This window comes from Ranitomeya variabilis, chromosome 6, assembly GCF_051348905.1.
Source record: "Ranitomeya variabilis isolate aRanVar5 chromosome 6, aRanVar5.hap1, whole genome shotgun sequence".
Lineage (NCBI taxonomy): Eukaryota > Metazoa > Chordata > Amphibia > Anura > Dendrobatidae > Ranitomeya > Ranitomeya variabilis.
Genome location: NC_135237.1, coordinates 133521860 through 134675292, shown reverse-complemented (window position 1 = coordinate 134675292; position 1153433 = coordinate 133521860). Strand labels below are relative to the sequence as shown.

Here is a 1153433-nt window from a genome sequence, read left to right as displayed (position 1 = left end):
AAACAGCTGTACAACCAAGCTCAGCACGTGGGCCATGCATGGAACGTGTACCAGCTTGCCGAGATTAAAAGCCGCCACCAAGTTACGCCCATTATTGCACACAACCAGACTTGCTTGGAAGTTCAGCTGGAAGAGCCACTGATCAGTCTGTTCTTTTATCCCTTTCAACAGCTTGGCTGCATTGTGAGCTTTATCACCTAAAACAGATGAGCTTCAGCAGAAGAACTTGTCCACGTGTCTGGGGTTAGGCGGACCTTCCCTGTGACTGCGTTGGCCAGAGCAAGGCTGATATTGTGCAACACGTGCTTATGTAATGTGGGGACAGCACCCCGGGAAAAGCCGGATTACTCACCGGTAATGCTCTTTTAATGAGTCCACGACAGCACCCCACATGAGAGAGGGATCCGCCCATAGGAACAGGAAACCTACAGAATAAAAGGAGGTGGTCCCCTCTCCTCCTCAGTTTAGTTTACAGAGTATAAAAAGGGAACCGCAAAAGCTTTAGTATTAATTCTTATTCAGCAAAATATCTTAAAAACTCTATACAACCATTATTTGTGAATCTAAAGAAAGAACTGTGCATAATCAGGGAGGGTTGTAAATGGGTGCTGTCGTGGACTCATTAAAAGAGCATTACCGGTGAGTAATCCGGCTTTTTACCCTTCGCCACGACAGCACCCCACATGAGAGACTTTCAGAGAGTCATTATTCGGGTGGGATTACTGTACTAAGAACAGCTCTACCAAAGGCCAAATCAGAAGATGAAGATAGATCAAGTCTATAATGGTTGTAAAAGGTAGAAGGTGTAGACCAAGTTGCGGCCTTACATATTAAATGGATCGGGACATCCGCTTGTTCCGCCCAGGAGGAAGCCATGGCTCGTGTTGAGTGTGCTTTAATACCCACTGGAGGAATCTCGCCTTTTGATGTATAGGCCAAGCAGATAGCATCTCTGATCCATCGAGATATGGTAGCTCTCGTGACCCCATGTCCTTTCTTGTGGCCCTGAAAGGAGATAAACAGAGCCCTACTCTCCCTCCATGTCTGACACCTTTCTATATAAGTCAGGATGGCTCTTCTGACATCTAAGGTGTGGAACTTATGTTGTTCAGGGGTTACAGGAGAATCAAAGAAGGAAGGGAGAAATATTTCCTGTGACCTGTGGTAGGTGGATGCTACCTTAGGGAGGTATGTGGGGTCTGGTTTTAGGACTATCCGATCATGGAATATCAGTAAGAAGGGTGGGTCTACTGATAGGGCCTGGATGTCGCTAACACGTCTGGCTGAGGTCAGGGCTACCAAGAGGGCTACTTTATATGTGAGGACATTTAGAGGTATAGAATCTAGAGGCTCAAATGGGGAGCTGGTTAAGGCCTCTAGCACTAGATTTAAATCCCACGGAGGTAGACGGGGAATATGTACGGGGTTACTTCGTTCACAAGATTTAATGAATCTGGAGACCCACCTATCAGCGGCTATATTATAACCATATAGGGCTCCTAACGCTGATATCTGGACTCTTAAGGTGTTTACTGATAGTCCTAATTCTCTACCTTTTTGTAGGAACTCTAGAATAGGTGTTATCGGAACGTGTTTAGTGAATGGTAATGTATGAAAGTTTAAGAATTTTTTCCATACCCTGCTATATATTAGGGTGGTAGATCTTTTCCTACTTAGTAGCAGGGTTTTTACTAGTTGCTCTGAAAAACCCCTTGAGCTCAGTAACTGCCGCTCAAGTTCCATGCCGTCAAGTGAAGCCCTTTCACTTGCGGGTGGAAAAACGGCCCCTGGAACAGTAGTTCCCTGTCCAATGGAAGAATCCATGGATCGCATAGACACATGCTCTGGAGGCAGGAGAACCACGGCCTCTTTGGCCAGAAGGGCGCAATGAGGATCACCCTTGCACGTTCCCTCCTGATCTTCCTGATCACTAGCGGAATTAGAGACATTGGAGGAAAGGCGTAAGCCAGTCTGAAGTTCCAAGGATGGTGTAGGGAGTCCAGCATGTCTGGATGATCCAAGGAGTTCAGGGAAGCGAATCTTTCTACCTGTCTGTTGCCTCTTGTGGCAAATAGATCTATCTGAGGTACTCCCCATGCTCTTGTTATTAGTCTGAACACGGTTTTGTTTAAGGACCATTCTCCCTGGCGCAGCCTGTTTCGACTGAGGTAGTCCGCTTTGGTATTCTCTACTCCTCTGATGTGTAGGGCTGTTAGAGATGCAAGATGAATCTCTGCGAACTGGAAGATCTCTCCTGCGATGGTCATCAGACTTCCTGACCGTGTACCGCCCTGATGGTTTACATAGGCCACTGTGGTGGAGTTGTCTGAGAAAACTCTTACATCTGCTCCTTGAATCTGTGGAAGAAAATAATTTAAGGCTTTCCCTACTGCTGTTAATTCTTTCCAATTTGAAGAACATGATGATTCTGACTGATTCCAGGTATCCTGGACTACATCATTTTCCATATGTGCACCCCATCCCGTAGGGCTGGCGTCGGTAGTAATTATTTTGGATGGATCTACTATCCAAGGTACGCCCCCTGAAAGGTGTCCCATATCTAGCCACCAGGATAGAGATTCTATGACATCTCTAGAGAGAGTTAGTTTACTCTCTAGGTGTCCGTTCCGTCCCTGAGCTGACAGAACTTCGTACTGTAATTGGCGGGTATGGAATTGAGCCCATGGTACAGCCGGGATACATGAGGACAATGATCCTAATAAGGACATAGCCTTTCTCAGTGTCATGTAGGGGTTTCTTATTGCTTCTGACACCTTTGACTGTATAGTCATTCTCTTTGAATGTGGGAGGAAGCTTTTTTGACTTACGGAGTCTAGCTGGATCCCTAGAAACATTTGAGTAGTGTCTGGCTTCAATCTGGACTTTTCGAAGTTGATAATCCAACCCAACTCCTGCAGGGATGAGATTGTGTTAGACAACCGCAATTTACATTGAGCCACAGAATCTCCTATCACTAAAAAGTCATCCAGGTAGGGTATTATTAAAGTGTCCCGTTGGCGTAGATGAGCCATCACCTCTAACATTACTTTTGTAAAGATGCGGGGGGCCATAGAAAGCCCAAATGGCATTGCTACATATTGAAAGTGACGAACCTGTCCCTGCAGGATGACTGCTACTCTTAGATACTGCTGGTGTTCGGCATGTATGGGAAGATGATAGTATGCATCTTTTAGGTCTATCCCGACCATGACACACCTAGGGAACAAAAGCTTGATGGTAGAACTAATGGATTCCATTTTGAAAGTGTGGTTACGCAAAAAGGAATTTAGTTTTTTGAGGTTTATGATGGTTCTAAATGAACCATCTGGCTTATTGATCAAGAATAAAGGGGAATAGAACCCCCTCCCTTCTTGATCTCGTGGAACCTCTATCAATACTTTTTTAGATAGAAGCGACAGGATCTCTGATTCTAGAGCTTCTTGTTGTTGTTGACCTCTCGGAGATGTTACAATAAAAGAATCCCAAGGGATTCTATCAAATTCTAATTTTAATCCGTTTTCAACAATGTCCAGAATCCAAAGACTAGATGTTATCAGCTTCCATTTAGAAAAGAAATATTTCAATCTACCGCCCACTTCATAATTAACGGTACTTGTTACGTTTTTGGTTATAGGATCCCGAAAACAGAGCACCTCTTTGTTTTGGATCCTTTGTCTCCCAGCGCTCCCTTTGTTCAGTAGGTTTGTTTCTGGTAAAGGGGCGTCTCCTGAAAGCTCTCCTGTAAGAGGGAAGGTACTGGTTAGGGAATCCTTTCTTCCGCTCTCCTGCCTTATTTAAGAGCTCGTCCAGAGTTTTCCCAAATAGGAACTCACCCTGGCAGGGGATCGCACAAAGTTTTGCTTTGGCCTGTGCGTCCCCTTTCCAATTTTTCAACCAGAGTGCTCGCCGGGCTGTGTTTACTAGGCCGGCTGACCTGGCTGTTAGGCGTAGCGAATCCACCGACGCATCTGCAGAAATGCTACTGCATCTTTCATTAGAGGGATTTTCGACAGAATTTTATTTCTCGAAGCTCCACCTCTAATTTGTTCCTCCAGCTGCTCTGTCCATACTAGCAGTGACCTTGCAGTGCAGGTGCTAGAGATGGCTGGTCTGAATGCCCCCGTATTAGCCTCCCATGACCTCTTAAGTAAGGCTTCTGCCTTTCGGTCTAACGGATCAGTTAAAGTCCCTGAGTCCTCCACAGGCAAGACCGACTGTTTAGAAGTTGAAGCCACTGCAGCATCAACCTTTGGTATCTTTTGCCAGGAACTAAGTTCTTCATCACTGAAGGGGTAGCGTCTTTTAGCAGAGGATGGTAAGAATCCTCTCGTGTGTTGTTTCTCCCACTCTTTTTTAACCAGCTCCTTAATTGTGGGTATAGCGGGGAAGGACCTTCGTTTTCTTTGTCCTAACCCCGCAAACATGATGTCCTGCGCTGACTTCTTTCCCTTCTCATCTGGGCACCCCATCGTGCTCCTGACGGCTTTAATTAAACTGTCTACACTACTATTTGGTAGACAAAGGCCTCCTTCATATTCCGATGAACTTGGCTGGGACTTCTCTTCATCAGAGGATTTTTGTACTACCTCTGACTCCGAGCTTACTGGAGATCGGGACCTGCTAGGCTGACGGGTACTGGTGCTACTCGTATGCGCCAAACCCTGCATCTCTTCACGTATTATGGCTCTAACGACAGACGGAGTCATTACGTTTTCTTCCCGTAAGGTCAATATGATGCACTCTGCACATAATCTCTTTGTGTATGAGTCCGGGAGGGGTTGTAAGCATAAGGCACATTCTTTATGTTTGGATTTATGTGTCCTTTTCTTAGTCTAGAGGAAGGGGATACAGGAGGAACATATATCAGCATATGGGAAGAGACTCTTTTAAAAACTCACCCAGTGAAGCTGACAGGTACCGGTTCTGGAGGCGGATTCTTTGATGAAACATCCTTCTGTTTGGTGGCAGACCGCTTTTCCTGGGATCGATCTCCACTTTTAGTGCTGCTCCTGGCGCTTGTCTCCTTACTGGGAGACCGCTCTGTTGCAGGCAAGTGCGCTACATCGGCCGGTGAAGCCATACTTACACACACCGGCCGACGCTAGTGCCGCACTTTTAAATCTGGCGCCGAATCTCCTGCCTCCCCGGACCCAACCCGGAAGTGCTCCAGCGACTTCCGGGTTAGACGCGCCGCTCCTCCTTACCATGCGGCGGCTGCTGGATAAGAAGCCGGCCGCTGAGCGCGCGCGTCCTCATGGAGCCGGGCGGACCAGCGGTACCGAACCCGGACCATGGCGACGATCAGACGAGGGGGGAGGCTGCAAACAGTGGCTCCCCCGACGCTGCCTCTGGTACCGCAGCCCCTGCCGTTCCCACGGAGACCGACGCAGGCGGGTGCATGGCCCCAGGAATCCTTGAACTGTAGGTACTTCGGGTTCCCCATAGAAACAGGAAACCTAAACTGAGGAGGAGAGGGGACCGCCTCCTTTTATTCTGTAGGTTTCCTGTTCCTATGGGTGGATCCCTCTCTCTCATGTGGGGTGCTGTCGTGGCGAAGGGTAAAAAATAGTGTAAGCCAGAAAAGGAATAGCATGGGGCTCCCACCGCCAAGAGGTTGTGGAAAGACTCAGTTCCCAAAAGTCGAAAAGGCAATATTTCCAGGGCTAGCAATCTGGCAATGTGGGTGTTTAGCATTTGGGTCTGTGGGTGGGTGTCGGGATATTTCTGCTTTCTAGGAAATGTCTGGGACAGGGACAAATGAGTGATGCGCTGCGGCAATGAAGTGGACGTGGTTGCTGACTGTTGTGTGTCTGCAACCGCTGGTTGTGTGCAGGAGGCATCAGTGCCTGCTTCATGGTCAGCAGTTTGGGAAGGCCGAAACACAGGGGAAGGGGCAGTGGTTTCACTATCAGACACAGATTTGGTACCCAGGCATTCCGCCAACCTACTGGGGTGCTTGGCTGCCATGTGCTTTTGCATGCTGGTGGTGCTCAGGTTGGCAGTGTTCTTGCCTCTTCTTAGCTTGGTTTGGCAGATGCTGCAAATTACAATTGTTTTATCTGAAGGAATTTCAGAAAAAACTGCCATACAGGGGAACAACACTTGGCTGTTATCTAGCCAAGTGGGGGGGGGGGCTCTGTGGAACAGTTGACCGAGTTCTACCTCTGGGCAAACCACTACCTCTTCTTGCCTGTTTTCTTGCTACAGATCCATCCCTTTCTGTACTGCTGTTCTCGCTAGGCGTGCCACCATGCCAAGTTGGATCAGTGACCTCATCATCGACCACGCAATTCCGCAATCTGATCCTCCTTCTGAACTGCGATTTGAGGCTGACCTGATGGCAACAGTGCCTGCTAATTATACTCCACCTCTTCAGACATCAATTGACCTTCCCCAACGTGCCTTTCTGCTGGCCGTGGGTGCTTAAATGTTTGGGCATCATTGCACTCCACCTCCTCATGACCCTCTTTAATGATGCATGTTGAGAGGCCTGACAAATTACAAGGGAGCGTAAACAGTTCCTCGGAGTGGCCAGCACTGGGGTCATATGTCTCCTGGGACTCTGGATGGTGGGAAGGACCAGGTTGAGGATTCAGAGGCCCAGTCACATGGCTACCGAGACAGGACCGTGTGGAAGACTTAATGGTGTTGCTTGTCAACACACTGGAGACAACCCACAATATCCTCGCACTGGTCTGGGTTTGTTAGTGATGGAGCGCCATGACCAAATTTTGACAGGAACCTAGAATGAGATACAGTCACCTTCGGATTTGTCACACAGCCTCATTTTGAATGTGTTATGCTTACAAAACCAAAAAATACTGGCTTTATTTTGAACAAGTACCCTTACAAAGGATTTATGTACAAATTCACTGTATCTTGCAATGTGTGGCTATTTTTTGGAGATCTTCTTGCTGACACACTCCAAATGTGGAGTAATGAAGATTATTGCCTCTGCTAAATTGTCACGTAAGATTATCTCTACCCAGATTGCACCAATCACACAACTGCTAGACAAATATTAGGTATTTTAAGTGGACAATAGCAGAAAGCTGCAGCATGTACTTCCAATGATGAGAACACCCAGGTGCCTGCATTTCACTCACCTACCTTCCCTCCCTCCTAAATCCCCACCTAATAAATAATCTTGACAATCTTGTGCTCTTAAAAGAGCCTTTTGGAATAAATAACGCTCACTGTAACCTCCTTTCACTGTCCCTGCGCTGAAACTATGCTCTCCCTATGCTGTTTCCAGACTGCAATTTACACAAGATGGCGCCGGCAGCCTTTAAAAAGTCCCTATGATGCTGGAAGGCCAGCCAATCACAGTAATGTCACCCCAAAGATTACTGTGATTGGCAAGCCAGCCTGGCATGTTCATTGGATGCAAATAAAGCGCCAAACATGCTGGGCGGGTCACTCGAATATACTGAGGTGAATACCCAATTACTTGCCGAGTAATAAATAGCCCGAATACCGTACTATTTGTGCGAGTAACAAATAGTGCCGAATGTATTCGCTCATCACTAATGCCAAACCAAAAAGTAAGGCTATAGAGTTGTAGCGCAAAAGACGCTCATTTAAGGACAACATACTATAGAAAAGAGTTTTCTTTGTTAACTCTATTTACATATACAGTATATTACATAATATGTATAAAAGTATATAAATATGTAGAAGATGTATGAAAATATATGGATAGACTGAGAGAGAGTGGAAGAAATAAAGAGAGAGAGAAGAGATACAGATACATTAATTTATTACCGTAATTTTACCCAACCATGTAAAGTGTGATTATGATGCTACAAGTCAACATGAATAAATCTGATTACAGACAATCTATATATATAATTGTCTAAGGGTTTTTCTGTCTGTCTGTCTGTCTGTCTGTCTGTCCTGGAAATCCCGCGTCTCTGATTGGTCGAGGCCTGGCGGCCTTCATAAAGGTTGCCTCGACCAATCAGCGACGGGCATAGTCTGCCGCGAATTCGCCTCGACCAATCAGCGACGGGCACAGTATCGACGTAGATGTCATAATGGATGCCATGGCGACGATGATGTCATAAAGGTTGCTTCGACCAATCAGCGACGGGCACAGTCTGCCGCGAATTTTGGAATCATCATTGTCCATATACTACGGGGACATGCATATTCTAGAATACCCGATGCGTTAGAATCGGGCCACAATCTAGTATATCTATAAATAATTAACCATTTGGCTGGGGTCACACTTGGCGTAAGACAATACGCCACGTATTATACGTCCGTACTACGGCCGTAATACGGAGAAATGTTCCCAAAATATTGATCCGTAGTCAGGGTGTGTCAGCGTATTTTGCGCATGGCATCCTCCGTATGTAATCCGTATGGCATCCGTACTGCGAGATTTTTGCGCAGGCTTGCAAAACCGACATCTAATGGATTTATGTGCTCAAATGTTCATTAAAACATATATACAGTATATATATATATATATGTCATTGAGACACATATATATATATTCTGTATTTAGATTTCATTCAGCGCGATATCTGTGAAAAGCCGGTAATTCAATTGCCGGCTTTTCATTTCTCCTGCACAAACCCGACAGGATATGAGACATGGTTTACATATAGTAAACCATCTCATATCCCCATTTTTTTTGCATATTCCACACTACTAATGTTAGTAGTGTGTATGTGCAAAATTTCAGCGCTGTAGCTGCTAAAATAAAGGGTTAAATGGCGGAAAAAATTGGCGTGGGCTCCCGCGCAATTTTCTCCGCCAGAATGGTAAAGCCAGTGACTGAGGGCAGATATTAATAGCCAGGAGAGGGTCCACGGTTATTGGCCCCCCCGTGGCTAAAAACATCTGCCCCCAGCCACCCCAGAAAAGGCACATCTGGAAGATGCACCTATTCTGGCACTTGGCCACTCTCTTCCCACTCCCTGTAGAGGTGGGATATGGGGTAATGAAGGGTTAATGTCACCTTGCTATTGTAAGGTGACATTAAGCCAGATTAATAATGGAGAGGCGTCAATTATGACACCTATCCATTATTAATCCAATTGTATGAAAGGGTTAAAAAACACACACACACATGATTTAAAAGTATTTTAATGAAATAAACACAGCGGTTGCTTTAATAATTTATTGCTCTCTCAATCCATCAGCAACACCCTTGCTTGGCAAAATAATAAACGCACAAGATACATACCCTCAGCTGAACCGTCACGTCCCACGAGGTAATCCATGATCTGAAGGGGTTAAAATATTTTACAAGCAGGAGCCCTGCTAATGCAGCTGTGCTCCGTGCCTGTAATCCCCGGCGAATGAATGAAATGTAGGTCATTGACCTACATTTCCTACAGTCGCGGTGATGCGCCCCCTGGTGGATGTCCTCATATGACCTGGAGCGTGGGAAAAAGTTCCCAGGCTGCAGTTCATGAGAACATCCAGCAGGGGCGCATCACCGCGACTCAATGTAAGTACAGATCCAGCTTTCCTTTCAGCACCCGGGGATTACAGGCACGAGCGAGTGGTTTATCGCAGCTCGTGCCTGTAATATTAGTTAACCCCTTCAGATGGATTACCTCGTTGGACGTGATCTGACATCAGAAGGTATGTATCTTGTGCGTTTATTATTTTGCCAAGCGAGGGTGTTGCTCCTGCTCCACCTGCTGACTCCTTGTCAGTTCACTGGGAAAACTGCCTCTCGGGAATCACCAACTTGCCTTTGCGGCATATCTAGTTAGTCCAGATCCACCGGAGGACGGTAGCTTCCCCAAGTTTCATTGTGCGCTGCTCAGGGATCCGGTCCTCCACCCAGGACCTCCCACGCCAGTATGTGCTTTCCAGGAAGCCTCCTCCCAGGCTTCCAACACAGGAACATACACAGGGCCTACAGGAACCATGTGACCCCCACCCTGGTCACATTATGTACCTTCTAACCACACCCCATAGGTGAGGTATATCACATGGGTTGATCATGTGATCCTGACATCATTGCAGGTCCTCAAAATACCCACACTGCCAAATAGGGAAAAAGGTACAGTGAGTGCCCTCACCCAGTGGTGAGGTATATGGGTAGCCAGACCCTCCCATCTCTCATAGCTACCCGCAACCCGGACCCAGGTGCACTAAATGACATCATCAGTGCTTAAGTGCTCTAATGACAAGATACTCCGGGTTGCATCGCAGGGAGCATCCATCCCTGTGACACATACCTCCCATTAACCACAATGCCGGACACTGTCTCACTATCACATCCATGCACACCTATGGCCTTAATATACCTCCGTGCGTATACTGGGGAGACCATGCAGCGCCCCCTACCTGTTACAGGGGTCACTGCATCACACATTGTTCTAATAAACAACATAAAACCCCATGCGGAGTATCACATGGCAAATGACAACATGGGGACAGAAATCAGTCACCCTTCCAAACAAGCTATAATGTTTTCCACTTATTATTTTTTTATTATTATTATTATTATTTACTTATTATTTTTAAAATAATCATCTCCAAAGAGTTTGGAAACGGCCTTATTACCTTTTCTAGATTGATGGGTAGTAACAATTACTTTCTAACATGATTTCTGAAGTCTCCCTATCTTGGCATGTGTGAAAGGGGTTGTCCACTGTTAGGACAACCCATTCTCACTCTGAATATTTGCCCCGCTGAAAATAAAAACACCTATACTCCTCTCCTGAGCTGACACCGTTTCAGCGGTGTCGGCACTCTTGTTTACGGGACTCATGCAATGTTGTTTTGCCACGTGAGCCCTGCGCCAATCACTGCTGGCGTCATTGCCCCCGCCTTTGGATTTATCAGTAACTCAAGAGGTAGTGAGTGGCCAGGCATACCTTCTACTTAATCCTTATTACTAGTAAGTCCGAAGATGGGTACAGTGATGACAGCGGTGATGGGGTGCAGGGCTCTCTTGTCATAACAAGCTCAAATGAGCCCCGGGAACGAGAAGGCCGACACCACTGGAACAGCACCAGAGGTAAGTATAGATGCTTTTATTTTCCCAGGGCTCTACAGTTCATTGAGGGAACCATGAATACCAACATGTACTGTTACATACTGGAACAGAGCATGATCCCCTCTCTTCGGAAACTGGGCCGTAGGGCGGTATTTCAACATGATAACAACCCCAAACACACTTCCAAGACAAACCACTGCCTTGCTAAAGAAACTGAGGGTGAAGGTGCTGGACTGAACAAGAATGTCTTCAGACCTGCACCCTATTCAGGTACAGACTGGGGCTGAAATTCAACCCTGGCATTTGAAATCACATAGGCTATGCTGTCTCCGTCCCCAAGCACTAGATGGGATATATTACTAATATTAACCTGGAAAGAGCAAAGCAATATTTACTACAATACTAATATTTCTAATGATACCGGTGGCCTGGTGGGGTAAGTGAGAGTCAGCGTCTTTGTGCTCGGTCACAACTCTTAACAGTATAGGTGTCTCGAGAACACCGATTCTGTTAACAACGTTGCAGACAAGGCAGCCCACAACCAGACATGCCCTTCTGAATTGCCAGATGGCCAGTCTGGCCCTGCCGACCGGTGTCATTTGTCCCCGGAACCGATGGACTGCAACTAGGGCCTTGTCAGTTAATGGTGTAATGGTACTTGGACTCGGGAAGTCTGGTGATCCTGATCAGTGCTACACTTTCCCCACAGTTGATCACTGATAAATTTGTGGCGTGGGCGTTCGTTGTATACACACAGCCACTAAGGACCACCCTCTGGCCAGTGTAACCATGAAAACAGACGGCAGTACCAAGTCCCATTAGGTCAGAGTAGGCAAGAATTTGATACATCCAATCATATTTGGGTGGAATTTTTACTTATTTTGGGACTTGTGGCAAAAGGGGTCCATATCGAGTATCTTAGACAAAAGCTAGATACCTGGGGAAGAAAACCCATAAAAATCAAAAGTGGATGAGCTCCCCCTGTGTGTCCTTGTTGGGGGAAGAGGAAGAGATGGTGTCTGAGGAGGCCACCCTCATTGATTTGAGGGTGTCCGGAGAAACTGCTCAAATTAAAGACCTTACCTTAAAGGGGGAATTTGACAATGTTACCATCACTAATGGGGTTGTTCAAGAGCCGGGGGCACACGTTGCATTTAATGAGGAGTTATTGTATCAGGTGACTAAACTGAGGGGAGGAGAAATCGTGGAACAGCTGTTGGTTCCAGGTCCCTATCAGCGGAGAGTTTTAGACATGACCCATTTCCATGTTTTGGGATCATAAGGGTGTAGAAAATATTTAGGAGAGGATAATGCGGAGGTTCTATTGGCCCGAATGTTACCAGGAGATCCTAAATTATTGTAGATCTTGCCCTACCTGCCAGATAACTGCTCACAATTTTCACAGTCACCTGGTCCCATTTCCTGTTATAGAGGTCCCATTTGAGAGAATTGCCATGGACCTAGTAGATCTCCTAGTTAAGACTGCATAGATCCCTGTGGTCATGGACTATGAAACATGTTACTCCGAGGCTATACCGCTAAGAACTCATCAGCTAAGAGTATAGCCCAAGAGCTTATATGTATTTTTTCTAGGACTGAGCTACCAAAGGAGATTTTCACAGACCAATGGACACACTTCATGAGCAAAGTGATTAAGGAGCTGAGTAAGGTCCTCCAGTTTGCCGAGCAGCGAACATCCATCTACCGTCCAGAGATGGATGGCGTACTGCAGCGCTTCAATAAGACCTTAAAGGCGATGATCAAGAAGGTCATTGAGAAGGCTGGTCAAGACTGGGACTATCTGCTTCTGTTGCTGCTCTTCTCTGTTAGGGAAGTTCCTCAAGCCTCCACTGGTTTCACTTCGTTTGAGCTCCCGTATGGTCGACAGCCGCAGGAGCTCCTGGATATCGCCAAGGAAACCTGGGAATCCGAGGTCACGCCCCCCCAGAGCATCATAGAGCATGTCGACCAGATGCAGGAAAGAATGGCGAAAGTGTAGTAAGTGTATTGGGGGGGGAGCTGCACTGTACTGTGTGTTGGGGGGAGCTGCACTGTACTGTGTGTTGGGGAGATGCACTATACTGTGGGGTCTGCACTATACTGGGTGTTGGCAAGGAGCTGCTCTGTACTGTTTTGGGGGGAAGCTGCACTGTACTGTGTGGGGGCTGCATTATACTGTGGGGGTCTGCACTGTACTGTGTGTGGTGAGATGCATTATACTGTGTGTGGAGAGGGGCTGCATTATACTGTGGGTGGGGCGCTGCATTATACTGTGTGTGTCTGGGGGGGCTGCATTATACTGTGTGCATGGGGAGTAGCTGCATTATACTGTGTGTGGGAGCTGCATTGTATTGTGTGTGGCTGCAGTATACTCTGAGGGGGGCTGTTGTATACTCTATCAAGGACCATGGGGAGTGCACTATACTATATGTACTCTACTATATACTATATGTACAGTCTTTACTGTCCGACCACCGCAACCCTTTTGTATACCAGACCAATGCCCAAACCCCATGATTTCCCTCTCCAAAATCACTGAAGGAGATCTTGCTCATTTCTTCTCCAAATCACACCTCACCACTTGTGCAGTTGACCCGATCCCATCCCACCTCCTCCCCAACCTTACCACCACACTTATCCCATCCCTAACCCATCTCTTCAACCTATTAGTAACTTCTGGTACCTTCCCCTCTGCTTTCAAACATGCCACAATCACACCTATCCTCAAAATGGTATCCCTTGACCCGAGCGCTATGTCCAGCTATTGCCCCATATCTCTGCTTCCATTTGCTCCTTGAGCAGCATGTCCATGCTGAGCTTTCCTCTCACTTTGTATCAAACTCGCTCTTCGTCAACCTACAATCTGGCTTCCATGCCCACCATTCCACTGAGACTGCCCTTACCAAACTTACTAGCGACTTAGTTATAGCCAAAGCTAACAGACAATTCTCTATACTCCTCCTTCTTGACCTGTCCTCTGCCTTCGACACAGTTGACCACTGCCTCCTACTACAGATCCTATCAATATCCTTACCCTATCCTGGATCTCCTTATATCTTACCAACTGCACATTTAGCATTTCCTACTCCCACACTAGCTCCTCATCTCGCCCTCTCTTTGTTGGTGTCCCTCAATGCTCTGTCCTAGGACCTCTGTGCTGCTCCTGCTGCCATTGCTGCTGCTCCAGCTGCTGACGCTGTAACTGCAGCTGTTGCTGAAACTTCAACTGCTGTTGCTCCTGCTGCCATTGCTGCTGCTCCTGCTGCCATTACTGAGTGAGGACCAACTGCTTCAAAAGCTCCTCCATCTTGTCAACAGGCTTGGGTTGCAGTTTTGCAGGCTTAATAACCAACATGCAGTGGGCTTTGGGTATGCCTCAGTTCACACTGCCCGAATTCTCCAACCATATGTAGTGCAGCGGGGTTGGTGTAGTGCGACATATAGACAGGGACTACAGGCAAGTTCAAAGCAAAGTGTCTCTAATTTCCAAAGGACACTTACAAGGGGGAAACAACGGCATCCTCCGGATCGCAGCCGGGACGTCAAAACAGTCCGTATCCGAGACCAGTTGCCATGAGCGACTGCACCACTGTGTCACGCTGAGGGGCGCCAGGCGTTCGCTTCCCTTGGCTCTGTGTGAACTGCACACCTAAGCCGGATGTTGCAGAGCCACCTGCTCTGCAGTTTGCAAACAAACTCTGACACACCCAACCCTCTCTGCAGGATTTTTAAATGGAATCTGTGGCCATGGGCCACTTATAAGACCTGGTCTGGAGGGAGTGAACTGCCCCACTACCATCATGTAGTTTGCTCCAAAAATAAAAGCCCATGCTGGGTTTTCTTAAATCTGCTTGGGCAAATAGCTTGCCCAAGACTAAGCTAACTTTTATTTTGCACTGAAATCACAGCTATGCCTGTGACTGCAATGCACTCCAGCGGCCTCAATGTGCTTCTATGTGCATCCTGGGGGATACATATCAACCCTCGCATATGATCCCCCTCACTGCCTCACACCCCCTGCAGAATTCTAAAAGTATTGTGTGGTACAGGAGGTTCGGCAAGAACCATGCAGTAAAAGCCATAGTGTATAAATGCAGAATACACTCATTATTAGTAGAGATGAGCGAACCTCTCCAAACAGTTCGTCGAATGTATCTAAACCTCATTGAATTCAATGGGAATCAAAATGAAGCGCATTATACAACACATTCCGGGGGAGACAAAAAGATTCCCAAAAAGCTCAATTTCGGGGCAGACAAAACGAAAAGTGGCATCAATTGACCCACAGTAGAAATTTTATAATGGTGCAGCAGTCAGGCATGGGCCATGCATGAGACAGGATCTGAGCCAGCAAGCATTTACAGCTTGGAATTGAAGTAAAAAATGGAAGGAAAGTAGCACAGGTTGTTGACGGACACCTCATGCAACACCTTTACATTTTTTTCTTTTTATTCCAGCCACACTCAGATGGAACAAATGTCAGTTTCATCAGTACTATTGGTAGGAAAATGTAAGGAAAGTAACACAGGTAGTTGACTGTTCAATTGACTCACAGTAGAACCTTTTATAATGGCACATAAAGAGTCAACCATGGCCCATGTGTGAGATATCAGGGTGTGGCCCAGCATTTACAGATTGGAATTGAAGTTCTAATGAGGACCTGGTGGTTGAGGGAGAGGTGTATGCCTTCTTATCTGGGAGCCCTGATACCTCATGCAACACCTTTTTTTCCACCCACACTTAGATGCCACAAACACCAGTTTCATACAGTGCTATTGGTACAAAAATGTAAGCCAAGTAACACAGGTAGTTGAGTGAAAGTGAGTGCAAGTGAGATATTGTTATCTCTTCCACATGTAGATTATTCAAAGTGTGCTCCAGCAGGTGATGATGGGAATAGTGATGCTGATGATGGCATTGTCAGCGCTAACCATCTTAGTAGCTATCTCAAAATTGTGCAGAAGGGTGCAGAGGTCCTTCACCTGGTCCCACTCCGCAAGCGTCATTTGCACTTCGTCCGGATTGCATTGGCCCAGGCTCTGAAATGGACACACTTTACCAGGGCTAATCGCTGTTACCACAGCCGCAGCAACATGTGGAGAGTGGAATTGCACCGTGTCAGAACATTGCTAATCAAACGGTTACCGAAAGGCCAAAAGACCTCTGTAGCAATACAAGTCGGTGACCTGCAGGGTGCGATAGTTGGAAGTGAGCACAGTGCCACCATGCTTTCTGCAGCAGGGCATCCACGCCGGGATAGTGGCAGAGAAATTGCTGTACCACCAGGTTGAGGACGTGAGTCATGCACATGTGTGAGGTTGCCACAGCGTAGGGCCGCCACCATATTTGCACCGTTATCTCACACGGCCTTCCCTGGCTCCAGATTTAATGGAGGCAGCCACTGCTCTAAATCAGCCTGGATACCTGTCCACAAATCTTGAGCTGTGTGACTGCGATCTAAAAGGCATATTCATTTAAACACTGCCTGATTGCGGTGAGCCATGGCTGTGCAGTACGGAGGTGGGAGAGATTCTATCTGCACTGCTTAAACACGTGTCTGATTAAGGGAGAGGTTGAGGGCACAGGTGGAGGCCCTAGAGGAGTTGTAAGAGGCTGAATCAGTGGATGAACTGTTAGATACAGTGGTCTGTCCCGCAAGCCTAGGGGATTTCTTGTGAAGCAGCTCCTTGACCTCCTGCCACCAGAGTCACCCAGTGCCTAGTCAGCGTGATGTAACACCCCTGCCCATGTTTGCTTGTCCAGTGTCATTGGTGAAATGCACCATGGGAGAAATCGATTTTTCCAGGGAACAGGTGATGTTGTCAGTGACATGTTGGTGTGTAGCAGGCACAGCTTTCTTAGAGAAGTAATGGCAACTGGGCAACTGGTACTGGGGAACTGCATCAGGCATCACCTTTCTGAAACCGTCTGTATCCACCAGGTGGAAAGGCAGCATTTCCGTTGCCAACAGATTGGAGTTCAAGATCTTAGCTTTTTAACATGTAGGAGGAAACATTTTCTTATGAGACCACAACTGCAGGATTGAGGGCTAACTGCTGTGCTGAGAGAGGTCGGAGTATGGAGAACAAGACAAACTGCTGGACTGTGAGTGAGGTGCAGGCAGAGATGTAATAGTGGACTGAGAAATACGTGTTGTGCTAGGTGACACAAAAGCAACAGTCATGTCTACTTCTGTAACAGCTGACCGGCTCTCACTCACCCAAACTGTGGTGGGTAAACAATTGTAGTTTCTACAGCCAGAGACCTGTGTAAGAAGACTTGGTATGGTGACGGAGGAGGAAGAAGCAGAAGATGGGGTTGATGGGATGGCCGGTAGTTGGCTCCTGTGATAGCAACAAAGAGTTACAAATACTTCCAAATATGTTGGATTTTCTGTCGCTGCTCGCAAGTTGCACTCGACTCACTTGCCATTGACTTCATTGCAAGTCACATGCAACTGCGACTTCTGTATGACTTATCTGTAATTTGGCCATTTTTTACAGCAAAATCAAAGCTCGAAAACACTCAGATCACACAGATCTTTTTAGTCACATGATTTGCCTCAGTTTTGCTGCACGACACAATTATGGACAGTCTCAGTCTTAAAAGATGCAATTCCTAAATCTGAACTATACATTTTTTGCGTAGTTTATTATGCCAGATTACACCCACTTTTTTCAGGTGGAAACATTGGCAAAAAATATCAAAAAGTCACACATTTTTGTACAAAAACGGCATGTGACAAAATTTGTGAATTTTGAAGCCAAAAACTGGCACAAAGGCTTACTACATTTACCAATTACTAATACAAAATAATACATGCTTTACAGTCGTTAATCTGAAATTTCACCTGCACAATCACATAAATATATTCAAATCAAAACCCTTTCTTATATGCATATAATATCGAAATTTGGAGTGAAAAATAGAAAATATGGGCAAATGTTCTAAGATCAAAGCATTTGGTTGGAAAACACAAGTTCTGCAGAAGGTGTTAGGTTTCTAAGAGAAATCAGCCTCTTCCAATTAATTATATGACAGATGAGCGGACTTGTAACAGGAGGTGAATGTTAAAACTACACAGAAATCATATTTTTATCTTTACCAGATAGTTTACATACTCTGCCTGCAGCCTGCCTATAAACCAGCACATATGTCTCTTTGACCTACTTTGTAAAAAGATTATTGTCTTAGGAAAAAAAAAAGTAAAAAATTAGTTATATTTTAAGAATGATTTATCCGACTTATAAAAACTCCACTATAAAACAGGCCAAGCTGATCCAACATCAAGAAGAAAATACAGCATGTTCCAAATTTGTGGCAATAATATATAGAAAATATAAATTTGGGATGTTTGTTGTTACCTAGAAATGTCTGACTCTTCACAACTTCTTTAAAAGAATCCCAAGCGCTTTTCTTAAAGGGCCACTGTCACCCCCCCCCAGCCGTTATAAACTAAAAGAGCCACCTTGTGCAGCAGTAATGCTGCAGTCTAACAAGGTGGCTCTTTTAGATTTTGATTCATTTATTAGCTCAATAAAGCGTTTTATAAATTGGCCACACATACCAGATATTATGCCAGGAGGCGGTCCGAAGCGTCCTGTATGAATCTCCCAACTGCCGTCACTCTTCTCTTCTGGGGATGTGGTCGCCGCCCCCTTCGCGTTGTTGCTTCTTAAATCCGGCGCCTGCGCTGTGCGTGCCTGCCTGGGGCCTGCGCAGTCTTCATTATCAGTAGCAGCTCAGACGCAGGGTGCCTGACTGCGCCTGTGCGGGCAGTGCGGCCGCCCTGTTACTGAATCCCCGCCCCGCACTGTGTTATTCATTATGCACAGTGCGGGGCTGGCATTCCTGGGCATGCGCACTGCGCTTGTCAGACGCTCCCCCGGTCCCCCGCCTTCCAGCATTGCCCGAATATACAGGTTTCATTGCCGATGTTTGGAATAGCCACAAAGAACAACGCTGGAAGGTGGGGGACCGGGGGAGCGTCTGACAAGCGCAGTGCGCATGCCCAGGAATGCCAGCCCCGCACTGTGCATAAAGAATAACACAGTGCGGGGCGGGGATTCAGTAACAGGGCGGCCGCACTGCCCGCACAGGCGCAGTCAGGCACCCTGCGTCTGAGCTGCTACTGATAATGAAGACTGCGCAGGCCCCAGGCAGGCACGCACAGCGCAGGCGCCGGATTTAAGAAGCAACAACGCGAAGGGGGCGGCGACCATCGCCCCTGAAGAGAAGAGTGACGGCAGTTGGGGGATTCATACAGGACGCTTCGGACCGCCTCCTGGCATAATATCTGGTATGTGTGGCCAATTTATAAAACGCTTTATTGAGCTAATAAATGAATCAAAAACTAAAAGAGCCACCTTGTTAGACTGCAGCATTACTGCTGCACAAGGTGGCTCTTTTAGTTTATAACGGCTGGGGGGGGGGTGACAGTGGCCCTTTAACAGCTTTAATTTTTGTTTTGAACATGTCGTCCTTCATGAGTTTCCAAATAATCAGACCAACAGGAATGCCTCCCTTCAGTTTTGCTTCGGAAAGTCCCTGAAACTTGGCGCACATGTACTTAAAAGTTTCTCCTTCTTTCGTTAGAGCTTTCACAAACTGCTTCATCAGTCCAAGCTTTATGTGGAGTGGTGGCAGGTGAACTGTCCGCAACTATGTTCTTGAGTCCAGGTTGCAAAGACTCTCCTTGGCCAACTTCTTTGGGTTCAGCGATGAGTCTTATCCCAGCTGTCCCATTCACACAAAATGCTCTTCATGTTCTGAATCTTTCGAATCATGTGCATCTTAAAGTTTCTCCGAAAGTCAAAGGACGAATCGCCCACTGGAGGTCCGGATATTTAATTTCCTTCTTATTTTTAAGGTTGCATCCCTCCACGTTACAAGTACAAATGTAGCAGTCATCGCTATGATTTTGCTGTTTACCCCAGATCATAGACACATCAAAATGAAAGCTCTTTCTTCCCTTTAAACCACTGTAGTAGTTCTTCTACACAAACAGAACACACTACATGTGGAGCCTCCAAATTATCCTGATCACCTAGTTTTATGCATAATACACTTTTCTAACGGTGTTTCTTCACTACAAAACAACCGCAAATGTAGGAAAAGTCATGGGATGACTTACGACACAACCTTGTAGTCATTGCGATTATGTTAGAAACAGAAGCTTAATCCAGAAAAACCACTAAATACTGAAATGAATCATGAACAGAAGTTTACACAAATGGGTTTCTTGAGGAAGAATGCAGACAGCGCTCGAAACGTGTCGCCATGATGTCTCCTACTCCCCGCACACTGTATTGAATTCTTTGGACTTTTAATATGTCTCAATACATTTTTTATTTTTTTAATAATTACTGCCAGAAAGTGGATTACTTCCTTTTCAGTTTACTATTCCACGTTTTGTCAGAATGTCATTCCGTGCATACTGGACTACAGGACATGGTGAGCTGGAAAATCTCTTTTTCTCTTTTTATAACATTTGAACAGACTGTGGATGAAGAAGGAGACATGGGGCACATTAATCGAGGCAGGAGGTTTAATTGCTCAACTGTGGGGACAGAGGAAGCACCAAGAACAGACAATCGACTCTCATTGGACCGGACTGTGCCTTTTAGCATACAGCATTGGAGGATTATATGAGGTATTTTCTACTATAGTCAGTGGGGCTCAGCTTATAAACAGATTGCTGAAGTGCTGTTTAAGATGACTTGAAGGTGGTGGATATAGTTTATATAGGGAAAACCTAGTGACAGTTTCCCTTTAACACAACCATATACTGGACAATGATTTTTACTATGAATAATATGGGCATACTGGTCCAGCGGCTTTGTCATTTACACTATATAATCAAATACTCAAGTGGACTCATCCATACTGTATAGCTGAAACTACAATGAAGATCAAAGCATTGATTATTAAACATGAAAGTACAGTTCATAAGCAGAATATAAAATTACATGTCCCACAACAGTTTCACGCTGTCAACCAATTGAGAGTGTCACCAAATGTCACCACTGATGAAAGGCAGATAACAATGATCATAAAGAAAGTATTACAATAGATTTACCAATAGCCTGTATCCAAGGGGGATAATTGAGAATAGGAGATGCATTTCTACATTTATCTGTATGGGCATCATCATGATATACAAGGGTAAACTGTGCTGCTATATAAAGCATAATACATATGTCTATTTAAAATGTGCATGCGACAGCACAATCCCAAATAGCTGGGAACATACAGTTTTCATGTAACATTACCATTAGCTTGGACAATGTCAGTTAGGCAATTGCAAAAAAAGATGTTTCATAGCAGAGGAGTCACAAATATGTGCTGTTCATGGAGTTATAAGCACCATATGAATTTGAAAGCACAAAAAATATTTGTGGCAATCACAGGTGTGAAGCAGTGAGGGGGGGATCATATGCGAAGGTCGATATGTATCCCCAGGATGCGGACGGAGTTCTATTAGACCTGCTGGAGTGCCTTGTGTCCACAGTAGGACGCCTGTGAGTCACAAGGCAAAATTAAAGTAAGTGTGGATCTGGTCAAGCTATTTGGCCAAGGCAATGTTCAGGAAAACCTGTTAAGGGCTATGAATTTTTTGAGTGAACTACAGGATGGTAGTGGGGCAGTTCACTCCCTCCAAGCCGGGTCTTACAAGTGGTCCATGGCCACAGATTCCAGTTAAAAACCCTGCAGTAAAGGGTTTGGGTGTGTCAGTGTTTGTTTGCAAGTGGCAGAGCAGGTGGCTCTGCAGTGTCCAGCTTGTGTGAGGTAACACAGAGTCAAGAGCAGCGAACGCCTGGCACCCCGCAGCGGGATACGGTGGTGCAGGCGCCCTCAGCAACCGGTCTCTTATATGGACTGTTGTGACGCCCCGGCTGTGATCCGCAAGATACCGTTTGCTGTACATTGTGTGAGCTGTTTGGACATTAAACACGTTTGCTGTGAACTTTCCTGTGGTCCCTGCCTTTCGGTCACACTGCGCCAACCTCGCTGGACTACACAGGGAATGATCCCTTGGAGTTAACAATGTATGAAGAAAGCGGAAGTCCCGATGATTGAACTTAATCTACAGTGTAACAAGTTTTTTATTTACATTAAAATGTGTTAAAAATGTACAAAGCCTTTATGCTTCAAGTTGGAGCCTTCGACAGGCACTCATCTGGAGCAAAAGCGCGTTAGTTAAAAAGAGTTTCATACTCAAATTTTATTCCATCATTTTGTTCTGTTATTTGTTGTTTTCCTACCAATAGATACCATTGCTGTGTCATGTGACCCCTGCAGCCAAAGGCCACTTATCGGCTGCAGCTCATCAATATTTTATAAGAGCAAATGTCTGCTCTGACAAAATAGCAAAAGCTGCAACCGATCAGCAGACGTTGATTGGTTAAAACAGTCATGAGACAACAATGTCACGTGATCTGTCGGAAATAGTAGCGCCAACATTACTGGAACGGCGCCGCTGTGGGCAGTGGCGTATCCAGGGGAGGCACCCGACAGGGGGGCGCCAGCGGGCCGCCTGATGATGTGGCGGTCCAAGGAGGGGGTTGGCAGGGCCAGGGAGCGGGGGCTGTCTAATTATACTCACCTACTCCTGGCGCGGTCCCGGCAGGTCCCTGGCTGCCCGACGCCCCGGCTTCTTCCTGTACTGAGTGGTCACATGGTACCGCTCATTACAGTAATGAATATGCGGCTCCACCTCCCATAGGGGTGGAGCCGCATATTCATTACTGTAATGAGCGGTAACGGTGACAGCTCAGTACAGGAAGAAGCAGCAGCACCGGGGAAGCAGGGACTGCACCACGCCAGGAGCAGGTGAGTATACGGGGAGGGGAGCGCTGCGCTGCGCGATATTCACCTGCTCCTCGTTCCAGCCGCCGGTCCGTCTTCTGCAGTGACGCTGAGGTCAGAGGGCGCGATGACGTAGTTAGTGCGCGCCCTCTGACTAAAAGTCAGTGCAGAGGAGGCGGAAGATGGAGCGGCGGCTGGAACGAAGTCAGGTGAATATTGAAAGTGCGGGGGCCTGAGCGATGGAGAGGCCAGTATGTGATTTTTTTTTTTTTTTTTATCGCAGTAACAGAAAATGGGGCAAATATCTGTATGGGGCATCTTATGGGGCCATAACATTTGTGCAACACTATATGGGGGCCATAATGTTTGTGCAGGACTATATGGGGGCCATAATGTTTGTGCAGCACTATATGGGTCCATAATGTTTGTGCAGCACTATATGGGGGCCATAACCTTTGTGCAGCACTATATGGGGCCATAACCTTTGTGCAGCACTATATGGGGGCCATAATGTTTGTGCAGCACTATATGGGGCCGTAATGTTTGTGCAGCACTATATTGGGGCCGTTATGTTTGTGCAGCACTATATGGGGGCCATAACCTTTGTGCAGCACTATATGGGGCCATAATGTTTGTGCAGCACTATATGGGGGCCATAATGTTTGTGCAGCACTATATGGGGGCCATAATGTTTGTGCAGCACCATATGGGGGCCATAATGTTTGTGCAGCACTATATGGGGGCCATAATGTTTGTGCAGCACTATATGGAGGCCATAATGTTTGTGCAGCACTATATGGGGGCCATAATGTTTGTGCAGCACTATATGGGGGTCATAATGTTTGTGCAGCACTATATGGGGGCCATAATGTTTGTGCAGCACTATATGGGGGCCATAACATTTGTGCAGCACTATATGGGGGCCATAACCTTTGTGCAGCACTATAACAGGGCAAGTGTCTGTATGGAGCATCTATGGGGCCATAACATTTGTGCAGCACTATATGGGGCAAGTATCTGTATAGAGCATCTTATGGGGCCATAACGTTTGTGCAGCACTATATGGGGCAATTGTCTGTATGGAGCATCTTATGGGGCCATAATGTTTGTGCAGCACTATATGGGGCAAATGTCTCTATGGAACATCTTATGGGGCCATTATTAACCTTTATGCAGGATTATATGGGGCTCCTGATTCAATATGGATATTCAAAAACACTTAACCTACTGATGTCTCAATTAATTTTACTTTTATTGGCATCCATTTTAACATTATGGAGATTCAGGAATGTACCTTGGCTTGGTCATACAGTTTCTTTAGAGTTAAGGTTCAAATGGGGGAGCGCCAAACTGATCATTTGACCCGGGTGCTGGAAAGGCTAGATACACCTCTGGCTGTGGGAGATGAGTGTTGATTGTTTCTATTTGCAATGGGGCCTTGGAGTTATTAAGCAGGAGATATCTAATAGAAGACAATCCCTTCAAATGGTTCATTTTAAAATTACAACTCATTTTGCAAAAAGACTAATTCTTATTGCACATAAAAGTTATCAGTTAAAGGCCAAGTTCACACAATCAGTATTTGTTCAGTGTTTTTCACGAGTATTTTATGACCAGGAGTGGGTGATAATACAGAAGTGGTGACATGTTTCTATCATACTTTTTCTATGACTGTTCTACTCTTGATTTTGGCTTATACATACTGATGTAAAATACTGATCAAACACTGAACATGTAATTGTGGGCTTAGAAGAAGGTGAGGAAAACAATTAAAGGCAAAAACAAAAAGTAGCAGCAGTGGGAAGGAGTAAAATGTATACATCATTGCATAAAGTCATGGAGGTGACGTAAAGAGGTCACTCTCACCTCAGCAGCTGCGTACCCTAAACCAGTCATGGTTGGAATACCAGTGATTGGAGCTGTACAGACCAATCAAAATCAGCAAGACCCCCACAACCCACCCCAGAGGCATAGCTAGGGTTTCAGCTTAGGGGGGAGAAAAATTTGAGTGCGCCCCTAACCAGGCAATCCTGACAACAGTTACGTGGTGCACCCTAATTGTGAGCATAGGGGTACATCAGCAGATGACCGCGCTGTGATTGAAGATAAATCTATATACAAAAACGAACACTGATATTACTATATGGAAATCATATTGTGATAGATCCCAGTCCTGCAGACCATATAAGAGATCACAGTACAGTTATAGATGGTGACTTACAGCTGACGTATGATGGGCCAGCAGCTCCCGTACATACAATACGATGTCCCCCCAGTTCGCCTATACACAGTATGATGGGCCAACTGCTCCCTTATACAGTATGATGGGCCCACAGCTCCCATATATACAGTATGATGTCCCCCACAGTTACCCCGTACACATATAATGGGCTAACTTCTCCCTTATACACAGTACAATGCGGGCCACAGCTATACACAGTGTGGTAGTCCCACAGCTCCCTTAGGCCTGTTTCACACGTCAGTGGCTCCGGCACATGTGGTGACAGTTTCCTCACGTACCGGAGACACTGACACACATAGACACATTAAAATCAATGTGTCTCTGCACATGTCAGTGATTTTTCGCGGACCGTGTGTCTGTGTGCAAAACACAGAGACATGTCTACATTTCTCCGGCAGCACGGTCCGCAAAGCGTCCCGCACACGTGCACACGGAGAACAGTGTGCACTCTCCTCCGTGTGCACGTACCGCCGCAGGAGAAACAGCGCTAGAGTTAAGCGCTGTCCCCTGCTTTTGGTGCTGAAGCCGGCATTCATTCCTTCTCCCCAGCAGCGTTCGCTGGAGAGAAGGAATGAAAAATCAAGGTTTTTTAATTTTTTTGTGTTTAAAATAAAGTTTGTGGTCACCTTCCGCCCCCAGGTGGACAAGGACAAGTGGGAAGAGCTGGGCAAAGTGCCAGAATTGGGGAATCTAATAGATGTGCCTTTTCTGGGCAGCTATGGGCTGCTATTTTTAGGCTGCGGGGCAGCATCCATGGCCCCTTTGCAGCCTGAGAATACCAGCCCCCAGCTGTCTGCTTTAGCAAGGCTGGTTGTCAAAAATGGGGGGACCCCACGCCGTTTTTTTAAATTATTTATTTAAATAATTACAAAATTGGAGTGGGACCCCTCTATTCTTGATAACAAGCCTTGCTAAATTTGATAGCTGAGGGTTGCAGCCCCCAGCTGTGAGTTTTGTCTGACTGGTTATCAAAAATATGGGGGAACCCACACAGGTTTTTTTATTAATTATTTAATTACAGCGCAGGAGCCTGCTGATGAATACACCCATCAGCCGCTCCTGCTCTCACTGTTATTAGCGGCTGCAGGTGTTGGATGATGGGAGCGGTGGTCCCATCAGCTGACACCAGTGACCGTAGGTAAACTTTATATGCTGAGCACTCAGGCTGTCGTTTGACAGCGTGGGAACTGTGGCTGTCTGACCAGAGGTGATGGTCTCACTGCCGATCAGAAGCAGTGTTTGCCGAGCTGTCATGCACATGACAGCGTGTCAAACACTGTATTGTCTGGCACCCTATTCAAGTGAATGGGGTTTGGGTCCGCTGCTCAGTGTCTCTGCTGAATGACAGGCTGTATAGACGCATCGTGCAGCCTGCCATCTAGAGGTAGCAGAGCTGACTGTGAGGGCACATCCTGCTCTCCTTGACTTTTCTGCAAATACGCTGAAAAAAAGTCAACCTGCGTATTTGCAGCATTGTTTTACCATCAATTCAAGTCAATGGGTGAAAAATGCTGAAAAACGCTGAAAGAAGTGACATGTCCTATGTCAAAAAAACGCTGCAAAGCACAAAATACTGATGACAAAAACCAATGTGTGTGCATGAAATTTCTGAAATCTCATAGACTTTGCTGGTACTCTAAAAAACAGCTGAAAATTAGCATAAAAACGCCCAGTGTGGGTGATCTGTTGTTGTTTAATGTAAAGAAAGTAAATTGGTGTGCACTCAGTCTGAGAGAGCGAGGTGCTGGTGTAATGGACTGTGAAAGTCATTAGTGGTAGAAATTTACAATACATGGCACACTCTAATGATTTTTTACTATTCAAAAAAAATTATTTTATTCATGAGACATAACAAGGGGAGCAAAACATATATACACTGAAAGGCTGGGGTTACACTAGAGAGGAATACGGACGTATGAGAGGCGCAAAAACAACACATTGCACACGGACCAATGATTCTCTATGGGGCAGCTCCCATCAGTCGTATATTTCTCGGTCGTATTTTACAGGCTGAGAAAATCACAGCATGCTACGTTTGTCAGCGTATTGCGCAAAAAATCAGCCAATGAAGGTCTATGGGGGCGAGAAAAATATGGATTACACACGGACCATGAGTGTGACTTGCGAGAAATACGCACCGGTGTTCTATGGAAAAGCCGTTAATTCAGTGCGGTGTACAGTAAAATCACACTGACAGGATAGAATAGCTAAAATAAATGTCTACACATAGAATAGGTATATATACTGTATATATATGTCATTGACACACACACACACATACAGTATATATATATATATATATATATATATATATATATATATATATATATATATATATATATTTAATATAGAGCTAGATAGCAGAAAAGCCGGTAATTCAATTATTCAATTGCCGGCTTTTGCTATTTCCTTATCAAACCCCACAGGATATGAGACATAGTTTACATACAGTAAACCATTTCATATCCCTTATTTTTTTACAAATTCCTCACTACTAATGTTAGAAGTGTCAGGGAGCTCTAGGTGTTAAAATAAAGGGTTAAATCACGGAAAACACTGCCGTGGACTCCGGCGCAATTTTCTCCGCCACAGTGGGAAAGCCAGTGACTGAGGGCAGAAATTAATAGCCTAGAGAGGGACACATGGGGTTTTAACATCTTTATTGTACTCTCAATCCCACTGACGACCCTTGTCATCTGAAAAAAAGGGAAAATAAAAAAGCAACAATATCCCATACCTGTCCGCCTGGCGCAGCACTGCAAGTCTACGAAGCTATGCTCCCCTGCATTCCATTCATTCCCCAGTTTTTACAGCCAGGGGCAGCTGCATTAGCAAAATCCTGGTTGTAAAATTATTTAACCCCTTCAGATGGATTTACATCGTGGGACATGACTGTACTGTACGGCGGACAGGTAGGACAGGTATGGGATATTGTTGCTTTTTTAATTTCCCTTTTTTTTCAGATGACAAGGGTCATCAGTTGGATTGAGAGTACAATAAAGATGTTAAAACCCCATGTGTATTTATTTCATTAAAATACTTTATTCATAATGTGTGTGTGTGTTGTTAACCCTTTATTACTATTGGATTAATAATGGATAGGTGTCTTATTGACATCTCTCCATTATTAACCAGGCTTAATGTCACCTTACAATAGCAAGGTGACATTAACCCTTTATTACCCCATATCCCACCGCTACAGGGGAGTGGGAAGAGAGAGGCCAAGTGCCAGAATAGGCGCATCTTACAGATGTGCCTTTTCTGGGGTGGCTGGGGCAGATGTTTTTAGCCGGGGGGGGCAATAACCATGGACCCTCTCCTGGCTATTAATATCTGCCGTCAGTCACTGGCTTTCCCACTCTGTCAGAGAAAACTGCGTGGGAGCGGCCAGTTTTTTCAGTGATTTAACCCTTTACAGACACTTCTAACATTAGTAGTGAGGAATATGTAAAAATATAAGGGATATGAAATGGTTCACTGTATGTAAACCATGTCTCATATCCTGTCTGGTTTGATAAGGAGATAGCAGAAGCCGGCAATTGAATTACCGGCTTTTCTGCTATCTAGCTCTGTATGAAATATAAATATATATATGTGTCTGACATATATATATATATATATATATATATATATATATATAGTGTATATATGTTTTCACGAATATTTAAGCCCATGGATCCATTCTATGTCTGTTTTGAAGGCCGGCAAGAAAATCTCACTGCACGGATGCCATACGGAGGTTTACATGTGCAAAATACGCAGCCACACCTTGCCTACGGATGACATACGGATCACTGTTCAGGGAACATTTCTGCGTATTTGGTCTGTAAAAAACGGACCATTTTCAGAACCTGATGACCGGTGTATTACAGCGGCGCTCCCACGCCGTGCTGTTGGTGGCGTCAGCCCCGCTGTAATACACCGGTCATCAGGTTCTGAAAATGGTTGGACATTTTACCAAATCCTATACTATTATCCCTATGCAGCAGCAATTCATACATTTCTTGGGGATATTTCAGTCTACACCCTATTTCTATTACTGAGCGATTGTATGAGTAAGACTCGGGAGGGTCGAAACATCATATAACATCTGGTCACTTACAGTGTATACAGTGCCTACAAGTAGTATTCAACCCCCTGCAGATTTAGCAGGTTTAATAAGATGCAAATAAGTTAGAGCCTTCAAACTTCAAACAAGAGCAGGATTTATTAACAGATGCATAAATCTTACAAACCAAAAAGTTTTGTTGCTCAGTTAAATTTTTATAAATTTTAAATATAAAAGTGTGGGTCAATTATTATTCAACCCCTAGGTTTAATATTTTGTGGAATAACCTTTGTTTGCAATTACAGCTAATAATCGTCTTTTATAAGACCTGATCAGGCCGGCACAGGTCTCTGGAGTTATCTTGGCCCACTCCTCCATGCAGATCTTCTCCAAGTTATCTAGGTTCTTTGGGTGTCTCATGTGGACTTTAATCTTGAGCTCCTTCCACAAGTTTTCAATTGGGTTAAGGTCAGGAGACTGACTAGGCCACTGCAACAACTTGATTTTTTGCCTCTTGAACCAGGCCTTGGTTTTCTTGGCTGTGTGCTTTGGGTCGTTGTCTTGTTGGAAGATGAAATGACGACCCATCTTAAGATCCTTGATGGAGGAGCGGAGGTTCTTGGCCAAAATCTCCAGGTAGGCCGTGCTATCCATCTTCCCATGGATGCGGACCAGATGGCCAGGCCCCTTGGCTGAGAAACAGCCCTACAGCATGATGCTGCCACCACCATGCTTGACTGTAGGGATGGTATTCTTGGGGTCGTATGCAGTGCCATCCAGTCTTCAAATGTCACGTGTGTGGTTGGCACCAAAGATCTCGATCTTGGTCTCATCAGACCAGAGAACCTTGAACCAGTCAGTCTCAGAGTCCTCCAAGTGATCATGAGCAAATTGTAGATGAGCCTTGACATGACGCTTTGAAAGTAAAGGTACCTTACGGACTCGTCTGGAACGGAGACCATTGCGGTGGAGTACGTTACTTATGGTATTGACTGAAACCAATGTCCCCACTGCCATGAGATCTTCCCGGAGCTCCTTCCTTGTTGTCCTTGGGTTAGCCTTGACTCTTCGGACAAACCTGGCCTCGGCACGGGAGGAAACTTTCAAAGGCTGTCCAGGCCGTGGAAGGCTAACAGTAGTTCCATAAGCCTTCCACTTCCGGATGATGCTCCCAACAGTGGAGACAGGTAGGCCCAACTCCTTGGAAAGGGTTTTGTACCCCTTGCCAGCCTTGTGACCCTCCACGATCTTGTCTCTGATGGCCTTGGAAGCTCCTTTGTCTTTCCCATGTTGACCATGTTTGAGTGCTGTTCCCAAGTTTGGGGAGGATCTTAAATAGTCAGAAAAGGCTGGAAAAAGAGATAATTAATCCAAACATGTGAAGCTCATTGTTCTTTGTGCCTGAACTACTTCTTAATACTTTAGGGGAACCAAACAGAATTCTGGTGGGTTGAGGGGTTGAATAATAAATGACCCTCTGAAAAAACTTTTCCCAATTTAAAAAAAAAATAAACAAAGAAATAACATTCTTTTTTGCTGCAGTGCATTTCACACTTCCAGGCTGATCTACAGTCCAAATGTCACAATGCCAAGTTAATTCCAAATGTGTAAACCTGCTAAATCTGCAGGGGGTTGAATACTACTTGTAGGCACTGTATATGGTTTGCTCCCCTTGTTATGTCTCGTGAATAAAATTAATTTTTTTGCATAGTAAAAAACGTTAGAGTGTGCGGTGTATTCTAAATTTCTGTTGTTTAGTGTAAGGCTTGTTTAGTGTAAGGCATTACTAAGCTTCCATGAAAGACTCATTATTATTATTATGTAAGCATAAAATGGTATTATTAATAATATGATATAATGGCGCACTCTGCCTTCAGTCACTGATCTTATTACACACTGTCCGGTGAGGTCACCTGTAGGGAAGGGGCAGGAGAGCAGCACAGCTACAGCGCAGCCGGAACTTCCCTTCACGAGCATCCTGTTTCCGGGCGGAGGAATAGAGTGAGGGACAGGAAGTCTCTGGTGACTTTCTCATGCCTCTGCAAAGGACGAGATACTTGTGTCGGTAGGGCTGTCACCTGTGCCGGGCATAAGAGGGAACCCGCCGGGTGACAATGGCGGGGCTGGGCTGGAGGCTGCTGTCTGCTCGGTGCACGGCGCTGGGCAGGAGCCATGCTTGCAATGACTGGTGAGTGGAGTGGCAGGCGGCGGGTCTGTACACAGTAGTGTGTGTGTGTGTGTGTGTGTGTGTGTGTGTGTGTGTGTGGCACATGGGGGATGGTACAGTGCTCCCACTTTATACTACATGTCCTTCATTGATGAGGCTGCCAGTCCTAAGCGCAGCGGGCTCTGCCGGCATCCCATGTGTGGTAATGAGGTTCACACTACCTTGATGACATGTAATGGAAAATGTGTTTGTATGGCGGAGAGCAATCTGCTCTAGAAATGTATTTCACATGACAGTCTGCTGCACCTGCACTTCTGTGGGTCAGTTTCCAATTTCTGCTACAGAATTGCATGTCTCATTTTATGCACTTGCTCACTACATTTATATTCAGGTCTAAATCTTAGGATATGTCTTACACCCCACTAGTCAGCAGTTATCACCTCTGTCAGCAGCTGGATGCAACCAGTGTATGGCATAGAACAGTACAGCTGTGCACATTGCTTAATGGCTCCTGCCTGGTACTGCAGATCTGCTTCTTTGTTAATCTCTTCAGCAAGCACTAATCTCCAGTACCCAGCAGTGAATAACTCCTTAAAGGGAATCTGTCAGCCGGTTATTGCTATGTAATCTGAGGACAGCATGAGGTAGGGGTTAAAATACTGAATCCAGCAATGTGACACTTATCAGGCTGCATGCTGTTGTTTACTTACAATGAAGGTTTTATCACTAGGGCATTATCACTGCGTGGACTAAGGCTCATGCACCTGCTAGGCCAGCCAAGTCCCCTCTACTGATAACGGAATAACGTTAATCTACACTACTTAAGGTACCTTCACACTGAACAACGATAGCGATCCGTGACATTGCAGCGTCCTGGATAGCGATATCGTTGTGTTTGACACGCAGCAGCGATCTGGATCCTGCTGTGATATCGCTGGTCGGAGCTAGAAGTCCAGAACTTTATTTCGTCGTCAGATCGGCGTGTATCGTTGTGTTTGACAGCAAAAGCAACGATGCCAGCAATGTTTTACAATGGTAACCAGGGTAAATATCGGGTTACTAAGCGCAGGGCCGCGCTTAGTAACCCGATATTTACCTTGGTTACCATTGTAAAAGTAAAAAAAACAAACAGTACATACTAACCTTCTGATGTCTGTCACGTCCCCCGGCGTCCGCTCTGCTGCTCAGAGCTTCCTGCACTGAATGTGTCAGTGCCGGCCGTAAAGCAAAGCACAGCGGTGACGTCACCGCTGTGCTTTAGGGCCGGCACTTACACAGTGCAGGGAAGTGGACGCCGGGGGACACGAATGTAAGTATGTAGTGTTTGGGTTTTTTTACATTTACACTGGTAACCAGGGTAAACATCGGGTTACTAAGCGCGGCCCTGCGCTTAGTAACCCGATGTTTACCCTGGTTACCCGGGGACTTCGGCATCGTTGGTCGCTGGAGAGCTGTCTGTGTGACAGCTCTCCAGCGACCACACAACGACGAAACAGCGACGCTGCAGCGATCGGCATCGTTGTCTATATCGCTGCAGCATCGCTTAATGTGACGGTACCTTTAGACGTCCGGCCTAAAACAACAAGTCTTAAGTCACCCTATGTGACTGCAGACTTGTGAATTCTCACATTGCGCATGCTGTGAGGATTCTCCAGTGTCCGTGTTGGGAGTGACGGCTATGTCACCACAAGTATGCACTATGCATACTTCTGTCCACATTCTGACTAGACGGTCGCAGCCCGGAAACAGTCTAGTTGGATTGTGGCCAGAAGTATGCAAATCGCTTACTTGTGGTTACATGCCATGACATCACTGGCAGTGGAGAATCCTCAGATCGCACTGTGAGGATTCACAAGTCTGCAGTCACATAGAGTGCATGACTGCAGACTTTTCATGTTAGACTGGACAACCGCTTAATGGCTGGGTTCACACAAGTATGTGCAAAATTTTATGTCCAGCAAAAACTGCAGACCTTTCATACATTTGTGTTCTATGTGTCTGTTTTTTATATCCATATGGCATCTGTTTGTTTTTTTTTTACATGTCAGATTAGTAAATAATAAGTCAAGCACAGAATCCTATATTTATAATTGCAAAACATTCTGATATTCGGGTGAGTCTGATCTAGAACATTGATCAAAGTCAAGCATGTTGCAATTTTTTTATTTATTTTTTTCCATGCAGAACATTTGTCCTTGTGTAAAAACATTCATGTGAACTACCACAGTGACTTGCGATTCCTTAGTGCTGATACTTTGCCTACCTCTCCACAGCTTTACCACCAGTGTCCTGCTAGCCCGATACAACAGCACCTGGTGGGATGAACATCTCTCCAAACAAAATAAAGAATATATGAAACGAGTGACTTCAGAAGAATTCAGGAATATGACCGCGAGTAAACTTTGTCCTCTGAAGGATGAGCCATGGCCTATAAAGCCCTGGGAACCAGGTAGGTCAGTGGGTTTACATCGTATATAGGATTATAGGTAAAGCATCTTTTTGTTTTCTAATTTTATACAATCAACTTAAAATAGTTGCATTGGGTGGAAATAGGCAATGTCTTGTCTTTACATTGCCCGATTCATATGTAGGGCACTAGCAAGTTTTGTGTTGCGAGCTTCTTGTACATATGCAAAGTGTGAGAGCATTAAAGCTGAGTTCACACCACGTTTTCCTTTCCACTTTCCTCTCCGTCAGGGAGTCTCTGAGTTTTTGAAAAATTTAATTGAGATGTTCTCCAGACAAAGCCGTTGTCCTTCAATGGGGCAAAACTACAACAATGACATTTTAGACTCTATTTGGTGTCCTTTCCATCAGTGTCTCCGTCTATTAGTCCAGCACATCAGTATGGTAGACTTTGCTCTTGTGGAACAAAAAAGAACCATATTTTATTTTGGATTCCTTGTTTGTTTGTTTGTTTGTTTTTTGTGCTAAAATTGAACAGTTCATCAAACTGCAACTGTAAGGGCTCTGATATGACATGTAGCCTCTTCCTCCATCCCGGAGGGGAAATGTATATATTATAGCCAGAAGTGGGAGGACGTCATCTGCATGGTATGCACATACTGCATTTATGTAAGCAGTTGGGGGGGTTCTATACATTTATATACACATTGTGGAATTTCAGTGTATGTTAAAGGGAATCTGTTGGATGTATCAACCACCTCAAAGCGCAAATGTGGTCATGCAGGTCTTCAAAGCTAATTTCATGGACACATTTTTATCTTTTCATTTAAAGTGACCCTTTAATTCATATACAAGTGAAGCATTGGGTACACTGGGTGTAACATAGCACTTGAGCCTCTACCTAACAAAGTTGTTTCCCTGCCCATCATCAACCTTGTTAGCTTGATTGATAGCTCACTGATTTTCTTACTGGGCAACTAACGTCACACATACAGCGAGCTATCAATCAAGCTAAGAAGAAGGAGCAAGGTGGGGAAACAAATTCAGGAGGCAGAGGCTTGGGGTGTGCTCTGTCATGGCAAGAATATGTAACGCCTCATTTGCATATGAATTAACCAGCTGATTTCTTGGGAATGCAGGAACAGATAAAACATATAAAATAGCCTATTTAGCTTTCAAAGACCTGCATTCCGAAATATGCGGTGCAGGAGAGTTAATCTTACTGATAGATTCCATTTAAAGGGATTATTTCATGTTCATAAATGGTTAAAATTGCAAAGTGCTTGTAAAAATAAGGAACTTTGCGATTTTACCTCTTACAAATCCTTTCACAACCTATGATGTTTAGGTCTGTCATGGACCATGTATCCTCCTTTGATGCAGTCTCCGACACTGAACCTGCATCTTTTTTGCCCTTAACAGCCGCGGGTGGAATGGCGATCCACCTGTGGCTGTTAACTTGCGCTTACCTGAAGCACGTCACTAACCCCGCCCGTCAGCACCCCTGTCACATGATTGTGGGGATGGAATGACAATCGGGGATCTGCAGAAGACCCCCTCCGTGCTTGTTATTTCTGATCTGCTATGGACCCCGACCTGTAGCCAGTGTTCATAGGACATGATGATTTTTGCTACATATATAGCAGGGCTGAAGCACTACTATGTGTAGCACAAGCAATCAGACAATTGTAGCTTCAAGTCTGCTAAAAAGACTATTGCAGCAAGTAAAAAGTAGGAAAAAAATGTTTTTTTTTTCAAAAATAAAAGTTCAAATCACCCCCTTTGGCCCCGTTCAAAATAAATACCGGTACAGATATTTTGGTATCTATCAAGATATAAAAATAATTAATTTGATCAGTAAATGGCGTAACAAGAAAAAAATAAAAAGTTGGTTTGGTAACATAAAATACAATAACGGGCGATCAAATCATCATAAACAACCCCAAAGTGGTATCTATAAAGAGGTTGGCTTGGTGTGCAAAAAATAAGTCATCACTCAGTCCCAGATCCTGAAAAAATGGAGACTCTATGGGTCCTGGAAAATAGTGTTTTTTTTTTTTTTTCCACCACATAAAAAAAACCTATACAGGTGCTTCTCACAAACAGTTAATTTATTTCAGTTCTTCAATACAAAAATTGAAACTCACATATTATATAGAGTCATTACAAACCGAGTGATCTATTTTAAGTGTTTATTTTTGTTAATGTTGATGATTATGGCTCACAGCCAATGAAAACCCCCAAAAACTGGGAAAACTTATTGACTCGAGTATAAGCCTAGGGTGGGAAATGCAGCAGCTACTGGTAAATTTCAAAAATAAAAATAGATACCAATAAAAGTAAAATTAATTGAGGCATCAGTAGGTTTAAATGTTTTCGAATATCTATATTGAATCAGGAGCCCCATATCATGCTCTATACAGTTCATGATGGGCCCCATAAGATGTTCCATACAAAAATATGCCCCATATAATGCTGCACAAAGGTTAATGATGGCCCCATAAGATGCTCCATAGAATATGCCCCATATGCTGCTCCATAAAGGTTGATGGCCCTATAAGATGCTCCATAGCATAATATGCCCCATATGCTGCTGGAGCCATAAAGGTTGATGGCATCATAAGATGCTCCATAGAATAATATGCCCCATATGCTGCTGCGATTAGAAGAAAAAAAAATGACGTGCTCACCTTTCATCGCTGGACGGGGACACCTGCGCGCTATGGGGGCCAGGTGCCGGAGTCGCCACTGGCTCAGGCTCCCGGCACTTGCGATATTCACCTGTCCCTGTTCCACTGCCACGCGCCGCTGTGTCTTCCGGCTCTCTGCAGTGACTGTTCAGGTAGAGGGCGTGCACTAACAACGTCATTGCGCTCCCTGACCTGAACGTCACAGCCAGAAGACACAGAGCGGCGGTGGAACGGGGACAGGTGAATATCGCATGGCTCACCCTCCCCGTCATACTCACCCCCTCTCTGCAGTCCCTACTTCTCCGATGGTCTCCGGCGCGCGCCGGCAGCTTGTTCTTGTGTTCAGCGGTCACATGGTACCGCTCATTAAAGTAATGCATATGCGCTCCACTCCTATGGAAGTGGAGACGCATCCATAATCATTACTTTAATGAGCGGTACCATATGACCGCTGAACACAGGAAGAGCTGCAGGCGCCAGAGACCAACAGAGAAGCGTCAGGTGGGGGTGAGTATGATGTGACAGTCGCCACTCCTGCCGCTCCCCCTCCCCCGCCGACCCCCTGGGACAATGACTCGAGTATAAGCCGAGGGGAGCACTTTCAGCCTAAAAAAATGGGCTGAAAATCTCGGCTTATACTCGACTATATACGGTAAATTAGAATACTTTATAACACCAGCTTGAAAAATGATTTTAAGATCCAAAATGTTGGCTGACAGAAATATGTTCAGTAAATGCACTCAATACATGGTCGGGGCTCCTTTTGCATCAATTACTGCATCAATGCGGCGTGGCATGGAGGCGATCAGCCTGTGGCACTGCTGAGCTGTTATGGAAGCCCAGGTTGCTTTGATAGCAGCCTTCAGGTCATCTACATTGTTGGGCCTGGTGTCTCATCTCTTCCTTGACAATACCCCATAGATTCTCTATGGGATTAAGGTCAGGTGAGTTTGCCAGCCAATCAAGCTTAGCGATACTGTTGTTTTTAAACCAGGTATTGGTACTTTTGACAGTGTGGACAGGTGCCAAGTCCTGCTGGAGAATGAAATTTCCATCTCCAAAAAGCTTGTTGGCAGAGGGAAGCATAAAGTAATCTAAAATTTCATGGTAGATGGCTGCATTGACTTTGGTCTTGATAAAACACAGTGGCCCTACAACAGCAGATGACATGGCTCCCCAAACCATCACTGATTGTGGAAACTTCACACTAGACCTCAAGCAGCTTGGATTGTGGCCTCTCCATTCTTCCTCCAGACTCTCAGACCTTGATTTCCAAGTGAAATGCAAAATTTACTTTCTTCTGAAAACACCTTGGACCACTGAGCAACAGTCCAGTTCTTTTTCTCCTTGGCCCAGATAAGACGCTTCTGGCGTTGTCTATTGGTCATGAGTGGCTTGACACAAGGAATGTGACACTTGTAGCCCATGTCCTGGATACATCTGTGTGGTGGCTCTTGGAGCAATGACTCCAGCATTAGTCCACTCCTTGTGAATCTCCCACAAATTTTTGAATGGCCTTTTCTTTACAATCATTTCTAGGCTGTGGTTATCCCAGTTGCTTGTGCACCTTTTTTCTACCACACTTTTTCCTTCCACTCAACTTTCGATTAATACGCTTGGATACAGCACACTGTGAACAGTCAGCTTCTTTAGCAATGACCTTTTTGTGGCTTACCCTCCTCGTGAAGTGTGTCAGTGACTGCCTTCTGGACATCTGTCAAGTCAGCAGACTTCTCCATGATTGTGGAACCTACTGAAACAGACTAATGGACATTTTTAATCGCTTAGGAAGCCTTTGTAGGTGTTTTTGTTGATTATTCTAATTTACTGAGATAATGACTTTTGGGTTTTCATTGGCTGTAAGCCATAATCATCAACATTAACAGAAATAAACACTTGAAATAGATCACTCTGTAATGACTTTTTATAATGAGTTTCACTTTTTGTAATGAAGAACTGAAATAAATTAACTTTTTGATGATGATCTAATTTTTTGAGAAGCACCTGTATATGTTTTCCCATGCTACATCCTGAAATAAAAGAAAACAGTACTCACCGTTGCAAACAATCAAACATCTAGCGCAATTACTGGTCACACCAGCTATGAGTCACGCTTATTTGTTAAAATGTAAGTGCACCAAGCTGACCCCCAGATTAGGACAGCTCGAAATGAGCTGCTATTTCTGTGGAAATCGCCATGGTAACATCTTAACTCAACATCCAAGTAACTGCTGTGATGGGTGCTATCTGTGATCACTAAAAATACAACAAAAAGCCTTACTGTCACCCTTATTCATTTTCATCTGTAGTACTGCGAGTTGCTGCTAATCGATCTCCCTCTTACTAAATTCCCCTCTGTAATCTTTCCTGAATGCGGCAGCCAGGATCATTTCTGTACAGCCGCTACATGTGCCTGCCATTGTATTCTTTGCTCACCCTCGGTAGAATACAGCATAAAGGTATCACAATCACTCACAAAGCTCTCCATAGTTCTGCACTGCCCCACATCTCCTCTAACACCCTCCATAATTAAAATCTGCCACTCTCTTCTCCAGGACTTCTCCTGTGCTGTGCCGGTGCTCTGGAATACTCTACCCCTGACAATCCAAGTGATTTCTGCTATCCACTTTTCATAAGTGCCCTTAAAACACATCTCTGTAAACTATCACCTCACAAATCTAACAATTCCCTGTTCTAACGACTGAAAAATATTTTCAGAATCTGGTCCTTTCTATTATCGGTTCCCACAACCTTCATGCACTCCGTAGCAATTTGTATCTGTACTTATAAAGATACTGGTTTATGTCCGGTTCATGCAGCTTTAGTTATATACCTATGTATTATATTAATGGCTGGACCCTATACGACAAGCACTTTTTAGCTTTTGTGTTCCCTATTTCCTCAGAGTGTAAATGTGTGAGCAGGACCCTCACTCTGTAAGTTGCCTAATTATGTGTTACTCTGTAATATATTACATTGTTTATGTATTTCCCCTCTGAATTGTAAAGTTCTGTGGAATATGTTGGCGTTATAAGAAGTAAAAATTATTCACCCTTAAAATTCACTGTCAGTCATGACAGCAGCATTTAAGAGATTTGTTTTGGAGAGGGCGTCCCATCACTTCATAATTAATTTTTAACAGTGGATTGCATTACTACAGTATGGAAGAAGGGTGTTACCTGAGAAAATAGGGGAAACAAGGGAACGCTATGTAAGTGTAGTGTTAATAGATATATAGCCAGAATAAGGTGAGAAAATTTCCTGAATTAATCCCCGGTGGTGGCTTGCTGTCAGCATGGTTACCTTGGACAATTCCTTGAAAAGGATCTAACTGCAGTGAATAAAGAAGATGAAAAGAAACCAAGCTAAGGGCTCTTCCCCTCGATGATACCAAGACTCCAAAAGTATATATTAACTAAAAGTCTTTTATTTGTAGAAGGCCTCCACCATAAAATTGCTGGACAATGTAAAAATGTTCTAAAAAAATACTCTAAAAACACAAAGCGTTTTCGCTATCCAGCCTTCATCAGGTGTATGTTAAGCATGAGTCCTAAAACCAATTTATACCTTTTACTAGTATTGGAGGGGGGCGGATTGATTGATAGATTTGCTAATTGATAAATTTCACTTCCCCCTTTCCCCATTCTTTATATCCCTGTGTCAGTGAGTGGTAATGAACCGCCACACACAAAAGCTACAACAAGAATGCCGTAAGGTATCTACAATCGTACATATGATGATACTACAGTATTGCACATGCCAGCCTTGAAAGATAAGAAAGAGGGGTATATGCTGTGGTTCACAAGGTGGTAATTTTTATTCTTTCTTTGTTTTACACTTGCTGCTCCCCACATGCAGTATGATTCTCCCATAGTACATTCTTCCTCACAGCCCCCTCCACATACACACAGTATGGTGCCTCTCACAGTACATTTCCACACACAGTAGGAGGTCTACACAGCCCTGCACACAGTATCATGGTTCCACAGTATGACTCCTCCTGAAGTTCTCCCAGACACAGTATAATGCCCCTCACAACCCTACTCATACAGTATGATGCCCCCACAGACTGAGGCCTCCTGAAGTTCTCCCAGACACAGTATAATGCCCCTCACAATCCTACTCACACAGTATGATGCCTCCTGAAGTTCTCCCAGACCCAGTATAACGCCCCTCACAACCCTACACATACAGTATGATGCCCCCACAGACTTAGGCCTCCTGAAGTTCTCCCAGACCCAGTATAACGCCCCTCACAACCCTACTCATACAGTATGATGCCCCCACAGACTGAGGCCTCCTGAAGTCCTCCCAGACACAGTATAATGCCCCTCACAATCCTACTCACACAGTATGATGCCTCGTGAAGTTCTCCCAGACCCAGTATAACGCCCCTCACAACCCTACACATACAGTATGATGCCCCCACAGACTGAGGCCTCCTGAAGTTCTCCCAGACACAGTATAATGCCCCTCACAATCCTACACACACTGTATCATGCCTCCTGAAGTTCTCCCACACACATTATAATTAATGATGAGCGAATAGTGAAATATTCTGGAAAATCGGCACAAATACTTTCTAATATCCTTGTATTTGTACCGCATAACAGATCCAATGCAAGTCATTGGGAAGCCAAATATTTTTCTGCTGGACCCAGCACGTCCGCACACAGGAGCCGACCGGATAGAATAGACAGATTACATACAGTAAATACACATATAATAGGTACATCTATAGATGTCAGTAACACACGCACGCGCGTTTCAGCAAGGCTGGAATTGGGCAGTTTATTCTTTGCGAAGGACGTATGAATCAAGCCGCATACAAGGTTATCCTGGAAAAACCGTTGACTCCTCCTTCTCAGGCAATGTTCCCCAACTCTGAAAACTGGTTTTTCCAGCAGGACAATGCACCATGCCACACAGCTAGGTCAATCAAGGTGTGGATGAAGGACCACCACATCAAAACCCTGTCATGGCCAGCCCAATCTCCAGACATGAATCCCTTTGAAAACCTCTGGAATGTAATCAAGAGGAGGCTGGATAGTCACAAGCCATCAAACAAAGAAGAACTGCTTACATTTTTGTACCATGTATGGCATAAGGACACCCAAAAGCAGTGTGAAAGACTGGTGGAAAACATGCCAAGACGCATGAAAGCTGTGATTAAAAATCATGGTTATTCCACAAAATATTGATTTCTGAACTCTTCCTGAGTTAAACATTAGTATTGTTGTTTCTAAATGAATATGAACTTTTTTTTACATTATTTGAGGTCTGCAAGCAATGCATTTTTTTTGTTATTTTGACCATTTCTCATTTTCAGAAAATAAATACAAAATTTATTGCTTTGAACTTCGGAGACATGTTGTCAGTAGTTTATAGAATAAAAGAACAATTTACTTTTTACTCAAAAATATACCTATAAAGAGAAAAATCAGACAAACAAATTTTTTTGAAGTGGTCTCTTAATTTTTGCTAGAGCTGTATGTACCACATATACATCCACCAAGGACTTTCGTAGCAATCAACATGACTGAATTTCTAAAGACGGGCTGTCTACCTTATTGCCATCTCTTCATGGCTTAAATGTACTTACTTTGTCTGTCTCTTTATGATAATCGTGTGTAAAGCATGGAGCAGAGTCTTAGGGGCATTACACGACTGTCTTCATTCTGTGATTCATTCCGTCTTGCTCCTCATCACTAGGCCCTGCATTATGTCTGTCACAGTATATCAGTTTTGGCTCATTCTTTAATACATCTCCTGTCACTGAGTCTATTGTGTGATTTGTACATCCTAATATAACACCACTTTGTATTACAGGCTCCAACAGGGTTGGCGTAATAGCAGTTAAGCTAGGAATGATGCCAATATGGACCAAATCAGGGGAAAAGCATGCAGTTACTATGTTGCAAGTAAGATAAATGTTATTGTTTTCTTTCAGTGACATTTTTATTTTTGCTAGCCAAAAATCTCACTAAAGAAGCCCTCCCATGAACTTTTTCCCCCTAAGCCTGTGTTAATGTGCATATAGTGTGGGGTGGTAATATAGTCACCTGTCGCCATCTTGTCCGGTATCCAGCACGGCTCCGGTCCTCTTCTGAGTGACATCATTGCTTTTAGACTCTGACTCGCTCTATGTGTGAGCCATAAGACTCTTGTACAATGTAAGCTACATAGTCAAGGGGGGGAAAAAACCCTCGTGGGAGCACTTCTTTAAAAGGAATCTGTCCATATGATCAACCCTCCTAAGCCATATATGGACATGCTCATTATATAAAATTTAATAAAGTGACACTTTAAAAAAAATTTGTAAAAATAAAAAAATCACAAAAGAATGAAAAAAATATATTGTACCCATAAATAAATACACTGCTCAAAATAAAGGGAACACTTAAACAACAGAATATAGCTCCAAGTAAATCAAACTTCTGTGAACTCAAACTGTCCACTTAGGAAGCAACACTGTATGACAATCAATGGAATAGACAACAGATGGAAATTATTGGCAATTATTAAGACACACTCAATAAAAGAGTGGTTCTGCAGGTGGGGACCACATCTCAGTGCCAATGCTTTCTGGCTGATGTTTAGTCACTTTTGAATGTTAGTTGTGCTTTCACACTCATGGCAGCATGAGACGGACTCTACAACCCACACAAGTGGCTCAGGTAGTTCAGCTCATCCAGGATGGCACATCAATGCGAGCTGTGGCAACAAGGTTTGCTGTTTTCTGTCAGCTTAGTGTCCAGAGGCTGGAGGTGCTACCAGGAGACAGGCCAGCACAGCGGGAGATGTGGAGGGGACCGTAGGAGGGCAACAACCCAGCAGCAGGACCGCTATCTCAACCTTTGTGCAAGGAGGAACAGGAGGAGCACTGCCAGAGCCCTGCAAAATGACCTTCAGCAGTCCACAAATGTGCATGTGTCTGCACAAACTGTTAGAAACCGACTCCATGAGGATGGTCTGAGGGCCCGACGTCCACAGATGGGGGTGTGCTCACAGCCCAACACCATGCAGGGCGCTTGGCATGTGCCACAGAACACCAGGATTGGCAAATTTGCCACTGGCGCCCTGTGCTCTTCACAGATGAAAGCAAGTTCACACTGAGTACATGTGGCAGACCTGACAGTCTGGAGACGCCGTGGAAAGCAATCTGCTGCCTGCAACATCCTCCAGCATGACCGGGTTGGCAGTGGGTCAGTAATGGTGTGGGGTGGCATTTCTTTGGAGGGCTGCACAGCCCTCCATGTGCTCGCTAGACGTAGCCTGACTGCCATTAGGTACCAAGATGAGATCCTCAGACCCCTTGTGAGACCATATGCTGGTGCGGTTGGTCTTGGGTTCCATACCTTTTCCTTCCTTCTATAGGCGCTGCATTCAGGGATTTTCTGCATAGGTGCATTCTGTTCACGCCCTTGAACCTTTATGATCTAAATTTTTGTTATATGTTCCTAAAGGGGTTAATAACATAGTCAGTATCTAATTTTCTTGTTTTCTGTCTTTCCTTTTTCTTTAGTGTTTAGTAGAAGAATGATCTGTTCCTACATTGAAACCACCTTGTTTTGTTGTGGTAATGATCTGGACTGCAGGGGGGATTAAGGTTGTATGGTAGGCCCAAACATTAACGTTAAAAATCATATGCTTCTATAATTCTGTTTTTCATCTACGTGGTGACCACTTCTTGGGGAAGTAATCTGAGTATTAGCAGTTGGAGTACAGTAATCAAAGGCTCAATCGTTCCTTTCATTTTTCATGACAATACTGACAGCAGTGACTGCTGCGGATATGGAAGAAGGATTACATCGTTCATCACAACATAACCACAAAACTAAAGTTTTCCAAAAGTCGACACTGATTAAAAGTGACACTTTTTATTTGTTTACTGCAAAATGAAAAAACTGCTTTTCATACCCTGCTCCTGAGACATCTCCTGCCGTAACTGATTGGCAGTCACATTTAGTCTGGCAGGTTCCCAGTGAATGCTGCTGCACACGGGTGCTGGGAAATGGAAGTGTGAAATCTTCTATTGTTATCCAGCTTCATATTTTATTCCTGTTTTAATCCAGAGATACTGTATCTGTAATCGTGCTTTGTCACATTTGGTTAAATCCAAAAGGAAATTATGTCTGAAAAAATCATTTAAAGCAACAGTGCCACCTACCTGTGTGATCATTTTTGGTATAAAATACCAAGGCAAGAAATAGGAGATCCACAATGTTTTATTTTACCTTTTGAATTTTTACATTGGGGAATTGCATTACTTCCAGTTCTGTTACCTCTAATTCCGAAATCAGTGTTTGAAGCTGGGATGATTCTGGTAATAAAGGAAATGAGAGCAAATGCCATAAAATCAATTCTGCGACTGCTTTCCTGTTAGCTCTTCACAGCCTCAGTGGTCAGTCATCGTAGAAAGTGACTGACAAGGGGTTGGCCATTGCTGCAGCCCTTCTGCTCCCCATATGTATAGTGGTGTATACAGGCTCAGTGAAAAATATCATCTGTATTCTTCTGATGGTGCTGGAGAGACCAGACATGGCTTACTTGTTTCCCCATGTCTGTTCTCAATGCTCATAATGTAGTTCCATAATAATTCATACTCCTTATATTTGCATTGTACAGCCAGATTGCAGGGTTATAGGCTTAGAGGGAATCTGTCAACGTTTTTTTTTTTCTATTTATTCTGAAAGCTACATAATGTAGGCTCAGAGAGCCTAATTACAGTATTGCATCACATGATCAACACCTTGCTGTTATTTCAATATAATATCTGTTTTATCAGCAGGAGATTAACAGTGTAGGACTAGATCTCATGTGCATGGTAGTCCTACTAATCTGTGTAATCCCGCCACCAGCCCTGGAAGGGAAGCTGCCTATCGTGTGTGTGTGTGGGTGGTGATATACACAGCTCAGCTTTCATAGCGCTACTACATCTACAGTGGTGAAAAGGCTGAAATCAGGCTCTGTCACTACATTATGCTGCTCTAAGATTCTATAGCATGAACCTGCTGACAAATTCCCTTTTTAAAATGCATTTTTCTCAGTCGCCCATGACAGCACTACCAGAGAGAGGGGATCCGCCCTTCAGGGACAGGAAACCTACAGGATAAAAGGGCGGTACCTCTCCCCTGCATCAGTTTGGTTTCCTGTCCCTGACGGGGAACCTTCTAGGACGGTACCTGAAGACCGGAACCATGAAGATCCAACTGAGAGTCCGGAGCCGGCCAGTCCGAGTCCTGGCAGCGGGGAGGCCCCTGCCACGGCTGGTGCGGTGTCCGAGGCCGCCACGGCTACGACCGATGGGTCCGGAGCGTGAGCGGGGGGGAAGCGCAGCCGCCACTCCGGATAGGAGTTCGGGGCTCCCGGCGTTCGGCTGTGCAGGACGCCAGCATTCCAACATGGCGCCGCATCGGAAGTGATGAAGACAACTTCCGGTTCGGGGGCAGCGCTGTAGGGTGTACCAAGATGGCGCTGCCCCGGAACCGGATTACTCCATTTCCGGGTCCCTGACTGCGCGCACATGCGCAGTAGAGTTAGAAAAAAAAAAAAAAAAAAGGACGCTTCCTCAATGATGCAGCCACAGAGGAGGGGCTAATAACAAGCGTTCACTTTAAAAGAAGGTGGATATGGAGACTTCTTGCTGCATGCCGTCCCAGGGTAAAACCATGGAAGACAGCGATCAGCAGCTCCAGCCGCCAGCAGCAGCAGCGCCACCATCAACGACCAAAACCGGACGCACAGAAAAAGCGATCTTCTGCTGGCACCCGGAGTTCTCGGTCTGGTAGCCATTTCACGCAACATAGCAAAGTCTCCAGCGTGGTGAATCAGCTACCTTCTGCGGATCTCACACTTCAAGATCCTACCCCTCCTCCAGAACCGGTACCTGTGGCTGCGTCAGATTGGTGAGTGATCTTCGTGAAAGTTCACCTTTTGTAATTGGGGTTCCCCTTCTCCATTTATCTTAGGCAAGGAAAAGAACGGGGAAGATGAAAAATAGAGCCTGCCCCCTATGTGAAAAAGCTCTGCCACAGACGTGGGATAAGAACCTGTGTGACTCCTGTATAGGTCGAGTCCTCTGTGAGGAGACCCCAAACTTCGCCTCCGAATTACGATCTGTAATTAGATCAGAGGTTGAGACTATGTTTAGCTCCCTTAAAAGCGGGAAAAGTGGTAGTAAGAAACAACCTACTCCCTTTGAAAATTCTGACCCCTCCAGCTCCGAGAGTAAGAACTCGGATACACAAGATTCCTCTTTTTCTTCTTCGGATAATGAGAGTGGAGGTCGTCATTGTTTCCCCCTAGACGAGGTTGATAGCCTTGTTAAGGCGGTAAGATCAACAATGGGGGTACTGGACCCTCGTCCTGACAAAACTGTGCAGGACATTATGTTTGGGGGGCTATCCCAGAAAAAACGTAAAGTGTTCCCCCTTACTGAAAATATACAGTCGTTAATTAAAAAAGAGTGGGAGAAATCGGAGAGGAAAAACGCATCGGTTCCCTCTATTAAAAGGAAATACCCTTTTGAAGATGAGACTTCTGTCTCATGGGATAAAGCCCCTAAACTAGACGTTGCGGTGGCTAAAGCCTCGAAGAAGTTCGCCTTACCATTTGAGGACATGGGAACCCTGAAAGATCCTCTCGACAAGAGAGCAGATACTTTTCTTAAAGGGGCCTGGGAGTCAGCAGGAGGATGCTTAAGACCTACCATAGCGGCAGCCTGCACGTCACGGTCTTTAATGATCTGGGTTGATAACCTAGAGAAACAGCTCAGAGATGGGGTCCCCAGGAATAAAATCTTAGACTCTATCCCTATGATTAGAGGAGCCGCGGCATTCCTAGCAGATTCTTCGGCCGACTCAATTAGATTAACATCTAAATCTGCAGCCCTGTCAAATGCAGCGCGTAGAACTCTATGGCTAAAAAGCTGGCCGGGGGACTTACAAACCAAGCAAAAACTCTGTTCCATTCCGTGTGAGGGCAAATTTCTTTTTGGAGAGACTCTGGACGATATCCTTCAAAAAGCAGGGAATAAAAAGAAAGGGTTTCCCATCCTAGCCCCAACATATAATAAGGGGCCCTTTCGGAATAGAAAATTTTTTAAAAGGAGACCGCCAAGGGATCAAACCCGATGGGATGACGGGAGGAGGAAAGATAGAGGGTTCCTTTTTGGTAACTCCCCTCGGGATAGAAAACCCCCCCCCCCCCCAAGTGACATCCTTCCCAGGGTGGGAGGGAGATTATCTCAATTCCTCCCGGCCTGGGAGAAAATATCGACCAGCCCTTGGATATTAAAATTGATACGAGACGGGCTTCACATAGACTTTCTATCCTTACCCCCACGAAACTGTCGTAACACCACTGAGATCGTCTCCCTGACAACAAGAAGCCCTGGAACTAGAAATCGTGAAACTAATAGACAAAGCTGTCATCCAAGAGGTCCCCCCTCTGGAGAGAGGGAAGGGATTTTACTCTCCATTGTTCCTGGTTCCCAAACCAGACAGAACCTTCCGGACCATAATAAACTTACGGAAGTTGAATACTTATGTAAAAAAACAAAGATTCAAAATGGAGTCAATAAAGTCAACGATAAAAAATCTGTTTCCAAACTGCTTTATGATAGTTCTAGATCTCAGCGACGCATATTATCACGTCCCCATCCACAAGACCTCTCAGAAATTCCTCAGACTGGCGGTAGTCATGAAAGGACAGACAAGGGAATATCAATACAGGGCTCTTCCCTTTGGCATATCAATTGCACCCCGCGTCTTCACCAAACTGGTGGCGGAGATGATGGCGCATCTGAGAGAGGAAGATATCTTGATTATCCCATATCTAGACGATTTTCTGATTGTCAGCAATTCGGCCGAACTCTGCCGTCAGCAATGCGACAGGGTCATAGACATTTTAAAAAACTTGGGCTGGCTAGTCAACCTCCAAAAGTCAAAGCTGGAACCAACCAGGGTTCAAGAATTTTTGGGTCTCACCTTGGACTCAAATTCTCAAATGTGTTACCTTCCACAAGTGAAAAAACAAAAGATAATCCACTTAGTATCGGAAGCGCGTGCAAACCCTACGATGACCTTAAGGAAGGCGATGTCATTACTGGGGTCCCTCTCTGCTTGTCTCCCAGCAGTTCAGTGGGCACAGCTCCACACAAGACCACTCCAGTGGGACATTTTAAGGAACCAAAAACTACTGGGGGGGCGGTTAGAGAGTCGCATGTCTCTAGGTTTGCCCACTATTCGTTCCCTAGCTTGGTGGTTAAATCCCAGCAACTTATCAAAAGGGGTTCCCTGGATGATAGATGCGTCTCAAATAGTCACCACAGACGCAAGTCCCACAGGGTGGGGAGCTCACCTAGACAACAAAGTTACTCAGGGGTTATGGACAATTCAGGAGCTCAAGTCTTCCTCAAATCACAAAGAACTGACAGCGGTAAATCATGCGTTACTGTTCTTTCTAGACGAGCTACAAGGACATCATGTCCGGGTATTCTCGGACAACCGAGTAGTGGTGGCTTACTTAAACCACCAGGGGGGAACCAGATCCCAAACCTTAATGAAAACCACCTCCGACATTTTCAGCCTGGTTCAAAACAACTTTCGTTCCCTATCGGCCCTACACATAAAGGGAGTAGAAAACCAGAAAGCGGACTTCTTGAGTCGTACTCAATTAAGGCAGGGAGAGTGGTCTCTAAATCAGGGGATTTTCAACAAAATCACAGATCTATGGGGAGTCCCCGTGATAGACCTCTTTGCCAACTCTCACAACAGGAAGGTGGAAGCCTTCTGCTCCCTGGACTCCGGGGGGAACCCTCAGGCTGTAGATGCATTCACAATTCCCTGGACACAAACACTGGCATATGCGTTTCCCCCCACCATTCTCATTCCAGCAGTCCTGCGGAAGGTCAGGCAGGACAGATCCAGGCTCATCCTAATAGCCCCCTTCTGGCCCAGGAGAGCCTGGTTCTCATGGCTGAGGATACTATCAATCACCGATCCCTGGGTCCTTCCGGATCTTCCGGACCTCTTATCTCAGGGGCCGGTGTTCCACCCTCAGTCAGAGAATTTACATCTGACAGCTTGGTATTTGAGAGGTCACTATTGAGGGAAAGAGGGTTTTCTGACAAACTAGTGTCCACTCTAATGAAAAGTAGAAAACCAGTAACTACAAAAATTTACGGTAAAACCTGGAAAAAATTTCTATCATCCTCGGGGGTAAGATTACAGGACGGGGTCCCAATTACTGAAATACTAGAATTTTTACAAAAAGGGTTAGACCTAGGCCTTTCAGTAAGTACATTAAAGGTACAAATAGCAGCTCTGGGAGCCCTATACTGTGAAAACATAGCTGCCAACCCTTGGGTAGTACGGTTCGTCAGAGCAGCTGCAAGGTCTAAACCCGTAACTGTACGGAGATTACCATCTTGGGACTTGAACTTAGTATTGTCAGCCCTAACAGAATCCCCGTTCGAGCCTTTAGAATCACTTCCTCTTAAGATTCTTTCACTTAAAACGGCCCTACTAATAGCCCTGACTTCGGCCCGTAGAATAAGTGACCTCCAAGCCCTATCCGCAAACCATCCATTTACACAAATCCTGGATGATAGAGTTATACTAAAAACAGACCCTGCCTATTTGCCAAAAGTTGCATCCTCATTCCATAGATCTCAGGAAATAATACTTCCTTCTTTTTGTCCAGACCCTAGAAATAAGAAGGAAGAAAAATTCCATACACTAGATGTGAAAAGGTGTCTAGCCCAATACCTTACAATCACCCAGCAGCATAGGAAGGAAGGGTCTCTTTTTATCTGCTTCCAGGGGCCCAGAAAAGGACTCAAAGCTTCTAAAGGCACTATTGCTCGATGGGTGACAGACGCAATAGCCTTGGCGTACTCATCCACCGGAAACGCTGTTCCAGAGGGACTAAAGGCCCACTCTACGAGGGCTATGGCGACCTCCTGGGCCGAAAGGTCGGAGGTACCATTAGATCAAATCTGTAAAGCGGCCACCTGGTCATCACCTTCAACCTTTTTCAGACACTACCGCTTAGACCTAGCCTCTTCATCTGACCTGACCTTCGGAAGAAGGGTTCTACAGGCTGTGGTCCCTCCCTAAGCAATATCTCTGAAATTCTCTCTGGTAGTGCTGTCATGGGCGACTGAGAAAGTCATAGTTACTCACCGATAACGGTGTTTCTCAGAGCCCATGACAGCACCTGCTTATTCCCTCCCATCACGAGTGCGGTGAGCACATTATTTTGTGTGAAGTGGTTTTCCATATAGACACGGTGTTTACTCGTTAAGCAATATGATAAAATTGTATACTTTTTGTTGTTGTTGTTGTGACTAACCTGGAGGACCTCCGATGCTCTGTAAACAAAACTGATGCAGGGGAGAGGTACCGCCCTTTTATCCTGTAGGTTTCCTGTCCCTGAAGGGCGGATCCCCTCTCTCTGGTAGTGCTGTCATGGGCTCTGAGAAACACCGTTATCGGTGAGTAACTATGACTTTTCCCCCTGTAGAAACACTATTTAGTTAGGAAAATAAATGATCTACAGACTGCCTTACTCTATTGTTTCAGGATGAGTAGAGACTCTTAAAACTGCTCCTGTACTTGAGGCAGTGGTTTTGGTGTACTTTTAAAGGGAATCTGTCACCCCAAAATTCGCCTATAAGCTAAGGCCACCGGCATCAGGGGCTTATCGACAGCATTCTGTAATTCTGTAGATAAGCCCCCGAGGTCACCTGAAAGATAAGAAAAACAAGTTAGATTATACTCACCTGGGGGGTGGTCCTGGTCCGGTCCGATGGGCGTCGCGGTCCAGGTCCAGCGCCTCCCATCTTCTTACTATGACGTCCTCTTCCTTGCTTCCTGCCGCGGCTCCTGAGCAGGCGTACTTTGTCTGCCCTGTTGAGGGCAGCGTAAAGTACCTCAGTGCGCAGGCGCCAGGAAAGGTCAGAGAGGCCCAGCGCCTGCGCACTGCAGTACTTTACTCTGCCCTCAACAGGTCAGACAAAGTACGCCTGTGCCGGAGCTGCGGCAGGAAGCAAAAAAGAGGACGACATCGCATGAAGATGGGAGGCGCTGGACCTGTGACACCCGTCGGATCGGACTGCAGCGGGACTGCCCCTGGGTGAGTATAATCTAACTTGCTTTTCTTATATTTCAGGATGCATCAGGGGCTTATCTACAGCATTCCAGAATGCTGTAGATAAGCCCCTGATGTCGGTGGCCTTAGCTTATAGGCGAATTTTGGGGTGACAGATTCCCTTTAAGGGGTAACGGTTCTCCTTATGGAGAGTGACATACCAGCTGGCTTGTCAAGGTAAGGAGGCTTATTCGCCGTGCAATGCTCCTCTGGGAAATTAAATATGCAAATTGCCTCTTCTGAGAAAAAGAGGACTTAACTCTATAGCGCCACCTATTGGAAGTAGCGATCCTACAAGTCACAATCAACCATTTAACGAGTCGTGCAATATGACTTAGGATAAAAGCCAAATCAGTATCTCAATTCGCAGACACGGTATTTCGGGCTGTTGGCCCTCGTCAGTGCAAAGCATGAGAACTGATTTGGCTAGGTGAGAGGCTCTGGACTGGGGTCTAAGGGGTATCGTTTCTCCTTATGGAGAGTGACATACCAGCTCTGGCTTGTCAAGGTAAGGAGGCTTATTCGCCGTGCAATGCTCCTCTGCCTCTGGGAATTTAAATATGCAAATTGCCTCTTCGCACTGACGAGGGCCAACAGCCCGAAACACCGTGTCTGCGATGTTTTGCGATGATGTGTCAGCCATATTGATGTGTTCTACATTTTGCAATGCATAGTGCAATTTATTACCACAGTGGCCACATGTTACACCTCAGTAAATGGGATTTTTATGAAATCTCATTCATATGATGCACTTGAAAACTTCACTGTTTTTCGAGTGAGATTCAGTTTTTAAAGCTACATGTAACCTACTGGTTATTGACTTGTGACTTTTGTTGTGATTTTCCACTTTTTTACAACTATCTTTACATAACCATGACCAGCACTTCATCTCTTCAATAGTCAAAGAAACCCTGAATCCAACGATGTATCGCTTGGTTTACTGGGTGCAAGGGTTCTGGCACAGAGTGTTTAGATTTAGCAACGTAGCAGAGCTCAGAAAGCTTCCCCCGCCCCCACCAGGCTCTCTATGTATATAGTCTATTGACAGTGAGCTGCTTATCACCGAAGGGGGTGGAATCAGACTAGCACTCGTGCATATCAGACCTGGCAGTGATCATGTTCTAGTGATAAAACCTTCATTGTAAGTAAACAGTACACAGTCTGATAAGTGACACATCGCTGTATTCTGTTTTTCCACCCCTACCAGATGCTGTCCTCGGATTACATAGCAGAATTATGCTGACAGATTTCCTTCACTTGCTTTTTAATTTGAAGCTGTTAACTTGCTGCAAAATCTTGTTCAATTTTTTCCTAGGTCCAAGACTGTCATGTGATTAAATATACAAGAAAAGAGGATGCTGATGGAAACAGCGCTACTCTCACTGTAGGAGGAAAAAATGGATCTCCTTTCTATGTAAGTAATACTGTCATATCAGTTAGCGGCTTATCTCAGGGAGAACATAGCTATTGGCCGTCCCAAATCAGAAATGTCATACATACACATCAGTTCATCACCTGAACCAGTCAATATCATGTACGGGAACTTAACACATAAATGAATAGTACATGTGAAAATAAACTTTTTAATGAATCTCATCAGAGACATAAGAGTATTTTTCTGGCTGAACTGATCTTTCATTCTCCATGTAAACTGCGGTGAACCCAACTCTGCACAATGAAACTTTTTGTCAAAAATGTTTTTTTTTTTTTTTTAATTACCGTATTTTCCGGCATATAAGATGACTTTTTAACCCCTGAAAATCGTCTCAACAGTCGGGGGTCGTCTTGTACGGCGTGTGCAGGGAGCGGTCCTGGATGGCTCCCAGGGTCTGGAGGAGAGGAGACTCTCCTTCAGGCCCTGGGATCCATATTCATGTAAAAAAAAAAAAAGAATAAAAATAAACAATATGGATATACTTACCCTCCGACGGCCCCCAGCGGTGCAAGCGGCGGCCTCCGTTCCCAAGGATGCATTGTGCGAAGGCCGAAAGGTCCTTTGCTCAATGCATCCTTAGGAACGGAGGCCGCCGCTTGCACGGCTGAGAGCCGGTGGCCATCGGAGGATAAGTATATCCATATTTTTTTTTTTTTTATTTTTTTACATGAATATGGATCCCAGAGCCTGAAGGAGAGTCTCCTCTCCTCCAGACCCTGGGAACCATCCAAGACCGCACACGCCGTATAAGATGACCCCCGTCTTATTCGGCGAGTATATCCCAAACTCCATTTTTTTATATGGAAAAGTTGGGGGTCGTCTTATACGCCCAGTCGTCTTATACACCAGAAAATATGTATTTGTTTAAATAACAGAGTGGGGACCCCCTCTATTCTTGATAGCAAACCTTGATAAAGCTGACAGCTGAGGCCCGCATCTGTGAGTTTTGCCTGGCTGGTTATCAAAAATACAGGAAATCCCACACAGTTCGTTCTTTTTTTTTTTTTTTTGACTGATGGGAATAGTAGTCACATCAGGCCAAACCAGTGACCAGAGGTAAACTTTTTATCTCGGATCACAGCTCCGGGCTCATGCTGTCATTTGACAGTGTAGAAACTGCGGCTGTCTGACCTGCGGTAATGATGTTACCACCGATTTTGCAGTGTATGGGCTTTGGCTCACAGTTTGTGTCTTGGATTCGGCTGATGTATGTGCAACCGGAGGCTAGAGTTAGGGTGAACGGGGAGTTGTCTCACACTATAAAACTACATAGGGGGACGAGATGGGGGTGTCCACTCTCCCCTGTTTTATTTGCATTGGCTGTGGAACCATTAGCTGCCAAAATTCGACAGTCTGACGAGGTGTCTGGGTTTAAGTACGGGTTAATAGAAGAGAAGATAGCGCTATACGCGGACGATATACTATTGTTCCTGGATGATCCGGTAGCTTCCTTGAGGGGTGCCATTGGGCTCATTGAAAGTTTTGGCTCTTTGTCAGGGCTGACGATAAATTGGAGTAAGTCAATTTTGTTAGGGGTGGACGACGTGGGTGAGGACGGGAGTGAGCTTATGGAGGAAAGGCAACTTTAGGTGGTAACTGAATTTAAATATTTGGGGATATGGATCTCTGTGCCAGTTACAGATTACCTAGGAATAGGTAATAGGAATTTGACTCCGTTTTTTTTGGGAGTTCTTAAGGCAAAGGTAGGTGCCTGGATTAAATTGCTTTTATCGGTGGTGGGCCGGGTCAATCTCATCAAGATGATTTTGATGCCTAAAATATTATATGTTTTACACAATGCGCCAATTTGGATATCACATGGGAAATTTCGGCAGATTAATTCCCTGTTTAGGAGTTTAGTATGGGGGAGACAACACCCTCGTATCAGATTGGAGACGCTTCAGCGACCCAAGGAAAATGGCGGTTTGGCTTTGCCCAACCCTGAAGTATATTTTCTTGCAGCCCAGAGTCAGCATTTAAAGGGCTGGGCGCATGAGGTGTCATCCAATGCGGTACAGCATTTGATGAAAGAGGTAACGAAAAGAAGCCCAGATGTGCAGTGCCTGGAAGATTGATCCCTGGGTGCGCTTGGGAAAATCTATCCAACTATATTTCTGATACGTAAGCTGTGGGGCAGATTGAAACAAATTTGTGGGGTTACGGGTCTGACTAAGTTCTCCTCGCTATGGTATAATAATAATTTGCCGTGGTTTGTAACAGTGGGGGCTCTACCAGAGTGACAAGCCAAGGGAATCCACTATGTGTATCAGATAATTGAGCAGCGAGAGCTGAAATCCTTTTCCCAATTGCAGTTGGAGTTTGGTCTCAGGTCCTCGGAGGAATATAAGTATACGCAGATGAGACACGCGTTTAGAGCTCAGAACAGGGGTGAAAGCCTTAGAATCCAAGGAGATATAATGCTGGAATATGTGTGCGGTGATGGGACTACGAGGGGGGTTATTTCCACCTTGTATAAAGACTTGATACATACGTACCACTTTAGATTTCCGATAAATGCGAGAACTAGGTGGGAAAGGGAGCTGGGCCCCCCTGGAGGATGAAACGTGGGAGTCAGTGACCGTTTTGGAACCCATTCCAACACCGAGTGAACCGTATAGGCTGTCGCAGCTTTGTTATACACAGAGTGTATAAATCTCCGGAAGTATTGTATAAGGCAGGGTTGCGAGCTAATTCTGAATTCCTGAGGTGTAAGAATGAAAATGGTGGAATATTTCACATGATGTGCACGTGTCTGAGATTGGCTGCTTTTTGGCTGGTGGTTCTGAGTCGTGTTGAAGGAGCGTATAGATGCACAGTATATGGCTCGAAAGATTACCGCGAGAAACTGGATAAAGGAGGAACCGCTCACAAGAGGAGAATACCTTTAATATGTTAAGCAGGGTCTGGCATTAGAAAAAGGGGTCTAAAAAAAAAAAAGAGGGAAAATGGAAATGTTTGATAGGCTGTGGTCTTCGTGACTTGAAATGGGTTATTGGGTAAAGAGGGCAAGGGGGTTGAGGGCCCGTGGATGGAAGGAATATTATACATGTGGTATTAATTGTGATAAGATCTATTATGCCTTGCTTGAGGAAGCGGTAATAAAAGATGTAAGCTGTCTACTGGAAGGGGGGGGGATAAGTTGGGGATAATGGGGTTTTGACACTGTTAAAAATTTGAAATGAAAACAAGGATGTTACACGTAAATGCAATTTTATTCGTAATAAAAATCTATTTGTTTTTTTTTTTAAATGTTACTGTTACCACCGATCACAGGCAGTTTTTACTGCACTGTCATGTGCATGAAACACGCGTTGTTTGGGGGCAGAACAAACAGTAACACTGACTTCCTGGTGAAGTGCCCCGTGCCCATGCCCAAACAGTAGGTGTTCGGTACAGATGCCGAACTTTACTGTGTGGGTTCGCCCATACCTGTACACCCAGTGGAGGAATGGACAATGAAGTGCTGTCTTCTCGTCCTCACTACATTATTTTTTCTCCTGGCATTTGCCTTTATAACTAGATAACATTTACTGCATTTTACATCTAGCTCTGTCAGCGACAGCAGGCTGAGGTTTTTTTTTGTATTTTTTTCTTCTTGTGACCTGTCTTAATAAATGGGATTATCCATGTGTGACACCACAGAGAGCCCACTAAATTGCTTCTTGGGAGATTAGGAATTTGCTTCCAATTCCAGTTGCCCTGGCTCAATTAGAGACCGGTTACAGCAAGTGTTCTTGTGCGGTCTATATAGATGTTGTATACTGCATGTAGTCTTTATGTAGCAGGTTCAGAAATTCTTTGTCTTCACTTGATTTTTAAAAAAAAAAGTAACTTGCCTGTCTGTGTGAGTAAGGACGAGGCTCCCTGTGCATGGCTGCACTTTCCGAGTTTTAACTTGCCTCCCAGCTTTTTTTTTTCCCTAGTTACTATCCGGTACCAAGAGAAGCAACAGATTGCTGAAATGTGAAAGTTTTTTTTTTTCTTTACTTCAATATCATAGAAACCAGAAGCTAGGCTGGAATTTTACAGAGAAGCTGGAGTCCCACCTAAGCAGAAAATCAGCATCTTTAAAGTGTCAGACAATGCCATTCTCAAGCCAGGTATTCTACCATTCTTTTTATACGTTTCTTAAATGCTATGTGTACCTTGCAAATATTTGTGCATTGCTCTAAAGGTACCTTCACACTAAACGATATCGCTAGCGATCCGTGAAGTTGCAGCGTCCTGGCTAGCGATATCGTTTAGTTTGACACGCAGCAGCGATCAGGATCCTGCTGTGATATCGCTGGTCGTTGAACAAAGTTCAGAACTTTATTTGGTCGTCAGATCGGCGTTTATCGTCGTGTTTGACACCAAAAGCAACGATACCAGCGATGTTTTACACTGGTAACCAGGGTAAACATCGGGATACTAAGCGCAGGACCGCGCTTAGTAACCCGATGTTTACCCTGGTTACCAGTGTAAAATGTAAAAAAAAACAAACAGTACATACTCACCTTCGCATCCCCCGGCGTCCGCTTCCCACACTGACTGAGCGCCGTAAAGTGAAAGTACAGCACAGCGGTGACGTCACCGCTCTGCTGTTAGGGCCAGCGCTCAGTTAGTGCAGGAAGCGGACGCCGGGGGACGCGATTGTAAGTATGTGCTGTTTGTTTTTTTTACATTTTACGCTGGTAACCAGGGTAAACATCGGGTTACTAAGCGCGGCCCTGCGCTTAGCAACCCAATGTTTACCCTGGTTACCCGGGGACCTCGGCATCGTTGGTCACTGGAGAGCGGTCTGTGACAGCTCTCCAGCGATCAAACAGCGACGCTGCAGCGATTGGCATCGTTGTCGCTATCGCTGCAGCGTCGCTTAATGTGAAGGTACCTTAACATCTGAAATGGAATAACGTAATCACTATAGCCATGCAGTCCCTTCCTTCTGCCACCATGCATCTGATTAGCAAAAAGGGGTAGCAGATACAGTTGACATTTATGATCAGACTTCACAGTGATTTGTTTGCATTCTGTAACTATACAGATGTGAAATTGGTGTGGGAGACATAGTCGCAAGAATAAAGGATTTAAAAATATTTGCACATTTTTTTTTCTTTTTTTTTTTACAAACATGAAAGAAAGAGCATTTAAATGAACTTTGTGTTCAAAACTTTTTTTCTGTAGCAACAATTGCTGATGTGCCATTAAAGGGAACTTGTCAGCTCCCTCTCCATGTTAAATCTGCATCATGACTTTATATAAGTCTAGTAATGTGCCATATAGTTATTTCTAAGCCTTGGTTGCGGTATGCACATTAGTCAGGACTAGTCCGGCGGGGCATTGGTTCCCTTAAACTAGTTCAGCTTGTATACATGACCCCTGACCACGACTGACATTGAGTACAGTGGCGAGATCCCCATCACCTGCCTCTAAATCTTGCTGTTCTTCCTCCCTGATGTGCAGTGTAGCTGAATGTACACTCCCTGCCTTCATCGGCGCTACGTGCATGTCCATGGAGGCAGAACATCGCAAGCAGGGGCAAGATTTAGAGACACCCGATGGCGACGCCGCTACTGTGCTGAATGTCAGTCCCACGCCGAGGCCTTACAAGATCTGAGGTTGATCCAGTCTGAGGATCCCGCCAGACTAGTCCTGCCTAATTTATATAGCGTAAGCAAGCAAGGGAACAAGTTATTGATTTTGTGCTTTGCTAATTTCTTTCAATATAGCACACTTGAAGAGGTAACTATTCAGGGGCAAACGAAAATGAGGCAGTTGCATGAGAAGAAATCAGATTTCATTTTTCAGAGACCCCTCTTATAAATTAATGTTCCAATGTGATTGATTGGTTTAGGCAACTGTAAAGCTTTATGCCAGTCTTGATAAATGTTATCCAGTTGTTTTTTTTTATCAACATTCCAGTAATTGTTTTAAAGGTTTTATACACTTTATATTTTAATTAGGTACTCCCCTTTATGCCGCACATTTCAGACCTGGACAGTATATCGATGTCACTGCCAAAACGTAAGCATCTTCTTCTATGTTTTCATTACATTTCTCCTTATACTTTTAGCCTATGATATATCCCTGCATTAAGTGTAGGTTGTCCTGGCAAAGTACTTGTACGTGTAAATTAATAATCTGCAGGATTCACAGCGTGTCACTTCTCTCTAGTTTACTTCACAATATTATTATTATTATTTATTTATATAGCACCATTAATTCCATGGTGCAGTACATGAGAAAGGGGTTACAAACAGAGTTACAGATATCATTTACAGTAAACAGGTTTACAGTGACAGACTGGTACAGAGGGGAGAGAGGACCCTGTCCTTGCGGACTTACATTCTATGGGATAGTGGGGAAGAGACAGAAGGTCGGAGGTGCAGCAGCTCTGGCGGTGGTGAGGCGGCTGCTCTGGCGATGGTGAGGCGGCAGAATGGTTATTGCAGGCTGTAGGCTTTCTTGAAGAGATGGGTTTTCAGGTTCTGTCTGAAGGATCCGAGGGTGGTGGATAGTCGGACGTGTTGAGGCATGGAATTCCAGAGGATGGGGGATATTCGGGAGAAATCTTGGAGGCGGTTGTGTGAGGAACGAATATGAAATACATTAGGTGAAATCCGCAACAGGTCTGCAGCAAACATGAAAAGCAGGGGTAGATGTAACAGATATTTAGTGTTCCTTTGAATATCCATCAGCGGTTCATCCCAGTTGTATCTATAGCTTCCTGAATCTATATTTAAATGGAGTTTGTCACCAGTTTTTTGTCACCTAATCTAAGAACACCATAATGTAGAGACTGAGACCCTGATTCTGCAATGTGGCACTTACTGGGCTGCTTAACAAAGTTTTGATAAAATCACTGTTTTATCAGCAGGAGATTATCACTAGAGATCTAGTAAACCTGCTGCCATGTAATCCTCCATATTCATGAGCTCCATATATACTGTACATAAGCAGCAAGCTGTCAATCAGCGGAGTGGGTGGGGTTATACAGAGCTCGTCATTCAGAGAACTGCTAGATCTGCAGCTCATAAAACAGTGATTTTTATCAAAATTGTATCAAGCAGCCCAATAATGATACATTGCTGGAATCGGGGTCTCTGCCCCCACAAAATGCTGTTCTATGATGGGGTAACCACAATCTGGTGACCGATTCCATTTAATAACCAGCCCTGAAAGGGCCTTCAATGGTCACCATTTTTTTTTCTTTACATTTTTGCTTCTGAGCTGTCATAATAATTTTGTTTCTCACTCATATGGCTGTCTGAGACATTTGATGCTGAAGACATTGCATTATTTTTACCCATTGTTTTGGGTAACACATATATGAATATGTTTACAATATATGTGTGCTTATGGTCCAGGAACTGTATGCCACTTGGTTGCTATCAGGATAATAATTCTATCTCCTTAAGAGTTGCATTTTTAATTTGTGAAATTCCAGCGATATTGATGTCAGTAGGAGAAATCAATAATAATGTTGAGTAGCATTTTCATACAGCACGTGATAAGAATGTCCACCTTTTACCTTGGAGTGAAAGGTTGCTTTATTTTCCGCTATTTAAAATGTCACTGCCTATTAAGGTTCTGTGTGTATGTGTGTGTGTGTGTGTAATAAATATATATATATATATAATTTTTAACAGTGAGTTGTGCTTTAGGAAGTGCATTTTCAGGAAGATTCTTCATGCTCATATAGTTCTGACATAAACCGTGTAATTAGATGAGTGGGAGCTGTTAACATTTGTGAAGTCTGAACGTGTGGCCTCGTTTCTTTTCGTCTTGAAATGACGTGTAAGCGTTACATGCGGCCACTATGGCTGGCGGTTTATCAGTGTTCTCACTTCCAGTGCAATCCATGCTACATCAGTTCACAAATTTTGCCTTCTAGAATCCTGATAGAAAAAATATTTTCAAATCCTCTGAAGATGTCCCACTGCGTGCTCCAGCGATAGTCCAGATCGCCATGTGTTTTCTGACACTTCAAAACAGTGCTGCTGTCTAACCTGCTCCTGTAATATTGGTGAGCAGGCCAACAAGCATTTTATTGGTATATATAGTATTTTTTTTATTTCATGTCCTCTATCTGAAAGTGTACTCTGGTATGTCTATGGTCGAATATTGACCACATGAATGATGTGACATGGCCACCAGTAGTAATTCATTGAGCCTGTGCTATGACTTTTTTATACTTTTTCGTTATTCGGGCAATTCCCAAAGATCCCTCAGATTAATGGCAGGTTTTTTGTTTTTTTTTAAGGCGAGAGGTTAATTATTTGGGATGCAGTCAGACTGCCGTATTGCTCTCGTGAGGTTCACATCGCAATCCTCGGACTAGCCGTTGAGCCATCTGACCTGAGCATGACAGCATGTATTGCTACAGTATGTAGCTTGGAAACCATGGGCAGACATACCGCCAGTTCAACCGGTGGGGATGCACCGGGGCCCGGAGGCTCCAGCGGGCCCTGGCAGGGCGGCTATTAATGAGGGCAATCTGGCCAGTTTATCCGGCCCCGAGGCTACGGGGTGCCCCTGGCCACATTACCCTGCAAGAGAAAATGGCAGCGGAGCTGCAGGGATTGGATCCGTCCTGTTTCCTGCCCACGCTTCCTGTCTCACAGCAGCGGCTGAATGTCATCATCATCATTCAGCGCCGCGGCTGTGCGAGACAGGAAGCTGCCAGCGATGATGCAGCTTAAGGTCCCGTGCGCAGAGGGGAGGTATGTGTGTGTATATGGTGCTGTGTGTGTTTGTGTGTATAGGTGGAGGAGAGGGCAATGATGGGGGTGATGGTACAGAAGGCAATGTTTGGGTTGACAGAGAGGGCAATGAGGGGGGTGATTGGGCAGAAGGCAATGATTGTGTTGACAGAGAGGGCTATGAGGGGGGTTGTTGGGCAGAAGGCAATGATTGGGTTGACAGAGAGTTCAATGAGGGGGGTGATTGGGCAGAAGGCAATGATGGGGTGGTGGAAAGGGCAATAATGGGGGTGGTGGGGAAGGAGGAAATGATGAAGGTGGTGAATGGGCAATAATGGGGGTGGTGGGGAGGAGGAAATGATGGAGGCGGTGTAATGGGCAATGATGGGGGTGGTGGGGCTGAAGGCAATGAGTCGGTTGACAGAGGGCAATGATGGGGGAGAAAGCGAAGATGGGGGTGGTGGGGCATGAGGAAATGATGGAGGTGTGAATGGGCAATAATGGGGGTGGTGGGTAGGAGGAAATGATGGGGGTGGTGGGGCAGAAGGCAATGATTGGGTTGACAGAGAGGGCAATGATGGGGGAGAAAGCAATGATGGGGTGGTGAGGCAGGAGGAAATGATGGAGGTGGTGTAATGGGCAATGATGGGGGTGATGGTGGAAAGTGCAAATATCGGGGATGGATGGTGGGCTAGGAGGAAATGATGGAGGTCGTGGAATGGGTAATGATGGGGGAGAAGACGATGATGGCAGTGGAAAGGATAATGATGGGGTGGTGGGGAGGAGGCAAAGATGGAGGTGGTGGAATGGGTAATGATGGGGATTGTGGGGAGGAGGAAATGATGGCAGTTGTGGAATGGGTAATGATAGGGGAGAAGACAATGATGGTGGCAGTGGAAAGGACAATGATGGGGGTGGTGAGGAGGAGGCAATGATGGAGGTGGTGGAATGGGCAAAAATGGGGTGGTGGGGAGAAAGCAATAATGGAGGTGGTGACGAGGGCAATCATTGGGGTGGGGGAGAGGGCAATAATGGGATGCAGGGGAGGAGGACAATGCGGAGTCTGGAGGATTTATAATGGATTTAGGAACTGGGGATGTGGAGGAAGACGTTATTATCGATTATGTCATACAGAGTCCCTTAGTATAAAGTATACTCGCTTATTATGTATAGCACAGTCCCTTAGCGTATAGTGTACTCACTTATGTACACTCACTGGCCACTTTATTAGGTACACCTGTCCAACTTCTTGTTAACACTTAATTTCTAATCAGCCAATCACATGGCGGCAACTCAGTGCATTTAGGCATGTAGACATGGTCAAGACAATCTCCTGCAGTTCAAACCGAGCATCAGTATGGGGAAGAAAGGTGATTTGAGTGCCTTTGAACGTGGCATGGTTGTTGGTGCCAGAAGGGCTGGTCTGAGTATTTCAGAAACTGCTGATCTACTGTGATTTTCACGCACAACCATCTCTAGGGTTTACAGAGAATGGTCCGAAAAAGAAAAAAAATCCAGTGAGCGGCAGTTCTGTGGGCGGAAATGCCTTGTTGATGCCAGAGGTCAGAGGAGAATGGGCAGACTGGTTCGAGCTGATAGAAAGGCAACAGTGACTCAAATCGCCACCCGTTACAACCAAGGTAGGCCTAAGAGCATCTCTGAACGCACAGTGCGTCGAACTTTGAGGCAGATGGGCTACAGCAGCAGAAGACCACACCGGGTACCACTCCTTTCAGCTAAGAACAGGAAACTGAGGCTACAATTTGTACAAGCTCATCGAAATTGGACAGTAGAAGATTGGAAAAACGTTGCTTGGTCTGATGAGTCTCGATTTCTGCTGCGACATTCGGATGGTAGGGTCAGAATTTGGCGTAAACAACATGAAAGCATGGATCCATCCTGCCTTGTATGGAGCATCTTTGGGATGTGCAGCCGACAAATCTGCGGCAACTGTGTGATGCCATCATGTCAATATGGACCAAAATCTCTGAGGAATGCTTCCAGCACCTTGTTGAATCTATGCCACGAAGAATTGAGGCAGTTCTGAAGGCAAAAGGGGTCCAACCCGTTACTAGCATGGTGTACCTAATAAAGTGGCCGGTGAGTGTATAACACCATCCTTAGTTACATAGTTTCCTCTTTTGTTATGTATAACACTGTCCCTTATTAAATACCATCCTCTCTAGTTATATATGGTGCCGTCCCTTATTATATAGCTTCCTCTGCTGTTATGTTCAGTGCTGTTTCTTACATAGTGTATTCTTGTTATTTTTGTTATTCACAGCGCCCTTTTTTATTACATAGTCCGCTCTCTTGTTAGATGTAAAATAACTACTGATGGAGGAGCCGGTGACCAGACGACCAGTCCATCAGCCCCTCCTTTAGAAAAGAAGCTTTCCCATGCTCCATCAGCCATCATTGCATTATACAGTTAACAAGACAGGACGGTATGTAATAAATAAAACAGGGCTCTATAAAATCCAATATGTAAGGGACGGCAATATACATAATAAAGGAGACTATGTAATCTAGACATGTATGTGTGTGGGGAGATATATATATATATATCTCCCCGCACATATTTATATATATCTTTGTTGCCTTAAAAGGAGGGGGGCCCAGACACATTTCCTGCACAGGGGCCCCAAGCTCTCTGTGTCCGCCCCTGTTGGAAACAACAAACATTTCCAAGACATTAACAGAAAGCTTTAAGTGATTTTCTGGACTTTGGGTACAATTCTGCAGTCACAGAGTGAATGAAGTATTGTGAATCTTCATGGCACATGCACTGCTCGATGTGAGCATTCTCTGGTATTGGGGTGGGTAGTGGTGTGCATGTGACTTCAAGTGTATATGACTTGCATACATGTGTTCCTTGCCGACTAGACTTGTTCAGTCTCTCTCAATCTTTTCGGAATAACCCTCACAACACTGAGGGTTCACAAGCCTGCAGTCACCTGCAGATTTGTACCCTAAAGCCAGACATTCCTTTTAAAATTAACAAAACTGTAGTGAAAAAACTTACAAAACTTTGCATAAATTTGCTGGAGTTGTTTCCACTTGAAAAATTTGTCTTGACCATGTAAAAAAATTTTTTTTACATGTGTGCATGTCCTAAAGAGTTGTTATTATAGTCCTAAACGGTTAAAATTGCAAAGTGCTTGTAAAACCAAGAAGCTTTGCAATTTGCATGTTCTCAAAAACATACTTTCAACTTTGTGTACTGCTCGTTGCCTAGGTTTCTGGCCATCTCTACCGTCTGACATCAGTGGCCAGTCTTCTGGGAGCTTGTAAGAGCTGCTCTGAAACTGGCTGGATCCCAGCGATCATTGCCACTTGGCTCCACCAGCGACGCAGAGGTAAAGCTGCCTCGGCTTACATTATCGGGCAGTACACCGAATTTTCTGAAGCGTCAGTCGTGCAGGAGGCGGGGAGCAGCGTGCTCCTGCTGAAGGGGCAACACCTCCTTCCATCCACAATTAGGAGACGTATCTCTTGAATGAAGGATACATGTCTAGATAGTGTGGCCAACAAATCACAGTTGGGAGAGAATCCGAGGGGTAAATGCCCAGCAGTAATGGCTGTTACTATACTACTGCACCATGATTCTGTTCAAGGAGCCTTTCATTTGCCATATTGACCTATGGTAATATTATAGTATGTAATGCTGTCCACACTGGTTGTAATATTTTAATAGTAATACCCGTGTATGTATGCAAATGCTCACACAGGAGTCTTTACTTTGTCATGGACTATGTGAGCCATTTCTCTGTGTAATATTCAAGGCCAATGTGCCAGAGAATTCACCTATAACGAGCTCAATATAGAACATTTTCCATCAGTAATTCGTCAGTCATCGAATAGACGTATTTCATCTTTGATTTTTTTTTTTTTTTACATTGTATTTCCTTTTCTACGTATGTGCATAATCCCACCAATGAAGGATTACAGTCAGACATCCACCTTCATCTGTAATGTGAACATTTTCTCAGCGTTTCTTGGAATATTCCCAGCCGCTTGCTGTTTCCTTGATTATTGTCCCTGAATCACACAAGACGAGGGCTCCAGTGACTGACTGAGTCTGGCAGATCATTTCTATTTTATGAAGGTTTTCAGTCTTACAGAGTGAACACTGACAGTAGTTTTACCAGGCAGACAAATCATACTGCAAAGATGGCCGAGCATGCGCCGGGCCCAGAGGAGTTCACACTGTGCTGTGCTGCTCAATGGAAATGAAATGGAGCAGGCCTAGAAAGTGCCAATGTGGAGCTGGGAAAAGCAGATTAGGTCAGGTATTCTGCAGCAGCTGTCATCACGTCCAGGGTGTTCTTCTGTAAATTACATAGAAAAAAACAGAATCTACGTTCTACCCCATTGACAAGTGTTAGCAGGAAGTTTTCTTCTGTAGAACAGACGGCCTATATATGTTGCACACTTGCCATAAACAGTGGATATTCTGTTAAGCTAACCTCTTTATCCACAGCTTATAATTAATTGCTGGACTTACAGCGCACCACCTCTCTTTGCAGGACCTGTAGTGAATGGTTTGGGGAATTCCATAGGAAGCCTATAGTCTCTTCATGGTTGTGACTACAGAAGGCTCTGAGGGCCCATTGCCTTACTGGGTCACTTCCAGTGGCTTTTTAGGACCCATACTGTTGCTTAGCCATCAGTACATGTATTATGTGATTTCTTTCTTCTCCTTTTTATTATGCAGTGTATGTGGTGCTGTATAAATGGATTAATATTTCTCAGTGCTGACTTGGCAGTATTTGCTGTAGATCAATACGAGAATTGAATGGAGTGGAGGTCGTGCTGCCACAGCTGCGCGTCACAATTTCATTTGTATAGGACTTCCTAATACAAATTAAAAAAATAAATTGTTTGGCCTCATCCCAGCATTTTTTTTCTCCGTAACATGCAGATCTGTTGCTCATATGCTGTAGGAATGCCACAGATTCCTTAGTTTGCGCTGGAAAGAAAAGGTATTTTTGTAAGAGCACAGGCTTTTTCAGATGTGCAAATACCCAGCAAGTCCTGATTTCCATGCCGTTTCCTTGCTGCACATCACCTGTATGTAGCAGAGCCGATCGGACAACTGCAGACTATTGAAACATGCAAAGTGTAATAAAAAAAAAAAAAGTTTTTTTAAAAAAATATATAAAGTTCAAATCACCCCACTATAAAAAGAATTAATCCGATCGGTAAACAGCATAGCGAAGAAAAGTCAAAATCCTAGAATTACATTTTTTTGGGTTGCTGCAACATTGCATTAAAATGCAATAACGGGCGATCAAAAGATCGTGTCTGCACCAAAATGGTATCATTTAAAAACGTCAGTTCGACACACAAAAAATAAGCCCTCACCCAACCCAAGATTCTGCGAACTGGAGACACTATGGGTCTTGGAAAATGATGCAATTTTTTTTTTTTAACAAACTTTGGATTTTTTTTTTCACCACTTAAATAATAAAGAACCTAGACATGTTTGCTGTCTGTGAACTCTTAATGATCTGGAGAATCATTTTGGCAGGTCAGTTTTAGCATTTGGTGAACATGGTAAAAAGTAAATCCAAAAAACAGTTATGGAATTGCACTTTTTTTTTTGGTATTTCACCGTATTAGGAACCTTTTCCTGTTTTCGAGTACACGATAAGGTAAAACCAATGATGTCGCTCGAAACTACAACTTGTCCCCCAAATAACAAGCCCTCACACGGCCATATTGAAGGAAAAATAAAAAGTTATGGCTCTGGGAAGAAGGGGAGTGAAGAACAGAAAGGCATAAAAGAAAAAGGGCTCTGTCATGAATGGGTTAACCTTGACATATTGTTAATATAGGCCATCAGTGTTTAATCTGCTCTGGTTTATCCTCCTGAGAGCAACACAATGAAGAAGCCCCTTGTTTTCACCTCTTGTACTGTCGCCTGTGCCTGGTCATTGCACTCCTCCAATGTATAGGCACATTTTTGCATTAGTTAATAGAATTTCACATCTTGCACAATGTGTACATGTCCCATATTATCGGCCTGTTATCTTTAGACAGAAGATAACTACGTGGCTATTCAGCAGGAATACTGGTTGGGGAGTATACTGCATAGTGTAAAATACCCCTGTCCAAATCTCCTGTACCTTTAGTTGTGATAAGCTCCAGAAAGTCTACAAATTTTAGTAATTGATAAATAGTTAAATGTCTGTGATAAAAATGATATATATATAAATAGCCTAGTGTTCTGGCACAGCGCCTCCGGTTGTAGCAGCTGTTTACCTACAATGGAGGTATGAAATAGAAAGGTCATATCCCCATGGTGGTTCTGTCTTTCTGGGTGAATGTGATTGTGCCGGTATCATGCAGTGCTTTGGAAACATTGTGATAGCGCGGAGGTGACATTTAGCAGGTAATGTCTTTGATGTATAGTAGAACAGAATCTCGCCATCACTGTGCGCCACTGCTGGAAGTGTTTACTGGGATGAACCTTGTAAACAACTGAGCTGGCGAGGACCAGCTCCTCTTATGAAGTGTCCTTGTTTGGACAGGGAAATGGCATTGGCCAAATAGTTTGCTCTGTCCTATCTCCGATAAATCCTGAAAGAATCTTTAGAGCCATATGTTTGACTGTTATGCATCCATGTACAATTTATTTTCCCGCAATTGAAAAATACAGTTGGACCTTTTTCTTTTCTTTTTAAAATCATTTAAAAAAGTATGCAGTGTCTGAAACTATCAGGGAAGTCAGGTGTGAACAACGCAATAAATAAGAAAGTAAATAAACTTCTCTTTTTTTTAAGGCTACTTTTCAGATAATGTAAATGCTGTAAAATAAAGAGAAAATAATCTAGTCACCATTTTCAGTAATATCTAATTCTTAAACCTTGGACACTTTGACTTAAAATGCACCTATCGCTAATCCTAGACTGTCCTCTTTATTTAATACTACGGTGGATGGTGGCACGATTCTAACGCATCGGGTATTCTATATTATGTATGTAGTTTATTTATGAAGTTTTCAGAATAATGCAATTTATACAAAGGATTCGTCCGGCCTCGACCAATTAGCGAAGCGTGGTTCAAATTCCGGAGCCAATTTGTGGGCGGACTGCGACTGTCGCTGATTGGTCACGCCCGGCCGCGAACAATCAGTGAAGCCAGTGCCAGCTCCAGGTTTTAGAGGGCCCCGGGTGAAAGAGTCTCAGTGGTTCCCCCTCTTTAACACATACCACGAATCATGATGCACAGATACAGCAGAGAAATATAGCACAGCCAAGTAGCGTATCACACAGCCCATGTAGTAAATAGCACAGCCAATGTAGTATATTGCCCAGACACGTAGTATATAGCACAGCCACGTAGTATATAGCACAGCCACGTGGTTTATTGCCCAGCCACGTGGTTTATTGCCCAGCCACGTGGTTTATTGCCCAGCCACGTGGTTTATTGCCCAGCCACGTGGTATATTGCCCAGCCACGTGGTATATTGCCCAGCCACGTGGTATATTGCCCAGCCTCGTGGTATATAGCACAGAGACGTAGTATGTAACACAGCCCATGCAGTATATAACCCAGGCCACATAGTATAGAGCACAGCGATGAAGTATATTGGCCAGCCACGTAATATATACCACAGCCAAGTAGTATATAGCACAGAGATGTAGTATATAACACAGCCCACGCAGTATTTAACACAGCCCACATAGTATATTACAATGTGGGCACCATATCCCTGTTAAAAAAAAAAAAAAAAAAAAGAATTTAAATAAAAAAAAGTTATATGCTCACCTTCCGTCGGCCCCGGATCCAGCCCAGGCGCATTTACCGAAGCTCCTCGCGACGCTCCGGTCCCAAGAGTGCATTGCGGTCTCGCGAGATGATGACGTAGCGGTCTCGCAAGACCGCTACGTCATCATCTCGCGAGACCGCAATGCATGGACCCGAGCGTTGCGAGGAGCGGGAAAGGCCTGGGCTGGATCCGGGGGCTGACAGAAGGTGAGTATATAATGATTTTTTTTTTTTTATTATTTTTAACATTAGATCTTTTTACTATTGATGCTGCATAGGCAGCACCAATAGTAAAAAGTTGGTCACACAGGGTTAATAGCAGCGTTAACGGAGTGCGTTACACCACGGCATAACGCGGTCCATTAACCCTGTGTGAGCGCTGACTGGAGGGGAGTATGGAGTGGGCACTGACGGCAGGGGAGTAGGGAGCGGCCATTTCGCGTCCGCACTGTGCTCGTCGCTGATTGGCCACGACCAATCAGCGGCTTCGGATTTCCGTGACAGACAAACAGAAAGACTGACAGACAGAAAGACAGAAGTGACCCTTGGACAATTATATAGTAGAAAAGTGAGCAGCAACAGATCGGTTATTTCCTAAATATAATCTGTTGACAATTCCCTTGGAAGGGTCCCTAATATATCCCGAAAGGGCCGAGTTTCTAACAAACACTTCAGCATGCAAAACGGGATCCCAGAACCCTCTGCGGCGGCGCTCGCTGTGACATAATTAAAGTGGTTACTGCTCTGTAACAATTTAGTAAAGTATGCATTTGTGCTTGGTTAGTGCAAAGCGAAATATCTTGCTGTTTCACTTCGAGAGGGGCCACAGAGGGTTGTGCGATTCTGCTCTTCATGCCAGGATCCCACAAACTGAACATTTCTAGCAAAAGTAAGGCCCTTTTGAGGAACATTAGGGACCCTAATATAGTAAGGGGGGATATAGGTGTGTACTGAGCATTAAAGAAGCACTCCCATCAAAGTTGTTATCTTAAAATATCGCAATCATCATATTATATAGCAATATGTACTTAAAATTGCTCATGTTGCCTTTCTACCCAGTAAATTCATCTCTTTTCTCTGTTCAGTGTTGAAACAGGAAGGCTCTTGTCCCTCCCTGCATTTATTATCCCCCTCTTCACCTCCTGACCCAGCTGCTCCCTCCTCCTCTTACCAGGGACTTTTGCAGTGACTCATGAGTCATACAGAGAAAACTGACCTCCTTTTGCTACATAAAGCTTAGAAGGATACAACTAGTTAGTTTTTAATCATAAGATGTCATAGACCTTATGGAAAAGAGAAGAATTAGCTGGTAGAAAGGCAAAATGAGCAATTGTAAGTACACAGTGCTATATAATATCATGACTGCAATATATTGAGAGGGTAAACATTTTGGTGTGAGTGCTTATTTAATATTGCAGCTGCTATAATAAAGACTAGTTTTATTTCTGTTGTATAGGGAGGATTTATGACATCCCCCTACTACTATCCCCCTTGGCCCTGAACAAAATGGTATTTCAGTTTCTGCTCATTACTTACTATCTAAACGCTTTATGGGTACAGAGGACAGCGAATGGATCATCCATATATCAGAACAATGGCTTGCAGGCCACTTAAGGAGGAGAAAAAAATCACTTGATGAGAATTGCCTTGTAAGAGTTTTTAATAATTCACCCTTTTCCATCTCCACACAAATTGCAAAGTGCTCAAAGACGCTGGTTGTGCGTTGCACTTCACCGTGTTAACCCATTCCTCTTAATACAGAGCACATAGTAAGGGCTAGATCTCAATAAGGTGTACACGTCTTGGGTTACTGCATTGTAATAAATTAACAAGAACACTATTGCTCGGCACTATGTTTCCATAGTCTGCACCAGGTTTTTTTTTTTTTATTATTATTTTTTAGCAGACACCTGGTTCATAGCTAGTTATAATGTAGCTGGATTACTTATCTGCCCTGAAACTAAATGGGATGGGGGAAAAATATAGTATTTAGTAAATACATTTTGTAATTAGTATTAAAATAGAAAGTAATACATGATACAAAAATAATAAAATAACTATGGAGTCATGTAACTTGTAATCTAAAAAGATCCAAAATTCGGCTGGTGAATCTCGGTATATAATTAGGGTTCCAAGGTCTACCGTATATTTCTTTTTTCTGAGATCCATAAAGTATAAAGACCCCTTTGAAAAACTTTTTCGATTGCATCTGGTATAGACACTTTTTTTTTTTTTTTAAACCTTGTTTTATAAGAATTTGTTATCTATTATCAATTAGATGGTGAACTGCTAGGCGCCAGAGGCTGAGCTATGAAGGCTATGTACTCCTTCACACAGAATTTTCAGATATTTTTTTTTTTTGTTTGCTCATTCAGAGTACTATATCTAGTTGAGTACTTTGTTAGAATGTTAATAATCTATCAGAGGTCTTTCAATGGAGTTGTCCACTTCTAGTACAACCCCTTCTCAATCTGAATGTTTGACCCATTAAACACTTATAGTCGCCTCCTGTGCCAGCGCCATTCCAGTGCGGTCGGCGCTCGCGTTCCCAAGGCTCTCGTGAAGTTTTGTCATGTGAGTCCTGTGCCCAATCAGGACTGGCGTAGGTGTTTTTCTTTAACATGGGGCAAACCTTCAGATTGAGAAGGGGTTGTGCTAGTAGTGGACAACGCCTTTAAGTTGTGTTTATCTACTTCCCTATCTTCTCTAAGTGTGAGGCCAAGTTCATATATAAATAATCGTCCCAGTTTCTTCCAGAAAACTACAATCAGTTTTTCATACAGCTGCAGTTATTAAAAATTTACAAGACTACGGTAAATACAGCTTGCTATGTTAAAGAATTGCAATATATCCGTAAAAGTCTGATGCTATACAATGGCTCTGTGTGGAATTTCATTGTTTTGTCGAACAAATAAACGTAACTGGAGTCTTATCCGAGAAAACAATTGCATGCTGTGATATATATATTTTTTTTTTTGGAGAAAGTTGCTCATCTGCTCTGCTTCATTAAGAAAAATTGTCCAATTTGGTGCCCATTTTTTTTACTGACACCACCCAAAATACGTTTGTTTGAGCATGGCCTTAGTGATATCAGCACAGAGGGGGCTGTGCACAGATTCTCAGCGAGGAAAAGGGTCTACAGAGACGAAAGGAAGTTTTCTCAGCAGGGTCTGAAAATGAATGAAGATTGCAAACAGAAATTTGTGCAATACGAATAACTAAAGGTAACCACTAACAGAAGTAAAAAAATAAAATAATAATAATTTATTTCCATGTTATGGTGTCTATAGCCTTTTACTGCAGTTGTCATTAACACTATATAAGGACATCATAGTATGGGGACAATGAACCAAAACAGCAAAAAATGTTGTTGCTATGAGTAGGAACATTCCCAAATGAAGAGAACGCTTCCCATGGCGCTAATGCCTCTCCCAGTGCTGTGTATGCAGATTTATAGGAGCCTGATTTTAAAGAGTACCATTTTTTTAACTTTTATTTTATAAATCCATAGTGCACCTGAAAAGAAACAAATTTGTAATTTATCTTCTCAGGGAAATGCGCGTCTCCCACCTCCTGGACTGTGATCATTCATTTTTAAAATTCTCAATTTACAGGTAAAATCGGTGTTCCATGAAGACAGATTGTTACATTAGTGAGATTAGATGCAGTCGCTGCTAAGATTCTAGGTAGCGGGAAAAGTGAGGCGCTCTGCCTCCTGTATAGAATCGTCTCATATCTCACTAATGTAATGAACTTTTGTAGTGAATCAATCATTACAACATCATGAGGCAAAGAGTTCCATAATGTCACTGCTCTTACAATAAAGAATAATCTGTGATTTTAATAAAGTTTAAAAAATTAATTTCAAGTGGCTTTTTCTATCTAAATATAAAATAGTTTAACCCTTTTGTAAATGCTGTAAAAAAAACAAAAAACCCCACCATATTGTTCTCCGCATTTTTACCAAAAAATGCATTATAAAGCAGTCAAGATGTTGTAGCTACACCAGAATGATACCATGGAATTCTACAGCTTGACATGCAAACCAAAAAAAAAGGGCCGTCTACAGCTTCTCAACAGAAAAATTAAGTTGCATGTCTCGGAAAATGAAGACAAAGTTGTTTGTTTTTTTAACAAATTTTAGAGTATTTTTAAACTACAAAATTAATAAATTGTAAACTTACTGTGAACATTTCTTAATCTGACCACAGTGTATATGACTATGGGATTAGTATGCTATAAAATTAATCATCTATACAATTTTTTTTACTTTATTATTGGAAATTACTAGTGTCACTCAACACTTGGTCGCACAAAGTCCAAGCCCACATGCGAGACTGTGTCAATGGAAAAATAGCAAAGTTATGTCTCTTGGAAGAAGGGAAGCCAAAAAATGAAATTGCAAAAATTGGCTGCGTTCTTGAGTTATGTCACAAATATAACACATTTTATTTAATAGAAATAACTATTTGCACCCAATTTTGTTTTGTACAACCTTATGCCTGGACTATGTAGTCCATTTGGGAGTGAAATCTGTAAGGTCTTTTGCATTGGCCATGTACATTCATGCAACCTAATCCAGAAACAAGTGTACCTGTCAGTTTGTATCTCTATGCCAGGGGTGGGGAATTTTTTTTTTCTGCCAAGGGCCATTTGGATATTTATGCCATCCTTCGGGGGCCGCACAAACTCCACCCACAAAGTGCATCCTGACTACGGCACTGGGGTCAGGACGTAATCTTTCATTGCATGCCCTTCAATGTTCAGTAGTGAACACTGTGTGTGTTAACAGAGCAAGAAGAAATTAATGAGCTGGTGGCTATCAAAATACAGCTCCCTGCCCAAGAATGCAGTCCCTGAGAATGTGCTTGGGGCCTGATACAAGGTCATCAAGGGCTGTAAATGGCGCTGGGGCCTAAGGTTCCCCACCCCTGCTCTACGCCGTTGCACAACTATCACACATCAATAAAGAAAAATGTTACTTTTTCCATTGCAGGGTTTTTCCGTTTTCAGGAACATTGTGCCCCCCAGGGGCAGTTTGTTGTAAAACACACAAATTGTACTTTACTTGCCCTTCCTGAGTCTCTATCGCTGCTTCTGTTAAACTGCACCGCTGACTTTATTTTGACAGCACTGCAGCCAATCATTGAGCTTATTGGCTCTGCCCGCCTAGATGGAGTGAGCCGTTGAACTTGTTAATCTGTTGCTGTGCTATCTACGTCACATCGATGCATGCTGCAGCCAATAAAAGCCACCTGGAGAATTATCACAGACTCTGTGCTTGACTTGGGGAGGGTGAGAAAGCAGTTTGTTTAACATATAACAAACAGCGCCTCGGGAAACAACTTTCCTAAAAACTGAAAACCCTTTTATTACTTTAGAAATTATTTTTGGGCTTTATATTTACTACATTTTTATATCCTGCATTTGATTTTTCACTTTGTCCATTAGCTACTTTTACTATTAAAGATAATCGTGAACAAGTGCTCACAAAAACTCTCGTTTCGTGATTTTCTTACAGTGTAAATGGCAACCTATCGCCCAATGAAGAAGTAAAATGTTCGCTCATCAGGTGACCTCATCTTTCGTAAACAGGACTTGCACTGATTAGACCCATAGCAGTCTGTGGCCACTGAGCGACCTATTACAGATCGTTTGGTGTGCATCATTTACTTTGGCCTTCTTGTGTAAACAGACATTTAAACAATCAGTGGCTGTAGCGCGATCCATGTACATACTCTTTAAGTAAGGAAAATATCCAGTATATCTTCCTTATTTGCAGCCTTGTTATTGTACTTTTACATATGAATACATGCATTTCTCCAGGGAGCCTGATAAACCTATCTCTTGGGAGAAGTGATGTAGAAAGAACTTGACTATAATTGATTGGACTTTTCTCTTAGGTTATGTTGGGTACTTTTTTTTTTTTTTTTTTCAAATTTGATATTCTCTTTAAGTAACACATCATGTATTAATACCCAGATTTTTTCAAAGCATCAGATAAATTGACCAAAATATATTCTGTATACCTATTTGATTTGTGAAGCTCCTGAATTTTATACACTAGCCATGAAAATAACATTTATGACTTATTGTGCTATTGATAATACTGTAAAATGGTTCACTTTTTTTTTTGTTTAAAAAACCACAAAACAACCTTATGGCTCAGATAGCCGTCCTTGCAATTAGTTGAGCACAGATCGCAATGCATGGACTGGCCGCAGAACCTTGCTCTCAATTCTCATAGGCATTAAAAAGTGACCTCCACTTCACACAACAGTGTGATTTGTCAGGTCAGAACTTCAGTACCCTGGTGCCTGTATTCGCCACATAATATGGGACATTCTGAAACATTGTGCCTGTTCCAAATTAAGCTGTAAATTTCAAATTTGTGCACGGGAGAGCCACTCTAATACATTAACCCCTTAGAGCCAATTTTGTACTTAATGACCAAGCCAATTTTTACAATTCTGACCACTGTCACTTTTTGAGGTTATAACTAGTGATGAGCGAATATACTTGTTACTCGAGATTTCCCAAGCACACTCGGGTGTCCTCCGAGTATTTTTTAGTGCTCGGAAATTTTAGTTTTTATTGCCACAGCTGAATGATTTACATCTGTTAGCCAGCATAAGTACACGTGGGGGTTGCCTGGTTGCTAGGGAATCCCCACATGTAATCAAGCTCTCTACTAGTCATTCAGCTGCCGTGATGAAAACTAAATTTCCGAGCACTAAAAGATACTTGAAGGACACCCTAGCGTGCTCGGGAAATCTCGAGTAACGAGTATATTGGCTCATCACTAGTTATAACTCTGGAATGCTTCAATGGATCCAACTAATTCTGAAATTCTTTTTTTGTGACATTTTGTACTTCATGTTAGTGGTAACATTTCTTTGATATGACTTGCGTTTATGAAAAAAATGGACATTTGGCAAAAGTTTAGCCATTTTAAAACTTTCAATTTTTGTGCCCTTAAATAAGTCATATCACACAAAATAGTTAATAAATAGCATTTCCCACATGTCTGCTTTACATCACCACAATTTTGGAAACATAATTTTTTGTTTTGTTATAAGGTTTAAAAATTGACCAGCGATTTCTAATTTTTCCAATAAAATTTGCAAAAACATTTTTTTTTTTAGGGACCACCTCACATTTGAAGTGAGTTTGGGGGGTTAGTATGATAGAAAATACCCAAAAGTGACACTCAAGGTGCTCAAAGCCACAATCAAGAAGTTTGTTAAAGGTACCGTCACACTAAACGATATCGCTAGCGATCCGTGACGTTGCAGCGTCCTGGATAGCGATATCGTTGTGTTTGACACGCAGCAGCGATCAGGATCCTGCTGTGATATCGCTGGTCGTTGATTAAAGTTCAGAACTTTATTTGGTCGTCAGATCGCCGTGTATCGTTGTGTTTGACAGCAAAAGCAACGATACCAGCGATGTTTTACAATGGTAACCAGGGTAAACATCGGGTTGCTCAGCGCAGGGCCGCGCTTAGTAACCCGATGTTTACCCTGGTTACCAGTGTAAAATGTAAAAAAACAAACACTACATACTCACCCTCTGATGTCTCTCACACGTCCCTCGCCGTCCGCTTCCTGCACTGACTGAGCGCCGGCCGCAAAATGAAAGTACAGCACAGCGGTGACTTCACCGCTCTGCTGTTAGGGCCGGCGCTCAGTCAGTGCAGGAAGCGGACGGCGAGGGACGTGTGAGAGACATCAGAGGGTGAGTATGTAGTTTGTTTTTTTACATTTTACACTGGTAACCAGGGTAAACATCGGGTTACTAAGCGCGGCCCTGTGCTTAGCAACCCGATGTTTACCCTGGTTACCCAGGGACCTCGGCATCGTTGGTCGCTGGAGAGCGGTCTGTGTGACAGCTCTCCAGCGACCAAACAGCGACGCTGCAGCGATCGGCATCATTGTCTGTATTGCTGCAGCGTCGCTTAGTGTGACGGTACCTTAACTCTTCAGATGCTTCACGAGAACTAAAGCAATGTGGAAGGAAAAAATGAACATTTTACTTTTTTCACCAAAAATTTACTTTAGACCCAAACTTTATTATCACAATGGTACCAAGAAAAAATGGACCACAAAATTGTTGTGCAATTTCTCCAGAGTACACCGATGCCCCGTATGTGGGGGAAAGCCACTGTTAGGGCGCATGGCGGGGCTCAGAAAGGAGGGAGCACGGTTTTAACTTTTTGAATACAGAATTGGCTGGAAGCAATGGCGGGCGCCTTGTCGCGTTTGGAGACCCTGTGATGTGCCTAAACTGTGGAAACGCCTCAATTTTAAATCCAACCCCAAAACAGCCCTAACCCCAACCCTAACCAAAATAGAAAACAAATATTTTTTTATTTTATTATTTTTGCCTAACTAAGAAGGTGATAAGGGGGGGGGGTTTGATTTACTGTTTTTTTTATTTTGATCACTGTGGTAGGGTCTATCACAGTGATCAAAATGAAGTACTGTATGTACTCGAGTATAAGCCGACCAGAGTATAAGCAGAGACCCCTAATTTTGCCACAAAAAACTGGGAAAACTTATTGACTCGAGTATAAGCCTAGGGTGGGAAATGCAGCAGCTGCGGGTAAATTTCAAAAATAAAAACAGATACCAATAAAAGTAAAATTAATTGAGACATCAGTAGGTTAAATGTTTTTGAATGTCCATATTGAATCAGGAGCCCCATATAATGCTCCATACAGTTCATGATGGGCCCCATAAGATGCTCCCTATTAAAATATGCCTCATATAATCTAATATATAAAGCTGAATGTTTGTATGTGTGTGTGTTTGTGTGTATGTGTGTATGTCCGGGATTGGCATCTGCACCGTCGCAGCGACAGCCACAAAATTTTGCACAGTCACACGTCTGGACCCCGAGAGCTTCATAGGCTATGTTGTGAAGCGAAATTTTAACCCCGCGCGTTCCAATTCACCAAACAATTTTGCCCCTATCTACATAATGGGAAAAAGTGAAAGGAAAAGTGTTGGAGGCAAATTGAAAGCTGCCAGATGTGAACAAGGGGGACTTAAAGAATGAGAGCGATGGCGCCAAAGAGTATATACCGTACAGTTGCTAAGGTGGGGCCCCGACTTGGGATACTCACCACACACGGGGATATGAACACACACACAAAATGCGCCACACACTACCACGTGCTTGAGCACATATACCACCCTCAGCACACATTTCACCACACATACACCAACCTCGCCACATAAAAGTCGAAACACAAAAGTCACCGCTCAAAACTCGCCACACGCAAATTCGCCACATGCAAAACTTGCCACATGCAAAACTAGGCTCACGCAAAACTCGCCACACGTGCGAAACTCGCCACACGTGCAAAACTCGCCACACGTGCAAAACTCACCTCATGGACATCTCGCCACACGCAAAACTTGCACACGTGGAAAAATTGCCATATGCACAAAAGTTGCTACACTTGCAAAAGTTGCCTCACACAAAACTTGCACATACTCAATAGCACCACACATAAACTCGCCACACGCAAAACTTGCTGCACACAACTTGCTACACTAACCTGTCACATGCAACTCGACACACAAAAAGTTGCTACACGCATGTCTCCATACAAAACTCATTTCACAAAAGTCTCTACATGCATGTAGCCACACACAACTCAACACACACAACGTGACACATGAAACTCGCCCTAAAACACACACAAGTCTGGTATTATCCTTCAAAAATAAAAATCTGATTAATAAGCAGACAAACTACAAGAGCAACAAATGTACCATATAGGAAATACAGCAGCTGTCAGTCACATGACCTGTCTATTATGTGTATGTGTGAGCTAATATATACTGCCAGTCAGTCATTCCCCCTGACGAAGGACTGCGGGTCTGAAACGCGCGTCGGGGTGCACATTATTTAACCGCTGGCAGCCTGGGATCATTCACCCGATTTACTATAGTAAGTAATTGGCATTCCCATTGCATTGGCACATAGCACTTTTCAATTATTTGGCCCTCTTGGCTGTTTTTCTCTGCACTAGATGTCGTTTGGGTGGTAATTAACTTGTTGCACTTGGCACTTTATATATTGTTCCACATTGTCACCATGATTTTTTGAGACTGATCTTTTACTTTTTGATATATATCTTTTGTGATTTTTTATCACTGGCACATATTGATTTTTGTTTATATATATATATATATTTAAATCTAGTGTGCATATGGGATAAATTGCCATTTGTAATATATGATGAGGATTTGGCTGGCCCTATAATTTTGCGGTTTTAACTGCACATACTTTGGAATATATTTATATATGTATTTTTAATTTTTTTAAAAATAAATAAATATCTTTTTAATGGTTGTCACTATTGCTACTAATAAATGAATTAATAAAATAATATTATCAATATTCCCTGTCATGTTCTGATTGGTTCGGGTCTCTATGCTGGGAGCTTTGGTTTTTTCACTTTAGTGTTCCCCCCACTAAAACTGTTGCACAGGTGGTGATCTATTAACTATAGTGTATACTTCATTTTATTAATTAATTTTTTCCAATATTATCATTCTAGTATCACTACTGTGTTTCTTTACTAATATATACAGGAGGAGATGACACACAGATATGTACTATATACAGGAGAGATGACACACAGGTACATACTATATACAGGAGGAGATGACATACAGGTACATACTATATACAGGGGAGATGACACACAGGTGTATACTATATACAGGAGCAGATGACTCACAGGTATATACTATATACAGGAGGAGATGACTTACAGGTATATACTATATACAGGAGTAGATGACATACAGGTATATACTATATATAGGAGGAGATGACATACAGGTATATACAGGAGGAGATGACACACGTATATACAGGAGGAGATGACATACAGCAGGTATATACTATATACAGGGGAGATGACATACAGGTATACAGGTCCTTCTCAAAAAATTAGCATATAGTGTTAAATTTCATTATTTACCATAATGTAATGATTACAATTAAACTTTCATATATTATAGATTCATTATCCACCAACTGAAATTTGTCAGGTCTTTTATTGTTTTAATACTGATGATTTTGGCATACAACTCCTGATAACCCAAAAAACCTGTCTCAATAAATTAGCATATCAAGAAAAGGTTCTCTAAACGACCTATTACCCTAATCTTCTGAATCAACTAATTAACTCTAAACACATGCAAAAGATACCTGAGGCTTTTAAAAACTCCCTGCCTGGTTCATTACTCAAAACCCCCATCATGGGTAAGGGTACCGTCACACAGTACCATTTTAATCGCTACGACGGCACGATCCGTGACGTCGCAGCGATCGTATGATTATCGCTCCAGCGTCGTAGACTGCGGTCACACGTTGCAATCACGGCGCTGGAGCGATGCCGAAGTCCCCGGTAACCAGGGTAAACATCGGGTAACTAAGCGCAGGGCCGCGCTTAGTAACCCGATGTTTACCCTGGTTACCAGCGTAAACGTAAAAAAAACAAACAGTACATACTTACATTCCGGTGTCTGTCCCCCGGCGTTCTGCTTCTCTCCACTGTGTAAGCGCCATAGCCGGAAAGCACAGCGGTGACGTCAGACGTCACCGCTGTGCTCGCTTTCCGGCCGGCGCTCACACTGCAGAGAAGCTGAGACGCCGGGGACAGACACCGGAATGTGAGTATGTACTGTTTGTTTTTTTTACATTTACGCTGGTAACCACGGTAAACATCGGGTTACTAAGCGCGGCCCTGCGCTTAGTTACCCGATGTTTACCCTGGTTACAAGCGAACACATCGCTGGATCGGTGTCACACACAACGATCCAGCGATGTCAGCGGGTGATCAAGCGACGAAAGAAAGTTCCATACGATCTGCTACGACGTACGATTCTCAGCAGGATCCCTGATCGCTGCTGCGTGTCAGACACTGCGATATCGTAACGATATCGCTAGAACGTCACGAATCGTACCGTCGTAGCGATCAAAATGGTACTGTGTGACAGTACCCTAAGACTAGCGACCTGACAGATGTCAAGAAGGCCATCATTGACACCCTCAAGCAAGAGGGTAAGACCCAGAAAGAAATTTCTCAACAAATAGGCTGTTCCCAGAGTGCTGTATCAAGGCACCTCAATGGTAAGTCTGTTGGAAGGAAAAAATGTGGCAGAAAACGCTGTACAACGAGAAGAGGTGACCGGACCCTGAGGAAGATTGTGGAGAAGGACCGATTCCAGACCTTGGGGAACCTGAGGAAGCAGTGGACTGAGTCTGGTGTGGAAACATCCAGAGCCACCGTGCACAGGCGTGTGCAGGAAATGGGCTACAGGTGCCGCATTCCCCAGGTAAAGCCACTTTTGAACCATAAACAGCGGCAGAAGCGCCTGACCTGGGCTACAGAGAAGCAGCACTGGACTGTTGCTAAGTGGTCCCAAGTACTTTTTTCTGATGAAAGCAAATTTTGCATGTCATTCGGAAATCAAGGTGCCAGAGTCTGGAGGAAGACTGGGGAGAAGGAAATGCCAAAATGCCTGAAGTCCAGTGTCAAGTACCCACAGTCAGTGATGGTGTGGGGTGCCATGTCAGCTGCTGGTGTTGGTCCACTGTGTTTCATCAAGGGCAGGGTCAATGCAGCTAGCTATCAGGAGATTTTGGAGCACTTCATGCTTCCATCGGCTGAAATGCTTTATGGAGATGAAGATTTCATTTTTCAGCACGACCTGGCACCTGCTCACAGTGCCAAAACCACTGGTAAATGGTTTACTGACCATGGTATTACTGTGCTCAATTGGCCTGCCAACTCTCCTGACCTGAACCCCATAGAGAATCTGTGGGATATTGTGAAGAGAAAGTTGAGAGACGCAAGACCCAACACTCTGGATGAGCTTAATGCCGCTATTGAAGCATCCTGGGCCTCCATAACATCTCAGCAGTGTCACAGGCTGATTGCCTCCATGCCACGCCGCATTGAAGCAGTCATTTCTGCCAAAGGATTCCCGACCAAGTATTGAGTGCATAACTGAACATTATTATTTGATGGTTTTTTTGTTTATTATTCAAAAACACTTTTATTTGATTGGACGGGTGAAATATGCTAATTTATTGAGACAGGTTTTTTGGGTTATCAGGAGTTGTATGCCAAAATCATCAGTATTAAAACAATAAAAGACCTGACAAATTTCAGTTGGTGGATAATGAATCTATAATATATGAAAGTTTAATTGTAATCATTACATTATGGTAAATAATGAAATTTAACACTATATGCTAATTTTTTGAGAAGGACCTGTATACTATATACAGGAGATGACATACAGGTATATAGTATATATAGGAGGAGATGACATACAGGTATATACTATATACAGAAGAGATGACATATAGGTATATACAATATACAGGAGGAGATGACATACAGCAGGTATATACTATTTACAGGGGAGATGACATGCAGGTATATACTATATACAGGGGAGATGACATACAGGTATATACTATATACAGGAGATGACATACAGGTGTATACTATATATAAGGGAGATGACAAACATGTATATCCTGAGGGGAGAATGAGAGGTGTGAGGTGAAAATGAGGTGTGAGTGCAAAATGAGAGGAGTGAGGGAAAATAGTGGAGTGATCGGAAAATGACAGATGTGAGGTCGAAATGACAAGTGTTATTGGGGAATGAGAGGAGTGAGGGGGAAAATGAGGTGTGAGGGAGAAAATGAGAGATGTGAGGGGAAAATGAAAGATGTGAGGGGGAAAATGAGAGGTGTGATGGGAAAATAAGAGAAGTGAGGTGCTATAACAAACCACAGATATTTACTATGCCCAGGCAACACCGGGCTCTTCAGCTTTATAAATTGAAGTGCTTTATAAAAGGTTAATGATGGGCCCCATAAGATGCTCCATAGAATATTATGCCCCATGTAATGCTGCACAAAGGTTGATGGCCCCATAAGATGCTCCATAGAATAATATGCCCCATATGCTGCTGCTGCTGCTGCTGCGATTCGTCGCTGGGAGCCAGATGCCGGTGTCGCCGCTGACTCAGGCCCCCGGGACTTGTGATATTCACCTCTTCCACCACCACGCTCCGCTGTGTCTTCCGGGTCTGCAGTGACTGTTCAGGTAGAGGGCGCTCACTAACCTCGTCATCGAGGACATGTAGGTCTTGGGAAGCTACATAAAATGATACCTTGATATCTGCGATCCAATGTTATGTTTTCCTTATATGTAAATGAGCTGTTAAGATATGTGGGCCAAATAATAAACTGCATTAAGAATCCACCTCCAGAGCTTATTTTTATTAAAAGGGCAAGTTACCAATGTGAGACAAGTAACTAACACAGAACAACAGAACTGACCTTTGTTTCATTACAAACTCATTTTTGCAGCTCTCACATGTCTACTTTATTGCACCAATACTGTAACCCTGTCTGCCTGTCAGATGGAGTCTGAAGCTGAGAGGAACCTGCGGATGTCAGCTATAGTCACACCGCTCTGCAGTTAGATCAGGAGAGCGGCTATTACTAGGGATGAGCAGACCTGTGGAAATTCGAGTTCTGGTACCTGACCCGATCTTTATTACAAAGTTCAGTTGTACCCAAACCCAAACCCCATTGAAAACAATGGGGACCTGAACTTTTGAGTTTGTTCTCCCTTCCTCCCAGAACTCCGAACATTGCAACTGACTTCCATGAGAAATCCGTGTTCTAGCCATTGCATATCACACTGGTAAATGTGTTAAATAAGCTCTGGGGTCAAATTCTCAGGGAGATCTACACTGCTCAAAAAAATAAAGGGAATACTGAAATACCACATCCTAGATATCACTGATTGAAGTATTCCAGTTGCAAATCTTTATTTATTGCATAGTAGATTGTGTTGAGAACACGAAAACATAAAAATGCTCAATATAAATCAAAATTAATATCCCATGGAGGTCTGGATTTGGAATGATACTCAAAATAAAAGGGAAAAATCAAATTAAAGGCTGATCCAACTTTAGTGAAAATACCTCAAGACAAGGAAATGATTCTCAGTAGTGTGTGTGGCCTCCACGTGCCTGTATGATCTCACTACTACGCCTGGGCATGGTCCTGATGAGGCAGCGGATGTTCTACTGAGGGTTCTCTTCCCAGACCTGGATTAAAGCATCAGTCAACTACTGGACAGTCTGTGGTACAGCGTGGCGTTGGTGGATGGAATGAGACCTGTTGTCCCAGATGTGCTCAAATTGGATTCAGGTCTGGGGAATGGGCAGGCCAGTCCATAGCATCAATGCCTTCATTGTTTAGGGACTGCATGCCTAGCATTGTCATGCACCAGAAGGAACCCAGGGCCCAGTGCACCTGCATATGGTCTCACAATGGGTCTGAGAATATCATCTCCGTACCTAACGGGAGTCAGGGTACCTCTGGCTAGCACATGGAAGGCTGGCAGCCCTCCAGAGAAATGCCTCCCCACACCATTACTAACCAACTGCCAAACCAGTCTTGCTGGAGGATGTTGCAGACAGCAGAATGTTCTCCACAGCTTCTCCAGACTCTGTCACATGTGCTCAGTGTGAACCTGCTCTCATCTGTCAAGAGCACGGGGTGCCAATGTCGGATCTGCCAATTTTGGTGTTCTCTGGCAAATGCCAATCGACCTGCACTGTGTTGAGCTGTAAGCAAAACACCTACATGTGGACGTCAGGCCCTCATACCACCCTCATTGTGTTTGACAGTTTTTTGCAGACACTTGGAAATTAGTGGCCTGCTGGAGGTCATTTCTTGGGCTCTGCCACTTTTCCTCCTTGCACAAAGGAGGAGGTGGCAGTCCTGCTGCTGGGTTGTTGCCCTCCTATGCCCCCCTCCACGTCTCCTGGTGTACTGGCCTGTCTCTTGGTATCTGCTCCATACTCTGGACACTGTGCTGACAGAGACCGTTACCCTTCTTGCCACAGCTCGTGTTGATGGGCCATCCTGGATGAGCTGCGCTACCTGAGCAACTTCCATGGGTTGTAGACAGCGCCTCATTCTTCTGTACCTCTAGGGGGTGAGACCAATGACAAAATGCAAAAGTGACTATGAGAACAGCTAAATGGCCTGTGGTCACCTGCAGAGCCACTTGTTTACAGGGTTGTTGTCTTGCTAATTGACCATAATTTCTCCCTGTTGTCTGTTCCATTTGCACTACAGCAGGAGAAATTGATTCAAAATGAGTGTTGCTTCATGACTGGACAGGTTGATTTCACAGAAGTGTGATTGACTTGAAGTTACATTGTGGTGTTTGTGTTCCCTTTATTTTTTTGAGCAATGTATGTTCGTCCCATAGATCTTAACAGCTCGCTTACATATAAGAAAAACTTATCATTTTCTACAATAAGACATTGGATCTCCGATATCAAGGTATCATTTTATTCAAATTTCTATGACCTGCATGCCCATATAGACTGCTTCGGAGGGTTGATGCTACTGACAGATTCACAGATAATTTTCTTTTGACACATTCCTTTTAAACTAGAATCATCCAATAGCCAGAGAATAGAAATCTGACAGCATGAGGAGACTAAGGGTACCGTCTCACTATACGATTTACCAACGATCACGACCTGCGATACGACCTGGCCGTGATCGTTGGTAAGTCGTTGTGTGGTCGCTGGGGAGCTGTCACACAGACCGCTCTCCAGCGACCAACGATGCCGAGGTTCGCTGGTAACCAGGGTAAACATCGGGTTACTAAGCGCAGGGCCGCGCTTAGTAACCCGATGTTTACCCTGGTTACCAGCGTAAATTGTAAAAAAAACAAACAATACATACTCACCATCTGATGTCCGTCAGGTCCCTTGCTGTCCGCTTCCTGCTCTGACTGAGATCCGGCCGTACAGTGAGAGCAGAGTGCAGCGGTGACGTCACCGCTGTGATCTGCTCTCACTTTCCGGCCGGCAGACAGTCAGAGCGGGAAGCGGACGGCAAGGGACCTGACGGACATCAGATGGTGAGTATGTACGGTTTGTTTCTTTTTACTTTTACACTGGTAACCAGGGTAAACATCGGGTTACTAAGCGCGGCCCTGCGCTTAGTAACCCGATGTTTACCCTGGTTACAAGCGAACGCATCGCTGGATCGCTGTCACACACACCGATCCAACGATGACAGCGGGAGATCCAGCGACGAAAGAAAGTTTCAAACGATCTGCTACGACGTACGATTCTCAGCAGGGTCCCTGATCGCTGCTGCGTGTCAGACACTGCGAGATCGTACCTATATCGCTATAACGTCACGAATCGTGCCGTCGTAGCGATAAAAATGCCACTGTGTGACGGTACCCTAAGGGAATTTAGTCTAATTCGACAAGGAAGAACAAAAAGGTAGATTGCTTCACTCCAAGTCCTAAACATTGAATTCCAGTAATCCTGTTTCTAAGTGTGTTATATTAGTCAATTGGCAGATATTTACTAAAGAGTACATTGTATGGTAAAGATAGTAGATATCTGCGATTTAACTGTTTTTTTTGCTCAGTATAGGGATCACGCCAATCCGCATACCCATATAAAGAGCTAGAATGAAGAGTGATGCATAACTAGGCTGATTTTCCAATTAGGCCTGGGGTTTATTTGTTTGTTTGTTTAGTCTTGTCTTTCTTTTTTTTTTTTTTTTTTTTATTATTAACACTCAGGCTCTTATTTATTAAGACTGGCTTTTCATACACCAGTCTTAGGGTATGTGCACACATGTGCTTGCAGAATTTTCCTGAGATAAACCTGAGGTTTTCCGCAGGAATTCTGCATGCGTTTTTTTGCAGATTTTTTGCGTTTTTTTCTGGACACTCCAAAACAATGGGAAATCCGCAAAAAATCAGCAAAAATAATGAACATGATGCTTCTTTTCCCGCAATGCGTTTTTTTTGCGAAAAAAAACGCATCATGTGCACAAAAAATGCGGAATGCATTCTAAATGATAGGATGCATATCTATGCGTTTTTTATGCATTTTTATAGCGTTTTTATCACGAAAAAACGCGCAAAAAACACGAAAATTCCTGAACGTGTGCACATATCCTTAAGGTCTATTCAGTAAAAAGATGCACCAAATTCATTAAAGGGAACCTGCCACCAGGATTATGCTCAGTGACCCACAGACAGTGTCAGGTCGGTGCCATTATACTGATTACAATAATACCTTGGTTGGTGAAATCCGTCTTGTGGTTGTTGTTTAATCTTTATTTTTAGTTTTGAGTTAACGATATGCTCGTGCTCCAAGGCGGCCTGTGGGGGTCTTCATTGATTAGATACTCATAATGCAGCCTGCTAACAGGTCACTGATCCCTCAGTGACCTGCCCCTTAGTTAACATAATGAATATTATATATACAAGCTAAGATCGCCGATAGCCTGATCGCTGCTACTGCACAGGTGCGGCGGGCGCCATTTTCAAGTGGAATTTTTAATTTTTTTTGAATATCAGGATAAACCTAAAGCATAATAATTATAAACACTTACACATGCAATTACGCTGCAGTGCAGGTGCCACAGCCGGCAGTGTGAAAACCAAAGAACCTGTGACGTAGGCGATAATAAGATGAGGAAATGAGGACCCCATGCGTATCGCTACCAAAACTGTGGCTTCCCCATCCATGCAAAACTGGAGAGAACACAGACGTCAAAAACGGATACCCAAATGAGGTGTTAAGGGTTTTGGAAAGCTGGGAAACAGTGGTTCCTGCCATACTGGTTGTCATTCAAGTTTTTGAAAAAAGGAATAAGGAGGGTTTGGGTTTTTTTTCCCATTTTTTTTAGACTTTGAATCTTTGTAGTAATCAGTGTTAGTGTATATATGAATTATGTCAAGAACCAAAAGTTATCGCATGTTTATCATACAATAAAGGGACAAAGCCACAGAGAAATTTAATTAATTTGGTTTGCTTTCTCTCCCGCTTCCAGATGATCTGTGTGTGCCATTATATAATGAGCAGTTTCTCTGCTTAGGTTGGCATCATCAGGTGAGCTCTCCCAGTGGGCATCATGCCTGCTAAAATACATCCATATATTTACCGAAGCAGCAGTAAAGATCCTTGCCCACGGAGTGCCCTAATTGGCATTGTACTGCTGTTCAGCACTGTTCCATTTCGGTACAGGCTTCAGAACAAAGCAGATACGTTCAACGCATTTGTAATGTTACAGTGAACAATTAAATGCTGCATGCTGTGACACTGACCTAATTTATGGCACCTGATGCCAGCTTATGTGCACCCGAGAAACATTCCGATTTTTTGATTACCGAGTTATTGGGCACATCAGACAGAGCAGTTGTTTATAAATGATTACTAATAAACGGACACCACCTCTTGGGACACTTTCCTTCCAGCCAGTTGTAGTTTCTTCCACTGAAGGAATGTTTAACAATGGTAAATATCGAAAAGCAAAACTAGGAAAAATTCTCAAGCTCTAGTATAAGTATCTCTGCAACTTTACCATAGATGCACTCTCCCAACCACTTTACTTAAACGAACGTTATGACATTTTTCTTCTTTTTGCATTGCATTTCTTTTTTTTTTTTTTTTAGGGTCGAGTGATGTCTAAAAAAAGCTACAATTCTGGCATTTGATTTCATGTTTCTTTACTGTATTTAGATTTTAATAGACCAAAGGCGCAACACTTTTTTGTTTTGTTTTTTTTTCAGTCCAGCAATGTATCATGTTGTGGTCTGCATGCTACAATTTTCTCTGCTGCAGATCTACCAGTTCTCTGATTGCTGAGCCCTTTTTATCCCCGCCCACATCGCTGATTCACAGCTTTCTGCCTATGCACAGTATACACAGAAAGCTGGCAGTCAGTGATAGGAGCAGGGTTAAATAGAATATGGTAGACTACATTCCAGCAGGTTTACAAGTACACTAGTGATGCACTGTTTTATCAGCAGTAGATTATTAAAACTACAACAAGCAGCCCAGTAAGCGACACATCGCTGGAATCAGGGTATTTGTACATTATGCTGCTGTCAGATTAGGTGTCAAAAACCTGATGACAGAATTCCTTAAATTTTTTTTTTAATATATTTTTAACATTCTTTATTTTTTTTTTACTTTATTTTTAGTCAACTTAGGGGACTGAAATGTTTGTTTGTCTGATTGCTTATATTGCTATACTGCATGCACCACTGAGCTTCACAACAATACCAAGATGACAATGGCAGGATCCTTTACTAGGTCCCTGGCTGCCATGGCAATTCATTTGTGCACCACAATCGTGTCATTGGAGGCTGATGTACTGTAGCGCATCAGCAACGATTCCATTTATATGCCGCTGTCATTGGTTGACAGTGGCATTTAATTGTTAAAAGCTCAGGAGCTGTGTCTTCTGTCACACATGTTGGCTATGTAACATAGCCTGCATCTACCGCTTGTATAGGCAGCTCAACTCCTTAACCCCATCCACACACTGTAACCGCCGCCCATGTATATGTAGCACACGTCATTTTGTGCTAAGATTAAGAACCAAGCGTTTCTCTCATTTACTTCATCATCGTATTCCAAAAACCTTTTTTTATTTCTCCCTATTTATTTCTTATATTTTTTTGGGACTTGTTTTTTACAACAGAAATTATACTTCTGAGGTACATAACAGAATAATTTTTGCTAACTAACTTTGGTGTGAATTGGGATAAACTGCACTGTATACTTTTTGTCATCTACGTCCAGAGCAATTTAGCAACACTGTCATTAATCTCCGATATATAGGAACATGTGGTGGTTACGAATTTTTGTTTTTCTAACACATTACCGGAAAATTACTTTCTTGGTTTCCTTTTCTTTCAGAATTGGTAAAGGATTTCAAGGAGTCATGAAGAGATGGGGATATAAAGGCCAGCCAGCATCTCATGGACAGACCAAAACGCATCGTAGGCCTGGAGCTATTGCTGCTGGTGTAAGTCAGTAAATAATTTTCATGGTGTATGGGGGATAACAGCATTTTATTCTTCACATATTAAAGGGGTATTCTGGGGAGTTATAAAAAAAAAAAAATGGTACTGTCCTTGTCCTCATAAACTATAAAGATGAGTCGAGGGGTTCAAGAGAGGCCTGGATGTCTTCCTGGAGCGTAATAATATGGTATCTTACAGTTATTAGGTTCTTTAGAAGGACGTAGATCTGGGGATTTATTCTGATGGAATATAGACTGAACTGGATGGACAAATGTCTATTTTCGGCCTTGCTAACTGTTACTATGTTACTTTTGGCAGTGTGGACAGGTGCCAATTCCTGCTAGAGAATGAAATTTCCATTTCCAAAAAGCTTGTCGGCAGAGGGATGCATGAAGTGCTCTAAAATTTCCTGGTAGATGGCTGTGCTGACTTTGGTCTTGATAAAACACAGTGGACCTACACCAACAGATGGCATGGCTCCCCAAACCATCATTGTTTGTGGATACTTCACACTAGACCTTGGAAATCAAGGTCCCAGAGTCTGGAGGAAGAGTGGAGAGACCACAATCCAAGCTGCTTAAGGTCTAGTGTGAAGTTTCCACAATCAGTGATAGTTTATGGAGCTATGTCATCTGCTGGTGTAGGTCCACTGTGTTTTATCAAGACAAAAGTCAACGCAGCCGTCTACCAGGAAATTTTAGAGCACTTCATGCTTCCCTCTACTGACAAGCTTTTTGGAGATGGAAATTCTCCAGCAGGACTTGGCACCTGTCCACACTGCCAAAAGTACCAATGCCTGGTTTAATAACAACAGTATCACTGTGCTTGATTGGCCAGCAAACTCACCTGACCTTAACCCCATAGAGAATCTATGGGGTATTGTCAAGAGGAAGATGAGAGACACCAGACCCAACAATGCAGACGAGCTGAAGGCTGCTATCAAAGCAACCTGGGCTTCCATAACACCTCAGCAGTGCCCCAAGCTTATCGCCTCCATACCACACCGCATTGATGCAGTAATTGATGCCAAAGGAGCCCCGACCAAGTATTGAGTGCATATACTGAACATACATTTCAATAGGCCAACATTTTGGATTTTAAAATCATTTTTTCAAGCTGGTGTTATAAAGTATTCTAATTTACTGAGATAATGACATTTGAGTTTTCATTGGCTGTAAGCCATAATCATCAACATTAACAGAAATAAACACTTGAAATAGATCCCTCTGTCTGTAATGACTCTATCTAATATGAGTTTCACTTTTTGTATTGAAGAACTGAAATAAATACTTTTTGATGATATTCTAATTTTGCGAGATGCACCTATATTCTTCTTTAGATATGCCCCCTACTATCCATTTGATATACATTTTTTTTTCTTTTTTAGCAAGTGTTTAAGTTCTGTGTTCATCTATCCTGGTCTCTTTAAATGCTTCCAATTCTTCCTTATTTTCCCGATGGTTACTGATTGTGCAATGAGAATTTCATTTAGCAAAATCTCCCATCTTTCTGGGACATTTCTGTCCTTTAGAACTTCCAGCCAATGGACCTTTCATCCCCTCTTGAGTTCATTAAAATTTGCTTTTCTGAAGTCCAACCTTAAAATCTTCCTCCTCGCAGGTCTTCCTTCGCTTTTAATCCAAAATTCGAGGATAGCATGATCGCTGCCTCCTATATTCCCAGCCACCTTTACTTCCACAGCCATTTCCTCCTTGTTGATAAGCATTAGGTCCACGATGGCAAGTCGTCTTGTTTTCTTTTCTACCTTTTGAAAGATAAAGTTGGCAACGAGAGAAGATGAGAATTTTCTGGACCCATTATTTTTGCCTGAGAGAGCTTCTCAGCAAATATCTGGATAGTTAAAATCTCCCATGATTATTTTTATTATTATTATAGCGCCATTTATTCCATGGCGCTTTACATGTGAGGAGGGGTATACATAATAAAAACAAGTACAATAATCTTGAACAATACAAGTCCCGACTGGTACAGGAGGAGAGAGGACCCTGCCCGCGAGGGCTCACAATCTATAAGGGATGAGTGAGAATACAGTAGGTGAGGATAGAGCTGGTCGTGCAGTGGTTTGGTCGATCGGTGGTTACTGCAGGTTGTAGGCTTGTCGGAAGAGATGGGTCGATCACTAACTCCGTACTTTTTTTTTTTTTTAGCACAATAGACGTCTTATGTAAAAATAGTTTGTCCTTATCTTCAGTCTCTCCAAGTGGCCTATAGTAAACACCGTCAATACTGTCTTTTCTGTTCGTCTTGTGTTCTTGCCCAAATAGTTTTAGCAGAGCTACCATTCTCTGTTGAGATTTACACTTTCCTAACATATAGTGTAACACCTACTCCCTTCTTGTTAAGCCTGTTTCTTAAAAATAAGTTGACTTCTTCAAGGTTTGTATTCCAATCATGTGTATCATCCCATCAAGTTTCAGTGGTGCCTAAAGGTACCGTCACACTAGGCGATATCGCCAGCGATCCGTGACGTTGCAGCGTCCTGCATAGCGATATCGCTATGTTTGGCACGCAGCAGCGATCTGGATCCTGCTGGGATATCGCTGGTTGCAGGGAGAGTGGACGAACTTTCTTTCGTCGCAACTCTCCCGCTGACACCGCTGGATCGCCGTGTGTGACGCCGATCCAGCGATGTCTTCACTGGTATCCATGGTAAACATCGGGTTACTAAGCGCAGGGCCGCGCTTAGTAACCCGATATTTACCATGGATACCATGGTAAAAGTAAAAAAAAAACACTACATACTCACCGTCTGTTGTCCGTCACGTCCCCTGGAGCTTGCCGTACTGACTGTCTCAGCGCCGTCCGGCCGTAAAGCAGAGCCCAGCGGTGAACCTGCAGTAACTGCGGTTCACCGCTGGGCACCGCTGTTACGGCCGGCCGGCGCTGAGACCCAGTCAGTGCGGCAAGCGCCGAGGGACATGAAGGACGACAGAAGGTGCGTATGTAGTGTTTTTTTTTTTTTTTTACATGGGGACTTCGGCATCGCTGAAGACAGTTTCAGCGATGCCGAAGTCGCTTGGTCGCTGGAGAGAGCTGTCTGTGTGACAGCTCCCCAGCGACCACACAGCAACTTACCAGCGATCACGTCGCTGGTCGCGATCGCTGGTAAGTTGCTTAGTGTAACGGCACCATAAGACATCATATCGCTTTTCCTGTGTGAGCAGCTCCAATTCTCCTTATTTCCCGTGCTCTGTTCATTTGTATAGACACATTTTAGTTTGTAGTCTGTTTCTCTTGCTTCTCTATTTTCATTCAGAATTTGTCAGTCCTTTATCTCCACTTCTAATAGCGGGGTTCCCAGTGGAATTCATTAGCTGCATACTTTTTCCTAACCGTATATTTCCCATACCATATTGCTCTAATTTAAAGTTTTGCCGATTGAGTCTATTGTCTCTCCATGTGGATAGTGTGACATAAGGAGACTTGCAGGCCATGCATTGCTCCTCTGGAAATTTAAATATGCAAATGGACTCTTGAGAGAGGCAGAGTAATGAAACTCTAGTGCCACTTATTGGAAGTAGCAATCCGACAAGTCAATTTCAAGCATTTAGCTAGCTTTGCCACATGACTTAGGATAAAAAGCCAGACCAGAAACTCCACTTGGGTACAAATGTTTTGGGTTGTTTGCCCTTCATCAATGCAAAGTAAGGAGGTCTGATTTAGCTACAGTAGGTAAGAGTTCTCTGACAAGGACTCTAATGAGTACTGTCTCTCCTTATTGTATAACATTTGTGTAACATAGTTAGCCTTCTTCAGTTTAATTTATTAAAAAAAAAAAGTTGGATTGATACAAGTGATGCACGCATTCATGGGTCATTGACAATTGTTACAGCTTATCACGTTTGCTAGCTGCTCCATAATTTTTGTAGTGAAGAACCATCAATACAAACTTTCTTTTTATTTAAACTTGATTTTTGAAGAATTTTCTAAGTGAATGGATTCATGTTTTTTCAACAGGATCCAGCTCGTGTGTTCCCAGGTACAAAAATGCCTGGTCCATTGGGAAACTTCTACAGGACTTCTTATGGACTTAAGGTCAGTTGTTCTCTAGTTGAGATTTCTTGGTCAGTTTTAACAAAATGTCTTATTTGTAAATGCCACTTTTTTCATTTTCCATCATAATATGTGTATTGTTGTTCTGTTAATTAGGTGTGGAGAGTGAATACGAAACACAACATCATATATGTCAATGGATCTGTCCCTGGGCATACAAATTGTTTAGTTAAGGTAAGATTTAATGTTTTCTTGTTTCAATGACATGTTGGAAATGTGCCTTTTTTATTTCAGAGAATGATAGTTATTGTAGTTACGTTTCTTTTAACAGTATAATTGCAACCCTTTGCTTCAAACACAAGTCATTGTTTTTACCTGTGAAGTCCATTATTTGTTACATAACATTACAGTTTTATTTGAAGAACTTTCAAGATTATTAATTTGAAAAGGAGCTGATTTTCAGTACCCAGAGCAGGGGTGTGACTAGATCTTGTAACAGCTGATCGGTAAGGTTGCTGGGTGTCAGACCCTTACCATCTTATTTTTTAATTATCTAGCCTTTGGGTAGGTTATCAATATAATGGTACTGGGCCAATCCCATTAAGGGATGCTTCCAGAGATGCTGGCCACATGTCCATTAGATGTTGAAAATTGATGGCAGCAAATTCTTGTTTCTCTTTCGGCTCATTCTAAAATTAATTATAACAAATAAGAAGTTCTCCTATGTTTATCAATACATATTGTGTTGCATGCCCAAGCCAAATGGAAGGACTGGTCATGCTTGTACTTGGGGGTTGACATCCTAAATTTTACTCTTCTTTTATGGAAAGGTACTTCTTTTATTGCTTATGGTCTGCATATACTGTGGAAATGCCTTGTCATTTGCTCTTTTGACTAGTTTACATTGCTTACTGTTTAAAAGACACTTTAACACGTATCCTTGTATATGTTTAGTGTATATGTTATCTATTACGCATTAGATGTGTACGCCAACCACAATATAGGCACAACTTTACCTTACAGTAAACTAGACCACAATTGCGAAGATCTTTGATTGTAAATGCGAAGATTAAAAAAAACAGTTTTGACCATTGAGTATATGTTCATTCATTTCTTGGACTTTGTCCCCTTGTGTTCTATTGTGGAATGGGACTTTTTTTTAATATATATCTATATAGTTTCACCCAGGACAGCTCTAGCTTTGATGAAACATGTATTTTCACAATAAAAAAAATACTGGCTATTCACTGCTTACAAAGGTCTGTTCAGTGAATAGTCAGTGACCTGGTTCCCTCTATTAACTGGCAATTTCCTTGCTAAAACTCTTTAACAAAAGTTCTGCTCAGCAATTCTGTTTCCATGTATATGCTTTTGCTGAGGGCAGACCTCATTGCATTTTTCAAGGACTGTATAAATGCTTGCTTTGTATTTTTTAAGAAATCGGATGCACACATGGTATTCAATTAAAAAATGAAAATAGGATAAAAAATGGCTTTTAAGTTAATTATTTTTTAGATATGGGCTCTCATTAAATATTAAGAGTTTTATATTGTTTAACGCACGTCACTAACTATGTAGTAAGGGTCACTGTCATTAGCTGAAATGCCCACTGTAAGCCGGTCTCGTATGTGGTCTCATGTTTAAGCTCCTCTAGGTCTTTTTTTTTTTTTTAATCAGATATTTTTTATTGAACAATAAGGATAATACAAGAATATTGCATTACTGTTTACAGAAAACATGTATAATTTTTTTAGAACATTTTAACCCCAACCCAAACTCCAACCCCCCCTCCCTTCCAACCCCTAGAGACCCATCGTGCACCGCTACCGTTTGCAATTTTATACAAAAAGGAAGATGACAAGACAATAACCCTCCCAAGAGAGCCTAAGACCCAAGTGGGCAAGTAAAGCCTCTTTAAACAAACTCAATCCAAGGATTCCACAGCCTGTGGTAGAGGTCCATCTTATTTCTCTTGAAATACATACTTTTCTCCAAAGCAAGAGTATTGTCCACCTGCATTAGAAAGTCTCTTCTCGTTGGTGGCTCCTCTGTAATCCAAAACCTGGTAATCAGCTTCCGTGCGATAAACAGCAATCTAGCAATTGCTATTTTATACATTTTATCAGTTTCAATCTCCTCAACATATCCTAGAATACACACCAAGGGATCTCGTGGTATAGTGCAGCTGTATATCAATCCCACCCTACTCAACACCACAGTCCAAAAGGAGGATAGCCTGGGACATTGCCACATCATACGAAGAATACATGCCACTGACTGCGAGCACCTAGGGCACTCTGAATTGGGTCTCAGTCCAGCTTTGAATAACATATCCGGGGTTCTGTAGGCCCTACGGATAACAAATAGTTGTGACAACCGCCCAGGCTCACTCATAGAAATTTTTGGTACGTATTCCAAGATTGAGTCCCATCAGTCATTGTCAATCACACCCAGGTCATTTTCCCATTTCTCTCTGGCTCTGATAGGGTGCCCATCCAGGAAAGAATAAAGAAGGTATTCATATATTCCCGAGATCACCCCCTTCGTGCTGCCCCCCATAAGAATAAAGTCCAGCATGAGATCTACCTGAATCTCCACAGGCCCTCTCCTACACTGTGCCCGAAACGCATGAGAGATGCGGCTATACTGATATATCTCAGAGCTTGGCAGCTGAAATTCCTCTTGCAGTACCTCAAAATTCTTAATTTTACCCAGGTGCAAAATTTGCCCCATCCGAGAAATACCTGCCTCCTTCCAAATATGAAATCCCGACATCTGCCTGAACTCTTGTAAGAATCTATTATTCCAGATGGGTGAAAATCTAGTAAGTGCCCTTACACCCCTTATACCTTTAACTTTATCCCAAACCTTATGAATAAGTCTAATAGTACAGAATGTGGAACCTTTCTCCCGGAAATGTCCACCCTCCAGACCCTCACACATTACCTTCGTCCCAATCAGAGTCCTCAGACAACAAGGTATCCTTACCCCACCAGTCTCCTCTCCCCATCCCCTAAAATGTTGACACTGTGAAGCCAAGAAGTATAGCCAAGGATTAGGGAGTGCCAACCCACCTTCCGTTTTGAGCCTTTGTAGGGTTTCTTGTTTAAATCTAGGGCTCTTATCACCCCAAATCAACTCGCCAAACAAGGATCTAATCCTACGAAATCTATTCTGTGATATCCAGAAAAGAGAATTGTGTAGCACATAGAGGAGTTGAGGCATTACAATCATCTTTATGAGATTCACCCTGCCCACTACCGACAGATGTAACTTTTTCCATGCCTGGATTTTAGTACGTATTTCAAGTTCAGTTCTTCAAAGCAAGTCAAAGGGAGAGCGATCTGAATCCCCAGATATTTAAATTTGTTAACAACACTCAACTTTGTAGAAGTATTCCTTGCCACATTATCTCCGCTATCCCCATCTATCATCATCATGTTAGATTTACCCCAATTGATCCTTAAGCCAGAATATCTCCCAAATTCCTCAATTATAGCTTGCGCCTTGTATAAGGTCTCCTCTGAGTCCTCCAAGAAGAGCAAAATGTCATCAGCGTACAACGCTACTTTATCTTCTGAATCCCCGTACATAAAACCTCTCACCTCCTGGGACCCTCTTATTTTGGCGGCAAGGGGCTCCACCGCCAGGGCAAAGAGTAGAGGGGACAAAGGACATCCCTGTCTAGTGCCCCTGGACAAAGAGAAGCTCCCAGAGAGAGCATTATTAACTCTAATTCTTGCCACTGGAGAGGAGTACAACAGCCGCACCCATGAGATGAATCTAGGCCCGAACCCCAACCGTTCCAACACCAACCACAGGTAGTTCCACTCCACACAATCAATGGCCTTATGGGCATCCAAGGATACAACAATCCTCTTACCGGCATTGTCAGAAAGAATTTGCATATTTAGGTACAGCCTTCTCAGATTGAGTGCCGTTGATTTATTAGGCATAAAGCCTGACTGATCCGGGTGGACTAGTTTATCAATCACCCGAGTCAACCTATTTGCCAAGGCCTTTGCCAAAATCTTGATGTCTGCCGTCAGAAGTGAAATTGGTCTATAAGACTCTGGCAGCTGTAAATCCTTGTCAGCTTTAGAGATGACCACCACAATAGCCTCTCGCATTGACAAAGGCAACTCCCCCCTTTCCAGCGACTTGTTGTACACCCCAGCCAGTTTAGACAATAAAGTGTCCTTTAAAATCTTATAGACCTCAGCTGGAATACCATCCGCACCCGGAGCCCTGCCCCCAGCCACACCTGCCAAAGCCGCCCCCAGTTCCTCCTCCCCGATCGGTTCATCCAGCCACTCACATTCCTCTCTGCTCAAACTAGGCAAATCAATCCCTTCTAAGTACCTGGTAGTATCTTCTGTCCCTTTCTCTACACTAGAGGTATATAATTTACCGTAAATTTTTTTTTAAATCTTCCAATATTTGCTCCCCCTGGGTGACCACCGTTCCCTCCTCCGTTTTTATTGAGTAAACATGTGAAGAGCCCCTCTTCACAGAAGCCACTACCGAAAGAAGATGCCCCACCTTTTCCCCCTCCGAGTAGAATGTTTCTTTTTGAAAAGTCCTCATCCTCTCTGCCTTTCTCAGGTATAATTGATTGACCTCCTGCTGAGCCGCCCTCATACGATTCTGAGATTCCCTTGTACATTGGACACCCAATGCCACCTCAGCTGCCTTCAACTCCTCCAATACAGCCTTATCCTGTAATCTAGACTTCGTCTTATGTCTTGAAATGTCCCGAAACAAAATTCCTCTTAAATACGCCTTCATAGTGTCCCATACTACATGACATTCTGCACTTTCATTGATCTTAGAGGAGTTTTTTATCTCTGCCCCCACCTTTTCCATGTCTAAAGGTACCGTCACACTAGGCGATATCGCCAGCGATCCGTGACGTTGCAGCGACCTGGATAGCGATATCGCTGTATTTGACACGCAGCAGCGATCAGGATCCCGCTGTGAAATTGCTGGTCGCTGCTAGAAGGTCTGCACTTTATTTGGTCGCTAGGTCGCCGTGTTTGACAGCAAAAGCAAGGATACCGGCGATATTTTACACTGGTAACCAGGGTAAACATCGGGTTACTAAGCGCAGGGCCGCGCTTAGTAACCCGATGTTTACCCTGGTTACCAGCGTAAAAGTTAAAAAAACAAACAGCACATACTCACCAGCGCGTCCCCCAGCCTCTGCTTCCTGACACTGACTGAGCGCCGGCCCTAAACTGAAAGTGAAAGCACAGCGGTGACGTCACCGCTGTGCTGTTAGGGCCGGAGCTCAGTCAGTGTCAGGAAGCAGAGGCCGGGGGACGCGCAGGTGAGCATGTGCTGTTTGTTTTTTTAACGTTTACGCTGGTAACCAGGGTAAACATCGGGTTACTAAGCGCGGCGCTGCGCTTAGCAACCCGATGTTTACCCTGGTTACCCGGGGACCTCGGCATAGTTGGTCGCTGGAGAGCGGTCTGTGTGACAGCTCTCCAGCGACCAAACAGCGACGCTGCAGCGATCGGCATCGCTGTCGCTATCGCTGCAGCGTCGCTTAATGTGACGGTACCTTAAGAGCTGTAACCAGGAGGGATGAATTTTCCATCCCGTCCCCCCCGATCCAGCCTGATCTGCCAGTTTCAGAGAAACCTGCATTGGACTATGGTCTGATAAGATCCTGGGACAATACTCCACTCCACGTATCAGTTCGTTCATCCCGTCGTTCCCCAGGGCAACATCAATCCGGGACATAGAGCCATATGTAGACGAATAACAAGAATAAGAATGTGTTAACATTGCGTAGCCGCCATAAGTCAATCCACCCTATTTCACTGAGATAGTTACCAAAAGGAGTGTCATTACCATCTCTACGCATCAGTGCATGATTACTCTTGTCCCAGTGGTCGTTGATTATATTATTCACATCTCCAACCACCAGAAGGGGGACCCCATCCCACCCCCTCATAAGTTCCAGTATTTCCTGAATTTTCCTGCCGGAGTATGGCGGGGGTATATACAATGAAGCAATACAGAGTAAACGATTAAAAATTTTACACACTAACAATATATATTGACCATCCTTATCAACTTTAACCTCAATCTCCTCAAATGGGATATTTATATGAATCAAAATTGACACTCCTCTTGCATAATTAGAGAACGTCGAGTGATACGCCCTTCGCACCCATCGCTTCTGCAGCATATCAACTTTTTCCTCTACCAGATGGGTTTCTTGTAAGCATATCACCGAAGGCCTCTGTTTCAATAAGTACTGAAATATTGCTGCCCGCTTAGTAGCGTCCGCTAGCCCCCTAACATTCCAACTTAAAATATTAACATCACCTCCCATTTCTTCAAGAAAAGATAGTAAATGGATAAGGTCTCCCCCACTCCTCTAGGTCTTTACCTTCCTCACTGTCTGGGAAGTAGCAACTTTCACATGCTGGCCAGCAGACAATGTCTTACTGTGCAGTCTGTGAGGACAGTGAGCAGCTATGGCACACTAATAAAGGGGGACTGTGGAAAATATAAGTAAAGGCAATGTGTGTAAGAAGGGAATAGAATCTTTACATTAGTATTCTTTCCCAAAAGCATGCACTGAGAGCATTAAAACAACTGTGCTGCACAGGTCATGCAAGATACTGAAAATGAAAAATACTTCCGCACTATGGTAGAATCGACTGATGAGCAATGAGACATGTTTTAAGTACTTTTTTGTAAGCTCAAAAAATCCCTTCAAAATCACATTAGTATAATGTTCTGTTATGGCCATCGTGTAATGTTTTTGTTTTTTTTATTGAAAGTGCCACTCCAGTGGGTAGATTTATTGCAGCGCAGGAGTGGTGCAACCAAGCCAAGTTCCCTGCCCCCGGTATGATACTTACCAGCTGCCTACTACTGTTCTCTGCCTTTGGTTGGTCTCCCGTAGTTTGTGACCTGATATATCACAGTTTCTGCTCCATGTAAGTTTGAGAGCCAGAAAGGGGATCTCATAGACGTACATCGAGAGCTTGTCTCTGACTTCTGGTCAGTTGGAAGTCGCAGTCACAAGATGGTTACTCTGGACCAAAGCGACTCCAGGAACAGTGGAACACACCAACTGATGAGTGTAATAGTAGGGTCAGGGAACGTAGAGTAATAGCACCACTCCAACATTGGAATAAAAGAAACGCTGGAGTGGTGCTTTAAAGGTGTTTAAAAAAATTGGGTTGAGAATGTCAAAAATGTTACTACAAGATCTTTACGTTATTTTGCATGTAGTAAATGGCACATTTTAGTTGGAGTGTTCTCTTTGGCTAAAGTCTTGTGCTGCATCAGAACCTCTCTTTAAAGTGAAGGCTTCACATGAATCCTCTGATATGACAAACCCTTTTAACCCTTCAGTTACAACCGCCGTACATGTACGGTGGATGTGCGCTATTTATGTATGGAGCAGGATCAGTTGCTGTATCTCATCAATTTCAGTATTCCATTCTATTGTATTCAACCAAGTGACTGTAAGATCAAGTCCCCTATGGGAGCTAGTCAAAACATACAAAAACATATTAAAAAATGTAAAAGCTGAAATCACCTGAAATGTAAATTGCAAAAAAAGAAAAACCTTTTTGGTATTGCCAAATACATTACACCAAATAGCCAATATAAAAATGTATCCCGTATTTGCACTTTCACAAAACAAATCTCGTGGAGGGGGCCGTAGGAGGGCAACAACCCAGCAGCAGAACCGCTACCTCCGCTTTTGTGCAAGGAGGAACAGGAAGAGCACTGCCAGAGCCCTGCAAAATGACCTCCAGCAGGCCACAAATGTGCATGTGTCTGCACAAACGGTTAGAAACCGACTCCATGAGGATGGTCTGAGTGCCTGACGTCCACAGATGGGGGTTGTGCTCACAGCCCAACTCCGTGCAGGACGCTTGGCATTTGTCACAGAACACCAGGATTGGCAAATTCGCTACTGGCTCACTGCTCTTCACAGATGAAAGCAGGTTCACACTGAGCACATGTGACAGATGTGACAGAGTCTGGAGATGCCATGGAGAGCGATCTGCTGCCTGCAACATCCTTCAGCATGACCGGTTTGGCAGTGGGTCAGTAATGGTGTGGGGTGGCATTGCTTTAGAGGGCCACACAGCCCTCCATGTGCTCGCCAGAGGTAGCCTGACTGCCATTAGGTACCGAGATGAGATCCTCAGACCCCTTGTGAGACCATATGCTGGTGCGGTTGGCCCTGGGTTCCTCCTAATGCAGGACAATGCCAGACCTCGTGGCTGGAGTGTGTCAGCAGTTCCTGCAAGATGAAGCCATTGAAGCTATGGACTGGCCCACCCGTTCCCCAGACCTGAATCCGATTGAGCACATCTGGGACATCATGTCTCGCTCCATCCACCAACGTCACATTGCACCACAGACTGTCCAGGAGCTGGCGGATGCTTTAGCCCAGGTCTGGGAGGAGATCCCTCCGGAGACCATCCACCGCCTCATCAGGTTCCTTCCCAGGCATTGTACAGTAGGGAGGTCATATAGGCACGTGGAGGCCACACACACACACATATATATATATATATATATATATATATATATATATATATATATATATATATATATATATATATATATATATATATATATATATATATAATGGAAACAGCACAATGCTCACCAATGGGTGCCAGGCCTCCTGGGCAAGACAGTCCACTCATCCACCCAAATAATATGCCAAGTAAAAATGAAGGCAGCACTCCAATTCTTTTAAAAGTGAAAAAAGCCTGTGAAGTTTATTTCAGCCCCACATCACCATATGACGTTTCGGCTCACACTGAGCCTTTCTCAAGACCTTGAGAAAGGCTCAGTGTGAGCCGAATGGTCGTATGGTGATGTGGGGCTGAAATAAACTTCACAAGCTTTTTTCACTTTTAAAAGAATTGGAGTGCTGCCTTCATTTTTACTTGGCATATCTATCTATCTATCTATCTATCTATCTATCTATCTATCTATCTATCTATCTATCTATCTATCTATCTATATATATATATATATATATATTATAATATTTAGCAATATTCTGGGTTTGTGTTTCAACCACTAACCACATACCATAAGTTTCGTATCACCATGACCGATTTTTCCTGGAGAATGGCATTACCAGGTAATCTTTACTGTGCTGTGAACGCTGTAAAAACTAAATAAAACAATGGTGGATGGTGGAATTGCAAGTATTTTTCACCGCATTTAATATTTTGTCTGTTTTTCAGTAAGTTATTATATAGTAAAGTGAAAGAAATAAATAGAAGTGTCTGAGTAAAGTCTGTCCATAGTTTCTGGCACAATACTTTGCATATTGCTCCTCAGCCTCAAAAACTTGAGTGGGGCTGAACTGCAATATGAGACTTAGGCTACTTTCACAATAGCGTCGTGCACTGCACGTCGCTATGCGTCGTTTTGTAGAAAAAACGCATCCTGCAAAAGTGCTTGCAGGATGCGTTTTTTGTCCATAGACTAGCATTAGCGACGCAATGCGACGCATTGCCACACCGGTGCCACGTCGGACCGTCGCCACCAAAAAACGTTGCATGTAACGTTTTTTGGTGCGTCGTGTCCAGCATTTCCAACCGCGCATGTGCGGCCGGAACTCCGCCCCCTCCTCCCCGAACCTCACAATAGGGCAGTGGATGCGTTGGAAAACAGCATTCACTGCTAGCGTCGGTACGTCGCAACGACGCAATTCGTCGTACGACGCTAGTGTGAAAGTAGCCTTAACCTGCAGACAAGAGGGCCACTGTTTCTGGGTACAAATCAGACATCATCACAATTCACAAGGTGATTATACTGTTTTCAAGAGTTGACTTACTAAGTTTTTCATATTTTACTGTTTGTACAAAATTAATTTGGGTATTACATTTTCTAGAAAACACAGCTGTAATAACCACTGTAAAAATCAATAGATGGAGTTTATGCATAGCTTATACAAGTTTCACATCTTGATACTGTTCCATCTCCTGAAACCTGTAAGTGTTGTATTTAGAAGTGTAGAAAATGTGAGCCGAGCGGGATTATTACTTTCCATTCAGAAGTGCCACAGGAATACAAAACTGCCAATCTCCTGTCAGCCCTTTACTTAGAGAGCGAGCGCACAACTCCTCTTCCTTTTGAAACTCTCTGCCTGGCAATATAAGATGCATTCTTTAGGAAAAAGCTATTGATTCTTGATTCTATTGATTCTATAGACAGTCACTATTTCTCTTTCCTTATTCTGGGATTTGTTGAGGCGTTTGTTAGAGATGATGAATTGATTTTTTTTTTTTTTGTCTCTGAGATCAGAACCGACCTGCTAACTTGTATTGTTAGTGAGATGAGCTTGCTGACCTCTATATATTTTCACTGCCAAGTCTGGTAAAATACCGTTGTATCTCATCTTTTACATGAGTCATTTCTGTCATGTAGTCCACAAATCAAATAGCATATCCATTCCCTTACTTTCTAATAATGTTCTGTTTAAAAAAAAAAATATATATATATATATATATATATATATATATATATATATATATATATACATACACACACACACACACACACACACACACACACACACACACACACACACACACACACACACACACGTGCATTTTTTATAGTTATTAATTTCCAAAAAGCAGGAAAGTTCTTATACAGAGTGCTTTTTCAAGTGATTCTTCCAATATGTTAATAAATAGTACATTTTAAAAGTGTCTATGATCATAGACCAGGTAGTGACACTTATCAGATCTTTCTATTAAATTACCGATATTCACAGAAACCAGAGCTTTGTTAATGATAAACATCTGAATGACCACCACATTGGATGGGGGAAAGGCAATGAGTAGTCATGGTTTCCCCCCAAGGCTCCCAAAAGATGGACACATGGTGAACAGCTGCACACCGTAGCAAAAAAATAATATGTTTGAACACTTTTGATCATTCAGTAGCTTTTATTTGAAAGTCATGGCCTGGTATTATTTTCAAGTAGTTTTTATTCAAGAGAACAGGAACTGATCTGCAGTTCTCGGCAGTGGCTGCTACACACATTGAACAGCTGAGCTACAATGTCATCCACAGAAATGCACACTTGACTTGGATGAGCTTTCAGGTGAAAAGAAGAGTGGACACATGCACTTGTCTGGTGTAAGATGTTAATGTTAATGGTATAGTTTATTTAGCAGAAGAATATATGAACTCGTGGTAGAGTTAGTTTATTGTGCTATAGTAGACATCTTGTGTAGAAGTCTGGTTCAGTTTTAAAGGTCTACTGTCCACTAGTTAAGAACATACATTGTCTTGTCAGTTGGTTAAAGGGAATCTGTCAGTATGTTTTTGCTACACCATCTGAGACCAATATGATTTAAAGATGTAGACCTTGATTCCAACATTGTATAACTTACATTACGGCAGTTTTAAATTAAAAACTGTTTTCTCTCGTGCAGATCTAGCAGTTCTCTGAATGCTGAGCCCTGTATAACCCTGCCCACACCAGTGATTGACAGCTTTCTGTGTACACCAGTAGTGATGAGCGAGTGTACTCGTTGCTAGGGTTTTCCTGAGCACGCTCGGGTGACCTCCGAGTATTTATGACAGCTCGGAGATTTACTTTTCATCGTGGCAGCTGAATGATTTACAGCTATTAGCCAGCTTGATTACATGTGGGGATTCCCTAGCAACCAGGCAATCCCCACATGTACTCAGCCTGGGTAGTAGCTGTAAATCGTTCAGCTGCCGCCATGAAAACTAAATCTCCGCGCAGTCATAAATACTCGGAGGTCACCCGAGCGTGCTCAGGAAAACCTGAGCAACGAGTACACTCGCTCATCACTATATACCAGGCATATGCAGAAAGCTGCCAATAAGTGGTGGGACATGGCTGGACTACAGCAGTTTTCCAAGTCCTCTACTGAAAATCTCCTATTGATAAAATAGTGATTTTATAAAATCTACACTATGTAGTGCAGTAAGTGATTCATTGCTGGAATCGGGGTATCTGCACTTACATCAGGCTGCTCTCAGATTAGGTAGCAAAAACTTAACATATTCCCTTTAATAGCATATACCATATTTTTTTGGATTATAAAATGCTCCGTATTATAAGACAGACCCCAAATTTTGAGGAGAAAAATAAGAATTTTTATTTTTTTTTTTTTACAAATAAAATGGTGATGCTTCTTAGGCTACGGCCACACTAGCAGTATTTGGTCAGTATTTCACATCAGTGTTTGTAAGCCAAAACCAGGAGTGGGTGATAAATCCAGAAGTGGTGCATATGTTTCTATTATACTTTTCATCGGATTGTTCCACTCCTGGTTTTGGCTGACAAATACTGATGTAAAATACTGACCAAATCCTGCTAGTGTGACCATGACCTTATAATCCATGCGTCTTATTGCTTACCGGGGGTGGTGGCTGCGGTGAAGCCGGGTCGGTGCTGGAGGAGGCAGGAGTGGGGTTATGCTGCAGGCTGGGATGAGGGCTGTTACGACGTGCAGCGTGACACTGTGAGGGTCTCCCGTGCTGCAGGGGCCTTTGTTGACGTTTTGTGAAAGGCCAGAGCAAACCGCAGTTCCATGGTTTCCTGTGCGGTGGACTATGGGAAAATGGTTGGCGCATGCGCAGATCGAGATCTCGGCACTAAGATCCCGGGAGATGAGATTTCAGCGCTGAGATCTCATCTCCCGAGATCTTGGTGCAGACATTTCCATCTGCGCAAGCGCAGCCCCCCGTTTTCCAAGAGTCCACCGCACAGGAAACCATGGAACTGCAAAGTGCAGAAACACTCTTGGTAGTTTGGTAGATATTGAATAAAGATGTTTTCAAAGTTTTGTTTCTATGTTTTCATCATTTGCATATCAATAACATGTCTATCAATCCAATGATTTCCACAAGTCCACAACTTTTCCTACTTGGTGTTGCAATCCAATGTTCAGTGTATTATTGTGCATCGCAACAGTTAATCCTTCTAAATTTCCAACTGCACGTTACCACACCAAAGTATTTTGCACCTCTACACTAATATTCTACTTTTTGTTGGTTTGGCCCTATTTTTCGCAATCACTATCTGTTAAACGTTTTCATTTGCCTTACAGTAAAAAAAACAAGAAAAGAAACAACATTGACAGGTTTTGCTTTTGATTTTCAATATAAATTGTCAGTGCTATCTAGGACAGTATAACCCTAACCATGACCGCTGCCTCTGACAGAGGTGTATTCTGTGTTATATTTTTTATAGAGGTAATGCAGTTCCAATTTCATGTACAGGCTAGTAACGCGAACCTGCCGTTTAACCCCATATTTGCAGGTTTATAGCGTTTTTTCTGGTGACAGGTTTCCTTTAAAATCTTACTTTTCAAGGGGTGAACACATTTGTGCTGAGCACTGGGTGTGAACGTGCACATATATATCTGTATGCAAATTGTCTCTAGTGCACCTATAGGAAGTAGCAATCCTAGTCAATATCTACCCTTTTAATAATCCTTGTCACATGACTTAGGATAAAAGCCAAAACCAGAATATATATACATTCATTATGCAGCTTTATAGACTTTTGTAGATTTCTTGCCTTACACTCTGCTTAGCACAGTCTTTTTCATGGTATTACGTTCAATAGTATTAAACCTATGAGGAACTATTACTAAAGTTTCCATGCAGAGTGGGGAAAAAAATTCTGTAGTAGCTACACATATAAAAGTTTGTGACAGATGTGAATAGATGTCAGATTGCACAAGCTGTTCGCTGGCAGCTGGGGAAAGTGGCTTCCCTTTGCTGTCACATTCTGAACAGTTTTTGCATGAAGGCTGCTTTGAGACATAGAACAGGTGGTTGCTTGAGATTTTAGAGAAGATGTTGCATTTGTGTATATTTTTTATTTTATTTTGTGAAAAATTGAGATCATTCTTTGTATCGTCGGAAACAATTCAGAACTGCCTTTTCTCAGCTTAATTTCAGGGGTTCTATATTCCCCACTTACGAAATACAAAGCAATATTATTAATAGACTGTGGCACATGGCTGTATCCTGAACACCTTTTACATACTGGATTGCACATCGCTTTAGTTGTAAGGCCACGTGCACACGTTGCGGAAACTGTTGCAGATTTTTCCGGACTGACTTTGGTAAATCCGCAGGTAAATCTGCACTGCGAATTTCCTGCTGAATTACCCTGGATTTACCGCAATTTTTGTGCGGATTCCACCAGTGGTTTTACACCTGCGGATTCCTATTATGGAGCAGGTGTAAACCACCGTGGAATCCGCACAAAGAATTAACATGCTGCGGAATAAACAACGCTACGTTTCTGCTCGTTTTTTTCCGCAGCATGTGCACTGCGGATTTTGTTTTCCATAGGTTTACATGGTACTGTAAACTCAGGGAAAACTGCTGCGGATCCGCAGCAAAATCCGCAACGTGTGCACATACTCTAAAGGTATGGACCTTGAGTTGCAGTCTAGATCTGCAACTATTCTATAGGCTTCGGTAAGAGTTGAGGTCCTCTTTCTTACTCTGGAGGCAACCATAAGGCCAGGAAATGCTCCCTGAGATAATGGAATGAGGTCAAGCATGCACACTGCCGTTCCATTCAAAATCTATGCGACTGAGTGTAAAGGCTGAGTGCTGTACTGCATTCGAACATACTTTAGGATTAGTGGTGAGACCCAGCAATGGGAGACCAGTGATCAGTAACATACAGTTTGGCAAATATTAATAATTATAGTAATCCTAATTGACCTAAAACTGGAATGGTTTATTCTGATTTCATGCCAGACATTGAGGAAAAACACGCATATGTGTCTCTTTATATAGTGCATGTAAACTTCTGGCATCAACTGTATCATCCATCCTCAGGATAGGTGACGAGTTGTGATTTTAGGATGCGCACGCACGCACGCACGCACACACACGCACACACACACACACCCTAGAAGATCTATCGTGTTTGAGATGAAATGATGCCTTTTCTCAAATGCATATCATTAATCAGTTTATTTCTCTTAGTATTGCAGCAGGGCAGGTTTTAGTTTCAACTTACTGGAGTGAGCTCAAAATCCAGTGAGATTTTCTTCTGAGATGTTTCAACTCTGAAAGGAGGATCTAAATGGTAAATGGAACCTTGTGTCTAGAACTACATTAGATTATAATTTTTGTCAAGTTTTAGTACATTGAATAAAACGGAGAATGAATTAACCTATAACCTATTAGATTCAAATTTACTTAACACTGAATACTGTCATATATCAGGCATGTAATAAGCTGTCCCTGTGTATTCTGCAGACCACCTTAAGGAAGAGGACATATCTGAGCTTACCACAGTATATACTGTATAGAGCATCAGCAAGCAGACTACACAAAGCTTTACCTACCCTTCTGTTCTACTCCTCCTGCTTATCAATAATACACAGTGATCCGTCTTACATTTCACAATGGCTATATATGTAAGCGACTCTCCTGCATTTGTATGCTGCATTATCTCAGTCTACTCTCATACCATGCTGTCTCCCAGCTGAGAAGCAGCAAGTATCACACAGCTGTGAAAATATTCAGTGGAGAGCCCCGACATGAGCCGACTTCTCTCTCCCCTTAAAAGGCAAAGTTTTCATCACTAAATTAATGAGAAAATGTTGGGGTTTTTTTTAGTTCTATATATTTGAGAAATGTTTTTATTTTGTCTTCATTTATTTTGAGCTTTCCCAGGACGTGTCAGTGCTTACGGTTAATGTTTTAACAAAGTTTTCTCGTTTTATGTAAATAGAAATTAATTGGTGTATAAATAGAAGTGCTATGTACGACAAAGTCCAAGGCACCCCCAAAATGAATTGCTCAAAGCTTTAGTTCATCGCACAGAAGCATAAAACTTTTCATTCTTTTAGATGATATATAGTTTTAAATTTTTTATTTTATACAATTTCTCGCTCAGTGCACAAAATAAGATATGCTTTATTGTAAGATTGTTATAAAATCTCTACAACTACAATGGATGAAAAAAATAGATACGAGAAGTTCAAGAGACAACACAAATAAGCATCTGAAATTACCCAAGGGAATGGACCCAAAACGATAGCACTTTAGAGTAAACTAAAGAAATTCTGAGCCTGAGAAAATGCCCATAGCAGAGTTTAGGCATACATACAACCCAGCTACAAGCATCTTTGAGTAAACCAGTTTTTCTCTCTAGTCACAGAGACGTAGCCTTGAATAAATATCAGGTAGGTAGAGTTTGTCTAAAGATAAAGGGTACATATATTACAAAGAAAACTTGAGAAATGCTGAATTTATTACATGCTGTTGAGTTCTATATTTTGAGTGAATGTACATTATTTAATTAGATTAAAACAGGACAGACATGGGAGTTTTTTGAAGTGGCCGCACATATAGGGTTCTATCAATTCTGTTCTAAAAAATGCCAAGTAAGCATGCTTGTCAGGTTTTGAATTCCCATAGAAGTAAATGGAGAGAAATATGCATGCACAACCACCTCTGCCTATCTATATACATATATTTTTATCCTTATGTTTTCTAGGTCACAGACACAAAACTTGCTGTGAAACAAAAAGGCTTTGAAAATCTTCCATTCCCTACGTATTTTGCGGATGGTGATGAAGAGCTGCCAGAAGACCTTTACCACGAAGATGTATTCCAGTACAATGAGCCCTCTGTCCAATACTCTTAGCATATCCGACATCTTTATTAACAGGCGTTGTCATCAGATCACCATGCTCGTGCTTCTGTAATTTCTGAAGGACAGAAGTTTCTAACAGGTTTCACTTTCTGCTGCTGCTCCCACTTCTGTTTTTTGAAGGACAGGTTTTATAATAAGTAGCTCTTCAGGTTGGTTCTGTAATTACAACCTGAGCACAGTGGATTTTTATGGATCTAGTGGATACTTAAAAGCTAACGATTTATATGTACCATCGCTCTATTGCTCTCCCTAGAGGAAAATAGATAAGGAAATAAAGAATATTTGGTAATGTTTGCGTTTTGTTCATTAGAAGAATATACATGGTATATTTACATGGGATTGGGTTTACAGTACATGTCAAAATATCTCCAATGCTTGGAAGCACATGCGATGGTCTCTGCACGGCAAATGTTATATTATGTCAACCATTATGATAAATGGCCATCCATGTTATCCATTCATCAGGAGCTGTTTGCTAGAACTATTCTGGTTCAAAGAAGACCAAATTGAGGCCCAGCATTTGTGATGTCTTTATGCCCAAATAGATATGGACGATGTTTTTTGATATTTATTATAATATAATAATATTTTAATATAATAATATATTTATTTTAATTTTTATTTTTTTAATGGGGAAACCCATTTAAGCCCCATCTTCTCCATGTCAGATAAAACTGGTGCGTGGAATGAGCTCAGAAGCTGAGCTTGCTCCATGGAGAACAGATGAGTGATTGTGTGTTAGAGCCGGCATCTGCCCATAATAGTAGCATTTAGAGCTAAATGCTGCTTGATCCTGCTTAGGTGTCTTTTCTGAGCTTGCATTATTCCTCTGGTTGGCAATGGGTTGCTAGAGTAGCATGCTGAAGGCCCCCTTTGCGGTCTTGTTGGTGTTCTTGTAAAACCTGGCTTCTTAGAAGGCTTTGCTAAGGACTATACACTGCAGTTAAGAAATATTTAAATCTATAATACAAGCAAATTAACAGGTTGATCGCAAGTGCAAGTCCATTATAGGGACTAAAAAAAAGTGACAGTGTGCATGATCAACCACCACACCATTCTCCTAGGGCTGTTTAAACAGGAGACAATACTCTTAAGAGTTCCAACTTGGGATCACTGGTTTAAGAACACTGGAAGACACAATCATCTATTGGACCTTTTTAAATGCTTAAGAAGTCTTCGCAGGTGATTTTTTTTTAATTATTCTAATTTACTGAGATAATGATTTTGGGGTTTTTATTAGCTATAAGCCATAATCATCAACATGAACAGAAATAAACACTTGAAATAGATCACTCTCTTTGTAATGACTATATAATGAGTTTCACTTTTTGCATTGAAGAACTGAAATTAACTTTTTTGATGATCTTCTAATTTTGTGAGAAGCACCTGTAGGTTGCCAGTTTTACTACACAATGAAAGCTATGAAAACAAAACCCATTAAAACAGTAATGGAATTTCTTAATTTTATTAACTATTTAACCCCACATGTATTTTTTTCCCATGGTTTGTACACTATATCGTTCAGTGAATGGTGTTTTTCTATACTAGTGCAAAGACGAAAAATCACCATCTCCTTAAAGAACTATTCTCAAGTTAACCCTTTAGTGACAGCCAATTTTAACCTTGATGATCAAGCCAAATTCTTTAAATCTGTCACCTACTTTTTCATATATAAACTTCGGCCACCGCCATCTGGGGCTTATCTACAGCATTCTGTAATGCCCCCAATGTAACCTGAAAGATCAGAAAATCAAGTTAGATTATACTCACCCAGGGGCAGTCCGATGCGGTTCGGTCCGATGGGCGTCGCAGGTCCAGGTCCGGTGCCTCCCATCGTCATACTATGATGTCCTCTTCCTTTCTTCTGTCACAGCTCATGCTCAGGCATACTTTATCTGCCCTGTTGAGAGCAGCGTAAAGTACTGCAGTGCGCAGGCGCTGGGCTCGGACCTTTCCCGGCGCCTGCGCACTGCAGTACTTTGCCCTCAACAGGGCAGATAAATAACGCCTGCGCAGGAGCCACGAGAGAAGCAAGGAAGATTATGTCATTGCATAAAGATGAGAGGCGCCGGACCTGCGACGCCCATCGGACCAGACCGCCCCTGGGTGAGTATAATCTAAAGGTACCTTCACACTAAACAATATCGCTAGCGATCCGTGACGTTGCAGCCTCCTGGCTAGCGATATCGTTGTGTTTGACACGCAGCAGCGATCAGGATCCCGCTGTGAGATCGCTGGTCGTTGCTGAAAGTCCAGAACTTTATTTCGTCGCTGGATCTCCCGCTGACATCGCTGGATCGGTGTGTGTGACACCGATCCAGCGATGTCTTCACTGGTAACCAGGGTAAACATCGGGTTACTAAGCGCAGGGCCACGCTTAGTAACCCTATGTTTACCCTGGTTACCATTGCAAAAGTAAAAAAAAAAAAACACATACTCACAGTCCGCTTCCCTGCACTCCTCCTGCATCCTGTGTAAGTGCCGGCCGTAAAGCAGAGCGGTGACGTCACCGCTCTGCTCTGTGGGAGATGCCGGAGATGTTCGGCGCTGACACAGGATGCAGGAGGAGTGCAGGGAAGCGGACGCCGGGCACCGGAATGTGAGTATGTGTTTTTTTTTTTTTTTACTTTTGCAATGGTAACCAGGGTAAACATCGGGTTACTAAGCGCGGCCCTGCGCTTAGTAACCCGATGTTTACCCTGGTTACCACGGAACTTCGGCATCGTTGGTCGCTGGAGAGCTGTCTGTGTGACAGCTCTCCAGCGACCACACAACGACGAAACAGCGACGCTGCAGCGATCGGCTTCGTTGTCTGTATCGCTGCAGCGTCGCTTAGTGTGAAGGTACCTTAAGTTGTTTTTCTTATCTTTCAGGTTACAGAATGCTGTGTATAAGCCCCTGATGGTAGTGGCCGAAGCTTATATACGAAAAAGTAGGTGACAGATTCCCTTTAAATCGGACCAGTGTCACTTCATATGGTAAAAATTCTGGAACACTTAAACGAATACCAGTGATTCTGAGACTGTTTTTTTGTGACACATTTGTACTTTATACTATTGGTAAATTTAGGTTGATATGTTTTATATTTATGTGTGAAAATATCAGAATTTTGGCAAATGTAAAAAAAAAAAAATCAGAATTTTCAAACTTTTAATTTTTACATCCTCAAACCAGTTAGGATTTGAAAAATTATAAATACTATTTCACATATGTCTATTTTACATCTACAAATTTAGCTTTTTCCACTTGATAAAAATGCCGGTACGGCATTGAAACGCATTGTGAATAAAATACCTTATTCGCATCATTTTTGAAAAATGTATTTATGCCAGCAGCGCAGCCCACCTACGTGTTCATCCAACTGAATCCTACTTTACATCTACATGATTTTTCAAATGTCATTTTATTTTGTCAGAATGTTGGAAAGATTTAAAGTTTAGCAGCAATTTCACTTTTTTTTTTTTTTTTAAGAAATTTACAGAACCTGTTTCTTTAGGGACCTATTCAGTTTTAAATGAGCTTTGAGGGATCTATATATTGGAAACTCCCCAAAAGTGATACCATTTTAAAAACTGGAAAAAACATTTTTAGGGTATGTGCACATGTTGTGGATTCTCTGCGGATCCGCAGCTTTTTTTGCAGTGCAGAAACGCTGCAGATCCGCAATTGATTTACAGTACAATGTAAATCAATGAGAAAAAAAAAAAGCTGTGCACACTTTGCGGAAAATCCGCTGCGGGAAACGCTGCGGTTTAAAAGAAGTAGCATGTCACTTCTTTTTTGTGAATCTGCAGTGTTTTTGTACCCATTCCATTATAGAAAACCGCAGGGGTAAAAAACGCAGCAAATCCGCAAGAAAACCGCGGCAAAAAAGCTGCGGAAACGCACAAAAAAACGCAGGTGCGTTTTCTGCCAGGAGAGACACAATCCGCACCAGAAATTCCTAAGCCTAATCCGCAACGTGTGCACATAGATTTAGTCAGCTCACTGTCCTCGTCTTAATCCAGCCAGGGTCGTGGCTTGGCAGCCACAGCAACGAAATCCAGAAAAATTTGTATGACCCGGCAATGAAGAATCCGCTGCACCTTTATGCTCTTTTATATTTTTTAACTATTCTTCAATAAAATGGAAGTTTTATAACACAAGACCTCTAGTTAAATGCAGTCAAATCAGCCAGTGGGCATCTAGAATCACTGGCTGATTTGACTGCATGTAACCATGCTCTTTTATATTTTTTAACTATTCTTCAATAAAATGGAAGTTTTATAACACAAGACCTCTGAAGGTGCAGCGGATTCTTAATCGCCAGGTCATGCAAATGTTTCTCGATTTTTTAAAAACTGCACCCCTGAAATACTTCAAAACTGTTGTCAGGAAATGTTATAACCCTTCAGGTACTTCATAGAAATTTAGTACAAAATGAAATAGAAAAAAAAAAAGAAAATAAATTGCAATTTTTCCTCTAAAATTTTGCATTATCTCCAATTGTTTCACTTTTAAAAGGAATAGCACGAGAAAATAGACCCCATAATTAGTTACCCAGTTTCTTCTGATACCCCACAAGTGGACAAAAACCTCTATTTGGACAAACTGCAAGGCTCGGAAGGGAAAACGACCACCATTTGAATTTTGGAACACAAATTTGACTGAAATAGATATTGGGCAGCATGTCGCATTTGCAGGGCCACTAAAGAGCCTAAACAGCAGAACACCACACACACACACACACACACACACCCCATTTAGGAAACTGCACTCCTCAAGAATATTATTCAGGGGTATAGCGAGCATTTTGAACTCATGTATTAAACAATTTGAGAAGTCATTAGGTTGTCATATTGAAAATTTTCATTTTTTTCACACAATTTTTCACTTTTGCAAGAGCACAAGAAAGTGGACGGAAGGGAACAAGCTACATTTATTTCAGCCAAATTTTTATTCCAAATAACAGACTGCAAACCCCATGTCTCATTTCCAGAGCCCCCGAGGTACAAAAACTAGAGCCATCAGGAAATTCATCTAGGGGTGTGTTGAGCTTGTTGAACACATAGCTGCTTCACAGAATTTTTTAAAATGTGGCTGTGAAAGCGAAAGTTACGTTTTTTCCGCTAAAATGTTTTAGCCCAAAATTTGTAATTTTCACAATGGAAAATAGGAAAAGAGACTCCATAATTTGTTGTGCAGTTTCTCCTGAACGCGATGATACCCCATATCAAAAACTGCCATGGTAGGGCTCAGAAAGGAAAGAGGTCTGTTTGATTTTTGAAGTGTAAATTTGTTTGGAATAGATTGCAGAAACCCATTTTTAAACAACCCCTCAAAGAATTAATATATGTGTGTACTGAGCATTTTTAACCTACAGGTGATTCACAAGAGTATAACATTTAGATGGGAAAACCAAAAATTATGTTTTTTCCTCTTCAATACTGTTCTAGCACCAAATTTATAATACACATGAGGGGTAATAGGAGAAAATGGACCCCATAATTTGTTATACAAATTAAGTGCACTCTCCTCATTACAATGCCAAACATGTAGCCACTAAGGCTACTTTCACACTAGTCCGTCGGTACGGGCCGTCGGCCCGACGTACTGACGGACAGTGTGTTAAGTAGCACAATGGGGGCAGCGGAAGCAGTTTTTCCATGCATCCGCTGCCCCATTGTAATGTCCGGGGAGGAGGGGGCAGAGTTACGGCCACGCGTGCGCGGTCGGAAATGGCGGCCACGACGCACAAAAAAAGTTACATGTAACTTTTTTTGTGCCGACGGTCCGCCAAAGCACGACGCATCCGTCGCACGATGGATGCGACATGTGGCCATATGTCACAATGCATCGCTAATGTAAGTCTATGGGGGAAAAACGCATCCTGCAGACAACTTTGCAGGATGTGTTTTTTTCTCCTAAACGACGCTAGTGTGAAAGTAGCCTTACTGTGGTTTAGACACAGTGGAACTCAGAAGGGAGGGGGCATTTGGATTTGGGAATGCAGAGAGCACTGGATTTTATTAGCTGTGTCGCTCTTCCAGAGTGTTTGTACTGTAGGTAACATGGTAACCCCCTGTATTTCCAGTGACTGATGATGGACCGAGGTGGGGGTTGATTTTGTGCAGGATAAATTAAGGTTTTTATTGTAACATTTTAGGGTACATATTATTTTTTGATCACTTTCAGTATAAGGCTGGGATCTCATTTTTATGTTGTACGCTGAGCATTTACCTCAGGGTTTCTGTGTAAATCCCACAAAAATGCAATTGACGACACTCCAAAGGATCCACTTAGTATAATGAGGCAGATGGAGATGTTTTGGACTCAGTTTGGCATCTGTTCTAATGGTATCCATATTTTTAAGTGTGGTCAGAACTGTGGTCGTCCAGGATTGTGCTCTAAAATGATGGGACATTGCCGGAACAGAGACCAGGCGGAGTGGTTCCATCGGTGGTTTCATCTGAATCACATTTTTGCGGATTTTAAAAGAGACCCTGACATAATTGCTCAGCGGAGAGAACAGGCTAAATGTGAGTCGAGCCTTTTTCCAATTTTTTGTGAGGCATCATAAACAAATAGATGAAAGTAAAAGAATAGATATTTTCTATAGTCACTAGTGATGAGCAAGTATACTTGTTGCTCGGGTTTCCCCGAGCACGCTCGGGTGCTCTCCGAGTATTTGTTAGCGTTCGGAGATTTCGTTTTCATCACCTCAGCTGAATGATTTACGGCTGCTAGACACTAATAGTCACCTTCCACAATGGCATATGGAGGATGGCTCTTGCCCCTGATGGGGAACAGGAAATACAGAGAGGTTAAAAGGCCCTCCCACTTGCCAGTGTCTTTCCTGTTCCCCATGGGACAGGGAGAGGTTCCATGTGCTGTAGTGGCCAGCGACTGAAGTACCTTTGTGTGTGTGCAGGCTTTGCCTGCGTAGCCGGGCAGCAGGTAGTCGCTCCTCGCCTCTTCCAATGCTGCTCCCGTCGTCCCCTGTGTGGTGACCTTGGGACTCCCCTAGCCTTCCTGCTCCCCCAAGAGGGCAAAGCAGGCCAGGGATCCCCAGCCGAGGTCCTTCCTGAGCTCCTTGGCCTCTCCCCCTCCATGCTCGGTGCTCGGCGTTCCGGAAGTGGCGTCAGCGGGTATGCGCGCGTCACTTGCGAGTCTTGCGTTCCAGCTGGAGCGCGTCGGCTTCCGGATTTCGCCGGCCGGCGTGTCATGCCTGCATTTGCTGAGACGCTGACACATGGACCCTGGAGGGGGAGGGGAAGTGTATTCATGCTAGAGGCAGGTGCTGGTGTCAGATGTATATAAAAATCCTGCCGAAGTCGCCGCAGATGTAAGGTTAACCCTCAGTATGGATGGTATTTCATGCCCTGTGTCTACAGAGCCCAGCGCTGCCCCTACTACAGTGAGTGCATGCAGGGAAGGGGTCCGGGAGGTGGTTGATAGTTAGGGGGATACTCTGTCTTTACACCTCTCCCTCTTATTTTAGGGAGACAAGTGTGCCTCCAAAGCCGCCTATAGAAAAGTGGACGGTCTGTAATATAAAATTCCCTCCTATATGGGATAAAAAGCTCTGCCAGCCATATACTGACAGAATAGTCAAAGCTGAGCAACCATCTCTGTTAGAGGAAATTCGCTCACAGGTGAAAAAGGAGGTACAATCTTCTCTGGCCACTTTTACTCCTCCACCCCCACCTCCGCCACCACATTCTTCGGGGAAAAAAGGAAATTACAGGTTGAGGACTCTTGAGTCTGAGTCAGACCTGTCCCATACCTTGTCCACTGGATGGGAGGATCCTGTATCACAGGGCTGAGGCCTGAAAATACCTCTTCTCTGAATATATTGAGGATCTAGTGTCCGCAGTTCGTAACACCATGGGACTAGAGGAGGAATCTAAACCTCAGTCCATCCAGGATCAAATGTTTGGTGGGCTTAGAATGGAGAAAAGGTTGGGGTTCCCGGTGCACGCTAACATCCTTAGTATGATAGATCAGGAATGGGGAGCTACCGGAGAAGCGCTTCAGCACCCCCTCTGAAATAAAACATTTCCACTGGAAGGTGAATTTGTCAAATGGGATACTCCCAAAGTTGATGTACAGGTGGCTAGAGTCGTAAAAAGGACTGCGCTCCCATTTGAAGATTCTTCACAATTGAAGGATCCCATGGACAGGAAAATAGAAAGTCTCCTAAAGAAACCATGGGAGACATCTACATCTGTCTTGAAGGCTAACATCACCTCCACCTGTGTAGCTTGGGCCATCTCCCGCTGGCTAGAAAAATTGGAAACCCATATTTCTCAAGATACCTCCAGAGGTGAAATGCTAGACTCATTACCTATTCTTCATAAGACTACCGGGTTCCTGGTGGACGCTTCCATGTAAACTATTAGAGTTGCCGCCAGGTCTCTAGTGCTATCTAACTCTGCCAGGAGAGCTCTCTGGCTCAAGATGTGGAGCGGTGATATTACTTCCAAAGCCAAGTTGTGTGCCATACCCTTTAAATGGAAGTATGTCTTTGGACCAGCCCTTGATGACATTCTAGATAAAACCACGGACAAGAAAAAAGCACTCCCGGAGCAGAAACCTCCTAAAAAATGTTTTTTTTCGTTCCCCACAGTCTCAAACCTCCCAGGCCAGAGGAAAGGGCAAGACCGGGCGATGGAGCTATGCAAAGGGTAGAGGGAAAAATATCTTCGTCCTTCAGTAGCAGCAGTCCCAACAGGAGAAACAATGACTCTGACTCGGTGGGGGGAGACTCTCAAGATACGCATTTCATTGGGAAAACATCAACATCAACAGTTCCCTCTGGGTCCTGAATGTTATCAAGGAGGGCCTATTGATAGAGTTCATTTCCTCCCCCCCAGGGTCTGAAGATCACTTCCCTTCTGACTCCAAAAGATCACAAATCATTGCTAATAGGTCTCAGGGACCTTGTAAAATCAAACGTGATCTCCCTGGTTCCAGAATCGGAATGGGGTCTAGGACATTACTCCCGATTATTTCTGGCATCCAAACCATCAGGCGACTCTCGTATCATTCTCAATCTAGAGGGACTGAACCAACATGTGAAATACCGCAAATTCAAGATGGAGTCCGTAAGATCAGCCATTCCTCTGGTCGGGCCTCACTCCTTTATGGCGACCATCGACTTAAAAGATGCGTATTTCCATATCCCAGTCTACCCGAGACACAGAAAATATCTCACGGTGCAGGGGAGTCGTCAGATGGAGCACTATCAGTTCAGAGTCCTTCCATTTGGCAATTCCTCAGCGCCGAGAGTCTTCTCCAAAGTAATGGCAGAGGTAGTGTCATTTATCCTGAGACCAGGTGTCTGTATAGTGCCCTATCTGGACGACCTTCTGATAGTAGTTCCCACCGAGACAATCCTGAAATCCCACGTGTCAGCCACTCTAGAGATATAGAGGTCCCTGGGATGGATTCCGAACCTGAAAAAATCTCAGCTGCAACCCTCTAAAACCAGAAAATTTCTGGGAGTACTTCTAGATTCTGCAAAATAGATGTCCTTTCTTTCGGACGACCACCGGCTGACATTAATAACAAAGGTCAAAAGGTTCAGAGAGATGAGATCTTCTACACTCCGGGAGAGCATGTCGCTCTTAGGGTACCGTCACACATTGAAATTTCCATCGCTACGACGTTACGATTCGTGACGTTCTAGCGATATCGTTACGATATCGCTGTGTCTGACACGCTACTGCGATCAGACACCCTGCTGAGAATCGTACGTCGTAGCAGATCGTTTGGAACTTTCTTTCGTCGCTTGATCACCCGCTGACATCGCTGGATCGTTGTGTGTGACAGCGATCCAGCGATGTCTTCGCTTGTAACCAGGGTAAACATCGGGTAACTAAGCGCAGGGCCGCGCTTAGTAACCCGATGTTTACCCTGGTTACAAGCGTAAACGTAAAAAAACAAACCGTGCATACTTACCCGTCGGTGTCCTTCAGGTCCCTTGCCGTCTGCTTCCTGCTCTGAGTGCCGGCCGGAAAGTGAGAGCAGAGCGCAGCGGTGCTGCGATCTGCTCTCACTGTACGGCTGCACTCAGAGCAGGAAGCAGACGGCAAGGGACCTGAAGGACACCGACGAGTGAGTATGTACTGTTTGTTTTTTTACGTTTACGCTGGTAACCAGGGTAAACATCGGGTTACTAAGCGCGGCCCTGCGCTTAGTTACCCGATGTTTACCCTGGTTACCCGGGGACTTCGGCATCGCTCCAGCGCCGTGATTGCAACGTGTGACCGTAGTCTACGACGCTGGAGCGATATTCATACGACGCTGCGACGTCACGAATCGTGCCGTCGCAGCGATGAAAATTTCAATGTGTGACGGTACCCTTAGGCTCCATGACAGCCTGTATACAATCAGTAGCCTGGGCATAAGCCCACTCCAGAGTCCTTCAAGGTCACATTCTAAAGAACTGGAATGGTCATCCCGGTACTCTGAACAAAAGGATTCACACACCAGGTCGGGTGAAGGTTTCCTTGGCATGGTGGAGGAATTTCAAAAACCTCCTCAAAGGTGTAAGCTGGATTCAGGTTCCACTGACTACGATCACGTCATGAGCCAGCAGGAGAGGCTGGGGAGCCATGACAAACCATATTCCGTTCCTAGGTCTCTGGTACCAATCAATGAGCGAAAATCGTCAAATTTCTGAGAACTGAAGGCCGTGGACGAAGCACTGCTGGCAGTAGGTCATCAGATTTCTGGACCACGGTTGCTCATATCAAACACCAAGTCAGTACAAGATTCAACAGCCTAAAGAGGGTTTCTGTTTGAATATTCTGTTGGGCCAAAAAGCACCTACTGTCTCTGACGGTAGTCCACCTGAAGGGTTCTGCCAATGTCCAGGCAGACTATCTCAGTCGCCAGGACATTCACCCGGGTGAATGGAGCTTGGACAATCAAAGCTTCAAGATTCTGGTAGACAGAGGGGGTCTACCAGAAATCGACCTTTTTGCTTCTCACCAAAACGCGAAAGTCAAAACCTTCTCTTTAAACCCCAGGGACAATTCCAGGGTAGTAGATGCCTTAGTCCAGAGTTGGAATTTTCGCCTGGCCTATGCGTTTCCGCCGATCCCAATTCTGGCAAAAGTTCTACGGAAGATTCGAGTAGACAGGACCCCGACTATCCTGGTAGCCCCCTTATGGCCCAAAAGAAGTTGATTCAACCTGATCATCCAGCTACAGGTGGATGGGCCAATTCTATTACCAATAAAAGATGACCTCCTCAGGGGCCCATTCTCTACTCAGATCCTCAGAGATGGAACCTAGTGGCGTGGTTACTGAAGCCCAGGTGCTAAAAGCAAAAGGGTTATCAAACCCAGTAATTGCTACCCTGCAGAAATCTAGGAAACCAGTAATAAACGCCATCTACAATAAATTCAGGAAAAGTTTTTCATCCTTTTGTCTACCCGACCTTCCAGATCCGCTCAACCCAAATATATCTCGAATTCTAGATTTTATTCAAAAGGGCTTAGAGATCGGTCTTAGACCTAGTACCTTGAAGGTCCAGGTCTCCACGCTCAGCTCTGTTTTTGACCAGGATCTAGCCGGTCATCGCTGGATCAAAAGATTTATGACCTTAACCATCAGGATGAACCCTAAGAGACAGGTTATAGTTCTTCCATGGGATCTTAACTTGGTACTCCAGGGACTCACAGGTCCACCCTTTGAACCCTTGTCTTCCTGTTCTCCACAAAACCTCACATACAATACAGTTTTTTTCCAGTTCACCACCTGACAGCACCATTGGAGGACGTCCTTCTTTCCCTCAGTGGGACAGGAATAACAAGCTGTTAAAAGGACCCTCCCCACTCCACCCACCAGTGTTTTTCCTGTCCCACTGTGGATAGGAACGGCAAGCTTCTCTGATGGTGCTGTGCAGATGGTGGAGATCGGGGGGCCCAGCCTTTCCCTTCCCCACTGCGAATATCTGCTGCTAATACCTGCCATGGGGGGGGGTCCCTCAGCCTTCCCAGTGTAGCGATGCTCCTGGGGTTGGGTCCGCTTCATCCGTACAGGGGGCTCTTGGTCCGGGCGCCTGTCTGCTGGGGGGGTGAATGCGGCGGCCGCTTCAAGCACAGTGGCCACTTCCATTAGCGGCGGCGTCTGCTCTCATCAGCGGCGGTGGCAGCCTCCATGAGCGGTGCATCTGCTTCCAGGTACAGTGGCCACGTCACTTCTGGCCACGACGGCCGCGTCACTTCCTTCCGTGACGAGCGCCGAAGCGCAGGACACCAGCAGCAGCACCGGCCTCAGGAGAGGCCTTTGAGGCACGGTCACTGTATGGAAGCGGTATGGAGGGCCGGATCATCCAGGTAAACCTCCAGAGATGTTAGTCTCAAACAGGCCCGGATTTAGGGGGGGCCCTGGGCCACCCACCAAGCAGGGGCCTCCCACCAATATAGAGATAAATATCCCAAAACATGTAAAATACACGCCTTTGTAACATTCATGGCAAACAAAGGCCAATGGCACTCAAGACATGTTCAATGCCTTGTTGGAATTTTTTAAGAGACATGACCTAGACCTGGGAAATTGCCGAGGTCAAAGTTATGGCATCTGTAATGAGTGGCAAATACAACGGCCTGCAAGCCAAAGAGAGAGAGAACAATCTTGCATCCTGGTTTCCTTGTATGGCACACTCTTTAAATCTGGTTGCTAAAAATGCTGTAGAAAGCTGTTCGAGTGCTGTACATTTTTTTGACTTCCTTGAAAAGCTGTTCTTCTTCTTTAGTTTCAACGCATCAGCATCAGCTCCTGACGGAGGCTTTGAAAAATATTGACTCAGCAACAGCATTGAATCTCAAACGTGTCACAACAACGCGTTGGTCCTACAGAGCTGACGCTACTAAGGGTACTATCACACAGTGCAATTTTGATTGCTACGACGGTACGATTCGTGACGTTCTAGCGATATCGTTACGATATCGCAGTGTCTGACACGCAGCTGCGATCAGGGATCCTGCTGAGAATCGTACGTCGTAGCAGATCGTTTGGAACTTTCTTTCGTCGCTTGATCACCCGCTGACATCGCTGGATCGTTGTGTGTGACACCGATCCAGCGATGTGTTCGCTTGTAACCAGGGTAAACATCGGGTAACTAAGCGCAGGGCCGCGCTTAGTAACCCGATGTTTACCCTGGTTACCAGCGTAAACGTAAAAAAAACAAACACTACATACTCACATTCCGGTGTCTGTCCCCCGGCGTCTCAGCTTCTCTGCACTGTGTTATGCACAGCGTCCGGAAAGCACAGCGGTGACGTCAGACGTCACCGCTGTGCTCGCTTTCCGGCCGGCAGGCGCTCACAGTGCAGAGAAGCTGAGACGCTTCTGCACAGACAACGATGCTGATCGCTGCAGCGTCGCTGTGTGGTCGCTGGGGAGCTGTCACACAGACAGCTCTCTCCAGCGACCAACGATCAGGGGAACGACTTCGGCATCGTTGAAACTGTCTTCAACGATGCCGAAGTCCCCCTGCAGCACCCGGGTAACCAGGGTAAACATCGGGTTACTAAGCGCAGAGCCGCGCTTAGTAACCCGATGTTTACCCTGGTTACCAGCGTAAATGTAAAAAAAAACAAACAGTACATACTCACCATCTGTTGCCCGTCAGGTCCCTTGGCGTCTGCTTCCTGCTCTGACTGAGCCGCCGTACAGTGAGAGCAGAGCGCAGCGGTGACGTCACTGCTGTGCTCTCACTTTACGGCGGCAGTCAGAGCAGGAAGCAGACGCCAAGGGACCTGACGGGCAACAGATGGTGAGTATGTACTGTTTGGTTTTTTTTACATTTATGCTGGTAACCAGGGTAAACATCGGGTTACTAAGCGCGGCCCTGCGCTTAGTAACGCGATGTTTACCCTGGTTACCAGTGAAGACATCGCTGGATCGGTGTCACACACACCGATTCAGCGATGTCAGCGGGACCTCAACGACCAAAAAAAGGTCCAGGCCATTCTGACACGACCAGCGATCTCGCAGCAGGGGCCTGATCGCTGGTACGTGTCACACATAGCGAGATCGCTACTGAGGTCGCTGTTGCGTCACAAAACTTGTGACTCAGCAGCGATCTCGCTAGCGATCTCGCTATGTGAGACGGGGCCTTAAGATCCAGAGGCCTGTCAGAGGATGTGATCACCACACTACAAGCAAGTAGGAAGCCGGTGACCTCAGCAATCTATAACAAGATCTGGAAGCGGTATTGTTCTTTCTTAGGAGAAGTTCCTGTCAATACTTCAAATCCAGACATTGCCAGAATCCTCGACTTTCTTCAACTCGGTTTTAAAAAAGGCCTCCGGCCTAGTACTTTAAAAGTACAGATTGCCGTTCTTAGTGTCTTTTTTGATTCATCACTAGCTTCCCATCCTTGGATAGCAAGATTCTCTAGAGCCACACAGAGGATGAGACCTCTGGTGAGGAAATCAACTCCTCCTTGGGACCTAAACTTGGTTCGTAATGCCCTGTGTAGAACCCCGTACTTGTTGTCAGAGGACATGGACATAGCCAGTCTCTCCTTTAAAACAGCATTCCTAGTTGCCATCACATCAGCTAAAAGATTAGGGGAAATGCAGGCTCTATCGATACAAGATCCATACCTTCAGATCTTTGACGACAGAATAGTCTTAAGACTTAACCCTGCAGTTCTGTTCGTTTCCACTACACACTTGTACTGCTCCGGTCATTTTTGACCGGACCTATTAAAATGCTGTTTTAGCTACTTAAAATTTTTTTTTGAATACCTGTTGAATTATTATACTGTATGTGAACCTGGTTGGTCATTACAAAAAAAAAAAAAAATACGTAAAAAATGCATGTTTTTTAATTTATTTTGTGTTTATAAAGGTTACAAGGGCTCATTGAATTCTGCACAGAAATTACAAATTTGAGCTTAACTAACCAACTAAAACAACTACTACTACTATAACTAACTATAACTAAAATTAACTATAGTATAAAATTTAACTGCGTGCAAACATTTTGAAAAAAATAGTAAAAATAAAAAAATAAAGTTTTTTTCAGAAAATCTTCACATAATTCTATTGTTTACATTCAGGACAACAATAATACACCTGTCTCTTGCACATACTTTGCTGGCTTACTCGGAATATATTGGTGGAATGGGCACCTTCCTCTGAATGCAACCAGTTGTTCATCAACCGTTATATTTGTACCAACATTATACAATTTTGGTAGAATATCTACCCATGTATCCCAAACCTTTCTGATAGGGGCTAGTTTATCCCTAGCTCTTCTTTCAATTCTATCAGTTTTATCATCAAACCGTAGTACACGAGAAAGTTCAATAAATCTCTCAATATGCAATCTTGACAACTGAATTTATTTATTTTTAGAGGAAAAGCAGGGTAAATAACATACAGAGAAAAAAAATTGCACAGAACTGTAATGAAAGCCAATGCGTATGATTTGTACTGCAAGCATGTGTAAATCTGCACCTAAAGCAAGTGTTTACTTCATAAACAATAGTAGATGCAATAAGTAGTCTCAAAAGAAATTATAACTCATTTGTTTTACTCAAAAAATGGCTGAAATTAGTATAAAATGCTACTCGGTCATTTTTGACCGGGAACAGTACAAGTGTAAAAAAAAATGTGGCGCAAAAACTAAACCAAAAAAAAAGTACCCTTAGAAAGAACCCCTCAAATTAGGAAAATAGAAGTAACCACAAGTTTCAGAACCGCATAATGAATTTTTAAAAAAATATCAAAGTTCAAAAACGGTCATTTTTGACCGAACATAACAGCAGGGTTAACCCAGCCTTTCTCCCCAAAAGTAGTTTGTTCCACGAACATAAACCAAGAAGTAATTCTTCCCTTGTTCTGCCAACACCCTAGAAATACAAAGGAAGGCGTCTATCATAACCTTGACGTTAGAGAGACAGTTTTAAAATACCTGGGGGTGACGGAAGGTTGGAGACGGGACGCAAACCTGTTCATACAGTACGGGGGACCAAATAGAGGTTGTAAAGCAGCAAAATCAACCATTGCAAGGTGGATTAAAACTACTGTTAATCTAGCATATACAGCCCAAGGGAAAGATCCCCCAGATATCCTTAGAGGCCACTCAACTAGAGCTATTGCTACATCATGGGCAGAGAAAGGGGGAGCATCAGCAGACCAGATCTGTAGGGCTGCCACTTGGACCAGTGTTTCTACCTTTGCCAGACACTGTAAACTAGATGTCTCATCAGAATAGTTAGCCCTTGGTAGAAAAAAATTACATGCTGTAGTCCCACCCTAGATTACCATTCTTTGGTATTCCTCCAATGGTGCTGTCAGGTGGTGAACTGGAAAACGGTAATTAGACCTACCGGTAATTGTATTTAAAGGAATCCATCCTGACAGCACTACTAGTTCCCTCCCACTGCAAAACTGTATTGTATACTAATGTATGTAACATTGGTATAAATATGTTATTAAACTCTCTTTTTGCATCCATACAGATGTGGTACTTAGAAAATCACTGGTGGGTGGAGTGGGGCGGGTCCTTTTAACGCTTGTTGTTCCTGTCCCACTGAGGGTAAGAAGGACGTCCTCCAATGGTGCTGTCAGGATGGATTCATGGAAATACAATTACCGGTAGGTCTAATTACTATTTTTGGTAGCCATAACTATGGCTAGGAGAGTAGGTGAATTATAAGCCTTATCAATAAGAGAGCCTTATCTATTGATTAGAGATGACTCAATAGTACTTCGTCTCGATCCATCATTCCTTCCAAAAGTAGTGTCAGGACTCTGAACATTTTGATTACCTTTTGTGCATTACTGCTCTTTTCCAAGATGGCGTCTTTGGTCTCATGTGCACTGTGTCTTCCTGCTATATAACTCCACACCAGCCTTTAGTCAGTGCTAGAGTATTCTGCCTTGCATCCAGCTCCACCCTGGCGACTCCTTGGCTTTGCACCTACACCTGCTCCTGTGAACCTGTGTGGAGATCCTGCTACTCAGCTCTGAGTTTCTGCTGCATACATCGGTTTCCAGTAATCCTCCATCTGGCTGCTTGTGTTTGTTTCCATCTGCATTTGCTGGACATGTAAGCTGATGCTGCTCTGCTTAAACCTGAGACTTTTACCCAGGCCTCCCTGGTTGTGCTAAGATATTATTTGAACTGCCTTATAAGCATATCTATCTGTGTTTGGACTACCAAGGACTTATTCGTGTCAAGTATCCTCAAGAATAATTGTGCTTCATAGACTTTCTGCGTGATTGCACTTTCCTCTGAAGTTTCCTATAGACTGTTAAGCTGCGTTTATATTTACACCAAGTGTTGTGGACTTGAGTTTCTCTCTGCACCTGTTTGAATCACCGTGTGTTAATATAGACTTTACCATTTATAAAACTGTGTCCTGTAGTTGTCTTGTTCCATGCAAAGAGTCTCCTGAGTTATCCCTTATAATCAATACAGGATACTCTAGCCTCAAAAGAGGAGACTGCTGGAACAATGACTGCAGAAAGCAGACTAGAGCAGGTGTTCTCCATAATTAGATCACTGCAGAAAGATGTTGAAGTTCTGCAAAAGAAGTTTGGAAGCTTTGAACTCAATCAACAAGTGTTTGGACAAACTTTGCAGGACTTAAGCACCCGCATGGCAGCCCAGGAAAGCAAACCTGCTGGCATAGAGTCCCAGTATGGATGGGCTTTTCAGGACATAAGCACGCAAATGGCTGCACAAGCGACTTTTCCATCTGGGCAACCGCCACCAGCTAGCCCACCTAAGTTTCCCCCATTCAGATTTAATGGTGATCGCGACAAATTTCGTAGCTTTGTGAATCAATGTATGCTATATTTTGATATGCATGTTGACTGTTTTCCTAATGATAGATCCAAAGTATTGTGTGTAGTAATGCTGCTGACCGCACGAGCGCTCGCCTGGGCAAATCCGATGATTGAGTCTCGTGACCCGCGATTAAATGATTTGGATGATTTTTTGGTCGCTATGGCATTAATGTTTGATGACCCTAATCGCCGTGCAACCACTGAATCCGCTTTATTGTCTTTACACCAGGCTAAATGTTCTGTTATTGAGTATGCTACTGAATTCAGGAGATTAGCGGTAGATACTAATTGGGACAGTTATGCACAATTACCTATTTTTAAAAGGGGTCTGTCTAGCATTGTAAAGGATGAATTAGCTCGCTCTGAATCATCACAAGAGCTAGAAACATTTATACTGCATTGTGTGCGCATTGACATTCGCCATACTGAGCGTAGGCAGGAGAAGTTTGCTGCATATAACCGTATTTCTAACTTTTCTCTTCCTTCCAAAGAGCCTGCAGGTAAAACATCTCGAGAGGTAGAGGAGGTGCCCATGCAAATTGATTCTGTTCAGAGACGCGAGAGTAATGAGCACTGGGAGCATCGCTTTCGAGAAAGTCTATGTTTCTACTGCGGCCAGTCTGACCACTTTCTAATCAACTGTCCCAAGTGTCCCAAGCGGCCTAACAAGGTGCTAGCAGCAGTAGGGGAGTATGACAACTTTGATGATGAATCTGACATCTCTGAATGTAGCCTGCCTTTAAACGCTGTATATTATTCACTTTCTATGACTTCACCAGCCAAGGAGCTAAATGAAAAGAACTCTCACTGTTCTCTCCCAATTAAGATCCTGTGTTCAGGACAGTGGATTTCCAGTGCAGCTATGATTGACTCTGGTGCAGGTGGCAATTTTATGGATATCGCATTTGCCAAGTAACATGGTATTGAAATTTAGCAAAGAGCCTCTCCAATTACCATGGAAACAGTGGATGGGTCACCTTTAATCTCCGGTCTGTGGATCAGGAGACCGCACCCCTTGAGATTTTGTTGGAGCCTAATCATCAAGAGCAACTCTCTTTCTTGTTAATTTCTTCTCCTCATTTTCCTGTGATTTTAGGCATCCCTTGGTTGCGTTCTCAGAATCCAACTATCAACCGGGAGACCAAGGAGATTATCTTTCCAACAAGGAACAACTAAGCATTAACTGAAGCTGTCCCCGAGTCCACAGCTACGGAACCACAGGTACAGGTATTTACCTTCAGCATATAAAGAGTTCTCTGACATCTGTGACAAGTAGAATGCAGATCAGCTTCCTCCACACAGGCATTATGACTGTCCCATTGAGTTGCTTCCTGGGGCAGCTATTCCCTTTGGTAACGTATATCCTTTGGTGGCACCTGAGCTTCAAGCCTTAAAGGAGTATATTGATGAAAATCTGGCCAAAGGCTTCATACGTCCTTCTTCCTCACCAGCAGGGGCACCTATATTATTTGTAAAGAAGGAGGATGGGTCCCTGAGACCCTGTGTGGACTATCGGGAGCCTCAATAAGGTAACCATACGGAATCGTTACCCTTTGCCTCTGATTCCCGAATTACTGGAAAGAGTCCACCATGCTAAGGTGTTCTCTAAACTGGATCTTCGTGAGGCTTATAATTTGGTGCGTATTCATCCAGGGGATGAGTGGAAGACAGCATTCCGATGCCGGTATGGACACTTTGAATATCTCGTGATGCCCTTCGGGCTTTGTAATGCCCCTGCAACGTTTCAACACCTTGCTAATGACATTTTCAGAGATTTGTTGGACCAGTTTGTGGTGATCTATTTGGACGATATTCTAATCTTTTCTGACTCTCTACAGGAACATGAAGAACATGTCAAAGCTGTTTTAAGACGTCTGAAGGAGAACCATCTGTATATCAAGCCGGAGAAATGTGAGTTCCATCGTTCTGAGATACAGTTCTTAGGTTATATCATCTCTCCCCAGGGGCTGAACATGGAATCTGGTAAGATTCGGGCTATCCTTGACTGGCCGGTACCCAAGAATGCTAAGGAGGTCCAACGTTTTATTGGTTTTGCAAATTTCTACAGACGCTTCATTCGAAATTTTTCTGATATTGTCCATCCCATTACTTCCTTGACAAAGAAGGAAAAGCCCTTTAAGTGGTCATCACAGGCTCAAGAAGCTTTTGATCGGCTTAAGATCTGTTTCACCTCAGCACCACTGTTGATACACCCAGATCCAACACTTTCTTTCATTATGGAGGTGGACGCTTCTGATAATGCCTTGGGGGCTATTCTCTCCCAAAGAACTGGAGAGAAGGGTCTGCTACATCCTTGTGCTTTCTTTTCTCGTAGACTAACCTCAGCAGAGAAGAATTACGATGTGGGAGACAAGGAATTGCTGGCTTTTATTGCGGCTTTCAAGGAATGGAGGCATCATCTGCAAGGATCTGCACAACAGATCGTAGTGCTTACTGACCATCGCAATTTAGAGTTCCTCAGATCCGCTAGATGTCTTTCTCCTCGTCAGGCTTGTTGGAATTTATTTTTAAATCAATTTAATTTTGTTATCTCTTACCGTCCAGGTTCTCGTAATGGGAAGGCTGATGCTTTATCCCGAATCCATGCTGCGGATTCCGTACCTGGAGCCCCGTCCAAGACCATTTTATCTGATGCCAATTTCATCGGAGTTATCCACGATCAGGACTTGTGGAAGGAGTGCAGGGAGGCTTATGACGGTGATGTATTTCTGGCCAACCCACCTGTTGATGATATTCTTGTCTTTAAGGGTGGCATGTGGTTCAGAGATCGACGTATCTACCTCCCTGAGGCCGTCCGTCTGCAGATCCTCATGTTGGTACGTGACTCCAAGTTGGCTGGTCACAGGGGGGTACAGAAGACACAAGAGTTCCTAAGCCATTTTTTCTGGTGGCCAACTTGCCTGAAGGATACTAAGGACTATGTTCTCTCTTGCGAGGTATGTGCTCATTACAAGACTCCTCGTGTGGCACCTACGGGTCTCCTGCAACCATTACCTGTTCTGTCCCGACCTTGGGGGTCTATATCAATGGACTTTATTGTGGAGCTGCCTACATCGGGGGGCATGAATACAATCATGGTAGTAGTTGATCGCCTGACTAAAGCCGCTCATTTTGTTCCATGCACCGGCCTCCCCTCAGCTAAGGATACAGTGAACTTAGTTATTCAGAATGCCTTCCGGCTGCATGGGGTCCCGGATGAGATCATCTCTGACCGTGGAGTACAGTTCACTTCAAGATTCTGAAAGGGGTTTTGCTCTGCTCTCAATATTAAAGTCTGTCTCTCTTCCGCTTACCATCCCCAGACAAAAGGTCAGACTGAGCGTACCAACCTGACGTTGGAACAATATCTAAGATGCTATGTTAGCCATCTCCAAGATGATTGGTTGGAATTACTGCCGTTAGCCGAATTTTCATACAACAATTCTCAGAGCGCCTCCACTAAGTTCACTCCTTTCTTTGCCAATCTGGGTTATCATACATGTATCTTACCTAGGTCTCCGATTAATTCTCCGGTTCCAGCAGTCGAGGAAAGGCTGACTGAGATGAGGCAAAATCTGGAGGTTCTGAAGGAATCCCTGACCACGGCTCAAGAACGTTATAAGAGATGGGCTGATAGATTCCGTAAACCTGCACCCATGTTCAAGGTAGGAGATTCCGTGTGGTTAGCAACTAAGAATCTGAAGTTAAACGTTCCTTCACAAAAACTTGGACAGAAATTCATTGGCCCTTTCAAGATCAACGGTATTGTGAGCTCTGTGGCCTGCCGGCTGAAGCTGCCTAGGACTATGAAGGTACACCGTTTTTCATGTATCTTTACTAAAGCCTGTATCTCCTAATACCTTCCAGGGATGTGTTGTGCCACCTCCACAGCCTGTGGTGATTGATGGGCAAGAACAATTTGTGGTGGAGGAAGTTATTGATTCCAGGATTCGCAGGAATTGGCTCCAATATCTTATAAGATTGCAGGGATATCCCCCTGAGGAAGACTCTTGGGAACCTGTGGAAAACATCAATGCCCAACAGAAGATCTCTCATTGTTATCAAAGATTCCCTGAGAAACCAGGTCCAGGATCGTCCTGAGGCCGCTTCTAAGGAGGGAGTAATGTCAGGACTCTGAACATTTTGATTACCTTTTGTGCATTACTGCCCTTTTCCAAGATGGCGTCTTTGGTCTCATGTGCACTGTGTCTTCCTGCTATATAACTCCACCCCAGCCTTTAGTCTGTGCTTGAGTATTCTGCCTTGAATCCAGCTCCACCCTGGCGACTCCCTGGCTTTGCACCTGCACCTGCTCCTGTGAACCTGTGTGGAGATCCTGCTACTTAGCTCTGAGTTTCTGCTGCATACATCGGTTTCCAGTAATCCTCCATCTGGCTGCTTGTGTTTGTTTCCATCTTCATTTGTTGGACATGTAATCTGTTGCTGCTCTGCTTAAACCTGAGACTTTTACCCAGGCATCCCTGGTTGTGCTAAGATTTTATTTGAACTGCCTTATAAGCATATCTATCTGTGTTTGGGCTACCAAGGACTTATTCGGGTCAAGTATCCTCAAGAATAATTGTGCTTCATAAACTTTCTGAGTGATTGCACTTTCCTCTGAAGTTTCCTATAGACTGCTGAGCTGCATTTTATATTTGCACCAAGTGTTGTGGACTTGAGTTTCTCTCTGCACCTGTTTGAATCACCGTGTGATAATATAGACTTTACCACTTATAAAACTGTGTCCTGTAGTTGTCTTGTTCCATGCAAAGAGTCTCCTCGATGTGCGGAGCATTGTCCTACATTACTTAGACCAAACCAGTTCTTGCAGATTTGATCAGAACCTTTTTCTCCACCTTTCAAGACAGAACAAAGGGAAAAAGGTGGCTAAGAGTACCATCTCTAATTGGATTAAAAGAGCTATAGCAGAAGCATATCTTGCTCAGAATAAGTTACCTCCAGCGGGGATCAAGGCCCACTCAACCAGATCCACAGCAGTTTCCTGGGCAGAAAAAGTAGGCGCGTCTCCAGAGCAGATCTGCAGGGCAGCAACGTGGTCCTCACTTCATACCTTTTCCAAACATTATAGACTGGATGTATTGCCCAATAGGGATCTAATCTTCAGCCGTAAAGTACTTCAGGCCATTGTCCCTCCCTAGTGCCAAATTAGTTGGTATTCCTCCATATGCCATTGTGGAAGGTGACTAGAGAAAATAGAATTAGACTTACCGGTAATTCGGTTTCTGGGAACCTTCCACAGCGGTGCTAATTCCCCCCCCCCCCCCCCCCCCAATACTCCTGGATAAAATCTGGGATTCAGAAGGTAAACCGGTGTTATGGTCTCAGTTATAGGTCACTGGCAAATGGGAGGTGGCAGGGCCTTTTATCCTCTCTGTATTTCCTGTTCCCCATCAGGGCAAAGAGACAACCTCCATATGCCGTCGTGGAAGGTTCCTAGAAACCGAATTACTGGTAAGTCTAATTCTATTTTTTATTTATGCCCGGTTTACCATGTGATTAGTAATATTTATGCAAGTCGGTCTGATTACAGCAATACCAGATTTATAAATGCTTTTTTTATTAAAAAAGAAAATGGCACCTCTATCCAGTCAATTATATCTATTAATTTATATACAGTAGTTATAGAGGATATAAAAAGTCTACACACCCCTGTTGAAATGAGGTTTTTTTTCTGTAAATAAATCATACCAAGAAGGATCATTTCCGATATTTCCCCACGTGCAATGTCACCCATAATTTATAAAATTCAATTGAAGTAAAAGAATCTTTTGTGTGGATAGATAAATGAACTGAAACAATGTGGTTGCATAAATATGCACACACTTGCTCTAATACTTTTTTGACGTATCCTTTGAATTTGTGACATCATTCAGTATTTCTGGGAAGGATTCTATCATCATGATACATCTAGAATTGGTAATCTTTGGCAACTTTTTCCTTGAAATAGTGCTCCAAATCTATCAGATTGCGTGGGCATCTCCTGTGTACAGTGCCTTTTTCAGGATATCCCACAGATTTTCTATTGGATTAAGGTCTGGATTTTGATTGGGCCATTCAACTACTTTAATCTTAAATGTTTTTTATATTTGGACATATGTTTGTGGTCCTTGTTGTGCTGAAAGATGAAATTCCTCATCAGCTTATAATGACCTCCATTTTGAGTGACGCCCTATTTCCAGGTGCCGAAAAACTGCCCCAAAGCATAATGCTACCTACACCATGCTTCACTGTGGGTATGGTATTCTTTTGGTGATGTGCAGTATTGGCTTTGCACCAAATAAACCTTTTGGAATAACATGTTTCCCCAAATGCTTTTGGCAGACTTGCTGTAGATTTTGGCAAAATATAGCTGGGCTTGAATGTTTCTTTCTTTGTAAGAAAAGGCTTGCCACCCTACCCCATAGGCCACATATATAAAGAATACAGTTGTGCTCAAAAGATTACATATCCCGGCAGAATGTTTGCCTTTTTGGCCTTTTTTTTCAGAGAATATGAATGATAACACCAACACTTTTTCTCCACTCATGGTTAGTGGTTGGATGAAGCCATTTGTTGTCAAACTACTGTTTTCTTTTTTTAAATCATAATGACAACCCAAAACATCCAAATGACCCTGATCAAAAGTGTACATACACCATTTCTTAATACCATGTATTTGCCCCTTTAACATCAATGGCAGCTTGAAGTCTTCTGTGGTAGTTGTGGATGAAGTTCTTTATTTTCTCAGATGGTCAAGCTGCCCACTCTTCTTGGCAAAAAGCCTCCAGTTCCTTTAAATTCCTGGGCTGTCTAGCATGAACTGCACGCTTGAGATTTCCCCAGTGTGGCTAAATGATATTGAAGTCAGTAGACTGAAATGGCCACTCACTTCACTTTGCTTTGTTCTGCTGTAGCCAATGACAGGTCGACTTGGTCTTGTGTTTTGGATCGTTATCATGTTGGAATGTCCAAATATGTCCCATGCGCAGCTTCTGGGTTGATGATTGCAAATTTGCCTCTGATAATTGCTGATAACGTGCTGCATTCATCTTTCCTTCAACTTTGACCAATCTTCATGTGCCTTTGTATCTCACACATCCCCAAAACATCAGCAATCCACCTCCGTGAATTACAGTAGGAATGGTGTTCCTTTCATCATAGGCCTTGTTGACCTCTCTCCAAATGTAATATTTATGGTTGTGGCCAAAAAGTTCAATTTTGGTCTCATCACTCCAAATTACCTTGTTCCAGAAGTTTTGAGGCTTGTCTCTGTGCTTTATTGCGTATTGTAGGCAAGATACTTTGTGGCATTTGCGCAGTAATTGCTTTCTTCTGGCGATTCGACTATGCAGTCCATTTTTCTTCAAATGCTTCCTTATTGTACATCTTGAAACAGCCACACCACTAGTTTTCAGAGAATCCTGTATTTCAGCTGATGTTATTTCTGGGTTTTTCTTTGAATCCCGAACAATTTTCCTGGCAGTTGTGGATGACATTTTTGTTGTTCTACCTGACCGTGGTTTTGTTTATACAGAGCCCCTGATTTTTCATCTGTTAATTTCAGTTTGAACGCTGCTGACTGCCATTATCAATTCCTTGGATAACTTTTTGTATTCCTTTCCTGTTTTATACAATTCAACTACCTTTTCCCTTAGATCCGTTGACAATCCTTTTGCTTTCCCCATGACTCACAATCCAGACTGGATGAAAGATGCAAGAGTCTGTCTGGATCCCAGAAACTCACTCCAGCTTTTATGCACACACTGATTACTAGCAAACAGGTCACAGGTGAGGATGTTACCTTTAGTAGCAATTGAAACCCATTTGTGTTAACTTCTGATCATGTTATCAGGTCAAAATCACCAAGGTATATGAAGTTTTGATCAGGGTCATTTGGATGTTTTGGATTGTCGTTATAATTTTAAAAAGAGAAAACACAGTAGTTTGACAATAAATGGCTTCACCCAACCACTAACCATGAGTGAAGAAAAGTTTTGGTGTTATCATTCATACTCTCTGAAAAAGGCCAAGAAAGCAAAAATTTTGCCGGGGTATGTAAACTTTTGAGCACAACTGTACTTAAAATTATTGTCACATACAGTGCACTACCAGCACTTGGCATAAATTACTTCAGCTCATTTAAAGGGGTATTCCCATCTCTAAGATCCTATCCCAATATATAATAGGTATTATAATAATATTTGCACATACCTCCAATTTAAAATGCAGTATAGTTCTTCTGATACACGATGGGGAAAGCGACATATCTTACCTACCCTTAAAGGGAACCTGTCACCCCGTTTTTTCAGCATGAGATAAAAATACTGTTAAATAGGGCCTGAGCTGTGCATTACAATAGTGTAGTTTGTGGACCCCGATTCCCCACCTATGCTGCCGAAATACGTTACCAAAGTAGTAGTTTTCGCCTGTCAATCAGGCTGGTCAGGTCGGATGGGCGTGGTGTCTTCCCCCAGATCTTGCGTAGTTTTCCGTTGGTGGCGTAGTGGTGTGCGCATGTCCAAGGTCCCGAATCCTGCACAGGGGTGTGAAAATAGCAGCGATGTCCGTTATTCCATTGGTGGTCGGTGGGCGCGGCCATCTTGCTTTGGCCGCGTGTGCGCAGAAGCGGCGCTCTGCTGGCCGCGGCTTCAGGAAAATGGCCGCGGGCATCCGCGCGTGCGCAGAAGGCTAGCGCGGCGGCAATTTTCGTGAAGCAGAGTTCGCATCTCGGCTTCACGAAAATGGCCGCCGCGATAGCCATCTGCGCACGCGCGGATGCCCGCGGCCATTTTCCTGAAGCCGCGGCCAGCAGAGCGCCGCTTCTGCGCACGCGCGGCCAAAGCAAGATGGCCGCGCCCACCGATCACCAATGGAATAACGGACATCGCTGCTATTTTCACACCCCTGTGCAGGATTCGGGACCTTGGACATGCGCACACCACTACGCCACCAACGGAAAACTACGCAAGATCTGGGGGAAGACACCACGCCCATCCGACCTGACTAGCCTGATTGACAGGCGAAAACGACTACTTTGGTAACGTATTTCGGCAGCATAGGTGGGGAATCGGGGTCCACAAACTACACTATTGTAATGCACAGCTCAGGCCCTATTTAACAGTATTTTTATCTCATACCGAAAAAACGAGGTGACAGGTTCTCTTTAAAAAGGCCCACAAACATTATATAGATATAACCTTATAAAATAGGTGCAATATATGTGTGTTCATATTAATTTTCCATTAGTGGTATGGTATACAGTGTCTACAGGGCCGTATTTGCCACTAGGCACTTGAGGGCACGTGCCTAGGGCGGTAAGATGCGGGGGGGGGGGGCGGCACCTGAGCAAGGCAAGGTTTTTTTTGTTTGTTTGTTTTTTTTTTTTAAATTGTCCGGGTCCGCCCGCCCTCCTTCCCTCCCTTCTCCCGCCCTCCTAAGTCTTATGGCTGCTGCGGGGGTGTCAGATACAGCGCGCCGCCCTCTTGTGTACTGCACAGGGATCCGGAAATAAGTCACAGTGCAAGCCCTACCCCCTCCTCGCTGAGGCGCCAAGTTCAGTTTCTGCCTCATAGTCCTGTGTCGGGCCGCCCACCCACCTGTCTTCCGGCTGCTGTGGGAGTATCGGATCCCACCAGGGGCAGGCTGGGCTGGGGCGCAGGGTTCAGATGCCCCTGGGACGGTCCCCCAGCTTCTGGCTGCTTGCTGGGTTAAAGGCTGGGTGTCGGCAGCTGCATCCCTGCACTACAGACACGCCCACTCTGTGTGCAGTCAGTGTCTGCCGAACTCACCTGACTGGAAGGAGGAGATCCAGAGTGGCACAGCGCCCCCAGTCCAGATCGCAGCTGGTTAGGACGGTCCTGGGATCTGACAGGTAAGTGGAGAACACTGGGCCAGAGCGAGACCTCGACTTGAAGTGAGGCACTCATGCCGCCACACTGCTGCAGGGTTATCCTGCTGAGGCTCTGCTCTACTGCTCACTGGAGACTGCTGGGCACTGGTGGCACTGGCTTGTGATGGGTGTGTGCAGTCTGTGTGTGTGCCTACTGTGCCCCCCTGTGCAGTCCATGTGTGCCTACTGTGCCCCCCTGTGCAGTCCATGTGTGCCTACTGTGTCCCCCTGTGCAGTCTGTGTGTACCTACTGTGTCCCCCTGTGCCCCCCCTGTGCAGTCTGTGTGTGCCTACTGTGCCCCCCCTGTGCAGTCTGTGTGTGCCTACTGTGCCCCCCTGTGCAGTCTGTGTGTGCCTACTGTGCCCCCCTGTGCAGTCTGTGTGTGCCTACTGTGTCCCCCTGTGCAGTGTGTGTGCCTACTGTGCCCCCCTGTGCAGTCTGTGTGTGTGCCTACTGTGCCCCCCTGTGCAGTCTGTGTGCCTACTGTGCCCCCCCTGTGCAGTCTGTGTGCCTACTGTGCCCCCCCTGTGCAGTCTGTGTGCCTACTGTGCCCCCCCTGTGCAGTCTGTGTGCCTACTGTGCCCCCACTGTGCAGTCTGTGTGCCTACTGTGCCCCCCCTATGCAGTCTGTGTGCCTACTGTGCCCCCCCTGTGCAGTCTGTGTGTGCCTACTGTGCCCCCCTGTGCAGTCTGTGTGTGCCTACTGTGCCCCCCTGTGCAGTCTGTGTGTGCCTACTGTGTCCCCCTGTGCAGTGTGTGTGCCTACTGTGCCCCCCTGTGCAGTCTGTGTGTGTGCCTACTGTGCCCCCCTGTGCAGTCTGTGTGCCTACTGTGCCCCCCCTGTGCAGTCTGTGTGCCTACTGTGCCCCCCCTGTGCAGTCTGTGTGCCTACTGTGCCCCCCCTGTGCAGTCTGTGTGCCTACTGTGCCCCCCCTGTGCAGTCTTTGTGTGCCTACTGTGCCCCCCTGTGCAGTCTGTGTGTGTGTGCCTACTGTGCCCCCCTGTGCAGTCTGTGTGTGTGTGCCTACTGTGTCCCCCTGTGCAGTCTGTGTGTGCCTACTGTGTCCCCCTGTGCAGTCTGTGTGTGCCTACTGTGTCCCCCTGTGCAGTCTGTGTGTGTGCACATACATACACATGTCCCTGCCCTGTAATAGCGTCCCCGATCCAGTAATAGCGGTCTCCCGCCTTGTAAACAGGATCACAGGAGGCAGAGTCCCTTTCTCTGGAAGTCTGCAGTGGCAGAAGTGGAACAATGCAGCGGGCCCTGAATGGGAGGAGGGGGTGTCACATCCGTGCAATGCTGCGGGCCCAATGTTGGTGGTAAGAGCTAAATGGAGTGCATTGCTTTCCTGCCGGCCATATTTCTGAAGCTGTGGGCCACCGAAGGTGGAGATTCGGATCTTGGTCCAGATGCGATCTTGGTCCAGATGCGATCTCAGTCTGCACATGCGCCGCCTGTGGCGGCCATCTTCCTGAATCCCTCCACAGGGAAAACAATGCACTTACGCCGTAGCCTGGAGCCCTCATTATCGTAGGAATGTCAGTTAATTGTTTTTCTAAGCTTTATAGTGTAGTTTTAGGTCAGAGAGGGATGCTAGGGATGAGCTAGCAAAGTGCAGGGACAGGTAGTGATGTCTACTTGCGGACATGTGCGGCACTTGTGGTGATACAAAAAACACTGCTAGCAACTTTTCTTTCCATTGCTGCAAGTACCGCATTTTCCGGATCACGGCAAAACCGCAAGTGCTGCACATGTCTGCAAGTCCCATAGGGAATGAATGAGGCCGAACACAGTGTTGCCGTAAGTGATCTGCTATGTGGCAGATGCAGAAAAACTGCCAGATCTTCCGCAAATGGCAAAAATCGCTGATGTGAAAGTAGCCTAAGGCTACTTTCACACTAGCGTCGTGCACTGCACGTCGCTATGCCTCGTTGCGGCGCACCAACGCTAGCTTTGAAAGCGCAGCACAACGGGGGCAGCGGATGCTGTTTTTCATCGCATCCGCTGGCCAATTGTGAGGTGCGGGGAGGCAGGGGCGGAGTTCCGGCCGCGCATGGCCGGTCGGAAAAGATGTTCTCGACGCACCAAAAAACGTTACATGCAACGTTTTTTGGTGGCGACGCAACCGTCACACTGCGTCAATGGAGAAAAAACGCATCCTGCAAGCACTTTTGCAGGATGCGTTTATTCTGCAAAACGACGCATAGCGACGTGCAGTGCACGGCGCTAGTGTGAAAGTAGCCTTAGTCACTGCCGACAGGGTCTGCATTAGTCATACTCACCAATGGGGGAGGCACCACGAAAAGTGCCTAGGGCAGCATAAACTCTAAATACGGCCCTGAGTGTCTACAATCTATGAGTAGTATAAGTGATATTTGAAGTCAGATCTCAATTGCCATCTGCCAGTATTTTATTTTTGATGCTGCAGTGTGATACAGATTTTGTCTTTAAGTAGTTAATTACCCAGACCCAGATTGCAGGAAATGAGTTCATTTCTTCTCTTTTCTTTCCTGAAATGATTCTATATTTCTTTCATAAATCTATTTCTTAATCAGACAGTTAAATCCACAGGTACATCCACATCAAAATTCATCATGAAATCCACCTAGAATACATAAGCATTTCATTTGGAATTTTGGTGCTGATTTTTAGACTGAATTTTGTTATATCGGTTGTAAATTTATTCTGAATTATAGGTTCCCCCTGCTCGTTAGCAATTACCTAAAAATCCCAAGTCCCAAAAAATGTTACTACTACGTGGTCATATATTATTCTGGACTTCAACAGCGACCACATGCCATACATGCTGAGCCCCACCCCAGCTGTGGTCTTTGACTGCATCTGTCAAGCCATGTGAACAATCGTGGACGGTGGGGCTGGTGCAGAAGAGATCTGAAAGGAAAGCTGTCACATCGTACATGCATTCTGATCTGTGGACAGCATGTATATGGACTGTAAAGCTGATCAAAATAATACAATTTTTTTTGTAAAAGATAAAGTAAAACTTGTATTTTATTCATAAAAATTCCTGGTGTTCCGATGCTTATGAGTCTAATGGGTGGTCCTAGTCCATGAATGACATCTATCTCTTCACAGTCATTTAAGGAAGGCTGTCAATCATTGAGTAGTATCACCTTCTGGAGTCGTATGCATACAAACACCAGGGATATCAATTAATTAAATGCAAGTTACCATATACTGAAACTATTTCAACTAAAAATTTATATCAATCTGATCAACTCCTCTTGCTCTACAACATCCTACCATTAGATCAGATATAATTTTCAGAGAATCCTGTATTTCAGCTGATGTTATTTCTGGGTTTTTCTTTGAATCCCGAACAATTTTCCTGGCAGTTGTGGATGACATTTTTGTTGTTCTACCTGACCGTGGTTTTGTTTTTACAGAGCCCCTGATTTTTCATTTGTTAATTTCAGTTTGAACGCTGCTGACTGCCATTATCAATTCCTTGGATATCTTTTTGTATTCCTTTCCTGTTTTATACAATTCAACTACCTTTTCCCTTAGATCCGTTGACAATCCTTTTGCTTTCCCCATGACTCACAATCCAGACTGGATGAAAGCTGCTAGAGTCTGTCTGGATCCCAGAAACTCACTCCAGCTTTTATGCACACACTGATTACAAACAAACAGGTCACAGGTGAGGATGTTACCTTTAGTAGCAATTGAAACCCATTTGTGTTAACTTCTGATCATGTTATCAGGTCAAAATCACTAGGGTATATGAAGTTTTGATCTTACTCTTTGAATAAGCTTGTGCTTTGTGGTACCCCATGGCATTGTGTCCTCTTTTTGTGACTTGGCACCTTTCGTATGTACCTTTTTATATTGTTATAGCAATAAAAATAATTGTTTTTATGAAGTACCTGGTGTTTCTAATAATTAATTCGTTTTTGGTAACACATTTGTGATAGAAATGTAGTATTTAAAGGGGTACTCTACCCAATATGATACGGGTATAAATATCATTGGACATAAGTGTGTGATTACATTAAGCATGGGGGTGGATCAATCATACTTTGGTGTTGTGTTGCAGCCAATGGCACTGGAAACATTTCACAGGTAGAGGGAAGAATGGTTCAATGAACTTTCAACAAATTCTTGATGTAAGCCTAACACTTTTTGTAGAAAAGCTGAAGTTGAAAAGAGGAATGGCTTCTACAAATGTATAATGATCCTAAACACACGGCAAAATCCACAAAAGACTACCTCAAAATTATGCACTAATTTACCTCAAAAGGTGCAAGATGAAGGTTTTACAATAACCCTCAAAGTCCCCTGATCTGAATATCATAGAAAATCTGTGGCTAGACATCAAAATAGGAGTGCTGCCAAGACACCCCAGGAATCTCACAGAACTGGAAGAATTTTCCAAGGAAGAATGGATGAAATCCCTCAAACAAGAATTGAAACACTCTTGACTGGCTACAAAAAAGCGTTTACAAGCTCTGACACTCGCCAAAGGAGTTGATACTAGGTACTAACCATGCAGGGTATTTTGGCCAATGTTTCTTTTTGTAATTTTTAAAATGTAAAATATAACAATTTTTTGCCTAAAATAAGGAAATGTGTCATCTTTTAACTTTAGGCTTTTTAGAGATCATTTCATCTTCAACTTGTTTAACTGGTCACAATAACAGTATTTTTAACCAGGGGTGCCCGAATGTTTACATGCCACTGTAAAGCTCTGTTTTTTGATGGATGGTTCTGCTCAATAGACCTTCCTGTTTCATTCTCCGAGGAGTTCCTGACAACAGTAAAATGAAACTGTAGCTCTTGTGACATGTCCAAATAATATACAGCTGAACTCAGAAGTTTACATACACAATATAAAAAGACACACATGCATGTTTTTCTCAATATCTGATATGAAATCAGAATAAACCTTTCCCATTTTAGGTCAATTAGGATTACCATAATTATTAATATTTGCCAAATGCCAGAATAATGAGAGAGAGAATGTTAAGGCATTTTTATTACTTACAGGAAAGTCAAAAGTTTACATACATTTCATTAGTATTTGATACCATTGCCCTTAAACTGAATGACCTGGATCAAACATTTGGGATATTTTTCCACAAGCTTCTCATAATAGTTGGTTGGAATCTGGGCCCATACCTCAAGACAAAACTGGTGTGTGACAGCGCGAGAAACATTGGCAGCTCTGATTGGCAGTAAGATTAATCGCCAGTCAGAGAGCTGCGGTTCCCGGCCACAGAGAAGTCAGCTGATGTGAGTACTACTCCCATCAGCCTACTCCTGCTGTCGCTGATAATAGCGAGAGCAGGTACCACTGATGGGAGTATTCATCAGCCTGCGGTATAAATATTTTTGATAACCAGCATGACAAAACTGACAGCTGCAGGCTGCAACCCTCAGCTGTCAGCTTTATCATGGCTGGTTATCAAGAGTAGAGGTGACCCCACACCGTTTTTTAAAATGATTATTAAGAGCGGGAAGATTATACTCTGCCTACAGTCCTGCCCTGGAGCATGGGCATATCATTAACTGAAAACTTCTAACACTGATTACACAAGAACTACAAGATGGATTTCTTCATCCCAGGTATCATTTTAATCAGTGTAACAGCAACAACCTGACAATATCTGCAGTTTACTTAGCAAAATCCTTCAGACAGGTTCACTTTAACCCCTTCCCGACCTGTGACGCCACGTAGGCGTCAAGAAAGTTGGTGCCAATCTACGCCTATGGGGCATCATGGCAGGATCGCGTTCCTGCAGATCGGGTGAAAGGGTTAACTCACATTTCACCCGACCTGCAGGGACAGGGGGAGTGGTAGTTCAGCCCATTGATGCTGCCTATGCAGCATCAATAGTAAAAACATATTGTTAAAATTAATTAAAAAAAATAAAAAATCATTATATACTCATCCTCCGATGGGCCCAGGATCCAGCCCAGGCCTTTCCCGCTCCTCGCGCGCCGCTCCGGTCCCCAGAATGCATTGCGGCAATGACAGGAGATGACGTAGTGGTCTCGCGAGACCGCTACATCATCACGTGCTATTGCCACTTGGGACCGGAGCAGCGCACGAGGAGCGGGAAACGCCTGGGCTGGATCCGGGGGCCGTCGGAGGGTGAGTATATAACTATTTTTTATTTTAATTATTTTTGTTAACAGGGATATGGTGCCCACATTGATATATACTGCGTGGGCTGTGTTATATACTACGTGGACAGTGTTATATACTGCGTGGGCTGTGTTATATACTACATCGGCTGTGCAATATAATATGTGGCTGTGCTATATACTGCGTGGGCTGTGTTATATACTGCGTCGGCTCTGCAATATACTGCATCAGCTGTGCAATATACTACGTGGCTGTGCTATATACTACATGGGCTGCGCTATATACTACGTGGCTGCGCTATATACTACGTGGCCGGCCATGAACAATCAGCAACAGGCGCACTCCAGCCGCGAATTGGCACGGGATTTGAACCACGCTTCGCTAATTGGTCGCGCCCGGCCAGCCAAATTCTGTGTATTCATTGTATTATGCTAAAATCTTCATAAATAAACTACATATATGGACAGTCAGTGGTGCAATGTGACGTTGGTGGATGGTATGAGACATGATGTCCCATGTTATGATCCCAGTGGTAGAGGATCTCTGATATTCCGGCAAGATAGCAAAAACATAAATACTGCTCTAGGGAGGTGGAAACTGGGCTAACCGCATACCTGATCCTAACACAAACAACTAGAAGCAGCCGGTGAACGTGCCTACGTTGGTTCTAGACGTCTCGAGCCAGCCGGAGAACTGACTACCCCTAGAGGGAAAATAAGACCTCACTTGCCTCCAGAGAAATTGAACCCCAAAGATAAAGAAAGCCCCCAACAAATAATAACGGTGAGGCAAGAGGAAAACACAAACGTAGAGATGAACTAGATTCAGCAAAGTGAGGCCCACTAGTCTAGATAGGCAGAAAATAGATAGTGGACTATGCGGTCAGCAGAAAACCCTACAAAAACATCCACGCTGAACATTCAAGAACCCCCACACCGACTGATGGTGCGGAGGGAGAATATCAGCCCCCTAGAGCTTCCAGCGAGCCAGAAAATCCAATATTAAGCAAGCTGGACAAAAACACAGAAAAATGCAAACGATCCAAATTATTCAAAACGGACTTAGCTTTTCTTGCATGAGACAGACTGAAAGGAATCCGGAGGAGACCATATAGGTCTGGATACAATGATGCCAGGCAAGAGACTGAGTCCAGAGGAGACTTAAATAGGGAACACCCGCTGCTTAACGACACAGCTGGAGCTCAGGCCTGCAACAAGACATGCCTAACACAATACCGTTAGTGACCACCAGAGGGAGCCCAGAAACACAGTTCACAACAGTACCCCCCCTTGAGGAGGGGTCACCGAACCCTCACCAAGACCCCCAGGGCGATCAGGATGAGCAGCGTGAAAGGCATGAACCAAATCAGCCGCATGAACATCAGAGGCGACAACCCAGGAATTATCCTCCTGACCATAGCCTTTCCACTTAACTAAATACTGGAGTCTCCGTCTAGAGATACGAGAATCCAGAATCTTCTCCACCACGTACTCCAACTCGCCCTCAACCAAAACCGGGGCAGGAGGCTCAACAGCAGGAACCATAGGCACCACGTACCGCCGCAACAAGGACCTATGGAACACATTATGAATAGCAAATGATGCTGGAAGGTCCAAGCGAAAAGACACCGGGTTAAGGATTTCCAAAATCTTATAAGGACCGATAAAGCGAGGCTTGAACTTAGGAGAGGAGACTTTCAAAGGAACATGCCGAGAAGACAACCAAACCAAATCCCCAACATGAAGTCGGGGACCCACACCGCGGCGGCGGTTGGCAAAACGCTGGGCCTTGTCTTGTGACAATTTCAAATTGTCCACCACATGGTTTCAAATCCGCTGCAACCTATCCACCACAGAATCAACCCCAGGACAGTCAGAAGGTTCAACCTGGCCCGAGGAGAAACGAGGATGAAAACCAGAGTTGCAGAAAAAGGGTGAAACCAAAGTGGCAGAACTAGCCCGATTATTAAGGGCAAACTCGGCCAGTGGCAAAAAGGTAACCCAGTCGTCCTGATCAGCAGAAACAAAACATCTCAAATAAGTCTCCAACGTCTGATTAGTTCGCTCGGTCTGGCCATTAGTCTGAGGATGAAAAGCCGACGAAAAAGACAAATCAATACCCATCTTAGCACAAAAGGATCGCCAGAATCTGGACACAAACTGGGATCCTCTGTCAGACACAATATTCTCAGGGATGCCGTGCAAACGAACCACATTCTGAAAGAACAAAGGAACCAAATCAGAGGAGGAAGGCAACTTAGGCAAGGGCACCAAATGGACCATTTTAGAAAAACGATCGCACACCACCCAGATGACAGACATCTTCCGAGATACCGGAAGATCCGAAATGAAATCCATGGAAATGTGCGTCCAAGGCCTCTTCGGGATAGGCAAGGGCAAAAGCAACCCGCTGGCACGAGAACAGCAAGGCTTAGCCCGAGCACAAATCCCACAGGACTGCACAAAAGAACGCACATCCCGCGACAAGGAAGGCCACCAAAAGGACCTAGCCACCAAATCTCTGGTACCGAAAATCCCAGGATGTCCCGCCAACACCGAAGAATGAACCTCAGAAATAACTCTGCTGGTCCATCTGTCAGGGACAAAGTCTCTCTGGTGGGCAACGATCAGGCCTATCAGCCTGAAATTTCTGCAGCACTCGTCGCAAATCTGGGGAAATGGCAGACAAAATCACTCCCTCTCTGAGAATACCAGCCGGCTCCGAGACTCTCAGAGAGTCAGGCACAAAACTCCTAGAAAGTGCATCAGCCTTCACGTTCTTCGAACCAGGCAGGTACGAGACCACAAAGTCAAAACGGGAGAAAAACAACGACCAACGAGCCTGTCTAGGATTCAGGCGCTTGGCAGACTCGAGGTAAATCAGATTTTTATGATCAGTCAAGACCACCACACGATGTCTAGCTCCCTCGAGCCAATGTCGCCACTCCTCAAATGCCCACTTCATAGCCAAAAACTCCCGATTACCAACATCATAGTTGCGCTCAGCAGGCGAAAATTTTCTAGAAAAGAAGGCGCATGGCTTCATCACGGAGCCATCAGAACTTTTTTGCGACAAAACGGCCCCTGCACCAATCTCAGAAGCATCAACTTCAACCTGGAAGGGAAGAGAGACATCCGGCTGGCACAAGACTGGCGCTGAAGTAAACCGACGCTTCAGCTCCCGAAAGGCCTCCACGGCCGCAGGAGACCAATTAGCAACATCAGAACCCTTCTTGGTCATATCCGTCAAAGGTTTAACCACGCTGGAAAAATTAGTGATAAACCGACGGTAAAAATTAGCAAAGCCCAAGAACTTCTGCAGGCTCTTAACAGACGTGGGCTGAGTCCAGTCATGAATGGCACGGACCTTGACTGGGTCCATCTCCACAGTAGAAGGGGAAAAAATAAAACCCAAAAAAGAAACCTTCTGTACCCCAAAGATACATTTTGAGCCCTTCACAAATAGAGCATTCTCCCGCAGAACCTGGAACACCATCCTGACCTGGTTCACATGGGACTCCCAATCATCAGAAAAAACCAAAATATCATCCAGATAAATAATCATAAATTTATCCAGATATTTCCGGAAGATGTCATGCATGAAGGACTGAAACACAGAAGGGGCATTAGATAATCCAAAAGGCATCACCAGGTACTCAAAATGACCCTCGGGCGTATTAAATGCCGTTTTCCATTCATCTCCCTGCTTTATGCGCACAAGGTTATACGCACCACGAAGATCTATCTTGGTGAACCAACTGGATCCCTTAATCCGAGCAAACAAATCAGACAACAATGGCAAAGGATACTGAAATTTAACTGTGATCTTATTCAGGAGACGATAATCTATACAAGGTCTCAAAGACCCGTCTTTCTTGCCCACAAAAAAGAATCCTGCACCAAGAGGAGAAGAGGATGGGCGAATATGTCCCTTCTCCAAAGACTCCTTTATATAACTCCGCATCACGGCATGCTCTGGCACAGATAAATTAAAGAGTCGTCCCTTAGGAAATTTACTACCAGGAATCAAATCTATAGCACAATCACAGTCCCTATGAGGAGGAAGGGCACTGGACCTGGCCTCATTAAATACATCCTGAAAGTCTGACAAAAACTCAGGGATCTCAGAAGGCGTAGAAGAAGCAATAGACACTAATGGAGAATCGCCATGAATCCCCTGACACCCCCAACTAGACACAGTCATAGCTTTCCAATCTAAAACTGGATTATGGGCCTGTAACCATGGCAGACCCAAAACGACAACATCATGCATTTTATGCAGTACCAGAAAACGAATCACCTCCTGATGTACAGGAGTCATGCACATGGTCACTTGCGTCCAATACTGAGGTTTATTCTCTGCCAATGGCGTAGAATCAATTCCTCTAAGAGGAATAGGATTTTCCAAAGGCTCCAGGACAAAACCGCAGCGCTTGGCAAATGACAAATCCATCGGACTTAAAGCAGCACCAGAATCCACAAAAGCCATAACTGAGTAAGAAGATAATGAACAAATTAAAGTCACAGACAAAATAAACAGGCTGAAAAGTACCAATGGCGACAGGATTAACATTTTTTTTTAAGCGTTTAGAGCATGCTGAGATAACATGTGTTGAATCACCACAGTAGAAACACAACCCATTTTGACGTCTATGATTTTGTCGCTCGGCTCTGGTCAGAATTCTGTCACATTGCATAGAATCAGGTGACCGTTCAGACAGCACCGCCAAAGGATTAACAGATTTGCGCTCCCGCAAACGTCGATCAATTTGAATGGCCAGAGCCATTGAATCATTCAGACCTGTAGGGATAGGAAACCCCACCATCACATCTTTAATGGCTTCAGAAAGACCATTTCTGAAATTTGCGGCCAGTGCACACTCATTCCATTGAGTAAGCACGGACCATTTCCGAAATTTTTGACAATATACCTCAGCTTCGTCTTGACCCTGAGAGATAGCCAGCAACATCTTTTCAGCCTGATTTTCAAGATTAGGCTCCTCATAAAGCAAACCAAGTGCCAGGAAAAACGCATCAACATTCACCAATGCAGGATCTCCTGGCGCCAGAGAGAAGGCCCAATCTTGAGGGTCGCCGCGCAAGAAGGAAATAACAATCTTAACTTGCTGAGCGGAATCACCAGAGGAACGAGGTTTCAGAGACAGAAACAATTTGCAATTATTCCTAAAATTCAGGAACTTAGATCTATCTCCAAAAAACGGCTCAGGAATAGGTATTTTTGGTTCAGACATAGGGCTATGGATAACAAAATCCTGAATGCTTTGCACCCTAGCAGCAAGCTGATCCACACTAGAAGTCAGAGTCTGGACATTCATATCTGCAGCAGAGTTCCAGCCACTCAGAGAAAAAGGGGATGGAAGAAGCTAGGCAAACTGCAGCAACAAAAAAAAAAAAAAGAAACTCAGAACTTCTTTTTAATCCCGCTTCTGCGATGCAATAAACATTTTCTTTTGTCCTGGCATACTGTTATGATCCCAGTGGTAGAGGATCTCTGATATTCCGGCAAGATAGCAAAAACATAAATACTGCTCTAGGGAGGTGGAAACTGGGCTAACCGCATACCTGATCCTAACACAAACAACTAGAAGCAACCGGTGAACGTGCCTACGTTGGTTCTAGACGTCTCGAGCCAGCCGGAGAACTGACTACCCCTAGAGGGAAAATAAGACCTCACTTGCCTCCAGAGAAATTGAACCCCAAAGATAAAGAAAGCCCCCAACAAATAATAACGGTGAGGCAAGAGGAAAACACAAACGTAGAGATGAACTAGATTCAGCAAAGTGAGGCCCACTAGTCTAGATAGGCAGAAAATAGATAGTGGACTATGCGGTCAGCAGAAAACCCTACAAAAACATCCACGCTGAATATTCAACAACCCCCACACCGACTGACGGTGCGGAGGGAGAATATCAGCCCCCTAGAGCTTCCAGCGAGCCAGAAAATCCAATATTAAGCAAGCTGGACAAAAACACAGAAAAATGCAAACGATCCAAATTATTCAAAACGGACTTAGCTTTTCTTGCATGAGACAGACTGAAAGGAATCCGGAGGAGACCATATAGGTCTGGATACAACGATGCCAGGCAAGAGACGGAGTCCAGAGGAGACTTAAATAGGGAACACCCGCTGCTTAACGACACAGCTGGAGCTCAGGCCTGCAACAAGACATGCCTAACGCAATACCGTTAGTGACCACCAGAGGGAGCCCAGAAACACAGTTCACAACAGTCCCAGATGTGTTTAATCGGATTCAGGTCTGGGGGAACAGGCGGGCCAGTCCATAGCTTCAATGTCTTCATCTTGCAGGAACTGCTGACACACCCCAGCCACATGAGGTCTGGCTTTGTCCTGTATTAGGAGGAACCCAGGGCCAACCGCACCAGCATATGGTCTCACAAGGGGTCTGAGGATCTTATCTCGGTACCTAATTGCAGTCAGGCTACCTCTGGCAAGCACTTGGAGGGCTGTGCGGTCCTCCAAAGAAATGCCACCCCACACCATTACTGACCCACTGCCAAACTGGTCATGCTCAAGGATGTTGCAGGCAGCAGATCACTCTCCATGGCGTCTCCAGACTCTATCACGTCTGTCACATGTGCTCAGTGTGAACCTGCTTTCATCTGTGACGAGCACAGGTCGCCAATGGCGAATTTGCCAATCCTGGTGTTCTGTGGCAAATGCCAAGCGTCCTTCACGGTGTTGGGCTGTGAGCAAAACCCCCATCTGTGGACATTGGGCACTCAGACCATCCTCATGGAGTCGGTTTCTAACCGTTTGTAGGGCTCTTGCGGTACTCCTCCTGTTCCTCATTGCACAAAGGCTGAGGTAGCGGTCCTGCTGCTGGGTTGTTGCCCTCCCACGGCCCCCTCCACGTCTCCTGGTGTACTGGCCTGTCTCCTGGTAGCGCCTCCAGCCTCTGGACACTACGCTGACAGACACAGCAAACCTTCTTGCCACAGCTCGCATTGATTTGCCATCCTGGATGAGCTGCACTACCTGAGCCACTTGTATGGGTTGTAGAGTCCATCTCATGCTACCACCAGTGTGAAAGCACAATCAACCTTCAAAAGTGACCTAAACATCAGCCAGGAAGCATTGGTACTGAGATGTGGTCTGTGTTCCCCACCTGCAGAACCACTCCTTTATTAAGTGTGTCTTCATAATTGCCAATAATTTCCATCTGTTGTCTATTCCATTTGCACAACAGCATGTGAAATTGATTGTGAAATAGTCTTGCTTCCTAAGGGGATAGTTTGATTTCACAGAAGTTTGATTTACTTGGAGTTATATTCTGTTGTTTGAGTGTTCCTTTTATTTTTTTTGAGCAGTGTATATGTATATATACATATCTAATATATAATTGCCTAGAATACTACTTCCTGCAATTTGTGCCAACTTCCGTGGCTTTGTCCGGAGCTAATGTCCTGAGATAATGTCCGGAGCTAATGTCCGGAGCTAATGTCCGGAGATAAGTGACGTCACCAGTGTCCTACACCCAGGCAGAGCACAGGGGCCCCAGGCAGAGCACAGGGGCCCCAGGCAGCATATGGGGCCCCAGGCAGAGCACAGTGGTCCCAGGCAGAGCACAGGGGCCCCAGGCAGCCTATGGGGCCCCAGGCAGAGCACAGTGGCCCCAGGCAGAGCACAGGGGCCCCAGGCAGCATATGGGGCCCCAGGCAGAGCACAGGGGCCCCAGGCAGCATATGGGGCCCCAGGCAGAGCACAGGGGCCCCAGGCAGCATATGGGGCCCCAGGCAGAGCACAGTGGCCCCAGGCAGAGCACAGGGGCCCCAGGCAGAACATGGGGCCCCAGGCAGAGCACAGGGGCCCCAGGCAGAGCACAGGGGCCCCAGGCAGCATATGGGGCCCCAGGCAGAGCACAGGGGCCCCAGGCAGCATATGGGGCCCCAGGCAGAGCACAGGGGCCCCAGGCAGCATATGGGGCCCCAGGCAGAGCACAGGGGCCCCAGGCAGAACATGGGGCCCCAGGCAGAGCACAGGGGCCCCAGGCAGAGCACAGGGGCCCCAGGCAGCATATGGGGCCCCAGGCAGAGCACAGTGGCCCCAGGCAGAGCACAGGGGCCTCAGGCAGCATATGGGGCCCCAGGCAGAGCACAGTGGTCCCAGGCAGAGCACAGGGGCCCCAGGCAGCTTATGGGGCCCCAGGCAGAGCACAGTGGCCCCAGGCAGAACATGGGGCCCCAGGCAGAGCACAGTGGCCCCAGGCAGAGCACAGGGGCCCCAGGCAGAACATGGGGCCCCAGGCAGAGCACAGGGGCCCCAGGCAGAGCACAGGGGCCCCAGGCAGCATATGGGGCCCCAGGCAGAGCACAGGGGCCCCAGGCAGCATATGGGGCCCCAGGCAGAGCACAGTGGCCCCAGGCAGAGCACACACCAAATCGGAGGCTGAGGGGCCCCGACCACCCCATCGGAGGCCGAGGGGCCCCGCCCACCAAATCGGAGGCCGAGGGTCCCCGCCCACCAAATCGGAGGCCGAGGGGCCCCGCCCACCAAATCGGAGGCCGAGGGGCCCCGCCCACCAAATCGGAGGCCGAGGGGCCCCGCCCACCACATCGAAGGTCGAGGGGCCCCGCCCATGAAAGCGGAGGCCGAGGGTCCCCGCACACCAAATCGGAGGCAGAGGGACCCCGCCCACCAAATCGGAGGCCGAGGGGCCCCACCCACCAAAGCGGAGGCCGAGGGTCCCCGACCACCAAATCGGAGGCCGAGGGTCCCCGCCCACCAAATCGGAGGCCGAGGGTCCCCGCCCACCAAATCGGAGGCCGAGGGTCCCCGCCCACCAAATCGGAGGCCGAGGGTCCCCGCCCACCAAATCGGAGGCCGAGGGGCCCCGCCAACCAAATCGGAGGCCGAGGGGCCCCGCCAACCAAATCGGAGGCCGAGGGGCTTCGCTAACCAAATCGGAGGCCGAGGGTCCCCGACCACCAAATCGGAGGCCGAGGGGCCCCGCCCACCAAATCGGAGGCCGAGGGGCCCCGCCCACCAAATCGGAGGCCGAGGGGCCCCGCCCACCAAATCGGAGGCCGAGGGGCCCCGCCAACCAAATCGGAGGCCGAGGGGCTTCACTAACCAAATCGGAGGCCGAGGGTCCCCGACCACCAAATCGGAGGCCGAGGGTCCCCGCCCACCAAATCGGAGGCCGAGGGTCCCCGCCCACCAAATCGGAGGCCGAGGGTCCCCGCCCACCAAATCGGAGGCCGAGGGTCCCCGCCCACCAAATCGGAGGCCGAGAGTCCCCGCCCACCAAATCGGAGGCCGAGGGGCCCCGCCAACCAAATCGGAGGCCGAGGGGCTTCGCTAACCAAATCGGAGGCCGAGGGTCCCCGACCACCAAATCGGAGGCCGAGGGTCCCCGCCCACCAAATCGGAGGCCGAGGGTCCCCGCCCACCAAATCGGAGGCCGAGGGTTCCCGCCCACCAAATCGGAGGCCGAGAGTCCCCGCCCACCAAATCGGAGGCCGAGGGGCCCCGCCAACCAAATCGGAGGCCGAGGGGCCCCGCCCACCAAATCGGAGGCCGAGGGCCCACACCATCCAAATCGGAGGCCGAGGGGCCCCGCCCAACAAATCGGAGGCCGAGGGTCCCCGCCCACCAAATCGGAGGCCGAGGGTCCCCGCCCACCAAATCGGAGGCCGAGGGTCCCCGCCCACCAAATCGGAGGCCGAGGGTCCCCGCCCACCAAATCGGAGGCCGAGGGTCCCCGCCCACCAAATCGGAGGCCGAGGGTCCCCGCCCACCAAATCGGAGGCCGAGGGTCCCCGCCCACCAAATCGGAGGCCGAGGGTCCCCGCCCACCAAATCGGAGGCCGAGGGTCCCCGCCCACCAAATCGGAGGCCGAGGGTCCCCGCCCACCAAATCGGAGGCCGAGGGTCCCCGCCCACCAAATCGGAGGCCGAGGGTCCCCGCCCACCAAATCGGAGGCCGAGGGTCCCCGACCACCACATCGGAGGCCGAGGTGCCCCGCCCACCAAATCGGAAGCCGAGGGGCCCCGCCCACCAAATTGGAGGCCGAGGGTCCCCGCCCACCAAATCGGAGGCCGAGGGTCCCCGCCCACCAAATCGGAGGCCGAGGGTCCCCGCCCACCAAATCGGAGGCCGAGGGGCACCGTCTACCAAATCGGAGGCCGAGGGTCCCCGCCCACCAAATCGGCGGCCGAGGAGCCCCGCCCAACAAATCGAAGGCCGAGCGGCCTCGCCCACCAAAGCGGAGGCCGAGGGGCCCGGCCCCGCCCACCAAAGCGGAGGCCGAGGGGCCCCGACCACCACATCGGAGGCCGAGGGGCCCCGCCCACCAAATCGGAGGCCGAGGGGCCCCGCCCACCAAATCGGAGGCCGAGGGGCCCCTCCCACCAAATCGGAGGCCGAGGGGCCCCGCCCACCAAATCGGAGGCTGAGGGTCCCCGCCCACCAAATCGGAGGCCGATGGTCCCCGCCCACCAAATCGGAGGCCGAGGGTCCCCGTTCACCAAATCGGAGGCCGAGGGGCCCCGCCCACCAAATCGGAGGCCGGGGGGCCCCGCCCACCAAATCGGAGGCCGATGGGCCCCACCCACCAAATCGGAGGCCGAGGGTCCCCGACCACCAAATCGGAGGCCGAGGGTCCCCGCCCACCAAATCGGAGGCCGAGGGGCCCCGCCCACCAACCAAATCGGAGGCCGAGGGTCCCCGCCCACCAACCAAATCGGAGGCCGAGGGGCCCCGCCCACCAAATCGGAGGCCGAGGGGCCCCGCCCACCAAATCGGAGGCCGAGGGGCCCCGCCAACCAAATCGGAGGCCGAGGGGCCCCGCCCACCAAATCGGAGGCCGAGGGGCCCCACTCACCAAATCGGAGGCCGAGGGTCCCCGCCCACCAAATCAGAGGATAAGGGGCCCCGCCCACCAAATCGGAGGCCGAGGGGCCCCACCAACCAAATCGGAGGCCGAGGGTCCCCGCCCACCAAATCGAAGGCCGAGCGGCCCCGCCCACCAAAGCGGAGGCAGAGGGACCCCGCCCACCAAATCGGCGGCCGTGGGGCCCCGCCAACCAAAGCGGAGGCCGAGGGTCCCCGCCCACCAAATCGGAGGCCGAGGGGCACCGTCTACCAAATCGGAGGCCGAGGGTCCCCGCCCACCAAATCGGCGGCCGAGGGTCCCCGCCCACCAAATCGGCGGCCGAGGGTCCCCGCCAACCAATTCGGAGGCCGAGGGTCCCCGCCCACCAAATCGGAGGCCGAGGGTCCCCGCCCACCAAATCGGAGGCCGAGAGTCCCCGCCCACCAAATCGGAGGATAAGGGGCCCCGCCAACCAAATCGGAGGCCGAGGGGCCCCGCCAACCAAATCGGAGGTCGAGGAGCCCCGCCCAACAAATCGAAGGCCGAGCGGCCTCGCCCACCAAAGCGGAGGCCGAGGGGCCCGGCCCCGCCCACCAAAGCGGAGGCCGAGGGGCCCCGACCACCACATCGGAGGCCGAGGGGCCCCGCCCACCAAATCGGAGGCCGAGGGGCCCCGCCCACCAAATCGGAGGCCGAGGGGCCCCGCCCACCAAATCGGAGGCCGAGGGGCCCCGCCCACCAAATCGGAGGCTGAGGGTCCCCGCCCACCAAATCGGAGGCCGATGGTCCCCGCCCACCAAATCGGAGGCCGAGGGTCCCCGTTCACCAAATCGGAGGCCGAGGGGCCCCGCCCACCAAATCGGAGGCCGGGGGGCCCCGCCCACCAAATCGGAGGCCGAGGGGTCCCGCCCACCACATCGGAGGCCGATGGGCCCCACCCACCAAATCGGAGGCCGAAGGTCCCCGACCACCAAATCGGAGGCCGAGGGTCCCCGCCCACCAAATCGGAGGCCGAGGGTCCCCGCCCACCAAATCGGAGGCCGAGGGTCCCCGCCCACCAAATCGGAGGCCGAGGGTCCCCGCCCACCAAATCGGAGGCCGAGGGTCCCCGCCCACCAAATCGGAGGCCGAGGGTCCCCGCCCACCAAATCGGAGGCCGAGGGTCCCCGCCCACCAAATCGGAGGCCGAGGGTCCCCGCCCACCAAATCGGAGGCCGAGGGGCCCCGCCCACCAAATCGGAGACCGAGGGTCCCCGCCCACCAAATCGGAGGCCGAGGGTCCCCGCCCACCAAATCGAAGGCCGAGCGGCCCCGCCCACCAAAGCGGAGGCAGAGGGACCCCGCCCACCAAATCGGAGGCCGTGGGGCCCCGCCAACCAAAGCGGAGGCCGAGGGTCCCCGCCCACCAAATCGGAGGCAGAGGGACCCCGCCCACCAAATCGGAGGCCGAGGGGCCCCGCCCACCAAATCGGAGGCCGAGGGGCCCCGCCCACGAAATTGCAGGCCGAGGGTCCCCGCCCACCAAATCAGAGGATAAGGGGCCCCACCCACCAAATCGGAGGCCGAGGGGCCCCGCCTACCAAATCGGAGGCCGAGGGTCCCCGCCCACCAAATCGGAGGCCGAGGGTCCCCGCCCACCAAATCGGAGGCCGAGGGTCCTCGCCCACCAAATCGGAGGCCGACGGGCCCCGCCCACCAAATCGGAGGCCGAGGGGCCCCGCCAACCAAATCGGAGGCCGAGGGGCCCCGCCAACCAAATAGGAGGCCGAGGAGCCCCGCCCACCAAATCGAAGGCCGAGCGGCCCCGCCCACCAAATCGGAGGCCGAGGGGCCCCGCCCACCACATCGGAGGCCAAGGGGCCCCGCCCACCAAATCGGAGGCCGAGGGGCCCCGCCCACCAAATCGGAGGCCGAGGGGCCCCGCCAACCAAATCGGAGGCCGAGGGGCCCCGCCCACCAAATCGGAGGCCGAGGGGCCCCGCCCACCAAATCGGAGGCCGAGGGGCCCCGCCAACCAAATCGGAGGCCGAGGGGCCCCGCCCACCAAATCGGAGGCCGAGGGGCCCCACTCACCAAATTGGAGGCCGAGGGTCCCCGCCCACCAAATCAGAGGATAAGGGGCCCCGCCCACCAAATCGGAGGCCGAGGGGCCCCACCAACCAAATCGGAGGCCGAGGGTCCCCGCCCACCAAATCGAAGGCCGAGCGGCCCCGCCCACCAAAGCGGAGGCAGAGGGACCCCGCCCACCAAATCGGAGGCCGTGGGGCCCCGCCAACCAAAGCAGAGGCCGAGGGTCCCCGCCCACCAAATCGGAGGCAGAGGGACCCCGCCCACCAAATCGGAGGCCGAGGGGCCCCGCCCACCAAAGCGGAGGCCGAGGGTCCCCGCCCACCAAATCGGAGGTCGAGGGTCCCCGCCCACCAAATCGGAGGCCGAGGGTCCCCGCCCACCAAATCGGAGGCCGAGGGTCCCCACCCACCAAATCGGAGGACGAGGGGCCCCACCAACCAAATCGGAGGCCGAGGAGCCCCGCCCACCAAAAGTAAGTGCGGCCCCAAAAGTAAGTGCGCCCCCGGGTGCAAAAGTAAGTGCGCCCCCGGGTGCAAAAGTAAGTGCGCCCCCGGGTGCAAAAGTAAGTGCGCCCCCGGGTGCAAAAGTAAGTGCGCCCCCGGGTGCAAAAGTAAGTGCGCCCCCGGCCCCGGGTGCAAAAGTAAGCGCGCCCCCCAGTCCCGTGTGTGAAAAGTGCTGCTTTAAAGCTGGTAGCGCTGTTCAAGCACCATGTATTTCCTTCAGGAAATGCCCATCTAATATATAATTGCCTAGAATACTACTTCCTGCAATTTGTGCCAAGAAAGAACATACCAATATACATAGTTATTGATACATATTATTTATTATTTACATTATTCTTCTTAAGCAAAGAACCGTTGTTGTGGCATTTGCCACAACACGCAAAGTTGTTGTCTGATGTCTTTCATCACTCCCCTCATAAGCATGTTCATGGATCCTGTGTAACTGTACCTTAAATAACAAGAATTGTCAAGAGCTGGTGAGTGCAGCCATTTTTTGTTCTTTCTTACTATTATTTATTAATTGTATTATTCTTACATTTGAATAAATAAAGTATATATGGATTCTAGACTCCCGATTCTTTAGAATCGGGCTGCCATCAAGTATATATATATATATATATATATATATATATATATATATATATATATATATATATATATATATATATAGCATTGCCAATCTGAACTGCTTTCTACCCTAACTCTTAATCTTCGGAGAAAAAATTTCCAATATATAAGAATAATTTTTACAGAAAGAGGAATGCAATCTAAAATATTTTTATAGCCACAAGAAAGAATCCAGTATACTGTGCCAAGTAAAAGTTACAATTTTTACTGGAGTAAACTAAACAAAGTTTAGACATAAATAATTCAAAATAAATCCAAAAATCAGTCAATATCACAGTTCAGGTCAATACTTAACCTATAGTGAGGAAATATTCCAACACCAACCTGTCCAGCACCCTATGTATGCAGTGCTTAGTATACTCTTATCACATGGTTCCATAGACTATCCTTTCTCAGCTGTGAACTACGTGTTCATGAGACCATATTAAAGTCTATTAACCGATAACACTTACATTTGGGGTGGTCTGTTGTGTGTGGTTATCCCCTAGCGCCCCAACGCGCGTTTCGTCCCTTCGTCAGAAGGTCTCATGAGCACGTAGTTCACAGCTGAGATAGGATAGTCTATGAGACCATGTGATAAGAGTATACGAAGCACTGCATACATAGGGTGCTGGTCAGGTTGGTGTTGGAATATTTCCCCACTATAGGTTAAGTAGTGACCTGAACTGTGATATTGACTGATTTTTGGAGTTATTTTGAATTATTTAATTTATTTGAATTACTGAAACTTTGTTCAGTTTACTCCAATAAAAATTGTATCTTTTACTTGGCACAGTATACTGGATGCTTTCTTGTGGCTATTTACCGTTAATCAGTTCTTTTGTTCCCTGGTTACGGCAAGGGATTTTTTGTTGCTATACTAAAATATTTTTCGCAGTTCTTTCTGGTCATTAAAGGAAAAGATTGCAAAAGTTGATACTTATTATCTATTTTTCTTTAAATTTCCCCCCAATATCAGAAAATTAAAAAAATGTATATATTGACATAAAAATTAAGTTTCCTGTATCACCAAAAAACAAAACAAAAATTATTTGAATATCCGAACAAGAGTTTTTAAAAATCTGTTGAAAACAAATGTATCATAAAATCCATAAATATGCCTGGCCATGAACTGGTGAAAATGCCATAATCCTGAACTAGTTAATAACGCTCTGTGTTTATAGTTATTCTTAATAATTAAGTAGAAGCCATGGTAAAAAAACCCACATAAGAACAGTCATTTTCCAAACTCGCATGCACATGTCATGGTGAATCCTAAGACTTTTGTTAATTAAAACATTAATTTGAGTTAATGGCTTTGGGTTACCACTTTATAAACCTGACAAAAAGAGTCATTCTGAAACGTGAATCAACATTAGGTTCCTAATCCCAATTCTGCTAATGTAATTAAGGTAAGGCGTCGTATTGATCAGGTTACGAGGTTTACTGTCTATAGTTAATAACAAGTTTGAGCTCTCTCCATGACTTAGCTGATGGGTTTACAAACATAGCCTGCTGTTTCAGAGATAAATGTCAAGGTAATAAATGTCCACATTAAGGTGATCAGGATATCCAGCCATGCCTATTGCCATGCTCAACGTGTTCTGCTCAATGATAACATTTTTTGTAGAAAATTATAAATTGACTTATAAACCAAGGAGTTTATGTAGAATTTAGTCTCCTACATCATTATTTATTTAGGAGTTTCCCTACTCTCATTTTCTGTGTATTGTTGAACACAATTGATTTTTTTTCTTTGATGGTTAAATTTCATCTACCAAAAAACTAAATATGTTGATGAAACAAGCACTCACACACCTACCAATTCATGGATTGGGTGATCGCCTAGTATTAGAATGGCGCTATGATACAGCTTGTATATGGCTGCCTTTTTCTGCTATGATTTATTATTTTTTTGCTTCCTTTTTATAGGTTTTTGCTGTTATAACATGTGTAAGTCAGCTCTGATTGACTGCTATAACCCATGGAGGACAGTTTTAAGGCATAGCAGTGAGCCGAACAAAGATCACAATTTTACAACTAGGGTGCAAGCAGTAGCTGCATTGTGATGGATTTCAAGCATAGAACAAATTAAAGGGGACACATGTAATTACAGTAGCGAAAAAAAATATTTACAGCTAAAGAGTCCTCCATCCACAACATCTGCTGTGGTCAGCAGTCTTGTCATCTTTTTACCACCTATAAGCTCAATCTGAAATGGCTTGAAGGTCATATTTTATGTAATTGCTGGTGTAACCATGGTACTGTATGTATTGACGTGAATCAACTAACTTCAATATATATAGACTAGATGGTGGCCCAATTATAACGCATTGGGTATTCTAGAATATGTATGTATGTATGTATATAGCAACCACATAGTATATAGCACAGGCCACGTAGTATATAGGAGCCATGTAGTATATAGCAGACACGCAGTATATAACACAGCCACGTAGTATATAACACAGCCGATGTAATATATAGCACAGCCCACACAATATATAACACAGGCCACGCAGTTTATAATACAGGCCATGCAGTATATAACAGTGGCCACGCAGTATATAACACAGCCCACGCAGTATATAACACAGCCCATGCAGTATATAACACTGCCCATGGAGTATATAACACTGCCCACGTAGTATATAGCAGCCACACAGTATATAACACAGCCCACGTAATATATAGCACAGCCCACGTAGTATATAACACAGCCCACGCAGTATGTAACACAGCCCATGCAGTATGCAACACTGGCCACGTAGTATATAGCAGCCATGCAGTATATAACACAGCCCACATAGTATATAGCAGTGTGGGCACCATATCCCTGTAAAAAAAATAATTAAAATAAGAAATAGTTATATACTCACCCGCCGGCGTCCAGCGAAGCTGTCCCGATGCGGGCGTTGCTGCCGCCAGCTTCTATTCCTAGCAATGCATTGCGAAATTACCCAGATGACTTAGCGGTCTCGCGAGACCGCTAAGTCTTCGGGGTAATTTCGCAATGCATTTTTGGGAACGGAATCTGGCGGCAGCCGCGCGCACATTGGCGGACGACGGAAGGTGAGAATAGCAGGTTTTTTGTTTTTTTATTATTTTTAATATTAGATCTTTTTACTATTGATGCTGCATAGGCAGCATCAATAGTAAAAAGTTGGTCACACAGGGTTAATAGCAGCATTAATGGAGTGCGTTACCCGCGGCATAACGCGGTCCGTTAACGCTTCCATTAACCCTGTGTCAGCGCTAACGGGAGGGGAGTATGGAGCGGGCACTGGGCACTGATTGGACGGAAGTAGGGAGGGACTAATTCTTGGCCGGAGTGCCCATCACTGATTCAGAGACGCAGGATTTCCGTTACAGACAGACCGACAGACAGACGGAAGTACCCCTTAGACAATTATATATATAGATATGAACTTTTGTTAGATAACTTTTTTCACACTTGTGTGAATGCATACAAGAAACATGAGCAATACATAAAACTATAATTAAAATTAACTTGTTTTAGTTGACTTTTCCAAATAAGCTGTTGTGATTAGATGAGTAACAGGGTCTCTGACTATTATAGGACTTTTATCCTGCATCTTCTTCATCTGCAGTTTCCATCTCAAATTTTTAGTCGCTCCTGAGCTCAGCTGCAGAATGGGTAGTCTTCACCCTGGTGTGATGGCTCGTGTGATGTCTCCCATAGATAGCACATACTGAAAAATGGAGATCCTGCACTCTTATGTCTATCTCACATACATAGAAGCAGCGGTATGGAGTTCATTCTACTCTAGTACTGAGCAGTGTTTCTGTGAATCTAGCACTAGAGGGAGACTAAAGACAGCAACCTCCTGAGCTTTCTCTGACTGAAGCTGCTCTGTATTGTCTCCATAAAAAGACATAGGTAGCACCTATAACATATTTTTTATGCTATATAGTAGTGCATTTTGGAACACAGGTATTCCAATCGTATATACATATAAATAAAATGTATATTTCCCCTATGTAGAAGAAAAAAAATGTTTAATAAAACAATTAGTCCACATGCTTGAAGAAGAGGATACACATGATTAATATTTAATAAATAATATTTTTAGTAACCTGTTCAAGACCAAACCACTTTCCTCTGTTCCTGACCAAGCACATTTTCGGTTTTTTTTATCGTATATGTGGTTTAAAAAGCTTTCAAAAAAAATTTGCTTTCACATATTCAAGTATTTTTTTTGCATCTTTTTTTTGTTACTGTCATATTCTCTTTTTTCTGATATTGGACGATATTGGTAGGAACAATTAAGGATAAATAATTGTCTGTTTTTCCAAATTCTTTTCAAACACAGGACCACTAAAATACATTTAAAAAATTGTTCCTTTGCTAGTTGAAGAGAATGGGGCATCAGACTGCACTGCTCGCCTGTCAGGATAATGTACCAGAGAAGTCCAAGTAGATGTAATAGAGAATAGACTTTATTTCAAATAAAGTCTATTCTCTATTACATCTACTTGGACTTCTCAGGTACATTATCCTGACAGGCGAGCAGTGCAGTCTGATGCCCCATTCTCTTCACCTAGCAAAGGATCATCACATCGGGGCTTGCAGCAGCCGCCAATGCTAAGTGCAGTGGTTGTGTCTTACACAACCATAATAGGTGAGTGAATTTATACTATCTCTCACGAATGTTCCATTTATCTCGGATAAGAACCTATTTGCGCTCTATATTCCTTCTAGCTACCATTTAAAAAATTGTATGTAAATCATTCTGTAACAATTATTTTTTAAATATATTGGACATATTTTTTCATGGGGTGGGATAGTAACAGCAATTTGGATTTACATTGGCTTTTTTACTTATTTTTAACCTGTTATTTTTCAATTATTTTACAGATTATGTTCCACATAAGGTCATAAAAGACTTTTGTTTTTTGGGGGGTGAAATTTAAATATTGAAATATATGGCCGGCGTCACACTCAGCGTATGAAAATACGGTCCATTTTTTACGGCCGTAATACGCAGAAATGTTCCCAAAATAGTGATCCGTATGTCATCCGTAGGCAGGGTGTGGCAGCATACTTTGCGCATGGCATCCTCCGTATGTAATCCGTATGGCATCCGTACTGCGATATTTTCTCGCAGGCTTGCAAAACCGACATCTAATGGATTTATGTGCTCAAATGTTCGTTAAAACATATATACAGTATATATATATATGTCATTGAGACACACATATATATATATATATATATATAAAATATGTGTGTCTCAATGACACACACACATATATATATATATATATATATATATATATATATATATATATATATATATATATATATATATATATATACATACTGTATTTATATTTAATTCAGCGCGAGATATGTGAAAAGCCGGTAATTCAATTGCCGGCTTTTTCTTTCTCCTTCACAAACCCGACATGATGTGAGACATGGTTTACATACAGTAAACCATCTCATATCCCTTTTTTTTTGCATATTCCACACTACTAATGTTAGTAGTGTGTATGTGCAAAATTTGGGCGCTGTAGCTTGTAAAATAAAGGGTTAAATCGCGGAAACAATTGGCGTGGGCTCCCGCACAATTTTCTCTGCCAGAGTGGTAAAGCCAGTGACTGAGGGCAGATATTAATAGCCTAGAGAGGGTCCATGGTTATTGCCCCCCCCCCCCCTGGCTAAAAACATCTGCCCCCAGCCACCCCAGAAAAGGCAAATCTGGAAGATGCGCCTATTCTGGCACTTGGCCACTCTCTTCCCACTCCCGTGTAGCGGTGGGATATGGGGTAATGAAGGGTTAATGTCACCTTGCTATTGTAAGGTGACATTAAGCCAGATTAATAATGGAGAGGCGTCAATTATGACACCTATCCATTATTAATCCAATAGTACGAAATGGTTAATAAAACACACACACATTATTTAAAAGTATTTTAATGAAATAAAGACACAGGGTGTTGTAATATTTTATTATACTGGTGTAATAATTATAGGGGATAACTCAGGAGACTCTTTGCGTGGAACAAGACAACTACAGGACACAGTTTTATAAGTGGTAAAGTCTATATTATCACACGGTGATTCAAACAGGTGCAGAGAGAAACTCAAGTCCACAACACTTGGTGCAAATATAAAATGCAGCTCAGCAGTCTATAGGAAACTTCAGAGGAAAATGCAATCGCGCAAAAAGTCTATAAAGCACAATTATTCTTGAGGATACTTGACACGAATAAGTCCTTGTTTAGTCCAAAACACAGATAGATATGCTTATAAGGCAGTTCAAATAATATCTTAGCTCAACCAGGGAGGTCTGGGTAATAGTCTCAGGTTCTTGCAGAGCAGCAACAGATTACATGTCCAGCAAATGCAGATGGAAGTAAACACGAGCAGCAGATGAAGTAGGATTACTGGAACTGGTGTATGCAGCAGGAACTCAGAGCAGAGTAGCAGGATAACCCCACAGAATCACAGGAGCAGGTATATAGCCAGGGAGTCACCAGAGGTCAGGAGCTGGATGCAAGGCAGAATACTCTAGCACAGACTGAAGGCTGGGGTGGAGTTTTATAGCAGGAAGACACAGTGCACATGAGACCAAAGATGCCATCTTGGAAAAGGGCAGTAATGCACAAAAAGGTAATAAAAAATGTTCAGTCCTGACATTACTTCCTCCTTAGAAGCGGCCTCAGGACGATCCTGGACCTGGTTTCTCAGGGAATCTCTGATGAAAACGAGAAATCTTCTGTTGGGCATTGATGTTTTCCACAGGTTCCCAAGAGTCTTCCTCAGGGGGATATCCCTGCCATCTTATCAGATATTGCAGCCGATTCCTGCGAATCCTGGAATAAACAATTTCCTCCACCACAAATTGTTCTTGCCCATCAATCACCACAGGCTGCGGAGGTGGCACAACACGTCCCTGGAAGGTATTAGGAGATACAGGCTTTAGTAAACATACATGAAAAACTGGGTGTACCTTCATAGTCCTAGGCAGCTTCAGCCGGCAGGTCACAGAGCTCACAATACCGTTGATCTTGAAAGGGCCAATGAATTTCTTTCCAAGTTTTTGTGAAGGAACGTTTAACTTCAGATTCTTAGTTGCTAACCACATGGAATCTCCTACCTTGAACATGGGTGCAGGTTTACGGAATCTATCAGCCGATCTCCTATAACGTTCTTGAGCTGTGATAAATATATAGAAAGTGGGGTGCTCACCACACTGGTTTGGTGCTAAGGAGAAAAAATAGAACCATCAAAAAATTAACTCCAGCACAGAATATAAGTCAATATAATTCAAACATGAATTTATTAGGAATTCCAATGACGTTTCAATGACGTTTTTCGTCCAAGGAAGCAAATAAACACCGCATACGTAGAGGAAAAAAAGAGACTATAATATTCATCACTTCACAGGTAATTATATCAACGTTTCGGCTTATTAGCCTTTTTCAAGAAAACCTGTACATGTATCTGTAATGATATTAAAATGAATACATTAAGTACATACTGTATAACTTCACAGCGAGAAAAGAAGTATAAAAAACATTGGTAGGAATAATTATAATCTCAGATCATATCCTGATATCATTCAGGATCTAGAATCATCCCTTTAAGATACAGTTAGGTCCATATATATTTGGACAGAGACAACATTTTTCTAATTTTGGTTATAGAGATTACCACAATAAATTTTAAACAAAACAATTCAGATGCAGTTGAAGTTCAGACTTTCAGCTTTCATTTGAGGGTATCCACATTAAAATTGGATGAAGGGTTTAGGAGTTTCAGCTCCTTAACATGTGCCACCCTGTTTTTAAAGGGACCAAAAGTAATTGGACAATTGTCTCCAAGGCTATTTTATGGACAGGAGTGGGCAATCCCTTCGTTATGTCATTCTCGATTAAGCAGATAAAAGGCCTGGAGTTGATTTGAGGTGTAGTGCTTGCATTTGGAAGGTTTTGCTGTGAAGTAAACATGCGGTCAAAGGAGCTCTCCATGCAGGTGAAACAAGCCATCCTTAAGCTGCGAAAACAGAAAAAACCCATCCGAGAAATTGCTACAATATTAGGAGTGGCAAAATCTACAGTTTGGTACATCCTGAGAAAGAAAGCAAGCACTGGTGAACTCATCAATGCAAAAAGACCTGGGCGCCCATGGAAGACAACAGTGGTGGATGATCGCAGAATAATCTCCATGGTGAAGAGAAACCCTTTCACAACAGCCAACCAAGTGAACAACACTCTCCAGGAGGTAGGAGTATCAATATCCAAATCTACCATAAAGAGAAGACTGCATGACAGTAAATACAGAGGGTTCACTGCACGGTGCAAGCCACTCATAAGCATCAAGAATAAAAAGGATAGACTGGACTTTGCTAAAAAATATCTAAAAAAGCCAGCACAGTTCTGGAACAACATTCTTTGGACAGATGAAACCAAGATCAACCTCTGCCAGAATGATGGAAAGAGAAAAGTATGGCAAAGGCGTGTTACAGCTCATGATCCAAAGCATACCACATCATCTGTAAAACACGGCGGAGGCGGTGTGATGGCTTGGGCATGCATGGCTGCCAGTGGCACTGGGTCACTAGTGTTTATTGATGATGTGACATAGGACAGAAGCAGCCGAATGAATTCTGAGGTATTCAGAGCCATACTGTGTGCTCAGATCCAGCCAAATGCAGCCAAACTGATTGGTCGTCGTTTCATACTACAGATGGACAATGACACAAAACATAAAGCCAAAGCAACCCAGGAGTTTATTAAAGCAAAGAAGTGGAATATTCTTGAATGGCCAAGTCAGTCACCTGATCTCAACCCAATTGAGCATGCATTTCACTTGTTAAAGACTAAACTTCAGACAGAAAGGCCCACAAACAAACAGCAACTGAAAACCACAGCAGTGAAGGCATGGCAGAGTATCAAAAAGGAGGAAACACAACGTCTGGTGATGTCCATGAGTTCAAGACTTCAGTCAGTCATTGCCAACAAAGCGTTTTCAACCAAGTACTAAAAATGAACATTTTATTTAAAATTATTGAATCTGTCCAATTACTTTTGGTCCCTTTAAAAACAGGGTGGCACATGTTAAGGAGCTGAAACTCCTAAACCCTTCATCCAATTTCAATGTGGATACCCTCAAATGAAAGCTGAAAGTCTGAACTTCAACTGCATCTGAATTGTTTTGTTTAAAATTCATTGTGGTAATGTCTATAACCAAAATTAGAAAATATTGTCTGTGTCCAAATATATATGGACCTAACTGTATGTAAGACCACACATCACATAATGGGATATACCACGTAGCATGAATGAAACTGAAAAACACTGTAACAATCAGTCAAAGCAGAAAACCATTCCAAGAGAGAAGAAGGGGGAAAAAGAAAAAAGAAGAAAGAAAAAGAAAAAAGAAAAAAATTGAAACAATGAGGTCCAAAAAAGGATCCGAAAGCTATATGTTAAAAAAGGTTCAAAAATGAAAACAATACTCCACACCGGCCTCAATGCGCCCTCAATTTCACCGCACTATGGACCTCGTGCAGCTGGACTCCCGTCACTGGTAACTATTTTATATTCATATGTAACTTTCTGCCTCTCATGTCATACCCAGTTCCTTTCTTTTCCCTGCCGCTGCCTTTCATCTTTGAGCTGGTGTGTTTTCACTATTAACTGTTTCGGTTTCATTTTGTTCTACTTTCACTTCGACCATGCTTGGTCTTTATCTACGGTATCTGGCAATTTTATGGCTTTGCATGTCCACACTATTAATGCACATCATTAATGTATGTATGTATTTTTTTGTCTTTGGCCGGTGTGGAGTATTGTTTTAATTTTTGAACCTTTTTTAACATATAGCTTTCGGATCCTTTTTTGGACCTCATTGTTTCAATTTTTTTCTTTTTTCTTTTTCTTTCTTCTTTTTTCTTTTTCCCCCTTCTTTTCTCTTGGAATGGCTTTCTGCTTTGACTGATTGTTACAGTGTTTTTCGGTTTCATTCATGCTACGTGGTATATCCCATTATGTGATGTGTGGTCTTACATATCTTAAAGGGATGACTCTAGATCCTGAATGATATCAGGATATGATCTGAGATTATAATTACTCCTACCAATGTTTTTTATACTTCTTTTCTTGCTGTGAAGTTATATGTACTTAATGTATAAATTTTAATATCATTACAGATACATGTACAGGTGTTCTTGAGCTGTGGTCAGGGATTCCTTCAGAACCTCCAGATTTTGCCTCATCGCAGTCAGCCTTTCCTCCACTGCCGGAACCGGAGAATTAATTGGAGACCTAGGTAAGATACACGGATGATAACCCAGATTGGCAAAGAAAGGTGTAAATTTAGTGGATGCGCTCTGAGAATTGTTATATGAAAATTCGGCTAACGGCGGCAACTCCAACCGATCATCCTGGAGATGGCTGACATAGCATCTTAGATATTGTTCCAGCGTCTGGTTGGTATGCTCAGTCTGACCATTTTTCTGGGGATGGTAAGCGGAAGAGAGACAGACATTAATATTGAGTGCAGAGCAAAACCCCTTCCAGAATCTTGAAGTGAACTGCACTCCACGGTCAGAGATGACCTCATACGGAACCCAATGCAACCGAAAGACATTCTGTATAACCAAGTTCACTGTATCTTTAGCTGAGGGGAGGCCGGTGCATGGAACAAAATGAGCGGCTTTATTCAGGCGATCAACTACCACCATGATTGTATTCATGCCCCCCGATGTAGGCAGCTCCACAATAAAGTCCATTGATATAGACCCCCAAGGGCGGGACGGAACAGGTAATGGTTGTAGAAGACCCGTAGGTGCCACATGAGGAGTCTTGTAACGAGCACATACCTCGCAAGAGAGAACATAGTCCTTGGTATCCTTCAGGTAAGTTGGCCACCAGAAGAATCGGCTCAGGAACTCTTGTGTCTTCTGTACCCCCCTGTGACCAGCCAACTTGGAGTCATGTACCAACTTGAGGATCTGCAGACGGACGACCTCAGGTCAGTCTCTGAACCACATGCCACCCTTAAAGACAAGATTAATATCCACAGGTGGGTTAGCCAGAAATACATCACCGTCATAGGCCTCCCTGCACTCCTTCCACAAGTCCTGATCGTGGATAACTCTGATGAAATTGGCATCAGATAGAATGGTCTTGGACGGGGCTCCAGGTACGGAATCCACAGCATGGATTCGGGATAAAGCATCAGCCTTCCCATTACGAGAACCTGGACTGTACGAGATAACAAAGTTAAATTGATTTAAAAATAAGTTCCAACGAGCCTGACGAGGAGAAAGACATCTAGCGGATCTAAGGAACTCTAAATTGCGATGGTCAGTTAGCACTATGATCTGTTGTGCAGCTCCTTGCAGATGATGCCTCCATTCTTTGAAAGCCGCAATAATAGCCAGCAATTCCTTGTCTCCCACATAGTAATTCTTCTCTGCTGAGGTTAGTCTATGGGAAAAAAAGCACAAGGATGTAGAAGACCCTTCTCTCCAGTTCTTTGGGAGAGAATAGCCCCCAAAGCATTATCAGAAGCGTTCACCTCCACAATGAAAAAAAGTGTTGGATCTGGTTGTATCAACAGTGGTGCTGATGTGAAACAGATCTTAAGCCGATCAAAAGCTTCTTGAGCCTGTGAAGACCACTTAACCGGCTTTTCCTTCTTTGTCAAGGAAGTAATGGGACGGACAATATCAGAAAAATTTCGAATGAAGCGTCTGTAGAAATTTGCAAAACCAATAAAACGTTGGACCTCCTTAACGTTTCTGGGTACCGGCCAGTCAAGGAAAGCCTGAATCTTACCAGATTCCATGTTCAGCCCCTGGGGAGAGATGATATAACCTAAGAACTGTATCTCAGAACGATGGAACTCGCATTTCTCTGGCTTAATATACAGATGGTTCTCTTTCAGACGCCTTAAAACAGTTTTGACATGTTCTTCATGTTCCTGTAGAGAGTCAGAAAAGATTAGTATATCGTCCAAATAGATCACTACAAACTGGTCCAACAAATCTCTGAAAATGTCATTAGCAATGTGTTGAAACGTTGCAGGGGCATTACAAAGCCCGAAGGGCATCACAAGAGATTCAAAGTGTCCATACCGGCATCTGAATGCTGTCTTCCACTCATCCCCTGGACGAATACGCACCAAATTATAAGCCCCACGAAGATCCAGTTTAGAGAACACCTTAGCATGGCGGACTATTTCCAGTAATTCGGGAATCAGAGGCAAAGGGTAATGGTTTCGTACGGTTACCTTATTGAGTTCCCAATAGTCAACACAGGGTCTCAGGGTCCCATCCTTCTTCTTTACAAAAAAGATAGGTGCCCCTGCTGGTGAGGAAGAAGGACGTATGAAGCCTTTGGCCAGATTTTCATCAATATACTCCTTTAAGGCTTGAAGCTCAGGTGCCGCCAAAGGGTATACGTTACCAAAAGGAATAGCTGCCCAGGAAGCAACTCAATGGGACAGTCATAATGCCTGTGTGGAGGAAGCTGATCTGCATTCTTCTTGTCACAGATGTCAGAGAACTTTTTATATGCTGGAGGTAAAGAAAATACCTGTACATGTGGTTCCGTAGCCGTGGACTCAGGGACAGCTTCTGTTAACGCTGAGTTGCTCCTTGTTGGAAAGATAATCTCCTTGGTCTCCCAGTTGATAATTGGGTTCTGAGAACGCAACCAAGGAATGTCTAAAATCACAGGAAAATGAGGAGAAGAAATTAGCAAGAAAGAAAGTTGCTCCTGATGATTAGGCTCCAACACAATTTCAAGGGGTACGGTCTCCTGATCCACAGGCCCAGAGATTAAAGGTGACCCATCCACTGTTTTCATGGTAATTGGAGGGGCTCTTTGCTTTCAATACCATGTTCCTTGGCAAATGCGATATCCATGAAATTGCCACCTGCACCAGAGTCAATCATAGCTGAACTGGAAATCCACTGTCCTGAACACAGGATCTTAATAGGGAGAGAACAGTGAGAGTTCTTCCAGATGTGCCTTTTCTGGGGTGGCTGGGGGCAGATGTTTTTAGCCAGGGGAGCCAATAACCATGGACCCTCTCTAGGCTATTAATAACTGCCCTCAGTCACTGGCTTTACCACTCTGGTGGAGAAAATTGCGCGGGAGCCCACGCCAATTTTTTCAACGATTTATCCCTTTATTTTACAAGCTACAACACCCAAATTTTGCACATACACACTACTAACATTAGTAGTGTGGAATATGAAAAAAAAAAAGGATATGAGATGGTTTACTGTATGTAAACCATGTCTCATATCATGTCGGGTTTGGGAAGGAGATAGCAAAAGCCAGCAATTGAATCACAGGCTTTTCTACAGAACACCGCTGCGTATTTCTCACAAGTCACACTGCTGGTACGTGTGTAATCCGTATTTTTCTCGCCCCCATATACTTTCATTGGTGATTTTTTTGCGCAATACGGTGACAAACGCAGCATGCTGCGATTTTCTACGGCCGTACAAGACCGCATAATACGGATCAGTAAAATACGGCAGATAGGAGCTGGGACATAGAGAATCATTGTACGGTATGCAATCCGCATTTTCTGCACCTCTCATACATCCGTAAAACTCGCTAGTGTGACGCCGGCCTATGTATGGAGCAGGAAGCGCCATCAATTTTTCATATTCCTGTATACGCAGTGCTTCTTTAACGCTGAGTATACAGCAATGGAGTACGCACAAACTGGTTAGTGGGTTTGATTTTGGATTAGCATTTTGAGCCTTGAATAGTTTCTTTTTTTATTTCTCCTCTCAACTATGAAGATTAAGCTTTAGGGCACCTAATATCCTACTTTCCCATTCAATCGTGGTGAAGTAAACATAAAGGTGCTTCTCACAAAATTAGAATGTCATCAAAAAGTTAATTTATTTCAGTTCTTCAATACAAAAAGTGAAACTCATATGTTATATAGAGTCATAGGTGCACTAGAGTTCTAGCTCTCTTCCTCTCTGAAGAGACAATTTGCATAATTAGCATAGAGTCATTAAAAACAGAGTGATCTATTTCAAGTGTTTATTTCTGTTAATGTTGATGATTATGGATTACAGCCAATGAAAGCAAAAGAGTCTTTATCTCAGTAAATTAGAATAATTAACAAAAAATGCCTTCAAAGTCTTCCTAAGAGTATAAAAAGGTCCCTTAGTCTGTTTCAGTAGGCTCCACAATCATGGGGAAGACTGCTGGCTTGACAGATGTCCAGAAAGCAGTCATTGACACACTTCATAAGGAGGGTAAGCCACAAAAGGTCATTGCTAAAGAAGCTGACTGTTCAGAGTGCTGTATCCAAGCATATTAATGGACAGCTGAGTGGAACAAAAAAAGTGTGGTAGAAAAAGGTGCACAAGCAATCGGGATATCCGCAGCCTTGAAAGGATTGTTAAGAAAAAGGCTACTCAAAAATTTGGGGGAGATTCACCAGGAGTGGACTGCAGCTGGAGTCATTGCTTCAAGAGCCACCACACACAGACATATCCAGGACATGGGCTACAAGTGTCGCATTCCTTGTGTCAAGCCACTTATGACCAATAGACAACGCCAGAAGCGTCTTACCTGAGCCAAGGAAAAAAATAGAACTTAACTGTTGTTCAGTTGTCCAACGTGTTCTTTTCAGATGAAAGTAAATTTTGCATTTCATTTGGAAATCAAGGTCACAGAGTCTGGAGGAAGAGCGGAGAGGTACACAATCCAAGTTGCTTGAGGTATAATGTGAAGTTTCCACAATCAGTGATGGTTTGGGGAGCCATGTCATCTGCTGGTGTAGGTCCACTGTGTATCAAGACCAAAGTCCGCACAGCCATCTACCAGGAAATTTTAGAGCACTTCATGCTTCCCTCTGCCAACAAGCTTTTTGGAGATGGAAACGTCATTCTCCAGCAGGACTTGGTACCTGTTCACACTGCCAAAAGTACCAATACCTGGTTTAAAAACAACAATATCACTGTGCTCGAGTGGCCAGCAAACTCCCCTGACATTAACCCCATACAGAATATATGGTATATTATCAAGAGGAAGATGAGAGACACCAGACCCAACAATGTAGATGAGCTGAAGACTGCTATCAAAGCAACCTGGGCTTCCATAACACCTCAGCATTGCCATAGGCTGATCGCCTTGATGCCACATCGCATTTGTTAGGTGTCGAGTTCCTGCCGCTGCATAGGGGGAATCTCGAACCACCTCCGCTGTGGTGTCCCATTCTCCTCCAGCCGCAGTGGAGCCTGCTCAGCGGAGATGTCGATCCCAGCGTCTGGCTCAGGCAGATACTGTGCGCTTGGTTACTGCAGATGCTCCTGGGACTAAGTCTTGCTTTTCCTCTACTGAGCATGCCCAAGGGATGACCTCTCATTGGAGGCCGGGGGTCACATGCTCAGGTCCTGAAGCAGTTCTCATTGGACCACTAGGAAGGTCCTGGAGAGCTTCCTCTATAAAAGGCCATGCGCTGGTATCAACTTAAGTTCATGTGTGTATGAGCTTAGCTACTTTTGTGGTCGCTGTCAGCATGTGCTCAGGGTCAGCTGTATAGCCACTAGAATTCCGGCACCTCCGGAGAGGGGATTGTGTGTATGAATTCAGGGCTGGAATATAGCCACTAGAATTCCAGCACCTCCGGAGAGGATTTGCTTGAGTGCAGGTGCTGACTATGTGACCACTATATGCTACCTGCTCCATTAGAGGGCTTTGACCCTCTGTGAGTTTAACAGGGCGCAGCGTTATCTTTTATCCCTCCGACTCTGTGAAGCAAGAGTTCGCTCCTATACAGACCGAGTGATGGAACCTGTGTCTGTTCAGGCGTAATACCGCCATATAGTGCCGCCATTTACTAGGAGCAGGTTCTACTCCTGCACGGTGGACCCCGGGCTGCGAACGCACCAATATTATCTCCAAATTTACTCGGTGTGTTCCGTCAGCCCTAACAGTATACTAGCGCCAGGGTCTGGCTAGTAATGGCGGACAAACAGCAACTGCAGCGGTACATCCAGCAGCTGGAGGGCAGGTTGGTGGCTCTCGAGCATGCAACCTCAGCTGTGGATGTTACCGCAGTATCTGTTCAGGCTGCTAGCGTGGCTGCAGCAAGTTTGTCCACTGCCACCTCTGTTCCGACCTTATCCCGCCTTCCACTGCCTGATAAATACTCTGGTGATTGCAAGTCATGTAGGGGATTCGTGAGCCAGTGCGCAATACACCTCGAGCTCCTGGCAGCATGTTTTCCCACAGAGCGGGCAAAGGTGGGATTCATTATATCCCTTCTGTTGGACAGGGCGTTGGAGTGGGCTACGCCGTTGTGGGAGCGCGACGATCATGTGGTGCAGAGTGCACCATTGTTTCTGAACACTCTGAAACAGGTCTTTTTAGGACCTCGAGTCACCCATGATACGGCGCTCCAATTGCTGGCATTGACCCAGGGCTCATCCATGGTCAGCTATTTTGCCATCCACTTCCGGACTTTAGCATCTGAGCTGGAGTGGCCGGAATAAGCCCTCATCCCTATATTTTGGAGGGGGCTAGCTGACCATGTGAAGAACGCTTTGGCCACCAGGGAGATTCCCGACACACTGGAGGAGCTAATAACTGTATCAACTCACAATGACCTCTGTTTTAGCGAGCGGATGTTAGAGCGAGCCCAGAGTAGGCAGAGGTTTCGGCTGGCTCCCACCTTCGCCAAACCTTTCGAATCTCCGGTCCGGGCGTACGAGTCACATGAGGCCATGGAGGTGTCACAAGCGGGATCTAAGTCCCGGACCGCTCGTGCACTCAAGGTCTGTCATGTTTACCGGCAGTCAGGACATCTTGCCTCCAGATGTTCCCAGCGGTTGGGAAAACATCAGCGTCTAGTGGTTGTTGGAGGAGATACACTAGACACAGCGACGTTTTCTTCCAAACTATCCTTCAAGGGGACAATTACCATAGGCCCATCCACTCTTACAGTTGAGCTTTGCGTGGATTCTGGGGCTGAGGGAAATTTTATGTCCTCTGCCTTCGCCCAATGCCACGCAATACCCCTGGTGATGCTTGCCAAGCCGGTGACTGTACGATTGGTGAATGGGTCAACACTGCCCTCACAAATAACACATCAGACCATCCCATTTTCATTATCTATGTCTCCATCCCATCAGGAGATTATTTCACTTCTTGTCATTCCCGAGGGAATAGACGAGATTCTGCTAGGAATACCCTGGTTACGTTAACACTCCCCTCATATAGAGTGGTCCTCAGGGAGAATTTTGGGATGGAGTGAATCTTGTGAGGGCAGATGTCTGAGGGAGTGCGTTCAGGTTGCTACTACTGAAGTACCCGCAGATCTTTCCTCTCTACCCAAGCACTATTGGCCCTATGCGGATGTATTCTCCAAGAGGGCTGTGGAGACCCTTCCGCCCCACCGCCCCTATGACTGTCCTTTTGACCTCTTGCCTGGTGCAGAGCCTCCCCGGGGTCGAGTCTATCCCTGGTCTCTCCCGGAGACGGAGGCGATGTCCCAATACATCCAGGAGAATCTGGCAAGAGGATTCATTAGGAAGTCAGGGTCACCTGCAGAGGCTGGGTTCTTCTTCGTGCAGAAGAAGAACGGAAAATTACGTCCATGCATTGATTACAAGGGTCTTAATGCCTCCACCGTTAAGAACAAATACCCTCAGCCTCTGATATCAGAGCTATTCGGTTGCAGGGAGCGATGGTATATACTAACTTGATCTGCAGGGTGCTTACTACCTGATTCGCATCCGTGAGGGGGACGAATGGAAGACGGCATTTAACACCAGGGACGGGCACTATGAATACCTGGTGATGCTCTTCGGGCTCTGTAATACTTCTGCCATTTTCCAAGACTTTGTGAATGATATCTTCCGGGATATGCTCTCCACCTCAGTTGTAGTCTTTCTGGATGATATTCTCATCTACTCTCCAGATATAGACTCCCACCGGAGAGATGTTTGCAAAGTCTTCGACCTCCTACGGGCAAACTCCCTCTACGCCAAGTTGGAGAAGTGTGTGTTTGAGCAGGACTCCTTGCCTTTCCTTGGCTATATCATCTCTGCCCAGGGATTGGCTATGGATCCTGCCAAGCTACAGGCTGTGATGGACTGGCAGGAACCCCATTCTCTCAAAGCGGTGCAGCATTTTATAGGGTTCATTAATTACAATCGTCAGTTCATTCCCCACTTCTCAACTTTGGTAGCTCCCTTGGTTGCCCTCACCAAAAAGGGAGCAAATCCCAAATTGTGGTTGGAGGAGGTCTCCAAGGCCTTCCTCTCTATTAAGTCCCACTTTGCTAGCGCTCCCATTCTACATTGCCCCAATGTAGATAAACCTTTCATAATGGAGGTGGATGCCTCATCTGTTGGTGCTGGAGCAGTCCTATTCCAAAAGGATGCTCAAGGTCGGAAGCATCGTTGCTTCTTTTTTTATAAGACCTTCACACCTGGGGAAAGGAATTATTCCATCGTGGACAGGGAGTTGCCAGCTGGCCTTCTCGGAGTGGAGACACCTCCTGGAGGGGGCTCGTTTTCCCTTCCAAGTCTATACCGACCACAAAAATGTGGTTTTCTTGCAGACTGCCCCGCGGCTAAATTCTCTCCAGGCTAGATGGTCCTTGTTCTTCTCCCGTTTCCACTTCACTCTCCATTATCTGTCGGGGAGAAGAACATCCGTGCCGTCGCTCTCTCCTGCTCCGTAGTATCATCAGTGGAGGAGGAGGAGCCTCGGTTAATTGTCCCTTCAGAGAGCCTGAGGACCGTGGCTCCGGTTTCGCTAGAGTCTGTGCCGCCAGGTAAGACTTTTGTGCCATCAAATTTGTGACTGGGGGTTCTCTCTTGGGCTCACTCGTCCAGGGTGGGTGGACACTTTGGGACCAAAAAGACATCTGCGCTTCTGGCGAGGACGTACTGGTGGCCGCATATGGCCCATGACGTTGGAGACTATATTCGGGCTTGTGTCTCCTGCTCCAAGAATAAGTCTCCTCGACAACGGCCAGCTGGGTTACTTTACCCCCTGCTGGTGGCGGACAGGCTCTGAGAGATGGTCAGGATGGATTTTGTGGTGGGCTTATCCAAGTCCCATGGCTGCACCATTATTTGGGTAATCACCGACCATTTTTCCAAAATGGTGCACTTGGTGCCTTTTCCACGGCTACCTTCGGCACGGGTCTTGGCAGCGTTATTTATCAAACACATTTTTCCGCCTACATGGTATGCCGGACAAAATTGTCAGTGACCGGGGTCCCCAGTTTGCGTCTCGGTTCTGGAGAGTGCTTTGTCGTCTACTCAGCATCGAGCTGAATCTCTCTTCAGCATACCATCCCGAGAGGAATGGGTTGGTAGAGAGGGCCAACCAGACTCTGGTCACATATTTGCAACATTTTGTTTCTGCCAGGCAAGATGACTGAGCATCCTTGCTACCGTGGGCGTAGTTTGCACTGAACAATGCCGTAGCCAACTCCACTGCTCAGACCCCATTCTTTCTTAACTACGGCCAGCATCCGCGGGTTCCTGTGCCTATGCCCGTGTCTTCCGCCGACTCCAGGGTGGCAGACTGGGCTGTGGAGGCACGTGACATTTGGGAATGCACACAGGATGCTATCCGGGCCTCCAAGGCGAGAATGAGGGTCTCCGCCGATGCACTTCGTCGCCCTGCTACGACCTTTGCTCCTGACGACTTAGTGTGGCTCTCCACCCGTAATATCAGGCTGCGAGTTGAGTCCACTAAGTTTGCACCTTGCTACTTGGGTCCCTTCAAGGTCCTGGAACAGGTTAACCCTGTGATCTACCGTCTGGCCCTTCCTCCATGCCTAGGTATCACCCACACCTTTCATGTGTCCCTCCTAAAGCCCGTTCACATGTCCCGGTTTTCTGAGTCCTCTGCTGGGACATTGGGTTCATCTACGGATGATTATGAGGTGAACGCTATCTTGGGGTGTAAGGTGGTACATGGCAAAAAATGTTATTTGGTGGATTGGAAGGGTTATGGCCCAGAGGACAGATCCTGGGAGCCTGCTGAGCACATTTAGGCTCCGCAGCTCATTGCTGCCTTGGAACGTAGCGAGGTCCAAGGAGAGGGCGCCCTAGGAGGGGGGGTAATGTTAGGTGTCGAGTTCCCACCGCTGCACAGAGGGAATCTCGAACCACCTCTGCTGCGGTCTACCATTTTTTTCTGGCAGCAGTGTAGTCTGCTCAGCAGAGACATCGGTCCCAGCGTCTGGCTCAGGCAGATACTGTGCGCTTGGTTACTGCTGATCTTCCTGACTCAGCCATTGTAACCAGCACTGTTCTGCGGCGAGCAGATGCTCCTGGGACTAAGTCCTGCTTTTCCTCTACTGGGCATGCCCAAGGGACGACCTCTCATTGGAGGCCGGGGGTCACACGCTCAGGTCCTGAAGCAATTCCTATTGGACCACTAGGAAGGTCTTGGAGAGCTTCCTCTATAAAAGGTTTGCATGGCCGCACGGCCATGCACTAGTATCAACTTTCGGAGAGGAGTTGTTTGAGTGCTGTTGCTGACTGTGTGACCACTTTATGCTACCTGATGTGTTATAGAGCTGTGACCCTCTGTGAGGTTAACAGGGCACAGCGTTATCTTTTATCCCGGCGACTCTGTGAAACAACAGAGTTCGCTTATATACAGACCGGGTGATGGTACCCGTGTCTGTTCAGGCGTAATACCGCCATATAGTGCCGCCATTTACTAGCAGCAGGTTTCACTCCTGCACGGTGGACCCCGGGCTGTAAACGCACCATTATTATCTCCATATTTACTAAGTGCGTTCTGCCAGCCCTAATAGCATTGATGCAGTAATTGATGCAAAAGGAGCCTCGACCAAGTATTGAGTGCATTTACTGAACATACATTTCAGTAGGCCAACATTTCATAATTTAAAATCATTTTTCAAGCTGGTGTTATAAAGTATTCTAATTTACTGAGATAATAACTTTTTGGTGTTCATTGGCTGTAAGCCATAATCATCAACATGAACAGAAATAAGCACTTTCAATAGATCACTCTGTTTGTAATGACTCTATATATTATGAGTTTCACTTTTTTGTATTGAAGAACTGAAATAAATTAACTTTTTGATGATATTCTAATTTTGTGAGAAGCATCTGTAGATTCTTCACTGGGGACATTTACTTTTTCCATGTATGAAGAAGGCAGTACCATACGGGGAAAGTAAATGCCTCAGAGGATGTTAGAAATGGCTTTTTTATGGTGATCTGGAATTACTGCTGTGCATCACCTTATCACACTCAGTTTAGAGATAGTATTCTTACCAGATCACAATGAAAAGGCTGGTTATGATCTTTTCGATTTTTTTTCATTTCTTACCTTGTACTTTGCTGACTTATTGTGATTTGGTAACATAATGCAGGGGAAAAGTAAATGCCCCTCCTTGAGAAGAATATCTGATAAAGCCCTTTTGGTTGAAGGGCATATTATGCACCCTAAAGCTTAGAAGTCAAAATATCCACAGTGGAGAGTAGAAATGAAGAAGGGAAAACTACATTTTACTGAGCTCTTTAGCCCCTTTTATCATGTGGTAGTTAATTGGTGCTGTGTGGTAGCCATTGTTGCTTTGGTGCTGTACTTGTAGGGTGGTGTGATCAGGAGTCATGGAGTCTTTGTCTTGCAACATTGGGGCTGTAGAGTACCAGGATACTCCACCTGCTGGTGCGTTATTGCCCCAGTGGTGGTCAGCACATCTTAAAGTCATGGAGCTACTGATAGGTCCACTGTGACGTGGCAGTGGGCTTCATACAGTCTAATCAGAATTTTTGTCATCCGCAATAGATCAATTTGTAATTTTATCACTTACTTCTTCTTTTGGACTTACTCAGTGGTCCTCCTCAGCCACCCACTCAGAAGGACACACATTAGACCTGGTCTTCACCCGTTTCTGCTCACTGTCTAACTTCACAACCTCCCCTCTCCCTCTATCTGACCACCATCTACTCACTTTCTCATCACTGTCTTCCACACCTGTCACCCATGTCCAGCAACATGCGCACCTCCTCAGAAACCTCGCACATCTAGACACTCGCACAGTCTCTGACTGTATTCTACCACTGTCCTCCATATCTTCACTCCACGACACAGACACTGCCACTAGTTTCTACAATGCCACTCTGGCATCAGCCATCGACTCGATTGCCTCTGTAATGCATAGCAGAGTGTGACAAATCAATAGACAACCAGGGCACTGTCACATCACTATAAAGCTTCAGCAAGTATCCAGAATTGCAGAACGGCGTTGGAAGAAAACGCATTCGCAAGATGATTTCACTGCACTCAAACAAGCAGCATTCAAATCAGCTCACACCTCTGCAAACAGGCCTACTTTACATCCCTTGTATCTTCCTTATCCCACAACCCCAAACAGTTGTTCAACACTTTGAACTCCCTCCTCTGCCCACCTCTGCCCCCTCCGACTTCCCTAATCTCTGCCGAGGACTTTGCCACACAATTCAAAAATAAGATAGACCAAACAAGGCAAGTCTTTGTTGTCTGACCACCACAACCCCAGACCAATGTATGCCAGACCAATGCCCTAACCCCATAACTTCCCTCTCCAAAATCACTGAAGGACAGTTTGCTCATCTTCTCTCCAAATCACACCTCATCACTTGTGCACTTGACCCCATCCCTCCTCCTCCCCAATCTCACCACTATACTTATCCCATCCCTAACCCATCTCTTCAGTCTTTCACTAACTTATGGTACCTTCCCCTCTGCTTTCAAACATGACACAATCACACCTATCCTCAAAAAGCCTTCCCTTGACCTGAGCACTATGTCCAGCTATCGCCCCATATCTTTGCTCCCATTTGCTTCCAAACTCCTTGAGCAGCATGTCCACGCTGAACTTTCCTCTCACCTTGCATCTAACTCACTCTTCGATTACCTACAATCTGGCTTCCGTCCCCACTATTCCACTGAGACAGCCCTGACCAAACTTACGAACAACTTACAGCCAAAGCTAACAGACAATTCTCTATACTCCTCCTTCTAGACCTGTCCTCTGCCTTCGAGTGTCAAAGACCTTGCCCTATCCTGGATCTCCTCGTACCTTACCAACCGCACATTTAGCATTTCCTACTCCCATATTACCTCTTCATCTTGCCCCTCTCTGTTGGTGTCCCTCAAGGCTCTGTCCTAGGACCCTTTCTCTTCTCAATCTATACCCTCGGCCTGGGACAACTCATAAAGTCCTATGGCTTCCAGTACCATCTATATGCTGATAACACTCAGATCTACCTCTCTGGCCCAGATGTCACCTCTCTGCTCTCCAGAATCCCAGAGTGCCTATCAGCCATATCCTCCTTCTTCTCCTCTCGCTTCCTTAAATTCAATGTGGACAAATCTGAAATAGTTATCTTTCCTCCACCTCACACACCTTCTCTACCTGATCTATGTATCACAATAATTGAATTCACACTTTCCCCTGTCCCGGTAATCTGCTGCCTCGGAGTAACCCATGACTCTGCCCTGTCCTTCAAACTGCACATCTCGCCACCTCCTATCGCCTTCAGCTCAAAAATATTTCCAGAATCCATCCTTTCCTCAACCCTCACTCTACCTAAATGCTTGTACATGCCCTAATCATCTCCCGCCTCGACTACTGCAACATCCTCCTTTGTGACCTACTTTCTAACACTCTCGCACCCCTCCAGTCCATAATTAACCCTGCTGCCCAACTAATTAATCTCTCTCCTCGCTACACTCCTGCTTCCCCTCTTTGCAAATCCCTTCACTGGCTCCCAATTTCCCAGCGTATCCAGTTTAAACTACTAACACTGACCTACAAAGCCATCCATAACCTTTCTCCTTTCTCCTGATATATTTCCAAACTAATTTCTCAATATCTTCCTTCACATAATGTCCGGTCCTCACAAGACTTCCTTCTTTCCTCCACGCTTATTCGCTCCTCACCCAATTGCCTCCAAGACTTCTCCCGAATATCCCCCATCATCTGGAATTCTGTGCCAACCTATAATGACCACACAGCCACCTCAACACCATCGGAGCTACTGCAACCCCCGACCTAATGTCTCCTTTCCCATAATCCTGTAGAATGTAAGCCTGCAAGGGCAGGGTCCTCTTCCCTCTGTACCAGTCTGCCATTGTTAGTTTTGTTTAGTGTAAGTGATATTTGTATTTTGATGTAACCCTGTCTAATGTACAGCACCATGGAATTAATAGTGCTATATAAATAATAATAATAAGTTCTGAATGTGCGGCCCATGTCTATTTCTACAGCTATTGTATATTAGTAAATTAGAGGTTAGGCTAACAGATAAAGATGTTACATAATGCTTTTTCTCATGGAATCATGGTTATAATTTATTGTAGTAGCCATTCTTTTAAGTTTTGAAAAGGCTAAAAGTAAATCTACAGGTTTTTTTTTTTTTTACCAGATCACTTAGTGCCCTTTTGGCAACATACAGTGTGTGCAAAATTATTAGACAAGTGAGTATTTTCACCGTATCATCATTTTTATGCAGATCTTACAACTCAAAGCTGTATAATCTTGAATGCTTATTGGATGAAGTAGATCAGGTAATGTGTATTTGTGTAATGAAGGAGGGTAAGGCCTAAGGATACAACACAAAAAAGAGATTTAACTGACTGAAAAGTCAAAAATTGTTATAAGTCTTACAAAGGGATGCAACACCCCTAAAATTGATAACACATTGGGGCATGGTAAAAAAACAAAGAACTTATCGAAACTTACGCTGCAAATAGTCAACAGAGTCAAACAAACTATGTAAACAAAAAAAAGATGCACATTAACTGACAGATTTGAAAAAAATCAAACATGAAGGAACACATTAACCTCCAGTGCTTTGATGACCAAGGTAAAAGCAGTGACGCTATGGACCTTTCTTGATAAATATAATATTACAGGCTATCGGCACTATACCCTGCTTTGTCACGTTTATCCAGGGAACTAGTCTGCTGTATGTGTAGGGATGTGGACTGTCTTACCCTTTTCCTGCCCATGAAGACAACAATCATGCTGTATGAATAGGGTCAAGCAGTTTTACATGTAATAGCGATGTGCATCTTATATAATGTGCTATGATAATGTACAGCATGTAAATCATGTAAATTGTTTGTGTAATGTGAAATCTGTACAGCGCAGATTAAGTATAGGATTAGCTTTGAGATACCATGAGTACAGCTTTTACAGTTGTGCTTAAAAGGTTACATACCCCAGCAGAATTTTTGCTTTCTTGGCCTTTTTTCAGAGAATATGAATGATAACACCAAAACTTTTTCTCCACTCATGGTTAGTGGTTGGGTGAAGTCATTTATTGTCAAACTACTGTGTTTTCAATTTTTAAATCATAATGACAACCCAAAACATCCAAATAACCCTGATCAAAAGTTCTCATACCCTGGTGATTTTGGCCTGATAACATGCACAGAAGTTGATACAAATGGGTTTGAATGGCTACTAAAGGTAACATCCTCACCTGTGACCTGTTTGCTTGTAATCAGTGTGTGTGCATAAAAGCTGAGTGAGTTTCTGGGATCCAAACAGACTCTTGCATCTTTCATCCAGCTACTGAAGTTTCTGGATTGTGAGTCATGGGGAAAGCGAAAGAATTGTCAACAGATCTACGGGAAAATGTCGTTGATCTGTATAAAACAGGAAAGAGATAACAAAAGATATCCTAGGAATTGATAATGCCAGTCAGCAGCATTGAAACTGTGATTAACAAATTAAAAATCAGGGGCTCTGTAAAAACAAAACCGTGGTTAGGTAGACCAACAAAAATGTTGTCCACAACTGCCAGGAAAATTGTTCAGGATGCAAGGAAAAACCCACAAATAACATCAGTTGAAATACAGGACTCTCTGAAAACTAGCGTTGTGGCTGTTTCAAGGTGCACAATAAGGAGGCACTTGAAGAAAAATGGGCTGCATGGTCGAGTCGCCAGAAAAAAGCCATTATTATGCAAATGCCACATAGTCTCACTCCTACAATACACAAAACAGCACAGAGACAAGCTTCAAAACTTCTGGAACAAGGTAATTTGGAGTGATGAGACCAAAATTGAACTTTTTGGTCACAACCATAAACTTTATATTTGGAGAGAGGTCAACAAGGCCTATGATGAAAGGAACACCATTCCTACTGTTAAGTGTGAAGGAGGATCACTGATGTTTTGAGGATGTGTGGGCTACAAAGGCACAGTAATCTTGGTCACAGTTCAAGGAAAGATGAATGCAGCACTTTATCGGCAAATACTGGAGGTAAATTTGCACTCATCAGCCTATATTTGGACGATCCAACAATCCAAAATACAGGGCCAAGTCAACCTTTCATTGTCTACTACAGAACAAAGTGAATTTCTAGAGTGGCTCTCTCAGTCTCCTGACCTCAATATCATTGAGTCACTCTGGGGAGATCTCAAGCACGCAGTTCATGCTAGACAGCCCAGAAATTTAAAGGAACTGGTGGCTTTTTTCCAAGAATAGTGGGCAGCTTTACCATCTGAGAAAATAAAGAACCTCATCCACAACTACCACAAAAGACTTCAAGCTATCATTGATGTTAGAGGGGGCAATACACGGTATTAAGAAATGGGGTATGTAAACTTTTGATCAGGATCATTTGGATGTTTTGGGTTGTCATTATGATTTAAAAAGAGAAAACACAGTACTTTGACAATAAATGGCTTCACTCAACCACTTACCATGAGTGGAGAAAAAGTTAATTCATATTCTCTGAAAAAAAAAAAAGAAAGCAAACATTCTGCTGGGGAATGTTAACTTTTGAGCACAACTGTATAGTAAGTGGTTTATCAACAGTATAGGATATAGGATAAGAACAATAGGTTTAGTCTACAGAATAGGAAATGATTAATGATAGAACTAGCCCAGTGGGTAGGAACTAGTGTTGATAAAAGGGGGCACCTCCTGCTAGTGAATGGTTAGAGAGTGCAGTGTCAATATCCAATTCAGGTGTAGTGGGCAGTTTGGAGCAGCATGGGTCAATCGGTTAAGGCAGTGGGAGACCGTACTGATATCCCTGATGCACATTCCTGTAATGTCTGGAGCATAGGGCTCGGGCAAGGTACCAAGGAACAGGCCTGGTCTTTTGACATCTCGAGTTTGGTGGATGTGGTATTATGTGAGGGGCAGGTGGTCAGTCCTGGGTGCACTGCAAAGCTAACAGGAAATCCCTGAGACTGATGTAGTCAGCGGCCTTACTGGTATTCCAGGACAAATGAGCAGCAGGGTTGACAAGGTACTGTACTAAGAAAGGAAGAAATATGAATCCCACATGTCACGTAACATGTCACATGTTGACGTAACTAGTAAACGTTTGCTTGTTGTAAAGAACTTGGTGTTCCCTAATTTATGTGCGGTAGCTCCTGAGGATGGAAGCCTGGAGGCAGCGAAGGCCTGCTGCCTATGAGTGAGTGTAATGCACCCCACACCTGAAAACACACTGGGTCTGGGACACCACTTGTCTGTAAAGTGCAAGCGTAACCAAAGAGAAGCTCGGTCATGACTATCGCTCTGCAGCACTTTACATATGTGATGTCAGGAAGGAAATTTTCCCCTAATATGGGGTAGTTGGCATCTGCATCATGGGGTTTTCGCATGCCTCTGGATCAGCATGTCATGTGATAGGTTAAACTCAATGGATTTGTGTCTTCTTATAACATTAAAAATATAAAACAAAAATTTGGTAATACCATATTTCCTTTTCATCTTATTTTTCTTCCATGGAAATACAGCTCTGGCAAAAATTAAGAGACCACCACATCAAAACCCTGTTATGGGCAGCCCAATCTCCAGACCTGAACCCCATTGAAAACCTCTGGAATGTAATCAAGTCGATGATGGATAATCACCAGCCATCAAACAAAGAAGAACTTCTTAATTTTTTGCGCCAGAAGCAGTGTGAAAGACTGGTGGAAACCATGCCAAGACGCATGAAAGCTGTGATTTTAAATCATGGTTATTCCTCAAAATATTGATTTCTGAACTCTTACTGAGTTAAAACATTTGTATTGTTGTTTCTAAATGATTATGAGCTTGTTTTCTTTGCATTATTTGAGGTCTGAAAGCACTGTTTGTTTTTTAATTTTGGCCATTTCTCCTTTTCAGAAAAAAAATCCAAAATGTATTGCTTGTAAATTTGGAGACATGTTGTCAGAAGTTTATAGAATAAATGAACAATTTACATTTTACTCAAAAATATATCTATAAAGAGAAAAATCAGACAAACTGAACATTTTGCAGTGGTCTCTTAATTTTTGCCAGAGCTGTAGATTAAAAAACTATGTCCCTTTGCAACTCATGATCCATGTATGGCTTACTTTGTACATAGTGTATATATACATTTACCGTAATTTTGGGATTATAAGACACACTTTTTTTCCCAGAAAATTGGGGGGGAAAATGGGTGTGAGTCTTATAATGCGGATATACCTTACCGGCCGAAGGCTGGGGTGAGGGGGTGTTTGGATGTGCGGTGTGGTTCGGTGCTGCGGGTGTCCGGTGTTGCTGGTGTCTGGTACTGCGGGGGCTCTGCCGACATCTTGTGAAAGCCCGGAGCCCCCGTAGTGACATGGTTTCCTGTGCGGTGGACTGGACTCCGGGAAAATGGCTGCTGGCCAGGGAAAATGCGCAGATGGAGATCTCAGTACCCAGATCTCGGGAGATGAGATCTCAGCGAACACCCCCTCATCCCAGCCTGCGGCCTGCAGCAACTCTCCACTCTTGCCTCCTCCAGCGGCAACCCTGGAACCCTGCTTCACCACAGCCACCATCCCTGGTAAGCAATAAGACGCATGGATTATAAGAAGCACCACCATTTTATTATAAAAAAGTTTTTTTTCCTATTTTTCTCCTCAAAATTTGGGGTGCGTCTTATAATCCGGTGTGCCTTATGATCGCAAAATACAGTGCATAGTGTTTTTTTCTCCACAGCAACAGTATGAATAAGACCCAGGAACCCAACATTAAAATAATGATTAATATTCCTGCACCTGTCATGTCTGTTCACACGTTTAAAGGGAACCTGTCACCCCCCCAGGCGTTTTTAACTAAAAGAGCCACCTTGTGCAGCAGTAATGCTGCATTCTGACAAGGTGGCTCTTTTAGTTCTGGGTGCTGTAACTGCCGAAATAATCAGTTTTGTAATTTGTCCTAAATACCTTGTCTTCAGTCAAGGAGGCAGGCGTTTCCCCCCTGCTTCAGACACCACACAGCCGTCACTCAAATCTTCTTGGCGCCGGGCGCCGCCTCCTCGCCTCTGTTTTCAAATGATCCGGCGCCCGCGCTCTTTTGTCATGCCTTGGGCAGGCGCAGTGAGCGCTGCCTGTCCTGTCCTCATATGCAGTCCAGCTGACTGTGCCTGCGCGGCCGCCCTGCTTGTGATTCCCAGCCCCGCAGTGTCTTCTAATTTATTCATACTACGGGGCTGGGATTCACAGGCAGGGCATCTGCACAGGTGCAGTCAGCTAGACTGCATATAAGGACAGATGGGCTGCGCTCACTGTGCCTACCCAAGGCAGGAGAAAAGAGCGCAGGCGCCGGCTCATTTCAAAACAGCGGCGAGGAGGCAGCGCCCTGCGCCAAGAAGACTTGAGTGACGGCCGTGTGGGGTCTGCAGCAGGGGGGAAAGACCTGCCTCCAGGCCTGAAGACAAGGTATTTAAGACAAATTACAAAACTGATTATTTCGGCAGTTACAGCACCCAGAACTAAAAGAGCCACCTTGTCAGAATGCAGCATTACTGCTGCACAAGGTGGCCCTTTTAGTTAAAAACGCCTGGGGGGGGGGGTGACAGGTTCCCTTTAATTTTTTTGTATGTGAAAAAAACGTCTTTTGCATACCCAAAGAAGTGTGCAGTGAATTGCTAACAGTTTTATGGGTTACACACCCCACTTCACCAGAACCTCGAATCACCCAACTGAGTGCACGAAAACCTACCTTCTCAAAAAACTGTGTGGGCAGCTAAATCTAGCAGATGGGAACAGCCACATAAGGGGTTAATGGTACGTACAAGCCACCGTACCTGAACAACAGAAGCCTAATTAACCACTGGTCCCCAAAGACTGTACCTATTCTGAGTTAACTATCTAAAATACTAGCTTTGATTTATGGAGCGAGTTCTTGTGTGTGAGAGGTGGGTGTGATGGCCTATTTTCATATTCCTTGTACAGATCATCACAGTAGGACACTGATTTGCTGTTCTCACAACGCTTTCAGGGAGGTGTCATTTCATGAGCACATTTCATAGTCCTGATTGCGTAATTAATTAGAAACATCTGTAGCTGCTCATTTACTATTTTACTTTATATATAGTGTGAGTATCTTTAGCGCTTGTCAATCATAAACCCTGGATTTTTTCTCTCCCACCTATTTCTCCAATACATCATACATATGTCTTCCAAATTTCCATTTTAAAAGGATTATACTTTCTACAAGTAAACATGACGATTTCTAATGTTCAGCCACATTTGCAGTCATTAATCCTAATAACACAGGGAATGCTACGCAGTTGAAATTTAAAGCAAGATCTTGAACCCTAGGATGTCTTAATAATGAATAGTTTTACTGTAATTCTGCTGAGTTCCTGTCTTAACATCTGATGGTTACAGATAATTATCACATAGAGATTTGTCCTTATCAGAGAATTACAAGGAAAAATTTAAATGTTAGAGATCTAAAACTCAGCATCCAAATGTAGAGAAGATCACGCTCATAATTAATGTAATTAAAAAAGCATCAGTGCAATGAATGGAGGTCAAAAAAGTATATGAGCTGTTAGAATTCAGGAGGGTATCGCATAATATAGAAGCAGGTTGATATCTAAAGGTACCGTTACACTAAACGACTTACCAATGATCACGACCAGCGATACGACCTGGCCGTGATCGTTGGTAAGTCGTTGTGTGGTTGCTGGGGAGCTGTCACACAGACAGCTCTCTCCAGTGACCAACGATCAGGGGAACGACTTCGGCATCGTTGAAACTGTCTTCAACAATGCCGAAGTCCCCCTGCAGCACCCGGGTAACCAGGGTAAACATCGGGTTACTAAGTTCAGGGCCGCGCTTAGTAACCCGATATTTACCCTGGTTACCATGGTAAAAGTAAAAAAAAAACCCAGTACATACTCACATACTGATGTCTGTCACGTCCCCCGTCGTCCACAAGGTTACGCGCTGCTGCTCAGAGCTTCCTGCACTGAATGTGTCAGCGCCGGCAGTAGCAGAGCACAGCGGTGAAGGAAGTGCAGGAAGCTCTGAGCAGCAGCGCGTAACCCTGTGGACGACGGGGGACGTGACAGACATCAGTATGTGAGTATGTACTGTTTTTTTTTTTTTTAACTTTTACAATGGTAACCAGGGTAAATATCGGGTTACTAAGCGCGGTCCTGCGCTTAGTAACCCGATATTTACCCTGGTTACAAGTGAACACATCGCTGGATCGGCGTCACACACGCCGATCCAGCGATGGACAGCGGGTGATCAGCGACGAAATAAAGTTCTGGACTTCTAGCTCCGACCAGCGATATCACAGAGGGATCCAGATCGCTGCTGCGTGTCAAACACAACGAGATCGCTATCCAGGACGCTGCAATGTCACGGATCGTCGTCGTTCTAGCTGCAAAGTCGCTTAGTGTGAAGGTACCTTAAGGCATGGGTCCCTATTATAACTCAGGAGCCACGTGTGGCTCACAGTCCCATGAATTGTGGCTCACGGCTGTCTGTCAGCTAGTGCTTTAGCTCCTGGTCTAGCATGCAGGTATGAAGAGCACATCTCAAAATGGTGAATTTTGTGAGTAGCCATGCACTGAAGAGCAGATCTGGATGCACATATACTGTTCTTAGGTTTAGCGATAATTGAAGTATGGTACTCTGGAGACAAGATGTTTCTACCGGCCAGAGGAGGTGCATGAAGCTGTATGCAACAGCGTGTTGGGAGAATACTAAATAGAAGTATTGGGGGAACTCCTGGATCTTGGTATACTTCTTTGGGGTGATTTCTGTGGAAAAGCTTTGGTTATCATTATACCCATAATACATGCTTTGGTTGCCACTACTGTGAGTGGGACGGGAGCTGGATGTGGTTCGCGACCCTCTCTCTGAGGTGAATGTGATTCTCAAGGTCAGAAAGGAATGTAGTTGGCAGGCTGAGCCCCCTACACCCTCATCCCTTTTGCAAGAGTTTAGACAAAAAAAAAAACACCTGAGATAATGTCAAATTAAATTATGTTACTTAGTAATTAACCCCTTCATGCCACAGCCATTTTCCGTATTCTATCGTTTTCTCCTCCTCTTCTTCCAAGAGCCATAACTTTTTAATTTTTTCATTAATATAGCCATATGAGGGCTTGTTTTTTGCAGGACAAGTTGTACTTTTGAATGACACCACTGATTTTACCATATAGTGCACTGTAAAACAGGAAACAAATTGTAAATGTGGTGAAATTGCAGAAGTAAATTGTGCATTTCCGAAATTGTTTTTTGGGTTTTTTATTTACCATGTTCATTTCATGGTAAAACTGAACTGGGAATATGATTCTCCAAGTCAGGCAGAGTGTATGAGTATGCAGATGCCAAACATGTATAGTTTATTTTTTATTTTAGTGGTGAAAAAAAAATTCCGAAATTTGCATGAAAATAAGGTTTTGCGATTGTCACCATTTTCCGAGACCAGTAGCGTTTTCATTTTTCATGACTCCATACATGTGTTGTGAATGTCACACAGCCGTGACACAAACAACTGTGGCACCGAACTGCTGATTATCGGAGCGCTCCAGGTGTGCAGATTCCCAATGCAGCTCTTCGGTAAACACTATAGCTATTCGGATAAGGAGTTATCCAAAGCTATTCACTCATCCCTATTAACAACCACTCACACACCTATTACCCACTGGAGAAGATTGCTTATTATTATAAATGTACACAGATAAGGCTTCCTTATTGTGCTAGTCAAATGTAGTACACCATGTGGGCTGACAGCCTCTTCATGATGTCCACACTATTAGATCAGATTGGTTGTACAATATCTATGTAAAGAAATCTAACAAGTGCAAACACCCTATTTATCCCCCCAAATACAGGGCTTGACTGCATCCTGCAAAGGGCTCCTTTGTGTCCTCATGGACAGTTATACGCCTTGCCCTTGGAGTGATCTATGTTGGCGATCACTCCAGGGGAGATTAATATAATGGCCTTGAATTTCATTAATTTGTACACAATGGTGTAAAAGATTTGAAAAGTCACAACATTTTGTCGCTTCAGGGAGTGGCGCAAAAAAATTAATGAACTTTAGCATTTTCACATTAGTTTGAATCAGCTCAAATGGACGGTGCAAGGGCTGAGCTGTGGTGGAACAAGTTGTAGCCCCACTTCCCGTCAAATTCATCAAATGTGCCATTTTTATGTAAGGCAGAAATGTTATTCCAATCCCTTACTAACATTTCTGGCACGTTGCATGCCCCAGAGGATATGCACCAAATTAATTAATTAATGTGTGTCTCTTAATGAATTGGGCACCCTATACTCCAGCAAGAATAATGTAGCATGAGTGAGCGCTGTGCCAGTCTTGATGTATCAGCCCCAATATGTCCAAGGGAAGATTGGTAGTGTCCAAACTCTTTAGAGATAATATTATGACCGTCTCCAGCCTCATTAGCAATAAGTCTTCCTCTGAGGTCCTCAGAAATCTCCTTTGTTCATGCCATGAAACACATGAAAATCTGAGATTGTGAGTGGTAATAATCACATAGGCAGGTTAATGATGCAACTATTTTTTATTCCTTGTGTCCATGGTCTCTCAGCAACTCCGAGTGTATGACCAAAATACAATGCCCCTGTCCACAAGATCCCAACCCGGAGCTAGTAGTTCCACTGCCCCCATACCAGGCAATACCCACTTTCTCCCAACTTTTGGTTGGTACACAACTTTTATACCTCTGGCCAGTATAGTCTGTAGTCACGATCCATGCTTTTGCAGAAGACAGATACCACGACCTTAGCTCATGTATCCATCTTCAGCCAGCCAGAACCTCATTTCCTCGTCAGTGTCCTCAATACCCCAAGCCGCCCCCCCCCCCCCCCGGAATTGAGCCAGGCCCTCATGAAACACCCGTTCCCCAAAGCTAACTGTGCATTGGTGAAGGTATTGGTGTCATGATCCAGACTGGGTTTTGAGTCCTGTTTTCCTTTTTCCCCACTCTGGTCATATCAAGAGTTAGCCTTTCTCAGCCTCTGTCTGGGTTCAGGTTGGCTATTTATTACCACTGCTTCCTGCAGGCGATGTCGGCTATAGTTTATGTCTAGTGCTGCATTAGCTGACTCTGATTGCTCTGATTTGTCCTGCTGCGTTTGATCTGAACCCGTGTCTCTGTTTTCCCCTATTCCCATCTTGACTCCGTGTTTCCCTTAAGTGTACTGACTCCTTGGTTTTGACTTGGCTTGTATCCTGACCTGCTTCTGTCTTTTGTCTTTTCCCTTATCTGCTCCTGACCATTACTGACTCCCTGGCTTGTCTTTGACCGTGAGTTTGCTTATTCCTTTGGTACTGCTCTACAGTTTAGGATTTGATCCGGCTTGTTTGACAATTCTGCTGCCACCTGTGGTAGCCTCACTGCTGCACTGCAGACCAGCTGTGTTTAGGTGCAGTCCTGCTTCCACTCTACTGCCATATAGTGGAGCCTGCACCTACCTACATTGCAGCAGCGTGACATTGAGGTATTTTCCTCAGATGGAGCCCTATCACCTGGGTCTCAATGTGAGAATCCTGTGGTGATGGCTCCACTAGGTCTACTATTTCGATCCAAATAATGGGACAAGTGGCTGCGAGAACAATGGCTTAATTGAGCCCCCTGAGATTCTAATGACAATAATGGAATGATTGCTTTCCTTTACCCTTACCAATCATAAGATCCAGCCCCCGCATCTCCCTCTGCTTACTGTCACTGAAATATTGATTCCTAAGGCTGAAATCTTTTCAGGAGAGATTTGTGCCCATTAAACTGGCTAACAAGCAAATCTCTAATAAAACACAACAATTATGATGGCTGGTGTATCTGTGGTGGAAAAAATCGTTTATTCGCAGGCATATGTTGCATAGTTCTGTATCCTAGCCTTGTTCTACTAATTTTTTATTGTTTTCAAAAATTCACAAAATACAAGAAAAAAATTATACAGTCTATTATGTCAGGCTGAGGCCTGGTGTATCTGTGGTGGAAAAATCATTTATTCGCAGGCATACGTTGTATAGTTCTGTCTGCTAGCCTTGTTCTACTCAGTTTTTATTGTTTTCAAAAAACAGAAAAAAAATTATACAGTCTGTTATGTCAGGCTGAGGCCTGGTGCATCTGTGGTGGAAAAATCTTTTGTTCGCAGGCATACGTTGCATAGTTCTGTCTGCTAGCCTTGTTCTACTCATTTTTATGATTTTCAAAGATTACCAACAAACCTAAAAAAAAATTATATAGTCTGTTATGTCAGGCTGAGGCCTGGTGTATCTTTGGTAGAAAAATCGTTTATTCGCAGGCATATGTTGCATAGTTCGGTCTGCTAGCATTGTTCTACTCATTTTTTATTGTTTTCAAAAATTCACAAAAAACAGAAAAAAAATGTATACTGTCTGTTATGTCAGGCTGAGGCCTCGTGTATCTGTGGTGGAAAAATTGTTTATTCGCAGGCATACGTTGCATATTTCTGTCTGCTAGCCTTGTTCTACTCATTTTTTATTGTTTTCAAAAAATCATAAAAAACAGAAATAAAAATTATACAGTCTGTTACGTCAGGCTGAGGCCTGGCTGGTGTATCTGTGGTGGAAAAATCGTTTATTCGCAGGCATACGTTGCATAGTTCTGTCTGCTAGCCTTGTTCTACTCATTTTTTATTGTTTTCAAAAATTAACAAAAAACAGAAAAAAAGAATTATACAGTCTGTTATCTCAGGCTGAGGCTTAGTGTATCTCTGGTGGAAAAATCTTTTATTCGCAGGCATACATTGCATAGTTCTGTCTGCTAGCCTTGTTCTATTAATTTTTTATTGTTTTCAAAAACTAACAGCAAACAGAAAAAACAATTACACAGTCTGTTATGTCAGGCTGAGGCCTGGTGTATCTGTGGTGGACAAATTGTTTATTCACAGGCATACGTTGCATAGTGAAAGTAAATAACAAGCATTTGCAGCTTCCAGCTCACCGACTGGTGTGTGATGTCCCCATGCATTGGAACTCTACACTGCATATGTGGGAAAGGATTTGTGATCAGAAGAGGGCAGTTGTTGACTACCATCATCAACAAGGCCATCGATATTCGGTTCAGACTCCACACATAAGACCTCAAGAGTGGACATGATTGTCAGACACGTACCATCCTCCAGAACTTTGATGACTGCACCAAGATGGTGAGCGGCGATGACGCCATAATTATCATCACCATCCCGCTTCTCAGCAGTCTGAAAACCTCTCTGCTTACAATTAAAGAGGATGCTTTGCAGGCAGAGCACGAGAACATGGAGCAAGGAACCATACAGGGTGATTACACTTAGGCCAGCCTCATGTCGTCACAATGTGGATTGGTAGACAATGAGGAGGAGGAAGAACAGGAGCTACTTTCATGCACTATTGTCGGTACTACAAGCACAGCTGTCATACTGTCTGTTCAGTGGGGATGGCCTGAGGACAGGAAGGAGGAGGAGGATGAGGAGGACAGCATGGTCAGTCTCCTGTTGGTGAGGACACGGAAGTCTTGCCTGTTAGCAGTCTGGCGCGTATAGCTGACTTTATGCTGTGCTGCGTTTCCTGTGACCCTCGCATTATTAAAATTTTCAGTGACACTCATTAGTGGTATGTGACACTTCTAGACCAATGCTACAAGGAGGACTTTCAATCTCTTCTTCCAGAGGCAGATAGGTGTACAAAAATGTTGCTGTACAAGAGGGCCCTTGTAGCGGAATTACAGAAAAAGTTCCCATGTGAGAATGCTGGTAGCAGACGTCAGAGTTTGTTGTACAACCAAGGAGTCCAAGCGAGAGAGACAGATGTACAATCCAGCTTAGGCAGGGGAGCAATAGCAAAGTTCTGGGACAGTTTTCTCAGACCCTCCCATCGTGCCGGTACACAGGCAAGGGGTGCTGGCACAAGAAGTGCGATGTTTGGTAAGATGCTGAAGAAGTACCTTGCAGATCGTGCAAACATCCTCCGTGATTCATCTGTGCCTTTTAATAATTGGGTATCCAAGCTGGACACGTGGCATGAACTGGCTCTCTACGCCTTGGAGGTCCTGGCCTGCCCTGCTGCTAGCATTCTGTCAGAGCGGGTTTTCAGTGCCTCTAGTGGAATTATAACAGATAAGTGCATCCACCTGTCAACTGACAATGCTGATCGGCTGAATCTTATAAAAATGAACAAGGGCTGGATTGGGTCAGACTTCTGTACACCACCGAATGAAAACAGCGAAACATAACCTCAAATACATTGTCTTTTTTGTGGAGGTGTATTCTAATGCACCTCTTCCCAACCACACATGGGTATCCGCTTCCTGATTTGGTCTGTTTGGTGTTATAATCCTCCTTATCCTCATCCTCATCATCCACAACCAGTACAACACCAGGGTGAACGTATTCCGTGATGGAAAAGTCACTCAATTTTTATGCAAGGGTGTTTTTATGATGCCCATTACTAATTAGAAACCAAAACAAATCTTACTCCCCCATGGGGAACTGTCATCAAAATGAGATGTACGTATATTCTTCCCATTTATTCTCATATTTTCCAGTTTTACTATATGTGCACAAAACATGCAGAATGCATTCTAAATGATAGGATGCATAATGTATGCGTTTTTAATGAGTTTTTATAGTGTTTTTATCGCGAAAAAAGCGAAAAAAAAAACGCGAAAAAACCTTAACGTGTGCACATACCCTCAAGATTTAAAATAATGGTCTATCAATGACTGTACTTAATTCTTGCAGTACTCGGGGGTGTAATGAGGTCTTCATCATCGTGAGAAACAGGAAGACAAAAATCATGCCCACATAAATAGGAACACCTCCACATATAACAATATCAAGTTGTACTTTATTGGCAAAACTCACAATTAGTGTTGAGCATTCCGATGCTGCAAGTATCGGGTATCGGCCGATACTTGCTGTATCGGAATTCCGATACCGGGATTCCGATACTCTTGTGGTATCGGGTATCGGGTATCGGAACAACATTAATGTTAAAATGTGTAAAATAGAGAATTAAAATAAAAAATATCGCTATACTCACCTGTCCGACGCAGCCGGGACCTCAGCGCAGGAACCGGCAGCGTTGTTTGTTTAAAATTCCCGCTTTTACATGGTTACGCGAAGTCCCGGCTTGTGATTGGTCAGGGCGGCCATGTTGCCGGGCCGCGGACCAATCACAGCAAGCCGTGACGAAAATACGTCACGGCTTGCTGTGATTGGTCCGCGTCCCGGCAACATGGCCGCCATTAACCAATCACAAGCCGTGACGTCACGGGAGGCTGGAAACGCGCTCATTTTAAAAAGGGCGCGTGTCCAGCCTCCCGTGACGTCACGGCTTGTGATTGGTTGCGTCGCGGTCAACCAATCACAAGCCGGGAGGCTGGACACGCGCCCATTTCAAAATGAGCGCGTCCAGCCTCCCGGCTTGTGATTGGTTGATCGCGGCGCAACCAATCACAAGCCGTGACGTCACGGGAGGCTGGACACGCGCCCATTTCAAAATGAGCGCGTCCAGCCTCCCGGCTTGTGATTGGTTGATCGCGGCGCAACCAATCACAAGCCGTGACGTCACGGGAGGCTGGACACGCGCCCATTTTAAAATGAGCGCGTGTCCAGCCTCCCGTGACGTCCCGGCTTGTGATTGGTCAGGGCGGCCATATTGCCGGGACGCGGACCAATCACAGCAAGCCGTGACGTAATTTCGTCACGGCTTGCTGTGATTGGTCCGCGTCCCGGCAACATGGCCGACCTGACCAATCACAAGCCGGGAATTCACGTAACCAAGTAATAGCGCGATTTTTAAACAAACAACGCTGCCGGTTCCCTCGCTGAAGTCCCGGCTGCGTCGGACAGGTGAGTATAGCGATATTTTTTATTTTAATTCTTTCTTTTACACATTTATATGGTTCCCAGGGCCTGAAGGAGAGTTTCCTCTCCTTCAGACCCTGGGAACCATCAGGAATACCGTCCGATACCTGAGTCCCATTGACTTGTATTGGTATCGGGTATCGGTATCGGATTGGATTCCGATACTGTGACGGTATCGGCCGATACTTTCCGATACCGATACTTTCAAGTATCGGACGGTATCGCTCAACACTACTCACAATATATACATGTGAAGAAACGAAAAACACAACAACACGGTTAAAAACAATTAAAATTTGCAAACATGCAAATAATACCTATACATATGTCATGCCCTAGTATAGGGGAGATGACAATCCACAAAACCTGTGTCACCCACAATAAAGATGTCCAAATGATGTAACTGCAAAACTATAAATAATACAGAAACTCGTGGCCCTTTTATGCAATATGCATGATAGTGTCAATATCACAGTACCATACAACCCAAGATAAGGTGCATAACTTTCGTGCAGAAATATTTAGCAGTTCAAAACATCAAAGCACATGACTGAATATATGTATAAAGATTGTTGGTGTTATTATTAGAGGTACGGAGAGGAGTAGGGAGAGGGGGAACTAGAGAATACAAGAACCCACCCTCAGACCACAAACCCCATCATACCCACAGTCCAAAAAGATGTACATGAAGTCATGTGGAGTGAGGGAACAGGATGTGGGATGAACTCCCACGCATATCGCCACCCAAATCGCGGCTTCCTCAGGGAAAAAATAGCATGTCCATTATTTGCGGTGCCCTCCATATCTGCCTTATCACGAGGTCTTCATCAACGTCTCCTCATTCTCTGCCACTAGATCACCATGGCTAACGTGTTCTGTGCTGCTACAGGCAGTCCAATGTTTGGCAAGGGTGTCTATGATGCCCATAGTATATTTTTTAAAAATGTACCCCCCATGGGGAAATGTTTGTCAGCCCATGCACTGCGTGTATGGGCATTACAAGTCTAGGAGACCCACTTCTTTACTTTGGGCCTAGTTTATAATGAGGCCTTCATCAATGTTTTCTCATTCTCTGCCGCTAGATCACCAGGGTTAACGTGTTCTGTGTTGCTACAGGCAGTCCAATTTTTGGCAAGGGTGTCTATGATGCCAATAGTATATTTTTTAAAAATGTACCCCCCATGGGGAAATGTTTGTCAGCCCATGCACTTAGTGTATGGGCATTGCGAGTCTAGGAGACTCGCTCCTTTAAATTGGGCCAAGTTTTTAATGAGGCCTTCCTGAACATCTCAACATCCGCCGCCACTAGATCACCTGGGTTAACATGTTCCGTGCTGCTACAGCCAGTCCAATTTTTGGCAAGGGTGTCTTTGATGCCCATAAAATACTTTTAACAATTTTACTCCACCATGGGCCAGCTAGGGTTGTTAAATGTTACAATGACATTTCCCAGTGAATGCATTTGTATTGGTTGAAAGCAATGTTAAAGTTGAAAAACGCTGCGTGTCAACATAGCAAAAGTTGTGGAAGAACATTTCGCTCTGGGGTTAATTAATTTGCCTTATATACAAGTCATTACCCTGGAATGGATGTACCTTAACATATTTCCCAGCAAAATCCATTTTGGTTTCTTTTTTTATGTTTTTTGGTGCACCTGTAAAAATGGCGTGAAACTCTGACAACATTGCTTAGAGCTGTGACCTAGGATTCAGAAATGCTTCCAGGGGCGATCCCCATGATGTTCCCGTGTCATTTGAGCAGTGTTTCCATCATTTTCAGACGTTTTTAGACCTTAAAAGGACCCCAGGGGGGATCGCGGTAAAAATACTCGGGTTTCCCATAGACTTACATTGGGCTCGTTGCTTGGGTCAAGTACCCGAGTATTCCAATTTGCTCAACCCAAGCAACAAGCACCTGAGCATTTTAGTGCTCGCCCATCACTAATGTCAACTCTTTCAGCATTTTTGGTAAACATTTCAACCAAAGTAATGAGTGGGGAAAAATCTGCACCAAAAATGCAAGTAAAAAATGCAGCAAAAATTTGAGTTTTTGATGTTGCATTTTTCCTGCCAAGATATGCAGAAATGGTGCAAAATAATTCTGCACCAAATACTAAATCATGTGTGCACATACACTTAGCACTCAGCACATAACTGACATTACTGAACATAGGAGAGTCTCAGGACAGTTCAAACTAGCTGAAATGGGAAGAATGTTAGGAAGGAGAAAATGTGGGCTGTGATTTATCCATCTTGAGACTGTGTAGGAGTCTCAGGACAGTGCTTTATCAATGGCGAGGACACGAATTGAGAGTAGCACTGTGGGACAGATAGAGCACTGTCTCTTGTGAAGCATTTTCACTGTCAGGATTGTAACTCAGATTGACATTAGAAAGGCACTCAAATGCATGTAGTACCTGTTAGCTTTCAGTACACAGCACTGTGGCCATGACAGCAATCTCTCCAACAAAAGGGAAGCGACTATGCACTGATACTTTTATGGGTCTAGATAAGGCATAAGTTGAAAAAATAATGAATGATTATTTGATGAGATGGTATAAGTTTAATTTAGTAGTATATCAAGAAAATAAGTCCCTTTAAGAGTGTTGCTTAGTCTCCATATAGAATCTCCACCTACACAGGTCAACAAAAATTTAAGATGTCCTGGATCAATCATTAAATTAAGCTAATATTACCAAAATGCCGGCCCTTTATTGTCGCCTCTAAGCAGTGGTGTAACTGGAGTATGATGGGCCCTTGAAACGTTTTAAATCCTATAAGGACATACATGTTGCCCCCCATCCCTCATTATGTAGTAATTGTCTCACACTGATAACTCCTCCTTTTATTTATAATGATCTCTGGAGGCAGAGTTATCTTCCAAGCGGCATCCTCCCCATAGCCAGGAAGAGGTAATTTACATATCAGAAAAACATGGATTTTTCTGGAATAAAAATCACATATATCAAGGTATAATTTTAACTAGCTTCCTATGACCTCCATGTCCATATAGACTGCATAGGAGGGTTGATCCTACTAACGGATTCTCTTTAACACAAAAACAAAATAAAACGATTCTACTCTCCTTTTCCCACTCCAATGAGGCATGGCGTCTTCTTCGGGAGCTAGCATCTGACTTCAGAATAACTTGCATACTAACGTCAGCTGCCAGCCTCTAATTGGCCGGTGGTGTTTACTACCATGCAGGGACCCTCCGGATCCCTGTGCCGCAAGGCATTTCAGCTGAATGCGCATCCTCGAACACACAGCCAGCTGAGATATGGAATTTGCATGCCCCCTTTCGCACGAGTCCGGTCATGATTGCAGAGGGTTGTTTCGCTCCTTCTCCTAAGACAAGACTGCTAATTGTTGTCTTCATAGTAATTTCTGCTTCGCAGTTGCCTCCAGTTTTGGACTGCCAGGGAATCGGCGAGAGGTACTATAGTTTTCAATACTTGAGAAAGTAGAAAAATATGTCATTGACTTATTTACACATTTTTTTTACTTATCTAACTTTTTCAGCAGAGTATAATCATAACAAGAATTACATCGGCTCACACAGCTGCTTAACGAGGTAGTCACAGGAATGCTTTCTGTTTAAATTTTCAACTGGTTTATTTAAACATGCTTCATAAACCAGTCCAAACAAAATAAATAGACATATTCAATCTTCTTAATATAAACAAAAAAAAGAATAGCACTTACTATAGTTCTTAAAAGGCTGGTGTCACACTTACAACTGCAATGTGAGAAACTCGCGCGAGTCTCTCACCTCAATACCTGGCACTGCCGCCGGCACTCAGGACCGTAGTGTGTGGCTGCATGTATTTCTATGCAGCTGAACACTCCGGTCCCGAGTGCCAGCAGCAGTGCCGGGTATTGAGGCGAGAGATTCACGTGAGTTTCCCCCTATTGAGGACCCCTCTATTTTTGATAATCAGCCAATATAAAGCTGACAGCTAGGGGTTGCTACCTGCAGCTGTCAGCTTTACCCGTGCTGTTAAAAATAGAGGGGAATCCACATCATTTTTTAATTTTATTTATGTATATATTGCACGGGCACCGACTGAATAGCCTACTGCTATCAGCAAGAGCAAGTGTAGGATGATGAAAGTAGAACTCTCATCAGTCGACACCTGTGACCGGCGGTAACCTTTTTACCGCTGATCACAGCTGCTGGCTTACATGCTGTCATCTGACAGCTTGGGAACCGTAGCGCTTTGACCGGTGGTAATCAACTTACCACTGATCAGAGCCACAGGTGTTTCTTGCACTATCACACAAATGACATAGTGGGAAACACCAGATGTTTGGGCTACTGAACCCGAACAGTAATACAGATTTCTTGGAGAAGTCTGTGTTCAGAGTTTGTACACTGACACTAGATATTCAGTGCGGATCCCGAACATTACTGTTTGGGTTCTCCCATGACTAGTCATTGCTCATGATAATCATATAGCGGTATAGTAAAGCACCTTAAGACAATTGGTTGGTGATGTTTTAGGTTTTGTGGTTCAAAATTATTTTCTTTTTTTTTCTTTTTTAAAATTATTTGGAAGAACTGAAAAGAACATTTGAGGATTTTACTATTTTAATATTTTTATTTAAAAAAAATTTCTGCGGTAGTCTGATATGTAACATGTCATGTGTCAATATCTATTTAACCACTATATCTATCTAACCACTTTTGTAAAATGCTTTATTTGGAAATCCCTTACTGTTCTCCCCATATAGCTAATCCCTGTCTTTGTTTTCTTACTTTACTACCTGTGGTTTAACATGCTAAGACTAGTGAAAGGTCTTATTTAATATATTTAACCCTTTCACCCGAGGGCGATTTGTCGTTTTCATTTTTCCTCCCCTTCTTCCAAGAGCCATGACTTTTTTATTTTTCCAATAATTTAGCCGCATGTGGGCTTGTTTTCTGTGGGATGAGTTGTAATTTTGAATGACACCATTGATTTTACCATATAGAGTACTGAAAAGTGGTGAAAAAATTCTAAGTGCGGTGAAATTGCAAAAAATTTGCAAATCCACTTTTGTTTTTTGGGTTTTTTGTTTACCATGTTCACTAAATCCTCAAACTGACCTGTCAATATGATTCTCCAGGTCATTACGAGGACGCAGATAGCAAACATGTATAGGTTCTTTTTTCTTTATGTGGTGATAAGCAACTTTTTTCTCATACAAATTTTTTTTATGTCATTGCCATTTTCCAAGACCCATAGCGTCTCAATTTTTTTGGATCGGGGACATGGTGAGGGCTTAGGGTATGTGCACACGTAGATTTGGCTGCGGATCCGCAGCGGATTGGCCACAGTTTACAGTACCATGTAAATCTATGGAAAACCAAATCTGCAGTGCCCATGCTGCGGAAGGTACCGCACAGAAACACTGCAGTGTATTTTCGGCAGCATGTCAATTCTTTGTGCGGATTCCACAGCGTTTTACACCTGCTCTTCAATAGAAATCTGCAGGTGTAAAACCGCAGGTGAAATCCGCACAAAAAAACGCAGAAAATCCGCAGGAAATCCGCGGTTAATCCGCAGGTTAAATGCAGTGTGTTTTACCTGAGGATTTTTCAAAAATGGTGCGGAAAAATCCGCACACGAATCAGCAAAGTGGGCACATGGCCTTACATTTTTATTGATAGCATCTTGGGGTAGATAGGATGATTTGATCACCTGTTATTGCATTTTATTGCAATGTTGTGGCAGTCAAAACAATTTAGTTCTGGGGTTTTGATTTTTCTCCCGTTACACGATTTACCAATCAGATTCATTTATTTTATATTGTGATATACCATACATTTCTGAATGCAGCGATACCAAATATGTGTATTTTTTAAAAAATTTTTTATTTTGAATGGGCAAATGATGGTTGATTTGAACTTTTGTGTTTTTTTTATTTTTTTAATATTTTAAAAACTTTTTTTTTGTACTTTTTAATGGCTTCAGTAGTCACTTTAGGAGATTTGAAGATGCGATCATCTGATCGCCTGTGCTACACATAGAAGGGCTTCAGAGATCAAGTGACAGGGGCGCCAATGGGTGTGTCTTGTGACGCGATTCCAGTCAGCACGTATTGAATGTTACTCTCAGAGTTTGACAGCAGCATGTAACTTAACAGCCGTGGATGGATCCTGGATCCACCTGCGGCTGTTAGAGGTACACAATAGCTGATCAGATCACCTGTCATGTGCAGGGAAAGATGTGGGCTCAGCGCCGGCACCCGCATCAAGGGAAGGGACACAACTGATGACATATCTATACGTAATCAGTGATGAAGGAGTTAATAAAAGCCTTAGTTTTTGTCATAAGCATTCTAACACAGAAAAATAAGACAAACCATTAAGCATTGTTCTGCAGAATCAGTGATACAGTTATGCGTGGGCATCAAAATATGAATTCAAATTGGTAACAGATTTGCACAGAACTTTATTAGTTTTTGTCCAGCCTTTCATTTTTCACATTGGTCAATTGGGAAATCTGAGCAAAATAAATGTAGGCAATTAAACTGCTTAAATTAAAAACAAGTTACAATTAATCCAACTGATCGATGAGTGAATGTGAAACAAAATAGCCCTAAGACAATAGTCATAGTTTTAATATACAGAACATTATGACTGCTTAATAGACCTGCTTAATAGACTAAACACAGTGTTATTCTCTGCTAACTTTATGTATGTCAGATATTCACACATTTGTGAATGACACCTTTACGAACTGTCAAAAGATCACTTTTATTACAAGATTTTTGATCATTATGACTCGTTATGATGAATCACTGCATACTACGTCAAAATAGCTACATAATGAATCAAAATTAATAAATAAGGGAGTGAAGCGCCGTGGTTGGGCCATGGGGATATGCAGTACTGGGCCGGTTCTTAAAGGGATGTGTCACCGCAGCAGTGACCCGGTCTGTGGCCCTGGGCGTCCAATAAAAAAGTCAATGTTATGAAAAGGGAAATAAAGTTTATAGGGGATTAGTTTGTGATGCCACCCGTGGTGTTCAGCAATGTCTGGCTGATGCTGAGGTTCAGGTCCACTGGGGCAGTTGGTGACGCAGCAGAGTTGGTACAGCTCTCCACATGTAGATAGGCCCCAGGGCAGTTATGGTGTTAAATGTAATGATGGTGGTTGTAGTGTAGGTCAGGTGGCACAGCAATAATTCAGAGGACACAGTAGGGTGCAGTTTCCACAGTTTACTCACAGTTCTTATATGCAGTCCCCAGCTGGGTGCTGTGTCCTCCGCATTTGTGGTCCAGTCAGCTCTCAGGTAATTTGGGGTACACTGTGTCAGAACCCCCTTCAGATGTTCCTTTCCTGGCCATCTCACTGCACTGGCTCCTGCCTCTCCTGCTTTTTGCCTTCACACACAGTGTCCCAAGCCAGCAGCTTCGCATCCTGTCGGGCGGCGTCTTCTTGGTCCCCTTGATCCTATATGGCTGCCTTTCAGCGAATGTGTGTGGTTGTGGCTGTGGCACATGCAGATACCACAGCCTCCGGCTGGCTAGCTGAGCCTTGTAGTTCTCCACTAGTCTGGGGGCCGGTTCCCCCACTGCAACCTGGTCCCTCCACCCAACTACAGTCAGCATGGATATGGGCCCCACGGGTGGATTGCTCACTACCCATGCCCCTAAGACCCCTTCTCTCTCTTCTTTCTGTCAGGAGCTTCTTTCTATCCTCCTTGTTCTCTCTCTGTCCTCTGGTGCTGAGACGAGCTCCTCACTGCTCAGGTCCCCAGCTCCAACTCTAACTCTTTCACACGTCTGCTCTGCTCCACCCTTTCTCACAGACTCACTAACTTTCTAGACCTTTCCTGACTCCTCCTACTGTTTCCTTGACAACTCTACTCTCTCCACCCACACCCTCTACCAAGTCCTTCCCTGCACCTGAGAGCTCTGGTGTTGGATGCCAGTGTTTGGGTTCTGGGTAGTGTCCCCCTCCTTACCATAGAGCGAAGTACCACACCCCTGGGTGAGGTGCAGTACCTCTGTGGTGACTGGACCCTCAGGGGTGCCATAGGAGCAAACTACTTACATGAATATATATGAATATATGATTGAAAAGTGGATTAAAGTTGCAGGCTTTGTTATGAATTTGCTTGAATTTGCTTTAATACCCTAAATTAATGTTTATATAGAATTGAGTGGACACATAGTGCATGTGACCCTGAACTGCCCTTTTAAGACCTAGAGTTCATGTACCACTCACCCTCCATGTCTGTGATGATATTTCAATTTTCTTTTTTTAAATAAGTACTGAATCAGGACAATTAGAGCCCCGATGGCTGGAAGAAAGCCTTTGAAATTCACATATCTGATATAACACTGTCTTCCTTTCTTGCTTTCAGATCTGAAGCATAAAGAGACTCTTATTAAACTATAGTTATAACTTAGACATTTGTTTTTTTTATAGTTCTGTCTTCCACCACATCTTCTGTTTATTAAAAAGTCCCTGTTGGGTCACCTAAAATACCTATTTACGGTAAGCAAATATTTGTAAATTGAAACTGTAATTTTATAGTAAAGAGTACTTTTCAGTAGCTCTTAGGCTATGGGCACACGTAGGAAGGGTTCTCTGCGGGTTCTCCCGCAGCGGATTTGATAAATCTGCAGGGCAAAACCGCTGCGGTTATCTCTGCAGATTTATCGTGGTTTGTCTTGCAGTTTCCGCTGCGGGTTTTACTCCTGCACTTGTTTTACTATTGATGCTGCATATGCAGCATCAATAGTAATGTTAAAAATAATTAAAAAAATGGTTATACTCACCCTCCGACGTCCCGATCTCCTCGGCGCTCCAAGCGGCGGTCCGGTTCCAAAGATGCTATGCGAGAAGGGCCTTCGTGACGTCACGGTCATGTGACCGCGACGTCATCGCAGGTCCTGCTCGCATAGCAACCCTGCGACCAGATGGCCGCTTGCAGCGCTGAGAGGTGGTAGGACTTCAGGGGCCATCAGAAGGTGAGTATATCATTATTTTTTATTTTAATTCTTTTTATTTACACAAATATGGTTCCCAGGGTCTGGAGGAGAGTCTCCTCTCCTCCACCCCGGGTACCATCCGCACATGAGCCGCTTACTTCCCGCATGGTGGGCATAGCCCCATGCGGGAAGTAAGCGGATCAATGCATTCCTATGTGTGCAGAATCGCCGTGATTCCGCACAAAGAAATGACATGCTGCGGATTGTAAACCACTGCGTTCCCGCGCGTTTTTTTCCGCAGCATGTGCACAGCGTTTTCGGTTTCCCATAGGTTTACATTGAACTGTAAACTCATGGGAAACTGCTGCAGACCCGAAGCTGCAGAAATGCTGCGGATCCGCAGCAAAATCCGCAACGTGTGCACATACCCTAAAGATGCCAAAATACCAACCCGAAAATATAAAATAACAAAAGATTAAAGGAAAATACACAAATAAGTAATACAGACAAAGCAAATCCATACATATAAGGAAAGAGTCAGATGGCTGTATTACTGGGATGAGCTTCACAATGCAATCCTTAGATTGGCTGGCAGCTCTCCTGACCCAAGCATGACAGAATGTTACTCTACGCAGCTGTCACGTTCAGGTCGGGAGAGATACTGGCTAGTCCGAGCATTGCGTTGTGATCTTCATCTGAGTTATACGACTGTCTGACTCTTCCAGTCAGAAAGAGCTGCTGGCAATTGTAAATCACTTTCTGTACTTAGGACAGGATGCTCTTCTACTATATAATTGTCTAAGGGTCACTTCTGCCTGTCTGTCCTTCTGTCTGTCTTTCTTTCTGTCACGGATATTCATTGGTCGCGGCCTCTGTCTGTCATGGAATCCAAGTCGCTGATTGGTCGTGGCAAAACGCCCACGACCATTGCCACGACCAATCAGTGACGCGCACAGTCCGGAAGAAAATGGCCGCTCCTTACTCCCCGCACTCACTGCCCGGCGCCCGCATACTCCCCTCCGGTTGCCGCTCACACAGGGTTAATGCCGGCGGTAACGAACCGCGTTATGCCGCGGGTAATGCACTCCGTAACCGCCGCTATTAACCCTGTGTGTCCCCAATTTTTTACTATTGACGCTGCCTATGCGGCATCAATAGTAAAAAAATGTAATGTTAAAAATAATAAAAAACCAAAAAACCTGCTATACTCACACTCCGTAGTCCGCCGAGTCGCTCGCGCCGGCTGCCATCTTCCGTTCCCGGCGATGCATTGTGAAATTACCCAGAAGACTTAGCGGTCTCGCGAGATCGCTAAGTCTTCTGGGTAATTTCGCAATACATCCTGGGAACGGAAGATGGCGGCCGGCGCGAGCAGCTCGGCGGAGCTTCGGTGGATCCCAAGCGTCGGTAACCGCTTCCTGGATCCAGGCGCCAACGGAAGGTGAGTATATAACTATTTTTTATTTTAATTTTTTTTTTTTTTAACAGGGATATCATGCCCACATTGCTATATATGTGGGCTGCGCAATATACTGCATGGGCTGTCCTATATATTACATGGGCTGTGCAATATATAACGTGGGCTGCGCAACATACGACATGGACTGGGCAATATACAACGTGGGCTGCGCAATATACTAAGTGGGCTGCGCAATATACTAAGTGATCCACACTTGATCACTTGGTACTATTGCCACTTCGGCACGCTCCTATCCATTGTCCCCTGATGAGCCCTGATGGGAGAGGGCGAAACGCGTAGGGCGCCATACATAAGACTGGGACAAATGATCAGAAATGACCAGATAAGTGACTTACTATGGTGAATTAAGCATATTACTTTACTGCATGACTAACCATGACATATATTTTGTGAGACCAGATGGCTCTATATCTATATCTGTTTGGTCATTGAGCCCTGAGATACTGGGACGATATGCCCTATTTTTTTTAGGTGTCCATAATAATTTGATACTAGGTCTCTTAGTGAGTGGACACTGGTGCGGTATATGGATTGTCCTGGTGGGATATACCTACTCTATACAGTGGGGCAAAAAAGTATTTAGTCAGTCAGCAATAGTGCAAGTTCCACCACTTAAAAAGATGAGAGGCGTCTGTAATTTACATCATAGGTAGACCTCAACTATGGGAGAAAAACTGAGAAAAAAAATCCAGAAAATCACATTGTCTGTTTTTTTATCATTTTATTTGCATATTATGGTGGAAAATAAGTATTTGGTCAGAAACAAACAATCAAGATTTCTGGCTCTCACAGACCTGTAACTTCTTCTTTAAGAGTCTCCTCTTTCCTCCACTCATTACCTGTAGTAATGGCACCTGTTTAAACCTGTTATCAGTATAAAAAGACACCTGTGCACACCCTCAAACAGTCTGACTCCAAACTCCACTATGGTGAAGATCAAAGAGCTGTCAAAGGACACCAGAAACAAAATTGTAGCCCTGCACCAGGCTGGGAAGACTGAATCTGCAATAGCCAACCAGCTTGGAGTGAAGAAATCAACAGTGGGAGCAATAATTAGAAAATGGAAGACATACAAGACCACTGATAATCTCCCTCGATCTGGGGCTCCACGCAAAATCACACCCCGTGGGGTCAGAATGATCACAAGAACGGTGAGCAAAAATCCCAGAACCACGCGGGGGGACCTAGTTAATGAACTGCAGAGAGCTGGGACCAATGTAACAAGGCCTACCATAAGTAACACACTACGCCACCATGGACTCAGATCCTGCAGTGCCAGACGTGTCCCACTGCTTAAGCCAGTACGTGTCTGGGCCCATCTGAAGTTTGCCAGAGAGCATTTGGATGATCCAGAGGAGTTTTGGGAGAATGTCCTATGGTCTGATGAAACCAAACTGGAACTGTTTGGTAGAAACACAACTTGTCGTGTTTGGAGGAAAAAGAATACTGAGTTGCATCCATCAAACACCATACCTACTGTAAAGCATGGTGGTGGAAACATCATGCTTTGGGGCTGTTTCTCTCCAAAGGGGCCAGGACGACTGATCCGGGTACATGAAAGAATGAATGGGGCCATGTATTGTGAGATTTTGAGTGCAAACCTCCTTCCATCAGCAAGGGCATTGAAGATGAAACGTGGCTGGGTCTTTCAACATGACAATGATCCAAAGCACACCACCAGGGCAACGAAGGAGTGGCTTCGTAAGAAGCATTTCAAGGTCCTGGAGTGGCCTAGCCAGTCTCCAGATCTCAACCCTATAGAAAACCTTTGGAGGGAGTTGAAAGTCCGTGTTGCCAAGCGAAAAGCCAAAAACATCACTGCTCTAGAGGAGATCTGCATGGAGGAATGGGCCAACATACCAACAACAGTGTGTGGCAACCTTGTGAAGACTTACAGAAAACGTTTGACCTCTGTCATTGCCAACAAAGGATATATTACAAAGTATTGAGATGAAATTTTGTTTCTGACCAAATACTTATTTTCCACCATAATATGCAAATAAAATGATAAAAAAAACAGACAATGTGATTTTCTGGATTTTTTTTTCTCAGTTTGTCTCCCATAGTTGAGGTCTACCTATGATGTAAATTACAGACACCTCTCATCTTTTTAAGTGGTGGAACTTGCACTATTGCTGACTGACTAAATACTTTTTTGCCCCACTGTATGTGTTGTTTACTACAGCTTTAATAAGTCATGGTCATTGGAAAAATCATGCAGTTGGTCTCTATCTAGTACATTTAGCTTACCCAGATGACTATTTGTTTACTGTGACCCTAATTTTCAGGGTTATTTTCCTATTTAAAGATACACCCTAGGTTTTTGTACATACTGGGTATTTTTGTGTCTATTAGTTTTTGCTAGATAGTAACTGTATGCGTGTGGGTTTTAGGGTGTGGGTAGTTGGCAGGGACATCCAGGGCCAAGAGGGATAGCCGACGAGGACTGGGGGCGCCACATCGATTTTAGGGTGCCAACCTCCACTGATAGGAAGGGTTAGCCTACTAGGAGCCCCTAGGGGATTTGCACAGGCATACTTTCCCTCCTAATCACTATACTTTTTGCCCTGTACCCACTGCCTTACCCAACCTGGGGTGTGGGTATTTTGTACTTTATTTTTGTAATTGTTCTTTAGCGATGGTTTACATCTTTTAATATATATCTATTAAAAGTATTTTTTAAGGGTTTTCTCTTTTTGGTTTTTCTATATTGTACCCTTCATCAAACTTTTGGTTTTTCTCCCCAATATACTAAGTGGGCTGCGCAATATACACCGGGCTGTGCAATATACAACGTGGGCTGCGCAATGTACTACGTGGGCTGCGCAATATACTAAGTGGGCTGCGCAATATACAACGGGCTGCGCAATATACTACGTGGGCTGCGTAATATACTACGTGGGCTGCGCAATGTACTACGTGGGCTGCGCAATGTACAATGTGGGCTGCGCAATGTACTGCGTGGGCTGAGCAAAATACTACGTGGGCTGCGCAATGTACTACGTGGCTGGGCAATATACTACATGGGCTGCGCAATATACTACGTGGGCTGCGCAATGTACTACGTGGGCTGCGCAATGTACAATGTGGGCTGCACAATGTACTGCGTGGGCTGCGCAATGTACTGCGCTGGCTGCTCAATGTACTGCGTTGGCTGCGCAATGTACTGCCTTGCCTGCGCAATGTACTGCATGGGCTGCGCAATGTACTGCGTGGGCTGTGCTATACACTTCGCATACATATTCTAGAATACCCGATGCGTTAGAATCGGGCCACCATCTAGTTAGGTATAATTCTGCAGGAGTTGCACAGAGCAGATTCAGGAGCTAAACCTGGTCTATAAACAGTGTGTATTGCACAGCTCACTCTCCCCTCTGTTAGCCAGCTTCTGATTGCAGCAGTTTAATTGCTTAGATGCTGTGGTCGATAATAACTTTGGAATCTAAGGAGATGTGTTAGAGTCACAGGTTCCTGATTCATGAAGTTACCGCAGGATGTTGCTGCTAAAGATAACAGATTGTGAGGTGGCTTGTGAGCAGTACTGTGAAAATGTAATGAGTGGTTGTGGCTTACAAGCTTGCCAAGGGATTGTCACAGTTGTTGGCATATTTTTTCACGTGTCAGCAAATTGTCACGAGTGTAACTTATGATTATCAACATCAAGTTGTATACCTTTGCTCAAGCTAAATAATTCTTTCATGTGATACAATTGAAACCATTAAGGATGCCTTATTTAAGCCTGTGTAAACATTAGAGCATTTATCCAGTGTAATGCAGCGGTCTTCACGACAGTGCAGTAAAGACGCAGTGACCCAGATTAGTCCAACTGAAATGTCTTTATTTTGGCAACTTACAAAAATAGCTCAAACGCTGTCCTTCGGTTCACAGCCGGATTGTCCAAAACAGTCCGGATCAAATATATTGCCGTGGGCGACTGCACCGCCGTATCACTCAATTGTTCATCAATGGCTTTGCTTATTTTGGATCAGCTACGTACCTTCTTTTTTACTGGATTCTTCAAAGAAATTTTACAGATGAATATATCATTTATACACTATAGAGCACTTTTTTTCCTTTTTTCCCATTTTCTATTGCAGTAATGCAGTTTCAATGTTCTAGAGTAATCATTCTTGGTAATTCATGGTGCGACCTTTATAGTTTTTCAAGTTATATGATTTTTGTTTCTCACCTGTTCACATTAGCTTGGATGTGTTGGTCTTTTTCTCTATCTGTATCAAACCCTTTTTAAACATGTGCATTCTCACTCCCATCAGCCACAGATGATATTAAGTAGTTAGCTGTTCGGTTCCTGACCCATAAATTGTAGGTTTTTTTGCTAAGGAGAAGTGACATATCAGGACAGGGACTCAACTTTGCAGGATGTCTTGATGTGGCAGTTGGGTTCGCATATACGATACAATACACTTTATTGATTCCAAGGGAAATTATAGTATTACAGCAGCGTTTCAAACAGCATTTCAAACATTACAACATTACAAACAGCATTATATAAAGTAATTACTAGACACAGATCTTGCACATGACTAACCACATTACGTAACAAACAAATTTGGGTGAATGCAGGTAATTAATCTTTGTTCATTGCCATTAGTGTGCCAGCTATAGGTCATTGTCGTCTTTCACCCTTAGGAAATTGTTATATATCCCCATAGCAGTAGGCACAAACGATTTCCAATTTCTCCTTCTTGCACCTAAGTAGGATTAGACGACTGCTGAATGTGCTCTTCTGCTTAAAGAACAGCTCGTATAGTAGGTGTGTATTATTGTTCATTATAGTCCTACACTTCATCTAAATCCTATCTTCCACTACCTTCTCAAAAGAGTCAAGATGGAGGCCAAGAGCCTCACTTGCCTTTTGATAAGTTTGTTGAGCTTATTAGCGTCAGCTACTCGCACACTACTGCCCCAGCAAATGATAGCAAAAAAGATGGCGCTTGCCACAACGGACTGGTAAAACATTTTGAGTATTTTACTGTACACATTGAACAACCTGAGCTTCCATAGAAAGTACAGTCTGCTCATTCCATTCTTGCAAACCTTCTCCGTATGATACCTCCAATCAAATTTGCCGTCAAGGTGAACCCCCAAATATTTGTAGCTCTCAACCATCTCCACCTCCTGACCAGCAATAGTGATCGGTAAGTGTTATGGACCTGGTGGTTAGGTGCACCTGGAATGACCTGATGGTTAAACTAGAAGACAGGACAAGCTCTGGGAAGTGGGAACTCTGCTGACCGCAAATCCTAATCCTAACACACACACTAGAAATAGCTGTGGAGCGTACCTAACTCTCCCTAGACGCCTCTTCACAGCCTAAGAGCTAACTACCCCTAAAGATAGGAAAATAAGCCTTACCTTGCCTCAGAGAAATTCCCCAAAGGTAAAGGCAGCCCCCCACATATATTAACTGTGAGTTAAGAGGAAAGTCACAAACACAGGGATGAAACAGGTTTCAGCAAAGGAGGCCAGACTTACTAGATAGACTGAGGATAGGAAAGGGATCTATGCGGTCAGCACAAAAAACTACAAAAAGCCACGCAGAGTGTGCAAAAAGACCCCCGCACCGACTCATGGTGCGGAGGTGCCACTCTGCAACCCAGAGCTTCCAGCTAGCAAGGCAATATCATGTTAGCAAGCTGGACTAGAACTTAGCAAGCACTAAGAAACATATTCAGTACACAATGAACAACAAATGAACTCGCAGGGACTTAGCTTCTGCTGGAGTAGACAGGTCATCAGAATGATCCGAGAGAGATCTGAACCAGTACTGATACATTGACAGCTGGCATGGAGTAACGATCTGAGTGGAGTTAAATAGAGAAGCCAGCCTAGCTGCAAATGAGGGCAGCTGAGGAAGCAACCTCAGAACCAGCAGTTCCACTCACAGCCACCAGAGGGAGTCCACGGACAGAACTCGCCGAAGTACCATTCATGACCACAGGAGGGAGTTTGAGAACGGAATTCACAACAGTACCCCCCCTTGAGGAGGGGTCACCGAACCCTCACCAGAGCCCCCAGGCCGATCAGGACGAGCCAAATGAAAGGCACGAACCAACTCGGCCGCATGGACATCGGAGGCAAAAACCCAGGAATTATCCTCCTGACCATAGCCCTTCCACTTGACCAGGTACTGAAGTTTCCGTCTCGAAATACGAGAATCTAAAATCTTCTCCATCACATACTCCAACTCCCCCTCGACCAACACCGGAGCAGGAGGGTCAACGAAGGGAACCATAGGCGCCACATATCTCCGCAACAACGACCTATGGAACACATTATGGATGGCAAAAGAAGCTGGAACGGCCAAACGAAACGACACAGGATTGAGAATTTCAGAAATCTTATAAGGACCAATGAAACGAGGCTTAAACTTAGGAGAAGAAACCTTCATAGGGACATGACGAGCCGACAACCAAACCAAATCCCCAACACGAAGTCGGGGACCAACACAGCGACGGCGGTTGGCGAAATGTTGAGCCTTCTCCTGGGACAATGTCAAATTGTCCACTACATGAGTCCAAATTTGCTGCAACCTGTCCACCACAGAATCCACACCAGGACAGTCCGAAGGCTCAACCTGCCCTGAAGAAAAACGAGGATGAAAACCAGAATTACAAAAAAAAGGTGAAACCAAAGTAGCCGAACTGACCCGATTATTAAGGGCGAACTCAGCCAATGGCAAGAAGGACACCCAATCATCCTGATCAGCAGAAACAAAGCATCTCAGATAGGTCTCCAAAGTCTGATTAGTTCGTTCGGTTTGGCCATTTGTCTGAGGATGGAAAGCCGAAGAGAAAGACAAATCAATGCCCATCTTAGCACAAAAGGACCGCCAAAACCTTGAAACAAACTGGGAACCTCTCCGGATGTTCTCCGGAATGCCATGCAAACGAACCACATGCTGGAAAAATAGTGGAACCAAGTCAGAGGAGGAAGGTAATTTAGTCAAGGGTACCAAATGGACCATCTTAGAGAAGCGATCACAAACCACCCAGATGACCGACATCCTTTGAGAGACAGGGAGATCTGAAATAAAATCCATGGAAACATGCATCCAAGGCCTTTTCGGGACTGGCAAGGGCAAAAGTAACCCACTGGCACGAGAACAGCAGGACTTGGCCCGAGCACAAGTCCCACAGGACTGCACAAAAGAACGCACATCCCGTGACAAGGAAGGCCACCAAAAGGACCTAGCCACCAAATCTCTGGTACCAAAAATCCCAGGATGACCAGCCAACACCGAACAATGAACCTCAGAGATAACTCTACTAGTCCATCTATCAGGGACAAACAGTTTCTCTGCTGGACAACGGTCAAGTCTATCAGCCTGAAACTCCTGCAGCGCCCGCCGCAAATCAGGTGAGATGGCAGACAGAATTACCCCCTCTTTGAGAATACCAGCCGGCTCAGGAACTCCCAGGGAATCATTCACAAAACTCCTTGAAAGGGCATCGGCCTTCACATTCTTAGAACCCGGAAGGTATGAAACCACAAAATTGAAACGGGAGAAAAACAGCGACCATCGAGCCTGTCTAGGATTCAATCGCTTAGCAGACTCGAGATAAGTCAGATTCTTGTGATCAGTTAAGACCACTACGCGATGCTTGGCTCCCTCAACCCAATGTCGCCACTCCTCGAATGCCCACTTCATAGCCAACAACTCCCGATTGCCAACATCATAATTACGCTCAGCAGGCGAAAACTTTCTAGAAAAGAAAGCACATGACTTCATCACAGAGCCATCAGAAGATCTTTGAGACAAAACAGCCCCTGCTCCAATCTCAGAAGCATCAACCTCGACCTGAAAAGGGAGCGAAACATCTGGCTGACACAACACAGGGACCGAAGAGAAACGACGTTTCAACTCCCGAAAAGTCTCAACGGCTGCAGAGGACCAATTCACCACATCAGCACCTTTCTTGGTCAAATCAGTCAATGGTTTAACAACACTAGAAAAATTAGCGATGAAGCGACGGTAAAAATTAGCAAAGTCCAGGAATTTCTGAAGGCTCTTCACAGATGTAGGCTGAGTCCAATCATAAATGGCCTGAACTTTAACAGGATCCATCTCGATAGTAGAAGGGGAAAAAATGAAGCCCAAAAAGGAAACCTTCTGAACTCCGAAGAGACATTTAGACCCCTTCACAAACAAAGAATTAGCACGAAGAACCTGGAACACCATTCTGACCTGCTTCACATGAGACTCCCAATCATCTGAAAAGACCAAAATATCATCCAAATATACAATAATGAATCTATCCAAATACTTTCGGAAGATGTCATGCATAAAGGACTGAAACACAGATGGAGCATTAGAAAGCCCGAATGGCATCACCAGGTACTCAAAATGGCCCTCGGGCGTATTAAATGCTGTTTTCCATTCATCGCCTTGTTTAATACGCACGAGATTATACGCCCCTCGAAGATCTATCTTGGTGAACCAACTAGCCCCCTTAATCCGAGCAAACAAATCAGACAGTAGAGGCAAAGAGTACTGAAATTTGACCGTGATTTTATTGAGAAGGCGGTAATCTATACAAGGTCTCAGAGAACCATCCTTCTTGGCCGCAAAAAAGAACCCTGCTCCCAACGGTGACGACGACGGGCGAATATGCCCTTTCTCCAAGGACTCCTTTATATAACTCCGCATAGCGGCGTGTTCCGGCACAGATAAATTGAAAAGCCGTCCCTTAGGAAATTTACTACCAGGAATCAAATTAATAGCACAATCACAATCCCTATGAGGAGGTAGGGCACTGGATTTGGGCTCATCAAATAAATCTCGGTAATCCGACAAAAACTCAGGGACTTCAGAAGGAGTAGAAGGAGAAATTGACAACAACGGAACGTCACCATGTACCCCTTGACAACCCCAACTGGACACAGACATTGATTTCCAATCCAATACTGGATTATGGACCTGTAGCCATGGCAAACCCAACACGACCACATCATGCAAATTATGCAACACCAAAAAGCGAACATCTTCCTGATGTGCAGGAGCCATGCACATGGTCAACTGAGTCCAGTACTGAGGTTTATTCTTGGCCAAAGGCATAGCATCAATTCCCCTTAATGGAATAGGATACTGCAAGGGCTCCAAGAAAAAACCACAGCGCCTGGCAAACTCCAAGTCCATCAAATTCAGGTCAGCGCCTGAGTCCACAAATGCCATAACAGAGTAGGACGACAAAGAGCAAATCAGAGTAACGGACAAAAGAAATTTAGGCTGTACAGTACCAATGGTGACAGACCTTGCGAACCGCTTAGAGCGCTTAGGACAATCAGAGATAGCATGAGTGGAGTCACCACAGTAAAAACACAGCCCATTCTGACGTCTGTGTTCTTGCCGTTCAGCTCTGGTCAAAGTCCTATCACATTGCATAGGCTCAGGCCTCTGCTCAGAGGACACTGCCAAATGGCGCACAACCTTGCGTTCACGCAAGCGCCGATCGATCTGAATGGCCAAGGACATTGATTCATTCAGACCAGCAGGCGTGGGAAACCCCACCATAACATCCTTAAGGGCTTCAGAAAGACCTTTTCTGAAAATTGCTGCAAGGGCACACTCATTCCATTGAGTAAGCACAGACCACTTTCTGAACTTCTGGCAATATACCTCCGCTTCATCCTGACCTTGACACAAAGCCAGCAGGATTTTCTCTGCCTGATCCACAGAGTTAGGTTCGTCATAAAGCAATCCAAGCGCCAGAAAAAACGCATCTACATTAAGCAATGCAGGATCTCCTGGCGCAAGGGAGAATGCCCAGTCTTGTGGGTCGCCACGTAACAAAGAAATAATGATTTTTACTTGCTGAATGGGGTCACCAGAGGAGCGGGGTTTCAAAGCAAGAAACAGTTTACAATTATTTTTGAAATTCAGAAATTTAGATCTATCTCCAAAAAACAAATCAGGAATTGGAATTCTAGGCTCTAACATAGGATTCTGAACTACATAATCTTGAATGCTTTGTACCCTCGCAGTGAGGTGATCAACACAAGAGGACAGACCTTGAATGTCCATATCTACACCTGAGTCCTGAACCACCCAGAGGTTAAGGGGAAAAGAAAGACAAAACACACTGCAGAGAAAAAAAAATGGTCTCAGAACTTCTCTTATCCCTCTATTGAGATGCATTAACACTTTGTTGGCCAGCTGTACTGTTATGGACCTGGTGGTTAGGTGCACCTGGAATGACCTGATGGTTAAACTAGAAGACAGGACAAGCTCTGGGAAGTGGGAACTCTGCTGACCGCAAATCCTAATCCTAACACACACACTAGAAATAGCTGTGGAGCGTACCTAACTCTCCCTAGACGCCTCTTCACAGCCTAAGAGCTAACTACCCCTAAAGATAGGAAAATAAGCCTTACCTTGCCTCAGAGAAATTCCCCAAAGGTAAAGGCAGCCCCCCACATATATTAACTGTGAGTTAAGAGGAAAGTCACAAACACAGGGATGAAACAGGTTTCAGCAAAGGAGGCCAGACTTACTAGATAGACTGAGGATAGGAAAGGGATCTATGCGGTCAGCACAAAAAACTACAAAAAGTCACGCAGAGTGTGCAAAAAGACCCCCGCACCGACTCATGGTGCGGAGGTGCCACTCTGCAACCCAGAGCTTCCAGCTAGCAAGGCAATATCATGTTAGCAAGCTGGACTAGAACTTAGCAAGCACTAAGAAACATATTCAGTACACAATGAACAACAAATGAACTCGCAGGGACTTAGCTTCTGCTGGAGTAGACAGGTCATCAGAAAGATCCGAGAGAGATCTGAACCAGTACTGATACATTGACAGCTGGCATGGAGTAACGATCTGAGTGGAGTTAAATAGAGAAGCCAGCCTAGCCGCAAACGAGGGCAGCTGAGGAAGCAACCTCAGAACCAGCAGTTCCACTCACAGCCACCAGAGGGAGTCCACGGACAGAACTCGCCGAAGTACCATTCATGACCACAGGAGGGAGTTCGAGAACGGAATTCACAACAGGTAAGTAATCATCCTTTTTCCTTCTATAACTCACCACCATCGCCTTGGCTTTCTTCACATTTAGTTCTAGACAGTTAGTCTGGCACCAATCCACAAAGTTAGAAAGGGGGGCTTCTATATTCCTCCTCCCCCTGGCCCCCCACAATGTCCCTACAATCACTGAGTCATATGAGAATTATTGGAGGTGACAGCGATCTGATTTATACTGAAAGTCAGCTGTATACAATGTCAAGAGGAAGGGCGACAACACTGTACCCTGAGGGGCTCCAACACTGCTCTGCACACTGCCAGATACCACCTCCTCCATCCTTACAAACTGCGACCTGTCCGTCAGGTAGTCGTTTATCCAGTTCACCATCCCCTCATCTACCTCCATATCAGTCAACTTATCTCGTAGTAAGGGTGGCTGTAAGGTATTGAAAGCACTTGAGAAGTCAAAGAACATGGTGCGCACTGCAGTTCCATCATTGTCCAAGAATGAATGTACTGTATGTAGCAGAGACACTACTGCATCATCCACCCCCAATCTCTGCTGGTACGCAAACTGTAGGGTTTCAGTGAAGGCCCTCACCCTTGGGCACAAGTAGGCCAGTGCTATTCTTTGCAACAACTTCATAGCATGCGATGTTAAGGCCACTGGACAATAATCGTGTAGGGAAGTCAGAAAAGTGATCTTGGGAACCACCATCAGGCAGGTGGTCTTCCACAGCATTGGTACTCTCTGTAATTGTAGGATCCTGTTAAACAGGAGCTGGAAGACAGTACACAGTTGGTTTGCGCATGCCCTGAGAACACGTGGACTGAGACCATCAGGCCCAGCTGCTTTGCCAATGACTAGTTTACTAAACTGTTTCCTCTCATCGCTTGGGGAGACAGTGAAAGCAGACAGTTTATCCCCCAATGTCAATGCTGCCAAACGTTCCTCTGCTCCATTCCCCATTCCTGATTACGCTGCGCATGTGTTGGTGAATCTGTTGAAAAAGTTGTTCATTTCATTAGCCATGGGCAGATCCACTAGCCCACGTTCCGGAATTGCCTTAAACCCAGTTAACTGCTTCATGCCCGACCACTCCTCCATGGAATTGTTGTGTGACAATTTATTTTCTAATTTAATTCGTAACGCCTCTCGGGCATTCTTAATTTTCCCCTTTAAGTCCCTTTGTATCAGCTTCAGTTTCCTTGTATCCTTCATTTTAAATTCCATTTTTTTCTTGATTAGTAAGTATTTCAATTATTTTGTAATCCAAGGCTTGTTATTTGTATAACATTGAATCTTTTTAACTGGTACTACAGTATCAGTACAAAAATGTATATAATCAGTTACTCTCCTGACAATATCATTTACATTCTCTCCCCTGTCGCATATCACCGCCCAGTCTGTGAGGTCAAAGCATACTTTACCAAAAAACAAAGGAGAAAATTCTAACCCAATATTCTTATTATTCCAAGTAGGACCACAAGCATATAACCTAAAAAAACTACCTGAAAATATCACTAATAACACACAGTTTATAAAACCAAATATTTTATTATAATAATATAAGGACACTCAACAAAACAAAACACAGAAATCCGGAGGAGGCACAAAGTATGATTTACAAAAATTGGTGCAGAGGCAATTTGCTATAGCATTCAATATAATATATAGTACTTGATAAAGCCCTTGCCTCCAATTCACATATCCATGTAAACATGAGCCATGGTAAGAACCAGCCAGTAAAAGTACATACCAATAGTGCATTCAAATCTCATGGGTTTATTATCCACTTCTCTAGATGATGTGAAATATAAAGTGCATAGTGCACAGTGCTAGTGGCACTTAATGCCAATATTCAATGTAGGGTAAAAATCCCTATATAATACCTATCCCACATCCTCTAAGAGATATAATCAATTAAAGGTGCAAAGTGCATGTAAAGGATCTTACCAATGCTCATGATACCGTTCCTGTGCCTGAACCCCGCACTCCAACGCGCGTTTCGCACGTAGCTTCTTCAGGAAAGGAAAGGCTTGTGGACCTCACCTGGGAGAGGGATCTACAATTGCCTCCAGGCCAGTCGGGCCATACCATCACCTGTTCCTGGTACTCTGGACTGTGGACTGCTACTGCCAGTAAACCAGGTAAAGACTTTACCACTCTGTGCCCTCCACTTATTTGCCTGGCATACACGATCCTTGCCATACACCGTGCCCAGGGCCACGGACCGGGTCGCAGCCACCGTGACTTCCCCTTTAAGAGCGACCGGACCCTGTACCGAGTATCCTCATTGCCCTGGTGGGCAATTGGATGTGCTGGTCCTTTTTTCAATTTGTATCAAACCCTTTTTGGGCATGTGCACTCCACTCCCATCAGCTACTGTACAAGTGATTTTAAGTACGGTAGTTAGCTTTTCCATTCCTGCACCATAAATTGTAGGCTTTTTTGCCCAGGAGAGGTGACATATTAGAACAGGGAACCAACTTTGAAGGACGCCATGACATTGCAGTTGTGCTCACATAGATTGGCCAATCTTTAATTTTTTCACTCTTTGATTCATTGCAGCCATTTGATAAATTCAAAAAAGTTCATTTTTTTCTCATTAATGTACACTCTGCACCTCAGCTTGACTGAAAAAAAAAACAGAAATGTAGAATTTTTTGCAAATTTATTAAAAAAGAAAAACTGAAATATCACATGGTCATAAGTATTCAGACTCTTTGAGTAGAAGCACCATTTTGAGCTAGTACAGCCATGGGTCTTCTTGGGAATGATGCAACAAGTTTTTCACACCTGGATTTGGTGATTCTCTGCCATTCTTACTTGCAGATTCTCTCCAGTTCTGTCAGGTTGGATGGTGAACGTTGGTGGACAGCCATTTTCAGGTCTCTCAAGAGATGCTTGGTCAGGACTCTGGCTGGACCAGTCAAGAATGGTCACAGAGTTGTTCTGAAGCCACTCCTTTGTTATTTTAGCTGTGTGCTTAGGGTCATTGTCTTGTTGGAAGGTGAATAGTGATGAGCGAATATACTCGTTACTCGAGAGATGCTCGGGGCTCCTCCGAGTATGTTTTAGTGCTCGGAGATTTAGTTTTTCTTGCCGCAGCTGAATGATTTACATCTGTTAGCCAGCATAAGTACATATGGGGGTTGCCTGATTGCTAGGGAATCCCCACATGTTCTTATGCTGGCTAACAGATGTAAATCATTCAGCTGCGGCAAGAAAAGCTAAATCTCCGAGCACTAAAAAAATACTTGGAGGACCCCCGAGCATGCTCGAGAAATCTCGAGTAACGAGTACATTCGCTCATCACTAAAGGTGAACCTTCAGCCAAGTCTGAGGCCCAGAGCACTCAGGAAGAGGTTTTCATCCAGGATTTCTCTTTACTTGGCGGCATTCATGTTTCTTTCAACGAAAACCAGTCATCCTGTTCCTGCAGCTGAAAAACACCCCCATAGCATGTTGCTGCCACCACCATGTTTCACTGTTGGGATTGTATTGGCCAAGTGATGAGCAGTGCCACACATACCACTTAGAATTATCACCAAAAAGGTCTATCTGTCTCATCAGACCAGAGAATCTTATTTCTCATAGTCTGGGAGTCCTTCATGTGTTTTTTTTTAGCAAACTCTATGTGGGCTTTCATATGTTTTGCACTGAGGAGAGGCTTCCATCGGGCCACTCTGCCATAAAGGCCCGACTAGTGGAGGGCTGCAGTGATAGTTGACTTTGTGGAACTTTATCCCATCTTCCTACTGCATCCCTGGAGCTCAGCCGCAGTGATCTTGGGGTTCTTCTTTACCTCTCTCACCAAGGCTCTTCTCCCACGATTGCTCAGTTTGGCTGGACGGCCAGGTCTAGGAAGACTTCTGGTGGTCCCAAACTTCTTCCACTTAAGGATTATGGAGGCCACTATGCTCTTAAGAATCTTGAGTAATGCAGAAATTCTTTTGTCACCTTGGCCAGATCTGTACCTTGCCACAAATTTGTCTCTTAGCTCTTTGGCAAGTTCCTTTGACCTCATGATTCTCATTTGGTCTGACATGCACTGTGAGCTGTGAGGTCTTATATAGACAGGTGTGCGCCTTTCCAAATCAAGTCCTATCAGATTAATTAAACACAGCTGGACTGTAATGAAGGAGCAGAACTATCTCAAGGAGGATCACAAGGAAATGGACAGCATGTACAGTGGGGCAAAAAAGTATTTAGTCAGTCAGCAATAGTGCAAGTTCTACCACTTAAAAAGATGAGAGGCGTCTGTAATTTACATCATAGGTAGACCTCAACTATGGGAGACAAACTGAGAAAAAAAAATCCAGAAAATCACATTGTCTGTTTTTTAATCATTTTATTTGCATATTATGGTGGAAAATAAGTATTTGGTCAGAAACAAAATTTCATCTCAATACTTTGTAATATATCCTTTGTTGGCAATGACAGAGGTCAAACGTTTTCTGTAAGTCTTCACAAGGTTGCCACACACTGTTGTTGGTATGTTGGCCCATTCCTCCATGCAGATCTCCTCTAGAGCAGTGATGTTTTTGGCTTTTCGCTTGGCAACACGGACTTTCAACTCCCCACAAAGGTTTTCTATAGGGTTGAGATCTGGAGACTGGCTAGGCCACTCCAGGACCTTGAAATGCTTCTTACGAAGCCACTCCTTCGTTGCCCTGGCGGTGTGCTTTGGATCATTGTCATGTTGAAAGACCCAGCCACGTTTCATCTTCAATGCCCTTGCTGATGGAAGGAGGTTTGCACTCAAAATCTCACGATACATGGCCCCATTCATTCTTTCATGTACCCGGATCAGTCGTCCTGGCCCCTTTGCAGAGAAACAGCCCCAAAGCATGATGTTTCCACCACCATGCTTTACAGTAGGTATGGTGTTTGATGGATGCAACTCAGTATTCTTTTTCCTCCAAACACGACAAGTTGTGTTTCTACCAAACAGTTCCAGTTTGGTTTCATCAGACCATAGGACATTCTCCCAAAACTCCTCTGGATCATCCAAATGCTCTCTAGCAAACTTCAGACGGGCCCGGACATGTACTAGCTTAAGCAGTGGGACACGTCTGGCACTGCAGGATCTGAGTCCATGGTGGCGTAGTGTGTTACTTATGGTAGGCCTTGTTACATTGGTCCCAGCTCTCTGCAGTTCATTCACTAGGTCCCCCTGCGTGGTTCTGGGATTTTTGCTCACCGTTCTTGTGATCATTCTGACCCCACGGGGTGGGATTTTGCGTGGAGCCCCAGATCGAGGGAGATTATCAGTGGTCTTGAATGTCTTCCATTTTCTAATTATTGCTCCCACTGTTGATTTCTTCACTCCGAGCTGGTTGGCTATTGCAGATTCAGTCTTCCCAGCCTGGTGCAGGGCTACAATTTTGTTTCTGGTGTCCTTTGACAGCTCTTTGGTCTTCACCATAGTGGAGTTTGGAGTCAGACTGTTTGAGGGTGTGCACAGGTGTCTTTTTATACTGATAACAAGTTTAAACAGGTGCCATTACTACAGGTAATGAGTGGAGGAAAGAGGAGACTCTTAAAGAAGAAGTTACAGGTCTGTGAGAGCCAGAAATCTTGATTGTTTGTTTCTGACCAAATACTTATTTTCCACCATAATATGCAAATAAAATGATAAAAAAACAGACAATGTGATTTTCTGGATTTTTTTTTCTCAGTTTGTCTCCCATAGTTGAGGTCTACCTATGATGTAAATTACAGACGCCTCTCATCTTTTTAAGTGGTGGAACTTGCACTATTGCTGACTGACTAAATACTTTTTTGCCCCACTGTAACTTAAATATGAGTGTCTGAGCAAAGGGTCTGAATACTTATGACCATGTAATATTTCAGTTTTTCTTTTTAATACATTTTCAAACATTTCTGTTTTTGTTCAGTCAAGATGGGGTGCAGAGTGTACGTTAATGTGAAAAAAAAACTTTTTTGAATTTACCAAATGGCTGCAGTGAAACAAAGAGTGAAAAATGTAAAGGGGTCTGAATACTTTCCGTACCCACTGTACACTAGAGAGAGCTTTTATCATTTCCTTTTTTCCCATTTTCATTGGGAGTAATGCAGTTTCAATGTCCTAAAAACTAACAGGCACTAGTGCCAATGATCCCGCGGCTTCTGCTGACGTCACATCAACAGAGATTCTTGTGTTTATGGGGCATGACTGCTGACATCATTTTGATTGACAGCCCGTTCCCCACTGCATAACTGCGGGAAGCTGACTGTCAATCAGCATGATGTCAGTAGTCATGCCATGCCCTGTTGACAGTACATTCCAGAAGAGAAAGAGCTGTTCTGTTGACGTTGAGCAACTGACTTGCCGGCAGAAGCGGTGAGTGACTGCTGTGTACCGGTGCCAGGTAGAAAAAGCAGGTAGTTGGCAAATACTTGCCAGTTGGCAGTTACTTTTTAGTCCCATACTGAAAAAAAGAAAAAATAATCCTGGATAAACCCTTTAAGTTTGTTACATCTCTGTGAGTAAAGTGGTACTGCATCCTTTTGATATCTCTGAACCTCTCTGCCACCAATTACCATAAATCCTATATTATAGGCACCCTCATCCAATAAATCATATATTATATACCACCAATTCCACAACCACCCTTTACAGTTGGCTGCTGGTTGGTCATAAATTAAACAATACTTCACATCTTCACCTGACAACCCAGCCACCTTAATCTAATCAAGTATTATTTGGCCGTTTTCCATCACTAATATTTACATATCTTCTCATAAGCTTAATTTCAGTGGGTATAAATAATACTTGATCTCTGTACCAGAATAAATGACTATAAAAAAAAATAAATCAGCTTCAACTCTGAGACAAACCCAGTGCCTCAAATGTACTAAGATCCAAAGCTAAATACACCATTGCAAAGTTGTCCTTCCAAGATCAATATATGGGCTAAAGCCACGCTTCTGCTCTTCTAGCTCCTTTTCACCCTAAATGGTAGGTTCCTTGTAGCCATCTCGAACCATAAAAACCTTTAGTTCTTTCAGCACCTGTCTGCAAAACATTTTTTTCTTGAATTGGACCTAGCCTTCCATACCCTAGCTTATTCTTAGAGAAAAAGCCCTGAATAATTTTTCACTTTAAAGTTTTTTTAACCGTTTCATAATTTTGAGACGTTGGCTACACTTGCTATTGGGTCTATGTATCCTCTCCATCCCATTACTCGTCAGGTTGCTAACTAACCCACAAGCTAATGTCACAGCACTAGCTGGGCATTTTGTCCACAATTATTACTGGTCTACCTCCTTCTTCTGTGACTATTCTACCATTTCAGAAGGAGACCTACAATCTATAATTCTGGCAACCCAACTATTTTGGACTCTATTTAATAGATTTTCCCTTCCCTCCCCTTGCTCTACTAGTTCTTTACAATATAAAATAATTTCACTATTTAAAATAAAAAAAATTATTAAAAGAAATAAGTTATGGATCATATTTTATTGAAAATGTTTGTTCTGGAATATTTCTGTGGTTTGTAATTTCTTCTTTTACATTGATAAACAGCAGCATTTCTGGTGTGTAGCTAGGGGAGATGCAGCGCAGGTTGATTACCTCCTTGATTGTTTGTACTAAATAAAAATTAATGATCCTTTTGTTGCTGATTTCCACCTCCACTGTGGGGGTGTGAGATGCTGGCAATAAGATTATATATATATTGACTTCCAAATAGTAGTACATCTATCTTCCTGCACTCATGCAGAGAACATCCCACAGTTTCATCATCCACATTTTATCTTTCCCCCTTCCAAAGAAACTGCATGAAGAAACAACAATGGGTGCACAGATCAAGATTTCTATGGAGAGAAAATATTTTTTCCAGTCTGTATTTCTGAATCTTTTGTTAACTAAGATAAATGTCCTATTACGCTATTGTGTCAGTTTACTGATTAGAAAATATGGGCAATTAGCTTGGCACGTTCTTATTTCGAATTTGGAAAACATTTTGATTTTATTTTGCTCTTCTACATGCACTAAAATATTTTCCTATTATATTATGCTCTTTGCTTAAAGGGAAGGTGCCATCAAAAAAACTTTTTTTCCAGCAATTGAAAAAATGTAAATAATTAATGTTTAAATTTTCTTAAAAAAATATTATAATTTGTTTATAATTTAGTAAAATATGAAAACTAATTTAAAAGGTTTGGCATTTCCACTTTTAAACACTAGGGGGAGCAGCTAATGAAATTTGACAAAAACCTAGTGTACAACTAGCTCACATTAATGCACTGCAGTAATTATGGGCGGAGTCTGCTGACATGACTGTGAACACAGTGAGAAGCCATTTTCTTGGTGACTGCAATGTTACTGTATACTGACAACTAGACAGTCACCGAGGATGGCAGGCAGCAAGGATTCTGGGAGATATATGGTGGAGGGAGCAGGGTAACAGCAGCACAGAGTATTTCAGGAGAGCAGTGTGCTGGTCTATGGGGGGCACCCTGTTTGGTGCGCGGAGCAGCCAGGGATTGTACATAGAGCACTGTCCTTTATACACATGGATGGACCAGCTGCTCCACAGAAATCCAGGAAACATTTCTGCAGATTGATGGCCTGTTCTGATCCAGACATTGCATGCAAAGACCCCATTCCCCTCCTCAGATCCTATCCTGGCGATGTGTGAAAGCGAGGTGACAGGCGCAGTCCGGGTGATGCTGGGAAGGAAATGTAACCATATAGTAATGATAAAAATGAGACCCCTCTCTTCAGCTGCCTCACCAGCCTTCCCCTGACTGCACATAACTGGAGGTCATGCTCCCCCTCTATTACCCCAGACCCGTGTGCAGGTGCTCAGCCAGAACCACCCTAGATTGGGTCCCCTTTCTGAAGATAATACTGCCATAGTGTTCTCACATAATACCGCCATATATATCACACATAATACTGTCCTATAGTTCTCACATAATACCATCAGATAGATCGCAAATAACGACGCCATAGTGTTCTCACATAATGACGCCATATAGATCTCACATAATACGCCAGTGTTCTCACATAATACCGCCATATAGATCACACATAACGGGGGAGAGGAGTGCATAGGAGAGGATTAGATGCACGGCTCAGCAGTTAGTATCACACATAGGAGGATTATATACACGGCTCAGCAGTCAGGATCACACAGGGGAGGATTAGATACACGTCTCAGCAAAGTATCACACAGGAGAGGATTAGATACACGGCTCAGCATACAGTAACACACAGAATAGGATTAGATACACGGCTCAGCACACAGTATCCCACAGGAGAGGATTAGATACACGTCTCAGCACAGTATCACACAGGGCAGGATTAGATACATGGCTCAGCAGACAGTATCACACAGGGTAGGATTAGATACATGGCTCAGCAGACAGCATCACACAAGAGAGGATTAGATACACAGCTCAGTCAGTATCACACAGGGTAGGATTAGATACACGGCTCAGCATACAGTAACACACAGAATAGGATTAGATACACGGCTCAGCACACAGTATCCCACAGGAGAGGATTAGATACACGTCTCAGCACAGTATCACACAGGGTAGGATTAGATACACAGCTCAGTCAGTATCACACAGGGTAGGATTAGATACACGGCTCAGCATACAGTAACACACAGAATAGGATTAGATACACGGCTCAGCACACAGTATCCAACAGGAGAGGATTAGATACACGTCTCAGCACAGTATCACACAGGGTAGGATTAGATACATGGCTTCTGTGCCGTCCTTGGTCTCCTCCTCCTATAACAGCAGGGCTCTCAAGTGGAGCTCACAGATGCACTGTGAACTCCAGAAAGATGGCCCGATCTCCTGCCTCTGCTGTGGTGTGGACGGCTCAGGGAGCATGGCCAGATCACAGCAGGGGAGCAGCTCAATAATAGGTATAGGGTCGGATGCCGACTGCAGATGTCTATGCCCAGGGCTGCCGAATTTGCAGAGTGTAACTGTCATGCAGCTACACTTACACTCCTGCAAAGCAAAATGGCGGCACCCAGTGGCTGAAAAAATTATTAATAATAAAAAAAAAATGTTAAAGTTACAAAATGTAAATTTGTATTAAAAATAATTGTTTATATAAACAATCATTTTTAATACAAAAAATAAAATGCGGCACCTTCCCGTTAAAGTTCAACATGATAATTGTTTTCATGGCAGATCAAGAGTGAAGAAATTCTATTTTTTTTGCTTTCTACGTTGCAGATTCCCGTTAACTGGGTCTTCTACATAACTTTTTATAATAAAAGTAAAACATAACACATTTAGCAATATTTCTCTGTTATTAGCAACCTGTAAAAAAGAAATGTAATATCAGTTTATGTTCACAACTACTGTGGAGCAGCGTCCATTTTGGTAGACTCAAGCTATTCATAGACTGTATAATAAGGATGAGTGGTTAGCACTTGCAGCGCTGAGTCCTCAGTTCAAATCCCACCAAGGACAACATCTGCAATGAGTAGTGTTGAGCATTCCGATACTGCAATCGGAGTTCCCATACTTTTACAATATCGAATACCGGAATCGGAAGTTCCCATAATGCAATGAGCCAGTTTTATTCTATTCAGCCAATGAGGATCCTAAGAAGTGTGGGCACATCCTGTTAGGCATGTTAGCCATGTTAACTAATGGCATGGCTGTGATTGGCTGCTCAAATTATGTCATGATGTGTGGGCAGTGCGTGGGCGGAGACTGCATGTCTGTGTGTGCGGGCGGGGTCTGTACGGGCTTCTCGGGGGTCTGTGTGGGCCTGCCGGGGGTCTGTATGGCCCTCTCGGGGGTTTGTGCGGGCCTGCTGGGGGTCTTTGTGTCTGTGTGCAGGCATCATCCAATGGGACTTCAACTCTCATTGACAATGCCTGCTACAATGACAGTGATTGACACATTAGCCAATGATGGGACAGTAGTAGTCCCATCATCCAGCTAATGTGTTGAATGTAAAAAAAAAACCACAAACATACATACTACATACAACATACTACATACATACTACATAAATACAACATACATACTACATACATACATATGCAGCGCCCCAGAGTCCTGGTCGTTGCAGTACTGTGGCTCCGCCACTAAGGGGAGCTATGGTACGTCTGATGGCACTGAAGGAGTTCATCTGAGCAGGTATCACAGACACCAATACATTTCACCGCCGGGCCTCCAGGGGGAGCTAAGGGTTCTATTTACTAGGCCACTCTCCACACACTGGTAAAACTGGGGGTCAGGCAGGAAGTTAGGCAGAAAGCTGACTGGGTTGGAGCCAGGCAACACCTTGTGGCAGAGGGTGTTGCAGGAGAAGATTCGGTAGGGTCTCTGTCAGGGGTGGGATCCTGACAGAGGCTTGGCGAACTGAGAGAACGTAACGGGACCGTGCCTGCTCAGTATAGCGGCGGTGCCCAAGGAAGGACTAGAAGCGAGATAGATTGTGCTGAGTGAGAAACGAGATCAAAGCAACAAGGAGAATACCAGTAGGGGTCGTGCTGTAAGATCGAGGCAACATCCTACTGAGGCGCAAACAACCGGTGGCCGGAACGCCGAAGGAAGTATTTCTATATACAGCTTCAGGCAATACTTCGAACCTACGGCAGGACAGTCAGTCTCAGGCGGGCTGTCTCACCTAAATCACCTATGCAGTCTTGGGGGGCAACTTGTGGAGAGGGGCGACTCTAGGGTCCCGGAAGAGCTCCGAGCCTACCCGTCAAACGGGTGCCGTCCTAACCGTAACATCAGGGAGGGACGGAGGATTAGCAGAACATCATCTAATCGAGTTGTGAGGGAACTTAAGAAACAGACACAACAGTTGTGGGGACTTTCCGTAAGCACAGCAGGGAAGGACCGCAACACATAGCGCAAGAAGGAAGGCACAGATTTCCACCTGTAAAGAGAACTCTGGAGGTGCCATCGGACCGGCTGGACTTGCGCAGCCTGGTGAACCGTATTCTGGACTGAGGACCCAGAGATCTTCAGTAAAGAGGTAAAGAGACTGCAACCTGGTGTCCTCGTTATTTACTGCACCGCACCACCACCCTCACTATCATCATTCATCATATCTATTACTGAACTGTGCGCCCCTCGGCAGGGTCACGGATCGGGCCTAGCCACCGTGACAACCCCAGAGCAGAGACTCAGAGGCCCGGTACCGGGTACCCCTCGGCCCTGCGGCAGTGGGGGCGCTACATATACATACAATGTACTACATACATACTACATACTGTGGTGATACGCTACCCGAGTGTGTTGGGGGACACTCGCTTGGCAGCAGGATAAACACTTCAGGCACGATATCTCACACATATCAGTCTTATTAGGTTTATTATACTCTCAGCATAAACCACTGTAGGCCATGTTATGTATCACAGACCTCACATAGTCCTTTACTTCATCATATATGGCTTTACAAATCATTCATTATTCAAGCCTGTATCTCGCCAGTCACCGGGTGACTGCACAGTTCAAGAACTGTCCTATGTTAGCATACACAGTTCTTTTTCCCCATACCAGGGTTTACCTCTCAGGAGCTCCTGCTCCACAGGTTGACTCCACGTCAGTCCCAGGTCCTCAACACGGACTGTCCAGGTCGACGGTCTCACAGTGCTTCCAGGACATCTCCACTCCCAGGAGACTCCAACACTGACCATCCAGGATCTACAGCACACAGGCCACTCAGTGCCAAAGCCCAAGCATGTGCTATTCAGGAATTCCCAGGATTTCCAACACAGACTTCCAGGGCCTTGCACTTGGACCACTCAAATCCAAACACAGGAACCTGTTATGGTCTGGTGATTTAGGAGCGACATGTGACTAGCTCTGGGCAGGTGGCAACTATACCGACCGCAGTTCCTGATCTTAACACAGACACTAGCAGTAGCCGTGGGATGTTCCTGTCACTCCCTGGACACCTCGTCTGTTGTGAATTCCGTCTGGGCTCCCTCTGGTGGCTTTTAGCGATACTGCAGGTCTGGAGATGGGCTCAGCTGCCTCATTTCCTGCTTTGCTGGTTCCTATTTAACTCCACCTGCACCTTTGTTTGTTGCCTGCTGTCGTTGTATTCAGTACTGGTTCTGATCTCTCTGGACTTCCTTGTGACCTGTCTCCATCCGGAGAAGCTAAGTCTTGCTAGTTTATGTTTGCTCATTTTTCTCTTGAAAATATGTTTCATTATATGATGAGTTCAGTCCAGCTTGCTTATATGTGATTTTTTGCTTGCTGGAAGTTCTGGGGTGCAGAGTGCGCCCCTCACATCGTGAGTCGGTGTGGGGGTTCTTGTATTTTCTGCGTGGATAGTTTTTGATAGTTTTTGTACTGACCACACAGATCACTTGCTATCTTCAGTCTATTTAGCGTTAGCGGGCCTCATTTGCTTAAACCTGTTTTTCATTACTACGTTTGTATTTTCCCCTTAACTCACCGTTATTATTTGTGGGGGCTGTCTAAACTTTGGGGTCATTTCTCTGAGGCAAGTGAGGCTTGGCTTTCTCTCTAGGGGTAGTTAGTTCCTCAGGCTGTGACGAGGCGTCTAGGTTTTTAGGTACGCTCCACGGCTGCCTTTAGTGTGTATTGGATAGGTTCAGTGTTGCGGTCAGTATAGTTTCCACATCCCCAGAGCTCGTCCTAATATTCTGGTTTACCTATCAGGTCATTTTGGTGATCCTACCACTGGATCATAACACTCATCACAGCCGGAGATCTAGCTACCCCTAAAGGTAGAAGCAGGAAAGCTATCTTGCCTCAGAGAAAATCCCCAAAGGATAGGACAGCCCCCCACAAATAATGACTGTGAGAGGAGAAGGAAATGACATACGTAGTATGAAACAAGATTTAGCAAAGGAGGCCATTACTAGCTAGAAAGAATTAGTACAGGACAGAACACTGTGCGGTCAGTAATAAAAACTAGAAAAAGTCCACCGCAGAGAAATGCAAAAATCTCCACACCTGACTAAAGGTGTGGAGGGCAAACTCTGCTGCCCAGAGCTTCCAGCTTAGCTGACTAGATACATACTGATAAGCTGGACAAATGAGCAAAACATAGAAAGTGCTAAACAACAAAATCCACAACAAGTGAACAGCAAAAAGACAAGCAAGGACTTAGCTTTGCTGAAATGGTCAGAGTGACAGGGAAATCCTCAGAGAGCCATGACTCCAAGCTCAACAATTGCCAATTGGCATTGAATTAGGGAAAAGGCCAGACTAATATGGCAGAGCCAGAAAGACGATCAGTGAAAACAGCTGCTGATGCTAAATCCAAGAAGCAGCCATACCACTCAAAACCACAGGAGGGAGCCCAAGAGCAGAACTCACAAAAATGCTACTTATAACCACCAGAGGGAGCCCAAGAGTGGAATTCACAACAGGAACCTCACAGGAGCATGTGTCCCATACCTTAGTCACATTATCTACCTGTAACCACTCCCATGGGTGTGTGGCTAGTTTGACCCTCCCATCTCTCATAACTAGCCCTGCCAATCTCCCATCAGAACTATACAATTACTTGTGGTACTACAGGTCCCAGAACACAACATATCTTTAGACTGACAGCGCAGAGTGGCCTCCTCTGCGACACACATACCGGTCATTTATAATCCTGCCGGACTTTCTCTCACCAACACAGTTATACATCCAAGCGCATCCTGCAGCACACACACAGTGCCCCCTGGCTGTAAGATTGGTCACTGCACCACTATACATACATACTACATACATACACACAACATACATACAACATACTACATACATACAACATGCATACAACATACCACATAAATACAACATACATACAACATACTACATACATACAACATACATACAACATACCACATACATACAAACAACATACCACATACATACAACATACTACATACATACAACATACATACTACATACAATACATTTATACATTACATACATATAGACATTCAGTACATATAACATAGAGTACATACTCACCATCACTTGTCACTTTGTTCCCCGAAGCCAGTGTCATCTGTAAAAAATATTAAAATAACAAACAAACAATATACTCCCTGATCCACAGAAATCCACGAGTGTCCCATGACGATCTCCCGTGGAGAACAGCAGCATCACCTGATGTGACCGCTCTCTAGTGGCTCCAGGAATACAATGACGGGAGGGAGGTATCCTTCCGCACTGTATTCCTCCGCCACTGTAAAAAAATAGTCCCTAGTCTCACTTTTGGCATTGCTGTGTGAGAAAGTTCCCACGCAGCTTTTGCCATAAAGTGAGACTAGTGAACTAAGGTAACCTCTCAGTGATGCACTGCAGGAGCCATTGTCTCCTGTCGGTGTGTCACTGAGGGTCCTATAGAGCAGTGACATCACCCGATGTCACTGTTCTATAGGGGAGATAGTCAAGGGACACTGGTTATTAATTGGACTGCGTTGGACAGGGAGTATTTATTATTTTACGTTTTTTGCAGGCGCTGAAGTATGGTAAGTATGGTTAAATTAAGAATATTAAAAAACTTTTTACTGGCCGTGTCTTTATTTTTTTTTTTTTACTTTCACTACTGTAGGATTAATAATGGATAGGCGTTTTATTGACGCCTCTCCATTATTAACCCAGCTTAATGTCACCTTACAATAGCAAGGTGACATTAACCCCTTATTACCCCATATCCCACCGCTACACGGGAGTGGGAAGAGAGGGGCTAAGTGCCGGAAGTGGCGCCTTTTCTGGGGCGGCTGCGGACTGGTATTTGTAGCCGGGGGGGGGGGGGGGGGCAATATCCATGGCCCCTCTCTAGGCTATGAATATCAGCCTTTCTGGCCATAAAATATATGGGGATCCCATGTCCTTTTTTGGGGGGTCCCTCTATTTTAATAGCCAGTAAAGGCTATGCAGACAGCTGCGGGCTGATATTCATAGCCCGGGAGGGGCCATGGGTATTACCCCCTTCCCAGGCTACAAATATTGGCCCCCGGCTGTCGGCTTTTCCCCTGTGGTGCAGAAAATTGCGTGGGAGCCCACGCCGTTTTTTTCCCGTTTTTTTCTTTATGTTCATTTATCATCATCGGCCTATCTATGGATATATCTATCTATAGATATATAGATGTTTCTATCCATATATCTATCATGCTAATTTCACACATGAGGTTTTTGCTGTCAGGCACAATCCGGCGAGTCTTGAAAAAAAACGATCCTTTTTTTTTCTGCTGGATCAGTTTTTTGTCATAGAGTTGTATTAGCGCTGGATTGCGCCTGATGGCCACACGTTTCATCCCTTTTTTGCCGGATGAAACGTGTGATGCCCCCGAGAGGCCCACACAGGCCCCGGCAGGCCCGCACAGACCCTCGAGAGGCCCGTACAGACCCCTGAGAGGCCTGTACAGACCCCTGAGAGGCCTGTACAGACCCCGCCCGCACACACAGACACGCACAGTCTCCGCCCACGCACCACCCACACTCTTCCTCCCCTCCCGAACTGGATGTGCAAGGAAAGAAAGGGTTTATTTTCATTCCGATATTTGTGTCCCATTGACTTGCATTGGTTTCCGGTATTGGAATCAGCAATACCCGATATTTTTGGGGTATCGGTCCGATCCAATCAAATTCGATATTTCCCGATATCGGAAGGTATCGCTCAACACTAGCAATGAGTTTCTTCTCCCCATGTTTGTGTGGATTTCCTCCAGGTTCTCCGATTCTTTTGCACTCCAAAGACATACTGATAGGGAAATTAGATTGTGTGCCACAATGGGGACAGTGATGATAAAATCTATACAGCACTGTGGAATTAATGGCGCTTTATCAGCCAGTACAATAAATTGAAATACTAAGTTTCTCCATGCAAAAAAATTAAGCAACTTTTGAAAAAATTAAATTAATTTAAAAATCCTGGAACACCACCATCACTTTTCTACTTACAAACCTAACAAATGTATGTACAAAGTAGGGGACAGATAGATGGCAATATTGCATCAGACCTTGGTTATAACTTGTTTCCATGAAATACATATGAGTGAACTAAGTATTGAACACGTCACAAATTTTCAAAGTAACTATGTTTCTAAGGGTGATATTGACATGAAATTCTCAACAGATGTCTGTAACAACCCATTCAATCCACACAGGCAAAAAAATCAGTTGTAGTTGTCCAAAAATGAAGTTATTTGTAATAATGAGAAATGACACAGGGAAAAAATATTGAACACGCTTACTGAAATTTAATTAATACTTTGTACAAAAACCTTTGTTGGTGATGACAGATTAACCCCTTTCTGATATTGGACGTACTATCTCGTCGAGGTGGGGTGGGCCCGTATGACCACCGACGGGATACTACGTCATAGCGATCGGCCGCGCTCACGGGGGGAGCGCGGCCGATCGCGGCCGGGTGTCAGCTGCCTATCGCAGCTGACATCCGGCACTATGTGCCAGGAGCGGTCACGGACCGCCCCCGGCACATTAACCCTCGGCACACCGCGATCAAACATGATCGCGGTGTGCCGGCGGTACAGGGAAGCATAGCGCAGGGAGGGGGCTCCCTGCGGGCTTCCCTGAGATGATCGGTACAAGGAAATGTACTCATCTTGTACCGAGAGACTCCTCTCTGCAGGCCCCGGATCCAAAATGGCCGTGGGGCTGCATCCGGGTCCTGCAGGGAGTACTTCGGGGTCAGGAGCAGGCTGCAGCTGCAGCTCTGTAAGCCTGCAGCGATGAGTGAGATCGCTGATCTCACAGAGTGCTATGCAAACTGTAAGATCGGCGATCTGTGATGTCCCCTTCCTGGGACAAAGTAAAAAAAAAAATTTCCACATGTGTAAAAAAATAAAAAATAAATAAATTCCTAAATAAAGAAAAAAATATATATTATTCCCATAAATACATTTCTTTATCTAAAAAAATAAAAATAAAAGTACACATATTTAGTATCGCCGCGTCCGTAACGACCCAACCTATAAAACTGTCCCACTAGTTAACCCCTTCAGTGAACACCGTAAGAAAAAAAAAACGAGCCAAAAAACAACGCTTTATTATCATACCGCCAAACAAAAAGTGGAATAACACACGATCAAAAAGACAGATATAAATAACCATGGTACCGCTGAAAATGTCATCTTGTCCCGCAAAAAACGAGCTGCAACAAAGCATCATAAGCAAAAAATTAAAAAAGTTATAGTCCTCAGAATAAAGGGATGCCTAAATAATTATTTTTTCTATAAAATAGCTTTTATCGTATAAAAGCGCCAAAACATAAAAAAATGATATAAATGAGATATCGCTGTAATCGTACTGACCCGACGAATAAAACTGCTTTATCAATTTTACCAAACGCAGAACGGTATAAACGCCTCCCCCAAAAGAAATTCATGAATAGCTGGTTTTTGGTCATTCTGCCTCACAAAAATCAGAATAAAAAGTGATCAAAAACTGTCACGTGTCCGAAAATGTTACCAATAAAAACATCAACTCATCCCGCAAAAAACAAGACCTCAAATGACTCTGTGGACCAAAATATGGAAAAATTATAGGTCTCAAAATGTGGAGACGCAAAAACTTTTTTGCTACAAAAAAAGTCTTTTAGTGTGTGACAGCTGCCAATCATAAAAATCCGATATAAAACACGCTATAAAAGTAAATCAAACACCCTTCATCACCTCCTTAGTTAGGAAAAAATAATAAAATTAAAAAAAATGTATTTATTTCCATTTTCCCATTAGGGTTAGGGTTAGGGCTAGGGTTAGGGTTAGGGTTAGGGTTGGGGCTAGGGTTAAAGTTAGGGTTAGGGTTGGGGCTAAAGTTAGGGTTAGGGTTAGGGCTAAAGTTAGGGTTAGGGTTTGGATTACATTTACAATTGGGATTAGGGTTGGGATTAGAATTAGGGGTGTATCAGGGTTAGGAGTGTGGTTAGGGTTACTGTTGGGATTAGGGTTAGTGGTGTTGTTGGATTAGGGTTTCAGGTAGAATTGGGGAGTTTCCTCTGTTCAGGCACATCAGGGGCTCTCCAAACCTGACATGGCGTCCGATCTCAATTCCAGCCAATTCTGCGTTGAAAAAGTAAAACAGTGCTCCTTCCCTTCTGAGCTCTCCCGTGCGCCCAAACAGGGGTTTACCCCAACATATGGGGTATCAGCATACTCGGGACAAATTGGACAACAACTATTGGGGTCCAAGTTCTCTTTTTATCCTTGGGAAAATAAAAATTTGGGGGGCTAAAAATCATTTTTGTGGGAAAAATAAGATTTTTTTTTTTTCACGGCTCTGCGTTGTAAACTGTAGTGAAACACTTGGGGGTTCAAAGTTCTCACAACACATCTAGATAAGTTCCTTGGTAGGTCTAGTTTCCAATATGGGGTCACTTGTGGGGTTTTCTACTGTTTGGGTACATCAGGGGCTCTGCAAATGCAACGTGACACCTGCAGACCAATCCATCTAAGTCTGTATTCCAAATGGCGCTCCTTCCCTTCCGAGCTCTGCCATGCGCCCAAGCAATGGTCCCCCCCCACATATGGGGCATCAGCGTACTCAGGACAAATTGGACAACAACTTTTGGGGTCCAATTTATTCTGTTACCCTTGTGAAATTACAAAACTGGGGGCTAAAAAAATCATTTTTGTGAAAAAAAAATAATTTTTATTTTCACGGCTCTGCGTTATAAACTGTAGTGAAACACTTGGGGTTTCAAAGCTCTCAAAACACAACTAGATAAGTTCCTTAGGGGGTCTACTTTCCAAAATGGTGTCACTTGTGGGGGGTTTTAATGTTTAGGCACATCAGGGGCTCTCCAAACACAACATGACGTCCCATCTTAATTCCAGTCAATTTTGCATTGAAAAGTAAAATGGCGCTCCTTCACTTCCGAGCTCTGCTATGCGCCCAAACAGTGGTTTACCCCCACATATGGGGTATCAGCGTACTCAGGACAAATTGTACAACACCTTTTGGTGTCCATTTTCTTCTGTTACCCTTGGTAAAATAAAACAAATTGGAGCTGAAATAAATTTTGTGTGAAAAAAAGTTAAATGTTCATTTTTTTTTAAACATTCCAAAAATTCCTGTGAAACACCTGAAGGGTTAATAAACTTCTTGAATGTGGTTTTGAGCCCCTTGAGGGGTGCAGTTTTTAGAATGATGTCACACTTGGGTATTTTCTATCATATAGACCCCTCAAAATGACTTCAAATGAGATGTGGTCCCTAAAAAAAATGGTGTTGTAATAATGAGAAATTGCTGGTCAAATTTTAACCCTTATAACTCCCTAACAAAAAAAATGTTGGTTCCAAAATCGTGCTGATGTAAAGTAGACATGTGGGAAATGTTACTTATTAAGTATTTAGCATGATATATTTCTGTGATTTAAGGGCATAAAAATTCAAAGTTGGAAAATTGCGAAATTTTCAAAATTTTCACCAAATTTCTGTTTTTTTTCTCAAATAAACGCAAGTTATATCGAATAAATTTTACCACTAACATGAAGTACAATATGTCACGAAAAAAACATTGTCAGAATCGCCAAGATCCATTGAAGCGTTCCAGAGTTATAACCTCATAAAAGGACAGTGGTCAGAATTGTAAAAATTGGCCTGGTCATTAACGTGCAAACCACCCTTGGGGGTGAAGGGGTTAAAGAAATTTCCTTTATGTAGAAAGTAGATGCATGCATTACTCAGGTGCAGAGGCGTAGCGGGGTTTTGGCTCGGGGGGGCGAAGCTTCTGAGTGGGCCCCTAACCAGGTAACCTTGATTACAACTCGGTGATGCGCCCTAATACTGGAGGAGAACCTCAGTAGATGACCGTCCCAAAAGATGATACTGATATGAGACTACAAAAAAACAGAACAAGATGGCTAAAAGAAAGAATTTGACTTGGCCTCTAAAAAAATATGAGATGAATTTAAAAAGATTATGCAGTGAATTGGAATTGAAAAAGTGTGGAAGATGAGGCCCTCTCCCACAACTACCGTGTACATATGGATGGTAAAGTGAAACTGTAAATGGTCATTAAAGGGAACCTGTCACCCCCCTCAGGCGTTTGCAATTAAAAGAGCCACCTTGTGCAGCACTAGTGCTGCATTCTGACAAGGTGGCTCTTTTAGTTATGCTCCCTGCAGACGCTGAAATAAACGCTTTTAAAATGTGCCCCCTCATACCGTGAAATCGTCCCGGGGGCGGGTCTTTCCCCCCTAATCAGACGCAGCATAGCCGTCACTCCGGGCGCCGCCTGCTCTTGCTTCATTAGTGTCCCTGGCGCCTGTGCTGTAAGTTTGAAGGGCAGCGCAACTGCACATGCCCGGAAAAAAATACTTACAGCGCAGGTGCCGGGAATGCTAATGAAGCAAGAAGAGGCGGCGCCCGGCGTGCACAGACCTGGAGTGACGGCAGTGCTGCGTCTGATTAGGGGGGAAAGACCCGCCCCCGGGACGATTTCACGGTATGAGGGAGCACATTTTATAAGCGTTTATTTCAGGGAGCATAACAAAAAGAGCCACCTTGTCAGAATGCAGCATTAGTGTTGCACAAGGTGGCTCTTTTAGCTACAAACGCTTGAGGGGGGTGACAGGATCCCTTTAACCCCTTTCTGACATTGGACGTACTATCCCGTCGAGGTGGGGTGGGCCCGTATGACCACCGACGGGATAGTACGTCCAGCGCGATCGGCGGCGCTCACGGGGGGAGCGCCGCAGATCGCGGCCGGGTGTCAGCTGATTATCACAGCTGACATCCGGCACTATGTGCCAGGAGCGGTCACGGACCGCCCCCGGCACATTAACCCCCGGCACACAGCGATCAAACATGATCGCGGTGTGCCGGCGGTACAGGGAAGCATCGCGCAGGGAGGGGGCTCCCTGCGGGCTTCCCTGAGACCCCTGGAGCAACGTGATGTGATCGCGTTGCTCCGAGGGTCTCCTACCTCCTTCCTCGCTGCAGGTCCCGGATCCAAGATGGCCACTGCATCCGGGTCCTGCAGGGAGGGAGGTGGCTTACCGAGTGCCTGCTCAGAGCAGGCGCTGGTAAGCCTGTAGTGCTGTAAGTCAGATCGGTGATCTAACAGAGTGCTATGCAAACCGATACTGTGAAGTAAAAAAAAAAAATTCCACATGAGTAAAAAAAAAAAAAAAATTCCTAAATAAAGAAAAAAAATATATATATATTATTCCCATAAATACATTTCTTTATCTAAATAAAAAAAAAAACAATAAAAGTACACATTTAGTATCGCCGCGTCCGTAACGACACCACCTATAAAACTATATCACTAGTTAACCCCTTCAGTAAACACCGTAGGGGAAAAAAAAAACCGAGGCTAAAAACGACGCTTTATCATACCACCAAACAAAAAGTGGAATAACACGCGATCAAAAAGACGGATATAAATAAACATGGTACTGCTGAAAACGTCACCGTGTCCCGCAAAAAACGAGCCACCATACAGCATCATCAAAGAAAAAATAAAAAAGTTATAGTCCTCAGAATAAAGCGATGCCAAAATAATTATTTATTCTATAAAATAGTTTTTATCGTATAAAAGCGCCAAAACACAAAAAATTATATAAATGAGATATCGCTGTAATCGTACTGACCCGAAGAATAAAACTGCTTTATCAATTTTACCAAACGTGGAACGGTATAAACACCTCCCCCAAAAGAAATTCATGAATAGCTGTTTTTTTGTCATTCTGCCACACAAAAATCGGAATAAAAGCGATCAAAAACTGTCACATGTCCGAAAATGTTACCAATAAAAACGACAACTCGTCCCGCAAAAAACAAGACCTCACATGACTCTGTGGACCAAAATATGGAAAAATTATAGCTCTCAAAATGTGGTAACGCAAAAACTTTTTTGCTGTAAAAAGCTTCTTTTAGTGTGTGACGGCTGCCAATCATAAAACTCTGCTATAAAAAATGCTATAAAAGTAAATCAAACCCCCCTTCATCACACCCTTAGTTAGGGAAAAATAATAAAATTAAAAAAAATGTATTTATTTCCATTTTCCCATTAGGGTTAGGGCTAGTTTTAGGGCTAGGGCTAGTTTTAGGGCTAGGGTTAGGGTTACGGCTAGGGTTAGGGCTAGGGTTAGGGGTAGGGTTGGGGCTAGGGTTGGGGCTAGGGCTAGGGCTAGGGTTAAAGTTAGGGTTAGGGTTGGGGCTAAAGATAGGGTTAGGGTTGGGGCTAAAGTTAGGGTTAGGGTTTGGATTACATTTACGGTTGGGATTAGGGTTGGGATTAGAGTTAGGGGTGTGTCAGGGTTAGGGGTGTGGATAGGGTTACCGTTGGGATTAGGGTTAGGGGTGTGTTTGGATTAGGGTTTCAGGTAGAATTGAGGAGTTTCCACTGTTCAGGCACATCAGGGCTCTCCAAAAGTGACTTGGTGTCCAATCTCAATTCCAGCCAATTCTGCATTGAAAAAGTAAAACAGTGCTCCTTCCCTTCCGAGCTTTCCCGTGCACCCAAACAGGGTTTTACCCCAACATATGGAGCATCAGCGTACTCGGGACAAATTGGACAACAACTTTTGGGGTCCAAGTTCTCTTGTTACCCTTGGGAAAATATAAATTTTGGGGGCTAAAAATCATTTTTGTGGGAAAAAAAAGGATTTTTTATTTTCACGGCTCTGCGTTATAAACTGTAGTGAAACACTTGGGGGATCAAAGCTCTCAAAACACATCTAGATAAGTTCCTTAGTGGGTCTACTTTCCAAAATGGTGTCACTTGTGGGGGGGTTTAATGTTTAGGCACATCAGGGGCTCTCCAAACGCGACATGGCGTCCCATCTTAATTCCAGTCAATTTTGCATTGAAAAGTCAAATGGCGCTCCTTCCCTTCCGAGCTCTGCTATGCGCCCAAACAGTGGTTTACCCCCACATATGGGGTATCGGCGTACTCAGGACAAATTGGACAACAACTTTTGGGGTCCAATTTCTTCTCTTACCCTTGGGAAAATAAAAAAATAGGGGCGAAAATATAATTTTTGTGAAAAAATATGGTTTTTTATTTTTACGGCTCTGCATTATAAACTTCTGTGAAGCACTTGTTGGGTCAAAGTGCTCGCCACACATCTAGATGAGTTCCTTAGGGGGTCTACTTTCCAAAATGGTGTCACTTGTGGGGGGTTTCAATGTTTAGGCACATCAGGGGCTCTCCAAACGCAACATGGCGTTCCATCTCCATTCCAGTCAATTTTGCATTGAAAAGTCAAATGGCGCTCCTTCCCTTCCGAGCTCTGCGGTGTGCCCAAACAGTGGTTTACCCCCACATATGGGGTATCAGTGTACTCAGCACAAATTGTACAAAAACTTTTGGGGTCCATTTTCTCCTGTTACCATTGGTAAAATAAAACAAATCGGAGCTGAAATAAATTTTGTGTAAAAAAAATTTAAATGTTAATTTTTATTTAAACATTCAAAAAATTCCTGTGAAACACCTGAAGGGTTAATAAATTTCTTAAATGTGGTTTTGAGCACCTTGAGGGGTGCAGTTTTTAGAATGGTGTCACACTTGGGTATTTTCTGTCATATAGACCCCTCAAAATGACTTCAAATGAGATGTGGTCCCTAAAAAAAATGGTGTTGTAAAAATGAGAAATTGCTGGTCAACTTTTAACCCTTATAACTCCCTAACAAAAAATTGTGCTGATGTAAAGTAGACATGTGTGAAATGTTACCTATTAAGTATTTTGTGTGACATATCTCTGTGATTTAAGGGCATACAAATTCAAAGTTGTAAAATTGCGAAATTTTCAACATTTTCGCCAAATTTCCATTTTTTTCACAAATAAACGCAAGTTATATCGAAGAAATTTTACCACTATCATGAAGTACAATATGTCACGAGAAAACATTGTCAGAATCGCCAAGATCCGTTGAAGCGTTCCAGAGTTATAACCTCATAAAGGGAGAGTGGTCACAATTGTAAAAATTGGCCTGGTCATTAACGTGCAAACTACCCTTGGGGGTGAAGGGGTTAAATGAGTTAATTTTGCCTGCTTTTCTGAATTTCTGTCTACAGATCAGCATATAAAGCATGAGTCTGTTAATGAGTGCACTCAAAAAAGCTATGAAGTTCTAGACTGTGGAAGAGATGTTTAGTGGCATGTAAATGTTTGGGTACCCCTGGTCAAAAATATTGTTATTGTGAACAATTAAGCATGTTGAAGATTAAACGATCCCTAAAAGGCCTAAAGTTAAAAATGACACATTTCCTTTCTATTTTAGGAAAAAATATATATATTCATGCGAAAGTTTGGGCAGCTTTGGAGATTTGTGTGCTCAGATAACTTTGACCAAGGTTTTATACCTTAATTAGTTTGTTAGGGTTATAGATTGTTCACTTCCATCATTAGGAAAGGCCAGGCAATGCAAATTTCCCAGCTTTATAAAAACCTAGCCTCCTCTAATCTTGTGCCACAAAACAGCAGCCATGTGTTCTATTAAACAGCTGCCTAGCTCTCTGAAAATGAAAATGGTGGAGGCCCAAAAAGCAGGAGAAGGTTATAAGAAGATAGCAAAGCATTTTTAAGTTGCCCTATTCTCAGTTCAAAATGTATTTAAAAAATGTCAATTAACAGGAACAGTGGTGGTCAAGATAAGGTCTGGAAGATCAAGCAAAATTCAGTGAAATTTCAGTGAAAGCTGCTCATAGGATTGCTAAAGAGGCAAATCAGAACCCCTGTTTGACTGCAAAAGACATTCCGAAAAATTTGGCAGACTCTGGAGTTGTGTATATTGTTCTATGGTTCAGATACACCTACACAAATATGGCCTTCATGGAAGAGTCATCAGACGAAAACCTCCCCTGCATACTCATCATAAAATGTAGCAACAGAAGTATGCAAAAGAACATCTAAACAAGCCAGATACATTTAGGAAACCAGTCCTTTGGACCGATGAGGTTAAAATAAAACTCTTCGGCCACAATGATCAAAGGTATGTGTGGAAAAAAAAGGCACAAAATTTCAGGAAAAGAATATCTCAACAACCATTAAGCATGGGGGTGGATAAATCATGCTTTGGGGTTGTGTTTCAGCCAATGGCACTGGGAACATTTCACGGGAAGAGGGAAGAATGGATTCAAATAAATTTTAGCAAATGCTTGATGCAAACATAACACCAAAAAAGCTGAAGTTGAAAAGAGAATGGTTTCTACAAATGGATAATGATCCTAAACACACATCAAAATCCACAGCAGACTACCTCAAAAGGTGCAAGTTGAAGGCGGGGCCGGCAGACCAGGCAGCTGTCTAGGGCCCCCGCTCCTCCAGGGGCCCCCAGCCAGTGGTGTGCCGCTAATAGCTGCCCCCGCATCACACATTCAACTTATTGGCATCATAGACGCTGATACAGTTGAAAGCAGTGATGAAGGAGAGAGCGTCAGCTGACGCTCCCTCTTTCATCACTCCCATTCTGCTTGTGACTCAGCGGGCACACTATGATGTCACACCATTGTGCGCCACACTGTGCCAGAAGAGGAGCTAATGAGACCAGATCAGAGCCTGCAGCAGCACGGGGAATGAGAAGGAGAGGTGAGTATTGTATATGTGTACTGTGTGTATGTATGTGTATATGTGTACTGTTTGGGCTGCATTATACTTTGTGTGTGGGGAAGCTGCATTACACTATGTGTGTGTGAGGGCTACATTATACTATGTGTGTGTGGGGGCTGCATTATACTATGCGTGTGAGGGCTACATTATACAGTGTGTGTGGGGGGCAAGTTGTATTTTAGAGGATTATTTTTATAATTGATCAACAACTATGTTCTCAATCAACCCAAAAGACTCATAAATATCAAAGCTTAATATTTTTGGAAGTTGGAGTGGATTTTTTTAGATTTGGCTATCTTAGGAGGATATCTCTTTGTGCAGGTAACTATCACTGTGCAGAATTATTAGGCAACTTAATAAAAACCAAATATATTCCCATCTCACTTGTTTATTTTTACTAGGTAAACCAATATAACTGCACAAAATTTAGAAATAAACATTTCTGACATGCAAAAACAAAACCCCAAAAAAATCAATGACCAATATAGCCACCTTTCTTTATGATGACAATCAACAGCCTTCCATCCATAGATTCTGTCAGTTGCTTGATCTTTTTACGATCAACATTGCGTGCAGCAGCCACCACAGCCTCCCAGACACTGTTCCGAGAGGTGTACTGTTTTCCCTCTCTGTAGATCTTACATTTTATGAGGGACCATAGGTTCTCTATGGGGTTCAGATCAGGTGAACAAGGGGGCCATGCCATTATTTTTTCTTCTTTGAGACCTTTACTGACCAGCCATGCTGTGGAGTAGTTGGAGGCATGTGATGGAGCATTGTCCTGCATGAAAATCATGTTTTTTCTTGAACGATACCGACTTCTTCCTGTACCACTGCTTGAAGAAGTTGTCTTCCAGAAACTGGCAGTAGGTCTGGGAGTTGAGCTTCGCTCCATCCTCAACCCGAAAAGGTCCCACAAGTTCATCTTTGATGATACCAGCCCATACCAGTACCCCACCTCCACCTTGCTGGCGCCTGAGTCGGAGTGGAGCTCTCTGCCCTTTACTGATCCAGCCTCTGGCCCATCAAGAGTCACTCTCATTTCATCAGTAGTGTTGAGCGATACCGTCCGATACTTGAAAGTATCGGTATCGGATAGTATCGGCCGATACCCGAAAAGTATCGGATATCGCCGATACCGATACCCGATACCAATACAAGTCAATGGGACACCAAGTATCGGAAGGTATCCTGTATGGTTCCCAGGGTCTGAAGGAGAGGAAACTCTCCTTCAGGCCCTGGGATCCATATTAATGTTAAAATAAAGAATAAAAATAAAAAATATTGATATACCGTATTTCGCGGACTATAAGACGCACCGGACCATAAGGCGCACCCCAAATTTGGGGTGAAAATTGCAGAAAAAAAGATTTTTTATAAGATGGGGGTCCATCTTATTGTCCGAATTTACAGTATCTTACCTGAGGGCTGGTGGTGGCAGAGCAGGGTCACAGGAGGCATGGTGTCGGCAGAGGTGGGGTCATGCGGTACGGCGTGCACCTGAGCAGGGTCCCTTCCTGCTTAGGTGGGCGACGCCACGGCCTGGTGTCCATGGGAGGGTGGCAGCAGTGGTTACCGACAGGAGCTGGGATGAGGAGGCACAGTGAGAGGTATGGCGTGGGCACCCTCCCTTCCCCTGGTGAGGTGATGGAAGGATCTCGTGGGCACATGGACTGGAGATGATGGAGGTAGTGGTGTACATTGTGAAGCGAGTATTCCACAGGAGCTCATATGTCTGAGTCCTTGCCGCTTCCCGGCGCTCCTCAGCTCAATAATTATTTCAGAAGCCGGTAATAAGTGAGGAGCTCCGCTACCGAGACACAGCCGCCATGACCGGACACTGCGGGAAAAGCGCCTCTGTACTGCTGCGAGCCCTGTTGGAGGCGGAGAGCCGGCCGTGCCATGCGGTGCTGAGGAGCGCCGGGAAGCGGCAAGGACTCAGACATCTGAGCGCCTGTGGAATACTCGCTTCACAATGTACACCACTACCTCCATCATCTCCAGTCCATGTGCCCACGAGATCCTTCCTGAACCTTGCTGCACCCATACTGGGAAGCAAAAGGATGGAGTATACAGAGTCCAAAGTCCCGGTGAGGTGATGCAGCTGCAGCAGCCCGGTAATGCAGCAGAGCCAGGTGAATCCTGTTGATATCGGTGGGCGCGGCCATCTTCCTGAGGCCGCGCGTTCGCAGATGGAGCTCTGCTGCCCGGGGCTTCAGGAAAATGGCCGCCGCGATCCCCATCTGCGCACGCGCGGCATCCCGCGGCCATTTTCCTGAAGCCCCGGGCAGCAGAGCTCCATCTGCGAACGCGCGGCCTCAGGAAGATGGCCGCGCCCACCGATAACATCAGGATTCACCCGGCTCTGCTGCCTTACCGGGCTGCTGCATCACCTCACCGGGAAAAGGGACCCCGCACACTGCGCCTCCTCATCTCCGTACCTCTGCTGCCACACCTCTGCCGCCGCACCTCTGCCACCGCACCTCTGCCGCCACGGTAAGCCTGCATTGCGACTATTAGATGCACCCTGTTATGACCCCAGTGGACAGGGTCTCAGAGGAACGTGTAAGTCTGCGAGATTCAAAAATCCAACTCATAGGGCTGTGGTAACTGGGTTGACCAAATAGCTACTCCTAACGCCAACACTAGAAGTAGCCGGGGATCATGCCTACGGTGATCGCTAGATGACTCGCGCCAGCCGGAGAATCTAACTACCCCTAGGAGAAGAAAACAAAGACCTCTCTTGCCTCCAGAGAAAGGGACCCCAAAGCACGATACAAGCCCCCCACAAATAATAACGGTGAGGTAAGAGGAAATGACAAACACAGAAATGAACCAGGTTCAGCAAAGAGAGGCCAGCTTACTAATAGCAGAATATAGCAAGATAACTTATCTGGTCAACAAAAACCCTATAAAAATCCACGCTGGAGATTCAAGAACCCCCGAACCGTCTAACGGTCCGGGGGGAGAACACCAGCCCCCTAGAGCTTCCAGCAAAGGTCAGGATACAGATTGGAACAAGCTGGACAAAAATACCAAACAAAACAAAAGCAAAAAGCAAGGAAGCAGACTTAGCTTGAAATACAGGAACCAGGATCATAGGACAAGAGCACAACAGATTAGCTCTGATTTCAACGATGCCAGGCATTGAACTGAAGGTCCAGGGAGCTTATATAGCAACGCCCCTGAACTAACGGCCCAGGTGAGGATATAGGAAAAGACAGAAGCTCCAGAGTCAAATCACTAATGACCACTAGAGGGAGCAAAAAGCAAAATCACAACAGTACCCCCCCCTTAGTGAGGGGTCACCGAACCCTCACCACGACCACCAGGGCGATCAGGACGAGCGGCGTGAAAGGCACGAACTAAATCGGCCGCATGAACATCAGAGGCGACCACCCAGGAATTATCTTCCTGACCATAGCCCTTCCACTTGACCAGGTACTGAAGCCTCCGCCTGGAGAGACGAGAATCCAAGATCTTCTCCACCACGTACTCCAACTCGCCCTCAACCAACACCGGAGCAGGAGGCTCAGCAGAAGGAACCACAGGCACAACGTACCGCCGCAACAAGGACCTATGAAACACGTTGTGGATAGCAAACGACACAGGAAGATCCAGGCGAAAGGATACAGGATTAAGGATTTCCAATATCTTGTAAGGACCAATAAAACGAGGTTTAAATTTGGGAGAGGAAACCTTCATAGGAACAAAGCGGGAAGAAAGCCACACCAAATCCCCAACACGTAGTCGGGGACCCACACCGCGGCGGCGGTTGGCAAAGCGCTGAGCCCTCTCCTGTGACAACTTCAAGTTGTCCACCACAAGATTCCAGATCCGCTGCAACCTATCCACCACAGAATCCACCCCAGGGCAGTCAGAAGGTTCCACATGACCCGAAGAAAAACGAGGGTGGAAACCAGAGTTGCAGAAAAACGGCGAAACCAAGGTGGCGGAACTAGCCCGATTATTAAGGGCAAACTCAGCCAACGGCAAGAAGGTCACCCAATCGTCCTGATCAGCAGAGACAAAACACCTCAAATAAGCCTCCAAAGTCTGATTAGTTCGCTCCGTCTGTCCATTAGTCTGAGGATGGAAAGCAGACGAAAACGACAAGTCAATGCCCATCCTACTACAAAAGGATCGCCAGAATCTGGAAACGAACTGGGATCCTCTGTCTGACACAATATTCTCAGGGATGCCGTGCAAACGAACCACGTTCTGGAAAAACACAGGAACCAGATCGGAAGAGGAAGGCAGCTTAGGCAAAGGAACCAAATGGACCATCTTGGAGAAGCGATCACATATCACCCAGATAACAGACATGCCTTGAGACACCGGAAGATCAGATATGAAATCCATGGAGATATGTGTCCAAGGTCTCTTAGGGACAGGCAAGGGCAAGAGCAACCCGCTGGCACGAGAACAGCAAGGCTTAGCTCGAGCACAAGTCCCACAGGACTGTACAAATGACCGCACATCCCTAGACAAGGAAGGCCACCAAAAGGATCTGGCCACCAGATCTCTGGTGCCAAAAATTCCTGGGTGACCTGCCAACACCGAGGAATGAACCTCGGAAATGACTCTGCTGGTCCACTTATCAGGCACAAACAGTCTGTCAGGTGGACAAGAATCAGGCCTATCAGCCTGAAATCTCTGCAACACACGTCGCAGATCTGGAGAAATAGCTGACAAGATAATACCATCCTTAAGAATACCAACAGGTTCAGCGACTCCAGGAGCATCAGGCACAAAGCTCCTGGAAAGAGCATCGGCCTTCACATTTTTTGAACCTGGTAAATACGAGACAACAAAGTCAAAACGGGAGAAAAACAATGACCAGCGGGCCTGTCTAGGATTCAGGCGTTTAGCAGACTCGAGATACATCAGATTTTTGTGATCAGTCAAGACCACCACACGATGCTTAGCACCCTCGAGCCAATGACGCCACTCCTCAAATGCCCATTTCATGGCCAACAACTCCCGATTGCCCACATCATAATTTCACTCTGCAGGCGAAAACTTCCTAGAGAAAAAGGCGCAAGGTCTCATAACAGAGCAACCAGGGCCTCTCTGCGACAAAACGGCCCCTGCTCCAATCTCTGAAGCATCCACCTCAACCTGAAAGGGAAGCGAGACATCAGGCTGGCACAAAACAGGCGCCGAAGTAAACCGACGTTTCAACTCCTGGAAAGCCTCCACGGCAGCAGGAGCCCAATTAACCACATCGGAGCCCTTCTTGGTCATATCCGTCAAAGGTTTCACAATGCTAGAAAAGTTAGCGATAAAACGACGGTAGAAGTTAGCGAAACCCAAGAACTTCTGAAGACTCTTAACTGACGAGGGCTGAGTCCAATCAAGAATAGCTCGGACCTTGACTGGGTCCATCTCCACAGCAGAAGGGGAAAAAATGAACCCCAAAAAGGGAACCTTCTGTACACCAAAAAGACACTTTGAGCCCTTGACAAACAAAGAATTTTCACGCAAAATTTTAAAGACCATCCTGACCTGCACCACATGCGAGTCCCAATTATCAGAAAAAAACAGAATATCATCCAGATAAACGATCAAAAATTTATCCAGATAGTTCCGGAAAATGTCATGCATAAAGGACTGAAAAACTGAAGGGGCATTAGAGAGCCCAAAAGGCATCACCAAGTACTCAAAATGACCTTCGGGCGTATTGAATGCGGTTTTCCATTCATCCCCTTGCTTAATGCGCACAAGGTTGTACGCACCACGAAGGTCTATCTTGGTAAACCACTTGGCACTTTTAATCCGGGCAAACAAGTCAGACAACAGCGGCAAAGGATACTGAAATTTGACAGTGATCTTATTTAAAAGCCGATAGTCAATACAAGGCCTCAAAGATCCGTCCTTTTTAGCCACAAAAAAGAATCCCGCACCAAGAGGGGAAGAAGACGGACGGATGTGTCCTTTCTCCAGAGACTCCTTGATATATGAACGCATAGCGGTATGTTCAGGTATCGACAGATTAAACAGTCTTCCCTTAGGAAATTTACTGCCTGGAATCAAATCTATAGCACAGTCACATTCCCTATGAGGAGGCAATGCACTGGACCTGGACTCGCTAAAGACATCCTGATAATCAGACAAATACTCAGGAACTTCCGAAGGCGTAGAAGAAGCAATAGACACAGGCAGGGAATCCTCATGAATACCACGACAGCCCCAACTAGACACTGACATAGCCTTCCAGTCAAGGACTGGATTATGGGTCTGTAACCATGGCAGCCCCAAAACAACCAAATCATGCATTTTATGTAGAACGAGAAAACGTATCACCTCGCGGTGTTCAGGAGTCATGCACATGGTAACCTGTGTCCAATACTGCGGTTTATTTTCTGCTAATGGCGTAGCATCAATACCCCTAAGAGGGATAGGATTTTCTAATGGTTCAAGAATAAAACCACAGCGCTTAGCAAATGAGAGATCCATAAGACTCAGGGCAGCACCTGAATCTACAAACGCCATGACAGGATAAGATGACAGTGAGCAAATCAAAGTTACAGACAGAATAAACTTAGGATGCAAATTACCAACGGTAACAGGACTAACAACCTTAGATATACGTTTAGAGCATGCTGAGATAACATGTGTAGAATCACCACAGTAGTAGCACAAGCCATTCCGGCGTCTATGAATTTTCCTCTCATTTCTAGTCAGGATTCTATCACATTGCATCAAATCAGGTGTCCGTTCAGACAACACCATGAGGGAATTTGCGGTTTTTCTATCACATTGCATCACATCAGGTGTCTGTTCAGACAACAACATGAGGGAATTTGCGGTTTTGCGCTCCCGCAACCGCCGGTCAATTTGAATAGCCAGGGACATGGTATCATTCAGACCTGTGGGAATGGGAAAACCCACCATAACATTCTTAATGGCCTCAGAAAGGCCATTTCTAAAATTAGCGGCCAGTGCACACTCGTTCCAATGTGTCAGCACGGACCATTTCCGAAATCTTTGGCAATACACCTCAGCCTCGTCCTGGCCCTGAGACATAGCCAGCAAGGCTTTCTCTGCCTGAATCTCAAGATTGGGTTCCTCATAAAGTAAACCGAGCGCCAGAAAAAACGCATCAATATCAGCCAATGCCGGATCTCCTGGCGCCAACGAAAAAGCCCAATCTTGAGGGTCACCCCGTAAGAATGAAATAACAATTTTTACTTGTTGAGCAGAGTCTCCAGACGAACAAGGTTTCAGGGACAAAAACAATTTACAATTATTCCTGAAATTCCTAAACTTAAATCGGTCTCCTGAAAACAGTTCAGGAATCGGAATCTTGGGTTCAGACCTAGGATTTCTGATAACATAATCTTGTATACCCTGCACACGAGCGGCAAGCTGGTCCACACTTGTAATCAAGGTCTGGACATTCATGTCTGCAGCAAGCTTAAGCCACTCTGAGGTAAAGGGGAAAAGAAAAAAAAAAAAAAAATGAGAGAGGGAAAAAAAAAAACTCAAAATTTTCTTTCTTATAATCCCACTTCTGCAATGCATTAAACATTTAATACTGGCCTGGCATACTGTTATGCCCCCAGTGGACAGGGTCTCAGAGGAACGTGTAAGTCTGCGAGATTCAAAAATCCAACTCATAGGGCTGTGGTAACTGGGTTGACCAAATAGCTACTCCTAACGCCAACACTAGAAGTAGCCGGGGATCATGCCTACGGTGATCGCTAGATGACTCGCGCCAGCCGGAGAATCTAACTACCCCTAGGAGAAGAAAACAAAGACCTCTCTTGCCTCCAGAGAAAGGGACCCCAAAGCAAGATACAAGCCCCCCACAAATAATAACGGTGAGGTAAGAGGAAATGACAAACACAGAAATGAACCAGGTTCAGCAAAGAGAGGCCAGCTTACTAATAGCAGAATATAGCAAGATAACTTATCTGGTCAACAAAAACCCTATAAAAATCCACGCTGGAGATTCAAGAACCCCCGAACCGTCTAACGGTCCGGGGGGAGAACACCAGCCCCCTAGAGCTTCCAGCAAAGGTCAGGATACAGATTGGAACAAGCTGGACAAAAATACCAAACAAAACAAAAGCAAAAAGCAAGGAAGCAGACTTAGCTTGAAATACAGGAACCAGGATCATAGGACAAGAGCACAACAGATTAGCTCTGATTTCAACGATGCCAGGCATTGAACTGAAGGTCCAGGGAGCTTATATAGCAACGCCCCTGAACTAACGGCCCAGGTGAGGATATAGGAAAAGACAGAAGCTCCAGAGTCAAATCACTAATGACCACTAGAGGGAGCAAAAAGCAAAATCACAACAGCACCCCCCATTTTCCCCCCTTTTTTGGGGGGGAAAAAGTGCGTCTTGTAGTCCGAAAAATACGGTACTCACCTCTCCTCGACCAATCACAAGCCGCGACGTCATCTAAGGTCTTTCAAGCGCTCATTCTTAGGAACGGAAGCTGCCGGTTACATCGGTAAGGTCCAGGCTGCGTCGGAGAGGTGAGTATATCAATATTTTTTATTTTTATTCTTTATTTTACACATTAATATCGATCCCGATACCGATTCCCGATATCACAAAAGTATCAGATCTCGGTATCGGAATTCTGATACCCGATACTTGCGGTATCGGAATGCTCAACACTATTCATCAGTCCATAAAACCTTTGAAAAGTCAGTCTTAAGATATTTCTTGGCGTTTTATCTTATGTTTCTTGTTCAAAGGTGGTCGTTTTTCAGCCTTCCTTACCTTGGCCATGTCCCTGAGTATCGCACACCTTGTAGTTTTTGTTACTCCAGTAACGTTGCAGCTCTAAAATATGGCAAAACTGGTGGCAAATGGCATCTTAGCAGCTTCACGCTTGATTTTCCTCAATTCATGGGCAGTTATTTTGCGCTTTTTTTGCCCAACACACGCTTCTTGCGACCCTGTTGGCTATTTGCCATGAAACACTTGATTGTTCGGTGATCACGCTTCAAACGTTTGGCAATTTCAAGACTGCTGCATCCCTCTGCAAGACATCTCACAATTTTGGACTTTTCAGAGCCCATCAAATCTTTCTTCTGACCCATTTTGCCAAAGGAAAGGAAGTTGCCTAATAATTAAGCACACCTTATATAGGGTGTTGATGTCATTAGACAACACCCCTCCTCATTACAGAGATGCACATCACCCGATGTACTTAATTGGTAGCTGGCTCTCAAGCCTGAACAGTTGGAGTAGGACAACATGTATAAAAAGTATCAAGTGATCAAAATACAACTTGCCTAATAATTCTGCACACAGTGTATGAGTGTGGGGGCTGCATTATACTGTGTATGACGGGCTGCATTATACTGTGTGGGGGGTTGAACTATACTGTGTGTGTAGAGGAGGCTGCATTATACTCTTTGGGGCTGGATTATACTGTGTGTGGAGGGGCTGAACTATACTGTGTGGGGGGCTGCATTATACTCTGAGGGGGCTGCAGTATACCCTGAGGGGGGGCTGCATTATACCCTGAGGGGGCTGCATTATACTCTGTGTGGGTGGGGCTTCAGCATACTCTATAAGGGGGGCCGCAGTATACTCTGAGGTTGGGCTGCAGTATACTGTGAGGGGGGCTGCATTATACTCTATCAAGGACCATGGGGAGAGCATTATACTGTATGGAAGCTGCATTATGCCGTATCAAGGACTATCTGTCCCCATAATTCTTACTCAGCCGGTATAACAAAACTCAATATTAGACTTCAATATTGTTGATCGTGCTTATTTAATGGCCTCAACTCAGCACAGGTAAATACAACTGAAATGTTTCTGTGTAATGGTGCAGTATGTGAGTATTTGGGGCACCACTTTAAACTTTTGCCCAGGGCCCCACTTTGTCTAAAACTGGCCCTGGTTGAAGGTTTTACAATGGCCTTCACAGTCCCCTGATTTAGCACTAGCAGTAGCAGTACATGCAAGATGACCCAGGGATCTCACCAAACTGGAATAATTTTCCAAGGAAGAATGGATGAAAAACAAGAAGTGAAAGACTCTTGGCTAGCTAAGAGTTGTTGTCCAATTTGCCCTGAGTATGCTGATACATATGTGGGGCGGGCAACCACTGTTTGGGCGCATGACGGAGCTCGGAAGGGAAGGAGTGCCGTTTGACTTTTTCAAACCAAAATTGGCTGGAATTGAGATTGGAAGCCACGTAGTGTTTGGAGAGCACCTAATGTGCCTAAACAGTGGAAACCCCCAAAAGTGACCCTATTTTGGAAACTAGACCCCCCTATGAACTTATCTAGATGTATGGTGAGCACTTTGAACCCCCAAGTGTTTCACTAAAGATTATAACACCTGGAAAATAAAAAATCATATTTTTTCCATAAACATGATCTTTTAGTCCCCAATTTTTTATTTTCCTAAGGCAACAGGAGAAATTGGACCCCAAACGTTGTTGTCGGGGTTCGGAAGGGAAGTAGTCATGTTTTGGAATGCAGACTTTGATGGAATGGTCTGTGGGCATCATGTTCCATTTGCGGAGCCCCTGGTGTGACTAAACAGGAGAAACCCCCTACAAGTGACCCCATTTTGGAAACTAGACCCCCTAAGGAACTTATCTCGATGTGTGGTGAGAAATTTGAACCCCCAAGTGTTTCACTAAAGTTTCACAAAAATTATCTTTTAGTCCCCAATTTTTAACTTTCCCAAGGGTAACAGGAGAACTTGGACCCCAAAAGTTGTGTTCCAATTCCTGAGTATGCTGATAACACATATGTGAGGGGAACCACTGTTTGGTCACACAGCAGAGCTCAGAAGGGAAGGAGCGCTGTTTGACTTTTCGATCCAAAATTGTCTGGAATTGAGATCGGACACCATGTCGCGTTTGAAGAGCCCCTGATCTGCCTAAACAGTGGAAACCCCCCACAAGTGACCCCATTTTGGAAACTAGACCCCCCATGGAACTTATCGAGATGACCTGCCGAACTTTGCACAGGCGGTCAAAGTTGGGGTCATATCTCTTGTGGGGGACAGTGTGCATTATCGGTATAATGCAGGAATTTGTGGATGGCCTCAAAACGACCATGACCATTCAGAACACTGGAGTGTTGTATCAAATATCAACACTCTGTAAGATTGCACTTACTGGAGTGTTGTATCAAATATCAACACTCTGTAAGATTGCACTTGCTTACGGGTTGGGGAATACTCGCTTGGCAGCGATATAACACACAGCAAGACGTTTTTCTTCAAAAGTTCAACTGGGTTTATTACTCCATAAACCCCAGTGGCAGAAAACACAAAGCAACAATCTTCATAGCACGGCAAAACAAAGTAACAATGTTCACAGCGTGACTATGTTCCATCAGGACTGTGACCGTACACTCTTGGTTCGAGTCCAATATTCAGGCTCGCTCTGGAGCCAAACACCCAGTCTGGTATTACCTGCTTGTCCGTGCTGCAGGCTTTCCACTGCAGTACCACACGGGACCTGTTTCTGGGAACCAAACCGGAACATACACAGGGACATGTGACCCACACCCTGGTCACATTATGTACCTTCTAACCACACCCCATAGGTGAGGTATATCACATGGGCTGATCACATGATCATGACATCACTACAGGTCCTCATACTCCTACAGGAAAAAAGGTACAGTGAGTGCCCTCACCCAGTGGTGAGGTATTTGGGTAGCCAGACCCTCCCATCTCTCATAGTTACCCGCAACCTGGACCCAGGTGCACTAAATGACATCTTCAGTGCTTACGTGCTCTAATGACAAGATACACCGGGTTGCATCCATCCGTGTGACACATACCTCCCATTAACCACAATGCCGGACACTGTCTCACTACCACATCCATGCATACCCATGGCCTCAATATGCCTCCGTTGTGTATACTGGAGAGACCATGCAGCGCCCCCTACCTGTTACAGGGGTCACCGCATCACATATCCTCTCCCTCTGTTCAAGCCCGTGGGGTTGAACATCTGTCAGACACCTGGGGACCCAAGACCGGGTACCCAAGTCACCTTGCCCTACTAGCCGAAAGGGCCCACTCAGTCGGGTTTGGGCATCATGGTCAATCTGGTGTCGCAATCCCCTTGCACCCCTATGACCTGACTGGACTGACTCTTTGTCAACACGTCCGCTACCGGGTCTTCCCCCTAAGTCACTCAGCCCTGAGCTATCTGAAGAGACACTGCCTCTAACTTTTCCTTCAGGCTGGGTACTTCCACCCCTTTGTTTGTCCACATTTCGGGTTGAAAGTAGCCGCCATCTTCTTCGCTTTTCTGGCAGCTGTTTATTAACTTGCAGTCTCTCAAGTCTCAGCTGCTCTACCTCCCTTAGGTATGCCATGCGATATTCCAGGAGCATGCGGATATTCCTAAGACTCTCTCTGGATCCGACAACCAGGAACGGAACCATCCCACCTTCACTCATGACCTGGACCTCTTCATCAGCCGGTATCCTCAGTCTCTTTAGACCGGATTTATCCACCATCTCCTGCATCACTCTCCCAAGTTTCCCAATGACTTTTGCCACCAGAACTTTGGGTACTTGGACTGTGTCTTCTACTAAGCCCAGTCGACTAAGAGCTTTCTTTTCACGCTCCAAACGTCGAACGACTTCAGCATTCTTCAAAATGATCCTCTGTTTGGTACGGAGGCAGTGTAGGTGCATATCCCTCATGACAGCCACCCGCTTCACTGTGACTTCCCTAGTCGACAGTATGACCAATTGCTGAGTCTCAGGCGCCCAGTGCACACTACACGCCTCTACTGCCTTTCTAAAGGCCTCATGCACACCCTTCCTGGCACATGCTTCTCGCATGTCTTCGGGTATCTCCACCACACACTTGAAGAATGAGGTCTCATTTTCTTCACGAACAGATGGCTCCTGGTTTACCTCCGAAACTTCCATCAAGACATCTGTCACGACCGGGCTACTGTCTTGTTTTGCCTTTAGCGCGAGCTCTTCCTCAGTTTTACACTTCTCAACATCCTTTGCCAAGATGGGCATCGGCAGCTCCGCCTTGTTATCACTCGGGGTAGACAGCTGTACGTCTCGGACTCATAACTTCTCCTCTGACAGAAGATCTCTTACTGCTTCTCGCAGCACTACCACATTTTCGCCTAAGGCCTTATTCTCACTGTGCCACGCTGTCAGGTGACTTCTGAGCTCAGAGACATCCTTCTCCAGCTCACCCAACCTGTGCTCCGCCATTTGTCTCAGGGCCTTTTCTCGTTCAACATGTCCTTTTAGTGTTTTTATTTCGGCCTGTAGATCTGCCACCTTTTCTTTCTCATGAGATAATCCTTTAGCGAGTTCCTGGAACCCCTGTGCTTCCCTCGCTACAATCCAGGCCTTGACTGCTGAGAGCTCGGACTCCAGGTAACGCACCTAATCCAGCTGCGCGGAGTTGGTGACTTCTATCTCAGGGGCATTATCTTTGTTGGCATCTGTCCCTGTCTCCTCTTTAACACTCTTCTCCGAGGGTGCAGTTTGTTCAGCCCCTTTTCCTCTTTTATGTCTCCGGCGACGGGAGGAAGTTTTGTTATTTATACCAGAGTCAGTCTTACTGCCCTCTTTTCCGCTTTCGTCACCGTCTGAATGGGAGTCACCACCACCCGATTGGTCATCCGGGAACCAGCTGTCCCAATCTAAACAGGTCACATTTTCTGGAATGGCTGCCACCGCTATCATGACTTCAGCCTGTGGAGCCCTGTCGTTTCGCTGTGTCAGTACCTCTGATAGCACAGCGTCATACTCCGCTCTAGCGCTTGTTACTGGCCATGACATGTCACAGTCACCCCCAGAGCCAGTCTCACCCCCCACAACATGGTGAACTTTCCCGCTGCTCCCCAACCGGGTGTCAGCTTCAGGGGCTTTATTAACCACGTCACTTACAGTCTTCTTGAGGTAGACATCAAGTGACATGTCTGTAAGTTGGGCAGACGCTCCCTCCCCACTGGTCAACCCGACATTTGACCCTTCAACTTTGGGAGGAATACATGTTTTAAGGTCCACAACCCCACCAGCTGAGAGCCCTCCATTCACCTGTTGTAAAGAAAATCTCTTCTCCCACAAGTCTGTGAACAACTCAGAGTCCCGACCAATTATCACTGGGCAGGGTAAGGTTGAGACTACGGCCACATCATGGATTGCACGGTCCTTGGCCATCTCTAGGACCACCCTGACTACTGGATAACCCTTAGTGTGCCCATGGATGCAGGCGACCTTGATTTTCCTACCGGGTATTTCGAGTCCCTCAGGTGCAACCCTCAGTAGAGTCACCGGGCCCCCAGAATCAACCAGTCCATACATTTCCATCTCATGCATCCGTAGGACACACCCCTATAAATTTTCACCAGGTGGATAGTTCACAGAGCATACCGGACACACATAACTTACAGACCCTGGGCACCAATTTGTCTGCAGTACCTCTTTGGGATGCTCCTGCCCCTTTTGGGAAACCACCATTTCCTGAGATTCCACCTCTTTTTTGGCGACTACCCTTCTTCGGGTTACCGCCCCTTTTTGGGACTCCACCCCCTTTTGGGCAATCATCCCCATTTGGGTCACCGCCCACTTTTATGGACACTACCCCTTTTAGGGACACCACCCCTTCCCTGGGGTACACGCCGTGGACTTCCCCACAGCACTCAGGCCCCAGTTCACGCAGTACACCCCTATGTCTCTGGGCTTGTACTGGCCCTTTAAGAGTCTGCAGGACTTGAGAAAGAAAAAAAAAAAAGAAAAAAATAATATATATTTTTTTTCTTTATATGTCCCTTCACCAGCTCCTGCTGGTACTGCCGCAGCTCCCGATGCAGTCACATACAACCGGCAATTCCAGGTGCTGACCACAAGCCGCTGCTGCTGCCACTGCAGCTCCAGCTGCTGCGGAACCTCTTGCTGCAACCGCGGCTACACTCCACAAGGCTCTACTGCAGACTTCGTGGACCCACCGATCCACAGCAAGCCGCTTGTCCCCTTCGTGGACCCGCCGATCCACAGCAAGCCGATTGTCAGCTTCGTAACCCCGCCGAGTTACAGTCAGACACAATCTTCGTGGCCCCGCCGAGCCACAGCAATTAACTCCACGTGTGCGTGCTGGATCGTTGCCCGCTTCGAGCACCATATGTAAGATTGCACTTGCTTACGGGTTGGGGAATACTCGCTTGGCAGCGATATAACACACAGCAAGACGTTTTTCTTCAAAAGTTCAACTGGGTTTATTACTCCATAAACCCCAGTGGCAGAAAACACAAAGCAACAATCTTCATAGCACGGCAAAACAAAGTAACAATGTTCACAGCGTGACTATGTTCCATCAGGACTGTGACCGTACACTCTTGGTTCGAGTCCAATATTCAGGCTCGCTCTGGAGCCAAACACACAGTCTGGTATTACCTGCTTGTCCGTGCTGCAGGCTTTCCACTGCAGTACCACACGGGACCTGTTTCTGGGAACCAAACCGGAACATACACAGGGACATGTGACCCACACCCTGGTCACATTATGTAACTTCTAACCACACCCCATAGGTGAGGTATATCACATGGGCTGATCACGTGATCATGGCATCACTACAGGTCCTCATACTCCTACAGGAAAAAATGTACAGTGAGTGCCCTCACCCAGTGGTGAGGTATGTGGGTAGCCAGACCCTCCCATCTCTCATAGCTACCCGCAACCCGGACCCAGGTGCACTAAATTACATCTTCAGTGCTTACGTGCTCTAATGACAAGATACACCGGGTTGCATCGCAGGGAACATCCATCACTGTGAAACATACCTCCCATTAACCACAAAGCCAGACACTGTCTCACTACCACATCCATGCATACCCATGGCCTCAATATGCCTCCGTGCGTATACTGGAGAGACCATGCAGTGCCCCCTACCTGTTACAGGGGTCACTGTATCACAACTCCAATATTGCCGAAGTTCTGTTTTTTTCAGGATTCCCATTTGAAGGACCAGGCCCCAAAACGGCATAATTTCAACGGCATCTACAGGAGACCACTTAGAAAATGATGAACCGAAATGAAATGATTAGTTTGGCTCACCATGAGGTTAACAAAATCCTCAGAGAAAAAGACTTTGAAAAAGTCTATTTCTGGGTGGCCGGTGGTGTCAAACTTGATTCCTGATTCTGCCACAAAATCAGGAATCAGTGGCTCGTAATTTTCAGGGGGCAAGGTCCATACAGGGTCCATGCTGGTTCATCTTTTGGAATGGTGAGTGCTGCCTCATCTTCTGCCCTGGGACGTCTGTTTGGTGGTTCCGCAGGACCCAAGGAGGAATATGAGGAGGAGAAAGAGGATGAGGAAAAAGAATCTAAAATGTAAAGAAATGTGGGATCCTCTCCCTCGCTATCAGTGTCGAAGGCAAGGAAAGCATATGCCTCCTCCACTGAATGGCTCTGTTGTGACAAACGTGACAGGCGGGATGACTTTTTATGAATGTAGTGCTTCTGTCAAGTACTTTATTTTTCACTATTTGTGTGGGGGGATAGTGTTTGGTAGGCACGAGCTCTGATAAGTGAACTGTTTCAGTTATCAAAGTTTGGCAGTTGCTGGATGAGAACACGGGGGTGGCGCAAGGGGGTGAGAAGGAAAAATGGAAAACAGCAGGCATGAGCTCTGATAAGTGAACTGTTTCACTTATCAAAGTTCGGCGGCTGCTGGATGTGCGCACAGGGGTGGCGAAAGGGGGGGGAAAGAAAGAAAAATGGAAAACAGCAGGCATGAGCTCTGATAAGTGAACTGCGTCGCCTATCAAAGTTTGGCGGCTGCTGGATGTGCGCATGGAGGTGGCGCAAAGGGGGGTGAGAAACAAAGCGATCGCAAATGTTGATCGGTGAACTGCGTCACCAATCAACACTCGGCGTCTGCTAAATGTGTGCACGGAGGCAGCACAAAGGGGAGGTGGAGGGGGGAAAAAGAGGGTGAAGGGAAGGGGGGATGGGGGGATTGGGGTGGATGAAGAGAGATCAGGCAGCGGTCAGGGATAACAACACTTATGGTTGTAGTCTCTCTTCTTTCTTCTGTCTTGTCCTCTTCTTTCTTCTTTTTTTCAGCAGGGATTGTGGTGTCACAGGCTTCTGTGGCACCACAAGCCCAGCACAGCAGGAGATACAGCAGTGTGACAGCTCTGCAGGAATCCTCAGCTAGTGTGAGGTCCTGCAGAGCAGTCACAGACAGGTCACAGAGTGGTCATACCGCTGCTGTGACATGTCATTGGTGTGATCGATGATGACATCGATCACAGCAATCAGAGCTGGCCCTGGTGATGCCGGTGTTGCTCGGCACTGGCCTAGGATCGGAGCTCACAGCTCCAATCATAGACAGGTCACTGGCAGGGCACAGCACGGTCACACCGCGGCTGTGCCCTGTGATTGGTGAGATCGACGATTACAGCGATCGTACCAATCAGCAGCTCCAGGCCATGCCTGGCCTTTCCTAGGCACCAGCCTAGGATTGGTGCTTTTACAGCACCGATTCTAGGCAGGTCACCGGCAGTGCACAGCGCGGTAACACTACAGCTGTGCCCTGTGATTGGCGCGATCAATGTGATTGTTGATCGCACCAGTCTGAAAAGTTGTCACCAATACCTGGCGTTGCAAGGCACCAGGCTAGGATCGAGAACTTTGGTACGCGATCCTAGGCTGGGACATCGCCGTTTCATCTGATTTAATCTGATTGCCTGAAACAATGAGAGAGGCTGTGATTGGCTGTTCAGAATTGAACAGCCAATGACAGCAATCGTGAGTGCGGGTGGCGGAGACACTCCCCAGGATGCTGACACCATATTCCCACAGGTAAAATGGCACCAGAATTTTACTGCGATCACCGCGACTTCGGTCGCACTGTCGCATTAAAGATATGACATACTATTCCGTCCATGGTCAGACAGGCCCAGGTCACATGGACGCAATAGTACGTCGGATGGCAGAAAGGGCTTAAAAAGATTGTGAAGTGGATTGGATTTGAAAAAGTTTGGAAGATGAGGCCCTCTGTAGAAGAGATGTATCACGGACACATTTCACCAAGCTGTATTACGGGCACCACTGCACCAGGCTGTATTATGGTCATGCTCCACCAGTGTTATGGTTCTCAATGGCAAGAGAACATAGCCCAGCAAACATAAGAACTAGCTCTTGGAAGGATGGAAACTAAACTGACCATGAACTAAACCTGCCGCACAACTAACAGTAGCCGGGTAGCGTAGCCTGCGTTTTATCCCTAGACGCCCAGCGCCGGCCGGAGGACTAACTAATCCTGGCAGAGGAAAATATAGTCCTGGCTCACCTCTAGAGAAATTTCCCCGAAAGGCAGACAGAGGCCCCCACAAATATTGGCGGTGATTTTAGAAGAAATGACAAACGTAGTATGAAAATAGGTTTAGCAAAATTGAGGTCCGCTTACTAGATAGCAGGAAGACAGAAAGGGCACTTTCATGGTCAGCTGAAAACCCTATCAAAATACCATCCTGAAATTACTTTAAGACTCTAGTATTAACTCATAACATCAGAGTGGCAATTTCAGATCACAAGAGCTTTCCAGACACAGAAACGAAACTACAGCTGTGAACTGGAACAAAATGCAAAAACAAACAAGGACTAAAGTCCAACTTAGCTGGGAGTTGTCTAGCAGCAGGAACATGCACAGAAAGGCTTCTGATTACAATGTTGACCGGCATGGAAGTGACAGAGGAGCAAGGCTAAATAGCGACTCCCACATCCTGATGGAAACAGGTGAACAGAGAGGATGATGCACACCAGTTCAATTCCACCAGTGGCCACCGGGGGAGCCCAAAATCCAATTTCACAACAGTACCCCCCCCTCAAGGAGGGGGCACCGAACCCTCACCAGAACCACCAGGGCGATCAGGATGAGCCCTATGAAAGGCACGGACCAAATCGGAGGCATGAACATCAGAGGCAGTCACCCAAGAATTATCCTCCTGACCGTATCCCTTCCATTTGACCAGATACTGGAGTTTCCGTCTGGAAACACGGGAGTCCAAGATTTTTTCCACAACGTACTCCAACTCGCCCTCAACCAACACCGGAGCAGGAGGCTCAACGGAAGGCACAACCGGTACCTCATACCTGCGCAATAATGACCGATGAAAAACATTATGAATAGAAAAAGATGCAGGGAGGTCCAAACGGAAGGACACAGGGTTAAGAATCTCCAATATCTTGTACGGGCCGATGAACCGAGGCTTAAACTTGGGAGAAGAAACCCTCATAGGGACAAAACGAGAAGACAACCACACCAAGTCCCCAACACAAAGCCGAGGACCAACCCGACGCCGGCGGTTGGCAAAAAGCTGAGTCTTCTCCTGGGACAACTTCAAATTGTCCACTACCTGCCCCCAAATCTGATGCAACCTCTCCACCACAGCATCCACTCCAGGACAATCCGAAGATTCCACCTGACCAGAAGAAAATCGAGGATGAAACCCCGAATTACAGAAAAAGGGAGACACCAAGGTGGCAGAGCTGGCCCGATTATTGAGGGCAAACTCCGCTAAAGGCAAAAAAGCAACCCAATCATCCTGATCTGCAGACACAAAACACCTCAAATATGTCTCCAAGGTCTGATTCGTCCGCTCGGTCTGGCCATTAGTCTGAGGATGGAAAGCAGACGAGAAAGACAAATCTATGCCCATCCTAGCACAGAATGCTCGCCAAAATCTAGACACGAATTGGGTACCTCTGTCAGAAACGATATTCTCCGGAATACCATGCAAACGGACCACATTTTGAAAAAACAGAGGAACCAACTCGGAAGAAGAAGGCAACTTAGGCAGGGGAACCAAATGGACCATCTTAGAGAAACGATCACACACCACCCAGATGACAGACATCTTCTGAGAAACAGGAAGATCCGAAATAAAATCCATCGAGATGTGCGTCCAAGGCCTCTTCGGGATAGGCAAGGGCAACAACAATCCACTAGCCCGAGAACAACAAGGCTTGGCCCGAGCACAAACGTCACAAGACTGCACGAAGCCTCGCACATCTCGAGACAGGGAAGGCCACCAGAAGGACCTTGCCACCAAATCCCTGGTACCAAAGATTCCAGGATGACCTGCCAACGCAGAAGAATGAACCTCAGAAATGACTTTACTGGTCCAATCATCAGGAACAAACAGTCTACCAGGTGGGCAACGATCAGGTCTATCCGCCTGAAACTCCTGCAAGGCCCGCCGCAGGTCTGGAGAAACGGCAGACAATATCACTCCATCCTTAAGGATACCTGTAGGTTCAGAATTACCAGGGGAGTCAGGCTCAAAACTCCTAGAAAGGGCATCCGCCTTAACATTCTTAGAACCCGGCAGGTAAGACACCACAAAATTAAACCGAGAGAAAAACAACGACCAGCGCGCCTGTCTAGGATTCAGGCGTCTGGCGGACTCAAGATAAATTAGATTTTTGTGGTCAGTCAATACCACCACCTGATGTCTAGCCCCCTCAAGCCAATGACGCCACTCCTCAAAAGCCCACTTCATGGCCAAAAGCTCCCGATTCCCAACATCATAATTCCGCTCGGCGGGCGAAAATTTACGTGAGAAAAAAGCACAAGGTCTCATCACGGAGCAATCGGAACTTCTCTGCGACAAAACCGCCCCAGCTCCGATTTCAGAAGCGTCGACCTCAACCTGAAAAGGAAGAGCAACATCAGGCTGACGCAGCACAGGGGAGGAAGAAAAGCGGCGCTTAAGCTCCCGAAAGGCCTCCACAGCAGCAGGGGACCAATCAGCAACATCAGCACCCTTCTTAGTCAAATCAGTCAATGGTTTAACAACATCAGAAAAACCAGCAATAAATCGACGATAAAAGTTAGCAAAGCCCAAAAATTTCTGAAGACTCTTAAGAGAAGAGGGTTGCGTCCAATCACAAATAGCCTGAACCTTGACAGGATCCATCTCGATGGAAGAGGGGGAAAAAATATATCCCAAAAAGGAAATCTTTTGAACCCCAAAAACGCACTTAGAACCCTTCACACACAAGGAATTAGACCGCAAAACCTGAAAAACCCTCCTGACCTGCTGGACATGAGAGTCCCAGTCATCCGAAAAAATCAAAATATCATCCAGATACACAATCATAAATTTATCCAAATAATCACGGAAAATGTCATGCATAAAGGACTGAAAGACTGAAGGGGCATTTGAAAGACCAAAAGGCATCACCAAATACTCAAAGTGGCCCTCGGGCGTATTAAATGCGGTTTTCCACTCATCCCCCTGCTTAATTCGCACCAAATTATACGCCCCACGGAGATCTATCTTAGAGAACCACTTGGCCCCCTTTATGCGAGCAAACAAATCAGTCAGCAGTGGCAACGGATATTGATATTTAACCGTGATCTTATTCAAAAGCCGATAATCAATGCACGGCCTCAAAGAGCCATCTTTCTTAGCCACAAAGAAAAAAACGGCTCCTAAGGGAGATGACGAAGGACGAATATGTCCCTTTTCCAAGGACTCCTTTATATATTCTCGCATAGCAGCATGTTCAGGCACAGACAGATTAAATAAACGACCCTTAGGGTATTTACTACCCGGAATCAAATCTATGGCACAATCGCACTCCCGGTGCGGAGGTAATGAACCAAGCTTAGGTTCTTCAAAAACGTCACGATATTCAGTCAAGAATTCAGGAATCTCAGAGGGAATAGATGATGAAATGGAAACCACAGGTACGTCCCCATGCGTCCCCTTACATCCCCAGCTTAACACAGACATAGCTTTCCAGTCAAGGACTGGGTTATGAGATTGCAGCCATGGCAATCCAAGCACCAACACATCATGTAGGTTATACAGCACAAGAAAGCGAATAATCTCCTGGTGATCCGGATTAATCCGCATAGTTACTTGTGTCCAGTATTGTGGTTTATTGCTAGCCAATGGGGTGGAGTCAATCCCCTTCAGGGGTATAGGAGTTTCAAGAGGCTCCAAATCATACCCACAGCGTTTGGCAAAGGACCAATCCATAAGACTCAAAGCGGCGCCAGAGTCGACATAGGCATCCGCGGTAATAGATGATAAAGAACAAATCAGGGTCACAGATAGAATAAACTTAGACTGTAAAGTGCCAATTGAAACAGACTTATCAAGCTTCTTAGTACGCTTAGAGCATGCTGATATAACATGAGTTGAATCACCGCAATAGAAGCACAACCCATTTTTTCGTCTAAAATTCTGCCGTTCACTTCTGGACAGAATTCTATCACATTGCATATTCTCTGGCGTCTTCTCAGTAGACACCGCCAAATGGTGCACAGGTTTGCGCTCCCGCAGACGCCTATCGATCTGGATAGCCATTGTCATGGACTCATTCAGACCCGCAGGCACAGGGAACCCCACCATAACATCCTTAATGGCATCAGAGAGACCCTCTCTGAAATTCGCCGCCAGGGCGCACTCATTCCACTGAGTAAGCACAGCCCATTTACGGAATTTCTGGCAGTATATTTCAGCTTCGTCTTGCCCCTGAGATAGGGACATCAAGGCCTTTTCCGCCTGAAGTTCTAACTGAGGTTCCTCATAAAGCAACCCCAAGGCCAGAAAAAACGCATCCACATTGAGCAACGCAGGATCCCCTGGAGCCAATGCAAAAGCCCAATCCTGAGGGTCGCCCCGGAGCAAGGAAATCACAATCCTGACCTGCTGAGCAGGATCTCCTGCAGAGCGAGATTTCAGGGAAAAAAACAACTTGCAATTATTTTTGAAATTTTGAAAGCAAGATCTATTCCCCGAGAAAAATTCAGGCAAAGGAATTCTAGGTTCAGATATAGGAACATGAACAACAAAATCTTGTAAATTTTGAACTTTCGTGGTGAGATTATTCAAACCTGCAGCTAAACTCTGAATATCCATTTTAAACAGGTGAACACAGAGCCATTCCAGGATTAGAAGGAGAGAGAGAAAGAAAGGCTGCAATATAGGCAGACTTGCAAGAGATTCAATTACAAGCACACTCAGAACTGAAGGAAAAAAAAAAAAAAAAAATCTTCAGCAGACTTCTCTTTTCTCTCCTTTCTCTGTCAATTAATTTAACCCTTTGGTGGCCGGTCAAACTGTTATGGTTCTCAATGGCAAGAGAACATAGCCCAGCAAACATAAGAACTAGCTCTTGGAAGGATGGAAACTAAACTGACCATGAACTAAACCTGCCGCACAACTAACAGTAGCCGGGTAGCGTAGCCTGCGTTTTATCCCTAGACGCCCAGCGCCGGCCGGAGGACTAACTAATCCTGGCAGAGGAAAATATAGTCCTGGCTCACCTCTAGAGAAATTTCCCCGAAAGGCAGACAGAGGCCCCCACAAATATTGGCGGTGATTTTAGAAGAAATGACAAACGTAGTATGAAAATAGGTTTAGCAAAATTGAGGTCCGCTTACTAGATAGCAGGAAGACAGAAAGGGCACTTTCATGGTCAGCTGAAAACCCTATCAAAATACCATCCTGAAATTACTTTAAGACTCTAGTATTAACTCATAACATCAGAGTGGCAATTTCAGATCACAAGAGCTTTCCAGACACAGAAACGAAACTACAGCTGTGAACTGGAACAAAATGCAAAAACAAACAAGGACTAAAGTCCAACTTAGCTGGGAGTTGTCTAGCAGCAGGAACATGCACAGAAAGGCTTCTGATTACAATGTTGACCGGCATGGAAGTGACAGAGGAGCAAGGCTAAATAGCGACTCCCACATCCTGATGGAAACAGGTGAACAGAGAGGATGATGCACACCAGTTCAATTCCACCAGTGGCCACCGGGGGAGCCCAAAATCCAATTTCACAACACACCAGGCTGTATTACAGGCACACTACATCAGCCTGTACTATGGTCATGCTCCACCAGACTGTATTACAGGCACACTACACCAGCGTGTACTATAGGAACTCTGTATCAGCATGCATTATGGACACTCTACACCAGCCTGTATTACGGACACGCTACATCAGGCTGTATTACAGGCATGCTACACTATCCTATAGTACGGTCACACTGCACCAGGCTGTATTACTGGCACGCTACACCAGCCCATATTACAGTCACACCACACCAGGCTGTATTACAGGAACGTTACACCAGCCTGTATTATGGTCATACGCTCTATTATGGGCATGCTACAGCAGCTTGTATAACGGTCACACTGCACCAGGCTGTATTACGGTTACACTGCATCAAGCTGTATTACGAGCATGCTACACCAGCTTGTATTACATTCACACTGCACCAGGCTATATGATGGTCATATTGCACGAGGTTGGATTATGAGCACGCTACACCAGGCTGTATTACGGTCACACTGCACCAGGCTGTATTACGAGCACACTGCACTTACCTGTGTTATGACCACATTCCACCACTCTGTATAACTGACACCAGAGTGCATTGCGGTCACACAGAACCAGGCTTACAGGCATGCTACACTAAACTGTATTACAAGGACGCTGCACCAGACTGTTATGGCACTGTAGACAAGGCTGTTATGGCACTCCACACAAGGCTATTATGGCACTGTACACAAGGCTTTTATGGCAATGTACACAAGGCTGTTATGGCACTGTAGACAAGGCTGTTATGGCACTGTAGACAAGGCTGTTATGACGCTGTACAAAGGGCTGTTATGACACTGAACACAAGACTGTTATGGCACTCCACAAAAGGCTTTTATGCCACTATACACAAGGTTGTTATGGCACTCCACACAAGGCTGTTATTGCACTGTACACAAGGCTTTTATGGCACTGTACTGGCACTGTACACAAGGCTGTTATGGCACTGTAGACAAGGCTGTTATGGCAGTGTAGACAAGGCTGTTATGGCACTCCACACAAGGCTGTTATGGCACTGTACACAAGGCTGTTATGGCACTGTACACAAGGCTGTTATGACACTGTACAAAGGGCTGTTATGGCACTGAACACAAGGCTGTTATGGCACTGTACAAAAGGCTGTTATGACACTGTACACAAGGCTGTTATGGCACTGTACACAAGGCTGTTATGGCACTGTACACAAGGCTGTTATGACACTGTACACAAGGCTATTATGACACTGAACACAAGGCTGTTATGGCACTGTACAAAAGGCTGTTATGACACTGTACACAAGGCTGTTATGGCACTGTACACAAGGCTGTTATGGCACTGTACACAAGGCTGTTATGGCACTGTACAAAAGGCTGTTATGACACTGTACACAAGGCTGTTATGGCACTGTACACAAGGCTGTTATGGCACTCCACACAAGGCTGTTATGGCACTGTACACAAGGCTGTTATGGCACTGTACACAAGGCTGTTATGACACTGTACAAAGGGCTGTTATGGCACTGAACACAAGGCTGTTATGACACTGTACACAAGGCTGTTATGGCACTGTACACAAGGCTGTTATGGCACTGTACACAAGGCTGTTATGGCACTGTACACAAGGCTGTTATGACACTGTACACAAGGCTATTATGACACTGAACACAAGGCTGTTATGGCACTGTACACAAGGCTGTTATGGCACTGTACACAAGGCTGTTATGACACTGTACACAAGGCTGTTATGGCACTGTACACAAGTCTGTTATGGCACTGTACACAAGGCTGTTATGACACTGAACACAAGGCTGTTATGACACTGTACACAAGGCTGTTATGACACTGTACACAAGGCTATTATGACACTGAACACAAGGCTGTTATGGCACTGTACACAAGGCTGTTATGGCACTGTACAAAAGGCTGTTATGACACTGTACACAAGGCTGTTATGGCACTGTACACAAGGCTGTTATGGCACTGTACACAAGGCTGTTATGGCACTCCACACAAGTGCATTTTAATCAAAGCTGTGAGGGCACTCTGCACAAGGCTCTTATGAGACTATATTTGAGGCTGTAAGGGCACCAGACATCAGAACAACAGCACAACATGTGATTCAGCCTTTATAGAGGCCGGAACATGTGGTGCACCAGCCAATCACAGCCATGCCAATACTTGTGCTTACAGCCTTAGAGCTTGTTTATTGGCTTGTTTTAGTCCGGTAAACCCTAACAGTAACACGGACATCCGTTTGGAAGTCCGTGTTCAGGGTTCTGTACTTGGGTGTCCGGTATGAACCCCAAATCTTTTTCATTTGGGTTTGCTCATCCCTATTCCCAGGTCAAAAATAAACAAATAAAAAAAGGATTTGGTATGCTTATCCTTAACCCCTTAGTGACAGAGCCAATTTGGTACTTAATGACTGAGCCAATTTTTGCAATTCTGACCACTGTCACTTTATGAGGTTATAACTCTGGAACGCTTTAACAGATCCTGCTGATTCTGAGACTGTTTTTTCGTGACATATTGCACTTAATGTTAGTGGTAACATTTCTTCGATATTACTTGTGATTATTTATGAAAAAAACAGAAATATGGGGAAACCTTTTAAAATTTAGCAATTTTCAAAATTTGTATTTTTATGCCCTTAAATCAGAGAGATATGTCACAAAAAATAGTTAATTAATAACATTTCCCACATGTCTACTTTACATCAGCACAATTTTGGAAACAACATTTTTTTTTGTTAGGGAGTTATAAGGGTTAAAAGATGACCAGCAATTTCTCATTTTTACAACACCATTTTTTTTTAGGGACCACATCACATTTGAAGTCATTTTAAGGGGTCTGTATGATAGAAAATAACCAAGTGTGACACCATTCTAAAAACTGCACCCCTTAAGGTGCTCAAAACCACATTCAAGAAGTTTATTAACCCTTTACGTGCTTCACAGGAACTGAAACAATGTAGAAGGAAAAAATGAACATTTATCTTTTTTTTGCAAACATTTTACTTCAGAACCATTTTTTTTACTTTCACAAGTGTAAAAACAGAAATTTATCATAAATTTTGTTGTGCAATTTCTCCTGAATACGCCGATACCCCATATGTGGGGGTAAACCACTGTTTGGGCGCACCGCAGAGCTTCGAAGAGAAGGAGCGCCGTTTGACTTTTTCAATGCAGAATTGGCTGGAATTGAGATCGGATGCCATGTCATGTTGAGAGAGCCCCTGATGTGCCTAAACAGTGGAAACGCTCCACAAGTGACACCATTTTGGAAACTAGACCCCTTAAGGAACTTATCTAGATGTGTGGTGAGCACTTTGAGCCCCCAAGTGCTTCACAGAAGTTTATAAAGTAGAGCCGTGAAAATAAAAAATCGCATTTGTTTACACAAAAATGATCTTTTCACCCACAAATTCTTATTTTTACAAGGGTAACAGGAGAAATTAGACCACAAAAGTTGTTGTGCAATTTCTCCTGAGTACGTCGATACCCCATATGTGGGGGTAAACCACTGTTTGGGCGCACCGCAGAGCTTGGAAGAGAAGGAGTGCTGTTTTACTTTTTCAATGTAGAATTGGCTGGAATTGAGATCGGACACCATGTTGCATTTGGGGAGCCCCTGATGTGCCTAAACAGTAGAAACCCCACACAAGTTACCCCATTTTGGAAACTAGACCCCTTAAGGAACTTATCTAGATGTGTGGTGAGCACTTTAAACCCCCAAGTGCTTCACAGAAATTTATAACGTAGAGCCGTGAAAATAAAAAATCCTTTTCTTTTCCTCAAAAATGATTTTTTTTAGCCTGCAATTTTTTATTTTCTCAAGGGTAACAGGAGACATTGGACCCGCTTGAGGAGTTTAGGGCCTGCGATGATGTCGCGGCCTGTGATTGGTCACGTGAGCGGTCACATGAGCGGCACGCGACCAATCACAAGCCGCGACGTCATCGAGGGTCCTAAACTGCTCATTCTTAGGAACGGAGGCTGCCGGTTACAATCGGTAAGGTCCGTCCAGGGGCCACCGGACGGGTGAGTATATCCATATTTTTTATTTTAATTCTTTATTTTTTACATAGATATGGATCCCAGGGCCTGAAGGAGAGTTTCCTCTCCTTCAGACCCTGGGAACCATCCAGGATACCTTCCGATACTTGAGTCCCATTGACTTGTATTGGTATCGGGTATCGGTATCGGCGATATCCGATATTTTTTGGGTATCGGCCGATACTATCCGATACCGATACTTTCAAGTATCGGAAGGTATCGCTCAACACTAACAATGACTCAAAGCATACTATGAAGCAACCCAGGAGTTTAAAACAAACAAGTGTAATATTCTGCAATAGTCAAGTCAATTACCAGATCTCAACCCCACTGAGTATGCAATTTGCTTAAAGGAGTATAACCATCTCCAAGATCCTATCTCAATATGTAGTTGTGTAATAATTATACAGGGTGGGCCATTTATATGGATACACCTAAATAAAATGGGAATGGTTGGTGATATCAACTTCTTGTTTGTGGCACATTAGTATATGGGAGGGGGAAAACCTTTCAAGATGGGTGGTGACCATGGTGGACATTTTGAAGTTGGCCATTTTGGATCCAACTTTATTTTTTCCTATGGGCAGAGGGTCATGTGAGACATCAAACTTATGGAGACTTTCACAAGAAAAACAATGGTGTGCTTGGTTTTAACGTAACTTTATTCTTTCATGAGTTATTTACACGTTTATGACCACTTGTAAAATGTGTTCAAAGTGCTGCCCATTGTGTGGGATTGTCAATGCAACCCTATTCTCCCACTCTTGACACACTGATAGCAACACCGCAGAAGAAATGCTAGCACAGGCTTCCAGTATCCGTTTTTTCAGATGCTGCACCACCATATTATGGGTGTCAGGTCTGAGCATTCCTACATGAACAGTTTCCTGGAAAGTGGATTGGTCGTCGTGGGCCAGTTGAATGGCCACCAAGGTCTCCCGATCTGACCCCCTTAGACTTTTATCATTGGGTCATCTGAAGGCAATTGTCTATGCTGTGAAGATACGAGATGTGCAGCATCTGAAACAACGGAAACTGGAAGCCTGGGCTACCATTTCTTCTGTGTTGTTGCTATCAGTGTGTCAAGAGTGGGAGAAGAGGGTTGTATTGACAATCCAGCACAATGGGCAACACTTTGAACACATTTTATAAGTGGTCATAAACTTGTAAATAACTCATAAAAGAATAAAGTTATGTTAAAGCCAATCACACCTTTGTTTTTCTTGTGAAATTCTGAATACGTTTGATGTGTCACATGACCCTCTTCACATTGGAAAAAATAAAGCTGAATCCAAAACCGCCAACTTCAAAATGGCCGACATGGTCACCACCCATCTTGAAAAGTTTCCCCCTCCCATATACTAATGTGCCACAAACAGGAAGTTGACATCACCAGCCTTTCCCATTTTATTTAGGTGTATCCATATAAATGGCCCACGCTGTAATATTAGCAAATACATCCAATTAGAAATGTAGTATAGTTTTTTGTGATTAGCTATGTCTCTTTTATCATGTGCAGAAATTGTAGGATCTTAGGTATCCATGTTTATGACCACTAGCAACTAGCTAACTTTCGCTATATCAGTGGATGTAACCATGGATGACTAAGGTCCTGCAATTCCTGAACATAAGAAAAGAGACATAGTGAATCAGAAAACTATACTACATTTTAAATTGGAGGTTTTTGCTATTTTTATTATGCCTACTACATATTGGGATAGGATCTTGGAGATGGAAATACCCCTTTAAGACAAAGTTAAAGGCAGAAAGACTGACAAACAAGCAATAACTGAAGTCACCTGTAGTAAAGGTTACCGTATATACTCGAGTATAAGCCGAGATTTTCAGCCCAAAAAAATGGGCTGAAAGTGCCCCTCTCGGCTTATACTCGAGTCTTGGAAGGCGGGGGGTCAGCGGGTGAGGGGGAGCGACGCCTGTCAAATAGTCACCTACTCCCAGCGATCCTGACGCAGTCCCTGCAAGTCCCACGGTGTTCGGCGCGGCAGCTTCAAGTTCTTCCCCACTTCAGCGGTCACGTGGTACCGCTCATTAAAGTTATGAATATGGACTCCACGCCCATAGGGTTGGATCCGCATATTCATTACTGTAATGAACGGTACCATGTGACCGCTCACTACAGGAAGAAGCTGCCGCGCCGTACACCGTGGGACATGCAGGGACCGCGTCAGGAGCGCCGGGAGTAGGTGAGTATATTACCTTCCCTCGTTCCACCGAAGCTCCGTCTTCCCGTCCTCTTGCTGTGACTGTTCGGGTCAGAGGGCGCGATGACGTATTAGTGTGCTCGCTGCCCTCTGCCTGAACAGTCAGTGCAGAGAGATGGGACACTGAGGAGCAACGGGCAACGACGAGAGGTGAGTATGTCATTTATTTATTTTTTAGTGCAGCAGCAGCATTACATGAGGCACAATGCTGTATGGAGCGTGTATGGGGCCATAAAGAACTGCATGGAGCATTATATGGGGCATCTATGGGGCCATAACTGCATGGAGCATTATATGGGGCCATAACTGCATGGAGCATTATATGGGGCCATAACTGCATGCAGCATTATATGGGGCATCTATGGGGCCATAATTGCATGTAGAGCCTACTTTTGCCGCAATTACAGGTGCAAGACGCTTTGGATAAGTATCTATGAGCTTTCCACGTCTTGCCACTGGGACTTTTTGCCCATTAATTAGGGCAAAACTGCTCCAGCGCCTTCAAGTTACAGTAGATGGTTTCCTCTGTTGAACAGCAATCTTCAAGTCTGACCACAGATTCTCACTGGTGGTCAGTGAGATTTCGCACCATCCATCTTCCTCTCGACTTTTACCACTTTCTCTGTCCTTGCTGGCAAAAATCATCCCCACAGCATGATGCTGTCACCACCATGTTTCACTTTGGTGATGGTGTTCTTGGGGGTGATGAACTGTGTTGGTTTGGCACTGGACATGACATTTACCTTGGTGGCCAGAAAGTTAAATTTTGGTCTGATCTGACCACAGCATCTTCTTCCATATATTTGGTGAGACTCCCACATTTCTTTTGGTAACATCAAAAAAAGCCATACAATTTTTGTGTGTAAGTAAAGGCTTTTTTTTCTGCCCACTATAAAGGCCACCTCTATGGAGTGGATGGCTTATTGTGATCATATGGACGGACACTACAGTCTCTTCTTGGGAACTTTGCAGCTCATTCAGGGTTAACTTTGGTCTCTATGCTGCCTCTCTAATTAATGCCCTCCTTACCCGAGCTGAGAGTTTTGGTGGGCGGCCTGTTGTGAATTCCGTTCTTGGACTCCCTCCTGTGGTCATGAATGGTACTTCAGTGAGTTCTGTTCTTGGACTCCCTCTGGTGGCTTTGAGTGGTACTGCTGATCCTTGAGGTTGCTTTCCCAGCTGCCCTCGTTTATCGCTAGGCTGGCTTCTCTATTTAACTCCACTCAGATCGTTATCTCATGCCTGCTGTCAATGTTTCAGTACTGGTTCAGATCTCTCTTGGATTTCTCTGATGACCTGACTGTTCCAACAGAAGCTAAGTCCCTGCTAGCTTATTTATTGTTTATTGCGTTCTGAGTATATTTCTTAGTACATGCTAAGTTCTGTCCAGCTTGCTATCATTATATCTCCTTGCTAGCTGGAAGCTCTGGGGGCCCAGGGTTGCACCTCCACACAGTGAGTCGGTGTGGAGGGCTTTTTGCACACTCTGCGTGGTTTTTGTAGTTTTTTGTGCTGACCGCATAGATCCCTTTACTATCCTCTGTCTATTTAGTGAAGACTGGCCTCCTTTGCTAATACCTGTTTCATTCCTGTGTTTGTGACTTTCCTCTTAACTCACCGTCAATATTTGTGGGGGCTGCCTTTTCCTTTGGGGAATTTCTCTGAGGCAAGGTAAGGCTTTATTTCCTATCTTTAGGGGTAGTTAGCTCTTAGGCTGTGAAGAGGCGTCTAGGGAGAGTTAGGTATGCTCCACGGCTATTTCTAGTGTTTGTGTGATAGGATTAGTTTTGCAGTCAGCAGAGCTCCCACTCCCCAGAGCTTGTCCCGATTTCCAGTTTAACTATCAGGTCATTCTGGGTGCACCTAACCACCAGGCCCATAACAGCGGCCCTCTCTTGGCAGGTTTGTTGTGGTATTATGTTCTTTTAATTTGATGATAATGGATTTGATCTTGCTCTGGGGGATCATCAGAGATTGGAATATTTTTTTTAACCCAACCCTGACTTGTACTTCTCAATAACTTTGTATCTGACTTATTTGGAGATCTACTTGGTCTTCATAGTGTTTTTGGTTAGTGGTGCCTCTTGCTTAATGGTGTTGCAGCCTCTGTGGCCTTTCAGAAAAGGTTTGTATATACTGACAGACCATATGACACTTAGGTTGCATGCAGGTGGACTTCCTTTCACTAAGCATGTGACTTATGAAGGTAATTGCATCAGAAATTGTGAACAATAAGAGTAGTTTTGACCAGGAGTGCCCAAACTTTGGCATGCCACTGTAAATAGTTAAATATGTTATGGAAATAAAAAATATCACTTGTCTTGCAAAAACCAAGCTATAATATGACTCTTTCAATGGAAAAAAAGTAATGGTTCTTGGAAGAAGGGGAGGAAAAAATGAACACGTAAAGAAAAAAATAAATTAGTCAGTCAAGAAGTGGTAAAGTTCCATGTCAGGAGCATCTCAGGAATGCCCACATTTTGATTGGGTTTATGCAAACCTTGTCACTTTTGAAACCAAGATTTGCTGGGATTGTTTCCAAAAATTAGAGGCTGTCCAGTCAAATTCATGACTGTTGGCAATTGCAAGTATGACCTCTACAGGAATCTGGCCGTATTAACAGGGGCAAACAGATGACTTTCTTTAGATTAGATGTTGACTGGTGTTGCGAACTCTTGGAAATAAAAATTAGGATGTGTCAAATAAAGAGAATAAATAGCAAAATGAGACATGTTTAGTCAGGTTTAAATCTAGAAAATCAGGCAGACTACACAGGTAGAAAAGAATAAAAAGGACAGAGGTCCAACCATAATGTGCATCCAGGGCTTCATCTAGCGGAGTAGATGAGAGGAAGTCTGGTCAGAAAATATGATAACCTGTCAAAATGTCACACCATAGGGTAATAGCTGACATAGCCAAAGAGAAATTTAAATATGGAGTCGACTCCGCTGATTGTTCACAATACTTGCATTGTTACTGGTTCACTGACAGGCTCCCGTGAATGGATTGATAATGGACACATCTCTCACTCACTGTAGCTGGGCGGCACAGTGCACAGCTCATTTACTGACCATCATTACTACCACTGCCTATTGAGAATACTAGAACAGCAGTGATTGGCAGGGAAGAAGGGTGTAGAAACATGGCAGGGCAAGTTCATTATACTGTAGAAACAAAGCAATAGTGTATTTATAACAAAAAACTTGCATAAAATGTATATTTTTTCCATTTTGAAAGCATTATTTGAACAATGACACATTTAGTAACAAAGGTGTACACGTTAATCTAGAAATATTAGCAAGATGTCCCTTTATACTGAAGTTCTCAGAGTAAGATCTTGACAAGGACAAACATGTCTGGCTTCAGCTCTGTGTCTTGCTCCTTTCTTGGTTATAGCAGACTGAAGGATCAAAGAGTTCCCAAAACACTTTTATAAATCTCCTCTCCTATTTATCTCTGGTAAAGTTCTGAAGGAGATGCTGGGTTAAATCACATTGAGTATCCTAAAATGTAAGCCTTCATAACTCTTGCTTGATTCATTAGGCTGCTTGACACTGAAAGGATGTAACCCACATTCCACTGTCAGGCATACTTCGTCTTGTTGTGGATTTTTTATACTTATCTTTGAGTACTTATGTGCAATGTTATGAAGTTTCCTTCAAGGGCACAGTAAGATTATTTTTATCAGCATCTTTCAATGAAAATGTCTCAGAACACAAGAGATTATGTCACATGGATTTACGGCTAAAATGCTGGAATCTGGTTGCTTTTGAACTTGACTTAGATGGACAGACTGGGTCATATTACGATATTAAAGGAAGCCTAAAATGATTCTTCAGTCGATTCATTAAAATAAATCAAAGTGCTTATTTGTCATCCACATTTGGTAACTCTTGTCTGGGGATTCCTGATTATTAGCAGAAGCAAATTAAAGTTTTTTAAGCTCTTGTGGATAATTTAATTGCTAAATGTTATAGGAGAGAGAGAAAGTGCTCGTAAGGACTTGCTTTCTTTTGAAACTGTGATGTCACAGGAGTTGGACTGGTGCGATAGAACTCATGCTATGTGATGACATGATCGGTCAGAAAATAGTGAACCTTTGCAAATGGGTGAAAAGACACTTATAAGTAAGGTACCACCTGCAGTCACAGCCCACTGCTCAGTGTACCTCAAGATAACCTTTAACTGAAGGCATGAATTTACACATTGAAGGGAACCTGTCACATTACATATGCAGTCCGATCTGTGAACAGCATGGTGTAATGAAGGGGAAGCTGAGAAGAATGATATATAGGTTTATTGGAAAAGATTCAGCATAACTTGTATTTTATTAATTGAAATCCCTGGTGTTTGTATACATATGAGTCAAGTGGGTGGTCTTACTCAGTGATTGACAGCTATCTCTGCAAGCAATTATACAGGGAACGATTGTCAGTCACTGAATAGGACTATCCACTGGGCTCATGCATATAAACAACAGTGATATCAATGAAGAAACAGCACATTTTACTAAAACTTTCCCAGAAAAATGTCAGTCTGACCAGCTCCTCCTGCTCTGCATCATCCTGCCTGTAGAACAGATACATAACAACATAACAAGGTCCTTTTAATTATTATTGCACTTCGTGACCACTTCACTCTGACCACCAAGAGCCAACAGACTTCCTGATTATCTTTGCAGCATCTTTTTGATTAAATCAACACAGTACTCGACATGTTACTGTATCTTTCTTTGGCATTCAATGAAAATATATAAACTGAGAATTAACTTTGTATTTATAATCCTTTTATTTATTTTTTATTCTAAACCATACAAACATTTTTTTTTACCACCTCTAGAGAAAGATAATTCAGAAATTCCTCGTCTGCTGATAGTTAAAGGTGTTGACCAAGATGTAGTATTTGTAACTGTTCTGATCAGTGGAGATCCAACACCCAGGACCTCACTGATCAGCTATAATTAGCTGTTGAGAACTGCTCATATTCTCTTTCACTGCCCTGAGGGAAGATGTTTCATGGAAAAGATGAGCAAATTAGGGGTCTTCTTCTCAAAGGGGTGGTATTTTGGAGAGCTTGAACTTTTGAGTGACGATGCTTATTCTGTAATGATGCTACTATTTCCATAACAGTACATATAGTATCTGAGCATGACATTACCCTCCCCGAAGGAAAAGCAACATCACTGCAGCAACTGGCCACCTGGGGTGCTGCACTTTTACTTTATACATCAACTTTGAAAACTTTAAAGAGTTATTCCTATCGAGTACATTATTCCTCAATTCACTCGCCAGTTCGACACGCGCTTAATTCACCAGGTCATCATTCACTTCTTCCACATCATATTGTGCCATCCAAATTCTAAAAAAAAAAAACATTTTCAGAAACTGTCAAGTACCATATAGATGTGCTTGTACTTGTGTATGCACTGTCATCTCGATATATTTACCTAGAGAGCTAGCACAGCGTTAGAGTAAATGCACCGTGAAAATCCCAATACGAGCTTGGTAGCCACATGCCATGTGAAGCAGTGTAGGGTGGCTTCAGAGTTACTGAGACCATCCTATACGCTGTAATAGCACTGACAATAGGTGACTGGTCAGGGAGAAACTGTGCATGCTCCAGTACCATCAGGGCCATATTTAGAGTTTCTGCTGCCCTAGGCACTTTTAGTGCTGCCTCCCCCATTGGTGAGTGTGACACTATCTGCATAGACTTTTGGCAAGAATCGCTGTTGTGAAAGTCGCCTTTTGCAGCAGATTGGGCAGTTTTTCTGCATCTGCTGTGTAACGGATCACTTACGGCAAGACTGCGTTTGGTTTCGTTCATTCCCTATGGGATTTGCAGCACTTGCTGTGATCTGGGAAATGCGGTACCATACCTCCCAACTTTTGAAGAAGGGAAAAAGGTCTAAAGGTTGCGGCGCACGTAGTGCGCCGCGGCAAATTTTAGGCCATGCCTCTGACCACACCCATTTCACAACTAATCACACCCATATCCAAGTCCCAACCACAGCCATTTAGCACTTCTGATCACACTGTTTCATATACAATAATTAAAACCCCAAAAACATATGGCTACGCAGTGCTCCATACTGTATAATGGCTACGCAGGGCTCCACATACTGTTTAATGGCCCTACATGATGTTCCATACTGGATAATGGCCACACAGTGCTCCATACTGTATAATGGCCACACATGATGCTCCATACTGAATAATGGCCACACATGATGCTCCATACTGTATAAGGGCCACACATGATGCTCAATACTGTATAATGGCCATTGGTCACACATGATACTCCATACTCACCAGTGACGTCTCTAGGTGAAGTCCTTCATCTTTCATCCAGCACAGACCGCCATCATTTCTTCCAGCCAGGACTTGTTTCTGCAGGAAATAACACAGTTATCTCAAGCTCTGCTTGCAGAACACATTACTTAATTTTTCACAACTTCTACATTACACCACATGAAGAAAAAAAGGCGACATAGTGTCACTCTACACAGTAACAGGACGGCCCCCCCCCATTTAAAGCAGTATACTCAAAAAATAAAATAAATACATCACTGCAGTAATAATATCCCTTAATTAGCCCCTATGGTAATAATATTCCGCATCCTGGCCCCGTTTATCTCATTCCTGGCTCCAGCCATATGTTCTCGCATCCTGCCCTCATGAGTATCTGCAGCGCCCCAGAGTCCTGGTCGTTGCAGTACTGTGGATCCGCCACTATGGGGAGCCATGGTGCGTTCGATGGCACTGAAGGAGTTCCTCTGAGCAGGTATCACAGACACCAATATGTTTCACAGCTGGGCCTCCGGGGGGAGCTAAGGGTTCTATTCATTAGGCCACTCCCCACCATAGTGGGTAAACTGGGGGTCAGGCAGGAAGTTAGAGGAGAAAGCTGACTGGATTGAACGAAGCAACACCTTGTGGCAGAGGGTGTTGTGGAGGAAGAGACAGTAGGGTCTCTGTCAGGGGTGGGATCCTGACAGAGGCTTGGCATTGAAAGAGAACGTAACGGGTCCGCGCCAGCTCCGGGAAGCGGCGGGATCCAAGAAAGGACTAGAAGCGAGATAGATTGTGCTGAGTGAGAAACGAGATCAAGCAATAGGAGAATACCAGTAGGGGTCATGCTGTAAGACCGGAGCAACATCCTACTGAGGCGCACTACCGGTGGCCGGAACGCCGAGGGAGTGGAATAGTACACAGCTTCAAGCCATACTCCAAACAGCGGCAGGGCAGTCAGTTTAAGGCGGGCTGTCTAACACATATCACCTATGAAGTCTTGGGGGGCAATTGCGGGAGAGGGGCGTCTCTAGGGTCCCGGAAGAACTCCAGGCCTACCTGACAAACGGGTGCCGTTCTAACTGTAACATCAGGAAGGGACGGAAGATTAGCAGAAGATCAGTTAATCGAGTTGTGAGGGAACACGAGAAACAGACACAACAGTTGTGGGGTACTTTCCGTAAGCATAGCAGGGAAGGACTACAACACATAGCGCTAAGAAGGAAGGCACCGATTTCCACCTGTGAAGTGAACTCTGGAGGTGCCATTGGACCGGCCGGACTTGCGCAGCTTGGTGAACCATATTCTGGACTGAGGACTCAGAGATCTCCAGTAAAGAGGTACAGAGACTGCAACCTGGTGTCCTCGTTATTTACCGCGACCTGCACCCCACAACTGCACCGTTACAACACCACTTATTGCTCCGGACGTCCCCCACTGACAGACAGGGCCACGGACCGGGTCTAGCCACCGTGACAACCCCAGGACTGAGACTCAGAGGCCCGGCTCCGGGTACCCCTCGGCCCTGCGGCGGTGTGGGGGCGCTCCAACTTGGCGTCACGAACAGGATCTACTTAAGCCTGAAGAATCAGGTCATGTGTGCCTTGGAACTGTGATTTGTTGTGCTTGAACTGTACTTTATTGCAAAGACTGTGTGCTGCGCCAGTTGCCGCCAAAATCCGCCGCCATTGCAGCGCCGAGGAGAGCGCAGGAGGAGAAGAGGGGCGTGAGGTGGGCGTAGACAAGCTGGAGAGCGCGAACCACAATGGCCGCCCAGTCTAAGTATTTCTGTGTCCTGAGGACGTGCCCGTCAACAGCCGAGGTCCGCCTCCTGATCCTGGTCGGAGGGTGGAGACCATGGGGACGGGACCGCCCACGGAAGAGACCGCGGGAAAAAGACGAGGGAGAAGCGATAAAGATGGCCGCACGAGAAGACCCGTATGAGAAGGATCGGGCGCGGAGGAAGGTTGGACAGCCCAATGTAGCCCAGGATACGCCGTCGCTGCGGGGACTGACCCTAGCCGGATCAACGATGGGCCGACCTCCCCGGCCGCCGTCGGAAGAGAGCATGGCCGCGGCAGAGGCCCGGCAGGACGTCGCCCGCCTGGAGGCCGATGCCCGCGTGGTTGCTAGGCTGGGCCAGAACACGGAGATCTGCTTGGCTTCAATGTCCTCTGCTTCTCCTAACTCGGCCGCGGCTGGAAATGCGCTGCAGACAACAGGCCTGAAGATAATTTTATATTAATACAATCGTCAGTAAATATATACACAAACGGCGACTCAAAATCATGTTATTATTACTTGGAGAATATAGAGTCAAAAATAGCCCAAAGAGAATACTATTAATTCATGTTTATTAGAAATTCTATTTAGCATATAAGCACATACATAATACATGTGGAAAAGCTTCATATCAAAAAGCAATAATTGTGACTAAATCCTTAAGTGCAACCAGTACATCAGGTATACAGATCAGGGCACAATAGTAATAATAATATAGTTTATATGTTACAGCAAGTAATAGTAGTAACCTCCATCTAAGTATAAAGATGCATGGTAGTCAAAACAAGTGTTGACAGCTAACAATAGTGCTAACAGCCTAACCATGCATGCTTTGCAACATATAGAATATAAAAAAGTAGAGATTAATTACCCATGAAAGTTCTGGTGAGCCCGTCTGGATCCTGGATGTGTACCCCAACGCGCGTTTCGCGTGTATGTATAACCGCTTCCTCAGGGGGCGTGGCTAATACGGGATCCTGATCTAATATATATACTGACCAAATCCGGTCATGTGACAAACAAGTGCGCTAACGTGGGACGCAGAAACTACATCCTCACTGCGTTCCAAGCCTCAATCTCAGCGGCAAGACCCGGTCATGTGAGCGGGTCGGCGCCGCGCCCACACCACATGACACAGGATCGCCGTCGAAAGAAAGGCCAAGAACAGCAAGAACTGCATTCCCACGCATAAGGTGACTAGGTGCAAGTGAGATAATTGGTTCAATACAGTAATTAAGATAATATTAAAAGCCTGGCATATTTAGACGCCATAACAAAAGTGCGCATGCGTGAACAGTGACATGAAACGCAGAAACTACGTCCTCACTGCGTTCCAAGCCTCGATCTCAGCGGCAAGACCCGGTCACGTGAGCGGGTCGGCGCCACGCCCACACCACATGACACAGGATCGCCCCCGAAAGAAAGGCCAAGAACAGCAAGAACTGCATTCCCACGCATAAGGTAACTAGGTGCAAGTGAGATAATTGGTTCAATACAGTAATTAAGATAATATTAAGAGCCTGGCATATTTAGACGCCATAACAAAAGTGCGCATGCGTGAACAGTGATTCACATTAACGACGTACACAGTGATATGCTGTTGTATTATGTTCCCTGGTATGCCCTGCGTCTAATAATTCAGGACACTGAACATCCATGGGAACAAACCCTGCATGCCAAAGTGCAATAAGTGCATGATAAAATTCCAACCTATTCCACAATGTATGATGTCTAGACTAATTTACGTATTTTACTCACACAAAGGAAAAAAAAAGACAAGAACCAAAAACGTAAAAATACACTACGGTCATGATCACTAAGAATCTATTCCAATAATCAATAAGACAAATATCTACATGAGAGGATATTATGCACATAAATATGACACTTAAAGATGGATATACCAGTGCTAAAGAGAAAAATATATAATATTATTCTTATTCATTATATAGATGATACAGTCCTTTTTCATCTTCTGCTTTTGCAAGTGATAGGTATCGTCCTCATCCATATGTATATATTTTTTCTCATTTTTTCTCTTTTTCTCTCTCTCTCCTCCATATATCCTCCCAACGTGAATAGTCATGTGAAAAAATGACCGAGGGTATGAACACACTAAAATCAACAGATCAAGAGAAACCGAATTAAAAACTGACAGGTAAATGACAGAGACAAAGGTTAATAAAATGATGATGATAATAGTCCCGGGCATAGAGACTAAAGGAAAGAGGAAAATCCATGTGCCTCATTCAGGCCCCTAGGTGTCATGGTACCAAGAGTGTTAATCCAACGGCACTCTCTCTGTGCTAAGATGCGCCTAATATCTCCGCCTCTAATGCCACAAATTACATGATCTATCCCACGTGCCATAAACGATTTGGGGTTGCAATCATGAAACTGTCTATAGTGCCGTGGTATGGTCTTCAATTTCAAAGGTTCCTTCTCCTCTCTAGCCGCAATTATGTCGCGCACATGTTCGCGTATTCGCGTACCTAATCGGCGAGAGGTGAGCCCAACATATATTTTGGGACAACTACACACAGCATAGTATATAACCTGCGTAGTATTGCAGGTTATATGGTAGTTGATTTTAAAAGTCCTTGTACTATCGACAGTTTCAAAGGTGGTGGTGCGACTGATGTTAGAACATGTGATGCAGCCACCACACGGAAAGCAACCCTTTGGTGGTCCACTAGATCCAAAATTGTATCCCAGAGCTTTGGGAACATAATGACTGGACACCAAAATATCCCTCAAATTTTGGCTTTTACGTGCCGTCATTGAGGGATACTCATTAAGATGTTTGGAGAGTAATGGGTCACTCGTGAGGATGCCCCAATGTTTTTGGAGACAATTCCTCATCGATGTCCATTCGCCATTAAAGGTAGAGATAAAGCGCACTATCCCTTGTTGTTCAGAGGCCTTTTTGAAATTTCCTCTGGGGCATAATAACTCATCACGTGACATAAATTTTGCCCTCCGGTATCCCTTGTTTATATTACGATTGCTGTATCCTCTATTTTGGAACCTGACCCCGAGGTCAGCTGCCTGTGCCTCAAATTTAGTGGCTGAGGAGCAGATCCGCCTCATCCTAAGATGTTGACCAACTGGGATGGCTGCGATGGTACTATATGGATGACCAGAGCTAGCGTGTAACAGGGAGTTGACCGAGGTGGACTTTCTGAAGACATCAGTCTGTAAATAGAGTTGACCATCCACCTGTATTTTGATGTCAAGAAAGTCCACCTCGGTCTTGCTCACCTGATATGTTAATTTAATATTGAGTGTGTTGTCATTCAACTGTTGCATAAATTGATGGAGAGTGTCCTCGGACCCCTGCCATATAATGAACAGGTCATCAATATAACGCAGCCAGCACTGCACATGGTCCGCGGCCTGCGGCCCGCCCCCACCAAAAACACCCCTCTCCCAAAATCCTAGGAAGAGGTTGGCGAAGGAGGGCGCACAGGCCGCGCCCATGGCAGTGCCACGCTGCTGTAAGTAAAAAATGTCCTTGAACACAAAAATTTTTTTTGTCAGTATGAATGACAACAGCTCCATAATTAGGTCACAAATAGCACCATCCCAGTTGCTGGCATCCAGGAAGAAGCGGACCGCCTCCAAGCCATCGCTGTGGCCAATACAGGTATACAGAGATTGTATGTCTGCTGTAACCAAGTACATATCAGGTTCCAATTGGATCCCATTGATCCGACGGAGGACGTCCGACGTGTCCCTGGCATAGGAGGGGAGCGACTCCACCAACGGTTTTAAATAGTAGTCCACAAATTTACAAATGGGATCACTCAAACCCCCCATGCCAGAGACAATCGGACGGCCTGGTGGGTCAATGGGATCTTTGTGTATCTTAGGTATAAAATAGAGTGTTGGAATTTTGGGAGATTTAGTTAATAGGCCATCCAAAACATGCTTAGGTATGATACCCCTCTCATGGGCATCAGTCAGAATCCTCTCTAGTTCAAGGGAAAACTTAATGACAGGATTAGAATCAAGTTTTTTATATGTTTCTTTATCCCTAAGATGCTTGGATGCCTCTTTTTCATAAAGGACACTGGGCCAGAGAACCACGTTTCCCCCCTTGTCCGCTGGTTTAATTACCAAGTCATCATAGCTCCTGAGTTGTTCAAGGGCTAATCTCTGATTAGCTGTTAAGTTATCATGTCTACGCCTAGTAGATATATGCTGAAAATCCTTGATTACCATCCTGGTGAAAATTTCAACTGCAGGACACAGGGACAAAGAGGGAAACGTGGTAGACCTAGGTCGACAGTCACGTGGAAAGGTACTTACTGTGCCAGATGTCTGTTCGTCAAGGAGATCCTCCAGCGCCATCAATGCCTCCCTCTCCATGTCACTGCTAATTGTTTCCTGGCCACCTTTTTCAAATAATTTCTTAAGAATTAATTTTCTTGAGAATAAATAGAGGTCTTTGGTGGTCTTTGGTAGGCCTGAAGATAATGCCCGAGGTCGAACACCCGCGGCGCTTGATGGCTGCGTGGCGGAGCCGGCCCCAGCCTGCGGAGCCGGTCGATCTGCAGAGCACTCCGGAGATCCCGACATCACATTGGGGCGTAGTGGTGGCCTTTAACCCTCAGTGTGGAAGAGGAGTGATCCAAGAGATCGGAGAACCGGTGCAAGTCCGTGTAGACCGAGAGGAGGTGGAACCTTGCTGCGGGAGGTTCGATCGCGACCTGGAACCAGGCGATGCGGTGACGTATACCCGATGGAGGAGGGCTACGGGGGAAGCTGGCTGGATGGCACGAGGCGTGCAGCGGTGCACTGCCTTCCAGGCTGCTGCTGAAGCACCGGAAAAAGGTGACCCCAAAGGGAAGACAGCGGAGCCCGGCCCTGCGGAACCGCAAGAAGCCCAATCTCGCCGTGCCCCGGAGGGACGTATACGCCTGTCGACGAGGAGGACCTCCCGGCTAGGGATTTTATCATTGCTGGGACCAGAACCGCGTCCTGGCTCACCAGTGCGATCCGTTGGCCTGGTGAGACCGGACAGGAGACCACCTCCCGCTTCACAACAGTAAAGTATTACTGCTCTTTTATGAAAATGTAAATAGTTTTGTCCGTTAACTGTTGTATACTGTTTGCTGCTAAACCCGTTCAGGGTTAACTCTTTATGGATCCCTTAGTTGACCCGGGATCCCTATTGTTTGTTTTTCCTACCAGTTTTTGCATAAGTTTTACAAACTGAGAAATCATGAACAGTGCATGATCCAAACTTTCGTGTAAATAGTTTGCACCTTCTTAAAGGCGCTTTCTACTGGTTTTACTTAAAGACTCTTTGCGAAGATACCGTTCTGGAACCTTTGCTGAGCAAAGACTGGTAGGCTGAGAAGACGAGCTACCTCAGAAAGACTTGATCCCCTCTTAAGGGGGATGTGTGACCTAAACTTGAAAGTGATACTGTTTTAGAACCGTAATATGATGATGCTTTGGAAGAAATGTAACTGTTATGCATAAAGAAAAGTTATGTGTGTTTAATCTGTTTGAAATGTGAAACCTAGATAATGTTCTTTAAAAGGAAAGATGCAGAGAGCCCGTAGGGGAAGAATTAGAGTCCTGCATAGTTGAAAGAAAGGAAGTAATAACGAAGGTGAGGATAGAAGGTAAACCCTGAGTCCCCATAGAAAGTTAGTTCGTTACTAAGGACAGAGAGTGAACCCGTAGGGGTTAGGGAGCGAGTCCTTATAGGAGCCAAGTAGAGCCGGCTCAGTGTTCTCAAATTGAAAGTAAAGTTATGTTCTATACTATGTATAGTAGTTGAAAAGGCAGTAGGCCCTGGCTGAACGGGGCGGTCCTGTAACAGAAAGGAGAGGCAGTAGGTCTGGCGCCGATAGGACAGGCGGTCCTGCAGATTCCAAAGAAGGCGAATGAAAAGTTAGAATACCTTATAATGTGATTATAGGAAGGTCTTTAGTGGATTTAGAGTGTGAATCCTTAAAGGCAATGTTAAATTATTGTTTACAAAATTTGCACTTAGTAGAATACCCGGTTGGGTAATGAGAGTTAATTGGAGCCTGTTGCTATGATATTTAATTATGTTTGTAACGTTAAAAGTGTCCTCACCTCCCATAAAGGGAAGCCTGTTCAAGTATACTTATTGTTTTGCACTCAACAAAATTGTATGTCTTTTTGCTAACCTGTATTGTTGTTTTCTTCCCAGTCCCGGAGTACTGTGTTTAACCAGGGGGGAGTGCAGCGCCCCAGAGTCCTGGTCGTTGCAGTACTGTGGATCCGCCACTATGGGGAGCCATGGTGCGTTCGATGGCACTGAAGGAGTTCCTCTGAGCAGGTATCACAGACACCAATATGTTTCACAGCTGGGCCTCCGGGGGGAGCTAAGGGTTCTATTCATTAGGCCACTCCCCACCATAGTGGGTAAACTGGGGGTCAGGCAGGAAGTTAGAGGAGAAAGCTGACTGGATTGAACGAAGCAACACCTTGTGGCAGAGGGTGTTGTGGAGGAAGAGACAGTAGGGTCTCTGTCAGGGGTGGGATCCTGACAGAGGCTTGGCATTGAAAGAGAATGTAACGGGTCCGCGCCAGCTCCGGGAAGCGGCGGGATCCAAGAAAGGACTAGAAGCGAGATAGATTGTGCTGAGTGAGAAACGAGATCAAGCAATAGGAGAATACCAGTAGGGGTCATGCTGTAAGACCGGAGCAACATCCTACTGAGGTGCACTACCGGTGGCCGGAACGCCGAGGGAGTGGAATAGTACACAGCTTCAAGCCATACTCCAAACAGCGGCAGGGCAGTCAGTTTAAGGCGGGCTGTCTAACACATATCACCTATGAAGTCTTGGGGGGCAATTGCGGGAGAGGGGCGTCTCTAGGGTCCCGGAAGAACTCCAGGCCTACCTGACAAACGGGTGCCGTTCTAACTGTAACATCAGGAAGGGACGGAAGATTAGCAGAAGATCAGTTAATCGAGTTGTGAGGGAACACGAGAAACAGACACAACAGTTGTGGGGTACTTTCCGTAAGCATAGCAGGGAAGGACTACAACACATAGCGCTAAGAAGGAAGGCACCGATTTCCACCTGTGAAGTGAACTCTGGAGGTGCCATTGGACCGGCCGGACTTGCGCAGCCTGGTGAACCATATTCTGGACTGAGGACTCAGAGATCTCCAGTAAAGAGGTACAGAGACTGCAACCTGGTGTCCTCGTTATTTACCGCGACCTGCATCCCACAACTGCACCGTTACAACACCACTTATTGCTCCGGACGTCCCCCACTGACAGACAGGGCCACGGACCGGGTCTAGCCACCGTGACAACCCCAGGACTGAGACTCAGAGGCCCGGCTCCGGGTACCCCTCGGCCCTGCGGCGGTGTGGGGGCGCTCCATATCCATTCTACCCCATATGATCTCCCCATCCTGCCCCATCTGTCTCTATCATATCCATCCTGCCCCATGTCTTTCATTCTGCCCCGTGTCTCCAATCATGCCCCGTATCTACATTCTGTCCATGCCTCCAGTCCTGCCCCCAGTGTGTCCAGCAACCTGCCCCAGTATGTCAAGCATATTACCCCCAGTGTGTCCAGCAATCTGCCCCAGTGTGTCCAGCAATCTGCCCCAGTGTGTCCAGCATATTGCCCCAGTGTGTCCAGTATTGCCCCCGGACAGTGTGTCCAGCAATCTGCCCCAGTGTGTCCGGCAATCTGCCCCAGTGTGTCCAGCATATTACCCCCAGTGTGTCCAGCAATCTGCCCCAGTATGTCCAGCATTGCCCCCAGACAGTGTGTCCAGCAATCTGCCCCAGTATGTCAAGCATATTGCCCCAGTGTGTCCAGCATATTGCCCCCAGTGTGTCCAGCAATCTGCCCCAGTGTTACCAGCACTGCCCCCAGTGTGTCCAGCAATCTGCCCCAGTGTGTCCAGCATATTACCCCCAGTGTGTCCAGCAATCTGCCCCAGTGTGTCCAGCATATTACCCCAGTGTGTACAGCAATCTGCCCCAGTGTGTCCAGCATATTTCCCCCAGTGTGTCCAGCAATCTGCCCCAGTATGTCCAGCAATCTGCCCCAGTGTGCAGCATTGCCCCCAGTGTGTCCAGCAATCTGCCCCAGTGTGTCCAGCATATTGCCCCCAGTGTGTCCAGCAATCTGCCCCAGTGTGTACAGCAATCTGCCCCAGTGTCCAGCATTGCCCCAGTGTCCAGCATTGCCCCAGGGTCTGTCAGACATAAAGAAAAAAAAAAGTAAAATCCTCACCTCTCCCGTTCCCAGCGCAGGTCCGGTGCACTCAGCGTCTCTCCGGCTCTGCAACGCTCAGGACAGAGAGGCTGAGCGCGCAGTGATGACGTCATCGCACCCTCTGCCCTGAGACGTCGCAGAGTCAGAGAGCGGTGAAGACGCTGCAGGAACCAGGAGAGGTGAGTATTAGAAGGGGGGCCCATACTCACCTGTCAGCTGTCCCACACACCGCGCGGCCGCGCCAACATCCCTCTGGCTCTGTCCCGCCGCAGCGCCATCTTCCTGAGTGAGCGGTCAGGTGGTATCACTAATTAAAGGTCATGAATATGCGCATGAGACCAGGCATCGCTGGAGCAGGGTGAGTATCGTCTTCAAGGAGGGTGGGACTCGGAGGCGGGGGGGCGGGGCGGTCGGTCGCGTTTGTGACCTGGGACTTAAAAAAAAACAAACAAAAAAAACCCCCTTGCTCAGGTGCCGCCCCCCGCAATGTCGCCGCCCTAGGTACGTGCCCTCGAGTGCCTAGTGGCAAATACGGCCCTGAGTACCATACTACTGATAGCCGAGCAATAGCAGAAACAAGCAGAGGAGAACGTGCACAAGATTGGTCATTGCTTCTACAGTATTTGGATTCTCTATTACCTTTAGTTAAAAAAAGACAGTGGAGGGCACAACCACGAAAAGGTAAATTATTGAAAAACAGAAGTATCTGACAAAAAACTTATATTCACGTTCCCTACCATAGTAGCTGACACTGCGGAGATGGGAGAATTCATTTAATCTGCACACTTCGCTGCTATGTTTGCTGTCCTGCAAAATATATATATATATATATATATATATATATATATATATATATACACACACACAGCTCTGGCAAAAATTAAGAGACCATCACATCAAAAGCCTGTCTTGGGCCACCCAATCTCCAGACCTGAACCCCATTGAAAACCTCTGGAATGTAATCAAGAGGATGATGGATACTCACAAGCCATCAAACAAAGATGAACTGCTTACATTTTTGCGCCAGAAGCAGTGTGAAAGACTGGTGGAAAGCATGGCAAGACGCATGAAAGCTGTGATTAAAAATCATGGTTGTTCCACAAAATATTGATTTCTGAACTCCTCCTGAGATAAAACATTAGTATTGTTGTTTCTAAATGATTATGAACTTGTTTTCTTTGCATTATTTGAGGTCTGAAAGCACTGGGGGTTTTTTCAATTTGACCATTTTTCTTTAAAATAAAAAAAAAACAAAATTTATTGCTTGGAAATTCGGAGACATGTTGTCAGGAGTTTATAGATTAAAAGAACAATTTACACTTTACTCAAAAATATACCTATAAAGAGAAAAATCAGACAAGCTGAAAATTTTGCAGTGGTCTCTTAATTTTTGCCAGAGCTGTATATATATATATACAGTGGGGCAAAAAAGTATTTAGTCATTCAGCAATAGTGCAAGTTCCACCACTTAAAAAGATGAGAGGCGTCTGTAATTTACATCATAGGTAGACCTCAACTATGGGAGACAAACTGAGAAATAAAAATCCAGAAAATCACATTGTCTGTTTTTTTATCATTTTATTTGCATATTATGGTGGAAAATAAGTATTTGGTCAGAAACAAACAATCAAGATTTCTGGCTCTCACAGACCTGTAACTTCTTTTTTAAGAGTCTCCTCTTTCCTCCACTCATTACCTGTAGTAATGGCACCTGTTTAAACTTGTTATCAGTATAAAAAGACACCTGTGCACACCCTCAAACAGTCTGACTCCAAACTCCACTATGGTGAAGACCAAAGAGCTGTCAAAGGACACCAGAAACAAAATTGTAGCCCTGCACCAGGCTGGGAAGACTGAATCTGCAATAGCCAACCAGCTTGGAGTGAAGAAATCAACAGTGGGAGCAATAATTAGAAAATGGAAGACATTCAAGACCACTGATAATCTCCCTCGATCTGGGGCTCCACGCAAAATCCCACCCCGTGGGGTCAGAATGATCACAAGAACGGTGAGCAAAAATCCCAGAACCACGCGGGGGGACCTAGTGAATGAACTGCAGAGAGCTGGGACCAATGTAACAAGGCCTACCATAAGTAACACACTACGCCACCATGGACTCAGATCCTGCAGTGCCAGACGTGTCCCACTGCTTAAGCCAGTACATGTCCGGGCCCGTCTGAAGTTTGCTAGAGAGCATTTGGATGATCCAGAGGAGTTTTGGGAGAGTGTCCTATGGTCTGATGAAACCAAACTGGAACTGTTTGGTAGAAACACAACTTGTCGTGTTTGGAGGAAAAAGAATACTGAGTTGCATCCATCAAACACCATACCTACTGTAAAGCATGGTGGTGGAAACATCATGCTTTGGGGCTGTTTCTCTGCAAAGGGGCCAGGACGACTGATCCAGGTACATGAAAGAATGAATGGGGCCATGTATCGTGAGATTTTGAGTGCAAACCTCCTTCCATCAGCAAGGGCATTGAAGATGAAACGTGGCTGGGTCTTTCAACATGACAATGATCCAAAGCACACCGCCAGGGCAACGAAGGAGTGGCTTCGTAAGAAGCATTTCAAGGTCCTGGAGTGGCCTAGCCAGTCTCCAGATCTCAACCCTATAGAAAACCTTTGGAGGGAGTTGAAAGTCCGTGTTGCCAAGCGAAAAGCCAAAAACATCACTGCTCTAGAGGAGATCTGCATGGAGGAATGGGCCAACATACCAACAACAGTGTGTGACAACCTTGTGAAGACTTACAGAAAACGTTTGACCTCTGTCATTGCCAACAAAGGATATATTACAAAGTATTGAGATGAAATTTTGTTTCTGACCAAATACTTATTTTCCACCATAATATGCAAATAAAATGATAAAATAACAGACAATGTGATTTTCTGGATTTTTTTTTCTCAGTTTGTCTCCCATAGTTGAGGTCTACCTATGATGTAAATTACAGACGCCTCTCATCTTTTTAAGTGGTGGAACTTGCACTTTTGCTGAATGACTAAATACTTTTTTGCCCCACTGTATATATATATATATATATATATATATATATATATATATATATATATATATATATATATATATATACATTTATCATATACAGTAGAAAGTGACTTTTTGCACTTGCTTCATTTACATGATTTTGTGCAGCCAGCAATGGCAGATTGCTCATCAGGTGGCGGGGCGGACTAGTAACAGTTTTTCATTTATAATAAACATCAGCACATATTGAATAATTCATCGTTTTGAGTTTCATACACACATTTAGCATAAATGATTTGTTACTTGCTGAAAATGGGAACAGATGACTTGTTTAACTAAAAAGTCAGAAACTGTGTTATAGTCTTAGGATCATTCCTGCCATATATTCTCTCTTAGCAAATATTAATCACTCAGTGGGGTACAATAGAGGTGTCAGTTGTGCTGCATACTGGGAACACACTGCTAATAGATTGTTTTAAATGTTCAAACATCTGACAAGTGGAAAAGAGAAATTATCCAGCACTTTGCTAATGCAAATGATAGAGGAAACAAATGATGAACATAAAATGTAGAAATCTCGATACAGATACCATAGTAATAAATAATGTCAAACACTTTAATAATGAAAAATGCATGTTGCTGCTACTGTAAAATAGAAAGTCAGACTTAAAGGGAATCTGTCAGGTAATTTCTTTGTAGCATACTAATAGTATCCTGAAATAAGGCTCAGGAGATGGGCTGGCCTTTCAGGATATGACACTTTAACTTTGCTAGGTGCCCCTTTTCTCTCGCTGTAAGTCCCAGGCAAATTTATTGTCTTGTGCAGACAAGTCAAGCATATGTAAATGATAAATGAATGTTCACCACTTCCCCCGCCCATAATCCCACCAACCCCAAAGCACTGACATCACTGATTAAGCCAGACTGCTGTATGCCCGAGGATCGCATCACAATCCTCAGGCTGTAGGTTTGTTCTCCTGACCAGAGAGTGGCAGCTGTATAGAAATACATGCTCTCACACTCATGTCAGGAGAGCAGACGGCGCCCAGTGCCAAGAGCACATGAGTGACGGCGGTGTTGCGTTTGCAGCAGGGGGGGGAAAGACCTGCCTCCAGGACTGATTCCAGGTATTTGGGACAAATTATAAAATGGATTATTTCTGAAGTTACAGCACCAATAACTAAAAGAGCCACCTTGTCAGAATGCAGCATTAGTGCTGCACAAGGTGGCTCTTTTAGTTACAAACGCCTGGGGGGGTGACAGGTTCCCTTTAAGCATATATCCGCTTGGCTAATCAGTGACATCGGCAGAGGAGTGGGCGGGATTATGGGCAGGGGAAGGGGTGAATATTCATTTATAATTTACATATGCTTGACTTTCTAGCGCAAGAGAATATATTTGTCCACGGCTTACAGTAAAACAAGGGGCCACATAGAGAAATAAAAATGACATATTCTGAAAATGCTGGCCGCATTCTATTTCAGGATACTATTTGTATAATACAAAGACATTACCTGACAGAGTCCCTTTAAGACATTTTTAATAAAGTTGATCTGTCACCAGATTCCACAATATAATCCACATACATGATTAAACCCTTCCCAATGTGTCACATACAGGAAAGTTGGGGTTGAGCTGTTGGCTGTGTTATTTAGCTGACACCCTCTCTAATAGCAGCGATCTGATCTAGCTCCAGGCACTGCTGTTTAAACACTTAAATACCAATGTTTATCTACGACAGTGGTATTTAAGTAACGTTATCATGTCATATAACTGTTCCAGCACCCATTAACACTCCCTACACTATGGTCACGGGGTGCCTCTGTGTTGCCATGGCAGTCAGGGGATGGTTGAAGCATGTGTTGCTGCCATCTTGATACTACCAATTAAGATCAGTGGAATAGTGATTTTCATTAACATTTCATCCTACTTACATTTTTTTCCCATTTTCCAGTATATTATATAGTAAAGTTACATAATACAGTTAACAAGCACAAGTCTATCAAGTTCAACCACAGGATGAGAAAGGATAAAGGGAATGGGATACAGGTACCCCAAGAGCCACAGACTGCGCTGTAAAATATAGGATGACTTTCTCTGCCTAAAGATCTAAATGGCATTCATCTTCATGACCTGCATAATGTACTGGTTTATAGATATACAGTATATGTCCATATACCAGTACATTTCTATATACCGGCAAATCAGGGGTAGAATAATAATAAGAAAATACTGAGATTTTTTGTGCCTATATAATTGATAAAAAATTAAATGAAAACAATTACCATAATCACATTGTTTAATAAACTTTTTTTTAAATAAACATCACAAACATAACAGAAATATTTAATATCCTTTTAATCACAGTAAACTTTACAATACAGTGAACAGATTATTTATGGTGGTTGGTAAATTATGTAAAAAATTGCATAATTGTCTTCTTCTCCAGTAACCCCATTAAAAGTTAATAAAAATGAAATACCCACATATGTGTTTAGCAAAATGACACTTAATGAAGCTACAGGTGGTCTAAAAAAAATAATATAGTGCCCATGTAAAAAGTTGTGGCTGTTACAACAGTGGATGAACAAAAAAAAATTATCTAGTCCCCTGTTGTGGATTCTGTTTGCGGGCTCCCTCTGGTGGTTACTGCTGGTACTGGGTGACTTTGGTGGGTTGCGGCCTTTGGTTTCCATCTGTCCATCAGAGGCTGGGTGTTTCCTATTTTACCTGGCCTTTCTGTCATTTCCCTTGCCGGCTATCAATGTGTTCAGATGTGCTCTGTTTGGTTCCTGCCTACCTGCTCCCAGATCTTTCAGGATAAGCTAAGTGCTGATTTTCAGTTGTTTGGTTTTTTGTCCAGCTTGCTTAGAATGTCTCTTTGTTAGCTGGTTGCTCAAGTGGACTGAGGTTCTCCCCATGTGCCATGAGTTGGCACATGGGTTCTTGTAATCTCAGGATGGTTTTTTTGATTAGGGTTTTTTGCTGACCGCTCAGTCCCCTTTTGTGTCATTCTGCTTTCTAGTTTTCAGCGGGCCTCTATTTGCTAAAGCTATATACATCATCTCTATGTGTGTGCCTTCCTCTCATTTCACCGTCAATACATGTGGGGGGCAACTATACCTTTGGGGTTAATTCCTCTGGAGGCAAGTGAGGTCTTTGTTTTCTCTGCAGTACTAGTTAGCTCTTAGGCTGGTGCGTGGCGTCTAGAACCAACGTAGGCACGCTCCCTGGCTATCTCTAGTTGCGTTTGTCAGGCGTAGGGCAGCGGTCAGCCCAGGTTCCATCACCCTAGAGCTCGTCCGATATTTATTATACTTTGCTTATCCTGTGCTATCCCTAGCCATTGGGGATTCATGACAGTATAGCCGGCCCACAAAGTGTTAATTGTTTGGGCTGAAGCAGGAGATAAAGAAGTGTTCAAGGGAAATTTTTTTTTTTTTTTTTCCTTCAGAGTTTTGCTGCCTAGCCCTTAATTGCTGTCTAGCTGCTTCTTACCTCCTCTTAACCCTTGAATGGCTCTGATCTTAGCTGTTTATCATGGATGTCCAGAGTTTGGCTTCCAGCCTGAGTAATCTCGCGGCAAAGGTTCAAAACATACAGGATTTCGTGGTTCACACTCCCATGTCTGAACCTAGAATTCCTATTCCAGAGTTCTTTTCTGGAGATAGATCTACCTTCCTGAATTTCAGGAACAATTGTAAATTGTTTCTCTCTTTGAAATCTCACTCCTCTGGAGACCCTGCTCAACAGGTCAAGATTGTTATATCGTTCCTACGGGGCGACCCTCAGAATTGGGCATTTGCATTGGCACCAGGGGATCCTGCATTGCTCAGTGTGGATGCGTTTTTTCTGGCATTGGGATTGCTCTATGAGGAACCTAACCTAGAGATTCAGGCTGAAAAGGCTTTATTAGCCCTCTCTCAGGGGCATGATGAAGCGGAAATATATTGTCAGAAATTTCGGAAATGGTCGGTGCTTACTCAGTGGAATGAGTGCGCCCTGGCTGCAAACTTCAGAAATGGTCTTTCTGAGGCCATTAAGGATATTATGGTGGGGTTCCCTGCGCCTACAGGTCTGAATGAGTCTATGGCTATGGCCATTCAGATTGATCGGCGTTTACGGGAGCGCAAACCCGTGCACCAGTTGGCGGTGTCTTCTGAACAGGCACCTGAGTCTATGCAATGTGATAGAATTCAGTCCAGAAGTGAACGGCAAAATTATAGGCGGAAAAATGGTTTGTGTTTTTATTGTGGTGATTCAGCTCATGTTATATCAGCATGCTCTAAACGCACAAAAAGGGTTGATAAATCTTTTGCCATTGATACTCTGCAGTCTAAGTTCATTTTGTCTGTGACTTTGATTTTTTCACTGTCTTCCATTTCCGTCGATGCCTATGTGGATTCAGGCGCTGCCCTGAGTCTTATGGATTGGTCATTTGCTAAACGCTGCGGTTTTAGTCTAGAGCCTCTGGAAGTTCCTATTCCTCTGAAGGGAATTGATTCTACACCATTGGCTATGAATAAACCGCAGTATTGGACACAAGTGACCATGCGCATGACTCCCGTTCATCAGGAGGTGATTCGCTTCCTTGTACTGTATAATTTACATGATGTACTAGTGCTTGGTCTGCCATGGTTACAAACTCATAATCCTGTCCTGGACTGGAAAACAATGTCTGTGCTAAGCTGGGGATGTCAGGGGGTTCATGATGATGCACCTCCGATTTCTATCGCTTCATCTTCTCCTTCGGAGATCCCTGCGTTTTTGTCGGATTATAGGGATGTTTTTGAGGAGCCTAAGCTCAATTCGCTCCCTCCTCATAGAGAGTGTGACTGTGCTATAGAATTGATTCCTGGCAGTAAGTTCCCTAAGGGTCGTTTATTTAATCTGTCACTGCCAGAGCATACTGCTATGCGGAATTATATTAAGGAGTCCTTGGAAAAGGGACATATTCGTCCATCTTCATCCCCTCTGGGAGCAGGTTTTTTTTTCGTGGCAAAAAAAGATGGTTCCCTGAGGCCTTGTATAGATTATCGCCTTCTGAATAAGATTACAGTCAAATACCAGTATCCATTGCCATTATTTACGGATTTGTTTGCTCGTATTAAGGGGGCTAGGTGGTTCACTAAAATAGATCTTCGTGGTGCGTATAATCTGGTGCGGATAAAACAGGGTGATGAGTGGAAAACCGCATTTAATACGCCTGAGGGCCATTTTGAGTATTTGGTAATGCCTTTTGGACTCTCCAATGCTCCGTCAGTCTTTCAGTCCTTTATGCACAATATTTTCCGTGAATATCTGGATAAGTTTATGATTGTGTATTTGGATGATATTTTGGTGTTTTCTGATGACTGGGAGTCTCATGTTCTACAGGTCAGGAAGATGTTTCAGGTTTTGCGGGCCAATTCTCTGTTTGTGAAGGGCTCTGTTATGACCCCAGTGGACAGGGTCACAGAGGAACGTGTAAGTCTGCGAGATACAAAAATCCAGCTCATAGGGCAGTGGTAACTGGGTTGACCAAATATCTACTCCTAACGCCAACACTAGAAGTAGCCGGGGATCATGCCTACGGTGATCGCTAGATGACTCGCGCCAGCCGGAGAATCTAACTACCCCTAGGAGAAGAAAACAAAGACCTCTCTTGCCTCCAGAGAAAGGGACCCCAAAGCAAGATACAAGCCCCCCACAAATAATAACGGTGAGGTAAGAGGAAATGACAAACACAGAAATGAACCAGGTTCAGCAAAGAGAGGCCAGCTTACTAATAGCAGAATATAGCAAGATAACTTATTTGGTCAACAAAAACCCTATAAAAATCCACGCTGGAGATTCAAGAACCCCCGAACCGTCTAACGGTCCGGGGGGAGAACACCAGCCCCCTAGAGCTTCCAGCAAAGGTCAGGATACAGATTTGGAACAAGCTGGACAAAAATACAAAACAAAACAAAAGCAAAAAGCAAGGAAGCAGACTTAGCTTAAACACGCAGGAACCAGGATCAGTGGACAAGAGCACAACAGATTAGCTCTGATTTCAACGATGCCAGGCATTGAACTGAAGGTCCAGGGAGCTTATATAGCAACGCCCCTGAACTAATGGCCCAGGTGAGCATATAGGAGAAGACAGACGCTCCAGAGTCAAATCACTAATGACCACTAGAGGGAGCAAAAAGCAAATTCACAACAGTACCCCCCCCCTTAGTGAGGGGTCACCGAACCCTCACCACGACCACCAGGGCGATCAGGATGAGCGGCGTGAAAGGCACGAACTAAATCGGCCGCATGAACATCAGAGGCGACCACCCAGGAATTATCTTCCTGACCATAGCCCTTCCACTTGACCAGGTACTGAAGCCTCCGCCTGGAGAGACGAGAATCCAAGATCTTCTCCACCACGTACTCCAACTCGCCCTCAACCAACACCGGAGCAGGAGGCTCAGCAGAAGGAACTACAGGCACAACGTACCGCCGCAACAAGGACCTATGAAACACGTTGTGGATAGCAAACGACACAGGAAGATCCAGACGAAAGGATACAGGATTAAGGATTTCCAATATCTTGTAAGGACCAATAAAACGAGGTTTAAATTTGGGAGAGGAAACCTTCATAGGAACAAAGCGGGAAGAAAGCCACACCAAATCCCCAACACGTAGTCGGGGACCCACACCGCGGCGGCGGTTGGCAAAGCGCTGAGCCCTCTCCTGTGACAACTTCAAGTTGTCCACCACAAGATTCCAGATCCGCTGCAACCTATCCACCACAGAATCCACCCCAGGACAGTCAGAAGGTTCCACATGACCCGAAGAAAAACGAGGGTGGAAACCAGAGTTGCAGAAAAACGGCGAAACCAAGGTGGCGGAACTAGCCCGATTATTAAGGGCAAACTCAGCCAACGGCAAGAAGGTCACCCAATCGTCCTGATCAGCAGAGACAAAACACCTCAAATAAGCCTCCAAAGTCTGATTAGTTCGCTCCGTCTGTCCATTAGTCTGAGGATGGAAAGCAGACGAAAACGACAAATCAATGCCCATCCTACTACAAAAGGATCGCCAGAATCTAGAAACAAACTGGGATCCTCTGTCTGACACAATATTCTCAGGGATGCCGTGCAACCGAACCACGTTCTGGAAAAACACAGGAACCAGATCGGAAGAGGAAGGCAGCTTAGGCAAAGGAACCAAATGGACCATCTTGGAAAAGCGATCACATATCACCCAGATAACAGACATGCCTTGAGACACCGGAAGATCAGAAATGAAATCCATGGAAATATGTGTCCAAGGTCTCTTAGGGACAGGCAAGGGCAAGAGCAACCCGCTGGCACGAGAACAGCAAGGCTTAGCTCGAGCACAAGTCCCACAGTACTGTACAAATGACCGCACATCCCTTGACAAGGAAGGCCACCAAAAGGATCTGGCCACCAGATCTCTGGTGCCAAAAATTCCTGGGTGACCTGCCAACACCGAGGAATGAACCTCGGAAATGACTCTGCTGGTCCACTTATCAGGCACAAACAGTCTGTCAGGTGGACAAGAATCAGGCCTATCAGCCTGAAATCTCTGCAACACACGTCGCAGATCTGGAGAAATAGCTGACAAGATAACTCCATCCTTAAGAATACCAACAGGTTCAGCGACTCCAGGAGCATCAGGCACAAAGCTCCTGGAAAGAGCATCGGCCTTCACATTCTTTGAACCTGGTAAATACGAGACAACAAAGTCAAAACGGGAGAAAAACAATGACCAGCGGGCCTGTCTAGGATTCAGGCGTTTAGCAGACTCGAGATACATCAGATTTTTGTGATCAGTCAAGACCACCACACGATGCTTAGCACCCTCGAGCCAATGATGCCACTCCTCAAATGCCCATTTCATGGCCAACAACTCCCGATTGCCCACATCATAATTTCGCTCAGCAGGCGAAAACTTCCTAGAGAAAAAGGCGCAAGGTCTCATAACAGAGCAACCAGGGCCTCTCTGCGACAAAACGGCCCCTGCTCCAATCTCTGAAGCATCCACCTCAACCTGAAAGGGAAGCGAGACATCAGGCTGGCACAAAACAGGCGCCGAAGTAAACCGACGTTTCAACTCCTGGAAAGCCTCCACGGCAGCAGGAGCCCAATTAGCCACATCGGAGCCCTTCTTGGTCATATCCGTCAAAGGTTTCACAATGCTAGAAAAATTAGCGATAAAATGACGGTAGAAGTTAGCGAAACCCAAGAACTTCTGAAGACTCTTAACTGACGAGGGCTGAGTCCAATCAAGAATAGCTCGGACCTTGACTGGGTCCATCTCCACAGCAGAAGGGGAAAAAATGAACCCCAAAAAGGGAACCTTCTGTACACCAAAAAGACACTTTGAGCCCTTGACAAACAAAGAATTTTCACGCAAAATTTTAAAGACCATCCTGACCTGCTCCACATGCGAGTCCCAATTATCAGAAAAAACCAGAATATCATCCAGATAAACGATCAAAAATTTATCCAGATAGTTCCGGAAAATGTCATGCATAAAGGACTGAAAAACTGAAGGGGCATTAGAGAGCCCAAAAGGCATCACCAAGTACTCAAAATGACCTTCGGGCGTATTGAATGCGGTTTTCCATTCATCTCCTTGCTTAATGCGCACAAGGTTGTACGCACCACGAAGGTCTATCTTGGTGAACCACTTGGCACCTTTAATCTGGGCAAACAAGTCAGACAACAGCGGCAAAGGATACTGAAATTTGACAGTGATCTTATTTAAAAGCCGATAGTCAATACAAGGCCTCAAAGATCCGTCCTTTTTAGCCACAAAAAAGAATCCCGCACCAAGAGGGGAAGAAGACGGACGGATGTGTCCTTTCTCCAGAGACTCCTTGATATATGAACGCATAGCGGTATGTTCAGGTACCGACAGATTAAACAGTCTTCCCTTAGGAAATTTACTGCCTGGAATCAAATCTATTGCACAGTCACATTCCCTATGAGGAGGCAATGCACTGGACCTGGACTCACTAAAGACGTCCTGATAATCAGACAAATACTCCGGAACTTCCGAAGGCGTAGAAGAAGCAATAGACACAGGCAGGGAATCCTCATGAATACCACGACAGCCCCAACTTGACACTGACATAGCCTTCCAGTCTAGGATTGGATTATGGGTCTGTAACCATGGCAGCCCCAAAACAACCAAATCATGCATTTTATGTAGAACAAGAAAACGTATCACCTCGCGGTGTTCAGGAGTCATGCACATGGTAACCTGTGTCCAATACTGCGGTTTATTTTCTGCTAATGGCGTAGCATCAATACCCCTAAGAGGGATAGGATTTTCTAATGGTTCAAGAATAAAACCACAGCGCTTAGCAAATGAGAGATCCATAAGACTCAGGGCAGCACCTGAATCTACAAACGCCATGACAGGATAAGATGACAGTGAGCAAATCAAAGTTACAGACAGAATAAACTTAGGATGCAAATTACCAACGGTGACAGGACTAACAATCTTAGTTATACGTTTAGAGCATGCTGAGATAACATGTGTAGAATCACCACAATAGTAGCACAAGCCATTCCGGCGTCTATGAATCTTCCTCTCATCTCTAGTCAGGATTCTATCACATTGCATCAAATCAGGTGTCCGTTCAGACAACACCATGAGGGAATTTGCGGTTTTTCTATCACATTGCATCAAATCAGGTGTCTGTTCAGACAACACCATGAGGGAATTTGCGGTTTTGCGCTCCCGCAACCGCCGGTCAATTTGAATAGCCAGGGCCATGGTATCATTCAGACCTGTGGGAATGGGAAAACCCACCATAACATTCTTAATGGCTTCAGAAAGGCCATTTCTAAAATTAGCGGCCAGTGCACACTCGTTCCAATGTGTCAGCACGGACCATTTCCGAAATTTTTGGCAATACACTTCAGCCTCGTCCTGGCCCTGAGACATAGCCAGCAAGGCTTTTTCTGCCTGAATCTCAAGATTGGGTTCCTCATAAAGTAAACCGAGCGCCAGAAAAAACGCATCAATATCAGCCAATGCCGGATCTCCTGGCGCCAACGAAAAAGCCCAATCTTGAGGGTCACCCCGTAAGAATGAAATAACAATTTTTACTTGTTGAGCAGAGTTTCCAGACGAACAGGGTCTCAGGGACAAAAACAATTTACAATTATTCCTGAAATTCCTAAACTTAAATCGGTCTCCTGAAAACAGTTCAGGAATCGGTATCTTGGGTTCAGACCCAGGATTTCTGGTAACATAATCTTGTATACCCTGCACACGAGCAGCAAGCTGGTCCACACTTGTAATCAAGGTCTGCACATTCATGTCTGCAGCAAGCTTAAGCCACTCTGAGGTAAAGGGGAAAAGAAAAAAAAATGAGAGGGAAAAAAAAAACTCAAAATTTTCTTTCTTATAATCCCACTTCTGCAATGCATTAAACATTTAATACGGGCCTGGCATACTGTTATGACCCCAGTGGACAGGGTCACAGAGGAACGTGTAAGTCTGCGAGATACAAAAATCCAGCTCATAGGGCAGTGGTAACTGGGTTGACCAAATATCTACTCCTAACGCCAACACTAGAAGTAGCCGGGGATCATGCCTACGGTGATCGCTAGATGACTCGCGCCAGCCAGAGAATCTAACTACCCCTAGGAGAAGAAAACAAAGACCTCTCTTGCCTCCAGAGAAAGGGACCCCAAAGCAAGATACAAGCCCCCCACAAATAATAACGGTGAGGTAAGAGGAAATGACAAACACAGAAATGAACCAGGTTCAGCAAAGAGAGGCCAGCTTACTAATAGCAGAATATAGCAAGATAACTTATTTGGTCAATAAAAACCCTATAAAAATCCACGCTGGAGATTCAAGAACCCCCGAACCGTCTAACGGTCCGGGGGGAGAACACCAGCCCCCTAGAGCTTCCAGCAAAGGTCAGGATACAGATTTGGAACAAGCTGGACAAAAATACAAAACAAAACAAAAGCAAAAAGCAAGGAAGCAGACTTAGCTTAAACACGCAGGAACCAGGATCAGTGGACAAGAGCACAACAGATTAGCTCTGATTTCAACGATGCCAGGCATTGAACTGAAGGTCCAGGGAGCTTATATAGCAACGCCCCTGAACTAACGGCCCAGGTGAGCATATAGGAGAAGACAGACGCTCCAGAGTCAAATCACTAATGACCACTAGAGGGAGCAAAAAGCAAATTCACAACAGGGCTCAAAGTGTCTCTTCGGAGTCCAGAAGATTTCTTTTTTGGGGTACATTTTTTCTCCTTCTACTATTGAGATGGATCCCGTTAAGGTTGAGGCTATTTGTGACTGGACACAACCTACATCTGTTAAGAGTCTTCAGAAGTTCTTGGGGTTTGCTAATTTTTATCGTCGGTTCATTGCTAATTTTTCCAGTATTGTTAAACCTTTGACTGATTTGACTAAAAAGGGTGCTGATGTTGCTGATTGGTCTCCTGCGGCCGTGGAGGCCTTTTGGGAACTTAAGCGCCGGTTTTCTTCTGCTCCTGTGTTGTGTCAACCAGAGGTTTCACTTCCTTTTCAGGTGGAGGTTGATGCTTCCGAGATTGGAGCGGGGGCGGTTTTGTCACAGAGAAGTTCTAATGGCTCGGTGATGAAGCCATGTGCTTTCTTCTCTAGAAAATTCTCGCCCGCCGAGCACAATTATGATGTGGGTAATCGGGAGCTTTTGGCCATGAAGTGGGCATTTGAGGAGTGGCGTCATTGGCTTGAGGGTGCTAAACATCGCGTGGTGGTCTTGACTGATCACAAGAATCTCATTTACCTTGAGTCTGCCAGGCGTTTGAATCCTAGACAGGCTCGTTGGTCGTTATTTTTTTCTCGTTTCAATTTCGTGGTTTCATACCTGCCAGGTTCAAAGAATGTGAAGGCAGATGCTCTTTCCAGGAGTTTTGTGCCTGACTCTCCTGGAGACACTGGGCCTGCTGGTATCCTTAGGGATGGGGTAATATTGTCCGCTGTATCCCCAGACTTGCGACGCGCATTGCAGGAGTTTCAGGTGGATAAACCGGATCGATGTCCACCAGAAAGACTGTTTGTTCCGGATGATTGGACCAGTAGAGTCATCTCCGAGGTCCATTCTTCTGTGTTGGCTGGTCATCCTGGAATATTTGGTACAAGAGACTTGGTGGCCAGGTCTTTTTGGTGGCCTTCCTTGTCTAGGGATGTGCGTACCTTTGTGCAGTCTTGTGAAGTGTGTGCTCGAGCTAAGCCTTGCTGTTCACGGGCTAGTGGGTTGTTGTTATCCTTGCCCATCCCGAAGAGGCCTTGGACGCACATTTCCATGGATTTTATTTCTGATCTCCCGGTTTCACAGAAAATGTCCGTTATCTGGGTTGTGTGTGACCGCTTTTCTAAGATGGTTCATTTGGTGCCCTTGCCTAAGTTGCCCTCCTCCTCTGAGTTGGTTCCTTTGTTTTTTCAGAACGTGGTTCGTTTGCATGGGATTCCGGAGAACATCGTTTCTGACAGGGGATCCCAGTTTGTGTCTAGATTTTGGCGGACGTTTTGTGCCAAGATGGGCATTGATTTGTCTTTCTCATCTGCGTTCCATCCTCAGACGAATGGCCAGATGGAGCGAACTAATCAGACCTTGGAAACTTATTTGAGGTGTTTTGTTTCTGCTGATCAGGATGACTGGGTTGCTTTTTTGCCACTGGCCGAATTTGCTCTTAATAATCGGGCTAGTTCGGCCACGTTGGTCTCCTTTTTTTTGTAATTCGGGGTTTCATCCTCGTTTTTCCTCTGGTCAGGTGGAGTCTTCGGATTGTCCTGGAGTGGACGTGGTGGTGGACAGGCTACATCACATTTGGAATCAGGTGGTGGACAATTTGAAGTTGTCTCAGGAGAAGACTCAGCAGTTTGCTAATCGCCGTCGCCGCGTGGGTCCCCGACTTCTTGTTGGGGACTTGGTGTGGTTGTCTTCTCGTTTTGTCCCTATGAAGGTCTCTTCTCCTAAGTTCAAGCCTCGGTTCATCGGTCCTTATAGGATCTCGGAGATTCTTAACCCTGTATCTTTCCGTTTGGATCTCCCAGCATCGTTCGCTATTCATAATGTGTTCCATCGGTCGTTGTTGCGGAGGTATGAGGTGCCTGTTGTTCCTTCGGTCGAACCTCCTGCTCCGGTGCTGGTGGAGGGAGAATTGGAGTATGTTGTTGAAAAGATCTTGGATTCTCGTGTTTCCAGACACAAACTCCAGTATTTGGTTAAGTGGAAGGGTTATGGTCAGGAGGACAATTCCTGGGTGGTCGCCTCCGATGTTCATGCGACTGATTTGGTCCACGCCTTCCATAGGGCTCGCCCTGATCGCCCTGGGGGTTCTCGTGAGGGTTCGGTGACCCCTCCTCAAGGGGGGGGTACTGTTGTGGATTCTGTTTGCGGGCTCCCTCTGGTGGTTACTGCTGGTACTGGGTGACTTTGGTGGGTTGCGGCCTTTGGTTTCCATCTGTCCATCAGAGGCTGGGTGTTTCCTATTTTACCTGGCCTTTCTGTCATTTCCCTTGCCGGCTATCAATGTGTTCAGATGTGCTCTGTTTGGTTCCTGCCTACCTGCTCCCAGATCTTTCAGGATAAGCTAAGTGCTGATTTTCAGTTGTTTGGTTTTTTGTCCAGCTTGCTTAGAATGTCTCTTTGTTAGCTGGTTGCTCTAGTGGACTGAGGTTCTCCCCATGTGCCATGAGTTGGCACATGGGTTCTTGTAATCTCAGGATGGTTTTTTTGATTAGGGTTTTTTGCTGACCGCTCAGTCCCCTTTTGTGTCATTCTGCTTTCTAGTTTTCAGCGGGCCTCTATTTGCTAAAGCTATATACATCATCTCTATGTGTGTGCCTTCCTCTCATTTCACCGTCAATACATGTGGGGGGCAACTATACCTTTGGGGTTAATTCCTCTGGAGGCAAGTGAGGTCTTTGTTTTCTCTGCAGTACTAGTTAGCTCTTAGGCTGGTGCGTGGCGTCTAGAACCAACGTAGGCACGCTCCCTGGCTATCTCTAGTTGCGTTTGTCAGGCGTAGGGCAGCGGTCAGCCCAGGTTCCATCACCCTAGAGCTCGTCCGATATTTATTATACTTTGCTTATCCTGTGCTATCCCTAGCCATTGGGGATTCATGACAGTCCCCTGAACAAATGCATCGCAAAAATATCAGTGTGTGTATATGCATTCGTACATATGCTGGTATTTATATATATATGCTTTTGTGCATGCTTGCACTATGGATATGCATTTGTAATGTATTAGCATGTGCAGATTTTATATATGTGTGCCTTATGCTGATAGTGGACGTGAAAGAAGCCGAGCCCACACAAGTCTTGCTTAGGGACTCTTCACTGTCAGTGTCTGCCCCTGAAGGTGGCCCTAATATTTCAGAGGTCACACAATGATAGACTCTTGGTCTGTCTATTCAAGGTCTGGATGTTTATGGACTGTCACTGCTGTTGAACCAAGGTTAAAATTAGAATAATAATAGATAATTATTTCCATGATGACAGATTCATTTTTCAGACTTTACAACATTCAGCTTTATTTTTGTTCATGTTTGCAATTTTTTAGCGTGCATATATAAATGTGTATACATCATTACTGTGTTACAATAGACTTCGGTATTTAACTGGTTTAGATCTCCCATAGCATTCATTTTATTGATAATGGCAGATGTAAGTACAACTAATGGATAATGGACCTTATTGTTAAGCTTTCTTTAAGCAATCAACTCATATTTATGTTAACTATCCCCATCAGACTATAGCTATTGCTGACGGTACATAAACAATTATAAGTCGACATATTTGTGTCAGCAAGAATAAGTAAAGCTTTAGAGGAAGGGGAAAGTATTTGTTTGTATGAATAATGCTTCAGAATGTAATGAGATTTAGATATCATCACAAGAGATGAGCGAGCCCAAACTTAAAATTTCAGGGTTCATACCCGACAGTTAATGTCCGGTGCTAAACGCCAAACACAGACTTCTCCTGGAAGTCCATTGCAATGTCCGGAGTTCTAGGGAAAGTCTGGGAGGAGAGAGATAATTTTCCAGCTCAAAAGTTCAGGTCCTCGTTGAAATGGGTTTTGGTTTCTGGTTCAAGTACTGTTCTGGTACCCAAAACAAACTTTGGAATAAAGTTTGGGTCAGGTATCAGAACCCTGACTTCCATGGGTCCACACATCCCAAGTCATCACCACAGTTTAATATTTCTACCAACCAATTTGTATGCATTGCCAAATTAACTGAGTGAGACCTCAGTATTACTAAGAGTTTCAGGAGGCATCCGCTGCACCCAGAAGATCGGTCAACTTTCCTGAGAGGTTTTCCTTTTTTTACAGGAACCTCCTGGGCATTACAAGAGGCTGGGCAAGTATAAAATAATCCCATGCACTGCTGAAATCCTTATATCCTTATATTTTTTTATGGAAAGTCCTAAGTAGAAACAAATGTTTTCACTCCAACCTTGTATCACACACAAACACATGACGATGACCAAGGTAAAGGCTCAATAGTATCTCTTCCAGCTCTCTAATTTAATAGTATGGCAAATGCTTATCATGTTACGACACTTCGATAGTCAATGACAAGTTGACTGTCGTTCACCTCTAAAAAAGACAAAAGAAACATTTGAAACTCAAATTTGCCAGATTTAGCGAATTTGTCCCAAAAATTTGATTAATGGGAAATTTTCCACACATAGAAAAAATAAACTGGCATAAAAGCTTATACTGTAATATTGCCTTTTTTTTTTACCAAAGATCAAACGAAATGGCTAAAAGACATTATAGAAATCTTAATAAGCACTAAACATCACTGTCTCTTTCTGGACAATCCTTGTATGTCAAAAATGTTCCTGAACTATAGGCTGATGCCACAATTCTGGAGTCCCACTGATCAGCTGTCATTTTTGTACAGCATGGAAGCAAATGTTCTTCTGCCTTGCAGTGACACCAAAGGTGCATAAAAGTATTGCATACATTTGAAACCAGAAGTTTACATACACTACACTCAATATCTGACATGAAATCAGAATAAACATTTCCCGCTTTAGGTCAATTAGCTTTACCATAATTATTAATATTTGTCAAATGCCTGAATAATGAGAGAGAGAATGTTTAAAAGCATTTTTATTACTTACTGCAAAGTCAAAAGTTTACATGCACTAAGATTACTATGCCTTTAAACAATTCTGGACTGCCCATATGATGATGTCATGTGTTTGGAAGCTTTTGATAGGTTTTTTTGCAACATCTGAGTAAATTAGAGACACACCTGTCGATGTATTTTAATGCACACCTGAAACACACTGCTTCTTTGTGTAGCATCATGGGAAAGTCTAAAAAAATCAGCCAAGATATCAAGGAGAGAATTGTGGACTTGGATAAGTTTGGCTCAACCTCGAGTACAATTTCAAGATACCTGAAGGTGAATTGCTCATCTGTTCAAACAATTATATGCAAATACAAATAAGATGGGAATGTCCAGCCATCATACCGCTCAGGAAGGAGATGGGTTCTGTGTCCCAGAGATGAACATGCTTTGATCCGACATGTGCATATCAACCTAATGACAAAAGCAAGTGAAGATGATGGTGGAAGCTTGTAGAATTGTGTCTATATCCACAGTGAAACAAGTAATCTATCAACATGGGCTTAAAGGTCACTCTGCCAGGAAGAAGCCATTGCTCCAAAAGAAACATAAAAAAGCCAAATTAATGTTTGCAAATGCACACAGGAACAAAGACCTTAATTTTTGGAGACATGTCCTGTGGTCTGATGAAACTAAAACTGAACTTTTTGGGCATAATTACCATCATTACGTTTGGAGGAAAAAGGAAGAAACTTGGAAACCTAAGAACACCATCCTAACTGTGAAACATGGGGGTGGCAGCATCATGTTGTCGGGTTGTTTCATTGCATGAGGGACTGGTGCACTTCACAAAATAGATGTCATCATGAGAAAAGAAGATTACGTGGCAATACTGAGGCAACATCTCAAGACATCAGCCAGGAAGTTAAAGTTTGGGCGGAAATGATTCTTACAAATACACAATGACCTGAAGCATACTGCCAAAATGGTAACAAAGTGGCTTAAGGATAAGAAAGTCAATGTTTTGGAGTGGCCATCACAAATCACTGATCTCAATCCTATTTTAAATTTATTGGCAAAGCGGAAAAGGCAGGTTAGAGCAAGGCGACCTACAAACCTTGATCAGTTACACCAGTTTTGTCAGGAGGAATGGGCCCAAATTCCAACCAACTATTGTGAGAAACTTGTGAAAGGAAATCCCAAACATTTGACCCAGGATATTCAGTTAAAGGGCAATGGCACCAATTGCTAATGAAATGTATGAATGTATAAAATTACTTTGCAGTAAGTAATAAAAATGCCTTAAAACATTCTCCCTCTCTCATTATTCTGGCATTTAGCAAATAATAATAATTATGGTAATCATAATTGACCTAAGACAGGAAATGTTTATTCTGATTTCATGTCAGATATTGAGACAAACATGCATATGTGTCATATAACTGTGCATCTGAAGAAGGTCAGTGATCTGACAAAACGTAGTGTATTTACTGGATTGCATCTGTAAAATAAAACAACCCAACATCTTTTGAGTGCCAATTTCTCAGTTAAAATCAAGGGGCTGTCCATGTAATGCAATGCAATATAATACAGAGATAGTCTTTCGCAATGCTCTCTAATCTACTCGGAGGACGATGAATGGTGGACCCCCAGTTTTAGTTCAGGATTCCTTATTAAAATATCATTTATTTTTCTTAATCAGATAATCTAAATGTTAGGTCCGAAAGTTTTCCATTGCTCCCATTCCTCTCCTATTGCAATTAGTTTCTGGCTGCCTTAAAAAAGTGCACTCACAGCAAAAATAATATATTTTTGAACATAATAAAGTTTTAGTATTTTATTTTGAAATTCACAATAAAAAAAGGAAAATTGATGAAAAAGGAAAATTCTAGTCTCTCATTTGAAAGCCAAGATTATAACATCCGCTGACACCAGACGCCTGACAGTAATTCAAACCCTAGCATGAACATTATGTAGAAAATAGTATCAATTCCCTGCCAGTTTATTTGATTTAAATGATTATGTAATGTGTTTTCTGCTGACTGAATTATGTGAAACAGGATGTCTACATGATCAGTCAGTTACAAGTAGTTATCCTTTGGGCCTTGCTCTCATATACACTTCTCCCTGAGGGCAGAAACACATTAGAGTCGTTGTGTGTTTAGGTTTTTTCTCTTCTTACTCACTCAAAGTTTCATATTGATGCTTTTTCAATATTACAAAATAAACTTTGCAAAAAGTAGCTCAGCATGAACCAGACTGGGATTTTACATTTGCCTTACCAGCTGTGAGAGATACAATCTCAATATATTCTACCTAGTATACAAATTTAACCCATGATATCTTCATTCAACATGAAAAGAATACAGTGGGAATCCAAAGATCCACTATTCAACTCCATCATTACTAACAGATGGAAACTATTCTTCCACTGTTAAGTTTTCTGGACTCCAATATTGGTAATGGGAATCATACCACTCATCATAGCATTGTACTAAATCAGCATCTATGCCATTTCTTTCTAATGCATTTTCTGAAACTCTTTCCCTAAATTTGGCAACTTAGGTTACATTTGACTAAGACATTATGGGTCGCTTTTAACCATCACCCTTATGCATGGCCCAAACAAAAAATGCCTGCAACCCTCATACAAAGTCCACAATACAATGTATTTTTCAGACTATTAGACGAAGCAGACCATGAGACGCACCTATTTAGAGGAGGAAAATATTTTTAGAAATGTACGCAAAAAATGTGGTCATGACACACTGTTATGGGGAGGGGGGATCTGCTGCTGACACTGTTATAGTGGGAATGTCCCCCAATTATGTACTAACACCCCCCATCCTGGCATATATGACCCCATCCAGGTATATATGACCAGCACTTACTGGTTATTAAAATGGGGGACCCCCCAAAAATGACTTGGGTCCTCCCCTATAATTAATGACCAGCTGCAGGCTAGGCAGACAGCTGCAGGCTGATATTAATAGGCTAGGAAGGGGCCATGGATATTGTCCCCCTCCCAGACTAAAAGCATCAGCTCTCAACTTAGGAAAGGCACATCCATAAGATGTGCCAATTCTGGTGCTTAGCCTCTGTTTTTCCCACTTGCCCTGGTGCGTTGGCAAGTGGGGTAATAGAGTTGGAGTTGATATCATTATGACTTTATTCAGGGTGTTTTTTCATTTACAATATAACTACCTTAGAGACGCCTGTCCATTACTAACCCCTGGTCTTGATGTCAATTGCCAATACAAAGCTGGCATGAACCCCAATACTGTTTTAGGTAAAAATTGATACATTTACATATAGGGTCACATAGTAGACCCCCTATACCGGATGTCCCGGTGGGTTGACGGCATCTTTGTGGACTTTGAGAAGCAAATATAGTATATATCTTAGGATATTTGACTGTTAATCCATCAAATACTTTCTTATTTATAACCCCTTCCTCGTATGCCTTTATATGGATGACCTGGAGCTGAGCACAGAAGGTGGTCACAGAAGCTGAGCACAGAAGATAGTTTTGTAAACGTGTTAACATCCCACGACTGGCGAAATGCCTCATATCCATATAAAGAACTTGGCCAAGCAACAATGTTCCTCCCTAATGTCTGCAGCTTTATAGACAATATCTTTAAAGGACTGGAGTTGCCTAATTGCATTCCTTTGTTGGTGTGCTAAGTTATCCTGTCGCCGTCTTGTTGATAGCTTTTATAATCTGTCACCAGGTTAGTCAAAATTTTGATGGCAGAACTAAAGGACAAAGAGGAAACTTTGTTGATTTGGGTAAAATAGCCTGTTTTTTTACGAGAAAAAAAGATGTAAGTCTTTTAAAGCTGTGAAATAATGGAAAGAGTTAATGGGGAGAATGTCAATGCTCTACCCAAAACCTTAAGTTGTACCTGTGTAACTACAAGAGTGGACAAATTAATTAACTGCAACCATCCTTGGAACCTAATATGAGATTGTTTATTCATTGATTCATTCATCCTTTATTTATTGTAGCCTGTCTTGTTTTAACTCTCTTGGTTGATTGGGTCCCCCACCTTCTCCCTCATGAGTGTTTCTATATAAGGGTTGCAAATCGTCACATTAAGTGATTGATTTGATTGAAGTCGATCTAGAGTGAGATGTCGATCCATTTCTATAGAGGGGACATGACTGTTCGTTATAGTTTCTCCACTTATAAACCCTATTGGATTGTCTATTATTCATATGCCTCTGAACTTTTTTTGACTGAACTGTCAGGATTTCATCTGTCCATTTTTGGAGTTCATTTTTTTAATGGATATTACATTTATATGTTATATACTTACTAGTGATGATCGAACGCGCTCGCCACTACTCGTTACTCGCCCGAGTATCACGGTACTCGTGATACTCGGCTAGCACCGAGCATTTCCGGGATTACTCGACAGGAACTGGTGTCTCCATCCAGCATTTTTGACAAACTTTAGAGACCCAATCATGCTGCAGGGATTGTCTGCTAGGCCATGAAATGCCGCAGCCATCTTTGTTGTGGTCGTGCAGTGATTGGCTTGGCCGCACAGCATCATCAAGAGTATAAGAGACCTGGCGCTGCCCTGCTCGCCGCTTTCAGCTCCGGATTCAGCGAGTGTAGGGAGAGCTGCTGCCGAGATAGGGTCAGAATCGTGCTTTTAATAGTTAGTGCAGGTCTGCAACTGTTCAGTTCACAAGTCCTGAGAAGCCAACAGTCCTTTTTAGGGCTAATTCGTGGGTCCCAAGATGGCAGAGCTAGGTAGGCAGGGCACAGCATATCCACATCAATGCAAAGCTTGCAGGCACTGTATATGCATACATAGCTCCCACTGCATCCATCCCAAAGCTCCATAACTGTCTGCTGCTGCTTATTTACTATATACCTAGCTGCAGTTTTCATTTTTTTTTTTTAAATTCACCCCAAAAAATATTTATACAGTCTGTTATGTCAGACTGAGGCCTGGTGTATCTGTTTAAAAATCATAGTTTTGCAGGCATACGTAGCATAGTTCTGTGTGCTAGCCTTGTTCTACTTTTTTTTTTATAAATTCACCCAAAAGCAAACATTTTTTTTAATACAATCTGTTATGTCAGGCTGAGGGCTGGTGTTTCTGTTTTTGAAAAATCATATTTCCGCACCACACGTAGCATAGTTCTGTGTGCTATCCTTGTTCAATTTTAGTTTTTGTTAAATTCACCAAAAAGCAAAAAACGCATTAATACAGTCTGTTATGTCAGGCTGAGTCTTGGTGTATCTGTTTTTGAAAAATTGTATTTCCGCAGGCATATGTAGCAGCGTTCTGTCTGCTAGCCTTGTTCCACTCTTTTTTTTATTTTAAAAATTCTCCAAAACCTTACAAAAATTCAATACAGTCTGTTATGTCAGGCTGAGGCCTGTTGTATCTGTGGTGGAAAAATCATAGCTTTGCAGGCATAAGTTTCATAGTTCTGTCTGCTAGCCTTGCTCCACTCTTTTTTTTATTTTAAAAATTGTTCAAACCCCCAAAAATGTAATACAGCCTGTTATGTCAGGCTGAGGCCTGTTGTATCTGTGGTGGAAATATTTTAGCTTGACAGGCATAAGTTTCATAGTTCTGTCTGCTAGCCTTGTTCCACTCTTTTTGTTTATTTTAAAATTCTCCACAACCCCCCAAAAATGTAATACAGTCTTTTATGTTAGGGTGAGGCCTGTTGTATCTGTGGTGGAAAAATCGTAGCTTCGCAGGCATGAGTTTCATAGTTCTGTCTGCTAGCCTTTTTCCACTCTATTTTTTTATTTTAAAAATTCTCCAAAACCCCCCAAAAATTCAATACAGTCTGTTATGTCAGGCTGAGGCCTGTTGTATCTGTGGTGGAAAAATCGTAGCTTTGCAGGCATAAGTTTCATAGTTCTGTCTGGTAGCCTTGTTCCACTCTTTTTGTTTATTTTAAACATTCTTCAACCCCCCCCCAAAATGTAATACAGTCTGTTATGTCAGGCTGAGGCCTGTTGTATCTGTGGTGGAAAAATTGTAGCTTCGCAGGCATAAGTTTCATAGTTCTGTCTGCTAGCCTTGTTCCACTCTTTTTGTATATTTAAAAAATCTTCCAAAACCCCCCAAAAATGTAATACAGTCTGTTATGTCAGGCTGAGGCCTGCTGTATCTGTGGAGGAAAAATTGTAGCTTCGCAGGCATAAGTTTCATAGTTTTGTCTGCTAGCCTTGTTGTACTCATTTTTTTTTTTTTGCCAAATTTCACATACAAGAGAAAAAAAAATATACAGTCTGTTATTTGTGTCTGGGGTCTGTTGTGTCTGTGGTGGAAAAATCATAGCTTTGAAGGCATACTGATCAGATATAGTTTAACTCCAAATAAATACATTTGTGTTGAGCTTTTGAAATAGTACAGTACTCCATTTAATATGGGCAAGTCAAGGGGCAAGGGACGGGGAAGTGCACATGATGCTGATGGTGCATGCAGAGGATGAGGCCTTGGCCAAACTGAAAGTGTGCCACAACAAAGACCCACATCTTCTCGCTCGACCTTCCTGTCCCAGTTTCTAGGGGATCGCAGCACACCACTATTGAAGCCAGAGCAGTGTGAAGTGGTTGTTAGTTGGATAGTGGATAATGCTTCCAGTCACTTAGCCACCACCACCACCATGTCTTCCACACGGTCAAGTCCGAGTAGCTGTGAGTGTGGACCGGATATTCCACACCCTGATCCTCCTTCCTCCCACCATGCCGAGTGCCCTGAGACAACTGATCCCACACTTGGACACTCCGAAGAGCTGTTCAGGTTTCCCTTTCAAGATTCCGGACTCTCGGTCAGTCAACTTGAAGTGGGGCCAGATGAGATCACATGTAGTGATGCCCAAAGCTTTGACCAGCCACAGTCACACGAAGGCGACGAAGGCATTGGTGGGAAAGTGTCACAAGAGGTGGACGATGATGAGACACAATTGCCAGAAAGTCAGGAGGAGGAGCAGGGTGTGGATGTGGAAGACGAGGTGGTGGATGACATAGTGACTGACACAACCTGGCAGGAGGACATGCAGAGCAAGGACAGCAGCACATATGGGGAAGGAGGCATATCACCCCAACAGGCAGGAAGAAGTAGTGTGGTGGCCACAGGCAGAAGGCGTGCATCCATTCCTCCTAACACCAACATGAGGGAAGTTGCCATTCTAACTGTTAGATCTCCCCAAGTCTTCTTATTTTTTAAAGACTCTGCCGATAACCCAAAACAGGCCATTTGCAGAACCTGCCATGCCCGCATCAGCAGGGGTAGCAAAACTACCAGCCTGACCACCACCAGCATGATCAGGCAGATGGCAGCAAAGCACCCAACTTTGTGGACCGACCCCCAGGCTCCAGGAACACTGTCTGCAGGGGACACCACTGCTTCTTCCACTGTTTTGCGTAGAAGCCAATCCCCAGTCCACCGTGCATGTGAAGATGCCTCTAGCCCTGCACCTGTTGTTGCCCACAGTCAAGCAGCACCATCATCAAGCCTGTCCATGTCCTTGTCCCAGCACAGCCTTCAGTTGTCTATACCCCAGTCAATGGAACGTAAGTGGAAATACCCAGCCAACGCCCCACAGGCCACAGTTTTAAATTCTAACATTTCTCTTCTGCTTGCGCTCGAAATGTTGCCTTTTAGGCTTGTTGAGCTGGAAGCTTTCCGCAACCTGATGGCGGCTGCCATCCCAAGGTACTCAGTCCCGAGTCGCCATTATTTCTCCCGGTGCGCCATACCGGCATTACACCGGCATGTGTCCCACAACATTACCCGTGCCCTCAGCAATGCTGTTACTGGGAAAGTCCACCTAACCACAGACATGAGGACAAGTGGGCAGGGACAGTACATCTCACTGATGGCACACTGGGTTAACATAGTGGAAGCCGGGACCCAGTCGGACCTTGGGATGAAACACATCCTCCCCATGCTGAGGATTGTGGGCCCTACATCAATCAGGGTTGCCCCCACAGTCTACAGCTCCTGCACCTCCTCCTCTTCAGCCTCCATCTCTGAAATCAACACATCAGTCAGAAGCTGGAAGCACTGCAGCACTGCCTCAGCCAAGCAGCAACAGGCTGTGGTGAAGCTGATCTGCATAGGTGACAAACCGCACAATGCTAAAGAGTTGTGGACAGTGCTGAAGAGCAGTCAGATATTTGAATGACACCACTGAACCTACAGCCAGGCATGGTCATGTGTGACAATGACCAGAACCTGGTGGCGGCTCTGAGGCAAGATGAGCTCACACACGCACCTTGCTTGGCCCATGTGCTTAACCTCATGGTTCAACGTTTTCTGAAAAGCTACCCGGAGCTGCCGGATCTGCTAGTGAAAATACGCTGTCTGTGTGCCCATTTCAGAAAGTCAGCTACAGCTTAAGCCGCCCTTGCTGTGCTTCAGCAGCATTTGCAGCTTCCGGCTCATCGACTGGTGTCTGATGTCCCCACGCGCTGGAACTATACGCTACATATGTTGGAAAGGATTTGTGAGCAGAAGAGGGCAGTTGTTGATTACCAACATCAACAAGGCCATCGATTTTCAGTTCAGACTTCACACATAAGACCTCAGGAGTGGACATGGATGTCAGACATATGTGCCATCCTACAAAACTTTGAGGACTGCACCAAGATGGTGAGCGGCGATGACGCCATAATAAGCGTCATCATCCCACTTCTCAGCATTCTGAAAACCTCTCTGCTCACAATTAAAGAGGATGCATTGCAGGCAGAGTACGAGGCCATGGATCAAGGAACCATACAGGGGGATTACACTCAGCCCAGCCTCATGTCTTCCCAACGTAGATTGGTAGGCAATGAGGAGGAGGAAGAACAGGAGCTACTTTCTTGCACTATAGACGGTACAACAAGCACAGCTGTCATACCGTCTGTTCAGTGGGGATGGCCTGAGGACAGGGAGGAGGACGATGAGAAGGAGGAGGGCAGCATGGTCAATCGTCCTGTTGGTGAGGACACAAAAGTCTTGCCTGTTAGCAGTCTGGCACACATGGATGACTTTATGTTGCACTGCATTTCACGTGACCCTCGCATTATAAAATTTTTTGGTGACACTCATTACTGGTTGGGGACACTTCTAGACCCATGCTACAAGGAAAACTTTCAATCTCTTCTGCTTGAGGCAGAGAGGTGTACTAAAATGTTGCAGTACCATAGGGCCCTTGTAGTGGAATTACTTAGAAAATTCCCATGTGAGAATGCTGGCAGCAGACGTCAGAGTTTGTTGTACAACCAAGGAGTCCAAGTGAGCGAGACAGAAGTACAATCCAGCTCAGGCAGAGGAACAATGGCAAAGTTCTGGGGCAGTTTTCTCAGACCCTCCTATCGTGATGGGACAGAGGCAAGGGGGGCTGTCACAAGAAGTGCAGAGGGAGTACCTTGCAGATCGTACAAATGTCCTCCGGGATTCCTCTGTGCCTTTTACTTATTGGGTATCCAAGCTGGACACGTGGCATGAACTGGCTCTTTATGCCTTGGAGGTCCTGGGCCTGCCCTGCTGCTAGCATTTTGTCCGAGTGGGTTTTTAGTACCGCTGGTGGAATTATAACAGATAAGCACATCTGCCTGTCAACTGAAAATGCTGACAGGCTGACTCTTATAAAAATGAACAAGGGCTGGATTGGGAAATACTTCTGTACACCACCAAGTGAAAACAGCGAAACATAACCTCTAATACATTCTCTTTTTTTTGGAGATGTATTCTCATGCACCTCTTCACAAGCACACATGGGTATACGCTTCCAGATTTGGTCTATTTGTTGTTATCCTCCTCCTTATCCTCATCCTCATCATACAAAACCAGTAGAACACCAGAGTGAACGGATTCCGTGATGCCAAAGTCACAATTTTTTTGTGCAAGGGTGTTTTTATGATGCCCATTACTAATTGGAAACCAAAACAATTGTTACTCCCACAGGAGGAAATGTCATAAAAAAGAGATGTACGTCTATTATTCCCATTTATTCTTATATTTTCCATTTTCCCTATCTCTAGACAGTCCTCTAATGAGGTAGTGTATACCTCTACAATAGAAAATAATTAATTTAATTATAATTAAATAAGACTTTTATATTATATTTTTATTATAGCCCTGTCTCTGAGCTGTTGCTAGGGACAAACATATCTCGTTGGACACATTCTGGCTTCAAATCTATGAACCTGTGTTCGCCCCTCACTTTAGTTATTTACTTTCATCGGTGGATTCACATTTTTTATGTATTTGTTTTATTTCATTATGATTTATCTTTATGTCTCCTCATTCTCCACCACTAGATGAACAGGCTTCTTCTGTGCTGTTACAGGCAGTCCAATTTTGGGGCAAGGGTGTCTATGATCCCCATGAATAAATGTTAAACAAATTTTTCCCCATGGGCAAATGCTTGTCAGGCCATGCACTCCATTACAAGTCTCAGAGATCCACACCCCTAAATTGGGCCTCCTTCTTAACTCTGTTTCCTGCAATGTTTCTTCCTTACCTGCCACTAGATGACCAGAGTTAACGTGCTCTATACTGTCACTGATGACTATACGGCCACTGATTTATTGGTCAAGGGGGGCTGTGATGGCACTAGTTTATTTATTAAAAAAGATACCCCCCATTAGGGAATTGTTTGTCAGCTCTTGCACTCCATTACAAGTCTCAGAGACCCACACCACTACATTGGGCCTGCTTCTTAACTCGGTTTCCTGCAATGTCTCTTCCTTATCTCCGACTACATGACCTGGGTGAACGTGTTCTGTACTGTTTTAGGCCACTGAATTTTGAGCAAGGGGGGCTGTGATGGCACTAGTTTATTTATTACAAAGATACCCCCCACTGGGGAATTGTTTGTCAGCTCATGTACTCCATTACAAGTCTCAGAGACCCACACCCCTACATTGGGCCTACTTCTTAACTCGGTTTCCTGCAATGTCTCTTCCTTACCTGTCACTAGATGACCAGGGTTAACGTGCCAGGGTTAACGTGCTCTGTACTGTTATAGGCCACTGAATTTTGAGCAAGGAGGTTGTGATGGCACTAGATTATTTATTAACCCCTTAACGACCGCCGATACGCCTTTTAACGGCAGCAGTTAAGGGTACTTAAACCACAGCGCCGTTAATTAACGGCGCTGTGGAAAAAGTGAATAGCGCCCCCCAGAGTTGGATTTTCTCTGGGGTCTCGGTTACCGGGGGTAGCCGAGACCCCAGAGAACATGATTCGGGGGGTTTTTACTGACCCCCGAGTTGCGATCGCCGGTAATTAACCGTTTACCGGCGGTCACAAAAAAAAAAACGCAATTTGCCATTTAATTTCTCTGTCCTCCGATGTGATCGCACATCAGAGGAGAGAGAAATGGGGTCCCCGATCGCCCCCGATACTCACCTGTCTCCCCCGGTGCTCCTCGTGGCTCCCGATGGGCGCCGCCATCTTCTTCCGGCCAAAAAAATGGCGGGCGCATGCGCAGTGTGCCTGCCGGCCGGCACCCAGGAGATCTTTGGGGTCTCGGCTGCCGGGGGTCGGTTTTTACTGACCCCTGTTTTGCGATCGCCGGTAATTAACTGTTTACCGGCGACCGCAAAATAAAAAAATTAAAAAAGCGATGTGTAATTCTCTGTCCTCTGATGTGATCGCACTTCAGTGGACAGAGAAATAGGGGGATTCGGGGACCCTATCATACTTACCGGTGTTCCTGGGTCCTCCTATGTCCTCTCCTGGTTGCCGGCTTCTTCCTTCGGTAAGAAAATGGCGGGCGCATGCAGACCATTCCATCAAAGTCTGCATTCCAAAACGGCGCTCCTTCCCTTTCGAGCTCTGCCTTGCACCCAAACAGTGGTCCTCCCCACACCTGGGGTATCAGTGTACTCAGGACAAATTGGAAAACAACTTTTGGGGTCCAATTTCTCTTGTACCCTTGTGAAAATAAAAACTTGGGGGCTAAAAAATCTTTTTTGTGGAAAAAAAATATTTTTTATTTTCACGAGTCTGCATTATAAACTTCTGTGAAGTACTTGGGCATTCAAAGTTCTCACCACACATCTAGATAAGTTCCTTGGGGGGTTTAGTTTCCAAAATGGGGTCACTTGTGGGGAATTTCTACTGTTTAGGTACATCAGGGGCTCTGCAAACACAACATAACGCCCACAGACCATTCTATCAAAGTCTGCTTTCCAAAACGGCGCTCCTTCCCTTCTGAGCTCTGCCATGCGCCCAAACAGTGGTTTACCCCCACATATGGAGTATCAGCCTACTCAGCATAAATAAATTTTGGGGACAAATTTCTCCTGTTACCCTTGTTAAAGTAAAAATTTGGGGGTGAAAAATCATTTTTGTGGAAAATATATGATTTTTTTTATTTTCATGGCTCTACATTATAAACTTCTGTGAAGTAGTTGGGGGTTCATAGTGCTCACCACACATCTAGATAAGCTCGTTGGGGGGTCTAGTTTCCAAAATAGGGTCACTTGTGGGGGGTTTCTACTGTTTAGGTACATCAGGAGCTCTGCAAATGCAACATGACGCCTGCAGACCATCCCATCAAAGTCTGCATTCCAAGCGGCACTGCTTCCCTTCCGAGCCCTAGTGGATGCCCAAACAGTGCCCCCCCCCCCACATATGGGGTAGCAGCGTACTCAGGACAAACTGGTCAACAGTTTTTGGGGTCCAATGTCTCCTGTTACCCTTGAGAAAATAAAAAATTGCAGGCTAAAAAATCATTTTTGAGGAAAAAAAAAAGGATTTTTTATTTTCATGGCTCTACTTTATAAATTTCTGTGAGGCACTTGGGGGTTTAAAGTGCTCACCACACATCTAGATAAGTTCCTTAAGGGGTCTAGTTTCCAAAATGGGGTCACATGTGGGGGGTTTCTACTGTTTAGGCACATCTGGGGCTCTCCAAATGCGACATGGTGTCCGATCTCAATTCCAGCCAATTCTACATTGAAAAAGTAAAACGGCACCCCTTCTCTTCCAAGCTCTGCGGTGCGCCCAAACAGTGGTTTACCCCCACATATGGGGTATCGACGTACTCAGGAGAAATTTCACAACAACTTTTGTGGTCTAATTTCTCCTGTTACCCTTGTCAAAATAAAAATTTTGGGGCAAAAAAATCATTTTTGTAGAAAAAATGCGATTTTTTATTTTCACGGCTCTACGCTATAAACTTCCGTGAAGCACCTGGGGGTTTAAAGTGCTCACCACACATCTAGATAAGTTCCCTAAGGGGTTTAGTTTCCAAAATGGTGTCACTTGTGGGGGGTTTCCACTGTTTAGGCACATCAGGGGCTCTCCAAACACGACATGGCGTCCAATCTCAATTCCAGCCAATTCTACATTGAAAAAGTAAAACGGCACTCCTTCTCTTCCAAGCTCTGCAGTGCGCCCAAACAGTGGTTTACCCCCACATATAGGGTATCGACGTACTCAGGAGAAATTGTACAACAACTTTTGTCGTCTAATTTCTCCTGTTACCCTTGTGAAAATAAGAATTTGTGGTCGAAAAGATCATTTTTGTGTAAACAAATGCAATTTTTTATTTTCATGGCTCTACTTTATAAACTTCTGTGAAGCACTTGGGGGCTCAAAGTGCTCACAACACATCTAGATAAGTTCCTTAAGGGGTCTAGTTTCCAAAATGGTGTCACATGTGGAGCTTTTCCACTGTTTAGGCACATCAGGGGCTCTCTAAACGTGACATGGCATCCGTTCTCAATTCCAGCCAATTCCGCATTGAAAAAGTCAAACGGCGCTCCTTCTCCTCCAAGTTCTGCGGTGCGCCCAAACAGTGGTTTACCCCCACATATGGGGTATTGGCGTATTCAGGAGAAACTGCACAACAACATTTATGGTTAAATTTCTGTTTTTACACTTGTGAAAATAAAAAAAAAATGGTTCTGAAGTAAAATGTTTGCAAAAAAATAGTTAAATGTTCATTTTTGCCTTCCACATTGTTTCAGTTCCTGTGAAGCACATAAAGGGTTAATAAACTTCTTGAATGTGGTTTTGAGCACCTTGAGGGGTGCAGTTTTTAGAATGGTGTCACACTTGGTTATTTTCTATTATATAGACCCCTCAAAATGACTTCAAATGTGATGTGGTCCCTAGAAAAAAATGGTGTTGTAAAAATGAGAAATTGCTGGTCAACTTTTAACCCTTATAACGCCCTAACTAAAAAAAATGTTGTTTCCAAAATTGTGCTGATGTAAAGTAGACATGTGGGAAATGTTATTTATTAACTTTTTTTTGTGAGATATCTCTCTGATTTAAGGGCATAAAATACAAAGTTTGAAAATTGCAAAATTTTAAAAATTTTCGCCATATTTCCGTTTTATTCATAAATAATCGCCAGTAATATCGAAGAAATGTTACCACTATCATGAAGTACAATATGTCATGAAAAAACAATCTCAGAATTAGCAGGATCCGTTGAAGCGTTCCAGAGTTATAACCTCATAAAGTGACAGTGGTCAGAATTGTAAAAATTGGCTTGGTCATTAAGTACCAAATCTGCTCTGTCACTAAGTGGTTAAAAAAGATACTCCCCATTAGGGAATTGTTTGTCAGCTCATGCACTCCATTACAAGCCTCAGAGACATACACCCCTACATTGGGCCTACTTCTTAACTCTGTTTCCTGCAATGTCTCTTTCTTATCTCCGACTACATCACCAGGGTTAATGTGCTCTGTACTGTTATAGGCCGGTGAATTTTGGGCAAGGTGGGCTGTGATGGCAATAGTATATTTTTAAAAAAGGTACCCCCCATTGGTGAAACCACATCCTTGTTGGCAAAGACTTCATAACATTTGTGTACCTTAAAGAACTCACTTGAAAAGTTCCTTTTTGTGTTGCCTGGTTGCTCACATTGGACACAATACACTTCATTTAAATTTGATAAAGCAATGCTGTTAGTTTGGCTCAGTAGTTCATTATAAATATTTCTTTGTCCACTATGTTAGTTTATCTCCTTGAGAACCATAACTTTGGCTGCATAAAATGGTAAGAGTTCAATACAAAAAAGTGATGGGTGAATGCTTGTAGATGCAGAGGACTTAATCAATTTTGGCTGAGATAACTCATATGATGGAGACTGCATGTTCCTTCTTTCTTTCTAGGATAATAAACAGGAATAATAATAAATGCTCTTTTTATCTGGAAAGTAATTATTTGAAAGGATGTCAGATCATCTATTGTGTCTCCAATATTTACTACACAGCTGAATGGAACAGTTATGGAAAATTGACCATGGTCACAGTTATTTATTAGAACATCTTCACATTCTTGCAATTCTCACTTTTATTTCCGGAATACATAGTAGCATCTATTTTTAACATTACTTACCTATAGATACTGGTCAAGAAGATTGTCATTATTATCCAGAGTACTCAATGGGTTAAGCTTAAGTTTTTCTAGAAAGGCTGAATATAGATATGATTGCTGTTAATAGTGTAGTGCGAATATACAAATGGCGATTTTGAATCCAGATTGAAATAGACCGAATGCATTCAGACAATTACATAGCTGCATTTCTTGTAAAACATTTACAGATGTGACAGACAATGCTCATAGTGACACAATCTTGAGAAATGTTTGTTTATTCACTTCACAAACAGTTCTAAGCTTCTATGTGTCTGTAATTTGGCATTGTAAAACATGAAGGTTTACTGAACCTCTGCCTGTGATGGTTTTATCTAAATCCTTGTGGGGTTCTCTGTCTTTGTGTTGTTTCTCTGATATTACAGACGGATGATGTTTAAAAGCTTCTTGGTGATGATGTAAGTATACTGTAAGTAGTTATTCTTTATATATACTTAATCATTATATGTATTTAATCCAAATATGTACTTAACCTTTGTAAGTTAATATATACAAAAGTGTATGCACTCATACTATTCAATCATACTATTCCTTGAATTTTGTACTTTAAAATAAAATTGCATTGTATTGCAAGTATTAGCCTTCTTTAAAGCCGTATCTGGAACTTAGTGTTAAAAATTTTGCAAATAAAATTGCCAAATTCTCCTGTAAATCATTCTGCATAGAGCGAACCATCATACCATTAAAAAAGACAAAAAGTTGATCGTCCTTCAATGTAGTGCATCCTGCTCTCAAGATATTGTCGGGATTCCATTACCTTCTGGACTTAATACCCGAGAATCCAAGGATGGGAACTTTCTATATGCTTCCCAAGATTCATAAGCCATGCAACCCAGGGAAGCCAATCATCCTGGGGGGGGGGGGGAACACTCACTGAAAAAAACTCAGGGTGGGTAGAAAACATTCTTAAGCTGCTGGTAAGAAAGACAGCCAGCGCTATACAGGACACTACAGACCTGCTGAGTAAGCTATCCCCGACAGCACCATCTTAGCCACCATAGATGTCGAATATTTATATTCTAACATCCCATATGAAGATGGACTAACCGCCTGCAAAATGTTTCTTAAGGCCAATGGGATCCCTTCCGAGTCTGTTATAACATTTACCAGATTCATCCTCACACACAACTTTTTCTCTTTCGGTGAGGAGCTATATCTACAATGCACTGGCACTGCTATGGGAAGTAAAATGGCACCCCAGTACACCAACCTCTTCATGGCTAAACTGGAAAAAGACTTTTTAACATCCTGCTTCATCAAACCCTTTGCCTCTTTCCGTTACATTGATGACATCTTAATAATCTGGACTGAGTCTGAATAAGAACTTCTAAATTTCCATGACAAATTCAACAAATTTCATCCTACCATAAACTTGACATTGGACCACTCAAAAACAAAAATCAACTTTCTATACACCACCATACAAGTCCAAAATGGTTTGTTTCAAACATCAGTGTATCGGAAACCAGTTGACCATCCCACATACCTCAGATGGGAAAGCTTCCATCCTACACACATTAAAAAGTCCATTGTCTACAGCCAGGCCCTCAGATATAATCATATCTGTTCCAGTCCTAAGGACAGGGATGAACACCTAACCCAGCTTAAAATGTCATTTTTAAATCAAGGTTACCATCCCACCTCCATTGATGATCAGATCATTAGATCCACAAGGATCCTTAGAAGTCAAGTACTTCAATACAGAAAGAAGAAAATCATCATGTACCTCTGGTAGTGACCTACAACCCACAGCTTGAAATACTGAGAAAAACGGCTAAGAAACTTCACCATATCCTACACAAGGATGACTGGTTAAAAATATTATTCAAACCCACCCCCTTGCTATGTTACAGGCATCCTCCTAATTTAAGAAACAGCATGATCCGAAGTTCAATGCCCTTAGATTCACAAAGAGGGACATATCCTTGCAATGGGAGGAGATGCAAAACTTGCATTCATATAGAGACCAACGACAAGATCCAAATCCCCAACACACTGCAGGACTATAAGATCCCCCGGACATTCACATGTTCCTTTTCCAATGTGGTGTATTTAATTCTATGCAATATATGTCCCGTGGAGGGCCTCTATGTTGGAGAAACAGGACAGAGACTGAGAGCAATGATGAGGTCTCATCGTCATACAATTACAGACAAAAAAAAACATTTACCTGTGGCCAAACATTTCTGTGGTCCAGGACACAACATAGACAATATGAAAGTTGTCATTTTGAAAGGCAATTTCAAATCACAGAAACATCGCAGGGCCTGGGACTACAAATCCATTACCATCTTTGATTCTGTTCACACGGGACTCAATTTGACAGAAGGATTTATGGCCCACTACCAAATCTGAACAATTTCCTCCAAAAACAATGAAGGCACCACCAGCCCTTTGATCTCACATGCATATGGGGTCCAAAAAAAATTCACACCACTTATCTAATCTTACCTAATTAAGGATTCTCTCTTTAAGCTCAGTGTTTGTTTATTTAAATGTCCATGTATCACGCCCTGCCTCTGCTCTATACTGTATATAATTGGGTTTCCTCAAATATCTTGTTATATCAGCCTGATGAAGAGACGTAAGCAGTCTCAAAAGCTTGATTTGTAACATCATTCACTATATTTTGTTAGCCATTCAAATGTATCACACCCACAAGATTCCTATTTTGCTTCTCCCACTGAGAGCACTCTCTCACTCTCTTTTTTTTCTACTGGCTAACATTGTACCAAGCCACTTTTTTTGTTTATCCTCTAATATATTGCATCTTGGCATTGTGTGCTTACAATTGCTCATTTTGCCTTTCTACCCAACTAATTTTTTTTTCTGTTCTCTATGGAGAAGCAGGAAGTTGTTTTCCCTGCAAAAATCATCTCTTCAACACTATTCAGCACCACAATGATGCTATGCATACCGCCTATAAACAAAAAAATGGCTTAGACCAGAAGAAGATTAAACTTTTGGAATGGCCCAACAAGAGCTTGGCAAGAGGGCTGTGCACAGGAGATGTCCTCTCAGTCTGACAGATTTGGAGAGCTAGTGCAAGAAAGATTGGAAAAATATTGCTAATTCTAGGTGTTCGATGCTAATAAACTTGTACCCTATAAGACTTAATTATTTATTTTTCCACTCGAAAAGGTTTGTTTGTTTTTTTATTGAATTGTACATGTTACAGGTGACAAGTGGAAACATTTCTGAAATTATTCTTCTTGGCAAGAATTTTTTTATATGACAAAAATCTGGCATTATAACCAGGTGTGCAGATTTTTTATATCCCTTATATCTAGTAGAGCCCAACAGGTGTAACATATGATATCACCGAAATGGTAAAAATGCTAAACTTAAGGCTCAGCCTCCCTAGATATGTTTGTATAAACATTTATCCTGCGAAAAATACAATTAGAAACTATATCTCAGCAGAGGAGAGGACTGATAATTCCACATTGCCAGTAGGTCTTACTAAATCCCCTGATGGCAAGAAATAACCATAATTTCATCTCAATTGTGTGCAGATTTCAATGAAAATGCTAATGTAATGTTTCATATTTGCAAGCTCACATTGGTTATGCAGTGTGTATAGAATTAACATTGTAAAATTCTGCACACAGCATAGATACTGTTTTGCTTGACTCCATGTTTCCGAATTATGAAACAAGTGAGAGAGAGAAGCAACTCGCTGCTTTCACGGCTGAATAAACCATAATCTTGATTTATTCATCTTTATCACTTCAACATGCCCTAGTTATATAATTGAACTCTTATACCAAGCTATAATAATGGGTAAATCAGGCAACATAATGTATTCCTAAAAATACTACATGACCTATGCATTCTGGGACAGTATCTACATTTTTACATGCTTTCTTACAGCTTTCTGTGAATGAGTGTACATATTATCTCCATATTATGGTATATGATGTGCACAGAGGTCTACAATATCACAGCTGCACACTGACCTGATAAGGTCCTAAGCAATGACCTGATTTTTTTTCAGTGTATGCTCCGATACTCAAATCTAAATATTTCTCGAGGACATTATCAATGCTGGGATAAGATTTGCCAGGGTTTGTTCCCCTGAGGTTTTGTCTCTGTGGCTCGAGGAATAATTTAACATAGCATGCAAAACATACGAGATAATGAACAATGCTGCTATTGCATGCCTGGAAGTCCTCACTTTTAAACCCAGAGGTGAAATTTGAAGTTCTATGGCCCTTGTGAAATATCTGGATCAGAACCTGCTTACAGTATGTCACAGAAGGGTCTTTGGGCCCTCTCAGGCACCTGGACCCACTTGCTGTTTCTACCCCTGCACTCCTATAGCTGTAACCTGCTTGAAACAAAAAACTCTGTATCTCTGTCTGGTGTTCAACTTATTAACAATTCTGTCCACATTATGAACAATATCTTTTAGAAGTGGTCTTCAATCAGTGGTTCCAATTATTGAAAAACTTTTATCTGTGAAAAATCTGTTTCACTCTTCTATATAACTGTCTTCGAACAAACTGCATGCTACTCCTGAGTCAGCTCTTTTAAACTCCCTTTCCCTTCTCTCAATATTAGAGATAGCAATAGGTATGGGAAAGAAGTTGTATATGATCGATCAGACCAACGGCAAACACCAGGAGGGGCAGGAGGTGCATTTGCCACTGACAGTGCCGGTAGTTTGAGGTGTCTCTCAGGTGGATGCATCCTCCCGAAGTGGGATTATGTCATTCTATGAGCAAGCTGTCAAATAGGCAATTTTTCTTGCATTTTTCATGAGCAAATACAACTGAAGCCCTAACAGCCGGCATTTCCAGGTAAGGGTGATGTCAGCAGCATGATCAGATGCTGACATCAGTCTCTTACACTGCATAGCTGGTGAACATCGGTGTGGTAAGCGCTTCAATGGAGTTGAAGAAACCAAAGTTTTATTGTCATGTGGAATCTTGTGAGAGAACAGTATAAGGGAGAGGTGGAGTTCAACAAGACTTCTCTTTTACTTCAATTTTTACATAAAACAGTATTTTTAGCAGCCAAATATTATTCCATTATGTTTTCATTCTTTGTTTTATTTTTTTTAAATGTTTTCCTTTTTTGACCCCCAATTGCCCTCATACAGTAATATACTTTTACAATCAGCCTCATGAAGTAATTCTGGCCCCCATCCTGGAATAATGAGATAAGAGAAAGCACAGTTGTGACAAAGAACACCATGTGCATTTGAAACAGGTTGTAACTATGCTGTTCTTTTACTAGCATTTGCAAAATCACTGGAAGTTGGATCAACCTCTCCTTGTTTTTCCACATCCTGTAATAATGTCTCCAATCCTGTAATAATGTCTCCTGTCCTGTAATAATGCCTACAAACCTGTAATAATGTCTCATTTTGTAATGATGTCCCTCAGCCTGTATTAAGGTCCCCTATCCTGTAATAATGTCCGCAATCCTGTAATAATGTCCCTCAATCTGTAATAAAGGATGCACATTCAGTTGAAAAGAAGCGCTGATTTCGACGGGCACCTGGCTCACTGATTTCAAGGGCCCATCAATGGAGGCTCAGGGGCTGAATACGGCCTGCGGGCTGCATGTTTGAGACCCCTGGTGTATAGGAAGGAAATGTGTGAGGAGACAGTATAGGGAGTGGAGGAAGTGTGTAAGGGGACAGTAGGGGTGAGAAATGTGTGCAGGGACATTAGAGGAGAGCGTGAGGGGACAGTATGTGTGAAAAAACTATGGGGCAAATGTGTAGGGACACAGTATTGGAAACAGGGTGGGAAGGTGTGAAGAAACAGTATGGGTGCAGGGGGAATGTATGAGGAGACAGTGCAGGGAGGGAAACCTGTGAGGAGACAGTATGAGGAGCATGTGTGATGACACAGCGCGGAGGAAGGAAATGTGTGAAGAGACAGTATGCAGAGCAAAGGGAATGTGTGAGTGGACAGCAGGAGGAGAAATGTGTGCAGGGTCGGTTGGGGGAGCGTGTGGGGACAGTATGGGTGAGAAATCTATTGGTGGAAAAATGTGTGAGGGAGCATATTATGTACAATCATAGAATCATAGAGTACTTGAACTGGAAGGGACCTCCAGGGTCATCATGTCCAACCCCCTGCTCAATTCAGGATTCACTAAGCCATCTTAGACAGATGTCTGTCCTGCCTCTGTTTGAAGACTGTTAAATATTAATTAATTGAATTATTCTGAATCTCAATTCAGTACAGAGCACATCGCTTCTTGCTGACAGTACAAAGAGCTATTTTTGTGTATGTATAAGTCAACTCCATATACAGGGAACACGTGATCTGTAGAGAAGATATATAAGCATCTCTTAGGAGGGTGTGGGGGCCTTTTGTCACGTGGGACTGTCATCTCCCATCTTCACCCTCATTCTCTCCATGGATGTCCGAGAAGGAAGGAACAACAGCTGTTGGCAGCCATCATGACCTTCAAACTTCACACAAAGAGACGGCTTCCATTCAGGACTTGGGAAAGAGGGGTAACTAATGCTGATCTCTACACATGGACAATCTGTTCATAACTATTTTCATCTGTTTTATGTTTTTGCTGCAACCTGATTTTTCTGTGGACAATTCAATAAACCACTACCTTTTTTTATGAGAACATGACGACATTTTTCTTTTAAGAATAACGCACCTGGTTAAGTCCTGATTTAAATGAATGTGCAAAATAAGCATATTTAACATTGCCGAAGCCAGCCAGTTTTGATTTTTTGTGCTATTTTTGCGTGGATTTCCTTCACCTTCCACAGGGGGGAATATAGAAGAAGCTAGATTTTGTGCAAGTTTTCAGGAATTCCACTTCAAGTCACAAAGATCTCACAAGAAGAACCTACGAATTACAGAGACTAATGGGTGTTAGTTGAATTGACAAGTAGTAGGAGTACTACAAGTGCCGGACGTGCTGAAAATAGACCTGCTAAAAATAGCCGTGGTGAAGTGAAGTCCGGAGCCCAGCAAAAGATCTACAAGCTGAGATTTCAAGGTAGGACAAATGGATTTGATTAATTCATATGCTAAATCAAGTCAGATAGAATTTGTAAGTTTGTATAGATCTAGTGTAGAAATATTTTGGTTTTCGTTATTTGCGGAATGCAGAATTGCAAATTTGAAGTTAGATTCTAAGCTAGTATCTAGGAAAAAAGAAAAAGAGCAACTGAAAAATATATTACATATGGTTAATGTATTTCATGAGTTTGTTACAGAGAAGTCCAAAAAAGACAGTGTAGAAAGAATTTCTAAGGAAAAGGAAATTAATGATGTCCCCAAGATTGAGTGTAAAGTAAAGAGTGAGGAAGATGAAGAAGTGACGCACGTGTCTTTAATGGCGGCCACTCAAGGTGACCTTGACTTTGTGCCTCATGATGAAAAACAAGATGGAGGACACGTAGGAGACATGACAACTGACAAAGATGATGTACAAGAAACAGATGTGGAAGGGCCACTAAAAATAGAAGACGGCTCAGAGGCCCAACTCCAAACTAAATCTAGGAAGACTTTGTTAAAATTATGTAAAATCATTCCTGCATATGATGACAAAATCGATGTGTGCAGAAATTCAGAGATTTTTGAAAGTTTTGCCGATAAGTATGATCTGACTAATCAGGAGAAAAATAAATTATTTAAAATTTGGCTCCCAGTAAGTTTCTCCAGAAAATTCTCATTAAAAATGCAGAATGAAGAATTCCATGAAGAAATGACTGATGTAGAAAGATTAAAAATGTTGATATTTTGTGGATTAAAAGAAAATTGTCCAGATCTTGATATTCTTCTAAAATTGAGGATTGGCCGAAAAGAATGTACTTTTACATTCATGTCCATTTTTGAAAGGGTTTACAGGATGATCAGTACAAATTCCAGTAGAAAATCAATGATAAATTGTTTTGTAAACAAATTCAGATTCCTAAATCCTGTATCTCGTGTTATTGCGTCACAGAAACATTCTTTATATGAATGTGCACAGTCCATTGAATTTTTTAGAAAACATGAGAATCTTGAAAGGAAAACAAATCATACTAAGGTTTTTAAATCAGACAGAATTATATCTTATCAGAAGCCAATATCAAAATCTCCAAAACTGACCCAGAATCACATCTATGAAGAACGAAGAAAATTACATATCTGCTACAAACCCTATAATGAAATGCAGAAGTCTCCCATTGAAGTTGCTCTTCTGAAAGGGTTAAAAGCTGGAGGTTCAGATCTGTCTGTAAAAATGGCGGAAATTGACAGACAGAAACAAGTGGTGAGTATCCCATCGGGTGCTCAACTGAACACTCCATTATTGCAGCTCTTCAACTTCAAAGAGTCCATAGGGTTCATGACCTTATTAAATGGTGTTTACCAACAGATTATTGACAGAGAGGTAAATTTTGGGTTAGGAATTGGATAACAATGAAATTATATATATAACTGAGTTATACAATGTATTATTTATTAATATGTAATTATTTTATACAATATATTTCTGCAGTTATATATATTATAACCCCTTCATGACCGTGGGATTTTTCGTTTTTCCGTTTTCGTTTTTCACTCCCCTCCTTCCCAGAGCCATAACTTTTTTATTTTTCCGTTAATTTGGCCAAGTGAGGGCTTATTTTTTGCGGGACGAGTTTTACTTTTGAATGACTCCATTGGTTTTACCATGGCATGTACTAGAAAACGGGAAAAAAATTCCAAGTGCGGTGAAATTGCAAAAAAAGTGCAATCCCACACTTGTTTTTTTGTTTGTTTTTTTTGCTAGGTTCACTAAATGCTAAAACTGACCTGCCATTATGATTCTCCAGGTCAGTACGAGTTCATAGACACCTAACATGACTAGGTTATTTTTCACCTAAGTGGTGAAAAAAAATTCCAAACTTTGCAAAAAAAATAAATAAATAAAATTGCGCCATTTTCCGATACTCGTAGCATCTCCATTTTTCATGATCTGGGGTCGGTTGAGGGCTTATTTTTTGCGTGCCGAGATGGCGTTTTTAATGATACCAATTCGGTGCAGATGCGTTCTTTTGATCGCCCGTTATTGCATTTTAATGCAAATCACGGCGACCAAAAAAATATAATTCTGGCGTTTCGATTTTTTTTCTCGTTACGCCGTTTTGCGATCAGGTTAATGCTTTTTTTATTGATAGATCGGGCGATTCTGAACGCGGCAATACCAAATATGTGTAGGTTTGATTATTTTTTTATTGATTTATTTTGATTGGGGCGAAAGGGGGGTGATTTAAACTTTTATATTTTTTTTATTTTTTTCACTTTTTTTTTAACTTTTACCATGCTTCTATAGCCTCCATGGGAGGCTAGAAGCAGGCACAGCCCGATCGGCTCTGCTACATAACAGCGATCATCAGATCGCTGTTATGTAGCTAAAATGCAGGTGTGCTGTGAGTGCCGACCACAGGGTGGCGCTCACAGCCACCGGCGATCAGTAACCATAGAGGTCTCAAGGACCTCTATGGTTACAATATACAAGCATCGCCGACCCCCGATCATGTGACGGGGGTCGGCGATGCGCTCATTTCCGGCCGCCCGGCCGGATGCGGTAGTTAAATGCCGCTGTCTGCGTTTGACAGCGGCATTTAACTAGTTAATAGCGGCGGGTGATCGCGATTTCACCCGCCGCTATTGCGCGCACATGTCAGCTGTAAAAAACAGCTGACATGTCGCGACTTTGATGTGCGCTCACCGCCGGAGCGCACATCAAAGCAGGGGACCCGACATTGGACGGTATAGTACGTCCGATGTCGGGAAGGGGTTAATATAGTATACAGTAAATACTGTAGCATATTTGTATAGGTATAGATTATATTAACTGTGTTTATATATATATAGTGAAATAATTAAAATGTATTCCAGTAATAATACTTAGAATTACATTAATTATATATATTAAATATATACATATGTGTAACATATTTAAATTATTTTGTTTCTGAATAAATATGAAATTAACCTTATCTTTTATTTTTCCTTAGAGCTTTCATTTCAAAAACAGGAATTGAACAAAAAAACCTCTTTCATGAATTTGTTTTATTCACAGGAAGCTATAATAACTGCATGATTGTATATATATTTAACACTTAATAAAAAGAATAATACATAACTAATAAACTAAAAACTTGTTTTTTTTCCTTTGCATGGTGCATGATGTGAATAGCTGTAAGTTAAAATATCATATATCCTTGTTTTAGTGTAAGGAGAATTTGAAGCTCCTCAGCCTTTACATTCAAACGGATTCAGTTGCAGACTTGTACTAAATATAACTGTACAACAAATGCACACATTTCATATGGAAGAGTCCTATCTATAGGTTAGAACATAGTGTTAAGTTAGATAGTGTTAGATATATTTGGGGAATATTCAAAAAATATTAGAATACTAAATTTAATAGTATACAAATGCGCATTGATAATTAGGATACAATATTTTGGGTTAATATACATGTTGTTTGTATGTGAAATATATATTGTCAACTTCTATGTGAATCACAGTTTGAGTGACATATGACAGATGAGCATTTGCTAAGTGCACTTAAAGTAAGAGTGAAGTGTAACGTAAGGAGCGTGGAATGTGGAACGTGCGGTATGTAAGAGGCCTCATGACTTATGGTATGTTGAGAGAAAGAAAGAAAATAACAAAAAACTTGTGTGTATGAAAATAAGATTGTTAAATTACAATGTTAAGATATATTGAAATATTATTTACTCAACATATATTTACATATACTTCTTTAGTAATTATTATTTATTAATTTCACACATCAATAAGGTTTATCAAGAAATCTACATTTAGAACATTTTCCAAATTATAACTTTTTTATATATCTAGTGTATATTTTATTGATTACATAAATGGATATCCATTTTCAAACAAATATATGGCATAAGCTGATATGACAGTTATAAAATTAATTATTTTAATTTTGGTTTTTACAAATTTTTTTTTTTTCATAAAATAATATTTTTTGATATTAAGGGGGAAATGTGTTTTTGATCCAGATTACATCATCACATTTCATCAATACCTCTTTTTCACACATTTTAATAAAAAATAAATATTAATAAGGTATTATTGGGTACAATACAATAAGTATTATAAAGTCATTTTTTTTCTCTAATGAAGGTTATTATATGCAAAGTTGCATAATTTCAATATTTTGATAATCCAAGGTTATGACAACATCTAGATTATGGAAATATTAAAGGGAATGTGTTATTGAGACATAACCTCTGCATTTATCATCAACATATAAAGGCCTTATTTTTATTTTTATTTTATTCTCATTTTTCATTTTTCACTATTTCTTATTTTTATTTGTTTATCATTTTTATTTTTCATTTTTCATTTTTTCTTCAATTTTTATTCTCAATTTTTATTTTTCATTTTTCACTTTTTATTCAATTTTTATTTTTAAATTTTATTTTTTATCTCAAGAAAAATAAAAATCAATATTTAATAAAGTAATGTCTAATACAAGTATATTGCTTTATCAAATATAATGATCATATGGTTTCATTATATAACAAATGTTTCAATTCTGAGTTAAATACAACAATTCTTTCACTTATTCATTTATTCATATACACTCACCGGCCACTTTATTAGGTACACCTGTCCAACTTCTTGTTAACACTTAATTTCTAATCAGCCAATCACATGGCGGCAACTCAGTGCATTTAGGCATGTAGACATGGTCAAGACAATCTCCTGCAGTTCAAACCGAGCATCAGTATGGGGAAGAAAGGTGATTTGAGTGCCTTTGAACGTGGCATGGTTGTTGGTGCCAGAAGGGCTGGTCTGAGTATTTCAGAAACTGCTGATCTACTGGGATTTTCATGCACAACCATCTCTAGGGTTTACAGAGAATGGTCCGAAAAAGAAAAAAAATCCAGTGAGCGGCAGTTCTGTGGGCGGAAATGCCTTGTTGATGCCAGAGGTCAGAGGAGAATGGGCAGACTGGTTCGAGCTGATAGAAAGGCAACAGTGACTCAAATCGCCACCCGTTACAACCAAGGTAGGCCTAAGAGCATCTCTGAACGCACAGTGCGTCGAACTTTGAGGCAGATGGGCTACAGCAGCAGAAGACCACACCGGGTACCACTCCTTTCAGCTAAGAACAGGAAACTGAGGCTACAATTTGTACAAGCTCATCGAAATTGGACAGTAGAAGATTGGAAAAACGTTGCTTGGTCTGATGAGTCTCGATTTCTGCTGCGACATTCGGATGGTAGGGTCAGAATTTGGCGTAAACAACATGAAAGCATGGATCCATCCTGCCTTGTATGGAGCATCTTTGGGATGTGCAGCCGACAAATCTGCGGCAACTGTGTGATGCCATCATGTCAATATGGACCAAAATCTCTGAGGAATGCTTCCAGCACCTTGTTGAATCTATGCCACGAAGAATTGAGGCAGTTCTGAAGGCAAAAGGGGGTCCAACCCGTTACTAGCATGGTGTACCTAATAAAGTGGCCGGTGAGTGTATATATTCTTATTTTGGTTCATGGCTACACATTCTTACATATTATTGGTTATAGTTTATTAATAAAGTTTTAGTAATATCAGCATTTGTTACATAAAAGACACACTGACATCTATGGGTTCAAAAAGAAATTATACCCATGACATAAAAATGTCCTATCACATGAAGAATATGGTTAATAATATATATCATCATTATTATTATTATTTTATTTTTCCCAAATATGAATTCCATATTAATATAATTTAATAATTATATGGATATTATTGATTGCTATGGTAAGCTATGATATTATAGGTTAGGAAAATTACCAGATTTGGTATAGAATAGGGAATGAAGACTTCAATCAAGATACCGAAAGTTACGTTAATAAAGACTTTTCATATTTTTATATTCAATTAAAAGTTACAAGAAGAAAAGCGTTATCCAGAAGTTTCATAAGGTAACAATGCTATGATTTCTGAGTAATAATACACTGTGTCAAATACAATTCATGTCACCGCTCACAACTACAGCATCCATCACTGACAAGTATGAGTATAATATCCTACCTGCCAACCACGGAGAGGACGATGATCCTATGATACTAAGATGAACTGTGTTATTATGTTCCAGTGGTTTCCTATCACCTATAAGACTTCCATGAAAGCTGGTGAACAATCAGGTGATTGTCAGGACGCTACAACCCTGACATGTGTCCGGTGCACCAAAGACTGGTTATGGTGCTATATTTAGCAGGGAAGAGTCAATTTAACCCTTGCTGTGCTGACCAAAAACACCTGTTCCAAGACCACTACGGATGATATGGAGATTCCAGATGATTTCCAAGGCGAGCCAATGTAAGTCCAGGTTTTTAAAGGTGACACTGCACAGATATTAAAGCTACATCACATCTATGAACTTTGTTTTCTTATCAACATTTGAATTTATGGACTTTGATTGACACATGACACACAGTCTCTACAATATCTACATGCTATCATCTATTTCAAAAGAATTATAAAGATTGTTTAAAAAGAACCAAGAAGAAGACATCAAAATGAAGACCAGATGACAACAGATGACATCAGACCTGAGATGCTTCAAGTAGATATAGGGAAGTATAATCACATATATATTATGAATATTAGTCACGGCTTACCATAACATGAATTTACATATCATTATATTATTGAGTACGTATAACAATATTATTATTATTGATATTATTATTGATATTATGAACACTAAATTATTTTGCCAAAGAAGAAGAAAAGAAGAAAGAAGATTTTATTAATATATTTAATTTGAGGGTTCCAATCAATGAATGTCTGTCACCCTCAAAAGGGGGAATTGTTAAATATTTATTAATTAATTGAATTATTCTGAATCTCAATTCAGTACAGAGCACATCGCTTCTTGCTGACAGTACAAAGAGCTATTTTTGTGTATGTATAAGTCAACTCCATATACAGGGAACACGTGATCTGTAGAGAAGATATATAAGCATCTCTTAGGAGGGTGTGGGGGCCTTTTGTCACGTGGGACTGTCATCTCCCATCTTCACCCTCATTCTCTCCATGGATGTCCGAGAAGGAAGGAACAACAGCTGTTGGCAGCCATCATGACCTTCAAACTTCACACAAAGAGACGGCTTCCATTCAGGACTTGGGAAAGAGGGGTAACTAATGCTGATCTCTACACATGGACAATCTGTTCGTAACTATTTTCATCTGTTTTATGTTTTTGCTGCAACCTGATTTTTCTGTGGACAATTCAATAAACCACTACCTTTTTTTATGAGAACATGACAACATTTTTCTTTTAAGAATAACGCACCTGGTTAAGTCCTGATTTAAATGAATGTGCAAAATAAGCATATTTAACAAAGACTACCATTAAAGAAAAATTCGACACCTCTCGTGGCAGCCTGTTCACTCATTGATCACCCTATCTGTCAAAAAGTTTTTTCTAATATCTAATCTTTATCTTCTTCCTCTCAGTTTCATTCCATTGTTTCTCATGTTTCCATGTGCAAATTGTCATGATCCAGGCCGGGGTTTGTTTCTTGTTATTTTCTCCCCGGTCCGGTCATGTGGGAGTTAACCTTCTCTGCCTCGTTTTGGGTTCTGTGTGGCTAATTCAGTCTGGTGTGGCCTGCAGACCAATGTCAGTGATAGTTCATGCTTCCAGGCTAGAGCATCTGACCCCTTGTGTTTGTCCTCTGCCCATGTACTCTGTTCCCGTGACTTCCCTTTCCTGCCACCCCGCCTTGTCTTAATGTTCGCTCCCTGTTCATGGACCTCTTGGTATGTGACCCGACTTGTCTTCTGACCTGTTTTACTGTCTCTCATCTCAGTTATATCTGCTCCTGTCTGGCTCTGACTTCTGGCTTGTATTTGACCATGTGTATTGCTGTGACCTCTGGAAATTCTTGTCCTGACGGTTTCTGACTCGGCTCGTCTGACCATTCTTTCGCCACTTGGTGGCACTTGTGCTGCTGCTCAGTGGTGTTACGCAATGTGTGCAACCTCTCTTCCCTCACCAGCATCCCCTGGTGGAGGTTGTGCTATACTGCATTGCAGCAGCATTACACAAATGAGAATAAGGATGATCCCTCTACACTGTGACAACTCTTCAGATATTTGTAGACAGCTATTAAGCCTCCTCTTAGTCTTTTTTCCAAGCTAAACATTCCCAGATCCTTTAATCGTTCCTCGTAGGACATAGTTTTATGTCCGCTCACTATCCTGGTAACTCTTCTTGGAACTTGCTCCAGTTTTTCAATATCTTTTTAAAAATGTGATGCCCTGAACTAGACACGGTATTCCAGATGAGGTCTGACCAAGGAGGAGAAGAGGGAGATAATTACTTCACTTGATCTAGACTCTATGCTTCTCTTAATACATCCCAAAACTGTGTTTGCTTGTTTTTCTTACTGCATCACACTGTCTGTGGTCTATTAGTATACCAAAGATTTTTTCACATGGGCTGCTGCTTTTTTCCCTGGTAAATACCATTCTATTACTTGCTGCCCTTTGCTTAAGCTTATCTAGATCCTTCTGAATCCTTTCTCTGCATTCTCTAGTGTTAGCTATCCCTCCTAGCTTTACATAGTCTGCAAATTTGACTAGTTTACCTTCAGTTCACTTATTTATATAATTTATTAAAATGTTGAACAATACTGGGGCCAAGACAGAGCTTTGAGGTAACCCACTTGAAACACTCTTTCTATTGGATGTGCAACTATTTATTACCACTCCTTGAGTACAATCAGTGAGCCAATTATAAATCCATCTAACCGTAGCATTTTCATTCCCACACTTGGTCATTTTTTCAATAAGGATAGTATGAGATACTTTAACAAATGCTTTGTTGAAGTCGAAATATACTATATCTACCGCATTTCCATGATTCACCCAGTCAGTGATTCCATCATAGAAAGAAATTAAATTAGTTTGGCATGACTTGTTTGCTACAAACCCATGCTCGCTCTGGTTAATTACTGTATTCTTATCCAAGTACTTACATACATGTTGTTTAATAATTTGCTAAAAGATCTTACTTGGTATATAAATTAAAAACGCTCAATAGTTTGTAATTTCCTGGCTCCATCTTCTTTCCTTTTTTAAAGATAGGGACAACATTTGCCCTTTTCCAATCTTCTGGGATTTCTGTTCTCCACGAATTTTCAAAGATTTTGGCTTGTGATTCTGCAATATTCTTTGCTATCTCTTTCAGTACCATAGAATATAATTCATTTGGACCTAGAGATTTAAATTCATTTAAATTCGATGAGTGTTTTCTCATCCTCTATCTGTATATAGATAGTGTGGATTATTTTATTCCTTTGATACCACAGTCAAGATCAGTTGATATTACATTTACTTTCTTAGAAAACACAGTTTCAAAATAGGAATCAAAAAGCTCAGCCTTCTCAATATCATTTTTGACCACTTCACTCTTTTCATCCTGTAAAAATCCTATAACATCTTTGACTTTTTTTTTGCTTTTGTCATAGCCCCAAAATCCTTTTTTTATTGCTTTTGATCCCCCTTACAAGCCTCACTTCATTACTGGCTTTAGCTCTTCTAACACTAGCTCTGCATTCCCAGCAGGCGGCATTATATTATTCTTCTTTAGATGTGTCCACTCTTTCCATTTGATATATATATATATATATATATATATATATATGTGTACTCTGCTCAAAAAAATAAATGGAACACTTAAACAACAGAATATAACTCCAAGTAAATCAAACTTCTGTGAAATCAAACTGTCCACTTAGGAAGCAACACTGTTTGATAATCAATTTCATATGCTGTTGTGCAAATGGAATAGACAACAGATTGAAATGATTGGCAATTATCAAGACACACTCAATATAGGAGTGGTTCTGCAGGTGGGGACCACAGACCACGTCTCAGTACCAATGCTTTCTGACTGATGTTTTGGTCACTTTTGAATGTTGGTTGTGCTTTCACACTCATGGTAGCATGAGACGGACTCTACAACCCACACAAGTGACACAGGTAGTGCAGCTCATCCAGGAGGGCACACCAATGCGAGCTGTGGCAAGAAGGTTTGCTGTGTCTGTCAGCATAGTGTCCAGAGGCTGGAGACGCTACCAAGAGACAGGCCAGTACACCAGGAGATGTTGAGGGGACCATAGGAGGGCAACAACCCAGCAGCAGGACCGCTACCTCAGCCTTTGTGCAAGGAGGAACAGGAGAAACACTGCCAGAGCCCTGCAAAATGACTTCCAGCAGGCCACAAAAGTGCATGTGTCTGCACAAATGGTTAGAAAACGACTCCATGAGGATGGTCTGAGTGCCCGACGTCCACAGATGGGGGTTGTGCTCACAGCCCAACACCGTGCAGGATGCTTGGCATTTGCCACAAAACACCAGGATTGGCAAATTCGCCACTGGCGCCCTGTGCTCTTCACAGATGAAAGCAGGTTCACACTGAGCACATGTGACAGATGTGACAGAGTCTGGAGATGCCATGGAGAGCGATCTGCTGCCTGCAACATCCTTCAGCATGACCGGTTTGGCAGTGGGTCAGTAATGGTGTGGGGTGGCATTTCTTTGGAGGGCCACACAGTCCTCCAAGTGCTCACCAGAGGTAGCCTGACTGCCATTAGGTACCGAGATAAGATCCTCAGACCCCTTGTGAGACCATATGCTGGTGCAATTGGCCCTGGGTACCTCCTAATGCAGGACAATGCCAGATTCATGTGGCTGGAGTGTGTCAGCAGTTCCTGCAAGATAAAAGCATTGAAGCTATCTACTGGCCCGCACTTTCCCCAGACCTGAATCCGATTGAATACATCTGGGACATCATGTCTCACACCATCCACCAACGTCACGTTGCACCATAGACTGGCCAGGAGTTGGCAGATGCTTTAGTCCAGGTCTGGTTGGAGATCCCTCAGGAGACCATCCGACGCCTCATCAGGAGCATGCCCAGGCACTGTAGGGAGATCATACTGGCACGTGGAGGCCACACACACTACTGAGCATCATTTCCTTGTCTTGAGGCATTTCCAATGAAGTTGGATCAGCCTGTAACTTCATTTTCCACTTTGATTTTGAGCATCATTCCAACTCCAGACCTCTGTGGGATAGTAGTTGTGATTTACGTTGATCAGTTTTAGGTTTTATTGTTCTCAACACATTCCACTATGCAATGAATAAAGATTTACAACTGGAATATTTCATTCAGTGAAATATATATATATATAAGTATATATATATATACACATATATATTCCTTTTTAGCAAGTGTTTAAGTTCTGTGTTCAGTCATCCTGGTCTCTTTAAATGCTTCCAATTCTTCATTCTTTTCGGGATAGTTACTGATTGTGCAGTGAGAATTTCATTTAGCAAAATCTCCCATCCTTCTTGGACATTTCTGTCCTTTAGAACATCCTGCCATTGGACTTTTCCTACTCTATATAGAGACTGTATAGAGTAGGGGGCAATATAGATATGGGGCAGCATAAGGGTACAGTGTGAGCATACAGTGTGAGAGGACACTATGAAGAGGAGACCCAGTATGGAGGGCATTATGAGTGCAGTATGGAGGGCATATACCATAAGAGGGATAGTGTGGGGAACATATTTTATGCATGGCGCACTGTGAAGGGCAATCATTTATTCACGGTCATAGTGTAGGGCAGATATTTTCATTCAGGACTCAGAGCATTTTAATCATGGTGTTATTTTGAAGTACACCATGTCGGGATGTTTTGCAGAAGATCGGAGAAAAGTATGCAGAGACGAGCATTGGATATGAAAATCATCATAGCCTCTGGGCAAGATAGAGAAAAAAGAGAATGACTCCAGTCAGAGAAGATGTCACCTGTAGGGTACCTGGATTTAAATGTTTATTTTTGATACTGACTGTATCTCATCAGTAGTGTACTTCCTGTATTGTCTGCAATCTGATGATGAGAGATAACAGCAACAAATCACAGCATCACCTTACCATTGTTAAGGACATACTGAGAGTTGTTTGTTCATGCAATAGAATTGTACATGGGGCTGACCTGACATTTCAATAGATTGATGTATTAAGCTTGGTGATGTATTCATGTACTTATTGTGGTTATGGTGATGTATTCATGTACTAATGATGCAGTTCTGCTGATATATTCCTGTACTGATGGTGAATCTAGTCAGGCATTGTTGCACCGATGGTGTTTCCGGTGATGTATTTGAGTACTGATGGTGGTTCTTATAGAGTATTTTGGTAATGATGGTGTTTTTCGTTATGTATTTCTGTACTGATGGTGGTTCTCGTGATGTATTTCTGTACTGATACAGGTTTTGATGCTGTAGTTTTGTACTGATTGTGGTTCTAGTGATTTATTTCTTTGTGGTTATGGTGCTTTTTTCTTGTGTTGTTATTGGTTATCATTCAGTACACATTAAAATCTATAACTTATAACATTACGTGTTACATGACTGTGTTATTAAAGTATTGTGCCTTCTGATACATTTAGGGTTACTACATTTGCATTTATGCTAGTAGAATTAAAGGGGCTGTGCAAGTTTGTGATTAAAGTCTGCAGTCATTCTATGTGACTGCAGACTTCTGAATCCTCACAGTGTATGCACTGCACACTGTCTGGATTCTCCAATGCTGGTGATGAGAGTAGGAGGTCACATAATGGTCAGGTACTGACTAGATGTGTGTTGCCTCACTCAGTTCACTTGTATTTCAGTGAGGTTACGCACGTCTAGTAAGAATATGGCTGAAAACATGCCGCTGGAGCCAGAGAATCATCACAGCTTTTAATGTGTACACTATAAGGATTAAGAGCTCTGCAGTTTCAAAGAGTGACTGCAGTCTTTCATAACAAACCTTGATCAGCCTCTAGATCAGAGTGAAGAGAGTAAGGAATGCTTCCAAGTTTTCAGTAAGGCCAGATCACACAGAATGAGCAGTATTAAGATTATGGAGGAAAAAGAAAAACATTTTATAGTGTTTCAGCCAGTTAAAGGTAATCTGTGAGTAGGATCAACCCTAGTAAGTCAAGTACATGGGCTTGCGGGCCATAGAAAGCTGAATAAAATGTTACCTTTATATCCGCATTCTGATGCCTTATTCCATGGAAATCCATGTTTTTCTAATATTTAAATTAGTTGATAGGATCTATGGGCTGGACATAGATTTGCATGAGCATCTGCCTCCAGAGCTTATTTTAAATAAAAGGGGTCATTACCAGTGTGATATGTAATGGCCGCTCTCTGCTCTCCTGATCCCATCACAGAGCTGTGTGTGATAATAGCTGAGACATCAGCAGGTGTCCTTTCAGTGCTTCAGCTTCCATCTCACAGGCAGCCAGTGTTGCAATAGTGTAGCAACAGAGCAAAGCTATGAGAGCTGCAGCTGCTAGCATGTCTTTTATAAGAGTTCAGTTCTTCTGTGTTAGCTACATGTCTCACACTGGTAGCAATCCCCTTTATTTAAAACAAGGTCTGGAGGCATTTACCTTCCATCAGATAGATACTGTAAAATACATTTTGGCAAAAAGAAAGTTGCTAAGACTTCTGTGATCTTTTCATCTGGCATGATTTAGCAAACAGCATACATGCCAGGCTCAGCAGGGGTTGGAAGAGTGAAATCCCACAGTCCTCAGTAGAGTTGAGCGACTTTTACTTTTTTAGGATCGAGTCGGGTTTCGCGAAACCCGACTTTGTCAAATGTCGGGTCGGGTGAAATCGGCCGATTATTGCGAAAAGTCGGGGGCCGACTGAAACACGAAACCCAATGCAAGTCAATGGGGAATCAAAGTGGAGAGTGGAGGACAGGAAAACACCTACAGTGCCTATTTTAATGCCAAAAACATCAATTCTTATTACTGAAGCTTGTCAATCTTAATTTACTTTATAATAATAGTTAGGCATTGAAAATTGGGGGTCATTTGGCTAAAGTTGTGGGGGGGGTAGGGCTGGTTCAAGTTTTTTGTGGGCCCAGGAAATGCGGACTACGTTACGGCGGTGGGGCAGGGAGAGGTAAGTATTTAAACTTTGCAAGTGCTGTTATCCTGAGCAAGCAGGGGGGCCCACTCGTTCGCATTGGCACTGGCACAGGGCCCCTCAAAGTACGGCGGTGTGTTTGACGGCAGGGGCGCCTCCCACCGGCGGAGACACTTTTGCGTACTATGAGGGGCCCTGTGCCAGTGACGTTGCCAACGAGTATGCCCCCCACCTGATGAAGGAACCTGCACTTTCATCTGCACCTTCCTGTATGTCCCCGTGTAAGGTGGTATAGTATGCGGGAAGGGGAACCTGACTCTCAGCAGGGTCAGATTCTGGCTGTGTAGAGTACAAGGGGAATGTAGTGGTCTGGGTCAATGTACCAGCAGACTCATCTAGCAGTGGCTGGGAAATGGGCAGGATGAGGAGGAAACACAGATATAGGCCCAAATAATAAAGTGGGCTAAATGCAGTTCAAAATTGGTAACAGGAGTAAACTGGTGGCATAGCTTCGTTCAGCGGAGGACAATTGTAAGGAGTGGCAGACACAGTTATTAGGCCCAAAAAAGTAAGAAGGCTAAATGCAGTTCAAAATTGGTAACAGGAGTAAACTGGCGACATCGCTTTGTTCAGCGGAGGACAGCTGTAAGGAGTGGCAGACACAGTTAGTAGGCCCAAAAAAGTACGTAGGCTAAATGCAGTTCAAAATTGGTAACAGGAGTAAACTGGCGGCATTTCTTTGTTCAGCGGAGGACAACTGTAAGGAGTGGCAGACACAGTTAGTAGGGCCAAGTAATAAAGTGGGCCAAATGCAGTTTAATATGTGATATAGGCTGAAAATTGAAGCTCAGCTTTGTTCAGTGGAGGAGAAAAGCAAGGAGCGGCAGACACCGTTAGTAGGCCCAACCAAACAAGTAGGCCAAATGCAGTTTAATATGTAATATAGGCTGAAAATTGAAGCTCAGCTTTGTTCAGTGGAGGAGAACAACAAGCAGCGGCAGACACCGTTAGTAGGCCCAACCAAACAAGTAGGCCAAATGCAGTTCAATATTTGATATAGGCTGAAAATTGAAGCTCAGTTTTGTTCAGTGGAGGAGAAAAGCAAGGAGTGGCAGACACCTTTAGTAGGCCCAACCAAACAAGTAGGCCAAATGCAGTTTAATATTTGATATAGGCTGAAAATTGAAGCTCAGCTTTGTTGAGTGGAGGAGAACAACAAGCAGTGGCAGACATCGTTAGTAGGCCCAACCAAACAAGTAGGCCAAATGCAGTTTAATATTTGATATAGGCTGAAAATTGAAGCTCAGCTTTGTTCAGTGGAGGAGAACAACAAGCAGCGGCAGACACCGTTAGTAGGCCCAACCAAACAAGTAGGCCAAATGCAGTTTAATATTTGATATAGGCTGAAAATTGAAGCTCAGCTTTGTTCAGTGGAGGAGAACTACAAGCAGCGGCAGACACCGTTAGTAGGCCCAACCAAACAAGTAGGCCAAATGCAGTTTAATATTTGATATAGGCTGGCGGAATAGCGTTGTTCAGCAGAGGACAATTGTAAGGAGTGGCACAGACAGACACAGATAGTAGGCCTAAAATAAAAAAGTAGGCTCAATGCAGTTCCAAATGGGTTACAGGAGTGAACCGGCGGCATAGCGTTGCTCAGCGGAGGACAATTGTAAGGAGTGGCGCAGACAGACTTAATAGGCCTAAAATAAAAAAGTAGGCTCAATGCAGTTTAAAATTGGTTACAGGGGTACACAGGCGGCATAGTGTTGTTCAGCAGAGGACAATTGTAAGGAGTGGCGCAGACAGACTTAGTAGGCCTAAAATAAAAAAGTAGGCTCAATGCAGTTTAAAATTGGTTACAGGGGTTCACAGGCGGCATAGTGTTGTTCAGCGGAGGACAATTGTAAGGAGTGGCGCAGACAGACACACGTAGTAGGCCTAAAATAAAAAAGTAGGCTCAATGCAGTTCCAAACGGGTTACAGGAGTTAACTGGTGGCATAGCGTTGTTCAGCGGAGGACAATTGTAAGGAGTGGCGCAGACAGACTTAGTAGGCCTAAAATAAAAAAGTAGGTTCAATGCAGTTTAAAATTGGTTACAGGGGTACACAGGCGGCATAGCGTTGTTCAGCGGAGGACAATTGTAAGGAGTGGTGCAGACAGACTTAGAAGGCCTAAAATAAAAAAGTAGGCTCAATGCAGTTTAAAATTGGTTACAGGGGTTCACAGGCGGCATAGCGTTGTTCAGCTTGATAACATGCACTTGCATGATAACTGCACTTGATACTTGACTATTGCACTTAACCACACGGGCTGATGACCGGATCATGCAGCTTTGTATGAAAATCCCTATGTATTATAATTGCCAGACCTGAAATAACAGGCACTTTTCACCTATTGTGTCCCCCCATTTCCTTGTAGATTGTAAGCTCGCGAGCAGGGACCTCACTCCTAATGTCACTGTTTAAATTGTCTTAACTTGTATTAAATTTGTCTGTATATGTCCCCGCTTAATTGTAAAGTGCTGCGGAATATGTTGGCGCTATATAAATAAAAATTATTATTAATTATTATTATTATACAGCGGAGGACAATTGTAAGGAGTGGCGCAGACAGACTTAGTAGGCCTAAAATAAAAAAGTAGGCTCAATGCAGTTTAAAATTGGTTACAGGGGTACACAGGCGGCAAAGCGTTGTTCAGCAGAGGACAATTGTAAGGAGTGGCGCAGACAGACACAGGTAGTAGGCCTAAAATAAAAAAGTAGGCTCAATGCAGTTCAAAACGGGTTACAGGAGTTAACTGGCGGCATAGCGTTGTTCAGCGGAGGACAATTGTAAGGAGTGGTGCAGACAAACTTAGTAGGCCTAAATTAAAAAAGTAGGCTCAATGCAGTTTAAAATTGGTTACAGGGGTACACAGGCCGCATAGCGTTGTTCAGCGGAGGACAATTGTAAGGAGTGGCACAGACTGACACAGGTAGTAGGCCTAAAATAAAAAAGTAGGCTCAATGCAGTTTAAAATTGGTTACAGGGGTACACAGGCGGCATAGCGTTGTTCAGCGGAGGACAATTGTAAGGAGTGGCGCAGACAGACTTAGTAGGCCTAAAATAAAAAAGTAGGCTCAATGCAGTTTAAAATTGGTTACAGGGGTACACAGGCGGCATAGCGTTGTTCAGCGGAGGACAATTGTAAGGAGTGGCGCAGACAGACTTAGTAGGCCTAAAATAAAAAAGTAGGCTCAATGCAGCTTAAACTTGGTTACAGGGGTACACAGGCGGCACAGCGTTGTTCAGCGGAGGACGATTGTAATGAGTGGCGCAGACAGACTTAGTAGGCCTAAATTAAAAAAGTAGGCTCAATGCAGTTTAAAATTGGTAATCAAAGGGGAATGACCTGTGAGGGAGAACATCGATAAGGGAGGAAAAATAGTTCGTAACCATACTGGACAAATGTTGTCTCCTGTCACTTTGAATAGATGCAGCAGTACCTGTTGTGTCTGCGGTCATTGCGAAATCACTCCACAACCTGGTCATAAAACCCATCTGTCCAACGCCACTTCTGATTTGTGCACCTCTAACACCTCTGCCATGTTGCCCCCTGCAGCTCGTGTGAGAACCATCACTGCCGCTGTGTGCTGGGAATGCCTGAACCAAACGGTCTACAAGAGTTGCTTGTTTGGTAGCCAATATTTGCTGAAGGTTCTCATGTGGCATGATATTTTGTAATTTCCCTTTGTAGCGTGGATCCAGGAGGCAGGCCAACCAGTAATCGTCATCGGTCATCATTTTTATAATGCGGGGGTCCCTTTTTAGGATACGCAAGGCATAATCAGCCATGTGGGCCAATGTTCCAGGTGTCAATTCACTGCTTGTGCTGGGTTGAGGAGCACTTTCTTGCAAATCAACATCACTTGTCTCCCGCAAAAACCCTGTACCTGACCTTGCAACGCCACCAGTTTCTATTGCCCCCTGAGAAGCATCCTCCTCCCATAAATATTCATCCCCATCATCCTCCTCCTCCTCTTTGTCCGCCACCTCATCCAGGAGAGATCCCTGAGCAGACAATGGCTGACTGTCATCAAGGCTTCCCTCATCCTTGGCTGCAGACGCCTGCTCCTTAATGTGTGTCAAACTTTGCATTAGCAGACGCATTAGTGGGATGCTCATGCTTATGATGACGTCGTCTGCACTTACCAGCCGTGTGCATTCCTCAAAACACTGAAGGACTTGACAGAGGTCTTGTAGCTTCAACCACTGCACACCTGACAACTCCATGTCTGCCATCCAACTGCCCGCCCGTGTATGTGTATCCTCCCACAAATACATTACAGCACGCCTCTGTTCGCACAGCCTCTGAAGCATGTGCAGTGTGGAGTTCCACCTTGTTGCAACGTCGATTATTAGGCGGTGCTGGGGAAGCTTCAGCGATCGCTGATGGTTCTGCATACGGCTGGAGTGTACGGGCAACCGGCGGATGTGAGAGCAAAGTCTTCGCACCTTCAGGAGCAGGGCTGGTAACCCCGGATAACTTTTCAGGAAGCACTGCACCACTAGGTTCAAGGTGTGAGCCAGGCAAGGTATGTGTTTCAGTTCTGAAAGGGCTATGGCAGCCATAAAATTCCTTCCGTTATCACTGACTACCTTGCCTGCCTCAAGATGTACGCTGCCCAGCTATGACTGAGTTTCTTGCTGCAAGTACTCTGCCAGTACTTCCGCGGTGTGTCTGTTGTCACCCAAACACTTCATTTCCAACACAGCCTGCTGACGCTTACCACTAGCTGTTCCATAATGGGACACCTCGTGTGCAACACTGGCAGCTGCGGATGGAGTGGTCATGCGACTGTGCTCTGTGGACAAGCTTTCATTTATGGAGGAGGAGGAGGAGGGGTGGAGAACGCCTACAGCCAATTGTTTCTAGACCGTGGGCTAGGCAGAACTGTCCCACTATGGCTGTCCCCAGTGGACCCTGCATCCACCACATTAACCCAGTGCGCTGTGATGGACACATAACGTCCCTGGCCATGCCTACTGGTCCATGCATCTGTTGTGAGGTGCACCTTTCCACTGACTGATTACCTCTGTGCATGGACAATGCGGTCTTTGACATGCTGGTGGAGGGCTGGGATGGATTTTCTCGGAAAGAAGTGCCAACTGGGTAGGTCATAGCATGGTACTGCGTAGGCCATCAGGTCTTTGAAAGCTTTGCTTTCAACCAACCGGTAGAGCATCATCTCTAACGAGATTAGTCTAGCAATGTGGGCATTCAAACCCTGTGTACGTGGATGAGAGGATGAGTACTTTCTTTTCCTAACGAGAGTCTCTTGTAGGGTGAGCTGGACTGGAGAGCTGCATATGGTGGAACTAGCGGTGTTGGTGGTGGTGGACATGGCGGATTGAGAGAGGGTTGGTAATGGTATTCTTGATGTTGGCCTACATACAGTGTTTCCTACCAATAACCTTGTGATTCCCTGACTGCTTTGGCCTTGAGACGATACCTCCACATTTGCTGCTGGTGGTGTCCTAACCGGTGGGCTTACAGTGAGGGAAGCAATGTAGCGTTGCTGACTACCTTCATTCTGAGCAGGTGCACCAACGGTACGTGTCATTTGGTAGTTAGTCCAGGCTTGCAAGTGCATGCTGGTTAAATGTCTATGCATGCACGTTGTATTTAAATTTTGAAGATTCTTCCCTCTGCTAAAGGTCTTTGAGTGTTTCTTACAGGTAACTTTGACTGATCATTCGGATCTTAGTTAAAAAATTGCCACACTGCACTCTTCCTCCTATCGAATACCTTTTCAGGCATTGCACGCCTGTCCTAAAACTGTTTTTGCTTTTGACACACTTTTTTGGCCTGATACGGGCCTGCCAGATGACAGCTGTTGTGATGTAGATGGCTGCTGCGGATCATCCTCCTCTGCTTCTGAGCTACTGGCAGTGGCACCCTCTTCCTCCAATGGCTGCCAATCTGGGTCAACAACTGGGTCATCTATCACCTCCTCTTCAATGTCATGTGCACCTTCCTCTGTGTCACCGTGTAAGGTGCTATAGCGTTCAGGATGGGGAACCATAGTCTCATCAGGGTCAGATTCTGGCTCAGTACACTGCGAGGGCAATGTAGTGATCTGAGTCAATGGAACAGCATAATAATCTAGCTATGGCTGTGCATCTGTGCACTCCATGTCCGATTCATCTTGTAATGGGCTGTTATCTATTTCCCTTTCTAACCCTGGCACGGTATGTGTAAAGAGCTCCATGGAGTAAACTGTAGTGTCGCCTGCCGCATCCTTTACTTTTGCTTTGGGTGAAGGACACAAGGAAGCGACTTGTTCCTGACCGGGAGCATCCACTGACGACTCGCTGCTTTTATATTTCGAACTTTCTGAAGAGAAGGTGAAAGAGCTAGAGGCTGAGTCAGCAATGAAAGCCAAAACTTGTTCCTGCTGCTCCGGCTTTAAAAGCGGTTTTCCTACTCCCAGATAAGGGAGCCTTTGGGGCCTTGTGTAGCCAGACGATGACGCTATCTAAACAACTCGAGCCTTAGGTGCTATTTTGATTTTCCCACTACCACCAGATGCTCCACCACCACCACCACCACCATCATTACCAGCTGGCAATGACCGCCCACGGCCTCTTCCACCAGACTTCCTCATTTTTGGGAAAATGTATCCAAACTAACAACCGTTATATGGTACTGTAAAACAAGGTAGAAGGTGTATATAAACTTGTTGGCAATTTAAATCTCCCTTTTTTGTGTGGGAGACTGCTGCAAAAACCAGGCCCACTGTATTACACTACACAATGTAAGTGGCAGAACGTGGCTGGCAGATATACGACAAACAGAACTGACGTAGATCCACTTAGTGGCAATTTAAATCTCCCTTTTTTGTGTGGGAGACTGCTGCAAAAATCAGGCCCACTGTATTACATTACACAATGTAAGTGGCAGAAAGTGGCTGGCAGATATACGACAAACAGAACTGATGCAGATCTGTTGTGAATTCTATTTTTGGGCTCCCTCTAGTGGTCACAAGCGGTACTGTGTAGTGTTGTCTTTCTGCAGGTTGGCTGCATCAGCTGGTTCGTTATCCTTGGTTGGTTTCCTATTTAGCTCACCTGGAGACTCAGTTCCTTGCCTGCTATCAATGTATTCAGTGCTCTTCAGATTCCTTGTGTCTACCTTGCTCCCAGTCTCTCCAAGACAAGCTAAGTTTTTGTTTGATCATTTTTTGATTATCAGTGTTCATTATGTTTTTAGTCCAGCTTGCTAAAATGTGATTTCCTCGCTTGCTGGTTGCTCTAGGAGTTTCTCCCCCCACACCGTTAGTTGGTGTGGGGGTTCTTGAAATCTCAGAGTGGATATTTTGTAAGGGTTTTTTACTGACCGCATAGATTCCCTTTTCTATTTTCTGCTATCTAGTATTAGTGGGCCTCATTTGCTGAATCTGCTTTCACCCCTGTGTATGTGCCTTCCTCTTACCTCACCGTTATTATCTGTTGGGGGCTTCTATATCTTTGGGGATTATTTCTCTGGAGGCACGAGAGGTCTTTTCTTTCTCTCTAGGGGTAGTTAGTTCCTCAGGCTGGCTCGAGACGTCTAGGATTTTTAGGCACGTTCACCGGCTACTTCTAGTGTGTTTGGATAGGTTCAGATTTGCGGTCAGTCCAGTTTGCCACCTCCCTAGAGCTTGTCCTGTTTGTTACTTAGCTGGAGTAATTTGTGATCCTCAACCACTAAGGATCATAACAGTATAGCAGGCCAAAAAGTGTTTAATGCATCGCAGAAGTGGGATAAAAAGAAGACCGGAGTACATTTTTATTTTTTTTTTCCTCCCGCTTTTCCTTTGCTGCAGTCTGTTTAGCTTCTTTCATCCCCTTGAACTCTGGGTGGTTTTGAGCTCAGCTGCAGACATGAATGTTCAGACTCTGACTTCTAGTGTGGATCATCTTACTGCACGGGTGCAAAGTATTGAGGATTTTGTTATTCATAGCCCTATGTCAGAACCAAAGATACCCATTCCTGAGTTGATTTCTGGAGATAGATCTAGGTTTCTAAATTTTAAGAATAATTGTAAGTTATTTCTATCTCTGAGACCTCATTCCTCTGGTGATTCCACTCAGCAAGTTAAAATTGTTATCTCCTTGTTGCGCGGCGACCCTCAAGATTGGGCTTTCTCTCTGGCGCCAGGAGATCCTGCATTGCTTAATGTGGATGCATTTTTTCTGGCTCTTGGACTGCTTTATGAGGAGCCTAATCTTGAGAATCAGGCAGAAAAAGCGTTGCTGGCTATCTCTCAGGGTCAGGATGAAGCAGAGGTGTATTGTCAAAAATTTCGGAAATGGTCGGTGCTTACTCAATGGAATGAGTGTGCCCTGGCTGCAAATTTCAGAGAAGGTCTTTCTGAAGCCGTTAAGAATGTTATGGTGGGGTTTCCCACCCCTGCAAGTCTGAGTGATTCTATGGCTTTAGCCATTCAGGTTGATCGGCGTTTGCGGGAGCGCAAATCTGCTCATCCTTTGGCGGTACTTTCCAAACAGAGACCTGAGTCTATGCAATGTGACCGAACTCTGACCAGAATTGAGCGACAAAGTCATAAGTCATAGACGTCAAAATGGGTTGTGCTTTTACTGTGGTGATTCTACTCATGTTATCTCAGCATGCTCTAAACGCTTAAAAAATAAATCTAAACCTGTCACCATTGGTACTATACAGCCTAAATTTATTTTATCTGTTACTTTGATTTGTTCTTTGTCGTCCTACCCGGTTATGGCTTTTGTGGATTCGGGTGCTGCCCTGAATCTGATGGATTTGTCGTTTGCCAGGCGCTGTGGTTTTGTCCTGGAGCCTTTGGAATTTCCTATTCCTCTGAGGGGAATTGATGCTACGCCATTGGCTGAGAATAAGCCTCAGTATTGGACGCAAATGACCATGTGCATGACTCCCGTACCTCAGGAGGTGATTCGCTTTCTTGTTCTGCATAATTTGCATGATGTTGTCGTTTTGGGTCTGCCATGGCTGCAAGCTCATAATCCAGTTTTAGATTGGAAAGCTATGTCTGTGTCAAGTTGGGGTTGTCAGGGAATTCATGGCGATACTCCGTTGGTGTCTATTGCTTCTTCCACTCCTTCTGAGGTCCCTGAGTTTTTGTCTGACTACCAGGATGTATTTGATGAGCCCAGGTCCTGTGCCCTGCCTCCTCATAGGGATTGTGACTGTGCTATAAATTTAATTCCTGGTAGTAAATTCCCTAAGGGACGACTTTTTAATTTGTCTATACCAGAGCATGCCGCGATGCGGAGTTATATAAAGGAGTCTCTGGAGAAGGGACATATTCGCCCATCCTCTTCCCCTCTTGGTGCAGGTTTTTTTTTTGTGGCCAAGAAGGACGGTTCTTTGAGACCTTGTATAGATTATCGTCTTCTGAATAAAATCAGTCAAATTTCAGTATCCTTTGCCACTATTGTCTGATTTGTTTGCTCGGATTAAGGGTGCCAGTTGGTTCACCAAGATAGATCTCCGTGGTGCATATAACCTTGTGCGTATTAAGCAGGGAGATGAATGGAAAACAGCATTTAATACGCCCGAAGGCCATTTTGAGTACTTGGTGATGCCTTTTGGACTCTCTAATGCTCCTTCTGTGTTTCAGTCCTTCATGCATGACATCTTCCGAGAATATCTGGATAAATTTATGATTGTTTATCTGGATGACATTTTGGTCTTTTCTGATGATTGGGAGTCCCATGTGAAGCAGGTCAGGATGGTGTTTGGGGTCCTGCGTGCTAATGCTTTATTTGTGAAGGGCTCAAAATGCCTCTTCGGAGTACAGAAGGTCTCCTTTTTGGGTTTTATTTTTTCTCCTTCTACTGTGGAGATGGACCCAGTCAAGGTCCAGGCTATTCATGACTGGACTCAGCCCACGTCTGTTAAGAGTCTTCAGAAGTTCTTGGGTTTTGCTAATTTTTACCGTCGTTTCATCGCTAATTTTTCTAGCGTGGTTAAACCTTTGACGGATTTGACCAAGAAGGGTTCTGATGTGACTAATTGGTCTCCTGCGGCCGTGGAGGCCATTCGGGAGCTGAAGCACCGGTTTTCTTCAGCTCCAGTCTTATGTCAGCCAGATGTCTCTCTCCCCTTCCAGGTCGAGGTTGATGCTTCTGAGATTGGAGCAGGGGCTGTTTTGTCGCAGAGAAGCTCTGATGGCTCTGTGATGAAGCCATGTGCTTTCTTTTCAAGAAAGTTTTCGCCTGCCGAGCGGAATTATGATGTTGGTAATCGGGAGTTGTTGGCTATGAAGTGGGCATTTGAGGAGTGGCAACATTGGCTCGAAGGAGCTAAACATCGTGTGGTGGTCTTGACTGATCACAAAAATCTGATTTACCTTGAATCTGCCAAGCGCCTGAATCCTAGACAGGCTCGTTGGTCGTTGTTTTTCTCCCGTTTCAACTTCGTGGTCTCATACCTGCGTGGTTCGAAGAACGTGAAAGCTGATGCACTTTCTAGGAGTTTTGTGCCTGACTCTCCGGGAGTTTCTGAGCCGGCTGGTATTCTCAGAGAGGGAGTGATTTTGTCTGCCATTTCCCCAGATTTGCGACGAGTGCTGCAGAAATTTCAGGCGGATAGACCTGACCATTGTCCACCAGAGAGACTGTTTGTCTCGGATAGATGGACCAGCACAGTTGTTTCCGAGGTTCATTCTTCGGTGTTGGCGGGTCATCCTGGGATTTTTGGTACCAGAGATTTGGTGGCTAGGTCCTTCTGGTGGCCTTCCTTGTCGCGGGATGTGCGTTCCTAAGTGCAGTCTTGTGGGATTTGTGCTCGGGCTAAGCCTTGGTGTTCTCGTGCCAGCGGTTTGCTTTTGCCTTTGCCTGTTCCGAAAAGGCCTTGGACGCACATTTCCATGGATTTTATTTCGGATCTTCCAGTCTCTCAGAGAATGTCAGTCATCTGGGTGGTGTGTGATCGTTTTTCCAAGATGGTCCATTTGGTGCCCTTGCCTAAGTTGCCTTCTTCCTCCGATTTGGTTCCTCTATTTTTTCAGAATGTGGTTCGCTTGCACGGCATTCCTGAGAATATTGTGTCTGATAGAGGATCCCAGTTTGTGTCCAGGTTTTGGCGGACTTTTTGTGCTAAGATGGGCATTGATTTGTCTTTTTCGTCGGCCTTCCATCCTCAGACTAATGGCCAAACCGAGCGAACTAATCAGACGTTAGAAACTTATTTGAGATGTTTTGTTTCTGCTGATCAGGATGATTGGGTGACTTTTTTGCCATTGGCCGAGTTTGCCCTTAATAATCGGGCTAGTTCTGCTACTTTGGTTTTGCCTTTTTTCTGCAATTCTGGTTTCCATCCTCGTTTTTCCTCGGGTCAGGTTGAGCCTTCTGACTGTCCTGGGGTGGATTCTGTGGTGGATAGGTTGCAGCAGATTTGGAACCATGTGGTGGACAATTTGAGGTTGTCACAGGAGAAGGCTCGGCGCTTTGCCAACCGCCGCCGCGGTGTGGGTCCCCGACTTTGTGTTGGGGATTTGGTGTGGCTGTCTTCTCGGTATGTTCCTATGAAAGTCTCCTCTCCTAAATTCAAGCCTCGCTTCATCAGTCCTTATAAGATCTTGGAAATCCTTAACCCGGTGTCTTTTCGTTTGGATCTCCCAGTATCGTTTGCCATTCATAATGTGTTCCTTAGGTCTTTGTTGCGGAGGTATGTGGTACCTGTGGTTCCTTCTGTTGAGCCTCCTGCTCCGGTGCTGGTTGAGGGCGAATTGGAGTACGTGGTGGAGAAGATTTTGGATTCTCGTATCTCTAGACGGAGGCTTCAGTATTTGGTTAAGTGGAAGGGCTATGGTCAGGAGGATAATTCCTGGGTTGTCGCCTCTCATGTTCATGCGGCCGATTTGGTTTGTGCCTTCCACGCGGCTCATCCTGATCGCCCTGGGGGTCTTGATGAGGGTTCGGTGACCCCTCCTCAAGGGGGGGGTACTGTTGTGAATTCTATTTTTGGGCTCCCTCTAGTGGTCACAAGCGGTACTGTGTAGTGTTGTCTTTCTGCAGGTTGGCTGCATCAGCTGGTTCGTTATCCTTGGTTGGTTTCCTATTTAGCTCACCTGGAGACTCAGTTCCTTGCCTGCTATCAATGTATTCAGTGCTCTTCAGATTCCTTGTGTCTACCTTGCTCCCAGTCTCTCCAAGACAAGCTAAGTTTTTGTTTGATCATTTTTTGATTATCAGTGTTCATTATGTTTTTAGTCCAGCTCGCTAAAATGTGATTTCCTCGCTTGCTGGTTGCTCTAGGGGACTGAGTTTCTCCCCCCACACCGTTAGTTGGTGTGGGGGTTCTTGAAATCTCAGAGTGGATATTTTGTAAGGGTTTTTTACTGACCGCATAGATTCCCTTTTCTATTTTCTGCTATCTAGTATTAGTGGGCCTCATTTGCTGAATCTGCTTTCACCCCTGTGTATGTGCCTTCCTCTTACCTCACCGTTATTATCTGTTGGGGGCTTCTATATCTTTGGGGATTATTTCTCTGGAGGCAAGAGAGGTCTTTTCTTTCTCTCTAGGGGTAGTTAGTTCCTCAGGCTGGTGTTATGACCCCAATGGCAGAGGGTCTCAGAAGTAAATACCAAGTCTGCAAACACAAAAAACCAGCTCATAGGGCAGTGGTAACTGGGCTGACCATATATCTAATCCTAGCACCACAAATAGAAGCAGCCGGGGAACGTGCCTACGTTGGTTCTAGACGTCTCGCGCCAGCCGGAGAACTAACTAAGCCTAGAAGGGAAAAGATAGACCTTTCTTGCCTCCAGAGAAAAGACCCCAAAAGTTGGATACAAGCCCCCAACAAATAATAACGGTGAGGTAAGAAGAAAAGACAAATGTAAGAATGAACTAGGTATTTAGCAAAGAGAGGCCCACTGACTAATAGCAGAATATAGTAAGATGACTTATACGGTCAGCAAAAATCCTATCAAAATTTCCACGCTGGATATTCAAGAACCCCCGAACCGTCTAACGGCCCGGGGGGAGAATACTAGCCCCCTAGAGCTTCCAGCAAAATCAGGAATCACATTTAGTACAAGCTGGACAAAAAATAAGAGCAAAGCAATTAACCAAAAAACAAGGAAGCAGGACTTAGCTTAATTTTGCAGGAACCAGGACCAGCAGACAGGAGCAAACAGAAAGGACTGATTACAACTATGCCAGGCACCAGACTGAGGATTCAGGAAGTTCATATAGCAACACCCCTGGACTAACGACCCAGGTGGGTGCCAAACTGAGGAAAGACAATCCCAGAGTCATATCACTAGTGACCACAAGAGGGAGCCAAAAAAGTCTAATTCACAACAGTACCCCCCCTTTAAGGAGGGGTCACCGAACCCTCACCAAGACCACCAGGGCGATCAGGATGAGCAGCGTGAAAGGCACGAACTAAATCGGCCGCATGCACATCAGAGGCAACCACCCAGGAATTATCCTCCTGACCATAGCCCTTCCACTTGACCAGATACTGAAGCCTCCGCCTGGAGAGACGAGAATCCAAGATCTTCTCCACCACGTACTCCAACTCGCCCTCAACCAACACCGGAGCAGGAGGCTCAACAGAAGGAACCACAGGTACAACGTACCGCCGCAACAAAGACCTATGGAACACGTTGTGAATGGCAAACGACACCGGAAGATCCAAGCGAAAGGACACAGGTTTAAGGATTTCCAATATCTTGTAAGGACCGATAAAGCGAGGCTTAAATTTAGGAGAGGAGACCTTCATAGGAACAAATCGAGAAGACAGCCATACCAAATCCCCAACACGAAGTCTGGGACCCACACCGCGGCGGCGGTTGGCAAAACGCTGAGCCTTCTCCTGTGACAACTTTAAGTTGTCCACCACATGATTCCCAATCTGCTGCAACCTATCCACCACAGAATCTACCCCAGGACAGTCAGAAGGTTCCACATGTCCCGAGGAAAAACGAGGATGGAAACCAGAGTTGCAGAAAAATGGCGAAACCAAAGTAGCGGAACTAGCCCGATTATTAAGGGCAAACTCAGCCAACGGCAAGAAGGTCACCCAATCATCCTGATCTGCAGAAACAAAACACCTCAAATAAGCCTCCAGAGTCTGATTAGTTCGCTCCGTTTGTCCATTAGTCTGAGGATGAAAGGCAGACGAAAACAACAAATCAATGCCCATCTTAGCATAAAAGGATCGCCAGAACCTGGAAACAAACTGGGATCCTCTGTCAGACACGATATTCTCAGGAATGCCGTGTAAGCGAACCACATTCTGAAAGAACAAAGGAACCAGATCGGAAGAGGAAGGCAGCTTAGGCAAAGATACCAAATGGACCATCTTGGAAAAGCAATCACATACCACCCAGATGACAGACATGCCCTGAGACACCGGAAGATCTGAAATGAAATCCATGGAAATGTGTGTCCAAGGCCTCTTCGGGACAGGCAAGGGCAAGAGCAACCCGCTGGCAAGAGAACAGCAAGGCTTAGCTCGAGCACAAGTCCCACAGGACTGCACAAATGACCGCACATCCCGTGACAAGGAAGGCCACCAGAAGGATCTGGCCACCAAATCTCTGGTGCCAAAAATTCCCGGATGCCCTGCCAACACCGAGGACTGAACCTCGGAAATGACTCTGCTGGTCCACTTATCAGGAACAAACAGTCTGTCAGGTGGACAAGAGTCAGGTCTACCAGCCTGAAATCTCTGCAACACACGTCGCAAATCCGGAGAAATGGCTGACAAGATTACTCCCTCTTTAAGAATACCAACTGGTTCTGCGACTCCAGGAGAGTCAGGCACAAAGCTCCTTGAAAGAGCATCAGCCTTCACATTCTTTGAACCTGGTAAATACGAGACCACAAAGTCAAAACAGGAGAAAAACAATGACCAACGGGCCTGTCTAGGATTCAGGCGTTTAGCAGACTCGAGATACATCAGATTTTTGTGATCAGTCAAGACCACCACACGATGCTTAGCACCCTCGAGCCAATGACGCCACTCCTCAAATGCCCACTTCATGGCCAACAACTCCCGATTGCCAACATCATAATTCCGCTCAGCGGGCAAAAACTTCCTAGAGAAAAAAGCACATGGTCTCATTACAGAGCAACCAGGGCCTCTCTGCGACAAAACGGCCCCTGCCCCAATCTCAGAAGCATCCACTTCAACCTGAAAGGGAAGTGAGACATCAGGCTGGCACAAAACAGGCGCCGAAGTAAACCGGCGCTTCAACTCTTGGAAAGCTTCCACGGCTGCAGGAGCCCAGTTAGCAACATCAGAACCTTTCTTGGTCATATCCGTCAAAGGTTTAACAACGCTAGAAAAATTAGCGATAAAACGACGGTAGAAGTTAGCAAAACCCAAGAACTTCTGAAGACTCTTAACTGACGTGGGTTGAGTCCAATCATGAATAGCTCGGACCTTGACTGGGTCCATCTCCACCGCAGAAGGGAAAAAAATAAAACCCAAAAAGGGAACCTTCTGTACTCCAAAGAGACACTTTCAGCCCTTAACAAACAAAGCATTCTCACGCAAAACCTGAAACACCATCCTGACCTGCTCCACATGCGAGTCCCAATCATCAGAAAAAAACAGAATATCATCCAGATAAACAATCATAAATTTATCCAGATACTTCCGGAAAATGTCATGCATAAAGGACTGAAACACTGAAGGAGCATTAGAGAGCCCAAAAGGCATCACCAAGTACTCAAAATGACCTTCGGGCGTATTAAATGCAGTTTTCCATTCATCTCCTTGCTTAATGCGCACAAGGTTGTACGCACCACGAAGATCTATCTTGGTGAACCACTTGGCACCTTTAATCCGGGCAAACAAGTCCGACAACAGAGGCAAAGGATACTGAAATTTAACAGTGATTTTATTCAGAAGCCGATAGTCAATACAAGGTCTCAAAGATCCGTCCTTCTTGGCCACAAAAAAGAATCCCGCACCAAGAGGGGAAGAGGATGGACGGATATGCCCCTTCTCCAGAGATTCCTTGATATACGAACGCATTGCGGTATGCTCAGGTACAGACAGATTAAATAATCTTCCCTTAGGAAATTTACTACCTGGAATCAAATCTATAGCACAGTCACAGTCCCTATGAGGAGGAAGAGCACTGGACCTGGACTCGCTGAATACATCCTGATAATCAGACAAATACTCAGGAACTTCCGAAGGAGTAGAGGAAGCAATAGACACCGGCGGGGAATCACCATGAATTCCCTGACAGCCCCAACTTGACACAGACATTGCCTTCCAATCCAAGACTGGATTATGGGTCTGTAACCATGGCAGACCCAAAACGACCAAATCATGCATTTTATGCAGAACAAGAAAACGAATCACCTCCCGATGTTCAGGAGTCATGCACATGGTTACCTGTGTCCAAAACTGCGGTTTATTTTCCGCCAATGGCGTAGCATCAATACCTCTAAGAGGGATAGGATTTACCAATGGCTCAAGAACAAAACCACAGCGCTTGGCAAATGACAGATCCATAAGACTCAGGGCAGCACCTGAATCCACAAACGCCATAACAGGGTAGGAAGACAATGAGCAAATTAAAGTCACAGACAAAATAAATTTAGGTTGCAAATTATCAATGGCAACAGGACTAACAACCCTTGTTAGGCGTTTAGAGCATGCTGATATAACATGTGTAGAATCACCACAGTAAAAACACAACCCATTCTGACGTCTATGATTTTTCCGTTCATTTCTAGTCTGAATTCTATCACATTGCATCAAATCAGGTGTTTGTTCAGACAACACCACCAGAGGATCAGCAGTTTTGCGCTCCCGCAAACGCCGATCAATTTGAATAGCCAGCGCCATGGAATCATTCAGACTTGTAGGAATGGAGAAACCCACCATCACATTCTTAATGGCTTCAGAAAGGCCATTTCTGAAATTTGCGGCCAGAGCACACTCATTCCACTGAGTAAGCACGGACCATTTCCGAAATTTTTGGCAATACACTTCAGCTTCATCCTGGCCCTGAGAAATAGCCAGCAAGGCTTTTTCTGCCTGAATTTCAAGATTGGGTTCCTCGTAAAGCAATCCGAGCGCCAGAAAAAACGCATCAATATTCGCCAATGCCGGATCTCCTGGCGCTAGCGAGAAAGCCCAATCCTGAGGGTCGCCCCGCAAGAAAGAGATAACAATTTTAACTTGCTGAGCTGAGTCTCCAGACGAACGGGGTCTCAGAGATAGAAACAATTTACAATTATTCCTGAAATTCCTAAACTTAAATCGGTCTCCAGAGAACAGTTCAGGAATAGGTATTTTAGGTTCAGACATTGGACTACTGGTAACAAAATCTTGTATGCCCTGCACACGAGCAGCAAGCTGATCCACACTTGTAATCAAAGTCTGGACATTCATGTCTGCAGCAAGCTTAAGCCACTCAGAGGTAAAGGGGAGGAAGAAAGAGAGGAAAAAAAAAAAAAAAAACTCAGAATTTCCTTTCTTAATATCCCACTTCTGCAATGCATTAAACATTCAACTTTGGCCTGGCATACTGTTATGACCCCAATGGCAGAGGGTCTCAGAAGTAAATACCAAGTCTGCAAACACAAAAAACCAGCTCATAGGGCAGTGGTAACTGGGCTGACCATATATCTAATCCTAGCACCACAAACAGAAGCAGCCGGGGAACGTGCCTACGTTGGTTCTAGACGTCTCGCGCCAGCCAGAGAACTAACTAACCCTAGAAGGGAAAAGATAGACCTTTCTTGCCTCCAGAGAAAAGACCCCAAAAGTTGGATACAAGCCCCCAACAAATAATAACGGTGAGGTAAGAAGAAAAGACAAACGTAAGAATGAACTAGGTATTTAGCAAAGAGAGGCCCACTGACTAATAGCAGAATATAGTAAGATGACTTATACGGTCAGCAAAAACCCTATCAAAAATATCCACGCTGGATATTCAAGAACCCCCGAACCGTCTAACGGCCCGGGGGGAGAATACCAGCCCCCTAGAGCTTCCAGCAAAATCAGGAATCACATTTAGTACAAGCTGGACAAAAAATAAGAGCAATACAAATAACCAAAAAACAAGGAAGCAGGACTTAGCTTAATTTTGCAGGAACCAGGACCAGCAGACAGGAGCAAACAGAAAGGACTGATTACAACTATACCAGGCACCAGACTGAGGATTCAGGAAGTTCATATAGCAACACCCCTGGACTAATGACCCAGGTGGGTGCCAAACTGAGGAAAGACAATCCCAGAGTCATATCACTAGTGACCACAAGAGGGAGCCAAAAAAGTATAATTCACAACAGGCTGGCTCGAGACGTCTAGGATTTTTAGGCACGTTCACCGGCTACTTCTAGTGTGTTTGGATAGGTTCAGATTTGCGGTCAGTCCAGTTTGCCACCTCCCTAGAGCTTGTCCTATGTTTGTTACTTAGCTGGAGTAATTTGTGATCCTCAACCACTAAGGATCATAACACAGATCCACTTAGGGGCAATTTAAATCTCCCTTTATTATGTGGGAGACTGCTGCAAAAACCAGGCCCACTGTATTACACTACACAATGTAAGTGGCAGAACGTGGCTGGCAGATATACGACAAACAGAACTGATGCAGATCCACTTAGTGGCAATTTAAATCTCCCTTTTTTGTGTGGGAGACTGCTGCAAAAATCAGGCCCACTGTATTACACTACACAACGTAAGTGGCGGAACGTGACTGGCAGATATACGACAAACAGAACTGACGCAGATCCACTTAGGGGCAATTTAAATCTCCCTTTATTATGTGGGAGATTGCTGCAAAAAAACAGGCCCACTGTATTACACTACACAATGTAAGTGGCAGAAAGTGGCTGGCAGATGTACGACAAGCAGAACTGATGCAGATCCACTTAGGGGCAATTTAAATCTCCCTTTATTATGTGGGAGACTGCTGCAAAAACCAGACCCACTGTATTACACTACACAATGTAAGTGGCGGAACGTGGATGGCAGATATACGACAAACAGAACTGACGCAGATCCACTTAGGGGCAATTTAAATCTCCCTTTATTATGTGGGAGACTGCTGCAAAAACCAGGCCCACTGTATTACACTACACAATGTAAGTGGCAGAGCGTGGCTGGCAGATATACGACAAACAGAACTGACGCAGATCCACTTAGGGGCAATTAAAATCTCCCTTTATTATGTGGGAGACTGCTGCAAAAACCAGGCCCACTTTAGTGTAATAATGTAAGTGGCAGAATGTGGCTGGAAGATGTATATATATATATATATATATATATATATATATATATATATATATATATATATATATATATATATAAAAAAGGGACTGTACTACAATAACAATCTCCCTACAATGATCTCAGGACAAGTATGGCAGCCAGCAATAAAAAGGACTGATGCACACAAAAGTGTGGACAAATAAACAATAGAACTGTGCAGAAAGGAGCAACAGGATTTTTGCTTTTAAAAAAGCAGTTGGTTTGCACAGCGGCGTACAAACAGCAATGCAGCTATCAGGGAGCCTTATAAGCTACACAGCTGATGCACAAAAATCTAGCCTCCACTGTCCCTCAAAGAAAAGGTGGTGTTGGACAGTGGAAATCGCTACAGCACAAGCGGTTTGGGGGTTAATCTTCTCTCCCTAAGTATATCCCTGCTTCTGACAAAGCTGCAGCAACCTCTCCCTATGCTCAGATCGGCAGAAGTAAGATGGCGGTCGGCGTGCACGCCCCTTTATAGCCCCTGTGACGCCGCAGAAAGCAAGCCAATCACTGTCATGTCCTGCTCTAAGATGGTGGGGACCGAGACCTATGTCATCACGCTGCACACACTCTGCGTCCTCCTTCATTGGCTGAGACATGGCGCTGAAAGCGTCATAAGAAACGCGACTTTGGCGCGAAGATCGCCGACAGCATGGCCGATTCCACACTAGGATCGGGTTGGGTTTCATGAAACCCAACTTTGCCGAAAGTCGGCGATTTTTCAATTTGTCCAATCCTTTTCGCTCAACCCTAGTCCTCAGTATCAGTGTCTTTGCGACATGGAGTAGAATAGATCTCTGGGCTAAACCGCCTTAAAATGCAGACTAAAGGCCCCGTCTCACTTAGCGATTTACCAACGATCACGACCAGCGATATGACCTGGCCGTGATCGTTGGTAAGTCGCTGTGTGGTCGCTGGGGAGCTGTCACACAGACCGCTCTCCCCAGCGACCAACGATCAGGGGAACGAGTTCGGCATCGTTGAAACTGTCTTCAACGATGCCGAAGTCCCCCTGCAGCACCCGGGTAACCAGGGTAAACATCGGGTTACTAAGCGCAGGGCCGCGCTTAGTAACCCGATGTTTACCCTGGTTACCAAAAAAAACAAACAGTACATACTCGCCTTTCGGTGTCCAGGTCCCTTGCCGTCTGCTTCCTGCTCTGACTGACTGAGCCGCCGTACACTGAGAGCAGAGCGCAGCGGTGACGTCACTGCTGTGCTCTCACTTCTCACTGTACGGCCGGCAGTCAGTGAGAGCAGGAAGCAGACGGCAACGGACCTGACGGACATCAGAAGGCGAGTATGTATTGTTTTTTTTTTTTTACATTTACGCTGGTAACCAGGGTAAACATCGGGTTACTAAGCGCGGCCCTGCGCTTAGTAACCCGATGTTTACCCTGGTTACCAGTGAAGACATCGCTGGATCGGTGTCACACACACCGATTCAGCAATGTCAGCGGGGCCTCAACGACCAAAAAAAGGTCCAGGCCATTCCGACACGACCAGCGATCTCGCAGCAGGGGCCTGATCGCTGGTACGTGTCACACATAGCGAGATCGCTATGGAGGTCGCTGTTGCGTCACAAAACTTGTGACTCAGCAGCGATCTCGCTAGCGATCTCGCTATGTGAGACGGGGCCTTTACTATAGTGTGTCATGCTATTTCTTATCTCTGGTATATCTTTAGATTGTCTAGTCTAACTTTACACCCTCTTTTAGCTGGCTTTCTTTGTGTCAGAAATCTTCCCATTAAACCATCCCTTTTCCAGTGTAACTATGCAAATTTAGTATTTTAATGCAAATTGTGCCAGAATTCTAACACATTTAGTAAATCTCCAAAAGTGTGTTTAAAAAAAGTGATTAATTTTAGACCCTTCATGACCTTGCAATTTTCATTTTTTTCATCCCCTTCTTCCAAGATCCCTAACTTTTTTATTTTTCTATCATTATAGTCATATGAGGGCTTGTTTTCTTGTGGGATGAGTTGTACTTTTGAAAGACATGATTCATTTTATCATGTAATGTACCAGAAAGCAGGAAAAAATTCCAACTGTGTTGAAATTGCAAAAAAAATTGCAATTCCACAATAGTTTTATTTTTTTTATTTACTATACTTGCTCAATGTATGGTAAAACTGACCTGGCAATATGATTCTCCATGTCATTACGAGTACGTAGATACCAAACATGTATTTTTTTTTTTTTATTTAAGTGGCTAAAATTTGTAATAAATCCTGAAAAATTTGTAATAAAAAAAACTTTCGCTAGTGTTGTTGTTTTCTGAGACAGATAACATTTTCATTTTTCAGGATCTTGGGCAGTGTGATGGCTTATTTTTTGTGCCCAGAGCTGACGTTTTCACTGATACCATTTTGGGGTAGATAAGATTTTTTTATTGCCTCTTATTACATTTTAATGCAATGTTGCAGCTGCCAAAAAAACATAATACTGGCATTTTGATTTGTTTTCATTATACCATTTACAGATCACATTTTATTTATTTTATATTTTGATAGATTGGACATTTCTGAATGCAGTGATACCAATGGTGTGTATTTTTTCTAATTGTTTTATTTTCAAAGGGGATGAATTGAACTTCTAAAATCAATGTTGCCATTGATTTCTAAAGACCACGGTTAAGCAGTGACTTTCTGCGGTGTATGGTAGGAGGAACCACACCACTTTATGCCACTCCCCTGATGAATCTTTGAGAGAAAATTAGTCGGGAGGTTCTGGTGGTAAGAACCGATATCCACCCAGGGTATGTTGCATATGGCTACAGTTGCACAGTCCGACTGAATGGGTGAGAACGTTTCTTTTACCTTTTGATGACAGCTTGTATGTTTGTCACAACAATTTCTTTGGGATGAGTAAGATAACCATCCCTTGGGCTTGCACGCGCAGCTCAGTGACTCAAGTAACATGATAAAGTTGAGCGGAGCTCATATCCAATGAACTCCTTTCACCTCCTTGATGTCACCTACAAAAAGGTAATCGGAGTTCAGAGCCAATGAACTTTGCTCATCTCAATGAGGTCAGCGTTAGCGACGTTAGAAATTTTGTACGTTAAGCTACACACGCAAAGCACTGATTTGATCTCAATTACATATTTATATCTAGCTAATATATATACGGTATGTGGTTAAGACTATTTGCTTGAAAAACTATATTGAAATGACATAGAGAATTAGTCTATGTAAAAGCTCATGTTAAAATCGCATTGCAATCGGATCGCAATTGCATGTCAATCAGATGTTATTCGTATGCTAGGTGATAAAAATTGCATTGTACTCGCATGAAAATCACATGACACTTGCATGCCACTCGTCCCACTTTTATGAACCAATATTGGTCCAGAACCTGTTTTTCAGCTACCTTTTAATAAAAGCATTCTAGGTAACTTTGATAGAAGACTTTTTATTAACCTGTAATTGTCCTCTAGTAATGACTCTATCCTGAGAACTACATTAGAGAGGACCTTTCACCAAATGTTTTCATGTTGCAGCGGACACCGGATGTGATGCTGGCTGTAAAGCGGAATATAACGTTGTTTTGTGGTTTTTTTTGTCATTCTGTCTTTTCGCTGCAGAGATATTAGCAAAGTACTGTATATGGCACTTAATGAGTTAATATTTTCATTTTCATCTTTCCTTTAATAATAATTTTTATAATAATAATTTTTATTTATATAACGCAAACAAGCGGGGACATGTACAGACAATAAATTCAATACAAGTTAAGACAATTTAAACAGTGACATTAGGGGTGAGGTCCCTGTTCGCAGGCTTACAATCTACAAGGAAATGGGGGGACACAATAGGTGAAAAGTGCTTATTTCTTGAGTGTTGTTGCCTACTTATGATTGATAACACTTCTGTTCTGGTAAATAGAACCTGTCTTCTTTTTTCAGGAACGTTTAGCCCCTTGACGTTAAAGGAGCAAAACTTTATTTTATCCATAGTCTAGATATGTCAGGGTACAACAAGTCTCCAAAAAATACCCGAGGAAGGGACCCATAGAATTAAGAGATGTTGAGATGTAAGGGGGGATAAGACAAAGAGGAAAAGGAAGGAAAGGAAGGATGTAGAGTGGAGAAGAAGAGAAGCAATAAAGAGGAAGAACGTAACAATAGTTACAATAAAACCGATGCTCAATAACTTTCGCATCGTCGGGAAAAGTTTTTGGTAGCACGCTACCCAGGAACCCTATCAAGAGAAGGGAAGCCTAAAGGGAGCCAAAAGCCCCTCTCCCTCATCCAAGATAATCTGGAGAAATTGTAAATAGAGGTTTGTCAATACTGCTAATTTAAGTTATTATGAAGAAGTATCAGGTGATTAGCTATTTGTGCACATACTACAATACAAGGCCAAGACTATTTTCATGTTAATGGACATGGCGGTATAATCATCTATGTATAAAAAGAATTTATAACCTAATCAAGCGGGTAATTTTAATCTTATCCAGGTTAGTGCATCTCCCTCAGGAAAGAGAGGGGGAAAGAGGGGTAAGGGGGAAGGGAAGGAAGTAGGGAAGGGAGGGGAGGAAGGGGGGAAGGGGGGAAGGGGGGAAGGGAGGAGAAAAAAAAGGGGGGGGGAGAGAAAGAGGAATATGCCCTATTGCGGATCTATGACCCCCATGACCTGTGCCATGCGTACTTGGTAATCAAAAACCTAAGAGAAAAAACATGGAAGAGAAGTGCGAACAGAAAAAAACTATATAACAATTGCAGAACATCTATGTCATGCATAACGTAAACAGAAGAAGCAAAAACCCAGGCTGTGTGGAGCCTTTATGTGAGACTGGATCCATCTATGATCAAGGATCATGCAACAGAGGATGCAATCAGAAGGGAAGATCCCTCATGTCGAATCAGATGAAACTCGCTTGGTGTCACGTTTTTTGGTCTGCTGAACTTTAAGCCATTTCGGTGGAGCTTCTGGAAGCATCGGACTCAAGGGCCACTCGGGGAGGTCCATCAGAGGGAGTTCGAAAGTACCCAGAAAATTAGGCAAATCGCCCATCCATTTAAAAGAAGCCTCTTTGCCTCCCTTGAAAGCTGTCAATTGGAAGGGGAACCCCCACCTGTATGGGATGTCCTTCTTTTTAAGTTCAGCCAATAATGGTTTCAGTGCTCTACGTAGTAGCAGTCTACATCTGGACAAATCTGAGAGAATTAATATTTGATGACCCTCAAATCTGATAGGCTCTTTTTTCCTTGAGGCCATCATTATAGCTTCCTTAATTCTATTATAATGAATTCTACATATGACATCACGAGGACGGGTGTCAGAAGTGGGTTTGGGGCCCAAGGCTCTGTGGATCTTGTCGAACTCAATGGAGTTGCCCTCTGTATCGTCCAGCAGGTCCAGAAAGATTTTTTGCACTGTGTGGTCTAGAGCAGAAGTACCATTAGATTCTGGTAAACCTCGTATACGAATATTATTTTGCCTATTGCGATTTTCGAGGTCCTCCATACCAGATGAGATCTCTTCCAGCTTAAGGGTATGGTCTATTAAAATGTCTCTGTGTGCCTGTAGCTCTTGGGAAATATCTTCCTGGGTTTTCTCCACATCTTCGATACGCGTGGTAAATTCCTTCTGTAAATTGTGGATTTCTTGCTTATATGAATTTTAAAGTCTACAAGCGAATCCTTCAAGATCTTTTTTTGTAGGGAGAGCTTTTATATACTTGCTTAATTCTGCAATATTAATTTCCTCTGTATCTGTATTATCCTCCTCAAAGTCATCATCAAGTGAACCACGTGTACCCGTTGATTCTTTAGATGGAGAATTCTCTCGATTAGTATTATTAGTATTGTCGACCTTGTATGTCTGGACTGAGGAGTTGGGTTTAGATAATGTATCATATCCTCTGAGGTCGTCTCCCCAATTGGGCTTGTCTTCTGTTCAGGGATCCGTCTGGTTTTACCCATAGATGTCTGAGGTTAAGGTTGTATGCCAATAATTTTGATGGGGTTTGGGGGAGTGGAGCAATCACTCCATGGAGCCTAGCTCCTCATCAGCAAGCCCCTCTCGGGTCAAGTCCCTGTATGTCTTAGAATTTATTGGGGACGTGCTCAGGTTCCTGCAGGGCATTCCACAAGTAGTTGTTTTTGTGGGGATGATATCAATCTGGGGTTATTCTAGGATTCGCCACAAAATGTCGCCAGAATCCCCTTGCTGCTTATTCTAGTGTCTTTATACAGGATCGTACCGTGTAGTAGACACTGGGAGATCCAGAAAATAAAATTAATAATGATTCGTGCGGTATATAATAATGTCAATGAGGGGTCCGATCTGAGCCCCAAAAACCCAGCACAGGCAGCCCCACATCCACACCCAGGGCACACGGCTGACTTGCACCTGCAATATTCAGTCTCTCAAAATGGCGGTGCTTAGTTTTGGCGGGAAAGAGTCTCCAAGCTATGGCGCCAGGGCTGGAGCTATCCCGGGAACCAGCCACACTCCCTTCGGTTCCTCCCAGAGATCCCCTCCACCGGGCACAGGACCGCGGCCGGCTTCAGAGGTAAGGTCGCCCATTCAACCCCCAGCAAGTGCACCACAGGGCACCGAGGTCGTGGACCGCGTCACACGGTCAGTGTTCAGGAGCGGGCGTGATCCCCCTTACCTCCGCTTCACGCTCTGTGCGGTATGAATGAGTATCCTTGGCTGAAGTCTCCTTTGCGGTGCTGCAGGCAGCGCGACCCGTCCTCCCTCCTGTTGTGTCACCTGTGGAACTCTCAGTCGGCCCGCCTGTGCTCCCGCAGTCTCTTGTTTGCAGGCCGTGGAGGCCGCGGTCTCTGGTGTAGCCCCGTGCCGGGCTGTCGGCACTTGTTCCTCCAGTCCCGGGAGTCCCCGTCAGTAGTCTCCTCCTTCCCGGGTCCCCCTTGGTGCAGTAGGAGCACTGGGTAAAAGTTGGGTGCCTGGGAAAGTCTAGAAACTCCGCTCATTTCACGGAGCTCTTCCACCATGCAACCTGCTCTTGCGGTGGTTAGACACGCCCCCCAGGTTAATCCTTTATTATTGATAGATCAGGCGATTCTGAAGGCGGCGTTACCAAATATGTGTAGGTTTGATTTTTTTATTGTTTTATTTTGAAAGGGGGGTGATTTAAACTTTTATATATTTTTTTCATTTTTTTTTACTTTTGCCTTGTTTCAATATGCTCCATGGGAGCCTAGAAGCTGGCACAACTTGATTGGCTCTGCTATATAGAGGCGATGCTCAGATCGCCTCTATATAGTAGAATTACAGCATTGCTATGAGCGTCGACCACAGGGTGGCGCTCACAGCAATCTGGCATCAACAGCCATAGAGGTCTCAAGGAGACCTCTGGTTGTCATGCCGATGCGCCGATGACCCCCGATCACATGATTGAGGTCACCGATGCGCGCTGTTGTGAATTTGGATTCTGGGCTCCCCCGGTGGCTACTGGTGGAATTGAACTGGTGTCTTCATCTTCTCTGTTCACCTGTTCCCATCAAGATGTGGGAGTCGCTATATAACCTTGCTGCTCTGTTAGTTGCTTGCCGGTCAACAATGTTATCAGAAGCCTTTCTGTGCTTGTTCCTGCTCCTAGACAACTACTAGATAAGTTGGACTCTTGTCCATGTTTGTTTTTGCATTTTGTTCCAGTTCACAGCTGTAGTTTCGTTACTGTGTCTGGAAAGCTCTTGTGAACGGGAATTGCCACTCTGGTGTTATGAGTTAATGCCAGAGTTTTAAAGTAATTTCTGGATGGTGTTTTTTGATAGGGTTTTCAGCTGACCATGAAAGTGTCCTTTCTGTCTTCTGCTATGTAGTAAGTGGACCTCAAATTTGCTAAACCTATTTTCATACTACGTTTGTTATTTCATCTCAACTCACCGCCAATACATGTGGGGGGCCTCTGTCTCCTTTCGGGGTATTTCTCTAGAGGTGAGCTAGGACTAATATTTTCCTCTGCTAGCTTTATTTAGTCCTCCGGCTGGGCTGGGCATCTAGAACCAACGTAGGCATGCTACCCGGCCACTGCTAGTTGTGCGTTAGGTTTAGTTCATGGTCAGCTCAGTTCCCATCTTCCAAGAGCTAGTTCCTATATATGTTTATGCTATGATCTCTTGCCATTGAGATCATGACAGTTTGACCGGCCCGCAAAGTGTTAATTGTTTGGGCTGAAGCAGGAGAAAAAGAAGTGTTGAAGGGAAATTTTTTTTTTTTTCCCCTCAGAGTTTTGCTGCCTAGCCCTTAATTGCTGTCTAGCTGCTTCTTACCTCCTCTTAACCCTTGAATGGCTCTGTGTCCACCTGTTTGTAATGGATCTTCAGAGTGTAACTGCAGGTTTGAATAATCTCGCCACGAAGGTACAAAATTTGCAAGATTTTGTTTGTCATGCACCTGTATCTGAGCCGAGAATTCCTTTGCCGGAATTTTTCTCGGGGAATAGATCCGGGTTTCAGAATTTTCGAAATAATTGCAAATTATTTTTGTCTCTGAAATTTCGCTCTGCCGGAGACCCTGCACAGCAGGTCAGGATTGTGATTTCCTTGCTCCGGGGCGACCCTCAAGACTGGGCTTTTTCATTGACACCAGGGGATCCTGCGTTGCTCAATGTGGATGCGTTTTTTCTGGCCTTGGGGTTGCTTTATGACGAACCTCATTTGGAGCTTCAGGCAGAAAAAACTTTGATGTCCCTATCTCAGGGGCAAGATGAAGCGGAAATTTACTGCCAAAGATTCCGTAAATGGTCTGTGCTTACTCAGTGGAATGAGTGCGCCCTGGCGGCGACTTTCAGAGAGGGTCTCTCTGATGCCATTAAGGATGTTATGGTGGGGTTCCCTGTGCCTGCGGGTCTGAATGAGTCCATGACAATGGCTATTCAGATCGATAGGCGTTTGCGGGAGCGCAAACCAGTGCACCATCTGGCGGTGTCCACTGAGAAGTCGCCAGAGAGTATGCAGTGTGATAGAATTCTGTCCCGAAGCGAGCGGCAGAATTTTAGACGGAAAAATGGGTTGTGTTTCTATTGTGGTGATTCTACTCATGTTATATCAGCATGCTCTAAGCGCACTAAAAAGCTTGGTAAATCTGTTTCCATTTGCACCTTACCGTCTAAATTTATTCTATCTGTGACCCTGATTTGCTCTTTGTCATCTATTACCACGGACGCCTATGTCGACTCTGGCGCCGCTTTGAGTCTTATGGATTGGTCCTTTGCCAAACGCTGTGGGTATGATTTAGAGCCTTTGGAGACTCCTATTCCTCTGAAGGGGATTGACTCCACCCCATTGGCTAATAATAAACCACAATATTGGACACAAGTAACTATGCGTATTAATCCGGATCACCAGGAGATTATTCGCTTTCTGGTGCTGTATAATCTACATGATGATTTGGTGCTAGGATTGCCTTGGCTGCAATCTCACAACCCAGTCCTCGACTGGAGAGCTATGTCTGTGTTGAGCTGGGGATGTAAGGGGGCTCATGGGGATGTACCTGTGGTTTCCATTTCATCATCCATTCCCTCTGAAATTCCTGAGTTCCTGTCTGACTATCGTGACGTCTTTGAAGAATCCAAGCTTGGTTCGTTACCTCCGCACCGAGAGTGCGATTGTGCCATAGATTTAATCCCGGGTAGTAAATACCCAAAGGGTCGTTTATTTAATCTGTCTGTGCCTGAACATGCTGCTATGCGAGAATATATAAAGGAGTCCTTGGAAAAGGGACATATTCGTCCATCGTCATCTCCCTTAGGAGCCGGTTTTTTCTTTGTGTCAAAAAAAGACGGCTCTTTGAGACCATGTATTGATTATCGGCTTTTGAATAAAATCACTGTTAAATATCAATACCCATTGCCGTTGCTGACTGATTTGTTTGCTCGCATAAAGGGGGCCAAGTGGTTCTCTAAGATTGACCTTCGTGGGGCGTATAATTTGGTGCGAATCAGGCAGGGGGATGAGTGGAAAACCGCATTTAATACGCCCGAGGGCCACTTTGAGTATTTAGTGATGCCTTTTGGTCTTTCTAATGCTCCGTCAGTTTTCCAGTCCTTTATGCATGATATTTTTCGCGATTATTTGGATAAATTTATGATTGTGTATCTGGATGATATTCTGATTTTTTCGGATGACTGGGACTCTCATGTCCAACAAGTCAGGAGGGTTTTTCAGGTTTTGCGGTCTAATTCTTTGTGTGTGAAGGGTTCTAAGTGTGTTTTTGGGGTACAGAGGATTTCCTTTTTGGGATATATTTTTTCCCCCTCTTCCATTGAAATGGATCCTGTCAAGGTTCAAGCTATTTGTGATTGGACGCAGCCCTCTTCTCTTAAGAGTCTTCAGAAATTTTTGGGCTTTGCTAACTTTTATCGTCGATTTATTGCTGGTTTTTCGGATATTGCTAAGCCATTGACCGATTTGACTAAGAAGGGTGCTGATGTTGCTGATTGGTCCCCTGATGCTGTGGAGGCCTTTCGGGAGCTTAAGCGCCGTTTTTCCTCTGCCCCTGTGTTGCGTCAGCCTGATGTTGCTCTACCTTTTCAGGTTGAGGTCGACGCTTCTGAGATCGGAGCTGGGGCAGTGTTGTCGCAGAAAAGTTCTGACTGCTCCGTGATGAGGCCTTGTGCCTTCTTTTCCCGTAAATTTTCGCCCGCTGAGCGGAATTATGATGTTGGGAATCGGGAGCTTTTGGCCATGAAGTGGGCTTTTGAGGAGTGGCGCCATTGGCTTGAGGGGGCCAGACATCAGGTGGTGGTATTGACTGACCACAAAAATTTGATTTATCTTGAGACCGCCAGGCGCCTGAATCCTAGACAGGCGCGCTGGTCATTATTTTTCTCTCGGTTTAATTTTGTGGTGTCATACCTACCGGGTTCTAAGAATGTTAAGGCGGATGCCCTTTCTAGGAGTTTTGAGCCTGACTCGCCTGGTAACTCTGAGCCCACAGGTATCCTTAAGGATGGAGTGGTATTGTCAGCCGTTTCTCCAGACCTGCGGCGGGCCTTGCAGGAGTTTCAGGCGGAGAGACCTGATCGTTGCCCACCTGATAAACTGTTTGTTCCTGATGATTGGACCAGTAGAGTCATCTCTGAGGTTCATTCTTCTGCGTTGGCAGGTCATCCTGGCATTTTTGGTACCAGGGATTTGGTGGCAAGGTCCTTCTGGTGGCCTTCCCTGTCACGAGATGTGCGAGGCTTTGTGCAGTCTTGTGACGTTTGTGCTCGGGCCAAGCCTTGTTGTTCTCGGGCTAGTGGATTATTGTTGCCCTTGCCTATTCCTAAGAGGCCTTGGACGCACATCTCGATGGATTTTATTTCAGATCTGCCTGTTTCTCAGAAGATGTCTGTCATCTGGGTGGTGTGTGACCGTTTTTCTAAGATGGTCCATTTGGTTCCTCTGCCCAAGTTACCTTCTTCTTCCGAGTTGGTTCCTCTGTTTTTTCAAAATGTTGTTCGTTTGCATGGTATTCCTGAGAATATCGTTTCTGACAGAGGGACCCAATTCGTGTCTAGATTTTGGCGGGCATTCTGTGCTAGGATGGGCATAGATTTATCTTTTTCGTCCGCTTTCCATCCTCAGACGAATGGCCAGACCGAGCGGATTAATCAGACCCTGGAGACATATCTGAGGTGTTTTGTGTCTGCTGACCAGGATGATTGGGTTGCTTTTTTGCCATTGGCGGAGTTCGCTCTCAATAATCGGGCCAGCTCTGCCACTTTGGTGTCCCCGTTTTTCTGTAATTCGGGGTTTCATCCTCGATTTTCCTCTGGTCAGGTGGAATCTTCGGATTGTCCTGGAGTGGATGCTGTGGTGGAGAGATTGCATCAGATCTGGGGGCAGGTGGTGGACAATTTGAGGTTGTCCCAGGAGAAGACTCAGCTTTTTGCCAACCGCCACCGTCGTGTTGGTCCTCGGCTTTCTGTTGGGGATTTGGTGTGGTTGTCTTCTCGTTTTGTCCCTATGAGGGTCTCTTCTCCTAAGTTTAAGCCTCGGTTTATCGGCCCGTATAAGATATTGGAGATTCTTAACCCTGTTTCCTTCCGTTTGGACCTCCCTGCATCCTTTTCTATTCATAACGTTTTTCATCGGTCATTATTGCGCAGGTATGAGGTACCGGTTGTGCCTTCCGTTGAGCCTCCTGCTCCGGTGTTGGTTGAGGGTGAGTTGGAGTACGTTGTGGAGAAAATTTTGGACTCTCGTGTTTCCAGACGGAGACTCCAGTATCTGGTCAAGTGGAAGGGATACGGCCAGGAGGATAATTCTTGGGTGAATGCATCTGATGTTCATGCCTCCGATCTGGTTCGTGCCTTTCATAGGGCCCATCCTGATCGCCCTGGTGGTTCTGGTGAGGGTTCGGTGCCCCCTCCTTGAGGGGGGGGTACTGTTGTGAATTTGGATTCTGGGCTCCCCCGGTGGCTACTGGTGGAATTGAACTGGTGTCTTCATCTTCTCTGTTCACCTGTTCCCATCAAGATGTGGGAGTCGCTATATAACCTTGCTGCTCTGTTAGTTGCTTGCCGGTCAACAATGTTATCAGAAGCCTTTCTGTGCTTGTTCCTGCTCCTAGACAACTACTAGATAAGTTGGACTCTTGTCCATGTTTGTTTTTGCATTTTGTTCCAGTTCACAGCTGTAGTTTCGTTACTGTGTCTGGAAAGCTCTTGTGAACGGGAATTGCCACTCTGGTGTTATGAGTTAATGCCAGAGTTTTAAAGTAATTTCTGGATGGTGTTTTTTGATAGGGTTTTCAGCTGACCATGAAAGTGTCCTTTCTGTCTTCTGCTATGTAGTAAGTGGACCTCAAATTTGCTAAACCTATTTTCATACTACGTTTGTTATTTCATCTCAACTCACCGCCAATACATGTGGGGGGCCTCTGTCTCCTTTCGGGGTATTTCTCTAGAGGTGAGCTAGGACTAATATTTTCCTCTGCTAGCTTTATTTAGTCCTCCGGCTGGGCTGGGCATCTAGAACCAACGTAGGCATGCTACCCGGCCACTGCTAGTTGTGCGTTAGGTTTAGTTCATGGTCAGCTCAGTTCCCATCTTCCAAGAGCTAGTTCCTATATATGTTTATGCTATGATCTCTTGCCATTGAGATCATGACAGCGCGCATTTCCGGATGGATGGCCGGAAACGCTTGTTAAATGCTGCTCTCAGAGTTTGATAGCGGCATTTAACTAGTTAATAGGCACAGGCGGAATTGCTAGTTAATAGGCACGGGCACATGTCAGCTGTTCAAAACAGCTGACATGTCCCGGCTTTGATGCGGGCTCACCGCTGGAGCCCACATCAAAGTGGGGGTTCTGCCATCGGACATACTATTTCGACCGATGGCAGAACGAGGTTAAATATACAAGTGCTTCTCAATAAATTAGAATATCATCAAAAAGTGAATTTATTTCAGTTCGTCAACACAAAAAAGTGAAACTCCTATATCATATAGAGTCTTCACAAAGAGTGATCTATTTCAAGTGTTTATTTCTGTTAATGCTGATGATTATGGCTTACATCTCAGTAAATTAGAATAATAAAAAAAAACACCTGCAAAGGCTTCCTAAGTGTTTAAAAAGGTCCCTTAGTCTGTTTCAGTAGGCTCCACAATCATGGGGAAGACTGCTGACTTGACAGATGTCCAGAAGGCAGTGATTGACACACTCCACAAGGAGGGTAAGCCACAAAAGGTCATTGCTAAAGAAGCTGGCTGTTCACAGAGTGCTGTATCCAAGCATATTAATCGAAAGTTGAGTGGAAGGAATAAGTGTGGTAGAAGAAGGTGCACAAACAACCGGGATAACAGCTGCTTTGAAAGGATTGTTAAGAAAAGGCCATTCAAAAATTTGGAGGAGATTCACAAGGAGTGGGCTGCTGCTGGAGTCATTGCTTCAAGAGCCACCACACACAGACGTTTCCAGGACATGGGCTACAAGTGTCGCATTCCTTGTGTCAAGCCACTCATGACCAATAGACAACGCCAGAAGTATCTTACTGGGGCCAAGGAGAAAAAGAACTGGACTGTTGCTCAGTGTTCCAAGGTGTTGTTTTCAGACGAAAGTAAATTTTGCATTTCATTTGGAAATCAAGGTCCCAGAGTCTGGAGGAAGAGTGGAGAGGCCACAATCCAAGCTGCTTGAGGTCTAGTGTGAAGTTTCCACAATCAGTGATGGTTTGGGGAGCCATGTCATCTGCTGGTGTAGGTCCACTGTGTTTTACGAAGACTAAAGACAGCGCAGCCGTCTACCAGGAAATTTTAGAGCACTTCATGCTTCCCTCTGCCGACAAGTTTTTTGGAGCTGGAAATTTAATTCTCCAGCAGGACTTGGCACCTGTCCACACTGCCAAAAGTACCAATACCTGGTTTAAAAACAACAGTATCACTGTGCTTGATTGGCCAGCAAATTCGCCTGACCTTTTTGTCAAAAGGAAGATCAGAGACATCAGATCCAACAATGCAGATGAGCTGAAGGCTGCTATCAAAGCAACCTGGGCTTCCTTAACACCTCAGCAGTGACACAGGCTAATCGCCTCTATGCCACGCCGCACTGATGCAGTAATTGATGCAATAGGAGCCCTGACCAAGTATTGAGTGCCTATACTGAACATACATTTCAGTAGGCCAACATTTCGGATTTGAAAATCATTTTTCTAGCTGGTGTTATAAAATATTCTAATTTACTGAGATAATGACTTTAGGGTTTTCATTGCCTGTAAGCCATAATCATCAACATTAACCGAAATAAACACCTGAAATAGAGCACTCTGTTTGTAATGACTATATAATATGAGTTTCACTTTTTGTATTGAAGAACTTAAATAAATTAAGTTTTTGATGATTTTCTAACTTTATGAGAAACACCTGTAGATACTTTTCCTTAGCGGCAATACAACCTGAGATTCACTGCAATGTTTGCAGACAAGAAGATAATTGGCTTCTCCAGTCCATTAAAGGGAATCTATCAGAAAGTTATCAAGAAGATAATTGGCTTCTCCAGTCCATTAAAGGGAATCTATCAGAAAGTTTTTGCTATGGAATCTGAGAGCAGCATAATGTAGAGACAGAGAACTTGATTCCAGCAATGTATCACATACTGGAGTGCTTGGTGTAGTGTTGATAAAACCAGTATTCCTGATTGGCAGCTTCCTGTGAACACCGTAAACAGTCAGAGAGCTGCTAATCAGTGGAGTGGGCTGGGTTACTCAGATTAGCCTGAAATGCCTGCACAAGACAATTAGTCCAGTAATGATAATCTCCTGCTGATAAAACAGTAATTGTATTGAAACTACAGCACACAGCCTAATAAGTGACACATCCTTGGCATTGGAATCAGGCTCTCTGCCTCTACCTCATGCTGCACTTATAGCAAAAGCCTGCTGACAGAATCCCTTTAAACCATAAAGAACTAACAGAACTTGAATGACACACAGATGACATCTACATGCTGTTTTTCTTTCACAGACTCCTTGATTTAAATGGGTCATTTTGAACCAAAAATTTAATCAAATACGTCATTTTTTTTATTTTTGCAGACACTTTGTTCCTTCAAAAGAAAAACGACATGTGAACATGCCCATTGACTATGATGGGGACAGCATGTCTCCTATTCATGAAAAACATGGATAGAACATGCACATGAAACATGAAGGTTTTAATGAGGTATATTATGAACATTTTCTGCAGACACTTGTTGAACTGCTTACTGTAGATACTGATAGAAACTGATGCAGCTTTGTAGTCTCAAAGGTCAAACCAGAGAACTTTTCAAAGAAAATAGCAAATAATGCTAAAAATGACAAAATCCTACACAGAATAAAAGAAAACCCACAACAGTACTTTTGATGATTTTATTATAGACACAATGTTGTGATGAATTCATCATGACAATAATTAACATTAACAGATGAAATAATCAGGTAATTCTTCACAACATATCATCATGTTATGCATGATTTCACATTTGATGGGAGTTCATACAGTCAAATCAGAGTGTAATACAATTATTTATGTGCACTGTTAGTCACCCTTATGTCATACTTTCACCAAATATATTCTAAAATAGCACTCATTTTCAACTTTCTGTGGGCATGTACACTCACCGGCCACTTTATTAGGTACACCATGCTAGTAACGGGTTGGACCCCCTTTTGCCTTCAGAACTGCCTCAATTCTTCGTGGCATAGATTCAACAAGGTGCTGGAAGCATTCCTCAGAGATTTTGGTCCATATTGACATGATGGCATCACACAGTTGCCGCAGATTTGTCGGCTGCACATCCCAAAGATGCTCCATACAAGGCAGGATGGATCCATGCTTTCATGTTGTTTACGCCAAATTCTGACCCTACCATCCGAATGTCGCAGCAGAAATCGAGACTCATCAGACCAAGCAACGTTTTTCCAATCTTCTACTGTCCAATTTCGATGAGCTTGTACAAATTGTAGCCTCAGTTTCCTGTTCTTAGCTGAAAGGAGTGGTACCCGGTGTGGTCTTCTGCTGCTGTAGCCCATCTGCCTCAAAGTTCGACGCACTGTGCGTTCAGAGATGCTCTTAGGCCTACCTTGGTTGTAACGGGTGGCGATTTGAGTCACTGTTGCCTTTCTATCAGCTCGAACCAGTCTGCCCATTCTCCTCTGACCTCTGGCATCAACAAGGCATTTCCGCCCACAGAACTGCCGCTCACTGGATTTTTTTTCTTTTTCGGACCATTCTCTGTAAACCCTAGAGATGGTTGTGCGTGAAAATCCCAGTAGATCAGCAGTTTCTGAAATACTCAGACCAGCCCTTCTGGCACCAACAACCATGCCACGTTCAAAGGCACTCAAATCACCTTTCTTCCCCATACTGATGCTCGGTTTGAACTGCAGAAGATTGTCTTGACCATGTCTACATGCCTAAATGCACTGAGTTGCCGCCATGTGATTGGCTGATTAGAAATTAAGTGTTAACAAGAAGTTGGACAGGTGTACCTAATAAAGTGGCCGGTGAGTGTAAATGTATATACACTTAGTATACAAATCAATATAAAGTTAAAAAAAATAACAGAGAAAGAAGAAACCTGACAAATTAACAATATAGTAATTATATATTAGCCACAAGAACAATTGCATGTACAGGGGGCCAGAAGCACCAAGGATGCCAGGCTGAGGATGCCGGCTGCCATGGAATACTAGACCAGGGCAGCATGAATTGAATTGCTCATCCCTAACAGACTCATAAAACATAGACATCTTGTGACAGAGTGTCACAAAATGAGACTTATTATCATCATGTCATACATCTTGGGATATGTTTAGCCAAGCGTAAAGGTGATAAAAGATTTATCTGTACATTTTTATGCCGTACCATTGTCGTAAATGGACTGACTACAAGTTGGTGGTCCTGACAATATAATGTATATAAGAGGGACCCCAGCTGTTCCCCAATGACTGCCTACAAAGAAAGAATGGACATTAAATCAAAGGGGTCAAACTGCATTCCTCGAGGGCCACCAACAGGTCATGTTTTCAGGATTTCCTTAGCATTCCACAAGGTGCTGGAATCATTCTGTGCAGGTGATTAAATTATCACCTGTGCAATACAAGGAAATCCTGAAAACATGACCTGTTGGCGGCCCTCGAGGAATGCAGTTTGACACCTCTGCATTAAATGTTAAATGTTAAGACACTTTGTCCTCCTTGAGGATACGCATTGAGAGAGATGCATGGCAGCAGCTTGCCTTTCTCTACCTATTAAATACTATTGAAAATTTGGCTGATCCAGGAATGGTTTCTGAACCCTTAGGGTATGTTTCCACGGTCAGTAAATGCTGCGGGTTGGACGCTGCGTACTTCCATAGCGTCCAACCCGCACCGGCCAGATGTTACCTCATAGTGGATGGGATTTCAAGAAATCCCATGTCCACTATGCGTGCACCAACGCTCATGGATCACCTGCGGAGACGGACATGCAGCGTGTCTTTCCAGACCGCAGCAGGTAAATTTTTCTTGTGGAAACACGAGTCTCCGCTTGATAAATGTCACCCGTACAATGTATTGGACGTGGTGAATCCGCACAGTTCAATGAACACATGCGGAATCACCTGCGTTCAAAAGCTGGCAGCGCTTTGGACGCAGCGGACATGTGCAGCGTCCAACGTGCTGCCAATTACTGACCGTGTGCACATACCCTTAAGGTCTTAAGATACAGGCTGATGATCAAATGAACAAATGCACATAGAGCCCCTTCCCATATCACTGATCAGTGCTTATTAGTGCTGTTTGTCTACCTGTGTAAATGGTCCCACTGAGGGTGAGAAGTTATGGAGGCATCTCAGTAAGTTCCTCATCTACATGGACTGGGACGTGTAATGAAACATGATACTCCATCGACCATATTGTATTATCAATATCATAACTATATTCAGGAGACTATAATATTTATTTTATTCTCGTCTGATCATTCACATTTTACCCAAAGTTCATAAATATTCCAGAAGGAATATTAGTCTACTTGGGCCTCAGGGTGCATGAATGTGAAAGCAATTCTGTACATTGTAACATTTTCATAATATGTAATATAACATGGATGATGACAACAATGATTTTCAAAACAATAGTTATTGAGAAAGTTAAAAAGTTTAAAAAAAAGAAGGAAAACCAAACAATTTTTTTAAAGCATGAAGGATGAACTGAACACTGGTACTTTCCTACATTTCATGGATGTTAAAGAGTATTTATCATCTAAAGGACCACTCCAGCATTTTTTAACTGCTCCTTCCCCTGTCACCAATCAGTAATGAGTGTGTAATAAGTGTATTAAAATACTTATACTGCAGTCTTCTGCCGTTTCCAGCATTGTACCGATCCTCTCCTGCAACACATGACCACAATTGTGACCAGTGGGCTCACATAGCATTTCTGCATAGAACAGAGGTCACTTTCACAATGTAAGTCCATGTACATCTCATAGAATTTCATTCATAGCGGAACTAACGAACATAAGAGATGGCAAGAAATAACTGATGTGATATGACACAGAAGAGTACCAGAGCAGCGCTGGAAACGGTAGAATATAGCAACTGGCAGGTATTTCAATGCGCTTATTATACACATACTATTGATTGATAACAAAGGGGGGCATAAAAATAAAACACCAGAGTGGTCCTTTAAGAATAGAGTGTTGAACCTCAGACTAGTGATTACTCTAAACACCACTTGTCCAGGAAGTCTGTACCCTGAACATCGGGTGTTTACCAATCTGGTACCCAAACCAAACTTTTTTTTGGATGATCGGCCGAACCCACTGGACCCGAACATCCACGGGTTCGCTCATCACTAGCGCTGAATAAGGTGATATTTTAGTTGACATATGACAACACTGGTGACAGGCTCCCTTTAAGTAAAAGTTTTGAATTGTAGGGACTTCTATACAAATACTTTAACATAAACAAAGTGGTACCTGAAAGGTGTTCAGAAAACGACCTATGTTTTCAGAAACCGCACCACTCTTAGCTGTGGACAGTAACAGGTGCAACAGCTCAATTTAAAGAAGCCCTCCTACTAACTTTTTCATGCAGTAAATGTGTGTACATACATGTTATGTAGGGTGAGTATATTAATATAATCACCCACCACGGCTGTCTCCGGTGTTCAGCACCATTCTTCTCTCCTTCTGAGTGACGTCACCGCCACTTCCACTAGCCTTCTCACTCTCCGCTCCATAGAGTTACAATGAAAGCCTGTGGGGCCTCGTTCTCACACTCCATAGGCTCTCACTGTTCAAGTCACTTCCGGGTCACACAGAACACAGTGTGCCGCTGCCAGTCTGCAGAGCGGTGACATCAGTATCAAGCAGACCATGACGGCGAAGGACACTGGAGAGAGCGGCGGTAGGTGAGTATATTAGTACACTCACACTACATTACATGCGCATATACACACATTGGGAGGGCTTCTCAATTAAAGTACTTATGGATTGGCTTCAATACCTGTTGCAGCCTGTGGATATGAGAGATGCTGTGCTGTCAGAAAAAGAAAATTTGCTCCATTTCTTACTCTCATCAACCACTTTAATAAGAAACCAACGGCAAAGCATACTGCACATACTGTACACTTCTGACAATCTACTGCACACACGACAGGTCCCCATTACCTTCCTAACACACACTATTTATCTGTAATATTATGTAATACTGTTGTATCCAGTCATCCAAAGCAACATGTCAGAAATTTCAATATGTTCCTTTCCATAAATTCTCTTGTGAATGAAAAAATCTTTGACAGCACAAGACGTGCAGCTGTAATGTGCCGTCCAATCTGCAGCATGTGGAGATGGATCTCAGTAACACATGCCTGTAAGTGACTTTATTCCTCCGGGGGTAATTAATATCAGCATTTGTCCCGTCTTGGTGACGCTGCGGAGAGCTCTTCTTCAAAGTACAGAATCTGGTCCACCAGAAAACATTCACTTGCTCTGGAAACAAGAGTCTCCAGATGCTTCTTCACTTCTTTTTCACTGGTGTTATCTTGACGTGCCTTTTGGAGGTAATTGTAAACTTTTTCAAAGCATTTTTCTCCCATACTTTGTATGGCAGACCTACAAGACAAATCAAAGCAAAATATATTATCATGCTGCGTATCAAACATTTTTACATATGATTTACCCCGTACAAAATACCCAGCTGATATGTGAAAACCATCAGCAAGCAGAAAATGGATGTTATTATGGTTTTAATTTTTAGGTTCGGTTCTCTTATTCTAATATTTTATTGTGTACAAAAGAGAGCTATCCGTATTATATTGTCAGTCCTAATAACCCGTTAGTACACAGAACACAATACTGGTGGGTGCCAGGACTCCCAGGCAAAAAGTCCAATACTTGCCCAAAATCCAGACAAAAATTAGAAATGAAGGCAGCACTCCATATTTTGCAATGTGGAAAAAAGATGAACTTTATTCAGACCCACATGTCTGGGCGACATTTTGGCTCACACTGAGCCTTTCTCAAGCCAGGCTTGATCCCGGCGGCAGATATTATTACTGAAGTAAAGTTTTTATTTTATTTTTTGAGGATACTGTTTTAAATACAGGAGGCGGTCCTGTTACTGTGCAGAGCGACACTATGTCGCCTTTTTTTCTTCATCTAGTATAGTTTAGAAGTTGGGAAAAAACTAAGTAATGTGTTTTACAAGCGGTGCTCTAGCTAACTGTTATTTCCTGCAGAGAAGAGCCCTGGCTGGAAAAAGTGATGGTGGTCTGTACTGGATGAAGATGAAAAGCAAAGATGAAGGACTTCACCTAGAGATGTCACTTGTGAGTCAGTGTGTTACCTGTACACTGACACTATACACTGTATACTACATATAGCGGTCCTGTGTACAATGTCACCAGTGATCACTGTAGTACCTTTACACTGACACTACATACAGAGCTCCTGTGTATAATTTCATTGATCACAGTATAACCTGTACAATATATACAGCGCTCGTGTGTATAATGTCACTGTTGATCACTATATTACCTGTACAGTAGTACTGTATACAGAGTTCTTGTGTATAATGTCACCTGGATCACTGTATTACCTGTACACTATACATTGTATACAGATCTCCTGTGTATAATATCACCAGTGATGATCAGTGTATTAGTTATACACTATATACTATGTATATATAGAGCTCCTGTGTATAATTTCACCAATAATCACTGTATTACCTGTACACAGACACTGTATACCAAGTACAGATCTCCTTTGTATAATGGCACTTATGGTGATATTAGTACTGTGTTATTTTATTAATGGTCAGTATTGTGGTATTCAGCCACTGTGTGGTGGTAATATGTTGTCCGGCCATGGTGTGGTGGTATTTGTTCTTTGTATGTGGTATTACTGGTCACCATGTGGTGGCAATATGTGATCTGGACATGGTGCGGTGGTATTTGTCCCTTGTATGTGATACTATTCGGTCACTGTGGTGGTAATATGGGGTCTAAACATGGTGTGGCGGTATTTGCTCCTTGTATGTGGTATTATAGGTCTCCATGTGGTGGTAATATGGTGTCTGGTCATGGTGCGGTGGTATTTGTCCCTTGTATATGATATTATTGGTCATTTTAAAAATTGTAAAATAAATAAAAATATACCTAAATTGTATTGGATACTTTACCAAATGATTAATAGGATAGAGTAGAGTAGAGCTGAGCTAAAAGAGTCTACCTTGCCATGGTGGCAGCTTAAAAAAATCTTTTGGCCAAAACAAAAGCTGCCGGCTATATGTGTGATCTGGTGATGGGAACTGTTAATGTGCGATTGGTGAGAAGTGGAGTTTTTCCAAGAGAGAGAGAGGTGAGGTTGTGGACAGTTGGAGGGGTGGAGCCTGGGCGGAGTCTCAGGGGGCCCAGAAAGTTTTGCCAGTATGGGGCCCCGAAATTCCTAGTGGCAGCCCTGTGGTGCAGCAGAGCTGGAGGAAGAAGAGGACATAAATTTTACTAATTACTATATGGGGAGAAAATATTGTGGGCAGTGCAACAATCAAGAAGAGGAGGGACAGAAGACGGCGCATAGGCAGTGCATGAAAGAGGGAGCCCCAGTTTCTACCTGCTCTGAGTACTGTAGTTCTTGAGTAGAAGGAGCAAAGTTCTGCCCCCACTTCTTATGATCTATTTCTAGAGGAGAGAGACACCTGGTAATTGGTACTTTACAGCATAATCAAAATGTTTTACAATTAAATTTATTTTCAATTTTACTCTTTAATACACTGACATTCAAATTGAGATACAATTATTCATTATTTAATGAATAAAAAAAAATTGAAATGAAAATATTACGGTACTTAAAAGGTTATTCTCAAGTTCTTAAATTTCTTTAAATAGTTAGACAGTATAAAAATAAGCAAGTTTGCATTTGACTTTCTAATTTATCTGCTCTAATTCTCCTGCAATTACAGGTTTTATCTTTTATAGTGTGCAGCTGGTTTCCATGGAGTGCGCAGTAGTTACATTCCAGGAGAGGGGTTAACTCTTAATATAATAGTCCGCTCTCAAGAGACCATTGATTGCTATACAATAGTTAGCGGTTATCACCTTCCTCTCCCTCTCATCTTCTGAAGAGATGCAGCTATAAATCACCAGTTTTCAAAGCAGGCCTGTTAATCTTGGCTTTCTGCTCTTGCTGTCCAGAGCCGAGCAGGCACTTTTCAAATGCCTTGTTATCTTTATAAGTAAATATAGTGATAACAGTAATATTCTTTATAACAAACCACTTTGGCTGAATGTGTTACAGCACAACTTGTGCTGAGCGCTTTAGTTCTACATATCTACAGTTCTACTTTTCACCAGAACTCTCACTCGAGGATGAGAGCCAGCCCTGCCAGCGACTCTGAAGTAAGGAAAATAGGGAGCATGCAACTTGACTACAATACCCTTTTGAAAAACTGAATATCTGTAGGAATGCACATGTAGCCTTTCTTAAACCATCACAACAGAAAGATATCACAATGCAGAATGTTCAGTTTTATGACTTTTAATACAACAAAAGCCATTGAATTTGTGTAGTTTTGTGTTCAAGTACACATTTCTGCATCAGGATATCTTTCTGATGTTTTTTATTTTAAGACAGGCTGCATCTGCAAGTGAAATGAACATATCTCAGTCCTGGATTTGTGCCATTCGGCTATACATAGAAGTAAAGTTTTTGAAATGTAGAGATGGCGAGCATTGGATTATGTTTTAAGTAATGGAGACATATTATAATATGGATGGCAACAAGCAACCAATGTATACACAAGCAAAACACATAACATAGCGCCTATAAATTGTTCAAGCTAGTACTTATATAAGAAGCAGTTTCATTGACATTTGGCAGAGCTCAGCGGGTAAAGCCCTTAAGAATTCTCGTTCTGCCCTTAGCATACCTTAGGCAAATTATGTTGTCTTTCAGTAAGTAACTACGGTCACTAAACAAGCCAAGAACAGTTGGCAGCGAAGATAGATTTGATGTACTATAGAGGAAAAAGGTAAATGCAGATCACCAATCATATAAAAAAAGAATTATGCATCTAATGTCCAGAATCATCAAGATATTTCATTCCCCAGGGACACAAAGAAACAGATTGTACTTAGATAATGAGCATATGCTATGGACAACAAAGACATGAAATTAGACAGCAGAGGATGCAAGGACAACTAATCATTTCTGTCTGTAAGGAAAATCATCTTGGTTTAACAAATGTGTCCACATAGCCAACATGCAGGATAAATTATGAATTAGTTAAAAATAAAGCAATACATTCTATTTAAAGGGGTTGTCCACTACTTGGATAACCATTTCTGAATCCATATATTTCCCCCCAATCAGCGCTGGCTTCACTCTCCCCTCCTTTGGACAAATCAAGACATCGAAAGGAAGTGAGAGCTGATGCTGTTCTCTCCCTTTCTCCAGATGCCCATAGGAGAGGAGAGTGAAGCCAGCACTGATTGGCTGCAGGGATCATGTGGCATAACGATGTCATGTGAGCCCCAGGGGAGCCAGTGGTAACACTGCTGGAATGGCGCCATCACCTGAGATGTGCAAAAGTGTTGTTATTTTATTGGGGGGGAAATATAGGGATTCAGAAAGCATTGTCAGAGTAGAGGACAACTACTGTAATCAAATAACTTGATACAATAAAACATTCAATAGGCACACTACAATAAATAAAAGCAAATATATTACTATCACTATGTTTATTAGTACTATTATTATTAGTTATGGTGATATTTTTGCATTTATTTATTGGAGTGTGACTACACATAGTGTTTTTATTGCATAAGTTTATTTGATGCTAACCACAGGATAAATGTGCAACAAAAAATATTACTTTAATACTACTGGTGTACTTGACCTTGTTTTTTTTACATTCTCTTTAAATCTCTTTAGAACAGATATTTTGGTCATCTCAAATAAACGATTTCATAGAGCAGATGTGGACAAAGTGCAGCCTGCAAGTCATATGTGGTCCATTGGCTGTTCTCGTGCAGCCTGAAGACCGAGTCAACCAGAGGCCTTTATGCACAGGCGTCCCGCACCACATGCTCAGTGTCTCACTTTCACTGCTGTCTGTACTCTTGGGTTACAATACAAATACCAGTGAAATCAATGATGGATCAGGGAACTGATAGCTTCCTCTTCCACCATTGGGTCTGTGCATCTGAGAGCGCAGCAAGCGCAATTACGGGTTGAGGTTGGAATACATACACTAAATGTCCCTTGTGATGTTGCTCGACAATTAAGGATAGCACTTCCAACATAACGTATATCACCAAAAAACAGGGAAGGTGACAAAATCCCAGGAAAAAAGAAGTTAATTCCAAAATCCAAGAACTATATATACAGTACAGACCAAAAGTTTGGACACACCTTCTCATTTAAAGATTTTTCTGTATTTTCATGACTATGAAAATTGTACATTCACACTGAAGGCATCAAAACTATGAATTAGCACATGTGGAATTATATACTTAACGAAAAAGTGTGAAACAACTGAAATTATGTCTTATATTCTAGGTTCTTCAAAGTAGCCACCTTTTGCTTTGATGACTGCTTTGCACACTCTTGGCATTCTCTTGATGAGCTTCAAGAGGTAGTCACCGGGAATGGTCTTCCAACAATCTTGAAGGAGTTCCCAGAGATGCTTAGCAATTGTTGGCCCTTTTGCCTTCACTCCGCAGTCCAGCTCACCCCAAAACATCTCGATTGGGTTCAGGTCTGGTGACTGTGGAGGCCAGGTCATCTGGCGTAGCACCCCATCACTCTCCTTCTTGGTCAAATAGCCCTGACATAGCCCGGAAGTGTGTTTGGGTTCATTGTCCTGTTGAAAAATAAATGATGCAAACCGGATGGAATAGCATGCCGCTGCAAGATGCTGTGGTAGCCATGCTGGTTCAGTATGCCTTCAATTTTGAATAAATCCCAACAGTGTCACCAGCAAAGCACCACCACACCATCACACCTCCTCCTCCATGCTTCACGGTGGGAACCAGGCATGTAGAGTCCATCCGTTCACCTTTTCTGCATCGCACAAAGACACGGTGGTTGGAACCAAAGATCTCAAATTTGGACTCATCAGACCAAAGCACAGATTTCCACTGGTCTAATGTCCATTCCTTGGGTTCTTTAGCCCAAACAAGTCTTTTCTGCTTGTTGCCTGTCCTTAGCAGTGGTTTCCTAGCAGCTATTTTACCATGAAGGCCTGCTGCACAAAGTCACCTCTTAACAGTTGTTGTAGATATGTGTCTGCTGCTAGAACTCTGTGTGGCATTGACCTGGTCTCTAATCTGAACTGCTGTTAACCTGCGATTTCTGAGGCTGGTGACTTTGATAAACTTATCCTCAGAAGCAGAGGTGACTCTTGGTCTTCCTTTCCTGGGGCGGTCCTACTGTGAGCCAGTTTCTTTGTAGCGCTTGATGGTTTTTGCCACTGCACTTGGGGACACTTTCAAAGTTTTCCCAATTTTTTGGACTGACTGACATTCATTTCTTAAAGCAATGATGGCCACTCGTTTTTCTTTACTTAGCTGCTTTTTTCTTGCCATAATACAAATTCTAACAGTCTATTCAGTAGGACTATCAGCTGTGTATCCACCAGACTTCTGCACAACACAACTGATGGTCCCAACCCCATTTATAAGGCAAGAAATCCCACTTATTAAACCTGACAGGGCACACCTGTGAAGTGAAAACCATTCCTGGTGACTACCTCTTGAAGCTCATCAAGAGAATGCCAAGAGTGTGCAAAGCAGTCATCAAAGCAAAAGGTGGCTACTTTGAAGAACCTAGAATCTATATATATAATTGTCTAAGGTCCACTTCCATCTGTTTGTCTGTAGCGGAAATCCCACAACGCTGATTGGTCGCACCCGGCCGGCCACGAGCAATCAGTGATATTGGGGCGGGATTTAAACACCGCTTCACTTTTTAGTATTGATGCTGCCTATGCAGCATCAATAGTAAAAAGATCTAATGTTAAAAATAATTTAAAAAATAATAAATCGTCATATTCTCACCTTCCGGCGTCCCCGGCAGCTTTTCCCGCTCCTTGCGATGCTCCGGTCCCAGTAATGCTTTGCTGTAATGACCCTAGATGACATAGAGGTCTCGCAAGACCGCTACATCATCATGGGTTATTGCCGCAAAGCATCACTGGGAACGGACCTGGCGGGAGCATCGCTAAAGGCCTGGGCTGGATCCGGGGGCTGCCGGAAGGTGAGTATATAACTATTTTTATTTTAATTCTTTTTTTAATCATGAGGCATCCTCATTCACACGGGTATAGATATTAGTCCCGCTATACATGCAGTCTAAAAAGTAATGGCTGTCTGCGCGTCTCCCGATGTAAACAGGGAATGTGCAGCCACAATAAGCAAATGCTGTGCAATATACTATGTGGGCCGTGCTATATACTACGTGGGCTGTGTTATATACTATGTGGGCTGTGTTATATACTACGTGGGCTGTGTTATATACTACATGACTGTGCTATATACTGCGTGGGCTGTGTTATATACTGCGTGGCCTGTGCTATATAATATGTGGGCTGTGTTATATACTACGTGACTGTGCTATATACTGCGTGGGCTGTGTTATATACTGCGTGGCCTGTGCTATATACTACGTGGGCTGTGTTATATACTACGTGGGCTGTGTTATATACTATGTGGGCTGTGCTATATACTATGTGGGCTGTGCTATATACTACGTGGCTGTGCAATATACTACGTGGCTGTGCTATATACTACGTGGGCTGTGTTATATACTATGTGGGCTGTGTTATATGCTATGTGGCTGTGCTATATATTATGTGGCTGTGTTGCATACTACGTGGCTGCGCTATATACTGCGTGGGCTGTGTTATATACTGCGTGGCCTGTACTATATACTACGTGGGCTGTGTTATATACTACGTGGGCTGTGTTATATGCTATGTGGGCTGTGCAATATACTACATGGCTGTGTTATATGCTACGTGCCGGCCGGCCGAATCCTGTGTATTCATTGCATTATTCTTAAATCTTCATAAATAAACTACATACATATTCTAGAATACCCGATGCGTTAGAATCAGGCCACCATCTAGTATAAGACATAATTTCAGTTGGTTCACACTTTTTTGTTAAGTATATAATTCCTCATGTGTTAATTCATAGTTTTGATGCCTTCAGTGTGAATATACAACTTTCCTAGTCATGAAAAACTTTAAATGAGAAGGTGTATCCAAACTTTTGGTCTGTACTGTATATATATATATATATATATATATATATATATATATATATATATATATATACATATATACACTCACCGGCCACTTTATTAGGTACACCATGCTAGCAACGGGTTGGACCCCCTTTTGCCTTCAGAACTGCCTCAATTCTTCGTGGCATAGATTCAACAAGGTGCTGGAAGCATTCCTCAGAGATTTTGGTCCATATTGACATGATGGCATCACACAGTTGCCGCAGATTTGTCGGCTGCACATCCCAAAGATGCTCCATACAAGGCAGGATGGATCCATGCTTTCATGTTGTTTACGCCAAATTCTGACCCTACCATCCGAATGTCGCAGCAGAAATCGAGACTCATCAGACCAAGCAACGTTTTTCCAATCTTCTACTGTCCAATTTCGATGAGCTTGTACAAATTGTAGCCTCAGTTTCCTGTTCTTAGCTGAAAGGAGTGGTACCCGGTGTGGTCTTCTGCTGCTGTAGCCCATCTGCCTCAAAGTTCGACGCACTGTGCGTTCAGAGATGCTCTTAGGCCTACCTTGGTTGTAACGGGTGGCGATTTGAGTCACTGTTGCCTTTCTATCAGCTCGAACCAGTCTGCACATTCTCCTCTGACCTCTGGCATCAACAAGGCATTTCCGCCCACAGAACTGCCGCTCACTGGATTTTTTTTCTTTTTCGGACCATTCTCTGTAAACCCTAGAGATGGTTGTGCGTGAAAATCCCAGTAGATCAGCAGTTTCTGAAATACTCAGACCAGCCCTTCTGGCACCAACAACCATGCCACGTTCAAAGGCACTCAAATCACCTTTCTTCCCCATACTGATGCTCGGTTTGAACTGCAGGAGATTGTCTTGACCATGTCTACATGCCTAAATGCACTGAGTTGCCGCCATGTGATTGGCTGATTAGAAATTAAGTGTTAACAAGAAGTTGGACAGGTGTACCTAATAAAGTGGCCAGTGAGTGTATATATATATATATATATATATATATATATATATATATATATATATATATATATATATATATATAAGTAAAAAAGGAAGACAGCACAAAAAAATGAAAAAAGTGGCTTGAAAAAGGTTACCATATGCGAAATGTTGCCATGCACATTTTTTTGTGCTGTTTTCCTTTTTTACTCTTATTATTGGAAGCCATTGGATCATTGGTTTGGAAAGAGCTGCACGACAACTGTGGTAATATTGGATGCTGTTCCAATTTTAACTTATATATATATATACTGTATATATATTACATTTATATTAAATACATCAATAAATAGGATAAAAACATTAAAACAAAGGTGCCTCATAGAACAGGGACTGTGGTAAGTGCCTGATGGTTGGTATAATAAAGCCACACAACCAAGGAGTGCAAGACATAGAAATTGCGCTTGTATGTCAATACAGTAAACTCAATTTCTCATGAACCATACATGTAATGTGGAATATAAGTGCAGCACGAAGTGGTACAATAAAAAATTGAGTTAGTATTAGCAGAAATAATGGGGTTACTATCAGCTGTAGAGCTAATATGTTAGCACCGTGTCCCTCCACCCCATTTCTACTCACTTCTTTTTTCTTGTGATTTAGTCACCTTCCCCAGTTTATGGTGATGTCATTTCATTACTGCCCATAAGGTTGTGTGGGATGCATCATACTGTGCATGAGGGCTGTGCAGGGGACATCATACTGCACATGGGGGCTTTGTGGGGGACATCATATCGTGCATGCAGACTGTGTAGGGGACATCATATTGCACATGGGGCTGTGTGGAAGATATCATGGGTACTATGTGGGGACCATCATACTGCACATAGGGACTTTGTAGGGACAAAATTCTGCATGGTATTCTTTGGGGACATAATACTATGTGAGGGGGCTGTGTGGTGACATAATACTGTGTAATGGAGCTGCGTGGGGACTTCATTCTGCATGGGGCTGTGTGAGGACATAATACTGTGTAAGGCTACTGTGAAGGGACATCATTCTGCATTGCAGCTGTGTGGGGACATAATTGTCATGCCCTCAGCCGCAGGCCCAGTCTCCGCTGTGCAGGGAGACCGGCGCCTATCACACAGCCTTACTCACCCTGTCCGTGGCTCCAGACGATCAGCGGCTTCTTTCTCTGCTAGGAACCTGCATCCTCTTGGCAGGTCTCCTGGAAATGCTCTTAGGAGCCGCGCCCTGCTTCCTGCACATACTTGAAACAGCAGGACACCTGTTCGCTATTAGGGCTGTCTGTGTTGTGATGCTCTGTGTATAAAAAGCACCCTCCCCTTAAGGGAGGTGCTTGGGCAATGTGTTCATTCCATTGTTTGTGGCCTTCTGCTCAGGCCACACTCTGCTGTGCTCTGCTCTGTATAGTTTTAATTTTGGTTGCTAATCCCTCTGTCTCCTCAGTATCCTCCGCTGGCAGTTCTCTATTCTGGATCCTCCTGGACTCTCCGGTTTCCACTCCAGGCTGGCTAAGCTGCTCCTCACTGAACCATCCAGATTTGGCTGCCGGCTGGATCAGCCTTTCCAAAAACTTCACAGAGCTTCCAGGATCCTCTTCATTGACTGAGCCTGAGTTCCATTATCTTGTTTATACGGTCTGTACGGGTCGTCCCTCTGGTCCGGGTACTGCGGCATTTTGGCCATCTGGTGTTGTGACGGGGGAATCCCTGTATAGGGTACACCTTGCCCGGTTCTCCACTACATGGTTCTGTGTTGTGGTCCAGAGGGTTCTTCTCTCAGGCACCTCTTTCTGTTTGTTTTTCATTTAAATAAATACCTTTGCTTTTTGGAAGCACATTCTCCTGTCTCTTGTGTACCGGGTATACAGCTACCACTGCTTCATCAGTGGTCTAGTGAGTCCACTATATTTCCCCACGCCCTGTGGGCGTTACAATAATACTGTTTAAGGTGGCTGTGTGGGGACATTGTATTGTGCAAAGGGGGGACATCATACTGCGCATGAGGGCTTTGTGAGAACATTATACTGCACATGGGAGATTTATGGTGGATATCATACTGCACATGAAAGATTTATGGGAGACATCATATTGCGCATGGGGCTGTGTAAGAACATACTGCACATGGGAGATTTGTGGGGTATATAATATAGCGCATGCAGTATTTGTGGGAGACATCATATTGCACATGCAGGGTGTGTGGGGGACATCATATTGCACATGGGGGCTGTTGGGAACATCATAGCGCACATGGGATTGTGTGGGAGACATCATACTGCGCATGAGCACTACTTGGGGAACATCATACTGCGCATAGGGGTTCAGTAGGAACATATTTCTGAATGGGGGCTGTGTGGGGACATAAAACTATGTGAGGGGGCTGTATGGGGACATAATACTGTGAAAGGGAGCTGTGAGGGGACATCATTCTGAATAGGGGCTGTGTGGGAACATAATACTCTGTAAGGCTACCATGCAGGGACATCATTGTGCATTTGGGCTGTGTAGGGACATAATACTGTGTAAGTGGCAGTGTTGGGACATTACACTGTGCCAGGTGGCTGTGTGGCAACATTATACTGTGTAAGGGGGCTGTGTAATGGGGCTCTGTGGGAACATCATATTTTGTGTGGGGACTGTAAGAGATATACTACTGTGTAGGGAGGCTGTGTGGAGACATCATACTGTGTAGGTGGCTGTGTGGGTACATAACACTGTTTATTGAGGCTGTGTGGATACATAATACTGTGTAAGGGGCTCTGAGTGGAGACCATAATGTTTGGGGGCATCTTACTGTTTTAGGGTCTGTGTGGTGATATCATACTATGTTGGGACAAAATACTGAGTGTCGAGACTGTGGGAGCATCATATTGTTTTGGGAGCTGTTGTTCAAGATATAAGGACTGAATAACAGAAGTAGTAGGATTTACCACTTTATATAAACTTTATAAAAAGCAGTGAAGACCCCAATACCTGTCATTATGATCATCTTGTGAAAGTCAGCCTATGGATGACTTTCAAAGGAGATCATGATTTTAGCTACAGTTATGCTCAAAAGTTTACATACCCTGGCAGAATTTTTGCTTTCTTGGCCTTTTTCAGAGAATGAGTGATAACATCAAAAGTTTTTCTCTACTCATGGTTAGTGGTTGGGTGAAGCCATTAATTGTTAAAGGGACTCTGTCACCTGAATTTGGAGGGAACAATTTTCAGGCATATGGGCGGGGTTTTCGGGTGTTTGATTCACCCTTTCCTTACCCGCTGGCTGCATGCTGGCTGCAATATTGGATTGAAGTTCATTCTCTGTCCTCCGTAGTACATGCCGCACAAGGCAATCTTCAATGAGAATGAACTTCAATCCAATATTGCAGCCAGCATGCAGCCAGCGGGTAAGGAAAGGGTGAATCAAACACCCGAAAACCCGTCCCATATGACTGAAAATTGTTCCCTCCAAATTCAGGTGACAGAGTCCCTTTACAATACTGTGTTTTCTCTTTTTACATCATAATGACAACCCAAAACATCCAAATGACTCTGATCAAAAGTACACATACCCTGATGATTTTGGCCTGATAACATGCACAGAAGTTGACACGAATGGGTTTGAATGGCTACTAAAGGTAACATCCTCACATGTGACCTGTTTGCTTGTAATCAGTGTGTGTACATAAAAGTTGAGTGAGTTTCTGGGATCCAGACTCTTCAATCTTTCATCCAGCCACTGATGTTCTGGATTGTGAGTCATGGGGAAAGCAAAAGAATTGTCAACGGATCTACGGGAAGAGGTAGTTGAACAGTATAAAACAGGAAAGGGATACAAAAAGATATCCAAGGAATAGATAATGCCAGTCAGCAGCGTTCAAACTGTGATTAACAAATGGAAAATCAGGGGCATCCACAACTGCCAGGAACATTGTTCGGGATGCAAAGAAAAACTCACAAATAACATCAGCTGAAATACTGGACTCTCTGAAATCTAGCAGTGTGGCTGTTTCAAGATGCACAATAAGGAGGCACTTGAAGAAAAATAGGCTGCATGGTTGAGTCACCAGTAAAAAGCCATTACTGTGCAAATACCACAAATTATCTCACCTACAATATGCAAAACAGCACAGAGACAAGCCTCAAAATGTCCGGAACAAGGTAATTTGGAGTGAGTGATGAGACCAAAATTTAACTTTTTGGCCACAACCATAAACGTTACATTTGGAGAGCGGTCAACAAGGCCTATGATGAAAGTAACACCATTCCTACTATAAAGCACGGAGGAGGATCAATGATGTTTTGGGGATGTGTGAGCTACAAAGGCATAGGAGATTTGGTCAAAGTTGAAGTAAAGATGAATGCAGCATGTTATCAGCAAATACTGGAGGCAAGCAATCATCAGACTGGAAGCTGCGCATGGGACCTCGTTGGATATTCCGATGATCCAAAACACAAAACCAAGTCAACCTGTCATTGGCTACAACAGAACAAAGTGAAGGTTCTGGAGTGGCCATCTCAGTCTCCTGACCTCAATATCCTTAAGCTACTCTGGGGAGATCTCAAGTGTGCGGTTCATACTAACCAGCCCAGGAATTTACAGGAACTGGAGGCTTTTTAACAAGAAGAGTGGGCAGCTTAACCATCTGAGAAAATAAAGAACCTCATCCACAACTACCACAAAAGACTTCAAGCTGTCATTGATGTTAGAGGGGGCAATACACTGTATTAAGAGATGGGGGTATGTGAACTTTTGATCATGGTCATTTGGATGTTTTGGGTAGTCATTATGATTTAAAAAGAGAAAACACAGTATTTCCATTCAATTTTCCATCCAATATTTTTTCACCAGTTAAGAAAACAATTTAAAAAACTCTCAAAATGAAATCAAGAATCTGATTATTAGCTAAGGGTTACAATTGCAGTTTTCATTGGCACTATTTTTGATACATCTAAAAAGTTGTGACTAGAATTCATGACAGTGATTTACAGGATCCTGGTTAGGGGTCAGTGGCCCACAGGGTTAGCATCCCACTATCTGCCGTTGGCATTACATTGCAACGCGATGTTGCGGGTTCCTAATTAACATAAGATGCAATGGGAATAATGTCGATAGTATGAGATTTGAAGTGCTGAGGTCTGACAGCCACTACCAAAGTGTCCACTGGACCAGGGTCTGCAGAATCTTTTTGCTCTATTCTAGTTGTAACTATTTCTTCTCTAATGAAGCAGAATATTGAAGTCATCATGCCTCCTTCTCTTACAAAGCCATTGACTTATTAAAAAAAATACACTCTTATGCGGTTGTTAGGGGTATGCTACCTTACTAAAATTAATCACTTTGTTTTTATTATGGCGTTAAAATAACTGGAGATATTCCTGCAACATGTGTCTTCCAATCAGATTAATGCCATGACCACGGAATAAAATGAGCTGAAATACGAGGCAGGGCAACTATTGAAATGGAAAGTTGAAAGTGACTGGAGTGGAAATAAACCATATCATGCCAATAACTAATATATGGATATACTTAGATGTAAATCATACAAATTATGCTGGTTCTTAATATTAGGGTTTCAGAGTGTTCTTTTTCTAAACGTTCTGAGCAGTTGGAAAGATTATCTGCTTTCCTTTAAAGTCACTTTCAAAGCCAGTAATTAAGCTGTGACCTCAGAGGCAAATGTTGATTTAATATGCACATGAAAATTACAATTCTGACAGCTAATCAGTGCCAAGAGACGCCCAGGCTTAACGGCAGCCAGCAGCAAAGCAGGTGGTATAAATATAAACATCTGCCATATTGGTGGTAGAAGGGACATTTAGGCTAGCAAGACGTTGTCCTGCTAAAATGCAGATTTGTTTAAGGGCTATAGGCAATGTGTATGTCTATTATGTTTAAAAAAAAAAAAGGCAATAATTACCATAATAATAATACAATGTAATACATATACTAATTATTTAGAAAAATACTTTTGAACAAAAAGTTTTTACCAAAATGTAATGAGCATTCATTACAGATTAATTTGCCTAGATCATGTTGCTTGTGACCGAGACCTGTAAAGTTTACATTTTTCAGCATCTGGGGTTGTGTAATGGCTTATTTCTTGCGTCCTGAGCTGACGTTTTTGTTGATACCATTTTAGGGTACATAGGATATTTTGATCACCTCTCTTTAACTTTTATTGCAATGTTGCAGCGGCCAAAAAACTTAATTCTGACGTTTTGATTTTTTTTCTCATTACGCTGTTTAGACTAAGTGCACACGCTGCGGAATTGCCACGGAAATTTCAGCGGCAATTCCGCAACTCCTGCCGCGGGTATATCGCATGCGGAATTGGCATGCATATTCCCGCTAAACACTAGCGTTTTGCAAGCGCACTTAGCTTGCAGAATGCTAGCGTTTTCCAAGCGATCTGTAGCATCGCTTGGAAAACTGATTGACAGGTTGGTCACACTCGTCAAACATAGTGTTTGACAAGTGTGACCAACTTTTTACTATTGATGCTGCCTATGCAGCATCAATAGTAAAAAGGTCTAATGTTAAAAATAATGAAAAAAATTAAAACATAGTTATTCTCACCTTCCGACTTCACCTGATCTCCTCAGCGGTGCACGCAGCGGCTGGGATGCTGTGTGCGAAGGACCTGGGATGACATCATGGTCACGTGACTGCGACATCATCGCAGGTTCCTCGCACACAGCAGGAGGCAGGAGGACTCCAGGAGCCATCGGAAGGTGAGTATATCACGATTTTTTATTTTAATTCTTTTTTTTTAACAATTATATGGTGCACAGTCCGTGGAGAAGAGTCTTCTCTCCTCCACCCTGGGTACCATCCACACATGATCCGCTTACTTCCCGCATGGTGGGCATAGCCCACGTAGTATATAACACAGCCCACCTAGTATATAGCAATGTGGGCACCATATCCCTGTTAAAAAAAGGAATTAAAATAAAAAATAGGTATATACTCACCTTCCGGCGGTCCCGGGATCCAGCCCAGGCCTTTAGCGATGCACGTTGCGACGCTCCGTTCCCAGTAATGCCTTGCGGCAATAGCACGTGATGATGTAGCGATCTAGCGAGACTGCTACGTCATCACGGGTCGTTGTTGCAATGCATTCTTGGGACCGGGGCATTGCGAGGAGTGGTAAAGGCTGGCACGGACGACGGAAGGTGAGAATATAATGATTTTTTTTTTATTATTATTATTATTAACATTATATGTTTTTACTATTGATGCTGCATAGGAAGCATCAATAGTAAAACGTTGGTCACACAGGGTTAATGGCACCGTTAACGGACTGCGTTACACCGCATTATGCCGCGGTGTAACGCAGTCCATTTAACGGACTTCTGAGGGCACTGACTGGAGGGGAGAATGGAGGGGGCACTGACTGGAGGGGAGTAGGGAGGGGCCAATTCGCGGCCAGACTGTGGCTGTCGCTGTGACAGAGAAACAGACAGACAAACAGACGGAAGTGGACCTTAGACAATTATATAGATAGATGCTTCTGGATCACCAAGGGGAGCCAACCGCTAAATTCTGCTGAGGTGAAACACGGAAGAGAGCAGCTGGAACACCACGGGACCTGATAGCATGTAACGCGCCAGTGACAGGAGTGACGCAGCAGGACAGCCCAGTCTGTGTGTAAGAGCCTGGCACTTGCAAACCCTTAATGTTTTGGGTCTCGTGGTTATTTTGTGAGTGTCTGCTTCTCTTGGTCTAGGATCTATCCAACTTTTACTACGTACAGTACCGTTTGTAAATAGATGAACAAAAAACATACCATACTGTTATTTTGAGCCCCAGACAACATGAGTTCAAAAAGAAAGAGCTATTCCATCAAGTACTAGAAAGGAATTGTTGAGGACTCCCAGGGCAAAATGTTTGCCGATTACAGCAAAGACAAGATGTTAGCCATCCAACATCCAACCTGTTAGTCAACAGGTGAACAAGGGAAATGCTGAAAAGCGCAAGTATGGATCAGGTCGACAACCATTATTTCCTGGGCTGGAATACATGATTTGTGAATGGGTTGCTGACAGGAGGGCAAAGGCTTTGGTTTGGCTTTGGATCAGTAGGAGATTTACCCATGTGAGTTCAGCTGAATTTCTACAAGTCTGTTTTGTTAAAAAAAAAAATGGATCCAATTTTGAAACAGATCTTACCAGAATATCCCTCCATTGTGGCTAGACGATCCAACAATCTAAAAGATATGGTGATCCATAGTCACTTTAACGCTCATCCTTCGAGACCTTCTCAATCATTAAAAGGTTTGTTCCTGTGCGGTTTGTGCAAGGCATGCGGTAATTTAGTTAAAAATAGGACTTTTCATAACTTTGATAGAACAAGAGAATATGAGATACGGAGGACATTAAATTGTTCCTTCAAAGGGGTAATTTACCATGCTGAGTGCCCTTGCATAAAGGTTTATGTAGGTCTGACTATTAGAGAACTCAAGATCCGCACAAGAGAACATGTGAGGGACATTGAAAAGTCTGCTAAGATTGATGATGAATACAAAACTCCCAAATACATTTTGTGAGCGCACGAGGTCTGGCAGTAGACCTCAGGGGAAATGGCACTGGTGGCCACGAAACGTGCGTTGGGGACCATCGCCCGACCGCCCCCTCCTACCTCTGTGTAGTGGTAAGTGCTAGCACCCTCTTTCCACCACCATACTTAATGGCATTACTATAGAATCCCACTGTTTTGGGGTGACCTTGGTTGGATAGTGTAGGTGCTTTTCCTTATGCATACCATTACAAGGGTATTTACATCTGGGGGAGTGGGGGGATGGGCGCTTTTCCAGCATTCCTGGGACATTCATCCTGTGCTCTAGTCATTAAATAATGTAATGTTTTGATATATATTTTTGTACTATTTATGGCAATTAAAGTTTGTTTTATAAATCATTGCTCTGAATTTTTCTCCTTTTGGCATAAGATTGATGATGTGGGTACTTTGCAGACTCTACCCAGACATTTTAGAATGTTTCATAATAGCAACCCTACAGGCTTAAGAATAAAAGAAAAAAAAGGGGTTTCGTTCCAGCTCCTTAAAAATACCTTTTATTCATTAAATAAATTAAAAAAACATAGTGTACATGGTGTACATGCTCCCTGAAATAAATGCCGACCACCAACAGAGCCACTGTATAAATATATATATATATATGTAATTGAGACACATATATATATTTATATTTATATTTACTTCAGCGCGATATATGTGAAAAGCCAGTAATTCAATTGCCGGCTTTTCATTTCTCCTGCCTAAACCCGACATGATATGAGACATGGTTTACATACAGTAAACCATGTCATATCCCCCTAACTAGTAGTGTGGAATATGCAAAAAAAAGGGGGATATGACATGGTTTACTGTATGTAAACCATGTCTCATATCATGTCGGGTTTAGGCAGGAGAAATGAAAAGCCGGCAATTGAATTACTGGCTTTTCACATATATCGCGCTGAAGTAAATATAAAAATATATAGATTTTTCATTACCTTGCATTGGGTTTTGTGTTTCGGCCGATCCCCGACCCCGACTTTTCAAGAAGATCGGCCGATTTCACTCGACTCGACTTCTGAGAAAGTCGGGTTTCGTGAAACCCGACTCGACCTCAAAAAAGGAAAAGTCGCTCAACCCTAGTCCCTATGTATTAGAGGTGGTGATTTGGGTAGAGCTTTGGCACAACTGGAGAGTAAATGGATCTATAGACTGGGAACCTTAGTACCTCAAGGGTTGAATGAAAACCTTGGTTTCAGGGCCTTTTTATAGGCATTTAGAGATATTTAGATTTTTCTCTGGAGTCTGTTTCAATTTTAACTTAAACTTTATTTGTTCATTTGTCTATTTTTTACTTTTATTATTAATTTTTTATTTTTATTTTTTATGTATTTTTTTCATTATTTTTTCATTTTATTTTCTTGTCATTCTGTCTTTGTGTACATGGTTGTTTTTATATTTATGCATATTAATATTTTTTATTTTTTAATATTTAATAGATTCCATTCTGATGTAGTGTCTTTTATTCAAGAATCACGATCCATACATCTTTTGATCGTGGTTAATTATGGGTACCAGCCATCTGACATTATTTTCAAGCTATTTTGAAGAATATCTGGACATATGAATACATTCTTGGAATTATCCTTCTATATCTCAACATGATGGTGTGAATCATTTACAATCTATGGGTTTTGGAGTTCTTTGTTTTCTTTTCTTTTTTCATTATTATTATTATTACTAATTTTTTTTATTATTTTTTATTATTTTTTCTTTATTATTATTTTTTCTTTTTTCTTTTGATATTTTTCTTGATTGTGTACATGTACTTTTATGCTTCAGCAATTCACTTAATAGATATTACATTACTGTATTGATCTTGTCGTATTTTCTATATTTATATCATATATTTTATATTATTCATATCTTACTTCAGTTTTATTTCAATTACAAATTGCACATTTGTATATTTGCACTGAAGCGTTTACTCTTTTTTATTCTTTTTCATTCACCTATTCTTTTCACTGTACATGTTGCTTTCAGCACCGTTATGGTTTTACAAGTGTTCACTACCTGATACGTCATTGGTGGGAGGAGCGCTTCTCTGTTCAAAAGGTCCCCTCTGATTTCCGGTCCTGCACAACAAATACGACATGCGTTTCACTCATGCGTTCCAGTGCTGAGAGCGGAAGTCTCTTCACTTTATTTCCGGGTCAGACCAGCAGCAACAGAGAAGCGCCCAGTCGTTTCCCCAGTATCGAAACTCTGCACCCAATCATAGCTTCATTAGTGTCTCACATTAGCAGTATATAAGACACTGCACTACAGCCATAATATACACGCCCCCATGGAAGAAGCACGAAACGGCGCTGTCGGGGTGAGAGCGCTAGATAGCAGGGACGCTTTTGCACTCAGCACTTTACAGGTACTGCACTTTTTCTAATATCATGAGCTTCATTTTTTGATTTGTTTAATAGCACTTATTACATTTAGGCTAAAAGCCCATGCACAACTTATTAACAAATTTTAATACTTGTAATATGCACTATGCACTTTATCTGGAAAGTATCAAAATTTATGTTTTTTCATATTATTTTTGCATTTTTAGTGCTTTTTCTTTATATTTGTATGTATTAGATTTTTCCTGTGCATTCCACTATTCATGTACTAATGCTCCTGCACTCTTTGTATGTTCCTGAGATTGAGCTATACATTTCTGAATGTTTAAAATAAAAATTGAACTTTTATTACATAATATCTCATTGCAATTTATCGTCGAGCCTCTGCATAAGGTTTGAGGTTGTGTTTGCAGCAAGTCTGTTTTGTTGTAACATAATCAGTGTGGGCAAGTTAATCTCAAGTTCACATTTATTCATTTTTAGGTCTAGTATTCTTTTTATTAAAGGGAATCTGTCAGCAGGGTTTTGCTATGTATTCTGAGACCTTAATGATGTAGAGACAAAGAGCCTGATTCCAGTGATGTGTGACTTACTGATCTGCATGCTGTCAGATTGATACAATCACTGTTATCTGCTGCAGATCTATGCTCAGCCCACACTACTGATTGAAAGCTTTCTGTGTATGCTGTACATTGACAGAGAGCTGCTAACTGGTGGCGGTGGCATGGTTGGACTAGGAGACACAAGACACCTAGTCCTGTAGTGATAATCTCCTGCTGATAAAACACTGATTTTATTGACACAAGACACAGTGACACATCGGTGGAATCAAGCTCTCAGACGCTAAATGATATTGCTCTCGGATTACATGGTGAAACCATTTTTTACTTTTACAATAATTTATTAAACGTAAAACACGACGTATAGGAATGCCTAATAGAACTGAATAAAAGCATGACTGTTTCTTCTATTCTTTTTAAGATTTTTCTCTGAGTAAACCAGCTTCGTTCACAAAAAAAAAACTATTGATAAATAATCTAGCTTGTAAAGGAGATAGACTGGAGACAGAAAATAATGTGATTACTGATGTGCACAATGCTACAGTATTTGCAAGCACTAAAGAAACAATGGGAATGAACACAGATATTAATTTTATTAATCTGATACAAGTTCTTATCTTACTGGAAGCTTTTACTTTTGCAAAAAAAATATGGCACGGGAATAAATTTCAAATCAAAGGTGGAGTAAAGCTGAGATTTGCGCTCACATTCTGTATAGTAATCAATTCTGCGGACACACTGGTATCTGTTGAAGTAATGGAGGTTGTCAAAGGAAAGTAGGCCAGACTTATACTGATCACACATTCCTGCTTTGGTCTATTTTAAAGTTGCTTGTAAATTGTGTAGTATACCTCTACAAGAAAACATAAAAGGGTATGCAAAATAAATGATATAAAAATAGGGTAGCAAAAGGGAATAAGCTTTATGATCAGTCCCATTTTAATCCCATTACCAATTCCTTCTTGCTTTATTTTACATATATTAGCATAAATATACACAGCGCATATCATTCAGGTATCCCTAAAGGTATTCGGATGTAGGTCAAATATACCTGGAATATTAAAATGTCTTCACAGAACCTGGATTAGACAGTTTATTGTAATTCTCAAAATACTTAGGGAAATAGTTCAAAAAGAAGGTGATATTCCAAATCTATACTCATAAATAATGGAAGCTAAAAAAATCTAACAAAGGAAAAAAGCTAATATATATAATAGAGGGTTATCTTCTTTCTATAATTTTTTTAAATACAAGATAAACAATTGCATTGTTCGGTCTGGCGTCTGTCATCATCCTCTTGACAATACCCCATAGATTCTCTATGGGGTTAAGGTCAGGGGAGTTTGCTGACCAATCATGCACAGTGATACTGTAGTTTTTAAACCAGGTATTGGTGCTTTTGGGGACAGGTGCCAAGTCCTGCTGGAGAATGAAATTTCCATCTCCAAAACGTTTATCGGCAGAAGGAAGCACGAAGTGCTCTAAAATTTCCTGGTAGACGGCTGCGCTGACTTTGGTCTTGATAAAACACAGTGGACCTACACCAGGAGATGACATGGCTCCCCAAACCATCACTGATTGTGGAAATGTCACATTAGACCTCATGCAGCTTGGTTTGTGGCCTCTCCACTCTTCCTCCAGACTCTGGGACCTTGATTTCCAAATGAAATGCAAAATTTACTTTCATCTGAAAACAATACCTTGGACCACTGAGCAACAGTCTCGTTCTTTTTATCCTTGGCTCAGGTAAAATGCTTCTGGCGTTGTCTATTGGTCTTGAGTGTCTTGATACAAGGAATGCGACACTTGTAGGCCAAGTCCTTGATACATCTGTGTGTGGTGGCTCTTGAAGCAATGACTCCAGCAGCAGTCCACTCCTTGTGAATCTCCCCCAAGTTTTTCAATGGCCCTTTCTTAACAATCCTTTCAAGACTGCGGTTATCCCGGTTGCTTGTGCACCTTTTTCCACCACACTTTTTCCTTCCACTCACCTTTAAATTAATATGCTTGGATACAGCACTCTGTGAACCGCCAGCGTCTTTAGCAATGACCTTTTGTGGCTTAACCTCCTTGTGGAGTGTGTCAATAACTGCCTTCTGGACATCTGTCAAGTCAGCAGTCATCCCCATGATTGTGGAACCTACTGAAACAGACTAAGGGACCTTTTTAAACACTTAGGAAGCCTTTCCAGGTGTTTTTGTTAATTATTCTAATTTACTGAGATATTGACTTTTGGGTTTTCATTGGCTGTAAGCCATAATCATCAACATTAACAGAAATAAACACTTGAAATAGATCACTGTTTGTAATGACTCTATATAATATAAGAGTTTCACTTTTGTATTGAAGAACTGAAATAAATTAAGTTTTTGATGCTATTCTAATTTTGTGAGAAGCACCTGTAGTTAATAAATATCATTTACCAAATGTCTACTTGACATCAGCATTATTTTTGAAACATAATTTTTTTTTCGTTAGGATGTTAGAAGGCTTAAATTTGAACAGCAATTTCTTGTTTTTCCAAGAAAATTTACGAAGCCGTTTTTTTAGGAACCACATCACATTTGAAGCAACTTTGAGGGCCTATATTAGAGAAAATACTCAAAAGTGACAACATTTTAAAAACTGCACCCCTCACACTGCTTGAAACCGCATGCAATAAGTTTGTTAACCCTTCAGGTGTTTCACAGGAATTAAAGCAATGTGGAAGGAAAAAGTAAAAATTTTACTTTTTCTCACAAAAATGTTGCTTTAGCCCCACATTTTTTATTTTCACAAGGGTAACTGGGAAAAAATGGACTTAAAAATTTGTTGAGCAATTTCTCCTGAGTACACCGATACCAAATATGTGGCGGAAAAATTCTGTTTGGGTACACAGCACGACTCAGGAGTGAAGGAGCGCTATTTGACTTTTGGAGTGCAAAACTGGCAGGGATAGTGGACACCACATCGCGTTTGTAGAGTGCTTGATGTGCCCTAACAGTGGAAACCTCCATAAAGAGACTCCAGTCCAGAAACTACACCTCTTGAGAGGTGAGTAGTGAACATTTTTAAATCCCAGGTGCTCCATTCACTATAATGAGGCAGCAGCATGACTCTGGACTCCATCTCACCTCTATTCAGAAATATTCTTTTCAGAGGTGCACAAACCATGGTCAACCACACTTTTGTGCATGCCTAAAAAGAAGGACACTGCCGGATCAAAGGCCAGACAGAGTCTGCCTTGAACGCATGATAAATGTAAGCTGAGCGTTTCTGCGGTATTTGGGAGGCTGAAAAAACAAATGAACAGCAGGTGAGGAATTGGTTTTATTTTTTTTTGCCGTTCCTTGTGCGGTACAAGTGATTAGACAGCTTTATTCTTTGGGTTGGTGAGATTACAGTGATCCCAGATTTATAGAGTATTTTATGCTTGGTTGCTGTCACACACTAAAATAGGCTTTTTTTAAATAAAGTTTTTGCATTGCCATTTTCTGAGAGCTATAGTTTTTCTATATTTCTGCCAACAAAGTCATATAAGGGCTTGTTTTTGGCGGAACAAGTTGACGGTTTTATTGGTACCATTTTGGGCATCATAACATTTTTTGTTCGCTTTTTATTCTGATTTTTGGGAGGCAGAGTGAACAAAACCAGCAATTCAGGAACTGCTTCTTTTATGCTGTTCACTGTGTGGCAAAATTGATAAGGCAGTGAAGTGAGAAAAATATAGGCCTAAATTAAATTTATGGGATCAAATAACTAAAAATTGGCATTTGCATATGTATTCACCCCTTTTGCTATGAATTCCCTAAAAATTTCTGGTGCAAGCAACTACCTTCATAAGTCACATGCTTAGTGAAAGGAAGTCCACCTGTGTGCAATCTAAGTGTCATATGGTCTGTCAGTATATACAGACCTTTCCTGAAAGGCCACAGAAGCTGCAAAACCTTTAAGCAAAAGGCACCACTCCCAAAACACCATGAAGACCAAGGAGATCTCCAAATAAGTCAGAAAGAATGTTGCTGAGAAGAACAAGTTATGGGTGGGGTATAAAAAAATATTCCAATCTCTAAAGATTCCCAGGAGCACCATCAAATCTATTATCATCAAATAGAAGAACATGGCACCACAATAAACCTGCCAAGAGAGGGCCGCCCACCAAAACTCTCAGCGTGGATAAGCAGGGCATTAATCAGAGAGGCAGCACACAGACCAAAGGTAACCCTTAAGAAGCTGTAGAGATCCCATGCAGAGACTGGAGTGTCTGTCCATAAGACCACAATAAGCTGTACACTCCATAGAGATGGTTTTTGTAGAAGAATAGCAAGAAAAAGCCTTTACATCCACACAAAAATTGTAAGGATCGTTTTGAGATTGCCAAAACACATGTGGGAAACTCCCAAAGTGTATGGAGGAAGGTGCTATGGTCAGATGTGACCAAAATTGAACTTTTTGGCACCAAGGTAAATGCTAGGTTTGGAGCCAAGCCAAAACTGCTAATCACCCCAAGAACACCATCCCCACAGTGAAACGTGGTGGTGGCAGAATCGTGCTGTGGGGATGTTTGTTGGCAGCAGAGGCAGAGAAAATGGTCCGAGACAAGGGAAAGGTGCGAAATATAATGATGTTCTTAAGCAAAATCTGACTCAGTCTGTCAGGGAGTTAATACTGGGTTGGAGGTTCACCTTCCAACAATAACCCAAGAATACTGCTAAAGCAACACTCGAGTGGTTTATAGGGAAATGTGTAAATGTTTTGGGGTGGCCTAGTCAAAGCCCAGACAATAATCCAATTGTGAATTTGTGGTCAGACTTGAAGATTGCTGTTCACCAGAGGAAACCATCTAACTGGAAGTAGCTGGAACAGTTTTGCCTGGAGGAATGGGCAAAAATCCCAGTGGAATGATGTGGAAATCTCTGAGACTTTGCCGAGGCATTTCAAAGCATACCACGGGTGCGATGCCACAATGTTGAGGGTGAGGGGGATTGATGCCCTAAAAATCAACATTAGGGGTGGTCGTCTATCCAAAAGACTCGGTATGTTAGAGACACGTTGGATTTGAAGTCTACGCATGGTTCAGCCAGATGGGCTTAATGAGGGTCTGTCGTTTGCCCCGTTCTTATAGTCTCCCGTATGCTGTGCACTCTTTCTCTCTGTATGACTCCGCATACACTATCTTTTCGTGATTTTAATTTTTATTTTATTGTCTCATAATTTTAGTTTGTCCCTGTACTGTGACCTATGTGTGGAACAATCCCTTTAAGTGATTGCAAGAAGAATTTGGATCTGCTATAAAGAAACATCATCGGTGGATTATCTCGAGTGAATATCTACATCTCCACCAAGCATATGCTATATGCATTGGACACTGTTCACTATATGATTAAGAAGTTATTGGTTTACTATATATGGATGTATGATACCGACATATGTTTTTATAAATAGAGAATAGGTGGGGGACAGTATCGATATAATGTCCGATCTGTCCTTGTAGCCGCCATGTATACATAGTTAATATTGGTAGATAGCGGATGTTATTATTTGGTGGGTAATTGCCACCTATGGGGTTTGTCCTCCATAATATTGGTCACTATAGCGGTGTAATATGAATTTTACTCTTATAATGGTAGTCTGTCTTATTTGTTATTGTCCTGTTATTGTTTGCGCTGCGGTCTTATGCATGAGCGCGCTATACATTGCATACCTCCATGGTTTTGTACTGTATGCCAGCGAATATGCCCTATTCAAAAATGGCCGCGGTTGGTGTTCGCGCATGCGCTGTAGCGTCTTTCCTGTCTTCGGCTCCTGCGGTGTCTTGTGGGGCGGATCACATGGGCCCGTGTGAAGCAGGAAGATGCAGCACGCCAGGGACGCGATCCCCGCTATTTCCGGACAAAAAGGTATTTAATTTGTGCCCCCCATCATCATCATTCCTTCCCTGAGGAAGGTAGTCACCGAAACGCGCGTCGGGGTGAACGGGATTGACGTGCACGAATATTGTGACTCCCCACTGTGGTATGTATTATATATAGTCACATATATTGATGATGGGCGTCCTTTACATTGTTATGTGATGCAATTGTATACTGAATACGGGCTTTGTATAGCTTTTTATTATATAAGTGCACCTTAATCCGGTCCTTGTCTGAGATGTGTGTGCGGGCTTATGTAGGGAAATTTGTTGCCTGCCATGCTGCATACCTGCGTTTTATGTGTATTTTCTAATAAAGCTTTTGTATATTTGCATTAAGTGGACGTTTTGACTGCTTTTTTTGGTGCTCTTAATTGACTTTATAGATGTAAGCGCAGTTGTCCGTATATGGTCTCCCTTAGTGAATATGATGACTATATTAAAATAACAGGGTAACTAAGGCAGTTCATGTATTCCATTGATTTTTGGCTAACTGGAATTAGCTGGAGCAGTTTTGCCTGGAGGAATGGGCAAAAATCCCAGTGGAATGATGTGGAAATCTCTGAGACTTTTCCAAAGCGACTGCTTGCAGCTGTAATTGCCGCAAAAAGAGGCCCCACAAAGTATCGACTTTAGGGGGGTGAATAGCTATGCACACTGAAATTTTCAGTTATTTTGTCCTATTTGTTGTTTGCATCACAATAAAAAGAAAACCAAATGTTCACAGCTGTGGGCATGTTCTTTACATTAACTGATGCAAATCCTCAAAAAACAGTGACATTTCAGGTTGTAGGGTACAAAACACAAAAAATGCAAAGGGGGCAATACTTTCGCAAGCCACTATAATTTTATTACCCTCTCCCTCTTTTTTCCTTCTTGATTTTTTTTTATCATGGTTTTAACATTTTTGGAATAAAGATTAGTGATGAGCGAATGTACTCGTTACTCGAGATTTCCCAAGCACGCTTGGGTGTCCTCCGAGTACTTTTTAGCGCTCGGAGATTTAGTTTTCTTCACCGCAGCTGAATGATTTACATCTGTTAGCCAGAATAAGTACATGTGGGGATTCCCTAGCAACCAGGCAACCCCCACATGTATTTAGCCTGGCTAATAGCTGTAAATCATTCAGCTGAGGCGATGAAAACTAAATCTCTGAGCACTAAAAAATACTCGGAGGACACCCGAGCATGCTCAGGAAATCTCGAGTAACGAGTATATTCGCTCATCACTAATAAAGATGTCATTTTAAATCCTTGGGATTGCTGGACCAAAACTTCACTATTTTCAGTACTGCTCCATCCCAAACCATCTGGTATTTATCATCTGTGCATCCCTCTCTATGTGAAAGTCAGATTGAACCTTGGATGAGCTGATAAATTTATTTTTTGTACTTTGATTATCCTTCCTTATTACTTCCTGCAGTTTTGAGAAAATCACTCTTTTATCACCAGGAGATTATCACTAGAGGACTACAAAACCTGTTGCTAGATAGTTCGCCATATTCCTGAATTCTGTAGAACCTTGCCCATCACCTCTGATTACCAATTTTCTTCTTATGTGCAATGTACACAAAAGCTGCCAATCAGATGTGGGTGGGGTATAAAGAGCTCAGCATTCAGAGAACTGCTAAATCTGAAGAAGATAAAACAGATTTTTCAAAACTGCAGCAACAAAGCTCAGTAAGTGATACATCGCTCGAACCAGGGTCTCAACCCCTACATCATGCTGCTCTAGTGCTGCAGAAACCTGGAGATAAATTCCCTTTCAAAATAGGTCATTTTTGGCAACAGTTTCCTTTTGGATGTTAGACTTGCAAAATCCACAATAAATTACAGCACAATGCATGCTGCAGAAAATAGAAGTTTGGATGTTAGGACATGAAGAAATATTTTCCCATTCAATGCAAATTGTGATATCAGTAACAAAATTAACACATGACACATGCAACATTTTGCTGCAGATCTTTCTGAAAAGATCTTTCTGAAAGAATATTAACCCCCACTATCTTTGATGTACTTGTAAGTCAAAAGTAGTGTCCCTGCTTTTGATGTGGACTCGCACACCAAGCCCACATCTTTTCCAGCTCATGATGACTGAGTTAATGAGTGATCATGTGCCTTTAACAGCTGCAGGTGGAGAAGAGCTCTGCCCTCAGCTGTTAAATCCCGCTGTCAATAATTGACAGCGGGGCTTACGACACACCGGATGGAAGAGCGTCATCCATGGGTGCCCATGTCAAGTGATCACGGGGCACCGATGGACTGGCATGACAACCGTGGGTCTGCTGATGACCTGTCATTACGAGCCTCTGGTGAATGCCGGTCTGTGGCCGGCGTTCATAAAAGATCGTGATTTCTGCTATACATAGCAGTGCTAATGCACTGCTATGTGTAGCACAAGCGAACAGACAATTGCAGCTTCAAGACCCATGAAGGGACTAATAAGTTCAGCAAAAAGTAAATTTTTTTTACAAAATGAAAAAAGTAAAAAGAACACAAGTTCAAATCACTCCCTTTTTGCTCCATTAAAAATAAAACAAACAAAAAAAATACACATAGTCGGTATCGCTGCATTCAAAAAAGTCCGATCTATGAAAATATGAAATAAGTTAATCTGATCAGTAAATGATGTAAACAGAAAAAAAAATCAAAAGGCTAAAATTATGTTTTTTTGGCCACTGCAACATTGCAATATAATGCAATAAGAAGCGATCAAAACATTGTATCTACTGTAAATTGGTATCAGTAAAAACATCAGCTCAGAGTGCAAAACATAAGCCCTCACCCAGCCCCAGTTCCTGAAAAATGAAAATGCTACGGGTCTTGAAAAATCACAACAAAATGAATTTTTTTTTTTTTTTTTACAAATTTCCAAATTTTTCTTTACTACCTAAATAAAAAAATGAAACATGCTTGGTATCTGCGTATTCATACTGACCTTGGGAATCATATTGCCAGGTCAGTTTTACCCTATAGGGAACATGGCAAATAAAATACCCAAAAAACAATTGTGGAATTGCACATTTTTGCAATTGCAACACACTAGGATTTTTTTTAATGAAGGGGTTAAACAGTATCATTTCCAGTTTTTTTCTTGCTCACAAACTAATATAGAAAAATTGACAGTCTGTAGCGCTCAAAGCGTTTGTGCAGAAGAAAAACTGGAGAAAAGAAATCATGATTTTCATCACTAAAATATTTCTTTTATTTTCTTCATTTTTAGTTTTCCCAATACTAAGGTAAAAGTAATTAGAATTGTGCTGAATGCAAAGACCTTAGTGACATGATAAAAACCCGAATATGATTAACTATGTGAATGAAAGAGGAGGCCATTATTACAGTAGGAAAACTAAAATTGCATTAGTCATGCTGCCATGGTTCTTTTTATTAAATACTACTTCTGAGTCCTAAAACAATACTAACGCTCACAGCACAAATAGGTTACATCACATTCAGGTAAGCCAATATTCCAGGACCTGCTCATTACTGGAAATCTTTCTCTGTGTTGCACAATGTTAAATGCAATAATCTCTATATTTTTTTTACTTTTTTTGTTGTTTTTCTTCTTATATAGTATACCTAGAAATCAACACATTTCAGAAATAGAAGCATTTGAAGGACATAATGTCCTGTCAACAAAAACGTCCATATTCTGTACTGTATTTTCATTCTACAGCAGCATCAGACTGGCAAGCTTTAGGGTACCGTTACAGAAAACGATTTACCAACGATCACGACCAACGATCACGACCAGCGATACGACCTGGCCGTGATCGTTGGTAAGTCGTTGTGTGGTCGCTGGGGAGCTGTCACACAGACAGCTCTCCAGCGACCAACGATGCCGAAGTCTCCGGGTAACCAGGGTAAACATCGGGTTACTAAGCGCAGGGCCGCGCTTAGTAACCCGATGTTTACCCTGGTTACCATCGTAAATTGTTTTTTTTACATTTACGATGGTAACCAGGGTAAACATCGGGTTACTAAGCGCAGGGCCGCGCTTAGTAACCCGATGTTTACCCTGGTTACCATCGTAAATGTAAAAAAAACAAACAGTACATACTCACATTCCGGTGTCCGTCAGGTCCCTCGCCGTCCGCTTCCCGCACTGACTGACTGCCGCCGTAAAGTGAAAGCAGAGCACAGCAGTGACGTCACCGCTGTGCTGTGCTTTTACTTTCCAGCGGGCAGTCAGTCAGAGCGGGAAGCAGACGGCGAGGGACCTGACGGACACCGGAATGTGAGTATGTACTTTTTTTTTTTTTTAGATTTACGATGGTAACCAGGGTAAACATTGGGTTACTAAGCGTGGCCCTGCGCTTAGTAACCCGATGTTTACCCTGGTTACAAGCGAACGCATCGCTGGATCGGTGTCACACACACCGATCCAGCGATGACAGCGGGAGATCCAGCGACGAAATAAAGTTCCAAACGATCTGCTACGACGTACGATTTTCAGCGGGGTCCCTGATCGCTGCTGCGTGTCAGACACAGCGATATCGTATGGATATCGCTGGAACGTCACGGATCGTACCGTCGTAGCGACAAAAGTGCCACTGTGTGACAGTACCCTAAGGCTCATCTGATAAAATCAATGAGACTCGGTGACTCTGAGAGGTGTAGTTACTTTCGGGTCTCGCGGATTAGTGGTGATGTCAGTACCTGGGGTCTGAATAGCAGTATCATTCCTGCTGTTCACCGTCGCCATCACCAGATTCAAGGAACCTTTGACTACGTTGGGTCTGTATTACGTTTTTGGGAATAAACTGGTGAACGAGGGAGAGTGTATTGTTTCTTTTTCTCACTATTTATGTCCTTGAGGTATCCATTTGTGGACTATGGCGGATTCGGTGGACTACCGCAGTTTGCCTGGACTACAGGGAACTTGCATGGCTTTTATTTTGTAAATAAATTGGTAAACCAGGGAATGTGTGGGGAAGCGTTTATTGAAATAAACTTTGTTTTCTGTGTGTGTGTCTTTTTATGTTTAATCCCTCCATGACCAGAGGTATTTTCGTTTTTTGCGTTTTTGTTTTTTTGCTCCCCCTCTTCCCAGAGCCATAACCTTTTTTATTTTTCAGTCAATATGGCCGTGTGAGGGCTTATTTTTTTGCAGGACGAGTTGTACTTTTGAACGACACCATTGGTTTTACCATGTCATGTACTGGAAAACGGAAAAAAAATTCCAAGTGCAGTGAAATTGCAAGAAGAGTACAATCGCACAGTAGTTTTTTGTTTGGCTTTTTTGATAGGTTCACTAAATGCTAAAATTGACCTGCCATTATGATTGTCCAGGTCATTACGAGTTCATAGACACCAAACATGTCTATGTTCTTTTTTATCAAAATGGTGACAAACAATTCCAAAGTTGGTTAAAAAAAATGTGCCATTTTCCAATACCCATAGTGTTTCCATTTTCCACGATCTTGGGTTGGGTGAGGGCTTATTTTTTGCGCACCGGACTGTGGTTTTTTTAATTATGCCATTTTGGTGCAGATACGTTCTTTTGATCGCCCATTATTGTATTTAAATTCAATTTTTTGGCAACTAAAAAAAAGTAATTCTGGCGTCTTTACCTTTTTTCTCGCTACGTCATTAAGCGACCAGGTAATCCATTTTTTTTTATTGATAGATCGGGCAATTTTGAATGCACCGATCTATGTGTGTGTATCTTTTGATATTTTTTTTTTATTGTTTTATTTTGAATGGCACAAAAGGGGGTGATTTAAACTTTTATATTTTTTTATTTTTAAAAACATTTTTTAAACTTTTGATATGCTTCAATAAGTGCCTACCACAGGGCGGCGCTCATAGCAATCCAGCAATGACAACCATAGAGGTCGGCAGGATAGCAGACCTGTGGACGCTATAGTAAGTGTAATAATATGTAGTAAGTGTAATAATAGTAATTTTAGCAAATACCTCCAATTATAAATGTAGTATAGTTTTTCTGATTTGCTATGTCTTTTTCCTCATGTGCAGGCATTGCAGGACCTTAGGTTTCCATGGTTATGACCACTGATATAATGACAGTTAGCTAGTTGCTAGTGGTTGTAACCATGGATACCTAATGTCCTGCAATGTCTGCACATGAGGAAAAAGACATAGCAAATCAGAAGAACTATACGACATTTCTAATTGGAGGTATTCACTATTATTATTTTTATTGTTACACCTTCTATATATTGGGATAGGATCTTGGAGATGGGAATACCCCTTTAAGCTAATGAAATATTCATAGTGTATATTTATTCTCAGTTACTATTTTGGGCATGAATTGTCTATATTTTATAAATGTCCTCTGGGATAGGTAAAATTATTGATAAACAAAGGGCATTATGTAAAGTATTCACTATTTGTTGTTGCAGCTTTTGATTTAGGGTAGTGTTGCTGATTTTAAAGAGTGTTTTGACCAAAATATTCTTTGCCAATTTTCAGAAATGCCATTAATGTAAGATCTATTAGGATCTGATGACAATATTACAACAAAAATGGCGTGAACTAGTTAGTGCCATATTCCAAAACGCATTTTTGTGCGCAAGTCACTGATGCACGAGATCGACATGAGGTGGGGTGTTTAGTCTTTCGGATTTCACAAACTGTATATAAAAGTATGCGTCATTTGGGGAGATTTAAATGTCTAGTTCTTAATTTTGTACAGTGTCAACCTTATGTAACTATTGATAAATGTTTTTCGATTTTAATTTGAGAAGCATTGAGATGCTGCAAACAATTTGCTCCTTTATATTCTTAGTATTTTTGGTACGTTTTCTTATATTCTTAGTATTATCATTTTTTTTTACGTTTTCATATATATATGGGTTGTCATTCTGGAAATGTCCCATTACTTGGAATAATAAAAAAAAATGGAAAACCAATAGGTCACTGAAGTAAACTGCAAAGTAAGATTAATAGGCAAACACAAAGTCTGAAGAATGCAGCCGCAGATAGGGATGATTTCAACGTTTGATCATTGGCCATAGCTTTGAATAAATGAGTCAACCACATAAGATTTTGCCATCATTCTTTTCCTTGAAGTCATCTTAGCAATTAAATTTAGAACTATTTTACTTTCTTTGACAGTATAAATAAACCACTCAAACTCCCCACATTTCTGAGAATGCGGCGTCTAACTTATTGCTGTCACTATTAAACAAGCCCCAGTAATGCTTTAATGATTTTTCTGACTCTTTAAAGAAAGAACACACAGGCCTTATGTGATTGATCTACACTACTCGTGTTCTCACTTTGAAAAGTGTGGTAATGGGCTCATTCTACACTGAAGACTTCAGATCTAAGATGCTCTAAAACAGAGGTTTCAAACTGCATTCCTCGAGGGCCGCCAACAGGTCATGTTTTCAGGATTTCCTTAGCATTCCACAAGGTGCTGGAATCATTCTGTGCAGGTGATGAAATTATCACCTGTGCAATACAAGGAAATCCTGAAAACATGACCTGTTGGCGGCCCTCAAGGAATGCAGTTTGACACCTCTGCTCTAAAACACTATAAGATAGACAAGGCATACACATGTGTTCAATTACAACATTAACTGACAATCAACATGGGCTCTGTGTGTTAGTAACATGTCATAGACCAGCTAATCATTTAATCAGAACAATTAACTGGGAAAATTATTGCCATTTTCAATTAATTAGTTCATATTTAATTAGTGATACACTGTAGGACACTACCAGAAAGATTTGTGCTGATTACAATCTATTGTCTAGAATGGATGCAATTGCCCCTACAATTCAGCTTTGAGGTTTTTTAGCTTCTAGATCAATATTTCATAAAACTCAATCCCCATGGCCCCCATCCAACATGGTATGTTTCCAGACTGTCCTTAGTATTGCGCAGATATTGAAAGCATCATCAAGGCATCAGGAATTCTGTCAACTGTGCAACACTATGGAAATCCTGAAAACGTGATCTGTTGGGGGCTGTGAGGACTGGAATTTGGAAACAAATGAAGACGAATTGAGATTTTGTTCTATTATACAGTGATTAATATGAGTATTATTTTTTAATCAACTTGATCACATTTGATAATGTACTAAATAGGTACTCTGCAAATTACTTACCGGTAATTTAGAAATTATGTTGCCTAAGTACAAGTTCCAGCACCTAAAGTGCTGGCAGAATGCTGATAAATGCTATTTTTTTAGTGTAATGCTGATAAATAGGAACCATCCTATCAAAAGCAGTGGATGGCAATCAGGACAGCTCATGAACATATTAGATTGATACTGTATGTGCACTAAAAAAGATTTCCCCCTTTTGCGAGGAATGGGGGAGCAAGTTTTTCTAGACGTTTCATATCAAAGGTCTGATTTAAGCTTCATTGCTATAAAATTGGATAGATATTTCTACCATTCAACAACTCGTAAAGTATAATTAATGGATAAAATATGTTAACCGTTTCTGCTATCGAATATGAACTTCCATTTGATTATAGTTCCTACGTTTCAGGGTATGTGCACACATTCAGGTTTTTTCGCGATAAAAAACGCTATAAAAACGCATAAAAAAACGCATACATATTCATCCTATCATTTGGAATGCATTCTGCAATTCTTGTGCACATTATGTGTTTTTTTCCGTGAAAAAAACGCATTGCAGTAAAAAAAAGCAGCATGTTCATTAATTTTGCAGATTTTTCATGTTTTTCCAGCTATTTAATGCATTGGGAAAAACCGCGAAAAAAACGCACAAAAAATGCATGAAAAACGCATAAAAACGCGAAAAAAACCCACGCGGATTTCAGGCAGAAATGTCCAGTTTTTGTCAGGAAATTTCTGCAAGAAATCCTGACGTGTGCACAAAGGGTTGAAAAAAAGGTGGCCAGAACTATATCTGTGCCATGCAGAGCGTCAGAAAGCATATTTCATTTCTATGTGCTGTATGCAGTGTAGTAACCTCAGCTAGTATATATCACTCACATTTACCGCGTATTACTGTTATTGGCTTCATAAACAATCCTGCCATTTGCATGCTGTTTGTGGCTTTTAGTTAACAAAACAACACTCCGGGGCAGAGAAATGATAAGAAGCAATTGAAATCTGAAATATGTGCTTTGATTTAATTACATTACAGAAGTACATTGAGATATTGCTTCTATATTGCAGAAAACGAAGAAATGTAATAATATGCCTGCTTAAATCTTAAGCCTGTTGAATTAATTATGACCCTAATTTCACCATGACGGAAAGACATTGCCACGGGTCATTTTGGAAGAAGGAAATGTCGATATAATTTGATTAAATGAGGATCAAATAAAAGTAGAGGTCATCTCGGGGCAAAAAAAGCACTTAATTATACAGATAAACATTTGTACTGCAGAAGGTGGTGACAATGCTGTGCAATTCCTACAAGTATGGCAAACCAATAAGGGCAAGAGGTCTTATCTCGACATTTACCTCTTATACTTAGAAAACTGAGGCAAAAATGCAACTCTTTTACTTTTTAATTTTTTTTTTATCTGAAAATCATGATGAAAAAGCAATAGAATGGTAATAATGGTAATAATTTCTCACTTACTCCTGAAAATGTAGTCCTCAGACATTGGTGTACAGAAGCACGCATTACAGACTTGCAGGCAATCTGTTCACATTAGATTATAGTGAGGCAAACATACCTTTTCAGCAGTACCGGAAAATTGACTGATGTATAATGGGGCCTCCTGACCCCCCTTGACAGATAATGTGAGGGGGCATAAGGATAGGTCAGGTTCAATTCATACACGCCCGTTCCTTTTGTTTTGTAGTTGTTTAGATTTCTCTCACATCAGCCTATCCCCAAAGAGAACATGCGAACATTCAACTGAGCCCAGCATTCATGTGTTTGGGGGCAAACACGGGAGATACCTATAGGCTAACAACTATATAGGCACCATTAGAAGCAGTGCCTTTCAATTCTTCTCCCTCCGTAAGTAAAAAATAACCTAAACTTTACAGAACGAAGATATAATTGGGCCTGGTATCAATCTACACCACAGATACAGCCATACTTTATCCATGAGTGCTAAAGAATAGCTTTAGTTTCCCCAGAATCCACTGAAGAGCAAAGTACAAGACTATTACTCATACATCTTATTTTGTTCTGGATAACCTAAAAGTGGCTGGATTTCTCTGAGGCTAAAAGAGTTTCTCCAATAATGTAATAAAATTGCCCCATCACATAATTTAAATAACAACCTTTCCTAGTCACATGTCAGGATAGGTTGCAGTTTGAAGAAACAAAGTTCTCGAGACCTGTGTCTCAACTGACAGGGGAGCTCGATCATAAGGACACATACCTCTGTGATTTGAGGAGAAGAGCTGTGACATCAGTAGAAATAAATCTTCATCTTGGCTGACTGATTGCGCATGGAAGATTGAGGCTGGAGAAAAAAATACTTTGTGCTCTGTCAACCGAGGAAAAGATTTAATTATTCTGATGTCACAGCCCTATTTAGGCAGCTCACCTGTATTTGCACTTTCAATATAACTCCTCGGTCAATAGAGACAAGTCTTGGGTGCTGGGTTTCTTCAGATTGTAGCCTGTCCTGGCACGTGACTAGGAGGGGCTGCTGTTTGAATTATGTGACATGAACCATTTTACTACACTGTTGAATAACGCCTTTAAGTTATTACTAATTATATAGGTTACACTGTGTTACAAAGGTTTTGTCCCTCGGACAATTTTGAGTGTTCCTGATAGATTTTTTCATGCTGATTTCAGAAATGACTTCAGACTTTTCCTATCACGTAAGGTTTTTGAGAAATTATACGAAACTCATACATGAACTTTTTCTGAAACAGTACATTCTGAATTTTCCACTGAAATAACATAAATCGCTGATCTACACAAATGCAAGCACTTATTATGCGAATTCCGTGCAGGCGCAGTGAATTATTCGGCTGACTGTGTACGGAGCATACCACATCTCCTGGGCAGGGGAGGAATCAAAAGACAATAGTGACATTACAGTAGGAGATCACCGAGGATTCATTTTGTGAGGTAAAATATTTCACTGACTGTTTTTAAACAATATTTTACCTCACAAAATGTATCCTCTGTGATCTCAAGAGAGCACAGACGGGAGAAGTCAGGACATGGGGAAAGAGAGAGTGGATAGGTGGGTGAGCACATGGGGGGGAGAGATTCTCAATGCTGCAAAGCCTGCCCTCATTGTTACATTACCGCCCTCCTGATACGATAGCATCGGGCCTTCATCTAGTTACTATCATATATGCGATTCGCCTGAATACTTTTCATTTTAAAAACTGAAGATTTATTTTGAAATGTTGCGTCGGTGTCTCAACAGCAGTGATAATTTCTGCTACATATGCGGAGAATATACAATGAAAGCACAAAAAAAGAAAATGACTCCACTTGTTAAAAAAGTATATGAACTATACTTTGAAGGTTCAATTGGAGATCAGGACAAACAGTGGGCACCTCATATATGCTGTGCATCTTGTTCTAGAAGCCTCAGGCCGGCGTCACACTGGCGAGTTTTGCTGACGTATGAGCGCATAAACTACGTCCGTAAAATTCGCATTACACACGGCCCAATGAATCTCTATGGCCCAGCTCATATCTGCCGTATATTACGCATCCGTAATATACGGTCTTGTACGGCCGTAGAAAATCGCAGCATGCTGCGTTTGTCACCGTATTGCGCAAAAAAATCGCCAATGAAAGTCTGTGGGGGCGAGAAAAATACGGATTCCACATGGACCAGCAGTGTGACTTGCGAGAAATACGCAGCGGTGTTAGTGAAAAGCCGGTAATTCAATTGCCGGCTTTTCATTTCTCCTTCACAAACCCGACAGGATATGAGACATGGTTTACATACAGTAAACCATCTCATATCCCTTTTTTTTTTTGCATATTCCACACTACTAATGTTAGTAGTGTGTATGTGCAAACTTTGGGCGCTGTAGCTGCTAAAATAAAGGGTTAAATGGCTGAAAAAATTGGCGTGGGCTCCCGCGCAATTTTCTCCACCAGAGTGGTAAAGCCAGTGACTGAAGGCAGATATTAATAGCCAGGAGAGGGTTCATGGTTATTGGCCCCCCCCCTGGCTACAAACATCTGCCCCCAGCCACCCCAGAAAAGGCACATCTGGAAGATGCGCCGATTCTGGCACTTGGCCACTCTTCCCACTCCCGTGTAGCGGTGGGATATGGGGTAATGAAGGGTTAAAGTCACCTTGCTATTGTAAGGTGACATTAAGCCAGATTAATAATGGAGAGGCGTCAATTATGTCACCTATCCATTATTAATCCAATTGTATGAAAGGGTTAAAAAAACACACACATTATTAACCCCTTAAGCCCGTATGACGTACTATCCCGTCGAGGTGGGGTGGGCCTTAATTCCCGGTGACGGGATAGTACGTCATACGCGATCGGCCGCGCTCACGGGGGGAGCGCGGCCGATCGCGGCCGGGTGTCGGCTGCATATCGCAGCTGACATCCTGCACTATGTGCCAGGAGCGGTCACGGACCGCCCCCGGCACATTAACCCCCGGCACACCGCGATCAAACATGATCGCGGTGTACCGGCGGTACAGGGAAGCATCGCGCAGGGAGGGGGCTCCCTGCGGGCTTCCCTGAGACGATCGGTACAAGGTGATGTACTCACCTCGTACCGAACGTCTTCTCCCTGCAGGCCCCGGATCCAAAATGGCCGAGGGGCTGTATCCGGGTCCTGCAGGGAGCACTTCCGGGTCGGAGCAGGCTGCAGATGAAAGCTGCAGCCTGCTCCGATGAAAGTATGATCGCGGATCTGATAGAGTGCTGTGCACACTATCAGATCTGCGATCTGTGATGTCCCCCCCTGGGACAAAGTAAAAAAGTAAAAAAAAAAATTTCCACATGTGTAAAAAAAAAAAAAAAAAAATTCCTAAATAAATAATAATAAAAAAAAAAATATTATTCCCATAAATACATTTCTTTATCTAAAAAAAACAAACAAAAACAATAAAAGTACACATATTTAGTATCGCCGCGTCCGTAACGACCCAACCTATAAAACTGCCCCACTAGTTAACCCCTTCAGTAAACACCGTAAGAAAAAAAAAAAAAAAAACGAGGCAAAAAACAACGCTTTATTACCATACCGCCGAACAAAAAGTGGAATAACACGCGATCAAAAAGACGGATATAAATAACCATGGTACCACTGAAAACGTCATATTGTCCCGCAAAAAACGAGCCGCCATACAGCATCATCAGCAAAAAAATTAAAAAGTTATAGTCCTCAGAATAAAGCGATGCCAAAATAATTATTTTTTCTATAAAATAGTTTTTATCGTATAAAAGCGTCAAAACATAAAAAAATGATATAAATGAGGTATCGCTGTAATCGTACTGACCCGAAGAATAAAACTGCTTTATCAATTTTACCAAACGCGGAACGGTATAAACGCCTCCCCCAAAAGAAATTCATGAATAGCTGGTTTTTGGTCTTTCTGCCTCACAAAAATCGGAATAAAAAGCGATCAAAAACTGTCACGTGTCCGAAAATGTTACCAATAAAAACGTCAACTCGTCCCGCAAAAAACAAGACCTCACATGACTCTGTGGACCAAAATGTGGAAAAATTATAGGTCTCAAAATGTGGAGACGCAAAAACTTTTTTGCTATAAAAAGCGTCTTTTAGTCTGGTTTCACACTTGCGTTTTTATCTGCATGCGTTTTTTAAAAAAACCGCATGTGTGAAAAAATGCATGTAAACGCGGTAAAACGCATGCGTTTTTATAGAAAAACACAAGAAAACAAGAAAAAAACAAAAAACCCTAACCCTACCCCTAACCCTACCCCTAACCTGAAATACGTGGCACTGAAATACGTGGCACTGAAATATACGTTTATATACGTATATACGTATATAAGTGCCACGATATTTCAGTGGCCACGTATATAAGTGCCACGTATTTAAGTGCCACGTATTTCAGTGCCACGTATTTCAGTGCCACGTATTTCAGTGCCACGTATTTCAGTGCCACTTATTTCAGTGCCACGTATTTCAGTGCCACGTATTTCAGTGCCACGTATTTACGTGCCACGTATTTTTCAGTGCCTGAAATACGTGGCACTGAAATACGTGGCACTGAAATTCGTGGCACTGAAATTCGTGGCACTGAAATATCGTGGCACTGAAATATCGTGGCACTGAAGTATTTATGTGCCACGTATTTTTCAGTGCCTGAAATACGTGGCACTGAAATACGTGGCACTGAAATACGTGGCACTGAAATATCGTGGCACTGAAATACGTGGCACTGAAATACGTGGCACTGAAATACGTGGCACTTAAATACGTGGCTCTTAAATACGTGGCACTTATATACGTGGCACTTATGACTGTCAGAAAATGTTCAGTAAACGGTTAGGGGTGAGGTTAGGGGTAGGGTTTCAGGTAGAATTGGGGAGCTTCCACTGTTCAGGCACATCAGGGGCTCTCCAAACGCGACATGGCGTCCAATCTCAATTCCAGCCAATTCTGCGTTGAAAAAGTAAAACAGTGCTCCTTCCCTTCCGAGCTCTCCCGTGCGTCCAAAAAGGGGTTTACCCCAACATATGGGGTATCAGCGTACTAGGGACAAATTGAACAACAACTTCTGGGGTCCAAGTTCTCTTGTTATCCTTGGGAAAATAAAAATTTGGGGGGCTAAAAATCATTTTTGTGGGAAAAAAAATATGTTTTATTTTCACGGCTCTGCGTTGTAAACTGTAGTGAAACACTTGGGGGTTCAAAGTTCTCACAACACATCTAGATAAGTTCCTTGGGAGGTCTAGTTTCCAATATGGGGTCACTTGTGGGGGGTTTGTACTGTTTGGGTACATCAGGGGCTCTGCAAATGCAACGTGACGCCTGCAGACCAATCCATTTAAGTCTGCATTCCAAATGGCGCTCCTTCCCTTCCGAGCTCTGTCATACGCCCAAACATTGGTTCCCCCCCACATAGGGGGTATCAGCGTACTCAGGACAAATTGGACAACAACTTTTAGGGTCCAATTTATCCTGATACCCTTGTGAAAATACAAAACTGGGGGCTAAATTTCATTTTTGTGAAAAAAAATAAAAATAATATTTTCACGGCTCTGCGTTATAAACTGTAGTGAAACACTTGGGGGTTCAAAGTTCTCACAACACATCTAGATAAGTTCCTTGGGGGGTCTAGTTTCCAATATGGGGTCACTTGTGGGGGGTTTGTACTGTTTGGGTACATCAGGGGCTCTGCAAATGCAACGTGACGCCTGCAGACCAATCCATTTAAGTCTGCATTCCAAATGGCGCTCCTTCCCTTCCGAGCTCTGTCATGCGCCCAAACAGTGGTTCCCCCCCACATAGGGGGTATCAGCGTACTCAGGACAAATTGGACAACAACTTTTAGGGTCCAATTTATCCTGATACCCTTGTGAAAATACAAAACTGGGGGCTAAATTTCATTTTTGTGAAAAAAAAAATAAAATAATATTTTCACGGCTCTGCGTTATAAACTGTAGTGAAACACTTGGGGGTTCAAAGTTCTCACAACACATCTAGATAAGTTCCTTGGGGGGTCTAGTTTCCAATATGGGGTCACTTGTGGGGGGTTTGTACTGTTTGGGTACATCAGGGGCTCTGCAAATGCAACGTGACGCCTGCAGACCAATCCATTTAAGTCTGCATTCCAAATGGCGCTCCTTCACTTCCGAGCTCTGTCATGCGCCCAAACAGTGGTTCCCCCCCACATAGGGGGTATCAGCGTACTCAGGACAAATTGGACAACAACTTTTATGGTCCAATTTATCCTGATACCCTTGTGAAAATACAAAACTTGGGGGCTAAAAAATCATTTTTGTGAAAAAAAAAAATATTTTTATTTTCACGGCTCTGCGTTATAAACTGTAGTGAAACACTTGGGGGTTCAAAGCTCTCAAAACACATCTAGATAAGTTCCTTAGGGGGTCTACTTTCCAAAATGGTGTCACTTGTGGGGGGGTTTAATGTTTAGGCACATCAGGGGCTCTCCAAACGCAACATGGCATCCCATCTTAATTCCAGTCAATTTTGCATTGAAAAGTAAAATAGCGCTTCTTCCCTTCTGAGCTCTGCTATGCACCCAAACAATGGTTTACACCCACATATGGGGTATCGTCGTACTCAGGACAAATTGCACAACAACTTTTGTGGTCTAATTTCTTCTCTTACCCTTGGGGAAATAAAAAAATGGGGGTGAAAAGATCATTTTTGTGAAAAAATATGATTTTTTATTTTTACGGCTCTGCATTATAAACTTCTGTGAAGCACTTGTTGGGTCAAAGTGCTCAACACACATCTAGATAAGTTCCTTAAGGGGTCTACTTTCCAAAATGGTGTCACTCGTGGGGGGTTTCAATGTTTAGGCACATTAGGGGCTCTCCAAACGCAACATGGCGTCCCATCTCAATTCCAGTCAATTTTGCATTGAAAAGTCAAATGGCGCTCCTTCCCTTCTGAGCTCTGCCCTGCGCCCAAACAATGGTTTACACCCACATATGGGGTATCAGTGTACTCAGGACAAATTGCACAACAATTTTTGGGGTCCAATTTCTTCTCTTACCCTTGGGAAAATAAAAAATTGGGGGTGAAAAGATCATTTTTGTGAAAAAATATGATTTTTTATTTTTACGGCTCTGCATTATAAACTTCTGTAAAGCACTTGTTGGGTCAAAATGCTCACCACACATCTAGATAAGTTCCTTAGGGGGTCTACTTTCCAAAATGGTGTCACTTGTTAGGGGTTTCAATGTTTAGGCACATCAAGGGCTCTCTAAATGCAACATGGCGTCCCATCTCAATTCCAGTCAATTTTGCATTGAAAAGTCAAATGGCGCTCCTTCCCTTCCGAGCTCTGCCCTGCGCCCAAACAATGGTTTACACCCACATATGGGGTATCAGCGTACTCAGGACAAATTGCACAACAATTTTTGGGGTCCAATTTCTTCTCTCACCCTTGGGAAAATAAAAAATTGGGGGTGAAAAGATCATTTTTGTGAAAAAATATGATTTTTTATTTTTACGGCTTTGCATTATAAACTTCTGTAAAGCACTTGTTGGGTCAAAGTGCTCACCACACATCTAGATAAGTTCCTTAGGGGGTCTACTTTCCAAAATGGTGTCACTTGTTAGGGGTTTCAATGTTTAGGCACATCAGGGGCTCTCCAAATGCAACATGGCGTCCCATCTCAATTCCAGTCAATTTTGCATTGAAAAGTCAAATGGCGCTCCTTTGCTTCCAAGCTCTGCCATGCGCCCAAACTGTGGTTTACCCCCACATATGGGGTATCAGCGTACTCAGGACAAATTGTACAACAACTTTTGGGGTCTATTTTCTCCTGTTACCCTTGGTAAAATAAAACAAATTGGAGCTGAAATAAATTTTGTGTGAAAAAAAGTTAAATGTTCATTTTTATTTAAACATTCCAAAAATTCCTGTGAAACACCTGAAGGGTTAATAAACTTCTTGAAAGTGGTTTTGAGTACCTTGAGGGGTGCAGTTTTTAGAATGGTGTCACACTTGGGTATTTTCTATCATATAGACCCGTCAAAATGACTTCAAATGAGATGTGGTCCCTAAAAAAAAATGGTGTTGTAAAAATGAGAAATTGCTGGTCAACTTTTAACCCTTATAACTCCGTCACAAAAAAAAATTTTGTTTCCAAAATTGTGCTGATGTAAAGTAGACATGTGGAAAATGTTATTTATTAAGTATTTTGTGTGACATATGTCTGTGATTTAAGGGCATAAAAATTCAAAGTTGGAAAATTGCGAAATTTTCCAAATTTTCGTTTTTTTCACAAATAAACGCAAGTTATATCGAACAAATTTTACCACTAACATGAAGTACAATATGTCACGAGAAAACAATGTCAGAATCGCCAAGATCCGTTGAAGCGTTCCAGAGTTATAACCTCATAAAGGGACAGTGGTCAGAATTGTAAAAATTGGCCTGGTCATTAACGTGCAAACCACCCTCGGGGCTTAAGGGGTTAAAAAGTATTTTAATGAAATATACACAGGTTGTTTTAATATTTTATTGCTCTCTCAATCCACCAGAAGACCCTCGCTCTGCAAAATAATAAACCAACAATATACATACCTTCTGTTGATCTGTCACGTCCCACGAAGTAAATCCATCTGAAGGGGTTAAATCATTTTACAGGCAGGAGCTCTGCTAATGCAGCGGTGCTCGTGCCTGTAAACCCCGGGAACTGAAAGGAAAGCTGGGTGATCTGTACTTACATTGAGTCGCGGTGAGGCGCCCTCTGCTGGATGTCCTCATGAACTGGAGCCTTGGAAAAGTTCCCACGCTCGAGTTCATATGAGGACATCCAGCAGAGGGCGCCTCACCGCAACTCAAGGTAAGTACAGATCATCCTGCTTGCAGAGCGAGGGTCTTCTGGTGGATTGAGAGAGCAATAAAATTAAAACAACCTGTGTGTTTATTTCATTAAAATACTTTTTAATAATGTGTGTGTTTTTTTAACCCTTTCATACAATTGGATTAATAATGGATAGGTGACATAATTGACGCCTTTCCATTATTAATCTGGCTTAATGTCACCTTACAATAGCAAGGTGACATTAACCCCTTCATGACCCAGCCTATTTTGGCCTTAATGACCTTGCCGTTTTTTGAAATTCTGACCAGTGTCCCTTTATGAGGTAATAACTCAGGAACGCTTCAACGGATCCTAGCGATTCTGAGATTGTTTTTTCGTGACATATTGGGCTTCATGTTAGTGGTAAATTTAGGTCGATAATTTCTGAGTTTATTTGTGAAAAAAACAGAAATTTGGCAAAAAATTTGAAAATTTTGCAATTTTCACATTTTGAATTTTTATTCTGTTAAACCAGAGAGTTATGTGACACAAAATAGTTAATAAATAACGTTTCCCACATGTCTACTTTACATCAGCACAATTTTGGAAACAATTTTTTTTTTTGCTAGGAAGTTATAAGGGTTAAAATTTGACCAGTGATTTCTCATTTTTACAACAAAATTTACAAAACCATTTTTTTTAGGGACCACCTCACATTTGAAGTCATTTTGAGGGTTCTATATGGCTGAAAATACCCAAAAGTGACACCATTCTAAAAACTGCACCCCTTAAGGTGCTCAAAACCACATTCAAGAAGTTTATTAACCCTTCAGGTGTTTCACAGCAGCAGAAGCAACATGGAAGTAAAAAATTAACATTTAACTTTTTAGTCACAAAAATGATCTTTTAGCAACAATTTTTTTATTTTCCCAAGGGTAAAAGGAGAAACTGGACCAGGAACGTTGTTGTCCAATTTGTCCTGAGTACACTGATACCTCATATGTGGGGGTAAACCACTGTTTGGGCGCACGGCAGGGCTCGGAAGGGAAGGAGCGCCATTTGACTTTTTGAATGAAAAATTGGCTCCAATCTTTAGCGGACACCATGTCGCGTTTGGAGAGCCCTCGTGTGCCTAAACATTGGAGATCCCCCACAAGTGACCACATTTTGCAAACTAGACCCCCCAAGGAACTTATCTAGAAGCATAGTGAGCACTTTAAACCCCCAGGTGCTTCACAAATTGATCCGTAAAAATGAAAAAGTACTTTTTTTTCACAAAAAAATTATTTTAGCCTCAATTTTTTCATTTTCACATGGGCAACAGGATAAAATGGATCCTAAATTTTGTTGGGCAATTTCTCCTGAGTACACCAATACCTCACATGTGGGGGTAAACCACTGTTTGGGCACATGGTAAGGCTCGGAAGGGATGGAGCGCCATTTGACTTTTTGAATGAAAAATTATCTCCATCGTTAGCGGACACCATGCCGCGTTTGGAAAGCCCCTGTGTGCCTAAACATTGGAGCTCCTCCACAAGTGACCCCATTTTGGAAACTAGACCCCCCAAGGAACTCATCTAGAGGCATAGTGAGCACTTTAAACCCCCAGGTGCTTCACAAATTGATCCGCAAAAATGAAAAAGTACTTTTTTTTCACACAAAATTTCTTTTAGCCTCAATTCTTTCATTTTCACATGGGCAACAGGATAAAATGGATCCTAAAATTTGTTGGGCAATTTCTCCTGAGTATGCCGATACCTCATATGTGGGGGTAAACCACTGTTTGGGTGCACGGCAAGGCTCGGAAGGGGAGGCGTGCCATTTGACTTTTTGAATGGAAAATTAGCTCCAATCGTTAGCGGACACCATGTCGTGTTTGGAGAGCCCCTGTGTGCCTAAACATTGGAGCTCCCCTACAAGTGACCCCATTTTGGAAACTAGACCCCCCAAGGAACTTATCTAGATGCATAGTGAGCACTTATAACCCCCAGGTGCTTCACAGAAGTTTATAACGCAGAGCCGTGAAAATAAAAAAATAATTTTTCTTTCCTCAAGAATGATTTTTAGCCCAGAATTTTTTATTTTCCCAAGGGTAATAGGAGAAATTGGACCCCAAATGTTGTTGTCCAGTTTGTCCTGAGTATGATGATACCCCATATGTGGGGGTAAACCACTGTTTGGGCGCACGGCAGGGCTCGGAAGGGAAGGCACGCCATTTGGCTTTTTGAATGGAAAATTAGCTCCAATCATTAGCGGACACCATGTCGCGTTTGGAGAGCCCCTGTGTGCCTAAACAGTAGGAACTCCCCACAAGTGACTCCATTTTGGAAACTAGACCCCCAAGGGAACTTATCTAGATGTGTGGTGAGCACTTTGAACCCCCAAGTGCTTCACAGAAGTTTATAACGCAGAGCCGTGAAAATAATAAATGTGTTTCCTTTCCTCAAAAATATTTTTTTAGCCCAGAATTTTTTATTTTTGCAAGAGTAACAGGAGAAATTGGACCCCAAAAGTTGTTGTCCAGTTTCTCCTGAGTACGCTGATACCCCATATGTGGGGGTAAACCACTGTTTTGGCACACGTCGGGGTTCGGAAGGGAAGTAGTGACGTTTTGAAATGCAGACTTTGATGGAATGCTCTGCGGGCATCAGGTTGCGTTTGCAGAGCCCCTGATGTGCCTAAACAGTAGGAACTCCCCACAAGTGACTCCATTTTGGAAACTAGACCCCCAAGGGAACTTATCTAGATGTGTGGTGAGCACTTTGAACCCCCAAGTGCTTCACAGAAGTTTATAACGCAGAGCCGTGAAAATAATAAATGTGTTTCCTTTCCTCAAAAATATTTTTTTAGCCCAGAATTTTTTATTTTTGCAAGAGTAACAGGAGAAATTGGACCCCAAAAGTTGTTGTCCAGTTTCTCCTGAGTACGCTGATACCCCATATGTGGGGGTAAACCACTGTTTTGGCACACGTCGGGGTTCGGAAGGGAAGTAGTGACGTTTTGAAATGCAGACTTTGATGGAATGCTCTGCGGGCATCAGGTTGCGTTTGCAGAGCCCCTGATGTGCCTAAACAGTAGGAACTCCCCACAAGTGACTCCATTTTGGAAACTAGACCCCCAAGGGAACTTATCTAGATGTGTGGTGAGCACTTTGAACCCCCAAGTGCTTCACAGAAGTTTATAACGCAGAGCCGTGAAAATAATAAATGTGTTTCCTTTCCTCAAAAATATTTTTTTAGCCCAGAATTTTTTATTTTTGCAAGAGTAACAGGAGAAATTGGACCCCAAAAGTTGTTGTCCAGTTTCTCCTGAGTACGCTGATACCCCATATGTGGGGGTAAACCACTGTTTGGGCACATGCCGGGGCTCGGAAGGGAAGTAGTGACGTTTTGGAATGCAGACTTTGATGGAATGGTCTGCGGGCATCATGTTACGTTTGCAGAGCCCCTGATATGCCTAAACAGTAGAAACCCCCCACAAGTGACCCCATTTTGGAATCTAGACCCCCCAAGGAACTTATCTAGATGTGTGGTGAGCACGTTCAACCCCCAAGTGCTTCACAGAAGTTTACAACGCAGAGCCGTAAAAATAAAAAATCATTTTTCTTTCCTCAAAAAAGATGTTTTAGCAAGCAATTTTTTATTTTCACAAGGGTAACAGGAGAATTTGGACCCCAATATTTGTTGCCCAGTTTGTTGTGAGTACGCTGATACCCCATATGTGGGGGTAAACCACTGTTTGGGCGCACGTCAGGGCTCGGAAGGGAAGTAGTGACATTTGAAATGCAGACTTTGATGGAATGGTCTGCGGGCGTCCCATTGCATTTGCAGAGCCCCTGATGTGCCTAAACAGTAGAAACACCCCACAAGTGACCCCATTTTGGAAACTAGACCCCCGAAGGAACTTATCTAGATGTGTGGTGAGCACTTTCAACCCCCAAGTGCTTCACAGAAGTTTATAACGCAGAGCCGTGAAAATAAAAAATAATTGTTCTTTCCTCAAAAATTATGTTTTAGCAAGTAATTTTTTATTTTTGCAAGGGTAACAGGAGAAATTGGACCCCAACAGTTGTTGCCCAGTTTGTCCTGAGTACGCTGGTACCCCAAATGTGGGGGTAAACCACTGTTTGGGCGCACGTCGGGGCTTGGAAGGGCGGGAGCACCATTTGACTTTTTGAACGCAAGATTGGCTGGAATCAATGGTGGCGCCATGTTGCGTTTGGAGACCCCTGATGTGCCTAAACAGTGGAAACCCCTCAATTCTAACTTCAACACTAACCCCAACACACCCCTAATCCTAATCCCAACTGTAGCCATAACCCTAATCACAACCCTAACCCCAACACACCCCTAACCACAACCCTAACCGCAACACACCCGTAACCCTAATTCCAACCCTAATCCTAACCCTAATCCCAACCGTAACCCTAATCCCAACCCTAACCACAACTGTAACCCCAACACACCCCTAACCCTATCCGTAACCCTAACCACAAGCCTAATCTTAACCCTATTTCAAACCCTAGCCCTAATTCCAACCCTAACTCTAATTCCAACCCTAACCCTAAGGCTATGTGCCCACGTTGCGGATTCGTGTGAGATTTTTACGCACGATTTTTGAAAAATCTGCAGGTAAAAGGCACTGCGTTTTACCTGCGGATTTACAGCAGATTTCCAGTGTTTTTTTGTGCGGATTTCACCTGCGGATTCCTATTGAGGAACAGGTGTAAAATGCTGCGGAATCCGCACAAAGAATTGACATGCTGCGGAAAATACAACGCAGCGTTTCTGCACGGAATTTTCCGCACCATGGGCACAGCGGATTTGGTTTTCCTTAGGTGTACATGGTACTGTAAACCTGATGGAAAACTGCTTCGAATTCGCAGCGGCCAATCCGCTGCGGATCCGCGGCCAATCCGCTGCAGATCCGCGGCCAAATCCGCACTGTGTGCACATGCCATAACCCTAACCCTACCCCTAACCCTAACCCTACCCCTAGTTCTGGTTCTAACCCTAGTTCTAACCCTAACCCTAGTGGAAAAAAAATATATATATATTTTCTTTATTTTATTATTGTCCCTACCTATGGGGGTGATAAAGGGGGGGGGGGTTATTTATTATTTTTTTTATTTTGATTGCTGTGATAGAACCTACCACAGCGATCAAAATGTACTTTGCCGGCCGGCAGATGCGGCGGGCGCACTGCGCATGCGCCCGCCATTTTGGAAGATGGCGGCGCCCAGGGAGAAGACGGACCGACTTTGGGAGGCTTGGTAAGTATGAGGGGGTGGTGGGGGGGTGGATCGGAGCACAGGGGGGGGGGATCGGAGGACCGGGGGAGCGGACAGGAGCACGGGGGAGCGGACAGGAGCACGGGGGAGCGGACAGGGGGACGGAGGGGGGTACCGGAGAGAACGGAGGACTGGGGAGGAGATCGGGGGCGGTGGGGGGGGGCAGAACATGATTTCCAGCCATGGCAGATGCTATTGCAGCATCGGCCATGGCTGGATTGCAATATTTCACCATTTTCATAGGTGAAATATTGCAAATTGCTCTGATTGGCTGTTGCACTTTCAACAGCCAATCAGAGCGATCGTAGCCACGTGGGGGCAAAGCCACCCCCCCTGGGCTGAAGTACAACTCCCCCTCTCCCTGCAGATCGGGTAAAATAGGAGTTAACCCTTTCACCCGATCTGCAGGGATGCGATCATTCCATGACGCCACATAGGCGTCATGGGTCGGATTGGCACCGACTTTCATGACGCCTACGTGGCGTCAAAGGTCGGGAAGGGGTTAACCCTTCATTACCCCATATCCCACCGCTACACGGGAGTGGGAAGAGAGTGGCCAAGTGCCAGAATAGGCGCATCTTCCAGATGTGCCTTTTCTGGGGTGGCTGGGGGCAGATGTTTGTAGCCGGGGGGGGGGGCAATAACCATGGACCCTCTCCTGGCTATTAATATCTGCCCTCAGTCACTGGCATTACCACTCTGGCGGAGAAAATTGCGCAGGAGCCCACGCCAATTTTTTCAGCCATCTAACCCTTTATTTTAGCAGCTACAGCGCCCAAATTTTGCACATACACACTACTAACATTAGTAGTGTGGAATATGCAAAAAAAAAAGGGGATATGAGATGGTTTACTGTATGTAAACCATGTCTCATATCCTGTCGGGTTTGTGAAGGTGAAATGAGAAGCCGGCAATTGAATTACCGGCTTTTCACATATATCGCGCTGAATTAAATATAAATACAGAATATATATATATGTGTCTCAATGACATATATATATATATATATATATATATATATATATATATATATATATATATACTGTATATATGTTTTAACGAACATTTGAGCACAGAAATCCATTAGATGTCGGTTTTGCAAGCCTGCGAGAAAATATCGCAGTACGGATGCCATACGGATTACATATGGAGGATGCCAAGCGCAAAATACGGTGACACACCCTGCCTACGGATGACATACGGACCACTATTTTGGGGACTTTTCTGCGTATTACGGCTGTAAAAAACGGACCGTATTTACATACGCTGAGTGTGACGCCGGCCTTAGAGCATGGCTGAATGGATCACGACCTTCAATGCCGTTCGCTGTCTCAATGATATAGAGAGAGCAGAGAAATCATGTAACAGATTGCTACTTCTGCCTTACAAATGTAATAGGATATTCAGCAAAGAACAAGAAATCAATAGAATATCCTATCTTCCTTCAGCCATAAGACCAGTGCCACACAATGAAAGTCTTCCTATTCCAAAGCCGCCCCAATTATGGACGATGGAGGATGACGAACATGAACTAACAATGTCAGTGGAAAATGAAACTGCTGCAGACCCAGACTTTGAGCCTTCTACATCTAATCCACATCAGTTCAGTCAAACTGATCTGAGTGACTTGGTCAGAGATTTGAAATTGTCAAAGAGGCAGGCAGAATTATTGGGATCAAGGCTACAAGAACGGAATCTCTTATTACAAGGAACAAGAGTTTCCGTTTTTCGCAGTCGTCAAGGAGACCTTAATTAATTTTTCAACCATGTCGACAGTTTAACCTTTTGCAACGACGTCTTGGGGTTGTTTGGTGCTCTTGGATGCGAACATGACCCGAAGGAATGGCGACTGTTTATTGACTCATCAGTTTTAAGTCTGAAGGCTGTTTTACTACACAACGGAAATATCTATCCTTCTATACCTATTGGAAATGCCGTACACATGAAAGAGACATATGAGAAAATGGAGTTACTGTTGACCCACATTAATTATAGAAATTATAACTGGAACATATGTGGTGATCTAAAAGTAGTTGCACTTCTTCTTGGACTGCAGCTTGGATATACCAAGTATTGTTGTTTTATTTGTGAGTAAGACAGTCGTGCATGAGAAATGCACTATTTCAGAAAGTACTGGCCACTCCGCGAAAACCTGGTTGCTGGACAGAAGAATGTTAAACATAATTCTCTTGTTGATCTAGCAAATATATTTCTCCCTCCTTTGCATATTAAACGTGGGCTTATGAAGAATTTTGTCAAAGCAATGAACAAAAAATCTGAAGCCTTTTCTTACTTGTGACAGAAATTTCCAAGAATAAGTGATGCAAAGATTAAGGAAGATATTTTTATTGGCCCACAGATCAGAGATATAATGAATGACAGTAGCTTTGATGGTCTTTTGAAAGGTGCTAAACAAGTGGCATGGAGAGCCGTTAAAGATGTGACCTTCAAATTCCTTGGCAACAGAAGGGCACCGAACTTTGAACAACTCGTAGACAACATGCTCACAGCATATCATTTGATGAAATGCAATATGTCACTAAAAATGCAATTTCTACATTCTCACTTGGTGCTGTTAGCGATGAACACGGTGGAAGATTTGACCAAGACATTGCCCTGATGGAGAAAAGGAACCAGGGAAAGTGGAGGACGTCAATGTTGGCTGACTATTGCTGGAATCTTATTAGAGAAGCATCAGACATGGATAAACGAAAGTCGTCTGCAAAACACTTTTGAACAATTGGTTTTGCTACTGACATCGATGCACATGTATGTAGTGTTTCGGACGTCATAATCTATATATATAATTGTCTAAGGGGTACTTCCGTCTTCCTGTCTGCAACTTCTGTCACGGAAATCCCGTGTCGCTGATTGGTCTCGCCAGCTGCCTGTCATGAGTGCCGCGACCAGTCAGCGACGGGCATAGTCCGATTAGTCCCTCCCCCTACTCCCTTGCAGTCAGTGCCCGGCACCCGCTCCATACTCCCCGCAGTCAGTGCCGGGCGCCTGCTCCATACTCCCTGCAGTCAGTGCCCGGTGCCCGCTCCATACACCCCGCAGTCGGTGCCCGGCGCCCGCTCCATACTCCCCGCAGTCAGTGCCCGGCGCCCGTTCCATACTCCCCGCAGTCAGTGCCCGGCACCCGCTCTATACTCGCCGCAGTCAGTGCCCGGCGCCTGCTCCATACTCCCCGCAGTCAGTGCCCGGCGCCCGCTCCATACTCCCCGCAGTCGGTGCCCGGCGCTCGCTCCATACTCCCCGCAGTCAGTGCCCGGCGCCCGTTCCATACTCCTCGCAGTCAGTGCCCGGCGCCCGCTCCATACTCCCCGCAGTCAGTGCCTGGCGCCCGCTCCATACTCCCCTCCACTCACCGCTCACACAGGGCTAATGCCAGCGGTAACGGACCGCGCTATGCCGTGGGTAACGTTACCGCTGCTATTAACCCTGTGTGTCCCCTACTTTTTACTATTGATGCTGCCTATGCAGCGACAATAGTAAAAATAATCTAATGTTAAAAATAATTTAAAAAACAAAAAACCTGCTATACTCACCCTCCGTAATCCGACGATGCGCTCGCGGCTGCCGCCATCTTCCGTTACCAGAGATGCTTTGCGAAATTACCCAGAAGACTTAGCGGTCTCGTGAGACCACTAAGTCATCTGGGTAATTTTGCAATGCATCCTGGGAACGGAAGATGGCAGCCGCGCGCATAGGGACAGCTTCGCTGGATCCCAGGGGGGTGAGTATATAATTATTTTTTGTTTTAATTATCTTTTTTTAACATGGATATGTGCCCACACTGCTATATACTACGTGGGCAGTGTTATATAGTGCGTGGGCTGCGTTATATACAGCGTGCCTGCTATATACTACGTGGCCAGTGTTATATACTACGTGGACAGTGTTATATACCACATGGGCAGTGTTATATACCGCGTGGGCTGCGATATATACCGCGTGGGCTGCTATATACTACGTGGGCAGTGTTATATACTACGTGGGCAGTGTTATATACCGCGTGGCTGCTATATAGTACGTGGCCAGTGTCATATACTACGTGGGCAGTGTAATATACTGCGTGGGCAGTGTTATACACCGTGTGGGCTGCGTTATATACCGCGTGGGCTGCTATATACTACGTGGGCAGTGTTATATACTACGTGGGCAGTATTATATACCGCGTGGGCAGTGTTATATACCGCATGGGCTGCGTTACATACCACGTGGCTGCTATATACTACGTGGCCTGTGTTATATACTACGTCGCCTGTGTTATATACTGCGTGGCTGCTATATACTGTGTGGGCTGTATTATATACTATTTGGGCTGTGTTATTAACGCATCGGGTATTCTACAATATGTATGTATGTATATAGCAGCCACATAGTATATAGCACAGGCCACGTAGTATTTGCCTGCTATATACTACATGGCTCCTATATACTACGTGGCCTGTGCTATATACTATGTGGCTGCTATATACACACATACATACATATTCTATAATACCTGATGTGTTAGAATCGGGCCACCATCTAGTGTAGACTATAAACTGTTGTTTCTTAAAAACCTTACGTGATAGACTTTTGGAGCACATATTTGTGTTTAGCATATCAAAATCTATAAAATACAATAAAATTTTCTCAGGGGACAAGAACTTCCCTGAAATTTGTTGCGCAGTGCTATTACTAGAGAGAAGGGGACACGGTCATACTTGACAATTATGCCTAAAGTTATTGTATTTGCCTACATATTATTTACTGACCTATAAGTATTTACTGGCTAATACTTGTTTCTACTAATATAAGAACAGTTGAATAGTTTCAGTTCAATATGCGGTAACAATAATTTCTATTTATTAACAGATGTTACTCTTAATCTTTGCACCAAAAGGAAATCTGTGAGTAAGATCAACCACCCCCCACCCAAACTGCATTTTAAAAAATGTGGGTCTTGGAAATACAGTATAAATCCATTTACACCATTATATCTCCTGTTACTGCATTCCATAGTAATTAATGTATTTTTTAGACTATAAGATGCACTTTTTTCCCAAAATTTTTTTCGGGAAAATGGGGGGGGGGGGGGGATGTCTTATAGTCGGAATATACTTACAAGTGGTTTGGCGGTGCTCTGTGGTGTGGGAGGGCTCCCCTGGCATTTTGTGAAAGCCTGGAGGCCCTCGCACATCCATTGATGCGATGGCCTCTGGGAAAAAGGCCACCAGGGGCGGCACATGCTCAGATTGAGATCTCGGCAATGAGATCTTGTTCCGAGATCTCAGAGCAAGATCTCGTTGCCGAGATCTCAATCTGCTGCGATGCGGTGGCCTCTGGGAAAATGGCCGCCAGAGGCGGTGCATGCCCATATTGAGATGTCCCGTGATATCGGGAGATCAGATCTCATTGCTGACATCTCAATCTGAGCATGCGCCGCCTCCGGCAGCCATTTTCCCGGAGGCCACCGCATTGCAGCAATGGATGTGTGGGAGCCTCTGGGCTTTCAGAAATTGCCGGTGGTGCCCCCCCCGCACCTTAGAGCACCGTCGAACCTGCCACACCAGTCTGGGATGGGAGTCATATCACCAGATCACCAAACACCACCTGTGACCACGCTCCACCAGAGCTGCCGAAATCCCCCGGGTAAGCTGAATTCGGACTGTAAAATGAACCCCATTTAACACATTAATTTTTTCCCCTATTTTCCTTCTGAAAATGTGGGGTGCGTCTTATGCTCCGGTGCATCTTATAGTCCAAAAAATACGGTAGCATTTTAATTCATATGCACATGAGGCATTAAGTGTGATAGATCACTACCCACTCCCAACCTTGACAAGGGAAGTCCACCACTGTACTTAGCATACACAATGCCTTATAAGTTCCTGCTAAGTCACTATGTACATGCCTCCCAACAGATTTTTTCTACAAAGACAAATCAGTGTAGTGTATTCTGAGGAACTGTGTAACTGAAAGATAAGACTAATAGGTCTTGATGCTGGAATGCCAGTCTGCAGATATGTGCAATGCACATGGTGTTCATTATGAGCTTAAATCTGAACATCTTATCAGTTGCTAAGCATCAGAGGAGTGACAATATAACATACAGTGGGTACAGAAAGTATTCAGACCCCTTTACATTTTTCATTCTTTGTTTCATTGCAGCCATTTGGTAAATTCAAAAATGCTCATTTTTTTTCTCATTAATGTACACTCTGCACCAAATCTTGACTGAAAAAAACAGAAATGTAGTAATTTTTGAAAATTTATTAAAAAAGAAAACTGAAATATCACAAGGTCATAAGTATTCAGACCCTTTGCTCAGTATTGAGTAGAAGCACCCTTTTGAGCTAGTACAGCCATGAGACTTCTTGGGAATGATTCAACAAGTTTTTCACACCAGGATTTGGGAATTCTCTGCCATTCGTTCTTGCAGATCCTCTCCAGTTACATAAGGTTGGATGGTGAACATTGGTGGACAGCCATTTTCAGGTATCTCCAGAGATGGTCAATTGGGTTTAGGTCAGGTCTCTGGCTGGGCAAGTTAAGAATGGCAACAGAGTTGTTCTGAAGCCACTCCTTTGTTATTATAGCTGTGTGCTTATGGTCATTGTCTTGTTGGAAGGTGAACCTTCCGCCAAGTCTGAGGACCAGAGCACTCTGGAAGAGGTTTTCATCCAGGATATCTCTGTACTTGGCCGCATTCATGATTCCTTAAATTGCAACCAGTCATCCTGTCCCTGCAGCTGAAAAACATACCATAGCATTGTGCTGCCACCACCATGTTTCACTGTCGGGATTGTATTGGGCAGGTGATGAGTAGTGCCTGGTTTTCTCCACACATACCACTTAGAATTATCACCAAAAAGTTCTATTTTCATCTCATCAGACCAGAGAATCTTATTTCTCATAGTCTGGGAGTCCTTCATGTGTTTTTTTAGCAAACTCTATGCGGGCTTTCACTGAAAGAAGGCTTCCGTTGGGCCACTCTGCCATAAAGGCTCAAATGGTGAAGGGCTGCAGTGATAGTTGACTTTGTGGAACTTTTTCCCATCAGCCTACTGCATCTGTGGAGCTCAGCCACAGTGACCTTGGGGTTCTCCTTTACCTCTCTCACCAAGGCTCTTCTCCCACGATTGCTCAGTTTGGTTGGACGGCCAGGTCTAGGAAGGCTTTTGATGGTCCTAAACTTCTTCCCTTTAAGGATTATGAAGGCCAATGTGCTCTTAGGAACCTTGAGTACTGCAGAAATTGTTTGTAACCTTGGCCAAGTGTGTGCCTTGCCACAATTCTGTCTCTGAGTTCCTTGGCCAGTTTCTTTGACCTCATGATTCTCATTTGGCCTGACATGCACTGTGAGGTCTTATATAGACAGGTGCGTGCCTTTACAAATTAAGTCCTATCAGTTTAATTTAACACAGCTGGATTCCAATGAAGGAGTAGAACTATCTCAGGGAGGATCACAAGGAAATGGACAGCATGTGATTTAAATATGAGTGTCTGAGCAAAGGGCCTGAATATTTATGACCATGTAATATTTCAGTTTTTATTTTTTAATACATTTCCAAACATTTCTACATTTCTGTTTTTTTTTCATTCAAGATGGCGTGCAGAGTGTACATTAATGAGAAACATTTTTACTTTTTTGAATTTACCAAATGGTTGTAATGAAACAAAGAGTGAAAAATTTAAAGGTGTTTGAATACTTTCCGTACCCACTGCATGTCACCACTGAGGTCAGACATTGGAGAGGGTGAGCAAGCAGTGGTGGGAGAAAACCACCATCTGGATGCCATCCAAGAACATAAGGGGCGAGTTCATAGGTCTCAAGACATCAGAGGCCAGTAAGATAGGAGTGAGGAGTGTTGTGAACTCTATTTCTGGGCTCCCTCTTGTGGTCACAAGTGGTACTGTGTGAGTGCTGTCTTTCTGCAGGTTTGTGACTGGCTTCAGCTGTCTCGTTATCTGTGGTCTGGTTTTCTATTTAAGCTCACTTGGACTCTCAGTTCATGCCTGCTGTCGTTGTATTCAGTGCTATTCTGATTGCTACTGTCTACATCCGTTATCAGTCTCTCCAAGAGAAGCTAAGTTTTGTTTGCTTATTTTTGCTCATCTGTGTTCAAGATGTGTCCTAGTATATGATTTGTTTAGTCCAGCTTGCTAATATGTGATTTCCCTGCTTGCTGGTGCTCTGGGGTGCTGAGTTGCTCCCCCCACATCGTTAGTTGGTGTGGGGGTTCTCGCATTCTCTGCGTGGATATTTTTGCATAGGGTTTTTTACTGACCGCACAGATCCCTTGCTATTTTCTGCTATCTAGCGTTAGCGGGCCTCATTTGCTTAATCTGTTTCATCTCTGCGTTTGTCTTTTCCTCTTAACTCACCGTTATTATTTGTGGGGGCTTCTATATCTTTGGGGTTATTTCTCTGAGGCAAGTGAGGTCTGTACTTTCTCTTTAGGGGTAGTCAGTTTCTCAGGCCGTGAAGAGACGTCTAGGATTTCAGGATACGTTCCACGGCTACCTTTAGTGTGTTTGGTTAGGATCAGGTTTTGCGGTCAGTCCAGTTACCACATCCCCAGAGCTCGTCCTATTATCTCTCACTTAGCTGGTTAGATTTGTGATCCTAAGCCACTGGGATCATAACAGAGGAGTACTGATTAATCTCCTTGCCTCCGTGACACCTGCCCAAACAACCTGTGGAGTAGTGGACTGCTATACTTAACAGCTGACAAGAGGCTGAGATTTAGGCATGCAAAGAAATTCACATAAATTGAACACATCTCTAGGCCAGCACTCCAGTGCAATGGTCCATCAGCCCTATTTTTAGGTCTCACTGTTACTCACAATGAACGCCCCTGATGGATTCCCGTGGAAGAAATGCGTGGAGAGTCATGTAGGGACTTCTAGAGCATTGTATATGGTAATGACAGCTGCATACTTCTCATGCCAGGACAGGAGTTAATTGGGCACCCTAAGGTGTGATGGCCTTTTCAGGGCATAAAGGGTTATTCCTTCAATGCCCTCATGACACTGAATTAGGTTTAACCAAACTGCATGATGACTCTCATAAACTGGGGAAAAAAGTATTTAGTCAGCCACCAATTAAGCAATTTATCATACTTAAAAAGATGAGAGAGGCCTGTAGTTGACATCATAGGTAGACCACAACTATGAGAGTCAAAATGAGAAAACAAGCTCAGAAAATCACCTTGTCTGTTTTGGCAAGATATATTTTGCAAATTATGGTGGAAAATAAGTATTTGGTCATTAAAAAAGGTTAAACATTTTCTGTAGGTCTTCACAAGGTTGGCACACATTGCTATTGGTATGTTGGCCTATTCCTCCATGCAGATCTCCTCTAGAGCAGTGATGTTTTGGGACTGTAGCTGGGCAACATGGACTTTCAACTCCCTCCAAAGGTTTTCTATGAGGTTGAGATCTGGAGACTGGCTAGGCCACTCCAGGACCTTCATATGCTTGTTATGAAGCCATTCCTTCGTTGCCCTGGTGGTGTGCTTGGGATCATTATCATACTGATAGTCCCATCCACGTTTCATCTTTAATGCCCTTGCTGATGAAAGGAGGTTTGCACTCAAAATCTCAAGATACATGGCCCCATTCATTCTTTCATGTACAAGGATCAGTCATCCTGGTCCCTTTGCAGGGAAACAGCCCCAAAGCATGATGTTGCCACCCCCATGCTTCACAGTAAGTATGGTGTTCTTTGGATGCACCTCAGTATTCTGTCTCCTCCAAACATGACGAGTTTTGTTTCTACCAAACAGTTGTACTTTGGTTTCATCAGACCATATGACATTCTCCCAATACTCTTCTGGATAATCCAAATGCTCTCTAGCAAAATTCAGACAGTCCCAGACATCTACTGCCTTAAGCTGGGGGACACGTCTGGTACTGCAGGATCTATGTCCCTGGCGGCGTAGTGTGTTACTGATGGTAGACTTTGTTAAAGTGGTCCCAGCTCTATGCAGGTCATTCACTAGGTCCCGCCGTGTGGTTCGGGGATTTTTGCTCAACGTTCTTGTGATCATTTTGACCCCATGGGGTGAGATCTTGCGTGAAGCCCCTGATTGAGGGAGATTATCAGTGGTCTTGAATGTCTTCCATTTTCTTATTATTGCTCCCACAGTTGATATCATCACACCAAGCTGCTTGCCTATTGCAGATTCAGTCTTCTCAGCCTGGTGCAGGGCTACAGTTTTATTTCTGGTGTCCTTCAACAGCTCTTTGGTCTTTACCATAGTGGAGTTTGACTGCTTGAGGTTGTGGACAGGCGTCTTTTATACTGATAACAAGTACAAACAGGTACCATTACTACAGGTAATGCGTGGAGGACAGAGGAGCCTCTTAAAGAAGAAGTTACAGGTCTGTGAGAGCCAGAAATCTTGCATGTTTTTAGGTGTCCAAATACTTATTTTCCACCATAATATGCAAAATAAATCTTGCCAAATCAGACAAGGTGATTTTCTGGATTTGTTTTCTCAATTTTGACTCTCATAGTTGAGGTCTACCTATGATGTTAATTACAGGCCTCTCTCATCTTTTTAAGTGGGAGAACTTGCACAATTTGTGGCTGACTAAATACTTTTTTTCCCCACTGTATCTCTGTTTTGGGATTTGAAGAGGAGTGGGAAAGTTGTGGAAATCGAGAGTGTGCTATGATTTACACATACCTGTCATATTCTACCTTTTGGGTGAGAACATTCTTTTCGGATATTATATGAACCATGTGGTAATGGACAGTGTGCGATTTGTACATTTATGTTACAGAGTTTTATGATAACCTGGGAGTAGTTGGACCACTGCTAGTTTCATACATACTGACCTGCAGTGGCAGCCCAACCGTCAGATACCTGATACACATGTGGTTATTAAATCTGTTGATTTCCAGCAATTACTGGCTCTATTGTAAATTCACGTTTTGTACTCTCTGCTGTTGTTGCAGCATTTTTCATATTCTCATATATTGCTTGCTGTATATAAAGTAGTAAGTTGTACGTATTAGTTGTGTTAGTTGAATAGAAATACTTGGCTGCTGGATTTTTAATTTTAATTTGCTTTAGAACGTTAAACTATAAAATTTACTTTTTCTTGCATCTTATATATGTAAGTTTTCACTTTGCTCGATGCAGCAATACCACTGCACAAGATTTATTTTTCTTTATATCATGAATCCTGCCTCAATGCAAAAAAAATTAATATAATCGAACATGACTGATGATTAATCAAGAACCTCATAACCTTGAATAATTTAAAAAGACATAAAGAGATGACAGTTTACAAACTAAGGAAAATGCTGAATAAAATTTAATTTTTTTTTGCGACCATTTTTCAAATTCAAAATGCACCTTTCAAAATCCGGTTATACTGTATATGATTTTACATTTTACTTCGCAATGTACTAGACAAGCAAGATTGTATTGGAATAGACTACAATAACCTGACTTGCACACAACATAAAATAAGCCTGCAAGAATTCAGGCTGACATATACCTTGGTTTTCCAATTATCCCTACAAAATGGTAATAACACTTACTCTCTCATGCGCTTCAGCTTAGTCTGTGCCATAGTGTCGTTGATATCACTTGATGGCCTGGGAATTGATGGAGACACTTTGGTGGCAGTCTGAGTATCTACAAATCAATGTGTAGAGAGACAATGCAATTCAATGTTCATTTTAATGGCATTATGGAGCACTGGAATTCTAGCAGATAATACAATGAGAAATTGCCTTGTTAAAGTGGTACATAAAGCAGATTACAGGCAACGTGTAAAGTGTCTGGAGGACAAAAAATCCACTACTAGATGTACATTCATTAAAGAGGGGAGTTTGAGCAACTGGAAAAATAACATAGAAGTAAAAAGCAGCATATAAAGAAAAATATGTGCAGCAGGCAACCTAAACATTCATTTAATTCCATGATTAGTACAAAATCTAAATAAAAAATAAAGAAAATGTCTGAAATACTTCAGTTGCTATCTTTTATAACTTTCCAATATTCTTTTCAGCTGTTTTTGTGTTATCCATAAGTAACACATGAGCAACAACAATTAATGGCCATTATTGTGCTCATCGGCGTTGATGTTGTATAGCATAAAAAAACCTCTATACAATGAAAAGAGGATTTGGATGAAGGAATGTTAGCAATTAGTGTCAGGCAGCTGCTGATAAAGGCAAATACAGTCCTGCTCATTGTTATTGGCACCCCTTCATGGTTTTCATAGACTGTACAATATCTTCAGAAATAAATGGAAATGCACCACAATTATATCTCAGGATTTTTTAATTAGTGGTCCAAAAGTAATGCAACAATAAAACATTGTTTTTCAACTTACATGTTACAATTTCAAAGAAGAAACAGAATAAACAGCATGTGCAGCAATAAAGGCACCCCTAATTAATTCTTGGTTGCACATTCTATGGCATTGATGACAGCCTCCAAACATTTCTTGTAGCTTCTTGCACTTCTTAACTGACATTTTCTCCCACTCTTCCTTTGCAGTTTGTTCAAGCTCTTGAATCTTTGCAGGGTTCTGTTTCCCAATGGCATATTTCAGCTTACTCCAAAGATTTTCAATGGGATTGAGCTCAGGTCTTTTTCAACCATTCCTGTGTACTTTTGGATGTGTGCTTTGAGTCACTGTCTTGCTGGATGACCCATGATCTTTGACTCAAATTAAGTTTTCTTACAATGGCCAGGACATTTTCCTCTAAAATCTCTTGAACATTTTCTGATTTCATGATTCCTGTGACATGGTCAAGACCTCCAATACCAAAGCAACCCCACAACATTATGGATTCTCTATCATGCTTAACTGTTGGTACGGTGTTCTTTTCCTCATAAGCTTCATTACGCCGTCTGTAAACAAACTGTTGATTTGTATTGCCAAAAAGCTCTATTTTTGTTTCATCTGTCCACAGAACATTTTCCGAGGATTGTGGTTTGTAAAGGTACTGTTTGGTAAAGATCAATTGTTCCTTTTTATGTATTTTCTTCAGCAATGGTTTCTTCCTTGACCTTTGCCCATAAAGCTCTGTTTGATTTAGTGTGCACCATATAGTACTTGTTGAAACCATGACCCAAGACTGTTCCAAGTTGGCCTTAAGGTCTTTGGATGTTTGATGTGGTGTTTTTTCCACCATTTGCACCAACCTTCAAAAACATCTCTTGTCAATTTTCCTTTTCCCTCCATGTCCAGGGAGGTTCTTGATGGCACCATGCTTGGCAAACTTCTTTACAACATTGTACTCTGTTGAAACTGGGATACCAAGGTCTTTGGAGATGGCCTTATACCTTATGGAAGTCTTATGTTTGATAATAATAGCGGTTCTGATGTTCTCAGACAGTTCCTTTATCTTCACCATTGTGACAAAGCAACAGGGCCTACCATGCGGCATTTTAAAACACTGAAGTCATCATTCATTGTCTAATTCATGTCATATGGGCACCGACAATTAATCACAGGTGATTCTTATTTGTGATTTACCACAGGCGAGTCAAAATGTGTTTCCATACTAATTTAATGTAAAGAGTGCCAAATGCCAATATCAGTGTCACAGCAAGCCTTAGGTTTTTTTATTTTTCCCTCCCATTGATTTTTGTTTTAAATTATTGTTTATCTTTTGCTATTTTGCATTTAACACGAGTGCTCTATCCAAAAAACTGCTTCACTTGATTCATTCACATTCCACATTATGTACTTAAACTACATGGGTGTCAATAACAATGAGCAGGATTGTACATTTATGGGATGCATCAAAAGGGCATAGATATACTGTTAGGGCTAGCGGAACGCACCGAGAGAATATAGTTTTTTATTGTTATTGATGCGTTCGCAGCCCGGGGTCCACCGTGCAGGAAAACCTACTGCTAGCAAATGGCAGCACTATATGGCGGTATTGGCTAGCTCTGTTAACTCACAGAGCAGCCGTAAAAGCAAAGCTCTGCGCCCTGTTAGACTTCACAGGAGCACAGGCTAAATGCCCAACAGAGAGCAGTCAGTGGTCATGCATGCACACAAAACTCCTCGCCGGAGGTGCCAGCATTCTGGGGGCTTATTTCAGCCGGGTCCCTGAACACAATCTTACATGACCACACTGGCGCAAAGCACATAACTTAGAAAGATACTAGCGCATGGCCGTGCGGCCATGCAAGCCTTTTATAGCTGCAGTCAGAACAAGACCTTCCTAGAAGGACCAATGAGAAGCTGCCACAAAGTCTGAGCACCTTCAGGACTTTCCTGGAGGACCAATGGGCTTTGCTGCGGTATCCAAGCATGTGACCCTCGATCTCCAATGAGAGATCTTACCCTGGGCATGCTCAGAAGGAGAAAAGCAAGACTTAGTCCCAAAAGCGTCTGCTCGCCGCTGCCCAGCACTGACTTCAATGGCAGAAGCTGGAAAAGCAGCAGTAATCCTCCTCACAGAGTCAGATTGAGCGAGACGCTGGGACCGACGTCTCCGCTGAGCAGCCTCCACTGCGGCAGGAGAAGAATGGGAGACCGCAGCGGAGATGGCCCGAGATTCCCCCTGTACAGAGCTGGGAACTCGAACCCTAACATTGCCCCCCCTCCTTGGACCTCGCTACGCTCGAAGGCAGCAATGAGCTGCGGAGCCTGAATGTGGTCAGCAGGCTCCCAAGACCTGTCCTCAGGACCATAACCCTTCCAGTCCACCAAATAAAAATTTTTGCCACGTACCACCTTGCACCCCAAAATAGCGTTCAACTTGTAATCATCCGTAGACGAACCCGATGTCCCAGCAGATGACTCAGAAAACCGGGACATGTATACGGGTTTCAAGAGGGACACATGAAAGGTGTCGGTGATACCCAGGCGTGGCGGAAGGGCTAAACGATAGACCACAGGGTTAACCTGTTCGAGGACCTTGAAAGGACCCAAGTAGCGAGGTGCAAACTTAGTGGACTCAACTCGCAGCCTGATGTTATGGGTGGAGAGCCACACCAAGTCACCAGGAGCAAAGGTCGGAGCGGGGCGCCGATGTGCATCGGCGGAGGACCTTATTCTCTCCTTGGAGGCCCGAATGGCATCCTGAGTGCGGTCCCAAATATCCCGTGCTTCCACAGCCCAGTCTGCCACCCTGGAGTCGGCGGAAGACACGGGCGTAGGCACAGGTACCCGTGGATGCTGACCATAGTTGAGGAGGAATGGGGTTTGTCCAGTGGAGTCGGCTACAGCATTGTTCAGCGCAAACTCCGCCCACGGTAGCAAGGATGCCCAGTCATCCTGCCTGGCTGAGACAAAATGTCGCAGATATGTGACCAAGGTCTGGTTGGCCCTCTCTACCAACCCATTCGTCTCGGGATGATATGCGGAAGAGAGATTTAACTCAATGCTGAGAAGACGACAAAGCTCTCTCCAGAACCGAGACGCAAACTGGGGACCCCGGTCACTGACAATTTTGTCTGGCATACCGTGTAGGCGGAAGATGTGTTTTATGAACAACGCTGCAAAGGCCCGTGCAGAAGGTAACCGTGGAAGCGGCACCAAATGCACCATTTTGGAAAAATGATCAGTGATAACCCAAATGATTATACAGCCACAAGACTTGGGCAAACCCACCACAAAGTCCATCCCGACCATTTCCCAGGGCCTGTCTGCCACTGGCAAGGGATAGAGTAACCCAGCTGGCCGTTGTCGAGGAGACTTATTTTTGGCGCAGGAGACACACGCCTGAATATAATCTCTGACATCATGGACCACATGTGGCCACTAGTACGTCCTCGCCAACAGCTCAGATGTCCTCTTTTCCCAAAGTGTCCACCCACCCTGGACGAATGAGCCCAAGAGAGAACCTCCGGTTGCAAATTAATGGGTACAAACGTCTTGCACGGAGGCACAGACTCTAGCGAAACTGGAGCTACGGTTCTCAGACTCTCGGAAGGGACAAAAAGCCGAGGCTCTCCTTCCTCCTCCTCAGATGACACAACAGAGTGAGAGAGGGCGTCAGCACGAATGTTCTTCTCCCCAGTGAGATAATGGAGGGTGAAATGGAACCGGGAGAAGAACAAGGACCATCTGGCCTGGCGAGAATTTAGCCACTGAGCTGTTTGCAAATATAATACATTTTTGTGGTTCGTGAAGACTTGAAAGGGAAAACGAGCCCCCTCCAAGAGATGTCTCCACTCAGAGAAAGCCAACTTCATCGCTAGCAACTCCCTGTCCCTGATGGAATAATTACTCTCCACTGGTGTGAAGGTCTTGGAGAAGAAGAAGCAAGGATGCTTCCGACCTTGAGCATCCTTTTGGAAGAGGACTGCTCCTGCACCAACGGATGAGGCATCCACCTCCATGATAAACAGCTTATCTACATCGGGACGATGTAGAATGGGAGCGCTAGCAAAATGAGACTTAATAGAAGAGAAGGCCCTGGAGACCTCTTCTGACCACAATTTGGGATTTGCTCCCTTTTTGGAGAGGGCTACCAAGGGAGCTACCAAAGTTGAGAAGTGGGGAATGAACTGGCGGTAATAATTAATGAACCCCATAAAGCACTGCACCGCTTTAAGAGAATGGGGTTCTTGCCAGTCCATCACAGCCTGTAGTTTGGCAGGATCCATAGCCAATCTCTGGGCTGGGATAATATAGCCCAGGAAAAGTAAAGACTCCTGCTCAAGCATACACTTCTCCAACTTTGCATAGAGAGAATTTTCCCGTAAGAGGTCGAAGACTCTGCCAACATCTCTCCGGTGGGAGTCAATATCTGGAGAAAAGATGAGAATATCATCCAGATAGACTACAACCGAATTGGAGAGCATATCCCGGAAGATGTCGTTGACAAAGTCTTGGAAAACGGCTGGAAAATTACAGAGCCCGAAGGGCATCACCAGATATTCATAGTGCCCATCTCTGGTGTTAAACGCCATCTTCCATTCGTCCCCCTCACGGATGCGAATCAGGTTATAAGCACCCGCAGATCTAATTTGGAAAATACCCTTGCTCCCCGTAGCCTATCAAAAAGCTCAGAAATCAGGGGCAGCGGGTATTTATTCTTAACGGTGATGGCGTTAAGACCCCTGTAATCTATGCAAGGACGTAACTCTCCATTCTTCTTCTGAACGAAAAAGAACCCCGCCCCTGCAGGTGACACTGACTTCCTAATGAACCCTCTTGCCAAATTCTCCTGGATGTATTGGGACATAGCCTCCGTTTCCGGGAGAGAGAGGGGATAGACACGTCCCCGAGGAGGTTCTGCTCCAGGCAAGAGATCTATAGGACAGTCATAGGGACGGTGAGGCAGAAGGGTCTCCGCAGCCTTTTTGGAGAAAACGTCTGCATAGGACCAATAGCATTCGGGAAGAGAAGAGAGATCTGCGGGTATCTCAGTGGTGGAAACCTGAACGCATTCTTTCACACATCTGCCCTTACAAGATTCACTCCAACCCAATATCCTCCCAGAGATCCACTCAATAAGTGGAGAGTGGAAACAGAGCCAGGGTATTCCCAGCAGAATCTCATCCATTCCCTCGGGAAGGACAAGAAGGGAAATAATCTCCTGGTGGGATGGGGACATGGCTAATGTGAAAGAGACAGTCTGGTGTGTGACTTGTGATGGAAGTGTCGACCCATTCACCACTCTAACAGTTACTGGTTTGGTGAGCATCACCAGAGGTACTGCATGGCGCAGAGCAAAAGCAGAGGACATGAAATTTCCCTCTGCTCCTGAATCCACACAAAGCTCAACTGCAAGAGTGGATGTGCCCAACAGAATTGTCCCTTTAAAGGACAGCTTGGAGGAAAAGGCCACTGTGTCTAGTGAACCTCCTCCTATGGACACTAGACGCGATAGTTTCCCGACCGCTGTGGACACTTGTTAGCGTAATGTCCCAGTTGTTGACAATTTTTACACACCACAGGTACTCGAGCGGTCTGAGACTTAGGTCCCGCTCGAGAAACCTCCATGGCCTCATGGGAGTCGGACGCCAGAACAGGAGATTCTAGAAGGTTTGGCGAAGGTGGGAGCCAGCCGAAACCTCTGCCTACACTGGGTCCGCTCCAACCTCCGCTTGTTAAAATGGAGGTCGATGCGGGTAGATACTGAAATGAGCTCCTCCAGTGTGGCGGGAATCTCCCTGGTGGCCAAGGCATCCTTTACATGATCAGCCAGTCCTTTCCAGTACACCGGAATAAGGACATTATCTGGCCATTCTAGCTCAGAGGCTAGAGTCCGGAATTGAACGGCAAACTGGCTGACCATGGACAAACCCTGAGTAATTGCCAACAATTGGAGAGCGGCATCGTGAGTGACACGAGGTCCCAAAAAGACCTGCCTCAGAGCGTCCAGGAAGAGAGGAGCACTCTGCACCACACGATCATTGCGCTCCCAAAGCGGCGTTGCCCACTCCAATGCCCTGCCCGACAAAAGAGACAAAATGAATCAGACTTTCGCCCGTTCCGTAGGAAAACGTGCAGCCAGGAGCTCGAGATGTATAGAGCACTGGCTCACGAATCCCCGACATAGCTTACTGTCACCAGCAAACTCTTCTGGAAGCGGGAGACGGGATATAGTCGGAGCAGGGGTGGCTGCGGACAAACTGGCTGCAGCTGCACTTGCAGCCTGAACAGTGACAGCAGTGACGTCCACACCTGAGATTGTACGCTCTAGAGCTGCCAACCTACCCTCCAGCTGCTGGATGTACCGCTGTAGACGCTGATCGTCCGCCATTTACTAGCCAGACCCTGGCACTAGTATACTGTTAGGGCTAGCGGAACGCACCGAGAAAATATAGTTTTTTATTGTTATTGATGCGATCGCTGCCCGGGGTCCACCGTGCAGGAAAACCTGCTGCTAGCAAATGGCAGCACTATATGGCAGTATTGGCTAGCTCTGTTAACTCACAGAGCAGCCGTGAAAGCAAAGCTCTGCGCCCTGTTAGACTTCACAGGAGCACAGGCTAACTGCCCAACAGAGAGCAGTCAGTGGTCATGCATGCACACAAAACTCCTCGCAGGAGGTGCCAGCATTCTAGGGGCTTATTTCAGCCAGGTCCCTGAATACACACAAACACACAAACTCCTCGCCGGAGGTGCCAGCATTCTAGGGGCTTATTTCAGCCAGGTCCCTGAACACAATCTTACATGACCACACTGGCGCAAAGCACATAACTTAGAAAGATACTAGCGCATGGCCGTGCGGCCATGCGAGCCTTTTATAGCTGCAGCCAGAACAAGACCTTCCTAGAAGGACCAATGAGAAGCTGCCACAAAGCCTGAGCACCTTCAGGACCTTCCTGGAGGACCAATGGGCTTTGCTGCAGTATCCAAGCATGTGACCCTCGATCTCCAATGAGAGATCTTACCCTGGGCATGCTCAGAAGGAGAAAAGCAGGACTTAGTCCCAAAAGCGTCTGCTCGCCGCTGCCCAGCGCTGACTTCAATGGCAGAAGCTGGAAAAGCAGCAGTAATCCTCCTCACAGAGTCAGATTGAGCGAGATGCTGGGACCGACGTCTCCGCTGAGCAGCCTCCACTGCGGCAGGAGAAGAATGGGAGACCGCAGCGGAGATGGTCTGAGATTCCCCCTGTGCAGAGGTGGGAACTTGACCCCTAACATATACCTAACTAAAATGTATTATAGATATGATTTTTTTGGTGCAGTTGTTATTTAAAGGGACTCTGTCACCTGAATTTGGAGGGAACAATTTTCAGCCATAGGGGCGGGGTTTTCGGGTGTTTGATTCACCCTTTCCTTACCCGCTGGCTGCATGCTGGCTGCAATATTGGATTGAAGTTCATTCTCTGTCCTCCGTAGTACATGCCTGCACAAGGCAATCTTGCCTTACGCAGGCGTGTACTATGGAGGACAGAGAATTAACTTCAATCTAATATTGCAGCCAGCATGCAGCCAGCGGGTAAGGAAAGGGTGAATCAAACACCAGAAAACCCCGCCCCTATGGCTGAAAATTGTTCCCTCCAAATTCAGGTGACAGAGTCCCTTTAAGTTTTTCGAAAAAAGTGGATTTAAAAGGAATAGAAAATATTAAAGGGGGTGTCCATGCACAACATGACTTGTCATCAAAATCCAATCAGGAAGGATCCAGCATCGCCAACCCTCTGAACAGCTGTTCGGCTGTGACTGCTCTGGTTAAATAATAATCTTTATGTTTATATAGCGCTAACATTGTGCAGTGCTTTACAGTTTGCACACATTGTCATCACTGTCCCCAATGGGGCTTGCAATCTAGAATCCCTAATAGTATGTTTTTGGAATGTGGGAGGAAACCGGAGAGCCCAGAGGAAACCCACACAAACACAGGGAGAACATACAAACTCCTTGAAGATATTGTCCTTGGTGGGATTTGAACCCATGACCCCCAGCACAGCAAGGCTGCAGTGCTATCCACTGAGCCACCGTGTTGCCACCAAATATAAACTTTTTTAACAAATCTCCAGTTGTCTTATACAGTACATATGGAAAAAAGTGCTTAACAACTTCAAATAGACCATTTAGAATAAACCCCATCATCCATTACAATTTACGTAATCTGCTACATTTACTTAGAAAGACCCAAAACAAATACCAATCTTGCGGATATACTCATTAGTAATCAAATCCCTTCTACAGGATGTGCCCATTGCACTCCACTAGGGAAGAAGAAGGGGCAAAAACTCCCAAATACATATATACTTAACCCCTTCCCGACATGCGCCGTACTAGTACTGCGCTGCCGGCACTGCATTACTGACAGCCGCAGTACTAGTACGGCGGCTCGATCACCGCGGTCTCGCGTTGAGCGCCGCGGTGATCGGGTGCGGGTGTCAGCTGTATATGACAGCTGACACCCCGCAGCAATGCCCACGATCGGCGCTATCGCCGATCGCGGGCATTTAACCCCTCTGATGCCGCTGTCAATAGTGACAGCGGCATAGAGGGGGATCGCGCAGGGACGGGGGCTCCCTGCACTCTCCCACCGGAGCAATGCGATGAGATCGCGCTGCTCCGGTGACCTGGAAGGAGTCCCCGGATCCAAGATGGCCGTGGGACTCCTTCCGGGTCATGAGATGACCCTGCTTGCCGGCGTCTGTTGAGAATCCTCATAGCAGGCGCCGGCAAGCCTGTGGAACGTGCCTGTCACATCGGTGATCAGACAGAGTGCTGTGCACACTGTCTGATCACCGATCTGTGATGTCCCCTCCTGGGACAAAGTAAAAAAGTAAAAAAAAAAAATTTTCCACATGTGTAAAAAAAAAAATAAAAAAAAAATTCCTAAATAAAGAAAAAAAAAAAAAAAATTCCCATAAATACATTTCTTTATCTAAATAAAAAAAAAAATCACACAATAAAAGTACACATATTTGGTATCGCCGCATCCGTAACGACCCCACCTATAAAACTATATCACTAGTTAACCCCTTCAGTGAACACCGTAAAAAAAAAAAAAACGAGGCAAAAAACAACGCTTTATTCTCATACCGCCAAACAAAAAGTGGAATAACACGCGATCAAAAAGACGGATATAAATAAGCATGGTACCGCTGAAAACGTCATCTTGTCCCGCAAAAAAAAAGCTGCCATACAGCATCATCAGCAGAAAAATAAAAAAGTTATAGCTCTCAGAATAAAGCGATGCAAAAAATTATTTTTTTTATATAAAATAGTTTTTATTGTGTAAAAGCGCCAAAACATAAAAAAATTACATAAATGAGGTATCGCTGTAATCGTACTGACCCGAAGAATAAAACTGCTTTTTCCTTTTTACCAAACGCGGAACGGTATAAACGCCCCCCCTAAAAGAATTTCAGGAATTGCTGATTTTTGTTCATTCCGCCTCCCAAAAATCGGAATAAAAAGCGATCAAAAAATGTCATGTACCCGAAAATGGTACCAATAAAAACAACAACTCGTCCCGCAAAAAACAAGATCTCACATGACTCTGTGGACCAAAATCTGGAAAAATTATAGCTCTCAAAATGTGGTGATGCAAAAACTATTTTTTGCAATAAAAAGCGTCTTTTAGTGTGTGACGGCTGCCAATCATAAAAATCCGCTAATAAACCCGCTATAAAAGTAAATCAAATCCCCCTTCATCACCCCCTTAGTTAGGGAAAAATAATACAATTTAAAAAAATATATTTATTTCCATTTTCCCGTTGGGCTACTTTCACACTAGCGTCAGTACGGGGCCGTCGCGCTGCGTCGGCCCGACATACCGACGCATACTGTGCAAGCGCCGCACAACGGGGGCAGCGGATGCTGTTTTTCCACGCATCCGCTGCCCCATTGTGAGGTGCGGGGAGGTGGGGGCGGAGTTCCAGCCGCGCATGCGTGGTCGGAAATGGTGGACCGTCGGCACAAAAAAAGTTACATGTAACGTTTGTTGCTGCCGGCGGTCCGCCACAACACGACGCAACCGTCGCACGACGCTTGCGACGTGTGTCAATATGTCGCTAATGTTAGTCTATGGGGAAAAAACGCATCCTGCAGATGACTTTGCAGGATGCATTTTTTCGCCAAAACGACGCATTGCGACGTATGCAAAAAAACGCTAGTGTGAAAGTAGCGCTAGGGTTAGGACTAGGGTTAGGGCTAGGGTTAGGGTTGGGGTTAGGGCTAGGGTTAGGGCTGGGGTTAGGGTTGGGGTTTCAGTTAGAATTGGGGAGTTTTCACTGTTTAGGCACATCAGGAGCTCTCCAAACGCGACATGGCGTCCGATCTCAACGCGTTTGTTTGCGTTAAAAACGCATGCGTTTTTATAGAAAAAAACCAGAACACACACTGAAAAGTCACCCACCACCATCAAGGTGATAAAGGGATCCAAACCCTAACCCTAACCCTACCCCTAAACTCACCCCTAACCGTTTAATGAACATTTTCTGACAGTCATAGTGCCACGTATTTCAGTGCCACGTATTTCAGTGCCACGTATTTCAGTGCCACGTATTTCAGTGCCACGTATTTCAGGTTAGGGTTAGGGGTAGGGTTAGGGTTTTTTGTTTTTTTCTCGTTTTCTTGTGTTTTTCTATAAAAACGCATGCGTCTAAAAAACGCATGCGTTTTACCGCGTTTACATGCGTTTTTTCACACATGCGTTGTTTAAAAAACGCATTTAGATAAAAACGCAAGTGTGAAACCAGCCTTACCCTTGGGAAAATAAAAACGTGGGGGCTAAAATATAATTTTCGTGGAAAAAAATATATTTTTTATTTTCGCGGCTTTGCGTTATAAACTGTAGTGAAACACTTGGGGGTTCAAAGTTCTCACAACACATCTAGATAAGTTCCGTGGGGGGTCTAGTTTCCAATATGGGGTCACTTGTGGGGGGTTTCTACTGTTTAGGTACATCAGGGGCTCTGCAAATGCAACAAGACACCTGCAGACCAATCCATCTAAGTCTGCATTTCAAACGGCGCTCCTTCCCTTCCGAGCTCTGCCGTGCGCCCAAACAGTGGTTCCCCCCAATGTATGGGGTATCAGCGTACTCAGGACAAATTGGACAATAACTTTTGTTGTCCAATTTCTCCTGTTACCCTTGTGGAAAAAAAATTGCGGGCTAAAACATCATTTAGTGGAAAGAAAAAAATATTTTTTAATTTTCATAGCGCTACATTCTAAACTTTAGTGAAACAATTGGGGGTTAAAAGTGCTCACCACACATCTAGATAAGTTCCTTAGGGGGTCTTCTTTCCAAAATTGTGTCACTTGTGGGGGTTTCCACTGTTTAGGCACGTCAGGGGCTCTCCAAACACGATATGGGTTCCGATCTCAATTCCAGCCAATTTTGCATTGAAAAGTCAAATGGCGCTCCTTCCCTTCCGAGCTCTGCCATGCGCCCAAACAGTGGTTTATCCCCATATATGAAGTATCAGCGTACTCAGGACAAATTGCACAACAACTTTTGGGGTCCAATTTATCCTGCTACCCTTGGGAAAATAAAAAATTTGGGGCAAAAAGATCATTTTTTGTGAAAATTAATATTAATTTTTTTTTACGGCTCTACATTATAAACTTCTGTGAAGCACTTGGAGGTTCAAAGTGCTCACCACACATCTAGATTAGTTCCTTAGAGGGTCTACTTTTCAAAATGGTGTCACTTGTGGGGGTTTCCACTGTTTAGGCACGTCAGGGGCTCTCCAAACACGACATGGGTTCCGATCTCAATTCCAGACAATTTTGCATTGAAAAGTCAAATGGCGCTCCTTCCCTTCCGAGCTCTGCCATGCGCCCAAACAGTGGTTTATCCCCATATATGAAGTATCAGCGTACTCAGGACAAATTGCACAACAACTTTTGGGGTCCAATTTATCCTGCTACCCTTGGGAAAATAAAAAATTTGGGGCAAAAAGATCATTTTTGTGAAAATTAATATTAATTTTTTTTTACGGCTCTACATTATAAACTTCTGTGAAGCACTTGGAGGTTCAAAGTGCTCACCACACATCTAGATAAGTTCCTTAGGGGGTCTTCTTTCCAAAATGGTGTCACTTGTGGGGGTTTCCACTGTTTAGGCATGTCAGGGGCTCTCCAAACACGACATGGGTTCCGATCTCAATTCCAGCCAATTTTGCATTGAAAAGTCAAATGGCGCTCCTTCCCTTCCGAGCTCTGCCATGTGCCCAATCAATGGCTTACCCCAACATGTGGGGTATCGGCGTACTCAGGACAAATTGTACAACGACTTTTTTGGTCCAATTTCTCCTGTTACCCTTGGTAAAATAAAACAAATTGGATCTGAAGTAAAAATTTTGTGAAAAAAAAGTTAAATGTTCAATTTTTTTTAAACATTCCAAAAATTCCTGTGAAGCACCTGAAGGGTTAATAAACTTTTTTAATGTGGTTTTGAGTACCTTGAGGGGTGCAGTTTTTAGAATGGTGTCACTTTTGGGCATTTTCTGTCATATAGACCCCTCAAAGTCACTTCAAGTGTGAGGTGGTCCGTAAAAAAAATGGTTTTGCAAATTTTGTTGCAAAAATGAGAAATCGCTTTTCAACTTTAAACCCTTATAACTCCCTAACAAAAAAAAAATTATGTTTCCAAAATTGTGCTGATGTAAAGCAGACATGTGGGAAATGTTGTTTATTAACTATATTATGTGATATAACTCTCTAATTTAAGGGCATAAAAACGAAAAATTAGAAAATTGCGAAATTTTCATAATTTTCGACAAATTTCTGTTTTTTTCACAAATAAATGCAAGTCATATCGAAGAAGTTTTACCACTATCATAAAGTACAATATGTCACGAGAAAACAATCTCAGAATCACCAAGATCCGTTGAAGCGTTTCAGAGTTATGACCTCATAAAGTGACAGTGGTCAGAATTGTAAAAATTGGCCGTGTCAGTTAGGTGAAAACAGGCTTCGGGGTGAAGGGGTTAATAAACTACAAAGAGCATGATGCCCCAGGATGAAGAAGTGCACAGCATAATCAATGTAGTATGCAAACTAGAAATTTTATTAACAAGGTACAAAAGACTAAAAACAACACAGGTATGTGAGGATAAGGTGTATGACTCATAGGTACACCAGCAAGGGAATGCACACATATAGAAGTAACAAGGGTACAGTCATAGAGCCATGTAGCATGGAAATACAATCAAACCGAGCAGTGAAATGCACAATCAGGGAATTGTATATCATAGGGTGAGGGAGGGACACTCATCTAAGGTACAGTGACCGATTCACCTCAAAATAGAGGGGAAGCCCCAAAATAACCAACACCCACCCCTATTGCAACAATATTGCACGCTCTCGGGGTCCAGACGTGTGACTGTGCAAAATTTTGTGCCTGTAGCTGCGACGCCTCCAACACTTTTCCTTTCACTTTCGACAGCTTGATTACAACTTATATGGACATTGCATGAGACCAATTCCAAAAAAAGTTGGGCTGCTGCATTAAACGTAAAATGTAAAGAACAGAAGAAATCAGTGTTGTGGAAATCTCTCATAGTCATATTTTATTCACAACAGAACATAGAACAAATATCAGAAAGTGAAACTTAGACATTTTCACAATTAATTTAAAAAAAATAACTCATTTTGAAATTGATGTCAGCAACAAATCTCAAAAAGTTGTGATGGTAAACAAAAAGCAGGAAAAGTGGTACCAATGAAAAACAGCTGGAGGATCAATTTTCAACTAAGTCACATAATTAAGTAAAAAGAGAATGCTAGAGAGGTAAAGTCTCACATAAGCAAAGATGGTCAGAGGTTCACCAATCTGTGAACAACTGTAGCTAAAAATTGAGGAACAATTTCAGAAAAATGTTCCTCAATGTAAACTTGCAAAGACTTTAAATATCCCATCATCTACAGTGCAAGATATTATCAAAAGATTCAGTGATTCCTGAGAATTCATGTACACAAGGGACAAGGCATGGTCGTCCATTCGATTGCCGCCAGGTGTCAGCTGCACTCAGTGCAGGTGGGATGCCCGCACCGCTCCTGGCACTTTAACCCCCTAAATACTGTGATTGCTTGCAATCACAGCATTTAGCAGGCATGCAGAGGAATGGAGCGTCCTCTGCACTCTGATCAGCTCCCTCGATGTCATCGTGGGGGTCCGATCATTTCCCAGGTGACCCAATGTCGACATACACGTCACCAGGCTATGGCAAGCCCCTCAGACCATGCGCAGAGCATGGTCTCAGGGGCTTGTGTTAGTGCAGCACTGACAATTATAATCCTTTGCAATGCTCGTGCATTGTAATGGATTATAACTGCAATCAGGCTGCTGAAAGTGTAAGTCCCATATTGGGACAAAGTAAAAAAATATGTATTTAAAAAAAAATGAAAATCTAATATATAAAGCTGAATGTGTGTATGTATGTGTATATGTATGTCCGGGATTGGCATCTGAACCGTTGCAGCTACAGCCACAAAATTTTGCATAGTCACACGTCTGGACCCCGAGAGCGTCATAGGCTATGTTGTGAGGTGAAATTTTAACCCCGCGCTTTCCAATTCACCAAACAATTTTGCCCCTATCTACATAATGGGGAAAAAGTGAAAGGAAAAGTGTTGGAGGCGTCGCAGCTACAGGCACAAAATTTTGCACAGTCACACGTCTGGACCCCGAAAGCGTCATAGGCTATGTTGTGAGGTGAAATTTTAACCCCGCGCTTTTCAATTCACCAAACAATTTTGCCCCTATCTACATAATGGGGAAAAAGTGAAAGGAAAAGTGTTGGAGGCGTCGCAGCTACAGGCACAAAATTTTGCACAGTCACACGTCTGGACCCTGAGAGCGTCAAAGCTATGTTGTGAGGTGAAATTTTAACCCCGCGCTTTCCAATTCACCAAACAATTTTGCCCCTATCTACATAATGGGGAAAAAATGAAAGGAAAAGTGTTGGAGGCAAATTAACAGCTGCCAGATGTGAACAAGGGGGACTTAAAGAATGAGAGCGATGGCGCCAAAGAGTATATACTGTACAGTTGCTAAGGTGGGGCCCCAATATGGGATAATCACCACACCACCACGGGGATATGAACACACACACAAAATGCGCCACACACTACCACGTGCTCAAACACATATACCACCCTCAGCGCACATTTCACCACACATACACCAACCTTGCCACATAAAAGTTGAAACACAAAAGTCGCAGCTCAAAACTCGCCACACGCAAAACTCTCCACATGCAAAACTCGCCACATGTCCAAAACTCACCTCATGGAAAACTCGCCACACGCAAAACTTGCACACGCGGAAAAATTACCACATGCACAAAAGTTGCAACACATGCAAAAGTTGCCTCACACAAAACTTGCACATACTCAAAAGGCACCACACATAAAACTCGCCACGCGCAAAACTCGCCATGCGCAAAACTTGCTGCACACAACTTGCTACACTAACCTGTCACATGCAACTCGACACACAAAAAGTTGCTACACGCATGTTGCCACACAAAACTCATCTCACAAAAGTCGCTACATGCATGTCACCACACGCAACTCAACACACACAACTTGACACACGAAACTCGCCCTAAAACACACACAAGTCTGGTATTATCCTTCAAAAATAAAAATCTGATTAATAAGCTGAAAAACTACAAGAGCAACAAATGTACCATATAGGAATCCGGCAGCTGTCAGTCACATGACCAGTCTATTATGTATATGTGTGAGCTAATATATACTGCCAGGGGGTGGGCTTACTGTTGGCTGGAGATTTATCAGGCTGCCAATTTAGCTTACAAATACTGAGGTAAAAATACTGACCAAATAACGTGTGAACGAGGTCTAATACAGGAGGAGATGACATACAGATATATACTATATACAGGAGGAGATGACACACAGGTATATACTATTTACAGGAGAGATGACACACAGGTATATACTATATACAGGAGCAGATTACCTACAGGTATATAGTATATACAGGAGGAGATGACATACAGGTATATGCTATGTATAGGAGGAGATGACATACAGGTATATACTATATACAGGAGGAGATGACACACAGATATATACTATATATAGGTGAGATGACACACAGGTATATACTATATACAGGAGATTACATACAGGTATATACTATATATAGGAGGAGATGACATACAGGTATATACTATATACAGGGGAGATGACACACAGCAGGTATATACTATATACAGGGGAGATGACATACAGGTATATACTATATACAGGAGATGACATACAGGTGTATACTATATATAAGGGAGATGACAAACATGTATATACTGAGGTGAAAATGAGAGGTGTGAGGTGAAAATGAAAAGGTGTGAGTGCAAAATGAGAGGAGTGAGGGAAAATAGTGGAGTGATCGGAAAATGACAGATGTGAGGTCGAACTGACAAGTGTTAGGGGGGAATGAGAGGAGTGAGGGGGAAAATAAGAGGAGTGAGGGGGAAAATGAGAGGTGTGAGGGAGAAAATGAAAGATGTGATGGGGAAAATGAGAGGCGTGATGGGAAAATAAGAGAAGTGAGGTGCTATAACTAACCACAGATATTTACTATGCCCAGGCAACGCTGGGCTCTTCAGCTAGCTTAGATTTACAATCTCCATGCTTTTCTCATGGTCAACTTTATGTGGCCTGTTCAAGAGTTGGAACAGCCAAAAATCTGTTTGTCTTTGCACCTGAAGGAAAAACTAAGAATGTCGTTTATCAAAAAGCTCTCGAATAAGTAGTAGAAGATTACTTCACATTACTTGGCCAATTTAGTTAAATCTGTGTGGAATATCTCTGGTGTTGAAATATATGTTGTAAAATGCTTCTATTAGCTTAGTTTTTGCCTTTTAATAATTACATTTCTACCTATTTGTTTTGTGTTTTTTTTTGTGCAGAATAAATTTTTGTTAACACATTCTATTTTGCTAACAGCAGTTATTACCCCGGGCGAAGCCGGGTAGTACAGCTAGTAATTATATATATATATATATATATATATATATATATATATATAGTACTGATAAATTTCTATTTTTATATTAAAAAAAATAACCAAAAAAAAGTATATGTTTGGTATCGTTGTGTCCTGGATGAACTGCCCCCTGTTCCACTAGTTAACTCCTTCAGTGAACAGAGCAAAAAAAATACAAACGGGCAAAAAACTATGCTTTTCAACATATTGCCAAATAAAAAGTGGAATAAAACACAATCAAAAAGATGAATGTAAATAAAAATGGCTTCACTGAAACATCATCTTGTCCTGCAATACAGCTTCATAAGCGGAAAAAAATTTAAAAATATAGCTCTCAGAATGAAGCAATGCAAAAAGATTTTTTTTTCTATAAAATAGTTTTTATTGTGTAAAAGCGCCAAAACATAAAAAAAATTCTGTAAATGTGTTATCGCTGTAATTGTACTGACCCGAAGAATAATAGAATACATAGATGCGCTTTTTCTGGGTGGCTACGGGCTGCTATTTTCAGACTGGGGGGACGAATGTCCATAGGCCCTTTGTCCATCCTGAAGAATACAAGCCCCCAGCTATCTGCTTTAGCTTGGCTAGTTGTCAAAACTGGAGGGGGGGGGACTATTTCATTCTTGATAATCAGCCTTGCTAAAAGTGACAGCTGAAGGTTGCAGCCCCCTGCTGTCAATTTTGCAGTGACCAGAGTTAAACTTTTTACCTCTGATCACAGCTACGGACTCACGGGGATTTTACTGCTAATCAGAAGCAGTGTTTGCCGTGCTGTCATGCGCATGACAGCGTGGCAAACACTGGATGTTAGGGCCCTCCATTCAAGTGAATGGGGTCCAGGTTCGAGTTAAGGTGCTGTTCTGGTACCCAAACTTTTTTTAACGGTTCAATCAAATCCACCGGATCCGAACATCCAGGGGTCCACCTCCTCTTCGCTCCCCAAAAGAAATCCTGCAAATTCTACTCTCCCAAATACAAAAGCCCCTTTCCCATCTGAGCCCCAATGTGCCTAAACCACATTTAGGGTCCACATGTTTGGCAATTCTCTAGTGATGAGTAGTGTTGAGCGATACCGTCCGATACTTGAAAGTATCGGTATCGGAAAGTATCGGCCGATACCGGCAAAGTATCGGATCCAATCCGATACCGATACCCGATACCAATACAAGTCAATGGGACTCATGTATCGGACGGTATTCCTGATGGTTCCCAGGGTCTGAAGGAGAGGAAACTCTCCTTCAGGCCCTGGGAACCATATTAATGTGTAAAAGAAAGAATTAAAATAAAAAATATTGCTATACTCACCTCTCCGACGCAGCCTGCACCTTACCGAGGGAAGCGGCAGCGTTCTTTGTTTAAAATTCGCGCTTTTCTTTCCTTTACGTGAAGTCCCGGCTTGTGATTGGTCGCGTGCCGCCCATGTGGCCGGGACGCAACCAATCACAGCAAGCCGTGACGTAATTTCAGGTCCTTCAGGATTTTAAAATTACGTTCCGGCGTTGTGATTGGTTGCGTCGCAGTCACATGGGCGACGCAACCAATCACAGCAAGCCGTGACGTAATTTCAGGTCCTTCAGGATTTTAAAATTACGTCCCGGCTTTGTGATTGGTTGCGTCGCAGTCAGATGGGCGACGCAACCAATCACAAGCCGTGACGTCACGGGAGGCTGGACACACGCGCATTTTAAAATGCGCGCTTGTCCAGCCTCCCGTGACGTCCCGGCTTGTGATTGGTTGCGTCGCGGTCAACCAATCACAAGCCGGGAGGCTGGACACGCGCGCATTTTAAAATGCGCGCGTGTCCAGCCTCCCGGCTTGTGATTGGTTGACCGCGACGCAACCAATCACAAGCCGTGACGTCACGGGAGGCTGGACAAGCGCGCATTTTAAAATGCGCGCGTGTCCAGCCTCCCGTGACGTCACGGCTTGTGATTGGTTGCGTCGCCCATCTGACTGCGACGCAACCAATCACAAAGCCGGGACGTAATTTTAAAATCCTGAAGGACCTGAAATTACGTCACGGCTTGCTGTGATTGGTTGCGTCCCGGCCACATGGGCGGCACGCGACCAATCACAAGCCGGGACTTCACGTAAAGGAAAGAAAAGCGCGAATTTTAAACAAAGAACGCTGCCGCTTCCCTCGGTAAGGTGCAGGCTGCGTCGGAGAGGTGAGTATAGCAATATTTTTTATTCTCTCTTTTACACATTTTTACATTAATGTTGTTTCGATACCGATACCCGATACCACAAAAGTATCGGATCTCGGTATCGGAATTCCGATACCCGCAAGTATCGGCCGATACCCGATACTTGCGGTATCGGAATGCTCAACACTAGTGATGAGAGAACGCCAAATTTATGGGTGCATGTCTCCAGAAGCATGAGCTGGGCATAACGTACTGGTCAATACAAAGTACTAGTCACTACAACTTACTGGACACTACAATGGCACTTTGCAATTAACTCAGTAACATCCACTGCTTCTTGTTTCTGGAAAATAGCCATGGAGTCAAAATATTCACTACACCTGTAGATAAATTCCCAAAGAGGTATAATTTCCAAAATGGGGTAATTTGAGGGGGGATTCTGCTCTGTCCCTCTCGAGTGTCGCTGTATGGCTAAGCAGTATTGTACAGCCACATATGGGGTATTTCTGCATTCAGCAAAAATTGTGGGACACATTTTGGTGCCATTTTTACCAATTTCTCCTTGTCAAAATGTAAAATTTGGAGCTAAAACGTTATTTTTGAGGCAAAAATGTAATCATTTTTTCTTCGCTGCCCAATGGTATAAAACTCTGTGACATACCTTTAGTGGCAATATGATCACTGCAAACCTACATAAATTCATCAAGAGGAGTAGTTTGTAAAATGGGGTCACTTATGAGGAGTTCTGCTGTTTCGGTACCTCAGAGGTTCTCCCAGTGAGTCATGGCACCCACAAACCATAACAGTAAATTCTGCACTATAATATTGTGCTCCTTCCCTTCTGAGCTTTCCACTCTGCCTGAAAAGTATTTTCCATTTACATGTAGGGTATTGGTGAACTCAGAAGAAATTTTAACAACAAACAGGTCCATTTTTTCCAATTAGCCCTTAGAAAAATTAAGAACTTGGGGCTGAAACAACATTTTCGTGGTAAAAATGTAATTATTCTTTCTTGAGGATGTGACATGACTAGTGTTGAGCATTCCGATACCGCAAGTATAGGGTATCGGCCGATACTTGCGGGTATCGGAATTCCGATACCGAGATCCGATACTTTCGTGGTATCGGGAATCGGAAGTTTCCAGTGTATGGTTCCCAGGGTCTGAAGGAGAGGAAACTCTCCTTCAGGCCCTGGGATCCATATAAATGTGTAAAATAAAGAATTAAAATAAAAAATATTGATATACTCACCTGTCCGGAGGCCCCTGGACTTTACCGCCGTAACCGGGAGCCTTCTTTGCTTAAAATGCGCGCGTTTAATGGTTTCTGTGACGTCACGGCTTCTGATTGGTCGCGTGCCGCCCATGTGACCGCGACGCGACCAATCACAACAAGCCGTGACATAATTTTCAGGTCCTGATGCCTAATTCTAGGCATTCAGGATTTGAAAATTACGTCACGGCTTGTGATTGGTCGCGTCGCGGTCACATGGGCGGCACGCGACCAATCAGAAGCCGTGACGTAATTTTAAAATGCGCGCGTTTACTGCCTCCCGTAACGTCACGGCTTGTGATTGGTCGCGTCGCCCATGTGACCGCGACGCGACCAATCACAAGCCGTGACGTAATTTTCAGGTCCTAATGCCTAATTCTAGGCATTCAGGACCTGAAAATTACGTCACGGCTTGTTGTGAGTGGTCGCGTCGCGGTCACATGGGCGGCACGCGACCAATCAGAAGCCGTGACGTCACGGAAACCATTAAACGCGCGCATTTTAAGCAAAGCAGGCTCCCGGTTACGGCGGTAAAGTCCAGGCTGCGTCGGAGAGGTGAGTATATCAATATTTTTTATTTTAATTCTTTATTTTACACATTAATATGGTTTCCAGGGCCTGAAGGAGAGTTTCCTCTCCTTCAGACCCTGGGAACCATCAGGGATACCGTCCGATACTTGAGTCCCATTGACTTGTATTGGTATCGGGTATCGGATTAGATCCGATACTTTGCCGGTATCGGCCGATACTTTCCGATACCGATACTTTCAAGTATTGGACGGTATCGCTCAACACTAGACATGACATCCTCAAACCATTCCAGAAAAAATCTGAATTCCGATATGGCGCTTCTTCCCTTCTGAGCATTGCACTATGTCTCAAAAGTAGTTTTTGACCACATATGGGATGTCAGCGTACTCAGGAGAAATTGCACAACAAATTTTGAGGTCCATTTTCTCCTGTTATCCTTGTGAAAATGAAAATAATTGGGGCCAAAACAATAGCTTTGCGGGGAAATGTTTTTTTTTTATTTTCACAGATGAATGTTGTAAAATTCTGTGAAGTACTTGGGAGTGGTTCAAGGTGCTCAACACTCATCTAAATATATTCCTTGAGGAGTCTACTTTCCAAAATGGAGTTACTTGTGGGGTTTTTGCACTGTTTAGGCAAATCAGGGGCTCTCCAAACACAACATGACACTTGCACACAATTCCATCAAAGTCTGCATTCCAAAACGTCACTCTTCCCTTCTGAGCTCTGCCATGCACCCAAATAGTAGTTTTCCTCCACATAAGGGGTATCAGCATACTCAGGAGAAATTGTACAACAATTTATATTGGGCAAATTCTCCTGTTACCCTTAAGAAAATAAAAAAATTGGGGCTAAAATTACTTCGTGGAGAACGTGAATTTTTATTTTCACAGCTCAACGTTGTAAACTTCTGTGAAACACCTGAGTGTTCAAGGTGCTCACCACACATGTAGATACATGCCTTGAGCGGTTTAGTTTACAAAGTGGGGTCACTTGTGGGGGATTTCTACTGTTTAGGCACATCACAGGCTCTCCAAACAGGACATGGCATTCACTGTTTCCATCAAATTTTGAGTTCAAAAAGTCAAATGGTGCTCCTTCCCTTCTGAGCTCTGCCATGTGCCCAAACAGTAATTTTCATCCACATATAGGGTATCGGCGTACTCAGGAGAAATTGCACAACAATTTTGTGGTGCAATTCCTCCTGTTACCCTTGTGAAAATAAAAAATGGGGCTAAAATAACATTTTTTTGTGAGAAAAATTAGATTTTTTTATTTTCACAGCTTATTATTGTAAACTTCTGTGAAGAACCTGAGGGTGCAAGGTGGTCACAACACATTTACATACTGTACATTCCTTGAAGGGTTTAGTTTACAAAATGGGGTAACTTGTGGGAGGTTTCCACTGTATAGGCACATCAGGGGCTCTCCAAACAAGACATGGCATATGCTAATATTTCCAGCAAATTTTGCATTCAAAAACTCAAACAGTGCACCTTCCCTTCTGAGCCCTGCTGTGTGCCAAGACAGTAGTTTTCCCCCACATATGGGGTATTAGCGTACTCAGGAGAAATTACACAACACATTTTAAGGTGCAATTTCTCCTGTTACCCTTGTGAAAATAAAAAATTGGGTCTAAAATATATTTTTTTGTGGGAAAAATTAGATTTTTTTTCACAGCTCAACATAAAAAACTACTATGAAGCACCTGGGGTTCAAGATGCTCACCACACATCTAGACATTCCTTATGGGGTCTAGTTTCCAAAATGGCACCACTTGTGGAGGGTTTACACTGTTTAGGCACATCAAGGGCTCTCCAAGTGCGACATAGCATCCACTAATGATTCCAGTCAATTTTGTGTTCAATAAGTCTAAGGCTGCTACTTCCCTTTCAAGCCCTGCCCTGCGCAACAGTACTTTTCCCCAAAAATGGGGTATCAGCGTACTCAGGAGAAATTGAACAACATTTTTTGGGTCCATTTTCTCTGGTTACCCTTGTGAAAATATAATTTTCTGGACTAAAGGAACATTTTGGGGGAAAAAATTTGATTTTTTGTTTTCAAAGCTCAATGTTATAAATTTCTGTGAAACGCCTGGGGGCTCCCACACATCTTGATACGTTTCTTGAGGGGTCTAGTTTCCAAAATGGGGTCACTTGTGAGGGGTTTCCATTGTTTAGGCACACCAGGGGCTCCCCAAAAGAGACATAGCGTCCGCTTTTGATTCCAGCCAATTTTGCGTTCAAAAAGTCAAACGGTGCTGCTTAGCCCTGCAATGAGCCCAAACTGTACTTTTCCCTCATATATGGGGAATCAATGTGCTCTGGAAAAATTGCACAACACAATTTCAAATTTTGGGGTCCATTTTCTCCTGTTCCCCTTGTGAAAATAAAGAAATTTGGGTGTAAAGTAAAATGTATGTGAAAAAAATGTAAATGTTCGTTTTTTTCCTTCCACATTCCATTAATTCCTGTGAAGCACCTGAAGGGTCAATAAACTTCTTGAATGTGGTTTTGAGCACCTTGAGGGGTACAGTTTTCAAAGAAATTTTACCACTATCATGAAGTACAATATGTCATGAAAAAACAGTCTCAAAATCAGTGGGATCCACAGAGCATTCCAGAGTTATTGCCTCATAAAGTGACACAGAATTGTAAAGGGGTTAAAAATAGGAATATTAGTTTTGCATATTGGGGTTTCACTTGCTATTAGCAATTGCTTCAGGGATTGCCAATGCTTTTTTAACTGCTCTTTAGGGTCATATAGATAACAAAAGCAAAATTCTTTCATATAGACACATATATCGATTTATTGTGCTGTGCAGATTTTAAAGCTTAAGCATAGAAAATGTGTCAGATCATAATTGACAAAAAGGAGTGTCAGTGAAACGTAACCATCTTGCATGACCTTTTTTCACTTATTACGCTTTTGTTCAGGATATCATAGTAATAATGTAAAAATATCTCATGCTTGAAGTAAAGTATTGTGTGAAAATGGGAAACCATTATATAATGTAAGCGTCTGAAGCAGTCGCCTCTGACCACAAATGCATTAAAACTTTATGGTACTACTATAAAGTATTTATTTTAAACATATGATCCAATAAATTCCCATTATTGGATTATAAGTATTTCATTATAGATTTCATCTTATTTTCCATTCAGGCCACCAGCACTCACCATGGAATCTCCTAGGTAATTCCTTCCTAACTCTATTTGTATCACATTTTCTAAGTACATCTTATATCTTATAAAATACATTAGGTGAGCGGCAGTGGAGAAAATACTATAGCCTGGAATATACCTCTTGGTCTTTTTTGCCTATTGTTATTCTCATGCTCAATTTAAATAATTTTACATGGCATTTCGATCGCTATCTTGATTCCAGGAAAAATGAAAAGTCACTTGTACTGATAATATACATTATAGCTTCTACAGTCTAATGCTGTCTCACCCAAACAACTGGAAGCCAGTACATTTTCCAGATGAAGCATCATATCCTTCATGTCAGTATCCTGTTGAATGTCAGAAATATAGAAAAAAAAGAGGTCAGTTCTGCTAAAATGAAGCCACTCTAAGGCTAACTTCATCCGAACATATGAAAAATCATGTGATTTTCATTCAGAAAAAATTACAATTTTTCATCCGTATTGTCATATATATGCCATTATACCCAGTATGTCATCTGTTTTGCATCTGAATGCCTAGTTTTACATCCATGCAACATGGCATCCGTTTTTATAAGCAGTTATTTTTGCATGACAATATATAGTTTACATTGATAAAATTTGGGGGGTTTTTTAGCACTTTTTATTCCAGTTTTTGGTAGGATGGATGAACCAAAAACAACAATTCTGGCACTGCTTTTGTATTTTTTTTTATTATTTCATTATTATTTAGTCCAGCGTTCAGGATAAATAAAAATATAGTATATAGTAGAGGTCAATATGATTACAGACATAAAAAAATTATTTTTGTCAATATTTTGAAACTTTTGCACAAGAAAATTACTTTATGGAAAAAAAATCTAATTTTGTACTTTTAATTTTGAAAAATATATTTATTTATATATGATTTTTTTAATTATGCTTTCTTACTTATTTTTAAAAATTTGAATGCATTTTTTCCACGAGTTTCACAAGGGATCTTGAGCACATAGATAACACACTGCACTAATGGTGTAGTGCATTTCAATGAATAATCCAGGCTGCCAATGTATACTGAGAGGTAGCCCAATAGATTGTGTCTCTGGTGCGATCTCTGAATTATCCGATATTTTCACAGGTAGAACAAATGCCCATAAAAGACTAAGGTGCTATTCACATGTCTGTGTTTTTGCAGTGTGTTTGCAAAATAATGATGGCAAAGTGCCTCCCAGATTTCTTGATACCAAGAGGGGGGTGTTGTGCTCCTGATGATTGACAGTTTGAGTCATCAGTAAGGATGAACCACTGGACTGAACTGTGCACTCTCTAACGCATTTATGCAGGGGCATTTATGCACATTTTATTCCAAGTACATTTTTTCAAAGTGCCTTGCAGTTAACCTAACACTCATATCTATTCTCTTCAAACAGGTATATAGTTCATTCATCTGCTGCATATGTCCTACATGTCTCCTGTAACCTCATTTCCATCCCTGCAAGCATATTTAATGGTATATAGTTCATTCATCTTAGGCTAGTTTCACATTTGAGGATAAAGGCTTTGCGGAGGGCTGCGTAGTTCTTCCGTTAAGCCCAACCCACTGCCGCGCCTCTTCTTTCAGCTCCGCCTACGTCGGCAAGCGTACCCTATCTCTAACATTGGGTATGCAGGCCATGCGGACGCATGCGTCGTCTTGATGCTGCGCCGACACAACAAAATGCAACATGTTGCGTTCGACGCAGGTTGGCGCAGCGACAAAATGAAGCATGCGGAGGCATCTGCATACATCCGCATGGCCTGTGTACTCAATGTTAAAGATAGGGTACGCAAAATACATTCAGACATAGGTGGAGCTGAAGGAAGAGGCACGGCAGAGGGCGGGGTTTAACAGAGGAACTACGCAGCCCTCCGCAAAGCCCTTGTCCGCAAATGTGAAACCAGCCTTACTGAGCTGGTCCCTTAAGTTGTAAGGTCATGTCACTTGCTCAAAGAGTTTAAGGGTATGTTTCCAAGGTCAGGAAACGTACATCCACAGCGTCAAACCTGCAGCGTCCAGATGTTACAGCACAGTGGAGGGGATTTCATGAAATCCCATCTCCACTATGCATATAGAGACACAGGCGGCAGACCTTCGTATCCGGACATGCAGCGCGTCTTTATAGACCGCAGCATGTCTATTTACAATGCGGAGACGCTCCATCCCCGCAGCGTCAATTTCCCATAGACTAACATTAGATGCGGTAAAACCGCATCTAATTATTAGTCACACGCATAATAACTGCATAAATGCAGCTTACTACGCATGTAAACTAACTGAAATAATCTCTTACCTTGTGAACGCCAGAAGTCCGCGTCCACTGCTGTTCTCGCGATGACTGAGCTCACTGCGAGAACTGCCGTGCACGTGACGGCCGGGGTTATCTCCGGTTACTAGGCTGGTTCTCACTGTCAGCTGATCAGCTGATTGTGAGAACACTGCAGTGCAGGTGAACGCCGGAGAGTAATCTCCGGCAGTCATCTACAAGCTCTACTACATCTGGATGTCAGGCATCAAGATGTAACAGAGCTGGACTTGTCGTGGGACACTCGTTATTAAGGACTACGTCGGAATAGGGAGTATTTGTGTTGGTTTAATATTTTTTTTTTTTTGCAGGAGATCGAGGGATTCTGAGTTAGCAGATCAATAAAGATGAGAAAACTGTGTTGTGTTTTATTTCATTAAGATATTTTATTCTGGCTGTGTCTTTATTTAACCTGTAACAACTATAGGATTAGTAATGGATAGGTGTTTTATTGACGCCTCTCCATTACTAATGAGCTTGATGTCACCTTACATTACAAAGGTGACATTACCCCACTTGCCAACGCTACACGGCAAGTGGGAAGAGCGAGGCTAAGTGCAGCAATTGGCGTATCTTAGAGATGCACCATTTCTGGCGTGGCTGAGAGCTGGTGTTTGTAGCTGGGGGGGCAATATCCATGGTCCCTTCCTAGGCTATTAAGATCAGCCCGCAGCTGTCTGCCTAGCCTGATTATTAATTATAGGGGGACCCCACCTCATTTTTTGGGGGGTCCCCCTATTTTAATAGCCAGTAAAGGCTAAGTATACAGCTGTGAGCGGATATTAATAGCCTGGAAAGCTCCATGGGTATTAGCCCCTTCCCAGGCTATATCGGTCCCCAGTCACTGGCTTTCCCTCTGCCAGTTTTGAAAATTGCACGGGAGCCCACGCCATTTTTAAAAAAATTATTTATTTAGTAAAAACAAAAGGAAAGGACATTACATATTCCTGTGTGGCCAGTGTCACACTTGCGAGTGTGATGTCAGAAACTCGCACGAGTCTCTCGCATCAACACCCGGGACTCGGGACCGGAGTGTGTGGCTGCATGTATTTCTAGGGCCAAAATTAGGTGACAGATTCCCTTTAACCTTCTGGCTCTTACTGAAACCTGGATCCAGCATTGAGACACCACCGCTTCTGCTGCTTTCTCATATGGTGGACTACATTTCTCTCATACTCCAAGATTGGACAACAGACCAGGAGGAGGCATTGATCTGCTCCTATCAACAAAATGTACTTTTCAAGTTATCCCCCAAGTACCCTCACTTATCTTCCCTTCTTTTGAGGTACACGCTGTTTACATCCCCTTCTCCATGCAAGTGGTGGTTGTGTATCATCCTCTGGGTCCCTCCTGTAGTTCCTGTATCACTTTGCCACTGGCTTTCACATTTTCTCTCCTATGACATCCCGCCCTCATCATGGGAGACTTTAACATCCCCATTGGTTTTCCCCTCTCCCCATCTGCCACTCACCTTTTATCTTTAACCTCCTCATTCAGCCTTTAACAGCTTACTATCTCTCTTACGCATGAAGATGGAAATTCCCTGGACCTGGTCTTCTTCCGGCTTTGCTCAGTGTATGATTTTACCAACTCCCCTCTACCATTCCCTGACCACAACCTTCTTTCATTCTGTCAAGAACTGTCATCCCGCTCAGGACACCCCCTTTTTTCCACACTTACAGAAATATATGTGCCATTAACACCCAGAAACTTGTGAAGAATTTGCAGTCATCATTGGCCCCAATCTCCTCCTTCTCATGTCCTGACGCGGCACTAAAACATTATAATGAAACACTGCAAAGTACCCTGGATGAAGCTGCACCTCCTATACATAGAACAACTTGGCACAGACGATGACAACCCTGGCACATGCTGCAAACACGTTTCCTACAGTGGTGCTCCCTCCAGGTGTGCTGAATGCCCATGGAGAAAATCGAATCTGTCCGAAGATTTAATCGTTTACAAGTTTATGCTTAAAACATACAACTCTGCCCTTCACCACTCCAAACAAACCTATTTCAACACCCTCATCACCTCACAATCCAACAATCCTAAAACTCTCTTTGACACTTTTCATTCCCTACTCAATCTAAGAGTGCAGGCTCCAACCATGGTTCTCCGCTCTGACGATCTGGCCAATTATTTCAAAGAAAAAATTACCATATGCCACAGAAAATTTTCATCCAATGCCCTCATACCATGCACTGCCCTCCCTCCGCCACTATATCTAGCTCACTCTTTGTCTTTGAACCAGTCACAGAAGAAGACGTGATCAAACTCCTTGCATCTTCTTGCCCTACTACTTGCACCAGTGACGCTATTTCCTTACATCTCCTCCAATCCCTTTCCCCTGTTGTCACCACTCATCTAACAAGAATATTCAACCTCTCTCTGTCGGTATCTTTCCCTCCTCATTTAAACATGCCATCATACATCCATTACGTAAAAAAAATCCCTTGACCAAAACTGTGCTGCTAACTATAGACCTGTCTCTAATCTTCCCTTCATCTCTAAATTCCTGGAACGCTTGGTCCACTCCTGCCTGATCCGCTATCTCTCAGATCACTCTCTTCTTGACCTTCTACACTCGTTTCCGCTCTTTACACTCTACTGAAACTGCCCTCACTAAAGTCTCTAATGATCTACTAACAGCTTAATATAATGGTTACTACTCCATGCTAATTCTCCTGGATCTCTCTGCAGCGTTTGATACTGTGGATCATCAGCTCCTCCTCACTATCCTCCACTCCATCGGCCTCAAATACACCGTTCTCCCCTGGTTCTCCTCATACCTCGATTCCTCACTGTATCTTTTGCTGGCTCCTCCTCCTCTTATATTCCCCTTACTGTTGGGGTTCCTCACGGATCAGTCCTAGGCCCCCTCCTCCTCTCCTTGTATACTGCCCCCATTAGACGAACAATCAGTAGATTTGGTTTCCAGTACCATCTCTATGCTGATGACACCCAATTACATATTGTCTCCTGACATCACACCTGCATTATTACAAAACACCAGTGATTGTCTTACCACTGTCTCCAACATCATGTCCTTCCACTATCTAAAACTGAACCTGTCAAAAACTGAACTCCTTGTGTTTCTTCCCTCTACTAACCTACCTATGCTCGACATTGCCATTTCAGTTTCTTATTATACCATTACTCCCAGCAACACATCTTGGGGTCATACTTGATTCAGAGCTTTCATTCACCCCACATGCGATCACTGGCTCATTCTTGTTATCTACACCTCAAAAACATTTCTAGAATTCAACCTTTTCTTACTTTCGACTCTGCAAAAACTCTTACTGTTGCTGTTATTCATTCTCGTTTGGACTGTTGTAACTATCTACTAATCGGTCTCCCTCTTACCAAACTCTCCCCTCTCCAGTCTTGAATTCTGCAGCCAAGATCATATTCCTCACCAACCTTTACACCGAAGCCTCTACCTTGTGCCAGTCATTGCACTGGTTACCCATCCACTCCAAAGATCAATATAAACTTATCACTCTCACCCACAAAGCACTCCACGGTTCAGCACCACCCTATATCTCCTCCTTTATCTCAGTCTACCACCCTACCCGTGCCCTCCGTTCTGATAATAACCTAAGGTTAACATCCTCAATAATCAGAAACTCCTGCTCCCATCTTCAAGACTTCTTGCGTGCTGCACCAATTCTTTGAAATGCATTACCCAGGATAATTCGATTAATCCCTAATAGCCACAGTTTTAAGGGTGACCTAAAAATGCATTTCTTCAGACTGGCCTACCGCCTCAGCACATTTATCTAACTATCTCTGTGTTGCCCTTTCAAAATTTTCTTCATAACCAGGATTCTTGTATCATGTTCTCACACGCTTTATGCATTTAATAGCCCCTTGTGCCTGTACTGTACACACACTGGTTGGTTACTGGTTCATGCAGCATTACGTGAACACCCAATTTATTACATTAAGGCTGGTCAGAACAATGAAAGCAATTGTTACCATCCACCTTTCGGGTCTCCCCTATTTTCTCATACATTGTAAGCTTGCAAGCAGGGCCCTCATTCCACTTGTTATCTGTTATTTTAAGTGATTATTGTTATTCTGTAATGTCTTTTATTGTCTGTACAAGTCCCCTCTAAAATGTAAAGTGCTGCGGAATATGTTGGCGCTACAGAAATAAAATTATTATTATTAAAATTATTATTTAAGCAGCTAGCAGAATAAGCTTTCCTCTGCAGCATCAGAGGAGTGCAATGCTTTTTATGGTAAACTGCTCACAAGTTGCTGGCTCCCTTCCTTGGAAACCAGCCACCTCTGAAGTCGTTGGTAACCTTGGCAGTGAGCTGTACACTATAGAATTTAACCCCTTCCCGACCCATGACGCCACGTAGGCGCCATGAAAACCCGTGCCAATCCGACCCATGACGCCTATGTGGCGTCATGGAATGATCGCGTCCCTGCAGATCGGGTGAAAGGGTTAACTCCAATTTCACCCGATCTGCAGGGACAGGGGGAGTGGTACTTCAGCCCAGGGGGGGTGGCTTCACCCCCCCGTGGCTACGATCGCTCTGATTGGCTGTTGAAAGTGAAACAGCCAATCAGAGCGATTTGTAATATTTCACCTAAAAAACTGGTGAAATATTACAATCCAGCCATGGCCGATGCTGCAATATCATCGGCCATGGCTGGAAACACTGATGTGAGCCCCCCCCCACCGATCGCCCCCCCAAGCCACCGATCTGTCCCGTAGTCCCCTCCGTCCTGTGCTCCGCTCCCCCGTCCTCCTGTCCGCTCCCCCCTGCTCCTATGCCACCCCCCCGTGCTCCGACGCCCCCCCCGTGCCCCTATCTCCCCCCTTATACTTACCGAGGCTCCCGGTGTCGGTCCGTCTTCTCCATGGGTGCCGCCATCTTCCAAAATGGCGGGCGCATGCTCAGTGTGCCCGCTGAATCTGCCGGTCGGCAGATTCGTTACAAGTACATTTTGATCGCTGTGGTAGGTTCTATCACAGCGATCAAAATAAAAAAAATAATAAATAAACCTCCCCTTTATCACCCCCATAGGTAGGGACAATAATAAAATAAAGAAAATATTTTTTTTCTTTTTTCACTAGGGTTAGGGTTAGAACTAGGGTTACAACTAGGGGTAGGGTTAGGGTTAGGGTTAGGGTTATGGCATGTGCACACAGTGCAGATTTGGCTGCGGATCCACAGCGGATTGGCCGCGGATCCGCAGCGGATTGGCCGCTGCGAATTCGTAGCAGTTTTCCATCAGGTTTACAGTACCATGTACACCTATGGAAAACCAAATCCGCTGTGCCCATGGTGCGGAAAATTCCGTGCAGAAACGCTGCATTGTATTTTCCGCAGCATGTCAATTCTTTGTGCGGATTCCACAGCGTTTTACACCTGTTCCTCAATAAGAATCCGGAGGTGAAATCCGCACAAAAAAACACTGGAAATCCGCTGTAAATCCGCAGGTAAAACGCAGTGCCTTTTACCTGCAGATTTTTCAAAAATCGTGCAGAAAAATCTCACACGAATCTGCAACGTGGGCACATAGCCTTAGAGTTAGGGTTGCAATTAGGGCTAGGGTTGGAAATAGGGTTAAGATTAGGCTTGTGGTTAGGGTTACGGATAGGGTTAGGGGTGTGTTGGGGTTACAGTTGTGGTTAGGGTTGGGATTAGGGTTAGGGTTGGGATTAGGGTTAGGATTAGGGTTGGAATTAGGGTTACGGGTGTGTTGGGGTTAGGGTTGTGGTTAGGGGTGTGTTGGGGTTAGCGTTGTGATTAGGGTTATGGCTACAGTTGGGATTAGGATTAGGGGTGTGTTGGGGTTAGTGTTGAAGTTAGAATTGAGGGGTTTCCACTGTTTAGGCACATCAGGGGTCTCCAAACGCAACATGGCGCCACCATTGATTCCAGCCAATCTTGCGTTCAAAAAGTCAAATGGTGCTCCCTCCCTTCCAAGCCCCGACGTGCGCCCAAACAGTGGTTTACCCCCACATTTGGGGTACCAGCATACTCAGGACAAACTGGGCAACAACTGTTGGGGTCCAATTTCTCCTGTTACCCTTGCAAAAATAAAAAATTACTTGCTAAAACATAATTTTTGAAGAAAGAACAATTATTTTTTATTTTCACGGCTCTGCGTTATAAACTTCTGTGAAGCACTTTGGGGTTGAAAGTGCTCACCACACATCTAGATAAGTTCCTTCGGGGGTCTAGTTTCCAAAATGGGGTCACTTGTGGGGTGTTTCTACTGTTTAGGCACATCAGGGGCTCTGCAAATGCAACGTGATGCCCGCAGACCATTCCATCAAAGTCTGCATTTCAAATGTCACTACTTCCCTTCCGAGCCCTGACGTGCGCCCAAACAGTGGTTTACCCCCACATATGGGGTACCAGCACACTCACAACAAACTGGGCAACAACTATTGGGGCCCAATTTCTCCTGTTACCCTTGTGAAAATAAAAAATTGCTTGCTAAAACATCTTTTTTGAGGAAAGAAAAATGATTTTTTATTTTCACGGCTCTGCGTTGTAAACTTCTGTGAAGCACTTGGGGGTTGAACGTGCTCATCACACATCTAGATAAGTTCCTTGGGGGGTCTAGTTTCCAAAATGGGGTCACTTGTGGGGTGTTTCTACTGTTTAGGCACATCAGGGGCTCTGCAAATGCAACGTGATGCCCGCAGACCATTCCATCAAAGTCTGCATTTCAAATGTCACTACTTCCCTTCCGAGCCCTGACGTGCGCCCAAACAGTGGTTTACCCCCACATATGGGGTACCAGCACACTCACAACAAACTGGGCAACAACTATTGGGGCCCAATTTCTCCTGTTACCCTTGTGAAAATAAAAAATTGCTTGCTAAAACATCTTTTTTGAGGAAAGAAAAATGATTTTTTATTTTCACGGCTCTGCGTTGTAAACTTCTGCATTTCAAATGTCACTACTTCCCTTCCGAGCCCTGACGTGTGCCCAAACAGTGGTTTACCCCCACATATGGGGTATCAGCTTACTCAGGAGAAACTGGACAACAACTTTTGGGGTCCAATTTCTCCTGTTACCCTTGGGAAAATAAAAAATTGTGGGCTAAAAAATCATTTTTGAGAAAAGAAAAATTATTTTTTATTTTCATGGCTCTGCGTTATAAACTTCTGTGAAGCACTTGGGGGTTCAAAGTGCTCAGCACACATCTGGATTAGTTCCTTGGGAGGTCTAGTTTCCAAAATGGGGTCACTTGTGCAGGAGCTCCAATGTTTAGGCACACAGGGGCTCTCCAAACGCGACATGGTGTCCGCTAATGATTGGAGCCAATTTTCCATTCAAAAAGCCAAATGGCGTGCCTTCCCTTCCGAGCCCTGCCGTGCGCCCAAACAGTGGTTTACCCCCACATATGGGGTATCATCGTACTCAGGATAAACTGGACAACAACATTTGGGGTCCAATTTCTCCTATTACCCTTGGGAAAATAAAAAATTCTGGGCTAAAAACCATTTTTGAGGAAAGAAAAATTATTTTTTATTTTCACGGCTCTGCGTTATAAACTTCTGTGAAGCACCTGGGGGTTATAAGTGCTCACTATGCATCTAGATAAGTTCCTTGGGGGGTCTAGTTTCCAAAATGGGGTCACTTGTAGGGGAGCTCCAATGTTTAGGCACACAGGGGCTCTCCAAACGCGACATGGTGTCCGCTAACGATTGGAGCTAATTTTCCATTCAAAAAGTCAAATGGCACGCCTCCCCTTCCGAGCCTTGCCGTGCACCCAAACAGTGGTTTACTCCCACATATGAGGTATCGGCGTACTCAGGAGAAATTGCCCAACAAATTTTAGGATCCATTTTATCCTGTTGCCCATGTGAAAATGAAAAAATTGAGGCTAAAAGAAATTTTGTGTGAAAAAAAAGTACTTTTTCATTTTTACGGATCAATTTGTGAAGCACCTGAGGGTTTAAAGTGCTCACTATGCTTCTAGATAAGTTCCTTGGGGGGTCTAGTTTCCAAAATGGGGTCACTTGTGGGGGAGCTCCAATGTTTAGGCACACAGGGGCTCTTCAAACGTGACATGGTGTCTGCTAGCGATGGAGATAATTTTTCATTCAAAAAGTCAAATGGCACGCCTCCCCTTCCGAGCCTTGCCGTGCACCCAAACAGTGGTTTACTCCCACATATGAGGTATCGGCGTACTCAGGAGAAATTGCCCAACAAATTTTAGGATCCATTTTATCCTGTTGCCCATGTGAAAATGAAAAAATTGAGGCTAAAATAATTTTTTTGTGAAAAAAAAGTACTGTTTCATTTTTACGGATCAATTTGTGAAGCACCTGGGGGTTTAAAGTGCTCACTAAGCTTCTACATTAGTTCCTTGGGGGGTCTAGTTTCCAAAATGGGGTCACTTGTGGGGGAGCTCCAATGTTTAGGCACACGGGGGCTCTCCAAACGCGACATGGTGTCCGCTAAAGATTGGAGCCAATTTTTCATTGAAAAAGTCAAATGGCGCTCATTCCCTTCCGAGCCCTGCCGTGCGCCCAAACAGTGGTTTACCTCCACATATGAGGTATCAGCGTACTCAGGACAAATTGGACAACAACGTCCGTGGTCCAGTTTCTCCTTTTACCCTTGGGAAAATAAAAAAAATTTAGCTAAAAGATCATTTTTGTGACTAAAAAGTTAAATGTTCATTTTTTTACTTTCATGTTGCTTCTGCTGCTGTGAAACACCTGAAGGGTTAATAAACTTCTTGAATGTGGTTTTGAGCACCTTGAGGGGTGCAGTTTTTAGAATGGTGTCACTTTTGGGTATTTTCAGCCATATAGAACCCTGAAACTGACTTCAAATGTGAGGTGGTCCCTAAAAAAAATGGTTTTGTAAATTTTGTTGTAAAAATGAGAAATCACTGGTCAAATTTTAACCCTTATAACTTCCTAGCAAAAAAAAAATTTGTTTCCAAAATTGTGCTGATGTAAAGTAGACATGTGGGAAATGTTATTTATTAACTATTTTGTGTCACATAACTCTCTGGTTTAACAGAATAAAAATTCAAAATGTGAAAATTGCGAAATTTTCAAAAGTTTTGCCAAATTTCCGTTTTTTTCACAAATAAACTCAGAAATTATCGACCTAAATTTACCACTAACATGAAGCCCAATATGTCACGAAAAAACAATCTCAGAATCGCTAGGATCCGTTGAAGCGTTCCTGAGTTATTACCTCATAATGGGACACTGGTCAGAATTGCAAAAAACGGCAAGGTCATTAAGGCCAAAATAGGCTGGGTCATGAAGGGGTTAAAAAGTATGACCCAAAAAAGACTTCAGCATTTGGGCCACATGTAATCAGCTGATCACCAGGGTACAAACCTATGAAGAAAGTATTTATTTTCATGAAACACCCTCTCAAACGGGTTGTCTTCTACTGGTAAACCCTTTATTAATGGACCCATGGTGGAACAAACAGTATTTTTTTAACCCCTTAATGACCAGGGATATTTCAGTTTTTATATTTCTGTCTTTTGCTCCCCTTCTTCCCAGAGCTATAACTTTTTTACTGTTTGGTCAATAAGACCATGTGTGGGGTTGTTTTTTGGGGGACAAGTTGTACTTTTGAACAACACCATTGGTTTTAACATACTGTGTACTGGAAAACAGGAAAAAAATTCAAAATATGGTGAAACTGCAAAAAAAGTGCTATTCTACACTTGTTGTTTTTTCTTTACCATGTTCACTAAATGTTAAAACTGATCTGCCATTATGATTCTCCAGGTCATTATGAGTTCATTGACACCAAACATGTCTAAGTGCTGTTTTATTTAACTGGTGAAAAAAAATCCAAAATTTATAAAAAAAAAAAAAATGGCGCCATATTCCGAGACCTGTAGCATCTATCCCCCTTTCCTCATTTGGGGCTGGGTGAGGGCTTATTTTTTGTGCACCTAGCTGACGTTTTTATTGATATCATTTTGGTGCAGATACAATCTTTTGATCACCCGTTATTGCATTTTATTACAATGTAGCGGCGATCAAAAAACGTAATTCTGGGTTTTTTTAATTTTTTTTCTCATTACACCGTTTAGTGATTGGGTTAATTCTTTTTTATATTGATAGATCGGGCGATTCTGAACGCGGCGATACCAAATATGTGTATATTTGGTTTTTTATTGTTTTATTTTGAATGGGACAAAAGGGGGTGATTTGAATTTTTATTTTTTAAAAACATTTTTGTTACTTTTTGCAGGCTTCAATAGTCTCCATGGGAGACTAAAGGCTGCAGTACTTCGATCGCCTCTGCTACACACAGGCGATGATCAGATCGCCTGTGTGTAGCAGAAATGCTCACTTGCTATGAGCGCCGACCACAGAGTGGCACTCATAGCAATCTGGCAATGACAACCAGAGAGGTCTGCCGCAAACCACTGGCTGTCATGCCGAACCATCAGTGACCCGCGATCATATGACGGGGTCACCAATGGGCAGGATTAGTGAAAAAATTCCGGTAAGCATGAGTTAAATGCCGCTGTCAGAGATTGACAGCGGCATTTAACTAGTTAACAGCTGCGGTTGGATCACGATTCCACCCGTGGCTGTTGTGGGCACATGTCAGCTGTATAGATCAGCTGTTGTGTGCCCAGAAAGGTGTGGGCACAGCGCCGGAGCCCACACCAAACAGAGGGAGTCCGACTTGGGTGTACTGTTATGCCCAATGTCGGAAAGGGATTAAGGGGTTTTCCCACAAACAAAAGTTAATTTTAATCAACACATCTTGGAATAATAATAATTTCCACAGTTGGATGTGTTTAAATAAAATGTTCCTGTGCTGAGATAATCTTATAAATGTGTCCTTGCTGTGTACTGTGTAATGACCGTGTCTGACCATACAGAACATGGTCTTATCATACCACAGCTCCTGGGCAGGGGAGAAAGCAAAAGTGTATACAGACAGGACAGCATGGGATCACAGTTGATTATTTTTGTGAGGCAAAACATTTCCCTGCCTGTTTTTAAGCAATGTTTTATCTCAAAGAAAGAATCAGCTGTGATCCCGTATTGTCCTGTCTTTTGCTTCCTCCTGCCCAGGAGCTGTGCTATGATCAGACCATGTCCCTGTACGGTCAGTCACGGCCATTAGACAGTACACAGCAGGGGCACATTTATAAGATTTTCTCAGCACAGGAACATTTTATTTAAATATATCCAATTGTGGAACTTATTATTACTCCAAAATCTATTGATTAAAATTAACTTTTGTTCGTGGGAAAACCTCTTAAAGGCCCACTAAAAAGGATTAAAAGTAGTGGATAACTCCTTTAAAAGCAGAACTGCACAGAGGATTGCATTTAAAATTCCACATATTCTTTATGTTACAGGTCCATATGGATGGATTTCTTCATTTCAATAAATGTAAAAAACTGTTATGTTTGTTGGTTTTTTTTTTGTCTATTTTTATATTTTGGTTAATAGATCAGAAAACATTCACCATGACAAATATGTTATAGCAGATGACATCCGGAGGGGGTTAATAATTTTTCACAGCATGGTATGCGCGAGGGGAATACTGTATAATTCAGTGGCCTGTCTAAGTGTCTCAAGCATCTCTACTTCATCTATCTTTCCCATTATAGCACAAACAATATATGCTATACTGGGGACATAAATGGGTCATGGTCAAGAGTCTTCACTTACAGCAGTCATCCCAATCCACCTCTTTATACACCACATTATACTGGGTGTCATCACTCATGTGCTGATTATTTGTATTTTTACTTTCTATCATATATGTCAGCAGCCACATTTATCAGTACATCATATACAGGAGGCAGGAATAAGATCAGCATAAGAGACAAGTAACTGTAAGCAGCCTCTATTCATGTCACTCCATGCAATCATATCTCTATGGTAATATCTGTTCACGGCTGTATGATTTCATCTATTTCCTAGCACGATTTTATTATGTTAGCATCAGCAACATTAAAGGGACAAGCAGGTGGGAAGGTGCATTTAAATGATTTGACACTCCATGGTGCTTGTTTTGCACAGTCATCAATCCCTTTAAGACTACCCTTTTGGGCCACATTTAAGGTTACCATATATGTGAAAGGTATAAGGATACTGATGCATGAATCCAAGCATTTGTCAGGAAAGATGTGTATTAAATAGCACCCTGATCCACCTATTTTCCCAGAAAGGATTTAAAGAGCTAAACCGGGATGCCATCTCTTCGCATGAAGTCTGTTTGAGCACATTGTTAGGAGAGTCCAGGGCCGTATTTAGGGTTTCTGCTGCCCTAGGCACTTTTAGTGCTGCCTCCCCCTTTGGTGAGTATGACACTATCGGCAGTGACTTTTGCAAGAATCGCTGATGTGAAAGTCGCCTTTTGCAGCAGATCGGGCAGTTTTTCTGCATCTGCCGCGTAACGGATCACTTACGGCAACACTGCGTTCGGCCTCATTCATTCCCTATGGGATTTGTGGCACTTTGCCATGATCTGGAAAATGCGGTACCATACCTCCCAACTTTTAAAGAAGGGAAGGAGGTCTAAAGTTTGCGGCAAATTTTAGGCCACGCCTCTGACCACACCCATTTCACAACTAGTCACACCCATATCCACGTTCCAACCACAGCCATTTAGCACTGCTGATCACAGTTTTATATACAATAATTATAAACAAAAAAAAAAAAGGCCACACAATGCTCCATACTGTATAATGGCCAGACATGATGCTCCATACTGTATAATGGCCACACATGATGCTCCATACTGTATAATGGCCACACATGATGCTCCATACTGTATAATGACCACACATGATGCTCCATACTGTATAATGGCCATTGGCCACACATGATGCTCCATACTGTATAACGGCCACACATGATGCTCCATACTGTATAACGACCACACATGATGCTCAATACTGTATTATGGCCACACACAGTTCTCCATACTGTATATTGACCCCCCCCCCTCCTGTATGCATGGCTCATATTCACCTCCCTGTATGCATGGCTCATATTCACCCCCCTACTGTATGCATGGCTCATATTCCCCCCCCCCCCATGCATGGCTCATATTCACCCCCCCCGTATGCATGGCTCATATTAACCCCCCCCCTCTGTATGCATGGCTCATATTAACCCCCCTTCTGTATGCATGGCTCATATTAACCCCCCTTCTGTATGCATGGCTCATATTCCCCCCCTTCTGTATGCATGGCTCATATTAACCCCCCTTCTGTATGCATGGCTCATATTAACCCCCCTTCTGTATGCATGGCTCATATTAACCCCCCTTCTGTATGCATGGCTCCCCCCCCCTGTATGCATGGCTCATATTAACCCCCCCCCCGTATGCATGGCTCATATTAACCCCCCCCCCTGTATGCATGGCTCATATTAGCCTCCCCCCCCTGTATGCATGGCTCATATTAGCCTCCCCCCCCCTGTATGCATGGCTCATATTAGCCTCCCCCCCCTGTATGCATGGCTCATATTAGCCTCCCCCCCCTGTATGCATGGCTCATATTAGCCTCCCCCCCTGTATGCATGGCTCATATTAGCCTCCCCCCCCTGTATGCATGGCTCATATTAGCCTCCCCCCCCTGTATGCATGGCTCATATTCACCCCCCCCCCCCTGGCCCCGCCGTATGCGTGGCTCATCTCCCCCCCTGGGCCTGGCTCTGGCTGTATGCGACGGCGCCGCGGCTCATCGGCTCACCGACGCTCCCATCCCGTGTGGCTCGGCTCCCCGTCCACCGCGGGCCTCCTACATCCTCCCTGGCTGACGCTGTCAATCATCATTCATACTCACCTCACACACACCGCGCAGAAGGACGGAATCCTCGGAGTCGGAATCCTCCGCCAGGCTCTGTCCCTGCGCAGCACCGTCCTCCTCGCCTCGTCCTGTGTGAGCGCCGCGGTCAGGTGGTACCGCTTAATGAGGCGGCACCATGTGACCGCTCACACAGGGCGAGCTGCAGTCGTGCAGTCGCTGAGAGCAGACCAGCCGGCACCGCTGGAGCAGGTGAGGTGAGTATGAGACAGACAGTCAATGGGGGCTGTGCCAGCAAGGAGGCATCAGCAGCAGCGGCGGCGCCGGGGGGGGGGGCTGGCTAGGGGGAGGGCGGTCGGACCGGACCGGACAAACAAAGTGATATAAAAAAAAAACATCAAAAAAAAAAACCTGCTCAGGTGCCGCCCCCCCGCATTACCCCGCCCTAGGCACGTGCCCTCACGTGCCTAGTGGCAAATACGGCCCTGGGAGAGTCATTTCAGTTACAGATCATCCAAAATTAAAGTACATCTGGTTGGATAACAATTTCATTTCTTGATAAAAAAAATGTTACCTAAGTTCCTTAAGTTTTTATGTATATTGCAATAGTGGAGTTCATGTATTCATTCATGGCAGTGCGCTGACTCACAATGTACTGCATATGTTGTAAAATCGTGCATCTATGATATGGGCTTATGTGACGGATCCGTCTGGAAAAAACGTTCAATGTAACGTTTTTTGTCTGCGTCAGGAAAACGTGTCGCGATGAATCCTGCGGCATACGTCATTGACTAGAATGGAAGCCTATGGACGCAGGATCCGTCGTGACACATCGTATGACGGAATCCAGCGCTAAAATCTGTTTTTTTACACTGAGCATGCTCAGAATCAGGAATTTGTAGCCAATTGGCCAGACAGGCCCCAAATCTATATAAACCTGGCCTGGGGCGTCACCCCCAAATGTGCCAGCAAGACTCCTGCCAGACAGAAGCGAGAAGACAGCCTGAAGACAGCCAGCCAGTCAATATATTGGTTTCCCTAATTTCCAGTAGCCAATCACATTTGGGAGACTCCCATTTTTAGGCATGGAAAACGGATCCGTCAAAAAAAACGGATGAAACGGATGGTAAAAACGGACACAACGGACGCAACGGATCCAGTTTTTCGTCGGAACCGTCTAGCGGATCCGTCGAAATACTGGATGTGTTGCATCCGTTTTCCACTATTTTTGACGCATCCGTCGATACGTCGCGCAGACGCATTGTGACAGATTAAAAAAAAACGGAAGTGTGAAAGTAGCCTTAGGCTACTTTCACACTAGCGTCGTACGACGCACGACGCAATGCGTCGTGCCGACGCATACTGTGAAAAAAAAGCACAACGGGGCAGCGGATGCAGTTTTTCAACGCATCCGCTGCCCCATTGTGATGTCCGCGGTCGGAAATGGCGGACACGACGCACAAAAAAACGTTACATGTAACTTTTTTTGTGCCGACGGTCCGCCAAAACACAACGCATCCGTCGCACGACGGATGGGACGTGTGGCAATGCGTCGCTAATGCAACCCTATGGAGAAAAAACGCATCCTGCGGGCAACTTTGCAGGATGCGTTTTTTCTCCAAAACGACGCATTGTGACGTGCGTCGTACGACGCTAGTGTGAAAGCAACCTTAGTGTCTTCCTTCAGTCCTACTAGCGGTCCACTGCCGATCAGGGAACTCGTCATCTGATTCATGCTGCCGGAAGCACGGACAACATGAATCAGACATTCGCTGTGTATTTGTAGTCGTGGATGTTTTAATATGAAATGCTGCAGAGAAAATGTACTTAAAAAAAGCCCATTGGAAACAATGATTTCCAGATTACTAGTTCGAGGCTTGTCCCCAGTGCATTCTCCCTGCACTGATCCCTTTGATTAACAAATCTCTCCCTATGCACACACAAAAGGAGAAACTTTCACATGGCTGCTTTTTGAGTCCATATGTTGTCCTTTTTGAGGGCCGCAAACACAAACCCATGCACACCCATTGTATTCAATGGTGATGTGCACATATCAGGTTTTTCACATGGACCAATTTTCCATGTTAAAACCTCACAGACATGTCAGTTTTTTTGAGCAGCATAGACAACATGTGTGCCGCACATGTGCACACTGATAGCACACGAATGACATCTGTGTATAATAAGTGTGACACGTACTTGCACCTGGGAACAAGAGGTACAGTTCACGCTGTTCCCAGGAGCCGGCAGCTGAAAGCATCTCAGCAAGACCAGGCTACAATGATGGAAGTTGTATTCAGCAGCAGCTTTGTAACTCCTGTGTAAAATAAATAAATAAATAAACTGCATGGGCTCCAGTGCAATTTTCATAACCAGCAGAAGGAAAGCCCACAGCTGGGGGCTGATGTTAATAATCTGGGACAAGGAACAATAGCCCATAAGGTTCCCAGGCTATTAATAACAGCTCACAGCTGTTTGTTTAGCCTTTACTGGTGAATTTACAAGGGATCCCAGAAAAAAATTAAGCAGGGTCCTCCTATAAATTCAAACCAGCAAAGGCTAAACAGACAGGTGGGTTAATATTAATAGCCTGGGAAGGGGTGAAAGATATTTCAGGGTACCAACATCAGCTATCGGCCACCACAGAAATGGAGGATGCATAAGATGCACCAAATCTGGTTCTTCCCACTTGCCCTTTGGTGGTAAGACACCCCCATTACTAACCCCATAGTAAGTTTGGAAATAAACACACAAAAATAAAATTGTTTACTTGAATAAAGATCAATACCCTGTTTTACACATTTAAAAATAAAAAATAAAGTTATACTCACCTTACCTATTACACTGAAGACCTTGCTTCTTGAAAAAGATAGAAAATAATAAACAACCATAATACTCACCTTACGCATATTCCATTGAAGCCCTTATCCCCTGTAACAAAATATAAAATAATAAACAACCATATCCCTCACCTGTCCGAAGTGAAGATTAGCAATACTGTTCGATGCCGTAATCCATCTCTGCGATATCTGATTTACAACCTGAACAGTGGCATGATGCGATCGTCCAGGCTGAAAACCATGAGACAATGAGATGCTGCGAGCGCAGCTTCAGTGACGAGCAAAGACATCATAGAGGTTAACGCTGTTTACTGAAGGTGCATTTCCAGGCTCACTTCACTGTGAGCCAGGACGATAAACAGCGGTGTCCTCAATGAGATCACAGTGAGAATGTTTTCACTGTCAATGAACTGTGATCCGATCCTCTCACCTGAGAGAATTGCAGCACAGCTGTGAAAGAGACAGAGAAAGTAATTTCTCCATCTCCTCCATTGCCAGCATCTGTGGTAACACATTGCACTCGGATCACATCCAAGTGCTGTCTGATGTTTTACATGCACCCACAGACTTGTATGAGTGCAAGTGAGCCGATAAGTCAGTGAGTCCATCCAGCCGGATGACATCTGAGTGCAGTCCAATTTTCACTGACTGACAGAATAGAGAATTTTTTTTCATCTTGTCCTCATCCGAGAAAATCGGATCACACTGTGGTCACACTCTGATCAAACTCTGATCACAGTGTGATTTTAATTTTTGACCCGATTCAATCAGATGAGAGAGAATACTGTTATTTGACCTAGTCTAAGAGTGAGGTGAGTGATCTGCTGATGCCTGTGTAACACCCCAGGTAACCAGTTGTTACAGTGATGTTGCCTTCCTTTCGGGGAGGGCGATATCATGCTTGGAAGCAATGAGGATTTCTTTTATCAGGTAACGCACCTACATACAGCACATTCTGAATCCAGGCCAGAAGGGGGAGCTCTGGACCCGTATTCAGGGGAGCTCCAGCTTTAAGTATTCTGGTCTGGAGGAGGAGTCAGATCAGTCTAGAGAAGAGTTAGTCTGGAGAGACAGTGGAAGCGAGAGGAAGGAGAGCAGACAGTGGAGCCATGCAGCCAGCACTGAGCTGCAGCTCCAGGAAAGGAAGAGAACCTGATGGGTTGCATGTTAGTGAGCATCAGAGGAACAAAGCACAGGAGAAGGAAAGGGCTTAGAGGGGAACTGTGACCGGGCACCCTCTGGGTCGAAGCGCAGGAACCGGGCACCGGGAGCCCGAGGCTGTGTTGTACTCCAGCTCGCACGGCAGAACCAGAGGGCATAGGACTTTATGTTTGCCCGCAGCCACACCTGAAGGTACAGCAGTACACTAGGAGCCTGGCTCGTAATAAAGACCCTATAAAAAGGCTCACACTGCCCAACATACAGGTAACTGTCCCAGGACAGTAGAGAGAGGACTTTGCCAGCAAGCTACAGGCAGCAGGGACCTCGCAAATGAGAGCGAGTAGGAAGGCTTATGGATCTCACCTGGGAGAGGGATCCACCTTTGCCTCCAGGCCGGCCGGACCATATCGCCACCTGTTCTTGGTACCCTGGACTGCACCTGTTTACAACTTCAGTAAACCAGGTAAAGACTGCAACCCTGTGTCCTCCGTTTATTTACCGGCAACCCACCATCCTTGCCCACTACACTGGGAGCTCTGGGGCCCTCGCTTCACCTGTGGGAAGCGTCATCTTTGCTGCAGTAACATCACCCCAGAGGATCCCTTTAAACAGCGTCGGTCCCCTTTGACCGAGAACCACAGGTGGCGTCACGAACACAAACTTTATTACAAATCCCTGTAAAAGACCTAACCCCTATAATTGGGCGCCCAGGGCCACGGACCGGGTAGCAGCCACCGTGACATCCCCTTTATGTGCGACCAGACCGGCACCGAGTATCCCCACTGCCCTGGCGGGCATTTCACCTGCAGATATTGTAATAAGAATATTTAAGGAGGATTTGTCACCAGGTTAAAAGTAGCCAGTTTTTGCTCTTACTTTATTCTTAATACAGACTTCAGCATTCCATTTTTTTCACTGTTTTTTTAATCTGCCCCATGGTTCCAGAGGTTTGCAAAATTCTTGGGTAAATAGCTTTGAAATTACACAAAAAATTTTATGCTGGTGTACAAAAATTGTTTCGACTTTTAGCATTTTTATGCCAGTTTCCATTCTGGTGGGACAGGGGCACGGCAAAGAGTGTGATCCCACAGCTTGTCTAATTCATGTCAAATTGTGGTGCTCCTTACACTAGAAATCCTTCTCCATTATTGACTGGAGTAAGATTTCTAGTGTGATACACAGAGGTGCATGCCACTCGTCGGAAAAACCTGATTCATTGGGAGGCATGCGCTTTTTAAAGAATCTGGAGCGTCTGACTCTTAGGCCGGAATCACACTAGCGTATAATACAGACGAGTGCTATGCGATAAAAAATCGCATAGCACTCGGCCCAGTATTAATCTATGGGGAAACTCAGATCAGCGTTTTGTTCTTGTCCATACTGTACATGCGAGAGAAATTGCGGCATGCTGCAATTTTTCACGTATGTCGGCTGAGTCTCGCCAATGCAAGTCTATGGGTGCGAAAAAAAATCGCACACCATATGGATCATCAATGTGACTTGCGAAAAATACGCAAGTATTGGCCAGGTAATAGGAAATTGCCTCAGCCATAATTCAGGAAGCTTTGGCATGCTAATTACCCTGGCAAGCTCAAGAAAAAGCCACCACAACGACTCCACGGAGTTCAGCAAGATGGCCAGACACATTAATGTTGAGCTTTTGATCGTTCTGGTGCCGGAGAGGCCAGAAATTTGCAGGTAAGTGGCGCACATTATTCAGATCGTGCTCGCAAGGATGCAGCATTGAAGTGGATCTTCAGCCAAGTTTCAAATTTATGCAGAAAGTACACCTGAGGTGCAGCAGGAAATGAGTAAGTACAATCCCCCCCCCCAAAAAAAAACATTTAAAAATGTTTAATAAAGCAAAAAATGACCCTAACATCATCATATGTGACGTTATGATTACTATCCTGCCTGTTTGACACTTTACACTTGTTAAGTAGCATGCCACATTAGCCTGTCTGCCTATGCAAACACTGAGTTCCAAATGTCAAACATTTCTTGTGTTACTTTGCAGTGTGTAATGTCACTCGACAGTGGTGCAGATGCTGTGACCAGTTCCGCCATGAGCGGCAGCAGCGGGCCAGGAATGGGGCAGAGGGCATAAAGAAGCGAAAATATCTTTATTATGATCGCCTAAATTTTCTTACTCCTGTTTTGGATCTCTGTGCATAAGTGCATGCATCACCACACCAAACATTTGAAACATGGCCTTATGGTACAATAGTAATATGTTTTGTTTTTTTCATGAAAACCAGGACTGAATCAAAACTTACTGAGTGGAAGACTGCATAGGACTCCGATGTCCAAGTCGACCCTGTTGGTGAAGGGGAAGAAGTGGCTGGACCATCTTCCCAACCATCAACAAGCCACCAACCACCACCACCAGCACGGCCTTCTGCAGGACAGGAGGCAACTCAAGAAGAGGATGACCGTGGGCACAGTAGCAGCCCAACACTCCCACTTGATACATCACCACAGCCTGCAGTAATCCCACACCATGGCCGGCGCAGTAGGGAGCTTTCCACCACTGGTACAAAATGCCAAGTGGACACTGGAGTATTGGACTACCTGTCCCGCACTGCCAATGATGATGGTGAGGAGGCCTATTCATGGAGTCTTGTGCGCTATCTGTGCAAAATGCGTGAAGTGAGGCTGCGGGCCAGAGGTGCACTCCAAATAGTTATTGATGCATGCACCCCACTCAATAACCCATCTCCGGTCTCGGCATACCTTGAAAGATGGCAACTGTCGAGACAAAACCAACTCCAAATGCCTGGAATACCCGATGAGCCAGCAAGATCAGTGAGTGAACCCCCTCCCACACGTACTCCTTCACCAGAGCCACATTAAGGCCCAAACCAACACCGGCCACAACATGGGCATTTTATGGCTACAGCTGCACCTCACCAGTATGGCCACTTGACCTTACCCAGTGTAGGAGAGTGGGCTCTACATGGGTATGGTCGACATGGCCATTCTGGGGGGTATACATAAATGGGCCTTCCAATACCCAGGATTATGTCAGTCCCTACCCAAGTACTCATTACCACCATGTTCCACAACAGGTCCCTTCCTTGCTTCATCACGCAGCCTCAGCCACCACTCAGAGTCACAGTCAATTAGCCACGCAAAGTAGCCAAAGCACTCAGGCTGCCTCCCACCATGTCCTCCACCTGCATATCAGAATTTGTGAATGTAAGTGTAATAACTTTGATTTTTGACTAGTTTCAAACTTGATGGAGGCCCTGTAATAGTGGTCATATACGCCATATGGCGCTAATATGGTTGTTTGTTTTTCAAAACATTTTTTAAGTAAAGTTACTTAATTCAATGTGTGTGTTTAGTTGTGTTGACCCTATATACATGATGTTTCAGATGATTATTTTCACATTATTAGCCCTACACTTCATGCACTTCCAACATTAACATCATTTTAGTTTACACACAAAACACAAAAAATCATAACATAGACACTGCATTGTCTTGCCATGGAGTATATCCCTCCAGTGAAACAAAATAATTAGTCAACACATCCCTCACTTTAAGTCCAGAGGGCTGACGATGTGGATGATGTACATGTACAGTAGCCATGACATTATTACCATCAGCAACATCATCACCATCATTTGCAGTGCAGTCATGAATTCGGGTGAAGTTGTGAAGTACTACACAGGCTTTTACAACCTCATTCATGTTCCCTTCACTCAGTTGAATGGCTGATAGCAGAACCCGCCATTTGGCACAGAGAATGCCAAACGCACACTCAACCAGGTGTCGTGCGCTGAATAGGCGGTAATTAAATATTCTGTGTCGTTGGTTCAGGGCTCCACGTGGATAGGGCCTCATAACGTTCCTGGTTAACTGAAAGGCCTCATCTGCAACCATCACATAAGGCAGTGCTTCCAGAGGAGACCCTGATAGCTAACGTGGGGGTGAGAGGTCCAACTAATTATTGCGCAGCCGCCGACCCAATAATAAAGATTTGAAGACTCTGGGACCAAATTTCTGAGCATGTGGAACGGACAATGCCTGAGATGGCGGATTTGCCCATTAAGAACTCAACATGCAGTGCTGCATAGGACAGCCCAGTGGATAGGAATCTAGAAGAAACTGAAAAATCACACACATTAGAATCGGACATATCCATGCAACATCGTACAAGTTTAGGACACCGTAAAATTTATGGAGAATGCAAACTAAGCCAAGGCTCAACAAGTGACATCAGTACACAATGCCTAGGGAACATACATGTATTTCAAATACAAACAGCAGGGAATGTGAAAGGTCAAATTTATTAGAAAAAAGATTCAAACAAAAAGGACAAAACCGTTCACAGAAAAGGAAGGGAACCGTGTATTTAGCAAATAACAACATAAAATAAAGATGCAACACGGAGGATTTTTACATACCGTAAAGTAAGTAAAAGCCACTCCTTGGCCGAAATAGAATTGTGCATCATGGTGTCCATGTAGGTAATCCCAGAGCGCACAGTCTCCAGAAGTATGTCAAATGTGGGCACGCTCATCCGACAATACTGGTAGAACTTGTCCGGATGGCTGTGTAGTGAAGCATACAGACAGTGGAAATGCCCTTTAGTCAACCGTCGCCTCAAAAATGGATGCTCCCACATTCTTCTCCGCCTGCTCGGATCCACAATCACTAGGTAAGGCTCCCCAAAATGCTGGGACAAAACCCAGTGTAAAAGAATCCGCTCAGTAGTGTTGAAGTTAAGGCGATATGACATGTTGCACACAAAGTAGCAATAGCAAAACACCAACAAGGACTGTAATGCAAATCTAGAAGGAGAGGCTATGCTGAGGGGCCAATAAATAGGGTTCCTGATTATTTTCTAATGAAGTTCAGGCCATGGATTCATAATTTGCTCAATTTGCAAGTGTGCAACAAAATCCCCGCATTCGGATGCCATACGGATGTCACACGGATACTTAGATGTGAGGAAATCGCATTATCGCATCGAAAATGGATTACATACGTATTTGTCACGAAGAGACTAGGTGGGCGAGAGCTATAACCCGGGCCCCTGTAATTTCCCTAAGAATAGGGAAATACTGACTGGCCCTCTACCTGAAGTTTACACTGAAGGTGTGCATGTCCAGGCCTCAAACCTCACCCTGCCTCCTGATACAACCCTGAGCTGGAAACATCCGCCCTCCACCCAGTGAATGCAATACACCAATACCCACATTTAGCACAGACAAGGATAAAGGAAAATATACATCACGCTGCAGTCACTCAGGAATACACTATAAATGTGCAGGGCAAAATAAACACAAATATAGGAAGGAGTAAATAAGACAAAGGAAAATACACCACCAGCAACGATACTCCAACGACCAGCTCTCCACTCCAGACCGAGATAACAAATGCGCAAGACAGAAGCTATAAACGGCGACGCCCAATGGTCAGGAGAGCTATTTAAAGGCAATGGGCATGGCCCAGCTTCCAATCCGAGGATCAGGTAAATTAACCCCGGAACAGCTAGACAAAATCTAGCCGACGCCAATGAGCAAATGGTGGTCAAAAGCGGAACTATCGCTGTCTGTCAGACGATCTGGTCTGAACAGCGTCCGACATGACAGTATTTGTGTGATTCTCGGCAGTCCAAATCGGACTGATTTTTTAAACGTTGAATGTGACTCCGGCCTTACACACACCTTCATCAAGAAAATTGCTGGTCGAGGCCTATACATTAGATGACATATTCTAGAATAGTACAGAAAATATTACAGTTTCTTAGCAAAGATATTAGAGGTATATCTTAAAGCAAAGTATTCCTCATAAATGATATTAATGGGTTATTTTCAGTTTTATTCCTTTACTAGCTGAAGAGCCCTGCGTTGCCTGGGCATAGTAAATATCAGTGGTTAGTTATAGCACCTCACTTCTCTTATTTTCCCATCAAGCCTCTCATTTTCCCCCTCACATCTTTCATTTTCCCCCTCACATCTCTCTTTTTCTCCCTCACACCTCTTATTTTCCCCCTCACTCCTCTCATTCCCCCCTCACTCATCTCATTCCCCACTAACACTTGTCATTTCAACCTCACATCTGTCATTTTCCAATCACTCCACTATTTTCCCTCACTCATCTCATTTTGCACACACACCTTTTCATTTTCACCTCACACCTCTCATTTTCACCTCACACCTCTCATTTTCCCCTTAGTATATACATGTTTGTCATCTCCCTTATATATATTATACACCTGTATGTCGTCTCCTGTATATAGTATATACCTGTATGTCATCTCCATTGTAAATAGTATATACCTGCTGTATGTCATCTTCTGCTGTATATTGTATATACCTATGTGTCATCTCCTCCTATATATAGTATATACCTGTATGTCATCTCCTGTATATAGTATATACCTGTGTGTCATCTCCCCTGTATATAGTATGTACCTGTATGTCATCGCCTCCTGTATTAGACCTCGTTCACACGTTATTTGGTCAGTATTTTTACCTCAGTATTTGTAAGCTAAATTGGCAGCCTGATAAATCCCCAGCCAACAGGAAGCCCTCCCCCCTGGCAGTATATATTAGCTCACACATAATAGACAGGTCATGTGACTGACAGCTGCCGTATTTCCTATATGGTACATTTGTTGCTCTTGTAGTTTGTCTGCTTATTAATCAGATTTTTCTTTTTGAAGGATAATACCAGACTTGTGTGTGTTTTAGGGCGAGTTTCATGTGTCAAGTTGTGTGTGTTGAGTTGCGTGTGGCGACATGCATGTAGCGACTTTTGTGAGATGAGTTTTGTGTGGCGACATGCGTGTAGCAACATTTTGTGTGTCGAGTTGCATGTGACAGGTTAGTGTAGCAAGTTGTGTGCAGCAAGATTTGTGCATGGCGAGTTTTGCGCGTGGCGAGTTTTATGTGTGGTGCGTTATGAGTATGTGCAAGTTTTGTGTGAGGCAACTTTTGCATGTGGGAAACTTTTGTACATGTGGCAATTTTTCTGTGTGTGCAAGTTTTGCATGAGGTGAGTTCTCCATGAGGTGAATTTTGCACGTGTGGCGAGTTTTGCTTGAGCCTAGTTTTGCATATGGCGAGTTTTGCATGTAGCGAGTTTTGCGCGTGGCGAGTTTTGAGTGGTGACTTTTGTGTTTCGACTTTTATGTGGCGAGGTTGGTGTGTGTGTGGTGAAATGTGTGCTGAGGGTCGTATATGTGTTCAAGCACGTGGTGGTGTGTGGCACATTTTGTGTTTGTGTTCATATCCCCGTGTGTGGTGAGTATCCCATGTCGGGGCCCCACCTTAGCAACTGTACGGTATATACTCTTTGGCGCCATCGCTCTCATTCTTTAAGTCCCCATTGTTCACATCTGGCAGCTGTCAATTTTCCTCCAACACTTTTCCCTTCACTTTTTCCCCATTATGTAGATAGGGGCAAAATTGTTTGGTGAATTGGAAAGCGCGGGGTTAAAATTTCACCTCACAACATAGCCTAAGACGCTCTCGGGGTCCAGACGTGTGACTGTGCAAAATTTTGTGGCTGTAACTGCGACGGTGCAGATGCCAATCCCGGACATACACACATACATACACACATACACACATTCAGCTTTATATATTAGATATACCTGTGTGTCATCTCACCTATATATAGTATATATCTGTGTGTCATCTCCTCCTGTATATAGTATATACCTGTATGTCATCTTCTCCTATACATAGCATATACCTGTATGTCATCTCCTCCTGTATATACTATATAATTGTAGGTAATCTGCTCCCGTATATAGTATATACCTGTATGTCATCTCCTGCTGTATGTAGTATGTACCTGTATGTCATCTCCTCCTCTATATAGTATATACCTGTGTGTCATCTCTCCTGTATATATTATATATCTGTGTCATCTCCTCCTGTATATAGTATATACCTGTGTGTCATCTCCCCTATAAATAGTATATACCTGTGTGTCATCTCCTCCTGTATATAGTATATATCTGTATGTCATCTCCTCCTGTATTAGACCTCGTTCACACGTTATTTGGTCAGTATTTTTACCTCAGTATTTGTAAGCTAAATTGGCAGCCTGATAAATCCCCAGCCAACAGTAAGCCCACCCCCTGGCAGTATATATTAGCTCACACATACACATAATAGACTGGTCATGTGACTGACAGCTGCCGGATTCCTATATGGTACATTTGTTGCTCTTGTAGTTTGTCTGCTTATTAATCAGATTTTTATTTTTGAAGGATAATACCAGACTTGTGTGTGTTTTAGGGCGAGTTTCGTGTGTCAAGTTGTGTGTGTTGAGTTGAGTGTGGCGACATGCATGTAGCGACTTTTGTGAGATAAGTTTTGTGTGGCGACATGCGTGTAGCAACTTTTTGTGTGTCGAGTTGCATGTGACAGGTTAGTGTAGCAAGTTGTGTGCAGCAAGTTTTGCACATGGCGAGTTTTGTGTGTGGCAAGTTTTATGTGTGGTGCCTTTTGAGTATGTGTAAGTTTTCTGTGAGGCAACTTTAGCATGTGTTGCAACTTTTGTGCATGTGGCAATTTTTCCGCGTATGCAAGTTTTGCGTGTGGCGAGTTTTCCATGAGGTGAGTTTTGCATGTGTGGCGAGTTTTGCATGTGGAGAGTTTTGTGCGTGGCGAGTTTTGAGCGGCGACTTTTGTGTTTCGACTTTTATGTGGCGAGGTTGGTGTATGTGTGGTGAAATGTGCGCTGAGGGTGGTATATGTGTTCGAGCACGTGGTAGTGTGTGGCGCATTTTGTGTGTGTGTTCATATCCCCGTGGTGGTGTGGTGATTATCCCATGTCGGGGCCCCACCTTAGCAACTGTACAGTATATACTCTTTGGCGCCATCGCTGTCATTCTTTAAGTCCCCCTTGTTCACATCTGGCAGCTGTTAATTTGCCTCCAACACTTTTCCTTTCATTTTTTCCCCATTATGTAGATAGGGGCAAAATTGTTTGGTGAATTGGAAAGCGCGGGGTTAAAATTTCCCCTCACAACATAGCTTTGATGCTCTCGGGATCCAGACGTGTGACTGTGCCAAATTTTGTGGCTGTAGCTGCGATGGTTCAGATGCCAATCCCGGACATACACACATACATACATACATACACACATACACACATTCAGCTTTATATATTAGACTAGCTGTACTACCCGGCTTCGCCCGGGTTAATGACTGCTGTTAGCAAAATAGAATGTGTTAACAAAAATTTATTCTGCACACAAAAACCACAAAACAAATAGATAGAAATGTAATTATTAAAAGGCAAAAACTAAGCTAATAGAAGCATTTCTTAACATATATTAGCTTTGTTATACTGAGAATGTCTTTGTTGCCTATATTAACCAATCAGAGCTCAGATTAATTAACTGTAGCAAAATAGAAGCTGAGCTGTGATTGGTTGCTATTGGCAGCCTGATAAATCCCCAGCCAACAGGAAGCCCTCCCCCCTGGCAGTATATATTAGCTCACACATACACATAATAGACAGGTCATGTGACTGACAGCTGCCGGATTCCTATATGGTACATTTGTTGCTCTTGTAGTTTGTCTGCTTATTAATCAGATTTTTATTTTTGAAGGATAATACCAGACTTCTGTGTGTTTTAGGGCGAGTTTCATGTGTCAAGTTGTGTGTGTTGAGTTGCGTGTGGCGACATGCGTGTAGCGACTTTTGTGAGATGAGTTTTGTGTGGTGACATGCGTGTAGCAACTTTTTGTGTGTCGAGTTGCATGTGACAGGTTAGTGTAGCAAGTTGTGTGCAGCAAGATTTGTGCATGGCGAGTTTTGCACGTGGCGAGTTTTATGTGTGGTGCATTTTGAGTATGTACAAGTTTTGTGTGAGGCAACTTTTGCATGTGGTGCAACTTTTGTACATGTGGCAATTTTTCTGTGTGTGCAAGTTTTGCATGAGGTGAGTTTTCCATGAGGTGAGTTTTGCACGTGTGGCGAGTTTTGCGTGAGCCTAGTTTTGCATATGGCGAGTTTTGCATGTAGCGAGTTTTGCATGTAGCGAGTTTTGCGCGTGGCGAGTTTTGAGTGGTGACTTTTGTGTTTCGACTTTTATGTGGCGAGGTTGGTGTGTGTGTGGTGAAATGTGTGCTGAGGGTGGTATATGTGTTCAAGCACGTGGTAGTGTGTGGCGCATTTTGTGTGTGTGTTCATATCCCCGTGTGTGGTGAGTATCCCATGTCGGGGCCCCACCTTAGCAACTGTACGGTATATACTCTTTGGCGCCATCGCTCTCATTCTTTAAGTCCCCATTGTTCACATCTGGCAGCTGTCAATTTTCCTCCAACACTTTTCCCTTCACTTTTTCCCCATTATGTAGATAGGGGCAAAATTGTTTGGTGAATTGGAACGCGCGGGGTTAAAATTTCACCTCACAACATAGCCTATGACGCTCTCGGGGTCCAGACGTGTGACTGTGCAAAATTTTGTGGCTGTAGCTGCGACGGTGCAGATGCCAATCCCGGACATACACACATACATACATACACACATTTAGCTTTATATATTAGATATACCTGTATGTAATCTCCTGTATATAGTATATACCTGTGTGTCATCTCACCTATATATAGTATATATCTGTGTTCATCTCCTTCTGTATATAGTATATACCTGTATGTCATCTCCTCCTATACATAGCATATACCTGTATGTCATCTCCTCCTGTATATACTATATACCTGTAGGTAATCTGCTCCTGTATATAGTATATACCTGTGTGTCATCTCCTCCTGTATATAGTACATACCTGTATGTCATCTCCTCCTGTATGTACCTGTATGTCATCTCCTCCTCTATATAGTATATACCTGTGTGTCATCTCTCCTGTATATAGTATATATCTGTGTGTCATCTCCTCCTGTATATAGCATATACTTGTGTGTCATCTCCCCTGTAAATAGTATATACCTGTGTGTCATCTCCTCCTGTATATAGTATATACCTGTATGTCATCTCCTCCTGTATATACTTTATACCTGTGTGTCATCTCTCCTGTATATAGTATATGCCTGTGTGTCATCTCCCCTGTATATAGTATATACCTGTGTGTCATCTCTCCTGTATATAGTATATATCTGTGTGTCATCTCCTCCTGTATATAGTATATACCTGTGTGTCATCTCCTCCTGTATATAGTATATACCTGTATGTCATCTCCTCCTGTATATAGTATATATATCTGTATGTCATCTCCTCCTGTTTTAGACCTCGTTCACACGTTATTTGGTCAGTATTTTTACCTCAGTATTTGTAAGCTAAATTGGCAGCCTGATAAATCCCCAGCCTACAGGAAGCCCACCCCCTGGCAGTATATATTAGCTCACACATACACATAATAGACTGGTCATGTGACAGACAGCTGCCGGATTCCTATATGGTACATTTGTTGCTCTTGTAGTTTGTCTGCTTATTAATCAGATTTTTATTTTTGAAGGATAATACCAGACTTGTGTGTGTTTTAGGGCGAGTTTCGTGTGTCAAGTTGTGTGTGTTGAGTTGCGTGTGGCGACATGCATGTAGTGACTTTTGTGAGATGAGTTTTGTGTGGCGACATGCGTGTAGCAACTTTTTGTGTGTCGAGTTGCATGTGACAGGTTAGTGTAGCAAGTTGTGTGCAGCAAGTTTTGCGCATGGCGAGTTTTGCGTGTGGCGAGTTTTATGTGTGGTGCCTTTTGAGTATGTGCAAGTTTTGTGTGAGGCAACTTTTGCATGTGTTGCAACTTTTGTGCATGTGGCAATTTTTCCACGTGTGCAAGTTTTGCGTGTGGCGAGTTTTCCATGTGGCGAGTTTTGCACGTGTGGCGAGTTTTGCATGTGGAGAGTTTTGCGCGTGGCGAGTTTTGAGCGGCGACTTGTGTTTCGACTTTTATGTGGCGAGGTTGGTGTATGTGTGGTGAAATGTGCGCTGAGGGTGGTATATGTGTTCGAGCACGTGGTAGTGTGTGGCGCATTTTGTGTGTGTGTTCATATCCCCGTGGTGGTGTGGTGATTATCCCATGTCGGGGCCCCACCTTAGCAACTGTACAGTATATACTCTTTGGCGCCATCGCTCTCATTCTTTAAGTCCCCGTTTTTCACATCTGGCAGCTGTTAATTTGCCTCCAACACTTTTCCTTTCATTTTTTCCCCATTATGTAGATAGGGGCAAAATTGTTTGGTGAATTGGAAAGCGCGGGGTTAAAATTTCACCTCACAACATAGCTTTGACGCTCTCGGGGTCCAGACGTGTGACTGTGCAAAATTTTGTGCCTGTAGCTGCGACGCCTCCAACACTTTTCCTTTCACTTTTTCCCCATTATGTAGATAGGGGCAAAATTGTTTGGTGAATTGGAAAGCGCGCGGTTAAAATTTCACCTCACAACATAGCCTATGACGCTCTCGGGGTCCAGATGTGTGACTGTGCAAAATTTGGTGGCTGTAGCTGCGACGGTTCAGATGCCAATCCCGGACATACATACATACATACATACACACATACACACATTCAGCTTTATATATTAGACTAGCTGTACTACCCGGCTTCGCCCGGGTTAATGACTGCTGTTAGCAAAATAGAATGTGTTAACAAAAATTTATTCTGCACACAAAAACCACAAAACAAATAGATAGAAATGTAATTATTAAAAGGCAAAAACTAAGCTAATAGAAGAATTTCACAACATATATTAGCTTTGTTATACTGAGAATGTCTTTGTTGCCTATATTAACCAATCAGAGCTCAGGTTAATTAACTGTAGCAAAATAGAAGCTGAGCTGTGATTGGTTGCTATTGGCAGCCTGATAAATCCCCAGCCAACAGGAAGCCCTCCCCCCTGGCAGTATATATTAGCTCACACATACACATAATAGACAGGCCATGTGACTGACAGCTGCCGTATTTCCTATATGGTACATTTGTTGCTCTTGTAGTTTGTCTGCTTATTAATCAGATTTTTATTTTTGAAGGACAATACCAGACTTGTGTGTGTTTTAGGGTGAGTTTCATGTGTCAAGTTGTGTGTGTTGAGTTGCGTGTGGCGACATGCATGTAGCGACTTTTGTGAGATGAGTTTTGTGTGGTGACATGCGTGTAGCAACATTTTGTGTGTCGAGTTGCATGTGACAGGTTAGTGTAGCAAGTTGTGTGCAGCAAGATTTGTGCATGGCGAGTTTTGCGCGTGGCGAGTTTTATGTGTGGTGCGTTTTGAGTATGTGCAAGTTTTATGTGAGGCAACTTTTGCATGTGGTGCAACTTTTGTACATGTGGCAATTTTTCTGTGTGTGCAAGTTTTGCATGAGGTGAGTTTTCCATGAGGTGAGTTTTGCACGTGTGGCGAGTTTTGCGTGAGCCTAGTTTTGCATATGGCGAGTTTTGCATGTAGCGAGTTTTGCGCGTTGCGAGTTTTGAGTGGTGACTTTTGTGTTTCGACTTTTATGTGGCGAGGTTGGTGTGTGTGTGGTGAAATGTGTGCTGAGGGTGGTATATGTGTTCAAGCACGTGGTAGTGTGTGGCGCATTTTGTGTTTGTGTTCACATCCCAGTGTGTGGTGAGTATCCCATGTCGGGGCCCCACCTTAGCAACTCTACGGTATATACTCTTTGGCACCATCGCTCTCATTCTTTAAGTCCTCATTGTTCACATCTGGCAGCTGTCAATTTTCCTCCAACACTTTTCCCTTCACTTTTTCCCCATTATGTAGATAGGGGCAAAATTGTTTGGTGAATTGGAATGCGCGGGGTTAAAATTTCACCTCACAACATAGCCTATGACGCTCTCGGGGTCCAGACGTGTGACTGTGCAAAATTTTGTGGCTGTAGCTGCGACGGTGCAGATGCCAATCCCGGACATACACACATACATACATACACACATTCAGCTTTATATATTAGATATACCTGTATGTAATCTCCTGTATATAGTATATACCTGTGTGTCATCTCACCTATATATAGTATATATCTGTGTGTCATCTCCTTCTGTATATAGTATATACCTGTATGTCATCTCCTCCTATACATAGCATATACCTGTATGTCATCTCCTCCTGTATATACTATATACCTGTAGGTAATCTGCTCCTGTATATAGTATATACCTGTGTGTCATCTCCTCCTGTATATAGTATATACCTGTATGTCATCTCCTCCTGTATGTAGTATGTACCTGTATGTCATCTCCTCCTCTATATAGTATATACCTGTGTGTCATCTCTCCTGTATATAGTATATATCTGTGTGTCATCTCCTCCTGTATATAGCATATACCTGTGTGTCATCTCCCCTGTAAATAGTATATACCTGTGTGTCATCTCCTCCTGTATATAGTATATAACTGTATGTCATCTCCTCCTGTATTAGCCCTCGTTCACACGTTATTTGGTCAGTATTTTTACCTCAGTATTTGTAAGCTAAAATGGCAGCCTGATAAATCCCCAGCCAACAGTAAGCCCTCCCCCTGGCAGTATATATTAGCTCACACATACACATAATAGACTGGTCATGTGACTGACAGCTGCCGGATTCCTATATGGTACATTTGTTGCTCTTGTAGTTTGTCTGCTTATTAATCAGATTTTTATTTTTGAAGGATAATACCAGACTTGTGTGTGTTTTAGGGCGAGTTTCGTGTGTCAAGTTGTGTGTGTTGAGTTGCGTGTGGCGACATGCATGTAGGGACTTTTGTGAGATGAGTTTTGTGTGGCGACATGTGTGTAGCAACTTTTTGTGTGTCGAGTTGCATGTGACAGGTTAGTGTAGCAAGTTGTGTGCAGCAAGTTTTGCGCATGGCGAGTTTTGCGCGTGGCGAGTTTTATGTGTGGTGCCTTTTGAGTATGTGCAAGTTTTGTGTGAGGCAACTTTTGCATGTGTTGCAACTTTTGTGTATGTGGCAATTTTTCTGCGTGTGGCAATTTTTCTGCGTGTGCAAGTTTTGCGTGTGGCGAGTTTTCCATGAGGTGAGTTTTGCACGTGTGGCGAATTTTGCATGTGGAGATTTTTGCGCGTGGCGAGTTTTGAGCGGCGACTTTTGTGTTTCTACTTTTATGTGGTGAGGTTGGTGTATGTGTGGTGAAATGTGCGCTGAGGGTGGTATATGTGTTCGAGCACGTGGTAGTGTGTGGCGCATTTTGTGTGTGTGTTCATATCCCCGTGGTGGTGTGGTGATTATCCCATGTCGGGGCCCCACCTTAGCAACTGTACAGTATATACTCTTTGGCGCCATCACTCTCATTCTTTAAGTCCCCCTTGTTCACATCTGGCAGCTGTTAATTTGCCTCCAACACTTTTCCTTTCATATTTTCCCCATTATGTAGATAGGGGCAAAAATGTTTGGTGAATTGGAAAGCGCGGGGTTAAAATTTCACCTCACAACATAGCCTATGACGCTCTCGGGGTCCAGACGTGTGACTGTGCAAATTTTTGTGCCTGTAGCTGCGACGCCTCCAACACTTTTCCTTTCACTTTTTCCCCATTATGTAGATAGGGGCAAAATTGTTTGGTGAATTGGAAAGCGCGGGGTTAAAATTTCACCTCACAACATAGCCTATGACGCTCTCGGGGTCCAGACGTGTGACTGTGCAAAATTTTGTGGCTGTAGCTGCGACGGTTCAGATGCCAATCCCGGACATACATACATACATACATACATACATACACACACACACACATTCAGCTTTATATATTAGATGGTTAAAATTGTAAAGTGCTGGTAAAAACTACCAAATTTACAATTTATTTTTTACTAAAACTACTCTGTTTAAAAGAAAGGATTTTTTATTTTATTTTATTGTATAAAACTGCTCATTGCCAAGGTCACCAGCCATTGCTGAAGTCTAACAGCAGGGGCTGAGCATTCGCAGTGCTTATAAGCTGTTTTCCACAGACAAGTTAAACACTGCTCTGAAGCTGGTTGGATCATTTGGGTCCATTGTTAGGTCATGGTCCGGACAGTTTGGCAAGCGTCACACTACTGTAGAATACGGGAGAAAACATCGCATAGCACTCGGACCAGTGTTAATCTATGGGGCAGCTCACATTACCGTATTTTTCTCAGGCCTATTCAACGTGCGTGTAAAATCGCAGCATGCTGGATTGTATGCGTATATCATCCGAGACTAGCCAATGCAAGCCTATGGGTGCGAGAAAAACTCGAACGCCACACAGACCATCTGTCTAGCTTGCGACAAATACGCACACATTTTCCTCATTTCAGCCCATCGAGCAATTTAATTCAATGGGGAAAATCAGTGAGAAATGTAAAGACATAAGGTTGTCATATGGATACATGTGTGGGAGAAAATCGCATCATCGCTTTACACACGGACGACCATACGGAGAACACGCGTGCGACTCTTGGCAGGGAGGCTAGGACCGATTAATCATACGTTTTGTCTGACTCTGGCCATTTAGCACCCCTATGCTCTTCTGATACTGTGGAAGCAAAGCTGCCTCTGCTTCTAGAATTGGAGAATGCACATTTTAGGCCAGCGAATTGAACTGTCAATCAAGCAGGAGCCCACCACCAAGATGGAAGCCTGAGAAGCACTGCGCTAAGATGAGACAATCCTTCAATCCTTTTCAGTAAAAACTTGCAGAATTTAGAATGTATTTGTGAATGGGTTTCTTACAGTACTTCAGATCAAAAAGGCGGCAAATGATAACTTGTATCTAAACCTGCTGATATGTTGTTTGAGTTATCTGTGTCTCTGCATCATAGTCTTCTTCTTCTAAGGATTCTATATCGCTTTCTTCTGAACAAGATTCAAAGCCATCCTCATAATACTCTTCAGCTACTTTGGGGTCTTCTGGAATATCTGAAAAACGAAATAAACACCATTAAACATCTATAGTGATGAATGCCAGCGTAGCTCCTAACAGATGTTTTGCAGCATATGTGAATTCATACCCTGCCAACTTCATAAAGACTAAACTGCTAATAGAGGATGTGCAAATGATCACTCAGGATTATACCGCATAAGTACCTACAGATCATTTATCGTCGTTACTGCTGGTGGTCAGCCTCACATATAGCATACAAACATTGGGTGCATGGAGTAGAAGCATTTTAACGTCACAGAATGGCATATGGGTGAAGGCACATTAGGGGATACATTGTTTATTGGCGGCTTAAAAGGTCACTAGAAGATCAGCATAAGGCCAAATTTTGACGTGCGTGATTTTTCAAGTACACAAAAGAAATGATACGAGTGATATTCGATTTTTATTGTGGGTCAGTTTTTTACCGTCAGTGTTTCATCAGTGATTTTCACGTATGGATAAATTAATAAGTAAATTACAATATTTCTACTATCCTTTGAAATGTCAGTCACGGACAGCACACTGATGCCATCTGAATGCTGTCTGTGATTTTCACGGACTCAAACTTGTATTGCTATTTTTCATATGTAAAAAGCTGAATTTACCTGGACACGTGGTCTATAAAAATACACGGACATGTGAACGTCCCCATAGACTATAAAGGGTATGTGTTCTATCTGTAAAAATAATGGATAAAACACATATGTGAAACACAGACGTCTGTATGAGGACTAACAGGCAGATGGGGAAAGAAACTAGTTAAAGTAATTGAACATCTTAAAGCTTGAGAATAAAAGATGTTGTCAAAGTAGTAGAAGAAATATTGTAAAGAATAAATAGTGATTTGGTGAAAACGGAATTTCTGTACACCAGGCTACTAAAGAAAACGTGAAATATAACCACAGGGCTTCCTTCCAGTTGTTAAAATACAGTGGGGAAAAAAGTATTTAGTCAGCCACCATTTGTGCAAGTTCTTCCACTTAAAAAGATGAGAGAGGCCTGTAATTGGCATCATAGATAGACCACAACTATGAGAGTAAAAATGAGAAAACAAATCCAGAAAATCACCTTGTCTGATTTGGCAAGATTTATTTTGCAAATTATGATGGAAAATAAGTATTTGGTCACCTAAAAACATGAAAGATTTCTGGCTCTCACAGACCTGTAACTTCTTCTTTAAGAGGCTCCTCTGTCTTCCACTCATTACCTGTAGTAATGACACCTGTTTGAACTTGTTATCAGTATAAAAGACACCTGTCCACAACCTCAAACAGTCACACTCCAAACTCCACTATGGTGAAGACCAAAGAGCTGTTGAAGGACACCAGAAACAAAATTGTAGCCCTGCGCCAGGCTGAGAAGACTGAATCTGCAATAGGCAAGCAGCTTGGTGTGATGAAATCAACTGTGGGAGCAATTATAAGAAAATGGAAGACATACAAGACCACTGTTAATCTCCCTCGATCTGGGGCTCCACGCAAGATCTCACCCCGTGGGGTCAAAATGATCACAAGAATGGTGAGCAAAAATCCCAGAACCACAAGGGGGGACCTAGTGAATGACCTGCATAGAGTTGGGACCACCGTAACAACACCACCGTAACAAAGACACCATCAGTAACAACCTACGCCACCAGGGACTCAGATCCTACAGTGCCAGACGTGTCCCCCTGAAAACATGACCTGTTGGCGGCCCTCGAGGAATGCAGTTTGACACCTCTGGTGTATGGAGCAGAGCTGAATGTGTACGAGGTGTACAGAGCAGAGCCGTGTGTGTATGAGGTGTATGGAGCGGAGCCGTGTGTGTATGAGGTGTATGGAGCGGAGCCTTGTGTGTACGAAGTGTATGGAGCGGAGCCGTGTGTGTATGAGGTTTATGGAACGGAGCTGATTATGTACGAGGTGTATGGAGCGGAGCTGAATGTGTACGAGGTGTACGGAGCGGAGCCACATGTGTATGAGGTGTACAGAGCGGAGCCGGGTGTGTATGAGGTGTACGGAGCGGAGCCGGGTGTGTATTCAGTGTAAGGAGCGAGCTGCATGTGTATGAGGTGTATGGAGCGGAGCCAGGTGTGTATGAGGTGTATGGAGCAGAGCCGGGTGTGTGCGAGGTGTATGGAGCGGAGCCGCGTGAGTGCGGAGTGGAGCTGTGTGTACAAGGTGTACGGAGCGCAGCCACGTGTGTAGGAGTAACTATGTGTGGCCATTATACAGTATGGAGCATCATGTGGGCCCATTATACAGTATGGAGCATCATGTGAGGCCATTTTACAGTATGGTGCATCATGTGTGACCATTATACAGTATGGAGCATTATGTGTGCCCATTATACAGTATGGAGCACTGTGTGGCCATTATACAGTATGGAGCATTATGTGTGCCCATTATACAGTATGGAGCATTATGTGTGGCCATTATACAGTATGGAGCATCATGTGTGGCCATTATACAGTATGGAGCACTGTGTGGCCATTATACAGTATGGAGCATTATGTGTAGCCATTATACAGTATGGAGCATCATGTGTGGCCATTATACAGTATGGAGCACTGTGTGGCCATTATACAGTATGGAGCATCATATGTGACCATTATACAGTATGGAGCATCATGTGTGGCCATTATACAGTATGGAGCACCATGTGTGGCCATTATACAGTATGGAGCACTGTGTGGCCATTATACAGTATGGAGCATCATGTGTGACCATTATACAGTATGGAGCATCATGTGTGACCATTATACAGTATGGAGCATCATGTGTGGCCATTAGACAGTATGGAGCACTGTGTGGCCATTATACAGTATGGAGCATCATGTGGGGCTCATTATACTGTATGGAGCAATATATGGGGTTCATTATACTGTATGGAGCAATATATGGGGCATGTTATTCTGTATGGAGCAATATATGGGGCTCATTATTCTGTATGGAGCAATATATGGGGCTCATTATTCTGTATGGAGCACTGTGGTGCCCAGAATACTGTATGGAGGACTATACTGTCTGATTTATGACCTATTGTAGAATGTACAATAGTTATTACTCATGTAATGTATGGGGGGACTATATATGAGATGGGAGCACTATAGGGGGTCTGTACTGTATATGTGTTTGGGGGGGCGCCGTTTTGAAGTTCGCCTAAGGCAGCAGTGTGGCTAGGTTCACCCCTGGGTGTGATAACATAATTTGCAGGAGCAAGTCTCATGCACGTGCGCCACACATTTCGGCAGCATCACTGCACCTCTGCAGCCGGGTGTATGCTTCCCTGATTCAGAGGCACACTGCGCATGTCCGGTGGGCCAGTTCGACCCTGCAGGTAAACATATTACACTTGGTGATGTATCTTATCACATAAATTCCTTCCTTCGCCCATCAAACAGGCTCTCCATGCATGTGTTGTGACTGTCACACAGCCGCGACACATGCTGCTGCAGCGCCAAACAGCTGATTATCGGGAGCGCTCCAGGTATCCGGGTTCCCGAGGCAGTTATTCGGTAAGCGCTATAGCTATTCGGATAAGTGCTTATCTGAAGCTATCTGATCAACAATAATCCCTACATATTTTGCCAACGACACCATTGACTGACGCAAAAGGCGAATGAGCCATGGATGCAGGAGTCCATTAGAGGTTCTAACAAGCCACTGACAGAGTAGTTACATACAGGCCTACAGCAGCAGCCTAAATGTTTGCCCTGGGTGAAGAAATTCCAATCTACACCTTTGCTTCTAGGAGGAATAACAGATGAACAGGAGCATTCTTTCTTATTAAAACAACCATTTTTTAAAAGCAGGCAGGCAGGAGATCTACAGATTCTCTTTAAATTGTTTTAACGTCTAGCAAGCACATTTACATATATTTTGATTGGAGCTGTTTCCATATCTCATGCGATACTTCTGTAAGTTACAATGCGCTGTGTGCAGCAGATACACACTCTATAGTGAGGACAAAATATATTTTCTTGCAGTAGCTGCAGGTGACAGAGTTGCTGTGTGATAAATAGCTTTAATTTCCCCTTTACCCCTGAGTCAGGCTTATAATAAACGTGTTAATATACCGAGCTTCCTACAGACCCAGATGGAAATGTGGAATATATTTGAGGAATAGTGCCGCACTTGCATCATTTCACAGATCACACAGCCTGTAGGTAACTATCACACTTGTCAAGTAAAAGAATTGCAAGAGTTTAGATTAACAACTTTTCACATCCTAAATCAGATAGAAGTCTTTGATATGTACTGCAGGGTGGCAGGATGAGTTCATTTCAAAGATTTGCTTACTGGGAATATTCTGAAGAAAGGAAATTATTTTTAGCATATATCATATTTTACGAAATATTTGCTCTCAGAAGATTGTTTTATATGCCTTTAAAATAGGTTACTCTAAAGTCGTAAACAAGTTTTATTATTTTAATGTCATTTTTGGCAATAAAATAGAAAAAAAGATTTTCATAGCATCCATCACACACTTCTTATAATATTATCTGTTTTGTGATCTCAGATAAACCCGAATTTAAAGTATAGAAGCAACAAACAAATGCCACAGATATAGGAAGTTGCAACAAACAGCAGTGAACAAAAAAGTACATACAGATTTGGTTACCAAAAGCTAAAAGACACTGCAAATCAACAGGCAAAAGCATTGTGTATACAGTACTGTGTGGCTAATGGTCGCACAATCGATCGGAGGCATGTGTCACAGAGATTGCTTGTCTCTGTGATGTAACCCAGATTATTTTCTCTAGTGCATGAAAGCACTAAGAGGTTTGCTTGGTGCACCTAGGTCTGGGTTGCGGGTAGCTATGAGAGATGGGCTGGTCTGGCTACCCACATACATTACCTCTGGGTGTGGTTAACAGCCTATATGATGGAGGCTGTTGTTTGGCACATGGTCTGTATGTTGGGAGGGAGAGACACCACCTGTGTGTGTTTGGCTCCAGACCAGCGTGAAAACTGGACGCTACCCCTGCCTGTGTGCCCACAGGCCTAACGGAGCAGAGACCTGCTGTGGACATTTGTATTTTGTTTGCCTGACCTAAAGGCTGTTTGTTTTCTGTTTTGCTTGTGGGTTTATGAAGTAATAAACCACATGAACTTTTAATGGAACAAGCCTCTTGTCTTCCTGATCCACCCAAGTGAGTACAACCCCCACAATACATAAATACATACAAACATACATATATATAAACACAAAAAAATAAACATGAGCTTAGTAAGTGAAAGGCTGGTAAAGAAGAGAGACCATTGACCACGTAGACTCATAAGCCTAAGGTTACCATGTGCAATACCAGGAATGAAATGGTGCATAGTGCGTCACTACAAGTCTCAAAAGCAGTAGAAATATCTTCTCTGAAGTCGGTGACCATAGAATGTTCATTACCAAAATGCATAGCGCCTTCTTTAAAAATTGGTGGAGGAGGGATAATAATCGATTCATCAGAGTATTTTTGCAAGATTTCTGGTGAAAATACTTTGATGAGTTTCAAAATTTTTCCGCAAAGCAAGGTTTTCATGCCAGTTACACCCAGCTGTACCAAGATGGCTGGGGCATGAATGAAGTAATGATGCCACAGCTTGTCTAATTCTTGAGAAGTTGCAGCATATCTTTCAACAGAAATCTATTTCAGTCTCCTACTGAAAATTTGTAGTCAGGCGCACAGAGGCACAAGTCACTTTTCAGATGCACCTGACAATGTAAAAAAGGACCAAACAGCAGTGAGGCGGCCGGAGAGGTGAGTATTGGTTAAAATAAAGCCTATTACTCATCTCTCCGGCCACACTACTACTTGCCTTTCCGTCCTCTTTTTTCCACCGTGTGCTGCATCTGCAAGACTTCTGGCCATGTCCAGGCCCTGGAGACCACTGTGCGCCAGAAGGTTGAGACGTTGATGTCGCGACTTTATGACACACAGTAACCTCCGAGGTCTGGACGCGGTTGTAAGTCCTAGTCTATAGTGAAGTAGCTGGGGACCCTGCGTGCAACGGTGAAAAAAAGAGGACCAGATGGTGGGTGGCAAGCAGGGCAGAAACCGGAGTGGTCAACGGTGAGCTGAGTATTGTTTTTTTTCCCCAGCCCTGTTTCAACTTGCGTACATATTCAAGTTCTGACCAAATCTACAGAACATATCTAGCTCCTAACCCGGGGACTGCCTGTATGTCAATAGAGCCTAAGCCAGTTTTTTCTTTAACAAAAAGAAAAACAGAATTACAATGTTCTCAAAGACAGGAATGCACACTAAACAAAAAAACAGTATGCTAGTAACGTACTTTACATTTCACAATTTCCTTTCCAGACTGCAGTGTGTATATTCCTTTCTATATTTAATAGCAGATACTAGATGTGTGATTTTTTTTGTTGAGTGAGATGTCAAAAAATAAAAGTCTGTCAATTATCAAAAAACTTTGTGGTCACTTATACTTTTTGTCTAAGTTATGAGTTATGTATTTATGTTTATTTTATCTATAACCATTAAAGGTTTTATTTTTATAAATGGTTAAAATTGCCAAGAGTTTTTTTTTTTTGCAATTTACTTGTTATTAAAAATCCTTTCTCTCAAGAACATAGGTTGTTGCCCAGGTTATCAGACATCGGTGCAGTCAATCAGAGGTGGCGGCACCCTAGGCCAGGAGTGCAAGCTCTTCCAATAGATGTGCAATCATTGCTCTGAACCTGGACAAATTGCTTGATCAGGCCAGCTTTGGTGCGACAGAGGAAAAGTTCCCTCTGCTTGAAGTATCAGAAAACACATAATTTGGGCCAAGTGATGCGATTATGATAATGGTCTGAACTGTCAATGAAGCAGGAGAGCACTGCCCCCAGGCCAGCAGGAAGTCAGGAGATAGGGGAGCTGTGTGCTCCTGCAGAAAATGTTCAGAAAAACCTTTACGTTACGAAATAGCTAAAATCATGGGCGCAATATATTTTTCATTCTACATAAACCGTCTGCCAAATAAAATGGACTGTAATAATATTACATAATAGAATCTCTACCTCTTTCTTAGCTGTGGATGATTTCTTATACATAAATAGGCCAGGATTCCGGAGTTGCTGCAGTAGAAATATTATATGTTCTGAAAACCACTTTACTATCTATAGGAACGGCTCATTTTCATATCATTTTAACACTTTATTTTGGCGTCTGTTTGCAGCAAAGCTTTTTAAATGACTAATTAAATGAAATCAGTGGTAAGATTCTACATCTGGCAATATGAAGAACGTATTTTAATTGCAGAATAGATTCCCACAGTAAGTCAGCTGTATACTTTACATAATGCATTTCTGTAACTTTTTTCAGTTTTTTTTCCGTATGTTGGAGCTTCTAAGTGAAATTATGCTTGGCTGCATAAATAAATTGAACATTAAGTCACGAATGGCTTGTTGTGCATGCCTAGAAAATGAGGGTTTCGGCTGTTGCACTGTCTACATTTCAAGTAAACACAGCAAAAATGATTACTGAAATGTTGAAAGCCAATCTAGCAATAATGGATTCTCATATCTAGTGTCTACACTGCTTTTTACCTTCATTTAAAGCGTTCCTGTTCTGTACTCTGCCTTCTCTCTCTGTTAGCCTGATCTTTAAAGAGGTAATTGGCAATCAACAGATATAATACAGCACATATGTCAAAGGCTGAAACTGTAAACCGACACATGGGAGTAGTTACTAGACGCATAGACCATTAAGATGGTGAATAAAAATGTCTTCCCATTTACTTAATGTATGTAATAGCATTCTTACCAGGAATCCCCTATAAACATTGGCGTGTAGATGCATTTATTAGGAGTACGTCATATTACAATACATAATAATATGAACAGCCATTTCTGGAGGGCAAGAAGTTTACAAAAACGTAATAAAATTGATATTTTTTTCTCAAGGGTCTGATTCCTTCGAGGTAGACAAGAGTGCAACTGCAAGATATTAGATAATCAATAGACTCTATTACGTTTTGGGCTCCTAAACAGTCTGTGGTGCTACTTGGCAGTGTTGGATGCACTGATTCATAATATCCTATAGGTTGGGAAATGTGAAGGCCAGTCAATGACATTGTATTAATGACTACCAGGCAGGAACTGCATCTGCACCAGGGAAAACCCAGGGCCCAAAACTTCAGCATGATGTCTACTAATGACTCCAAAGATATCATCCAAATACCTAACAGCATAAAGGGTACCGTGGGGTATCAGTGCCCTCTTGTTTCTCCTCATACAGATACTGGACTTGTAGCTGGGATCATGCCCTTCGACAACCCTGTCCTGCTCCGGCTGCTCCATGCTCTTGAGATTGTACTGGTAGACACAGAAAACCTTACTGCGATGACATGAATGGATGTGCCATTCTGGAGGAGCTGGATTACTTTGTGTTCCCCTTAATTTCCGTTCACTATTTTACTCTTTATCTAGCCAAAGATTTTGCTGTTTACAAGAGTCCAGACTGCTCTGTTCTGTCATCTTGGCAGATTTAATATTTACGTGCTCCAGGTATCGTTGGCAGAAAACGCTGCAGCCACAATTACAGGATCTTGCTATCTTATGAGTTAAAAGAGGCAATTCTTTTTATTGAGCGTCCTCCCTGAAGAAATGCTGAGAACCTATAAGTAAATTACATCCATACCCATAAACAATTAAATGTAGGGATAAGTGTTCGCTGGAAGTAATAAGTTCTTCCTTCTGCTGCCCAGAGGATTTTCAATAGCATTAAAGTATGCAAAAAACTGGGTCTTAAATGGCTTCTCCCTTCCGGGGATATACCAATTAGGCCTTATAAAAAGAATAACTTGTTGTTACTTCATAAACTTAGTTTTTCCTTCTTAACTTTTTAATAAGAAGCATTATTAGCTAATAAAGACGTAATATTTTTTTTTCTTCAATTCTTTTTTTTTGTGACTTTGCACATTACAATATTGCAGTTATAAAACTTAATTTTATAATATTCAAGGTCTTTTCATGAAAATCTTTTCGGCAACCCAATCTCTTGAGGCAATATATGACACATCGTGTAAGCTTCAGATCAGACTGCTCATAACATTATATTCAGAACTGTTGGAAGTAGCAGCTTTTATAAAACAGGAATAAATTCAGTCTAAACCAGAAATGATGTGTTTCTTAAATAACAATGTCTTTGTATTTCAGAAAAGTTTCTAGTTTTTAAGAAACAAGGCACATAGTAAGAGTTAGGGTTTGCTCACATCTGCATATAAAATCGACAATGTGAGAAAAAAAATCGCATTGCACTCGCCACAATGTTATTCAATTAGGCAGTCTTCATCAGGAATTGAGGTGCAGAAAAAAATCGCAGCATGCGGCTAAGATTCACTAATGCAAGTCAATAGGTGTGAGCAAAAATTTTCACCGCACACAGATCATGCGTGTGATGTGCGATTTTTAGGCATCTATCTCATAGGAAACCCGACATCTCATCAGCCGAATACAGTAAATTCACAATGTGCACCATCAAAATAGGACAGAATAGATAGAAAGATGTCAGTGAGATATATAATTAGTGCAGTGTGTGTGTAGCTTACTGTACATGTATTTACCTAATAATTAAATAAATAAAAGAAAATAATGGCATGGGGTTCTCCTTTATTTTTATTAACCAGCTGAGGGAAAACAGACAGCAGAGAGCTGGTCTTAATAGTCTGAGAAGAGGACAGTAATTATGGCGCTTCCCAGGCTATTAATATCAGCTCACAGCTGTCCACTTAGCCTATACTGGTTACTGGTTATTAAAAGGGAGCCCCCAAAAAATGACATGGGGTTCCCCCTATTTTAATAACCAACAAAGGCATAGCTGTGAGCTGATACTAATAGCCTGGGAAGGGGCCTTGGATATTGACCTCCTCCCAGACTAATCCACCTCTCATTTCCACTTTAGTTATTTTTTTTCTCTTGTAATGTAACCAAATGCTTCTAAGTCTGCTTGTGGTAACAGTTAGGGAAAGCTATCATAATACGTGTCAATATGTTGTTAAGCATCCAGTATTAACTTGACATTACTTACCATGACATGGAGGTTCTGATTCACAAAGCCTATCTGGTATTTCATTACAGTCCTCACAGTGGTCATGAGGGTTGTATTTTCTTGCACTTATTGGCTCTGACTGTATCAGGTGCTTTGAGGTGTCATCATCTCCCTGTATTAGAGAAGTAAATTAAATAAATGAATGTCATAATATACATAGACAACATAATCATAAAGTCATCATTGCCATTCCAGCATAATGGGTGTTGGTGGCTCTGAATTCAGATTCCTCTCATTTTATATTTTTGAAATAAAGTATATCACAAAAGTTAGTACACCCATCAAATTTTTGTAAATATTTTATTACATATTTTCATGGGACAACACTGATGATACAGTATGTCACTTTCATATCATGTAAAGTAGTCAGTGTACAGCTTGTATAACAGTGTAAATTTGTTGTGCCCTCTAAATTACTCAACACATAGGCATTAATGTCTAAACCGCTCAATGGCAACAAAATTGAGTGCATCACTAATTATAGCCATTTTCCCTCCCTGGTGTCATGTGACTCAATAGTGTTACAAGGTTTCAAGTGTGTGTTGTTATTTAGAGGGCACACCAAATTTACAATGTTATACAAGCTGTACACTGACTACTTTACATTGTATTAGAGTGTCATATCTTCAGTGTTGTCCCATAAAAAAAAATCATAAAATATTTACAAAAATGTCACGAGTGTACTCACTTTTGTGATATACTGTATCTAATCAATTTGACATACACTTATCTGGTATATAAAAACAACATCTAGCTCATATGTTGACTTTTTAATATTTTTTCATAAAAATTAAAAGTTACTTGATTCATGCTGCCCAACCATGGACAGCCTGAATCAGATCCTGGCTGCACGATTGCAGCCAAGTATGTCAGAGCATTTAAAAAAAAACATAGTTTAAAGTTTTAGTTGATTGACAGGTCTCCCGATGTACATCTGGAGAGACCTGTCAATCACCTGGATCTATGCAGTGATAAATCGGCTGGCGACGGTGCTGGTCTAGTCTTGTTTCTACCTAGAGTCCCAGGCTGGATAATTAAGGCATGAATTAAGTAACAGGATTACTTTTAATATAGCAAAATTAAATTGCTTTTCAAAATTTTTCTTCAATTGTTTCCTTTAACCCCTTCCTGACGTCGGACGGGATAGTACGTCCGACGTCAGGTCCCCTGCTTTGATGCAGGGCTCCGCGGTGAGCCCGCATCAAAGCCGGGACATGTCAGCTGTTTTGAACAGCTGACATGTGCCCGCAATAGCGGCGGGTGAAGTCGCGATTCACCCGCCGCTATTAACTAGTTAAATGCCGCTGTCAAACGCAGACAGCGGCATTTAACTACCGCATCCGGCCAGGCGGCCGGAAATGACGTCATCGCCAACCTCCGTCACATGATCGGGGGTCGGCGATGCTTCAGTATTGTAACCATAGAGGTCCTTGAGACCTCTATGGTTACTGATCGCCGGTAGCTGTGAGCGCCACCCTGTGGTCGGCGCTCACAGCACACCTGATTTTCTGCTGCACAGCAGCGATCTGATGATCGCTGTTATGTAGCAGAGGCGATCGAGTTGTGCCTGCTTCTAGCCTCCCATGGAGGCTATTGAAGCATGGCAAAAGTAAAAAAAAAAAGTTAAAAAAAATGTGAAAAAAATAAAAAAAACATAAAAGTTTAAATCACCCCCCTTTCGCCCCAATTAAAATAAATCAATAAAAATAAAACCTACACATATTTGGTATCGCCGCGTTCAGAATCGCCCGATCTATCAATAAAAAAAAGCATTAACCTGATCGCTAAACGGCGTAATGAGAAAAAAAAGAATTACGTTTTTTTGGTCGCCGTGACATTACATTAAAATGCAATAACGGGCGATCAAAAGAACGTATCTGCACCAAAATGGTATCATTAAAAATGTCAGCTCGGCACGCAAAAAATAAGCCCTCAACCGACCCCAGATCATGAAAAATGGAGACGCTACGAGTATCGGAAAATGGCACAATTTTTTTTTTTTTTTTTTTTTTTTAGCAAAGTTTGGAATTTTTTTTCACCACTTAGGTAAAATATAACCTAGACATGTTAGGTGTCTATGAACTCGTAATGACCTGGAGAATCATAATGGTAGGTAAGTTTTAGCATTTAGTGAACCTAGCAAAACAGCCAAGCAAAAAACAAGTGTGGGATTGCACTTTTTTTGCAATTTCACCGCACTTGGAATTTTTTTCCCGTTTTCTAGTACACGACATGGTAAAACCAATGATGTCATTCAAAAGTGCAACTCGTCCCACAAAAAATAAGCCCCACATGGCCAAATTGACGGAAAAATAAAAAAGTTATGGCTCTGGGAAGGAGGGAAGTGAAAAACGAATACGGAAAAACGAAAAATCCCACGGTCATGAAGGGGTTAAAGGCTAACAGAATTATGAATCCTTTATTTATTACAGTGCCTTGCAAAAGTATTCGGCTCCCTGGAACTTTTCAACCTTTTCCCACATATCATGCTTCAAACATAAAGATACCAAATGTAAATTTTTGATGAAGAATCAACAACAAGTGGAACACAATTGTGAAGTTCAACGAAATTTATTGGTTATTTTACATTTTTGTGGAAAATAAAAAATTGAAAAGTTGGGCGTGCAATATTATTCGGCCCCTTTAACTCAATACTTTGTTGTGCCACCTTTTCCTGTGATTACAGCTGCAAGTCACTTGGGGTATGTCTCTATCAGTTTTGTACATCGAGAGACTGAAATTCTTGCCCATTCTTACTGGGCAAATAGCTATTCAAATATGGAGCTTGGCTTCGTCCAATAGTCTCACAAATGAATGGAGCAGATGGCAAATGAAGGACCATTGCTTCATTCAAGTGGGATATTTCTATGGTTTACTGTTTCTCCTTGTGGGGAGTGAGGGAGTGACATGCCTAACATGCCAGTGTAAGGAGGCTTATAAGCCATGCAATACTCCTCTGGAAATTAAATAAATCCCAGAGGAGCATTATATGGCTTATATGCCTCCTTACACTGGCATGGCACTCTCCACAAGGAGAAACGTTACGCCCTTAGATCCCAGTCAGAACTCTCTCAATAAGCCAAATCAGATCTCATGCTTTGCACTTACGAGGGGCAACACCCTGAAACACCATGTCTGAAATTTGAGATTCTGTTTTGGCTTCTATCCTAAGTTACACGGCAAGGCTCCTTAAAGAGTCGATATTGACTACTTCCAAGAGGTGGCGCGAGAGCTCAAGCCATCTCCCTCTCTAGAGGGTCAATTTGTATTTAATAAGTTTAACTTTATCATTTTTATATTTTCTCGTTCTCTATCGGCAATGAAAATCTGTACTGAGGAATCCAACAAAAGCAGCCAAATGACAATGATTATGCCATTTACTGTTAGTATTGATTATTTTAAATAGAAAAATCTAGAAATAATTTTTATTCTTTTGTACGCGAGCCTGGTTAATTTCCCAAGAAACCAATATAGTAACAAATCTACAGCAATAATCCGCACTCTTAATAAGTCGTGGGTGTATTCATCTACTGTAGATTTTCACTGAGCTAAATAATATTATATTAAATCTGAAAAAAAATGTATAGCACATGGAATAAAAGAGCAAAGTAAGAGCTGGAACACCAGAGCTACGCAAAGTATTAGGAAAGCACAACTCAGTGTATTCCTTTATTGAACAGTCAGAGCTAAAGAAATGACAGATTTCTTAGGCAATATTCCTAGTACAAGACAAAAAGGAAAGAATCTATAAAACAATTTGCATGTTGGCTTTGTGTCATGCTGCCCTGAGACGGGACAGGATGTATCTACATATCTGGTGGATGTAGATACAATAACCGCTGATGTTGGTGAAGATAAATTGTACAATAAGCAACTGATCTCGTACAGTAAACAGATCTGCATCTCTGTTACAAAGCAATTTAACACGGTTTCTTCATCCCGGTTGAACATGGTAGTATTAAATTTGGGAGACTAAAAATAACATGATTAACCCCTTAAGCCCCGAAGGTGGTTTGCACGTTAATGACCGGGCCAATTTTTACAATTCTGACCACTGTCCCTTTATGAGGTTATAACTCTGGAACGCTTCAACGGATATTGGCGATTTTGACATTGTTTTCTCGTGAGATATTGTACTTCATATTAGTGGTAAAATTTATTCGATATAACTTGTGTTTATTTGTGAAAAAAACGGAAATTTGGCAAAAATTTTGAAAATTTCACAATTTTCCAACTTTGAATTTTTATGCCCTTAAATCACAGAGATACGTCACGCAAAATACTTAATAAGTAACATTTCCCACATGTCTACTTTACATCAGCACAATTTTGGAACCCAAATTTTTTTTTGTTAGGGAGTTATAAGGGTTAAAAGTTGACCAGCAATTTCTCATTTTTACAACACCATTTTTTTTTAGGGACCACATCTCATTTGAAGTCATTTTGAGGGGTCTATATGATAGAAAATACCCAAGTGTGACACCATTCTAAAAACTGCACCCCTCAAGGTGCTCAAAACCACATTCAAGAAGTTTATTAACCCTTCAGGTGTTTCACAGGAATTTTTTGAATGTTTAAATAAAAATGAACATTTAACTTTTTTTCACACAAAATTTACTTCAGCTCCAATTTGTTTTATTTTACCAAGGGTAACAGGAGAAAATCGACCCCAAAAGATGTTGTACAATTTGTCCTGAGTATGCCGATACTCCATATGTGAGGGTAAACCACTTTTTGGGCACATGACAGAGCTCGGAAGCGAAGGAGCGCCATTTGACTTTTCAATGCAAAATTGACTGGAAATGAGATGGGACGCCATGTTGCGTTTGGAGAGCCCCTGATGTGCCTAAACATTGAAACCCCCCACAAGTGACACCATTTTTCAAAGTAGACCCCTTAAGGAACTTATCTAGATGTGTGGTGAGCACTTTGACCCAATAAGTGCTTCACAGAAGTTTATAATGCAGAGCCGTAAAAATACAAAATCATATTTTTTCACAAAAATGATCTTTTCGCCCCCAATTTTTTATTTTCCCAAGGGTAAGAGAAGAAATTAGACCACAAACGTTGTTGTGCAATTTGTCCTGAGTACAAGGATACCCCAAATGTGGGGGTAAACCACTGTTTGGGCGCATAGCAGAGCTCGGAAGGGAAGGAGCGCCATTTGACTTTTCAATGCAAAATTGACTGGAATTGAGATGGGACACCATGTCGCGTTTGGACAGCCCCTGATGTGCCTAAACATTAAAACCCCCCACAAGTGACACCATTTTGGAAAGTAGACCCCCTAAGGAACTTATCTTGATGTGTTTTGAGAGCTTTAAACCCCCAAGTGTTTCACTACAGTTTATAACGCAGAGCCGTGAAAATAAAAATTCTTTTTTTTTTCAGAAAAATGATTTTTTAGCCCCAGTTTTGTATTTTCACAAGGGTAACAGGATAAATTGGACCCCAAAAGTTGTTGTCCAATTTGTCCTGCGTACGCTGATACCCCATATGTGGGGGGGAACCACTGTTTGGGCGCATGGCAGAGCTCGGAAGGGAAGGAGCGCCATTTGGAATGCAGACTTAGATGGATTGGTTTGCAGGCATCACGTTGCATTTGCAGAGCCCCTGATGTACCCAAACAGTACAACCCCCCCCCACAAGTGACCCCATATTGGAAACTATACCTCCCGAGGAACTTATCTAGATGTGTTTTGAGAGCTTTGAACCCCCAAGTGTTTCACTACAGTTTATAACGCAGAGCCGTGAAAATATAAATTCTTTTTTTTTTCAGAAAAATTATTTTTTAGCCCCCAGTTTTGTATTTTCACAAGGGTAACAGGATAAATTGGACCCCAAAAGTTGTTGTCCAATTTGTCCTGAGTACGCTGATACCCCATATGTGGAGGGGAACCACTGTTTGTGCGCATGGCAGAGCTCGGAAGGGAAGGAGCGCCATTTGGAATGCAGACTTAGATTGGTCTGCAGGCATCATGTTGCATTTGCAGAGCCCCTGATGTACCCAAACAGTATAAACCCCCCATAAGTGACCCCATATTGGAAACTAGACCTCCCAAGGAACTTTTCTAGATGTGTTGTGAGAACTTTGAACCCCCAAGTGTTTCACTACAGTTTACAACGCAGTGCCGTGAAAATAAAAAATCCTTTTTTTCCCACAAAAATGATTTTTAGCCCCCCAAATTTTCATTTTCCCAGAGATAACAAGAGAACTTGGACCCCAAAAGTTGTTGTCCAATTTGTCCCGAGTATGCTGATTCCCCATATGTTGGGGTAAACCCCTGTTTGGGCGCACGGGAGAGCTCGGAAGGGAAGGAGCACTGTTTTACTTTTTCAACGCAGAATTGTCTGGAATTGAGATCGGACGCCATGTCGCGTTTGGAGAGCCCCTGATGTGCCTGAACAGTGGAAACTCCCCAATTCTACCTGAATACCTGAAACTAATCCAAACACACCCCTAACCCTAATTCCAACTGTAACCCTAACCACACCCCTAACCCTGACACACCCCTAATTCTAATCCCAACCCTAATCCCAACCGTAAATGTAATCCAAACCCTAACCCTAACTTTAGCCCCAACCCTATCCCTAACTTTAGCTCCAACCCTAGCCCCAACCCTAGCCCTAACCCTAGCCCTAGCCCTAACCCTAACCCTAGCCCTAACCCTAGCCCTAATGGGAAAATGGAAATAAATACATTTTTTTAATTTTATGATTTTTCCCTAACTAAGGGGGTGATGAAGGGGGGTTTGATTTACTTTTATAGCGTTTTTTATATCGAATTTTTATGATTGGCAGCTGTCACACACTAAAAGACGCTTTTTATAGCAAAAAAGTTTTTGCGTCTCCACATTTTGAGACCTATAATTTTTCCGTATAATTTTTCCGTATTTTGGTCCACAGAGTCATGTGAGGTCTTGTTTTTTGCGGGACGAGTTGACGTTTTTATTGGTAACATTTTCGGACATGTGACAGTTTTTGATCACTTTTTATTCCGATTTTTGTGAGGCAGAATGACCAAAAACCAGCTATTCATGAATTTCTTTTGGGGGAGGCGTTTATACCGTTCCACATTTGGTAAAATTGATAAAGTAGTTTTATTCGTCGAGTCAGTACGATTACAGCGATATCTCATTCATATCATTTTTTTATGTTTTGGCGCTTTTATACGATAAAAGCTATTTTATAGAAAAAATAATTATTTTGGCATCGCTTTATTCTGAGGACTATAACTTTTTTATTTTTTTGGTTATGATGCTATATGGCGGCTCGTTTTTTGCGGGAGAAGATGACGTTTTCAGCGGTATCATGGTTATTTATATCTGTCTTTTTGATCGCGCGTTATTTCACTTTTTGTTCGGCGGTATGATAATAAAGCGTTGTTTTTTGGCTCGTTTTTTTTTTTTTCTAACGGTGTTCACTGAAGGGGTTAACTAGTGGGACAGTTTTATAGGTTGGGTCGTTACGGACACGGCGATACTAAATATGTGTACTTTTATTGTTTTTTTTGTTTTTTTTAGATAAAGAAATGTATTTATGAGAATAATATATTTTTTTTCTTCTTTATTTAGGAATTTTTTTTTTTTTTTTTTTTTTTACACACGAGGAAATTTTTTTTTTAACTTTTTTACTTTGTCCCAGGGGGGGACATCACAGATCGCCGATCTGATAGTTTGCATAGCACTCTATCAGATCGGCGATCTCAATCACAGCACTGCAGTCTTACCAGCGCCTGCACGGCACCCGGAAGTACTCCCTGCAGGACCCGGATGCAGCCCCGTGGCCATTTTGGATCCGGGGCCTGCAGGGAGGAGACGCTCGGTACAAGGTGAGTACATTCCCTTGTACCGATCGTCTCAGGGAAGCCCGCAGGGAGCCCCCTCCCTGCGCGATGCTTCCCTGTACCGCCGGTACACCGCGATCATGTTTGATCGCGGTGTGCCGGGGGTTAATGTGCCGGGGGCGGTCCGTGACCACTCCTGGCACATAGTGCCGGATGTCAGCTGCGATAGGCAGCTGACACCCGGCCGCGATCGGCCGCGCTCCCCCCGAGAACGCGGCCGATCGCTATGACGTACTATCCCGTCACTGGGAATTAAGTCCCAGGTCACCTTGACGGGATAATACGTCATATGGGATTAAGGGGTTAATAGAGATTTTTTCCTTAGCACTATCAGATTGTAATATAAAGGGACATATGCAAAACCGCCCCCTCCTCACTGCTCACCTGTCCTAGGTTGATAATTCATTGCACCTGCCTAAGGGAGAAAGGGAATAGGTGGGTAAAAAGTATGACTATTTTGAGGGACACTCTCTATGCAGGTGTGTAGCTAGAGGGGCGCAGTGCCTGGGCCAGTGTATTTAGATACAAAGTGAGGGCAGCACAGCAGAACTTGTATTTTATTTGAAGGAAAGTTTAGTTACTGCTCTGCTCTATGGAATAAATTTGGGGTGTAGTGTATATACTGTTTGTATAAGTTTACATATATAAGTACAGCATATACTGTATACTTTTTGGAAATGATGCCATAAAATAAGAATGCTTTCAAAACTAGTTTATTTTTTATCAATTAACAAAACGCAAAGTGAATGAACAAAAGAGAAATCTAATTCAAATCAATATTTGGAGTGCCTTCAAAACAGCACTAATTTTTCTAGGTACATTTACGCAGACTTTTTTGAAGGAACTCAGCAGGAAGGTTTTTCCAAACATCTTGGAGAACTAACCACAGATCTCCTATGAATGGAAACTAGTGCAACTCTTTCTGTTCCTTCATGCAATCCCAGAGAGAGTCAATGATGTTGAGATCAGGGCTCTGTAGGACCATATCATCACTTTCAGGACTCCCTGTTCTTCTTCATGCTGAAGATGGTTCTTTATTATATTGGCTGTATGTTTGGGGTCATTTTTCTGCAGAAGAATAGATTTGCAGCAAGACAATCCTGATGGTATTGGATGACGGATAAGTATCTGCCAGTATTTCTCAGCATTGAGGACCCCATTAATCCTGGCCAAATCCCCAACTCCATTTGCTGAAATGCAGCTCCAAACTTGCAAGGAACTTTCACAATGCTTCACTATTTTATGCAAACACACAATATTGTACCACTCTTCAGACCCTCACAAACAAAACAGCCTTCTGTCACAGACAAATATATCACATTTTGACTCATCAGTCCTGAGCACCTGTTTCCAGCTGTCTTAAAGCTAGTTCCTAGTTTTTTTGTGCATAGTTGAGTCACTTAGCACTGTTTCCATGTTAAAGATATAGTTAATGGCATGCAATTCTTCAACGAAGACCACATATGGCCAGTCTGATCAGTAGATGAGTTGACGGCACTATTGGACATTTTTCTGATTTTGAAGAGAAAGTAAAAATTATATGTAAGTTTTGAGTTGACAGCACTATTAGACATTTTCTGATTTTGACAGGCAAGTAAAAATTATATGTCTTTCATGCACTGGCTAAGTTTCATTGGCCGACCAATGTGTCTACATTTCTCAACGTTGCACAATTCGTGGTGTCCTTGGTGCTGAGAAATATGGACTGATACTTATACATCATGCAATATCATGAGAGAGGCGTTTGATTGGCTCCACCTTTTTCTGCAGCATGTTAATGACCCCAAACATATAACCAATGTCATTAAGAACTATCCTCAATGTAAAGAAGAAAAATCTCCAACTTAATTTGCTGAAATGCATTCCCAGACTTGAAAGGAACCTCCACCATGATTCACTGTTGTCTGTAGACACTCATTATTGTACCGCTCTTCAGCCCAGAGCCAACAACCTGCCTTCTGTTACAGCCAAATAATTGACATTTTTTACTCATCAGTCTAGAGGAATTTTTAAATTCTTCCATGAAGACCACGTCTGACCAGAATTCTTCAAATGATAGATGGATGTAGCAGGGTAACGCTGATTGCTGCTAGTTCTTAGCTGATGGCACTGCAGGACAATTTCTGATTTTGAAGGGACGTAAGAATGATGTGGCTTTCATATACTGTAGTTAGTTTTCGTCACTGACCACTGTGTACATGGTTTTCAACATTGCCCATTCCATGGTATCCTCAATGTTGAGACATACAGGCAGATACTTATCCATCATGCAATACCAACATGCAGTCAACAGCATAATGAAATATCAGTGTAAAAAAGAACAAGGAGTCCCAGAAAAGATAATATGAGTCCTCCCGCCCACAGGGCTATGATCTCAACAGTAAGGCTATGTGCACACGTTGCGGATTCGTGTGTGGATTTTTCCATACCGTTTTTGCAAAATCCACAGGTAAAACGCACTGCAGATTACCTGCGGATTTACCGCGGATTTCCTACAGTTTTTGTGCGGATTCCACCTGCGGTTTTACACCTGTGGATTCCTATTGAGGAGCAGGTGTAAACTGCTGCGGAATCCACACAAAAAATTGACATGCTGCGGAAAATACAACACAGAGTTTCCATGCACTGCGGATTTCATTTTCCATACGTTTACATGTTACTGTACAATGCATGGAAAACTGCTGCGAATCCGCAGCGGCCAATCCGCTGCGGATACGCTGCAAAATCCACAACGTGTGCACATAGCCTCAGCCTGTCCAGGATTACATGAAGCGACAAAAGGATTTACACAAGCTTACATCTACAGAAGGTCCGTGGTTAGTTCTCCAAGATGTTTGGAACAACTTCCCTGCCAAGCTCCTTCAAAAAGGATGTGCAAGTGTACCTAGGAGACTTGATGCTTTGATGACAAAGGATGGACACACCAAATATTAACTTGATTTTGATTCCTTTATTTTTTTAAATCATTTTTACTTTTCAGTATTTTTTCATACTTATCCAAAACAATGCTGTATAAATGTATTTGCAAGTGTATACAGTTACATGTAAAAGTTTGGGCACTCATGGTCAAAATTACTGTTATTGTGAACCCATTAGCAAGTTGAAGATGAAATGATCTCTAAAAGGCGCCTAAAGTTAAAGAAGACACATTTTCTTTGTATTTTAGGCAAAAAAATAAACAGCTCTGGCAAAAATTAAGAGACCACTGCAAAATGTTCAGTTTGTCTGATTTTTCTCTTTATATGTATATTTTTGAGTAAAATGTAAATTGTTCTTTTAGTCTATACACTTCTGAAAACATGTCTCCGAAGTTCCAAGCAATACATTTTGTATTTTTTTCTGACAAATAAAAATGGTAAAAATTAAAAAACAACAACAGTACTTTCAGACCTCAAATAATGCAAAGAAAACAAGTTAATAATCATTTAGAAACAACAATACTAATGCTTTAACTCAGGAAGAGTTCAGAAATCAATATTTTGTGGAATAAACATGATTTTTAATCACAGCTTTCATGCATCTTGGCATGCTTTCCACCAGTCTTTCACACTGCTTCTGGCACAAAAAATTAAGCAGTTGTTCTTTGCTTGATGGATTGTGACTATCCATCATCCTCTTGATTACATTCCAGAGGTTTTCAGTGGGGTTCAGGTCTGGAGATTGGGCTGCCCATGACAGGGTTTTGATGTGATGGTCTCTTAATTTTTGCCAGAGCTGTATATATTTTCATCTTTTACATTTTAAAAATTACCAAAAGGAAAATGGGCCAATGCAAAAGTTTGGGTACCCTTGGAGATTTGTGTGCTCATATAACTGTGACCAAGGTTTCAGACTTTAATTGGCCTGCTAGGGTTGTGGCTTGCTCACTACTAGTGATGAGCGAATATTCTCATTACTCGAGATTTCCCAGGCACGCTCGGGTGACCTCAGAGTATTTTTTAGTGCTTGGAGATTTAGTTTTCCTCACCTCAGCTGAATGATTTACGTCTCTTAGCCAGCTTGATTACATGTGGGGATTCCCTAGCAACCAGGCAATCCCCACATGTACTTATGCTGGCTAGCAGATGTAAATCATTCAGCTGCGGCGCTGAAAACTAAATCTCCGAGCACTAAAAAATACTCAGTGGACACCCGAGCGTGCTCGGGAAATCTTGAGTAACGAGTATATTCGCTCATCACTACTCACTACCATCGTTAGGTAAGGCCAGCTGATGCAAATTTCCCAGCTTTATAAAAACCAAGCCTCCTCTAACCTTGTGTCAAAAACCAGCAGCCATGGTTTCTTCTAGGTAGCTGCCTAGCACTCTGAAAATGAAAATGGTGGAGGCCCACAAAGCAGGAGAAAGCTGTAAGAAGAAAGCAAAGCCTTTTAAAGTTGCCCTTCAATCATAACACGAAATTTAATTTAGATATGGCAGTTAACAGGAACAGTGGAGGTCAAGATAAGGTATGGAAGACCAAGCAAAATTTAAGTGAGAGCTATTGCTATAGAGGCAAATCAGAACCTCCGCTTGACTGCAAAAGACATTCAGAAAGATTTAGTAGACTCTGGAGTTGTGGTACATTGTTCTACTGTTCAGAGACACCTGCACAAGAGTCATCAGAAGAAAGCCCCTACTGCATCCTCACCATAAAATTCAGCATCAGAAGTATGCAAAAGAATATTTAAACAAGCCTGTTGCATTTTGGAAACAAGTCCTGTCGACTGATAAGGTTAAAATAGAACTCTTTGGCCACAATGTTCAAAGGTATGCGAGGAGAAAAAAGGCACAGAATTTCAAGTGAACCTGTCAGCAGGATTGTACTCAGTAAACTACAGACACTGTCATGTTGGCACCTTTATACTGATTAAAATGATACCTGGGTTGATGAAATCTGTCTTGTGGTTTTGCAGTTTGCAGTTAATGAGATTGTCGTGCTATGGGGCGGGCCTGTGGGAGCTTTATGTGGTGCTCTGCTTATATATGCATCAGAATGGGCTTATGACAGGTCACTGATCCTTCACTATGCTACTGCATAGGCGCCCCCAGTGTCATCTTGATGGAGCCTAACTTTTTTTCTCTAGCAAAATGGCACAGGCGGCAGTGCCTGCGCAGTAGCATTTATCGGAACGCGATAGACGGTACTGTGCAGGCACGGCTGCCTGTGCCATTTTGATTACATTTTCTCCCAACAGAACAAAATACCTTAATAAAATTAATATATGCATATTATACATCACATCTACATATATATAGTACATTTGAAAAGAGTAACAGAAGAAAATAATACATACATGAAGGACATCAATGTTAAGATGCTGAAAGTTTCGAGACCTCAGTTCTTGCATTCGCTTCTGATTTTCTTGATATTTTTCTTCTGCAAGTTGCCTGAAATGCATAATAAGACTGTCCAAGTTCTATTTCCAGACATCAGTTATCGAATTTTATTAGAAAGGTGTCATAGTACTGCCTGTAATTTCCAACTCCCCTACTACATCTTACTGAAAAGGTGATGTTTTATCTAACTATTAAGGACACATACTGTAGGTTGTGACTACAGGCCAGTGATTGACTGCAGTGGTCACATGTATAGATGGGATATCATGGCTTCAGCAAAGTAAATGCAAACCATTAGGGAGAACCGGAGTGTCAAATTTAACAGTTAGAGGTTGTGCACTGCATTTCATTAATATATAAAAGGGACCATGATAATGGCAACATAAAACTCACAAAGTAACCTAATGCTCCAGTGTTGCTCCTCCATATTCTATACTGTGTGCCCCAACTGTCTCCTATTTCTTCTGACTTGGACAAAACCTGACCACTTCCTAGGGATACCGCGTGGAGCATGCGGGAGCAGCACCAAGCCAGTTACATTTTTTTATGTAACCACCACCATGGGCGTAATGTAATCCTTCTTTTATTACTTTATTAAATTTCATATATTTTTCTTTTTTCTCTTAATCATTGACAACAGGTTTCAGGGAGAGTTAGGATCCAAAAGCTTAAGACTTCTAGATCTTTGGCTCAAACCAATTAAGTGTAATTTTATGGGGACATTTTGAGGGACAAGAAAAATATGTATCTTCCATACTTGGGAAAATGTACAAAATGTATTCAATGTACAATATCTTTTCTAATTTAAAGGTGATTACTGAACCATATTATTATCATGGTAGCCAAAGAATACCAAATATACAGTATGTACAATATATTGTTTAGGACCTGGCTAATGTTGTGCCTTAGTACAAGGACAGGATGTCTTCTTACCAGGATGGTGAGGGGACTGCAAAGTATGTCCTATGAGGAATGGTTCAAGGATCTGGGAATGTTTAGCTTGCAAAAAAGAAGGCTAAGAGGAGGCTTAATAGCTGTCTACAAGTATTTGAAGGGATGTCACCGTGTAGAGGGATCATCATTATTTTCATTTGCACTTGGAAACACGAGACGCAATGGAATGAAACTGAAAGGGAGAAGATACAGATTAGATATTTGAAAAGCTTTTTGACAGTGAGGATGATCAATGAGTGGAACAGGCTGCCACCAGAGGTGGTGAGTTCTCCTTGAATGGAAGTCTTCAAATAGAGGCTGGATAGACATCTGTCTGAGATGGTTTACTGAATCCTGCATTGAGCCGGGGGTTGGACACGATGACCCAGGAGGTTCCTTCCCACTCTAACATTCTATGATTCTATGTTTAACTTTTACTACTTGTAATTACATCTACATTTTTTTTATTAGTCGACTTTGCCATTTAATATCTTACTATAACTATTTATCTAGTATTGATTATTATTTTACTGAAAGATGTGATAAATGTGTATACTCTTCCCATGGTTGCCACTATATAAAATTTACTTTGGCCTTGAGAAAATCTTATTTTGTGACCTAACGTGTGAGTTTTCTTACTTTCTCCCTCTTCCATTTTCCTATGGGTTGCGGAGGGTCACACGTCCACCTATTATCTGATCCTGTGGTTTGGTATATAGATATTTTCTTTTTTATTCATTTATATACCTTTCTCTCTTTCTACATTATTTCACAAGGTTTATTTGAGTTATTTCATTTGTCTTGTGTATATATTTCTTTATATATATCTTTATATATAGCAGTTTATTGTTATTGCTTATATTTTTTTCCATATCGAGTATTTATTGAATGTATAACACTTGGCTTAGTTTTTCAGCAACTCCTATATATTTTCAGACATACTATATCATTAGGCTGTTTGGGAGATTGTTTTTGTCTCCTTATTTATTTTGAAATGGAGACGATTGATCATACAAAAAGTATTCACCATACTCTCTGTTTTAAATGTTTTTATGTCTTTTCAATGTACCTTGATTGTTTAAATAGATATATTTTCTCATTTTTTACTTTTTGCAAGCTTTTCTTTATATTTTTCTCTTATTTTGTGTTATATCCACCTTTTTCCTCATTACTTTTACACTATATAAAATTGCGATAGTTGTTATATTTTATTACGTTGTTATATTTTAGGTTGTTCTTTAATGTTACTTAATTGCAGATGTTATTATGCCATTATATTAGTCTAGATAAACAATACCCATTTTTTATGTCCATATGAGGTCCGTTTGTTAAGGACCGCAAATACAGACACACGCACACCCATTGCATTCAATGATGGTGTGTACATGCCAAGTTTTTCACACGGACATTGCGTCCCTGGGAAAAACCCGCAGACATGTTCTTTTTTTCACGCACCATGGACGAAATGTGTGCCGCATATGTGCACACTGATGAAATACGTTTGCCACACGTATGTTACACATGGACAAATGGACACAGATAGCACCAGTAGTGGTGCTTCCAGTACTGCTAATATCAGGACGTCCTAACAGAATATATTCTCAAAATATTCCTCATCCTCTACTCAATTTTCTGTTCCTTACATAGCGGCAACATATTCAAAAATGCATTTTAGAGATTATCCTAATGCACATAATCTCCGAATTAAGTCTGTCCACCTTTCACTTCTATAGAAAGCCAAAAAGTTTTGATCATTTTTTTCTAAACACACTATTATAACTGAAGGTCTTTCTATATTTATCCAGTGGCATTTTGTCATATTTCTTGACTGCTAGATGTTTTTGCGGTTAATAATTGATCCATGTAGACAGAAGGTTCCGTACTTTACTGTCACCTTTAAATTAGCTGGTTTCACTGTTGTCATGTGCCACAAATACAGATGTGAATTTTTAACCCCTGATTTATGCCATGATTGACCCTGATATCTAGTGTTATCCTCTGACAATCCTTTATATGAGCATGGTAAAACTTTTAAGTATAGTATTCACTTTGTGCAGAGGGTGAATAAAGTGGTCTGCTAGGGCAGCGTACAAGTGGCACAGAGTTGAAATTTTATTTTGCATGCTCCTTTTCTAAATGCCCTAATGTCCCTATCACAGTGTTACAGTATGTGCACACAAGCCCTTGTTTTTTACCCCTTCACGACCTTTGACATAAGTTTACGTCATGGTCAGGAAGGGGTTCACGACCTATGATGTAAACTTATGTCATGGCAATCGTGTGGGCACAGGCATAAGTTATAGCTGTCTGCACTGCCTGGGGCCATTTAGTCCCCTAAATGCTGCGATCGATGACTTGCCTTCCGATCACAGCTCCTATGACGTCATCACGATGGCATGATCAGGGCCAGCGTTAGGGCAAGGCAGACTAGGCAGCTGCCTCGGGCCCAAACTCCCTTGGGGGCCCCCAGTGTCTACAGCAGAAGCTCCACTGATAATCAGTGAAGCTTCTCATGTAGAGGCTGATTGAGGATCTGCAGTGACATCACGATCATGGGACCTACCGGGTGACCGTGATGTCACCACAGGCCATGTACTTCTTGGCCAGTGTGCCTGTCCTCCTGCACGGAGCCTCTGAGGGAAAGGGAAAGCTAGAGACCTGGCACGTACCAACCCGAGCTGTGAGATAAGTAGTGCAGCACCCACTGTGTGTGCTGCTCCTGGTGAAAATGGCTCCTGGCCTGCTGTCAGCAACTCCTGCTCTTGTCGGCAGTCACAACCGAGTAGAGGGCAGGGGGTGTCTGCTGGGAGCAGGAGAAGCTGCAGCTCAAACTGTGGAACACCTAATTCCTTACAGCAGTGCGTGTATCTGAGGTGTGTGCTGTCTGTGAATTATGCGTGTGTGTTTATATGAATCACATACATCAAATGAGCATTTGTTGTGCAGCATGTGTGTGCCATGTATATGTGTGTTTAAGTGTGTGCCATGTATGTGTGTGTGCTATGTACATGTATGCACGTGTGTGTGCCATATACGTGTGTGTGCCATGTACATGTATGTATGTGTGTGCCATGTACATGTGTGTATACGTGTGTTGGCATTTCATAACTCTCCCAAATTACTATGAAAAAATTACATCACATCCTGCACCCAATGTATTATAAATAGAATGAGTCCACCATGAGTCCATGTGGAAAACCAGAAGACATGTCAGTTTTTTTGGCGCAGCACAGACAAAATGGATGTCATCCGTGCGCTGTCAGCATGACACGTATCGGCGCCTGGGAACAAGCGATACAGTTCACGCTGTTCCCAGCGCTGACCGGCTGCTGAAGGCAGCTCTCATCATTGTCTCTTGTTCGTGCTGGGATCAGCACGACTGGGAGACAATGATTGGAGTTGTATTCAGCCACCGGTGCTTGGGAAAAACAGTACAGTTGGCGCTGTTCCCATGCCCCGACAGCTGAATACAACGCCCATCATTGTTGCCTGGTTGGGCTGATTTCAGTGCAGGAGACAGAGATTAGAGCTGCCTTCAGCTGCTGGCGCTTGGGAACAGCGAGAACTGTACTGCTTTTACCAGGCACCAGTACGTGTCACACGGATGGCACACGGATGTGAAACACGGACACATGGACAGCAAATGGATACACAGATGCCACATATGTACATACAGGTGGCACATGGACACTGACCACGTATCTCACAGTATTGGTTTTTCCTGTACAGGAATCACCAGAACATGTCAAGGAGGCCTAAAAGGAGTTCTGTCAGTGCAGCACTGACAGGTATAATGCATTGCATTTGCCATGCATTATACCAGCGATCAGAGCCATGAAAGTTAAGGTCCCATAAAGTGACTAAATAAAAATTTTAAAAAATTGTAAATATATTTATTTAGAAAAATCACAAAATAAAGAAAAAAATGAAAAAAAATATTCTAACAATAAACACATATTTACAGTATAGAAAAACAAAAAGAAACAAAAAAGTACACATACTTGGCATAACCGCGACTGTAACGACCCGAACTATAAAACGGTCACACTAGTTAACCCCTTCAATGAGCATTGTAAAAAAATAAATAAAAACAAGGCAAAAAACAATGCTTTACCATCATACCAATTATTTTTTCTAAAAAATAGCTTTTAATGTGTAAAAGCCCCAAAAACATAAAAAATTATATAAGTGTGGTATCACTGTTATCGTACTGACCTGAATAATAAAGCTGTCAAATCACTTTTACGACAGGCGGAACGGCATAAAAACAAAAACAATTCATGAATTGCTTGTTTTTGTTCATTCTGCCTCCCAAAAATCAGAATAAGAGGCGATCAGAAATGATAGCTCTCAAAATATTGCAATGGTGCAATAAAAAGCCGCAGTTAAAAAACTTACCCTCCTCACGCATGCATCTCCGTCCCGGCATCTCCTTTGTCCTGGTGCCAACGGCTCTCCTCTCCTCTGCTCAGTGGTCACGTGATACCACACATTAAGGTAATGAATATGTGCTCCACGCCTATGGGAGTGGAGACGCATCCATATTCATTACCTTAAAGAGCGGTACCACGTGACTGCTCAGCACAGAAAAGGAGAGCCGCTGGCGTCGGCACAATGGAGATGCAGGGACGGAGATGCAGCGACGGAGGGTGAGTATGATGTCTTCTGATAGCCGGCAGCTGCAGCTGCAGCTGTCACTCTGCCGCTGCTCCCCCTCCCCCGCCAGCATTCTGGACAATTGACTCGTGTATAAGCCAAGGGTGCATTTTCAGCACAAAAAAATTGTGCTGAAAATCTCGGCTTATACACGAGTATATACGGTAAATAAAATCGTTCAGGGGGTGACAGATTCCCTTTAAGGGGGACAGACTGGCTGTGTGTCCTGATTGTGGACATACAGACCTGCAGGAAAAAATAGAAATTAATCCATGCCCACCTGCACCACCTTCCCACTTGAAATCTGCTGGTAGATTGCTACTAAATATAATATAAATATACATTTATAAATATATTTCATGAAATCACATATGCTTTGCTTGATCTGTTAAATGCAGATTTTTGCACAAAAAAGATTATTTTGTTTCTACAGTATGTTCCAAATGACAAATAGAAATGTATAGTTGCAGAAAATTTTAGACGTTTTGGAAGGAAACATAGAGACCTGAAATCTGGTATAATTAGCTTTCTTTAAACTGACTAAAAAGGGTTTATGTCAAGACCTGAAAAAGGCAAAATCGTACAGCAATTTCAGCATGGTACAGTGACTTGTTCCATTAATTTGATTTTTCGCAACTGGCAGGGGTCCTGTTAACCATACAGTGCGTGCCTTTCAGCAAACACTCAAAGCAAGGTTTATATTTAATCTGCACCTTCTATACTTGGAAGCGTTTTAAAAGTCAAAGACAAAGTAAAAGAAGGTTCCACAAGCATTGCTTAGTCTTTGAAGGACATGAGGATATATATAAGGAACTGTTCCCGGAGGAGATCAATATGTGTTTCCAAATGCAAAGTCAGAACATGTTGTGCAGAACATATCTCGATTAAAATGGGATAACATTAGCTTAAAAGTCATCTAAATTTGTTTAGCTTTACGTCCTCTCCAAAAGGAAAATAACATTCCTCTTGTGCTACACAAGGTAAACTATACTGTAAGCCCATGTCACAATAAGTAAAAAAAGGAATCTAGGAATCTAAATAGGGATATATAATTTCAGAAAGGCGTATAGTTTTTGTAAGCAAAAGTCATAGCTTTGTTTCACTTTGTGAGGCCACATGCACAAGTTGAGTATTTGGTTGAGTTTCTTACCTCAGTATTTGTAAGCGAAAGCCTGGAGTGGGTGATAATACAGAAGTGGTGATATGTTTCCATTATACTTCTCCTGTTTTTTTGCTTATAAATACTGACATTAAAAACTCACCAAAAAGAAAAAGGTCTCACTAGTATTTCAAAATATACTTCTGATATGGAAATTTGGTTTGGATAAATTTATCCCTGTGTGTGCTGTGGCCGTTCCCAATAAGACTGAGTATTTTGAGCGCTCATCAAGAATGAGACTGCACAACATCGTGTCAATAACATTCCATCAATACTGATACTTCATTGTACATACATAGTTTTATAATTGCATATAGAAAGGAGTGGTTAGGGGTTGTCACCAGGGGTGGTTAGTTAATTACCATATTGTCTAGCTCCTCTGTCATTGGTTATCTAAACATATATGGAATATTGTGATTAATGCACATATGAATGCTGATTAAGCAACTAAAATCGAGCTCTCTCCATCTTTCTGCATCTAGGACAGAGTTGAGACATCTGATCAGCACTTAGTACATCTGGCATTGTTCCGCTTTTGAATGGAAAACCCCATACAATCCGTCTGGCTTATATCAGTTTATGTCAGCCATTTTAAACCATTGATTATAAACTAGCTGAGTAATATATTAGCTGTGAATATATGAGTATATATGATTATAGAGGAGTATACATGCAAGTGAGACCTATACATGATATATATATTTCTATCACACTTCCTCCATGTCCAACAGGTATGTCAACTAGTGATGAGCGAGTGTACTCGTTGCTCGGGTTTTCCCGAGCACGCTTGGGTGACCTCCGAGTATTTGTTAGTGTTCAGAAATTTTGTTTTCATCATGGCAACTGAATGATTTACAGCTATTAGCCAGGCTGAGTACCTGTGGGGGTTAATAGGGAATCCCCACATGTAATCAAGCTGGCTAATAGCTGTAAATCATGCTGCTGAAGTGATGAAAACGTAATATCCGAGCAGTCATAAATACTCGGAGATCACCCAATTCTACTGATTTTTTTCCTAAATTGTCATCCATACACAGTTCATTTTTATACCACAGCAGTTATTAAAAATTTACAAGATCAAATACAGTTTCCTATGTTAAAGAATTGCAATGTATTCATAAAATTGAGATGGTATACTGTGGCTCAGTACAGAATCACATTGACATAGACTAGACTGAATTGACATTGACATAGACTTGAATGATCGAGTCTCATCTAATACGAGGAATAAACTAGTACCGTTCATGCTGCAATTTGTTTTTCACATGCAGATATTGTCTGTCAGAAAAAAATTGGTCATCTCCACTACCCCACTGAATAACAATTATCTGAGTGCTGTTCATTTTTTGACAAACAGGCTTGGACTGAAAATATGGTGATGTAAACTTGGCTTAAGAGGTCAACTATCATATAAATTATTATCTCTCCTCTCCCAAGACTTGTGCCCATTGATAGCACTATAGGTAAAGGAAACCCTTTAGAAAAACATTGCCATTTTATTGCCATTAGGAAATCTGTAGCGCCAAAAATTGCTTATGACTAAAACACAAATTAGGCTTTTCCCCGCTTGGCTCCACCAATGCTTTTTGATGACAGTAAAGACATTTTGCTGCACGTCATCACCTCTGCTCTGCACTATTAAATGGAATCCGTCAGTAGGATCCACCCTCCTAAGCCGTCTATATGGGTATGTATGTCATAGATTACCCAGTTAATTGTGAATATGTTGGCGCTATATAAATAAAATTATTACTATAGAAAGTCTAATAGAATTATTAGTGAGCGCTGCCCGTCCTCATATGCAGTCTAGCTGACTGCACCTGTGCGGCCGCCCTGTCTGTAAATCCCAGCCCCGCAGTGTCTTCTGATTTACTCACATTGCGGGGCTGGGATTCACAGGCAGGGCGGCCGCACAGGCGCAGTCACCGAGACTGCATATGAGGACAGACGGGCAGCGCTCACTGCGCCTGCCCAAGGCAGGAGAAAAGAGCGCCGGCTCATTTCAAAACAGCAATGAGGAGGCGGTGCCCGGCGCCAAGAAGACTTGAGTGACGGCTGTGTGGCATCTGCAGCAGGGGGGAAACGCCTGCCTCCTTCACTGAAGAAAGGTATTATTTCTGCAGTTACAGCACCCAGAACTAAAAGAGCCACCTTGTCAGAATGCAGCATTACTGCTGCACAAGGTGGCTCTTTTAGTTTCAAACGCCTGGGGTGGGGGGTTGACAGGTTCCTTTAAAAAGTCGCAATTGATGAATCAGGCTAAAACATACGGAATAGTTAGACTCAGCCCACACAATGGAAAATAACAGGAGAGCAGATATAAAATACACTTAAAAAAGGTGCAAATAGAATAGTGAATTGGGTGCAAACAAAAAAAGGCACAAAATTAGACAGAAAACAGATTTAAAGGTAATGATGAATGGGGCCATAATTTGAAGCTCCTGATCCTCTGTAAAATTTTTAACCAGGGCCGCCATCAGGGCATTACTGCCCTTACTGGTGTATGGGGCCCGGTGAGCTGAGGGGGCCCACAGTGGGCCCCCATCTTCTGCTCAGCAGGCTCCAGCGGCAGGATTCTGTCGGTGCAGTAACTGAACCTAGTTAAATAGCCGTCAGCAAATCGGAGGCTGGCAGCTGAGGTCAGCAGGTACGGCGCCGGCATATGACGTCATTGTCATTCGCTGGTAGGTGCATGCTTGAAACGGCTGGAGGGTACATTGCAATATGTTTGGGTGGCAGGATGGAAACACATGGACCATGTGTCTAAATCCTGTCCCATGATGCAGCACCATGTAACATGGTGCATGATCATGGGGCAGGATGGAGACACATGGTGCAGGATCATAGGGCAGGATGGAGACAGATGGGGCAGGAACATGGGACAGGATGGAAACAGATGGGGAAGGAACATGGGGTAGGATGGAGACAGATGGGGCAGGATGGAGACACATGGGGCAGGATCAAGAGGCAGGATGGAGACAGATGGGGCAGGATGGAGACAGATGGGACAAAAGCATGGGGCAGGATGGAGACAGATGGGGCAGGATGGAGACACATGGTGCAGGATCATGGGGCAGAATGACACATGGTGCAGGATTATAGCTCAGGTTGGAGACACATGGTGCAAGATCATGGGGTAGGATGGATACAGATGGGGCAGGATCATGGGGCAGGATGGAGGATGGAGACAGATGGGCAGGATCATGGGGCAGGATGGAGACAGATGGGGCAGGATGGAGACAGATGGGGTAGAATGGAGACAGATGAGGCATGGGAATGGTTGGTGATATCAACTTCCTGTTTGTGACACATTAGTATATGGGAGGGGGAAAACTTTTCAAGATGGGTGGTGATGATGGCGGCCATTTTGAAGTCAGCCATTTTGGATCCAACTTTATTTTTTCCAATGGGAAGAGGGTCATATGACACATCAAACTTATTGAGAACTTCACAAGAAAAACAATGGTGTGCTTGGTTTTAATGTAACTTTATTCTTTCATAAGTTATTTACTAGTGATGAGCGAATATACTCGTTACTCAAGATTTCTCGAGCATGCTTGGGGGTCCTCCGAGTATTTTTTAGTGCTCGGAGATTTCGTTTTTCTTGCCACAGCTGAATGATTTACATCTGTTAGCCAGCATAAGTACATGTGGGGGTTGCCTGGTTGCTAGGGAATCCCCACATGTACTTATGCTGGCTAACAGAAGTAAATTATTCAGCTGAGGTGAGGAAAACTAAATCTCCAAGCAAAAAAAATACTCGGAGGACCCCCGAGCATGCTCGAGAAATCTCGAGTAACGAGTATATTAGCTCATCACTATTATTTACAAGTTTATGACCACTTATAAAATGTGTTCAAAGTGCTGCCCATTGTGTTGGATTGTCAATGCAACCCTGTTCTCCCACTCTTGACACACTGATAGCAACACCGCAGAAGAAATGCTAGCGCAGGCTTTCAGTATCCGTTGTTTCAGATGCAGCACATCTCGTATCTTCACAGCATAGACAATTGCATTCAGATGACCCCAAAGATAAAAGTCTAAGAGGGTCAGATCAGGAGACCTTGGTGGAAATTCAACTGGCTCACGACGACCAATCCACTTTCCAGGAAACTGTTCAGGCTGGAATGCTCGGACCTGACACCCATAATGTGGTGGTGCACCATCTTGCTGGAAAAACTCAGGGAACGTGCCATCTTCAGTGCATAAAGAGGGCAACACATCATCATGATGGTCGTCATGGGCTAGTTGAATGGCCACCAAGGTCTCCCGATCTGACCCCCTTAGACTTTATTCTTTGGGGTCATCTGATGGCAATTGTCTATGCTGTGAAGATATGAGATGTGCAGCATCTGAAACAACGGATACTGGAAGCCTGTGCTCGCATTTCTTCTTCTTTATGTTATATGTGTGTGTGGAACACTATGGTAGTGTGGACTTGTTTGTGTATGCTCAGGCCAGGCGTATAGCCTTTAGAATTCCGGCACCTCCGGAGAGGAGTTCGTGTGTGTGCATACACTGTGACTGTGTCCACTACCTGGTTCCTTGCTCCTGAGAGGGTTGCGTTCACCTGTGATGTAGCAGGGGATTTCACATAGCACCATTTTCACTAGCTTGGTATCTAGCTGAGCTATACTGTCTAGGGACAGCTGTATTTCTGTCTCTACCTCTCTGTGAAGCTAACAGAGTTGGGTAATTAGTTTCTAATCACACAGGGTGACATTTAACCCCGTGTGTTTTTCAAGATCGCTTGTTGCACGCTTCCACCATTGTTTACTAGCTGCGGTTTTTCATCTCCGCACGGTGGACCCCGGCTTAATTTATATTTAGTGTGATCCGTCAACCCTAACAAGAGGTCTTTGGACCCTCCCAAGTGCCAGAGTCCAGGTGAAACTACTATCTCTGCATTCACTATCACACCGCTTCTGCCAAAGTCCACTGAAGTATGGGTGACTGAATTTATGATTCTTTTCTTACTTTAGTCTTTTTGCTTTCTCATCTGCGGCATTCAGCTTTCTCAGTCTCATTCTTTCTCTGGGAGTCATTTTCTGCACTTCTGATAGTTCCCGAAGTGTCTGAAGATGGAATTTTTTCTGTCTATAAGAACACAGGAATATATAGTGATAAACTTATAATCTTTTCCATATTATTGATCAACCCATTCCCTAAGTCACTGCTCGCATCACTCCAGAATATTAAACCCTATTTCACAGCTTAGTCTGAACATTATGAAGCTTAACCGACTCAGACAGCAAGCATTAATAATGACACTGCAGGTGAACCATGTATAATTCGGCAAGTATCATTTACATGGAGAACTTACATTTCATTCTAATCAGTTTAAATCCTACTTTGGAAATCACATTGTGTGAAAATAATTATGGGAAAACCAAGTTAAAGCAGAAAAGTGACAGTCCCATAATAACAAGTCACTAAATGTAATATTTACACACGTTAGCCGTTTTCTTAGAATCCTGGTCATTTCTGTACATGATAGTGACCCTGGATAAATTATTATCAGGACGAGATTATAATATAATAATACTATAATTATAATAATGAAAACATTAAAGGGGATTGACTAGAATCAAAAACATGGCTGCTTTCTTCCAAAAACAATGCCACAAAGGTTGTGTGTTTAGCATTACACCCCTATTCAATTCAGAGGGGCTGAACAGCAATACCAGTCACAACCCATGGGAAAACTAGCCTCATTTTTCTAGTCTTGCACAACAAATTTAAAGGGATTGGACAATTTATCTTTATTTTTACAGATGTGTTGGAGACATGATTCTGTACCGCTTACTAATATATTACAGGTTCTCTTCTTTACTTATTAGTACAGTCCTCACAAACTGCACGGTTTTGCTGTTCAGAAAATGGCTGTTAGTGGAGGAGAATGTGACCCGACTTGTCCAACATTCTCTTCAAATTAAATAGCTCTCACATGTGAATAATGGTTGCAGATACAAAATCATATCCTAACACATTTATTAAAATAAATATAACGTGGCCAACCCTTTTAAGTATGCTTTAAGGATACTCTACATTCGACACATTAGCGGTAAACTGCGCCTTGGACAGTATGTATACCCTAAGGCACAATAGATGCACAGTAATTTCTTGTAGGACAAGATTTCCCCATTCTTATACTAGGAGGTTAAAGAGAACCTGTCACATCGGACATGCAGTCATCTCTCTGGGCAGCATGTTATAGAGGAGAAGATGAACGGTTTGATATATGGTTTTGTGGGAAAAGATTCAGGATTAGCGTTATTTCTGAATTATTCTTGGCTTCGAGGTCCAGGGGGCAGGCCCAACTGAATTTCTGTGCACAACCATACAGGAATGGCTGTGAATTACTGACAAGAACCGCCCACTGGACTCCTGAGAATAGAATAAGTAAAGTATTTACATGAATAAAATTGAAATCGTACTGATTTATTTTCCTACAAACCACATATCATTTTGCTCAGCTTCTCCATCTCCATAACACCATATTCAATGTGACATGTTCCTTTTAACTAAGTTTATAGAGGTTTTTCAAGCTTGCTGACTGCTTTCACCAACAGATTTGAATTACAACACGTTAAGTTATCTGAGTGATACCGTCATGAAATAATATTAGTAAGTTTAATAATATCCACTGAACAGCCACTAATGAAAGGACTGAAAAGAAATAAGCTCAAGGTTCGGAACAGTAACATTGAGCATCACACGACATATACTCCACACCTTCTCAAGAAAATCCTTTACAGAGCTGCTGACAGGTTGAGGATAATTAGTTCTTACTTTCTAGGGGTGCCAAAATGACAAGTGCTCGTTACATGAATTGAAAAACGTTCTAAACCTTTTATGTAACATATGTAATAACAATTGAACAGGGTGAAAAAGGTAAGACCCAGGAAAGGAATTTATTAAAGTACAGCAAATAAACCAAAAGCGCCCGGAGGCCCACTAACCTTTCTCTAACGAGTATTTAAAACTCACAATTTATTTTTTATTTCCTTTAAATTTATTACAAGATAAATGGCTCAGAATACAGTGAGTTAAAATTGTGGGGTCCTGTGCTTTGCCTTATATACACAGTTTTATATTACTACCAGCAATATGGGCACTGTAGCTATAATATTATCAAGGAATAGACATCCAGAACAACTGATCTCTGTTTCCTTAAAACAACCTATTAAACCCTTCACCCTGGAGCCTGTTTTCACCTTCCTGACCAGGCCAATTTTTTCTAGTCCGACAAGTGTCAACTTATGAGGTAATAACTTTGGAATACTTCAGCGGATCCTAGTGTTTTCGCATAACATATTGTACTTCATGATAGTTGTAAAATTTGTTTGATAAAACTTGCGTTTATATGTGAAAATATCGGAAATTTGGCAAAAACTTTGAAAATTTAGCAATTTTGAAACTTTTCATTTTCATGCTCTTAAGCCAGAGAGTCATATCGCACAAAATAGTTAATAAATAACATTTACAACATGTCCACTTTACATCAGAACAATTACGCCTGCGCTAGAGCTGCGGCATGAAGACAAGAAGAGGATGTCATCATAAGAAGATGAGAGGCCCCGGACCGGACCGTGATGCCTATCGGACCGGACTGCAGCGGGATCGCCCCTGGGTGAGTATAATATAACCTCTTTTTCTCATCTTTCAGGATACATTGGGGGCTTATCGACAGCATTACAGAATGCTGTAGATAAGCCCCTGATGCCGGTGGGCTTAGCTCACCTTCGATTTTGGGGGTGACAGGTTCCCTTTAAGCTTGGAAGACCAGGAGTGCAATATGCGAGCGACCTTTCAGAACCAGGCTCCTCATTTTGTCACTCCTAAATCCCAGACCCCAAATCCAATCAAAAATAAAATCATATCAGCTGGCGCACCTCTCCTGGGATTTACAACACCAAGGTCAGCCACCTCGGTGACACATGCCAGCCATCCAGGACCTTACCTCCTGCTTTCTTACAAAAGACAGCGCATAGATACTATACATTTTTCATCATACTGAGGTCTATTTTTTACTATTTAATGGGTAGAAGAAGCTTTGAGGTTTTTGGGGGTTTTATTGTACAAGAGCACAATGGACACTACACTAAAGGTAAAAATTGGCATGTGGACCAAAAATGCCTGAAAATCAGATCTACCTGCAGCACACTAATGAAAAACAATCCTACCAAAGTAGGCCAAATAAATAAATAAATAAAAAGAAAGAAAAGAAAATCTGAATGAGGCCTAAGAATTAGAAATGCGAGAGTGAGATAAGGTGTTTCAGTTGATCAGGAGCATCTCAGTATGTATGACATATATACTCATTGCGTAGATACTGTGCAAATACTGATAACATACTTTGTTCTGACCTCAACTTGATCTTGTCAGAATTTCTATTTCCTAATTTTCTATCTAATGTAAAAAAAAGAAAACAAAACAATGTAATCCAGCTTGTACTTACACAGCATTTCTAATTTGGTCGGCTTCTTTTTGGCAGATTATAGTTTTGTCATCTTGCAGAACTGAACCATACAGCCTTAATTTTACTTTCTAAAAGCAAAGCATATTAGAGAGAATAAATGACCTGAAAATCATCTATTATTTAGACCCTGTTCTTACTATGAACATCTCTAGTGCTGCTTATTTAATATGTGTATTAAAAAAAACCATAAAATATTCCTAAATTTATGATTCTCACAAATAGAGTCCACAATGGACCAGCACTGGAGCTCGTTTGACAGATCTGCAGTATAGCCTGGGACAAAATGAGCAGAGTTGTCTCATTATCTCTAGCGGGTGGTACAGTTAATAATATTTCTACTATATTGCTGGAGGTCTAAAGAAGATGGATAGCATCACAATACACACAGAAGGATCAGTGTGCCTCTCTGCTGTTACTTGCTTCCTTAGGCTGTACTAATCTATGCTATTTCAGTTAACTCCTATTCATTGCACCTAGTATAAAGCACAATCATCCTGCTGTACTGTGCATACAGACAATACAATAAAGCATGTATATTTACTATGGCTGCCACCAGGAAAGTGTATAAAAATTAAAAGTGATAATATTTAAAAAGATAAAAGCAAAACACAGTATATCTTTTAGTTTTTTTAATGAAACTACTAAATCTGCGAGGATCAGTGAGAACCCTTAGATTCGACAGAGGCTTCGAAGAGCATGTGCACCCAACATCCCCTCTGATTGCCATCATTATCATGGCACCTGAGGGTCTAACAATCACACACATAACTGCAGTCTTAGTATGGATAAGGAAATATGGCACTCCTAAGGCTTCCAGGTGCTCGAATATGATTAAACTCCGTAGTAATGCAATAGTAAGGAAATCCGGGCACGACCAAAGTTGAGATTTAGAAAAATGTATTTATTTGCATCATCTACTGTAGTACACAGCTACATGATGTTTTGGACAACACAACCTTTTTCACACATGCACCAAGAGCTTATGACCACCAGAACTTATGAAGCGCTTTTACCCGAGCTATGACAGTCGCATTCCACATAGTGCAACATATCTCCATTTACTCTGGAGGTCATATAAGCTCTTGGTGCATATTTGAAAAAGGTCATGTAGACCAAAATGTCACGTAATTCTGCACCACAGTGCATCACACAATTAAATATATTTTTCTAAATTTCAATTTTGGGAGTGCCAGATTTCCTTTTTATTGCATAACTGCAATCAATCCTACTGCTAGACCCTTTCACAGGCTGGGTCTAATACAATGACGGTAAACGTTATGCGAACAGGCACATTACAATGAAATACAGACGGATTGCAGTTCCAGCAGTCGTCGTGTGACCACGATTTGTACACTTGTGGCCACGTGTCAACTAACTTTACATCCTAAAAGTGTGTTGGGATTTAGCTTTGCTTTGGGAAGCTAGACACATGTAAATTGTATGCTTTCAGTCACATGACAACTATCTCGAATTGCAATTCTTCAAACTGTTGTCATGTTGGGTTTTGGCACTGCTGCTTATACCTTTACATCTACAAAAGACAATTGAATTTCAAAAACAGCATTAGAAATACTACTACGTAATATATACCAATACTTTAAGTACAAAACGTGAAATATATTTGTGCATATAAGTGTACCTGCAGCTGTTCTGCTATATATGGAACTTGCAGAATTTCTCCAGCTCCTGGGCGATGAGAGGGGTCTTTACTCAGCAACCTGAAATATGAAATGTGCAAATGCAGCTATAGAAAGCACATATCAAAAAGAAAGCGATCAGTACTACAATAGCTAAAATATCTGAGATTCACCATACCTATTCATCAGTAAATTAAGGTCACTAGAGTAACGGTCAGGTAAAGTCGGTGTTGGACCTTCTACAATTTTCAGGACAACAGCTAAGAAACTGTAGCCGGTGAAAGCGTGTTCCAAGCAGCACATTTCATGGAGAATGCAACCCACAGACCTATAAAACACAGAAAGTGAGCTGTAGCTTTCAACAGATGTTACATATGCGCAAGAACATCTTTTACGAGTTATAAAATCATTGTACAAATTTGTGCAAAGAGGGCACCACCCAGTGAATGGGATCATCCTGTAACATGTAAACAGCAATCAAAGCAGGAGAGAAAAGACACATGCTATGTAGAAAGGGATCACCATGAACTAATAAAAATATGTTTTATTGGAACACACAACAAAGAAGATTAAAAACATTTAAAAAGTCAAACAATGACCAAAATAACAATTGTCCAAAATAAGGCTAAAGGCCCCGTCTCACTTAGCGAGATCGCTAGCGAGATCGCTGCTGAGTCACAGTTTTGTGACGCAACAGCGACCTCAGTAGCGATCTCGCTATGTGTGACACGTAGCAGCGACCAGGCCCCTGCTGTGAGATCGCTGGTCGTGTCGGAATGGCCTGGGCCGTTTTTTGATCGTTTAGGTCCCGCTGGGTAGCACACATTGCTGTGTTTGACACCTTAAAGGCCCCGTCTCACTAAACGATTTACCAACGATCACGACCAGCGATACGACCTGGCCGTGATCGTTGGTAAGTCGCTGTGTGGTCGCTGGGGAGCTGTCACACAGACCGCTCTCTCCAGCGACCAACGATCAGGGGAACGACTTCGGCATCGTTGAAACTGTCTTCAACGATGCCGAAGTCCCCCTGCAGCACCCGGGTAACCAGGGTAAACATCGGGTTACTAAGCGCAGGGCCGCGCTTAGTAACCCGATGTTTACCCTGGTTACCAAAAAAAACAAACAGTACATACTCGCCTTTCGGTGTCCAGGTCCCTTGGCGTCTGCTTCCTGCTCTGACTGAGATCCGGCCGTACAGTGAGAGCAGAGCGCAGCGGTGACGTCACTGCTGTGCTCTCACTTCTCACTGTACGGCCGGCAGTCAGTGAGAGCAGGAAGCAGACGCCAAGGGACCTGGACACCGAAAGGCGAGTATGTACTGTTTGTTTTTTTTTACATTTACGCTGGTAACCAGGGTAAACATCGGGTTACTAAGCGCGGCCCTGCGCTTAGTAACCCGATGTTTACCCTGGTTACCAGTGAAGACATCGCTGGATCGGTGTCACACACACCGATTCAGCGATGTCAGCGGGGCCTCAACGACCAAAAAAAGGTCCAGGCCATTCGGACACGACCAGCGATCTCACAGCAGGGGCCTGATCGCTGGTACGTGTCACACATAGCGAGATCGCTATGGAGGTCGCTGTTGCGTCACAAAACTAGTGACTCAGCAGCGATCTCGCTAGCGATCTCGCTATGTGAGACGGGGCCTTAACAACGACCTCGTTGACGACTCAGACACTGAATCGTCATAATAGCTCCCATGTGACAACGTTGTACAGGTCGCTACAGGTCGCTGGTGAGATGTCAAACAGTGAGATCGCAGCAGCGATCGCTGGGAAGATCTCACTGTTTGACATCTCACCAGCGACCACATAGCGACGCAGCAACGATCCCTGACAGGTCGTATCGTTGTCGGGATCGCTTTAGCGTCGCTAAGTGAGACGGGGCCTTAAGCCCTGCCTAGCAAGCAACCATGTAAAGAAATAGTAAAGATGAATGCCATTTAATCCGCCATCAGTTGCAGGAACAAAAGAGATTAGATATTTGCATGCCTGGACGGCACTGAAGATGTCACATAGTCCTAATGCACAGTGTACACAGATACAGTCCTGATATACACAGTACACAACGAAGTATGTCCCAAAGGTACACAGTGAGTATGGACCCATCCTGGACTACTGCATTGTTAGCAAGGAACCAAGATTTTTTGCTGCATTAGCGTGACACAGGTTTGATTGTTTTTAATAAAAACAATTTTTTCTGGTGATCTCTGTGGTGATCTCTGTGTACATAGCATGTGTCTTTTCTCTCCTGATTTATATTATTCTAAAATGTGAGTAAATAAATAATATCTGCTTTATCGGGGGTTATTAGGAAGTTTTAATCAATATGATGGCGTCAAGGTGAAAATATATTTCCTTATATACTTTTTGTACTTTTATATCTTATACTGTGAAACAATAAGTTTTTCCTATCTGCTAGCTAATGTAAATGTAATTGTATTTAAAGATGGCTGCCAGTGTTCAGTTTCGTTTCAGTTTAGTGTCCGAAGGATTGAGATTCATTTCTTCAGAAATGAAACTCAGGAATGTGAAGAAAAGGAGGATCCACCAGAAGATGTCAGAACAAATCAGAAAGACTGAATGCTAGCTTAAACCCCGCCTAATGCACGCCTTCCCCTAACACTCAATATAATATTGTGTATTCTAAAATAAAGTTCAGTTGCTGTGACGGTTACACACATGTGTGTGGATCCACGAGCATGCACTAAGATTGAACCAGCTACCTGTCTGACTCATTCTTACCCGGTACCACATGCTTATAGTTTAATTTGGAATGACTGGTGAAGGAAGGGTATTTGTCGTTACGACCCCGACATTGGTAGTTGTGGAAGAAATAAAAATGTATAATCATTCGAGAAACATGACAAAGGCCAAATTGTGATGGCTAGATGACTGGTTGAGAACATCTAAAAAATAATAGGTCTTCTGGGGTATTCCTAGTTTTCAGTGAGTAGTACAAGAAAAAAGTTGAAAGAAGGACAATCGGTAAACAAGCAATATGATCATGGCTAACCAAGGTTCAATGATTCATAGGATGGACCATCTGGTGCAATCACATTGAAGAGCTGTTGTAGCATCAAAACCTTAAAGTTCATGCTGGTGTTGGAACACACAATGCATCACAGCTTCTCTGGTTCTCGAGTCTGTACAGGAATCGGCAGGGTCAGTTGCACTTTTTAGCATATTACCTATTTTCTCAACTGAATTGCTTCACTATCATAACATTAGCACCAGCCCACTCTATTTTTTGTGTGCTGAGAAGCCATCATGGACACTGTGGATGACCTGACTGCGCAATTGCAGTCCTTGTCTTTCGAGATGGCAGACATCAAGCGGCAACAACAGTATGCATTCTCCACTGCAAAGCAGGTTCTACTCCACCCAAAACAGTCTTCTAGGACTAAGGTAAATTAACCGATTGTTTCGAATTGGGATCAAAATAATTTTTCCATCTTTCTTCATGTAAGTTGTATTTTCGTCTCCTTCCTGCCTCATTCAGAAGAGAGAGTCAATGCGTGGGTATTTTTCTGTCGTTGCCCCATGGAAATCCTCAGGCTTGAGCATTTGCTCTGACTGATGAATCTCTAGTGTTTTCTTCAGTTGATGCTTTTTTCTCTGCTTTGGGGCTCATTTATGATGATCTCGATAAAGTCTTACACATGGACTTGCCGTCTCCATATGCTAATTATAAATTTGCTATTATTGCCTGTATATATAAAACGAACCTTGACAAGTTTATTCACCCTTTCCCTTGAGAAAGCCACGCTTCTGGTGGCTATATGCATGGGGTTCCTTCCCTATGTACCATGCCGCATACAGAATTTACAACATGCAATAATATTTAATTATGGAGTTGTCAGCCTTGTAACTCTTTTCTTCTATATTATGCTTAAATATTGCACTTGTGCTTAAGGTTTGTTTCTTGCAATCTATTTTTAACTCTTGCTTTAAATTGATTCTTGTATAGAATCAACGTAGCTCAGCAACCTAACCAACGGTCATTTGCATAACTATTGTGTTTGATTGCCACAATTTGCATCAGATCAATTTGGGTTAAAGATCCCGTTTATTTATATTTAAGTTCTTTATATTTATAAAGGTGTATTGTCTTATTTTTTGTTGTTACTTCATACTTCAGGTTCGGCTTTATATATTTTCACCCTGATGGTATTTCCTGTTGGTGATAAACTACAGCAGTATATAAATGAGACTAAGACAGTCAGTGAAAGACCAGCTAGGGTTTATCTCTCTGCTGTTTGAGTTCTTTATTCTGCACTGATCTTCTGTTTCTTTTTAGGAAGTAGGTGACAATTTCTCTAACAGTATGTACTTAATCCTTTATTTTGCATTTCATGGTTTGCTTTACTCACACTGGGATCTCTTTCTATTTCAGCACACTTTCCCTGCTTGATGTAATTTGCATTCTACTCTGCCCTCCGGTTCTTTAAGAGGATCATGAAGTGCTCTATGGCATTTCAGGCAGCATATGTCTGAGTTTCTAATGTCTAGCCTTTGGTTAGGGCTATCTCAGCTCATGCTGGAACCACTAGGATCTGTGGGGTCAGGATCTCTAGTGTATACAGGAACCAGCAGGGTCAGTTGCAGTTTTTAGTGTGTTACCTATTTTCCTGAGTGAGTTGCTTCACTATCATAACAATAGATTGTGGAGTTTAAATTCAGAAGGTCACTATTTTAAAAATACCTTCATGTATGCGGGGGATAACACAGATACTAGATAATAGTGGTGACATAAAAGGTACTGAGCCTGCAAACATAGAAGAGCCAATCAATATCAAATGACTACTACCACTGGGCAGTAATCAAGGCATAGACCCCTGTTGTGTCCATGCCAGCTCTCCTGCTAGCACAATATTCTTTGAGGATTCCTTTGAGTTATTTAATGTTACACACATAGCATGCTTCATAATAAACCAAATCTTTTGTACCTGTGTTTAGTAGGATATGCAGAAAAAAACTGACTGTCAATTGGTCCTTTGAGTTTATGATGAGCAAGCCTAGTGCCATTTACAACATTACTGTGCAGGATACTGACCTAAATATCTCTGTAATAATCAAGCATTGGAAGTAATGTAAAATCCTTCCAGACAGCAAAAAGCTATGTAGGCTAACAGTTGATATGAAATGCTTTGGGTCAACGGTGCAACTATAGTGGTTGCAGGGGTTGCAGTCACACCCAGAAGGACTAGAAGGTCATGGTGGTCTATATGACTAGACCATACAATTAAAGACCTATGATAGATTGGGCACTGTTGATTATGCATTGGGGACCACAAGCTTCAAGATACATCAGTGCTTTGAGTCCTTTTTTATACCATTTTGCATGTGTTAGGAAGTGTTTTTTATAATATAAAGTTGTAGCAATGGTGTAATTAAATTAACTATAGTCCACAATAAAGAAAAATATAACTGATATACTAGAGCGTAAACAAGAACTGCCGAACATCAACCCTTAAAAGGGTCGTCCACTACTAGGACAACCCCTTCTTAACCCCTTAACGACCGCCGATATGCCTTTTAACGGCGGTAGTTAAGGGTACTTAAACCACAGCGCCGTTAGGCGCTGTGGAAAGAGTGTATAGCGCCCCCCAGAGTCGGATTTTCTCTGGGGTCTCGGTTGCCGGGGGTAGTTGAGACCCCACAGAACATGATTCGGGTTGTTTTTTACCAACCCCCGGGTTGCATTCGCCAGTAATTAACCTCTTACCGGCGGCCGCAAAAAAAACCAGCGATTTGCCATTTAATTTCTCTGTCCTCTGATATGATCGCACATCAGAGGACAGAGAAATGGGGTCCCCGATCGCCCCTCGATACTTACCCGTTTCCCCTGGTGCTCCTCGTGCTTCCCTATGGGCACCGCCATCTTCTTCCGGCAAAAAAATGGCGGGCGCATGCGCAGTTTGCCCGCCGGCTGGCACATCTTTGGGGTCTCGGCTGCCGGGGGTAGCCGAGACCCCAAAGAACATGATCAGGGTCTGTTTTTACCGACCCCTGTTTTGCGATCGCTGGTAATTAACCATTTACCGGCGACCGCAAAAAAAATAAACTGCGATCTGTCTGTCATTCTCTGTCCTCTGATGTGATCGCACATCAGAGGACAGAGAAATAGGGGGATCGGGGACCCTGTCATACTTACCGGTGTCCCTGGGTCCTCCTGCATCCCCTCCTGGCTGCCGGCTTCTTCCTCCAGTGGCCCGCCGTGATCTGCCGGCCGGCAGAGGAAGATTCTTCCTCTTGTTTCATTTTGGTCACTGTGATAGATCCTATCACAGTGATCAAAATAAAAAAAATAGTAAATAACCCCCCCCTTTATCATCCCCTTAGTTAGGAAAAAATAATAAAATAAAAAAGTAGGTATTTCCATTTTCCAATTAGGGTTACAGTTGGGCTAAACTGAGTTGGGCTAAAGTTAGGGCTAGGGTTAGGGATAGGGTTGGGGCTAAAGTTAGAGTTGGGGCTAAAGTTAGTGTTAGGGCTAAAGTTAGTGTTAGAGTTGAGATTAGGGTTAGGGTTGGGATTAGGGTTTGGATTAGGGTTGGCATTAGGGTTAGGGTTGGCATTAGGGTTAGGTTTGGGATTAGGGTTAGGTTTGGGATTAGGGTTAAGGTTAGGGTTGGGATTAGGGTTAGGGGTGTATTGGGATTAGGGTTAGGTTTGAGGTTAGGGTTAAGATTAGGATTAGGGGTGTGTTGGGCTTAGGGTTGTGTTGGGCTTAGGGTTTTGATTAGGGTTACGGTTAGGGTTGGGATTAGGGCTAGGGGTGTTTTGGGGTTAGGGTTGTGATTAGGGTTATGGTTAGGGTTGTGATTAGGATTATGGATCGGGTTGGGATTAGGGTTAGAGGTGTGTTGGGATTAGGGTTGGACTTAGAATTGGGGGTGCCGTGCACCCAAACAGTGGTTTACCCCCACATATGGGGCATCAGCGTACTCAGGACTAATTGGACAACAACTTTTGGGGTCCAGTTTCTCCTGTTACCCTTGCAAAAATAAAACAATTGGGGGCTAAAAAATCATTTTTGTGGGAAAAAAAGATTTTTTAATTTCACGGCTCTGCGTCAAACTTCTGTGAAGCACTTGGGCGCTCAAAATGCTCACCACATATCTAGATAAGTTCCTTGGGGGGTCTAGTTTCCAAAATGGGATAACTTGTGGGGGGTTTCTACTGTTTGGATAAAAAAATCATTTTTGTGGAAAAAAAAAATATTCTTTATTTTCACGACTCTGCATTATAAACTTCTGTGAAGCACTTGGGGGTTCAAAGTGCTTGTTAGGGTTGGCGGAACGCACCGAATATATTTATTAGATGGGATAGGTGCGTTCGCAACCCGGGATCCACCGTGCAGGAAAGAACCTGCTGCTAAGTAAGGCGGCGAAGCAAATTAGAATAAACGAACTCTGTTACTTCACAGAGCCCGTAGTAAAGAGAACGCTGTGCCCTGTTTAGCTCACAGGGAACACAGCTATTGTGTAGAGCCGACAGTGGTCATGCAGTCCAACCAACACGCAGCTCCTCTCCGGTGGAGCCGGAATTCTATAGGCTATTAGCCAGCCCTGAATTCACACATAAACTCCTCGCCGGAGGTGCCAGCATTTTAGGGGCTTATTTCAGCCGGGTCCCTGACCACACACACGACCAGACTGGCACTGAGCTTGTACATATTTGACACTAGCGCATGGCCGTGCGTTCATGAGAACCTTATATAGCTGCAGCACCTACAGGACCTTCCAAGAAGGACCAATGGAAGGCTGTCACAGAACTAGATCAGGAACAGGACCTTCCAGGAGGACCAATGGAAGTTGCTGCAGTACCTGAGCATGTGACCCTTCATCTCCACTGAGCGATCTTACCCTGGGCATGCTCAGTGTGTACAAAGCAGGACTTAGTCCCAGAAAAGCCTGCTCGCCGCAGAACAGTGCAGGGTACAATAGCAGAGCCTGGAGAGACAGCAGTAACGCTTTGCACAGTATCAGACTCAGTGAGACGCAGGGACCGACGTCTCTGCTGAGCAGGCTCCACTGCAGCCGATGCAGAATGGGAGACCGCAGCAGACACGGCTCGAGATTCCCCCTGTGCAGCAGAGGGAACTCGACTCCTAACAGTGCTCACCACACATCTAGAAAAGTTCCTTGGGGGGTCTAGCTTCCAAAATGGGGTCACTTGTGGGGGTTTCTACTGTTTAGGTACATCAGGGGCTCTGCAAACGCAACATAATGCCCGCAGACCATTCTATCAAAAGTTTGCCTTTTAAAACGTCACTACTTCCCTTCTGAGCCCCGATGTGTGCCCAAACAGTGCCCCCCCCCCCACTTATGGGGTATCAGCATACTCAGGATAAATTGCACAATAAATTTTGCGGTCCAATTTCTCCTGTTACCCTTGTGAAAGTAAAAATTTGGGGGCGAAAAGATCATTTTTGTGGAAAAAATATGATTTTTTATTTTCATGGCTCTACATTATAAACCTCTGTGAAGCAGTTGGGGGTTCATAGTGTTCACCACACATCTAGATAAGCTCTTTGGGGGGGGTCCAGTTTCCAAAATGGGGTCACTTGTGGGGGGGTTTCTACTGTTTAGGTACATCAGGACCTCTGCAAATGCAACATGACGCCCGCACACCATTCCATCAAAGTCTGCATTTTAAAACGTCACTACTTCCCTTCCGAGCCCCGATGTGTGCCCAAACAGTGGTCCCCCCCACATATGGGGTATCAGCGTACTCAGGACAAACTAGATACCAAATTTTGGGGTCCAATTTCTCCTGTTACCCTTGAGAAAATAAAAAATTGCGGGCTAAAAAATCATTTTGAGGAAAAAAAAGGATTTTTTATTTTCACGGCTCTACGTTATAAATGTCTGTGAAGCACTTGGGGGTTCAAAGTGCTCACCACACATCTAGATAAGTTCCTTAATGGGTCTAGTTTCCAAAATGGGGTCATTTGTGGGGGGGATTCCACTGTTTAGGCACATCAGGGGCTCTCCAAACGCGACATGGTGTCTAATCTCAATTCCAGTCAATTCTGCATTGAAAAAGTCAAAAGGAACTCCTTATCTTCCAAGCCCTGCCGTGCGCCCAAACAGTGGTTTACCCCCACAAATGGGGTATCGGCGTATTCAGGAGAAATTGCACAACAAATTTTGTAGTTCATTTGCTCTTTTTACACTTGTGAAAATAAAAAAAAATTGGTTCTGAAGTAAAATGTTTGCAAAACAAGTTAAATGTTCATTTTTTCCTTCCAGATTTTTTCAGTTCCTGTGAAGCACGTAAAGGGTTAATAAACTTCTTGAATGTGGTTTTGAGCACCTTGAAGGGTTTAGTTTTTAGAATTGTGTCAAGTTTGGGTATTTTCTGTCTAGTACACCCCTGAAAGTGACTTTAAATGTGAGATGGTCCCTAAAAAAATGGTTTTGTAAAGTTTGTTGTAAAAGTGAGAAATCATAAAGTAGACATGTGGGAAATGTTATTTATTTAACTATTTTGTGTGACATATCTCTCTGATTTAAGGGCAAAAAAATTCAAAGAGACAGTGATATCAGCCCTGATTGGGCAACGGCGTCACGTGTCACAACACCGCATCACAGCACCAGGGAGAGTGAGTGCCGACACTGCGGGAACATTTGCCAGCATGGGAGGTGAGTATTGGCTTTATTTTATCTGGGAAGAACATTTACGGTAGTTTAAGCGATGAAAGACATTGTGCATGACAATATGCTAAGAAAGTTAAGGACAACGGAAAGGCATCCAAATGCAATGTAATTAAGAATGTTTAAAATAATAATATGTATGTGAAAAACTATAGAAAGGAAGAGTTATGCAACTCACATTATCAATCTAGAAAAATATTTAGAATTGAGAGTTCTCAGTGGTTGATACCTTTTAATAGCTAACTGAAAAGATAGTAACAAATTGCAAGCTTTCGAGACTACACAGGTCTCTTCATCAGGCAAAGACTAAAAGAAGTTCTGAAGAATCACATATTTATGCACAACACAGCACAGAAAAAAAACAAAAAAAACCCATGAATAAGACAGGTGACATGAAGCAGAATTACCATGAGTGATAAACAGTTATGTCCATAAATATTGGACCAGTTCTTAGATAAGGAATGTTTTATTGTCCTCTGATTGGGGTCTGGTTCTGTTGTGATTACCCCTCATAGTCTGAGGGGCAAGTTCCTTAGTTGATGTAAAAAGACAGAAATCCATGCGACACATTCATTCCTGCACTAAGACTATGACATTTTTTCCTATCTAAATGCAAAAAGGAGAATCTAATTCCCAAAGGACTCTGGATTACAAATCCAATTCTTCATACCCATTATGCACAAAACCTGTGCACAGGACTTCTGAGAGATTAAGGAATCATCTTTTGCATGTCTGCTACAGCATAAAGAGTAATGTCCAAGGGCAATTTGAAACTCTGAGGAAGACACTTACAGAAGACACAGAGCAAAAATTACAACAATATTACAACAAACTACGGGCCCTTCTGATTCATAACAAGGAAAAGAAACTGCACAGATTGCGCCTCAATTCAGGACTCTATGCAAACAGATACAAAACAAAGCCAAAACCTGACAACTTGGGCAACCACTCCATTCCAGACACAAAAGCATCTACTGTAACTGTGTCATTAATCTCTCAGATTATAAACCCAACAAAGTGGAGCTGGCCGTGCTTTCCAGAGGACTCTCATTTTGTCCTACTAAGGCCCTGGATAAAACTGAATTCTGCAGTCATATGGAATATTTTTTAAGGAGACTGCGCCTGAGGGAATATTTCAATGATAAAGATTCAGAAGCCACCTGGACTGAAGGAAAAGGGATCCTAACAACAAAGAAGAGGTCAGACTGGACACCCCCACCTGGACGCAACCCTCATTTGGATAAATATATAGACTCCTTCAGACATGTGATAAAATCCACCATCATAGATACTAACAGGAGACAAGCATCCAACATCAGTGCCCAAGAGAGAAAGGCCATACAGTCTCTGAAAACCAACAAAGAAATGATCATAAAACCTGCTGACAAGGGAGGTGCAATAGTCATGATGAACACATCAGACTATATGAAGGAAGCAAACAGACAACTTATGGACACACGCTACTACAAAAAATTGGAGTCGGATCCTACACAGGACTATTACAAGGAACTAAACAAGTTGGTATCTTGTCTGCCCGATAAATCCATAAGAGCCAATGGCCTGATCCCAGAAAGTCCAAGAACAGGGACATTCTACATGCTTCCCAAAATCCACAAATCTGGAAATCCAGGAAGACCAATTATTTCATGTGTGGGCACCCTTACTGAGCAGGTATCTGGATGGGTAGAGGGTATTCTTAAACCCCTGGTAAAGGATACACCCAGCTTCATTCAGGACACAACTGACCTATTGAATAAACTATCAGCAATAGGTCCTCTACCAGAAGGAACCATCCTGGCCACCATGGATGTGGAATCTTTGTACTCCAATATCCCACACCAGGATGGATTAAATGCCTGCAAATTCTTCCTGAAAAACACAGGAACTGATGCAAATTCTGTGGTGAAACTTATAAAATTCATCCTCACCCACAATTACTTTGAATTTGACAAGAAGATCTATCTACAGGAGACTGGCACAGCAATGGGAAATAAAATGGCCCAACTGCAGAACAATAAAATAGAGACATCCCTGTATCAGAAGCCAATCGACCGTCCAACATACCTTAAATGGGACAGTTTCCATCCAAAACACATAAAAAACTCCATTGTCTACAGCCAAGCCATCAGATACAATCGTATATGTTCCAACGCAATGGATAGGGATGAACACCTTGGTCGCCTCAGAAAGACCTTTTTGAATCGGGGCTACCATCCAAGAACAATTGAAAACCAGATTCCAAGAGCCACCAGAACATCAAGGAATCAACTGCTACATTACAAATCTAAAGAAGAAAATAACTGGGTACCTCTAGTAGTTACCTACAATCCAAATCTGGAGGCGCTAAGGGGAGCTGCACGGAAATTACAACCTTTACTACAAAAAGATGCCCGATTACAATCCATTTTTCCAGACCCCCCACTACTGTGTTTTAGGCAGCCCCCAAATCTAAGAAGCATCATTGTCAAGAGCTCCCTGTCCTCTCCAACAGCTGCAGGTACCTTTCCTTGCAATCAGAAAAAATGTAAAACCTGTCCATTTATAATGACCACGGACAAGCTAAAGATCCCCAATTCATATCAGGACTAGAACAAGATACCAGGTACTTTCAGCTGCGACACTTCTAATGTGGTGCACCTTATTATTTATACTAAATGTCCAACTGGGGGTCTGTATGTGGGGGAGACAGGGCAGAAACTGAGAACAAGGATGAATTCTCACCGCCACACAATAAGAGAAAAAAGAATGGATCTACCTGTGGCAATACATTTTTGTCGCCCAAATCATAACATTATGGACATGAAATTACTTGTGTTAAAAGGTAGCTTCAAATCTAAGAGAAACAGAAGAGTATGGGAATATAAACTGATGACAACCTTTGACAGTCTTTGTGCAGGAATAAATGTGTTGCATGGAATTATGTCTTTTTACATCATCACAACAGAACCAGACCCCAATCAGAGGACAATAAAACATTCCTTATCTAAGAACTGGTCCAATATTTATGGACATAACTGTTTATCACTCATGGTAATTCTGCTTCATGTCACCTGTCTTATTCATGGTTTTTTTTTTCTGTGCTATGTTGTGCATAAATATGTGATTCTTCAGAATTTCTTTTAGTCTTTGCCTGATGAAGAGACCTGTGTAGTCTCGAAAGCTTGCAATTTCTTACCTTCTTTTCAGTTAGCTATTAAAAGGTATCAACCACTGAGGACTCTCAATTCTAAATATTTTTCTAGGTTGATAATGTGAGTTGCATAACTCTTCCTTTCTATAGTTTTCACATACATATTATTTTAAACATTCTTAATTACATTGCATTTGGATGCCTTTTCGTTGTCCTTAACTTTCTTAGCATATTGTCATGCACAATGTCTTTCATCGCTTAAACTAAATGTTCTTCCCAGATAAAATAATAAAGCCAATACTCACCTCCCATGCTGGCAAATGTTCGCAGTGTCGGCACTCGCTCTCCCTGGTGCTGTGATTCGGTGTTGTGACACGTGACGCCGGTGACATAACAGTTTATCACTCATGGTAATTCTGCTTCATGTCACCTGTCTTATCCATGTTTTTTTTTTCTGTGCTATGTTGTGCATAAATATGTGATTCTTCAGAATTTCTTTTAGTCTTTGCCTGATGAAGAGACCTGTGTAGTCTCGAAAGCTTGCAATTTGTTACCATCTTTTCAGTTAGCCACTAAAAGGTATCAACCACTAAGGACTCTCAATTCTAAATATCTTTCTATCTACTGGCTAACACGGTACCAAGATATACTGTATATCTTTTCTATTATCAACCTATGCAGCTATTATAAGCATTACTAACATATCTTACAAAAAAGCGCTAGAGTGTTTATAGCCATATAAAACATATGAGAAGCGCTACATGGACTGCTTCACATAACCCTGATAACAACACAGCTGTAATACTAAACCAAGTTTTTATGATTATTCTCATGTTATGATATTGAAGTAATTAGTTAGAATGAAAATAAGCAAGTTTGAAATTACTTGCATATTCTATCTGCTGTGGATCTCCTGTTGTGAGAACTTTTATTTTACATTGTTTACAGAATGTTGCCCAGTAGTTACATTCCAGGCTGAGGAGTTAACTCATGAGATCCCACTCACCTCTCTCCAGTCCATTCATTACTACATAGCGGTTAGACAGCTGTTGACCTCTCCTTTACTGTCAGTTTCTGATCCAGAGTTGCAATTATTAGTCCTGCAAAACCATAATCCCCAGGCCCTCGATATGTGCCGTTTCCAGAGATGTTCTCCTATTAATTTATTTGTGTGCTATTTTAAAGGTGCCACTAAAATATCAATATGTAAAGACAGTGATAATGGTGAACACTTCAGAACAAGCTCCTAACAGTAATTTAATGTGTTACAGTAGCCTGATAAGCCCCCTCAAGGAGTTGAGGTTACCTCTACAGCAACAAAGAAGTGAAAAAGACTGAAGCAATGTGCTGCTGAAGAAACATGTAGAGAATAACTCTTTTAATCATGGTAAAATTGAGAAAATACTTTTGTACTGAGGACAGTGATTGGATTGCAGGAGAGGAGGAAAGTTATATTCTTTGACGTAGACCACTTCTAGGAATGGCCCAAAAGCTGATCTCCAGCTGCTAGGGCAAATTGTGCAAGTGTTAGGACTGGCGGAATGCACCAAATATAAATAAGAGGCGATATAAGATGCGTTCGCAGTCCAGAGAAGACACTTGCTGCTCGGTAATGGTGGACTATATGGCAGTATTAAGAAAAAACACACACGAATTAGCTTTACCCAGTATGAAGGAAGCAAACCCTGTTGCTTCACAGGGCCGCGATACAGCACAGAGAGCGCAAGCAAGGAGTAACAGAACTCTGACCCAAGACTAAGGGTCAGAGTCCCTCGATACCTTCTGCGCTCGAGCACCGCTCTGGCGAACACCGCTAACCATCCTAACTAGGGACGGGTAAGCGCACTGGTTGCGCACGGTGCCGCACTGGCTAATGCTGCTGATAGATGCTGTAGATTGCACCTGGTGCTGGATGGCACTAACTGGCGCTAACAGCTCCAACATTCGTGAACATTTATCAACACTAGGGATGGGAATGATTCGGAGCTTTCATCAGAACAGGCACACGCGCGCACACACTGATTTATACTAGCGCATAGCCGTGTGGCCATGCGAACCTTTTATAGCTGTAGCTCTCCAGGACCTTCCTAGTGATCCAATAGGAGCTGCTACAGGACCTGAGCATGTGACCCCCGACCTCCAATGAGAGGTTGACCCGTGGGCATGCTCAGTAGGGGAAAAGCAGGACATAGTTCCTGGAATGTCTGCTCACCACTGATCAGCACTGGCTACAGGGGCTGAGCCTGGAAAGGCAGCAGTAACCAAGTGCACAGTATCAGCTTGAGCCAGACATTGGGATCAACATCTCTGCTGAGCAGGTTCCACTGTGGCTGGAGGAGAATGGGAGACCGCAGCAGACATGGTTTGAGATTCCCCCTGTGCAGCGTCGGGACCTCGACACCTAACAGCAAGTCCTAAAAAATAAGGGTCAATGCTAAAAATATTGAGTATTTACATGAACTTGATGTATTTGTCTATAAAAATGTATGCTCTAAGGATAAGAAAAAAATCTAAGAACACTGAAATAGCAAATGTGAAAAACAAAATTTGTATCAGCCTCAAAACTTTTGGCCGCTACTATACGTTGCTGAATTTTTGCCCTGGAATTAAAGGGAACCTGTCACCTCAAATTGGCAGGATATTAAAATGAGTTTTTACCGGTCCCATGCGTTTTCCGCAATATGTTAGTGAATTAGAGTACGTGTGCACCATAGTTGGAGTGTGCGCAATGCAATCTTCAGTGGAGCATGTGCAGTATGCTTTGCCCAACTGCGGGCAAAGCCAAAAAGCATTACTGCGCATGCGCCCGCACACTATACTCAGAACACAGCGAAATACTTCTGGGACATAGTGCGCGGGTGCATGCGCAGTAATGCTTTTCGGCTTTGCCCGCAGTTGGGCAAAGGATACTGCGCATGCGCTACCGAAGATTGCATTGCGCACGCGCCAACTATGGCACACGCATACTCTAATTCATTAAAATATTGCAGCAAACAGGGACAGACGGGGTGGATAAATGAAGAGGAAACACAGCCCATTGGACCGGTAAAAACTCATTTTAATATCCCGCCAATTTGAGGTGACAGGTTCCCTTTAAGAGTTTAATCTGCTATTCCCTATGCTCCAAATTAACCCATTAGTGATGTAAGTTCACATAGGTAATGCCAAAGAATTCTTGGTCTTGAGTTTTGATTGAAACTGATCGGTCACTATTACGTAATTCACCATCAAGTGTTTTAAAGAATTAAAACTCTGACTACTTTTAAAAGGCATTGGAGACTCTAACCCAAGGTTATTCCTTGGGTTTATTAATCGTATAAACCATCTATATGATGTGTTAAATGGACAAGCTGTGAGTCTGTAACACAATTACCTTTTATATACATATATTGTTTTCTTACGTGTTCTTAGATTTTCAGGCTACACAATCTACAGTGTAGGAACTTTATTATTGAAGATGAACTATGCACATTGTGCTCCATCTTACTTACAGAAGAGCGGTCTCATGCTCTAGTTGTGACTTTACCGCTGCTGCCATGTCAAGAAAGATTGGAGAAAGCAGTACAGAGGCAACAGTAGAGTGGCAGGGGGAAAGTAAAACCAATTTTGTTGTTCTCACCAAGAAAGCCTATCCCTCAGAAAATGTAAACCTGGTCAACCCCTTTAAGGATGTTTCATTCTCAGGGCCTACATATCGAATGCTGATGAACAGAGCGATAATTTGCTACATATAAGACTATGATGTTGATTCTTTGGCTATTGGGAGGATAATGAGATCATTTTACATAACATCCTGTGAACATCTCATGAACTGATCATGGAAAACAGCCAGGAAAGGAGCAGTGTGCTAAGTGTATGTGCTTAGTCACATATAAAGGCTGAAAATAATCCATTGAGTATAGTGTTGGTTCAGAGAAAGGCAAACATGTAAAGGCAACTGTAGGTGGAAGCCTAGCAGCTTTTAATAGGCTTTCATGCACAAGCCACACCATTTAGCAGGTCCCAGGAGAATCTTGGCTTTTACCCATTAACCCCCATACAGGGATCTGGACTTACTCAGGGCCCTCTGGGTTACATCATCAGAGTGGCCACTAGCTTCTGGGAGGGCTCACAAGTCCCACCCAGAAAAGTGTAAAGCAGCACTTTGTCTGCATGCCCCAATGAAGTCGGCAGGGCAAGCATGGCACTGCCTAGTGGCAGGAGCCACAGGAGAGGGTTCAGCCACTCCACTTAGCAGGTCCCGGGGGAACCCTGGCCTTTACCCATTAACCCTCATACAGGAATCTGGATACTCAGGGCCCACTGAGTTACATCATTGGAATGCCGCTAGCCGCTGGAGTGAGCTAGCAGAGAGAAGGATCATCAAGATGGGTCATTACCAGAAGATTAAATTCAGGGACATAATCGGGAGACGGTTCAGTAAACAGAGAAATGAACGAAGGTCAGGAATTAAACAGGATATTCAGGATACAAGAGACAGACAAAGCAATAGATCAGGGGAGTAACAAACTAGAACTGGCAGCTAGAAGGAGCTGCTGGTGGTGTAAATAGAGCATGGCCATGCCCAAGGCTGAGAGCAGAGAGCTGATTACAACAAATCAACAACCTGCAGTAAGACATAGACTCCCTGTCTGGGAGGGATCACAAGTCCCAGCCAGAATAAGGTAAATCAGGACTTCTGCACACCCCAATGAATTTGGCAGTGCAAGCATGGCGCTGCATAGCGGAAGAAGCCGTAGGAGAGTGTTCAGACACGGAAGTAACAAAAACTCCTTTGAGGTAGTTGCCAATTGTTCCAATACTGATGTTCCTATCATGTTACTAGGGCATGCTATCACTTTAGTGATTGCTAGGGACCTGACTCCCGGTTATCCCTGGGCAGCAGTACCCTAGCTACGTGACTGGGCAGGAAACTTCAGCTTGACCCATTCACTTGGATAGAACTGTGCAGCAGTTCCTTTGAACAAGATACCTTTGTGCAAGGAAAACTGAGATGGAACAAAGCACTAGTTTGGCACTGGGGTTCCTGGTATTCCCAGGATCTGTGTGGTTCCAAAATGTTGGACTCTACTCATCTTATCATAAGCTGACTACATAGCCTGGCAATATGCCATCACATTATCATAACGTGAAGGAGCCACACCTCACCACCTCACCTGATGTCAATATTATGTCAGCTGGATCACGTGGTATGGTCTCCTCACTTGTACCAATGTGATGTTCTGCACCCCTAGGGACACGAAATGTCACCTTGGCACAGTTTTACACAGACACCCCCTGTCCACACGGGCGCAGGGAGACACTGGGAGTGAGAAGGTGGCCCACGCAGCCATTGACGTGGCACCACACTCAACCAAAACCCTGACAGGCTGAGAGGCCCCTTTCACTAGCACCAGAGAAACAGAACCTTAACAGCCCAGTAGGACTACCACCAGTTCCTCGTTCGATATACGCTTGGCACGTTACCGGGGTTATATCAGGCCAGAAACCAGCCCCGGCAGCGTGTTAAATTAGGCCGAGAAACATGTGTGGATTCGTGTGGATTATCAGATTGGAATACTCCTTTATCCATTCATCCCCTAGAAGAAACACTAACACATTTTGTTATGTTTAGTGCAGTTTGATATATGATATAGGGATCCTGTTTTGGGGGGATTCTTTAATATTCCTGTGTATTATGTGAGACCCTTCCCTAGAGATACAAAGTGTGCAAGTTTTGTATGGAGCGTTTTTAACCTGTACATTAGCATACTATGCCGTATATACACATGTAAAGCGCCATGGAATAAATGGAGCTATAAAAATGAATAATAATAAATATAAATTATAAACTTCTAGGAACCATAATGGCTATATCTTTTATTTTTTGTATATAGCTCCTATGACCTTTAAGGTTACAGACTACAAAATAAACCCTCTGTAGGTTGACACTCAATATCTTCCTTCTTTCCTCTAGTCTTTGCTTAACAACTTAATATACACTAGGATGAAGGGGAAAAAAGAAAATAATTTGACTTCTGCATAAGACTACGCAGAGCTTTTGTAGTCTGCAAAAATAGAGAAAAATAGGAGTTGTGGCTAATATTAGGAAAGTTTTAATTTTATGTACCGTATATATGCCTTGGAAAACATTTTATTTTCTGCATAAGGCAAATATATGCTGAAGTAAAACATGAATAAACATTTAAACAAATTTGGAAGTCTGCACATTTATTAAAACTGTTTAGAATATCCCATTTGACACATCAGTTGAAAATATTACTCATTACGCGCTGACCTGTAGAGTTCCCAAGGAAAGAAAATCTAATATGGCAGTAACTACAACAATTATAATGAGATCCAGAGGGAAGATGTTGTCACTGTCTTCTTTATCAATGTTTGGGGGGTAGAAATATAATGTCAGTATTTTATTTGATCCCAAACAGCATGAAAAACTGTAAGGTCTTTTGCGGCATATAAATACTATCATATTAAATTGGATATCTTGTATTTTGTAAAGAATTAAATTATTACTTTCACTCCAATGTGTAGAGATGTGCTTCCATTATTTATATACTCTTATATCTCTGGAATATATGTCTTAAGGATCTTAATTTAAGATGCATTGCCACCGAGGTTTTGAAGGCACTGAAGCAACACAATGTCAAATTTATCTATAAGATTATAGGAAAGTAAATGAAGAAATATTACTTACCTATAGAACTGTGGAACTCCAGCTACACATAACGTACCATAGCAATGTCTTGAGTGCACCATAATATGTTTCAAAATCTGTACTATATTTGTCTAAAACGTGTCCAAAATGTTACAAAGCAAGACAAATACAGTAGCAGCATTAAAGGGGTTCAATTGTTCTATAGTATAATATCTATTTTATAAGACTACTAGCTGAAGAGCCCGGCGTTGCCTGGGCATAGTAAATATCTGTGGTTAGTTATAGCACCTCACTTCTTTTATTTTCCCATCACACCTCTCATTTTCCCGCTCATACCTCTCATTTTCCCCCTCACTCCTCCCTAACACTTGTCATTTTGACCTCACATCTGTCATTTTCCGATCACTCCACTATTTTCCCTCACTCCTCTCAATTTGCACTCACACTTTTTCATTTTCACCTCACACCCCTCATTTTCACCTCACCTCTCATTTTCCCCTCAGTATATACATATTTGTCATCTCCCTTATATAGTATACACCTGCATGTAATCTCCTGTATATAGTATATACCTGTATGTCATCTCCCCTGTAAATAGTATATACCTGCTATATGTCATCTCCTCCTGTATATTGTATATACCTATGTCATCTCCTCCTGTATATAGTATATACCTGTATGTCATCTCTTCTGTATATACTATATACCTGTATGTCATCTCCTCCTATATATAGTATATACCTGTATGTCATCTCCTGTATATAGTATATACCTGTATGTCATCTCCCCTGTATATAGTATGTACCTGTATGTCATCTACTCCTGTATATAGTATGTACCTGTATGTCATCTCCTCCTGTATATAGTATGTACCTGTATGTCATCTCCTCCTGTATATAGTATGTACCTGTATGTCATCTCCTCCTGTATATAGTATATACCTGTGTGTCATCTCCTCCTGTATATAGTATATACCTCTGTGTCATCTCCCCTGTATATAGGATATACCTGTGTCATCTCCTGTATATAGTATATATGTGTGTGTGTCATCTCCCCAGTATATAGTATATAACTGTGTGTCATCTCCTCCTGTATACAGTATATACCTGTGTGTCATCTCCTCCTGTATATAGTATATTCCTCTGTGTCATCTCCCCTGTATATAGTACATACCTGTGTGTCATCTCCCCTGTATATAGTATATACCTGTGTGTCATCTCCCCTGTATATAGTATGTACCTGTATGTCATCTCCCCTGTATATAGTATATACCAGTGTGTCATCTCCTCCTGTATATAGCATATACCTGTGTGTCATCTCCCCTGTGTATAGTATATACCTGTGTGTCATCTCCTCCTGTATATAGTATATACCTATGTGTCATCTCTCCTGTATATAGTATATACCTGTGTGTCATATCCTCCTGTATATACCTGTATGTCATCTCCTCCTGTATATAGTATATACCTGTGTGTCATCTCCCCTGTATATAGTATATATGTGTGTGTCATCTCCTCCTGTATATAGTATATACATGTGTGTCATCTCCCCTGTATATAGTATATACCTGTGTGTCATCTCCTCCTGTATATAGTATATATCTGTATGTCATCTCCTCCTCTATTAGACCGCGTTATTTGCTCAGTATTTTTACCTCAGTATTTGTAAGCTAAATTGGCAGCCTGATTAATCCCCAGCCAACAGGAAGCCCTCCCCCCTGGCAGTATATATTAGCTCACACATACACATAATAGACAGGTCATGTGACTGACAGCTGCCGTATTTCCTAAATGGTACAGTTGTTGCTCTTGTAGTTTGTCTGCTTATTAATCAGATTTTTATTTTTGAAGGATAATACCAGACATGTGCGAGTTTCATGTGTCAAGTTGTGTGTGTTGAGTTGCGTGTGGCGACATGCATGTAGCGACTTTTGTGAGATGAGTTTTGTGTGGCGACATGCGTGTAGCAACTTTTTGTGTCGAGTTGCATGTGACAGGTTAGTGTAGCAAGTTGTGTGCAGCAAGTTTTGCGCATGGCGAGTTTTGCGCGTGGCGAGTTTTATGTGTGGTGCGTTTTGAGTATGTGCAAGTTTTGTGTGAGGCAACTTTTGCATGTGTTACAACTTTTGTGCATGTGGCAATTTTTCCGCATGTGCAAGTTTTGCGTGTGGCAAGTTTTCCATGAGGTGAGTTTTGCACGTGTGGTAAATTTTGCATGAGCCTAGTTTTGCATGTGGCGAGTTTTGCACGTGGCGAGTTTTGAGCAGCCACTTTTGTGTTTCGACTTTTATGTGGAGAGGTTGGTGTATGTCTGGTGAAATGTGTGCTGAGGGTGATATATGTGTTCAAGCACGTGGTAGTGTGTGGCGCATTTTGTGTGTGTGTTCATATCCCCGTGTGTGGTAAGTATCCCATGTCGGAGCCCCACCTTACCAACTGTACGGTATATACTCTTTGGCGCCATCGCTCTTCACTCTTTAAGTCCCCCTTGTTCACATCTGGCAGCTGTCAATTCGCCTCCAACACTTTTCCTTTCACTTTTTCCCCATTATGTAGATAGGGGCAAAATTGTTTGGTGAATTGGAACGCGCAGGGTTAAAATTTCGCCTCACAACATAGCCTGTGACGCTCTCGGAGTCCAGACGTGTGACTGTGCAAAATTTTGTGGCTGTAGCTGCGACGGTGCAGATGCCAATCCCAGACATACACATACATACACACACACATTCAGCTATATATATTAGATTTGTTCACTACTTTTTAGCCTTCTGTCATGTCCCTGTAGGATTTCATCGGAAATACTGAATAATTGCATTAACACCGAATCCCCACCAAAGCCATTGAGAATAAACTCAGAAAACATACAGTCATGGTCAAAAATGTTGGTACCCCTGAAACTGTTCCAGAAAATTATTCCAGACTATTATTTCTCCCAGAAAATTACAGCAATTACATGTTCTGTTATGCACATGTTTATTGCTTTTGTGTGTATTGATACAACACAAACAAACGGAACAAAAGACAAATTGGACATAATTTCATACAAAACACCAAAAATGAGCTGAACAAAATTGTTGACACATTTCCAAAATTCTGGGTAAACAACAAGCATATGATGCTCATTCAAACTCACCTGTGACAAGTAACAGGTGTGGGCAATATAAAAATCACATCTGAAACAAGATAAAAAGGGGAGAAATTGACTCAATCTTTGCATTTGTTTGTATGTCACACTATGCATGGAGAATACATTCCTGTATCCTGGATCTTGATTTCTTCTCTAGAATATCCATTGGTATTCATGGCAGACTGAAATGAAACCCACTTTTTTTCTTGCTATTGTATCATTGACAGCTGTGCAGGTCTGAGGCAGCCATACCAAGCGCATTGTACATGACTGGGTGAACAACGCCTGTATCCTAATATTCTAGTCATCCGGATAAGACACTATTGCACCATAATTTTTTCAGCTTCTCCATATTACATGAGTGTACAGGCAGAGACCTGTCAATCCGGGACAGCAGGCAAGGAGTAGTCACTGGGAACCCGCATGTCTAACTAGTTCCAGCGTGGCTCGGTCCTCAGCGGCTTTGAAAGTATGCTTTTCTCTCAAACAAAGAAGTGTTTCAAAGTTAAACATACTTGGCTGGGATCATACAGCTAGTTCCTGATACATGCTGCCTGTGGATTGGGCATATATCAACTGTCAGGTTCACTTTAAGGTGTCATGATGAAATAAAGAATGGATTTTCTATGAGTGCTCTTTGACATATTTTGCAACACTAGGTTTATTTATGGAGTAGACCAACACCATGACCACACTAATTATTCAGAGTAGTGCTGAAGTTTGTTTGTGACACTAGTCACTACTCACGGACAGACCGTGAGGCAAAGAAGTCAGACGTCTCAGTTCCAAGAGAGCACGTAAATAACCAAGGCGTATGTCAGGTTGTGGTTCAAGGATCAAAATACCAGGAGATAACAGATCAAAGCAAAAGGATAAGACAAAGGTATAGTCAGAACATTGGTCAGGCAGCAAAAGATCAAAACTCAGAACAACATAATCAGGCAAACACTCAACAGAAAGCACTAACTACGTCTGGCAGGGATCAGGGGCAGATAGCTCAGTTAAGCAGCTTGAGCAATCTCCAGAACACAGAACTGGAAAAAGTCTTGCACCTCCCAGTCACAGACTGGACAGCCAAGCTGTCAGTGAAAACACTGACCACTCAGCATGACCCAGTTTCCATAGGACTGCATAACAATCACTCACTGAGCGGAGGAATCATGACATTGTTGTCTTTGAGTTTGACTTTATAATTTACTGTATATTCTAAAAACTGTTCAGAAGATATGCATTTGTATCACAGTTTAAAACATATGAACTAAAATTTATATATGTAAAAAAACCTGACATACAGTAGATATAAAAAGTCTACATCTAAACACCCCTGTTAAAATGTTTTTTGTCATGTAAAAAAAATAATACCCAAAAAATTATTTCAGAACTTTTTTGCGCCTTTAGTGTCACCTACACAATTCAAGTGAAAAATATACTGAAATGTTTTTAGGATGAAATAAAAAAAACTAAAATAATTTTAATTTTAGCAGCGGCTGCCAAGGCAAACGGGATCATGGGGTGCATTAAAAGAGGTCTGAATACACATGATGAGAGCATTATACTGCCTCTGTACAAATCCCTGCTTAGACCGCACATGGAGTACTGCGTACAGTTTTGGGCACCGGTGCTCTGGAAGGATATAACAGAACTAGAGCAAGTACAAAGGAGGGCAACAAAATTAATAAAGGGGATGGGGGATCTACAATACTCATAGAGATTAGCAAAATTAGGATTATATAGTCTAGAAAAAAAGACGACAGAGGGGCAGTCTAATAACCATGTATAAGTATATAAGGGGACAACACAAATATCTCTCCAAGGATCTGTTTATACCAAGATAGATGACGGTCACAAGGGGGCATTCTCTGCCTCTGGAGGAGAAAAGGTTTTTTCACCAACATAGAAGATGATTCTTTACTGTTAGGCAGTGAGCATCTGGAATTCCTTGCCTGAGGAAGTGGTGATGGTGAACTCAGTCAAGGGGTTCAAGGAGGCCTGGTTGTCTTCCTGGAGCGTAACAATATTGTATCTTACAGTTATTAGGTTCTTTAGAAGGATGTAGATCTGGGAATTTATTCTTATAGAATATAGGCTGGATTTAGATTGCGAGCCCCATCGGGGACAGTGATAATAATGTGTGCAAACTGTAAAGAACTGCGGAATATGTTAGTGCTATATAAAAATAAAGATTATTATTATATTATTATTAAATGTCTTTTTTCAGCCTTTACTAACTATGTTACCATAATACTATGTGGTTGCATAAATATGCACACAAGTAAACTAATACTTTGTTGAAGTACAATTTAAATTCTAGACAGCTTTCAGTGTTTTGGGGTAGAAGTCTATCAGCATGGCACATCTAGAATTGGCAATTATTTATTAGTTACTATTGTGAGGCAGTGACTGGTGTTACATGTGAGGGTCATTGTGTGTTCCCCCCAGGATGGAAATGGAGGCGTATTGAGGCCATGGGAGTGCATTACAGTCACGGGCGTAGCTATGATTGCAATGTAGAATAAAAGTGAGTATAGGTCTTGGACAAGATATTTGTCCAGGGCGGATTTAAGAAAACCTGCTGGGCTTTTATTTTTTAAAAAGACTACAGGATGGTAGTGGGGCAGTCCTGGCTGGGTTTTCCATGTGGCCAAAGGCCCCATGTTGCTTGTGAAAACCCCTGAAGCTGAGGGTTGGGTGTGTCAGTGTCAGTTTGTTTTTTTGCAAGAAAGCAGAGCAGAAGGCTCTGCAGAGCTCCACCTGTGTGAGGCAACACAGGCAAGCGGAGCCAAACAGCCAAGAAAGTTGAAAGGCCTGGCACTTACAGTGTACACGTCGGTGCAGTCACCCAAGACAACCGGTCTCAGGTGTATTGGCATGTTTATTGGCTGCAATCTGGAACATGTGTTTCCCGGCTTGCGATCCGGAGGATATCGTGTGCTGGGTACTTTTGTGAGTTGAGCATTAAAGAAACTTTTGTTTTAGAACTTTCCTGGGTCACTTCTTCATCACTGCACAGCGTGGATACCGCTGAACGACAGTATACTGAGGCAGAATGTAAGCCCCCATCAAGTTAAAGGATTTTTTTCAGTTTCAGTGGACCACAAATGTTGTAAAATACCTAACAGAAAAAATGGAGCAGGTATTCACCCACCCCACGTACACTGTTGACACCCCGCCACTGCTGGAGTCTCAGCCACACTGGTGATGTCACGTTGACAGTATACATAAATCATCACTGTAACTATTAACTCAGCTCAGTGGTTGTGCCGAGCTAGATGGTACAATCGGATAAGCACAGTGATTGGTTAAAGAGGTGATGCGAGCTGTCCACATGACATAACCATATCAGCCAAAAACCAGAACCCAAGGAGCAGCAAAGAAGAGGATGCGTACCTGATCCGTGCGCTAATTTAGGAATTTTACGGCACTGGAGGTCTACCTTCCTAAAAGTGGAAAACCATTTTAAGTACCAGGTGCTAAAAGGGTATCTTCGGCTCTTGAGTCTGCGCTGCCGCATGTCTTGCGGATGTTCGACAGCCGCAACACATGCAGGGATTGCCTGTTTGTTAGCGTCTCTGTCCACTGAGCTACAACATGATATGTTGCAGTCGAGGTGCTGATTATCTTTTGCCTTTTGGTCCAGTCCTCTCAGACAGCAGGTGTTTTCTAGCCTGTCCTACCACACTGCAGGTGCCTCTATTTAAACCTTATTCATTCCTGTGTTCTCTGCTGGAGATAGTCTTTAACTGTTCCTTCATTGAGTGTCAAGACCATTCAGATAAGTGTACTGCTGGGGTTTCTTATTATGTTGTATTCTCATTCGATTTCTTACAAGGTACGAGATGCATTTGATGATCTTTTAGAGAGCCAGGTCTGAGTGGTCATCTGTAGGTTTTCCTACAGGGGTTATCCAGGTTGTGCTGAAGCCATTACGGCATGCTTTAATTTAGTCTGTACAGGAACCTGGAGGGATTTTCGTTCACTTTTCTCATAGCTAATTCCTTTTACCCTCGGTTTAATATCACGTGTGTATAACAACTGATCTATTGAGTCATTGCAGTTTCCTCCTATTTCTAGCTTGTTTAGTCTTATACGATATAGATGGTGCACAGGTCCTATTCAGGATGCTTATAAAAGTGTCCCATTTGCTTTGTGTAGTTTTATTTTCAAGGACAATGTCCCAGTTTATTGCACTAAGATCATCTCTTAGCCATTGGAAATTTGCTTTCCTGAAGTCTAGTGTCCTTGTAGCTCTACTACATATCTTATTAACCCCTTTCCGACATCAAGCATAATAGTACGCCGATGTCAGACTCCCTTTGATGTAGGCTCTGGCGCTGAGCCCACATCTTTTCCGGCACATGTCAGCTGTTTTTAACAGCTGACATGTGCCTCTAACAGCCACGAGTAGAATGGCAATCCACCCATGGCTGTTAATTAGTTAAATGAAACTGTAAAACTCTGACAGCGGAATTTAACATGAATTTCCAGCAAGCATGCCGGAAATGCCGCCCATGTCGCATGACCACGGGTCGCTGATGGGTTGGCATGACAAGCAGAGGTCTCCAGCAGACCTCTGTGGTTGTCACTGCCAGATTGCTATGAGCACTGCCCAGTGGTCGTCATAGCCAGCTGGGCACGCAAAAAATAAGCCCTCACCCAACCTGAGATCACCAAAAATGGAGACGCTACGGGTATCGGAAAATAGCGCAATCTATTTTTTTTAACAAACTTTGGATTTTTTCACCACTTAGATAAAAATAACCATTTTGACCAAAAAAATCAAAAGTTTGGAATGTGCCTCTGGGAATTTTTGCCAAATCATCCATAAGAGCATTTCTGAGGTCTGAAACTGATGATTGCACAAGAGTGCATGGCTCACAATCTCCATCCTAGTTCATCCCAAAGGTATTCAATGGGGATGAGGTCAAAGTTAGGAGCAAGACATTCAAATGCTTCTAAACCAAATTATCCCAATGATTCTTTTATAGAGTTGCTTTGTGCACTGGGACACAGTTATGCTGGAACAGAAAACTGTTCCCACAAAGTTGGAAGCACACAATTGTCCAAAATACCTTGATTTACTGGGGAATTAAGACTTTTCTTCACTAGAACTAAAGTGCCTAAGACAACCCTTGTAAAACAAAAACAACCTCACAGCATTAACAAATATCAAAATGCAGTCAGGCAGGTCACATTCTCCTGACATTCCCCAAACCCTGACTTATCGGTCAGGCTTCCAGATAGAGAAGTGTGATTGGTCACTCTACAGAACAAAGAGTTCAAGAGATTTGGAATTCTAAAACTATGAGGTCAGCAGAGCATTGGCGACTTTTAGCCACCATGTGCCTCAGGACTTGGAGGCTTCACTCTGCACTTTACATGGTCTGTCACTAGCGCAGTTTTGCTGTGGCTTAGTTATTGTGATTTCGGAATGCTTCCACTTTTTAGTGACTCAATGTTCTTTGTGGAATATTTAGGGAGGAAGTTTCAAGAACTGAAATTTTGCAATGTTGGCATTCTATTACAGTACCATGATAAAGTTCAGTGTGCTCTTTAGAGTGACCCATTTGTTTCATACATGTTTATAAAGGCAGAGTGCAAGGCTAGGTGGTGCATTCTATACAATTCTGGTAATGAGACTGAAAGGAAGACTTGAATTCAAAAATTCAGAAGTTTGTCTTAATATTTTTCCAATATGTTGCCTAATTGCAATAACCTATTTGACCCGTCAATGTAATAGCATCCTAAAGGGTTATTTTCACATTAGAAGTTATCACTTGTCCTCAGGATATGTGATGACTTGCTAATCAGTGCAAATCCAACTACTAGGATCCCTAATAATCCAGAGAAAGGGGTTCTGCAGATATGCATACCATCACCTCATTCATTCTCTATGGGACTGTCAGAGACACCTGGCTATCATATAGAGAATGAATGGTGTGTTGGTTTAAATCTTCCACCACACCAATGTTGCTGGTTGAGTGGTCACCCACTTGTCTGTGTTTATTTTCCTGAAGAGCTGACATTCTATACTAGCATGTGACCATTTCAGTCAATTACGGGGAGCATGGGGCATATGGTATACAACGCTTCAGAAAGGTATTCAAAGTCGACTGCAGTGGCAAGAAACTTAGCCCATAATAACACTTAAAACTTATGGAGTCAGATTTTTTGGAGGGTGATATAGTGTGGCAGTTTATGAAAGCCAGGCTCCTGCCAGTGTTCACACTGCCGTGGGGTTGTGTCCAAAAGATAACCTTGATATACATTAAGATACCTGTAATAATTCAAATGCTTTATATTATCCTATTGGGGGATAGCAAATTAATGCTCAAACCCTACTGTAAATAACATTTTATTAAACATTACATCATTTAATTATACTATCACAATAAAGCCCAGCCTGAAAATCACCACAATACTGTTGTTAAGAGCTCACCAAGTGAGGGGCTTTTTCTACGCCATTGGTCTAGGTGAGTTACCAAAACCAGAGCCTTAATAGACGACATGTGGATCAGTGAGGACAAGTATATCTGGGTAAGCAGCAAGGAAGACAAACAAATGGAACAGGTAGCATAGATAAAGCAAAGCCAGGTAAGCAGATAGCGAAAGGAAAAGTGAGTGTATAGGATGTTGGTATCGTTAGGCAGGAAAGCAATTAATCACAAGAAAGCAATCTGGTACAATTCAGAAAGGCAAACACAGGAATAACAAAAAATAAATACAGTCTGATATCTTCCAGCAAGGCAATGGTTAATAGCAGCAAAGAAATAAAGGAGTAAATGCAAATGAAAAAGAGGACATGCTTGAAGAGATGTATTACTGTTATAGAATAGGCCAGGTATGAACAGAACTGAAAACAGTTGTGAGAAGTTTGATAACTTTCATGCTGAGAGGTTGGTATGGAAAACACCTATTAAATTGGGCTGTGCATGGAAATAATTTTTGTTGCGGCATGGAAGTCAGGAGAAGTGGAGGAGATGAGAGACACCTGGTTGGAGCTCAGCCAAGAGAAGTAGCATCACATTCCTGACAAATTTGAGGCAACTATAAACAATGCTACTAAGTACCCAAGTAACCGGTATTTGACAGAGCCATGAGAATATGAAAGGAGTTCACTAGATTACAGAAGAAAGAGGATGCTTGGAATGAAATCTCTTTTGCAAGATTGGAGCACTAATATAATTTTTAGTGATCCAGCATCTTTCTTTGGGATCACTTCCAGTCTGTGAAGTATAAGATGTTTCCACAAACCTTCTTACAGTCCAGAATTTGGTTGATCTCATACTCCATGTCAGGATCAGAAGAAGCTGCTTAACAGTCGGAGAGAATTTATTGAGAACCAGAGGTAACTACTTCAGACAGAAAGTTGCCAGATTGATTTGCTGAATAATCTGGATTAGACATATGAAGTTGGAAGCCTGTTTCTTATAGAGAGTCTTTAAATGGATGTTTTTGGAGGTAACTGGTAGAGTTGTGAAGAGTCCAATGGTGTTTATCAGTAGTCTTGCTCACGTCGGCCGCTGCTGCCAAATTGTATTGCACCTCATTCCAGATAACATGAATTAATTGAGAGACACTGTTCACAATAGGAAGTTGGTTCTTTGATGAAATTTGGAGAAGAAGATGAGGCTTTCGACCATACAGAGACATCTTGTAAAATCAGTCCAAATCCTTGCTCCTCAGGAAGATCAGTACCAAAGTCCATGGCTTGGTTTTTTTTTGTTAAGGGCTTTCCTGTGAGATAGATTCTCTAAGCTGTAGGTCTGGATTAACAACACAGAATTTTGGAGATTTTGCAGTATAGCAGGACTTGACAGATGACATGTGGATCAACGAGGACCAGGACACTGGTTAAAGGGAGCCTGTCACCAGGTTTGGCCGATACGAGTTACGGCTACCGCCTTTCAGGGCTTATCTACAGCATTCTATAACAAGCAACACATATAGAACAAATGAAGCACAGTTAGGCATGTGGATATACACGGGAACAGTAACTGCAAAGTAAAGTGGTATCTTCTACCAGAAAAGTAGTTAATCGCCAGTTGTCTAAATCATGAAATAGAATACCACAGCACTCACCGTTCCTGGGGTCAAAAGTTCCTTTATTCAGATGCAAGTATACATACAAATCTTCAGGGCACGGGGGAGCAGGGCAGTGAAAGGAGTGCGCAGGAGGAGACAACGGCCGTTTCGCGCTTGACACAGCGCTTCTACGGGTCCCAATCGCCAGTTGTCTGATATTTTGTAACACTGCTATTGTTCAGTAAAGGAGTAAATGTAGTGTGGTATCTTCCACCAGGGCAATAGGTAATGAAAGAGATGTTACAGACAAGTACTGTAAATATAGTCTGGTGTCTTCCAGTAGGGCAATAGTTAATACAAGCGATGTAACAGATGTAAGTGCACACTATAGACATGCTTAAAGAGATGCGTTGCCTTGGTTGCAGAGGCAGTATGAACAGAACTGAAAACAGTTGCAAGAAATTGCTAACTTGGTTATCAAAGCCAAGTAAGTTGTACTGAGCTTGGGAATTATTCTTGCTAAAAGTCAGAAGGAAATTAGGAGATTACAGAAAATTGGCTTGAGCTCATTCAAGAGAAGTAGCCGCACAGTTCTGACAAACTTGAGGCAACTGTGGAAAATGCTACTTACTACCCAAGCACCAGACTTCTGCCAGAGCCCACCAAAAAAAAGGAATAGGGTGATGTCAGAGGAGTTCTCTGGGTTACTTGAGAAACCTGATATTAACTACTTTAAAGGAAGGTGGCCATAGGACAAGGAAGCCTGGTCTAGCCCTTGTGCCAGGACAGGTGAGAAACAAATGCACATCCTACAATTACACAAAGAATACTGTATCATCATAATAGAATACAGCCTATGAATAGAAACAATAATATGACATAACCAAAAATAAAGCAAAGCCTATAAACAAACTAAGCAATTTATAACAGTGAGATGTTGTGTAACACATTTATAGGTTGCCAGTACACTGTTTTTATGCACTTGTTAGATACAGCAATGCTGGAATAGTTGAACCTATAAATTGATAGTGTGCTATATAGTATGGTTATATTTTTGTCTTTATAGTTCAAAAGCGAATAAATTAGTAACCTAAAATGAACTATTACCTTAATAACTAAATAATCTTGCACTGATGTCTGAAACATATCAAGGCTGATAACTAAATACTATGTTGAAAGACAGATGCACAGTGAAGCCCAATTTCTGTAATCCTAGATTTATCCATGCATATGTTGTTACAATCTGCTTTTATAAAACACAGTTATTTAAAGCAAACTTCTAAATTACAGCTATGTATTCATTAAGTCCTTGCTGAACATCTAATGAGGTTTCTTCAGCACGGAGATTTTTTTTTAATTAAAACTGACATTTAAAACATGATTGGGAGAAAGTTGTGGACCTAAAGCAAGTACAAGTGACCAAGTATAAACTTCGCTTTTTGAAGATCTACTTAATTTCCATATATTACTTTATGCAGCACAGTATAATTATGTGTGCAGATGCTAGCATTTATTTATAATTGTGTAGAATTTTCAAAAATGAAAGCCCTATCTAGCAGATGTAACAACAGCACATAACTGCTAATCAATAGTCCATTACAAATAAAAATCACTAACATTAAAACTTTACGATGGCACTGATTTATGGCTAATTACATTGTCCAAATAAAGATGAGTTATAATACTAAAGCTTGACATGCATTGACAATTTTATGAAAGAAAAATAAAATAAAATTTGCATTAGTACAATTTGACATTAGACAAGAAGTTGGATAAAAGACTATATCCTAAAATTAGTAAACGTTTCACACTGAAACTGGAAAATTGTTACACATGGCGTTACCCACAGATCTGTACTCAGACAATTATTGTTCATCTTGTTTGTATCTAATGCATAAGTTTATTCTAGTAGTACTTCCTCTGCATTTACAGACAACACCAAGCTTTGTAGTGGCTCATGCACACAGTCAGGAAGCCTGAAATGTTTTAGGCAGAGGCTTCATCATTCCTTGGTGTGGAGCCATAGCACCTCTTTGTCCAGATGTACAATTTCCACCACAATATACTGTATGTAAGAAAGCAATCATTTGCAATCTAATATCACAAACAGCAAAATCTATTAGTAGCTAGACAAATTCATATGGAACTGGAAACAACTGTTGAGGAGAAAGTATCAGGAGCACAGGGATTTGACTACCGTATACCTGAACTCCAGACATGCCATCTGCTGCATCACCCTGAGGCTCTACGCAGGGAAGACTCATGGATGATGATTAATTGCATCTGCAACTGTGATATCAAAGCTAGCACTAGTTAAATGAACTTGAACTTCCAATATATTTCTGTATGCTGACTTATTTCTAAATAACTGTAAGCATTTTTTTTCAGTTTGGAATCTTTTCACATGTGGAAAACATAGAAAACTAATAAAAAGAGGAAAAATGAAGTCTGATAAAAGTAATAGCATATTTGCAATCATAGTCTATAAACGAAACTTCACAGAATCTTATTTTCTGGTAAATTCTGTGATTACATTTATTATTTTTGTTGAGTTTATCCCTAACTGCACTTCTGGTGAAGCCTTACCTTGATAATGCAATTTGGTACCCTGTGGATGTGCATGAATAAGTAATAGGTTACAATGTATTTTTCAGACTATAAGACGCACCGGACCATAAGACGCACCCCAAATTTGGGGTGAAAATTGCAGAAAAAAAGATTTTTTATAAGATGGGGGTCCGTCTTATTGTCCGAATTTACAGTGTCTTACCTAAGGGCTGGCGGTGGCAGAGCAGGGTCACAGGAGGCATGGTGTCGGCAGAGGTGCGGTGATGCGGTGGGTGATATGGTGTGCTCCTGAGCAGGGTACCTTCCTGTTTAGGTGGGCGACGCCATGGCCTGGTGTCCATGGGGGGTTACAGCAGTGCTGTGGCGGCGGCAGAGGTGCAGGGATGATGAGGTGCAGTGAGCGGTATGGCGTGAGCAGGGTCCCTTCCAAAGGTGAGGTGACGCAGCGGCCTGGTATCCAAGGTAAGCAGCAGAACCGGGTGAATCATGGCTTTATCGGTGGCAACGGCCATCTTCCTGAGGCCGCGCATGCGCAGATGAAGTGCTCTGCTTCCTGGGGCTTCAGGAAAATGGCCGCGAGAGGCCACGCATGCGCAGATGGAGATCGCGGCGGCCATTTTCCTGAAGCCAAGTTTGTTAAATATTAATTATTAATTGAATTATTCTTATTCTGTACTGAGCACATTGCTTCTTGCTGACATTACAAAAAGCTATTTCTGTGTATGTAGCTCAGAGTATAAGTCAACACCATATAAAGGGAACACGTGGTCTGTGGGACATATAAATAATGTCTCTTAGGAGGGTGGGGGGCGGCTTGTCATGTGGGGGCTGTCACCTCCTGCCTTCATCATCATTCTCCATGGACATCAGACAAGTCACACAAAGAAGGAACAGCTGGTAGCCATGATGACTTCAGATTTCACACAGACGGACGGCTTTTACCATTCAGAACTTTGGGAAAGATGAGTAACAAGCGCTGATATTTACACATGGACAATCTGTTCGTAACTATTTCATCTATTTTATGTTTTGCTGCAAAGTGCTTTTTCTGTGGACAATTCAATAAATCACTACATTTTTTATGAGAATATTATGACATTTTTTTTCTTTAAGAGTATTGCACCTGGTAAAGTCCTGATTAAATAAATGTGCGAAATAAGCATATTTAACATTGGCCAAGCCAGCCAGTTTTGATTTTTTGTGCTATTTTTGTGTGAATTTCCTTCACCTTGCACACGGGGGGAGAGAAAAGAGCTTCGCTAGATATTGTGCAAGTTTTCAGGAATTCCACTTCAAAACTTCAAGTCACAAAGATCTCATAGAACCTATGAGTAACAGAGCCTAACAGATGCCAGACGGATTGACAAGCACTAGCATTGGAAGTGCTGAAAATAGACGTGCTGATGACCAGAGCCCAGTGTTGTCTAACAAAGGAACTACAAGCTGAGATATTTCAAGGTAAGAAAAATGGATTTAATTAATACGTATGCTAAGTCAAGTCAGATGGAATTTGTAAGTTTGTACAAATCTAGCTTAGAAATATTTTGGCTTTCTTTATTTGCAGAATGCAAGATAGCAAATCTAAAGTTAGATTGTAAGCTAACATCTAGAAAAAAAAGAAAAAGAGCAAATTAAAAATGTTTTACATATGGTTTATGTATTTAACAAATTTGTTACAGAGAAGTCCAAAAAAGACTGTGTAGAAAGAATTTCTAAGGAAATGGAAATTAATGATGTTACCATGATGGACTGTAATGTGGAGTCAACAAGATGTGACACACGTGCCTGTAATGGCCACTCAAGGTGACCTTGTGTCTCATGATGAAAAACAAGATGGAGGAAACGTAGGAGATATGACAACTGACAAAGATGATGTACAAGAAACAAATGTACATGGGCCACTAAAAATAGAAGATGACTCGGAGTCCCAACAACAACTCCAAACTAAATCTAGAAAAATCTTGTTAAAATTATGCAAAATTATTCCTGCATATGATGACAAAATCCATGTGTGCAGAAATTCAGAGATATTTGAGAGTTTTGCTGATATGTTTGATTTGACTAATGAGGAGAAAAATCAGTTGTTTAAAATGTGGCTTCCAGTAACTTTTTCCAGAAGGTTCTCATTAAAAATGCAGAGTGATGAGTTCCATGAAGAAATGACTGATGTAGAAAGATTAAAAATGTTGATATTCTGTGGATTAAAAGAAAATTAGCCAGATATTGATATTCTTCTAAAATTGAAGATTGGCCGGAAAGAATGTACTTTTACATTCATGACCATATTTGAAAGGTTGTACAAAACTGTCATTACAAATTTGAATAAACAATCAATGATAAATAGTTTTGTAAACAAATTTGGATTCTTAAATGCTGCATCTCGTGTTATTGCGTCACAAAAAGATTCTTTATTTGAATGTGCGCAATCCCTTGATTTTTCTAGAAAACATGAGAATCTTGAAAGGAAATCAAATTATACTAAAACAGACATAATTAAATCTTATCAGAAACCAAAATCAAAATCTCCAAAATTGACCCAAAATCAAATCTATGAAGTACGAAGAAAATTACATATTTGTTACAAACCCTATGAAAAGATTCAGGAGTCCATTAAAGAAGTTGCTCTGAATGGGTTAAAAGCTGACGGGCCAGATCTGTCTGTAAAGATGGGGGAAATTGATAGACAGAAACAGTTGAGCATAAGAAGTGAGCTGAATACTCCATTATCACAGCTCATAAGTCTAAAGATGGCAATTTTGAATAGAGGTTTTCAACAGATTATCGACAGAGAGATAAATTTTGGTTTAGGAATTTGTTAAAAATGTAATTATATTATATGATGTGTAAATGACTTACACAATGTATTATTTATTAATATGTAATTCTTTTATACAATATAATTCTGCAGTTATATATATTAATATAGTATACAGTAAATACTGTAGCATATTTGTATAAGTAGAGATTATATTAACTGTATTTTTATATGTATAGTGAAATAATTAAAATTGTATCCAGTAATAATATTTAGAATTACATTAAATACATATATTAAATATATACATATGTATAAGATATTTAAATTATTTTGTTTTTAAATAAATATCAAATTAACCCCTTTCTGACATTGGACATACTATCCCGTCGAGGTGGGGTGGGCCCGTATGACCACCGACGGGATAGTACGTTGTTGTGAACTCTGTTCTCGAACTCCCTCCTGTGGTCAGGAATGGTATTTCTGTGAGTTCTGTCCGTGGGTTCCCTCTGGTGGCTGAAAGTGGAGCTGCTGGTCTGGAGGTGGCTTCCTCAGCTGCATCGTTTAAAGACTGGGCTGGTTCCTCTATTTAACTTTGCTCAGATCGTTACCTGATGCCAGTTGTCAATGTATCTGTACTGGTTCAGATCTCACTTGGATCTCCTGATGACCTGTCTACTTCAGCAGAAGCTAAGTCCCTGTTAAGCTCATTTGTTGTTCATTTGTGTGCTGAATATATTTCTGAGTACCTGCTAAGTTTTGTCCAGCTGGCTATCATGATATTGTCTCGCTAGCTGGAAGCTCTGGGTTGCAGAGTGGCACCTACCGCGCCGTGAGTCGGCGCGGGGGGTTTCTTGCTCACTCTGCGTGGCTTTTTGTAGTTTTTTGTGCTGACCGCAAAGATCCCTTTATCTATCTTCTGTCTATTTAGTAAGTCGGGCCTCCTTTGCTGAAACCTGTCTCATTCCTATGTTTGTGCCTTCCTCTTAACTCAGAGTCAATATATGTGGGGGGCTGCTCTTTTCCTTTCAGGAATTTCTCTGAGGCAAGGTGAGGCTATATTTCTCTTTAGGGGTAGTTACCTCTCAGGCTGTCAAGAGTCGTCTAGGCAGAGTCAGGTACGATCCACGGCTATTTCTAGTGTGTGTGATAATAGATTAGGGCTGCGGTCAGCAGAGCTCCCACTTCCCAGAGCTCGCTCTATTTTGCAGTTTTGACTATCAGGTCATTCCCGGTGCTCCTAACCACCAGGTCCAGCCATAACAGTACGTCCAGCGCGATCGGCCGCGCTCACGGGGGAGCACGGCCGATCGCGGCCGGGTGTCAGCTGACTATTGCAGCTGACATCCGGCACTATAGGACCGCGGACAGCCCCCGGCACATTAACCCCCGGCACACCGCGATCAAACATGATCGCGGTGTGCCGGCGGTACAGGGAAGCATCGCGCAGGGAGGGGGCTCCCTGCGTGCTTCCCTGAGACTCCGGAGCAACGCGATGTGATCGCGTTGCTCCGAGGGTCTCTTACCTCCTCTCCCTGCAGTCCCCAGATCGAAAATGGCCGCGGCATCCGGGTCCTGCAGGGAGGGAGGTGGCTTACCAAGTGCCTGCTCAAGACAAGCGCTTGGTAAGCCTGCAGCACTGTAAGTCAGATCGCCGATCCCCCCTGGGACAAAGTAAAAATGTAAAAAAAAAATTTTTTTAAAAGTGTAAAAAAAAAATAAAATTCCTAAATAAAGAAAAAAATATATATATTATTCCCATAAATACATTTCTTTATCTAAATAAAAAAAAACAATAAAAGTACACATATTTAGTATCGCCGCGTCCGTAACGAACCAACCTATAAAACTGTCCCACTAGTTAACCCCTTCAGTGAACACCGTAGGGAAAAAAAAAAACGAGGCAAAAAACAACGCTTTATTATCATACCGCCGAACAAAAAGTGGAAGAACACGCGATCAAAAAGACGGATATAAATAACCATGGTACCGCTGAAAACATCATCTTGTCCCGCAAAAAACGAGCTGCCATACAGCGTCATCAAAGAAAAAATAAAAAAAGTTATAGTCCTCAGAATAAAGCGATGCCAAAATAATTATTTATTCTATAAAATAGTTTTTATCGTATAAAAGCGCCAAAACATAAAAAAATGATATAAATGAGGTATCGCTGTAATCGTACTGACCCGAAGAATAAAACTGCTTTATCAATTTTACCAAACGTGGAACGGTATAAACGCCTCTCCCAAAAGAAATTCATGAATAGCTGTTTTTTTGTCATTCTGCCTCACAAAAATTGGAATAAAAAGCGATCAAAAACTGTCACGTGTCCGAAAATGTTAACAATAAAAATGTCAACTCGTCCCTCAAAAAACAAGACCTCACATGACTCTGTGGACCAAAATATGGAAAAATTATAGGTCTCAAAATGTGGAGACGCAAAAAATTTTTTGCTATAAAAAGCGTCTTTTAGTGTGTGACGGCTGCCAATCATAAAAATCCACTATAAAAAATGCTATAAAAGTAAATCAAACCCCCCTTCATTACCCCGTTAGTTAGGGAAAAATAATAAAATTAAAAAAAATGCATTTATTTCCATTTTCCCATTAGGGTTAGGGCTAGGGTTAGGGTTAGGGCTAGGGTTAGGGTTGGAGCTAAAGTTAGGGTTAGGGTTGGGGCTAGGGTTAGGGTTAGGGCTAGGGTTAGGGTTGGGGCTAGGGTTAAGGCTACAGTTAGGGTTGGGGCTAAAGTTAGGGTTAGGGTTGGGGCTAAAGTTAGGGTTAGGGTTTGGATTACATTTACGGTTGGGATTAGGGTTGGGATTAGAGTTAGGGGTGTGTCAGGGTTAGGGGTGTGGTTAGGGTTACTGTTGGGATTAGGGTTAGGGGTGTGATTGGATTAGGGTTTCAGTTAGAATTGGGGAGTTTCCACTGTTTAGGCACATCAGTGGCTCTCCAAACGCGACATGGCGTCCAATCTCAATTCCAGCCAATTCTGCATTGAAAAAGTAAAACAGTGCTCCTTCCCTTCCAAGCTTTCCCGTGCGCCCAAACAGGGGTTTACCCCAACATATGGGGCATCAGCGTACTCGGGACAAATTGGACAACAACTTTTGGGGTCCAAGTTCTCTTGTTACCCTTGGGAAAATATAAATTTGGGGGGCTAAAAATCATTTTTGTGGGAAAAAAAGGATTTTTTTATTTTCACGGCTCTGCGTTGTAAACTGTAGTGAAACACTTGGGGGTTCAAAGTTCTCACAACACATCTAGATAAGTTCCTTGGGAGGTCTAGTTTCCAATATGGGGTCACTTTTGGGGGTTTCTACTGTTTGGGTGCATCAGGGGCTCTGCAAATGCAACGTGACGCCTGCAAACCAATCCATCTAAGTCTGCATTCCAAATGGCGCTCCTTCCCTTCCGAGCTCTGCCATGCGCCCAAACAGTGGTTCCCCCCACATCTGGGGTATCAGCATACTCAGAACAAATTGGACAACAACTTTTGGGGTCCAATTTCTCCTGTTACCCTTGGGAAAATACAAAACTGGGGGCTAAAATATAATTTTTGTGGAAAAAAAAAATATTTTTTATTTTCACGGCTCTGCGTTATAAACTGTAGTGAAACACTTGGGGGATCAAAGCTCTCAAAACACATCTAGATAAGTTCCTTAGGGGGTCTACTTTCCAAAATGGTGTCACTTGTGGGGGGTTTAATATTTAGGCACATCAGGGGCTCTCCAAACGCGAGATGGTGTCCCATCTCAATTCCAGTCAATTTTGCATTGAAAAGTCAAAAGGCGCTCCTTCCCTTCCAAGCTCTGCCATGCGCCCAAACAGTTGTTTACCCCCACATATCGGGGGTATCAGCGTACTCAGGACAAATTGCACAACAACTTTTGTGGTCCAATTTCTTCTCTTACCCTTGGGAAAATAAAAAATTGGGGGCGAAAAGATCATTTTTGTGAAAAAATATGATTTTTTATTTTTACGGCTCTGCATTATAAACTTCTGAGAAGCACTTGTTGGGTCAAAGTGCTCACCACACATCTAGATTATCCATTATGTATTCTATGACAGCCAAAAAACAATGGTGAAAGATGTAGATTTATTTTAGAATGTATGTTATAAGGTTCTAGGGAACATGTTTTTATGTTCTCTCATTAGTAACCTAAATAAATCATGCAGATAGATATGTTACACAGAATGGTTCAAAGGGTTTTTCCGAATCCTTTAAAAGATAAAATTTGAAAAATGTGTTATTTTACAGCATCTGCTATTCTATTTATTTTTTAAGAATTCCGAAAATCCCTTTAAGTAAACAGTCACAGACTGTACAAAAGGACACTTGTACACAGGAGAATTACTTGATATATCTGAATGAACACAATGTCTACTCACCAAATGTCTGACTTTGAGTCATATCCCTGGTGCTTTAAAGCTTCAGGACTCATATAGTAAGGCGTCCCAGTAAATGTCGTTGCCAGGTCACATGAGCCCATCAAAAGACGTGAAACCCCAAAATCCCCTGGAAACAGTTGGAAGAAATATATATATAATGAACACGTGTTCCAGTAATCTGGCATTAAAAATTGCAGACTTTCAACAAGTCAACCTGTTTTGTGGGTTTTTTTTAAGATTTGGAAGGGACCATGTGTTTATCTTGCTGTCTATATTTAAAGGAAATTTGTCAACAGGATTTCACATCCCAAACTATTTATATGTGTATGTAAGACAAGACCAGCAATACTTTTATCTGGCCAGTCTGTTCCTCTATTACTGAGAAATCAGTTTTTTAAATGACGTGCAAATGAGACTGAAGATCTGAAGCCTCTGTCACTCCAGCTCTACTCCTGGAGGACCCAGCACTTCCTCCTCCTGCTTGACTGACGGCTCTTTGCCTAAAGTCAGACTCCATTTAGGTTGTAAGTTCAGCATGAGGAGGCACTAAGCTGGAGTGACAAAGGCTTTGGCTCTACCATAGCCATTTGAATATTACTTCAGACACTGATTTTTAGTAACGGAGAAAGGACCTAACCATTGCTGGACTTGTGTTTAAGACAGCTACATGAACATAAGGACAATTCACTGAGAAAAACTTTATCAATAACACAACAACTTATTCTCAGAGGTATTTTATATTTAATTTTTGCTATTTATATTAATAAAACACAAATAAACAATATATATACAGTATATATATATATATATATATATATATATATATATATATATATATATATATATATATATATATATATATATATATATATATATATAGGAACAATACCAGGTTGCATTATAAATGCAGCTAAATTGCACTCAAATCGTGGAAGAAAAACCCAAAACAAGGGAAATAACCAACTCCACGACAGCTGAAAAATAGGAGAACAGAGGAGTATTGCAGTTTAAAACAGTACAATTTTATTAGAAATACTGTAAGTTAGGACTGGGGTATATAGGATCCAGTCAGTTGCCTTCAGCTTCCTTTTCATTGCGGTAAGCGCTGCTCCGAGTAACCTTTATTTGCTATGATATACAGTATTATCAGCTGACATTTTTGACTGAATATCGCTGCTTCTTGCCTCTTCTCACTTAGATTACACACAGGTGGACTTCCTTTCTAACTAACCATGTGACTTATCAAGGTCATTGCTTGCACCAGAAATTTTTAGTGGCTTCATAGCAAAAGTGGTATTTAGATTTTGATCTCATGAATGTTATTTATGCCTATATTTATTTCACTTCACCAACATAGACTATTTAGTGCTGATGCATCACACACAAATCAGATTACAAAAATATTTAAACACAGATTGTAATATACCGTATATACTTGATTATAAGCTGAGATTTTCAGCCCACTTTTTTGGGCTAAAAGTGACCCTCTCGGCTTATACTCGAGTCATTGTCAGCGGGGGGGTCGGCGGGGGAGCGGCGCGGTGACATACTCACCTGCTCCTGGCACGGTCCCTGCATGTCCGATGGTCTCCGGGCAGCTCTTCCTGTGTTCAGCGATCATGTGGTACTGCTCATTAAAGTAATGAATATGGACACATATTCATTACTTTAATGAGCGGTATGTGACCGCTGAACATGGGAAGATGCCGCCGGCTACCGGAGACCATCTGACAGTGAGAAGCTGCCAGGGACCGCGCCGGGAGCTGGAGAGTATGACGGGGGAGGTGAGCATTGCGCGAGTCACCTTCCTCGTTCCACCGCTGCGCGCTGCTCTGTCTTCCATCCTCTGCACTTACTGTTCAGGTCAGAGGGCGCGATGATGCAATTAGTGTGCGTGCCGCCCTCTGCCTGAACAGTCAGTGCAGAGGATGGAAGACAGAGCAGTGTGCAGCGGTGGAACGGAGAAGGTGACTATTGCAAGTCCCGGGGGCGAAGAGAGGTGAGTATGTGATTTTCTTAATTTTAATCGCAGCAACAGCATATGGGGCAAGTGTGTGGAACATCTTATGGGGCCACAATGTATGGAGCATCGTATGGGGCCATAATGTATGGAGCATCAAATGGGGCCACAATGTATGGAGCATCATATGGGGCCACAATGTATGGAACATCGTATGGGGCCACAATGTATGGAGCATCATATGGGGCTACAATGTATGGAGCATCATATGGGGCCACAATGTATGGAGCATCGTATGGGGCCATAATGTATGGAGCATCGTATGGGGCCATAATGTATGGAGCATCTTATGGGGCATAATGTGTGGAGTATCTCTTGGGGTATAATGTGTGGAGCATCTTATGGGGCATAATGTGCGGAGCATCTTATTGGGCCATAATGTGTGGAGCATCTTATGGGACCATCAACCTTTATGGAGCATTATATGGGGCATATTTTGTATGGAGCATCTTATGGGGCCCATCATGAACAGTATGGAGCATTATATGGGGCTCCTGATTCAATATGGATATTCAAAAACACTTAACCTACTGATGTCTCAATTAATTTTACTTTTATTGGTATCTGTTTTTATTTTTGACATTTACCGGTAGCTGCTGCATTTTCCACCCTAGGCTTATACTCGAGTCAATAAGTCTTCCCAGTTTTTTGTAGCAAAATTAGGGGGGTTGGCTTATACTCAGGTCGGCTTATACTCGAGTATATACAGTAACAAAATTGGTAAAAAGCCAAGGGGGGTGAATATTTTTGTAAGTAATTGTAGATTGATGCTCTTTTGAAGGCAAAAAATGTTCATAAGAAATAGTAGTATTTTTCCCCATCTGTCTAAAACTTTTGCTCAGTAAAATATACTTTATTTTATAATCACATGTACCCTTTAACTTGGTAGGACATGTTATCAAGGACATGTAGTCCCAGGATCCTTGCTGAGCGAACTTCAGAACTATTATAGCAGTGAATGACGACAGCTCCAGATGTGTGACCACTAGTGATGAGCGAGCGTGCACTGCTCAGATATCGTGTTATCCCAGCATGCTCCAAGTATCATGGGCATGAATGAATAACATGTTTGAGTCCCCGTGTCGGAACACATGTGGGGATTGCCTGTTTGTTAGGTAATCCCCTCATGTGTTGCGGTGAAACATGCAGCCTCAGGAACTTGAACATATTACTCAAGCATACACGAGATACTCGGATAACACCTGAGCATGCTGGGATAACACGATAGCCGAGCACGCTCGCTCATCACTAGTGACCACCTATCCATTCCGGCGGTGTGAGATGGTTCTCTATTCTCAAGATAGATGCTGGTCCTTGAGGTGGGACTCACATCTATCAGACATTTATAGTATATTCTGTGGATATTGATTGATATGATAATACTCCCTTAAAAATGCAATAAAAAAAATATTCAAATAACCTAAATCATATAAAAATCTTACCAATTTTAAGAAGATTGTTTTTCAAAAAAATATTCTTTGCTTTTAAATCTCTGTGAAGTATTCTCCTAAAAATGCAAATAAAGGGAGGTCAAACAAAATTAAAAACGTAAATCTGTTTTGCTAAATGCTTTTGTTTCTGTGTAAAGCACACATGAACTTGCGCCAAGAATTCTGTCAAGCTGATAACCAGGTGATTGGGTCACAAGGAAACCAGATGAATAGGAAACAAATCTATATAATTAAGCAGAGTGGAAAACAAGGACAAGGAAAAGCAGCATGTAGCAGCGATCTCCGTGACCTAAAAAAGAAAAATCCACAAATAATCCAAGGAGTTTATGATGCACGATACGGCTTAGTAGTGGATTTGAGAAACACAATATAATCCATATATACAAAGATGATTAATGTCTGATGTAAATTTATACAAAATCTTTGGCGGAACATTTAAATGCAAGGATAAAGCTAATCCAAAACACATACATGAAATTCAAAATCAACAGTAACATTGCACTAATTAGAATATGAAATGCCACCTTTATGTTACATGGAAGGTTTTCTTTGTTTTAGTTTTGTTCACTGTGATCTGTGGTTTACCAGTGTATGTACAGAATATAGGCATGGGCTAAACACTGGGAGGAGAATACTGCCAATGTTAGCAGATAAAACACCATCGCACCATGCTCAAATTACAGTGCCATCCATGCTATATAGCCAAATATCTAGCTTCATCCACTTGATAACTGATTTAGAATGTCGGATTTGATCCAAATAGTACCCTGAAGGGGTTTTCTCTTTTCATTTTTTTGCCCAGAGGTGTGCACAAGTTTAAAACACTAGTGATATACTCTGCCTCGGCTTCCATCTTTGTTGATTGGTTGTAGCCGCGACTTAACATCAACAATGCATATTATTATTATTAATATTTATTTATATAGCACCATTAATTCCATGGTGCTGTACATGTGAAAAAAATGCAAAATTTGCTTTTAAAAAAAAATGGCACAATTTTCCAAGACACGTAGTGACTTAATATTTTGCGATCTGGGGCTGTGTGAGGGCTTATTTTTTGAGTGCCAAGCTGATGTTTTCAATGATACCATTTTGGTATAGATATGATCTTTTGATAGCCCATTATTGCATTTTATTGCAATGTAGTGGAGTCCAAAAAAAGTAATTCTGCCAATTTTAATTTCTTTATCATTATGCCATTTAGCGATCAGGATAATTCGGGCGATTCTGAACGTGGCAATACCAAATATGTGTATATTTGTTTTTTTGTATTGTTTTTTTTTAATTAGGTGATAGGGGGGTGATTTGAACTTTTATATATATTTTTTTAAAATATTTTTACAAACATTTTTCTTTATTTTTGCACTCTTCAATAGTCTGTACTTTGATCGCCTCTGCTACACACAGACGATGATCTGGCATAGCAGTCCGGCAAAGACAACCATTGAGGTCTGCTTCAGACTGACCCATCGGTGACCCGAAATCATGTGACGGGGTCACCAATGGACGGGATTAGCCGGTAAGTGTGAGTTAAATGCCGCTGTCAGAAATTGAAATTTTGTTGTGCTAAAAACTTGAAACCTAATACACAGTGAAATATTCTGTAGCTTATTGAGTTAGTGGATGTCTCTTTCGTGGAGGATATAGAGGAATAGCCTCTTTACCCTATCCATATGTTCAACAATGATTGTGGTTTGTGGAGTAAGTGAATTTTATACTGGTAAAAATTGTATTTTTAATGAGCGCTGGAGTTATACATTTTATAAGTACACTCACAGTATATGTTTTGTCTAAATAGGATGAGAAAAACAATAAGAAATATCTATAATAAGGGAAATACATAGCTTGTACATATTGTGTGGAAGTGCAATGAAATGGGTGACTATAATTCTATAAAGCACAAGCACAAAAATTCAAAAAGGTGGGAAATCTTCATAAGAGTATGCTCCGGTCCAAGGCACCAAGAATGTATTGGTCCACCAGTGTACTGGAGGATCTTCCAGTGGGCCAACTCTATGACACAATTTTTTTTACTATTGCTCATTGCTATGCCGGTAACTCGCATGCCTCCTCAGTGTAGCTCTAATCACCATGGTCACTCCTCATGTCAGGCCATATCATTGCCTTTTACAGCACTCCTCAGCTCTGCTGCATCAGCATGTAGATTCCATTTGGCCTTAGAGGGGTCATGGCCGGTATCTGCAGGAATTTAACCCTCCAGGGTCCAGCAGAGATTAGGTTCCCTGGCCTACCCCGTACCAGCAGGGTCTATATTAGGCACCTAATCCCACCACTCTCTACCTGGACATTGGCTCCTTGCCTGCTAGCACCTTCTTTATGCATTTCTCTATATTGTATCAAAAATGAGTCTCGTCTCACCAACCATGCATTGCACGTAAAGGGATTGCACCAGCTGGTGGCTGGTGTTTGCTTATGGTTTAGCAATTTCACATTGTGTCCATAAATATTTTTAATCTGACCTAATCAATTTGAAATGTGTTCTTCTATTCCTAATATACTATAAGTGAATATTTATTTAAGTGCAATTCATTAGGAGTCAAAATGGTTTAATTTTAAGAGCAATCAGTTCGTTCTTTGAATATGATCTACTAAAATCGTAGTGAGAAACAGGAACTAACTGGTCATAGACTATAGTATATTTCTCATAAATAATGTGATATTACAAAAACAGAAATAAGGGATCTTCAACTTTCACCCAATGGATTATTAGTATGAAAAAGCCTAGCATTATGTTATAGACAGAGAAAAAGCATCCTTATAGTTTTCTATCATTCTTATATAAGTCCCTTGTCCATGGTGCTGAATTATTGAGCTTTTTTATAATGTTGAGCTATATTACAGTATATCAATATAGAGTACAATTGCAAGCTCAATTGCACAGCTGCATGATCTATCAGACAGTGAATACACACACAGTCATGACCGAAAGTGATACCCCGAAACAGCTGTCTGTGGTTGGATACCATGTTTTGGCATAGGTGGTTTTCCTTTATTGGATGCTGCCCTTCCCATGGTTGTTCCTTCCCGGTGAAAGACCTGGCTATTCATTGCTTGCGTTGAGAAACACGTGATGGTGTCTCCGCGGCTTTTCTACATGACCGAAAGTGATGACATCCTTTAAATTGATCCAGAAAATGAAGTATTTCTCCCAGAAAATTATTGCAATTACACGTTTTATTATATACAGTACATGTTTATTTCCTTTGCATGTATTGGAACAACACAAACAAACAAAGAGAAAAGGCAAATTGGACATGATTTCACACAAAACCCCAAAAATGGGCCGGACAAAATTGTTTACACACTCAAATTAATATTTCGTTGAACACCCTTTGGAATAAATAACTGCAATCAATTGCTTCCTATAACCATCAACAAGTGTCTTACACCCCTCAACTGGAATTTTGAACCACTATTCTATTGCAAACTGTTCCAGGGCTCTCCTATATGAATGGTGCCTTCTCCCAATAGCAATTTTAAGATCTCTCCACATTTGTTCAATGGGAGTTAGATCCACACTCATTGATGGCCACTTCAGAACTCTCCAGTCCTTTTATTCACCCATTTCTAGGTGCTTTTTGAAGTATGTTTGGGGTCATTGTCCTACTGGAAGACCCATGACTTGGGATAAAAACACAGCTTTCTGACACTGGGCACACTACATTGCAACTCAAAATCCTTTGGTTATCTTCAGATTTCATAATGCCTTGCACACAGTCAATGTACCCACTGTCGGAGGCAGCAAAACAACCCCAAAAGATCTTTGAACCTCCACCATATTTGACTGTAGGTACTGTGTTCTATTCTTTGTGGGCCTCATTCTGTCAGTAAAATGATGTGCTTTACCAAAAAGCTCTATCTTGGACTCATCTGTCCATATGATGCTCTCACAGAAGGATTTTGGCTTACTCATGTACATTTTGACATACTGCAGTGTAGATTTTTTATGTCTCTGTGTCAGCAGGTGGGTCCTCCTGAGTCTCCTGCCATAGTATTTCATTTTATTCAAATGTTGACAGATAGTGCCTACTGACACTCATGCACACTAAGCATGCAGGACAGCTTGAATTTCTTTGGAACTTCTTTGGGGCTGCTTATCCACCATCTAGACCATCCTGCATTGCAACCTTTCATCAATTTTTCCCCGCCATCCACATCCATGGAGATTAGCTACAGTGATATCGATTGTGAACTTCCTGATTATGTTGTGCACCATGTATAAAGGAACATCAAGATCTCAGGAGATGAACTTGTAACCATGTAACTTTTAGATATTTTTACAAAATGTTCTTTCTTAAGTCCTCAGACAGTTCTCTTATCCTCTTTCTGTTCTGCATGCTCAGTGTGGCACACACATATCCACACAATGGCAAGATTTTTATCTGGTTTCAGGTATGAGTTTCATATTGCCCACACCTGTTACTTGCCAGAGGTTAGTTTGAATGAGCATCACATGCTTCAAACTCAGTCGTTTACCCACAATTTTGGAAAGGTGCCAACAATTTTGTCTGAATCATCTTTGAAGTTTTGTGTGAATCATCTTTGAGGTTTTGTGTGAATCATCTTTGAGGTTTTGTGTGAAATTATGTCCAATTTGCCTTTTTTTATGCTTTTTTTGTGTTGTTCCAATAGACACAAATGAAATAAACATGTGTATTACATAACGTGTTTAATTGCAATAATTTTCTTGGAGAAATACTTCATTTTCTGGAACAATTTCAAGGGTGCCAACACTTTTGGCCATGACTGTAAGTGTATTCTTAGTTAAGACCAGTTTTTTCTAGTTCCATATTTTATTGTATTAACTATTAAATACTAGGAAATAAATATAACCTCATTTTCTCACGCAGAGGCTTTACATCTTTTAATGTTTATGAATTATGAAAAATGTTAAAGACAAAAATAGTAATACAAAATAAAAACTAATATACACTATATTTACAAATGTACCTCTCATGCATGTAATGCACCCCAAGAAGTAGCTGAAGAAACCATTCAGTCACTTGATCTTCAGAGATTATTTCACCATTATTCTTGAATTCCTTTATTTTACAATCAAGGTCGCTGCCCTAAAATTCCGATAAAAACATAACAGAAAGTCAGAAACAAAAAATCTTTGATTAAAACATGACAAGTGAAGAAAAAGAGAAAAATCAACAACAATATCCTAAACTACAATAAAAAGGTTATTTTCCAACATAAATCTAAGAATCAGATTATAAACATAGATTAACAAAACATTTTTTAACCCCTTTCCAACATCGGGCGTAATAGTACGCCGATGTTAAATACCCTCCCTTTGATGTGGGCTCCGGAGGTGAGCCCACATCTTTCCGGGGACATGTCAGCTGTTTTGAACAGCTGACATGTGCCCGCAATAGCTGCGGATGGAATCGCAATCCACCCGCGGCTATTTACTAGTTAAATGTCGCTGTCAAACCCTGACAATGGCATTTAAATGGCGCTTCCGGCAATCGCGCCGGAAATGCGCACACCAGTGACCCGCGTCATGTGATCGTGGGTCACCAGTGTGTCGGCATTACAACCCAAGGTCTCCTGGAGACCTCTACGGTTGTCACTGCCGGATTGCTGTGAACGCCACCCAGTGGTTGGCGCTCATCATAGCAAGTCAGCAATTCTACTATATAGAGGCGATCTGATCATCGTCTCTATGCAGCAGAGCCGATCGAGTTGTGCCAGCTTCTAGTCTCCTATGGATAAGCATGCCAAAAGTTAAAAAAAAATTATTTAAAAATATAAAAAAATGAAAAAAAATAAAAGTTCAAATTGCCCCCCTTTCACCCCATTCAAAATAAAACAATAAAAATAAAATCAAACCTACACATATTTGGTATCGCTGCATTCAGAATCGCCCAATCTATCAATATAAAAAAAAGGATTAACCTGATCGCTAAACAGCGCAGCGATAAAAAAAGTAAAAACGCCAGAATTACTTATTTTAGTTGCTGCGACATTGCATTACAATGCAGTAACGAGAGATCAAAAGATCGTATCTGCACCAAAATGGTATCATTTAAAACGTCTGCTCAGCACGCAAAAAATAAGCCCTCACCCAGCCAGAGATCACAAAAAATGGAGATGCTACAGGGTATCGGAAAATGGTGCAATTTGTATTTTTTTTTTAGCAAAGTTCGGCATTTTTTTTCACCACTTAGAAAAAAAATAACCTACACATGTTTAGCGTTTATGAACTTGTAATGACCTGGAGAATCACAATATCAGGTCAGTTTTAGCATTTAGTGAACCTAGCAAAAAAGCCAAACAAAAAAACAGTTTGGGATTGCATTTTTTTTTGCAATTTCATCACAATTTTTTTCCCGCTTTCTAGTACACGACGATGTAAAACCAATGGTGTCATTGAAAAGTACAACTCGTCTCCCCCAACAAAAAAAGCCCTTATATGGCCATATTGATGGAAAAATAAACAAGTTATGGCTCTGGGAAGGAGGGGAGCGAAAACCGAAAACGCAAAACCGAAAAAGCTCAGGTCAGGAAGGGGTTCAGCAAGGGTGTTCGATGGGGGTCAATGCAAAAACTAATTTTTATCACAAAAAGAATTAAACGAAAAAGCACAGGACTCATTCAGGCATCCTTTTCATGCCTGTGTTCAAGAAGTATTTTCATATATATATATATATATATATATATATATATATATATATATATATATAAATATTATAACACATACAGATGTCTGAAAAACGTAGGAGAAAAAAAATGTAGTCTGAATAATGCCCAAATCACAGACCAAATAAAAACAAGCTCCAGTGCTCATTAATACTAAACTAAAGGCATTTTAACAAACCTGTTAAATGATTACTGTACAGCAGTGAAAATATATATAGTGGTATATCACTGAACGTGGTGTAATTAGAGCTTAATATTGTTAAACGGAATTTCTCAGCATGCTTTTGCCACCTAATCTGAGAGCAGCATAATGTAGAGACAGAGACCCTGATTCCAGAAATGTGTCACTTATTGGGCTGCTTGCTGTTATTTTGATAATCTCCTGCTAATAACAGTGATTCTTTCACTAGAGGACTAGTAAACCTGCTACAATGAAGTCCTCCATATTCATGAGCCCACCAACACTACTGATCGGCAGCTTTCTGCCTATACACAGTGTACACAGAAGGCTGCCAATCAGTGGTGTGGGCGGGGTTATACAGGGCTCAGCATTCAGAGAACAGATATATCTGAAGCTAATTAAACAGAGATGTTATTAAAAGTACAGTAAACAGACCAGCAAGTGATACATCGTTGGAATCAGGGTCTCTGTTCTTACACTATGCTGCTCTCAGATGAAGTTGCAAAAACCTAGTAACAGGTTTCCTTTAAGAATGTTTACATTTGAAAAAAGACTTCAATGAATTACATATCTTTTTAGCAATTTCCCCAATAAACCAAACTTCAATAAAAGCAACAAAGAAATATAAAGAGCTTATACGATGTCCACAGGAAATGTGCTTGATAAAGGCCAAAGCATTGTTACATTGTCTTGCTATCATGTTTGTCTTAACCTGATAGAATGAATACAAATATCATGCTTTATCCCATTAGACTGAACGACAAACATAGTAACAACACAAGGTAATGATGTTTTGGACTTGTCTTCTAATCTGATGGAATCAATACAATTAGGAAGTCTTAAAGGGGTTGTCCACTACTCGGGCAACCCCTTGTAAAATAATAACACTGCTCACCTCTGCTGCAGACACCGTTCCAGCGGAGTTGGCACTGGCTCTCCCGGGGATGGCGTGACGTTGTTATGTCATGCAATCCTTGTGACCAATCATCGCTTGCATCACTTTCCTCACCTTCAGACTACTCACATACATCTGGAGGAAGTCAGAGCTGCTCCTTTCTCATTTCTCCCACATGTATGTGATATGGCTGGATGGAAGGTTGACTAAAGTCTGCACTAACCTTTCCTTGTGGTGCATGGGACCTTTCTCAAAAGACATATGGTACTATTTAGGTATTGTTGGGAATACAATGGAGCCCCCGATACATGTCACTACATACCATAAAGTGACATATCCAGTCTTTGGAATCTTATGAAAAAAAAATGATATAAGTAGGGATGGGCAGACTGGTGGAAGTTATTATTATTATTTATTATTATAGCGCCATTTATTCCATGGCGCTTTACATGTGAGGGGTACTGTTACCTGACCCGAACTTTTTAGAACGTTCAGTTCGGGTACCAGAACAGTACCCGATGTTCCACCAGGACCCTAACCCCATTGAATATAATGGATACCCGAGATGCTAAAAAAAACCTCTGTCATTCCTCTGCGCCAACATGGACTTATCCTGAATACTGCACCGGACTTCAGAAGAAAGTCTGTGCTCGGCATTCAGGCCCGAACAGTGATTGTATGGTTCGAACGTCAAACATTTCTGTTCGGGTTCACCCAGCTCTAGATATAAGCAATATATTGTTTTTGGTGACCAGTTGTATAGCAATGCTGGGTTATTATTATTATTGCTTTCTGTGTATTAATGATTACGCTTGTTTGGTTAAGCGAGAAAAACCGAATGTAACGTACATGAATTAAATTCATTGATCTCAGAACAAATCATTTCATAATGTCTACATGAGTGTGCTAGGTCAAGATTACATGAGAAACTACATGTGTTTTTGTATGTAGCCACAAGCCTAGCCGCTCTAATCCTGCTATACAATATAACAGAAATATTCTGTGTTGACATAGCATCTGGACTAGAAGGCTAAAACATAAGTCTGAAAGACCAAAAGGAAATCTTAACACAGAATATTTAATTATAAATGTGTTTTTTTTGTTCAATCTGAAGTCTTTAGCTTCTAGTTATATAAGATTTTACATTATATTTCAGCAGTATTAGATCGTTTGTGTTATCTGATGCTGCATTCACAGACATTTATTGTAGTGCCATTGCAAACAAAGACCATAGGCATATTCATATGCTTCAAGGGTTTTTGTGGCCGCAAAAAAAAAATGATTTGGCTGTAATGAGTGTCTAAACCCCCTCCCTTTACTTCCCTTTTCTAAGATCCCTTTCAGCCGTCCTGCAGATTTCCTTGATGTTTGATATTGTATACATTGTGAACTTCCTATCAGCTCAGCTCAGCTTACATTTGCCAGGAGATATAGCCGCATCTGTCCTACAGCTCACTCACTGCCACCCTCAATGCCCACCCATCTTCACCTGTAAAGCACCATCCTGAGACTCCTATATAGTCTCAAGATGGATAAATCGCTGCATTGTGTTGATACTGGTATCGAAGAAATAATGTTACTAGTGGTGATACTGAAGCAACACAGGCTTGGTGTACCAGGGGAGCAATGACTCATATAACATATACATTCATTATAATTTAATGTGGCACTCTGGAACACCAATCACCATGCCTATTAATCAAAAATTTTTAAGATTATTTATTCTTTGTGAAGCTTGCACTTTCTTTGTGGCTATTGCTCCTCTACCTGCCTATATAACTTGCAGAGCATCACTGACCATTCCCCCATGACATCACTATTCAAGGCACATTGCTCTGAGAGCTGCAGGCTGAGTGCTCCCCCTGCATGAAACGCTGTGCTTGGATGACAAACTATGTTCTGTTCCAAACACAGACAGGAATCTCTATGTGTTTTGAACGGACTGTAGCAGCAAATAAGCAACTGGAGGTCACATCCCCTAATGTGACAGCTCAGGAACACAGCAGAATTTTTATGAAAAATAAATTAAATCCCCTTTAAATAGCTCTTCATTTTACAGTAGTGAAACATAGTGCAAATACAAATACAATATGTTATACTAAGCTATATTATATGAAGGGGCTGAACTAAAATACTTGACACAGTCCACAATCAAACATGGCTCTGTTCTGGGGAAAAATTAAACCTGGACAACCCCTTTAATGAAACCTATATTGTAAATATATTATATATGTAATAAATATATCTCACTTGGAGAATTGGGCTTGTTTACTACTAATATTTTATTGTGATCGAATAGCCAAGATAACATTTATTTATCTATCAAATAAATATATTGTTGTATTGTCATGACCCTAAAAATGTATTAAAAATCAACCTTGAAAACAGGCACATCTTGTGGATTTTTGACAGCTTAATCAGGTTAAAGCCTTACTATTCATAAATCATGCTTAAATATGATTAATGGCCCTTAAGTGTCAAAAGACTGAATTGGACTTCTCCTTTTGGCATTGTTACACATCTGAAGAAACTGCTGACAATGATAACGTGTCAGTAAACGTGAAGTGTTTGTACTTTTACTCAATTATTTTCCGTTTGTTTTCAGAGAGTAACATTTACCCTTAGTTATGTCCCTTGCTTTTTAGCAATGTTGACCACAAACAAATGTTCCATAAATGAAAACTCCCTAGGATCACCAATTATTTTTTATTGTTAAATTATTTAATTTTTTTACAATTACATGCTATAATAATCTATTATAGTTAAAGAATGATGGGCTGTGCAGATGGGAATAAGCTGAGATTTCTAGAGGGGGGGGGAATAAAATAAGGGGCTGTGAAGATGGGAATAAGCTGAGTGGCTCTGCAGAGGGGGATACAACGAGGGGCTGTGCAGATGGGGGAATAAACAGGGACTGTAAAGATGGGGGAATAAACTGAGGGGCTGTGCAGAGGGGAAATACAATGAGGGTCTATGCAAGGGGGCATAAAATGAGGGTCTGTGAAGGGGGGCATGAAATGAGAGGCAATGCAAATTGGAGCATAAAAAGGAGGAGCTGTATAGGTACCATAAAATGAGGCGATGTGTTATGGACCTGGTGGTTAGGAGCACCCGAAATGACCTGATGGTTAAACTATCACACAGGATGAGCTCTGGGAAGTGTGAGCTCTGCTGACCGCAAGCTTAATCCTATCACACACACACTAGAAACAGCTGTGGAGCGTACCTAACTCTGCCTAGACGCCTCTTCACAGCCTAAGAGCTAACTACCCCTAAAGATAGGAAATAAAGCCTAACTTGCCTCAGAGAAATTTCCCCAAAGGAAAAGGCAGCCCCCACAAATATTGACTGTGAGTTAAGATGAAAGTCACAAACATAAGAATGAAACAGGTTTCAGCAAAGGAGGCCAGACTTCACTAAATAGTCAGAGGATAGAAAAGGTATCTTTGCGGTCAGCACAAAACACTACAAAAAGCCACGCAGAGTGTGCAAAAAGACCCCCGCACCGACTCACGGTGCGGAGGTGCCACTCTGCCTCCCAGAGCTTCCAGCTAGCAAGGCAATATCATGATAGCAAGCTGGACAAAAAAAACAAAGATCAGCAAATAAATTAGCAGGGACTTAGCTTATGCTGGAGTAGACAGGTCCTCAGAAAGATCCAAGAGAGAACTGAACCAGTACTAGAACATTGACAGCTGGCATCAAGTAACGATCTGAGTGGAGTTAAATAGAGCAGTCAGCCTGGGACCAAACGAGGTCAGCTGAGGAAGGAACCTCAGAACTAGCAGCTCCACTCACAGCCACCAGAGGGAGTCCATGGGCCGAACTCGCCGAAGTACCATTCATGACCACAGGAGGGAGTTCGAGAACAGAATTCACAACAGTACCCCCCCTTGAGGAGGGGTCACCGAACCCTCACCAGAGCCCCCAGGCCGATCAGGACGAGCCAAATGAAAGGCACGAACTAGATCGGCAGCATGAACATCAGAGGCAACAACCCAGGAATTATCTTCCTGACCATAACCCTTCCACTTGACCAGGTACTGAAGTTTCCGTCTCGAAATACGAGAATCTAAAACCTTCTCCACCACATACTCCAACTCCCCCTCAACCAACACCGGGGCAGGAGGGTCAACGGAGGGAACCATAGGCGCCACATATCTCCGCAACAACGACCTATGGAACACATTATGGATGGCAAAAGAAGCTGGAAGGGCCAAACGAAATGACACAGGATTGAGAATTTCAGAAATCTTATAAGGACCAATGAAACGAGGCTTAAACTTAGGAGAAGAAACCTTCATAGGAACATAACGAGACAACAACCAAACCAGATCTCCAACACGAAGTCGGGGACCAACACAGCGACGGCGGTTAGCGAAACGTTGAGCCTTCTCCTGGGACAATGTCAAATTGTCCACTACGTGAGTCCAAATTTGCTGTAACCTGTCCACCACAGAATCTACACCAGGACAGTCCGAAGGCTCAACCTGCCCTGAAGAAAAACGAGGATGGAAACCAGAATTACAGAAAAAAGGCGAAACCAAAGTAGCCGAGCTGGCCCGATTATTAAGGGCGAACTCAGCCAAAGGCAAAAAGGACACCCAATCATCCTGATCAGCAGAAACAAAGCATCTCAGATATGTCTCCAAAGTCTGATTGGTTCGTTCGGTTTGTCCATTTGTCTGAGGATGGAAAGCTGAAGAAAAAGACAAATCAATGCCCATCTTAGCACAAAAGGACCGCCAAAACCTTGAAACAAACTGGGAACCTCTGTCCGACACGATGTTCTCCGGAATGCCATGCAAACGAACCACATGCTGGAAAAATAATGGAACCAAATCAAAGGAGGAAGGTAATTTAGGCAAGGGTACCAAATGGACCATCTTAGAGAAGCGATCACAAACCACCCAGATGACCGACATCCTTTGAGAGACAGGGAGATCTGAAATAAAATCCATGGAAATATGCGTCCAGGGCCTTTTCGGGACCGGCAAGGGCAAAAGCAACCCACTGGCACGAGAACAGCAGGGCTTAGCCCGAACACAAGTCCCACAGGACTGCACAAAAGAACGCACATCCCGTGACAAGGAAGGCCACCAAAAGGATCTAGCCACCAAATCTCTGGTACCAAAGATTCCAGGATGACCAGCCAACACCGAACAATGAACCTCAGAGATAACTCTACTAGTCCATCTATCAGGGACAAACAGTTTCTCCGCTGGACAACGGTCAGGTCTATCAGCCTGAAACACCTGCAGCACCCGCTGCAAATCAGGAGAGATGGCAGACAAAATTACCCCCTCTTTGAGAATACCAACCGGCTCAGGAACTCCCGGAGAATCAGGCACGAAACTCCTTGAAAGGGCATCAGCCTTCACATTCTTAGAACCCCAGAAGGTATGAAACCACAAAATCGAAGCGGGAGAAAAACAGCGACCATCGAGCCTGTCTAGGATTCAACCGCTTGGCAGACTCGAGATAAGTCAGATTCTTGTGATCCGTTCAGACCACCACGCGATGCTTGGCTCCCTCAAGCCAATGTCGCCACTCCTCAAATGCCCACTTCATAGCCAACAACTCTCGATTCCCCACGTCATAATTGCGCTCAGCAGGCGAAAACTTTCTAGAAAAGAAAGCACATGGTTTCATCACCGAGCCATCAGAAGTTCTTTGAGATAAAACAGCCCCTGCTCCAATCTCAGAAGCATCAACCTCAACCTGAAACGGGAGCGAAACATCTGGCTGACACAACACAGGGGCAGAAGAAAAACGACGCTTCAACTCCTGAAAAGTCTCAACGGCCGCAGAGGACCATTTGACCACATCAGCACCTTTCTTGGTCAAATCAGTCAATGGTTTAGCAACACTAGAAAAATTAGCGATGAAGCGACGGTAAAAATTAGCAAAGCCCAGGAATTTCTGAAGGCTCTTCACAGAAGTAGGCTGAGTCCAATCATAAATGGCCTGAACTTTAACAGGGTCCATCTCGATAGTAGAAGGGGAAAAAATGAAGCCCAAAATGAAACCTTCTGAACTCCAAAGAGACATTTAGACCCTTTCACAAACAAGGAATTGGCACGAAGGACCTGGAACACCATTCTAACCTGCTTCACATGAGACTCCCAATCATCCGAAAAGACCAAAAGATCATCCAAATATACAATCATGAATCTATCCAGGTACTTTCGGAAGATGTCATGCATAAAGGACTGAAACACAGATGGAGCATTAGAAAGCCCGAATGGCATCACCAGGTACTCAAAATGGCCCTCGGGCGTATTAAATGCTGTTTTCCATTCATCGCCCTGCTTAATACGCACAAGATTATACGCGCCTCGAAGATCTATCTTGGTGAACCAACTAGCCCCCTTAATCCGAGCAAACAAATCAGACAGTAGCGGCAAAGGGTACTGAAATTTGACCGTGATTTTATTAAGAAGGCGGTAATCTATACAAGGTCTCAGAGAACCATCCTTCTTGGCCACAAAAAAGAACCCTGCTCCCAACGGTGACGACGACGGGCGAATATGCCCTTTCTCCAAGGACTCCTTTATATAACTCGCATAGCGGCATGCTCTGGCACAGACAAATTGAACAGTCGGCCCTTAGGAAACTTACTACCAGGAATCAAATTAATAGCACAATCACAGTCCCTATGAGGAGGTAGGGCACTGGATTTGGGCTCATCAAATACATCCCGGTAATCCGACAAAAACTCAGGGACTTCAGAAGGAGTGGAAGACGAAATTGACAACAATGGAACATCTCCATGTACCCCCTGACAACCCCAACTGGACACAGACATTGACTTCCAATCCAATACTGGATTATGGACCTGTAGCCATGGCAAACCCAAAACGACCACATCATGCAGATTATGCAACACCAAAAAGCGAATATCCTCCTGATGTGCAGGAGCCATGCACATGGTCAATTGAGTCCAGTACTGAGGCTTATTCTTGGCCAAAGGCGTAGCATCAATTCCTCTCAATGGAATAGGATACTGCAAGGGCTCCAAGAAAAAACCACAGCGCCTGGCAAACTCCAAGTCCATCAAAATTCAGGGCAGCGCCTGAATCCACAAATGCCATAACAGAATAGGATGACAAAGAGCAAATCAGAGTAACGGACAAAAAAAATTTAGGCTGTACCGTACCAATGGTGGCAGACCTAGCGAACCGCTTAGTGCGCTTAGGACAATCAGAGATAGCATGAGTGGAGTCACCACAGTAAAAACACAGCCCATTCTGACGTCTGTATTCTTGCCGTTCAGCTCTGGTCAAAGTCCTATCACATTGCATAGGCTCAAACCTCTGCTCAAAAGATACCGCCAAATGGTGCACAGCTTTGTGCTCACGCAAGCGTCGATCGATCTGAATGGCCAAAGACATAGACTCATTCAGACCAGCAGGCGTGGGAAACCCCACCATAACATCCTTAAGGGCTTCAGAAAGACCCTTGTGCGCCAGGGCACATTCATTCCACTGAGTAAGCACAGACCACTTTCTAAACTTCTGACAATATACCTCCGCTTCATCCTGACCCTGACACAAAGCCAGCAAGATTTTCTCTGCCTGATCCACTGAATTCGGTTCATCATAAAGCAATCCAAGTGCCAGAAAAAACGCATCCATATTACGCAATGCAGGATCTCCTGGCGCAAGGGAAAATGCCCAGTCTTGAGGGTCGCCACGCAACAAAGAAATAATGATTTTTACTTGCTGAATGGGGTCACCAGAGGAGCGGGGTTTCAAAGCAAGAAACAGTCTACAATTATTTTTGAAATTCAGGAACTTAGATCTATCCCCAGAAAACAAATCAGGAATTGGAATTCTAGGCTCTAACATCGGATTCTGAACTACATAATCTTGAATGCTTTGTACCCTAGCAGTGAGCTGATCCATGCAAGAGGACAGACCTTGAATGTCCATATCTACACCTGTGTCCTGAACCACCTAGAGATTAAGGGGAAAAGAAAGACAAAATACACTGCAGAAAAAAAAAATGGTCTCAGAACTTCTCTTATCCCTCTATTGAGATGCATTAACACTTTAGTGGCCAGCTGTACTGTTATGGACCTGGTGGTTAGGAGCACCCGAAATGACCTGATGGTTAAACTATCACACAGGACGAGCTCTGAGAAGTGGGAGCTCTGCTGACCGCAAGCTTAATCCTATCACACACACACTAGAAATAGCTGTGGAGCGTACCTAACTCTGCCTAGACGCCTCTTCACAGCCTAAGAGCTAACTACCCCTAAAGATAGGAAATAAAGCCTAACTTGCCTCAGAGAAATTTCCCCAAAGGAAAAGGCAGCCCCCACAAATATTGACTGTGAGTTAAGATGAAAGTCACAAACATAAGAATGAAACAGGTTTCAGCAAAGGAGGCCAGACTTCACTAAATAGTCAGAGGATAGAAAAGGTATCTTTGCGGTCAGCACAAAACACTACAAAAAGCCACGCAGAGTGTGCAAAAAGACCCCCGCACCGACTCACGGTGCGGAGGTGCCACTCTGCCTCCTAGAGCTTCCAGCTAGCAAGGCAATATCATGATAGCAAGCTGGACAAAAAAACAAAGATCAGCAAATAAACTAGCAGGGACTTAGCTTATGCTGGAGTAGACAGGTCCTCAGAAAGATCCAAGAGAGAACTGAACCAGCACTAGAACATTGACAGCTGGCATCAAGTAACGATCTGAGTGGAGTTAAATAGAGCAGCCAGCCTGGGACCAAACGAGGTCAGCTGAGGAAGGAACCTCAGAACCAGCAGCTCCACTCACAGCCACCAGAGGGAGTCCATGGGCCGAACTCGCCGAAGTACCATTCATGACCACAGGAGGGAGTTCGAGAACAGAATTCACAACAGCGATGTACATTTGGGCTATGAAATGAGGGGCTGTGAATGGGTGGACAGCAAAGTTTATGAGGTGCTGCTGTGACCATACTGTATATGGTGCTGTGGAGGTCATTATGCTGGGGGCTGTGGTGACCATACTCGATAGGGGGCTGAGGTGAATATCATACTGTTTGGGGTGTTGTTTGGGGGCCATAATACTGTATGGGGTGTTGTTGGAATCACAGTATAAATGGTGGCTGTTTTGAACATCATACTATTATCCACCTCTCGTGTCTCCCCTTTTCCTCATAGTTTGTAAGCTTGCGAGCAGGGCCCTCATTCCTCCTGGTATCTATTTTGAACTGTGATTTCTGTTATGTTGTAATGTCTATTCTCTGTACAAGTCCCCTCTATAAGTTGTAAAGCGCTGCGGAATATGTTGGCGCTATATAAATAAAAATTATTATTATTATTATTATTATGGAGGTCTGTGGTGTTGACCATACTATTTATTGGGGGGCTGTTGTGGATATAATACCATATGGGCGGCTGTGGTAACCATCATACTGTATAGGGGGACTGTGTAATGAGTGGTTACAGTTTGAAGAGGGTAGTGTGGTGGGCAGTATGAGGGCATAGTGTGAAAAAGGGCACAGAATGGATATGGAGAGGGAACAGTGTAAAATTGAGGTACAATAAGAAGAGGTGTTCGTATGGTGGGGGAACAGTGTAGAGATATAGAAAGTGTAATCAAAAATTAGAGATGGGATAGCCATGGCATAGGCCATGGTTCATAAGGGTGGATGGTGTGGCAGTTATAGCTGATAATGGTAAACAGTGTGGAGGTCATATACCACAGGAGGCTTATTTAGGGTCATAATATGGACAGATATTTGTATGAAGAGGGAATTTTAATAACACTCTTCTTTTTAAGGGCACTCTGTTGGGATGTGCTAGAAAAGACCAGAGAAGATGGAGGTCTCCAGAGAAGGGCTGTGGATATGAAAAGTCATCATGGCTTCTAGACAAGATGGAGCTGAAAAGAAAGAGATGACTACAGAGAAGATGTAATCAATATGGTGCTTGGCTGTAAAAGTTTATTTGTGATACGGACAAGTTATCATCAGTACTGTGGTTCCTGCATAGTCCGTAGTCTGATGATGGCTGATAATAACAATTGCCAGTATCTCCTTACTATTGTTAAGGAAATACTGGGATTTGTAGGGATGTAGGTTCATGTGCTACAATTCTTTATGGGGCTTACTTGATATTACAATAGATTGTTGCACTAAGTTTGGTTCTTCTATTCAAGTGCTTTTGGATCTGGTGATGTATTCATGTACTGATGGAGGTTCTGGTAATGAATTAATTTACTGATGGTGGTTCTGGTTATGTAATCATGTACTGAGGATGAGTCTGTTGATGTATTCATGTACTGATGGTGGATCTAATGATGCAGTCATGTACTAATGATGGTTCTGGTGATGTATTCTGTTGTGAATTCTATTTTTGGGCTCCCTCTAGTGGTCACAAGCGGTACTGTGTAGTGTTGTCTTTCTGCAGGTTGGCTGCATCAGCTGGTTCGTTATCCTTGGTTGGTTTCCTATTTAGCTCACCTGGAGACTCAGTTCTGTTGTGATCCGCTTTTTGGGCTCCCCTAGTGGTGGCTGGTGGTACTGGAGACTTGTGTGTTCTTTTCTGCCTCAGCTCACCTGCTTCCATCAGTTTTGGGAGTTCCCTATTTAGCCTTGCTCTCCAGTCACTTCCTTGCCGGTCATCATTGTAACCTGAGTCTTTCAGTTGCATGTTCCTGCTACCAGTCTGCTGATCAGCTAAGTGGACTCTTGTCCTTTTTGTTTTGTATTTTTTGTCCAGTTTACAGTTTGTCATTTCCTGTTACTGGAAGCTCTTGTGGACTGAAATTGCCACTCCTGTGTCATGAGTTGACACAGGAGTCTTAAAGTAATTTCAGGATGGGTTTTTGAAAGGGTTTTTCAGCTGACCGTGAAGTCCTCTTTTGTATCCTTCCTCTATCTAGTAAGTGGACCTCGCTTTGCTAAATCTACCTTCATACTGTGTATGTCTTTTCCTCTGAACTCACCGTTAATATATGTGGGGCTACTATCATCTTTGGGGAATTTCACTAGAGGTAAGCCAGGTCTGTTCCTTCCTCTTCCAGGCGTAGTTAGTTCTCCGGCTGGCGCATGGCATCTAGGCAGCCGTAGGAATGCTTCCTGGCTACTGTTAGTTGTGTGGTAGATTTAGGTCACGGTCAGCTTGAGTTCCCATCACCCGAGGGCTAGTCTGTTATTTTGTGTTTCTGATGTTCCCATGCCATTGGGGAATCATGACAGTATGACCGGCCACTGTTAAAGTAATTGGCAGAAGAAAGGAGAGTAAAAGAAGTCTGTAGATTTTTTTTTTTTTTCCTCACATGTTTGCTACTTAGTTGGCTCAGTTGTATTTCTGCTCTATTTACAGCCTTGCCTTTCTCTCCTTCTAATCCTTGAATGGCTCTGATCTCTCCGGTTTAAGGATGGACTCTCAGAGTTTGGCTGCAGGTTTAAATAATCTTGCTACGAAGGTTCAGAATTTACAAGATTATGTTATACGTACTCCTATTTCTGAACCTAAGATTCCTACACCAGAGGTATTTTCCGGAGATAGATCTCGGTTTCTGAATTTCAAATGTAATTGTAAATTATTCCTTTCTCTCAGACCTCACTCCTCTGGAGATCCTGTTCAGCAGGTTAAGATTGTGATTTCTTTGCTGCGAGGTGACCCTCAAAATTGGGCATTTTCATTGACACCAGGGGATCCTGCGTTGCTCAATGTGGATGCGTTTTTTCTGGCTTTAGGGTTGCTGTATGAGGAACCTAATTTGGAGATTCAAGCTGAAAAAGCTTTAATAGCCCTGTCTCAAGGGCAAGATGAAGCTGAGATATACTGCCAAAAATTTCGTAAATGGTCTGTGCTTACTCAGTGGAATGAGTGTGCCCTAGCGGCAATTTTCAGAGAAGGCCTTTCTGATGCCGTTAAGGATGTCATGGTGGGGTTTCCTACGCCCACAGGTCTGAATGAGTCCATCACAATGGCGATTCAGATTGATCGGCGTTTGCGGGAGCGCAAACCCGTGCACCATTTGGCGGTATCTTCTGAAGGGACGCCAGAGAAAATGCAATGTGACAGAATTCTGTCAAGAAGCGAGCGGCAGAATTATAGGCGCAAAAATGGCTTGTGCTTCTACTGTGGTGATTCCGCGCATGTTATATCAGCATGCTCTAAACGTACTAGGAAGGTTGACAAGTCTGTTTCTATTGGCACTTTACAGTCTAAATTTCTTCTGTCTGTAACTCTGATTTGTTCATTATCAGTTATTACCGTGGATGCCTATGTGGACTCTGGCGCCGCTCTGAGTCTCATGGATTGGTCCTTCGCCAGGCGCTGTGGGTTTGATTTGGAGCCTCTGGAAGTTCCTATACCTCTGAAGGGTATTGATTCTACACCTCTGGCTTGTAATAGACCACAGTTCTGGACGCAAGTGACTATGCGTATGACTCCAGACCATCAGGAGATGATTCGCTTCCTCGTGTTGCATAATTTACATGATGTGTTAGTGCTTGGATTACCATGGTTGCAATCTCATAACCCAGTACTGGACTGGAAAACTATGTCTGTGTTAAGCTGGGGATGTCGGGGGGCTCATGGGGACATACCTTTGGTTTCTATCTCGTCATCTATTCCCTCTGAGGTTCCGGCATTTTTGTCGGATTTTGGGGATATTTTTGAAGAGCCTAAAATTGGTTCTCTCCCTCCCCACAGAGAGTGTGATTGCGCCATAGATCTGATTCCAGGCAGTAAATTTCCAAAGGGTCGTTTGTTTAACCTATCTGTACCTGAGCATGCTGCCATGCGAGAGTATGTTAAGGAGTCCCTGGAAAAGGGACATATTCGTCCTTCTTCATCACCTTTAGGAGCTGGGTTTTTCTTTGTCTCTAAAAAGGATGGCTCGCTGAGGCCTTGTATTGATTATCGACTCCTGAATAAAATTACTGTCAAATATCAGTATCCGTTGCCGCTGCTTACTGATTTGTTTGCTCGCATAAGAGGGGCTAAGTGGTTCTCCAAGATTGATCTCCGTGGGGCGTATAATTTGGTGCGAATTAAGCAAGGGGATGAGTGGAAAACCGCATTTAATACGCCTGAGGGCCACTTTGAGTATTTAGTAATGCCTTTCGGCCTTTCTAATGCACCTTCAGTTTTTCAGTCCTTTATGCATGATATTTTCCGTGAATATCTGGATAAATTTATGATTGTGTATTTGGACGATATTTTGATTTTTTCTGAGGACTGGGAGTCTCATGTTCAGCAGGTCAGGAGGGTTTTTCAGGTCTTGCGGGAGAATTCTCTGTGTGTAAAGGGTTCTAAGTGTGTTTTTGGGGTTCAAAAGATTTCCTTTTTGGGGTACATTTTTTCCCCTTCTTCTGTTGAGATGGACCCTGTCAAGGTTCGGGCTATTTGTGACTGGACGCAGCCTACTTCTCTAAAGGGTCTTCAGAAGTTCTTTGGGCTTTGCTAATTTTTATCGTCGATTTATAACTGGTTTTTCTGGTGTTGCTAAGCCTCTTACGGATTTGACTAAGAAGGGTGCTGATGTTGCCAATTGGTCCTCTGCCGCTGTGGAGGCCTTTCGGGAACTTAAGCGCCGCTTTTCGTCTGCCCCTGTGTTGCGCCAGCCTGATGTCTCTCTCCCCTTTCAGGTTGAGGTCGATGCTTCCGAGATCGGAGCGGGGGCGGTTTTGTCGCAGAAAAGTTCCGATTGCTCAGCGCTCAGTGATGAGACCTTGTGCGTTCTTTTCTCGAAAATTTTCTGCCGCCGAAAGAAATTATGATGTCGGTAATCGGGAGCTTTTGGCCATGAAGTGGGCATTTGAGGAGTGGCGTCATTGGCTTGAGGGTGCTAGACATCAGGTGGTGGTTTTGACTGATCACAAGAATCTGATTTATCTTGAGTCTGCCAGGCGCCTGAATCCTAGACAGGCGCGCTGGTCGTTGTTTTTCTCTCGGTTTAATTTTGTGGTCTCATATCTACCAGGTTCTAAGAATGTGAAGGCAGATGCCCTTTCTAGGAGTTTTGAGCCTGATTCCCCTGGTGATTCGGAACCTACAGGTATCCTTAAGGATGGGGTGATATTATCCGCTATTTCCCCAGATCTGCGACGTGCTTTGCAAGAGTTTCAGGCGGATAGACCTGATCGCTGTCCACCTGGTAGACGGTTTGTTCCTGATGATTGGACCAGTAGAGTCATCTCGGAGGTTCATTCTTCTACGCTGGCGGGTCATCCTGGAATTTTTGGTACCAGGGATTTGGTGGCTAGATCCTTCTGGTGGCCATCTCTGTCTCGAGATGTGCGTGTTTTTGTGCAGTCTTGTGATGTGTGTGCTCGGGCCAAGCCTTGTTGTTCTAGGGCTAGCGGGTTGTTGTTGCCCTTGCCTATTCCGAAGAGGCCTTGGACGCACATCTCGATGGACTTTATTTCTGATCTTCCTGTCTCTCAGAGGATGTCTGTTATCTGGGTGGTGTGTGACCGTTTTTCTAAGATGGTTCATTTGGTGCCATTGCCGAAGTTGCCTTCCTCGTCTGAGTTGGTTCCTTTGTTTTTTCAAAATGTGGTTCGCTTGCATGGTATTCCTGAAAATATCATTTCTGATAGGGGTACCCAGTTCGTTTCTAGATTTTGGCGGGCATTCTGTGCCAGGTTGGGCATTGATTTGTCTTTTTCGTCTGCCTTCCATCCTCAGACTAATGGCCAGACGGAGCGAACTAATCAGACTTTGGAGACGTATTTGAGGTGTTTTGTGTCTGCGGATCAGGATGATTGGGTTGCCTTTTTGCCGTTGGCGGAGTTTGCTCTTAATAATCGGGCTAGTTCGGCCAGTTTGGTTTCCCCTTTCTTTTGCAATTCGGGGTTTCATCCCCGTTTTTCTTCTGGTCAGGCGGAGTCTTCGGATTGTCCTGGAGTAGATGCTGTGGTGGATCGGTTGTATCGGATTTGGGAACAAGTGGTGGACAATTTGAATTTGTCCCAGGAGAGGACTCAGCGGTTTGCTAACCGCCAGCGTCGGGTTGGTCCTCGCCTTCGTGTTGGGGACTTGGTGTGGTTGTCTTCCCGTTTTGTCCCAATGAGGGTTTCTTCTCCTAAATTTAAGCCTCGGTTCATCGGTCCCTATAGGATTTTGGAGATTATTAACCCTGTTTCCTTTCGTTTGGACCTCCCGGCATCTTTCGCTATCCATAATGTGTTCCATCGGTCGTTGTTGCGGAGATACGAGGTGCCGGTGGTTCCTTCTGCTGAGCCTCCTGCTCCTGTGCTGGTTGAGGGTGAATTGGAGTACGTTATAGAGAAGATCTTGGACTCCCGTATTTCCAGGCGGAGACTCCAGTATCTGGTTAAATGGAAGGGCTATGGTCAGGAAGATAATTCTTGGGTAACTGCCTCTGATGTTCATGCCTCGGATTTGGTTCGTGCCTTTCATAGGGCTCATCCAGGTCGCCCTGGCGGTTCTTGTGAGGGTTCGGTGCCCCCTCCTTAAGGGGGGGGTACTGTTGTGATCCGCTTTTTGGGCTCCCCTAGTGGTGGCTGGTGGTACTGGAGACTTGTGTGTTCTTTTCTGCCTCAGCTCACCTGCTTCCATCAGTTTTGGGAGTTCCCTATTTAGCCTTGCTCTCCAGTCACTTCCTTGCCGGTCATCATTGTAACCTGAGTCTTTCAGTTGCATGTTCCTGCTACCAGTCTGCTGATCAGCTAAGTGGACTCTTGTCCTTTTTGTTTTGTATTTTTTGTCCAGTTTACAGTTTGTCATTTCCTGTTACTGGAAGCTCTTGTGGACTGAAATTGCCACTCCTGTGTCATGAGTTGACACAGGAGTCTTAAAGTAATTTCAGGATGGGTTTTTGAAAGGGTTTTTCAGCTGACCGTGAAGTCCTCTTTTGTATCCTTCCTCTATCTAGTAAGTGGACCTCGCTTTGCTAAATCTACCTTCATACTGTGTATGTCTTTTCCTCTGAACTCACCGTTAATATATGTGGGGGCTACTATCATCTTTGGGGAATTTCACTAGAGGTAAGCCAGGTCTGTTCCTTCCTCTTCCAGGCGTAGTTAGTTCTCCGGCTGGCGCATGGCATCTAGGCAGCCGTAGGAATGCTTCCTGGCTACTGTTAGTTGTGTGGTAGATTTAGGTCACGGTCAGCTTGAGTTTCCATCACCCGAGGGCTAGTCTGTTATTTTGTGTTTCTGATGTTCCCATGCCATTGGGGAATCATGACACAGTTCCTTGCCTGCTATCAATGTATTCAGTGCTCTTCAGATTCCTTGTGTCTACCTTGCTCCCAGTCTCTCCAAGACAAGCTAAGTTTTTGTTTGATCATTTTTTGATTATCAGTGTTCATTATGTTTTTAGTCCAGCTCGCTAAAATGTGATTTCCTCGCTTGCTGGTTGCTCTAGGGGACTGAGTTTCTCCCCCCACACCGTTAGTTGGTGTGGGGGTTCTTGAAATCTCAGAGTGGGTATTTTGTAAGGGTTTTTTACTGACCGCATAGATTCCCTTTTCTATTTTCTGCTATCTAGTATTAGTGGGCCTCATTTGCTGAATCTGCTTTCACCCCTGTGTATGTGCCTTCCTCTTACCTCACCGTTATTATCTGTTGGGGGCTTCTATATCTTTGGGGATTATTTCTCTGGAGGCAAGAGAGGTCTTTTCTTTCTCTCTAGGGGTAGTTAGTTCCTCAGGCTGGCTAGAGACGTCTAGGATTTTTAGGCACGTTCACCGGCTACTTCTAGTGTGTTTGGATAGGTTCAGATTTGCGGTCAGTCCAGTTTGCCACCTCCCTAGAGCTTGTCCTATGTTTGTTACTTAGCTGGAGTAATTTGTGATCCTCAACCACTAAGGATCATAACAGTATTCATGTACAGATGGTTGTTCTGGTGACAAATGACAAAGTTAGAGGGAGGTGAAAGGTCTTTAAAATAATTACAGGGAACTAAGAGAGAAGCTAAAGGCCAGGGCCTCCAAGGTGGTGTCTTCAGAAATACTGCCGATGCCACAAGCATCACTAGAAAGTCAGCGGGAGCTTAGGGAGATAAATAAGTGGCTTAAAAATTGGTGCAGGAAGGAAGGTTTTGGGTTCATGGAGAACTGTCCCGCCTTCTCTGTCAGCTACACGCTCTATGGTCGGGACTGATTGCACCTTAAAGGTGAGGGCGCAACTGTGCTTGGGTAAAAAATGGTCAGGTGGATGGATGAGCTTTTAAACTAGGATCTGTGGGGAGGGAGGGTAGATGTGCTAAAAAGGGAATAGATAGAGTAGATAGAGAGAGTGAGACAGTAGGGGTCAATGAGGATTTAGGGGGGGCCTGGGACATGCAAGGATCATATGAAGGTGAGAAGTTGTAGTAAATGTGCTAATAGTACTAAATGTCTACTGGCAAATGCAAGAAGTCTTGCAAACAAAAATAATGAACTGGAGACTGTTATGTCAGCCAGAGAATACATTTAAAAAGGACAGGAGAGACAGAAAAGGTGGAGGGGTGTGTATTTTTATTAAATCTAACTTAAGACCACAGCTCAATGATGACATTGGGGAGAGCTGCGACAATGGAGAGTTAGTATGGGTAAATATTCATGGGGATGGCAAGAATAGAAAGCTGCTAATTGGAGTTTGCTACAAGTCAACTGGAGCGGCCCCCAGACGCAGGACAGCGGGGTACTTGGATCCGGGTCTCTCGGTTCTGAGGATGTCACGGTGGCCCGACGCGGTCAGTGGTCCTGCTAAGGGGCGCCCAATAAAAGGTGTAGGTGGTGGTGTAGGTCGCAGTAAATAAGGAGGACACAGGGTTGCAGTCTCTTTACCTCTTTACTGAAGGCTTCGGCATCCGCAATCCAGAGCACTGCTAACAGGGCTGGCTGAGACCGGCCGGTCCGAAGGCACATCCAGAGTTCCCTTGGCAGGTGGAAATCAGTGCCTACCTACTAGCGCCTGAGTGTTGTAGTACTTCCCTGCTGAGCACCACGGGATAGTCGTCACAACTGTCGTGTATGTTTCTGTTCTTTCTCTCCGTCCCCCAGATGATATGGATAGGACGCACCCGTATGACGGGGTAGGCCTGGAGTTAGTTTATAGGGACCCTAGAGACTCCCCTCTCCCACAATTGCCTCCGTTGTCTTCATTAGGTGATTAAGGTGAGACAGCCAACCTAAAGTTAACTGCCCGGCCGTAGTTCAAAGTAATGCGTAGAGTCTATTACTTCCTCAGCGTTCCGGCCGCCGGCTACGCACCTCAGAAGGATGTTGCTGATCTTGAGGCACGACTCCTTCTGGTTCTATCCCCTTTGTGCTGTGATCCCGTTTCTCACTTCTCCACAATATACTTCGCTTCGTGTCCTTTCTTAGGAGTCTGCTGCTATAAGGCACAGGCACGGCTCCGTAACGATCTGTCCTTTTCTAGGCCTCTGTCAGGATCCCACCCCTGACAGGTCCTCTCCCAAGCTCTCCCCAGCTACTTTCTCCCTGACTTCCTATCCAACCCCCAGTTTTACCCATGTGTGAGGAGTGGCCTAGTAGATAGGACCTTTTGCTCCCCCTGGCGGCCGGAGTGTGAAGTGTCATGTGTGTCTGTGATACCTGCAAGGTGAACTCTTTTAGTGCAATCAGAGGTACCATCACTCCCCTTAGTGGTGGAGCGACAGTACTGCAACGACCAGGACTCTGGGGCGCTGCACAACTAATGTAGCGGAACAGGTAGAGGAGGAAATGCTGCAGCAAATTAAAAAGGCAGAAAATACTAATAGGGTCCTTATTATGGAGGTTTTTAACTATTCAGAGATTCAATTGGATATAGAATCTTCTGGTTGCGCTAAAAGCTGCAAGGTCTTATCCGCAATTGAGGACAACTTCCTCTGTCAGCTGGTAGATGAACCAACCAGGTATTGTAATCTGCTGGATCTGGTTCTGTCAAATAAACCAGATGCAATTTCAAATCTACAGGTCAGGGAGCATTTGGGATGCAGTGATCATAATATGGTAAGTTTCAAAGTAATTTTCAATCAAACTTCCAAAAGGGGAAATGCAAAAACCTGAAGCTTTAGGAAAGCTGATTACAACAAATTAAGGGAAGAGCTTAATCGTGTAGACTGGGACCATCTCATGGTAAGTGGGGATACTGACCATAAATGGGGGCATGTTTAAGGATATACTGCTAGAATCCTGTAGACAACATATACCCTCTGTAAATAAAATGTCCAGGAATAAAAAGAAACCATTATGGATATATAAGATAGTACAAAGATTAAGACTAAAACAAATGGCATTCAAAATCTTAAAGGCCGAAAATACAGAAAGAGTATTTCAGGAGTACAAAGGTCTAAGAAAGAAATGTAAAAAAGAAATCAAACTAGAAAAGTTATCCACAGAGAAACAAATCGCCAACGACATTAAAATAAATCCCCCCAAAATATATAAATTCATAAATTTTTAAGAATATTTAAGAAAGGTAAGAAGGTGGATTCGGGCAGCTACCATCCGGTAAGCCTGATATCAGTAGTGTTCAAAATTTTTAAGGACATTATAAGTGATGACTTGCAGAAATATATTGCAGAGAATAACATAACAACTGACAACCAGCATGGATCCATGAAAGATAGGTCGTATCTAACTAACATGTTTGGTTTCTATGAGGAGGTAAGTGAGACTCTGGATTATTATTATTTATTATTATTATTTATTATTATAGTGCCATTTATTCCATGGCGGTTTACATGTGAGGAGGCGTATACATAATAAAAACAAGTACAGTAATCTTAAACAATACAAGTCACGACTGGTACAGGAGGAGAGAGGACCCTGCCCGCGAGGGCTCACAATCTACAAGGGATGGGTGAGGATACAGTAGGTGAGGATAGAGCTGGTCGTGCAGCAGTTTGGTGGATTGGTGGTTACTGCAGGTTGTAGGCTTGTTGGAAGAGGTAGGTTTTCAGGTTCTGGATGCTGGTAATGCAGCTGCTGCGATTTATCTGGACTCTGCAAAGGCATTTAATATTGTACCACATAATAGCCTTATACTGAAGCTACAGAAGCAAGGACTGGGGGAAACTATGTGCAGATGGGTAAAGAATTGGCTAAATGACAGAAAACAGTCGTCATAAATGTCACGTTCTCTAAATGAGATATAGTCAGCAGTGGGGACTGCAAGGATCTGTGCTAGGACCTATTCTTTTTAACCTCTTTATTAATGACCTAGTGGATGAGATTGAGAGTAAAGTGTCAGTCTTTGCTGACGAAACCAAACTATGTAGGATACTAAAATCTGACCTTGACATTAAAATATTGCAAAACGATCTGGATAAGAGGTCTGAATGGGCAAACACTTAGCAAATGAGATTTAATGTAGATAAATGTAGAGTAGTGCACCTAGGATGGAGTAATCCTATGGCTGCATATACATTAAATGTGAGTATACTTGGGACTACAGAACAGGAGGAGGACTTGGGTATTCTGGTTACAAGTAAGCTGCGCAGCAGTACTCAATGTCACGTAGCAGCTGCAAAAGCAGACAAGATTATAGGGTATACAAAAAGAGAGATAAAATCCCGCAATACCAACATATTATTACCCCTTTATAAATCAGTTGCAAGGCCACATCTAGAATATGGGATCCAGTTTTGGGCTCCACATTTAAAAAAGGAAATTCAGAAATTAGAGTCAGTTTGAAGGCGGGCAACTAGATTATTACAAAGGATGGAAGGCCTCTCATATGATGAGAAGTTGGAAAACTTGGCCTTGTTTTTTGTAAATATATGTGTGGTCAGTACAGAGGACTGGCACATGACTTATTCCTTCCCAGGAACATACTAAGGACCAGTGGGCACTCATTATGGGTGGAAGAAAGGAAATTCTGACAGCTAAATAGGAAAGGGTTCTTTACAGTTAGATCAGTCAGAATGTGGAATGCCCGACCACAGGAGGTAGTACTGGCAGACACTAACAGCTTTTAAAAATGGGATGGATGATTTCCTCAACACACATAACATTGTGGGTTTTGGTTAATTTAGTGACAAAATGAACAATTGGTGGAGTAAGACTGAACTTGATGGACCTACAGTAGGTCTTTTTTCAACCCATGTAATTATTTAACTATGTATTCAAGTACGGATGGTGGTTCTGGTGACATTCATGTACTGATGGTGGTTCTGGTGATGTATTTATTTACTGATGATATTTCTGGTGCCATATTCATGTACTATTGATTGCTCTGGTGCTCAAATTATGTGTTGATGATGGTTTTGGATTCATATTCCTGTACTGATGATGGTTCTGGTGATGAAAATATCACTAGAATGTTCATAACTACATGAGTACAGCATCAGAACAACTATCACTATATGAATATGTCACCAGAACCAGAATACATCAGCAGAACCATCATCAGTTTTGTGCAAGCTTTATTTGTCGCATGACGGATGCAAAGCCCATTAGACATATCCCTTTATTTATAATGAAGGTCTGTTTATTTGCCATTAGGGTATTTGCCAAATGCTGTATACCTGTCATGAAGTTACCACGACAGAGCAGTACCAGAAGACAACGGCGTCTGATGGCTTCTGCTTCATCTCTGAGAAGAAGCACTTCTCCTGTGTATTAAAAGTGTTTTGTTTTCTTTCAGCAGGGCAGGGGTTAATAGGCCATGTGGAAATTCCTGCTTTCAGCTGTGCTCGGTTAGCCACTCCTCTCTCCTATATAAGCTAGGCCTTCTGGTCAGAACTTTGAAATAGCACTTGCTAGATAGACCTGGAGTATTGAGGAGCTGGTGTTTGGAGAGCAGGAGGAATTTATTGTGCGACAGTTGTATGGTTTGTACGCTTGGAAAATTCCTCATCCTTACCTGCCTTATTTACTCTCCCTGTCCTTCACACCCTGGTGGATACCTCTGTTATTTGTGAGAGCATATTTTGTGTGAGTGGAGTTTTCTTTTTATCCTTGTCTTCGTTCCCGTTTGTCGGGTTGGTGTACTGTTGTACACGGTAGCGCCTCTCTTCCCCGGGTGGGGAGGGGGACAGACGCAGGGCGGCAGTCAGGAGACAGGGCAAGGGCGGAGGCCCCGGCATCCTCGCCATCTGAGGTATCCCGGGGAACAGGGCGAGTTAGGGCGCCCTAGAGCTAGGGCCAGGAAAGGTTCCCCTGGTCCCAGTTTACTCGCCAGTCCAAACGTGACATTATTTCAGACCCGAAAGCATTTTCTGATCCATTATGGATCCTATTACAGCGCTGACAGGGCAGTTGCAGCAGCTCAGTCTGGAGGTGGCGGATTTACGCACGGTGGTTTCACAACACTCTGTTACGTCTGGTGTGGGGATCTCGATTTCCAAACAAACCATTGTGGAGCCCAATGTTGCACTGCCAGACAGGTTCTTCGGAGGGCGGGACAAGTTTGTTGTGTTCCGGGAGGCCTGCAAACTTTATTTCCGGCTGCGTCCGGTATCCTCTGGAACGGAGGAGCAACGGGTGGGGATTGTTATCTCGCTCCTACAGGGGGACCCGCAAGCATGGGCATTTTCTCTTCCATCTGACTCACAGTCACTTCAGTCAGTAGAGGGCTTCTTCCAGGCTTTGGGCTTAGTGTATGATGACCCTGATCGTGTCTCCTTGGCTGAGTCGTCTCTGCACCAACTTCAGCAAGGAAACCGCCTAGCGGAGGAATACTGCTCCGAGTTCCAGCGGTGGGCCACTGACACTAGATGGAATGACCCGGCCCTCCGTAGTCAGTTCTGCGAGGGTCTCTCCGTAAGAGTAAGGGATGCTTTAGCTCTCTATGAGACTCTGGATTCTCTTGAGGCGGCCATGTCTCTGGCAATCCGGGTTGATCGCCGTCTTCGCCAGAGGCATAAGGAGACACCTCTGGGGGCAGGAGGTCCAAGTTTGAGTGTGACCAGTACTGATTCTACTGTGGAACCTATGCAAGTGGGTGCAGCGTCCCAACCTAGCAAACTTGCATTAATTCGGCGTAAGGGGGAATGTGCTTTTGTTGTGGCAAAAAAGGTCATTTTGTGGGCACATGTCCTACCCGTCACTTGTTTAAACAGACGCCGGAAAACTAGACAGCCAGGGTTGCGGGGAGGTAGGCAACTCGGGTGTACTCATAACCTCTGTGGGAAAGACTCGTTTTTTCCTTCCAGCTATTTTATATGTGGGTGAAAATAAGATTGACGTGTCCGCCTTCTTGGACAGTGGGGCGGGGTTTAATTTGGTCGACGCAGGGTTCGTCCGGGACCAAGGCCTTGTCTCACAAACCTTGTCCAGACCTATACCCATTATTGCTATCGATTCCGGTCCTTTAAGACAGGGGCACTTCACGCAGGTAGTCCATGACTTACGGCTACAGGTAGGGGCCATACACTCTGAGGTGTTAAAATGTTATGTGCTTGAGGGCCTGCCCTCACCTGTGGTACTGGTACTTCCTTGGCTCGCTCTGCACAATCCAGTAATTGATTGGCAGACACAGGAAGTGGTAAAGTGGAGTACATGCTGTCAAGGACACTGTTTGGGTACCCTGTTGGCAAGGGTGGATACCCAATCTGTGCCCCATTACCTGTCAGACTTCATGGATGTGTTTTCTGAGCAGGGGAGCCAAGAGCTTCCCCCACATCGTCCTTATGATTGTGCCATCAATCTGGTTCCTGGTGCCAAGCTGCCCAAAAGCAGACTCTATAACATCTCAGGTCCAGAAAGGCAGGCCATGAAGGACTATATTACAGAAAGTCTGGCTAAGGGCCATATCCGACCTTCCTCTTCTCCCATTGCTGCAGGGTTCTTTTTCGTAAAGAAGAAGGATAGCGGGTTACGTCCTTGCCTGGATTTCCGGGAACTTAATGCTATCACGGTCCATGATCCGTATCCGCTACCTCTTATACCTGACCTTTTTAATCAAATTGTTGGGGCAAAATGGATCTCTAAAATGGACCTCAGGGGGGCATACAATTTCATCCGCATTAAGGAGGGTGATGAGTGGAAGACTGCGTTCAATACGCCAGAAGGACACGACGAGAATCTAGTGATGCCTTTTGGGTTGACGAACGCGCCCGCCGTCTTCCAGCACTTTATTAATGACATATTTAGTCACATTGTAGGCAGGTTTGTTGTTATCTACCTGGATGACATTCTTGTGTACTCACCTGACCTTGAGTCACACCAGCAACATGTCAGACAAGTCCTACAGATACTTCGTGATAATAAATTGTATGTCAAACCTGAAAAGTGCATGTTCTCGGTTGAGGAGATCCCTTTCCTTGGATATGTATTATCTGCCACTGGTTTTCGCATGGATCCGGCGAAAGTCCGGGCGGTATTGGAATGGGATCGTCCTGAGGATTTGAAGGCCTTACAAAGGTTTTTGGGTTTTGCCAATTACTACTGTAAATTCATAAAGAACTTTTCAGTAGTAGCTAAACCACTCACTGATATGACTAAAAAGGGGACGGACTTCTCCAAGTGGTCCAGTCCTGCCAGGGAGGCATTTGACACTTTGAAAGGGTGTTTTGCTTCTGTGCGGATTCTTATTCAACCTGATGTCACTCAGCCATTCATTGTGGAGGTGGATGCATCTGAGGTGGGAGTGGGGGCTGTATTATCGCAAGGTGCGTCTCCTGGTAAATGGCAACCATGCGCTTACTTTTCTAAAAAACTGTCTCCTGCTAAGAGAAACTATGATATTGGTAATAGGGAACTCTTAGCTATCAAATGGGCATTTGAGGAGTGGCGTCATTTCTTGGAAGGAGCGGTTCACCCTGTGATGGTGATCACTGACCATAAGAATCTGGTTTACTTGGAGTCGGCAAAACGTCTTACACCTCGTCAGGCAAGATGGGCTTTGTTCTTTACCAGATTTAACTTTTTTGTTACTTTTAGGCCGGGAAGCAAAAATGTTAAGGCAGATGCTTTCTCCCGTTGCTTTCCTGGGGGAGGCGATAAGTGCAAACCTGTACCTATACTACAAAAAGGGGTAGTGATGGCGTCCATATGCTCCAATCTTGAAAGAGAGGTGGCAGACGCTCAGGGGGACGCCCCTGCTACCTGTCCTCTTGGTAAACTGTTTGTACCAGTCAATCTCCGTCTTAGAATCCTCAGAGAACATCATGAAAAGGTGCTGGCTGGACATCCAGGGATTAAGGCTACCGCGAATCTACTTACTCGGCATTTTTGGTGGGCAGGTGCTTATAAGGATGTTCAGGAGTATGTCGCCGCCTGCAATATCTGTGCGCATTCTAAGACTTCACATACTCGTCCGTCAGGGGCTCTCCTACCTTTGGAGATTCCCAGCAGACCTTGGACTCATTTGTCGGTCGATTTTATTACGGATCTACCTGTGTCTGCAGGGAACACTGTAATCCTGGTGGTGGTGGACAGGTTCAGTAAAATGTCTCATTTTATTGCTTTGCCAGCTTTGTCTAATGCCAAAACTCTGGCGCAAATCTTCGTCAGGGAAATAATAAGACTGCATGGGATTCCTACAGATATTGTTTCTGATCGGGGGGTGCAGTTTATCTCCAAATTCTGGAGGGCGTTTTGCACCCGTCTGGGTATCCATTTGTCTTTTTCTTCGGCGTTTCACCCACAGTCTAACGGGCAGACTGAACGGGTTAATCAGAATTTAGAGACATATCTTAGATGTTTTGTATCTGAGAATCAGGAGGACTGGGTGACCTACTTACCGTTGGCTGAATTTGCAGTTAATAATCGCTGTCAGGAATCAACTGGTAAGTCCCTATTTTTGGGGGCATATGGGTTTCATCCGCAGTTTAGTTCGCTCAATGGTGATCTCCCTTCTGGTTTACCGGAGGAGGAACGGTTCTCTTCTTCTATTTCTATGATTTGGCAGGGGGTGATTAATAATTTGAAAAAAATGAGCTCCAAATATAAGAGTGTGGCTGATCAGAGATGTTTGGTGGGTCCGGACCTGAGTGTTGGTGACTTGGTGTGGCTGTCCTCAAGGAACATTATGCTAACGGTTCCATCTTGGAAATTGGGTCCCAGGTTTATTGGTCCCTATAAGATCCTAGCCGTCGTCAATCCGGTAGCATTCCGCCTTGCTCTGCCACCTACTTTTAAAATCCACAATGTGTTTCACCTTTCTCTTCTCAAGAAGTACGTGGCATCTGCAGGATCTTCACCTCTGCCACCTTCTCCTGTCATTGTTGATGGTAATCTGGAGTTCCAGATAGCAAAGGTCTTAGATTCTCGTCTTGTTCGTCGGTCACTTCAATACATGGTGCATTGGAAGGGGTACGGTCCTGAGGAGAGGATGTGGGTTCCAGCTTCCAACGTTCATGCGACCAGACTGGTTCGGGCCTTTCATGCGGCCCACCCAGATAAACCAGGTCCTGAGGTTCCGGAGGTCCCTCATAGAAGATGGGGTACTGTTACGGAGTTACCGCGACAGAGCAGTACCAGAAGACCACGGCGTCTGATGGCTTCTGCTTCATCTCTGAGAAGAAGCACTTCTCCTGTGTATTAAAAGTGTTTTGTTTTCTTTTAGCAGGACAGGGGTTAATAGGCCATGTGGAAATTCCTGCTTTCAGCTGTGCTCGGTTAGCCACTCCTCTCTCCTATATAAGCTAGGCCTTCTGGTCAGAACTTTGTCTGAAATAGCACTTGCTAGATAGACCTGGAGTAGTGAGGAGCTGGTGTTTGGAGAGCTGGAGGAATTTATTGTGCGACAGTTGTATGGTTTGTACGCTTGGAAAATTCCTCATCCTTACCTGCCTTATTTACTCTCCCTGTCCTTCACACCCTGGTGGATACCTCTGTTATTTGTGAGAGCATATTTTGTGTGAGTGGAGTTTTCTTTTTACCCTTGTCTTCGTTCCCCTGTTTGTCGGGGAACAGGGCGAGTTAGGGCGCCTGCTAGAGCTAGGGCCAGGAAAGGTTCCCCTGATCCCAGTTTACTCGCCAGTCCAATCGTGACAATACCTTAATTGAAACCAAACAGCCCTGGTTATACTTGTAATAAAAGGTGTTTTTTTTGCTGCAGGCCAGATTGGGTGCAATATACAGCATATTAGAATGTTGTAAATTAGGGCTGAAAGGTGGTGGTGTTATCTCATATAGGACAAACCTGGTGACAGGTTCCCTTTAAGTGCCATCTGAGCCACTGGTTGAAGAACACTAATACGCAGTATTCTGTAAGCACTATTGTGTTGCGAACACTGCATCATTCAGATTCCCTCCACATGATTAAAGCAAAACTATTCTGTTCCTTTTTTCTATGAAAAATCTTTGCGCTTCCTTTATGTACCAGGCTTTTCACTTGAAAATAAAATGGTGCAGTGTTCTTAGAAATATCGTTTCTATAGGTCTATTAATATAAAGAAACCAATCTGAATTCACCTAGGGAGATAACCTTGTCACATAACAGCTTGACCCTGTACCCAATGAACAAGTGAGTCAAAGGTCTAAAGAGAGGTTATTAATCTTATATGTCAGGCGCCATGGTATATAGAATAGTACACAAAGGCGCCTATTGACGGAAGATATGGTTAGAATTTCTCCTTTTTATTATTAGACTAATCTTAGTTTTATCCATAATTACTAGTGCTCATACATATGGTAAGTACTGTAATAATATATATACACAAATATTAAACTATATACTAAGGTAATACAAATCCCTTGTTTTAATCATTGTATAATGGTTGTGTTAACACTCCCTCTACTTCTTTCTATGTGTATTCCACGTTGTATGATGAAGCTCGTTCACACACCGGGCTTGTGTATTATGGAATAATTACCCGCTACGCAGCTAAGAATATTTACGTTTAACATAAGTAAAATTAACACAAGAACTATATTGCATAGCAGCCTGTTATTAACAATGCTATTAATATACTTTTATGCTACATCTCAGGCAAGATGTAATAATAGATGCCAAACGACTTAACAAATCTGCTACAGGAATTCCTTTATATTGAACAGTTAATAATACCCGGAGCACAAGCATGTTAATGAACACAGGTAAAGCAACTCCTAATAACTGCTGCTGTCATTGTAAACTGTGCATAACACTGAAATAGCAATGTCGAGGTGAGGAGACTAAGGCCATGTTCACACAGTGCGTTTTTTACCGCGGAACCGCGGCGGTTTTGCCGCTGCGGTTCCGCAGCTGTTTTCCATGCAGGGTACAGTACACTGTACCCTATGGAAAACAGGACACACTGTGCACATGGTCCGGAAATTTAAAAAAAAAGCCGTGCTGAATAGCTCCCGGAAAAAAGAAGGAGCATGTCAATTCTTCTTCCTGAACCGCAGCGGTTCTGCACCCATAGACCTCCATTGTGAGGTCAAAATCGCAGTAAAACACGCAGATCAAAAATATATCTGCGTGTTTTACTGCGGTTTGATGTGCAGAACCGCTGCAGCAGGAAGTGCGGGGAAGCCGGCGGAAGTGCGGGGCCGGAAGTGCGTGGGCGGAGAGACATGGAGGCATAGCGTCGCATGGGGATCGTGTCGGCCGTTTGATTGATTTGGTGTGTGTGTGTGTGTGTGTGTGTGTGTGTGTGTGTGTGTGTGTGTGTGTGTGTGTGTCCCCATGCGACGCTAGTGCCACCATTGTGCTAAGTCGCCGTATGGGACTACTACTCCCATCCGGTATTAGGATGGGAGAGTTGTCCCTGTGTCCGGCGACTTAGCACAATAGTAAAGTTTACACCAAACACCTACACACAATACACATACATGACACACAGTACAGTACATACAACACATAACACAGAGTATATACTCACCAACAGCACACTTGTAGGCGAAGCCCTCGATCCTCCAGGAAAAAATCCAAAAATAATAAACCAAATCCATACTCCCTGTCCGCAGAATCCATAAAACGAGTGTCCCACGCTGATCGGCTGCTCTCCAGCGATACACTGCCAGGAGCGAAGCTCCTAGCAGTGTATCGCGTACTGTTCCGGCGTTCAATGACTCCGGCGTCTCGGTTAACAGCAGTACAGCTGCGTTGAACTTTCCCACGCAGCACTGCCGTTAAGCGAGAGTGCCGGGGTCAATGACCGCCGGTAAACTCGCTCGCGCATGCGCAGTGACACACCGACAGGAACTATGGCTCCTGTCAGTGTGTTGCTGCATCCGTGGAGAGCAGACATATCTCTGGATGTGTCTGTTCTCCATGGAAAATCTTCGTGGGATACGTGGATACTTAAATACGTGACACGTGTCACTTAAATACGTGATACGTGGCACTTAAATACGTGGCACGTGGCACTTAAATACGTGGCACGTGGCACTTAAATACGTGATACGTGGCACTGAAATACGTGGCACGTGGCACTTAAATACGTGGCACGTGGCACTTAAATACGTGGCACGTGGCACTGAAATACGTGGCACGTGGCACTTAAATACGTGGCACGTGGCACTTAAATACGTGGCACTTAAATACGTGGCACGTGGCACTGAAATACGTGGCACGTGGCACTTAAATACGTGGCACGTGGCACTTAAATACGTGGCACTTAAATACGTGGCACGTGGCACTGAAATACGTGGCACGTGGCACTTAAATACGTGATACGTGGCACTGAAATACGTGGCACGTGGCACTTAAATACGTGATACGTGGCACTGAAATACGTGGCACGTGGCACTTAAATACGTGGCACTTAAATACGTGGCACTTAAATACGTGGCACGTGGCACTGAAATACGTGGCACGTGGCACTGAAATACGTGGCACGTGGCACTTAAATACGTGGCACGTGGCACTGAAATACGTGGCACGTGGCACTGAAATACGTGGCACGTGGCACTTAAATACGTGATACGTGGCACTGAAATACGTGGCACGTGGCACTTAAATACGTGGCACGTGGCACTTAAATACGTGATACGTGGCACTGAAATACGTGGCACTTAAATACGTGGCACGTGGCACTTAAATACGTGGCACTTAAATACGTGGCACGTGGCACTGAAATACGTGGCACGTGGCACTTAAATACGTGATACGTGGCACTGAAATACGTGGCACTTAAATACGTGGCACGTGGCACTGAAATACGTGGCACTTAGGCTATGTTCACATTTGCGTTGTGCGCCGCAGCGTCGGCGCCGCAACACACAACGCAAAGTAAAACGCAGCAAAACGCATGCACAACGCTGAGTTTTGCGCCGCATGCGTCCTTTTTTTGATTGATTTTGGACGCAGCAAAAATGCAACTTGCTGCGTCCTCTGCGCCCGGATGCGTGCGCTGCAGTGACGCATGCGGCGCAAAACGCGGAGCGCTGTCATTCAAAACACGTCCACTCATTTTGGTGTTTAGTCCCAAAATGGAGGATGGAAGAAGAAAAGGGTTGGACAAGGAAATGACATCATTTTTTTTTTTTTTTCCCCCCACTGCAGTAAACTTTATTTCTGTCAAACACAGACAATCTGCAGACAAAACTGCATCAAAAAACGCACTAAAAAACGCACCAAAAAACGCACCAAAAACGCACCAAAAACGCACCAAAAAACGCACCTGCGTTTTCTGCAGAGACCTGCAGTTTCAGTCAGGAAAAAAAAAGGATGGAAATCCTGAACGTGTGAACATAGCCTTAAAGCCGCAATGAAGTGTCTGTGAGAAATTTTTGCCCATTCAGCCAGAAAAGCATTTGTAAGGTCAGATACTGGGTCACACAGTAGGTGGAATAGGGCTTTAAAGAGATTCTCTAGTAATAAAATAAATAACTGAGGGAAATTGAATTATTATAAACACTTTAAATTAGCAAATCAAGCTTGATTTGTCTAGAAAGATAACAACAATAGAATAATAATGGTCTGCGGCCTTGTTACACTGACAGAAACCTATCCTAGAATGGTAGTATGACAGATGCCTGTGAGCATATGCAGTAGGAAGATCTGCACCCTCCCTTCATGTGTAGGAAGATAGGCTCCTAGTGGATATTATGATCTACTGCTAGAGCTACCACTGGTGCTAAGGTAAGAAGAGGCTGCTCACACTGCTGTCCACCCTGTCTACCTTATCTAATACTGGACATACCATGGGTGCTGACGTAAGAAGAGGCTGCTCACACTGCTGTCTACCCTGTCTACCTTATCTAATACTGGACATACCATGGGTGCTGAGGTAAGAAGAGGCTGCTCACACTGCTGTCCACCCTGTCTACCTTATCTAATACTGGACATACCATGGGTGCTGAGGTAAGAAGAGGCTGCTTACACTGCTGCCCACCCTGTCTACCTTATCTAATACTGGACATACCATGGGTGCTGATGTAAGAAGAGGCTGCTCACACTGCTGTCCACCCTGTCTACCTTATCTAATACTGGACATACCATGGGTGCTGAGGTAAGAAGAGGCTGCTTACACTGCTGCCCACCCTGTCTACCTTATCTAATACTGGACATACCATGGGTGCTGAGGTAAGTAGAGGCTGCTCACACTGCTGTCCACCCTGTCTACCTTATCTAATACTGGACATACCATGGGTGCTGAGGTAAGTAGAGGCTGCTCACACTGCTGTCCACCCTGTCTACCTTATCTAATACTGGACATACCATGGGTGCTGAGGTAAGAAGAGGCTGCTCACACTGCTGTCCACCCTGTCTACCTTATGTAATACTGGACATACCATGGGTGCTGAGGTAAGAAGAGGCTGCTCACACTGCTGTCCACCCTGTCTACCTTATCTAATACTGGACATACCATGGGTGCTGAGGTAAGAAGAGGCTGCTCACACTGCTGTCCACACTCTCTACCTTATCTAATACTGGACATACCATGGGTGCTGAGGTAAGAAGAGGCTGCTCACACTGCTGTCCACCCTGTCTACCTTATCTAATAGTGGACATACTATGGGTGCTGAGGTAAGAAGAGGCTGCTCACACTGCTGTCCACCCTGTCTACCTTATCTAATACTGGACATACCATGGGTGCTGAGGTAAGTAGAGGCTGCTCACACTGCTGTCCACCCTGTCTACCTTATCTAATACTGGACATACCATGGGTGCTGAGGTAAGAAGAGGCTGCTCACACTGCTGTCCACCCTGTCTACCTTATGTAATACTGGACATACCATGGGTGCTGAGGTAAGAAGAGGCTGCTCACACTGCTGTCTACCCTGTCTACCTTATCTAATACTGGACATACCATGGGTGCTGAGGTAAGAAGAGGCTGCTCACACTGCTGTCCACCCTCTCTACCTTATCTAATACTGGACATACCAGGGGTTCTAAGATGAAAAAAGGCTGTTCATAGCTGATTTACTACATAGCTGATTTACTACTGGAGATACAAGGGGTTCTGAGGCAAGAAGAGGCTGCTCACACTACTGTCTTTCCTCTGTTTCTGAATTAATACTGGAGATACCAGGGTTAACGAGGAAAGATGCTACTTACACTGCTGTCCACCTTGTCTATCTGATCTAGTACTGGAGATACTAGGTGCACTGAGGTAAGAAAAGGCTGCACATATTGCTGTTCATCCTGTCCTTCTGATCTAGTACTAGATATACTAGGGATGCTGATGTAAGAAGATGCTTCTCACACTGCTGCTCATCCTGTATTTCTGATCTAATACTGCAGATACCAGGGGTACTACGGTAAGAAGAAGCCACTCATACTCCTGTCCACCACATCTCAATGATCTAATATTGGAGACACAAGGAGTGTTGAGGTAAGAAGACATTGCTCACGCTGCTGTCCATCCTGTATTTCTTACTTTATTACCCAATACTGAAGATACCAGATGTGCTAATGTAAACAATAAGAGACTGCTCACAATGCAGTCCATCCTGATTTGGTAAATGCTGAGCGATGTAATTACACTCTGTCAGTGGTCGCCTGGCAGCTCTAAAATGGCTACCATGCTACAGGATTAGCGCAAGCCACTCCACTTACCAGATTCCAAGGGTTACCGAGGCCTTCACCATTTAACCCCTGTACATGGATCTGAACTTAAACAGGGGTCACTGGGTTGGGACCATGGAATAAGCCACTGTTTGGTGGTGCAGCCAGGCAGGAGTAGTCAGGGAGCCAGGTCAGAACCAAGAGGGCAGGAAAGGTACAAAATACTTGTCAGACTTGACGACACTGCAGGTCCCAGCCATTCTAATCTTAGTGGCTGGACAGAGCTTCTGGTTCTGACATCTCTTCTATCACCAGCGCCGTCTGCGGATGAATGAGGCTGCACCTGGCGACAGAAGATGTTGCAGGAACAGGTCCTGGTGGAGATGTGACAAGTATATGGGTATTTTGATGGAAAAATAAAAAAGTTATGGCTCTTGCAAAAGGGGGAGGAAAAATAATTACTACATTTAAGGTTTTCAAAGAAAAGTTATTTTTCATTTATAGGTTAACAAAGCATTCCAAGTGAAAGCTGTATTTTGCATGTTTAGTGAGAGAGCTGCTTAATTCAATATTCTGTCAAATTGCTCCAATCATGTGAACCACTTCAGTTGCAAGAAAAGTTAAGTGACCTCTTTGGAATTACCTATATTGCTGCATTGATTTCTAGTAAAATGTGGTCTGATTACCATCTAAGCCTTAGTTATAGGCAAACTTAACTGAACTACCGTAATAACACGCAGGCAGTGGTGCTGTTCACATCTTTCATTGAGCACAGTGCAGGAATAAAAAAGTTAGTGAACCCTTACATTTAATAACCTATAGTTTAGTAGCCATCTTTGCACAATGTTGACTCATTACTCTCTGCAAATCCTTTTCAGTCCAGTGATGATGATGATGACATTACAATACACCTACTAATCAGAAGAGGCGCCAAGGATTCCGTCAGGTATAAGTAGGTTCACAGGACTTTGGTTTATGGACTGGAGATTATTTTTCCTCATTTCTACTGAGTTTTGAACATATCAATAACAGAGGTCAGCGCCGGCTCCATGTTTTCGTCTCATCTCAGTGGGCCCCTTCAACACATATCATAATCCATGATGCACAGATATGGCAGAGAAATATAGGTATAGTACAATGCCAAAGATATCACTTACTTCTTACATTACATGAGTGATATCTATTGTACATTCTACAATAACTCAGAAACCAGACAGTACAGTCCTCCATACAGTATTATGGGCACCACATAGTGCTCCATATGAAATAATGAGCCCCATATATTGCTCCCTACAGTATCATGGGCACCACATAGCGCTCCATACAGTATAATGAGCCCCATATAATGCTTCATACAGAATAATGGACTCCATATATTGTTCTATACAGTATAATGAGCCCCATATATTGCTCCATACAAAATAATGAGCCCCATATAGTGCTGCATACAGTATAATGAGCCCCATATATTGCTCCATACAGTATAATGAGCCACATGTATTACCGTACTTCAAACAGTATCATGAGCCCCATATAATGCTCCATACAGAATATGATGGGCCCCATATAATTCTCCAGCATATGATGGGCCCCATATATTGCTCCATATATACTGGGTCCCATATAATGCTCCATTCAGAATAGGCCCCATATAATGCTTCATACAGTGCATGATGGGCCCCATATAATTATCCAGTAGATGATGGGCCCCATATAGTGCTCCAAACAGAATGGTCCCCATATAATGCTAGATACAGTATATGATTGGCCCCATATAATGCTCCAGTATATGATGGGTCCAATATATTGCTCTATATATAATGGGCCCCATATAATGCTCCATACAGAATAGGCCCCATATAATGCTCCATATATAATGGGCCAAATATATTTCTCCAAATAGAATTGGCCCCATATAATGCTCCTTATATAATGAGCCCCATATGATGCGCCAGTATATGATGGGCCCCATATGATGCGCCAGTATATTAGGGGCCCAATATATTGCTCCAGAATATGATGGTCCCCATATATTGCTCCAAAGATAAAAAAAAATGAAATACTCATCTCTCCTCGTTGGCTGCTGATCTGCTCTGGACTCCTTATCGTCGCCATCTTCTGGCTCTCTGCATTGTGACTGTTCAGGCACAGGGAGCACACTAGTGACCCACTGACCTGAAACGTCACAGTCAGAAGACACGGAAGTCGCCGCATTGGTGGAACGGGGAGAGGCAAGTATCGCAAGTACCAAGGCCCTGAGCAAGCGGGGGGGGGGGGGGCACTTGCAGGCGCTGGCTCAGGCAGCCCCCATAGCACACCTGTGTCCTCGATGGCAAGTGGGTCCCCCCACCTGCTTTTTCTGCCTACAGTGTAGATATTTACTTAATGTGCTCAATAAGATGAATAGTACAACCATTTGTATGTTCTTTGTTTAGTTAGATTATGTTTGTCTATAACTGTAACTTAGATAACAAACACAACACATTTTCTAAGTAATCAACACAGAAATGTAAATTATTTCAAAGGGTTCACTTATTGTTTCTTGCAAGTGTATAGTTTATATCATTGTCTGATCTGGATCTGTCATCAAGACCTTGTACAACTGTTGCAGAAACATGGACCTTCTGTTAGGTCATGTTTACACAAGAGTTTTCACAATTCTCCAAAAGTGTATGTATAGTCTTAAAATTCCTCATTATTATGCAGCAGAAAGTATCATTTTTTTTTTATAATCAGCAAACCTTTCATAGAACACATATTATTTAGGCATTGCTACTACAGCAAAGAGACAATTGATACTTTTCAAATGAAGATTATATATTGACTCAATGTTTCACAAAGGAAAGAGCAGCTAGTTTTACCTTACCTTATTTATCTGTCCAGGCTCATACACTAGATTTTGCCTGTAAGACTTCTGAATCATATCATTTGTGTCCTGCATTATATTTGTGTTTAAACGTGAACTGTACTTTCAGTAAACTTTGCATAACTCAATAGTATAGGCGAACAGAAGACACTTTGTAATATATATTATCCCAGAATACTACGTCTTTCTCCACGTATAAGTCATTTCTTCCCATTGTTCCTGCCTCCTGAACTTTGAAAAACAACCGAGGTCTTACCCAAGACAACACTGACTGCCAGTACAGTGAGGTGTAAGATTACACCTTTTACTATACTCTCTAGAGAAGGAAGGAAAAGAGAAGAGCAAAGTGAGAAAGCAGGAAGACATAGAAAACATCATGCTGTGCTTTCTTACAAGTATTTCACCAAAGCTGGATTCACAACTACACTGCTCATGACAGTTAGCTTTTTGCTAGTAGCCATGGCAATGGATACCTAAGGTCCTGCAATGCTAGCACATGAGGGAAGAGACACAGGGAATAAAAAAACTACATTTCTAATTGGAGGTATTTGCTAATATTATTATTATTATTACACCTAACTATTTATGTTTTATTTTTAATAGAGGCTATGGAAAGATTTCTTTTGATGTCTCACTTCATAGGAAACTAAAATGTCTGTGATGTTATCTACTTTATTCAGCATGACAATTAATGAGACAGTATTAAAGGGTTACTGTAGTTTCAAGTAACACCATTTCTGATCATTATATGACTTGTATCATGCATTTGCATTAATTTGGAAATGACTATGAGGTGAGGAGAAGAGACTAAATGCTTTGCTTCTCACACACAGAGATTCCAGCTCTTTGTTTCTTTTGTAGCACACAGAGAGAAGCAGCAGCACGGAGGACAATATACAACAGTAACGAGCAGTGTGGATGTGAATACAACTCTGGAGTAAGGACAACTACTTGTTAGAAAGCTCAGCACAAACTTTCCGTGTTTTCCTCTTGCTGTTCCCTCACTCTTAGTTTGAAGATGTCATCTTGTCAGCATGTAAACAGTAACAATGTTCAACATAATCCTCAGCTATGTCAGAAATATATGGAAGAACTTTGATCAAGTCTGAGATCTCAGATCTCAAATGTTTTCTAAAAACCAAGGGATTTACAGAACCCTCAAAACTCCTTTGGCAATGTCAATGTATTTGTTGTTGGAAATCCGACACAACACAATAAGCTGATGGGTATTCAAATCAGTGGCCATTTGCCCCAAATGTTCTGCCAAACTTTGTTAACAGAAATCCCTAAGTAGTAAGTTTGGTTTATCTCCAGAGGACTTACCTCACAGTACTCTGTGATGATGCAGAAGCTCGTATTCTCTAGGAAGCTGGAGTGAAATTTGACAATCGCAGGGTGATCTAGCTTTGACAGGAGCTGTGCTTCCAAGTTAGCTTGAACAGTTTCATTTGGGTTCAACTCCCCAACAGCGATATCCTTTAGAACTTTTCTGTAATAATCAAATACATAAGTTCAAAATTCTGGTCCATAGTTAATGTATTGATTTTAACTGTATTAATATAAGGGTAAACCACAAACAGCTGATTAGCAAGATGAGAGGGTCCTGGGGGAACGTTCTAGTTCTCATTGAAGAGATCCAGATGGGGTATGGACATTTTCTTACAGGAAATGATTCACGAGAAAAATTGGCAAATTAGCTTTCCTGTACAGTAGAAGATAGACAACTATCTTTAGAAGGGCAAAGAAAGTAAATTAGGTCTTTTTCAGACATCCATTTTTTTTGTAAATGAGAACTAACGACCATTTGCCATTCAAGTGCTAGAACGATTTCCATCCATTTTTGGTCTATATTTACATTAAGACAGTGAGGGGAATCATATGAGAGGGCCGTTCTGTAGCCCCCAGAATGTGCTTGGAAGCACTGGAGTGCATTGAAATCACAGCCACGCCAGGCGATATCATGCAAAATAAAGGTAAGCGTGGACTGGGTCAAGTTATTTGACCATGTCAGTTTAGGAATATCTGTCTTGGGCTTTAATTTTTGGAGAGATCTGCAGGATGGTAGTGGGACGGATCTCTTCCTCCCGTCCGGGTTGTACAAGCGGCCCATGACCACGGTTTTCATTCAAATCTGCAGTTAGGGTTTGGGTGTGTCAGTTTTGTGTTTGGCTTCACCTGCAGCACATGGTTGTATGTCTGGCTGAGTGAAGCTAACACAAGCAAGATACCACAACGTGGACGTACACGGTAGAGCCCCAGAACCTTACGGGGGTGCAAGTGCCGGCGCCACAAGACTTTATTTACGTATTCCCAGCTGCAATCCGGAGGTGGGCGATTTCATGTGTGCAGTATTTGGACAATAAAGGACATTACTTGCCTGTGTCACTGTCTCACTAAATTAATCAGTGTTTCAGTTTTCACCATCAGTGTTTTATTCACTTATGAAAAAAATAAATAGCTAAATTACAAAACTTATCCTATCTTTTACAATGTACGGTAAATTATAGACAGTACACACATTACTTTCTGATACCTTCCATGCGTTGTCTGTGATTTTCATAGACCCATAGACTTGTATTGGTACTTTCATTCATCATGTTGGTAAAAAACAGACTTGTGAACATCCTCTTTGACTATAAGGGGATTGTATCGTGTATTGTATTGTGAATAGCGGATGTTCCAATGAGGCCTCACACGCTGGATTATTTATATATTATGTAATATAGGTGCGTCTATAATGCTGAGTAGGGTCTAAGGGGTAATGTTTCTCGTTATGGAGTTACATGCCTGACATGCAAGGGTAAGGAGGTTTGTAAGGCCACACAACAAATACAACAGATATGTAAATTGCCTCTTTAGAGAGGAAGAGGACTTGAACTCTATTGCCACCTATTAGAAATAGCAATCAGCTTGGCACATGGATTAGTATAAAACCAAACCAGAATCTCAATTTGCAGACTCGTGTTTCAGGGTGTTGCCTCTCCTCAGTACAAAGCATGAGATCTGATTTGGCTGTATGAGAGACCTCTGACTGGGATCTAAGGGGTAATGTTTTTCCTTTTGGAGAGTGACATGCTTGCCATGCCAGGGTAAGAAGGCTTATAAGTCCAGGCAATGCACCTCTTGGAAATTAAGTATGTAAATTATCTCTTTAGATGGAAAGAAGAGTTGAACGCTACTGCCACCTATATAAGGAGAAGCGTTACACCTAAGACCCCAGTCAGAGGCTTCTCACCAGCTGTCACGATATGGTATGAAAAATCATAAGTTTAGTTCTCTTGTCAGCCCAGGATGTGGGCTAAGAAACCCCCCTTGTCTTTTATTTCAGAGTTGAGCTTGCCGTGCCAATGTATGTGAGAGGGGAGTTTTATTGAAGAAAGGAATTTACGACCGGCATTTCCTGCCGGGTAAGCTCTTGTCCAGCTATCATTGGAATGGACACTTCTAGAACACATGGAAGTTCTTTGTTCCATTTTTGTAAGATATTAGGCGAACGATTTAAAATACGAACACCAAAATATATCGTCATAATCACACTCGGAGGATCTACGCATCACTCTAAATACGGGCGTCTAACTCCACCTGGTGAAGAAGTAGGGATTTCTCTGTAAATATGTATCCCAGACAGGGCATATTTGATCTTATTAGAAAGCCCACGTTACTCCGAGATGAATGCTGGTTATGTTAGGACTATGATAGGTTCAGCAGCGGAATTACAAGTCTTAGAAAGATTTAGCTTATACTTAGTCAGAATGCAGAGAGAGGAGGGACTGGGATAGCCAGCCTTTTTGGTGATGTCACCAGGTTAAGCTATAACTGTTTTGGACGGACTCCAGCAGTCAGTCTGTTGCTGGAAGAACATGTGGGTCTGACCTGAAGAGCTGTACCTCATGCATTGGGATTTTTGGGAGCCCCTCCCCCTAGCATGGTGTTTGCCTGAACTGATATGAACTAAGAACATGTGAGTTATCTTTTCTTCCTTTAATCCTTTTATTTTCATAATTACCTTGTACATATTTGCAATTGTCTCATTTGTAACATCTTTGTAAAATATTTTATAAACACTGCCTAAAAATCATTTATGGGGTATAATATTTAATACTAGTTCGTTCTTCCTGCCCTAAACCGTACCCTGTCTCTGAAGGGAATTACGCTACTGTTTTGGGTTAGCTCCAGACCCGTTCAATTGGAGCTGGTGGCAGCGACCGTGTGCAGGCTTTTGGGGGTCACTGTAGCGACTGCGGCTTGATAATTATTGTTCCTGCCTGAGTGGGAGTAGTTATCGCGTCGCTGCAGTGCACCCAATAGCCAGTACATAGCAGGCAGCGTTTCTGGCGACTAATCACCCTAGGTGCAGTACCTAATCTGACCTGAGAGTAAGGGGGGCGCCAGAGAGCTGCAAGTGTTAAGTGGAACTGTGTTATGACCCCAATGGCGAGGGTCTCAGAGGAACGTGGAAGTCTGCAGAATACAAAAATCCAGCTCATAGGGCAGTGGTAACTGGGTTGACCATATATCTACTCCTAACGCCAACACTAGAAGTAGCCGGGGATCATTCCTACGTTGATTCTAGATGACACGCGCCAGCCGGAGAATCTAGCTACCCCTAGTAGAGGAAAACAAAGACCTTTCTTGCCTCCAGAGAAGGGGACCCCAAAGCTGGATAGAAGCCCCCCACAAATAATGACGGTGAGGTAAGAGGAAATGACAAACACAGAAATGAATCAGGTTTAGCACAGAGAGGCCCGCTTACTGATAGCAGAATAAAGAAAGGTAACTTATATGGTCAACAAAAACCCTATCAAAATCCACACTGGAAATTCAAGAACCCCCGAACCGTCTAACAGTCCGGGGGGAGAACACCAGCCCCCTAGAGCTTCCAGCAAAGGTCAGGATATAGATTTGGAACAAGCTGGACAAAAATACAAAACCAAAACAAATAGCAAAAAGCAAAAGGCAGACTTAGCTGATATAACTGGAACCAGGATCAGTAGACAAGAGCACAGCAGACTAGCTCTGATAACTACGTTGCCAGGCATTGAACTGAAGGTCCAGGGAGCTAATATAGCAACACCCCTAACTAACGACCCAGGTGCGGATAAAAGGAATGACAGAAAAACCAGAGTCAAAAAACTAGTAACCACTAGAGGGAGCAAAAAGCAAATTCACAACAGTACCCCCCCCCTTAGTGAGGGGTCACCGAACCCTCACCACGACCACCAGGGCGATCAGGATGAGCGGCATGAAAGGCACGAACTAAATCGGCCGCATGAACATCAGAGGCGACCACCCAGGAATTATCCTCCTGACCATAGCCCTTCCACTTGACCAGGTACTGAAGCCTCCGCCTGGAGAGGCGAGAATCCAAGATCTTCTCCACCACGTACTCCAACTCGCCCTCAACCAACACCGGAGCAGGAGGCTCAGCAGAAGGAACTACAGGCACAATGTACCGCCGCAACAAGGACCTATGAAATACATTGTGAATAGCAAACGACACAGGAAGATCCAGACGAAAAGATACAGGATTAAGGATTTCCAATATCTTGTAAGGCCCAATAAAACGAGGTTTAAATTTGGGAGAGGAGACCTTCATAGGAACAAAGCGGGAAGAAAGCCATACCAAATCCCCAACGCGTAGTCGGGGACCCACACCGCGGCGGCGGTTGGCAAAGCGCTGAGCCTTCTCCTGTGACAACTTCAAGTTGTCCACCACATGATTCCAGATCTGCTGCAACCTATCCACCACAGAATCCACCCCAGGATAGTCAGAAGGCTCCACATGACCCGAAGAAAAGCGAGGATGGAAACCAGAGTTGCAGAAAAAAGGCGAAACCAAGGTGGCGGAACTAGCCCGATTATTAAGGGCAAACTCAGCCAATGGCAAGAATGTCACCCAATCGTCCTGATCAGCAGAGACAAAACACCTCAAATAAGCCTCCAAAGTCTGATTGGTTCGCTCCGTCTGTCCATTAGTCTGAGGATGGAAAGCAGATGAAAACGACAAATCAATGCCCATCCTACTACAAAAGGATCGCCAGAACCTGGAAACGAACTGGGATCCTCTGTCTGACACAATATTCTCAGGGATGCCGTGCAAACGAACCACGTTCTGGAAAAACACAGGAACCAGATCGGAAGAGGAAGGCAGCTTAGGCAAAGGAACCAAATGGACCATCTTGGAGAAGCGATCACATATCACCCAGATAACGGACATGCCCTGAGATAGCGGAAGATCAGAAATGAAATCCATGGAGATATGTGTCCAAGGTCTCTTCGGGACAGGCAAGGGCAAGAGCAAACCGCTGGCACGAGAACAGCAAGGCTTAGCTCGAGCACAAGTCCCACAGGACTGCACAAATGACCGCACATCCCTTGACAAGGAAGGCCACCAAAAGGACCTGGCCACCAGATCTCTGGTGCCAAAAATTCCTGGGTGACCTGCCAACACCGAGGAATGAACCTCGGAAATGACTCTGCTGGTCCACTTATCCGGGACAAACAGTCTGTCAGGTGGACAAGACTCAGGCCTATCAGCCTGAAATCTCTGCAACACACGTCGCAGATCCGGAGAAATAGCTGACAAGATAACTCCATCTTTAAGAATACCAACAGGATCAGCGACTCCAGGAGCATCAGGCACAAAGCTCCTAGAAAGAGCATCGGCCTTCACATTCTTTGAACCTGGTAAATACGAGACAACAAAATCAAAGCGGGAGAAAAACAATGACCAGCGGGCCTGTCTCGGATTAAGGCGTTTAGCAGACTCGAGATACATCAGATTTTTGTGATCAGTCAAGACCACCACACGATGCTTAGCACCCTCGAGCCAATGACGCCACTCCTCAAATGCCCATTTCATGGCCAACAACTCCCGATTGCCCACATCATAATTTCGCTCGGCAGGCGAAAACTTCCTAGAGAAAAAGGCACAAGGTTTCATAACAGAGCAACCAGGGCCTCTCTGCGACAAAACGGCCCCTGCCCCAATCTCCGAAGCATCCACCTCAACCTGAAAGGGAAGTGAGACGTCAGGCTGGCACAAAACAGGCGCCGAAGTAAACCGGCGTTTCAACTCCTGGAAAGCCTCCACGGCAGCAGGAGCCCAGTTAGCTACATCGGAGCCCTTCTTGGTCATATCCGTCAAAGGTTTCACAATGCTAGAAAAATTAGCAATAAAACGACGGTAGAAGTTAGCGAAGCCCAAGAACTTCTGAAGACTCTTAACTGACGAGGGCTGAGTCCAATCAAGAATAGCTCGGACCTTGACTGGGTCCATCTCCACAGCAGAAGGGGAAAAAATGAACCCCAAAAAGGGAACCTTCTGTACACCAAAGAGACACTTTGAGCCCTTGACAAACAAAGAATTTTCACGCAAAATTTTAAAGACCAACCTGACCTGCTCCACATGCGAATCCCAATTATCAGAAAAAACCAAAATATCATCCAGATAAACAATCAAAAATTTATCCAGATACTTCCGGAAAATGTCATGCATAAAGGACTGAAAAACTGAAGGCGCATTGGAGAGCCCAAAAGGCATCACCAAGTACTCAAAATGACCTTCGGGCGTATTGAATGCGGTTTTCCATTCATCACCTTGCTTAATGCGCACAAGGTTGTACGCACCACGAAGGTCTATCTTGGTGAACCACTTGGCACCCTTAATCCGGGCAAACAAGTCAGACAACAGCGGTAAAGGATACTGAAATTTGACAGTGATCTTATTTAAAAGCCGATAATCAATACAAGGTCTCAAAGATCCGTCCTTTTTTGCCACAAAAAAGAATCCCGCACCAAGAGGGGAAGAAGACGGACGAATATGTCCTTTCTCCAGAGACTCCTTGATATATGAACGCATAGCGGTATGTTCAGGTACCGACAGATTAAACAGTCTTCCCTTAGGAAACTTACTGCCTGGGATCAAATCTATAGCACAGTCACAGTCCCTATGAGGAGGCAGTGCACTGGACTCAGACTCACTGAAGACATCCTGATAATCAGACAAATACTCCGGAACTTCCGAAGGCGTAGAAGAAGCAATAGACACAGGCAGGGAATCCCCATGAATACCACGACAGCCCCAACTTGAGACTGACATAGCCTTCCAGTCCAGGACTGGATTATGGGTCTGTAACCATGGCAGCCCTAAAACAACCAAATCATGCATTTTATGTAAAACCAGGAAACGTATCACCTCGCGGTGTTCAGGAGTCATGCACATGGTAACCTGTGTCCAATACTGCGGTTTATTTGCTGCCAATGGTGTAGCATCAATACCCCTAAGAGGAATAGGATTTTCTAATGGTTCAAGAGTAAAACCACAGCGCTTAGCAAATGAGAGATCCATGAGACTCAGGGCAGCACCTGAATCTACAAACGCCATGACAGGATAAGATGACAGTGAGCAAATCAAAGTTACAGACAGAATAAATTTAGGTTGCAAATTACCAACGGTGACAGGACTAACAACCTTAGCTATACGTTTAGAGCATGCTGAGATAACATGTGTAGAATCACCACAGTAGTAGCACAAGCCATTCCGGCGTCTATGAATTTTCCGCTCATTTCTAGTCAGGATTCTATCACATTGCATTAAATCAGGTGTCTGTTCAGACAACACCATGAGGGAATTTGCGGTTTTTCTATCACATTGCACCGAATTAGGTGTCTGTTCAGACAACACCATGAGGGAATTTGCGGTTTTGCGCTCCCGCAACCGCCGGTCAATTTGAATAGCCAGTGCCATAGTATCATTCAGACCTGTGGGAATGGGAAAACCCACCATAACATTCTTAATGGCTTCAGAAAGGCCATTTCTAAAATTAGCGGCCAGTGCACACTCGTTCCAATGTGTCAGCACGGACCATTTCCGAAATTTTTGGCAATACACTTCAGCCTCGTCCTGCCCCTGAGACATAGCCAGCAAGGCCTTTTCTGCCTGAATCTCAAGATTGGGTTCCTCATAAAGTAAACCGAGCGCCAGAAAAAACGCATCAAGATCAGCCAATGCCGGATCTCCTGGCGCCAGCGAAAAAGCCCAATCCTGAGGGTCGCCCCGTAAGAACGAAATAACAATTTTTACTTGCTGAGCAGAATCTCCAGATGAACAGGGTCTCAGGGACAAAAACAATTTACAATTATTCACGAAATTCCTAAACTTAAACCTGTCTCCGGAAAAAACAGTTCAGGAATCGGTATTTTAGGTTCTGACCTAGGATTTCTGATAACATAGTCTTGTATGCCCTGCACACGAGTAGCCAGCTGGTCCACACTTGTAATCAAGGTCTGGACATTCATGTCTGCAGCAAGCATAGCCACTCTGAGGTAAAGGGGAAGAAGAAAAAAAAAAAAAAAAACTCAGAATCTTCTTTCTTATAATCCCTCTTCTGCAATGCATTAAACATTTAATACGGGCCTGGCAAACTGTTATGACCCCAATGGCGAGGGTCTCAGAGGAACGTGGAAGTCTGCAGAATACAAAAATCCAGCTCATAGGGCAGTGGTAACTGGGTTGACCATATATCTACTCCTAACGCCAACACTAGAAGTAGCCGGGGATCATTCCTACGTTGATTCTAGATGACACGCGCCAGCCGGAGAATCTAGCTACCCCTAGTAGAGGAAAACAAAGACCTTTCTTGCCTCCAGAGAAGGGGACCCCAAAGCTGGATAGAAGCCCCCCACAAATAATGACGGTGAGGTAAGAGGAAATGACAAACACAGAAATGAATCAGGTTTAGCACAGAGAGGCCCGCTTACTGATAGCAGAATAAAGAAAGGTAACTTATATGGTCAACAAAAACCCTATCAAAATCCACACTGGAAATTCAAGAACCCCCGAACCGTCTAACAGTCCGGGGGGAGAACACCAGCCCCCTAGAGCTTCCAGCAAAGGTCAGGATATAGATTTGGAACAAGCTGGACAAAAATACAAAACCAAAACAAATAGCAAAAAGCAAAAGGCAGACTTAGCTGATATAACTGGAACCAGGATCAGTAGACAAGAGCACAGCAGACTAGCTCTGATAACTACGTTGCCAGGCATTGAACTGAAGGTCCAGGGAGCTAATATAGCAACACCCCTAACTAACGACCCAGGTGCGGATAAAAGGAATGACAGAAAAACCAGAGTCAAAAAACTAGTAACCACTAGAGGGAGCAAAAAGCAAATTCACAACAGAACTGTAAGCGGGATAGACACAAATCCCTGCAGTTCATGGTATATTGAAGAGCAGTGGGATACCTAAAATAAGCCCCTGCTGTAAACTAAGAGGTCAATAGCCTCGTGTGTGTTTTTTTTTTCATCACATTGTGGCAGTGGAGGGATAACGAGGATAAGCCCCTGCACATGTGATAGCCGTCTGTTGGTTTAAAGTCACCCCAATCCGTGACATATTGTGGGCAGCGGCTAAGGGATCTTGACAGTCACGGTGTGAATCGTGACATATTGGTGGCAAGGCGGTGGGATATTAGAGCATTAGTGATTTGGTTTGAGCAATCATTCCTCTCACTAAAAACTTGCAGAAAGTTCTTGCGAGAACTCTGCGCAAATAAGTTTGGAGAAAGAACTCAGTGTTTATTAGTTGTGAGACAATTGTGTACTGGTAATTATCCCCTCCCTTTCTCTTCGTTTTTCTATTCTATCTTTTATTTGGCAACCATGGCTGCGAAAGGAGAAGCCTGGTACACCCAGCAGAAGAAAGACACTCTTGCTGGGATATGCATGTACCATGGCCTAAACCCCCAGAACAAGACCAAGACTCAAATGGTCGCTGAACTGGTGCAATGGGAAGCCGCTCTAGACCACTCACAGAGCCCAGAGGCCGCAGAAGCCGGCACAAGCAAACATGGTGCTGCAGCAGAGGTCCAACCACCGAATACGGGCCCTACTGGCAACCAAGGGGGCGCAGACCTCCTCCTGCAGCTGGCTCTGCAACAATGCCCCGCAGATGACCTAGAGAGACGTCTGCAGCTGATCCAGCAATACCAGGACCGAGCCGAGCGAGAGGCCCAAGCGCAGCGGGAGTACCAGCTGCAGATGGCCCAACTGCAAATGCAGGGGTCGTCCCAGAGCCGTGAGCCCAGCAGCGCTCAGACACCAAAGCCCCGGCCCGACCACTTTCCTGTTATGGAAAAGGATGGGGACTTGGACACTTTTCTGTGGGCCTTTGAGAAAGCCTGCAGACAGTACCAGCTGCCTTCACAAGAATGGGCACGATACCTGACACCAGGGCTGGGAGGAAAAGCTCTGGAGGCGTTTGCTGTCCTCCCTCAAGAACAAGATGGTGACTATGAGGCCATCAAGCAGGCTCTCATAGCCAAGTACCAGCTTACACCCGAGGTGTACCGTAAAACGTTTCGGACCCTCCAACGTGGCCCACACGACAGTTACAGTGATGTGGTGCATGGACTGGGGACCCACTTTGACCAGTGGACCCAAGGACTGTCAGTGACCACCTTTGCACAGCTGCGAGACCTGATGATCAAAGACCAATTCTTCCATCTTTGCCCAACTGAGGTGCGACAGTTCGTGATGGACAGAGAACCCAAAGACGTGACGAAAGCAGCGCAGATTGCCGATGCCTATGAGGCCAACCGTAGATCGGAAGTGCGGAAGCCAGTCACCACCAGCTGGAGAGGGGGTAAGCCTGCATCCAACGCCAGTACCCCTACCAGCCAACCCACCAGAGGTCCTGTCCCCGTGGCCAACAGCACCAGACCAACCACCGAACTTCGCCAGTGTTACCACTGCAGGCAGACTGGACACCTCAGTCACCGATGTCCAGCCAAGCAGAAGAACCCCTCATCCCAGGCCCCAGGGCCTAATGCAGCAGTTCTTTTGGTGGGTGGTGTAGCTGGGAGGGGGTGTGATAACGTACAGCATGTCATTGTGGGGGGTCATGTTGCTACAGGCCTCAAAGACACCGGGGCTGAACGAACCCTCATCCGACCCGAACTGGCGGCCCCTGAAGAAATCATTCCGGGGAAAACCCTAACTGTCACTGGGATTGGGGGCATCAGCTGTCCCTTACCGATGGCCCGGGTTTTTATTGATTGGGGTGCCGGGAGTGGGGTGAAGGAAGTGGGGCTGTCTGATAATTTGCCCACTGATGTTTTGTTGGGGACTGATTTGGGGAGGTTGTTTGCATACTACGTCATTGACACCCCTCCCCAATCTACTAATGAGGGTAAAGTTAACCCTGGTGATGATGATGATGATGATGGGAAATCGCATATGTTACCTGACCATGCTTTATTTTGTAGTGATGCATCTGCTAACCATTTTTTCCCTAGGATTGATGGTGAAAATGTTGTACCTGTGCCAACTGTATCTGATAATGATGTTTCTGTGAAAGTTGATGTGTCCATAGGTACAGGAGTGCTCAGCCACGTCGCTCTGCGGAGTGAGACGGCTGAGGAACCCCTAGCAGGGGCAAGTGTCGGTGCTACCGGAAATGGGGAGATACATGGGAACCGTGAGGAAGGTGATGCCATGCAATTGACCAGTGCCACCGAGGAAGGTAACTGGCCCATAAGTAGCAATGCTCCTGAGGTAACGGGGGTGGATGGGGAGGTAGAGCCCATAGCAGCGTCGGCTGTTGGGTCTGTAGAAATCCCCGGGGAGACAGCCTACGTAGCTGCTGTCACCCGCAGTCAGAGTGCCCGGAACGCAGATACCTGTCTGCCTTCCGGACCCTCCTCAGTCATCAGTGTGACTGAACCAGAGGTGGACCCAGAGCAGGTCCCAGAGGGCTCCCGTGGGGAAGGGACCCTGACATCGCTTCTGGCTCCCCCTAGCCAGGAGTTTCAGGCCGCTCTGCACACAGATGCGAGCCTAGAGAGTTTGAGACAACTCGCCGGGACGTCATTCTCCGAGACTGATAAGGAGAAGGTGTTCTGGGAAGGAGGAAGGTTGTACCGGGAGACAGAACCCGGAGAATCACAAAAGGAGTGGTTGAGGGAAAGACAGCTGGTCGTCCCGCAGCAATTCCGGGGTGAGTTGTTGCGGATTGCCCATGAGATCCCGCTAGCTGGACACTTGGGGATCACCAAAACTAAGGCCCGGCTGTCTCAACACTTCTATTGGCCTAAGATGGCGACAGATGTGTCAAACTACTGCCGCTCCTGTGTCACCTGTCAAAGAGTGGGGAAGGCGGGGCCTGCTCTTAAGGCTCCCCTGATCCCTTTGCCAGTGATAGAGGAGCCTTTCCAGAGGATTGCGGTGGACATTGTGGGCCCGCTGGCCGTCTCCAGCAGCTCTGGAAAGCGATATATTCTTACTGTGGTAGACTACGCTACCCGGTACCCAGAGGCAGTAGCTCTGTCGTCAACTAGGGCAGATAAGGTGGCGGATGCCCTGTTGGCCATCTTTTCACGGGTAGGATTTCCCAGGGAAATGCTTACTGATCGAGGGACCCAATTTATGTCTCACCTAATGGAGGCTCTCTGTAAGAAAATGCAGGTGAAGCACCTGGTATCGAGTGCGTATCACCCACAGACCAATGGCTTGTGCGAACGCTTCAATGGTACCCTCAAACAGATGCTACGCATGCTGGTTGAGACACAAGGGCGCGACTGGGAGCGGTACCTCCCACACCTGCTATTTGCTTACCGAGAGGTTCCGCAAGCCTCGACGGGGTTCTCCCCCTTCGAGCTCCTGTACGGCAGGCGAGTCCGGGGACCCCTTGGGTTGGTAAGAGAATCCTGGGAAGGGGAGCCGAACCCTTCTGAAGTGTCCATAGTGGAGTATGTCATGCGCTTCCGTGACAAGATGCAGACCTTGACGCAGTTGGTGCATGACAACATGACGCAGGCTCAGGCTGATCAGAAGCACTGGTACGACCAGAACGCCCGAGAGCGGACCTACCACGTGGGTCAAAAGGTGTGGGTGCTGGTTCCTGTACCAACGGATAAGCTTCAGGCAGCCTGGGAGGGCCCGTACGTCGTCCCCCAACAGCTCAACCCGGTCACCTACGTGGTCACGCTTGACCACACTCGGGGTAGGCGAAAGGCCTTTCACGTCAACATGATGAAGGCTCATCATGAACGTGAACCTTTCGTCCTACCGGTCTGCAGCGCACCCGAAGAAGGGGAGGAAGACACCCTCCTGGACATGCTGGCCCAAGCCAAGGCCCGTGGGTCCATTGAGGACGTGGAGGTAAGCGCCTCGCTAGATGAACCACAGCGGTTGCAGTTGCAAAGCACACTGGAACCCTTCCGGGTCGTGTTCTCCAACCGGCCTGGAAGGACTGAGTTAGCCGTCCACGAGGTGGACACCGGGAATCACGCCCCACTACGGCGGACACCCTATCGAATCTCTGACCAGGTGCAGCAGATTATGCGCCAGGAGATCGATGAGATGTTACAGCTGGGGGTGATTCGACGGTCAAAGAGCGCGTGGGCCTCACCTGTAGTTCTCGTGCCAAAGAAGGACTGGACCACCCGGTTCTGCGTGGACTACAGGGGGCTCAACGCCATTACAGCCTCTGACGCGCACCCAATGCAGCGCATCGAGGAGCTGTTTGAGAAGTTAGCTGGCGCAGAATACCTGACAATAATGGATCTGAGTCGCGGATACTGGCAGATTCCCCTGAGCCCCGAGGCGCAGGAGAAGTCCGCCTTTATCACCCCCTTTGGACTGTACGAGTCCACGGTCATGCCCTTCGGCATGAAGAATGCCCCTGCCACTTTCCAGCGGATGGTCAATCTCCTGCTTCAGGGACTGGAGAAGTACGCCGTGGCGTACTTAGATGACATTGCCATCTTCAGTCCCTCCTGGGATGAACACCTGCAGCATCTCGAGGAGGTGCTCGGGCGAATTCACCAAGCAGGCCTGACTATCAAGCCGGGAAAGTGCCAGATGGGCATGAGGGAGGTCCACTACCTGGGACACCGGGTAGGCGGAGGCACCCTGAAACCGGAGCCTGACAAAGTGGGCGTGATCGTGAACTGGCCCACTCCTGGGACCAAGAAACAGGTGATGTCCTTCCTGGGCACTGCAGGGTACTATAGGCGCTTCGTGCAGCACTATAGTAGCCTGGCAAAACCTTTGACGGACCTCACCAGGAAGAAGCTACCCCACATCGTCAACTGGACAGATGGCTGTGAGGGGGCCTTCCAGGCGTTGAAGACAGCACTGTGCAACGCCCCTGTGTTGAAAGCAGTCGACAGCAGTCGACCGTTCTTGGTACAGACCGACGCCAGCGAGTTTGGCCTTGGTGCTGTGCTCAGCCAGGTTGACTCGGAGGACCAAGAGCACCCCGTTTTGTAACTGAGCCGGAAACTTTTGCCGAGGGAAGTGGCCTACTCCACCATCGAGAAGGAGTGCCTGGCCATAGTCTGGGCCCTGCAGCGCTTGCAGCCCTACTTGTACGGTCGCACCTTCACGGTGGTGACCGACCACAACCCTCTGCGCTGGCTAAGCACCATGTGTGGAACCAATGGCAGGTTGCTACGCTGGAGCCTTGCCCTTCAGCAATTTGACTTCACCATTAAACACAAAGCGGGCAAAGAGCATGGGAATGCAGATGGACTCTCCCGCCAGGGTGAACCCACGGAGGTGCGCATGGAGGCATACCGAGAGGTTCTGCCGCCGTAGCGCACGCCAAAAGGGGGAGGTGTCACGATATGGTATGAAAAATCATAAGTTTAGTTCTCTTGTCAGCCCAGGATGTGGGCTAAGAAACCCCCCTTGTCTTTTACTTCAGAGTTGAGCTTGCCGTGCCAATGTATGTGAGAGGGGAGTTTTATTGAAGAAAGGAATTTACGACCGGCATTTCCTGCCGGGTAAGCTCTTGTCCAGCTATCACTGGAATGGACACTTCTAGAACACATGGAAGTTCTTTGTTCCATTTTTGTAAGATATTAGGCGAACGATTTAAAATACGAACACCAAAATATATCGTCATAATCACACTCGGAGGATCTACGCATCACTCTAAATACGGGCGTCTAACTCCACCTGGTGAAGAAGTAGGGATTTCTCTGTAAATATGTATCCCAGACAGGGCATATTTGATCTTATTAGAAAGCCCACGTTACTCCGAGATGAATGCTGGTTATGTTAGGACTATGATAGGTTCAGCAGCGGAATTACAAGTCTTAGAAAGATTTAGCTTATACTTAGTCAGAATGCAGAGAGAGGAGGGACTGGGATAGCCAGCCTTTTTGGTGATGTCACCAGGTTAAGCTATAACTGTTTTGGACGGACTCCAGCAGTCAGTCTGTTGCTGGAAGAACATGTGGGTCTGACCTGAAGAGCTGTACCTCATGCATTGGGATTTTTGGGAGCCCCTCCCCCTAGCATGGTGTTTGCCTGAACTGATATGAACTAAGAACATGTGACTTATCTTTTCTTCCTTTAATCCTTTTATTTTCATAATTACCTTGTACATATTTGCAATTGTCTCATTTGTAACATCTTTGTAAAATATTTTATAAACACTGCCTAAAAATCATTTATGGGGTATAATATTTAATACTAGTTCGTTCTTCCTGCCCTAAACCGTACCCTGTCTCTGAAGGGAATTACGCTACTGTTTTGGGTTAGCTCCAGACCCGTTCAATTGGAGCTGGTGGCAGCGACCGTGTGCAGGCTTTTGGGGGTCACTGTAGCGACTGCGGCTTGATAATTATTGTTCCTGCCTGAGTGGGAGTAATTATCGCGTCGCTGCAGTGCACCCAATAGCCAGTACATAGCAGGCAGCGTTTCTGGCGACTAATCACCCTAGGTGCAGTACCTAATCTGACCTGAGAGTAAGGGGGGCGCCAGAGAGCTGCAAGTGTTAAGTGGAACTGTAAGCGGGATAGACACAAATCCCTGCAGTTCATGGTATATTGAAGAGCAGTGGGATACCTAAAATAAGCCCCTGCTGTAAACTAAGAGGTCAATAGCCTCGTGTGTGTTTTTTTTTCATCACATTGTGGCAGTGGAGGGATAACGAGGATAAGCCCCTGCACATGTGATAGCCGTCTGTTGGTTTAAAGTCACCCCAATCCGTGACATATTGTGGGCAGCGGCTAAGGGATCTTGACAGTCACGGTGTGAATCGTGACACCAGCCAAATCAAATATCATGTTTTGAACTGGGGAAGGGCAACACCCTGAAACACTTTTCTGAAAATTGAGATTCTGGTTTATCTTTTATCCTAAGTAGTGTTGAGCATTCCGATACCGCAAGTTACATAGTTACATAGTTATTAAGGTTGAAGGAAGACTTTAAGTCCATCTAGTTCAACCCATAGCCTAACCTAACATGCCCTAACATGTTGATCCAGGGGAAGGCAAAAAAAACCCATGTGGCAAACAGTAAGCTCCACATTGGGGAAAAAAATTCCTTCCCGACCCCACATACGGCAATCAGACTAGTTCCCTGGATCAACGCCTTATCAAGGAATCTAATATATATACCCTGTAACATTATACTTTTCCAGAAACGTATCCAGTCCCCTCTTAAATTTAAGTAATGAATCACTCATTACAACATCATACGGCAGAGAGTTCCATAGTCTAACTGCTCTTACAGTAAAGAATCCGCGTCTGTTATTATGCTTAAACCTTTTTTCCTCCAGACGTAGAGGATGCCCCCTTGTCCCTGTCACCGGTCTATGATTAAAAAGATCATCAGAAAGGTCTTTGTACTGTCCCCTCATATATTTATACATTAACATAAGATCACCCCTTAGTCTTCGTTTTTCCAAACTAAATAGCCCCAAGTGTAATAACCTATCTTGGTATTGCAGACCCCCCAGTCCTCTAACAACCTTGGTCGCTCTTCTCTGCACCCGCTCCAGTTCAGCTATGTCTTTCTTATACACCGGAGACCAGAACTGTGCACAGTATTCTAAGTGTGGTCGAACTAGTGACTTGTATAGAGGTAAAATTATGTTCTCCTCATGAGCATCTATGCCTCTTTTAATGCATCCCATTATTTTATTTGCCTTTGTAGCAGCTGCCTGACACTGGCCACTGAATGTGAGTTTGTCATCCACCCATACACCCAGGTCTTTTTCATTGACGGTTTTGCCCAGAATTTTAGAATTAAGCACATAGTTATACATCTTATTACTTCTACCCAAGTGCATGACCTTACATTTATCCCCATTAAAGCTCATTTGCCATTTATCAGCCCAAGCTTCTAGTTTACACAAATCATCCTGTAATATAAAATTGTCCTCCTCTGTATTGATTACCCTGCAGAGTTTAGTGTCATCTGCAAATATTGAAATTCTACTCTGAATGCCCCCTACAAGGTAATTAATAAATATGTTAAAAAGAAGAGGGCCCAATACTGACCCCTGTGGTACCCCACTACTAACCGCGACCCAGTCCGAGTGTACGCCATTAATAACCACCCTTTGTTTCCTATCCCTGAGCCAGCTCTCAACCCACTTACACATATTTTCCCCTATCCCCATTATTCTCATTTTATGTATCAACCTTTTGTGTGGCACCATATCAAAAGCTTTTGAAAAGTCCATATACACTACATCTACTGGGTTCCCTTGGTCCAGTCCGGAACTTACCTCTTCATAGAAGCTGATCAAATTAGTCTGACATGATCGGTCCCTAGTAAACCCTTGCTGATACTGGGTCATGAGGTTCTTCCTCTTCAGATACTCCAGTATAGCATCCCTTAGAATGCCCTCCAGTATTTTACCCACAGTAGAGGTTAAGCTTACTGGCCTATAATTTCCGAGTTCAGTTTTTGTCCCCTTTTTGAATATTGGCACCACATTTGCTATACGCCAGTCCTGTGGTACAGACCCTGTTATTATGGACTCTTTAAAGATTAAAAATAATGGTCTATCAATGACTGTACTTAATTCCTGCAGTACTCGGGGGTGTATCCCATCCGGGCCCGGTGATTTGTCAATTTTTCTGATTTTTAGACGCCGCCGTACTTCCTGCTGGGTTAAGCAGGTAACATTTAATTGGGAATTTTTATCACTAGTCATATTGGCTGCCATGGGATTTTCTTTTGTAAATACTGGTGAAAAAAAGTCATTTAGCAGATTGGCTTTTTCCTCATCCTCATCCACCATTTCACCCAGACTATTTTTAAGGGGGCCAACACTATCATTTTTTAGTTTCTTACTATTTATGTAGTTAAAGAATATTTTGGGGTTATTTTTGCTCTCTCTAGCAATGAGTCTCTCTGTCTCAATCTTTGCTGCCTTGATTTGCTTTTTACAGAATTTATTTAATTTTTTGTATTTATTTAATGCCTCCTCACTACCTACTTCCTTTAATTCTCTAAATGCTTTCTTTTTGTCCCTTATTGCGCCCCTTACAGCTTTATTTAGCCATATTGGTTTCCTCCTATTTCTAGTATGTTTATTCCCATACGGTATATACTGTGCACAGGTCCTATCCAGGATGCTAATAAACGTCTCCCATTTTCTTTGTGTACTTTTATGTCTCAGGATATCATCCCAGTTAATTGCACCAAGATCCTCTCTCATCCGTTGGAAATTTGCCCTCCTGAAGTTTAGTGTCCTTGTCACCCCTCTACTACACATCTTATTAAAGGATACATGAAAACTTATTATTTTGTGATCACTATTCCCCAAGTGACCCCCAACCCTTATATTTGATATGCGGTCTGGCCTGTTGGTTAATATTAGGTCTAGCAGTGCCCCCCTTCTTGTTGGGTCCTGAACCAGTTGTGAAAGGTAATTGTCTTTCCTAGTTGTCAAAAACCGATTACCTTTACTGGAACTGCAGGTTTCTGTTCCCCAATCTATTTCAGGGTAGTTGAAGTCCCCCATAATAATGACTTCTCCTTGAGTCGCAGCTTCATCTATTTGCTTTACGAGGATATTCTCCGTTGCTTCCATTATTTTGGGAGATTTATAACAAACCCCTATCAGTAATTTATTATTTTTTCCCCCTCCCCTTATATCATATCGGCCGATATTTGCGGTATCGGAATTCCGATACCGAGTTCCGATATTTTTGCGATATCGGGAATCAGGATCGGGATGCATATTCATTTGTAAAATAAAGAATAAAAATAAAAAATAGGGATATACTCACCCTCGGACGCGCCCTGGTTGTAACCGCTGCAACCGGCAGCCTCCGTTCCTAAGAATGAGCGAGTGAAGGACCTGCGATGACGTCGCGGTCTTGTGATTGGTCGCGTAACCGCTCACGTGACCGCTCATGTGACCGCGACGTCATCGAAGGTCCTTCACTCGCTCATTCTTAGGAACGGAGGCTGCCGGTTGCAGCGGTTACAACCAGGGCGCGTCCGAGGGTGAGTATATCCCTATTTTTTATTTTTATTCTTTATTTTACACATGAATATGGATCCCAGGGCCTGAAGGAGAGTTTCCTCTCCTTCAGACCCTGGGAACCATCCAGGATCACTTCCGATATTTGTGTCCCATTGACTTGTATTGGTATCGGGTATCGGTATCGGCGATATCCGATATTTTTCGGATAATGGCCGATACAATCCGATACCGATACTTTCAAATATCGGAAGGTATCGCTCAACACTAATCCTAAGTCTTATGGCAAGGCTCAATAAAGGGTATTAACTTTTAGGATTGCTACTTCTAATAGGTGGCACTAGAGTTCGTCTTCTTCTCTGAAGAGACCATTTGCATACATAATGCTGAGTACACCACAGTAGGTTTTGTGCAATCAATGAGCCTGAGATAAGTTATGTCTCTGGGTGTAAAGCAACATGCTACAGCAGAAATAAGCTCTTCTTACTGCTCTACCTAAGACCGAAGACAAAAACAGCATATACAATGTAGATTTTATTAACTGATGTTATAAACTAAACTTTACAATGTATTTTTGTGCCAGGCCAGTGGTTATTGTGAAATGATTTATAAGAAATCTGTAACGCTTGCTATAGACTATTAAACACGCGGACAATTTCCTATGGTCTAAATTCTATATTCTTTAAAGCAAATTAATTATATTTTATGTTGAATGATCCTGAAATAAATCTCAGACCTTTGTAAATGGTGTATTCTGAAGTGTACTTAAAAGTAATGTTAAATATAATTGCATAACTATTATGTAAGGCATGAATAATATATTCATGGTAGAATTTTGGCGTACAATTGTCTTGAAGTATATAAAATAGGTCTCATTTATGAAAAGCGGCTGTGCATTGTTCAGTTATCTCTCAGACAGAAAGGAATAGCCAAAGGCGCCTCTGTATAAGACACCCGGGGAGACTCCGCATTCTTCCCTTGTGATAAAAGGCCCAGGTTCATTTAAATATTTACAAGTCTTTTCTTCAAGTAAAATGCCTCATTTGGGAAATCAGCATAAAGTAAAGGTCAATAAGGTATCAAAATAAACTATGCCACCAGAGAAAACTGAGAAATAGCAACGCTATAGTCAAGGATTAACATAATAAAGAACAAATAACTATAACTTGCTGGAGATTCTCCATCTAAGTGTATAATTAAATAAAGTCTAATTAATAGCAGTACTCTGGTATACACCAAAGCAAATCTAGGGGTTAATTGATCAGTCATTTTTGACATTGCAAGACAACTGTAGACTTTTCTGTGCGATTGCCAGGCAGCACATCCACAGCGAATAGTTAGTCTCCGATTGCTCATATTTCCAGCTCTAGGCAGTGATCTGATGGGAGGAAAGACTGGATGTAGTATAAGCACAGAGTTATCAATCTCCTACTTTTGCAACAACAAAAATATGATAAAACTGAAACTTGGTGCCACTTTAATATTTGGTCCCATAATTCAGAGGATCTAATTCAGCCTGTGACATTGGGCACGATCTAAACAGAATAACCCCAGACTACTTGGACTTCTCTAAGTAAATAGTGATTCTCTATTGTGGAGAAATATCAGTACTTAGCATGTATCCAGAATCTGAAGAGGAGCTCTTCAGTCACAGGAGACGTTCTTCATTCTGTCATGCATTTGTAACTCCATTACATACAGTGGCATGTAAAAGTTTGGGCACCCCTGGTCAAAATTACTGTTACTGTGAACAGTTAGGCAAGTTGAAGAAGAATTGATCTAAAAAAGGCCTAAAGTTAAAGATGACACATTTCATTTCCATTTTAGGTTAAAAAAAACTAAGACTATATTGTAAACTTTTTACATTTAAAAAATGTCAAAAAGAAAAATGGGCCAATGCAAAACTTTGGGCACCCTTGTATATTTGTGTGCTCAGATAACTTTGACCAAGGTTTTAGACCTTAATTAGCCTGTTAGAGTTATGACTTGTTCACTATCATCATTAGGAAAGGCCAGGTGATGCAAATTTCTCAGCTTTATAAAAATGCAGCCTCCTCTAACCCTCTAACCTTGTGCCAAAAAGCAACAGCCATGGGTTCTTCGAAGCAGCTGCCTAGCTCTCTGAAAATGAAAATGCTGGAGGCCCACAGAGCAGGAGAAGGCTATAAAAAGATAGCAAAGTGTTTTAAAGTTTCCCTTTCCTCAGTTTGAAATGTAATTAAGCAATGTCAGTTAATAGGAACAGTGGAGGTCAAGATAAGGTCTGGAAGACCAAGCAAAATTTCAGTGAGAGCTGTTCGTTGGATTGATAGACTGCAGAAGACCTTCAGAAAGATTTAGCAGACTCTGGAGTACATTGTTCTACTGTTCAGAGACACCAGCACAAATATGACCTTCATGGAAGAGTCATCAGAAGAAAACCTCTCATGCGTCCTCACCATAAAATTCAGCATCAGAAGTATGCAAAGGAACATCTAAACAAGCTGTGCATTTTGAAAACAAGTCCTGTGGACCGATGAGGTTAAAATAGAACTCTTTGGCTACAATGATCAAAGATATCTGTGGAGAAAAAAGGGCATAGAATTTCTCGAAAAGAACATCTTACCAACTATTAGGCATAGGGGTGGATCAATCATGTTTTGGGGTTGTGAATTTTGAACGACATCATTGGTTTTAACATATCGTGTACTGGAAAATGGGAAAAAAATTCCAAGTGCGGTGAAATTACAAAAAAAAGTGCAATCCCACAGTTGTTTTATACTTTTTTTTTATGATGTTCACTAAATGCTAAAACTAACCTGCCATTATGATTCTCCAGGTCATTACGAGTTCATAGACACCAACATGTCTAGGTTCTTTTTTATTTAAGTGGTGAAAAATAATCCAAAGTTTGTAAATATAAAAATTGCGCCATTTTCCGATACCCGTAGCGTCTCCATTTTTCATGATCTTGGGTCAGGTGAGGGCTTATTTTTTGTGTGCTGAGCGGATGTTTTTAATGATACCATTTTGGTGTAGATACAATCTTTTGATCGCCCGTTATTGCATTTTAATGCAATGTTGCGACGATCAAAGAAACGTAATTCTGGTGTTTTGACATTTTTTCTCATTACGCCGTTTAACAATCGGGTTAATTCTTTTTTTATTGATAGATCGGGGGATTGTGAACACGGTGGTACCAAACATGTGTATATTTGAATTTTTTTTTATTGTTTTATTTTGCATGAGGCGAAATGGGGGTGATTTGAACGTTTGTATTTTTTTATTTAAAAAAAAACATTTTTTTTACTTTTTGCATGCTTCAATAATCTTTATGGTAGGCTAGAAGCTGCAGTTGTCTGATCGGCTCTGCTACATACAGGCAATGATCAGATCGCAGAAATGCTCACTTGCTATGAGCACCGACCACTGGGCGGCGCTCATAGCCATCTGACTATGACAACCATAGAGGTCTGCTGGAGACCTCTGGTTGTCATGCCAACCCATTAGTGACCAGCAATCATGTGACGGGGTCACTGATGTGCAGGTTTGGTGACGCTATTCCGGTAAGCGTGAGTTCAATGATGCTGTCAGAGATTGACAGCAGCATTTAACTAGTTAACAGCTGCGGGTGGGTCGTGATTCCACCCGCGGCTGCTGCGGGCACATGTCAGTTGTATATATCAGCTGTCATGTTCCGCCTAAATGTATGGGCTCAGCATCGAAGCCTGCACCAAACAGAGGGAGTCCGACATCGGCCTAGGGGTTATAGGGTTTGTCCCATAAACAAAGTACTTTTTTTTTAAAGAAAATTATTGATTATTAACCCCTTAGTGACAGAGTCAATTTTGACCTTAATGACCAAGCCAATTTTTACAATTCTGACCGCTGTCATTTTTTTGTGTGGTAATAACTCTGGAATGCTTCAATGAATCCCACTGATTCTGAGGCCGGTTTCACACGTCCAGATAATTCCGGTACCGGAGAAAACGGTACCGGAGTTATCCGTGTCCGTGTGCTCACATGGCACATCAGTGTCGCACACGTGCGGCAGCCGTGTGCCGCCTGAGGACCACACGGACTGTGCAGGAGAGACAGCGCTACAGTAAGCGCTGTCCCCTCTGCGTGTGGTGCTGAAGGCGGCATTCATCTCTTCTCCCCTGCAGGAGAGAAGAGATGAAAAATCAAGTTTTTGTTTTTTGTTGTTAAAAATAAAGTTTGGGGGTCACCTTCCGCCTCCCATCCCCCGTGCGCCCGTCCGCATGCAGAGAAATACTCACCCAGCTCCCAAGATGTCTCCTGTCAGCGCCGGCAGCTTGTCCTGTGTGAGCGGTCACGTGGTACCGATCATTACAGCGATGAATATGCGCATATTCATCACTGTAATGAGCGATACCACGTGACCGCTCACACAGGACAGGCTGCCGGCGCTGAGAGGAGACATCTCGGGAGCTGGGTGAGTATTTCATTTTCTCTGCAAGCGGGCGGGCGCACGGGGGATGGGAGGCGGAAGGTGACCCCCAAACTTTAATTTTAACAAAAAAAACAAAAACTTGATTTTTCATCTCTTCTCTCCTGCAGGGTAGAAGAGATGAATGCCGCCTTCAGCACCACACGCAGGGGGGACAGCGCTTACTGTAGCGCTGTCTCTCCTGCGGCGGTACGTGCACACGGAGGAGAGTGCACACTGTTCTCCGTGTGCACGTGTGTGGGACGCATTGCGGACCGTGGTGCCGGAGATAAGTGGACATGTCTACGTGTTTTCAACACAGACACACGGTCCATGAAAACAAGGAGACATGTGCATAGACCCATTCATTTTAATGGGTCTACGTGTGTCAGTGTCTCCGGTACGTGAGAAAACTGTCAGTACACGTACCGGAGACACTGACGTGTGAAAGAGGTATGAGAAAGTTTTTTGTGACATATTGTACTTCATCATAATGGTAACATTTTGTTGATATGACTTGCATTTATTTATTTAAAAAAATGGAAATTTAGCAAAAAATTTAAAAAACTTGCAATTTTCACATTTTTATTTTTGAGCTCTTAAATCAGAGAGATATGTCACACAAAACAGTTTAGAAATAACATTTCCCACATGTCTACTTTACATCAGCACAAATTTGGAAACAAAATTTGTATTTGTTAGGACATTATAAGGGTTAAAAGTTGACCAGCGATTTCTTATTTTTAGAAATTTAGAAAACCATTTTTTTAGGGACCACCTCACATTTGAAGTGACTCTGAGTGGTCTGTATGACAGAAAGTACCTAGGTGCTTCATGAGAACTGAAGCAATATGGAAAGAAAAAATTAACATTTAACTAATTTTAAGAAAAATTACTTTAGACCCAAACTTTTTTATTTTCTCCAGTTTAAGAAGAGAAAATGTACCATAAAATTTGTTTGTTTTGGGGTTGTGTTGCAGCCAATGGAACGTGGAACATTTCACTAGTAGAGGTAAGAAAATATTCAATGAAATTTCAACAAATTCTTGATGCAAATAATGATAATGATCCAAAACACAAGTCAAAATTTACAATAGACCACCTCAAAGGGCACAAACTGAAGCTTTTACAATGGCCCTCATAGTTCCCTGATCTGAACTTCATTGAAAATCTGTGGCTAGATCTCAAAGTAGCAGAGAATGTAAGACGACCCAGGAATCTTACAGAACTGGAAGAATTTTCCAAGGAAGAATGGATGAAAATCCCTCAAACAAGAATTGAAAGAGTCTTGGCTGGCTACAAAAAGCATTTACAAGCTGTGATACTTGCAAAAGGGGGTGCTATTAGGTAATAACCATGCAGGGTGCCCAAACTTTTGCATCAGCCCATTTTTCTTTTGTACATTTTTAAAATGTAAAAGATGAAAATATATACAGTATATATATTTTTTGCCTAAAATACAAAAGAACTGTGTCATCTCTCTGCGGCAGCTCTAACTTCCTCCAGATATCTGATTTGTCCGAAGGAGGGGAGAGTGAAGCCAGCGCTGACTGGCAGCAGGGATCGCCCTGGGAAAGTCTATTCCACTGGAACGACGCAGCAGAGGCGAGTATAATCTCTTATTTTATAAGGGGGAACATATTAAATCAGTGATGGTCCAACACCCTGCACCCCCACTGATCAGCTGTAAAAAGCTCTGGCAGCGGCCAAATATGTTGAATAGAATTGCACTGCGCAGCTCCATTCAATGTGTAGTGGTCGCTCCTGGGTACTGAAGAATATCTCCTATTTAAAAGAATAGGAGCTGATCTGCGGCACCCTGCAGCAACAGCTAAAAGATGAATAGAGCTGTGCAATGTGTGCTTACATCAAGTCACCGTCAGAGCTTATAACAGGGTGTAGGACCCCCACTAATCTGATTTTGATGGCATCTGATCTTGTCCTAAATCAAACTAGTTATCCTTGGGATTGCGGCAACTTCAATGGCTAATGGTCTTGAAATTACAGAAAATGAAGGGACTAATTAACAAAACATGACCAAAAGGGACCGCTATGTTATTAACAATAAAAACTTGCCATGTAAAAAAAACTATGAAATTTGCTGTTTTCATGTTGGCAACTAAAAGTAAACATCTGGATTTCCAAATCTCCAAAGGACTAAACTGTAGCCATTTTTCTAGCATCTAATTTACTGATAAAATATGATTTTTTAATTTTGGGTGGATATTGTTATTTTCAACCAAAAAAAAGAATATCTTTTTTTATGAGAATGTTATTGTAAGGCAATGTAAAATAATATTTTTGGGAGAAAATCCATCCAGTCATAACAAAATATAGGTGCATGTATGGCCCTCAAGCAAAACTGCTCTTATAATGAAAAATATCATAACATTTGTCTGTTTACCAGTGGAGGGGCAATAATCCGACTGAGATTTCCGATTATTGTTCTCACACATAGCCATAAGCAGTCTTATGATCCTCCATGAGCAAACAGGGAGCGCTGAGAGTTGGCTGAAAAGTTTTTACTCAGTTACAGGTTGTTGCAATAATTCTTAGCATTTCCGCTCATTATTATATAAAGAGAACTGTATACTGCTAATCTGCAGGTAAATGCCATTGTAAACATACTGGTATGCGGGTATACCTCGCTGTAATACTAGAACTTGAGATGCATGGAGAAAAATAAAGGGAATCTGTCACCAGGTTTTTGCTATGTAATCTGAGAGCAGCATAATGTAGAGTCTGAGACACTGATTCCAGGGATGTGTCACTCGCTGTCATTTTGCCACATTCACACTTTTCTTTGCACCAGATCTGGCAGTGCTCAAATGCAGAGGTCTGTATAACCCGGTTATAGGATGTTTCGCCCCCAGCAGTTCGCCCCCGGGTACATTTCGGCCCCAGCATTTGGCCCCCAGGATGATACTTACCTGTCGCAGCTGCAGCTCCTTGGGTCATGGAGTGCAGTCTAGCGGTTCCCCGTGACGTCCGATGGAAACAGTTGATTTAACATGTCACAAAAGTGCAGCACTCTGTACAGTACTTTTGTGACATGTGGATTGATGATGGACGGGAATTCATGAACCACAAGGACAAACTAGCGAAACATCCAAACACAAAATTCTGGGGGCAAAACAGGGTACAAGGGCGAAACATCCAAATCCCGTATAACCCTGCCCACATCAACTATAGACAGCTTTCTGTGTACACTGTGCATAGGCATAAAACTATTAATCGGTGGGGGCGGAGTTACATGGAACAGTTGATTAGAGGGCACAAAACACCTAGTCCTGTAGTGATAATTTCCAGCTGATAGAACATTTATTTTATTGACACAACACATAACCCAGTAAATGACACATCACTCGCTCTCATATTACCTAGCCTGAAAACCTGCTGACAGATTCCCTTTAATTTATATTCTCCCTACAGCCACTCGCCTCCTGTCATTGGGGTAACACTGAAGCAATGGACAGTCAGCGCTTTTGCCAGTACAAGCACTGTAATCACTCCCCCTGCTTGATTGAGATCTTGCGCTCCAGCCATTTTGCCCAGTAGGATGTGATTACAGCATGTTCAGCTGTAATGACAGCCCACAGGCACCAGCACTGCCCACGTAGCGAGCAGATGTAAGGAAAATATAACTTTATTTCCTTCCTGCTGCGGATTGTCTCGTTAAAGGGAATCTGTCAGAGTTTTGCTACCTTGTTTTGAGCGCAACATGATCTAGCTCACTGGTTGCAGCAGTTCTGACACAAGAGAGGAGGGGGGAGTCAGACTTGCAAGCGCACCAGCTAGTCACAGCAATGATAATCACCAGCTGATAAAACCTTCTGTGTAAGTAAACAGCTTGACAAGTGACACATTGTTGAACTCAATGTTCTAACCACCCCTACTTCAAGCTGTCCTCAGATACATAGCGAAAACCTGCTGACAGATTCCCTTTAAGCAATTTGTATTTTTGATGATTAACCCCTTAATGAGGTATTTTCGTTTTTGCATTTTCGTTTTTTGCTCCCCTTCTTCCCAGAGCCATAACTTTTTTAGTTTTTGGTCAAAATGGCCATGTGAGGGCTTGTTTTTTGCGGGACAAGTTACAATTTTGAACGACACCATTGGTTTTAACATATCGTGTGCTGGAAAATGGGAAAAAAATTCCAAGTGCGGTGAAATTACAAAAAAAAGTGCAATACCACAGTTGTTTTATACTTTTTTTTATGATGTTCACTAAATGCTAAAACTGACCTGCCATTATGATTCTCCAGGTCATTACGAGTTCATAGACACCAAACATGTCTAGGTTCTTTTTTATTTAAGTGGTGAAAAATAATCCAAAGTTTGTAAATATAAAAATTGAGCCATTTTCCGATACCCGTAGCGTCTCCATTTTTCATGATTTTGGGTCAGGTGAGGGCTTATTTTTTGTGTGCTGAGCTGATGTTGATACCATTTTGGTGCAGATACGATCTTTTGATCGCCCGTTATTGAATTTTAATGCAATGTTGCGACGATCAAAGAAACGTAATTCTGGTGTTTTGACATTTTTTCTCGTTACGCCGTTTAACAATCGGGTTAATTCTTTTTTTATTGATAGATCGGGGGATTGTGAACACGGCGATACCAAACATGTGTATATTTGAATTTTTTTTATTGTTTTATTTTGCATGAGGCGAAATGGGGGTGATTTGAACGTTTATATTTTTTTTTATTTTTTAAAAAAACATTTTTTTTTACTTTTTGCATGCTTCAATAATCTCTATGGTAGGCTAGAAGCTGCAGTTGTCTGATCGGCTCTGCTACATACAGGCAATGATCAGATCGCAGAAATGCTCACTTGCTATGAGCACCGACCACCGGGCGGCGCTCATAGCCATCTGACTATGACAACCATAGAGGTCTGCTGTAGACCTCTGGTTGTCATGCCAACCCATTAGTGACCAGCAATCATGTGACGGGGTCACTGATGGGCAGGTTTGGTGACGCTATTCCAGTAAGCGTGAGTTCAATGATGCTGTTAGAGATTGACAGCAGCATTTAACTAGTTAACAGCCGCAGGTGGGTCCCCTGCAGGAGAGAAGAGATAAAAAATCAAGTTTTTGTTTTTTTTTGTTAAAAATAAAGTTTGGGGGTCACCTTCCACCTCCCATCCCCCGTGTGCCCGTCCGCGTGCAGAGAAATACTCACCCAGCTCCCGCGATGTCTCCTCTCAGCGCCGGCAGCTTGTCCTGTGTGAGCGGTCACGTGGTACCGATCATTACAGAGATGAATATGCGCATATTCATCACTGTAATGAGCGATACCACGTGACCGCTCACACAGGACAGGCTGCCGGCGCTGAGAGGAGACATCTCGGGAGCTGGGTGAGTATTTCATTTTCTCTGCAAGCGGGCGGGCGCACGGGGGATGGGAGGCGGAAGGTGACCCCCAAACTTTAATTTTAACAAAAAAAAAAAAAACTTGATTTTTCATCTCTTCTTTCCTGCAGGGTAGAAGAGATGAATGCCGCCTTCAGCACCACACGCAGGGGGGACAGCGCTTACTGTAGCGCTGTCTCTCCTGCGGCGGTACGTGCACACGGAGGAGAGTGCACACTGTTCTCCGTGTGCACGTGTGTGGGACGCATTGCGGACCGTGGTGCCGGAGATAAGTGGACATGTCTACGTGTTTTCAACACAGACACACGGTCCATGAAAACAAGGAGACATGTGCATAGACCCATTCATTTGAATGGGTCTACGTGTGTCAGTGTCTCCGGTACGTGAGAAAACTGTCAGTACACGTACCGGAGACACTGACGTGTGAAATAGGTATGAGAAAGTTTTTTGTGACATATTGTACTTCATCATAATGGTAACATTTTGTTGATATGACTTGCATTTATTTATTTAAAAAAATGGAAATTTAGCAAAAAATTTAAAAAACTTGCAATTTTCACATTTTTATTTTTGAGCTCTTAAATCAGAGAGATATGTCACACAAAACAGTTTAGAAATAACATTTCCCACATGTCTACTTTACATCAGCACAAATTTGGAAACAAAATTTGTATTTGTTAGGACATTATAAGGGTTAAAAGTTGACCAGCGATTTCTTATTTTTAGAAATTTAGAAAACCATTTTTTTAGGGACCACCTCACATTTGAAGTGACTCTGAGTGGTCTGTATGACAGAAAGTACCTAGGTGCTTCATGAGAACTGAAGCAATATGGAAAGAAAAAATTAACATTTAACTAATTTTAAGAAAAATTACTTTAGACCCAAACTTTTTTATTTTCTCCAGTTTAAGAAGAGAAAATGTACCATAAAATTTGTTTGTTTTGGGGTTGTGTTGCAGCCAATGGAACGTGGAACATTTCACTAGTAGAGGTAAGAAAATATTCAATGAAATTTCAACAAATTCTTGATGCAAATAATGATAATGATCCAAAACACAAGTCAAAATTTACAATAGACCACCTCAAAGGGCACAAACTGAAGCTTTTACAATGGCCCTCATAGTTCCCTGATCTGAACTTCATTGAAAATCTGTGGCTAGATCTCAAAGTAGCAGAGAATGTAAGACGACCCAGGAATCTTACAGAACTGGAAGAATTTTCCAAGGAAGAATGGATGAAAATCCCTCAAACAAGAATTGAAAGAGTCTTGGCTGGCTACAAAAAGCATTTACAAGCTGTGATACTTGCAAAAGGGGGTGCTATTAGGTAATAACCATGCAGGGTGCCCAAACTTTTGCATCAGCCCATTTTTCTTTTGTACATTTTTAAAATGTAAAAGATGAAAATATATACAGTATATATATTTTTTGCCTAAAATACAAAAGAACTGTGTCATCTCTCTGCGGCAGCTCTAACTTCCTCCAGATATCTGATTTGTCCGAAGGAGGGGAGAGTGAAGCCAGCGCTGACTGGCAGCAGGGATCGCCCTGGGAAAGTCTATTCCACTGGAACGACGCAGCAGAGGCGAGTATAATCTGTTATTTTATAAGGGGGAACATATTAAATCAGTGATGGTCCAACACCCTGCACCCCCACTGATCAGCTGTAAAAAGCTCTGGCAGCGGCCAAATATGTTGAATAGAACTGCACTGCGCAGCTCCATTCAATGTGTAGTGGTCGCTCCTGGGTACTGAAGAATATCTCCTATTTAAAAGAATAGGAGCTGATCTGCGGCACCCTGCAGCAACAGCTAAAAGATGAAAAGAGCTGTGCAATGTGTGCTTACATCAAGTCACCGTCAGAGCTTATAACAGGGTGTAGGACCCCCACTAATCTGATTTTGATGGCATCTGATCTTGTCCTAAATCAAACTAGTTATCCTTGGGATTGCGGCAACTTCAATGGCTAATGGTCTTGAAATTACAGAAAATGAAGGGACTAATTAACAAAACATGACCAAAAGAGACTGCTATGTTATTAACAATAAAAACTTGCCATGTAAAAAAAACTATGAAATTTGCTGTTTTCATGTTGGTAACTAAAAGTAAACATCTGGATTTCCAAATCTCCAAAGGACTAAACTGTAGCCATTTTTCTAGCATCTAATTTACTGATAAAATATGATTTTTTAATTTTGGGTGGATATTGTTATTTTCAACCAAAAAAAAGAATATCTTTTTTTATGAGAATGTTATTGTAAGGCAATGTAAAATAATATTTTTGGGAGAAAATCCATCCAGTCATAACAAAATATAGGTGCATGTATGGCCCTCAAGCAAAACTGCTCTTATAATGAAAAATATCATAACATTTGTCTGTTTACCAGTGGAGGGGCAATAATCCGACTGAGATTTCCGATTATTGTTCTCACACATAGCCATAAGCAGTCTTATGATCCTCCATGAGCAAACAGGGAGCGCTGAGAGTTGGCTGAAAAGTTTTTACTCAGTTACAGGTTGTTGCAATAATTCTTAGCATTTCCGCTCATTATTATATAAAGAGAACTGTATACTGCTAATCTGCAGGTAAATACCATTGTAAACATACTGGTATGCGGGTATACCTCGCTGTAATACTAGAACTTGAGATGCATGGAGAAAAATAAAGGGAATCTGTCACCAGGTTTTTGCTATGTAATCTGAGAGCAGCTTAATGTAGAGTCTGAGACACTGATTCCAGTGATGTGTCACTCGCTGTCATTTTGCCACATTCACACTTTTCTTTTCACCAGATCTGGCAGTGCTCAAATGCAGAGGTCTGTATAACCCGGTTATAGGATGTTTCGCCCCCAGCAGTTCGCCCCCGGGTACATTTCGGCCCCAGCATTTGGCCCCCAGGATGATACTTACCTGTCGCAGCTGCAGCTCCTTGGGTCATGGAGTGCAGTCTAGCGGTTCCCCGTGACGTCCGATGGAAACAGTTGATTTAACATGTCACAAAAGTGCAGCACTCTGTACAGTACTTTTGTGACATGTGGATTGATGATGGACGGGAATTCATGAACCACAAGGACAAACTAGCGAAACATCCAAACACAAAATTCTGGGGGCAAAACAGGGTACAAGGGCGAAATGTACCCGGGCGAACTGCTGGGGGCGAAACATCCAAATCCCGTATAACCCTGCCCACATCAACTATAGACAGCTTTCTGTGTACACTGTGCATAGGCATAAAACTATTAATCGGTGGGGGCGGAGTTACATGGAACAGTTGATTAGAGGGCACAAGACACCTAGTCCTGTAGTGATAATTTCCAGCTGATAGAACATTTATTTTATTGACACAACACATAACCCAGTAAATGACACATCACTCGCTCTCATATTACCTAGCCTGAAAACCTGCTGACAGATTCCCTTTAATTTATATTCTCCCTACAGCCACTCGCCTCCTGTCATTGGGGTAACACTGAAGCAATGGACAGTCAGCGCTTTTGCCAGTACAAGCACTGTAATCACTCCCCCCTGCTTGATTGAGATCTTGCGCTCCAGCCATTTTGCCCAGTAGGATGTGATTACAGCATGTCCATTGCCTACAGGGCACTGACAGCCCACAGGCACCAGCACTGCCCACGTAGCGAGCAGATGTAAGGAAAATATAACTTTATTTCCTTCCTGCTGCGGATTGTCTCGTTAAAGGGAATCTGTCAGAGTTTTGCTACCTTGTTTTGAGCGCAACATGATCTAGCTCACTGGTTGCAGCAGTTCTGACACAAGAGAGGAGGGGGGAGTCAGACTTGCAAGCGCACCAGCTAGTCACAGCAATGATAATCACCAGCTGATAAAACCTTCTGTGTAAGCAAACAGCTTGACAAGTGACACATTGTTGAACTCAATGTTCTAACCACCCCTACTTCAAGCTGTCCTCAGATACATAGCGAAAACCAGCTGACAGATTCCCTTTAAGCAATTTGTATTTTTGATGATTAACCCCTTAATGAGGTATTTTCGTTTTTGCATTTTCGTTTTTTGCTCCCCTTCTTCCCAGAGCCATAACTTTTTTAGTTTTTGGTCAAAATGGCCATGTGAGGGCTTGTTTTTTGCGGGACAAGTTACAATTTTGAACGACACCATTGGTTTTAACATATCGTGTGCTGGAAAATGGGAAAAAAATTCCAAGTGCGGTGAAATTACAAAAAAAAGTGCAATACCACAGTTGTTTTATACTTTTTTTTATGATGTTCACTAAATGCTAAAACTGACCTGCCATTATGATTCTCCAGGTCATTACGAGTTCATAGACACCAAACATGTCTAGGTTCTTTTTTATTTAAGTGGTGAAAAATAATCCAAAGTTTGTAAATATAAAAATTGAGCCATTTTCCGATACCCGTAGCGTCTCCATTTTTCATGATTTTGGGTCAGGTGAGGGCTTATTTTTTGTGTGCTGAGCTGATGTTGATACCATTTTGGTGCAGATACGATCTTTTGATCGCCCGTTATTGCATTTTAATGCAATGTTGCGACGATCAAAGAAACGTAATTCTGGTGTTTTGACATTTTTTCTCGTTACGCCGTTTAACAATCGGGTTAATTCTTTTTTTATTGATAGATCGGGGGATTGTGAACACGGCGATACCAAACATGTGTATATTTGAATTTTTTTTATTGTTTTATTTTGCATGAGGCGAAATGGGGGTGATTTGAACGTTTATATTTTTTTATTTTTTTAAAAAACATTTTTTTTACTTTTTGCATGCTTCAATAATCTCTATGGTAGGCTAGAAGCTGCAGTTGTCTGATCGGCTCTGCTACATACAGGCAATGATAAGATCGCAGAAATGCTCACTTGCTATGAGCACCGACCACCGGGCGGCGCTCATAGCCATCTGACTATGACAACCATAGAGGTCTGCTGGAGACCTCTGGTTGTCATGCCAACCCATTAGTGACCAGCAATCATGTGACGGGGTCACTGATGGGCAGGTTTGGTGACGCTATTCCAGTAAGCGTGAGTTCAATGATGCTGTCAGAGATTGACAGCAGCATTTAACTAGTTAACAGCCGCGGGTGGGTCGTGATTCCACCCGCGGCTGCTGCGGGCACATGTCAGTTGTACATATAAGCTGTCATGTTCCCCCTAAATGTATTGGCTCAGCATCGAAGCCTGCACCAAACAGAGGGAGTCCGACATCGGCCTAGGGGTTATAGGGTTTGTCCCATAAACAAAGTACTTTTTTTTTTAAAGAAAATTATTGATTATTAACCCCTTAGTGACAGAGTCAATTTTGACCTTAATGACCAAGCCAATTTTTACAATTCTGACCACTGTCATTTTTTTGTGTGGTAATAACTCTGGAATGCTTCAATGAATCCCACCGATTCTGGGGCCGGTTTCACACGTCCAGATAATTCCGATACCGGAGAAAACGGTACCGGAGTTATTCGTGTCCGTGTGCTCACATGGCACATCAGTGTGGCACACGTGCGGCAGAAGTGTGCCGCCCGAGGACCACACGGACCGTGCAGGAGAGACAGCGCTACAGTAAGCGCTGTCCCCTCTGCGTGTGGTGCTGAAGGCGGCATTCATCTCTTCTCCCCTGCAGGAGAGAAGAGATAAAAAATCAAGTTTTTGTTTTTTTTTGTTAAAAATAAAGTTTGGGGGTCACCTTCCACCTCCCATCCCCCGTGTGCCCGTCCGCGTGCAGAGAAATACTCACCCAGCTCCCGCGATGTCTCCTCTCAGCGCCGGCAGCTTGTCCTGTGTGAGCGGTCACGTGGTACCGCTCATTACAGTGATGAATATGCGCATATTCATCACTGTAATGAGCGATACCACGTGACCGCTCACACAGGACAGGCTGCCGGCGCTGAGAGGAGACATCTCGGGAGCTGGGTGAGTATTTCATTTTCTCTGCAAGTGGGCGGGCGCACGGGGGATGGGAGGCGGAAGGTGACACCCAAACTTTATTTTTAACAAAAAAAAACAAAAACTTGATTTTTCATCTCTTCTCTCCTGCAGGGGAGAAGAGATGAATGCCGCCTTCAGCACCACACGCAGGGGGGACAGCGCTTACTGTAGCGCTGTCTCTCCTGCGGCGGTACATGCACACGGAGGAGAGTGCACACTGTTCTCCATGTGCACGTGTGTGGGACGCATTGCGGACCGTGCTGCCGGAGATAAGCGGACATGTCTACGTGTTTTCAACACGGACACACGGTCCATGAAAACACGGAGACTTGTGCATAGACTCATTCATTTGAATGGGTCTACGTGTGTCAGTGTCTCCGGTACGTGAGAAAACTGTTAGTACACGTACCGGAGACACTGACGTGTGAAAGAGGTATGAGAAAGTTTTTTGTGACATATTGTACTTCATGATAATGGTAAAATTTTGTTGATATGACTTGCATTTATTTATTAAAAAAATGGAAATTTAGCAAAAATTTTAAAAAACTTGCAATTTTCACATTTTTATTTTTGAGCTCTTAAATCAGAGAGATATGTCACACAAAGTAGTTTAGAAATAACATTTCCCACATGTCTACTTTACATCAGCACAAATTTGGAAACAAAATTTGTATTTGTTAGGACATTATAAGGGTTAAAAGTTGACCAGCGATTTCTTATTTTTAGAAATTTAGAAAACCATTTTTTTAGGGACCACCTCACATTTGAAGTGACTCTGAGTGGTCTGTATGACAGAAAGTACCTAGGTGCTTCATGAGAACTGAAGCAATATGGAAAGAAAAAATTAACATTTAACTAATTTAAAAAAAAATTACTTTAGACCCAAACTTTTTTATTTTCTCCAGTTTAAGAAGAGAAAATGTACCATAAAATTTGTTGTGCAATTTCTCCTGAGTATGCCCCCATATGTGGGTGAAAAACGCTATTTGGGCACACAGCACAGCTTGGAAGGGAAGGAGAACAATTTGACTTTTTGAACGCCAAATTTGCTGGAATCGATGGCGGGCACCATGTTGCGTTTGGAGAACCCCTGATGTGCCTAAACAGTGGTAACCCCCCAAAAGTGACACCATTTTGGAAACCACATACCTCAAGGAATTTATCCAGGTATATGGCGAGAATTTTGAACTCACAGGTACGACACAGAATTTGATAACACCAGGTCGTCATATTGAATATATTTCGTCATTAGTACTCGCTACTCCAGTTTGCATTGGGAACTCGGATATGCACCAAATATTGTGGGTGCTAGAGTGACATGTTATAGTATCACTGTTATAGGCTCTATCACAGTGATCAGAATGAACCAATAGGAAATATTTCCTAATGTTGCCGAGTATCAGCCAGTAGATCTTGGTTGGCACACTGCGCATGCGCCTGCCATTTTCTTCCAGGAAGATGACTTGGAGAGCCAGGGACGGAGAAGGAGGGCCCAGGGATGGCGGAGGTACAGGGGGAGCTCGGTGGACCCCATTTCTCTCTTTTCTGATATGCTAGATCATATCAGAGGAGAGAGAAATTAATTGCAAATCGGGCTTTTTTTTTTAATCGCCTTTATTCGGTGAATAACGACGATCACGTGGCAGGGAATCTTAAAACCCGGAACTGATCATGTTAGCTGAGAACCCGGGGTTTTTCTGAATCTGGAGGGTGGAATACCCTTATTTCTTAGCGCCATTAAAAAGCGGTCCTGAGAAATAAGTACCCTTAACTGCTGCCATTATAAGGCGTATAGGTGGTCGTTAAAGGGTTAAACAACATAATAAGGTTATATCAAATAAGAAAAGAACAAACAGCATTTCTTATTGCTCATTAATAGTGTCTGGCAAATTTAATTGTGCTCTTAATATACCATAGGTCTAATATCTTAACTAGTGTTGAGCATTCCGATACCGCAAGTATCGGGTATCGGCCGATACTTGTTGTATCGGAATTCCGATACCGAGATCCGATACTTTTGTGGTATCGGAAATCGGTATCGGGATTAATATCAATGTGTAAAATAAAGAATTAAAATAAAAAATAGGGATATACTCACCTCTCCGGCGGCCCCTGGACTTTACCGCCGTAACCGGGAGCCGTTGTACCTAAGAATGCGCGCTTGAAGGGCCTTAGATGACGTCACAGCGCTCTGATTGGTCCGTAGCGGTCGCGTGACCGCTACGCGACCAATCACAAAGCCGTGACGTCATCTAAGGTCTTTCAAGCGCTTGAAATACCTTAGAAGACGTCCGCAGCTTCTGATTGGTCGCGTAGAGGTCGCGTGACCGCTACGCGACCAATCACAAAGCCGTGACGTCACCTAAGGTATTTCAAGCGCTTGAAAGACCTTAGGTGACGTCACGGCTTTGTGATTGGTCGCGTAGCGGTCGCGCGACCGCTACGGACCAATCAGAGCGCCGTGACGTCATCTAAGGCCCTTCAAGCGCGCATTCTTAGGTACAACGGCTCCCGGTTACGGCGGTAAAGTCCAGGGGCCGCCGGAGAGGTGAGTATATCCCTATTTTTTATTTTAATTCTTTATTTTACACATTGATATGGATCCCAGGGCCTGAAGGAGAGTTTCCTCTCCTTCAGACCCTGGGAACCATACAGGATACCGTCCGATACTTGAGTCCCATTGACTTGTATTGGTATCGGGTATTGGTATCGGATTAGATCTGATACTTTGCCGGTATCGGCCGATACTTTCCGATACCGATACTTTCAAGTATCGGACGGTATCGCTCAACACTAATCTTAACCAAAAGCATAAGACACCCATATCAGGCACCAAACATCACATATTGTAATCATGAGAGAATACTCCTCACTGCCTGGGGACTAGTGTGAGTCAAAGGTGAATTATACCAAGGCTTCTATACCTTATTACATTTTTCAGGACAGTGTCTATTTTTATTTACCATATTGACCCAGTGTTAAATTTGCGGGGATCTTCTATCCATCCTTCTCATGATGATAGTCTTGTAAGCTAAAAATAATGGTTCCCTGAGAAGAGTGTGAGGGTAGTGAGGCCAGGCCTCATCAAGTATTCCTAATAAACACACCGTAGGGCTGAGTGGAACAGGGGGTTGTATTATCTTGATGAAGATAGCTATGACCTCTTTCCAAAAGTCTGCAATAGGAGGGCAATACAATATTAGGTGTATAAAATCTGCGGCCTCTTTCCCACACCTATGGCAATTTGCAGTGGTTGGTTTACCCATTTAATATAACCTGCTAGGAGTCAATCAGCATTAATGGACTATATACATTCGGATTACCTTAACAAAGTACAGTTGTGTGAAAAAAGTGTTTGCCCCTTCCTGATTTCCTATTCTTTTGCATGTTTGCCACACTTAAACGTTTCGAAACCACCAAACATATTTTAATATTCAACAAAGAAAACACAAGTAAACACAAAATGAAGGTCTTTATTATTAAGGGAACAATAAATCCAAACCTACAGGGCCCTGTGTGAAAAAGTGATAGCCACCCAAACATAAATTAACTGTGGTTTATCACATATTTGGGAAGCGGAGTTCAAATTCCCTAGCCACAACCAGGCCTGATTACTGCCACACTGGGTCTCAATCAAGAAATCACTTAAACAGAATGTGCCGGACAAAGTGAAGTAGACTAAAAGCTCCTCAAAAGCTAGACATCATGCCACGATCCAAAGAAATTCTGGAACAAAAGAGAAACAAAGTAATTGAGATCAATCAATCAGAAAAAGGTTAAAAAGCAATGTCTAAAGCTTTGGGACTGCAGTGAACCACAGTGAGAGCCATTATGCATAAATGGCAAAAGCATGGAACAGTGGTGAATCTTCCTAAGAGTGACGGCCGACCAAAATTACCCCAAGAGCTCAGCGACAACTCAACCAAGAGGTAACAAAAGACCCACAACAACATCTAAAGAACTGGATACCTCACTTGCCTTAGTTCAGGTCAGTGTTCATGACTCCACCATAAGAAATAGACTGGGCAAAAATGGCCTGCATTGCAGAGTTCCAACATGAAAACCACTGCTGAGCAATAAGAACATACAGGCTCGTCTCAGTCTTGCCAGATAACATCTTGAAGATCCCCAAGACTTTTGGGAGAATACTCTGTAGTCTGATGAGACAAAAGTTGAACTTTTTGGAAGGTGCATGTCCCATTAAATCTGGCGTAGAAGTAACATGGCATTTTAGAAAAGGAACATCATACAAACAGTAAAATATGGTGGTGGTCTGAGGCAGTCTGCTTCAGGACCAGGAAGGCTTGCTGTGGTTAATGGAACCATGAATTCTGCCATCTAACAAAAAATCCTGAAGGACATGAAGTTAAATGAGGAAGACTAGTTCCAAAACGTGTGTCGAGGCTAACGCCCAGGCACTTTGGTGACCCTGTATTTATTGGCATCTAATTATGGTAATATACCATCCAGCTTCCTGTTAATTTTTTGGTATTGTTGTTTATGTCCATATGTTTTTTTGGGTGCCATACCACTTAGTTTAATTGCAGGGTTACTTATAATGATATATACTATTTTTACATAACATCTTTTTTAGCCATTTTGTTATAGAAAAATATATGGAATAGCTCCTATCCTGTGAACCCCATGCACATGTGTTCTACATGTGTGTATGTTCCCTGTTTCCCATGCCTGTATAATATATTGCCTAATAAAGATTTGTTATATTTTCTTAATACTATATGGGACTTCTTGATAGTTGTTTTTTTTTCCTGTTTTGAATATCTGTTTAATAACATGTGTCACGTCACACAAAGAATCAGCCGTGATACCATGCAGTCCTGTCTATATACTCGCTTTTGTTCAGGGAGGTTGAACTTCTGGAATATGACAGCGACGGAGGATAATCATTTCCAGGTCGCGTCATGTTTGTTCTTCTCAAATCTTTGTCAGTTAATGTGCATCTTTTTTGTCAACATGTTTTTTGCGGCCTTGATGACTATCTAATATATAAAGCTGAATGTGTGTGTGTGTGTGTGTGTGTGTGTGTGTGTGTGTGTGTGTGTGTGTGTGTGTGTGTGTGTGTGTGTATGTCCGGGATTGGCATCTGAACCGTCGCAGCTACAGCCACAAAATTTTGCACAGTCACACGTCTGGACCCCGAGAGCGTCATAGGCTATGTTGTGAGGTGAAATTTTAACTCCGCGCTTTCCAATTCACCAAACAATTTTGCCCCTATCTACATAATGGGGAAAAAGTGAAAGGAAAAGTGTTGGAGGCGTCGCAGCTACAGGCACAAAATTTTGCACAGTCACACGTCTGGACCCTGAGAGCGTCAAAGCTATGTTGTGAGGTGAAATTTTAACCCCGCGCTTTCCAATTCACCAAACAATTTTGCCCCTATCTACATAATGGGGAAAAAATGAAAGGAAAAGTGTTGGAGGCAAATTAACAGCTGCCAGATGTGGACAAGGGGGACTTAAAGAATGAGAGCGATGGCGCCAAAGAGTATATACTGTACAGTTGCTAAGGTGGGGCACCCGACATGGGATATTCACCACACCACCACGGGGATATGAACACACACACAAAATGCGCCACACACTACCACGTGCTCGAACACATATACCACCCTCAGCGCACATTTCACCACACATACACCAACCTCGCCACATAAAAGTTGAAACACAAAAGTCGCCGCTCAAAACTCGCCACGCGCAAAACTCTCCATATGCAAAACTCGCTACACGTGCAAAACTCACCTCATGGAAAACTCGCCACACGCAAAACTTGCACACGCGGAAAAATTGCCACATGCACAAAAGTTGCAACACATGCAAAAGTTGCCTCACACAAAACTTGCACATACTCAAAAGGCACCACACATAAAACTCGCCACGCGCAAAACTCGCCATGCGCAAAACTTGCTGCACACAACTTGCTACACTAACCTGTCACATGCAACTCGACACACAAGAAGTTGCTACACGCATGTCGCCACACAAAACTCATCTCACAAAAGTCGCTACATGCATGTCGCCACACGCAACTCAACACACACAACTTGACACACGAAACTCGCCCTAAAACACACACAAGTCTGGTATTATCCTTCAAAAATAACAATCTGATTAATAAGCTGACAAACTACAAGAGCAACAAATGTACCATATAGGAATCCGGCAGCTGTCAGTCACATGACCAGTCTATTATGTGTATGTGTGAGCTAATATATACTGCCAGGGGGTGGGCTTACTGTTGGCTGGGGATATATCAGGCTGCCAATTTAGCTTACAAATACGGAGGTAAAAATACTGACCAAATAACGTGTGAACGAGGTCTAATACAGGAGGAGATGACATACAGATATATACTATATACAGGAGGAGATGACACACAGGTATATACTATTTACAGGGGAGATGACACACAAGTATATACTATATGCAGGAGGAGATGACACACAGATATATACTATATACAGGAGAGATGACACACAGGTATATACTATATAGAGGAAGAGATGACATACAGGTACATACTACATACAGCAGGAGATGACATACAGGTATATACTATATACAGAAGGAGATGACACACAGGTATATACTATATAAAGGAGCAGATTACCTACAGGTATATAGTATATACAGGAGGAGATGATACAGGTATATGCTATGTATAGGAGGGGATGACATACAGGTATATACTATATACAGGAGGAGATGACACACAGATATATACTATATGTAGGTGAGATGACACACAGGTATATACTATATACAGGAGGAGATTACATACAGGTATATACTATATATAGGAGGACATGACATATAGGAATATACTATATACAGGGGAGATGACACACAGCAGGTATATACTATATACAGGGGAGATGACATACAGGTATATACTATATACAGGAGATGACATACAGGTGTATACTATATATAAGGGAGATGACAAACATGTATATACTGAGGTAAAAATGAGAGGTGTGAGGTGAAAATGAAAAGGTGTGAGTGCAAAATGAGAGGAATGAGGGAAAATAGTGGAGTGATCGGAAAATGACAGATGTGAGGTTGAAATGACAAGTGTTAGGGGGGAATGAGAGGAGGGAGGGGGAAAATAAGAGGAGTGAGGGGGAAATTGAGAGGTGTGAGGGAGAAAATGAGAGATGTGAGGGAGGGGGAAAATGAAAGATGTGATGGGAAAATGAGAGGCGTGATGGGAAAATAAGAGAAGTGAGGTGCTATAACTAACCACAGATATTTACTATGCCCAGGCAACGCCGGGCTCTTCAGCTAGCTTAGATTTACAATCTCCATGCTTTTCTCATGGTCAACTTTATGTGGCCTGTTCAAGAGTTGGAACAGCCAAAAATCTGTTTGTCTTTGCACCTGAATAAGTAGTAGAAGATTACTTCACATTACTTGGCCAATTTAGTTAAATCTGTGTGGAATATCTCTGGTGTTGAAATATATGTTGTAAAATGCTTCTATTAGCTTAGGTTTTGCCTTTTAATAATTACATTTCTATCTATTTGTTTTGTGGTTTTTTTGTGCAGAATAAATTTTTGTTAACACATTCTATTTTGCTAACAGCAGTTATTACCCCGGGCGAAGCCGGGTAGTACAGCTAGTATACAATAAAACTTCTGATGGTTCAGTAATCACGCTCCAATATCTTAGCTATTTCAGGAGTGCTGCATCCCTCTGCATGACTTTTAACAATCTTTTTCAGAGTTATAATCTTTATTTTTATAATCTTTATTTTTATATAGCGCTAACATTTCGCAGCGCTTTACAGTTTGCACACATTATAATCGCTGTCCCCGATGGGGCTCACAATCTAAATTCCCTATCAGTATGTCTTTGGAATGTAGGAGGAAACCGGAGTACCCGGAGGAAACCCACATAAACACGGAGAGAACATACAAACTCTTTGCAGATGTTGTCCTTCGTGGGGTTTGAACCCAGGACTCCAGCGCTGCAAGGCTGCAGTGCTAACCACTGAACCACCGTGCTGGAAACAGCAGTATCCGTCGTTAAAAAGTAAGCAGAGTTGGTTAAATCTACTTTTTGGCCCATTTTGACTAGGGAAAACAAGCTGCCTAATAATTGTGCACACCTTGATAAAGGTGTCCTTAGGTCACACCCTCCTTCATTAAACAAATGCCCGTAACCTGATCTACTTCATCCAATAAGCATTCAAGTTTATACAGCTTAGAGTTGTAAAATCTGCATAAAAATTATGATATGGTGAAAATACTCACTTGCCTAATAATTGTACACACAGTGTATGTCTAAAATGGCATTTATCTGCTTATTAGAACTTTGGCTTCAGGTAAATACTATTTTTTAATTACAGGTTCCCTTTAAGTGATTTAGCGCTAAAATAATAGGCTTCCCATTTGAAAAAAAGTCTTTGCTCTGTCAAGACTCATTTTAGTAATAAGCACATAATGATCATCTTTTCTTTAAACAGAATCTCTCAAAATGATCAACCTTCCCCTTTAAACTGTTTATATGGTGTGGTAGATCAACTCACTCGGTTGCTTAAAGAGGCAGTCACAAGAATACTTTTAGTTTAAGTTTTCAACTGGTTTATTACAAATATACTGCATAAACCAGTACAAAATTGGGTAATCAAACATTTCCCATCTGGCATAACAGGAAAAATAAAATAGCATATAGTACAGTCTGTACGGCTGCGGGGAACAAAAATAAGATTCAGTTCTCTTTAACACAAGCACAGCGCTGAAGAGCTCATCTCCAGACAAACTGAACAGTGAATGAGTCCAACAGCTCCACATTTACCTTCTGGACAACATCTTGGGGTGGAGATATGGTGAGCATCCTCCCACCCACTCTTTAGCTGTTCACAAAGACCCAGTCCTTAATAGGCCGATTAACCACTCTCAACACTTAGTATGCATGAGTATTTTTTCCAGGTTAATATCACTGAGGCTAACATCCTGATTGACACATATCTTCCCTCCAGTATTTTACCAGTGACCTTCTCACATATCCCCCCCCCCCCTCTGCCGAAAGCCGGGTTTTTTGGACCCTTTCAGTCACTAAACAGGGAGGTCTAGACACTGCATATGCATTGCCATGTAGTTTCCCGGTCCGAAGTTCCACATGGAAGCTGAAGTCCTGTGGCACCAGATACCACCTAGTCACGCAGGCTTTATTCATCTTCCTTTCTCTCATCCATCTCAGGTGTGTATGGTCTGACACTAGCCTGAACTTTCTGCCTTGCAGGTATTACCTCATTGCCCATTTGATGGCCAAGCATTCTTTCTCCACGATAGTGTAATTCTTTTCACAGGAGGAGAGTTTACTACTTAGGTATAGGATTGGATATTCCTCAACATTTATTTCCTGGGACAATACAGCTCCCAAACCGACCTCTCAAGCATCTGTCTTTCCCACAAACTACTTATTGAAGCCAGGTGTGACCAAGACCGGCTGTTTACACAGGGCGAGCTTCAACTCTTGGAATGTCATCTCCATTTTGGAAGACCACTTGGCCATCTACGTCTTTGTACCCTTAAGGAGGTCGGTCAGGGATGCAGTTATCATGGTGAAAATCGCCGATAGTATCCCACAATTCTCAGAAACGCCCTATCCTGTTTGTTCAAGATTTTTTGCGGGCAATTTTGGATCGCCTCTACTTTGTTCATTTTATTTCGCCCCTCCAGACAATATAGCCTAAGTATTTTGCTGCCTCCCTTCCTATGGCGCATTTCTATGGGTTTATAGTAAACCTCGCCTTCCTCAGTGCATCCAGTACCGCCTAGACCTTCTGCAGATGGCATCCCCTTTCCGGGATGAATATCACAATATCGTCCAGGTAAGCTATGGCGTATTTCTTTATAGGGGTTGGATCTGAAACGAGTACTCAGAGGAACAATATAAAAGAAAAAATTGAACACTTTTAACTTGGTGACAGGTTCTCTTTAAAGCTATATCCATATGCAATGTATTTTTCTGTCAAAAATTAGCCATCAGTTTTCACCTCAAGGCTTCATCAAAATCCAGATTCTGTTACCAACTCACTTTAGATTTTATCCCCGATACATTGCAAAGGGTGAAATCCTAGGTTAAAAACTGCAATAGAAATTCACATGTTATGTAATAGCTAATCTGAGGGAAAATTTGCAGCATTTTTATCCTGTGTATTCAGTGGTTTTGAACTAATTTTGCCATATCCAATATCTCAGTAAGAAATCAAACACATAAATGTGTAAAATAAGCAGAGCAGAAGCAATTATTTTTGATCTACCACCTACCACCCATTCGTCTGCAAAGAATATAGATATATATACAGCTCTGGCAAAAATTAAGAGACCACCACATCAAAACCCTGTCATGGGCAGCCCAATCTCCAGACCTGAACCCCGTTTAAAACCTCTGGAATGTAATCAAGAGGTTGATGGATAGTCACAAGCCATGAAACAAAGAAGAACTGCTTACATTTTTGCACCAGAAGCAGTGTGAAAGACTGGTGGAAAGCATGCCAAGACACATGAACGCTGTGCTTAAAATCATGGCTATTCCACAAAAATATTGATTTCTGAACTCTTCCTGAGTTAAAACATTAGTCTTGTTGTTTCTAAATGATTATGAACTTGTTTTCTTTGCATTATTTGAGGTCTGAAAGCACTGTTTGTTTGTTTTTTTAAATTACCACTTTTCTTTGTCAGAAAAAAACACAAAATTTATTGCTTGGAACTTCGCAGACATGTTGTCAGAAGTTTATAGAATAAAAGAACAATTTACATTTTACTCAAAAATATACCCGGTCCCTGGAGGAAGACATGTGGTGTCGAAACATGTCGTCCATAAGGGATTGAATGTATGCAATATTGTAACTGAAGAAATCTGGAACTTTTTAATGGATAAATAAAAGGTATATTTTACTCTACCATTGGACTGATCGATGGAGAAACAAAAAGTTTTTTCTTTATATATATATATATATATATATATATATATATATATATATATATATATATATTTATTTATTATATATATATAATTTTTTATCATAGCAGACAAAATGTCAATTTGTAGATACAATTTCCAGAGAACTGTCTATTAGGAAAAACATGCTGAGCTTTTGTTTCTACATACTACATCGATGCTGATATAGCAGGTAATATCTGCACGGGTCTCCTCATCTATGGTGATATCATGCCTTTTAATTTGTCTTACTTCACACAGATCATGACAAGCACACATCTACAGGGCCCTCCGAGGCCGTTGTTAAATATCACTTAATGCATGTTCTTTCCAGGTTGAGGAAGGCAAGTGGAAGTAGACGTGACAGGATAGCTTGTCGCCTGTGCCAGCTACTGACTTTGATGATGTGGGTGATATGACAGGTGCTTCGTTTATTAGGATGCCACTTTTTTGCTCAACGACCTCAGTAATTTTTACATCTCCAGATATGCAGACTTCTTCCTGTGGCTTTGAATTATTGCAGCGGAGGCTGTCTGTCAGTGGTCCATTGAAAATTATTTTCATGAAATAATTATACCTGCTCCCCTGTCAAACAAGAGCTGCTGCTTAGGACTGACATGGGTATTGAGTATTCCATTAATGGCTCAGACATACATTATGTTTAGTTTGCCACACAAAGAAGTAAAAGTGACTAGTGATCACACACCCCAAAAAATTATTGAAGAGGATTTTGGCTATGAAAGACATTGTCCCAAAGTAACCAAATTAAAAATATAATTTAAAGGTAACATACACAATGATAATGAAGGCCGTGACAGCATATATAAAGTGCTGTTCTTATCTTACATTAATGCACATTAATGATATCTGGAACCAAAATGATGGCTACAGTGTCCTGTAAGTTGTAAGGTGGAGTCTCCATGGTTCAGACAAGTTTTTTTTATAGCACATCTGATAATTGCTTGACCATTTTTCAATCAGGGATTTTGGAGACCAGTTTAGCACCTTGACTTGTCAGGTTTCTTGAACATTCCTGTACAATTACTGCAGTATGGCAGGACCAATTATCCTGCTATAAGAGGCCATTAGTGTAAACTTATGCCACAACAGGGTGTACTTGGTCAGCAAAAATGTTTATGCAGGTGCTGCATGTCAAAGAAACGTCCACATGAGTGCCAGGACCAAAGTCTTACATGAAGAATACTGCCCAAAGCATTACACTGCCTCTGCCAGCTTGCTCTTCTCATGCTGCATCCAGGAACCATCTCTTCTCTAGGTGTATAGGCACTGCGCCTGTCCATATGATGTAAAAGAAAATATGATTCATCAGACCTGATCACCTTCTACCATTGCTCATTGGTCCAGTTTAGATGCTCATGTGTCCACTGTTAAGAAGCCGGACAAAGGTCAGAGTGCGTTCTCTAACCAGTCACTGTGTATTCTGTCTCATTTCTATTATAGACATAGTTTTTCTGCAATCTGAACTACAGTAGCTCTTAAGATCAGCCTAGTCTTTGCGACCTATGCCCATGAGCCTTTCAACGGTTTATCGATTACCCTTCCAGTTTTGGTAGGTGCTAAATACACACTACAAAACTTGTCATAATGGAGCTATTCTGAACCTGTCTTCTAGCCATCACAAATTGACTTTTGGCAAAGTCTCTTCCATTTTTACACTTGCCGATTTTTTCATCTTGTTCCAACACATCAACTTCAAGAAAGGACCGTTGACTTGCTGCATAATATATTGTATGCAATCGTAAATGTGTTTTTTGTGCTGTTTTATTTCCAAATAAGTTTTAAGAGGTTGTCTACTACTTGGACAACCCCTACTAAATCCCTATGTTTCCCCCCCAGTAATCTAATAATACATACTCCCACATGGCGCCAGTACTAGATCTCCCTGGGATTAAGACATGTCATCAAAACATCCAGAGGAATCAAAACATCCAGAGAAAATGTGAGAGTATCTGCAGCTCTCACTTCCTCCAGATGTTAATTACGTCTGTAGGAGAGTGAAGCCAGCGCTGATTGGAAGTGAGAGCCAGAGCCGACACCGCTAGGATGGCATAAGCACTGGAGGTGAGTTTAAGTGTTATTATTTTACTGGGAGGGAACTTTGAGATTCAGAAGGGGTTGTCGGAATAGTGGACAACCCATTTAATCTACTAATTTCTACAGGTAAGCCAATATGTAATGTCTTTACAGGGGATGTGAAGCTCTGTATCAGGAAAACTGAGCTCTGACTTTGATAAAGATATAAGAAGTAACTAAAAAGCAGCGTTTTAATCCCAGTGAAAAAAAAAATTCAAAGGAGTATATCAACTTTATCGGAAAAATATGTAATTATGCATAAATAGGATATAACATTTAGCCATTGTTTAGAAAACGCATTGTGCGGTTCTTCTCCTTCATTTGTTTTATGTATCTGGTAGATGACTTTCTGCATCAATATGCTATTCATTTAACAGCCTTCAGCTAGATCTTGAGCCATGGTGACTTGATGGATGATTGCTCTGTAGGAAGATTGATCTTGTGCAAGCCTAGATAGGTCCACCAGGATCTTTTCCGCTGTTATCTTGATTGTATTAAGCTATCGGGTTACTGGTCTTCCTCCTGTCTTGCTACTTCTATTCTTCCGAACATGATGTCCTTCTCTAGTGATTGCTGTCTTTTATAATGTGTTAAAAAAAGGCAAGTCATAGTTTTGTATGCTAGGTTCCCAAAAGTTGACTTGTTTAGGTTGGGATAGATCTAGGAATCTCCCTGATATAACTTAAGGTACCTTCACATTAAGCGACGCTGCAGCGATAGCGACAACGATGCCGATCGCTGCAGCGTCGCTGTTTGGACGCTGGAGAGCTGTCACACAGACCGCTCTCCAGCGACCAACGATGCCGAGGTCCCCGGGTAACCAGGGTAAACATCGGGTTGCTAAGCGCAGGGCCGCGCTTAGTAACCCGATGTTTACCCTGGTTACCATCGTAAAAGTAAAAAAAACAAACAGCACATGCTCACCTGCGCGTCCCCCGGCGTCCGCTTCCCTGCACTGTGTGAGCGCCGGCCCTAACAGCAGAGCGGTGACGTCACCGCTGTGCTTTTACTTTCACTTTAGGGCCGGCGCTCAGTCAGAGCAGGAAGCGGACAGCAGGAGACGCGCAGGTGAGCATGTACTGTTTGTTTTTTTTACTTTTACGCTGGTAACCAGGGTAAACATCGGGTTACTAAGCGCGGCCCTGCGCTTAGTAACCCGATATTTACCCTGGTTACCAGCGTAAAACATCGCTGGTATCGTTGCTTTTGGTGTCAAACCTGACGATAAACGCCGGTCTGACGACCAAATAAAGTTCTGAACTTTATTTAACGACCAGCGACATCACAGCAGGATCCTGATCGCTGCTGCGTGTCAAACTAAACGATATCGCTAGCCAGGACGCTGCAACGTCACGGATCGCTAGCGATATCGTTTAGTGTGAAGGTACCTTTACCCTTAGCTGAACAGCTGACTTTATTACAGACCTCCTGCTGTCTTTATTTGTTATAAGGACTTGCTCAGACCACCGTACATATCGGATGAGCGCTATCTGATTTGTTTATTGGACAGCACACTGACCAATGTTATTCAGTGTGGCAGTGCTGATGACCAATTTTTCTTCACTGTCAGAATCTGTCTGTGAAAAAAATTGCAACATGCTACGATTTGAATCTGAAATTAGATGAGACTCGCCCATTCAAGTCTACGGGTGCGAGGAAAATATTCGATGCCACAGTATGACATTCAACTTTTATGGAATTGCAATTATGTAAAACAGTTGACTGTAAATGGTCCTGTAAGTGATTAGCAGCTGCTACTGTGAAAAAATGATCCGTACACGGGTGACAAACAAGAAAAAAATCGTCCCACTTTTCTGGATGAGAATGGGACTGATTTTTTATACTGTCACGTGACCCTAGCCTGAAAGTGAGTAAGGCCGACTTTGTCATTGTGCTGGATTAATCACGGTTGGTATATATTTACAGTGCTCAACAAAAATGAGTACACCCCTTTTTGAAAAGAAAGACTTTAATCAATATCTCACTGAATACAAATACAAATTCTACAATATGGACAAGACAGTGTTTCATTTTTTTTAACCCGTAACATGAGTGTAAAGTTAATAATATACCTTTCATTACAAAATCTTTAGTTTTACTCAACTGAGTTGATGCAAAAATAAATACACCCCACATCAAAAACTACTACATCTATTAATTTGTATGGCCTCAATGATTTTTAAGGACAGCACTAAGTCTTCTAGGCATGGAATAAACAAGTTGAAGACGTATTGAAACATCTATCTCCTTCCATTATTCGAGAACAACCTCTTCTTGGACCTGGATGTAGGACGGAGAGTGATGCTTTTCTCTTCAGAAGTCCCTAGAGGTGTTAGAATGGGTTCAGATCAGGAGTCATACTTGGTCACTGAATCACTTTCACCCTATTCTTCAAAATGCAACAGATGTATGTTTTGGATCACTGTCATGTTAGAAAAGTGCAAAGTACGCTGTTAGGAGTCTTGGGTGTCTGTGGTGAGACCTATCAGTTACATGTCTGAAATTATGCGATTTGCATACTTCTGGCCACATTCTGACTTTCATGACTCAGGACCGGGTGGTTCTGACTCTGTCCTGGTCAGGTCAGGGATAAGATACTTTGCCTCTCTTTGGTTTTGGAGTGGCTATTTAATGCTGGTAGTTACTGGGTCCACTGTCGGTGATACTTCCGTTTACTCGGCTAGGGATTGCTGACCCAGGTTACTCATCTGTTATCGTTGTGCCTCTGTGTGTGTGAGCTTTCCTGTGTATGACCCGGTTCATCCTCTGACTTCTGCCTCTGTGTTCTGTTTTGTACTGCTCTGTCCTTCCTGTTTCTGACTCCTTGGCTCGTCTCGGTTCACTCGCTGTCTCATCCCTAGGTACCTCGCTCTCGTTTGGCTTTGACCATTGGCTCTCCATTTGACTACGTTTACGTTTTGTGCCCTGTATTCCACGCTCTCAGCTGCTTCCCCATCCTCACACGCGGTAGCTCCGCCCCCTGCGATCACGTGACTGTTTAGCGTCAGGTCTTGTGCACACTGCGTGCTTTAGGTCTCACACTCCCTGTGCTCAGTTCCGGGCCCCTGCAAGCGCCCCCTAGGCTCCTCAGGTGACACACACCATGTGTCATTACACTGACTAGACAAGCATGGCTTCCCTGAATGTAAGTGACTTGAGAGAGGCTGTGCACATCTAATCTCAATGTATCTAGAAACATGCAAATTGCATACTTGCGGTCACATGACTGCATGGTTTTACTGAAGACATATGGAGTGACTGCAGACTTTAAACAAAAGACTGGACAACCCAATAGACCAGTAATAAATCTGGATTTTGAGTACATCAGCAAGTATCCTTGGAACACACTGCATGCCCCTGTAAATGAGCATACTTCACGTGATCAGTGAATCACCTTGTGTCCCTTCTTACAAATGCGACCATGAATCTACTTTTGTAACTGACATTTGCAGGGTATTCTTTTAAGTCTCCACCAGACCTATCTATCAATGTCAATGGCTGCTCACTTCTCCCAGTCTCACATGTCCGGTGCCTCGGGGTGATACTCGAATCTGCCCTCTCTTTCAAGCCACATATCCAAGCCCTTGCCCTCCTCCTGCCATCTCAAACTCAAAAAAATCTCCCGGATCCGTGCATTCCTTGACTGCGACACCACAAAAACACTCGTGCATGCCCATATCATCTCCCGCCTTGACTACTGCAGCCTCCTACTTTCTGGCCTCCCCTCTAGCACTCTGGCACCACTCCAATCCATCCTACACTCTGCTGCCCGACTAATCTACCTGTCTCCCAGCTATTCCCCAGCCTCTCCCCTATGCCAAGTCCTTCACTGGCTTCCTATCGCCCAGTTACTCCAGTTTTGAACTCTTACAATGACATACAAAGCCATCCACAACCTGTCTCCTCCATACATCTGTGACATGGTCTCCCGGTACTTACCTACACGTAACCTTCGATCCTCTCAAGACCTTCTTCTCTACTCCCCTCTCATCTCTTCTTCCCACAACCGCATCCAAGACATCTCCCGTGCTGCCCCCATACTCTGGAATTCTCTACCACAACACATCAGACTCTTGCCTACCATAGAAACCTTCAAAAAGAACCTGAAGACTCACCTCTTCCGACAAGCCTACAGCCTGCAGTGATCCTCAACCTACTGAACCGCCGCACAACCAGCTCTACTCTCTCCTAGTATATCCTCACCCATACCCTGCAGACTGTGAGCCCTTCTTGCAGGCAGGGTCCTCCCTCCTTATGTACCTGTATGCCTTGGGGGTTTTTTTGCACATGTTTAATTGTATTTGTCTATATTTGCCCCTTTTCACATGTAAAGCACCATGGAATAAATGGCGCTATAAAAATGTATAATAATAATAATAAAGTCAAGACTCAAGAGCATGTGGAGAGGAACAGGAAAATTGACTTATTGCAGCCAAACAGGACTATTAAAATCATATTTCAGCACATGACTTCTAGGGCACAATGTGCTCTGCAAGAATCTCAGTATAAACTGTTGGAACAAACAGTATTTTATTTAATTGAATCAGTATTATGTATGCAAGAATATGTCACAGAGGACCCGCAGAACATGACATTCTCTATCTTTCTGGGTTTAATGTTAATGGCAAGCAATTCAGGAGCAACTGGCCAGAAATGGATAGCTGAATGGAGTAATTTATTTAAAAAAAATATTTAGAGAATCCTGAATGAATGGGGTTGCACACTTTATCAATATTTAAAAGCCTACCTATAATTTCAGGTAACGTTTCAGTATAAGCTGCTGTGTTCATGAGGAATAATACTATTTCTGGCTATTATATGTCTTGCATCCCGCATTTGTCATGCGTTTTCGCCTCTACAGATTGTCTCCCTAATTTTCAGTTGCCTGTGACATAGTGGGAGGAGACTAGCTTTTGCGATGTCTTCAATTCACAGTACGTCTTCTATACGCAGTACAAAGATATGGATTCCTACTTTTTTCGCTGTTTTTTGTCATAAGTAATATTAACATTTTCAAGTGTACAAACACTACAAAGTACAATTTGAAAAAAAACAAAATAATCCCCCGAAAAAATAACCCAGCTCCTTCCATCCTCTTCCAATACAGAATCACATAATTACGTGCAGCCATAATTGGAAAGAACACACCAACATATGACATAATCAATTCTTAATGTGACTGAATATACCATTCACTTTATACTGTATATCACTAGTCAGAGAACACATAAGAGAGGATAAATATTACAATGTATCACTCATTGTAAGCCGCTATGATCTTTGAATGATCTCAGTGGGAAAAACAAGATAATCTTGTAGTCATCAGGGCATATTTTTTGCGCACCAAGCTGACATTTTTAATTATACCATTTTGGTGCAGATACGATCTTTAGATAGCCCGTCATTGCATTTTAGTTTCAATAATTTTATTTTTCAATAACATAGTAATTGAACAACACTTTCCCTTACAAGGGAATTCAATAAGAAAAAACATACATATATTAACTCAAATTCAAAGATACAAATATGACAAGACAAGAACATGGGGAGACATAAAAGAGGGAAAATGGGGAGGGTAATGAGATGCTGCACTTTATTTCGTGATAAGCTGTAGTATATTTACCAGACAAGGTTATACTATGTTCCATTTTATGAGTTCTGCCCCCCACCTCCCCGCACCCCACCCCACGCCGGCTCGACCCCAGTGTCATCAGAATCTCCCACAGGATAGAGTCTCAAATAGATAGAGTCAAGGTTTGTTCAAGATTTAAGTTCGTGTTAAGGTCTATCCACGGTTTCCAAATCTGGTAGAAGGTTTCCCACACATCTTCCCTAGTCGCATGTATACGTTCATATAAGAGGATTGAATTCATTTTATCTCTAACTGTCTGGACAGAGAGAAACGGCGACCTCCAGCTGGTAGCTATATGTAGCTTAGCAGCCATAAGCAGTTGGCCTATCAGCTTGTGGAATTTATTAGTGAATCCAGGGTATTTGGCTCCCAAGAGGAATGTGGCCGGGTCAGGTTGTATTGTCCCGCCATACATTTGTCCAATTATTAATCCTACTTCCTGCCACATAGCCGAGGCTATCGGACATTCCCACCAAATATGCTTCATATCTCCCACTGCGCCACATCCTCTAAAGCATTTATCTGAAATGTTGGGATATATAGCGTGAAGTTTACTTGGGACTTGGTATGTTCTGTGTAAGACCTTAATGGATGTCTCTGCCAGGGAGGCTTGATGACTGCCCCTGGAAATTGTGTCACAGCATCGTCTCCAATTTTCCAAAGTTAGTTGGAAACCTAGATCTTCCTCCCACTGTTTCATGTATTGCAGTTTGTCAACACCATGTGCTGCATTGAGGGATCCGTACAGCAGAGAAATAGTTCCCCTTCCCAGTGGGTCATCCATGCATCTCTGTTCAAAGCCAGTCGCGCGAAAAGGGATTTTCCGTTGTAGAATCTGTTCCGCAAAATGGAAAACCTGATAGATACGGAAGGTTTCGCTAATGGGTGGGCTGTATTTATGGAGGAATTCTTGTCTAGATAAAATTATATTAAAGGGTGAGCAGAGGTGCTTTAGAGTAGTAATTCCGTTTACTTTCCACCAAGCAAAAGAACGTGGGTCAAGTCCTGGTGGGAACATGGGGTTGCAGAAGAGGGGGGTCAGTGGGGCAGACCCAGATTGGAGTTCGAATTTAAATCTTACTTTCCTCCAAAGGATCAGGGAATGTGCTGTGAAAGGTGCTGTGATGTGTAGACTCTTTGGTAGTTTTTGTGTGGACCACATAAGGCCCGGCAAGGAAAACGGAAGTAAAAGGGACGATTCCAGGTCAACCCATCTCGGAACACGGTTGACAGCGCAGGCATTAGTCAATTGGGCTAACTGAGCCGCTTTGTAGTACAGTGTGAAGTTAGGCATGGAAAGCCCCCCCAGTCTTCTATGTATGAACATAGTTTTTTGACGGATTCTGGGTTTTTTCCCCTGCCAGATAAATTTTGAAATTATAGAGTGAACCTCGTGTAGGGTCTCATGGGGTAATGATATGGGGAGAGAGCGGAATAAGTACAGAAATCTAGGCAAAGAGACCATTTTAATTGCATGCAATCTGCCCAACCAGGTTAACTTCATGGCAGACCATCTAGTTAAGTCAGCTCGGAGATTTTTTATTAATGGGAGATAATTCCACTTAAATAGGGTCGACTTATGAGAGGTAAGGTTGACACCGAGATAAGTTATATAGTGTTCATTCTTTGTAAATTTAAACTGGGAGATAATATTTGTTTGCATGTCCTTAGTGGTGTTAAGGAATAGGGCTTCGGATTTGTCAACATTAATTTTGAGTCCTGAGATCGACTCAAATTTACGTAAAACTGAAAATAAATTTGGGAGAGTGGTGAGTGGGCTAGATAGAGTCAACAGTAAATCATCTGCAAATAAGCTTGCCTTATACTGTGCGCCAAGTCCTCTAGGTCCAAGTATGTTTGGGTTAAGCCTTATTGCCTCGGCTAGTGGTTCCATGGCCATGGCAAACAGGGCTGGAGAAAGTGGACAGCCCTGCCTCGTCCCCCTTTGTATGTTGATAGGAGTAGGTTTAGTTGACGGGAGTTTCAGATAGGCTGTAGGACTGTCGTACAATAGTTGGAGGCATGAAATAAGGGTGCGAGGGATGCCAAATCTGGAAAGGACTTCAAATAAATAGGACCATGAGACCGAGTCGAAAGCTTTTTCTATGTCTAAAGCTAATAGTAGTAGGGGTTGCTTATGGTAGTTTGCTGAATGTATAATATTTAGATTTCTTCTAATATTATCGGGACCTTGTCTATTAGGTATAAACCCCACTTGGTCACGGTGGATAAGGGTGGGTAGAAATTTGTTGAGCCTAGTGGTAATAATGGATGTAAAGAGTTTGAGGTCAACATTTAGCAATGATATAGGTCTATAATTCTTGGGAAGGAGATGGTCTTTCTTTGGTTTGGGGATTACCGTCACATGGGCAATATAGAATTCAGGGGGCATCTGGGTGCCATTTAGTAGAGCGTTACAGTAAGTTTTAATGTATGGTATGAGGATGTTTGTAAATTTCTTGTAATATAGTGCCGTGAGGCCGTCAGGTCCGGGAGCTTTGTTTTTTTTTAGGTTTTTAATTACTGCAGAAATTTCATCCTCAGATATTGGTGCATGCAGTTGGTCTATCGAGGAGTTGGGAATTTTAGGTAATTTCAATTCATCTAGGAAGGAGGATAAGGATTGTGGTGAAGAAGTCTGTGGGGAGGTATATAGTTTCTGATAGTAGTCTCGGAATGTTTCGTATACTATATCCGGGTGCGCGGAAATTTTGCCTTTGGAGTCTTTGATGGAGGTGACATTATTTAAAGATTCTCTGCATCTGAGTCTACGTGCCAACATGCCAGAAGGTTTATTTGCATATTTATAAAAAGTTGACTTGGTCCATGTTAACGCTCTCTCTGTTTTGTTTGTAAGAATAGTGTCTAATTGTTGCTTAGTGTCTCTGATTTGTTTAATCAGAAAGAAGGAAGTGGTGGCCTGGTTAGCAAGTTCGAGTTTCATAAGTTTAGTCTCTAAGCGCATTTGTAATTCAGATCTTTGTTTCTTTTTATTGGACGCAATTTTGATTAGGGAGCCAGTAATAAATTTTTTATGTGCCATCCACACTACTCCAGGAGAGGTGTCATCAGTGGAATTAGTCTGGAAATACAGTCTCAACTCCTCTTTAATTTTAGAGAGTATAACAGGGTCAGTAAGTAAGGATTCGTTCAGTCTCCATTTGAATAATTTAGAAGTGGTGACATTGAATTTAAATGTTGATAGGACAACATCATGGTCAGACCATGATGATGGAATATGACGAGAGAATAGGACAGATGGGATCGTTCTTGCAGTAGTTAAGTGCAGGTCTATTCGAGAATAGGACTGGTGTGCAGGTGAGAAGTATGTGTAGCCCTTTATAGGACCGTTTAGTTCCCTCCATACATCGACCAGGCAGTTGTCTTTTATTAGGTGTTGGATTTTCTGTTTGTCAGCTTTTGTTAAATCCGACCGCTTCTGAGCGCTGCTATCTAATTTAGGATTAATGATAAAGTTAAAGTCGCCGCACCAGATAAGGTGGTCGTACGTAAGAGTGGCTAGTTTTGATATAATTAGCTGGAAGACCGATCTCTGAGAAGATGCGGGTAAATAGCTATTAACAACGCAAATTGTCTGATTTTGTGATGTTCCAAGAGTAATAAGGAATCTGCCCTCTGAGTCCGAATGTGTGCTGATGAGCTGAAATGGGAAGTTATTCCTAATGAAAGTGGCGACACCTCTCGTTTTTTTATCCCAGTTGGACATATAGTGTTGTGAATATTTGGCATCAAAGTGCTTAGGGTGGGAGGAGGTGGAAAAATGGGTCTCCTGGAGACAAATAATGTCTGGTGCGTGTTTTAAGTAATCAAGAAAGGCTTTCTTACGTTTAATGGGCGAGTTGAACCCTCTGACATTATGAGAAATAACATTACACATTTTTCAGTGAATATTTACCGCTGAAGAATGAGGAGGCTAGGGTAGGAACCAGAATCGTATTTCCAATTAGCAAACGTTGAATTGATTGGTAAGTGCAGTGATGATCTCTGTGGGAAAACAATAGGAAGGAAACAGACTGTGGGGAGACAAAGACAAACATAATAGTTAATAATAACAAACGGATACCATATCCGAGAAGTATGGCGATCTGGTTTACCATATTAAGTGGAGTACCAGGTGTCGCCAAGTTTAGGCAGCATGTTGTAGACCCGACATTTAGGCCCTTGGTAGAGTAATATATGCAGAGGGGAAAGGGATAGGAAGAAGCAGGAGAGAGGAAGAAGGAAGAGAAAGAAAGAAAAAAAAAAAAAAAAGGGGAGGGGGGGGAGGGAAGAGGGAAGGGAGAGGGAAGAGGGGAGGTAGGGGGGAGGAGGGAGAAGAGGGAAGGGAGGGGAGAGGGGGAAGAGGGAAGGGAGGGGGGAGGGGGAAGAAGGAAGGGAGGGGGAAGAGGAGAGGGAGGGGGGAGGGGGAAAGGAAGGGGGGACGGGAAGGAGAAAGAGGGGGGTAGGGGGGGAAATGGGTGAACGGGGGAAGAGGTGAGGGGGTGGGGTAAGAAGGGGTAGGGAGAGGAGAGAGGGGAAAAGGAGGGAGAGGAAGAAGAAAAGGAGGAAACTGCAGTATGGGAATTATTTGGGAGGAAGTAGGGGGAGGTCAGAGCAGAGTAAGGTAGGGGAAGGATAGGATCAATTAGGGATGCAGTAATCTGATGGGCCACTTACAATTAATGTCAAAATAGAAAATCTATATGAACATTTAGTATACAACTACTAACTCTGGAGGGCAAAGAGGAGAGGCAGGAAAGAGCCATCATCCTCTTCCCCCTCAACTCCAGGAGCAATCAGGATAAACAGTAACGGCCTGCTCCGCCCCTCGGAAATCAAGATGGATGATCTTATAATTTGGACATATCAGACGACCCGTGCATTTTGGCTCCTTGTTCTGGGAGTGTTTTGCCATTCTCTTGATGGTCTTGGTTTTCTCTGTGGCATGGCTGAAGTCTCTATAGAAATCGGGATCCCAGCTTTAAGCATGGCTTGTTTCCCTTCTTCTAGTGTACGGCAGGTGTACTGTTGAGAGTTATATGTAAAGATGAGGGCAAAGGGGAAGTTCCATCTGTATTTGATCTGAGCCGTCTGTAAGGCTGATGTTACTGGTTTGAGGGATCTCCTTCTGGCAAGGGTGGTTGATGCGATATCCGCGTAGATATGTACTGAAGATGGTAGTCCCGGCAGGTCTGGATTTTCACGTGCAGCATTCAGGATTAGATCTCGAGCCTCCTCATAATGTAGTTTTAGGATCACATCCCTGGGTATATCATTATTGCGTGGTCTGCCCAGGGCTCTATGGATTCTGGTGATATGTAGCATGGACTGATCTGTGTCAGGGAGCAGCGCGGTGAAGAGGGCAGTAGCAGTGTCTTTGAGAGCCACAATATTTTCGGGAAGTCCCCTGATCCGCAGATTACCCCGACGTGATCTGTTCTCATAGTCTTCGCATCGGAGTTCCAGTTCTGCGACACGTTCTGCGTGTAGTTTGAGGGTTTCGCGATCTTCTTCTAAGGCATCTGCAGTGGCGTCCATCTTTTCCTCCAGGGCCACCGTACGCTGCATAATATCCTGTATCTGAGAAGAGATCTTCTGCATGGCTGAAGTAAGCTCAGATCGAAAAGTCTCTTGCAAGGATTTGGTAAGGGTTGCCGTGGAGATCGTTGTCTCCATATGGGGACTGGTCTCATCTTGGTCCAGTATATCTCCTGTGTTTCCTGTAGAGACCGAGGGAAGAGGAGTCGTAGTAGTCATCTTGGAAATGCTGCTACTCTGAAGAAGGTCTGCAATATTGCGGCCTGGTGTTTGTGCCGCACCTCCCTTCCTAGGCATCGTCAGGAGGGTCTCCTGAGGGAGCAGTGAGTCCAGTTGCGGTGTGCTTGGCGTAATTCAGGTGCTGATTAGGGCCTAAATAAGTAAGTCGGGTAGCGGAGATCAGCGAGATATAACTATCATCGCTGAAAACCGCACATGCGCCTCCAAGAAGAGGATTTTTTAGATAATCCTCATAGTGTGCACAGAATTAGAGCTCAACATGGACACTAGGTGTCACTATTGTAGCAGTGGGGGCAAACAGTGGCTAGCTGAGTCCTTCTTGTATATTATAACATGTACTTCTAGTTCCGAGATTGGGCACTAGATGTCGCTAGATGTCTGTCAAGTAGTGGAGAAAATCAGTCTAGGAGATAGTCCATTTCTCAATGCAGTAAGAAATTACTGTAGTAATTGAGTTGTAGCTGAATATAAACAAAAAGGTATGGGAGAGCAGGAAATGAAGTGCAATTATGAGCTGTGGGTAAGGGAGGGTCTCAGCACCAAATATAGTTCTCTGTATTAGTGTACACCTAATTTAATGTGTGCTCTGGTCCTAAGCAGTTTCCCCAGTCTCTCAGCCACCAAGTAGATGGGTATGGGGGATCAGGAGACAGCATGTAGAATGTAGCTATAAGCTGCAGGTGGAGGATGATCTCAGAGCGGCACAGCTCGCTGGTCAGGCACGCAGGGGTTCTCCCTGTAAAATGTGGCAGGTCCAAGATGGCGCTGGGACTGGCGGGAAAATCCCAGATCTCGCGCCGTCGCTGTCAGGGAAGTGCCAGAGTAGAGGGGAATGGGGCAGCAGGAGTTAGTGCGCAAGCATAGGCTGCAGGTGTGAGGCAATCTCAGCCAGACTCAGTTCCTTCACCCAGCGTGCAGGGACCCTCTCCACACCACGCAGTCCGGTTAAAATGGCGCCAGGACTGGCGGGAAACTCCCAGCCCTCACGTACCTCTGTCAGGGATGTGTCCAGGACAGTTCCCGGATCGTCAGGAGAGAAGAAAACCGTCCCAGAGAGCGAGCCCACACCACAAGTCTTCACACACCGTGCTCCACTACACCCGCCGACAGCACTGAACGGAGCAGAGGTCAGGCAGCTGCAGCAGTAGTCCAGTTCGCCTCAGGGCACCGCCAGAAGCGACAGGTCAGAGGGGGAATCACCGCAGGTGAACGGAGAGCAGTGTGAGCGTTCAGCTGTAGCAGGGAAGGGTGCACGGGGGGAGGGTAGCTCGTACCTCTCCGTGTCCTCTGAAGGCCGGTGCAAGCACACACAGGGAACTGCTAAAGAAGGCAGCGTCTCAGTCCTCACTTCTTCTCACATCTCCATACCTGGGCACCGTTTTGAAATGTGATCCATCGATCTCCTGTGAGCTGCTCCAGAGCCAAATACAGCTATATATCCGTCAGGAGGGTTATTTTGACTCTGTTTTTTCTATTAAATTCAATGAAAAAACTGATGCTGTGCAGGAGCTCCAAGAAGATGCGACTGCTCCCCTCCACAGCTAGGCCACGCCCCCCCCGTCATTGCATTTTAATGCAATGTTGCGACGACCAAAAAAAAGTAATTCTGACATTTTAACTTTTTTTCTCGCTACCCAATTTAGCGATCAGGTTAATCCTTGTTTTCTGAATGTGGCTATACCAAATATGTGTATGTTTGATTTTTTTATTGTTTTATTTTGAATGGGGCAAAAGGGGGGTGATTTGAACTTTTATATTTTTTTAATTTTGAAAAAAATGTAAAAATTTTTTTTTTAATTTTGGCATGCTTCAACAGTCTCCATGGGAGGCTAGACGCTGGACTTGTCCGATCGGCTCTGCTACATACAGGCGATGATCAGATCGCCTGTATGTAGCAGAAATGCTCACTTGCTATGAGCGCCGACCACCGGGCAGCACTCTTAGCAATCCGGCAGTGACAACCATATAGGTCTGCTGGAGACCTCTGGTTCTGATGCCAACCCATCAGTGACTCGCGATCACGTGACGGGGACACCGATGGGCAGGATTTCCCACATGCTTGCCGGAAGCACGAGTTAAATGCCGCTGTCAGAGATTGACAGTGGCATTTAGCCAGTTAACAGCCGCTGGTGGATCGCGATTCCACACGCGGCTGTAAGAGGCACATGTCAGCTGTTCAAAACAGCTGACATGTGCCGGGAAAGATGTGGGCTCAGTGCCGGAGACCACATCGAAGGAGGAGACACAGCATGCGCAGTACATATACAGCGCATGTTGTGAAGGGGTTTTAAAATACTCAATACTTTTTTTTAGGTATAATTTTATTTATTTTTCTTTAAGGCAGTGTGTCACATACATTTTTTAAAATGATCAATAATACCACAGACAAAGGACAAATATCACCACACTATGGCCGGTCACATATTACCACCAAATAGTGACTACCAATAATACCATGTACAAGGAAGAAATTATTATTATTACTACGGTATTTATTGTTATAGCGCCATTTATTCCATGGCGCTTTACATGTGAGGAGGGGTATAGATAATAAAAACAAGTACAATAATCTTAAACAATACAAGTCATAACTGGTACAGGAAGAGAGAGGACCCTGCCCGCGAAGGCTCACAATCTACAAGGGATGGGTGAGAATACAGTAGGTGAGGATAGAGCTGGTCATGCAGCGGTTTGGTCAATCAGTGGTTACTGCAGGTTGTAGGCTTGTTGGAAGAGGTGGGTCTTCAGGCTCTTTTTGAAGGTTTCGATGGTAGGCGAGAGTCTGATGTGTTGTGGTAGAGGGTTCCAGAGTAGGGGTGATACGCGAGAGAAATCTTGTATACGATTGTGGGAAGAGGAGATAAGAGGGGAGTAGAGAAGGAGATCTTGTGAGGATCGGAGGTTGCATGTAGGTAAGTACCGGGAGAAATACTGTCAAACCAGGATCAGACCACATATTACCATCACATAGTGACCGAATAATACCACATACAAGGAACAAATACCACCACATCATGACCAGACCACATATTACCACCACATAGTGACCTAATACTACAATACTGATCATTAATTAAAAAAAAACCACAATACTATTATTTCTATAAGTGCCATTATACAAAGGAGCTCTGTATATAGTGTATAGTGTACAGGTAATACAGGGATCACCAGTGCAATTATACACAGGAGCTCGGTACACAGAGTCAGTGAACAGGTAATACAGTGATCACCAGTGACATTACACATAGGAGCTCTGTATATAGTGAAAGTGCACAAATAATTCTGTGATCACCAGTGACATTATACATAGGAGCTCTGTATATAGTGTCAGTGTACAGATAATACAGGCATCACCAGTGACATTATAAACAAGAGCTCTGTACAAAGTGTACAGTTGTAAGGGTACAGGTAATACACTGTCTCACCAATGACTTCTCTAGTTGAAGTTCTTCATCTTCGCTTTTCTTCTTCATCCACTGCAGAGTGCCATCACTTCTTCCAGCCAGGACTTGTCTCTGCACAAAGTAGTACACAGTTATCTAGAGCACTGCTTCCAGAACACATTTCCCACTTTTTCCCCAACTTCTACACTACGCAGCTTAATGCAGACATGAACCCACCATTAATATATAATTAGTTATTATGCCACCTACCATTCCAAATATAAATTGTAATCCATCACTGTGCCCCCAGGAACTATAAATAGCCACTTTTCCTACATAATATATAAATTAATTAGAACCGGTACTCTTTCCCTCAATTCATTACCAGTCACACTCCTACATCCTCAATGACCCCCACTCTGTACCTCCCGCTTCCCCGAATCATTATATTTACATGCCTCCCTCCGCCCCAATTCATTATGTCATGTCTTCTCTCTCTCCCAACCCCATCTTCAATACAGCATCATTTACTCTCCCTCACACTCAATTAATCATTTACTGACCCCCATCCCCCATTCTAAATACATCATTTACTCTTCCCACTCTCTATTCATTGTCATTTGTTGTACCCCATCATCAATTCATCATCATTTGCTCTTCCTCCACCTTCAATTCATTATCATTTGCTGTCCCCCACCCTCAATTCACCATTATTTGCACTACCCACCTCCCACCCTCTATGCATCATTTTTTGCTCCCCTGTTATGACCCCAATGGCAGAGGGTCTCAGGAATAATGCTAAGTCAGTAAATACAGAAAACCAGCTCATAGGGCAGTGGTAACTGGGCTGACCATATAACTAAACCTAGCACCACAAATACCAGCAGCCGGGGAACGTTCCTACGTTGATCCTAGACGTCTCGCGCCAGCCGGAGAGCTAACTACCCCTAGAAGGGAAAAGAAAGACCTTTCTTGCCTCCAGAGGAAATACCCCAAAAAGTTGGATAGAAGCCCCCCACAAATAATAACGGTGAGGTAAGAGGAAAAGACAAACATAAGAATGAGCTAGGTATTTAGCAAAGAGAGGCCCACTAGCTAATAGCAGAATATAGAAAGATAACTTATATGGTCAGCAAAAACCCTATCAAAAATATCCACACTGGAAATTCAAGAACCCCCGAACCGTCTAACGGCCCGGGGGGAGAACACCAGCCCCCTAGAGCTTCCAGCAAGGTCAGGAATTACATTTAGTACAAGCTGGACAAAAATGATAGCAAACAAATAACCCAAAAAACAAAGAAGCAAGACTTAGCTTAATTTAGCACGAACCAGGACCAGCAAACAGGAGCAAACAGAATGTGTCTGATAACACCGATGCCAGGCACTAGACTGAGGTTCCAGGAGGTTAATATAGCAACACCCCTGAAGTAACGACCCAGCTGGGTGCAAACAGAGGGAAGGAAATCCCAGAGTCATATCACTAGTAACCACTAGAGGGAGCCAAAAAAGTCTAATTCACAACAGTACCCCCCCCTTAAGGAGGGGTCACCGAACCCTCACCAAGACCACCAGGGCGATCAGGATGAGCAGCGTGAAAGGCACGAACCAAATCCGCCGCATGCACATCAGAGGCAACCACCCAGGAATTATCCTCCTGACCATAACCCTTCCACTTGACCAAATACTGAAGCCTCCGCCTGGAGAGACGAGAATCCAAGATCTTCACCACGTACTCCAACTCGCCCTCAACCAACACCGGAGCAGGAGGCTCAGCAGAAGGAACCACAGGCACAACGTAGCGTCGTAACAAAGACCTATGGAACACGTTGTGAATGGCAAACGAAACCGGAAGATCCAAGCGAAAGGACACAGGATTAAGGATTTCCAATATCTTGTAAGGACCGATGAAGCGAGGCTTAAATTTAGGAGAGGAGACCTTCATAGGAACAAATCGAGAAGACAGCCACACCAAATCCCCAACACGAAGTCGGGGACCCACACCGCGGCGGCGGTTGGCAAAACGCTGAGCCTTCTCCTGTGACAACTTCAAGTTGTCCACCACATGATTCCAGATCTGCTGCAACCTATCCACCACAGAATCCACTCCAGGACAGTCAGAAGGCTCCACATGTCCCGAGGAAAAACGAGGATGGAAACCAGAGTTGCAGAAAAATGGCGAAACCAAAGTAGCGGAACTAGCCCGATTATTTAGGGCAAACTCAGCCAACGGCAAGAAGGTCACCCAATCATCCTGATCTGCCGAAACAAAACACCTCAAGTAAGCTTCCAGAGTCTGATTAGTTCGCTCAGTTTGTCCATTAGTCTGAGGATGAAAGGCAGACGAGAACGATAAATCAATGCCCATCCTAGCACAAAAGGATCGCCAGAACCTGGAAACAAACTGGGATCCTCTGTCAGACACAATATTCTCAGGAATGCCGTGTAAACGAACCACATTCTGAAGGAACACAGGAACCAGATCGGAAGAGGAAGGCAGCTTAGGCAAAGGCACCAAATGGACCATTTTTGAAAAGCGATCACATACCACCCAGATGACAGACATACCCCGAGACACCGGGAGATCAGAAATGAAATCCATGGAAATATGTGTCCAAGGCCTCTTCGGGACAGGCAAGGGCAAGAGCAACCCGCTGGCACGGGAACAGCAAGGCTTAGCTCGAGCACAAGTCCCACAGGACTGCACAAATGACCGTACATCCCGTGACAAGGAAGGCCACCAAAATGACCTAGCCACCAGATCTCTGGTGCCAAAAATTCCCGGATGACCTGCCAACACCGAGGAATGAACCTCGGAAATGACTCTGCTGGTCCACTTATCAGGAACAAACAGTCTGTCAGGTGGACAAGAGTCAGGTCTACCAGCTTGAAATCTCTGCAACACACGTCGCAAATCAGGAGAAATGGCTGACAAAATAACTCCTTCTTTAAGAATACCAACAGGTTCTGTGACTCCAGGAGAGTCAGGCACAAAGCTCCTTGAAAGAGCATCAGCTTTCACATTCTTTGAACCTGGTAAATACGAGACCACAAAGTCAAAACGGGAGAAAAACAATGACCAGCGGGCCTGTCTAGGATTCAAGCGTTTAGCAGACTCGAGATACATCAAATTTTTGTGATCAGTCAAGACCACCACACGATGCTTAGCACCCTCGAGCCAATGACGCCACTCCTCAAATGCCCACTTCATGGCCAGTAATTCCCGATTGCCCACATCATAATTCCGCTCAGCAGGCGAAAACTTCCTAGAGAAGAAAGCACATGGTCTCATTACCGAGCAACCAGGGCCTCTCTGTGACAAAACGGCCCCTGCCCCAATCTCAGAAGCATCCACCTCGACCTGAAAGGGAAGTGAGACATCAGGCTGGCACAAAACAGGCGCCGAAGTAAACCGGCGCTTCAACTCCTGGAACGCCTCCACGGCTGCAGGAGCCCAGTTAGCAACATCAGAACCTTTCTTGGTCATATCCGTCAAAGGTTTAACAACGCTAGAAAAATTAGCGATAAAACGACGGTAGAAGTTAGCAAAACCCAAGAACTTCTGAAGACTCTTAACTGACGTGGGTTGAGTCCACTCATGAATAGCTCGGACCTTGACTGGGTCCATCTCCACAGCAGAAGGGGAAAAAATAAACCCCAAAAAGGGAACTTTCTGTACTCCAAAGAGACACTTTGAGCCTTTAACAAACAAGGCATTCTCACGCAAAACCTGAAACACCATCCTGACCTGCTCCACATGTGAGTCCCAATCTTCAGAGAAAACCAGAATATCGTCCAGATAAACAATCATAAATTTATCCAGATACTTCCGGAAAATATCATGCATAAAGGACTGAAATACTGAGGGAGCATTAGAAAGCCCAAAAGGCATCACCAAGTACTCAAAATGACCTTCGGGCGTATTAAATGCAGTCTTCCATTCATCACCTTGCTTAATGCGCACAAGGTTGTATGCACCACGAAGATCTATCTTGGTGAACCACTTGGCACCCTTAATCCGGGCAAACAAGTCCGACAAGAGAGGCAAAGGATACTGAAATTTTACAGTGATTTTATTCAGTAGCCGATAGTCAATACAAGGTCTCAAAGATCCGTCCTTCTTAGCCACAAAAAAGAATCCCGCACCAAGAGGGGAAGAGGATGGACGGATATGCCCCTTCTCCAGAGACTCCTTGATATATGAACGCATTGTGGCATGCTCAGGTACAGACAGATTAAATAATCTTCCCTTAGGAAATTTACTACCTGGAATCAAATCTATGGCGCAGTCACAGTCCCTATGAGGAGGCAGAGCACTGGATCTGGACTCACTGAATACATCCTGATAATCAGACAAATACTCAGGAACTTCCGAAGGAGTAGAGGAAGCAATAGACACCGGCGGGGAATCAGCATGAATTCCCTGACAGCCCCAACTTGACACAGACATTGCCTTCCAATCCAGGACTGGATTGTGGGTCTGTAACCATGGCAGACCCAAAACGACCAAATCATGCATTTTATGCAGAACAAGAAAACGAATCACCTCCCGATGTCCCGATGTTCAGGAGTCATGCACATGGTCACCTGCGTCCAAAACTGCGGTTTATTTTCCGCCAATGGCGTAGCATCAATACCTCTAAGAGGAATAGGATTTACTAACGGTTCAAGAACAAAACCACAGCGCTTGGCAAATGACAGATCCATAAGACTCAGGGCGGCACCTGAATCCACAAACGCCATAACAGGGTAAGAAGACAAAGAGCAAATTAAAGTCACAGACAAAATAAATTTAGGTTGCAAATTACCAATGGCGACAGGACTAACAACCCTTGTTAGGCGTTTAGAGCATGCTGATATAACATGTGTAGAATCACCACAGTAAAAACACAACCCATTCTGACGTCTATGATTTTTCCGTTCATTTCTAGTCTGAATTCTATCACATTGCATTAAATCAGGTGTTTGTTCAGACAACACCACCAGAGGATTAGCGGTTTTGCGCTCCCGCAAACGCCGGTCAATTTGAATAGCAAGCGCCATAGAATCATTCAGACTTGTAGGAATGGGGAAACCCACCATCACATTCTTAATGGCTTCAGAAAGGCCATTTCTGAAATTTGCGGCCAGAGCACACTCATTCAACTGAGTAAGCACGGACCATTTCCGAAATTTTTGGCAATACACTTCAGCTTCATCCTGACCCTGAGAAATAGCCAGCAAGGCTTTTTCTGCCTGAATTTCAAGATTGGGTTCCTCGTAAAGCAATCCGAGCGCCAGAAAAAACGCATCAGTATTCGCCAATGCCGGATCTCCTGGCGCTAGCGAGAAAGCCCAATCCTGAGGGTCGCCCCGCAAAAAAGAAATAACAATTTTAACTTGCTGAGCAGAATCTCCAGATGAACGGGGTCTCAGAGAAAGAAACAATTTACAATTATTCTTGAAATTCCTAAACCTAAATCGATCTCCAGAAAACAATTCCGGAATAGGTATTTTAGGTTCAGACATAGGACTACTGGTAACAAAATCTTGTATACCCTGCACACGAGCTGCCAGCTGGTCAACACTTGTAATCAAGGTCTGCACATTCATGTCTGCAGCAAGCACACGCCACTCAAAGGTAAAGGGGAGGAAGGGAAGGAAGGAAAAAAAAACAAAAAACTCAGAATTTCCTTTCATATTATCCCACTTCTGCAATGCTTTAAACATTCAATATTTGCCTGGCATACTGTTATGACCACAATGGCAGAGGGTCTCAGGAATAATGCTAAGTCAGTAAATACAGAAAACCAGCTCATAGGGCAGTGGTAACTGGGCTGACCATATAACTAAACCTAGCACCACAAATACCAGCAGCCGGGGAACGTTCCTACGTTGATCCTAGATGTCTCGCGCCAGCCGGAGAGCTAACTACCCCTAGAAGGGAAAAGAAAGACCTTTCTTGCCTCCAGAGGAAATACCCCAAAAAGTTGGATAGAAGCCCCCCACAAATAATAACGGTGAGGTAAGAGGAAAAGACAAACATAAGAATGAGCTAGGAATTTAGCAAAGAGAGGCCCACTAGCTAATAGCAGAATATAGAAAGATAACTTATATGGTCAGCAAAAAATCCTATCAAAAATATCCACACTGGAAATTCAAGAACCCCCGAACCGTCTAACGGCCCGGGGGGAGAACACCAGCCCCCTAGAGCTTCCAGCAAGGTCAGGAATCACATTTAGTACAAGCTGGACAAAAATGATAGCAAACAAATAACCCAAAAAACAAAGAAGCAAGACTTAGCTTAATTTAGCACGAACCAGGACCAGCAAACAGGAGCAAACAGAATGTGTCTGATAACACCGATGCCAGGCACTAGACTAAGGTTCCAGGAGGTTAATATAGCAACACCCCTGAAGTAACGACCCAGCTGGGTGCAAACAGAGGGAAGGAAATCCCAGAGTCATATCACTAGTAACCACTAGAGGGAGCCAAAAAAGTCTAATTCACAACACTCCCCTCCACACCTTCAAATCATCATTTGCTGTCATCTCACACTCAATTCATAATTTGCTGTCCCCCACTCCCAACTCATCATTCACTGCCCCTGTCGCACACACACCCTCAATTCATAATTTGCTCCCTCCAAGTCAATTGAATTCATTTTATTAAAAAAAGGTTTTCAAACTTACGGTACCTCTCATACAATTCCCTGCAGGCGGAGCTCTGCTTCTGGTGTCATGGTGAGTGGCGGGCATACATGCCGGTACATCATCGCGTACACACTGTCATCACTGCATTACAGCAGAGGCTTGGAGCTGCACGGCTGTTCCCTGCAGTTCCAGGAAGGCTCCCTGCGCCGTGATGTGTGCCGCCTCTGGCAGAGCGCGTGCCCCACCCTCTTTACTTCTGCTTACCAGGCCCCATACACAGTAAGGGTAGTAATGCCCTGTTGGCGGCCCTGTCTGCGTGCCAATCCAGCCTAATAGTGAGTTCAGAAGGCAATGTGGAGGAACATGTAGTTAACAGGTGGAGGAAGTAGCAGATTTCTTTGCTAATATATTACAAAAAAATTTATATTCTCGTATACTATTGGTTTATGCAAAGTTTGATGAAACGACAGTGACTAACAAATGTGATGTGAACATGATTTTATGACACTTACTAATATACAGTAGGAGACTGCAAAGTAAGGGGTCTAGCCCATTTTGGCTCTCACTGAAGAGCTGGAGGAAGGTGAGTTTCAATGCTCCTTTCATTTTGGTGTTGGTGCTGTGTGGCGGCCATTGTTGCTGTGGCTTTGTGCTGGTGGGGTGGTGCGGTCTGGAGTCATGGGGACTCAGTCTTGCAGCATGGGTGCTGTGGGGCAATAGGCCGTCTGCCCCCTGGTGCATTGCCGCTGTGGCAGTGGTCGCCGCAAGGCTCTGCTCCATTAGGACGGTAGGACCCACTACGAGGTATGCCGAGACGTGGCAGTGGGCTTCATACAGTCTGATCAGAATGTTAAACTGAAAACCTCATGTTCAGTTACATAAATTTTTGCCTAGCGGCTTTAGATCAACGTATGGTTTTTGGATGTGCAGTTCATGCTCTTTTTTTTCTTTTTTACTAATATATACTGTAAGTATTATAGCATCTCTTCCTGCACTTATTGGAACAGCCTTCCTCACAGTCAATGCAGTTCTAATGTTCTCACATAGGTGGCGGATGGAGGACCATGTGACTAGACCAGCCCCCTCCAATTGAACAAGACTAAGGTCCTGATTAATTCAAGCTACTATGTCAGAATTCTGATGTAAATCGCTATGAAAAGTTGCAAAATCTTTGCACACTGCGGAGTTGTGCAAAATTTTTAAAGACTTTTGCAGTTTGCATGCCAGTTTCAGCTAGCTCCACCTAAATGACGAGCTGTAGTGTACCTTATGCCACAATTCTTACTCCAGTCCAGGATGAGGTGAGGTATACGGAGGAATACAACACTTTTTAATCACTCCCGAGTCCTGATTCATTAAGACTGAGATACCGTATATGCTCGAGTATAAGCCGACCCGAGTATAAGCCGACCCCCCTAATTTTGCCGCAAAAAACTGGGAAAACTTAATGACTCGAGTATAAGCCTAGGGTGGGAAATCCAGCAGCTACTGGTAAATTTCAAAAATAAAAATAGATAACAATAAAAGTAAAATTAATTGAGACATCAGTAGTTTAAGTGTTTTTGAATATCCATATTGAATCAGGAGCCCCATATACTGCTCCATACAGTTTATTATGGGCTCCATGAGATGCTCCATATTAAAATATGCCCCATATAATGCTGCACAAATGTTGATTATGACCCCATAAGATGCTCCATAGACACATTTGCTCTGTATAAGGCTCCACAAATGTGGATTATGGCCCCATAAGATGCTACATACAGATATTTGCCCCATATAATGCTGCACATGGCCCCATACAGATATTTGCCCCATATAATGCTGCACATGGCCCCATACAGATATTTGCCCCATATAATGCTGCACATAGCCCCATAAGATGCTCCATACAGATATTTGCCCCATATAATGCTGCACATGGTCCCATACAGATATTTGCCCCATATAATGCTACACATGGCCCCATAAGATGCTCCATACAGATATTTGCCCCATATAATGTTGCACATGACCCCATACAGATATTTGACCCATATAATGCTGCACATGGCCCCATAAGATGCTCCATACAGATATTTGCCCCATATAATGCTGCACATGGCCCCATAAGATGCTCCATACAGATATTTGCCCCATATAATGCTGCACAGGGCCCCATACAGATATTTGCCCCATACAATGCTGCACATGGCCCCATAAGATGCTCCATAAAGATATTTGCCCCATATAAAGCTGCACATGGCCCCATACAGATATTTGCCCCATATAATGATGCACATGGCCCCATAAGATGTCCCATACAGATATTTGCCCCATATAATGCTGCACATGGCCCCATAAGATGCTCCATACAGATATGTGCCCCATAAGATGCTCCATACAGATATTTGCCCCATATAATGCTGCACATGGCCCCATAAGATGCTCCATACAGACATTTGCCCCATATGCTGTTGCTGCGATTAAAAAAATAAAAAATTACATACTCACCTCTCAGGCCCCCGGCACTTACTATATTCACCTGCTCCCCGTTCCACCGCTGACCGCCGCTGTGTCTTCCCCGTCCTCTGCACAGACGTTCAGGCAGAGGGCGGCACGCATTAATCGTGTCCTCTGAGCGTCACTGCAGAGGACGCGGAAGACGCAGCGGCGCCGACGGTGGAACGGGGAGCAGGTGAATATCGCGCACTGAGTTATACTCACCTGCTCCTGGCGCGGTCCCTGCACATCTGTTCCCCGGCGCCGGCAGCTTCTTCCTGTAGTGAGCGGTCACATGGTACCGCTCATTACAGTAATGAATATGTGACTCCATCCCTATGGGAGTGGAGTCGGGTCCATATTCATTACTGTAATGAGCGGTACCATGTGACTGCTCACTACAGGAAAAAACTACCAGCGCCGGGGAATCAGGGACGTGCAGGGACCGCGCCAGGAGCAGGCGAGTATTATTACACAGCTCCACTCCCCCTCCCCTGCCGACCCCTGGGTATGACTCGAGTATAAGCCGAGAGGGTTACTTTCAGCCCAAAAAAGTGGGCTGAAAATCTCGGCAAATATATGTAGGTGGCAGTATTGTAAAAGTCTCAAGGAGCAACAGTGAGCCATCTACAAATAAATAGACCACACAGAAGCAAATAGTGTAGTGGGTGCGTCATGAAAAACACAAGCTATTTTAACTAATGTGACTTGTAAAGGTCTTAAGCCATGTGCACACATTGAGTATTTGGTGAGGTTTTTTACCTCAATATTTGTGAACCAAAACCAGGAGAAGTATAATAGAAACACATCACCACTTCTGTATTTTTCACCCACTCCTGGTTTGACTTCCAAATAATGAGGTAAAAAAATCACCAAATACTCAACGTGTGCATGTGGCCTTAGAATAAGAACACATTCACAGACTTGTATCTGTTTTTGAGGACAGAATCAAGGATTCAATGAGAACGGATAGCTTCCACAGGCCATCTGTTCTTAACACAGTTTCATATACTGCATAGCTGAGAAAAAAAACGTGTAAATGTGCCCGAAAACTGTCTTTGTGTCAAACAGCAACCAATTAGAACTCACTTTTCATTTTACCAGAGCCCTTTCAGGTAAGTAGTACTCTGTAACGGGCAGTAGTATTGTGTTATACAGTTGAAACCAGAAGTTTTCAAGTTTTCATACACTATATAAAAAGACATATGTGCTTGTTTTTCTCAATATCCGACATGAAATCAAAATAAACCTTTCTAGTTTAAGGTCAATTAGGATTACCATAATTAATATTTTCCAAATGCAGAATAATGAGAGAGAATGTTTTAAGTCATTTTTATTACTGCAAAATCAAAACTTTACAAACACTAAGATAACTATGCCTTTAAACAATTCTGAACTACCCATATGATGATGTCATGTGTTTGGAAGATTCTGATTCTGTTTTTTTGCCAACATCTGAGTTAATTAGAGACATACCTGTGGATGTATTTTAATGCACACCTGAAACATACTACTTCTTTGAGTAGCATCATAGGAGCGTCTCAAGAAATCAGCCAAGATATCAAGAAGAGAATTGTGGACTTGCACAAGTCTGACCCATCCTTGGGTACAATTCAGATACCTGTAGGTGCCACGTTCATCTGTACAAACAATTATACGCAGGAAACAAACAAGATGTGAGTGTCCAACTATCATACAGCTCAGGAAGGAGATGAGTTCTGTGTCCCAGAAATGATCGTGCATCGGTCCCACATGTGCATATCAACCCAAGGACAAAAGCAAAAGACCTTGTGAAGATGATCATGGAAGCTGGTAAGATTGTGTCAATATCCACAGTGAAACAAGTACTGTATCAACATGGGCTGAAAGGCCACTCTACCAGGAAGAAGCCATTACTCCAAAAGAAACATAAACAAGCCACATTAATGTTTGCAAATGCACACAGGGACAAAGACCTTAATTTTGAAGACATGTCCTGTGGTCTGATGAATCTAAAATTGAACTTGTGGGCATAATGACCATCATTACGTTTGGAGGAAAATGGGAGAAGCTTGGAAGCCTAAAAACACCATCCCAACTGTGAAACACAGGTGTGGCAGCATCATGTTGTGAGGTTGTTTTGCTGCAGGAGGGACTGGTGCACTTCACAAAATAGATGGCATCATGAGAAAAGAAGATTGTGTGGCAATACTGAAGCAACATCTCAAGACATGAGCCAGAAATTCAAAGCTTGGGTGGAAATGGGTCTTCCAAATGAACAGTGACCAGAAGCATACTGCCAAAATGGTAACAAAGTGGCTTAAGGATAACAAAGTCAATGTTTTGGAGCGGCCATCACAAAGCTCTGATCTCAATCCTATTGAAAATTTATAGGCAAAGCTGAAAAGGCCGGTGCGAGCAAGGCGACCTACACACCCGGATCAGTTACACCAGTTTTGTCAGGAGGAATGGGCCCAAATTCCAACCAACTATTGTGAAACGCTTGTGAAAGGATATTCCAAACATTGGACCCAATTCATTTAATTTAAGGGCAATGGTACCAAATACTAATGAAACGTATGCAAACTTTTGACTCTGTAGTAAAAGAAATGCTTTAAACCAATCTCTCTCCCTCAATATTCTAGCATTTGGCAAATATTGATAATTACGGTAATCCTAAATGACCTAATACGGGAAAGGTTTATTCTGATTTTATGTCAGATATTGAGAAAACATGTTTGTCTCTTTATATAGTGTATGTAAACTTCTGGTTTCACCTGTATATCCAATATGTCATTTTCGATTCAATAAAGAAATGATATAGATATGTTGGTGCTGTATAAAAAGCCACAAATGAAATAGAAATAATCAATCCTTAAATGTCAGCACTCACTACAGAGTCTCAAATTACTATCTGGAAAGAATGCCAGCACCAAAATTGCACATTAGGAGATTTGCAATTTGGGTTTTCATAGCTAGACAGCTGCACTGAATTGATACTGTTGTTTACACAAGCTGAACAAAATCTAGGTCTGATACATACCAGGGGAATGCTTCTTGTCTCATTGCCTACGGCCAATGCTAAAGATTGGTGGAGAAGGGAAAATTGCCACATTGTGTTTAAATGACTTGTACTAAGCCTCTTGTTTGAGAAACCGGTCATTTTAAGACATTTCACGTTTGAAAACTGATTGTAAATTATTTAAAGTGAACCTGTCATTTTGCTGAGTAACCTACAGAGTCAGGTCGGAGCCGTTATACTGAATAAAATGATACCTTGGTTGATGAAATCCGTCTTGTGGTTGTAGTGTAATCTTTATTTGTAGCTTTCAGTTAATGAGATTATCATGCTTTGGGGTGGGCCTGTGGGGGGTCTTCATGTGGTGCTCTGTTTATTCATCCTTATGGCTTCTGACAGGTCACTAATCACTCTCTGACCTGCCCTCTAGTTTACATACTGCATATCTAATTGTTGATATTTTTGTTGATATGTAATATTGTTGATAATGTATATAATATTGCTGGCTATTGTGAGGCTTAGAAAAAAATTTTTACATCCAGCAAAATGGCGTCGGCGGTGATGTAGGCACAGTAGCATCTATCGCTTGCCGATAGATGCTACTGCACAAGAGCCACCAGAAGTGCCATTTTGTTGAAGGAAAACAAAAATTGGCTGCAACAAGATGGCAGCGTCGCTTGTGCAGTAGCATCTATCAGCAAGGGATAGATGCTACTGTGCAGGCACCAATGCCATATTGCTGGATGTAAAACATTTTTTGGAAGCCTCACTATAGCCAACAGAATTATAAGCATTTTCAACAATATTATCAACAGTAATATCAACAATATTAGATGCATTATGTATAATATGAGGCAGGTCAGTGACCTGTCATAAGCCCATAAGGATGCATATCTAAGCAGAGCACCACATAAAGACCCCCCCACAGGCCTCCTCGGATCATGAGAATCTCATTAAATGAAAATTGCAAATACAAATTAAATAGCACCCACAAGACGTATTTCATCACCCAAGGTATCATTTTAATCAGTATAATGGCGCCATCCTGACACTGTCTGTAGTTTACTGTGCACAATCCTGCTGACAGGTTCACTTTAAAGGGAATCTATCATCAAGATATATTACTCATACTTTAACCCCTTCTTGACATGTGCCATGCATATACTGCTCTGCGGGAGTTGCATTCCCGCAAAGAGAAGCATATGTATGGTGACACGATTACGCGGCCTCACGCTGAGCGCCGCAGCGATCTGGTGCGGGTGTCAGCTCTGTGTGAGAACTGACACCCCGCAGCAACGCCCTCGATTGGTGCAGGCACCGACTGCGGGCATTTAACCCCTCTGATGCCGCTGTCAGTACTGACAGTGGCATAGAGCATCGCGCAGGGATCAGTTCCCTACACGCTTCCATCAGGACAACACAATGCGATCATCCTGATGGACGCCATGGAGACCCCCGGCTCCAAGATGGCTGCGGGGTCCTTCAGTGTCCTGCTGGGAAGGTGGCTTGTGAGCGCCTGCTGAGAGCAGGTGCTGGCATGTCTCCTTCCCGGCCTGTCAGATCCTGATTAGTGATGAGCGAGAGTACTCGTTGCTCAGGTTTTCCTGAGCACGCTCGGTTGACCTCCGAATATTTATGACTGCTCGGAGATTTCGTTTTCATCGCGGCAGCAGAATGATTTACAGCTATTAGCCAGGCTGAGTACATGTGGGGTTTGCCTGGTTGCTAGGGAATCCCGATATGTAATCAAGCTGTCTAGTAGGTGTAAATCATGCAGCTGCCACAATGAAAACTAAATCTCCGAGCAGTCATAAATACTCGGAGGTCACCCGAGCAACGAGTACACTCGCTCATCAATAATCCTGATGTAATACTCTGCAGGGCAGAGTATCAGATCAGCGATCCTGGGACAATGTAAAAAAGATATTAGAAAGTGTAAAAATATATTTTTTTTAATCCCTAAATAAAGAAAAATAAATAAATATTTTTCCAATAAATACATGTATTTATGTAAATAAAAAAAAACAATAAAAGTACACATATTTGGTATCGCCGTGTCCGTAACAACCTGCTCTATAATACTGTCCCACTAATTAACCCTTTCAGTGAACACCACAAAAAAGGTAAATAAAAAAATGAGGCAAAAACAATGCTTTATCATCACACTGCCGAACAAAAAGTGCAATAAAATGCGATAAAAAGACAGATGTAAATAAAAATGGTACCACTGAAAACATCATCTTGTTCCGCAAAAAAACAAGCCGCTATACAGCTCCATCAGCAGAAAAATAAAAAAGTTATAGCTATCATAATAAAGCGATGCAAAAATAATTTTTTCTATAAAATAGTTTTTATTGTGTAAAAGCGCCAAAACATTAAAAAACGATATAAATGAGGTATAATCGTAATCGTACTGACCTGAAAAATAAAGCTGTCTTACCAATTTTACAACATGCGGAACGGTATAAAAAAATTAAAAAAAGAAGCAATTCAGGGGTTTTATCTGAATCACGTCACTCAGAGATTTAGATGGAAACCCCAAAGTGCTCAGGGTAGAGCGCCGGATAAATGTGATTCCCAAACGTTATCTAAAATGTTCCCAATAAAAGCTTCAACTCAATCCACAAAAAAAGCAAGTCCTCACTCAGGTCCATCATCTGTTAATGGAAATATAGGAGGCTTCCACGTTACTGGTAGCACAAAGGCTCTGGAAAAGCTAAATGGCTCCTCGACCCCCAAAAGAAATTCTGGAAATTTTCCGCTCCCAAATCCAAATGCCCACCCTTCCATTCTGAGATCCAGTGTGCCTAAACCACATTTTTGGCATTTCTGTAGTGATTAGAGCCCGCCTAACTTACAGGTGCGTGTCTCCAGAAGCATGAGCTGGTTATAATGTACTGGTCACTACAATAGCAGTTTGCAGTTTTCACTCAGCAACTTCCACTGCTGCTTGTTTCTGGAAAATACCCATGGAGTCAAAATCGTCACTACATCTGTAGATGGGTTGTAATTTCCAAAATGGGGTCACTTGAGGGGGGATTCTGCTTTTCTAGCACTTAGCGGCTTTTTATATGGAATCCTAGTCTAGGAAAGTCTGCGCTCCAAGAGTCAAATAGCGCTCCTTCCATCGTGAATCAAGCTATATGGCAGAGCAGTACTGTACATCCACATATGGGGTACTTCTTCATTCAGCAGAAATTGTGGAACACATTTTGGTGCCATTTTTACCCATTTCCCAGTGTGAAAATGTAAAACTTGGGGCTAACACACAATCTTGGTGGTAAAAATGTAAATTATTTTTTATTCACTGCCCAATGGTATAAAAGTCTGTGACACACCTGTGGTGTCAATATAATCACTGCACCCCTAGATGAATTGATTGAGAGGTTTAATTGGTAAAATTGGGTCACTTATGGGGGGTTCTGCTGTTCTGGCACCTCAGGGGCTCTGCCAATGTGGCATGGCACCCTCAAACAAGTGCAGCAAAATCTGCTCTATAATATGGCGCTACTTCCCTTCTGAGCTTTGCACTGTGCCTCAAAAGTAGTTTTTGACCATATATGAGGTATCGGTGAACTCAAGAGAAATTGCACAACAAAGTTTTTGGTCCGTTTTCTCCTTTTGCCCTTGTGAAAATACAAAATTTGTAGTTAAAAAACATTTTAGTTTCCAAATGGGGTCACTTGTGGGGGGTTTCCACTGTTTAGGCACATCAGGGGCTCTCCAAATGCGACATATCGTCTGCTAATTATTCCAGAAAATGTTACATTCGAAAAGTCAAATGGTGCTTCTTTCCTTCCAAGCCCTGCCGTGCATCCAAACAGTTGTTTTCCTCCACATATTGGGTATCTGCACACTCTGGAGAAATTGCACAACAAATTGTATGGATCAATTTCCCCTGTTACCCTTGTGAAAATGCTAAATTTGGAGCTAAAAAATATTTATCTGGGAAAATGTGATTTTTTTTTAATTTTCATGGCTTAAAATTATAAACTTCTGTGAAACACCTGAGGGTTCAATGTGCTCAACACACATCTAGACAAGTTCCCTAAGTGGTTAGATTAAAAGAAAAACTATCTGCGCTGGAATCAAAAAGTAAGGGAACCATATATAAGGAGCAAGCAATAAATACAATTAAGCTGCTGCGAACAAGTATATAAAAACATAGATATAATAACCTGATGATGAAGGCAGGAACCTGGAACTTAGACCGCTACTGTAGTTGTCTTTATCCGCTGTGTCCTTCTGTTAGTCAGTCATTTCATGTAGTCCGGAAGAAAAAACAATCCGGTAAAGGCTTGGCAAAGTCTTCAGGGGTATGAGCTGCAGGTACTGTCCCGGCCGGTGACAGAAATTCCGCACTCGATACCTCCGTACAGTCTCTGCACGCTGCTCGGCTAAGCTGGTAGGTACTCTGCTTGCTGCAGGACCTTCCGTGACGTCACGTACACGTGATTAACCACGTGTCAGCCTATGGAAAGTAAGGTGGACCAATTCCTACGCGTTTCGGAGCCAGACGTGCTCCTTCCTCAGGGATGGTCCTTGTTAAACAATACATTCATTTTATAGCCTGCAGCGGTCATATGACTATACTAGGAATTGAATGCGAATAATTCTATTTCGCTATTCAAACCTTTAGGAACTAAGGTGTCAAATCTAAAAATCATTTTAGTTTCTTCCCTCGACATTTGTCGAATAAAATCACCCAATCTCCAACACTCCTGCACCTTTTTTAGGCCTGTGATAGTGGTGCCACATACTGATCCATTATGGTGGGTTAAAAAATGTTTTGAAAGCGGGTGACCTTCAAATTTTTTGTCAATATTTCTAATATGTTCGTTAATCCTAATTTGAAGGGCCCGCTTTGTTCTTCCAATGTATATTTTATCACGTATGGTTGCCTGCCATGCAATGATCTGAGAAATGTGAGTGTTATCTTTTCTTCATTTAATCCTTTTATTTTCATAATTACCTTGTACATATTTGCAATTGTCTCATTTGTAACATCTTTGTAAAATATTTTATAAACACTGCCTAAAAATCATTTATGGGGTATAATCTTTAATACTAGTTCGTTCTTCCTGCCCTAAACCGTACCCTGTCTCTGAAGGGAATTACGCTACTGTTTTGGGTTGCTCCGGACCGTTTAATCGGAGCTGGTGGCGGCAATACCGTGTGCAGACTCTTGGGTGATTGTAGCGACTGCGGCTTGATAATTATTGTTCCTGCCTGAGCGGGAGTAGTTATCGCGTCACTGCAGTCTGCCCAATAGCCAGTACATAGCAGGCAGCCATTCTGGCGACTAATTACCCTAGGTGCAGTACCTAATCTGACCTGAGAGTAAGGGGGGCGCCAGAGAGCTGCAAGTGTTAAGGGGAACTGTAAGCGGGATACACAAATCCCTGCAGTTCATGGTATATTGGAGAGCAGTGGGATACCTAAAATAAGCCCCTGCTGTAACCTAAGAGGTAAATAAACTTGTGTGTGTTCTTCTCATCACATTGTGGCAGTGGAGGGATAACTAGGATAAGCCCCCTGCACATGTGATAGCAGTCTGCTGGTCTAAAGTCACCCCAATCCGTGACATATTGTGGGCAGCGGCTAAGGGATCTTGACAGTCACGAAGTGAATCGTGACAGTGACCTTCAAATTTTTTGTCAATATTTCTAATATGTTCGTTAATCCTAATTTGAAGGGCCCGCTTTGTTCTTCCAATGTATATTTTATCACAGGGGCACCTGATGGAATAGATCACCCCTTTGGTATTACAGGATATAAAATCATCGATTTTCCACTCAATACTTTCTTTAACCAAGAAAAATTGTTTTTTCGTTTTCAATAGTTTACATGATTTACATTTTAAACAAGGGAAGAATCCTTGATGTTGACTCAAAAAAGAGTGTTTTAATAAAGAAGCCGAGCGTGGTACCGTAGAAGCTATTTTATTCCCCAAGTTTTGGGCCTTTTTATAAATAAATAGCGGATATTCCGGCAGTTTTTCTCCAATTATTTTGTCTTCTCTAAGGATGTTCCAATGTCTATTAACTATTTTCCTAAAAAGGTGCGTATTGGCACTGTATCTAGTGATAATGGGAACAATTTCCCATGGTGGCTGTTTTTTATTCTTTTCTTTATATTGAAGGAGATATGATCTGGGTAGTTTTTCAACTCGATTTCTAGCCAAGGATAAGGAACTAGCTGAATAGCCTTTATTAACGAATTTCTTAGTAAGAGTTTCCGCTTCTTGGTCAAAATCCTGTATTCGAGAACAATTCCTCTGTGCCCGAATCAGCTGACTCTTGGGAACATTGACAAGCCAACTGGGGAGGTGACAACTATTTAAAGCAATATAGTTATTCCCATCTGTAGGTTTATGAAATGTTTTGGTGTGAATTCTACCTTCAGCAATAAAAATATTAAGACCCAAGAAGTTAATAGATTCGGTACTGGTGGTTCCCGTAAATTTTAAAAAATAAGAATTTTTATTTAAAACATTTATAAAATCGGACAAAGAATCGGGGCCACCAGACCATATAAAAATAATATCATCAATAAATCTCTGCCAGAGCACCAGGTTCGCACCCCAAAGAGCATTTTCATAAATGGTATCATGTTCCCATTTGCCCACATAGAGATTAGCATAACTTGGTGCGAACCTGGTGCCCATAGCAGTACCCCACTGCTGGGAGTAGTAGTGCGCCTGATACTTAAAATAACTATGAGTTAATATAAAACGCATGCAGTCTAAAATGAACAAGATTTGATCTCTCGGAAGTGTTCCCTGTTTTTCCAAGAAGAATTCTGTCGCTGAGCATCCTTTGTCATGTTGTATAACGGTGTATAACGAAGTGATGTCCAATGTGCCCATAATATAATGGTCTTTCCACTCCACGTTTTCCAAAATTCTGAGAATATGAGTGCTGTCTTTCAGATGTGAAGGAAGTTCTGGAACCAGTTTCTGTAGGTGGCAATCTACATATTTTGACATGTTTGCCGTTAGACAGCCCACACCGTATATAATAGGTCTTCCGGGGGGATTGGTTGGGTCTTTGTGAATTTTTGGGAGATAGTAAAAATATGCAATCTTTGGATGATTTATGTTAATGAAATCAAACTCCCGTTTCGTAATACTCCACGCTCGGCTTCTTTATTAAAACACTCTTTTTTGAGTCAACATCAAGGATTCTTCCCTTGTTTAAAATGTAAATCATGTAAACTATTGAAAACGAAAAAACTATTTTTCCTGGTTAAAGAAAGTATTGAGTGGAAAATCGATGATTTTATATCCTGTAATACCAAAGGGGTGATCTATTCCATCAGGTGCCCCTGTGATAAAATATACATTGGAAGAACAAAGCGGGCCCTTCAAATTTTTTGTCAATATTTCTAATATGTTCGTTAATCCTAATTTGAAGGTCACCCGCTTTCAAAACATTTTTTAACCCACCATAATGGATCATTATGTGGCACCACTATCACAGGCCTAAAAAAGGTGCAGGAGTGTTGGAGAGGGGGTGATTTTATTCGACAAATGTCGAGGGAAGAAACTAAAATGATTTTTAGATTTGACACCTTAGTTCCTAAAGGTTTGAATAGCGAAATAGAATTATTCGCATTCAATTCCTAGTATAGTCATATGACCGCTGCAGGCTATAAAATGAATGTATTGTTTAACAAGGACCATCCCTGAGGAAGGAGCACGTCTGGCTCCGAAACGCATAGGAATTGGTCCACCTTACTTTCCATAGGCTGACACGTGGTTAATCACGTGTACGTGACGTCACGGAAGGTCCTGCGGCAAGCAGAGTACCTACCAGCTTAGCCGAGCAGCGTGCAGAGACTGTACGGAGGTATCGAGCGCGGAATTTCTGTCACCGGCCGGGACAGTACCTGCAGCTCATACCCCTGAAGATTTTGCCAAGCCTTTACCGGATTGTTTTTTCTTCCGGACTACATGAAATGACTGACTAACAGAAGGACACAGCGGATAAAGACAACTACAGTAGCGGTCTAAGTTCCAGGTTCCTGCCTTCATCATCAGGTTATTATATCTATGTTTTTATATACTTGTTCGCAGCAGCTTAATTGTATTTATTGCTTGCTCCTTATATATGGTTCCCTTACTTTTTGATTCCAGCGCAGATAGTTTTTATTTTAATCTAAGTATTTATATCGCTACAGATTGGTGGTACTGTATAACTACCAGCTGCAGGTTTCAAAGGTGTGGTAGCGCTCTTGGTATATACACTTTTAAGTTCCCTAAGTGGTCTAGTTTCCAAAATGGTGTCACTTGTTGGGGGTTTCCACTGGTAAGGCACATCAGGGCTCTCCAAACATTACATGGCGTCCGCTAATTATGCCAGCAAATTTTACATTCAAAAAGTGAAATGGCGCGAATTCCCTTCTGAGTCCTGCCGTGCGCCCAAACAGTAGATTTCTCCCACATATGTGGTATCAGCATGCTCAGTAGAAATTGCACAACAAACTGTATGGTCCATTTTCTCCTGTTACCCTTGTGAAAGTAAAAAAAAAAAGGTCTAAAGGAAACTTTGTGAAAGAAAAGTAAATGTTTATTTTTTCCTTTTTTTTTTCTTTTGAGCATCAAGAGGGGTGCAGTTTTTACAATGGTGTCACTTTTGGGTATTTTCTGACATATAGGCCCCTCACAGTCACTTCAAATGTGAGGCGGTCCCCAAAAAATGGTTTTACAAATTTTGTTGTAAAAATGAGAAATCGTTGGTCAACTTTTAACCCTTATAACTTCCTAAGAAAAAAAAATTATGTTTCAAAAATTGTGCTGATGTTAAGTAGACATGTGTGTAATGTTATTTATTAACTATTTTGTGTAATATGACTCTCTGATGTAAGGGTATAGACATTAAAAGTTTGAAATTTGCAAAATTTACCAGTATCATAACGTCACAAGAAAACAATCTCAAAATTAGTAGGATCCATTGAAGAGTTCCAGAGTAATGAGCTCATAAAGTAACAGTGGTCAGAATTGTAAAAATTGGCCTGGTCAGGAAGGTGAAAACAGGCTTCGGGGTGATGTGGTTAATGCTGATTAAATCATCACCTTGCTTATAGAATTTAAATTTGAAGTTTTAGGAAATCTAGTGTTGATATTTTATGCTAATGAACCCCAAGTGCAGGAGGGTGAGCAGTGCACATACAGCTCTCCTGACTCTCTCCTTATTAACCGCCCGCCACCAGCCTCTGGTCTCTCATGGACAGGTCACTCTTGTCTCAGTGATCTGCTTCCCTGCCCAAGATTTTGTGTACACACGGTCATTGCCTGGAGTCATCTCCTAAGAGGGGACGGCGCATACATACAGTAGATCTATACTCCAACTCAGGGTAGGTTTAACTGCAAGCTATGCAGATGTTGTAACTAAGCTCATGAGCAAACAAAATTCAATTTTTTTTAAAGGAATAATAATAATCTTATTAATAATCTTTATTTTTATATAGCGCTAACATATTCCGCAGCGCTTTACAGTTTGCACACATTATCATCACTGTCCCCGATGGGGCTCACAATCTAAATTCCCTATCAGTAGGTCTTTGGAATGTGGGAGGAAACCGGAGAACCTGGAGGAAACCCACGCAAACACGGGGAGAACATACAAACTCTTTGCAGATGTTGTCCAAGGTGGGATTAGAACCCAGGACCCCAGCGCTGCAAGGCTGCTGTGCTAACCACTGAGCCACCGTGCTCATAAAGGAAGTCATGGGAACATTGGTAAGCCCAACCACAATCCGTTCTGGCAACATGAAAACAACTGTGCTACACAGAGCTGGTCAAGATGATAGCTTGAGCCGTGAGGGAGGAGCCAGATGTTGCAGAGGGGCCAGGTGAGATGCGTAATTCCACTGGCAGCAGATTTTTATGCCATGGTAGCTGAAGTGGGTCGCTAGACTCCTAAACACTTTTCTCTCACATCAATAACAAGAGATGGTATAGGACCTCCCATTGGCACTCCTGCAGAAGTGATGCTTGGGTGCAGGTGTTGGAACGCCCGTGATGTTAATGCAATTACAAGCAGTAAGATACGTGTGTAAATATGTGAACATAATACTTTACTAATGGAGGAAACAGGGTACAGTCTGTCTCTTAAAGGCAAAGAGGTAGTAGTTCACAATATGAAAGGGAGGTGTCTTCACCTATGAAACAAGCAAGTTTAGGGCCTCTTAGGGTGGCAATAGCACAGTTATTTTCAGTTGATATTGGAGGAAATATGCACAGCCCAGGTAATGCTACACTGATGGAGGGTCCTTCATGGGTTGGCTCCCTATGATGACACTAGTAATGTGGAAGTACCCACGGTTTTGGCTCTGCCATTCCCTATTGCAGGAGGTAGGTTGGACAAAGCTTGTAGCATGGCAGACATGATGGACTTGGTTCTGGCTAGAAGAACATTGGAAAAAACAACATGCAGGAGGGAACTTGTTCAGCCTTATCCTTCCTGAGGCTTCAATCCTTTGTGGAGGCGACTATGTGGAGGATTATGTTCCCTCAGCATATACTGAAATACAGTCAGGGAACAGAGAAGCTTCCTTTTTTTCTTCCCTGGACTAAACAAGACTAGACTTGTTAGTACCAGCTCACAGTAAGGGTGTGCACTGAGCTGGGAAGCTCCTTCCAACCATTTCAATGGCAGCTTGTTGTGACGAGATTAAACACCTAACTTTCATATGCATACATTGACCAGCAGATGGTGGCAAAGCACAAATTACAATGCACATTTATGAACCCTCAGTGTACGCACATGCAGTGTATTACATGTCCTAGCTCATGGTACCCAAAGTAGTTCTGGCACACTGGAACAAATCTACTGCCCTACGACAACTGAATCACTCAGCAGCAGTAGAACGGGTACTGGGATACAACCACATCATGAAAATTAAGAATACCTACTTGAGTTACAGTTGCATCATCTGAGCATTCAGACATTTCAAAAAATACATTTTCACATATTTCATAGGCCAGGAAAACTCAGTTAATATTGAAGCATGCAAGTATTATGGGAACACTGTGAGTGGTAATCTGACAGCTCTAAATAGGGAGCCAGCTTTCCTTGGCTACTGCAACTATCAGGTCCCAGGGGAGCTCTAGCCTTTAAACCTCGAATAAGAATGCGCACTTACACTGAGACCCTTGGCTAAGTCTTCAGAGTAGCCATTGGCTGGTGGTGCAGGCTGGTCGAAAGAATAGGCAAGTGTTGTGACCCCAATGGCGAGGGTCTCAGAGGAACGTGGAAGTCTGCAGAATACAAAAATCCAGCTCATAGGGCAGTGGTAACTGGGTTGACCATATATCTACTCCTAACGCCAACACTAGAAGTAGCCGGGGATCATTCCTACGTTGATTCTAGATGACACGCGCCAGCCGGAGAATCTAGCTACCCCTAGTAGAGGAAAACAAAGACCTTTCTTGCCTCCAGAGAAGGGGACCCCAAAGCTGGATAGAAGCCCCCCACAAATAATGACGGTTAGGTAAGAGGAAATGACAAACACAGAAATGAACCAGGTTTAGCACAGAGAGGCCCGCTTACTGATAGCAGAATAAAGAAAGGTAACTTATATGGTCAACAAAAACCCTATCAAAATCCACACTGGAAATTCAAGAACCCCCGAACCGTCTAACGGTCCGGGGGGAGAACACCAGCCCCCTAGAGCTTCCAGCAAAGGTCAGGATATAGATTTGGAACAAGCTGGACAAAAATACAAAACCAAAACAAATAGCAAAAAGCAAAAGGCAGACTTAGCTGATATAACTGGAACCAGGATCAGTAGACAAGAGCACAGCAGACTAGCTCTGATAACTACGTTGCCAGGCATTGAACTGAAGGTCCAGGGAGCTTATATAGCAACACCCCTAACTAACGACCCAGGTGCGGATAAAAGGAATGACAGAAAAACCAGAGTCAAAAAACTAGTAACCACTAGAGGGAGCAAAAAGCAAATTCACAACAGTACCCCCCCCTTAGTGAGGGGTCACCGAACCCTCACCACGACCACCAGGGCGATCAGGATGAGCGGCATGAAAGGCACGAACTAAATCGGCCGCATGAACATCAGAGGCGACCACCCAGGAATTATCCTCCTGACCATAGCCCTTCCACTTGACCAGGTACTGAAGCCTCCGCCTGGAGAGGCGAGAATCCAAGATCTTCTCCACCACGTACTCCAACTCGCCCTCAACCAAGACCGGAGCAGGAGGCTCAGCAGAAGGAACTACAGGCACAATGTACCGCCGCAACAAAGACCTATGAAATACATTGTGAATAGCAAACGACACAGGAAGATCCAGACGAAAAGATACAGGATTAAGGATTTCCAATATCTTGTAAGGCCCAATAAAACGAGGTTTAAATTTGGGAGAGGAGACCTTCATAGGAACAAAGCGGGAAGAAAGCCATACCAAATCCCCAACGCGTAGTCGGGGACCCACACCGCGGCGGCGGTTGGCAAAGCGCTGAGCCTTCTCCTGTGACAACTTCAAGTTGTCCACCACATGATTCCAGATCTGCTGCAACCTATCCACCACAGAATCCACCCCAGGACAGTCAGAAGGCTCCACATGACCCGAAGAAAAGCGAGGATGGAAACCAGAGTTGCAGAAAAAAGGCGAAACCAAGGTGGCGGAACTAGCCCGATTATTAAGGGCAAACTCAGCCAACGGCAAGAATGTCACCCAATCGTCCTGATCAGCAGAGACAAAACACCTCAAATAAGCCTCCAAAGTCTGATTGGTTCGCTCCGTCTGTCCATTAGTCTGAGGATGGAAAGCAGACGAAAACGACAAATCAATGCCCATCCTACTACAAAAGGATCGCCAGACCCTGGAAACGAACTGGGATCCTCTGTCTGACACAATATTCTCAGGGATGCCGTGCAAACGAACCACGTTCTGGAAAAACACAGGAACCAGATCGGAAGAGGAAGGCAGCTTAGGCAAAGGAACCAAATGGACCATCTTGGAGAAGCGATCACATATCACCCAGATAACGGACATGCCCTGAGATAGCGGAAGATCAGAAATGAAATCCATGGAGATATGTGTCCAAGGTCTCTTCGGGACAGGCAAGGGCAAGAGCAAACCGCTGGCACGAGAACAGCAAGGCTTAGCTCGAGCACAAGTCCCACAGGACTGCACAAATGACCGCACATCCCTTGACAAGGAAGGCCACCAAAAGGACCTGGCCACCAGATCTCTGGTGCCAAAAATTCCCGGGTGACCTGCCAACACCGAGGAATGAACCTCGGAAATGACTCTGCTGGTCCACTTATCCGGGACAAACAGTCTGTCAGGTGGACAAGACTCAGGCCTATCAGCCTGAAATCTCTGCAACACACGTCGCAGATCCGGAGAAATAGCTGACAAGATAACTCCATCTTTAAGAATACCAACAGGATCAGCGACTCCAGGAGCATCAGGCACAAAGCTCCTAGAAAGAGCATCGGCCTTCACATTCTTTGAACCTGGTAAATACGAAACAAGAAAATCAAAGCGGGAGAAAAACAATGACCAGCGGGCCTGTCTCGGATTAAGGCGTTTAGCAGACTCGAGATACATCAGATTTTTGTGATCAGTCAAGACCACCACACGATGCTTAGCACCCTCGAGCCAATGACGCCACTCCTCAAATGCCCATTTCATGGCCAACAACTCCCGATTGCCCACATCATAATTTCGCTCGGCAGGCGAAAATTTCCTAGAGAAAAAGGCACAAGGTTTCATAACAGAGCAACCAGGGCCTCTCTGCGACAAAACGGCCCCTGCCCCAGTCTCCGAAGCATCCACCTCAACCTGAAAGGGAAGTGAGACGTCAGGCTGGCACAAAACAGGCGCCGAAGTAAACCGGCGTTTCAACTCCTGGAAAGCCTCCACGGCAGCAGGAGCCCAGTTAGCTACATCGGAGCCCTTCTTGGTCATATCCGTCAAAGGTTTCACAATGCTAGAAAAATTAGCGATAAAACAACGGTAGAAGTTAGCGAAGCCCAAGAACTTCTGAAGACTCTTAACTGACGAGGGCTGAGTCCAATCAAGAATAGCTCGGACCTTGACTGGGTCCATCTCCACAGCAGAAGGGGAAAAAATGAACCCCAAAAAGGGAACCTTCTGAACACCAAAGAGACACTTTGAGCCCTTGACAAACAAAGAATTTTCACGCAAAATTTTAAAGACCAACCTGACCTGCTCCACATGCGAATCCCAATTATCAGAAAAAACCAAAATATCATCCAGATAAACAATCAAAAATTTATCCAGATACTTCCGGAAAATGTCATGCATAAAGGACTGAAAAACTGAAGGCGCATTGGAGAGCCCAAAAGGCATCACCAAGTACTCAAAATGACCTTCGGGCGTATTGAATGCGGTTTTCCATTCATCACCTTGCTTAATGCGCACAAGGTTGTACGCACCACGAAGGTCTATCTTGGTGAACCACTTGGCACCCTTAATCCGGGCAAACAAGTCAGACAACAGCGGTAAAGGATACTGAAATTTGACAGTGATCTTATTTAAAAGCCGATAATCAATACAAGGTCTCAAAGATCCGTCCTTTTTTGCCACAAAAAAGAATCCCGCACCAAGAGGGGAAGAAGACGGACGAATATGTCCTTTCTCCAGAGACTCCTTGATATATGAACGCATAGCGGTATGTTCAGGTACCGACAGATTAAACAGTCTTCCCTTAGGAAATTTACTGCCTGGGATCAAATCTATAGCACAGTCACAGTCCCTATGAGGAGGCAGTGCACTGGACTCAGACTCACTGAAGACATCCTGATAATCAGACAAATACTCCGGAACTTCCGAAGGCGTAGAAGAAGCAATAGACACAGGCAGGGAATCCCCATGAATACCACGACAGCCCCAACTTGAGACTGACATAGCCTTCCAGTCCAGGACTGGATTATGGGTCTGTAACCATGGCAGCCCTAAAACAACCAAATCATGCATTTTATGTAAAACCAGGAAACGTATCACCTCGCGGTGTTCAGGAGTCATGCACATGGTAACCTGTGTCCAATACTGCGGTTTATTTGCTGCCAATGGTGTAGCATCAATACCCCTAAGAGGAATAGGATTTTCTAATGGTTCAAGAGTAAAACCACAGCGCTTAGCAAATGAAAGATCCATGAGACTCAGGGCAGCACCTGAATCTACAAACGCCATGACAGGATAAGATGACAGTGAGCAAATCAAAGTTACAGACAGAATAAATTTAGGTTGCAAATTACCAACGGTGACAGGACTAACAACCTTAGCTATACGTTTAGAGCATGCTGAGATAACATGTGTAGAATCACCACAGTAGTAGCACAAGCCATTCCGGCGTCTATGAATTTTCCGCTCATTTCTAGTCAGGATTCTATCACATTGCATTAAATCAGGTGTCTGTTCAGACAACACCATGAGGGAATTTGCGGTTTTTCTATCACATTGCACCGAATTAGGTGTCTGTTCAGACAACTCCATGAGGGAATTTGCGGTTTTGCGCTCCCGCAACCGCCGGTCAATTTGAATAGCCAGTGCCATAGTATCATTCAGACCTGTGGGAATGGGAAAACCCACCATAACATTCTTAATGGCTTCAGAAAGGCCATTTCTAAAATTAGCGGCCAGTGCACACTCGTTCCAATGTGTCAGCACGGACCATTTCCGAAATTTTTGGCAATACACTTCAGCCTCGTCCTGCCCCTGAGACATAGCCAGCAAGGCCTTTTCTGCCTGAATCTCAAGATTGGGTTCCTCATAAAGTAAACCGAGCGCCAGAAAAAACGCATCAAGATCAGCCAATGCCGGATCTCCTGGCGCCAGCGAAAAAGCCCAATCCTGAGGGTCGCCCCGTAAGAACGAAATAACAATCTTTACTTGCTGAGCAGAATCTCCAGATGAACAGGGTCTCAGGGACAAAAACAATTTACAATTATTCACGAAATTCCTAAACTTAAACCTGTCTCCGGAAAACAGTTCAGGAATCGGTATTTTAGGTTCTGACCTAGGATTTCTGATAACATAGTCTTGTATGCCCTGCACACGAGTAGCCAGCTGGTCCACACTTGTAATCAAGGTCTGGACATTCATGTCTGCAGCAAGCATAGCCACTCTGAGGTAAAGGGGAAGAAGAAAAAAAAAACTCAGAATCTTCTTTCTTATAATCCCTCTTCTGCAATGCATTAAACATTTAATACTGTCCTGGCAAACTGTTGTGACCCCAATGGCGAGGGTCTCAGAGGAACGTGGAAGTCTGCAGAATACAAAAATCCAGCTCATAGGGCAGTGGTAACTGGGTTGACCATATATCTACTCCTAACGCCAACACTAGAAGTAGCCGGGGATCATTCCTACGTTGATTCTAGATGACACGCGCCAGCCGGAGAATCTAGCTACCCCTAGTAGAGGAAAACAAAGACCTTTCTTGCCTCCAGAGAAGGGGACCCCAAAGCTGGATAGAAGCCCCCCACAAATAATGACGGTTAGGTAAGAGGAAATGACAAACACAGAAATGAACCAGGTTTAGCACAGAGAGGCCCGCTTACTGATAGCAGAATAAAGAAAGGTAACTTATATGGTCAACAAAAACCCTATCAAAATCCACACTGGAAATTCAAGAACCCCCGAACCGTCTAACGGTCCGGGGGGAGAACACCAGCCCCCTAGAGCTTCCAGCAAAGGTCAGGATATAGATTTGGAACAAGCTGGACAAAAATACAAAACCAAAACAAATAGCAAAAAGCAAAAGGCAGACTTAGCTGATATAACTGGAACCAGGATCAGTAGACAAGAGCACAGCAGACTAGCTCTGATAACTACGTTGCCAGGCATTGAACTGAAGGTCCAGGGAGCTTATATAGCAACACCCCTAACTAACGACCCAGGTGCGGATAAAAGGAATGACAGAAAAACCAGAGTCAAAAAACTAGTAACCACTAGAGGGAGCAAAAAGCAAATTCACAACAGGCAAGTACCCGGGTCAGGTCAGAACCAAGGAGGTACGTGTAGGGTCAAAATCATCCGGCACTAGAATGGTCATAAAATTAGCCAAGGTCTGATTCGAGAATATCCTCTGGAAACATAGGAGCTAAGAAACCCAAAAGTTCACCAGAGTTGGTATAACTGTAACTAGCAGTGAATAGCAGGATTAAAGAAACTAGTGCTGTCACCTTTTAATCTATGGTTTACATACAGGCTTTTTGATATGACAATGCCTCTATGCACATAAAGCTTCTCATCTAAAAATGGTATAAAAGTTTGCTGAGGTGGAATCTGAGTGGCCTACAGAAGTATTTAGAACACTTTGTAATACCATCATGTAACATCCAATCGGTATTCAGTCATGCTGGCTCAGTGGATAGCACTGCAGCCTTGTAGCGCTGGAGTCCTGGGTTCAAATACCACCAAGGACAATATCTGCAAGGAGTTTGCATGTTCTCCTCGTGTTTGTGTGGGTTTCCTCTGGGTTCTCTGGTTTCCTCTCACATTCCAAAGACATACTGATAGGGAATCTAGATTGTGAGCCCTGATGGGGACAGTGCCGATAATGTCTGTAAAGTGCTGTGGAATTAATGGCGCTATATAAGTGAGTAAAATAAATAAATAAATAAATGCTAACGCTTCTATGCCTGAACAAAATTCCAGCAGCCAAGGGTGTCCCTGGGCAGAGAAATACTGCAGAACATCTCCATTCCCAGAGGTCCGACCTCTAGTTCCTGAATGTTTCTTCCTTGTCTTCATTATTTTATATCCCGAAGCTGCATGATTTCTTAAGGTATCTTCTCAAAATTTATGTTCTCATAGAGAGCAGTCCAAAATGCACAAGTATATCATGAAGATTTACCGAAAATACAAAGTGTGGAGCACCGGCACATTACTTTATTTGTATAGCAATAATGCACGTATCAATAAGGGCTGCGGTGACAAATAAAAAACTACTTTGGAACGCATAAACTTTGGGTATTTTGCATTCTTGAACGTTTATCTTAAGAGCTTTCAATTCAATACAAATAAAACTATATTTTAAGAAAGAAGTGCTGGTTCTTTGTGACTTTCTGCTGCACCAGGGATAGGCCTTATTGAAGTGCTCCAAGCACTTTAATATTAAATGAACGTGTAGATCATTATACCCAGGTGCTCTTTCTACTCCCTGTCACTTGGAAAGCAGAAATCAGGAGAAAATAGCTCAAAAATACCTCATATCTGTTTGTATTAGTGGATTTACTGCAAGTTGGCAGGTTTTCCTGTTCACTTGGAGATAAGGCCTGGGGTGTAATTTACTGGATGTTTGAAGCATTGATCCTTTATTATTGTTTTCGCAGCAAGAAAAGGTTCTAGGTCAAACTGAGCGAAGGAACAAGCAGGTAAGAAATGTTCCCATACAGATAAACCTTAAAGAGGACCTGTCACCAGGTCAAAAGTAGACAGGTTTGGTTTATTTTATTTCAAGGGGATGATGTTCACAGGGAACCATGCAGAGAAGCGTTAAGGCATGCCCACCGAGACCCAACTTGATAACGATCATAAAAATTAAAACTAAATGATAATCATCATATCTCTAGGGCATTATGGCAAAATTTAAAAAAAAAGCAGAATACTCAGGGGAACAGTCACTAGGTGAAGTCGCACCTTCATTACAGGAAACACGTGGTGGCACTGGAGAAGTTCTGTTTAGCATTCCGGCACTTGTGGTGCCATCCAGGCAGAGGCTTGTGGGTTAATTTCTCAACATTGTTGTCTCATTAACTGCCTGGTCTGAACCTTCGGTGGGGATATAGACTATTTACACCCCTAGATTGCTGCTTTCAGATGTCAGTTATAAGTGTTACGCAGATCACAATTAATATCCCACGGAGGTCTGGAGTTGGAATGATGCTCAAAATCAAAGTGGAATATGAAGTTACAGGCTGATCCAACTTCAGTGGAAATGCCTCAAGACAAGGAAATGATGCTCAGTAGTGTGTGTGTGTGGCCTCCACGTGCCTGTATGACCTCCATACAATGCCTGGGCATGCTCCGGCGGATGGTCTCCTGAGGGATCTCCTCCCAGACCTGGACTAAAGCATCCACCAACTCCTGGACAGTCTGTGGTGTTGGTAGATGGTGCGAGACATGAGGTCCCAGATGTGTTCAATCGGATTCAGGTCTTGAGGAACGGGTGGGCCAGTCCATAGCTTCAATGCCTTCACCTTGCAGGAACTGCTGACACTCCAGCCATATGAGGTCTGGCATTGTCCTGCCTTAGGAGGAACCCAGGGCCAACCGCACCAGCATATGGTCTCACAAGGGGTCTGAGGATCTCATCTCGGTACCTAATGGCAGTCAGGCTACCTCTGGTGAGCACATGGAGGGCTGTGCAGCCCTCCAAAGAAATGCCACCCTACACCATTACTGACCCACTGCCAAACTGGTCATGCTGAAGGACGTTGCAGGCAGCAGATCGCTCTCCACGGCATCTCCAGACTCTGTCACATGTTTCAATGTGAACCTGCTTTCATCTGTGAAGAGCACAGGGCACCAGTGGCGAATTTGCCAATCCTGACGTTCTGTGGCAAATGCCAAGTGTCCTGCACGGTGTTGGGCTGTGAGCACAACCCTCATTTGTGGACGTCGGGCACTCAGACCATCCTCATGGAGTCGGTTTCTAACCGTTTGTGCAGACACATGCACATTTGTGGCCTGCTGGAGGTCATTTTGCAGGGCTCTGGCAGTGCTCCTCCTGTTCCTCCTTGCACAAAGGCTGAGATAGCAGTCCTGCTACTGGGTTGTTGCCCTCCTAAGGCCCCCTCCATGTCTCCTGGTGTACTGGCCTGTCTCCTGGTAGTGCCTCCAGCCTCTGGACACTACGCTGACAGAAACAGCAAACCTTCTTGCCACAGCTCGCATTGATGTGCCATCCTGGATGAGCTGCACTACCTGAGCCACTTGTGTGGATTGTAGAATCCGTCTCATGCTACGAGTGTGAAAGCACAACCAACATTCAAAAGTGACCAAAACATCAGCCAGAAAGCATTGGTACTGAGATGTGGTCTGTGGTCCCCACCTGCAGAACCACTCCTTTATTGAGTTTGTCTTGATAATTGCCAATAATTTCCATCTGTTGTCTATTCTATTTGCACAACAGCATGTGAAATTGATTGTCAAACAGTGTTGCTTCCTAAGTGGACAGTTTGATTTCTCAGAAGTTTGATCTACTTGGAGTTACATTGTTATTTTAGAGTTCCCTTTATTTTTTTGGAAAGTGTATATACCCCACAGGGGTCCCCTGGCCATCAATAGTGCGATGCACGCGTGTATATGATGTCACTGGGGTACTTGCTCTACACTCGCAAGTCACCATGACAGTGGCAGAGGAGCGCCGATTTCAATGGCACTGACTACAGCACTCATGCTCCGAATTATCTGTCACCTTTTTGAGGGGATATATATACAACAGGACAGCACGTAACCTGAACCTTCCTGTGAGAAACCATTACGCAAAACGTGCGTCGGGAGCTGTGGTGGGTCCATCCAGTTTTTCCCTATTCATGCGGAATCATGACATTTGGTACTGAACAGCACATGTCACTTTAGCTTCACTTGCACTTTATATCTACATGACTTTACATTGTCTTGTTCAGCCATAATGTTTCACTACTGGGACTTATTTATATAGTGTTGGTTGCTATTGATTATATGCTTTGCTCTAGATTGTGATGTTCCCTTATCTACTACCTTCTTATTAGACCTGTCTATATACTTGTATTGGTGATGAAGTTTTCATATTCAGTTAATAAAAAATGACTTTTTGGCTAACATTCTGGCTCAGTGGTTCTCGTTTCTCCATCTCTCTGGTGTTTCTGTTTGTTCTCATGCTATTGGAGTACGCCACCTTTCATTTTGATATTTATATTTAGGAGGGGCACTGTTCCCGGCTCAGACTTATATTATGTGTTTTTTGAACATTATTGTACTAAAGTTGCAGAAGGGTTCTTCAGCACTAAGCTGATCACTAGGTTCACTGCAGGTACATGCTCGTAATCTGCAGGGCTACGTGGCAGCAAGTGTTGGATTTCTGTTATGGCTGGACCTGGTGGTTAGGAGCACCGGGAATGACCTTATAGTCAAAACTGCAAAATAGAGCGAGCTCTGGGAAGTGGGAGCTCTACTGACCGCAGCCCTAATCTATTATCACACACACTAGAATTAGCCGTGGATCGTACCTGACTCTGCCTAGACGACTCTTCACAGCCTGAGAGGTAACTACCCCTAAAGAGAAATATAGCCTCACCTTGCCTCAGAGAAATTCCCCAAAGGAAAAGAGCAGCCCCTCACATATATTGACTGTGAGTTAAGAGGAAGGCACAAACATAGGAATGAGACAGGTTTCAGCAAAGGAGGCCCGACTTACTAAAATAGACAGAAGATAGATAAAGGGATCTTTGCGGTCAGGGCCGTTTCTTCAACAGGGCGGGCAGGGCGGCCACACGGGGCGCCGTGGGGCCGGGGGGCGCAGGAGAGGCCTCGGGCCCCGGTGGTCCCCTGCCCGCTGCTGCTGCTGTTTAAGGGCTGTCAGGGGCGCGGATGCCGCGCTCAGTGCTGAGCGCGGGCGCGCCCTGCCCGAACTCAAGGTACCTTCACACGAAGCGACGCTGCAGCGATAGCGACAACGATGCCGATCGCTGCAGCGTCGCTGTTTGATCGCTGGAGAGCTGTCACACAGACCGCTCTCCAGCGACCAACGATGCCGAGGTCCCCGGGTAACCAGGGTAAACATCGGGTTGCTAAGCGCAGGGCCGCGCTTAGTGACCCGATGTTTACCCTGGTTACCAGCGTAAAAGTAAAAAAAACAAACAGTACATACTCACCTGCGCGTCTCCCAGCCTCTGCTTCCTGCACTGACTGAGCTCCGGCCCTAACAGCACAGCGGTGTCGTCACCGCTGTGCTTTCACTTTCACTTTAGGGACCGGAGCTCAGTCAGTGTGATGAAGCAGACGCTGGAGGACGCATGTGAGTATGTACTGTTTGTTTTTTTTACTTTTACGCTGGTAACCAGGGTAAACATCGGGTTACTAAGCGCGGCCCTGCGCTTAGTTACCCGATGTTTACCCTGGTTACCAGTGTAAAATATCGCTGGTATCGTTGCTTTTGGTGTCAAACACAACGATACACAGCGATCGGACGACCAAATAAAGTTCTGGACTTTATTCAGCGACCAGCGACATCACAGCAGGATTCTGATCGCTGCTGCGTGTCAAACGAAACGATATCGCTAGCGAGGACGCTGCAACGTCACGGATCGCTAGCGATGTCGTTTCGTGTGAAGGTACCTTCAGCTGCAAATCTGACAGCTGAGCGGTCAGATCATCGCCTCGCGTCGCCGCGCCCCCCCCCCCGCACCGCACATAATGGTTGCGGCCACCTCGGCGCCGCCACTCACCTCCGCTCCGCGCTGGTATGTGGAAACATTTAGCTCCTGCTGATTTCTACTTGGCACCAGGCGACAATGCAAAGGTGTCAGTGACAGCGACATGCCCCAGTTATCTGCCTCTTCTCTCAAAAGTGACTGCCCCGATATACTATGCCATTCACATGCCCCCCAATATACTGTACCATTCACTTGCCCCCAATATACCGTGCCGTTCACCTGCCCCCAATATACCTTGCTGTTCACCTGCCCCCCAAATTACTGTGCCATTCACCTGCCCCAATATACCGTGCCGTTCACCTGCCCCCAATATACCGTGCCGTTCACCTGCCCCCAATATACCGTGCCGTTCACCTGCCCCAATATACTGTGCCATTCACATGCCCCCAATATACCGTGCCGTTCACCTGCCCTAATATACTGTGCCATTCACCTGCCCCAATATACTGTGCCATTCACTTGCCCCCAATATACCGTGCCATTCACCTGCCCCAATATACCGTGCCGTTCACCTGCCCCCAATATACCGTGCCGTTCACCTGCCCCAATATACTGTGCCATTCACATGCCCCCAATATACCGTGCCGTTCACCTGCCCTAATATACTGTGCCATTCACATGCCCCCAATATACTGTGCCATTCACATGCCCCCAATATACCGTGCCGTTCACCTGCCCTAATATACTGTGCCATTCACGTGCCCCAATATACTGTGCCATTCACCTGCCCCCAGTATACCGTGCCATTCACCTGCCCCAATATACCGTGCCATTCACCTGCCCCCCAATACACTGTGCCATTCACCTGCCCTAATATACCATGCCGTTCACCTGCCCCCAATATACGGTGCCATTCACATACCCCCAATATACCGTGCTGTTCACCTGCCCCCAATATACCGTGCCGTTCACCTGTCCCAATATACTGTGCAGGGGCGCCGCGCTCTCGGCTGAGCACGGGCGCTCCCTGAGACAGTGATCAAAGAGCTAAGCACACACACTATCACTGTCAGACTAGGCTGCCTGGCTGTTGCCAATTTCAATGCTGGACAGGACAGGCTGCAGTCTAGTCTGACAGTGGTAGCAGTATAGCAAAAATGCCCACCCCCTGCCTATGGATTAGTCCTTCCCTTCCCAGCAGCCCCAATATCCGGAAATTCACGAGGCTCTCCTAGATTTGGAGCAAAAGGTTGATGATCCCACTCTTGCTTCTGAAGCAAAGTCACTGTCAGTGATGTTGGAAGACTTTGCCTTTCTAATCACACTGGTAGTATGGTATGACCTTTTATTTCAGGTACAAATCGTAAGTAAATCTATGCAGTCAAAAAATATGGAGATGACTCGATGCAACGATTTGTTGAAGAAGTGTACCATATTTGTAAAAGAATATCGTGATTCTGGCTATGAATCTGCAAAGACCGTGGCCACTGAAATGGCTACAGACTTGGGCATCGAAGCTAAATTTACAATAAATAAAAGGCCCAGTAAAAAAAAAAAATTGTTTGACTATGAAAGTCAGGATGAGTTAATTACAGATGCAGAGCAACATTTTAAGATTTCTGTTTTCTACCCTCTTGTAGATAACATGGTTGCATCACTGGAGAGGCGTTTCTCACAACTGTCTGAGCATAATAAATGTTGGGGCTTTCTATACAACATTAAAGATTTGCCAGAAAAAGAACAACTTAAAAATATGTGCAAATCGTTGGAAAATATGCTAAGCCATACTGCAGAGGTAGACAAACTACAATGTGACATTGACGGCAATGAATTGCTGGAAGAATTAAAACATATTCAGCCAATGATTTCAAATTCTTCTATAACACCACTGGAGGTTTTGAAGCACATAAATTACACGCACTCTCATGACCTGTTTAAAAACATATGGATTGCCATGAGGATATTACTAACTATTCCGATTACAGTTGCAAGCAGTGAGAGAAGCTTTAGCAAACTGAAGCTGATAAAAACATATCTTCGTACCACAATGACAGATGAGAGGTTATCATCTCTTGCTATTTTATCAATAGAAAATGAACTGGCAGAAAAGCTGAATTATTCGGAAGCTATTAATGCTTTTGCAGCGGCTAAATCTAGAAGAGTCAGTTTCTCATAAATCTGCAACCTACAATTTTTAGGATCTGTTTCCAAAATAATTAATAGATATTATTTACCTACAACTTTGTTCTCACCGTTAATAATTAGCATACTTGTCCCTTTTCCCCAAGTTCTATATAAGTTAAAGGCAAATTATAATTTATTAAAAAAAGGGAAGATACAAGCCTGCTCTCTATTTATTACTCAAGCCCACAAAAATAATGTTTATTATTTTCGGTGCCGGGGGGGGGGGGGGGGGGGGAGAAATTTCCTACTCTCGCCCTGTGTCATTTTTGGGCTAGAAACTGCCCTGTTTGCGGTCAGCACAAAAAACTACAAAAGCCACGCAGAGTGAGCAAGAAACCCCCCGCGCCGACTCACGGCGCGGTAGGTGCCACTCTGCAACCCAGAGCTTCCAGCTAGCGAGACAATATCATGAAAGCCAGCTGGACAAAACTTAGCAGGTACTCAGAAATATATTCAGCACACAAATGAACAACAAATGAGCTTAACAGGGACTTAGCTTCTGCTGAAGTAGACAGGACATCAGGAGATCCAAGAGAGATCTGAACCAGTACAGACACATTGACAACTGGCATCAGGTAACGATCTGAGCAGAGTTAAATAGAGGAACCAGCCCAGTCTTAAACGATGCAGCTGAGGTAGCCACCTCCAGACCAGCAGCTCCACTTTCAGCCACCAGAGAGAACCCACGGACAGAACTCACAGAAATACCATTCCTTACCACAGGAGGGAGTTCGAGAACAGAGTTCACAACAGTACCCCCCCCTTGAGTAGGGGTCACCGAACCCTCACCAGAACCCCCCGGCCGATTAGGACGAGCCAAATGAAAGGCACGAACCAAATCGGCAGCATGGACATCGGAGGCAAGAACCCAGGAATTATCTTCCTGACCATAGCCCTTCCATTTGACCAGATACTGAAGTTTCCGTCTCGAGATACGAGAATCTAAAATCTTCTCCACCACATACTCCAATTCTCCCTCGACCAACACCGGAGCAGGAGGGTCAACGGAAGGAACCATAGGCGCCACATATCTCTGCAACAACGACCTATGGAACACATTATGGATGGCAAAAGAAGCTGGAAGGTCCAAACGAAATGACACAGGATTGAGGATTTCAGAAATCTTATAAGGCCCAATAAAACGAGGCTTAAACTTAGGAGAAGAAACCTTCATAGGAACATAACGAGATGACAGCCAAACCAGATCCCCAACACGAAGTCGAGGACCAACACGGCGATGGCGGTTAGCGAAACATTGAGCCTTCTCCTGTGACAATGTCAAATTGTCCACTACATGAGTCCAAATTTGCTGCAACCTGTCCACCACAGAATCCACACCAGGACAGTCCGAAGGCTCAACCTGCCCTGAAGAGAAACGAGGATGGAAACCAGAATTACAATAAAAAGGTGAAACCAAAGTAGCCGAACTGGCCCGATTATTAAGGGCGAACTCAGCCAATGGCAAGAAGGTCACCCAATCATCCTGATCAGCAGAAACAAAGCATCTCAGATAGGTCTCCAAAGTCTGATTGGTTCGCTCAGTTTGGCCATTTGTCTGAGGATGGAAAGCAGAAGAAAAAGGCAAATCAATGCCCATCTTAGCACAAAAGGACCGCCAAAACCTCAAAACAAACTGGGAACCTCTGTCCGACACAATGTTCTCCGGAATGCCATGCAAACGAACCACATGCTGGAAAAACAACGGAACCAAATCAGAGGATGAAGGCAACTTAGGCAAGGGTACCAAATGGACCATCTTAGAGAAGCGATCACAAACCACCCAGATGACCGACATCCTTTGAGAGACAGGGAGATCTGAAATAACATCCATGGAAACATGCGTCCAGGGCCTCTTCGGGACCGGCAAGGGCAAAAGTAACCCACTGGCACGAGAACAGCAGGGCTTCGCCCGAGCACAAGTCCCACAGGACTGCACAAAAGCACGCACATCCCGGGACAAGGAAGGCCACCAAAAGGACCTAGCCACCAAATCTCTGGTACCAAAAATTCTAGGATGACCAGCCAACACCAAACAATGAACCTCCGAGATAACCCTACTAGTCCATCTATCAGGGACAAACAGTCTCTCTGCAGGACAGCGGTCAGGTCTATCCGCCTGAAACTCCTGCAGAACCCGCCGCAAATCAGGGGAGATGGCAGACAAAATCACCCCCTCCTTGAGAATACCAGCCGGCTCAGAAACTCCCGGAGAATCAGGCACAAAACTCCTTGAAAGGGCATCAGCATTCACATTCTTAGAACCCGGAAGGTATGAAACCACGAAATCGAAACGGGAGAAAAACAGTGACCATCGAGCCTGTCTAGGGTTCAACCGCTTGGCAGACTCGAGATAAGTCAAATTCTTGTGATCCGTCAAGACCACCACGCGATGCTTGGCTCCCTCAAGCCAATGGCGCCACTCCTCGAATGCCCACTTCATGGCCAACAACTCCCGATTGCCAACATCATAATTACGCTCAGCAGGCGAAAACTTTCTAGAAAAGAAAGCACATGGCTTCATCACAGAGCCATCAGAACTTCTCTGAGACAAAACAGCCCCTGCTCCAATCTCAGAAGCATCAACCTCGACCTGAAAAGGGAGCGAAACATCTGGCTGACACAACACAGGAGCCGAAGAAAAACGACGTTTCAGCTCCTGAAACGCCTCAACGGCCGCAGAGGACCAATTCACCACATCCGCACCTTTCTTGGTCAAATCAGTCAGTGGTTTGACAACAGTAGAAAAATTAGCGATAAAGCAACGGTAAAAATTCGTAAAGCCCAGGAATTTCTGAAGGCTCTTTACAGATGTAGGCTAAGTCCAATCATAAATGGCCTGGACTTTAACTGGATCCATCTCGATAGTAGAAGAGGAAAAAATGAAGCCCAAAAAGGAAACCTTCTGAACTCCGAAGAGACACTTAGACCCCTTCACAAACAAGGAATTAGCACGAAGGACTTGGAACACCATTCTGACCTGCTTCACATGAGACTCCCAATCATCTGAAAAGACCAAAATATCATCCAAATATACTATCATGAATCTATCCAGATACTTTCGGAAGATGTCATGCATAAAGGACTGGAATACAGATGGCGCATTAGAAAGCCCGAATGGCATCACCAAATACTCAAAATGGCCCTCGGGCGTATTAAATGCGGTTTTCCATTCATCGCCCCGCTTAATACGCACAAGATTATTCGCTCCTCGAAGATCTATCTTGGTAAACCAACTAGCCCCCTTAATCCGAGCAAACAAATCAGACAATAGAGGCAAAGGGTACTGAAATTTGACCGTGATTTTATTAAGAAGGCAGTAATCTATACAAGGTCTCAGAGAACCATCCTTCTTGGCCACAAAAATAACCCTGCTCCCAACGGTGACGACGACGGTCGAATATGCCCTTTCTCCAAGGACTCCTTTATATTGCTCCGCATAGCGGCATGTTCTGGCACAGATAAATTGAAAAGTCGGCCTTTAGGAAACTTACTACCAGGAATCAAATTAATAGCACAATCACAATCCCTATGAGGAGGCAGGGCACTGGATTTGGGCTCATCAAATACATCCTGGTAATCCGACAAAAACTCAGGTACTTCAGAAGGAATGGAAGAAGAAATTGACAATGCTGGAACATCACCATGGGCCCCTTGACAACCCCAACTGGACACAGACATAGATTTCCAGTCCAATACCGGATTATGGACCTGTAGCCATGGCAAACCCAACACGACCATATCATGCAAATTATGCAACACCAAAAAGCGAATATCTTCCCGATGTGCAGGAGCCATGCACATGGTCAACTGGGTCCAGTACTGAGGCTTATTCTTGGCCAAAGGCGTAGCATCAATTCCCCTTAATGGAATAGGATGCTGCAAGGGCTCCAAGAAAAAACCACAGCGCCTGGCATACTCTAAGTCCATCAAATTCAGGGCTGCACCTGAATCCACAAACGCCATAACAGAGTAGGATGACAAGGAGCAAATCAAAGTAACGGACAAAAGAAATTTAGGCTGTATAGTACCAATGGTGACAGACCTAGCGGACCGCTTAGTGCGCTTAGGACAATCAGAGATAGCATGAGTGGAGTCACCACAGTAAAAACACAGCCCATTCTGACGTCTGTGCTCTTGCCGTTCAGTTCTGGTCAAAGTCCTATCACATTGCATAGGCTCAGGCCTCTGCTCAGAGCACACCGCCATATGGTGCACAACTTTCCGCTCCCGCAAACGCCGATCGATCTGAATAGCCAAGGACATTGATTCATTCAGACCGGCAGGCGTGGGGAACCCCACCATAACATCCTTAAGGCCCTCAGAGAGACCCTTTCTGAAAATCGCTGCCAGAGCACACTCATTCCATTGAGTAAGCACAGACCACTTTCTAAACTTCTGACAATACATTTCAGCATCATCCTGACCCTGACAGAGCCAGCAAGATTTTCTCTGCCTGATCCACAGAATTTAGTTCGTCATAGAGCAATCCAAGCGCCAGAAAAAACGCATCTACATTAAGCAATGCAGGATCTCCTGGCGCAAGGGAGAATGCCCAGTCTTGAGGGTCTCCACGCAACAAGGAAATAATGATTTTTACTTGCTGACTAGGGTCACCAGAGGAGCGAGGTTTCAGGGCAAGAAACAGTTTACAATTATTCTTGAAAATCAGAAACTTTGATCTATCCCTAGAAAACAAATCAGGAATTGGGATTCTAGGCTCTAACATAGGATTCTGAACTATATAATCCTGAATGCCTTGTACCCTTGCAGTGAGATTATCCACACAAGAGGACAGACCTTGAATGTCCATATCTACACCTGAGTCCTGAACCACCCAGAGGTTTAGGGGAAAAAAAAGACTAAACACACTGCAGAGAAAAAAAAATGGTCTCAGAACTTCTCTTATCCCTCTATTGAGATGCATTAACACTTTTTGGCCAGTTGTACTGTTATGGCTGGACCTGGTGGTTAGGAGCACCGGGAATGACCTGATAGTCAAAACTGCAAAATAGAGCGAGCTCTGGGAAGTGGGAGCTCTGCTGACCGCAGCCCTAATCTATTATCACACACACTAGAATTAGCCGTGGATCGTACCTGACTCTGCCTAGACGACTCTTCACAGCCTGAGAGGTAACTACCCCTAAAGAGAAATATAGCCTCACCTTGCCTCAGAGAAATTCCCCAAAGGAAAAGAGCAGCCCCCCACATATATTGACTGAGTTAAGAGGAAGGCACAAACATAGGAATGAGACAGGTTTCAGCAAAGGAGGCCCGACTTACTAAAATAGACAGAAGATAGATAAAGGGATCTTTGCGGTCAGCACAAAAAACTACAAAAGCCACGCAGAGTGAGCAAGAAACCCCCCGCGCCGACTCACTGCAACCCAGAGCTTCCAGCTAGCGAGACAATATCATGAAAGCCAGCTGGACAAAACTTAGCAGGTACTCAGAAATATATTCAGCACACAAATGAACAACAAATGAGCTTAACAGGGACTTAGCTTCTGCTGAAGTAGACAGGACATCAGGAGATCCAAGAGAGATCTGAACCAGTACAGACACATTGACAACTGGCATCAGGTAACGATCTGAGCAGAGTTAAATAGAGGAACCAGCCCAGTCTTAAACGATGCAGCTGAGGTAGCCACCTCCAGACCAGCAGCTCCACTTTCAGCCACCAGAGAGAACCCACGGACAGAACTCACAGAAATACCATTCCTGACCACAGGAGGGAGTTCGAGAACAGAGTTCACAACAGATTTCCCTCTAGTGTCACCATAGGTAAGATTAAGTATTACACAGTTCTAGTTGTAATAAATGAGCTGTCTGCGTAATACATGGTCCTCCAGAGCGAGAGACGCTCTTTCTAGCTTTTCTCAGTTTGACAAATAGATGTTGGGATAAAGCTCAGGATTCGTTACTAAATAGGAAATCGAGTATTTTAAAATGTATTTGTTAAACTAGAAAACCTTTTTAGTGTTAAACGAATTTCTATAACTTTTGGAATCTTGTAAAAAAAAGCAGTGATTTTCATGTTTTTTACACAAGTGCTATTTGAGTGTATATTTTTTCTCCAAGGCTTTCAACAACCATGCTTTTTATGTGTTTTATTAATTCCTACTGGAAACAATCGTGAAAAAATATCACACCTACACCATGTGGCATTTTGTAAAAAAGTATTAAAAGCGAGCAAACATATGATAAAGCTATTTGTAGTATACTATATATCTACACTTTATATACTATATATCTACACTTTAACATATTGCTGCAGTGTTTTTTATTCTTTTTCTTTCTGCAGGAAAAATGCAGCAAAAAAATTGGGATTTTCGGGTTTGGGAATGGGTTCTAAGCGATCACATTAACGTCATATTTCTTAGATCTTAAAGTTTTATGTAAATCAATGTTTTTTTAACCTGGTTATTGACATAATGAAACCTATATATTTTTAAAAACTCTTGATGTTCATTACGGTATACTACAATCTAAGACTTATTAGCTTTTGTTTCACTTTGATATATAAATTGCCTGACTAATTCATGTCAAATAATCCTAAAATGAAAATAAGAAAATTAAACACAGATGTAGGTATATGTGGGCAATAGCACAATCAATTGCACAGCATGAGTGTTTCCTGTGTGCATATATAAATGGATGACCTGACAATTTTAGGATTAGAAAATCAGGCACAAACAACTACAATCTGCAGATAGCATAAAACCACGCATATGACACAATATCACCATCTAGTGTTTGTACACAGTTGATGCAACAATATCTTTTGCTGACATAAATATATAAAGCATCTGATGTACAGTGGGTACGGAAAGTATTCAGACCCCTTTAAATTTTTCACTCTGTTTCATTGCAGCAATTTGGTAAATTCAAAAAAGTTCATGTTTTTCTCATTAATGTACACTCTGCACCCCATCTTGGATGAAAAAAAGAAATGTAGACATTTTTGCAAATGTATTAAAAAATACATATGACATTATGACATGGTCCTAAGTATTCAGACCCTTTGCCACTGCTAATAGACTGAGGAGGTGACTGGCAATTTAGGCAACAACCAATTAACTATAAAAAAATGAATGTTCTCCCAACAGTAGGTGCCTACAAGTACTTGGGAATTTGTGTGTGTGATCAGATCAAACATTAGGTCAAGGAGAAGTATTGTAGTTTAGTGTGGTTTAGGCTATGTGCACACGTCAGGATTTCTTGCAGAAATTTCCTGAAGAAAACCGGAAATTTTCTGCAAGAAATCCGCTTTTTTTTTTGCGTTTTTTTCCCGGTTTCTTCGCGGTTTTTTTAGCATTTTGCAAGCGTAATTAGCTTGCAGAATGCTAAAGTTTTCCAAGCGATCTGTAGCATCGCTTGGAAAACTGACTGACAGGTTGGTCACACAGACAAGTGTGCAGCATCAATAGTAAAAAGATATCATGTTAAAAATAATAAAAAAAAAAAAAAATGGTTATACTCACCTGCAGACAGCCGATCTCCTCAGCGGCGTCCGTTCCTATAGATGGTGCGTGCAGGACCTTCGATGACGTCGCGGTCACGGGAGCGGTCACATGAGCGGTCACGCGACCAATCACAAGACAGCGACGTCATCGCAGGTCCTTCACACACACCATCTATAGGAACGGAAGCGTCAGCATGCACCGCTGAGAGGCAGGAACACTCCGGGGGCCATCAAAGGTGAGTATATCACTATTTTTTATTTTAATTCTTTTTTTTGACCAATTATATGGTGCCCAGTCCGTGGAGGAGAGTCTCCTCTCCTCCACCCTGGGTACCAACCGCACATGATCTGCTTACTTCCCGCATGGTGTGCACAGCCCCATGCGGGAAGTAAGCAGATCAATGCATTCCTAGGTGTGCGGAACCCCCGCAATTCCGCATATTTAATGAACATGTTGCTTTTTTTTCCGCAATGCGATTTTTTCGCGGAAAAAAATGCAAAATTTGCACAAGAAATGTGGAATACACTTAAAATAATGGGAGGCATATGTAAGTGTTTTTTTTCGCGTTTTTATCACGTTTTCATAGCGAAAAAACGCAAAAAATACTGAACGTGTGCACATGGCCTCATTCTCAATGTGTTTCAAAGTACAATTGACTTCTTTATCAGGAGACCAGAGATAAAGAATTACACAGAGTTAGGGTACCGTCACACAGTGCCATTTTCATCGCTACGACGGCACGATTCGTGACGTTCTAGCGATATCGTTACGATATCGTTGTGTCTGACACGCTACTGCGATCCGGATCCCCGCTGAGAATCGTACGTCGTAGCAGATCGTTTGAAACTTTCTTTCGTCGTCTAGTGTCCCGCTGTGGCGGCATGATTGCATCGTGTAACACAGGTTGTATACGATGTGCGCACAGTAACCAACGGCTTCTACATCGCAAATACGTCATGAAATTATCGCTCGAGCGCCGTGTATTGCAACGTGTGACCGCAGTCTACGACGCTGGAGCGATAATCATACGACGCTGCAACGTCACGAATCGTGCCGTCGTAGCGATGATAATGGCACTGTGTGACGGTACCCTTACATGTGTCCACTTTAGTTAGTAAACTAACAAATAAGCTGAAATTTTGTGCTAAACTGAAGATTTTCAAAACAGACAATATTCTATTAATATGAATGGCCATTAAACTACAGGTTATGTTTGGCTCCAACCTGGATGGAAGAAAAAATATTTGGAGGTATTGAGATGATGTTCAATGCTTTAACATGGGAGAGAAAGAAAGTGCCAAATAAAATATTTGACGTACCAACAGAGCAAAGGAGGTTTTCCAAATATTAAACTGTGTTATTTGTCAGCCCAACTGGTTTATATGATGAAAAACTTTTTTAAACAACTGTTAGGGTATGTTCACACTGGGCATTTTTGCTGAGTTTTTTGCTGCTTTTTATGCTAATTTTCAGCTGCCTTTTACAGTACTAGCAAAGCCTATGGGATTTCAGAAATCTCATGCACACATATTGTTTTTTTTCTCATCAGGATTTTGTGCTTTGCAGCGTTTTTTTTTATATAGAGCATGTCACTTCTTTTAGTGATTTTTTCTGCGTGTTTGCAGCATTTTTCACCCATTGACTTAAACGGAAGATGAAAAAACGCTGAAAATACACAGTTGACTTTTTTGCAGCGCATTTGCTGCAGAAAAGTCAAGGACAGCAGGATGTGACCTCACAGTCAGCTCCGCTACAGCTATATGGCAGGCTACATGGTTGCATGATTCGTCCAGCCTGTCATCCAGCAGAGCGGACCCGAACACCATTCACTTGAAAAGGGGGCCTGACAATAGTGTTTGACATGCTGTCATATGCATGACAGCGCAGCAAACACCGCTTTTAATCAGCGGGGAAACCATCCCCGCCAGTCAGACAGCCGCAGTTCCCACACTGTTAAAATACAGCGTGATCGCTCAGCTATGATCGGTCACTGGTGTCAGCTGATGGGGCTACCGCTCCCATCATCCGACACTTGCTGCCTCTAATAACAGTGAGAGCACGAGCAGTGGATGGGAGTATTCATCAGCCGCTCTTGCGATGTAAATAAATAATTGAAAGAAAAAAACCTGTGTGGGTTCCCCCATATTTTTGATAACCAGCCAGGCAAAACTCACAGCTGGGGGCTGCAACCCTCAGCTGTAAACGTTAGCAAGTCTGATTATCAAGAATAGAGGGGTCCCAATGCTGTTTTTTTAATTATTTAAATAATTTAAAAAAAAAAACAGCATGGGGTCACCTCATTTTTGACAACCAGCCTTGCTAAAGCAGACAGCTGGGGGATGGTATTCTCAGGATGGTAAGGGGCCATGGATATTGCCCCCCCAGCCTAAAAATAGCAGCCCAGAAAAGGTGCATCTATTAGATGCGCCAATTCTGGTGCTTTACACGGCTCTTCCCACTTGCCTTGAAGCGGTGGCAAATGGGGTTCATATTTGTGGGGTTGATGTCACCTTTATATTGTCTGGTGACCTCAAGCCCACAGATTAGTAAAGGAGAGGCGTCTATAATACACCTATCTATTACTAATCCTATAATTGTATTGTAAAGAAACACACAGTCAGAATAAAACAAAACACAGTTTTACTTTCCTATTTAAAAAAACAAATAGTTATACTCATCTAACGCCTAATTCCACTGAAGCCCTCATTCTCCTGCATAAAACAAAATTAAAAAACTATATCCCTCACCTGTCAGTCGTTCTGTCCCACGCCGTAATGCATGTCTGGGAATAAATAGTTTTCAACCTGGACGGTGCCCAGATGTGACCGTCTAGGCTGAGAACCACTGGGGAATGGGCTGCTGCGAGAGCAGCCTCAGTGACTAGGGGTGGGAATTTCACTGCGCTGAAGTTCAACTGTGGTGAACTCACCTCTGCACCATGCGACTTTCTCATATGCTAGCGGGGATCTCACCGAGGTCACCGCAGTTCAGCCCGACTGGGAACGCAGCCTCAGTGACGTCACCGCTAGTCACTGAGGCTGCGCTCGCAGCTCAGTCATCAGTGGTTCTCAGCCTTTACGGTCACATCTTGGCACCATCCAGGTTGAAAACTGTCAATTCCCTAGACATGGATTATGGCGTGTGGATATGGTTGTTTTTTATTTTTAACTTTTTTGCAGATGAAGAGGGCGTCGGTAGAATAGGTGAGGTCGTAAGTATGGTTTAATTAAGATTTATTAAAGGAGTCTGTGTCTTTCTTTCAATTAAAGGACTTTATTCTGGGAGTGTGTGCTTTTAAACAATATGACTATGGGGCTAATAATGGGGGTGTCTTATTGACACTGTCATTTACTAACCTTGGGGCTTGATTTCACCTGACAAAGGTGACATCAAACCCCCCAACTATCACCCCACTTGCCACCGCTATAGGGCAAGTGGGAAGAGCGAGGCTAAGTGCCAGAATTGGCACATCTTATAGATGCGCCTTTTCTGGGGCGGCTGAGAGCTGATGTTTTTAGCACGGGGGGCCAGTATCCATGCTCCCTTCCTAGGCTATAAATATCAGCCTGCAGCTGTCTGCATAGCCTGCCTTTGCTGGTTATTAATTGCAGGGGGACCCCACGTCATTTTTTTTTAGGGTCCCAAATTTTAATAACCAGTAAAGGCTAAGTATACAACTGTGAGCAGATATTAATACCCTTGGAAGCTCCATGGGTATTACCCCCTTCCCAGGCTATAAACATCGGACCCCAGCAATCGGCTATCCCTCTGCTGGTTACGAAAATTATGCGGGAGCCCATGTAATTTCTTTTCCGAAAAAAAATATTTTATTAATTAAATGCATGTACAGTAAGCTGCACACTCACTGTACTAATTGTATTTGTCACTGACATCTGTATATGCACTTATTCTATGTGTATATACTGTATGTAATCCATCTCTTCTACCCTGTCGACTGCTGCAGTGATTTTATAGTACACGGCATAAGAATTACTGGCTTTTCTTCAATCTATCTATGTGATATATATACATATATACATATGTGTGTGTCACTGACATCTATATATCTATGTATTCTTTGTGTTTATATGTAGTCTATCTATTCTATTCTAACCTGTTACTCTGTGATTTTACTGTATGCTGCATCGTACGCAGTGAAGAAGCAGTGACCCACAAATTCAAACACAAAAGTCTCTTTTAATGTGTTTCTTCACAGCATTAAAGTCCAATTCACATAAATGCATATAACTTCAGTGGATATAATCAGTGACCAGTTTACACCGGTTCAAAGAAATACATATCACATGGCAGACACTACACATGCCAGCCCTCCTCTGACTAGTTCTCGTGGGTGTCCTGCATCGCTGCATCACAGTCTCTTTACAGACTCTTTACTCACACAGTCATACACAGTTCAGGATATCCTCCGGATAGCAGCCGGGCACCATATCCACCTGTTTGCAATCGTTGCACATGCTAGTCCTCTTTCGGGCACAGGACATCCACCTCCGGGCACAGGACTGTCCACATCCGACTCCTTCGGGCACAGGACATCCACCTCCGGGCACAGGACTGTCCACATCCGACTCCTTCGGGCACAGGACATCCACTTCCGGGCACAGGACTGTCCACATCCGAGACCAGTACCATGGACGACTTGCATCTCTGTGTATGCTGTGGGTGCCAGGTTATTCAGCTGCCCTGGGTGCTGGCTCTGCTGGCCTCTGCCTCCATGCACTCTGCAGACCAGCACACACCAGACTGACACTGACATGCACCTCGCACACCTGTGGCCTCCAGCCACCTGGAAAACTCAGATCAGAAATCCGTGACTCTCATGCACACCTATGGACTTCATCCGTCTGCATGCACATTCTGGGGAGAACAAACAGCGCCCCCTAGCTGTATCAGAGGCCACAGCCTCACAATATATACATATATATGTGTGCTACTGACATCTATATATCTATGTATTTTATGTGTATATATCTATTCTATTCTAACCTGTCAGTGTGATTTTACTGTAGCGGCACATGAATTGTTGGATTTTCAAAGGATCTAGAGGTATGGTTCTACAGGAAGTCATTTTTTTTTTCTCTGGAGGCACTTAACTTTATTAGCATGCACAAAGAGACACAAACTATCCCCAAAAAAGCACCAAAACCGCAACAAAAACGCGAACAAAAACGCACCAAAACATGCGTTTTTGTCGCAGCTTCTTTCCTGCCAAGAAACCAGGTTTTGTTGCAGAAAAAAACCCAGCAAAATTGCCCAGTGCGAACATAGCCTTAGCATTGAGATGGGGATGGATCACAACAGTTTGGAAGCCAATGGAAATAAGGCTAGGTTCACATTGCGTTAGGGCAATCCGTTTAGCGCTAGCGCTAGAGGATTGCGCTAACGCAATGTTTTTGTAGGGGCCGCGTTTAGGGGTCGCGCTAACGTCCCAGCTCTCGCAGATCCCCGATCTGCGAGAGCGGGGAACGGACCTCGGGCGCGCCGCGGACGCTGCAAGCAGCGTCCGAGGCACGCTACAAAAGAACGGCACATCGCTAACGCGAGCCGAAAAAGGCACGCGCTAGCGATGCGCTACAGGTGAAATTTACATTGCTGTCAATGGGTGCGCTAACGGACCTGTTGCACGGCGTTAATTGCGACATTTTCGCCGTGCAACGCTGTCCGTTAGCGATCATCCACTAACGCAATGTGAACCTAGCCTAAGGAAGTTTGGAGCCCTCTTAGAGCTCCTATCGGCCTTGATGCTGAACATTTACCCCTCTATTGAATAATTACCATTTGAAAGATATCTACAAACTAAGTAGGTTTTGTAAAATAGAGAAAAGCTGTGAACAGTTTATGAATAATGTGAAACTGATTGAAATACTGTAGGTGAACTACAGTAGCAATTAGGTACTCATGATCTGGATATAGTTTAATATACGGTATCCATAAATATATTAGGATATATTAGAGAACTATCTTTACGGAAATTTATAGCTACACAGAAAACTTGATGGAGAGTCTAACATTGGGCCACACTGATATTTATTTGCAGATAGTTACCATAAGATAAGCTAAATAATTAATACTGAGCAATAAATAATGTAGATAAGAGAGGAGCTTCCAAGGATTCATCCTGAGCCTAAGGCCAAGACATTGGCTGACACCCCACAATGACCACATGCAGCCTAAGTGCAAGAGTTGTAACTCTCCTCGGCGTGAGACATCCACTGAGGGACAGATTAATATGACATGAATATTTATCAAGCACAAGTCCCCACTGTGTACTTCTGTTGCTTATCCAATTGCGCTAGTAAAATGTGATTACCTCGCCCACAATTTACCTTTGCATTAAAATGATGTGGTGACTGCATGAATAAATGATGGCATCTCATCTCCTTTGAATGGTAACTAAAGGCATCAAAACAGAAAGATGCCTTATAAATTGTGGATTCCTGATAAATAAGCCATATGCAATCTATTGTGGAAAATGTCTTTAATGTTCATATAATCGAATACACTGAGGTAACCCAGAGACTGAAAAAAGACTGGATGAAATTGTTGCAAATTAGATCTAAAACGTTAAGGCTCTGTTCACAAATGTGTTTATCTTTTCTGTTATTCTGATCAGACGAACAGCAACCTATGCAGTCCTTATTCTAACAGAAGTACAAGAGCCCCATTAATTTATACTGCATGTGGAGTGTCTGCTTTCAGCTAGCTGGTCACATTTATAATGGAAAAATAGGTCCCACATACAGAACTTTTACTTCCATTCTAAAGATAAGCAACAAACAGGATCCAGATGGACCCCATATACAGCTCTGGCAAAAAGTAAGAGACCACTGCAAAATGTTCAGTTTGTCTGATATTTCTCTTTATAGATATATTTTTTTTAGTAAAATGTAAATTGTTCTTTTATTCTATAAACTACTGACAACATGTCTCCGAAGTTCCAAGCAATAAATTTTGTATTTTTTTTCTGAAAAAGAAAAATGGTCAAAATAACAAAAAAAAACCCATTGCTTTCAGACCTCAAATAATGCAAAGAAAACAAGTTCATAATCATTTAGAAACAACAATACTAAAGGTTAGCTCAGGAAGAGTTCAGAAATCAATATTTTGTGGAATAACCATGATTTTTAGTCACAGCTTTCATGCGTCTTAGCATGCTTCCCACCAGTCTTTCCCACTGCTCCTGGCGCATCATCCTATTGATTACATTCCAGAGGTTGTTTTCAATGGGGTTCAGGTCTGGAGATTGGGCTGCTCATGACAGTTTTGATGTGGTGGTCTCTTAATTTTTGCCAGGGCTGTATATGTTTCAATAGATTCCCAGTGGTTTCCTTTAAAATAAAAATTCAAAAGGATGCTAAGTCTGGAAAAGTTTAATGGGCATGTGAACAGAGTAACAATGTAATAACAAAGTGAGTGGTTCAGCTACTCAATACTCGGCACCTTGCATACTAACGCAAATAGCAGAGGTGTTTGCACCTCTACTCCCAGAAAAAGAATGAACAGCTCTGCTGCCCTTTTAAACCAGCTGCAATTGGATTGGAGGGTGGGAATGAACAGTATTACAGTGTATTGTGAGATCACTGCTATCCTATAACGTCCAGCTAAAGGCTGGGCTTTTTAGGAGATTTCACATGGCAGGCACAGAGATCTTCAGAAGGCCCCCTTCTAACACTGGAACTGACTGGCACTCCCCAAACAAGTTGGACAGGTTGCCAGTGGCCGTTAGACGTGACCACCGCCTTTCTAATGCCTTATTAAATGCACTGTCATGCTTGAGAGCGACACTTAAAGGTTTAAACTGATGAGATCGGAGCTATCTCCCATCACATCACCTACGGCAGTGTCCCCCAACTCCAATCCTCAAGTGTCACGGGGAGACTAGGTGGGCGAGAGCTAATAACCCGGGCCCCTGCAATTTCCCTCAGACTAGGGAAATCCTGACTGACCCTCTACCTGGAGTTTACACTGATGGTGTGCATGTCCAGGCCTCGAACCTCACCCTGTCTCCTGTTTCAACCCTAGGCTGAAACCTCCGCCTACCACCCAGTGAAGAGGTAATACACCAATACCCACAGTTAGCACAGACAAGGATAAAGGAAAATATATACCACGCCGCAGTCACTCAGGAATACACTATAAATGTGCAGGGCGAAACAAATACAAATATAGGAAGGAGTAAATAAGACAAAGGAAAATACACCACCAGCAACGAATCTCCAACTACCAGCTCTCCACTCCAGACCGAGATAACAACGCACAAGACAGAAGCTATAATCGGCGACGCACAATGATCAGGAGAACTATTTAAAGGCAATGAGCATGGCCCAGCTTCCAATGCGAGGATAAGGTAAATTAACCCCGGAACAGCTAGATAACATCTAGCCGACGCCAATGAGCAAATAGTGGTCAAAAGCAGAATTACCGCTGTCTGTCGAACGACCTGGTCTGAACAGCATCCGACATGACAGTACCCCGCCTTCTACGAGGGACCCCAGGGCCCTCACGGCTTATAGGACCCGGCTTGTCTGGATGACGACGATGAAAAAACCTGACCAGCCGATCCGCATGAATGTCCGAGGCTGGTACCCAGGACCTCTCCTCAGGCCCATAACCACGCCAGTGTACCAAGTACTGTAAAGTGCAGCGTACTACACGAGAGTCAACCACCTTGGAGACTTCAAACTCCAAATTACCATCCACCAAGACTGGAGGTGGCATAGGCGCCGCGTCCACAGAACCCACCACCTTCTTAAGAAGAGACCTGTGGAACACGTTGTGTATCTTATACACCGTAGGGAGCTCCAATCGGTACGCTACTGGGTTAATGACGGCGGTGACCCTAAATGGACCAATAAACCGTGGACCCAATTTAAGGGACGGTATTTTTAGAGTTTTTTGTGGATAACCACACCCAGTCATCCACACTCAGGTCCGGACCTGGCACACGCCTACTGTCAGCCATGACCATTGTTATAGGATCATTTGCATGAGTCCTAACTCCTAGCACAGATCAGATTAGATGACTAAAGGGTTTGTGCTGAGTTTGGAAATTATCCATAATCTCTCCAGTGGAGATGGAATAACTTCTTTATTACTGGGGCCTGAGCCCTACTCATTTTAAGAACAGGGATAGTGAATAGTCCTATGTGAATGGAGTGGAGGTGAAAATGTGTCCCTCCCATGCATTCATTCTCAATGGGACCACTGGAGATACCCAGTCGCAGGGAATAATATCCAAACTTGGCATAATCCCTTTAAAAGTGCCATGGTGAACTTTGTATACTTTTCATAATTTACCAGATACATTATTATTATTATTTATTTATATAGCACCATTAATTCCATGGTGCTGTACATGAGAAAGGGGTTACATACAGAGTTACAGATATCATTTACAGTAAACAGGTTTACAGTGACACACTGGTACAGAGGGGAGAGGACTGTTGTGAATTCTGTTTGTGGGCTCCCCCGGTGGTGTTTTATGGTAGTGCCACTTATTTGCCTTCTTCTATCCTTGATCACCTGTTGACACCCATTAGGGGAGTTTCCTATTTAAGGCTGCTTGGCTGCTGGTCTGATGCCGGCCAACAATGTATCAGTAGCATTCTGTTGCATTCTCCTGCCTCAAGATCCTGTTCAGCCAAGTTGAATTTTGTTCCTAGTTAATGCTATTTTTTGTCCAGCTATTTGCAATGTGACTCTCTGTAGCTGGAAGCTCTCGTGGACTGGAATTGCCACTCCAGTGGCATGAGTTGTCACTGGAGTTTTAAAGTAATTTCAGGATGGTGTTTTTGAGTAGTGTTTTGAAGTTGACCGTGAAGTGACTCTTTCCTGTACTTCTGCTATCTAGTAAGCGGACCTCACTGTGCTAAATCTGCTGTTCATCCTACGTATGTCTTTTCCTCTTGACTCACCGTCAATATCTGTGGGGGGCTGCTATCTCCTTTTGGGGTTCATCTCTGGAGGTAAGGCAGGCCTGTATATTCCTCTGATAGGGGTAGTTAGATCTCCGGCTGGCGCGTGGTGTCTAGGGCATCGTAGGAAACACTCCCCGGCTACTTCCAGTGTCGTGTCAGGTTCAGGTCACGGTCACTTTAGTTCCCATCACCCGAGAGCTAGTCCGTTTGTTATTTTGATTTCCCTGCCATTGGGAAAATCATAACAGTTTGGCCGGCCCACATGTGTTAAAACTATGCACTAAAGCAGGAAAGGATATGAAAAGGTTTTTTTTCCTTCTGTGTTTGGAAAGTGCACCTTAGTGCTTATTTGTACTCCTTGCTTAAACTGCAGTCTTCAGCCTTTTTTTTTTTTCTCCTCTCCTCTTAATCTCTGAATGGCTTTGGTTACACCTGTTTGAATCATGGATCCACAGAGTTTGGTTGCAGGTCTGAATAACCTGGCTACAAAGGTCCAGAACTTACAAGATTTTGTTATACGTGCTCCAATGTCTGAACCTAAGATCCCTATGCCTGAATTTTTTACCGGAGACAGATCCCGTTTTTTGAATTTCAGAGAGAATTGTAAATTGTTTTTGTCTCTGAGATCTCACTCTGCTGGTGATCCTGCACAACAGGTTAAAATTGTTATTTCTCTATTACGGGGTGACCCACAAAGTTGGGCATTTGCATTGTCGCCAGGGGATCCTGCGTTATTAAATGTAGATGCGTTTTTTCTGGCTTTGGGGTTGCTTTATGAAGAACCTAATTTAGAGATTTTGGCTGAGAAAGCCTTGATAGCTCTTTCCCAAGGGCAAGATGAAGCTGAGATATACTGCCAAAAATTTCGTAAATGGTCGGTGCTTACTAAATGGAATGAGTGCGCTCTAGCAGCTAATTTCAGAGAAGGTCTCTCTGATGCCGTGAAGGATGTCATGGTGGGGTTCCCTGTGCCTACAGGTCTGAATGATGCCATGAAATTGGCTATCCAGATTGATCGGCGTTTACGGGAGCGCAAATCTGTGCACCATATGGCGGTATCTTTTGAGCAAAAACCTGTGCACCATATGGCGGTATCTTCTGAGCAAAAACCTGTGCACCATATGGCGGTATCTTCTGAGCAAAAACCTGTGCATCATTTGGCGGTGACCTCTGAAAAGGCACCAGAGCATATGCAATGCGATAGTGTATTGTCTAGAGGCGAACGACAGAATTACAGGCGCAAAAATGGGTTGTGCTTCTATTGTGGAGATCCAGCTCATGTTATATCAGCATGCTCTAAACGCATAAAGAAGGTTGATAAAAAGGTTGATAAATCTTTTTCTCAGTCTAAATTTCTTTTGTCCGTGACATTGATTTGTACTTTATCATCTGTTACTGTGGATGCTTATGTGGATTCTGGCGCCGCTCTGAGTCTCATGGATTGGTCCTTTGCCAAGCGTTGTGGGTTTGATTTAGAGCCTCTGGAGGTTTCTATTCCCTTAAAGGGTATTGATTCTACACCTTTGGCTAGCAATAAACCACAATATTGGACACAATTGACTATGCATCTGTCCCCAGACCATCAGGAGATTATTCGTTTCCTTGTGTTATATAATCTACATGACGTATTAGTACTTGGATTACCATGGTTACAAATTCATAATCCAGTCTTGGACTGGAGATCAATGTCTGTGCTGAGCTGGGGATGTCAGGGGATTCATGGGGATGCACCTTTGGTTCCCATTTCTTCATCTACTCCCTCTGAGATCCCAGCATTTCTGTCAGATTTTTATGATGTCTTTCAGGAGCCTAAAACTGATTCTCTCCCTCCTCACAGAGAGTGTGACTGCGCTATTGAGTTGATTCCCGGTAGTAAATTTCCTAAGGGACGCTTGTTTAATTTGTCTGTACCTGAACATACTGCTATGCGGGAGTATATCAGAGAATCTTTGGAAAAGGGTCATATTCGCCCCTCTTTGTCTCCACTGGGGGCAGGGTTTTTCTTTGTGGGTAAAAAGGATGGTTCATTGAGACCTTGTATCGACTATCGACTTCTGAATAAGATTACAGTTAAATACCAGTATCCGTTACCTTTACTGACTGATCTTTTTGCTCGCATAAAGGGGGCGAAGTGGTTCACTAAGATCGATCTACGTGGTGCGTATAATTTGGTGCGGATTAAGCAGGGGGATGAGTGGAAGACCGCATTTAATACGCCTGAAGGCCATTTTGAGTATTTGGTAATGCCTTTCGGTCTCGCGAATGCCCCTTCCGTTTTTCAGTCCTTTATGCACGATATTTTCCGTGAATATCTGGATAAATTTATGATTGTGTATTTGGATGATATTTTGATTTTTTCGGAGGACTGGGAATCTCATGTTCAACAGGTCAGGAGAGTTTTTCAGGTTTTACGAGCTAATTCTCTATTTGTGAAGGGCTCAAAGTGTATTTTTGGGGTTCAGAGAATTTCCTTTTTGGGATATATTTTTTCCCCTTCATCTATGGAGATGGACCCTGTTAAGGTTCAGGCTATTTGTGATTGGGTACAACCTACTTCTCTAAAGAGTCTTCAGAAATTCTTGGGATTTGCTAATTTCTATCGCCAATTCATAGCGGGTTTTTCTGCCATTGCTAAACCTTTGACTGATTTGACCAAGAAGGGTGCTGATGTTGCTAATTGGTCCTCTGCGGCTGTGGAGGCCTTTCGGGAGCTTAAGCGCCGCTTTTCTTCTGCTCCTGTGTTGCGCCAGCCTGATGTTTCGCTCCCGTTCCAGGTTGAAGTAGATGCTTCCGAGATCGGAGCAGGTGCAGTTTTGTCGCAGAAAGGTCCTGACTGCTCAGTGATGAGACCATGTGCGTTTTTCTCTCGAAAGTTTTCGCCCGCTGAGCGAAATTATGATGTTGGAAATCGGGAGCTCTTGGCCATGAAGTGGGCATTTGAGGAGTGGCGTCATTGGCTTGAGGGTGCTAGACACCAGGTGGTGGTCTTGACTGACCACAAAAATCTAATTTATCTTGAGTCAGCCAGGCGTCTGAATCCTAGACAGGCGCGCTGGTCGTTGTTTTTCTCTCGATTTAACTTTGTGGTTTCATATCTGCCTGGGTCTAAGAATGTGAGGGCGGATGCCCTCTCTAGGAGTTTTGAGCCTGACTCGCCTGGTGATTCCGAACCTACTGGCATCCTGAAGGATGGGGTGATATTGTCAGCTGTCTCCCCAGACCTGCGGCGCTCTTTGCAGGAGTTTCAGGTGGATAGGCCTGATCGCTGTCCGCCTGGTAGATTGTTTGTCCCTGATGACTGGACCAGTAGAGTTATTTCGGAGGTTCACTCTTCCGCGTTGGCAGGTCATCCTGGAATTTTTGGCACCAGGGATCTGGTGTCTAGGTCCTTCTGGTGGCCTTCCTTGTCTCGAGATGTACGTAATTTTGTGCAGTCTTGTGATGTTTGTGCTCGGGCTAAGCCCTGCTGTTCCCGGGCCAGCGGGTTGTTGTTGCCCTTGCCTATTCCTAAGAGGCCTTGAACGCACATCTCTATGGACTTTATTTCTGTTTCTCGTAGGATGTCCGTCATCTGGGTGGTGTGTGACCGTTTTTCCAAGATGGTTCACTTGGTACCTTTGCCCAAATTGCCCTCCTCCTCTGAGCTGGTCCCTCTATTTTTTCAGAATGTTGTGCGTTTGCATGGTATTCCTGAGAATATAGTGTCTGACAGGGGTACTCAGTTTGTGTCTAGATTTTGGCGGGCGTTCTGTGCCAGGATGGGCATCGACTTGTCTTTTTCGTCTGCATTCCATCCTCAGACTAATGGCCAGACTGAGCGTACTAATCAGACCTTGGAGACTTACTTGAGGTGTTTTGTGTCCGCTGATCAGGACGATTGGCTTGATTTTTTGCCATTGGCAGAGTTTGCCCTTAACAATCGGGCCAGTTCTGCCACTTTGGTTTCTCCATTTTTTTGTAATTCAGGGTTTCACCCTCGCTTTTCGTCCGGTCAATTGGAGTCTTCGGATTGTCCTGGAGTAGATGCTGTGGTTGATAGAATGCATCAGATTTGGGGACAGGTTGTGGACAATCTGAAGTTGTCCCAGGAGAAGACTCAACAGTTCACTAATCGTCATCGGCGTGTCGGTCCTCGTCTTTGTGTTGGGGACCTGGTTTGGTTGTCTTCTCGATTTGTTCCTATGAAGGTCTCGTCTCCTAAGTTTAAGCCTCGGTTTATCGGCCCTTATAGGATTCTGGAGGTTCTCAATCCTGTGTCCTTTCGTTTGGACCTCCCAGCATCTTTTACTATTCATAATGTTTTTCATCGGTCATTGTTGCGGAGGTATGAGGTGCCGGTTGTTCCGTCTGCTGATCCTCCTGCTCCTGTGCTGGTTGAGGGTGAGTTGGAGTATGTGGTGGAAAAGATCTTGGACTCCCGTGTTTCCAGACGGAAACTTCAGTATCTGGTTAAGTGGAAAGGCTATGGTCAGGAGGATAATTCTTGGGTGACAGCATCTGATGTTCATGCTCCTGATTTGGTTCGTGCATTTCATAGTGCTCATCCAGATCGCCCTGGTGGTTCTGGTGAGGGTTCGGTGCCCCCTCCTTAAGGGGGGGGTACTGTTGTGAATTCTGTTTGTGGGCTCCCCCGGTGGTGTTTTATGGTAGTGCCACTTATTTGCCTTCTTCTATCCTTGATCACCTGTTGACACCCATTAGGGGAGTTTCCTATTTAAGGCTGCTTGGCTGCTGGTCTGATGCCGGCCAACAATGTATCAGTAGCATTCTGTTGCATTCTCCTGCCTCAAGATCCTGTTCAGCTAAGTTGAATTTTGTTCCTAGTTAATGCTATTTTTTGTCCAGCTATTTGCAATGTGACTCTCTGTAGCTGGAAGCTCTCGTGGACTGGAATTGCCACTCCAGTGGCATGAGTTGTCACTGGAGTTTTAAAGTAATTTCAGGATGGTGTTTTTGAGTAGTGTTTTGAAGTTGACCGTGAAGTGACTCTTTCCTGTACTTCTGCTATCTAGTAAGCGGACCTCACTGTGCTAAATCTGCTGTTCATCCTACGTATGTCTTTTCCTCTTGACTCACCGTCAATATCTGTGGGGGGCTGCTATCTCCTTTTGGGGTTCATCTCTGGAGGTAAGGCAGGCCTGTATATTCCTCTGATAGGGGTAGTTAGATCTCCGGCTGGCGCGTGGTGTCTAGGGCATCGTAGGAAACACTCCCCGGCTACTTCCAGTGTCGTGTCAGGTTCAGGTCACGGTCACTTTAGTTCCCATCACCCGAGAGCTAGTCCGTTTGTTATTTTGATTTCCCTGCCATTGGGAGAATCATAACAGAGGACCCTGTCCTTGCGGACTTACATTCTATGGGATAGTGGGGAAGAGACAGAAGGTAGGGGTGAGGCGGCGGCGGCTCTGGCGGTGGTGAGGCGGCGGCTCGGTTATTGTAGGCTGTAGGCTTTCCTGAAGAGATGGGTTTTCAGGTTCCGTCTGAAGGATCCGAGGGTGGTGGATAATCGGACGTGTTGAGGCATGGAATTCCAGAGGATGGGGGATATTCGGGAGAAATCTTGGAGGCGGTTGTGTGAGGAATCATTTCATAGCCCCTTCAGTCTGCAGGCAGATGCCCACTGATCTGACAATGATGCCATTACCTAAAGATTAGGGATCAATAGCAAACTCCTGGAAAACGTTAATTGAAATAATTGTGGTTACCTGTAGTTTCCACTGGGGGGAAGCAAAGAAGTCTGCCAAATTAAAGGGGTTGTCCATCACTGGACAACCCCAACCTAAGCAATTCAGGACCCTAATTAAAATAAAAACAATCTATACTGATCTCCCGCACTGACATTGATCCAGCCATGTGGGCGCCGCTGTTCCTGGCAGTGACCTAACTTCTTCGGTCACGTGCAGGATGCAGATAATGAGCCCTGATGGAATAATGATGGGCTGCAGCCTGTGCGTGACACAAGAAGTCATGTATTTTTGGGGGAACAGCAGCGTCTATTGTAGGAGGTGACTATCCACATTTTTTATTTTAATTTCTGTCCTGACTCCTTAATTGATTGGACAACCCTGTATATACTGCCAATTTTGTGTGCTAGATCTTCTACTATTTTGTATATTGTTATTTTACTCTACCACAACATATTAAATAAAGCAACTTGGAAAAGGAGGTTATACATGGTAATACTGTTTGGTTTTATTCACATTAAAATCAATGGTAGAAAAAAAATATTACATTACAAGTGGAACAATGAAGTCGAAAATGAAGCCATTTCTAGGGAAGGTAGGACATATATCGGGGCCCAAGCTCTGCAGTCAATGAGCGATGGCTTTCTTTGCATGTGTTAATTTGCTTTTCCTGAGTTGCTGTAGGAACATGTTGTCATGTTCAAAGGAAACACATCAAACCTGACATTTTAGTCAAAGCCGCGTTTGTCTTCTGATCGTGAGATTCTCGTCTGCCACTTTGGTGATCCCAAATTCACAGGAATTTGCTGATGATTAGAGGGTTCAGAAGAGCTTTGAACGCAGGTAGACTGACTGCTATCTAGCCCCCGTCTGTATGTACATATTTATGTGTCTGCACAACATTATTCCAATACATATTGTAGTGTGGCTAAAGGGTGTCTAATCGACGGGAGATATGTGTCACATTAGATGGCTTGCCGCTGTGATGTAACCATAGCTACCTATATGTGTGTCAGGACCTGTGGTGATGTCACAACCACATGCCTGATCATGTGATGGGTTCTGGGTGTGGTTAGACCTATAAAAGAAAGCCTAATACTTAACACAGTGGATATATGTGGAGCTGCTAGCTTCCAGAGTGTGTTAAAGTATCAGGTCTGAGCCTGGTGGACTGGACACTTTGTTTTTCCTTTTCCTGAACTAAAGGCTATTTGTTTGCTGTTATTTTGCCACATGGTTTATGATGTAATAAACCTATGAACTGTTTAAAGGAACGTGCCTCCTGAAGTGTCAGCCATCGCACCTGAGTGAGTGAAATCCCTACAATTGGTGGTAGACGTGCGGGCAGCGTTCCCAGCGGAGACGAAAAGTCTATTATTGAATGTCCTGGGTCAAGTCTGTTGTAAGCCAGCCAGGGAAAATGGAGGAACTGCTGAAACACTTGGTCCAGTTGCAGTCACAGCAGGAGCAACGGCAGCAAGAGACCAACAGGCTGTTGATGCAGCAGATACAACAGAGCCAGCAGGAGCAACGGCAGCAGATGCAGCTTCTGGCAACCGCCATCCAGGGCAAGACGAGTGCCCCAACCCCAGGTTTGGCTGATGACACCCACGTCCGGAAGACGGTAAGATGCGCATTACAGAAAATGACTCCCGGGGATGATGTTGAGGCCTTACTGACGGTGTTTGAGAGGGTCGCTGAGAGGGAAAAACTTCCGCCAGAGCAGTGGGCAGAGGTGTTGGCACCTTACCTGACGGGGGAACCTCAGAAGGCATACTATGATTTGACCTTGCAGGATGCCAAGGAGTATGACAAATTGAAAGCCGAGGTTCTCGCACGTTTGGGGGTGACACTGACTGTTAGGGCACAGCGAGTTCACTCCTGGGCTTATCACCGGGACAAACCGCCTCGCTCCCAAATGTTTGACCTGTTGCATCTGGTCCAGAAATAGCTGCAGCCAGAGTCCTCTACGCCTGCACAGATGGTAGAACGAGTGATGATGGATCGGTTTGTGCATTCCCTCCCGAGGTCCATACAGGCTTGGGTTGCCCAGGGTGATCCCCAGAATGCCGACGAACTGATCGGACTGGTCGAGAGATACCAAGGGTTGGAAGGCTCCTCCGGGAGACAACCCATGCCGTACTGGGGGTCCCAGAAGAGAGCGGAGTCCCAAAAAGGGGTGGTGTGTCCAAGGTCACAAAGGGCGGGGGAGGTGGTGCCCAAGGTCCCTACGGGTGATATTATTTGTTGGAGGTGCCACGGGCCAGGACATATAGCTGCCCGTTGTTCCCAGACCACTGAGCAGATGGACTGCAGCATGGGACGCCGTTGTTCATACTATGCGTATCCAGCCTGTAGTGTGAACTCTCCGCCCAACGAGGGACCTCAAGCGTGTCCCGTAAAGGTGAACGGTCGAGCAGTAACGGCACTGTTAGACTCGGGGAGCCTAGTGACCCTGGTGAGGGCCACTTTTCCTCTCCACCTGCTCCCGGGAAAGAAGGTCGGAGTGCGGTGCATCCATGGTGATGCAAAGGACTACCCTGTGGCTAGGGTGGACATTGAAACGGCATGTGGCACTGAGTCCCACATAGTCGGCGTCGTGCAGGACTTGTTGCACCCTATAATTATTGGCCGGGATTTCTGTTTGTTTTGGGATTTGTGGGGAAAAGGTTCTGAGCTCCCTAGCAAGAGTAGGGAACCAGTGAGCCCTGGAAGGGTGTCACCACACCCAGAGACAGACAGGTTTCCTTTTTGTGTGCTGGTTGGGGATGAGGAGGAAGTGTCCCCTGCATCTGACACTATGGAGATAGAGGTAACCGGTGAAAATTTTGGGACTGCCCAACATAGGGACCCCACTCTGAGGGAAGCCTTTAATAATGTCACAGTTATTGACGGGGTGGTACAGGAGCTGGGGGCAGACACAAGGTTTCCCCATTTTCTGATGAGTGGGGAGTTGTTGTACCGGGTCACGAAAATAAGGGAGGAGTTGGTAGAGCAGTTGGTAGTACCGGGTCCATATAGACGGAAGGTGTTGGACATGGCCCATTCACACATCTTGGGTGGACACCTAGGGGTGGAAAAAATGCAGGAACGGGTTGTGCAGAGATTCTATTGGCCTGGGTGTCACCGAGAAATAGTGAACTATTGCAGGTCCTGCCCTACATGTCAGCTAACTGCTCCCACTCCTCATTTCCGGAACCCCCTTGTGCCACTGCCCATTATTGAGGTACCGTTCGAGAGAATTGCCATGTACTTGGTTGGTCCCTTAGTTAAATCAGCCCGGGGCCATCAGTATATATTAGTCATCCTGGACTATGCCACACGCTATCCTGAGGCAATTCCCTTGAGAAATTCTTCCTCGAGGAGTATAGCCCGTGAGTTGGTCCATGTCTTTTCCCGGACAGGTCTGCTGAAAGAGATCCTGACTGACCAGGGGACACCTTTCATGAGCAAGGTGATGAGGGAGTTATGCAAAGCCCTGAAAATCTCCCAGTTGAGGACCTCGGTGTACCATCTCCAGTCAGATGGTCTTGTTGAGAGATTTAACAAGACACTGAAGAGCATGCTGAGAAAAGCTGTAGAGAAAGACGGTAGAGACTGGGATTGTCTCTTACCCTATCTGATGTTTTCCATTCGTGAAGTTCCACAGGCCTCCACAGGGTTCTCACCGTTTGAGCTTCTATATGGCCGACATCCGCGAGGACTCCTGGATGTAGCCAAGGAAACCTGGGAAGCCGAAGCCACGCCCCACAGAAGCGTCATTGAGCATGTGGCCCTGATGCAGCAGAGGATTGCAAAGGTGATGCCTATCGTGAAAGAACACCTCCTCCAGGCACAAGAAGCTCAGGCCAGAATCTACAACCGGTCTGCAAGGGTGAGGCAGTTCAATCCAGGAGACCGAGTTCTTGTGTTAGTTCCGACGGTGGAAAGCAAGTTCTTGGCCAAATGGCAAGGGCCATATGAGGTTGTCGAGAAACTTGGTGAAGTAAATTATAAAATTCACCAGCCAGGAAGACGGAAACCATTCCAAGTATACCATGTCAACCTCATCAAGCCGTGGCAAGATAGAGAGCCGACAGTAACTCCATCGTTGTTAAGCAATCCAGAAGGTGAGGTTGGAGCGGTTACTGTAGCGGAGACGCTATCGAAGACCCAGAAACAACAGTGCCGGGAGTTACTCCAGAAAAACAGGGACCTGTTTTCAGAGTTGCCAGGACACACGAAGGTCATAGCGTACGAGGTCCTAACAGAGCCACATGTGCGGGTGAACGTGAAGCCCTATCGTATTCCTGAGGCTCGTCGAGAAGTTATCTCCAAGGAAGTGGAGCGTATGTTGAAGCTTGGAGTCATTGAGGAATCCAAGAGTGGTTGGTCGAGCCCAATTGTCCTGGTCCCAAAACCTGATGGAGAGTGGAGGTTTTGCAACGACTATCGGAAGTTGAATGAGGTCTCCAAGTTTGACGCTTATCCCATGCCCCGCGTTGATGAGCTCATCGAAAGGCTTGGACCTGCCAGGTACATAACCACCTTGGATTTGACGAAGGGGTATTGGCAGATCCCCATGGCACAGGAAGCCAAGGAGAAGACGGCGTTTTCAACACCAGATGGATGTTTCCAGTATGTCCGGATGCCGTTTGGCCTACAGGGAGCTCCGGCGACCTTCCAGAGGGATATGGATAGAATCCTTGCACCCCATAAGGCATACGCTGCTGCGTACCTGGATGATATCGTCATCTTTAGCCCGGACTGGGAGAGTCATCTGGAAAAGGTCCAAGCTGTGTTTGATGCTATAAGAGAGGCCGGTTTTACAATAAACCCGAAGAAGTGTGCCTTGGGTAAAGAAGAAGCTAAGTACCTTGGATACATAGTGGGTCGTGGAGAAATAAAACCCCAAATCAGTAAAGTGGAGGCAATTCAAACATGGCCAAAACCAGTTTCCAAGAAGCAAGTTAAAGCCTTCCTGGGAATCGTGGGATATTACAGGAGGTTCATCCCAAACTTCGCCACGATGGCTGCGCCTCTGACTGACCTGCTAAAAGGGACAAAATCAGTAATGGTTAAGTGGTCCGAAGAAACAGAGTCAGCCTTCCAAGGAATGAAAGAGGCTTTGTGTAAGCAACCCGTTCTGATGGCTCCAAACTTCAAAAAAGAGTTTATTCTTCAGACAGATGCCCCAGATGTCGGGGTGGAAGCAGTCCTTTCCCAGGAGCTACATGGGGAGGAGCATCCTGTCCTCTATCTGAGTAGGATGTTGTCCTCGTCTGAAAAGAACTACTCAGTCGTTGAGAAGGAGTGCTTGGCCATAAAATGGGCAGTGGACACATTACGGTACTATCTGCTGGGACGTAAATTTAAATTGATATCCGACCATGCCCCACTTAGGTGGATGAGGGAAACGAAGGGTAGAAATGCTAGGGTCACCCGTTGGTTCTTAGCCCTGCAGGACTTCTGTTTCCATGTGGAACATAGGGCCGGAAAGCTGCACGGTAATGCTGATGCCCTGTCAAGAATCCCTTGTCTAGTGGGGGAAAGTGCCAAGCCCCACGGCTTTAGGCAGAGGGGGGAGGTATGTAGTGTGGCTAAAGGGTGTCTAATCGACGGGAGATATGTGTCGCATAGATGGCTTGCCGCTGTGATGTAGCCATAGCTACCTATATGTCTGTCAGGACCTGTGGTGATGTCACAACCACATGCCTGATCATGTGATGGGTTCTGGGTGTGGTTAGACCTATAAAAGAAAGCCTAATACTTAACACAGTGGATATATGTGGAGCTGCTAGCTTCCAGAGTGTGTTAAAGTATCAGGTTTGAGCCTGGTGGACTGGACACTTTGTTTTTCCTTTTCCTGAACTAAAGGCTATTTGTTTGCTGTTATTTTGCCACATGGTTTATGATGTAATAAACCTATGAACTGTTTAAAGGAACGTGTCTCCTGAAGTGTCAGCCATCGCACCTGAGTGAGTGAAATCCCTACAATATGAAGAGTGCGCCAACAATAAGCACAAGTGGCCCTTGGATCTAATGTACTGCCCGATGGTCGGTCCCTGCGATATTATGCAACCACCTTGTGTGGGTGAGATATACTGATTCAGGGTATTACTTGCTAATGTGGGCATAGTTATTTATTTATTAATAAATATTAGGATTTGTTTAGTATTGCTATTACATGAAATAAGAAAAATAAATTATGTTTCAGCTCCCCGTCCATCCCATATTATGTGCAGGGTGAATATTAGCACCAGGCAGGGTTACTATGGCCCACTGCTGTGGTCACTGCTTTCCAACCCACTCCTGACAGTGTTTTTGCATCCTGCGTAGTTTCTTCTATACACTAGGTAAGTGCAACATATTTTCAAGAAGTATTTGCATCATTGCAACATACATGCAGGCCCTGTATACAAGCACAGCAGGTCACCCTAGCGCCCTCACTGATCGCATGTTTAGGCATATCTGGTTGGGATATCAGAAGTGGTGCTAAATGACATTGACCTATTTGGTTTGCAAAAGACTATCCCTGATTGTGATTAGAAATCCATTCTGTACACTACGCATAACAAATATCATCACTGTGGCTGTGTATTCTAGGCTCTATACCCTGCATTCAGTTTCCAGTATCTAGATTAAAAAAAAATAAACTCCTATAATACATTCCACATTGTATTAAGTTTATTTTGGACTATTCAAGATGATAAAAAGTCACTGTAAGCTATGAAAATGTGACATCGCTACGCTATGGTACAATACTGCCCTCCAGTGGCAAAACTAATGGACTACACCCATCATGTTGTAATAGCTGATTCTTATGATGCTCATAAAATACAGTGCCACAACAGCCTATAATTGACATCTTTACTATTCTAAGCCCAACAGGAGGGATAAATGAATGTTTAAGTGATGTATTGTGACTGCAGGAATTTATGAGTTAAAATAAACTAAGAATCCCTTATAGTCATATATAATGAACTGTTTCTGCTGTCACTAAGCTACTTAGCTCTCTGGAAATGGGGATAATCAAAATATTAAAAAAATATAATTTTGCTTTGTGTTGTGAGTAGTATCCCTTCCCATTAAAAATGCTGGAAGTGGGCGAGTTTGTCAGTCTCCATAATAGAATAAAAACCCAGACAGTCACTCAGTGGCCGGACATGTACAGTGATGGCCGATAGGGTTGGTATCCATGAAATTGTTCTAGAAAATGAAGTATTTCTCCCAGAAAATTATTGCAATTACGCGTGTTTTGTTATACACATGTTTATTTCCTCTGGGCGTACTGGGACAACTCAAAATAACAGAGAAAAAAGGGCAAACTGGACATCATTTTACACAAAACCCCAAAAATGGGCAGGACAAAATTGTTGGCACCTTTCCAAAATTGTGGGTAAACGCATAAGTACCCCTGGGTTCTCTATGGGAGAGAAGCTTCCAGACTCCTCTAGCAGAGGCTGATCTCCCTGCAGAATAAAAGTTGGAATTTCAATGGCTGAATCATTCTCCTCACCATCATCATCTGTTAGGGGAGTGTCCCACGGCCACATACACAAACACATTGGACTGTTGGTATATCCGGCTGATATCAGAGGGTTCGGATGACTTTAGTCTCATGTGTATGGGAGCTACAACAGACGAGGGTGCGGCACAGGAGACACTCATCAGTCACAAAGGGCTTTCTAAACCAATCACCTAAAGGGCAGGTGCAGACCTGAGCATTTTCGGTCCGAGTACAACAAAACATCGGATCGCACTCAGACCAATGTTAGTCTATGGGGCCATGCACATGGCAGCTGTCTTCCTCGGGCAGAGCCTGTCGGTGGAAAAATATTGCAGTATGCCCGTGTTTTATCTGATTGCACTCGGCCATGCAAGTCAATGAGTCTGTGGAAAACATGGGAGTGAACTCGGGTGACATCCGTTTTCCATGGACTGACGCAACGGAGAAAATAAGGAAACTATTTTCTCCATCTTCTCCTCATCTGACTCGGATCACACTATGCTCACACTCTGTTCAGAGTGTGATTTGTATAATCTACCCTATTCTCTGGGATGAGAGAATCTATGGTCGTCTACATTGGCCCTGAGGGCCAGTAACTAGTGTTGAGCATTCCGATACCGCAAGTATCGGGTATCGGCCGATACTTGCGGTATCGGAATTCCGATACCGAGATCCGATACTTTTGTGGTATCGGTAATCGGAAGTTCCCAGTGTATGGTTCCCAGGGTCTGAAGTAGAGGAAACTCTCCTTCAGGCCCTGGGATCCATATCCATGTAAAAAATAAAGAATTAAAATAAAAAATAGGGATATACTCACCTTCTGACGCGCCCTGGTAGTAACCGGCAGCCTGCTTTGCTTAAAATGAGCGCGTTCAGCACCTTCCATGACGTCACGACTTCTGATTGGTCGCGTGCCGCTCATGTGACCGCCACGCGACCAATCACAAGCTGCGACGTCATCCCTCAGGTCCTAAATTCCCTTCTAGGAATTTAGGACCTGAGGGATGATGTCACGGCTTCTGATTGGTCGCGTGGCGGTCACATGAGCGGCACGCGACCAATCAGAAGCCGTGACGTCATGGAAGGTACTGAACGCGCTCATTTTAAGCAAAGAAGGCTGCCAGTTCACAGCGGTAAGGTCCAGGCTGCGTCGGAGAGGTGAGTATATCAATATTTTTTATTTTAATTCTTTATTTTACACATTCATATGGATCCCAGGGCCGGAAGGAGAGTTTCCTCTCCTTCAGACCCTGGGAACCATCAGGGATACCTTGCAATACTTGAGTCCCATTGACTTGTATTGGTATCGGGTATCGGTATCGGCGAGATCCGATACTTTGCCGGTATCGGCCGATACTTTCCGATACCAATACTTTCAATTATCGGACGGCATCGCTCAACACTACCAGTAACCTAATCACTATGAGATTAGCTATCTTGTGACTGTAAATATAACTGAGATGTTTAGCTTCTGCAGGACTCTACCACAGGTACCTGTCAGCTGAACGCTCATTTGTCAAGTTTCTCTCTCAACTGCCTACACATGAACGCACAGCCATGTAGGGAGAGTAGAGAAAGCTGGTGAAGGATCAGATGTAAAAATTTAAATGATCACATCCTCATCTCCTGAAGTGTCAGGAGGCCTCCAAAGACATTAGTGTGGCGCTCCAGGGTCCTGGTTGTCACAGTAACATTGCTTTCCTCACGGGGAGGGTGATGTTACGCTTGGAGGCAAGGAAGGATAACTTTCACCAGGTAAACACAAGCATGCAACATGTTCACACTCCAGGCCACAAGGGGGAGCTTTCGATCCAATTCCTAGGTCACTCCCTTATATGTTGTGGTTTTGGAGGGAAAGTCAGTTAGTTAGTGCCAGACAGCAGACTGGAGCAGTCTGAGGCAGGAAGAACGTATGAGGAGCCATGCAGCCACAACAAAGTGATGCAGCTCCTGGACAGAGACAAGATCGAAAGCCGAATATATTGCAGTGAGCGTGCAGGAGAAAGGAGCACAGGCGAAGACACCAGGGGGAGGACAGGAGGGAGCAGACTGTCTCTCTGGCCAAGCGCAGATAACCGATAGCCGAGACACCGAGGTTGTAAGGGACTCTAGGACTTACATCAGAGACAGGCAGGACAGCTGAACTGCAAGTTACCTGTCCGCCACACACACCTGAAGACACAGTAACACATAGAGCCCGGGGCGTGCTAGAGTCCCTGTAAAAAGGCTCGAGTTACCTGTCATACAGGTATTGTCCTATCCTATATGGGGTACAGAGATAAGAACTGTGAGGACCTTATCTGAAGCCATAGGCAGTAAGGGACTACAACACCACCGCACTAGAGGGAAGGCTCTTAGGGTACTGTCACACATTGGCACTTTGATCGCTACGACAGTACGATCCGTGACGTTCCAGCGATATCCATACGATATCGCTGTGTCTGACACACAGCAGCGATCAGGGATCCTGCTGAGAATCGTACGTCGTAGCAGATCATTTGGAACTTTCTTTCGTCACTAGATCTCCCGCTGTTATCGCTGGATCGTTGTGTGTGACAGCGATCCAGCGATGCGTTCGCTTGTAACCAGGGTAAACATCGGGTTACTAAGCGCAGGGCCGCGCTTAGTAACCCGATGTTTACCGTGGTTACCAGCGTAAAAGTAAAAAAAAACAAACAGTACATACTCACATTCCGGTGTCTGTCCCCCGGCGTTCTGCTTCTCTGCAGAACTGGCTTCCGGCTGGCAGACACAGTGCAGAGAAGCAGAATGCCAGGGGACAGACACCGGAATGTGAGTATGTACTGTTTGTTTTTTTTTTACTTTTACGCTGGTAACCACGGTAAACATCGGGTTACTAAGCGCGGCCCTGCGCTTAGTAACCCGATGTTTACCGTGGTTACCCGGGGCCTTCGGCATCGTTGGTCGCTGGAGAGCTGACTGTGTGACAGCTCCCCAGCAACCACACAATCACTTACCAACGATCACGGCCAGGTCGTATCGCTGGTCGTGATCGTTGGTAAATCGTTTAGTGTGACAGTACCCTAAATCACCACCTGGAAAAGGGGACTCCCAACTTGCCTTCAAGCCGGGCGAACCCTGCCTGCCCTGTGATCTGGTGCCCTGGACTGTGGCTGCCTGAAGTCTTCAGTAAACAAGGTAAAGAGACTGCAAACCTGTTTCCTCGTTCTTTACTGTACCTTCCACCATCTTCCATCTACTCACTGGGAAGCCCTGGGGATACACTTCACCTGTGAGAAGTTATACCACCTAGCTGCCATAACATTACCCCAGAGGACCCCTTAAAGCAGCGTCAGTCCCCACTGACCGAATACCACAGGTGGAATCACAAACAAACTCTATTCAATTTCCCCTTTTACATGGGCACCCAGGGCCCCGGACCAGGTCGCCACCGTGACATCCCCCAGTGAACACTGGACTCGGTACCGGGTTCCCCATGGCCCTGGTGGGCGACTCTGTAGATGGTCTGCAGATCACTCACTGGGTACTCAGTGTAAAGCACAGAGCTTTACATTTATGGTGACCGAGCGGCAGAATGTCCAGCCATTGACAGAGAGACTTGCTCCAGGAGATCCAGTCGCACACACTCCACTTACAGATGATGAAATATAACAGTGTCCACTCCCAGGTACAGAGATTATTGTGGTAACTTGTCCATCTATTAGTCCATAGTGGCCATAGTAGTGTCTTTCATAATTCCACACACAGGAATCTTGGTGTGATCATCCTATTACAAGTGGCTGTGTTTTATCTTCCAGTTCTTGCATCAATCCTTTACAGTTTGAGAGGAAACCAGCTGACACTGACATGCTGACATAAAATGTAGATGCAATCTGCTGCTACAGAAGAGCAGCCATTAAGAATGTGAATAGCCTTCGAGGCCATCAGCTGAGATTCTCATAAAGCCATCAAGAGGCTGTTCATAACTATAGGGAATTTACGGCAATGTCTTTGCAGCTTTCCCCCGCTACCCTCATATTCTCCTAATTATAGAAGACGAGATATTGTAAATCCCTTATGTATTAGCTCAGGTACCTCCTAACTACAAGCATTAGAGGTGTCATTATTCATTAACTTATTCATCGATCCTGTGATTTCCATACTCCCATTACTTTTCCTTATTGGTGTTACAATTTTCATGTTTCATGTTCAATGTAAAATTCCACAAAAAACAGACACATAAGATGGCCACATCCTGGTATCTTAGGGCAATGAAATTAATTATGGCTTAGTACAACCTGAATATTAAATATTTTTTTTTAATTAACACGTAAATCCCCAATAATTTAAGCAAACATGCGGATTTCTCATTTGGAATCAGTACAGGAGAGAAGACACATTAAAAATTGTTGTTGGTTAAGAGGTCCATGGCCCTGAGAATAAATCAGATAGGTTTAGTAAACTAGATGTGATATTCCAAGATGCAATCACATTTTACTTTCCTGTTGACACATAATAGAGAGGATAGGTTACCTAAGTATGCAAGATAAGGCAGAAGGACAAGAAAACCAAGGACTTGGGTGTTAGAATGCTGGAAGGCATCTGTTGTGAATTAGACTTTTTGGCTCCCTCTTGTGGTTACTAGTGATATGACTCTGGGATTTTCTTCCCTCAGTTTGCACCCAGCTGGGTCGTTAGTTCAGGGGTGTTGCTATATAAACCTCCTGGATCCTTAGTCCAGTGCCTGGCATCGTTGTAATCAGACACATTCTGTTTGCTCCTATCTGCTGGTCCTGGTTCGTGCAAAATTAAGCTAAGTCCTGCTTCTTTGTTTTTTGGGTTATTTGCTTGCTCTCATTTTTGTCCAGCTTGTACTAAATGTGATTCCTGACCTTGCTGGAAGCTCTAGGGGGCTGGTGTTCTCCCCCCGGGCCGTTAGACGGTTCGGGGGTTCTTGAATTTCCAGTGTGGATATTTTTGATAGGGTTTTTGCTGACCATATAAGTTATCTTTCTATATTCTGCTATTAGCTAGTGGGCCTCTCTTTGCTAAATACCTAGCTCATTCTTATGTTTGTCTTTTCCTCTTACCTCACCGTTATTATTTGTTGGGAGCTTGTATCCAACTTTTGGGGTCTATTCTCTGGAGGCAAGAAAGGTCTTTTCTTTTCCCTTCTAGGGTTAGTTAGTTCTCCGGCTGGCGCGAGACGTCTAGAATCAACGTAGGCACGTTCCCCGGCTGCTGGTATTTGTGGTGCTAGGATTAGATATATGGTCAGCCCAGTTACCACTGCCCTATGAGCTGGTTTTCTGTGTTTGCAGACTTAGCACTTATTTCTGAGACCCTCTGCAATTGGGGTCATAACAGACATCCAAGATTGGATAACTATTGTCAACGTGGACACGCCATAAATATGTAAGTTGGGATAAACTTTAATGCACTCATGGTGGCGCTCTACTCCTAACAGTATCAACGGATTTTCTCACGCTGTGACAGAAGTCTATATAGTGGTGTCTTACCATACAATATTACATAGTTGAAAATATTCTATGTTGAAACCATAACTCTATGAAAATTGATAACTGTCTCCAAAGACAATAAAATCTCACCTTCCCCCCGGAGCTCTATGTGAATGACGCCTTGCATATTTAGGTGGCCTGAAGTCTTAACTTGCAGAGAAAACAGGATTGTCAGGATCAGTAGAGGTCCCAAAAGTCAGTACTAGTAATATGCCAAAAGTTAGCGAGGACCTGTCATTTTCAATGAAAAAAAAAATCTCTTTAAAAATGCTGGAAGTGGGTGAGTTTTCCAGCCTGCATAACAGAATAAAAACCAAGACAGTCACTTGGGGCCGGACATGTACAGTGATGGCCGAATGTGTTAGCACCCTTGAAATTGTTCCAGAAATTGAGGTATTTCTCCCAGAAAATGATTGCAATTACATATGTTTTGTTACACACGTTTATTTCTTTTAAATAGGAACAACACAAAAAAAAAAGAAAAAAAGGCAAATTGGACATAATTTCATATAAAACTCAAAAAATGAGCAGGACAAAATTGTTGTCACCTTTCCAAAATTGTGGGTAACCAACTTTGTATCAAGCATTTCATGCTGTGGCAAGTAACAGGTGTGAACAATATGAAAATCACTCCTGACACCAGATAAAAAGGGGAGAAGGTGACTACTAATAAAATGGAATGATGCAAAGCTTTAATCTATTAAAATTAGAAGAAGAAAGTTGGTGAAGAACATTTTAAAAAACTCTTCCGCGTTTCAAGAGGAACAAACGCCCTTAAGTATAGAGGTTTTTTTACCGACTGATGGTTGTGCTGGACTTCCCTTCTTCTTACTTGTTGGTGCTAACTCTGCCAGCTGGATACGACACCCTCTGGTCAATGATACACACAGCAAGCTATATCTTCTTTTTCTATTACAACCTTTACAGTGTGTGTGTGTGTGTGTGTGTGTGTGTGTGTGTGTGTGTGTGTGTGTGTGTGTGTGTGTGTGTGTGTGTACCACTCTAAGCATTGAGAACAGAAAGAGGTGAAGAGAACTGTCTGAGGACTTGAGAACCAAAATTGTTGAACAAAATCAACAATCTCAACCTAACAGGTCCATCTCCAGAGACAGAAAAAGAAGATTTGATGCTCCAGCTCCTTGAAAAAAAAAATTACATTTATCAATTTATAATAAAACATACAAAATACTACTGGGCCGCATTATAGTAAACAAGAGAACAAAGGTCTACCTAGAAGCTCCTCAATCACAATGAAAAAATCCGTAAAAGACATCCGTGTACTATGTTCCATTTAAAATACTGGTTTCATCTGAAGTGCCACAGGAGTTTTGGCCTCCCCACCTCGGTACCATGATGGCACTAAGTTCTCAGGAGGCATTCATGTTCCTGGACCAAGGTCATTCAGATTCTGATGTCCAGAAACCCTCCAACCTAATATGACAAACTGTCTACATGTTCACTGATGGAATACTAAGCTTTTCTAAAGAAGCCAGGATTGTCTGTTCATCTAAGAAACTACCCCATAACAAAACCTGGCAGTTAGCTAGAAAAATCTGAATACACTCCATAAATCATAAGTATGTGATGTATTATGGATCAGTTGGGAAACAAAATAAAAAGCTTTGTAGACTCTAAAGTGCTGTTCCTGCAGTTGGTGCACGCGCTTCCTATTCCTCATTCAGGATTACACTCCTGGGGCAGACAACGCGCTGTTATCACGCAGAGCCGTACACCTCGTTCTCATATTTCATACTGTATTCTTTCCACTTGTCATCATTAATTGTTACTGGGAGTCTCACGTCATCAGACTCAGACAATGTTTTATATAAGCTTCGCTTTCTAATACCTGCCGAATTGTGACTATCCAGCCACTCTGTATTATTGGTGTCTCAAAAGTCCCTGGCTGAACTTGACAATGTAGAAGCATGGTATGATGAAACATGCATGTTTTTGATTGAAAGCTACTATAGTGTCTACTGGTAGAAAATCAGAAATCCTCTGTGCCCTCCAGAATGACAACCTAATACCAATAATTGACTAACACTTTCAGAGGCGGGACAAGGTACGATGGTGCCTTAAGCAGATGAAGCTGATGACACTCCTCTCCTCCCCTCCCCCAACATAAGCTCTGATCCCCCAGGTAAAGGAATAGGTCAAACACTAAGGTAACAGGACCCCTAAGGCACCATTCCTCCCCCTCCAATAGGTCATGTAACAAGCTCTGGCGACAACTAGACAACTACCACTAGAATTGTTACCTGTTTCACCAAAAAATACCAGAAAAAGTAAAAAATGTGGTTTACTTTAGAGGTGAGGCTCAACAGTAATTGTGTTTTCATAGTTAGATATGGAATCATTGATTGCTTGCAGACCATTTCCATGAAACTAGGGAAAAATAGCGATATTCATCCCTGACAAGCCCGAGGAAAGTCATCAAAATGAATATTACTTAACTATAATGCAGGCTGTTTGGTTTCAATTAAGGTATGCAGCATTTAGCGGACACCCCAATAAAAGCTAAATAGACCCCATTATAAAGGGATAAGTATGATGGTTTTTATATCTATAATGTAACAAATATAGTTTGCAACAAAACTGATTGTGGTTTGGTGCCATATTCCTGTATGCATAGTGGTTCTGGTGACATATTCATGTACTGATGGTGGTTCTGGTGTCATATGTTTACACTGATGGTGGTTGTGGTGACATCCTCATGTAGTGATGATGGTTCTGGTGCTGTATTTATTACCAGAACCATAATCAATCAGTACATGAATACAAAACCAAAATCATCATTCATCAGTACATGAATGCATCACCAGAAATATCAACAGTACTTAAAAAGCACCAGAACCATCACCAGTAAATTAATAGGTCACTAGAACCATCATCAGTACATAAATACATCAACAGAACCACCATCAGTAGATAAATGCATCACCAGAACCATCATCAGTAAACAAATGCATCACCAGAACCACCATCAGTACATTAATGCATCACCAAAATCTTAATCAGTACATGAATATATCAAAGAACCATTGTCAGTAAATGAATATATCAAAGAACCATTGTCAGTAAATAAATACAACACCAGTACCATCATAAGTACATGAACACGTCAGCAGAACCACCACTAGTACATGAATACATCACTAGAATCACCATCAGTACAATACATCACAAAGCTTATTATTGCAATCAATGGTAATGTCAAGTCAGGCCAATATACATTTGTGTTTTCATGAAGTTGTTGTTATCAGTTATTATCAGGCTGATGGGGTGTAGTCAGCATCAACAAGTAAATACACTGCTCAAAAAAATAAAGGGAACACTTAAACAACAGAATATAACTCCAAGTAAATCAAACTTCTGTGAAATCAGGCTGTCCACTTAGGAAGCAACACTGTTTAACAATCAATTTCACATGCTGTTGTGCAAATGAAATAGACAACAGATGCAAATTATTGGCAATTATTAAGACACACTCAATAAAGGAGTGCTTCTGCAGGTGGGGACTGCAGACCACATCTCAGTACCAATGCTTTCTGGCTGATGTTTTGGTTACTTTTGAATGTTGGTTGTGCTTTCACACTCGTGGTAGCATGAGACAGACTCTACAACCCACACAAGTGGCTCAGGTAGTGCAGCTCATCCAGGATGGCACATCAATGCGAGCTGTGGCAAGAAGGTTTGCTGTGTCTGTCAGCGTAGTGTCCAGAGGCTGGAGGCACTACCAGGAGACAGGCCAGTACACCAGGAGACGTGGAGGGGGCCGTAGGAGAGCAACAACCCAGCAGCAGGACTGCTACCTCAGCCTTTGTGCAAGAAGGAACAGGAGCAGCACTGTCATGGTTCTCAATGGCAAGAGACCGTAGTAAAGCATACAAAAGGACTAGCTCTTGGAAGATGGGAACTCGAGCTGACTGTGAGCTAAACCTACCGCACAACTAACAGTGGCCGGGTAGCGTGCCTACGTTTTATCCCTAGACGCCCAGCGCCAGCCGGAGGACTGACTGACCCTAGCAGAGGAAAATACAGACCTGGCTTACCTCTAGAGAAATTTTCCCCAAAAGGCAGACAGTAGCCCCCACATATATTGTCGGTGATTTTAGAGGAAATTGACATACGAAGTATGAAGATAGGTTTAGCAAATTGAGGTCCGCTTACTAGACAGTAGGAAGACAGAAAAGGGAACTTCACAGTCAGCTGAAAACCCTTTCAAAACACCATCCTGAAATTACTTTAAGACTCTAATATCAACTCATGACACCAGAGTGGCAATTTCAGCTCACAAGAGCTTCCAGCCTCAGAAATATTCAAACACAGAGAACTGGAACAAAATGCAAAAACAATCTTAGGACTACAAGTCCAACTTAGCTGATAGTAGTCTAGGAGCAGGAACATGCAACAGAAAGGCTTCTGGTAACATTGTTGGCCGGCATAGAAATGACTGAGGAGCAAGGCTAAATAGAAACTCCCACATCCTGATGAAAACAGGTGAACAGAGGAGATGAAGCACACAAGTTCAGTACCACCAGTAACCACCGGGGGAGCCCAGAAACCAAATTCACAACAGTACCCCCCCCTCAAGGAGGGGGCACCGAACCCTCACCAGAACCACCAGGGCGATCAGGATGAGCCCTATGAAAGGCACGGACCAAATCGGAGGCATGAACATCAGAGGCTGTCACCCAAGAATTATCCTCCTGACCGTAGCCCTTCCACTTGACCAAATACTGAAGTCTCCGTCTGGAAACACGGGAGTCCAAGATCTTCTCGACAACGTACTCCAACTCACCCTCAACCAACACCGGAGCAGGAGGCTCAACGGAAGGCACAACCGGTACCTCATACCTGCGCAACAATGACCGATGGAAGACATTATGAATAGAAAAAGATGCAGGGAGGTCCAAACGAAAGGACACAGGGTTAAGAATCTCCAATATCTTGTACGGGCCGATGAACCGAGGCTTAAACTTAGGAGAAGAAACCTTCATAGGGACAAAACGAGAAGACAACCACACCAAGTCCCCAACACAAAGACGAGGACCAGCACGATGACGGCGGTTGGCAAACTGCTGAGTCTTCTCCTGGGACAACTTCAAATTGTCCACCACATGCCCCCAAATCTGATGCAACCTCTCCACCACAGCATCCACTCCAGGACAATCCGAAGACTCCACCTGACCGGAAGAGAAACGAGGATGAAACCCTGAATTACAGAAGAAAGGAGAAACCAAGGTGGCAGAACTAGCCCGGTTATTGAGGGCAAACTCCGCCAAGGGCAAAAAGGCAACCCAATCATCCTGATCCGCAGACACAAAACACCTCAAATAAGTCTCCAAGGTCTGATTAGTTCGCTCGGTCTGGCCATTAGTCTGAGGATGGAAAGCAGACGAAAAAGACAAATCAATGCCCATCCTAGCACAGAACGCTCGCCAAAATCTAGACACGAATTGGGTTCCCCTGTCAGAAACGATATTCTCCGGAATACCATGCAAGCGAACCACATTTTGAAAAAACAGAGGAACCAGCTCGGATGAGGAAGGCAATTTAGGCAAGGGGACCAAATGGACCATCTTAGAGAAACGGTCACACACCACCCAGATGACAGACATCTTCTGAGAAACAGGGAGATCAGAAATAAAATCCATGGAGATGTGAGTCCAAGGCCTCTTCGGAATAGGCAAAGATAACAACAATCCACTAGCCCGAGAACAACAAGGCTTGGCCCGAGCACAATCATCACAAGACTGCACAAAACCTCGCACATCTCGCGACAGGGAAGGCCACCAGAAGGACCTAGCCACCAAATCCCTGGTACCAAAGATTCCAGGATGACCAGCTAACGCAGAAGAATGGACCTCCGAGATGACTCTACTGGTCCAATCATCCGGAACAAACAGTCTACCAGGCGGGCAACGATCAGGTCTATCCGCCTGAAACTCCTGCAAGACCCGTCGCAAGTCTGGGGAAACAGCAGATAATATCACTCCATCCTTAAGGATACCTGTAGGTTCAGAATTACCAGGGGAATCAGGCTCAAAATTCCTAGAAAGGGCATCCGCCTTCACAATTTTAGAACCCGGTAGGTAAGAAACCACAAAATTAAACCGAGAGAAAAATAACGACCAGCGCGCCTGTCTAGGATTCAGGCGCCTGGCAGACTCAAGATAAATCAAATTCTTGTGGTCGGTCAATACCACCACCTGATGTCTAGCCCCCTCAAGCCAATGACGCCACTCCTCAAAAGCCCACTTCATAGCCAAGAGCTCCCGATTACCAATATCATAATTTCGCTCAGCGGGCGAAAATTTACGAGAAAAGAATGCGCAAGGTCTCATCACGGAGCAGTCGGAACTTTTCTGTGACAAAACCGCCCCAGCTCCGATTTCTGAAGCGTCGACCTCAACCTGAAAAGGAAGAGTAACATCAGGCTGACGCAATACAGGGGCGGAAGAAAAGCGGCGCTTAAGCTCCCGAAAGGCCTCCACAGCAGCAGGGGACCAATCAGCAACATCAGCACCCTTCTTAGTCAAATCAGTCAACGGCTTAGCAACATCAGAAAAACCAGTTATAAATCGACGATAAAAATTAGCAAAGCCCAAAAACTTCTGAAGGCTCTTAAGAGAAGAGGGTTGCGTCCAATCACAAATAGCCTGAACCTTGACAGGGTCCATCTCAATGGAAGAGGGGGAAAAAATGTACCCCAAAAACGAAATCTTTTGAACCCCAAAAACACACTTAGAACCCTTTACACACAAGGAATTAGAGCGCAAAACCTGAAAAACCCTCCTGACCTGTTGGACATGAGAGTCCCAGTCATCCGAAAAAATCAAAATATCATCCAGATACACAATCATAAATTTATCCAAATATTCACGGAAAATGTCATGCATAAAAGACTGAAAGACTGAAGGGGCATTTGAAAGACCAAAAGGCATTACTAAATACTCAAAATGGCCCTCAGGCGTATTAAATGCGGTTTTCCACTCATCCCCCTGCTTAATTTGCACTAAATTATACGCCCCACGAAGATCAATCTTAGAGAACCACTTGGCCCCCTTTATTCGAGCAAACAAATCAGTAAGCAGTGGCAAAGGATACTGATATTTAACCGTGATTTTATTCAAAAGCCGATAATCAATACACGGCCTCAAAGAGCCATCTTTTTTAGACACAAAGAAAAAACCGGCTCCTAAGGGAGATGACGAAGGACGAATATGTCCCTTTTCCAAGGACTCCTTAATATATTCCCGCATAGCAGCATGTTCAGGTACAGATAGATTAAATAAACGACCCTTTGGAAACTTACTGCCCGGAATCAGATCTATAGTACAATCGCAATCTCTGTGCGGAGGTAGTGAACCAAGTTTAGGCTCCTCAAAAACATCACGATAATCAGATAAAAATTCCGGAATCTCAGAGGGAATAGATGACGAAATGGAAACCAAAGGTACGTCCCCATGAGTCCCCTGACATCCCCAGCTTAACACAGACATTGCTTTCCAGTCGAGGACTGGGTTATGAGATTGCAGCCATGGCAATCCAAGCACCAACACATCATGTAGATTATACAACACAAGGAAGCGAATAATCTCCTGGTGATCCGGATTAATACGCATAGTTACTTGTGTCCAGTATTGTGGTTTATTACTAGCCAATGGCGTGGAGTCAATACCCTTCAGAGGTATAGGAACTTCCAGAGGCTCTAAATTAAACCCACAGCGTTTGGCAAAGGACCAATCCATAAGACTCAAAGCGGCGCCAGAGTCGACATAGGCGTCCGCGGTAATAGACGATAAAGAGCAAATCAGGGTCACAGATAGAATAAACTTAGACTGTAAAGTGCCAATTGAAACAGACTTATCAATCTTCTTAGTACGTTTAGAGCATGCTGATATAACATGAGTTGAATCACCACAATAGAAGCATAACCCATTTTTTCGCCTAAAATTCTGTCGTTCGCTTCTGGACAGAATTCTATCACATTGCATAATCTCTGGCGCCTTCTCAGTAGACACCGCCAAATGGTGCACAGGTTTGCGCTCCCGCAAACGCCGATCAATCTGAATAGCCATTGTCATGGACTCATTCAGACCTGTAGGCACAGAGAACCCCACCATAACATCTTTAATGGCATCAGAGAGACCCTCTCTGAAATTCGCCGCCAGGGCGCACTCATTCCACTGAGTAAGCACAGACCACTTACGAAATTTTTGGCAGTATATTTCAGCCTCATCTTGCCCTTGAGACAGGGCCATCAAGGCTTTTTCAGCCTGAATCTCTAAATGAGGTTCCTCATAAAGCAACCCCAAAGCCAGGAAAAACGCATCCACATTGAGCAACGCAGGATCCCCTGGTGCCAAAGCAAATGCCCAATCCTGAGGGTCGCCCCGGAGCAAGGAAATTACAATCTTGACCTGCTGTGCAGGATCTTCAGCGGAGCGAGATCTCAGAGACAAAAATAATTTACAATTATGTTTGAAATTCTGGAAGCGAGATCTATCCCCGGAGAAAAATTCAGGTAAAGGAATTCTAGGTTCAGATATAGGAGCATGAATTACAAAATCCTGTAAACTTTGAACCTTCATAGCGAGATTATTCAAACCTGTAGCTAAACTCTGAGAATCCATTTTAATCAGGTGAAATCAGAACCATTCAAGGATTAGAAGGAGAGAGAGACGAAGGCTGCAGTAAGCAGAGATGCAAGTGAATCAACTAATGAGCAAACTCAGAAAAAAAAAAAAAAATTCTCTGCAGACTTCTTTTCTCTCCTTTCTTCTGCCAATTATTTTAACCCTTGGCCGGCCAAACTGTCATGGTTCTCAATGGCAAGAGACCGTAGTAAAGCATACAAAAGGACTAGCTCTTGGAAGATGGGAACTCGAGCTGACTGAGCTAAACCTACCGCACAACTAACAGTGGCCGGGTAGCGTGCCTACGTTTTATCCCTAGACGCCCAGCGCCAGCCGGAGGACTGACTGACCCTAGCAGAGGAAAATACAGACCTGGCTTACCTCTAGAGAAATTTTCCCCAAAAGGCAGACAGTAGCCCCCACATATATTGTCGGTGATTTTAGAGGAAATTGACATACGAAGTATGAAGATAGGTTTAGCAAATTGAGGTCCGCTTACTAGATAGTAGGAAGACAGAAAAGGGAACTTCACAGTCAGCTGAAAACCCTTTCAAAACACCATCCTGAAATTACTTTAAGACTCTAATATCAACTCATGACACCAGAGTGGCAATTTCAGCTCACAAGAGCTTCCAGCCTCAGAAATATTCAAACACAGAGAACTGGAACAAAATGCAAAAACAATCTTAGGACTACAAGTCCAACTTAGCTGATAGTAGTCTAGGAGCAGGAACATGCAACAGAAAGGCTTCTGGTAACATTGTTGGCCGGCATAGAAATGACTGAGGAGCAAGGCTAAATAGAAACTCCCACATCCTGATGAAAACAGGTGAACAGAGGAGATGAAGCACACAAGTTCAGTACCACCAGTAACCACCGGGGGAGCCCAGAAACCAAATTCACAACACAGCACTGTCAGAGCCCTGCAAAATGACCTCCAGCAGGCCACAAATTTGCATGTGTCTGCACAAACGGTTAGAAACCGACTCCATGAGGATGGTCTGAGTGCTCAACATCCACAGATGGGGGTTGTGCTCACAGCCCAACACCATGCAGGACGATTGGCATTTGCCACAGAACACCAGGATTGGCAAATTCGCCACTCTGCTCTTCACAGATAAAAGCAGGTTCACACTGAGCACATGTGACAGACATTACAGAGTCTGGAGACGCCATGGAGAGCGATCTGCTGCCTGCCACATCCTTCAGCATAACCAGTTTGGAAGTGGGTCAGTAATGGTGTGGGGAGGCATTTCTTTGGAGGGCCGCACAGCCCTCCATGTGCTCGCCAGAGGTAGCCTGACTGCCATTAGGTACCGAGATGAGATCCTCAGACCCCTTGTGAGACCATATGCTGGTGCGGTTGGCCCTTGGTTCTTCCTAATGCAGGACAATGCCAGACCTCATGTGGCTGGAGTGTGTCAGCAGTTCCTGCAACATGAAGGCATTGAAGCTATGGACTGGCCCGCCTGTTCCCCAGACATGAATCCGATTGAACACACCTGGAACATCATGTCTCGCACCATGCACCACAGACTGTCCAGGAGTTGGAGGATGCTTTAGTCCAGGTCTGGGAGGAGATCCCTCAGGAGACCATCCACCGTCTCATCAGGAGCATGCCCAGGCGTTGTAGGGAGGTCATACAGGCACATGGAGGTAACACACACAACTGAACATCATTTCCTTGTCTTGAGGCATTTCTACTGAAGCTGGATCAGCCTGTAATTTGATTTTCCACTTTGATTTTGAGTATCATTCCAAATCCAGACCTCCATGGGATATTCATTTTGATTTACATTGATCATTTTTATGTTTTATTGTTCTCAACACATTCCACCATGTAATGAATAAAGATTTGAAACTGAAATATTTCATTCAGTGATATCAAGGATGTGGGATTTTAGTGTTCCCTTTATTTTTTTGAGCAGTGTATTTACATCCAGGTACACTGACGAGCAAAAGTAGCAATGGTTTGAACTTTTGACTTTCAGGCTCCATATCTCATCATCCACTACTGCTTTGAATGTGAGACTGACATCATCTTGGCTATCTCATACATCAATTTGACTTACAACTATATAGCACGATTATTTTTGCAGATTCTTGTCATGTCACTGCATTGTTACTGTTTTGATCCTAAAAATCTAAATTTACATTTTTATTATTTTGTTACTATTTTGTAAATCCCCTTTTGGATTTGAACACTGCCTAAATCCTTCTGGGCATGCTCTCAATCGGATTCAAGCATATCTCGACCGAAATCTGATCCCAGGTCTCTTCTACACTTTCCCAAAGTTGGTTCGTACTTGTCGATTCACTTGGGTATGTATACAGTTTTCTCTTCAACTCTACCCACACGTGTTCAATTGGGTTGAGGTCAGGGGACTGTGATGGCCAATCCGACACCTCTACTTTATTGTCATTGAACCATTTCTTTGCCAATCTTGACATATGCTTCAGGTCGTTGTCCTGCTGGAACACTATGCCATCCGTTTCATGACCATAGTATGCAAGTGTACTAAGTAAATCATCTTGTAGAATACTCACATATAGCTCAGCATTGAGACAACCATCAATACTGGTCAAGTATCCAATGCCTTTGGCTGCGAAACAACCCCTTATCATCAAGCTTCCTCCACAGAACTTGACAGTTCCTTCAATTTATCGATCTCTTAGCCCCTTTTTACCTTGTTTCTTCCAGACCCGTTTGCACCCATCAGAGCCTAGCCTATTGACTTTTGTCTCATCACTCCAAATCACCCGGGCATTGGCTTCTTGTTTCAAACATAAAGCCAATGCCCATAGAAGGGCGGAAAGGTAATGTGGAATATCGCAATTACAGGGCATAGGTGAAGGACAACCACTAGACATCACAGGGCACTGTGATACTAATGGGGGGCGACAGCTGTGATAATGAAGACCGAAGGCAGAGTTTTGCTCCTGACATTGCACGACCCAGAGCCTGGAAGAACACATTAACATATAGAATTAAAAGATGATTTCTGCACAACGAGACTGCAGATATGAGGTATAACGGTAGGACTATTTCAAGCATTCTAGATCCTGTTTGCCCATAGTAATAGGTTAGGCATGTCCAAGGGGTTGACAGATTCCCTTTTAAGCAATGTGGTGCTGGCAGCATCACAGCTTGCTTGCACGCAGTGTTCACCTGACTTGCATAAATGGGTAGACCTACTCCTTAGATGTCAATCAAGTGCACACGCGGAGTACCAATGCTGTGCGCTTCTGTATGCATCCTGTCAGGCTATGTGCTCATTGCTCCCCGCCAGAATGAAGCTTGTCGCTGCTTAATGCTAAATCCTGATTGGTGCTTGTAAACTGCCAGGAGGACCCTGGTGCGTGAATATAATCCGAGGGCCGGAAGAGTGGGGTTGATGGGGAGGGGGGATGGCATATGATAGATGATTACTGATGCAAATTATGATTACTGTGATAATAACCCACCGGACAGTAGGAGATGCGATAGGAGGGGTACTCTGCAAATTATCTAACCTTCACAAGTAAAAAATACAAAAACAAAATGTATGTATGCAAGTAAAAGTATGCTGATTAGCTACTACTGCTAATGCATGTGACAATAAGGCTTCTCCTATCATGTATTCTTACCAGCAGCAGCTAATCAAAACCATATCATTTACTGCTTTTTATAAACTTTATGATTAGCTGCTACCGGTGAAAAGAAGGTAATGACAAGGATAGTAGCTAATCAACAAACTTAATTCTGCTCAATTTGTAGCAATACAATTGATATTGAGCGGAATTAAGTTCAGACTATTGGTTCGGCCCTCCACGATAGACCCAACTTCTTAGGTGGCGCCTTGGCAAAATTAATTGGCCATCCCTACCCTATATGTTAAAACATTCCGGTTGTATATATAGTGGATTAGTGTATTGAAACACTCAGTGTATCTCCAAATTACTTACAGTTTTTCTTCCTCTTTTGCTTTCTTGTCTAACACAAGATAAACTGTTCCAAAACTTCCTCTGCCGAGCCGTTGCTGTATCAAATATCTCTTTGCAATTAAGGTATCTGTACAGGCTGAGAGGGGTCGGGCATCCGTTCTCCCCTGAGATTCCTGGTAGTTTGGCATCACAGCAAATGTAATAAACTGATCTTTTCAGAAATTTCTAAGACAGAGCGCAGTCCATATTTTTCAATGTGTGAAAAGCACTGTACCCTAGGAGAGGCACAAAGAAAATATATTACAAAATGTTACAGAATGGCACGACGGCATGTTACGCTACGTTCACATTTGCGTTGTGCGCCGCAGCGTCGGCGCCGCAGCGCACAACGCAAACAAAAACGCGGCAAAACGCACGCTAAAACGCTGCGTTTTGCGCCGCATGCGTCGTTTTTGCCCGCAAGTTGGACGCAAAAAAAATGCAACTTGAAGCGTTTCTTGCGTCCAACGCTTGCGGCCATGCGGCGCAAAACGCAGCACAACGCATGTCCATGCGCCCCCATGTTAAGTATAGGGGCGCATGACGCATGCGGCGCCGCTGCGGCGCTGACAGCAAATGTGAACGTAGCCTTAGAGGACGGCCCCACAGAGATATTCCACAAACTATTGGATAGGTAAATATATTTGTATGGTTTTTTTTATTTAGACCAATGAACGAAAGAGCTGAATTTTTTTCTAATCTTTGTATATTTACTGGTCCTTATCCGCACAAGAGGGTTTTCTCTACCCCTTCGTTAGTACAAAATATAGTACAAATAGTTAAGCAGACAATTACAACTAATTAAAGAGGAACCAATGAAGACAACTTGATATTGTTCTTCTTGTAAAAGGGTCAACGTCAGACTGAGTGTACCCGCCCCTGAACAGTAACGCCCAGTTGTCAATTTATGTGTAAATTAATGGGTGGAATAATAGAGGAAAAGTGCAATGAGGGGTACAATAATTTACTAAACGAGACATGCTAAGAATGGTGAGAGATCCGATTTAAATATCTGGTTCCAAAGAATGAACCTATAGCAAACAAAGCACTGAGCCTCCAATCACGTAATACCCTATGGAGGCGATTCCCTAAATTATTAAAATAGAATTCCAGAAAACAGTTTCCACTATTGAGGAATCACTAATGACGTTCCTGCATCAAAGAGGCTTACTGTAAAGCCTGGTAATGTGTCCTATAGTTCTTGTGCAGTGCTATGTTTATGCTCGGATATCTTTCATGCTTCGTAAAGCATCTTTCTAATGGAAGTAGTTTAGTGATACGTCTTGATGCTATTGTTTTGTGGAACCTCTCTGATCAAGGCTCATAGAACCCCAGGGTTACTGGGAACCTTGATGGGGGAATAATGGCAATGGGAATGAGGCAGAAAAGTCCTCAGTTTGGCCTAAACAATAGAGTAAAAAAGATTTAAAGTATATAATTTCTACAATGGCTTTTCATTTATTTGCAGTAAACAATTACCGTACTCCTTTTTTCTTTACTGTTAAAAAGGGGAGCAAAGGAATCTCTTTTCTTACAGTGCTGGAAGTTCCAAATATGGAACCCCAACTTAAAAGATTATGACACATTCAGTAGAGTACTGTCGTTATATACCTCATACCAGAATACCCCTTTAAATTTTATGTGACCCTTACAAGTGGTAAAATCACAAAATTTGGCACTCAGACTTTAAAAAGATGTGCACCTCTGCTTTAAAGAATTAAGCCTGCTCGGTAAACATCTGCACCAAAAGGTGAGAGGGGAAGGTGACGTCATTTCTACGGAAACTTGACAGGACATGTGAGAGATTGAAAGGTATCTGTCACTATATAGCAGTTGGACTTCGAAGGACACTGGGCACCTACCCTGTCCCTCAAGCTAGGGGACCCCTTGACTAACACTGCTCCTCAGATTACCCCTGAAGGTGGGGATTCCGCGGTCTCGTACCTCATTATGTTCCTATATGAACGCTAATCTATTTCCTCCCCCACCATGGAGGTACTGGACAGAAGCAAATGGAATAACACAAACCAGACAGACAGGGGAAAACAGACAGGGATAAAAGAAAACTACTGTCATACAAATGCACTCACAAACGACCAAGTGGGGAACAAGGGAGGAGTAGGTGGAAAAAAGCCAATAGGAAGAGGATAAGGAGGAAACATACACAATCCAAATCCAAGCAGATATCTCCTGAGAACAACTCTTAACCACCTGCTCCAAACGCTGTACTCTCCTTCATCTCCAAACCAGGAAGAAGAAGCTATCACTGGCAAAGGAAGAAGCAAGAAAGAGGGTTCTGCGGGAACTTAACAAACTCACAACAGCTGATACAATAAAGACAGAGCACTCCAGGAGTCCAACTAAGCAGTTTAACTCTTGCAGCAACAGAGCAAAGAAAGCCAGAACTGCTAATAGGACGGTGAAGCAGTTCTAACTACCGCAGGTGTACGTGTCACACCGTCTGACCCCACTCTGTCATGGTATCCCGGTGACAGCATCGTCCATTTGTCCATAGATGTGACTTCACTCGCTGCGCTCACCTCTTGAGCAGAGCAGGACTGACCCTTTAAGTGATAGCAGCAGATTTGGTTGTGATGAAGTTAAATGAAGGGAATTTACTGGTAAAATATGTTTCATCTTACTGCAGCTGATCACTAATATATGCTTAGATTATCCAGATAATAAGCACCTCTCATTGTGTTTAGATTTATTCAGTCCCCGACTAATAGCATGCTATTACAAAGTCATTAACAGGAACTTGCTTGCGGAGAGACTGAATGCAGGAGAGAAACCAGTGATTACTAACTCACAAAGGAACTTAATGTTTCAGCAGAGTTTTCTAAACTAATTTCACTTTTTTTATATTGTTAATAGCTGCCATAACGCATTGGAATTTACACAGATAAGTCATTGCAATGTGTAACGGAACAGAAATTGGCTAAACTAACATTACGGGGGGTCGGATTTGTAAATTATAGATGCAATGAAGTGACATTAATTGCACTGTACAGTATAAGTTCTCAAGCAGAGACACAGTGTTACATTGGTAAATGCAGAAATCATTTTACAAGGAGTGAAGGAAAGGCGCGAGCTCTGTAATTACATCCTGTGGTTACAACGGTTGTTGTAAAATGAGTAATCAATGGATATGAGCACAATGGGCTATCTAATCATACAGTAGAAACAAAGGGACAGATTCTTCCTAGGTTAGCAGGTTACAGCTGGCGGGATCAGCCATAATGTGCACTTTTAGGAGATGTGACAAAATGCCGCCATGATGTCCGGTGGGTGTAAGATTACTGTTACCTCTCCAGAGGTCAAAGATCTCCTGGATAGAAGCATTACCAGGCCCATAGCTGGCATCCCTCCCATGTCTGGGGTTATAAACGCCAATTAGAGGTCATCAAGCGAGAGAAAAAAGTCTTTACTGTATTTAAAATGAAATACAAATTGAATAGAGTAAAACTAGACTGCGCAATTGCAGGAGACAATGTAAGGTTATTTTACTTATCGATTTGACCCCCAAAGTCTATTGTGTGTAAGCCTCCCCCTCAGACCTTCCCTTTCCTAATACAATTAAAGGGAACCTGTCACCTGAATTTGGCGGGACCAGTTTTGGGTCATATGGGCAGAGTTTTCAGGTGTTTGATTCACCCTTTCCTTACCCGCTGGCTGCATGCTGGCCGCAATATTGGATTGAAGTTCATTCTCTGTCCTCCGGAGTACACGCCAGCGCAAGGCAATATTGCCTAACGGGTAGGGGATTACTCACTTGGCACGGGATTCAAGCACAAGGGCACGAATTTTCAACACAAATCCATCCATACGGTTTATTTTCAAGTCATAAACCGTGCCGTAAGCCAGGTTACAAATCACCGGCTTACATATAGTCCTTTACACACTGTATCATTGGCTTGCATTATCCCTTTGCAGCAACTAAACACGCTGGTCCTCTTCTGACCAGTTGCCGTGGGTTACCACACAGTTCATAGAAACAATTAGCACCAACAGACTATGGTACCTTATGGGAGCCCCTGCCCCACCTGCTGACTCCTTGTCAGTCCTCTCTCTTGGGAAAGCTGCCTCAGCTGGGATCACCAACTTGCCTGGGCGGCACACATTAGTCAGTCCAGACCCACCGAAGGACTGTAGCTTCCCCACACAGTAGCTATCACTAGCTTTGCAGATCCCTGTCCTCACCTCGTGCTGTTCAGGGATCCGGTCCTACTCCCAGGACCTCCCAACACCCAGGATCACACAGGTGGCCAGTCCGGGTACTATTCAGGACGTCCATCCCCGGCTGGGACTGTTCAATACCCAGGCCACCAGTAGCAAAGTCCCACCATGTGCTCTTCAGGGCTAGCACGCCCAACACAGAGGTTTCTATCAGGACCTTGCACCTGTACCATACAGGTCTACACACTCAGACCACACAGGACCATGTGACCCACACCCTGGTCACATTATATACCTTAACCAACCACTCCCTTAATTGGGAGTGTGGGTGTGTGGCTAGTTTGTCCCGCCCATCTCACATAACTAGCCCTGCCAGCATCCCATGACTATTATACAACACACCAAATACTTGTGGGACTATAGGTCCCAGAACACCACATCGCTTCAGGCTGGCAGCGCAGAGTCTCCTCCTCTGCGACACACATATCGGCCATTCACCACAATGCTGGACTTTGTCACATCATCACATCCATGCATGCAACTGCCATGCACTCTCACAGCTTCAATACGCCTCCGTGCGTATACTGGGGAGACCATGCAGCGCCCCGTACTTGCTACAGGGGTCACTGCATCACAATGTACAGTAAGCTACATGCATGCAAGGCACAAATTATTTATCTCCCACATATCTATCTATCTATCTATCCATCTTAAGCTTAAGGCTGCATTCACATGTCCATGTTTCACAGTCTGTAAATATACCATGATTCCAGACACCCGCAGGTCTCCTGACCTGAACTCAACACCCTCATAGTCCGCACACAGTCCATGACACAAGGTCATATGAATGAAACATGAGAGCTTTTTCACACGCTGCATTTTTTTCAATATTTATTTTTCAGATTTTCATTTGGGTCCCATCATACTGTATGGAGCATTATATGGGGCTATTATACTATATGAAGAATTATATGGAGACCATTATTTTATAAGAAGCATGACATGGGGCCCATAATACTGTATGGAACAATATATAGGGCCCTTAATACTGTATGAAGGACTATGTGGTGCCCATAATACTGTATGGAGGAATATGTGGTGCCCATAATACTGTATGGAGACCTAGGTGGTGCCCTATACTGTCCGGTCTAAAAAGATAAGTGTGTAGTCACTCAACGTGCTAACCTAACACACATTTCATTGCAGCTGTGGTCTCCTGTAAAAAAATAAATAAATAAAAACAACCATATACCTCATCTGCCCGACATACTGTCCCACACCACAATCCATGTATGCAATAAGTGGTTTTCAACCTGGACTGTTGTGAAATTGGATTCTGGGCTCCCCCGGTGGCCACTTGTGGAATTTAACTTGTGTGCATCATCCCCTCTGTTCACCTGCTCCTATCAGGATGTGGGAGTCGCTATATAACCTTGCTCCTCTGTCAGTTTCATGCCGGTCAACAATGTAATCAGTAGCCTTTCTGTGCATGTTCCTGCTACTAGACAACTCCCAGCTAAGTTGGACTTTTGTCCTTGTGTGTTTTTGCATTTTGTTCCTGTTCACAGCTGCTGTTTCGTTACTGTGTCTGGAAAGCTCTTGTGAGCGGAAATTGCCACTCTGGTGTTATGAGTTAATGCTAGAGTCTTAAAGTAATTTCTGGATGGTGTTTTGATAGGGTTTTCTGCTGACCATGAAAGTGCCCTTTCTGTCTTCATGCTATCTAGTAAGCGGACCTCGATTTTGCTAAACCTATTTTCATACTACGTTTGTCATTTCATCTAAAATCACCGCCAATATATGTGGGGGCCTCTGTCTGCCTTTTGGGAAAATTTCTCTAGAGGTGAGCCAGGACTGTCTTTTCCTCTGCTAGGATTAGGTAGTTCTCCGGCTGGCGCTGGGCATCTAGGGATAAAAAAAACGTAGGCATGCTACCCGGCCACTTCTAGTTGTGCGGCAGGTTTAGTTCATGGTCAGTATAGTTTCCATCTTCCAAGAGCTAGTTCTCATGTATGCTGGGCTATGTTCTCTCGCCATTGAGAATCATGACAGTTTGACCGGCCCAAAAAAGGGTTAAATTACTGGCTGAGAAAGGAGAGAAAAAAGAAGTCTGCTACAATTTTTTTTTTTTTTTTTTTTTTCCCTCTAGTTTTGGAGTGTGCTCTTAATTGAATCACTTGCTAGTCTGCCTATGCTGCAGCCTTCCTCTCTTCCTCTCCTTCTAATCCTTGAATGGCTCTGTGTTCACCTGTTTCAAATGGATCTTCAGAGTGTAGCTACAGGTTTGAATAATCTCGCCACAAAGGTACAAAATTTGCAAGATTTTGTTGTTCATGCACCTATGTCTGAGCCTAGAATTCCTTTGCCTGAATTCTTCTCGGGGAATAGATCTCACTTTCAAAATTTTAAAAATAATTGCAAATTGTTTTTGTCCCTGAAGTCTCGCTCTGCCGGAGACCCTGCACAGCAGGTCAGGATTGTAATTTCCTTGCTCCGGGGCGACCCTCAAGACTGGGCTTTTGCATTGGCACCAGGGGATCCTGCGTTGCTCAATGTGGATGCGTTTTTTCTGGCCTTGGGGTTGCTTTATGAGGAACCTCATTTAGAGCTTCAGGCGGAAAAGGCCTTGATGTCCTTGTCTCAGGGGCAAGATGAAGCTGAAATATACTGCCAAAAATTCCGCAAATGGTCTGTGCTTACTCAGTGGAATGAGTGCGCCCTGGCGGCGATTTTCAGAGAAGGTCTCTCTGATGCCATTAAGGATGTTATGGTGGGGTTCCCTGTGCCTGCGAGTCTGAATGAGTCCATGACGATGGCTATTCAGATCGATAGGCGTCTGCGGGAGCGCAAACCTGTGCACCATTTGGCGGTGTCTACTGAGAAAACGCCAGAAAATATGCAATGTGATAGAATTCTGTCCAGAAGCGAGCGGCAGAATTTTAGACGAAAAAATGGGTTGTGCTTCTATTGTGGTGATTCAACTCATGTTATATCAGCATGCTTTAAGCGTACTAAGAAGCTTGACAAGTCTGTTTCAATTAGCACTTTACAGTCTAAGTTTATTCTATCTGTGACCCTGATTTGTTCTTTGTCATCTATTAGCGCGGACGCCTATGTCGACTCTGGCGCTGCTTTGAGTCTTATGGATTGGTCCTTTGCCAAACGCTGTGGGTATGATTTGGAGCCATTGGAGGCTCCGATACCTCTGAAAGGGATTGACTCCACCCCATTGGCTAGTAATAAACCACAATACTGGACACAAGTGACTATGCGTGTTAATCCGGATCACCAGGAGGTTATTCGCTTTCTGGTGCTGTATAATCTACATGATGTTTTGGTGCTGGGATTGCCATGGCTGCAATCTCATAACCCAGTCCTCGACTGGAGAGCTATGTCTGTGTTAAGCTGGGGATGTAAAGGAACTCATGGGGACGTACCTTTGGTTTCCATTTCATCATCTATTCCCTCTGAGATTCCTGAATTCTTGTCTGACTTTCGTGACGTTTTTGAAGAACCCAAGGTTGGTTCACTACCTCCGCACCGGGAGTGCGATTGTGCCATAGACTTGATCCCGGGTAGTAAATACCCTAAGGGTCGTTTATTTAATCTGTCTGTGCCTGAACACGCTGCTATGCGAGAATATATAAAGGAGTCCTTGGAAAAGGGACATATTCGTCCTTCGTCATCTCCCTTAGGAGCCGGTTTTTTCTTTGTGTCTAAGAAAGACGGCTCTTTGAGGCCGTGTATTGATTATCGACTTTTGAATAAAATCACGGTTAAATATCAATATCCGTTACCACTGCTTACTGATTTGTTTGCTCGTATAAAGGGGGCCAAGTGGTTCTCTAAGATTGATCTCCGTGGGGCGTATAATTTGGTGCGAATCAAGCAGGGGGATGAGTGGAAAACCGCATTTAATACGCCCGAGGGCCATTTTGAGTATTTGGTGATGCCTTTTGGTCTTTCAAATGCCCCTTCAGTCTTCCAGTCCTTTATGCATGACATTTTCCGCGATTGTTTGGATAAATTTATGATTGTGTATCTGGATGATATTCTGATTTTTTCGGATGACTGGGACTCTCATGTCCAGCAGGTCAGGAGGGTTTTTCAGGTTTTGCGGTCTAATTCCTTGTGTGTGAAGGGTTCTAAGTGTGTTTTTGGGGTTCAGAAGATTTCCTTCTTGGGATACATTTTTTCCCCCTCTTCCATCGAGATGGATCCTGTCAAGGTTCAGGCTATTGGTGATTGGACGCAACCCTCTTCTCTTAAGAGTCTTCAGAAATTTTTGGGCTTTGCTAACTTTTATCGTCGATTTATTGCTGGTTTTTCTGATGTTGTAAAACCATTGACTGATTTGACTAAGAAGGGTGCTGATGTTGTAGATTGGTCCCCTGATGCTGTGGAGGCCTTTCGGGAGCTCAAGCGCCGCTTTTCTTCCGCCCCAGTGTTGCGTCAGCCTGATGTTGCTCTTCCTTTTCAGGTTGAGGTCGACGCTTCTGAAATCGGAGCTGGGGCGGTGTTGTCGCAGAGAAGTTCCGACTGCTCCGTGATGAGACCTTGTGCTTTTTTTTCCCGTAAATTTTCGCCCGCCGAGCGGAATTATGATATTGGGAATCGGGAGCTTTTGGCCATGAAGTGGGCTTTTGAGGAGTGGCGTCACTGGCTTGAGGGGGCCAGACATCAGGTGGTGGTATTGACTGACCACAAAAATTTAATTTACCTTGAGTCTGCCAGGCGCCTGAATCCTAGACAAGCGCGCTGGTCGTTGTTTTTCTCTCGGTTTAATTTTGTGGTGTCTTACCTACCGGGTTCTAAGAATGTTAAGGCGGATGCCCTTTCTAGGAGTTTTGAGCCTGACTCCCCTGGTAATTCTGAGCCCACAGGTATCCTTAAAGATGGAGTGATATTGTCTGCCGTTTCTCCAGACCTGCGGCGGGCCTTGCAGGAGTTTCAGGCGGATAGACCTGATCGTTGCCCACCTGGTAGACTGTTTGTTCCTGATGATTGGACCAGTAGAGTCATCTCTGAGGTTCATTCTTCTGCGTTGGCAGGTCATCCTGGAATCTTTGGTACCAGGGATTTGGTGGCAAGGTCCTTCTGGTGGCCTTCCCTGTCACGAGATGTGCGAGGCTTTGTGCAGTCTTGTGACGTTTGTGCTCGGGCCAAGCCTTGTTGTTCTCGGGCTAGTGGATTGTTGTTACCCTTGCCTATCCCGAAGAGGCCTTGGACGCACATCTCGATGGATTTTATTTCGGATCTGCCTGTTTCTCAGAAGATGTCTGTCATCTGGGTGGTGTGTGACCGTTTCTCTAAGATGGTCCATCTGGTTCCCTTGCCTAAGTTGCCTTCTTCTTCCGAGTTGGTTCCTCTGTTTTTTCAAAATGTTGTTCGTTTGCATGGTATTCCGGAGAATATCGTTTCTGACAGAGGGACCCAATTCGTGTCTAGATTTTGGCGGGCATTCTGTGCTAGGATGGGCATAGATTTGTCTTTTTCGTCTGCTTTCCATCCTCAGACTAATGGCCAGACCGAGCGGACTAATCAGACCTTGGAGACATATTTGAGGTGTTTTGTGTCTGCGGATCAGGATGATTGGGTTGCTTTTTTGCCTTTGGCGGAGTTCGCCCTCAATAATCGGGCCAGCTCTGCCACCTTGGTGTCCCCGTTTTTCTGTAATTCGGGGTTTCATCCTCGATTTTCCTCCGGTCAAGTGGAATCTTCGGATTGTCCTGGAGTGGATGCTGTGGTGGAGAGGTTGCATCAGATTTGGGGGCAGGTGGTGGTCAATTTGAAGTTGTCCCAGGAGAAGACTCAGCTTTTTGCCAACCGCCGTCGTCGTGTTGGTCCTCGGCTTTGTGTTGGGGACTTGGTGTGGTTGTCTTCTCGTTTTGTCCCTATGAGGGTTTCTTCTCCTAAGTTTAAGCCTCGGTTCATCGGCCCGTACAAGATATTGGAGATTCTTAACCCTGTGTCCTTCCGTTTGGACCTCCCTGCATCCTTTTCGATTCATAATGTTTTTCATCGGTCATTGTTGCGCAGGTATGAGGTACCAGCTGTGCCTTCCGTTGAGCCTCCTGCTCCGGTGTTGGTTGAGGGTGAGTTGGAGTACGTTGTGGAAAAGATCTTGGACTCTCGTGTTTCCAGACGGAAACTCCAGTATCTGGTCAAATGGAAGGGATACGGTCAGGAGGATAATTCTTGGGTCACTGCCTCTGATGTTCATGCCTCCGATCTTGTCCGTGCCTTTCATAGGGCTCATCCTGATCGCCCTGGTGGTTCTGGTGAGGGTTCGGTGCCCCCTCCTTGAGGGGGGGGTACTGTTGTGAAATTGGATTCTGGGCTCCCCCGGTGGCCACTTGTGGAATTTAACTTGTGTGCATCATCCCCTCTGTTCACCTGCTCCTATCAGGATGTGGGAGTCGCTATATAACCTTGCTCCTCTGTCAGTTTCATGCCGGTCAACAATGTAATCAGTAGCCTTTCTGTGCATGTTCCTGCTACTAGACAACTCCCAGCTAAGTTGGACTTTTGTCCTTGTGTGTTTTTGCATTTTGTTCCTGTTCACAGCTGCTGTTTCGTTACTGTGTCTGGAAAGCTCTTGTGAGCGGAAATTGCCACTCTGGTGTTATGAGTTAATGCTAGAGTCTTAAAGTAATTTCTGGATGGTGTTTTGATAGGGTTTTCTGCTGACCATGAAAGTGCCCTTTCTGTCTTCATGCTATCTAGTAAGCGGACCTCGATTTTGCTAAACCTATTTTCATACTACGTTTGTCATTTCATCTAAAATCACCGCCAATATATGTGGGGGCCTCTGTCTGCCTTTTGGGAAAATTTCTCTAGAGGTGAGCCAGGACTGTCTTTTCCTCTGCTAGGATTAGGTAGTTCTCCGGCTGGCGCTGGGCATCTAGGGATAAAAAAACGTAGGCATGCTACCCGGCCACTTCTAGTTGTGCGGCAGGTTTAGTTCATGGTCAGTATAGTTTCCATCTTCCAAGAGCTAGTTCTCATGTATGCTGGGCTATGTTCTCTCGCCATTGAGAATCATGACACTGGACGGTGTAAAGATGCGACCGTCTAGGCTGAAAGCCAAGGAGATGCGAGCATCAGTGCCTAGCGGTGATGTCACCGAGGTTACCGCAGGTCACGGAGGCTGCATTCCCAGCTCACTTCGCTGTGAGCCGGGCCGATGAATTGCAGAGACCTCAGTGAGATCACCGCTAGAATCGTGAGAAAAAATCTCATGGTGCAGCGCTAAGCTCAGTGAGTTCATCACAGTTCACAATGAGAAATTTCTTACGGTGAACTGCAGTGACCTCACTGAGCTTAGTGCTGCACCGTGTTTTTTTAATTTTTAAATAAATAAAAATGGTGTGTATTTTTATTTAAAATAAGTGACTTTATTCTGGGTGTGTGTTTATTTATAATATGACTATGGGGTTAGTAATGGAGAGGTGTGGGTTTGACATAACCAGACAATATAAAGATGACATCAACCCCACAAATATTACCCCACTTGCCACCACCACAGGGCAAGTGGGAAGTGCCGGGCAAAGCGCCAGAATTGGGGCATCTAATAGATGTGCCTTTTCTGGGCGGCAGCGGGCTGCTATTTTTAGGCTTGGGGGACCAATATCCATGGGCCCTTACTTGCCTGAGAATACCAGCCCCTAGCTGTCTGCTTTAGCTTATTTGATTGTCAAAAATCTCCACGCCATTTTTTTTATTATTTACTACTAGGACAACCCCTTCTTGATCTAAATGATTGGCCCCGATAAAATAAAAAAGCCTATACTCACCTACTGTGATAGCACCTTTACAGCAGTGTTGGCACTCGTGGTCATGGGGGTTTTGTTCGCCTGTATGACATGTGGTGCCTGGTGCCCAATCAGCCATGGTGTCACAAATTGAACATGAAGAGGAAGTCCAGGCTGCAGCTGACCTCAGACTTCTTCTTCATGTTCTACTAGATGGTGGCCCGATTCTAACGCATCGGGTATTCTAGAATATGTATGCGTAGTGTATAGCACAGCCCACGTAGTATATTGCACAGCCACACAGTACATTGCGCAGCCAACGCAGTACATTGCGCAGCCAACGCAGTACATTGCGCAGCCAACGCAGTACATTGCGCAGCCAACGCAGCACATTGCGCAGCCAACGCAGCACATTGCGCAGCCCACGTAGCACATTGCGCAGCCCACGCAGCACATTGCGCAGCCCACGCAGCACATTGCGCAGCCCACGCAGCACATTGCGCAGCCCACGCAGCACACTGCGCAGCCCACGCAGCACACTGCGCAGCCCACGTTGCACACTGCGCAGCCCACGTTGCACACTGCGCAGCCCACGTTGCACACTGCGCAGCCCACGTTGCACACTGCGCAGCCCACGTTGCACACTGCGCAGCCCACGTTGCACACTGCGCAGCCCACGTTGCACACTGCGCAGCCCACGTTGCACACTGCGCAGCCCACGTTGCACACTGCGCAGCCCACGTTGCACATTGCGCAGCCCACGTTGCACATTGCGCAGCCCACGTTGCATATTGCGCAGCCCACGTTGCATATTGCGCAGCCCACGTTGTATATTGCACAGCCCACGTTGTATATTGCACAGCCCACGTTGTATATTGCGCAGCCCACGTTGTATATTGCGCAGCCCACGTTGTATATTGCGCAGCCCACGTTGTATATTGCGCAGCCCACGTTGTATATTGCGCAGTCCACGTTGTATATAGCACAGCCCATGTAGTGTATTGCCCAGCCCACGTAGTATATTGCCCAGCCACGTAGTATATAGCACAGCCCACGTAGTATATTGCCCAGCCACGTAGTATATAGCACAGCCCATGTAGTATATTGCCCAGCCCACATAGTATATAGCAATGTGGGCATCATATCCCTGTTAAAAAAAAGAAATAAAATAAAAAATAGCTATATACTCACCTTCCGGAGCCCCCGGATCCAAGCAAAGCGGTTACCGACGCTGCTTGTGCGCTCCGGTCTCAGGAGTGCATTGCGGTCTCGCGAGATGATGACGTAGCGGTCTCGTGAGACCGCTACGTCATCATCTCGCGAGATCGCAGCATGGACCGGTTACCGGAGCGTCGCGAGCGGGAAAGGCCTGTTGTCGATCCGGGGGCCGACGGACAGTGAATATGTAACGATTTTTTATTTTTTTTTATTATTTTTAACATTAGATCGTTTTACTATTCATGCTGCATAGGCAGCATGAATAGTAAAAAGTTGGTCAGACAGGGTTAATAGCAGCGGTAACGGAGTGCATTACACCGCGGCATAACGCGGTCCGTTACTGCTGCCATTAACCCTGTGTGAGGGCAGACTGGAGGGGAGTACGGAGCGGGCACTGACTGCGGGGAGGAAGGAGCGGACATTTTTCCGCCGGACTGTGCCCGTCGCTGATTGGTCGTGGCAAAACAGCCATGACCAATCAGCGACTTGGATTCCATGACAGACAGAGGCTGCGACCAATGAATATCTGTGATAGAAAGAAAGACAGACAGACAGAAGGACAGACAGAAAGACGGAAGTAACCCTTAGACATTTATATATACAGGTCCTTCTCAAAAAATTAGCATATAGTGTTAAAATTCATTATTTACCATAATGTAATGATTACAATTAAACTTTCATATATTATAGATTCATTATCCACCAACTGAAATTTGTCAGGTCTTTTATTGTTTTAATACTGATGATTTTGGCATACAACTCCTGATAACCCAAAAAACCTGTCTCAATAAATTAGCATATCAAGAAAAGGTTCTCTAAACGACCTATTACCCTAATCTTCTGAATCAACTAATTAACTCTAAACACATGCAAAAGATACCTGAGGCTTTTAAAAACTCCCTGCCTGGTTCATTACTCAAAACCCCCATCATGGGTAAGACTAGCGACCTGACAGATGTCAAGAAGGCCATCATTGACACCCTCAAGCAAGAGGGTAAGACCCAGAAAGAAATTTCTCAACAAATAGGCTGTTCCCAGAGTGCTGTATCAAGGCACCTCAATGGTAAGTCTGTTGGAAGGAAACAATGTGGCAGAAAACGCTGTACAACGAGAAGAGGTGACCGGACCCTGAGGAAGATTGTGGAGAAGGACCGATTCCAGACCTTGGGGAACCTGAGGAAGCAGTGGACTGAGTCTGGTGTGGAAACATCCAGAGCCACCGTGCACAGGCGTGTGCAGGAAATGGGCTACAGGTGCCGCATTCCCCAGGTAAAGCCACTTTTGAACCATAAACAGCGGCAGAAGCGCCTGACCTGGGCTACAGAGAAGCAGCACTGGACTGTTGCTAAGTGGTCCCAAGTACTTTTTTCTGATGAAAGCAAATTTTGCATGTCATTCGGAAATCAAGGTGCCAGAGTCTGGAGGAAGACTGGGGAGAAGGAAATGCCAAAATGCCTGAAGTCCAGTGTCAAGTACCCACAGTCAGTGATGGTGTGGGGTGCCATGTCAGCTGCTGGTGTTGGTCCACTGTGTTTCATCAAGGGCAGGGTCAATGCAGCTAGCTATCAGGAGATTTTGGAGCACTTCATGCTTCCATCGGCTGAAATGCTTTATGGAGATGAAGATTTCATTTTTCAGCACGACCTGGCACCTGCTCACAGTGCCAAAACCACTGGTAAATGGTTTACTGACCATGGTATTACTGTGCTCAATTGGCCTGCCAACTCTCCTGACCTGAACCCCATAGAGAATCTGTGGGATATTGTGAAGAGAAAGTTGAGAGACGCAAGACCCAACACTCTGGATGAGCTTAAGGCCGCTATTGAAGCATCCTGGGCCTCCATAACATCTCAGCAGTTTCACAGGCTGATTGCCTCCATGCCACGCCGCATTGAAGCAGTCATTTCTGCCAAAGGATTCCCGACCAAGTATTGAGTGCATAACTGAACATTATTATTTGATGTTTTTTTTGTTTGTTATTAAAAAACACTTTTATTTGATTGGACGGGTGAAATATGCTAATTTATTGAGACAGGTTTTTTGGGTTATCAGGAGTTGTATGCCAAAATCATCAGTATTAAAACAATAAAAGACCTGACAAATTTCAGTTGGTGGATAATGAATCTATAATATATGAAAGTTTAATTGTAATCATTACATTATGGTAAATAATGAAATTTAACACTATATGCTAATTTTTTGAGAAGGACCTGTATATAGATTCGTATAAAGGCACACAGCGTGACAATACATGCTGCCGGCCAATCAGAGGCCAGCAGGTGACGTGGGCGTGCACATGACTGGGTGCATGGCAGTGACATCATGCATTCAGCTGAATTCAGCTGATCGATTCATAAGAGGACGTGACGCGGTGGGGGAGCAGTGGGAAGGTATATACCAGGAAGGAGCTCATGATAAGGGACATATATACCAGCATGGAGGATATAGAAACCAGGACACAGGACATATATACCAGGATGTGGGATATATAGCAAGATGGGGCCTAGGATAAAATACATATATACAGTATATACCAGGTTAGGGGGGGTCAAATCTTGCACCAGGGCCAATAGGCCACTAGTTACGCCACTGGGTGGCAGGATGGAAATAGTGTGCGGAGAGGAACATCACAGTTCCCTACACAGGTTATTGATGATAATAGCTGATGGGTGTCGGTGCCGTGCATTCACCAACCTCTGATCTTATGTGGATGATTGATCCTAAGGATAGATCATCAATATAAAAGTTGTGGACAATCCCTTTAAGGACAACAGATTTCTCTCAATAATAAATGAAAAATCTGCTTCATTGTTAGAAACACTTACCAATCATCTCGAAATGTAGACATTTCCTAAAAATTGCCTCAAGGTCAATGCAGAGGCCCAATATGTAATGTAATATGGATGATATAACTCTACATGAGTATTTAAGGAACATTTCACAAGTAAGAACTGAATAAAAGGGCCTAATGTCATACTATGGGGAAGCTCAGATCTGCCATTATTTCCTCATGCCGATTCGGCAGCATGCTACGGGTGCATACGATAATCAGATCACGCGTACTCACACAAGTCTATGGGAATGTGTGAAACATTGGACTGCATTCAGATGTCATCTGAGTGCAGCCTAATTACCACACACAGAGAATAGACAGTGTGGAGAAATTAAATTCTCCATCTTCTTCGTACCAGTGATATAACTCTATCATGAGAGAGAAAGGACAGGGGAGAGGGAGAGGAGAGAAAGCGGACAGTGGAGAGAGGACAGTGGAGAGGGAGGGAGGATAGCGGAGAGAGAGAGAGGAGAGAAAGCGGACAGTGTAGAGGTAGAGAAGAGAGAGGACTGTGGAGAGGGAGAGGAGAGAGAGGACAGTGGAGAGGGAGAGGAGAGAGAGGACAGTGGAGAGGGAGAGGATAGTGGAAAGGAGAGGAGTGTTATGATCCTAGTGGCAAGGATCGCAGGTCGGACTAGCTAAGTAACTGAACAGACTACTAGCTCTGGGGAAGTGGTAACTGGATTGACCGCAACCTGATCCTATCCGCACACAACTATAGGCAGCCGTGGAACGTTACCTAAAAATCCTAGACGTCTCTTCACGGCCTGAGAAACTGACTATTCCTGGAGGGAAAGAAAGTCCTCTCTTGCCTCAGTGGAATGACCCCAAAGATATAGAATAGCCCCCCACAAATATTAACGGTGAGTTAAGGGGAAAGCACAAACGCAGAGATGAAATCAGATTTAGCAAATGAGGCCCGCTAACACTAGATAGCAGAAAATAGGAAGGGAACTGGGCGGTCAATAAAAAACCCTATTCAAAATATCCACGCAGAGATTGCTCGAGCCCCCGCACCAACTAACGGTGCGGGGGAAGCAACTCCGTACCCCAGAGCTTACCAGCAAAAAGAAATCACATATTAGCAAGCTGGACTAGACTCATCATACACAGAAATCATATTGCAGGCAGATGAGCAAAAATATTCAAACAGAACTTAGCTTATCCTGAAGAGGCAGAAAACGAGATAATCAGGAGTAATCAGAATAGCACTGAATACATTGACAGCCGGCAACAAGTGGAAGTGAAGCAGAGCTAAATAGGAGCCTCCCTGGTGAATAACGAGGCAGCTGATCCAGCCAGACCCGCAGGATAATAAACCAAACCACCAGGGGGAGCCAAAAAACCAAAGTCACACAATACCATCTGTGACCACAAGAGGGAGCCTGAAAACGGAGTTCACAACAGTACCCCCCCCCCCCCTTGAGGAGGGGTCACCGAACCCTCATCAAAACCCCCAGGGCGATCAGGGTGAGCCACATGGAAGGCACGAACCAAATCGGCCGCATGAACATCAGAGGCGACAACCCAGGAATTATCCTCCTGACCATAGCCTTTCCACTTAACCAAATACTGAAGCCTCCGTCTAGAAATACGAGAATCCAAGATCTTCTCCACCACGTATTCCAATTCTCCCTCAACCAGCACAGGGGCAGGAGGCTCAACCGAAGGAACCACAGGCACCACATACCTCCGCAACAACGACCGATGGAACACATTATGAATAGCAAACGATGCCGGGAGGTCCAAACGAAATGACACAGGGTTAAGGACTTCCAAAATCTTATAAGGACCGATAAACCGAGGCTTAAACTTAGGAGAGGAGACCTTCATAGGAACAAAGCGAGAAGACAACCACACCAAATCCCCAACGCGAAGTCGGGGACCCACACAGCGACGGCGGTTGGCAAAGCGCTGAGCCTTCTCTTGTGACAGCTTCAAATTGTCCACCACATGATTCCAAATCTGATGCAACCTATCCACCACAACATCCACTCCAGGACAGTCAGAAGGCTCCACCTGACCCGAGGAAAAACGAGGATGAAACCCTAAATTACAAAAAAAAGGCGAAACCAAAGTAGCAGAACTAGCCCGATTATTAAGGGCAAACTCGGCCAATGGCAAAAAAGTCACCCAGTCGTCCTGATCAGCAGAAACAAAACATCTTAAATAGGTTTCCAAAGTCTGATTAGTGCACTCGGTTTGGCCATTCGTCTGAGGATGGAAGGCTGACGAAAACGACAAATTAATGCCCATCTTAGCACAAAAGGTCCGCCAAAATCTAGACACAAACTGGGATCCTCTGTCGGAAACAATATTTTCAGGGATCCCGTGCAAACGAACCACATTTTGAAAAAACAGAGGAACCAACTCGGAGGAGGAAGGCAACTTAGGCAAGGGCACCAAATGGACCATTTTAGAAAAACGATCACACACCACCCAAATGACCGACATTCTCTGAGAGACAGGGAGATCTGAAATAAAATCCATGGAAATGTGCGTCCAAGGCCTCTTCGGGACAGGCAAAGGTAACAACAAGCCACTGGCACGAGAACAGCAAGGCTTAGCCCGAGCACAAATTCCACAAGACTGCACAAAGGAACGCACATCCCGCGACAAGGAAGGCCACCAGAAGGACCTAGCCACCAAATCTCTGGTACCAAAAATCCCAGGATGGCCTGCCAACACCGAAGAATGAACCTCGGAAATAACTCTGCTGGTCCATCTATCCGGGACAAACAGTCTCTCTGGTGGACAACGGTCAGGTCTATCCGCCTGAAACTCCTGCAGCACTCGTCGCAAATCTGGGGAGATGGCGGACAAAATCACCCCTTCTCTGAGGATACCAGCTGGCTCTGAATCACCAGGAGAGTCAGGCACAAAACTCCTAGAAAGAGCATCAGCCATCACATTCTTCGAACCAGGCAGGTATGAAACCACGAAATCAAAACGAGAGAAAAACAACGACCAACGAGCCTGTCTAGGATTCAGGCGCTTGGCCGACTCGAGATAAATCAAATTCTTGTGATCAGTCAAGACCACCACACGATGCTTAGCTCCCTCGAGCCAATGTCGCCACTCCTCAAATGCCCACTTCATAGCCAACAACTCCCGATTACCAACATCATAATTCCGCTCGGCAGGCGAAAACTTTCTTGAAAAGAAAGCACATGGCTTCATCACAGAGCCATCAGAGCTTCTCTGCGACAAAACAGCCCCCGCTCCAATCTCAGAAGCATCAACCTCGACCTGGAAAGGAAGGGAGACGTCTGGCTGACATAAGACCGGAGCCGAAGAAAACCGGCGCTTCAGCTCCCGAAAGGTCTCCACAGCCGCAGGAGACCAATTAGTAACATCAGAACCCTTCTTGGTCAAATCCGTCAATGGCTTAACAACACCAGAAAAATTAGCGATGAAGCGACGGTAAAAATTAGCAAAACCCAAGAACTTCTGAAGACTCTTAACAGATGTAGGCTGAGTCCAGTCATGAATAGCCTGAACCTTGACTGGGTCCATCTCAATAGCAGAAGGAGAAAAAATGAAACCCAAAAAGGAGACCTTCTGGACTCCAAAAAGACATTTTGAGTCCTTCACAAATAAAGCATTGGCACGCAGGACCTGAAACACCATCCTGACCTGCTTAACATGGGACTCCCAATCATCCGAAAAAAACAGAATATCATCCAGATACACAATCATAAATTTATCCAGATATTTACGGAAGATGTCGTGCATAAAGGACTGAAAGACAGAAGGAGCGTTAGAAAGTCCAAAAGGCATCACCAAGTACTCAAAATGGCCTTCGGGCGTATTAAATGCAGTTTTCCATTCATCACCCTGCTTAATACGCACAAGGTTATACGCACCACGAAGATCTATCTTGGTGAACCAACTAGACCCCCTAATGCGAGCAAACAGATCAGACAACAATGGCAAAGGATACTGAAATTTGACCGTGATTTTATTCAAAAGGCGATAATCAATACAAGGTCTCAGGGAACCATCCTTCTTAGCCACAAAAAAGAACCCCGCACCAAGAGGGGAGGAGGAGGGGCGAATAAGTCCTTTCTCCAAAGACTCCTTTATATAACTCCGCATAGCAGCATGCTCCGGCACTGACAAATTGAAAAGTCATCCCTTAGGAAACTTACTACCAGGAATCAAATTTATAGCACAATCACAATCCCTATGAGGAGGTAGAGAACTGAGTTTGGGCTCATCAAATACATCCTGGTAATCTGACAAAAACGCAGGGACTTCAGAAGGAGTGGATGAAGCAATTGACACCACAGGAGCGTCGCCATGAATTCCCTGACAACCCCAACTTGACACAGACATTGCTTTCCAATCCAGGACTGGATTATGAGTCTGCAACCATGGCAGACCCAACACGACAACATCATGCAAATTATGCAGTACAAGAAAGCGAATCACCTCCTGATGAACAGGAGTCATGCACATGGTCACTTGCCTCCAGTACTGAGGTTTATTCATAGCCAATGGTGTAGCATCAATTCCCCTTAGTGGAATAGGGAATTTTAAAGGCTCCAAAACAAAACCACAGCGCCTGGCAAATGACAAATCCATCAAACTCAGGGCAGCACCTGAATCCACAAAAGCCATAACCGGGTAAGATGACAGGGAACAAATCAGGGTAACAGACAAAATAAACTTAGGCTGTAAAGTACCGATGGTGACAGATTTATCAATCTTCTTTGTGCGCTTAGAGCATGCTGAGATAACATGAGCTGAGTCACCACAGTAAAAGCACAACCCATTTTGCCGTCTATAATTTTGCCGTTCACTTCTGGTCAGAATTCTATCACATTGCATAGACTCAGGTGTCTGTTCAGAAGACACCGCCAAATGGTGCGCAGGTTTGCGCTCCCGCAAACGCCGATCAATCTGAATGGCCAGAGTCATTGACTCATTCAGACCTGCAGGCGTAGGGAACCCCACCATGACATTCTTAATGGCTTCAGAAAGACCTTTTCTGAAATTTGCAGCCAGGGCACACTCATTCCATTGAGTAAGCACCGACCATTTCCGAAATTTCTGGCAGTACACCTCTGCATCATCTTGCCCCTGAGAGAGGGCCAACAACGCTTTTTCAGCCTGGTTCTCAAGATTAGGTTCCTCATAGAGCAATCCAAGGGCCAGAAAAAACGCATCCACACTGAGCAATGCAGGATCCCCTGGAGCCAATGCGAAAGCCCAATCTTGAGGATTGCCACGCAAGAAAGAAATTATAATCTTAACTTGCTGAACAGAATCCCCAGAGGAACGAGGTTTCAAAGAAAGAAACAACTTGCAATTGTTCTTAAAATTCAGGAACCTAGATCTATCTCCAGAAAACAACTCCGGAATAGGTATCCTAGGCTCTGACATAGGACTGTGCACAACAAAATCCTGAATACTTTGTACCCTTGCAGCAAGATGATCTACACTGGAGGCTAAACTCTGGATATCCATATCAGCAGCTGAACTCAGAGCCACACCAAGATTAAGAGGAGGAGAGAAGCCAGACACACAGCAGCTAGACACACGGCAGCAAAAAAAAAATAAAAAAAAAATCTCCAAGCTTCTTTTCTCCTGCTTCTGCCATGCAATTAACACTTTATAGGCCGGCTGTACTGTTATGATCCTAGTGGCAAGGATCGCAGGTCGGACTAGCTAAGTAACTGAACAGACTACTAGCTCTGGGGAAGTGGTAACTAGATTGACCGCAACCTGATCCTATCCGCAAACAACTATAGGCAGCCGTGGAACGTTACCTAAAAATCCTAGACGTCTCTTCACGGCCTGAGAAACTGACTATTCCTGGAGGGAAAGTAAGTCCTCTCTTGCCTCAGTGGAATGCCCCCAAAGATATAGAATAGCCCCCCACAAATATTAACGGTGAGTTAAGGGGAAAGCACAAACGCAGAGATGAAATCAGATTTAGCAAATGAGGCCCGCTAATACTAGATAGCAGAAAATAGGAAGGGAACTGTGCGGTCAATAAAAAACCCTATTCAAAATATCCACGCAGAGATTGCTCGAGCCCCCGCACCAACTAACGGTGTGGGGGAAGCAACTCCGTACCCCAGAGCTTACCAGCAAAAAGAAATCACATATTAGCAAGCTGGACTAGACTCATCATACACAGAAATCATATTGCAGGCAGATGAGCAAAAAATATTCAAACAGAACTTAGCTTATCCTGAAGAGGCAGAAAACGAGATAATCAGGAGTAATCAGAATAGCACTGAATACATTGACAGCTGGCAACAAGTGGAAGTGAAGCAGAGCTAAATAGGAGCCTCCCTGGTGAATAACGAGGCAGCTGATCCAGCAGACCCGCAGGATAATAAACCAAACCACCAGGGGGAGCCAAAAAACCAAAGTCACACAATACCATCTGTGACCACAAGAGGGAGCCTGAAAACGGAGTTCACAACAGGAGAGGGAGCGGAGAGAGAGAGAGGACAGGGGAGAGGGGAGAGGACAGTGGAGAGGGAGACGAGAGAGGATAGTGGAAAAGAGAGGAGAGAGGACAGGGGAGAGGGAGCGGAGAGAGAGAGGACAGGGGCGAGGGAGAGGAGAGAGGACAGTGGAGAGGGAGAGGAGAGAGGACAGTGTAGAGGAGAGAGGACAGTGTAGAGGAGAGAGGACAGTGGAGAGGAGAGAGGACAGTGGGGAGGAGAGAGGACAGTGGGGAGGAGAGAGGACAGGGGAGAGAGGACAGGGGAGAGAGGACAGTGGGGAGGAGAAAGGACAGGGGAGAGGAGAGAGAGGACAGTGGAGAGGAGAGAGGACCGGGGAGAGGAGAGAAAAGAGAGGGAGAGGAGATAGAGAGTTGAGGTGAAGACAGGGCGAGACAGAGAGAAAGGGATAGATAGAGGACTGAGAGAGGAGAGAATGAGAGGTTAGAGGGGACAGAGATCTTTTATGTACAGGATCGTTTATAACTTATCTCCGTTTTGCTATGCGGTTAACACAACCTGACTCTACTGTTCTCTGTTATCAGCCAGGCTTTCAGGGCTGCTCACTTGGATCTGCACATTCCTGCCCCCATACCCTACTACCTAACATCACGATATATAAGCTGCACTGTTAGGACAGTTTCTGTCCCTTTTCGTCTATCGTGATATTGGTGTCGCTGTTACGATATCATTATTTACCTCTATATTCAGTTTTCCGCACGAGAATCCTCCAATGTTTTCTCTGCTATCTCTGGTTTTTGTTTACACTTCAGTATCCATAGAAACCGTTCGTCAGCAGAAAGCTTCCACATGCGGCTATAGAGCTGTTTTGTAATGACGTCATCAAGCTGCGCGGTGGTGGAAGCTGGACGGTTCCGGGTTGTGGTGAGTGGGACGGTGCTGGTCTGTGGACGGTGCTGGTCTGTGCCCCGTTGCTGGGTGTCACACGCCGCTTCCACCTTCTGTTCTGTGGGATCGCGCTGCTGCTGCTGCTGCCGCCGAGTTCCGGGGTCCGCTCTGATGGCGGCTCGCGAGTCTCCTGCCCTAGGTCTTCTCGGCAGATCGGACATATCGCCCACATTCACTAGTGTCCGGTGCACCGGATGGTAGGGTCACCTTTATTTAATGAGAATGATTGTGTCATTTTTTGTGGCACCAACAGAGATTGTTGTCTGTCTCCAGTGAAGACTGGATAAGACGCATCCTGATGAGGGTGTGTTCACATGGAGGGTTTTTATGTGGATTTTGCCGCGGATCCACTTCAAATACTTCTTGAATCCTCTTATCCATTTCTGTGGTAAATCTACACTGCTGTTCTCACAGGGAGTTTTTTATTATCTATCAAGGGAACAATTTCTTTGGGGGTTTAAAAAAAAAAGAACCCACCCATCCCTAAGGCCCCGTTCACACGAAGGACCGGACATACGGACATACGCGCACCCAATGTATTCACTGGTGGTGCACACACGTCAGGCTTTTCACACGGACCGTGTGTCTTTCATCATTGTCTCCTCGTCTCCCTGAGCTCAGCGCGACAATGATGGGAGTTATATTCAGCACCTGCTGTGTACACTGTATGTAAAATTAATTAAATTAAAAAATTGCCGTGGGCTCCTGCAGAGGGAAAGCCAACAGCTGGGGGAAGATGTTACTAATCTTGGAAAAGGGACAATATGCCAAAAAGTTCCCGTGCTATTAATATCAGCTCGCAGCTGTTTGCTTACCATTTACTGGTTAGGTTATGGGGGACTCCAGAGAAAAAAATGACGTAGGGTCCCTTTATAAATTCTAAATAGGTAGCTGTGGGTTGATACTAATAGCTTGGGTAGGGGCAGGGATATTGCACCCCTCCCATGCTACCAAAATCTGGCGCTTAGCCTCGCTCTTCCCACTTGCTCTGCAGTGGCAAGTGGGGTACTAGGGTTGGGGTTGATGTCAGCTTTGTATTGTCAGCTGACATCAAGCCCAGGGGTAAGTAATGGAGAGACATCTATAACCCCATACCCCCAGACATTACTAACCCCATAGTCATTTTTTTTAAAAGACACATCCAGAATACAATCCTTTAATTGAAATAAACACTCCCCATCCTCATTTTTCCATTTATTATTGTAAAAATGAAAATAATAAAATAAAATATTCCTCACCCATCTGACAACAATCCATTTGTCCCATGAAGAAGTCCAGCTTTACTACATCTGGATTACATGGCTGAGCAGTGGCATAATGTGACTGCTCAGCCTGGCATCCAGGAGACATTAATCTGAGCTTGGGACGCAGCTTCAGTGACCTACGGTGATGGCATAGAGGCTACCGCTGGTCACTGCCAGCTATTCCCATTCTCAGGTCAGTGTGAGCCGGCTGATGAACTGCGGTTACCTTCATAACGTCACTGCTAGCACAGTGAGAAATGTCTTATGGTGCTAGTGGTGATCTCATTGAGGTCACCGCATTCATTGTTCTGTAGGAACAGCTGGCAGTGACCAGCGGTAACCTCTATGATGTCCCGCAGGTCACTGAAGCTGCGCTCCAAGCTCAGATCAATGCCTCTTGGATGCCAGGCTGAGCATCATGCCACCATTCAGCAAGGCACCCAGATGAAGCAGAGATGGACAAATGGATTATTGTCGAACAGGTGAGGAATATGGTGTTGTTTTATTTTTAATTTTACACTAATAAATGGTTAAAAGAGACAGGGAGTGTTTATATTTATTTCAAATAAAGGAGTTTGTGTCTGAGTCTTTGTTTCAATTAAAGGACTGTATTCTTGTTGTGTATTTTTACAATAAGACTATGGGGTCAGTAATAGTAATCTTCTAGACGCCTCTCCATTACTAACCCCTGGACTTGATGTCAGTGGCCATAGAACAGCTGACATCAACCCCAACCCTATTACCTCACTTGCCACGACACCAGCGCAAGTGGGAAGAGCGAGGCTAATTGCTAGATTTGGCACATCGTATTGATGGGCCATTGATGGGGCTGCTGAGGGCTGATGTTATTACCCTGGGGGGGGGGACGAATATCCGTGGCTGCTTCCCTGGCTATTAATATCAGCCCACAGCTGCCTGTTTAGCCTTTTCTGGTTAGTATTTATAGGGGAACCCTATGTAATTTGTTTTCGGGCGTCCCCCTGTACACTAACCAGTAAAGGCTAAGCAAACAGCTGTGTGCTGCTATTAATAGCCTTAGAACAATTAGGGCTAATGGCCCCTTTCTCAGATTATTAATATTAGCCTCCAGCAGTCGTCTTTCTGCTGGTTATGAAAATTACAAGGGAGCCCATGCCATTTTTTTTTAAATATAAAACAAGTATCGAAAAAGAAAACACACAAAGCAATGATTATATAGCACACTAATATCTATCTATCTATCATGTTCCTCATCACTACCTCTATATTTGAACATCTTTAATACACAACTCTTTTTATTTTCTATGCTGCGTTTCATTCCATACGTGTCACACTGACAGCACACGGACGCAGATGTTACAGTGCCTACAAGTAGTATTCAACCCCCTGCAGATTTCGCAGGTTTAATAAGATGCAAATAAGTTAGAGACTTCAAACTTCAAACAAGAGCAGGATTTATTAACAGATGCATAAATCTTACAAACCAAAAAGTTTTGTTGCTCAGTTAAATTTTTATAAATTTTAAACATAAAAGTGTGGGTCAATTATTCTTCAACCCCTAGGTTTAATATTTTGTGGAATAACCTTTGTTTGCAATTACAGCTAATAATCGTCTTTTATAAGACCTGATCAGGCCGGCACAGGTCTCTGGAGTTATCTTGGCCCACTCCTCCATGCAGATCTTCTCCAAGTTATCTAGGTTCTTTGGGTGTCTCATGTGGACTTTAATCTTGAGCTCCTTCCACAAGTTTTCAATTGGGTTAAGGTCAGGAGACTGACTAGGCCACTGCAACACCTTGATTTTTTGCCTCTTGAACCAGGCCTTGGTTTTCTTGGCTGTGTGCTTTGGGTCGTTGTCTTGTTGGAAGATGAAATGACGACCCATCTTAAGATCCTTGATGGAGGAGCGGAGGTTCTTGGCCAAAATCTCCAGGTAGGCCGTGCTATCCATCTTCCCATGGATGCGGACCAGATGGCCAGGCCCCTTGGCTGAGAAACAGCCCCACAGCATGATGCTGCCACCACCATGCTTGACTGTAGGGATGGTATTCTTGGGGTCGTATGCAGTGCCATCCAGTCTCCAAACGTCACGTGTGTGGTTGGCACCAAAGATCTCGATCTTGGTCTCATCAGACCAGAGAACCTTGAACCAGTCAGTCTCAGAGTCCTCCAATTGATCATGAGCAAACTGTAGACGAGCCTTGACATGACGCTTTGAAAGTAAAGGTACCTTACGGGCTCGTCTGGAACGTAGACCATTGCGGTGGAGTACGTTACTTATGGTATTGAATGAAACCAATGTCCCCACTGCCATGAGATCTTCCCGGAGCTCCTTCCTTGTTGTCCTTGGGTTAGCCTTGACTCTTCGGACAAGCCTGGCCTCGGCACGGGAGGAAACTTTCAAAGGCTGTCCAGGCCGTGGAAGGCTAAGGGTACGTTCACACAGGACTTTTTTGCTGCGTTTTTTTATGCTAATTTTCAGCTGCTTTTTACAGTACCAGCAAAGCCTATGATATTTCAGAAATCTCATGCACACACATTGGGTTTTTGTTTGATCAGTATTTTCTGCTTTGCTGCGTTTTTTGGACATAGGGCATGTCACTTCTTTCAGCGTTTTTGCTGCGTTTTTGCAGCGTTTTTTTCACCCATTGACTTGAATGGGTGATGGAAAAAACGCTGCAAAAACGCTGCATGTAGCATTATTTGCTGCTTTTTTTGTGCAGAAAAATCATGGCCAGCAGGAAGTGATCTCACAGCCAAGAGCTTAGGGTGTGGTTAGTGAGGTGTGAAGAGCCATTGTGAGCCATTGTGAGGTGTGAAGAGCCATTGTGAGGTGTCCTGATTGTGATCTATTGTGAGGGAGTTTCTGGTAGTGAGGTGTTAGCCATGTCTTGGTATAGGAGGATGAGCATTAATGTTTCCCAACTAATCATGGAGGTAATATTTTTTTTAATTTGTGATATATTTATCTATCTGATTGTTTGCAGTGGTACACTTTGCGATGCTCATGTGCTGTTATGTACATGTTCATGTGTTCTGCATGTGTATGTTTGTATCTTCCTTGTCATGAATGTTGGCTTCATTTCATCTTGCATTTGGTAATTAGTTTTTCATTTATTTTTCCAAGGTGGAAGCAATGCCTGTAATTTGGGATGTAGCTTGCCCAAACTACAGTGATCGTCAAAAAAAGGCCGATGCATGGCATGTAATTCGCCGTAAATTGTTCCCCCGCTGGGATGAAGGCGATACTAAGCTCCACTGGGGTCACTCAACTTTATTATCATCCACAAATAGACAAAAAAACGCACCAAAACCACACAAAAAACGCATCTATAAGCAGCTGAAAATTGGCATAAAAAACGCAGCAAAAATACGCAGCAAAAAAGTCCTGTGTGAACTTACCCAAAAAACGCACCAAAAAAACGCACCTAAATTAGCATAAAAAAACGCAGCAAAAATACGCAGCAAAAAAGTCCTGTGTGAACTTACCCTAACAGTAGTTCCATAAGCCTTCCACTTCCGGATGATGCTCCCAACAGTGGAGACAGGTAGGCCCAACTCCTTGGAAAGGGTTTTGTACCCCTTGCCAGCCTTGTGACCCTCCACGATCTTGTCTCTGATGGCCTTGGAATGCTCCTTTGTCTTCCCCATGTTGACCATGTATGAGTGCTGTTCACAAGTTTGGGGAGGGTCTTAAATAGTCAGAAAAGGCAGGAAAAAGAGATAATTAATCCAAACATGTGAAGCTCATTGTTCTTTGTGCCTGAACTACTTCTTAATACTTTAGGGGAACCAAACAGAATTCTGGTGGGCTGAGGGGTTGAATAATAAATGACCCTCTGAAAAAACTTTTCACAATTTAAAAAAAAAATAAACAAAGAAATAACATTCTTTTTTGCTGCAGTGCATTTCACACTTCCAGGCTGATCTACAGTCCAAATGTCACAATGCCAAGTTAATTCCAAATGTGTAAACCTGCTAAATCTGCAGGGGGTTGAATACTACTTGTAGGCACTGTACATACACGGACCACGGATCTCACCAGTACTGTTTTTTTCCAGTACAGGAATCACCAGGATGTGTGAAGGAGGCCTCAGGCAGATTCTTTGTGACCTCCACTTGAAATGTAACGCTATTAAGTCAAAAGCCTGTTAAAAAAAAAAAAAAAAAAGCGTGATGGAAAAATCATCAGATCTGAAATCCTAATAAAACAACTAATGGTTTCCTGACATAGAATTTGTCCACCTCAAAAAAAGTCAGTATGAACATGGCTTAAAGGGGTTAGCCAGGACTTAGGTTTTTTCCTATATGGCTAAGAACTAACAGACGGGTAGCTGCCTGCAGAGATCTCTCCCAGCTCAGACGGTGACTTACCTGCTTCTTTTGACCTCATGTCCATAGAGCAGCTCTTTTACGCTGCTCTTTCGACGGGGCGTCAATTCGGACATCATACTGATCGATAGCTGCAGTTAGGCATCAATGAGCCGGTTTTCAATCAGCATGACGTTCCCAGAGGCGCCCTGTTTACAGAGCAGAGTGGAAAAGAAGCTGTTCTCTTGACGTCACCAGAAGAAGGAGCACGCTGGCATGAGGTCTGTAACAGCTCCGATCTGTCCAGAACCGGCAAAGATCGTTCTGGATAGAACAGGCAGCTACCTAACAACAATCTGCCTGTAAGTTCTTAGCCCAATAGAAAAAAACCCCAAGTCCTGGATAACCTTTTTAAAGGGAACCAGTAATGCCCCAAAATGCAATTTACTTGCAGATATGAGGATAATATGAAGCAGTGGCGTAACTAGAGTCCAATTGGCCCTGATGCAAATTTTGGACGTGCCCCATACCCACTTCATGTTGGTCACATGTATGGGGCCCTATAAATCCTATAAGTACATACATGTTGCCCCCTCTCTCATTATGAAGTAATGTCACCCATCCTGGGCCCCTTCCAGGTATATATGTTCCTCACCCTGGGCCCCTTCCAGGTATATATGTTCCTCATCCTGGGCCCCTTCCTGGTATATATGTTCCTCATCCTGGGCCCCTTCCTGGTATATATGTTCCTCATCCTGGGCCCCTTCCAGGTATATATATGTTCCTCATCCTGGGCCCCTTCCTGGTATATATGTACCTCATCCTGGGCCCCTTCCTGGTATATATATGTTCCTCATCCTGGGCCCCTTCCTGGTATATATGTTCCTCATCCTGGGCCCCTTCCAGGTATATATGTTCCTCATCCTGGGCCCCTTCCAGGTATATATGTTCCTCATCCTGGGCCCCTTCCAGGTATATATGTTCCTCATCCTGGGCCCCTTCCTGGTATATATGTTCCTCATCCTGGGCCCCTTCCTGGTATATATGTTTCTCATCCTGGGACCCTTCCTGGTATATATATATATGTTCCTCATCCTGGGCCCCTTCCTGATATATATATGTTCCTCATCCTGGGCCCCTTCCTGGTATATACGTTCCTCATCCTGGGCCCCTTCCTGGTATATATGTTCCTCATCCTGGGCCCCTTCCTGGTATATATGTTCCTCATCCTGGGCCCCTTCCAGGTATATATGTTCCTCATCCTGGGCCCCTTCCTGGTATATATGTTCCTCATCCAAGGCCTCTTCCTGGTATATACGTTCCTCATCCTGGGCCCCTTCCTGGTATATATGTTCCTCATCCTGGGCCCCTTCCTGGTATATATGTCTCTCATCCTGGGACCCTTCCTGGTATATATGTTCCTCATCCTGGTATGTTTGACGCCCATTCTGGTATATATATTAAACCCCACAAGACAACACGTGCATGATCCCCAAGGAATCGGGCATGTAAATAATACCTTGATTCTTTTCAGGTGTGTGGGATCGTAATGAGCAAACATGGACGGCATCGGATAAACCCTTTAAGAGGTTGCTCTAAGAAACAACCCTGATGGCCTAATCTTAGTGGGAAGTTTAACCTCAAGGGATCCTCCACCAATCAGCAGTAAGAAGAAGCTACGACCATCATGTATCCTCCATATCTGTCCTACTGTATCGGGTGCTGCAGTACCAGATGAGTGGCGGCTTCCATCACTGATCGGTGAGGGCACAGATAAATGTATTGCAGTATGTGAATTATTAGGGGTCATGTAAGTAACACGTTCCATTCTTTAGATTTCAGACCCCTGTGATCTCCTCCTCAACATGGGAATACAAGGGTTTATGACCTTTGTGTCTTCTCACAGTAATTTCTTCCAAGAGTTAAAGCTGAAGAACACAAAATTAATCATAGATGGTAACAATCTGTACCACAAATTATACTTTGATTCTGGCTTGGATCTTGTTCACGGTGGGGAATATGACAAATTCACCGAAGTCCTACATAAATTCTTTGAAAGTTTGTCTGTATGCAGCATACAAGCCTATGTCGTGTTTGATGGTGGCTGCGACATATCTAATAAGAAACTGGAAACCCAAAAGCAGCGCTTCAGGGAGAAGATTAGGATGGCACAAAACCTTTCACAGGGCAAAGGTGGCAGCGTGCTTCCTCTCCTGAGCAGAGAGGTGTGCCTCCAGGTCTTGCGGAACCTCCAAGTGCCCTTCGTCCAGTGCTTCTCAGAGGCCGATAGGGAAATAGTTGCCCTCGCCAATCTGTGGAACTGCCCTGTACTTTCCTTTGACAGCGACTTTTGCATCTTTGATTTAAAAGCTGGATATTGCCCCCAAACTTCCTTTCACTGGAAAAACATTGTGTCTGTGAAGGACACTCATGAGTGCTACATTTCAGCCCGAAGTTTCTCAGCTCGGAAGTTGTGCCAATTTTATAATAACATGAATCTGGTTTTGCTACCGCTGTTTGCTGTTCTGACCGGCAATGACTATATCAACTTGCCTGTTTTAGAAACGTTCTTTAGTAAGGTCCATTTACCAGTTGGCAATGCCAGTCATGGTGGGCGAAGACACAAGCAAATACATGGCCTACTGAACTGGTTGTCTAGATTTGCAGATGTGGAAGAAGCCATGGAAAATGTGCTGAACCAGCTGAGGGTGAAGGATCGTGACTCGGTCAGGCAGCTGCTGTATTCTGCCATGGAAGAATATAGCCTTCATGATGCTGTAAACCTTGAGCAATATTTTCTAAGAGGTTTATGTATCTCTCCGACCGCAGTAAAGCTCAACCTCCCCGAGTGGGTGCAGCTCGCTTTAGCAAGAGGTGAGCTGTCTCCATTGCTGAGTGATGCTTTGGTGTTAAGAAGAGTGTTTCTTCATGCTCAGGTCGAGGACATTAAGAAGCCATCTGCTCATTTAATTACAAAACCAGTTCGTAAATTGATCTATGCACTGCTCCTAAATATATCCCAAGACATGGCTAAAAGAAGTAAGGAACCCCGTGTTCAGGAATTCGAGAGACTGGAGACAAATGTTAGGAGATCTATGGTGGAGATAAGTTCTGATGACATCAGTGAAGGCTTCTCACTTTCTAATCTTCCACAGGTAAGACAGTATTAGATCAGTTTACTACTCATAAACATCAGTCTGTGTGGATACATCTAAATTTATCATTTATCTTTTTTTTTTTTTTTTTTGAGAATGTGACATTTACTGATATGAGCGCCACTGCATTTAAGGAATTGTAAAGTTTCATCTTTAGGAGCACACTACTCCCCTGTCTACCGACATCCTCTTTGCCAAGAGGTAGTGCGATCTTGCAGATCAACAGTTTGGACCAACGTTGTAGTTGCACCACTGCGATGCTGCAGCAACCTGGGAGGAGTGCAGGGGCACTAAAGCTGGCTGGATTGTGCACTCCTGAAGATTGACAGTTTGGACCAACGGCATAGTTCACCACTGGTCTGAACTGTGCTCTACTGAATGCTGCAGCATCTTCGGAGGAGCACAGGGACAGGAACTTAAAAGCTCTAAGAAAAACATTTTTTTAAGGACTGATTTAAAGCTGGGGAGATTGCTGGAGCACAAATGCAGCCAGATTGATGAGATATCCCGCCAGATGGGACTCGCAGCTCTCACCAGGACCAATGTCCCTTTCCGGATTTATTCAAATACTGTCATACAGCTCTGCTTGTGAGCCCCTAAACTCTACTGCGGCTCCTCCTTTTTTCCTACTCCTATCTTCTTAAAAGTGAGGTTTGATAAAGACCCATTACGGGGTCAAAACGTTACTTTGAGCCTTTTTTCTACTTCTGTGGTGACTCAAATAAATATCCGACTCTTGTTACGCATTTTGAAAACCTATACTCTGAGTGCGGCTGTTTTTTCTATTTTATGATTTTGACTGGATTGACTCCAGGTCCAGCCTGCACCTACCCCATATTTAGCTGAGTGCACGCCTTTTCTCTAGAACTGCTCTATGTAACAGTCTGTAAGCACTGCGCTTGCTCTATGTAGCGGTTTGTAAGCATTGTGCGCTTACTCTATGTAACAGTCAGTAAGTGCTGCGCTTACTCTATGTAACAGTCAGTAAGCACTGCGCTTGCTCTTTGTAACAGTCTGTAAGCACTGCGCTTGCTCTATGTAGCAGTCTGTAAGCACTGCGCTTGCTCTGTAAGTCAGTAAGTGCTGCGCTTTCTCTATGTAACAGTCTGTAAGCACTGCGCTTGCTCTATGTAACAGTCTGTAAGCACTGCGCTTGCTCTATGTAACAGTCTGTAAGCACTGCGCTTGCTCTATGTAGCAGTCTGTAAGCACTGCGCTTGCTCTGTATAAGTCAGTAAGTGCTGCGCTTTCTCTATGTAACAGTCTGTAAGCACTGCGCTTGCTCTGTGTAAGTCAGATAGGCTACGTTCACATTTGCGTTGTGCGCCGCAGCGTCGGCGCCGCAGCGCACAACGCAAACAAAAACGCGGCAAAACGCACGCTAAAACGCTGCGTTTTGCGCCGCATGCGTCGTTTTTGGCCGAAAGTTGGACGCAAAAAAAATGCAACTTGATGCGTTTCTTGCGTCCAACGCTTGCGGCCATGCGGCGCAAAACGCAGCACAACGCATGTCCATGCGCCCCCATGTTAAGTATAGGGGCGCATGACGCATGCGGCGCCCGACGCTGCGGCGCTGACCGCAAATGTGAACGTAGCCTAAGTGCTGCGCTTTCTCTATGTAACAGTCTGTAAGCACTGCGCTTGCTCTATGTAACAGTCTGTAAGCACTGCGCTTGCTCTATGTAACAGTCTGTAAGCACTGCGCTTGCTCTTTGTAGCAGTCTGTAAGCACTGCGCTTGCTCTTTGTAGCAGTCTGTAAGCACTGCGCTTGCTCTGTGTAACAGTCTGTAAGCACTGGGCGCTTGCTCTATGTAACAGTCTGTAAGCACTGCGCTTGCTCTATGTAACAGTCTGTAAGCACTGCGCCTGCTCTGTGTAAGTCAGTAAGTGCTGCGCTTTCTCTATGTAACAGTCTAAGCACTGCACTTGCTCTGTAACAGTCTGTAAGCACTGCGCTTGCTCAGCCACCACTGCTAGACTGCAGCAGTGGCCAGTAATGTAGACAACAAGCATTAAACAAAAACAGATAAGAACCCCTCTGTTCTTGAAAGCAGAGAGTGTTTTTAATAAGATTGAACGTGCAAAGTTGCTTGTTTTTACAATCACTTTAAACCATGATTGCAGTGGAGTCCGCCCCTTTAACTCTAAATATTTCCGTGCGCTCAGGCTTATTCATTGTACAGAAAGGTATCCCTGCTGTGTCATACACTGACAGACGGCCAGTGCTGCAGCGGGGAAATGCGTACATTGCGTCACACTAGTGTGTACAGTGTATGTGCTGGAATATTCACAGAAAGCCGCCCTTTGTTCTGTGGAGGCTGCAAAAAACATTTTTGGGCAACTACTTAAAATTACTACTGGATGCAGTTATCTCTCCAGTATGGTTTTGTAGGATGGATGAAGGGGAGGAAGGCGACCGTTGGATGGAGACAATGAGGTTACCCTTTTGTGATGATCATACATACTCAGTCAGTTAAAGGGACATTCTAGTTTCACCAAATAAATATTATTGCAGAATACAAAGTTATTCCTTTTCTAATACACAGTTTTTCTGTCTTAAGGCCCCGTCACACACAGCGACGCTGCAGCGATACAGACAACGATGCTGATCGCTGCAGCGTAGCTGTTTTGTCGCTGTGTGGTCGCTGGGGAGCTGTCACACAGACAGCTCTCCAGCGACCAACGATGCCGAGGTCCCGGGTAACCAGGGTAAACATCGGGTTACTAAGCGCAGGGCCGCGCTTAGTAACCCGATGTTTACCCTGGTTACCAGCGTAAAAGTAAAAAAAAAAAAACAGTGCATGCTTACCTTCCGCTGTCTGTCCCCCGGCGCTGTGCTTCTCTGCACTGTGTAAGCACAGCGGCCGGAAAGCAGAGCGGTGACGTCACCGCTGTGCTGTGTTTTCCGGCCGGCGCTCACAGTGCAGAGAAGCACAGCGCCGGGGGACAGACAGCGGAAGGTAAGCATGCACTGTTCGTTTTTTTTTTACTTTTACGCTGGTAACCAGGGTAAACATCGGGTTACTAAGCGCGGCCCTGCGCTTAGTAACCCGATGTTTACCCTGGTTACCAGTGAAGACATCGCTGGATCGGTGTCACACACACCGATTCAGCGATGTCAGCGGGACCTCAACGACCAAAAAACGGTGCAGGCCATTCCGACACGACCAGCGATCTCACAGCAGGGGCCGGGTCGCTGGTACGTGTCACACATAGCGAGATTGCTACTGAGGTCGCTGTTGCGTCACAAAACTTGTGACTCAGCAGCGATCTCGCTAGCGATCTCGCTATGTGAGACGGGGCCTTTAGTCTGTTTGTTTTCAAGATCTCTGCTTGCTTCTTTAGAAACCTTTATTATTTGATTATCCTGGTCATGTGACGTTGGCTTTTATCGCGCCGTGAACCTGTGTGTCCATTGGAAATAACAATAAAAGTTTCTATGCAATGACTGCAAGCAGAGATCCTGACAGCTGTGAGGAATCGATAGGAAAGGTATATTGCACAACTGTATGCATTCCCGCTATACAAAACCATATGTAGACGTGTAAGATCTGGGCAGCAGCGATCTCCATACCTTTGATCTGATTACACTTTTACTTCTTTACTTTTCAGCTTCCATTGGAAACGCGCTTAAAACTTCTGCTGCGGGGCCTTGATGTGAAAATGAAGGCTGTGGAGGTTGTGCCGCCTCCCTATAGACTTATACTGGCCATAGTCTGTTACTGGAGCAGAAGAGCGGACCCCAAAGTAAAGCCGCATCACATAAAAGCGCTGATCATGGGAATGGTCTGCGGGGAAGCGGGCAGCGCTCATAACAAACCAGGCAAGAAAATGTTTCTTTTCTCTACTAATGACTTTTGTTACAATTTCCGAGCACGTTTATCTGTGCCAAGTCCGGCACCCCCTGAATCCGGGCTTAGGGGGTGCCCAGATGTATGTAAGCAAACACTCTACAAGGCGCTCTGCAAACGTTATATACAGGACTTCAATTATTGCTCCACACGTAAGACCATGAAGTTCATAGCCAGCTGAGCACCAGGTCTCAGGCACTAGGTATGAGCAGAGGTGTGAAATGGCAGCCTAACATTTTCACATCTTTCTCAGATACTAACAAATGGACCAATTTTCATCCATGCTTTCGATCCAAGTTTCAAAAGTGTTTAATCAGTGATTTTCTCATGTACTAAGCAAAATGGAGGAAAAAAAAGTTGCAAAACAGCACACGGACCTATAGACTTATGTGGGTGATTTTGATTCGTGACCTAGATCAAAACCTGACAGGTCACCGTGATTAGATGTGGACCACTCTGTCAGCAAAAAGAAAACCATGTGAATAGTATGAAGAGCTCCATGGACTATAATGGGTACATGTTAGAACATGTGTGTGAAAAACGGTCGTCTGAATGAGGCCCGATGCTTGAATCTGGGAACCGGCTTCATTGTATGTTCACAGCAGGAGGATACAGATTGTTTGTTGGGGCGTGTGGGCAATAAATCTGCAAACTTAGGGTACCGTCACACAGTACCATTTTAATCGCTACGACGGCACGATCCGTGACGTCGCAGCGATCGTATGATTATCGCTCCAGCGTCGTAGACTGCGGTCACACGTTGCAATCACGGCGCTGGAGCGATGCCGAAGTCCCCGGTAACCAGGGTAAACATCGGGTAACTAAGCGCAGGGCCGCGCTTAGTAACCCGATGTTTACCCTGGTTACCAGCGTAAACATAAAAAAAACAAACAGTACATACTTACATTCCGGTGTCTGTCCCCGGCGTTCTGCTTCTCTCCACTGTGTAAGCGCCATAGCCGGAAAGCAGAGCGGTGACGTCACCGCTGTGCTCGCTTTCCGGCTGGCAGACGCTCACACAGTGCAGAGAAGCTGAGACGCCGGGGACAGACACCGGAATGTAAGTATGTACTGTTTGTTTTTTTTACGTTTACGCTGGTAACCACGGTAAACATCGGGTTACTAAGCGCGGCCCTGCGCTTAGTTACCCGATGTTTACCCTGGTTACAAGCGAACACATCGCTGGATCGCTGTCACACACAACGATCCAGCGATGTCAGCGGGTGATCAAGCGACGAAAGAAAGTTCCATACGATCTGCTACGACGTACGATTCTCAGCAGGGTCCCTGATCGCTGCTGCGTGTCAGACACAGCGATATCGTAACGATATCGCTAGAACGTCACGAATCGTACCGTCGTAGCGATCAAAATGGTACTGTGTGACGGTACCCTTACAGTATCAGCAAAGTGGAAGAGATTTAGTTTACATCAGCATTGAATTTCTTGGTGCAGCCGTGTCGGAAAGTATGGACTTCAGGTGACGCTCCCTTTGCCTTTCCAGAGTTGCAATTATTTACATGCACCAGTTTGTTCCATAAATCACACCAGACTAGTGCATGATGCGATTTTTGCCACGTGGACCTGAGGTCTTAATAAAACATAAATGAAGCCCTTTTGCACTAGCACATAGGCTACCATTGGTCCGTTTCACATATGGACACAACAGGACTGAGAAAGTAACCTTAGGGCTTATGGAGACATCTGTGCAAATCAGTTCAAGATCAGACCGCAATGCACGGACTGGCACAGATCTCCCTTCTTAGAGCATTAGCGCTTCCTGTATTTCTATGGGGCTGTCATGCTCCGTTCAGGAGAGCTGCATCCAGTCCGTGCATTTCGGGTCATCTTGGATCAATTTGCACAGACGTCTGCATGAGCCGTTAATCAAATCTTATCTACATGGATAATCTTATCTACATCTGCAGCACATATTGATTTGCGGTGTAGATTTTTTACATAGGTTGAAAAATGACCCCGGTCCATGAAGTTCAACTAATTTAACTATAATCTCTACGCTGATGACATGCAGATCTACCTATCCGGACCTGACCTCACCTCCTTACAGACCAAAGTCCCACAATGTCTGTTTGCTATTTCTGCCTTCTTTTCTGCTCGCTTTCTAAAACTGAACATGGACAAAACAGAATTCATCATCTTTCCCCCATCTCACTCTACCCCTCCACCAGACCTATCCATCAATGTCAATGGCTGCTCACTTTCCCCAGTACCGCATGCTCTGTGCCTCCGAGTGATCCTTGACTCTGCCCTCTCTTTCAAGCCACATATCCAAGCCCTTGCCTCCTCCTGCCAACTCAAATTCAAAAATATTTTCTGGATCCGTGCATTCCTCGACCATGAAACCACAAAAACGCTAGTGCACGCCCTTATCATCTCCCGCCTCAACTACTACAGCCTCCTACTCTCTGGCACCACTCCAAACCATCCTACACTCTGCTGCCCGACTAATCCACCTGTCCCTCCCGCTATTGCCCGGCCTCTCCCCTCTGTCAGGCCCTTCATTGGCTTCCTATTGTCCAGAGGCTCCAGTTCAAAACCCTAACTATGACATACAAAGCCATCCACAACCTGTCCCCGCTATAGATCTGTGACATGGTCTCCCGGTACTTACCTACACACAACCTCCGATCCTTTCAAGACCTTCTTCTCTACTCCCCTCTCATCTCTTCTTCCCACAACCGCATCCAAGACATCTCCCGTGCTTCCCCCATACTCTGGAACTCTCTACCCCAACACATCAGACTCTCGCCTACCACAGAAACCTTCAAAAAGAACCTGAAGACTCCCCTCTTCCGACAAGCCTGCCGTGATCCTCAGGCTACTGAACCACCACACAACCAGCTTTACCCTCTCCTAGTGTATCCTCACCCATCCCCTGCAGACTGTGAGCCCTCGTGGACAGGGTCCCCCCTCCTTATGTACCTGTGTGCCTTGTTTTTTGCTCATGTTTATTGTACTTGTCTATATTTGCCCCTTTTCACATGTAAAGTGCCATGGAATAAATGGCGCTAAAAAAAGTATAATAATAATAACCCATAATGTTATGTGTATTGAATTAATTTAATTCATTAAGAGTGAATTGACATGCTGCAGATTTTCACTATTTTTCAATGAATGGATCAAATCTGAAAAAAAGTCTTCCTGGAACATTTGTCAAGTTATTCTGGAAAAATTAAAACTTACATTGGATATGTGGCCAATTTGTGTTTTGTTTTGCTCAGATGAAGATGAAGAGGCCCTGGCATCATTGTGTGAGCAGATCAAGAGGATGTGGACAGAAGGTGCCCAGCCCAGAAGACTGATACTGGAGGATGTGCATATATTGTGTCAGTGGCAGTGCTGTCTGCAAGTATTCATCTACTTCAACCAGCTTCTCTCCACCCCACTTCCAGAGCCAGACATCACGAGGTCAGAGATCACTGCGTGTATTGTAATAACCAGGCTCAATGTGTGCCGTTATTAATAGAACATACACTGGCGCCTCAAAAACACATGAAACCGCTGCGGGAGGATAGATGGGCACCTGTGCAATCCAAGAGCAGACCATGAGTGAGGCCTCTAAGGGTCAGTCCTGTCCATGGGAGTCCTGTAAGGGCGTCTGTAACAAATATACAAAACTATGACCTATAGGACACTGTGGACAGAACAAGGACTCGCCAGGGAATGGAGCTGCACCAAGTCAACCCTCTTCTAAAGAATTAGGGAACAGTTTGGAAACATGAAAAAAAAAAAAGGGTTTTAGGGGCCATCCGGTATCTCGTCACTATGCAGAAATCCGTGTATTGCTACTTTTTTTCGGGTTACAACCAGTTCAGAGAAGAGGAAAGTACTTGCGTAAAATGTCTGGAATCAAATCAAAATTGATTGTCATCTTAAATACATTAGCTCCTAATTGCTTAACCCCTTCAGCCCCAAGCCTGTTTTCACCTTAATGACCAAGCCAAATTTTACAATTCTGACCAGTGTCACTTTGCGGTAATAACTCTGGAACGCTTCAACAGATCCCACTGATTCTGAGACGGTTTTCTCATGACGTGTTATTCCTCATGATAGTGGTAACATTTCTTCGATATGACTTGCGTTGATTTCACTATGTCCTGTAGGGTGATAGCTTTGTATACTATGGGCAGGGCAGAAGGTGGAGGTGCCACTAGCAGCCGGACTGATTCACTGCCAGACAGTGTCCTAAGTAATGGCAACCAATGAGTCCAACTCTTAGCTGAGGTCTAACCCTTAATGAACTCGGTGCATTTTCAGTTGACATATTTCAAAGAATGGCCTCAATATCAGTCCCTTCCATGTCCCCCACCCCACCTAGTGTTTCCATGCTGAAAAACACCTGTTATAGCGCCCTGCCCCCATTATTATACAGTGGTGGGGACTGTAGACCGCATGACGTCGTGTAGTAATAGCCGTGTCAGAATACAGGCGAGGGGTCACGTGAACACCTTCAGGAAGGTCTAAGGAAGGAGGCACTTTTCATTTTAAGTAAATGGAGGGTATCTGGCAACTAGGTATGAATTAAAGTTAACGTCTGAAGAACTCTTTAAGGGCTTTTTACACAGGGGACGATTACCTAAATGATCGTTTGTTGAGAAAATCATTGCCAAATTCAAGGAATGAAGGATCCTAATAACTTGGTTATCACTGAATAATCACAGTGTGCGCAGAGAACTGTCCGTCCATCCACCTTTGTGAACTGGGGCAACATGAACCATAGTTTGTGCAAAAAACGCTCAAGACCGTTGCAACACATGAATATTATTAAAAAGCGATTTCCTGTTCCTGGGCTTAAAACAAACCCACCCTCCCTGGGTCCAGTGCTGAGTCTCCGCCGCTGCTCTTGGCAGCTGTAGTGCTGACCTCACAGACGATGCGCTACTGCCTCGGCAGCCAATTCATGGCCATAGCTGTCCTTCCGCCTCTTTGAACGGTGGAACCTTTCTTCTGGTGTAAACACAGAACATGGAGCCGGTAGGCGAGTATAGCTCCACTTGTTTATTTACTTTTAACATACTGATCCAATGGTAAAATGTTTACTTTTCTTGTCCTGGGCCACTCCTTTAAAGCATCATCTCACTGCTTATTAACTCTTTGAAAAAAAAACGTATGCAGTGAAAAAACACAAAAAATGTTTAAAGGGGTATTCCCATTACCAAAATCCTATACCAGGATGTAGTAATTGTAATAATATTAGCAAATACCTCCAATTAGAAATGTAGTTTAATTCTTCTGATTCACTGTGTCGCTTACTCCATGTGTAGGCATTGCACTAGCTTCATGGTCATAACCACGGATACCTAACAACTAACTGTCACTATATGAGTGGTCGTAACTATGGATACCTACGCTACTGCAATGCCCTGCACAAGGGGTAAGCAACATAGTGAATCAGAAGAACTACACTACATTTTTAATTAGAGATATTCGCTAATATTGTTATACCTTCTACATCTTGGGATAGGATCTTGGAGATGGGAATACCCAAGCTATGCTTCTGCTACCCCAAGTCTTAAATTGTATGGAACCCATCTGCATGATGAATTTCTTAGTCGACCAAGACTGCGCCATTTTTATTCACACCTATGATTAGCCTATAACCAAAACAAATCTGTTCCTAAATGAGTGAATTTACTCATGACCATTTTTTAGTTTTTTTTCCTAATAAACGTTTGAAAATAGATTTAAGTTGACTTTCTAGAAAAATATTAATGTGTGACTTCCTTCTCTTCAGACTGTACAGCGGCTCTCTTGTGTACCACATGACTCAGAAGCTCAAGGCGTCATCGTCTGCAGAAGACTTCTTTGTATCATGTCCATGGCTGGACAAGCTGTACCGGGACTGCATCCATGCGGTAATGTCCACCATCCCTCAGGACCACTTCCAGAATCAGACTAGAGGGCCATCAGGCAAATCAAAGAAAAAAGGAAAAGTGGGCAAAAAAGGGCTAAACCCCCAAGTGGCCGATGTGTTGGAAAATCAGCCACAGTGTGAATTCAGCAACAGATTTGCGGGCCTGTTATTGGAAGACTGACCGAGTTACCCTAGTGGAATGGAACGACTTATGGACATCACAACCGGCCACAAGAACAGTCATTTTACTTGCTGTGTATTTTTAAATTAAATGAACCTATTAATGGTTATCTGCATACTATGAACCCATATGTACAAGGTGTAAGTGGGGGCAACAGGGAGTCCAACAGTGTCTAATTTACAAAATCTCCTCTACGTGCTGCAGAGAAAACCCGCAGTGTTTCTGCTGCAATGTAAAGAGAAAGGAGCAGAGGAGGTGGACGCAGAGGAGGTGGACATGGACTGCCAGGGACTTTGCAGTGAGTAGAATTGTAGTTCTAATGATGACTCATGCATGGAAAAGAGACTTCCTGTTTCTACATAGAGCTGAGAAGGATTCAGCTAGTCAGATTTTAATCAGGAGATGTCATAGACCTAATGGAAAACAGAAAAAATAACTAGGTAGAAAGGCAAAATGAGCAATTGTAAGAACACAGTGATAACTCGATTGCAATATATTAAGAGGATATAAATGGAAGTGTCTCTTTCTGCTTTGGGTTTTTTAAACCGCTTGGTCACTTCTTTTTTCGGCTCTGTATAGAGTCCACTCTAAACTAGGCACTGTCCAAGCAAAAGGCTGCAAACATTGCTTGCAGCGCTTTTCAAACACTTTGTATTATGTATCTATTGCAGGGATGGACAACCTGTGGCCACATAGGGCCTGACCCGTGCAGTGCTGACCAGAAACAGCTCATGGCAAACCTGTGCTGTCTGTAGCACTGCAGAACGCTGGCCGCTATTCAGCTGCCCAGTAACCAATCCGCACTTTCCTTTCTCTGAAGAGGCGGGCACTCATTGGCTAATTCAATCTGATTGGTTACCAAGAGGCTCCTATCCCACAGTCCCATCCCTGCCCTGTGTGAAAGGAGCCTCAGCTGTTGCTGTAGAGGGGGGATGTTCCTCTCCTACTTGTATGTCCTCCTGTTTAAAATGTTGGACACAGTGAAAGCGGTTTCTCCCCCATTCTCTGAAAATGCATTGTAGTAGGACTTTGGAGACATTGTGAACATGTGTGCAGGGCTAGTACAAGTGGTAGGCACCTGGCTGGGGCGCTACCTGCTATCTCCCCGAGGAGGGTGCACATGGAGAAAAAAAAGTTATTGTCGAACGCCTGCGGGCCACCATGCCCTTCCTCTGGCTGCAGGCATTCAGCACGCTGACGGGGCTCAGGCACACAGAAGAGCAGTGTCAGTGAGTAACGGACAGCGCTCACCCGTCATTCCCTCCCCACACACAGTTGTATTCGCGTCTACAGGATGCAAATACAAATGCTGTGAGCACAGCTCAGGGCAGGAGCAGTAATCCGCCCCCTGCTCTGCCGGGAATTCCACCAGAACGCCGACCACTTCTGGCCTGGGCCCTGTTGGAGACAGCGCACACAGGAGGAGTCCGACGGTGCGTGTTGACATCATTGCATCGTCATCGTGCCTTTCAGCTCATACTGCTGTACCACACAGAAGAGGAGACTGTGCTGGACAAGAGCCTGGATTAGGTGAGGTGTGTTTGGTTTTTTTTAATTCTGGCAATAAATGGAGGCTATCGTAAGCGGTGCTGGCTTTGGGGACATTACAAGATTGGCTGTGGTGGACATGTATATTGGGGGGCTGTTGTGGATATACTGTAAGTACAGCTATGTAGGGGGACAGTGTGAGGAGGGGTAAAACGAGAGGACAATGCGGTGGGCAGTCTAAATGCATAGTATGGAGAGAGGGTTGGCATGGCGTGGGACAGGGTGGGAATGTGGCGTGTGTAAAGGAAACCAGTGGAGAGTCGACAATGTGGTTATAGCGCATAAGGGCTGACAGTGTAGAGGCCATATACTATAGACGGCTTATTTGGGGCATAGTATGGACAGATTTTTATGCAGAGGGCATTTTAATAACTTTGAAGGGCACAGTGTTGGGATTTGCTGGGGAAGAGGGACGTCTGCAGAAGAAAGCTGTGTATGTGAAAAATCTTCATGGCGGCTGGACAAAATGGAGACGAAAAGAAAGAAACGACTCAAAATTTTACCTATAAAAAGGTACCTGGATGTGTTTACTTGATGATACCATGTCTCATCAGTACTGTGATTTCTGTATGGTCCACAGTCTGATAATGATTGATAACCACAACTCTCAGGGTATGTGCACACGTTGCAGATTTGACTGTGGAATTTTCTGTGTGAATTCTTCCTCTCTTGGCAGAAAACGCAGTTAAATCCGTGCAGATTTTCATGCATTTTTTTCATACCGATTTTTCATGCGTTTTTGTAAGCTAAATAAAGATACATTTCACAAAAAAAAGAATAAAAAAAAATGATGTAATTTCCTTGTCCAACCTCTTCTTTTACATACTCCATTGAGGAATGAGGTTTACACACACAGATATATCTATCGATGGATAGATAAATACCAAGGCCGATGTTTAGTAATAAATATAAAATGGTACATAAAGAGTTAAATAAAGACACACACACACACACACACACACACACACACACAAAATCTGCATTAGGCCGGGGTCACACTTGCAAGAAACTCGCACAAGTCTCGCCCTTCAATACCCGGCACTTGGACCAGAGCGTTCAGCTGCATAGAAATACATGTAGCCGCACACTGCGGTCCCGAGTGCCGGGTACTGAGGTGAGAGACTCGTGCGAGTTTCTCACAAGCGTGACACCGGGTTTAAAACAAAAATGGAAAAAAATGGCATGGGCTCCCACACAATTTTCAAAACCAGAGAGAAAGCCAGTGACTCGGGGCAGATGTTTATAGCCTGGGGAGGGGGTAATACCCATGGAGCTTCCCAGGCTATTAACCCCTTAATCCCATATGACGTACTATCCCGTCAAGGTGACCTGGGACTTAATTCCCAGTGACGGGATAGTACGTTATATGCGATCGGCCGCGCTCACGGGGAAAGCGCTGACTATTGCAGCTGACATCCAGCACTATGTGCCAGGAGCGGTCACGGACCACCCCCGGCACATTAACCCCCGGCACACTGCGATCAAACATGATCGCAGTGTTCCAGCGGTATAGGGAAGCATCGCGCAGGGAGGGAGCTCCCTGCGGGCTTCCCTGAGACCCTCAGAGCAACGCGATCACATCGCGTTGCTCCGAGGTCTCAACTCCTCCCTGCAGCAGGCCCGGATCCAAAATGGCCGCAGGGCTGCATCCGGGTCCTGCAGGGAGGTGGCTTACCAAGCGCCTGCTTAGAGTAGGTGCTGGTAAGCCTGCAGCGCTGGAAGTCAGATCGCTGATCTGACAGAGTGCTGTGCAAACTGTCAGATCAGTGATCTGTGATGTCCCCCCCCTGGGACAAAGTAAAAAAGTTTTAAAAAAAATTTCCACATGTGTCAAAAAAAAAAAAAAAATTTCCTAAATAAAGAAAAAAATATATATATTATTCCCATAAATACATTTCTTTATCTAAATAAAAAAAACAAACAAAAATACACCTATTTAGTATCGCCGCGTCTGTAATGACCCGACCTATAAAACTGTCCCACTGGTTAACCCCTTCAGTGAACACCGTTAAAAAAAAAAAAAGGCAAAAAGCAACGCTTTATTATCATACTGCCGAACAAAAAGTGGAATAACACGCAATCAAAAAGACGGATATAAATAACCATGGTACCACTGAAAACGTCATCTTGTCCCACAAAAAACGAGCCACCATACAGCATCATCAGCAAAAAAATAAAAAAAGTTATAGTCCTCAGAATAAAGCGATGCCAAAATAATTATTTCTATAAAATAGTTTTTATCATAAAAGCGCCAAAACATTAAAAAAATTATATAAATGAGGTATCGCTGTAATCGTACTGACCCAAAGAATAAAACTGCTTTATCAATTTTACCAAACGTGGAACGGTATAAAAGGCCCCCCCCCCCCAAAAAAAAAAAAGAAATTCATGAATAGCTGGTTTTGGTCATTCTGCCTCACAAAAATCGGAATAAAAAGCGATCAAAAAATGTCACGTGCCCGAAAATGTTACCAATAAAAACGTCAAATCGTCCTGCAAAAAACAAGACCTCACATGACTCTGTGGACCAAAATATGGAAAAATTATAGGTCTCAAAATGTGGAGACGCAAAAACTTTTTTTGCTGTAAAAAGCGTCTTTTAGTGTGTGACGGCTGCCAATCATAAAAATCCGCTATAAAAAAATGCTATAAAAGTAAATCAAACCCCCCTTCATCACCCCCTTAGTTAGGGAAAAATAATAAAATTCAAAAAAATGTATTTATTTCCATTTTCCCGTTAGGGTTAGGGTTGGGGCTAGGGTTACGGTTGGGGCTAAAGTTAGGGTTAGGATTACATTTACGGTTGGGATTAGAGTTAGGGGTGTGTCAGGGTTAGGGGTGTGGTTGGGGTTACCGTTGGGATTAGGGTTATGGGCGTGTTTGGATTAGGGTTTCAGTTAGAATTGGGGAGTTTCCACTGTTTAGGCACATCAGGGGCTCTCCAAACGCGACATGGCGTCCGATCTCAATTCCAGCCAATTCTGCGTTAAAAACGTAAAACAGTGCTCCTTCCCTTCCGAGCTCTCCCGTGCGCCCAAACAGGGGTTTACCGCAACATATGGGGTATCAGCGTACTCGGGACAAATTGGGAAAATAAAAAAGGTCTAGTTTCCAATATGGGGTCACTTATGGGGGTTTCTACTGTTTGGGTACATCAGGGGCTCTGCAAATGCAACATGACGCCTGCAGACCAATTCATCTAAGTCTGCATTCCAAATGGCGCTCCTTCCCTTCCGAGCTCTGCCATGCGCCCAAACGGTGGTTCCCCCCCACATATGGGGTATCAGCGTACTCAGGACAAATTGGACAACAACTTTTGGGGTCCATTTTCTCCTGTTACCCTTGGTAAAATAAAACAAATTGGAGCTGAAATAAATTTTGTGTGAAAAAGTTAAATGTTCATTTTTATTTAAACGTTCCAAAAATTCCTGTGAAACACCTGAAGGGTTAATAAACTTCTTGAATGTGGTTTTGAGTACCTTGAGGGGTGCAGTTTTTAGAATGGTGTCACACTTGGGTATTTTCTATCAAATAGACCCCTCAAAATGACTTTAAATGAGATGTGGTCCCTAAAAAAAAAAAATGGTGGTGTAAAAATGAGAAATTGCTGGTCAACTTTTAACACTTGTAACTCCCTAACAAAAAAAAATTTTTGTTCCAAAATTGTGCTGATGTAAAGTACACATGTGGGAAATGTTACTTATTAAGTATTTTGTGTGACATATCTCTGTGATTTGAGGGCATAAAAATAAAAAGTTGGAAAATTGCGAAATTTTCAAAATTTCCGCCAAATTTCCATTTTTTTCACAAATAAACGCAAGTTATATCGAAGAAATTTTACCACTATCATGAAGTACAATATGTCATGAGAAAACAATGTCAGAATCGCCAAGATCCGTTGAAGCGTTCCAGAGTTATAACCTCATAAAGGGACAGTGGTCAGAACTGTAAAAATTGGCCCGGTCATTAACGTGCAAACCACCCTCGGGGCTTAATGGGGTTAATATCCACTCACAACTGTATACTTGGCCTTTACTGGCTATTAAAATTGGGGACCCCATCAAAAAAAAAAAAAAAAGACTTGAGGTCCCCGTATAATTAATAACCAGCAAAGGCTATGCAGACAGCTGAGGGCTGATATTAGTAGCCTAGGAGAGGGCCATGGATATTGCATCCCAACCCACCCCCCGGCTAAAAACACAAGCTCACAGCCGCCCCAGAAGTAGCGCATCTCTAAGATGTGCCAATTCTGGCACTTAGCCTGTCTTCCCACTTGCCCTGTAGCAGTGGCAAGTGGGGTAATAGTTACAGGGTTGATGTCACCTTTGTATCGTAAGGTGACATCAAGCGCAGCTTAGTAATGGAGGAGTCAATAAGACATCTATCCATTACTAATCCTATAGTTGTTACATGTTAAAGACACAGCCAGAATAAAGTCTTTTAATGAAATAAAACAACAGTTTCCCATATTAATATACGTCCTCGATCTCCTGCAAAAAAATAAACCAACAGGTACTCCCTGTCCAATGTAGTCCATTTAATAACGAGTGTCACACGATGATCTCCACTGTAGAGCGGTCACATCAGAAGATGTGACCGCTCTACCGGGGTCTCCGATGATACACTGCGGGAGTATTATCTCCAGTCAGTATAATCATTGGAGTTCGTGCTATCACTTTACAGCACTACCACTGTGTGAGAATATTCTAACGCCATGGTGCCGCAAGTGACAGCATGAACTCTGGTGACCTCACAGTGTCGGAGTGATACAGTGACAGGAGGTATCCTTCTGGACTGTATCACCGGAGCAGTGGAGAGTGGTCACATTTCCCGATGTGACAGCTCTACAAGGGAGATCGTCGTGGGACAGTTGTTATTAAATGGATTACATCAGAACAGGGAGTATACTGTTGGTTTATTATTTTTTTTTGCAGGCGATCGAGGGTGTAGGGAATTAGCTGTTTGAGTATGTGTACTGTATGTGTGTATTTTTTTTTTTTTTAACCAACACAGTAGCCGGATGATGGGACTACTATCCCATTATCGACTAATGCCATCACTGTTCTATGCGACAGCAGACATATCCGGATGGGATTGTGCCTACACCCACACATCATCTCCGCCCACACACTCTTCCTCCTCCCTTTCTGCAGCGTTTTTCACACGCAACTCTGCAGCAAAACTGCAAATCTTTTTACACCTGCGGTTTTGCTGCAGATTTGACTGACTCAATGGAGGTCAATGGGTGCAGATACGCTGCAGATCCACAAAAGGAATGGACATGCTGCGGAAAACAAAACGCTGCAAATCTGCACGGATTTTTCAGCAGCATGTGCACAACAGTTCTAGATTTTCCAATGGTTAACATTGGTTGTGCACTACAGTGCGGATTTGATGCAATTCCGCGCATCCAAAAACACTGCGGATCCGCATCAAAATCCACAACATGTACACATAGCCTCAGCATCACCATACCATATTTACCTTACCAAAATACTGGAAGTTGAAGGTTCATCAGATACAAATGGATATGGGCCGGACTTGACATTACAATTTATTGCTGTACTAAGCTTGGTGATGTGGTTTTGGTGATGTACTCACGTAGTGATAGTGGTTCTTGTGAGGTATTAATGTTCTGATGCTGTATTTATGTAAGAATGATGGTTCTAGTGATGAATGTTACCATAATAACCATGAATATGTCAAAACAACCACCAGCCATACAGGAATATAACATCAGAACCACCATCAGTTTTGTTACATACTGCAACAAAGTTTATCGCATGATGAAAGTAAAAAACATCAGACGTATCCTTTTCTCTATAATGGGGTCAGATTAGTTTCCATTAGTATCTCCTGACAAATGCTGAACATTTTTTCAATTAAACAGCACACATAGTTAAGCTCTATTAGTTTCCATGACCGTCCTTGGGTCTGACATTTAAAAGCACACTGTCAGCACAGAATGACCAGAGTACAGGCGCTCGATGCTACATGGCAGGGCCAGTCATTTAAATGCACCTTCCCACCTGCTTGGTCTCCATCTATCTCCACCCTCACCCTTCTCAGGCTCTATGAATCCAGAGCTGTCACTCAAAGAAGAGGGGCGTGGAGATAGATGGAACCCAAGCAGGTGTGAAGGTGTATAGAAACGATCGGAGATTGAACAGTGATTCTGTGCCAAGAGGGTCACTTTAAAATCTAGGATGCCCGGAATGAGTATTGCTATTTTTCCCTGATATTGTGTATATGGTCCACAAACAATGAATGATTCTATGTCTAAATTTGAAAACACAGTGTTGAGCTTCACCTCTAAAGAACACAACTTTTTTTCTACTTTTGCTGGTATTTTTTGGTGAAAAGGTAACAATTCTAGTGGAAGTGGTTGTCAGAGCATGTTATCGGACCCATCGGAAGGGTAGGAGGGGCGCTAGGGGACATGTTACCTTAGCCCCTAAGTAAAGGCATGGGTCAGAGACTGAGTGTTCTTCGGGACGGAGGAGCACCATCAGCTTCAATTGCCACATTGACCCGGCCCTGCATGTATGTGCCCAACCGGAAAGAGAAGACCGGCTAGTATTACACCATGATTAAGGGCCCATTTACACTGATGACCACAACAGTTGATCAGTTTTATTTTTTTTTGCATGCTTAAAAAGGCCAACCGCACTTACATACGCACAGAACTAATTATTCTGGGTGCATAATGTGGTGTACTGGCAGCACATCACCTGGTTACACAGGACAACGTGCTGGAGAAAGTGATTTTTTTTTAAAGTAATGTTAAAAGGGTTGTTCAGTCTCATAAATAAAGTCTGCAGGTTCTGTGTAACTTCAGGCTGTTGTATAGTGTAGTTTGCACACTATCAATATAGCAGTGTGTTTAAAGGGAATCCGCTCTCTGCAAACTGCGACTTTCTTCAAGCACGTCATTGCGCCTCTGTACGCTTCAAGTCTCACTACGCATCACCGGAAGAGAACACTACTCATGTACATCTTCTGCACACCCGGCTTCAGAGGCGCAATGACGCTGAAGAAAAAGCCACACGTGAGCAAGATTCGCAGGTAGCTGGCAATGACGCCGGCTCTGGCAAACTGGTCCACACTGTCTGGTATGTAATAAATGGACCCAATCCCATAGTATGAGAAACATCCCCCCCCAAACCTTTATGCTTGCACCTCCATGTATTACAGTCTTCAGTGTACTGTGGCTTGAAGTCAAGGTTTATATGAGTCATCACAAACTGTGGCCTTTAGAGCCAATAAGAACAAATCGCCCTCATCTGTCCATAAAATATTGCAACATTTCGCTTTAGGCCAATCAATATGTTCTTTGGCTTTAACATTTGTTTTTTTTTTTTCCAGCAATGGTACTTTATTTAGGAGGATTTCTTGTACATAGTGTGGCCTCACATAGCATCTTCTGATGGTTGCAGGACTCACCGGTAACTGAAGAGCTTTCATCTCCCTGGAGCGGATCATTGGATGCTTCTTTGCCATTCTTGTGGATCTGAGCGGATAGTAGTATATCTTATCCTACCATATCTTTTGGGTTTTGTCATTGTAAAGCATTGTAAATCTTTTTAGCTGAGCAGCAGATTGTCTGCATTTTTTTTATGTTTTCCCCTCTCCAAATCAAATCTTTGTGCAAAGTTCTTTCTCCTTCGGTACAATGACTGGAACAACCCATTTTACTCACTGAGCAAAGGCTAAAACTAGCAGATACAACATTTGCTGCCCTCCTTTACATAATGGACACCTGTTTGTTCACAGAATGAATGACTTCACTAATTGAACTCCATGCAGATATTAAATAGCACACCTTTAATTAAAGTCAATTAGCAGTGTGCATGTCATGACTGTTGATTGCCCATAACTCGCTTCCACATAATTTTTCCCCCATGTTGTGTGATCTTTTCTGCCAAAGACAGTAATTCTACACATTAGTGATTGGTAAACTGCCATTATTTTGCACATACCGTAACTGTTTCCATGTGCAGATGGGTAGCCACATGACGACATGTGTGAGATTTGCATACTTGCGGTCACGTACCGAGTTGTCTCTATTAAAAATCATTTTACCTTACGAGTGGTTTGGGTAACCCGATTAGACTGGCCGAACAGAAGCAAGGGGTCCTAGGAAAACTCATTCAGGATTACCAGACAGTGTAAATGGGCCATAAAGGGGTTGTCCGCTACTCAGCCATTCCTCAATTTCTATATCTCCCACTGTAAAATAAAGCATGTACTCCCCTCCAGTGCCATTCCATCAGCTTTGGTGCCAGATCTCCTAGAGCTTACGTAACGCTATGCCGCAGGAGCGCTGCAGTCAATCAGTGGCCGCTTCACTCTCGCTTCCTTCAGATGAAACTGACATCCGGAAGAAGAGAGAGTTGCTGCTGCTCTCTGACCTGCTATGCATGTCCGGGACATCCCAAGGAGGTGGGAGTGAAGCGGCCGCTGATTGGTAGCAGGGCTTGCGTGGCACGTCACACGACCCCCAGCCCTGACATTACTGGAGGGGAGTACAGGCTGTTTTTATTTTACATGGGCATATATAGCAATTGAGAAGGGGTTTGGCTGAGTAGTGGACAAGCCCTTTATAAGTGACGTTTATAATTCTTGATGTGTAGAATTTTATCAACATCTGTATAATGTACTAGTGATTAAAATATGATACGTCAGCTGCACGTGTCCGACCTGTGAGCACACCACTCAATAGACTAGGACCTGAATAGGAGCTAATAGGGAGTAATGAGTAATTCTACGTGAGTATTCGTCAATTTCATTATTTAGCCAACAAAGCAGCAAAATAGGGATTTTTGTGTACTCACCGTAAAATCCTTTTCTCCAGGCCAATCATTGGGGGTCTTTTGTTTAATACTCCTACTGCTTTACTACCGACCTGGATGAATCCTGGCCAGTGAAGGGGTGTATACTGCAGAGGAGGAGTTAATCTTTCTGTGTTAACTTAGTGTCCTCCTAGTGTTAGCAGCATAACACCCATGGTCCTGTGTCCCCCAATGAGGTGTAGGAGAAATTTCTATTGGGACCCCCTAAAAGTAAAAAGGCGACAAAGCGGCCCTCAAACTGTAAACAATAGGTTGTGCACCCCAGATCTATACCAATTTTTTGATGCCTTCAACCTCAGATTTGTTTGAGTAGCATTTTTAAAAAATATAGTACGTGTGAATATACATTTCTGTATCTTCAAGACTTGTCTAATACATATATAAAAAAATACAAACATGAAGACTTTTTTTTTTTTTTTTTTTTTAAGAAAGTTCAAAATTTATGGACATCAGCAGGTGAGGTACAATATGATTAAACAAATAGTGCTGAAAACCAGTAACCAAGATATAGTACAATTAGAGCTGTGCAAACATCAGGAACTAAAAATACCTAGACAGTCTTAAAACAATGTACCAGTATAGCAACTAGACCTTACCCTTAACAATTGTATCACTACAGTAATCCTGGGGGCCCAGCAGTATTGGTCACCTTGTTTAGTTTCTGCCCGGCTGCCACTCAGATATGGGAAACTAATTAAAGTTAAAAACTAAAGTGACAATGGAAAAAGCTTGTAGTACTGGGTAGCTGTGCACATCTGTCATCTATGAGGGCAACAAATATCTGAAATCAGGTCAGTGGCGTAATAGAGAAAATAAATATGATCGTGGAGAGCATGGCACGACCTGTGCGTTTCACTTCAACACCGTTCTAAACATTAGAAAAACATAGTTTTGTAATAAAAACCCACCACGAAACGGAATCGAAGTTTAGAATTATGTACATATTTATATAAAAAAGAAGAAGATTCAACTACGGAAGTAAGCCGTTTTAACTTTACAAAACCCTGAACCCTACATATCAGTGGAGAGAAAAAGCAGAAACAAAAACAGTGATTGTTTTTATAGGTTTTTTGTTTGTTTTTTTCCTTTGAGAAGTCACTTATGGAAAACATGAGAAGACTTTGTCAATACTTAAATGGTTCCAAAAACATAAGTTACACTTGTTTGAAGCACCCTGTTCTGTGTGCCACCTCTGAAGGCTACACCCTTGTCCTGCCGCTTTTGTTCCATCTTGGAAATCCTCTAAATTTAAAGCCATACTTCTCAACTTGCAGTTTAAAACAATGCAATATGCATCATACGTCAAGAAACAAAGTAGACTGTGATCCTTTGCGTTTCTGGAGCCCCTCTTGGCTGCTGCGTTCCACTTTCTTAATGATTTCAGACACAACACATACAGAAGATGTAAGTCCTATCAAAAACAGGAGATCTGGAACACAAAACACAGTACATAAGACACGGAAGCTTCTAAATCCATTACTTTTTGGTATTTACATGAATGTACAACACATTAGATGGATAAGAAATCCTGGAAATTGAAGGCAATTCTGATACATGGGCACTGACAAGTGAACATGGTCCCAAATGGAAAGACTCACACAAATTACTGTCTCCTATTCTCATGTATAGCCCCCTACAGACTCCAGAGGACCAGCCCCCTCCAGAGGACCAGCCCCCTCCATACCCTCCAGAGGACCAGCCCCCTCCATACCCTCCAGAGGACCAGCCCCCTCCATACCCTCCAGAGGACCAGCCCCCTCCATACCCTCCAGAGGACCAGCCCCCTCCATACCCTCCAGAGGACCAGCCCCCTCCATACCCTCCAGAGGACCAGCCCCCTCCATACCCTCCAGAGGACCAGCCCCCTCCATACCCTCCAGAGGACCAGCCCCCTCCATACCCTCCAGAGGACCAGCCCCCTCCATACCCTCCAGAGGACCAGCCCCCTCCATACCCTCCAGAGGACCAGCCCCCTACATACCCTCCAGAGGACCAGCCCCCTACATACCCTCCAGAGGACCAGCCCCCTACATACCCTCCAGAGGACCAGCCCCCTACATACCCTCCAGAGGACCAGCCCCCTACATACCCTCCAGAGGACCAGCCCCCTACATACCCTCCAGAGGACCAGCCCCCTACATACCCTCCAGAGGACCAGCCCCCTACATACCCTCCAGAGGACCAGCCCCCTACATACCCTCCAGAGGACCAGCCCCCTACAGATTCCAGGACCAGCCCCCTACCAATTGTCACATTTGTGGAATAAGAACATATAAACTCTGCCCACAATGATCTTTCATTTTTAGAATGTGTACATAACAGATCCTAAAAATGAAAGTTCACTGTCATGTTCTGAGCCACAAACAGGAATTTTCACACTTTTTGTACTAAATTTTACGATTTAGTGCATGAAGATGCTCAAGATCGTAAAGAGCCAAGTGACAGTTTCACAATCTGCCAGACGGCTACCAATAATATATTCATATACAGGTAGTTTTATTAATTTGGGTTTATTTGCATTTGTTAAAAATGTGAAAAATCATCCTAGCAGTAAAAAAAGTTAAATATACACAGATTTAATTTTTTTTTTTGCAAGCAAAAAACAAAAACAAAACCTGAAAGTTTCCATCTTATGCAAGGATTACATTACAGTTGTTGGTGCCATTCCCCCAATCTGTGTAGAACTCTAAGGCCATGTGCACACGTTCAGTATTTTTCGCGTTTTTTTCGCGTTTGTTCGCTATAAAAACGTGATAAAAACGCGAAAAAACCGCTTACATATGCCTCCCATTATTTTCAGTGTATTCCGCATTTTTTGTGCAAATGTAGCCTTTTTTTCCGCGAAAAAATCGCATAGCGGAAAAAAAAGCAACATGTTCATTAAAATGCGGAATTGCAGGGGATTCCGCACACCTGGGAGTCCATTGATCTGCTTACTTCCCGCACGGGGCTGTGCACACCATGCGGGAAGTAAGCAGATTATGTGCGGTTGGTACCCAGGGTGGAGGAGAGGAGACTCTCCTCCACGGACTGGGCACCATATAATTGGTCAAAAAAGGAGATTTTTGTGTACTCACCGTAAAATCTTTTTCTCCGAGTCATCATTGGGGGACACAGGACGAATGGGTGTTATGCTGCTGCCACCAGGAGGACACTAAGTTAAACACACACAAAAGATTAACTCCTCCCCTGCAGTATACACCCACAGGCTGGACAATCCAGAGCCAGTTCGGTAACAAAGCAGTAGGAGTAAGCCAGTTAACAAACAGAAAACATGTCAGTCAAAACACAGACTGAAAAGAACAATTGAGCCAACTAGGCTAACAGGGAGGGTGCTGTGTCCCCCAATGATGACTCGGAGAAAAAGATTTTACGGTGAGTACACAAAAATCTCCTTTTCTCCTACGTATCATTGGGGGACACGACGAATGGGACGTCCCAAAGCAGTCCCTGGGTGGGCAACAAGAAGTTATAAATGCTGTGCGTGCCTACGAGCTACAGATGAGACACTGCCGCTTGTAGGATTCGCCTACCGACGGACGCGTCTGCCGAGGCCTGAGAGTGCACATGGTAGTGCTTCGTGAATGTATGCAGGCTGGACCATGTAGCAGCCTTGCAGACCTGCGCTGCCGATGCCTGGTGCCGGATGGCCCAGGACGCGCCGACTGACCGGGTAGAATGAGCCTTGATCCCCGGAGGTGCGGCGTGACCCTTGACACGGTAGGACTCTTGGATGGCGGAACGAATCCACTTGGCAATGGAGGCCTTGGAAGCAGGTAGTCCCTTCCGTGACCCCATCGGAAGAACGAACAAGGCGTCTGACCTACGGAGAGACGCAGTCCTGGAGACGTAACGTCTAAGACCCCTCACTAAGTCCAGAGTGTGGAGCGCCCTTTCCGTGCGGTGGGAAGGAGCAGGGCACAGAGAGGGAAGGACAATCTCCTCATTAAGATGGAAGGAGGAAACGACCTTCGGAAGAAAAGTCGGACATGTCCGCAGAACCACCTTGTCCTGGTGGAACACGAGGAAAGGGGGTCGGCACGACAGAGCTGCCAGCTCAGAGACACGTCTAATAGACGTGACAGCCACGAGGAAGGCAATCTTCCAAGACAAGAACAGCAAAGACACTTCATGCAAGGGCTCAAAGGGGGGCTCTTGAAGAGCACAGAGAACTAGGTTCAGGTCCCATGGTTCCAAGGGCATCCTGTAAGGCGGAGCCATATGAGAAACACCCTGGATGAAGGTCCTGACCTGCAATCTGTTTGCAATCTTTCTCTGAAAAAGAACCGAGAGAGCAGAAATTTGGCCCTTAAGAGAGCTGAGAGCAAGACCCAAGTCTACGCCTGATTGGAGGAATTCCAAAATGTGAGGGATAGAAAAACGGAGGGGGAAACGTCCCCGCTTCCTGCACCAGGCGAAGTATACCTTCCAGGCGCGGTGGTAGATGCGCATAGAAGAAGGCTTGCGTGCGCGGAGCATGGTAGATATCACCGTCTGGGGCAACCCCTTCTGCCTCAGTACCCAGGACTCAACGGCCACACCGTTAAACACAGGGCCTCTGAGTTCGGGTGGTAAATGGGCCCTTGAGACAGGAGGTCTGCGCGACTCGGCAGCCTCCAAGGTACGTCTGAGACCAGTTGAACCATCTCGGCATACCATGTCCTGCGCGGCCAGTCCGGAGCGATGAGAAGTACTGGGATCCGTTCTGCCTTGATCTTCCTGATCACCTTTGTCAGAAGAGGAATTGGGGGAAAGATGTATGGGAGTCTGAAACCCTGCCATGAGAGGACGAGAGCGTCGGCTCCGAAGGCTGAGGGGTCGTGAGACCTGGCCATGAAGACAGGAACCTGGCAATTGAGGCGAGATGCCATTAGGTCCACGTCCGGGGTCCCCCATCGAGAGCATATCTGGTGAAAGATTGCGGGATGGAGAGACCACTCTCCGGGATCGAGGCTGTGGCGACTGAGAAAGTCCGCTTCCCAGTTTTCCACGCCTGGGATAAAAACTGCTGAGAGTATGGAATGATGTGTCTCGGCCCAGCGGAGAATTAGCGTCACCTCGATCATGGCCGCCTTGCTGCGAGTGCCCCCTTGGCGGTTGATGTAGGCTACCGCAGTGGCGTTGTCGGACTGGACTCTGACCGCACGGCCGGAGAGGAACGGCTGAAAATGATGGAGAGCCAGTCTGATTGCCCGAATCTCTAGGATATTGATGGGCAGCTGGGACTCCTGCGGAGACCAGCGACCCTGAGTCGAGTGGCGCTGGAACACTGCACCCCAGCCGAAGAGACTGGCGTCCGTTGTGACAACCAGCCAGTGCACCGGAAGGAAAGACTTCCCGAGTCAGGGAGGACCTCTTGGTCCACCACCTGAGGGACTGTCTGATTGGGCGAGAGAGAAGGAGACAGCGGTCGAGCGAGGCGGGATTCCTGTCCCAAACTGCCAGAATGGCGTGTTGTAAGGGACGGAGGTGAAAAACCGCAAAGGGCACTGCCTCCATTGCCGCCACCATCCTGCCGAGTACCCTCATGGAGAAGCGTAGGGAGTGAGAGTGAGGTTGAGTAAGCTTCCGGGCTTCTCTCTGAAGAGTGGATACCTTTTCCGGAGGCAAAAGTACTAGACCCTGAGAGGAGTCTAAGATCATTCCCAGGTAGGATATGGTTTGGGCCGGGACTGGGGAAGATTTTTTGAAATTGATTTTCCAGCCCAGGCGCAAAAAGGTATTTATAGTGACGTCTACCGCTTCTGAACAGGACCGGAAAGAGGGGCCTTTTATGAGGATGTCGTCCAAGTAGGGCAACACCACTATGCCTCGAGCATGTAGAATGGCCACGGCAGCTGCCATGACCTTGGTGAACACCCGAGGAGCAGTGGCCAGCCCGAAAGGTAGGGCGACAAACTGAAAGTGGTGCCCCTGGACCGCGAAGCGGAGGAAGCGCTGATGAGACGGTAGGATGGGAATGTGCAAGTAAGCGTCTTGAACATCTAGAGATGCAAGGAACTCGCCCTCTTCCAGAGAGGCAATTACCGAGCGGAGGGATTCCATACGGAATTGACGTACACGGACGTACTTGTTGAGGAGCTTGAGGTCCAATATTGGACGTACTGAGCCATCCTTCTTTGGTACAATGAAAAGATTGGAATAGAAACCTTGGTACCTCTCGTTCTGAGGTACCGGGATGATGACCCCGTCTTCCCATAGCGATCTTATGGCCTGAAAATACTGACGGACCCTTGCTCTGGGAGGAGGGGACTGGAAGAAACGAGGTGGGGGAAGAGAGACAAACTATCTTGTAACCGAAGGATACCAGTTCGCGGACCCATCGGTCGGGAACTACCGAGAGCCACGCGTCCCGAAAGAAGAGTAGGTGGCCGCCAACTCTGTCGGTGTCCTTTGGCGTCTGCCAAGAGTCATTGAGGTGGAGACCTGTTAGGTCTAGGTCCCCTGGACCCCTGTTGTCTGGGTCTGCCTCTCCAAGAGGGAGAAGGTTTGTAAGATGGCTGGGAGGTTCTGTCCTTGCGCTGACCTCTCCCGGCGCCGGGTGGCGCGGAGGGAGAATTGGACCAATTGGAGCCGAAACGGAAATATCGGCCTCGGCCCTGTTGGTTGCGAAAGGGGCGAAAGGTCCGTTGCTGGGGAAGGAATTTGCTCTTTCCCCCTGTGGAGTCTGCGATAATTTTATCTAGTTTGTCCCCAAAAAGGCGTTCGCCCTGGTATGGAAGGGACGTGAGAGATTTTTTGGATCCTGAGTCCGCTTTCCAGTCCCTGAGCCAAAGGGATCTGCGGATCGTGACAGCACTGGCCGCTGCCTGTGAGGCACAATTGGCCGCGTCTAAGGATGCGGAAACTACAAAGTCCCCCGCTCTGGCAATCTGAGTGGCCAGGTGTGAAACCTCGGGGGGTAAGTCGGCGTGTAGAGCTGTAGAGGCTAAAGACTCGGCCCAATGGGTCATGGTTTTTGCAACCCATGTGGCGGCAAAAGAAGGGAAGAGAGAAGCTGAGGAAGCTTCAAAAGCCGAGCGAGCCATCTGGTCAATTTGTCTATCAGTGGGATGCTTGATGGACGCGCCCTCGGAGGAGGATAGAACCGCCTTAGTGGCTAGCCGCGACACTGGCGGGTCCACGGAGGGTGACTGAGACCACTCCTTAGCAAGGTCCTGAGCAAACGGATACTTCAATTGCATAGCCTTCTGACCTGAGAAGCGTTTATCCGGACGGACCCTGTGGAGATCGACAATGTCCTTAAATTGAGGATGCGTAGGAAAAAATCTATGAGCCTTTGTGGTTTGCCCGAATGACACGGGATGAACCGCCTTGGACGGGGTCTCCTCCTCTAACTGTAGCGTCTGACTTACCGAGTCTATGAGAGAATCTAGGGTCTCTTGGTCGTGACGATACTCTGGGGAACAGGACACGCTGGATGCGTCGTCCAAAAAGGATTCCCTGCTATGAGCTGGGGATGAGTGACGAGAGACTTCGCTCTCTGAGCCAGAGGGCTGATCACGGACCGGAGATATTACCCTGGACTTCTTTCTAGATGAGAGAGGGCTTCTGGAAACGGTACGACCTCTAGGCCGAGAAGGGTTTTTAGGCCGCGTTACCTCATCCGTGGAAGCGCCCTGGGTAAGGGACGGGTCACGGAGGGACTGTATCGTCCTTTCCAAGGATGCCACAGATCGAGCAAGGGAGGACGCCCATGCGGGGGTACTAGGCTCACTACATTCCGGGTCAGAGGCCGGAGTATCCTGTGCCGCAGACATTTCGCAGGCGGAGCACAGCGGGGTAGTGTGACCTCGGGGCAGAGATACCTTGCAGGAGGTGCACACAGCAAAAACGGACTGGAAAGACCCACTCTGTTATTTTTGCTTAGACTGTGACATCTTTGCCATAAAGTGAGCGTACTGGCAGGGGAAGAGACAATCCTACTGAGTGCGTCTCACCAAGTTCTGCGGTGCTTGGTAGGGAGATCCTGAAGTCCTGTGCGCTGTGGTGCTGCAGAGCCGCCAGCGCACTTCCTGGTCCAAGATGGCCGCCGAGATGTGAGAAGAGCGCTTCTCGGGAACGAGAAGCGCCCAGAGAGAGAGAGAGAGAGGGAGGGGGGCGTGTCGTGGGCGGGCGGTGGATTCCCTGCTATGCGCGTCGGAACGCTGCCATTGCCACCACCATACCGCTGTATGTTGGAATCCGGACCAGGGACGGTAAACTGTGTCACCGTCCTAGCAGAGCGCCGGATTGCCCGTGCCCCGCGGCTGCAGCGCCGCATTAGAAAAAGGATAATGGATCCCTGAACGGTCGGTCCCCTGTCATCTGGTCGGCCCCCGCACTTACCTTGTGCGATGGGGCCGATGCTCCATCCACCTTCACCTTAGTAGGGAGAGGGTGGAGGAGAGCTTCTGCCGCCGTGCAACATCCGCTATGTTCAGTGGTGATGCAGTGGGCGGCTGCACGGACGCCATGGCATTCTGTCCGGCTGTGCCCTGGCTCCAGGAAACTTAGGTGGATGATTAGTCCCCGTGGTCGCCTGACAGGGAGGGAGGGAGATCGGAACGCTAGGGAACCGTCGCCACACTGGAAAGTGAGCCAGGGCTGGCATCCATCGTCGCGGGAAAGGATACAGGAGGAACGCTCCATGTACTTGCCCGTTGTTGGTGCGGGAGAGATCAGAGCTGAAAATTTGCCTGTCGCTCCCTTCCGTTAAAAACAAAAATTGGTGGGGTCCTGAGGACCCAAGTGCCTCCTGAGACACTAAGTAAGAACTGGCTCTGGATTGTCCAGCCTGTGGGTGTATACTGCAGGGGAGGAGTTAATCTTTTGTGTGTGTTTAACTTAGTGTCCTCCTGGTGGCAGCAGCATAACACCCATTCGTCCTGTGTCCCCCAATGATACGTAGGAGAAAAAAAGAATTAAAATAAAAAATAGTCCTATACTCACCCTCGATGTCTTCCCGCCTCTCAGCTGCATGCTGTCGCTTCGGTTCCTGTAGCTGGTGTGCGGTGAAGGACCTGCCGATGACGTCGCCGTCTTGTGATTGGTCGAGACCGGTCATGTGACCGCTCACGTGACCACGACGTCATGGAAGGTCCTGCACGCACACACCAGCTATACGGAACGGACGCCAGTGAGGAGATCAGCTGTCTGCGGGTGAGTATAAGCATTTTTTTTATTTTTTTTTATTATTTTTAAACATTCTAACTTTTACTATAGATGCTGCAAAAGCTGCATCTATAGTAAAAAGTTGGTCACACTTGTCAAACGCTATGTTTGACAAGTGTGACCATCCTGTCAGTTTTCCAAGCGATGCTACAGATCGCTTGGAAAACTTTAGCATTCTGCAAGCTAATTACGCTTGCAGAATGCTAAAAAAAACGCAAAAAAAAAAAAATGCGGATTTCTTGCAGAAAATTTCCGGTTTTCTTCAGGAAAGTTCTGCAAGAAATCCGGACATGTGCACATACCCTTAGAGAGGAGTGGACTCAAGAACAATGGAGAGATGAACAATTTTGTTTTGGGAGATATTTCTCCTCTACCAGGATTGGATTCTCCATTTGAGCTACAAAAAGTGGGAAAATGGATCTTGGGAATGTGGTGTAAAGTTAACTACAGGTATTTTGAAGAACAACTTTCAAGATGGCCCTTGCAGTATTGTCCTTACAGCCATTTTCCAGTTTGCTTACCTTGAATGCTTAGACTTTCCGTCTGAAAAACTTTTTGGAGAGGGGGGAAATAAATGACGAGTAACTGCCCCATTATGGATCCGAGCACGGCATAGCAGAACATTTTGTTACTGCACAAACCAATCTCAAAGACAGACTTGGTCTGTAACAAAAAAATATAACAAAAATAAAACACAAACAGGTAAACACTATAAAGTCATTTTCGGTCCAACTACATTGTTGACGCCTGAAACGATCGTTGCAGTTACTAAACAACATCTTCCACAGTTTTTTTTTTAGATACAATCTGCCGATTACATTATGGCCACGAGAAAAAAACTCAATGAAATGCAGTTAGTGTTTTGTTTTTTTGTTAGTGTCCATGTAAGTTTTAGGGTAAATAATTCACACCATAAAACCCAGAAAAACCTCTAGCCCAAAAATGTACACTAAAAGATTCAGGTGTTGGGTTATGTGCACATGATCTCTTTATCCATCAGAATGCTCCTGAAAAAACACCGTAAAACACAAACATAACGCACAGCAATGTCAACACTGCGGTGCACATATTCAGGGTTTTGTTACCTTTAACTGCTGCGGGGTTTCCGAAACGGTAAAGCAAAAAAGTCACCATTAGCAGCATGTTCATTATTCCAGAAGATGTCTACCATTTATAGTTTGAACAATGGAAAAAAAAAGCTGCAAAACTAATGGCAAGATCACTTTAAGGCTATGTGCACACGTTCAGGTTTTTTCGCTATAAAAACGCTATAAAAACTAATTAAAAACGCATACATTATGCATCCTATCATTTAGAATGCATTCTGCATGTTTTGTGCACATGGTGCGTTTTTTTCCGCGAAAAAAACGCATCGCGGTAAAAAAAGCAGCATGTTCATTAATTTAGCGGATTTTCCCCGCAATTCTATGCATTTGGGAAAAACACACAAAAAACGCCTCAAAAACGCGGTAAAAACGCATGCGGATTTCTGGCAGAAATGTCCGGTTTTTGCCAGGAAAATTTCTGCCAGAAATCCTGACGTGTGCACATAGCCTAAGGGAGAAAAAAAAAAAAGACGTCTGGCTTTTTCCTGAGCAAGGTCATCTAGGAAAACCTCATTGGGTGCTCCAGCATCTTAAAGACTTGTGCACAATAATTAAGCATCTATCAGCCTTTAATGCAATTGATGAAACCTACAGAAAACGGCTCAAACAGATCGGAATGCCACAGTTTAAAAAAACTGACAAAAGTGAAAAACCAAAATTTCCAGGTCAAAAGTTTTATTATGTATTCTGTTGAACCCTTTCTTATAGCAGCCAATTTATTTATTTTTTCCCTTTTTGCTCTTGTTTTTCACCCCTCCCATCTTTTAAGTTTTTATTTCTTCAACACAGCTTGATTTTTGCAGGAGTTTTGTAGTTTTGAATACCGCCAATTAATTTACCATGAGAGAGTCTAAAAGTCCATTTAGAGGAAACGCAAATTAGTACGATTAAAGAAAGTAAGCAATTGCTAGTCTAAATTGATGAAAAAATTAAGAAAATTATGGCTCTCGGAATAAAGTTAGAAATATTAGGCAAAATTTCAGGAGGATCCTCTAACTTTTTCAGGTGAACTTAATGTGACTGTCTCTAAACTACACATCCAAATGTTCCATGCTTCTGTACTTTTTGCACAACTTGCTGTTCAACAAGGAGCTTAATGTCAAAATTCTCAACAGGCGTTTGATCTATGAAATGACAATTTTCAGGGTTCAATTAGAATTGGTATTTAAACAGTCCTCCACATGACACTTTACATTTTGACATCAAGACAATTGGGTTCTGAGCACATGTAGGTATGTGGAGCCTCCAATATTACTGGATTTTACTTATTTTATCCACTGTGTTATGTTAATGTGTTAGCGGCTTATTAGTTACCGGCACTTTCTGCACTTTATTGTTTTATTCAGCACGTTTCTTATTACAGCATTCGTTGCAATATTATCTATTTGGGCCTAAGTGCCATTAAAATATTTATTTATATTGTGCAATATCGGCCTGGCATTGCAATTTTTTTTGCAATTTTTTGCACTTTTTATAGCACTATTGCACTTGGTTCTGTAGCGATTACAGGTATAAAATTTGATTTGCACATATTACTCAACATCTGTTATGCTATTTTTATGGTGCTTTGATTTTTTTGCTGCATTACTTATTGCACAGGTTTTTGCAATTTTTTGCACAGATTTTGCACAATTTTTGCACAATTTTTTGCACTATGCACTTTTGAGTGGTTTTTCTAACTTATTCATTTATTTTTGGAATAGTGCCGGTTTATACTATATTATTGTGGAGGTTTATATATTATCTTATATATTTTTTTGTAATATTTGTTGGTGTCTTTTCATACTATTATATTGTGCCCATGTTTATCAGATATATTTCGTGATTATATATATATATATTTTTTTTTCTATATATATACACTTTATATTATTTTCAATAAAAATTATTTTATACACTGTCTTTTTTTGCATCTTTTATTTGGGATGATTTATGTATTTATTGGTGCATGACACGATATTTTGCATACAAGTGGTTACCCATTTGATTAATTTTTTGCACAACTTGCTGTTCAACAAGGAGCTTAATGTCAAAATTCTCAACAGGCGTTCGATCTATGACATAACAATTTTCAGGGTTCAATTAGAATTGGTATTTAAACAGTCCTCCACATGACTGTTTACATTTTGACATCAAGAGACCAAGACGACCCCTAACAATTGATCACCAGGACCTCACAATTGTGAGGCTCCAAGCAGGATGTTCTCACACAGAAGTGGCCACTGAGCTTAGGTTTTAGAGTGTCATCAGCAAAGTGCAACAGATACTGGAAGAGTCACAGAAAGGCAGAGAAGTGTATGTCCTTTGGCCACATCCCACACTGATGACCACTTAATTGTGAACAATGCCCTTCGGAACAGGATGATGAATGTCACACAACTCCAAGAACATTTAAGGGAGGTGAGAGGCACCCAAGTGTCACGTCAGACCATTCAACACCGTTTACATCAGAGTGCCCTGCGTGCTAGACAACCTGACCACACCACCAGGCAAAGGCCTCAGTCTTGACCCTACTACTTGAATAATATCATTAATCAAGTCATTATGCCTCTGCACAAACAAAGGCCTAATTTCATCTTCATGGATGCCAATGCTCCAACTCATCAAGGCAACATCATTAGGGAAAGGCAGCTGGAGACTGGGATGCCTGAAATAGAGTGGCTCGCATGTTATCCAGACCTGAATCCCATAGAAAACTTTAGGATCAGCTGAGTCACCTTATAGAGGCTCGTAACTCTGTACCCCAGAACCTCAATGACCTGAGGGCCGCCCTTCAAGAAGAGTGGGATGCCATGCCTCAGCAGACAATAACTCCACTTGTGAACAGCAGACTCGCTGGCGCCTGCACAGAAGGATGAAGACACTGTGTACGGATAAAAGTGTGAGTGGAGGCGCAGGATTAACGCGCCACAGCTGCACCTCACAGGGCAGAGTGACGTGCATGGGAGGAGGGTGGTATGATGATGAAGACAGGAGGCAGAGATTTCTTACTGGCACTGCATGCCCCAGGAGCCTTTGAAGAAATCATTAACTCAAAAGATTAAAACTCAATTTCTCAAAATCTAGCCCTCAGTTATGAGACATACAGGTAAGACTAGTTTCACCATTCTATTACCTGTATGCCCATAGTTATAGCTTAAAAGTGTCCCAGGGGATGACAGATTGCCTTTTATGCGTATTATTTATGTGCATGTCATTAGTATTGTGCCAGCAGTATATATTATTTGTATATCTGGTGTGTATATGATATGTCTGAACAGGATCTAAAGGATACTATAGCTGCACTAATAGTGCTCACTGTGTGTGACACATTTATTATGCATGTCGAACTCGTATTGAATATTAGACTGTGTATTGTATAACATTGCATTCACTTTATATTTTGTGGCAGCATAACTCTGTAGCACATTTAATTGATCTTTTTAGGGTGCTCTTAATACAGACTACAGACTTTTATTGGCAGAATTTCACATTCATAATACCATGGCTTATTCTCTATTGGTTCCTTATGTACACACTTCAGATGGGTGGAGCAGACTTCAACACAATAGTGTTGTGGGCTATTATACTGCTATGGCCACTGTTAGGTGTTTTTAATAGGTCTTTGTTTGGGCTTGTGTATCATTTAATATATAAAACAAAAATATATTTTTTTAATTATATGCACGGTGTATGCAATATATTATATATATATATATATTTTTTTATTGTTTTTTGGTTTCTGTCACTATATTCCAAGAGCCATCATTTTACGAGGTAACCTGTAATTTTTAATGGTACATATAACTTTCACTGCATTTTATTTATGCAATTATTGCTGTATATTGTAATATTCAATACCAATTCCCTTGAGACCTTGCCTATGACAAACACAGTGGCCTTCGGAATGTCATAGATGTGTTAGAGAAATGATCGAAGACTCCAGAAATGGGGAGGCGCAGCACCTGCATTGGTCTTGCAGCTCAGTAACAATCCTTAGCCATATTATCTTGTTAAAGGAATACTAGTCAGTGTCCCGTACATCATAATTCAGTTGTCTAACCTGTGATCTGGAGCTTAAAGCATTGAACATGTCGAAAAACACAAAGCACGTGAAGGTCATTGTTGTGTCTCGTGGAGTAATGACATTATCCCGAAGCTGAAAAATAAAACCAGAGCAGACATTACACAACAACCACCTGCCTCTACACCCTGAGCTCCATGGTAATACTTGTGTGTACTTTGTCACACTGGCGATCTGCATTATGCCGATAAACAACACGCAGATTTAAAGCTTTAAAGGTAATTTGTAATCAGATAATGACCTATTGATTACATTTAGTTTGCGCTTTTTATGTTTTTTTTCCCTTTGGCAATGTTTTATTCATATCATGATTTGTATTAAAAAAAATAAATTGGGGCTATTTTAGACTCCACTTACTCTCCTTTCAAGGAAGACTTTTCAGCAGGCTCCTTATCAGCAGAGGCTGGATTTAAATTACAGATTAAAGGTTTTATCTGGATCCACCATTCACAGCTGACCCTAATCCCCCACCCCCTATTCACAATGACCTTTGCACATGCTCATTGGATGCTTCAATACAACAAGCCAGTCTGTTCATGGCTGCTAATGTGCATGTGACTTTCCAAAACGAACAGGAAATTAGACTCTTGTTAGTCCCAGTGGCCAGTGTCAACATTGAAAGGGTTTTAATTTTATTTTTAATACAAACTGATAATGGAGGGTGGGAAAACACTTCTTTAAAAGAAAAAGAGTTCTTAAAAAGGGCTAGTCCTGCCAAGCACAATTTCACATCAAGGTGGGAGGGCAGGGGACGCCTCATTAGCGAATATCTGCTGGAACGGGGGAAACCAGTGTTCAAATCGTGCATTCTAATGAATGAACCAAGAGCCACTACTTATAAGCTGTACTTTTTTTTTTTTTAACCATTGAATTAGCTGTACTCAAATGATTAAAAAACTATGAACATACATCTTTCTATCTCACACACTTTTTCGAATATCATAAATGATTAAGTAGGTGGATGCATACAATGCAACCTAAAACGCACTACATACCTCCCTCCAGAAAACAAACAGCGTGCCGCATACTATGATGATAGAGGAAATAAGAATTTTGATAATCAGGTTCTTGGTGAGAATGCTATCTTTCAGATTTCTTGGTGGTTTTCTTATAACATCTTTATCCACTGGCTCCACTCCAAGGCTGATGTACAGAAATAAAAAAAGAAAAGAACATACTGAGCCTTTAAATTGAAGGTTATACGTCTAGTACCTGATGAAGATCCTGGTACAGGATTGAAAAACGAGTCTGTTTAAATAGATCGATTATTTTATGCCAATGCTGTTACTTTCTGTATTAAGTACAAATACAATAGTGGTTTTAAGGTAATGGACAGAGGAAAAAGTCATAGTTACTCACCGATAACGGTGTTTCTCGGAGCCCATGACAGCACTACGGAGAGAGGGGATCCGCCCTTCGGGGACAGGAAACCTACAGATACATAAGGGCGGTACCTCTCCCTCGCATCAGTTGGTTTACAGAGCATCGGAGGACCTCCAGGTTAGTTTACAACAGAGAAAATACCATATTATAACATTTCTTAACAAAAAAAGGAACCCCGTGCCTAAATTGTAATATATACATTATATAAATCATATGTAATTAAAGGTGCTCACCGCACTCGTGATGGGAGGGAAATAAGCGAGTGCTGTCATGGGCTCCGAGAAACACCGTTATCGGTGAGTAACTATGACTTTCTCGGTCTCCCATGACAGCACTACGGAGAGAATTGCAGAGACTAAGCTTAGGGAGGGACCACCGCCTCAAGAACCCTTCGACCGAAGGTTAGGTCAGACGTAGAGGCTAGATTTAGTCTATAGTGTCTAAAAAAGGTTGACGGTGATGACCAGGTGGCCGCCTTACAGATCTGTTCTATTGAAACCTCTGACCTCTCAGCCCATGAGGTAGCAACTGCTCTTGTGAAGTGCGCTCTTATACCGTCCGGGATCGCATTTCCCGTAGATGAATATGCCAATGCTATTGCCTCTTTTATCCACCTTGCCAACATGCCTTTAGATGCCCGGAATCCTTTTCTGGGACCCTGGAAACAAACAAACAGAGAGCCTTCCTTCCTATACTCCCTGGTGGAATCTAGGTATTGGACTAGGCATCTTTTGACATCTAAATTATGGAACTTCTGTTCTTTCCTATTTCTAGGGTTCGGGCAGAAGGACGGAAGGGATATCTCCTGTGACCTATGGAATTTAGACGCCACTTTTGGCAGATAGGGTTACTCTTAGACCTGACCCGGCCTATCATCCAATATTTTTGTAAAAGGAGGGTTAGAGGATAGGGCTTGAATATCGCTTATTCTGCGCGCCGATGTTAAGGCTACTAGAAGAATGGTTTTTAGTGACAGTGTTTTTATGGAAATCGTGTCTATAGGTTCGAATGGTGGACCAGATAATGCAGAAAGGACTAAATTTAGGTCCCATGAGGGCATCTTTTGGGTAACTACAGGTTTTGATCTTGTTACCGCTTTAATGAATCTTATTATCCATGGGTTGGCTGCTATATTCTGGTTATAGAGAGCACCCAGGGCTGCTATCTGCACCTTAAGAGTACTAACCGCTAATCCTTGTTCCAGTCCTTTTTGTAGGAACTCAAGTATCTTATTAATTGAAGGACCGTCCTGGATTTTGACTTTGGATACAGACAAGAATTTTTTCCATGTTTTGCCATATATTTTGGTAGTAATAGGTTTTCTACATTTTAATAATGTTGCAACCAAGTTGTCTGAAAAGCCTCTTTTTATTAACAGTTCCCGTTCAAAAGCCAGGCTGTCAAATGCAAGTTCGTCTCCTGTGGGTGGAGGATCGGTCCTTGCTGTAATAGGTCTGGCAGATTCGGTAGAACCCATGGGTCTGAGACCGATAGCATCCTTAGCCAGGAAAACCATGTCCTTTTTGGCCAGAATGGGGCAATAAGGATCATCTTTGTTTTGTCCTCTCTGACCTTGCGGATGACCGCCGGAATTAGAATGGTTGGTGGAAAAGCGTAAGTTAGTTTGTGTGTCCATGGAATGAGAAAAGCATCCAGAGCCTGGGGATTCCCTTCTGGGCTTAGAGAACAAAATTTGTTTACTTTTTTGTTTTTGTGATTGGCGAACAGGTCTATTGTTGGGGTTCCCCACATTTTCGTGATCTGGTTGTAGACAGACTGATTCAGGGACCATTCGCCTTGTCTCAACTGAGTTCGACTCAGGTAATCCGCTTTCTCGTTTTTTGAACCTAGAATATGTAGTGCGGAAAGGGAAAGTAAATTTGTTTCTGCAAGGCGGAGAATTTTGGCGGAGGAATTCATCAGTGACCAAGACCTTGTTCCCCCCTGGTGATTTATGTAAGCTACTGTCACTATATTGTCCGAGAAAATTCGGACATGATGTCCTCGTATGTAGGGAAGAAACGACAGGAGAGCCTGATACACCGCCCAGAGTTCTTTTTGATTTGAGGATGCTGATAGTTCCTGAATTGACCAGTTGCCCTGAGTCACTCTGTTTCCCATGTGGGCCCCCCACCCCCTGGGACTCGCATCGGTTGTTATTACCCGAGATATTTTGGGTACCCAAGGAATCCCTTTTGAAATATTCTGGCTCTTTCCCCACCAGAGGAGGGAATGAATAACGGAGGAATTTAGAGTGACCCTGCTTTCCAAATTGTTTTTTAAAATTTCCTGCCATTCTAGTATGTGCCACTGAAGCTCCCTTGTGTGGAATTGTGCAAAGGGTATCGCCGGCAGGCATGAGGATAGAGACCCCAGTAGAGACATTGCCCTCCTTAGAGTCATGGAGGGGTTTTGCAGTGTTTGTGCTATCATGGCCAAAATTTTGTCTTTTTTGGGGCCCGGGAGCCGGCATTCTTGAACCCGGGAGTCTAACGTTAACCCTAGGAACTCCTGTACCTGAGAGGGTTCCAACTTTGATTTTTTTATATATATAAGCCAACCTAATTCCGTCAGAGTAGTCATTACCCGGTCTCTCTGATGTCTGCAATTTTGAGCCGAGTCGCTGGCAATAAGAAAGTCGTCCAAGTAAGGGACTATGATAATGTTCTGTTCCCTTATGTGGGCCATCATCTCCGCTACTATTTTTGTAAATATCCGCGGAGCTATAGAAATCCCGAACGGGAGGGCCCTGTACTGGAAGTTTCTTATTTTCCCTTTTATGGATACCGCCATCCTGAGAAACTTTTGAGAATTCTCGTGGATGGGCACATGGTAATATGCGTCGGTTAGATCTATCACAACCATGTAGCAATTTGGAAAGAGAATTTTTATTGTAGATTTTATTGTCTCCATTTTGAATTTGTGATTCCTTACATAATTGTTTAGGTTTCTTAAGTTTATAATTGTCCGAAAGGACCCGTCGGGTTTTGGTACTAGAAACAGAGGGGAGAAAAACCCCTCCCCCATTTCTTGAGGAGGAATCTCCTGAATTACAGCTTTCTTCAGTAGGGAGATAATCTCTTTCTCTAGTGCCGCTTGCTCTACCGACAAAGACCTAATTTTTGTTATTACATAATTTCGAGGGGGGAGGGAAAGGAAATCTATTTTTAGGCCAAATTGTATGAGTCTTAGAATCCAGGTGTTGTTGGATATTTTCTTCCAAGCAGGAAGAAATGCGGTGAGTCTTCCCCCCACCGCAGGGACAATGTCATTTGGTGGGTTTTTTGTCGCGGGAGGTGTTGCCAAAGAGGTAGCCTCTATCTCGCCTTCTACCTTCTTCCCATTTATTTTGGTCTCTAGGAGGTCTTCGACGAAAAAATTTTCTATTCCGAAAGGACTGTTTAAATGGGGCTGGTCCCAGATTTGGAAACCCCTTCTTTTTGTCTCCCGCTTTCTGGAGGATGTCATCCAAGGTTTCCCCGAATAAGAAGTTTCCCTCGCATGGAATAGAACACAGCTTTAATTTGGTTTGGAGATCCCCTGGCCAGCTTTTAAGCCATAGGGTCCTTCTGGCCGCATTGGAGAGAGCAGCGGCCTTGGATGTTAGACGTACTGAGTCCGCTGAGGAGTCTGCTAGAAAAGCTGCTGCTGCTCTAATTGCAGGAATTGAGTCTAACAATTTACTTCTGGGTGATCCGTCCTTGATCTGGCTTTCCAGCTGGTCAACCCACACCATCAAAGACCTGGAGGTGCAGGTCGCTGCGACTGCAGGTCTCAGGCTACCTCCAGCCGATTCCCAAGCCCCTTTGAGAAAGGTATCTGCTTTTTTGTCTAAGGGGTCTTTGAGGGTACCCATATCCTCAAATGGGAGCGCAAATTTTTTTGAAGCTTTAGCTACTGCTACGTCCAATTTGGGTGCCTTGTCCCAAGAAGTGGACGCCTCATCATCGAAGGGATACTTTCTTTTCAGCGAGGGTACTGAAGAATTTCTCCTGTCCGGTTTCTCCCATTCTTTTTTGATTAGTGTCTGGACATTGGAGTTTAATGGAAAAGCTCTCCGCTTTTTTTGTGTCAGACCTCCGAACATAATGTCTTGAGCCGTTTTATCGGGTCTGGGATCCTCGACCCCCATGGTGGCCCTGACGGCTTTAACCAAAGCGTCCACTTCCTCTAATGGGAAGCAGTGACGGCCCGAATCTTCGTCAGAGGAAGATAGGGAGGATTTGGAATCATCAGAGTCCGCATCCTCAGATGAGGATCGGACAGAGTGAGCATATACCGTCTCCTTCACCTTTTCCTTCCCTTTTTTGGAGGATAATAGGGCATTCTGAACTTCCGATCTAATTATGGTTTTAAGTTCGGAAGCGAAGTCAGGGGTTTCTTCACATAACAAACGCTGGATACAAGATTTACAAAGCTTTTTTCCCCAGGTTGCCGGCAAAGCTTTGTTACATGTGGGGCAAACTCTATTTTTCTTTTTCTCCAGGCTCTTCTTACCCTAGTAAGGGAGAAGAGGGAGCCCTATTATAGGAAATGTGTACTTTCACGGAGATCACTCACCATTCAGTTGTGGAGGCAGGTACCGGTTCTGGAGGAGGGCCGGGATCTGGAAGTGAAGCCTCTTGAGGAGGAGAGTTAGTCCTTGCAGCAGATCTGCTGCGCTGTGTGGATCGACTGCTTGATCCACTTCTGGAGCTCTTTGGGTCATTTTTCTTATGATGCTGCTGCCTTGGCTGCAGCTGCTGTGAATCGCTGTCCTCCATAGTGAAAGGGAGATGGTGCACACATGATTGTCGCACTATCTCCCTTTTTAAATCCGGCGCCAGCTCCGGCGTTTTCCGTCACTTCCGGTCCTGCACACATCCCTGGGAGAGGAGAACTTGCCGCGCATGCGCGCGGGGATGACCCGGAAGTTGATGCCGCATTTCCGGAGCGGCGGCCATCTTACTACACCCGGCCCGTGCAGCAGCCGGCACAGGAGCTCCGGGTGACCAGCGCCCCTTCGTCCGTCGGAGTCTGGCGGCGGCCTCTCCCCCGCTCACCCTGAAAACCCCATCGGTCTCAGCGGTGGCGGCTTCGGGTACCGGACCAGCCGTGGCAGGAGCCTCCTCGCTGCCAGAACTCGACTGTCCGGTCCCGGTCCGTGGATACGACGTCTTCCTTGCAGGTACCGCCGAAAGGAGGTTCCCCGTCAGGGACAGGAAACCAACTGATGCGAGGGAGAGGTACCGCCCTTATGTATCTGTAGGTTTCCTGTCCCCGAAGGGCGGATCCCCTCTCTCCGTAGTGCTGTCATGGGAGACCGAGAAATCTGTGTTACACGTGACTGCACCGAACAGCTCTCCATTTTCCCTGGATATTTCATTTCAAGTTGTTTATGGACTAATGCAAACACCAGTGCAAACTGGTTAGACCATGGACTGACCGCAGGTCTCCCCACCTGAATGTGACTGCCTCATAGAAATATACATTGGCATGTAAAGTTTGGGCACCCCTCGTCAAAATTACCGTTATTGTGAACAGTTAAGCAAGTTGATGATGAAATGATCTCTAAAAGGCCTAAAGTTAAAGATGACACATTTCCTGTGTATTTTAGGCACAAAAAAGTCAGCTTTTACATTTTAAAAATTACAAAAGAGAAAATGGGCAGATACAAGAGTTTGGGCACCCTGCATGGTTAGTACCTAGTAGCACCCCTTTTGCAAGTATCACAGCGTGTAAAGGTGAGGAAAGGGCAACTTGAAAACGCCTTGCCATCTCCTTGTAGCCTTCTCCTGCATTGTGGGCCTCCACCATTTTCAGAGTGCTAGGCAGCTGCTTAGAAGAACCCATGGCTGCTGGTTTTTGGCACAAGGTTAGAGGAGGCTGGGTTATTATAAAGCTGGGAAATTCACATCACCTGGCCTGTCCTAACGATGATAGTAATCAAGCCGTAACCCTGACAGCCTAATTAAAGGTCTGAAACCTTGGTTTAAGTTATCTGAGCACACAAATCTCCAAGGGTGCCCAAACTTTTGCTGCAGCCCATTTTCCTTTTTGTAAATTTTGAAATGTAAAAAATGACTGACATACATACATATATAATATATATTTTTTCCCTACCATACAAAGTAAATGTGTCATCTTTAACTTTAGAGATCATTTAACCTTCAATTTGCTTAATTGTTCACAATAGCAGTAATTTTGACCAGGGGTGCCCAAACTTTTACATGCAGCTGTATAAAAGCGGTCACTCTAGGGTCAGGAGAGCTCCGACCAGTCCGTGAGATCAGACTGAAATCCATGGATGTCTGCATGGGCCCCAGCAACAATATTCAGGCAAAACCACTAAGGATTTGGGCCCTTCGTTAAAATTAGTAAAATCTATGCGCCATATTTATCATACAGCATTAACCACTTTCCTGACAGGGCCACATCTTAAAGGGAACCTGTCACCCCAAAAATCGTATCTGAGCTAAGCCCACCAGCGTCAGGGGCTTATCTACAGCATTCTGTAATACTGTAGATAAGCCTCCGATGTATCCTGAAAGAGGAGAAATAAAGGTTAGATTATACTCACCCAGGGGCGGTCCGGTCCGATGGGAGTCGCGATCCGGGTCCAGCGCCTCCCATCTTCATGCGATGACGTCCTCTTCTTGTCTTCCTGCCGCGGCTCCGGCGCAGGTGTACTTTGCCTGCCCTGTTGAGGGAAGAGCAAAGTACTGCAGTGCGCAGGCGCCGGGCCTCTCTGACCTTTCGCCTGTGCACTGCAGTACTTTGCTCTGCCCTCAACAAGGCAGGCAAAGTACGCCTGCACCAGAGCTGCGGCAGGAAGACAAGAAGAGGACGTCTTCATATGAAGTTAGGAGGCACCGGACAACCATTTGACCGGGACCGCCCCTGGGTGAGTATAATCTAACCTTTTTTTTCTCACCTTTCAAGTTACATCGGGGCTTATCTACAGAATTACAGAATGCTGTAAATAATCCCCTGATGCCGGTGGCCTTAGCTCATATACGATTTTTGTGGTGACAGGTTCCCTTTAACATTGTCTAGCATTAGACAGCATTGCTAAAAGTGCCCTTGTGTGTTCTCCAACACTAGCAGCCTTGTGTCCGGCTCATTACTGTATCGTTCGCTGGCTTGTCTGTAGAGCCTTCCAGAGTTCTTTACCTTTGGGCAGGAGGGCCGTCCATAATTATGTTGATCCACAAAATCTGCATGGCATTTAAAGGATTTGGAAAGTTCATCAATGTAGCGAGGGATATTAAAGTCAATGCTGCAATGCTCCTAAAGATAGAAGCAAAAAAATAATGTAATGAAACACCATGGATTAATGTAGAGAACATCAAACAGAAGAGCATAAGATCTAAACATGTGCCGCTATATGTGCGCTTTCATTTACCCTGCACCTATAGAAAATCTCTCCCTCTCGGGCATCTGTACAGGTTTACTTAATGCAGTGCTGTCAGGAATGTACAGAATCTGCATGTTTGATTTTCCCTTCCAGCCCTCTGTAAATGTACAGGACGTTATCTTTCTCCATGGCTATCGAGTCTAGAGCGCATGATTTCCTGTCTGACAGGAGACGTCTAATCAGCTCTTGTCTCCTGGGTTCCTACCTACCAGGTGGCGGTGCGCTCCTTAAAGGGACTACCAGAACACAATGACTGTTCAAACTAAAGGTACCTTCACACGAAGAGATGCTGCAGCGATAGCGACAACGATGCCGATCGCTGCAGCGTCGCTGTTTGATCGCTGGAGAGCTGTCACACAGACCGCTCTCCAGCGACCAACGATGCCGAGGTCCCCGGGTAACCAGGGTAAACATCGGGTTGCTAAGCGCAGGGCCGCGCTTAGTAACCCGATGTTTACCCTGGTTACCAGCGTAAAAGTAAAAAAAACAAACAGTACATGCTCACCTGCGCGTCCCCCAGCGTCTGCTTCCTGACACTGACTGAGCTCCGGCCCTAACAGCAGAGCGGTGACTTCACCGCTGTGCTTTCACTTTCACTTTAGGGCCGGCGCTCAGTAAGTGTCAGGAAGCAGACGCTGGGGGACGCGCAGGTGAGCATGTACTGTTTGTTTTTTTTACTTTTACGCTGGTAACCAGGGTAAACATCGGGTTACTAAGCGCGGCCCTGCGCTTGGTAACCCGATGTTTACCCTGGTTACCAGTGTAAAACATCGCTGGTATCGTTGCTTTTGCTTTCAAACAACGATACACAGCGATCGGACGACCAAATAAAGTTCTGGACTTTATTCAGCGACCAGCGACATCACAGCAGGATCCTGATCGCTGCTGCGTGTCAAACGAAACGATATCGCTAGCCAGGACGCTGCAACGTCACGGATCGCTAGCGATGTCGTTTCGTGTGAAGGTACCTTAAGTCCCGCTGCTCAGTGATTCATGGCAGGAACATTCATTTATATATAACTTCACACCTGCTTGTTGTTCCTCCATCAACATCCTTTTCTTTGACTGAAAGCTCTGGCTTCACAAGGGCAGAGAAGGTTGGGGATAGATGGAAACCTAGCAGGTTGTAAGGCATATTTAACTGTTTGGCCCCGCCATGGAGTCCCGAGCGCCTGTACTTAGTTTCAACAGTCATTGTAAGCTTGACAGTTCAGCATTGTCACGCGCTGGTCTGAACGGCGCACTCTCCCACGCGGCAAGCAGAGGTAGCTCTTACTTCTGCAACATTGGAGGGGTGCAGGGCACTGAATCGAGCTGGATCTGGCCAGCTTCTGAGCAGCACTTACAAGCTCATTAGCAAAGAGCTTCTAAACTCTGCACTCCTTTATTACGAGATGGGCTACAAGATTGAAACTGTGTGTCCCTTGTAAAGAACCGCGAGAGTTTTGATAGTTACTTGTTTTTACAATCTCTTTGTAATTTTACTCATTTAAGAAGTTGGAGACCACTGTATTCATTTGACAATAGGTGGCATTTTTAGTGGGCGAGGTGGTTTTTGAACATCAGAGAGACCACGGGCACACAGGGAAGTTGCATTCTTGACTAATGTGGCCACACTTTTGCTTCACTCTTACATTAGCGTGTAGGCACGTGACATACGCATATAACGGCATCGCTTTTTGTGAATTGTTACTACAAGCGAGAATGAATTGTGTAACCCAAGTGTGGATTTATATTTACAGGATTCTACAAAGATGTTCTTAATCATCCTTAGAGCCTGCAGGGGCACAGAGATGGTGGAGCGACAATGATGAAGTTGTGTGTGCAGATAATGAAGCCGCCATTACTCTTTACAAAACGCTGCAGGATCCGCTGGTTCCTAGCAGACCCAGAGTGGCTCTAAAGTATCTCCGGACTAAAACTAAAACAAAATAATGGAATGTCCCCAAAAGGTCTTTTTTACCTACTGAGGAGCACAATGTTTAAAATACAAAATCAAATCTAAACCAAAAAAAGCTACGGCGGGTCCAAACTGCAGCTTTCAGTTCCACTCCTGCCAATCCAAAACTACCATATACACTGCTCACAAAAAGTCTCCGGCACCTCCGATCATGCGCAGGGCGCCTCTCTGAGGCCAGGATGCGTACACCCGGCTTCAGAGGCTCATTGTAGTGAGGGAAAGAAAATGTGCACAACCGCGAGGTTTATATAGTACTGACGGCAAAGCCAGCAATTATAAGTCATGTTATCTCGCCCTCAGGAACGTGATAACATGCTAAGTGGGTCGACTAGCCTGGGGAAACTAACACCCAATACTTTTTCTAAAGATCTGTGCATTTAATGTAATAAAAGGGACTGTTAGGCAGGGGATTTAGATATGCAGACAACTGCTGGTGGTTCTGGGGGCACGGGGGACCTGAAAGGTTCCCTTTAAGTGCAGGATGCTGACCACTCATAAGCAGGAGGCGTCATATGGAGGGGTGGTGGGCATGCCTCCAGTAGGTCAGAGGAACAGGCTTTCTCCTGTGAGACCTGTAATGACAGACAGTCCTGCTCTCAGCACTGACCTCTGCAGCTATTGTGTAGTATAGAGCAATGCTGAGCAAAATTACAAAAACTTCCAGATCTCTTCTCATGCAGTCAGAATGGGGAAGGGGAAAAAACAGCAGAATGGAGTGTGATTACAAACACCTCTGCAACTCTCCTGATGCAGCTCAGCTTCTCCCCACACACTATCGTGAGAGAAGATCTGGAAGTGTTTTTAATCATACTCACATCTGATTTATACCATACAGTAGCTGCAGAGGTCAGGCTCGTCTATCATTACATCTCATCAGAATAAGTCTTTTCTTATGACTTTCTCAGGGCATGTTCATTTTCCCCTGCATGAGTCCTCCTGTTTGTGAATGGTCAGTCATTCAGATGACAAAGTACACTACCCCACAGACAAATCTCTGGCAACGCCCTCATGAGCTTATCATATATTACAACCTAAAAGTTTACAAGTCAATATCTCTGCAACAGAAATTAAAAATAAACACATTTTATTCAGCACTGCAGCCACTATCCCATGATGTGGCCAGTTCAAGATGCTCAAACTGGTGAAAGAACCTTTTTGAGCTGCACTGAATAAAGACGACTGCTTTGATCCCTATATTTGGCTAGTGATGAGAGAACGTACTCGGATAAGGTGTTATCTGAGCATGCTCATGTGCTAACAGTGTCTTCGGCGTGCTCGAAAAATATGTTTGAGTCCCTGCGGCTGTTCCACAACTTCACCACATGCAGGGATTGCTTAACAACCAGGCAATGCTTGCATGTGTAGCAGCTGTCAAACAGCAGCAAGATATGCAGCCGCGGGGACGCAAACATTTTTTGAGCACGCTGAAGGCACACGAGCATGCTTATCCGTGCACGATTGTTCAGCACTACTGGATACCTATTCCTTTGGACTGTGGCTTACTACCTTACACGTATCATAGATAACGTTACTCTCCCCAGAGCCTGTGCAACTTACGTGCTAAGCTGGAAGCGAACAAAATTTTTAATGTTGTTGTAGATTCCTTTCCCCTCTTCAATCGCAGACCTGAAACAGAAATCATTTCACATCCTGTTTAGTCTCGGTTGATGATATTGTAAAGTGCAAATGAAAAGGTCTCAATGATGGGCTGAAGGACACGTCCAAAAAAAGCGCTACCTGAAACGAATATGTCATAGAAATCCCAACATTTCAGTAATGACATACCGTACTTAGGAGTAATGAATCCTGGCAGGCAGCTCGGTCAGAGTCATGACATCCGGAATGTTCAGTTAGATTTTATACATCGTTAACTAGATTACATATTTTGCAGTAGCTGAATAGAAAGTCTAGAGCGTCAGTAACGAATAACCACTATTCTTGTGGTATCGGATAATAAAGGAATAATAGATACAGGATGATATAAATAGGTGACGCCAGCACCTTCAGATAATACAATGCTCTAGATGTAACTGCAATCTAATATTAGAGACAAGCTACAATATGTACATTATATATGTGCAATCAAAGCGAGTAAAACCGATTGAAAAATTTATTGCAAGCATTAAAAGTGAGGGAACCGCCAAATGGTCAATTTTCCAAGAATTTTCAGAATGGATACACACAGGACTCACATAATTGTATGAAAATCATCCTCCACCAGGATCATGTCAGCTGCCTCTTTACAGACATCCGTTCCAGTCTTGCCCATGGCAACCCCAATGTCAGCAGCTTTCAAGGCAACGGCGTCATTCACACCATCTCCTGTCATTGCTACAACGGCACCAATGTTCTGCAAGCTCTGAAGTAGACAAACAGAATTTCACGGACATTGATTATTGACCTTAAAGTGTGCATTTGTGTATGATGATCCATCTTCAGTATAGGTCATCAATATTGGAGCAGTGAAGGTCCACCACCTGACACCTCCACCAATCAATGGTCGGAGCTGATCTGCAGCACCCAGGTACAGCTACCACACACTGAACAGAGCAGCACAGTGCAGCCGCATTCAATGTTTCCATCAGGTCACCACCAGAGGTACAAACTTGCGACTGGCGAGTGTGTCAGGTGTTGACCCCCCACCCATCTGATACTGATGACTTAACTTAGGCCGGGGTCACACTTGCAAGTGCAATGCAAGAAACTAGCGCGTCAATACCCGGCACTGCCGCCGGCACTCGGGACCGGGGCGTTCAGCTGCATAGAAATACATGCAACCGCACGCTCCGGTCCCGAGTGCCGGCGGTAGTGCCGGGTATTGATGCGCTAGTTTCTTGCATTGCACTGGCAAGTGTGACCCCGGCCTTATGGTTACGGAAAACATGTCCCTATGATAGACTACAGCAGTGACCAGTAACCTATACAATTAACCTTTTCCCGACATAGCCATTTTTTTTTTTTTGTCTGCACTTTAGATTTTCCTCTCTCTTCTTCCAAGAGTGACAGCTTCTTTAGGTTTCCATTGATACAGCCATACGAGGGCTTATTTTTTGCAGGACAATTTGTACTTTTGAATGAGACCATTCTTTTTATCACGTGATGCAATGGAAAGTGGGAAAAAAATTCCAAGTGCAGCAAAAGTGCAATTCCACAATTTTTTAATTTTCTATTTAGAGTATTTACTATACAGAAAAATGGCAATATGATTTTCTACGGCAGTACGATTACGAAGATATCGAACATGAATATTTAAAAAAAAAATTAGGGGGAAAAAAACAAAATTAAATTTGTAAAAAAAAAAAAAAAAAAAAGAAAAAAAGTTTTTTGCTTTTTTTGCTAATTTCTGACTTGTAACATGTTTCAGTCTATGCAGTTGTGTGAGGGCTGCTTGTTTTACATAGAGTAACAATTTTTTTTAGAACATGGGCCAGATGAGATATTGGATTTTTACAGAAACACACCTGGTAAAAAAAAAAAAGTCACTACATAGTGAAATACCGTACATCTGGGCTTTACAAAAATATTCTGCCACATGTGAGTCAGTCTTCTGTAGGCAAATCACCGAAATATACATTGAAGGACACCAACTTACCTTTACAATTTTCAACTTGTGCCTTGGACTTGCTCGGTAAAACACGGATACCTTGAATATATAATTAAAATGGAACTGATTACACAATGAAATAAAAAAAAAAAAAAAACGGACATATAGAACAGAATTCTAGATCTCATGTAATGTGGGAAAACATCTTATCACAGAATCACAATGAAGGTTTACGGACCTTAGGTACCATGTGGGAGAGCTGCTGAATGTCCATTGTATCCACCTCCTCTCCAGAAAGAGACTGCAGGCCGTTGGAATAGAAGCCTAGACGACTAGCTGTGTAGAGGAATGAGTATAGGGCCGCCACAATGAGAAACATCAAAAAAGTGTAATACAGAAGATTACTAGTGCTTTAGATTTCAACAGATTTCCAGATTGTGCTTTGTTGGCCAAGGAGCAGTGGGTGGCTTGGACCACAATTCTTGTCATGAATGATGTGGCCATGACTATGCGGTGCCTCCTGCCAATCAGGCCATGGAAGGGATTCAGAAATAGGCTTTATATGTATTCCTTTTATAAAGGAATATGTCAAAGGTTAATAATACGAAGGAATTCAGAAAATCCCACTAAAAAGGGGGTTGCCCCCTTTCAAGAAACATTTGGCCATCTGCTCAGTTATTTGTTAAAAAATACACTAAAGCTTTACTTACCCTCCCAAAGTCCATCGCTGTGTCGCTGCTGCTGCCCCGATCTTTGTGTAGCTGCAGAGGCGCCATCAAGTCGCCAGAGCTGCAGCCATTCACTGTGCAAAAGGCGCGAGCTGCCGAGCGGTCAGTGATGGCACCAATGCAGCTGGGAACAGCGCTGACCCCGGGAGGGCAAGTAAAGCTCAATTCGCATTTTTCCTTTACAAGTAACCGAGTAAATGGCCGAAAGTTTCTTAAAAAAAATGGACAACCCATTCAAGCCTGGTGTTTTATACTGGCACACAGACATACCATTCATTCTATTATTATCCCATGTTTGCTGTGTAAGTTACCACCTCACTATGCCCTCCCAATTCATTGCCAACAACATATAGCCAACAGGCTTGCAGAGTTTTTTTACTGCCAGACCTACAGACAGCCTATAGACAGACGTCCTGTGGTAATGAATTAACCAACAGGCAACATTTGTCTCCAAGCCAAACAAATCAGGAATCGCGCAGGACGGAATGAAACAAGCAATGTGACGTGTCCATGAGGAACAATCAGTAGATGAAAGGGTCAATAATTCTACCAGCATTATAAGAGGCAGGCCGGGAGGGAGAAGCCATTTAATCCACTAAAGTAAAATGGAGATTTAATGAGAAAAATGCACTTGATAATTCAAGTGGAAAGTGAGTGAAGCAGAAATCGTTTTCTGTGAGAAATGCTCTTATTAGTGCGCCACATGCTCATTTTATTGTATACACTTTAACAGGCCAATCGACCTTGGCGAGTCAAGCGATGTAACAGCACTTAATGCAAGAGGGAGCTTCCAGTAAATTATTCCACTTAACATATCTCCACAACATAAAAAGACAGTGCATAGAAGAAAAAAAACCCGCCAGCCGCCATCTTAATATTACTACTACTCGGAGGACATGTATGGAAGGAATCAGACTGCAAACGGAGCCAAGTGGCAATATTTCACAGTATCTACATAGTTTATTTTCATACCAATGGCCACGGCTGTTTCCTGCGAATCACCAGTGATCATCTTAATTGCGACACCGGAGCGAATAAGGGTAGTGACTGCTTCCTTTACACCGGTTCGAGGAGGGTCGATTATTCCCACCAAGCCCAAAAATGTAAGCTGTCCCAACTCTGGACCAGATGCCAGTGCAATAACTGCAAGGTAAGATACGAGTGAAGAATGTTAGGGAAATGATGGAGACAAAAGATTTATAAATAGCCCTTATTAAAAAGGCGTTATCCATGACTGACTGAGATATAATCTACACACACACTGTACACACACTGCACATACATACACACACTACACATACATACACATGCATAATATATATATATATATATATATATATATATATATATATATATATATATATATATATATATATATATATATATATATATATATATATACACACACATATATATATATATATATATATATATATATATATATACACACATATATGTTAGTGCCGGGTCAGAGTGGTGACTGACCACTCCTGCAGGCGATTCAGCTGCTCCACATCAACAAGAAAGTTTTTCTTCTTTTGGGCTGCTCTGTGAACTGGGCGTGACTGCTGGTGTGATGAAGATTGACAGCTGGCTTCCCACAGTTATGCAGAAAGGAACCAGCTGTCAATCAGCATGACATTGGCAGTCACATCCAGTCTAAAAAGCAGCACAGAAGAGAAGCTGCTGCTCTGTTGACATGACGTCAGCGGAAGCAGCTGAATTGCTGGCAAGAGTTGTCTGGGACCGCCCTGTGCTGGCAGAGATCAGCACAGGCCCAACAGGCAGGTATTTAGTAACAGCTGCCTGTTACTTCTTAGGCCTGTAGTAAAAAAAAATGAAGAGTCTTGGATAACCTCTAAGGCTACGTTCACACGATCAGGATTTACATCCTTTTTTTTTCCTGCCCGTTTTTGGAAAACGGCAGCTAAATTCCGCAGTGAATTTGAGCTGCGTTTTCTGATCCTTTTTCTTCAGCGTTTTCCACTGCGGGTTTCCACTAGCAGTTTCCTATTGGAGCTGCTGGAAAACCGGTGCGGAATCCGCTGAAAGAATTGACATGCTACTTCTTTTTTCCGCTGGAAAATCCGCGCGGATTTTCCAGCGGAAAAACGGATCGTTAGCACAGCGGTTTTGGTTTTCCATTGGGTTACATTGTACTGTAACCAACATGGAAAACTGATCCGGATCCGCAGCTGAAAATCCGCTACGGATCCGGATCAAAATCCGGATCGTGTGAACGTAGCCTAAGTCTACAGCATCTCTGCAAACCAGTGTGTCTTTATGGTTATAGACTATAAACAATCTTTGCTTTTTGATCTCACAGTCAAAGGATCCCATCTCTCTCCAACTACTAAAAGAAAAAAAAATGGAAGGTAGATCAAGAAGTAGGGGACAGATGGGAGACAACATGAATATGGCATCTGTCTACATAGCGTTTGTTTGTAGTCTGTTACCATGGAGAACATGCAGGTTGTCAGAAAAGCTGTAGATACGAAGTAGTGGCATACTGTCATCAACACTATACACAAAGCTGCATCAGATCTGACTTTAGATCTACTAGAATAATTATAGAAAGGGGAGATTTAAGAAAGCGTCCAAGGGCCAGTTCACATGTAGAGTGTACATAGAGAAACCTCTCGCCAGCCATGCTAAACATGTCCACAAAACTCCAGCCACTTGGGAGGTGAAAGGAGAGTCTGTATGGCCTCTGACTAGCTCTCAAATCTGTGTACTGAAAAGTGTACATGGTGTACTTTTTTTTTTTAAATCAAATGTATAAGTCATGACTTTCATGATTCTTTCACGCTGTATGAGGGATGACATGGTGGCATGTGTGTGATTGACGCCTAACAGCAGCATCCGTTACCTACAGGCCATTAGTGTCCTGTTAAATGACACATCATAAATCGCTGATAAGGTATTTGTAAGCTTGATGCCACTGTTTCATCTGCATCACCCTACAATGAAACATGTCATGTCAGCAGCTGTTTGGGGCATATGCAATAAATGGAGGCAAGAAATGGAGTGTGAGCGTTGTAGCTGAGCAGCACAGATCCAGCACATTGTTAATCCTTCTCAGAAATCTCTTCTGTGAGGTTGCTATGAGTGACAGCGCTTTTCTTTTAGACTATTTCATCTTCACCATTTTCTTATAAAAAAAAAAAAAAAAAAAAAAAGAAGAAAACCGTTGCGGTGAGAACTCCTTACCTCGCAGGCCTGCGGTGCCCATGTACGCCGTCTCCTGATGGTACAGCTCTTTTTGCTGCTGAGTGAGCGGTAAATTGTGGCCCTTGCTGTTGTACGTTGTGCAGTACCGAACCACTTGCTCGTAGGCCCCTTTCATATAGCAAATCTCCGCCTTATCCTGGAAGCGATGACAGTGAAACGCTGCTAGTAAGTAACACAGTGCCTGATGGCAGGCCACACGGCAATCATTTTACTATCCTGCTCCTTTTAGCAAAGTAGAACATTTTTTTTTCTTTTTTTAATATATTAAATGGGGTTTCTATCCAGACATCCAATACTGATGACCCATCATGAGGATAGGTCATTGCTATTATATTGCTGGGGGGCCGACACGAGGCGGCACCACCAATCAGGGGCCGCTGTAGAGCGCTGTGTATTACCTCCTATTCAATGGAATAGGTCATCTATATTAGATGTATGGACAACCCCTTTAAGTAGCATAGACCTGTCCCTTTATGCCTTTGTAGTCACTACTGCTTTAGTTAGAGGCACTTCTGCTGGGAAATAGCCACGTACCTGCTGAGTTCTGTGCACACATTTCACAGCCATCCACTTTTGTTCCGAGCTGAAGGGGTATTCTGCCTTCCGGATATAGTCATGCCGAAGCCCCTCGAGGCCCATCTACAAATAATGCCTTCGTTATTCCAATGGCCACAATACAAACTGAAACGCGTTAAGTTCATGCTTGGCATAGATATTGCCTTGCAGGTCTGAGACTCATTTAATCCTACAGCAGCACAGACGGCGGGGGAGGGGTATATCTATCTATCTATCTCTATCTATCCATCTATATATATCAAAAAGCAGCACCAAAAGAAAACAAAGGGTGCAAAAAATCCTTCCAGGTATGTACCAAACCTCATGCCATTATCCAAAACAATGAAGGCAGCACTCCGATAGAAAAAATAAATGTGGTTTATTGGCCCATGTGGAACGTTTTAGTCCTGGATCTATATCTCAGATGAACCTTGCACAACCTATAACCTTAAAACAGTTAGCATTTTCCTTAAAAGTGGTTCAATATATAAAAGACATAAAACGGTCAATTCTGCATAAAAAGGGCAATCTATACAGTAGCCATGGCAAAAGAAAAAAAAAAACTAAATATTCAGGCTAGTGGTCGTATCTGGTAGCCATACAGGAGGAGTCTTGTACACAATAGTATGGCTTAACACATGCTAGAATAGTACTTTAATACGAGGCTGACACTTGAAAGTTATAAGAACACATGAAAAAGGAAAAAAACAACAACAAAAAACACAAACGTTTGTTTTGCACAGGAATACTACTATAAAAACAAAAATGACATGTATTCCACTGGCCACTAGGTGGCAATCATCACCTTAGCAGACAACAGCTAGAAACAAGTACAATCAGCCTGGTGAATGGGAGAGGAGGTGCAGAACCTGGAGCAGCCCATCAACAATGGACCGAGCTGCGGTATCTTTACATCTGGGGGCCACCAGACTAGATAATGGCTGATCATGCCTAGTGACGGACCCCCACTGATCTGATTTCTATAGGAAGTATAATCTGCTAGTTACAGATAACCCTTTTAATGTGTTTTTTTTCCTCCAGTACCAGTAATTTTCTGATTTTAAAAAATATAAAAAGAAAAAAAAATACACACAATATTATATAATAAACGATGGATCAAGGGTTGTCCACTGTCAGAAAACTTTTGGCAATGCTCAGTCAGTTGTAAATGAAGTGCAAAAAAACCGAAGCATTACTCACCCTCCCCGGGTCCAGCGAAGAGCATCGCTGCTGCTCTCAGTATCTGTTAGCCTGCAGTTTTGACGCCTTGTCAGCTGCAGCCAATCACTGAGCACAAGCCGTTGAGTTTAATGACTGGCGGCAGCGAGGTCGTCATGACACCACCATGCACAGTAGTGCAGTTTTAAGGACGAGGACTACTACACACATTTATTAGACATAACATTAGAGATACTGTCAGGGAAATTTAATAATGCTCCGGATTCTCAGGACAAATGACAACTTGTCAAGGGGTGCGGTATATTAGGCAGCAGGTGAACAGTTCTTGACATTGGAAGCAGGAAAATAGGAAAAAGAATGATCCAAACTGACAAGATAGGATTATGATGGACGAATGTTCAGAGCATCTCTACACCTATAGGTCATAGGGATGTTCTTGGTATGCAGTGGCCCAATAAAGGACACCTGGCTAACAAGTGTCAGGGCATGGATGGCCAAGCTATGCTGTTGGGCAGCAAAGTCTAATCCATCAGGTGTGATCCTATGGAAAGGTCACTGCAGCACAAACTGCGGAAAACTAATAGAAAAAAGCAACAAGAAGATGATGAGCATTGGAGCTGGACAATGGAGGTCAGGGAGAAGGTGGCCTGGTCTGAGGAATCGCCTTCTTTCACATCAGGAGGGTGGCTGGCTGTACGAGTGTCTACTACCTGGAGACCAGGTAGAAGCAGCACAAAATATGAGAGGAAGGAAGACATGTCAGCAGAGGCAGTCAGGCTGCGGATAATGCTCTAGTCACGCAGGGGTGGGGAACCTCGGCTCTCCAGCTGTTATAAAACTACAACTCCCAGCATGCCCTAGCAACTTGCAGCAGTTGAGGCATGCTGGGAATTGTAGTTCTCCCACAGCTGGAGGGCCAAGGTTCCTGACCCCTGCGTGGGAAGCATTAATTCCGGCACTTATGTGGATGTTACTCTGACCACCTACTTTAAGGGTTTGTACCAATCCCCGATCCACTTACTGATGGTTTCCACTATATATACAGCAGGTCTTAGCTGTAACACACAGCCATCACCTGACACTCCATACACCAGTTTCCTACATGCTCCGTATATACAGTGTGGAAAAGTATTTGATACATTGCCAATTTTGCACGTTTATCCCACCTACAAAGAATGGAGAGGTCTGTAATTTTTATCGTAGGTACACTTCAGCTGTGAGAAACAGAATCTAAATACAAAAAAACAGAAATCACACTATGATTTTTTTTTAAATAAATAAATTGCATTTTATTGCATAAAATAAATATTTGATCCCCTACCAGCCAGCAAGAAGTCCCTCACAGACCTGATACTTTAAGAAGCCCTCCTACTCTGCACTCATTACCTGTATTAATTGCACATGTTCAAACTTGTTATCTGTATAAAAGACACCTGTCCATACAATCAATTACACTCCAACCTCTCCACCATGGCCAAGACCAAAGAGCCATCTAAGGACACCAGGGACAAATTGCAGACCTGCACAAGGCTTCGATGGGCTACAGGACAATAGGCAAGCAGCTTGGTGAGAAGACAACTGTTGGCACAATTATTAGAAAATGGAAGAAACAAGATGACTGTCAATCTTCCTCGGTCTGGGGCTCCATGCAATATCTTGCCTCGTGGGTAAGGATGATTCTGAAAAAGGTCAGGAGTCAGCCCAGAACTACACTGGAGGACCTGGTCAGTGTCCTGAAGAGAGCTGGAACCACAGTCTCAAACATTACCATTCGCAACAAATTACAGAGTCATGGATTAAAATCCTGCAGGACACGCAAGGTTCCCCTGCTCACGACTGCACATGTCCAGGCCTGTTTTAAGTTCACCAATGACCATCTGGATGATCCAGAGAAAGCATGGGAGAAGGTCATGTGGTCCGATGAGATCGAAATACAACTTTTTGGTATCGACTCCCCTTACCGTGTTTGGCAGAAGACGAATGAGTACAACCTCAGGAACACCGTCCTAACCATGAAGCATGTTGGGGGAAACACTTTGGTGATACTTTTCTACAAAGGGGACAGGATGACTGTACCCAGGGGTGGGATTCAGCCGGTACCACCCGGTACGGGGCAGCCGTTTTCTAAAATTTCCATCTGCCAGCGTTCCGGTTACCACGCCCCCGGTCATCGGGCCCCCCCTGGCAGTGGCGTAGGAAGGGGGGGGCGGGCCGCCCCGGGCGGCACAATGCGGGGGGGGCGGCACAATACGGGGGGCGGGTCGCCGGCGGCGCAGAATTTACCTGTTCGCATCTCGGCTTCAGAAAAATGGCCGCCGCGATCTCCATCTGCGCATGCGCGGCATCCCGCGGCCATTTTCCTGAAGCCCCGGGCAGCAGAGCACTCCACCTGCGCACGCGCGGCCTCAGGAAGATGGCCGCCCCCACCGATAAGCAGATAGAGCAGGATCGCGGTCAGGTAAGAAGAACTTGTTTTTTTTTTTTTTTTTTTATTATTGAGAGCGGCGATCGGGGGGGGGCAGGGCAGAACGCTGGACACAGGGGGGCAGAACGCTGGACACAGGGGGGCAGAACGCTGGACACAGGGGGGCAGAACGCTGGACACAGGGGGGCAGAACGCTGGACACAGGGGGGCAGAACGCTGGACACAGGGGGGCAGAACGCTGGACACAGGGGGGCAGAACGCTGGACACAGGGGGGCAGAACGCTGGACACAGGGGGGCAGAACGCTGGACACAGGGGGGCAGAACGCTGGACACAGGGGGGCAGAACGCTGGACACAGGGGGGCAGAACGCTGGACACAGGGGGGCAGAACGCTGGACACAGGGGGGCAGAACGCTGGACACAGGGGGGCAGAACGCTGGACACAGGGGGGCAGAACGCTGGACACAGGGGGGCAGAACGCTGGACACAGGGGGGCAGAACGCTGGACACAGGGGGGCAGAACGCTGGACACAGGGGGGCAGAACGCTGGACACAGGGGGGCAGAACGCTGGACACAGGGGGGCAGAACGCTGGACACAGGGGGGCAGAACGCTGGACACAGGGGGGCAGAACGCTGGACACAGGGGGGCAGAACGCTGGACACAGGGGGGCAGAACGCTGGACACAGGGGGGCAGAACGCTGGACACAGGGGGGCAGAACGCTGGACACAGGGGGGCAGAACGCTGGACACAGGGGGGCAGAACGCTGGACACAGGGGGGCAGAACGCTGGACACAGGGGGGCAGAACGCTGGACACAGGGGGGCAGAACGCTGGACACAGGGGGGCAGAACGCTGGACACAGGGGGGCAGAACGCTGGACACAGGGGGGCAGAACGCTGGACACAGGGGGGCAGAACGCTGGACACAGGGGGGCAGAACGCTGGACACAGGGGGGCAGAACGCTGGACACAGGGGGGCAGAACGCTGGACACAGGGGGGCAGAACGCTGGACACAGGGGGGCAGAACGCTGGACACAGGGGGGCAGAACGCTGGACACAGGGGGGCAGAACGCTGGACACAGGGGGGCAGAACGCTGGACACAGGGGGGCAGAACGCTGGACACAGGGGGGCAGAACGCTGGACACAGGGGGGCAGAACGCTGGACACAGGGGGGCAGAACGCTGGACACAGGGGGGCAGAACGCTGGACACAGGGGGGCAGAACGCTGGACACAGGGGGGCAGAACGCTGGACACAGGGGGGCAGAACGCTGGACACAGGGGGGCAGAACGCTGGACACAGGGGGGCAGAACGCTGGACACAGGGGGGCAGAACGCTGGACACAGGGGGGCAGAACGCTGGACACAGGGGGGCAGAACGCTGGACACAGGGGGGCAGAACGCTGGACACAGGGGGGCAGAACGCTGGACACAGGGGGGCAGAACGCTGGACACAGGGGGGCAGAACGCTGGACACAGGGGGGCAGAACGCTGGACACAGGGGGGCAGAACGCTGGACACAGGGGGGCAGAACGCTGGACACAGGGGGGCAGAACGCTGGACACAGGGGGGCAGAACGCTGGACACAGGGGGGCAGAACGCTGGACACAGGGGGGCAGAACGCTGGACACAGGGGGGCAGAACGCTGGACACAGGGGGGCAGAACGCTGGACACAGGGGGGCAGAACGCTGGACACAGGGGGGCAGAACGCTGGACACAGGGGGGCAGAACGCTGGACACAGGGGGGCAGAACGCTGGACACAGGGGGGCAGAACGCTGGACACAGGGGGGCAGAACGCTGGACACAGGGGGGCAGAACGCTGGACACAGGGGGGCAGAACGCTGGACACAGGGGGGCAGAACGCTGGACACAGGGGGGCAGAACGCTGGACACAGGGGGGCAGAACGCTGGACACAGGGGGGCAGAACGCTGGACACAGGGGGGCAGAACGCTGGACACAGGGGGGCAGAACGCTGGACACAGGGGGGCAGAACGCTGGACACAGGGGGGCAGAACGCTGGACACAGGGGGGCAGAACGCTGGACACAGGGGGGCAGAACGCTGGACACAGGGGGGCAGAACGCTGGACACAGGGGGGCAGAACGCTGGACACAGGGGGGCAGAACGCTGGACACAGGGGGGCAGAACGCTGGACACAGGGGGGCAGAACGCTGGACACAGGGGGGCAGAACGCTGGACACAGGGGGGCAGAACGCTGGACACAGGGGGGCAGAACGCTGGACACAGGGGGGCAGAACGCTGGACACAGGGGGGCAGAACGCTGGACACAGGGGGGCAGAACGCTGGACACAGGGGGGCAGAACGCTGGACACAGGGGGGCAGAACGCTGGACACAGGGGGGCAGAACGCTGGACACAGGGGGGCAGAACGCTGGACACAGGGGGGCAGAACGCTGGACACAGGGGGGCAGAACGCTGGACACAGGGGGGCAGAACGCTGGACACAGGGGGGCAGAACGCTGGACACAGGGGGGCAGAACGCTGGACACAGGGGGGCAGAACGCTGGACACAGGGGGGCAGAACGCTGGACACAGGGGGGCAGAACGCTGGACACAGGGGGGCAGAACGCTGGACACAGGGGGGCAGAACGCTGGACACAGGGGGGCAGAACGCTGGACACAGGGGGGCAGAACGCTGGACACAGGGGGGCAGAACGCTGGACACAGGGGGGCAGAACGCTGGACACAGGGGGGCAGAACGCTGGACACAGGGGGGCAGAACGCTGGACACAGGGGGGCAGAACGCTGGACACAGGGGGGCAGAACGCTGGACACAGGGGGGCAGAACGCTGGACACAGGGGGGCAGAACGCTGGACACAGGGGGGCAGAACGCTGGACACAGGGGGGCAGAACGCTGGACACAGGGGGGCAGAACGCTGGACACAGGGGGGCAGAACGCTGGACACAGGGGGGCAGAACGCTGGACACAGGGGGGCAGAACGCTGGACACAGGGGGGCAGAACGCTGGACACAGGGGGGCAGAACGCTGGACACAGGGGGGCAGAACGCTGGACACAGGGGGGCAGAACGCTGGACACAGGGGGGCAGAACGCTGGACACAGGGGGGCAGAACGCTGGACACAGGGGGGCAGAACGCTGGACACAGGGGGGCAGAACGCTGGACACAGGGGGGCAGAACGCTGGACACAGGGGGGCAGAACGCTGGACACAGGGGGGCAGAACGCTGGACACAGGGGGGCAGAACGCTGGACACAGGGGGGCAGAACGCTGGACACAGGGGGGCAGAACGCTGGACACAGGGGGGCAGAACGCTGGACACAGGGGGGCAGAACGCTGGACACAGGGGGGCAGAACGCTGGACACAGGGGGGCAGAACGCTGGACACAGGGGGGCAGAACGCTGGACACAGGGGGGCAGAACGCTGGACACAGGGGGGCAGAACGCTGGACACAGGGGGGCAGAACGCTGGACACAGGGGGGCAGAACGCTGGACACAGGGGGGCAGAACGCTGGACACAGGGGGGCAGAACGCTGGACACAGGGGGGCAGAACGCTGGACACAGGGGGGCAGAACGCTGGACACAGGGGGGCAGAACGCTGGACACAGGGGGGCAGAACGCTGGACACAGGGGGGCAGAACGCTGGACACAGGGGGGCAGAACGCTGGACACAGGGGGGCAGAACGCTGGACACAGGGGGGCAGAACGCTGGACACAGGGGGGCAGAACGCTGGACACAGGGGGGCAGAACGCTGGACACAGGGGGGCAGAACGCTGGACACAGGGGGGCAGAACGCTGGACACAGGGGGGCAGAACGCTGGACACAGGGGGGCAGAACGCTGGACACAGGGGGGCAGAACGCTGGACACAGGGGGGCAGAACGCTGGACACAGGGGGGCAGAACGCTGGACACAGGGGGGCAGAACGCTGGACACAGGGGGGCAGAACGCTGGACACAGGGGGGCAGAACGCTGGACACAGGGGGGCAGAACGCTGGACACAGGGGGGCAGAACGCTGGACACAGGGGGGCAGAACGCTGGACACAGGGGGGCAGAACGCTGGACACAGGGGGGCAGAACGCTGGACACAGGGGGGCAGAACGCTGGACACAGGGGGGCAGAACGCTGGACACAGGGGGGCAGAACGCTGGACACAGGGGGGCAGAACGCTGGACACAGGGGGGCAGAACGCTGGACACAGGGGGGCAGAACGCTGGACACAGGGGGGCAGAACGCTGGACACAGGGGGGCAGAACGCTGGACACAGGGGGGCAGAACGCTGGACACAGGGGGGCAGAACGCTGGACACAGGGGGGCAGAACGCTGGACACAGGGGGGCAGAACGCTGGACACAGGGGGGCAGAACGCTGGACACAGGGGGGCAGAACGCTGGACACAGGGGGGCAGAACGCTGGACACAGGGGGGCAGAACGCTGGACACAGGGGGGCAGAACGCTGGACACAGGGGGGCAGAACGCTGGACACAGGGGGGCAGAACGCTGGACACAGGGGGGCAGAACGCTGGACACAGGGGGGCAGAACGCTGGACACAGGGGGGCAGAACGCTGGACACAGGGGGGCAGAACGCTGGACACAGGGGGGCAGAACGCTGGACACAGGGGGGCAGAACGCTGGACACAGGGGGGCAGAACGCTGGACACAGGGGGGCAGAACGCTGGACACAGGGGGGCAGAACGCTGGACACAGGGGGGCAGAACGCTGGACACAGGGGGGCAGAACGCTGGACACAGGGGGGCAGAACGCTGGACACAGGGGGGCAGAACGCTGGACACAGGGGGGCAGAACGCTGGACACAGGGGGGCAGAACGCTGGACACAGGGGGGCAGAACGCTGGACACAGGGGGGCAGAACGCTGGACACAGGGGGGCAGAACGCTGGACACAGGGGGGCAGAACGCTGGACACAGGGGGGCAGAACGCTGGACACAGGGGGGCAGAACGCTGGACACAGGGGGGCAGAACGCTGGACACAGGGGGGCAGAACGCTGGACACAGGGGGGCAGAACGCTGGACACAGGGGGGCAGAACGCTGGACACAGGGGGGCAGAACGCTGGACACAGGGGGGCAGAACGCTGGACACAGGGGGGCAGAACGCTGGACACAGGGGGGCAGAACGCTGGACACAGGGGGGCAGAACGCTGGACACAGGGGGGCAGAACGCTGGACACAGGGGGGCAGAACGCTGGACACAGGGGGGCAGAACGCTGGACACAGGGGGGCAGAACGCTGGACACAGGGGGGCAGAACGCTGGACACAGGGGGGCAGAACGCTGGACACAGGGGGGCAGAACGCTGGACACAGGGGGGCAGAACGCTGGACACAGGGGGGCAGAACGCTGGACACAGGGGGGCAGAACGCTGGACACAGGGGGGCAGAACGCTGGACACAGGGGGGCAGAACGCTGGACACAGGGGGGCAGAACGCTGGACACAGGGGGGCAGAACGCTGGACACAGGGGGGCAGAACGCTGGACACAGGGGGGCAGAACGCTGGACACAGGGGGGCAGAACGCTGGACACAGGGGGGCAGAACGCTGGACACAGGGGGGCAGAACGCTGGACACAGGGGGGCAGAACGCTGGACACAGGGGGGCAGAACGCTGGACACAGGGGGGCAGAACGCTGGACACAGGGGGGCAGAACGCTGGACACAGGGGGGCAGAACGCTGGACACAGGGGGGCAGAACGCTGGACACAGGGGGGCAGAACGCTGGACACAGGGGGGCAGAACGCTGGACACAGGGGGGCAGAACGCTGGACACAGGGGGGCAGAACGCTGGACACAGGGGGGCAGAACGCTGGACACAGGGGGGCAGAACGCTGGACACAGGGGGGCAGAACGCTGGACACAGGGGGGCAGAACGCTGGACACAGGGGGGCAGAACGCTGGACACAGGGGGGCAGAACGCTGGACACAGGGGGGCAGAACGCTGGACACAGGGGGGCAGAACGCTGGACACAGGGGGGCAGAACGCTGGACACAGGGGGGCAGAACGCTGGACACAGGGGGGCAGAACGCTGGACACAGGGGGGCAGAACGCTGGACACAGGGGGGCAGAACGCTGGACACAGGGGGGCAGAACGCTGGACACAGGGGGGCAGAACGCTGGACACAGGGGGGCAGAACGCTGGACACAGGGGGGCAGAACGCTGGACACAGGGGGGCAGAACGCTGGACACAGGGGGGCAGAACGCTGGACACAGGGGGGCAGAACGCTGGACACAGGGGGGCAGAACGCTGGACACAGGGGGGCAGAACGCTGGACACAGGGGGGCAGAACGCTGGACACAGGGGGGCAGAACGCTGGACACAGGGGGGCAGAACGCTGGACACAGGGGGGCAGAACGCTGGACACAGGGGGGCAGAACGCTGGACACAGGGGGGCAGAACGCTGGACACAGGGGGGCAGAACGCTGGACACAGGGGGGCAGAACGCTGGACACAGGGGGGCAGAACGCTGGACACAGGGGGGCAGAACGCTGGACACAGGGGGGCAGAACGCTGGACACAGGGGGGCAGAACGCTGGACACAGGGGGGCAGAACGCTGGACACAGGGGGGCAGAACGCTGGACACAGGGGGGCAGAACGCTGGACACAGGGGGGCAGAACGCTGGACACAGGGGGGCAGAACGCTGGACACAGGGGGGCAGAACGCTGGACACAGGGGGGCAGAACGCTGGACACAGGGGGGCAGAACGCTGGACACAGGGGGGCAGAACGCTGGACACAGGGGGGCAGAACGCTGGACACAGGGGGGCAGAACGCTGGACACAGGGGGGCAGAACGCTGGACACAGGGGGGCAGAACGCTGGACACAGGGGGGCAGAACGCTGGACACAGGGGGGCAGAACGCTGGACACAGGGGGGCAGAACGCTGGACACAGGGGGGCAGAACGCTGGACACAGGGGGGCAGAACGCTGGACACAGGGGGGCAGAACGCTGGACACAGGGGGGCAGAACGCTGGACACAGGGGGGCAGAACGCTGGACACAGGGGGGCAGAACGCTGGACACAGGGGGGCAGAACGCTGGACACAGGGGGGCAGAACGCTGGACACAGGGGGGCAGAACGCTGGACACAGGGGGGCAGAACGCTGGACACAGGGGGGCAGAACGCTGGACACAGGGGGGCAGAACGCTGGACACAGGGGGGCAGAACGCTGGACACAGGGGGGCAGAACGCTGGACACAGGGGGGCAGAACGCTGGACACAGGGGGGCAGAACGCTGGACACAGGGGGGCAGAACGCTGGACACAGGGGGGCAGAACGCTGGACACAGGGGGGCAGAACGCTGGACACAGGGGGGCAGAACGCTGGACACAGGGGGGCAGAACGCTGGACACAGGGGGGCAGAACGCTGGACACAGGGGGGCAGAACGCTGGACACAGGGGGGCAGAACGCTGGACACAGGGGGGCAGAACGCTGGACACAGGGGGGCAGAACGCTGGACACAGGGGGGCAGAACGCTGGACACAGGGGGGCAGAACGCTGGACACAGGGGGGCAGAACGCTGGACACAGGGGGGCAGAACGCTGGACACAGGGGGGCAGAACGCTGGACACAGGGGGGCAGAACGCTGGACACAGGGGGGCAGAACGCTGGACACAGGGGGGCAGAACGCTGGACACAGGGGGGCAGAACGCTGGACACAGGGGGGCAGAACGCTGGACACAGGGGGGCAGAACGCTGGACACAGGGGGGCAGAACGCTGGACACAGGGGGGCAGAACGCTGGACACAGGGGGGCAGAACGCTGGACACAGGGGGGCAGAACGCTGGACACAGGGGGGCAGAACGCTGGACACAGGGGGGCAGAACGCTGGACACAGGGGGGCAGAACGCTGGACACAGGGGGGCAGAACGCTGGACACAGGGGGGCAGAACGCTGGACACAGGGGGGCAGAACGCTGGACACAGGGGGGCAGAACGCTGGACACAGGGGGGCAGAACGCTGGACACAGGGGGGCAGAACGCTGGACACAGGGGGGCAGAACGCTGGACACAGGGGGGCAGAACGCTGGACACAGGGGGGCAGAACGCTGGACACAGGGGGGCAGAACGCTGGACACAGGGGGGCAGAACGCTGGACACAGGGGGGCAGAACGCTGGACACAGGGGGGCAGAACGCTGGACACAGGGGGGCAGAACGCTGGACACAGGGGGGCAGAACGCTGGACACAGGGGGGCAGAACGCTGGACACAGGGGGGCAGAACGCTGGACACAGGGGGGCAGAACGCTGGACACAGGGGGGCAGAACGCTGGACACAGGGGGGCAGAACGCTGGACACAGGGGGGCAGAACGCTGGACACAGGGGGGCAGAACGCTGGACACAGGGGGGCAGAACGCTGGACACAGGGGGGCAGAACGCTGGACACAGGGGGGCAGAACGCTGGACACAGGGGGGCAGAACGCTGGACACAGGGGGGCAGAACGCTGGACACAGGGGGGCAGAACGCTGGACACAGGGGGGCAGAACGCTGGACACAGGGGGGCAGAACGCTGGACACAGGGGGGCAGAACGCTGGACACAGGGGGGCAGAACGCTGGACACAGGGGGGCAGAACGCTGGACACAGGGGGGCAGAACGCTGGACACAGGGGGGCAGAACGCTGGACACAGGGGGGCAGAACGCTGGACACAGGGGGGCAGAACGCTGGACACAGGGGGGCAGAACGCTGGACACAGGGGGGCAGAACGCTGGACACAGGGGGGCAGAACGCTGGACACAGGGGGGCAGAACGCTGGACACAGGGGGGCAGAACGCTGGACACAGGGGGGCAGAACGCTGGACACAGGGGGGCAGAACGCTGGACACAGGGGGGCAGAACGCTGGACACAGGGGGGCAGAACGCTGGACACAGGGGGGCAGAACGCTGGACACAGGGGGGCAGAACGCTGGACACAGGGGGGCAGAACGCTGGACACAGGGGGGCAGAACGCTGGACACAGGGGGGCAGAACGCTGGACACAGGGGGGCAGAACGCTGGACACAGGGGGGCAGAACGCTGGACACAGGGGGGCAGAACGCTGGACACAGGGGGGCAGAACGCTGGACACAGGGGGGCAGAACGCTGGACACAGGGGGGCAGAACGCTGGACACAGGGGGGCAGAACGCTGGACACAGGGGGGCAGAACGCTGGACACAGGGGGGCAGAACGCTGGACACAGGGGGGCAGAACGCTGGACACAGGGGGGCAGAACGCTGGACACAGGGGGGCAGAACGCTGGACACAGGGGGGCAGAACGCTGGACACAGGGGGGCAGAACGCTGGACACAGGGGGGCAGAACGCTGGACACAGGGGGGCAGAACGCTGGACACAGGGGGGCAGAACGCTGGACACAGGGGGGCAGAACGCTGGACACAGGGGGGCAGAACGCTGGACACAGGGGGGCAGAACGCTGGACACAGGGGGGCAGAACGCTGGACACAGGGGGGCAGAACGCTGGACACAGGGGGGCAGAACGCTGGACACAGGGGGGCAGAACGCTGGACACAGGGGGGCAGAACGCTGGACACAGGGGGGCAGAACGCTGGACACAGGGGGGCAGAACGCTGGACACAGGGGGGCAGAACGCTGGACACAGGGGGGCAGAACGCTGGACACAGGGGGGCAGAACGCTGGACACAGGGGGGCAGAACGCTGGACACAGGGGGGCAGAACGCTGGACACAGGGGGGCAGAACGCTGGACACAGGGGGGCAGAACGCTGGACACAGGGGGGCAGAACGCTGGACACAGGGGGGCAGAACGCTGGACACAGGGGGGCAGAACGCTGGACACAGGGGGGCAGAACGCTGGACACAGGGGGGCAGAACGCTGGACACAGGGGGGCAGAACGCTGGACACAGGGGGGCAGAACGCTGGACACAGGGGGGCAGAACGCTGGACACAGGGGGGCAGAACGCTGGACACAGGGGGGCAGAACGCTGGACACAGGGGGGCAGTACGCTGGACACAGGGGGGCAGAACGCTGGACACAGGGGGGCAGAACGCTGGACACAGGGGGGCAGAACGCTGGACACAGGGGGGCAGAACGCTGGACACAGGGGGGCAGAACGCTGGACACAGGGGGGCAGAACGCTGGACACAGGGGGGCAGAACGCTGGACACAGGGGGGCAGAACGCTGGACACAGGGGGGCAGAACGCTGGACACAGGGGGGCAGAACGCTGGACACAGGGGGGCAGAACGCTGGACACAGGGGGGCAGAACGCTGGACACAGGGGGGCAGAACGCTGGACACAGGGGGGCAGAACGCTGGACACAGGGGGGCAGAACGCTGGACACAGGGGGGCAGAAAGCTGGACACAGGGGCAGAACGCTGGACACGGGCAGAAAGCTGGACACAGGGGCAGAAAGCTGGACACAGGGGCAGAACGCTGGACACTGGGGCAGAACGCTGGACACTGGGGCAGAACGCTGGACACTGGGGCAGAACGCTGGACACTGGGGCAGAACGCTGGACACTGGGGCAGAACGCTGGACACTGGGGCAGAACGCTGGACACTGGGGCAGAATGCTGGACACTGGGGCAGAATGCTGGACACTGGGGCAGAATGCTGGACACTGGGGCAGAATGGAGACACGGGGCAGGATGACAGACATGGCGTCATGACTGGAGACACTGGAGGCAGGATTGGAGACAGATGGGGCAGGATCATGGGGCAGGATGAATACGATGGAGACAGATGGGGCAGGATGGGAAGATCATATGGGGCAGGATAGATACTCATTAGGGCAGGATGGGAGAATATATGGCTGACGCCAGGAATGAGACACACGGGGGCCAGGATGGCGAATATTATTACCATAGGGGCTAATTAAGGGATATTATTACTGCAGTGATGTATTTATTTTATTTTTTGAGTATACTGTTTTAAATGGAGGGGCGGTCCTATTACTGTGAGAGTGACACTATGTCGCCTTCTTCATGTGATGTAATGTAGAAGTTGGGAAAATTAAGTAACGTGTTCTGCAAGTGGAACTCGTGATAACTGTTATTTCCTGCAGAGACGAGTCCTGGCTGGATGAAGTGATGGCGGTCTGTGCGGGATGAAAGATGAAGGACTTCACCTAGAGATGTCACTGGTGAGTCAGTGTGTTACCTATACACTGACACTATACACTGTATACTATATACTGAGGTCCTGTGTATGTCACCGGTGATCACTGTATTACCTATACACAGACGCTGCATACTAAGTACAGATCTCCTGTGTATAATGGCACTTATGGTGATAGTATTGTGTTTTTTTTTATTATTGATCAGTATTGTAGTATTCAGTCACTATGTGGTGGTAATATGTGGTCTGGTCATGATGTTGTGGTATTTGTTCCTTGTATTTGATATTATTCGATCACTGTGGTGGTAATATGTCATCTGGTCATGGTGTGGCGGTATTTGTGCCTTGTAGATAGTATTATAGGTCACTGTGGTGATATGGTGTCTGGTCTGTCTATTGAACTGGGCGTGGCTTATTGGTATGGGCGGGGTTATTGAAAATGGGCGTGGCCAAAATTCCGGCCGCCGCGACTTAGAGGACCTGTTGTTAAAAATTTGAATCCCACCCCTGACTGTACCGTATTGAAGGGAGGATGGATGGGGTCACGTATCACAAGATTTTGGCCAACAACCACCTTCTCTCAGTAAGAGCATTGAAGATGGGTTGTGGCTGGGTCTTCCAGCTTGACAATGACCTGAAACACAGCCAGGGCAACTAAGGAGTTGCTCCGTAAGAAGCATTTCAAGGTCCAGGAGTGGCATAGCCAGTGTCCAGACCTGAAGCCAACAGAAAATCTCTGGAGGGGGCGGAATCAATGTTGCCCATTAACCACCTCAAACCCAAACGATCTGGAGAACATCTGTATGGAGGAGTGGGCCAAAATCCTCTCTGCAGCGTGTCCAAACTTAGTCAAGGGAAATACAAAAAATGTATGACCTCTTTAATTGCAAACAAAGTTTTCTGTACCAAATACCAAGTTCTGTTTTTCTACTGTATGAAATACTTATTTCATGCAATAAAATGCAAATTTGTTAAGTAAAATTCATATAATGATGGATTGTTTTTTTGTTTTTAAGTGTTCCCTACAATAAAAATTACAGACCTCTCCATTCTTTGTAAGTGGGACAGCCTGCAAAATTTGCCGTGTACCAAATACTTATTTTCTCACCTGTATACGGCAATGTCGGGAAGGGGTTAAATGAGGTCGCCAGAAACAGCAGAGTGCTGTCCCCATTATGAATATATGGAGTGGGAGTGCATATGCTCAACCTCTGTTCCATTCAGAGAGGATCAGTGATGGTCCCGGTAGTCGGACCCCAAAGAATCAGTAAGTTATATCACGCATCCAATGAAAGGGGGATAACTCATCTCTGTTCCTTCAAGTAACTTCAGAATAAGGTGTCCTGTGTGTACATGAGGAATATCACCATTACTGGTTATGTGACTTATATCCCGCTTTCTCTTCTACATGCTCTCTGTGATTTGCAAACCACTGATGAGCCGAGGAGCTGAGCTGCTGCGATTTCTCCCATAGACCGCACAGCGAGGAGAATGCCTGCTGTTCATTCACTCTTTAGCTCACAGACACAAACAGCAGCAGCATGGAGGACATTGTACAGCAGAGCTCAGCTATGTGGATCTGAATTAAGCTCTGATGTGAGGTAAAATGCTTGATACAAAGCTCTGCACAAGGTTTTTCTGTCTATTCTCTTCCCATCACTATTCCACTCCCCTCCTTTCTCCATAGAGAATAATGGGTGACATCACATGATACCTGCAGTCCATCTCTTCTGAGCAAGATGGACTTGACCCAATTTTCCAGTGGATTGTGAGTTCAGGAGAGAGGACAGAGGGGAAGAAGTTCCTGATAATTGGGGGAAGGAGGCAGATTTCTTCAATAAAGATATTTTGCAAAATGTCTTGCAATCGTCTGTGTTATTGATTTATGCAGAGGAATTGGAAGTACAATTCCGTTTTAAACATTGATGCACAAGTACACTCCTTCATGGCAACGGTATTTTCTAATGGCAATGGCCTACTTCAGAAGAAGGCATCCAACTACACTACAAAAAAAAGTCTAGGATTGGTTTGATGAACGCAATGAAGAGTTCAAGGTATTGACTTGGCCTTGAAATTCTCAAGATCTCATTCTGAGCATTTGTGGGAAATTCTAGATAAACCATCACGATCCATGAAGGTCTTTCAGGATCTGCTGCTAACTTCTTGCAGTCAGACACCACAGATCGCCGTGAGTGGTCTCCTGGAGTTCATGCATTGTCAGGATAGCTGTTACACTGGCATGAAGGGGACACAAGGTGGTTTTAATGTCTTGGCCGATTAGTGTATAGATACAGTGTGTGGGCTTCCACTAAGGAGCCATTTCAGTAAGATCTACACATACAGATCCCAAAGGTTACCTCTGACTGCTCTTACACTTACATTATGTGCTGCAACACCAGGACAACTTCCCAAAGTCCGCAATTTACTTGAGTAAATCTAAATGCAGTTCTCTAACAAATGGTAGACATTTCAGATTGCATTTAGTATAATGTGACACATAAGACATAGAACTTCTCCTAACTAAATTGTATCTGCAGTACCTGAGAACACATTGCACTAAAAAGGTCAGCGCTTTCCCTAATTTGTTCTGTGCTGATTTACGGGAACCTGCCGAGATCACTTTGTGGACACGTCCACACACTTTGCTCCCATTCTACTTATCATCCATTATCGGGCACAGCACACATATGCCAGGCTGCTTTCTGCCAACCTAAATCAATGCTTTTAGTTATAGTATCTACACCGTCTGGCAGATAAACTGCATTCAGCGTTCCAAGTGGCAAACAGCCAAAGAAATGTAGATCTTAGAAAATGGGGATAGATACAAGAGAAAGGAAAAAAAAAGAAAAAAAAGTATATATACAGTACAGTCCAAAAGTTTGGACACACCTCATTTAAAGATTTTTCTGTATTTTCATGACTATGAAAATTGTACATTCACACTGAAGGCATCAAAACTATGAATTAACGCATGTGGAATTATATACTTAACAGAAAAGTGTGAAACAACTGAAAATATGTCTTATATTCTAGGTTCTTCAAAGTAACCACCTTTTGCTTTGATGACTGCTTTGCACACTTTTGGCATTCTCTTGATGAGCTTCAAGAGGTGGTCACCGGGAATGGTCTTCCAACAATCTTGAAGGAGTTCCCAGAGATACTTAGCACTTGTTGGCCCTTTTGCCTTTTCTCTGCGGTCCAGCTCACCCCAAACCATCTCGATTTGGTTCAGGTCTGGTGACTGGAGGCCAGGTCATCTGGTGTAGCACCCCATCACTCTCCTTCTTGGTTAAATAGCCCTTACACAGCCTGGAGGTGTGTTTGGGGTCATTGTCTTGTTGAAAAATAAATGATGGTCCAACTAAACATAAACCGGATGGAATAGCATGCCGCTGCAAGATGCTGTGGTAGCCATGCTTGTTCAGTATGCCTTCAATTTTGAATAAATCCCCAACAGTGTCACCAGTAAAGCACCCCCACACCTCCTCCATGCTTCACGATGGGAACCAGGCATGTAGAGTCCATCCGTTTACCTTTTCTGCGTCGCACAAAAACACGGTGGTTGGAACCAAAGATCTCAAATTTGGACTCATCAGACCAAAGCACAGATTTCCACTGGTCTAATGTTCATTCCTTGTGTTCAATAGCCCAAACAAGTTTCTTCTGCTTGTTGCCTGTTCTTAGCAATGGTTTCCTAGCAGCTATTTTACCATGAAGGCCTGCTGCACAAAGTCACCTCTTAACAGTTGTTGTAGAGATGTGTCTGCTGCTAGAACTCTGTGTGGCATTGACCTGGTCTCTAATCTGAGCTGCTGTTAACCTGCGATTTCTGAGGCTGGTGACGCAGATAAACTTCTCCTCAGAAGCAGAGGTGACTCTTGGTCTTCCTTTCCTGGGGTGGTCCTAATGTGAGCCAGTTTCTTTGTAGCGCTTGATAGTTGTTGCCACTGCACGTGGGGACACTTTCAAAGTTTTCCCAATTTTTCGGACTGACTGACCTTCATTTCTTAAAGTAATGATGGCCACTCGTTTTTCTTTACTTAGCTGCTTTTTTCTTGCCATAATACAAATTCTAACAGTCTATTCAGTAGGACTATCAGCTGTGTATCCACCAGACTTCTGCACAACACAACTGATGGTCCCAACCCCATTTATAAGGCAAGAAATCCCACTTATTAAACCTGACAGGGCACACCTGTGAAGTGAAAACCATTCCCGGTGACTACCTCTTTAAGCTCATGAAGAGAATGCCAAGAGTGTGCAAAGCAGTCATCAAAGCAAAAGGTGGCTACTTTGAAGAACCTAGAATATAAGACATAATTTCAGTTGTTTCACACTTTTTTGTTGTCTTATATTCTAGGTTCTTCAAAGTAGCCACCTTTTGCTTTGATGACTGCTTTGCACACTCTTGGCATTCTCTTCATGAGCTTAAAGAGGTAGTCACCGGGAATGGTTTTCACTTCACAGGTGTGCCCTGTCAGGTTTAATAAGTGGGATTTCTTGCCTTATAAATGGGGTTGGGACCATCAGTTGTGTTGTGCAGAAGTCTTGTGGATACACAGCTGATAGTCCTACTGAATAGACTGTTAGAATTTGTATTATGGCAAGAAAAAAGCAGCTAAGTAAAGAAAAACGAGTGGCCATCATTACTTTAAGAAATGAAGGTCAGTCAGTCCGAAAAATTGGGAAAACTTTGAAAGTGTCCCCACGTGCAGTGGCAAAAACTATCAAGCGCTACAAAGAAACTGGCTCACATTAGGACCGCCCCAGGAAAGGAAGACCAAGAGTCACCTCTGCTTCTGAGGAGAAGTTTATCTGCGTCACCAGCCTCAGAAATCGCAGGTTAACAGCAGCTCAGATTAGAGACCAGGTCAATGCCACACAGAGTTCTAGCAGCAGACACATCTCTACAACAACTGTTAAGAGGTGACTTTGTGCAGCAGGCCTTCATGGTAAAATAGCTGCTAGGAAACCATTGCTAAGAACAGGCAACAAGCAGAAGAAACTTGTTTGGGCTATTGAACACAAGGAATGAACATTAGACCAGTGGAAATCTGTGCTTTGGTCTGATGAGTCCAAATTTGAGATCTTTGGTTCCAACCACCGTGTTTTTGTGTGACGCAGAAAAGGTAAACGGATGGACTCTACATGCCTGGTTCCCATCGTGAAGCATGGAGGAGGAGGTGTGGGGGTGCTTTACTGGTGACACTGTTGGGGATTTATTCAAAATTGAAGGCATACTGAACAAGCATGGCTACCACAGCATCTTGCAGCGGCAAGCTATTCCATCCGGTTTATGTTTAGTTGGACCATCATTTATTTTTCAACAAGACAATGACCCCAAACACACCTCCAGGCTGTGTAAGGGCTATTTAACCAAGAAGGAGAGTGATGGGGTGCTAAACCAGATGACCTGGCCTCCAGTCACCAGACCTGAACCAAATCGAGATGGTTTGGGGTGAGCTGGACCGCAGAGAAAAGGCAAAAGGGCCAACAAGTGCTAAGTATCTCTGGGAACTCCTTCAAGATTGTTGGAAGACCATTCCCGGTGACCACCTCTTGAAGCTCATCAAGAGAATGCCAAGAGTGTGCAAAGCAGTCATCAAAGCAAAAGGTGGCTACTTTGAAGAACCTAGAATATAAGACATAATTTCAGTTGTTTCACACTTTTTTGTTAAGTATATAATTCCACATGTGTTAATTCATAGTTTTGATGCCTTCAGTGTGAATGTACAATTTTCATAGTCCTTAAAATACAGAAAAATCTTTAAATGAGAAGGTGTGTCTAAACTTTTGGTCTGTACTGTGTATATATAAGGCTGTTCTCCACTACTGGACAACCGATTTCTAATAGGTCCGCTCCGCAGAACAAAAAAAAAAAAAAAAGACTGAACCCTATGTCCTGGACCGTTGTATCGGTGGCATTGATTAGGTTATGGAGATTGGAAGAACATCGCTGGTCCAGGAGGCAAGTATTCCTTTTTTATTTTGTGCTGCGGAGTGGACTTATTAAAAAGGGGTTGTCCAGCAGTGGATTATCTCATGTAATAAAGGTTAGCGGTTTTCTATTCTGTGCCTGGCGTTTGTTCCTTCCTCTTTTGCTATACACCTTGTTCATTGGTAAAAATTAAACGTCATTCATCCAATTTTAATGCGTGTTAACTATAGAATGTATATATTGTGCTGGTAAAAAACACAAAACTTTTCTAAGCAGCAGATCAGAGACCGGGGAAGCAGGATCTGAAGACATGTGGTCAATAAAGTCATTGCAGTCCATTACCTTCATAGAAAGGGCAATTAGAGCCCCTTCAGTCGGCTTGCCCATTAAGGTGTTATTTCTTATCTCGGCATCATTACAAACACATCCCGCCTGTGAAAATAGAAATTAAATAAAAATCACATCTATAATATATTCTGAAACTTTACAGAAATAGTCACAGACACTAAAGTGGGTCATAGACTTATCCCATGAATGTCTTCTAGAATCTCGGTGTATATATTATATATGTACACAAGTGAATGGTAATTGTACATGAAAAAGTTTATACAATACAGCACTGTTTAATTACTTTAGCAAAGCAGACCTGGGAAAAGTGAGGCCCGACAGCTTCAAATGGCCCTTTGGTTGCTGCTGTCAAGCCCGCGGACCGGAACAGCCAAAGGGCTGGATAGTGGCGTACCTCGCCAAGCACCTAAATTTCACCAGTATCTGCATCCCCAGGACTCAGATACTGGTGAATACAATGGTGCAGGAGTGCATGCTTAGCGCCCTTTTTTTGCACAAGAAGTTATACAATGTTTCGTTAAAATGATGGTATTTATAAAAAACAAAACCACAAGCCCTAGTGCTACTACAAAGAAAACTCTTCTGCCTCTTATATTGTGACTAGGTCTTTGAGACTATAAACATGTGCGGTCATAATAACCATTCTAATCAAGATGGAACACCATCTTCCATGCAGGATTAGATTTTCACAGCATGTTAGCCTTGCCTGCATTGACCCAGAAGAAATAAGCTGAACAAACGCAGATATTGACCACAGTATAAGTACATGGATGTAGAGTTCTTGCCTCCCGGACTGCTCACACTCAATTAGAAGCCTATCGACAGGAAGACTGCTCTCATGAAACATGGACCAACCTTAATGAAAAGGTTTGTGAGACAGGATGTGAGGAAAGGCATTTTATGGCTAACATAACATACCGTCTCCATTTATTATTCCTCAATATTCTCCCATTACTTGATAGCAAATTCCTATCTTATATTAAGCAATCCACCAAGTCTCCTGAGATTGCAGACAGGGAACAGACAACCTCTAGCCAGTCCTGATGAATAATACATTGACTATACAGAAGGTCATTGTGATAAATGCTTTACAAGCTGCAGCGTAATCTAAATTCATTTATGTAGCCCGGTATTAATCAGCCTGCCAACACAGCAGAGGCTGTCAGTCACGGACAACACTTACTTCTACCACTCTGCTTATTGATGTGTTACAGAAGCCATGAATAACGTCGCCATCAACAGTCACTTCACCAAATCGGTTATAGCCAACACCAGAAACCTATAAGAGAAAAAAAAATTTATAGTTTTGCAAACTTATTCCTTAATTTTTGAGCTGTACACATCCTAAATGGAACCTGAACAAAAATCAGTCACTGGAATTGCTCAAATTTCCCGACACCTGATGGTTCCCACTGGCCAACTTTAGGGCTCACACTGAACAAGAGCGGATAGAGGCGAAGCCATCAAAATGTCATTTCACAATTTATTTTTGTAGAGCACAGTGGTATTCTTACTCTAGGCAAGAATTCAGGTAATTAAGATATTCCATACTCTTAAGATTCACAGGCTTTTCCTCTTTCTTAGTAGTTCAATTTATCCAAGCAAATAAAATCGCATTCAAAAGGGAAGTGGAGAGCACAAATGGCGAGGGCCACAATCACCTCAATGAATGCAGCTGCTTCATGGCTTCAGAAAATGTGTGGGGAACCTGCGCGCTAAGGGGAACCTGTCTGGAGATTCATGCAGCTTGGACATCAGTATTTTATTCTCAAACCCTCCAACATGTAAGATAGGACAGTTTTAAATGAGTTGTCCACTAATGGTCTACCCATTAACTGCATAAAGCACCACTCCAGCATTTTTTTTTTATTGCAGCGCTGGAGTGATGCTACTTATCAGAGCCCCAGTATTATACTTCCAAGTCAGCGTTTTTTTGTAATGGCGCCACCAGTCGGTTTTCTGCATGTTATGACCTGCAAGAATGCTCCAGTATTTGCTGGGTAATCCAGAAGTCACTTCTCAATGCAAGTCACAGCCAGAATGCGGATCTCAGACTTGCATTGAGAGCCTGTGACCATTAGCCCTGACTTCTGTTCAGTTAGAAGTTGCAGTCACAAGATGACGGCGGGGGACTGAAGCAGCACCAGGAACAGCTGAAATCGGTTGCTGGTCAGTATAAGACTAGGGTCAGAGAACTTATTAGCTGCACCATTCCAGCGCTGAAATAAGAAAAAAAAAAACAATGCGACAATGGTGTTTGAAGTGGCCCACATAAAATAAAGACACCACATTTGAATGGCCCCCACACTAGGCCCCCGCCCTGTACGAGATGGCCACCACACTGTATAATGGTGTCCGCATTAGCCCCCACACTGTATAATGGCACCCACATTAGCCCCCACACTGTATAATGGCGCCTGCATTAGCCCCTATACTGTATAATGGCGCCCGCATTAGCCCCCACACTCCCACCCTGTATAACGGCGTACGCATTAGCCCCCACACTGTATAACGGCGTACGCATTAGCCCCCCACACTATATAATGGCGTCTGCATTAGCCCCCACACTGTATAATGGCGCCTGCATTAGCCCCTACACTGTATAATGGCGCCTGCATTAGCCCCACACTGTATAATGGCACCCACATTAGCCCCCACACTGTATAACGGCGTACGCATTAGCCCCCCACACTATATAATGGCGCCTGCATTAGCCCCTACACTGTATAATGGCGCCTGCATTAGCCCCACACTGTATAATGGCACCCGCATTAGCCCCCACACTGTATAATGGCGCCTGCATTAGCCCCCACACTATATAATGGCGCCTGCATTAGCCCCACACTGTATAATGGCACCTGCATTAGCCCCCACACTGTATAATGGCGCCTGCATTAGCCCCCACACTGTATAATGGCGCCTGCATTAGCCCCCACACTGTATAATGGCGCCTGCATTAGCCCCCACACTGTAATGGCGCCTGCATTAGCCCCCACACTATAATGGCGCCTGCATTAGCCCCCACACTGTATAATGGCGCCTGCATTAGCCCCCACACTGTATAATGGCGCCTGCATTAGCCCCCACACTGTATAATGGCGCCTGCATTAGCCCCCACACTGTATAATGGCGCCTGCATTAGCCCCCACACTGTATAATGGCGCCTGCATTAGCCCCCACACTGTATAATGGCGCCTGCATTAGCCCCCACACTGTATAATGGCACCCACATTAGCCCCCACACTGTATAATGGTGCCTGCATTAGCCCCCACACTGTATAATGGCGTACGCATTAGCCCCCCACACTATATAACGTTGCCCGCATTAACGTAATGAAGAAATACTGAGGAAACTACAAGATAATAAGCACAAACAGCTGGGAATAAAAAAGTAGTGTGTAAACATGGCAAGGATCACTAAGATGTGCAAAATGAAATACATTTAATAAAGTACAAATATACAAGAACAACAAAAACACATAAAAACAAGTAAAAGAGCCCAGAGGCTGGAATATATAACAATGGGAGGACCATGTGAGGAGCATCCAGACTCCTCCACTGTGGGATATATTATAAATAAAAGTAATAAAGCTGTCCTGGGAAAATAACTATGTAACTTCCCCTGAGGAAGCCACGTTCCGTGGCGATACGCATGGGGCTCTTTCCTCCAGCAGTACGCTGTGACCGGGTGACTTTCACTTGACTCACTTACCACACAGCTTTGCTCTCCTGGGATCTTCTTGTCTCCCTATGGTATTTGTTTATCCTTTACATTGAGATCACAAGATTTCTTTCTATTCCCTTTTAATATTTCTTTGGGGCTTATTCAATATGGACTATTCTGTATTTGTTCATCTTTGAACTGCTTGATCTTGCATTATATTGTGCCACATTATATCTGCCACATACCTCTGCATGAATTCCATCTGATGTAAATAAGTGAGTTACAGTCATCTCGTTCTTCGTTAACGTTCCGGTTTTATCAGAGCAGATAACATTACAGCAGCCTGCAAACATCAAGCGTGTGATTAGTGAAGACAGAGGAAAAGATTTCAGCACTTTCTAGGAAGCCAAGAATAGAATCTGGACCAAAACTGTGAAAAGTCTCATATGTTGGAGGTAATCTAACCTGTCATTTCATTCAATGGCTCACACAAAATCCTAACTTATAACGTGATCGTACTCCTCCTAAGAGATTAATCTGTTTATTTTTATAGTTTTAACTTTTTTGTGCGTGAAATTAAAAGGGGTTTCTCAAGGAAAGGATGGGGATTTTGTTTTTCATATAACCTTAATCCTATATTCTGTGCTGGATTATTGTGTAACATTTCGTGAAAGCACAACTATCCCATCATATAAACAGAGGCACCACTAATATTGCCATTAGAGGAGTTTAGCATATATAAATTAAACTCTACACTAATCATTGTGCAGCAAATTTAAAGGGAACTGTCACCACACGTGACCTATCTAAACTATTAATATGGGCATACAGGTTATAGACTTCTGATAAAAGTCCTACCTGTACGTCTCCTATCAGATGCCTTTTTGTTGAGAAATCACCTTTCACTACCATACAAATGATCTCTTCCGGGCTCTAGGAGGGATGTTGCCTGGAAGATAACTCTGCCTCCAGAGATTATTTTACATGGTGGGGAGATACCAGTGTGAGACAAGTATAGGCTACTTTCACACTAGCTTCAGTACGGGCCCGTCGCAGTGCATCGGGCCGACGTACCGACGCAGACTGTGAAATAAAAGCACAACGGGGGCAGTGGATGCGCATCCGCTGCCCCATTGTAATGTACAGGGAGGAGGGGGCGGAGTTCCGGCCGTGCATCCGCGGTCGGAAATGGCGGACACGACGCACAAAAAAATGTTACATGTAACTTTTTTGTGCCGACGGTCCGCCAAAACACGACGTGTGTGCGTGCGTCTGCGCATGTGCGCGCCTGCGTCTGCGTGCGCCTGCGTGTGTCTGCGTGTGCCTACGTGTGTCTGCCTGTATCTTTCTTGCAGCTCCTGTCCTACAAACTATTAAGTTAAAGGGGTCAAATAATATTGCACGCCCCATGTTTCAGTTTTTCAATTTCCACAAAAATTTAAAATAATGAATAAATTTTGTTCAACTTCACAATTGTGTCCCACTTGTTGATTCTTCACCAAAAATTTACATTTGGTATCCTTATGTTTGAAGCATGATATGTGGGAAAAGGTTGAAAAGGTCCAGGGAGCAATGCACTGTATGTAGTGTAGACCTGTTTACAGTATAGTGCTGTGTATACACTTTATACAGCCCCTCAGCCTTTATTCTATATACAGCCAGCACAGCAACAGCCTCTGATATATACAGGTAAACAGGCTCTGATGTATACAGCCCAGCAGCAGCCCCTCATATATAGGCTATGTGCACACGTTGTGGATTTTGCTGCGGATTTGACGCTGCGGATCTGCAACTGTTCTCCATGTGTTGTACAGTAAACGTATGGAAAACAAAATCCTCAGTGCACATGCTGCAGGAAAACGCTCGGAACGCAGCGTTGTTTTTTCTGCAGCATGTCAATTCTGTGTGTGGCTTCTGCAACGTTTTACACCTGCTACTCAATAGGAATCCGCAGGTGTAAAACCGCAGGTGGAATCCGCACAAAAACCGCAGTAAATCCACGGCAAATCCACGGGGAAATCAACAGTGCGGTTTACCTGCGGATTTTGCAAAAACAGTGCGGAAAAATCCGAACACCAATCCGCAAAGTGTGCACATAGCCATATACAGCCCAGCGGTGTGAAGCAGAAGGACTGTTAAGACAAATGAATCATCTTGAAATTGGTATTAACACCACCTTCTGGAATGATACCCTGCAAAGAACAGATGCTACTAGTAAAAATCTACTGATCTTAAATGCTTAGCACACAGAGAAAAAGGAGCAGCACCATGGAGGACATTAAATAGCAAAAATGAACTGTGTAGCTGCGAATCCAGCTCTGTTGTGTGGTAAAAGACTTAAGAGGCTCAGTAGAAACCTTTCTATGTCTGCCATTGCCTGGTTTCTCACTTGCTTCTCTCCTCTCTCAGAAATGAGTAGTGTGCTAGCCTGACTTGAACAGAGAGTTGTGCAGCTTTTCCAAAGTAGATGATAAGTTCAGAAGGCAGGGAAAGGGAAAGAAGTAACTCATAAGTGGAGAAAGAAGCAGATTTCACTGATCAGGTACATTTTCAACTAGACCTTTTTACATGCATACAAAACTTTCTTGTGGAATTACATTTTCTAAAGCAGATAAAGCACAGGAGTGAATGAACCACAGTTCGGGCATGAAACACAAAAATAAGCTCAGCAGCACAATAGCATAATTACAGGGATGTAGAGGACAGAAGCCATTATGGAGGCCATTACACCCAGACTGGTTTACATGAAGTCAATGACATCTGTTCTTATGTGTCATCAAGCCGGTGTTTTCTAACGAGGAGCCAAAGTGCTGACATTTACAGCCCCTGCAGGAAGCTCCTCACTCCAAACACGCTCTACAATCTTAATGGCATTTGGCAGGTAGGATTCTCTGACACAATCATACAGTTGTACTTGGATTCCTGCTGCTAGCACAGGAGTAATGCTCCAACTACTGTAACAACGCTCTGCAGGATGTTAACAAGTCTGAATCCTTAACATGTAATTAATGGGCTAGTAAAAATCTATGTAACAATTCAAAACTGAGAAAGCTATAGAAAAACATTTGTATTCTTGTTCGTTGGATTTTATAACTTTCTTAGTTTTGAAATGTTTAGCTTTAACTAGTCGGCTAATGGCTGCCATAGAAATGCATTAAAAAAAAAAAAAATAATGTAACAGCTACTTCTTATAAATATTGTATATACATGTTTAGTAGCGACGAGCGAGCATGCTAGAATAAAGTATTAACCGAGCCCGCTCGTGTACTAAATATTTTCTGTGTGTCCGAAAAAAATGTTTGAGTCCCAGCGCCGGCATGCCTCGCAGGTGTTTGACAGCCGCAACCCATGCAGGAATGGCCTGTGTTACACAATCCCTGCATGTGTTGCTGCTGTTGAACAGCCGCGAAGCATGCAGGCGCTGGGACGCGAGCATTTTTTTCGAGAACGCCGAAAATATTCGGATTAAAACATAAACGTGCTCAGATAACACCTTATCCGAGCACCCTCGCTCATCACTAATGTTTAGCCATTAGATTATATCGGCAGCTATCAAAAACAAAATTGCTTTTCAATAATCATCATTGACTGAGCGCCTGATGTAAGCAGTCTGCAGTGCAGGTGGAGATATCATCCATCTCAGCTAGGAGACCCTATTTATCCCACAGAGGATCCATTTATTTGAATGGGGACGGAAATGCTCCATATGTCTTTCTTATGTTTGACTGTAACCGAGCTGAAATCAGTTTTTAAGTTGGATCAATAATTTAATAACACAACATTGAAGTCCATGGGAAATATGTAATAGCTGGTCATCTGTTAGGCCATCAGTTATCGGATCTGTTCTTTAAGCACTGCAGAGGCCCAGAAAACTAGAGGTTTCAGCAGCACTTCTGGTGAAGACAGATCCATTTTAGCCATAACAAAACAGAATGCCATACGGGAATCAAAGCGGGCATCAGTTTTTGCTCAGTTTGTAGCAGATCCAGTATTTTTCTTTTTAATACAACTGAACATGTTGGCGCAGCCCCACAGAGTATTTCAGTTTTTAAAATTATCACCTGCTTCATTAAACTCTTCCTGGCAGCAAATTGCCAAAAAAGAAAACAAGACCATCTGTTCAGGCGATCAGTGAGAGGACCAATAGTAGATACGTGATAATTTGTAAGGCGTGAAAAACTCCTTTAATCCCTTAAAGGGGATCTCCAAAGCATCCCCCAGTCACAAAATTAAAAAAAAAAAAACCTGTCCTAGTCTCAACTGACAGAGGAGCTGTATCACAAGCACACATGCCGGAGCTGCATTTTCTGACTGCACACAAAGGACTGACTTTTCCAGCGTTAGCTCAGACTGACTAGCAATATGCTGGCACTGGCCTTGTGTGGAGCAAGTACAGCTCCTGAGCCCACTCGACACACCCCACCTAGGTTCATGAATGAGATATAATGGGAAAAGGTTAAACTGGGCTCTCCCTTAGCAGCTGTCTGCAGACGGCCATTAGGAGACTCTTTCAGTGAAAAATGAAGATGCAATTCGAACATCCTCTATAAAGCCACAAGACTGATGAATATCTTCTGTAATTAAAATGCTTACAAGAATTGCAAAAAAAACATGAAATAGTCATCCATCCTGATCACTTGCTCCTTCACACTTAAAGGGAACATGTAAAGAAAACTGCTACTAACTTGCAGATATGGGGATCATCTGCAGGTTAGTGTGGCCTAAGCACTGAAAGCCCGGCAGCAGGGAGGAAATGAACTTTATTCCTTCTCGGGCTTTCAGTCAGAGGCGTGGCTTCAGTCACCGCTCAATACCGACTGACAGCCGCCTCTACAGTGCATCAGTACACGATTGGCAGTCAGTCATAGTGCAGAATGTGGTTACAGCTGTCACTCAATGCCGTTAACCTCAATATTAACCCCATATCTGCGGGTTAATAGCTTTTTTTTTTTTCATGACAGGCTCCCTTTAAGTGAATTTTCATCAGCTCTAAGGAGTTACTGAGAACATTTTAAATATCCATGTAAGAACATCACCAATTTACTATATAAAAGAAAATAGAAAATTGGGCTAACAGTGGTATGTTAGAAACACAAATCAAGAAAATCATTAAAAACAGTAACTGCAGAATGCAGTTAACTACCGTACATACTCGAGTATAAGCCGAGATTTTCAGCTTATTTTTTCGAGCTGAAAGTCCCCCTCTCGGCTTATACTCGAGTCATACCCAGGGGTCGGCAGGGGAGGGGGAGCGGGGCCTGTCTAATTATACTCACCTGCTCCTGACGCGGTCCCTGCTTCCCGGAGCTGCAGCTTCTTTCTGTACTGAGCGGTCACATGGTACCGCTCATTACAGTAATGAATATGCGGCTCCACCTCGCATAGGGGTGGAGCCGCATATTCATTACTGTAATGAGCGGCAACGGTGACCGCTCAGCACAGGAAGAAGCTGCAGCGCCGGGGAAGCACCGCACCAGGAGCAGGTGAGTATAACGGGGAGGGGAGCGCAGCGCTGCGCGATATTCACCTGCTCCTCGTTCCGGCGCCACTCCATCTTCAGCGTCTTCTGCAGTGACGCTCAGGTCAGAGTGCGCGGTGACATGGTTAGTGTGCGCCCTATGCCTGAACAGTCAGTGCAGAAGACGCTGAAGATGGAGCGGCGCCGGAACGTGGAGCAGGTGAATATTGAAAGTGCCGTGGGCCTGAGCAACGGAGAGAGTATGTGATTTTTTTATCGCAGCAACAGCAAATGTCTGTATGGAGCATCTTATGGGGCATAATCAACGTTTGCGCAACACTATATGGGGCAAGTGTCTGTATGGAGCATCATATGGGGCCATGTGCAGCACTATATGGGGCAAGTGTCTGTATGGGGCCATAATCAAGGTTTGTGCAGCACTATATGGGGCAAATATCTTTATGGGGCATCTTATGGGGCCATTATTAACCTTTATGCAGGATTATATGGGGCATATTTTAATATGGAGCATCTTATGGGGCCCGTCATGAACTTTATGGAGCATTATATGGGGCTCCTGTTTCAATATGGTATTCAGAAACACTTAACCTACTGATGTCTCAATTAATTTTACTTTTATTGGTATCTATTTTTACTTTTGACATTTACCAGTAGCTGCTGCATTTCCCACCCTAGGCTTATACTCGAGTCATTAAGTTTTCCCAGTTTTTTTGTGGCAAAATTAGGGGGGTCGGCTTATACTCGAGTATATACGGTATGTAAACTCAAAAAAAAAAAAAAAAAAAAAATATATATAAATATATATATATATGTATATATCCCTATCAGTGCCATAGTCCCAAGACACAAAGGTGGCCATGGCTTATACTGCTACTAATATGCTAACGGACACCAAACCATATTCTACAAGGCGTTACTAAAGCGTTCACTCCTTTACAATTGGGCTATGTGCACTCGATGTGGATTTGCTGCGATCCGCAGCTGATTTTTCCACGCAGAAATGCTGCAGATCCGCACTGTCATGTACAGTACAATGTAAATCAATGGGATAAAAAAAAAAGCTGTGCAGATGGTGAGGAAAAATCAGTGCAGAATTGCTGCGGATTACAAAGAAGTGCATGTCACTTCTTTTGTGCGGATCTGCAGCATTTCTGCACCCCTCCATAATAAAAATCCACAGTGGCAAAAACCGCTGAAAATCCGCATCAATTTCGCATAAAAACCGAACAAAATCCACATAAAAACTGCGGCAAATCCGCAGCTGTGGATTCTGCCAGGACATGTGGATTTTGTGCAGAAAATTCTGCACCTCTTTTCCTACGTGTGCACATAGCCTTAGTCTTCATTGTCACTGAAGATTCTAGACACTGCTTCTACAAACTCATTATACTGAACATTCGATGGAATTTAATTTGGGATACATACCGAGGGTTTCCACAATGGGTAGTTTCTTTACAATGGCTCTTTTCTTCACCATTCGCATCACGCCAAGTGCCAGCGTTACCGTTACAACTATAGGAAGACCTTCAGGGATCGCGGCCACTGCCAAGCTGCAAATAAAAAGTGTAATGGGAAGATCCAATCAGTTCTGATGCACTGCTTCGGCATGCTATGGCTTAAAAGCAATGGAGTGATTGAAAATAATGGCATACACAGTAACTTAGGCAAAGACAATTTATGTAGAAAGTATAAGCAGTCTGAAATAATCTTGTTTCGGTATGTGTGATATATACGTTTTTATTATACAACCCAGAAGATTTCAGGTTGCTTGTACATTTCTACTTCTATCTATCTAGCTCACAGGTCTCAAACTGCATTCCTCAAGGGCCACAATCAGGTCATGTTTTCAGGATTTCCTTGTATTGCCCAGGTTATAATTTAATCACCTGCACAGAATGATTCCAGCACCTTGTGCAATGCGAAGGAACTCTTGAAAACACGCATGGTCTGAGGCCCTCGAGGAATGCAGTTTGAGACCCCTGATCTAGATAATGCTTGAGAAAGGCTTTTGGAAGCCGAAACATTGCACCACGCCATGTGGGCCCAATAAAGTCCACTTATATTTTTGCTAAAACCTGGAGTGCTGCCTTCCATTTTTTTGGTCCCTGTATATTTGGCAAGTATATGGATTAGTTGCTTGGAGGCTGCGCACCCATTTAATTTTATGTGCTGGTCCATTTTTTTTATCTATCCATCCATACACACAGACAATGTGTGTTAATACAAATACATAACCCAGGCTATTTCAGACTGCTAAGGCTTCTTTCACACTAGCGTCGGGCTCGGCCCGTCGCTGTGCGTCGGCCCGAGGTCACCGATGCTAGCGTTGTCTCCGCCGCACAACGGGGGCAGCGGATGCATTTTTCCAGCGCATCCGCTGCCCCATTGTGAGGTGCGGGGAAGTGCGGGGAGGTGGGGGCGGAGTTCCGGCCGCGCATGCGCAGTCGGAAAAAGCGGACCGTCGTGAGCAAAAAACGTTACAATGTAGCGTTTTTTGCTCCCGACGGTCCGCCACTGCACGACGCATCCGTCGCACGACGGGTGCGACGTGTGCCAATCCGTCACAATGCGTCGCTTAATGTTAATCAATGGCGAAAAAACGCATCCTGCAAACACTTTTGCAGGATGCGTTTTTTTTCGGCAAAACGACGCATTGTGACGGAATGCAGTTAACGCTAGTGTGAAAGTAGCCTTATACATTTGTTTAAAATATAAATATGCACACATACATATACACAATGTGTCTTTTTATGAATGGAGCTTACAGCTGTAGGTATAGATGGTAAAACTACTGAACCTGAGACATTAAAAAAAAAATTATATTTTAAAATAACAGACATAGTATAATTAATATTACATTTAAATATACAAACTTTATTTCATGATAAATCGTTTTACCATCTATACCTACAGATGTAGGCCCCATTCACAATCACATCAAAACCAGGACACTAGACCCAGGTTCTCTCGTGGTTAAAGTGAACGTATGATTGTAATCCAGCTTTGAGTTGGATTAAAAACAATCTGGACAACTTTGCTTGCGAAAAAAACAACAACTTGATTATAAAATAATATATATAACCATGGAGAGTTGAGGTCTTGTGGCCATAAACATATTTAGAGCACTTCTACAATACGGGTCTCACCTTACACCAATAGTAAACATATCAAGTATATGCTTCCCTTGTAACCAGCCGACCAGCATGATGATACCTACAGAAACAATATGCAAAAACAGCAAATCGCCTCATTATCTCCATAGAAACGCCAGTATATTTAGTAAGCAACAGATGTTATAGCAAAGTAAATTCAGAAAATAGTAAGTGACGAATAAGGAGAACCCAACATTACATTAATATGCTCATTTGTTAGGCAGGTTTGATAAAGATTATTTTTTTGAATTGAGTACTCTGAGCATTCTGTATAAGAACATGAATCACAGCCAAGGACGCAGACCCCAAAATACCTCCTGACACCCGCAAACAAGAGACCAATTACTGCTTTGATGGCTCCCGGTAACTGGGAAAACAGTCAAACACTCCAAGCTGGGAGATTTGCTCACCTATGATACCGAAGGAGTATAACGAGAGCTGCTTCCCCAGTATATCCATGCTTTTCTGCAGCGGTGTTTTAGGTGCCTAGAGAGAAAATAAAAGAAAAAAAAAAAATCAGGTTATCGCAACAAATTGAAGCAGAAAATTCTTCATGACCTGTGGGTACAGACGGCATTTGTACAATGCCATCTGGTAAAGCAAGAAGATACAACTTGTGGGTCATCCTAACGTCCCATCTCTAAGGAAAAAGTACCGTATATACTCGAGTATAAGCCGACCCGAGTATAAGCCGACCCCCCTAATTTTGCCACAAAAAACTGGGAAAACTTATTGACTCGAGTATAAGCCTAGGGTGGAAAATGCAGCAGGTACCGGTGAATTTCAAAATTAGAAATAGATGCTCCATACCGTTCATTATGGCCCCATAGATGCTCCACATAAAGCTGTGCCATATATAATGCTCTGCACCGTTGCCCCATAGCTGTGCCATATATATAATGCTCTGCACCGTTGCCCCATAGCTGTGCCATATATAATGCTCTGCACCGTTGCCCCATAGCTGTGCCATATATATATATATATATATATATAATGCTCTGCACCGTTGCCCCATAGCTGTGCCATATATATAATGCTCTGCACCGTTGCCCCATAGCTGTGCCATATATAATGCTCTGCACCGTTGCCCCATAGCTGTGCCATATATATATAATGCTCTGCACCGTTGCCCCATAGCTGTGCCATATATATAATGCTCTGCACCGTTGCCCCATAGATAGCTGTGCCATATATATAATGCTCTGCACCGTTGCCCCATAGCTGTGCCATATAGTGCTCTGCACCGTTGCCCCATAGCTCTGCCATATAGTGCTCTGCACCATTGCCCCATAGCTCTGCCATATAGTGCTCTGCACCATTGCCCCATAGCCGTGCCATATAGTGCTCTGCACCATTGCCCCATAGCTGTGCCATATAGTGCTCTGCACCGTTGCCCCATAGCTGTGCCATATAGTGCTCTGCACCGTTGCCCCATAGCTGTGCCATATAGTGCTCTGCACCGTTGCCCCATAGCTGTGCCATATAGTGCTCTGCACCGTTGCCCCATAGCTGTGCCATAGTGCTCTGCACCGTTGCCCCATAGCTGTGCCATATAGTGCTCTGCACCGTTGCCCCATAGATAGCTGTGCCATATATATAATGCTCTGCACCGTTGCCCCATAGCTGTGCCATATATATAATGCTCTGCACCGTTGCCCCATAGCTGTGCCATATAGTGCTCTGCACCGTTGCCCCATAGCTGTGCCATATAGTGCTCTGCACCGTTGCCCCATAGCTGTGCCATATAGTGCTCTGCACTGTTGCCCCATAGCTGTGCCATATAGTGCTCTGCACTGTTGCCCCATAGCTGTGCTATATAGTGCTCTGCACCATTGCCCCATAGCTGTGCCATATAGTGCTCTGCACCGTTGCCCCATAGCTGTGCCATATAGTGCTCTGCACCGTTGCCCCATAGATCTGCCATATAGTGCTCTGCACCGTTGCCCCATAGATGCTCCACATAAATCTGTGCTGCTGCTGCAATAAAAAAAAAAAAAAAAACACATACTCACCTGTCTTGCTTGCAGCTCCTCGGCGCCATCTTCCCGGCGTCTCTCTGCACTGACTGATCAGGCAGAGGGCGGCGCGCACACTATATGCGTCATCGCGCCCTCTGACCTGCACAGTCAGTGCGGAGACACGCTGGGAAGATGGCGCGACGCCCGGCGTGTGGAACGAGGACAGGTGAATATGTGATACTTACCTGCTCCCGGCGTCCCGCTCCTTCCCCCTGCCTGTCTTCGGTGCCGCAGCCTCTTCCTCTATCAGCGGTCACCGGCACCGCTGATTAGAGAAATGAATAGGCGGCTCCGCCCCTATGGGGGGTGGAGCAGCCTATTCATTTATCTAATGAGCGGTCCCACGTGACCGCTCAGGGGAAGAGGCTGCGGCACCCGGAGACCGTGGGACGGGCAGGGGGAGCGCCAGGAGCCCCGGAAGCAGGTAAGTATATGACAGTGCTCACCCGCCGACCCCACCACCGATCATGACTCGAGTATAAGCCGAGAGGGGCACTTTCAGCCCAAAAATTTGGGCTGAAAATCTCGGCTTATACTCAAGTATATACGGTAAGTAGAAGGGAATTAAATAAAATTACAAGGGGGGCCATTTTGGAGTCAGAAAGATCCCCAGTCAAAAAGAGGGGCACACGTCAGGAGCGTTTGAGGAGTGGAATACAACTCCGTGCGCCACACCAGAAATCCAGTCAGGTACCAGAGTGAGATTTCGTGAGTTGAGAATGCAACAGCTTGCCATGAGCAGGACGCCAGGAGGATAGAAGGTGCTGCAGCGCTCCAGGACCGCCATAATTCGCCACTCGCTCCAGGACCGCCGTCATTCGCCACTCGCTCCAGGACCGCCGTCATTCGCCACTCAGCATCAGAATTATGCCTGGCATGCACAACTACCAGAGGCGAGTTAAACTTCTCTACCCTCACCACAGGTGTGTTTCTGTTTCGGACATTCTGCACATGTCTCGCCCTCTCTTTTGGTTTATTTTCACAGCTTGCCATGAATTAGACGAGCTGTGCAGTCGCGCCCCACCATGCCCCTGACACGCACATTTTGGCAGAGCTGGAAGAAACAGATGTGAAGATGCCAAAAGTCACAAAATATAGGTACAACTCCGAGTTATGCGTTATGAATTTTTAATGCTTTTACTCCAGAATTATGCCGTGGTAGCTTTGATGAATAGGGAAAAAGTGATTGATAATGGAGTGGGCAGGAGTTATTGCTACTATGGAGAGTCCGTCAGCAAAAAACAAAGTATCGGTGACCAGACTGGTTCCTTACCGTGGCCAAACAGTTCAATGCAGCTTTCCACCTGTTTTCCATACATCTCTGCCTCCTATGAAGCTAAAGCTGCCAATCAAAGAAAACAGGGTAGAGATGGATAGAAAATGAGAAGGTGGGAAGGTGCACTAAATAGTCTGGCCAAGCCAAGGGTGCACCGACCGCCTGTGCTTTGTTCGAACAGTCATTTTGTGCTGACAAACTTCAATTACAACCACATCAATACTGCTTACTTCAATCAATTATTACAAGAGATAATATAAAAACTCCAATCACAAGTATAGAAATACTGAGAGGAGAATATAGCTCCAATTCCCTCTGCGTGACCGATAATATAGACCTGAGCGGGGGAAGAGTGTGCTTGCACCTGCACCCACAACACCCACACACGTAGCTTTTATGAATTAAGAGAAATCAGTCCGTGTTATTTGCATGATGTGTATAATACAAGACACATGGTGTAATATACATTCCTATATATTACACGGTCATGTGTATTATTTACACACCATTTATATAATATAGTGATGATAAAAGTTATACAATGTCTCCATAATGGTTGCTTTATAAACAGCTTGGCTTAAAAGAAAAAAAGTCCTCATACCACAAAGAGAAAAAAAAAAGGCATCTGGACGGTTGCCAAGAACTACCTTCACCCCAGAAGCAGATCACAGCTCACCTCCTCCGCCTGCATCATCTTGAACACCTCCCCAAATTCAGAGTTTTCTCCAGTTCCAATGACGATTCCCTGTAACAATAGTACATAAGCTCTTTACTACAGAAATGGATATTCCAGTAATTAAGGCCATTGGGCTACTACATTGAGGACTATGTATGTGTTAGCGGGTTACTGTACACCGCTCAGTCTTATACAGTGGTTCATCCACGTTCTTCCTTCAATGAGTGTGAATAGTAGGGGCCACGATGGTCGTGCCAGTGCTGCAGCCTCTTCATTACTTACATTGCCCTGTATGCCCGATAGTCAATTACTTAGAAGCAGTTACGTTGGGTTTTACAATCGTACATGATTTTTTCCTGGGTTGAGCAGTCATCATGTGACCAGAAAAGAAGTGCATGTACTGCATGTGTGATCAACGCCCGAACAGGGTATATAACACGCTGCTAGTATGCAGCACACCGCCGTGGCTGCCGAAAACTAGCCCTGGCCCAGAGAACACCTTTAGGCTGTGTGAACACGTTGCGGATTTTGATGAGTTTCCGCAGCGTTTTTGGATGCGCGGAATTGCATCAAATCCGCAGTGTTGTACAGTCACAATGATAGTCAATGGGAATTTGAGAATTGCTGTGCACATGCTGCAGAAAAATCTGCACGGGTTTGATGCGTTTTTTTTCCGCAGCATGTCAGTTCTTTGTGCAGAGACGCAGCGTTTCTGCACCCATTGACTATATATTGAGTAAAAACATAAGGGTGAATGACCTCGGGGAGGTCAAAACATCGTTGCGTTGAGAAACACGTGATGGTGTCTCCGCGACTTTTCTACATGCATATACATTGTGTAAGGCAAATCCACACATCAAAAAACGCATGACAATCCGCAAGAAATCCACATTAAATCCGCAAGCATTTTGGCTTGCGTTTTCTGCCAAGAGATGCAGATTCTGTGTAGAAAACTCCGCAGGCCAATCCGCAACGTGTGCACATACCCTTAAGCAAGCTTGTAATTTACTATGAATACAATTCTATGTTGACGGGAAGAGGGAGGAGCTGTAGTCAGGGCTCCTCCCACCTCCCAGCAGTACAACCCGCCACGTCCTCGCTCAGTAATGGGAAAGTCTTCACTGAAAACAGATGTAACCCGGGAACTGAGAATTTTAATAATGACAACAATTTTGGCAGAAAACGAAGCAGATTTTTCTGATAAGGTATATATTATAAGCTTCTTATTTTCATGTGTACTATTGATTTAATAAGTAAAAATTAAAAACAAACGGTTATGCTTTTGTAAGTCTAGAAGGAGCAGGTATTGAAAAGAAGAAAAAAGTTATATGGAATCTTTTCCTACAGAACTATACATTAATCTGCTTAACTTCTACCTGATTTTGACAACCTGCCTGTAGAGCCGACTGTATGCGTAATATGGCACGGTCCTCCTAAAGGGAATGTGTAATCAGTTGCTTAAATTAGGTTTTTATATTATGATGTAAATGTATTAAAAAAAAAAAACATTTTAATTTTTTTGCAATACTCTATCACTTAAAAAATCAGATGACTTTCACCAGCTTAGGATTGCAATGAAGGGTTATACACCTCTACACATAGTAGATATAACGAGTTCCATCAATCATTAGGTGATGTTACAGCTGACCTCTACCACCTCCCCTGACAATTGCCTTATCCCAGATTAGAGCATGCTCAGATAACACTTGCATGCAAACAAATAGGGTCTGAATTAACCTACTGCTCCTAATGTCTGTGCAGGAGTTGAAAATGACAGGAAGTAGAAGTAGAATATTACACCAAGTGGCCAGAGGGAAAATTACAAGCTTTAATATTTAGCGGTGAATCAGGGTTATTTATTTTTTCTTATTCTTCACAATAGGTTATTTTCTGTAAACACATTCCCTTTAAGTAACGGATTATTCCTCTGGGGTTGACACACAGAAGCTTTAAACATTCTGTTAGTTGCCATATGAAACACACAGCGGTGTTCTTCACTTGCTCCCAGGCTTGTGACCTAACATCTGAGCTCCAACTGTGCGACCATGGAGCCAGGGTTACATTACATTAGGTTTAAAAGAAAAATGAGAAAGAAGAAGAAAATAATGAAATCAGAAGTATGTGAGATATAAAAGCATAACGTAATACAAAGTTATTCACATTCTGGCAGGTGAAATGGGAAACATTTTTATGCCAGCAGTTACACGAGTAACATTCGGTATATAGAGCACAGAACGCAAAAACTACAGCACTAACTGAACAAGAAGCTTTATATATTTTTATTAAAAAATTAGTCAGGCTATTACAATTATTTCACTAATATGAGGTCAGAAAGATGTAGAATCCACGCTAATCTGGCTACTGACACAAGGGAGATAAAGGGAATTTAAAGAGGGATTCCCATCTCCAAGATCCTACCCCAATTAGAAATGTAGTATCGTTTTCCTGATTTGCTAGGTCTCTTTCTTCATGTGCAGGCAATGCAGGACCTTGGGTATCCATAGTTACGACCACTAGCAACTGGCTAACTGTCACATCAGTGGACGTAACCATGGATACTTAAGGTCCTCCAATGCCTGCACATGAGGAAAGATACGGCGAATCAGAAAAACTAGTCTACATTTTTATTGGGAGGAAATAATACCAACAACCATTATTATTACACCTACTACATACGGAGATGGGATCCAAAGCCCTGAATTAGTGAAAGTCCAACTTCGCTAATCCCCCTACACGTCACACTACAGAATGGAACAGAGTCAATGTTAGACTCTGTATAATTCAGAAGGTGACAGAGGCCAAAATGCTAATTTTCCTTTAAGAAATTTTAATAAGAAATTCTAGGAAAATTAAAGACGGTAATGTCTAACCCCATAAATATTTGGGTGGTTGACTTTTTATTGATGTTGAGATGGTAACAGATACATCAGTGCTGAATAGTATCGAGCGCTCATAGGACCCTGTACAGGGTGGTCTATTTTTTTATTTTTTATTATTCTATTTGAAGAAAGCTAGGCGACAACTTTCTGATCAACGGATGTCTGACTGTTGAGAACCGCAATGATCGGCAGAACGTGGCACTTTTATCCCCATCAGTATGGCGTGGCAGTGTGCGCGCTCGACCGCCGCTCAATTAATTCACTAGTGGGGCTTTCTTAGCGCTACACTCGGCTTTTTCAGGCAATCCCATAGATAATGAATGGAACGGCAGTAAATCATCCAACCTGCTGCTTCATTTTGTACAAGGGATGAAACCTTGTTGGGGATAGAAAAAAAATTAAAAAATCTTTCATTCCGCCGCTTGGCACAGTTCCCAGTGGCAAGACCCCAACGATCTGCATGTCACCTCCTATCCTGCTGGTAGGCGATATCATGTCTACAAACCCTTAATGGCCTTGCAGACATTATCGGGTGCTCTGGTAAAGACAGTATGTGACTGCCTTGCAACGTACAGGTTGAATTCTGCACCAAATCCGCAATAAAACCCACATGTGATATTTAGATGTGTTGGCACCCTTGAAATTGTTCCAGAAAATGAATTATTTCTCCCAGACGATTATGTAATGTGCTACTCCTTTCCTGCTAGGAGAACCAGCTGCAGAAAAACCGCTCTAACTGCCTAAACATGTGTAAAATATCTAACAAAAAATTAATGTGCTTATACTTCGAATATTTGGACATAAGCTAGAAATTCTCCCTATTTCGTTTTCTCCCAGAAAATTACTGCAATTATACATGTTTTGCTATACACCTTTATTTCCTTAGTGTGTATCAGAACACCACAAATGAAAAAAAAAAATGGCAAATTGGACTTAATTTCACACAAAATCCCAAAAATGGGCCAGACAAAATTGTTGGCACCTTTCCAAAATTGTGGGTGAACAACTTTGTTTCAAGCATGTGATGCTCATTCAAACTCACTTGTGGCAAGCAACAGGTGTGGGCAATATGAAAATCATAACTACATAAAAAAGAGAAGTTGACTCAATCTTTGTATTGTGTGTGAGTCAGTGTGTGTCACACTTAGCATGGGGAATGGAAAAACTATCAGTCAACATTTGAATGAAATGAAACGTAATGCCAGGAGCTCGACGAGGATCCCACTGCTGACAGACATTAAAAAGCTAGACTGCAGTTTTCCAAAATGTACGCGAGTAAACCAAATTCCTTCCGTGAAAGCGTCTTGTGGATAGATGAGACCAAGATAGAGCTTTTTCTTAAAGCACAAATGGAATGAGGCCTACAACATAAAAAACACAGTACCAACAGTCAAATATGAGGGAGGTACAAAGATGTTTTGGGGATGTTTTGCTGCTTCTGGCACTGGCTGCATTGATTATGTGAAAGGGTTCATGAAATTCAAATACGGACAGAGGATTTTGGGTCACAATGTAGTGCCCAGAATCAGAAAGCTGGGTTTGCGTCATAGGTCATGGGTCATCCAGCAGGATAATGACCCCAAACATACATCAAGAAGCAACCAAAAATGGATGGAAACAAAGAGCTGGAGAGTTCTGAAGTGGCAGCAATGAGTCCGGACCTAAATCCTATTGAACACCTGTGGAAAGACCTTAAAATTGCTGTTGGGAGAACCTTTAAATATGAGAGACCTGGAGGAGATTGCAAAATAAGAGCGGTCCAAAATTCCAGTTGAGAAGTGTAAGAGGCTTGCTGATGGTTATAGGAAGCGCTTACAGTTATTTATTCCAAAGGATGTGCAACCTACTTAAGTTGAGGGCGTCAACAATTTTGCAGACCCATTTTTGTGGTTTTATATGAAATTATATCCTATTTGCCTTTTTTTCTCCCAGTTTTATGGCTTGTTCCAATGCATACAAGGGGAAATAAATGTGAACAAAACGTGTAATTGCAATAATTTTCTAGAAGAATTTCAAGGGTGCCAACACTTTTGGCCATGACTGTATATAGAAATACATTTATTTATAAAGCACACATATATAGATTATATACACAGATTGGTGTTCCTGCATCCTTCAACCAAGGAGTTTATTTTTATTTATTTTTAATATACCCAGTCACTAAGGCTTCTTTCACACTTCAGTTGTGTGGCGTCAGTTGGGTCCGACATCGTGGCGGATCGACGGATCCGTCAAATTTTGTTCAAAAACGGTTCTAACGGATCCGGTTTTTTAACGGATCAGCTGCCCTAATCCGTTAAAAAAACGGATCCGTTAGAACCGTTGTGAACGTTTTTACATCCGTTGCAACCGTTTTTTGACGGATCCGTTTTTAAAAAGGGGAGGATTTCAATGTGATTGGCTACTGGAAACTTCTGGAAAACTATATATAGCGTGTATTTACACCACATCTTTGAAAGGTTGTAGAGAAAGTGGCAGAAATGGAAGGAGTCCTGGCGAACATTGCAAAGATCTATGCAGATTTTACTTTTGAGGCAAATCAGTTGGCAGTCAGCGTTCGAGAGAGGGAGGAACGAAGACTGCGAATCCTACGACAGCGGCGTAAGAGAAGGCTGTGGATCCATCCCATCACAGCACAACGTATGACCCGTGGTGTTTATTCCACGCTTTACATGGAACTAAGGGAAAACCCTCAAAAGTTCTTCAATTATGTGAGGATGAGAGCTGAAAATTTTGAATTTTTATTGGGCTATGTGGAAGACTGTATACGGAGACGAGACACCCAGATGCGATTCTCAATATCACCAGCAGAGCGTCTCATGGTGACTATTCGGTAAGTCATTTTTTTTATTAAATGATTCTCATTCATCAGACTTATAACTGTGTTGTTTTTTTTTGTATTTTTTTTATTAAGTATTGTCTTTTTGTTAACAGATTCCTTGCAACTGGAGAGTCCTTCTCATCCCTCCATTTTCAATTTCGACTTGGGATATCCACCATCTCGGGGATCATCAGAGATACCTGCCGGGCATTGTGGGAGTGCCTACAAGTGGAATACATCCCAGAGCCATCACAGGAGAGGTGGCTGGAGATCGCCCAAATTTTTCATCAGATTTGCCAGTTTCCAAATTGTGTTGGAGCAGTTGATGGAAAGCACATAAGGATCGTCAAACCTTAAGGCTCTGGGTCACAGTTTTATAACTATAAGAAGTATTTCTCTATTGTGTTGATGGCCATAGCTGACGCACAATGCAAGTTCATCGCTGTGGATATAGGTGCGTATGGACGTGCAAATGATTCACAAATCTTTAAAAATTCACCAATGGGGCGCCGTTTATATGGAGAGACATTTGATTTTCCACCCCCTAGACCTCTCCCTGGAACCACCGGTCCACCGTTACCATTTGTTTGTGTTGGAGATGATGCCTTCCAGCTTTCCCCACATTTGCTTAAACCCTTTGGAAGTAGTGGACTGACCCAGAGGAAGAAAATTTTCAATTACCGTTTAACCAGAGCACGCAGAGTAGTGGAATGTGCCTTTGGCATCCTAACTGCCAAATGGAGAGTGCTACTAACTGCCATTAAACTGCAGACTGAAACTGTCGATGATGTGGTCAAAGCGTGCGTTGTCCTGCATAATTTTGTTCTATCAAAAGAACAAGTTTCCCTGGAGGATAATGTTTCAGAAAGCACCTTACGGGATTACCAAAACCCCACTTTTCGCAGTCCAGTTGCAGTCTGCAGAATGCGGGACAGTTTTGCAGACTACTTCATGTCTCCTGCAGGATCAGTTGACTGGCAGTATGAAATGGTGTAAAAAATTTATTTATTTTTATACTTGTAAAAATACCAATTTTTGTTTGCATAAAAAATCTTTGTACTTTAATGCAGCATTGTATGTTTTGCAACGGTACCCTTTAAACACTGTTAATGTTACTATTGCCATAACCTTGGTGACTTAAAAAATTAAAAGAAAAAAAAAAAGAAAGACAATAAAAAAATTTTTAAACCAAAAAACTGTTTATTTATTGACTTTTACAGATTCTCATAGTTTTGGGTGGAGATAGTAGCGGAGGGGCTGACAGGCGGGCGGACCACGTCGAGAGTGGGGGACAGGACATCACGGGGAGGAACAGAAGTGGAATGGGTGGTGAAAACATGAGGTTGTGTAGAGACTTGAGGTGCAGATGTGGTGTGTGTGAGGTATGAAGGTGTTGCTGGGATTGATAACGGAGAAGTTAAAGGGGAAGAATGGAAGGGGGACGTTAAAAACTGGGAAAGACTAAGGGGGGAAGGAACAAATGACGAAGGAGTAGAATGGACGGGAGGAGGACGTACAGGAGGAGGACGGATGGGAGGATAGACGGTGGATTGAGAGGGGAAAGGTGTTGACACATGAAGGGTAGGTGGAGGGGCATGGGATATCGCCTGCGCTAGAGCAGTGTGGCAGCCTTGCATCACATGCATCTGCAGGTCAGGAGTTAGATTTTCCATGTGCCTGAGGACCGCCTGAAAAAAACAGTGCCTTGGTGACTGGTTTGCATCTGATTGCATCCTATCAAGACGACTGCTGAGTTCAAGTATGCTTTGGTTAAGCATATTGTACCCAGCAGACGTTTGCTCACTCAAAAGCTTGATGGCACTGTGAAAGGATGCATTCAGATGCAAAAAGTCAGGCGCATAGCTCCTTTCCTGACCTCTCTGGCGCTGCCGTCCTGACCACAAAGTTGGTCTAGAAGTTGCGGCAGTGGCAGAGGGGTGGGGTAAAGGGAACTCTAACTCATCACCTGCAGCTTCAAGTGACGAAGTCCGCCCTGCTGCTCCAGCGCTGGTGGATGAGGCTGAGGGATCAAACAAAAGGGTAGGTGCAGAAACAGAGGGGTCGACGTGGTCGCCGGTGGCGGACTCTCGAGGGATCGCTCCAGAGGGCTGCAACTCTGATGCAGGCTCCCGAGTGCTGCAGAAAGTGCTGTTAAAGAAGAAGAAAAAAAATATTAGTATCTTTATATTACAATTGCCCTTGCTGCAAAAAAATTGAAGGTTACACATTTTTTCAGTTTGACTGAAAATATGTGGTGTTGAATATTTACCTTCTGCTCAGCAGCGTCGACCGTAGGAACGACAGGGCTCTGGCCTGTTTGTATCTGCTCCTGCGTCCTCTAGATCCACTCGGGGCCTGCATCTCCTTATTAAACTCCCTCTTGAAGCGATCCCTGATTGACCGCCACCGCACGATAATCCTGTTACCTGGAAAGAGATAGCAAAAATTGGTTACTATACACCACATTAAATCATGCTAAAATAAGGTTATGAAGTGTGAATACTTACGCGCTAGATCCTGGGCCCCAGCATCGAGTTCCTCCCAGTTATCCATAACAGCACTGCACACTTCCTCCCATAGCCGTCGGGTGATTAACTGGTCAGCATGGCGGCGGTCCGACATGTTCCACAGCGGCTCCCTACTTTGTACTGCTTCGATGAGGGTGTTCACATCGATGCCCTCCTCTTCATCATCTTGTTCGGGAGCACGCTGTGAAGCCTACGAAAAATATAACAATAAAAAGGGAAAGATTACAACACATGAATTTTACATTTTACTACACAACAAAACAAAAAGGAACTTACTCTTCGGCGACCGCCGCGATTATCATTCCGACGACTATGGGAGGTGCTTTGAGGAACTCTATGTCGAGCCCCGGATTGTGAGGACTAATAAAAAAAATGTAAAAAAAAAAATTAATAATGTTCTTAGATCGAGGCATATGTATTGTGTGTGCTGTCATGAATGTTTGTGTTGGGTGTAGTGCATTGTATGTGAGGATCGGTCTGTTCAAAACTTACACTATGCGCTCCCGCTCCTTGTCTTTCTCCACCCTGTCCGTCTCCTTCTGTAAGCCCCTCTGCTTCATATTCCTGTGAATACAGAACACATAAAGGGTTAAAAAACAATGACCATAGTTGTATCACCAAAAAATTTTACAGAACAAAGAAAAAAAAAATAATACAATACCTCAGTTTGCTGCTGATGTGCTGGGGGGCTCTCAGAAGAAGACATTATGGTCTTTGCGTACCTCTTGGTCCCAAGTATCTGTAAGTATACAGACAGTTCTAAGCTACTATACACAAGGATAGATGCAGCTGTAGGATTTAACACTTACATCTTTTTTAAAAACTTTTAGATTTCATCCCACACAAAATGAAATTTTTTTTCTAACCGTCATACTTTATATGGTAGATATGCTTGATGCACAAGCTGCCAAACCCTCTAGCCCTGTTTCCCCACCAAAAAAAACCCCCAAGAACCCTTTAAAGCAACACCAAAACTGAAATTGATATGCGCAATGCGCATGTTGGTAAAAGCCACCTATCAAACCTTATCAAAAATGTTCCTCATTCGAACTTAAAATACCAATTCCAAAAATTGGTAATTATGATTACCCTACAGTTTGTATTTTCTAAAACCGGATAACATATTCTATACACAAGATTTGCATTACACATTTATATATATAACCTTTACTGCATGTTTACCCAATATTACATTTATCTTGAAATGAGACTACTGACAGTTTGGTGTAATTTTTATTACTATTTTTTTAAAAAAATTTATTTTTTTTAATGGTACAGTAGGAGCTACACTGCTCTTTATTTGAAATACTATAACATTTGGGATAACAACAAAAATGCAGAACACATCACACATCATTTATACACACACACACAAAACACTTTTTACACCTCAGCTATAAAAAATAACAGCTTAAATAGTATGAAAAACATATAAACAGGGCAGGCAGGCGCACGCACACAAGCACACAAGCATGCAAGCACGCACACAAGCACGCACGCACACAAGCATGCAAGCACGCACACAAGCACGCACGCACACAAGCACGCACGCACACAAGCACGCACACAAACACGCACGCACACAAGCACGCACGCACGCATGCATGCATGCTGGATGGCAGTACTCACATGGCTGTCTCAGGCAGGGTCTGGCTTGCAGGGCCTCTCTGGCTGGATGGCAGTGCCTGGCTGGCAAAGTCTTGCTGGCAGAGTGTCTCTGGCTTGCAGGGCCTCTCTGGCTGGATGGCAGTGCCTGGCTGGCAAAGTCTTGCTGGCAGAGTGTCTCTGGCTTGCAGGGCCTCTCTGGCTGGATGGCAGTGCCTGGCTGGCAAAGTCTTGCTGGCAGAGGTCTTGCTGGCTGGGTCTGGCTGGGTCTCTCGGGCATGGAAGGGTCTCTCTTGCTGGCTGGTACATTTGGGAATGACCTGTCCTCTTTATATAGTTTTTGGGTTGTCTGGGCAAAGTTGCAACTTTTTGGAGCATGCTCAATCAAAAAAAGCGGATTGAGGCGACGGATCCGCCAAAAAACGTATCGCGACGGATCCGTCGCCCATAGGCACCCATTCAAAAAAAAGGCGGACGCGACGGATCCGCCGCGTTCCGCCTTTTTGCCAGCGACAAAAAACGTTACAAAGTCCGTCAATGTCTAGACAACGTCCGCCAAATATCGACGGATCCGTCGCAAGGCGGATGGAACGGACGACCATCCGCCACAATCCGTCTCTAATGCAAGTCAATGGGAAAATAGCGGATCCGCCCAAAAAAAAAACGGATCCGCCATTTTACGAAAATGGCGGTTTTTGACTGACGCCGAAAGACTGAAGTGTGAAAGAAGCCTAAGCAGGAGATCCACGTCAGCATTGAAGCCAAACAGAGGATCACAATGCCCTCCTTATCAGAGGAGGATTGGGGTGAGGCCTTGACCTCCCCACAATATGCTTCACCACCAATTAAACTAAACCAAATGTATGGAGTCCATTAAGGCTACCTGACTCCTAGCAGGTTATATAAAAATGGGTAGATCCACCATTGTAGATTGCCATAGGTGTGGGGAAGAGGCGCAGATTTTATACACCTGATGTGGCGTTGCCCTCCTATTGGAGAATTTTGCAAGAAGGTCATAGCTATCCTCGTGAAGATCACACGATCACCTGTACTATTATGTCCTAAGGTGTATTTATAGGGCATCGTTGATGAAGAGGCCTGGCACCAATACATTTGGGAAACATTGGTTTTGGCCCGTAATGATGGATGGATAACAGACCCCCATGAATTTAACACAGTGTCAATATGGTAAATACTGCAGCTTCCCACAAGGATGGTTTAAAGAAGAATAGATGTGGTCCTCAAAAATGTGATGCATTTTAGAAGCCTTGATTTGATTCCCCTTGGACCCACATTAGCCCCCAGGCAATAACAATATTCTGCCATGATTAGAATATGTGATACTTGGTGCCTGACAGCGGTGTCCTAGGCTTTTGGTTAAGATATCCAAGATATCAAACACTTAGTACGTCGAGGGCAACTTCACTTTGCCAGACAGTGTTTATGCACAATGAGACCTGCCGCTTGTTCTTCTGTCCTATGAAGTAACCTTGCTAGGTTGTATAATCTTCAATAAAAAGGAATTTAAAAATAAAATAAGAATTCCTGTGGTTTTTACCTTTGCTTTGCCACACCGGACAAGCGTCCCCATGAAGGCGATGTTGCTTCTCGATGTGAGGTCTCCATTAGTGGCAGCTGGTTGGGGGGCTGTGGATTTGGAGGATGGAGCAGTCTCTCCTGTTAAACTGGATTCATCCACAGATAGATCCATAGCCTTACAGAGGAGGAGAGAGAAGCTTTCAGTGATAAATGGGCAAACAGGTATATTTTATCAGAATTACAATAAAAATACATTTTCTTGATGGCATTTACGAAGAGCCGCACCGGTATAACACACGGGCTATATAGACAGATCTGTAGGCACCACATGGGTGAGAACATGTCACTGCTCATAGGTAGGGGGCTCTGGTTAGGAGAAGCAGAAATCTGGTTACCCAGCAATGCGCCAGTTAATAAAAGCAATCTCCCTTCTTTAGCAGACAGGAAAGTGTATTTTCTTACAGCATCCCCTTGGGCTTCTTGCACTTGCCAATTTGATACATCTTTAAGTATGGGGCTCAAAGCCTCCCCTCCAAGAGCATTCTGAGCAGACACTAGATGGATTTTTCAACACACGGTATTACATTATTAAATGTGCTCCACTCACTGCCCATTTATTAACTGCACCCATCTCATAATCTAAGGAGAAACCATCGACAGATGAGAGCACATAATGCTCAGTACAGTCACAGCGGATCAGTCATCAGGTTTCATGATACAAACGGCACACATTAAAGATCTGTTAGACCATAGTAGTCCAGCTAGAGAGCGAGTGCTCAGGAATCTACAGGGTGGGCCATTTATATGGATACACATCAATAAAATGGGAATGGTTGGTGATATCACTTCTTTTTTGTGGCACATTAGTATATAGGAGAGGGAAAACTTTTCAAGATGGGTGGTGATCATGGTGGCCATTTTGAAGTCGGCCATTTTGGATCCAACTTAATTTTTTCCAATAGGAAGAGTGTCATGAGACATCAAACTTATTGAGAATTTCATAAGAAAAACAATGGTGAGCTTGGCTTTAATATAACTTTATTCTTTCATGAGTTATTTACAAGTTTATGACCACATATAAATGGTGTTCAAAGTGCTGCTAATTGAGTTGGATTGTTAATGAAACCCTCTTCTCCCACTCTTGACACTGATAGCAACACTGCAGAAGAAATGCTAGCACAGGCTTCCAGTATCCGTTGTTTCAGATGCTGCACCAAATTATGGGTGTCAGGACCGAGCATTCCTACATGAATAGTTTCCTGGAAAGTGGATTGGTCCTCGTGGGCCAGTTGAATGGCCACCAAGGTCTCCTGATCTGACCCCCTTAGACTTATCTTTGGGGTCATCTGAAGGCAATTGTCTATGCTGCGAAGATACGAGATGTGCAGCATCTGAAACAACGGATACTGGAAGCCTGTGCTAGCATTTCTACTGCGGTATTGCTATCAGTGTGTCAAGAGTGGGAGAAATTTTAAATAAATATATATATAGTCAGTCTGATTTTTTGATGAGCTGTCAAGACCAAATATAGAACTAAATGGCATTGCCAATTTGACTTTTTAAGTGGACTGAGCATCCCAATATCAGGATTGTATAATGATTTTGACAAAGATTTTCAAAGTAATTATACCAGTCTAATCAGGTTTAACAGCCATTTAGCTAGCAATATATGCATTGTGGAATATAAAATCTTCTAACAGATTTGCAGTACTAAAACATTAATCTTTACATGGTGTTACTCAGAATCCCCGTAACTATGGCAGCTGTGTACAGACTACTAGTTAAAGGGGTTTTCCCACAAACCAAGTTAATCTTAAAACTGATTTTAATCAATAGATCTTGAAGTAATAATAATTTCCACAATAGAATGTGTTTAAATAAAATGTTCCTGTGCCGAGATAATCTTATAAAATGTGCCCCTGCTGTGTACTGTGCGATGGCTGTCTGACCGTACAGGGACATGGTCTGATCATACCACAGCTCTTAGGCAGGGTGGGGGGCAGTAAACATACATTACAGCACAGCATCACAGATGATTTCGGTAAGAAAACGTATTTCCCTCTTTTTTTTTCTTTTTTTTAAATCTTTTACCTCAAATAAATAATTACCGTATTTGCGACCCCCTGCTATTATCTCCATTTCCGCTCTTTTCCTTCTTCCCCTGCCCAGGAGCTGTGCTATGATCAGACCATGTCCCTGAACGGTCAGACACAGCCATTACACAGTACACTGCAGGGGCACATTTATAAGATTATCTCAGCACAGGAACATTTTATTTAAACACATCCAACTGTGGAAATAATTATTATTTCAAAATCTATTGATTAAAATTAACTTTGTTCGTGGGAAAAACCTTTTAAATGTAAATGGACCCAGTCATAGGAAGGTGTTCACACTTATGCAACCAGATTTAGTTTTACTTCCCCCCCTCAAAGTGATTTCAGGTTGTTTCTCAATGGATTTGTACAGATTAAAGGAGACAATAAAGGTGGTAAAATTTCTGAAATTATTCTTTTTGGTAGGATTTGTTTTTTTTGTTTTTTAAATGACAAAAACCTGGCGTTATAATAAGGGTGTGTAGACTTTCCATATTGCTCGGCGTCCTAGGAGTTGGCAATTTGAATTCTTCCAATTTCCAATGCTCACATGACTTAAGGTACCTTCACACTAAACGATATCGCTAGCGATCCGTGACGTTGCAGCATCCTGGCTAGCGATATCGTTTAGTTTGACACGCAGCAGCGATCAGGATCCTGCTGTGATATCGCTGGTCGTTGAACAAAGTTCAGAACTTTATTTGGTCGTCAGACCGGCGTGTATCGTCGTGTTTGACACCAAAAGCAACAATACCATCGATGTTTTACACTGGTAACCAGGGTAAACATTGGGTTACTAAGCGCAGGGCCACGCTTAGTAACCCGATGTTTACCCTGGTTACCAGTGTAAAATGTAAAAAAAACAAACTACATACTCACCTTCGCGTCCCCCGGCGTCCGCTTCCTGCACTGACTGAGCGCCGTAAAGTGAAAGTGAAAGTACAGCACAGCGGTGACGTCACCGCTCTGCTGTTAGGGCCGGCGCTCAGTCAGTGCAGGAAGCGGACGCCGGGGGACGCGAATGTAAGTATGTACTGTTTGTTTTTTTTACATTTTACGCTGGTAACCAGGGTAAACATCGGGTTACTAAGCGCGGCCCTGCGCTTAGTAACCCGATGTTTACCCTGGTTACCCGGGGACCTCGGCATCGTTGGTCACTGGAGAGCGGTCTGTGACAGCTCTCCAGCGATCAAACAGCGACGCTGCAGCGATCGGCGTCGTTGTCTGTATCGCTGCAGCGTCGCTTAGTGTGACGGTACCTTTAGGTTGCGATATAAGAAAACCTAATCTGTGCAAAGCCTTTCCTAAAGGTACCTTCACAATAAACGATATCGCTAGCGATCCGTGACGTTGCAGCGTCCTGGATAGCGATATCGTTTAGTTTGACACGCAGCAGCGATCAGGATCCTGCTGTGATATCGCTGGTCGCTGAATAAAGTTCAGAACTTTATTTGGTCGTCAGATCGGCGTTTATCGTCAGGTTTGACACCAAAAGCAACGATACCAGCGATGTTTTACACTGGTAACCAGGGTAAACATCGGGTTACTAAGCGCAGGGCTGCGCTTAGTAACCCGATGTTTACCCTGGTTACCCGGGGACCTCTGCATCGTTGGTCGCTGGAGAGCAGTCTGTGTGACAGCTCCCCAGCAATCAAACAGCGACGCTGCAGCGATCGGCATCGTTGTCGCCATCGCTGCAGCGTTGCTTAATGTGAAGGTACCTTTACAGGAGCTCCCCAAATGTAACCCACGGTCACACAAAGTGCCGCAAGCTAAAAACAATAGTGGCCTTTTCTACCAATTCTGGTAATGGTACCGGTGGCTAAGGAAAATAAATAATATATAGAAACTAACAGTCTTATAGAGGACATGTTAGAGTTTTCAAAATGTCAGGTTTACATGAAACAATTCTAGATCATGTTTTCCAAGAACCGTACATTGTGCCGTCCCTCTTAATATTTTTCTGGGAACTTATACATTGACACATGGGTGTTGCCACAACCTTAGTGAATGGGCGTAGCCATACACAGTCGGACACCACTGCTGTGTGATTGATTGCAAGTAATAAAGTACACCATTAAAGCCGTGCCTAGCATGGTACACCAGCAGATCACTACTGGACAGCCAATACCAAGGGACCCAAGGTGTGGAATTAAAAAAAATATTAAAAAAAAACACATTCCAATGCCACACCTCCATTTTCAGCACCAGGAGGCAAGTATACATTTCTATATATGTGGATTGGGCTCCAGCACCAAATAAAAAATATTAAACAACTTTACTTTATTATTATTATTATTACTGTGCGATTAAAAAAACAGTGAGAGAAAAAAACAAAAAACAAAGATTGGATGAAGGATCCATAAGCTTAAGCATTTCGTGTTTTGCAATCCTCATTCACAGCTGGTATAGAGAGATATATGAGATGAGGTGAATAAGGGTTGCTAACCCGAAACATGTAAGCTTATGGATCCTTAATCTTGCCTGTTTTTCCCTCAGTGTTCTTAATTGCACAGTAAAAGTTATGTTTTAACATTTTTTTCATTGGTGCTGGAGCCCAGTCCTCATGGGCCTTCTCTCCCATTTCTAACCTGGATACCCGCCTGACGTGTTCCTACACCCTGACCAAACAAGGTCTACCAGGTTTCCTATGTGAATACAAGTGGTTTTCACACAGACTTGTCCTCAGTGGAAGGCAAGCTTACAACCATTTTTTTCTCCTTCCCATTTCTTCATGTGCTTCTCACAAAATTAGATCAAAAAGTTAATTTATTTCAGTTCTTCAATACATAAAGTGAAACTCGTATATTGTATAGAGTCATTACAAACAGAGTGATCCATTTCAAGTGTTTATTTCTCTTAATGTTGATGATTATGGCTTACAGCCAATGAAAATCCAAAAGTCATTATCTCAGCAAATTAGAATACTTAACAAAAATTACCTGCAAAGGCTTCCTAAGCTTTTAAAAGGGTCCCTTAGTCTGTTTCAGTAGGCTCCACAATCATGGGGAAGACTGCTCACTTGACAGATGTCCAGAAGGCAGTCATTGACACACTTCACGAGGAGGGTAAGCCACAAAAGGTCATTGCGAAAGAAGCTGGCTGTTCACAGAGTGCTGTATCCAAGATTATTAATGGAAAGTTGAGTGGAAGGAAAAAGTGTGGTAGAAAAAGGTGCACAAGCAACTGGGATAACCGCAGCCTTGAAAGGATTAAGAAAAGGCTATTTAAAAACTTGGGGAGATTCACAAGGAGTGGACTGCTGATGGAGTCATTGCTCCAAGAGCCACCACACACAGAGGTATCTAGGACATGGGCTACAAGTGTCGCATTCCTTGTGTCAAGCCACTCATGACCAGTAGACAACGCCAGAAGCGTCTTACCGGGGCCAAGGAGAAAAAGAACTGTACTGTTGCTTGGTGTTCCAAGGTGTTTTCAGATGAAAGTAAATTTTGCATTTCATTTGGAAAATCAAGGTCCCAGAGTCTGGAGGAAGAGTGGAGAGGCAACAATCCAAGCTGCTTGAGGTCTAGTGTGAAGTTTCCACAATCAGTGATGGTTTGGGGAGCCATGTCATCTGCTGATGTAGGTCCACTGTGTTTTATCAATACCAAAGTCAGCGCAGCTGTCAACAAGGAAATTTTATAGCCCTCCATGCTTCCCTCTGCCGACAAGCTTTATGGAGATGGAAATTTCATTCTCCAGCAGGACTCGGCACGTGTCCACACTGCCAAAAGTACCAATACCTGGTTTAAAAACAACAGTATCACTGTGCTTGATTGGCCAGAAAATGCGCCTTAATCCCATGATCTATGGGGTATTGTCAAGAGGAAGATGAGAGACACCAGACCAAACAGCAGCCTTCAGCTCGTCTGCAATCAAAGCAACCTGGGCTTCCATAACACCTCAGCAGTGCCACAGGCTAATCGCCTCCATGCCACACCACATTGATGCAGTAATTGATGCAAAAGGAGCCCTGACCTAGTATTGAGTGCATATACTGAACATACATTTCAGTAGGACAACATTTCGGATGTTAAAATCATTTTTCAAGCTAATATAAAGTATTCCAATTTACTGAGATAATGACTTTTGGGTTTTCATTGGCTGTAAGCCATAATCATCAACATTAACAGAAATAAACACTTGAAATACATCACTCTGACTGCAATGACTATATAATATGAGTTTCACTTTTTGTATAGAAGAACTGAAATTAATTAACTTTTTGATGATCTAATATTGTGAGAAGAACTTGTATTTTATGCAGCATTCTGAAGGGCCCATTCGTAAGGGGTTGCCCAATATTGGATGTCAAGCCTACATATCCCAAAAAAACAACCAGTCACACAAAGGTTCGTTGACTGCCATAGGACAGAACCTTCGCACGCCGACACAGCTGTATGCCGGTCCTCCAGCAGAGGGTCTCCTCTGGACGGCTGATTTAATGCTCATGCCGTGAGTGAATATCTCGCACACTGTCCATTTGTTGCTCATCTCGCTCCCCGTATTGTGGCTCGGAGATTTAGATCCTTACCCGGTATTAACCTCATTCCATGTAAATCAGCCCTCTTCAATTCAGCATATCTAAAATCAGGCCTGAAATAGCAGCCACACAAGCAGATGGTCGACCACGAAGGCTTTTACATTTCTTTGAAGCTTTTTATTTTGCAGATGTAAAGGTTATCCAAGACCATCCTGTCACCGCTCCGCTCATTGTCTCTCATTTCAGCAAATGCAAAACTATTACATTGCTAGAATCAAAGTGGTACGATAACAGCGCGGCATGTTAGTATGCCCCTGTACAAGCTCATCAGATCCCGGCATAACCTGCTTAGTGACTATCCATTACGGGAAGGAATGATTGGGGACATTAAGGCAGTGGAGGTAATCACCTTCAATATGGACACTGCAAACAGAATGCAAAAAATATCAAAAGCGCCGAGCTCCGACTGTGCGTGCAGAGCATTTTCTACTCCATTTGCCAGCAGCTCATCTGTGTAAAGGACACGACACTCCAGGACTGGAGAGTAAATATGGAGTGTGTCTGCCGCCAGAGAACATCTTCAAAGGGAATGCCTAACTCCATTGTTCTAGACAAAAAGACATTCTTTTTTATACATTTATGAAAAATTCAATGGAAAAGTGCTCTCCAGCTTTATACTTCATTTTCATTCTCTGTCCAAGGTATCGGGTATGGTCTGATCATTTTTGTCACAGACACAAGCTTCAAAGAAATGCATACCCTAGGGGGCACAATCTAAAAAGGCAAGGGGGCAGACTAGTGGTATGTGCACAAGAGAAACGGCCAGAGAAACCCATCAAACACCTTAAAGAATGAATGTGGATTTGTATGTAAAAATGACTTGCGGGCATATGTTCAGTCATAGGAACATCTAATAAACAACAAAACAAACAAAACAGACTTAAAAAACAATGTGAGATAACCCTTCAAAACCGTGCCTGAAGCTATAAAACAGAAAAAAAAAAAAAAAAAACACGTCAAAGATGTTACAGCCAAAACGCTCCAGGGTTTTCTAAAGCATCTCCTGCTTGAAAAACTCACCTGTGTTTAACAGACATTGGGTGCATATACTTTTATCATTTAAAAGGTGCCCTAATTCTAGCATCAACGTCACAAGAAAAAAAACAAAAAAAAAAAAAACTGGTGTGCCTACCTTGTGCCAGAATTGTGTGATTTGAATATCATTTGAGAATCATTAAACTTTTTTAAAAGCTGGAGCCCCAAATGTGTGACATTTATGGTGTCTGCACTATATTGGCAAAACATCCTGGTAGAAGCAAGCCAGGCAAGAGGTGGAAGACCGGCTAGTCTAAAGATTCAAGCAAGAGCAGAAATGCTATAAACATTATTTATGGAAAATAGCAGCCTAGAAAGAAAAAGCTTTCAACACTTCCAGCAAGATGTGCCACATCTACCCCAGAAGCACGAACCCTTGCAATAAATAAGGCACATCCTTTGCATGGTCTGGTAATTAAAGGGTTAATCCGTAACCCAAAAATAAATTTCACTGAAATTGAAAAAGTTACTCGTTTTTCAAGATTTATTAAGTCATGGTAAAATTCCGTACCATTCACCGTGCACTGCAATTAAGGATTCTTTTTCTATTAACCATTTTCTATGACGATTCGTTCAAGAATCTTTGTTCATGACGGAATATCCAAAGGAATCGTCATCTGCTGGCTGAAACTGCTGTCGCTCCCCTTTCCACCCTGGAATGAACAGTCACTGATGGGGCTAGGACATCCCGACACTCCCCTTGTTAGTTTGCCGTACTGAAACAGTCATCAAAGTCCGTAATGCACTTGTTCTCTTGGCCAAAGAAGAGACGTAATCATCGGCGTCCGTTTCATAGGGTGGGCTGTGTACCTTCTACTGCGTATGCGTAAAGCCCGAAGCTCAGTACACGCTCCCGTCATCACCGGCACTCAGAGCGCTCCTTCGCTGTTGCCATCACCTTTAGTGCCCATGAAACGTGACATCACCGACATCCATTTCATGAGCTGGGCAGTATATTTTCTTCAGCCCTCGTCACTTCCCTCTTCCAGCAACCTGTGTGTTACTACTATGGATTCCTTTGAACGTGCTCCCATTGTTGTACCGCTAATGTCTTTATCAGAGGCAATGGTTGTTTAGCGTTACTGGGCAGGGGTCATGCCATTTTCACCTCCATACCCAGTTAAGCTAAACAATCAGTGCCTCTGATAAAGACAATGGGAGCACGTTCAAAGGAATCAATCATAGTATCACAGGTCACCGGCACGCCGGCGGAGGAGCGTCCTGAAGAGGGACTGCAGAGGGAAGTTACGAGGGCTGAACAATATATACTGCCCAGTACATGAAACGGTGTGATGAAGGGCTATACAACGGACGCATACACAGCAGAAAACACACAGCCCACCCTATGAAACAGACATCAGTGATTACGTCAATTCATTGGCCAAGAGAACAAATGCGTTACGGCCCACTGAAGCCCCTCAGGGAGGTAAACAAAGTGAGGGAGTGTCTGCATGTCCTAGGGCAAAAAGGGGAGTGACAGCAGTTATCGCCAGCAGAAGACCATTTGTTGGTATCCCATCATGCTCTGGGAAAGTGGGTACTATAACACAACCCTAAGGCTACTTTCACACTAGCGTTAACTGCAATACGTCGCAAATGCGTCGTTTTGCCGAAAATACGCATTCAGCAAAAGTTTTTGCTGGATACGTTTTTTCGTCATAGACTAACATTAGCGACGCATTTGGGAAGCATTGCCAAACGTCGCGTCCGTTTTACGACGCTTGGGCGTGTGGTAGCGGACCGTCGGAAGAAAAAAACGTTACATGTAACGTTTTTTGCTCCCGACGGTCCGCTTTTTCCGACCGCGCATGCGCGGCCGGAACTCCGCCCCCACCTCCCCGCACTTCCCCGCACCTCACAATGGGGCAGCGGATGCGTGGGAAAAATGCATCCGCTGCCCCCGTTGTGCGACGGAGACCACGCTAGCGTCGGGAATGTTGGCCCGACGCACAGCGACGGGTCTTTCCCGACGCTAGTGTGAAAGTAGCCTTAGATGCAGTGTGGCGTGAATGGAAGGGAATTTTACAATTTACTTATATTACAAAAGTTATTCGTTTTTTTTAAAGCTTTATTAATTGAAATTTTTTTTGGGGTTTCAGACTAAGCTCTTGCTTTTAAAAAAAAAAAATCAGACGAATACAATCAGATTAAAAATCGGTGGTGGTATGGTGCCACATAGATAAGAAGTGAGGAAGCAAGAAATATAAATAAAAGGTGCTTTATTAAATAACAATTTTAAAATTAGAGATACAAGTTAAAAGGACAGGGGAAAAAAGGGGCGAGGGGATTGTCACCAGCAGAGCCTTTTCCACTACCAAGACCTGAGTGTCTGCTTACTGTAATAAATGATTACATCGATTAGGATTCCTTCTTCGGGATACTCTTAAGGTACCTTCACACGAAGCGACGCTGCAGCGATAGCGACAACGATGTCGATCGCTGCAGCGTCGCTGTTTGGTCGCTGGAGAGCTGTCACACAGACCGCTCTCCAGCGATCAACTATGCCGAGGTCCCCTGGTAACCAGGGTAAACATCGGGTAACTAAGCGCAGGGCCGCGCTTAGTAACCCGATGTTTACCCTGGTTACCAGCGTAAAATCTAAAAAAAACAAACAGCACATACTTACATTCACGTCCCCCTGCGTCCACTTCCTGACTGACTGAGCGCCGTACAGTGAGAGCAGAGCGGTGACGTCACCGCTGTGCTACTTTCACTTTCACTTTGCGGCGCTGAGTCAGAGGAGGAAGCAGACTGCAGGGGACGCAATGTGAGTATGTGCTGTTTGTTTTTTTTACATTTTACGCTAGTAACCAGGGTAAACATCGGGTAACTAAGCGCGGCCCTGCGCTTAGTAACCCGATGTTTACCCTGGTTACCAGTGTAAAACATCGCTGGTATCGTTGCTTTTGCTTTCAAACACAACGATACACAGCGATCGGACGACCAAATAAAGTTCTGGACTTTATTCAGCGACCAGCGATATCACAGCAGGATCCTGATCGCTGCTGCGTGTCAAACGAAACGATATCGCTAGCGTGGACGCTGCAACGTCACGGATTGCTAGCGATATCGTTATAATGTCGTTTCGTGTGAAGGTACCTTTAGACACTGTTGTTTCTCTTATTGGCAGTGATGGCATATGGGAATTCACCCACACAAATGACATCCTATCTATACGCATCACTTCATTCCTTTTTATAAGTGTGAATACGGATTTGTCCTCTATGTCATGGGCAGATACTCTCTTTGCCTCTTAAGAAATATACTTTTAAATTAAGGTATTTATAAACCCCACATTTGTACTTTTTTCTTTCAGGAGATTTTTCTGTCAGATTCCGCTTACTTAGGGTGCGTTTTTCATTTCTCAATTTCGGCAATGACCTAAAAAGGTGTATGTGGTAAACTTTTCCGAAACCAGCACTCTTCACCACGCAATTTGCTATACGAGGAGAGCAATAGTCACAGTACTTTATTCACATGAAAATCTGGAAGTGTTAAGCTTTGTAGTTTACCATTCTTGCTGGAAATAACCAAACACGAACCTCAAATAACCGCAAATCTGCAGGAACTCGGTCTCCAACCGACAGGCAAACTGTATCTCCAGGTACCAAGTCCCTGGCAAGTGTGTGCTCCAATCTGCCTTCCCGTACACTAAAAAGACAGTTTCATATTGTTATACATTTTTTCCATCTTTGTTACCATCTGCTGCTCATCATCTTGCCTTACAATTATTTCCTTTATAGTTACAGATATATATGGCATATCAAATATATTCACAGAAAAAAAAATCTTAGGAAAACAAAATAAAGTTGTGTGGCTAAAAGGCAATCAGTTAAGCTATAAAAAGCTGTGAAACCACCCATAAAGTCATTGTAACATCTTAGCAGGACTGGCCAACTGTTTAATGTGGAGACTGACCGCTTTCTAATGGTAGATGTCAGAAGAAAAAAAAAATGATCAAAAGAAGAATTGGGCATGTTGGATTGTAAACATGCCCAATCCTTTATTTCTTTAAGACTAAAGCTCCGATTAAATATCTAGCAGATGTTTATCCGCATCGTCCTACAGAGAAGGCCCATGTAAGCAAGAATGTTGCGTTGTTGGGGGCCGAAATCAGAGACCTGACTTCATAAAATGTTCATTCTAAAGTTTTGTTTTTTTGTTTTGTTTTTTAAATCTAGATCAGTACAAATGTGAACTCAATATTGAAATTAATGCATATCCAGCTATAAGGAGGCAACTTGCAGACTCCTAAGGGTACGTGCCCACGATCAGGAATAGCAGCGTTTTTAAGTGCTGCTATATCTTGATTGATCTAATGTACGAGAAGGGCTATCCAGCAGTTTTATATGGATGGTATATCCTTAGGATAGGACATCAATATCAGATCGATGGGGGGTGAAACTCAGCACCCCACCGATCAGCTGTTTCGGATGCCGGATGTGATCAGTTGCAGAGCTGTACAGATCCGTCAGCTGTATAAGGTCTGTAATCAGGTACTGCAGATAGAGGGGTCTGAAGTCAGAGACTTGACATAATAAAATGTTCGGAAAGGGTGGATCTGCAATATCTGGCTGCAGTGATTGTACAGCTGATAGACCTGCGCTGTTCTGCACCCGATCACATCCAGCCATTGTAGACATCGGACATGGCTTATCCCCCATGGATCAGCCATCAATATAAAAAGTATTTGACAACCCCTAAAGTGACAGCTGCAAACCAAAGAAAATCAATGCTTGGGATGCCATTGTCCCTTAAAAAAAATTAATTTGGAACCATACAGTAAACATTGCCATGCCTTGCCAACATAGGTCAGATCAGAACCTTCTCCACAAAGAATACACAAGTTCATTGGATTTAGGTTTGTAAACTGTATGTTTATGACTAGAGCTGGTGCGAATCAATTCGCATGTCCCATTCCATCGGCCAAGACAGTGGTCTGCGGCCGCTGCACGGACGATCGAGTATTGCCTTATATCTGCTTACATCAACGCCTCTTGACTAGCCGACCTGCTGCGACATCACGTGTCACGCCGTAGTGATGATGCCGTGCAATGTGGCTAATCAAGAGAAAAGCCGCATGTCTCATTCCATCTATGACCTAAACACAATGATTGGAATAATAAAACAAAAAAAAAAAAATCCAAAAGGATCCCCAAATACGAAACAGCCAAGACATGAGCTATCCATACCCAACACGCAGCGATATTTGCACTGTAATTTCCAGTAAAAAATAAAAATCTCAAGAATCATGAATTCAATCCTACCAGTGACATTCTGGTGGCACGAGCTTGCTTAGCTCTTCCAGTGATTTCTCAGACCGATACTCCTAAAAATGAGAAAAAAAACAGAAAAATGTTTCCATACTAGCCCATTTCTTTTTTTCTTACAGCAATATTAAAAACACAGCTAGAACAGCAGCATACAGGTTGAAGTGAAACGATCTACACCTGTTCATTTGTCTCACACCCCAGTGGACCCAGAAGCACAATTTGCCACAGGAGGAACATGAAAATTACTATATTTGCAACCACTAAGCGTGAATGACGTTTGGCAAGAAAGCAGCGGAAAGATCTGCAATATAGCTGCAAGACATGCTGGGAGATTTCAGCTCTGAAGCCTATTTTAGAGAGAATCTGGGAACACTTTGAAAAAGTACAATGGGGGCAATTCATTAAGAATGGCATAGCGCATGCTAACCTTAATGAAGCGCTCACTAGAGTGTACTGACTTGATTCATTAAAGAAGTTGTCCACTACTGCGAACTCCTGATTACTTATGTCTGCAGGAGAGGACCGTGACGCGAGAGGACCGTGACGCGAGAGGACCGTGACGCGAGAGGACCGTGACGCGAGAGGACCGTGACGCGAGAGGACCGTGACGCGAGAGGACCGTGACGCGAGAGGACCGTGACGCGAGAGGACCGTGACGCGAGAGGACCGTGACGCGAGAGGACCGTGACGCGAGAGGACCGTGACGCGAGAGGACCGTGACGCGAGAGGACCGTGACGCGAGAGGACCGTGACGCGAGAGGACCGTGACGCGAGAGGACCGTGACGCGAGAGGACCGTGACGCGAGAGGACCGTGACGCGAGAGGACCGTGACGCGAGAGGACCGTGACGCGAGAGGACCGTGACGCGAGAGGACCGTGACGCGAGAGGACCGTGACGCGAGAGGACCGTGACGCGAGAGGACCGTGACGCGAGAGGACCGTGACGCGAGAGGACCGTGACGCGAGAGGACCGTGACGCGAGAGGACCGTGACGCGAGAGGACCGTGACGCGAGAGGACCGTGACGCGAGAGGACCGTGACGCGAGAGGACCGTGACGCGAGAGGACCGTGACGCGAGAGGACCGTGACGCGAGAGGACCGTGACGCGAGAGGACCGTGACGCGAGAGGACCGTGACGCGAGAGGACCGTGACGCGAGAGGACCGTGACGCGAGAGGACCGTGACGCGAGAGGACCGTGACGCGAGAGGACCGTGACGCGAGAGGACCGTGACGCGAGAGGACCGTGACGCGAGAGGACCGTGACGCGAGAGGACCGTGACGCGAGAGGACCGTGACGCGAGAGGACCGTGACGCGAGAGGACCGTGACGCGAGAGGACCGTGACGCGAGAGGACCGTGACGCGAGAGGACCGTGACGCGAGAGGACCGTGACGCGAGAGGACCGTGACGCGAGAGGACCGTGACGCGAGAGGACCGTGACGCGAGAGGACCGTGACGCGAGAGGACCGTGACGCAACAGCCCCACGTGACGCAACAGCCCCACGTGACGCAACAGCCCCACGTGACGCAACAGCCCCACGTGACGCAACAGCCCCACGTGACGCAACAGCCCCACGTGACGCAACAGCCCCACGTGACGCAACAGCCCCACGTGACGCAACAGCCCCACATGACGCAACAGCCCCACGTGACGCAACAGCCCCACGTGACGCAACAGCCCCACGTGACGCAACAGCCCCACGTGACGCAACAGCCCCACGTGACGCAACAGCCCCACGTGACGCAACAGCCCCACGTGACGCAACAGCCCCACGTGACGCAACAGCCCCACGTGACGCAACAGCCCCACGTGACGCAACAGCCCCACGTGACGCAACAGCCCCACGTGACGCAACAGCCCCACGTGACGCAACAGCCCCACGTGACGCAACAGCCCCACGTGACGCAACAGCCCCACGTGACGCAACAGCCCCACGTGACGCAACAGCCCCACGTGACGCAACAGCCCCACGTGACGCAACAGCCCCACGTGACGCAACAGCCCCACGTGACGCAACAGCCCCACGTGACGCAACAGCCCCACGTGACGCAACAGCCCCACGTGACGCAACAGCCCCACGTGACGCAACAGCCCCACGTGACGCAACAGCCCCACGTGACGCAACAGCCCCACGTGACGCAACAGCCCCACGTGACGCAACAGCCCCACGTGACGCAACAGCCCCACGTGACGCAACAGCCCCACGTGACGCAACAGCCCCACGTGACGCAACAGCCCCACGTGACGCAACAGCCCCACGTGACGCAACAGAAACGCAAATGCCTAGTGAGTATAGGCGTTTTTATTTTAACGGGAGCAAAAATTGAGAGCTGGATGTGGGTCTCTTAGTAATAGACAAACCCCTTTAAGCAGCGTTGGCCGGTTAATAAATCAGGCACATCTAATACACAGCATATGCAGTCGCCACAAATGTTCACCTGGCGTCTGGCCTACATGTCAGGCGTAACTTACAATGAATTTGACGGATCGGCAAGATCATGCCCCGACCACGCTAAGCCGATATTTGCATTGCTGGTCCCGAATGGATTAGAAAAGTCAAAAAGTTCCAATATTTTTGTCCAAACTACAGAGTTGCACAAAAATATTGCGCCCTACTAAGGTGGCTATTCCAGAGTTTTGGAGAAAACATCTAAATGAATTGCCCCCCCATTTACTTGCTTTGATGTAAGGGTGCAATTGTGAAGAGCAACCCAACACATCAACTTCTTCTGTGACTCTATTGTTGGCCCCGGAGTGGCCACTGTGAAAAAGAGCAGGTAATAGGTGTAAATGCACGGGTATGCCTCATTACATAATATTCCTAATATATTCTCTTTAGATCAGTGGGGGTCCAGGTCCTGAGATCCCCACCCACTATTCAAAGGTCAACATAGATCATTTCTGCCTCCAGAGCTGCACACTTTTCAGTGGTCTTCTGAGCAATATATTATGGGGGTCTCAGGACCTGGTTCTTCACCCATTTTCAGAGCATGAAGCTACCCTAAGCAAAAATGTATTAACACAGCCTCTTACCTGAACAAAGGCGACAGTGACAACTATAAGTATTGCCTAAAAAAAAAAACAAAGACAAGAATGTAAAGCTATAATAACCAGCAATTACTCCATACAAATAAGTGATTATTCCCACCACAAGATTTGGGAACACAAGGGAAACCTCCTTTAGGAGCGGGAATTTAATTTGAGCTTGTAGGGCTAAAAGCTAACACAGATAATGGCCATTAATGTCTATTCAGCCACGTACAGGGCTCGCATTAATAGGCCTTAATTATGCCATTACCATGGCACAGCTCCTACCATCCTATAGGTACAGGAACTTCCCTGCTGAGCCACAATAACGCAGGCAGGTCTCCGGATCACCGCGCTCTGCGTATTATGGAGGTTTGTGCCCTCGAATTGACAGAAGTACAAAAGGCCGATATAAAAGAAAGTAAAAATCTAAATTGTATGAGGAACACATCAGAAACAAATACATTTCTCCTATTTTATTTGTGCTTTTGTCACTGACGCACTTTCCTGCTAACCGCGCATTAGCGCACACAATGGCAACGCTTTTTGAAAACAAATTTTAGGCAAATGTGGCTTTTCGGAATATTCATATGAGAACAATCAAGGAGCGATGTGAAACAGCAGAGGAGGCCACATCTGAGCACCTTCATGAGTAGCGTTAATCGGTGCCGTGTATGAACCCTAGAAAGGATCACAGGCACTAGGCAGACTGCAAAATCAAAATGGGGACACCATAACGGATCTTTGGGGGAATGCTTGCCGCTCTTTAACCCCTTAACCAACCAATGTGTATAGCGCTGCTGCAGTCTGCTGGAGTATCTGCTCTGAAGCTCCTGCAATCCTAGAAGGACTAAGCAGGGCTATCAAGGAAAACCAAGGACCCCAAGAAGTGGGTTATCAATACTCCACACTTTTCATTTCCATGTTACATAGGAACATCTGGAAAAAGGAAACTCAACAGTCTGAAGGGGGCTTCAGAGAAAATACATTGGACTCCAGAGGACTGGGATACAGTTACATTATCTGGTGGAGCCCCCTCATGCTTCCAGATGTCCCCGAGAGCCTGTGGGCAGCTTCATCTGAGAAAATAACTTCACCCCAGTTCTCCGAAGTCCAATCACCGTACTTCCTGCAAAAGCATTTCTCTGATGAAGCCCCTTCAGACCAACATTTTCAAGATGTCCTAGTGTCTGATTGCCTGGAGAAGGAGAGAAGGAGAGGCGAGCGCAACCATGAGTCCTGAGTGATGACAAAAATAAAGCAGCATCCTGAGACCATTATGTGTGGTGGATTTTCATCCATAGAGGGGACTCACTAACTATTTTGCCTATGAACACTGCCATGAACAAAGAATGGGAGCTCTGCTTTTTGGGGCTTCCTACTGCAATAAACATCTTGATTTTATTATTTACAGCCTGAATAAAACAACACTTTAAGTATATATAGGTCGTATGCCACTCTCCTGGTCTATGCCACATTTGTCACCGGGGAATATTAAATCGCTTTGGATAAGTCTGAGATTTCCACATCTTGCAACTGGGATTTTTGCCCATTCCTAAAAGGCAAAACTGCTCCAGTTCCTTCAAGTTAGATGGTTTCCTCTGGTGAACAGCAATCTTCAGGTCGGACCACAAATTCACAATTGGATTAAGGTCTGGGCTTTCACTAGGTCACTCCAAAACATTTACATTTTATCATTATTACACTGTCTGGTATGTGTGGTGCATTTTATACTTTGGGACATACAACATGGGGTCTGCTCTTCCTCCTCAGAGCCATTATATGACCTTCATGATTTTTCTCTATAATTAGTAGGGTCTTGTTCCCTTGTCTATAATACCTTTGAATGTCGTTGTTGATACTCTGGTTTTAATTGTTTATAACAGGGCTGTGGAGTCAGTCTCAGTCGGTGTCCATTTTGGTGGAGCCGGTATAAAACATATAATAAATTCGGTACAGTAGCATAATGCAGTATGTGCTGTAAATGTTTTCAGATGAATTTGGTAAAGTTATGAAATGTCCTATAAATTTCTGTTCTGTTCCTGATCTAAGGAGTGTGGCTTTTAAGTGAGATGAATCTGTTCTGCACTTTATGTACATGTTCAGTAGTGACCAGTGCTGTGGAGATGAATCTGTGCTGCACTTTATATACATGCTCAGTAGTGACCAGTGCTGTGGAGATGAATCTGTGCTGCACTTTATATACATGCTCAGTAGTGACCAGTGCTGTGGAGATGAATCTGTGCTGCACTTTATATACATGTTCAGTAGTGACCAGTGCTGTGGAGATGAATCTGTGCTGCACTTTATATACATGCTTAGTAGTGACCAGTGCTATGGAGTCAGTCATGGAAACTGAGGTGTCGGAGGTTTGGCTTAGCAACTCCACAGCCCTGGTTTATAATCTTGGAATATTGTTATATCAATAAATAATTGAAATTTTGGGTCCATGGCCAGGAAACTCCACAAATCTCAATCTCAGAGAACCAGTGGTCAGTCCTCAAAAAACAGGTGGACAAAAAAAAAAAATACACAAATTGTGCTACACTCCAAGCACGATCAGGCAAGAAAGCACATAGGTGGCCTGTGACCTGTTTCATGAACTAGCCTGTGACTTTATGGTTGCTATTTAGATATCAGACTAGTAACTTACCATTGTGATACTGACAGCAGCATCAATAGATGCCAACTACTATGAAACGTGAGAAAATATCTATATCTGGAAGTGAAAAGCACTGGGGGAAGGGGAACAATATGTTCTGCTTTCAGAACTGATGCAGACATCCCCCTTTTCTAAATAGGAAAACGTTGCAGAAGACTTGTGATATGATCATAATTTATAAGCTTTAGTCGCTTTACAATTTGTATTTTTTCTGTAAGGAAACTGGAAGATTGCATAACGATTTATTACATGTTTTGTACGTACATCATAGACTAGCGACTTACCACTGTGATACTGACGGCATCATCAAATTGATGCATTAAGACACTGATGACAGCAGAGGCCAGCAGGAGCATAAGGAGCGGGTTTTTAAACTAAAAAAAACAAAACGGATTCATATTAGGTGGCGGATAGAGACATTTACAAAGAAATGGTCTAGTAAACTCACGCTGGAGGTCCCAGTTCCTAGCATTGTGCATAAGGTGGTGTTATCCCACTAAATACGTTAATCATCCATTCTGCGCTGTATGGACATCACCCATACAGGCAATGTTAACTATGCAGTTATGTGTCCATGTACAAAAAGCCATCATGCCGATCCGGTGATTAGGATACAGCATAGGATCCATGGTGCAGACGTTCAGAACGTGAGCTCATTACCATTTCATTATGTTAATGAATTGCAGCCTATGGATCAATATTTTATTAGCGCTGTACATTGAAGTGACCTTAATTTGATTTCACATTTGTAGAGAACAATAAATAAGATCTCACTGAAGGCATAAGATGAAATCATCCTCATTCTTCACAATGTGGCTCTCACCTGGGCAATATATTTTTTCCATAATGGTTCATCTTCGCTGATATCAAATTCGTTCCATCCATGGGAGGCGCGCCGGTGACAGACCTCAGAGTTTGCTAAACCGCTCTGGAGATCAGCCTGGGGTAAAAATCAAAACTGCTATGAAACATGAGAAAATATATGTACAGAGGTGAAAAGCACTGGGGGAAGGGGGATCAACATGTTCTGCTTTCAAAACTGATGCAGACATCATTGTCTAAACTGCAAAATGTCACCGACCTCCTGCAATATAACCAGATTTTATAAGCTATGGCTGCATTATAGTCCGATTTGTTTCTTGTATGGAAGCAGAGAAAATTCCATAACTTTTTTACATGTTTGATAATGATTATTTAAAGGAATCACAAGATCACGAGATTATCACAAGAAGACTAGTTAGTCTTCAGGTTGTGCTAAAAGCTACAAGTTCTTATCAGCCGTGCAGGACAATTCCCTCTCTCAGTTGGTAGCTGAACCAACCAGGGGAGGTAATCTGCTGGATCTGGTCCTGTCAAATAGATCAGATAAATTTCCGATCTACAGGTCAGGAAGTATTTGGGAAGCAGTGGCCATAATATGCTAAGTTTCAATGTAATATTTAATAACACAATTTCAAGGGAAAATGCAAAAACCAGGAACTTTAGGAAGGAGGATTTCAACAAATTAAGGGAAGAGCTTAATCATGTAGACTGGGTACATTGTCATGGTAACTGGGGATATACTACTAGAATCCTGCAGAAAACTTATAACCTCTGGTAATAAAACAACCAGGAATAAAAAGAAACCACTAAGGATAAATAAGACAGTACAAGGTTTAATAAGACAAACAAAAGGGCATTCAGGCCACGTTCACACTTTGCGGGGTCCTCTGCGGGTTCTCCCGCAGCGGAATTGATAAATCTGCAGGGCAAAACCGCTGCGGTTATCCCTGCAGATTTATCGCGGTTTGTTCCGTGGTTTCCGCTGCGGGATTACTCCTATACTATTGATGCTGCATATGCAGCAATATGCAGCATCAATAGTAATGTTAAAAATAATAAAAATTGGTTATACTCACCCTCTGACGTCCGATCTCCTCGGCGCTGCACCCGGGGGCTCCGGTTCCAAAGATGCTGTGCCGAGAAGGACCTTTGTGACGTCACGGTCATGTGACCCGGGCGTCATCACGGTCATGTGACCGCGACGTCACCGCAGGTCCTGTTCGCACAGCAACTCTGACAGGCCGGCCGCGTGCAGCGCTGAGAGGGGAGTATAACATGATTTTTTATTTTTATTTTTTTTTACCCCAAATATGGTTCCCAAGGCCTGGAGGAGAGTCTCCTCTCCTCCACCCTGGGTACCACCCGCACATTAACCGCTTACTTCCCGCAACGTGGGCACAGCCCCATGCGGGAAGTAAGCGGTTTAATGCATTCCTATGGGTGCAGAATCGCAGCGATTCTGCACAAAGTAGTGACATGCTGCGGGTTGTAAACCGCTGCATTTCTGCGTGGTTTTCCCGCAGCATGTGCACAGCGGTTTGCGGTTTCCATAGGGTTTACATGTAAATGGAAACGCTATAGAAACTGCTGCGGACCCGCAGCATCAAAATCGTCGCGGTAAAAACCGCAAAGTGTGAACATGGCCTCAAAATCCTGAAGGTCGAGAATACTGAGATAGCATTTCAGAAGTATAAAGATCTCAGTAAGAAATGTAAACAAGAAATCAAGCTGGCAACGTTATCTACAGAGAAACAAATCGCCAGACGCGTTAAAATAAATCCACAAAAATTGTATTTTGATCATCGCCTGTGTGTAGCAGAGGCGATCGAAGTATTGCAGCTTCTAGTCTCCCATTTAGACTATTGAAGAATGCAAAAAGTAAAAAAAAAAAAAAGTAAAAAATGTTTTTTTAATAAAAATATAATTGGTATCGCCATGTAAAGAATCGCTCAATCAATATAACAAAACAATTAACCTGATCGCTAAACAGCGTAACGATAAAAATCTTCAAAACGCCGGATTTGTTTTTTTGGTCGCCACTACATTGCAATGAAATGCAATAATGGGAGATTAAAACATTGTATCTACACCAAAATTGTATCAAACACGTCAGCTCAATGCGCAAAAAATAAGCCCTCACCCAGCCCCAGAAAAATGGAGACGCTACAGGTCTCAGAAAATGGCACCTTATTTATTTATTTTAACAAACTTTGGAATTTTTTCTTCACCACTGTGTATGTGTATGTATATATATGTGTGTATATGTGTGTGTGTGTGTGTGTGTGTGTGTGTGTGTGTGTGTGTGTGTGTGTGTGTGTGTGTGTGTGTGTGTGTGTGTGTGTGTGTGTGTGTGTGTATGTATGTATGTATGTATGTATGTATGTATGTATGTATGTATATATATATATATATATATATATATATATATATATAAAAACTAGACATGTTTGGTGTCTGAACTTTTAACGACCTGAAGCATCATAATGGCTGGTCTGTTTTAGCATTTAGTGAACATGGTAAAAAAAAATTCCAAAGAACTGTGCAATTGCACTATTTTTGCAATTTCATCGCACTTGGAATTTCCCCCCATTTTCCAGTACACGACATGTTAAAACCAATGGAGTCGTTCAAAAGTACAACTCGTCCCGCAAACAAAAAACAAGCCCTCACATGGTCATATTGACGGAAAAATAAAAAAAATTATGGCTCTGGGAAGAAGGAGCGAAAAATGAAAACAAAAATGGAAACGACCCGGGAGTTAAGGGGTTAATGACCTTGTGGATGGGATTAATAGTAAAGTGTCAGTCTTTGCTGACACCAAAATGTGCAGGATATTGAAATCTGACCTTGACATTACAATATGTATCCTGGTTACAAGTAAGCTGAGCAGCAGTACTCAATGACCAGAAGCAGCAGCAAAAGCAAACTAGATATTAGGACACAAAACAAAATCCCATGATCCCAATATTTTGTTACCCCTTTATAAATCACTAGAGAGGCCACATCTAGAATAAGGGATCCAGTTTTGGGTTCCACATTTTAAACAGGATATATAGAATACACAACTAATCCCACCAATATTCATGTGAGAAGAAAGAAGAGATTCCATGAATAAAACCAATGTTTATTGATATTCATTAAAAGATCACAGAATAAAAAAGCAAAATTACCGTAGGGGACACCATAAGACCAGGTCATACATCAACAATCCATATTCAATAGCAGCTAAATAGTACGAGTGGTTAACCACTCCAAAATAGTAGTTTGGTTTTACAATAAATGCTCAGTGACATCATACACCAAAAGGTGGTCTGCTAATACAGAAACTCCCCATACATAACCTGCCTTAAAACAAAGTAATAAGTAATTGCTAGCACAATGGCTCGATGCATAGGCAGTACTGAAAAAGGAGAGAACCCAGACCCACACTACCTAACCGCAACGGAACAGCGTGAGTACCCACTCGATAGTAATACAAAAGTATATATTACATATTACCTTGTGATAATGGTGTCCCCTCACCCGACGCGCGTTTCGCCTCCTGCTTCTTTATTGTAAAACCAAACTACTGTTTTGGAGTGGTTAACCACTCGTACTATTTAGCTGCTATTGAATATGGATTGTTAATGTATGACCTGGTCTTATGGTGTCCCCTACGGTAATTTTGCTTTTTTATTCTGTGATCTTTTAATGAATATTAATAAACATTGGTTTTATTCATGGGATCTCTTCTTTCTTCTCACATGAATATAGGTGGGATTAGTTGTGTATGGTATTGTGAAGTGCCCAACTGATTGGTTTAGGACATATGTGGAGGATATATAGAAGTTAGAATCAGTTCGTAGATGGGTAACTAAATTATTACAAGGAATGGAAGGCTTCTCTCAAAAAGCTGTGCTCAAAAGTTTACATACCCCGGCAGAATTTTTGCTTTCTTTGCCTTTTTTCAGAGAATATTAGTGATAACGCCAAATCTTTTTCTCCACTCATGGATAGTGGTTGGGTGAAGCCATTTATTGTCAAACTGCAGTGTTTTCTCTTTCTAAAATCATAATGACAACCCAAAATATCCAAATGACTGATCAAATGTTCACATATCCTGGTGATTTTGGCCTGATAACATGCACAGAAGTTGACACAAATGGGTTTGAATGGCTACTAAAGGTAACATCCTCACCTGTGACCTGTTTGCTTGTAATCAGTGTGTGTACATAAAAGCTCAGTAAGTTTCTGGGATCCAGACAGACTTTTGCATCTTTCATCCAGCCACTGACATTGCTGGATTGTGAGTCATGGGGAAAGCAAAAGAATTGTCAACGGATGAAAGGGAAAAGGAAGTTGAACTGTATAATATAGTAAAGCGATACAAAAAGATATCCAAGGAGTTGATAATGCCAGTCAGCAGTGTTCAAACTGTGATTAACAAAAGGAAAATCAGAGGCTCTAAAAACAAAACCACGGTCAGGTAGACCAACAAAAATGTCATCCACAACTGCCAGGAAAATGGTTTGGGATGCAAAGAAAAACCCACAAACAACATCAGCTGAAATACAGGACTCTGAAAACTAGCGGTGTGGATGTTTCAAGAAGCATAATATGGAGGCACTTGAAGAAAACGGTAATTCGTTCTTACCGGTAATTGTATTTCCAGGAATCCACCTGACAGCACCATTGGAGGACGTCCTTCTTATCCGCAGTGGGACAGGAACCACAAGTTAAAAGGACCCTCCCCACTCCACCCACCAGTGATTTTCTAAGTACCACATCTGGATGGATGCAAAAAAGAGAGCTTATTTACAATTACACACCAATGTTACATCACATTAGTCAGTAGTAAAAGTTTGCAGAGGGAGGGAACTAGTAGTGCTGTCAGGTGGATTCCTGGAAATACAATTACCGGTAAGAACTAATTACCGTTTTCCAGTCCACCACCTGACAGCACCATTGGAGAATACCAAAGGATGTTTAGCTAGGGTGGGACTACTGCATGTAAGACTTTTCTACCAAAGGCTAATTGGTCTGATACGACATCTAATTTATAGTGTCTAGCAAAGGTAGAAAGACTAGTCCAAGTCGCCGCCCTACAGATTTGCTCAGCTGAGGCACCCCCCTTCTCTGCCCATGATGTAGAAATGGCTCGTGTTGAGTGGGCCCTAAGAGTGTCCGGGGGATCTTTCCCTTGGTTTGTATATGCTAGGCTAATCATATTTTTAATCCACCTAGCAATGGTTGATTTTGCTGCCTTCCAACCCCTATTTGGACCACCGTATTGTATAAATAAGTTAGTGTCCCGTCTCCAGCTTTCTGTCGCCCCCAGGTATTTTAGAACAGTCTCCCTAACGTCAAGGTTATGGTAGACCCCTTCTTTTGCGTTTTTAGGGTGTTGGCAGAAAGGAGGAAGGATTATTTCCTGATTTATATTGGTAGATGATACTACTTTGGGGAGGAAAGCTGGGTTATGTTTGAAGACTATTCTGTCGTCAAAGATCTGAAGATATGGGTTCTGGATAGAAAGAGCCTGCATCTCCCCTAGCCTTTTAGCCGATGTGATGGCAATTAGGAAGGCAGTCTTAAAGGAGAGATTGGCTATGTCCATATCTTCTGACAGCAAGTAAGGGGTTTTACACAAAGTGTTAAGGACCAGGTTTAGGTCCCAAGGAGGAGTTGATTTCCTCACAAGTGGCCTCATTCTCTGTGTGGCCCTGGAAAATCTTGCTATCCAGGGATGGGAGGCTAGTGATGTATCAAAAAATACATTAAGTGCTGCAATCTGTACTTTTAGAGTACTAGGCCGAAGGCCCTTGTCAAATCTGAGTTGTAGGAAATCGAGGATTTTAGGGATATCTGGTTTTGAAGTATCCACATGACCTTTTCCCAAAAAGGAACAATACCGCTTCCAGATCTTGTTGTAGATCGCCGAAGTCACCGGCTTTCTGCTTGCCTGGAGTGTGGTAATGACCTCTTCTGACAGGCCTCTGGTTCTTAGGGTTTGCCGTTCAGGATCCAAGCAGATAGGTGCAGAGAGTCTGGATTCTTGTGGAACACCGGACTCTGAAGTAGAAGGTCCTGCCTGTTCGGTAGAAAGACTGGTTCTTCTGTTGACATCCTGGACAGTAGAGAAAACCAGCTTCTTTTCGGCCAAAAAGGAACCACCAGGATTACAGTTGCTCTCTCGTCTCGTATCTTCCTGAGTGTCTTCGATATCAGAGGAAGAGGTGGAAATGCGTACAGGAGGCCTTCTCCCCAATACTGAGACAAGGCGTCTACTCCTGTGGCTCCATCTAGAGGATTCAGAGAAAAAAATGCTCTGACCTTTGCATTTGACCTGGCGGCAAAGAGGTCCACCTGAGGTGTGCCCCATTTCTGGCATAGACCGCTGAATACTTCCGGGTTCAGTTCCCACTCTCGGCTCAAGAAATCCGCTAGCTGATTCTTGGCACATTCCAGGTGAACTGCCGAGATGGATTTGACAGATTTTTCTGCCCACCTGAAAATCTGGTCTGCTAAGTGTTGCAGTGGTGGATGTCTCGGACCTCCCTGGTGTCTCAGAAACGCCACTGCTGTGACATTGTCGGACAGTATTCTCACGTGTGTCTTGGACCAATGACTGGGCCTGGCCCAACACTTTCCAGATCGCATACAGCTCTCTGAAATTCGATGATCTTGCCGCAATCTGAGGAGTCCATTCTCCTGGTAGTATGTTCTTCCTATATGACCGCCCCATCCATATTCACTGGCGTCTGTGGTAACCGTAACACAGGGATCGAGTACCCACGGTACTCCCTCTCTCAGGTTCCTCGGTGTGGTCCACCAGGTTAGGGATCTCTTCACCGACGGAGACACAAGCATCTTCCTGTCTAGGGAACTCTGTTTCCTGTTCCAGGATCCTAGGACTTCTTTTTGCAACTCCCGCGAGTGGAATTGGCTCCATTTCACACAGGGTATGCATGCTGTCATGAAGCCGAGTATCCTCATTGCATCTCGTATGGAGGGGGTACTTCTTCTGAATTGATGGATGTGCCTGATCAAGGCCTCTTGTCTGTCTTCTGGCAAGAAAGATGTTCTTAGATTGGAATCCAAGATCACCCCCAAAAATTTTATTCTGGAATTTGGGACCAGGCAGGACTTTTTCCAGTTCACAATCCACCCCAGCTCTTGTAGGATGGAAAGGGTGAAAGTGCAGTCTATCTTGAGGAGTTTCTGTGATTTCGCCATTATCAGGAAGTCGTCCAGGTATGGGACTATGGTCACATTCTGATTCCTCAGATAGGCCACCACTTCCGACATCAGCTTGGTAAAGATCCTGGGCGCTGAAGCAAGCCCGAAGGGGAGACATCTGAACTGAAAGTGATGTACAATCCCTCTGTTCATTATGGCAAACCTCAGGAATTTTTGGTAGGCGAGGTGTATCGGGACATGATAGTATGCGTTGCTCAGGTCTAGGGTACACATTACCATGTCTTTGTCTATTAGAGGTGTCGTGGATCTTATAGATTCCATCCGGAATCTTTTGTACCGGACCCATTTGTTTAATGGTTTTAAATTTATAATCGTCCGGGAGTCCCCGGACGGTTTCTTTATTGAAAATAAATGGGAATAATGTCCTTCGCCTCTTTCTGAGATGGGAACTGGCACAATCGCTTCTAATTCCAACAGCTCCTGGATGTTTGTCCACATGGAGGAGTCGGAGAGCGGGCAAGGTCGGGTTACTACAAATCTTTCTGGGGGACTGCCGGAGAATTCTAATTTGTATCCCTGGGCAATTACTTGTAGAATCCAAGGATTCTGGGACACCTTCTGCCAACCCCCTAGAAATTTCTGTAATCGACCTCCCACCTTTATGTCATTTATTTGACTTTGGTGTACCTGCACTAGGGAAGATGGAGTCTCTACCTTTTCCACCCTTGGGATAAGACCACCTCCCAGTCTTCCCTTTCCCCTTGTAGTCTGTCCTCTGACCAGGTCGGGACCTACGAAAGGGCTGATATTTTTTGGTATTCTCCTCAGGGAAACCCTTCTTTTTATCTGAGGCCTTTTCTAGAATATCGTCTAGAATTGGCCCAAATACTTTATTTCCTGAGAATGGGATTCCACACAATTTATTTTTTGACTGGAGATCCCCCGACCAGGTCTTTAGCCATATGGCTCTTCTGGCCGCATTAGACAGGGATTCGCTTCTAGCCGCAAATCGTACAGATTCGGCAGAAGCGTCTGCCATAAAGCCTGTTGCGAGTTTGAGCAATGGCAATGATTTAAGGATAACCTCTCTGGAAGTCTTGGCTTTGATGTGATCCTCTAAATCGTCAATCCATAAGTGCATTGACCGGGCTACGGAGGTTGCCGCTATATTGGCCCGTATTATTGCCGCGGAGGACTCCCAAGTTCTCCTTAGCAAACCGTCTGCTTTACGATCAATAGGATCTTTTAATGCGGAAGAGTCCTCAAATGGAATTGAGGTCTTCTTCGCCACCTTTGCTAGTGGGACATCGATCTTGGGAACTTCATCCCACACTTTAATGTCCTCAGGGTTGTAAGGCAGACAAAGTCTAAAGTCCCTGGGAATCACTAGCTTCTTCTCCGCTTCCTGCCACTCTTCCAGGATCATGGAACGGATGTGGTTGTTGACGGGGAAGACCTTTGTCACCTGGGCATGTAATCCGCCAAACATCTCATCCTGGATCGAGGTTTCCTCTGGTGTTTCTTGCAGCTGCATGGTGTTACATACAGCATAAAGAAGTTCATCTGTGTCTGCTGCGGAGAAGAGATATCTCTTCCCCTTGCCCACAGATCCGTCTCTTTCTTCTTGGTCAGAATCCTCCGAAACCTCACCCTCGGAGGAGGGGCTAGACTCCCTTGGCCTCTTCCGTGAAGTCTGCGGTTCTGACTGAGCCTGGGAAAGATTCAAGTTTGAGATAGAAGCCTGAACCTCCTGCCGAATCATGGTTCTCATGCTGGATAGCAGTGCCGTCTGCTCATCACCCACAATCTTAGATGTGCACGATCTGCACAATGGTTTCCGCCAATTTTCTGGAAACTTAGTGGCACAAATCGGGCATTTATTCTTCCCCGATTTTTTCCTTTCAGTTGTGGGGATGGAAGGCTCAGCCTAGGGTAAATAGACATACGTGCTGTAAGTGGAGGAGCAGGGGGGAGGGGGTGGGCTTTGTGGTATGGCTTTTACATAGCCTACTCACGTGCCCCTGAAGCTGGTCAGTCCCCTCAGGTCTGGTAGTGTCCTCCATGAGGATAATAACACAATATAGCCGTGTACACCTTTGTCAGGATAGCTGGCGGAATATCGACCCCCATAACATGTTTATATAGGTTTTTACCTGGTTGATCCTGCCTCCTTACCGCGCCCCGCGCGGTCGACCGTGCTGAAAGGGGCCTTCCTGAAGGCCGGCGCCGCCGCTGGCGTCCTCCGGTCCCATGCTCGCCGCGACCGGAAGTGATGCGGCCGTCGACCGGAAGTGACGCGGCCGCGTGTCCTGGAGCCGGCAGCAGCCGCCGCACAGAGAGCCCTCGCCGAGAATGGCCGCGGCCGCATGCGGGAACGGCCGCCGCTCCAGCAGACAGCACCCGGACCGAGAGCCCCAGCCTGGAGAAACGGACCTTGGCCCCAGGAGCAGCGCTACACTGGGGAGGCTGAGGGACCCCCCATCGCAGGTATCAGCCGCAGATATCTTGCGGCGGGGAAGGGAAAGGCTGGGCCCCCCGATACCCACCATCTGCACAGCACCGTCGGAGGCTACGTCTTGCAGTTCCTATCCGCAGTGGGACAGGAAAAACACTGGTGGGTGGAGTGGGGTGGGTCCTTTTAACTTGTGGTTCCTGTCCCACTGCGGATAAGAAGGACATCCTCCAATGGTGCTGTCAGGTGGTGGACTGGAAAAATGGGCTGCATGGTTGAGTAGCCAGAAGAAAGCCATTACTGCGCAAATGCCACAAAGTATTTTGCCTACAATATGCAAAACAGCTCAGAGACAAGCCTCAAAAGTTCTGGAACAAGGTAATTTAGAGTGAGGAGACCAAAATTTAACTTTTTGCCCACAATCAGAAATGTTACATTTGGAGAGAGGTCAACAAGGCCTATGATGAAAGGAACACCATTCCTATCGTAAAGCACAGAGGTGGCTCGTTGATGTTTTCGGGTTGTGTGAGCAAAAAGACAGTAAACTTGGTCAAAGTTAAAGGAAAGATGACTGCAGCACGTTATCAGCAAATACTGGAGGCAAATTTGAACTCCTCAGCATGGAAGCTGCGCATGGGACATACTTGGACGTTCCAACATGACAACGATCCATAACACAAGGCCAAGTCGACCTGTCATTGGCTACAGCAGAACAAAGTGAAGGTTCTGGAGTGGCCATCTCAGTCTTCTGACCTCAATATCATTGAGCCACTCTGGGGAAATCTCAAGCGTGCGGTTTATGCTAGGCAGCCAAGGAATTTACAGGAACTTGATACTTTTTGCCAAGAAGACTGGGCAGCTTTACCATCTGAGAAAATAAAGAACCTCATCAACGATTACCACAAAATAAATCAAGCTGTCTTTTGATGTTACAGGGGGCAATACACGGTATTAAGAAATGGGGTATGTAAACTTTTGATTAGGGTCATTTGGATGTTTTGTGTTGTCATTAGGATTTAAAAAGAGAAAACACAGTTTGACAATAAATGGCTCCACCCAACCACTAACCATGACTGGAGCAAAAAGTTTTGGTGTTTTTCATATTCTCTGAAAAAAAGGCCAAGAAAGCAAAAATTCTCCTGGGGTATGTAAACTTTTGAGCACAACTGTATGATAAAAGGTTGGAAAAGTTGGGCTTGTTGATCTTACAGAGGACTGACACATGACTTATTCCTTCCAAAGATCATACCAAGGACCAGGGGGCACTCATTACAGGAGGAAGAAAGGCGATTCCAGCTGTTAAATAGGAAAGGGTTCTTTACAGTTCGAGCAGGCAGACTGTGGAATGCCGACCACAGGAGGTAGTACTGGCAGACACTAACAGCTTTAAAAAGGGTTGGATGATTTCCTCAGTACACAACATTGTGGGTTGTAGTTAATTTAGTGACAAAATGTATAATTGGTGGAGAAAGGTTGAACTCTATGGACCAAGGTATATTGTCAACCTATGTAACATGTAGTTCTTCATATTCATGATATGCATTTCCCCACCTCACCACTGATTGGCAGCTTTCGGTGTACACGGTAAATGGTTAGAAAGCAGCCAGTGATGTGGGTGAGATTACACAGAGCTCACCATTAGAGAACTGCTAGATCTGCAGCAGTCACCTGCATGGTTGGAGTCCTAGTCTATCTCTACATTATTCTGCTCTAAGATGGAGTAGTAAATACCTGGATCAGATTCCCTTTAATGCGCCATACAGGGTGCTGTACTTGTGAAGAAACTTAAAAAGCTATGGGTGGGAAGGAGATGGTAGAAGCTGTATGGCAATGTGGGGAGAGGAGAGTTTGTAGGTTGCGTATGAAGACTTCAATCACGGAGGACAGCCTGACAAGTTGTTGATTATGGGTAATGTAGAGGTAAAAAAGTAAAAACAAATGTAGATGTGCATGGAGCAAAGAAGAGAGGGAAAAAAGGAGACTTTGGAAGATTAGTCCAAAAAAGCATGAAGGGGACAAGAGTAGCTGTAATAACTGGAAAGCAGAGTAGAGGACTGATTAGACGGGCATAACTGTGCTATAGGAGGGCTCAGAGAAGGATAATAAGGCTGTGCACTAAATTTGTCGACTCAAGATTGAACTAAGGGCAGAATTGCTTAAAGCTTTTAACTTTGAGGGGGCAGGAGGTGGTTTGAAATACAGAGCAGAGCCAAAATCAGCAGGTTTGGAGACAGTAGTGAGAGCCACTAACTGTTAAATGGGACGAACGAAAGAAAGGATTTGTCCATGTTGAGCTTTATAATGAGGGAGGAGGATACTGCTGATAAACACAATGGGATTCTTGACAGCAAAGGGGTGGATTTGAGGGTCATTAGCATGGACCCATCATTGGAACCTGTGGGACTTTATAAACTGTCTCAGGCACCTATAGAGGGGGGAGACAAGCAAGTCGTGTGTGTAATTGGGAGATGCTAAATGATCACTTGAAGGATCATGAGAGCCATGAAGAGGCCAAGCCTGTGATGCCAAAGGATTTGCAGGAGTGAGCGTTCAACAGTGTAAAATACAGAGGGACGATCAATGAGGAAGAGTAACTGAGCTTTTGGCAGATTGGCAACTTTCGATATTAAGGTTTCAATAGTGGTGGAATTGGAAGTCAAATTGGAGAAGGTTGAAAAGGGCGTTGGCTAAGAGTTAGGAAATTGGTTCAAAGTGTAGATGCTGCTCACAAAGTTATAAGAAAAGCCGGAAAACTGATAAGAGGAAATAGCTGGATCTAGAGGACAGGTCAAGGGTATAACGACTGGATGTTTAAAAGCGGAAACAAAGACACAAAGTGTTAAAAAGATGTGTTCGAGCTGGGATGAACAATAAAGACGGACCGTCTAGAGATGAAAGGAGTCTTCAAGGATGTAACTGTTGGACGGTAGGTCTTCGGAAAAGGAACATTTATTACAGCTTTATTTAGGCCACATCAAAAAGGTACTGTGAAGTTACATAAGGAACTTAATCTCATCAGGCTCTGAAAGTAGTTGCTCTTTCTTACCTTAAGAATCCAGGAAACTTCACTGACCGGCAATTCACTTGCTCTTTTTGAACTCAGTACAGGAATCATTGTAACATCTTCATTAGTCGAGGTATCATGAAATGTTGATCCCTGAAACAGAACAACGGGTTCAAGTGGGTTATCCAAAAAAAATGAGATGCCACAAATAAAAAATTATTCAGGTGAAAATTTGTAGATTTTAGAAGCCAGATAAACCACACGAGGAGCCGGGTGGCTTTAGTAGCCAGACAGTAAGAATTGACTGCAGTTAAAAAAAGAAAAAACAATCCAAAACGTTAGGTACCAGGAACTAAAGGTCTAATTTATTGGCTACCTGGCTCCCAGAATCTGGTTTATCTGTGCATCAATTTGAATATTTTGATCAGTCCAATTTAGAGTCCAAAGTTATCATGAATGGATGCCCACACAACATACATAAGTGACAAAGCTAACTTTCTGCATGACTAGCAGAACTTCAGAAAAGCATTTTGGAGCCAAAATTATGCAATTATTCAACATTAGTGAGGAAGGGGAGGTGGCAGCATCTTTAACCAGATGTTTTCCCATTTGATTTATACCTACATATTTATAAAAAAAAAATTTAATCAAACAAATATATATATATATATATTTTATAATTTATAATTACAATCCCCCTGGACGAAGCATCACGCGAAACGCGCATCGGGGTCCTTTTCTACTGACCTGCATCTCTAGGTAAATACACCTATGCCTTTCCCTAAGTCTTGCACTTCAGCACTATATGCACTTTTCAGCTACTGCACTTTGCATTGACTGGTCTATTACAGGATGTGTTTATAGCTGAGGCATTTTATTGCTTATAACATGTTCTAGGCACAGCATTATTCTATGGCCCCCCTTTCTTTTTACTTCTGGCGCTTATTGTCCACTGTGACATATTATATTTAATTAGGATGGATTGTACCTTATTCATTAGCTGCCGTTTTTATATATGATGGGCTCTGTGTGCCGTACTACTAAACAGACATATTATTGAGCTTGTTTAAGCATCTTGCTTGGGATCATTTGATTATTTATAGGCGTATCTATGGTGTATTCCTTTATGCAGACAGTATATTCTGTTACGGTATCTCCACTGATTGTCACTGTACTTGTCATAAGATTTTATATGTGTTTGTAATTAATAAAATATTACTGTTTTTATTGGCAATTAAGTTTCCGGTTTTCCTTCTTTGATATATTATTCAATATAATATAAATACCCGGATTCCAGAAGACAGCAAACTAAAATGATGGAATTTAAAATCACGTATGATCATCGACAACGCATGAACTGCTATTTACATGCAGAGATATTTTGACAGGTTGCAAATTAACATTGATAACATTTCACATTTATTTTAATTTTGATAGCAATGATTATTTGCAGATCTGGTGAAAACTAAAATCGGCTCACACTATATTGTAGTGTGTACACATACCCTTGGGGAAATCAGATTATGAGCTCCACTCGTGACCGGCACAGATGCGAGAACTATCATCAAGTGCTATGGAATATGCTGGTGCTATGTAAAACAGGAAAGAAACAGTCAAGTAGAAGGAACGATGCGCGCCGCCCATTTGGTGCATTGTATCACTTAATATACTGGATCATACAGCTTTGTCTTCATTGATCTTTTAGCCCGCTACATTCTCTACTTGTGTTACAGAGATAGTGATGATGAAAAGACGGGAACAAAGGTTCAGATCAGAAAAACGGAAATAAAAACCTAAAGCAAATTACTTGTCCTAGAATGTGGTGCTCTTTCATATTGGTGTGTTCTACTAATAGGTTACCTCTGCCTAATCTAAAGGGGCTGTTCCATCTTCACGGGCTTCTCAAAAATGGTTTGTCCATTAAAGGGGTATCCGTAGAAAACAAATCAACTTGTTCATTGGTGGAGGTCTGGACTCTGGGACCCACACTGACTGGCAGAGCAGGGAACTTTTATTCCTGTACTACACATGCCCAACCGCCATGCCATTCATTCCCTATGGGGACTGCAACCTGCCACATGTCCAGTAATCAGTTAGAACAGTTCCAGCAGCAATGTGTTGACAAAAAAAAAGTTGTGCAGACACTACTGTCTGTTTTGGGAAAAACTGAGTTTTTTAGGGTTTTTTTGCTGTTCTTCACACACAATAGCCATCACCTTCTCCCATTTGAAAATGATCTGATTTTTGCTTACGGGATCAGTTTCTAATAGATGATGATTAGAGATGAGCGAACATCGACAGCTCCCTCCTTATTCGGCAAGCTATAGCGCTCACCGAAGAAGCTGCATCGGGAACCTGGTTACAGGGCGCGCTCCTGCTGATCAGCTGCTCGGCTCCGCAGATGCATGTGTCACCAACACCACACAGGCTCTCCATACATGTGCTGTGACTGTCACAGCGCGACACATGCAGCTGCGGAGCCGAACAGCTGATCATCGGGAGCGATCCCTGTATCCAGGTTCCCGAGGCAGCTTCTTCGGTAAGCACCAATGATGAATTGAAAGTTCACATGTTCAGTAGTATATGTAAAATATTTTATTTTTGATATTTTATCTCTCAATGTTAAAATTAACCTACCATTAAAATTAGACTGTTCATGTCTTTATCAGTGGGCAAACTTACAAAATCAGCAAGGGATCAAATAATTGTTTCCATCACTGTATAAATTAAGGAACGATTGCAAAGCCCTAAGCCCTGACTAGATGCTGTATTCTGCCACTCTCCCTAGTCTTGCAACAGTCCCTAGACTAAATGCAGAATATATCTGATACAAATAGCAAAGCACAAGATTAGCCCTTAGAAGCTGATAGCATGATGGTTCAGCATCAGCACCAGTATCAACACTAGATAGACCGCCAATACACTTAACGGCAGCAATTAAGGGCACTTATGCCTCAGCCTCACTTTTTAACGGCGCTGAGAAGTGTATATCGCCCCCCAGAGTCGAAATTTCTCCAGGGTCTCGGCTACCGGGGATAGCCGAGACCCCAGAGAACATGATTTGGGTCGGTTTTTACCGACCCCAGTGTTGCGATCGCCGTTATTAACAGAATAACGGTGACTGCAAAAAAAAAAAAAAAAAAAAAAGAGTCTGATTTCCCAATTTCCCATTTAATTTCTCTCTCCTCCGATGTGATCACACATCAGAGGAGCGAGAAATGGGGTACAGGGTATCAGCGTATCAGCGTACTCAGGAGAAATTGCACAAAAAATTTTGGGTCCATTTTCTCTTGATACCATTGTGAAAATAAAAAAAATGGTTCCAAAGTAATTTTTATGAAAAAAGTAAAATGTTAATTAATTCCTTCACATTGCTTTAGTTCTCGTGAAGTACTTGAAGGGTTAATAAACTTCTTGAATGTGGTTTTGCGCACCTTGAGGGGTGCCGTTTTTAGAATGCTGTCACTTTTGGATATTTTCTGTTATATTGACTATTCAAACTCACTTCAGATGTGAGGTGATCCCTTAAAAAAAAAAAAAAAAAAAAAAAAAAAAAAAAAGGTTTTGTAAATTTTGTTGGAAAAATGAGAAATCGCTCGTCAACTTTTAACTCTTATAACGTCCCAACAAAAAAACAATTACGGTATGTTTCCAAAATTGTGCTGATGTGAAGTGGGAAATGTTATTTATTAACCATTTTGTGTTATACCACTCTCTGATTTAGGGGCATAAAAATTAAAAGTTTGATAATTGCAACATTTTTGTCAAACTTTTTTTTTTCATAAATAAACGCAAGTTACATCGAAGAAATTTTACCACTAACATGAAGTACAATGTGTCACAAAAAAAAACAAATCTCAGAATCAGTGGGTATTATTGAAGTGTTCCAGAGCTATAACCTCAAAGTGACAGTGGTCAGAATTGTAAAAATTGGTCTAGTCATTAATTTAAGGTCAAAATTGTCTGTCACTAAGGCGTTAATAAACTGTGCACACAGGCCTGGATGACTGCTCTCTCCCTACAATCAGAACTGCCCTTTAGCTGTGCAATGGGGTCAGTGTGCCAAGCTCGGCAGCGTCTGTCCTTTTATAACCTCTGATGAGGTAGCGCAGCCAGCCAATTACACTAACGCCACTACCAAGATGGCTACGGCAGTAGTAACTGGCAGGCAATCCCCACATGCTTATTTGGTGTGTAACAGGCCCCAAACATGCGGGACGGGGATTCGAGCTTCAAATCCGAGCCTCAGTCAATGCTTGGCAAGTGCCGAGCACATCAGAGCACGCAAATACTCGAGTGATGTCAGAGTTTCACGGAGCACATCCATACTGTTCTGCCCAATCGGGAAACTGCCACAGCGCACGGCAATATGGGAGCTCAGAGAAACATCAGCAATGCAATCATTGATTTTACTCCGCACTTAGAAGGACTCTCCAGACAGAAGACATGCACTGAAGATATACTCTACAGAAGAAGATTCAATAGAAGAAACAGTAGCACATATCAGGAACATCAAAAGCAAACACAATCCAAACACAGCCTGTGCCATCAGAATGCCTGCAGGTACATTGCCCTTGGCTACAAACAAATCTACATTCAGCTCAATAACCTGAGCGCATCGAGCTGCATGGCAAATACCGAAACTGGAGGAGGTCACCAGGTTCATCAAGCAAAGCAGCACGTCCCACCGAGCATCAAGAGCTGCATATTCACCCTGCTCCGCTCACATCTACTGCTCTGACTTGTTACAGCCTCAGGTACCATGTCCTTATAGGACATTAAGGTGACAGTCCAATCTTTTAGGCCTGGTTTGATTCCCGGCCAAGTATAAGCAAAGCTTTAGTTTTGAATCTTTAAAGATTTTGGATGATGTGAACTGTTTGTTTCAATGGCTAAGATTTCTGGAAGAGCAGCCATTAGTTTATTAGCGCTTTTTATTGACGTTTCTGCAGAACCCATTACGTGCCACCAATAGCACCTTACAGATAATCCCTTTAGTGTGTTCAGTAATCTGGTTTGGATTATCCCATCAAGGACACCCCTGTGTATGTCAGAGCCATGGGTGAGGATTACTATTGCTGGTGTCTGACTGTCAGGGGGTTCCGCAATGCCGATATTAAAAGGAGACAATCCAATGAAATTATATTCTTTAAATGGAACTCAACACACAATGACTGTTCAAATCAAGTACAGGCGCTCGGTGCATCATGGCGCGCCAAACCCTTCACTACAGAGTCCTCTAGACTGAGTACTTCCCCTAGTTTTTGATGAAGGAAGACGTTTCAGGAAAATGCCGGCAAACTATCCCTGAAGCATCTTGACGTCTTCCGTAGAAGCGTTGCCCCCGTAGCAGAAGCCGCCAGAAGAATGGACAGGTCACCTCATGGCTGTCACAGCCTTTAAAAGATGTAACAAGAGAAAACATGTATAGCAAGTCATGTTCTCTCCTGGAGCAGAAGACCGAGAGTGCGCCAAAGACATATCGCTGCTGCGCAAAAACTGTTGCTAGTGAAGGCAGAGGGCGGCGCATGCGCAGATCACAAACAGGGGGCATAACCGCCGCCAGAGGCATTTTGTTGGAGACAGTTTTTGAGACCACAGCAATTAGCGTGTTGGCACGATATTTAAAATAGGAGGCATCAGTGAGCGGTCATTAATACAGGGGGGTGAATAAGGGACCAGAGCACCAAAGACCCTGCCCACAGATCATTAAATGAAAACTTCACACAAAACGGATCTCTTCACTGCAGGCATCATTTTAATCAGTGTATGGCTTTGTGTTTAGTCTAGTTTGTAAAATCCTGTTGACAGGTTCTCTTTAAGTTCTGGGTGGAGAGAACGTTAAGGAGAGGGGGTCCAGGTTTCTCAGGCACATTGTCAACGAAGAGCGCATTTAGTCTTGGTGACGGGACAAGAAGAGAGATTTCATAATAAAAGGAAAAAAAAAAAAGGAACAAGAAACCTTCTGGTAACAGCCAGGTGACATGCTGAATTTTTCCTGCACTCTGAATGGCAGCCAGCACTGCGTTTGCTTGTTGTCCTCAGACATTGTTGCTCAGGGAACGTTTACCGCTATGGTCACCATTGTTCCAAGTTATAATCTATCATTGTCCGCCTGCAGACAACACAGCAATAAGGCCAGGCTGGAGTTTTATGAAGTGACAACCCATTTGATTTTTTCTTTCCCGACGATTAATTTTAAAGGGATGTCTCCTCTTTTGCCGGATGCACCTCTTCCCCTGTAGCCGGGCTTGCTGGGAAGCAGACCACACCCAATTGGTAAAGGGGTCCAATAGTGCGATTGTGCTACTGCCTGACCTGTGCCCTCTCCGGTCCTGCAAGAAGAGACCCCTTTGTCTCTGCAATGATGCTGGATGGATTTGGATCCAACAACGCACTCTAAAAAGCTTCCAGCTGCATTTACCAGCTCTATTGGAAAGGGCTTGTAAGCACTGCAGTGGTGGCTGGTAACCTAGGCAACAAACCGTAACCAATTAAATTACAAATCACTGCTCCTGATTTTGCAAGCACTATACAATTTTACCTATTTAATATAATGAAAGTAAACTCTTAAAACTATCACTTTAAGTTCAGATTTGGCCCAATTTCATAGTGTAATAAGTCGGCAATCTGCAAATCATCTATGACGCCGCCGTACTCGCGATATATTACTGTCTAGTCCACTAGGTGTCTTTCCTTCTGAGTAACTTGCGGTTCACTGCCTGAAACTAGTAATCCATCTCCAGAGCCAGATAAACCGAGACTAGTTACAGGTCCTTTCTGGGGCATGCAACCTATGGAACAAAGGCAGGTACAATGCATGCTGGGAAGAGAGGGAAAGACGTTCCAGAAAGATGATTTCCGGGAATTAGGCTGCAAGCTGAAACCAAGGACCTCCAACGTGGTATTTTCCGAAATACTGCCTGTACCACGTGCCACACCAGAGAGGCAACGGGAGATTAGGGAGGTTAATAAGTGGCTCAAGAAAAGGTGTAGGAAGGAGGGGTTTGGGTTCCAGCAGAACTGGGCCGACTTCTCAGTGGGCTACAGGATCTACGCTAGGGACGGGCTGCACCTCAATGGGGAAGGTGCAGCTGCGCTGGGGGAGAAAATGGCTAGAAGGTTGGAGGAGTGTTTTACCCCTTAGTGACGGAGCCAAATTTTTGACATCTGACCAGTGTCACTTTATATGGTATTAACTCTGGAACGCTTCAACAAATCCCAGTGATTTTGAGATCATTGTTTCGGGACACATTATACTTTATGACAATGGTAAATTTAGGTAGATATGTTTTGTGTTTATTTATAAAAAATATCAGAAATTTGAGAAAAATGTTAGAAAATTTGCAATTTTCACAATTTAAATGATTATCTCTTTAATCCAGACAGTCATACCACATAAAAACATAAATAAATAACATTTCCCTCATGTGTGCTTTACATCAGCACCATTTGTAAAATGTTCTTTTATTTTGTTAGCATTTTAGGAGTTTTAAAAGTGTAGCAGTAGTTTTTCATTTTTTCGAGTAAATTTACAAAATGTACTTTCTTAGGGATGTATCCATATTTGAAGTGACTTTAGGGGTCCCATATATTGGGAAACCCCCAAAAGTTATACCAATTTAAAAACAGCACCCCCTGACATACTGAAAACTGCAATCAGGTAGTTAATTAACCCTTCAGATGCTTTTCAGGAATTAATGCAAAGTGGCATGACAGAAATGAAAATATGTATTTTTACCACCTAAATGCCTCTAACTTCTGAACTTATTACTACAGCAGTCAGACTCTAAGGCCGCTACTTGGTCATGAAATGCCATGGCAAACATCAGAACCACACAATCATGATCTGAGGGCACCAATTTGGATAAAGAGGGAGAAGCCCCCACACTTAATTTATAATAATGTAGTCACTGACAGCAGCATCTAAGGGGTTAAACAGATATGGACGGTGCAAACACTGATCGTGGCCGATACAGCAAGTTGCCAGCTACAGTGGACAGCCGACAGCTGCTGGATTGTCACCTGTATGGGGAGGCTATTCTCTTATATCTCAGGTCAGTTAAAAGACGTATTGGCTGTCATTAAGGGGTTAAACTAGGGATTGGGGGGGAGGGTATTCAATTTATAGGAGGGGAAGATAGTGCAGATAGAGACCTGGGCACAAATTAGGAAGTTGGGGGTGGCGGAGGCATGGGGGGTGGGGTTAGAACAGTTAGTAATTTAAGAAAGAATAGAGGTACAGAGAGATACATAAAGTGCATGTATACTAATGCCAGAAGCCTCGCCAACAAAATGGATGAATTAGAACTAATGTTGTTGGAGCATAATTATGACATGGTGGGGATATCGGAGACGTGGCTGGATGAGAGCCATGACTGGGCTGTTAACTTACAGGGCTATAGCCTGTTCAGAAATGACCGTACAGATAAGCGAGGGGGAGGGGTGTGTCTATATGTAAAATCTTCCTTAAAACCCATCCTGCGTGATAATATAGGTGAATTTAATGAAAATGTAGAGTCCCTGTGGGTGGAGATAAGGGGAGGGGGAAAAATAATAAATTACTGATAGGGGTTTGTTATCAATCTCCAAAAATAATGGAATCAATGGAGAATATCCTCGTAAAGCAAATAGATGAAGCTGCGACTCAAGGAGAAGTCATTATTACGGGGGACTTCAACTACCCTGAAATAGATTGGGGAACAGAAACCTGCAGTTCCAGCAAAGGTAATCGGTTTTTGACAACTATGAGAGACAGTTACCTTTCACAACTGGTTCAGGACCCAACAAGAAGGGGGGCACTGCTAGACCTAATATTAACCAACAGGCCAGACCGCATTTCAAATATAAGGGTTGGGGGTCACTTGGGGAATAGTGATCACAAAATAATAAGTTTTCATGTAACCTTTAATAAGATGTGTAGTAGAGGGGTGACAAGGACACTAAACTTCAGGAGGGCAAATTTCCAACGGATGAGAGAGGATCTTGGTGCAATTAATTGGGACGATATCCTGAGACATAAAAATACACAAAGAAAATGGGAGACGTTTATTAGCATCCTGGATAGGACCTGTGCACAGTATATACCGTATGGGAATAAACATACTAGAAATAGGAGGAAACCAATATGGCTAAATAGAGCTGTAAGGGGTGCAATAAGGGACAAAAAGAAAGCATTTAGAGAATTAAAGGAAGTAGGTAGTGATGAGGCATTAAATAAATACAGAAAATTAAATAAATTCTGTAAAAAGCAAATCAAGGCAGCAAAAATTGAGACAGAGACTCATTGCTAGAGAGAGTAAAAATAATCCCAAAATATTCTTTAACTACATAAATAGTAAGAAACTAAAAAATGAAAGTGTTGGCCCCTTAAAAATAGTCTGGGTGAAATGGTGGATGAGGATGAGGAAAAAGTCAATATGCTAAAAGACTTTTTTTCATCAGTATTTACACAAGAAAATCCCATGGCAGCCAATATGACTAGTGATAACAAAAGTTCCCCATTAAGTGTCACCTGCTTAACCCAGCAGGAAGTACGGCGGCATCTAAAAATCACTAAAATTGACAAATCTCCGGGGCCCGGATGGGATACACCCCCGAGTACTGCAGGAATTAAGTACAGTCATTGATAGACCATTATTTTTAATTGTTATTTTATTCTTTAAAGAGTCCATAATAACAGGGTCTGTAACACAGGACTGGCGTATAGCAAATGTGGTGCCAATATTCAAAAAGGGGACAAAAACTGAACTCGGAAATTATAGGCCAGTAAGCTTAACCTCTACTGTGGGTAAAATCCTGGAGGGCATTCTAAGGGATGCTATACTGGAGTATCTGAAGAGGAATAACCTCATGACCCAGTATCAGCACGGGTTTACTAGGGACCGTTCATGTCAGACCAATTTGATCAGCTTCTATGAAGAGGTAAGTTCTGGACTGGACCAAGGGAACCCAGTAGATGTAGTGTATATGGACTTTTCAAAAGCTTTTGATACGGTGCCACACAAAAGGTTGATACATAAAATGAGAATAATGGGGATAGGGGAAAATATGTGTAAGTGGGTTGAGAGCTGGCTCAGGGATAGGAAACAAAGGGTGGTTATTAATGGAGCACACTCGGACTGGGTCGCGGTTAGCAGTGGGGTACCACAGGGGTCAGTAGTGGGCCCTCTTCTTTTTAACATATTTATTAATGACCTTGTAGGGGGCATTCAGAGTAGAATTTCAATATTTGCAGATGACACTAAACTCTGCAGGGTAATCAATACAGGGGGGGACAATTTTATATTACAGGATGATTTATGTAAACTAGAAGCTTGGGCTGATAAATGGCAAATGAGCTTTAATGGGGATAAATGTAAGGTCATGCACTTGGGTAGAAGGAATAAGATGTATAACTATGTGCTTAATTCTAAAACTCTGGGCAAAACCGTCAATGAAAAAGACCTGGGTGTATGGGTGGATGACAAACTCATATTCAGTGGCCAGTGTCAGGCAACTGCTACAAAAGGCAAATAAAATAATGGGATGCATTAAAAGAGGCATAGATGCTCATGAGAACATAATTTTACCTCTATACAAGTCACTAGTTCGACCACACTTAGAATACTGTGCGCAGTTCTGGTCTCCGGTGTATAAGAAAGACATAGCTGAACTAGAGCGGGTGCAGAGAAGAGCGACCAAGGTTATTAGAGGACTGGGGGGTCTGCAATACCAAGATAGACTATTACACTTGGGGCTATTTAGTTTGGAAAAACGAAGACTAAGGGGTGATCTTAAATTAATGTATAAATATATGAGGGGACAGTACAAAGACCTTTCTGATGATCTTTTTAATCATAGACCTGAGACAGGGACAAGGGGGCATCCGCTACGTCTGGAGGAAAGAAGGTTTAAGCATAATAACAGAAGCGGATTCTTTACTGTAAGAGCAGTGAGACTAAGGAACTCTCTGCCGTATGATGTTGTAATGAGTGATTCATTACTTAAATTTAAGAGGGGACTGGATACCTTTCTGGAAAAGTATAATGTTACAGGGTATATATACTAGATTCCTTGATAAGGCGTTGATCCAGGGAACTAGTCTGATTGCCGTAGGTGGAGTCGGGAAGGAATTTTTTTCCCCAAGGTGGAGCTTACTCTTTGCCACATGGTTTTTTTTTTTTGCCTTCCTCTGGATCAACATGTTAGGGCATGTTAGGTTAGGCTATGGGTTGAACTAGATGGACTTAAAGTCTTCCTTTAACCTTAATAACTATGTAACTATGTAAGAATGTCTAGTACTGTCAGCATGGGGTGAAGAGGAGCGGTCTACTCAGCAAGAGCGAATGGCAAGTTACAGAGCATGAGAACCTGGACAGTTCCTGGATAGAGTTGAGCAAATTTGTTCGGGTTCCCTCTTATTCTGCAAGCTACAGCGCTTACCGAATAAGCTGCAGAGGGAACCTGGATACATGGAGCGCCCCGGCCGATCAGCTGATTGTCGCTGCACGGGTCGCGGCTGTGTGACAGTAACGACACATGCATGGAGAGCCTGTGTGCTGTGACACATGCAGCTGTGGCAACAATCAGCTGATCGGCCGGGGCGCTCCATGTATCTAGGTTCCCTCTGCAGCTTATTCGGTAAGCGCTAAAGCTTGCCAAATAAACGGGGACCCGAAGAAATACGCTCAACTTTACTCCTGGACATATAGGGCTCGTACGTGCTATAAAAAGAGTTTAAAGTTGTGAGGAATTTCAGCAAAAAGGCAATGCTTTTATCCCGAATGTGTACGAAAGGTCAGGTACTTTAGCTAAGGGCTTAGACACAGGTCATTATTTGTATGCAAAACCAGGAGTGGAAGGTAAAAGAGAAACTTAGTTAAAAGATTTATACCTGCTCTGTGTTTTGGAGTCACTCCTTTAAAAGTTTAGTTTTTAATGATTTATTTGAAATTTACTTTTGTGTTTTGGACTAACCCTTTAACGGCTTTAATAGCCTGTTTAGGAACAGCAAGCACACTTCCCATGAGAACAGAACAATCACCAATAGAGCGTTCCATGAGAATAGACAGTCATGGTTCTCAGCAAGGCTATCGAGTGGGTAAGTCAAACCCCCAACTTCTCAATTTCCCCCGACTCCACAGCACTGGTCACTACTGAGCATGTACATAAAGTGCAGCACAGATTCATCTCCACAGCACTGGTCACTACTGAGCATGTACATAAAGTGCAGCACAGATTCATCTCGGATAAAAGCAGAGATCCTTAGATCAGAAACAGAGCAGATATTTATAGGACATTTCATAACTGTCCCAAATTATTATATATCTTAGGAGTCACAGTAGGTAAATTTTTTACCAACACCACCAAAATGAACACAGACTCCACAGCCGTGATTCTCAGGAGAACATGCTGCAATTACACAAAATGATGCACTGCTGAGAATGTTTAATCTTAAAGTTTAAAAATCTTTTCAACGACGGCGATTGTCAGCCTATTTACACTAGCTAATTATTGAGAAACCAGCTTTCCTAGGAACACAGTTGCTATAACTGGCCAACGTAATTTAATCTTAACTTCAACACCCTATAAACACAGAATGGTATATGGTAACTGGATTACTGTTTTGAGGCTTTTGTTCCCTATTTGGTAAAAAAAAACAACAAAGACATAGACCTTTGTTAAACAATTTTTTTTACACTACATTTCCTTTCATAACCTCCCCAATTAAAGGGAAAAGAGCCCAGATGGGGTATTAATTATCACGATTAGTAGAAAACTAAACATTTGTTGATGTCAATCGTTAAGGCAAATCTTGATAGGGTCACCACTACTTCCTGGACTGTACACACTTTGCTCAATATCTGATGAATTACCTAAAAAAAAAAAAAATTTAAAGTACGGTAAACTCTGTCTTCTATGCTGGATCCCTGGCAGTTGAAGCCCTGACTATGAGCAAGCATGTGTTATCCAGGTACAGAACACAATGCTTCCTAAAGGCCTTTGAATTATTTTTTTTTCCCCATTTTTGTGTTATTGGCAAGGACCATTATTCAAAAAGCTGAATATCTAACCCCTTAGTGATGGAGGCAAATTTTTAAAATCTGACCAGTGTCAATTTATGTGGTAATAACTCTGGAACGCTTCAATAAATCCCAGTGAATTTTATATTGTTTTTTCGTGACACATTATACTTTATGATAATGGTAAATTTAGGTCGATATGATTTGTCTTTATTTATAAAAAATATCAGAAATTTGAGAAAAATGTTAAAAAATTAGCAATTTTCAAAATTCCAATGATTATGGCCTTTAATCCAGATAGTCATGCCACAGCAAAACATTAATAAATAACATTTCCCTTATGTCTGCTTTACATCAGCACTATTTGTAAAATGTTCTTTTATTTTGTTAGCATTTTAGGAGGTTTAAAAATGTAGCAGTAATCTTTCATTTTTTTTTAAGGAACCCTAACCCATCTCTTCAACCTATCACTAACAACTGGTGTTTTCTCCTTAAGCTTTAAACATGCCTCCATCACACCTATCCTCAAAAAGCCCTCTCCTGACCCATCCCCTGTATCTAGCTATCGCCCTATATCACTTCTCCCTTATGCCTCCAAACTACTGGAACAACACGTTTACCTTGAACTGTCCTCCCATCTCACTTCTTGCTCCCTCTTTGACCGCTTACAATCTGGCTTCCGGTCACACCATTCCACTGAAACTGCCCTAACTAAGGTCACCAACGACCTCTTAACCGCCAAGAGCAAGCGACACTACTCTGTTCTCCTCCTCCTCGACCTGTCGGCTGCCTTTGACACAGTGGACCATTCCCTATTATTACAGATCCTCTCATCCCTTGGCATCACAGACTTGGCCCTATCCTGGATCTCATCATACCTAACAGACCGGACATTCAGCGTCTCCCACTCACACACCACCTCCTCACCTCACCCCCTATCTGTCGGAGTCCCACAAGGTTCAGTCCTTGGGCCCCTGCTCTTCTCCATTTACATTTTTGGCCTGGGACAGCTCATAGAATCTCATGGCTTTTAGTATCACCTCTATGCTGATGACACACAGATCTACATCTCTGGACCAGATATCACCTCCCAACTAACCAGAATCCCTCAATGTCTGTCCACTATTTCATCCTTCTTCTCCGCTAGATTTCTGAAACTTAACATGGACAAAACAGAACTCATCATCTTTCCCCCATCTCACGCGACCCCCCCAACGAACCTAACCATTACAGTAAATGGCTGCCCACTCTCCCCAGTCCCACAAGCTCGCTGCCTCGGGGTAATCCTTGACGCTGATCTCTCCTTCAAACCACATATCCAAGCCCTTTCCACTTCCTGACGACTTCAACTCAAAAATATTTCACAAATCCGTTCATTCCTCAACCAAGAATCTGCAAAAACCCTAGTCCATGCCCTCATCATCTCTTGCCTTGACTACTGCAACCTCCTGCTGTGGCCTCCCCTCGAACACTCTCGCACCCCTCCAATCTATTCTAAACTCTGCTGCCCGACTAATCCACCTGTCCCCCCGCTATTCCCCTGCCTCTCCCCTGTCAATCCCTTCACTGGCTCCCCATTGCCCAGAGACTCCAGTACAAAACCCTAACCATGACGTACAAAGCCATCCACAACCTGTCTCCTCCATACATCTGTGACCTCGTCTCCCGGTACTTACCAACACGCAACCTCCGATCCTCACAAGATCTCCTTCTCTACTCCCCTCTTATCTCCTCTTCCCACAATCGCATACAAGATTTCTCTCGCGTATCACCCTTACTCTGGAACCCTCTACCACAACACATCAGACTCTCGCCTACCATCGAAATCTTCAAAAAGAACCTGAAGACCCACCTCTTCCGACAAGCCTACAACCTGCAGTAACCACCGATCAACCAAACCGCTGCATGACCAGCTCTATCCTCGCCTACTGTATTCTCACCCATCCCTCGTAGATTGTGAGCCCTCGCGGGCAGGGTCCTCTCTCCTCCTGTACCAGTTATGACTTGTGTTGTTTAAGATTATTGTACTTATTTTTATTATGTATACCTCGCCTCACATGTAAAGCGCCATGGAATAAATGGCGCTATAACAATAAATAATAATAATAATAATTTACAAAATTTATTTTTTTTAGGGACGTATCCATGTTTGAAGTGCCTTTAGGGGTCCCATATATTTGGAAACCCCCAAAACTGATACCATTTAAAAACAGCACCCCCTGACATATTGAAATCTGCAGTCAGGTAGTTTATTAACCCTTCAGTTGCTTTTCAGGAATTAATGCAAAGAGACATGACAAATGAAAATGTGCATTTTTACCACCTAAATGCCTCTAATTTCTGAACAGGTTACAACAGCCGGCAGACTCTTAAGGTACCTTCACACTAAACGACGCTGCAGCGATATCGACAACGATGCCGATCGCTGCAGTGTCGCTGTTTGGTCGCTGGAGAGCTGTCACACAGACAGCTCTCCAGCGACCAACGATCCCGAAGTCCCCGGGTAACCAGGGTAAACATCGGGTTGCTAAGCGCAGGGCCGCGCTTAGTAACCCAATGTTTACCCTGGTTACCAGTGTAAATGTAAAAAAAAAAAAAAAAAAAAAAAAAAAAAAAACAGTACATACTCACCTTCTGATGTCTGTCACGTCCCTCGCCGTCTGCTTCCCGCACTGACTGTGATTGCCGGCCGTAAAGTACAGCACAGCGGTGACGTCACTGCTGTGCTCTGCTTTCACTTTACGGCCGGCGCTCACAGTCAGTGCGGGAAGCAGACGGCGAGGGACGTGTGACAGACATCAGAGGGTGAGTATGTAGTGTTTGGGTTTTTTTACATTTACACTGGTAACCAGGGTAAACATCGGGTTACTAAGCGCGGCCCTGCGCTTAGTAACCCGATGTTTACCCTGGTTACCACTGTAAAACATTGCTGGCATCGTTGCTTTTGCTGTCAAACACGATGATACACGCCGATCTGACGACCAAATAAAGTTCTGAACTTTCAGCAACGACCAGCAATATCACAGCAGGATCCTGATCGCTGCTGTGTGTCAAACACAACGATATCGCTATCCAGGACGCTGCAACGTCACGGATCGCTATCGCTGCAAAGTCGTTTAGTGTGAAGGTACCTTTAGGCCAGAATTTGGTCATGAATTGCCAATCGCAAACATCAGAACCACAAAATCATGATCTGAGGGCACCAATTGCGATTAGGAGGAAGCCCCCACAGTCTGCTAACCATTTATAATGATGTAGTCACTATTCAAAGCAGCATCTAAGGAGTTAAACAGATTTGGACGGTGCAAACACTGATCGTGACTGATGCAGCAAATTGTCAGCTATAGTGCACAGCCGACAGCTGCAGGATTGTCACCTGTATGGGGAGGCTATTCTCTTATATCTCTGGTCAGTTAAAAGACGTATTGGCTGTCATTAAGGGGTTAAAAAAAAAGAGAAAGAAACGACAAAAACAAACTTGGGAAAGTAAGAAAATAAAGGTTGAATCATAGGGGGTGACGGTTAGATAAGAGTTACGATATATGAATGTTAAACAGAAAATAAATCAGAATAATCACATGAAAGCAGACTCCAGCGGAGAGATAAAACAATGCTCTAGCACTAGGGAGTTAACCAACTTAGCAAACTGCCATCTTGTGTAGGTGATTAATAAACAGTCAGCAGCTCAGAATACATAACGAGGCTGCGGGATTACTGCACAGGAGTCATCACTCCACTAATGAGAGCTTTGTTTTACACACATTTACCTTCCTTCTATTACTCGGTTGCTTTGACATTTTGGAGTAAAAATCATTGAAAGGACGCTTTGACATTTTAAAACTGGCGAGAATACACTGCTGAAAAGGATATTTCTCCAAAGTAAAAAAAAAAAAAAAAAATGACGGCCGTTAGAGGGCAATACAGAATTGTTGGATAATGCATGATTGCTAAGAGTCCACCCTATGGACCCCCAAAATCGTTGTGTGACCACAGTGGTATTATGCAAATAAAAATTGAGTGACTCCGCAAACACTCATTTACATTAGCACTCCATTTACACAGCCTGATTTTGTTTTTAGTCGCTGAGGCCCTAGTGTATATTTGATAAGTGGTACATATATGAAATCCCCATTTATGGGGTTGGCCACTGTAAAACCATAGGTACTTGCCCTCTCTGGATCCGATAACCGCTGTATGCCGCTGCTCGGATCTCAGCACCTCGGCTGCGGTGATAGGTCATATCGACAGCATGTATCACCTGTATAGACAGCAGGAGCCGCTGAACTCCATGATTGGCTACAGTGGTACGCGCTCTGTTGACTTGAAAACATCACTGCAGTCAAACCGGACTCAAATAGTAACAGGAGTTCGCACTGGACCTAGGATGGGCGAGTAACTGGAGTGTTTGGAGTTAACTTCCCTGAAAGTGGACAACTCCTTTAAAAGGGAATCTGTCAGCAGGTCTGAGAAGCATGAGGTAGGGGATAAAACACAGATTAAAGCAAGGTGTCACTTTTTTGGCTGTATGCGGTTTTAATACAATGAATGTTTTATCACCAGGACATTATCACTGCTAGACCAACCATGCCCACTGATATCGAGCTCACAGTCCATATACTATGTAAACAAAAGCTGTGGTGTGGGAGGGGGCAGCGCTCTCAGCTCTGCTGCATACAACTGAAAACTGTCACAAGTGCTGTATCCAGTAAACTAAGTGATACATTGTTGGAATCGGGGTCTCTTTTCTACATTATGCTGCTTTCAGCTGAAGAACCAAGAACCATCATAGGGGGGGGGGAAGCATTAATAATAATAGTACCCCGACAGTCTAAGTAGTAACAATCCTGATAGCATTCTGCATTAAGAATAAAGGGGTTTTCCAGAACACGGTTTATAGCATATCAAATAAATGTATCATCAAGCATCAAGTCAAGCACAGATCCAGAGACTAGGCATCTCAACCTCTACAAGGAATAAGAGCCAATACCACAGATGAGTGCACGCAAAGCTGGCGCCATCCCAACAGGCCCCTGCTACATGGGTATGTTCTGCCAGGCTCCTGATGAATGTGTATGTACATAAAGACATTTGTCACAGGATCAGCGATGACGGATGCCTGCCAGGACACAAGTGCAGCCAGCGGGTGTCAGCAGGTATTGTGCATGTGTCCTATTATAATAACTAGGATGGATGCAGTCTGCCTGCTGGCCGTGCGCGGGTCCTGGCTGGTGGGCACCGGATGCCATCTCCTTAGCACCTCTCAGCTCCTGATGCAGAAGGGAGAGTCACTGGAGAAATCCTTTTACATTTTCATTTGCACTGCAAATCACGGATCCAAAAAAATAAAAAATAAAAAATCGGACAGGTCTTTGACTTTCTTCCGCAATCCCCCCAGTCCAAAGAAGAAAAAAGTTGGACATGTGCACAGTCCCAAATATCAGCACGAGTGCCATTTGTGAAAAACATTGATAGCGCCCGTACGAGAAAATCAGTCGTGTGCATGAGACCTAACATTTGTAGTGTAAGCATGTAGAGAAGTTGGATAAATGATTAAAGCGAGTCAGTCACCCTCAAAATGCATTATAAATGGGCTACACAGTTGTATGGGATGTAGCCGCATACCAGCATTGTGCCTGTTAGGGTCATGCAGTGGCACCATCGGGCTTACGTCTGAACCCCCCTTAGGGGCCACAAACTATAATGGTGAAGACAGAGCGAACGTGCTCTTCGTTATGCATCATTTACGGGCGTATGCACCTACTGGAGACGGACCCCCAGACAGTCTACACCCCACTCGCTGTACTTTCGGGTGTATTAGTGTTGGCAAAGTGCACCAAAGCCTCATTTGTATATGAATTACGGGTACGTTATTTTCTGAGGCACAGTACCTGTAACATGTACAGTGCTAGTATGGCTCTTAATAAGGGCCAAGTCTCCTACAACACTACGTAATGTGCATTTTGGGGGGGGGGGGGATGATGGACTTGCTTGAATAGAAGCACCTTTCACACTAAGGACTTCCTGCTGTCAGTTACAGTGAGATTAGTGGAGGCCAGGTTTACATTACTTCTCATTTCTATCGATTTCGACAATTACATTTTCTACAAAGACATTGTATCATCCTTAAAAATCGGCTGCATGCCTCAGTAATACCATAATTGACTTGTTACCATTAGTGACAGACAATAGGAAGAACACTTCTTTGTTACTTCAGAACACAGCAGTGGCAGCAGCGGGCCTTGGCAGAGGATTCTGTAACAGCCAGAGACTGGACTCGCATAGTAAGAGATTTGTTATAGGAGGCCAGCTCCTTCTCATCTGTGGTCCTTAAATCAATGAATTGATATTCTCAATGTGAACTTCTTATGGCTTACCAGTTCTCGGTTCATTGCCACTGAACTTCCCATCCCCGCAAACTGTTTAGATTTTATCAGATACATTTCAGGCGTATTGAACTGTGTGACACCTTTGCCTTAAAAAAGCAGTTTAGAAAAGCTACCAGTAGAGCGGACCAAATAGATTTGCTTGACACTGCTTCAGCGGCCGTGTCGGTAGTCCACGGTCACTGTACAAGAGCCACGTGAACCTCCACGCTGGTAAAACTTCTAATTAGTAGGCCTCAGGAGGTCATCAAGGTGCGGCACGACATACGCAAGTTGTGTAGGCCACACATCAGGCATTGGAGAGGGCACAGGTGGAAGATTTATGGATCAGTTAAGCTATGGATGTGTGTTGTCCCTTTATATATCCCTTTATGTATATATAAACACAAGTTATTTTGGTTGTGTGTACAGAAAAGCTTCCTCCTCCATCCAATGTGTAGACCATCAACAGAACCTGGCCACAGCAAAGTGGAATTCAATGGAGCCAACTGTCACTGAAAGACATAGCTGAGCAGAGCACTTCTCACCTATCCGGCGGACAGCTGATATTATACTTAGGCCGGGGTCACACTTGTGAGTGTGATGCGAGAAACTCACACGAGTCTCTCACATCAATACCCGGCACTGCCACCGGCACACAGGACCGGAGTGTGCGGCTGCATAGAAATACATGCAGCTGAACGCTCCGGTCCCGAGTGCCGGCGGCAGTGCCGGGTATTGAGGTGAAAGACTTGTGTGAGTTTCTCGCATCACACTCGCAAGAGGACCCCGGCCTTAAACTGAAACACGGTTTTAGGCTTTGCTCTCAGGTAACAGCTATGTTGCTTTTTTGCTGTAATTGGGTCTATCCTCAGTGAAATGGTGTGGTAATGGGAGCTATGTTTATTGCATCAAATGTGTACTTGGGGACTGCATCGCCAGCCACAATATGTTGGGTGGTCTTACTGACAGAAGGACGCAGGGACACGAAGACATATGACAAAATTTCCTATGACTTAATTGTACAGCCTGTATGAACATTATCAAGGGAATGAAGTTTCACACGCCAGGTCAGGTAAATCACGCCACTATTGCTTTTCTTTTTTCTTAGCGACACCGAACAAGACCCAGGAAGGGTCGAAATGATTTATTGTCGCATTTCTTCCTGCACTTTGATACCCATTGACATATTTACTACACGTTTGTAATAAAGAAGTGTTTGCATCTTGAAGCAAAGAATGTCTGGTGAATTTCTCTACATATACATCTTGGTGCAACACAGCCCATGGCACCTTTAGAGGTCTTGTGGGGGTCTTTGCCTGATGAGCCATAGCTGTTTCAGCCAGACAAGTATCCACACAAAGTCAGGCAGGTGGGTTTAATGTAATGGTTGATCAGTGTACCTAGTAAGCATTATACACTATGTACAGCACCATGGAATTAATGGTGCTATATAAATAATAATAATAGTATTATATCTTGAATGCCAGAAGGACATTACACTTTACATGCACCCAGTGAAAAACATTGCCGCAGTTCATGAAGTTGCTGCTGACTTAGCACCAGAGAGAATTAGCTTGCTACAGAGATAATAATGTACCCTGAAGGATGGTGAAGACCACCTTCTCCTACTGCGCAACACAAAAATAACCATTACGGCTAGACAGAAACCCTACCACTGATGACACTACATCATAATGCTTGTGCTCCACTGCGAGATCAGAAGTTCTGATACTGGAAAACCACGAAGGAGAAATTGTTACAGCACCTATGGAGGGGTAGAAATATTGGAATGGAGGGAAACCAATACAGAACACCTCCGAGAATAAAACAGTAGGATACCTGCTGTAGCTGGAGCAGCAAACTCCATGTAACAATTCCCTTACATTCAGATTAAAGAGGCTGTCCAGGACATGCAGTATATTTTGATGACATATCCTCAGTACATCCAGCCACAAATTATTAGACAATCGTAGACCCCCTTCAGATAGGCCATCAATATAAAAGTCTTGGACAACTGTTTTTATATGGCTTCTTATCTACGATGTAACGACTCAATCTCCAAATTGCCCAACATAAATTTTACCAACCATGAATGACAAGGGTGGTCCTCACTTCTTCAATGTATTACCCAGTAACTATAATGTAAAAGTACCCATAAAGTCATATAGGCCAAATATCCAAAAATGTTTGATTACAAACTTTTTGCGGTAGTATGAATGAAGTGTAAGGCCGGCGTCACACTAGAGCATTTTACGGACATATGAGAGGCGCAAAAACGACGCATTGGACACGGACCAATGATTCTCTATGGGGCAGCTCCTATCTGCCGTATATTTCTCAGCTGTATTTTACGGGCGTAGAAAATCGCAGCATGCTACGTTTGTCAGCGTATTGCGCAAAAAATCCGCCAATGAAAGTCTATAGGGGCGAGAAAAATAGGGATTACACACGGACCATGAGTGTGACTTGCGAGAAATACGCACCGGTGTTCTATAGAAAAGCAGGTAATTCAGCGCGGTGTACAGTAAAATCACACTGACAGGTTAGAATAGATAAAATAAATGTGTACACATAGATATATATATATTTATCCCTATACTAAGACACAGTGAGACATTTATATTTAACAAGATGGTGGCCCGATTCTAACGCATCGGGTATTCTAGAATATGCATGCCCACGTAGTATATTGCCCAGCCCACGTAGTATATTGCCCAACCACGTAGTATACAGCACAGAGCCATGTAGTATACAGCACAGAGCCACGTAGTACATTGCCCAGCCACGTATGTCACAGGTTAAAAAATAAACATATACTCACCTTCCGAGGGCCCCTTGTAGTCCTGTCGCCTGTGTGCGGTGCACGCGGCAGCTTCCGGTCCCAGGGTTGGTATGAGCACAGGACCTGTGATGACGTCGCGGTCACATGACCGTGACATCATGGCAGGTCCTTCTCGCATAGCATCCTTAGCACTGGAACCTGCAGGCGCGAGCGCATCATCGGACTGCGGAGGGTGAGAATAGCAGGTTTTTTTTGTTTTTTTAAAATTATTTTTAAAGGGAACCTGTCACCCCCAAAATGGCTGGTGAGGTAAGCTCACCGGCATCAGGGGCTTATCTACAGCATTCTGTAATGCTGTAGATAAGCCCCCGATGTTACCTGAAAGAGGAGAAAAAGACGTTAGATTATACTCACCCAGGGGCGGTCCCGTCGGATGGGTGTCTCCGGTCCGCCCCGGCGCCTCCCATCTTCGTTCCATGACGCCCTCTTCGGGTCTTTATGCCGCGGCTCCGGCGCAGGCGTACTTTGTCTGCCCTGTTGAGGGCAGAGCAAAGTACTGCAGTGCGCAGGCGCCGGGCCTCTCTGACCTTTCCGGCGCCTGCGCACCGCAGTACAACTCTGCCCTCAACAGGGCAGACAAAGTACACCTGCGCCGGAGCCGCGGCGTAAAGACCCGAAGAGGACGTCATGGAACGAAGATGGGAGGCGCCGGAGCGGACCGGAGACACCCATCCGACCGGACAGCAGCGGGACCGCCCCTGGGCGAGTATAATCTAACGTCTTTTTCTCCTCTTACCCCATATCCCACCGCTACAGGGGAGTGGGAAGAGAGTGGCCAAGTGCCAGAATAGGCGCATCTTACAGATGTGCCTTTTCTGGGGTGGCTGGGGGCAGATGTTTTTAGCCGGGGGGGATAACCATGGTCCCTCTCTAGGCTATTAATATCTGCCCTCAGTCACTGGCTTTCCCACTCTGGCAGAGAAAATTGCACGGGAGCCCACACCAGTTTTTTCCATGAATTAACCCTTTATTTTAACAGCTAGAGACCCCAAGTTTTGCACACACACACACTACTAACATTAGTAGTGAGGAATATGCAAAAAAAATATACATAGACTGTATATGTTTTCACGAATATATGAGCCCATGGATCCATTATATGTCCATTTTGCAAGCCGGCGAGAAAACCTTGCCGTACGGATGCCATACGGATTACATACGGAGGTTTACATGCGCAAAATACGCAGCCACACCCTGCCTACGGATGACATACGGATCACTGTTTTGGGATCATTTCTGCGTATTACGTATGCAAAATACGGACCGTATTTCCCTACGCTGAGTGTGACCCCGGCCTTAGGCTTTCCATGAAAAGGTTTCCATCTGGTCAGTCCAGTTCTTGAAGTACAGTAGATTTTCGGAACACACGACAGCACCATACGAGAAAGAGGATCTGCCCCCAGGGACAGGAAACCTACAGATTCAAAAGTTGAAGCCTCTTCCCACTTCAGTGGCTTACAGAGCATAAGAGGGCCTCTGTTTACTTTGTTCAGTAAAGAACATACATACACACATAAACAGTGGCTTGCGAATGTATCCACACACACACACACACACACACACACACACACACACACACACACACACACACACACACACACACACACACACACACACACACCCCATCTTGGCTTTTTACTTATTTTGTTATATTACAACCCGTGTGTAAATATTTTTGCAATGTCATTTAGGCCTTGATCCCCCTGTGGAATTCCTTCGGTAACCTCTATATGCACTTTAGCCTGGCCACTTGCACCTATTTATGTGCATTTATCGCTTGGGTATTTTTAAAGGGATTACTGCTACATCTTCTCCATTATTTGGACAACATTCCATAGCGGTTGTGGTTGGGGTAACCACTTGGTGACGTATTTCATAGTGCACTAGTATTGAGGCAGGACTTGGGCACATTATATGCTATAGATATGGTGTTATTCATTTTGATGTTCTGTCTATTCATGCCTGTTTGAAGGGGTGACCAGTATACACATGGGCTGGTGGTACATGGCTTAGGTCAGCTGGCAGCACGGGGCAGTGATTAATTCCATCTTTTACCTGTGTGTAATTTGCTGCATAGTTAACCCTATATATATTTGTGTATCTGCTTTGTCTGCATTACTTTATATATTGCCATGGTGGCCCATTTTTCCATCTGTCTGTCCTGGGGGATCTAGGTTGGTTTATTGGGTTTTAAATGTTTATATTCTATGTCCTTGTTGTTGCCTCTTTTGTAGTGATTTGTTAATAAAATACATTATGTATGGCTGATTCCACTAATGTGCATATCTTTTTTCCTTCCTTTTTTGTTCAATGTGATGTGTGTGATGCATCAACACTAAATAGTAAATGGTCCAAAGTCGAGGGGGAGATGGATAGTACGAAATGCAGGGATATTCTTGAGCAAAATCTGTTTCAGTCTGCTAGTGATTTGACACTAGGACGGAGGTTCACCTTCCAACAATACAGGGACCCAGAGCATACTGATAAGACAACATGTGAGTGATTTAAGGGGAAAAGTGTAAATGTTCTGGAGTGGCCTAGTCAAAGCGCAGACCTTAATCCAATGGACAATCTGTGGACAGACTAAGATTGCCGTTCACCAGAAGAAACCATCTAACTTGAAGCTGGAGGAGTTTTACCTTGATGTTATGGACCTGGTGGTTAGGTGCACCAGAAATTACCTGATAATTAAACACGGAATCGGGACGAGCTCTGGGGAAATGGGAACTCTGCTGACCGCAAACCCTACTCCTATAAACACAACTAGAAATAGCCGTGGAGCGTGCCCGACTCTGCCTAGACGCCTCTTCACAGCCTAAGAGCTAACTGCCCCTAAAGAAAGGAAACAAAGCCTCACTTGCCTCAGAAATTTCCCCAAAGGTAAAAGCAGCCCCCCACAAGTATTGACTGAGATAAGAGGAAATCACAAACACAGGATGAAATAGGTTTAAGCAAAGAGAGGCCAGTCTAACTAAACAGATTGAGGATAGAAAAGGGATCTTTGCGGTCAACACAAAAAGCTACAAAAACCACGCAGAGTGTGCAAAAAATACCCCCGCACCGACTCACGATGCGGTGGTGCCACTCTGCACCCCCAGAGCTTCCAGCTAGCCAGGTAGTTTCATGAAAGCAAGCTGGACTAGAATTTAGCAAGAAAAACCATATGTAACAAATGAACAAGCAGGAACTTAGCTTGTGCTGGAGATGACAGGTCCTCAGAAAGATCCAGGAGAGATCTGAACCAGTACTAGAACATTGACCGCTGGCATGGAGTAATGATCTGAGTGGAGTTAAATAGAGAATCCAGCCTAGCCCTAAACGAGGGCAGCTGGAGAAGGAATCTCAGAACCAGCAGCTCCACTCACAGCCACCAGAGGGAGTCCACGGACAGAACTCACCGAAGTACCATTCATGACCACAGGAGGGAGCTCGAGAACGGAATTCACAACAGTACCCCCCCTTGAGGAGGGGTCACCGAACCCTCACCAGAGCCCCCAGGCCGATCAGGACGAGCCAAATGAAAGGCACGAACTAAAATCGGCAGCATGGACATCAGAGGCAACAAACCAGGAATTATCCTCCTGACCATAGCCCTTCCATTTGACCAAGTACTGAAGTTTACGTCTCGAAATACGAGAATCCAAAATCTTCTCCACCACATACTCCAACTCCCCCTCGACCAACACAGGAGCAGGAGGATCAACGGAGGGAACCATAGGCGCCACATATCTCTGCAGCAACTACCTATGGAACACATTATGGATGGCAAAAGAAGCAGGAAGGGCCAAACGAAATGATACAGGATTAAGAATTTCAGAAATCCTATAAGGACCAATGAAACGAGGCTTAAAAACTTAGGAGAAGAAACCTTCATAGGAACATAACGAGATGATAACCAAACCAAATCCCCAACACGAAGTCGGGGACCAACACGGCGACGGCGGTTAGCGAAACGTTGAGCCTTCTCTTGGGACAAGGTCAAATTGTCCACCACATGAGTCCAAATTTGTTGCAACCTGTCCACCACAGAATCCACACCAGGACAGTCCGAAGGCTCAACCTGCCCTGAAGAAAAACGAGGATGAAAACCAGAATTACAAAAAAAAGGCGAAACCAAAGTAGCCGAACTGGCCCGATTATTAAGGGCCAACTCAACCAATGGCAAGAAGGCCACCCAATCATCCTGATCCGCAGAAACAAAGCATCTCAGATAAGTTTCCAAAGTCTGATTGGTTCGTTCGGTTTGGCCATTTGTCTGAGGATGGAAAGCCGAAGAAAAAGACAAATCAATGCCCATCTTAGCACAAAAGGACCGCCAAAACCTTGAAACAAACTGGGAACCTCTGTCAGACACGATGTTCTCCGGAATGCCATGCAAACGAACCACATGTTGGAAAAATAATGGAACCAAATCAGAGGAAGAAGGCAATTTAGGCAAGGGTACCAAATGGACCATTTTAGAGAAGCGATCGCAAACCACCCAGATGACCGACATCCTTTGAGAAACAGAAAGATCTGAAATAAAATCCATGGAAACATGCGTCCAAGGCCTTTTCGGGACCGGCAAGGGCAAAAGTAACCCACTGGCACGAGAACAGCAGGGCTTAGCCCGAGCACAAGTCCCACAAGACTGCACAAAAGAACGCACATCCCGCGACAAGGAAGGCCACCAAAAGGACCTAGCCACCAAATCTCTGGTACCAAAAATCCCAGGATGACCAGCCAACACCGAACAATGAACCTCAGAGATAACTCTATTAGTCCATCTATCAGGGACAAACAGTTTCTCCGCTGGACAACGGTCAGGTCTATCAGCCTGGAACTCCTGCAGCACCCGCCGCAAATCAGGGGAGATGGCAGACAGAACTACCCCCTCTCTGAGAATACCAGCCGGCTCAGGAACCCCAGGAGAATCAGGCACAAAACTCCATGAAAGGGCATCAGCCTTCACATTCTTAGAACCCGGAAGGTACGAAACCACAAAATTGAAACGGGAGAAAAACAGCGACCAACGAGCCTGTCTAGCATTCAACCGCTTGGCAGACTCGAGATAAGTCAGATTCTTGTGATCTGTCAAGACCACCACGCGATGCTTGGCTCCTTCAAGCCAATGTCTCCACTCCTCGAATGCCCACTTCATAGCCAACAACTCCCGATTGCCAACATCATAATTACGCTCAGCAAGCGAAAACTCTCTCGAAAAGAAAGCGCATGGCTTCATTACAGAGCAATCAGAACTTCTCGGAGACAAAATAGCCCCTGCTCCAATTTCAGAAGCATCATCCTCGACCTGAAAAGGGAGCGAAACATCTGGCTGACAACACAGGAGCCGAAGAGAAACGACGTTTCAACTCCTGAAAAGCCTCAACGGCCGCAGAGGACCAATTCACCACATCAGCACCCTTCTTGGTCAAATCAGTCAACGGCTTAACAACACCAGAAAAATTAGCGATGAAGCGACGGTAAAAATTGGCAAAGCCCAGAAATTTCTGAAGGCTCTTCACAGATGTAGGCCGAGTCCAATCATAAATAGCTTGGACCTTAACAGGATCCATCTCGATAGTAGAAGGGGAAAAAATGAAGCCCAAAAAGGAAACCTTCTGAACTCCAAAGAGACACTTAGATCCCTTCACAAACAAGGAATTAGCACGAAGGACCTGGAACACCATTCTGACCTGCTTCACATGGGACTCCCAATCATCCGAAAAGACCAAAATATCATCCAAATATACTATCATGAATCTATCCAGATACGTTCGGAAGATGTCATGCATAAAGGACTGAAACACACAGGGAGCATTAGAAAGGCCGAATGGCATCACCAGGTACTCAAAATGGCCCTCGGGCGTATTAAATGCTGTTTTCCATTCATCGCCCTGTTTAATACGCACGAGATTATACGCCCCTCGAAGGTCTATCTTGGTGAACCGACTAGCCCCCTTAATCCGAGCAAACAAATCAGACAGTAGAGGCAAAGGGTACTGAAATTTGACTGTGATTTTATTAAGAAGGCGGTAATCTATACAAGGTCTCAGAGAACCATCCTTCTTGGCCACAAAAAAAGAACCCTGCTCCCAATGGTGACGACGACGGGCGAATATGCCCTTTCTCCAAGGACTCCTTTATATAACTCTGCATAGCGGCGTGTTCTGGTACAGACAAATTGAAAAGTCGTCCCTTAGGGAACTTGCTACCAGGAATCAAATTAATAGCACAATCACAATCCCTATAAGGAGGTAGGGTACTAGACTTGGGCTCATCAAATACATCCCGGTAATCCGACAAAAACTCAGGGACTTCAGAAGGAGTGGAGGAAGAAATTGACAATAATGAAACATCCCCATGTACCCCTTGACAACCCCAACTGGACACCGACATTGATTTCCAATCCAATACTGGATTATGGACCTGCAGCCATGGCAAACCCAACACGACCACATCATGCAGATTATGCAACACCAAAAAGCGAATATCCTCCTGATGCGCAGGAGCCATGCACATGGTTAACTGGGTCCAGTACTGAGGCTTATTCTTGGCCAAAGGCGTAGCATCAATTCCCCTCAAAGGAATGGGATGCTGCAAGGGCTCCAAGAAAAAACCACAGCGCCTGGCAAACTCCAAGTCCATCAAAATTCAGGGCAGCGCCTGAATCCACAAATGCCATAACAGAATAGGATGACAAAGAGCAAATCAGAGTAACGGACAGAAGAAATTTAGGCTGTATAGTACCAATGGTGACGAACCTAGCGAACCGCTTAGTGCGCTTAGGACAATCAGAGATAGCATGAGTGGAGTCACCACAGTAAAAACACAGCCCATTCTGACGTCTATGTTCTTGCCGTTCAGCTCTGGTCAAAGTCCTATCACATTGCATAGGCTCAGGTCTCTGCTCAGAGGATACCGCCAAATGGTGCACAGTTTTGCGCTCACGTAAGCGCCGATCGATCTGTATGGCCAAGGACATTGATTCATTCAGACCAGCAGGCGTGGGAACCACACCATAACATCCTTAAGGGCTTCAGAAAGACCCTTTCTGAAAATTGCTGCCAGGGCACACTCATTCCACTGAGTAAGCACAGACCACTTTCTGAACTTCTGGCAATATACCTCCGCTTCATTCTGACCCTGACACAAAGCCAGCCAAATTGTCTCTGCCTGATCCACAGAATTCGGTTCATCATAAAGCAAACCCAGCGCCAGAAAAAACGCATCTACATTACGCAATGCAGGATTTCCTGGCGCCAGGGCGAATGCCCAGTCTTGAGGGTCGCCACGCAACAAAGAAATAATGATCCTTACTTGCTGAATAGGGTCACCAGAAGAGCGGGGTTTCAGAGCAAGAAACAGTTTACAATTGTTTTTGAAATTCAGAAATTTAGATCTATCCCCAGAAAATAACTCAGGAATTGTAATCCTAGGCTCCAACATAGGATTCTGAACTACATAATCTTGAATGTTTTGTACCCTTGCAGCGAGTTGATCCACACTAGAGGACAGACCTTGAATGTCCATATCCGCACCTAAGTTCTGAACCACCCAGAGTTTAAGGTGAAAAGAAAGGCAAAACACACTGCAGAGAAAAAAAAAAAAAAAAAAAAAAAATGGTCTCAGAACTTCTCTTTTCCCTCTATTGAGATGCATTAACGCTTTGTGGGCCAGCTGTACTGTTATGGACCTGGTGGTTAGGTGCACCAGAAATTACCTGATAATTAAACACGGAATCGGGACGAGCTCTGGGGAAATGGGAACTCTGCTGACCGCAAACCCTACTCCTATAAACACAACTAGAAATAGCCGTGGAGCGTGCCCGACTCTGCCTAGACGCCTCTTCACAGCCTAAGAGCTAACTGCCCCTAAAGAAAGGAAACAAAGCCTCACTTGCCTCAGAAATTTCCCCAAAGGTAAAAGCAGCCCCCCACAAGTATTGACTGAGATAAGAGGAAATCACAAACACAGGATGAAATAGGTTTAAGCAAAGAGAGGCCAGTCTAACTAAACAGATTGAGGATAGAAAAGGGATCTTTGCGGTCAACACAAAAAGCTACAAAAACCACGCAGAGTGTGCAAAAAATACCCCCGCACCGACTCACGATGCGGTGGTGCCACTCTGCACCCCCAGAGCTTCCAGCTAGCCAGGTAGTTTCATGAAAGCAAGCTGGACTAGAATTTAGCAAGAAAAACCATATGTAACAAATGAACAAGCAGGAACTTAGCTTGTGCTGGAGATGACAGGTCCTCAGAAAGATCCAGGAGAGATCTGAACCAGTACTAGAACATTGACCGCTGGCATGGAGTAATGATCTGAGTGGAGTTAAATAGAGAATCCAGCCTAGCCCCAAACGAGGGCAGCTGGAGAAGGAATCTCAGAACCAGCAGCTCCACTCACAGCCACCAGAGGGAGTACACGGACAGAACTCACCGAAGTACCATTCATGACCACAGGAGGGAGCTCGAGAACGGAATTCACAACACTTGAGGAATGGGCAAAGGGCAAAAATCCCTGTGGCAAGATGTGGAAATCTCATAGAGACTTATCCAGAGCAACTTGCAGCTGTAATTGCTGCAAAAGGAGGCTCTACAAAGTACTGACTTTTTTTTTTGGGGGGGGGGGGGGGGGAGGTGAATAGTTCTGCACATTGAAGTATTCAGTTACTCTGTTTTCTTCACATTAAAAAACAGATTCACAGCTGTAGGCATGTTATTTACATGAACTGACGCAGACTCTCAAAAAAAAAAAAAAAAAACACGAAAAATGACAAAGGGGATAGGTGGAGGGGTTAAAGGGCCACTGTCACCCCCCCCAGCTGTTATAAACTAAAAGAGCCACCTTGTGCAGCAGTAATGCTGCAGTCTAACAAGGTGGCTCTTTTAGTTTTTGATTCATTTATTACCTCAATAAAGTGTTTTAAAAATTGGCCACAAATACCAGATATTGTACCGGGAGGCGGTCCGAATCGTCCTCTATCAATCTCCCAACTGCCGTCACTCTTCTCTTCAGGGGCGATGGTCGCCGCCCCCTGAGCGCTGTTGCTTCTTAAATCCGGCTCCTGCGCTGTGCGTGCCTGCCTGGGGCCCGCACTGTGTTATTCATTATGCACAGTGCGGGGCTGGGGTTCCTGGGCATGCGCACTGCGCTTGTCAGACGCTCCCCCGGTCCCCCGCCTTCCAGCATTGCCGGAATATACAGGTTTCATTGCCGACATTTTGAACAGCCACAAAGAACAACGCTGGAAGGCGGGGGACCGGGGGGAGCGTCTGACAAGCACAGTGCGCATGCCCAGGAACCCCAGCCCCGCACTGTGCATAATGAATAACACAGTGCGGGGCGGGGATTCAGGAACAGGGTGGCTGCACTGCCCGCACAGGCGCAGCTGTGACTGACAATGAAGACTGCGCCTGCCCCAGGCAGGCACGCACAGCGCAGGCGCCGGATTTAAGAAGCAACAGCGCTGAGGGGGCGGCGACCATCGCCCCTGAAGAGAAGAGTGACGGCAGTTGGGAGATTGATAGAGGACGATTCGGACCGCCTCCCGGTACAATATCTGGTATTTGTGGCCAATTTTTAAAACGCTTTATTGAGGTAATAAATGAATCAAAAACTAAAAGAGCCACCTTGTTAGACTGCAGCATTACTGCTGCACAAGGTGGCTCTTTTAGTTTATAACAGCTGGGAGGGGGGGGTGACAGTGGCCCTTTAAATACTTTCGCCTACACATTCAATATGTAAATTAGGAGGTAAGGATTTTCCTACCAACTTTTTTTTTCTTCTCTGCTTCACCCAGCGAAAAAGTGCAAAAGGCATGAAGAGAACCCCCCAAAAAAGCCAATAGAAGGGAAAGAATAAAGAGGGATGCTTTCATGGGTTATGGAAAAATCAAGTTACTGGTTCCGATCCCCAAAATAGAACCATTCTAGAGATGTCAAAGAAATCCTTAGGAAGGGACCACCGCTTGAAGAACCTTTCTCCCAAAGGAAAGATCGGAAGCACTCAAATCCAACCGGTAGTGTTTAAAAGAAGGTGGATGGCAAAGACCCAGTTACTGCTTTACAAATCCGTTCAAGAGACGCATTGGCCATTTCTGCCCACAAGGTAGATACTTTTCTTGTAGAGTGAGCTTTCAAATTTTCAGGAGCGAGGTGTCCATCTGAAGAATAGGCTAGAGAAATTGCCACCTGACCTTTGTTTGGAACCAAAGAGATTGAAGAGAGGTAGCTTTCCACCACCCAGATACTTACGCCTTCTCCAGTATCTCATCAAGGACTGGTCCGAAAAGGAATTCTACTTGGCATGGAATACCACATAATTTGCTTTTTGACTGAAGATCTCATGCCCAGTTCTTCAACCAACGAACCCGGCGAGCAGAGTTGGATGAAGCGCACAAGCGTATTGTGAGTCTTAAAATCAGCAGCCTTCTGAGTGGTTGGAAAACTCTGTGCAGCTGGTCTAACCATATAATCAGTGATCTTACCAGGCATGTTGATGTGGCAGTTCCTGAAGGAGTCATGAAATTCTAAAACGTGTTGAATAAACCACCATTAATTCCTTCACTATGTCTGGCTTTGAATTGGTTAGCAGCGCGGACATAATCCACAAATCTTCATCTATAACATTCCTGCTTTGGTCGCGTGTCGACCCGTGGATCTGCGGCAGCTAGCATATACACGCTTTCGTTACATCACAATCAGGTGAGCAGCTCTTTGTTAATGCGACACTTGTAAATCGTAAGATAAGACCCTATCTGCGCTTTTCTTTTTCCTGCAAGTTTCTATTACCAATCAACACTCATTTTGGAATGAAAGCTCTTTTATCAGGCTTCCTCCATTCCTTCTTTATCAAGTAGGATACGTTCTTATGTACTAGGAAACATTTGTTTCCTCACCTCCATTCCCCCCAAACATCCTCAATTTTCATGGTGGCCCTAACCCCCCTTGACTTAGAATGACTCCAAGGAAACCACTGAAGTGGGAAGAGAGGCTCAGCCTTTTAAATCTGTAGGTTTCCTGTCGCTGAGGTTGTCGTGATGGAAAAAAAAAAAAAAGGATACGAACATTCCAGAGGTGGAACTACATCTGTCTGAAATTCAATATATACATTATTTACAATAAAGCAAATGACTGTTGGAGAATGTGGCACAAGGCCTTTTCTATACCGGATATGAAAGTGTCAGATAAAGTGCCTGCTAATATAGCGCCATCATGTTTGCAGCGCTTTAAAGACATCATCATCACTGTCTTCATGGAGGCTCACACTTTAAAATTCCCCATCAGTATCTATTTGGAGTGATGGAAGAAACCAGAGAAGCCTGGGGCAGCTCATACAAACACGAGGAGAACATAAACTCCTTGCAGATATTCTCCTTTGTGGGATTTGAACCTTATGCATACAGTGATGGAGTAATCAAACATTGTAATAAACAATTTTTACCTTCTCTGTGTGTGTGTGTGTGTGTGTGTGGGGGGGGGGGAAAGAGTCTGGCTGTGTCTGACATTTCCACAATCACTTGCAAGCTACATCCTAGGCAGTTACGTTAGAACGTCACAGCAGAGTAACTAGTGGACAGCCTGGTCTTGGGGCGCCTCAGAAGTAGTTAACATGTTCCATCTCATAATTCCCATTCTGTTAGGGTCTGACTGACGGCACTACACATTTACTGGTTAATGGTCATGTAATAGGCTATTTACACAGTGACTGCAGTAGACAATGCGCATTGAGAGAACTGGAATAGATCTGTGTGCATCGACTACAACAGTTCTCAGCAGTACTAGTCTTGTTAGCACAGAGGCTGATGCACCGCTGAGAATGGAGATTTTTTTTTTTTGCACGATAGTCCAAAAAAATCATTTCACCTAATGAACAAATGTTTTGCTCGTTCATCAGGTGATGGGCAGCCTGTCTACACTGAAAGAACGCTCGCTTCGTGTAAGTGCCGCTTTAGTCTATATCAGATATATCACCAGATGGTGCGTCCTGTTGAAGTATTTTCACAACTGATGAATATGGCTTCCTTCACAAGGTTGTATGAGCAGCCTCCCATCTTATTTTTTATAGTAAGTCTAGGTGTGATGGATGTCACTGCATGTGGCTCAGACTCATGCGTCACAACAGCATTCCTTTAGGCTACGTTCACACGGTGCGGTTTTTGGTGCGGATCCGCAGCGGAATTGCAGCTGCGGATCCGCATCCTTTTTCCATGTAGGTTACAGTACAATGTAACCCAATGGAAAACAAAACCCGCTGTGCCGACGATCCTTTTTTCCCCAGGAAAATCCGCGCGGATTTGCCTGCGGAAAAAAGAAGTACCATGTCTATTCTTTCTGCGGATTCCGCTGCGGGTTTCCAGCAGCACCAATAGGAAACTGCAGTTGGAAACCCGCAGTGGAATCCGCAGTAGAAAAAGGATCAAAAACCGCAGTGAAAAGCACTGCGGATTTTCCAAAAAAAGGACCTGAAAAATCCGCAGTGAAAACAGGATCGTGTGAACGTAGCCTTAAAGGGTTATTCTCAGGTTTGTTTTTTTTTTAAACAAACCATAGTAAATTGCGTACTAATTGTTAAAGGGAATCTGTCAGCAGGTTTTTAGATCCTAAACTAACATCATCTATGTGAAGCATCTGATACATCGATTAGGTCTATACCTTTGTATTATAAGTTAATTTCGTTGTTTTCTAGAAATCCATTGGAAAATGATTATGCAAATAAGTTTGCAAGTGCAGATGGCTTGTCCTGCACTACAGTGCTCTGGCCTCTCCCCATCCCTTTAGGCGTGCCTCCAGTTAGGTCCTGACAGGTCACTCCTCTCCCTCACCAGTTTCTCCACATGAGATTTTACACAGAAACAGACATTACAGGGAGAGGGGGCCACATATACACGATTTTAAGTCCCAATGATTTTGCAAAAGCCAGACCACCGATGTGCACTTTGCGTAGCCCCTAGGAATGACAGCACCTTTGAAAAAAATCTGAAGCAGGGTAGCGGGTAATATGTCAGTCACCAAGCTGTTAAAGGGAACCTGTCACCCCCAAAATTGAAGATGAGCTAAGCCCACCGGCATCAGGGGCTTATCTACAGCATTCTGTAATGCTGTAGATAAGCCCCCGATGTTACCTGAAAGAAGAGAAAAAGAGGTTAGATTATACTCACCCAGGGGCGGTCCCGCTGCGGTCCAGGTCCGATGGGCTTCGTGCTCCGGTCCGGGGCCTCCCATCTTCATACGATGACGTACAAAGTACTGCAGTGCGCAGGCGCCAGGAAGGATCAGAGAGGCCGGGCGCCTGTGCACTACAGTACTTTACTCTGCCCTCAACAGGGCAGACAAAGAATGCCGGAGCGTGAAGACAAGAAGAGGACGTCATCCTATGAAGATGGGAGGCCCCGGACCGGACCACGAAGCCCCTCGGACCCAGACCGCAGCGGGAACGCTCCTGGGTGAGTATAATCTAACCTTTTTCAGGTTACATCGGGGGTGACAGGTTCCCTTTAAGTGTAGAATTCATCTTCTGTGCACTGCCTGCCCCCGCACAGCGCACCCTCTCCGCCTGGCCCCGCACAGCGCACCCTCTCCGCCTGGCCCCGCACAGCGCACCCTCTCCGCCTGGCCCCGCACAGCGCACCCTCTCCGCCTGGCCCCGCACAGCGCACCCTCTCCGCCTGGCCCCGCACAGCGCACCCTCTCCGCCTGGCCCCGCACAGCGCACCCTCTCCGCCTGGCCCCGCACAGCGCACCCTCTCCACACACTTATTTTCTGCCAAATTACATCATTAGCTTGTTTACAGCAGAGCTCAACTGTACTGAACTCTTCCATAACTTGTAATTGCTAGGCAGTGTAGAGCTGAGTTTGTTGCCCATTGCCAACAGTCATATTAAAGTGGAAACGCTGCTCTATATATTCATATGGCAAAGGGTTATCTTCTGTCATATGCCACAACAGAGCAAAGTTTGAAGCTTCACATCACTGATCTCGCAGCAACAGAAAACCATACACAGCTCAGCGCCCCTCAGCCCCTCCACATACAGCACATTATGCTATCAGATGGGGTAGCAAAAATCTGGTGACAGATTCACTTTAAAGAAATAAAAACCTGTCAGCTGAAGGCCACTCCAGTTTTCTGCTGCAAACAAGCTGCTCTGTTTGGCCTTAAAGGGAATCTCATCTAATTTTGGCCCTATAAACCACCTTTAGGGGGCTTTTCTACAGCTTTCTGTAATGCTGTAGATAAGCCCCCGATGTAACCTGAAGGAGAAGAAAAATAAGTTTTATTATACTCACCTGGGCAGGCGGTCCGGGGTCTGATGGGCACTGCAGGTCTGGCGCCTCCTATCTTCATCCTCCTTGCTTCCTGTCGCGGCTCCGGCGCAGGCGTACTGATTTGCCCTTTGGGCAGCGTAAAGTACTGCAGTGCGCAGGCGCTGGGCCTCTCAGACCTTTCCCGGCGCCTGCGCACTGCAGTACTTTGCTCTGCCCTCAACAAGGCAAATCAGTACGCCTGCGCCGGAGCCACGACAGGAAGCAAAGAATAGGACGACATCGCATGAAGATGGGAGGTGCCGGAACGGGACCGTGATGCCCATTGGACCGGGACCGCCCCTGTGTGAGTATAAGCTAAAATTGTTTTTCTTCTCTTTCAGGTTACATTACCTAAACCCGCCAATACTGATGCGTTCGGCCGATAGTCTAATGTATATGGGGGCCTCAGATAATTCTTTGTTGGGGAAGGTAAGAATCCGGCATGTCTGACTTCCGCCTGCCAGCATTTGTTTCTCCCGGAGATGAGCCACCACCAGACATGTTCCTCTCAGAGGTCAGGGTGGATAAAAATCAATGTTTTTTTAAAAAAAATCAAAAAAATCGGATTTTTTTGATTTAAATCGGATTTTTTTGATTTAAATCGGATTTTTTTCAATAAACTGCTTTTTGAGGAAAATATTTTACCATCCAAAGGTTCTTCCATCATGAGATAAAGCTGAGTTGTTTAACTCAGTAGAATAAAGGCTGTATATGTGTAACATTCACAATGCCATGCTCTTCCAGAGGTTTCTGTAGGATGCTGACTATCCAACAAGTTTGGGCATGTCAACTGAATGGAAAAAGAAACTAAACCAAAAGTGAAACCAAGCTAGAAGTGTGGAATTAAAGGGGCAGTATGAACAAAATGTGGAGGCTATTAATAGTTTATACAATTAAGACATGCTGCTTTTAAACACCTACCTATTGCCATATAGTAAAACAAAAAAGATTTTTACTTACTTTGGGGTCCCCCCCTCACCCTGGCGTTAGATCGTTGCCCCTAGTTTCGTCCGTGTAACTATGGGCGCACATGCGCACTGCTCTCACTTCTCATTTTAATCGTGATTTATATTAAAAAAAACCTTTTGATTTAAATCAGTGATTTAAATCATGATTAAAATCATGATTTAAATCGATCCGATTTAAATAGAAAAAAATCTTTTGATTTAAATCGTGATTTAAATCATGATTTAAATCGGCGTGATTTAAATCAATCCACCCTGTCAGAGGTCACAGGATGGTCCAGCCGACAGCCATCTACTATATAACTGTCTAAGGGTCACTTCCGTCTTTCTGTCTGTCTGTCTGCCCATTGTTGCATTATTCTTCAATCTTCATAAATAAACTACATACATATTCTAGAATACTACGCTATATACTACGTGGCCGGCCGCGAACAATCAGCGACAGGGATATGGTGCCCACACTGCTAAATACTGCGTGGGCTGTGTGATATACTGCCAGACAAATAGGCCATGGCCTGTGCTATATACTATGTGGCTGCTATATACATACATACATACATACTCTAGAATACCAGATGCGTTAATACAGGCCACGCACTATATATATATATATATATATAACACAGCCCACTTACTATATAACACAGCCCACGCAGTATATAGCAGCCACGCAGTATATAACACAGGCCACGAAGTATATAACACAGGGCACACAGTATAATGCACAGCCCACGCAGTATATAACTGCGCCGCCCTCTGCCTGAACAGTCAGTGCGGAGAGACGGGACGCTGAGGAGCAGCGACGAGAGGCGAGTATGTGATATTTTGTTTGTATTGCCTCAGCAGCAGCATTATATGTGGCACAATGCTGTATGGAGCGTCTATGGGGCCATAAAGAACTGCATGGAGCATTTCATGGGCCATCTAGGGGGCCATAACTGCATGGAGCATTACATGGGCCATCTAGGTGGCCATAACAGCATGGAGCATTATATAGAGCCATCTAGGGGGCCATAACTGCATGGAGCAATATATGGAGCATTATATAGAGCCATCTAGGGGGCCATAAAGAACTGCATGGAGCATTATATGGGGCATCTATGGGGCATTATATGGGGCATCTATGGGGCCATAAAGAACTGCATGGAGCATTATATGGGGCATCTATGGGGCCATAACTGCATGAAGCACTGTACTGCGTGGGCTGCGCACTGTACTGCGTGGGCTGCGCACTGTACTGCGTGGGCTGCGCACTGTACTGCGTGGGCTGCGCACTGTCTGTCTGTCACAGATATTCATTGGTCGCGGCCTCTGTCTGTCATGGAATCCAAGTCGCTAATTGGTCGTGTCAAAACGCCCACGACCATTGTCACAACCAATCAGCGACGCGCACAGTCCGGAAGAAAATGGCAGCACCTTACTCTGGGCAATATACAATGTAACTGGGCAATATACTACGTGGCTGGGCAATATACTACGTGGACATACAGTCATGGCCAAAAGTATTCACACCCCTGCAATTCTGTCAGATAATACTCAGTTTCTTCCTGAAAATGATTGCAAACAAATTCTTTGGTATTATCTTCATTTAATTTGTCTTAAATGAAAAAACACAAAAAGAATTGTCCTAAAGCCAAATTGGATATAATTCCACACCAAACATAAAAAAGGGGGTGGACAAAAGTATTGGCACTGTTTGAAAAATCATGTGATGCTTCTCTAATTTGTGTAATTAACAGCACCTGTAACTTACCTGTGGCACCTAACAGGTGTTGGCAATAACTAAATCACACTTGCAGCCAGTTGACATGGATTAAAGTTGACTCCACCTCTGTCCTGTGTCCTGTGTACCATATTGAGCATGGAGAAAAGAAAGAAGACCAAAGAACTGTCTGAGGACTTGAGAAACCAACTTGTGAGGAAGCATGAGCAATCTCAAGGCTACAAGTTTATCTCCAAAGACCTGAATGCGCACGGTAGACACAGGAACAGTGTCATCAAGAAGTTTAAAGCCCATGGCACTGTGGCTAACCTCCCTAGATGTGGACGGAAAAAAAAAAAATTGACAAGAGATTTCAACGCAAGATTGTGCGGATGTTGGATAAAGAACCTCGACTAACATCCATACAAGTTCAAGCTGCCCTGCAGTCCGAGGGTACAACAGTGTCAACCTGTACTATCCGTCGGCGTCTGAATGAAAAGGACTGTATGGTAGGAGACCCAGGAAGACCCCACTTCTTACTCCGAGACATAAAAAAGCCAGGCTGGAGTTTGCCAAAACTTACCTGAAAAAGCCTTAAACGTTTTGGAAGAATGTTCTCTGGTCAGATGGGACAAAAGTAGAGCTTTTTGGGCAAAGGCATTAACATGGAGTTTACAGGAGAAAAAAAAGAGGCATTCAAAGAAAAGAACACAGTCCCTACAGTCAAACATGGCGGAGGTTCCCTGATGTTTTGGGGTTGCTTTGCTGCCTCTGGCACTGGACTGCTTGACTGTGTGCATGGCATTATGAAGTCTGAAGACTACCAACAAATTTTGCAGCATAATGTAGGGCTCAGTGTGAGAAAGCTGTGTCTCCCTCAGAGGTCATGGGTCTTCCAGCAGGACAATGACCCAAAACACACTTCAAAAAGCACTAGAAAATGGTTTGAGAGACAGCACTGGAGACTTCTGGACTCATTGCTGGCCACATTAGACCTGAATCCCATAGAACATCTGTGGAGAGAACAAAAAATGGCAGTTTGGAGAAGGCACCCTTCAAATACCAGGGACCTGGAGCAGTTTGCCAAAGAAGAATGGTCTAAAATTCCAGCAGAGCATTGTAGGAAACTCATTGATGGTTACCGGAAGCGGTTGGTCGCAGTTATTTTGGCTAAAGGTTGTGCAACCAAGTATGAGGCTGAGGGTGCCAATACTTTTGTCTGGCCCATTTTTGGAGTTGTGTGTGAAATGATCAATGTTTTTCTTTTTGCTTCATTCTCTTTTGTGTTTTTTCATTTAAGACAAATTAAATAAAGATAATAATACCAAAGAATTTGTGTTTGCAATCATTTTCAGGAAGAAACTGAGTATTATCTGACAGAATTGCAGGGGTGTGAATACTTTTGGCCATGACTGTACATATTCTAGAATACCCGATGCGTTAGAATCGGGCCACCATCTAGATATCTAGATATCTATATATCTAGATATCTATATATCTATATATCTATATATCTATATATCTATATATATATAATTGTCTAAAGGTTTAATTGTCCGTCTGTCCTGGAAATCCCGCGTCTCTGGTCGAGGCCCAGGCGGCCTCGACCAATCAGCGACGGGCATTGTCCTCCACTGCTGTCAAGTACCGCCATTGTGTTGTCTAAGGGTCTAATTGTCTGTCTGTCTCGGAAATCCCGCCTTGCTGATTTGGTAGAGGCCGGCTAGCCTCGACCAATCAGCGACGGGCACAGTCTGCCGCGAATTCTGGAATCATCATTGTCCACTGCTGTCAAGTGCCGCCATTGTGTAGGGTGTGTGCCTGCGTCTCCCTTTATGGGCGGCATCTCCCTGTGTTTCTATCTTAGAATGGGTCGTAAAAGAAAATACGCCAATGAGGATGACAGAAAAGCAGCAGCAGCAAGAAAACGACAACATCGGGAACAGGAGACACCACAACAAACTGCCGCCAGACAAGCCCAGGATGTGGAATCTCACAGACACCGTCGCCAACAGGAGACACCACAACAAACTGTTGTACGACAGGAACAACATGATCGCCAAATTCATAAAAAACGAATGCTCTACCAACTAAGGCACGACCAGGACAATATTCATCAACTTGCACATTACGTAACAGAATGAAAGTACAATTCATGAACACTACTGTGGGAATATGAATGCAGTTTGCTCTAAATGCGACTCTCTGAATTTCATTGATGAAAAACCATCTGACAATCAGTTTTCTCAATGCTGCCAAAAAGGAAAAGTTATGCTACCGAGACCTCACTACTCAGATCTGTTTGAGCAGTTAATGAAAGGAATGCATCATCACAAGTCCTGCGCGGAAAGGACCTGTCGTGACGTCACGGTCACGTGACCGCAACGTCATCACAGGTCCTGCGCGACAAGGACCTGCCGTGACGTCACGGTCATGTGACCGCGTCGTCATCACGTGACCGCGACGTCATCACACCCTGGGACCGGAAGCTGCCGCCTGCACCCCACACAGGCGACAGAGCTACAACGCGCCTGCGGAAGGTGAGTATATGTTTATTTTTTATTTTTTTAACCTGTGTCATACATGGCTGGGCAATATACTACGTGGCTCTGTGCTGTATACTACGTCACTGGGCAATATACTACGTGGACATACATATTCTAGAATACCCGATGAATTAGAATCGGGCCACCATCTAGTATAAAATAAATATATAAATATAATATATATAAATATAATAATATATATATATATATATATATATATATATATATATATATATATATATATATATATATATATATATATATATATATATATACACATACATTTTTTTCTTTTTCTAAAAATAAATAGCTACAAACAGGCTAAAAGCACAAAATTACAAGACAAGAAAACATCAAAGCCTCCCTCCGGTGAGCTGACCCTCCACATCACATGCACAATACCATTACGCTCCAAAAGAGTCGCCTCTTTGTACTGGCAAAGGGGAAGTGACTCCGCAACAAGGAAAGGAAAGCCACGACTACGTCTGCTTACATGACGCTTTGAGGATTATTAACAGAATATGATCCTTGCACTCCGACAATAGGTAATGACGAGCAACCACCACAATCTCAGAAGTCATCACAGAAAGCGTCGTACAATAGTACACAGATTTTGGCCAGCAAGGACCGGATCGGGGGTTCACTCAGAAATAACATTTGGGCAGGACGAACTGTCGGGAAAATGCACAACCACTGTGCCACTGAAAGGCAGGTGATACTGAAGAAAGCCGGAATCTCATTGTATGCAGAGCACTCGCACATGATTTATAGGAGGCAGCAGATCAATGTGATTATTTATTCACCACACCGGCTCCAAGAGCCAGCACTGACATCAGACACGGCCAAGGTCAGCGTCACCCATTTTGGCTGAAGTACGGTGTGTTTGCCACCCACATATTTGGGAATCCAACAGGGAAAGTAAGTACTGGCATGCAGGAGAGCATTACTATACTCTTCACTTGATTGATGTCAACTCTATAGCTTTAAGAAAAAAAAAAAGAAGGATAAAGCTGCAGATAGTCATACCTCGCAGCAAATCTATGTCAGATCATAGTCTGGTCTCACCAAAATCAGTAGAATCGGCTGACTTTCATGAAGTGTGAATGGAAACAAAGTCATAGTAATGGCCCAAACTCCTGCTTTAAAAAAAAAAAAAGTAGGAATTAGTCCTACCGGTAAGTATGTTTCCAGGAGTCCATCATGACAGCACCACCAGGAGGTTGTCCTTCTTATCCTTGATAGGGACAGGAAACACAGAAGAGGTTAAATAGCCCCTCCCCACCTCCACCCCTCAGTGATTTTCCAAGTACCACACCAGGATGGATGCAACTCTATTTTATTGAAATTCCCTTCTTCCCATGTTTACATCACATATCAGAGGGGAACTCAAGGGAGGGTATATAAGGGGTGCTGTCATGATGGACTCCTGGAAACATACTTACCGGTAGGACTAATTCCTACTTTCCAGGACGTCCCTCCTGACAGCACCACCAGGAGAAATACCAAATAACTCCTTTATTTTTTAGGGCGGGATTACAGCCTGGAGGACTTTCCTCCCAAATGTAGTCTGTTGATTCACAGTTACATCTAACTTATAATGTCTACAAAAGGTATTTGACCTCGACCATGTTGCAGCTCTGCATATTTGGTCCATAGAAGCCCCAGCGCTTTGTGCCCATGAGGCTGAGATTGCTCTCAACGAATGTGCCTTGAGACTTTCTGGAGGAGTTCTTCCTGCCGAGATATAGGCTGCCGTGATGGTAGATTTAATCCATCTTGCTAGAGTAGCTTTGGATGCTTTTTTCCCCTTGTTTTTCCCGGTCATCTGGATGAAGAGGTTAGAGTCAATTCTCCAGCTATCTGTAATCTCCAAGTAGTGTAGAATTGTTCTTTTTACATCTAGAGCGTGGAGAAATCGCTCTTTGTCATTACTGAAGTTCTGGCAGAATGTAGGTAGAACAATCTCTTGACTTCTGTGGAAGTCTGTAACCACTTTAGGAAGGAACCCGGGATTTAGTTTAAGGATGATACAGTCATCCTGGACTTTTAAGTATGGATGTTTAATAGAGAAAGATTGGATCTCACCAACGCGACGTGCTGACGTTATTGCCACTAGAAAAAGGGCTTTAAGTGTTACGGCTTTCAGGTCTGCCTGACCTAATGGCTCATAAGGTGCTTTACAAAGTTCATTTAGCACTAAGTTTAGGTCCCAGGGAGGCACTGAACTGCGAATTGTAGGCCTAAGTCTCTGAATGGCCTTGACGAACCTCACTATCCAAGGATGGGAGGCTAGTTGGAAGTCATAGAAGGAACTGAGGGCCGAGATCTGTACCTTCAGTGTACTAGGCCTTAGTCCCTTATCGAAACCTGACTGGAGGAAGTCTAAGATTTTTGGAATATCTGGACCATGAGAGACCGATACAGGAACTGTACTCTGAGAACAAAACTTTTTCCATATCTTCCTGTATATTGCGGCAGTTACCGGTTTCCTACTGTTTTGAATAGTAGCAATGACTGGTTCTGAGAGGCCTTTTGATCTTAGGATCTCTTTTTCAGGATCCATGCCGCTAACTGTAGAAGGCCCGGGTTTTGATGGACTAGGGGCCCTTGAGACAGAAGGTCTGGTACCGCTGGTAGATGGATTGGATCCTCCCAGGACATGCTCTTTAGAAGAGGAAACCAGCTCCTTTTGGGCCAGTATGGGGCTATCAAGATAACTGATGTCTGGCTCTCCTGAATCTTCCTCAATACTCTCGGTATTAGGGCCAATGGAGGAAAAGCATAAGCCAACTTCATGTCCCAGTTCTGAGCTAGCGCATCTATTCCCGATGGTCTGTCTCCTGGGTTTAGTGAGAAAAATCTTTTTGTCTTTGCGTTCTTCCCTGAGGCAAATAGATCTACTTCCGGGAAGCCCCACCGTTGGGTTATCTGGAGGAAGATCTGGTCGTTTAAGGACCATTCTGTAGGACATAGTCTCTGCCTGCTTAGGAAGTCGGCTACCTGGTTTTTGGTTCCTTTCAGGTGTATCGCCGTTATTGATCTGACGGTCTGCTCTGCCCAAGAGAATATTGTGTTCGATAGGTCCTGTAAGTGACGATGCTTTGGACCTCCCTGGTGAAGTAGAAAGGCTACTGTAGTCGAGTTGTCTGAAAAGACACGGATATGTTGGTCTTTTAACCTTCCCTGGAATGCGTTTAAGGCCTCCCAGACTGCCCTTAGTTCTCTGTAATTTGAAGACCTGGTTTGTACTGATACGGGCCAAGTCCCCTGGGAGTAATTCCCTTCTATGTGTGCTCCCCAGCCGCTGTGACTTGCATCTGTAGTGATATTTACCGACGGAGATGTTCTCCAGGGTCTTCCTTTCCCGAGATTTCCTGTTATGGTCCACCATGACAGTGAACCTTTTGTATCCAGGGATAATCGTATTTTGTTGTCCAGGGTTACGTCCCTGCCGTCCCAAAGCGAGAGGATCTCTTGCTGCAGGGGTCTTGAGTGATACTGGCTCCACTGGACGCTGGAAATACAAGAGGTCATTAAGCCCAATACTCGCATGGCTTTCCTTATGGATGTTTGCTTTTGCTTTTGTAATTTTTGGATTTCTTTTTTGAATGACTCCTGCTTGTGAAGTGGGAGGTACGTATGTTCCTGAACTGAGTCTAGGATTACCCCAAGAAATGATTTCCTTGTTTCGGGTTTGAGGCTTGACTTTTTGAAATTTATTAGCCATCCTAGCTTTTCCAGGAGTGAAATAGTTGTTGATAAGTTCTCTTCCATCTGTTGTGGAGAGTCCGCTATGAGCAGGATGTCGTCTAGATAAGGGACGGTAAGTATCCCTTTCTCTCTCAAGAACGCCATCACTTCTGCCATGAGTTTGGTGAATACTCTGGGAGCAGACGAGATGCCGAAAGGTAGACATGTGAACTGATAGTGCAGGATTTGGCCCTGGTCTTTTATGGCGAATCTGAGATACTGTTGGTGTGAGGCGGAGATGGGAACCTGATAATAGGCACTTTTTAGGTCTAATGTGCTCATTACTGAACCTTCCCGGATTAGAGGTATTGCAGATTTGAGAGATTCCATTTTGAATCGTTTGTAAGTAACTGACCGATTCAGAGGTTTTAGGTTTATAATCGTACGGAATTCTCCGTTTGGTTTTTTTATGGAGAATAGACTCGAGTAGTGTCCTCTGAACCTTTGGGCATGGGGTACCGGAATGATGGCTTTTATCTGGATAAGTTCCTGAATATCCTTCAGAAGTCTTTGCTGAGTCGATAAAGACTGGGTCTGAGTTAGGCAAAATCTTTTGGGAGGTGTTTGGCTGAACTCTATTTTGTATCCTCGTTCTATCAAACTTAGGATCCATGGGTTCTGAGAGATGTTTTGCCAACCTTGTAGGAAGTACTGAAGCCTTCCCCCCACTAGATTGGCGTCATTGTTTATTAGATCTTGATTTTTGGTCTTGAAAGGTACCTCTGCCTCTACCACCTTTCGGGTAGCTCCATCTTCCACCTTTCCCTTTTCCTCTATAGTCCTGTCTGGGATGGAAACGAGACCTACGAAAGGGCGGCGTGTTTTTTGGTTTTTCTTCTGGGAAACCCTTTTTCTTATCCGCTGCTTTTTCAAGCAACTCGTCCAGTACTGGACCAAAAACGTGAAGGCCAGAAAAGGGTATTGAACACAGTTTGTTCTTTGACTGTGTATCGCCGGACCATGATCTGAGCCACAGAGCTCTTCTCGCTGCATTGGATAAAGCATTGTTCCTTGCAGCAAACCGCACTGACTCTGCCGAGGCATCGGCCATAAAGTCTGTTGCCATCTTTAGGAGTGGTAAAGATTTTAGAATCTCGTCTCTAGGCGTTTTATTATTAATCTGGGTCTCAAGTTTCTCTACCCACAGGGACATTGATCTGGCAACTGAGGTGGCCGCAATATTGGTTTTCATGACAGCAGCCGAGGCCTCCCAGGCCTTTTTGAGGAGATCTTCAGATCTTTTGTCCATAGGATCCTTGAGACCCGAGGAATCCTCAAAAGGGATGGCGGTCTTTTTTGAGACCTTGGCTACGGGTATATCCACTTTAGGAACAGATTCCCAGATTTTGGTCTCCTCTGGATCAAAGGGCAGGCGATATTTGAAATCTCTTGGGACTATCAGTTTTTTCCCTACATCGCCCCATTCTTCTAAGATCATTTCTTGAATATGACGATTTACGGGAAACACTCTGCTTCTACGAGCTCTGAGCCCCCCAAACATTTCGTCTTGGACTGTAAGGGGTTCTGTGGCCTCCTCTACTCTCATGGTATCTCTGACGGCCTGTAGTAGTGTCTCAGTGTGTTCAGAAGAAAATAGATATCTCTTCTTTTCCTCTGTGAGGATATTTGAAGAGCGTTCTCCCTCCATGGAATCGGATACGGAGTAGGCTGAAAGCTCCCCTTCTTCTGAACTAAGGCTACGTTCACATTTGCGTTGTGCGCCGCAGCGTCGGCGCCGCAACGCACAACGCAAATAAAAACGCAGCAAAACGCATGCACAACGCTGCGTTTTGCGCCGCATGCACAACGCTGCGTTTTGCGCCGCATGCGTCGTTTTTTTCATTGAATTTGGACGCAGCAAAAATGCAACTTGCTGCGTCCTCTGCGCCCCGACGCGGGTGCCGCAGCGACGCATGCGGCGCAAAACGCAAGTGCGCCGCATGTCCATGCGCCCCCATGTTAAATATAGGGGCGCATGACGCATGCGGCGCCGCTGCGGCGCCCGACGCTGCGGCGAGGACCGCAAATGTGAACGTAGCCTAAGATCCTGCTCCCACCTAGGTCTCTTAGGGCGGGGAGAATCGACTGGCAACAGCGCTGATACTGTGGACTGTACTTCTTCCCTGATCATAGTTTTAATACTATCCAGGAGGGAAGTCTGTTCTCCTTTAAGAAGTCCCGCCATGCATTTATCACATACTTTCTTGCTATGCCCCTCTGGTAGCCTGCTGGAGCATAGAGGGCATTTTGTCCTGCGCTTTTGGCCTGATGCTGGGCGGTTGGACATCCCCTTATCCTGCAATAGACATAGAGAGGCCCTATAGCTTGTGTTATGATATGTGATACAGACCCCCTTTGTATAACTTACATGATCGGGGGCGAGCTCTGAGGACAGGGTTTCCTGACGATCTGCACTCTCCATTTCTCTAGGAACAGTGTGCAGTCAGATGTTTCTGATTAAATAGGGCTCTCACCTGTCTTCAAAACATCTGATTCGTCCTCCTTCCGAGCTCAGCTGCCGGTGATTACTGCGGGTCTCTGACGCCCACTGCTGCTGGGCGGGGATTCTTTTCTTCAGCTGTTATAATACAGCCTGACGCCTGCTTCCGGCGTCCCCCGAGCTGCCCGGGAACGCCACCGGAAGTTCCCATTGGTGGTTACAGCGTCGCTGCAGCGGCGCGCCCCAGAGACGCGGCACACACGCCAGTGCGTCGCCTCGGTGACGCGGCACGCCAGAGACGCGGCGCGCTCTGATGACGCGGCGTCCCGATGACGCGGCACCCCTGACGACGCGGCGCGCTCTGATGACGCGGCACGCCCCCCGCAGGCCCAACCCAGCGCGCTCTCCGGCGTGGGTTGGGAGAATCACCGCCGGTATCCGGGTGCAGCAAAAAGGTGCAGAGCCCTCTGAAGAGGGATGCACCGAAGTCGGGAGCACAGCTCGACCGGCGCTGAGGGACCTCCAGCGGTATCAGCGCAATTATGCGGCGCCCTGCACCGCCTGCTCAGAGCCCTCGGGAGAGGGATGAGACTGCTCCGGGAGCCCTGCTCGACCGGTTACGTGGATCTTCAGCACGGTAAGCCGTGCCATCGCTCCTCTGCGTCTGTCCCTGATAGGGACAGGAAAAACACTGAGGGGTGGAGGTGGGGAGGGGCTATTTAACCTCTTCTGTGTTTCCTGTCCCTATCAAGGATAAGAAGGACAACCTCCTGGTGGTGCTGTCAGGAGGGACGTCCTGGAAAAAAAACCTGGACAATTTGTTTGGTGACACATGGATCTGAACCCCAGAAGCCAGCGCTTTATTAAGCATTGCTGAAAAGCGTGACCACTTATTGCTTGCCTGACATGGTCCCTGCACATGTGTCCATGTGTGGTGGACCAAGTAGGAGCCATGATGGACAGACTCCCCGCAGATCTCCTGACCAGAACTTGCCAGCCTCAGATTTGTCTATGAGGCTGTTGAATTTGGGTTGGGAGACTCAGACCCCCCCCCTCCATCCATGATTCTCAGACCCCCCCCCGTCCATGATTCTCAGACACCCCCCCCCCCGTCCATGATTCTCAGACACCCCCCCCCCGTCCATGATTCTCAGACACCCCCCCCCCCCATCCATGATTCTCAGACACCCCCCCCCCCCGTCCATGATTCTCAGACACCCCCCCCCCCCCGTCCATGATTCTCAGACACCCCCCCCCCCGTCCATGATTCTCAGACACCCCCCCCCCGTCCATGATTCTCAGACACCCCCCCCGTCCATGATTCTCAGACACCCCCCCCCGTCCATGATTCTCAGACACCCCCCCCCCCCCCCGTCCATGATTCTCAGACACCCCCCCCCCGTCCATGATTCTCAGACACCCCCCCCCGTCCATGATTCTCAGACACACCCCCCCCCGTCCATGATTCTCAGACACCCCCCCCCCCCGTCCATGATTCTCAGACCATGCAGATAAAGAGGGCATCAAACTTAATTTTCCACATAATGACATGTATTGCAGCTTCTAAGGACACCTTTGTAGATCAGGAAGAGAACTATAAGGTGGTGGATGTGGGGGTTTAGAAACCAGTTTTTCATTGAGACCCATTTATAGGGGAAATACTAATACATGCCTGTAATATACTGTAAATCAACAACCTCTTAAACAACAGTCGGATGGCCTGGGTTTCTCAGAACAAAGGCATTTCTGCACTCCGGCTTATAGAGCCCCTTCTATATGACAAGTAGCAGTCTTTATAGGATTAGCTTCATATGACCAAATACAAGAATTAGTGCTCTATTACAAGTGACTAGGAAGACAATCACTTCATAAGCACACACTGTTCTAGTACAAACAGAATTTTTTTTCATGCCGGATGTCAGATGTGACACTCAGCTATGTAACAGGGGAGGGGTTCTATGTGCTGTTAAAAAAAATATATATATACATATATTAATGGGACAGATTCATTAGAGAGGATCTTTCACCAAATTTATGCTGCATGATGATAATGTAATACTAGCTGCAAAGCAAATAAAACATTTTGTTGTTTGTTTGTTTTTTTACTTCGCCTCTCCATTACAAAGATATTATCAAAGTATTTGGCACGAAATGAGTTAACTTTCAGTAACCAAGTCCAAGTGTGGTGTTAATAGTTTTCACTGGTGGCACGCACTTCTTCCTATATGATGCTGACCAATCGTAAGAATCGTAAGCAGGCAGTAACAGCAGAAAAAGAACATAACCCCACCATAGCTGAGGTTTCTCAGAGGGTGAGATGTAAGGATACAGCTCCGAACTCCTGGTCTTTCCTCCTGCATGGTTAGAAAATGCAGCAGAGTTTAGTTGTGTCACATTACAAACTCTTCTATCAGCTCTGCTCATGTCCTAGCACTGTAAGATCTGATGTGCTGCCCATCCCCCTACACTGCCTTTCCAAAAGTGAATTACAATTATGTCTGTTCTGCTCACAGCATCTTGTAATCCCTCTGCAGCAAGAGTAGAACGTCATTATCTCACAGGGCAGTAGATGCTTGTACTCCCACTGCAGAATGATTACAAGTGGTCTTTAGCACAGCCCACAAGTGTGATTACTGACTCATCTACAGACAGTGTGGGGGAGGAGCAGTACAGCAGAGCTGACAGTGGTATGGAGGGGAGGAGAGGCGTTTGTAACATGACAGCTAAACTCAGCTGCCTTGCTCATTCCCCCACAGGGACTACATCTAAAAGGTTTGAGTCATCTGTGATCCAATCTACCAGCGCTATTCATGCAGGGGGTAAGTCCAAGAGATCAGAGCTGTGTCCTTACAGCTCACACACTGAGAAAGTAAGCTATTGTGGGGAGCCGTTACTCGCCTCCAGTGAGGACTTCCTAATACCACCTCCCCACAATAGCCTACTTTCTCAGTGTGTGAGATGAAGTATACATGAAACGCGCGTTGGGGCCGAGGGAAGCACAGCCAGACCCCGATGCAACTCACCGGGTATTCACCAGCCCATGCCTCTATAGGTAACATGTTTCATACTTGATCATTTGTGTGAATTTAGTTACCTGCATACAAACCTAATAGTGGCCACCTGGCTTACCTTAAGAGGTGTATATAAACCCTCTTTTCTTATGTGCCTTCATATGAAAGCAGATGGTTTTGCAGTATGCAGATAGGTATTCCTATATGTAATCCGTATGCTGCCTGCTGAAGCTCTAATTTTTCTTTAGCAAAAAACGCTTAAGATCAAAGAATCCAAATATATGTTTTGGGTATTTTTTTAAAGGCTGCTTGCTGTATGGTCCCCCACGAGGCACCTGCTTGTCTTTATTACTAATTTTTGTCTTGTCTATTTTACCAAGTTTAAGAAGATATATGGTTTCATACGTAACATTATTGAAGTGGTACTTATGTAGGCCCTTTCATTATGGGACAAAATAGAGGCCACATTATGATGCTTGCTCTTATTTCTACTCTGGTCTGTCTTGCAGACAAAACTCTCCAATTCCTGTGAATGTGTCAGTGGGAAAAAAAACACAGCACACTGATGGCATCCGAGCCCTGGGTGTTTTCACCAGAACATTGGCTGGCTGCGATAAGGATTTTGGAAAAAACGCCATCAACGGCCACTAATCTCTAGAGCAGGGTGATGTGGGGACCTTGGCAGCTGTTCTCTAGGGATGAAGGATGGGGGGGACCCGGTCGCTGATCTCTAGGGAGTGAGGACGGGGGGACCCGGTCGCTGATCTCTAGGGAGTGAGGACGAGGGACCCCAGTCGCTGTTCTAGGGAGGGAGGATGAGGGGGGGGGGGAACCCAGTCGCTGTTCTAGGGAGGGAGGATGAGGGGGGGGGACCCCAGGCGCTGTTCTAGGGAGGGAGGATGAGGGGGGGGGACCCCAGGCACTGATCTCTAGGGAGGGAGGATGGGGGGGACCCCAGACACTGATCTCTAGGGAGGGAGGATGGGGGGGACCCCAGACACTGATCTCTAGGGAGGGAGGATGGGGGGGACCCCAGACACTGATCTCTAGGGAGTGAGGACGGGGGGACCCGGTCGCTGATCTCTAGGGAGTGAGGACGAGGGACCCCAGTCGCTGTTCTAGGGAGGGAGGATGAGGGGGGGGGGGAACCCAGTCGCTGTTCTAGGGAGGGAGGATGAGGGGGGGGGGACCCCAGGCGCTGTTCTAGGGAGGGAGGATGAGGGGGGGGGACCCCAGGCACTGATCTCTAGGGAGGGAGGATGGGGGGGACCCCAGACACTGATCTCTAGGGAGGGAGGATGGGGGGGACCCCAGACACTGATCTCTAGGGAGGGAGGATGGGGGGGACCCCAGACACTGATCTCTAGGGAGGGAGGATGGGGGGGACCCCAGACACTGATCTCTAGGGAGGGAGGATGGGGGGGACCCCAGACACTGATCTCTAGGGAGGGAGGATGGGGGGGACCCCAGACACTGATCTCTAGGGAGGGAGGATGGGGGGGACCCCAGACACTGATCTCTAGGGAGGGAGGATGGGGGGGACCCCAGACACTGATCTCTAGGGAGGGAGGATGGGGGGGGACCCCAGACACTGATCTGTAGGGAGGGAGGATGGGGGGGACCCCAGACACTGATCTCTAGGGAGGGAGGATGGGGGGACCCCAGACACTGATCTCTAGGGAGGGAGGATGGGGGGACCCAGTCGCTGTTCTATGGAGGGAGGATGAGGGACCCCAATCACTGAACTCCTGGTCACCCACTCCCCACAGAGGAGCAGCCGGGCTCTGGGACCTTGTACACAAGTTTGCAGGCGCTGATGCCACACAGATACCGTGTACTGTGACAATGTGTCGCGGGTATGTCGGGACAGCTCTCACCGTGACAGCAGAGCCGTCGGCGGGCAGCACACTTCCTCCTTCCCGGGCAGGAGATCCGTCACTTCTCTTCCAGCCCGATGTCGCACACCTGTCCGCCGCTACCGCCGCTCCAGCCTCTGCAGCAGACATAGCCCCGTCACCTAGCACAGTCCGGGGGTCTCCCCCTCTGCTGAGCGAGCTCCGCACCACATTCAGGACCGGAAGGCTTCTCTACTACGGGGAGTCACCTGGGCGGTCTCAGCACACGTTACTCCACGAGCAGGTGAAGGACCGACATGTGTCACCCGCTATAGCCGCGTACCCAGGAGACAGCGCGGCGGTAATATGCCCGGCTTACCGGCTGACTACCGACCACACCGGAAGCTGTTAGGCAATACACGGCAGCTGTGCAATACACTTCCCTGGCTAAGAATACCCCGCCCACATCACCACTAATAACCAATCGGCGGGCGCAGCGAGTCTGACCAATCCTGGCGTGTTTCTGTAATTCGGGTTGCTGGATGAGACGAGGTCGGTGATTGGTGCAGAGCCGGCTGCTCTCCTGGCATGTGTCAGACAGTCCTGGGCGCTGTGCTGCTGAACGGTGGTCACCTGTGCTGCATCCGCCTAGGTTATACCACACTGCTAGAAATGAAAGGGGTTGTCCTCCTCCACTGCTGGTAAACCTCAGTATGTTTCCCCTCCCCAGAATATGGTCCTTCCAGGGATAAGAGGGTGCAGGTGGGACCCTGGTCATGACTTCCTGGCTGATGCCTCTGCACATTCTCTATAACTTCCGTCTTTAGAGCTCAGTCGCAATCTGTCGTTTTGGGAAAAGAACGGATCCTGCAAATGTGCTCGCAGGTTGCGGTTTTTCCCCATACACTTGTATTAGCAACGGATTGCCACACGTCACGTCCCTCGTGCGACGGATGCGTCGTGTTTTGGCGGACCGTCAGCACAAAAAAAGTTCTATGTAACTCAGGGGTGTCAAACTGCATTCCTCGAGGGCCTCAAACCATGCATGTTTTCAAGATTTCCTTCTCATTGCACAAGGTGCTGGAATCATTCTGTGCAGGTGATTAAATGATCACCTGTGCAATACAAGGAAATCCTGAAAACATGACCTGTTTGCAGCCCTTGAGGAATGCAGTTTGACACCCCTGATGTAACTTATTTTGTGCGTCGCGTCCGCCATATTCGACCGCATGCGCGGACGAAACTCTGCCCCCTGCTCCCCGGACTGCAGAATGGGCAGCGGATACGTCGGAAAACTGCATCCGCTGCCCATGTCGTGCAGTTATTTCACAACGTCCGTCGGCCCGACGGAAGTGTGAAAGTAGCCTAACTGATACAGCCATTGATGCCTTTAGTTCAGGAAGGGCAAGAACACGATAACATTGGCTACGTCACAATTTTAACATTTTCACTCTCCTGATTGGAAAAAATCAGGAATCATATTGCAATTTTTTGTGTCTGCCATCTTAACTTGGGTCCGCTGCACCTTGGTTAGTGCAATTGTTTGGAGGCCTTGGACAGGTAAGCATCTGATCTGCCTGTGTACTGGTGTTTTTTTGTCTAGAATAGTGGAGGTCTTTCCTCTTATGGTGTTTTTTTAGATTAGGACTGCCAATATGTAAGGACCCTTGGCGTGGGTTGGCAGCTTAAATATTGTGGCCATAATATCGACCAATACCTTGCATACATTGTTATGTTTTTGGTGCACTGTATATTTTTCCGGGGTGCGGCTGGGCCCTAGATGGCTCTGTACACTGTGGCCTCTGTTCACACAGGATGCATTATGGTGAGCCCGTTATATGGCATCATTAATAGGCTTTGAGCCATATACTTTGCATTCCTGTGTGAACACGCCACATACAGACTATTTGCACAGGTGCACCAAGTGGTCAATTTCTGATTGTAGGGCGGCTGCTTTATCGGTATTATTGCACCTGGGTATCTGCCATCTTAACTTGGGTCCGCTGTACCTTGGTTAGTGCAATTGTTAGGAGGCCTTGGACAGGTAAGCATCTCTGCCTGTCTACCGGTGTTTTTTTGTCTAGAATAGTGGAGGTTTTTCCTCTTATGGTGTTTTTTTATGTCACAATTTTAAAATTTTTACTCTCCTGATTGGAAAAAATCAGGAATCATATTGCAATTTTTTTGTGTAGGTGCCTCATACGACATAGATATCTGTCTCTGCCGATTGCTCCATACACAGGAACACTCGCCTCAGCCTTATTCTGTATAGGGGGAGTGAAGTAAGCTGCTGCCAGACTCATCCGCCAGCCCCTCATCTCTGGGAACAAAGGATTAGGTGTTTGGACTCCTATTGCCGGATCCTTATCTCACCAACATCCCCTGCCTGGGGAGTCTGGCTCAGGGTGACTACTTGGCTATCTAGCTGTCTAGCAATGAACAGAACATTGTGAGTTTAGCCTTCCTCTGTCGTGTGTTTGCTCTGTAGTCTCATTCTCTAATCTTTGTTGCCAGACCTTGGAATTGCCTTTTGATTATTCATTTTTATTACCCATTTTGCCTTTGATGCACTGTGATTTTAGTTACCTGACCCCGGACTTTGCCTCTGACGATCCGTTTGTCTTTGATGTATCTTCCTGGCTTTTGACCTTGGACTATTTGTATTCCCCACCTCATGGCTTGTCCATGAGTATTGACTTAGCATCACAGTCGGACCGATGGTCCTTGATGACTTTAATGTGTATGGGGACCTTTAGAGTGAACTCACTTGCAGCAGATTAGTTGCAGAATTTTTTTGTGAATTTCCTATTTATATCCTAAAGCAATTAATGAAAAGCTATTTAATCCTAAGCTTCTGTCACTCATGGCATAGGAGAATCACCAACAGAAGTCCGCTGTGTAAGAAAAGTATGTGGACTTGCCAACTCCAAATGCTAGATGACATCACAGGCCAGCCTACCTAAGAAGGGTGTGATGTCACAGCTGATCACCTGATATAATCCATGAGATGCAGTATTTTCATTGGCATCCAATCCCACTTTTGCAGACCACACACCTATTCCTTGCCTTCTCCATGGAAGATGCCTTCTACAAGTTTCCTTTCTCGTGACTTAGACTACGTTCCCACGATAAGCTTTTGGTGCTTTTTTTGATGTGGCATCGCTCTCAGATGTTCTAGTAGAGTTGGCAAGTGTGCAGTGTCTTACCTAAGGGAAAACACTAAAGACCCCCACGCACAGTTGATGGTTGTCAACCGAACAATCATTCATCTTATATCTATTCCCACTCCTCCATACCATGCAGTTCTGCCAAAGGTTCATGTGTTTTCAAAAGGGAGAGAGGAGAAAGCGTCTGTCATCCAACTGAGGAAGTGGCTTATCTTCTAATAGCAAAAGCATTGAACCTTTAATATACATCAACAGCATCTGTCAGAGGAGAGTTGGGGGGCCGCCATAAACATTAGACCATTGACTGATCCCGCTGAGATTGACTGACTACAATGTAGGGAGCCCTGTACTAAATACAGTATTTGGGCTCCATCCAGTAGCTAATCTGATGACAGAGAATGCTGGCAATATACCACCACTTTATGGCTTTCTAGAAAATCCCCCACTACTGTACCATTCTATCAGTATTTGAGACCTTTAAGAAGGATGTAGCTAGCTATATATACTGTACATATTCATATGTAGTTGTTGAGGTGCAACTAGAAAACAACATATTTGATGGACCCCAAACTAGGAACAACTCCAGATGGAACTAATCAGTATTCCGCAGTGATAATCAGTCTCATCAATTTTCTCAGTTTTGTGTTCAGGTTCCTCTGTTCTTTCGACATCGGAGACAGTAATCTTTCAGTTCCAGTTTGGGAGCTGTCACCACTCCACACGGCCTCAGACACTAACAGATCTTTCCTTATTTCCTGGTCCAAATCTGTTGTGCAAGGCAAACACACACTTGTCTCCACTGTGATCCCATGGAGCCTTCTTAGTCATAAAGATGAATTTTCGTGTTTGTTAGTCATAAAGATGAATTTTCGTGTTTGTGGCTTTAGGGGTTCTTCATCTTACGCCATTTCAAACTCACTCCAAATTCTTGTAGTATGACATCTGTGCCGTGCTTGTCCCTTCTATTCCTGCTTCGATCGTCAGTTGACTCTCAGTGACTTTTTAGTATCTCTATTTCACTCCTAAGACTTGTTGCTCTTGCCAGTCTACAAGCTTTGGGGTTAAATCATTCTTAGTTTGCCTTTCTTCCTGCTGTCAGCCCTGGGTGGGGCCCGCACATTATTTATACCCATGAGAATCAGTACTCACTGCCAGTTATAACTTTATACCTAGCTCTGGTGTTGTGTGTACCACAGATCATGTGTCTTAGTGGATATTCCTGTTTACTGACGTTTCTCCTGCCTGACGATCTTATACCTTCCAGTACCTCATGGTTCTGACTATTCTTCTCGACAGTTAGCACCACCAAACAGCAGTTGATTCCATGGCCCCAGCATTAGGGTCCCTGTGTAAGTCCAGATCTCTGTATACAGATTAACCCCTTAGTGACAGAGCCAATTTTGTACTTAATGACCAAACCAATTTTTACAATTCTGACCACTGTTACTTTATGAGGTTATAGCTCTACAACGCTTCAATGTATCCCACTTTTTCTGAGATTGTTTATTCGTGACATATTGTACTTCATGTTAGTGGTAAAATTTCTTCGATATAACTTGCGTTTATTTGTGAAAAAAACAAAACAGAAATTTGGCAAAAATTTTGAAAACTTTGCAATTTTAACATTTTTAACTCTTGTACCCTTAAATCAGAGAGTGGTGTCACACAAAATTGTTAATAAATAACATTTCCCACATGTCAGCTTTACATCAGCACAATTTTGGAACCAATTTTTTTTTTTGTTAGGACGTTATAAAGGTTAAAAGTTGACCAGCGATTTCCCATTTTTCAACAAAATTTACAAAACCATTTTTTAGAGACCACCTCACATGTGCAGTGAGTTTGGGGAGTCAATATATTTCAATCGTTTTTCTTGAATTTTCTCAATAACAAACAAACATTTTACAATAAACATAAGAATCCCGGCTGCACAAGGCCCTAACAAAGGCAATTAAGCCATGATATTGCCAAGAATATTTCAAAACAATATGCGTTACAGATGGTATATGCGAATAGCTGTCTTTTTTCTTCCTTTCCTTCTTTACCCTTCTCTTCTCTCCCCCTCCCTCTGAAGTCTTCTCCTTATCTAAATTTTGATTGATTGTGGGTTCTAATGAGGCATGTGACTGTTCTATCTTAGAACTAAGACACTACATCCTATGTTAATTGTGTTTAGAAATGCCTTGTATAACAATAACAAGAGCCAAGCATTAACTTAACAATTTCCATTAGAGTCACCGATTGGGGGGTCAATATTATACAAAATGCCAAAAAGTGACACCATTCTAAAAACTGCACCCCTCAAGGTGCGCAAAACCACATTCATGAAGTTTATTAACCCTTAAAGTGCTTCACAAGAACTAAAGCAATGTGGAAGCAAAAAATGAACATTTTACTTTATTCACAAAAAATGTACTTTGGAACCAATTTTCTTTATTTTCACAAGGGTATCAGGAGAAAATGGACCACAAAATTTTGTTGTGCAATTTCTCCTGAGTATGCCAATACCCCATATGTGGGAGAAAGCCACTGTTTGGGTACATGGCAGGGCTCAGAAGGGAGGGAGCACCGTTTTACTTTTTGAACGCAAAATTGGCCGGAATCAATGGTGGTGCCATGTCACGTTTGGAGACCCCCTAATGTACCTAAACAGTGGAACTTCCCAATTCTAACTCCAACCCTAACCCTAACACACCCCTAATCCCAACCATAACCCTAACCACAACCCTAACCCTAACATACCCCTAATCCCAATCATAACCCTAGCCAAACCCTAACTTTGGCCCAACCCTAACCCTATCCCCAAACCTAACTTTAGCCCAACCCTAACTTTAGCCCCAACCCTAACCCTAGCCCAACCCTAACTTTAGCCCAACTCTAACCCTAGTGTGGAAATAAATATTTTTTTTATTTTAACCTATCTAAGGGGGTGATAAAGGGGGGTTGATTTACAATTTTTTTTTTCATTTTGATCACTGTGATAGGGTCTATCACAGTGATCAAAATGAACCAATTGGAAAAATTTCCTATTGTTGCCGGGTGCCGGCCGCCAGATCTCGACGGGTGCACTGCGCATGCTCCCGCCATTTTCTTCCCAGAAGTAGATGCTGGCAGCCCAGGGGACTTCACGGGGGGGATGCAGGGACACCGGAGGTACCGGGGGGAATCGGGTGACCCCATTTTGCTCTCCTCTGATGTGCGATCACATCAGAGGAGAGAGAAATTAAATGGGATCTGACTTTTTTTTGCAGTCGCCGTTATAAACGGAATGAAACAAACCCGAATCATGTTCTCTGTTGTCTCAACTACCCCCGGTAGCCGAGACCCCGGAGAAATTCCGACCCTGAGGGGTGCTATACACTTATTTCTCAGGGTCGTTAAAAAGCGGCGCTGAGGCATAAGTACCCTTAATTACCACCGTTAAAAGGCATATCGGACATCGTTAAGGGGTTAAAGGATGAAGGCCAGTACAACTGCTGGGAAACGGAGTAGCTAATGCCAAGCCTATTTGTGGTAGCCATTTTAAGAGCTTCTAGGTGACCATGAAAGGTGCCCAGGCCTTGTGAAGACTATGCTGTTTAAAAAAAAAAAACAAGAAAAAATACTTAATCGATTCTGATTATACTGTTCTACAGCTAAATTGGTTCAAAGATGAAAACAGTTGAACTAATTTTGTGGTGCTGAAAACGAATATGATGCTTTAACTTGCTGATTGGCTCTAATTTTCAAGATGCAGAGGAGGTTGTATTTACTTATGACACCTTTCATGCAGGCTTATAGAAAAATGTTGTCTTTATTATTTCATCATCATTATTGCATTGTTAGTAGCTAGTCTATTACAATATCTATTTAATCTGTTGAACCTTCAGTATTCTGTCATCTTAGGGCCCCTTCACACTGGTCGATTCTGCTACGATTACGACGCATTTGCGTCATATTCGACATCGCAGTACGAGCTCGTAGCCAGCGGTCACACTCTACGATGTTAACGCTTTTTCTGACGTAGTTGCGATGTGAACGTCACGCGTCGCAATCGTACGCTACCCTTCACACCGCCATAGTCCTACGACTCCGAGCGTGACGTATTACCAGCATGGGCGTGCTAAAACGTCACGCCCAATCAGGAGACAGGTATGCGGAAGCCCAACCCACGTAGTCGCATTACGAGCTCGTATGACCGCCGTCACATACTACGATTTCGACCGCCACAGCGAGACATTTACGACGAAAGAAAGTTCTGCTCTTTCTTTCACATCGTACGATGCTGGGCTGCGTCGCAAATCGTAACGCCATGTCACACTTTGCAACCTCGGAACGAGGACGGATAAACGTCACAAATCGAACGCTCGTTCAGACTTTGATTGCACAGTGTGAAGGGGCCCTTAGGGTGAGCAATCAAAAAACTCCAACTCAGCTCCAATGACGTAATCCTATTTACAGTTGCATCATCTACTTTTATAAATAATCTCTGTAAGGTATACCGTTTTAGGATTTCTTAGTTTAGTATTTTAGCATATTGACATGTTTCTATATGTTTTTCAGATATACCTTATTCTTGTATTAAAAAAGAGGATAACTTTTGCCACATTTGTGGAGAAGTCACTTTTGTTTCACAAAGTCAAAACTTAACTATCATGATAAGGAAAGCCTATAACTTGTACTTTGCCTGTAGAATAGGAGATCAGGACAAGAGTTGGGCTCCACACATATGCTGCAATAGATGTGCATGTCATCTTACCCAGTGGTTACATGGGAAGAGGCAATCTATTCCTTTTGCATTCCCAATGATCTGGAGAGAGAGAACCGATCATGTAGCACCAGCATCCCTGAATGCTGGCTCTGCTCCCCCGGCAGGACCAACTCACATCCGTAGCCCCGCACTCCCTCTTCCTTCTGCTGCTGCCCAAAGTCTGTGCACGGCTTGCAGATCCACTGTCCTTAGGGCACACATGTGCACAGGCCTGCCCTCTTAAAGGGACAGTGCACCATCCTAATGTGTCCACAGCCAATGGCTGGGAGACATTTATTATTTAAGGCACATCCACCTGATGGGGGGTGCCTGTGCAATGTTGTTAGTCTGTTTCTTACACATGCTTGCTGGTTCTCAGGTCCCAGTGCTCGTATCACAGTATACCTGTCCTATACATCAGCCGCGCCCATCTGCCTGCGTTTATCAGCTGTGCCTACCTGTCTTTAAGCTGTGCCCAGCTGCCTGCCTGTATACCAGTCTGCCTGTGTGCCTGTCGTGTGAGTCACTAAACCAGCTGTGCCAGCCAGTAATTGCCAAATCTACCATTCCTGGCCATTCCAGCCTCCTGTCCCATGGGGGTCAGCTGCCATGCACTTGAGCTCAGTCCTGCTGTCACACCTGGTCACGCCTCCCTCGACCCTCCCCGAATCATGGTATCGTCAACTGCCGTGCATCCAAGGTCAAGATCTGAGGAGCCACCTCCAGGCTCTCCTCAGATCTCAGCATCACGGTTCCACCATCCAGTCCGTTACAGATCACACTACCAATTGATATTTCTGCATGGTGCTCCCCATTAGGAAAAGAGTTTCAAGGAAGAAGCAGTGGACTTTACATTATCCAAAGATTTTATCTGCAATACGCCCACTACCAGAAAAAAAATTGCCGGTTCCAAAAGCACCAAAAACATTTTCAATTGAGAAAGAAGAGGGTTCTTGGTGTCATGAAGCATCTTCCTCTCGCAAAACAGACTTTCTGTCAGCAACCTCAACTGAACCACTCCTTATAACACAGAGTCAACTGAACGATCTTGGTAGAGATTTGGATCTGCCCAAGAGTAAGGGTACCGTCACACAGTGGCATTTTCATCGCTACGACGGCACGATTCGTGACATTCTAGCGATATAGTTACGATCTCGCAGTGTCTGACACGCAGCAGCGATCAGGGACCCTGCTGAGAATCGTACGTCGTAGCAGATCGTTTGAAACTTTCTTTCGTCGCTGGATCTCCCGCTGTCATCGCTGGATCGTTGTGTGTGACAGCGATCCAGCGATGCGTTCGCTGGTAACCAGGGTAAACATCGGGTTACTAAGCGCAGGGCCGCGCTTAGTAACCCGATGTTTACCGTCGTTACCAGCGTAAACGTAAAAAAAAACAAACCGTACATACTCACCATCTGATGTCCGTCAGGTCCCTTGCCGTCTGCTTCCCGCTCTGACTGTCTGCCGGCCGGAAAGTGAGAGCACAGCACAGCAGTGACGTCACTGCTGCACTCTGCTCTCACTGTACGGCGGCACTCAGTCAGAGCGGGAAGCAGACGGCAAGGGACCTGACGGACATCAGATGGTGAGTATGTACGGTTTGTTTTTTTTTACTTTTACGCTGGTAACCACGGTAAACATCGGGTTACTAAGCGCGGCCCTGCGCTTAGTAACCCGATGATTACCCTGGTTACCAGCGAACCTCGGCATCGTTGGTCGCTGGAGAGCGGTCTGTGTGACAGCTCTCCAGCGACCACACAACGACTTACCAACGATCACGGCCAGGTCGTATCGCAGGTCGTGATCGTTGGTAAATCGTATAGTGAGACGGTACCCTAAGGCTGAGCTCTTAGGTTCCAGGCTACAGCAGTGGAATCTCCTAGTGGGCGATGTTAGGATTTTGTTGTTCTGCAATCATGATAAAGATCTTATCCAATACTTCTTCATGAAGGGCGATCTTGAGTCATGCAACAACATCAACAGTTTATTGAAAGCTCTCATAATCCAGAGGAATGGAGGCTCATCATCAATTCGTCCAAAACAAGCTTAAAAGCCGTCTTGCTGCATGAGGGCAATGAGCTACCTTCAATTCCTGTTAGCTACGCAGTCCACATGAAAGCCAAGGGGTACAAATGTCCTGGATCCAGCACTTGATGATCTACATAAGATTTTGTACCCACCATTGCCTATCAAGTTGGACCTAATGAAGAACTTTGTAAAGGCAATGTATAAAAATTCTAAAGCATTCAAGTATCTATTTGATAAATTTACAAGTTTGAGTGAAGCAAAGATAAAGGAAGGATTTTTTATTGGACCTCAGTTTAGTAAGCTTCTTGAAGATAAGGAGTTTCTCAGTTTGTTGCAGGACAAGGAAAAGGCTGCATGGGTAGCATTCACATTAGTGGTAACTATTTTTTTGGGAAACTCAAGAACAGATAAGTATGGAGATTCGGTGGAAAATTTCCTCACAACGAATAAGACGTTTCAGTCAACAACACCTTCATCAGTATTAAATAGCAGTCAGACCGCGGACATCATTGGTTAGTGGTCCTGTGGATACTAAGAGACTGCAAACGACAACGCTGATGGAAAGTCTACGGCATCCACCGATCATTAAATCGCTCTATGTCTAAGTGGTGGATATTTCAGATTTAATAAAATAATCCTGTTAAATGTATTTAATGACTGCCAATTATCTTTTTCATCCCACTATCGGATCAGGATTCCACTTATGCACCTTCGCATCCAGAAGTGCCGAGCGGTTTTTTCATGTCAAGTAATAGAGAGGCGTCTATCAGACACCCCCATTACTAATTCAGTAATCCAAAAACAAAAAAAACTCATACACAAAAAAAAAAAAAATTTAATAAACACTACTGGTCAGTTTTCCTGGTTCACAAATTAATTAAAAAAAAAATACAACGTAGTCCAAGGAATCCGACGCAGTCCACAAACGGAAACCTGAAAAACATAAAAATAGAGAAGTAAAATGAAGACACTGTCCCTCGTTCACCAATTTATTATATAAAAAAAAGTTCCCACACAGGTCCGATGTAGTCCAGTGCTTCCCACGACTTCCCAGGAGCATTGTCCAAAGCGTATGCCTCGTTCTGAGGCGCCATAGGCTTAAGTAGCAGCCTCTCCCAGCTCACGCTTTACTCCACGAGACCCAGCGACTGTGAAGAGCAGTAATGTTACTGATGTCACCACCACTCATCAGAGTCATCGGGTCGCACGGGAATCACAAGTGTGAGCCAGGACTTGCTGCTGCTAAAGCCTATGGAGTCTCAGAATGAGACTTTGGTTGACAAATTTGAGGAACATCATGGGAAACGCTGGACTACATCGGACCTGCCTGAAAACTTTCTTTATAATAAATTAGTGAACGAGTGACAGTGTCTTGTTTTTATTTCTCTATTTTTACATTTTTCAGATTTGCGTTTGTGGAAGCAGACTGTTATTTTTAGGCTGAGAAGGGCCCAATAACCAGGGACCGTCCCAGCCTGGAAATATCAGCTCACAGCTGTCTGCTTTACCTTTGCTGGCTACCAAAAATTGGGGGAATACCCTATGTTATTTTTTTCTCTTATTTATTAGGTTAATGCATGTACAGTAAGTTACACATACAAGGCACAAATTATATATCTCACAGATATCTATATATCATCTATTTATCTGATATATATCTCTATCTTTGCACATCTTTAAGGGTATGTGCACACGTCCAGATTTCTTGCAGAAATTTCCTGAAGAAAACCGGAAATTTTCTGCATGAAATCCGCATTTTTTTTTTTGCGTTTTTTTTCCGTTTTTTTTAGCATTCTGCAAGCGTAATTAGCTTGCAGAATGCTAAAGTTTTCCAAGCGATCTGTAGCATCGCTTGGAAAACTGACTGACAGGTTGGTCACACTTGTCAAACATACTGTTTGACAAGTGTGACCAACTTTTTACTATAGATGCAGCCTATGCAGCATCAATAGTAAAAGATAGAATGTTTAAAAATAATTAAAAAAATAAAAAAAATGCTTATACTCACCCAGACGATCTCCTCAGCGGCGTCCGTTCCTCTTCCTATAGCTGGTGTGTGCGCGCAGGACCTTCCATGACGTCGCGGTCATGTGAGCGGTCACGTGAGCGGTCACATGACCTCTCACGACCAATCACAAGACAGTGACGTCATCACAGGTCCTTCACCGCACACCAGCTATGAGAACCGAAGCGGCAGCATGCAGCGGTGAGGCGGGAACACTGCGGGGGACATCGAAGGTGAGTATAGGACTATTTTTTATTTTAATTCTTTTATTTTTGGCCAATTACCGTATTTTTCGGACTATAAGACGCACTTTTTTTCCTCCAAATTTGGGAGGAAAGTGTGGGTGCGTCTTATAGTACGGATATAGCATGTGGGGAGGGGGCAGCAGCGAGTGGGATCGCACTGTTATCCCACTTCAGGATGTCCCCCGGAATCAGCTGCTGGGGAAAACACATGGCCCCGCTGATTAAGTGCAGTGAATATTTATTAGCTGCTCCCCGCCCACCGATCAGCTGAGCGGTGAGCCGGGAGCAGCAAATGAATGCTGCACTTAAGCAGCGACACGCAGTTTCCCCAGCACTGATTCCGGGGAGAATCTGTGTGTCCGGGGGAGGAGGAGGCAGCAGCAGGGGCCAGGAGATCGCTGCATACCTGCCTGTGCTGGACGCTGAGCTGTCTGGTGCACAGGGAGGACCTGTGTGATGTCAGAAGTGGGCGGGCTGGAGCATCACATGGCAGCTCAGAGCCCTCCCTCTTCTGACATCATCACAGGTCCTTCAGTCTCCCACCTAGAATCTGCAGCTTCCTCTTATGTCCTGCGCTGTGGAAAGGCAACAAGAGAGAGGGCTCTGTGTGTGCAGCCATGGAATGCTCCAGCTTTTACCTCACAACAGTGTGGCTGGCTGCCACAATTAAGAGGTCAGTCTTTACAAAACACAATAAAGCACTCTGCCACTCCTTTGGTGAACTATAACTCCCAGCATGTCATAGGATCTGCAGGACATGCTGGGAGTTATAGTTCTCCCATGAGATTTTAAAGCAGCACTCCAGTGTTATTTTGCAGTGCTGGAGTGGTGCTTTCACTATAAGCCCTGTGCACCCATTCTTAGGGCTCATTTCCACATGCGAGGCACACGTCCGTATCTCGCATGTGGAAACCAAGCTGTGGAGCCGGCACTCCAGAGCGGAGCGTGCGGCCGCATAGGAACACATGGAGCTGCACGCTCCGCTCCAAAGTGCCGGCGCCAGAGCTTGGTTTCCACATGCGAGATACGGACGTGTGCCTCGCATGTGGAAATGAGCCCTAATACTCACCCTCCAGCGTCTTCATATCGTACTTCACAGACACCACACTGGTCCCGCAGATTCCAACATAATAACATACTATTATATATAATAACACCACATATAATAGTATGTTATTTATGTTATTAAATATTTTACCACATTTTTTTTGCTTCAAATATTTTTTTCCCTATTTTCCACCTCTAAAACCTGGGTGCACCTTATAGTCTGGTGCGTCTTATAGTCCGAAAAATACGGTATATGGTGCCCAGTCCGTGGAGGAGAGTCTCCTCTCCTCCACCCTGGGTACCAACCGCACATAATCTGCTTACTTCCCGCATGGTGTGCACAGCCCCGTGCGGGAAGTAAGCAGATCAATGGACTCCTAGGTGTGCGGAATCCCCGCAATTCCGCATTTTTAATGAACATGTTGCTTTTTTTTCCGCGATGCGATTTTTTTGCGGAAAAAATCGCAACATTTGCACAAAAAATGCGGAATACACTGTAAATAATAGGAGGCATATGTTAGCATTTTTTTCGCGTTATCACGTTTTTATAGCGAAAAAACGCGAAAAAAACGCTAAAAATCCTGAACGTGTGTGCACATGGCCTAACACATAAAAATCTTTCATTTCTATTCTGCATTCTATTCCGGTACATGTCACACGGACATGTCATCTGTGTACGTATCGTCATCTGTACTTCCAGAAAAAAATGGCCATATGGGTCACACGAACACACATGTTTATTCTGTACTTGTTATAAAGACATGTTGGATACACCAATAGTAATTCCAGGGGATACAGGACTGGCGCGTTTCGACTAGATAGTCTTAGTCATGGTCTTGAGCACTAGTTCTGAACCCATTTCAATCCTTCAAAACTAATATTTGGGGAGTGTTTAAGGCTTTGCTCGTGCTGTGTTTTATATATTTCGCTCTGCAATTATAAAATATAGTTTTATGTTTATGTAGAAAACTTCATGTGGTTCTACTATGATTTGTGGTGGTTTTATGATGCTGTAATTGGCTGTGTGGTTTTTATATCTAACACGTGTAATATAAATTTGTTTCACTTGTATAAACTGTGTGACCAATTACCACATTGATAAACAATGGTAAAACTCCTATGTGTGATAATATACCCTGGGGACCACTTGTATTATTTAAAGGTAAAAAGTGCCCCCTTGTTTGCAGGGCATTTCTGCACCTAAACAGATATAGGAAGTTCTCTGCTATAGTGACATAACACTAATGCACATTTTGGAGCTATATTTATCATTTAAGCAGGAAAAATGACAGTTTGGGGAATAGTAACTACAATTTTGACTTGGCTCATTTTGAGCAGTGTAAATAAGGGAGCATCAGCAATTATGTCCTTGCAGGATATTCAAATTGTCCGGCTGAGTATCCCGACAGTAGTGACTAAGATCGAGGGTCGTCAGTTGGATTGAGAGTACAACAAAGATATTAACCCCTTAGTGACAGAGCCAATTTGGTACTTAATGACCGAGCCAATTTTTACAATTCTGACCACTGTCACTTTATGAGGTTATAACTCTGGAACGCTTCAACAGATCCTGCTGATTCTGAGATTGTTTTTTCGTTACATATTGTACTTCATGATAGTGGTAACATTTCTTCGATATTACTTGCATTTATTTATTAAAAAAACGGAAATATGGCGAAAATTTAGAAACTTTTGCAATTTTCAAAATTTGAATTTTTATTCCCTTACATCAGAGAGATATGTCACACAAAATGGTCAATAAATAACATTTCCCATATGTCTACTTTACATCAGCACAATTTTTGAAGAACATTTTTTTTTTTATTAGGGAGTTATAAGGGTTAAAATTTGACCAGCAATTTCTTATTTTTACAGCAAAATTTACAAAACCATTTTTTTTAGGGACCACTTCACATTTGAAGTCAGTTTGAGGGGTCTATTTGGCAGAAAATGCCCAAAAGTGACACCATTCTAAAAACTGCAACCCTCAAGGTGCGCAAAACCACATTCAAGAAGTTTATTAACCCTTCAGTTGCTGCACAGGAACTGAAGCAATGTGGAAGGAAAAAATGAACATTTTACTTTTTTTCACAAACATTTTACTTCAGAACGAATTTTTTTTATTTTCACAAGTGTAAAAAAAGAAAATGAACCACATAATTTGTTGTGCAATTTGTCCAGAGAATGCCGATACCCCATATGTGGGGGTAAACCTCTGTTTGGGTGCACAGTAGAGCTCCGAAGGGAAGGAGCGCCATTTGGCTTTTTCAACATAGAATTCCCTGGAATTGAGATCGGACACCATGTCGCATTTGGAGAGCCGCTGATGTGCCTAAACAGTGGAAACCCCCCACAAGTGACCCCTTTTTGGAAACTAGACCCCCTAAGGAACTTATCTAGGTGTGTGGTCAACACTTTGAACCCCCAAGTGCTTCACACAAGTTTATAATGTAGAGCGGAAAAAATTAAAAATCATTTTTTTTTCACAAAAAAGATCTTTTCACCCCCAATTTTTTATTTTCCCAAGGGTAGCAAGAGAAATTGGACCCAAAAAGTTGTTGTGCAATTTATCCTGAGTATGTCGATACCCCATATGTGGGGGTAAACCTCTGTTTGGGTGCACAGTAGAGCTCCGAAGGGAAGGGGCGCCATTTGGCTTTTTCAACATAGAATTCCCTGGAATTGAGATCGGACACCATGTCGCGTTTGAAGAGCCGCTGATGTGCCTAAACAGTTGAAACCCCCCACAAGTGACCCCATTTTGGAAACTAGACCCCCTAAGGAACTTATCTAGGTGTGTGGTCAACACTTTGAACCCCCAAATGCTTCACACAAGTTTATAACGTAGAGCGGAAAAAATTAAAAATCATTTTTTTTTTCACAAAAATGATCTTTTCACCCCCAATTTTTTATTTTCCCAAGGGTAGCAAGGGAAATTGGACCCCAAAAGTTGTTGTGCAATTTGTCCTGAGTATGTCGATACCCCGTATGTGGGGGTAAACCTCTGTTTGGGCGCACTGCGGAGCTTGGAAGGGAAGGAGCGCCGTTTGACTTTTTAATCTCTTAATTGTGAGAGTGGACCCCATTTTGGGTTTGTAGATGTGCCTAACAGCAGAAACCCCCCACAACTGACCCCGTTTTGGAAAGTACACCCCTCAAAGATTTTAGTCAGGGGTATATTGAGCAATTTGAACCCACATGTACAACACAGCGTTTGATAACATTAGGTCGTCATATTGAAAAAAATCATTTTTTTCCACGAGAATCTTGTTTTAGACCTGAAAGTCTCACTTTTTCAGAAATAACATCAAAAAGTGGACCCCACAATTCGTTACCCACTTTATTATGAGCGTAGCGATATCCCATATGTAGTCAAAAAGTTCTGTTTGGACAAATGGCAGGGCTTGGACAGAAAGGGGCACAATGTGACAAATTTGGCTTTATTTGAAATTGAAGATCCAGGACCCATTCAAAGCTTCTAGAGACATTGAGCAAAAAAGAAAATCCTTCCAGGAATTATTACTCACAGAGGGAGGCATGCTCCTAAAACACATTGGCTGACTATAAAATTGGTCTTGCTAACAAAACAGTTGTCCCACATTTGCGTATATTGTAGCAGGAAGAATAAACTGTACTGGAATGAAGGGCAAAATGTGTAGGAAAATGCAGCCAACTATGTGGCAAAGCGGAGTTTGTTCCAAAGATGAAAGAACACCATCAGGGCTAGAATGGCAGACACTTTCAGAGACTGGTCGTACAACGTCCTTTTAGCTCCATCAATCCCTATATGGGGACAAATGTGCCAATAGACGTGGTACACCATAGCAAGCTCCCACCCGCCAAGGTCAGAACCGCTATATGCACAAAACAACCAGTTCTCTATAGAAAGTATTGTCTGGTACCAGAGGTTCGGCAAGAACCATAAAGTAAAGCCCATAGTGTATGTACGGAACTTCCTAATTTTTTTAGAAATCCTACAATAAAATGATCATGCCCGTATCATCAACATAAATATAAGTAATATAAATGGAAGCCAAAGTTTTGTGTAGCAAGACAGTCATAAAAACAGTCAAAGTTAGATAAATGGTCAAAAATGTTTGTGAGTAATCAAGTCCTAGAATTCATTTTCAGATGATCTCACTTTTCAAGATCATTTCTGGGGTCCACATTCTAACGCTTACTGACATGGGTAAGTGGACGAGAATTTGTTGGAATAGTAGTTTGGCATGGGATTGATCAAGTCCTAGAATTTTCAGATGACCTGACTTTGCAAGAACATTTGTGGGGTCCACACTCTAGAGCGTACAGACGTGGGTACGTGGATGAGAATTTGTTGGAATAGTAGTTTGGCATGGGATTGATCAAGTCCTAGAATTTTCAGATGACCTGACTTTGCAAGAACATTTGTGGGGTCCACACTCTAGAGCGTACAGACGTGGGTACGTGGATGAGAATTTGTTGGGATAGTAGTTTGGTATGGGATTGATCAAGTTCTGGAATTAATTATGAAATGGGGTAAAATGGGATCTACTAATTAAAATAATATTCATCAATTGTTCCAAATTGTACTACTTGGGCCACTAAGCAGAAAATAAAAATTATTGAAAAAAAACAAACTAATAATTGTAGGTGGTGTGGTAGGTCTCAAAACAGGGGGAGATACAAAGGCCTGGTTGGGATGGGCATGTGGGGCAAGAGAATCGGGAATCACTCCGTCTGCCATGCTTTCTGCAAACTCGGCACCTTTTTTGAGGATACCTTTGCGTGGGAGTGACAGGGACAGGGTGAGGAAAATGGCGTTCTGAAAGTCTCCGGGAATCCTCAGAGTCGAAGGCTTCCCCCGGTGCCATGGACTCAAATATGAGGCTCTCTACAACTTTTTCCTGAAAGTGCAGGAACGCAAGTGGTCCTTGGGATTTTTTATATAGGACAAAACTGTTATATGTGGCAGTTTGAATTAGATAGATTGCCACCTTTTTATACCATGCCCTGGTCTTCCTCTTGACCAGGTATGGTTGCAGAACCTGGTCTGACAAGTCTACGCCACCCATGTGTTTGTTGTAGTCTGTGACGCAGACAGGTTTTTCTTTGTCCCTGGTGGCACCCCTCTCTCTGACCGTCACAGTGGTGTCCGTATGCAGTGTGGAAAGCATGTAGACGTCCTTCCTGTCTTTCCACTTCACTGCAAGAAGTTGGTCGCTTGCAAGTGAGAATGACGCCCCCCTCTCCAAGCGTCTGGACACCAACTGTGACGGAAGCCCCACTCTATTTTTCCTCACTGTCCCACAGGCCCCTGTATTTGCAGCATGGAGGGATTTGTATAGGGGGATGCTCGTGTAATAGTTGTCCGTATACACGTGGTACCCTTGATTGAGAAAGGGCGTCATTAGCTCCCAGACAATTTTGCCTGGGATACCAATTGTCTGGGGGCAGTTTTGGGGGTTTATTTGGCGGTCCCTACCTTCATAAATTAAAAAGGTTGACGTGTACCCTGATGAGCTCTCGCAAGCTTTGTATGATTTTACGCCGTATTTGGCTCTCTTGGAGGGAATAAATTGGCGGAATGACAGACTGACGTGTACCCTGATGAGCTCTCGCAAGCTTTGTATAATTTTACGCCGTATTTGGCTCTCTTGGAGGGAATAAATTGGCGGAATGACAGACGGCCCTTGTAGCTCCTCAAGGACTCGTCGACTGCCACATTTTGTTCTGGGGTATAGGAATTTAGAAAGGAAGTTTTTAGGAGGGAAATTAGGGGTCTTAATTTATTTAGCCGATCGTAGTTGGGGTCAGTTCTTGGGAGGGCTTGGGAATTGTCACTAAAGTGGAGGAATCTCATCAGGGCTTCGTAACGGACTCGGGACATGATGGCTGCAAATACAGGGGTGCAGTGAGCTTTTGTTGCCCAGTAAGAGCGGAGAGTGGGTTTTTTTACTATACCCATATTCAGGGTGAGGCCTAAGGATTTTTTTATTTCGGGGACATTTGTGGGGATCCAGGAACGGGAATGAAAGGCATTGGGTTTTTGGGAAATATACTGGCGGGCATATAGGTTAGTTTGGTGGACGATTAATTGCAGGACTTCGGGGCTAATGAAAATTTCAAAAAAATCAATGGGGGTAAAATTGGCGACATCTACTTTTATTCCAGGGACTGCAGAAAAAGGGGGAATTTGAGGGGAAAATGAGGTGTCATTATACCACAGCGGTGGGGGGACTGCGGTACTTGGTCCTGCCTCTGAAGCTTCAGCAGTGACGACCGACTCCGCTACCATCGGGCCGGGGGATCCCGTGGACAAAGAGTCGTCATCACTGTCTGAAAGCTGCTCAGCTTCAGAGGCAGATTCCGTTTCACTGCCGGAGCAAAGCAGGCTGTAAGCTTGCTCCGCGCTGAAACTTCTGCGGGCCATTTTATTTATTTCCAACCCTAACCCTAACCCTAACCCTAACCAAAACATTTTTAAAAAAATTATAGGTTTTTTTTTTTTTTTTTTTTTTTTTTTTTTAATAATCCTCTGCTAATGATGCAGGGATTACGGAGAACGGGGGTGGGTAAATTCGATGCTGGCGGATATAGAAATGTTTTTTTTATTACTGACAGGGCAGCGCTTGAAATGTAGTCTCTCTCTCTTCTCTCCCAGAACAACTACAAGGAGAGAAGAGAGCGGTACATCCCAAGTGCTGCCATGTTTATCAAACATTTGGGGTTTTTATTACTGTGATAGGACAGATCACAGTAATCAAAACCCAGCAGCCTATGAGAAAATTCTCACAGGTGGCTGGGTCTCTGCTGGCAGATCATGGCAGGCGTACTGCGCATGCGCCCGCCATTTTCTTCCAGCAGAGAAGAAGGGGGGCCGGGAGCTGTGGGCTGAAGACCGGGGACCTTGGACCGGGGACAGAGGGACACAACAGGCGGTATGGTGGGGGGCTCGGGGGACTCTATTTCTCTCCCTTCTGATGTGCGATCACATCAGAGGGGAGAGAAATGCAAAGCAAACTTTTTTTTTTTACAAACTATATGCAGCGATCGCAACCCCGGGGGTCTGTAAAGACCCCCGGGATTGCGATCGCTCCAGGGGTTGGCAAAAACTGACCCCAATACACTGCGGGGGGACACTATGTCTTGGCGGCCGCAGCTATGTTTTGGCGGGCGCATCTGCTCATGCGCCCGCCATTTTGGAGCCCTAGGAAGAAGGAGGAGGGTCGGGGACCGGAGGGGGAACTTTTTCGGTACATAAGGTACCGTGGGGGGCTCGGGGGACCCTATTTCACTCCCCTCTAATGTGCGATCACATTAGAGGGGAGAAAAAGAAAACGCAAGTCCGGATTTTTATTTTTTTTTTTCGATCGCCGGTAAACGGTTAATTACCGGCGATCGCAAAAGCGGGGTCGGTAAAAACCGACCCGAATCATGTTCTCTGGGGTCTCGGCTACCCCCGTCAGCCGAGACCCCGGAGAAAATCGGACTGTGGGGGGCGCTATACACTTTTTCCACAGCGCCGTTAATTAACGGCGCTGTGGTTTAAGTACCCTTAGCGGCCGCCGTTAAAAGGCGTATCGGCGGTAGTTAAGGGGTTAAAACTCCATGTGTTTATTTATTTCCTTAAAATACTTTATTCATAATGTGTGTGTTTAACCCTTTATTACTATTGGATTAATAATGGATAGGTGTCTTATTGACATCTCTCCTTTATTAACCCCTTAACGACCGCCGATACGCCTTTTAACGGCGGCCGCTAAGGGTACTTAAACCACAGCGCCGTTAATTAACGGCGCTGTGGAAAAAGTGAATAGCGCCCCCCAGAGTCGGATTTTCTCTGGGGTCTCGGTTGCCGAGGGTAGCTGAGACCCCAGAGAACATGATTCGGGGGGTTTTTACCGACCCCCGAGTTGCGATCGCCGGTAATTAACCGTTTACCGGCGGTCGCAACAACAAAAAAAACGCGATTTGCCATTTAATTTCTCTGTCCTCCGATGTGATCGCACATCGGAGGACAGAGAAATGGGGTCCCCGATCGCCCCCGATAGCCCCCCAATACTCACCTATCTCCCCCGGTGCTCCTCGTGGCTCCTGATGGGCGCCGCCATCTTTTTCCGGGGAAAAAATGGCGGGAGCATGCGCAGTGCGCCCGCCGCCCGGCACCCGGAAGATCTTTGGGGTCTCGGCTGCCGGGGGTACCCCAAAGAACATGATCGGTTTTTACCGACCCCTGTTTTGCGATCGCCGGTAATTAACTGTTTACCGGCGACCCCCCCCCCCCCAAAAAAAAAGCAATGTCATTCTCTGTCCTCTGATGTGATCGCACATCAGAGGACAGAGAATTAGGGGGATATTCGGGGACCCTGTTATACTTACCGGTGTCCCTGGGTCCTCCTGCTTCTTCTGCTGGCCGCCAGCTTCTTGCTCCGGTAAGAAAATGGCGGGCGCATGCGCAGTGCGCCCGCCATGATCTGCCGGCCGGCAGAGGAAGATTCTTCCACTTGTTTTATTTTGGTCACTGTGAGATCCTATCACAGTGATCAAAATAAAAAAAATAGTAAACAAATCCCCCCCCCTTTATCACCCCCTTAGTAAGGAAAAAATAATAAAATAAAAAAATTTAGGGGTAATGTGGCGCCCCTAGGGGTATTTGCCACAAAAATAGTTATTGACACCAAATACAAATATTAAAATAGCAAGACTGCACTACCATCTCCGGCCAGAAGGGGGAGCTCCAGGGACTCCCCTTGATCTATTCTGGTCTGAGAAAAGGACTGGCAGTTGGGTTGAGGAGCTGAAAGTGAGAGGTCGTATAACTGAACTCTTAACAGCCCTATGACGGATTATAGGCCTGTAATACCCATAGTAGGAAAAGAGGAATAGAGAAAAAGGACATTGTGAGAACCGGGTAGCAATAACCTCTACCCAGAATAGGCGCAGAGACGGATACCGGATCCGTGGCTATATTCATTAGATATAATACAGCAACCGGAAGGAAGTGAGGTGATATCAGCTTCACCAGGGTAAGACGCAGCAACAGACACAGAGTTCAGCGGTACTCCCAGAGGGGGTAAGCCGACAAAAAAAGGACTTGGGTTGTCCGTCGAACCAGAGCACAGAAGAGACAGATTGGGTCGGCAGCCAGTTCACATACAGCAGCAGGGCCATACAGAAACTGCGCATAATAAGAGGTGGAAATCCTGACAGGGTCAAAGTAATTCAGAGTTCTTATACAGACTCCGGTGACAGTATTGGTTGCAAATCCCTTTTTGTTAAAGTAAACTGGTTAAACGTTTCAGCGCCTCAGTCTTTCATTTGGACAATAGCCATCGATCCAGGATTGGGGTCATCACCGCTGAGAGGACCTGCTGCTGATCAAGTAAGTGTCTGTTCCTTCATGATATCCCTTACACTGTGCATCGCCTGAGGCTACAGCACCGGGTCAAGGCACTAGTGACATCCCCCTCAAGAGACGGACCTCATTGATCTGGTGCTGGGTACCTCGGTCTCACGGGCGTCACAGTAGGGGTAGGGTTAGGATATGTGCACACGTAGAATGGTTCTCTGTGGATTTTTCCGCAGCGGATTTGATAAACCCGCAGGGCCAAAACGCTGCGTTTTTCCTGCGGATTTATCGCGGATGTACCGCGGTTTTTGTGCGGATTCCCCTGCGGTTTTACACCTGCGGTTTTCTATTATGGAGCAGGTGTAAAACCGCTGCGGAATCCGCAGAAAGAATTGACATGCTGCGGAATGTAAACTGCTGCGTTTCCGCGTGTTTTTTTCCGCAGCATGGGCACGGCGTTTTATGTTTCCCATAGGTTTACATTGTACTGTAAACTCATGGGAAACTGCTGCGGACCCGCAGCTGCGGAAACGCTGCAGATCCGCAGCAAAATCCGCAGCGTGTGCACATAGCTTTAGGGTTAGGGATAGGGCTTGGGTTAGGGTTAGAGCTAGGATTACGGTTAGAGCTAGGGTTAGGGCTAGGTTTGGGGCTAAAGTTAGGGTTGGGGCTAGGTTTAGGGCTAAAGTTAGGGTTTGGGCTAAAGTTAGGGCTAGGGTTGGGGCTAAAGTTAGGGTTAGAGTTGGGATTAGGGTTTGGATTAGGGTTGGCATTAGGGTTACATTTGGGATTAGGGTTAGGTTTGGGATTAGGGTTAAGGCTAGGGTTGGGATTAGGGATAGGAGTGTATTGGGATTAGGGTTAGGTTTTGAGGTTAGGGTTGAGATTAGGATTAGGGGTGTTTTGGGGGTTAGGGTTGTGATTAGGATTATGGATCAGGTTGGGATTAGGGTTAGGGGTGTGTTGGGGTTAGGGTTGGAGTTAGAATTGGGGGGTTTCCACTGTTTAGGTACATCAGGGGGTCTCTAAACGCCACAGCCAATTTTGCGCTCAAAAAGTCAAATGGTGCTCCCTCCCTTCTGAGCTCTGCCGTGCGCCCAAACAGTGGTTTACCCCCACATATGGGGCATCAGCATACTCGGGATGAATTGAACATCAACTTTTGGGGTCCAATTTCTCCTGTTACCCTTATGAAAATAAAAACTTGGGGGCTAAAAATCTTTTTTGTGGAAAAAAAATATTTTTTATTTTCACGACTCTGCATTATAAACTTCTGTGAAGCACCTGGGCATTCAAAGTTCTCACCACATATCTAGTTAACTTCCTTGGGGGGTCTAGTTTCCAAAATGGGGTCATTTGGGGGTTTCTACTGTTTAGGTACGTCAGGGGCTCTGCAAATGCAACATAACGCCCGCAGACCATGCTATCAAAGTCTGCATTCCAAAACGGCGCTCCTTCCCTTCCGAGCTCAGCCATGCGCCCAAACAGTGGTCCCCCCCACATATGGGGTATCAGTGTACTCAGGACAAATTGGACAACAACTTTTGGGGTCCAATTTCTCTTGTTGCCCTTGTTAAAATAAAAATTTGGGGGCTAAAAAAATCTTTTTTGCGGAAAAAATAATTTTTTTTTATTTTCACGACTCTACATTATAAACTTTTGTGAAGCAGTTGGGGGTTCATAGTGCTCACCACACATCTAGATAAGCTCTTTGGGGGGTCTAGTTTCCAAAATGGGGTCACTTGTGGGGGGTTTCTACTGTTTAGGTACAACAGGAGCTCTGCAAATGCAACATGACACCTGCAGACCATCCCATCAAAGTCTGCATTCCAAGTGGCGCTCCTTCCCTTCTGAGCCCTGATGGGTACCCAAACAGTGCCCCCCCCCACATATGGGGTATCAGCGTACTCAGGACAAACTGGTCAACAGATTTTGGGGTCCAATGTCTCCTGTTACCCTTGAGAAAATAAAAAATTGCAGGCTAAAAAACCATTTTTGAGGGAAAAAAAAGGATTTTTTATTTTCACGGCTCTACGTTATACATTTCTGTGAAGCACTTGGGGGTTTAAAGTGCTCACCACACATCTAGATAAGTTCCTTAAGGGGTCTAGTTTCCAAAATGGGGTCACTTGTGGGGAGTTTCTACTGTTTAGGCACATCAGGGGCTCTCCAAACGCGACATGGTGTCCGATCTCAATTCCAGCCAATTCTTCATTGAAAAAGTAAAACAGCACTCCTTCTCTTCCAAGTTCTGCGGTGCGCCCAAACAGTGGTTTACCCCCACATATGGGGTATCGACGTACTCAGGAGAAATTGCACAACAACTTTTGTGGTCTAATTTCTCCTGTTACCCTTGTCAAAATAAAAATTTTGGGGCGAAAAGATCATTTTTGTGTAAACAAATGCGAATTTTATTTTCACGGCTCTACTTTATAAACTTCTGTGAAGCACTTGGGGGTTTAAAGTGCTCACCACACATCTAGTTAAGTTCCTTATGGGGTCTAGTTTCCAAAATGTTGTCACTTGTGGAGCGTTTCCACTGTTTAGGTACATTAGGGGCTCTCCAAACGCGACATGGCATCCGATCTCAATTCCAGCCAATTCTGCATTGAAAAAGTCAAACGGCGCTCCTTCTCTTCCAAGCTCTGCGGTGCGCCCAAACAGTGGTTTATCCCCACATATGGGGTATCGGCATATTCAGGAGAAATTGCACAACAAAATGTATGGTTAAATTTCTGTTTTTACACTTGTGAAAATAAAAAAATATGGTTCTGAATTAAAATGTTTGCAAAAAAAGTTAAATGTTCATTTTTTCCTTCCACATTGTTTCAGTTCCTGTGAAGCATGTAAAGGGTTAATAAACTTCTTGAATGTGGTTTTGAGCACCTTGAGGGGTGCAGTTTTTAGAATGGTGTCACACTTGGTTATTTTCTATCATATAGACCCCTCAAAATGACTTCAAATGTGATGTGGTCCCTAAAAAAAAATGGTGTTGTAAAAATGAGAAATTGCTGGTCAACTTTTAACCCTTATAACTCCCTAACAAAAAAAAATTGTGTCCAAAATTGTGCTGATGTAAAGTAGACATGTGGGAAATGTTATTTATTAACTATTTTTTGTGACATATCTCTCGGATTTAAGGGCATAAAAATACAAAGTTTGAAAATTGCAAAATTTTAAAAATTTTCGCCATATTTCCATTTTTTTCATAAATAATCGCAAGTAATATCGAAGAAATGTTACCACTAATATGAAGTACAATATGTCACGAAAAAACAGTCTCAGAATCAGCGGGATCCGTTAAAGCGTTCCAGAGTTATAACCTCATAAAGTGACAGTGGTCAGAATTGTAAAAATTGGCTCGGTCATTAAGTACCAAATTGGCTCTGTCACTAAGGGGTTAATAATCCTCTTAGGGGACTTGAAGCTGCGATAAATCTGATCACTTGTATTGTACATAGCAGAGCATCAGCACAAGAGGATCGTCACCATTATGTCCTATGTAGGTAAGGGGTTATATAGGGAACAGTGTTGGGCCTTTTATTTTTTCATTTGTTGATAAATAAAACGGATTTCAACAGGATGCAAAAAAAGGACATATGCATGACTTACTGATGACATATGAACGACAATATCTTCGATATTACTTGTGATTACTTATGAAAAAAACAGAAATATGGGAAAAAAAATTCAAATTTTGCACTTTTCAAACTTTGTATTTTTATTCCCTTAAATCAGAGAGATATGTCACGAAAAATAGTTAATAAATAACATTTCCCACATGTCTACTTTACATCAGCACAATTTTGGACACAAATTTTTTTTTGTTAGGGAGTTATAAGGGTTAAAAGTTGACCAGCAATTTCTCATTTTTACAACACCATTTTTTTTTAGGGACCACATCACATTTGAAGTCATTTTGAGGGGTCTATATGATAGAAAATAACCAAGTGTGACACCATTCTAAAAACTACACCCCTCAAGGTGCTCAAAACCACATTCAAGAAGGTTATTAACCCTTTACGTGCTTCACAGGAACTGAAACAATGTGGAAGGCAAAAATGAACATTTAACTTTTTTTGCAAACATTTTACTGCAGAACCATTTTTTTTATTTTTACAAGTGTAAAAACAGAAATTTTACCATAAATGTTGTGCAATTTCTCCTGAATACGCCAATACCCCATATGTGGGGGTAAACCACTGTTTGGGCGCACCGCAGAGCTTGGAAGAGAAGGAGCGCCGTTTGACTTTTTCAATGCAGAATTGGATGGAATTGAGATCGGATGCCATGTCAGGTTTAGAGAGCCCCTGATGTGCCTAAACAGTGGAAACCCCCCACAAGTGACACCATTTTGGAAACTAGACCCCTTAAGGAACTTATCTAGATGTGTGGTGAGCACTTTGAGCCCCCAAGTGCTTCACAGAAGTTTATAAAGTAGAGCCGTGAAAATAAAAAATCGCATTTGTTTACACAAAAATGATCTTTTCGCCCACAAATTCTTATTTTCACAAGGGTAACAGGAGAAATTAGACCACAAAAGTTGTTGTGCAATTTCTCCTGAGTAAGTTGATACCCCATATGTGGGGGTAACCAACTGTTTGGGCGCACCGCTTGGAAGAGCTTGGAAGAGAAGGAGTGCCGTTTTACTTTTTCAATGTAGAATTGGCTGGAATTGAGATCGGACACCATGTCGCGTTTGGAGAGCCCCTGATGTGCCTAAACAGTGGAAACCCCCCACAAATGACCCCATTTTGGAAACTAGACCCCTTAAGGAACTTAACTAGATGTGTGGTGAGCACTTTAAACCCCAGGTGCTTCTCAGAAGTTTATAACGTAGAGCCATGAAAATAAAAAATCAAATTTTTTCTACAAAAATGATCTTTTTGCCCCAAAATTTTTATTTTGACAAAGGGTAACAGGAGAAATTAGACCATAAAAGTTGTTGTGCAATTTCTCCTGAGTACATCGATACCCTATATGTGGGGGTAAACCACTGTTTGGGTGCACGGCAGAGCTTGGAAGAGAAGGAGTGCCGTTTTACTTTTTCGATGTAGAATTGGCTGGAATTGAGATCGGACGCTATGTCGCGTTTGGAGAGCCCCTGATGTGCCTAAACAGTGGAATTCCCCCACAAGTGACACCATTTTGGAAACTAGACCCCTTAAGGAACTTATCTAGATGTGTGGTGAGCACTTTAAACCCCCAAGTGCTTCACAGAAATTTATAAAGTAGAGCCGTGAAAATAAAAAATCCTTTTTTTTCCCTCAAAAATGATTTTTTTAGCCTGCAATTTTTTATTTTCTCAAGGGTAACAGGAGACATTGGACCCCAAAATCTGTTGACCAGTTTGTCCTGAGTATGATGATACCCCATATGTGGGTGGGGGCACTGTTTGGGCACCCATCGGGGCTCGGAAGGGAAGGAGCGCCGCTTGGAATGCAGACTTTGATGGGATGGTCTGCGGGCGTCATGTTGCATTTGCTGAGCTCCTGATGTACCTAAACAGTAGAAACCCCCCACAAGTGACCCCATTTTGGAAACTAGACCCCACAAAGAGCTTATCTAGATGTGTGATGAGCACTATGAACCCCCAACTGCTTCACAGAAGTTTATAATGTAGAGCCATGAAAATAAAAAAAATCATATTTTTTCCACAAAAATGATTTTTCACCCCCAAATTTTTGCTTTCACAAGGGTAACAGGAGAAATTGGACCCCAAAATTTATTGTGCAATTTATGCTGAGTAGGCTGATACCCCATATTTTGGGGGAAACCACTGTTTGGGCGCATGGCAGAGCTCGGAAGGGAAGGAGCGCCGTTTTGTAATGCAGACTTTGATAGAATGGTCTGCGGGCGTTATGTTGCGTTTGCAGAGCCCCTGACAGGGCCGGACTGGCCATCGGGCACTTCTGGCAAATGCCAGAAGGGCCGGTGCCAGTAGTGGGCCGCTCGATCCGCCTCCCCCGCCCCGCCGTCGCATTCAACTATACTGGCGTATAGACGCCGATACAGTTGAATGCAATGATGGAGGAGAGAGCATCTACAGATGCTCCCTCTCCCATCATTCCCCGCTCTGCCTCTGACACTGCAGGTGCGCGATGACGTCATATCATCGCGCACCTGCTATGTCCCGGGCAGACTGCAGCTGCTGAGAGTGAGACAGGAGCAGGAACCAGGAAGCAACGCGGGGCACGAGGAGAGGTGAGGAGAGTTTTTTTTTTTTTTACTGAACTGTGTGGGGCCATTCTCGGAAGAGAAGAGATGCGGGCTGTGCTGTATACTACTGTGTGGGCTGTGCTATATATAGTACTCTGTGGGCTGTGCTGTATATAGTACTCTGGGCTGTGCTGTATATAGTACTCTGGGCTGTGCTGTATATAGTACTCTGGGCTGTGCTATATATAGTACTCTGGGCTGTGCTGTATATAGTGCTCTGTGGGCTCTGCTGTATTTAGTGCTCTGTGGGCTGTGCTGTATATAGTGCTCTGTAGGCTGTGCTGTATATAGTTCTCTGTGGGCTGTGCTGTATATAGTTATCTGGGCTGTGCTGTATATAGTGCTCTGTGGGCTGTGCTGTATATAGTTCTCTGTGGGCTGTGCTGTATATAGTTCTCTGTGGGCTGTGCTGTATATAGTGCTCTGTGGGCTGTGCTGTATATAGTGCTCTGTGGGCTGTGCTGTATATAGTGCTCTGTGGGCTGTGCTGTATATATTACTCTGTGGGCTGTGCTGTATATAGTTCTCTGTGGGCTCTGCTTTATTTAGTGCTCTGTGGGCTGTGCTATATATAGTACTCTGTGGGCTGTGCTGTATATATTGATCTGTGGGCTGTGCTGTATATAGTGCTCTGTGGGCTGTGCTTTATTTAGTGCTCTGTGGGCTGTGCTATATATAGTTCTCTGTGGGCTGTGCTGTATATAGTGTTCTGTGGGCTGTGCTGTATATAGTACTCTGGGCTGTGCTATATATAGTACTCTGGGCTGTGCTGTATATAGTGCTCTGTGGGCTCTGCTGTATTTAGTGCTCTGTGGGCTGTGCTGTATATAGTACTCTGTGGGCTGTGCTGTATATAGTTCTCTGTGGGCTGTGCTGTATATAGTTATCTGGGCTGTGCTGTATATAGTGCTCTGTGGGCTGTGCTGTATATAGTTCTCTGTGGGCTGTGCTGTATATAGTTCTCTGTGGGCTGTGCTGTATATAGTGCTCTGTGGGCTGTGCTGTATATAGTGCTCTGTGGGCTGTGCTGTATATAGTGCTCTGTGGGCTGTGCTGTATATATTACTCTGTGGGCTGTGCTGTATATAGTTCTCTGTGGGCTCTGCTTTATTTAGTGCTCTGTGGGCTGTGCTATATATAGTACTCTGTGGGCTGTGCTGTATATATTGATCTGTGGGCTGTGCTGTATATAGTGCTCTGTGGGCTGTGCTTTATTTAGTGCTCTGTGGGCTGTGCTATATATAGTTCTCTGTGGGCTGTGCTGTATATAGTGTTCTGTGGGCTGTGCTGTATATAGTGCTCTGGGCTGTGCTGTATATAGTGCTCTGTGGGCTGTGCTGTATATATTACTCTGTGGGCTGTGCTGTATATAGCACTCTGGGCTGTGCTGTATATAGTGCTCTGTGGGCCGTGCTGTATATATTACTCTGTGGGCTGTGCTGTATATAGTGCTCTGTGGGCTGTGCTGTATATATTACTCTGGGCTGTGCTGTATATAGTACTCTGGGCTGTGCTGTATATAGTGCTCTGTGGGCTGTGCTGTATATATTACTCTGTGGGCTGTGCTGTATATAGTACTCTGTGGGCTGTGCTGTATATAGTGCTCTGTGGGCTGTGCTGTATATAGTACTCTGGGCTGTGCTGTATATAGTTCTCTGTGGGCTGTGCTGTATATAGTGCTCTGTGGGCTGTGCTGTATATAGTACTCTGGGCTGTGCTGTATACTGTTTGGTCTGTGCTGTATACTACTGCGTGGGCTGTGCTGTATACTGCTGTGTGGTCTGTGCTGTATACTACTGCGTGGGCTGTGCTGTATACTGCTGTGTGGGCTGTGTTATCTACTACACGTGCTGTGCTATGTTATGCAGGCTGTGCTATATACTATACGGTTTGTGCTATATACTATGCGGGCTTTGCTATATACTATGGGGAGTATATTATATTCTATGGGGGAGGCCATGTTATGTTACATAGTTACATAGTTATTAAGGTTGAAGGAAGACTGTAAGTCCATCTAGTTCAACCCATAGCCTAACCTAACATGCCCTAACATGTTGATCCAGGGGAAGGCAAAAAAAACCCATGTGGCAAAGAGTAACTCCACCATTGGGAAAAAAATTCCTTCCCGACTCCACATACGGCAATCAGACTAGTTCCCTGGATCAACGCCTTATCAAGGAATCTAGTGTATATACCCTGTAACATTATACTTTTCCAGAAAGGTATCCAGTCCCCTCTTAAATTTAATTAATGAATCACTCATTACAACATCATACGGCAGAGAGTTCCATAGTCTCACTGCTCTTACAGTAAAGAATCCGCGTCTGTTATTATGCTTAAACCTTCTTTCCTCCAGACGTAGAGGATGCCCCCTTGTCCCTGTCTCAGGTCTATGATTAAAAAGATCATCAGAAAGGTCTTTGTACTGTCCCCTCATATACTTATACATTAACATAAGATCACCCCTTAGTCTTCGTTTTTCCAAACTAAATAGCCCCAAGTGTAATAACCTATCTTGGTATTGCAGACCCCCCAGTCCTCTAATAACCTTGGTCGCTCTTCTCTGCACCCGCTCCAGTTCAGCTATGTCTTTCTTATACACCGGAGACCAGAACTGTGCACAGTATTCTAAGTGTGGTCGAACTAGTGACTTGTATAGAGGTAAAATTATGTTCTCCTCATGAGCATCTATGCCTCTTTTAATACATCCCATTATTTTATTTGCCTTTGTAGCAGCTGCCTGACACTGGCCACTGAATATGAGTTTGTCATCCACCCATACACCCAGGTCTTTTTCATTGACGGTTTTGCCCAGAGTTTTAGAATTAAGCACATAGTTATACATCTTATTACTTCTACCCAAGTGCATGACCTTACATTTATCCCCATTAAAGCTCATTTGCCATTTATCAGCCCAAGCTTCTAGTTTACATAAATCATCCTGTAATATAAAATTGTCCTCCCCTGTATTGATTACCCTGCAGAGTTTAGTGTCATCTGCAAATATTGAAATTCTACTCTGAATGCCCCCTACAAGGTCATTAATAAATATGTTAAAAAGAAGAGGGCCCAATACTGACCCCTGTGGTACCCCACTGCTAACCGTGACCCAGTCCGAGTGTGCTCCATTAATAACCACCCTTTGTTTCCTATCCCTGAGCCAGCTCTCGACCCACTTACACATATTTTCCCCTATCCCCATTACTCTCATTTTATGTAACAACCTTTTGTGTGGCACTGTATCAAAAGCTTTGGAAAAGTCCATATACACTATGTCCACTGGGTTCCCTTGGTCCAGTCCGGAACTTACCTCTTCATAGAAGCTGATCAAATTAGTCTGACATGAACGGTCCCTAGTAAACCCGTGCCGATACCGGGTCATGAGGTTATTCCTCTTCAGATACTCCAGCATAGCATCCCTTAGAATGCCCTCCAGGATTTTACCCACAGTAGAGGTTAAGCTTACTGGCCTATAATTACCGAGTTCAGTTTTTGCCCCTTTTTTGAATATTGGCACCACATTTGCTATACGCCAGTCCTGTGGTACAGACCCTGTTATTATGGAGTCTTTAAAGATTAAAAATAATGGTCTATCAATGACTGTACTTAGTTCCTGCAGTACTCGGGGGTGTATCCCATCCGGGCCCGGAGATTTATCAATTTTAGTTATTTTTAGACGCCGCTGTACTTCCTGCTGGGTTAAGCAGGTGACATTTAATGGGGAATTTTTATCACTAGTCATTTTGTCTGCCATGGGATTTTCTTTTGTAAATACTGATGAAAAAAAGTCATTTAGCATATTGGCTTTTTCCTCATCCTCATCCACCATTTCACCCAGACTATTTTTAAGGGGGCCAACACTGTCATTTTTTAGTTTCTTACTATTTATATAGTTAAAGAATATTTTGGGATTATTTTTACTCTCTCTGGCAATGAGTCTCTCTGTCTCAATCTTTGCTGCCTTGATTTGCTTTTTACAGAATTTATTTAATTTTCTGTATTTATTTAATGCCTCCTCACTACCTACTTCCTTTAATTCTCTAAATGCTTTCTTTTTGTCCCTTATTGCGCCCCTTACAGCTCTATTTAGCCATATTGGTTTCCTCCTATTTCTAGTATGTTTATTCCCATACGGTATATACTGTGCACAGGTCCTATCCAGGATGCTAATAAATGTCTCCCATTTTCTTTGTGTATTTTTGTGTCTCAGGATATTGTCCCAGTTAATTGCACCAAGATCCTCTCTCATCCGTTGGAAATTTGCCCTCCTGAAGTTTAGTGTCCTTGTCACCCCCCTACTACCCATCTTATTAAAGGTTACATGAAAACTTATTATTTTGTGATCACTATTCCCCAAGTGACCCCCAACCCTTATATTTGATATGCGGTCTGGCCTGTTGGTTAATATTAGGTCTAGCAGTGCCCCCCTCCTTGTTGGGTCCTGAACCAGTTGTGAAAGGTAATTGTCTCTCATAGTTGTCAAAAACCGATTACCTTTGCTGGAACTGCAGGTTTCTGTTCCCCAATCTATTTCAGGGTAGTTGAAGTCCCCCATAATAATGACTTCTCCTTGAGTCGCAGCTTCATCTATTTGCTTTACGAGGATATTCTCCATTGCTTCCATTAGTTTTGGAGATTTATAACAAACCCCTATCAGTAATTTATTATTTTTTTCCCCTCCCCTTATCTCCACCCACAGGGACTCTACATTTTCATTAAATTCACCTATATTATCACGCAGGATGGGTTTTAAGGAAGATTTTACATATAGACACACCCCTCCCCCTCGCTTATCTGTACGGTCATTTCTGAACAGGCTATAGCCCTGCAAGTTAACAGCCCAGTCATGGCTCTCATCCAGCCACGTCTCAGATATCCCCACCATGTCATAATTATGCTCCAACAACATTAGTTCTAATTCGTCCATTTTGTTGGCGAGGCTTCTGGCATTAGTATACATGCACTTGATGTTACTCTCTGTACCTCTATTCTTTCTTAAATTACTAACTGTTCTAACCCCACCCCCCATGCCACCGCCACCCCCAACTTCCTTATTTGTGCCCAGGTCTCTATCTGCACTATCTTCCCCTCCTATAAAATGAATACCCTCCCCCCCATTCCCTAGTTTAAACACTCCTCCAACCTTCTAACCATTTTCTCCCCCAGCACAGCTGCACCTTCCCCATTGAGGTGCAGCCCGTCCCTAGCGTAGAGCCTGTAGCCAACTGAGAAGTCGGCCCAGTTCTGCAGGAACCCAAACCCCTCCTTCCTACACCAATTCTTGAGCCACTTATTAACCTCCCTAATCTCCCGTTGCCTCTCTGGCGTGACACGTGGTACAGGCAGTATTTCGGAAAATACCACGTTGGAGGTCCTTGCTTTCAGCTTGCAGCCTAATTCCCTGAAATCATCTTTAAGGACCTTCCACCTACCTCTAACTTTGTCATTTGTGCCAATGTGCACCATGACCGCTGGGTCCTCACCAGCCCCTCCCAGTAATCTGTCCACCTGATCAGCGATGTGTCGGACTCGAGCGCCAGGTAGGCAGCACACCGTCCGACGATCCCTGTCTTTGTGACAGATTGCCCTATCTGTTCCCCTAATAATTGAGTCCCCCACTATCAGCACCTGTCTGGCCTGCCCTGCTCTCCTATTTCCCCCCTTACTGGAGCAGTCACTCCTCCGGCTTTCAGAGGACATGCCTGGCTGCAGCAGTGCTACCCCTGTACTGGCACCCCCCTCATCTGCCAACTTAGCAAACTTATTGGGGTGTGCCAGATCAGGACTAGCCTCCCTGGCACTCTTCCCTCTACCCCGCCTTCTATCTGTCACCCAGCTAACTGCCACACTGTCCTGCAGCTCCATCCTACCATCCCCCTCCTCATCTATCCCATTGAGCGTCTGCTCTGTGAGCAGAAGACTCCTCTCCATATTGTCTATGGATCTCAGTGTTGCCAGCTGTTATGTACTATGTGGCTGTGTTATATACTATTGTGGGGGTATATTATATACTATGGGGGAGGCTGTGTTATATACTATGGGGGGCTGCATTATATTCTATGGGGGCTACATTATATATTATGGGGAGGTGGGCTGTATTATATTCTATGGGGGGTTACATTATACTCTGTGGGGTGGCTGCATTATACTATATGTGGGCTGCAGTATACTGTATCGAGGACTATGGGGAATACGTTATACTATATGAAGAACTATGGGGTGCATTATACTATGGGAAGTGAATTGTAGTACATGGATGACTATGGCGGTGCATTATACTATATGGAGCACTGTGAGGAGTGTATTATACTATGTGGAGGACTGAGCAGTGTATTTTAATATGGAGGACTATAGGGAGTGTATTATACTATATGGAGGACTGGGGCACATTATAATATATGGAGGACTATGGGGTGTATTTTACTAAACAAGTAAAATGCTGCATATTCAGATTGTTCTTGCTGGAACAAAAATCATTGTTCTCAGCAGCACATCGCCAGCGTAAACTGTAGATGTGCTGCTGATAACATGATACTGTATGGTGATCTGTTAGTGATCTATTAGTGATCGTTCTGTCCCATCATTATTCCTCAGTTGGTGGAAAGAGGCCGGGAAACAAGCGTTGAACAACTTCCGTATTGTCGATCAAACTCATTTAGCGGCCTGAACTCAGCGCACGTAAATACAACAGAAATGCTTTTGTGTGATGTGCAATATGTTAGCATTTGGGGCCCCATTTTAAACTTTACCTAGGGTCCCACTTTGCCTAAAACCGGCCCTGCCTACAAGTGTACAAAGATATTATACAGTCACCATGTGACAAGTGGGCCTGTGTAACTTCAAATGCCAGGGCTGAATTTTAGTCCCAGTCCGGCCCTGGCCCCTGATGTACCTAAACAGTAGAAACCCCCCACAAGTGACCCCATTTTGGAAACTAGACCCCCCAAGGAACTTATCTAGATGTGTGGTGAGAACTTTGAATGCCCAAGTGCTTCACAGAAGTTTATAATGCTGAGTCGTGAAAATAAAAATAACAATTTATTTTTTTTCCACAAAAAAGATTTTTAAGCCCCCAAATTTTTATTTTGACATGGGTAATGAGAAATTGGACCCCAAAAGTTGTTGTTCAATTTGTCCTGAGTACACTGATACCCCATGTGTGGGTGGACCACTGTTTGAACGCATGGCAGAGCTCGGAAGGGAAGGAACGCCATTTTGGAATGCAGACTTTGATAGAATGGTCTGCGGGCATTATGTTGCGTTTGCAGAGACCCTGATGTACCTAAACAGTAGAAACCCCCCACAAGTGACCCCATTTTGGAAACTAGAGCCCCCAAGGAACTTATCTAGATGTGTGGTGAGAACTTTGAATGCCCAAGTGCTTCACAGAAGTTTATAATGCAGAGTTGTGAAAATAAAAAATGTTTTTTTTTCCACAAAAAAGATTTTTAGCCCCCAAGTTTTTATTTTTACAAGGGTAACAGGAGAAATTGGACCCCAAAAGTTGTCCAATTTATCCCGAGTACGCTGATTCCCCATATGTGGGGGTAAACCACTGTTTGGGTGCACGGCAGAGCTTGGAAGAGAAGGAGTGCCGTTTTACTTTTTCGATGTAGAATTGGCTGGAAGTGACAACATTTTGGAAACTAGACCCCTTAAGGAACTTATCTAGATGTGTGGTTAGCACTTTAAACCCCCAAGTGCTTCACAGAAATTTATAAAGTAGAGCCGTGAAAATAAAAAATCCTTTTTTTTCCCTCAAAAATGATTTTTTTAGCCTGCAATTTTTTATTTTCTCAAGGGTAACAGGAGACATTGGACCCCAAAATCTGTTGACCAGTTTGTCCTGAGTATGATGATACCCCATATGTGGGTGGGGGCACTGTTTGGGCACCCATCGGGGCTCGGAAGGGAAGGAGCGCCGCTTGGAATGCAGACTTTGATGGGATGGTCTGCGGGCGTCATGTTGCATTTGCTGAGCTCCTGATGTACCTAAACAGTAGAAACCCCCCACAAGTGACCCCATTTTGGAAACTAAACCCCACAAAGAGCTTATCTAGATGTGTGATGAGCACTATGGAAACCCCCCAAATCTAACTCCAACCCTAACCCCAACACACCCCTAACCCTAATGCAAACCCGATCCATAATCCTAATCACAACCTTAAGGATAATCGCAACCCTAACCCCAAAACAACCATAACCCTAATCAGAACCCTAAATCCAACACACCCCTAATCCTAATCTCAACCCTGACCTCAAACCTAACCCTAATCCCAATACACCCCTTATCCCAACCCTAACCTTAACCCTAATCCCAAACCTAACTCTAATCCCAAACGTAACCCTAATGCCAACCCTAATCCAAACCCTAATCCCAACTCTAACCCTAACTTTAGCCGCAACCCTAGTCCTAACTTTAACCCCAACCCTAGCCCTAACTTTAGCCCCAACCCTAACTTTAGCCCCAACCCTAACCCTAAATTTAGCCTCAACTCTAACTCTAGCCCTAACTTTAGCCCCAACCCTAGCCCAACCCTAAATTTAGCCCCAGCCCTAACCCTAAATTTAGCCCCAACCCTAACCCTAAATTTAGCCCCAACCCTAGCCCTAACCCTAAATTTAGCCCCAACTCCTCTAGCTGCCGGCTGGCAGATCATGGCCATTTTCTTACCGAAGGAAGAAGCTGGCGGCCAGAAGAGGACACAGGAGGACCCAGGGACACCGGTAAGTATGATAGGGTCCCCGAATCCCCCTATTTCTCTGTCCTCTGATGTGCGATCACATCAGAGGACAGAGAATTACACATCGCTTTTTTTTTTTTTTTGCGGTCGCCGGTAAACAGTTAATTACCGGCGATCGCAAAACTGGGGTCGGTAAAAACCAACCCCGATCATGTTCTTTGGGGTCTCGGCTACCCCCAGCAGCCGAGACCCCAAAGATCTGCCGGGTGCCGGCCGGCAGGCGCACTGCGCATGCGCCCGCCATTTTTTTGCCGGAAGACGATAGCGGCGCCCATCGGGAGCCACGAGGAGCACCGGGGGAGACAGGTGAGTATCGGGGGGCTATCAGGGACCCCAGTTCTCTGTCCTCTGATGTGCGATCACATCAGAGGACAGAGAAATTAAATGGTAAATCGCGTTTTTTGGGTTTTTTTTGCGACTGCCGGTAAACGGTTAATTACCGGTGATCGCAACTCGGGGGTCGGTAAAAAAACCCCGAATCATGTTCTCTGGTTTCCCAGGTTCTCTGTTTTCCCAGAGAAAATCCGACTCTGGGGGGCGCTATTCACTTTTTCCACAGCGCCGTTAATTAACGGCGCTGTGGTTTAAGTACCCTTAACTGCCGCCGTTAAGGGGTTAAATACAGTAAGAAGCAAAAAAAACAAATTGTTAAATATGAAAAAAAAACATTGAAATCACCCCCATTTTGCATTTTTGGCATTGCTGTTTTCTTAAAAGTACTATCTATCAAAATATAAAATAAATGAATCCCATCGTTTAACAGTGTAATGAGAAAAAATATTGAAATGCCAGAATTACATTTTTTTGGCAGCCGCAACATTGCAATAAGAGTCGATCAAATCAGTGTATCTACCCCAAATTGGAATCAGTGAAAACGTCTGCTCAGGGCCCAAAACAAAAACCCTCATACATCCCCATATCCCGAAAAATGAAAACGTTCTGGTGATACAAGAATTGTTTTTTTTTATGAATTTCCAATTTTTATTTTTCACCATTTAAAAAAATAAAACTATGCATGTTTGGTATCTGCATACACGTACTGACATGGGGAATCATATTGCTTGGTCAGTTTTACCATATAATGAACACGGTAAATAAAATTCACCAAAAACAATTGTGAACTTGAACTTTTTTGTGATTTGAATGCACTTGGAATTTTGTTCCCGCTTTCCAGTGCATCACATGATCAAATAAATGGTGTCATTCAAAAAAAACCAAAGGCAGCAACATAAAAATGAACTCGGAGCTGCTTCAAAATGAATAGAATAAAGGGTTTTTCCACTACTATATTATTGATAGCTGGAAAGGTCATCAGTATCAAATCAACGGGGTAGGGGGTGTTTTTACCAGTTTCAGCAATGGCTGGATGTAAGCAGTAGCAAGTAATCCAATTACATATAGAGCGACAGAGATCTACTAAGGCTAGGTTCACATTGCGTTAATGGCAATGCACTGACGGCATCCGTTACATAGCAGCACTAACGCTATGTAACGGATGCGCTAGGGCACCCATTAACTGCCATTATGTAGCCCATCGCTAACGCATGTCATAATCGGCATGTGTTAGCGATGTGCCGTCATTCTGTGACGGACCCTCGGACGCGGTCTGCAGCGTTTCGGGGTCCGTCACCACTAGCACAGATGGAGCATCTGCGCTAGTGTGATCACATGCCGCGATCTTTAAAAGGCACTTCCATTGCGCAGTCCGTTTAACGCATGTGTTGAATGGACTGCACTAACGCAATATGAACCTGGCCTAACTGCACCTCATGAAAGTGACCAATTCCTGTGTAAATAGTGGCCAACAAAATTGACTTTGATCCAAGTGGCCTCAATTACTTTCCTATCAGTTGAATGGATAAACACTAATTTAGCTAATGCAAAGCCCCCAACCCAACACATTAGATAAAAGCTGTACAAAATGGATGATTTTGATGATTGTTCATCATTAACGTTCAAGCATCAATCGATTTTATGAATGTCAGACGTTCAAAATATCGATCTGGCATGTTGGATATTTCCGTGCAAGTATTGCCAAAAGTATAACATGTATTTCTTGATTGTTCAATTATGCAAATTGTCTCTTCAGAGAGGAAGAGAGCTAGAACTCTAGAGCCACCTATTGGAAGTAGTAATCCTAACAGTCAATTTCGACCCTTTATCGAGCCTTGTCACATGACTTAGGATAATAGCCAAACCAGAATCTCAATTTGCAGACACTGTGTTTCGGGGTACTGCCCCTCGTCAGTGCAAAGTGGTGATCTGGTTTGGCTGATTGAGAGGCGTCTGACCGGGATCCAAGTATCATTTCTCCTTGCGGTGATTGGCACACATTTGTGTGATCTCTCGGCTGTTATCCATGACAGATTTGTGGCAGCAGTGGGATCTGAGTGCTCTTCCAGCTGTTGTCCCTGACAAAATGGCACTTAGATCCCAGCTGCTGGGAGGAAATTACCTTTATTCCACTCGGTAGCGTTTGGGTTTCAGTCACAGGCGTTGCACTGGCACAGGTCCGGTCACCACTCTGTTTATAGAGAGTGGCTGCTGTAAATGTATTAGGGCCAGCTGTCAGTCAGTGCCGGTGGTGAGGATACTGCCGCTGCTCACTATACAAAGAGCAGTGACTGAACCTGCACCACCCACGTGACTGAAACCCAAATGCTACTGGGAGGAAAAGAGCTAATTTCTTACCGTCAGTGGGGGTCTAAGTGCCAGCACCGGGCAGGTTCAGAACATTATTAGCCTACAGGTTCACCCCATATCTTTTCAAGTAACAGGTTTCCTTTAAAACACCACTCTAGTGATTGCCAGGCGATCCGAAAGTCACTGTAAGTCTGAGACGTAGAACGAGGCTCTCATCAACTTGCATTGAGAACTTGTGATTGTTACCTCTGACTTCCAGTTAGTCAGGAGCGACAGTCACAAGATGGTGTTAGGGGACCTGTGTGGCATCTGGAAGAGCAGAAGACTGCAGCGGGTATTTTACTACGGGCAGGGAACAGCTGGCTGTCAGTGTTGAGACGTGGGTACAGCCGCCGCCTACCATGTACTGAGCAGTGATTGAAGCCACGCCGGCCGCACCTCAATGACTGAAAGCTGGCAGAGGAGGAAAGTTCAGCAGAGCTTTCAGTGCACTGGTGACATGGCTTCAGAACGCTATTATCTTGCGGATTAACCCCATATCTGCAGGTTAGTAGCATTTTGGGACATGACAGGTTGCCTTTAATTGACGGATTTTAGAGAAACATTAACACTTAAGGATTTACAACGATGACATCTTGATGACTTTGTACACATTCTTGCTACTAATTTGAAGAGGTAAAAATGATACAAACCTTGTCACTATCCTTATATTTCTAATGTATATTTCACAAAATGAAGGACACAATGAGGTGCAATAAACCTTTTCTTTTTTCCACTTGTTTTCCATCATTTAAATATATAGTGACAGGTTTAAGGACTAATTTGTTGGTATTTGTAGCAGAAAATAACTACCGTTGATTATCATTTTACATTTCAGTGATTTCGGTAATAAGAAATGAAGGTGGCATCTGCTTGGTGGTAATGTTAAACCATAGTTAGCAGATAACCGCTGAGAGAAATGACATTGTGAGTCTGTATGAGAATCATAAAACGATTCTCTGAATTACGGAGAATGTAGATAAGTGGTCTTTTGCATTTTAGCTAAAATTATAGGAAATCCGTCAGAAGCTTTTTGCTATGTTATCGGACTGAATCATGATGTAGGGGCAGAAAGATTTTTTATTGAAGAGATATACTCCAGGAAAATAATGCAACGTTTCAGTCATTACAACGTTATATTATTTTCCTGGAGTATATCTGTTCAATAAAAAATCTTTCTGAACAAGCATTTAACTATTTGAGTGCCGGAACAATTTTTTTTAATATATGACAGGGGATTGGTAACCCCTTTTTCGAGCACCACTATAAACAGAGGAGTGACGTGTCATTGAATTTGATGTAGGAGCAGAGACCCTGATTACTGTGATTACAGTGATGTATAGCTTAGTTTACTGGGTGCAGCAGCTGTGATAAAATCTCAATTTTCTCTGATGCAAATATTGCAGTGTTCAGAATGCTGAGCCCTGTATGACCCCGCCCACACCACTGATTGGCAGCTTTCCGTGTACACTATATATTGACAGAAAGCTGCTACTCAGTGGTTGGGGGCGGGGCTGCAGTTGACTAGGAGGGACAAGACACCTAGTAAGTACTCTAGTGATAATCTCCTACTGATCAAACACTGATTTTATTGCCACAAAAGCACACAGCCCAGAAAGTAACACATCACTAAAATCAGGATCTTTCCCTACATCATGCTGTTCTCAGATTACATAGCAAAAACCTGCTGCTGTATTCCCTGTAAAATGTATTGAGTAATTCACTGAGGCTAGTGTCTATGGAGTTTACTTGTAAGCGTTGAAAGTGCTCATGAATCCTGTAAATGCATATACATGGTCCCTAGAACGTCATTCCCAACTTAAAGGTGCTCCTCCCTATTAAAAAGAGTCTTCCATTTGGACAATCCCAATTTTTTAGAAGTGTTATTATTTCAGTAAACTGAACACATATTGTTCCCCTGTTGCGCGCCATAGTGATCATCTGTAATCTGTGGGAATACCTAGCAATAAGTGTTCTCTTTTACCTGCAGCGCCACTACAGGAGAAATTAGGCATTAAATACTGTCAATTCAAATGTAATTGAGGACAGGTCCTGCAGAGCAAGAGACGCTCTTTATAACTACTCTTCAGTTTGGCCAATACATGAGGATCTGAAATAAAAGACACTACCTTATTAAATCTGAGTATTTGAGTATTTTTATTTCAAATAAAGGACTTTTGTCACAATCCCACCAAGGGGTCGGTCAGCGGACAGCACACACACAACGTGATGGAAATGGGGAGAGGAAGGCCCTACCAATAGGGAATGAGGGATGGTCACCCCCCGAGCTCACACCTGAGCCTGTCCCTGCACTCCCCTAACATCCTAAGTGGGTCCTTCCCCCCCCCCCCGTCGTTGGGAACCTCATCCCTTGCTGTCACCTAGCACTGCCCTGGCTAGTGCTCTGGCCGGCAAGGGCACTAGCCTCACCACTGGAGATGGAACAACACGGGACAGTGACAAACACGAGACAGGTGAGGAAAAAACAAACTTAGTTTAATAATCTTCTGTGTTGCAAAGCACTGCACAGCAGAAGAAAGGCACCCAGACCACAAACTCCACGAAACCAGCTGATTCACCACTGCAGCCAGCGAGCTCCTTACTCTAGGCGTGGTCAACATAGATTGCTCTATCACTGACAGTCAACTGATGCATCGGGTGACTATTTAAAGGCTGGTGGGAGTGGTCACCACCAACATCAGCTGACCTAACAACTCTGCAATTGCAGTACACTGCCAGCAAGTGAAACTGACATTAACCCGTTATGGCCTGAAAGGAAAAAAGCTACATTTAAATCAAAGTGGAAACAGAGCTGCCACACATCCAAATATGGATCGTGACAACTTTATTCTGGGTGTTTTTTATTGACAATATGACTATGGGGTTAGTAATGGACGCCTATCCATTACTAACATGTGGGCTTGAAAATATAAAGGTGACTGTTATGATCCTTAGTGGTTGAGGATCACAAATTACTCCAGCTAAGTAACAAACATAGGACAAGCTCTAGGGAGGTGGCAAACTGGACTGACCGCAAATCTGAACCTATCCAAACACACTAGAAGTAGCCGGTGAACGTGCCTAAAAATCCTAGAAGTCTCGAGCCAGCCTGAAGAACTAACTACCCCTAGAGAGAAAGAAAGACCTCTCTTGCCTCCAGAGAAATAATCCCCAAAGATATAGAAGCCCCCAACAAATAATAACGGTGAGGTAAGAGGAAGGCGCATACACAGGGGTGAAAGCAGATTCAGCAAATGAGGCCCACTAATACTAGATAGCAAAAAATAGAAAAGGGAATCTATGCAGTCAGTAAAAAACCCTTACAAAATATCCACTCTGAGATTTCAAGAACCCCCACACCAACTAACGGTGTGGGGTGAGAAACTCAGTCCCCTAGAGCAACCAGCAAGCGAGGAAATCACATTTTAGCGAGCTGGACTAAAAACATAATGAACGCTGATAATCAAAAAATGATCAAACAAAAACTTAGCTTGTCTTGGAGAGACTGGGAGCAAGGTAGCCACAAGGAATCTGAAGAGCACTGAATACATTGATAGCAGGCAAGGAACTGAGTATCCAGGTGAGCTAAATAGGAAACCAACCAAGGATAACGAACCAGCTGATGCTGCAACCTGCAGAAAGACAACACTACACAGTACCGCTTGTGACCACTAGAGGGAGCCCAAAAATAGAGTTCACAACAGTATCCCCCCCTTGAGGAGGGGTCACCTAACCCTCATCAAGACCCCCAGGGCGATCAGGATGAGCCGCGTGGAAGGCACGAACCAAATCGGCCGCATGAACATCAGAGGCGACAACCCAGGAATTATCCTCCTGACCATAGCCCTTCCACTTAACCAAATACTGAAGCCTCCGTCTAGAGATACGAGAATCCAAAATCTTCACCACGTACTCCAATTCGCCCTCGACCAGCACCGGAGCAGGAGGCTCAACAGAAGGAACCACAGGTACCACATACCTCCGCAACAAAGACCTATGGAACACATTATGAATGGCAAACGATGCTGGGAGATCCAAACGAAAAGACACCGGGTTAAGGATTTCCAAGATCTTATAAGGACCGATGAAGCGAGGCTTGAATTTAAGAGAGGAGACCTTCATAGGAACATACCGAGAAGACAGCCACACCAAATCCCCAACACGAAGTCGGGGACCCACACCGTGGCGGCGGTTGGCAAAGCGCTGAGCCTTCTCCTGTGACAACCTCAAATTGTCCACCACATGGTTCCAAATCTGCTGCAACCTATCCACCACAGAATCCACCCCAGGACAGTCAGAAGGCTCAACCTGACCCGAGGAAAAACGAGGATGGAAACCAGAATTGCAGAAAAAAGGCAAAACCAAAGTAGCAGAACTAGCCCGATTATTAAGGGCAAACTTGGCCAATGGCAAAAAAGTCACCCAATCATCCTGATCAGCAGAAACAAAACATCTCAAATAAGTTTCCAACGTCTGATTAGTTCGCTCGGTTTGGCCATTAGTCTGAGGATGGAAGGCCGACGAAAAAGACAAATCAATGCCCATCTTAGCACAAAAAGTCCGCCAAAACCTGGACACAAACTGGGATCCTCTATCAGACACAATATTTTCAGGAATGCCGTGCAAGCGAACCACATTCTGAAAAAATAGAGGAACCAAATCGGAGGAAGAAGGCAACTTAGGCAAGGGCACCAAATGGACCATCTTGGAAAAACGATCACACACCACCCAGATGACAGACATTTTCTGAGATACTGGAAGATCCGAAATAAAATCCATGGAAATGTGCATCCAAGGCCTTTTCGGAACAGGCAAAGGCAAAAGCAAACCGCTGGCACGAGAACAGCAAGGCTTAGCCCGAGCACAAATCCCACAAGACTACACAAAGGAACGCACATCCCGCAACAAGGAAGGCCACCAGAAGGACCTAGCCACCAAATCTCTGGTACCAAAAATCCCAGGATGACCCGCCAACACCGAAGAATGAACCTCGGAAATAACTCTGCTGGTCCATCTATCCGGGACAAACAGTCTCTCTGGTGGACAACGGTCAGGTCTATCCGCCTGAAATTTCTGCAGCACTCGTCGCAAATCTGGGGAAATGGCAGACAAAATCACTCCCTCTCTGAGAATACCAGCCGGCTCAGAAACTCCCGGAGAGTCAGGCACAAAACTCCTAGAAAGTGCATCAGCTTTCACGTTCTTCGAACCAGGCAGGTATGAGACCACGAAGTTGAAACGGGAGAAAAACAACGACCAACGAGCCTGTCTAGGATTCAGGCGCTTGGCAGATTCAAGGTAAATCAAATTTTTGTGATCAGTCAAGACCACCACACGATGTTTAGCTCCTTCGAGCCAATGTCGCCACTCCTCAAATGCCCACTTCATAGCCAACAACTCCCGATTACCAACATCATAATTCCGCTCGGCAGGCGAAAACTTTCTTGAAAAGAAAGCACATGGCTTCATCACAGAGCCATCACAGCTTCTCTGCGACAAAACAGCCCCTGCTCCAATCTCAGAAGCATCAACCTCGACCTGGAAGGGGAGAGAGACATCTGGCTGACATAAGACTGGAGCTGAAGAAAACCGGTGCTTCAGCTCCCGAAAGGCCTCCACGGCCGCAGGAGACCAATTAGTCACATCAGAACCCTTCTTGGTCAAATCCGTCAAAGGTTTAACCACGCTAGAAAAATTAGCGATGAAACGACGGTAAAAATTAGCAAAACCCAAGAACTTCTGAAGACTCTTAACAGACGTGGGCTGAGTCCAGTCATGAATAGCCTGGACCTTGACTGGGTCCATCTCCACAGTAGAAGGAGAAAAAATAAAACCCAAAAAGGAGACCTTCTGTACTCCGAAGAGGCATTTTGAGCCCTTCACAAATAAAGCATTAGCACGCAGGACCTGAAACACCATCCTGACCTGCTTCACATGGGACTCCCAATCATCAGAAAAGACCAAAATGTCATCCAAATAAACAATCATAAATTTATCCAGATATTCTCGGAAGATGTCATGCATGAAGGACTGAAACACAGAAAGAGCATTAGAGAGTCTAAAAGGCATCACTAAGTACTCAAAATGGCCTTCGGGCGTATTAAATGCTGTTTTCCATTCATCTCCCTGCTTAATGCGCACAAGGTTATACGCACCACGGAGATCTATCTTGGTGAACCAACTGGCACCCTTAATCCGAGCAAACAAATCAGACAATAGTGGCAAAGGATACTGAAATTTGACTGTAATTTTATTCAGAAGACGATAATCTATACAAGGTCTCAAAGAACCGTCCTTGGCCACAAAAAAAAATCCTGCACCAAGAGGGGAAGAGGATGGGCGAATATGTCCCTTCTCCAAAGACTCCTTTATATAACTCCGCATCGCGGCATGCTCTGGTATAGACAAATTAAAAAGTCGTCCCTTAGGGAATTTACTACCAGGAATTAAATTTATAGCACAGTCACAATCCAAAAAAAACACCATTGGAGGAAAAACCTCCACTATACTAAACAAAAAAACACCAGAAAACAGGCAGAGATGCTTACCTGTTCAAGGCCTCCAACAATTGCACTAACCAGGGTGCACCATGCTATCTTTACATGGGCCTGGTGCACCCTGGTTAGTGCAATTGTTGGAGGCCTTGAACAGGTAAGCATCTCTGCCTGTTTTCTGGTGTTTCACAGTCACAATCCCTATGAGGGGGCAGGGCACTGGACCTGGGCTCATCAAATACATCCTGGTAGTCAGACAAAAACTCAGGGACCTCAGAAGGAGTGGAAGAAGCAATAGACACCAACGGAGTATCGCCATGAATTCCCTGACAACCCCAACTTGACACAGACATAGCTTTCCAATCTAAAAGTGGATTATGAGCTTGCAGCCATGGCAGACCCAAAACGACAACATCATGCAAATTATGCAGAACGAGAAAGCGAATCACCTCCTGATGTACGGGAGTCATGCACATGGTCATTTGCGTCCAATACTGAGGCTTATTCTCAGCCAATGGCGTAGCATCAATTCCCCTCAGAGGAATAGGAAATTCCAAAGGCTCCAGGGAAAAACCACAGCGCCTGGCAAACGACAAATCCATCAGATTCAGGGCAGCACCCGAATCCACAAAAGCCATAACCGGGTAGGACGACAAAGAACAAATCAAAGTAACAGACAAAATAAATTTAGGCTGTATAGTACCAATGGTGACAGGTTTAGCGATTTTTTTTAAGCGTTTAGAGCATGCTGAGATAACATGAGTAGAATCACCACAGTAAAAGCACAACCCATTTTGACGTCTATGACTTTGTCGCTCAATTCTGGTCAGAGTTCGGTCACATTGCATAGACTCAGGTCTCTGTCCAGAAAATACCGCCAAAGGATGAGCAGATTTGCGCTCCCGCAAACGCCGATCAACCTGAATGGCTAAAGCCATAGAATCACTCAGACTTGTAGGGGTGGGAAACCCCACCATAACATTCTTAACGGCCTCAGAAAGACCTTCTCTGAAATTTGCAGCCAGGGCACACTCATTCCATTGAGTAAGCACCGACCATTTCCGAAATTTTTGACAATACACCTCTGCTTCATCCTGACCTTGAGAGATAGCCAGCAACGCTTTTTCTGCCTGATTCTCAAGATTAGGCTCCTCATAAAGCAGTCCAAGAGCCAGAAAAAATGCATCTACATTAAGCAATGCAGGATCTCCTGGCGCCAGAGAGAAAGCCCAATCTTGAGGGTCGCCACGCAACAAGGAGATAACAATTTTAACTTGCTGAGTGGAATCACCAGAGGAACGAGGTCTCAGAGATAGAAATAACTTACAATTATTCTTAAAATTTAGAAACCTAGATCTATCTCCAGAAAACAACTCAGGAATGGGTATCTTTGGTTCTGACATAGGGCTGCGAATAACAAAATCCTGAATACTTTGCACCCGTGCAGTAAGATGATCCACACTAGAAGTCAGAGTCTGAACATTTATGTCTGCAGCTGAGCTCAAAACCACCCAGAGTTCAAGGGGATGAAAGAAGCTAAACAGACTGCAGCAAAGGAAAAGCGGGAGGAAAAAAAAAAATGTACTCAGGTCTTCTTTTTATCCCACTTCTGCGATGCATTAAACACTTTTTGGCCTGCTATACTGTTATGATCCTTAGTGGTTGAGGATCACAAGTTACTCCAGCTAAGTAACAAACATAGGACAAGCTCTAGGGAGGTGGCAAACTGGACTGACCGCAAATCTGAACCTATCCAAACACACTAGAAGTAGCCGGTGAACGTGCCTAAAAATCCTAGACGTCTCGAGCCAGCCTGAAGAACTAACTACCCCTAGAGAGAAAGAAAGACCTCTCTTGCCTCCAGAGAAATAATCCCCAAAGATATAGAAGCCCCCAACAAATAATAACGGTGAGGTAAGAGGAAGGCGCATACACAGGGGTGAAAGCAGATTCAGCAAATGAGGCCCACTAATACTAGATAGCAGAAAATAGAAAAGGGAATCTATGCGGTCAGTAAAAAACCCTTACAAAATATCCACTCTGAGATTTCAAGAACCCCCACACCAACTAACAGTGTGGGGGGAGAAACTCAGTCCCCTAGAGCAACCAGCAAGCGAGGAAATCACATTTTAGCGAGCTGGACTAAAAACATAATGAACGCTGATAATCAAAAAATGATTAAACAAAAACTTAGCTTGTCTTGGAGAGACTGGGAGCAAGGTAGCCACAAGGAATCTGAAGAGCACTGAATACATTGATAGCAGGCAAGGAACGGAGTATCCAGGTGAGCTAAATAGGAAACCAACCAAGGATAACGAACCAGCTGATGCTGCAACCTGCAGAAAGACAACACTACACAGTACCGCTTGTGACCACTAGAGGGAGCCCAAAAATAGAGTTCACAACAGGTGACATCGACCCCACAAATATGAACCCAATTTGCCACAGAGCAAGTGGGAAGAGCTGGGCAAAGGGCATTTTCTGTGGTGGCTGTGAGCTGCTATTTTTAGACTGGGAAGAGCCAATATCCATGGCCACTTACTAGCCTGAGAATACCAGCCCCAACTGTCTGCTTTAGCTTGGCTGGTTATAAAAAATGGAGGACCCCATGCCGTTTTATCTAATTATTTATTTTAAAAAAAAATGCTTGGGAGCCCCTCTGTTTTTGATATCCAGCCATGATAAAGCTGAGGGCTGCAGCCTGTAGCTGTCAGTTTTGTCATGCTGGTTATCAAAAATAGGAAGATCCAACGTAATTTTTTATTATTTATTTTTAGTGCAGGCTGATGAATAATCCCATCAACCGCACCTGCTCTCGCTGTTAAGCGGCAGCAAGCGTAGGCTGATGGGAGTAGTGGTATCTCATCAGCCGACGCCTGTGACTCTGTGACATTTTACCTCTGGTCAAGGCTGTCATCTGACACACAGCTCTGTAACTAGTAGTAATAATCTTACTGCAGATCAGAGGCAATGTTTGCCGCACTGTCATGCAGATGACAAGGTGGCAAACAACAGATGTTAGGACCCTCCATCTGAATCGGGTTCGGGTATTCTTCTGGTACCCGAACCAAACTATTTTTTAAATGTTTGGCTGGACTCAAACATCCAGGTGTTTGCCTATCACTACTTCTGTTAAGACCTTCAAAGACATGACCCTTTATACTAAAACTAGGCCCCCTTGTAAGACAAAGTGTAACACCCCAGGTTCCTGGTTGTTACAGTGACATTGCTTTCCTCATGGGGAGAGTGATGTGACGCTTGGAAGCGAGGAAGGATCTCTCTTTTCAGGTAATCACCAGCATACAACATGTTCATACTCCAGGCCACAAGGGGGAGCTCTGATCCAGCTTGTGGGTGGCTCCCCTATATATATTCTGGTTTGGAGGGGAAGTGAGTTCAGTTTAGTTAGTACCAGACAACAGACTGGAGCAGTCTGAGGCAGAGAGAAAAGAGAGGGGCCGTGTAACCACGAGAGGTGCTGCAGCTCCTGGGAAGAGAAAGCAGAACAGATTGTAGTGAGTGTGTAGGGAAAGTGGAGAGCAGGAGAGTGAAGAACTAGGGAGTTAGCTGTGACTGGGCTACCTCCCTACTGAGCGAAGACACTGGTAGCCGAAAGACCGGGGTTGTGAGGGACTCCATGTCTCACAGCAGAAACCGGCAGGACAGCTGGATTAAAAGTCACCTGTCTGCCCTTACACCTGAGGACACAGTAGCGCATAGAGCCCAGGTCATGATAGAGACCCTGTAAAAAGGCTCGAGCTACCTGTCGTACAGGTAGTGTCCTACCAAACTGGAGACAGGAAGAACACGTGAGGACCTTGTGAGAGGTTTAAGACAGCAAGGGACTACACCACAGAGCTAGAAGGAAGGCTTCTAACCCCACCTGGTAACGGGGACTCCCAACTCGCTTCCAAGCCAGCCAGACCATACCTGCACCTGTGATCCGATACCCTTGACTGTGGCTGCCTGAATCCTTCAGTAAACCAGGTAAAGAGACTGCAAACCTCTGTCCTCTGTTTCTTACCACATCATTCACCATCTGTACCTACACACCGGGAGCTCTGGGGATCCAGCTTCACCTGTGGGAAGCCATACCATCTCTGCTGCCACAATATAACCCCAGAGGACCCCTGTAAGCAGCGTCGGTCACCTCTGACCGAGAACCACAGATGGCGCCACAAACATTTTATTACTTTATTCAAAACCCTTTAAAGACATTCCCTTTTACTTTGGCGCCCAGGGCCACGGACCGGGTCGCCGCCGCCGTGACACATCCCCTTTAAGAACCGGACCCGGTACCAAGTACCTTACAGCCCTGGCGGGCATCTCTCTTATGACTGTTGTTTGAAACTGTTAAATTGTAAAGCGCTGCGGAATATGTTGGCACTATATAAATAAAGATTATTATTATTATTATTATCTCAAAAGCGCAGAAGATATTTAAGGCATATATCAACTTTTGTGTATGTCATAAAAAAGTAACCAACATTTTAATTTTTATGTCATAAATCAATAGTACACATGAAAATAAACAACTTTGTAAAATATTTTATTGGAGAAATCTGCTTCTTTTGCATCCTGGACTGATCATTCATTCTAAAAATGTTCAATTCCCGTGTAAAATCTATATTCAGCAAAGATAGGTTATTTTGCGTGCATCACTTCATACGTCATTGGGTTCTGTTTCTTATGTTACACTATACGAGACTTTATAGCTCAGCAGGTGATTTTCTGTAATGGAGACATGTACCTGGCCTTAGTAGTGCTCGGATACAGAGTCAATTCCACAAACAAGACATCAGCACATTATACCTCTGCTAGCAGCCAAAATACTCATTTGTGGCTTTTTTTCTTATCAAATGGTTCTCCAAATGTTTCTTACAGAAAGCCTGATGTCAAAAGGAATCCATTACTTCCATTGCTATAGCAACTTGACATCATGGGGAGAATGGACTACACCTACATGCATCATTTCTGGAGTTCTCATACAAAGCTCCCTGGAAACTAATGGAAACAGAACAGTCCTTAAGTAACTTTACAGAATAAGCTGTCATGTTATTCCCTTTGCATTAGAAGCCTTAGGCTATGTGCGCACGTTGAGTATTTGCTTGCACAAATTTCTGCAAGGTTTCTGCATCTCTTGGCAGGAAAAACGCTGCAGCAAAAACGCTGCAGCAAAAACGCACATTTTTGCATGCACTTTTGTACAGCAATGAAGGGTTTTTTGAGCCAGACAAAGATATTTAAAAAAAAAGTTTTGTAATGTAATTTTTTGTTTCAACGCCACCTTTTTCATGCTGATGCAGTGGCATCAGGGTAATGGGATTAGGGTTTGGTGTCAGCAGCTGTCATTGACACCTAGTCCTAGGCATAGTAATGAAAAGGTGTCAGCCTGACACCCTCATTACTAAGCTGGTATGTAGACACAAACAAACATACACAAACCTACACACACATTGTCACCAGCCTATGTAGGAGTGTTAACAGAACAAACATACATAAGCTGTAACCAAACAGCAACTGTTGATTTTAACCCCTTCCCGACATGCGCCGTACTAGTGCTGCTCTGCGGGAACTGAGTTCCCGCAAACCACAGTACTAGTATGGCGGCACGATCGCGCGGTCTCACAGTGAGCACCGCGGCGATCGCGTGCAGGTGTCAGCTGTATGTGATAGCTGACACCCCGCAGCAATGCCCACGATCGGCGCTAGCACCGATCATGGGCATTTAACCCCTCTGATGCCACTGTCAGTAGTGACAGCGACATACTGTAGAGGGGCATCGCGCAGGGATCCAAGATGGCCGCAGGGCTCCTTCCGGGTCCTTCACTGAGGTGGCTTGCCGGCGCCTGCTTAGAGTAGGCTCTGGAAAGCCTCTTGAACTGGCTGTCAGATCGCTGATCTGACACAGCGCTATGCAAAGTGTCAGATCAGCGATCTGATGAAATATAGTGATGTCTCCCCCTGGGACAATGTTATAAAGTGTAAAAAAAAAAAAACCCAAATAAAGAAAAAAATAAATATTTTCCAATAAATACATTTATTTATGTAAATAAAAAAACAATAAAAGTACACATAATTAGTATCACCGCGTCCGTAACGACCTGCTCTATAAAACTATCCCACTAGTTAACCCTTTCAGTGAACACCGCAAAAAAAGTAAATAAAAAACGAGGCAAAAAACAAGGCTTTATTATCATACTGCCGAACAAAATGTGCAATAAAATGTGATAAAAAAACCGGATATAAATAACCATGGTACCACTGAAAACGTCATCTTGTCCCGCAAAAAAAAAGCCACCATACAGCATCATCAGCAGAAAAATAAAAAAGTTATAGCTCTCAGAATAAAGCGATGCAAAAACAATTAATTTTTATATAAAATAGTTTTTATTGTGTAAAAGCGCCAAAACATAAAAAAATGATATAAATGAGGTATCGTACTAACCCGAAGAATAAAGCTGCTTTATCAATTTTACCACACGCGGAACGGTATAAACGCCCCCCTAAAAGAAATTCAGGAATGGCTGGTTTTTGTTCATTCTGCCTCTGTGGACCAAAATATGGATAAATTATAGCTCTCAAAATGTGGTGATGCAAAAACTATTTTTTGCAATAAAAAGCATCTTTTAGTGTGTGACGGCTGCCAATCATAAAAATCCGCCAAAAAAATGCTATAAAAGTAAATCAAACCCCCCTTCATTACCCCCTTAGTTAGGGAAAAATAATAAGATTTTAAAAAATGTATTTATTTCCATTTTCCCATTAGGGTTAGGGCTAAAGTTAGGGTAAGGTGTTGTGAATTTGGATTCTGGGCTCCCCCGGTGGCCGCTTGTGGAATTGGACTTGTCATCCTCTTTCCTGTTTCACCTGGTTCCATCAGTAGTGGGTGTCGCTATTTAAGCTCATTTCTCTGGTGGTTTCTTGCCGGTCAACAATGTTATCTGATGCCTCTCAGTGCTTGTTCCTGCTTCTAGACAACTACTAGATAAGTTGGACTTTTGTCCATGTTTTGTTTTGCCTATTTGTTCCAGTTCACAGCTGAAGTTTTGTTACTGTGTCTGGAAAGCTCTCGTTGATCAGGGATTGCTACTCTGGCGTTATGAGTTAATGCCAGAGTTTAAGGTAATCTCTGGATGGTGTTTTGTTAGTGTTTTTCTGCTGACCATGAAAGTATACTATCTGTCTTCTGCTATCTAGTAAGCGGACCTCAAATTTGCTAAGACTATTTTCCTGCTGCGTTTGTTGTTTCATCTGAACTCACCGTCATTATATGTGGGGGGCTACTGTCTTCTTTGGAATATTTCTCTAGAGGTGAGCCAGGTCTTATATTTCCCTCTGCTAGCTATTTAGGTCTTAGGCCAGAGCTGGGCATCTAGCGATAAATAGGAAATGCTACCTGGCTATTTCTAGTTGCGCGGCAGGCTTAGTTCATGGTCAGTATAGTTCCATCTTCCGAGAGCTTGTCCCTCTATAGGCTTGCTATGATCTCTGCCTGCAGAGATCATGACAGTTTGACCGGCCAATAAAGTGTTAAAGACCCAGGTTGAGAAAGGAGAAGTATAAGAAGTCTGCTGGAATTTTTTTTTTTTTTTTTTTTTTTTTTTTCCTTCAGTCTGCCTTGCTGCAGTCTTTTTTCTCTCTCTCCTCCTAATCTCTGTATGCTCTGTGTGCACCTGACAATAATGGATCTCCAGAGTGTAACTGCGGGTTTGAATAATCTCATCACGAAAGTACAAAATTTACAAGATTTTGTGGTACATGCTCCGGTATCTGAGCCGAGAATTCCTTTGCCGGAGTTCTTTACAGGGAATAGAGCTAGCTTCCAGAATTTCCGAAATAATTGTAAGCTTTATTTGTCCCTGAAGTCTCGTTCAGCTGGAGACCCTGCTCAGCAGGTTAGGATTGTGATTTCCTTGCTCAGGGGTGACCCTCAAGATTGGGCCTTCTCATTGCCAGCAGGGGATCCTGCGTTACGCGATGTGGATGCGTTTTTTCTGGCCTTGGGCTTGCTTTATGAGGAACCTCATTTGGAACTTCAGGCAGAAAAAACTTTGATGGCACTATCTCAGGGGCAAGACGAAGCTGAAGTTTTCTGCCAAAAATTCCGTAAATGGTCTGTGCTTACTCAGTGGAATGAGTGCGCCTTGGCGGCAACTTTCAGAGAAGGTCTCTCTGATGCCGTTAAGGATGTTATGGTGGGGTTCCCTTTGCCTGCAGGTCTGAATGAGTCCATGACAATGGCTATTCAGATTGATAGGCGTCTGCGGGAGCGCAAACCGGTGCACCATCTGGCGGTGTCTATGGAAAAGACGCCAGAAAGTATGCAGTGTGATAGAATTCTGTCCAGGAGCGAGCGACAGAATTTTAGACGGAAGAATGGATTGTGTTTCTATTGTGGGGATTCTACTCATGTTATATCAGCATGCTCTAGGCGTACAAAGAAGCTTGATAAGTCTGTTTCCATTGGCACCATTCAGTCTAAGTTTATTTTGTCTGTAACCCTGATTTGCTCTTTGTCATCCATTGCCACGGACGCCTATGTTGACTCTGGCGCCGCTCTGAGTCTTATGGATTGGTCCTTTGCCAATCGTTGTGGTTTTGATTTAGAGCCTTTGGAGACTCTTATTCCTCTGAAGGGGATTGACTCCACCCCATTGGCTAATAATAAACCACAATACTGGACACAAGTAACCATGCGTATCAATCCGGATCACCAGGAGATTATTCGTTTCCTGGTGCTGTATAATTTACATGACGATTTGGTACTGGGATTGCCATGGTTGCAGTCTCACAACCCAGTCTTGGACTGGAGAGCAATGTCTGTGTTGAGCTGGGGATGTAAGGGTATTCATGGGGACGTACCTTTGGTTTCTATTTCGTCGTCCATTCCCTCTGAAGTCCCTGAGTTCCTCTCTGATTATCAAGACGTCTTTGACGAACCCAAGCTTGGGTCGTTACCTCCGCACCGTGAGTGCGATTGTGCCATAGATTTGATACCGGGTTGTAAATATCCAAAGGGTCGTTTGTTTAATTTGTCTGTGCCGGAACATGCTGCTATGCGGGAATATATAAAGGAGTCTTTGGAAAAGGGACATATTCGTCCATCTTCTTCTCCCTTGGGAGCTGGGTTTTTCTTTGTCTCAAAAAAAGACGGCTCTTTGAGACCATGTATTGATTATCGGCTTCTGAATAAGATCACTGTTAAGTATCAATACCCATTGCCATTGCTTACTGATTTGTTTGCTCGTATAGAGGGTGCTAAGTGGTTCTCTAAAATTGATCTTCGTGGGGCGTATAATTTGGTGCGGATCAGGCAGGGGGATGAGTGGAAGACCGCATTTAATACGCCCGAGGGCCACTTTGAGTATTTGGTCATGCCTTTTGGTCTTTCTAATGCCCCTTCAGTTTTCCAGTCTTTTATGCATGATATTTTCCGCGATTTTCTGGATAAATTTATGATAATATATCTGGATGATATTCTGATTTTTTCTGATGACTGGGACTCTCATGTCCAGCAGGTCAGGAGAGTTTTTCAGGTTCTGCGGTCTAATTCTTTATGTGTGAAGGGGTCTAAGTGCGTTTTTGGGGTCCAGAAAATTTCCTTTTTGGGGTATATTTTTTCTCCCTCTTCCATTGAGATGGATCCCGTCAAGGTGCAAGCTATTTGTGACTGGACTCAGCCCTCCTCTCTTAAGGGTCTTCAGAGATTTTTGGGCTTTGCCAACTTTTACCGCCGATTTATTGCTGGTTTTTCGGATGTCGTTAAACCACTGACTGATTTGACCAGACAAGGCGCTGATGTTGCTAATTGGTCCCCTCATGCTGTAGAGGCCTTTCAGGAGCTTAAGCGCCGTTTTGCCTCTGCCCCTGTGTTGCGTCAGCCTGATGTGAATCTGCCTTTTCAGGTTGAGGTTGACGCTTCGGAGATCGGAGCTGGGGCAGTGTTGTCGCAGAAAGGTTCCGACTGCTCCGTCATTAGGCCTTGTGCCTTCTTTTCTCGCAAATTTTCGCCCGCAGAGCGGAATTATGATGTTGGGAATCGGGAGCTTTTGGCCATGAAGTGGGCGTTTGAGGAGTGGCGCCATTGGCTCGAGGGGGCTAGGCATCAGGTGGTGGTATTGACTGACCACAAAAATTTGATTTATCTTGAGACTGCCAGACGCCTGAATCCTAGACAGGCGCGCTGGTCTTTATTTTTTTCTCGCTTTAATTTTGTGGTGTCATACCTACCGGGTTCTAAGAATGTTAAGGCAGATGCCCTTTCTAGGAGTTTTGACCCGGACTCTCCTGGTAATTCTGAACCCACAGGTATCCTTAGGGAGGGAGTAATTTTGTCGGCCGTTTCTCCTGATCTGCGGCGGTCCTTGCAAGAGTTTCAGGCGGATAGACCGGATCGTTGTCCGCCTGATAGACTGTTTGTTCCGGATGATTGGACCAGCAGAGTCATCTCTGAGGTACATTCTTCTGCATTGGCAGGTCATCCCGGAATTTTTGGTACCAGGGATTTGGTGGCAAGATCCTTCTGGTGGCCTTCCCTGTCACGAGATGTGCGAGTCTTTGTGCAGTCATGTGACGTTTGTGCTCGGGCCAAGTCTTGTAGTTCTCGGGCTAGCGGACTGCTGTTGCCCTTGCCTATTCCTAAGAGGCCTTGGACACACATCTCGATGGATTTTATTTCAGATCTGCCTGTTTCCCAGAAGATGTCTGTCATCTGGGTGGTCTGTGACCGTTTCTCTAAAATGGTCCATTTGGTTCCTCTGCCCAAGTTGCCTTCTTCTTCTGAGTTGGTTCCTCTATTTTTTCAGAATGTTGTCCGATTGCACGGTATTCCTGAGAATATTGTTTCTGACAGAGGTACCCAATTTGTGTCTAGATTTTGGCGGGCATTCTGTGCTAGGATGGGCATAGATTTGTCTTTTTCATCTGCTTTTCACCCTCAGACTAATGGCCAGACCGAGCGGACTAATCAGACCCTTGAGACATATCTGAGGTGTTTTGTCTCTGCTGACCAGGATGATTGGGTTGCTTTTTTGCCATTGGCAGAGTTCGCCCTCAATAATCGGGCCAGTTCTTCCACCTTGGTGTCCCCGTTTTTCTGTAATTCGGGGTTTCACCCTCGATTTTCCTCCGGTCAGGTGGAATCCTCGGATTGTCCTGGAGTGGATGCGGTGGTGGAGAGATTGCATCACATCTGGGGGCAGGTTATGGACAATTTGAAGTTGTCCCAGGAGAAGACTCAGCGTTTTGCCAACCGTCATCGTCGTGTTGGTTCTCGGCTTTGTGTTGGAGATTTAGTGTGGTTGTCTTCTCGTTTTGTCCCTATGAGGGTCTCTTCTCCTAAGTTTAAACCTCGGTTCATCGGCCCTTATAGAATATTGGAGATTCTTAATCCTGTTTCTTTCCGTTTGGACCTCCCTGCGTCCTTTTCCATTCATAACGTTTTTCATCGGTCGTTATTGCGCAGGTATGAGGTACCTGTTGTACCTTCAGTTGAGCCTCCTGCTCCGGTGTTGGTTGAGGGTGAGTTGGAGTACGTTGTGGAGAAAATTTTGGACTCTCGTGTTTCCAGACGGAAACTCCAGTATCTGGTCAACTGGAAGGGTTACGGCCAGGAGGATAATTCTTGGGTCAATGCATCTGATGTTCATGCTTCTGATCTTGTTCGTGCCTTCCATAGGGCTCATCCTGGTCGCCCTGGTGGATCTGGTGAGGGTTCGGTGCCCCCTCCTTGAGGGGGGGGTACTGTTGTGAATTTGGATTCTGGGCTCCCCCGGTGGCCGCTTGTGGAATTGGACTTGTCATCCTCTTTCCTGTTTCACCTGGTTCCATCAGTAGTGGGTGTCGCTATTTAAGCTCATTTCTCTGGTGGTTTCTTGCCGGTCAACAATGTTATCTGATGCCTCTCAGTGCTTGTTCCTGCTTCTAGACAACTACTAGATAAGTTGGACTTTTGTCCATGTTTTGTTTTGCCTATTTGTTCCAGTTCACAGCTGAAGTTTTGTTACTGTGTCTGGAAAGCTCTCGTTGATCAGGGATTGCTACTCTGGCGTTATGAGTTAATGCCAGAGTTTAAGGTAATCTCTGGATGGTGTTTTGTTAGTGTTTTTCTGCTGACCATGAAAGTATACTATCTGTCTTCTGCTATCTAGTAAGCGGACCTCAAATTTGCTAAGACTATTTTCCTGCTGCGTTTGTTGTTTCATCTGAACTCACCGTCATTATATGTGGGGGGCTACTGTCTTCTTTGGAATATTTCTCTAGAGGTGAGCCAGGTCTTATATTTCCCTCTGCTAGCTATTTAGGTCTTAGGCCAGAGCTGGGCATCTAGCGATAAATAGGAAATGCTACCTGGCTATTTCTAGTTGCGCGGCAGGCTTAGTTCATGGTCAGTATAGTTCCATCTTCCGAGAGCTTGTCCCTCTATAGGCTTGCTATGATCTCTGCCTGCAGAGATCATGACAGTAAGGGTTAGGGTTGGGGCGAAAGTTAGGGTTAGGGTTGTGGGTATAGTTAGGGTTGGGGTTAGGGTTGGGGCTAAAGTTAGGGTTAGGGTTGTGGGTAAAGTTAGGGTTAGGGTTGGGGCTAAAGTTAGGGTTGGGGCTAAAGTTAGGGTTAGGGTTGGGGCTAAAGTTAGGGTTTGGATTACATTTACGGTTGGGATTAGGGTTAGGGGTGTGGTTAGGGTTATGTTTGGGTTAGGGTTTCAGTTAGAATTGGGGGGTTTCCACTGTTTAGGCACATCAGGGGCTCTCCAAATGCGACATGGCGTCCGATCTCAATTCCAGCCAATTCTGCGTTGAAAAAGTAAAATAGTGCTCCTTCCCTTCCGAGCTCTCCCGTGTGCCCAAACAGGGGTTTACCCCAACATATGGGGTATCAGTGTACTCAGGACAAATTGGACAACAACTTTTGGCATCCAATTTCTCCTGTTACCCTTGGGAAAATAAAAATTTTGGGGATAAAATATCATTTTTGTGGAAGAAAATATATTTTTTATTTTCATGGCTCTGCGTTATAAACTTTAGCGAAACACTTGGGGGTTCAAAGTTCTCACAACACATCTAGATAAGTTCCTTGGGGGGTCTAGTTTCCAATATTGGTCACTTGTGGGAGTTTCTACTGTTTAGGTACATCAGAGGCTCTGCAAACGCAACTTGACGCCCGCAGACCATTCCATCAAAGTCTGCATTCCAAAACAGCGCTCCTTCCCTTCCGAGCTCTGCCATGCGCCCAAACGATGGTTCCCCCCCACATATGGGGTATCAGCGTAGTCAGGACCAATTGGACAACAACTTTTGGGGTCCAATTTCTCCTGTTACCCTTGGGAAAATAAAAAATTGCGGGCTAAAACATAATTTTGTGGAAAAAAAATATTTTTTAATTTTCACGGTTTTACATTCTGAACTTTAGTGAAACAATTGGGGGTTCAAAGTGCTCAACACACATCTAGATAAGTTCCTTAGGGGGTCTTCTTTCCAAAATGGGGTCACTTGTGGGGGGCTTCCACTGTTTAGGCACATCAGGGGCTCTCCAAACGCGACATGGGTTCCGATCTCAATTCCAGCCACTTTTGCATTGATAAGTCTAATGGCGCTCCTTCCCTTCCGAGCTCTGTCATGCGCCTAAACAGTGGTTTACCCCCATATATGGGGTATCAGCGTACTCAGGACAAAATGCACAACAATTTTTTTGTGTCCAATTTGTCCTGTTACCCTTGGGAAAATTGGGGCGAAAAGCTCATTTTTTGTGGAAAAAAAGATTTTTTTTTTACGGCTCTGCATTATAAACTTTTGTGAAGCACTTGGGGGTTCAAAGTGCTCACCACATATCTAGATTAGTTCCTTATGGGGTCTACTTTCCAAAATTGTGTCACTTGTGGGGGGTTTCCTCTTTCCTCTGTTTAGGCACATCAGGGGCTCTCCAAACGCGACATGGTGTCCGATCTCAATTCCAGCAAATTTTGCATTGAAAAGTCAAATGGCACTCCTTCCCTTCCAAGCTCTGCCATGTGCCCAAACAGTGGTTTACCCCCACATATGGGGTATCGGCGTACTCAGGACAAATTGTAAAAAAACCTTTGTGGTCCAATTTTTCCTGTTACCCTTGGTAAAATAAAACAAATTGGATCTGAAGTAAAAATTTTATGAAAAAAAGTTAAATGTTCAATTTTTTTAAACATTCCAAAAATTCCTGTGAAGCACCTAAAGGGTTAAAAAACGTTTTGAATGTGGTTTTGAGTACCTTGAGGGGTGCAGTTTTTAGAATGGTGTAACTTTTGGGCATTTTCTGTCATATAGACCCCTCAAAGTGACTTCAAGTGTGAGGTGGTCCCTAAAAAAATGGTTTTGCAAATTTTGTTGTAAAAATTAGAAATCGCTGGTCAACTTTTAACCCTTATAACTTCCTAACAAAAAAAATTATGTTTCCAAAAGTGTGCTAATGTAAAGCAGACATGTGGGTAATGTTATTTATTAACTATTTTGTATGATATGACTCTAATTTAAGGGCATAAAAACTAAAAGTTAAAAAATTGCAAAATTTTCAAAATTTTCGCCAAATTTCCATTTTTTTTTTTACAAATAAACGCAAGTCAAATCAACGAAATTTTACCACTACCATAAAGTACAATATGTCATGAGAAAACAGACTCAGAATCCCCAGGATCCGTTGAAGTGTTTCAGAGTTATGACCTCATAAAGTGACAGTGGTCAGAATTGAAAAAAATTGCCTGGTCAGGAAGTTGAAAACAGGCTTCGGGGTGAAGGGGTTAAGGAAAAAAAAAAATGAAAAAAAAAATAATTGTGTGGCCTCCCGCATAATTTTAATAACCAGCAGAGGGAAAGCCAAAGGCTGAGGGCTGATGTTAATGAGTCGCCACGCCTGGGTCGTGGGTTACTCGGTAACGGTTCCTGCATTCACAGGGGAATGTCACGGTGGCAACCCGGTCCGTAGCCCTGGGCGCCCATGTAAAAGGGGAAAGGTCTTTAAAGGGAATAATGTTTATGTTCGTGATGCCACCTGTGGTATTCGGTCAGTGAGGACTGACGCTGCCTTAAAGGGGTTCTCTGGGGTGATGTTATGGCAGCTAGATGGTATAACTTCCCACAGGTGAAGTATATCCCCAGGGCTCCCGGTGTGTAGATGGAGGATGGTGAAAGGCGCAGTAAAGAATGAGGACACAGGTTTGCAGTCTCTTTACCTTGCTTACTGTCGACTTCAGGCAGCCACAGTCCAGGGCACCGGATCACAGGGCAGATAGGGTCCGGTCGGCTTGAAGGCAAGTTAGGAGTCCCCTTATCCAGGTGGAAATCAAAAGCCTTCCTCTAGCGCCATGGTGTTGTAGTCCCTTACTGCCTAGGGCTTCACATAAGGTCCTCACAGATGTTATCTCTCTCTCTGTCCCCCGGATAGGATAGGACATAACCCGTATGACTGGTGGCTTGAGGTTGTCTATAGGGACTCTAGAATGCCCCGCACTCTGAGGGGTGCCACCGTGCCTCCTTGCTGTTAGGTCGGACAGGTAATGTGGAGTTCAGCTGTCCTGCCGGTCTCTGATGTAAGTCATGGAGGTCCTTCCAACTCGGTATTCTGGCTACCAGTCTCTGCGCCTCAGAAGGAGGTAGCCTGCTCGGGGCTGGTCTCCCCCTAGTATTCTCTCCTGTGCTTTGCTTTCCTGCACGCTTTCTGCAATGTATTCGGCTTTTTTAATGTCTCTTTCCAGAGACGCAGCTCCGTAAACCCTCTACTGCCTCAGACTGATCCAGTCTGTTTCCTGGCAAGAACTCACTAACTTTCCCTACAGACTACCAGTTATATGTATATATAGGGAGTCACCTAGTAAGTAGGATCAAAAGCTCCCCCTGGTGGCCTGGAGTGTGAATGTGTTGCATGTTGGTGGTGCCTGGTTACAGTTATCCCTTCTTGCCTTCAAGCGTAACATCACTCTCCCCGTGAGGAAAGCAATGCTACTGTGACAACCAGGACCCTTGGGCGCCACATTAATATTCTGGGAAAAGAGCCAATAGCCAAAAAGATTCCCAGGCAATTTCTATCAGCTCACAGCTGTTGCTTAGCCTTTACTGGCTAGTTAACAGAGGGACCCCAGAAAAAAATTGACATAGGGTCCACCTATAAAATCTAACCATCAAAGGCTAGGCAGACAGCTGTGGGCTGATATTAATACCCAAGGAAGGGGCCATGGGTAGTGTTGAGCATTCCGATACCGCAAGTATCGGGTATCGGCCGATATTTGCTGTATCGGAATTCCGATACCGAGATCCCATACTTTTGTGGTATCGGGTATCGGTATCGAAACAACATTAATGTGTAAAATAAAGAATTAAAATAAAAAATATTGCTATACTCACCTCTCCGACGCAGCCTGGACCTCACCGAGGGAACCGGCAGCGTTGTTTGCTTAAAATTCGCGCTTTAACTTCCTTACGTGAAGTCCCGGCTTGTGATTGGTCGCGCGCCGCCCATGTGGCCGCGACGCGACCAATCACAGCAAGCCGTGACGTAATTTCAGGTCCTTCAGGATTTTAAAATTACGTTCCGGCGTTGTGATTGGTCGCGTCGCGGTGACATGGGCGACGCGACCAATCACAAGCCGTGACGTCACGGGAGGCTGGACACGCGCGCATTTTAAAATGCGCGCGTGTCCTGCCTCCCGTGACGTCACGGCTTGTGATTGGTCGCGTCGCCCATGTGACCGCGACGCGACCAATCACAACGCCGGAACGTAATTTTAAAATCCTGAAGGACCTAAAATTACGTCACGGCTTGCTGTGATTGGTCGCGTCGCGGCCACATGGGCGACGCGACCAATCACAAGCCGGGACGTCACGGGAGGCAGGACACGCGCGCATTTTAAAATGCGCGCGTGTCCAGCCTCCCGTGACGTCACGGCTTGTGATTGGTCGCGTCGCCCATGTGACCGCGACGCGACCAATCACAACGCCGGAACGTAATTTTAAAATCCTGAAGGACCTAAAATTACGTCACGGCTTGCTGTGATTGGTCGCGTCGCGGCCACATGGGCGACGCGACCAATCACAAGCCGGGACGTCACGGGAGGCAGGACACGCGCGCATTTTAAAATGCGCGCGTGTCCAGCCTCCCGTGACGTCACGGCTTGTGATTGGTCGCGTCGCCCATGTGACCGCGACGCGACCAATCACAACGCCGGAACGTAATTTTAAAATCCTGAAGGACCTGAAATTACATCACGGCTTGCTGTGATTGGTCGCGTCGCGGCCACATGGGCGGCACGCGACCAATCACAAGCCGGGACTTCACGTAAGGAAGTAAACGCGCGAATTTTAAGCAAACAACGCTGCCGGTTCCCTCGGTGAGGTTCCAGGCTGCGTCGGAGAGGTGAGTATAGCAATATTTTTTATTTTAATTCTTTCTTTTACACATTAATATGGTTCCCAGGGCCTGAAGGAGAGTTTCCTCTCCTTCAGACCCTGGGAACCATCAGGGATACCGTCCGATACTTGAGTCCCATTGACTTGTATTGGTATCGGGTATCGGTATCGGATTAGATCCGATACTTTGCCGGTATCGGCCGATACTTTCCGATACCGATACTTTCAAATATCGGACGGTATCGCTCAACACTAGCCATGGGTATTGGCCCACTCCCAGACTAAAAACATCAGCTCTCAGCTGCCCCAGAAAAGGTGCATCTATAAGATGCGCCAAATCTGGTGCTTAGCCTCGCTCTTCCCACTTGCCCTGTAGCGGTGGCAAGTGGGGTTCATATTTGTGGGTTGATGTCACCTTAGTATTGTTAGTTGACATCAAGCCCACAGGTTAGTAATGTAGAGGCGTCTATAAGCACTATGGTGTGACTGGTTGTCACGTGGTTAATGGGAGGTATGTATCACAGGGATGGATACTCCCTGCGATGTAACCCGGAGTGTTTTTGCACATAAAGCAATAAGGAGTTGCTTAGTATATTTGGGTCTGGGTTACGGGTAGCTATTAGTGTTGAGCGATACCTTCCGATATTTGAAAGTATCGGTATCGGATAGTATCGGCCGATATCCAAAAAATATCGGATATCGCCGATACCGATACCCGATACCAATACAAGTCAATGGGACACAAATATCGGAAGTGATCCTGGATGGTTCCCAGGGTCTGAAGGAGAGGAAACTCTCCTTCAGGCCCTGGGATCCATATTCATGTGTAAAATAAAGAATAAAAATAAAAAATAGGGATATACTCACCCTCGGACGGGCCCTGGTTGTAACCGCTGCAACCGGCAGCCTCCGTTCCTAAGAATGAGCGCGTGAAGGACCTTCGATGACGTCGCGGCTTGTGATTGGTCGCGTGACCGCTCATGTGACCGCTCACGCGACCAATCACAAGCCGCGACGTCATCGAAGGTCCTTCACGCGCTCATTCTTAGGAACGGAGGCTGCCTGTTACATTGCTAAGGTCCAGGGTCCGCCGGAGGGGTGAGTATATCCATATTTTTTATTTTTATTCTTTATTTTTTACATGAATATGGATCCCAGGGCCTGAAGGAGAGTCTCTTCTCCTCCAGACCCTGGGAACCATACACTGGGAACTTCCGATTTCCGATATCACAAAAATATCGGAACTCGGTATCGGAATTCCGATACAGCAAATATCGGCCGATACTTGCGGGATCGGAATGCTCAACACTAGTAGCTATGAGAGATGGGAGGGTCTGGCTACCCATATACCTCACCCCTGGGTAAGGGGCATAACCATGCCTATCTATGTGTGTTTCAGGACCTGTGGTGATGTCACGCTCACCTGACTGGCCATGTGACAGGTACCTGGGTGTGGTTACACCTATGTAAGGGAGGTGTGTGTAGCACATGGTGTGAGTGTTTGGGAGTCTGTCAGTGTGGACAGATTTCCATGTGTCCAGGCTGGACACTACAGACAGGAGTCTGTGTATTGAGAGGAAGAAGCCCCTCTGTGTCTGTGGCTTCAGACAGAGCCTGAGTGCTGGACATTGCACTTGCACAGCCTGTGTGCCGTCAGGCCTGAGAAGAGCAGAGCTATTCTATGGACTTTTATGCTATGTCGGCCTGATGTATGGACTGTTTTCCTTTTTGTTGCTGCCTTGCTGGTTTATGGAGCAAATAAACCCACATGGACATTAAAGAGAATGTGCCTCCTGTTTCCTCCTACGCATCTGAGCGGGTACAAACCTTACAGCACCTATCCATTAGTAACCCCATAGTGATATTGTATAAAAAACACAGACACCCAGAATAAAGTCCTTTTTTTTTTTAAATAATGACACAGACTCCTTTAATGAATCTTAAATAAACCATACTCACCGAACGCCTAATCCACCGAAGCCAACGTCTACTGCAACAAAAATAATAAACCACAATATTCCACACCTGTCCGCAGAGAATAATCCATAATGTCCACAACGATCCTGATCACTTTCAGAGCAGTCACTCTCAGCAGCGTTTGCTGCCAATAAGAACCATGGCACGATGTTTCCCACGCTGTCACACAGATGACAGCGTGGGAAACGCCATAAGAAGCTGGTAAAATGCAAACAAAAACTCAGCAAATCCACAGCAAATCTGCAAACATTTTTATACCTGCGTTTTTGCTGTGGATTTGACTGACTCTATTTAAGTCAATGGGTGAAAAACACTGCAGAAATGCACAAAGAATTTACATGCTGCAGAAAAAAATGCACTACAAATATTCAAAGGAAATTTACTGATCATGTGCACAACACATCAGGATTGTCATTGAATTAACTGGCATAAGGATTTCATAGTGTTTTTGGCCCATTTCCACGCGGAAAAAAAACTGTGCGAAAATGCACCGTGTGCACACAGCCTGTAGGCTGAGTTCAGATGTCTATGATTAAGGTCCGAGTGACTGTGCACTGTGATTAATGGACTGGACACAGGTCTCATGATCCAAAATCAACAGCACCATAGGCATATATAAGGCTGGTGAGTTCAGCTCAGGAGACCTGCAGTCTGTTCTTGGGCCAAGATTAATGAATGTCTGAATTTAGCCTAAGGCTACTTTCACACTAGCGTTAACTGCATTACGTCTCAAAACGTCTTTTTTCAGAAAAAACGCATCCAGCAAAAGTTTTTGCTGGATGCGTTTTTTCCCCATAGACTTGTATTGGCGACGTATTGCGACGGATTGGCATACGTCGTGTCCGTTTTACGACGGATGCGTCGAAATTTGGCCACACGTCGTCAGCAAAAAACGTTGCTTGTAACGTTTTTTGTCTCCGCCTAAAAAACGTGTCGCGACGCATCCTGTGGCATACGTCGTTGGCTACAATGGAAGCCTATGAGCGACGGATGCGTCGGGACACGTCGTACGACGCAATGCAGCGCTGCAATACGTTTTTTTGCACTGAGCATGCTCAGAAGCTGGATTTTGTTGCCAATTGGCCAGACACCCCCAAATCTATATAAACCTGGCCTGGGCCTTCAACCCCACATATGCCAGCAAGACCCAGAGAGAAGACTGCCAGCCACAAGACCCCAGCCAGCCACGTATTTAAGTGCCACGTATATAAGTGCCACGTATATAAGTGCCACGTATTTCAGTGCCACGTACTATAAATACTATAACTACGTGGTTATACGTGGCACTTATATACATGGCACTTATATACGTGGCACTGAAATACGTGGCACTTATATACGTGGCACTTATATACGTGGCACTGAAATACGTGGCACTGAAATACGTGGCACTGAAATACGTGGCACTATGACTGTCAGAAAATGTTCATTAAACGGTTAGGGGTGAGGTTAGGGGTAGGGTTAGGGTTTGGATCCCTTTATCATCATCCGTAGTTCATTAATCGGATGTATCCAGAGTCGCCTCCGTCTCCGTTGCTGCAGAAGCATCCTCCGTTTTTCCGCTGCCGCCTCCTTCTCCCGCACTATGATATCCAGGCGATTCGTCTCAAAGATAATGTCGGTAACCAAACTAGCAATGCTCACAAGAACACCTTCCATCGCTGCCACAAAACTAAAACCCTCAAAGATGGGCTGTAAAAACAGTAACTATATAGTTTTCCATATTTTCCAGTAGCCAATCAAATTTGGGAGCCTCCCTTTTAAAAACGGATCAGTCGTAAAAACGGATGCAACGGATGGTAAAAACGGATGCAACGTATGCAACGCATCCAGTATTTTCGACGGAAACGTTTAACGGATTTGCGACGGATCCGTCGAAATGCTGTATGCGTTGCATACGTTTTTCACTTTTTTGACGCATCCGTTTTTTCGGCAAAAAAACGGATTTGCGACGTAATGCAGTTAACGCTAGTGTGAAAGTAGCCTAAGAGATGGGATATTTCTCCATAGAGTTTATAGGCAGTATGTGTAATTTAAATGACAAGTTATTATCAATCCATAAGAAAGGAGGTAACAATAATTTGTGGCAGTCCAACCACGGGAACCCACACCAATCTGTAGAATGGGTGCATGATCAAAATTTCGCTCCTTTCTTCCTCTATGGGGCTGCCGATTGTAACGATGCGCACTTCCATGCGCACGTCCATGCTTACATAGATAGAATGCCCCATTCTGGCGATCAATGTAGGTCTCAGCAGTTGGACCCACACCAATCAGGTTAGGTGATAACTTGTTTTCACCAGACACCCCCTTTAATCAATCACTGACTGGTGCTGGTAGTGGAAGATTCAATTATTGGGGGAACAGACACGGCAATACATCACAACTGCCAGGATTGTTGAATGATGTGTTCTCTTCCTGATGCTCCAGTTTCATACTTTGCAGATCGCGTTGATAGATTATGTGGAGGAGCTCATGAGGATTCATTGGTCATGGAGCACATTGTTACCATTGGCAAAGTTTGAGGTAGGTGGAATGTCCTTAAAAATTATTGTGGGATTATGACCAACGCTTAAGAAAGCATTTCTGTCAAACTTTTTATCCTCTTAATATATCGCAATTATCATATTATATAGCACTGTGTACTTACAATTGCTCATTATTCCTTTCTACCCAGCTAATTGTTCTCTTTTCCATTAGGTCTATGACATCTCGTGATTAAAAACGGACTAGCTGGATCCTTCTAAGCTCTATGTAGCAACACAAGGTCAATTTTCCTTGTATGAGTCAAAATTCACTGCAAAACTCAATGGAGGAGGGAGCAGTTGGGTCAGGAGTTGAAGAGGTGAATGACAGAGCAGAGAAAATAGAAGAATTAGTTGGGTGGAAGGGCAAAATGAGTAATTGTAAGTGCACAATGCCATATAGTATGATGATTGCAATATATTAAGAGGATAAAATCTTTGATGTGAGTGCTTCTCTAAGGCCGGGGTCACACTTGCGAGTGTGATGCGAGAAACTCGCGCATCAATACCCGGCACAGCTGCCGGCACTCAGACCGGAGCGTTCAGCTGCATGTATTTCTATGTTGCCGCACACTCCGGTCCGAGTGCCGGCGGCAGTGTCGGGTATTGATGCGCGAGTTTCTCGCATCACACTCGCAAGTGTGACCACGGCCTAAGCCTACATTCCCACGATAAGCTTTTGGTGAGTTTTTGATACTCAATCTGCAGAATTATGAGGTAAGTAACATATAGTACAATAAAGTGCAAATGCGGCTAGATCCAATGTGGTGAAAATATTAGAAGTCAATATAAAGCCATAAACCGTACAGTGTGCCCAGGTAAAGTGTAAAAAAGAATGTGTACCTGGTATGGTGTAAAGAGGAATATGTACCTGGATTACTGTGGACAGCAGTATCTTTCATCAGGGAGTTACCGTATTTTTCGGACTACAAGACGCACTTTTTCCCCCCAAAAAAAGGGGGGAAAATGGGGGGTGCGTCTAATAGTTGCAATGCAGGCTTACCGTGGCGGCAGAGGTGCGGCGGCAGAGGTGCGGCGGCAGAGGTGTGGGGATGAGGAGGCGCAGTGAGCGGGGTCCCTTTCCCCGGTGAGGTGATGCAGCAGCCCGGTAATGCAGCAGAGCCGGGTGAATCCTGTTGTTACCGGTGGTGGCGGCCATCTTCCTGAGGCCGCGCGTGCGCAGATGGAGTGCTCTGCTGCCCGGAGCTTCAGGAAAATGGCCACGGGATGCCGCGCATGCGCAGATGGGGATCGTGGCGGCCATTTTCCTGAAGCCGAGGTGCGAACTCGGCTTCAGGAAAATGGCCGCCGTGATCCCCATCTGCGCACGCGCGGCATCCCGCGGCCATTTTCCTGAAGCCCCGGGCAGCAGAGCGCTCCATCTGCGCATGCGCGGCCTCAGGAAGATGGCCGCCACCACCGGTAACAACAGGATTCACCCGGCTCTGCTGCATTACCGGGCTGCTGCATCACCTTACCGGGGCAAAGGACCCCTCTCACGCCATTCCTCTCACTGCGCCTCCTCATCCCAGCACCTGTGCCGGTAACCACTGCTTCAACCCTCCCATGGACACCAGGCCGTGGCATCGCCCACCTAAGCAGGAAGGGACCCTGCTCAGGTGCACGCCGTACCGCATCACCCCACCTCTGCCAACACCATGCCTCTTGTGACCCTGCTCTGCCACTGCCAGCCCTCAGGTAAGATACTGTAAATTCGGACAATAAGATGGACCCCCATCTTATAAAAAATCTTTTTTTCTGCAATTTTCACCCCAAACTTGGGGTGCGCCTTATGGTCCGGTGCGTCTTATAGTCCGAAAAATACGGTACATCATGGATCTGCATATTTGGATTGACTTACAACCATACTTTGTTGCACCATGATATGATCCATATTTCCACTGGTATTGGATTAACTATGGTATAACAAGTACCCATTGTCATTTGCACTTTATTACATTGGCATTTCTTAATCATATAGAACAGTACACTGTGTTCCAAATTATTATGCAAATAATATTTCCTCATATTTTCTCTAAATTACCTATCTGAATTGCAGTCATTGTTATTTTCCAGTTATCTACTATTCTAGTATAATTGCAATGTTTTGGAACAAACTGCCTATGAAAACAGTATCTTTTTTAAAAAAATAAACACTCAAAATACATGTTCCAAATTATTATGCACAGCAGAGTTTTCAGCCTTTTTTTTTTATTTTGAACAAAAAAATGGTCAATTGTGAAGTTATAAGCATTATCAGCTTATTACAAAATGAAACAGTTTTCAAATGAAAACTTTATTCTAGGTGATGTTACATTTGCACGTAGGACCCCTTGTTCAAAAGAAGCTTCTGAACTCTCTCGTCCATTGAATTTGTCAGTTTTTGGATGGTTTCTGCTTCAATTGTTTTGCATGCGGACAGAATACCCTCCCAGAGCTGTTGCTTAGATGTGAACTGCCTCCCGCCATCATAGACACTACTTTTGATGACGCTCCAGAGGTTCTCAATGGGGTTGAGGTCAGGGAAAGATGGTGGCCACACCATAAGTTTGTCCTCTTTTATGCCCATAGCAGCCAGAGATGCAGATGTGTTTTTTGCAGCATGAGACGGTGCATTATCATGCATGAAAATGATCTTGCTGCGAAAAGCACGGTTCTTCCTCTTGAACCATGGCAGGAAGTGTTGTTTTAGAAACTCCACATAGATTATGGAGTTCATCTTTACCCCTTCAGGGATCATAAAGGGGCCGACAATCTGTCTCCCCATGATTCCAGCCCAAAACATTACTCCACCTCCTCCTTGTTGGCGCCTTAGCCGTGTTTTCATGGGGTGTCCATCCTCCACTCCATCCATCTGGACCATCGAGCGTTGCACGGCACTCATCGGTGAACAAAACAGTTTGGAAGTCAGTCTTCATGTATCGTTTGGCCCACTGGAGCCGTTTCTGCTTGTTGCAGTGGATAGAGGTGGTCGACAGGATGGCTTACGCACAGCTGCAAACCTCTGAAGGACCCTGCATCTTGTTGTTCTGGGGACGTTGAGGCACCAGCAGCTTCAAAAACTTGTCTGCTGCTATAACAAGGCATTTTTGCAGCTGCTCTTTTAACCTTACGCAATTGCCTGTTGGAAAGAGTCCTCAATTTTTCCTTATCAGCACACACACGTGTGTGCTGGGAATCAGCTACATACTTCTTGATTGTGCGATGATCACGATGAAGTGTCTTGGCAATGTTGATTGTAGTCATGCCTTGACCTAAATACTCCACAATTTGTTGCTTCTCAGCAGCCGACACATCCTTTTTCTTTCCCATTTTGGCAAAAAATGTAGGCTGCTTAATAATGTGGAACAGCCTTCTTAAGTAGTCTTGCCTTTATTTGGACACACCTGCCAAACTAATTTGCACAGGTATCTGCAATTGCTTTCAGTGATATAAAGAGCCCTGACACACATCACTATCAATGAGTTTAAATGACAAACAAAAAAATTCTAACCTTATCACTCCTAAACTCTACACTCACCGGCCACTTTATTAGGTACACCTGTCCAACTTCTTGTTAACACTTAATTTCTAATCAGCCAATCACATGGCGGCAACTCAGTGCATTTAGGCATGTAGACATGGTCAAGACAATCTCCTGCAGTTCAAACCGAGCATCAGTATGGGGAAGAAAGGTGATTTGAGTGCCTTTGAACGTGGCATGGTTGTTGGTGCCAGAAGGGCTGGTCTGAGTATTTCAGAAACTGCTGATCTACTGGGATTTTCACGCACAACCATCTCTAGTAGTGTTGAGCATTCCGATACCGCAAGTATCGGGTATCGGCCGATACTTGCGGTATCGGAATTCCGATACCGGTATTCGGATACTTGCCGCGTATCGGATACCGGAATCGGAAGTTCCCAGATTCAAAATGCACAAATTCAGCCAATGAGAATGATTCCAAGTGTGGGCACATCCTGTTTAGCATGGAGGGCATGAAACTACTGGCAAGGCTGTGATTGGCTGCTGAAATGATGTCATGATGCAGTTTAAAAGTCGCTGGCGCCATTTTGCGATCACTCTGCTGTGAATTCAGTTAGTGACAGGACGCTGTTTGCTGACTGAGGGCCAGTTTAGAGATAGCGATTTGCTTCTTTGTGCTTTCCAAAGGCTAATTTAGCAACCGCTGTGTTCACCTACTATTCACCTTGCTTTTGCCTTGTAGCGCTGTTTTCACAGCGATCTGCAAGGTCTGTGTGTGTGTGTGTGTGAGTGCAGCCCACTCTCTAGTCTGAGTGCAGCCACATAGGCCATCCATAGCTGGTTGTATTCAGTTCAGGGAGGGTGGTTCATTGCCTCATACTGTTCTTTTTTTTTTTTTTTTTTTTCCAAGTAGTGTAGTCTGCTGCTAATTTATTCAAAAAAATCCTATTAGTGTCTTTCCACCCGTCTCCAGCTAATTTGTGGAAAAACACTACATAGGATAACGTAGAGGAGGGTTTTTGGGCCTTGCAGCGCCGTTTACGGCTGTCTGCACGGTCTCCGTGTGACTGCAGCTCGCCCTGTAGTCTGTGAGCAGCCATAGCCTGGTTGTCTCCAGCTCAGGGTTCTTCACTGCGTCATACCGCCAAATCAATTTTCATTTTGTTTTAAGTAGTGCAGGCTGCTGCACATTTTTTCAAAAAATTCCTATTAGTGTCTTTCCACCCGTCTCCAGCTAATTTGTGGAAAAACACTACATAGGATAACATAGAGGAGGGTTTTTGGGCCTTGCAGCGCCGTTTACGGCTGTCTGCACGGTCTCCGTGTGACTGCAGCTCGCCCTGTAGTCTGTGAGCAGCCATAGCCTGGTTGTCTCCAGCTCAGGGTTCTTCACTGCGTCATACCGCCAAATCAATTTTCATTTTGTTTTAAGTAGTGCAGGCTGCTGCACATTTTTTCAAAAAATTCCTATTAGTGTCTTTCCACCCGTCTCCAGCTAACTTGTGGAAAAACACTGCATAGGGTAACGTAGAGGAGGGTTTTTGGGCCTTGCAGCGCCGTTTACGTCTGTCTGCACGGTCTCCGTGTGACTGCAGCTCTATCTGTTGTCAGTTCAGCCCCCAAAAAATAAATAAATAATAAAGTTCACCAAACACACCAGTTACACCACTTTACATTTGTGTAGGCCACATTAGCTCATATTAAAGTCTAGTCCACACTTTAAAAAATTAGTGTTTCTTATACCTGTTAGGAGTTGTTCAGGAATAAGCACACAAAGCCGTTAGTACTTTTCTGTTTATCTTTATCAGTCAACCAAGATGAAGAAGGCAGTGAGTAAGGCACGTGGGCGTGGGCGCGGGCGCGGAGCAGGGAGGGGACGTGGGGATTCTGTGCCTGCTGCGGGCACCGGTGACTCATCAGCACCCACTTTCACCAGGCAACAGTCAATCATGCGCAACTTTGTGTCAGAGCGCCGTACACCGCTGCTGCGTGAAGAACAAATTGAAGCCGTTGTCGGATGGATGGCAGCTAATGCATCAACTTCAATTAGTGCCACATCCTCTCAGACACAGAGCACTGGAGAGCAGCCATCTGTCTCTTCACCACCTGCCAAATTGCCCAGGCAGACAGAGAGCCCAGGACAGGAGCCGTCTCTACTTCTGTTCTCTGAATCTCTTGGCTTGGAAACAGGGGGCCAGCCAAGCAGCATTGGAGAAATGGAAGAAGAGGCAGGGTGCAGTGATGCCCAACAGCTTTTTCTCTCTTCCTCTGAAGAGGCGGGTGGGCCAGTGGCTCCGGTCACCACATCGCAGGCCGCATCAGCTGATGATGACACTCAGGTGCCACTTACTGGTGCGTGCTCTGCTGCTGAGACTACCCAGGAGGAGCAGTTGGGGGCAGAGGGTAGTGTAGATGATGAGGTCCTTGACCCATCTTGGCGTGAGGGACAGGAAGGTGGTGGGAGCAGCTCTGAGGAAGAGATTCCCCGTACGGCCCAAAGAGGGAGAGGGAGGGGGAAGACTGCGGATCCTGCAGCCTCCGCTTTGGCACCCGTTAGGAGCATGTCTCTTCCAAAAGCCAAAAAGGGCGCTCCCAAGACTTGCAGTGCCTGGTCCTTTTTTGACACAGTTGCAGATGACATTTGCTATGTCAGATGCAAGGTGTGTCATCAAAAAGTCAAAAGAGGGAAAAATGTCAGCAACCTCAATACCTCCAACATGTGGAAACATGTGCGCACCAGGCACCCGGCGGAGTTAGAAAAACACACTGAAGAGCTAGGCCAACCAACAGCGGCAGCTACCACCTCTTCAGCTCGTGTTGCCTCTTCCTCCAGCTCACACGCAGCTGGTTCGGCTTCCTCCCAGGATCGCCGTGGAAGAACCTCTGGCCCTGTTGTCCAGAGACCCGCTGTAATTCCACCCGCAGCACCACTTTCCCAGTCATCCACACACTCCCAGCCCAGTCTACAGCCATCGGTAGTACAGGCATGGGAGAAAAGGCGGCCTTTCTCGTCAAACCACCCACGAGCACAGGCTCTGACTGCAGGCATTGCCAAACTTCTGTCACTGGAAATGCTGTCATTCAGGCTGGTGGAGACTGACAGCTTCCGTGACTTGATGTCATTGGCAGTCCCACAGTACAATGTGCCCAGCCGCTTTTACTTCAGCAGGCAAGCCGTCCCTGCCCTGCACAAGCATGTGGAGGGACACATAAAACACGCGCTACTGAACGCCGTCAGTAGCAAGGTCCACCTCACCACCGATGCGTGGACCAGTCAACATGGACAGGGGCGATACCTTTCCCTCACTGCCCATTGGGTTAATGTCGTTGAGCCGGGTACAGACCGTGCGAGTGGCGCAGGACGTGTCCTGCCCACTCCAAGGATTGCAGGAATCCATTCTGTACGCATTGACTCCTCCTCTTACACCAGTTCCTCAGAATCATCGCTGCAGGAGCCGTCACAATCCACCTCCACATGGACCCGTGATGAACGTGTACCTGTTACGACCGACATGAGCACAGCCGTGGCCAAACGTCAACAGGCCGTCTTGAAATTAATTTTTTTGGGGAATCGTAGCCACACAGCGCAGGAGCTCTGGAATGCCATCAAGCAGGAGAGCGATGTGTGGTTTGTGCCAGCGAATCTCCAGCCAGGCATGGTAGTGTGTGATAATGGCCGAAATCTGGTGGCAGCTCTGGGCCTCGGCAACCTCACTCACATCCCATGTCTGGCACATGTGCTCAATTTGGTCGTGCAGAGCTTTTTGAGGGACTATCCGGATCTTGATGCACTGCTGCACAAGGTCCGCCTAGAGTGTGCTCACTTGCGGCGTTCCAGCACGGCAAAAGCGCGCATTGCGGCTCTGCAGCGCCGACACCGCCTGCCGGAACATCGCATCATATGTGACCTACCTACCAGGTGGAATTCCACGTTACATATGTTGGAGCGGTTGTGTGAGCAGCAGCAAGCTGTAATGGAGTACCAGCTGCTTCAGGCGCAAAGAAGTCGCACTCAGCGCCGTACAGACTTCACAACCACAGAGTGGGCCACTATGAATGACGTCTGCCAGGTTTTGCGTCCCTTTGATTATTCCACGCGGATGGCGAGTGCAGATGATGCACTAGTCAGCATGACTGTCCCCCTTATCTGCCTGCTTGAAAAATCACTGCAAGCGCTAAGGGATGATGTTGTGGAAGAGGTGGAGGATGAGGATTCACCATTTCCATCATCTTCTGGACAGTCAGCGCCACGTGGTTCCTCACAAACGCGTAGGCAGGGGACAGTTTGTGAGGAGGATGAGGAGGAGTCAATGGAGGAGGAAGACATCCGTCCAGAGGAGGGAGTTACACAATTGTCGAGTACTCAGTGTGTACAGCGAGGGTGGGGTGATGACGAGCGGGCAGAGATCACGCCTCCAGCAGGGGACAGCGTTTCTTGGGCAGTTGGCAGTCTGCAGCACATGGTGGATTACATGCTGCAGTGCCTGAGAAACGACCGCCGCATCGCCCACATTCTCAACATGTCTGATTATTGGGTGTTCACCCTCCTCGATCCTCGCTACCGGGACAACGTAGAAAGCCTCATCACACCGTTGAACCGGGAGCGAAAAATGCGGGAGTACCAAGACACACTGGTCAATTCCATCATCTTCTCCATTCCAACTGAGAGAAGTGCGCTAGTGCATTCCAAAGCAGCTCAGTGCGTCCAGGCAGTGGTGGAGGCTCTGCACAAAGAGGGAGCAGAAGCAGTGCCTCTGCCCAAGGCAAGACCAGTATGGCCCAACTGTGGCACAGTTTTCTGTGCCCCCCACAAAAGTCTACACCATCACAGACGGCTCCAGTCAGCAGGAGGCAACGGTTCCGTCAGATGGTGACAGACTACATGTCTTGCCCTCTTGCTGTACTCCCAGACGGCTCTTCCCCTTTCAAGTTTTGGGTCTCAAAGCTGGATACATGGCCAGAGCTAAGCCAGTATGCATTGGAGGTGCTGTCTTGCCCTGCGGCCAGTGTATTATCGGAACGTGTCTTTAGTGCTGCAGGTGGTGTACTAACTGACCGTCGCATGCGACTATCCTCCGATAACGTTGACCGGCTTACTTTCCTGAAAATGAACAAGGCCTGGATCTCGCAGGAATTTGCCACTCCTCTTCCTGATTAAATAATTAGGTCACTGTATACGTTATCCAGGTCTCCTGTTGTGTTCATCTTTCTACCACCTGAACTTAAATTCCTGGGCTCCAACACCGCCAGTTGAGGCTCAGAAGTGCCGTCTGCACAGTCAAAACATACGACCCAGTGTTATTGGGTTTCAGTAACGTCAGCTGATCCCCAGCTGTGTGTGTGGCAATCCCTCCTACCTCCTCCTCCTCCACCTGTCCCTGGGCTCCAACAACGCTAGTTGCCGTCCAGAAGTGCTGTCCGCACAGTCCCAACAGTCCCTCCTCTGTTATTGGGGTTCAGTAACGTCAGCTGTTCCCCTGCTGTGTGTGTGGCAATCCCTCCTACCTCCTCCTCCTCCACCTGTCCCTAGGCTCCAACAACGCTAGTTGCCGTCCAGAAGTGCTGTCCGCACAGTCCCAACAGTCCCTCCTCTGTTATTGGGGTTCAGTAACGTCAGCTGTTCCCCTGCTGTGTGTGTGGCAATCCCTCCTACCTCCTCCACCTCCTCCTCCTCCACCTGTCCCTGGGCTCCAACAACGCTGGTTGCCGTCCAGAAGTGCTGTCCGCACAGTCCCAACAGTCGCTCCTCTGTTATTGGGGTTCAGTAACGTCAGCTGTTCCCCAGCTGTGTGTGTGGCAATCCCTCCTACCTCCTCCACCTCCTCCTCCTCCACCTGTCCCTGGGCTCCAACACCGCTAGTTGCCGTCCAGTAGTGCTGTATGCACAGTCAACAGTCCCTCCTCTGTTATTGTGGTTCAGTAACGTCAGCTGTTCCCCTGCTGTGTGTGTGGCAATCCCTCCTACCTCCTCCACCTCCTCCACCTCCACCTGTCCCTGGGCTCCAACAACGCTGGTTGCCGTCCAGAAGTGCTGTCCGCACAGTCCCAACAGTCGCTCCTCTGTTATTGGGGTTCAGTAACGTCAGCTGTTCCCCAGCTGTGTGTGTGGTAATCCCTCCTACCTCCTCCACCTCCTCCTCCTCCACCTGTCCCTGGGCTCCAACACCGCTAGTTGCCGTCCAGTAGTGCTGTACGCACAGTCAACAGTCCCTCCTCTGTTATTGGGGTTCAGTAACGTCAGCTGTTCCCCTGCTGTGTGTGTGGCAATCCCTCCTACCTCCTCCTACCTCCTCCTCCTCCACCTGTCCCTGGGCTCCAACAACGCTAGTTGCCGTCCAGAAGTGCTGTCCGCACAGTCCCAACAGTCCCTCCTCTGTTATTGGGGTTCAGTAACGTCAGCTGTTCCCCTGCTGTGTGTGTGGCAATCCCTCCTACCTCCTCCACCTCCTCCTCCTCCACCTGTCCCTGGGCTCCAACAACGCTAGTTGCCGTCCAGTAGTGCTGTACGCACAGTCCCAACAGTCCCTCCTCTGTTATTGGGGTTCAGTAACGTCAGCTGTTCCCCTGCTGTGTGTGTGGCAATCCCTCCTACCTCCTCCTACCTCCTCCTCCTCCACCTGTCCCTGGGCTCCAACACCGCTAGTTGCCGTCCAGTAGTGCTGTACGCACAGTCAACAGTCCCTCCTCTGTTATTGGGGTTCAGTAACGTCAGCTGTTCCCCTGCTGTGTGTGTGGCAATCCCTCCTACCTCCTCCTACCTCCTCCTCCTCCACCTGTCCCTGGGCTCCAACAACGCTAGTTGCCGTCCAGAAGTGCTGTCCGCATAGTCCCAACAGTCCCTCCTCTGTTATTGGGGTTCAGTAACGTCAGCTGTTCCCCTGCTGTGTGTGTGGCAATCCCTCCTACCTCCTCCACCTCCTCCTCCTCCACCTGTCCCTGGGCTCCAACAACGCTGGTTGCCGTCCAGAAGTGCTGTACGCACAGAGCCAAACACCTCGCCAATGTGTTAGTGGGGTTCAGCACCGCCAGCTGTTCCCCTGCTGTGTATACGGCAACGTGTACTGCGACCGCCACGCAGGCACAACAAGTTAAATTTAAGGGAACCTGTCCCCCCCCCCCAGGCGTTTGTTACTGAAGGAGCCACCTTGTGCAGCAGTAATGATGCAAAGGGAAAAAGTGCCTCTTTTCGTGGTGCTCCTTGCACATGCTGAACCTAACACTTATGAAATGTGTCCCCACACACCGTTAAACCGTCCGGTAGGTGGAACTTTCCTTTGTCGTGTGACGCAGCACAGCCATCATTTTTACCCCCTTGGCTCCTCAGCGTTGTTTGAATCTGTCCCGGAGCCTTGGCTGTTAGGTTAGCCCTTGGCCATGCACACATGTTGCGCTGCCCGTCTTCTGACATCATTTGGTGTCAGGCTGGCTGCGCCTGTGCGCAGTGCATATCCTCGCCTCTCACTCCCCTCCCTACGGCTTCTTAAGACTGTGCGGTGTCAGCTGATCCCTAATAGCATGCCACGGCCGTGACACCGCACAGTCTGAAGAAGCCGTAGGGAGGGGAGTGAGAGGCGAGGATATGCACTGCGCATGGCCACGGATCCCAGGCCCGCGGTGGGATTACATTAGACGACACTGCGAGGCGGGATCTCGGCCAGCGCACCCGCACAGGCGCAGCCAGCCTGACACCAAATGATGTCAGAAGACGGGCAGCGCAACATGTGTGCATGGCCAAGGGCTAACCTAACAGCCAAGGCTCCGGGACAGATTCAAACAACGCTGAGGAGGCGGCGCACGGCGCCAAGGGGGTAAAAATGATGGCTGTGCTGCGTCACACGACAAAGGAAAGTTCCACCTACCGGACGGTTTAACGGTGTGTGGGGACACCGCCCATCCATCTCAGTGGCTATCTCCCGTGGCGATCTGCGCATGCCTCATGACGTCATTTGGCAAACTTTTGCCGCATGCGCAGACCGCACTGACGGCTTTTGGATGAGATGTATACTTCCGGTTTTGCGGTGATGAAGGCGCGTGCGCCGCATTCATTGGCGTCTGGGGCCACTGCTATTTAAACTCAGGGGACACAACAGACGCTACTCCCCTTCTTGAAGAAGCACTCACGCGAAACGCGCGTCAAGGGGTCAGCAGGAGGACCTTTTTTACTGATTATTATGGGTAAGTGATGGCCCTTCATTGGGATCGTTAAGGGGGGTCTGGGATCCCACTGCTCTTGGCAGCGTCTGTAGGAGTCTTTTGGCTAGAACCCTGATGTTGGAGCTTGTGGGATCACCCTTGCTTTACCTTTCTCCCCCCCTTTTTTCCTATTGTCTATACCTTGCCACACTTATCCATATGTGATATTATACTGGTCCTGTTCACCTGCTGAACTAGCAGGTTCCTTGGATACCCTCCTTTTTGTGTATTTGCCCCATGTTTGGGCTTATGTTATAGATTTTATATGTACCAATAAAGTATTATGTTTTATCTTTCCAATTTATTGGTGTTTCTTCACTCCATGTTCTCTAGTTGTTAATGTATATCTTGGGAGTTTAACACCCATGGCCTTTTTGGCCGCACACATGTATTTACGTAGGGAGCAGGGATTTAGTCCTTCTCGGCCTGGACATTTTGTGATATTTGTTTTGATTTTTGTTCTAAGTTTGCTTTCTGTGTTTTTCACAGCTATTAGTCATAAACAAATGGACTACCGTGCCAGAGACAAAACTTGGTTGTCCCAACTACAGGAGGTGTTCAAAGAGGATTCTGCTGGTATTTTAAGTAATAGTGGTGGTGATGCCAGAGAAAAGATTGCTAAATTGAGAACTCTGCTGCACAGGCGAACCAGGCTCTGGTGGAACAGAGCTTCATTGGGACAGTATTTGACCCGGGGCCTTATTCCCAGGGGCCTACGTGTACAGATACTCCCTGCCTTCAATGTGGAGGATGACTCTTTTAAAAAGGAATGGGAGGATCTTGCCACTGGGTGTTCACGGGGCTTCATGCAACTTCTCCTGAAATTGGATGAAACAAAACTAGGGGATCTGGAGAAAGAAATCGATGAAGTGCAGGGTAACCTTAAAGAGACTCTTACGAGTGAGGCGCTGGAGAAACTAAATGGGGATTTAGAAAAGGACCTCACTAAGTGGGAGCAGGAGATTGGTGCCAATAAAACTAAAAAACTTCAAAGGGACCACTCTGATGCTCTAGAGAATCGGATCTATAAATGGAGAAATAAACAGAATAGGTCTCGCCCTGCACCTCCTTCCCTATCTGGCTCAGTCTCCTCCCTCACGTCCACTGATGGAACCAGTGTAAAATCTGACCAAACTAGGATGTTAGGAGGTGACGGTGGTAGAAATATACCCCCTTCCAAAAATACGAGAAGCCGACGCAATCACAAAAGGAGATTAACCCCCTCACCCACATATGACCGCAAGTCTAGAAATACAGGGTTGCAGGTAATTAATCTTTCTTCCATTTCATTGTCCAATACACAGTTGGAACTGTTGGGGTTAGGCCTTAACTTTGTACCTAGTAATGGATTTGATTATTTCACAGTATTAAAAGACTTGCACCTTTTCTGCCGTAAGCTTGTTCTTAAGAAGCTACATCAACAGGCCGACTCCGGCATGGATACCACCGATTTGGTGGAACAACGGACACTTACCGACCTGGAGGACCTTCTGGGTGAACAGGACATTGGAGATGTAGGTATTGTGCCACATTCAATTATGCCAAAGTCTTCGACCTTCCCCCCTTTGTCTGTTTGTCCACAGGTCGAGATTTTTTGCAAATTAGTTACCCAAGATCTTAAGAGCATCTCGGGGTATGTGTATAATGACAATTTGTCAAGGACACAGAGACAGGCTCTGAGGGAACTACAGACACTTGACACTGTGGTTTTTAAGCCAGCAGACAAGGGGGGGAATGTGGTCGTATGGCCAGTTGAACAATATGAAAGGGAGGCCTTCCGCCAATTAAGAGACAAAAACACCTATCGGTTGTTACCAAGTAACCCTTTGGAAATTTTCTCTGGCCAACTTGGTGTTATCATCTCCAATGCTGATGAATCAGGCCTGGCCCCTAGAAAGGTCCTCAATGGTTTACTCCCTAAATACCCCAAAATACCAACTTTTTATTTACTGCCTAAAGTGCACAAAGATCTTTGCAATCCCCCGGGTCGACCCATAGTCTCTGGCATAGGTGGGCTATGTGACAATGTGTGCAAGTATATTGACCATTATTTAAAACCTTTAGTGGAAACGTTGCCCTCCTATGTCAGAGACACGATGGATGTATTGACCCGGGTGAATGGGCTCTCTCTTGAGGAAGATATGCTTTTAGTCACTATTGACATAGAGTCACTCTATACTTCTATTAGGCATAGCGATGGCCTCCGGGCGGCCCGCTTCTTCCTCGAGACGACCAACTGGGATGGCCATTTTTCGGAATTCATTTTGGATTTATTAGAGTTTATTTTGACACATAATTTTTTTGTATTTAAAGACCGGTTTTATTTACAAATTCAAGGTACAGCCATGGGTGCGGCGTGTGCTCCGTCATATGCGAACCTGTTCCTCGGTTTTTGGGAGCGACAGGTGTTTCAGGGTGACGGATCGCACGCCGCAGACCAGGTGGTGGGCTGGTTCCGTTACATTGACGATGTCCTCATGATCTGGAGGGGTGACGGAACCAGCCTTTCCAATTTCATGCAATTCCTTAACAACAACTCTTTTAATTTAAAATTTACATACAAATTTCATGCACGTTATATTGATTTTCTTGATATCACTTTGTGTGTGGGGGAGGATGGGAATATTGAGACTGACTTGTACCGCAAGGATACTGCGATTAATTCCCTATTACATGCCTCCTCCGCACACAACTATTCCACCATTAAGGCCATCCCAGTTGGTCAATTCCTGAGGAACAGGCGGGTTTGCTCTACGGAGGCACGCTTTGAGAGACAATCAGCCATACTTAGTGATCGTTTTAAAGATAGGGGATATAGTGGCCGTTGTATCAAGATAGGGTATAGACGAGCGAAATATACGAATAGGGAGGAGCTTTTGACGCCCAGAGTGGCGCCTCGAGAAACATCTAATGAGATTAGATTTATCTCCACTTCTAACTGCCGCTGGGACCAGATCCGAGGGATCTTGCTAAAACATTGGGCGGTCCTATGTACCGATAGTACTCTTTCAGCACATGTGTCATCTGGTCCCTTAATGACCCAACGTAGAGTGTTGTGATTTTGCTTTTTGCTCCCTCTAGTGGTTACTAGTTTTTTGACTCTGGTTTTTCTGTCATTCCTTTTATCCGCACCTGAGGTCGTTAGTTAAGGGCGTAGCTATATAAGCTCCCTGGACCTTCAGTTCTGTGCCTGGCAACGTAGTTATCAGAGCTAGTCTGCTGTGCTCTTGTCTACTGATCCTGGTTCCAGAAAATATCAGCTAAGTCTGCTTTTTGCTTTTGCTATTTGTTTTGGTTTTTGCATTTTTGTCCAGCTTGTTCCTAATCTGCATCCTGACCTTTGCTGGAAGCTCTAGGGGGCTGGTGTTCTCCCCCCGGACCGTTAGACGGTTCGGGGGTTCTTGAATTTCCAGTGTGGATTTTAATAGGGTTTTCGTTGACCATATAAGTTCCCTTTCCTTATTCTGCTATTAGTTAGCGGGCCTCTCTGTGCTAAATCTGATTCATTTCTGTGTTTGTCATTTCCTCTTACCTCACCGTTATTATTTGTGGGGGGCTTCTATCCAGCTTTGGGGTCCATTTCTCTGGAGGCAAGAAAGGTCTTTGTTTTCCTCTACTAGGGGTAGCTAGATTCTCCGGCTGGAGCGTGTCATCTAGAATCATCGTAGGAATGATCCCCGGCTACTTCTAGTGTTGGCGTGAGGAGTAGTTATATGGTCAACCCAGTTACCACTGCCCTATGAGCTGGTTTTTTGTATTCCTCAGACTTCCACATTCCTCTGAGACCCTCGCCATTGGGGTCATAACAGTTTGCCAGGCCAGTATTAAATGTTTAGTGCATTGCAAAAGAGGGATTATAAGAAAGAAGATTCTGAGTTTTTTTTTCTTTCTTCTTCCCCTTTACCTCAGAGTGGCTATGCTTGCTGCAGACATGAATGTCCAGACCTTGATTACAAGTGTGGACCAGCTGGCTACTCGTGTGCAGGGCATACAAGACTATGTTATCAGAAATCCTAGGTCTGAACCTAAAATACCGATTCCTGAACTGTTTTCCGGAGACAGATTTAAGTTTAGGAATTTCGTGAATAATTGTAAATTGTTTTTGTCCCTGAGACCCTGTTCATCTGGAGACTCTGCTCAGCAAGTAAAAATTGTTATTTCGTTCTTACGGGGCGACCCTCAGGATTGGGCTTTTTCGCTGGCGCCAGGAGATCCGGCATTGGCTGATATTGATGCGTTTTTTCTGGCGCTCGGTTTGCTTTATGAGGAACCCAATCTTGAGATTCAGGCAGAAAAGGCCTTGCTGGCTATGTCTCAGGGGCAGGACGAGGCTGAAGTGTATTGCCAAAAATTTCGGAAGTGGTCCGTGCTGACACATTGGAACGAGTGTGCACTGGCCGCTAATTTCAGAAATGGCCTTTCTGAAGCCATTAAAAATGTTATGGTGGGATTTCCCATTCCCACAGGTCTGAATGATACTATGGCACTGGCTATTCAAATTGACCGGCGGTTGCGGGAGCGCAAAACCGCAAATTCCCTCATGGTGTTGTCTGAACAGACACCTAACTCGGTGCAATGTGATAGAAAAACCACAAATTCCCTCATGGTGTTGTCTGAACAGACACCTGATTTAATGCAATGTGATAGAATCCTGACTAGAAATGAGCGGAAAATTCATAGACGCCGGAATGGCTTGTGCTACTACTGTGGTGATTCTACACATGTTATCTCAGCATGCTCTAAACGTATAGCTAAGGTTGTTAGTCCTGTCACCGTTGGTAATTTGCAACCTAAATTTATTCTGTCTGTAACTCTGATTTGCTCACTGTCATCTTATCCTGTCATGGCGTTTGTAGATTCAGGTGCTGCCCTGAGTCTTATGGATCTCTCATTTGCTAAGCGCTGTGGCTTTACTCTTGAACCATTGGAAAATCCTATTCCTCTTAGGGGTATTGATGCTACGCCATTGGCAGCAAATAAACCGCAGTATTGGACACAGGTTACCATGTGCATGACTCCTGAACACCGCGAGGTGATGCGTTTCCTGGTTTTGCATAAAATGCATGATTTGGTTGTTTTGGGGCTGCCATGGTTACAGACCCATAATCCAGTCCTGGACTGGAAGGCTATGTCAGTCTCAAGTTGGGGCTGTCGTGGTATTCATGGGGATTCCCTGCCTGTGTCTATTGCTTCTTCTACGCCTTCGGAAGTTCCGGAGTATTTGTCTGATTATCAGGATGTCTTCAGTGAGTCTGAATCCAGTGCATTGCCTCCTCATAGGGACTGTGACTGTGCTATAGATTTGATACCAGGCAGTAAATTTCCTAAGGGAAGACTGTTTAATCTGTCGGTACCTGAGCATACCGCTATGCGTTCATATATCAAGGAGTCTCTGGAGAAAGGACATATTCGTCCGTCTTCTTCCCCTCTTGGTGCGGGATTCTTTTTTGTGGCAAAAAAGGACGGATCTTTGAGACCCTGTATTGATTATCGGCTTTTAAATAAGATCACTGTCAAATTTCAGTATCCTTTACCGCTGTTGTCTGACTTGTTTGCCCGGATTAAAGGTGCCAAGTGGTTCACCAAGATAGACCTTCGTGGTGCGTACAACCTTGTGCGCATTAAACAAGGTGATGAATGGAAAACCGCATTCAATACGCCCGAAGGTCATTTTGAGTACTTGGTGATGCCTTTTGGGCTCTCCAATGCGCCTTCAGTTTTTCAGTCCTTTATGCATGACATATTCCGGAAGTATCTGGATAAATTTTTGATTGTTTATCTGGATGATATTTTGGTTTTTTCTGATGATTGGGATTCGCATGTGGAGCAGGTCAGGTTGGTCTTTAAAATTTTGCGTGAGAATTCTTTGTTTGTCAAGGGCTCTAAATGTCTCTTTGGTGTACAGAAGGTTCCCTTTTTGGGGTTCATTTTTTCCCCTTCTGCTGTGGAGATGGACCCAGTCAAGGTCCGAGCTATTCTTGATTGGACTCAGCCCTCGTCGGTTAAGAGTCTTCAGAAGTTCTTGGGCTTCGCTAACTTCTACCGTCGTTTTATCGCTAATTTTTCTAGCATTGTGAAACCTTTGACGGATATGACCAAGAAGGGCTCCGATGTAGCTAACTGGGCTCCTGCTGCCGTGGAGGCTTTCCAGGAGTTGAAACGCCGGTTTACTTCGGCGCCTGTTTTGTGCCAGCCTGATGTCTCGCTTCCCTTTCAGGTTGAGGTGGATGCTTCAGAGATTGGAGCAGGGGCCGTTTTGTCGCAGAGAGGCCCTGGTTGCTCTGTTATGAAACCTTGTGCCTTTTTCTCTAGGAAGTTTTCGCCTGCTGAGCGAAATTATGATGTGGGCAATCGGGAGTTGTTGGCCATGAAATGGGCATTTGAGGAGTGGCGTCATTGGCTCGAGGGTGCTAAGCATCGTGTTGTGGTCCTGACTGATCACAAAAATCGGATGTATCTCGAGTCTGCTAAACGCCTTAATCCGAGACAGGCCCGCTGGTCATTGTTTTTCTCCCGCTTTGATTTTGTTGTCTCGTATTTACCAGGTTCAAAGAATGTGAAGGCCGATGCTCTTTCTAGGAGTTTTGTGCCTGATGCTCCTGGAGTCGCTGACCCTGTTGGTATTCTTAAAGATGGAGTTATCTTGTCAGCTATTTCTCCGGATCTGCGACGTGTGTTGCAGAGATTTCAGGCTGATAGGCCTGAGTCTTGTCCATCTGACAGACTGTTTGTCCCGGATAAGTGGACCAGCAGAGTCATTTCCGAGGTTCATTCCTCGGTGTTGGCAGGTCACCCGGGAATTTTTGGCACCAGAGATCTGGTGGCCAGGTCCTTTTGGTGGCCTTCCTTGTCAAGGGATGTGCGGTCATTTGTGCAGTCCTGTGGGATTTGTGCTCGAGCTAAGCCTTGCTGTTCTCGTGCCAGCGGTTTGCTCTTGCCCTTGCCTGTCCCGAAGAGACCTTGGACACATATCTCCATGGATTTCATTTCTGATCTTCCGCTATCTCAGGGCATGTCCGTTATCTGGGTGATATGTGATCGCTTCTCCAAGATGGTCCATTTGGTTCCTTTGCCTAAGCTGCCTTCCTCTTCCGATCTGGTTCCTGTGTTTTTCCAGAACGTGGTTCGTTTGCACGGCATCCCTGAGAATATTGTGTCAGACAGAGGATCCCAGTTCGTTTCCAGGTTCTGGCGATCCTTTTGTGGTAGGATGGGCATTGATTTGTCGTTTTCGTCTGCTTTCCATCCTCAGACTAATGGACAGACGGAGCGAACCAATCAGACTTTGGAGGCTTATTTGAGGTGTTTTGTCTCTGCTGATCAGGACGATTGGGTGACATTCTTACCGTTGGCTGAGTTTGCCCTTAATAATCGGGCTAGTTCCGCCACCTTGGTTTCGCCTTTTTTCTGCAACTCTGGTTTCCATCCTCGCTTTTCTTCGGGTCATGTGGAACCTTCTGACTGTCCTGGGGTGGATTCTGTGGTGGATAGGTTGCAGCGGATCTGGAATCATGTGGTGGACAACTTGAAATTGTCACAGGAGAAGGCTCAGCGCTTTGCCAACCGCCGCCGCGGTGTAGGTCCCCGACTACGCGTTGGGGATTTGGTATGGCTTTCTTCCCGCTTTGTTCCTATGAAGGTCTCCTCTCCCAAATTTAAACCTCGTTTTATTGGGCCTTACAAGATATTGGAAATCCTTAATCCTGTATCTTTTCGTCTGGATCTTCCTGTGTCATTTGCTATTCACAATGTATTTCATAGGTCCTTGTTGCGGCGGTACATTGTGCCTGTAGTTCCTTCTGCTGAGCCTCCTGCTCCGGTGTTGGTTGAGGGCGAGTTGGAGTACGTGGTGGAGAAGATCTTGGATTCTCGCCTCTCCAGGCGGAGGCTTCAGTACTTGGTCAAGTGGAAGGGCTATGGTCAGGAGGATAATTCCTGGGTGGTCGCCTCTGATGTTCATGCGGCCGATTTAGTTCGTGCCTTTCATGCCGCTCATCCTGATCGCCCTGGTGGTCGTGGTGAGGGTTCGGTGACCCCTCACTAAGGGGGGGGTACTGTTGTGATTTTGCTTTTTGCTCCCTCTAGTGGTTACTAGTTTTTTGACTCTGGTTTTTCTGTCATTCCTTTTATCCGCACCTGAGGTCGTTAGTTAAGGGCGTAGCTATATAAGCTCCCTGGACCTTCAGTTCTGTGCCTGGCAACGTAGTTATCAGAGCTAGTCTGCTGTGCTCTTGTCTACTGATCCTGGTTCCAGAAAATATCAGCTAAGTCTGCTTTTTGCTTTTGCTATTTGTTTTGGTTTTTGCATTTTTGTCCAGCTTGTTCCTAATCTGCATCCTGACCTTTGCTGGAAGCTCTAGGGGGCTGGTGTTCTCCCCCCGGACCGTTAGACGGTTCGGGGGTTCTTGAATTTCCAGTGTGGATTTTAATAGGGTTTTCGTTGACCATATAAGTTCCCTTTCCTTATTCTGCTATTAGTTAGCGGGCCTCTCTGTGCTAAATCTGATTCATTTCTGTGTTTGTCATTTCCTCTTACCTCACCGTTATTATTTGTGGGGGGCTTCTATCCAGCTTTGGGGTCCATTTCTCTGGAGGCAAGAAAGGTCTTTGTTTTCCTCTACTAGGGGTAGCTACATTCTCCGGCTGGAGCGTGTCATCTAGAATCATCGTAGGAATGATCCCCGGCTACTTCTAGTGTTGGCGTGAGGAGTAGTTATATGGTCAACCCAGTTACCACTGCCCTATGAGCTGGTTTTTTGTATTCCTCAGACTTCCACATTCCTCTGAGACCCTCGCCATTGGGGTCATAACAGTAGAGGGAAAAACCTGAAGGACTATCTTGTCAAAAGCCACTATATTACCAAACAGCCGACATTTTTTGGCTCGACTAATAGGCGGGTAGGTTGTTTCCCTTGTGGGTCTTGTGTTGCCTGCCCTAATGTCCTGCGGTGTGGCACGTTTCAGTCATCGGATGGGAGCAGGGAGTATAAGATTCGTGAGTACATATCATGTAACACCACGCACGTAATCTATTACGCTACTTGCCCCTGCTCCCTCATCTATATTGGCCTGACGTCGAGGGAACTCAAAGTCAGGACACGTGAACACGTACGGGACATTAGGGCAGCCAAAGACATTGTAGATGCCGAGGCGTTGGCGTCCCTCAAGACACTCCCCAAACATTTTAGATCCTTTCACGGGTCTGATCCCAGCGGTTTGAAGGTACGGGGCATTGACAAAATTCACAGTGGAATTAGAGGGGGTAATGTGTGTCAGATCTTAGCACAGCATGAGTGTCGGTGGATTGCCACCTTGGACACCATGGCCCCTAATGGCCTAAATGAGAAGCTATCATTCGCCCCCTTTTTATAATTTCGCCCCCTTTTTTGATCCCTTGTATATTATTGAAGTCTGTGTCCACTCCTGTTCGTGGTGGCCATGCAGCAGAGTTCTCATTGTATTTATGGTATCTTCTCCTCTCTTCCACCCTATTTTTTAGCGTTTTTATTAATTAATTGTGTTGTGTTTTGTTTTTAGCTTTTTGGTGTTCTATCTATCCTTTGCCCCAGATGTCTGGCGTTCGCCCCTCGTTGTGCTTGCATCATCTACTATTATTCCATCCATCTAAAATGCATCTCAACAGTGATACCACACATACCAAATATGGATCTATTGAAGATATATCGACTCTTCACAAATTTCCAGGATTTTTTCGTGCCGAGTGGACATTTCGTTTTAGCTATAGATGGCGGTTGTATGTTCGTGTTGTCGTTTGTGTTTTATTTTTCATATTATATTATTATATTATGTATATTATAATGCGAACATTATCATGTTAAGCACTATGTCACTTTATGTTTACTTAGGTTTATATATAGATCCTTGGTGATTATCGTAGGCTTTGATATATTCAATAACTTGCCCCCTTCAGTGGGATAGTTGTATTTATGTATATATTTATTTATTTATGTATTACTGTCACAATTTATCTTTAAATAGGCGATATGTGGGTAGTTTCTCCTGCCCTACTAGTCGGCATTTCATGCTTTCACTTGTATTTATAATTGTGCCATCACTTAATTACGTTTCTGTTCTCACAGTTACTTTGTCCCTCACTTACTGCTCTTCACCAATATGGCCGCCGCTCTGGCTTCCCTCTGCATTGTTGCCATAGTGCGCGCGCGCTGTTTCACCCGCGCACCGCCCATCCATCTCAGTGGCTATCTCCCGTGGCGATCTGCGCATGCCTCATGACGTCATTTGGCAAACTTTTGCCGCATGCGCAGACCGCACTGACGGCTTTTGGATGAGATGTATACTTCCGGTTTTGCGGTGATGAAGGCGCGTGCGCCGCATTCATTGGCGTCTGGGGCCACTGCTATTTAAACTCAGGGGACACAACAGACGCTACTCCCCTTCTTGAAGAAGCACTCACGCGAAACGCGCGTCAAGGGGTCAGCAGGAGGACCTTTTTTACTGATTATTATGGGTAAGTGATGGCCCTTCATTGGGATCGTTAAGGGGGGTCTGGGATCCCACTGCTCTTGGCAGCGTCTGTAGGAGTCTTTTGGCTAGAACCCTGATGTTGGAGCTTGTGGGATCACCCTTGCTTTACCTTTCTCCCCCCCTTTTTTCCTATTGTCTATACCTTGCCACACTTATCCATATGTGATATTATACTGGTCCTGTTCACCTGCTGAACTAGCAGGTTCCTTGGATACCCTCCTTTTTGTGTATTTGCCCCATGTTTGGGCTTATGTTATAGATTTTATATGTACCAATAAAGTATTATGTTTTATCTTTCCAATTTATTGGTGTTTCTTCACTCCATGTTCTCTAGTTGTTAATGTATATCTTGGGAGTTTAACACCCATGGCCTTTTTGGCCGCACACATGTATTTACGTAGGGAGCAGGGATTTAGTCCTTCTCGGCCTGGACATTTTGTGATATTTGTTTTGATTTTTGTTCTAAGTCTGAAGAAGCCGTAGGGAGGGGAGTGAGAGGCGAGGATATGCACTGCGCATGGCCACGGATCCCAGGCCCGCGGTGGGATTACATTAGACGACACTGCGAGGCGGGATCTTGGCCAGCGCACCCGCACAGGCGCAGCCAGCCTGACACCAAATGATGTCAGAAGACGGGCAGCGCAACATGTGTGCATGGCCAAGGGCTAACCTAACAGCCAAGGCTCCGGGACAGATTCAAACAACGCTGAGGAGGCGGCGCACGGCGCCAAGGGGGTAAAAATGATGGCTGTGCTGCGTCACACGACAAAGGAAAGTTCCACCTGCAAAACGGTTTAACGCTGTGAGGGGACACATTTCATAAGTGTTAGGTTCAGCATGTGCAAGGACCATAATTAAAAGAGCTAAGTTTACCTTTTCCAGCATTAGTGCTGTACACAATGGCTCTTTCAGCTACAAACGCCTGGGGGGGGGTTAAAGGTTTCCTTTCAACTTGCTCCAGTGCAGGCTTCGGCCTACACTCCGCTCCCCCTGCTCCTCCTGCTGACCCTGGGCTCTAACACCGCCAGTTTTGGCCCAGATGTGCTAGCTGCACAGAGAAAAACACCAGCCAATGTGTCAGTGGGGTTCAGCACCGCCAGCTGTTCCCCTGCTGTGCAGCCGGCAACGTGTCCTGCAACTGCCACGCAGGCACAACAGACCCAAAGCTGCCGCCAGTGCAGGCTTCGGCCTACACTCTGCTCCATCTCCTCCTCCTGCTGACCCCGGACTCTAACACCGCCAGTTGGGGCCCGGTACTGCTAGCTGCACAGAGAAAAACACCAGCCAATGTGTCAGTGGGGTTCAGCACCGCCAGCTGTTCCCCTGCTGTGCAGCCGGCATCGTGTCCTGCAAAAGCCACGCAGACACCAGAACTGAAATTGAAGGGAACCTGTCCCCCCTCCCCCAGGCGTTTGTACGTTTTACAGCCACCTTGTACAGCGGTAATGCTGCATGTGTGCAAGGTGGCTCATAAACGTATTCTCCTCGCACATGTGGAACTGAAAACACGTCTAAAATGTGTCCTCTGTGTGACCATTTAACCGTCCCGGTGGTGTGACTTTCCTTTGTAATGACACGCTGCAACCCCCTTGGTAGCGCTGCCCGTCTTCTCGCATCATTGTTTGGCTGCCTGCGCCTCTGCGGCCGCCCTGACCCACACAACGCCCCTCGGTGTCTTATTTATTGGGACTGCGAGGGTGTGATTGATGGGCATGATCAGTGCATCAGTTCGCCTGTCCCTCATCTCCTTCCGCCTTCTTCAGACTGTGCGGCTTCATGGCCGTGGCATGCGATAAGGGATCAGCTGACGCCGCACAGTCTGAAGCGGGTGTAAGGACCCGAGTGTGAGAGGCGAACATATGTGCTGCGCCAGGCCAGGAATCCCAGCCCCGCAGTGTTTTAACAATGTTAAGACACTGCGGGGCTGGGATTCATGGTCATCGCGAACCGCACCGGCCGACATTAAATGATGTCAGAAGATGGGCAGCGCTAACAGCGCTAGGCCAGGGGATAACACGACAGCGCAGACTCCTGTACAGCAAATAACAACGCTCAGGAGGCTGCACCCAGCATCAAGGTTGGAATTCTTGACATCTGTGCTGCGTCTCATTACAAAGGGAACTCGCGCCTCCAACACAGTTTGACTGTATAAAGGGCTAAATGTTATACGTGTTTCATTCAGCGTGTGCAAGGAGAAACATTAAAAGAGCAACCTTTGACTTGTGCAGCACTACTGCTGCATAAGCTGTGGCTCTTCTACTTTGTAACCCCTGAGGGGGGGTTAAAGGTTACCTTTGAAATTGGTTCAATTAGGCTTCGGCCTACACTCTGCTCCCCCTGCAGAGCCCGGGCTCCAACACCGCCAGTTGGGGCCCGGTACTGCTAGCTGCACAGAGAAAAACACCAGCCAATGTGTCAGTGGGGTTCAGCACCGCCAGCTGTTCCCCTGCTGTGCAGCCGGCAACGTGTCCTGCAACTGCCACGCAGGCACAACAGACCCAAAGCTGCCGCCAGTGCAGGCTTCGGCCTACACTCTGCTCCATCTCCTCCTCCTGCTGACCCCGGGCTCTAACACCGCCAGTTGGGGCCCGGTACTGCTAGCTGCACAGAGAAAAACACCAGCCAATGTGTCAGTGGGGTTCAGCACCGCCAGCTGTTCCCCTGCTGTGCAGCCGGCATCGTGTCCTGCAAAAGCCACGCAGACACCAGAACTGAAATTGAAGGGAACCTGTCCCCCCTCCCCCAGGCGTTTGTACGTTTTACAGCCACCTTGTACAGCGGTAACGCTGCATGTGTGCAAGGCGGCTCATAAACGTATTCTCCTTGCACATGTGGAACTGAAAACACGTCTAAAATGTGTCCTCTGTGTGACCATTTAACCGTCCCGGTGGTGTGACTTTCCTTTGTAATGACACGCTGCAACCCCCTTGGTAGCGCTGCCCGTCTTCTGGCATCATTGTTTGGCTGCCTGCGCCTCTGCGGCCGCCCTGACCCACACAACGCCCCTCGGTGTCTTATTTATTGGGACTGCGAGGGTGTGATTGATGGGCATGATCAGTGCATCAGTTCGCCTGTCCCTCATCTCCTTCCGCCTTCTTCAGACTGTGCGGCTTCATGGCCGTGGCATGCGATAAGGGATCAGCTGACGCCGCACAGTCTGAAGCGGGTGTAAGGACCCGAGTGTGAGAGGCGAACATATGTGCTGCGCCAGGCCAGGAATCCCAGCCCCGCAGTGTTTTAACAATGTTAAGACACTGCGGGGCTGGGATTCATGGTCATCGCGAACCGCACCGGCCGACATTAAATGATGTCAGAAGATGGGCAGCGCTAACAGCGCTAGGCCAGGGGATAACACGACAGCGCAGACTCCTGTACAGCAAATAACAACGCTCAGGAGGCTGCACCCAGCACCAAGGTTGGAATTCTTGACATCTGTGCTGCGTCTCATTACAAAGGGAACTCGCGCCTCCAACACAGTTTGACTGTATAAAGGGCTAAATGTTATACGTGTTTCATTCAGCGTGTGCAAGGAGAAACATTAAAAGAGCAACCTTTGACTTGTGCAGCACTACTGCTGCATAAGCTGTGGCTCTTCTACTTTGTAACCCCTGAGGGGGGGTTAAAGGTTACCTTTGAAATTGGTTCAATTAGGCTTCGGCCTACACTCTGCTCCCCCTGCAGAGCCCGGGCTCCAACACCGCCAGTTGGGGCCCGGTACTGCTAGCTGCACAGAGAAAAACACCAGCCAATGTGTCAGTGGGGTTCAGCACCGCCAGCTGTTCCCCTGCTGTGCAGCCGGCAACGTGTCCTGCAACTGCCACGCAGGCACAACAGACCCAAAGCTGCCGCCAGTGCAGGCTTCGGCCTACACTCTGCTCCATCTCCTCCTCCTGCTGACCCCGGGCTTTAACACCGCCAGTTGGGGCCCGGTACTGCTAGCTGCACAGAGAAAAACACCAGCCAATGTGTCAGTGGGGTTCAGCACCGCCAGCTGTTCCCCTGCTGTGCAGCCGGCATCGTATCCTGCAAAAGCCACGCAGACACTTGCTCTTGTACCTTCTGCTCCCCATCCTGGTTCCAGTACCGTCAGCTGGTTCCGGACAGAGCCTTTGGCTTAGGTGCCTCCCTCTGGGTATCCGAGTTCCACCAACGTCAGGTGGTCCTTGGTAGTGCTTTCAGGCACGGGTACCTCCTGCTTAGTAACCGGGTTCCAGTAACGTCAGCTGGTCCTCGGTAGTTCCATTGGCTCTTGGACCTTCGGCTACCCATCCGGGTTCCAGCACCGTCAGCTGGTTCTCGGCACTGTCTTTTGCTCTTGTACCTTCTGCTCCCCATCCTGGTTCCAGTACCGTCAGCTGGTTCCGGGCAGAGCCTTTGGCTTAGGTGCCTCCCTCTGGGTATCCGAGTTCCACCAACGTCAGGTGGTCCTTGGTAGTGCTTTCAAGCACGGGTACCTCCTGCTTAGTAACCGGGTTCCAGTAACGTCAGCTGGTCCTCGGTAGTTCCATTGGCTCTTGGACCTTCGGGTAGCCATCCGAGTTCCAGTTCCATCAGCTGGTTCTCGGCATTTTCTCAGCCTTCTTGTACCTTCTGCTACATTTCCAAGTTCAAGAGACTAAACACGATGACCCGGAAGACCACCCCTAAGATGACGACGACACCAGAGACGACAACCACCGTGATGACGACGACCCTGGAGACGATGACTCTGAAGACCACCCCGATGACGACGACCCCGGAGACGACGACCCTGAAGACCACCCCGATGACGACGACCCCGGAGACGACGACCCTGGAGACGACGACGACCTGGAAGACCGAGAAGCAGAAGAACAAGAGGCTGCAGAACAAAGAGCAGAAGAACATTAAGCATAACACTAAATATCAGAGCAAAAAATATTATCTAAATTATAAGCAGAAGAAGACTAAGCAGTGTATGGGGGTGAGTCCGTTCCTCCTCGTGGTGCCCCTGGATAAAGCCTGATGCTGCAGGCCAAACTGAACGCGGACAAATGTAACTGTTTTGTGACAGGCAGAACGGAAGGTGTAATCTTCAAACTTTTATAGATAACAACTACGGGAATGCCTGTCACAAATAAGAATATGATGAAGAAGTAGAATATGATGAAGATAATAGTAAAATAAAAAGAATATGAACAATGTAACCAAAAAAATAATAGGTAGAAGATGAAGAAGAAGATGAATAAGGTGAAGAAGTTGATGTCAAAGAAGCTGATGATGAGGATAATGAAGAAGAAAGTGTGGGAGAAGTAAAAAAGAAGGTGAAGGGCGTGGAAGTAGTGAAACATCAATATCTGACAAAATAAAAAAAAAATTAACATAGTCAAAATCTTTCTAACGCCGAACGTCATAAAAAACAAAACAAAATCCTGCTATTCTATTACATTGGGCTAAACCTCTGTGCCTTTAATGTCTCCGCCACGTCCCCCAATACATCCTACATTATTCTTAGTTGTTTTCCTTCATGTAGAATGAACCTACAAGTTTATAAAGGGTTTATTTTAATTCCGATATTTTCGTCCCATTGACTTGCATTGGGATCGGGTATCGGTATCGGATTAGATCCGATATTTTGACGGTATCGGCCGATACTTTCCGATACCGATACTTTCCGATATCGGAAGGTATCGCTCAACACTAATCTCTAGGGTTTACAGAGAATGGTCCGAAAAAGAAAAAAAATCCAGTGAGCGGCAGTTCTGTGGGCGGAAATGCCTTGTTGATGCCAGAGGTCAGAGGAGAATGGGCAGACTGGTTCGAGCTGATAGAAAGGCAACAGTGACTCAAATCGCCACCCGTTACAACCAAGGTAGGCCTAAGAGCATCTCTGAACGCACAGTGCGTCGAACTTTGAGGCAGATGGGCTACAGCAGCAGAAGACCACACCGGGTACCACTCCTTTCAGCTAAGAACAGGAAACTGAGGCTACAATTTGTACAAGCTCATCGAAATTGGACAGTAGAAGATTGGAAAAACGTTGCTTGGTCTGATGAGTCTCGATTTCTGCTGCGACATTCGGATGGTAGGGTCAGAATTTGGCGTAAACAACATGAAAGCATGGATCCATCCTGCCTTGTATGGAGCATCTTTGGGATGTGCAGCCGACAAATCTGCGGCAACTGTGTGATGCCATCATGTCAATATGGACCAAAATCTCTGAGGAATGCTTCCAGCACCTTGTTGAATCTATGCCACGAAGAATTGAGGCAGTTCTGAAGGCAAAAGGGGGTCCAACCCGTTACTAGCATGGTGTACCTAATAAAGTGGCCGGTGAGTGTATGTGCATAATAATTTGGAACACAGTGTATATGCAAATGTATCTGCATTTAGCACTTTTCTTACCAACAACTACATATTCTATGTTTTGATCCATATTACTGGTTCAATTTATCATATCAATATGCACTGCAGATTTGCATTAGCCTCATAAGTGTCATACCTATACACATTGCATATTTGCATTACATATCTACAATAAGTCAATAGGCATCCACAATATACTACAATAGTGATGCAATGTACAGTGGAGAAAATAAGTATTTAATACATTGCCGATTTTGCAAATTTTCCCACCTACAAAGAATAGAGAGGTCTGTAATTTTTATCGTAGGTGCACTTCAATTGTGAGAAACAGAATCTAAAAATAAAAACGAGAATCACATTGCATGATTTTTAAATAATTAAATTGCATTTTATTGCATGAAATAAGTATTCGATCACCTACCAACCAGCAAGAATCCTGTCTCTCAAAGAACTGTTAGTTTTTCTTTAAGAATCCCTCCTAATTTGCACTCATGACCTGTTTTAATTGCACCTGTTTGAACTCATTACCTGTATAAAAGACACCTGTGCACACATTTAATTAATCACACTCCATCCTCTACACCATGGCCAAGACCAAAGAGAGGTGTCTAAGTCCAAAATTGTAGACCTGCACAAGGCCATAATTAAATCAGCCATCATCTGCCAGGAATGGCGTGAGAGCCTGCATAAAAGGTAGAGACATGACATTTGTTGTATATGTATGTCAGAGGTTGTGAATGGGTTAATAAGATGTTTAGTAGAGGAGCTAAAAACTGGGACTGTAAACTGGAGCTATAAACTGGGACAATGTTCTGAGAAATAATAGCACTCAAAGCAAGTAGGACACTTTTATAAGCATCCTAAATAGCACCTGTGCACAATACATACCCTATGGGAATAAACAAGAGAGAAGTAGGAGGGATACATTGCTTTGAAAAGTAGCAACATTTTTGCATAAGTTGGAGTGGGTGGAGCTGGAGCAGGGGTGTAACACCACCGTTCATTTAACTCATGTCAAGCTGTGGTGTTCCTTATGCCAGAAATCTTACTCCAGTCAAGGACTCTTAATGAATCATAAGCCTCTGACTCCAACACATCCCCATGTCAAGAGCAGTGTGAACATCTCCGGTCTTGATGAATTGGGGCCTAAAAGACCTAAAAACAATTGTGTTAGCCTCATCAAAAATATTCTGGATGGAAGAGGATATGGGAAAATCCAATGTGTCAAACGCCTTCTTCTCTACAGTATTTATACATGAAAATCCCATGACATGATGATCAGAGATACCATAAATTGTCCATTAAATGTCACCCGTTTAACTAAGCAGGAAGTACGGTGCCTCCTCAACATCGCTGAAATAGACAAATCCCCGGGCCCAGATGGCATATACCCCCGAATACTGCAGGAATTGGGTACAGTGATAGACAGACCGATAATTTTAATATTCACAAACTCCATAATAACAAGGACTGTACCACAGGACTGGCGCATAGCAAATATGCTGGCAATATTCAAAAAGGGGACAAAATCTGAGCCTAGAAATTATAGGCTGGTAAGTCTAACCTCGTCTCCTTGAGGAGTTCCTAAGAGTTGCTATCCTGGAGAATGTCAAAAAAGAATAACCTCAGGACCCCACATCACAATGGGGTTATGAGGGATCGGTCCTGTCAAACTTATCTGACCAGCTTCTGTGAAGAGGCAAGTTCCAGACTGGACCAGAGAAACACAGTAGATGTTGTGTAAATGGCCTTCTCAAAGAACGTTTGATACGATGCCACACAAAAGGCCAAACAATTTCCTACAATGTAAGCCAGAAAATGGTGTAAGTTATAGTGGAAATCTATGCATTCAACTTTCTGGCACACGGATAGACAGATAAGCAGCAGATTTATTAAGAGACATAAAGGGAATCTGTCACCTACTTTTTTGTATATAAGCTTCGGCCACCACCATCAGGGGCTTATCTACAACATTCTGTAATGCTGTAGATAAGCCCCCGCTGTAACCTGAAAGATAAGAAAAACAAGTTATATTATACTCACCTGGGGGGGGGGGGTCCGGTGCAGTCCGGTCCAATGGGCATCGCGGTCCGTGGCCTCCCATCTTCATACAATGACGTCCTCTTCTTTGCTTCCTGTCACGGCTCCTGCACAGATGTACTTTATCTGCCCTGTTGAGGGCAGAGAAAATTACTGAAGTGTGCACGCATTGGGAAAGGTCCAAGAAGCCCAGCGCCTGCGCACTGCAGTACTTTGCGCTGCCCCCCCCCCCAGGTGAGTATAATCTAAAGCCCCCGTCTCACTAAGCGAGATCGCTAGCGAGATCGCTGCTGAGTCACAAGTTTTGTGACGCAACAGCGACCTCAGTAGCGATCTCGCTATGTGTGACACGTAGCAGCGACCAGGCCCCTGCTGTGAGATCGCTGGTCGTGTCGGAATGGCCTGGACCTTTTTTTGATCTTTGAGGTCCCGCTGGGTAGCACACATCGCTGTGTTTGACACCTTACCAACGACCTCGTTGACGACTCAGACACTGAATCGTCATAATAGCTCCCATGTGACATCGTTGTACAGGTCGCTGGTGAGATGTCAAACAGTGAGATCGCAGCTGCGATCGTTGGAGATCTCACTGTTTGACATCTCACCAGCGACCACATAGCGACGCAGCAACGATCCCTGACAGGTCGTATCGTTGTCGGGATCGCTTTAGTGTCGCTAAGGGTACCGTCACACATTGAAATTTTCATCGCTGCGACGGCACGATTCGTGACGTCACAGCGTCGTATAATCATCGCTCCAGCGTCGTAGACTGCGGTCACACTGTGCAATCACGGCGCTGGAGCGATGCCGAAGTCCCCGGGTAACCAGGGTAAACATCGGGTAACTAAGCGCAGGGCCGCGCTTAGTAACCCGATGTTTACCCTGGTTACCAGCGTAAACGTAAAAAAACAAACCGTACATACTCACCCGTCGGTGTCCTTCAGGTCCCTTGCCGTCTGCTTCCTGCTCTGAGTGCAGCCGTACACTGAGAGCAGAGCGCAGCACCGCTGTGATCTGCTCTCACTTTCCGGCCGGCACTCAGAGCAGAAAGCAGACGGCAAGGGACCTGAAGGACACCGACGGGTGAGTATGTACGGTTTGTTTTTTTACGTTTACGCTGGTAACCAGGGTAAACATCGGGTTACTAAGCGCGGCCCTGCGCTTAGTTACCCGATGTTTACCCTGGTTACAAGCGAAGACATCGCTGGATCGCTGTCACACACAACGATCCAGCGATGTCAGCGGGTGATCAAGCGACGAAAGAAAGTTCCAAACGATCTGCTACGACGTACGATTCTCAGCAGGGTCCCTGATCGCTGCTGCGTGTCAGACACAGCGATATCGTAACGATATCGCTAGAACGTCACGAATCGTAACGTCGTAGCGATGGAAATTTCAATGTGTGACGGTACCCTTAGTGAGACGGGGCCTTAACTTGTTTTTCTTATCTTTCAGGTTAGATTGGGGGCAGAGGCGTAGCTAGGGTTTCAACTTAGGGGGGGCGAAACATCTGAGTGGGCCCCTAACCAGCTAACCCAGATTACAGCTACGGTTGCGCAATCTTATTGTGAATATAGGGGAACCTCAGAATATGACCGCACTGTTATTGAAAATAAATCTATATACAAAAACGAACATTGACGTTACCGCCATATTGGACCATATGCACAATAATAATGTCCCCTAAGTTCCCCCATGTACTGCTCCATTATACACAGTATGATGGACCCGCAGCTCCCGTATACACAGTATGATGGACCCGCAGCTCCCTTATACACAGTATGATGGACCCGCAGCTCCCTTATACACAGTATGATGGACCCGCAGCTCCCTTATACACAGTATGATGGACCCGCAGCTCCCTTATACACAGTATGATGGACCCGCAGCTCCCATATACACAGTACGATGGGCCCGCAGCTCCCATACACACAGTATGATGGACCCCCAGCTCCCTTATACACAGTTTGATGGGCCTGCAGCTCCCGTATACACAGTATGATGGACCCACAGCTCCTGTATACACAGTATGATGGACCCGCAGCTCCCTTATACACAGTATGATGGACCCGCAGCTCCCTTATACACAGTATGATGGGCCCGCAGCTCCTGTATACACAGTATGATGGACCCGCAGCTCCCTTATACACAGTATGATGGACCCGCAGCTCCCTTATACACAGTATGATGGACCCACAGCTCCCTGTCATGATTTGGATGCCCCGGTCATTTACTCATCCTTTGGCGTATTCACTATTTTGTGGCACTGCTGCAGTGCCGCTGCTCAAACTTGTGAGCGCAGCTACTGATTGGCCAGAAGTTAGAAGCTATGTCACAAGCGCTCAATGTAAGACTATGAGGCTTTGTGCACTTGTTGCGGATTCGTGTGCGGATTTACGGCGGATTTCCTGCGTTTTTTGTGCTTTTTTCACCTGCGTTTTACCACCTGCGGATTCCTATACAGGAGCAGGTGCATAACGCTGCAGAATCCGCACAAAATTGACATGCTGCGGAAAATACAAAGCAGCGTTTCCGTGCTGTATTTTCCGCACCATGTGCACTGCGGATTTGGTCTTCCATAGGTTTACATGGCACTGTAAACCAGATGGAAAACTGATGCGAATCCGCAGCGGCCAATCCGTACCGTGTGCACACAGCCTGAGAGTGAGAAAGAGGCCAGAACGAGGCTCTCATAGACTCACATTGATTAGTGACCTCTGCGCTGCTCCATGAAACACTGGAGCCTCAGACAGGTCACAAACTGCAGGAGACGGAGCCGAGCGGAGACAAAAACATGAAAACACCAGAAGGTGAGTATCAGACGGGGCAGGGGACGCGGATTGTCAGCACCGCTCCAGCAATGAAATAAAAAATAATGCTGCAGTGGTGCTGTAAATGTGATGCAGCTCCTGGTTACTGTATGGGGGCTCCTAATACTAATACTCATAAAAGACCCAGGTGGTACGTATCAAAAGCCCCCTACCCCCATCTCCAGCTCCCCCAGACAGCAAATATTACCTGTGATGGAGTACATATAATATCATAACAAAACATTATAATATTCAGCCCCCAGTGACCTGTCCCCCCTCCCCCACTTCAGCCCCAATACCCCCATCATCTCACATCCACCCCTCAGTGCCCTGTCCCACCTCACCCATCTTCTGCCCTCACAACACCCAAATGGTCTCACATTCACCCCCCAGTACCCTGTCCCCCCTCACTCACTTTCAGCCCCCACAATACCCCAACGGTCTCACAGTGACATACCTGAATTTAATAAACCTAATAAGTTCCATCCCCATTTACTGGTAAAGTTTGCAGGCAGGACCAGGAAGTGTAAGTGTAATGTAAGGTGGGCACTAGGACCCAGCGTGCCTGAGCCAATCCCAGCGTGCACAGAGTGAAGAAAACTGCAGCCAGGAAAAGCTTGAGCTTCATGATCAGCATACCTCCCAACTTTTGAAGATGGGAAAGAGGGACAAAGTTTGCGGCGCGCTTTGCGCGCCGCGGCAAATTTTAGGCCACGCCTCTGACCACACCCATTCATAATTAGTCACACCCATATCCACATCCCAACCACACCCATTTAGCACTGCCGATCACACTGTTTCATATACAATAATTATAAACAAAAAAATATGGCCACACAGTGCCCCATACTGTATAATGGCCACACATGATGCTCCATACTGTATAATGACCGCACATGATGCTCCATACTGTATAATGACCCCACATGATGCTCCATACTGTATAATGAACACACATGATGCTCCATACTGTATAATGACCGCACATGATGCTCCATACTGTATAATGACCCTACATGATGCTCCATACTGTATAATGGCCGCACATGATGCTCCATACTGTATAATGACCGCACATGATGCTCCATACTGTATGACCGCAAATGATGCTCCATACTGTATAATGACCGCACATGATGCTCCAGACTGTATAATGACCGCACATGATGCTCCAGACTGTATAATGACCCCACATGATGCTCCATACTGTATAATGACCGCACATGATGCTCCATACTGTATAATGACCGCACATGATGCTCCATACTGTATGACCGCAAATGATGCTCCATACTGTATGACCGCAAATGATGCTCCATACTGTATAATGCCCGCACATGATGCTCCAGACTGTATAATGACCGCACATGATGCTCCAGACTGTATAATGACCGCACATGATGCTCCAGACTGTATAATGACCGCACATGATGCTCCAGACTGTATAATGACCGCACATGATGCTCCAGACTGTATAATGACATACAGGCACGCAGCTCACACACAGGCACGCAGCTCACACGCACGCAGCTCACAAACACATGCAGCTTTGACACAAATGCATCACACACGCAGCCATCACACACACACGCAGCCATCACACACACACGCAGCCATCACACACACACACGCAGCCATCACACACACACACGCAGCCATCACACACACACACGCAGCCATCACACACACACACACGCAGCCATCACACACACACACACACACGCAGCCATCACACACACGCAGACATCACACACACACACACACACGCAGCCATCATTCACACACACACACACACACGCAGCCATCACACACACACAGCCATCACACACACACAGCCATCACACACACACAGCCATCACACACACGCAGCCATCACACACACACACACAGCCATCACACACACACACACAGCCATCACACACACGCAGCCATCACACACACGCAGCCATCACACACACGCAGCCATCACACACACGCAGCCATCACACACACACACACACACACACGCAGCCATCACACACACACAGCCATCACACACACACACGCAGCCATCACACACACACACACGCGCAGCCATCACACATGCAGCCATCACACACGCAGCCATCACACACACACGCAGCCATCACACACACACACACGCAGCCATCACACACACACACGCAGCCATCACACACACACACCCAGCCATCACACACACACACGCAGCCATCACACACACACACACACGCAGCCATCACACACACACGCAGCCATCACACACACACGCAGCCATCACACACACACACGCAGCCATCACACACACACACGCAGCCATCACACACACACACGCAGCCATCACACACATCACACACACACAATCTCCTCTGTGATGCAGGGGCGGCTGATGTCCATGTGCAGCTCTCTGCTGAAGTCTTCAGTCTCCTGCTCACAGCTCTGCACTATCCCGGCACCTCCCCCGTCTCTCCTTCTCTGCCGGGATAGCAGCTAAGAGCAGAAGCCGGAGCTCCGTGCACACACAGCCAGAGGTAGTGAATCGCTGACCTTTCTTCTTGATTGCTGCAGGCTCTCTCCTTCAGCGTGGCAGCGCCGCACAGGGGGCGGGAGGGGGGGGGGGTGTTGCGCGGGCGGTCAGGAGGCAGCTTTTATAAAAAAAAAAAAAAAAAACAGGCTGGCTCTCTCTACGTCCCGGAAGTGGGCGGGGCTTCACCGGCGGCCGCAAATTCGGGATTTTAAATGCCCGAAGCGGGACAGCGGGACCCCGGTGCCAAAGCGGGACTGTCCCGCTGAAATCGGGACGGTTGGGAGGTATGTGATCAGGTCAGAGGAGCGAAACCATTCACTGCAGGGGGGAGACTGCAGCCGCCACTGTGCTAATAGCAGCCTGCAGAGTCTCCGTCAGACGGGAGCAGACATTATACTGCTCTGCTCCTATGCGGTGTTCTCCTGCCTCGTCACAGAAGTGGCCCTGGCTCCCAGTGGGCCCCTTCATGTGACAGGGCCCGGGGCGACGGCCCCCTCTGCCCCCCCAGTAGCTACGCTACTGATTGGGGGCTTATCTACAGAATTACAGAATACTGTAGATAAGCCCCTGATGGCGGTGGCCAAAGTTTCTATACGAAAAAGTAGGTGACAGATTCCATTTAATAAATGAGGCACATATTGCAGGGCACTTTCTATTAAAACCAGTATATCATGCATTAAAATTGTCATGCCTTCCTCATCTATTGTAGACTATTCAGTATTTCAATATAAAGCTTTAGAGGTAAGGTACACCTTTTAACAGAATCACACAATTTTATTAGCATTTATTTGCTTCCTAAATAAAATTCTAAACAACTTTCTAAAGTCATTACAAAAATGTTCTACCATTTTGCTGCTGCAATGTCTGTAAATCCGTTTTTTGTGGGTTTTTTTTGCAAAACTGTGACAAATTTGTCATAGGTCCTAATTACCCTCCCATCACTTCCCTCCACAGGATTGTTCTGCAGACAGCTGTCTCTTCCGACTCCCCCATATACAGAAACTCTTAGTCCGGCTGAGCGCTCCTCTGTCCTCTATGTTAGAATCATCTGGCAGTGTTTTATCTTCCCATTGATCCTTATATCCTGGCTGTCTCACGCCAGCATTTTTGAGCAAGAATGAAGACTCCATAATGCCTTGTTCCCATGTGCAAAAATGTTGCTTTATTCCACTGCATTTTTTTCTGCAGGTGTCCGCACTAAAATATGCAATAGCAGTCTGCTCTGATTATTGCATTTTTGTTATGCTTTTTGCCTTTTTTTAATACTTTTTGGTGCAGATTTAAAGCAATGTTTATTTTGATGTGTTTTTTTTTACTGCAGAAACACTGGTAATGCACTTTAGAGTGCAACTGCGTTTTTTAAATGCATTATTTTATGCTCGCGATAGAAGTCTATAAGGAAAAATGTGCCCAAAAATGCATTTAACAGCTTGAATTGGCAATTGCAGCAGATTTTTTTGCACAAAAACAAGCAGAGGAATAAACGCAGCATTTATGCTGTGTGGAAACATGGCTTTAATGACCATCACACAATAAAATCACACAAAGAAAGCTGCTAATAGCTGTCACTTAGTGCCTCGGGACTGTGGGTGCTAACCAGGTCACTATATCTAGGAGCGCCCCAGCCTATCCCTTACCCCCAGATTACTCCTGAAAGTGGAGACGCTGGGTTCATGTGCCTTGCTATGCTCCTATGTGAACCCTTATTTGTCCCCTAGAAGTGTATAGGATAATACTAACCAGACAAACAAGGGAAGACGGACACAGAGAAATGAAAATAACAATCATACAAAGTACACTCACCAAACAGAGTGGAACACGAGAGTTAAAGAAAGAAGAAACCAAATAGGAGAGGATGAGGATGCGCACACAAACAAAACTCCAAGCAACAATCTCCTGAACAAATCTCCAAATGCCAACTCCAACCACAAACTACATCCAACTCCAAACCAGGCAGCAAACACTAGCGCTGGCAATTCCTAAGTGCCAGAGGCGAGCATATATAGCACAGGGGAGTGTTCAACACATGAACAACTGATACAATCCAGGCAGGAAAGCTCCAGGAGCTTCAACTAAATGTATTAACCCTTGAACTGCCTCCAAGGAAAAACCTGCACTGTTTAATAAGATGGTTAAGTACTTCTAACCAGTGCAGGAGTTTGTGAAAGCAGACGCCGTAATCTTCTGATCCCTCTCTGTCGTGGCATCCCAATTACAACAGCTTTTTAAGGTGTATGGCCAAATTGACAAATCCTTGTTATGCCACTAGGTTTCCAGATAAGAATAAAGCAGCCGGGTTTACTCTTCTGGCTATCAAAGAGTGAGAAATTTTGTTGTATCCTGAATCACAAAGCTCCCTTTTTATTATTGAGAATATAAATTCATGCATATTTAAGTCCTTCAGTGTTGGAACTGCTAAGATGCACCAGCTCTGCATTCACCTGCAGCTTCACTGCCTTAGCTGTCATCTCGCCAAGGCCAAGCTTGAAAATTACTATCACAAAACACAATGGAACAAGTTACAGAAGAGAACATACTACCACCTACTGGCAATGTTTAGGATCTGCTACATACATTTTGTATATAAATGGGTAGAAATGTTCTGTTACTGTAGAGCACATTGCATTGTCAAGGTATCTGAATAACTGTTTGGGCTCATTCACAAAGCAGTGATTATTTTTTTGTATGCAAAAAAATGGCCTAAGTTTCAGCAGTGATTGTGATCAGAGTGTCATCAGAGTTTGGTCAGTGTGTGGTCAGCTTTTACCATCAGAGTTTGGTCAGAATTTCATCAGTTTTTCTCAGATGAAAACAAAAAATAGCTGAGGTTTCTCAATCTTCTATCAAACAGTCTGCAAAAAACAGACAGTACATGGATGGCATCCAAGTGCTGTCCGATTTTTTCTTTAAGGGACCCATAAACTTGCATTGGAGAATCTGATTTGACAGCGAAATATCAGACAAGTCTCTGTGTTTTTGTGCAAATCACTCAGTTCGATGAACAAATAAGACGTGAACTACCCCATAGACTAACATAGGTACAAGTTCTATCCGCAAAAAACACCAATAGCACTTGTACAAGAAAAACTGACATCAGAATGAGCCCATAGGCTTCAGTCACACACAGCACACTGTCTAAAAATTCCAGGACAGTCTACAAAAATGGGACACTTTTTGCCACTGTCCGTAAAAAATAAAAATTGGATTGTATGGGATTTTTTTGATGCTGGAGAAATGTGTACAGATTATTATAGTTCACAGTGAATGCTTAGAATGTGCACTGCTCAAAAAAATAAAGGGAACACTACAATCCCACATCCTAGATATCACTGAATAAAATATTCCAGTTGTAAATCTTTATTCACTACATAGTGGAAAGCGTTGAGAACAATAAAACATAAAAATTATCAATGCAAATCAAAATTAATATCTCACGGGGGCCTGTATTTGGAACGATACTCAAAATCAAAGTGGAAAATTACATTGCAGGCTCATCCAACTTCAGTGGAAATTCCTCAAGTCAAGGAAATGATGCTCAGTAGTGTGTATGTGGCCTCCAAGTGCCTGTATGACCTCCATACAATGCCTGGGCATGTTCCTGATGAGGTGGCGGATGGTCTCCTGAGGGATCTCCTCCCAGACCTGGACCAGATTCAGGTCTGGGGAATGGCGGGCCAGTCCATATCTTCAATGCCTTCATCTTGCAGGAACTGCTGACACACTCCAGCCACATGAAGTCTGGCATTGTCCTGCGTTAGGAGGAACCCAGGGCCAACCGCACCAGCATATGGTCTCACAAGAGGTCTGAGGATCTCATCTCGGTACCTAATGGCAGTCAGGCTACCTCTGGTGAGCACATGGAGGGCTGTGTGGCCCTCCAAAGAAATGTCACCCCACACCATTACTGACCCACTGCCAAACCGGTCATGCTGAAGGATGTTGCAGACAGCAGGTCGCTCTACACAGCGTCTCCAGACTCTGAACCTGCTTTCATCTGTGAAGAACACAGGGCGCCAATCCTGGTGTTCTGTGGCAAATGCCAAGCGTCCTGCACGGTTTTGGGCTGTGAGCACAACCCTCATCTGTGGACGTTGGGCACTCAAACCATCCTCATGGAGTCGTTTTTTAACCGTTTGTGCAGACACATGCACATTTGTGACCTGCTGGAGGTCATTTTGCAGGGCTCTGGCAGTGCTCCTCCTGTTCCTCCTTGCACAAAGGCTGAGGTAGCGGTCCTGCTGCTGGGTTGTTGCCCTCCTACGGCTTCCTCCACGTTTTCCGGTGTACTGGCATGTCTTCTTGTAGCGCCTCCAGCCTCTGGACACTACGCTGACAGACATAGCAAACCTTCTTGCCACAGCTCACATTGATGTGCCATCCTGGATGAGCTGCACTACCTGAGCCACTTGTGTGGATTGTAGAATCCGTCTCATGCTACCACAAGTGTGAAAGCACAACCAGCATTCAAAAGTGACCAAAACATCAGCCAGAAAGCATTGGTACTGAGATGTGGTCTGTGGTCCCCACCTGCAGAACCACTCCTTTATTGAGTGTGTCTTGATAATTGCCATCTGTTGTCTATTCCATTTGCACAACAGCATGTGAAATTGATTGTCAATCATTGTTGCTTCCTAAGTGGACAGTTTGATTTCACAGAAGTTTGATTTACTTGGAGTTATATTCTGTTGTTTAAGTGTTCCCTTTATTTTTTTGAGCAGTGTATTTATATCAGTATTCTCAAAAACAGAATATACAGTTGTGCTCAAAAGTTTGCATAACCTGTCAGAATTTTTGCATTCTTGGCCTTTTTTCAGAGAATGTGAATGATAACACGAAAACCTTTTCTCCACTCATGGTTAGAGGTTGGGTAAAGCCACTTATTGTCAAACTACGTTCTGGAGTGAGGTTTAAAGACTTGTTATCAGACCATGTCCCTGCACGGTCAGGCACAGCCATTACACAGTACACAGCAGGGGCACATTTATAAGATTATCTCAGCACAGGGACATTTTTTTTAACACATCAAATAATGGAATTTATTTTTATTCTAAGGTGTATTGACTAAAAAGTATTTTGTTTGTGGGACAACCCCTTCCCGATATATAGATTTTTTTTTACTTTATTTAATAGTCTCCTTAGGAGACTTGAAGCTGAGATCGTCCCATCGCCTGTGCTATGTATAGCAAAAATCATAATCTCCTATGAACGCTGGCCACGGGCCGGCATTCACAGGAGGATTGTGATAACAGGCACAGGGGTCTTCAGCAGACCTCCAAAAATCATGAAAACCCATGACTAGATCAACTATGCACTTCCTGTCTGTGCATGTTAAATCACTGTCAGTGATTGACAACAGCATTTAACTGGTTAACAGCCATGGATGAATCTTGGATCCACCCACGGCTGTTAGAGGCACTTGATGGTTAGTGAAGGGGGGAAGCAAAATAGAAGGGGGTGCAAAAGAGAGTATACAGACATTGCAGCAGGTGATCACAGTTGATTTTTTTCTGTGAGGTCAAACATTTCCTTGTCTGGTTTTTAAACGTGTTTTACCTCACAGAAAGCATCATCTGTGATCCCATTCTGTAATGTCTGTATACCCTTTTCCTTCCTTCCCTGTCCAGGAGCTGTGGTATAATCAGACCATGTTCCTGTATGGTCAGACACGGCCATTACACAGTACATAGCAGGGGCTCATTTATAACATTATCTCCGCACAGGAACATTTTTTAACACATAAAATTGTGGAACTTATTTTTATTTCAAGATCTATTTATTGAAAAGTACTTTGTTTGTGGGACAACCCTTTCCCAATATATGACTGCATATGTCGGGTCTCTGACTTTGTTGCAGTCTCGCAAGCTGAGCCCAAGTTTCTCCTGGCAGATGATGTGTCATAACACAGCTGTCGGGTGACCCGGGACCAGGGACTCCTTTCCTGTCCCTAACACTAGGGGGTGCCCTAGCTCGCCCTATTCCCCGTGATATTTCTAAAGGTGAAGATGCCAGGGCCTCCACACTTGCCTTATCTCCTTGGTTAGCCCTGCGATTGTTCTCTTCCCCCACCCAGGGAAGAGGAGCGCTACTGTGCACTGTAGTACACCAACCCGACAAACAAGACAACACAAACAAGGGTTAATAGAAAACTCCAAGCATACAAAATATTCACTCACATATAACGGAGGAATTCACCGGGGCATGGGAGGTAGAGGAATAAACCAAAATAGAGAAGGATAGGGAATTACCACACATACAAACCAAGCAACAGTCACAGATAACTCCTCCAACTCTACTTCTCATATGAACTCCTCTCCCTCCATAAGCCATGCAGCAAATGCTACTCTGACAAAGATTTATAACAGAACCCAGATTTAAAGGGGAAAAGAGTGGCTAACTGAGTTCATCTGTGAACACAGGGATTTCTAACATGGCCTACTAACTCCTGTTCTGCCGGAAGAAATAAACACATTTAAAATGAAGAAGTGCTTCTTCTCAGCGATGGAGTAGGAGCAATCAGAAGCTGCAGTATTCTGGCTCCACACTGTTGCGGTAACCCCATGACATGATGGCTGTTAACCTGTTAAACACCTCTGTCAATCTCTGATAGCAGCATTTAACACTCGCAATAAGGGGGACACGTTATCTTATGTACACATAAGCACCTGTGGGATGCCATGACAGTCAGTGGCCAGCTAAAAATCCCCATGCCTGTTACTACGGTACTCCTGTGAAAGCGAGACTGCAGTTGGTGTTCATAGGAGACCATGATTTTTCCTATACATAACATTGCTATAGTGGTCCTAAGGAGACTAACAAAGACAGTAAAAAGTAAAAAAAAAAAAAAATTAAATATGAAAAAAATGTAAAAATCTAATTACCCCCATTTTGTCCCATTAAAAATAAAGCAATTAAAGAAAAAAATACACATATTTGGTATTGCCATGTTCAGAAAAGTTCGATACATGAAAATATTAAATTCTGTATTTTTCGGACTATAAGACGCATTGGACCATAAGACTCACCCCAAATTTTGGGGTGGAAAATAGCACAAAAAGGTATCTTACCTGAGGGCCAGCGGTGGTAGACTGGGGTTACAGGAGGCATAGCCCCTTCCTCAGAAAGATGGCCATGGCAGAAGTGGAACGATGCTGCAGTTCCGGGGTATCCCAGTGGTGCGATGCTGCCGGTCCGGTGTTGGCGGTGAAGCAGAGCAGGGTCCCTCCCTCAGGATGTCGGTGGTAGAAATGTGGCGGCGCCACTGTCCGGTGTCCATGGCGAGCAGAGCCGAGTGTATCACCGGTTTCTTGGTGGCCATCTTCCTGAGGCCATGCATGCGCAGATTGAGATCTGGGCGGACCTCGCCTTCAGGAAAATGGCCGTAAAGGTCTCAATCTGCGCACGCGCGGCTTCCGGCGGCCATTTTCCTGAAGCCGAGGGCCACCGAGATCTCAAGCCCACAGCCTCAGGTAAGTGGTGTGTGAGAGGTCAATCCAGATCTCAATCCTTGCACTCTCCGCCTCCGGTGGCTCACGGCTTCAGGAAGATGGCCGCAGGGAAACCAACGATGCACTCCGCACCACCCACCGCCAAAACCGAGCCTCAGCATCACATCTCTGCCGCCAACGGTTCTCTGAGGAAGGAACACTGCTACACCACTGCAGCAACCCCCCGGTAAGGCTGTGTTTGGACTATAAGACGCACCCCAAATTTTCCTCCCAAATTCTTTGGGGGGGAAAAAGTGCACCTTATAGTCTGAAAAATACGGTAAATTATTCTTAAATAGATTAATCCAATTGGTAAATGGCATAATAAGGAAAAGAAAGTATAGAAAAATAGGAGACAAAAAAAGCGCAAATAGGGTCTTATCTCCAGGATTGCTTCTAATCAATTATGAGAGAACTGCTCACCTGGTGGTACAAAGTAAAGGTGTGTAGTTTGTCAGCTGCTGCAGATCCACAGGTCGGCGCTGCGACCTCTTAGAGACGTTATAATAGATGAATGTGGATAAAATCCGCGCTGCTGTGACAAATAATGGATCCAGATATGGTTGTAAGGTGTTCGGGTGGTTTATTCAACGCGTTTCGAAGCTCAAAGATATATCTTTGTGTGGAAACCCCTGAAGAAGAAGCCATGAGCTTCGAAACGCGTTGAATAAACCACCCGAACACCTTACAACCATATCTGGATCCATTATTTGTCACAGCAGCGCGGATTTTATCCACATTCATCTATTATAAGGAAAAGAAAGTGAAATGCCAGAATTGTATTTTTTTGGTTGCCGCAACATTGCAATAAAAGGCAATCAAAACTTCGTATCTACATCGTAATAGTAGCGACAAAAATGTCAGCTCAGATCACAAAAAATAAGCCCTAACACAACCCCACATTATGAAAATGTAATATGTTATGGGTTTTTAACAAATTTTCTAATTGTTTTCACTGCTTAAATAAAAAATATATATACATGTTTGGTATCTGCGTAATCGTACTGGCCGGAGAATCATAATGGCATGTGAATCTTGCTGTATACTGAACATGGTTGATATAGAAAAACAACAGAAAAAAAACAATTGTGTAATTGCACTATTTTTGCACTGTCAATGCACTTGGATTTCTTTTTCCGCTTTCTAGTGCATCGCATGCTAAAACAAATGGTATTGACGTTACATTTGAAGTTGCCCAAAATGAGTTGGATGTCATGCTATTGTCTCCGATGGGTACTCCCTCAATATCAGTCCTGTACTCTGTAATTTGGTCCTATCTATTGGGGGTTCACCCGGACATTTTTTTCAAGTATTGGAAACAACAGGTGGACGATGTGGAGATTCATAGTAAGATCAGGGCAGGGTGGAGCGTGTTCAGGAAACACATTATAAATGAAGTGTGGAAAGAAACCCAATATAAAATTATGCACGGGGCCATCTATGCTTTCAATCTATCCAAAAAAGATCCCTTATCAAATAGACTACCAGCATGTCCTAAATGTCACCTTACTAATTCTGATCTCATGCACGGCCTTTGGTCTTGCCCCACATCAGCTTCATTTTGGGGACTAATTTCAAACTTAGTTAATACTATGTGTGGTTCGGGGTACACCTGGTCTCCTAATTTGGCCTTATTACACTTCTGGAATGGTACAGATAATCTTGGCAAGAAGGTGGGTGGTCTAATGCATACTTTACTTATATTGGCGAAAAAATTACTTCTTAAATATTGGCTTGATCCAGACTCCCCCCATTGTAGAATTAATAGCACATATGAGGCATTTTATGGAGGTGGAGCAAGGAGATGCCTTAGGCTTCTTTCACACTTCAGTTGTTTGGCATCAGTCTGCTCCGAAATAGTGACGGATCGATGGATCCGTCACAATTGTTGAGAAAACGGTTCTAACAGATCAGTTTTTTTTATGGATCCGTTACTTGGGGGTTATCTGGGAAAAGTATCTACTTTTTGGAGCATGCACAATTGAAAAAGCGGATTGGGGCGACGGATCCGCCAAATGACGGTTGCGACAGATCCGTCGCCCATAGGCGGCCATTCTATGGAATGGCGGACGTGACGGATCCGTCGCGAACCGCCATTTTGGCGCAGACAAAAAATGTTATAATGTCCGTCAATGTCTAGATGACGTCCGCCAAATCTCGACGGATCTGTCCTTGGCGGATGGAACGGACGACCATCCGCCACAATCCGTCGCTAATGTATGTCTATGGGAAAATAGCGGATCCGCCAAAAAAAATGGCGGATCCGCTATTTGAGGAAAATGGCGGTTTCAGACTGATGCCAAAAGACTGAAATGTGAAAGAGGCCTTAGATAAGAAACATTCCCACTTTAGTTTCTTTATTATCAAATGGAAACAATGTATTATGAATTGTTGCTCTTTAGGGGAAAATAGGAGTATAGTGGAACCCTTCACATCTACCGCTTGGTACATACTAGAGGATCTCGAAAACAACCTGGGGTTACTATGGCTGAGTTGAAGTTGGGGAGGATATGTCCAGGTCCAGATGTATAATTTAATTACAACAGTCTTTTCATGATGGTGTCTAATAAGTAAGCTATTTCACTTACTTAAATAGTTGATATTAGTTTCAGGTTTTCTTTTTAATTTCTATGTTTTATTTTATGCCAGCCTAACTCACTTAAGTCTGCATTATCTGCCTTGTCTGCATGTTTTCTCTATACAATCTGATATGTTATTGTAGTTCTCGAAAATGTCAATAAAAATTAGGTTTAAAAAAAAATGAATGGTGTCATTCAAAAGTACAATTCTTGAGATAAAAAACATACAGCTATGTGGACGGGAAAGTAAAAAAGTTATGACTCTTCAAGCAGGAAGGAGAGGAAAAAAATGGAAAATGTTTGTGGCGTAAAGGGCTTAATGAATTGCCCTCTTTGACTTCTAGAAGGATTAGCTGATGCTGGATTGAAGATATTTTACTGTATGTGGGAAAAAAGAAAAATGCTGGGCTTTGTGAAGGGCACTGTAATAGTCCTTGTCTGTAAAAGAGTTAATAAACCACAACGACCAGACTTTCTTTAGAAATTCATTTTTGTTTCATGCCTGTGTTACAGTTATAGACCTGAAGGCGCCGCCGATAAGAAGAACTGCTGGAGAGCAATTAAAGTTTCACACAATCCGAATGTAATAGTTCAGACTTGACACTGATTGTTTTCCTAACTTGTACTTCTAGATCACTTTGTCTTGAGGTTTTTAATTTCACTATGACAACCTTCAGGGTACCTTAGACCAACCACTGTGACAGCTTATTACATGGACATGTTTTGTCCTGAAAATAAAGTCTCATTTGAAATTCTACGTTAGATACATTTTGTAGAACTTATCCCAATGATTTAAAGCATTGGGAGAACCCTTTTTCTGCCAGGGACCATTTGAATATTTTTACTTTCACTCGGGGGGCAGTGCAAAATTATCAACTTGAAATTGATCCTGCTATATTTGGTCAAACATTTAACTCACCCCTATTGTGATGTCTAGAGCTGCTTCTCTTTGGTGTGATGATGTTAGGTGATATGGATGACGTTGCTACTCGCAACTACTTTTCCAGGTTTGCGTCAGTCAGGACTGCAGCCGACTCTTTGATGAATTTTGAAAAGAACTCGCAGCAGTAAGTTCTGAACACAGATGTGTATTACACTGCAGGTATGCTCACAGTGAGAAATTCATCACTGCTCATGTAACATTTCTAAAACTGTAGCATTGGGTGTCTGCAGTATATACACTACCATTCAAAAGTTTAGGGTCACTTAGAAACTTCCTTATTTTTAAAAGAAAAGCACAGTTTTTTCCAATGAAGCTAACATTAAATGATTCAGAAATACACTCTATACATTGTTAATGTGATAAATGACTATTCTAGCTGCAAACGTCTGGTTTGTAATGCAATATCTTCATAGGCCCATTTCCAACAACCATCATTCCAATGTGCTTATGGTACTTTGTGTTTGATAACTGTGTAAGAAGGCTAATGGATGGTTAGAATACCCTTGAAAACCCTTGTGCAAGTATGTTAACACAAGTGAAAACAGTTTGGCTGATCAGGGAACCTATAAACCTGACCTTCCTTTGAGCTAGTGGAGAATCTGGAGCATTACATTTGTTGGTTCCATTGAACTCTCAAAATGGCCAGAAAAAAAAGAACTTTCCTGTGAAACTTGACAGTCTATTCTTGTTCTTAGAAATGAAGGCTATTACATGCAAGAAATTGCCAAAAAACTGAAGATTTCCTACAATGGTGTGTACAACTCCCTTCAGAGGAGATCACAAACAGGCTCTAACCGGAGTAGAAAGAGAAGTGGGAGGCCCCGCTGCACAACTAAGCAACAAGAGAAGTACAATAGAGTCTGTAGTTTGAGAAATTGACGCCTCACAGGTCCTCAACTGGCAGCTTCATTAAATAGTACACGCAAAACGCCAGTGTCAACATCTACAGTGAAGAGGCGACTCTGGGATGTTGGCCTTCAGGGCAGAGTGGCAAAGAAAAAGCCATATCTGAGACTGGCTAATAAAAGGAAAAGATTAATATGGGCAAAAGAACACAGACATGGGACAGAGGAAGATTGGAAAAAAGTGTTATGGACAGACGAATCCAAGTTTGAGGTGTTTGGATCACACAGAACATTTGTGAGATGCAGAACAACTGAAAAGATGCTGGAAGACTGTCTGATGCCATCTGTCAAGCATGGTGGAGGTAATGTGATGGTCTGGGGTTGCTTTGGTGCTGGTAAAGTGGGAGATTTGTACAAGGTAAAAGGGATTTTGAATAAGGAAGGCTATCACTCCATTTTGCATCGCCATGACATACCCTGTGTACAGCTCTTGATTAGAGCCAATTTCATCCTACAACAGGACAATGACCCAAAGCATACCACCAAATTATGCAAGAACTATTTAGGGAAGAAGCAGGTAGCTGGTATTCTATCTGTAATGGAGTGGCCAGCGCAGTCACCAGATCTCAACCCCATTGAGCTGTTGTGGGAGCAGCTTGACCGTATGGTATGCAAAAAGTGCTTATCAAGCCAAACCAACTTGTGGGAGGGGCTTCTGGAAGGATGGGGTGAAATTTCTTCAGATTAACTCAGCAAATTAACTGCTAGAATGCCAAAGGTCTGCAATGCTGTAATTGCGGCAAAGGAAGCATTCTTTGACGAAAGCAAAGTTTGAAGGAGAAAATTATTATTTCAAATAAAAATCTTTTTTTTTAACCTTGTCAATGTCTGGACTAGATTTTAAATTCATTTGGAAACTCATTTGATTAATAAAAGTATGTGTCAAGACTCTGAACATTTTGATTACCTTTTGTGCATTACTGCCCTTTTCCAAGATGGCGTCTTTGGTCTCATGTGCACTGTGTCTTCCTGCTATATAACTCCACCCCAGCCTTTAGTCTGTGCTAGAGTATTCTGCCTTGCATCCAGCTCCTGATGACTCCCTGGCTTTGCACCTGCACCTGCTCCTGTGAACCTGTGTGGAGATCCTGCTACTCAGCTCTGAGTTTCTGCTGCATACATCGGTTTCCAGTAATCCTCCATCTGGCTGCTTGTGTTAGTTTCCATCTGCATTTGCTGGAGACATGTAAGCTGTTGCTGCTCTGCTTAAACCTGAGACTATTAACCAGGCCTCCCTGGTTGTGCTAAGATATTATTTGAACTGCCTTATAAGCATATCTATTTGTGTTTGGACTAAGACAAGGACTTATTCGTGTCAAGTATCCTCAAGAATAATTGTGCCTCATAGACTTTCTGCGTGATTGCATTTTCCTCTGAAGTTCCCTATAGACTGCTAAGCTGCGTTTAATATTTACACCAAGTGTTGTGGACTTGAGTTTCTCTCTGCACCTGTTTGAATCACCGTGTGATAATATAGATTTCACCACTTATAAAACTGTATCCTGTAGTTTTCTTGTTCCATGCAAAGAGTCTCCTGAGTTATCCCTGTAAAGTTTATAAGGGATGGTTTCCAAAATGGGGTCACTTGTGGGGGAGCGCCAATGTTTAGGCACACAGGGGCTCCCCAAACGCGACATGGTGTCTGCTAACGATTGAAGCTAATTTTTCATTCAAAAAGTGAAATGGCGCTCCTTCCCTTCCGAGCCTTGCCATGTGCCCAAACAGTGGTTTACCCCCACATATGAGGTATTGCTGTAATTAGGAGAAATTGCCCAACAAACTTTAGGACCCATTTTATCCTGTTGCAAATGTGAAAATTAAAAAATTAAGGCTAAAATAACTTTTTTGTGAAAAAAAGTACTTTTTAATTTTTATGGATCAATTTGTGAAGTACCTGGGGGTTTAAAGTGCTCACTATGCATCTAGATACGTTCCTTGGGGGGTCCAGTTTCCAAAATGGGGTCACTTGTGGGGGAGCTCCAATGTTTAGGCACACAGGGGCTCTCCAAACGCGACATAGTGTCCGCTAAAGATTGGAGCCAACTTTTCATTCAAAAAGTCAAATGGCGCTCCTTCCCTTCCGAGCCCTGCCGTGCGCCCAAACAGTGGTTCTCCCCCACATATGTGGTATCGGCGTACTCAGAACAAATTGCACAACAACTTTCGTGGTCCAGTTTCTCCTTTTACCCTTGGTAAAATAAAAAAACTTGTTGCTAAAAGATCATTTTTGTGACTAGAAAGTTAAATGTTCATTTTTTTCCTTCCATGTTGCTTCTGCTGCTGTGAAACACCTGGGAAGGGTTAATAAACTTCTTGAATGTGGTTTTGAGCACCTTGAGGGGTGCAGTTTTTAGAATGGTGTCACTTTTGGGTATTTTCAGCCATATAGAACCCTCAAACTGACTTCAAATGTGAGGAGGTCCCTAAAAAAAATGGTTTTGTAAATTTTGCTGTAAAAATGAGAAATCGCTGGTCAAATTTTAACCCTTATAACTTCCCAGCAAAAAAAAATGTTGTTTCCAAAATTGTGCTGATGTAAAGTAGACATGTGGGAAATGTTATTTATTTGCTATTTTGTGTCACATAACTCTCTGGTTTAACACAATAAAAATTCAAAATGGGAAAATTGCAAAATTTTCAAAATTTTCGTCAAATTTCCATTTTTTTTCACATATCAACTCAAAAATGATCGACCTAAATTTACCACTAACATGAAGCCCAATATGTCACGAAAAAACATTCTCAGAATCGCTAGGATCCGTTGAAGCGTTCCTGAGTTATTACCTCATAAAGGGACACTGGTCAGAATTGTAAAAAATGGCCAGGTCATTAAGGTCAAAATAGGCTGGGTCATGAAGGGGTTAAAATTTAAAGGTTGAAAATTGCTAAATTTTCAAAATTTTCTCCAAATTTCCACTTTTTTCAAATAAATGCAAGTCATATCAAAGAAATTTTACCACTATCATGAAGTACTAGATGTCACGAAAAAACAGTCTCAGAATCTCCAGGATGCATTGAAGCGTTCCAGATTTATTACCTCATAAAGTGACAGTGGTCAGAATTGTAAAAATTGTCCTGGTCATTAACGTACAAACAACCCTTGGGGGTAAAGGGGTTAATATTGATTTATACAAAGTTTGTTAAAAGTACAGATTCTGTTTAAAGTAGTCACATGTTAATGGACAGCAATAGTTTTCAATTCTAAAAAATAATCTGTTGTATGTCCATTCGGTTTAGCTAATTATTCAGTAATGTTGATCTAAAGGAGGCAAAATCCAAGGTTTTTCAACTTAGTGGAAAATTTGCTTCTTGAACCCATTTCTAGCAATCAGAATAAATCCCTGGATCAACAATCCATATCTAGTTATACACTAACATCATGTGAATCCTGAACATTAACTCTCTCAGTGAAGGTTTCTTTCTTCTAAAAATAGAGAAGCCATCTACTATATAATTGTTTAAGGGTCACTTCCGTCTGTCCTTCTGTCTGTCATGGAAATCCAAGTCGCTGATCGGTCACGGCAAAACAGCCACGACCAATCAGCGACGGGCACAGTCCGGCGGCAAAATGGCCGCTCCTTTCTCCCCCCAGTCAGTGCCCGCTCCATACTCCCCTCCAGTCAGCCCTCACACAGTGTTAATGGCAGTGTTAACGGACCACGTTAACGCAGCTATTAACCCTGTGTGACCAACTGTTTACTATTGATGCTGCCTATGCAGCATCAATAGTAAAAAGATCTAATGTTAAAAATAATAAACAAATTTTAAAAAAAAGGTTATTCTCACCTTCCGATGGATGCTGTCCTCGGCAGTGCAAGCGGCAGGTTCCGGTGCAAAGGATGCTATGCGAGAAGGACCTGCCATGACGTCACGGTCATGTGACTGCGACGTCATCACAGGTCCTGCGCTCATACCAACCCTGGGACCGGAAGCTGCCGCGTGCACCGCACACAGGCGCCAGGACTTCAAGGGGCCTTCGGAAGGTGCGTATATGTTCATTTTTTATTTTAAGTCTTTTTTAACCACGCATATAGTGCCCATATTGCTATATACTACGTGGGCTGTGTTACATACTGCGTGGTCTCTGTTATATACTACATCTCTGTGCTATATACTATGTAGCTTGGCAATATACAACCCAGCTTTATGATCTGATACACTTGCCTACCGTTAGAGGTTGTCCACTGCTGTTTCGTTGATGACCTTTCCTTGGGATGGGTAATCAGTGTCTGATCGGTTGGCACCCTCGCCTACCAGCTGTTTTGGTTGGTGGCAGAAGCCGCTGCTAGCCGCATCTGCTCTGTTGTGGCGCTGCTCGGACTTCTGGTAGTGGCCGCAGCAGGGTATTGCACATCTTGTATTGATTTGAATAGGAGGCGGATGTGCGGTACCCGGCTGCGGCCACTGCCAGAGGATGGAGTAGCTCCACTATCGAGCTCCTCCGGTGACGCCAATGACGGCTGATCTGCGGGGGTGCCAGGTGTCGGACCCTGACGGATCGGACGTTGATTGCCTATCCTAAGGATGGGTCATCATTGAAAAAGTGGTGAACAGCCTCTTTAAGGATTAGGCCACACTTGGCTGACTTTAGTTGCATATGGGCAGCATAATCTACATGTTTCTCAAGCTGTACTGGGCTCATATGACAATATTTTATGCTCTGGAATCTGACTGGCCTGTCATTACTACATTACAACCGCACTACTCGCTTTCCTCGGGTCCGCTGGTGGGTCTTGTCGCTGATTCCGGTGTCTGGCTTTGGCTGTGGTGCTGACATCACATTGACAGGGTGACAACGAACTGGTGATCTCATCAGCTTAGTACCCATGTAGACAAAACAAACCCGCTCCCAGATTGGCTATCAATGTGACCTCAAGTGCCTCAGCCAAAGCCAGACACCGGGAACAGTGCCGAGAGAGTCACTAGTAGATCTGGGGAAGGCGGGTACAGCATGTTTTGTTGCTTTATACTAACCTGCTGCTGGCAAATAACATTTTCTGAAAGGAACCTGCTCCTTTTAAGGAATCTGCTAGCAGATTTTTGCTATGTAATCGGAGAGCAGCATATTGTATACACGGAGACCCTGATTCCAACAATGTATCACACACTGGCCTGTTGTAGTCTCAATAAAAATCACTGTTTTATTAGCAGGAGTTTATCACTAGAGGTTGTGTCTATAGTTCTCCTGCTCTGTGTATCCACCCTCCACTGATTGTGCCTATGCAGAAAGCAGCCAGTGTACACAGCTGCCAATCAGTGGTGATGGGGTTATACAGAGCTCTGCATTCAGAGAACTGCTGGATCATCAAAACCTTCAAAAAGAATCTGAAGACTCACCTCTTCCGACAAGCCTACAACCTGCAGTAACCACCGATCGACCAAACCGCTGCATGACCAGCTCTACCCTCACCTACTGTATTCTCACCCATCCCTTGTAGATTGTGAGCCCTCGCGGGCAGGGTCCTCTCTCCTGTACCAGTTATGACTTGTATTGTTCAAGATTATTGTACTTGTTTTTATTATGTATACCCCTCCTCACTTGTAAAGCGCCATGGAATAAATGGCGCTATAACAATAAATAAATAAATAATAATAAAAAAAAAAAATATATACTACGTGGGCTGTGCAATATACAACGTGACTGTCCAATATACTACGTGGCTCTACAATATACTATGAGGCTATGTTATATACTACGTGGCTCTGCTATATACTACGTGGCTATGTTATATACTACGTGGCTCTGCTATATACTACGTGGCTATGTTATATACCACGTGGCTCTGCTATATACTATGTGGCTGACCAATATACTACATACCTGTGCAATACACTACGCGACTGTGTTATATACTACGTAACTCTGCTATATACTACGTACGCTGTGTTACATACTACGTAGCTCTGTTATGTACTACGTAGCTATGTTATATACTACGTCGGTTGTGTTATATACTACGTCACTGTGCAATATAGTACGTAGCCTGTGCTATGTACTACCTACATATTCTAGAATACCCGAAACGTTAGAATCGGGCCACCGTATAGTTTGTTATAATCATCATCTGGGGTTTAAATAGATAGTCAAAGAGATACTATTGAGATGTAAACTGGTCAAACCAGGTCCCAACATGCAATAAAGACCTGTTTTACAAACTGGACAAACCAGCCACATGCTATGTTTTCACTTATGGCACAGTACGTACTGAAAATCTATAGTGGATCTCATGATGCAATCTTAAAGGATACTGGCATTCCACACCAGTAGAATAGTATATTTTTTAGATTATTCATGCAAATTAACTGAGGAATAGGATGCGAATGATCACATGTGGCAGTTCCTTCAGGAACTATCTTGGCTACTTAGCAAAGGTGATAAGGTCAATGAGTCATACCTCCAGTGAGGGTTCATGGTTACTTATAAACCTATTGAATTGTGATATTTCAAAGCATAGGGGCGAAGAGGCTGGCTCATAAGATCACCATCTTCAGCGTGAGATGTTTGGTGCAAGCATCATTGTGAATCAGGTTAAAAAATGGCTCCAACTCAACTTTTACTAACTAAATGCACAACAAGACAAGTATATTACACTGCAACAAAACACAAAATCTTCAGCCATCTGGCCACTTAAGACAGTTGAATTTCTCAAGCTACACAAGTGTAATGTCTATTTCCTGCTGGATGTCACCTCAAACATAACACTGCTTAAAGGGAATTTGTCAGCAGGTTTTTTGCTACCTCATCTGAAAGGAGCGCAATGTAGGTTAAGAGAAGCAGAATCCAACGATATACCACATAGATTACTGGGTGCAGCCAGTTCTGACACAATCAGAGCCTTTAGATTTAGCATGAAGCAAAGCTGAGAAAGCTAATCCCACCCACACCAGGTTCTCCATGTACAAAGTCCATAGACAGTGCCAATCAAAAGAGGGGAGTGTGGGACAAGGGCTCAGACCAGCTAGTCACAGCAATGATAAGCTCATAGTGCTAAAACAATAAAAGAGGCATCTCTGAAATCTGTCTTTTAACCACTGCAGCATGCTGTCTTCAGATTACATAGCAAAAACCTGCTGACAGATTCCCTTTAAGGCTTTCCTCTTGATGATAACTCCCACAGGCCTTGACAAAATCTGTTTCTCAGAATGAGAAAGCCAGGTTATAAGTATATTTCACCTTTAAAAAAATAATTTGCAGCCTCCTAACTAGACTGCTCCAGACATGGATGAATGAAGTGGGAGTCCACACTTTCCTCCCTCAGGCCAGCAACCAGTTTCTACTCTACATTTTGACCCAACCTAAAGTAAGATAAATGTCTCTTTCTCTGCTGCACCCCCCCCCCTGTGCCTTAAATGTCATGACACGCCAACCTAACTCAACCTTTACATTATCCCAAAACCATATAGTCAATAAGTTTGTTGAAAGCATATACAGGTCCTTCTCAAAAAATTAGCATATAGTGTTAAATTTCATTATTTACCATAATGTAATGATTACAATTAAACTTTCATATATTATAGATTCATTATCCACCAACTGAAATTTGTCAGGTCTTTTATTGTTTTAATACTGATGATTTTGGCATACAACTCCTGATAACCCAAAAAACCTGTCTCAATAAATTAGCATATTTCACCCGACCAATCAAATAAAAGTGTTTTTTAATAACAAACAAAAAAACCATCAAATAATAATGTTCAGTTATGCACTCAATACTTGGTCGGGAATCCTTTGGCAGAAATGACTGCTTCAATGCGGCGTGGCATGGAGGCAATCAGCCTGTGACACTGCTGAGATGTTATGGAGGCCCAGGATGCTTCAATAGCGGCCTTAAGCTCATCCAGAGTGTTGGGTCTTGCGTCTCTCAACTTTCTCTTCACAATATCCCACAGATTCTCTATGGGGTTCAGGTCAGGAGAGTTGGCAGGCCAATTGAGCACAGTAATACCATGGTCAGTAAACCATTTACCAGTGGTTTTGGCACTGTGAGCAGGTGCCAGGTCGTGCTGGAAAATGAAATCTTCATCTCCATAAAGCATTTCAGCCGATGGAAGCATGAAGTGCTACAAAATCTCCTGATAGCTAGCTGCATTGACCCTGCCCTTGATGAAACACAGTGGACCAACACCAGCAGCTGACATGGCACCCCACACCATCACTGACTGTGGGTACTTGACACTGGACTTCAGGCATTTTGGCATTTCCTTCTCCCCAGTCTTCCTCCAGACTATGGCACCTTGATTTCCGAATGACATGCAAAATTTGCTTTCATCAGAAAAAAGTACTTGGGACCACTTAGCAACAGTCCAGTGCTGCTTCTCTGTAGCCCAGGTCAGGCGCTTCTGCCGCTGTTTATGGTTCAAAAGTGGCTTTACCTGGGGAATGCGGCACCTGTAGCCCATTTCCTGCACACGCCTGTGCACGGTGGCTCTGGATGTTTCCACACCAGACTCAGTCCACTGCTTCCTCAGGTTCCCCAAGGTCTGGAATCGGTCCTTCTCCACAATCTTCCTCAGGGTCCGGTCACCTCTTCTCGTTGTACAGCGTTTTCTGCCACATTGTTTCCTTCCAACAGACTTACCATTGAGGTGCCTTGATACAGCACTCTGGGAACAGCCTATTTGTTGAGAAATTTCTTTCTGGGTCTTACCCTCTTGCTTGAGGGTGTCAATGATGGCCTTCTTGACATCTGTCAGGTCGCTAGTCTTACCCATGATGGGGGTTTTGAGTAATGAACCAGGCAGGGAGTTTTTAAAAGCCTCAGGTATCTTTTGCATGTGTTTAGAGTTAATTAGTTGATTCAGAAGATTAGGGTAATAGGTCATTTAGAGAACCTTTTCTTGATATGCTAATTTATTGAGACAGGTTTTTTGGGTTATCAGGAGTTGTATGCCAAAATCATCAGTATTAAAACAATAAAAGACCTGACAAATTTCAGTTGGTGGATAATGAATCTATAATATATGAAAGTTTAATTGTAATCATTACATTATGGTAAATAATGACATTTAACACTATATGCTAATTTTTTGAGAAGGACCTGTATATATAATATCCCCATAGATGATGCATTCAGCATGACCACAGAATTTTAGAGGCTTCCTGAGGAAGGGGGCTCCCTCTGTCACCTCTATATAGCTATTTTTCGCAATGTAATTTTAGAGTATATAAAAATATAAGCAACCTATTACAAATGTTTTATTATTTGAAAAATAAATTACACTAACTGGTATCTCCTCATCCATAATAACTTAAACCAAAATTATAATGTTACTTAAACCGTGTTATAAATGTGATAAAAATGTTAGAATTTCTGTTTCCCTCTCATCTGGACTCCCAAAAAGTAGAATAAAATACATCAAAATGTTACACCTGCTCCACAATGAAAATATCAACTCATCCCACAAAAAAAAGCCTCAGCACTGGAGAAATTGATCAACTGCTCCTGCTCCTCCAGCTTTCAGAGTGTGATCAATCAAACATTTTAGGGCCATTAAAGTACAGAGTAGGCTACTTTCTTAAAGGGTCAAATACCATTGATACCTAGAAAAATTGAAAATTACCCAGGCCAACATAGCCTCTAAACCAGAATTATTATAAGTGACACTACATTTGAAATCATAGGTATGATCATATATGATCATATGATTCATGGTACAATAGAATGAGAAATCAAATAAAATAAATATAGATTTATACATTTTTATATAAAACACCATTACTCTGTGCACTGTATCATTTCAAATACTTTCTGAAGGCAAACATATGCTAGGCAATTCCTTGCACATTTCTTAAATACAGATTACAAGTATTACCTGATCTTCTGGTGCTTCCGTTGCTGATAAAGAATGCCAATTCCATCGGAACGGCAACTGCATGAGATAGGTGAGCGCCGGCATTACTAGAGACTTTAGTAACAGCAGTTAGGTAATGAGATCAGGCAAATGTCCACTTCTGACCTATATATTAATCTAGATTTGCTTGCTCATGTAATACTACGCTGTAACACCACAAGTACGTCGGCTGCTATCCCTGTGCATGTCTGTTAATGTAACCACGCTTCAACTAGTAGAAAAAAAACAAGACGATCAGGTTTTGAGTTCTCAAGAAAGCTCGGCTATAATAATCAGCCATGACTACGCCTCCTCAGTTTGAAGCTAATGCTTGAATAATTGGATTATTTTAGGAAGCAGCTGTGACAATTCTACTGAAACTGAAGGGAGACAATAAAATATCTGAGAACAACAATGGTTTATTGAGTATATTATCATAACAGTATCTCACTTAACCCCTACACCGCCTTGAAATTTTCCGCTTTTGCATTTTCTGTTTTGTTTTCCCCTTCTTCCCGGAGCCCTAACTTTTTCATTTTTTCATCAATATCCCTGTGTAAGGGCTTGTCTTTTGCTAAATGAGTTGTAATTTTGAACAACACCATTGATTTTACCATGTAGTGCACTAAAAAATGGGGAAAAAAATTTAAAGTACGATGAAATTGCAAAAAGAGAGCAATTCCACAATAGTTTTTTTGTGGCGTAATCCGGGGGACAGGAATAGATAGGGCGTCCCTAGTTCTTGGGACCTGGTTAGCGCCCAAAGTCCCAAGGCACTGCGTGACAACAGTATTGAAAATAACCAAGTTGATTAACTATCAAAGTAAATATGTAGTAAATATGATTATGTGCACTGCATGACCTCTAAAATATACTGGCTACACAGACAGCTGAAAGTCAGAACCTGCGAGTATCTGGCAGATAGTGTGAATCCGACATTTACCAATCTGTTATGTGGATTGTGATGCATTAAATTACACATTTGAGGACATGCAGGCTTTGGAGGGATATATTAGCTATTAACAAACTGGGTAGAACCCCAAATAAACCCTCACTAGAAAGTTTAAAAATTAACTTTTATTAATTAAATTAGCTAGGGTATAAAAAGTATGTCCCTAATCTGACTGAATTTCTTTTCAAATATTATTATTATTACATTGCTCACTGCTATATTTTATACACATTTGGTAGCACCCCAGGGTGCCAACCCTTATCTGGCAGAATAAGACATAGAATTCTATGTTTTCACCATGGGGTGGATTGTGATGAACCCGTTCCTCGCCACCCCACCTGACGTCACTATTATGTCAGCCAGATCACGTAATGTGGCCTCCCAGCTTTCACCAACATGACGTTCTGCATCCCCTGGGGACACATACAGTCAGCTTGGTACAGTTTTACACAGACGTCCCCTGCCACCGAGAATGTGGCCCACAAAGTCAGTGACATGGTACCACACTCGCTCACAAACCTGACAGGCCTGTTTCACTAGCATCAGTGAAACAGAGCACTGCCAGCCTGGCAGGACTGCCACCTTTTCCTCGTTAGATATAAGCCTGGTTCATGAATGGGATTATATCAGGACAGAAACCAGCTACAGTAGCATGGATAGTTAAACAGAGAATATGGATGTGTGGATTTGTGGAACAAGATAAAAGAGCAGCCCAAGGCTAAATTATATATTTAATAGCCTTAAGGGCACACTAGACAATACACTATATACATGATGGTTATACATATACTATGGTCAGATATGCAAATACAATAGTGGTAGGACAAAAGATATAAGCAGATGGGTCATGTAAATTACCGGGTTGATGTTCGACCGTGTGTGTGCTGGGCTGCAAGGGGCATGGTCTTGGTCCCTTCTCAGCATGTTACTCAACGTGATCCCCCTTTCAAAGTGGACAGCATGCATCACATAGAAAGGGACCACATGGCCTTACACTAGCCATTATCCCCTTTTGGGTCACTCCCCTCTGAACCCAAATCCTCTCCCCTTGCCTCTAACAGATAAAAGCTCCAAAACCTAAGAGGAGTCATAACTCTTTAATAGACGATCCTAGGGAGGCGGTTTTGGCGTCACTGGATCCGGCAGGGCCTCTGCTATGCTTTGAGACTAAACACATCTTGGCTATCAAGTTCCTATTAGCCATTCTACGTATCTCCTCTCCCTGTGTTGTTAAAATGGATCGAGCCCCTCGAAGGCATTCACCATGTTCTGGAGATTTTGGAAATATGCATGATGTACCGCTAGGACGTATAGCATCTCAAAAACTCCTTATAGAATTATGTTTCTAGAATGTGCTTTGGTAGTTTCAGCATGACTATATTGCAAGCAAGCCTTTGTCCTGCTCTGAACAGATTTGAGGTGTGATATCTGTCACTCACAGCCTTTGCAGGCTAAGGTAAGGTAAGGTAAGGTAAGGAGGTAAGCTAAGACTTCTGAATTTCCCAACTTGCGCCGAGGCACTCAGATGGCTTAAACCTGATTTCTTTTACCACTATTAGATGTCTCACACTTTTTCTAGGTGATAGGACCCTATACTGTAAATTTTGAATTACGACAGATTACTGATGGTTATATGACATAGAACTATGGTAATGGAAATATTGTGTCATTTAGATTGTTGCTGGATAATAGGTTTTTCAACTACTGGTTCACAATTACTATTTAAAGGCAGCACGGTGGCGCAGTGGATAGCACAGCAGCCTTGCAGCGCTGGAGTCCTGGGTTCAAGCCCCATCTGCAAAGAGTTTGTATGTTCTCCCCGTGTTTGCGTGGGTTTACTCTGGTTTCCTCCCACATTCCAAAGACATACTGATAGGGAATTTAGATTGTGAGCCCCAACGGGGGGGGACAGCGATAATAATGTGTGCAACCTGTAAAGCGCTGCGGAATATGTTAGCGCTATATATAAAAAAAAACAAAACGAAAAAAGATTTAAAGGGATATTTTGTATGCTGTTTTGGGTCAGACTTTTGTACAGTTTATGATGTATGGATATCAAATTACAGGTTACATCCTTAGATACATTCATTCCACCTATTGACAAGCAGACAATTAACCAATTTACTGAAACCTATATGAATAGTTCTAACATGCCTCTGGGTCCATTGTTATGGCAACATATGTTTGTGTTATCAACATTGCAATTTGGGCAGTTTAATAATGTGCATAACGTGAATGTAAATAAAACATACACACACACACACATATTTGTACGTTTTGTATCCATTCATGATGGCAATATGATCACATTCTCGGAAAAGATCAAGTGACCATGCATTTACAAAGATCATGTGATCTTCCCAATGTGATGATAAGAGGCTGAGCCTGGAATGTCTGCACACCCTCGTGAGTTCATGCTAAGCTCTTTTAGCCACTTAGCAGTAGGATGCCGTTTCACTTCTGAATGAATTAGTTTTCCCTGCGGCCACACTAATGCTGACATAGGTTCCGCACATCCAAGTAACTTTGTGCTAAATTCCTTCACCACTGAGCTGTAGTATGTCTTTTCACATTTGAATGCATTAGTTGTTACCTGTAGTCTGGCTCATGCTTGCACAGTACCTGCACACCCATGTGACTTCTGCCAAGGTCCTTCATCCCCCAAGCTGAGTGTTTACATTTTTCCACAGTTTGGTTGATCTCACTTAGGACCTGCACATGAGTTTGTTTTTAAGGTCCTTTATCCTCCAAATGGCAGGATGCTCTCTCATACCTGGAATGAACATGTCCATCCTGCAGCAGGTTTTGCTGTTAACGTCGAACATGCATGCAAGTCCTTTCCATATCATGCATAAGACAATTCTCCCATGGTCCCAGATTGATGGTCAGCGACAAGTCCAGCTTTCTCATAGGGCCAGTAATATGTCCCAATTTCATCTGTATCTACCTCTTTAGGAAGTAGGTTCAGTTAACTACAATGGTGGGACAGGGAATATCAGCTTTCTGTTCCACCATTCGAATGTGCTTTATGAAGCTCAGCCAAGGAGGCATAATGACATCAATAAATTGTGCCTCATGCACCAGGACCAGAAAGTAATAATATCCCTCGGCTGCCTGCCTTGCCATTGCTGGTTATTAAAAATTTGGAGACCCCCAAAAAGGTGATGTGGAATACCACCTATTTTTAACAGCCAGCTAAGGTAAACAGACAGCTGAGTGCTGATATTAACCCCTTCACCCCAAAGCCTGTTTTCACCTGTGACACGGCCAATTTTTACAATTCTGACCACTGTCACTTTATGAGGTCATAACTCTGAAACGCTTCAACGGATCCTGGTGATTCTGAGATTGTTTTCTCGTGACATATTGTACTTTATGATAGTGGTAAAACTTCTTCGATATGACTTGCATTTATTTGTGAAAAAAACAGAAATTTGTCAAAAATTATGAAAATTTAGCAATTTTCAAATTTTTCGTTTTTATGCCCTTAAATTAGAGAGTTATATCACATAATATAGTTAATAAACAACATTTCCCACATGTCTGCTTTACATCAGCACAATTTTGGAAACATAATTTTTTTTTGTTAGGGAGTTATAAGGGTTAAAAGTTGACCAGCAATTTCTCATTTTTGCAACAAAATTTGCAAAACCATTTTTTTTACGGACCACCTCACACTTGAAGTGACTTTGAGGGGTCTATATGACAGAAAATGCCCAAAAGTGACACCATTCTAAAAACTGCACCCCTCAAGGTACTCAAAACCACATTCAAAAAGTTTATTAACCCTTCAGGTGCTTTACAGGAATTTTTGGAATGTTTAAAAAAAATTGAACATTTAACTTTTTTTTCACAAAATTTTTACTTCAGATCCAATTTGTTTTATTTTACCAAGGGTAACAGGAGAAATTGGACCAAAAAAGTTGTTGTACAATTTGTCCTGAGTACGCCGATACCCCACATGTTGGGGTAAACCATTGATTGGGCACATGGCAGAGCTCGGAAGGGAAGGAGCGCCATTTGACTTTTCAATGCAAAATTGGCTGGAATTGAGATCGGAACCCATGTCATGTTTGGAGAGCCCCTGACGTGCCTAAACAGTGGAAACCCCCACAAGTGACACCATTTTGGAAATTAGACCCTCTAAGGAACTAATCTAGATGTGTGGTGAGCACTTTGAACCTCCAAGTGCTTCACAGAAGTTTATAATGTAGAGCCGTAAAAAAAAATTAATATTAATTTTCACAAAAAATGATCTTTTTGCCCCAAATTTTTTATTTTCCCAAGGGTAGCAGGATAAATTGGACCCCAAAAGTTGTTGTGCAATTTGTCCTGAGTATGCTGATACTTCATATATGGGGATAAACCACTGTTTGGGCGCATGGCAGAGCTCGGAAGGGAAGGAGCGCCATTTGACTTTTCAATGCAAAATTGGCTGGAATTGAGATCGGAACCCATGTCGTGTTTGGAGAGCTCCTGACGTGCCTAAACAGTGGAAACCCCCACAATTGACACCATTTTGGAAAGAAGACCCCCTAAGGAACTTATTTAGATGTGTGGTGAACACTTTTAACCCCCAGTTGTTTCACTAAAGTTTAGAATGTAGCGCTGTGAAAATTAAAAAATCATTTTTTCTTTCCACAAAATGATGTTTTAGCCCGCAATTTTTTTTTCCCCAAGGGTAACAGGAGAAATTGGACCACAAAAGTTATTGTCCAATTTGTCCTGAGTACGCTGATACCCCATACATTTGGGGGAACCACTGTTTGGGCGCACGGCAGAGCTCGGAAGGGAAGGAGCGCCGTTTGAAATGCAGACTTAGATGGATTGGTCTGCAGGTGTCATGTTGCATTTGCAGAGCCCCTGATGTACCTAAACAGTAGAAACCCCCCACAAGTGACCCCATATTGGAAACTAGACCCCCCACGGAACTTATCTAGATGTGTTGTGAGAACTTTGAACCAACAAGTGTTTCACTACAGTTTATCACGCAGAGCCGCGAAAATAAAAAATATATTTTTTTCCACGAAAATTATATTTTAGCCCCCATGTTTTTATTTTCCCAAGGGTAAGGCTGGTTTCACACTTGTGTTTTTATCTGCATGCGTTTTTAAAAAAAACGCATGTGTGAAAAAACGCATGTAAACGCGGTAAAACGCATGCGTTTTTTAGACGCATGCGTTTTTATAGAAAAACACAAGAAAACAAGAAAAAAACAAAAAACCCTAACCCTACCCCTACCCCTACCCCTAACCCTAACCTGAAATACGTGGCACTGAAATATGTGGCACTGAAATACGTTTATATACGTATATACGTATATAAGTGCCACGATATTTCAGTGGCCACGTATATAAGTGCCACGTATATAAGTGCCACGTATATAAGTGCCACGTATATAAGTGCCACGTATATAAGTGCCACGATATTTCAGTGGCCACGTATATAAGTGCCACGTATATAAGTGCCACGTATATAAGTGCCACGTATATAAGTGCCACGTATTTCACGTAAATGCCACGATATTTCAGTGCCACGTATTTCACTGAAATATCGTGGCACTTAAATACGTGGCACTGAAATATCGTGGCACTGAAATATCGTGGCACTGAAAGACGTGGCACTGAAAGACGTGGCACTGAAATATCGTGGCACTGAAATATCATGGCACTGAAAGACGTGGCACTGAAAGACGTGGCACTGAAAGACGTGGCACTGAAAGACGTGGCACTGAAATATCGTGGCACTGAAAGACGTGGCACTGAAATACATGGCACTGAAATACGTGGCACTATGACTGTCAGAAAATGTTCATTAAACGGTTAGGGGTGAGTTTAGGGGTAGGGTTAGGGTTAGGGTTTGGATCCCTTTATCACCTTGATGGTGGTGGGTGACTTTTCAGTGTGTGTTCTGTTTTTTTTTTCTATAAAAACGCATGCGTTCTTAACGCAAACAAACGCGTTGAGATCGGACGCCATGTCGCGTTTGGAGAGCCCCTGATGTGCCTAAACAGTGAAAACTCCCCAATTCTAACTGAAACCCTAACCCCAACCCTAACCCTAGCCCTAACCCTAGTCCTAATCCTAGCGCTACTTTCACACTAGCTTTTTTTGCATACGTCGCAATGCGTCGTTTTGGCGAAAAAACACATCCTGTAAAGTCATCTGCAGGATGCGTTTTTTCCCCATAGACTAACATTAGCGACGTATTGACACACGTCGCAAGCGTCGTGCGACGGTTGCGTCGTGTTGTGGCAGACCGCCGGCAGCAAAAAACGTTACATGTAACTTTTTTTGTGCCGACGGTCCACCATTTCCGACCGCGCATGCGCGGCTGGAACTCCGCCCCCACCTCCCCGCATCTCACAATGGGGCAGCGGATGCGTGGAAAAACAGCATCCGCTGCCCCCGTTGTGCGGCGCTTGCACAGTATGCGTCGGTATGTCGGGCCGACGCAGCGCGACGGCCCCGTACCAACGCTAGTGTGAAAGTAGCCTAACGGGAAAATGGAAATAAATATATTTTTTAAAATTTTATTATTTTTCCCTAACTAAGGGGGTGATGAAGGGGGATTTGATTTACTTTTATAGCGTTTTTTGGGCGGATTTTTATGGTTGGCAGCCATCACACACTAAAAGACGCTTTTTATTGCAAAAAATAGTTTTTGCATCACCACATTTTGAGAGCTATAATTTTTCCATATTTTGGTCCACAGAGTCATGTGAGATCTTGTTTTTTGCGGGACGAGTTGTCGTTTTTATTGGTACCATTTTCGGGTACATGACATTTTTTGATCGCTTTTTATTCCGATTTTTGGGAGGCGGAATGAACAAAAACCAGCAATTCCTGAAATTCTTTTAGGGGGGCGTTTATACCGTTCCGCGTTTGGTAAAAAGGATAAAGCAGCTTTATTCTTCGGGTCAGTACGATTACAGCGATACCTCATTTATGTAATTTTTTTATGTTTTGGCGCTTTTACACAATAAAAACAATTTTATATAAAAAAATAATTGTTTTTGCATCGCTTTATTCTGAGGACTATAACTTTTTTATTTTTCTGCTGATGATGCTGTATGGCGGCTTTTTTTTTGCGGGACAAGATGACATTTTCAGCCGTACCATGGTTATTTATATCCGTCTTTTTGATCGCGTGTTATTCCACTTTTTGTTTGGCGGTATGAGAATAAAGCGTTGTTTTTTGCCTCGTTTTTTTTTTTTTTTTTTTACGGTGTTCACTAAAGGGGTTAACTAGTGATAGAGTTTTATAGGTGGGGTCGTTACGGACGCGGCGATACTAAATATGTGTACTTTTATTGTGTGATTTTTTTTTTTTATTTAGATAAAGAAATGTATTTATGGGAATATATTTTTTTTTTTCTTTATTTAGGAATTTATTTTTTATTTTTATTTTTTACACATGTGGAAAATATTTTTTTTTACTTTTTTACTTTGTCCCAGGGGGGGACATCACAGATCGGTGATCTGACAGTGTGCACAGCACTCTGTCAGATCACCGATGTGACAGCACATTGCAGAGGCTTGCCGGCGCCTGCTATGAGGAATTCTCAGCAGACGCCGGCAAGCAGGGTCATCTCATGACCCGGAAGGAGTCCCGTGGCCATCTTGGATCCGGGGACTCCTTCCAGGTCACCGGAGCAGCGCAATCTCATCGCGCTGCTCCGGTGGGAGAGCGCAGGGAGCCCCCGTCCCTGCGCGATCCCCCTCTATGGCGCTGTCACTATTGACAGCGGCATCAGAGGGGTTAAATGCCCGCGATCGGCGACAGCGCCGATCGTGGGCATTGCTGCGGGGTGTCAGCTGTCATATACAGCTGACACCCGCACCCGATCACCGCGGCGCTCAGCGCGAGACCGCGGTGATCGGGGCGCCGTACTAGTACTGCGGCTGGCACTAATGCAGTGCCGGCAGCGCCGTACTAGTACGGCGCATGGCACGAAGGGGTTAATAGGCTGGGAAGAGTCATGGATATTGGCACCTTCCCAGCCTAATAAGACAACCCCTCACCTGCCTCACAAATGGCACATTCATCAAATGCGCCACAGTTTTTGGGGTTGATGTCAGCCGTTTAATGTCAGCTCAGCTGGTGTCAAGCCCAGGGGTTAGTAATGGAAAGGTGCTTCTCAAACACCCCAATTACTAACCCACAAAGTTAAAAAAAAGTTTTTTGTTTTTTATTTGGCTAAGTGGATTAATAATAGGGGTGTCTGATAGAAGTGACTTGGGGTCCCCGTTATTTTTAATAACAGCAAAGGCAAAGCAGACAGCTGGGGACAGATATTAATAGGTTGGGAAGGGCCAAGGACATCGGTCTCTTCCCAGCATAAGACCAGCTCACAGTTGCCTGCCTTCCCTTGGCTGGTTATTAAAAATTAGGGCGATCCCACATCTTTTTTTTTTTTCATTTATTTATTAACAAATACAGTAAACTACACAACAGTATCACTGTGCTTGATTGGCCAGCAAACTCGCCTGACCTTAACCCCATACAGAATCTATGTCAAGAGGAAGATGAGAGACACCAGACCCAACAATGCAGATGAGCTGAAGGCTTCCATAACACCTCAGCAGTGACACAGGCTGATTGCCTCCATGCCACGCTACATTGATGCAATAATTGATGCAAAAGGAGCCCCGACCAAGTATTGAGTGCATTTACTGAACATACATTTCTGTAGGCCAACATTTCAGATTTTGAAATCATTTTTCAAGCTGGTATTATAAAGTATTCTAATTTACTGAGATAATTACTCTTGGGTTTTCATTGGCTGTAAGCCATGATCATCAACATTAACAGAAATAAACACTTGAAATAGATCAATCTGTTTGTGATGACTCTATCTAATATATGAGTTTCACTTTTTGTATTGAAGAACTGAAATAAATTAACTTTTTGATGATATTCTAATTTTGTGAGAAGTACCTGTAATATATATTTTAGTGGAAAAAATACAATTATTAAAGAAAACAAAGATTAGATTTCTGTCTTTTCTGAGACCAGTAACATTTATTATTTCATTAATGGCGACGTGTCATGCCTTGTTTTTTGTAGAGCGAACTGATGATTTTATTGGTATTTTGGGGTACATACATTTTTTTTATTTTTCAGTGAATGGAATGACGTAAGGGCTTAATTTTTTTGTGTGCCTAGCTTGTTGTTTTAATGATACCATTTTGGCATACGTACATTTTGATTGCTTTTTGTTGCATTTTTGTGGAGAGTACAGTGACTAAAAATATCTATTCTTGCTTTTCAATTTTCCAGTGTTTAACGTATAATTAGAGCTATTAGATATCTTTATAGATTGGATTATTATGGACATGGCAATATTTTTTCCACTTATTTCTGAACTGGGAAAAAGAATGGCGATTTAAACTTTTAGAATTTTTTAGATTTTTAAAAATGTTGTTACTTTAATTTTTTAGTCTCATTAGGGTACTTGAACCTGCGATCATTCATTTGCATAAAAATAATCTGTCAGCAGGTTTTTGCTACTTCATCTGAGAGCCGCATGATGTAGGAAAAGAGACACTAATTCCTGCAATGTGTCACTTAGGCTACTTTCACACTTTCGTCTTTTACAAGATGTCGCATCCTGCAAAGTTGCCCGCAGGATGCGTTTTTTGCACATAGACTTTTTTGCTCTGGATGCGTCGGTATTTGGCGGGCCGTCGTATCGAAAAAACGTTCAAGGGAAAGTTTTTTCGTACGTCGGGTCCTGCATTTTAAACTGCGCAGGCGCGGCCGGAACTCCGCCCCCTCTTCCCTGGGACTTCACAATGGGCAGCGGACAGGTTGAAACACTGCGTCCGCTGCCCACGGTGTGCTAAAAAACTTCAATGTCCGTCGGTATGTCGCTCCGACGCTTAGTGACGGCCGTGTACCGACGGATGTCTGAAAGAAGCCTTAGTTTACTGAGTACAGTATTTGTTTCCCAATCAGAGTTCTTAGATGTAGCAGAGCTCAGAAAACTAATCCCGCCCCCACACCACAGCTTTCTATGTACATTTTCTATTGACAGTGAGCTGCTTATCAGAGAAGGGGAGGTGGTCGGACCAGGCGGTACAAGGCAGCTAGTCCCAGCAATGATAATATCCCTCTGATAAAGCCTAATCTTTTATGTCACTGGTGATCAAATGCTTTGCCTGCAAGAGACATGGCCATGCTGTCACATGGTGGTCGCCTGCCTGGCAGAGCTCCTGGGTCCTAGGTGAACACCCAAGTCAGCTCTGCTGGTGACTTCTCCTTATTAGGCTGTGTGCACACAATCAGTAGCCGTTCTAGGTTTGACTCTGCGTACTTAAGCGGCCAGCTGTTACAGCACAGTGGATGGGATTTCTAGAAATCCCATGTCCACTATGGGTGTCTGTGCACCTGCGGATCCCCAGAGGACACTGACATGTGGCGCATCTTTGAAGACCGCAGCAGGTCAATTTCTCTTTCGGAGATGTGAGTCTCCATAAGTGAAATTAGACCACTAGACTCTGCATTCGATGCGGTAAATCCGCATGGTTCAGTGAACACATGCGGCTTTACCTGTATTCAATAGAACGCAGCGTTTTGGACACAGCAAATAATATGCTGCTTCCAAAGCGCTGCTACATCCAGATCGTGGGCATATACCCTTACTGCACCTTCTAGGGAGACTCAGGTACAGAGGGGTGCAGTGAAAAATATGTAACACAATTAAAAGATCTTTTATTATCTGCGTGGTTGACAAATCCTGTAAATAATCTGTGTATTTGTGCATATAAGTATTTTTTTTCAAAATTTTAGTTCAGTTTATTAAAGGGGATCTCCAGGATTTAGGTAAAAATCTGCAGCCAAGGGATGCCGGGATGGGGATATATATATTCCGGGATGGGGGACTATACAGTATATACCGGGATAGGGGATTATATATACTGGGATGGTGGATTATATATACCGGGAATGTGGGATTATATATACCGGGGTGGGGGATTATATATACCGGGAATGGGGGATTATATATATCGGGATGGGGGATTATATATATAGCGGGAATGGGGAATTATATATACCAGGAATGGGGGACTATACAGTATATACCGGGAATGGGAGATTATATATACCAGGAAGGGGGATTATATATACCGGGGATGGGGAATTATATATCCCTGGGATGGGGGATTATATATATACTGGGAGGTGGGATTATATATACCGGAGATGGGGGATTATATATACCGGGAATGGGGGGATTATATATACCAGGAAGGGTGATTATATATATATACCGAGATGGGGGGATTATATATACTGGGATGGGGGATTATATACCGGGAATGGGGGATTATATATACCAGGAAGGGGGATCATATATACCGGGATGGGGGATTATATATACTGGGATGGGGAATTATATATACCGGGAATGGGGGTTTATATATACCGGAAATTGGGGGTTATATATACCGGGAATGGGAGACTATATATACCAGGAAGGGCGATTATATATACCGGGAAGAGGGATTATATATACCGGGATGGGGGATTATATATACTGGGGATGGGGGATTATATATGGATCGCCCCAGAGTAAGGCAATGGGGTACTCGGCACCGGGTCCTACGGTTCGGGGGATGTCACGGTGGCTCACCCGGTCCGTGGCCCTCAGAGTTGTCCAGTAAAAGAGTTTATATATGGGCAAGGTGCAGTAAAGAACGAGGAGACAGGTTTGCAGTCTTTTACCTTGTTTACTGAAGACTTCAGATGGTATCCTCAGCCCGGAGCGCCAGATGACAGGGCAGGCAGAGTCCAGCCGGTCTGAAGGCAAATCCAGAGTCCCCTTATCCAGGTGGAAATCAGTAGCCTTCTTACTAGCGCCTGTGTGTTGTAGTACCTCCCTGCTGAGCTTCCCGGTAAGGTCCTCACAACTCTTGTAGATGTTCAACATGTTATTTCTTTCTCTCTGTCCCCCAGATGGTATGGATAAAACAAACCTGTATGACTAATGGCCTGAGGCTTTTTATAGGGACCCTAGAGACGCCCCGGCCCCCGCAAGTTGCCAGTGTGTCTTCTTAGGAATTAAGGTCGGGCAGCCAATTTGGAATTGACTGTCCTGCCGGTCTCTGGAGCAAGGCTTGGAGACAGTTACTCCCTCAGTGTTTCTGGCTACCGGCTTCTGCGCCTCAGAAAGGAGCAGCTTGTTCCTGGCTGATCTCCCTCTGGTATTCCTCTCCTGTGCTCTGCTTTCCTGCACACTCTCTGCAGTATGTTCACCTTTTAGTGTCTTTTCCCAGGAGTTGCAGCACTTCATGCCAGCAGAGCTCCTCTCCTTCTCTCTGCCTGACAGGAACTGAACCCTTTTCCCTCCAGATCAGGATGTTAAATAGGGGAGTTCACCCTAAACAGGCTTAGAGCTCCCCCTTCTGGTTTGGAGTGTGAACATGTTGTATGTGTGATACCTGAATGTGGTTGTCTTTCATTGCCTTCAGACATGACATCACTTCTCCCCTGAAAGGATAATGACATCACTGCGATGACCAGGACACTGGGGCACAGCACTCCCCCCCCCTGTTAAATCCAGTACTTCGGGACTGGGAAAAGAAGAACAACAATACATATTAGCAAAAGACATACAATTTGGAAATGCTATGAACAACTTATGCAAAAGTAGTGCTTCCCTTTATGGGAGGTGAGGACACTTGAACGTTGCGAAAGTCTCGGTCATGCACAGTTCATGACTCCCAGTTCAGTGAGTGCAAACTTGAAACAGCAAGGATCCCGGGTAAACAAAGGGATCCCTTTAAAAGTATAATGAAAGTTTTGGAGCAATTCACTGTCCATTACTCCATTGTCCATTTTAAACCTGTAACAACGATATATATATACAAACATTTTCAAATAAACAGCAGCAACCATTAATATTTCCAAGTTTTGTAGCGAATTGGGGTTTGATTCTTGGTGCTACGTCTAGACCTCCGCAGTGCAGGGGTTGCTAGTGACCTAACAGGGTCCGCTGTGCTTGCTATCGCTGGTGTAGTGCACTGTCTTCTGGCTACACTTCTAGTGAGTCTAGGTAGCACTGGTATGCTGGAGCTCTCAGGACTGCTGCTACTAATTGTGGGCATGGCAGATTCACCGACAGCAGAGGGAGGACTTGCCGATTAAACTGTTGGCCTGGCATCCTCTGTTGGAATCTGCTGTGGCTGAGTTACGGCTGGGATCGCGTCGGCTATTGGAATCTGTTGGTGCAGAGTCTCTTTTGGCTCCAGATGATCTGGCATCACATTTGGTTCCGGCGGTTTCGGCTGACGAAACGTCAAAACAGGTACCACGCTGGCCTGATTTATTTGAGTCCAAGACTGGGGAAAGTCGCCAAGAACAGTGTGTATCAGCTTCTCCTCTTCCACGGGTGGAGACGTTCTTGGATCGGTTCCTCTATCTCTCAACTTGTCAGGGCATACTTTGAGGTGGTCCCTGGATATTGCTGTCGAAGTTTCTCCTCCATCTTTGCTGATGAGACAGACCTTTGTATTGTCAAAGTCGGATGGCAGGACAGTATATGGTTCTGCTTCCCATTGGTCGTCAAGTTTGTGTAGCCTCCTTTTCCGTTTGAGTACCTGTTCACCTGGTGACAAGGGAACTGCAGGAGCATGCTGGTTGTAGTCCCTTTCTTGTTTTTGTCTGGCTTGGGCTAGACTTCTTTCCACGCATTCCTGTACTTTGCGGTACCTTTGCTGCCTTTCTGTATCCCAATCTGCATCTGGCGAGGTATCTTCTGGGGTTAGGACCCCCATGTCTAGATCAACAGGTAACTTGCTGGATCTTCCCCTCATCAGGTATGCTGGTGTACAGTTGGTGGAATTCACTGGGATGTGGTTGTACATGTCTACCAAGTCGGACAACTTTGCTGGCCATAAGTTCCGTTCCTCCACAGGCAAGGTCTTCAGTAAGTCGATTACCACTTGGTTCATCTTTTCGCACATCCCGCTGGTTTGGGGGTGATACGGTATCGTTCTGATCTTTTTACACCCGTATAAGTTGCAGAATTCCTGGAACACTTCCGCTTCAAAGGCTGGTCCTTGATCAGTCAGTACCTTTTCCGGGTACCCGTGTGGTCTACAGAAGTACTGCTGGAAGGCTTTGGCTGCTGTCCTTGCTGTCAGATCTTTGACAGGCACAACTACCAGGAATCTAGAGTAGTGATCTACGATGGTTAGGGCGTAGAGATAGCCTGACCGGCTGGGTGTTAGCTTCACATGATCTAGCGCCACCAATTCGAGCGGTCGTTTGGTGATGATGGGCTGTAGTGGAGCCCTTTGGCTGTCACGGTCCTTCCTGCTTAGGCTACATGGGCCACACTCTCGGCACCACTTTTCGATGGCTTTCTTCATGCCAATCCAGTAGAACCTTCCACGAAGCAGACTCTCCAACTTCCTCCATCTGAAGTGTCCTGCTCCATCGTGGTACGCTTCCAGAACCATTGGTGCATCTTGCTTTGGGACTACTATCTGCCATACCAACTCATGGGTGCGTGGGTCGATGCTTCTTCGGCACAGCTTACCATTGTAGATAATCAGCTTGCCTCTCCCCTTCCACAGCTGTTGCATCTCTTGTGGATCCTCTGGGCCAGGGTGCGAACCTACCTGCGTCAGGAGCTCTTTCGCCCGACGGACCGTGGGGTCTTTGTCCTGAGTCTCTGCCCATCCATGGTGGGGCAGGGGATTCAGCATGGCGTCCTGCTTGTTCCTGCGCCCGTTCCTCACATGATGGGAATACTGAGTAGCCCTGGGGCGATGGAAAGCTGGTAACTCTATTTCTTCGAGTGCTTCCGAGTCCTCTCTCGTTTCTGGCAAGTTGGGCATCCTCGACAACGCATCAGCATTCGCATTCTTGTGCCGTGCCCAGTACTTGATGGTGAAATCATAATTGGACAAGCAGGCCATCCACCGCTGCTCCAATGCACCGAGTTTTGCTGTGTCCAAGTGTGTCAGTGGATTGTTGTCCGTGAAGACGGTGAATTTTGCTGAGGCCAGGTAGTGCTTGAACCTCTCCGTCACTGCCCAAACGATGGAGAGGAACTCCAGCTTAAAGGAACTGTAGTTGCCAGGGTTCCTTTCAGTGGGACGAAGTTTCTTGCTTGCGTAAGCAATTACCCTATCTTTGCCTTTCTGGACCTGGGACAATACGGCTCCCAGTCCCATGTTGCTGGGATCCGTATACAGCACAAACGGTTGGTCATATTCAGGGTAGGCCAGCACCTCTTCTCCCGTCAGCGCCAACTTCAAACAAGTGAAGGATCCTTCCAGGCCATCATTCCAGTCAAATGAGGTATTCTTACCCTTGGTTTTCTTGGAATGGCCCACCAACAGGTCTTGCAATGGCACGGCTTTCTTGGTGAAGTCTTTGATGAACCTCCTGTAGTAGCCTACCAAGCCGAGGAACTGCCGGACTTCATGGAGGTTGCTGGGCTTCGGCCAGTCTCTGATCACAGTGACCTTGTCAGGGTCCGGGGCCACCCCTTCGACACTCACCACATGGCCCAGGTACTGCACTTTAGGCTTTAATAGATGACATTTGGACGGTTTTACCTTTAGGCCAAAGTTGGACAGAGCTTCGAACACCTCTCCCAGGTGCTTCAGGTGGTCCTCATAGGTTTTGGAGAAGACGATGACATCATCCAAGTACAGCAGGACGGTTTCAAAATTCTTGTGTCCAAGGCAGCACTCCATCATCCTCTGGAACGTTCCTGGGGCGTTGCACAGTCCGAATGGCATGTAGTTGAATTCACAGAGACCCATCGGTGTGGTGAAGGCCGTCTTTTCCTTGTCCGCCTCTGCTACGGGAACCTGCCAGTACTCACTGGTGAGATCCAAGGTAGAGAAGTAGTTAGCAGATTTTAAAGCAGCTAAGGACTCTTCTATTCTGGGCAGTGGGTATGCATCTTTATGTGTAATGCGGTTTATCTGCCTATAATCAACACACATCCTCATCGTGCCATCCTTCTTTCTGACGAGGACTAATGGAGCTGCCCAGGGGCTACAACTGTCTCTAACTACCCCAGCCTCCTTCATCTCTCGCAACATGTCTTTGGCACACTGATAATGAGCTGGGGGTACAGGACGGTATCTCTCTTTAATGGGTGGATGATCTCCTGTGGGGATATGATGTTGAATCCCTTTTACCTGCCCAAAATCTAGGGGATGCTTGCTGAATACCCGCTCATACTCATGAACCACCCCGTAAGCCCCTTGTTTTTGGTGTGATGGGGTAGAGTCAGTGCCTATGTGCAATTTCTGACACCAATCTTCCATTTGTCCTGCAGAGCCATTGTCCTCCGCCTGGTTGGACGGGACCAAGGGTTCTGTCACCTGTATCACATTATTATCAACAGTAAACAATTTGGCAAGTGTGGCATATTTGGTTAGGTGGACCTCTTCCTCTCCACAGTTAAGGACACGTACTGGCACCCTCCCCTTGCGGACTTCAACCACCCCTCTGGCTGTCAGGAGGGTGGGCCTACTTTCTGAATACACAGGTTCTACCAGGGCTTGATAGTCTTTGCCCCTGAGGCCTATCACTGCCCGACACCATATTAACATTTCGCTCCTGGGGGGTATTGCAATGGGGATTGAATCACTCACGGTGACACGGCCAATTTCTCCACCAGTCAGTTCTACCTGCTGTCTCTGCATCAGAGCTCAGATTTCTTTCTGCAAGGCACGCTGTTCACTGTAACCAGCTGTTTTTGCCACCTGCTGTAACAAGACAATGACCTCTGCAAGACAATTTTCTATGACATTAGTACCAATGGTCATCATGGGGTTACATTCACATTGGTCAATATCAACAATCACAATTCCTTGGGCTTTCAATTCTACCCGCCCCACTTTAATGGTGACCTCTTTGTACCCCACTTGTGGCAATGGCTGACCGTTACTGGCTATTATGGTGAAATCATCATCAGGGCCACGAGTAATGTCGGTGTCCTCCCAATAACGTTTATAAAGGATGTAAGGCATAGTTGTCACCTGAGAACCGGTGTCCAACAGAGCGTTCATGGGAATACTGTCAATCACAATGGGGAGAACAGGTCGTCCTCCAATGTACTTGGCCCTCCAGTTTTGCGGGCCTGGTCGTCCTACTCCTGGGGGTTGGCCCTCTGCTCTCCGCCTCTGGTCGGCGGGATCCTCCTGTCGTCGCCAGGGAACATCCTCCGGTCTGGAAGCCAGCTTGATCTTCTCCTTGGGGGCCTCCTGTAGGGACTGCACGGTCCGCGCTAAGGCAGCAACGCTCTTGGTCAGCTCCTGCATCTGGAGGCGTAGTCCTGCAGGGGAATCGTCTTCCAGGATCTAAGCATCGGCCTCGGCAGAAACTTGAGGATCTGGCGAAACCTCCGGGTGGTACGTGAGGGCTTGACGCCTAGGAAGTACTGTACGGCTGGGATGTCGCTCCTGTAGCACTTGGATGGCCTTGTCTTTAAATTGCGCAAAGGTCAGGTCAGGATTCTGCATGGCCAGGAGGTGCAGTTGGGCCCTTTGGTGACTGCACAGGAGCCCCTCGATGAACCGCTCCTTTAAGAGTTTATCCTCATCTTGCATGCTGTTTGGATCATCCTGCTTGATTGCCCGCAGGGCCTCCTGGAGATTAAGGGCATAGTCCTGTAAGCTATCCTGCGGCCTCTGCTTGCACCCATAGAACGTCAATTTAATTTCTGTAGCGGTGCGGGTGTCAAAGGTGGTTTTAAGCTTTGCAAAGACCTGCTGCACAGTTCTCTTATCCGCAGCGGGCCAGGACTTCACTTCTCTCAGAGCCGCTACAAACAGTTGGCCTGTTACCATGTGAACTTTCTGAGGCTCTGTCAGGGGATAAAACTCAAGCAGGCTGCAGAACCCTTCTTTGAAGTCAGTTAATGTATGCGATTCTCCAGAGTATCGCGGGAGCCAGGCTGCTCCAGGTATTTATGGCATGGAGAAGGGCATTATGGCTGCTGTAGCCGTGGCAGTGTCCGGCTGGCTGATGGGAGCGGCAAGCTCTGCGGGACCCGGCGGCAGTACAAGGTCTGCGGCTGCGCCTATTGCGGGGCCTGGAGGCGTTTCCAAGTCCGTGGCTGTGACTGCCGCTACTTCCCCTCCCGGATCGGACATGGCCACACCTCCCCTCTGCTAACCTGGTGGAAGTTGGGGTTCCTCCCTGGAATCGGCACTTTGCAGCGTCTCTCCTGGCGGCTCTGCTGCACGGCGTCTCCACTTCCGTCTTTTCAGGCAGCAGCACGGCACCCGTCTTCTTGCTTCGCGCTCTTTTCATCTGGCTCCGCCCACTAAGCTATGGCTCCTCCCCTCGCACTCCACACGGCGCGGCAATGGCGGATTTTGGCGGCAATTTGCAACACACAGTCTTTAAACAAATCGCAGTTCACATACAGTTCTGGCACAGTTCTTAGGCGCACATGACCCGATTTTTCAGGCTTAAGTAGATCCTGTTCGTGACGCCAAAATGGATTGCCCCAGAGTAGGGCAATGGGGTACTCGGCACCGGGTCCTACGGTTCGGGGGATGTCATGGTGGCTGACCCGGTCCGTAGCCCTCAGGGGTGTCCAGTAAAAGAGTTTATATATGGGCAAGGTGCAGTAAAGAACGAGGAGACAGGTTTGCAGTCTTTTACCTTGCTTACTGAAGACTTCAGATGGTATCCTCAGCCCGGAGCGCCAGATGACAGGGCAGGCAGAGTTCGTCCGGTCTGAAGGCAATTCCAGAGTCCCCTTATCCAGGTGGAAATCAGTAGCCTTCTTACTAGCGCCTGTGTGTTGTAGTACCTCCCTGCTGAGCTTCCCGGTAAGGTCCTCACAACTCTTGTAGATGTTCTAGATGTTATTTCTTCCTCTCTGTCCCCCAGATGGTATGGATAGGACAAACCCGTATGACTGATGGCCTGAGGCTTTTTATAGGGACCCTAGAGACGCCCCGACACCCGCAAGTTGCCACTGTGTCTTCTTAGGTATTAAGGTCGGGCAGCCAACTTGGAATTGACTGTCCTGCCGGTCTCTGGAGCAAGGCTTGGAGACAGTTACTCCCTCAGTGTTTCTGGCTACCGGCTTCTGCGCCTCAGAAAGGAGCAGCTTTTTCCTGGCTGATCTCCCTCTGGTATTCCTCTCCTGTGCTCTGCTTTCCTGCACACTCTCTGCAGTATGTTCACCTTTTAGTGTCTTTTCCCAGGAGTTGCAGCACTTCATGCCAGCAGAGCTCCTCTCCTTCTCCCTGCCTGACAGGAACTGAACCCTTTTCCCTCCAGATCAGGATGTTAAATAGGGGAGTTCACCCTAAACAGGCTTAGAGCTCCCCCTTCTGGTTTGTTGGAGTGTGAACATGTTGTATGTGTGTGATACCTGAATGTGGTTGTCTTTCATTGCCTTCAGACATGAAATCACTTCTCCCCTGAAAGGATAATGACATCACTGCGATGACCAGGACACTGGGGCGCCGCATATATACCGTAATGTGCAGCTTTAACATAGTGCAGATTTAGGTGACAGATCGGCTTTAAAATAGAATTTTGTAGTTTAAAATATTCTTATTTAAAAATAATACAACCAAATTTGCATTTATACTTTAATTCATTACTTGTTGGAAATAAATATTTTTTTCTGTTTTTGACTATGGTTCATAAAACAAAGTGATCGACAATGCTGAATGGATGTGGTGTGGTTAGGGGTGTGATGTAAAAATTTACCATGGCGCGCCTCAAACTTTGTCCCTCTTTCCTTAGCAGGAATGTTGGGAGGTATGCTGTTGCCTTTACACTGACACTATATACAGAGCTCCTGTGTTTAATGTCACTGGTGATCACTGTATTACCTGTACACTGACACTATAAACAGAGCTCCTGTATATAATGTCACTGAGGATCACTGTATTACCTGTACACTATATGCAGAGCTCCTGTGTATGTCACTGGTGGTCACTGTATTACCTGTACACTGACACTACATACAGAGCTCCTGCATATAATGTCACTGGTGATCACTGTATTACCTGTACACTAAACACTATATACAGAGCTCCTGTGTATAATGTCACAGGTGATCACTGTATTACCTGTGCACTGTATACTACATACAGAGTTCCTGTGTATAATGTCACTGGAGATCAATGTATTACCTGTACACTATTTACAGAGCTCTTGTGTATAATGTCACTGGTGATCACTTTATTACCTATACACTATATACAGAGCTCTTGTGTATAATGTCACTGGTGATCACTGCATTACCTGTACACTGACACTATATATAGACCTCCTGTATATATCACTGGTAATCACTGTATTACCTGTACACTATACACAGAGCTCATGTGTACAATGTCACTTGTGATCACTGTATTACCTGTACACTGACACTATATTCATAGCTCCTGTGTATAATGTCACTGGTGATCACTGTATTACCTGTACACTGACACTATATACAGAGCTCCTGTGTATAATATCACTGGTAATCACTATATTACCTGTACACTGGCACTATATACAGAGCTCCTGTGTATAATATCACTGGTGATCACTGTGTTACCTGTACACTGACACTGTATACAGAGGTCCTGTGTATTTGGTGGTATACTGGGAAATACGTATATCCTGTCAAAACTTGTTCC

At 44.3% G+C, this 1153433-nt stretch overlaps 6 protein-coding genes across 12 annotated transcripts; 3 read left to right on the top strand and 3 right to left on the bottom strand.

Moving 5' to 3' along the window:
* The first annotated feature begins 30989 nt into the window (after positions 1–30989).
* Positions 30990–111302, top strand: MRPL3 (mitochondrial ribosomal protein L3). 2 transcript variants are annotated; one of them, XM_077269030.1, is made up of 10 exons: positions 30990–31132; positions 33508–33683; positions 42160–42251; positions 52802–52900; positions 56922–57021; positions 58864–58924; positions 90198–90306; positions 94283–94360; positions 94475–94552; positions 110853–111302. In XM_077269030.1, the coding sequence occupies exons 1-10, from the start codon at positions 31101–31103 to the stop codon at positions 111000–111002; spliced, it is 975 nt and encodes a 324-aa protein (XP_077125145.1). In that variant the 5' UTR covers positions 30990–31100; the 3' UTR covers positions 111003–111302. The 2 variants fall into 2 exon arrangements, with proteins under 2 accessions (XP_077125145.1, XP_077125144.1); XM_077269029.1 differs by having other exon boundaries at positions 31046–31255.
* Positions 111303–387128: 275826 nt separating this feature from the next.
* Positions 387129–810056, bottom strand: NEK11 (NIMA related kinase 11). The gene is made up of 16 exons (XM_077269028.1): positions 809911–810056; positions 786749–787002; positions 638981–639146; positions 599275–599393; positions 594295–594359; positions 590833–590959; positions 550691–550840; positions 550515–550593; positions 548855–548943; positions 545371–545490; positions 533603–533696; positions 520461–520593; positions 510317–510456; positions 473858–473918; positions 448630–448726; positions 387129–387479 (listed from the first exon to the last, which is right to left on the bottom strand). Exons 2-16 carry the CDS (start codon positions 786913–786915, stop codon positions 387272–387274), a joined length of 1815 nt encoding a protein of 604 aa, XP_077125143.1. The 5' UTR covers positions 786916–787002; positions 809911–810056; the 3' UTR covers positions 387129–387271.
* On the top strand, positions 810025–831026 carry ASTE1 (asteroid structure-specific endonuclease 1). 3 transcript variants are annotated; one of them, XM_077269027.1, is made up of 6 exons: positions 810025–810096; positions 817189–817415; positions 817490–818809; positions 822423–822633; positions 825908–826088; positions 828415–831026. In XM_077269027.1, the coding sequence occupies exons 3-6, from the start codon at positions 817520–817522 to the stop codon at positions 828713–828715; spliced, it is 1983 nt and encodes a 660-aa protein (XP_077125142.1). In that variant the 5' UTR covers positions 810025–810096; positions 817189–817415; positions 817490–817519; the 3' UTR covers positions 828716–831026. The 3 variants fall into 3 exon arrangements, with proteins under 3 accessions (XP_077125142.1, XP_077125139.1, XP_077125140.1); XM_077269024.1 differs by having other exon boundaries at positions 825902–826088; positions 828415–831020; XM_077269025.1 differs by having other exon boundaries at positions 810079–810317; positions 825902–826088; positions 828415–831020.
* Positions 831027–840160: 9134 nt separating this feature from the next.
* ATP2C1 (ATPase secretory pathway Ca2+ transporting 1) lies at positions 840161–1131978 on the bottom strand. 4 transcript variants are annotated; one of them, XM_077269021.1, is made up of 28 exons: positions 1005724–1006098; positions 954440–954523; positions 952977–953087; positions 940301–940417; positions 939762–939851; positions 936822–936857; positions 933782–933843; positions 932057–932165; positions 920857–921012; positions 909466–909534; positions 905906–905981; positions 905490–905556; positions 903769–903893; positions 897110–897207; positions 894384–894479; positions 893195–893284; positions 872214–872318; positions 871659–871815; positions 869421–869591; positions 867959–868056; positions 867769–867819; positions 866369–866535; positions 865734–865802; positions 861973–862089; positions 854433–854580; positions 853417–853512; positions 848790–848931; positions 840161–840544 (listed from the first exon to the last, which is right to left on the bottom strand). In XM_077269021.1, exons 2-28 carry the CDS (start codon positions 954497–954499, stop codon positions 840411–840413), a joined length of 2817 nt encoding a protein of 938 aa, XP_077125136.1. In that variant the 5' UTR covers positions 954500–954523; positions 1005724–1006098; the 3' UTR covers positions 840161–840410. The 4 variants fall into 4 exon arrangements, with proteins under 4 accessions (XP_077125136.1, XP_077125135.1, XP_077125134.1 ...); XM_077269020.1 differs by lacking the exons at positions 954440–954523; positions 1005724–1006098 and adding an exon at positions 1131828–1131978; XM_077269019.1 differs by lacking the exon at positions 954440–954523 and having other exon boundaries at positions 1005724–1006156.
* On the bottom strand, positions 857971–859664 carry LOC143781999 (uncharacterized). Its single transcript, XM_077269023.1, has 2 exons — positions 859404–859664; positions 857971–859318 (listed from the first exon to the last, which is right to left on the bottom strand). The coding sequence occupies exons 1-2, from the start codon at positions 859581–859583 to the stop codon at positions 858089–858091; spliced, it is 1410 nt and encodes a 469-aa protein (XP_077125138.1). The 5' UTR covers positions 859584–859664; the 3' UTR covers positions 857971–858088.
* On the top strand, positions 914511–915522 carry LOC143782074 (uncharacterized). Its single transcript, XM_077269187.1, has 2 exons — positions 914511–915177; positions 915279–915522. The coding sequence occupies exons 1-2, from the start codon at positions 914825–914827 to the stop codon at positions 915520–915522; spliced, it is 597 nt and encodes a 198-aa protein (XP_077125302.1). The 5' UTR covers positions 914511–914824.
* Positions 1131979–1153433: the final 21455 nt, after the last annotated feature.

Coding starts and splice junctions, on each gene's coding strand:
- ATP2C1 (XM_077269019.1), bottom strand. CDS start 1,005,852: ATGTCTGCTGCAGAGGCTGGAGCGGCGGTAGCGGCGGACAGGTGTGCG. Junction 940,418..952,976: donor AAGTTTCCTGGATTCTTAAG/GTAAGAAAGAGC, acceptor TTTTTACCCCAG/GCTGATCTCCAGAGCGGTTT. Junction 936,858..939,761: donor ATGCCGTCAGTATCACAGTG/GTAAGTCGCTAG, acceptor TTTTTTTTTTAG/GCAATACTTATAGTTGTCAC.
- LOC143782074 (XM_077269187.1), top strand. CDS start 914,825: ATGGAAGGAGTCCTGGCGAACATTGCAAAGATCTATGCAGATTTTACT. Junction 915,178..915,278: donor CGTCTCATGGTGACTATTCG/GTAAGTCATTTT, acceptor TTTTGTTAACAG/ATTCCTTGCAACTGGAGAGT.
- ASTE1 (XM_077269024.1), top strand. CDS start 817,520: ATGGGAATACAAGGGTTTATGACCTTTGTGTCTTCTCACAGTAATTTC. Junction 822,634..825,901: donor CAGCGCTCATAACAAACCAG/GCAAGAAAATGT, acceptor TGTTTTGCTCAG/ATGAAGATGAAGAGGCCCTG. Junction 826,089..828,414: donor CCAGAGCCAGACATCACGAG/GTCAGAGATCAC, acceptor CCTTCTCTTCAG/ACTGTACAGCGGCTCTCTTG.
- LOC143781999 (XM_077269023.1), bottom strand. CDS start 859,583: ATGGAGGACAGCGATTCACAGCAGCTGCAGCCAAGGCAGCAGCATCAT. Junction 859,319..859,403: donor CCGGCCCTCCTCCAGAACCG/GTACCTGCCTCC, acceptor CTCCCTTACTAG/GGTAAGAAGAGCCTGGAGAA.
- MRPL3 (XM_077269029.1), top strand. CDS start 31,182: ATGGCGGGGCTGGGCTGGAGGCTGCTGTCTGCTCGGTGCACGGCGCTG. Junction 52,901..56,921: donor AAAATGGATCTCCTTTCTAT/GTAAGTAATACT, acceptor TCAATATCATAG/AAACCAGAAGCTAGGCTGGA. Junction 90,307..94,282: donor CTGGAGCTATTGCTGCTGGT/GTAAGTCAGTAA, acceptor TTTTTTCAACAG/GATCCAGCTCGTGTGTTCCC.
- NEK11 (XM_077269028.1), bottom strand. CDS start 786,915: ATGCCAAACTACCAGGAATCTCAGGGGAGAACGGATGCCCGACCCCTC. Junction 599,394..638,980: donor TCATCACAGAGTACTGTGAG/GTAAGTCCTCTG, acceptor TCGGAATTTTAG/GGCAGCGACCTTGATTGTAA. Junction 448,727..473,857: donor ACTGGCTTCCAGTTGTTTGG/GTGAGACAGCAT, acceptor ATTGATTTGTAG/ATACTCAGACTGCCACCAAA.